The sequence below is a fragment of the Ambystoma mexicanum genome, chromosome 9, assembly GCF_040938575.1.
Source record: "Ambystoma mexicanum isolate Mex_15411 chromosome 9, UKY_AmexF1_1, whole genome shotgun sequence".
Classification (NCBI taxonomy): domain Eukaryota; kingdom Metazoa; phylum Chordata; class Amphibia; order Caudata; family Ambystomatidae; genus Ambystoma; species Ambystoma mexicanum.
Genome location: NC_090931.1, coordinates 578,871,388 through 580,024,820, shown reverse-complemented (window position 1 = coordinate 580,024,820; position 1,153,433 = coordinate 578,871,388). Strand labels below are relative to the sequence as shown.

Genomic DNA, 1,153,433 nt, shown 5'->3' with positions numbered 1-1,153,433 from the left:
CTGCCCTCTGTTTGTGGACTGGTAGCCACCAAGCCCATGATCACTTGTCATGTGGTGGCAACTGTCCCCCTGGGTAACACCAGCATCCACTCCTAAGGTCAGGCAGGAGACTGTCACACCACACAAACGCTGTCTGGTGCTTGCGCATAGACCATGACACAAATGAAAGCGGCTCCTGCCGGTCGATGCACTCTAAAGCCATTAGGGTGTGCATCACAAAGGTCTTCACCGCATTTCATTGGTGTATCGATGAAGTGTCCATATGACTGGCTTTATTGGAGATCCCACCCCCATTCAATCTTCCTCTAGACGCCACACTTCATCTCAACAATTACACCATCACTCACGCTCCATGAAGTCCGAACCGGGCTATGAAAATGTGGTAATACACTGGTAGTATTCGCCATCAGATTCTCCACTCTGTAACAGTGGGAGGAAATCAGGAAATAAATGTTAGATATTTTTGCCAAGCCCCAGGCAGCTTTGACCTCTGCACTGGTGGTGTAGTAACAGCACACTGAAACTTCTTTGCCCGCCAGGTGCACCACTTTGGCCTGTCACTGCACTGAATTTGAGTCCACTGTGAAAGGAGATATGGGTGACTGCCCTGGAGAGCTTTATGTGCACAATGGAGGTTTGGTCGGAATGGATTATCATCTTCAGGGTGGCAGCAGCCCCTGGACACTTCTCCAGAACTGGATCAGTTGACGCAAACAGCTCCTTATGGCAAGGGTAATGTACCTTTGTCACTACTGAGCGGTCAGCAGACAACTCAAAGCCCGGAGTATAATGGTTAAACGTTTTTGTTTAAACAAAGCTAAGCTGGTATAGGGTAGACTGTAAATAAGGTTTAAGGGAATGCCGAGAAAAACGTTAATGGACCATTTTAACTTGCTTATAGACCCCAGTCTGTCTGTCAGTCCCTTTCTTCCCTTTGGCTCTGCCAGCCAGGAGTCAAGTATATTCAATCAATCAATCAGTCTTTCTGGGTTTCAGTGTCCTGTCACATAATTCTTGGTGTTGACGTTAGGTTGCTCCGTCATTCCACCACCTTGGGTTTGTGGGGCGTATGGGTCATGGGCCAAGTCTTTGGGCTTTGATGATTGTGGACTAGAAACTGATGGGCCTCGGAATGTCAAAGCTCATACCCCTGGTGACATTGACAGACTTTACCACAGTTTCCGCCAGCATTGGTTCAGAAGCATCCTGCCAAAGGTTTCCTCAGATCATGAACACTTTCTCCTTCTACTGACCATCCTCGCTGTTTCCCCTTTCCTCCACTCCATGCCTTTCTACGTGCCACCTGCAACCTTCGTCCATCTTCAATTCCCCTTTTGGGTGTCTGCCCTTCCACCTGGTTGTAGCTTCTCCCTTTCTATATTATATTGCCCTCTGCAGCCTATCCAGATAACTGTTCCCCTCTACCTCCTGTAAGGAAGACCTGGTATCAACAGTAAGATAGACAAAAGTGACCACAGTTCAAGGGTGTTTATTGAACTTTTAAAAAAAGCTTTGAAAAACACCTATCTAATCCTAAATCTAAAGATGGGATCAAGCTAGGATGATCAAATAATAATAACGCAGACCTAGTGGTGTCTTGTCAAAATAAAAGGGCCTATATAAAAAAAAGATCTCCAATCCTTACCTCTAATTACAAATAGTCTAGGAAATGGTGTTTATGTAAAAGAAAAAAGTGTCCAGAAAATTTTAAATCGGGATATTCAGACCGCTGGCTTCCCTGCCCCACGTTTTCAGCACGGGACAAAGTGACACACTCGAGCTTAGCACATTCTCTGGCTTCTCTAGCACAAGGGTTTAGTTCAAACATTAGCATCAGGGTCTTCCATGCCCATGTCTCTTTGCCTTTCAAAGTCTCTTCTTTCAGAGGGCCTGATGCGACAAACAAACAAGATATTTTCCTCTCAGGATTTCACACGCATTCAATTTCTCAGGTAATTCACTATTCACTTCGGATCCCCCTCCGCCAGGCTCAGATTCGTTTCAACACAATGTTCAAACAGTTTTCCTCCGACGGTCTCGGACCAATTTGAATTTACTTTAACACAAACTTGCTTTAACCAAAAACTCTCAGCTGATCTCCCTCATTTGGGCTTGGACCAACTTTATCTACTTTGTCATCAACTTTCTTTACTTTATTAACATCGAAGACTTTCGTTTGTACACAGGATTTTGCTTGACCCGTTGCTAGACCACTTAGATTCACAATCCTTTGACGCGTTTGCCACCTCTTAGTTCGATACAGAGACCTTTGAATGAGCACACATGCAGCGCCGGAGGACTCTGTCTGAGGTATTGTATCTTGGTTTCAAAGTTCAATCACTCATCTGTTGTCCAATTCTACTTGCATTGGTTGTCACATGCGCTTCATACACTGTTCGCTTCAGCGTTCACCATACAATGTTGCAGCTTGCAACCTTTGCTTCAACACAGACCATCCTGGTATCGGTCTCCCCAACTCACCGGTTGCATTGCTTTCACTGGGACTGCTTTTTTGTAGGAGCCAAGGACAGTACCACGGCAGCAGGCGATTTTCCCCGCCTTGATTATCGACTTGGGAAAGCCCCAGGTACCTCTGACACACAATGCAGCATTCTTCAGCCTGGTTTCCTGGTCGTACGCTTTCTATTCTTTAGATTGTGTGAAAGTAACGGTTCCTTGTCGAAAGGTCAAGGGCACTTCCCTCCTTGTGATCCCCTCCTGTTTTGCTGTCTTTCGTCTTGTGTAAAACTGCCATCTTGGATCTGCTTCCTTGTGTGCTTTGCCTCGTTCATAGTGTGCTCTCGTGCTCTGACTTTTATCCATGTGTGAAATGTAATGGAAGTCAGGTGTGTGATGGTCAGTAATTGCTTGACCCTGCCTGACTATCCTGTTGCAACATGTCTGCTATACGGCTGGGGTGTTAGTCCATTTTCTCTCATAGCAAGCTGTCCATGAGAAAGTGTTTGTGTTGTGAAGGGGGGGGGGGGTTTGAGTTCCTAAGTATCCTACCTGGTAGGATGAGATAAAGGTGTTACAGGGAAGGGGATACTGCGTCTCGCCATCCAGTGTCCCACTCGCCAAAGACCCCTCACCCAGGTGATCCTCCCGCACTGGTCCACTCCGAGGAACTGGATCCAATAGCGATGTCCGTGTCCTGGCTACCTGGATGACATATCCCCAAGGACTAGTGGGTGAGACGCCTTCAGGTTTCTCACACTCCCCACATAGACTGCTTTCCGCCTTCTTGACCCTCTTTTTTCCTTTAGCTCCCTATTCTCCTCTTTGTTCTATCACTGCACAGTTTTGAACACTCTCCTGTATTCTCATGCTCCCCTCCTCCTTGTTCCTATCTAGTATGTCATCTATCCCAACCTCCTCTCTTTGCTCCACTACCTCCTGAGCTTTCCAACCTCCTCCCTCCTCTCACGTCCCTCCTAATCTTCCCCCTTCCTAATTCTTCTCAGTCATGTCTCTGCTCTCTCCCTCTCCTTTACTTCTTTGTCCTCTGCTTCTCTTCTCTCGATTGCCCTCCTCCTTCTGCTCTGCCATCTCCTCCCCATTCCAAGTCACCACCTCTCTCACTAAACCTCCAACTCCCACAGTGGCAAACCGGAAGTTCTTATACTTATGAACGGCCCATATATTTGTCACTGTGCTCATCTGTTTTCTTGTCCAAGCATTGGGATTACTTTCAGGTGTTTGAAAGTGTTGTCTAAGTTGACTTTGCTTTGTTTATGTGGTTGCGTGCAGAATCTCTGACCAACCCTCAGTAAGGCTGGTCCAGCAGCTCCTGGTTCTGCTTTGGGTGCTTACACCTGTCATCCATGTGCGTTGAGGTTCTTGGCTCTTGGGCATATTCAGCGCCTCCGCCTTGACTTCTTTGCTCTTTGAACCTACACTGAATACTTCTAGTTGTGTGTTCACAGGGTCCTGCTTTTTTCCACAATGAGTGGGCACTGGCAAAAATATTTCCTGCCACAGTCTCTTGCACTGGTATGCATTTCTGAGGGGTACATTGGCCACCTGTGGTAGTGATTGTATGGGTAGAACAATTCCTGTAAATGCACATTCGGGACATGATTATTAGTACAGCTCTGGATAAGGTATACATGTCTCCTACACTTGAACAATGATTTGAGTCTGCAGATGTGCTTAAACAAAAAATGGTGGTGATGGACTGGGGAAATGGTGGGATCCTCGATTCAGTTCCTCCCTTGACCATATCATGTTACGGATGGTGATCTCTGGCCCCCATGGCTTCCACAGCCTATCGTCTAACCTCAAGCATTTATCTTTGTCACACCTGCCAGAATACCATTGAGAAAGCATCTGAGTGCCTGGGAGTATCTGCACCTACATTCTCCAAGGCACAGCATGACCTCCCCAATATTTTGGAGCAGAGCCTCCCTAAAGATACATTTCTCCTGTTTAATGCTGCTGTTTAGGACACGTTTGTGGCTCTCTGTGTTAAGCCTTTCTAAGTTCTGCCCACAGACTTTTACTCCTGAAAGCCTGTAAATTCAGGATTCAAAGCAGATGAAATGGATCTGACCTTTCCCATCTTGCCCCTAACTGGAAGAATTAAACTACTAGACACTATGAGGCGTAACACTTTTGCCTCAGGCAGGCTTGCCTTGCAGGCTTTTTGATGCCTCTTGTTCGAGATATTGCCACACCTTGTGGACGGTAGGAAAGAAGTTGCAGACTATTAATCCCCTGAAATGAAGGTTGGACTCGTAAATTGGTGAACAACTGCAAGGAGGTTCCCAAACAGAACCTGGAGGTGGGTTTGGACACAGCGGAGTGGCTCACTCATTGGGTTCTGGGGCTGTACTAAGGAGTCACTCCTGATTGGGAAGATCAAGATTTACTCCTTATTTAAGCAACGCGCCCTGACATGCGCTTTGTTGGGGCAAATCTTTTTGGATCCCAAGCAGATGAATCGCTTGTAAAGTTCAAGGCATCCAGAACTGCTGCCAAGTTCCCTTGGGCTTTCTGGTCCTAAGCCCCAGCCATCTTTGCCCAGGTTACTATTTTAAAATTGTGTTTTGGTTCTTAATGCTGTTCGGTTTACAAAAAAAAACTTCTGCATAACTTACAATAAATATAAGGCTTGTGATGAATCTAATAGAGTTGTCACAGATTTTCTTTTGAGCAGTATAGGCAGCTTCAGCCTGAAAATAAGCTCGGCTTACTTAAACGGAAAGTAGAGCACCGTTTTGTTTGCTAACTCTGAGCTGAAAGAGCTCATTTTTACAAATTGGATTTATTTAGGCCTAAATAATGTGCATATCTTATAATGTATTTAAGCTACAAATGAAGGAGTTTTAAAGGAGACACAGTGGTTTGCTGTGTGAACATTTCAGCTAAAATGCGACATAATGTATGGCCTTGCCAAGCAGAGATAGCATCCCTTTGCTTTGCTAGTAGAGGCATGGCAGAACAGATAACATCTACAGCCTTCAGTAGAAGACACGAAGGGAGGGCTCAGAAAAAGAGCAGGATCCAAGATAGCTCCGTCACTAAAAGAATTGGATGCTCAGTTTCCCACATTGATAGCAATAATATGCATTTAGAGTGCAAAAGAGTTTGGTTCGGGCTGTGTTAGAGATGGCAGTAGGGTTGGGATAAATGATAGTTGAATATTTATGGAGAAACTTGGAGAAATTAGATGAAGCGTTTCGATTTGTACAAAGCAGAGGTGAGCTGTTTTACAAGTATTTTTAAAATACTATGGGGATAAGTGGCAGCATGGTTTTGTGGTTGAACGATTAGCAGGAGTATTTGAAAAGTCGTGCACAAACACACACACGTGAGTGCCAATTTCGATTTTAAAAAAAAGTAAATATAGGTTATTTAAAGCGTTTTTTAATAAAGGAGCTATGAGATATACATTGCGTTATGCTGAAATGCGATGTGAAGAAAAATGCAGTTTAAAAAAAAATAGCAGTTATGAGTTAATAATATGGATATGAAAATTAGATGTCAAGGTTGAAATGGTGGTTTGAGAAAAAAAAATACATAATGTACACAATGGGAATGACTGTCATGATGCCCGCTCCCGGGGAGCCGGTTCAAGCCCTGCGTCCCCGAAAGCGGACATCCAGTCCCCAAGGAAGGACCCAGGAACCCCATATAGGGGCCCTTTGGACAGTGTCCTGGCGCCTATGGCGCCAGGCTCATAAAAGACATCAGTCCTGGCGCCATAGGCGCCAGGCTCATTATGGAAGTGCTTGGGTGCACTTGATGCAGATCATGCTGCAGGATCCTGGCCTCCTTGAGGCCTGAAAGGAACTACTTTACCTGTGGGACTAATTTACCATCCGGGCGTGGTCGGGGAAGGATACATACCTGATTGGAGGAAGGATACATACCTGGAACTTCTTCCAAGGCTATTTAAACCCCACCCGAACAGCCACACGTGCTTCGCGTTGTTCTGCATCTAGCAGCTGGACGCTCACCGTGTCTGCTCCTGCATCCTGACTTCTGACACGCCTGCCAGCATCCTGGATCACCTGCAAAGGAAGAGAAGAAGAGAACAGAAGAAGGAAAAGTCCTTACCTGCTAAATCCGCATCCCGGAGACATCTCGCCGACAATCCTGAAAAGGAAGACTTATTTAAAAGCTCATCGCGTCGATCGCTGCAGCGCCGCATTCCACTCACCTTTACAGGACGCCTCCATGTTCAGCAGCGAACATCCGGATTCGCAGTCACGCCCCAGCGCCTAGGGAGAAAAAGACCAGAACAAAAGGTGAGAGAGAGAAGGGAATATGGAAAGCTAAATCTCCATGTTAAGACTTACCTGTTGATTCATTCCCTCTTCATTTCGGGTCCGCGCCGCATCCTGGCATTTCCGGACCCCGGCCCCTAAGGGGAAAAAGAGACATCAGCTTTAATGAGCGAATGAAAAGACATTACCAAAAAACGCTCATTAAAGACTTACCTGATTTCTACAAGGATTTCACCTCTCATCTCGGGTCGGTGCCTGTTCCCCGGCATTCCGTACCCCGGCCCCTATGGGGAAAAAGACACTAGCATTAGTACATTAATGCATGGGCACAAGGGGAATCTCTTATCAAAAAACTTACCTGGAAGCCAAGCAAGTTTGGTTCTCACCAATCCAAAAATCCAGTGAAGTAACTGGATACCAACGCGCCCCTGCATCAGAAGCAGGATGGAGAGCTCGTCCTTCCAGACCCTAAGGTGAGACGCTACGAGGAATCACAGAAGGTTTTCGAGGAGGGTGAGAGGGGAAAGTGGGAGGCTGATTGCATTACCCCGCAGACAGTTAATCCCCTATTTTCGCCTACAGAAGGATACTTCTGCGAGCCAGACAAGCCATATTTGGGGGCCCGGTCCAGTCCGTCTTCCGAACCCTGCGCATCACCTTAGAAGAGGTCACAGCAGCGCGAACCAGGCCAGCGCCTCCGTGGGAGTCAGGTGAGCGTTACAATGACAAAGAGAGGGTCTGTTTTGAATATATGAAGAAAATGGGCAATGAATTTTTACAAACAGATGAATCTTTTTAAATGGTGTGATCTGAGGCATAATAAAATGTGAAGGGCTAGATATGACATATATTTGGGCATGCATATAATTACAAGATGAAACACTGTGTGCCAGTATTTATGCGCTTGTGCAAAGTATTGTTTTGCTGACATAAATTGGTATCAATATCGTCTCATAAATACACCATTGGTCGGTTAAATGATGATAGTATATGTATGTATTGTGTGGTTGCACAGATCAATAAAACAGTTTTGCCACTGTATGAGTTTGCCTACACGTGTTCCAACCTTTTGAAGAAACAAAAGCCATTATTGGATGCGTGGCATTAACATAATACAAAATCATAAAAAATCCATTATACCACCAACAGGGAAAAGGAGACAAAAAACAGAAGGGAGAGAGAATAAAAAATAATTAGTTCATCCAATGTGGGATACAAGTAAAGGAATAGTTTGCGAGTGGTTATTCCTTGCGGGGTCCCTCCATAAATTCCTAGTTTAGGAGTCAATTGTGAAACATAAAAGACCAATAATCTTCATTATATAAGTAATTAGTTGTTCCAGTGCATTGGCTAGACAGTAACTTATTAGGTTAACACTGCCATAAATCAGGTGCCGGACTAAAATTATTGATCATCATAACCTGTCATGTACCAATTGACAAAGCATTATTCAAAGTTGATAGATCATATGTAGAGCAACGCATCTTCTAATTACTGCGCACAATTGATTAATGCTGCATTGTTGTGTTCCGAGTGCCACAACCCTCACACAACCCTCACAGATACTAAGATCATAAAATACCAATAATCATCATTATAGAAGTAATTTGTTGTTCCAGTGCATTGGCTAGACAGTGACTTATTAGGTTAACACTTCCAGGTGCTTGCACGGTTCCAAAATGCCAATAGCCAGCTATTTCACTTACTCTTTGACAAATGGGCAATCCAAGAGTTTTATTGATGTGCTTATTATACTCATGATACTAATCAAGGAGTGAGCAACAGGTCAGAGACTCTCTGTTTAGGCTTGAGTGTTTCCAATTTCAACATCGTCACGACACACGTAACATGCGCGTGCCGTCATTTCTCCAATATAAACAAAAGCTGTAATGCTGCCTGCGAGCAATCGCACATGGACACCAGACGAAGGCCGGGTCCTTCACCTGAAGGCACCCTACATGACTGTGGGGACATTATTGCACAACAGTAAGTATTAACTACCAGAGAATAACTGCAATTAAAATAAGATGATAAAATTCAACAAATATTTGGCAACCAAACACTGTGGTCGACCCGATGTAATAAGCCACCACACTGATGCAAAAAACATTATTTGCAGGTATTCGCATGTGAGGTCACAACAGAGTGGGCGGCCATACTTGGAATGACACCAAAACAATGGATAGAGGAATAGCTTGCCAATCACTGATTTATCTTTAAGCTGGACTCCATCTAACTGAAAAGGGTGAGTAATCTCCATGTCAGAAATTTTGCATCACGGTTAGAATGCAGTAGCTGCCCCATTAATACAATTGGCTATTTATTATTTGCAGAAAATTCACTTTGGAGGTCAAATCGGCAGAATTTATCGCAGAGGCATTTAGCCGTCAGATTGTTTAGTGGAAGTCTAAAACCTCGACAGGGTGAGTAGTAAATTAGGATTGTAAGGTTTTCTTGAGTACCTCTTACTGAAGGACACTGGTAGTGAAATCTACAAGGATATTGAGTTGGGTATAGTTATTATTTAGGAGCTGTAACCTATTTTAACCACAGATATTAACTATCGGTTGCACACCAGCATCCTGCATTCAGACCCTGAGGTTTTCAGGTTGGAACTATGATCTTCGTATCTGTGAGGGTTGTGGCACTCGAATCAATCAGCAGTAATTAGAAGATGTTTTGCTCTACATATGATCTATCAACTTTGAATAATGCTTTGTCAATTGGTACATGACAGGTTATGATGATCGATGATTTTATGCCGGCACCTGATTTATGGAAGTGTTAACCTACTAAGTCACTATCTATCCAATGCACTGGAACAACGAATTACTTATATAATGATGATTATTGGTCTTTTATGTTTCACAATTGACTCCTAAACTAGGAATTTATGGAGGGACCGCGCAAGGAATAACCACTCGCAAACTATTCCTTTACTTTTATACCACATTAGATGAACTAATGGTTTTTTATTTTCTCTTCCCTCCATTTTTTTGTCTCCTTTTTTGTCTCCTCTTCCCCATTGGTGTTGTAATGGAACTTTTATGATTTTGTGTTATGTTAATGCCAGGCATCCAATAATGGCTTTTGTGTATTCAATAATCATACCTATATTTATATATCAAATTGGAGATTTAGGTTGCTAATCTTTGAATTTTGCCTTGAAAAAGACCACAAAGGTTGAAACACGTGTTGGCAAACTCATACAGTGGCAAAACTGTTATAGTAATCTGTGCAACCAAACAATTAATAAATATACTAACTATAATCATTTAACTGACCAATGGTGTATTTATGAGATGATATTGATACCAATTTATGTCAGCAAAAAAATACTTTGCACAAGCGCATAGACTGGCACACAGTGTTTCATCTTGTGACTATTCTAGGCAGGGGTTATCCTAGTAGTGCCAAAATCTGCAGCTGTCCTTTAAGTTACAAAGTATTTACCAGTTAACCCATTTGCCCATATTGACCTGGTTATACCCTGTGATACTTATTTAACATGCATATAATTAGTGTAGATTGTGAGTAAAGACAGGTTTTTAAGATATGTAAATTTTATTTGTATTTTTTTGATTGAAGCAATATGCTGTATATAGTAGCAAAGTGATTTTGGACTGACATTGGCAGTAGAGAAAATATTAGAATGATTCTGATCATATATTTTGAAAACATTTATTTTTAATGCAAAGCTTTAAGTGACGCAGGGGCTCAATGCCACTCTCATTGAAAATGTATTTTAGAGCCAGGACTCATTAAATTCACTTTAATTTTTTAAGGTTTTTTTATGAGATACATCAGTAATAATTATGTTTTTTGAGTAGAGGGTGTCCGTTTTAGTTTGATTTAACACGACCAGCTGAAGCAATTCGATATTGGATGTTGTTTAAAGGGAAAAGAAAAAGAGATTTGATTTGTATGTGTTATGTTGAGATGGTGCCCTTGGGACGCCTTTGATATGTATGGGATTGTAGGGTATATGGACCCCTGTTTTTTGAATTGGTAAGGGTCTATATTTTTGAGTATTTTTTGTTTGGGTCCAAATGCTATGTATGATTAACCATATTTGAAGCAAATTGTTTCACACTAGAATTTGTCCCCATTCATTATCCATATATGGATTAGATTGCCCTCATTAGATCATTTAATTTTTTTTTTTACATAAGACACTTTCCTTTTAAGGTTTTATCAGTTATTTTGGATTTTCTGGAGCTATGCCAGATACCTTTCTTTTTAAGGACCTGATCATATACATTATATTAGCACACACCTAAGATCTCCCGTCCCCCAATGTTGTAATGCCATTTAAACATTGTAGGTATCTTTATTAGTAATAGATGGGGCATTTCTAAAAGTCATATACTAAACGTGTACACAGGGTAGTAAGAAAAAGGAAAGGTGCTTGCTCAATGGTTTTCCAACATATAATGAATGAGCACAGGGAGGTGCCTCACACTCTTGTGTTTAGTAGCATAAGAAATGATTGCAACAACTGGAAGGGCTCTTAGAAATGTCAGTACATTATCAAAAGGAAGAGCAGATGCACACAGTGTATTTTCATAGAATTTGTGACAATAAGAAGGCAAGGAAGTTTGTTAAAAGAGGGAAATGGGAAAGTGATTGAGGAAGGAGAGGGAGAGAAATGGTAAGAAAAGAAACAGGATTCCAAAATGGCCACCGTATAAGGAAGACGTGTTGGAGCACTCTCCGTCTTCAAGTCGATACTTCCATCCGGAAATTGTCCTCAATACACCCTCCAGCCTTTGCGAGGCTACAGCAGAGGTTGCCTGTTACCCCTCTCCCACTACGGCGATACTGAGGCCAGCAGCGGATTACAGCCGGATAGCCCTGCAGCGGGACATAAAGGACCGAATATGCCCTTGAGCGTAGGTCTTTGCAGCCACCCTTTTAGACCAAATAGCAGCGGGCATTCTGGCGAGATCCGGGTGGCACGTTCAGTGTATCGCCCCTCACGACCTAGGAGGAGGCAGCGCTCTACAGATGGTGAGGGGCGAGCACACTCTGCAGCACTCGCCGAACCAGCACTGAGACCGCAATAAGAAGCGTGTACACAGAGACAAGTGAGGGTCTCCCGGGTGCAGCATAAATGCTATCGCAAGTCTGACGTCTTTACCCCAGTGTTCTACTGAGCTTTTAAGTCTAATTAGAACTGTCTGGGGTAAGCAATGGTAAGTGAGCGTTGCGGCCAATAACCAACACTAAAGGCATGGCTGGAAATCACCATCAGTCATCCAACATGTAAGCTGGACCCCCTCCCCCATGTGATCCCTCACTGGAATAACTGAGGAAACTGAGCCCTGTGAGCAGCCCCTCTGACCATCTCTACCTGCTATCAGATGTGTTGATTTATTTGGATATGCATGTGCTGGGGATCGCATAGCCTTATCAGCTCCATAGGGAACCTACCTTCTGTAAGAAGCCGTGTTGTTTCCACACGACCCACAAATAAAAATAGCTAGAACTTACCTCAACAGGGGACTAACATCTGCTCCTTACTAATGGGTCACTCCTTACTTGCGATCCCCTAAAAGCAGGGCTTGGCCCTGCGCCATATACATAAGTGTGCAACTTGCTATTGGGAACATTAACGCTAGCATACACTTGAGAAGGGGACTTGGTAGTGAACCAATCCGGACCCAAAGGGTGTCCAACAGCAGATCCCGGGTTTATTAGTACATCCATTCATAGGCACTAGGGGCAGTGACAAAACAAAAGTGAGCAACCCAGCAACGCACCTACAATCCAAGCACAAGGGAGATTTCCTTCAAGCTTTTCACGCAGGTTGATATATGTCGGGGAGCAGGGATAAACAAAGCCAAGCTGGACAACTTTCATCTCAACAAAAATCACAAAAACCACTAGAAAAACTTTGGTCAAGCAACAAAACCCTCCCTGGGCCCCTGGTACACCTAAGCACCCTTCATCTCCAACACAGAAATGAGTACCCTCAGACATGGCAGCTTCCAAGGAAGACTTTAAAAAAAGCTTTCAGGAATTTCAGGATCCGTTCACTTTAAACTTTCAATCACAATTTACAACATTCATGGTAGATATAAGGAACTCACTCGCCGAAGTTAGTAAAGAAATGACATACTTAGTTGAACGTGTCGACTTGAACGAAAAAGTTTTCCAAAGTATGGATGCGGACTGTAAACAAACAAACATCTCAATAGAAGATCTTTCAAGAATAACTCATGAATCTAGAACTTCAATGTGAGGACCTTGAAAATGGGTCACGCCTATCCAACATCCGGATCAGGAACCTTCCGGAAATGTTCCTGGATTCAGAACGAGAAGAAGCTACTGTTCAGACATTTGCAAAACTCTTAGCTGGAGAAGAACCCATTGACATTCCGTTTGACAGGGTTCACAGGGTCGGACCGAAAAGAACCGAACCTGGCTCCCGCCCCCAAGATGTTTTGGGGCCTGTGCACTATATCCTCAAAAAGAACTTGTACTCAAAGAGGCGGGGGGCCTCCGCAATGATCTCGTGTAGCAGCACTGAAATTCAACTATATCAAGATCTTTTCAGGGTAACCCTTCAAAAACGCTGAGACCTACAAGATGTAGTGCGATCCCTTCAAACCAGGGGCATAAGATATAGATGGACTTTTCCTTTTGGACTATCATTTACCTTGGATAGCAGGCAGCATAGAATAACGACCAGGGATGCAGGACTGACTCTGCTACAATTAGAAGAAGACTCTACAGGTGCGCTATCTGAAAACACCCAATTTAGCGCTGGAACAAAAGGTACAAAATCTAAGGCTAGGGCCTGGCAAATCAGTAAACGGTCAAAAAAGAACCGCCGGGATCAGCAAAAAGAAGATTGGTGTTCACGATTGAGAGGCCCGATTCCTAAATCATCATCTTAATGACCATATCTGGCTAGACTTTATTGGGCATTTTCCCCAAATGGATCAATCACAGATCTTTGGCTCCTTGACACGCAGCAAGATGGAGCAAGACTTTTTTCTTTTATTTTTTTTGGAATCTACCTGTTCTAGTAACAGATGGAGGAGATAGGACTTCCCACACTTTCTCCTGGGTCTAAAGGTGGATCGCAGCCGGGTGAGTTTGTCCTTGAATATGTTAGGTACTGTGATTCACACCTTGTAACTTTTGGGAGGGGGGCTTCAGGGGGTTGGGGGAAGTATATGCCTGATGGCAGTTATGTTGAGGGGCTATCGGGGGGCATTTAGTTGGGGGGGAGAATCTCACCGGCAGAGCAAAAGAATGCCACTTATTAATGTATAGTCCTAGCGTTGTGTCAATATGTTTTAGCCCTTTGCCATATTCTAAATACAACCAAAAGTGTCTGACATGGAATGTAAGGGGGCTCAACATGCCGCAAAAATGTAGGAAGGTGGAGTCCTTCTTGAGGCGACACCAACCAGATTTTGTGGTGCTCAAAGAAACTCACATTTGTAAAATAAACCGAAGCAAACTCACATTTGTAAAATAGACAGAAGCAAACTACGCCTGCGTTATTACCCTACAATAATACAGGCTTGTGCTGTGAGCAAACCACAGATGTTTTGATTGCTGTTAAAGAGAGATGTGGTCTTCAAATAATTTGCACCAAAATACACAGGGAGGGTAGATATGCTTTTGGGGCTCTTAGGGTAGCCACTATCAACTTAACAGTAGCAACAATATATGCCCCCAACTCTAGCCAATATGGATTTCTGAAACACGTGATGGATTTACTGGAGCAGTTCATGGATGGAGAATTATTAATATTCAGGGACTTCGTCCTGACGTGGGTTCCGGCACGGGATAGAAGCAGGGTAATATACTGGGCCCCACCCTCCCCCTCGTGTGGTTTGCAATCTATATTTGCATATCTATGTTTAGTAGATATTTGGCTAACCCTGAAAGGGGAGGAGAAAAGTTATTCCTATTATTCACATGTACATAGGTGATTCTCCCGAATAGACTACGCTTGGTCCTCTACTCCATTGGTGGGCATCATAACACAAATGACCACATATCCAATCACCCTCTTGGACCACGCCCCAATCACACTATCTCTAGTTATCACAACTGCCAAACCTAGATCATGTCTTCAGAGATGAAGTCGCTGCACATATTACTGAATGCTTTGACCTAAATTCGAGGGGGGAGACCTCAGTCAACACTATTTGGGAAGTGTTTAAAGCCGCTATGAAGGAAGTCCTTACAGCCGCAGAAGCCAAAAGACACCAACAGCTCATGGTCCTCAAATTAGAATTAGAGGCGGAATTATAGCATATCATGAAAAAAAATGGAAACCGACCACGGGCCCTGGAATGCAGAAAGCCTTCTGTGCATCTTCTGGTAGGTTAAACATTCATCTAACAAAGAAAGCAGAAGAAGCTATTGTATTACTCAAACAGGAGGTACTACATAAAAGCTAACAAAATGGATCATCTCTTGGCAGCCAAACTTCTTGGATTATTCAACAAATAAAACTGCCCTCCAGGGAGAAGACCTCTGAAACCACTGGTATCCTCAAACAATTTCACACATTTTACTCCAACTTATACAAATCCAAAATGGCTGATCTTTCTACTCAAACAATATATTTGGAGTTGGTTGAACTCCCCAGACTTACGATGGCTGAGGGTCAAAGTTTAAAAAATGTATTACAATGGATTAAGTCCTTCAGGTTATCCGAGAACTCCCACTCAATAAATCGCCTGGTCGGATGGTTTTCAGGCTAGGTTTTGTAACACTTATGGTAATATCTTAATTCCCGTCCTGAGCCGTTCAGAGCCAACACATGACCATATACTTATAGTATGCCATATCTTTGAGAAGGTGGAGAAAAAACAGATTCCCGCCGTTCTCGTTTCTTTAGACACCGAAAAGGCATTTGACCGTGTAGAATGGTTGTTCCTTTTTTCGACGCTAGAGAAAATGGGATTCGGACCCAGCTATATAAAATGGATGAGAGCAAACTATCAGAACCCTTCCGCAAGATTGTCAATAAACGGCCATTTATCTTCTCTAATTACCTTTTATCATGATACCAAGCAGGGGTGCAATCTCTCCCCAATGTTATACGCGTTACACTTGGAAGCATTATTGGTTAAATTTGACAAACAGAGGGAATAAAAGGCACTATGTTCAGCGGTGCTCAGGCCGACATAATGGCCTATGCTAATGATATGCTGCTTGTAGCAACAGAACCATCAAATACAATACGCGAGTCCACACAAGCATTTGAGAAATTTGGAACAGTTGCGGGACTGGCAATAAATGTGCATAAATCAGAGATCTTAAATCTATCATTATCTTTGGAGGACATTTTAGACTTGCAGGCACAGACACGTCTCGGATGGGCACATGAGGGAATCACATTATTGGGGGTAAAGATCACTCCATCCCTTAAAGGCTTATACGCAGCTAACTACCCCCACCGTTTTTAAAGAACATTGAATCTCAACTTAAATAAATGGGACCCACTTACGATCTCATGGCTGGGCAGAATTAACTCTGTGAAAAGGGTCACTCTCCCCAGAATATTCTATTTATTTCAGGCACTACCCATCAAGGTGCCACTATCTTTTTTCCGAAAAATACACAGGGCGGTGTCTGCTGTCGTATGGCAAAATAACACCCTGCAAATAGCCCTAACTACATTGATGCCAACACCAGATAAGGGAGGGATGGGACTTCCTAACTTCTTGACATACTAAAATGCAGGGCAAATTAGGGTAATAAAGGAATGGTCCACGGACACAGTCGAGAAGTGTTGGGCACAGATATAACTAGCTGTGGTGGGACCTAGACTAAGGGACGTTTTATGGTTGCCGAACCCTGATCGCCCAACCAATATACATCTGAGTGAAAGTATGCAGACAGTAGAAAACACCTGGGATGATGCAGTGAAGATACACAGTATAACAACTTTCCCCTCTCCTTTCATGCCCCTATTTCTTAACCCCCAATTTACTCCAGTCCTAGAACCAAACCCATTTAGGGACTGGAAAGCAGCTGGGTGTGAGAATGAGAGATACGTTCGTGGGGGAAACAGTAGAACCATTTACCCAATGCAAACAGGAGTTGGGGCTACAATCCAGGTTTCAATAGTTCCAGGTGAGCCACTAGATTCTGGCTCCTCCACTAAAGGTGGCGGCCACCAGGGAATTAACATCATTTGAGCAATATGTGTTATCAAATCCAGGGAACAGGACCTTTATCTCTAATGTATACAAAATATTGGGGAAGGATCATCCGAAACGAAGATTAGTTATAAAAAATGATGACATGCCACATTGGGGGAAGAGGTTGCCGATCAGGATTGGGAGACACTTTGGAGAACAATCCCCAGACTCACCAGATCAATCCAAATGAAAGAATTCTAACTCAAACACATGGTGCAATGGCATTACGCACCAGGCTGCCTCGCTCAAATGAAACCTACCATATCTGATAAATGCTGGAGGGAATATGACCATGTGGGGAGTTGGAACATATCTGGTTGAGTTGTCCGAGGTTGGCTAAATACTGTGGAGAGGTGAATCTATATCTATGTGAATGTGTTTCTATTCACACACCTCTTTTCATATCTGTTTGCTAGTCATGAAAGATGATGACCTTAGACGACGGCCGAAAGCTGTTCAGAAAGCATTTGTGATATTGCAACCCGCTGCTCTGCTTGTAATTGCTCAGAACTGGAAGCAGAGTGATTCACCCCAAATTTCAGAATGGTTTTCTAAAGTATGGAACTTTCTATCATTAGAATGGATGGCATATTCCTTACACAGGCACCTCTCCTTGTTTACTGAAGACTGGAACGTTGTGCTAACATTTTTATACAAAGACTTTAATATCCAGCACTGCCCTCAAAGAGTTTGCTTGCTGGGCATTGCTTGAAATGCTGAACTCGGGTAATGTTGTAAAGTGCTATTATCAACAGCACTGTTGTAATTTTGTAGCATGCAGGTGAGAGAGGGGATGGGGGATTATGGGGGCTAAGGGTAGGTGTGTAATAGTTTGTGATTTAACTTGAAATGCCAATAAAAACTAATTTAAAAAGAAACAGGCATGGGAGAGCAAGAGTGAGATTGTGATTGCACATGAGAGTGCTACAAATAACCAGACAATGAGGACACTGGTCAGAAGAGTAACTAATGACAGAAAGAGGGGGGACAGCATATCCCCCACTGAATAGCACAGAATCCTTGAAATAATATGCCCAAGATCACACATGGTATCAGGCATGCGCCGAGAATAAAAGTACAGTTTTAAATGCAAATTACATAACAGAAAAGGTTAAAGCAACAGTAAATGACACCAGGTCAAGCACCAGAAGCCCTTATACATGAGTATGGCAGGAATTAACAACACTGTAAGCATATTTGCAGTAAAACAGTCGTGCCATGAAATACGCATGCACTGATACAAACATTTGTATTTAGAATGGGGGGGAAGTAATTGAATGGGGAGGGAGCACTTTTACCAGCACAAGATTGAACTCCCACACACCATAGGATAAGGGAGCAGGATCCTTTTATACCATTATATTTTTTGCAATATATAAACAGACATATTAAGGAGAGATTTGAGTAAGTAGCCAGGGAATGACATGCACTATTTAAAGAAGAAATTATGCAACTACACAAGAAGTCACATTAGTATTTTTTTTGTAAGGCTTGGAAACATGAGCATGGCATTCAAGAATAAAGGGTAGATTGTTAAGATTACTTAGAGATTTTATTTAGATAAAACATACCTATGGATAATAAAGAAGGACAAATGAGTGTAAGCAATCTATGAGCTGCAAAAATGAGGGAATAAAACCGAGGGGCGGTGATGGCTCTTGGTGAAGAACACATAGAATAATTTGACAAAGGATTGTTTATGAAAGTTTATTCAGCATTTGAGGATTGCAAACAGAAATAAGGAGGATGTGGCACAAGTACTGAGCATGTTATTGGATCATTAGTACTTATGGTGAGGGATTTATTAGAAGGAGGGAAGAGGAGGTGAACTTGGAGATGTGGAAAGACAGGACATCATGAACGAGATTTGGAAAAACATAGGGATATTAGGTTAGGGTTTTGTCATGTTATGGCCATAAAGAGGGGGAGCGACATACACACGCACATATACACACATACCCTGAACATATATATATACAACCCCCACAATGCAAGTATTGCGCAAACGTAAGCAATATTAACGGCATATCCTGTTAAACACAACATAAGCAAACATAAAATACATATCATTTTTGTAATATATTTGGAGCATTTTTTTTAATTCTTTTTTTTTATTAATGTTATAGCTGAACATGTTCAACTTTACAACATGTCAAATAAAAACAGAAAAAGAAAAGGAAAGAAAAAAAATCTAAATTCTTTTACAAAATTTTTCAAGTAAATAAGAAAAATGATAAAAGAAAAGAAGTCACAACATAAAAGATAACAAAAGAAAAGAAGTCACAGCATAAAATTGATTACCTGTGCAAATACAAAATGGAGAAAGAGTACTACCAAGAGACAAAGAACATTGATTTTGTTTGTTGACAGAGCATACAAGTCTCGAGGCTCACTTTAGGTTTCTGCGTCTGGCGCACCACTGTTCTCTCGCAATTTGAGACCACAAAGCAGTGCTAAGGATCGAATTCTTACTTTAACAGAATAGCCAGAGTAGATCCTCTGCCACAAAGTGGTAGGGCTTTTAACTTATTGTTTATGAAAAAATGTTGATTTATGTTACAAAAAAAAGGGTCATTTTTGGAGCACATGAAGAATTTTTATATGCCTTAGTGGAGTATAGTGTGTGGATCTCCTCCTTATTGATTATGTTTAGATGAAGGAGGACCTAGATGAGTACAAGTGAAAGATAGTAAGGGATACAGTGGTTCCAAACTGATAGCATTTCTCCGAAGTATAATGTAGTAGGTGTAGATGAAGTCGAATGTAGTAGGTGTAGATAAAGTATTGTATATGTATAAGTATGGCCATACCTAGTGAAGAAGTTAGAGAAGACTCTTGGATGTAAGAATGTGGAGTAACCTTTTATGATTGTCAATTAAAATATTGAAAGTATGTCTAAAATGTTATGTTTTAGTAAAGGAACAAAGAAATAATGGGCCACGAAAATGAAGTGGTAGGGAAACGTATGTCGCACTTGCATGCACTTAAATAGCACACACGCTTCTTTTTCAGCATTATGGGTAGGCATATAAAAATAGGAAGGGCAACACTAAGTGTTAATTGCATTTAGCCAGAATAAACACAGTAAAGAAAGAAGCGCCCGTGGTCCGGCGACATCAGGAGAAGGGCTGCAAAAAGAAGAGTACAGAGAAGATTTTAAGCAAAACAAAAAGTGCTAAAAGCAGGCATGTCAACAAATCTACATAAAAATGATAAAGCATAGTACACCATTGTCTCTAATTTAAAAAAGATGAGATTGCATTTTACCTGGCCGTGGATATAAAGAGATGACACCAACATCTTCAAAATAAGGAAATGTACAGTGGCATGGCTAATGCCCAACATGCCAAGACAGGAGAAAATGTACTAAAAGGAAAGTACATTATAATATGTTTGTATATCATGACTTTTACCTCCATTTGATTTCTGCAGGAAGTGAATTACATTTTATCCATGAATGCGCCGAGAAGAAAGAAAGAGCACCTGAAGAAGAAGACGGTTCCTTTTGTGTCATTGTTGGTTTTGTCTTGTAGGTTTCATTTTTTATTATTTTGTTTATAAAGAAGGGGACCATTTAACCCCAGTAGTGTTACAAATGACACAAACGTTTACAATAAGTTCTATCAAGAATAGAAGAGAAATATTTCCTTTTTCAACTAAGAGAAGCATTTGGTTATGACGTTTGAGCTTAGCATGGCACCAAGAAGGACAAAAAGGGGTGTGAACCTATTATAAGGGTCAGGCAAGTGAGAGTAAAAACAATGTGTGTGTGCTTTTTGGTCCCACGTTACAGACACACCCAGGTACAAGCATAGATAAACACAGGTGACACTATGGTATGAACAAGAGGGAGGAGAAGCAGCCATTTAATTAAATTAAAGAAGAGGAAATTTAGTAGCAAGTACTTTAGGAGGTATGAGTACTTTAAAGAAATGGAAGCATTGAAGTTGTAATGTTTAGGTTGTAGGAGGAAGTGCTGATAATAAAATACACTTATTTTTTAAGAAACTCATCCAGTTTTTTATATTTCAGATGGACAGAGAACACCTGCACTTCAGTGACCTCTGCACACAGGCCTATGAGCAGGGAGAAAGGCCCTAATTGTAATGAAAAAGGGCTTAGGGGACCCAGCCAGATGCTCATTGCTGTCGAATTGAAGGAAATAATAAGAAGAGACAATCCTCTTTATGAACTCCTGCATCCTTATGTCCCCAATTATGACAATGTCCCCTTGACTGATATTTTACTCAAGAATACAATACGTCCTAAAGCATGACCCTTGGGCAAACTAAGGGGCCCATGAACTTGCGGCAAAGCAGCCAAAATAAAAAGCAATAATGGACTGATGAAAGATCTGTGAACCTTAAGAGGAAAAGAGGAGAGAATGAAAAATAAAATGAATCAATGAGCAGGTGGGTCCCCTTAGGAGAAAATATATAAATGCAGTTTAACAATATCTCCCGATTCTTGTAGTGACAGGATCACTCGCTGTGCACGTAAATTACCATTTAATTGGATAGCAGGGGTGGGAACAAGATGAAAGTAAACAATGTTACTTTCTGGGGGTCATAAATACACACAATTAATAGAGGGCTAAATGTGCTGCATCTTTGAAAACAATAATGGATACATATACAATAGATTAGAAGAATATAACTGGTTGGAGACACTACTGGCCCTTTAGGAGTGTCTTCCAGGATAATTCTCATTGTTGAGATAGAGCACTGAGTTTAGGGGGGGTGACTGTGATAGGGATGCATAGATACATTACATGTGGGGGAGGATAACTAACAATTATTTGGTTGAATACATCGACCATAGGGGGGGGAGGAAGAGGGTTAGATCCTCCCTTTCTCTGGTAAAAGACATGTGAAAATGTCATTCAGAGGTATGTGTTCTGCCCTCCTGTCCAAAATTGTAAAAGTCAGAAGCATTGTTCATTGAGCTAGCCAGGCTGCGTTATTATGGGCGGTATATTAGAAAATATGTGACACAACACACATTTATTTAGGACAAACATAAAACAAGCTACAAGCCACAAAGCCCCATGAAGATTTAGAAGTGTTGAGCAAACAGAAAATATAATTGTGTGTGCAAAAAAGGAAGTGCATTGGGCAGAAGCCAGTATGCATTGATTCAGCAGTTTAAAGGGTAGGAATATTAAAGGGTAGGAATATACAGTTTCTAGCGGTGGTGTTCAAAGGTTTTTTATAAATAAAATCTGGCAGTGGGCTGAAGCAGATAATCAAGGCGGGATGACCTTGACAATGAGTCCATACAGTGTGCAATCAAGGATTACACGTAGACAGATAGTTATAAAAATACTATATTTATTTATGGCCAAAGAGCACACTATGAAAATGACTGCGCACAGGTAATACAGTCACACAACACTAATAATAAAATAGATATATATAGCCCCAGTTGCCAGTCCAATAAAATCACAATCCCCTGATCCCACAATACGGAAAGGGAAGGCAGTGGTTATAATCTGCAATGTCAGGCCACAAGAATACAACCCTAACTTGAAAAGTCTAACCCTAAATTCACTGGGGCCTTGTGCCCAAAAAGTTCACCAAGTTTCCAGAAGGTTTGGGGGCTGGGAAAAAGTAAGGCGAAAGGTCTTGTGGATGTGAAAATGCTTCCAGAAGATATATGAAGCCGTATACTGGTGGTTAGGACTGTTCCTAGCTTTTGGAGGGTGTTTGGTAACATGTTTTGTCAAAGCCAAGCAACTGTAAAACTTTTCAAATGTATTCAAAACTTTTACAGGTGGAGATAGGAGTGCCGGTAAGTACCACTGTAACTTTCCCCCCCATACTCCGTTTTTTCCTCAGACTTGGTAGGTCATTGGAGAGTTGTCAGAGGTCGGTTTTCCCTCTGTTGATTCTGGTCCAAGAAGCCCAGGACCTGCAGATGCAAGACAAAGTTCCGATCGGGTGCAGGAGCTGGTTGTAACGCTCACCTGATTCCCGTAGAGGCGCCGGTCTTGACTGGGCGTATACCGTATCTTCAAAGGTGATGTGTAACACACGGCTGGCTCTTTGGGCTGGACCTCTGTGCACTGTATGTCTGACTCGAAGGGTAAGATGTCTGCAGATAGAAAATATGGGATTAAGGAACTGGGTTATTGAATGTCTCTCTCTTCTTCCCTTTCTCTTCTCCTGTAGAACCCCAAAGGTTAACGCTCTCACCTTAGGTAAGTGAACGCCGTGCTCTCCATCTGCCTCGGGGCAGGGTGCTGTAACCAGTTTCTTCACTGGATAAGGGGAGCAGGCCTCTTGACTTCAGAGGACTGCTGTCCGTCGTTTACTGCACGAACGGTAAGTTTCGAGTAATTCTAATGTCTTTAAAGTCTTTAGTAATGATGTTTCTTGTTTTGCAGGGTTCCGGCGATGGCGGATGACGGGCTGAAGTGAGTTGAAGATGGAGCCCGTGTGATGAATAGAAGCGCCTGGAAGCACGTAAGTAAGCGCTTGTTGCCTGCTTCACGATGCGCTCTAACTGTCTTTTTATTTTGCAGGTACAAGTTCGGAGCGGCTGCAGGGTGCCGGAATACCCACTGGGTTAGATGTGGAAAGGAGTAATGGCACGTGAGTATTAAAGTTCCCCAATGTCTTTAAACGCACCTTGTTTTGTCTTTCAGATGCGGGATGCAGCGCCGAAGGCCTCCGGAGCGTGCGAAGAGTTGGTAAGCTTTTGTCTTTCAGATGCCGGAATGCAGTGTGAAGACCTCCAGAGCGCACGAAGAGTAGGTAAGCTTTTGTCTTTCAGATGCCGGAATGCAGCGCGAGGTGTTGGTGACAGCCGATGGACCAGGTAAGTGAAGAGCTGTCACTGAAGACCGTAATGCTAACCTGTTCTTTCTTGTCTTTATAGGTGTTGCTGAAGACTGGATTCAGGATGGTAAGCCTTTTTCCTTAGGCCCAGGATCAGATGCAGAAGACACGATGAGCGTTCTGCTGCAGAGGATGCAGAATAACGCAAAGCAAGATTCATCCATCGGTTGTGGTTTAAATAGCCTCCTGTAGTGCTTAGGTGTCTCCTTCCACAGCCACGCCTAGGTAAGAAAAGAGTTCCTGCTTTCCAGAAGAGTTCCAGTGTTCTGAATCTAGGGAGTGGCTCCTGCCCCACCCAACAGGAAAAGTAGTTCCAAACAGAAGAGGATCAGAGGCTCAACTGGCAGGCAAGTAAGCAGCATGGTCTGCTGCAGGTAAGTCCACCCAAGCATTATGAGCCCGGCGCTTCCAGCGCTGGGACTGGGCATATTTATGAGCCTGGTGCCACTGGCGCCAGGACTGGGTCCAAAAGGTCCCAATTGGGACTGGTTGGCACTCGGAACCTGGGTTATGGATCTGCTTCCAAGGGAGTTGGGAAAACCCTGACCTTTTGGAAGCAGAGATCATGACACTGGTGCAACCTGTTCCAGTGGATTAATGCAGATCACACTGATGCAGCACTCCTCTAGGCACTCGTTGAAACGCGTGAAAGCCGGTTTTGATGAAAGTCACCAATGCACAGCGACAGGAGGGGAACAGACATCGTGGTCAGATTTGGCCTATTATCTCGGGTCCTGTTGATGCTGAAATACCGACATTTCGCAGGAGGGACACTTGTAGAACAAGCTGAGGATCCCCAAAGTTCTGAGCTGAAACAACGAACGAAGCCTCTACTGCAGTATCCCAAACTGGAGTTGGTCACCCCACAGAATGGTCCAGGGACACCTCCGAAGACTCCAGATGGCTGGACACTGAGCAGAAATTGACAATTGTTGGTCCCATCTCTCCAACGGTCGAAATTCTACTGTAGGACTTCCAAAGATCACTAGCCAGACAGGGCTCCACTGGGACTGCAGCAAAAGGCCAAGACTTCCTAGCACGGTTCCACAGGACTTCCAAAGTCTTCAGAGCTGGGCAGGATACTTGGCTCCTTGCAGGATCTCAGTGGAATGGCTGAAGGACTCCTCTTCCTATACAGAAACTCAGAGGAGACATAAACTCAGCCCACCCAATGAACAATCTGCCCCTCACACACACCCCAGCAGTGCTCCAATCCGAACCACTGATTATAAATCTCATGCATACTCCCTAGACATACAGAAACAAGTTTGTGGATTGGGACCAGACAGTCTGAACCCAATTGAATAGATCTTGCATTTCTATACAAAAGAATGTGGTCATGTTGGCCAAAAAAGTGTGACAAAAACTACACTCCAGCACACAAACCAATAAGTGTTTGGAGACATGCTTTAGGCAGTTGGAGAGTGACTCAGTGTTGCTGTCAGCCCACCCGCAGCCACATTCTTCTGTATGCGTAGCGGGCTCACTCCCCTCAGAACCCCCAGTTCACCAGCATCATCATCCACTTTAAAATGTTTAACTAAAGAGGACAAACCCTTAGAAGCATTTGGGAGGAAGGTGTAGCTCATGTCTGGGCTGCGCCTCAGACTATATATATATTCACACACACACACACACACACACACACACACACACACACACACACACACACACACACACACACACACACACACACACACACACACACACACACACACACACACACACACACACACACACACACACACACACACACACACACACACACACACACACACACACACACACACACACACACACACACACACACACACACACACACACACACACACACACACACACACACACACACACACACACACACACACACACACACACACACACTCACACACACTCACACTCACACTCACACTCACACTCACACTCACACTCACTCTCACTCTCACTCTCACTCTCACTCTCACTCTCACTCTCACACTCTCACACTCTCACACTCTCACACTCTCACACTCTCACACTCTCACACTCTCACACTCTCACACTCTCACACTCTCACACTCTCACACTCTCAAGAAGGCAATTTTTTTCCAATTTTGAAAAACGGTGATAGAGGTCTACCTTCGAGTCATCTCCACAGGTTTATGCTCAACTTTTCTTTAAAATTGGTGTTATTGAGACGACAGATGGATTAGGTGGGTTCAAAATTACATCTTCACCCCACACAATTTTGCTTCGGGGAATAGCTTCGGACTCAATATCAAGGTCTTCGTTTTTATTTATTGGTAGCCAAATCCTTATCTGTTAAGCATGAGCCACAATATATGTGGCTTCCGAGTTTGATTGTTAAGGGAAAAGGTTGGGCTAATACCTCATTGAGCTCAATACCATGTATTATGTTCGACTTGCTAACAATAACCCTAATTTTTGTTTTTGTCCTTTGTTAACGCATTGCCAGATAATTTCACACAGAATCAGTACTCGTCACTTTTTTTGTACATATTATTCTTTACTAGGTGGCCGCCAACGTGTGTTTCGACCTATAGAGACAGGTTTTCTTCAGGGCACTAGTTGAGTGAAAAGATTCCCAATTCTTGTCTCTTCAATGTCATCAATGCGCAATACTTATTTCTGGAAGTACTAAATGGCATCCTGCCCTTTGTTTAATTATCCACCCTGAACAAGATCTGTCTGTTTAGGTTGAAACGTGTGTTGGCAGCAACCCTGTAAAGAAGAATATGTACAAAAAGGTGATGAGTACTGACTCTGTGTAAAATTATGTGACAATGTACTAACAAAGGATAAAAAGATAACACATTTTTTTTTGTTTTTTTCAAAATTAGGGTGAAACGCAAGTGGTCAACAATGTCGAAGTTGATTGTAAAGTATTCTGTGTGATTTCTTCGAATTTAGTTCATCGAGGGAGATTTGGTTGAATGTTTTTTTTTCTTTAAGTATATTCTACCACAAATGTATGGGGGTGGAGACCCCCCGCACATCCCTCTCCCATCACCCCCTACTTTTTTTATTACTCCCCTAACCCACGCCCCCACATACATTTGCGGTAAAATGTGGCAAAACAAATCCAACCAATTCTCCCTTGATAAAATCTACTGGGGCCAAACCTCTGTTGCCATTGTAAAGTATAGGAAGCCCCAGTTGCCCTGAATATCCCTCCCCATCTAATCTTGACGGTCATGCATGAAGATAACATTGGAGCAGTGCGTTATTGTGACCATGGCCTGCTAATTCCCTTGGTTACTGTCGGGTGTGGCGTACAGCAGGGATGTGCGCTAGCGCTATTTCTTTTTTTAACCTTCTTACCAATCACTTCTATACAATTCTGAGTGAGACCAGAGCGAATTCTGCTAAGGTAGGCAGGATTTGATTTCCTAGAGATTATTGTATGCTGATGACAATGTGCTGCTGGCAGACATGCCAGTCCCTCTTCAGAGCTTATTGGATGAATATGCTAAACATATGGACTGCCTGGCATTGACAATAAATACCCCTTAATTATGCTCTCGTGGCATTCTTCAATAAGCAAGCCCTGAAATGTCCTTGATTTAATACTTCTTATAAGTTAAAGCAAGGGACTCACATGAAACTAGCAATTTGAGGGCATTTTTAACTGTGCACAAACATTTAAATCGCAGCCAGTGAATCTTATGCTACAAGTTTACAAGGCTTAGGTCCAATCAGCGACCCTGTATGATAGTAGTATTTGGGGGTATTGTGCTAGGCAAGCTGTTGCAGCACATTTAGTACTCTGTTACTAAAAGAGACTACGGCTACCAAATTCGTCTCCCAATTTCTAATTTCAATAGGATTTGGGGCTAAGATTCGTGGAAGAACAATTCCAAAAAGTCCTGGTTGAACTTTTTACAAATAGTCCTACGAACCCTAATGCTGGTTTAACAAAAACTATCATTAAAGATCTTCAGAAAAGTGAAGTTGCTACTAATATCACCTGGATAGGCCATGTTGTAAATGAGATCAACAAGATCAGACTATGGACCCCCTAATCGGACTTTTTTGAGTATTTAAGTTGCCTGATTAGGTTGACCAAGAAATTCATCATGAATGCACTACTGGCAAGTTATCTTTCTGCCTGAGAGAATTGTAAGCTTGTAAATAAATTGCTGTAATTTGGGTGTGCAGTTGTATTTTAGCAGGGCGTATTTAATTCTGTTTCAATATGTAATTAGTAGGTTTCTCTTAAATCTTCTTAGACGAAATGCTGATGCAGCGAAAAGGTGGAGTCATTTGTATTCCGTCGATTGCCACTTTTACAAGGGGCTTTCTGCGGCTAGACTTACTTTCTTGTTTCTCTGCCAAAGAAAAAATGGGATTACGAAAACATCTTTTAGTGCCATCTCTAGGAGATATTAGTATTAGGTAGTGATGTCCTGCCTTTTTAATCCCTTTATTGGACAACTCTCCAGTGCACACATGGGCGTGACACAGTTTTCTAAAGGCTGCTTTAAGGATACTCTATAATGTTGCTGTGGATCAGACTGTGTTATGAGGGCGTATTCATGTATTATTGACTAACTATTTCTTTTTTCATATTTACTGTGAGATCTATCCGATTTTAATCGTTTTATGCAGGATTAAACACCATGTTTATAGTTCTGTATTCTTTTTAAACTTTCATAGTTTTTCCGAATAAAGGTGGAGATCACTGCAGACAGGCATGATGACATTTTGGTATTAGGTCAATAGATCTTTTTTTTAAAAAACACAAAGAAAAAAAACCGATACATTCCATTTTTGTAGGCCGCCTAAAATTGGCCAAAAAATACGGTCTTTTGGTGAGGCAACCTACAAAAATCGAAATGACATAGAACTGACATTTCATGTTGTGGTGAGTGATCCTGTGTGCCACGATAGGTGGGAGTTCATCTATGATGTTCACAGTGCAGGTACACAAGTGTCAAAATAGGGGGCTTTTTTGGTGGCGATATTCAATTGCAGATCCCGGACTATACAGAATTGCACTTATGTACAGTGTTGTGCCCACTTTGCAAGTTGCCAGCGTTGCTCATACGCAGTGGTTGGCCTGGTGGTTGGACGTTTTGACACCTCACTCACTGTTTGAGGGTAAAGGTGAATGCATCCCCACATATGACGATTCACACTGAAATCTGCCGATGAGGAGAACTGTGGGCAAATACATAGTGTTCCAGTGCATTACCTCCAGCCTCGGAATCTCATGCTGGCAGCACTGATGGATGATTTGCCAGGTAGATTGGTAAGGCTAGCAGACATGCTAAGGCTGCTTTGCCATGCCAGTCCAGCGGGCAGTGGCAATCCCTCCGAAATACCCTGGATTGGCGGTAAGAGTGCCCGCCCACTTTTGGCGCTGCTTATTATTTTTAATTTATTTCATTGTTTTTTTCGGCTTGTAAGCGCGGATCCGGGATTCGAACCTCTGTTGCTCTGAGTGGTCTTGCTGCCAAGACCAGCGCCTTGCCCCTGTGCTATCCTCCGTTCACGGGGAATTTGTCCATGGCAGCCAATGTGGTACAACGGTGCTTGACTTCCTATATTTTGATTGCAGCATTGTATTCCCTGTAGAACTTACTGGAATTGATACATGCAGGTGGAAGCCACAATTGTGGCATGGAATGGGGCTTTTAAGCTGCTCTTTCTCCTTTGTTACTAGAAGTAGACTCTTCCCCTAGAGCAGGAATGTCTATGCTGCCAGGTGAGTGGGTTCAGCACCAAATGAACTTTTAATGCGATTGTTGCATGAGGGAATTTGCTTTGCCACATGGGGCTACTGAAAGGGATGGTAAATGCATTGGTGTGGTAGGCATTTGCTTTATCATACAATATGTCTGTGCCCTGTTTCACCAGCAGAGTAATTTGCTGGTCAATAAATCGCCCTTCTGTCCCAGTCCTGAAAGCCAGTTGCTAGATCATGTACCAGAAAGCAAAGAGTTGCCTGGAATGGACGGACAAAGCCAGGGTCGGTTTCTGGCCACACCTGGGCCGGTTTGGGGAAAACAAAATCTTTTTTTTTTAATTATTTTTTTTTCTCTAAAAATCCTTTCATCCTTATTAGGTCGATAAATGAGTACCAACACAAGTTGGGTGATATTGTGTCCATATTTGTTCTATAAAAAAGAGCTTAAGCGTAAGTGCTATACAATAACATATTATCATTTGGCCTTGGACGTCTAGTTGCATTCACAGTAATTTGATGATATGGATCTTTATACACAGATATTAATGATACATATGGTGATCCATTCTTGTATGAAATGTATATCACATTAGTGAAATCATAACCATATTTTTAGTAGTGTACCTAGGAACAATGCTATCTGATGCCACTTCCTGTTTTGTTGAGGGGTGAAAGGTCGTGCTTCATCGCTTCCCGGGATGTCACTTTTGGGTGGTGTCAAATGACATCAATTCTGGTGATGTCTTCAGAGGTCAAGTGTCACGAGGCGAGGGGTGGGCCACTTATTTTGGGTGTCCGGGCCTATTTCTTGTCCCAGTCTGACCCTGGACAAAGCATCAGCCACGGCGACTCCCAGGCACATATTAATGGAAAGGATGGGTAGCCTTTCAAGGAAATTTCCAACAGCTGTACAGTGGCTCACGAACTGAGAGTCAGTATCGGGTGCACCTCACCCCTATCACTCACGTCGCCTGGCCCAGGTATATGGGGCTAATCCGAGATATTGGCACCTGGGGATGCAGCAGACTCCTCAGAAGGATATCCTGTTCTACCACAGGCAGGGGTGTTGCTAGGTCTGGAAAACATCAGGGGCTAAGCTAATGTCCAGAATGGCGGGACTCGGGGCTAGCTAGCCTTTTGGTTGTAGCACATGAGCTTCTATCGGGGGCTACAACCAAAAGACCCGGGGCTCTAACCCCCTAAGCCCCCCACTAGCAACGCCTCTGACCACTGGGTCCACACTACAAGTTAATTGCCTCAATACTTCCTGTTACTTCACAGGAACTGATGAGGGTGGGTAGCATGCCGAGGAAGGCGCCTAGTTGTACAAAGTTCAGTCGTTGGCTGCAGTGTGTTGTCTTGGGTTGTACACAGCTTTATGGCCTGTAGCAGAGCAATATACGTAGTTTTACAGAGGGTCATGATCATCGATAGGTAGAATCTTGGTTCAGCATCCAAAATCGGAAACCAGAGCTTTGGTACTTCTGAAGCAGGTCTTTGGCGGGTGGTTGCCCTCATCAGCCTTCACGCAGCTATCGCAAGAGTTTGGTGAGATTAGGCAGTTCTGTTTATGGTATGTGGGTTGAGACAATAAGAGGACAGTGAACAGTCAGCAGCACCAACACAGGGGTAAAGCCTAGGAAAAGGCCACTGCCTAAGAGGAGTGTCGGCCAAACTATCCAAAGCTATTTTGCTGCAGTCTTTGATAGGCATGTTCAACAGTTCAGCAATGATTTTTCCTGCATTTGTCAATTCATTTACCAAAAGCATGTTTACTTTGTTTTCTGTGGATAGATGGTCAAAATGTTAACGTTGATGATTTGTTTAAAGAATCACTCAAACATTTGCCTTAAACTAGTATGTTATGCTGTTTTATGTCATTGGTATCTATAGATTACACATCTGCCATGCGTAATATGCATCCATCACCCGCAATAACCGGTAGGAGTTGCATGTTATACCCTAAATATGCTGACACCTTTGGGCACTGCCCTGGATGGTGGCACCAGTGGTCCAGGTGTTGCCCGCCCCGATGTGTCCCAGATGTGCTAGAAAATATTTGGGCTCTGGCAGGTATTTTTTTTTTTTACAAATGAAGCACTGGTCAGCACCTCAGGAGTGGGGTAGAACTCGGCAGTAACGCATGTACGCTTTGAACCGCTGCCTCAGTCTGGGGCTGTCACATGGCCAAAAATATAGCACCATTTCCGAACTGGCTGCCACAACCTTCCAGACAGGAGTCTTTCTTACCACCGGGTAGCACTGTGCACCTGTAAAGCATTTTGTGAGGATTTGATAACACCAAGTGTGTCCCATCACCTCTTCATCCAGCTGCCTTCGATGTGTTCACAGTTCTTTATCACCGGTCTCCGGTTCCTCAGCCTCCCCTGATGTACGTCGGTCGCAGGAGGTTTTACCAGGTGCACTTTGTGCGACCATTCCTTCCCAGCATCGGACCCCATGCACTCTGAGTGCATGGGAGTCTATCACTGGTGGGATGGTCATGTTGGCCAAAAAGGTGTCACAAAAACCGCACTCCAGCACACAAACCAATAAGTGTTTGGAGGCATGCTTTAGAATTTGGGAGGAAGGTGTATCACGATTCTGGGCTGCGCCTCAGACACGCTAACCAGACAGTCCCAACCCACTTCATGGAAACAAACACACATGGTCCTGCACTAGTTCACGAAAAAAAAGCATGGCTTTCCTGGGCATTGTATGACCATAAAAGGAATTTCTTGGCTTGGCAAGGCGGGAAGAAGGTAACTGGACAAGATGACCAAGGAGCAAACAGAAAGCCTGGTGGCATGGCCATGTTGGGACATTAGCCACTGTTAGTAGCCAACCGCGGTCATTGCCGTAAGGCTAACAAAAAGTACAGTAAAAATCATATCATAAAAACTTAATGTTGATGTATGTGTTAAAAGTACGATTTGTACTGTATGGCACAATAATAAAAAATAAATAAATAAAATTAACTGCTGCCATGTCCTTAGACACATCTAGAGCATCTAAAAAATCCCTTTGAGTGTAGTCTAGGGTCATACAAAAGAAACCCAGTTGCACTACACTGGAAGATGCATTGTGCAATGATGAATTTACCCAAAAAATAGTTAACATTTAAAAAGAAAACGGAACCATAGTTTCCTAGTACTGACAGTATGAAGGACTGGTCAGTTTGCCCATAACGATGAGCAAAGGTGCAGTGGAGAGAAGCTGAAGGCTTCAGTTCACTGGAAAATGTCAGGACAGAGTACAAAAGCAAGCAGTGGCAAATCAGAAATTATGGAGTGAGATAGGTGATTTTGTGCTAGATTTACCCCTTGACAGACAGGCCTCCTTTAAAGCAGAGTTGGCAGAGGCAAAGAGAATAGTGCTGAATCTCCTAGAATCCACAGTGGAGCACATTAACACTGCCAGTAGGTGTTTGAGCCTCAGTGTTGACATGCTTAGAACAGCATGGATGCACGCCACAACGTTTGATTTAGATGCATAGGAAAGGATTCTAACCTGCCATTTGAGGGGTCAGAGTTATTTAATTCCTCAACAGACCAGGAGCTTACAAAAAAAGAAAACCTGTAAGCAAACTGCAAAGTCGCTTGCTATTCTCACCAAGCCAGTGACAAAAACATACACGCAGGGGCAGAACAGATCGGAGCAAAAGCCTAGGTCTTTGGAAGATTGTACAGTTTTCAAAACCACAGAGCACATCAACCTGACAGATCTCTGAAAGGAGATTCTCATAGGAGAAAGCAGTAGCGTTTGCCTACCAAAGGGTTTTTCCACCACCGCTCCTCTGCCTCAGCGTCCAAAAAACAATGATATCAAGGTACTGGTCCACAACATTCCAGTTGGGGGTAGACTGACATTTTGAGCAGCTGGCATCAATACTTCAAGAATCCTTGGATCCTGTCAATAGTTTCATCAGCATTCAAACTCCCCCTCCCATTTAATTCTCCCTCTTCACCTCTACTCTTACAGATCGGATCTCCAGCACTGCTACGAGAAATTGTTTAACTCTGGAAGGATCAGGCAGTAGAGCCTGTACTAGCCCCAGACAGGGGCAAGAGCTTCTACTCCAGAATGTTTGCAATTTCCAAAAAGAACTAGGCTGGCCTGCGGGTAGTGCTGGATCTCTCCTTCCTTAGCATCTTCCTTCTCCTTGAGCGATTCAAGATGGTAATGCCAGCCCATATTGCAGAGTCTCTCTGTGCAGGAGATTGGATGTGCTACCTGGACTTGAAGGACGCATACCTACACGTCCCCACATATCAAGCTCACAGGACATTCTTATGGTTTACGGTGATAGGCCAGCCCTTTCAGTACAATGTGCTCACATTTGGGCTCAATTCAGCCCCGAGTGCTTTCACGAAATTGATGAACACAGTAGCAGCCCTTCTCAGGAAAGAGGGACACCACCGCTATCCTTACCTCAACGATCAGCTTGTGAGGGCCAATTCTCCAGAGATGGCACAGGATTCTTGTCAGAAGTTAGCCAAGGTCCTTCATCAATTGGGGTTCTCCCTCAATCTGAGAAAATCTCAGCTCTCATTGGTACAGAATATCATCTTCCTGTGAATCAGAAGGGACACGTTATGGGAGCAAATGTTCGCTACAGATGAGAGATTATTGGACATTTAGAAGGCCGCCCTCCACTTCTTGAACAGAGGAGTAATGTCTGCATGGTGGTTTCAACATCTGGTGCTCATGGCGTCATGATTTTTAACCATTCCGCATGCCAGGCTGAGAATGAGGTGGATTCAGCTTTATCTGTCAACTCATTGGGATCAGGAAGCCACCTCGGACAACAATTTCATACATGGTCTATGGTGCAAAGCAGACTTTCTGCTTCACATAAATTTGCTGGAGCTCAAAGCTTTTGGTCTCACCCTGAAGTAATTCCTTACTCTGCTCCGTGGCAGATCAGTCCTAGTGAGGACGGACAGTACAACCTCAATGCTTTATATAAACAAGCAGGGGGGGGGTACCAGGTCCACGATTCAATGCATGATGGCTGTGGACATCTGGGAATGGGCTTTGACTCTCAACATACCGCTCAAGGCTGCACACCTGCCGGGGACAGCAACTTCGCGGTGGACAGGTTAAGCAAGTTGGGCTGATGCACATACAAGTGGGAGCTTCACATGAATTCCCTCAAACCAATCTTCAGGAGATGGGCTAATCCGCAGGTGGACCTCTTTGCATCAGAGGACAACACTAACACCAATCGCCTATCTGAATCATGGGCATGGCAGGGGACCAACTCTGTGGGGGATGCGTTTCAGATTAGTCTCTCGCCCGGGCGTCCGAAGGGCTGGCGAAGAAAAGGGTAATTCCTGTTTGGACCTGTTCGGACCAGGATGACCCAGGGCCCGACTCCCTGCTCAGACAACAGGTAAGCATGCACCAACATTTGTTTACTCCCTCTGTCCCCACAGGCCATCTCCACCCCCTCTCGTCCCCCTGTGATGTTCCCTTGTGCCCCCCCTTCTCGCACACAGGTGTTGCCTGTTTTGCTTGATTCTTCTACCCTGCTCCCCCTCAACCCTCTCCAGCCTACTTCTGTAGGCGTCTCTCCTGATACATTCTGGTTTCACCATCACCGTCTTGTGGCCATTGCTGCATTTGACTTTTATGGACTTCATTGATTCACGGTGCATCACCCTTTCTCAACTCTCATGCTGGACTTCCTTCGCATCTTGTAATTATGGTGGCCCTGAATCATGCTGTTTCCATCTTTATCTTGTATCCTGGCTTGCAACATTATGTGTTACTACTGACTTCTGCAATTGTATTCGCTCTCCCCACTATCTGAAATGTCGTCAGGCCGAGTACGATAGTTAATTTCACATCCTCACTGTTCATGGCCTGTAAGAATGTCATTGTAATTTCCCTTGTTTCCTCCCATGCCTTGAAGCGCTTTGAAAAGCATTGTGTATTGGTGCTCTATAAATAGACTATCATATCATATCATGCTCACACCATATTAAAGTTCTCCCCTCTAGGGAATTAAGGCCAAGAGTCTATCTGGCAAGGATAACAAGTTTAATCTTTACAGACATGAGGATAGAAGCAGAGAACTCTGCTGCCTGAACCTTGCCTCAATGGTGTCCCTCAACTGTCCCATTCTCCTGCAGACTGGAGCCAGGCAGGAGCATATATACTCTTAGCTTGCTGTAGTGGCATCTCCTAATATGGGCATGGCACCATCCAAAATGGTCCTTCTTACCTTCAAGGGATACTGCAGTGTTCCTTCCTTCATGGTCGGGTTTCTGTTTGGGACATACAACTTAACATACTGCTAGCCTATGCAAGAATACACTGTAGCTACTGTTTTTCATCATTTTGCTACATTATGAAAATGTATTTATAAAAACATTTCCCCGTCATGCTCGCTCTATTTCATTCATTGTACTCATGTTTTTATCTGGTCCTGTAATTCCCCATAAATCTTGTTTTCCCTAATTCTGCATTGTGTGCATGAACCTTTGCCTGCCTGGGCTCTTTGACAGACAGCAAACAGCTGGTGAGCCACTTTGTGTGCTCTGTCAGAGCTACTCAGTGACGCAACACTGCATGAGCTGTGCGATTTCTTTTTAACTCGGGCCACATTCCTTTTGTCAGAGAACCTGCTTCTGTCGTGCATTGAGAAAAACTAAATAGGATTCAACATTTACCAATTTATTCAGCTAATAGTTATTTGCCCCCTATATTTAAATACTAACGCCTTGATTTAGTGCCACCCATGTGTGTATATTTGCATAAGAAAAGCAGTTCCAGATATCAGCTCCAGAGCGGATGCAACATTTCGGCAAGCTGCTAAAGAATCTGTTTGCTTCTAACTAGAAACACAGTGCCTCTTCCCAGTTTTTAGATTACAATGGAATCACCCATACAGGATGGAGGAAAGGGGACAGGAAGTATGAGTAATAAAATGTTACTCACCGTAGTGACTAAAATACTACTAGTTCAAGTCCCCTTTCCTCCATACGACCCACCTTCCATCCCCCGCATAAGGACCATGCACTTAATGCCTAAAACGAGGTATAATAGCGTCCGACGTGTAAAAAGGGGACCGAAGAGAGGTGCTGGAGGCCAGGGCTAGTAGGCGTACACACCCACAGCCGCGCCACCATGCGCTAAATCAAAATTTAAAGGGGAAGCACATTAGTTTGCTTACAGATTGCGGTTTTTCTGATTTACATGGCTGCTCTTTACACCTGTTTTTTTAGTTGTAAAGTGGCCCTGCTGAGGTCTAATGCTGCAATTTCTGGCAGGGCGTAAAATTGAAGCATAAAAGCTTTTGGTCCTCAATACGAGTTCGGAGGTAAAAATTGTGGTCTTCTGCTGAGTGGATTTACTACTACCGCCATTGGGGTACATTATAATTGGTGCCAGATTTGGAGGTCACGTTTGTGCGCCTCATCCATCAGCGGTAACAGTAATTCCCCCGGGAGTATTAGTGCCAAACATCTATTAAAATTGGTAAATCTGCCACTTTTTGGTGGAATTAGCGTTTACCAATGGAAAAGTGGAGGAATTACCAAACGGTAATTAAGCTATGAGAAAAAATGCAAAGCTGCGCAATGGCCATCTTTATAAATCCAATCCACTTGAAATCACTTCTTGAAATTGCTAACCAAAGTTGAAACACGGACAAAACATGTCAGGATGCAAATCAAAAGTCAAGGTGCGGGAAATGCAGCTTAGAAAGTTGAATTTCACAGAGGCAGCGCATACTGTGCTTGCAGAGGCAGCGCATACTGTGCTTGCAGAGGCAGCGCATACTGTGCTTGCAGAGCAGGTGATGGCCCATGCAAATGAGCTCTATGTGGCACCACATAACAAGAAGGCCACCCACCAGAGGAAAGATGCGATATGGAGTGAGATATGTCACAAGGTGGCAGTTGTGGGAACTGTGGCAGAGGACTGCAAAGACCTCAGAAAAAGGTGGAATGGCCTGAAAGTCAGGATCTAGACCCTAGTAGCCCCCAATGCTACCGGAGGAACACTGTCTGGAGCCTCTGTAAATGACAATTTGCGAGGAGACTGTGAGGAGCATACTCAAAATGGCAGGCCTTGAGACCTTAGGAGTGGCAGAGGTTGGAGCAGGCAGCCAAGAAGATCCCCGTGAGTAGATGATTGGCCCGTAGGTGCTTTACCCACCAACCCCAATGTAATACCATTCTATACATTTGCAGAGCAAGAGGCAGGAGATGCACATGCAGAATGGACACACCCAACACCATTTAACTGTACATTACCAGGCACAGCAGGTGAATTCCCCAAATATGGGCCACAATAGGGAGAGGTAGGTGGCCCTTAGTGTAGGACATTCATCAGGGACAGTCAACAACAAGTACCCTGGAGTGAGAATGACTCACAAACTACATCACCAAGAACCATTACCAGTAGTCACCACACTCGTGTATCCACAACACAACCTAGCCAAAGAGCCTCCACCCAGAAATCATAAAACACAAATCAAAATAAATGCTGGAAATATATCAAATGGCTTGGCCTCATATTTTACATGTGCAAAATAACGCTAGCAGTAAACCCCCAAATGTAGCCGTCACACTATGACTGGTACGATTGCAGCTCACCGGGGAGAGGACCCATGAGCTTGGGCAAATTGAAAGGTCCATAATAAATCATCAAACCAGTCACCTGTGACACTGCCCTCCATTCCAACATATGCCCCTTTTGTGACTTTTTTTACCGTACCCATGATGACTTGCATGTAGCTTACTCCAAAATGCATCAAAGCACACCTGACAACAATACAACATAGCTAATCATACAATGTTTCATGTCTCCCAACATGCATACAACACAACCAGGAGGCCATGGAAGACTCTATCATGACTGCCACTTCTCCTACAAGTACCTCTATAGCACCCGAAACAGCTGAACCAATGGTGCAGCACCCAGGAAAGCAACTAGTTGTGTGGCAAAACAGAAGGCTACACATCAAGAACATCGCTGAGAGCATTACTGCAGCCACCTTTGTGGCCACTGGCACAACTCCCACTGTTGTGGCAACCACCGCAGCCATAAGACGGCATGCAGAAGCACCTTCCACTCAACTTCTCCCCACACCACTGTCCCTGCCAAGTCTGTGATGCAAACTGCCACCACCACAGCTGACACAAGGGAGCCTGTTTTCCAACCCACTGCGGAGGACACCAGTGCCTCACCTGCCCATCTCGGACCACCTGTCCCAGGGACCACTGATCAAACTCCTGCAGCTTTTAGGGTGAGACACTTCTCAATTGACTCCTGGCCGTCCTAGCCATTCGCCTCTTCACACTAGTCTTTCCACCGTATCCTCTGCCATGCACTGCATTCTCACCATACTCATGGCACAGATACACCTCCAGAGAATGTTCACGTTGAAGTTGCACAGGCTTCTGGATTTGGGGGTATGTATCACCATGACCCACCCATCACACAGATGGAGCAGTGGCAGGAGCAGATGGAACGCATTGCCCAAGAACAACTGATCCACTTCCACTGAGACATTGTGCAGCGTGCCTGCCTCTAGTAGGGTGGCTAGATCCTTGCACCGTGTGTACTTGTTAAATATATTACTTAAGAAGGGAGGCAATTAAACCAGTGGTAATTCTGTTCCAGCAATTTTAGTGTAAGGTAACAGTGCAGTGACAGGTGCATTTGTGGAACATGCATCCTTCCCTCACTTCACATCCATCCCGGGGTGGGCTGTTGTCATCTGCACCGTCTTCATTATCAGAGTTTGGTGGTGTGCTCATCTGTAGGCATTGGAATATTCCTCTGTACACATATGTTGTGCAACATTACGCAGATGACAATGCTTCCCACTCATACTGGGCTGTACACCAGTGCCCCACCTTCTGGTGGAGGCAGCAAAAGCTTCTCTTCAGTGGTCCAAATGTGCACGCGACACATGTACGGGGTACTCATGTGTGCCTCATTATAGGCCAACTCCTGTGGTGTACCAGGGTTCCTCAGAGGTGTCAAGCCCATGTTAACTGCAGACAGCCTGAGTCACCAACAACAGGTAGGAACGACATTGTTGAACGATTGTTGGTTGTTGAAGTGCTCATTGTTATTAGCATTGTGCGGGCGACCTTTGTGTTTATGGATGGCTCCCTTTACAACACTTGGAGTGCCTCTGCCTTTGAATGACCCTATGCAGTAGAGTGCACTGTATCCTACATCATTGTTAATGTGTTTAGTCCTGTTTGGAAATCAACCCAAAAGTTAAAGCAATGGCCATGGTGATTGCTTGCTTGCTGGTCTCACCCCGTGTTTTGTCTGGGAATGGCTTGCAGGATGTTACAGAGATAATGATTAATGCCTTCTATCATGCATAACAGTCGTCACTACTGTGATCTTTGCTTAGGTCTTCACTGTGCCCAGAGGGAGGTGGGTTAAAGTCCATGGCCTATTTCATGCATCTTGGACTAGACATTACGGTACTAGTAGTTCAGTCAGATTTGTTCTCTTCCGGTCTCCTTCTGTGCCCCTGTGCCTATTCATTGGCAGCTTGACAACTTACCACAAATCCAAGTAGACTGTTCTCTGTGGATGTTCATGCATCCTGCGAGGGTGCTGTTCCTCGGGTCCATGGCATCATGCGTGGAACCCAGAAGCGGGCACAGCAGTGGCTGATGGCAAGATCGACTCCAGCACTTCAGAGAAGCTTGGCTGGGACACGCCATGCAGCATTCCAACATTGTGCTCGAATGTGCCCATGGGCAAAGAAGTGCAGGACAGATACCGGTTTCAGCAGGGGTGGGATGGCAGTTCTAAAGGTGACTGCGCTCTGAAGGTCTGCCTCAACCAGAGTGGGCAGGCCTGCGATGGTATCGCTGTTCAGGCGATAAGTGTGATTCATTGTGCATCAGCCAGTGACCAGGGTGGAAGAGAGGTCATGAGATATGGGTGGGCTTTGCAACACAACTTCTCCGCCTTTGGTGGTGCCCGTATTGTTCTCTGCTGGGGCCTTGCATGCCGCTGGACCGCAATGAACATAGCAGGTTGTGGATGCCATAGTTCCTGTCTGCTTGTGGCTGCATGTTGCTTGGAAGTGTGTTTTAGGAAGGTGCAGACTTTAAACACCCTTTTGTTACCATTTTATTGGCACCTGTGGATTATTTTTAATCACCTGGATGCGTTTACCTCCACCTGTTGGGTGGAGGTAATTGCGCTGTGTTTTTGGAAAATTACCTCCAGTTTTTGGCAATATTTTAACAGTATTTCAGTTTGTACTACTGTGGCATTAACACTGCCTTTTTGGGGCAAATTTCACAGTGGAATTAGCACTGAAGATATTGCCGCCATTTTATTGGCGCTAATTTCTCCTGCAGAATGACTCTTTGTGAAATTACCGCCAGTTTCTGCAACCTGTAATTTGGCGGAACGCTGAACAAGCAGGAATTCTGTTACGGACACTTTTCAAACGCATAATGAGGCACTTACTATTTTTTATTTTCTGCCACAGATTAACATTGCAGGGTTTTAGAAAATGGCCCCCAATATACGCACAGCACAGAATCTTCCTCTATTCTCTGTGTTCCTTAAGTAACTGATTATGGGTCGCACAATGTGGACTTGTTTCTTCTGAAGCCTGTTTGCTCCAGGGTAATCATTTTGTTCTGATTACTTCGTATGATTTCTTTTTTTTCTCCTCTTTTTTCCATGAGAATTTTATTAACAAAAGATCCACACAGAAAACAAGAGCTGTGCAAACATCTTAATGATCTTAAGCAACATCATCAATTGATCACTTCTCTTTCTGCAAAACCCATGAGTGTAACTGTGACCTCATATTAGAAAACAAACGGCACCTTGTGAACACAATTAAAATGTGGCATGTGCAGGGAAGGCATAGGATCACAAGTATGGCACTGACACAATGGATACAATTTTTAAAACCTTTATTGAAAATTTTGGGGTCAGAGAAACTCCTATTTTGCCCTATAATAAAATGGGAGTAGTCTCGACCATCAAACGATAAACACTGGAGTCCATCAAATCAAAATAGCCTATGCGAACAATACTTAATGCCTGCCCCATCACTTGTACAAAAAGTGTACAAAGGAGAAATGTATGCAAAGGAAAAATCAGTGTTCAAAAAGAATAAAGGTAGTTGAACCAGCTCTCCTCTTCACGTTCAACCTCACGGAGTAAGGCTGTCCTCGTAGTCACAATGACACACTCTGACTCGGTTTCAAACACTCTAAGCAGTTCCAAACCGAGAATTGAGGCCCGCCTGTCCTTCCACGTTAAAGTCTCTTTCTTGCCCTTCAAAATTGTATTCCAACGTAAAGTTCACGTAGGTCCCCCTCTGTCGGGCTCAGACCTCTCACGTCAAAGTTCAATACAAACTTGCTCCAACCCCTTTCGGATGTCAAAGACTTTCGAATATGTGTGATCCTTACAGGCCACTGCAGGACCACTTCAACTCAAAGTTCACATTTACTTTCACTTAATTCAATTTCGCTTTATACCTTCACACAATGTACCTTTCACAGAGACTTTGAATGGGCTATTCGAGGGGATTGGGTCCTCCGACGTATTCCATATCTATGACATGTAATCACCACAGCTGTGCTGCTTCGGAAACTTTTTCGGCGTCTGCGTCCTGCGTCGATGACGTCGATGCGCCGTCGTCGAGGACCTCCTCCGACGTCCGACGTCATCCGATGTGATAAGTAGGACGCACGACGCCCATAGCCTCAGTTCCGTTTTTTCCGCGAACGTGTTGCTTCGTGTTTCTCGGTTTAAACGCCTCGACTCTTTGGAGTTCTGTTCTTCTCGGTTCTTCGAACCTGTTCGTTTGTGAAATTCCTTCAGAAGATGTCTTCTTCGTCTTCGACCCCGCGTCCGGGTTTCAAGAAGTGCGGGGAGTGTGGGTCCAAGATGTCGGTGACGGACTCGCACGACGCCTGCCTCTAGTGCCTCGGGGAGGCTCACGACACGGATGACTGTATCGACTGCCAGTCGCTCACGTCCAGAGCCTTACACGAACGTAAGAAGAAGTTGTCGATAGGTCGGGTGTCCAAGCCCCGGAAGTCGAAGTCTGCGGGGCTTTCGACGGATGATTCGAGGGGTGACTCTCCGTGTCATCGTCGGAAGTCTCGTGGGTCTCCTTCTAGGAGTCGGTCTCGCCACTCCTCAGCCTCTTCGACTTCAACCGGTCGTCTTCCAGGTCCTCTTCGGAGGGCTCTGCCTGGCACGTCGCTTACCCCTCCAGCCGTGCGACGCCGGAGGAATGGACTTCCTTCGGGAAGAAGATGCTGGCGATTCTTGAGTCGCAGGGTACTCAGCCGTCCGTGCCCCCGAGTGGGGTCGGTCGCGTGAGGTCGAGAGACACCGCTCGCAAGAGTGGTCGGCACGAGTCACGGGAGAGGTCCCGTTCGGACAAGGGGACTCATTCTCGACGTACCCGTTCCAGGTCCCGGTCCTCGACGCGTTCGAGACCGTGTGCACCTGTGAGGTCTTCGAAGAAGGCATCGACGTCTGTGGCGTCGAGGGCGTCGACAGGCTTTCTCGAGGCTCTGGCTCCGAGGAAGTCGTCGATGCCGTCGACGCTCAGGTCGTCGAGGGACACGCTCGGGGCTCCGGCCTCGAGGGCTGTGTCGACGCCGCCGATTCTGGAGGCGCTGCATCTGACGTCGACGCCGATTTCCTCGACGTCGACGCCGATCCTCTCGGCGCCGATGCCGGTTCTCTCGACGCTGGCGCCGATTCGCTCGACGCCATCGGCGCCTTTCGTGTCGGAGGTACCCCAGGGCACGGGTGGACCCCCTAGGAAGGCTCTGGTTAAGAGCAAGCACTCTCGAGTGCCTTCTTTTCGCCACCTGGACTATATTTCAGAGGCGGATGAGGATTCTGATGGCCTGGTTCCTAGTCAGGTTCCGGATGAAATTGTCTCGGGCCATAGTCAGTTTGACGAGTTGAGACAGTCACTGCATGATGCCAGTGGACTGGACACCTCTCCGGAGGTGGAGTTTTGTAGGCCTGAGCCTGGCTCTCATGCTGATTCCTCGTACCGGCGCCTTATGGCTAGGGTTTCTGAGTACTTGGGATGGTCTGCTCCCCCAGGGGAGTTTGTGCAGGATGATCTGACAGACATCCTTGATGTTGGTCCCCCAACTGACCCGGTTCTGCCGTTCCATATGGCTTTACAGAGAAGGGTGGCGGCGGCTTGGACTGCTCCGGAGAGTCTCCCGGCGGTGGGCAGATCCTTGTCGCTAAAATACCGTCCAGCCAGTGGCGACCCCTGCTACTTGACCAGGCACCCCACTCCGGAGAGTTTGGTGGTGCAGGCGGCCACGGCCCCGGCGAAGCAGGCGTCGTACCCTACCATCCCTCCTGATAGGGACGACAAACGTTTTGATGGCTGGGCGAAGAAAGTGTTTTCTTCTGGTGGTATGGCGCTTCAGGCGGCCAACTCCATTTGTGCCTTGTCACGTTTCACGCACACTCTGTGGAACTGTGTTGCGTTAGCGGCTGAACATATTCCCGAAGGGGACGAACGGGATGGTTTCCTTGCTATGGTCCAGGATGGTAAGGATGCCATGTGTGAGTCCGTTCAGTCGGGTTTGGACTTAGCTGAATGCGTCAGTAGGTCCATGGCGGCGAGCACCGTGATACGCAGGTTTGCGTGGTTGCGGAAGTCGGGGTTTGCTCCTGATGTGCAGTCCCGGCTCCTCAACATGCCCTTTGACGGTGACCACCTTTTTGGCAGCAAGGCTGACGAGAGCCTTGAGAGGTTGCAGACCTCAAAAGCTGCAGCGAAGTCGTTGGGCGCTGCAGTTCGCCAACCTCCGCCTTTTCGTCCTAGGGGACAGCAGTGGAGGGGTGGTTCCTTTCGCTATTACTCATCCTTCAGTAAAGCGAGAGGGGCTGGCAGTCAAAGAGGCCAACGCAGGGGTACCAGAGGTGGACGACAGGGTACCCGTGGTGCCAAGGCCGCTCGGGCAGTTGCCTCTTTGCCCTCAGGTAACGCCGCAGCCGCTCCCACTCAGTCGTGAGGCCATGTCCCATGGTTCGCCGGTTGGGGGAAGGCTGGCGCAGCATCTTGTAGAGTGGCAAGCCATTACTTCAGATGTGTGGGTTCTGGAGATCATAACCCACGGCTACTGTCTTCCTTTTCGGCACAGGCCTCGCGACAATCCGCCGGGGAACCTCTCTTTGCAGAGTCCGGATCCGCTCCTTGCGCAGGAAATTCAAGCCCTGCTGGAGAAAGGCGCCATAGAACTGGTGCCTGTAGCGGAGAGGAACAAGGGATGGTATTCCCCTTATTTTTTGATTTCGAAGAAAGACGGGGGATTGAGACCCATCATGGACTTGCGCGGTTTGAACAAACTCCTCAGGAAGGACAAGTTCAAGATGGTTACTCTCTCTCAAGTCCTCCAGGCCCTTCAGCTTCAGGACTGGTTGGTGTCACTCGACCTCAAGGATGCTTACTTCCATGTGCCGATCCATCCCAAGCACAAGAAGTACCTGAGGTTCGCGGTTGGCGACTCGCACTTTCAGTTTCGGGTCCTGCCGTTCGGATTGACCTCCGCCCCGAGGGTTTTCACCAAGCTCATGGTGGTGGTGGCAGCGCATCTCAGGCAAGGGGGGATTCACGTCTACCCCTACCTGGACGATTGGTTGATCAGGGGGAGCTCTCCCGAGCAAGTCCTGGATCATCTATCGGTCACCTGTCGCTCCCTTCACAGGCTGGGCTTCTCCCTCAATTTAAAGAAGTCCCATTTGACGCCAACACAGCGGCTCCAGTACATCGGAGCAGTGCTCGACACTTCTCTGGGGCAGTGTTTTCCTCCCCAGGTGAGGGCTCTTCACATTCAGCAGATGGTGCACAAGTTTCAGCATGCCCAGACGCTCCCAGCGTTCGAGTTCTTGAGGTTGCTCGGCCTCATGGCATCCTGCATTCTTCTGGTGCCAGAGGCTCGCCTGCGGATGAGATCTTTGCAGTGGGCACTCAAGACGCAATGGTCGCAGTCCTCCGGCAGGATGTCGGACTCGATTCAGGTGCCGTCCTCGGTCGCCCGGGACCTTCTGTGGTGGGCCGTCGAAGGCAACTTGATGAAGGGGGCTCCATTTTGGCTTCCCTGGCCGGAGGTGACGATCGTGATGGATGCATCCCTCACGGGATGGGGAGCTCATGCCAACGGGCTGACAGTCAGCGGTCATTGGTCTCCGTCGGAGTCCAGACTCCATATCAATCTGTTGGAGCTGAGGGCCGTCAGGCTAGCCCTGAAGGCTTTTCTGCCGTCTGTGCGAGGGAAGAATGTCCTGATCCTGACGGACAACACAGTGGCCATGCACTACCTCAACAAAAAGGGGGGGGCAGGGTCACTTCCTCTGTGCAGGGAGGCGATGCAGCTCGAGTTCTGGGCCATCCAGCAGGAAGTTTCGATCTCGGCAGTTCATCTGGCCGGAGCCGAAAACGTGACGGTGGACGCTCTGAGCAGGCAGAGCGCGATCTCTCACGAGTGGGAGTTGGCGCAGGAGATTCTCCTGGAGATCTTCGCCCTTTGGGGGACCCCTCAAGTGGATCTCTTCGCCTCCAGTGTCAACCGGAAGTGCGAAAGGTTTTGCTCGCGGGAATTTCCTCCAAAAGGAGCCTTAGGAGACGCGTTCGTGGTGGAGTGGTCATTCCCGCTGCTGTACGCGTTTCCTCCAGTCCCTGTCATCCCGCAAGTGCTGCGGAGGTTACGGAAGTTCGGTTCCCGGATGATCCTCATTGCCCCGGCGTGGGCTCGGAGGACGTGGTACCCGGACCTTCTCGACTTATCCATCTGCCCTCCACGTCGTCTTCCCTACCGAGACGATCTGCTCTCACGGGAGGGGGGTCAGGTTCTCCATCCAGAGGTCAGATCCCTCAACCTTCACGCTTGGCTTCTGAAAGGTTGAGGTATAAGGATTGGGACCTCCCTGAGGACGTGATGGAGGTGTTGCTTTCGGCCCGAAGGCCAGCAACAAAGTCTCTGTACCGTTGCCGTTGGCGTAAGTTCTGCGACTGGTGCAGAGTTCAGAATGTGGATCCTTTTGCATGTGACATCCCCATGGTTCTGTCCTTTTTACTTTCTTTGGCCCACAGGGGCTTGCAAGTGGGTACCGTTAAGGGTTACCTGGCGGCGCTGTCCATCTTTAAGCGCTCGTCTGAAGAGTGTTCTTACTTTAAAATCCCTTTGATTTCGCAGTTCCTGAAAGGGCTCACTAATGTGTTCCCTCCGTCACCTTTCCTGGTGCCCGGTTGGGATTTAAACCTTGTTCTTAAATTTCTTATGGGTGCTCCGTTTGAGCCTTTACATTCTTGCCCTTTGAGGCTGTTAACTCTGAAAACTGTGTTTTTAGTTGCGGTTACTTCCGCTCGCAGAGTGAGTGAGTTACAGGCACTTTCAGTTAAGCCTCCCTTCACTGTATTTCACAAGGACAGGGTTGTCCTTAGAGTTCGTCCTTCTTTTCTTCCGAAGGTAGTGACGGAATTTCATTTGGCCCAGAAGGTTGTTCCGGCATTCTATCCTCCTCCGCATCCTGGTAAGGAAGAGGAGAGGCTCCATAGGCTTGATCCTAGGAGAGCTTTAAGCTTTTATGTTTCACGCATGTCCCGGGTCAGAGTGGATGATCAACTCTTTATTGGTTACGCTGGAAAGCGTTTGGGGCAAGCTGTGACGAAACAGACTTTGTCTCGCTGGATTATTTTGGCCATCTCGGAGTGCTACCGTTTGGCGGGTAAGGACCCACCGGCTGGCTTGCGGGCCCATTCTATCAGGGGTATGGCTGCGTCTACTGCCCTGCAGAGGGGTGTTCCTATTCGCAACATCTGTGATGCAGCCACCTGGGCTTCAGTACATACATTTGTACGTCACTATTCCCTTGATTCCATCCGAGCACAGGATCTGGCCTTTGGCAAGGCGGTCCTTTGCTCTGCTATTTGATTGGCTATTCTACATTTTGCTTCTAAATTCTTTCCCTCCTCCTTGCTTTGGTACTGCTTTGGGAGTCTGTCATAGATATGGAATACGTCGGAGGACCCAATCCCCTCGAAGAACAAGTTACTTTCTTACCTGGTAACGTTCTTTCGATGGGATGGTCCGACGACGTATTCCATATCGCTCCCGCCCTACCTTCCCAGCTACAGAATTTCTTTTGCGATTGCAGCTTTCGTTCCGCAAGGCTTTGTGTCTGACTGGCAGTTGACTTATGTCACACGTTCTGGGGGAAAAAACTACAACTGAGGCTATGGGCGTCGTGCGTCCTACTTATCACATCGGATGACGTCGGACGTCGGAGGAGGTCCTCGACGACGGCGCATCGACGTCATCGACGCAGGACGCAGACGCCGAAAAAGTTTCCGAAGCAGCACAGCTGTGGTGATTACATGTCATAGATATGGAATACGTCGTCGGACCATCCCATCGAAAGAACGTTACCAGGTAAGAAAGTAACTTGTTCTTTCCTTTCCTCGGACCTCCGTTACTTAGTATCGCTGATCTCACAGCTGCCTTTTACTTCAAAGTTCATGTGCTGGTCTGCCTTTCTTCGCGTCTCATCCACACGCATGCAGCCTTCACTTGTGATATAATGTTGCTACTTAATTCGTTTTAACACACACCAGTCTTTCAGGTCGCTTGCCAACTCACCAGCTGTGTGCGCCTCTTTCTTGCTTCGCTATTTTCAATTCACGAGTCAAGGTAAGTACCACAGGTTTGGCCCCGCCTCCCCAACTCTGCCATTCACCCGGGAGGGTCGCTGGCATCCTTGAAACACAATACAATCTGGCCTTCTCCATATGTCTTCCGCCGTCTGGAGGCAACAACCTCAAGTAGGGAGCCTTTGGGGTTTTCGGCCTGCTGCTCTTGTCCCTTGGTCCGTTGCTCTGCTCCAGTAGGTGTGCCTTTGTCCCAGAAGTTCTGCTTGCCTTGCTCAGAGTGTGTCTTTAGGTGTTGCCTTTTATTCGTGTGAGGAGAGTTAACTGGTATCAGGTATATGCACTTAGTTTAAAGTGCCTGACTTTGCCTGACCCGATTAACAGGACATGTTGAGTACGATGTGAGAGAATTAGTCTGGTTACTCTGTCGCCCTCTTCCTCGTCCCAGTGTTTGTGTAAAAAGGGGGTGGGGGTTGAGACTTCGGAAAATCCTACGAAATAGGATGGGCTAGTTGAACAAAAAAGAGGGGAATACCCTGTCTCACAATCGGCTATCCCACCCCCACTCCTCGAAGACCCCTCACCCGGGTGATCCTCCCGCACTGGTCCACCCACAGATACTGGATCCAAAAGCGATGGCCATATCCTGGCCACCTGGATGACAAGTCCACGAGGACTAGCGGGTGAGACATACTTTGGTTTCTCACACATGTAAACAGTTTGTTATAAAGGGAAAGACATCATAGCAACATGTACATTTCATAGGAGAGGAAATGATTTTAATAACTTGTGTTTGTGTGTGTAATACTGCTGGCTCATTGGATGCCTGAGCACGCCAGATAAAAGAAAGCCAGGGTGACTTATACTTGCTATGATCTCCTTTCAGGGAAGCGGTGAGCTTATTCATTTCCAAAGCCTCACAGATGGTTCACTCACTTAACCATTTTTAAGTAACTTGTTTGCAGTCCCATTTCTTAAACCTGAATACAATCCCCTCCATTGCATTATTCAATTATGATGCCTGATTGTATTCTAAATTACTTGCTCATCACATAGCTCCTCTCCTTCCCAGGCCGACCTGACCAGTCAGGCTTTGCTCTTGGCAGACCGACCCCGACAGACCCATGACAATATTCGCAAAGCCATAACTGCTAGCGATACACCACACCTTGTGAGATTCCCATTTGCCATCCTCTCTAAGGCATTTGAGTGAGTGTATTGGGACTTTCTTCAGCAGGTTCAAATTTGGCCCTACATTCCTTGCTGTGCTATGTTCACCCTGAGCTAAAATGCACAGCCTACTTTCAGACCCGACCACTATTTCCAGGAGAACCAGGCAAGGGTTGCACTTTCTCCTATCCCTCTTGCTATTTGCTTTATCCGTGGAACACCTCGCACAAAGGTCTAGAGTCAGGGGGATGTCTAAGTTCTAACGGTCAATGGATCCTCCTAAAAACTACCCAATTTAGCAGATGCTTTGTTTGCTTATTTATAAAGCGCTCCCAACCCAGGGGTATCTGGGCGCATTGCAAGAATATTCAGTTGCTTAGTTAAATTTGCATAAAATTTCACGGTTACAATAGGACGAATTTAAAAGAGTGGGTTGCAGAATGCTTCTGTACATCATAAATACATAGAATATATATAGCACATTTATTTACAGAAGTATAGAAATATAGCACAGGTGTTGTTGCAAGGTCTTGACTAAGGTCGTGGCGAGCCTTTGGAGGTGAGCCATTGTTTGTTTTAAGGCAGTAGGTAGGGACTGCCACAGTTGGCCAGCCATGATGGGAAAGCTGTTTCCGCCTGCTTTTTTCAGTTTGAACCTGGGGACTCTTAGGCTGAAGGAGTTATTTTTGGTGAATTTTTCCATGAGGTATTGGGGGGCTGAGTTGTTGAGACATTTGTGAGTTAGGGAGACTGTTTTGAGTTGTATTCTGTCCTGGATGGAGAGTCAATTATTGCTCCGTCTGAGCTCTGAGATATGATGTCTTCTGGGGATACTTAAGGCTGTTCTAAGTGCGTTATTCTGGAGTATTTGGAGTTTATTGGTAATGTATTTTCTGGCACCTAGGTACAGTGCATTGCAATAATCAAGTTTTGAAAGTATTAGCACTCTAGCCAGTGTAATGCAGCTTTCTGTGGATAGAAAGGGTTTGCAGGCATGGATCAGCTTACAGGTGGCACTGACTTGTTTGCACAAGCTTAAGGCAGAATCTAGAAGCCCAAGGTTTCTACCTCCTTCGCTACCTTGATGTCATTGCCATCGATGTTGAAAGAGAGGTAGAGCTTGCTCAGTTTCTTCTGGATGGCTGGCGTGCCTAGATGGAGCAGCTCGGTCTTCTGATCATTCAGACACAGGCCATGTGAGACCATCCAGGCCTGAATGATGAGATAGTTTTTTTAACCAGTGCCAGATAACCTATCAAATGTATGAGGATCTGGGTGTTCTCTGCATAGTGAGTGTAGGTGACACCCAGAGCATCTAGGTCATCAAACAATGGTTTGGTAAACACATTATACATTGTAGGCGATACGCAAGATCCTTGCGGGACTCCGCATGTTATGGGGATAGGATCAGCTGCTGCCGACGTTGTGAAAACTCGCATGGATCTGTTATTCAAGAAAGATTGGATCCAAGCCGTGGCTTCTGTGGCTTGTGTGGAGAAGTGGGCTGCTGCTGATAAATGTTTGCAGAGCACCTTGTGATCAACCTTTATTCCTATTGTCCTATTGTCAAATCCACACGCTTCAGCACTGACCCTGTTGACTGATTTTGGCGAATTTGAACAGGTCTCTGGATGTAAAATAAAGTATAACAAGTGTAACCTTTTCAACATTACCGCTCCTCCATTCTACCTCCTTAATTACCTTGTATTCATCTAACAAACTCTCTGGCTACACTAAATAAAAATAATATCTCAGAAATGATTAACGGAGCTTTCTCATAATTTAGTGAAGTGGAAATTGATAGGAATTTCATCCCACAGTTGCATACATCCATCAAAATGAATGTATTACCAAAACCTACGCATGTCTTCTTAGACCTTCTCATCCGGTCAAAATCCCTTGATCTTCAGCAATTGCAGTGCAGCCTTTTTTACTTTACCTGTGGAAATGGGATGCTGAGAGTCATGTCGAAAAAAATGCTCATGGCTGTTAGGAATCTATCTGTCTGCTACCTAGTAACACTGTATGCACCCGTTCATAGACTTTATTCATAGCATAACTCCCATGTTAAAACCCATAAACAGCCATGGCATTCATGTACCTGTTTTACTGCTGCAGTTTTGGACCAAACGACTTTCATGTTCCATTCCAGGTTTTGGGTTAAACCAGCTGATGCATTCTGGTAGATGTATGCTGTCCAAAAGACAAAGGGCTGGTGGATGCACACTAAATACATTCACTTGAAACATGCTGCTACAAATTGGAGAGATCCTGATTGATTTCACCTGTTAAAAGCTCCTGCGGGCTAGGCTACCAAGAGAGGGTGAGGCTTTAATTGCAATGCACTGCTGCAATCTGTTTTTCATCAACTCAGGCTTCTAAAACCTATCCTGCCATTTATCTCTGAACCGCACCATGCTGTGGTCATGGGGACGAGGGTAAACTCCGGACTTGACTATTGCGGCTCATTGCTTCTGGGTGCACCAGAAAGTCAACTTCAGTGGCTTCAGGTGGCCCAGAATGCAGCCGTCAGACTGGTATACAATCTGCCAAAATCTGTCCCCAACTGCACTGATCGGAGGAGACTACACTGGTTGCCAGTCCAGAAGAGAATCAAATTTAGACTATTGTGTTTTATAGAAAACTGCATTCACGGAACGGTACTTAGGTATTTGGTCATGGGCGTAATTTCAGGGGGATACAAGGGTGTTTGTCCCCCCCAACTTAAATGGCACACCGTTTTGTCCCCATTCATTTGGCTGAGGCACCTTTTCTTCAGATGTCATGTCCCCCCAAACAATTTCAGCAAAGTTAATTCACTGTATTTGGTGTAAAAAAATAAAGCTTTATCAGCCTCTGCGAGGTCTGTGCTCATCGGGTAAAAACTTGTTGGCTGTTCACTTCTCTCATTGCACCTCCCGTGGCGACCGCTGCTTCTCCATCAGGTGCCCCTGTCTATGGAATATGCTTCCAGATGACTTGCGGAATACCCGCTAGACTACTCTTTTTTTGGAAAAGTGGGCAAAGGAAGATGGCAAAGGACTTGAATATCAGCGCATTGATGCAGATTTCTGCTCGGTTCCTGAGGGATATGCACGGTACAAATACTAAATCAAATCAAATCTATCTATATATATATCTTCCCTGCCGCTTTAGTGTCTGGGTTGATGTGCTTCTACCCAACTTGAAAAAGTATCCACAGAGCCAGAATGTAATGTAGCCCATTACAATTCTTTTCACACAAATCAAGTCTCAGGTAATGCAATCAAAAAAGTTTTGCAAACAACAAGTGTTTGGATTATTTTGCCCTTTTTAGAGTTTTTTATTTAGGTCCTCGTGGCTACCTGTCCCCAGCGGTGCGTTGGTGTATCGCCTACCCAAGGGCGGTGAGCTGTGGAGAGGAGGTTGCCCTCACATTAGATTGTTCAAATAAGTGCAAAAAATGACTTTAAAAACACATATTGGGCCTCATTACGACCCTGGCGCTAAGGGATTAGCGGTACCGGTAAGGGTACCGGTAATCCCTTAGCGCCTGATTACGAGGTCCCTTTGCGGGTTCCCACCTTAACGGCTGGTTTTACCAGCCGTTAAGGAATGGACCCACAAAGGGACCTTGGTGCTAATTACGGTACTGCAATTTGCGGTACCGTAATTACCGCCTTCCCCATTCCCATTATGCCCTATTGGGCAAAAATTGGAATGGGGAAGGGCCATGGGGAAGTACTGCCCCGCCAACCTTGGAATGGGGTGGTACTTCCCCATTTCACCATGGTGGACTCCTTACAATAGTCAGGAGTACCACCAGCAAATTACCGAGCTGTCTCAGATTTGGAAACTCCTTTATACTACCAGAGAGTACAGAGTTCTATTTGTTCTCTGTGTAGTATCATATGGAGTATCAGTACAGAGAAAATGAAATTTAAAAAAAGGGTGTGTGTATCCCTTTTAAATTGCCATCAAAGGATAACTCTTCGGCCTCTTATTCAGTTTTCTTTGATCAATTCCTTTGTCTTGGGCTGAAGATGGGCCTACCGGTTTCAGTGGTGAGAATAGCATGAACCACTTTCTTCAGGGCCAAAGGTTTGAAGCAGACAAGTCTTTAGATGCTGCTGCGATGTGGATTTGGTGTTGTGCTGCTAGGTATGATCAAGGTAGCCCAACTGTAGATGGAGGGGGATGGGGTATGGGGTAGAGTAGAAAGACACAAAAGCAGCATCTGGCTAGAAATAGTGTCTTTTGTGTGGTTGTAACACATTTGGGAGCCACAAAAAGAAGGTGAGTGACTTACCATTGCAATTATCCTTCCCACGATCTATCGGTCGAGAAGAATAGAAGGGGCAACTTCACTTAGGTGTGTTGTACTTTGCGGTTCGACGCTTTTCGTGGTGCGGTCCAAACAACCTGAGAGGTTCAAAACATATGTGTGTATAATGAATCTCTCTGGTGGGCAGATAGGTATCTACATATTTCACAATTATTTTAAAGGACCTTCGGTGGTTAAGTCTCCATTCTACAAAAGTATCTTGCCTTCGAGGACCTGATGGGTTCCAAAAATAACAGACAAAAAGAAGTTCTGTTCCAAATATATTTGGGTGATGGCTTCACCCCTGGATCCTCCTCTTCCGGGCGTAGACCCTTCTGCAATCTCAGCCTCCCTCATTCGGGTTCACTACGGCTTTTCAGAACAATTTCACCTGTGACATTAACGAGTCTTAATGTCTTTTTAAACAGTTCACTGTGGACACCCCTCTGCCGGGTTCACTTTCGTCAACACACTGTTCATTGGGACCTCAGGCTTCGCCCCCTTTCTATCGGCATCCCTCCATCAGGTTCACTCTTGCCAATTCTTTCCTTTCATACAATTCTTTCCCTTGAATTCACTACGCGGGATTCTCCTCCCTCAGCTTTCCCATCACGTGCGGGTCAAAGACTTTCGACTGTACAGGGGATTTTGCTAGACCGCTGTATGACGACTTTGACCTTTTCCTTGTGACTCTCCTAGGGCCTTCTGGTATCAGTAGTTCTACAAACACAGGATTAACCAGTCTCTGGAGTGAGCACCCATGCGGTGCCAGACAGGTTCACAGTTCTTTCTACTTTTCTTATTCTGCCACTTTGTGACTTTCATTCAACACAGTTTGGTTTCTTATCGGTTCTCTCCTCGACTCACCGGCTGTGATGAACCGCTTGGATTTACTGGTATCTGGAGTCAAGGACGGTACCACAGTAGCAGACATCTCCCTCTGTCCTGCTTACCAGGATAGGTATGCTCAGTGTACCGTTGACATCTGATGCAGCATACTCTGGCTATTGCTTGTGGTTTTATGCTTCCTTCTATGGAGGCTTTGCGGGCCTGGGTCGGAAAGCTCAAGGTCGCTTCTCTCCTTGTTGCCCCTTCAGTTCTTGCCACTTTTCTCCTCCTCTTGAACTGCCGTGCTTGGCTAGCTCTCTCGTTGTGCGGTCTGCCTTGCTCGTATTATGCGCTTGTGCTCCACCTTTTATCCCTGTAGAGAAGTGAAAGGGCAGTCAAGTGTGTGTTATTCTGGTCAATTGCCTGCCTTTGCCTGTCTTTGCCTGACCCTTGTATTGGGACTTGTCAGAAAAACGGCTCTGGTATTGGTCTGTTGGCTTTCGCGGTGTGCAAAAGTGTTTGTGTGGAAAAAGGCAGTGGCGCATTGTTTCTGAATGTCCTACATGGTAGAATGATGAAAAGGTGTTGGAAGAAGGGGGATACCGGTGTTGGAAGAAGGTGGATACTGTGTCTCACCCGTCGGTGTCCCACTTCCACTCCAGAGGACCCCCCCATCCAGGTGATCCTCCTTCACTGGTCCAGCCAATAGCGATGGCAGTGTCCTGGCCACCTGCATGTCACAGCTTCAGGTTTCTCACACTGCTGACTCCTGTTGCTTCCGTCTACTGCCAGAAACAGCACCGGTTCCAGTGCACTTTTAGGCTGCCTTCAGCCCTGCGCTCTATGTCCTTCAGTCTCTCTTCCTTCAGCTCCAGTAGTCTGTTGTTTCCTTGTTATCAGTCCGTAGTTGAGTACTCTGTTCTGATCCCAGTCCATAGTTTCCAACCAACAGTTCCAGCCCATTCTGCCATATTTGTTAGAAGTGTGCTGGTTCCAGTTTCTGGAGGGTGCCACTGTTCTCTTCCAGCTGGAATTGTACAGGCTACTCGCTCACGAGTATTGTTTCATTGCTCATGCCTTTGCATGAGCATTGAGAGTGGGGCATTTTAATATTAACTAGCTCAGAAGGCTAGAGTTTCTCGTGACATTGTGGAAAACCCTACAACAATTCTGTATCCAAGCCACGTGGAACCTAAACTTGTTTGGCTTAGTTATATTCCCTGCCCTTTTCTGTTCACTGCCTTTGTTGCTTGTCTGTATTTACATTCTATCTTCTCGCGTATGCAGGACTCTTACTGTTTCTTATATACCATTCTCTCTTCTTCTTTGAGGTACCCGATCCTTCTGTGAGCCTCGGACAGAATGCAAGAACATCCATATTGTGCTTGCCCAGCATATATAGGCATACACAGCCCTAAGGTATATTTGTACCCGAAAAGAAGTCCATGCTTAAAACTTGAGATTCACTTCAAAAAGCCAAGTAATACCTTAGTACTGGAGATAAGATTCAAGAGCATGATTTTTCCCATGTTACTGGTGTAAGGGTGCAGAAGTAAGACTCTGACATGGATGGGTCGGTTATATGTGATTTTACCGGCGGGAATTACAGAGTGGTACATTTCATCGCGGTCAAAAAACACCAATTTTTTTATTTCTTTATTTGGGGGCATCCCCCCAAGCCCCTTGATTTTCCACCCTTATAACCCCACCCTGACGCATTTTCACCCCTTACCTCAGTACCCTTTATATATTTATTTAATGTTTCCTGTGTTTTTCTGTGTTATTGTCCGCAGTGAAATGTACCACTCTGTAATGTGGGTTTCCCTGCCTCAACCAAAATAACTAGTGTCAGTGTTAGAATGTCCAAAAGCAAAAGTCCCAATGTCAGACTCCTAACACTGTGCCTCACACTCTAAGTTTAAACTAAATGAAAAGAAGATCTTTCTGACTCAAAGGGAGTGACTCCCTTCCACTGGACAAAAAGACAGTTCTGGAATCTTCAGTTCCTCACATTTTTGGCAATATCTCACTTCCCTGGCCTTACTCAGGCTCCTTCTAAATATCATCAACTGCTGGGGGGGATGTCTCCTTGCCCCAACCTTTTCAGGCTTGAAATACAGTTCAACAATTGCTGGGGAAATCTCGGTTCCCTAGTTGGCTCTTCTCAGGCTTCTTCTCTGTCTATGGGTCCCCAAACCTGATCAGACTTGGTTCCCTCTAACCAGGTACAGTTACAAAGAAGAAGAGGAGTTTGGATGTGTCTCCAAACTGTGCTGGGTCCCTGATCCTGGTTGGCAGAGCAGGTTTCTTCCAGCCAGGCACTGAGACAAGAGACAAAGAAGAGTTGCTTGGATGCACTTCCAGGCTGTGGCGGGTCCCTGACCCTATTTGGGAGATCTGGTGTCCTCCTACCAGGTACTGTGATGAAGAAGAGTAGCCTGGATGCACTTCCAAGCTGGGGTGTGTCCCTGACCCTGGTTGACAGATCTAGTTTCCTCATACCAGCTACTGCGATGAAGAAGAGTGACTCTTTTCCACTGGACAAAAAGACAGTTCTGGAAGCTTCAGTTCCTCAAGTGTTGGGGAATATCTCCCTTCCATGGACTTACTCAGGCTCCTTGTAAAGATCATCAACTGCTGAGAGGATGGCTCCCTGTCCCATTGTTTTTCAGGCTTGAAATACAGTTCAACAATTGCTGTGGAAATCTCGGTTCCCTAGTTGGCCCTTCTCAGGCTTCTTCTCTGTGTCTGGTTCTCTGACCCTGATAGGCAGACTTGGTTCCCTCTGACCAGGAACAGTTGAAAAGAAGAGGAGTTTGGATGTGTCTCCAAACTATGGTGGGTCCGTGATCCTGGTTGGCAGAGCAGGTGTCTTACAACCAGGCACTGAGACAAAGAAGAGTAGCTTGGATGCACTTCCAAGCAGTGGTGGGTCCCTGACCCTGGTTGGCAGACCTGGTTTCCTCATACCAGCTACTGCGATGAAGAAGAGTGGCTTGGTTACACTTCCCAGCACTGGTGGTTCCCTGACCCAGGTTGGCAGGCTAGGTTTCCTCCTACTAGGTACTGCGACGAAAAAGAGTAGCTTGGAGGCACTTCCAAGCTGTTATGTCACATACAGACTTTGTTTACTCACCTGCCAAGTACTACCTTCATGCATATCGCTCTCACAGTTCTCTTTGTGGTTTCTTGATTTCACACACAGGCTTGGTTTTCTATGGATGCATATCCCAGACTCACAGTGCAGGATTTCGCCAGTTTAGTACCCCGCTAAACTTGCTTCACTGTTCTGTCAAGTGTTATTATCTTGTTTTAGGGTTCTAAATGTCCCTTCACTTTTATCAAGGCCCCAGACTCAATCATGTGGCTTCTTTTGCTTACTTGGTCCCTCAAGTTGTCTCTGCTACTCTACCGGTGCACTGTCGCCCCCCATCCATCAGTGTACGTTATTTCGTGGTCCGTGATGGTCTCTGGTCATCCTGTGCACCTGCCACCTGCAGTGGGGCTTCCTCTGCTTTCTTCTCTCATCTATGCGGCTGGCGGCTCCGACTTGCCTGCTTCTTTCCTGTTGGCATGTGACTGTTCTTCCATGGGTGCTTACCTTCAGGGTTGCCAGGAGCATCTTCCTTGCTGCTCACCATGCTGTCCCTGTACACCGAACCAGCTTGACAGTGACCCCATCTTTCTCGGCCCCCCGGTCTGCCTCTCTCCTTCCCTGAATGTACTCAGTCTCACGGTTCCTCCAGGGCAGGCTTGACACTTTCTCAAGTCCTTGCTCGCTTTTAGCTTGGTTCTTTCGAATTGGCTGTCGAGAACCACTAGAATCGACAAAGTGGTTCTGGGAGGTATTCTGTACTGCTCCGCGTCACAGTACTGATCAAGTTATGATGTTGTGACTCACTAGAGATCGTTCTCGTCTCAGTACTTTCCACTTCTGGTTTGCTACAGAAGTACATGGGATAGGAGGATAGGGGGGAGAGGGAGATGTGAAGGAGAGGTTGGGGTGTTATAGGGATGCCACGTTCTCCCAATACAGTCGTCACTGATCCCATAGGGGGTTTACCCTCCCATAAGATCCACCCGCTGAGTTCCACCCCCAGGTGTACTATCAGCCTTGCCTCCCTGGCCTTATCGGAAGGGGCTCCCCCTACGGAAGCAGCAACGACATCCTGGGATTCGTCACACTACCCACAGTGTGTCTGTGATACAACACTGTAAGATAACACTAAATGTGATTATGACCTTACGATAAAGAATTATAGGATGAGATTTGCTTTCTACAAACTTTGCTTGCCCATCACTTCGTTGCAGACCAGAAGTAGGATTCAGACTCTGGGACATCATATTCATGAATTTTAATTATTTTGTTTTACAATTAGTCTGAACTTTTGTCCAGCTTCAAAGAACATACACTAAAACAACAAAAAGTAACTCAAAGTGCTAAGTTCCCTATTCGAAAAACTCAAATGTCCAAGCAAGGAGTATTCTTCTCAGAAAGAATCAAATCATAAAGTCCCTAGGCCAAATCATGTACTAGCCTACCACATTTATAGAAAAACAAACACACATAAATCTAAAGAGTTTAACAACTAAAACCGATGCCTGACTGCTACTTCTGTTCCAGGTTTGCTACCCCGGATATAAAGTTCTCCAGGTGCCGCTGTAATGGCAAAATGTTCCAAATGTAGTCCCAAATAGAATCTTACTTGAGGTACTTCACTCTCCCTTTCTCTTGACACATCAGGGTGCCGTTTTCACTTACTTACCCCACTCCAAAATGTTTCTGTTTCTCCTCCAGGGCTTCACACACTCTTTCACTCCACTCTGGTTGTTTCTCTCTTGTTTCTGTTTCCTCCCTGTTCCAGGGTGTCTTCACTCTCTCACCCTCTTATGGGTTCTTTTGATTATTGTTCCCCTCTCTTGGGGTATCTTCACTCTCTCTCCTTCTCTTCACTCTCATCCCCTTCTCTTGGGGTATCTTCTCTCACTCCTTCTCTTGAGTCTAGTTCCTCTCTTGCGGTATACTCACACTCATGCCCTCTCCGTGCGCTTAGGTTAGCTTCACTCAGAATAAGAGGATGTCTCTCTTACGTGACTCCTACACACTGGGCTCACCCCTTCTCACCCTCCAGCAGTAGTTAGGCTGACCACAGTCCTCCTTCTGTGGAACATTAGATTGCCTAGCCCTTCCAAAGGCTAGCACAAGCGGCCTTTCTTCCTGCTCCTCTGGGCCCCTGGATGAGAGGGTGGAGGATTCTTCTCACCCTCTCGGCTTTCTCAGGCTTCCCTCTTCAGCATAGCAGGGTAGCTACCAGGCATAAGGCAGCCTTCCTTCTCCTACTTCAGGCTTTTTTGTCCACTGACTTCCCTTTACCAGCAAGACAGGGAACCAGTCCCCAGCAAGACAGGGAACCAGTCCCCAGCTGAGACAACATGCAACTGAACTGGCTCTCCTTTTATTCAGCCCTTTCTTCTCCTAGCCGACTACTGATTGGCTGAACTGTCCGGCTTCACCATTGGTGGAAGTACCTTGCAGGGTAGGTCATCCCCTACTGGTCAGTTTGAATAACAGTTCAGTCAATTAGGAGCTCCAAATAATTCTCCTATATAAGAGCTCTGCTCAGGTTTATCTAGTTTGCTCACCTGGGTAGATGGTGGGTATGGCTCTCTGTGTTCCTTTCGCTTCAAGAAAGAAGGTTTTATTGTATTTCCCTGTGCCTTTGTGGTGCTGTAGATATTATTTCATTCATTAAGGTTCAGTTTACCACTAAACCCGGGTCTCCTACATGGTAGATAACCATTCTAACACTGTGTTATTTCAGCTGTACCTCTATTCTGTGTTGAGGGAGAATGAAGCCTTTTCCGTGTAGCTGATAAGTGATTTTCTTCTCTGCAGGCTGGTAGTGCGTCTTGCTGCATGTTTCTGGCTTGACCAGCCGCTCCTCTCTCTTCACTACCACAAGGATTCAGAGATATATTATTTGTGTGAGTAGAGGAAAAAACTTGATTCGCCAGCACATACAAAAGCCCCATAAGGACTTTAGCACTGGCAGTATAACACGCCAATTCAGAGTCTTATGCCGAGCCTGTACACCTCTGTGCTTTCCTCAGAAAGCATTAATGATTTCTGTGTGAATGTATCTGACACTTTTCCCTTAGTGGGAGACATTTCCACAGAATGTATAAATGGGATAGCGGGACCAAGGTTTGCTTGAGTTAGCTCAGTAAGGCTAGGTGACAACCCTCCAGGCTTATTACCAACACTTCAACCACATAACGGACCACTCGGAGTGGCTGAACCTGTGTGCAAAAGGCCAGTGCTGGCTTTAGGATCTCTTGGTCCTACCCACAATCCTTACTTCCCATATTAACCCAAAGGTGGACTCCCTATTGCAACACCTAGTCCCCTGTTAAACCGAAGACTGAAAGTTTGGCCAATAAAAGAAATATGTGGTTCGAGAGATTGCAGGGAAGTCTCTCTTTTATGAGAAGACAATCTGTAGAGCTCTGTGATATTTAAACCTATTTGTAGTGGCAAAATGTTGCAAAAGGTCACTGTGATGGGGCAATGAGCTTGTCCAGTCAGGGGAGAACAGAGAACCTTCCCATCCTGAGTCAGGAGGCCTACCATTGTATTTACCAGAGCCAGTTCCGCCCTAGAGGTGGAGTGAGGGAGTTGGGAGGGCCCAGTCTCTGCCCCCGTTTGTGCTATTTTGCAAGTACCAGGTGCCACAGTCACCCAATACCTGCTCTACCCCATTCTGAGCATAATTCCTGTTCTGTTCTTACAGGACTACCATTCCCAGAAGGCCATGCAGCGGAGGGCACGTGCTCCCCTCTATGGAACGAAACTATAGTCATTGCCAAAGAAAAAGAAACATTCCAACTTCAATTCTAGACTCACTGCTTATCTGAGTTGGCAGCATAAACCAGAGAGCTTGCGCGGAAGATACTGCATTACATGCTGCTCGTTAGATGTGGGTGGGGCTACTGAGTGCTTTGGCACAACACTGGGGGAAAATGGATTGGCCAAAACAAGCAGGTGATCAAGGTAACCAATGGAGAGGGAGGATAAGGAAAACAAGGCAAGTCAGAGATATAAAAACCCTGCAAGAATCCAACAGGATTAGAGGTGTTGGGTGGACCAAGAGACCATGCATAAGTAGGAGGGTGAAGCAGAGCAATTCAGAGATTGTGGTGGAGCAAGTTACCAGTGAGGTGTTTTTTTTCCAGGGAGAGTGCTATCTGATTGAAAGATTGAAAGAGTGTGGCTGTGGGTGAGTGAGTTTTAGAACGTGTGAATGGTGTTCGATGAGTGAGAGCAGAGAGAGTTGTTGAAGGAGTGAGAGGAGAGAGGAGTGAGCAAAGAGGAGGAGAGATTAGGGAGAAGAGTGGTGAGGAGAAAGGAGTGAGGAGGGGAGAGAAGAATGGAGAGAGACAGGATAAGTAGGGAGAATAGAGAAGAGTTTGTGTGACCAACGGAGGGACAGAAAGGGGAGGAGGCTGAGACAGAGAGAGGGTGAGGGAGTGGAGATGGGGAGAGAGACGAAGTGGAGAGAAGGAACTTCAGGGAGAGGAACGATAGGGAGTGATAGGCCAGGCCAACAGGAACTGGGAAGTTGAAAGGGCACCATAACATCAAATAAGTCTCCCCAAATGTTACCCTGAGGAAGTGTCAGGACAGGACATTACCTAGAAGAACCTTAAAGATCGAGAGAGAGAAAAGGCTAAGGCCTTTAGGCCCTCACCTTAGTTAGAATATATTAGATAGGTGTTACCAGTAATTAGTGTGCAACCTGCGGTACAGGGATGCCTGGGTTAGGGAGGCGGGACACTCACGGGGAGACGAGAGAGGGATGGCATTTAGTGTGCCATGGTTCAGCCTCCAGCCTTCTCTGTAGTTTGGGTATCAGGGCCATTGTGACATTGTATTTCCTCAGACCCTGCCTCACTGTGCCCAGAATCTGTCCTTCTGTTCTTGAGCAACAGCACTAAGAGGTAGAAAGGCAGATACAATTAAAGGCGTAGACGGCTTTGGAAAAACCTGGTCTTGGCAAAAGCTTTCCAGCTACGCTTAAAATGTAAAATTCTTTTCATTCAGCATCTCTCACCAGCCAAGTTAACTCAAGCTGAAGGAAAGCATGTGAAGTGACACTCCCCCTTTTGGCAGTACATTTCAAAGGCTTATGATGTCGCAACCCATGTGTGATCCTGTTTATGGCCCGAGTCCAGATTTTGCAGCCACTGAAGATTGTTGTATTCCTGCCGTAGAACATCTGCAGAAGCAGAGAGAAGGGACCAAGTCGGATTTTTCTGTCTGCTTCTGCAGATGTTCCTGCACCAGCCCATGGGTCAGGAATTGAGTCCATTGCTGAAATTAACCTTGTGCCAGTTTACACTCGGATCTGATGCTAGTCAATACCCCAGATCTATCAGTCAATCTGAACACACAAGACACAGAACTGCAGCCACCTGCATACCTGCTCTTGCCTGATTGATCCCTAACCAACCGGAAAGTCAAGCGCTTGTATTAGTTCATAGGACTCGTCATTGACCTCCTCTCAGCCAATCAACGTTTAGAGTGCAGTCAATGACTACTGGTATTGACTGCACTCTAAACATTCTGGGCCTCATTACGGGTTTGGCGGTAGCCATGCCGCTATTAGCGGCATGGCTGCCTTCAAAACCGCGTCCGGGTTCCCTGAATGGGGAATTACCGGGCAATTCCGAGTTTGGAGGGCCCGGTAATTCCTCCCTCAGGGAACCCGGGCCCGAACCTTCCCCATTCCCATTCGAACCCCTGTAGGGCTCAATGGGAATGGGAGCAGGAGCTAACAACGGGCCGATTACGACCGGCCCGTTGTTAGCTCCCTGGTCCCAATGCGGGGTTTTAGCAGGCGTCCTTACCGGGTCCCGCGAGGGGACCTCATAATCGGGCAGAATGGGAATAACGGGTCCGCACCCATTAGCAGACCCCGTTAACCCATTCAGCCTGACTCGTAATGAGGCTCTCTGTCTTCGGAAACAGAGACAGCTGTGCAATTGCTAGGCAAGATTTTTTTCAACAAGAAACTTTCTTTCCAGGAGGACCTTTGTATTTGCTGCAACATGTTATTTAGGGCATGGAAGAAAAAGCTAAATCATTGGAAAACGCTTTCACTTTTTTCATACATAAAACATTTACTTTTACAAGACACCTAATACGTGCCCATATTCAGTCTATTCCAGTTCAACTAAGTTGCAATTAAAATGCTTAACTAATACAACATATTATTTAAATATTACAAAATATAACTAACTCAGTTTGTCTATTTTCTATGCTCACTCTTGAAGTAAAGCTTTTTACTTCACCACCAAAACATGTTTTGATAAAACCACCATTTGCTGTGAGCCTTATAGACACCAGGAGGGGTCATTATCGCTTGGGATAATGACCCGCCACCAAGTTATGGCCCGATAATGACCCATACCTCAGACTATAAGGCTGTATTAAGTTTTCCCAGACCTACTAATAGGGACAGTCATTGGTGTCTTGCTACCAGAAGCCTTCCCACCTGTTTGCAGTGACTTTAAAAGTGTTCAAGAGAATCGTGGACTGCACACATCACACCACTCAGTAGGAGATGTAGTTCCTCATGTGTATACAGAGGCATGTGAGGTCCTAGTTTATCGTTTTCCTTTAAAGAATCCTTCAAGTTCTAGGAGTGTCAATCAAGAGTCACCTGTAAACAAAGATAAGCCAGATCAGTTAATCAATGAGACTTTGATTCTGTTATCTGGCATACTACTGTCTTCGAAGCAATTTCCCTCTTACCTGATCTGACTTCCAAGGAAGAACATGCACTACTTGTTTTACTATGAATAAATGAATACAATGCACATACTATCAATACATTTGAACATTTGGAAGCCCTCCCTAAAGTAACCAATGCTGCTGAGGCCCTCGTGCTACCCTTCAGTACTGCACCATTGCCAGTCACAAGGAAAAAACCCGCCTTCATAAAAGAACCTGTGGAGTATACAGTGCTTGTGCCACTGAATTCACACCTCCAAACACTAGGACTCGTGACTAAACCCTTACTCAGTCGAACATTTCGGATATGCACGCGCTCAAAGCAGAACAGAGGTACTCTGCAGAGGTTGACCCTACTATGACTTTGTTTATCAAGGGTTTAGGAACCATTGTTTGAAAATATATATACATTTTCCTCTGTGGGATGCTGACATTTTGTAGCCATGTTGTGGTTTTGGAATTTCTTGTGATGCTGGTACAACACTAGAACACGCTGCTATGAGCCAAGCATTTGGGCTTGGATTTTTTCATTTTGACTATCTATACAGGCCTATTGGGGAGGGGCATAAAGTCATGATTCTGCCGCATTTAACACTAGGAGGAACCCTATATGGACCAGCTAAGCGTCATAATACTTCTTCACAACTAATCCTGAAATGTACTCATGCACATTTCTGCCTTTACATGCCCCATGGGGAGTACTGGAACTTCTCTAATGGACTGCACAAACCACATGCCTCATAATGCCTCTTTTTGTTTCTTTGGAAAACCTGATTAGCATGCAAGAGCTTCAGGACTATAGTTCCCAGATGCCCAAGGGACAGCTTTGCTTTAACTTTCCAAGTTTCAGAGTGGGAGGGGGCAAATTACTTTCAGGTGTGGTGCTTCGGATACAGCTATGGAGATTGACCCTGCTTCATCCTAAGGTGTTTCTCTACTTAAGGAGTTACCTAAAGGAGCAATCTGTTCTTACATAGAGCAGGTTTTATTTATTTATTTATTTATTTATTTATTTATTTATTGGCATTTCTTATGTATCATACAACAAACCCAGCGGAGCCTCCCTCCCTCCAAGCAACCCCTAAACCCCCCCTTCCCACTCTCCTCTCCCCGCCCATTTTACAAGTAATGACTACACAGGTAAGATTGAGTCTGTTGGCAATTGTATCCTGTCTTAAGCAATTCCCAGTATACGTAATTTCTGCGGGCAGTATGCAACGTTATAGTCTTTAGATAAAAAGTCTAGCACATCTTTACAGTCTTTAGAGAAGGTGGATTGTTCCCCCTGTATTGATTATGTGACCCATTCCATTGCGAGAAAGTTCCAGAACTTGGTGAACCATTCTGTAGGATGAGGGGGCTCCTTCGCCTTCCATTTTTGGGCGATCGTAAGTAATGCAGCCAACTGTAGTATTGCATATGCCTTTTGCATTGACTTTGGTTGCTTTCCAAAGTCCTTCTCCATCATCAACAAAAGGCATCGGCGTGAAGATCTTGTCTTTTGCATAGGGAACATATTCATGTGCTTGTTTACTATATCCCAATATTCCCTCAAAACTGGGCAGCTCCACCAAACATGAACCCAATTCCCCACTCCTCCACATTCCCACCAACATTTATCCGACAATAAAGGATTCGTTTTTCTCCATGCAGGCTGGGGTATAATGCCATTGAGCCATTATTTTGATCCAAAACACTCTAATTTGAATTGATCATGTGAGTTTAGGGATTATTTTCCATAGGTTTTCCCAGTCTGAGTCTAATATCTCCGCCCTTTGAGATATTTGCCATTGTTGCATGTAACTAATTGTTCCTTTAGTTTCTAACCCCCACCCATCAACTTGTGTAAGTTTGAAAGGAGAGCTTTGTCCCCTGAATTCGGATGTTACACATTTTTCTAGGGGTGTTAGTTCTCTTATGGCGGTGGCGTGTGCCGGTGAAGCGAGAATCCAATGTCTCACCTGGAAGTACTCGAATCTTGCATTTTATGTTAGGTCCATCTCTGGTTTACATTGTATGAATGTTTTAACTTCAACTCCCTGAAACATATCTCTAATTTATATACAGCCTGCCTGCTTCCATTCCTTAAATGCATTAGGCTCTAGGCCAGGGGTAAACTGAGGGTTGAAGAACAGTGAAGTGAGTGGGGAAGGATAAGTGGTCAATTTATGCATTTTAAGTATAGCATCACAATTTTCTTCCACTACTTTCGTGATGTCATTCACATGTACATTTCTGGGGCGGTCTTTTTTTGGCAGCTATAATGCCTCGGAGAGTCGGGATCCCCCATTGCCTGTTCCATCTGTATCCATCTTTTTTCGCTTTCACCCATAGACCATTCTTTAATTACCCTGACTTGGGCTGCACAATAGTATTTCAACGAGTTGGGAAGGTCCATCCCGCCCTGTTAATTTGGAAGCATTAGCGTACTTAACGCGACTTGCAGGGTTTTATTCTGCCATATAAATATAGAGCTAGCTGTGTGTAGTCTGTGGAAAAACGAAAGAGGCGCCCTCACTGATAATGCTTGAAATATATACAAAGCTTTAGGAAGAGTGACAATTTTTATAGAATTTATTCTGCCCATCCATGATATAGTAAGGGGGTTCCACTTATTTAGCTGTGTTTCTAGCTTGTTCAGCAATGTGGGGTAGTTAGCTGCATAGAGTCCATGTAGTGTAGGAGTTATTACCACTCCCAATAATTTTATACCAGCCCGTGTCCACCCGAATTGGGTATTTTCCTGTAGCCCTTGCATTTCGGATTGGTGAAAGGGGCAGATTTCAAATCTCCGATTTAGCTACGTTAATCATTAATCCTGCGACCCTTCCAAAGAGTTCCAGTTCCCAAATGGCCATCGGTATGTTGTTGGTCAGGTCTGTTACCATCAGTAACATATCGTCGGCGTATGCCATTATTTTGTGGGAAATGCCTTCAAAGTCTATCCCTTTTATACCCACTGTTTGTCTATTTCTCGCCAGCAGGTGCTCCAAATGGAGTGCGTACAACAATGGTGACAATGGACATCCTTGTTTGGTTTCCCATTGTAGATCACTTGGTGATGACAAATGACAATTTTTTCTCTAATCTTGCGGTTGGATTTTTACAATTCGCTTTAATCAGCCCCATACATTTTGGTCCGAATCCCATTTTGATTAGGGTCAAAAAGAGAAATGACCACTCCACACTGTCATGATCTCTGCTTCCAAAAGGTCAGGGTTTTCCCAACTCCCTTGGAAGCAGATCCATAACCCAGGTTCCGAGTGCCAACCAGTCCCAATTGGGACCTTTTGGACCCAGTCCTGGCGCCAGTGGCACCAGGCTCATAAATATGCCCAGTCCCAGCGCTGGAAGCGCCGGGCTCATAATGCTTGGGTGGACTTACCTGCAGCAGACCATGCTGCTTACTTGCCTGCCAGTTGAGCCTCTGATCCTCTTCTGTTTGGAACTACTTTTCCTGTTGGGTGGGGCAGGAGCCACTCCCTAGGTTCAGAACACTGGAACTCTTCTGGAAAGCAGGAACTCTTTTCTTACCTAGGCGTGGCTGTGGAAGGAGACACCTAAGCACTACAGGAGGCTATTTAAACCACACCCGATGGATGAATCTTGCTTTGCGTTATTCTGCATCCTCTGCAGCAGAACGCTCATCGTGTCTTCTGCATCTGATCCTGGGCCTAAGGAAAAAGGCTTACCATCCTGAATCCAGTCTTCAGCAACACCTATAAAGACAAGAAAGAACAGGTTAGCATTACGGTCTTCAGTGACAGCGCTTCACTTACCTGGTCCATCGGCTGTCACCAACGCTTCGCACTGCATTCCGGCATCTGAAAGACAAAGGCTTACCTACTCTTCGTGCGCTCCGGAGGTCTTCGCACTGCATTCCGGCATCTGAAAGACAAAAGCTTACCAACTCTTCGCACGCTCCGGAGGCCTTCGGCGCTGCATCCCGCATCTGAAAGATAAAACAAGGTGCGTTTAAAGACATTGGGGAACTTTAATACTCACGTGCTATTACTCCTTTCCACATCTAACCCAGTGGGTATTCCGGCACCCTGCAGCCGCTCCGAACTTGTACCTGCAAAATAAAAAGACAGTTAGAGCGCATCGTGAAGCAGGCAACAAGCGCTTACTTACGTGCTTCCAGGCGCTTCTATTCATCACACGGGCTCCATCTTCAACTCACTTCAGCCCGTCATCCGCCATCGCCGGAACCCTGCAAAACAAGAGACATCATTACTAAAGACTTTTAAAGACATTAGAATTACTCGAAACTTACCGTTCGTGCAGTAAACGACGGACAGCAGTCCTCTGAAGTCAAGAGGCCTGCTCCCCTTATCCAGTGAAGAAACTGGTTACAGCACCCTGCCCCGAGGCAGATGGAGAGCACGGCGTTCACTTACCTAAGACATCTTACCCTTCGAGTCAGACATACAGTGCACAGAGGTCCAGCCCAAAGAGCCAGCCGTGTGTTACACATCACCTTTGAAGATACGGTATACGCCCAGTCAAGACCGGCGCCTCTACGGGAATCAGGTGAGCGTTACAGAACGCAAAGCCTACCGCAAAACTCCCGTCCAGGCGCTATGGAAACCTCGGATACCGACCAGCTAGCCCAGTTACTTGGGGAACTAAGGGCAGAAGTGCATGCAGCCCGTCAGGAAACGAACGCTCTAAGAAGGGAACTGATTATTTCCAAGGAGCGAACAGATGATCTCGCTAGACAATTGCTACAGTCACAAGCCGGACAGACCCCGTTACCCGCATCTGGGGGAAATCTTCCTTCTACATCCTCTATGAATCCAGTGCAGATCAACCTACCTGGGAATGTACCTCTGGCTCCGCCCGAACGATTTTCTGGTGACCCAAAGAGGTTTGCAGTATTTATCAATCAGTGCCGGTTGCATTTCGTATGCCGGCCAGCAGCCTTTCCAACTGATCAAGCTAAAGTAGCTTTCGTGCTTTCGTACCTTAGTGGCAATGCGGCAGACTGGTCGATCCCTCTAGTAAATCAAGATGATCCGGTCCTCCATGATTTTCAAGCTTTTCAGCTCAGTATGGAAAAACTGTTCGCAAGACATTCACAGGGGCAGGCCTTGGACAATGAGCTTCTTTCGTTGCGACAAGGTAATCAAGACATTTTGGCTTATAGTGCGTCTTTCATCAGACTGATAGTGGAAACTCAATGGCCTGAGGACAAAAGGATTACGCTGTTTTATAGAGGTCTACGTGGAGAGCTCAAAGATGTGTTAGCCCAAGTAGTGAATCCCCCACAAGATTTTTCGGACTATATAGACTTAGTCGTTCAAATAGATCACAGACTGCAGAACAGGAAGGCCGATCATTCCAAGTTTGATGCTCGAGTATTTTCCAAACCGCCAACTCCTTCCAAAGGAGTAGACTCCGGGGAACCCATGCAAATAGGGGGCCTGAAAGGTCCTCTAACACAAAAGGAGCGGGAAAGGAGAAAACAGTTGCAATTATGCCTCTATTGCGGAAACTCAGGGCACTTTCTTCGAGACTGTCCGGTGAAACCTGCCAAGAAGGCAGTAGGAGCTGCAGTTACCAAAGTTACAAACTCTGAGCAGGGAAACAACCTCGCCCGACAAGAATAGAGGTCCTCTTGCCGAGCGTGAAAACCAGTTCCGTGACCTCGCATTTCGTGATACCTATGGTCCTCATTAGCCATCCGGATCGATTACATGCAATTGAAGCTTACGTCGACAGCGGTGCCATCGGCAATTATGTGGATCATGAAATGGTTTTGAGGATGAATCTAACTTTTTGTCCCAAGGCTGTAAAGGACGTCATTACTACGGTGGATGGAACGGAGATAGCCTCCGGACCAGTAACGCATACCACTCAAGAAGTGACGCTAGTAAGTCAAGATGGACACCATGAGAAGATCGTGTTCGATGTGATCAAGGCTCCTCAGTTTCAGATTATTCTAGGAATACCTTGGTTAGAGAAACACAATCCTCTGATCGATTGGCGAGCAAGAACGGTCCAGTTTCCAGAATGTGTCTCTACTTGTCACCCTCCACCTGGTGTTGCACTGGCAGCAATTTCTTCAGAGACTCCCCAGTTACCTCCCGAATACCTAGAATACCAAGATGTTTTCCGGAAGGATCAGGCTAACTCTCTACCTCCTCATAGGTCTTATGACTGCCAGATAGACCTGATACCTGGATCTACTCCTCCTTGTAGTAGAATTTATGCCCTCACCGAGCCTGAGAACCTTCACCTTCGACAATACCTGGATCAATACCTGGCAAATGGGTTTATTCGTCCTTCCAAGTCCCCTGCTTCTTCAGCTTTGTTCTTCGTTCCAAAAAAGGAAGGAGACCTTAGAACTTGTATAGATTATCGCTCCCTGAACCAGATCACCGTCAAGAATAGATATCCGTTACCTTTGATCCCTGAACTCCTGGACCAAGTCAGAAAAGCATGCATATATACAAAGCTGGATCTTAGAGGAGCCTACCACTTGGTACGAGTAAAAGAGGGCGATGAATGGAAGACGGCCTTCCGCACCAAATATGGGCTATTTGAATATCAGGTCATGCCCTTCGGACGTTGCAATTCTCCGGCCGCCTTTCAATATTTTATGAACGATGTCCTCAGAGAGCTCATAGATGTGTGTGTTGTTGTTTACATTGACGACATCCTCGTTTATTCTTCATCGGAATCTGAACATCGGAAACACGTGAAAATGGTCCTCGAAAGATTGCGTCAACACAAACTTTTCGCTAAGTTGGAAAAATGTGTTTTCAACGTGACTGAAGTTGAATTCTTGGGATTCATATTATCACCTAGCGGAGTGCGTATGGATTCAAAGAAGGTCGATGCAGTTCTCAAATGGCCATCACCATCCTCCGTAAAAGGTGTGCAAAGCATGTTAGGCTTCGCTAACTTTTACCGCAGGTTTATCCCCGAATTTTCTCGAATAGTCCAGCCCATCACTGCCTTGTTAAAGAAAAACAAACGTTTTGAATGGTCTACCGAGGCGGAACAAGCTTTCCAGGATTTGAAGACTAAATTTATCTCTGCACCAATCTTAAAACACCCTCGCCCCGAACTCCCCTACATCGTGGAAACTGATGCTTCAAGCCTTGCCATGGGGGCAGTTCTATCACAAAAGGACCCGGTAACCAATCAGTTGCATCCCGTGGCATTTTGGTCCCGCAAATTCTCGCCTCCTGAAATCAATTACACGATTACTGACAAGGAACTTCTGGCTATCAAGTCTGCCTTTAAGGCTTGGCGGCATTATCTGCTGGGGGCCCGACACACCGTTACCGTGATTACGGATCACCGAAACCTGCAATATTTGAAAACCGCAAAAGCCCAATCCTCTAGACAACTCCGTTGGGCATTATTCTTTGCCGAGTTTGACTTCATAATTACCTATCGACCTGGTACAAAAAACGGTAAAGCTGATGCCCTTTCTCGGATGGGAGTGGAAGAACACTTGATCAACCCTAAACCTGTACCAATCATTCCCGAACAAAGAATTCTGGGTGTAATCGCCACACAATCCATAGAGGAAGTTAAGGATAAAGCCAGGCAACTTGTAACTCCAGCAGACATACAGAATTGGCATCTGCAGGGAAAGGACTTTGCAGTAAAGGACAACTTATTGTATTTCCAAGAACGATTATACCTGCCCAGCACAGATTTACAGAAAAAAGTAATCTCTTGTTATCACGATTCTTTAATGGAAGGACATCCCGGTATGGCCAAGACCTCAGAAAAGATCAAGCGCTACTTCTGGTGGCCGTCTTGGAAAAAAGATATCAGAGACTTTATAATGTCCTGTGGAGTATGCGCCCAAAACAAGAGTCAAAAGGAAAGACCAGCAGGCCTCTTACGCCCTATTGACATCCCACCTCGCCCTTGGCATACGCTTTCCATGGACTTCATCACCGATCTACCTCCATGCTCCGGATACAATACGATTCTAGTAATCGTGGACTTAATCTCCAAGATGGCGCATTTCATTCTGCTCAAAGGCTTGCCAACAGCAGCAACTCTGGCCCGAGAATTTCTCGAAAACATCGTCCGACTGCACGGTTTTCCTTCGGTTCTAATTTCGGATCGAGGTAGTCAATTTATTTCTCATTTTTGGCGAAGTTGCTGTCGGTCGGCTCAAATTGATGTGAGACTATCGACCAGTCACCACCCTCAGACCGACGGACAAACCGAGAGGACCAATCAGACTCTGGAACAGTATTTACGCTGCATGCTGCAACAAACTGAAAAAACTTGGAAAGACATCCTTTGGATAGCCGAATATGCCTACAATAACTCTGTCCATTCGGGAACTGGGAAAACCCCATTTTTTCTTTTATACGGCAGTCACCCTCGAACCTCGGAGTTGGATCCCCTCCAAGATCTTGAAACACCAGCAGTAGACTACCTGCATTCTACAATCACCCAAGCCTTTAATGAAGCTGTTTCTCACCTTCAAAGGGCTAAAGAACAATACAAGAAAGGAGCAGATCAACATCGGAAGGAAGCCCCTCAATATCAAGTAGGGGATCAAGTCTGGTTATCCACCAAATATCTACCTCTAAAAGGGCCACGCACATTCAACCCAAGATACCTTGGTCCCTATTCCATCACTACCATAGTAAACCCAGTAGCGGTCAAGTTGGACTTGCCCCCGCACATGAAGATACATCCGGTCTTCCACGTCTCTCTATTAAAACCCGTGCAACCTCAAACCCGACTAACTAAATCTCCAAAACCCATCCTAGTTGATGGAGAACTCGAGTTTGAAGTCAAAAGCATTCTGGACTCCAAGATCTCCAAATCTAAACTATTTTACCTAATTGACTGGAAAGGCTACGGCCCCCAAGAGAGATCCTGGGAACCTGCTGAATATGTCCACGCTCCTCGCCTAATCAAAAGATTTCACCGAACATTTCCTGACAAGCCAAAACCCCCGGAGAAGCCCGGTTTGGGAGGGGCCTTGAGGGGGGGTACTGTCATGAACTCTGCTTCCAAAAGGTCAGGGTTTTCCCAACTCCCTTGGAAGCAGATCCATAACCCAGGTTCCGAGTGCCAACCAGTCCCAATTGGGACCTTTTGGACCCAGTCCTGGCGCCAGTGGCACCAGGCTCATAAATATGCCCAGTCCCAGCGCTGGAAGCGCCGGGCTCATAATGCTTGGGTTGACTTACCTGCAGCAGACCATGCTGCTTACTTGCCTGCCAGTTGAGCCTCTGATCCTCTTCTGTTTGGAACTACTTTTCCTGTTGGGTGGGGCAGGAGCCACTCCCTAGGTTCAGAACACTGGAACTCTTCTGGAAAGCAGGAACTCTTTTCTTACCTAGGCGTGGCTGTGGAAGGAGACACCTAAGCACTACAGGAGGCTATTTAAACCACACCCGATGGATGAATCTTGCTTTGCGTTATTCTGCATCCTCTGCAGCAGAACGCTCATCGTGTCTTCTGCATCTGATCCTGGGCCTAAGGAAAAAGGCTTACCATCCTGAATCCAGTCTTCAGCAACACCTATAAAGACAAGAAAGAACAGGTTAGCATTACGGTCTTCAGTGACAGCGCATCACTTACCTGGTCCATCGGCTGTCACCAACGCTTCGCACTGCATTCCGGTATCTGAAAGACAAAGGCTTACCTACTCTTCGTGCGCTCCGGAGGTCTTCGCACTGCATTCCGGCATCTGAAAGACAAAAGCTTACCAACTCTTCGCACGCTCCGGAGGCCTTCGGCGCTGCATCCCGCATCTGAAAGACAAAACAAGGTGCGTTTAAAGACATTGGGGAACTTTAATACTCACGTGCTATTACTCCTTTCCACATCTAACCCAGTGGGTATTCCGGCACCCTGCAGCCGCTCCGAACTTGTACCTGCAAAATAAAAAGACAGTTAGAGCGCATCGTGAAGCAGGCAACAAGCGCTTACTTACGTGCTTCCAGGCGCTTCTATTCATCACACGGGCTCCATCTTCAACTCACTTCAGCCCGTCATCCGCCATCGCCGGAACCCTGCAAAACAAGAGACATCATTACTAAAGACTTTTAAAGACATTAGAATTACTCGAAACTTACCGTTCGTGCAGTAAACGACGGACAGCAGTCCTCTGAAGTCAAGAGGCCTGCTCCCCTTATCCAGTGAAGAAACTGGTTACAGCACCCTGCCCCGAGGCAGATGGAGAGCACGGCGTTCACTTACCTAAGACATCTTACCCTTCGAGTCAGACATACAGTGCACAGAGGTCCAGCCCAAAGAGCCAGCCGTGTGTTACACATCACCTTTGAAGATACGGTATACGCCCAGTCAAGACCGGCGCCTCTACGGGAATCAGGTGAGCGTTACAACACCGCCAAAAGCTTTCTCTGCATCAGTGGAGACTAGGGCCGCTGGGATCTGCTTTTTTCCACTTTCTCCAGATTATGGCAGACTCTACGAAGATTATCGTGTGTCTGCCTGTTTTTGATCAATCGTGTTTGGTCTGGATGAATGAGTTTGGGCATAAGATCCCCTAACCTTATGGCAAGAACCTTGGTGAAGATTTTTGTGTCTACGTTCATAAAGGCTATTGGGCGATATGACCCACAACTTGTTGGGTCTTTACCAGGTTTAGGGAAAATAGTTATTTTGGCCTCATCCATAGAAGGAGAGATTTGCTGTGTGTCCGCAAGTGAGTTATATAGCATGGTCATTATGGGGGCTAATAGATTGCTAAATATTTTATTAAATCTGGCCAGATATCTATCTGGGCTTGGTGATTGTTTAAAGGAATATCCCGAATTACCCGGAGTACCACATCCTGAATAATAGGTGCCTCCAGTGCCAATGTAACAGTTGGGGTGATCTGGGAGAATCTAAATATTAATTTTCCTTTGCGTATTGGGAGTTTCTGATTTATAAAGAGTTTTATAGAAGGAGTGAAATTGTGTGGATATACTTATGGTTTCCGATGTCATGTCTCCCTAGGGCATTTTAATCTGTTGTATAATTCTTGAGGCTGTTTTCTGCCAGAGTTTTGATGTGAGTATGTAATCCATTTTATTAGCTTCTATATAATAATTTTGTTTCAGCAGGAGGAGGGCTTTCTCTGCTTTTTTGCCTGTTAAGAGGTTTAGTTTGCCGGCTACAGACCTGAACTCTTTTTGAGCCTGAGGTCCCGTGTTTGTTTCTATCTTCTTTAAGATTTGAGCAAATTCCTGCTCAAGCTCTATTTCTAATGCAGTGTTTTTTTAATATCTGTTAGCCTCCGCTGATATAAGTAACCCTCCCATTGTTGCCTTAAAGGCATCCCAAACAATATTCATAGGCATCGCTCCCTCTTTTTTTTGCTCGAAGTATTCTTTTATGTGCGCTGCTGTCTCATCTTTTACCTTGGGGTCTTGTAACAACGTTAACGGAAATCTCCAAGACCAGAGTCTGTGTTTCTCTTTTAAGATGTTGGGGTCTACCGTGATTGGGGCATGATATGAAAGATTTATTGTGTGGGTTTCAATTTGCGTGATGGAGCCTAACAGTATGGTGCGAGTCCATACATAATCAATTCTGGAGAACGTTCGGTGAACGTGTGAGTAGAAGGTGTAGTCCTTTTCTTCTCCCTTAATATTAAGCCATACATCTACCAATGATAGATCTGCACATTTATTTTTTAGGGCTGCTGATGGAGAGGGTGATGTGAGCTTGCTACGGTCCCTTTCCGGGTCCCACACTATATAAAGATCTCCCATTAACAATAGTTCTCCTTCCATAAATAAATCTAGTTGCCGTATGTTTCAAAAAGGCATCCTGATTTGTGTTCGGAGCGTAAATTGCAGCTACTGGCAATTTGAGCGCCTTGGTTTTTTAAAATAGCAAATATATATCTACCCTGCCTGTGAATCTTGGTACGAACAACTTGGAGCTCCAAGCCTTGTTTTATTGCTATCAGCACACCTGCAACTTTATGCCCAGCTGTTGCTGTAGAATGGTAGGGTAACGCCAAAGACGGAGTTTGCCTTTATCAGCCTTCCGGATGTGAGTTTCTTGGAACGCCACCAAAACAGGTTGGTGACGCCTCAGGAAGGACTCTACTTTTCTCTGTTTTTGCAAGGTGTTAAACCCCCTCACATTCCATTTTAAACATTTGAATTGTACTAAGTATAAGTCTAGAGCTTAAGGCCCAGAATTGCAGACACTTTTCAAGCACAAAGTCAATGCATTTTCCGTGCAAAATGGGTATCCCTTCACCCCTTACTAATATTACCCCCCCCACCAACATTTTGAGCCTGGTGCCTTCCCCACAGGCATGGTAAACTTTGCCCCCCACCCCTTAACTTCCCCAGACTGAATCCTTGGTGTGGGACACAGTACCTATTGTATCCCGTGGTATCTTCCCCGGCTGTGAATCATCATTTTAGGGTAAAGTGTGGAGAGTCCTAGCTCACACAACTGTTGCCTGAACAGATAAAATCCAAGATGTTTCTCACCGTCTGATCTATTGTTGTGTTTTCTTTAACCAAGTCTGTACTGCAAATAGGAAGTTGGTGCGGTCATGACGTTGGTTTCCTGCTAATTACCTGGTTTAGGTGTTGGCCCTCTAAGTCGAGTTCGCCGATCTTCTTTTTGTGTTCCCCTGCCATTCCTCTTTTGTCGATTCCCCTGTCTTTGAGAGCGAGAAGTGATGCACTGATCATTCTTGAGCACCTTCCGCGAAGCCTAGCTGAGCGTCCTCCTCGATATGTAATATTGCCATGCCGGCCTCTCCGGAAGTGATCCTTTGTTGTCTCCCATCCTTGTTGAAGATTAGGCCAAAGGGAAAAGTCCATCTGTACCTGAAGCCTTGTGATTAGAGAGCCTTTAGCAGTGGGGGTATATCTGTACGCTTTTGGAGTGTCAGCCTTGATAGGTCCTGGTACAGCTGGATCTCAGATCCATTATGCATATTTGTCGTTGCTACTCTTGCCTCACTTAATATTTGCTCTTTTTGCAGATAATTTGCACAGGCTGCCAGCATGCCCCGAGGGCGGGAGTCTGGTTCTGAACTCTTAGGGCCTATTCTACGTACCCTATCCAGGTGAATGTTAGAGGGATCGCTCTCTGCTATGAGACCTGCAAATATATTACAGACAGTCTCTTTCAGCTCTGAGTCTTGTACTGAGTCTTGTACTGCTAATGGTAGGTTCTTTATGCAAATGTTGGAACACTGGCAGAGGTTCTCCAAGTCCAAAAATTGAATGTTTTTCTAGACAATTCTCCGAGAGCAATGTCAGCTTGCTTGCTCTCCTACGTCAGTTCCTGAATTGCACGTTCATTGATATCAACCCTTTCAGTCAGCGTTGATATTTCTTTGCTGAAGTCCGCTAGCAATCCTCTGATTTCAGAGGAAAATGTGGAGAACTGTGGCTGGAAGAAGGAGGTAAATATCTCTTGGAACTCTTGAAAGCTATTGAGAAAGTAATCTTTGGATGCTGCCATATTTGGTGCTCCCAATCGAATTTCTGGTGTCTCATGTGGTGTTGTTTTGCTCTGCGGTCCAGTAGGGCTTTTACTTTTCACCCAAAGCGAGTCCAAGGGTTTTGCTTGTTTCTGTTGCAGGTCCAATGATTGCATGATTTTCTTCCTGGTGCCTGACATCAGTCTTTATTTATGAATGGATACAATAAGTATACTAACAAGGCAGTCAGTCCGTTCTTCCCAAAGGTTTATTACCAAACCCTGTGTTGCATTGCTGCCGCCCTAGATACTATGGCGGTAAAAGAAAAGGATCAGAACTGCCTCCTGAATTTCTGCAATGACTCTGCTTTGCTGCTTTGTGTTTTTCTCCCCCCACTGATGACTTTTCTGTCATGTAAATTGCCTCCTGAACCTACCCTGGCAGTTTGGTGTGTGTTTGCCACTGTTCAAGGTCTAAGGAGCTCTGGGCGCCTTATGTGATATAAGCAGAGAGATTACATTTACCTATGGGTAATCGACTTTAAATTATGCATGCTGTATTCTGGGCAGCATTTCCGGGTGCTGTGTCATCAAGTATTCAACCCCCTCTGCATTTGTAGCTATTTTAATTTCACTGTGGGGGTGCTTTTCTCAAGTTGCAGTGGGTCTACTGCTGAGCTGCTACACTCCCTGCTACTTGTCCCTCGGGGAACCGCAGTTATTAATTCGTGTTGCGGCGACCACCATAACCGGAGCAGCTAGGGGCGGGGCCTGCGAATGCCGTTCCTTCTCTGTGTCGAGATCTACACAGGCTTGTGTAGCCACAGGAGTGCGGAATTGCTGCCAACCTGATTCAGAGCATCTTTATCTCGGGGGGAATACTTGATCACATATCTCATCCTGGTTTCAATCTTTTTCGGACGGAGAGAGTTCCCCCGCACAATCACTCTATCCGGCGGCCATATTGGAATCCCGGGAGCAGGTTTTCTGACCCTATTCTTTTGAACCACAACTTCCTGAGTCCCATAGCTTCTGTCTGCTATTGCCAGAACCTGCTCTTATCGCAGTGCCGTTATTGCTGGTCTGTGTTCTCTGCTATGCATCTCTTTTCTCCTCCCCCTGCAGGACCCTTGCTCTCTGTCTGCAGTCCCTTGCTCTCTGCCCTCAAATCCCTTGTTCATTGCTTGCAGTATCTTTTTCTTTGTTGACGGTTTTCTTGATTGCAGTCCAGAGGTACAGTCTGCAGTTTCTTTCTTATCGGTCTGTAGTTCAGACCACTGTTGCTTGATTCCTGTCTGTAGTTCAAACCCATTTATCAGTATCTTAGTTCTTAGACTCTATCTTGCTAGTCTCCTTGTTTTCTGTCTTGGAATTCGTTTACTCAGACTTCCTGTTCATTCCTGAATATTACTGTGAAGGTTTGTGTTTTGTTGCCCTCACTTGTGCTTATGTAATTCTGTTGTCCAGATTGGGCTGCTTGGTTTTCCAGAAGGATATATTCAACCCTAACTTTGTCACATGCTGGTGTTGTCCATTGTGCCATATATGTTAACAGTGTGCTGGTTCCTTTTTCAGGAGGCTCTTAATGTTATGTTCCTGCTGGACTCGTACATGTTGTCTAATGACTATAGGTTCCTTGTTCGTGCCTTAAGGTCCATACAGATAAGTCCACTCCCGCTGCTTCTTTCCTGAGCATTCAGGGCGAGGCACTGTAATAGTAACTTGCTCTGGAGGCTAGAGTTCAGCCTGACATTGGTGGAGCACCTGTAACCATTTTTTGTACACCCCCCGTTCGAACCAAATTTGTTTGTCTTCGTTGTTTTCCTGGTTCATTTCTGTTAACTGCCTTTGTTGCTTGTATCTACCTACAGCCTTTCCTCTTGTGTATGTGTATTCAGAAGGAAGGAGGTAGTTTGATGTTGGTAAGGACCCTGCTGTTTCTTGTATACCTATATCATTTCAGCTTTGGGGTACCCAATACCATCTCCAGCCTCTGATATCCCTTCAGATAGTCTCTTCATAGCATCGTCCAGATCCCTTTTCCAGACTACCCCACCCTACGTTGCCCTCTTTCAGACTTTTAAAAAAGTATTTGATGGATAGGGTTTGGCGCTTTGACCAGAAACACAGTACGTAGCACAGACTGGAAGAATAGGCAGTCCTACTTCTAGATGCCACAACAGAGTTGCTGAGCATAAGTGGGTGGTGACAAGCCGAGATTTGGAAGAATGGACAGGCGGTGACAGGCTGAGATTTGGAAGGATGGGATGCAGAGACATGAAAAGGGGGCAGATCACAGCAATATGGGATACTTAAATGTATTATAGATTGGGTATTAAGTCTGTAATTACAAAATCACATATTTACATCAGGTATTGATAGGTATGACTCTGTCCCATGACTTATCCTGTGGGTGGCCATAAGTGTTGGGTGCCACCCCGAACTAGTGGATGCTAGCCTAGAGGAGTTAAAAGGGTTATTTCCAGGCCACCCTCAATCGCCACAAGAAACCCCCATTGATGTTTATGGGGGAGGCTCAGGCACCTGACCCTTTAAAACAGTGCTGTCTTCCCCTACCCTAGGGGATTTTGTCCCTCACTGATAACGCAAGGCTGTTGCCTAATGTAAGAACGGTTGCCAGCCCCTTTAACCGATGCAAGATACTTGTCTCAGAAATCAGCAGAAGAGTTAGTGATCTAATGTTACATTTGGCAGCAGTACTATTTAAAATTAAAGTTTTAGATAGGGACTTCGATACGTATGTCTCTCGGGTGGTGTTACCGGAGAAATCCAAACTTGAAAACAGAGTTTATGATGCATGAATTTCATCGGGAACGCTGCTAGAGAAATCACACAAACAGATGACACTGAACAGTGCGTTCCGTGGGACTAGTGCTGATAGCCTACAAACAATGATTGGGAACATACTCAGTGTGGCCTGCGGGATTTGCACAAATAAATTGTTGCACTCCCATTATTCTCCTGCCCTAGTTAATGTGTGAGTTCAAAAGTGGCAGCCCTCCCGTCACGAAAGCTTCCATTACAGTAAGACTTAGTAGTAGTGTAGTTCACCTGGCGGTTTTCTGATACTTGTTTCACATGCTAGAGAGGTAGAGGTTCTCACAGGAAAGCAGGTAGCCTCATCATAGCCTCAAAGGGGCATGAAGAGCAGCCCTCACAAGGCCTCAGCCATTTTGGAATCCAAAATGGCGACATACCTTGATATAACCTCAGGCCAGTGTCCTTACAGAACGTATAACCCTAGGCTCAAGGGTCTATCCAAACCATTCCAGCCCACCCTACACAGGTGCAACACCTTCCCCTATGCTCCAACTCAGAGGAGGAGGATCAAGGCTATAAAAAAGCAACCTAAGCCAGTGTGGGGTGTTCAAGGCAGAACTGGAGAAAGGCAAATGAAGGGGAGTGGCGAGCTAGGGGTGTGTTCAGAAGGAAGGAGGTAGTTTGACATTGGACGCAGGCGGTTACTTTGGAGGCGTTGTTTTATCACCTAAGAAGATTTTGGCTGGAGGAGGAGGTGTATCATCTAAAAATGAACTTATTGGAAGGATGTTACTTTGGAGGAGGAGTTGACCATCTGGGAAAAGGAGTTTATGCAAGCAGATTGTTTGTCTAAAGAAGGGTTACCACCTGAGAAGGCAGTGTCTTCAGAGCAACCCTGAGTCAGCAACTTTTGAAAGGCTGGAAGAGAGACCATCTGGTTAGAGGGGGTATATTCATCTTAAACCTGAGAAGAAGGGCAAAACCAGGGTTCCACTGTTGCCATAGGGACCATTGCGATCCCACATCGTGGAAGGGCATGACAGACCATTCCTTCCAATCTAAGAATGCATCTTGGAGACCCCCACCCCAATCTCTGGTTTCCTCTATGAGATGTCAATCACCAGCACCCAGTTACAGAACAAAATATTTGGTGCCCATTCCAGACCACCCCCATTCTCTTGTGCCCTCTTCACGACCCCCCTATCTCTAAGTACCTCTTCCAGACCCGGTACCAATATATATGGTCCACTTACAGACCCCGCAAATCTCTGTTGCTCTCTTACGGAGCATACCATCCCCCAAAATCCAATGACCTCTTATAGAACCCCCACTCCTAAGGACCCCATTCCATTACAGACCAGGTGCCCAGTGGTGGAAATGGAAAAAATGTGAAGGGGATCCCGCAGGGCCAGGTTGGGGGTGGTGTTTGGAGTAGGGGGTGGAGTTCCGATGAGGCAGAGTTCAGATTCTGGCACGAGTGGAATATGTGAAAAGGTGGCACTGGTGAGCAATGTGAGGTGCTGTAGCTAGTAGGCAGAGTGAAAAGCTGGTACTGCGGGCAAAGTGAGGAGCACGGATTTGCACTGATTAGTAGTGTGAAGATGTGGCCCTGGTCAGTGTGAGAAGGTGGTACTGATGAACAGTATAATGGGATTCGTCTACTGGGCAGTGTAAGAACCTAGTACTGTGGGCTATGTGAAGAGTAGAGAGTTGACAGTGGGTGAGCAGTGTAGGAGCTGGAGTTTGCACTGATAGTGTGACAAGGTGGCTCTAGGCAGTGTGAGAAGGTGGTACTGCTGAGCCGTGTAATAAGCTGCAGTTGTCAGGTTCCATGTGATAATGTCCCTGCAAAAATGTAAAAATGTTGCCATGTAAATAATTCGCCAAAGAATTGCAGTTTTTTGCAGAGACCTTATTACATGGAACATGCGGGGTACAGCCCTCAAACCCCCAAAACCTTTTTTTTTTCTCAAGGGGAATGAGGGACACCCCTGCTTCCCCTGTACATATATATATGGTCATCCATACAATGTCGCCACAAACCTTTCCCAGCGACATTATGTACAGCGACCAAATATATAGGGACATTATTACCTGTTACCAGTTGACAGTGGTGAGCAGTGTGAGGAGCTGCCTGGCACAGCTCTGGAGGCCCGAGGCTCTAGTGCCCCCAGTGCCCATGATACCTGCTGGGCAGAGATAACGCCATGAGTTCTGCAGCTCTTTTCTGTATGGTGCTCTAAAGCTTTCTCTCCGACATGCCCCGATGGGAGAATGGAGGCCGATCAGTCAAGGCAGCACGCTCTCCTCCAGAGCTTCCAACAGGAGCCAGGCCCTGCAGTGTCTTAAAAAGGCTGCTGGAATGGCACCCTCTCCCGGCCAGCAGGACCAGCAACTCGACAAGGGTCACCTTCCATCCTCCTTCATTTTCAACTGTCCCTCTCTCAATTCTAATGGCCACTTCCACAATCCAGGGGACCATGAGGGTGACATTTCCATTGTTCTCCTGAGCTGGTTATTCCAGCAACCCCTACCCTGGGACAAGCTCCAGGTGTTAATATGTCGGCTTCAGCCATCTATAACAGCCAAGGGTTCCTTCACAAAAGCAGAACTGTGGACCCACTTGCGTTATTCCAACCGTCTCCAGACTGAAACATTAACTCCCCAACACAAACCCAATAATTTACTGCTGATAAAAGAAAAGGCATTTGTTATGTTATGTTATCAGAATTTATTAAGCGCACGTACACCGAAGGCATCATGGCGCTAGTGGCAGCTAGCAGAAACATAAACAGAGTGGAGAGCCATTATAATAATAATGTTTTCAATTTACGTCGAAAGCAGAAGTGATCAGCAGTGCTCCACAGAGCATGCAGAAGTTTATTCCAGGCATTAGCTGCTACACTAGAAAAGGCACGACCACCTGACTGAGCCAGCCTGTGCTGGGGAACAACAAGAAGAAGGGCAGATTGAGAAGGTAGGGGGTGGGGTGTAGTGCACAAATTTAGCTTGAAGATACTCAGCTCCAATGCCGTAGAAAGCTTGGTGGACCATACATTGGAATCTGTCTTCTCTTAGCGCAGAAAATAAAGGACGCTTTGCCTCCAGCTCACTGAAGTTGGCATGACAGTGAGCTGGAGGCAAAGTGCTGTTTATTTGCTATCTGTCAAGAGCAGCGCACCGGGCCACACACAATGCAAAAACAGCAGGGGGCTCAATTGACCAAACACACTCAGCAACTGAGCCCCCTGCTGTTCTTGTATTGTGTGTGGCCCATCGCAGTGAAACTTTTCTCCCGGTCCATCAATTGGTGAACCGAGGGACATTGAGAAACTTTTTTTTCAGTGCGTCCCCGCCCCCATGGGAGAGGGGGACAGGGGCACACCGAAAGATCTTGCACAGAATGTTTGTCTGGGTTATTTGCTGGGGCTGACAGTGGCAAGCCGGATCTGGCGAGAGCTGGCCCGTTAGCCAGCACTGCAGGTGCCAAATCTCTGGGGCCCTTTGAGATCCTACTCCCAATCACTGGAGCTATTTTATAGACCCACCCAATCTGCAGTACCCTCTTGCAGACCCCCAATCTGTCATATCATTTTCCATTCCCCCAATCTCCAGTGCTTTCACCTTTACCCCCCAATATCTGGTACCCTCTTCATAACCCCCAATCTATAGTGACCTCTTCCAGACAGTGCCTCCCCTCCAATCTAGAGTGCCCACTTAAATATTCCCCCACTCACCAGGGTCCTCTTGCAAACCTTGCCTGCTATATCGAGGGACCTCTTCCTGACCCTACAAGGAACCCATGGTGCCCTCATTCAGACCCAGTCTCTGGTGCCTTCTTCAAGACAGTACCCCACCAAATCCTGGTGCCCACTTTAACAACCACCATTCTGTCAGGCCCTCTTCTAGAACTTGTCAGAAATCTCCAGAACCTTCTTCCAGACCTTTTCCCCAATCCCTGATGCCCCCTTCCAGACTCAACCAATCTCCAATGGCACCTTCCAAACATCCCGATCTGTAGTGCCATCTTCCAGTCCCCTTAGCCGGAGTGTGCTCTTCTAGCCACCATCAAACTCGGGTGCCCTCTTCCCGATCCCACCTCCACAATCTTTGGTGTCCTCTTATCGAAACCCACCAAACTCTGCAGCCTTCTTCCACACCCCTCCAATCTCCTGTACATTCTTCCAGACCTCGCCAATCTCCAGTGTCTTTTTCCCTCAATCTCTGGACCTTCTTTCATACTCCCTAATATATAGTAGCCTTTGAGTGACTCCCCCTCTCCAGTGCCTGCTTTCTGATCCCACTTTCCAAGGCACCCTTCCATACCTCCCTCTCCACTGCCCGCCCAGATCCCCTCTCTCTTGCCCTCATTCCAAACACCCATTACCTTTATCACTTACAGATTGCTTCTCCTCTGCTCCATTCCAGACCCTGCTCTATTCCCCCTTGCAGGTGCACTCTTTTCTGCACCCTTTGACTCACTTCTTCACAGCCCCCTATTAACAACCGCTTCTCAGCCCCTGTGGTGAGGATGCCGAATGGTCTCGCCACCTTGTCACTTGTGTTACTAGATTCGAGAAATGGACCAGAATTGAGAGACGGACAAACAATGAGGTTGAAGTGTTTGTTTACAATAGTGTTTTAAGAAAAGAGAATGCCAGGGTGCTTGCCAAAGGTAAGATTGAGAAGGTTAGGATGGTGAGTCAGGTATTTGCTCATATCTCTAAATGTACATCCTTAAAGTGATGACTATGGCTACTGCACTTGTAACAAATAAATCTAAAAGCAGTGGTCATCACCCTCTTTCACCAAAGCTGCAATATTGGAGCTGGATTGTAAATTCTGAGAAAAGAGCAAAACTATGTAGTGCACTATCACTTGGAGTAGCAGAAAATGGCCTTGATACACAACCGAAATACCTTCAACGATGTCCCTCACGCCACCATCGTGATCAGTTTCTAAGACTGCGTCTTAATGCTCAAAAAACTAAAGAGATGTTGTGTTTAAGACATGACAAAGAAACAAAAGACAATCTTTGCAGATACTGCAAAATAGAAATAGAATCATCAAAGCACTTGATAATGGAATGTTCGGCCATCGCTGATCAGAGATCGATTTTTCTTGGATTTTCTGCTCCACAAAATGGAAACATGGGAGACTGGTGGACCCAGGTAATAGCAGGGCACAATATCAAATTAACTTGTGCAGTAGTGGAATATATGGATAAGATCCTTGTGTGAGTAGACGAAGCTGTAGCTAAATTGAAACTTGAAATCAGACTGGAAAAAGGATTTCCATTGATGAGACTATGACTTTGTTTAATGGAAACGGATGTTTCCTTGTATTATAGTAGAATTATTATCATGTACTAATTATGTCTGATTTTCAAGAGAATATGGATTAAGGTTGAGACATTGAAAACTGATAATTAGTGAAGAGGTTATTGGAAAGAGTGCTTGTAATAAAAGTCAAGGACTAAATGTTACAATAAAAAAAAAGAAAAATCTAAAATCAGTGGTCATCCCCTCTTGCACCAAAGCCATTCTCATTTAAATATTCAGTGTTCCAAATTTCAACAAAACCCCCAAACTGTGACAACCAAAATCCAAAGTTCAACAAAGGTTCTTTTAAAATCCAAACACAGTCTCTGACACAAATGTTTTCCTCCCTCAAGGAGGCTGCCCTTTCTTATCGAGTTACACTTGTAAGGAGGGTGATTTGGAACTATGGCCTTATCCTTAACTGAATAGGCGCACTGCCGGATGCTAACGGCTCTTGGGCAGACTGCTGCTTACGTGGCTTGCCAGTCCTCCGACTTCTAGACCCTTTTCCAGTTGTTTCCACTCAGGTAAACTGGGGAAGAGAAAGGATAATGTTACTTTAAATGCTGGGTGTTTGTGAGAAATGTACAGAAACATTAAAATGTTTCCGCCGTTTGATGGAGCGGGAGAAAAATCTTTGAAATAGTTCCCTTGTGTGTTTTCTTTTCCGAGAGATAGAATAAAGTTGGTACTTTGTATTTGTCCGAAGCCTGCCCAGCACATGGGTCAAACCTACTGTTGTCTTTGCTTTTCTCAGTCCTGTTACCAAAGGTGCAATTCGATTGTCTTAGTTGTTACTTGGTTTCAGTTTTGTTTGCGTAAGGTGAACACTTGTATTTTACTGGTATGAGAGTGGTTCTGGCATGAGAGAGTTTCCAACTCTCTTAAGTTATTGGAATTCGTTTTTCCTGGTGTTTCTGCCCTCCAAGGGCTTTGGGGTTCCCTAGTTGGGACTCCTAGAGACCCAGTGTGACAGGCATGCACCCTCTGAAGGGCTACCTCATCACACCTTTTTGGATAACCTCTTCCAGAAAGCATCCCCACTGCCAGGTTTTGATTCACCAACACTGCGCAGCAACTTATGTGAGCTGTCAACAACCCCCTCGGTTTTTCCAAACATTCCCCCAAGAGATAATGGAAGCAGTGAAGTGGTATACCTGGAAACCCAGTTGCTTGCACAATAATTTAGATGTGAATTAAGGTCCATAGTCGGAGAGCACTGTAAGGGTGCAGTAGTAAGACTCTGACATGGAGAGGTCATAATGGTTGGCATACCTTTTTATTATATTATGAAAAGAAAAGCATATCTTACGCTAACTCTAAGAGGGGTTTCCCTGTCTCAAATAAAATAACTAATGTCCTGGTCAGGATGTCAAAAGCAAAACGTCTCAATGTCCAATGTCAGAATCCTAGCTCTGTCCCTTACACTCTAAGTTAAACTAAATAAAAATGAGGTTTTCCTAGTCCATAGGAATGACTCTCTTTTCCTGGACAAAAAGACAGTTCTCTGTTTATTAGTGTCTTTAAATGGCGGTGGAATCTCTCCCTTCCCCAGTCTTCCATTGGATTCTGGTGCAGTTCGTCAACTGCTGGGGAATGTTTCCTTTCCCCAGCCTTCTTCAGGCTTGCAACACAGTTCAACAATTGTTGTGAAATATCTCCATTCCCCAATTGGCCCTTCTCAGGCTTCTTCTTTGTCTATGGGGTCCCCAAACCTTGGATTAGCAAGCATGGCTTCCCTTCACCAAGTACCGCAACAAAGAAGAGTGGTTTGGATGCTCCTCCAAACTGTGTCCTCAGGTCTCCTAGTTCCAAACACAGATTTGGTTCACTTGCCTGCTAAGCTCTGTGTTCCTTTGTATTGTTCTGGCAGTTCTTTGTATGTCTCTTACTTGATATGTCCTTCTCTCAGAGGAGTACCAGACCATGTTTCCATTGTTACCATATTTTGGTAAACTGTCCCTTAGGATCGCTTAGGGGCTGACTTCTTTCCCCCACTTTTCATTAGTTATGCTTTTTGGGGTTTCTATCACCCTCTGGGGACCCCCAACCACAGGCTGAACCACCCAGTTACCTCCAGGGTCTTGGGTGCTGCCCTCTAGCTGGTTGTGGGCTTCCCTGTGTTCTTTTCTGCTTTGCCAATACTCTGGCATTCTTATTGGCTTGCCGCAGCAGCTCTGTGGCTCTAGACCCACTTTGGCATCTCCCTCTTTGCTGGAACGCGTGTTCCTGTTGGGCTTCCTCTGCGAGCCTCCATCCGTCTCGCGGTTCCTCTCTGCTGCATCATTAGTCCATTGTCAGTCTTTATGCTCCTGACCAGTAAGCTTTGTGACTGAAGACTAGACCGTTCAGATAGATTCCTCTGTCGGATCCACGCGGCTCTGTGCCTCTTCCTCTCAGTTTCTTGCTTCAGATCTTCATTGTATTCATCCCTATTAATGCTTGTCTCAGTCCTTCCTACTTCTTACATACTACAGAAGATTATATGATGAGAGTGTAGGGGTGAGGAGAGTGTGGGTGAAGGAGTGATGGGGATACATGTTGGATACAGTGTTCTCCCACTATAGTCATCACTGGTCACATAGGGGGTTTCCCCTTCCATGAGATCGTCCCACTCGCAGGCGGACTATTGGCCTCACCTCCCTGGTCTCATGGGAAGGGGCTCCCTCTACGGAAGCAGTGACGAAATCCTGGGATTCGTCACACCACTCTGTCATGCAATTCATGAAGGAGCATAATGTATTGCACAATTGGAGACAGCAGATATATGGCATATTGTAGAACTGTGAGTGGAGTGAAATGTCTCATCTTGGAATAAGGATTGACTACAGCCCAAATGACAGTATTCTTATGTGCCTCATTGATCAAGTTCATAGTTGAGTAGCTCTAATGGGGAAAGAGGCCAGCGGGTGCTTGTTTAGTGTTTTCTGCTGAGCACAAAGTGTGCATTCCTGTACAGATTTTCATATCCTTTGCCATAGGAGGCAACCAAAACCACGGCTCAACCATCTCCTTCGTCTTATTGTGTCTGGGATTTTCACCCAGATGGATCTCGGGGCACCAGTGAAGGAGTTTGTCACAAATGTATAGAAGGGGTACATACAGTCAATTGTACAGGTATAATGTGCCTTCTTGGGGTTGGTTTGAACTTTGGGTGCTGTTTCACAAGCATAATGACCTTGGGGACTTGCAGTGATACCCTGAGTTGCTGCTCTAGCCCTGACAGGGCTCCTTTCATGATTGGTTGAATGGGTTTCAGAGTTGGTAGATGGTCCACTGGGCTCATGGAGTTAGAACCAATGCAAAATAAGACAACATATTTCACTTGTGTCAAACCAGGACGGTAAAACAAGAAGCGGTAGAACTGAGCCAAAAACAGCTTCCAGCATGAGAGAGTGGACTTCTTTTAGGAATGTCAGATTTGTATGATCCTTTAGTACTTCCACAGGAGGCAAGGCTGCTACTTTCTTATGATGCCATTGCGTGAATCAGTCCTTGATAGCTAGGTGCTCTTGATCATAAATGGAGTACTTACACTCGGCTAGGTTTAGTTTTCATAAGTTTTGGCCACAGTATGTAATTACCCATCATTCTCTTTTTGGGACAGCACTACTTCCATGGTCCCGCGGGAGGAGTCTTCTTCAAGCACAAATGGGTTATGACTGTAAGGCTGGATTAAGACAGGAGCCCAACAGAAGTCTTCCATGAGATTGGTGAAGGCCTTTTGCTGATCATATACCCAATGAAGGGAAGAGACATTCGGGTTAGATAATAGAGCGGCTGTGTGAACCGGGAGAATTATTTCACAAATCATCATTAAAAATGGGCAGAACCCAAGAACTGCTGCATTTCCGCAAGATTGTATGGCGTGGGCAAATCCAGAATGGCTTACTCCTTATGATCCATTTTCACTACATGGAGAAGGGGTTGGAGGTGGGAGGATAGCCCAATACCTTCACCTCCTTCATGTGGAACTGCCATTTTTCCAATTAAGCATATAGGCAGTGTTTTTGTTAACGGCTTAGTACCTCTTGTACATGCTCTATTGTGGTAGTTGATGAGTATACCATCTAGATACACAGCTACGTAATCCCCACATAAAACATAGACTAGGCCAGTGATAAAGTGTTGAAAGGCAGCAGAAGTGTTTCAGATTCCGGGGGGTTTGACATTATACTCAAGATGGCCGTCCTTGGTCCTGAAAGCCATCTTCCACTCGTCTTCTTCTCAGACCTGTACCGGTTGTAACCAAGTAACCCCAAGTTCATAAACCATGAGACATCCTGAATGTACTTGATGAGACCTCGAATGAGTGGCAAGGAATAGCAATTCTTGATCGTAATATCCTTCAGCTCATGGTAGTTGATGTAAGTCTAAAGCATCCCAGATTTCTTTTTTATTAAAACGATTAGGGCCCTGGCAAACAAATTAGAAGGTTGAGTGGGCCCATTCTGCAGAGACTCATCCAATTAGTCTTTAGGACACTTTCTTCTTCTGTAGTGTGACAAAGGGCCTCATTCCAAATTTGCCAGTCGGGAAATAAGGGTGCCAGTAGCAATTTACCAGCACCCTTCCTGGACCGGCAAACTACAACTCTGTCTGCCAGGTCCGTTGCACCCAGCAGGTCCGACCCGCCGGGCGCAACGGCCCCAGAAAGCAGAGTTGTCACGGAAGCACTGATAATGGCCCAGTGGCACCAGGATCTCAGGCGGCAGAAACAGCGTTACAGGGTTACGGCCAGCCTTGTGATAAGGCCCAAAGTCACAGTGACAACATAGCATCCAGCCCCTGGTCGGCCTAAGAGTAGGACCAGTCCTGAACTATTCCCAAACACCCTGAAAGAGCAACTAGTTCAGCAGTGTTATTCTGAACTGTATCTTGCAAGATGCATCAGATTAAGAAATCTGAAACCAGGCGGATTATGGAATGTCTTTCAGGGATTCAGGAACATATACCCTATTGTGAAACACTAGCACCTCCAGAGCAGCCCCTTTGTCTATAGGTGTGGATCCTCAAAGGAAAAAAGTTACTTATCCCATAGCCTCCTCCCCCCAGCAAGAAAGGTTCTGAGGTAGAATGGTTTTCTCTGAATGCTTCCTTCCCGCTCCCAAAGGAAAAATGATTTTTCATAGCGTGAAAATTATTAGAGGTTGTCCTGTCTCTTAGGATCGCCTTTTCACACCAGAAACCCACCAAAACTATTTCTGTCCATGGAGACAGCCAGGAGATAGGGCAGGAGCAGAGCAGGAGGCAAACACTAGCTCCTGCCCAGGAAACAAACTGAAAGAAATCTAAGATGGAGGTAAGCCTTTTAAAGACTTCCCTCACCTGGCTTGGAAAAGGAAGCCAATTACCAAATAATTTCAAAAGTTTGCCTCAGCTAATGGGAGGATGGTGAGGGCTATACAGGAATTTGTTTAGAAAGCTTGAGAATTCCACAGAAGTGGAAACCTTTTGAGCAAAGATGAGGGGTGGGCTCCAGTCAGGGGGAGAAGAGATGATTGGTGCCCAGAAGAGGGGTCTGCTCTAGTGAGGGGCAATGGTGTAGTTAGGCTTTTTGCTCCCTTAGGCCCAAATGAGTGCATGCACTCCCCAACTTTACTCCACCTCTGCCAGACTCTGCACCTTCACCAGATCCACACAAAATGTAATAAATTCCCACTATGCAGACCGATAATTAATGGAATCGGTTCATTAACCGAAAGGATATCACAATACATCGATTTACATTTACAACCCCTTGCCTCAAGCCTGGCCTCATACATCAACGATACAAAACATGTAATTCAGCAGTTAGAATCCATCTCCTGGGAACCAAACTGCAGACACTGCTCCCTCTATACCAGTATCCAACATCAAATGGGAATCCAAACAACAGATCTAGATCAATCTCAAATTAAGATGCTCATATCAATACTGGAATTTACATTAAATAACAATATATTTTACTTCAACCACCACATTTATCAACAACGCCAAGGAACAGCCATAGATGGCAAGTTTGCTCTGCCCTATGCTAACCTTTTCATGGGACACTTTGAAACAGCATGTGTGGCAACATCCAGCGTTCACCGAAAACAAGAATATGGCCTTTTGAGGATGATATATTGATGATATCCCAATCATCTAGGACAGAGACAAAGCATCCCTCCTTGAATATGTCAAATTTCTGGATACCAACACATATAACATTCAATTAACTATGAATGAGAGTACAGACAAAATATGTTTTGGAGATTTAGAACTCTATGTGGAGAACAACATCGTCCACACCACCTTATATATAAAACCCACAGCTGGAAATAGCATCCTACATGCTAAAAGCAACCATGCGCATCACATTATTAAGAACATCCCATCTGGAGAACTGCTGAGAATCAAAAGAAATTGTGCTGACAAAATAGAATTTTTAAAACATGCAGAGAATATGATGGACAAATTCAGGCAAAGAGGTTATGAAGAAAAGCATTTGAAGACATCTTTTACAAAAGCAAATCTAAAGCTAAGAAGTGATCTACTTACCAACAAAATCGTAGACAAACCTAAACTCTCCAACCACAAACAAAGGGCCTCATTACAAACCCAGCAGTAGCCGTGCCGGTAAAAACGGCAGGCTGCCACCAGAGTTGTTTTTTTCCGGCACCTGGCTTTAGGATATCACCGGGGCATTACAGCCCTGGCGGTCCATGAAGCCAGGTGCCGGAAAATGTTACTCCCCATTCCCATTGAGTCCTGTAGGACTCAATGGGAATGGGGAGGACGGAAGCACCGGCACTGCAGGCAACAGTGCCAGTGCTTCCGTCAAAGTCTGCTGGCGGGTGCCGTTCCACCCACCAGGGTCAGACCTGGCGGGCGAAACGGCACCCGCCAGCATACTCGTACTTTCTGGTCCAGAAACAACGGTGCTGGTAAGCGGCACTGTTGTTTCCGGGCCGGCTAACTTGTAATGAGGCCCAAAGGCTTATCATAATTTATAGCTTGGTTGTACCACATACGGAAAATTCTGAATAGATACTGGCACATGCTTAGACTAAACCAAGACATAAGCAAACACCTGGATGAAGTACCAGTACTGACATTTCGAAAGGCACCAACAAACAAGAATCTAGTTAGCCCCAGCTACTTTACACCTACAGAAGGACCTAAAACACTACAGACAATGTGGAATCTAAAGCCAACTCAGGGCAACTACAAATATGGTAGCTGTAAAATGTGCCCTTTTATGAAGAATGGACAAGATACAATCTTGCTACCCAATGGTGAAATCAAAAAGCTAATAAACTGTAACTACATATTTGTCGAATATGGCATACAATGCCTGTGCAAAAAACTATAATTAGGCAGCATGATACGTTCTCTTAAATTAAGAATAATGGAACACCTAAGAGACATCAAAAACAAAGACTAGAAGTATCCGCTGGCCCACCACTTCCACATGGAACATTCGATGGAGAATCTAGACCAGATAAAATTCTTTGGAATAAAGAAAGTAAACTTACCACCTAGAGATGCAAACAAAGAATTACTATTGAGAAGAAAAGAAGCAAAATTGATCAATCTGATGGAGGCATGTACCTCTGGATTAAACCAGGACAATGAGATGTGCTAATAATTGTAATTACCTATAATTAACTTTCAAAAGAGGTTACAAACAGATGTTGATACAAATGAGAGGACAAAAATAGATGTTGACACCATCAAAGTGTGGAGGTCACAAATAGATGTTGACACTATTTAAAAGATCAAGTGATTTAATACTTGGAATGCAAAACTTTGAGAATTAAACAAATTTGAACTCACCAATATGTTTGTAAATGTTTAATTTCGCTAATTTGGAAGCCAGCACATATTGGATGACCCTCTCAAGTAACATACCTTTACATTTATATTGGGCAGCCACAATATTGGGACATTCCTGTGCTGACAACTGCAAAAATACATAGAATTTGAATGTGGATTTGCCAAATTGGTTGACCATAGTCTGCAATGCTTTCTATTTAACCTGTCATCTTCTACGTTATGTTAGTTGAAAGAGTGTTTTCAGATCTCTGCTGCCCAAGATTCGAAGAAGGCAATATGTTCTACAGTGGAGCACTAGAGGTAATTGCTACGGCTAATTGTCTACTTTTGTTTAAATCCGAAAACAATCTTTTAGAGGAAGTGATAAGAACATAAACTGTCTGCCCATTGGATACAACTGAGAGATGGTTGGAATGAGGAATTCTGGTTTCAATGCTAATACCTGGTTTCTCTCACAAATTGCCTGCTGTCACTCTATGAGAAGCACCGAGACTGGTCTGTAATATTAATGCAACATAACTACATTTCTACATCCGGTCTTGTCAAATGGTAATGTTTACATATGAAATATGTGCAAGTGGTACAGGCACATCTTATGAAAGTGTTGAATAAAAAGAACTCAACCCGCTTCTCATGGTAACAGCTGTGGTGTTAGCAGGGGGAAAAATGGAAATAAGGCGAGTTACCTGCTGCAGCTGATGTATCTCCAATCCCTTAATGGCTGGAACACCATTACAATATGGCAAAATTACAAGTGAAATTTGTAAACTCTGCCTGGACATAAACACCTCAGTAGAGTAAAGACAGTTGGAGAAGGTTCTTGAAATCTTTGGCTGTGCATTCCCACGGTGAAGTAATGGATAAGGGCGACCCTGGACAGTCATGTGTGGGAAGCTAAAGCATTCCTCGTATCTGCACAATGCAGGCACCTTTTACAACAAATTAAGTGGTACATCCTGTATACATCATTGCTGTTTGTGCAATTGTTCAAAATGCCCAACACTCCAAGAGTAAAATTGAGCAATGGATCGGGTGTTTTCTGGCACAATATTGCCTTTGTGGGTGTGGTTTAGGCTATGGGTCTTGCCAACTTGCGTTTAAGGTAATTTAAAATGTTAACTCCGTAGAGTTGGTTGGACTGTACAATGCATAGGAACGCTTTGATAAGTGTGGGTATAGATATAGATGTCCTGACTGCTTAGTACTGAGCAGCTTCTGTAAAGATGGCCGAATGGATATCTTTACGGGACACCTTTACAGCTGTGAAACAGTGTGTACCTTTGGAGCACAGTTTGTGTTCTCACACTTCTATGGCTTTGGGTATCCTTTCACAGGTTTCTTGGTGTGTGGGAAGCTAAAGCATTCCTCGTATCTGCACAATGCAGGCACCTTTTACAACAAATTAAGTGGTACATCCTGTATACATCATTGCTGTTTGTGCAATTGTTCAAAATGCCCAACACTCCAAGAGTAAAATTGAGCAATGGATCGGGTGTTTTCTGGCACAATATTGCCTTTGTGGGTGTGGTTTAGGCTATGGGTCTTGCCAACTTGCGTTTAAGGTAATTTAAAATGTTAACTCCGTAGAGTTGGTTGGACTGTACAATGCATAGGAACGCTTTGATAAGTGTGGGTATAGATATAGATGTCCTGACTGCTTAGTACTGAGCAGCTTCTGTAAAGATGGCCGAATGGATATCTTTACGGGACACCTTTACAGCTGTGAAACAGTGTGTACCTTTGGAGCACAGTTTGTGTTCTCACACTTCTATGGCTTTGGGTATCCTTTCACAGGTTTCTTGGTGCACTTGTGCATTCAGATTTACTCTTTCCCATTTTTACTTCTCTGTAATCTGTTTCATGCTTGCACTTTATGGGCAGCCACAGACCTATGAGATGTGGAGCCGGGGATGGAAATTAGTGTATACTTCTTAACATCCTTTTAGTGCCACCTGTTGGAACTCTGTGCTTCACTTAAGCATACGCATGCATTTAATATTGTAATATGATGCATCATTTTTTAACCTTTACTTTTCTGAAGTAATAGCCTAATTTTTGTAACGGTTTAAAAAATGCATGTCATGTATTTGAATATTAAAGTGATTGCCTAACACAGTGTATGCGTGCATTGATTAGAAAGAACTCCAAAGATTATGTGAAGTGGCACCAACAAAACCAATGAGGTCTTGGCTGTTTTGCATGTTAAAGAGCATTTTGGGAAGATAAGAATGACCAAAGACCAGCTGTACATCTGTCATATGTGTCTGTGAGTGTTATATGATTGAATCACTAAATACCTAAATAAAGCAGAAAACAAACCGCGAAGCAGCGGCTCACAGCGGCACTCCTCCATCCAGCATTCCTCCAAAAAAGTATGCCACTCATGCATGTTTCATTGATAAAAATGTCCTTTATTTTTATATGGACTAAAAAGAGCACACCCGTGAAAAAAATGAAATAACGCGTTTCACCCCAAAACTGGGCTTCGTCAGATTGTAACTAACACCATGTTTACATCAACGTATATTGTATTTCCTGTTTGGCTTCGATCCTTTTTCCTGTGTTCTAACTACTAGACCGCTGTTTTTACCATTGTTGTTTGTTTGTTAAAAGCAGCCATGTTGGATGGGTATAAAATCACAGACTGTTTTTGGCACAGTGGTTTAGGAACATTTATATTATAAAATACAAGTGCAATATTATCAGAGATATGTGACATTTGACATTGAATGTGATTAAATATTTAAAAAAATGCATAAAAATGGCATATTTATACTTTTAATCATGCGGGCGAGGTGAGTGTGCATATGTATGTGTATATACATGCTCATTCACTCTGGTTTTCTGTTATTTAACCATATGCTTGAAATTTTAAAGTGACTGGTGCTTAGCTGGTAATTTTTAATTTCTATCAATCTCTCGGTGGAAATCACATGATCTCGTAACTTTGGCAAATATTGTTATTCACTGGATGATTCATTTTATCTTTAGTAAAGAAATTATTGTACTTATGTGTTTTGGAAATTCCGTACAGTCTTTGATGAAGTGCCTAGTGCAATATCAACTGATTGTAATATCCTGTGCAGATATGCTACATATATTAGAGGAGATTAAATATCTCCTCAAATAAAGTGCCTAGTGTTTAATACAATATTGGCTGATTGTAATACCAGATAGGGATATACTATATATATTAAAAAGTATTCCCTATTTTGTCTTATAAAGTGCCTAGTGCCTTAAAATACAACATTAATGCTAAGTTTAATATATATAATATTGAGTATTTCATTTGATGGTGTTTTGGCATTTAGTTGTGTCAATACCCATATATATATATATATATATATATGTATAACCAAAATTCACCCTAACAATAAAGCTTTTGCAAATATCAAGCATATATACAAGTTTGGCAATCAAAGACTTTAGCTGTCAGAGTAAAAATGACTGCTAACAGCTCAACATTTCTCACAGTGTTGTGTATCAATCAGACTCAGAAAAAAGAATTGGCTTTATATTTAAAAGATGAGAAGCAGTAAATTGAAAATAAACTGCAAAAAATGTGGCGCCTTTGGCCTAGTCCTAGTCGGCCTTGTGTAATTCCATCTATGGTGAGGGGGAGAAGAGCACCTGTAAAACCGGAGATGGGTGTGCTCCAGTGAGGGTCAGAAGAGTTCCTTGAAAGCCAGAAGAGGGGTGTGCTCCAGTAAGAGGGACAAAAGGCCCCTAATCCTCAAAGGAGGGATGTGCTCCAGAAAGGGGAAAGCCCCCTGAATGCCAGAAGACGGTCGTGCTTCTCTAAGGAAGAGCTGGGGCCCTTGAAGAGGGTCTGCTCCAGTGAGGGGGGGAGCCCCTTGAGACCAGATGAAAGAGACCCCTGACTCAAGAGAAGGTTCATGGAAAACAGAGAGTAACCTTGATCCCCTGGAGAGGTGATGTTTAACTAAGGGGCAGAGCCCCTTGTCCCTGGAAGAGGGGAGTAAGTAACGGAGAGAAGGAAAGCCCCTATAAAGGGAGGAATTGTGTGACCATTGGCAAAGACAAATCCCTAAAAGCCTGAGAGAGGTGGAGAAGCCTTGTAGTCCCCAGAAGAAAGCCCATGAACTGAGCTCTCGAAATCACTAAGCAGGAGACCTTCCTGTCTGGAGCTTTCTCTATGCATTTGTTTTTGCTAACCTTCCTATATAATCCTGCATTCAAGGTTTATGGGCCTCATTACAAGTCTGCAGGTCCGGAATTGAGTGTGCCGGTAGCAACATACCGCCACCCAATCCGGACCAGCAGACTACAACTGTGCCTGCCGGGTAGCACCGGTGGGTTACAGCTAACCTCGTAATGAGGCCCTATGTTTACATTTTCAAGAATCTCTATGTTACAGCAATCCCAAAAGCATTCCCATGCAAGTTTAATTAATAGCCTTTGCTTGATAGAACCCTTTAACTTGATTCCATTGTCAGCAGTTGTGTGTTCCCTCGTTCTTGTGACAGTAGACAGAGTAAATGTGCATGTGTGGAGTCTTCTGATCAGCTACAAGATTGATTGGGCAGCCATAGGGGCAGAGTGGTGGCAGTATTGTCAGCTTCTGTTAACGAAAACATATCAGCAAACATCTGATAATCAGGAGAGATTTCACTATTAGCGTGTTTAACGGCGGGGCAAACCGTGGCTATCAAATGAACATTGTTGTCGAATATAGCAGTCCAACAGGCTTGCGGACAATGCTGTGATGAAAATTTCAATTGTTTCGGAGGCCAGTCAAGACTGGGTGGGGCTGAGACAACCAATCAATTCCCAGAATAACTTGTAGGTTCAGTGCATCAATGAGTTCCAAGCGAATGTACTCCTGATGGTCCTGAATGCTCATTCAAAAAGCAATGGCAACGGAGGTGATGTCAGTAGGGATCCCTCTACATGATGGATTGGCGCAGCCGAGTCGTAAAAAAGATTGGTATCACTTTTTTTCGGATGAACAGTAGATCCATTATGTAATCACTGGTGTCTATAGAGTCAATGAAAGAGCCAACGTTCACCTCTGCTGTAGTTCCTCGATGGGTCAATAGGCATGCACGGATACTGCAGTAGATGAGTTAGCACATGAAGAACACAAGAGGTGATTAGATGAGCTCAAAAAAGAGTTCTGAGCTTTGGCATTTCCCAAACTCAATAAAGGGAAGTGACCTTTGTTTTAAAAACACATTACATACTTGTAACATCAAAACAACATACTCAAGTAACTTACAAAGCCCCACTGACATACGTGCCATCAATGAGATACCAAAATATCTAATAACTTTCCCTGATCCAATCATCCGTACAACATACATGAAGATGAGACTAAACATCTTGCCTACTAGAGACTATTTAGCCAGGTCTCAGACAATAGCGGCCTCTGAGCGGCATTGCCGCTTCTGTAAAAATCAGGAGACATTGGAAACAATATACCATCTACTAATGATATGTCCCGAATTCACGGAAAGAGATTGACGTTTGGCTCACACTTCAACATCTCATTGCAGCAAATGGATGCTGAAACACGATGGACACACATTATGAATAGACAAGAAAACAAACTTGCAGTTGTCCAATTTTTGCAGAACGTTCTAGAACTAGCGAACAGACCTGTTGGAAATGGTCTAACGATCGATAGACCCCCTACCACAAGATAAGCTAAAAACTTAGCCAGAAATAGACAAAGACCTGAACAATGCAATCCTCTTGTCCCGATAAATGAAAAGTTTATAATAAACTATACCATTAAAAAAAACACACACACATTCATAAACCTTACAGGCTTCCCTTATTCCTTTCTCCGGGAGAGAGTGGATCACAGATCCGCCCAATCTCCAGGGCCAGGTATTCTTCTGTGGCAAAGGTCTTGACTGCAACCGGCAGGCAGGGAGGGAAACCATGAGGATGAAAACGTTGTTTGGATTGTTCCAATGGTCTTGGATTCTCTGATCAATTCAAAGGGCCACATTGATAAGATCTTAAATGGTGGCGGGGCATGATTGACGTGTAATACTTCATCCTGAATTTCATCCTGGTGTCTGCATTGGAAAACACGAATCTGAGTGTCTTCGGACAAGTGGAGCTTCACTAACAGTTTTTGAAACGGTGCGATGTAGGCAAGAACACTCCTAGCACTCTGTTTTAGCATCAGCATTTTTACTCTCTTGGCCTGGTGTGAGGAACACCTAGAAACAGTTTTCCAAAACAAGCCACTGAATCTTGCACCATCCCCAAGAATGGGGTCATCTGAACCAAGTAATGGGGAAGCTTAGGTAAAGCATCATTTCACTCCTGTCCCCTTATCCCCCTAACTAATACAACTTTAAACTAGTCTTTCAGAAACTTAAAGGGTTTCTTTGGAAAAAGTAGGGGACAATGTGCTTGGTAGAGTAATATTTAGTCATCTCAGCGCTGAAGCATTCTAGAATAGGTAATGTATAAGCAGCATCTCTGTAACCAGGTGTGTTCCAGGCATGGGGGAAGGATGTGGAACTGGCTTTACCTTGACCCAGGAATCCTATAAACTTTTTCTTGAAAGGCCTTGACTAATTTGGGCCTGGCAGGAGTTTCTGAGCAGCTGGCTGCAATCTCTACTTCGACTTGGCCCAGCTGGGCGGTTAATTGATGTAACATAAAGGAAAGATCCATCAGTTTAGGTGCAGGGAGGGGGGCATGCCTCCCAAACTGCCAGGCTTTCACTCACAGACACTGCATCCCAATATCTGATTGTTACTTTCAACCCCCCGCCCCGGAAATGTCTGCTACCTTCTTATAGAACCTTTGCAATCTCTGCTGCCCTCTTCCAGACTACCTTCAATCCATGTTGCCCTCTTTAAAACCCACCCTATTCTCCACAGCCCTGTTCCAACCCCTGCTCTCATTCTTGGTCTCTTCTTTAGACCCTTCCACCAGTATCTGGTGCCCTCTTCTGGGCCGTTCTCTCCAGTCACTGTCACACTTTTTCAGACTCCAATGTCTGGTATCCTCTTTCAGACCACCCAATCTCCCTGGTCCACTTCCAGACCATGCGCCAGCCACTGGCGCCTCTTAATGGACCTGGCCACCAATTTCTGCTGCCCTTGGTGATGTTGGAACATGGCACCCCTTTAAGAATGGGGCTCACGTTTGCACACACAAACCCATGCACGCATGCATACACTGGTGATTATTGTTATATGCTTGGGATCAAATAAATGGGAGAAGATTGCTGTATGTGTGCCTAATGGGCATGTTTTATTGTGCTGAGATGTGTGCAATGACCCTGCAGGCCCCTGCACCACAGGGTTGCTGCAGCCCCTACCGATTTCCGTGTCCACTCCAACAGAGAACAGAACCCTGGCTACGAAAGAGGGATAGCAGATGAAGGGGAGGACATGGGTGCTCTCGCCAGATCAATGCAGGGACTGTCCGTGGCCCACATCCCCCATCCTCGCCTCATGCTGTACACACTGGGAAGGCATCCATTTGCCAATTATGTATGACTTACAAGGCCATAAAATAAACCAACCTACCTGAAAAGGGGTTACGGTCATTGCATCAAATTATTACCATCGACAGACCATTCCATCTAAAAAAAGATGGAATGGTCATTCCGCCACTCCCTGAAAGCCCATCTTCTTCACTCCCCACCTGACTTTGCTTCCCTACCCCTCCCCTCCTACTCTTGCCCCCCCTCATTTCCCCCCATCCTCTCTCCTTCCCCTCTGACCTTAAATTGGTAACAAATACTACTTAAGGGCAATGAGGACACCAGATCACTCCCCTTCCCCTTCCTTTCCCCTTCCTTTCCCCTCCCCCTACCTCAAATTCTACACTGTAACTCCCTTCACCTACCCCCTCCTCTACCCTACTCCCACCCTCTCCCCCCCCTTGTAAATAGTTCTACTTATTGTTCTAATGACCTGTTCATGTTTGTAAATATGCTTCTCTCAATTTTGTACCTGTTATATTGTAAAGCGCTTTCGCTTAAAGCACTATATAAATTCAATAAACATAAAAGCATCCCCCCTAAACCCCTGTTTTATACCCTTTAAAACCCATTAAAATTAAACTAAACCCTTTACCTTCAAAAACATGCATTCAATGCTTTTTTTCCGATGCAATTTTTTTCGATGGAAAGGCATTCGATGGTATTGCTTTCGATGCAATGACCAGATACCCCTGAAAGGAAGAGATCCACGCTTCTACAGCTCGCGGGAAAGGGCTTGCAACAAATATTCTTCTCTCTGCCAAACCCTGTGGTAGAAGTTGGCCACAACACAGCTGCTGCTGCCGCCCTGGGCACACATTTCTAACCGCAGGTGCAGGAAGATTATGAGAGGTTTTGTTTACTTTAGTGGGTGCTATTTATTTAGTGCACACCCACCACAAAGTGGCTGGTTGTTGCCAATTCCCAAATGAGACTGGCGAGTGGGGGGCACAGCTATGTGTTTGCCGCCCGCAAATCTCTTGCAGCTCTATTTGCCATTTCTGATTTACATGATCACTTTCGTCAATGTCTCCCTTAGCAATGCTACTCGTGATTGAGCTTGCGGTACCCGTGACGTAGTAACTACTGTGAGAAACCTTCTGGGCTGGAATCCAAAGTAGGAAAAGATCCTGAAAGCTTTGTGTTAACCCTGCGTGAGATTGTTATAAGAGAATTCTGCAAAATATAGCCATGAGGGCCAATCGTCCTAGAAACGAAGCACCTTAAGAATGGTTCTATGGACTGGTTTACACACTGCATCTGCCCATCTGATTGTGGATGGTAACTCGACAACGTGTTATATATACTTCAGAGTCACCAGAACCTCAACACAAATTGGAATGCTCCATTAGAGATGATAATTTATGGTTACCAATGTGACCGGGTCAGGGTCCCAACCCTGTCAAGAGGGCCAAGGGACGTGAGGCCAACTAGGGTTTTCACTAGAGCTTGTTCTGCTCCATAGGTGGGGTGCAAGAGATGGGAGGCCTCCAGTCCGCGTCCCTTCTTCCTGTGCCTGCATGTCTCAAACAAAGTACAACATTTCTTTGCTCCATATTTGTGTTGCACACTACGTGCCAGCCTCTTTCAGCTTTTCTCCTAGGACTCCAGTCCCCATAAGACACGGTGGGGGAAGAAAGAACAAGCAAACCAACCTGGAGAGAGACAGCAAGAAATGGTGAGCTGACAGAGCCTTGCCCACAACAAATTAGTGATTTCACTGACACAGAATTTCAATGTATCATAAGCGGAGCGGTCCACACAGCAGAGAGGAGAGCCTCATGCTCCATGCGCCACAGATTTTTCACTTAGCTACCATGAGACCACGGAACGGTCCGCACCACGAGGTGGTGGTCCCAGCACACTACGCACTACAGCTATTCAGTTCAACTGCAACTAGACCACACAACAAAACAGCCCTCACAACATGCAGCCTATTACAAACTGGGACATTGGCTGTGATTACAGCGGGCCGCCATTTCCTTCGGCCGGCGGACTCACATACAAGGAGGGGCGGGGCTTAAGAAGTCTTTTATGTGTTTTCTCACCTGTAACACCCTCTCTGGAAAAGGATTGACAGCGGTTCCCCGAGGAACCAGGTGAGGGAGGTGGTCAATGGAGAGGGAAGGGGGAGGATAAAAAGGGACACAGGAAGTTATGGGTTATTTGGGTGAGTTCAAGGTAGGAGAAGGAGGACCAAGAGAGCAAGTGGAGGAAAGACAGTGCAGAGGAGTGTGTAGGCAGAGGAGAGGGTACACAAGGGAGGCATGATGAGGTACTGGCTGGTGGGAGAAAGTGGTACTTGGGTTTGAGTGTGCATGCAAAGTGTGTGAGTGCAGCTAACAGCTAAAAGTAGGGAGTGAATGTGAAGGTGACTGAGGAGGGATTAAAAGGAGGGTGAATGTAGGCACAGATGTGGTGGAGAGTAGTAGTAGTAGTAGTAGTGTGGAGAGGTGAGAGCAATTGTAGTATTGAGAGGGAAGAGAAGTAGTGTGGAGAGCAATAGTGAGGAGAGCAGAGGGGAGTAGCGAGAGAGGGTGATACAGGCAGAGAGATCGAAAGGGAGAGACAAAGGAGAGTGAGAAGAGGAAGGGGAGGAGACTAAAAAGAAAAAGCATGGGTAGAACATAGGAGAGATGAGTATAAGGGCATGGAATGGAAGGGCAAAGTGGGGCCGGAGTGTCTGCATGGCACCGATCCTTATACCGAATCGCATTTGGGAACATAGGTTAGGGGCCACCTGGATTGTTCCCAGGGGAGTTAAAAAGGGTGTTTGCCCTAGGGCCATCACCACCAGGCACACTGAACTTTTGGGCAGAAGGCATTACCAATCTCTAGAGACAACCTGTGCTTAAGGGATGCCCGGGCTAGGAGGGTGCTCGTGAGGACTGCCATGATGGCCGCCTCTGTGTGAGCTCCCTGCTCGCACGTTGTAAATCTGGACAATATCCTGTGGTTGCTGCCGTGGTGTGCCATGGAACTAAGTATCACCGCAGTGTGAGGGTCTCTGGTGCCTCGCAGGACTTCATCCAACAGTTAATGGGACTGCTTTGGTGACTTTTCGGCTCTGTCCGGTGGCGAGGCCCAGCTAGCATTGTGGACACCTGCCGACACGGTGCAGCAGTAGCGCACCACCAGGAATGAGGTGGGGTACCTGAGGTTATTCTGGACTACAGTGGTCGCAGTCGGAGGTGGGCGCTGGGCACTGCCCTGCAGTGCTATCCTGCAGGGAACAGTAATCTGGCAGTTCTGTGAACGTGTGGAGTGGAGACCACCGTTGTAGAGACGCGTCGAAGGAGCAGTTGCGTGCAGCTTGCCATAACAATAATTGGACCCCATGGATACACTTCCTTCGTCCATGGGAGTTGCTGTGTGAAACCCCATCATCCCAGGGAATTCTATAATTGACTTGATGAGCCAACGTGTGCGCACAGAGCAACGCTGTGGGGGTGGGCACTATCAGTTGCTGACACAAGGGCTATTGCTACACTGCTCCTGGTCTCTTTTCTGCTTTGGGGGCATATTTGACATGTGGCATATCCTGACTGGGGGGCACGTGGGCTGAGCCCTGGTGAAACCTCATTTGAGATGCCCAGCAATACTGCCTAGGGGATCATAACACTGTGTGCAACCGCTGGCTCTGGGGGTCACCCATACTCACCGCTTCAGGAGCTGATTCCTCACCTCAATCAAAACTCCCTTTTTCAACTCCATCCCAGGGTAAGCCTAACCGGTCAGAGGGTGGAGTGGCCCTGATTTTCTGTGAGTGGCTCCCTGCTACTATCATACCCACTCAGGCCTACTCCTCTTTCAAATGCCTGTCTGCAGGCTCAGTCTCTCTCTTGGCCTCTCTCTGACTCTGGCCACCATCTACAGGCCCCCTGGCTAGGTCTCCCAGTTGCTCTCAGAATGGGCTGACCTCACCTCTTCTCGCCTGGCCTCCTCCTCCTCCTCTGAGACTTCAATGTTCCCCTTCACTTCACTGATGCGGCCTCTGAGCTCTTCCGCAACCTCTGTGACTCTCTTTCCCTCTCCATTCTTACCTTCGATCCGATGCACTCAGTCGGCCACACCTTGTATGCTCTCATCTCTTCAGACATCCCGATCTCCAACCCTCTCATTACTCCTCTCTCCTGGTCTGATCATGCATTCCTGTCCTCTCATCTGGACCTCCTGGGTACTCCGGCTAAGCCCCTGCCCCCACAGCCAGCCTTCTTCTCTATCATTCGACCTATGAAGCGAGTGTCAGTTGCCGCTTTTGCTGCCACCTTCACTCCCCTCCTATTCCTGCCATTGACTCTCACTCTGACTCAGCCCTTACTAACCTTCAACTCTCTAGATCCAACACTCTGGACATCCTTGCCCCTGTCATGAGGATCCACATGAAACCTGCCTCCAAGTGCAACTTCTGGTATGACTATGACCTGGCCACTCTGAAACGCTACTGCAGAGCAGCTGAGCTGAAGTGCCAGGCTTCAAGTACATCTTCTGACAAACTGGCCTGCCGCCTGCTCCAAAGGCAATACACACTTGCTATCTGCTCGAAGAAGAGGACCTCTATGAAGGCCCTAATCGCTGTGGTCTCTTGCAACACTGCTGAACTTTTCAAAATCTGCAAGGAACTCGCCATCCATACTACACTCTCCAATTCTCCTCTGCCTTCCCTGGTCCTCTGCACTTCTCTGGCCTCCCACTCCATTTCTAAAACTCAGAACATCTTGTCCTCACTCCCCTCTACTCCACACCCTTCTCTCTCACCCGCTCTCAGGCTTCCCTTGGCCCTCCTCTCCCCTCCCCTCCTACGATCCTCTTTTTCTCCCATATCACCTGATGAGGTTCTACACAAGTCCGCTCTATGAAAGTCTCATCCAAACAGATGCTCCCCTGCTCCTCCAGAACTATCGAAGACAAAATTGTCTCCCCTGCTTCAGCCTTGGCCGATTTCTACAATCGCTCCTTTACCACTGGATTCTTCCTCTCACTCCTCAAGCACTCCCTTTTGCACCGTCTCCTCAAAAAGCCTTTTGTCGATCCTTCCTGTCCAACAAACTACTGCCCTATCTCCACTACCCCCTTCCTTGGCAAACTCTTGGAGAAGCTGGCCATCTCCCAGCTTATCCAACACACAGAATCTGTTGTTTCTCTCCATGACCACCAGTCTGGCTTGAGAGCTGCCGGAGGCACGTAAACTGCTCTTGCTCTCTAATCTCGATTCCAGCTCTCCTTCTGTTCTCATGCTTCTTGACCTTTACTCTTTGATACGGTCAATCATGCCAAATTGTCTCTGTGATACCCTTTGAATCACAGACATGGCTCTAGACTGGTTGATCTTCTTCCTCTCGGACCGACCTTCCCAAATTCAACTGGGCCCTTTCCTGTCCACCATCTCACTCTCCACCTATGGTGTCCCTCAGGGCTCTATCCTCTCGTCCTGGCTTTTCAACATCTACCTGGCCTCTCTAACACATTTGATCTCCACCTATTCTCCCAACTTCCAGTGCTATGCCGATGACACAGAGATCTCCTTCAAGCTTCCCTCCTCTGCCTACTCCTCCTCCTCTCTCATTCCTGACTGCCTGTCTGCTATTCAGGCATGGTGCACTACTAACAATCTCTGCCTTAATGCCAGTGAGACAGAGATCCTTCTCATTGGGGCCCCTGCTCTCTCTATCCTTCCCACACTCTGTCCGCCCTCAGATCACCCTCCTGTGAGGAAAAAAACACCTTGGTGTGATCTTCAACTCCTCTTTCTCTTTTTCTCTCACATCACAGACCTTGCCAAGAAGGCTCACTTTCAGCTACACCTACTCCAAGGCATTCTCGATTCCTCACCTTACCCCAGAAACTCTTTGTCTCCAGAGTGCTGGTCCTATCCCGACTGGACTACTGCAACAGCCTCTTTCTCAATCTGCCTAACTCCTCCCTTTGCCCCCTTCATCTAATCCAGAATAGGACTGCAAGATTTATCCTTGGCCTCAAGCACAGGGACTGCATCTCTCCAGCCCTAAAATCTCTCCACTGGCTCCCGGTTGCTGCAAGGATCAAGTTCAAGACCCTCTGCATCATCCACAAGGGTTTCTGGGGAATGGGACCCCGCTACATCCAACTCTCTCTCCCTAAATACCTCCCTGCTAGAGCCCTTCGGTCGTCAAGCTCTAACTCTCTGCAGATCAGACGCTTTTCCAAGAAGAGTGTGGGGGGCAGATCTCTCTTCTCCGCAGGTGCTTCCCTTTATAATGGCCTCCATGCCCCTTCAGACTTGCACCAGATCTCCTTAAGTTCCAGAAGCTCCTCAAGACCTTCATTTTCTCTTCTTCCTTCTCTCTCCGCCTGTGCTGCTAATGTCCCCCTCTGCCCTTGACAGGCTGCATGGTTCCTTCAGAGTCTTACAGGGCACCAGGCCCCACCAGGCCAGTGTACCCCTGCACCTGGTCTCCCCTGAGACCCCTCTCAACTAGCCCGGCTGGGCCTGCACCCTTGTAGCCTGCACCCTTGTAACCCTTCCAGCCCCTTACCTCACTCTTAGATCGTGGATCTTCCTTCCCCAGCACTCTCTGCTTTCCCCTGGCTCTGTCCACCTGGCCTCCCCTGGCACTCGCTTTACTCACTGGCCCATCCGCGCTGACCTGCACCCTCCCCTCCCCTCTCCCCTGCACTTCTCGTAACTGCACTTGCACAATCAGAATGTCACAAGTCCTAGTAGGATCATTTTGTTTTGTCCATCGTTCCCCACCCTCTGGTCTTGTGCCTTGAAACACATTGTGTATAGGCGCGTTATAAATACCCAATAAATAAAATAAACCACCTGCCAGGGGTGAAGTGGAAGCTGAGACTGCAGTAGATCTACAGTCCACTGTCTCTTCTGGTGCACTGCAGAATAATAAAGTCATGCTATCAAAACCTCAAGCGGGTATTCACTGCTTAGATAATAAACTGGATACTTTGACCTGTAAAGCTGACCGCATGCAGGTCAGATTGAATAAGCACAGCTGTAGGTTGGATGAGGATGAACCCAGTCTTTCTACTGTTGAGGATGAGACATCGTCGAACTCAAGAGAAGTGGCCCAAATGAGAAAAGTGACCAAGGAACTTGCGGAGAAACAGGAAGACCTGGAATCACGGTCCTGATGGAATAGCCTTAGGATTGTGGGGGTCCCAGAATCGGTTGGACACTGGCCCCATGGAACTATTGGCGGAAAAACATCCTGCGTGAAGTCCTGGGTCAAGATGTGTTTTCATCAGCGTTTGTGGTGGAGCGTGCTCACCATATACCAGTAGGGAAGCCTTCTGTGCCCGGTACACCACCCAGACGGATTATTGCCAGATTTCTCAATTATAGGGACAGGGATTTTTCCTTGCGTTGCTTCAGAGAACAGGGCACTCTCATGTACAAAGGAGACCAGGTGCAACTTTTTCTGGACTTCTCCAGTAAGGTTCAGGAGTCCAGAAGAACATTTGTAGAAGTTAAAAAGAGACTCAGGGCAAAAGGCCTAAAGTATGCTATGTTTTTTCCAGCGCGGCTCCGAGTGGAACACAATGGCAGGGCGTTGTTTTTTCAAACTGCGGACGAAGCCTGTGATTTCCTAGATGCATCGCCCAGTGGCTCCAAAACTTCAGCAAAGAAGAAAGATCCTGGCTGTGGCCTTGGTTGATACAGATGCATGATTCTAATAGCCCAGTGTCTGTCACCATTCCAAGCCATGGTGGAAGCTAATCATTCTGGTGGGCGGGGATGGCTGGGCCTCGAGTGGTCCTCATGCATAAGTTCAGATTGCGTTTTCGGTAATGGGGGAGCTATAACTGGCAGATTGGGGTTGCTGGTGAGGTTGGGGGGGGTTGTTGGGAGATGTTTGAGGTTGTTTGGTTGGGTATTCTTGTGTCGCATCAGACAGTTTACTTTCAATATTATCAAGATGTTGTCACAAATCAGACCCACTTCGGGGTTACCTGCCACTGGGGTGTTTTGGGTGGTCCAAGTACTAGGCATACGGGAGGTAAGGACAACAGTTATCCGGGTGATTGTTCTAGTAGATGGGGTGTGAATGGCTAACGGGATATTGGGCATGATGTGGAATGTCTGAGGCATTAACTGTCCCTCTAATACCCGTAGAGTGTTACTTTACTTTCAAAGGCATCAGGTAGATATACGACCCTGGCGGTCCGGAAATAACGGTGGCGGTAAACCCGCCGCCACTGTTGTTTACGGACCGCCTGATCCCGACCCCTACAGGCGGGAGGTGATGTTCCCGACAGGTCTGACCTGGCGGGTTTAACACCTCCCGCATGCAGGCGGACGAGGAAACACCGGCAGCATTTCGAGATGCTGCCGGTGTTTCCATATCCCGATTCCCATTGAGTCCCATAGGAATCCCCATTCCCATAGGACTCAATGGGAATGGGGATTTACACCATTCCGCCTCCGTGATTCCCGGAAAACCGGGGTTGTAATGCCCCGGTAATTCCAGGAATCACGGAGGCGGAATGGTAATACGAGTCCGGCGGTAACCAGGCGGTTTTACCGCCGGACTCGTAATGAGGCCCATAGCATTTTCACAACAGACGCATCTGGCCACCCTGGTGGAAACACGGTTTGCTAAATCATGGGGTTGCCACAGATATTCCAGTTACTCCAGAGAGGTGTGCATTATGGTTCGGAGGGCAATGGATTTTAGCCTCATAGAAGTTGTGAAGGATGCCGAGGGCAGAGAGTTGATTGTCAATGGAATAATACACGGCCAGGTCATTACACTGGTTAACTACTATGGTCCCAATTCTGAATCAGAATTGTGGTGGATTGAGAAGCTAATCAACCTGCACCCATAATACAAAAAGAGGTCACTGGAATTTGAAGAGGCTGCAAGCAACGCTCTCCTCCATAGTGTGTCTGCCAATGCTGTTTTATTATAATATGATGAATTGTATTGCAAGTTTGCTAATTTTGCACATTCAAAGGGTAGATTTGGTAACTGTGATGATTTTACTTGATATGCTTTATTAATGTTTATGGATTAATGTGTTTTATGTATTGACTTGAAGATGTATTATGTCAAATCACTGCCTCGGGACAATAGCTCAGGGGCAACGTGCTCGCCTTGGAAGCAAGACGACACAGAACAACACAGGTTTGATCCCCGGGGCCGCACTTAGAAACCTCTGGGTATTAAGCGCGTTATAAATAACCAATCCTATCATATCATAACATATCAAATAAAACATATCAAATAAAAGTGTGTTGACTGACTGGAGTGGATTGAGAATCAATTGCTGAGGTTTTCCCACCGAGTGGTTCTTTGGACTGGGGATTTTCAATGCTGTGATGGATCCTGATCTGGATAGAACAAGTGGTACACTCAGACTTTATAGCACATTTGCTACACTTGTGAATTAAGTTGTGTCTGGAGGGAGCGCGACCATCGTGAGAGGGATATACGTGTATGTTGGCGGTTCCCCACTCAGCATCCCGGTTGGACTTTTTTCTAGTATCCGATAGGAGAACCGGTTGGGTCACGGATGGTGTAATATTGGTCCACACATTGTCAGGTCATGCTCCGTTGACTATTAGGGTGGCTATACCTGGGAAAGCGGGTTATAGAGGCTTCTGGATATTTCAAACTGATGTGATGTTTAGAGAGGCCATTCAGGCGAGCATCACTGACTTTTCTAAGCAAAATGAGGGTTCGGCTACCTCTGTTCGGTTTTGTAGGAAGCGTTTAAATGTGTTATCTGAGGGGTATGCATAGCAAAAGAAGCAGGCGTGCCTAAGACCATCAGATCAGAGCTGGCACGTACTGAGGAGCAGATTCGAGTGATAGAAGCAGCATGAACAACCCTCCTGGTCCAGACTATTTTACGGCCCACTTTTATAAGGTCTTCTCAGAAAGTCTTGCACCGTACCTTCTGCGGGTATTCCAACAGGCACTGCTAGATGGGAGGTTGCTGGACACAGTGAGGGAGGTGGTAGTCACGCTCCTTTTGAAACTAGGGAAAGCAGCTGAAGAATGATCCTCTTAGAGGCCAATATCGCTTATCAATATAGATGATAAAATCCTTGCATGCATTCTGGCCTCTAGATTAGCCCCCCTTATGACTAAATGTGTGAAGGTAGATCAGGCAGGTTTCATACCTGGGAGGTCCACTTCCTACCGACTACACAGGATGTTCAGTCTTTTTTCAGCAATGAATCAACAGCGGCCAGTGGTGGCTACCTTATTAGAATCTGAGAAGGCATTTGAATCCTTGGAGTAGCCCTTTCTCTTCACAGCGCTGAGGCGGATTGGGGCGGGGGAAGAAGTTATATCCTTGGTATCCTTGTTGTATACCACCAAGGTGGCACGGCTGCGAGTTAATGGTCAACTCTTTGGGGCGATTGAGATGGGTACGGGCACGAAGCAGGGCTGTGCTTCCCCCTCTGTTGTTCACTTTAGCTATTCAGCCCCCTGCTGAATTGATCAGGGAATGGCATAATCATAAGGTGGTCCTACTGTTTACTCACAAACTCGTGATCTCCCTTTATGCAGACAACATGCCATTATATGTCTCAGACCTTGCTGTTAACTTGGGACCCACTTTTTTAGACGTCCTTGAATTTGATATATTTTCTGGATTCAAAATGAACCCCTCTAAATCGGTACTTTTCCCACTATTTGACTGGATGGAGGAATATCAGGACAGACTAGGGTTTCAGTGGCACGTGGACAGTGTCAGGTATTTGGGAATAGTGCTGTCTAGATCCTCCATTACCATTTATAGAATAAAAGAATAATAAGAGTAAGATAAGAATAAATGATAAGAATAAAATGTGTGAAACTATTGGGGCAGACCTGCGTCATGACTGATAAGTGGCAACATCTCCCCCTATCCCTTCTTGGTAGGATCTCCCTTGTTAAAATGGTACCCTTGCCCAGGTTTCTCTCCATCTTCTTAAATGTACCTTTACTAATTCCACTATCCTTTTTCTTAGGAGGTAAACTCCAGACTTGGGTGGGTAAGCAGCCTGGGGTGAGTTAGGATAAACTGATTGCTCCCCTGGATAAGGGCGGGCTTGGACTTCCCAATCTACAAACCTATTATGATGCAGCACAGGCTGCGTTTCTATCATCTTGGTTTGCCCCCAACCCGGACAGACCACACGTGCAAATTGAAAGGGCCATGGCATCGCTGGGGCTTTTAAGAGCAGTTATACTTACTTCCCTGCGGTGTATGGATAGGGCAGAACATTCAGTGGGGGGTACTTGCAGAGCATGGCAACGCATAGAAGGAAAATCGTGTCATGAAGTCTTATACTCTCCCCTGTTAGCAGTGGTATATATCCCTGGCATGCCCTTAACTACTGAGAAAGGGTACATACAATGCATGAGCAGGTTAGGTATTTCTCATTTGCAGGGCCTCTTTCCGCAGGGGCAATTTCTCACTTTGGAGTACTTTAAACATTTGGATGTTACGACCTTGCTAGATTGATTTTTGTACTTTCGTCTCAGGAGGACTACCTTACAGGAGTTCTTTCCCTTCATTTCCTAATGCTCCTGACACTGCCCCACTCCTACATGGCATGATAGTAGCGCAGGGCAACGGGAAATTGGTCTCAATCCTCTACACCAAGCTTATAGATAGAAGGGTGGGCTAATGTGGCACGCGGGAAATGGGAGGGCTCGCTGGGAACTTCGTTATCTGAAGAGGGGTGGCGCTATTGCTGCGCACAGGTCAAGGTGGTGGCTCTTAATAGTACGTTTAAATTAATACAATTCAAGTTTCTGCAGCAGTTCTATTACACACCTGTTGTTCTGCATAGATTTTCCCCCAAAACGTCAGATGAGTGTAAGAGATGTACACACTCTCTGGCATCCTTTCTCCATCTGGCCTAGCAGTGTCCTCAGGTATTTGACTTCTGGATGCAAGTGTTTGACACCCTGAGTGAAATAGTGGGGGAAAGCGTGATTCCTTCCCCATTGGTGGCACTGCTAGGGTACACTAAGGAGCTTGCCCAGCATACCAGGAAGCTGGCGGGTCTTCTACTGCTCGTAGCAAAGAGGAGGGTGGCCATGGTCTGGGGACGGGGCCCACCTCCAGAACGTGAACAGTGGAGTGGAAAACAGACATTCTTTATTTTCATGATATTGAAGCTGAATATTGCCACCGTGCACCCTAGTGCAAGACCCCGGAATAGTTGCAATCTTTACAAACTGTACCTATTATCAAAGGCACAAGAGGGGTCAACCCGTCTGAGGGTGCTTCTGAGGTCCATATTTAGTAATTTGACTATGGTGGGATGTTTGCTTTATGCTTATATGCTGTCTTCAATGTAACACAGTTTTTTCATGTGTTCTGTAAAATAAACCGTTTTTTTTATTTTTAAATGGATGCCTTGGCTATGATGGGATCTGCCCGCACTAGATGAGACAGAGAGGGAGTCCTTAGCGAACCCCTTTACAATTTCTCAAATAAAATCCCTTGAACTGTCTTTGAGAGTTGGTGTGTTCTTTAGGCCATCAGCGACATTGGGGTAACTGTATTATTTTGTTTACCAAAATTCTTGCCAAGGTCACTTCTGTGGGTATTGTGAGAAACCTCGAGGTGTCTCACTTACTAGTCCCTGGGGATCTGTCATCCAGGTTGCCAGGATACAGCGATCGCTATTGGATCCAGGTCCTAGGGGTGGGTCAGTCCAGCAAGATCGACTGGATGAGGGGCCTTCGAGGAGTGGAAGTGGGACACTGAAGGGCGAGACGCGGTATCCCCTTCCTTATGACATCTTTCCCCATCCTATTTCGTAGGACATTTAGAAAGTCTACCCCCCCCACTTTTACGACACAAAAACTTTCTCACATTGTGAAAGACAACAGACACCAGAGTTGTTTACCTGACATGTCGCAACACAAGGGTCAGGCAGAGTTAGGCAATTTCTGATAACTACACACACCTGATTGCCCTTTTCCTTCCCCACAGGGATAAAAGGTGGAGCACAAGAGCACACTTTGAGCAAGGTCGAATGCACAAGGAAGCAGCCATTCCACGACAGCAGTTCAAACAGAGGAGAAAGGTGGTGGCACCTGAGAGGACAACAAATAGAGAATTGCCCTTACCCTTTTCAACCCAGAACTGTGAAGCCCCGAGAAAGGAAACGTAAGAATGGGAATCGCAGCTGGAGAGTGGCGTGACAGATGTCAGCGGTGCATGGAACCCTCCCGTTCTTCACTCCATTGGCAAAGGAAACGCCAGTGAGTTCAGCACAGCCAGTGAGTCGGAAAGACTGATAGTGGACTGAACTGTGTTAGGCTCAAGGTTGCAGTGGCAACATTGTATATGATGAAAAGAATATAATAGAGAGAGGTTTTTTGTGTGTAATATTGGTACCGGAAACAGAGTGGTCCGTGCCACGTGGGTGCTCATTCGAAGGACTCTGGCTTGCACCCCTCTCCTGAACTGTGTTAAAGTATTGAGCAAATTACAAATACCACAAGGTCTTAAGGAAGTCCGGCGTGAAGTGTCAAAGCGGTCATACAAGGGTCAAGCCAAATCTCTCGTACAGTCGAAAGTCTTTGACATGTTGTGGAAGTAAAGTGAAGCCTGTCTGGAAGCTTAAGGGAAAGCCAGACTGGGGGCTCAAGGGAAAGCCAGACTGGGGGCTCAATGGAAAGCCTGACTATGTAAATCTATGTTTATCTACCACCGCCAAGTCGGTAATTGTACCACATAGTCTAAAAAGGTCTGCTTCACTGGTCTGCTCGCTGTACTTAATGCACAAAAGAACCCCACCGGCCGTGCTCGAGATGTTTTTGCTTTTCTGCATGTTGTGCATGACTGCCAATAGTTTGTAATTGGTTTTCTCATTAAAGATTGTGCCAACAAATCTATTGTACAGGATATTCCAGTACATCCTGCAAAAGATGCACCATGACACCATTTCAATGCCACGTTTTGCGATAGTGCTTGCTTCATGAATAACCTTCCCTATTCCAATCAATGCTTTGCAGGTTGTTTTTCTATCCGCTGTTGGATATCAGTAGAACTTCAATCATTTTTTAAGATTGATCAAATTTGCTAGATTTCCCATTGATCCTTGATGCAAAAATAGATTTTGACAAAATCAAGAATTCTCCATGCGTGTCATATACTCTTCTTCTATTCTAGAGAGTACCTCTGACTTCTCATGTCTATTGCCTAGACGATAAGAATCCTTGAATTGAAATCTGGAGAAGAACAGCAGCCATCACACATGCCTGTGATTTGAGCACTTGATTGTCCTCAACACTCTTGTGCATTCTTGTGATCTGTAAAGATCGGTACTGAGCCTATGCATCCTTCTAGATAGTGCCGCAATTGGGGAAATACTTCTTTGATGGCTACTAATTCTCAATCAAATATCACGTAATGCTGTCCCAAGCAGGAGAGTGTTCTAGAAAAGAAAAACAATTGGATGAATCTTGTTCAACCTCTTGTCCCTTTGCAAGCTTATAGCACCAATGACTGTGGCTCACACACCAGTTTCTATGACAATTGGCAACTGTAAAGCCGGGTACTAACTTAAAGGTCTTCTTCATCCATGTAAATGTGTGCTCTTGTTACGGTCCCAACAAAAATGTTTAGGCTTTTTTGGTCAACAAGATAAAGGATTCCATGATTGCTGAAAATATGTGTCTATATTTACCTTTTCTGGATCCATTTCGATTCCTTTCTCTGTGATCCTAAATTCTAACAATACCACCTACTCCACCTTGAACTGCCATTTTTCTAGTTTGGCAAATAACATTTGTTTTTGCAGTCTACTTAAGACGTCTTTCACAAGCCTCTTGTGGTCTTACATGGATTCTGAGAAAATCAAAATGCTATCCAAGCATACAATAATTAAAGTATCCAGTAGGTCCTAAAGTATGTCATTGATGAGGTGTTGAAAAGTGGCTGGGCCATGACGTGGCCCAAATGCCAACACTGGGTACTCAAAGTGGCTGGTATTAAAAGTGACCTTCCATTCATCACCTTCTCTCAGTATGACCATATTGTATGCTCCCATCATGTGCAGTTTAGAAACCATTCCTTTTTATATTTGATCCATAAGGATAGATGTAAGTGGTAATGAAAATAGTTTTAGATCGTAATCAAATTCAATTCACAATAGTCCACAAATGGTCTCAAGGACCCATTTGCTTTTGAAACAAACCAAGTAGGAGCCTCTGCTGTCGGCAGGTGTTTCAGATGGAACTCTTCTTCAGATTTTCTTTTAAGTATTTCCTTAGTTCTGATTCTTCCTTTCTTGTTACTGCTATATTCTGACTGTGAAGAAACTTGGAGTTAGAAATGAGTTCAATAGGGCAGTCATATTCCCTGTTCTGTGTCCTTTTTTGAGAACCCATCACAGAATTCTTGTTATTGGGGAGGGATCTCCTGCTCCTTTTCTTCCTATATCACCCTACCATATTCTATCAACAAATCCTGCCAGGTTGGAGATGACACTGTTCTCTACACCACTCTGTGGATATCTGTCTATTCCCATCAATACAGAGTTATTCAGGAGCCATATTCTGCATAAAATATCTGGAGTATGCATAACATCAAAACGCATCTTTTCTAGATGCCCCACCTTGGTTACTCATCATCACCATCATCACCCGCTTTATTCGACATTCTTGTCTTTAGGTACAGAACTCATGGTTGTTCAAAACACATTTAAAACAAGTATAGTACATAAAGCACATCCAAACAAAATCTTAAAATCCCGAAGCAGGGCATGTCTAAAACACTTTACACATCTAACCTTGTAACAGGTTAAAAAAAAGAAAGTCCAGTGAGTTAATTTGCATACTAATAGTAGAAAGCTTAAGGCACAATCTGCATTATAGCTGTTCATCTGTATTAATGATCTAAATTAATATCCATGTGTTGCAGATCCCTTGATTATCTTACTGATTATCTTACTGCCAAGCCCCATGGATATATTTTGCCACCCAGTGCAACTCATCCGGATTAGCAGAAGATTTACAATAATCCAGTGCTTTTGCAACCTCACGGATAGCCCAGGGGTTGAACAGAGGTTTTAAATAAGCTTTCCTTATCCCCCTGAGTTCCTTACAGAACAGCATAAGGTGCTCCAGGGTTTCCTCGGCAGCACCACTAAGCCCACACACGCCATTATTCAGCTGCATCCAAGACTTGGTGAAAGAAGCAACCTTCAGTATGCCCAATCTAAACTCCAGAAAGAGTGTTCACGCAAAAGGGGGGCTAATGAGGTCAAGATAGATTTCATAACCAAAATCGTGTTTGCCAGTAAGATATCCTATCCCCAGCCGCAAAGCTGAGCATGATTCTTCCATCCTCCAGCGAGATAGAATCAGGGCAAATTGTTTAATTCTCGAAACAGTGGCTCTGTCATTAGTAGTTGGATTAAACTAAACCCTGGGGCGATTGAAGGAAACGAATGTCTTCCTTACATGAACCATCCATGGCAGAGACACACTCCCCACTGCTGCCAAAACATATTCCAGGGCTTCTGGGTACTCCACAAGACCTGGCGTACTCCACAACCTGACCCAGCGAAGTAAACTAATCTCATCCCCAATACGGCGCAAATGCACTTCCATTTGGAGCAGAGCATTAGGGGCACTTTGCAGCAATGAGAGTGAGTGCTTTAAAAATGTATTCTCTGCTGTCTGTAAAGACCAGTGACTCACGTAACCCCAGATATCTGCCCCATACAGGGCCACCACATTTACCTGTTTCTTATAAATGTGTACGGCAGGAGAAATTGCACCCTTACCATGCTTACAAAAGAAGATTCTCGCGACCCACTATATTTGACCAGAGTGGTCTGAGACTTTTTCAATTGGGCGTGCCATGTATTGGTCTCAGAAAAGCGAATACCCAGATAATCATAGGTGTCCACGTGTTCCAGCCTAATCCCGTCCACCAGAATACACAGATAACGCCTCCTCATTTTGCTTGGGCGGAAACTCAAGACGTTTGTTTTCCCAACGTTCAGTGCTAATCCAAGCTCTTTACATTTATTTTCAAAGTAGTGCATTGCCTGTATAAAATAAAGCTGGCTGTCTCTCCATAACCTTTTTTTTAGGAGGGTCCAGATAGTGTTGGGCCACTTCTTCTATAACTTCATTAATAAGATGCAGAAAAACAGCAGGGCAAGAACACAGCCCTGCTCCCCCCCTCATCCCCCGCTAAACCAAATCTAACAGCTGCCTGATTTTCATAATACAATGCCTGTATGGGCGACAGCAAATAACTTGGAACTTTTTTCATTGATAGGACTTGCCAAAGCAATTCTGTGGGAACCCTAGCAAGCGCTGTGTTAAGGTTAGAAAAAACAGCGTATCACTTTACATTCTTTAATGCAGTGTATTTCTGCGCCAGGAGCAATAATCGAAACCCCTGGTCCAAGGTACTCCTTCCAGACTGGAAACCAGCCTGTAAACTGCTGATGACCTGACCATCGTCCACCCACTGCTGGAGATGTTTCAAAATAGCCTCTGCAAATATTTTGCCTGAGCTATCCAGCAGTGAGAACGGACGATAGTTCCCCGCAGCAACCCTTTCTCCTTTCTTGAATATAGGCACGATTTCTGCTTTGCGACAAGACTCAGGAGCGATTCTCTGCCGAATAACAGTGTTGAATAGCCACAAGAGAATAGGTGCCCAGATGAACAGTTCGTCCTTGAAAAGGTCTATAGGAATCCTGGCTGAGTCAGGAGCTTTCCCATTTTTCAGTGATTTAATGGCCTCAGATACTTCAGCAAGTGTATAGCCCTCTTTTCGCTTGCCTCCAATCATTGGAGGGTTGGAAGTAGACATACCAACAATACATTCTTCACCAGGACCATATAATTCTGAAAAGTGTTCATACCATGCACTAGCACTTATACTACATTGAAGGTTATCATTACCAATTACCTCTTTACCGGCAACCAACTTCCATAACTTAATGTGCCCCCCCCCTTACCTCAGCACCCCTTAGCTCAACCCCCTTCAATTGAAGGAAATCTGCCTTTTTTATCTTAATAATATTCTTATATAATGCTCTTTTAGAACGGAGAAGGTTCCTATCCACCACTGAGTCTGTTGTAAACAAGCAAGGACCTCCTGTTTAGCTAATCTACATTTGCTGTCATACCACAAGTCCCTACCCAGTGCTCTTTTCTTAATCACTGATTTTGCGCATGGTACAACGGGTTCCATGGACCCCACCAGAGCTTCAAATTCACTCCTGACTTCTAATCCAGTACAACCATGGGCACATATTTTCTCTATGTGAATAAGGGCAGCTGCCTATATATCTCAGCCGGGTTAGACGCCTCCTGAAGCTTTTCCCATCTAATGTTCTTCCTTGCATGGCCATCTGTAATGATAGGCGCTGGGTTAACACACTCCTGACTGTCAAGCACCAACCCGTTAGATAGACTAAAAAACTCACTCAGTGGTTTGTGGTCACTACTTGATCCCAATCCTTTGCCTGCACCAAAATATAGTTGATGCGTGAGGTGGAATTGCCACCAACAAAGGTGACACTGGGGCTGGTCACTCAAGAATCTGCTGTTACAGACTCTCATCTCAAGCTCATAAAGTGAACGAATAGTATCTAGGGCTTTTACGCAAGTTCTTTTGGGATAGGGCACTATTAATGTGGGAATACCACAAGCATCATCTTGCTCTTCCCATAGCCTCTCATACCTTTATGGGGTTCTGACTTCAAATTAAAATCTCCTGCAATTATGGCATGACCTTTGTTCAAATCCGAATTCTTACACTTTCCTATTAGCTCCTGTATCCTTCTTGCCGGGGGTGAATCAGGGCTATTACCGGGTCTATTATAGATATTAAGCAAACAATACTTGTGATTATCAGGGGTAGAAGACACAAAAAACGGAATATCACCAGAGCATGTACTGTGATCTTGTACATTCCAATCAAGAGTACTATCCACCCAGGCAATCAACCCGCCCAACAGGCTGCCTCGAGCACCCTTGGTAGCGTTTGCTATAAACATCTATATCAACCCTTTCCAGCACCAAGAAAGAAAATAGCATTGAAAACCCTGATTATTCCAAGCTGGGTCTGACAAATGCTTATTTAAGCCAGCAATTTTCCAAGAGAGCAGGCTACAGGTCGATCTGCAACTACAAGACACCTGTCTAACTTTAGTTGATGGTCAGTCTACCCCCTCAAGTTCCCAGCCAGATTGCGAGATCGCCACCCCTCTTTCCCTTGGTTACTCTTAAAATCAATGCTTTTGTTTTTCGGCAAAAATTCTGGATGTTAATAGTCTCCCATGCACCACCTTTATGGATTCTGGCCACGATGTTTGCACCGGGCAATCCCAAGAATAGCTACAAACTCTTGGTTGATCAAACCACCATAAACCCTACATTTAATGATGCTACTACCACTACCTGGCCCAACACAGGGGACAGCCAAACTTATCAAAAGAAATATTGTCAAATAGCTATGACCTACACCCGCTCTTCTTGGTTGAGCTTTGGTGTTTCCATACAGTTTATAACATAAGGGGCATGGTTTCCACAACACATGCATATAGGTCTTTATCTCCTTCTGTATCTTTCTGGCTGGTTTAAGGTGTCAGGTTTGCAATCTGCATGTCAGACGCGCCTTTGCCCTCGTAGTGTAGCCGAGGAATTCTTCTCGCCAATCTACCAAACTAGCCGATATTAGGAACAACCAGAACAGTTGATTGGCGGAAAGATGGAAGACCAACGGTGAACCCGGAACAACAGGATACTGGTTCGAGATGTTCCCAAAGGCGCAGAGGGATTCAAACCCCAGGCAACTGCAAGAAGAGCAAGGGTAAGGAGAATGCACTTCCAAACAGTACTTGATAAATATAACCAAAACCAAACACTAAACTGTGTAGTATAAAAAGACCTCTAAAGCACCAGGTAGTAGTAGAAAGCCAGGTACGTGTCCTCCCAACGGAGCGCAGATTCAATAGTATTTACAGCACAGTTCCAATCGGAGATGGGGAGAGTAAATCCAAAGTGGTCTCCAAAGTTACAAAAGTTCACTCCACCGAACCCGACGGCACGCGGACGCCTAAAGGTACACCAAGGCAGTCTCTAGTCCGTGTACTGGAGGGTGCAAGATCCCAAAACAATCCAAAGTCAAAAGGAGATCCAAGGTTCCATCAAGGGAAGAGGAGCAGGTAGCACTCAAGGGTAAGTGGAGACAAAGAAGGAAAAATAGTCAATAGAATCAAGGCTTGAAGAGAAAGTCAGGTTCACAGAGGGTGGGGAACACAGCAAGGCCAGGTGTATTCCGTGAAAGTTCAGCTGTAGCTATAACAAATGGAGTCACCCAGATGCAGTCTGAGGACGAACTGCCGGCTGGCAGCAAAAGCACAATGGAGCCACCCAGATGCAGTCCAAGGACGAATTGCCGGCGAACAGCAAAAGTACAAAAGGAGCAAGAAACAGCAATTCCGATGGCGGTCCAAGGTCGTGCAGCAAATGCGGTCAGCAACAGTACTGAAGGGGCAAGGCGAAATCCGATGGCGGTCTGTGGTCATGAGCAATCCGGGCAGCGAAGTACAAAAAGGGAAAAGCAAGGCAAAATCCGATTGCAGTCCGTGGTCGGAGGATGGGAAGGCAGGACAGATGAAAGGAACAATGATAAGAAGTCAAGGAGTGAAAACAACGTGTCAGAATACAAGATTCAGAAGCACCGATAAACATAGGGGCGGAGCATAAATAGGAAATCACATGATGACTGGGAATCGTCCCTCAGCGTGTGAGGCGAAAACAGGAAGTGGTGATAGGACGCCAATGTTTCCAAGCCAACCTCCATGCTCCCGGCAGCCGCCGTCTTAAAAGAGCAGTGTCCCCAATTCGTTTGTCAGTATGAGAGCCATAATGACCACGTTTAGTGAGAGTATGATCATTACTACGTCCCAACACCATATAATATTTCCAATACCTGACAGTTTCCTTCCCCAAAGCGGTCCCTAACCTCTGAGACTTCCAAAAACGGGACAACAACACCGGGGCATGTATATTCTCCGCTGGTTCCCATGTACGATCCTCTGGACTGTAACCCTTCCAGTCAACCTAGTAGAGCCTCTTACCATTTCAGACCTTGGTATCCAAGATCGCCGACACCTCGTACTCCACAACACCTCGTACCTTGACAGGCGGAGGATGAGACGGGAGACGGGAGACGGGTAGCGGGATGACATGGTTTTACCAGAGACAAGTGGAATACCGGATGAATTTTCCCAATTGTGGGAAGATCAAACACACCACTGCCGGGTTAATGACTTGAGATATGACATACGGACCAATGAAGCGTGAGAGTAACTTTCTCTGACCCGGCAAGTGAAAATTACGTGTGGACAACCACACTCTTATGCCCGGTTGATAAACAGGAGCAGGGAACGATGTCTGTCAGCATAAGCTTTGGCCCTGGTTTGAGCATTTATCAGCTGCCATTTAACCTGGACATGGGTGTCGGAGATGTCTCCAACACAAGCAAGAGCAGCAGGATTATGTGTCGGCAAGTCTGGAACAACAGGTAAGGAACGCGGATGCTGGCCATATAAGGCGAAAAAAGGAGAAACTCGCGTTGCAGTGTGAAGCGAATTGTTGTACGCATATTCCGCCAAGGCTAAAACAGAGACCCAGTCATCCTGGCGCTGAAAAATGAGACATCTTATATACTGTTCCATAGTGGCATTCAGGCGTTCAGTCTGCCCATCCATCTGAGGGTGATAGGCACTGGAAAACCGAGCCTCAATGCCCAATGCAGCAGCCAATGCTCTCCAAAAGCGTGAGGTGAATTGAGGACCACAGTCAGATATTACAAGAGAGGGAAGACCAAACATCCTGAAAATGTTCCGCAAAAATAGTTCTGCTAGTTTGGGAGCCATCGGAATCCCCCGAAAAGGTACGAACACTGCCATCTTTGTGAAGTAGTCAATGACCACCCAAATCATGTCGAAACCCTCCACCACCGGTAGTTCCACAACAAAATCCATGGAAATGAACGACCAAGGATGATCAGGAAGTGGCATGGGTTGTATAACACCAACAGGTTTGCTGTGTGATGATTTACACTGCGCACAAACAGCACACGTACTTATGTACTCAGTGACATCCTGAAGGAAAGACGGCCACCAACACCATCTCCTTAGTAGATCAACCATCTTCCTAATACCGGGATGTGCAGCCAAAGATGAATCATGACACCATTGTATAGCAGTACGTTGTGTCTCTGGACTTGGCAAGAAAATCCTGCCTTGTTTATAAGGCAACACATGTTTGATTTCCAAACCATAATTGACCACTTCCGGTGGATTGGTGCGGAGCCATTCTTGGATCATGGTCTTAAGTGACGGACGCAAGGAACAACCACACACCACCTCAATAGGTAAGACAGGTGCACCGGTAACGTGAGAGGATTCTGCAGGTCCATAAAGACGAGAGAGAGCATCTGCCTTAGAGTTCTGAGAACCAGAACGATAGGTAATAGTAAAATCAAACATTGAGAAGAACTCATGCCAACGTGTATGTCGAGCAGTGGTGCATTTTACTGATTGAAGAGCCAAGAGATTTCTATGGTCAGTGAACACCTGGACAGGCACTTAGGAACTCAACAAATGATGTCTCCACACCAAAAAGGCGTCCCGGATAGCCAATAACTCATGCTCTGTGATCGTGTAATTCCTTTCATAAGGCGTAAGTTTCCTAGAATGAAAGGCTACTGGATGTAAACGAGTATCATCCGGACAATGTTGGGACAAGATAGCCCCTAAAGCGACATCCGAAGCATCCGCCTCCACAATGAACGGTTGGGTTGGATCTGGATGTTGGAGTACGGGTGCCGAGGTGAAGGCAGATTTCAGGCAATCAAAATCATGTTGGGCTTCCTGGTTCCAATGAAAGGCCCTTTTTGAACTAGTCAGAGCCGTAAGTGAATAAACAATGGCTGAGAAATCCTGAACAAATTGCCTATAAAAGTTAGCGAATCCTAAAAAGGATTGTAACGCCTTCAAACTGTTGGGGACTGGCCAATCCAGTATGGCTGAGACTTTAGATCTGCTCATTTGAATTCCTTTTTTGGTGATATTATAGCCAAGGAATTCAACTTCTTGTACATGGAACGTACACTTTTCTATTTTAGCATAAAGATGATTGTCACGCAGACGTTGTAAAACTCTGCTGACGTGAACAACATGGGTGTCATAGTTGGGGGAGTAAATCAAGATGTCGTCTAGGTATACGATCAAATATTAATCCAGCATATCATGAAATACTTCATTAATAAAGTATTGGAAGGTAGCCGGGGCATTGCTTGGACCAAACGGCATTACTGTATATTCATATAGACCATATTTGGTTTTAAAGGCGGTCTTCCACTCATCCCCCTCACGTATGTGTACTAAGTTATATGCTCCACTCAAATCCAGTTTTGTGAACATTTTAGCCGAGCCGAGCTGAGCTGATCAAGCAAAACCAATATCAGGGGAACTGGGTATTGATTCCTGACTGTAACAGCATTCAAGGCCCGATAGTCAATGCAAAGACGAAGGTCCCCCTCCTTCTTTGGGTCAAAAAACAGAGGGGAGGCTGCAGCTGAGCGTGAAGGCCGAATGAAACCTGACTTTAAGGATTTGTCGATGTATTCCTTAAGGATGAAGTCCTCTTTGGGAGTTAACAAATAGATCTGGCCTGACGGGATCTTAGCCCCAGGGACCAGCTCTATGGGGCAATCATATGGTCTGTGAGGAGGGAGGATGTCTGACCCACCAGCGTCAAACACATCCTGATACATTTCATACTCCAGAAGTAGTTGAGTTTTAACTACAGCCCCGATAGTGGCGGCTGAATCCATGAGTGCATAGCTCGGGCTAGAGGGTTTCTGACCTTATGTCAAACAGAATTGATCACAATGTTCCGAAAGGAAACTCACCTCCCCAGAGTGCCAGTCCACCACCGGGTTGTGCAGTTTCAACCACAGAAGCCCAAGGATTACTTTAAACTGCGGGGCTGCAATGAGATCAAAAGCGATGTCTTCTGTGTGTCCGCACTCCGTCCGCATTACCAAATTGGTAGTACGTTCAGTCACGGGACCAGAAACGAGAGAGGAGCCGTCAACTGCACTAACGACCTCCAGGCAATCCTTGGGAATGATCTGTATATCCAACTCTCGAGCAAAATCACTGTCAATAAAGTTACCCGTGGCACCTGAATCCAAGATAACTGGAACCACCCACTTACCGAGGGAGGTGGAAGCAAGGGTAACAGAAAGACAATAAGGAGTAGACATGATGGGGTCACTGCAAGAACCACCCGACAACTGTACCCCTTTTCTTGCCAGGCTTTCGCGTTTCCCTGTTTCTTAACAGACTTTTTTTGGCATGAACGCAATAAATGATCTGACGATCCACAAAAGAAACCCTAGTTTCCGCTGACAAAGGCCCACGCAATGCTCCTATTTGCATTGGTTCCGAGGGTCCAGCTATGAGTAGAGAAGCAGTAGTCGTAGGCAGAGGGGGTGGTCTCTGTTCTCCCCTTCTTTCTGCTTGTCTAGAGTCAATCTGTAATACTAGGTCAAGCAATTCAGGGAAGGCGGTAGGGATCACAGGTACCGTGGCCAGAGTGTCTTTAAGGGAATCAGACAACCCTTTATAGAACAGAGTTGCCTTCTTCTCCTCCGGCCAATTAGTTTCAGCAACCAATTGGTTAAACTTGGCCAAGTATGCCAGAAGGGGTGATGTTCCCTGTTGTAAGCCCAACAATTGCAAGTCGGTAGCTTGCGTGGCATACCGTGTATCAAAAACCCGGCTCATGGCATCAATCAAAGCTTCACAATTATACAAGAGGTGACTGCCTTCTTCCAGTAACGGGTTGGCCCATGCAGCCGCCGTACCACCCAAGTGAGACAACAAAAAGGCTGCCTTTGTGATAGAATCTGGGAACGAGGCCGGCCTACAAAGGAAGTGTAACCTGCACTGGTTTAAGAAGGTTCGGTAAGTCTTGGGGTCCCCTGTAAATCGCTTTGGTGGAGCCAGGGGAAACTGAGCGGCCATGTACACCGCCCCAGTAGACTGGATTCCTGCCTGCAGCTCATCAATGCGTCTCTTAGTGGCAGCGTGGGCGTTAGCCATCTCAGTGCGTAATTCCGCCACTACTTGTATGATGGCTGCCAAGGACTCGTTGTCATCCATATTTGAAGGCTTCTGAATATGTCAGACGCGCCTTTGTCCTCGTAGTGTAGCCGAGGAATTCTTCTCGCCAATCTACCAAACTAGCCAATATTAGGAACAACCAGAACAGTTGATTGGCGGAAAGATGGAAGACCAACGGTGAACCCGGAACAACACGATACTGGTTCGAGATGTTCCCAAAGGCACAGAGAGATTCAATTCCCAAAGGCGCAGAGGGATTTAAACCGCAGGCAACTGTAAGAAGAGCAATGGTAAGGAGAATGCACTTCCAAACAGTACTTGATAAATATAACCAAAACCAAACACTAACCTGTGTGGTATAAAAAGACCTCTAAAGCACCAGGTAGTAGTAGAAAGCCAGGTACGTGTACTCCCAACGGAGCGCAGATTCAATAGTATTTACAGCACAGTTCCAATCAGAGATAGGGAGAGTAAATCCAAAGTGGTCTCCAAAGTTCCAAAAGTTCACTCTACCTAACCCGACGGCACGCGGACGCCTAAAGGTACACCAAGGTAGTCTCTAGTCTGTGTAACGGAGGGTGCAAGATCCCAAAACAATCCAAAGTCAAAAGGAGATCCAAGGTTCCAATAAGGGAAGAGGAGCAGGTGGCACTGGCAATTGCTAGACTTTAGCAATGTAAGCCACCAAGCCAATTTTCCCTGCCTTAACATAACAAATTCCATGTTTGCTGTTTGTGTATGTAGTTTACATTCTAACATTTTTTAACTCTGCCAAAAATGTATCATAATCACATAGCAATGAGCTCTTAGGTAGAATCAAAGACATGGTCCAAACCAAGGTTTCCTTGCATAAAAAAGACAGCATGAAGGCTTTCCTATCCTCCCAGGCCCCTCACATCTGTGGTCTAGACATAAAGTGTAGCTGGTATTGTACTAGAAAGATATTAAACATCTTTGGATCTCCTGAAAACTTGCCTGTGTTGGATATTACTAAGGGATTGGATAACACTACGGTCTGCAGAGAATGAGTCACGACCATGGTCATATTGCCTCCAGAGGTCCCTGAGTCACCACTTCCCTGTTGCCCACCAGGGGTTAGCCTAGTTTGGAACTTATCAATCCTACTTAATAGGATTCCCCCGATGAGCTTGTGCTGTCTTAAAATTGTTTTGTATTTCGTGAATGGTTTGAGCCAACCCGACGAATGGGTTGCCACCCAAGTACATTTTGTTTAGGCTTGGGAAACTCACATTTTGAAAGTGAATCTCGGAATTCGGACACCTGTCCCTTCCTTCCCACTGAATCTCAGAGTTTCCAGTTGAATGCTACACCCTGGGACTCCACTATCCAGGAGAAGAGAGGAGACAAAAGGGCCTATATTAGTCACCAGAATAAATGTGCAACGTCTCTGGTAGACAAGAGAATCTTATAGGATTTAACTAAGATCTTGTTCTTTCCTCTTCTCGCGTCCCCTCCACTATTCCTCCATCTTCCATTTTCCATTTTCTTTGCCCCATCTCATCTCCTTCTCTCAACGTCAGCCTGCGATCTTGGCTTTAAACGTCACTAAACTTCTTGTCTCCCAGTTTTTTTTCTCTTGTTTCCATCACTGCTCCTCTCTCCTTCTCGGATTACCTGCTTCCCATTTAGCTGCACTTCAATCTATTTTCAACTCTTCCATCCACCTTACTTGTTCTCTCTCCCTGCACAAATAAATAACCGGCTCCCTCCAGACCTTGCAATGACTATCTTTTATCTCTTGCCTCACATTTGATTTTCTCTATCTTGTTTTTAAATCTTTCTATTCTACGGCCCTTTCGTATTTGTCATCCTTAGCCCTCTGGTTTCATCCTACATGATCATTGCGCTCTTAATCTCAATTGTTGTTGACCAGTCCTCGTCCCAGTTGTGCCCAGTCACATTTCTGTTCTTTCTCACTCTTGGCCGCGAAACTATGGAATTCACTTCCTCTTTCTATTTAGTCTATTATTTCCTTTACCTCTTTTCGTATTCAGTTAAAATCTCATTTACTTTCTTCCTCATAATGAACATTGTTTACAACAACTTGTTTATTTGTACTGTGTGAATATTTTCTGTAAAGCACTTAAGCGTTAGGCGCTATACAAATTTAAATAAAATACAAATACAAACATTTACCCAGGAGAGGGCTTTTGGAACCACTGACACCTACCTGCCCCTTCTTATTCATCCAGGCAGAAACTATGAAGCCGATATACGGGCAGACCGTCACCCACTAAAAAGCCTGGGCTCCCTTAATTGCATAAGAGCATAGAAGTGAAAAAGACACAGTTTTTACCAAAGGCACATGTAGGTGTATAGCTAGAAGGAAGCAGCCATGCAAGGACGGCCAGTGTATAGTCTAGCCAAACTAGGAGACCATTGACATACCACCACTGCTGAAAGTGCAACACCGGAGCAAGGAGGTTAGAGAACAGAGAGAGTCCAAGTGCACGGGAACAGCAAATGGGATGGGCGTGCACTGCGGGAGGAAGCACCGAGAGGAATAGAGAGTGGGATGAGCACTTGTAAGGAAGGCATGGTATCAAAGTAAGACCGACACAAGTGATCACTGTTCAAGAGTGTTTACTAAACTGTAAAATGGGCAAGATAAATGCCTATTCTAAACCTAACTCTAAGATGGGAGCTAGCTACGACCATCAAATAATAATAATACAGTCCCAGTGGAGTCTAGTCAAATAAAAAGGGCCTATACTAAGAAAACATATTGCCCTTCCTTACTGCTATGCTACAAAAGACTGTGGGATAATGTTCACAAGAAAAGAAAGAAGTGTACACAAAATGATAAGTCTGAATCTTATGGCCGGGTTCTCCCTTCTCCATGTTTTTAGCACGGGACAAGGCGGGACTCTTGAGCACTGCACACTCCTGGGCTTCTATGGGACGAGGTTACAGTTCCTTTTCTCAATATCAGGACCTTCTGTGTCCAAGTCTCTTTCATGCAATGGCCCTCATTAGGACTCTGGCGGAAAACCATGGTGCTATTAGCACCATGGTCGATGCCGGAGTCCGCCATGGCGGAATGGGGAATTACCACCCCATTCCAAGGTTGGCGGTGCGGTAATTACCCATGCCACCATGGCCCTTCCCCATTCCCATTTTTGCCCCATAGGGCATAATGGGAATGGGGAAGGCGGTAAGTACGGTACCGCAAATTGCGGTACCGTACTTACGTCGAGAGTCCCTTTGCGGGTCCCTACTTTAACAGCTGGTCCAGACCAGCCGTTCAGGTCGGGTCCCGCAAAGGGACCTCGTAGTAAGGCGTTAAGGGTTTAACGGCGCCGACACCTTTCACGGCGTCGTTAACCCCTTAACACCAGGGTCCTAATGAGGACCAATGTCTCTTGCTTCAGGGTCCTGATATACCATTAGCAACAAAACAAACGTTCCTTCAGCTAATATTCACTTCGGGTGATTACTCTTCACCCTTGGATCCCCCTCAGCCGGGGGGTACCAGTCAGAGTCTTTCGAAGGAGCGCCCACCTGGCGCCGGACCACTCCAACTATGATATCAATTTGGCTTACAAAAGACATTAGTACTGTAGTCTTCCTTCTTCATACAATGTTGCTCTTCACAACCTCGAGCCCAAAACAGTCCGGTCTATTATCAGCTCTTTCTGACGCACTCGCTGTGCCAAACTCTGTTGGCGTCTCCTGCCTCTGGAATCCAGGACAGTACCACAATGGCAACCGCTGCTCCCCGCCCTGGCTATCGGTGTGGGAGGGTTCCATATACCGCTGACATCCTTCACACCATTCACAAGCTGCGATTCCCGGTCTTATGTTTCCTTTCTCAGAGGCTCTGTGGGTCTGGGTCGAAAAAGGGCAAGGGTAATTTCAGGTCTCGCCGCCGTTCTCCTCCATTTGAACTGCTGTCCTGCAACAGCTGCTTCTTCATGCATTTGGCCTTGCTCAGAGTGTGCTTTCGTGCTCTGCCTTTTCTCCCTATGGGGCAGCGAAAGGGAAGTCAAGTGTGTGCAGTTATCGGCAATTGCCTGATTCTGCCTGACCCTTGTGTTGGGACATGTCAGGTATATGGCTCTGGTGTTGGTCTGTTGTCTTTCACGGTAATCTGTCTGTGAGAAAGTGTTGTGTCAAGAAAGGGGGCGGTGGTTGAGTTTCTAGATATCCTAATGGGTAGGATGGGAAAGGTGTCATAAAGAAGGGGTTACCGCGTCTCACCCTTCGGTGTCCCAGTTCCACTCCCCGAAGACCCCCCATCCAGGTGATCCTCCCGGACTGGTCCACCACCAGGAACTGGATCCAATAGCGATGGCTGTGTCCTGGCCACCTGGATAACAGATCCCCGGAGACTAGCGAATGCGACACCTTCAGGTTTCTCACAGACTACAGAGAGGACAAAGAAGGCACAGAGCAGAGAAGAGAGATTAGGCTTTGACTAAGGAGAGTGGGACAGAGAGCCAGACAAGTGTGTCAAGAATCAAAATAGGGCAAAAATACAAAAGCATTCGAAAGGGGCTGAAACAAAACCAAGAGTGAACCACTAAATAAATATTGGCAAGCAACCTCTTCATGCTAAGCTAGTACTCGATCTACGTTTTCCACCCAAGGTCCAATCCAAGATTAATTTTAGAATGGTAATTCTGAACACTGTGGCCTCCACAAAACTAACTCTTCTCCTATGGTCTCTTGGCCATTACACTGCCCAACTTCCACCTCTGCCAGTCTTTCCATCACTTCCTATCTCTTTATTGTGTGAATCCAGAGGCGCTGGAGCCCCTAGAAAACATCAGAAGCTATGTCAACGAACAATCTCTGCCGGCTATCAATTCAAAAACATGAAGGTCCCACCCAAAGGGTGAGGTCACCATCCAAGTTCTACAGATTAAAGCACTTGTAGACACATCCGCATCAGTTAAGGTCACTCCCAAGGTACAATTTGGACAGCACAAGCTAAGGACAATGCCCAGCATGATATATGCAGATGGCAGCCTCACTCTCTCATGGGTACATTGCGGATGGAGATACAACACAGCAATCATGAGGTATGCACCAAGATATGTGTGGCACATAGCAGCTCTGGTACGTTACAGAGTTACAAATTGGCCAAAATGCTAGAGATAGCGTGCACGCATTAACTCGAGAATATGGCCCATGAACAAGGTTGTCAACAGATGTAGGAAAGAATCACCAACCAGGTTAAGAACAATGAATATAAGAAACCTGAAACATATGTAAGGAGGCTATTATTACACCAAATGAAACAACACGAAAAAGATCTTGAAGGACTCAGCCCGGAACCGGAAAGCCCTCACACAGGGTAAACAACGAACCGTGAAACTAAATTTCAGCATCTGAGATGTCAGTTATTCTTTATTGGCACCCCGGGAAAGGCGGTCTGACCAATCAGAATCTGCCTTTCCCGGCCCGATTCTGCATTCACCGATAGCAGCAGTGAAAATAAAAAGTCAACAAAAATGGCCGCCGCCATAAAAATTGAAAAGGGACCTAGTCCCTTCTCTATATTTATGGTGCCCATTTTATTCGACTTTTTTTTTTATTCTGAAGGGAGCTGAGCACAACACCCATCGGAATCCAAAAGAAAAAAGAAAATGATCTGCACCCCTGGTGGGACATGGCGTTTAACAGCCCGCAGCTGGGGCCTACCAAAGCTTGGGTCTACAAAAGGGGTGTGAAAGTTATAGAATACATTGGAATCTGAACTTAACAATCAGCACTGTTACAAATGTCATTAAACAGGAGTTCATACCCTTACCTATAGTTATTTTCTAATTGCTAATAACCCACGAGACATCGATTCTTTGTGTATGAGATTAGATGTAATTAGATGCAAATAGTAAGTAAATATAACACTTTCTCCTGAAAAGATTTTATGCCTAAAACGCATGTTGGCAAGTTGGCAATAGTTAATTACAACAGCAATAAAATTAACGTAAGACTTATCAGGTTTTTTTCTGATCGCCTATTTTGAGAATGCTTGAGGGACACGCATTAGTAGTTCCAGATACTTATCCAAAAATAGCATCAACGCATGCGAGCTAGAGGACATGCCTGAAGAATTTTCGGGAATTTTTGAAAGCGTGATCTGCCTCCAAACCAACAACACCATACACCCAGTGACACTGAGATACCAACGTATTCCTTTCTATGTGTGAAAGAAGGTGGAAAAACAGCTAGAGCAGCTAGAAAGGGGAGGTATCATCGAAGGAGTGGAAGGGTCTACACTACAATGGTAATCACAAAAACAAAATCAAACCATCCGGGAAGGCGAGTCTGTGTGTGAATATGAGGCGGCCCAACGGAGCCATCAAGGGAGAATGCAACAAAACGCCAGATGAAATTCTGGCTCATCTCAGTGGTGCTCAGCAGTTCTCAAAATGTAACCTCAACACGGGGCACCATCAATTGCCATTACACTCCAGCTTCCGCTACATCATTCACTTTTCCACACACATCAGATTGTGGAAATACAAGGGGCTCAACTTCAGGGTGTTGTCCATGACCAAAGTTTTCCCGAATACAGTATGCAAAATAATAGCTGGCCTCCCCGGGGGGAATCAGTGTCAGAGATGACCTACTCTTATTTGCATCATGGAAGAACAGCATCATCAATGATTGACAACGGTGCACAGTAGCCTGCAAGAAAATTGCCTGAAGAAAGATGGTCTGGAGGGTTGCCCAGCGCAATCCTGGAGGTTTAGATTAATTAAAAACCTTCGTTTTTATTTTTATTTTATTGTTTAAAGTGCAGACCTAGCTCGAGAGCAGCAGAGCACTGCACAGAGTGTGGGTAGCCAGTATTTGGGCTGGCATCTTTTAGCAGTAGCGCAGGACTGTGAGTTGAGGTCTGTGAGTTGGTATGTGCATCCATTGGGATAAATCCTTGATAAGGTGTTGTTGAAAAAGCCATGTTTTAAAAGATTTGCAAGAATTGAAAATTGTGAGGGCATTCCGAGCCAACACCCGGATCAAATTCCAGAGGGTGCGTACGTGACAAGAGAAGGATTGTTTGCAGATCCTCTCTTTGTGGACGAGTTGTGATTTAAGGTGGTTGGTCGATTTGCTGCACGAGGAGCATGTGCCACCAGATATGTGAAGCTTAGCCACCCAATATGCTGGTGTGTTACTCATGACTGCTTTGTACATGATACAGGCAGCCTTTAACAGTATCCTGGCCTGGAGAGGAAGCCAATGTAGTTTTCATAGGATGAGGGTGAGTCAGACACATTTCCGTGCACCCGTAATACGACTTTCTACAGCATGGCACACTGCTTTTAGAGGAGCCAATTGGACAGCTGGAAGCCCTGAGAGGAGTGTATTTCCCCCATCGATATTCGAGACCACAAGGGACTGCACTACGGTCTGGAGGTCCCGTATCAGGATGAAGGCTTTGATTTTTTAGAAGGGTGGAGTTTCTGAGCCAGGCTCTTTGGGCCTTCTTGCTATGTGTTTCTGGAAGGACAGGGTGTTGTCAATGGTGAAGCATAAGGATTTTGCCAAATCTGAATGTTTTGGATCAAATCCTTCAAGGCGCATATCGTTGAATCATTGCTGGACAATTTGTTTTTTAGCAGGCTGACTAATGACGACGAAATGGGTTTAGTTTGAGTTAGGCAGACGACGTCCAGGACTGGATGATGGGTAGGTAATCACAGAGATGAACGATGTCCTGTGCACTATTTACTCTCATGTACTACTGAGTATTATCCACGTATTGGTGGATGGCTATATTGGAAAGTGCCCAGAGGCTCCAGGTAAAGGTTAAAAGGGATGGAGACTTGCGGGACACTGTAGGGGACCTGGAGTTGGTTAGAACGCAATGAGTTCATCTGGACAGCCTGTTGTCTGGCCAAGAGGTAACCAATTCAGGCCAGTGCAAGCAAATCCCATCCTGTAATCAAGGAGGGACAGCAGGGTGCAATGGTTGATGGTGTTGAATGTAGCCGAGAGGTCAATGAGGATGAGAAAGCATGAGTCACTCTTATTCATGATTTGGAGAGCATCATCCACCACTTGGATGGTGGCTGTCTCGATGCTACACTTGGGGTGGAACCCTGACTGATAGTCATTTAGAAGGTGGAGTACTGGCAAGTAGTTGTGTAGCAACTACTTTTTGCAAGATTTTGTGGTAATGGGGTTACCGCCACATTTGATGGTCTGCCCAATCATGATTATGGTGTGTTTACCCCGAGATCAGAGCTGGGGGTAAACATGCCAGAAAAATTAAGATTTTCGACGCAATTACTGTGTGGTAAAACCGCCGAAAATTGGACCCAATGGGGAATGGGGAATAACGTTGCTGCCCAACCTGTTATTGTGTGTTAATACTGCCAGATGGGTGGGCGGTAATACAAATAAAGTTGGGTGGTATCCCATTCGGGATACTGCTCAACTCGTGATGAGGCCCTAAATCTAGGGTGTTGCATTTATTGTGCGTAGGGGAGAGCACAATTTGCTTAAGGTCCATGGAACTGGTCAGATGCGAAAAGAGTGCTTTGAGTGTGAATGTCGGCGTGTGACTGGGGGATGTTAAAATCTCAGGGAGATACATTCTTAGAATATGCTAATTTGGCAGAGGAGAGTATGTTGGAGATATCGGCAATGAAAGAGTCACTCTTGTGAGGTGGTCTGTAGATGAGGTGGAAGGTGATGGATTCCTTGTTCGATAAAGGGAACCGGTAGGTGAATGATTCAAACAAGTTTGTTCTGGGAAAGGGGATGATGGAGCATGGCCACTCGTTCCTGTGGATGATTGCCACCCTCACCTCCTGCCCTTCCTGGCCGGTTAGCATGTTGGATGCAGTAGCCTTGGGGTAGGAGTACATCAAAAACCTGGGTGAGGATAGAGTAAACCATGTTTCAGTGTAGAACAGGGCATCAAGGTTAACGTACAAGATGAGGTTAGCGATCTCTGCAGTGTGAGCGACTGCTGAACGAGCATTAATCAAGCTATCATTCCTTTTAATTTGCTTAAGTGACACCTCACAGTTTCAGGATGTTCACTCACATTGGCCCAGCCACAACCTGTAGGAATAGCCGGGGCAAGACAGGGAAGCAATTGAAAGGTCACTGTCAAGCGAGGAGCCAGGTGCTCCAACCTACTTGTGGGGGAGCTGGTACTCATCAAGGACTGGTTTCTATGTGGTAAGTTTCCAATTATCTGTGTCCACAGTTAACACCTGTTAGGAATCACTACCAGGCCAGTCTCACCTTTACTCCCGTTTTAGCACCATCCACGCATCATCTCCATGCTGAAGACATGGACATAGATTAATAATGCAGAGGGAATGGGAGTTCCTAAGAGGCGGTTCTCTTTAATAATCCAGGAACATGTGATGCATCTTGGCCAGTTCTCCCGCTCCTAATAACCAGGGAACTTTGTAATCAATGAGTTCTCATCCGCTCGTACCTGATTCTAAAAGCAAGAGGCCATGTAACCTCTTCTTCCAGAAATCCGAACTCTGACCTTGGCATACAGCATGCATTCTTTGTGCTGGAACAGGGAAGAATCTTCATGAGGGATCAGTCTCTGAGCAAGGCCATTCTCAACATAGATCTTGCCGCCTGTGAGGGAACAGGATACAATATTGGGAAAAAATCCACATAAAGCTACCCTGTTGCAGTTAGCCAGGATCCAGTTCAACAAAGTGGAACTATTATATCTGTCTACAAGAACTTGTGGATCTACACGCCCAATCTCTGACAAATGACGATCATCAGATTCGGCTGATAAAGTGTAAACTCTTTAGAGAGAGAAAAGACACATTAGTGTCACCTGTCAGTAATACTAACACCTGCTACGGATGCTTGCACTAGGGAGGAGGGAAAGGCTGGTTGAGTCGAGAGAGGTACGGCCCTAGCGGCGAATTCCCCAAAAACCCAGGGTACCCTATAATTGGCTTCATTTGCCAGGCTCAATTGTTGCAAATATCACAAAAAAAACCCACTGAACTGACAAATGGTGTCAGTGTGGTTATTTGTGGCGGACTCCCCATCACACACAATACCCCTGGAGGAGGACATGTTGGCACAAAGAAAAATGTATACATCTTACAGAAATATGGCTGGTAGAAAGTAATTTAACAAGATACCAAAGAATGCATTCTAAGTTGTTCAGTCTGTGCAAGACCCAAAACCCCTTGTGCAAAACCAATGGGACTATTTCATCGTTTACCTGTACCCACAAGCCTATGGTAAAACTGCACTGTGGATTTCATCACACCTCTGTCTCCAGTACAAGGGTATACAGATATCTGGACCATTATGACTCCTTTAATAAAACAACACAGAAACCATTAAAAACAGTACCAACTGCACATGTTTTACTACCTGCTTCCTATCTCAGATCTTTCAACTTCATTGAATTACAGAGAATATCAGTGATCAGGGTTCTCAGTTCATGTCCAGGTTCTTGAGGGAAGTGTGAAGGTATCATGAAGCAAGACACAGACAACAGATTCAAAGTTCACAACAAATAGTTTATTATCTCAAATGTCAGGATGGTAGAAGGCCTAACTTGCCCTATACTAAGGTGGGATTTCCCTAACTGAACGAAACTAAGGAAAGTCTGAGTCAAATAGTTCAACTTAAAAGTCTGTCTGTGTCCAAAACCTTTCCTTGGTCTCACAACCAAAGCTAAACAATGTGTAGGGATGTCAATCATGAAAGAAATGGTGATCAACACAAAGTTCTGAGCTTCTTCCAGCTCTTAGCTTCCTCTTCAGCTCCCCTTCCCCAAATTCAAGAAAGTTCCACAAAAAAGCTTAAGATGACCTTGCTCAAGTTCAGACAGTTCCACACAATGCTCAGGGATCCCGCCCCAAGTACAAACGAAAAGTGTCTTGAGGCCCTGTCCTCAAAACAGCATTTGTAGTTCATCAAGTCTCGGGGTTCCTGTTTCCATGACCTCAACGTAGCAACCAATATTTGTTTCAGTCTTTCAAAGTTCATCTTAACTCTAGGTCAACCTGACCGTCCTTCTGGTTTGCATCACAAGCTCACTTACAGTGCTCCTTCTTGGTTTGTTTCACAATATCTTTGGCTTTCACAATGCAGGGCTCACTGCTCTAGGCGCAGTTGTCTGACCACACAGTCCACTCATCACAGGTTGCGCAACCAGGACCCATAGGCTCTTCAGCCCACACAGGTTCTTCTGCATTTGCCCCTGTGTACAGATTCCCAGGCATTTAGTTCCTCTTGGTCGGCCTCTTGACTCTATGTGCAGTTTTATACTCTTCTGGCTTCTCCTTGTTAGCCTTGTGGCTCTGCCATAACGTATTACACACCTCTTGTCAGTCTTTGGCCTTGCCACACTGCATCCATTCATTAGATTCACTTTGTGGTGGTCTTGTTCATGCCCCACCTTTTGTTACACTCTTTCCCATAGGTTGCTTTTATGTGGGCACTTTCCCTTTTGACTTTCAATTAGCTATTTGCTTTGACGTGAAGTTATATTTCAACTCAGTGTTTATCATGTTTAATTTCAGTTTTTCAATCAATTCGGTATTCAACATGAGCTATTTGCTTTGCCCCGAAAGGTGTATTTCAACTCAGTATTCAACATGCTTCATTTCAGATTTTCAGTCAGTTCGTTATTCAAGATGCATAGTTCAGCTTTGATTTAAACTTTCATTCAGTTCGCTATTCGATGTAATATTGATTTAAACTTTAATTCAGTTCAGTATTCAATAGGCATAACTCATCTTGGTTTGAAGCTTTCATTCATACAGCGCTTCGTTATTCATGCGCAGCCCTCCATGAGCACCTCGAATTCTGAGTGGCTTTCCCCGACACTCACCGGTCTTCAGTGGCCTGATCCAGCGGCTCTTGCTGCTTCCTTTCACTTTTCAGGCTGGAAATCTGACCTCTGCGAGCCCCGCTCGCACGTCGGTTGGAATCCTGCATACGCCAGCAACTTTGTTGCTTCTGTGTGGACGCGGACAACGTCCTATTTCTCTCCTGCTTGCTCTCAGCCCCAGCTGTTAGATCTCCGTCACGTAGGCTCTCACACGTCTGGGATGTCATCTGGCATCCTGGCTCCTCCTCAGGTCCCACCATGGCTCCCTCCTCACAGAAAGGGTCCCCTACACAGACCTCCCTGTTGCTCCCCTTTCTATTTCATTGGTCTCCCTTTATACACCTGAAACCACTTGACAGATTGCAGGTGTGGATTTGCAATTGGGTTTGCCTGTCTGTCATTAAAGGGACATGTCTGACCTTGCAAGTACTCCGCAGGTATCTTCCTTGTCCCAGTACCAAAGTGGTGAAATTAGGTCTTGTGTTCATTATTCTTAGTCACCTCTTCCTCGTCTCAGTACTATCAAAGGTACAATGTGGGAAAATGAGGGGAGAGGTCCTACAATAGCCCATAAAAGGTGGGGGAGGGTCAGGTTGTTCATTAATAGGAAAACGGGGATACAATGCCCCTTTCTTGACCCATTCTCTTATTCTTCCCCCTCTTTCTGGCTCTTCTAGACTGGTAGCATCTCTGGATATTTTCCTGGTTAGTGGGATAGGGATAGCAATATCCCATAATTGCCTCTGGGATAGAGGGTTCCTTCGTAAGGGAAATGTGGAATACCGTGTCTCACCTAAGGGCATATAATTCCCACTCCCCAAGGACCCTCAACCCAGGTGATCCTCCCTCGCTTCTCAATCCCCAGGGTCAGGATACAAACACAATGGCCTTCACAGAAGTCAATAAATGTTTAGGAGTCACCCTCAAGTATATCTCAGTGTACCATCCCTAAAAGGATGGCCAAAATAAGAAGGCCAACCAAGCAGTTAGGAAATACCTACATTGTTTTTCCACAAAAATAGCTGAGGACTGGGTTTCCTTGCTCCCCTTTGCAGAAAAGGCATATAGCATTTCCACGCCTGCATACTTGAAAGACACCCCATTTCATGTGGCACATGGTTTCCATCCCATGGTCATTCCTCTTAAAAACAAAGTCACCTCTGTAGGAGAGGCATGATATCACAACTATGGCACTGACACAATGGATACAATTTATAAAACCTTTATTGAAATTGGTGAGGTTGGAGAAACTCCTATTCTGCCCTATAAATAAGATGGGAGTAGTCTCGACCATCAAATAATGAATAACACAATCCTAGTGGAGTCTGTCAAATCAAAATGGCCTATGCTACCAAAACCTAATGCCTGCCTTATCTCTTGTACAAAAAAGTGTAAAAAGGAGAAATGTATGCAAAAGGAAAAGTCAGTGTTCAAAATGAATAAATGTGGTTGAACCAGCCCTCCTCCCCGCGTTAGACCTCACAGGGTAAGGCTGTCCCTGTAGGCAGGATGACACACTCTGGCTTGGCTTCCAATACAATAAACAGTTCCAGAACGTTTATGGAGGCCCTTCTTGCCTTCCACGTTTAAGTCTCTTTTCTCAACTTCAAATAATGTTTCAACCAAAAAGTTTACAAAGGTCCCCCTCTGTTGGGCTCAGATCTTTCACCTCACAGTTCTCGTGGAGCCCCCTCAGCTGGGCTCAGACCTCTCACGATAAGGTTCAACACAAACTTGTCAAGGGGGGCTCCCTTCCCCAAGCTTATTTCACTTCGGGTCTCTCTCTGTCGGGCTCGGATCACTTTCGGATTTCAAAGACTTTCGAATGTGGGTGGTTTACATTTCAGACCACTGCAGGACCACTTCAACTCACAGCTTACAGCTCAACTTTCACTCTACTCTTCTCTCGGAGTTGAACCTCGTTATTTCACTTTTGCAGTTCTTTCGCTTCAAACAATCTACTTTTCACTGAGATTTTCATGTGGGCTACTTCCTTTTGCCAGACCACTCTTACTTAGTACCGCTGATTTTGCAGCTGTCTTTTACTTCAAAGTTAATTTACAGGTCTGACTTTTGTAGGGGAGGACTGGCCGCGAGGCCCTCCTCACCTGCAGCCTTCTCCCCAGGTGAGGACCATGACTCGGTGGGCGTCCCCTCATGCCACCCGGGCCCAGGTGGAGGAGGGTTCACCCGCCGACGACATTGCCCACACGTATCCGTTCCCTGCATATACAAAAATTCAGTTAGGCCTAGAAGCCATCTTGTCTAGCAAAGATGGCGTGAGTTTAGCACACTGTAGCGTGTCCCCCACCTTTGGAGGGCTTTCCAAGCATCCCTGCCGCCGCAGCACTATGGTAGATCCGCTGCGAGCGCGTTCCCATGAGAAAGCCGGGTATGAGCTAACCCGAGATGCTAACACTGTAACATTTCGTCGTTCACAATGTAATACTGCATCCCGTGTGACCTGGTCCGCGAGGCCAGGGCGACGCAGAAATGAATTCAAGTGGTGATATTAGTGAACTGCTCTTCTTAAACAGAATCTGCAAACTATGAATTAGCCATAAAAGTGAAATGTTTATATGACTTCACATTTTGACTGTACTATTGCTGCTAGATCACAGAGGGAGTTTCTTTAAGTCATATGTATACACACAAACCCCTATATGTCGTCTTAAAGTCACCCATAGTGGCAACCGTCAATCTCTGTGGTCCATAACATAGTTCTACCTCATGTACCGTCGAATGTATATAAATACTTAAACACTGTAGTAGATATAATACCATGTAATAAAAGGGTACTCGGACCGAATGTATTGAAGAAATGTGTAACAAAATTGAAATATAAATGTGTGTTTGAAGAAGTATCAAAATAAGGCAAAACATTATAAAAGTTCTGCATTCAAAAGTCAGCAACGTACGAGGAAAAAACCTTTGTGAATATATGCAAGGCCATTCTCCCTCCCACCCTACGAAGCCTGCCAGATGAAGAAGCTAAGGCATGTGCCGCGCTCCCTCTCCTCCCCCAACCAAGCTGGAGCCGCTTCAGAGAATCAGAGGCCCCAGTACCGCACCCAAGGCCACAGCCCGCCACCTGTGTTATTTACAGCACGGTAATAAACCCACGTCTGAATCCACAGATCTACCAGCACCCTCTCGTAAATCCCATAACCCCCCCCCCAGACCACCCCAAGAATCATGACCCCGTGCAAAGACGACCCCCAACGCCGGGACAAGACACAGAGACCCATTTATATAATAACTTCTAACGCAGCAGACAGACATGTATCATTCGGACCAGGCCCCAGAGCCCAGCCCCTCGACCTGAAATACCAGACGTCAGAACACCGGTAAATCCAATAGATGATCACCAGACCCCTCACAAGGTGCATTCCTCCTGTGTTGTATTTCTTTGATTGAAAGATTTACTGTAGCAGTTAGATATGGGGTTTTAAGTAACTGCAATGTGCATGATCTAGGGCACCCAAGTCAGGGAAGGTATTCATCTTTGTCACAGGCTGCCCCAGCGAACCAACACCGCCCGGATGACCTCAAGCCGGCCTGCCAGGCCCAACCCTACCCACGAGGCTGACCAGTGACGTCCTCCCACCCGGACCAACCAAGCTGCAGCAACACCTATAGTTAGTCGACGCCACCCAATCCCAATTAACTTGTGCCCCCTATAGTGTGTAGGTTCTGATGACGTTTTTTGTATTAGAAATACGCCTGTCTTTGCTATTGTCAGACAGAGCGCTTTCGGAGGTTGCAGAGTTCTTTGCATGCCATATTCTTTTGATAAACTCCCACTTACGCTCACCCGCACTCTGTCTTGGCCTTATTCCCATTACGGGAGTGTCCATTATTGTCTCCCATTGCGGGGAGGATCGTGCTAACTTGGGGGCGCTTCCTTTCAGTGGTGACCCCGATAGCGTGATATTTCCAAATTATTTTTCATGAACTCCTTTTAACGACCCCCTTTTGGCACGAGAATCTCCGGTCAAAAAGGGAAACGCACGGTGAGCCGGCTCCGGGAAGCTACCCGCCAACGGCGACCGGTACGCTTAGAAGTGCGCACTCAAACCAGAAGGGGTACGGGATCCCGGTTGCAAAATCCCCTTTGAGTACCGCTCGCCGGAGCCGGGGCTGACTGTTGAGCAGAAAGGCAACACCGCCTGGACGGACCCAGTTTCGGAGACTATCGGTTCAAGACGGGCACGTGAGTACCGAGTGCGAGCGATCATAAAGGGAAGGGGAGGGGAACTTGTGAACAGGAGAACGTGGGCAGATAGAGGAGAGAATCACGGGTGTCTACTAAAGACAGGTCTTAAAACTTTCTTTATCTTTTCTTTGCATATGGCCATTAGGAGTAAGAAGTAAGTGAAGAAGTAGAAGTGACGGGAACCTAGCTCCGAAAGGGGGTGGAAGGCGGCGCCGCATAGTGCTATCTAAACTAGTACTGGGAATATATGAAGAAGTAAAAAAAATAAGTTATTGGTGTCTGGCAAAGGGAGACACTTAGGATACTTTTAGTGATTGCTACTCTTTCTATTTCTTTTGTTTCCGTTCCACGGGGTAAGGGGTGAAAGTGAAAAGGGTATAAGATAAATATACTTGTAGAAGAACTATAAAGTAGGGAGCACATTTGTAGGAGTGGGGATTAAGTAGTGGCACGTACAGACGTGAACACAGTAACCATAGCAGAAAAACAGGGACAGCTGGCCAGGGAGGAAAGGGAGGAAAAAGACGAGGTGTGAGTGGGAAAGTACTGTGAGGGGTGCGCGCACCGTGTGAGTATTGGAGACGAACGGTTGACCGCGAGGTGGTGCCAGAGAGTGTTGGCCATAACTAGTAGTTGATTAGTTGCAAGTGAAATCACATGAGAGTGTATGGGAATGGGAAGGAGATGAGCTATGGTGAGTGAGAAAGGATTTGCGCAGTGAATAAAATTGGGTGATATCTTTGAGACGTCCGCTCTTGTCTGTGCCATAAAGGTATACATACACATATCTACACCTAACTAAAAGTAAAGGAGGTGGACACGGTCGTTGCTAGTGATTTAGAATATGGGGGCAGAAACTCCCTTGTCACATATTTGTACGAGCTTACCGGGATACGCTGAACGAATAAAGAAATACCACGATCAATGGGTAACAGAATTAAAAGGGGAAGGATTGCCCCAGATTTGGCCTGAGGGGGGGTCTTTTGAAAAAAGCGTTCTAGATATGGTACGAACGTGCATTCACCTCAAGTATAAGGGCAAACAGTGGCAAAACAGGAAGGAGATATTAGATCTCTGGAGACTATTTGAGGAAATACCCCCACCCAAAGCTCCGGCACCAAATATTGATCTACCTTCCACCACAGATAACCCATTGATGATTCCAAGAGAGGAGAAGGAACAACTAAATACAGAACAACCTGTAGAGGTGATTAGTTTGTACCCGATATTACATAAACCGGCCCCCGCAGCAGGATATAGTGATCCTACTTATGTGCCTCCCCCTACAACTACTACACCCCTAAGACCAACAGCCCCCCCACCATACGAAAGCACTAGAGAGCGTGCCCAGACAAGCACGCAAAGAGGGGACATAGAAAAGCTAACGAGCGATTTAGAATCGAGGCTCTCGATAGCAAAGGATGAACTCTCAAGAATAAAAGACATATGTGAGCGTACAGCAGGCACTCCCACTCGATCAGGACGTGTATCCAGAACATCAAGTGAAAGTAGACAAATTGAGGAAGGATGGAAAAAGGGTGAAATATTGTTCAGAATTGAGGAAGAACCGACAAGAATAATACAGGTGGAAACACCAGAGGGGAGCATCGGTGATGTATCACGGCAAACAGGGATCAGAGAGGACCTGCTATGTGATGTCCCAGGCGAAATAGGTGAGAGTGATAGGTTGAGCATGGCAGTAGGAGGGGAAAGCGAGGAGCTGGACGGTGCATGCTCGCTAGGAACAATAGATGACGAGTGGATGGGACGACTAAGGAATAGAGTGGGGAGGATGGCGTCATTGGGGTCAGCGACGACCAAAGTGGGTGAGGGCGCAACGTTAAAAGGAAAATTACAACTTCCACTAATACACAGAGGGGGAGGAAGACCAAACTATATACCCTGGGCCCAGATGGATAAAGCTAATTTGATGAAGTTACTGCCCCCGTTGTCCGGAGGGGCGAGCAAGTGGATATATGCATTCGAGAAACATACTGCCGGCATACCGCTGGCAGTAGGCGATGTGAAAAGCCTACTAGTATCAGCAGTAGGAGATCAAGCAGACAGGGTATGGGTTAAGGCTGGTTTCCCGGCAGTGACATTAGATTGGGACCGTCATGATGGAGCGTCTTTTAATACAGTGCGGGCACGGGTTTGGGATGCGCTGCGGGAGACGTTCCCAGATACTCCAGACTTACAGTCAGTAATGCAGTGTACAATGAATGACGGGGAAGATGCTATGGATTACATTCTCCGGGTGCAGGAGATGTGGAGAGCGGAAACGGGCACACCCTGGCACCAATCCACATCTCTATTTTATTTTATCATTAAGAGAGGGCTCCCAAAAGAGGTGCAGAAGGCACTCGATAAAATAGCGGGCATTGAAGCAAAGGGGTGGCCAGAGATCCAAAGTATAATAGTGCACCATTGCAAAAGGATAAAAGAGAGAGAGAGGGAAGTAGCACAGAAAAGGTTGGCAGACGAGGCAAAGTTGGTACAATCAAAACTGGTGAAGGTTGCAGCAGCAGTAGCAGGGCTCCCACTCATGAGGGAGGGAGACGAAGGGGAGGAGGGGCAGATAGCAATACAAGGGAGAATAGCAGCTAATTGGGCCGGACAAGGCCAGCGACAGTGGAGCGAGCAAGAGCAGAACGGAGGTTTAGCGTGGCAAGAGTGGGCCCCACGAGGGGGAAGAGGTGGGTACAGGGGCCGAAGAGGAGGACAAGGGTATGGAGGAATGGGAGGAAATGGGTGGCAGGGTCCCAGAGGTCCACAGGGGAGCTGCTGGAATTGTGGGAGATGGGGACATTACTCAAGGGAGTGCAGAAGCAGACAAAACAACGGGTTTCAGGAGACAGAGCAGTACGGTCACCCCCACCCAGGAAGCCCATACGGCCTCCCCATGGGACAATACCAGCAACCAGAAAATGCAGGACAAAGAAGTAACGCACAACTACACGGACATCAGTACAGAACACAAAACCACCCACAGAGTAATGACAATATACAATACACGCCAGGTAACACTTTCGCCACAGTAGCTAATGGAGCGCCTGCCCCCGCACCTTATAGCGGCGTGTCAGTAGTTTCGGGGAACATTTTTGATCAAGGGGGGGCAATGAGACACCCCGCATAGGACAGCCCACAGAGAGCACTTGCGTGTCCAGTACTATCTACGACCCACAATGCATCAGAGGAACCATTGATAGGAGCGCAGATAGGAGACAAGCAATTCATATTCATGGTGGATTCGGGAGCGGAAAAATCATGTATTAAAGAGGGCCGGTTCCCGTTATCTAATAAAACTTTAGAGACGCAGGGGTTCTCTGGGGCTGTAATTGAAGTTCCTTACACAGAGGCATTGGATGTGACAGTGGGGGGTAAAACAGTGAAAGCACCCTTACTGTATTATGAACGCTCCCCCATTAATTTGCTGGGGAGGGATCTCTTAAGCAAACTAAATATGACAATATCATTCACAGAAAGTGGTATCGTATGTTCAACACCTGGCATATGTCCCCTCCGCATAATGGCAGTAATACATGGCCACACAATCATGCAGGAGATCAGAGGGTTACCAAGAAACGAGGAGATGTTTATTGAGGGCATGAGAACATTGGCTCTTATAGTACCAGAACTAAAAAGGATGGATTGGAGGATCCCAGCCGAATTCCTTTTCCGCCCCATAGTGAGCCCCGACACAGCTCCCGGGTCAGTGCTATCGTTGGATTTACACGCAGTACACGTGTCAGCAAACAGAATATGTGTGATTGGCATTGACATGGAAGGATGCGAGTGGCGGACAGTACTGTGTACAAATGGAAATATCCCACTGCGGGAGCTATCGGACGAGGAGCTATTTTCCGACACTGAGACAGATGGCGAAATAGTGATGGAACTAGCAATGCCGTGCGACATTGTAGTTACAGCCAGAAAAACTCAAGTTGAATTAATGGCAGTAGTAGGAGCACCACATGCATTTTTTGATGACGACATGAGGTTAGTACCCACCAATATATGGACAAATGGCCCCCATGATGTGGGGTTATTACATGGGGTTCAGCCTGTGGTAATAAAACTGAAACAGGGAGCAATTCTACCCCGGGTAAAACAATATCCATTGTCACGCGAAGCAGAAGAAGGGATCAGAGAGACAATAGATGCACTGCTAGCGCAAGGAATAATAGTGCCCTCAAACTCCCCATGTAACACATGCATTTACCCGATTAAAAAGGCGAAGGGAGGTTCATGGAGGATGATACAAGATTTACGCCCACTCAATGATGTGATTCAGAAGGAGTTCCCTTTAGTCCCGAACCCGGCGACAATACTATGCAATATTCCAAAGACAGCGTCCCACTTCACGGTCATTGACTTGAAAAATGCATTTTTCTCGATTCCCTTAGCAGAAGAGAGCAGGTACTTAACAGCGTTTACACTAGGGGGGAGGAGGTTCGAACATTGCAGACTACCACAAGGATATTGCGAGAGCCCAAGCATATTCAACAGGATACTACATGAAGATCTGGGGAACTTGTCTGTAGAAAGCACGGTGATTCAGTACGTTGATGATTTATTGGTTTGTGCACAAACTGAGGAAGAGTGTAAAAAGGATTCAATAACACTCCTGATATTATTGGCCAATAAAAAGTACAAAGTGGACAAGGGCAAGTTACAATACTGCCTGACAGAGGTCCTATATTTGGGACAGCTGATATCAAAGGATGGCAAGCGGATCATACCAGACAGAGCACAGGCGATTAGAGCAGTTGGGGAGCCCAAAACAGTAAAAGAGATGCAGAAATTCCTGGGTATGTGTAACTACTGCCGAGCATGGATATTGGATTATGCAGCATACACAAGGCCCTTATTACAGGCACTCAAAGAAGCCCAGCAGGAAAACAAACACGTAGAATGGACAGAAGAAATGAACACATCATTTAACTCACTGAAAGAGCTGATATCAAGCGCTCCAGTACTGGCAAATCCAGATTATGGGCGCGAATTCTTCCTATTTTCGCACTGCAAAGGAACACTGATGACAGCAGTGCTGACACAAAAGACATCGTTAGGGCACAAGCCACTGGCTTACTATAGTGGCACTCTAGATGCAGTAATGCAAGGTCATTTCGCGTGCGAGCAATCACTAGCTGCAGCCGCGTTCGCCATTGAAAAAAGTGCCACGATAGTAATGGGCTGTCCTGTGACACTATTTGTGGAACACTCACTCTTTGCAATATTAGAGCGATCAAAGAGCACATTGACAACACAACGCGCCACAGCATATGAAATAATATTGTCCAGTGCAAACATCCATATAGTAAGATGCAAAACAGTGAACCCAGCCACATTCATCACAGAGGCGTGCACCACAGAAGACATGCAGAACCACAACTGTGCAACATACACAGGTGACGAAGGTCAGGACCAGGTGATTTTTGAGAATGCCCTCAACGAAGGAGAGGTGTATTTCGTGGACGGGTCAGCCTCAATAGACATGGAGACAGGAGAGAAACATGTGGGTATGGCAGTGGTACGATTAGAGGAAGGTGAATACGAAACACTAGTGCAACACCGCCTCCCATCACACTATTCAGCCCAAGCAGCCGAACTAATAGCACTAATAGAAGCATTGCATGCAGCTAAGGGATGCACAGTGACAATATATACAGACTCAGCATACATGACAACAACAGTACACGGAGGGCTGGCACGGTGGGGGCGGAGAGGGTTTCGACGAGCAGATGGAACACCGGTTCAGCATGCAGAATTATTGAAAGAACTGATTGAGGCCCTGCAAGAACCCACGGCAGTGGCCATCGTAAAATGCCAAGCCCACACTACAAATACAGATCTTATATCTTTGGGGAACGCGGCAGCAGACGCCGCCGCCAAAGAAGCTTCATATTTTCAGAAAGGTGAGGTAGGAGAATACATGTTACACCACACAGCAAGCCAAGAGGTCCCCACAGGATACAACATGATGCCTACACAAGAAATAATAGAGCTGCAAGAGGGAGCAAGTGCAGAAGAGAAATTGCTGTGGAATAAGAGGGGATGCAGCAAATCGCCGACGGATTTATTGTGGCGACAAGAAAGTTCAGGAAAAGCAGTGATGCCAGTCACATTGTTAGAAATAGCATTTCAACAACTACACTTCCCCGCACATAACGCAAAACAACACATAATGGCGGAGATACAAGAAGATTGGTTTGCACCTTGCCTCCAGGAACACATCACAAGGCTGGCATTGGAATGCACGACATGTCAAATTTATAACTCAGGTATGACATTGCGCACACTAAGGGGTACGATACCAAAACCAAATGGCCCATTTAGAGAGCTCCACATCGATTATGTAGACATGGGAGAAAGATGTAATGGGGCCCGCTACATGATTGTGGTTGTATGTCCATTTTCAAGGTGGGTGGAGGCAGGTCCTTGTGCGCGCCCTGATGCGAAGGGCGCCGCAAAGTTCCTAGTACGGGAAGTATTCCCGCGCTGGGGAATTTGCGAAGTTATTCGCTCAGACAATGGCACACATTTTGTTAATGAACTGTTCAAAGAAGTGACTACGTTATTGGGAATAAAGCACAAATTATGCTCGATTTATCATCCTCAAAGTAATGGCGTAGTGGAAAAGATGAACGGCCTGTTAAAAAGCAGATTGTCAAAACTGTGTTTTTCCCTTAAAAAGACCTGGATGTACTGCCTACCCTTGGCCCTGTTCGAATTGCGCAATCAGCCAAGTAAAGACCACCATTTGTCCCCGCATGAGATCGTCACGGGAAGGAGAATGCACACAGCGCACTCGCCTCTCCGTGAACGTTCTGATGCACACAGAAGCGCAGCGATATTGGGAGAGGAGTTCACAGAGTACTTGAAAAAACTAACACGGGCAGCACGCATTATAGCGAAGCAACTCGCCCCCCCCTCTACAAGAGAGGAGGGGAATACAACAGAACGGGTACCACTGCCTGACAAACAATTACAGCTAATGCCAGGTGACTTTATATATGTCAGAAGTTTTGTGCGAAGGTGGAATGCGCCACGTTTCCATGGCCCTTATGAGGTAGTGTTTTGCACGCCCACAGCAGTAAAGGTGAAGGGCCTAAGATACTGGGTGCATTTGACAGACGTACGCAGAGCCTATAGCGCCGTGGAAGGTGAGGTGCAGGACGAGGCACAGGCAACAGCAGACAGTGGTGTTATGGAGAATGAGTAAAGGTGATTTTGTGTATGTGCAGCGATTGACAATGAATGCAACTGATCACATGGCATTCGTACGGAAAAAGAAAAACCTTTTTTTCTCTTCTCTCAATTTTTAATGTTTTTTTTTGTTCTCTCAGTTCTTGAGATTTTTCTTTCTTTTGAAGAAGATTTTATATATATTGTACAATGATCTAAACGTATTGATTGCAAATACCCTTGTCTGTGGAAACAAACCCTTCCCCTACCCACGTCCATGCTTTATGGAAAAAAAAAAAAAAAAAAAGTTAATAACGTCCGGGAAATGTTTACATGTCTGTACTTAATGCACTTTTGTATCTCAAACAGGAATTACCATGGCATCTAATGGGCAGCCTGCAACTAATAGATTTGTTAGGATTAGAGAAGTGTTGATAGATAGACTTACATATTCATACGAATGCGGATTGTCAATTTGTGTTATTATATTTTTCCTATCAATGTTTTGCCTGGTGACGTATTGGTTTATAGCGTTCATCTCTATCGAGATGAACGAGGGGGGAGGGGGGAGTAACATCACCCGAGCTCTGGGGAGCAATACAACTACAAGTGTAAATATAAAAGAAGGTGATTTTTTACTATGGGATGGATCACACTTTGTATGGGGTTACTACACTGAACCACCAACTGTCGCCCTGTCAAACTCAAGAGGTATACAAACAGAGATGGAAAACAACACAATGTCCACACCTGAAATGTATAGCAGCCCCACTACCCTCCCCACCCCATTAGAAGAAAGTGATTTGTTGTTTATTGAGGAAGATGGGAATGTTATAACTATGACAGAACCTAAGGAAACATATCAGAAGTTTGACAAGGGGGGTGGGGAGGAGGAAGGGGGGCCCATTTTTTCATTTACCAAAAGCAGACGTAGGAGAAGCAAGGATAGTAGGCGGAAAAGAGAGACAAGCAGGAGGGGGTATGATGAGTACTATGGGTTAGGCTTAGACAAAATGGAAGACCCCCGGCACCCCCACCAAGCAAATAAATGGTATGCTGATATGAGTGCCACAGCCAAACAAACGACAAATGAGAGCTGTTATGTCTGCTCGCTTATTCCCCATGCATCAGGCACACCTAAAGTGTTGTTGCCCAGAGAATTGCCCATTGTAGATGCCCAGTGTCTCCTTCATCTCACGCTATGCCGAATAAAAAACACCTTCCAGGCACACAACGTCACTTTCAAGATTATACAGACGGAAAAAACGTGCTATCCAAAAGCAGCTGGAGTGGTATGTCTCAAAGAACCATTTTTTGCGATACAAGGGACACTATTTTCTGAAAACAAATGGAAAGATGAAGAAGTACTGTGCAAAGCGGAAGCACTGAGAGGTGTCCAACCAGCCAGGATGCGATGAATAGAAGAAACATGCACACCAGTATGGAAGGAGCACATTTCCAAACTGACATGGGTAACAGCAATGGAGAAACCCTTCAAACTACAAAGTGAGATCAAGAACGAACTATGTTTTAAGGGAGAAGGAAAAGTGGCAATAGGGACGAATAAAAGCTGCAACAAGACTCTCACCATCCCAGACATGAGAAAAGGAACAGCCGCATTAATGGACACATACTGGGTATGTGGGAACCAGGCCTACTTGCACCTTCCCCAGGCATGGAGCGGCAGCTGCTCGATGGCCACACTGCACTCGGCCCTAATGGTGATTCCAGAAAGCCACGTTGATGAAAATAAAAGGACGCCAGGGAACATGCACCAGGGTGCGGTTCCTCCTACTGCAAAATCACACCTCTATGTCCTGTCCTCCGGAGGGAAGGGAGAAGAGCTATCACGGAACAGACGGGCATCAAATTACATATCCCAAGCTTCATCCGATTTATTGGCACAGATCCCAGACAGGTACCGACTGTTCAGCTCTGTAGAAACATTCTTTGCCTCGCTGATCTCAAGTGTCCAAGCAAGGGCAAATGCAAAATGGCTCCAGATAACACGGTGGGAACTAATTCAGTTAGCCAATGACACTGAAGAAGGGTTCAACATAATAAAAGTAGAACTGCGAGCTCTACGTCTGATGACCATGCAGAACAGGTATGTTCTGGACCTGCTGACTGCGATGGACGGAGGTGTTGCCGAAAAATAGGAAGTGCCTGCTGCACTTTCGTACCTTCTGAAGACGCGGAGAATGGTTCCTTATCCCACGTGATCGAAGCAGTACACAATCTGGGAGAGAAGATGAAGATGGAAGGTGGAGCAGAAGCCAGCACGTGGTTCGACAATATCTTCTCCTGGGTTCCCTCTTGGCTTGGAATGACAATTAAATTTCTGGTACCAGCTGTGGTGTTTCTCCTCGTGGCGTTCTGCCTGTGCCAGGTGGGCCTCCGATGTTGTGCAAATGCGGTCCCTAACGGCGCAATGATGATGGTGACAATGGGCAACTCTGGTGGTACAATGAGGGCGACACAAGAAGTACATGTACAGACAGGAGCAGATAACACTCCCAGGTACCAGTTAGTGCCTATGTACCGTGACAAGTACATAGTAGACAAACTATGGCACACCACTATCAAAGAACCCCGAGATGTGGAACTGGAATGGTATGAGGAGGTCTGGGTAGACTTGGAAGAAAGTGGTGACTGTATATATTTAACATGTACACCAGACGAGTATGCTAGAAGAGGTGAGAGCTTGAGGGGAGTATGTAGGGCATGGATGCCTAGAAAAGGAACACCTGCATGGGATGACGCAGTGATAGAGGAACAAGAATGTAGAAGATTGGAAGAGCTAAAGAATTCGTTACTTTAGTAACGAAAGGGGGGAAATGTAGGGGAGGACTGGCCGCGAGGCCCTCCTCACCTGCAGCCTTCTCCCCAGGTGAGGACCATGACTCGGTGGGCGTCCCCTCATGCCACCCGGGCCCAGGTGGAGGAGGGTTCACCCGCCGACGACATTGCCCACACGTATCCGTTCCCTGCATATACAAAAATTCAGTTAGGCCTAGAAGCCATCTTGTCTAGCAAAGATGGCGTGAGTTTAGCACACTGTAGCGTGTCCCCCACCTTTGGAGGGCTTTCCAAGCATCCCTGCCGCCGCAGCACTATGGTAGATCCGCTGCGAGCGCGTTCCCATGAGAAAGCCGGGTATGAGCTAACCCGAGATGCTAACACTGTAACATTTCGTCGTTCACAATGTAATACTGCATCCCGTGTGACCTGGTCCGCGAGGCCAGGGCGACGCAGAAATGAATTCAAGTGGTGATATTAGTGAACTGCTCTTCTTAAACAGAATCTGCAAACTATGAATTAGCCATAAAAGTGAAATGTTTATATGACTTCACATTGTGACTGTACTAATGCTGCTAGATCACAGAGGGAGTATCTTTAAGTCATATGTATACACACGAACCCCTATATGTCGTCTTAAAGTCACCCATAGTGGCAACCGTCAATCTCTGTGGTCCATAACATAGTTCTACCTCATGTACCGTCGAATGTATATAAATACTTAAACACTGTAGTAGATATAATACCATGTAATAAAAGGGTACTCGGACCGAATGTATTGAAGAAATGTGTAACAAAATTGAAATATAAATGTGTGTTTGAAGAAGTATCAAAATAAGGCAAAACATTATAAAAGTTCTGCATTCAAAAGTCAGCAACGTACGAGGAAAAAACCTTTGTGAATATATGCAAGGCCATTCTCCCTCCCACCCTACGAAGCCTGCCAGATGAAGAAGCTAAGGCATGTGCCGCGCTCCCTCTCCTCCCCCAACCAAGCTGGAGCCGCTTCAGAGAATCAGAGGCCCCAGTACCGCACCCAAGGCCACAGCCCGCCACCTGTGTTATTTACAGCACGGTAATAAACCCACGTCTGAATCCACAGATCTACCAGCACCCTCTCGTAAATCCCATAACCCCCCCCCAGACCACCCCAAGAATCATGACCCCGTGCAAAGACGACCCCCAACGCCGGGACAAGACACAGAGACCCATTTATATAATAACTTCTAACGCAGCAGACAGACATGTATCATTCGGACCAGGCCCCAGAGCCCAGCCCCAGAGCCCAGCCCCTCGACCTGAAATACCAGACGTCAGAACACCGGTAAATCCAATAGATGACCACCAGACCCCTCACAAGGTGCATTCCTCCTGTGTTGTATTTCTTTGATTGAAAGATTTACTGTAGCAGTTAGATATGGGGTTTTAAGTAACTGCAATGTGCATGATCTAGGGCACCCAAGTCAGGGAAGGTATTCATCTTTGTCACAGGCTGCCCCAGCGAACCAACACCGCCCGGATGACCTCAAGCCGGCCTGCCAGGCCCAACCCTACCCACGAGGCTGACCAGTGACGTCCTCCCACCCGGACCAACCAAGCTGCAGCAACACCTATAGTTAGTCGACGCCACCCAATCCCAATTAACTTGTGCCCCCTATAGTGTGTAGGTTCTGATGACGTTTTTTGTATTAGAAATACGCCTGTCTTTGCTATTGTCAGACAGAGCGCTCTCGGAGGTTGCAGAGTTCTTTGCATGCCATATTCTTTTGATAAACTCCCACTTACGCTCACCCGCACTCTGTCTTGGCCTTATTCCCATTACGGGAGTGTCCATTATTGTCTCCCATTGCGGGGAGGATCGTGCTAACTTGGGGGCGCTTCCTTTCACTTTCCTCGTGTCTCTCCAACATACGTGCAGCCTTCACTTGTGATAAAATGTTTCTCTTTCAAACTTTAACACACACCAGTCTTTCATGTTGCTGGCCAACTCACTGGTTTTGTGCATCTTTTTCTTGGTTCTACGATATCCAATTCACGAGTCAAGGTAGGTACCACAGGCTTGGCCTCACCTCCCCAACTCTGCCGTTCACCCGGGAGGGTCGCTGGCTTCCTTGAAACACAATGCAGTCTTCACTTGTGGGATCTGGCCTTCTCCACTTTTTTTCCACGGCCTGTCAGAGGCAATGACCTCCGGTAGGGTACTCTTTGGGTTTTCGACCTGCTGCTCGTCCCTTTGTTCGTCGTTCTGCCCCAGTAGGTTTGCCTTCATCCCGGAAGCTCTGCTCGTACTCGTGTTCCGCCTTGCTCAGAGTATGTCTTTAAGTGTTGCATTTTATTTGTGTGAGGAGAGCTAACTAGAATCAGGTGTAGGCACTCAGTGTAAAGTGCCTGACTTTGCCTGATCCGATTAACGGAACGTGTCTCGTACAATGTGAGGGAGCTAGGCTGGTTACTCTCAGTCACCCTCTTCCTTGGCCCAGTGTTTGTGTAAAAAGGGAGGGGACCTCGGAGCACCCTAAAACATAGGAAGGGTTAGATAAACAAAATTAGGGGGAATACCACGTCTCACCATTGGCTATCCCACCCCCACTCCTCAAAGACCCATCACCCAGGTGATCCTCCCGCACTGGTCCACCCCCAGGAACTGGATCCAAAAGCGATGGCTGTGTCCTGGTCACCTGGATGACAAGTCCCCGAGGACTAGCGGGTGAGACACCCTTTGGTTTCTCACGCCTCAGATTTGCCAGTAGTCGCAATCCTAGTTTTGCATATCCAAGACAGGTTTAAGATTTCCCTTAAAAATTTCCACCAAGACCAAACCCAAGGTAAGAGAAATGCTGACCTGCACATATATCCTGCCACACATTACCAGGCACGTGATCAGGTCTGGCTTTCTACCTCGCATATTCAAATACCTTTAAAGCTTGAAAGATCTAAGCCAGATATATTTGGTCTTTTGGATAGCACAGATAATCATCCCTGTTGCCATTCACCTACAAGGTCATTATAAGATACACTATATGTTTCGGGTGTCTCCCCTAAAACCGGACCACAAATCCGCCATGTACCAAAATTCAAACTTAGAGAAACCACCTGCAATTGAACCCTAAGAAGATATCGAGATTTCCCATATTATTAACTCCCATACATATCACAACACACTCCAATGCCCAGTGGATTGAAAGGGGTGTAAGCCTGAAGATAGGCCTGGAATACTGACAACAATGTTTGAGCACCGCAATAAGACAGTATCACCATACTCATCCCCTGAAACCAAGGCACATACCTGAGGGGGAGGGGGAGAAAGGCTGGTGGTAGGGGAGGTACTATTAGGAATCACCACCAGGCCAGGCCCATATTTACCCAAGCTTCAGCAACATCCGAGTATCCTCTATCCTGGAGATTCTGGCAGCCATGCTGGAGCTTGAGAGAGGTCTGAATAATACAGTGAACAAAGGTACGTGTTCTACAAAAGATGCAAGAACATTGAAGCTGAGTCTATGCAACATTTTAATTCAGGAAAAGGCGTTCCGATCCAGCAGTCTGCTTTTATAATCCAGGGACCTTTGCTTTTGAACTGGAATGAGTGGATGAGACACTCTACAGTACAAAGTTGCCAACTCATTGCTTCTCCCATACTTCCCCGATCTTGACTTGCAGGATGCATTCCATGTGCAGGAACAGAGAAGAACCTTTATAGGTGACCACTTCCCTCAGTAAAGACATAAATACCATACAACTCACCACCTGTAAAGAAACAGAAAACTAAATTGGGAAGCAATCTACATGGATGTTCCCTTGTGCATTTAATCAGGGTCCAGTACAAAAAAACACAGTTGTACTGTTCTTTCAAACTATAAGAACTTGAGGGTCTACAGGACCAATATCTGAGAACCGTTGAACATAAGATTCGTCTGACAAACTGTAATATAGGTAAGCAGGGTTCTAGAGGAACTGGTGGCAGGAGCTTTGGTGTTCCAGGTTCTGAACCTATGTTTATTTTTCATTCGGGTTCAGTATCACTGTGTAGCCCAGGTGGAGTGAGCCAGGGTTTGGGTCGTTGAGGAGAGAAATCGATGGAAGAGTCAACCATCAAAAATGCCTCTGCCTGGAAGTTTATCTTTTTTTCTTCTTTTGAAATCCACTGGGAGGAACAGAGGTAACAGAGGTATTTGAGTGTTTTCATCTATTGTTCCCAGGGACCCTGGTGGGGTCGAACAGCACCATACAAATAAACAATAAACAAAACATGAAAGCTCCCATGATCATGGCTCGATGAGAAGGTCAGAGTACGACTTAGAACATTGTGGTAAAAATATTTCAAGAAGCGCCTGATCTCAACAGTGACATGAAGTATCCAGGTAGAGATGAAGGGCGTAACAAAATATCAAAATTGGGCTCAGAAATAGACGTGTAGGGAGAAAAGAGCTCCAAGAGAAGCGAGGGTCACAATGAGGCGGCCTATCCAAGACTGATGGCAGAAAACAGTACAAGGTACAAACTTCGTAGATGACCACAGTGTGGCTCAATAATGATTCCACTGGGAATCCAGAACACTCAGGCCAGTGTGATGTCCAGGGCCTAATAATCTGTTGTGGGAGGAATGTTATGTTGGAACTTGGTGCGCCTTCAAAAATGAGGGTCACGCCAACACCCACCTACACATGCACAGACTCGCAAATATAAACCCTAGTGCACAATGTAATATGGTCTAGATCAAATACCTAGGAGGTTGCCACGCGCATGCAGTTCTCTCCAAAAGACACCAGCCTGCCGCGCATGATTTATTGTGCTTAAATGTGGCAGTCAACCTGCAGGCTGCCTGCACCAAAGGCTACTCACCTCTGTGCCCACCCTGGCAATAAACAAACCATCTTCAATCTACAGTGCCCTCTTCCAGACCCCCCCTCTAGACCTGCCACTTAGTTCCCCCTTTGCACGCCCCCTTTTCATAGCCCCTTCCTAAACACTCTCTTCATATTGCCTACCAGATAACCTCTTCAGACCACCCCGCCCTCAGAGCCCTGTCCATCCTCCCATCCAGACTCGCTCTCTGTTCAATGGAATTGCCATTGTATACAGAGGCTCCCCAGGTCGGAGCACCCCTGCATTTTCACTGCTGGTTATATGCCCACCAACCCCATGGTTCGAATGTCAGCTTTAGATCGTAAAGCGCGAACCCTGCGCATGGGCAGTCTTTCTGATCAATATAATGCAGCGTGTGCTTTACGTTTGTATCATTGCCACCCAAAGCCCCGTCCTCCCATCTGATGCCACAGAGCACTGCTGACTAAGGGATCCTGTCCCTCCTTGGGGGGAAAAGGGAAAAAGCACTTTCGAGAGAAATGAGAAAGCCAATGGGATCAAGGCATGGGGATGAGGCAGCTCCAGTGGCAACAGTTGCAGCTTTCAATCCAGGCCCTGTCCATGGCATAAATCCCTCAATTTCCGCCTGATGCCTCTCCAGCATCCAACTGATCTCTGGGGATGGCAAGATTTACAAACTATCGGGAGGTCATGAAAGAGACGGGCCCAGCAGCAAAACACTCCTTGCTGTTAAAATCAGCAGGGTATGATGTCCATAAAATATTTATGCTGTTGACAAATACAAGGAAGGAAGACGAGGACAACAACAACAGCCCTCTACACATACTTCAAACCGTATGCAAAAGTAGACCATGAAAGATAAGTCCTGTGTCAAGCTCAACAAATGCTGGAAATGCCGACTGCTGCCTTTCACACCACGGTCAGAGAACTGAAACACACCTGAACCACCATGGACCCAGATGAAGAGGTGAGAGCATAGTTCAAGGGGTATCACTACATATTATCCCAACCAAAAATATCGCTGTATATATGGTCGTCTGGAACGGCCATACATGATATTTTTGGGGGGGATAATTTTTGGGGTTTTCGGGAGCAGGGGTTGCGGGGGTGTCCCCCGCTCCTTTAAAAATAATGCAGTGGTTGCAGGGGTGTCGATATTTTTTTATGCCGATATTTCTGTGGGGATATTAACACATGGAACCGTTCAAGGGTGCCACTCGTAAACTGCAACATCTCATCTTGATAGAACATGGCATGTGGTTGAACAATATCATTAAGCTGGGCAGGTTCCATGGAATCGTTACATGTGCAGGTGACCCATATGGAAACTGCGTTGGCCAATCAACCAAGAAGTGGCCATTGACGACATTGCAATAAAACGTGTCTGATAACTGATAACTGAGAAAGTCCCAAGAACTCAAATGCCACTTGGCCACTGGCAGTCTGATCTTACATGATAGCATGTATCCAGCCAGAGGACGCATCTGTCCAGCCTCACGGAAGAAGAACCATTGCACTAAAACGTGCAGATCCATCCCAAAGAAAGTGAGCAAACAGGTTCAATGGAATCACAAACAAGTTAATCAAACATCGAATCACGTGGTGGACAGCACTAAGTCGGATTCCGACGAACAAGACAATGTAGAGGTTGTGATATATATTCCGAGCAAGCTAAAAACTGCGCCTAAAATGCAAAGTGTGCGATCAAGGCGTAGAAATCACTGCACTGTGTAGGAAGATCGAGCAATAAACGCAAGTGACAAAAGATAGATGTGTTTTAATTAAGTCGTTTTATGTAGCATTATGCATGGGACGGGGTTGGACCAAACACCTGTAGGAACCATGGGAATCTCTGCAACTCAGGGGGTTCCTAATGAAAACAGTGTCAGGGATGGAACAACACACGGTGGGGTATTCTTAGGATATCGAACACCTCCAGTGGCATGTCACCCAAATCATAATGTTCCTAACCTATTTTAAAGGAGGGGTGCACTCATGTGTTTAAATTGATCAATCTGAAAGACATCCGCATTGCACCATTTATTGTTGTATGTAATTATTTCTTTAGGTAGAGCTTAACTTACATTTCATGAAATTAATATCAGTGCACAGCAAAGGTCCCCAACCATCATCTTGTAATGATCTAATCTGCTGCACGATCAACCTAAGATTAAGTGCCCTAGTGCCAATACAATCATAGCATGCAACCCTTTATGAGACACCAGCTGCCGTCAACACTATGCCATGCCCCTTGTCATGACATTAGCGCACAATAGAGACAAACGTCCTCTGTACACAATGCATTCACATATCACCATGAAAATGCGAACGATGCCTCTGCGTTTTACAAATATAAACAAATCCTTTCTCCATGCCTCTATTATTGTTTTTCCTCGCTCAATGCGGGGATGTCATTTCACCAAAAGGCATGGGGTAGTGGAAGTGACATCACACGGCCCTCCGACATCACCACCTCAGACCTCATGAGGTGGTGACGGGCCCTAGATTTTATACACCACTCTCACCCACATCCAGAGGTTTAGATGCACATAAGTCAGTAGAAATTCTTGGAAAAGAGTTTGGGGAATATCTTAGGGCCTTAAAAGAATAGTGCGCTCAAAAATGTTATTGTCTCGAGCGTTCGTGCATGTGTTTTAAAGCAATCTGTGATCACTTGTAAAAACATTTCCTATGCACCTTACCTTAGTTTTCCTCACTTTTACATATGCGAAATCAAGCATCAGGGCGTGGCCATCTTGTGCTAATCTTATCCCTGCCGCATCGCCCTAAATTGAACGGCCCTCGCGGCACTAAATCATATCCCCCACCCCTGAAGCTGACATCAGTATTCCTAGCAATATTCTCCACCTATTTTCATGACGTTAGTGGGCAGTGTAGCTAAACGCACCGATTCATCACCTACATATAAACGTCAGTTGACGCAGAACCCGGAATATCAACACACACATCCTCTCACAGCACAGTGCGTCCCAAATCGGAATAGAAAACACTATTTTTAAAGGAAACACCAATACTCTGCAATTTATAATATGCTTTTATTTCACAATAAACACTCCAAGAACATCAGACAATTTCGATTATCCACCACATTTTTTATTTCATTCTGTTAGAACATCAAATCTTTATCATGAGGCACCCGGTGTTCCTTTCGGTAGAGGAAGCGCATTCGACGCATATTGAATCGCAAGGCTTTGGCATCAGCTTCTTGCTAGACCACCATAAAAGATGACAGGTTGCTCCATGCTGCTGGTACCGCCAAAGGGCATATTGGTCCCGGGCGATCGCCCCACATCTGGAAACGATGACATTTGCAGAAAGGAAGGATGTAGATGTGTAGAAAACATATAACAAATATATTTCAGTAGCCGTTCTTTATTCAAATGTATCCATTTACCCTTTAATTCTGCACCAGGTGAAACCTAATAATGAATACAAACCAGAAACACAGAGAAAACAATGTGGAAAGTTGGAGTCTACGATGTGCTTGAGAGGTTAGTGCTGTGGAGTAAGTTTAGCTCGCAATGGGATGCGGAAGCTGATGGAAGAATTTGAACAACACATTGGGCCTCATTACACGGACGGCGGTAACCATGGCGCTATTAGCGCCATGGTTGCCGCCGGTATTTTACCGAGTCCGCCATGGTGAATGGCGTAATTACTGCCCTATTCCAAGGTGTGTGGGGGCGGTAATTCCCCATTCACCATGGCACTTCCCCATTCCCATTTTTGCCCCCATAGGGCTCAATGGGAATGGGGAAGGCGGTAATTATGGTACCGCAAATTGCAGTACTGTAATTATCTCCAAGGTTCCTTTGCGGGTCCCGTCCTTAATGGCTGGTAAAACCAGCTGTTAAGGTGGGGTCCCACAAAGGGACCTCGTAGTAAGGCAGTAAGGGTTTACTGGCACTGGTACCCTTACCGGTACCGGTAAACCCTTACCGCCATCCGTGTAATGAGGCCCATAGACAGCATTATAACAGAATATTAGCAACAAACTTGGGGTTTTGGTGGAACCTGGAGGAACCCAGACGTGGACTCCATGCACACTGTGCTCAGAGAGGCACAGCTCCACCTCACTGAGGAGGCACAACAAGGCTGAAATACATGTATGGGGTTGCTGTAGGTACTCTAGTTCAGAAGGGAATTGCCGTATCATTTCGGTGCTGGACTGCCCATGTGCCCGGGACAGAGACAAATACATACAGGTTGTGTTTGCATGTCGTCACAATATGCCCCAACGAACAACTCATTACAATGTAAGCAAGCAATACCAGTCAGAAAATGAAACCTTGACTCGTTCGTCTATAAACTCATCTTCAGTAAAACTTACATTATATTTGGCATTTCCATTCTCTTGGTGTAACGCAGAGTGTCCGCTTAGATCAACGGTTTTCATCAAATGAAATTACATGTTCCTTTGTCCAGTTTTAAAATGGTGAACCTTATCATTTTTGCGGGTATTACACACCTCCTGTCCTTCAATCCATAGCAAATCCTCCCTTTCTTCCAAGGACGAACAACAATTGAACCTTCTTTGGAGCGCCTATGCTAAGTTTCTGTTACACCTTTTCGCCGCTGGTCATTATGGCAGCGCTGGCGATTGTGCAATACCGTTCTGCTTGACTCACCTAACATGGCTGACGACTCTGTCATCTGTACTATGCACAACGGAGCTGCCGACGAACGTCTACTGAGCACGCACGAACGAAGTCACGTGACCCCATATACAGACATCAGGAAGTCAAGCAAATGCGTCACTACTCTCCTAAACGGTGCTTTGTAAGTTTGCACCTAGACTTTGTGAATTCTATAGTCTGTTACTCTCTCCTCTTGTCAGGAACTTCACTGTAATCCTCTTCTTTCCAATTCCCTCTTTAGACCTCGTCCACTTGTTAAAGCGCCAACCCGCTTTCTCATTCCATCTTCACGCCCTTTTGCAGGTTTCCCTCCTACCGCTGAAAAGTGAGTTCCCCGAGTTTGTATCCATTCTTACCTCTTTCTTCCGAGTCCAATTCTATTACCTTACTAACCTCCTTTCTTGCCATCCCTGGCAGAGAACAGATTATTTCTTCTTTAAACCAAGAAACCATTCCCTCATTCTTGGCAGTAAGTTAAATCTATCACCACCTTCTAGCTACAGTCCATTTGCTATCCCCGCGGAGTACTCACCTCTCCTGTCTCTTACGTAGGACGACTCTCATCTTCATCCAGCAGTCTCAACAAGCCCGATTTCCAGGAAACAACTGACTGATCAACACCTCCAATGCTTCCGCTCAGGGTTTTTCGTCCCCGGAGGGTTTTCCCTGGGAGTTGTTTCTTCCTCCACCGAACAGTACACGTTGGTGGGGAGGGAACAGGATTTTCCGGGAGATCTTCCTTATCTGCAGAATTGTACCTTTGGATCCGGCTGACTGCCCAGGTTAGTGTCAATTCTATTGCGGGATACATTATTTCTTGTGTAAAAGTACTTCTGAGCGTAACAGTTTCATTTTGGTGAAGGAAAGCCACAAATCAAAATCATACTGTACAAGACACGTCAGTGTGAACTCCCCACAAGCAACATCAAACGCTGTGACCTTCACTCCATGGGAGCGATTAACCCGGCCAACCAACGTGGCATTTGAAATATGTTCGGAAAACAAACAAATTGTTTGCTGGCATCCACCAATGCTGCGCTATCGTGAATATTTTTTTACTCTTCCATATTGATAGTGATTTAGTGATTTTATAACAACAGTTCCAGTTAGGTTCCTCTCCATTGTCACGTCTGCATGCGCCCTGTTTTTGCGGAGGAATGTGCTCTGCGGATAACGTGAGAAACTGACAAGGCATAAATCCAAGTGCCCTGCCAGCTCCACTGAACTTTCTGTGCGCTAAGAAATGTAGGAGAGGCAGTATATCTCGCCCCCCTGTACCATTCACGTACCAGGAAAATGACGTATAAGCTAAGGGGGGAGACATCTCCACCCCTCCTGTACCTATTTGCATCACGCATGTTTCATATAAGTGTATTAACGCTGTGCTAATGTGTATACTTTGAACTCCATTTTGTGTCCTTCCAAGTGCCATCTTTTTCTAGGCCCTCTGCCTCTCTGGCGAAATGTTCACTCTCCCTCTCCCAGTGCCACGCACAGCAAGCCCCCACAACCTCTGTCCTCTGTCAGCTCAGCGAGTCTCCTGTTCTCACGGAAATGCAGCTATTCATTTTTGCAAGTAGCAAGTATCGAGCCCTGACAAAATGTGCTCATCCAAGAATGTGAGTCCAAGGCCTGCTCCAACCTTACTGCCCCATCCATCTCTGCTGACTGACTCATGCCCTCTCCACCCCTCCCTGCCAGGCCGCGGTCCCCTGAACCCATGCCCCCTATTCCATTTGAATGCATCTGGTCACATTCACCCCTGCACCACCTCCAATTCACCTACTATATACCTAATATAGAGTGGTCATATAATTTGGTAACAGTAACACCTATCCCCACTGTGTTTGAAATTGTAAGACTCCAAAGGCTGCAAATCAAAGATCTTCCCTTCTGATAAGGCATCCGAAGGAACGACCCCTAGCACATGCCCCCATAAAAATATAGGTCAGAATGCACCTATTTCAAACCAACAGCCCCCTTTCATACAGTATTTTGCTTACAGTCTTTAGGTTTGCATGGCAAGTTTCTTATTTAGCTTAGTGAGATAGCTATTGAAAGTGAACCCCAATTTACAGGTGAACCCCTTAAATATTTTGGGTACCTCCTGATCACGCTCACACCAGAGTAAATGCACCCCTCTAGGGAATTAAATTCCATGAGTCTATCTTGAAAAAGATAACAAATTTAATTTGTAAAGAAGTAAGGATTGGCAAAGAGCTCTGCCCAGAGCGGTATATTCTGTCCCTCAACCGCTCCCATGTCCTGAAGACTGGTGCTGGGCCTGTGGCTTAAATACTCTTGACTTGGTTACTGGATACTGGCAGAGCTCATCCAAAATTGTCCTTCTTGCCTTTCAAGACATGCTGCAGTTCTTCCTTCTGGCATGGCTGGGGTCCGTTTGGGACAGACTACTTTAACATAATGCTGCCTCTGCAGGAATAAATCGTTGCTCTTGTTTAGCATAATTCGCTATGTTATAAACATTCATACATAAACACATCTTCCCACCATTCCCTAAACACTTAACTCAACATAATTATGTTTGATCTGGTCCAGTAATTTCTATAAAAAAAAAAACCTGTTTTCCCATAGAACTCTGTATGTCGTAAAGCACCACATGGAACAAAACAGTGTGTGTAACAAGATAAATATTTTTGATGGGATGAGGTCAGTTCCTTGTTTGTATAACAGCATTTTCGATGTCCTTAACCTGACCTTCCCAATACATAGGGCTTTCCCTCCAGTTTACTTGTTCAAGATACAGTTCTTACTGTTCTAGGGTATGTGTTGTATTTTATAGAATTATCTATTTGTCATTTACATTTGTCCCTTTAGAGGTTGGACAGGGAGACGCTCCCTTTCACGCTCCTGTCGTCCTCACACACATAAAACAGCTGGCATTCACCTTTTTCCTGTCCAGGACCCTCTGTCCTGATACCACTAATACAAGATGAATCAGACACTAAGCTTCAACGAAGATCAAATAAACGACATTGTGGGGGGACCCACACTTTTTAACATGCAGGGCATGAACCTCAACGCGACAGCAACAGCATCTAGCGACGACCTACTTAAATTAAAGAAAAAATGTTTTCGAACCGAATTGCACGGTCATCTTCTGAGGGAGCACCTTAGGGCTAACATGGTTCCCTTAGGTTTGATCGTGAACCGGCATTATTCCTTGATGATCCCGAATATATGCTCGGGTTCAGCCAGATCGCTACTAAGTGCAGCAGAGACTTGATGGTGCTGACCATCACAGCGGCACAGAGGGTACATTTGAGAATCAAGAAAGATCTTGAGAAGGAAGAAGAGGAGTTCTTGAAAAATACGGACCTGGACAATGCCAGGGAGAAGCTCAAGGAAATCAATAAAAATATGGACCAATTCATGGCAGATGCTCTAGAGAAAAAGCACAAGAAACTAGCGAAGGACATCAGTAGCTTCAAGATCGAGACAGTCTATCCATACCTTGCCCCTGAATATAAGGAAAACAAGGAAAAGGAGAGGACACAAAACATTGGCTCAGCCAATAGACGAAAGAAGAGAGGTGTTTCTTTTTCAGACACCTCCAGCTCTGATTCTGATAAAAGCAATCAACCTCCAGCTCATGGTAATTTTCCATATCCTGGACCATACCTGATGCAACCGCCTTTTTTAGGGTATGGGGGCCCCAGAGGTGGACACTGGGGCCCCCTCCGCCCCCAATGCCCCCCTTTGTGTTCCCCAACTGGAGACAACCGAGGGGGAGGAAGAGATCACAACGGAGGTACTAGAACCTGTTTGCAATACGATCCCTATATTTAACATCTCTGGGGTGAGCCTGACAAAGGGAGAAATTAACGTCCTTTCTAAAGGACTCTCTTTTGTCCCTACTAATCCAACGAATTGGTACAGCATGGATTGCGAACTAAGGAACTTTTTTCGAAAAATTTGCCTCAAATCCTTTTTCCAAGACACAGGTGATTCTGAACAAGAATCAGACACCGGTTTCCGTCCAAAATCCACATTTTGTCCTACTGAAGCTGAAGTGGCCCCGGCCATCATCACATTTGAGAAATGTGTATTACAAGAGGTCCAGAAAATACAAGCCAAGACACCTGTACACCGACACAATCTGTCGAATGAGGAACGACAAGCCCTCAAGAACTTGGCAGCTAACACGGGGATTGTGATAAAATCAGCTGACAAGGGCGGGGGAATTGTGGTACAGAGCAAAGACCAATATTTGACCATGGTTAACTCCCTCCTGGACGATGACACAAATTACAGGAAACTCAGGAAAGAGCCAACATTGGAAATCAAACATCTTATACAAGAGGCCACCACGTTTGCCCTGGAACACCAATGGATTACCAAAAAGGAAGAAGAATTTTTGAACACCTCAGAAGGACGCATCCCTGCCTTCTATGCTTTACCCAAGATACATAAAGATGCACAGAATCCACCGGGTAGACCGATTGTATCGGGATGCGACTCGATTCTTGAACCCCTGTGTAAATTCATAGATTTTTTCTTGAAACCCCTCAGCCAGAAGACACCTACATATCTAAGGGACACAATGGCTACCATTGAATGCTTTGAAGGCCAACTACATAACCCAATGAGTAGCCGCATCGCTACAATGGACATTACATCGCTATACACGAGTATCCCGCAGACTGAGGCAATTGAATGCATGCGAGCACATCTGACCCACCACATGACACAAAGAAGGGTTCCGGCAAATTTCATAATTGAACTTTTGGAATTAGCCCTGACCAAGAATTTTTTCTGTTTCAATGAACGCTTCTACTTGCAAATTAGCGGCACGGCCATGGGGGCTGCTTTTGCCCCGAGCCTTGCCATCATTTTTATGTCAGAATTCGAAAGAAGCTTTGTACTGGATACTGAAAACCCATTTCTCAACAACATCAGCCACTGGAAAAGATACATAGATGATATAATTTTCTTGTGGGAAGGCAATTTGGATTCTCTTCTGAACTTTCAGCAGTGGCTCAATTCGTGTCACCCGTCTATATCATTCTCTCTTGAATCCAGTCCATCCAATATCAACTTCTTGGACCTACAAATCAGCGAGAAGGAAGGTTCTCTGTCTTGTTCACTATACAAGAAACAGACAGATAGAAACTCATTATTGCATTACACCAGTTCACACCCACGGAATCTGAGGGACAACTTACCATATGGGCAATTCCTCCACTTGAGGAGGAACTGCACAGACAAAAACGACTTTCTCCAGCATGGATCTGAACTCAAGGAACGCCTTTTAGACCGAGGGTATCCTAGCAAACTAGTGAAGAACAACTACAAGAGAGCCTTGAATACCCCCCGGGAGGTCCTACTACAACCTAAACCCAGATCAGAGGAAGAAGTCAAGATGACTTGTGTCACCACCTTCTGCCAGGCAACCACACAAATAAAACAGGCCATCAGAAAATTCTGGCCGTTAGTCCAATTAAATCTGGAACACGAACCATTCCCCCGAATGGCTTTGAAACGCTCTAAAAATCTCAAAGAACACCTCACTAAGGCAAGATTTACCAGCGTTACCTCACGAAACACACTCTGGAATCTACGGAATCTAACTGGGCACTACCCGTGTGGCAACTGCTCCATATGCAGGTTCACCATCAAACTTAAAAGTTTCGCCATCGCAGGGAAACAGTGGGTGTTCCGTCACTTTTCGAACTGTAAAAGCCAGAACGTGATATACCTTATCGAATGCCCATGTGGACTTAAATATGTGGGCCAAACAAGCCGACCAGTGCACAAAAGAATAGTGGAACATCGCTCACGGATCAGATGTAGAAGTCACACATCCCCATTAGTTGGACATTATTGGAATACCAACATAGTCATGATGACATGAAATGGTGGGTGGTGGATATGGTCCAAGGCAACACCAACACTGCCAATACACTTAACCACAAGGAAGCCTGGTGGGTTTTCAAACTCGATACCGTGAAACACGGACTAAATGAGGCCAATGTTGTGGATTACAGACCCTAGTTTTGACATACAATGTTGATTTTGCCTGTTTGAATTTTCTTTGACAAAACATACAGGGTGTGGGTGTATGGGGCTTGGGCCTTTTGTGAGGCCACTCCATTACACGCCTGACCCACACCACTCCCTGACTCCTCTCCTCTCCTCTCTCTGATTTGGATTGGTTCTTAATGTGTCCCTATGCTGCTGTTGCCATGTGTCTCCCACCTTTTGTTCACTGTTACTTATTGTATGATTGAATTCACCAATATGTGTACCAACTGTGATCTGCAACGTGAGACTCTTTTGTAATCTCTAATTTGCATTACAATGTTGATTGCTTCTGACACAAACCATGTTAAACTACTAGAAGTGTTTTGATTCACGATGTTTGTATTTTAAGAAAGTGGACTTTCCACTACATTGCTGTCCTGCTTGTACATACTCAGCCCTCTGACGAGTTTTTCACATTGGGCACTCACCAGCTCCATGCACCCAACTGAGTGCACATCTCCTTCCTGTCCTCGGCGATCCGCCTTGGCTTCATACTGGAGCTACCGCCTGCTCTACTGGCCAATTCGTGCCAGCCCTTTTAGTTCCCCCTCCCCCTTACTCCCCTCCCACCGCCACTTCTTTTCGGGCTCGACTCGTATGACACTATGGACGTTGCCTCCTGGGACGCATGCGCTCGACTAGGACACTACGTTGCTGTGCCATGAGCATGCGCCCGCTTACTCGGTACAGGAGCCCGCCCCTGTGCTCATGCCCTCTCAGGATCAGTGTTTCTGTTTCCGCACATGCGCGGTGCCCGCTCTTATGGGACCAGTGTCTTCACACCCGCGCATGCGCGATCTCCTCCTACATTCAAGCGAATCACGCGCGCTCTAGCATTTTAGCAGTGTTTCTCACTGTGCACTGCTCACTTGCGACACGGGATGCGGACCGGCACGCATCTTCGAAATCTCTTCACAGCGACGGCTTCATTCTACACGCCGTTTGGAGACGGGTAGGTACCTTACCCCTGGGCTCCAGCACTCTCCTCTTCAATGGGGTCACTCTGCTTTCTCCAACTGAGTCACTATGCCCCTCTTCACCTTAATCAACCATAGCCCCTGGGACCATAGCCCTTTTCCCCTCCAGGGCACGCAGACTGGACCGTGACCCTATTTCTCCTCATTGCATGCCTCCTGCCACATTTTCCACGACGCATGGCTTCTGCACGACACACTCTGTGTGCTTCAACCGGTCGGGCCCCGTCCCTGCCATGTTTTTTGATCTATGCGATTTGGGGAGCCCACTCTTCAGAGTTGCCCTGCATGTTATTTTCTAATCACCCATCTGGGCACGGCATCCTTTATTCGCCCTCTCGGGCAGGGCATGCACTCTCATTCTTTGTGATGGGCACCTCTTTCTGCCATCTGAATTCTTCGGTCCACACATCGTTTGAGCTACTACTTGCTCCAGTGCTCTTCCCATTTATGTTGGCATTCATATAGTAATCCTTAGCAGCCCCATATTCACATCAATATTTTGGTCTGCTCCTGTTGTAGGATCACCAGCCACAATCTGATTTTTTCTCTGGAATGATCCACTTACCTGCAAGCTCCACATCAACTGCACACCCATCTCTGGGTGACTGATTGACGCGCACGCCGGCTCCTGACATGACTTACAGCGTGTCTGTAGTAAGTGTTGCCTTTCTGCTACCTTTCGGTGCTACATGTTCTTTGACCTGCACTGATGCAGCATAGAGATGTTTCTGTTCTTTCTGATCCCTTTCTCTCCTGTTTCTTGTTTCCCCTTGATAGGCCTTCCAGTTTTGACACATCGGGTCTCTAACTCACCCTCTGCTCGACTGGCTCCGGGCCCCCACGGAGGAACCTGCTTCTTGTAACCACGGTTCCACACAGTACCTGTGCACATTCTGCACGGGCCCTCTCCTTGGTCACCTTGATCATTGGAGCTTCTTTTCTACAACCCCTCTCTTCTCTGTTCAGGTGGGTAGTGCCAGCCTACAGGTGCCAAATGTTCTCTCCTTTTGGCAACCTCTCCAGCTTCATGTCTTCTTCTTTTTCGAACCCTCCCCTTTTTTAATACTAGTGCTTCACGTGTTCTACCATTGTTAGGCATGTACAGATTGGTGGGTTGTTGGGGGTGATTTGTGCTCACCCTCTCCCCCCTTCTGATTCCTTTTCTTTGCTCTGTTTCCCCATGTAGAGCGACATCCGCATGTCCAGATGAAGGTTACCTTCACTGCCTGCCGAAACTTCTTATTGGACACGTAATTGCTATACGGCCCATTTTTCAAAATCAGCAGGAATATAACCACCGACGTTGACCTAGGATTGGTCTCTTGATAAACTCCCACCAGCTGATCCTCCAAGTCACCAGGAGGACCTGACCTGTGGCATTGGTTTGGAACCACACATGCCCTGGGCTCCAAACCCTAGGACTTGACATTTGGTTCTTTGGCCGTGGCCACTAATACATCAGACTCTGGTGGGGGTCGCATTTGGTTGCTTTGCCCTATCACACACAACCAGGACGTGTTGGGATTTTGCTTTTTGTTATTTTCTTCTCTTCACTTTGTCTTTTTAACTCATTATATAGACTGTGTATTCAGTTACACATCGTGTGGATGGTTTTTGTTTGAAAATGTTTATTTCTTGCCAAATACCAGAATGTATGTTCCATACTATTCGATGCAATTCACTGTGCACTTTAATGATCATGGTTTCTGTTTCTGAAAGTACCATTTTTTGTAAATGCTCCTTTGGGAGATCATGTCTATTTGCTAAACAATAACTGTACAATTAATAAATAGCCACTAAGCTATCACAGTAATTTTCTCTATATATTGTCTTTTGCTCCAAGGCAGCAACACTCGATGCTTCGGGGTAGCCTGAGATATCAAATTAATTAGATATCCAGAGTATTTGGGTTCAACATTTATTGTTTCATAGGCGAATTAGTCTTAAGCCTTCTGTTCGTAGAGCACCACACGGAAAAAACAGTGTGTGTAACAAGATAAATATTTTTGATGGGATGAGGTCAGTTCCTTGTTTGTATAACAGCATTAGTGATGGACAGGAACAGCTGCTGAATTACCTCGTGCTTTCTGCTAGAGCTAGCTGGGCGCCACGCAATGCATGTAATCTATTTTTAGTACAGGCTGCATTCACTGTGTGCTTTAAGCAAAGCTAACTAAGCGCTTGAGGGGTGCAGGAAGGTGCTAGCCAAAGCGCTAGCTCCTCGCCAACATTCCCCCCTTTCGTTACTTCTACAGTAACAAACTCTTCCCCACCCGACATATCTACAAACCCAGAAATATTAGTTTGAGTTTCGCTGTTTATTGTATGGCAAGATGTTTTAGATCCCCCAATTGATACCATCATCTTTACACTATTAGGGGCTATAGGAACAAATCATCTGAGACCCCATTGGCACCTGCAGAAGAAAACCAAGAAGAACACAATCACAGGAATCGGTATGTTTACTGCTGCCCAGGACCCAATCAAATGCAAGCGATAGCCAATCTGCATTCTGAACTCCACTGTCTTTCTTCATTTGAACACCTAGATTGTGCACTGCCTTGATGACGTGGGATAGTGACCCATTCCCAGCATCCTCAGGGAGTATAAAAGTGTACCACCTGCTTGTACCGCAGGAGCCAAAAAAGATGAAAAAGAAAGTCTCTGCTGAGCTAAAAAGCCGATACTCATCGGGTTTTCCTCTGAGTAGTGCTGAACAGTCTTTTTAGACAGTTTGAGCTCTTTTTTCTTCCCTGCCATTGTAATCCTGCTTTTCCTGGCATCATACCAAATTCTTGTGTGATCTGCAAGCTTCTTTCTGCTTCTTTAGGTGCTAGAGTGGCTGTTGGCACCTCGACAGGCATTTCTTCTCCCTTCAGGTGTTCTTCCAGGATTACCAGTAGCACTGAGAGAAGGGTGGACAGTGAAGACTTGCCCCTCCAAGATGGTAGGTGTTGCAGGTAGGCTAGTCGGCCACAAACCCAGTAGTAATCCATCACCGCTGCAATACCTTTCGTCATCTTAGGGATCACAAGAGTGTGGTTGCACTGTGTGTTTGTGCCATCAGGAACTGTTCCTTCATTGCTAAAATAAAGTTGGCACTGGCTTCTTCATTGTTGCAATCCGTGTCAGCCTTGTGATGTGTTGGGGCCATATTTGCGCACACATGGGGCCTCATTACAACAATTGCGGAATGCGTTTAATGGCGCCGGTAATGGTGCCGGCGCCGTTAAATGCATTCCGCACTATTACAAGGTTCCCTCACGGGACCCGATGTGGACGTTTGGTTTTACCAGACGTCCAGAGCAGTTCCCGCGAGGGGACCAGGGAGCTAACAACGGGCCGGTCGTAATCGGCCTGTTGTTAGCTCCCGCACCCATTCCCATTGAGCCCTATGGAGGCTCAAATGGGAATGGGGAAGGTCCGGGCCCAGGTTCCCTGAAGGAGGAATTACCGGGCCCTCCAAACTCGGAATGGCCCGGTAATTCCCCATTCAGGGAACCCGGACACGGTTTTGGAGGCAGCCATGCCCTTATTAAGGGAATGGCTACCTCCAAAGTCGTGACGAGGCCTATAGTCTCTACTTGGAATATTGCTTCTCCGCTGTACTCGATCAGCCCATCTGCCAGGCACATCACTGTGGTGCCCTGCCATTTGTCATTGTCATTTGAGTAACCGCCCAAGGAGAAATATGGTCCTTGCAGACACAGGCGGTATTTTGTGTTGCCATTGCATAACCCTGAGTCTTTATCAATGCTTCTCAACTGCACACTATGTGCCTGGAATGTGCCCTTTACCCCGTATAGTGCAAGATGTACCCAGCATTGTGCCTCTGTAATTGGGACTGGATGTGGAACTAAAAACCTTAGGAGCCCCTGATGCGTGCGGGATAAGTGCTCACATTAAACAGCTTTCTTTGATTATATTCCTTCCTGCAATGTCCATAACAGAGTACCAGCTATTCAATGTTTCTACATTCTGGACGTCAGAAATAGTCTAAAAGCCCAACCCCTTATATAAATCATATGTCATTCATATTTCCCGTTTCATTAGTCTTCGAAAACTTGTGGCCGGCAAAAAGTGAGACATTTTGTGATTGTGTTTTTGTTTCATAGTTATATTTTTACTAGCATTATTTTCCAACTGTCCATCCCCTCCTTTATATGGCCACCCCATATAACAAACATACCTTCATCCACTCCAACAACCACAACATAGTACTTTATATAATACATAGTTCCTAGAATAAATTACTTTTGTCTTAATCTAATTCCTACATAACAGAGAGATCGGTCAGTCATCTTTGCTTATTCCTGGAGAGGAGAAAAATGGTTATCAAGAAAGAGAAAAAGAAAGAAAGAGAAAGAGAGAGGGAAAGAGAAAGAGAGAGAGAGTGTGAGAGTGTGAGAGTGTGAGAGTGAGAGAGTGTGAGAGTGAGAGAGTGAGAGAGTGAGAGAGTGAGAGAGTGTGAGAGTGAGAGAGTGAGAGAGTGAGAGAGAGAGAGAGAGAGAGAGAGAGAGACACCCTTTTTCCACCAGGCATGTGCCACTGCACACCATCCTAGCATGGAACCTCAAAAATGTCTCTTCTTTGGCCATACTAAACTGTGCCTTGTCCCAGGTGCTCTTAGGACATTCGAGATATGCACGAACGGTGATAGGAGTACATAACACCACCTCAAATGGACCTTTAAACCTGGGGCTGGTCAGTTCCCCAGATAAGAATGGTCCAATTGTAAAATTGGCAATGCTGTGTATGGAACTATGGTCTTGCTTTCTACAGGGGTGGTCACTATTTCTCCCCCCCTTACCGTATGTCACTACCGTCCCGTATGCTTCCGTCCCGTCCCCATGTCAATTATTTATGACCCGCCTCCCAGCCCGCCCCTGGAGCCTGATTGGACCAATGCTGTGATCATGGCTGGTGTACTCACCAGCGTCTCCCAGCTCCTCCATTCCCATCTGGAGCGAGTACATGTGAGCCAGCTAGTGCAGCGACCCTCCTGGGCCTGCTACTTCCATGTTTAGGGCACTGTTTGGATCTCCATGCGGCCCGTGCCCCGTGCAGCCCCGGCACCCTTCCACTTCCCTCTGCCTCCCTCCTCCCGTCTCCCAGTCCGCCCCTGGAGTCTGATTGGACCAATGCTGTGATCATGGCTGGTGTACGCACCAGCGTCTTCCTGCTCGTCCATTCCCATCTGGAGCGAGTGCAGGTGAGCCAGATAGTGCAGCGACCCTCCTGGGCCTGCTTCTTCCATGTTTAGGGCACTGATTGGATCTCCATGCGGCCCGTGCAGCCCCGGCACCCTTACACTTCCCTCTCCCTTCCTCCTCCCGCCTCCCAGCCCGCCCCTGGAGCCTTACTGGACAAACATATTACCATACAGCAGCTTTCTGCACTACCACCAACCCTCCCCCAAGGGCCTGACTGGCGGGATACTTAGGGCCTCATTACACGGATGGCGGAGAACCATGGCGCTATTAGCGCCATGGTTCATGCCGGTAAAATACCGGCACCGCCTTGGCGGAAAGGGGAATTACAGCCCCATTCCAAGGTTGGCGGGGCAGTAATTCCCCCTTCCACCATTGCCCTTCCCCATTCCCATTTTTGCCCCATAGGGCATAATGGGAATGGGGAAGGCGCTAATTGCGGTACCGCAAATTGCGGTACCGTAATTAGCTCCCTGGGTCCCTTTGCGGGTTGGTTTTTAACGCCTGCAAAAAGCAGGCGTTAAATCCCCCAACCCGCAAAGGGACCTCGTAGTAAGGCGGTAAGGATTTACCGGTACCGGTATCTTACCGGTACCGGTAAATCCTTACCGCCATCCATGAAATGAGGCCCTTAGTCTTAACTGTCCATCCCAAGGCAGCCCTCTGCCCGTTGCAGCCCTTGCAGCTAGGGGCCCGAGGCAAAATGCGGCTCCTACATGGACGGCTCCAAGACGTCTAAACAGGTGTCCGCAGGGGAAGCCAAAGAAAACAGCAGCCAACAGGCACCAACAAAACTGTAAGTGTGGCATGGGTGGGGTGTAGCGCAATTACTCTACTCCAGAAAGCCCCCGCCACTCTACCTTACCTTTCGATAGCGTAGACTACATCTTGATAGGATTATGAATGTTAGCATGTGCCACACTCAGATGAAATTCTTAACTTTATCCTGTGTCACATCTAGATAGGATTAAGAATGTTAGCATGTGCCACACTTAGATGAAATTCTTAACTTTAGCCTCTGTCACATCTAGATAGGATTAAGAATGTTAGCATGTACCCCACTTTGACAGAGTTCTTAACTTTAGCCTGCGTCACATCTAGATAGGATTGTGAATGTTAGCATATGCCACACTTCGACAGAATTCTTAACTTTAGCCTGCGTCACATCTAGATAGGATTAATGAATGTTAACATGTACCACACTTCGACAGAGTTCTTAACCTTAGCCTGCATCACATTGAGATAGCATTAAGAATGTTAGCATGTGCCACACTTAGATGAAATTCTTAACTTTAGCCTGCGTCACATCTAGATAGGATTGTGAATATTAACATGTGCCACACTTTGACAGAATTCTTTACTTTAGCCTGTGTCACATCTAGATAGGATTAAGAATGTTAGCATCTGCCACATTTAGATGAAATTCTTAACTTTAGCTTGTGTCACATATAGATAGGATTGAGAATGTTAATGAATGTTAACATTTGCCACACTTAGACGGTATTCTTAACTTTAGCCTGCGTCATATCTAGATAGGATTGAGAATGTTAATGAATGTTAGCATGAGCCACCCTAAGACGGAATTCTTAACCTTAGCCTGCATCATATCTAGATAGGATTAAGAATGTTAGCATGTGCCACACTTAGATGAAATTCTTAACTTTAGTTTGCTTCACATCTAGATAGGATTTTGAATGTTAGCATGTGCCACACTTTACAGAATTCTTAACTTTAGCCTGTGTCACATCTAGATAGGATTAAGAATGTTAGCATGTGCCACACTTAGACGGTATTCTTAACTTTAGCCTGCGTCGTATCTAGATAGGATTGAGAATGTTAATGAATGTTAGCATGGGCCACACTTCGACCGAATTCTTAATCTTAGCCTGCGTCACATCTAGATAGGATTAAGAATGTTAACATGTACCACACTTGGACAGAGTTCTTAACTTTAGCCTGCATCACATCTAGATAGCATTAAGAATGTTAGCATGTGCCACACTTAGATGAAATTCTTAACTTTAGCCTGCGTCACATCTAGATAGGATTAATGAATGTTAACATGTACCACACTTCGACAGAGTTCTTAACTTTAGCCTGCGTCACATCTAGATAGGATTAAGAATGTTAGCATGTGCTACACTTAGATGAAATTCTTAACTTTAGCCTGCGTCACATCTAGATAGGATTAATGAATGTTAACATGTACCACACTTCGACAGAGTTCTTAACCTTAGCCTGCATCACATTGAGATAGCATTAAGAATGTTAGCATGTGCCACACTTAGATGAAATTCTTAACTTTAGCCTGCGTCACATCTAGATAGGATTGTGAATATTAACATGTGCCACACTTTGACAGAATTATTTACTTTAGCCTGCATCACATCTAGATAGGATTAAGAATGTTAGCATCTGCCACATTTAGATGATATTCTTAACTTTAGCCTGCGTCGTATCTAGATAGGATTGAGAATGTTAATGAATGTTAGCATGGGCCACACTAAGACGGAATTCTTAACCTTAGCCTGCATCATATCTAGATAGGATTAAGAATGTTAATGAATGTTCGCATGGGCCACACTTCTACGGAATTCTTAACCTTAGCCTGCGTCACATCTAGGTAGGATTAAGAATGTTAGCATGTGCCACACTTAGATGAAATTCTTAACTTTAGCCTGTGTCACATCTAGATAGGATCAATGAATGTTAACATGTACCACACTTCGACAGAGTTCTTAACTTTAGCCTGCGTCACATCTAGATAGCATTAAGAATCTTAGCATGTGCCACACTTAGATGAAATTCTTAACTTTAGCTTGCTTCACATCTAGATAGGATTGTGAATGTTAGCATGTGCCACACTTCGACGGAATTCTTAACTTTAGCCTGCGTCACATATAAATAGGATTGAGAATGTTAATGAATATTAGCATGGGCCACACTTCGACGGATTTCTTAACCTCAGCCTGCGTCACATCTAGATAGGATTAAGAATGTTAGCATGTGCCACACTTCGACAGAGTTCCTAACTTTAGCCTGTGTCACATCTAGATAGGATTAAGAATGTTAATTAATGTTTAGCACGTGCCACACTTTGACGGAATTCTTAACTTTAGCCTGTGTCACATCTAAATAGGATTGTGAATGCTAGCATGTCCCACATTTGGATACAATTCTTAACTTTAGCCTGCATCACATTGCGAATGTTAGCATGCGCCACACTTAGATGAAACTGTGAATGTTGACTAGTGTCACACTTAGACGGAGTTGCGATCACTAGCCTGCCTCACATCTAGACAGGATACTGAAGATTAGCAGGTGCCACACGCAGATGAAATGGTGAATGATGGCAAGATTCACAACTAGACATAAATGTTAGGACAGCAATGCCAATTAACCAATCCACTAACAATTTCACCCCTCTGCACACACCTCTCAAACTCTAACCAAACACAACCACAAGCCTAAAACACAGCAATCCGCACAAACGTCACTACACTACAACAAAACAAACCACACATAGACTTGCACAACAGCACACGACGACTACCGACCATAAAACACCCAAGCCCAGCCAACGGACCCACCGGGCTGAGGCTGCCAACAGCACATCACTGCTCTCTTGCACTTTTCCAGCTTACTCCCACTAACTCACCCCCCCTTCCCTTCTTTCAGAACCGCCAGAGTGCCAGGGGACTACTCTGGTGGTGATAGTGCACGGTATAAATATCCTTTAACATTAACATTAACATATAATATGTCTCCTTCCATCAATGAGCCGTTCATCAGAATCGGAAAATAAATAAAACTCATGTATCTAATCCGGAGTTGCTTTGCAAATAGCATAAATCCTCAAATTGTCTAGTCATTTTGTCAGACCATTGAAATGTGCTTTTAAGTCCTCTGTCCTTCCCTGAAACTTTGTAACAGTGGCCTTGTGTAGACTGCGTAGTCTAGGATCCATGCCTTACAATAATTACATAAGCCCAAAAAACTGCTACATTTCCTTCACAGTAATGGACCTTGAGGCGGTGTGTACTGCTGTCGCCCTCTCTGATAAACATTTTTTTACCATTACAAAAATGCATTGTCCCAAGTATAGTCCCTCATGTTGGCAGTATTGTAGCTTCTTTGTATCTGCCTTGTACCCTTTGTGAGCCAGCAATTGCAATAATGCAACAGAACCCCTCCTGCACTGATGATCCTTTTCACTACATACCAACCGATCATCCACATGCTGCATGATTGTGCTAAGCACCTGACTTCAATGTAATCTGTACTGGGATATATCTCTCAGTAACCCAACATCATGTGAATTAACAGTCCATAATTGTGCTGGCACATATTGCATGTCATCCTCAAAAAATAGAAATGACTGGTCACCACTACCATCAGGGGACACTATACCTCCCTATACTGCACCATGCTTACACAGGGGATGCATATTCCCAAATCCTCCCCATTTTGCTAACTGTCCTCAAATAACTCCTTATCCGTCATTTCCTGTAATTACACTGTCAAGTCTATACATAATATTGTGCGCCACTCGCACCCGTCCTGGTCTGTTCCAATTAGGACTGCTCTTTTGTCTGATACTACTAGTCCTTGGAAATGTAATGACAATATTGTCCCTGCCACCATCTCAGGAGGCACCAGGGGTCGGAAAATAAAATCTGAGGTACTTGCCAAAACTTTGTCACAATTTGAGCCACTGCTTTTACTAATACGTTGATACCATTACAATAAAAGTATCTAGGACCACAGGAACCCCATGTACTACTGATACCCTTGCTATTGCATTGATTATTACCATTGCTTGAGTTACACACATCCATGGAGTGGAACACACTACCCCTTGATCTGTGAATAATACAGTTATATTTATTGTACTGAGCAGATCCCTATTCAACAAGTTCACAGGGTAACTCTCTGAATATAACAAGGGGGCTCGTGCTACCTCCCCTCCCACTTTTATATCCAGCTCCTCAGTGTATGGCACAGTAGAAATAGCCCCAGAGAATCCCTGCATGTAAAGAGTTTTACCTGATAATGGAAAGTTCCCCTCCATGATGCATGATTTGGTTGCACCTGAGTCTACCACAAACATAAATTTCCGGTTTCCTATTTCCACCTCCACCAAGTGCTCCTCCTCAGGATGCACAGTTATCAATAGGCTTGGACATGCAAGTGATTTCTGTGGGCTGTCCTAATCAGAATATGTATTTGTCCTGGGGAATGAAAAAGGGCCTCCCCTGCCATTACAACTCCTAGGAATGGGTTGCCTGTTCCCCCTGCCATTCTGTTAAACTGTGTTCCCTCCTCCTGCTGTAGTTGTTGCCCATGTTGCCCTTGCCTGTCAGCCTCATAAAGGGACTGATTTCGACCCCTTCGCCCAAATTGCTGTGGTCTCCTTCCTTGAGGCCCTTGGAATCCCTGCCCTGGAGGTGATGGCCCATAATTAAATCTCATCCCAGGCCTATTCCTGCATTCCCTTGCGAAATCCCCCCTTTTTCCCCAATACCAGCACTGTGATGTTTCCAATCCTCCTCCCGGAGGCCATATCCTCCCAAAGCCTCTTGCTCCTCGAAATTTGCACTTGGTGCTCCTTTACACTGCCACTGTGGGTTGGGGTACTGTCCCCCCTCACCCCATTGCCCCTGTCCTCCTTTGCCCCATAGTGCCGCGATTGTGGCATTCCCAATTTGTTGAGTATCACCTGGCCTTTCCTCCTGAGATGGTGCCTTCAATGGTGCTTGAACGCCAACATTATTTAGTTTCTTTTCCACTAGTTTTGCTTCATCGATTTGACGCTTCTGGGTTGTCTCCCTGTCCCGCTCCTTGATTCTCTTACAATTGTGGACTATTATACTTTGTATCTCTGCCCACCCTTTGGCGTCAATTCCCACAATTTTATCTAGTGCCTTCTGCACCTCTTTTGGTAGTCCGCTCTTTACCATAAAATAGAAAAATGGTACTGTGTCAACTCTCCACATTTCCTGTAACTTAAGAATAAAGCTAACTGGGTCCTCATCACCCATGGTGCACTGAATTAAAGAATGTAAGTCAGGGGTATCTGGGTACATCCTTCATAGGGAAGCCCATACCCTTACCCTTATATCATCAAAGGCTGCTCCATCATGCTCATTATCTGCAAGACTTACCCCAGCCCTTGCCCATATGTCCCCAGGCTGGTCCCCAGCTATGGGGACCAGTAAACTCTTAAAGTCTCTTACTGCTAAGGCTACCCGTGCTATTTATTTTTCAAATTAATAGATCCATTTACTAGCTCTGTCTATAAGCTGGGGGAGAGCTTTAATCAAATTATTTTTGTCCATTTGAGGCCATGGCACATACTGCGCTATCCCTACTCCTTTATGTATTAGAGGCATCTGCATATCTATTTTGTTTTCTACCCCTTTAGTATTCTTCTGATTTTGAACTATTAAATCTGGTCTATTTCTTGGTCTGTCCCTCCCCACTGCCTCTTGTGGCAGGGACAGGTTTCTCACTGCCTCCTCTCCTTGATCTCCTTCTTGCCATGCCTCTTCATCATTTCTACCACCTTGATCTTCCTCTCCATTATCCCTTGTTTGTTCTACTTGTTGTCCCAGGGCCGTCCATACCCTCTGCCCATCCATTTTTTCAACACAAACATTTCTAATTGCCCCAGGGTTAAACCTAAACAAAAAAACTCCTGACTTTTATTCCCCTGTTTTTTGCACTGGTACCCTTATTTCTGGTGATACTTCTTTAGGTTCTTGTAACCTGACCAACCTTTCCTGCAATGCTCTTGATTCGCTGTCTATGTCTACTTGTGGACCCTCTGGGTACACCAATGCTACGGGCATATTAGAGCTTGTGGATGGGTTATATTAAAGTGCAAATGCTCTTGAGCCCTCCCCCCTAGTTGCTAATCCTGATAATCCTGTTGACACTCTTTCTACCTCTAGAGGCTTATAGACTGGGTTTGTATACCCTATTGCAGGTTTAGGCGTTATGGGATATATCCCCTTACATTGGATCTCTTTTTCAACTTCCTGATCTCCCATATCCTCAACTATTTGACAGAGAGCTAGAATCTCTTCCCTTTTTTTGGACTTGTTCCCTTCATATTTTGCTGCTACAAAGATGAACATTTTTTCTAGCATGTTTCTGTTATTGGAGCGCTTCCAGGAGCAGCACGCCCCCCTTCCTTTGTTTCTACTATCAATTGTTTATTTATTCTGTCACAATACAGTGGCAGAGCCCTATGCATGAGTTTTATTGGAGTTTGTTCTTCCATAATGTTGCGCGCGTCCCTAATGCTTCACTTAAACTCTACTGCTATGCTGCATGTGCTTCAAAAATACAGATCAACCCACTTTTTCCCCCACCCTCTTACTTTCTCCATTTTGATTTCATAAATACATACACACACAGTGACTCATCCACCATCCTTCCATTTTTTTACCACAAAAGACAGCAAGAGAAAATATACACAAAATAATTGACTACCATCCAGGCACATTCCTTATACCGAGCCAATACTGTTGTAATACCACTTATTGCTTTTATCGTCATAAGAAGAATAATGTCTGGTACTACCTTCTCAACCTGTTATGGCTGAGGATCCCTTACCTCCCAGTCCTTATAAGCTGGGATCCCTTTCACTTCAATATGCTGAGGTTCGCTTTCCATTATAAAAAGTAGAAAAACAGACATGACACACTTTTTTTTACAATCTACTCTTTTACCCATCGCCTGAAATCCAATCCAATCTATCCTATCCAATCTTATTCCTTATCACCAAAAGTCCTATGTTATACTACATCACCAAATGTTGTATGCCATAATACATCACCAAGCCCTATTCCATCTATTCCATTGACCTCATACAACATCCTCCACTTTATCATAGTAGCATTCACATCACCAAATATTTTGTTCACATCACCATATCATACATACCTGTTCCCATTTTGTTATCACTTGCAAGGGTATCATCACCTGGGTGTGCTTCACGTGAATTTCCCCCCGTTACGAAGTCCCATGCTGGCCTGTAATTCTGGAGCCACGCCCTGCTCCAGTGAGCAGAAAGGATCACTACAGATGGGTGTGGCTGACCTGCCTTGGGCTTCGCAAAGTACGCCAACAAGAAACTAAGTAGCACGTCGGGTCATCACCACTGAAAGTGAGCCCCAAGTTACAGGAGCACTACTGATCACACTCACACCAGAGTAAATGCACCACTCTAGGGAATCAAGGCCATGAGTCTATCTTGCAAAAGATACATTTAATCTGCACAGAAGTGAGGATTGGCAAAGAACTCTGCCCCAGAGGGATATATTCTGTCTCTCAACCGCTCCTAGGTCCTGAAGACTGGTGCTGGGCCTGGGGCTTAAATACTCTTGACATGGTTACTGGATACCGGCAGAGCTCATCCAAAATTGTCCTTCTTGCCTTTCAAGGGATACTGTAGTTCTTCCTTCTGGCATGGCTGGGTTCCGTTTGGGATAGACTACTTTAACATAATGCTGCCTCTGCAGGAATACATTGTTGCTCTTGCTTAGCATAATTTGCCATGTTATAAACATTCATACATAAACACTTTTCATCTTTTGGTGGAGAGGAAGGCCCATTCGTGCAGATAGATCTTGGTCAATAATAATTTCCCACAGCTTCGCTATCAATATATGCCTTCAAGGCATGTTTCTTTGACGGTGTCACGACTTGTTTGAGGGCTCACCTGTTTAGGCTTTGCAAGCTTCTTTTTTGTTGGATCTGACTGCCCGCGTTTCTTGAAGGTGCGGGTCTCGTGGAGGTAAGGACGGGCTCCTTCTGACACCACTATGACGGTAGCAGCTGACCTGGAGTTCAGTGTTCAACAGATGAATAGTCAGGGCCAGTAAGGAGGTCCGAAGGCAACCGCGGAAGTCCTGGATGGAGTGCTGCGGAAGGCGGAGAGTCACAGCCGCAGTCGAGGTCCGGGAAAGCTCCGGAAATCCTTGGTAAGAGGTAAGGCGGTCCGAGGGCAACCGCAAGGATCAGTCCTAGAGGGTGTGCCGCGAAAGGCGGTGAGTTGCAGCCGCAGTCGCGGTCCAGGAATGCTCTGGAAATCGTGGGTAAGAGGTAAGGCGGTCCGAGGGCAACCTCAAGGATCAGTCCTGGGTGAGAGCATCGTGGCAGGTGGAGAGACACGGCCGCGGAGAACCAGGAAGGCACAAGGGAGCGAGGGAATTCCTAGGAGCGAGCGCGAGGAACAACACTCGAGCAAGAAATTGTGAGTGGATTGACACGCGCCAAACCACAGGGGCGGGGCGCTTATCTAGGCGAGCTTGAAACTACACCCCTGACCTGCGAGTGGCGCCCGCCATGTTGGGAGGGCGTGGGAGCATTCTGGCACGTTGTTGAATGTACCAGGAGGTCCAAAGGGGGCGGTAGTGAGATTTCATGGTCTGTTTGTGGTTAACCAAAAGTACTGGGATGACTAAATGTGAGGTCTGTATGGATTCCTTCTTTTCGCTTGACAAGTGGACCCCTACGCTTGTCGGATGTTGGAGTTTCCCGAATCTTGTTCCTTTTTCTCGTCACCATTGTCCGTTGCTCCAACTGATTTCTTGGGTGGTTTCACCAGGCATTCTCAGAGGAAATGTCCTGTTCTCCCGCAGTATAAGCAGAGTTGCTGTTGCCTCCTTTTCTCCCTTTCAGCCTTCGTTATAGGACTCTGTAACCCACCGATCTGCATTGGCTCAGTTTGTTCATGGGTTCGGGTTTGGTTTTCCCGGGGTCGCATATAGACCCACCTCCCTTCAGCTCTTGTGCGATCCATTTTTCGATTCTGCAATCTGTGATCGAGCTGCACAGTCAAGTTGATGTATTCTGCACATGCCTCGGGGGGATTGACCACTTGGGATATAAAGAACGTTTTTAAGTTCCCCACGTAATCCTTGATAAAAGAGCATAGTCCTCTTTTCTTCTGGCCAGTTTGTTTGTGCTACGAGACGATTGAAAGTGGCGATAGAAGTCAATAGGTCTTGGTTTCCCTGTCTGAGTGACAATAATTCATTGTCCAAAGCTTGTCCTTGTGTATGCCTTGTGAACAATTTCTCCATCTCCCGCTGAAATTCCCCAAAGTCTCGAAGTAGAGGATCATCCTGGTTTACTAATGGTATTGACCAGTCTGCTGCGCTACCTCCTAAATATGAAAGTACAAATGCGACTCTGGCTTGATCATTAGGAAACTCCCCAGGCATGCACAAAAAATGGAGGTGACATTTGTTCATGAATATAGCGTACTTGTTAGGGTCACCAGGAAAGCGTTTGTGCGGGGCCAGTGGCACTGCTCCTGGAAGAACCATTTGAACTGGTGTTGATGGCTGCGGCATGGGAGGATGGTCGAGCCCTGGTAGTGGGACTTGGCCACATGGGTCTGAAGCATTTGTCTCGCCAAGTCATCAGTTTGTTCCCGAGTTACAATAAGATCCTTCCTTAAGGGATTGGTCTCCTGTATGGAGGCATGGACTTCAGCCCGTAATTCCCCCAGTAGTTGAGCCCACTGGTCTGTTTCCGAAGTTTCCATAACGCTCAGGCAGAGATTCGGAGTGGCTTTGTGTTCTGTTTCGCTCACCTCGTCTCTGCGGAGACGTTGGGGCATGGTTGCAGCCCTCTTTGGAAGCGGATTTCCCCTGTCAGGCTTCTTCCCCTGCTAATATGCTGTGGGCTGCGCTGATTGTTGACACTGCTCCTGTGTGGCTATGAGAGACCATGAGAATGCGACTATATGACTGCTGTCTCCCTCGAACCCATCTTCCCAGAATGTGGTGAGCATGCACTGGCCCATATAGTCTCACCTGTTGATTGATGATGACGAGCTCTTCGTCCTGCTTCTCAATGCAGGGGCACTTTTAATGGACCGACTTAATTCACTGGCCCATGTGCGTGGGAGCCCAGACCAGCTGTGCCTGAACCACTCCTGAAGTTAAGTGTCTTATGGCTTTTAAGTATTGTGATGTTGATTCTTGATTAAAGTGTGTATCTTTTATAATGTCTTCCTTCGCTTTCTTCCAACAGATGAAATGCGGCCGAGCGGTAGTTACGGTGCAAGAAGCCAAATGGGAAGAAATGGAGACAGAGATGCTCCGACAGAAGGTAGGTGTTGGTTTAAGGTCAAGTGCAAGGATTTGCCAAAGCACAACCTTATACGTGATGTCTTAGCAACTTTTAACCTTGTCTTTCTCTTTTTCTCTTGCAGGCACCGTTTACAGATGGATAGCTCTTGGTGTCGCGGAGTCGGGCTGGAGCGTTGCTTCCCGGAGGTCTGGAGATGGATGATGAATGCCAGAGTCAGCGATGCTGCGTGCCGAAGTAAGCAGATTCCAAGGTAAGTGTTGCGGCTGGTAGTGGGGAAACAAGTTAAGATGCGCTCAGGCTGGTAGCTGGTAGCAAGGTAAGATGCGCTCAGGCTGTAGCTGGAAACAGGTAAGATGCGCTCAGGCGGTAGCTGGAAACAGGCAAGATATGCTCAGGGGGCGGTGAGCGTTACTCTGCAATAGCAGAATAACGCGAAGCGCGTGTGTGAAGACGCCGGTGGGGGGTGTCTGTACTTCCGCTCTCTATGTGGTAGAGGAGAGGCAGAGAGGACCCCAGCCAAGATTCTCTATTATTGGTGCGTGGTCGAGCAATCAAGGCCTAGCTTCTCAGGAGGTGATGCAGGCTGGTTCTTAAGTACAGTGTAGTCCCCAAGCACCCACACAGGAATGTCTGCACACTGTATCAGTTAAAATACAGTCTTTATATAATTAATATTCAAAGGTATATACAATATCACGATAACGCACTGTGTGCTCGGAAAATCAACAATGGTAAATATATGCAGTTCTAAAGTGGTACCACAACGATTATTAGATCTCATTAAAGTGCATCAACTATACTGTCAAAATGTCACACAGATCAATAAAGAAGAAACCAGCAGTAGAGAGAGGAAGGAAAGCAAGATGGTTGAACAATTGGCAGAATTCTGGCCCCGTACCACTAGACGCAGTTCTGTGTGGAGATCCCCCCACCCGGGCAACCTGTAAAGCAAAGATGTATCACAAGCCCAGTCCATATTTTGTTCACACTAGACTTCTCAATAGTTCTGCAGCCCCAAAGTACCTGGCGTTGTAGCGTTCCGCGTCGGGGAATCGACGGCCCTTCTTGAGTGCCCTCCTTTTAAGGCAGGAGTCACGGGTCGTCGAACGTCTGACGGAGAACAGGTCGAGCTACGACGGTGAGGTGGCCGTGTCTTTCCTAGCGGTGCTCGTTGACGGGGAAGCGTAAACGTCCTGCAAAGAAGAGGCGTGCGGGGCACCCGGTGTCGATAGTTCTGGACCGCAAAGAGTTTGAAGAACGGTGGCCCAACAAGGGCGTTGAGTCGTCGGCGTCTCTGTGGTCCTTGGGTGGCGGGAAACCTACCGGCAGATGCTCCTCAGCGCATCAACGGTCAGGCCTTCTCTCGCAGTATACAGCGTCGACGATGCGGACAAGAGCGTCCTTGGATCAATGAAGTTCTTAGGCAAAAACAGGAGCACGACGGCTCCGGTCGGCGACGGTGGCGGACAACAGTCCGGGCGCTTCTCCTTGTGATTCCGCGGCGGTCCCCGTCTCGGGTCGGCAGCCTGTCGAAGGTCTGTCTACCAGGGAGCTATGGCAAAGATCAGCTGGTGCACGATGGTCCCTTGTAGCTCGGGAAGAGGGCGCCTTACCAGGTCCTCTCTGGGTCAGTCCTTGGAGACACAGCAGCTTTCAGATTGTGAAGGAGAGCAACCGCAATTCCTCTCTTCCAGCAGGGCTTCAAGGTCAAGCGTCAGTTTCACTCCAGTTAATCTTCGTAGTTTGGAAGTGCAGTTCCGAACACTTCTGAACACGATTCCTAGCAGTGAGAGGTCCCCAGATATACTGTTGATCTCCCATTCATTCCGCTGCGTCACACTTAAGCATCCAATCACTACGAAGGGCATTCATGCAGGCAGGCAACCAATCAGGTGCATAGTGCATTCAGGCCATTCACTTCTCTCCAGACACTCACAACAAGTTATGTATATTGGGACAAGTACCCAGCCATTCAACACTCCACACTGCATTCATACCAGTTTCGGGCAGGGCTGTCTCAGTCATTGGGCCTCATTACAACCCAGGCGTTAAGAGGTTAACGGCGCCGTAAAAGGTGTTGGCGCTGTTAAACCCTTAATGCCTGATTACGAGGTCCCTTTGTGGGTTGCACTTTAACGCCTGCTTTTAGCAGGCGTTAAAAAACCAACCCGCAAAGGGACCTAGGAGCTAATTACGGCACCGTAATTTACGGTGCCGTAATTAGCGCCTTCCCCATTGAGCCCTATGGGCCAAAAATGGGAATGGGGAAGGGCAATGGCGGCATGGGGAATTACCGCCCCGCCAACCTCGGAATGGGGTGGTAATTCCCCATTCCGCCATGACGGAGTCGGTAACTTACCGACATGGACCATGGTGCTATTAGCACCATGGTCCAACGCCTGGGTCGTAATGAGGCCCATTGTGTCAAACACCAGATACTAGACACCCACAACACAGAATGCGTATTCGTCACACATTCTATTCACCCAGGTCCCACCCACAGGCGTACCCACAAGTACCCACAACATACAGTCGTTGCGAAGGCTCCAGCCTGTTTCTGGTCAGCACTTCCCCACACTACCATATATGGAACTTCCACCCAACAGCCAGTCAGGGGGAAGGGACAGAGTCAGGGCTTCCCGGGACTTCGGGAAGATCAAGGTAACAGGCGATGGAAGGCAAGAGGCCATGGGGGCCATTTTGTCTCCATCAGGAATCTACCGATTCCAATGACAGGGCCTGGGCATCCCAAAATGGGGGACGCTTAGGGTACCAGTCAATTAAGCACGGAGTTGCCACCAGCCCGTATCCTGCTCTGTGGGCCACACACAGGTGCCCAAAAACATAAACTAGGGGCACAGGGTTGCACCCCTACCCATGGGTGCCATAAGGGTATCCCATGGGTCTGTTCACCAAAACCAAAAGAGAGAGCTGCACCGCCAGGAGTCCCACATGAACTCATGCGCGGAAAACACGACAGAACACACGATAAAAAGCAGTTAAGGACAAGGATTCAGAAGCCCTGTCTACGATGCATTTCCAGCATCACAGTCACCCCCCCCCAGACTGAGGATAAGGTGCCTAATCTCGCACGAGATAGACACCCTCATCCAGACGGTCAACATACCTTCTGGAAAGGCCATCTGCATTATTGTGATTCTTCCCTGGTCTATGCTCTATGGTGAAGTCTAGCCCTTGCAGGCTAATGGACCACCTGAGCAGTTTCGGGTTCTCACCCTTCATCTGCATAAGCCATTTCAGGGGCTTATGATCTGTTTGGACCTTGAAGGTAGACCCCGTAAGGTAGGGCCTAAAATGCCTAAGGCTCCAAACTATACTGAAACATTCCTTTTCAACAGTAGCCCACCTAAGTTCCCTACCCTTAAGTTGTCTACTGATGAATATGATCGGATGTTCTCTTCCTTTGTCATCTAACTGGGACAAGTCAGTTTGAACGATAAAGGGCTTGCTGTAATCGGGCGCACACAACACAGGTGCCCTACACAGACTTCCTTTCAATCCATCAAAGGCCGCCTGACAGTCTTCAGTCCAATTAACCTTCCTAGGTTGTTTGGGTGAAGTCAGAGCTGTCAGTGGTGCAGCTATGGTTCCATAGTCTGCCATGAAATTGCGATAGTACCTAGTGAGGCCCAAAAAGGCTCTCACCTGGGTTTGAGTAGTGGGAGTCTCCCAGTCAGGTACATCCTGTACCTTACTGGGGAGTGGTTGGATTTGACCCCCTCCTACCTCATGACCAAGATATGTGACTTTCCCCTGAGCTATCTTGGTGGCCTCGATAGTGAGGTTAGCCCTTTTCAAGGCCTGCAACACCTTATCCAGATGTGTCAAATGCTCTTCCCAGGTGGAACTGTAGACGGCAATGTCGTCTAAGTAAGCCACACAAAAGGCTTCCAGCCCACTGAGTGCATGATTGACCAATCTCTGGAAGGTGGCAGGGGCATTCTTCAACCCAAAAGGCATGACCCTAAACTGGTAGAGTCCCTCTGGTGTTGAGAACACCGTCTTTTCCTTGGCATGGTCCGTCAGAGCTATTTGCCAATAGCCTGAGGTAAGGTCAAAGGTGTTCACAAATTTGGCAGCACCTATGGTGTCCACAAGCTCATCAGCCCTGGGCAATGGGTGCACGTCAGTTTTGGTGATGGCATTGACTCCTCAGTAGTCCACACAGAAGCTCCAATCCTTGGTACCTGCCTGGGAACTTGCCTTGGGTACAAGGACCACTGGACTGGACCAGGGACTGGTTGAGGGTTCAATAACACCCAGTTCCAACATCTTGGCGACCTCAGCCTGGATGTGGTTCTTAACTATATCTGACATACGGTAGCACCTGCTTTTGACAGGCACACTGTCACCAGTGTCAATCTCATGCCTGTACCAAGGTGTAGGGCCTGGTGTCAGTGAGAACAGGGAGGCATACTGCCGGAGCAAAGTCCTGCAGGCCTTCTGCTGCTCTGTCGTCAGATCGGGAGAGAGATGTACTCCCTCCACTGAGCCATCCTGAGGGTTGCTATGCAGCAAATCAGGAAGGGGCTCACTCTCATCCTCTTCTTGCTCTGAAGCTAGCAAGAGACCTGAGACTTCGCTCGCCTGTGGAAAAGCTTGAGCCTGTTGACATGGAATACCTGAGGGGCTACCCCAGAGGCTCCCATGTCAACCAGATAATTGACCTCGCCCATCTTGGGGATTGTCCTGAAGGGTCCAGTCCACTTATCTGCCAAAAAATACTTTTGGAAGACCAAGATACGTACCTTGAGATTTTTGAGGACCCAACAGAAAGAGTGAGAACGATAATCAACAGAACTTTGGATGAAGCTTTGGAATCAGACATCATTACAGAAAAAACGAGAAGATTCCTGAATATCCGATTATGCCGGTGATTTATATATTACCAAAGATTGATTCACAAGAACCTTCTAAGCCCTCCGGGACGACCGATTATAAACAATAGCCTTTTAGAGCCGATTGCACAATACACAGATATAGTTATTCAGCCACTGACCCGTACTTGCAGTACCTATATACAAGACACCAATGACTTTCTAAGAAAATTAGAAATGGTTACCTTCAATCCAGAAACAGATTTATTGTTCACAATGGATGTCACTAGTCTATATACCAACATTACACATCAAGGAGTACTGGAAGCAATGGAATGGATGTTACTAAAAAGCGGGGAACTTGTGAAGAGTGATCCCTTATTTATTCTTAAATTACTGAGCATAGCCTTGAAGAACAACTTTTTCTCCTTTGAAGAGAGATACTTCATTCAAATTTCGGGGACTTCAATGGGTGCAGCGATGGCACCAAGTTATGCCAACATATATATGGCATATTTGGAAGAAAAAAAGGTTATCAGCAATCCAAGATGGAATAACAAGTTGAAATGCCTTACCAGATTTATTGATGACCTATTTGGAGTATGGCAAGGGACTGAAGATGAAATCCAAGATTTTTTTGAATATATGAACGGATTGGCACCAAGAATTAAGTTCACACATAAGATCAGCAAGTCTGACATTGGGCCTCATTACGACCCAGGCGGTAAGGGGTTAACGGCAGCGTTAACAGCGCCGACCCTTACCGCCTGATTACGAGGTCCCTTAGCGCCATGGAGGTTTTAACACCCGCTTTTAGCGGGTGTTAAAATCCATGGCGCTAAGGGACCATGGAGTTAATTACGCCACCGTAATTTACGGTGGCGTAATTAACGCCTTCCCCACTCCCATTATGCCCTATGGGGCAAAAATGGGAATGGGGAAGGGTAAATGGGGATTGGGGACTTACCGCCCCGCCAAGGTCGGAATGGGGCGGTAAGTCCGCCAACCACCATGGCGTAAATGTAGTTTACGCCATGGTGGTAAAGTCACGGCCCAGGCGGTAACTTACCGCCTGGGTCGTAATGAGGCCCATTGACTTTTTGGATGTCAAGATATATTGGAAAATCGATAAGTTGGCAACAACAATTCATACTAAGGAAACAGACAGGAACAGTTTACTTCTGGCCACAAGCTTTCATCCAAGGAAAACCATCACTAGTATACCCTTGAGCCAATTTCTACGCTATAGGCGGATCATATCTGAGGAAGAGGACTTCGAGACCAAATCGATGGAGTTCAAAGGGAAATTTAGAAACAGAGGTTACAGTGAGCAAACTCTGTCTGAGCATTACTCAACGGTGAAGGAGATCCCAAGAACAGTGGCCCTGAAGCCCAAAGTAAATGTGAAAGAAGAAGAGATAGTGTATGTCACCACTTATTCGCAACAAAGTTGAGTTCTAGCAATGGATCCAACCTTAGAGAAGTTATTCCCAAACCCACCACTCTTTGCATACAGTAAAAGTAGGTCTCTGAAAAGACCACCTAATTAAATCTGAGTAACACAAAAAAACAAAAGTGAAAAAGACATACAGGGGGACATTAACGTGCAATTATTGTAATTGCTGCAACAATGTATTGAAAGGAGATTCCATCTGCCATCCATATAGTGGCAAAAAAAATCTCACTATTGCACACATCAACTTGTGACACAAGAAATGTAATATATGGAATCAAATGCCCCTGTGGCATGTACTATGTGGGACTTACCAGTAGGAAAGCCAAAGTGAGATGGGGGAACATAAGTCGAACATAAGGAACTGCTCTACGAAGTCACCGGTTGCACAACACTTTATTGCGGAAAGACACACTATTGCACAAATGAAATTTGTTATCCTTGAATCAGTGAAACTCCCCTGAAGAGGGGGTAATCTGATGAAGTTGTTACAACAGAGGGAGATCTTTTGGATCGAAAGACTTGATACGATGTATCCTCGTGGAATGAACATTGATAGGGATTTAAACTGTTTTCTGTGAGATCATATACTATGTGGGAATGAACGTGACTGTGCAATCTTATTATTTCTAAGTGGAATGTGGTTATAATTTAATAACCTGTGATGTCATCTTGTACGCAATTCACATCACTGTGCCCTCTGTATGAACTTATCAATACTATGCAAACGGGTTCTGATCTAGCTAGGTATTACGATTTCCAGAATATGTGACTTGAGACCTAATACACAGTGTTATGTGTATTTCTCTGTTGTACCGATTTATAACATACACCCTTATCTAGTCCGAAATTTATCCTATTTCAGTACTTCGTTAAATATAAGAATACCATGCAGATGAGGGAACTTCATACACCGAATAGCAGTGTAGACCATTCTAAGATGGCCCCCGAATTCGAATCGCCATGGAAATAAGAGATGGACCTTTAGAGACGTACTGTCTCGTTCAAACTGCCGTGCTCGCAACGCGACGGCAGAGAGAAGCATTCAGAGGAGGCATTCGAGTGGGATATCCATCGATCACATGAGAGTTACCGAGGTACAGATACTGTTAGGCTGTATGTATTTAATACAACTTTTGGGTCATATACAGAGTGTATTTATATGGGATATTCTGTTTGGTTATTGTTAACAGAGAATCTTCGAAATACACGCTTAAGAGCGATCGAAGTAAGCGAGCGGATCAGAACATATGCGATACGCTGCTCATAAAACAGGTAGGCGGGTACTTAACTAACTATCTATGTCTTATGAAACATAAAATGAAATACTAATGCAACCCCTAATGTTCCATACAATATACATTACAGGAGGTGATACGTATAATTACTGAACAAATTGTGATTCCACCGGACATCCACCACTGATTTAGACAGATTGATTACAGTCACGTAATTCTAGGTAAGCACCAGGCTGTTTTCTATATAACCCTTGCTATTTAAACTGAATTCTGTGTGGCAACAGGGGGACCCAGCGCTATGATATGGCGCCAGCTCCCCTTGAGGCACACTATGTATTACCAGGGTTTGACACTACTATATCAATATTTTTCAGTGACCACGTAATCTACCAGCATGTAAAAATTTGTACCACACTCCAGGTCCACAACCAAGGTTAGTGCTGTTATTTACCTTTAGGTTACACAGTACTGATACTTTAAACACTTGTAATTATCACACTTATTGAATTTTCTTTATAATTAATTGCAGGAGAGATAGAAAGAACGGTTACCCAATATTTATAACCTGAAGAAGGGCGTTTAATGCCTGAAACGCGTAGTTGAGAATTGTCATGCCTGCCGGACATACCTCTGGACCAGGAACAACTTCTCCATACAAGATGAGTTACGCCCATAGAACCAGTAGACCTTTTTATTCAAAATGGAGGTTGTTCGATACATTGCCCGGAAAACGACGTCTGCATTTTTCACGTCGTTAATTTTCACATGACTTAGGTCCGTCACGTGTATCACGGCAATGCGTACATAAGCAGCGTGGAAACTCCATTCGCTGCTTCTGATTAAGTCAATTTTGGCGTTTGTAGCTGGACTCCGGACCTGCGTTCTCGCATTCCTTTCAGCAAACTTCTTTGGCCTAATTTGAGCTTGCTTTCCTCCACACGCTAATTCCTGGGTTGCGTGTATCCTGTTCGCGTGCCAAATCTCCACGCGGACGCTATCTGCAAGCGCGGCTGTCCTGAGCTGCGTGAATCCTGTTCGCGTGCCAAATCTCCACGCGGACGCTATCTGCAAGCGCGGCTGTCCTGCGCTGCGTGAATCCTGTTCGCGTGCCAAATCTCCACGCGGACGCTGTCTGCAAGCGCGGCTGTCCTGAGCTGCGTGAATCCTGTTCGCGTGCCAAATCTTCACGCGGACGCTGTCTGCAAGCGCGGCTGTCCTGAGCTGCGTGAATCCTGTTCGCGTGCCAAATCTCCACGCGGACGCTGTCTGCAAGCGCGGCTGTCCTGAGCTGTGTGAATCCAGTTCGCGTGCCAAATCTCCACGCGGACGCTGTCTGCAAGCGCGGCTGTCTTGAGCTGCGTGAATCCAGTTCGCGTGCCAAATCTCCACGCGGACGCTGCCTTCAAGTGCGGCTGTCCAGAGCTGCGTGAATCCTGTTTGCGTGTCTAATTCTTCACGCGGAAACGCTGTCTACAAGCGCGGCTGGCTTGGCTGCGTGTATGCTGTTATGCTGTCGCGTGCAATCCTGCACGTGTTTTTCTGAACTACTTTGAACTTTTGGTACCTGTGACAGTCAACAGGTGAGATTCTTATTTTGTTCTTTGTGGGAAAGGAAGTATTTCATGAACTATTGGAAGGTGAATGTGCACAGTACATTGGACGCTATCCTGTGGTGCACCAACCCGGAATCTATCGAGAGCCTCGTGCCATTCGGGATAAGTCTCCCTTACTAATCTTCCCTTCCTTTGTCGTTTGTTCAACTCTTGGGACTCTTCAAGAAACTGTCCTGGAATTCTTCAGTTTAGCCTTAAGGTCAGTGTCTGAATTAATCCCAATTCTGTGTCTCTTAGTATTTAACTTGGGACAGTGTCTTATGATACTTATCTATTCTAGGCATACTTCCTGTACAATTCCCACACCCTTTCCAGTGATCCATCTCTCTGCCTGTTTTATTCAGTCAGAGAGTTGTATCATTTGGAAGGTCTAATTTGACCTGCCTACAATCAAGTCGTGTGAAGATAGGATCCGGAAAAGCCCTACCAAATTGTATCCTTTCTTGGTTACTGTATCCTTTTCAGTTGATACTTTGGTGATTTATGACAAGAAGAGGGGACAACGGTCACATTAACACTGAACAATTTATGTCAACTCTAATATTGGGACTCATTATTTGAAATTTGAAATTAATTGTTGAAAGAGACAGTCTAAATGTATATTAAGTTTTGTGAAAGAAGTACTTGTATTGTTCATTATTGACACAATCTGCAGAATGAATTGAATTCATGTATGTTGGAAAATACATATATATGTTTTTTATAAACTGTGAAAGTGAAAGTCCATACTATATTGTTTGAATCACTTTAATCATCGAAGTACTAATACACTGTATTCATTGACATTTAATCAAATCAGTGCAATAGATTTGCTTTATTGTAGTGCCCCAGTTCATTCACCGTGTAATTGCAGTCAATTTTCCCAGCCACATTATTTCCTAGTAAAGGTAGCACTTTACTCTCTGGGAGCACCTAAAGTTGTGTTACAAGTAGATTATTTATACTGTGAATTAATTTATAAGTTGAAACTTGATAACTTTATTAAGTGTGCATCTCTACTTCACTCATCACTTATCTGCCAAAGACTGAGGCTTGGTAGGCTCCATCACGAGGACCTCCTGTCCCAGAACCCAAAGAAGTATGGAACCTACACATGCCAAAGGCAGAATACTTGATTGGGTAGCTGACCATAATTGTCTAGCCAACATTACTACTATCTCACCCTTAGCCTGGACTGATCACTATCTGGTTTCATTCACGCTCTCCACCAGCATACCATTACCCATGCCCATCAGCAAGGCCCCACCTACACTCACGAGAAATAAAAAGAGTATCACTGTGGAGAGACTCATTCCAAACTTACTCCCTACTCTCAACTCTCTCCCTGACAACTCTGATCCTGAGACGTTGGTCGAAGAATATAATAAAATCATGTCCACCTCACTGGACCTAATCGCCCCCCTCAAACTCAGACCGAGTAAGCCTAAAACACACTTGAATAAATGGTACACACCATTCCTTAAAAACCTAAGGCAGTAAAAAAGAAACTGCGAGGCTACTTAGAAAAAATTCCCAACAACAGCTAATAAACTCAAACTCAGAAAACTTTCAGCTCTTTACAAAAAAGAAATCTGCATAGCAAAACATACCTCCTTTGACTCCCGCATATCCCAAGCTAAATCAAACATGAAGGAATTATTCTCTGTCCTTAAAGAATTAGAGGCCCCCTTAGCACCACCTGATACTTGTATTAAAGATAAAAACTGGTGCTCAGAGATTCAAAATGCCTTAGCTAACAAGATTGCTACCCTACAAAACAAAATCTCCTGTAAAAAAGCCTCCTTGAATGACCCCTCCCCCCCTCCAACCCGACTGTGAAGCCTACTATATTGGAAACCATCCGCTTTAACTTCTCTAAAGTCACCATACCTGAAGTAGAAAAAATAATTTTGTCACTGAAACCCTCCAACTGTCAGGGAGACTTATGCCCCGCACAGCTCATCAAGGATGCTGCCAGAGACCTCTCTCCGTTCATCACAAAGCTAATCAATGCCTCCTTCTCCACTGGTTCTATCCCTACCAATTTAAAACAATCCTGGGTACTTCCGCTTCTAAAGAAAATCTACACTTGACCCAGCCACGCCAACCAACTATAGACCTATCACAACCGTAACCTTTTCTTCTAAAAATCCTGGATACGGTCGCCTACGTACAAATACAGAGATACTTGGAAGAATACCACATACTAGGAGCTAGACAATCAGGCTTCCGTCCTCAACACGGGACCGAGACAGCCCTTATTGACCTTAAAACAAAAATTGACGAGCTCAGAGACAATGGCCAAGCCGCCCTACTCCTCCTCCTAGACCTTTCTGCAGCATTTGATTTGGTCGACCACTCTGTCCTCTGTACCCACCTCAACACATCAGCTCACTTCTCCGTCGAGGCTATCACATGGATCAGATCATTCCTCAACGGTAGAACTATGAGGGTTTTCTCACCTACAGCAGCAGCAGATCCCATACCCATCAAATGTACAATATATTTACCAAGCCCCTTTTCGATGATCTGGATCATCTCAGTATCACCTACACCAACTACACAGATGATACCCAGATCCTCCTTCCACTTTCTGGGGATTATGACAAGGATTTGGCCTTGGTGACTAGAGTGTACATCATCATCCAGGCTTGGATGGCCACACATGGACTATGCCTGAATGATGATAAAACTGAGCTCATCATCCTGGGCACTACCTCTAGTCTAAAGAAATTAGGCCCTGTCTACTCTTCCTTCACAATTGATGGCAATAGCATCAAAGGAGGACAAGAGGTCAACACATTAGGTTTTTACTTGGACTCCAACTTCTCTCTCAACAGACAGGTGAATTCCTTAGCCTCTTCTACGGCTTACACATGTAAACTGATCTGTGGAGCCAAACCCTTTCTGTCCGACACTAGCTGCCTAACCCATGCGAGAGCCCTCATACTGTCCCGCCTGGACTATTGCAATGCTCTTTATCTTTTGGCTGCTAAAGCCACTACCAGTAAACTACAAATCCTTCAAAATAATGCTCTTAGAGCAGCGTTGGGCATTTCCAGAAGAGATCACATTACAGCACACAGTCAACAGAACAACTGGCTTTCTATCAAAGACAAAATTCTCCTAAAACCTTGTCACTCACTCACAAGTCCCTCAATAATGCTGCACCGATTTATCTGATTGAAAGATTTCACAGACAGACTTCCCTTAGACCCACAAGAACAGTCTACAAAGACTGCCTCTCTGTCCCTAACTTTAAACACTCTACCATAGGGGGTAACAGCTTCTTAGTGAAAGCAGCAAAACTGTGGAATTCCCTACCACCTACTCTCAGAACGGACCTGCCCTATCAGAACTTCCGTTCCAAGGTAGTTCTATGGCTGAAAACATAAGCCGTCTAACACTCTTAGGTGTCAAGTCCTGCATATTCTCTCCTTCTGTACATGTTTAGCCACAGTTGCTTATCTGTACATATGTATATGATCCAGTTATTATTTCATTGTGTATGTTTATATTCTTGTGTTGTAAATATTCTTGCTGTTGTAACTATGCCTCGCATATACTTGTAACTGCTGAGCCCTGTTACCCTAGGGTATGCTTGTGCATTGTAAACAATAAACAAACAAATCCACTTGCGATGCCTTAAAGGCATGGTCTAGTAAAATATTTTATTGTCCCTACGGGTCGGCCATGTTTTTTAAAGCCTAAGTGGCTCGATTTTTGAAAACTTTCCTATGGACCTTACCCGAGTTTTCGTCCATTAAACGCACGCGAAAACAAGAACCAGGGAGCCGCCATTTTCTGATAATCCTATCATTTCCCCCATCGCCCTGGCTGACCTGCTTTTGCTGCACTAAATCAAATCCCCCGCCCCTGAGCCTGTCATCAGCAGACTCGTACCGCCCATTTCCCAACGCCAAAGCACGTCTTGTGTCAACATTCGCTGCGCTTCAGCTAATGACGTGTCGCCATGGAAATGGCAGGACGCCTCTTTCCTCAATAAGTATAAACAGACCGTTTCACAACACACAGCAGCAGATTTTCGATTCCATTCCTCTCTCTGTGTTACTTTGAGTATTCTGTGACTCGTTTCAGTGCTCTGGTCAGCTACCTTCGCCGCTTGTAGCCCGTGTGAACAGATACCAGTACCACCGCTATAAATTATTTTAGTTTGTTTAACACACAATGGCTACAATAATGCCCTACATGTACGAGCCCGAGTATACCGAGGAGGAACTACTGGAAAGGGAAGCACGCGAAAACGATGGGGATTCGGACGGCAGTTGGCAGGACGAATCAACAGATGAAGAGCCTGGGCCTAGTCGCATGGACGGCGTCTCCACCTGGTGCACATGCAATCGGTGCGAGCTAATGCCAACTGAGGACGAGAACTGCTGCTGCCGAGAAAACTCGGGATGCCTGGCCTACATTTCGGAAGGCGAGCCACGACCGCAATGCATCACCGAGCTGCCAGACTTCAGGGCAGCCTGCCTCACACGGGCCGTTTTGAGAATAATGATGGTGCTTATGCACGAACTTCGCGCAACTGTTCGTCCTCGTAATCCGAGTAACGAGTAAGTATACTCTGCTTGTCATGCCACTCCTATTTCATGTTCTTCTACTATATCCAAAATTACATCTACATATCATTGTAACGCATGTAAGTCGTTCAATAGTGTGCATTGTCTAGATAGCATTTGTCCGTGCAGAATGCCATTAGTTACAAGAATTGTCATTGACAACAAACGTTTATTAAACTTATCTTGGTCATTTAAAAACAGTTTGTTTCATTCCTTTTCACAGGTGGTACAGGATGGTGGCCTATCGTTCCTTTACATGGTGGCTCCACGGGAGGCTTGGACACCGCGTTCGAAGAGTGATACCCGCCTGTGCCGTTCGTGCCATTAGAGAAACGTTCCCGAGTGACAGCGGTCAGTACAGGGGATTTTCTCTCGCTGTGCTGCAACCTGACCTGTATAATCTTTAAAGTCTTGTATTTCTGTGTCATGAAAATAAGATACAAAATAAAACACCACATATATTTTAACAACGGTTGTTTGGATTTTTTAAATGAATCAAGTGTGTCTCCATTCAAGGATGGACGTCAGACATCTGTGCTCCGAATGGGTGAAGGTCTGGTCGCTGTGAAGCAGGGTGGTCACTATCTATCTAAGCTAACATAACATATTCTCGATAATGCATGCACTAAATAACACTTGTTCAAAGTCTTTCAGTAGGTTATGTCTCTATAAAAGTCACACATATATCTATACTAACAATTACCATTGGATTATACAGGCCTTAGGGTCTTGACCACTATAATACACCGGTTGAAGTGTGGGTCTGTGCTCACAAGAATCTCCGGTATGTGGCATTTGTTATTGATAAGCAACGATATACTATCATTGATATAAAGGCGATATACTATATATTGATATAAAGGCGGTTCGCGCCAGTGGATGAGCGCTGACATGGGGGGCTATCAGGGGCGCGAAAGGCCAAGGTGCCAAACTACATATACACTTCAAAAGGTATCGCACGCCAAGGGGCCATCGGTCACATGGCCTCCTCAGACCCCGTGTCTCCAGCCAGGCCTCCCCTTGAAGCAGGCCGCCCCCCTGCAATCCACATAAGTGTGTCTCCATTCAGCATTCTTCCTGTGCCTTATCTGCACGCCCCAGGCCCATCCATCCCACCCACCCTCTATCAAAGGCGGTTCGCACCAGTGGATGCGCGCTGTCAGGGGCGCGAAAGGCCAAGGTGCCAAACTACATGTACACTTCAAAAGGTATCACACGCCAAGGGGCCATCGGTCACATGGCCTCCTCAGACCCCGTGTCTCCAGCCAGGCCTCCCCTTGAAGCAGGCCGCCCCCCTGCAATCCACATAAGTGTGTCTCCATTCAGCACTCTTCCTGTGCCTTATCTGCACGCCCCAGGCCCATCCATCCCACCCCCCTCTATCAAAGGCGGTTCGTGCCAGTGGATGCGCGCTGTCAGGGGCGCGAAAGGCCAAGGTGCCAAACTACATCTACACTTCATAAGGTATCCCACGCCAAGGGGCCATCGGTCACATGGCCTCCTCAGACCCCATGTCTCCAGCCAGGCCTCCCCTTGAAGCAGGCCGCCCCCCTGCAATCCACATAAGTGTGTCTCCATTCAGAAGTCTTCCTGTGCCTTATTTGCATGCCCCAAGCCCATCCATCCCACCCCCCTCTATCAAAGGCGGTTCGCGCCAGTGGATGCGCGCTGTCAGGGGCGCGAAAGGCCAAGGTGCCAAACTACATGTACACTTCAAAAGGTATCCCACGCCAAGGGACCATCGGTCACATGGCCTCCTCAGACCCCGTGCCTCCAGCCAGGCCTCCCCTTGAAGCAGGCCGCCCCCCTGCAATCCACATAAGTGTGTCTCCATTCAGCATTCTTCCTGTGCCTTATCTGCACGCCCCAGGCCCATCCATCCCACCCACCCTCTATCAAAGGCGGTTCGCGCTAGTGGATGCGCGCTGTCAGGGCGCGAAAGGCCAAGGTGCCAAACTACATGTACACTTCAAAAGGTATCCCACGCCAAGGGGCCATCGGTCACATGGCCTCCTCAGACCCCGTGTCTCCAGCCAGGCCTCCCCTTGAAGCAGGCCGCCCCCCTGCAATCCACATAAGTGTGTCTCCATTCAGCAGTCTTCCTGTGCCTTATCTGCACGCCCCAGGCCCATCCATCCCACCCCCCTCTATCAAAGGCGGTTCGTGCCAGTGGATGCGCGCTGTCAGGGGCGCGAAAGGCCAAGGTGCCAAACTACATCTACACTTCAAAAGGTATCCCACGCCAAGGGGCCATCGGTCACATGGCCTCCTCAGACCCCATGTCTCCAGCCAGGCCTCCCCTTGAAGCAGGCCGCCCCCCTGCAATCCACATAAGTGTGTCTCCATTCAGAAGTCTTCCTGTGCCTTATCTGCATGCCCCAAGCCCATCCATCCCACCCCCCTCTATCAAAGGCGGTTCGCGCCAGTGGATGCGCGCTGTCAGGGGCGCGAAAGGCCAAGGTGCCAAACTACATGTACACTTCAAAAGGTATCCCACGCCAAGGGACCATCGGTCACATGGCCTCCTCAGACCCCTTGCCTCCAGCCAGGCCTCCCCTTGAAGCAGGCCGCCCCCCTGCAATCCACATAAGTGTGTCTCCATTCAGCATTCTTCCTGTGCCTTATCTGCACGCCCCAGGCCCATCCATCCCACCCACCCTCTATCAAAGGCGGTTCGCGCCAGTGGATGCGCGCTGTCAGGGCGCGAAAGGCCAAGGTGCCAAACTACATGTACACTTCAAAAGGTATCCCACGCCAAGGGGCCATCGGTCACATGGCCTCCTCAGACCCCGTGTCTCCAGCCAGGCCTCCCCTTGAAGCAGGCCGCCCCCCTAAGACCACGACATACATACGTCCTTCATTCACAAACACACCCCTGTTTCTAATACTTTATAAACCACTTGATATGTCTCATGAGAACATCTTTGTGCTTTGCAAGTCAACTCCTGAACGTGTAACCTGGCAACCACTGAGATCTACGCTAATCTGCTCGTCGTCGTGCTATCCGTGAACTTCTGTGACTGCTTAGAGCAAACCCATCACTGTGCTACCTGTGGCCACCCACCTATTCTCCTGCAACATACTGCTCTGCTTGCTGAATCCAACTGTTTGTTGGTCAAGGTAAGGCCATGTATCCTAGTCATATTTCGCAGATTTTTAAATTTCTATCTATTTGCTGTACACAATAGTGCTATGTTCATTGGTCTCATTGCTATTGACTTGAGTTTCCATTGCTATGCTATCAATAGATCTATTTATTTTCATCTGTGTCTATTGTCATCGAATTGCATCCTTCGGGGGTCCAGTCTATAATGTAAGCATGTTTCCTTCTCGTGCAATACAGAACATCCAAGGGATGAGTCACATGTTCAGATTTTAGTCACATCATTATACATTTCTGCAAATTATGCAAATACTAAGCCGCACATAATGAACTGGTATAGTTCCTGCGACCAAAACAAACCTTGCATTGATCATTGTATGATTCATTTACTTTTGTATCAAATCTTTATTCTTGAAGATTGTATAATAATGTCGATATTTACTTTTCAGATTTATCAACAATGCCTGCCTGTTCGATTAGCGGTTGCCCTTCCAAGACCCATGCGAAATCTGAATGCACTAAAATGCATGTATTCCCGAAAACTGTTGATCGAATAAGAGAATGGGTCAGACATTGCGGATATCCACTGGATGAGCTGGAAAGTAGAGTCCAGCAAGTCTTACAGGACAAGAGGGGTGATCGATACCGCATCTGCAGCCGGCACTTTTCCTTGGACATGTACACAACATCTTGGGTAACAAAGAAGAATAAACGGCGAACGACACGGGAATTGCTCGAAAACGCTATTCCCACTCTATTCGTCCACATTCCGCCACCGGTGAGTCAAGTGTCCGGATTTAGCTTTAGGCCTTGCGGTAGTGTGTAGGTATCCGAAGGGATTAATTGATATTGTAGGTGTTCTATCCGTTGTAATAATTTCGATATTGATATGAGTGTATAGTTTTTTGAATAATGACATTTATCAATATATTCTTTTTCGATTTCATAACCCACAAACGCAATGTATATATATGGGAACAGGGAACTGTGCTGTATTGAGCATTTTTCAAGTATTCTGTCGCCTTACATGGCTATTTTTAATATTGGCATTTCATTATCAATCATTAATTTACCTTTACAACTTCTTGACTATCCCTTGAATCTGAAGCAAGAACATTCTACATCCTTGACGTGGTCGCAGTTATCAACCACTTCTAGCGCGTATCAGGTAATCTTACTAGGCTAATCCGCTACAGACTTGTTTTATGCATGTCAAGTAATAGTTTTATTTTATCGTGTAATTATTTTACCGAATGTTTGGTTAGTGCTTTCCAATTGATATACACCTTAGTTATCGTCCACTGGTGTTTGTTTTCAGTTATAATTAGTGTTATCCATACTAATGCAAGTACTGTCTTTCAGGGAGATGCTGAAGCGTCCACCACATCTACAACATTTCTAGATGTTCTTCACCAGCAGGAGGTATGGATACTGACAGCTCCATCGAGCGTCATCATCAGAGCTGGAATTCTTGTCGTTTGATTGTTCTACACAATGTTTCATTCGTGGTTAGCCGTTGATATGTACCTGTGCTGTCGACCCCAGGTGTGTGTTATGTTTTCACTATTGTAATCCTCACTAATGCAAGTACTATGTTTCAGGCAGTTGATGGAGCGTCAACCCCTGCACTTGATGCAGAGCCTGACATTCAAGTAATTCCAGGGGAAGTGGAAGCGGGACCATGCGTATACGAATCGGCGCAACAGCTTTCGGAAGTGTGCACTACATTTGCAACATCCATAGATATTCTTCAGCAGCACGAGGTATGGATAATGACAGCTCCATCATGCGTGATCATATAACGTGATTCCATTTGCTATACTTTCTTTCCTATTAACGCAAGTGCTGTGTTTCAGGGAGACGACGAAGCTTCCACTACAATCACAACATCCAATTTAGATGATGCAGATGTAAATAAATCGGAGAAATAGGTCGATGAAATGTGATCATATTTAGATTTTCCTTGATTCTTTTGGACAATGCATCATTTGCGGTTATCTCTTTATATGTACCTGTGCGTTCGACCCCAAGTGTGCGTTATGTTTCCAATATTGAAAACCATACTAATCCAAGTACTGTGTTTCAGGGAGACGACGGAGCTTCCACCACAATCACAACATCTCATTTAGATGATGCAGATGTAAAGGAATCGGAGAAATAAGTCGATGAAATGTGATCATATTTAGATTTTCCTTGATTCTTTTGGACAATGCATCATTTGTGGTTATCTCTTTATATGTACCTGTGCCGTCGACCCCAAGTGTGTGTTGTGTTTCCAATATTGAAAAGCATACTAATGCAAGTACTGTGTTTCAGGGAGATGCGGATGCCTCCTCTCCAATACAACCATTCATGGCAGTCCATGCAGAGCCAGAGGTATGGATACTGACAGCTCCATCGAAATAGATCATCACTGGTCGAATACTTGTCGTTTGATTGTTGCACACAATGTTTAAATCGTGTTTGGCTATTGAGATGTACCCGTGTGTTCGTCCTCACGTGTGTTTTATGCTAACAATATTTTGATACATAGTAATGAAAGTACTATGTTTCAGGGAGACGATGGAGCCTCATTCCGTGCTGTCTATGGGGATACAGAAAATATAGTTGTTGCAGCGCAAGAGGAAGGGAGGAAATGCGGAAACGAATCGGAGCTACAGCGTGCAGATGTTGAAGGTCGAGTCAAAAAAGTTGCAAAGAAAAACAACCAAAAAAAGGTTAGTTACAAACAGTTCATAACTTTAAAAAAATGTTTGTGCTGTGGACTATTTTATGTTTTTTCCAGTCAATTGGACTACACTTTATCTTGTGTTTAAACTGAACATCCCTTTTCCAATCTCTCCTCCAGTTACCCGTGGGTGTCAGAACTATACATACACAGACAGTGAAGCGAATGAGAGATGTTGCTTGCCAGACCATGTACACTATGGAGGTACTATTAATTGAGGCGAGGCGTGTTCAGGCTCGAGATGCTCATGTCCAATGGCCAGAACATGAATTAACTGTGTTTGGAGACTACAGCAAAGTTGCATTGGACCATAGCTACAGTGCGACCGCACCACCACAAGAAGATGTTATTGAATGTATTGAAGATAGCTATGAAGTAGTTGCAGATCAATTCACACAATCTACACCCGCCAAAAATTTGCCACCAAAAAACCTGTCAACATTGTTGTGTTCTCCCATCAATGTTGAAGTAATAGATGTCGAAATGACAGAAAATGAACCAGCCGCAGCATCCATAGATGCATCAGAACTTGATATCAGCGATATTACTTTCCAATGTGTTGAAATCTCCACAACGTCACAGGCCGAAACAACTTTGACGCAGGATGACAGTCTAATGAAAGAGAGCAAATACATTGTATTCGACAGTTGTTTGATGGAAATTATAAGTATGCTGAAATGTGTGCATTCCATTAGAGGGAAAGTATGTGGGAAGCCATTGATTAATGTGACTCGTCAAATAAAAGGCAGTAACGTCAAAATAAATGCCGCCTGTAGATTAAATCATAGGTTCTCATGGTCTGCACAACCGATGCTGGGGAAACTGCCAGCAGGCAATCTACTGTGTGCAGCTGCATCACTTTTTAGTGGCTCCAGTTTTAGAAAGTTAGAGGCTTTCTTTCAGTTTGTGGGACTCCATTTCATTTCTAAAGCGCTGTACCACATATACCAACGTGATTATCTGTTTCCGGCCATTAGTGATGCTTGGAAAATTGAACAATTGTCTCTAGCAAGTATATTCGAAGGCAAACGATTCAGGCTAGCCGGCGATGGACAGTGCGACAGCCCTGGATTTTCTGCCAAGTACTGCACCTACCACTTTCAGGACATGGATAGTAAGAAAATTGTGAGTTCGGTGGTCGTGCAGGTAACACAATGTACATCGTCAGTGGCCATGGAGAAACTAGGATTTATAAAATCAGTGGAATATCTACAATCAAGGGGAATGCCCATCGACCTCATAGCCACGGACAGACGCGTTTCAATTGCCAAGACAATGAGAGAGCAGTTCCCACATATTAAACATCAATTTGACGTATGGCATCTTGCTAAATCAATCAATAAGAAAATCTCGGCTGCAGGGAAAAAACGGTTTTGAAAGTATTTTGCAGTGGTCCCATTCTATCACCAACCATCTTTGGTGGAGCTCAAAAACTTGTGAAGGGTCAGTGGAAATACTACTTGAAAAATGGCGGTCACTGATGCACCACTGTACCAACATTCACCGCTGGACAGCAAATCAACATTTCCACCAATGTGAACATGGCCCTTTGTCCCAAGAGGAGGCACGGAAGAAGAAGTGGTTGATTCCATCTTCACCGAAACACAAAGCCATTGAGAAGATTGTTTTCGGCAAAACTCTATCAAGAGATTTGAGAGGACTGACAGAATTCTGTCACACAGGAGATTTGGAGGTGTTCCACAATATGTGCCTAAAGTACAGGCCAAAGCGCTTGCATTTTAGCTTTCGGGGCATGAAACATCGCACTCTACTAGCGGTCTTGGCCCATAAGAGCAATGTCGGACATGAACAATCTAGGACTAGGGGTAAAGTAAGGATGCCTCGCTACACTAAGGTGTTTTCAAAACGAAGTAAGCAATGGGTGATCAAACCAGTCTATGATGAAATGCAGTTCGACTTTGTGAAAGGCCTTATTGTTGCTGTGTTAGAGAAGCACAGATATGGAATTTTGGACATTTCTGTGCAGAGCAGTGATCCATTGCCACCGAACATTGCGACTGTGCCATGCCCACCCGAAGCACAGCTGATTGTGAAGTACAAATCCCGGTTTAAATAATTGCAATACGATTTTCTTTTTGTAAATAAATGTTATTGTACAGTGTACCTGTAACCCTAACCCCTACCTTCACCATCATGGGTGGCGAACAAGCTGGGTGTCATCTTTGAATTCTCTCTATTCAGCTCATGTATCTGTATGTATATATTTTTCTCATGTCTCATCTCATGTAAATGTAAATGCTGCGCACTGTTAACGGAGGGGAGGCTTGCGTATTGCAAATAATAAAACAAACAAACAAACAATAAATCTCACTTTTAACTCAACTCCTGTGGTACTTTATACTTTCCCTGACCTTCTGCCAAAAATTAAATGTCTCAATTTTGGCTGCAAAGCTCGCAGACAACGGGGACAAAATTGGGGCACTTAGAACGTGCCAGCCAACCGGGCCGTGGCCTTTGGGAGAGAAGCCAGTTCGCATTTGCACATTGAGGCGCACTACATAGACGGATTCTAAACTTCAAGTTCTCACAGATGCCTATACTACGTGATGTTGCAAATAAAGAATGCGAAGGACAGCGGCTTTGATTTTCAGCTCGCGCCCAGATGAGGCCCACAAGTCGCACTGGAAGTATAATGGTCTATTGTTTTTTTACCTTGAGACAGGGACCATGCCGAAAGAACTACATTTGAAGGGGGTGCGCAATAACGTAAGAGACGATAAGGCAGAAAATTCAGAAACTAGACCGAGTTTCATTTTAGTTCAGTATACGAAAAATCGTCGTCAAGAGCACTGTCCGTTTTACAGACTGCATTACGAAGAGACACAATGGAAATTTCAAATATAATGTAAGTAAATGTTTACACGCTTTTATACTGGAATGAAGATTTAATGAATGGATGCATGAATAAATTAATGAATGAAGAGCTAGGAAAAGCAAGGAAAATGTGTTCGTAGTGGGCACATGGGCATGCAGGTCCACTAGTCTCACCGATCTCGGTCCTTGGCCCAGCCACTTTTCCCTGCACTGCCTACCTGCACTACGGGACTGTCTCTGTATCCTTCAGCCCCTTCTCCCGGCATTTACCTTGCACTTGCCACCAGCTGGCCCTATTATTTAATTTGTATTCAACTAACCATGTACAGCACATCCCCCCCTTCCCCATGCGCGATCAGAAAGACACCTGGCCTAGTAGGATCGTTGTCTGTCTGCCCTTGTTCCCCACCTGCCTCGTCGCGCCTAGAAACACTTGAGTATAGGCGCGTTACAAATGCCATATCATATATCATATCATTCCTCACGCATGTAGACTAACTGTCGTTTATCATTGTGTGTTGGCCTCCATTTATTTTGTTACTTTTCGCATTGATTTTAGAGCCGAACATACTCCATTGAACTATCCTTGCAAGCAAATAGTTTCTGATCGGCTGTAATAAATAAAATAAGTAATATTAATGAAGATCGGCTGGCGAGACTAATTATAATGTTTTTGTTTTCATAACAGGTATTTGCTCCCCTTCTGCTACTGCCATCGGTTTGAGACACCAGCAGATGGCTTTTACAGTAGACACCTGCAGCTTCGTGTGAACAACTGGAGCACACTGACAATTTTATGGGACGATCGCCAAGGGCCCACATGCCCTTACGCTGTACTAGTGGCTAGAAACAACATATCAACCTTTACGATGGACTAGTGCCTAGTTGATGGAACAGCCTTGCGGTTCACCGTGCTTCCAAAGTGCTTCTTTTAACGAAAAGCAACACCCTGTGTACCATGGCGGATACAGATAAAAGAAAATAAATGAGTTCATATGGCAATTGCTGAATATTCTCTAAACATTTAATGTCAAATAAATGTACTTTTCCAAATGTACCGTGTTGCTGTTTGATTTTAAAGTACATTTTCATATTCCAAATTGAGGCGCGCTGTGTTGTGAGATGGTCTGTGTTGGTTTCTGGGTTCTGTGTGGAGTCGCGTAGAAGACGACTGGGCGCGTTTGCCTACGCAGCACAGTAACGTCACGGAGAGAGGCGGGGAATATGAATGTTTCAGGCTCAGGGGCGGGGGAATTGATTTAGTGCCGCAAAAGCAGGTCAGCCAGGCGATGGGGGAAATGATAGGATTATCAGAAAATGGCGGCTCCCTGGTGCTTGTTTTCACGTGCGTTTAATGGACGAAAACTCGGGTAAGGTCCATAGGAAAGTTTTCTAAAATCGAGCCACTTAGGCTTAAAAAAACATGGCCGACCCGTAGGGACAATAAAAAATTTTACTAGACCATGGCCCTCATTACGACCCTGGCGGAGGACCATGGTGCAATTTGCACCATGGTCCATGGCGCTACGCTGCCAATTCCGCCAGGGTGGTTGGCGGATTTACCGCCCCATGCCGACCTTGGCGGGGCGGTAAATCCCCAATCCCCATTTTACCCTTCCCCATTCCCATTCTTGCCCCATAGGGTATAATGGGAGTGGGGAAGGCGTTAATTACGCCACCGTAGATTATGGTGGCGTAATTAACAACAAGGTCCCGTAGCGCCATGGTTTTTACCGCCTGCAAAAAGCAGGCGGAAAACCGACCATGGTGCTACGGGAACTCGTAGTACGGCGTAAATGTACGTCATGCTCTATGCCGGCGTAATACCCCTACCGCCAGGGTCGTAATGAGGGCCCATGCCTTTAAGGTCATCCCAGTACTTATTCAATTCCTGGCTAGCCTTGAGATTCGCTGTTGCCTGACCCATCATCTGTGTCATCCTCCGTCGGAGGCCTAACACATAGTCCCCCACTTGTTTGGCGGGACCTGGAAGGGTGGCCTCCAAACCTTCTCTGATTAAGGCAAGGGACCCCCTCACGGGATGTCCAAAGAGTAACTCAAAGGGGCTGAAACCAACACCCTCTTGAGTTACCTCTCTGTAAGCAAACAGCAGGCATGGCAGGAGAAGATCCCACTTCTTCCTTAGGGGCTCTTCCAAAGCGCCTAGCATGCCCTTGAGAGTTTTGTTAAATCTCTCAACCACACCGTTGGTCTGGGATGGTAAGAGGTGGAGAATTTATAGGTTACCCCGAACTCTTTCCACATGGTTTGTATGTAACTAGACATGAAGTTGGATCCTCTGTCAGAGACAACCTCCTTGGGGAATCCAACACATGCCCAGGAGAAAATGCCCAGGAGAAAACTGCCCAGGAGAGCCCTGGCAACCACCTTGGCAGTTACAGTCTGAAGGGGTATAACCTCAGGGTACCTGGTGGCATGATCTACCAAGACCAGGATGAACCGATGTCCACCTGACATGGGAGGGTCAAGGGGACCGACAATGTTGATGCCCACCCTCTCAAATGGTGTGCCAACCACTGGCAATGGTTGCAGTGGGGCAATGACACTGCCTCCAGTCTTGCCAGACAACCGACAAGTTGGGTAGGTCCTGCAGTGGGACTCCACTTCTACTCCCATCCGTGGCCAGTAGAAATGGGCAGAGAGCCTCTGCTTAGTCTTCTTGGTACCAAGATGACCAGCCAAGGGCACCTCATGCGCCAACTGCAGCAGGAAGGGCCTGTAAACCTGGGGTACCACCAACCTCTTGAGGGCACCCGGTTCAAGCTTAGTGGGCTCACGAACAAGGAGCTCACCCTCCCAATAAATCCGGAAAGTCTGAGGCATTTCTCCTTGTGCCTGGGACAGGGCCTGTTTCCTCTGACCCTCGAGAGAGTGGCACTCTCTCTGTCCCTTCCGAAGTCCGCCGTGAGGGTCCCTCTTCAGCTAACAAGCATTGAAGGTCGGGATGATCCTCCGGGTTGAGTACCTCTCCCACAGGAAAGTCTTCTGGCTCTTCTCCCACAGGAGTTGAGACGGGATTCATCACTGGACCCAGCCCGTCCGGTGCATGGACCCCAATGAGTGCTGTCGGAACAGCAGGAAGAGCAAGGGTTCCCTCCACAGAGGTGGCCTTCTTACTCTTCCATTTCCTTCGTGCCTTGGGTTTACCCGTCAGCGAGGGTACCGGGCTCGCACCCAGACCCTGTGTGACCTGCGATCGGGTGACCACCACAGCAGCCATGGGTAGACCATTGTGATCATCCCCAACTCGACTAAATCGTTTCCCAACAAAATGTTGGCAGGCACGTTGTCTTGAACCAGGACCGGAAGCTTCACTGTCTTGTCTCCAATCGTGATGTTGACTAAGGCTACAGGCGATAATTTGAGAGGCCCACCAGCTAACCTGGTGGTTCTCAGAGGAGCACCTACGTAGTCCTCTGGCTTGAGCAGGGTCCTGTCCACCACTGGCATGCTTGCCCCAATGTCTCTAAAACCAGTAGAAGGCTGGCCATTCAAGAGGACACTTCTCAAAAACCTACGAGTGTTCTGTGGGATAGTCGCCAGTACTTCTGCGTACTGGTCCCAGGCCCGAAGGGACACTAAGGAAATCTCTATGGGAGCACCGAAGGTGATCCCAGTAGAGGAGGGGAGGACAGTGGCCTCTAACTCAGGTACAGAGTAGGGATAGGTCAGGCTGACAACCTGGACTCCGAGTGCCTTACCCTTACACTTGGGGTCACCCATTTGGTGATCCAGAGCCCCACAATCCCAACAAGTGCCGGGAGTGCGGGGTGTGGAACTGGAACCACTGGGACCCTGCTTTGCAGCAGGCGTACAACTACTCTTACTCCCACCCACAACAGACTTATCCCCACTAGGTTTTTGGGTCTTCGGAGAGGAAGGTTCTGGTTTACCCGACTGTGACTGCTTTTGGAACTCCTCAGCTTTCTGAGAGGCCCCCTTTTCTTTGTCCTTGTCCTTCCCACTGGAGTCCTTAGGGGACAACCAGTGAGAGACCCACTTGTCAGCCAACCTAGCCAGTTTAAAGGGGTCTAAAACTTGCTCGTCACCAACATACTGACGCAGCTCTGGTGTACAGGCTTCCGAAAAATGCTAATAAAAAATTGGTGGGACAATTCAACAAACGTTTTCACTTTGTAACCATCAATCCACCCCATTATGTTCATGTGCGCAGCACTCACCCAGTCAATCCAAGACACATTCTCTCATTTCTTAAAATCCCTGAACTGTTTAAGGTATTGGGTCAGTGTCTTGCCAAACTTGGCAATTAAAGCAGACTTCATGCACTCATACTGACCCCTTTCTTCCACACTCAGTTTCAGAATACAGTCATATCCAGTTTGAGGCACTCTGCTTAACAAACACTTAGCCCAATCTCTCTTATCAACATTGTGAATTGCACAAGCCATTTCAAACGCTTCAATCCATTGGAGGATATCAGAACCCTCCGCATACACACCAACTAAGTCTTTCATGAACTTGGTTGCTGGGGACCTGACACTCAACTGGTTTAGCGGAAGTCTCCACTCGAGCTTTCTCTAACTGGATTCGCTGACATTCAGTGTCCCGGTTCTTGAGTTCAAGGTCCTTATCTTTGAGTTCAAGATCTCTATCTTTTAGCTTAAGATCCTGATTCTTGAGCTCCACTTGCTGTGCCAACTCCTCTTTCTTAAGCTCAGCATCTATTTCCAACTTGCGATATACAAAGGCCAATTTCATCCTTAATAACTCAAGCTCCAAGGAAGTGCTGGGGTTCGGAACAGAGGCAGCAGGAATGGCGGCATTCCCAGAAACAAATTCGGCTACAACCCCCGGGGTAGAGTCCTCATTGGTTGCACCTCCCCACTTCAAGAGCTTCACAATCAGTCTGAAAGTCCACCAGGGCAGCTATCAGCTCAGCCCTAGACTTATCCACAAGGTCTAACTCCCTGGCTTCACGAGCACTCTGGAGAGCCTGTAAGCTCACCCGAGTCAATTTACCATTCGCAATGGATTCCATTGCTTGTAATGCAGTTATTTTGTAAACAACTAAACCTTAATTTAACAAAGTGCAGATATCCTTTCCAAGTGGCACGGTCATACACTGATTCTTTAAACCATAAGCATCCCACCGCTGCCGCCAGTGTAGCGTTCCTCATCGGGGAATTGACAGCCCTTCTTGAGTGCCCTCTCTTTAAGGCAGGAGTTACGGGTCGTCGAACGTCTGACAGAGAACAGGTCGAGCTACGACGGTGAAGTGGATGCGTCATTCCTAGCGGTGCTCGTTGACGGGGAAGCGTAAACATCCTGCAAGGAAGAGGCGTGCGGGGCACCTCGGTGTTGATAGTTCTGGACCGCAAAGAGTTTGAAGAACTGTGGCCCAACAAGGGCGTCGAGTCATCGGCGTCTCTGTGGTCCTTGGGTGGCGGGAAACCCACCGGCGGATGCTCCTCAGCGCGTCGACGGTCAGGCCTTCTCCCACAGGATACAGTGGCGACGATGCAGACGAGAGCGTCCTTGGATCAATGAAGTTCTTAGGCAAAACGGGAGCATGACGGCTCCGGTCGGTGACGGCGGTCGTCAACGGTGGCGGACAACAGTCCGGGCACTTCTAGTTGTGATTCCGCGGCGGTCCCCATCTCGGGTCGGCAGCCTGTCGAAGGTCTGTCTACCAGGGAGCTTTGACAAAGATGAGCTGGTGCACGATGGTCCCTCGTAGCTCGGGTAGAGGGTGCCTTACCAGGTCTTTTCTGGGTCAGCCCTTGGAGACACAGCAGCTTTCAGATTGTGAAGGAGAGCAACAGCAATTCTTCTCTTCCAGCAGGGCTTCAAGGTCAAGTGTCATTTTCACTCCAGTTACTCTTCGTAGTTTGGACTTCAGTTCCGAACACTTCTGAACACGATTCCTAGCAGTGAGAGGTCCCCAGATATACTGTTGATCTCCCATTCATTCCGCTGGGTCACACTTAAGCATCCAATCACTACGAAGAGCATTCATGCAGGCAGGCAACCAATCAGGTGCATAGTGCATTCAGGCCATTCACTTCTCTCCAGACACTCACAACAAGTTATGTGTATTGAGACAAGTACCCAGCCATTCCACACTCCACACTGCATTCATACCAGTTTCGGGCAGGGCTGTCTCAGTCATTGTGTCAAACACCAGATACTAGACACCCACAACAGAGAATGCGTATTCGTCACACATTCTATTCACCCAGTTCCCACCCACAGCCATACCCACAACATACGGTAGTTGAGAAGGCTCCAGCCAGTTTGGTCAGCACTTCCCCACACTACCATATATGGAACTTCCACCTAACAGCCAGTCAGGGGAAAGGGACAGAGTCAGGGCTTCCCGGGACATCGGGAAGATCAAGGTAACAGGCGATGGAAGACAAGAGGCCATGGGGGCCATTTTGTCTCCATCAGGAATCTACCGATTCCAATGACAGGGCCTGGGCATCCCAAAATGGGGGACGCTTAGGGTACCAGTCAATTCAGTACATAGCTGCCACCAGCCCGTACCCTGCTCTGTGGGCCACACACAGGTGCCCAAAAACATACACTAGGGGCACAGGGTTGTACCTATACCCATGGGTGCCATAGGGGTATCCCATGGGTCTGTTCACCAAAACCAAAAGAGAGAGCTGCACCACCAGGAGTCTCACATGAACTCCTGCGCGGAAAACACACAGAACACACGATAAAAAGCAGTAACGGACAAGGATACGGAGGCCCTGTCCCTCCGATGCATTTCCAGCATCACAGCGTGCATGACGGCTGAGTGGGCTTATATAAACTAGCTCTGGCCACGCTCATAGCCATGACTCACCGGCCCCATCCTGCCACTCCAAAAGATGCTTACATGTGCAGTCTGACTCTCCCCAGCAGCCACGCCCAACCGAATGCACGTGGAAGCCCTTGCAGGGAAAAAACCAAGTACTTGCACCAAATAAAAATGTGCTAGTGCACATTTAATCATAAGCCTGGCGCCAAAGGCACCAGGACTGAGTCCAGCTGGGCCTTCCCTGCTGTATTGTCCCCAAGGGACAATAAAAGGTAGTGTTACCCCCTGCTCCCGTTCCCTGATGGTGTGGGATCTGGGGTTCCGGGCCAATGGCCATGACATCGAGCCACTGAAAAGTAAAGCTGCTGAACACAGTAGATTTCCAACTGGCACTTTGCCCAGCATCGGTTGAGCGGACCATGAAAATGTATCATGGAGGTGGGTGCAGGTGGCTTGGATTTTCAGGTTAGTGCCTTGTAATACACGAGTCACATTCACCAATGTCTACCCGCATGTTTTCCCCCTCACTGGATGGACACATTTCAGCATCAGTATAATCTCTACCAGGCAGCTATTGAATACAATGTATTTGTGCTCCTTAACTAGTCAATCGTAAGGCATGAATGTGGTTTGTGACTCAGCTGTGGTGGACAAATCGCCCAAACTAGACAAACTGTAGTCAAGATCTTTGGCAAGTTCCTCAATCAATTGTTTTGAAGCTTCAGTCTGTGTTAGTTTAGCTTGTGTTATTTGCACACGAATTGGAGAAACCATCAACGTCGATTGTTTATTGGGTGGCACTTTTTTTTGCAGGTATAGATTGTGTCAAGTGGTCAGCAAGGAATTCAAAAGCATCTTCATTATATTCAGTTTCATCTTGTCGAGTTCTCACATTGTAGCAATGGTCCAACAACACTTTGCTGGCTTCACCGGTCACATTCAATTCAGTTTCTGGCCATTGGACATAAGCATCTCGAGTCTGCTTATTGACTGGACCACGCTGCGCCTCAAATAGTAGTTGCTCCATGGTGAAATCTCTTTGGCAAGCAGCATCTTTGGTTTCATTTGTTGTCTGTGTCTTTATACTTCTTTTTCTTCTTGGCCTCTAGGAGATGGGTTGTAAAATATGTTCAATGTAAATCACACATACAGTAGATAGCACTTCAAATGAAAAAACATGTTATGAAGAAAACACCAGCCCAAAACACTTCTAGAAAATGAAATTGTTTGTTAGTTACCCTTGTTTTCTTGATTTTCTGTGAAACCGTGGTCTTCTCTGTAACGACTGCACCAGCAAGCTGGTCCACCACCTCTGATCCATGTGCCTCCACTTCTAACTCCATACCTTGTATACATTCCTTGAATAGAATATTCATTAAAAAAAAAAGTCAAACGTATTGGAAATGAAAATCTTTGATCGCACACATCGCTTACATACATACCCACGCAAACAGTGTACATCATTTAGTCAAAATATACATTTTGAATTTCACCTGATTGATGGAAAGTGTACTCGATCAGAGATCAACGTACAAAACATACTGGGCCTCATTACGACCCTGGCGGAGCGAGTTAAACAGCGCCGTAAAAGCTGACGGCGCCGTTCAACCCGTTCCGCCACATTACGAGGTCCCCTCGCGGGACACGGTAAGCACGCCTGGGAAAACCAGGCGTCCTTACCGGATCCCGCGAGGGGAAGAGGGAGCAAACAACGGGCCATCTCGTTATGGCCCGTTGTTTGCTCCCTCTCCCATTCCCATTCAGCCCTATAGGGCCAGAAATGGGAATGGGGAAGGACCGTGTCCGGGTCCTTGAGGGAGGAATTACCGGGCCATCCGAACTCGGAATGGCCCGGTAAGTCCTCATTCCGAGGACCCGGACACGGATGCGATTTCGGCGGCAGCCATGCCGCCAATAGCGGCATGGCTACCGGCCGAACTCGTAATAAGGGCCACTGATTGAAATGTTGCCCTCAAACATTTTGCAAAGTATTCTGCATTAAAGAGGAAGTGTAGCATTAGGACTGACATTATAAAAGTTTGAAAAACTGCACCTTTATATGAATGTCACTGTCAAATAGTATCCTATGTAGGATTTACTTTCTTTCATTCAAGGCAACTGTCAGTACGCATACCTCATATTCTGGACCTGCTCCAAATGGTGATGTAATTGTAGTCGAAGTACCAGCATCCCCCTGTAACACAGTATTTGTTTTAGTATGGATGAAAACAGCGAAAAGGAACAGAGACAATTGGATGCAGACAATGGTACATATAAAGAGAAACCCATAAATGACACAGTGTAAACATCCGACAGGATACTTAAATGATTTCATATTATTTTAAATTCCAAGCATAATACATTCACGTAATTGAAAAGTGAAATAAAATTACCAGATAGGCGCTTGAAGTTGTTGACTCCAAAAAAGAAATGGATGCAGAATTTTGCACCTTCATTTTCAGTGCATTGTCACGAAGGGGTAAAAGGGAAAATTAGATTTGCATTAGATATGTGGGAAGATCCAACTGTCGATAATATGAACTTCTGCAAATCTGTATGGCTCACCATTGGTATACTGGACGTGTCAGTGGTTTTGTCACTTGCGAGGGTCTGTACTTACGTCAGTATGCTCTCCTAAAAAAATGGGCATGTCAAGCAACCGATTACGAAAAGATTATGCCTCTTTTAAAGGGTACTACGGCAATGTTTTCTATGGTCATAATTACTTTCTATGGTGCTCCATAAACCAGCGACAGATGTGTAGTAAAATGTATAGTTAAAAAGTAATACAATCTGGTAAATATACAAACTTTGGTAAGACACATTTACACCGAAAGCACCAATCCGTTCATGTAGTTACCTGTTCAGTACCCCACTGCCTACAGCTAATTCATCATCCGGGACTCACCTGAGGCAGCGTGTGCATGAAAGGAGTTGGAATTGCATTTGGAAGCAATTGACAAGACGTTCTGAGTCGATGCTTTTTTGTGTATTGCGTTTGGTTATACATTTCGTCTGTAAAGTGCAGGGTACAGATGCGGAATCGATTGGCCCTCGAGTCTCCCATGACATCCTGGGCTCTACTTTCAAACTCGTCAACCGGAAAACCACAATGTCGAACCCATTCTCTTATTAAATCAATATTCCTCCAGAATATATGCATGATTTTGCCCTTACTTTTGACATGGCTCCTAGAACGGCAACCGAAAACCATACAAGCAGGCATTCTTGAAAAATCTATAAGATCTGTATAAAAATATACACATAATTACAAATAAATTCTACTGAATGCATGAGATTGATGGAATTATATCAAAGTTTTCTATGCAATGGTTGTTTTGGTCAAAGAAGCAAAACCTGTGTAGCGTAATCAAATATACACTGGGATAACTTTCATACATAATTGATTAATGCAATGCAAATCGTAACGTTTTACTCGTCCGTTGAGTGTACTTTCATGCATCAAAAGAAAACATGCTTATAGACATGGTGCGAGAAAGATGCGATTCTGTCATAATTGACACTGATGAAACTTGCTATATATCGAGATCAGAACACTTTAAACAGTAGACAATGGTAAAGTCATTGAGATTAATCAACATTACACTACTGGGTACATTCGTCGAAATAGATAAAAATTTGGAAATCAGAAAGAGATGATTATAGTGAGGTTAATAGGTGACCTGCCCTTACCTTGACTAACAAACAATTAGATTCAGCAAGCAGGGCAGTTAGTAGCAGGAGAACAGGTAGCACAAGCAAGAATTGACTTCCAGTGCTCACCGATGTTCACAGGTAGCAGCACGATCACAAGTTGACTTCCAGTGTTCACAGATGTTTTCAGGATAAATATCAAAAGGTTTATAAAGAATTAGGAAAGTGGGTGTGTATGTGAATGAGTGGCGCGGTCTGATTCAGGGGAGCCTGGAGACACTGGGTTTGGCCAGGCCATGTGAATAATGGCCCCTGCGCTGAAGATACCGTTAAAGAGTATGTGGTGTTTGACACCTCAGCCGTTCTCACCCTGCCAGCCCCTTGCGAGGGCACGGCCACAGGTGAGAACTGCAATTGATACTGGAGGGGGGATGGATGGGCATGAGGCGTGCAGAAAATAGCCCGCAACACTGCTGAATGGAGACACACTTATGTGGATTGCAGGGGTGAAGGCTGCTTCAGGGGAGCTTGGAGACACTAGGTCTTGGGAGGCCATGTGTACAATGGCTGCTGTGCGGAAGATACCTTTGAAGTGTACATGGTGTTTGGCACCTTGGCCGTTCCCACCCTGCCAGCCCCCTTGGGAGCTCATCCCACAGGTGAGAACTGTAATTGATACTATAGGGGGCATGGATTATTGCAGAGGGGGTGAGCGTAAAAAGGGCACCAACCATTGTTGCATGTCATTCATAGACAAGTGAGCGTGTCTTTGATTCACTGAAAAATTGAAACAACTATTCATAAAAGATGATTTGTATTTTATTTTGTTGCTGATGTTGATGGCACAAATGTACTACAAATTGTATACTTCGGATTGCAGCACAGTGTCGGAAAATCCCCTGTACTGACCGCTGTTACTGGGGAATTTGGCTCGAATGACTCCAACGACACAGGAGGGTATTACTCATTGAACGCGATATCCAAGCCTCCCATGAAGCCACCATGTAAACGAACGATAGACCACCAGCCTGTACCACCTGTGGAAGAGAAACATACAAACTGTATTGAAATGAAGCTGATAAGTGTACAAACCTTAGTTGAAAATGCAATCTTGTATCCTATGGCATAGTTGTCAGTACACATATATTACTTCATGAATCAATCAACTTGTGCTTTCAAGTGTAAACACATTACAAAAGTAAACACCCATGCAATCCATAACGTTTGGGGCACAGAGAAATATTGTTTCTTGGTTGTACATGAAAGACACATAAGATGACCACTATGATTCCGCCAAATCGCGAGAGATGTATTGAATTGCCAGACTACATTCATTTGGCAGTGATAGATCAAAGTTACGATGATATAGGAGACAAACATGAAATGTTAGTGGCCTAAGTGACATCACATGTAGAGTACACTTACTCGTTACCTGGATTGCAAGGGCGAACTGTTGCGCAAAGTTTGTGCATAAGCACCATCATAATCCTCAACACGGACCTTGTGAGGCAGGCTGCCCTGAAATCATGCAGCTTGGTAACGCATAGCGGTGGTGTTTCTTCTTCCAATATGTACAATATGTAGGCCAAGCATCCAGAGTTTTCTCTGCAGCAGCAGTTCTCCCCCTCGCTTGGCATGACCTTGCACCGATTGCAGGTACACCAGGTGGAAACATCTTCCATGCGACTAGGCTGAGGCTCATGATCCGGTGATTCCCCATTGTTTCCGCATCTTTCTCTTTCAACTAATTCTGCCTCGGAATACTCCGGCTCGCACTGGTAGGACTGTATTGTTGCCATTATACAACAAAATTCAAATCAATAGTAATGCTAGTACTAGTATCTGTTTGCACGGGCTATGAGCAACAAAGATAGCTGAACAGAGCAGAAACGAGTCAGAGGATATACAAATAAAGACAGTGAAACGATTGAAGAAGCAATTCTGATGTTGTCTGATGAGAAGCGGTCTGTTTCTACTTATTGAGGAAAGAGGCGTCGTGCCATTTCCATGGAGACACGTCATTAGCTGGCGCACAGAGAACGTTGACACGAGACGTGCATTCGCATTGTGAAATGGGCCGTACGTGTCTGGGGATATCAGCTTCAGGGCCGGGGGATATGATTTAGTGCAGCAAGGGCAGTTCAATTTAGGGCGATGCGGCAATGGATAAGATTAGCACAAGATGGCCGCGCCCCAATGCTTCATTTTGCATGTGTAAAAGTGAGGAAAACTAGGGTAAGGTGCATAGGAAATGTTTTACGATCAATCACAGATTGCTTTAAAACACATGCCCGAACGCTCGGGACAATAACATTTTTGAGCACACTATTCATTTAACTAAGAGCTTCTGAATTGTGTCTTTGCAGGTTACAATATCACATCCGCAAGCAACGGCAAGGAACAAGAAGATCGGCAGCAACCTTGGCTACTCCCCGGGGACTCAATCTATGTGCGTTCCTTTGTATGCCGCTGGAATTAACAGTGTTTCCATGAGCCGCACAAGGTGATTTTTGCTACACAGACTGCAATCAAAGTGGAGGGTAACAATAATTAAATCCATGTCCATGACGTGCAAAGAGACACCAGATTCCCTCCACTGACACCTGGGGAAGAGCAGTCCTCAAAAAGATAAGTGTGACCTAGGGAACGGTAGTTCATGCCAGTGGAAAAGGGGGAGTGCACAAAGATCGGGAATTGTTCTGTGTTATATATTTTTAATAGTAGGAATGTAAGTGGATCTGAGTTATTAAGCTCTATAGATACGGCAGAGACATTATTAAGAACACAAGACCTCGAAATAGATTTGGTAAATAATGATGATGATGAAAATGTAGAAATAGTGAATGATGCACACAGATTCACAGCAGACGACCTATTGTACCATTTAAAGAGGGTGAGGAGAGCGATAGCGACAGAATCGTATTACATTTGCTCTCCTATCCCCCATGCTTCTGGTGTCCCTAGATTATTTATTCCCAATCAGGTAGCGGAGGCACTGTCTAGTGCACCTAGCCTTGTGCAGGGTACAAGGGCAGTTTCAGGGGCAATCTATCCTTCCAGTCGATGAAGAATATCCAATATCAGATTGGGAGAACAGAAGGATGTCCATTGCATGTAAAGAGTACACCTCAATCTTGGAGGACTTGGCAGCATAAACTATAAATGGGAGCAAGGGGTGAAGAGTTGCAGAGCAGGAGGGTTGGTGGGACTCTGAAAAAAGGGTTGGCACAAATCAACCTAGTATGTGGAAATGTATGGAAAAAGTGCATGAACTAGCTGACATGGCTCAAAGTGTCATAGAAACCTGTTAAGATCCAGTCACTTACACATTTTCTTCTGTGTTTTAAGGGTGATGGCACAGTTCCTGTAGGCACAAATCAAAACTGCACGCGTACACTTCGCATTGTTGATCTGGCTGGAGGTACAGCAACACTTCTCGACTTGTTCTGTTCCTACAGACCTTTTTTTCCTATAAGCAGTTACCTCCGGCCTAGTGAAGCATTTGCAGTCTCACCACTCTGCACATGCCCATCTTTGTGGTTCCCCAGAACCACTTGACACTTGCCAATTCAAAGTCTGAGTCTACATTTATGCCCTCTCTTTCCCCCGTGCCCCTTGCGCCATCAGATACAGACAATTCATTGACTTTACAGACTTTCGGAGAAACAGACTCCTTCAAACGATCGAGAAGGTCAAATTATCTCATCAGCATCCACTGAGGCTCTTATGAATATTCCAGAACAATTCCGACTATTTAGACGGACTGAGATGTTTTTCACTTCCCTGTTGCCTCTGGGTTACTAACTTTGGTGAACTCTAAATGGTTGCAAATTGTCCAATATGAGTTATTATTTGTAAATTCTTCTGAGTCAGCATTTATTGCAACTAAAGAGGAACTCATGGCCTTGAGGCTTGTAGTGTTGCAGAATCGATATATATCCTGGACCTTCTAACGGCTATGGAGCGTGGTGTTTGTCAGAAGATCAGGAGTATGTGTTGTACATACGTACCTCCCAATGATTTGGACAATAGAACTCTGGCCCGGACAATTGCCGTATTGCACAACCTGAGGGAGGCCATGGAGAGGGAAGCAGTAACTACTAATGACTCTTTTTTTAACTCTCTTTTTCTTGAGGGCCCTCATGGATGAGCATAACTATGAAGATTCTTATGCCTATTTTTGTTTGTTCCTTCATTATCTTTTGTTTCTGTCAACTATGTCTACGGTGCTGCTCTGCCCAAATGCCTGGAACCACTGCCATGATGATTGTGACCCTGTCTAAGCCTACGGCCACTGCCATTGCATCTCACATGCATACTCAAACTGTTTCTTAAATAAGTGCAATGGTGGTCTTGTGTCCTCCACCAGGTTGAGGTGAATGTGTAGAACAATGGGTAGATTACGGAACTGGTGGAAGGGTGGATTGGGATTGTCCAGCTGAGGAGCATGATTACGGTGAAACCAGTGTGAGAGATGGCTGTGAGGTTTCATTGCCCATAGAAGGTGAGGTAGGTGAAGTGGAAATTGATTTGTTAGTTGATGTATTAACTAAAGGGGCAATGTTGGGGTAGTTGATAGAGGTCCCACAGGTAGAGAGAAGTTTGAATTGACGCACCATATTTGGGACTGGGGTGACTGCGATGTTGATGCAATCTTGCAAATTGGCACAAATATAGGGCCTCATTACGACCCTGGCGCTAAGTGTTTAACGGCGCCGTAAAAGGTTGCGGTGCCGTTAAACACTTAGCGCCTGATTACGAGGTCCCTTTGCGGGACCCGGCCTTAATGGCTGGTTTTACCAGCCGTTAAAGTAGGGACCCGCAAAGGGACCTTGGTGCTAAGTACGTTACCGCAATTTGCGGTACCGTACTTAGCGCCTTCCCCATTCCCATTGAGCCCTATGGCGCAAAAATGTGAATGGGGAAGGGCCATGGAGGAAGGGGGAATTACCGCCCGCCAACCTTGTAATGGGGTGGTAATTCCCCCTTTCTCCATGGCGGAGTCAGTAAGTTACCGGCATGGACCATGGTGCTATTAGCACCATGGTCCTCCGCTGGGTCGTAATGAGGCCCATAGTGTAGTTAATGTGAATGGGATAAATGTTACTTTTAGTGTAATTTGTGTAAGATGATACATTTTTTGATTTGTGAGTAGTAATATAATGCAACTTTGTTATAGACACAATGTAAATGCGTGGAGTGCCACTGAACCTTAATGAGAAACGAGGAGATAAACATGCAATGCGAGATAGAAGGTTGTGAATGGAGATTGTGATGAGGGGACACAGTAGTCTATAACACACACATGCATGAACATACACAGGAAGCTTTTGGGGATAGTTCGGAGATATGGAGTATATTGTGAATAGATGATTCTGTATGCTGTGTGTCCCCTCATTGTGGGAGTTTGTGTGAATCACTGAAGCCTGAATCTGCAAGCTAAAACTCTGAATGCCCAGGGACTTGGTTTTGCAAGATTAAAGGCTGAGAGACAGCAGCAGGGGTCAGTTTCAGGCAGGCCTGCTTTATGGCCTGGTGCTACTGTGGAGGAGAGATGTAATCTCTGTAAGTACATGGGAGCCTGTTATTCAATGACTGTGGGGTTCCGGCCACCTGGTAGGGCTGGGTTTAAAGGCTGAACAACTAACCTGATGAAATGCTGCTTGCAAGGAAAGTGTACTAATAGATCATGGGTTTTAATTAAGTTGTCAGGGTGAGGGTTGAGACTATGTGTGCTGTAATGGCAAGTCGCATAGTTTAGAATGAAACGTGGGCACCAACAACTTTTGGTGGATAAATCCAGCAACAATAGATCAAAAGGAAGTTTGTTTGTTTCCATCCTCTTCACATCAATGGAATTTCCGTAGAATGGCCTTGTGCGTCACACGTAGGGATAGAGGTTTCCAACCAGATGGAACCTGTAATAATTGAAAACTGTTTGTAGTTTTGTAACTATGTAACTAAGCGATAGGGCTGTGATCAAATATGGAAGGACCCCAGAGAGGGGCATATTGTTATTGCGAAACATGCAATTATAGGTTTAAAGAGGATGGTGCTTAAATTAATGTATCAAATGAGAAGTGTGGGGACTGAAGGGGATATGATTTCATTGTATAGGTCTGACAAATCATGTGTGCGGGGTTGACTTTGTAACAAAACTTTGTGAGTGTTTTAACTGTTGCAAAGAGTATAAAATGTGTGCTCTTTATGTGGTTTGAGTAGACTCTGGTTAGTTTGACTCTTGATGTCATGTAGCCCCTCCTGGCCATTTGTACAATAAACTTGCCTTACGGACAAATGCTCACTTGCTCTTTAAGTGGAGGGCCTTCTTTAGGTTAAGGTGAGCAGAGGCCCACTCCTACACTGTCATGGTTGGACTTGTATGTAATACATATACATGTGCTCATTCTTTTGTGGCCTGATGCTTGCGGGCTTCGGCGCATTACAAGTGCAAATAACAAATATGTATGTTTGTATGTTTGCTGTAGGTGCAATTCAGGGTCACCTTCAAGAAGAAGAGTGTGTGGGCGTGATTGCAGGGTTAATTCCTTTTGTTATGTATGTGTTCATTAATTGATTTAAAGCTACAGCAACAAAAGATGATAACATGTGTTCAATGAAAGACAGTAAAACACCTTTTATGACCAAACACCCTTGGAAGTTTTTTGGGGGTAGATCTTTGCATCCATTGAACATACGTTACCTTTTCAGGGTTCATATGAACTTGGTGCGAACCCTTTATTTTCTTAAACCTATTCTGAACTTGCATAATGTCAGATTTTCAGAAACTACAAACAGCTTTATAAAATATGTATACTTAAACCAGTTTTCTCTGTTTTCCCTTATTTGTTGTGCACCCATGGTCTCCTTTTTAGCTTCGGCTATTAGGTGGTGCTGAAAGCGCTACCTTTAAGCTGAAATTATTGTCATTAAAAAAATACAAGCTTCAAATGGAGCTAAGAATGATGGTCTGTAATGCTTTTCAATGGAGATGACATATGAGGATGGATACATAGTATGTAGGTATTGTTTGGTTATGTGTCCACCCATTTAACGGCCATTAGTAAGTGAAATATATGTGATGTTCCTCCATTCCCACCCCTTTTGCACTCTTTCCTTGCATTTGTATTGTCTGCTGAATTTGACAGCCATTTTTACTTTCAAAATGGCGGCCCGCTATATGTTAATGTGTGTAATTTTATTTATTTTCTGTTTTAAAAAAAAAAACAGTGCTTGTACGTTTTGTAATACATATTTATATATTTTGCAGCAAAAATAAACAACTTAATATTAAAAAGCAGTATACATATGTTTTGTTCGAAAATGTCCATGTACTTATGTGTGGGTGTTGGTTCAGTGTTTTGTGATGTAAGCAGTACCCGATTGGATGAGCAGTGTATTAGTTATGTCAGTACGATTTTATTGGCTCTGGAGTCTGCTCGTGTTAGCACGAGGTAGCCACATTCTTTCGGAGATTGGAAGAAAGTTGTTTCTTTTTCTGTTCAACTTTTTTTATTTTATTATATGTGCACCCATGTTTTCCTGAGATATGGAACAGCAAACAAATGCTCAGTTCTTTGGGAGAGAGAAACCTTCTTGTGGTCCCGTTAATGTTGGAAAGGAAAGGGAATTCTTACCAGTTTCCCAGCTGGCAGCAGATAAAAATACGCAGCAAGGTGCTGACCTCAGTTGATCCTTCCGATAGAGCAGCATGCAGGTCAGCCAAAAACCTGTTGACGTGGGTGAGCAAACGTCTTAAGTAATGGAAAGGCAGCTGTTGCGGGCAACAACTGTGGGGGGCGGAGGGGTGGGGGGGGGGGGTTGCCTCCCCCATTTCATGCACAGGACCCAAAGTAATTGGATGAGACAACACCTTTGCCAGTGCCTGCTCCAGCCGGAAACAGAGACACTTTGAAATCGTTCACAGTATGGTTCTTGGTTGGTAGAAAGAGTTTTTATTTTTTAAAACACGAGATGGGTCTGCACAAGGGGTGCTATGCTAAGCGAGGAGCCAGTTACGCAATCACACGCCACTGGAATGTATCGGTGTGCACTCTCGCGAGCCATGTTGCCACCGAGAGCATTCGCTCTTCACAATTGCTTTATTTGAGCTGCAATCGTGCGCATGCTGCATCCTCGTAAAAGCAATGTAAATAATTTAGAACAAGTCAGGAATGTAATTTGGCGGTTACCAGGAGTCGCACCTGCGATCTCTATGGTCTTATCCCTTGCTACCCCTAAAACAGAAAGGTGCCTTTCCTTTTTTTTTTTTTAAATGTTGAAGCTCCTCGGCTGTGGCCAGCGCTACGTGGCTCTCTGATTCTTGAGTGGCTGGCTTTCTTGTTCAGGCCTCTTAAAAAAAATAAAATAGGGGCTTCCACAAGTGTAACTTTTTGAGCAGTGACCCTAAATAAGAAAGCATATGAATACAAATATAATGTGTCTTTCTGGAATTCTATACAATAATTGCTAGACTCATAAAAGATTTATTTCAGGCACACTTCAGGAGGTGAGTAACTGATTTAGTCTGTTCTTAAACACTTCAAATTCACAATGCAGACAAAAACTTCTAAAAAGCATTTAGTGTAGAATAATGTGAGAAACCTGAAGGTGTCTCAACCGTTAGTCCCCGAAGATCTGTCATCCAGGTTGGCAGGATTCAGCCATCACTATTGGATCCAGTTTCTGGGGGTGGACCAGTGGTGAAGGATCACCTGGATGGGGTGTCTTTGGGAGTGGAAGTTGGACACCGACGGGCGAGACGCAGTACCCCATTCCCTGTAACACCTTTTCCCCATCCTACCCCATAGGACAAAGAGAAGCTCTACAACCCCGCCCCATTTCTGACACAAACACTTTCTTACACAGAGAAAGACAATGGACTAACGCCAGAGCCGTTTACCTGACAAATCCCAAAACAAGGCTCAGGCAGAGTCAGGCAATTGACCAGAACCACACACACCTGACTGCCCTTTACCTTCCCCACAGGGATAAAAAGCAAAGCATGAGAGCAAACAACGAGCAAAGCCGAACGCACGAGGGCACGAGGGCACAGCTATTCCAGACCATTCAGACTATTCAAGAGGGGGAGAAAAGTGGCGAGACCTGAAAGGACGACGAGGAGGTAGTTGCTCTTGCAATTTTTAACTCTGAACCACAAAAAAGCCTCCGAAATGAAAGGACTTACAAGACCGGGAGGAGTACAGCTATCATCAACGGTGCACAGGGCCCTCCCGCATGGAAAACACGGTGGAGAGGCATGCTGGCTACCGTGACACCTTCCTTGACCAGAGAGCCGAAACAGACGAGGCGGGCTCAACACAGACGGCGAGTCGGAGAAAGCTGATAGCAAAACGAACTGTGTTGAGCCCACAGTTGCAAGTGGCAATATTATATGTGAACAAAGAACTTGTGTTTTGAACTTTTGATAACACAGAGAAAAGGGCCAGCTGTAGATTGGTCAGGCGCCGCAGGAGTGCTCATTCAAAGGACTCTGGCTGGCCCCTTTGTTTTGTAGTGAAACTGCAAATCCCAGAAAGGCCTAGGAGAGAGTGGTGTGAGGGTCAGGGTGGTCCTACAAAGGTCACATAAAAATCCTTTGTACAATCGAAAGTCCCATCAATGAGAAAAAAGCTAGGGGAAGGGAAACCCACTTGCTTCCTGAGAAAATACTGAACGCGTGCCTAAGGCGAATGTTAGCCCGACGGAGGGACGCCAAAGAAAGCTAAGGGAAGGGAAACCCTGCTTTCCAAAAAAGGTTGTGAATTAAGGCAAGTGTGAACCCGACGGAGGGATGCCAAGAGGAAGGTAGGGAAATCGAAACCACGCTTTCCGAAAATATGAAGTAAAACATGAACTGTGTTTAGAAACTCATGAACTGTGTTAACGATTGCTGAGCAAACCCAACTGACGGAAGCCAAGGGAAAAGTTAAGAAAGTAAATCCCTAATGTGATAAAACAAAGAGAACTGTGAAATTGGCAGACGTGAACCTGGTTTGAGGGATGTGTGTGAATCAGGGAGAGATCTGATACACCTGAGAAGATTGTGTTAAGAGTGAAAGGCCGTAGTGTACCTGACGGAGGGAGGCCAAAGTTGCAATAAAGATCCAAGCCCAGCAGAGGGAGATCCAAGGGGCGAAGAGCAATCGCCCAGGGTGCAAGATCACTGAAGGAACTTTTGTTTGTTTGTTATTTTGCTCCAGAAGGCCTTCTAAGGCAAGAGACTTTGGCACTAGAGACATAGCCCTTGAAGGTTCTGATATCGTTGAATTGGAATTGCGAGCCTCGTGGTGGATAGGCCTAGCAGTGTGCTCTGCTCAGAGGTCCCACCTTGTCCCATGCTAAAAACGTGGGGAAGGGAGACCCCAGCTATTCCATGCTGACTTATAATTTTGTGAACATTTCTTTCTTTTCTGGTGAACATTATCCTACACTCTTTTTGTAAGTTAGTGGTAAGGATTGGCAATATTTTTTAAAATTATTATTTGATGGTCATAGCATGCTCCCATTTTAGCTTTAGCTTTAGATTAGGCATTTTTCTCACTCATTCATACAGTTTAATAAACACCCTTAAACTGTTGTCACGTGTGTCTGTCTTTACTGTTGCCACCATGAGTTCCTTACAATAAGCATCCATTTCGGACTACGTATTTTGCTTTCGCAAGTTGCAGTTATAGCATGTTTCATTCTGCCGATGTCTCTGTTACAATCACCACAAGACATTCCATCTCAGTGTCCTTGGTCACCTTGACACCATTCTTGTGCCTAAAATATTGTGTACAGTGTAGAAATGTTTGACCATAGCACATAAAGTGGCCCCCTGATTTTATTGTGCCACAATTAATGCTTTGTTGTAATGTGTCTATCTTTCCTATCTCGATGGCATGCTGTTCAGGATGTTTGTTTGCATGTAAGAGGTAACGAGTGCCCAGAGTATGGTATGCCGTGCAACTGCGCTGCTTTCCCTGCGCTACTCTAAATTCTTTAACACACAGTTATGAACCCTCCCAATGGTATGTATTTTGCCAACCTCTGAGGCCTGAAAGGTAGATCCATGCAGGCTTGACATGTGGCCAACTTTGCACCAGGCCTGCAGATGAACTGGCATGCTGTTAAATCTCAGTTACTTGTTTAATTGTATCCACTACAGAGTGTAATTTGCTTTCTGACTTTGAGAATATTCAGACATGTAGTTGGTCATTCTACTATAGCCGGTAAAATAGCTTTGTGGGTTGAACGCTCGCTGCTGCAGTGTGTGTGTGATCTGCAGGTTCGAATCCCGGCAAAGCCAACTCAGCCTTTCTTCCTTCTGAGGTTGATAAAGGAGTACCAACACAGGTTGGGTGATATTGTATGTATAAAGCGTAAGTGCTATATAAAAACACATCATTATCATTTGGCTTGGAAGTCTGATTGTGTTCACAGTAATTTGGTAATATGGGCCTTTACACACTGATATTAATGATACATATGGTGATCCATTCTTGTATAAAATGTATAGCACATGACAGTGATAACATAAGCATAATTTTCGTAGTATACTTAGGAACAATGCTATGTGGCGCCACTTCCTGGTTTGTCAAGAGGTGAAAGGGCGTGTTCCATCGCTTTCCGTGATGTTACTTCTGGGTGGGGTCAAATGGCACCACTTCCTGTGGTGTCATCAGAGGTCAAGCGTTGTGTGATGTCACGTTCGCTACCCCAGGCATTTTAGTGAAATGATGTCCCTGAACAAAGCATTAGCAAATACGCCTATCTAATCCTAAATCCACAGATGGGCGCAAGCTACGACCATGAAATGATAATAATGCAGTCCTAGTGGTGTCTTGTCAAAATAAAAGGGCCTATACTAATAAACTTATCACCAATCCTTACCTCTAAATACATATAGTGTGGGCAGCAATGTTATGTAAAAGAAAGAAGTTTTCAAGAAATTATATGTCTGGATGTTCAGGCCGTTGACCTCCCTTCCCCACGTTTTCAGCACAACATAAGGCGGTACACTCGAGTTTAGCACAGTCTCTGGCTTCACGAGCAGGAGGGTGCAGTTCAAACATTAGCATCAAGGCATTCAGTGCTCAAGTCTCTTTGTCTTTCAGAGCCTCTTCTTTCAGAGGGTCTGATGCGACAAACAATAAGTTATTTTCCTCTCAGGATTTCACAAATAATCAATATCTCAGGTGATTCACTATTCACCTCGGATCCCACTCAGCCATGCTCAGATCCCCTTTAACACAATGCTCGTCGGATTGTCATGTATCCAATTTCTCAGGTGGTTCACCCCGGATGCCCCTCAGCCTGGTTTAGATCCACTTTAACACAATGTTCAATCAGTTTCCCTCTGCCGAGCTTGGACACATTTAATTCCCTCTAACACAAGCTTGCTTTATCCCAAAAGCTTTCAATTGATCTCCCTCGTTCAGGTTTGGACAAACTTTCTCTATTTTATCATTAACTTATTCGATTGATCTTCCTCGTTCGGACTCGGACCAACTTTCTCTTATTTGTCATTAACTTGCTTGGCAGTATCAACATTTGTGCACATGATTTTGATTGACCCGTCGCAGGACCACTTCAATGTGCAGTTCTTTGCCACTCGTTCACCATTGTTAACTCTCAGTTGGATACCTTACAGAGATATTCGAATGAGCATGCACGCAGTGCCAGACCACTCTGTCAAAGGTATTGTATCTTGGTTTCAAAGTTCAATCACTCATCTGTTGTTCAATTTGTACTCATGTTGGTTATCACACACGTGTCATACACTGTTCGCATCAGCGCTCCCCATACAATGTTGCAGCTTACAACAATGGCTTCAACACAGACTGGTCGGCTTTGTTGATTTCACTGGCAGTGTTTTGTTGTTAGAGCCAAGGACAGTACCACAGTGGCAAGCGATTCTCACTGCCTTGATTATCGATGTGGGAGGGCCCCGGGTACCTCGACACACAATGCAGGATTCTTCAGCCTGGTTTCCTGGTCTTACGCTTTCTATTCTCGAAGGTTTGTGAAAGTAACGGTTCCTTGTTGAAAGGGTCAAGGGCACTTCCCTCCTTGCGATCCCCTTCTATTTCTGCATCTATTTTGCCATCTTTCTCATCATGTTAAACTGCCATCTGGGAACTACTGCTTCCTTGTGTGTTTTGCCTTGCTCAGAGTGTGTGTTCATGCTCTGCCTTTTATCCATGTGGGGAAGTGTAATGGAAGTCAGGTATGTGTGATGGTCAGTAATTTCCTGACCCTGCCTGACCACTGTATTGGGACATGTCAGGTATGTGGATCGGGTGTTAGTCCGTTTTATCTCATAGCGAGCTGTCCGTGAGAAAGTGCTAATGTTGTGAATGGGGGAGGTTGAGTTCCCAGTAGGATGGGTTATACATGTTACAGGAAAGGGGATACTGCGTCTCGCCATGGACATATCACTCTCACTCCCCGAAGACCCATCACCAGGTGATCCACCCCCAGGAACTGGATCCAAAGTGATGGCCGTGTCCTGGCTACCTGGGTGACAGATCCCCAGGACCTAGTGGGTGAAACACCTAAAAGTTTCTCCCATACCCTTTCCCTATGCGATGTAACCAAATGTTTCTCAAGGAAACCGAGAAAGGAAATCTACATTTCCTTGGTCTTTGCCTTTTTGATGCTCCACAGTGAAACAGTAGGGTTGCAGGTCTTAGAACCATTGCATGACTCAAGGGTTAGAATCTTTCCGCTGGCTAATCCAAACTAATGGAGAATGATCAGTGACGAGTGTGAACTTCCTTCCTAGGAGATAGTATCTAAGGTTTGATGGGAAGGGCCTCTAATTCCAGCACAGAGTAATTTTGTTCACGTGGGAAGAGTTTGCGACTTGTTACTAAGATAGGGTGTTCTGTTACTCTCACCTGGCTCCCACAGGGGCGTCGATCTGAACTGGACAGCTGCGCCCTCCACCAATGTGACGCGTAGTGCCGAGATGATGGACTGGACTGGCCCACCTAGCTTCGTTTGCTTGGCCCGTAGGAATATTCTTCTGCAAATGGAGAAAGGGAATTAACCGCCCGTGGAGTTGAGCGTTAACCCTCCCCCACTCCCGCCGTTCTCCCCACTGATCACCTTTGATGTCCCCTCTTATAGTCTCACCTGATGGTTTGGATAGATGAGCTCTCCAACCTGCATTGAGCGCAGGGGCGCGTTGATAACCAGTTGCTTCACTGGCTCGAAGGAATTGGTGAGTTCCAGAACAATGTTGACTCTGAGATTCCCGGTAAGACGCCATAAGTATGTAGTTCGTAAGAGTTCAAATGTCTGACTTTCACTCTTGTCCGATTCCTTGCAGGTTGCAGCTTGACCCTGGCAAAGAGTTCCTCGTGGCAAGCGGTAATATTCAGGTAAGGATTTGTATTATCCAACACAGTTCGATAAAATAATGTCAATATGTAACCTGTTGCTTTCTCCTTTATTCAGGCGCTGAGAGAAAATATCGAAGTCTCAGGGAATAATGCCTCCGGCGCTAAAATCAGGTAAGTCTATTGTGGTGAGGAGGTTCCCCTTGTTTGTCCCTTTGTTTCACCTTGCTGTCCTTTTGTTTCCCCTTAGGGGCCGGGGTTCGGCGAGGATGCAGTGGAAGCTGCGCCGAACCGTGAAGAGGAATAGTACCCTCGGTGGTAAAATCAGGTAAGTCTATGGGGGGTAACTAATATTGCCTCTGTGTATTCGCTTGGTTCACCTTGCTGTTCTTGTCTTCCCCTTAGGTGCCGGAGTGCGGCGGGAGCATGCAGAAGGATGCGGTGGAATGTGAAGATACTGCAAAGACCGGTGAGTTCAGCGCGGCGCTGCTACAGGCGAGGCGACGCGCATAAAATAACTTCTTTCTTCCAGCTCGAAGGCACGATGGATCGGAATTCAGGTAAGGATCAAAGGTATTGCTCTTGTTCTAACCTTTTCTCCTTCTCTCCCCTTTTTCTAGGAGCTCTGGGCTCGAGGCGGGCGTGGCAGAAGACTGGATGCAGACTTGCAGGCACGGTGAGCGCTACGCTGCTGGATGCAAAATAACATGAGAGTCCCAGGTAAGTATTCCTCCCCAGCCCCACCCGAGTAAAAAATAGTCCCTTAGGTAAAGTAGTCCCTTCCAAGCCTCCTTTGGCTTGGAGCTCTTGCAGCCTGGTCTGCATCAGGTGAGTTTGCAGCATGGTCTGCATGCATCAGGTAAGTTTTAATCTATGAGCCTGGCACCTATGGCGCCAGGACTGACTCTCCATATGAGCCTGGCGCCATAGGCGCCAGGACTGCACCCAAATAGCCCCTAGCAGGGGTTGTTGGGTTTGCTTAGTATAACTTGATGTCTGCTTCCAGGTTTGCTGGACTTGGTCTGGGTCCCCGGGGGTAGGCATCATGACAGCACTCCCCCCCAAGGCCCCTCCTAAAGTCGTTCTTCCCTGTGGTTTCGGTTTGTCTGGGAAATTTCGGTGGAATTTTTTCACCAATAGGGGTGCATGAACGTGGTCACTAGGTTCCCATGATCTTTCCTGTGGTCCGTAACCTTTCCAGTCGATTAAATAAAAAAGTTTTGACTTTATCAGCTTGGAGTCCAGGATGTTCTTAACTTCAAATTCGGGTTCCCCGTCTACAAGGATGGGGTCTGGTGGCTTGGTTAGTATTGTCCCTGGTTGCACTGGCTTCAAACGTGACACATGAAAGACGGGGTGAATTCGCATATTAGCAGCTAAGTCCAACTTGACAGCCACTGGGTTGATAATGGCCTTAATAGAGTAAGGTCCCAAATATCTGGGGTTAAAGGTCAGTGTTCCCTTTAGAGGTATATGTTTTGTGGCTAACCATACTTGGTCCCCTATCTGGTATTGTGGAGTATCACTTCTATGCCGATCAGCATCTTTCTTGTATTTTTCTTTCGCCTTTTTTAAATGTTCAGTTGCTTCCTTAAAGGCTTGTGTAATCATAGCGTGCAGATGGTCCACTGCGGGCATTTCTAAGTGTTGGGGTGAGTCAAGGTCTGAGGTTCGAGGATGGTGCCCATATAAGGTATAAAAGGGGCTTTGTCCAGTTCCAGAATGTACTGAATTATTGTATGCATATTCGGCGATCCAAAGAATGTCTTTCCAATTACTCTCAGTCTGATGTAACATACAACGTAGGTATTGTTCGAGAGTCTGGTTGGTCCTCTCCGTTTGACCATCGGTTTGGGGGTGGTGACTGGTCGATAACCTCACATCGATTTGCGCCAATTGACAACATTTTTTCCAAAAATGTGAAATGAATTGACTGCCCCGGTCAGAGACCAATACGGACAGAAATCCGTGTATGCGAACAATGTTTTCGAGGAACTCTTTGGCCAGGATTGAAGCTGAAGGTAATCCCTTTAAAGGAATAAAGTGAGCCATCTTGGAAAAAAGATCCACAATAACTAGAATGGTGTTAAATCCATTGCATGGGGGTAGGTCAGTAAGAAAGTCTAACGATAAGGTGTGCCATGGTGTAGGCAGAATGTCTAAAGGTTGTAAGAGTCCAGCTGGTTTTTTCTTTTGACTTTTGTTTTGGGGGCAAATGCCACAAGACATCACAAATGATTTAATATCCTTTCGCCAGGTGGGCCACCAGAATTGTCTCTTAATCTTAGCTCCAGTTTTTGCAATACCTGGGTGCCCCTCCATTAGGGTATCATGATAACGGGAAATGACTAGCTCTTGTAGTTCCTTATGTGGCAGAAATAGCCGCCCTTGGTAATAAGGCAGGTCATTGGTGACAGAGTATTCCGGGCCTTTCTTTACCCAGTCCTGCAGGGCTGTAGGATCAAAGAGTTGTTGGATCTTTACCTGAATGTCCTCTAGTGTCTGTAGAGTTGTCATGCCAAGAATCCTTTGTTCGGAAATTATAGGTACTGGTTCTGGGTTCACTTCTGCCTCTCCCATCCCTATTCGGGATAAGGCATCTGCTTTACCATTCTTACAACCTGGTCGATAGGTTATCACGAAATCGAACTCGGCAAAGAACAATGCCCATCGGAGTTGGCGTGACGATTGCGCCTTGGCCGTCTTTAAATACTGTAAGTTCCGGTGATCGGTGATCACAGTAATGGTATGCCTGGCACCGAGAAGATAGTGCTGCCAAGCCTTGAAGGCGGATTTAATGGCTAATAACTCCTTGTCGGTAACTGCATAGTTTAACTCGGGTGCTGAGAACTTTCTGGACCAAAAAGCTACTGGGTGAAGCTGGCCAGTTTCAGGGTCCTTTTAAGACAGGACAGCTCCCATGGCTAGACTGGATGCATCAGTTTCCACTATGTATGGAAGTTTAGGGCGCGGGTGCTTTAATACAGGTGCAGACGTGAATTTCGCTTTCAGCTCTTGGAAGGCATTTTCAGCTTCTTCAGTCCACATAAAGCGTTTATTTTTTCGCAAGAGTGCTGTGATGGGATGTACAACATGTGAAAAATCTGTGATAAATCTGCGGTAGAAATTGTCAAAGCCAAGCATGCTTTGTACTCCTTTAACTGAACTTGGTGATGGCCACTTAAGAATTGCGTCCACCTTTCGTGAGTCCATTCGGACTCCTCTTGGGGTCAGGATAAACCCAAGGAATTCAACTTCTGTGGCATGAAAAATGCATTTTTCCAGTTTTGCATATAGTTTGTGCTGGCGCAATTTCTCAAGGACTGCTCGGACATGCTTCACATGGTCAGATTCTGAAAAAGAGTATACTAGAATATCATCGATATATAGGACAACACAAACGTCAATGAGTTCACGAAGGACATCGTTCATGAAGTATTGGAAGGCTGCTGGTGCATTGCACAACCCGAAAGGCATCACCTGGTATTCGAATAACCCATACTTAGTGTGAAAAGCAGTCTTCCATTCATCACCCTCTTTTACACGTACCAGATGGTATGCCCCCCGGAGATCTAGCTTAGTGTATATGCAAGCGTCCTTCACTTGGTCTAGTAGTTCAGGGATCAGAGGCAATGGGTATCGGTTCTTAACAGTTATCTGGTTCAATGCGCGGTAGTCTATGCACGTTCTGAGGTCACCTTCCTTTTTGGGCACGAAGAACAAAGCTGAAGATGCAGGGGACTTGGATGGGTGAATGAAGCCATTAGCAAAAGAACAGGCAAACACCTTACCACCTCACAGATCGTACGATTGTAAGTATTGTCGTAGGTGAAGGTTCTCAGGTTCCGTAAGGGCGTAGATCCTGCTACAAGGGGGTTGTGCACCGGGTATTTGAAAATCGTACGATCTGTGAGGTGGTAAGGTGTTTGCCTGTTCTTTTTGGAATGCATCCTGGAATTCTTGGTATTCTGGAGGTAGTTGCACGACTGCTGTGGTTACTGAGGCCAGGCCTGCGTCCAGATTTTTCTTTGGGTAACAGGTTTGTGCACAATCCGGGAAGGTTATTCTCTTCTCTCGCCAATCAATACAAGGATTATGTGTTTCCAACCAAGGTATCCCCAGTATTATTTGGAACTGTGGGAATTTGATTAGATCAAACACAATAGTCTCTCGATGCCCATCCTGACCCAATAGTGTCATCTCTGCGGTGGAATGAGTTACAGGCCCAGAGGCAATTTCAGTTCCATCGACTGAGGTGATGACATCTGAGGTGGTTTTTCGGCAGAGAGGTAGATTCATCCTGAAAGCCAATTCGTAGTCCACATAGTTTCCTATGGCCCCGCTATCAATGTATGCCCTTACTGCGTGCATACACAATGGCTGCCTTGGATCTACAAGGACCATTGGTATGATGAAATGCGAGGTCTGAGTATCCTTCTTCAAGCTCAGCAAGCGGACCTCTACGCTTGTCAGGCGTGGTCGTTTCCCGAGTCTGACTCCATATGGCTTTTATCAGCAGCTCCTACCACCTTCTTGGGTGGTTTTAAAGGGCAATCCCATAGAAAATGCCCAGAAGTTCCACAATATAGACACAATTGCATTTGCCGTCTCCTTTCTCTTTCCTTCTGGGTTAAGGGTCCTTTAACCCCTCCGATTTGCATGGGTTCTGAAGCATCTGCTCCTTTGGGGTTAGCGTGGGTCTTGACCAACACCCGATTCTCAAACTTGGCTCGATCAGCCTTTCTGTTCTGAAGTATGTGATCTAACTGGACCACTAAGTCTCTATATTCAGCGCAGTCTTGAGGTGGGTTCACAACTTGAGCCAAGACATCCTTGATTTCTCCTCGAAGCCCTCGATGAAATAACGTGATTCGTTTTACCTCAGGCCATCCAGTTTCCACTATCAACCTATTAAAGGTCGCGATGTAGGATAGAAGGTCCTGGTTACCTTGTCGTAGGGACAAAAGTTCGTTATCCAGGGCCTGTCCTTGGGAGTGCCGGGCAAATAGTCTTTCCATGCTCATTTGAAAGCCCTGAAAATCCCAAAGAATTGGGTCATCCTGAGTAACTAGTGGAATTGACCAATCAGCTGCACTGCCACTGCGATATGACAATAAAAAGGCTACCTTGGCTTGATCGTTTGGGAAGGCTCCGGGTCGGCATAAAAAGTGCAAGCGGCATTGGTTCATAAACACGGCGAACCTTTTGGGATCTCCGGCAAAGCGTTCGGGCGGAGCTAATGGAATACTTCCTGGTAGGTTTATTTGCACAGGGTTACTCAATGACACAGGAGCTGGATTCCCCCCGGGACCTGGTAGGGGTGCTTGTCCAGCCTGGCTTTGCAGTAGTTGCCTAGCAAGGTCATCAGTTTGCTCCTTTGACAAAATCAGTTCTCTCCTAAGAGCATTGGTTTCTTGACGGGCGGAATGCACTTCAGCCCTCAGTTCCCCTAGTAATTGGGCCAATTGGTCAGTTTCTGAGGTATCCATAATGCCCGGGTGGGAATTTGTGGGTAGGCTTTGTGTTCTGTTACGCTCACCTGGCTCCCACAGGGGCGTCGATCTGAACTGGACAGCTGCGGCTTCCACCAATGTGACGCGTAGTGCTGAGATGACGGACTGGACTGGCCCACCTAGCTTTGTTTGCTTGGCCCATAGGAATATTCTTCTGCAAATGGAGAAAGGGAATTAACCACCCGTGGAGTTGAGCGTTAACCCTCACCCACTCCCACCGTTCTCCCCACTGATCACCTTTGATGTCCCCTCTTATAGTCTCACCTGATGGTTTGGAAAGATGAGCTCTCCATCCTGCATTGAGCGCAGGGGCGCGTTGATAACCAGTTGCTTCACTGGCTCGAAGGAATTGGTGAGTTCCAGAACAATATTGACTCTGAGATTCCCGGCAAGACGCCGTAAGTATGTAGTTCGTAAGAGTTCAAATGTCTGACTTTCACTCTTGTCCAATTCCTTGTAGGTTGCAGCTTGACCCGGGCAAAGAGTTCCTCGTGGCAAGCGGTAATATTCAGGTAAGGATTTGTATTATCCAACACAGTTTGATAAAATAATGTCAACATGTAACCTGTTGCTTTCTCCTTTATTCAGGCGCTGAGAGAAAATATGAAGTCTCAGGGAATAATGCCTCCGGCGCTAAAATCAGGTAAGTCTATTGTGGTGAGGAGGTTTCCCCTTGTTTGTCCCTTTGTTTCACCTTGCTGTCCTTTTGTTTCCCCTTAGGGGCCGGGGTTCGGCGAGGATGCAGTGGAAGCTGCGCCGACCCGTGAAGAGGAATAGTACCCCCGGTGGTAAAATCAGGTATGTCTATGGGGGGTAACTAATATTGCCTCTGTGTATTCCCTTGGCTCACCTTGCTGTTCTTGTCTTCCCCTTAGGTGCCGGAGTGCGGCGGGAGCATGCAGAAGATTGCGGTGGAATGTGAAGATGCTGCGAAGGCCGGTGAGTTCATCGCTGCGCTGCTGCAGGCAAGGCGATGCGCATAAAATAACTTCTTTCTTCCAGCTCGAAGGTGCGATGGATCGGAATTCAGGTAAGGATCAAAGGTATTGCTCTTATTCTAACCTTTTCTCCTTCTCTCCCCTTTTTCTAGGCGCTCCGGACTTGAGGCGGGCGTGGCAGAAGACTGGATGCAGACTTGCAGGCACGGTGAGCGTTACGCTGCTCGATGCAGAATAACGCGAAGCGTGTGCTGCTCTTCGAGCATGGTTTAAATAGCCTCCAAAGTAGTCTCAGGTAAGTATTCCTCCCCAGCCCCACCCGAGTAAAAAATAGTCCCTTAGGTAAAGTAGTCCCTTCCAAGCCTCCTTTGGCTTGGAGCTCTTGCAGCATGGTCTGCATCAGGTGAGTTTGCAGCATGGTCTGCATCAGGTAAGTTTTAATCTATGAGCCTGGTGCCTATGGCACCAGGACTGACTCTCCATATGAGCCTGGTGCCATAGGCACCAGGACTGCACCCAAATAGCCCCTAGCAGGGGTTGTTGGGTTTGCTTAGTATAACTTGATGCCTGCTTCCGGGTTTGCTGGACTTGGTCTGGGACCCCGGGGGTAGGCATCATGACATGTTCCAATTCATCGCAAATTTGTGACAAGACTGCAGGTGGCCCTGTAAGGGAGGTGTCTGTTTGCAACACAAATTCCTTCGAGAATTCTACTACCTTTAGGATCGGTTTCTGGAACAGGGTTTGTTTTAGGTTGTTTTAACATTCCTCGTCAGTCCAATGAATTTTCTGGGGTTCAGCGTTCTTTAATTCGTCAACCTGGCTGTCCTGTCCGAGAAGTTATGGTAATAACCAATCAACCCTAAGAATGCTCTGAGGTCTCTCTTTGTTTTAGGCGTAGGGGTATCTAGGATGGCCTTCACTTTCTCGGGTTGAGGTTCAACACTACCATTCCCTACAAAGAAGCCAAGGTAGTTCACGGCTGATTGAGCCAACTTGCATTTGGATGGATTGGCAGTTAGGCTGGTTTCTCTGAGGGCTCTCATAATAGTAAAGAGATGGAAAAGATGGTCTTCCCATGTTTTACTATAAATGACTATAGTGGCAACATAGGCCCCACAGAAACAGAGTAGGGATGTAATATTTTGTCCATAAGTCGTTGGAAAGTGGCGAGGGCCTATGTAAGGCAAAAGGGAGGACTTTGAACTGGAATAGTCCCAGAGGCGTCGAGAAAGCTGTCTTTTCCTGATCAGGTCCATGCACTGGGGCCTGCCAGTACCCCTTGGTTAAGTCTAGGGTTGATAGAAAGGTGGCATTTCTAAGTTTATCAACCAATTCAGTGATGCGTGGTATGGGATAGGGATCGAAGTCAGAGATGGCGTTGACTTGGCGGAAGTCTATGCAAAACCTCCAGGAATGGTCAGGTTTTGTGACTAATACTATAGGGGAGGGCCATGGGCTTGAAGAGGATTCGATGATATTCGCCCCCTTAGCATTTTGTTCACTTCCTCAACCACTATCTGTCTACGGGCTTCCGGGAGTTTATATGGACCACATTTCCCTTGGGTGTTCTGATATAGTGATAAGTGCCTTGCACTTTTCCTGGTTTCTCAGAAAATACATCAGGGAATGTTGTAACTAAATCTTGTAATTCTTCTTGTTGTGAACTAGATAGCTCTTGGGGAATTAATTCAAAGTTAACTATTTCTTCTGGTACTAAGCAAGATAGTATTGTGGCATTGGGGCGGAAGGATTTTCTTCCACTCTTTTAAGAGATTCAAGTGGTAGAGGTGAGATGGGTCTTTTGTTTCCTGTCAGGTTGGTCTCCCTTATAGGTACAGGTTCCTGTTCATTCTAATATCTCATACGACCCAACCCATTTTGAGACAAGTTTGTTTTCCGAGGTAGGTAAGAGGACTAATACCTTGTGTTCTATTGAAAATGATCTCAGACTGGATTTCGAACAAGCTTCATATGCTCTCGCAATCTGGTAGCTGTTTGCGAAAGGGGAATGGGTGCCTCTTCTCTTTCTTCCCAGGTCTCCCGGAGCATATCCAGGACATCTCTAGGTTCTCTACCATAAAGTAGTTCAAAAGGAGAGAATCCAGTGGATGCCTGAGGGGTATTTGTTACTGTAAATAGTGCCTGGGGGAACATGCGATCCCAGTCCTTCCCGTCCTTATCTACCAACTTTCTTAGGATCATTTTGAGTGTTTTATTGCATCTTTCTACCAATCTGTCTTTTTGGGGATGGTAAAGTGAGGTTTTTAAGGCGGCAGTATGGATTAATTCCTTAACTTCACACATGAGTTTACTCATAAAATTGGATCCTTGATCCGTTAGAATTTCCTTAGGAAAACCCAACCTAGAAAAATGTGGTAATAGGTGTTTTAAATTCTGCTGTGTTGTGTTGTTCCGCATAGGGAATGCCCCTGGGTATCTGGTAGCATAATCAGCGATTATGAGGACATATTTGTTACCCAGTCTAGAGGTTTCCAATGGTCCAATGATATCCATCCCAATTTTTAAGAAACTGACTTCTATTATTGGTAAAGGATTTAGAGGGGCAGGCAAGGGACTGTGAGTACTGGTTTTCTGACATATTTCACACGTCTGAATGAAGCTATTCATATCAGCATGGATACCTGGCCAGTAAAACTTCCCACTGATGTGTGCCTGGGTTTTAGATTGTCCTAAGTGTCCCCCTGTCAAATGAGAATGTGCAATCTCTAGTATGAAATGCGATTAGTGGACTGGGCAGTGGGAAGTCCCAAGATCCGGATGGCCTTCCGATTGGTGTATTTCAAGACAAAATTACTGTCTGAGCTCCACTGCTTGAACCGGTGTTTGACTATGTGGCAAGATCGAGGGACATACCAATTTCATGGCACAGTGCGATTATTGTGCCAATTTTCAAAAAGCGGGACTATAGAAAGCCAAGGAATTATAGACCCATTTCATTATTGGATGCCCCTGGGAAAATGTACGCAAACAAATGCTAATTACACGCTTGCAAGAATGGGCTACTGGCAATAATCCTTTAAACCATTTACAGGCACGGTTTTGTCCGGGTACTAGCACTGTGGATCAATGCCTTAGATTATATGCAGTTCTGGCCAAATATGTTACAATACATCACTCAAGGATACATGCAGTCTTCGTGGACCTTCGCCTGGCCTTTGACAGTGTCTCTCGGGAAAACTGTGGGCAATACTGAGAGGCAAGGGTATCGGAGAGCAACTCTTGCTTAACATCCAATCATTATACTGTAACAACAGAGCCTCTGTAAGGTGGGGTTTGGATGGGGAGACTACAGAATACTTTGCAGTAGAAAGAGGGGTGCAGCAGGGGTGTGTGTTTGCCTCCCTTTTATTCTGCCTGTATATAAATGCAATAATAGAGGAACTAATGGCAACTAGTATGGATACTCCAAAGCTTGGGCTTGATACATTTCCAGCACCCCTCTATGCAAATGACGCTGTACTGTTATCTAGCACACAATGTGTCTAAGACACAGTCTGAAAATATTTAAAGAGAAATGTAAGGATCTGTCACTAGAATTAAATATTGAAAAAATGAAGGTCATGGTGTTTAGTAGAAAGAGGCAGAAAAATATTAAAATGAAAGTGCTAGTAGACAGCCTTGAGTTAGAACAGGTGCCCTAATACGACTATTTTGGTATTAGATTTTCAGAGGATCTCTCATGGTCAGCTCACCTTGTTAAAGTTACAACAACGTTACAGAAATACGGTGGGGGAATCTGATTTTTTTTAATAGACTAGGAAGGGGTGCTATCTCCCCGGCCATCAAACTGTATCAGAAACAAGGTAGGGCAGCAGCAATGTATGTGGCGGAACTGTGGGGTCATTGCCCACTAGTTGGGCTGAGTGTAGCAGATAACAACTTCCTACAGAACCTACTCATGCAGCCGAAGGGAGCCCAGATGGCAAGTTTGAGATGGGAAACTGGCCTTGAGCCATTTAATGAAGTAATTGCTACAAATCATTGCTCTATTGGATTATGCTTTGGGGTGTCCTGGATTTGGTAAAATACAGGGAGGCTCTGAGTAGTCTGCTATTGGTGTCTAGGGCAAGGTCATTAGCCTGGCCTGAATTTGTTAAAAAGGGCTGTGAAGAACTAGGTTTGACCGACCACTGGGCCAACCAGGAAGGTATAACACTGAGTGCTAAAGCCAATGTAAAAACTATTTGTCAAGAGGCAATTCTGGGTAAAATGCAAACTGCCTGTACTAAGTTGAAAACAGGAGCCCTGTATGTTCTGTTAAAACGTGTTGCAGGAATTGAAGCATATTTGGACTGTGTAACAGCAGCATACGCCCAGATGCTGTTTGTTCAACTGTGCACTAATACCCTGAGGGTAGCTGAGTTTACTGCAAGCTGGACAGCGGCAAGGGAAAAGCACCGTAGGATGTGTGGTAACACAGTGGAAACATTGAAGCACTTTCTTTTGTTTTGCCCAGGGTATGACAGGCTGAGGAAGTATTATTTACTCCCAATATTACGATTAAAGGGGATTAGGACAACAAAACTGGCAATAGCTTTTTGTAGGAGTACCACAGACGTGGACCTGATTTATTTTATTGTAAATTATACATAGGGCATGGCTGTACAGGGCTAAGTATATGGGATCTAGCCGTTTAGAAAATGTATGAATCTTATATGTATTTCTAATAGTTACTGTGATTGTATGTTTTTATGTTTTGTTAAAATGCTTTTATGGTTGTCATACCGCATAAAGCTATGTACAAACACAGTATGTTCTTACGGTGGTGCCTTTATTTTGGACTGTTATACGTTGCTGTTTGAGTTGCTACCATTTCACATTCACACCCCTCTTCAGAGTATTGCGGAGGGCCAGGGGCAGCCCACGGCTATCTGTAAAGAGGCTGTAAGCTCAACAGAGTCTGAGGCCAAAAGGGGAGGGCAGGGCTTGTTGATGCAAAGCATGCGAAACAGACTCTTTTGGTTGCCAAAAGGAATTGGGGCCAGATGACAGCATCCAGGGCCGCAAAGTTAAGTTTGGCTGGCATCTTTTGAAAATGTTGGGTGGCCAACAGAAGCTGCAGATTGCAGCTTAAAAGGGGACGCTGTGGGATGGAGGACACACATGTTCATGTTCCTCCGGCAATGCTTTTATGCGGTAATGTAAATGCAAGCAACAACAAGGTAAACATGGTTGGAGTGGCTAGCAATGTGGGTGGGACCTCATCTGCAGTAGAGCCCACTTGTCGCCCAAGAGCACCAGGCCACCCAGAACGGGAATAAAGATGGGACTGAGTGGAGGGAGTTACCAGACTATCTGCTGATAAAGTAGAGGTCTTCAAGCAAGCCATCACAGGTATGGTAGGTAAAGAAAAGGCCACTTTTGGAGAACTACAATCATTATCAGGCAAAATGATATTTGCAGGCAGGGTAATTCAAGCGGGGAAGATATTTGCCAGATGACTTGCAATAAAAAACGCTCTGATAGGACATGCTTCCAGTCACGTACAGTTGGCGACCGCCCTGACAGTGGATTTAAAAATGCAGAATACTTTTTTGGAGCATTTCAACAGGGTGCAGTTGTGGAAAGAGCCCTGGGTTACCAGGGAACGGCCTAGAGTTCTTCACAAATGCATCAGGTAGAGCGTGATTTGGGCAGTGCTAGTCAGCAAATAGCGTGCACAGCTGTGGCCAGAGTGGTGGCAAAGGAGGACTCTGACAAGAAATACAACGCTGTTGGAATTGTTCTCGCTGCAGTAGGTTTCTGCTTACGGGGGCGAACCTTGCATAACAAGAACGTAACAGTTTGGTCTGACAACCGTTATCCACAGAGGGTCCACCACATGTCCCAGGTGCTTAGACTACTCCGGAAGTTAACAACAACTCTCCTTGCTATAAACACGGACCTTAGAGCGAGGCACATTATGGGGTTACAAAATGGCGCAGATGATGCTCTTTTTTGTTTTCAGCAGGCAAGATTCAAAGCAATGATCCCTGGGGCGAAGGAGCAGATGGCGGGAAACGGTTGGAAGATCAGAGCGGACTCATTAGCAATACATTGGTACAAGGCATGCTGGGATACATTCACACGGATCTCACGGGAGTTGGAAGGTCAGAAGGAGATTGCCAGTCATAGAGCCAGGGCTAGACCAGCTATGAGGGGTCCAGGAAGACCACAGGAATCCTATTGATTTTGGCAAGATGAGGGCACTAATCGATGCCCTCCAGCACATCTACAAAGGGGTTTAGGAGGAGAGGCTATTTAAGGCAGCATTTACACTAGTTTTCTTTGGTGCACTAAGAGTGAGCAAGTTAGTATATTCCAACAAAGCCGGTAGAGAGTAGGATACCTGGCATTGAAAGAAGTAGAGATCACTGGGGGAGGGGCATGCGCTTAAGGTTATGCCAGTCTAAAACTGATCAGGTGGGGGAAGGAGGACATTTTTTTTTAAAAACATTAAATCCATAAAAGTGCATAAACCAATTACAATAAGCATTCCATTATTAAATCAATTGCTGATTCTAATAAAACAAGAAACCTATAAAAACATAGTCATGCAAGCAGAAATGCAAGCCTTCATTTACCTAGAGTTGATTTAATTAAATCGCTGTCCCAATTTTAATGAGTACCGTTCAGATTTCAAATTAGACCAGAGCAAATAATCAGAAATTCTAACAGTGGCCACGACACCAGGAGCTTCATTAGAACTGTCTACAAGCTCCTTATATTCGGGTTCCAGCTGTAGAAAAAAACTACCATTCTGGTATGATACCGATAACTTTAGCATGCATCACGGACGCCCAATACTACGACCCAGTGTGTTGGCTTGAAGATTATTTGATGGAAGGCCCACCACACCAGAGCTTGGTGCTCTGCTACTAATACACCAGGAGGGCGCAGCTTGAAGCCCCTGCCAATTCCAGGCTGTGATGGGAATGGCACTGGGCAATACTTGGTTGAAAAAAAGCTATTTTGGAACACACTCCCAACACCCCGGCTGTCTGTATACATATAGCAGAGATGTTTTTTCCTTCTACAACATGCAGGGCTTCCTCAACCATTGCAATATTGTATCATGTTTCATGTCTTCCCCCATTGTCAACTTCCACCTCCTGCAGAATTTTCACACAGCAGAGTCCCACCACCCATACTGTGTGCCTTATTCTTCGGGGGGCTACTGGGAAGATGAATGATCTGATGAGCCATTGTGGCAGGTGGTGGCGTTCACATTTAGTTCACCCTCACATATCTTTTATAACAGTTGGATCGTCAACCTCCCACCTTTCTTTCGTAAGCCTCATCAAGATCCGCCCAAGTGGTCAATGTGGTGGTCCCAATCCGGGTGTTGGTGGTGCATTTGGGAGGCAACGACTTGACAAGCCTCAGCAGAGGCAACATATTGTTAAAAATGATGGCGTAATTTAAAAGGTTTGCCCCTGCCCGGCTGATAAAGATAGATACTGTGTCATGGTCATCGGGCCAAGGACACAGATTTTACAGGGTCACACACACAGGGGGCCCGGATGGACACAGTCCTGGCGCCTTTGGCGCCAGCTCATAAAGAACAATACCAACCCTGACTGCCTAGTATCCAGTCCAGTCCCCAAGTCCAGTTCCACCTGGAGTGTGACTGCCAAAAATCCAGTCCAGTCCCCATGTTTAGCCCCACCTGGAGTGTGACCAGCAGCTGCTGTACATCTGCACAGCAAGACCAGAGCAGTGTCTCAGGTTTTCTTCTTTTTCAACTTGGCTGAACTGAGTTACAGTGCAAGAATCCTAATATACTGGGAAAGTAGCCTTTACGGATTCCACCCTGTTCTTCTAGTTTATACAGGGGTGATACTACCATACCACATAATCCCTGCCCTGAGGAAGGCCCTTACTATTGATGCCCGATTGGCATGCCGAAACGTGTTATCCATGTGTTTTGTTCCCTTTTCGACTGGAAGTACTCTGGGAACAAGTCTAGGATCTTTCCTACACATTGGCAGATAACGACTTAAACTTAGTCGGTTGCATAATCTCTCTCTTTACCTACCAGGGTAATTTTTAACACACCCTGGTAGTCTCTATGTTGTAGGAACAATTGGTATCCTGCAAGGATTGTTTCAGCATTTCAAGTCATGTCAAACAATCCAATTTGTTATTCGATGAATATGGTGTTCCTTTGTAAATTTCTGTATATATGATGAATGTTTTGTTTTATGTCTTTTTCCTTTTCTTTTTCAAATTCCTTCATTTAACTTTTGTAAAAATTTTGAATAACAAAAAAATGTGCTCTGAACAATACATCTATTGTCAGTACTATTTAGACCTTTTCTTTGGTTTACCCTTAGTGACTTTCTCTGAAAGCACTTTCCTTGCATTATTATGGAGATTTAACCAAACTAACCGACAGAACTTAGGACTGTCCACAGTGTGGGTACCCTTTTTTGGTATCATAAAGAACAATAAACAAGCCATTTATTTAGGTCAAAAAATACCTTTATTATGGATATAGCACTTCATTTTGGGTGCACCGTGTATTTAACATTGGAACTTTCCTCTTTAAAGCAGCCCCACGTGCACACTTGGGTGGGGCTACTGTTATTGGGTTGCCTGACATGTGCTTTGACTCACTAGGAGTGGCAGGGTGTGGCAGGCAAGCCAAGCCTAGTGGGCGTGCCCATAATCACAGCTATATAAGTTGCTCTGATCCCTGAGAAAGGCGCTTTGCGTTATTCTGTATTTACACGCAGCGTAACGCTCACTGCCGCCTGAGATTCTACTTACCTTTAGAAGTCCAGTCATCTGCCTCCATACCTAACATCTGGAGGATCCTGCTCTCACCTGTGCGTGTCTTCATGGTCATCTCTGCACATCATCTTCTTGGCACCGCGGCTCACCTTCATCTTCTGGAGCGCAGGCATCTTCATTTGGGCATCGCGGCTCACCTTCAAACATCTCCCGGAGCGCAGGCATCTTCATCTGGCACTGCGGCTCATCTTTCATTCTTCAGGGATGTTGGAATCTTCATCCTGATACCGCAGCACAACGAGCACCACCCGCGACCGCATCACCTGCAACTAAAATGAAAGGCAAGGTTAGACACTTAACAGACATTAAGTTTAAGGTCGCGCTACCATCAAACCTCGCGCTTTCCCTTAAACCATCACTTACCAGTTGTCGGACATTGCGGTTTCATCCATCTTCATCCTGGCCGCATTCCGCTTCTCCACAGCTGCTGTTGGGCCGCAATTCCACCTATCTGAAAGAAAGCAGAAGAGAAAACGTTATTCAGGAATTAACAACATTGAGAGCAATAATACCAAGACAGAAATAGAAAGAGGAAAAGACAAGAGACATTAAAAGACACTTACCACCAACCAGGAGGAGCATAGTCGCAGCTGGACTGGACTATACCTATAAGGGATCAGTGGAGCAACTAGATCCCATCTACAAGCGCCCCTGCCAGAAGTAGCAGGACAGAGAGTTCGTCCTCCATACTTACCAGGTGAGCCTTATGGGCCGGTACGTGCCCACAGAAATCGCACCTTGGGTCGGAGGGTTTGGGAGGTACAACTCTCACCAATCAGCGCACTCACGTTTTCTCATATCAATGCAGGACCAGTGCCACAAATTGTCGCCGCCCCCAGCTTGTCCGCAGGGGGAGGAACCTGAAGTGGGTGATCTAGTCACTGGGAGGGCTACAGCCGTGCCCCAACGCCTCCGCAGAGACCAGGTGAGCGTAACATAGTGACACTCTACAACTGCCTTGGAGCTTTATCACACTGAGCAGTGGAATAATCCAGCAAAAAAGTGAACAATGCCATGAGGACATTTTGCAAGGCATTGGGTTTTCACACCTGCTCTGTGGCCTGCTAAACCTGGATGTCCCCAATTGCTTGAAAGATGGAGTTCACCTGTTTAACAAATGCATTAACTTGTTTCTTTAGAACATTGAGCAGCACTGGACGAGCATCAGCGGAAAAGTCGGAAGTTGGGGGGAACCAGTAGGGGTGTGTACCCCTATCTTGGTGTGGCGGTTTTGCATGCAACCAGACTGATCAGTGGGAAATAAAGACATTGCGTGGAGGTAGAAAGGGGTGATTCCTCCCAACCCACCCCCGCACCCCCAGCTGCAAGTGGCTTCTGTATGCTGGACAGCAAGAGTGCCTTGAGCAACTAAAGTGACTTCTCCCACCCTTCAGCTTGGCAAGGTCAAGGTTTCACACCAAGTCAGGAAACCCATGTGTGATATTTATTTATGTATTGTGCATTTGTAAAGCCCTTCGACATCAAGTAAACTGTGTTTCAAAGTGCACATAGGGCAACAGGGAGGGAACATGGGAATTAAAGGCAAATATAACAATGAAAGAGAGATGCGGTCCTACTATGACACGTGAGCATTCAGAATGTGCAAGTGCAGAGCGAGAGAAGGGATGTAGGGTCAGTGCTGGGAGTGCCACGGAGGGAAGTGCTAGGGAGTAAGTTGCAAGCAGCTGTTAAGTGACTGGCAGAGATCACTTTGTAAGAGTGGTCAACTGGCAATAAATAGGTGCAGGCCTGTGATAGCAGAGGTCAGTGGGTGCCAAGGCAAGTGCTGGGCGTGGACGGAGGCTGAAGGCGATTGGGGGTGGGAGGAGAGGACCCATAAGGGCCGTGGTCACCAATCTAAGCGACTGTGGGGTTTAGCAAAGGAGGGAGGGAGGGTGGGAAGCAGAAGGTGAAAATGAAAGTCCCGAAGAGCTTCTGGAATTTGAGGAGATCCGGCTCAAGACGAAGAGGAAGGGGAGGCTCTTTCATAGGAGGGAGCTAGCCGAAGAAAAAAGATCGGCCACCAGCTTGCATTTAGCAAAGCACTTGACACACAGAGTGTTGGTGCTGGAGGAACATTGAGATCTGGAGGGAGTGTATTTAGTGAGAGCCAGTTGTAGATAATGTGGTCCCCGGCCCCAGACAGCCTTATGGATGATGCAGAGGGATTTGAATTTGATCCTTGCGGCAACCGGAAGCCAGTGGAGAGATTTTAGGACGGGAGAGATGTGGTCCCTGTGCTTGAGGCCATGGATAAGTCTTGCAGCCATATCCTGGATTAGCTTGAGGGGTCGTAGAGAGGAAGAGGGTAGATTAAGGAAGGGGTAATTGCTCTAGTCTAGCCTAGAGAGAACCAGAGCTCTAGAGAAATTTAGCTTTTGGGGGAAAGTGAGGAAAGGAAGGATTCCTTTGAGGAGGTCGAGTTGAAAGTGGGCCTTCTTGGCAAGGCCCTGGATGTGAGGGAGGAAGGAAAGAGAACAGTCGAAGATGACTCCAAGGTTGTTGGCTTAAGATGAAGGAGAAGGGGAGAGCCCATAGATGGTGGCCAGAGGGAGGGGAAGAAAGAGGGAGCAGGACTCCCAATGGGAAGGAGCTCAGTAGTGAGCCAGACAAGACGGGTCTGTAGAAGGTTTTTTCAGGAGGGGCCACACAGGAGAGTGTTTGAGGGAAGAGGGGAAAGATCCAGTAGCAAAATAGTGGTTGCTAAAATCAGCAAGTGCAAGGGTAAGAGAGCCAATATTGTCCTTAATGGGTCTGGAAGAACAGGGGAGACCTGTTTGGAGGATACATTCATACAGCGGACAACTCTAGTGACCTCATCAGGTGTGATAGGAATGAAGGAGGAGAGACAGACGGCGATGGGAGTCCATAGGATGCAGGGGGGTGGGGAAAGGGGAGAGGGAAAGGGAAGCGAGGGAGCTCAGGATGTCCAGAGATTTTGCAGCAAAGCGTGTGGCCAGTGCATTGCAGAGGGCCTGGGAGGGAAGGGGTGAGGTGGAGACTGTGGAAGGGTTGGCTAGTTCCTTACAGATTTTTAAGAGCTCAGACATGTTGTTAGATGCACCAGATAAGCGAGCATGGATGTGGGCCCGGTATTGCCTTTGGAGAAGTTAGCAGGCCAGTTTGTCAGGGGGTGAACCCGAGGTTTGCCACTACTGTTCTGCAACCCTGCAATTGCGTTTCAGGGCTTCAAGTTCACAATCGTACTAGGTGTAACGCTTAGAGCCATGTTTCATATGGATCTTCATGACTGGAGCAAGAATGTCAAGAGTATTAGTGATGGCAAGATGGAGGTTGCTGAGAGCAGAGTCAGAGGTAGAGTCTGCAGTGGGGAGAAGGGGAATTAAGGTAAATGCGAAGGCAGCAGCTGACACTCATCGGACGGATGTTTGTGAACGAGGTTGGCAGGGCTGGGGAAGTTGCGGTCAAATGGCAGGGAGGACCTAGCTGAGAGGAAAGGAGGGAATGGTCTGACCAGGAGAGTGGGGTGGTGAGTGGGGAGGAGAGCAAAAGATCATTGTGGATGATGGCATCAAGAGTGTGTTCGGGCAAGTGGGTAGGACCAGAGGGGAGAATAGAGAGGGAGAGCCATGATTGTGGACTCTAGGTGTATGTTGAAGTCTCCCATGAGAAGGAGTTTAGAGGTGGATGCGAAACGAGAAGAGGCGAAATAAGCCCATTCAGAGGGGAACAGGGTAGTACAGCCAGGTGGCCTGTAGATAGTGGCAATGGTTGGGATGAAGTGGGAGAGATGACCAGCTTGCAGACTAGGATCTCGAAGGAAGAGTAAAGCTTGGTGCTGTAAGGAAGGCATGGTATCAAACAGTGAACACAGACACAAGTGATCACAGTTCAAGGGTGTTTATTGAACTTTAGATATTTTATATACTTTCACATTCACAAGATCTCGCTTCTAGTGTTCGTCATGGGTCTCCCTCCTTCGGGCTCGGACCCCTTTTAACACAATGTTCACAATTGGTCTCCCTCGATCAGGCTCGGACCATGGAGCTCCCTCGTTTGGGCTTTGGCCCCTTTTTCACAATTTTCACAATTGGTCTCCCTCATTTGGGCTCGGACCATGGATCTCCCTCACTCGAGCTTGGACCCTTTTTGTATCACAAATCGAAGACTTTTGAATGTGCGATGGGTTTTGCTTAAGCCATCGCAGGACCACTTAGATTCACTTCACTTCTCATTCTTACCAATCTTCTACTTTTGTTTCTGCCATGTCTTGGCTGGATACCTTACAGAGACCTTCGATTGAGCACCCCTGCAGTGCCGGACAACTCTGTCACTGGTATTGTATCTTTCTCTTTCACTTTTCAAACATCCATCAGCAATTAAGCTTTCCTTGCATCTTTCATCACATGCGCTACCAATCTTCGTTCTTGTGTTCTTTATACAATGTTGCTGCTTGCAACCTTGACTTCAACACAGACCGGTCTTGCATCAGTCTTCCCAACTCACCAGCTGTTTTGATCTCTCTGGTGCTGCTTTGATCTTGGAGCCAAGGATGGTACCACGGCGGCGGCTGTTCCTCCCTGACTCGGTCATTCGCGCAGGAGGGCGCCGGTATCTCCGACACACAATACAGGATTCCTCAGTCTTGTTTCCTGGCCTTATGCTTTTTAATCTGAAGGGGTTTGGAAAGTCACTGTTTCTCGCAGGAAAAGGTCAAGGGTATCTCGCTCCTTGCACACCCTTTTTAGTTTACCGTCTTTCTTCCCTCGTTCAGCTGGCGTCTGAAAAATACTGTTCCTTTGTGTGCTTTGCCTCGCTCAGAGTGTGCTCTTGTGCGCCGCCTTTTATCCATGTGGGGAAGCTTAATGGAAGTCAGGTGCGAGTGGTTACCAGTAATTGCCTGACCATAGTAGTGGGAAATGTCAGGTACAATGCTCAGGTGGAAGTCTGTTTTCTCCCAGAGCAGGCTGTCCATGTGAAAGTGTTCATGAAGGGAAAGGGGTAGGGCGTTAGAGTTCCTAAATATCCTACCGGGTAGGATGGGGTAAAGGTGTTACAGGCAGGGGGATAATGCATCTCACCATCAGGTGTCCCACTTCCTGATGACCCCTCCTGCACTGGTTCACCCCCAGGGTCTGGATGGGTCTGGATCCAAATGCGATAGCCATGCCCTGGCCACCTAAGAGAGAGACCACGGGGGACAAGCAGGTGAGACAAATCTGTTTTCTCAGTGGGTATGATGGAAGAAAGGACCCACTCAGGGAAGATCAGGGCAAACCCACTGCCAGCACGAGGCTTGGAGGATTATTTTATAGCCATCAGGGAGGAGGGAGTTAAAAGCAGTGACTGAGCTGGCATTGAACCACGTCTTAGTAAGAGCAAGAATATCGATGTCAAGGTCTTCAAGGAGAAGGCAGATGTGGCCAGAGTGTTTGATAGCAGAGGGAGCATTAAGTGTGGCTAGATGCAAAAGGTCACTGTCTTTGAAGTTTTTTCCAAGGAGGGGTAGAGGGGTGTGGTACACCAGTCGGAGGACGGGGGACAGAGGGAGAGGAAGGAGTGGCAGGAGTGGGAAGGAAGTTGACGAGGGACCGCAAGCGCCGGTTATATGACCATAATGACATGACAAGTAGCGTCATGACGTGTGTAGAACGTGAGGTAATGAAGAGGGGCAAAAGACCTGGAAACGCATGCACTGCATCCCAGACAGCAACCAGGTGTGTGCCTCATCGTTTCAGGGCCTGCTAACTGCAGACCTCAACTGTAGACATCACACTGGCGACGAGTGGTGGTCGCCTGGCCCACGCGTACCACTGTCTAAGCAGCACACACATCTGCGGCTGCCCGACTGTCCATAGAGCGAAGGGATGACAAGCGGCCCACGTCCCCGCCAAGCCAATGCCAGCAGTATGCGTCGCTAATGCAGAGGCCGCTGGAGCGGAGGAGATGCAGCTTCCCTGCAGCATCCGTACCTGACATGCCAAGCAGCACTTCCAGCTGGGGAACGCTGGAGCTTGTGGGAGGGTGCACTGCCAGGAGCACCAGAAAATGCCCGAGCACATCCGAGCATGCAGCAGAGCCACTAATAGGTGGCTGATGAGCCTGCTGTAAATAAAGCAGTGCTACCCAAGGGGACAGACTAATCAAGAAAAAGCAAAAAACAGTCCACTGACACCACCAGCAACACAAGAACAGTGCAAACCTCACAAAGGAGCGCTCTGTGGACAATTCAGTGAAGGTCTCACTAATCCAACTGGGGGCAGCCATACCACTAGAAACCAGGCAGGCACCTTCTGTGAACAAACAGTTTGGTCCGACCTTGCATACAATGCCAAACTTCCTGTAGGTAGTCGGAGACGCTCCCAACTCTACAATAACTACACAGAGTGCCAGGTCGGCCTGTGCTTAGCCTCAAACAGCTCGGAGCCCCCCTACAGTGCGCAGGGCGGCGACGATACACAGTCAGCATGGCAGAAGACCCAACCACATCACCAGGAAGAGCAGGTACCTAGGGACCTCTCCGTGAGAGCAACAGATGGTTAGACTCAGCCCAGGGAACATTCATGAAGCCCTTTGACCCATATGGGCCCGGAGCTGCACTCAGGAGGGAACTGTGGCTTCAACAATTTGAACTACACACCAAATCACAGAATGTCACTGACCCTGAGGACAGGCGAACACTCCTGATGCTCCACCTCTGGACCATCGCACTTAGGCTGTTCAATGTCATACCCAACAGGGGCACGGAGGACGACTATGACACAGCAAAAACAGTGTCAACCAGAAAATTCAAGCCGAAACTAAACCCGGACTTCGAAAGGCTTCAAATGAGCCAAGCATGCCAATGGACAAATTAAAAGATTGACGATTTTCACAGCCGCCTCTGAGAAATGGCAATTGGGAGTGACTTCCAGGATGAAGAGTTTGCGGTCCATCAGCAGGTCATCCATGGACTCTTTGGAGAAACTAGGCAGGGTGATACTGTCTGAGGCGAACTTACTGCTAGAACGCATACTTACCATGGGACATCAATGAGAGCAGACCGACACACAGGTGGCTGCAATGGAGCATCATCAGGCATTTACCATTAGACTCTGGGAATCCAAAGAACAGCAGTAAACACCCTACAAAAGGGACAAGACAAGTCCACCACGGGCCCGGGATCTTACCGGCACCACCCACTTCCTTTGTTCTTGCGCCGCTCTTTCCACACGCGGCCGATGCTGCTTCCTTTAGGCGGCAGTCGCTGCTTCCATGCACGTGGTTGCCCCAGGGCCTCAGCTATTCCTTTGTTTGGTGGCCCCTCGACTTTCCTTCACGGGCACCAGGCGGCCTGTGCAAAGCACCCGCAGCGGCCGATGCCGCCTCCACCTGGATCACAGAGCGAGCCGGCAGCGCTCCCGTGCTTCCTCACACTGAGCCCAGCACAGCTGCACACCGGCCATCAGCTCTCTTTCTCCTGCGGCCACCGACGCCACCTTGCACGCGGCCGACACCACCCTTGGATACGTACCACATGCTTCTAGCAGCCTAGGCACCGTAGTATGCTGGGCCCAGACCGCCCTTGTCACCAATGTGGTGGCCCGCCACCGGTCACCAGGGCGGGCCACACCAAGCGCCAGGATCACCTGGCAGGACAGTTGCGCTGCGGAGACGCAGCGACCACAGGGCAGGGATCACCCTGCTGGATCCGCAGCACCGGATCGGGACACACTGGCTGGGAGCACCCAGCATACCGCAGCCTCGGCTTGGGGGCACCCAGGCCAGGGCTGCTACAATAGGCCGTGATCACACAGCGGTCGGATCACCCAAGAAATGACACAGACACGAGTTAGTTGATGCTTCCAGAGGCTCTGCTGCACTGACCCTCACGTGCCAGCAGAGCCCCTTTTATTTGAGGAGCATCATGACAGTGTCAGTGTCTTTTCCTTAAAGGGGCGACAGGCCCACACTTAAATTGGCCACACACCACAGGCCCTGACACAGTTATGAACAGTGCTGGGGGTCATCTGCCATGAATGTGCAAAGCTTAATCTCTTTGCATCGTTGTGCCTCAGCTCAAACCACTGCGGCAAACCTGTTCTTGTGATGTCGCTTCCTGTGATGTCATCACATGCAAATTAAGTGGTCCACAAATCCTAGGGCCAGCCCGGTCTCCATTTGTTCATTTGTCTTTTCTTAATCATCAGGCCCCAAACTACGCAGACAGCAGGTGCTTAAGAAACAAAAAGAGCTGCATACAAGGTCAGGCCTTTTTTTTGTAATCAGAATCTCCAACCCCCAGGCAGCCTTTAACCAAGCAGCTCTGTTGAGCTTAAGGGGCAGAGGCGGATTTAACGGTCGCCAGGCGGACAAACGACGAGCGGGCCCCTGTGCCCTGCTCCACCCCTTTCCTTCCCAGTCTCTCTCTTAGGCACAGGCCACAAGGCCCTTTCTGCTGTGACTCCAGCCCCAGCATCCATTCCCATACAACACATTCTGCTGCAGCATTCACTGTGTTAAAAGGACCGCATTGGTGTAGTGGTTAAGAGCATTCATTAGGTGGGCCGTGTTCGGATCCTGCCTGCGACACATACCTGTAAAGGGATGGTAAGGAAATCCACCCCCCTCTGGTAATTAAATTGGAGGGGGAGAGGAGAGAGAAAGAGAGAGAGAGAGAGAGAGAGAGAGAGAGAGAGAGAGAGAGAGAGAGAGAGATTTTTTTTTTTTAGATATATATACACACACACAGGTCGAAGATTCTAATACTGCCAAGGCCAACTCGGCCTTTCATCCTTCCAAGGTCGATACATCAGTGCCAACTTCAGTTGGGTGATTATTGGATGTGAATATGTTCTGTGTATAGTGGTTTGGTGAAGCGCTATTTACATAACCAATAATTATCACTGACTCAAGTTTAGTGACTCTTGAGAGTGTATAACAAAAGTTGGAAACTGAATTGCTTTTATTGGCTCCCAATGTTGGTAGTTCAGGCAAAATGAGATTGCATGATTTGCCGAGGATTAAACACTGTGTTTAAGTAGCGAAACCGGGATTCTGTTCCAGGTGGAGATGTAAGAACTTTACCACATATCTTCCCAGGTATACTTCATATCAGTATTTTTAAGGGTTGGTAATCAAAAGGGTAAATAATTATATGGCAAGACAGGAGGCTCATATTATGTATTACAATCTTTACTTTTAAACCACAGCAGCAAAGAAAAAACTTTTACAAACAAAAAAGTTTGAAACACAGAGTTCATGTCAATGTAAGGGGGAACTCCCCAATCCATCATGGAGGACAGGTCATGCCCTGCAGGAGACCAATGGGCAGAGACCCTCTCTATATAAGTCCTTTACTCCAATCCCAACTCCCCTTTCTTTGCTGCTGACACCACAGCTAAATCACTCCTTGTTTTGTGTCTTGCATGTTAGTAGTACTAGGCCTTATTAGTACATTAAGGCTGTAAATTGCATAAATGTATATGCATTTAATATCCTTTGTTGTATAAGTGTTCGGCTTTAGCACTGTATCTGGGAGGCCTTGTGCGGCCGTTGCTTTAATTTATGTGTTTGTGTATAACGCTCGCGCTTGTTTGCCTCTGCCTATTAAGCGCGTTATATTAGTACTTCTAGTGAGCCTGTACTGTTTTCTTTAGAGGTCGCCTGAGAGGGCTGGCCTTACCTGTGATGGTTCCGCATTCCTCTCTTAAATTTCCCATCCTCACATTCCTTCTGTCACTGGCTAATGGCCTATGTAAACAGTGTTATTGTTATTGAGGAAAGCATTGCTTCTCTGTGATTATTCCGCACACGGACGTAAGTGTTTGTTTATTTTAAATGCCTGGGAGTCCCAGGTTCTGCAGAGGACTTGCCTGCCATGTGGTCCGTTAGGCGCTGATATGAAGGAAGCTCCTAAAGCTTCAGAACCGGCACGCACGAGTCCATGTGTTTATTATTTATGAAATGCCTGGAAATACCAGGTGCTGTAGTGGGCTTGCCTGCCCTTTATGGTGCGCGCCGGTCTGAAAGAAGCTTCTGCTTCAGAACTGGCGCGCCCGAGCCCTGTGTGTTTTCAAGCAAATTGTTTTGTTATGTAGCAAAGCTCCTGCTTCACTACAGAAACAGAGTAGATCAATGATTGAACAGCATGGTTACCAGGCAGGAAGACCTGGGTTTGTTTCCCCTCATATTTCGTACATATTTATTTATATATGTCTTAAAAGGAAATTATATTTTAATATGAATTTTGTTATATATGGTTTGGGGTTACTTGGCTGCAGTGATTCATTGACAGTGCACCTGTCTTTGAAGAAAGACCATGCAGAGGAACAGGGGTTTGAATACCGCTGTGAAATAAATTAAGATACCGGCCTGCCCGCTCAAGAGCCTAATGCACTGCCAGTCTGCAGCTTTGTTTGAGTGCTGCATATGGTGTTAGTGATACCTTCACTGTAGGTGTGCCATAACCTGCACGGTGGCAGGCTTTGTCTGTGTTCTGCTGTGAGGTTGCCTCCTCGTGTATTGCTGGTTGCCACTCCCTGCAAGGGTGAGCAGTTTGAGGTACACTTGCTCAGTGTATTCCTCAGTTAAAGTCGGCAACTTTGTTTGAGTGCTGCATATGGCCTTGGTGATTACCTTCACTGTAGGTGTGCCATAACCTGCTCGGTGGCAGGCTTTGCCTGTGTTCTACTACGAGGTTGTCCCTCGTGTACTGCTGGTTGCCACCCCCTGCTAGGGTTAGCAGTTTGAGGTACACTTGCTCAGTGTACTCTTTTGCTTAACAATATTTTAAGCTGTGCGCAGAAGCACATTAACATTCCTGCTGCCAGTAGCCTGAATGGCTCAGTAAGCAACAGTAATTACAAACATTGGATCCAACTAGTTTTCTTAGAGCAATTTTTCAAGGAAATTGTGTAGTCTTCATAAGCTCCAATTGTGCACTGTGATAACAATTAACTACGCCCACCTCAAGCTCCACCTCCTTGACCCACCCATCTAGGAGCCTGTGTCAGGTGCGGCCCATGGCCTCGTTGCCTTAAATCTGCCACTGTAAAGGCATAGCTCTCAACCATTTGTGTTGCAAAGGCGGATGAAAGCACGCGATTTTGTTTTTTGGCGGGTGAGACGCCCATGAAAGGGCGTGCAGGAAGCTTGGCGGGTGAGTCCGCCCTTTACAATACAGGTGACACCTGCCAAAAGCGTGTGAGTTGAGAACTATGTAAAGGGTGTGTCCCCTAGAGGGCTAATTAGTGCGAATGTCAGGATCACTTTTTGAGGACTGCCTGGACTCCACCCCGGCACACTTAATCCTGCAGGGCATAATTGAGTTCGTCACATTAACTCCACCCATTCCACTGCACCGAACACATCCCCAAACACCTCCCTCTGAGAACGGGTAACTGGCCACAAGAAAACAAGTATTCCGTCGTGGTGCACATAACGACACATCCCAAAATGTAAAGCGACAGCAAATTCGACGCTGCGCTTTCTGTATCGCCAGTGGTATGCACCCTCGCTCTTGGATGCTCCGACGTTCAAAGCCACCGCAGCTCGTACAATGTTCACTCGTTGATGAAGGGCATAGAACAAGTTAAAGCGAGGAGTTAGCGTAGACCACATCAGTGCATGACTCGGACGTAACGTGCATCTCACGTGATGAGGCGAAGGCGGGACTTTGCTCGTGTCCATTTCTCAGAGGGGATGGGCATTGGGCAGTTAGACAGGCACTGCACTATCTGGACTCACTGACACTCAAGCGTTGGCTGCACATCGGTTGCTTATTAATTCCGGAACTCTCGTACAGGTGGGTTACTTTCCGTCATTCATATGTGTCCAAAAATGTTTTTGTTGTGTACGGGCCAGGTTTTGGGCGTACTGGTTTCTTTTTCTGAAGTGATAAGGCACCCTTTTTTGCTGAAAACCTTACGGGGAGAGTGACTTTTAGCCTCCCGGCTATTGCTCTGTTGTGTAATTACGCTGTCAGGTGACTGACGGGCACGAGATTTGTTTTAAAGCATTTTAGTCGGGTTCTTTAGATTAATTACTTCAGTTGAAAAGACTACGAAACCGAGAATACATTGTCGTCCTGCAAGAAGCCTCGGTGCTCAATATATGTGGCCGAGGTGACATTGACTCCTCTGCTACTGACAATGAAAATGATAAACTATTCGGCAATACTATTGCCACAGTAGAATCTTGAAAGGATGTGAAAAGACACCATTTTTTTGGTTTATGCCCCAGTTTTTACGTTCAAGTTTCTATTCATTTTTTATTTATTTAACGTGATTTTATGGTTACACATTTGAAAACCATCACACATTTTCACTTCACATGAATAAAAAAGGAAATTAAAACTAAATGCAGTACAAAGCCATACCTGCCAACATTCTGTGGCCAAAAAGATGTAGGATTTTTCAAGTTTCAAAAACCATACTTTGCATAACAATACACATTTGTTCCTGCAGTGCAAGATGAATAACTGAACAACATGGAGACTGATAACCTCCTCAGTCTGATATGCAGATGCTGTGCAATGGTGGTGCGCTCTGCTACTTGGCTTCACTGGTGGTTCACCTAAGGGCTGTCCCGCCCAGAGTGCGGGGCAGAGTCATGTAGCTGTCAGGTCACTGGATTGGTCTGAGCTCATAACTCAAAGTAATCACTTACCTGCCCACCGCGCAGAGAGACTAACTAATGTGGTGCATGCTTTGTTCTGGAGCCTGCCTTAGTCACATACATTACCAGCCCCTGTAAAAAGCAGTAGGATCTGTCGCCCAAATCTGTAGGCGGTAGGACTGCTTAAAAAGCAGTAGCCCTCTGCCTAAATCAGTAGGGTTGGCAAGTGTGCAAAGATGTGATGATTTCATCTAGTTTGCTCCTGCAACCTGTCCCTTTATGATAATAGTTTTATAATGTGGCAATTCAAATGATTGATCTGCTCCAATGCATGTCAAATACAAATATGTTTGATCTACATAAATTGAAATGCAAAGCTAGACACCTTACTTTGAGACGGTGCCATTATGTATGAACAAGCATCACTACTTTATGATAGTTTACTGCACGCATATCGTTATTTTCCCAGAAGCATAGTTCACTTCTGGACATAATGTAGTAGCACATGTACTGTCAGTATCGCGCGACTAAATACAGACACGTATGAAGTTTTTGCAACGTGGAAGTTTATCAATGACTCGGTAGACGTGGGTTCGGCTGTTTTTACATATTTTTACTTTGGCTTCTCTCTCCGCAGAGACAACCTGTCTTCATACACACTTAAAAGGAAAAATTGGTAAGGTCAATAGGTCAGCCTTTTTTAATTGCTAGTGGCTGAACATGGTTATTTTGTGTACATGGAAGTGTGAGTAGTCTTGTTCTGTTGGTGGTTGGATGAGTAGGGTGAACATGGTTGGATTATAGAGTGGATGGATGTATTATAAGGTTAAACAGTGTTAAGGTAGATTTTCATTTTTATGTATAATCTTTGCACCTTTTGCTGGACTACTAGATTTTTGGTCTGTTCCCTGGAGTGAGTGGGACCCTTGTTCCACACTCGCTCATTCTTTTACCCACTTTTATTTGGGATACTTTGTATTCGTGTTTATACCTATATTATTTAAATAAAAAAGAAATCTTGAATTTATACTTTTCTCCAAGTTTTATGACCTATGACTTTTGCATCACAGAGCAGTCTCTGTGCAGTGTTGCAGGGAGCCCTTTGGGCTTCGCTTTTTATTTTCTGTTGTAAGTGGATATTTTTATCCTACACATATTTTCCATTTGTGAGATCTGCACACCACACCTTTTATGCTGTGTCCCCTTTCTCACTGCTCCTGTAACTTTTTGTTTACAGCAAAGCAAACCTGAATGGCTTGTGGCAGTGGTTTTATCCTACCTAGTTGTGCAATTTTTATTTCCAGGCTGTACTCACAGCTGCGGTAATGCACAGAAGGGTTGACCCAAAATGGGTATCTGCATTATTTTTTTTACCATTTCGTGTTTACAGGTTCCTTCTTGGTCCTTTGGCCTTGCTGGGTGGGGAGGTCCTGGTTTGACTTCGGCGGTAATCCTTTGTGAAGCCCACCAGGGCTCAAGCTTGTCTGTGAGGACAGGAAACGGGAGAGGACTCTGAAACTCTGCTGTTCTTTGTCTTCTGGTGTGCCTGCCTGGAACCAGTTCCAACTGGGGGGCTGGCTGTCCCGAAAAGTATTGTGTGTTCTAGTACTTAGCTTTAACTTAGTGTCTATCTATATTTATATAAGTGAAGATGTGTGGGTGGCTGGCTTTGTGGCAAAGCGTTGTTCCTTATACAAATCCTCACTGTTTCACCAATGTACACCAAATTTTGCATAGTTACCTGTTGGGACCCTCCGGACAATACTGGCTACATGACAATTGGACACCCCACCCCTTTCCCTGTATTCCAGCACCTTACCACATGAAACGGTTGCTTGAAATCAGCAAAACATTAGTGTTAGGGAGAATTCTCAGAAATGTGCTAATTCCTCTCTACCTTAGAGACTCCCAGCAACTTTGCTGGATTTTAGGACTTTTAATTTTTAAACTGGAGAGAGTGAGACCCTAGGCATTATCTTTTACATTGTGTAACACAGCACCTTCAGTGCAGTAGCACAGGGAAGTCTTCAAGACTTCCCAAGGTTTAAATACCTTCTCTTGGATAAACTGTTTCCAAGAGCAGTAAAGTGAAATTTACTTTACTTACATTTATTACTTTCTAGACCAAGCACACACCATCTTACAATGGAGGTGCTGGTGGGTTGTTTAGTATCCCCTTTGTCTAGCTTCTCATGTAACAATTTTATGTTACCTTTTCCTCGATGAATGGCTGGTGGCAGTGGTTTACTTTTATCTACCTTGGTGTGCTTTTACCACAGGCTGCATTCCCAGTTGCAGTAAAGCACCCAAGGGTGTAATTTTTGTCAAAATGGCCCCAGCCTTCTTTTTTCTCCTTTTCTTTGTGGAAAGGTCCTTCTTGAGATTTACTCTGCGTGCCAAACCAGGTTTGGTCTCTTTATTTGTTTTGTCTTTGGAGGGATTCACGAGTGAAGCCCGCCTCTGGCTCCAGGGTGTCTGGCAGGAGCAGGAAGCGAGGGAGGTGCCTGAAACTCCCTTTGCTTAATCTCCTAGGAGACAGGAATGCATTCTTTGGTGATTGGCCGGCTGGCTGTCCGACAAGGACAGCCACCCTGTTGGGTGACTGACAGCTCGGCTGGAGTGAATGGGTGAAAGGAAGGCAGAGTCGACCACTGGACGAAGGAATCCGAAGAACTTGGAAGAGACGTCTGCTGCAACTCCTGGACCGTTGATTTGCCTGGTGAAGCCCTGCTGCTGTGCTGAAGCTCCAAATTCATATCGATGGGGAAGCCTTTCAAGGACGACTTCTCCCTTGAGTTGGTGGGACCAATCAACTCAAAAGTAAGCCACCTGGACATCATCTCGAAGCTGGTTGAATTTCCGCTGTTGGAACTGAATAGCCAGGGAGAGGAACGCCAGATCATGTGCGTTGCTTTTAAGCTGGCCAAGAGCTCGAGGAAGCTCCTCCGGACTCCAGGAAGCAGGACTGACCGAGCCTGAGCGACCTCAACGGAGTGCTGGACCTCAGATACAAGAAAAGCCCACCTCGGCAGCCAGGAACCACAGTGTTGCTATTTGCACTAGACGCAAGGAGCTGAAACACCGAAGTGCCACTTGTTTGAAGATTGCCGGTTGCGGTCAGTGACCGTCCCATTGCAGTGCAGGAGTCCCGAGAAGTCCTTCCTCTTGTCCCCAGGACTGAGGCACAGGAACGCCAAGATCTGCAGCGCTGCACAGGAACAGAAGCCATCGGCCGCACTTTCCTTCAACCTAAAGGTACTGTACAGTCTAAGAGAACTTACCTCTTGTGCCACCTTGCTTGATCTCAGTTGAGAGTTGTCTCGGTTGCCCTTGTAGAGTTGCTTGCATCTTCTACTACTCGCAGGCCTAACAGTTTGTGACCCTACATTTGATTCTTGAAACACTTGTGTATAGGCGCGTTACAAATGCCATATCATATCATATCATATCATTCTACTTTTGCTACAAAGATTTCCAAAACATTGTGCAAGACTTTTACTTGCAAGAAGTGCTTCAGTTCACCTTGACTTTTGCTAACTTAACATTGGCTGGCCTGGCTCCCCAATTGACTCTTCTCTCCCCTACTTCTGTGTTTTTGCCTTCCTTTGCATTTTCTTTTTTTTTAGTACTTACCTGTTTAAGAATAATTGTGTGCATATTTGTCTTTTTCTGAAACCTATTTTCTTTGATACTCCTCAGGTATATTCTAAATGCAACAGTGATATATTAATGTCCACAAGTCCCTAGCTATTGAAGTCACCTGAGGGTGTAGGCAGTGACCTGAGGGTGTAGGCAATGTCTAGGAACCATCCCAAATGGGTATTTGCTGATTTAGAAAACTAAGTGTGTGTTTTTTAAGTGTATTTGTTTGTTGCTTTATATTGCTTTCTTCTGAAGAAGGCTTATTCAAACTGACTGTTAAATTAATAATTGTTTAATCAAGAAACCTTGTGTGTAAGAGTTTATTTGAATACTTGTCACTGTGAATCTCTGTGTAACTCCCCTACAGCTCACATTGACCGTTGTTGAGATAAGCCTGGCTACTCGACCACACTACCAACCTGTGTAGTACAGACTTATACCAAAGGTTGGGTTCCTATTGCCAGGAGGTCAGGGTTGTTGTAGTGCACCCATAGGGTACTGCATACAATCTTGCCTAACAATCAATGTGGTCTCAGAAGGACTGGTCCTCAACCACAAAATGCACAGTTTCTGGGATACTTGCACCGCAATGAACTGCACCACGCCAGGGTGAGGTGACTAGTGGGGAGAGCCACAGTACAGTAGGTCCCAGTGTGCAGCAGCACAGCAACCCTCGCCTCCCCCCTGCCTGCCAAAGTCTGATCCGTGGTATGTCAGTCAGCCACACACACACCCATTCTCAGTGCAGTTTACTTCAGAGTGCAAGGTACATCAAGCGATAAGCAAATCAGAACAGCAACCTACAGGATCAATGATTTTCAACAATTGATGAATGTTATCATGTCTGTACAGAACCCGTTCGGAGAACAGGTACTTTTGCTATTATAAAAGAAACCCACTATTGTTATATAACTTTTAGTGTGCATGTTTCTTTGGCCTATGTCTACAAGTCCCTTGTACCAACTACAGTCCTAAGATAAGCCTGGCTGCTCAGACAGATCTACTAACAAATGTGTGTGGTTCAGGCCTATACTAAGAGTTGGAACCCTGTGTACCAAGGGTTAGTTCTAAAGTGTTAATTGTTGGTGGACTTGTCAACCTCCCTAACAAGTATGTGGGTGGTTGACTCTCTGGATGGATGACTGGAGGCTATTGTTGGTTGGGTGGACTGCATTACATGTTGGTGAATACCCCTTATTTTTCTCTGTACGAAGTTCGGCAGCCTGCAAGGAGCATACAGCTTGGAGTCGGTACTAGGAGCATGCAGCCGTATTACTATGCAAGGTCCATTCATCCCGCTGCAGAAGCAACAGAGGAAGTGACTTTAAGCCGTGAAATTGGAAATCTTGTAGTTGGGGTGGTCTGCCGTCAAAGCAAAGAGGCTGAAGAGTAAATGCATAGCAGGCAGAAATCTAGAGGGTGCAAAAACTCTCATACTAGGTTTTCTCGACTTTCTAACCCCTGCCCAGGGAAAAGCAGTTATGCTGCACCACACTTGACTTTACCTTTCAATCCATTGCGCCACTAAACACTCAGCTGACTGCCCTTCTTTTTTGCTTCTGGTTTGTCCTCAAGTAAGAACGCATTTTGGGTGAAACAGAGCATGTTAGGAGTCCCTTGCCATGTTAGAATGGTGAGATTGAATCATCTTTATAGGGCCTTTCATCAAATGATTTGCAGCATTGAAGCTATGGGCTTTTGTTCTAGCCAGACCTATCTAGTCTTTTAATAATCGGAGGCGTGGGTGACCGGGACCCAACTTTTGCTTGGAAGCCAACCCGCATCACTTATGAAAGATTGTCAGCTTGAAGATCTCTCCTGATTTGATTAGTTGTATATGGGATCTAGATAAACTTGAGCCATTGAGGGAGTGGGTGATCAGACCTACATTGACTAACGGTCTTCAACTACTTAAGGAACATGATCAATCCCTGTTCCTGATCGGCAAATAACTGTCAATTAAAGTCTAGAACTAGAGCTGGGGGAACAATGTGTTGTATGCCAGTTGTTATGAATAAACAAAACTCAATAAGCATTGTTTCAAAAATAAATATCCTTTTTATTTAACCTTCGATAATTTATACATAGTATTACTGTATTACTGATACTGATGTTTTAGTAGCTTCTAGCAGCAGTTCATATTGTTTTTTATTATGCTATTGTTTACTCTCTCTCTCTAAATGGTTACATTTAAAGTCATGACTTCTCCCCAGCGCAAGCTACGGAGATGTACTATGGTTATGGCCCCACATTGGAGGCACATATTCTTTTTTTTTTTGAGGCTGAATCATTACTGTTTGAGCTGGGACAGATCCAGGATGGGTGTGCTGCTTCAGAAGCCAAGCAATTTGTGACATTACAGGCTCTGCATTTTCCTGCCCAGAAGGCAATCGATCACTTGCACAACCTGCCCTGACTTGCGTGGGAAAAGTGTTGACCGAAACGGGCATAACGAGCAGGTCTATGTTAAATTCTACTAAAGCCTCTAGTTGTGTTAATATCGGAATATATTGTTTTGCCCACCAAGAAGGTGACCTATAATTTTCTAATTCTGGTTGAAGTACATGCTCTGAAAAAGATTTTGAGGAGCAGAACTTCACGAGGAACCCAGAGTTGAGTTGCGACTTCAAGATCCCCTAATAACTTGAATCTGAAGATACTACATTGTACGATCCATTTGCCTCACTGAGTTCTTATTCGGGGTTAGGTGAAGTGTGGAGTTGTTGGGTACAGAAGCAGCATCAAATGGACAGGGGTGTATATTGATATCATATGCAGTGTCTACGTTTGCCAGATAATTTGTTACACTAGCAAAGTCAGAGGGGCGTGGAAGGCACCCAGAACGTTTGACGGGACTAAGTACCATGTAAAAAGCAAGTACCAGTCATAAGCTGTACAGGATGCATTCACATGAAACAATAAATGCAGCTGCTCAAGAAGTAGGCTGAAGGCCTCACCAGGGTACTATTGGAAGTGAGAACAGAGCACAATAGATAAACAAAATTCAAATCTTGACAATCAAAGAGCCTGAGAGATATGGGTAGGGTGAAATGCCCTTTTTAATATAAATTATAAAAAAACGTTCCAAGTGTAACTCTGCTAAAGAGTCAGCAGCAGAGTTAAATGAACAATTGAAGTGGCGCATGGAAGATGGTAAATTTAATAATTGGCAAACATCTAGCTGAAAACTTCCCAGCAGTTGGAACAGGATAAGTAATCCAGAGCCAGTAGCAAGTCTGGATTCTGGAGGGCAAAACACTGACTCAAGGGGTGCGAAAATGCCTGTTAATGGTTACTACCAGAAAAGATGAGTGCTCTGTATGATGAATGTACCAAAACCAAGGAAGGAAAGTAGAGAAAAGGTTGAAGCCATTCTTAACAAATGTGTCCACTCGTTGCAACATTGTAAGGGATGCTGCTCAGTTATACAAGCGGATATATTGGAAACGACACGCCTGAGGATTACTAGATGTGCTGCGAATATTTTTGTATCATACTAGTAGATGAATATTTAGTGACATCATACCCTCCACTGAGTATAGCACACTTCCACCTGAGTTTCTCCCCCATGCCTATCAAGTGACAATGGGCAAGAAGCCACAATGGTTAAACCAAGCCCACTGTAAAATCCTCACCAGTAACTAGAGCAAAAGGAAAACAATATTATGCTCCATACCCCAGTGCCAGAAACTGGCGCACAAATGTCTTCTCCATTACAGGGATGACCCCATATAAACCCTGGATGGGCTGTCATAGGGCCTGATAAATTAGTTATTCTTCGATCTTTGGCAGCTTTTTGAAATGTTGTGAACTGAAGCAGCTTGATTAGGGACAATTCTATGTTTTGCTTTCACTTAACTTGGGGAACAAATAGTATCTGTTTTGCGAGATATGCTCATTACTTTGTGGCAGGGAGGGTTTGAAATTGAGGGGAGCTCGGAGCTATTTAGCTCCTGCTTTGAGCCTAGGAGAGCCTAGTTAGCTTGAAACCAACATTTACCAGGGGCTACGTTTGGCTCCTCACGCCACCCGGTGCCTTACAAACATCTATATGTGGTACTGACCTATTTAAAAATGTTAATAAAGAAGAATTGGAACACATCTAATACACATTTAAACACAATGGATCATAAATAATGGGCGAAAAGACGTCTTCTGGTAGCTCCAGGTTCACCCTGCGGTAGCTCCTGCCTATAGGGTGATGCCTTAACACCCAGAAGCTCTTAACTTTGAACTCTGGGCATGTATGAAGGGAAAAAGGTGCCCCACTCGAGGGCTGGTAACTTGGATGAATGTATATCTAAATGTAAATAATCTGCATGTGGGGATGCACTTGAAACCGTCTCTTCTAAGAAATTACATGCAATAACCAAATGTCTGTTGGTCCACTAACGTTTGGCTAGTGATAATTGACTCTTGGCAGGTAAGAACTTGTGTACTGTGTGCTTGTGGAGAATTTGGGTGGGAACTGACTCTTCATTCCTGCTAGTGGCTTGCAAATGGCAATTTTATCCCCTGTCTTGTTGTACTAAAAGGTAAAACCAAAGAGGAAGACCAAAGCTGGGGTATTCCAAAAATGGACACAAGGGTTCCCAACAGGCAGCATCAAAATGCTTCTAAAAGGGACAAGTTTTGTATTCAAGCAGGCCTAAGAATCAGCAAAAGGATAGCTTCAGATGATTTTCCAGCAGTGCAACCTAAAAAAAGTGGGCAGAATTGCAGCTGGATGATTTCATGAGTGAATGGTATATTGTTAGGAGTTGGAATGTTTTAATTTAACAAGACCAGAAAGTTATTTTTAGTGTGAATAAATCATTACTAGTTGAAGTACAGAAGGCACTATTGCATTGGACAATACCAGTAATGGAAGACTAATCAGGTTGTTGAATATGGGCTAAGTTCTAATTCTGCTGGGGGGGCAGGAGCGCTTTCTTCAAGTCTTACTTGCGCAATATATACTGGCTGACCTAATATATCTACTAGACGGGTACCATAGGATGTACGATAGAAGGATTCTCTAGGCGCCACAAACGGGCTACCTTAATAGCTTTACTAAATATCTAAGTGTAAAGCATTTCCTGCCGCAGCAATACATCCAAGTGCAACAATCTCCCACCCCCAAAATCCATTATGTTACAGCGCATTTCCTACCCCCAAGAATCCATCTTATTGAACATTCTGGGCTCTTTTAGAATAAACAGCAGTGGGGAAAATGCTCACAGATTCAAAACTCGCAACAGTGGGAAAATGCGCCCAGAATATACAGCAGTGGATGTGATCTGTGTCCCATGATCTGTGTCCCATCAACCATAACCACGTTTTCAGCTATGACCTTGGGCAGGTCGGGTTTAGTAGTGTGTGAGGTCCGAGCAGCCTAACAGCTGGCACCGCCAGCATTGTGAGGTCAGGGATGCCGACCCACAGATATAAGGAATACAGTACCCCCTACCGTACGTTCTAGGGATATTGTAAGTCACTCAGGAGCTTTGTGACCAAATAGAGGAACGAGGCCAAAGCCCCCTTTCCTTTACAAAGTCACGGAACTCAAAGGTGACTTTCAATCTTATTTTTATGTCTGATGGATTTTTAGCCTTATAATTGCCACAAACTGTCATTCTTTAATGCGCCGTCTCTTGCGTATTGTAAGAAATCTTCCATTTGCTGTTTCATATAATTGATATAGAATCAGTTTGGATTTTTAAAAAAAGCAAAATTGCAGCTCTTAATGAATGCTTTACAGAAAAATAGTTCATGCCGTTAATAAAATGTATCAAAAAAAGTTTCCATTTTGTGCTTTCAAATAATTAAAATGCAGGTTCTTGCTCACATGTTTTAAACTCCAGTTCCTTGTCAATTAATGGCTGTAAAGTGACCGATTCTGCAAGTAAGGAATTTGAAAAGCTTTTCACAGCTTTGAGTGCTGCAGTGACAGCTGGAATTCTGTCTGTGGGTCAAGGAGCAGGCAATGTGACATCGCAACTGATGCGTAATAACATATTACAGAGTAGTTGTTTTAGTGCCTTGTGACTAGCGGGCCACTTGCATGACCCTCACTGCCTGTAGCGTCTTTGGCCGCGTGTAGGGGTACATACTCCTGCCCTCCATAATGTCACCTACCAAACATAAGGTCAAGTCAACCATAATGGGCTATTTTGCTAGCCAAAATGAATCACGTGAGATCCCTCAATCCATGGATGCTACACAGGTGGATTTGTGCAGTTCAGCAAGCAAAAAACCCTCGGGGAAGATCAGGTCCTCACTCAAATTGCCGCTTTGAGATCCTCACTGGAGACGACAATAGACGAGGTCAAAGTTGATTTCCAACTGCGCTGGCAAGATGCCAGGTAATTGGCTGAGAGGGTTACGACTGTCGAATTGGGGTTGAAAGAAACTGGATACCACCAAAGATCTTGTGACATGGGTCAAGAAACTAGAGAGAAGAAACACTGCCTTGGAACTACGCGCAGTGGATGCCGAGGGCAGGTCCCGTAGGAACAATATCCGTGCACTGGGGCTACCGGAGGGGACTGAGGGCATATATCTTTCCTTGTATATTAAAAATGTGTTACAACAGGAGATTGGGCCTGGTAATCTGTCATGGGGCTTTGCAGTTGAACGAGCCCACCGGTCATTACAGAAGAGACCTCCTTCGGGATCTCATCCTACACCGGTTATCGCAAGGATTCAGAATTTTTCGAGACAGGGAAGTGAGCCTTAAATACTCCAGGGAAGGTGGGGGGGAAATACAGAGATAACTCTTAAAATTTCTTCTTACACGGATTACCCACCCACGGTCCAAAGGATCAGGAACTTGTTTGTGCCGATCAAGGCGAGACACAACTGAACCTCAAATATAAGCTTATGTATCCTGTTAGACTAATATGGCGGAACACATTTCCTCTATAGTCCTGCTGCAGCGACCATGTGGTTGGAACACAACAACACAACAATTTGGTGAGTGCAGACAGGGCTGACACTTGATCTCTGCTTAATTCAACCCAACCCGGCCACACCTCCGGACAGCCCTCGGCCTTCCGATATTCCTTGCAGATCTGAGGAGATGCTTTGTATGGGCTGTGAGCTACTGGGAGATCCAGGAACAGAACTTGTATACCTTATTGCTTGCGCCTTAACTATGTTTTTGAAGTGTTACTTTGAGTGTCCTGGATTAAGCTGCACTGTAATGGCTGATAGCCGCTTGAGAAGTTTCATTTTCAGTGGGAGCAAATTTAGGTCACCCACCGCTAATCTTACTTGCCTGCTCTAAGTTAATAATGGGTGCCAGCCTATGGCTGGACCCCGCTACGTGGTACACAATGGGCAGGTTTGGCCTTAGCATTATGGCAATATCTGAGCAATGTTACTCAGTCATTATTTTTCTCTTTTCTCCAGCATTTTGACTCATATGGTGCTGCTTTTGGTCAAGCGGCTGGACAGGGGCAGTGTATTTAGAAACTATTTGCAGTTATGTAGAATGTATGGGTGACTTGGACATTGATGTGTCGGAAGTGCTGCTTTTATTTGCCTTGGCGGGCTGGGGATGGGGTTACTTGTTTGATGCATGGACTGATTGGTACAAACCACAACTATGGCCTCCATTCGAAGTTTGACCTGGAATGTGCGCGGGTTGGGTTCTAATCTTCACGCGAACAGGGAGAAATCTTATCTGAAACTGAAAAGATATCAATAGCTTTAATTCAGGAGACCCACCTGCTGGCCGAAGAACAAGAGATGTTTCTTAACCGCAGGGGTGGGACGGGTTATGCTTCCACATACTCTAAATACGCCAGGGGAGTACTTACATGGATAGATGGTTCATCGCCATTTTAGCTGTTGGAGGTTGACTGAGACAGGGAAGGGTGGTACCTGATCCTACGGGGTTACACTGACCATAAGGAAGTGTGTATTGTTAATTCATATTTCCCAAATCATAACATCCCATCCCATGTCTGCACACTGTGCCCAGGTCTCATCTAGACAAGTGTTCTTTCCTTGTGCAATGGGGTGACTTTTAATTATGTTAGCGATGCTGCGCTCGTCAGATCTCCCACCCCCCCCATTCCCCCGAGGGGGTCCATCCTCCGCAACAGCCGCTCTGAACATGGCACTTACTGAACTAGACCTGGTGGATGTCTGGAGGGACCTACACCCAGAGGTTAAGGGTTACTCCTTTTACTCATCTCCCCATGACCTATACACTAGGATTGATTATATTTTTGTTGGGCGGCAACAGGTGGTTGACATTTGTAATGCTGAGTATATGGGCCATTCGATATCTGACCCCCTTAACACCCCAGTGATTAAATGGAACATTAGGGTCCCTAGACGCCCCCCACCCCCCTCAATCCCAAGTGGGGCATGCCTACTCGCGCTCTGACAAAGTCTTCAAATGTGAGTTACAAACCTCACTGTCTGAATTCTTACAACATAATGTGGGGAGCGTAGATGAGTGGGGCACTATTTGGGAAACCATGAAGGTAGTGACCAGAGGAGAAATCATAGTTAGGGTGGGGGCATTCGCTGGAAATTGAGGGAGGAGCTGGAAGCTATGGAGGAGGAGATCCGAACACTGGAAGCCCAGCACACAGGCCTGCAGTCGGAGGAGGAGACGGCTGCAACCCGGTGTCAACCCCAGAGGCTAATTCCCGGCACTCCTCCTCACCTGGGTCTTCGATGGAGTTGTCTTGGGTATCGGAATCCTTCCGACATGGTCTTCTCGATTCCTTTATCTTCCTTTCTTTTTGTGCAGGTAGGGACAAGCTCCCTCGGAGGCCACCTTTACAGGTATAATTACCAGGTCCAGAGGGCCCCAGAGGAGCAAGCCCCCAATCAGGGAAAAAGCCTTTGAGGCACAAAACACCCTGGGCTGTAGCTGGTTCAATTTGAGAATTTGCAGACTAGTAACTGGTGGACAGAAAGTAGTCCTCCTTCCTAGATAAGTAGTCTCTTACCAGGAAACGCAACCAATCCAGAGATGTAAGTGAACCAACCGATCAGTTCCAAGCTTGTAATTGTGTGAGTACCAAGAAGTAGCTCTTGGAAGAGGCTTGGGTACAGCTGCAGAAAGTAGCGCCATAAACAAGACGGCAAGGGCTTGTCCCATGTGGTACGTAAAGGATGTGAAGAAGAGATAGATAGAAAGAGGGTCCGCTATAGAGAGGCATATCAAAAACACGTAAGGAACTGAACGAACAGAAGAAAAATAGTAAGCAAAGCTACAGCAAGAGATACAAAACTAAATTATAAATACAGGGTGAACTAAAGCTGAACTGGAGAGGAGGAGCTAAGAAAGAAAGTACGAGTAAAAGGTAGTTATCAGTAAGATCCCAAAGTAAATGAGCACGTGGAAAATAGATGAGATGATGCGGAAAAGAAAGTCTAGAGAAATCTACAGGATAGAGTAGTAGTAGTAGTAAGATCCTGTGAAATAAATACCTGGAGAATAATAACACCCGAGCGTGTCGGAAGGCACCAAGGAACGAAGAAGAGTACAAGGAAATAACTAGAGGAGTAATGGGGAAATTCACTGCAATGCTGATGAAACAGGCACCGGCAGCGCTTCACCATAGACGGATACAACGCAAGGAAGCAACAAACAAAACACAGTATTATGGGAGCAATGGCCATCTTGGAAAGAATTAGACCTGTAAAATGGAAAAATGGGCGGCCATCTTAGGTGTTCTTCCACCTTTGCCAGCATTTCCAAGGGTGGTGCATGACACCCGGTCCCGTTGACTTGAGGCGTGGGAGTGGTTGTCTAAATTTGACTGTTATATGCACAACTAGGGTACACGCAGAGAGGGAGAAACCTGGGAGGCTTTTGTCATGGCTTTGTAAACAAGAACAGCCAAGACTCCTAACTACCCTGCTCCATGATGAATGTGGGGCCCCATGGAGGTCCCAGCTTGCGAGCAATGATATTTACACCACGTACTACTCCCAGTTGTATATGAACAAGTACCTCACGGGGAAGGGATGGAAGTTCTTTCCCTTATTACACTCCAGAGGCTTACTGACACACAACAGGCACTCTTAGATCAACCAATCACAGTGGAGTAGTTGAGATAAGCCATTGCGTCACATTCTTCAAGTAAAACGGCCAGAAGTGATGGACTACCCCCTGAATTATATAAAACTTATAGGCCTATGTTGGCTCCAGTGCTGCTAAAGGTTTTTGAAGAAGCCTACACTAAAGGTGTGCTCCCGGCTAGCATGAGGGAAACCTCAGTGATACCCATACCTAAGCCTGGAAAACCAATGGACAGATGTGACTCGTACCGCCCCCTGGCAATGTTAAATTATGTGAAAATACTTATCACGGTACTAGCGGTGTGCCTTTGCAAAGATATATTGGACCTAATTATATATCGATCAAACTGGGTTTGTCCCAAGCCGCAATACTTCCTTAACCTCCGTAGCCTACAGCATGTTATTGAACAGACCAATTCCTGCAAGGCATAAATTAGTTTTTAATAATTGATAGCAGGGTTTGCTAATTACATTTTTCTTAATTAGCAAACACACCCATTTGATTAGCAATTTTGTACTAATATTTTTAATGCCATCAGAAGATACTGGACGGGAATGTTCCAGTAGCCATCAAGACAGTCACGGTCACACCCTTTGTAAAGAAACCTGGCTTGGACCAGAAGGATCCATGCAACCTCCGCCTTATCACAAACTGCAATGTCCTGCAAAAAGTATTGCACAAAGTAGCCACACTCCAACTACAAGCATCTGTGGAAGCGAGCAACATCTTGCATAGGCGACAATCGGGCTTTAGAACGTCCCATAGCACCGAAACATCCATGCTGGACCTCCAAACACAAATGCTCGCCATCATGGATAAGGGCAAAGCAGGCCAGTTGGTGTTATTGGACTTATCCACAGCATTTGATTTGCTGGACCATCAACTGCTCCAATGGGGACTGGAGTACACGCGTAGCTGCTCTACAGAGGCCATTAGTTGGGTGGTCTAGTTTGTCGGAACGAAGATCAAAAATCCACTACATGGATACATTTTACAGCTCCATTCTGTGGTGTACCACAGGGGGCTAGCTTGTCCCCACTTCTGTTCAATTTATATCTTAGGTGTCTATGCACTGTTCTCAATAACAATGGAGTCCACTTCACGATCTACGCGGACGACATACAGTTAGTGGTGGAACTAAGTGGACATTGACACAGATAACAGGAGAGTGGCAACCATATACAACACCGTCAAGATCTGGATGAAAGCTAACTGGATGTGCTTGAATGGGAGCAAAACAGAGTTGATGATCTTCGGATCGCACCAAGCGCGGGCCAAGCCAAGTCCAGAATATAAGGCTTTTCAGATGAAAGCATCCCCCATCCAAGTTCTTGGAAAAGTAAAAACACTGGGGATATATCTTGAAGCACCTTTGAGTGCAGAAAAGGATGTCGCCAAACTGAATAGAAATTGTCAGTATTATCTACGTTTACTAAAGCACATCAGGCCATACCTTGATGAAAAGAATAGTGCCACCATTGCAAAGGCTACGATTTTGTCCATTTTAGATTATGGAAATGCCATTGTGATAGGAGCTAGCAAGGGGTGCATCAGGCGATGCCAAAGAATCCAGAACAACGCTGTTAGAATAGACAGAAGAAAAACAAGAAGGGAACACATAGCAGATAGGAAAGAGCTTCATTGGCTAGCAATCGAGGACAGAATCACCTTCAAGGTGATGACGATTGCACACCGCTGCCCATTTGGGCAAGCACCTACCTATTTGAAGGAAAAGATCACACTCCCCCTGCATCGGTCCTTAAGATATAAAGCACAGGGACAGATACTTTGTCCTCCTTTTAAAAAAACGAATGGCCTAGGCCATTCCGTCCCAGTGAGGGTGGCACAGACATGGAATGGAATGCCGATATATTTGAGACAAGAGAAAAAACTACACAACTTTCAGAAAAGCATTGAAAACAAACATATTTAAATAACTGAGTGCAAGTCGTAGGAACTGAGGTAGCAAGTCATAGCCCTGTTCAATTTTGTATGTCTGTGTCTAAGTGTTAGCGCCCTGATGCCCGCAGGCTTCGGCGCTAAATAAATGAATAGGCTACAGGATCAAAAAGTGATTACTAGGGGTAACTGATAAACATCAGATTGTTCCATTTGAAATTGGGATTAAAATCCCTTTTACCATCATCTACTCCAGCTCTTCTGAACTGCCCTAATGTATTTGCTTTGTTTTATGAACTCCCTAGTCTGAGGAGTTTGGACTCAAAGGACATAGAGTGGGTGGAATAATTTGTGTCGTTCTGATTTGGCCCACTTACTTTTTAAATCTTGTTTACTAGTGGAACTTTTATTTAAAGAACATTTTATCTAAGGGATATGATCTACTCACATATACTGATTCACTATTAACAATGAAAAAATTAACGCATCACACTGATGAGATCCCAAATTCAATGAATATTTTATAGATAGCCTGCTTTAAAGATAAACCCACGAGTAGAGCTGTTCAACTAGTGCGGGATTCCAAATCTATAGTTTAATTAACACAGGACTGGTCATGGCTGCCCCAAGCATTATTCTTTGGCAGGCCAGGAGCGCAGCGGGGAGTCCATCTCTTCCTGCAGTTGGATCTCTTTTAATAATCTTCATTTAACAACTCTCATGGAATACAAGTGGCCGTTCAAATTTATTTTCTCCCTCAAACAACTGCCAAGATTTTAATGAAATGGGCCTAATACTCGGGGGAGGGGGGGGGTTGGGGGAGGGTGAGTTGGATGAGGGAAAGCTCCTAATATTGACAGCTTGCTATCCTTAGACAGCTAGGGAGACCGTCTTGTGGCCCAATTGTAGCTGTTTAATAATAGTCTTTTTTTGATTCTGAAATCTGGCCAAAAATGTGTCTTGGATTACTTGCAGTTTTGCAGTTAAAACAAAGCTTAAGCTACTGGGAGTTTAAAAAAAAAACATTTTATTCATGGCAGACACAGTTTAACAGTTCTCAAATGTCAAGTCTTCACATTCCTTGGAACATACAACATGAATCTGCTCCATACGGGACATGCCTTATTTAGAGAATATGACAACAAGATTGAGCATCCGGCTTGGCATATAAACTACTCAGGCCGGGGCACCAGCACACTAACATTACAATAAAGGAACATATTTGGTAGGTTGGAGTTGTGCTACGTAGACCCGGTATTCGCACTGAATATCATGTGGCTTGGGCGTGCTAGGTAGCATGGTTATGTAGAGTAGAGGTCCTCCCAATTCTCAGCCCAAGTTAAGCCAGACATCCGGTCCTTACTTTAGGGGAGGCATGGTATCACAAGTATGACGCTGACTCAATGGATACAATTTGTAAAACCTTTTATTGAGATTGTTGGGGTTGGAGAAACTCCTATTTTGCCCTACAACTAAGATAGGTGTAATCTCGATCATCAAATAATAAATAAAGCAGTCTTAGTGGAGTCTGTTAAATCAGAATGGCCTATGCTAACAAAACCTAATGCCAGCCCTATCTTGTACAGAAAAGTGCAAAAAGGAGAAATGTATGAAAAGGGAAAAAATCGGTGTTCAAATTAATAAATGTGGCTCAACCAGCTGTCCTCCCCACATTAGACCTCACGTAGTAAGGATCTCCCTGTAGGCAGGATAGTAATTACTTGGTAACGTGGTCTTGCGGCTAATTATGGTGAAATGACAGTACGTTTTGAGATAATAGAGCCATAACTATATAGCCCAACATAAGCCTATTAATAATTCTAAAGGCTCAAAGAATTGTGCTAGCTGACATTTGAATTCATAGAAATTGTAAAAAGACTTCCATCCTGCCCTGTAGGTGGAAATCATTTTACTATGACTATTACCATTAGTATATCAGCAAAACGCCTAAACACCTTGTGGCCAAACCAGGAAAAAAGAAAATGGCCGCACAAAAGAGGAACACTCGTCAATGTACCAAGCAGCACGGAAACCAAACATTCTTTCAAGCAACATTCAAATGACCCCCCCCTTCCAAACCCACCCACACACATATTCAGCTACACTCCATGTGTTAGTAACACTGCTCTAGTGACCAAAAAGGTGTGTTGGGGGGGCTGGTAAGAGATGACTTCTCATCCTTCTTGGTAGTGGTGCTTCTCACAATGCCCCTTGGGTGTGAGATGACTCTCTGGGCTGCTCCAGGAGCTGCAGCATCGCTTCTGGTGTAGCCTGGTGCATTTTTGGATAACTATGACAGCCGCAGAGAGGAAGGACCCACAAATCTAAGGCAGTGGCACAAGGAGGTAATCGGTGATGTGTGGATGCCCCCTGTGAGGGATTAGGGATGGTGGAAGCAGGGCCCTTGGAAGCACAGTGCTCAGTTTGATGGATTAGATGTGGATTCCTAGTGCCCGGGCTGGCACCCCATTTACTACCTGACCCCTACTGATGATGATGGGTGGGTGCTGAAAGTCATAGAAGCTGCATTTTGCTGGTGTCCCCTCATCTCCACCTTACCATTGACCTTGGGACCTGTGGTGTGAGGAGAGGGGCGACTGAATACTGACCTTGATGCAAGCCTAGCTGGAGGCTACCAGGATGTTTGGACAGTTAGGCGAGCCTTATTATAATCCACTCCCCCTTCCTGTGTGGAAAAGCGAGAGTGCCTATTTGATATTTGTGAGCACTGGGCGGATTGGAATCGGAAGTGATGTGTCTGCTGGACCCATGGGACATACATATGCCCCCACCCCGCCTCCACATGGACTCTGACTGAGGCAGCTCAGTGTTGGCCAACGAAGGTTTGGTTTGATTTCTTTTTTTGGGACTGCCAACCCCAACGTGTACAGTGGGGGATGAGGTCTATCCACCCTGAGCAAGGCCCCTACTCCACTTTGCACAGTGCTCTGGGAAATGCTCTGCTTGATGGATCGGGACGGTTTGCTTGGGTATCTACGGATCCAGTAAATTGGAGGATGTTGCTCCAAAAACGTTAACAGTGTTTCAAGCTTACTGATCCGAATGAAAAGATAGTAAATCAAAAACCAGGCCTCCTGTTCTGAGGAAGATGACCAAGCGCCCAGGAAATGTGACATGTATCCATCCTTGGAGAGATTGTGGGCATTGAGCAGACCAAATTCAGTAAAGGAATCTGCTTCGGGCACTGCTGGATTCCTGGATTGAAGGCAAATGCCAGTCAGCCTGTTAAATATGCAAAAGGATGTCAATATCTCAGTTGGAACAGCAGGGGGAAATAACTTTGCCTCAAACCTGAAAATGAAAATCAAGAAAGGATATTCAATGTTGCTTGGGTTTTGTTTTTATGATAGTTTAGACATTTGGAAAACGCAGCTCAAGAAGGAGTCCATCTCGTTTTCAAACTGCTCGCCCTCAGCGAAGCACAGGGGAGCAGGTGATGATTAAAGGCTTGCTACAATTCATAGTCTGGCTCCACTATTACTGTGTGAAAGCTACAATCCTAAGGGATGAGTGGATTGAGGAGTACCAGAATAAAAAAAATAAAAGGGAGGTTTCCTGGACCTCTGCTTTTACTCCGACCAGGCACAAACAGTGTATGAACATGACTAAGTGGTGGAGAGACCAAGGGGTCCGGTACAGATGGGAGTATTCAGTGCGCCTTACTTTTGAATGTCCTTGCCATAGTGGATGATATGCAGTGAGTCAGAGTAAATGGTTCAAACGGGCAGGGCTTTAGAATGAATGAGAACTTCAGAAGTTGAGGACTCACAGGGTCTTGTGAATTTAGGTGTCTAAACCCAAACTCTGCAATAAGTGACACATTTTTTCACAAACGGGAAGATAGGAGTGATCTGAGTCCTGTTGTGTGCGTGGAATTTCCCTTGCCTTAAAGGGAGGGTGGCGGGGACGGGTGGTATTTGTATGAATTGGTGAGAGAAAGGGTGTGGAACCCTTGTATTGGGGCCTACTCTTGGCTGGATAGATTCTATTATTATTAGGATATATATTGACTGGACCTAGCTTTGGGATGCAGCAGAGCACTTTACAAATCATAAGGGGAGGGGCACTGTGAGATAAGCAGAGAAAGTCGGTGTTGATCTAACAACGGCGTATGGGAGGGCTGGCAATTTCGCAGCAAGGGCCCTACAAGCAACAAGGGAGGAAACAGTGGGGATCGGTTCACAGAGTCTCGGGTGGGGAGCGGATCTAGGTGTTGGGGAAGAGCCATTTCTTGAAGAGGAGGGTCTTCAGCACCTTTCTGAAATGTAAAAGTGAGCCAGCACGTCTGGTGTTGACTGGGAGGAGGTTCCAGAGTCTTGGGGCATAGACAGAGAAGGCCTGGCTTCTGGGTTTTTCCTTCCTGCACCGATGGAGTTCAAGCCTACACATCGATACTTCTGGTGGAGAGTAGGCCTCCAGAGATGTGAGTTTCTCATTGAGGTCTTGGGGACTCCAGGGTGACAGCCTTGTAGATAATGCAGCAGGATTTGAAGATGATACAGGCTTGCAGCGGGAGCCAGTGCAGGTTGATGAGGGGTCAGTGTGATGTGGTCGAATTTGCAGAGTCCTTTCAGTAGTATTCCAGCATGCAGGACATATCTCTAGGGTGTCTGGGTAGTAGCCAGAAGGCCTTCCAAAAGAGCTTTGATACCATCCCGATGGGAAAGGACCCAGGCTTGGACAGCAGCTTTGAAGTTTCATTTCTTGTATAATGGCCTTGATTTTCTACTGGAGAGAAAGTTGGTACCAAGTTGTTTGTGTCTTTCTGGCTATATGCTGTTTGAAGGAGCGATGTTTGTCGAACCCCAGGGGCTTGGCACAGGTGGCCATCTGAGTGTGAAGCCAACCCTCTTGGTTCATAGCAGAGAGCCAGGTCTGGATGTGTGGTGGAGGGATCTCGGGAAGGGGGGAGGTGAGGGTGGGAGGAAGAGGTGCAGTTTTGTTGGTCAGCAGTAGGAATTCAATCGGATGAGTTGAGCTACAGGTAAGCATTTGACATCCAGGACTGGATCAATGTGAGGCAGGCCTTTTAGCCTTCGGATGTCTTCGATGGAGATGTCTTCGTTGGAGGTTATCTTGAAGTGGAGCCTTGTGTCATCTGCATATTGGTGGATATGGATATTTTGAGGAGCAGTTGCATGTAAAGATTGAAGATCATGCAGAGAGGATCGAACCATAAGAGACGCAGCAGGTAATGGGTAGAGTTGGTGAGCTGGAGGAAGCCATTTGTATGAACTGGTGGCATTTGGTATTCTAGCGCAAGATGTTGGAGAGGGGCTGACTGATCGTTGGGGGAGTGGGGGATGAAGTAACAGAGAGGGAGGAGAGGGATGGGGAAGAGAGATGAGTTGAGTTTGAGATTGGAAATTGGATGCAGGGTTTGACATTGCGAGAGGCTGGGAGCTATTTAGCTCCTCCTTATAGCCAGGAAGAGCCTTGTTAGTGTGAGGAGCCAGTAATGAGACTCTGACAGAAGGGATTCATGGTTTTGGTCAAAGACTTCTATTAAAATGGAAGGGGTGGGGCAATGCGCTGCTGTCCGTGAGCTAGAGATGTTTCCCTACCTAAAACGAACACTAAGGGTTTGTCGATGTCAGAATGTCCAAACAAAACTGTCCCATGTCCAAAGTACAATTGTGGCCCTCCTATTCTAATAAAATAAACTCCAAGATGTCTTTGGCCTTGAATGGTTTATAAATGTTAAAAAGGAAAAATGTCTAACTCCAACACAAGATCCAGAAGGATAAGAGTTCCTTGTTCCAGAGGGTGGGTCTCTTTCCTTGGATTTCTCTGGCATCTTTGTAAATTCGAAGATGAGAGTTCCTTGCGTTTCTTTTCTTTCACAACACTACTGATACAAAAACAGCTCAACTCTTTGTCTTTGTCCTTTTAGGATGCCTGGTGTACTCCCAGGCCAGGTTTTCACTCTTCTGCTCTTTCGTTTCATACAGCCTTTGACTAGTCTTGATATATCCTTTTCAGGACCCCTTTTGGCGAAGTACTTATGCATTGCTCAGTTTGTTCTTGCATGGTGTATTCCCCTGCCAGGGCTTGTTTTAAACACACTTGCAACTGCCTGGTATGCTCTCCTGCCAGGATTTTCTTTGTGTGCTCTGCACCCACTTTCAAAAGTAATATCTTCTTGGGTCTACTTTATCTAATTCTGTATCTGCCTGGTACACTATCCTCCCAGAGATTGTCTTAACTGTGTATTGAATACATTGACATTCCTGAAAATGTGCTTTCCCTTCCAAATTAAATGTTCACAGGTTTCTTCATTGTCAAATGCCTTATTTGGTTTCTTTACTAGGGGGACTTGCAGGTTCTTGCTGGCGTGCTTTGTTCCTCTTGAAGATAAGCTGGTGGCGGGCGTTCGGCTTTTCTCCCCTTCTCACCGCCTTCGTCGTTTAGTTTCTCTGTTCCGCAGGGTGTCTTATCTTGCAGTCTGCTTTCTTCTTCCTCTGGATGGCTCAACAGAATTCCTTGTAGCCCCACAGTATATCGGTCCTCACTGAGAAAAGCAGTGCTCTTTCTCCAGCAGGGCTGTCCAGTCCGCTCCCGCTGCTATTTAAATCTCCTGGTTATTGGCATGCGTTTCCAACAACTAGAGAGCAGCTTGAGTTCTTGGTCTTTTCTGCTCTGCATCACTCTGCTTCTCTTCCTTGTCCCAGTATTCTTGCAGTTATGGGAATGGAAGTCTATTCTGGATGTTTTACATGGAAAGTTTGATTGAGTGCTCTCTGAAGCCTTTAAGTGCAAGTATGTTCTGAATAACTTGCAGGCAGAGCCTGAGATGAAATTGTGCGTTTTGGAGGGTAAATCAGATCTTGATGGTTCACATTTAGATCTTGTTAGGTCTTCAGCACCTTTCCTAGGAGGATGAGGGGAGGTGGAATAATATGCCATTAAGGCATTGGGTATGGATGGTGTATCCTCCAGAGAGGAAGAGAAATACCATGCCTTGCCCGACGGTGCCCATCTACTCTCCCAGAGGTTGTCCCCCGCACTTCCCCATGTGATCCTCCCTCATATAGCTGGCCCCAGGGTCAGTATCGTGTAGCAACTGCCGTCCCCAGGCCACATGGGGGTGGGATGTTACTGCTGAGAAAAGGAGTGATGACACAATCGGTTTCATCCAAGGAGCTACTTTTGGCTCATCGTTGATGCCGAACAAACATACCTATGTGAATTTAACTCTCTGCATTTGGGACAGTTGAAAAGTAAACTTCTGATGCTTGCGAATCTGCTTAGAATAATATGCTGTGCATATTGTCTGACCTCTAGTGATAATAAGAGTATTGCATCTTTTCTCAAAGATCAAAAAAAGGGATGTCGATCTGGGCATGTCTGTAACAATATTCGAACCATGTAGTGTATTCATGATCCATCACGCGTCAAGGACCCAAGTTTTTTTTTTTTTTTTCGGCATACTGGTTGGTAGCTTTCTTGCACAGCTCTTGTTAACGAGATTTATTGCTGTTCTCTTCACGTCTTTGGATCATTCTTTCAACAATTTCTTCGACAACCATTTCTTGTTTGCCGGCCTGGGAATCTCCAATTGAATTCTCGATGGCCTTCACCTCCAGGCTTCGTACAGTAGAATGCCTTTTCTTCCTTTTCCCCTCCTTGTTTCCCTTCTCTTGCTGCTCTTTTTTTTCACTTCACACTGGAGAGGACGCTGTTTAAATTGTGCCCTTCCTGGAATAGGAAGATTCTGTGGAAGGATACTCCTTAATAACCGTTTACCTCGTGACCACAACAAGCGGTTTTGCAAGTCCTGTTCGCTCGAAGAGGCCTCTGGCACCTGCAGGCCCGTATGTTTCAGTGGGGCCTGGTGAAACTGATGGTTCTTGGCCCGCTCTGCCGCATGTGCATGGTGCCAAGTCTACCGCTTCCTAGGGTGCCTTGCCTAAAGCTTTGCCGCCTGTTTCTGACATGTCGAAAGGCACACCGAAATGTGCTTCGTTAAGCCAAACGCACCTTGAGATTATGGGAGAAGCACACCAAAGCCCTTTCCCACCACGGACGCCTATGGTTCTGGTCCCCCATTTTCTTTGCCTCCAGGTTATACCCAGGCCTCCTCTCCATTATTGCAGTCCTTACAGTGGCCCCAGGGCCCTATTCCGGTAGAGTTGGCTTTCCCACTTCCAGAATCCCCTACTACCAGCTCCTGGACTACGGAAAGATTGGAGGAGTGTATGGACCAAGTCTCTGAATTTATTGGTTTTTTTCAGCTAAATGTGATGATTCTTCACAAAAGATCTCGTTCCTTCAAGGAGGGCCCTAGGCCCTGCTAGTCTCCTAGGCTTCAGTCCCCTGTGGTCCACCCAACTTCTCCTGAACTCAAACTTGATCCATCTGAAGATATATTTTTCAGGACGGTCAAGATGAAGACTTGTTCTATGTCCCAGACCACGATGGTGGATCCCAGGATCCTGTCTCCCATAACAGACGCATGGCTTGATACAGATGACCCAAGGGAACTGTCCCACTACCCCTGCTCATGAGGCAGATCCTGATATTTATTGGGACGCCACTCCTGTTAACCAGCCCAGGGACGTTTCCTCTATTGACAAACCGCTGATCTTCAATAACATTCTTAGGAAGGCAGCAGACCATTTCAAAATTGTCACACAGGAGGCTGTGCCAGAAACCGACTTTGTGGAATACATCCTCCAAGAAAAGGCTCCGGTAAGGCAGACTATTCCCCTGCTCAACTCCATTAAGAAGCAAATTGTCCCCTCTTTACTTACGCCCTCCCTTACTCGGGCAGTGAATCCACATGTTGAAAAGATGTTTTGACCTGTGCCCTCTGATCCCCTTTATATTTGGGGACCCTACATTCCAGACTCCCTGGTGGTCACCACAACTAGAAAGCATGCAGGCATTCCCCTGTCTTCAGCTGAGGCTCTTCCCCGATGAGAACTGTAAGAAACTCTCCCCTTTGGGCAAAAGAATTACTTCTTCTGCATCCTTTTGTACCCATACTGCTAATAACATCACTCTGCTTACCAGCTTCAATGATGTACAGTGGGATCTGGTACAGAATGGACTTCAGAATGTCCCTGAACCATCTAAATCAGAACTACTTGCAATTGTGCAGGAGGGAAGTCGGGTCACACAAAATATTCTAAAGAACACGCTTGACGCTGCAGAGATGGCTGGAAGAGTGTTAGCAGAAGGGACTCCGCCATACTTGGCTGTAGAACTCTGGGTTTAAACCTGGGATGCAAGCCTCGCTCATCAATAAGCACATTGAAGAGTCTGCTCTCTTTGGAAAAGCAGTGGACGGCGCTCTCGAGACGGAAAAGAATGAGCATGAGCCACTAAAATCTCTCAACCAGATTTCCAGTGGGCCGTATGTGCAGCGTGGAGTTTTTAATACCTGATGCTCCTTTCATGGGCAATCCTTCTCTCAAACCGCTTGGGGGGGTTCCTATGTTACAAGTGGATCACCCTGGTACGCTGGCCAAGGAGGGTCCAACACTCATCCATCCCCTCAACAGCAGGGGCTTTGGCATGGCATGGCATGGCATGGCAAGGCAAGGGAAGGGAAGGGGTAGGAATGCAGCGACCAGAGGCTTTCCCTGCCCATGCCAGCAAATGACTCTTCGGCTCAGATCCTCTCCCATGCCTCTCCAGTAGGAGGTCAGATAACCTGCTTCATCCAAGCATGGGAGAGGATCACCTCAGACAAGTGGGTGCTCAAGACTGTAGGCGAACGTAATTGCATAGAATTTCTTCAAATCACCCGCCAACAAAAGACGGCTGTCTGCAGACCATCTATTCATCCTTCAGGCAGAAGTGGAGGCCCTGCTATGAAAGGCAGCAATGGAACTCGTCCCAGATAATCTGGTAAACGAGGCTATCTTTTCAGTATACTTGTTCTCAAAAAGGATCTGACCATGTACCCTGTATTAGACCTGCACCCTGCAAAAGAGTATGTCAAACTTCAGACTTTCAGGATGACCACTCTATAGGAGTTAATTCCACTGCTGAAGTACAGGGATTACATGGCCACTGCGGATATGAAAGGTGTATACTTTCAAATTTCAATGTTGCCAGCGCACAGGAATTACCTAAGGTTCAAAATGGAGAAAATTCACTAAGGTTCAAAATGGAGAAAATTCACTATCAATTCAAAGCACTCCCCTTCGGCATTGCCTCGACCCGAGGTTTTTTTTTTACCAAGGTGCTGGCAGTGGGCGGCAACTCACCTGCGCAGACAGTCTGTTCAGATGTACCCTTATCTAGACGAATGGCTCTTAACTGGAGACGCACATCAAGTGAACACCCAAAAGACCTACTTTTTTTTTTTTTTATTTTATTTTTTTACTGGGATTCTCCATCAATGAAAAGAAATCAAGTCTTGTCCCTAGCCAAGTGAAACAATTTCTGTGGGCCTGACTCGAAGACTGGCATGACTTCCTCTCCAATGAGAGGGTCCAAAACATGTTGTTCCAGATCCCTCAGTATGTAGCTGGTGATCCAATAACTGTACTGAAAGCCATGCAGCTATTACGAATGATGGCATCCTGCATTTTCTGGTTCCACATGCCCCTCTGCGCATGCCTCCTATTTAAGAGTGGCTCTCGAGCTAATGTCCTCGGGCAAGCGGTCCCCTCATTCTTTCACTGCAGTGGTGGACAAAGGACTTCTGAAGCGGAAATCATGCACTACACCCGCAGTAGATGCCTCTCTTACCACGGACACATCACCTTCTACATCAGATGGCACACAGTATGTGGTCACAATCGGTAGCGAACAAACACATCAACCTGTTAGAGCTACTAGCCATATTCAAAGCCCTGGATGCCTTTCAGGCACAACTGCAAGGGAAGACAATCCTAGTCCCTACAGACAGCACCACAGCTATGTTTTACTTAAACAAACAGGGAGGTACTCTCTTTCCAGAGCTGTCCAAACTGTCACTGTGCATTTGGAATTAGACACTCAAACGCAACATGTTGCTCGTGTCATGGCCCGTTCCAAGGGAAAACAATCTTCTTGCAGACGTGCTCATCAGAGCTGTTCAGCTACCCGTAGGACACGAGTGGCACTTGCATGTACACGTTTTGCACAACATATTTGCAGAATGGGGACATCCACACATTGACCTCTTTACAACCCTGGATAAAGCACAATGCCAAGACTAGGCCTCCAGGTATCCCCAAAATATGTCCAATGGTAAAGGTCTCTAGGTCAAATGGTCAGGGAGATTTGCTTCCACTTCCCCCTCCGCTGCCCCCAAACTCCTCTCCTCAACAGGATAATTCACAAGATGCACCAGAACAAGTTGCACTAATCCTGATAGCACTAATGTGGGCTCGCCAGCCGTGGTTCTCAAATCTCATGAGAATGTCACGACCCTCCGGTGAAGCTGCTTTGCCCCTACAACATGCTGTCCCAAGATCAGGGGACAACACTGAACCCTTGCCCTCAAACTCTCAACTTAGCAGCATGGCTCCTGAGGTTCTAGTTTGGGCATCTCCAACTGCATCAACGGTGTATGAACATTCTTGGAGAGGCACAGGAACCAAATACCAGGCACTTTTATTTCAGTAGGTGGAAACACCTTGTCATTCGGTGTGGCACTCGTAACAGGTACTCGTAACATCATTGACTGTTCACCCATACACAGTCCTTTTATCTAACTCATCTCTTCGATTTAGGACTTGTTTTTAACTCATTGAAGGTCCACCTTGCTGCCCTCTCTTCTTACACCTCCCCTCAAAGCAAGATTTCCTGTTGGAAGGTCCCAGTAATCGAAGCTTTTTATGGAAGGTGTGAAAAGACTTTACCCACCTATTTCTAATCCATCTCCCGGATGGGACTTAAATGTTGTCCTTACTAAGCTTATGGGCCCTCCTTTTGAGCCAATGCACACAGCTAGTCTTAAGGCTCTCACCTATAAGACTGCTTTTCTGGTGGTTTCTACTTCCATTCGGAGAGAGTGCGCACTGCAGGCTCTCAGTTCAAGACCGATTTGTTGCTATTCATAAGGACAAAGTGGCTTTGCGCACACACCAACGTTTTGCACCTAAATTAATTTCCAAGTTCCATTTTAAACCAGTCCATTGGCCTTCCAACTGTCTTTCAGAGTTCCATTAACTTAGCTGAAAGAAGCTTCTGTACACTAGATGTTAGGAGAGCAGTGATGTAGTACCATGAAAGACACATCAATTCTTTGTCTCTGTTGCTGCTGGTAGTGGAGGGGGCCCTGTCTCTAAGTCAGCCATCTCTAAATTGATTGTTAAATGTATCCAAATGTGTTTCTCTCCGTCTAAGAGATTTATCCTTTACACCTAGAGCACATTCTTTCTACTCTAGACACAGGAGCTACTGTAGCTTTTATTGCAAATGTTTCTATTTGCAAAGCAGCTACCTTTACTTAACATTACTGCTTAGATACAAATTCCAAAACTGATTCTCAGGTGGTGTTAAAACATCTCTTTGCTACTGTTCCTTCTCACATCCCACCACCATCTCCTAGTACTGCTTGCTAGTCTATGCAAAGCATGTGATTCTAAGCATATTCACAAGCATCAGAAGATGTACATTACTCAACGTAATCGTATTTCTGGTGCTGGTATCAGCTTAGATTCACATGCGCCCACCCTTCCTCCCCTCTTAGAGTTGATGTAACATAGACACCTTACACCACCTTTACTTCTGTACTCACTCACGCATTCTCTTCAGGCTCCCTCATTGCAGAACAAAAACAACTGGGAGTACCTAAACGTGTGATGAATCATGGGTACACTGCATGTCACGGTAGGGATATTGTTACCGATACGCCCAGGTCAACGTCCCTTTTCGATCTTTGAAAAAAAGATTCAATACTCTGAGTTTAACTAAATGCACAACATGTGAATCTTGTCAGATACAAGCACCAGAAATGCGTGTATGGTGAGCAATGTATGTCGTTGCAACACATTTATACATCATATAAAGCATGAGGGATCATAAATAGTGGACAGTGTTATAATGTTGCTTCTTTTGTGGAAGTTAGATGTGCAGAATGCTATGTGTTGGCTCCTTGTCCCGTGGTATGGCAGCTCCTGGTCACAGGATAATGCTGGATATCCAGGAGAGGCTTTTAGCTCCTGCTCATCCAATCTGAATTTTCTTTCCTTGTGCTGCCTTGGCCTGTCGACCCTACATGAGGAGAAGCTGGGGTATCGAGGAAATGCCTGTTTAAGAGAATGGCGAGGGTAGAATCTTAGTTCGTTTTGCAGAAAGCACAGAAATGTGGCGGGTTCAAAGTTGCCCATTCAGTTGTTGCTGTATGTTCTGGGGGAGGGAGAGCAGACACGCTGCTTAGTCCTGGAAGTGTTTATCACACAAAGGGGAGTCCCCTAAATTAACCGCTTCAAATTCGGATTCTATAGAGCCACACCCTTGCTATAGCACGTGGCTATCATAAATTGTATTTTAATAACTCTGTTAGAAGGAACACAGAGAAATGTTTTTTAAAAAATCCTTTATTAATTCAGTAGGCCCATGGGTCCTACAAACATACACACAATGAGTATAATGTATTTCGGGTTATACAAACAAAGCAGTTAAGTAACAAAACAGTGGCAAAACCCCACCTAAAGATTGTTGTTCTGTGCAAAATCTTACATGATTGTTGTCAAATACAAAAAACAAAATCAAATCTTCTTTGTTATACACGTTAGACTGAGGATATTCAAACGGACAAAGTTTTTCTTTTTTGTTTTTATGGTTATAGATAGAGTAAATCCAATTATCACAACAAAATGGACCCAATCCTTTACTGCTGGCCCTATCTGACTACTTTAAACAAAGTACATGGATGCCATTGCCACATGGAGAAAATGTAAAATATTAATAAAACTAGATACACATCCTAGGTCTGCATCCCAAATACATTGACAACCCCCAATGGTTTTAATAGTGCCAGGGTTATGCAGACAGGATGTTTCGGCATACGATGATGTTCACTGCCTTCTTCAGGACCGCAAACGAAGTTGGAGCTCTGTGGATGTGATAGAATAATTACTACAACGTTAAAATGGAGAGAATAAAAACTGAATGAAAAGGAGCTAAAAGAGCAGAGGATGCAGGATAGATGAAAGTTCCAACTATAGCCAAATGCATCACCCGCTGTGTGTGCCATCACCCTAAACCAAGAAGCCTCAGAATGAAGAAGAGAAAAAAACGTGAACCTTCTTAAGAAAGCAAAAAAGAGAAAACAAATGAAATGGATTTCGTGCTGGGAGTGGAGCATGAGATGCTGAGGTTACATGCCTGCAATGCTTTCAGTAGTGATAATTGCAAACTGATATATTGGCGATGTGAGGAACTTCAGGTAGAAGGGTGAAAGCAAAGGGATTGAGACAAGAAGAGTTGTTTAAGTTTTTTCTTTTTTTTTTGTTTTCTCTGTTTTAGCTTGTCAGCCTGACCATTTTATTGCTGCAATTAAATGGCTTTTTGGGAGGACGCAAGTCATTTGGTGGGTCCACTTTTAGTGGCAGGGACTTTTATGCTGGGCCTGGAGAAGGATAGGTTGGGGAACATGGGAGTGCGTTGGAAAGAATCCCCGACTGCCAGATTTAGTGCACCGAATAGATGTGGGTTTTATGGGCTCCTTGAGAGAATATAACTAGGCTTACACGTACCATTCCCTTTTTCATGAATCTTTTGCTTGTATTGGCCTGGTCCTGCTAGAAATGTGGTGTTTCCATGATTGGAAGTGCCTGACTTCTCTCCTACCCCAAGTAGGACCTTGATTTGATACACACCATGCTGGTGGATTGGGCTAACTGCAAAAGTGACTGCTATCAGACTTAGATGGATCTCCACAGGTTCCAGAAACTTCTCAAAACTCTGTTTTTCTCTTCCTCTTGCCCCCACCCTTCGCTCCCTTCCATGCTAATCCTCCCACCGCGACTGAGACTGGCGGACCGGTCCCTCAGTAATTTCATAGCGTACCAGGCCTTCCACCGAGTCAACACCAGCAGCCTACCCCCCTCAGAACTGCCCTTTCGGGCACACTCCTGGCGGTTGTGCATCCCACCCTGGGACTCCTCTACCCTAGCACTTAGCCTGTGGCCTCTCACCTTGGCGCGCCCTGGCACTTCCTTCCCTGGCTCCCACTAGCACTTGCCTTACCCTGCCCCCCCCTTCCTTCTGCACTTTTGTTCTTTGCACTTGCATGTCCGAAATGCCACAAGGCCTAGTAGGAGCATGATAGTTTTTTGTTTTCCATTGTCATTTACTGTTTTGCTCCCTGCCATTTGCCTTGTGGCGCCTGGAAACACCATTTCGTTGGATAGGTCCCTAACAAATGCCAAATAAAGTGAGTGTAGATGAATGTGCAATGACCTCCTTTAAAGGGGAGTATTAACTTCGAATCCCTAACGGAGTCATTTCTATGCTTATGTTATGGTGGTGGGTGACGATGTTAAGACTAAGATCTCCTGAGGGCTTTCTGGATGGGGACTGAAAGGAATCGGTGAAGGAAAGTTGGAGGAGGTGAGGGGGGGGGGACACCTTAAACCATGGAATTTAAGGGGTTGCAACTAAAATGTATTAGGGGATTGAGCGCCCCTAAGAGCTACCAGTGAACATCAGGTCTTTATCACGTGACACTGAATAGAAATGAAGATTTGTTAACCGAAAATACTATGAAAATCGCAGATGGGGAAACTGGCCTATAATTGAGAGGACAACCAAAAATGTGAGGCAGAAGGGAGGATTTGGGTATTTTAAGGGTGATCTAGTGACCAATAAGGAAGGGATCATGGAGTTTGCAAATCTTTTGTACCGTCGAATTTAGGAGGCATATTGCCGAAACAGGTTAATATTTGGACAAGCTTCACCTCCCAAGGATGAATGTGGATGAAGCCCATACATTAAATGTTCCGTTATGCCTGAAGCGATCTTGGTGATGGTACAAATAATCCCATGCGAGGACCCAGGGCAATGATGTGTTCATAATAAGGTTCCATAAAATCTTCCATGCTTCTCTGGTGTCTGTTCTTGCTAAATTATACAAACAAAATCCACGTTTTTATCTTTTATTGGACCAACAAATTAGTGTTCCGAGATTCGCAAGCTTTTGAATTCCCATAAACTTGTTCCTCAGCTGGGATTTCGAAAGCTTATACATCTTACCATCTCAGCATAGTATTTTCAATTAGTTCAAAAAAAGTTGATTTTAAAACTGGAGTAATACTGCATCAAACCCTTTGTGTAAATTCTAGAACAGTATAGTGAAGCAACACCTGCTTTGCACCCTGGTCTTGCTAATTCCAACAACGGAAAGGATCTTGCAATTTTCTGATCCTATAGACCCATCTCCCATTTTATATTGACATACAAAGTTTAGCAAAGGTCTTGAAAAGAAAGCTAGATAATCTCTTACCCAGACCTATTCATTATGACTCGTTGGGTTTCATACAGGGAGGTAAGGGGTGGACATCAGAAAAACCTTTTATCTCGTACTTCGCCCGGTACAAACTGGAGGAAGCCTACCTATTCTTTCTCTGTACACCTAAAAAGGTGTTTGACTACGTATATGTTTGACTACGTATAATGGCCTTTCTTGAAAGCGGTCCTGGAAGGAAATGTTTTGGGAGTTAATTTAGGACGTGGGTAGGATTTCATGATCGCCCAAAGTTCCGAGTATAGGTTAATGGGGTGGTTTTCGGGTAATTCAGGCTGTTTCGGGGGTCCTTGTTAAGGGGTGCTATCCTTTTACACTTTATTTTCATCCTGATAATTGGGCTTCTGACATGTTCTGTATTCCAGAATTGTGGACTTAAAGATTCATACCCACTGAGACTTATGGGATTCAAATTGAACAACTCACAACTCTAAAAAAAAAAAAAAAAAAAATCTAGTGTCCAGTTTTCCAGGTATTTGAACAAATTTAGGGCATGAATTATGACCCACTTAAAATGCTTAGGGCAGACCTGGTACGATCCATCAAGGTACGTTTATTGGATAGGGAGTGTGATCAGGATCCGGCAATACCTACAGTCACTTAAAAAGCATACATGGAAATCTTAGGCAGCACTCAGTCCGAGGCTTTGTATAGGAATTTTGGAAGTAGTATGTCTCAAACAACTATCTGTCCATGTGGCCATCTGCTCCGAGTTAATTATGGTATTGGTACATCAACTTGGCTACATTTGGGGTATTGCAGTTTCACAATTAGTGTGATGTATGCTGGGAAAAAGTGGGTCAGCTCTTTATAGGAGGGAAATTTAAAACATGGGGCAAGGGTTTGGGTTTTTTAATTACTTCCTGGATGTATTGAATTGTTCTGCACAGGGGATTAAACAAAAGCAAGCTTGCTGTAAGGTGTCCAGTCCCTGTGACATGTGACCTTTGCTCTCTTGCATCATGCCCAGGTTGCTTGGTTCTGCATGAAATGGAGCAAACAGGAGGGATGGAGCCACACAGAAAAGCAAGATGGTGAAACTCTTCTCGGTTCCACTTCTGTCCTTTCTGGCTAATTGAACTACACCCCTTCCCAATCCTGTCGCTTAAAAGGCCCTTTGGTGTGCACAAACCTGGTGCAAAACGGGCCTTTGCTATGCGTATGCCTCATTGTAGTATGGTTCCCAGGAGATCTGGTGAGAGTTCCTGGGTTTGATGTGAGGTCTTACCCATCCTGCCAGAAAATCAAAAGCGGGTGGTTTCCTGCCCATTCCCTCACTTGATGAAATTTAGAAAGGTAGTCTAGACATTAATCCATATCACATAACTGACCTGACTCTTAGGGTTGACACTTTCATGATATCACTTTGAAGTGGCTGTAATAATTATGGACGCTGATCGGTTACGGAACCAAAACCAGCTATGGCTTGCTCTTAGTTTACCCTGCCACCAGAATGATAGGGCCGCAATTATTATGTTTTGGCTCAGAGATGCAGAAGGTAAATGCAGCCCCTGTCTGCAGGGGCATGGTGTCCCAGCAGCTGTCAAGAAGGCATGTGTGACGATTTAACCTGCCTGTGCCATTGAAGGGCAGGTGCTGCAAATGTCAGCACAGGCATGCACCACAGCACATATGTACAATATGCGTTTACCATGGAACTTTAGGAAAGGGAGTCTAATTTTCAGACCCTGTTTTCAGAGACCGCATTACCTGCATCATTGTGTTTTAATAAAAATCTAAAAAGGTAGTTGTTTCACACCCTCACCAGATGGCAATCAATCACAGTACAGTCCAGTATTGTCTAGTGGTGCATGTTGCCTGGGTCAATCTTTTTTTGATATGGTACTTCAGATTGCTTGTGGACATTTAGCTGCAGGGGCAGCAGCTTCCTCTCCAGCTCTGCTCTGCACCCAAAACGTATTTATTTTTTTTTATTTTTTTTTATTTTTTTTAAACATGAACTCTGTAGGCATACACTTTTTTTCCGGCTTGAGATTTAACCCCGCATTTCTTTGGATTAGAGAAAATATGCTGTCAAAACCTCAGCATTTGGTAAAAGGGGCATAACAATGTACGAGTAGTTTCTAGATGGCAGTGTGCGCTTACTTTTATTGTTGGTTTAAACCTTCTAGGGCTGCTTATTCTGAGTCCCAGTTTAGCCTGAAGTGTGTTTGAACTTGTCCTTGTTGAAGGCGCCACCCACTTTTGCATGCATATTTTTAGATCTAGAAAATCACGCCATGGTTTTAGCAACTATCTTGAACAATGTTTGCGGACTGTGCCAAATAGCTGAAATAATGATCTCATAAACTGCTACGGCTCTAATTGTTAAGATCAGCAAATACAGGTAGAAGTATAATTGCAGGTTAAAGGGCATAGTTGCAAAATTCGGGTGAAACGTAACCTTGCCTATAAATGACCACGCAATCTGTTGGGGAGATAGCTCGTTCACATAATTGCTAACTGCTATCTTTAACCTTCGGATACCATGTTTGAATACCATCATGACAGACTCTGCGTGCCTGGTTTGATGCCACTTTTTATAGTCCATGGCATTTTGATTGTTTTGATGGGCAAAGAGGAGGCATTGACTTGAATTACTACGTTTGCCTCCCAGTCGTCGTCACCCGTAGACTGGCAAAATGGAATGGTTTTCCACCAACATTACTTTTGATTCTGTAGGTATCCATTGTAAATGACTCCTGCGTACGTTGTTATAGGCATTTACAGTGCGTGTAATGTGTGGCCCTGTAAACCGGTTTAATACACGTTGTGCACTTTCAGTGCAAACAAAGAAAACTGCACAAAGGGGAGCAAAATGCATATACAGACGTGGTCCCCTCCATGCAATTTACCCATTTTAGAAAATTCCTCAAATATTTCAAACCGTAGCTCAATGGGACGAGGAGACATCCCAAGAGAAAAAAGGTAATGGCTGTGCAGGCAACGGTCTCAGGCGCAGCACAAAGTGAGTATATTAATGAAGAGGAGCTGGGCCAGTTGAGAGAAATAAAAAAAACAGATTATGAAATACAGTTATCAAATACATTACTATTTGTAGACTACAGCGCCCAAACCTGCAATAACGAAACCTTATATGCAATTTTTAGTTATTGGACCTGAGCTGAGACCGACTAAACTATTGACGTATTCCCCGTCTTCATCCCGCCTGTTCAAATGGCCAGACAGGTCTTCTCTCGCCTGCATTTAGATTCTGTATTTTTTTCGAACCTTGCACGTTGATGTAGGTTCAGCCTTGCTGTTCGTAGTTGTCCTTGTTCTGATGTGTTGCATTGTATTTTTTCATTCCTTCTGGATTTTCTGGTGTGCTGTAGCTGTAATGCTCTCCTTCCTAAAGTTTTATGCTGTGCACAGTTAGCGGCGGATGCAACACGCCACTTTCGTTGTTTTACACTGTAAATGGCTTCCTAGCTAACCATCGGTCAGTTAGTTACTCTTGTGCTTTGTCGGCTACCGTATGCTAATGTGAAGTAGTGGGGATGGTGTAGTAGTTTTAGTGCTAGGCTGTCTAGTTGTGCCTTATCCTCACTTCGATAATACTTTACATGTTTAGGTCCGTCTTCTGCCTATTTTCTTTTTTTTTTTTTTTTTTTAATTATTATTTTTTTTAATTTTATTTTTTGGAAAGGCAGTAGCTAAAATATGCCCACTACTTTTGCACCATTTCATGTTTTGGAAGTTAACAGCTTTATAGTGTTTGTTTATTTTTAGTTTAGTTTTCTGTCCCCATTTCGTTATTTTGTGATGAATTTTCTGCTGCATCTTCCATAAATGTAAATATATTAAATGGGTTGGCGAGGTTAGGGTCAGCTGTCTGGACTCCCCTGATCTTCAGTAAAAGTTGGTGAGTTAGCAGATATTTACAGATAAATGGCAGTATATTGGACTACTCTTTACTAGTTGTTTTTTTTTTAATCATATGATAGGTTATTTATAACGTGTTTAATACCCAGAGGTTTCTAAGCGCAGACCTGGGGATCGGACCTGTGTTTCTCTGTGTCGTCTTGCTTCCAAGGCGAGCACGTTGCCCCTGAGCTATCCTCCCAAGAGGATGGCTTATTTGCGTGCAAATGGTTGAAATAACCTTTCGAACGATAAAAACAGGATTTAGAAAGATCAAGTCACTCTTAAAAATAAAATCACAATAAATCACACATTACACACATTGTAACAATCGAATTAATAACATTTCATTTTAGTGAAATGTATTAATACCAAAGACCGAAGCATCCTATTGCATCATTTTCCTCCACAACTTCCAAGTACCAACCATTCTATCCATTGTATTCTCAACCGGAGATCACCCAGGCTAAGGCATGAGTCTCGTGTTTACCAGGAACCATATGTGGAGTGCCTGAGCCATGACCGCTAATGACTCAGCCGCAAAGATTTGACTCCAACTTTGGTCCGATTGGTAATCTGTAAAATTGGCATGAGTATAGGTCAAACAATGTGCATTCTGTGAGAATATGGTGTGCGGTTTCTACATGAGAATTACACAACCTGCAGAAATATTCCTCTCCAGGGATTCCTCTCCAAGCACTGGTGTTTATCAAGACTGGTAAGATCTCCAACCTTAAATGGAGAATAAAGTGTGAGTGCTGGAGTAGTGCGTTACTTATGCAGGAATTCTGCGAAATTACCCTGCTGAGAATAACGTACGTATTTCCGTGTACCAGCCAAGTGTGCTATAGATTGTATCACATTGTCTAGTTTTCTCGACATACCCACGCAGATGAAAATCGAACTCTGACTCCAGGAGTGCAAAACCAATCTCAGCAAAATGTTGGAGGGCAACAGACTCCATATCTCTGAACCATGAACTACGCATACACCTCTGCACATGTTCAATCATTTGTCCAATCAAAGCGGGCCACCAAGATGTTCCAAATCTAATCCTTCCAAAGCGAGATTAAAGATTGGACACCCAACTCCATTCTGATTGTCTGGACTGGTACCGCCCCCGGAAGGCCCAGTAAGGACCACAGGATTCTTGCTTCCAGCTTTCTTAACCAAGACATAGCACTTTCTGGGTATATTTCCAGGGCATGCAATATAACCAGGATTACAGAAAGCTTGTAGGGCAGCACTTTAGACTCGCTCGATTGTTCACCCCTCCATGTTTGTCAATGACCCCCCCGCAATAGTGAGCCTTTTTTTTCCAGGGCTTCACCGAGACTCTTTCAGACAGGTATGTTAATGACAAGGTGTTCCTAATATAAATATCAATAGGAAGGTCCCCAAGCCTCCATGAAAAGGATGGTTGTCAATGAGCTTTTTTTCCAATGGACATGATTTTAGTTTTTTGGACATTCATCTGCATCCCATTCACCCTAGCATACTGCCTCAACTCATCCAGTGATTGTTGGATGTACTACACTTCTTCCTGAAACCCGTCTGAGTCCATTTTTTAAAGGGCTCTTTTTATCCACCCACTCTGTTAAGAGCTCCAAGAACAGGGCCGAGAACATCTTTAGGCTGCTGCCTAACATGGCCAACAGTCTGTAGCTTCCTGGCACCTGCTGAGGGTTTTTTTCTGTGGACGGGAATAAGAAAATACTGTTAAGACTATGGAAATCTGCCAGCCTCACAAATATGGACAAACGGTTGTTTCAAAATATAAGCCCAAAGACAAGGATCACTCTTAATCGTCATGTTGGATGATCCATCCGGGCCATCTGCTCTAGGAGATTTTACCTGCATTAAGGTCTTAACCAGATCGGCCCTGTGTAAGTGCTGCCATACCAGGGAACTTGTCATTGTTTCATAATTAATGATTACAGGCAATGCATCTTTATCCCAAAATAATGAGCTGACATAGCAGGCCCAACCTACTTCAGAGACACCTGAAATCTCAATTGCAGCCAACCCAGCACTACAGGTTTGTATTGTATGCCAGAACTTACCAGAATCCCCTTCCTAATAAGCTGATTCACATATTTCCAATCTGCACAGGCTTCGCTAGTTTGATAACTGCGAAGGCAACATTTTATACTGGGATTTTAGTTTGGAACAGTTGGTCCTCTTGGTAAATTCATTCATATTATAATTTCTCTCTTTATCCTTTGTAGCACCACATTCAATTACCTTTGTTTCTTGGTCACACCTACATGAAAAATATGCCCCCCAGTCCCCTCATTCACAGGACCATTAATGTGTGTAAGACTACGGGCAGATGGCCTGTAGATCTTTACAATAATTTCTAGATCCCATTTGTATTCACTCAGTTACTCAGTTTAGTGTATTGGCCACTGACCATCTGAAACGGTTACCCTGCGTGTGGACAGCCGGGTTAATAGTTCGTTTTTCGTTAGCCAGAGGTTTAGTAATATGGCATTCTAATTAAAGAATAGCGTGGTCACTCACATTAATCGGAACGATCGAAAGTTCCGGCAAGAATTTCTTAATGGCAGCATTCACAAATAAGATATCAATGAAGCTATTAGAAATCCCATTTGACCAAGTGAACATCACGTCCTCTTTCTTTGGCAGAAGTGACCACTCAAATTCAGCCAAAGCCTCACACCATCTTTCACCTCTAAGAACCCTTGGTGCCCTAGGCCGCACTAAAAGAGCAACAGAATAGTCACGCAATCTGCATCAAAGTCGCCAGTTACAATAATCCCACCCTTGGAGTATTGCAAGTGCCAAGTTCTGATAATATCACATAATATATCAGTCAAATAAGAAGTTAAAGAAGAGCCTGGAGGGTCGTAGAGGGCAATGACCAGGATGGGGCCTCTGCCAAATGCAGGGTTACCAGTTCAGCACACAACACATTATTATTATTTGATGGCTATCATTCTCTTCAAGTTTAATGTATTCCTCGCCCTGATACAAAGGCCCCCATTAGGGGGAGCCTAACTTTTGGTATCTGCGGGATAGAGAAGAATAGTGTATAGCCATAAAGCGAAAAAGGAATAGTCAATCAAGTTTCTTGCAGTTGGAAAACATGAGCATTCTTCAGTTTTTCCAATGCCTTAACGTTTTGGAGAAGGGACCGGTGCCCACAGGTATTCCAAGAGGTAATCTGAAAAGGACTTTCAGAGTTTGAACATGCCATTGTGGCGTTCTGTGTACCATAAACCAGGACCCGGCGACCAATCGCCCGACACCCTGCTTTTTATTGCCCTGTGTTGGCATGGCAGAAGTCCTTTGCCTACATTTGCCTCTTTCTCTGCATTGTCCAAAGGATGAAAAACAGCAAACTCGAAGCCGAAGGCAGAGAATGAAGGACTGGGTTTACAAATACACTCCACCAGAATAGGGGGCACAAATGCAGCTACCACCCAATTTGTAGGGCTATAAAACCTGGGTAATTTCAAGGCCTGGATATTGTTGGTAGTAATGTTGGACAAATCAGGGATGAAATGAAGCAAGTTTAACGGCAAGGTGTGGTTGATAAAGGGGCTAGAACCGGATGGATTCTTAACAATCTTGATGTACTTGGTATCGGCTTACCATGTAGGGTCTGAATAGATTGCTAGCTGTTCCCTTTTTGAGTTTTTTTATGGAGTCTACGTGAGTTAAACAATGTTTATGCTACAGAGATGGCAATGAGCAACAATCCCCCCCCCAACTAGAACTGTGGGACCCATTTGGCGTACTTGAATTAGATTTTGGTCGATGGTCGATGCTCCGATCCTGTCGACCCTGTCGACTGTATGGTTAACCTCCTCCCCTCTTTCACCCTCAGCATCGACATTAATCCACAAATTTGCTTGGTGGAGATAATGCGGCCTAGTCTCCTCTCTATGGGACTTCTAAGACTTTAATGGGGGAGGCGATTTAGAGAGTATCCAAGCCATAATGTCTGGATTTCTATCCCCTTCGGGACTAATGTCACCCAAATCAGGAGGGATTACATGCTCTAACCATCTATCAAGCGGGCCATGTAGAAGGACTTGCCTGGTAGTACCATCACCAACTTGTTGCTAAGTGTATAGCAGGGTCTAGGGAGAGAAGGGGCTTTAAGGGATTCACCATTAGGTGTGGGGTTCCTAACAGGGGCTTTCCTGCCTCTCCTACCACGAGTGGGATGTCGAGCTTTTCTAGGGCACTCTCGCCTTTGCTCCTTTGTTTCAGGTTGGAGGCATAGAGGAATATTGAGCATATACTCTTCATCATAAAGAGCTTCTATAGCGCGTGCCTAAGTAGATGCAACAATATTGACTATATCCAAGGCTTCCTCTACCTGTTTCTTTAGCCATGTAGGAGAGTTCATATATACCTAGCTCCTTTGGAAGAGCAACCTGGGCCATAACAGAACCTTCATGATGATAAACATGTTGTGAATTGTGGAGAATAATTTGGCCTTCTTTCAGAGGAGGGACTTCATACTCCGCCGACTTTACCCTCAGAGAATTGGCCAGTACAACGTGGACCACCTTTTCAAAAATGCTCTTAAAATCCACTTGTTCAGAGGCCTGATTTTTATCCAAAAGAAGTAAGGCCTCCAATTTGGATTCACTGAAGTTAATCTTTGACCACATTCTATCCGCTGATTTTGCAACATTCATTGTAGCTTTAGCTTGATGAGGTTCCCGGGGAACAAACTCACTTGGCAAGGTCCAGAGATGTGGACATATTTATGTCAGCAATTTGTGTCTCAACAAAGTTTGCGGGTCCCAAAGCTAGGCGTTTCAAATTCAAACAGCGGTTCAAAAGTGAGCCGTTGTTGTCAATCTCAAACGAGTTACCTGGAGAAATGGCTTTAGCAGGGGGGCTCATAACTGAACAATGAATGTCATCCCCTGCTGTATTCCGGGTGCCAAGAAAGGCCAAAATAGAAGGCTGAGCGGTTTTAGTCCCAGTCTTATCATTTGTGCCCTTCTTTTGACCACCAAGAAATGTCTCAGCACATGCACCAAATACTGGGCTCCTGCCACGTTTCCCCATCACACTGGTCGCACCACGAAGACCGTAACAGGCCTGCATGGGTGCTTTCATAAAGTAGCGGGGCACAATGGAAGTAAAGCGAGTTTAAGAACAGAATGTTAATCGCGTGCAAAAATCAATGTCATCAATGAGAGGGATTCCTCCATTTCATACCTGCATAGACCACTGTGAGGTTTTCTGGATTCCATTAGACTGGAAGGAGGAACGTCCTACCCCCAACCACCTACCATCTACATTCAGCGGTGCACTCACCGGATGTGCACGCGCGCACTCTTTTGTAAGATTTCTGGGTTTGAGGGTGGGACTCCCTACTGGACAGCCAATCGGGTCGTCTCACGGCCAAAAAGTGGGGAAATGCCTCCAAAATGCCTCTGTTCAGCCTTCCAGAGACTAACACTGTCAATCTGCACTCAGCAGTGCACTCGCCGGATACTTACTAGTTTTAAGTATTTTGCTCCTCTTCTGTGATGCAGGGGGCAGAAATTCAAGTTGCAAGTTACTAACGAGCCATCACTCGCCAGCTCATATGTATACGTACAGCACACCATTTTTTACTCGCCAAGAATCAAGTATCATTAGCTAGTGGTGAGTGTAAATTTTGCACTGAGTGATGATGGATAGGATTTTATCTAGAACACTGGTAATCCACTTGCCAGAGATCCACCTTTGTCGATGCATGCGCACACCCCATCCAAATACTTTATGAAAAATGTACTTCATGCTGGAGGTGCGAGGGAAGGTTCACCCCCACTCAGTCTTCCTCCAGTTATGGAGAAAAAATGTAAACAATATGGAGGGAAAACAGAAAAAGCAAATATTTAGGGGAAAGGGTGGTCTTATTAAAGAAATGGCCAAAAGTGCTTAGATGAGCCACAAATGGGGAGCTTGCTTTGACTGAGGCTTGTCAGAGTTTGCTATTATTTGCTGCAACTATGCATGGATCGAAATAAAGATTTAATGAGCCAGAGCTAAAAGCCATTCCTGGATAGTAGGCGTTGCGTAGTAAGAAGGAGCAACCTTTGTGGAGCGAGGGGTTTCTACATATAACCTGAACTAAATCTTGTCCATTATGTAGGATCCGTTCTCTTTACGTCTGTAGATGTTTTCAGACACATCTAGTTTGTTTGTGGTCATGAGAAGGAAAAGTAGCCGTTTGTGTCAGGGTAGCTAGGTTACAAACACAAGGCTAGGATGAATGGCTCCCAGCAATTTTGACCCATGTGCTGAAATAATAGTTGCCAATAATGATTTTGTGATAGTAAAGCCCCTAGGGCCAGATGGAAACTGCCCAACTCTTGGAAGCTTTTGTAGCTTCTCTTGCTCGGAATTCTGCAAACTTCGGCTCCTCCAGATGTTTTGGACTAGAACTCCTAAGAGCCAAAGGATGCAGTCCCCTGATCTAGTTTGACCATTGCCCAGGGTGTTTGAGGAGATGTTAGTTAGCTGTGGCAATCTGCACGGGGCTCACCTATTTCTGTACTAATAAATAACAGCAACGCATCAAGGAAACGTTTATTGTAATGGCATCTTTTTTAAATGTACATAGAATATACAATGTTGGCAAACTCTACCCAGATGATGGCTTCTGTGTATGTCATCCTTGGTACTCCATTGCAGGTGGGGGGTGTCATCTTTGTTAATACACTCATTGTAAGGTGATGTATCTATTGCTCTAAAGCTTGAACATAGCGGGCAAGCAACAGGACACTGTACACAGTACTGGATCGATACTGAGTTTGCTCCTCTAGCAACTGGAGGGAGGTAGAAGTGAGAGTCTGTGATCATCAGTCCATGTTCTGCAGTGTTCTTTGAAGATTAGTGAGTTATGTTCTTTCTTAAACCCTTAAGTGCTGGGCTGTTCCGCATCGTTATGTAAACTGGATGAACATGCAGGCCTTTAGCATTCATTGCTACAGAGCAGCAGAGAGGGGGGGGCAGTTTGGTGAGCTCTTTCAGTAATCATTTGACCGCATGATGGCTTTGAATGTTGAACTGGTCTCCAGATATATTGAGCCAGAAAGAAATGTGCTTGAGATGTCTTTGCCTTATGTGTTATGTAGGAGTCTGAGATGGACCATATGGACTGTTGGAGGAAGCTTTGTCCACTTGCTTTGACCTACAACCTACAAGAAGCAAATACACTCTACAGACTACACTCTACAATCTACAGACTGCTCACTTGACCACAAAACTGCTGTCGTTGAAAAGTCTTTCCTCCTCCAAAAGGGGCTTCAACTGGGTGGAGAGCAACACAGTGCTCAGCACCAGAGGCACTCATTCATTCTGCCTTAGGTGGCTGCATAGGCGGCTTGTCTCCCCTAGCAGCTCCTGCTGCTACTCTGAGCATCTTCCATCCAGCCCGCTCCCCTCAGCCACCTGAACCACCAAGTGGCGAACAGGGCGGCAGAGTCAGGACTCCTCTTCTGGCCTGGCCTATTCTGCAGCCACAGGCTACTGGTCCCACCTCCCCGCCATTGAATGCTCATCACCACTTACCAGCCCTACAGATAAGGGGCGTATTGCACCTTTTTTACACATTTAATTTTTGCAGTTACGCCACATTTAACTTTTTCACTGTGCAGTTCTTTGTAAGTAAAAGAAAGCTCTCTTTTTCGCCAGTAGCTGCAGTGCATATGAACCATTAGTTCTGCGCACGTGAGCTTTGTGAGCAGACTCTGCAGTACCACACCTGAAATTCCTTTAGACTTGGCAGGTTGCCTAGAAATTAGCAGCATTTTTAAAAGGTAGGTTACTCGTCTACTGCATGCCCAGCCCTGGTAGTACCCAACTCCCTTTTTATATTGAACTTGTCTGCATTGCACGTTTGTGCCAGCACTTTGGTCTCACGGCTTCTACTCATTGAAATGTAGCTTCTCTGCAGCAAGTGCCTGTCAAGGAATACATGGTGCTCTGAGCTTGCAGCGTTCCCAACTGCCATTATCTATAATCGGCTCGCTGGAACTTTATTTATTTTTTGTATTTTTCTTTTTTTTTGTATTAACCAGCAGTGGTAAGAGCCAGGTGCTTCGAATAATTTACCGTGCTCTGGCCCTTTCACTCCCAACTAAAATAGCACATTGTGTGATGTTATTTTTTGTTGTTGTTGATGCCAGCAGACTCTCACAGGATCTCGGAGCCTGCAGCACTCCGATCTGCTACTCGCCTCCTGTACATGACACTCTGCAGGGCCGACAGTCATCTGTGTGCTGATCCCCTTCCCTTTGACATTTTTAATCCTGTTTGGGCGATTTCGAAACTTCAATTTGTACTAGCAAGCAGTGGTCTAAAAACAAGTGTGGATGCAGGGGTGTGTAAGAAAAGCATAGGTGCAGGGGCGAAGACCGCGTAGGGCCTGAGCAGTGCCGAATTACTCATTAGGCCAAGTAGGCACCAGTCTATGGGCCCCACTGCTTTTAGGGGCCCTGCCACAACGTTTCAAAGCGGTGCAGAACATTAAAACTGATTCAGCGATCATTTGCATGGGGGGGCCCTGACATTTCGACTGCCTAGCGGTCTCCAGAGGGTTTAATCCAGCACTGGGCCTGAGTGTGCAAGCACCCACCCAAAATCTGTAAATGCCCGCTCAGCAGCGCTGTGTGGGCCTTTACAGATGTTAATGTCATGGCTGTGGGCCCAACTACGTTAGCTTCAGTCACCACTTGTTAGACAATCCTGGCTACGCCTCTGTATAGGTGATAAAAAGCAAGTGTGTTTGCATGCAAGGGTGTGCAGATGAGGCTACGTGAGACCTAGCACAAGTGTGATAGTGAGCAAGGGTGTGTGAGTGTGCATGGGTGTAAGTGCGAGCAAAGTATGTGAAAGTGCAAGAATGCATGGAAGTGAAGGTGCGAGATTGGGAGCAGGTAGGAGCAATGATGTGTGTTAGGAAATATTTCATAAATGTATGTAATTTTTTCCTCCATGTGTACACCCCCAAACTTTATGCTGCTGTTTAGACACCATAGACTGACTTTGCCAGAGAAGCACAGCCTTCAGCTGCACGCCTCTGGGCTTTCGCTCACTTTAAATGGGGAAACTGACATGCCCTTAAGACAGTCAGTACTGGGAGTCTTTGTTTCCCTTAGTCCTTTTCCAATGTTGCAACTTTTCTGCAACATGTAACAAGTACATAATGTACCTTCCAGTACAGTGTACTTGGGTCTGTAGTCATTTTCCAAAGGCCCTAGATACTCCTGATGGACTTTGTGTGAGATGTGCAGGTGTGTCATGGACAGGGCTGGTGGCAGCTATCTTTTCCCATAATTTTTAACCATTTCCTGCCATGTTAACCGCGTTTGGCACAAATAGGTGGCCTGGCTCCAAAATTACCATGCCACAAGGTTCATTGTTCTGTCCTTTGGCCATCTTGCCCCTTCACCTACCCCAGGTCGAGTCGACCCAGGTCAGTCCTTATTTGGTCATGCATTTTCCAGCTAAACGGAATGCTTTCGCCGGCTTCTGCATGCCTTGTGTGTGTGCCTCCAAGATGTGGGCTGGGGTGTCTGTCCCCAATGCACATTCTGGGTGCCAGAGAGTCTTGAGTGCTGTGAATGACTGGGACCACCGTGGTCCGCGATTGGTCCACATATGAAGTATGTGTTTGTGTGCAGATCTCCCATTGGGTCCTCTCCCTTTTGGTGTGAAGGGAACTTTGGATAAGAGGAGGCTGAAAACACCCATACTATGTCGATCTCTGGAGTTCTCACTGAACGAAGGATCGGATCCAAGTATCCTGAAACTAAGAAGCAGAGTTGAGGAACTGCTGGAAGGTTTGGCACGCTGAGCACGCTGTCGCCCCTTGGGACCCCTCTGCATCGGGGTATCCTAGAAGGTCTGCGAAGACGCTTCGACCTATTAGTATAGTGGGACCAACTATTCTCGGTGCCTTCATCAAAACCTGCAAGTAAGCTTTCTCGGAAGTGTCCCTGAGCCAACCAGTGGGCTGACCAGCTTACCAAGTTGCTTTGCTCTGTCACTCTCTCCTTTCCACTGCTAGGGCGAACTAGCGACTCCATCCCGCACTCTGGAACTGCCTCTGCCTCCAAGTGGAAGTCCTCCCTGAATAGTGGGAACTTATTCTTCATCACCTCACCACCTTTCTGAGTTGCTAGAGACCCATGAAAAGACCCGTTTTGCTAATTGGAACAACCGCGTGCGCTTGCATTGCATGTACTGTTGAGCACAAGGCTCCTCTCTTAGTGCTGGACTGCCTCTTAGTTAGGTGTGTTGCTGATGTCGAAAGGGCCTAAACCTGCAGTGCCTGTTTCCTTCCCCTCTAGGTTGTCGACATATTTCGTGCAAGTAACCCTTTAGACCCCAGTGGTCTCGTATATACATTGTATTGATATTGATGTGTTGAATTACTTAGTATTGCTGTGATTCTTTTGCTATTGTCTGAGTTACAAAGGCCTTGTAATAAATGTGTCTATATTTTTTATATAACACCTGTCTGGGAGTAATTTGTATGTGTCCTTGCTCTGTGTGCTCATTGAGAGCTTTCAGTCACCCTCAGCCCTCCTGAGACTTAGTCTTGACTGTCTGCCATAGCTACCTTGATTGGTCTGGCTTGTCCAGAGGTTACCCTGTTCCAAGAAACTAGGCTGGCCTTCTGAACCTCTGCCCACCAGGTCAGAGTTCCGAAATCCATCTTAACAGTGTGGAAGAGAGGGGGATGAGTTGCAACAGTGGAACTGATGATTGAATCAAAATATTGTGCACTAAGGGCAGTACCCTGGACCTAGGACAGCAGATTACGAGAGGTGATGCCCCAGTGGCAGCAAAGGTCTGAAGAGAGGCTGAGGGAAGGGGGCAGAATGCATGTTCTTACTGAGACAAATAACCGTGTTACTGGGCTCACACAGCACACGTTTTCATACAGTAAGTAGAACGTACAGGCCATATGCACTACATCCAGCACACGTGTTCACACAGTGGGATGGGCAAGGTTGGTGGTACATGCAATGTCCTTTTACTAGGGTGTCCTTTATAGTGGCAGTAATGGTGTAAATGAGCTCAGGCAGCACTGGTCTTCCAGCATTGGGGGAAAACTGGCCTTCATTGGCAATGGCATCCTTTGTGGCCAAAAAGTGCTCCAAAGGGCCTCATCACAAGTTGGGCGGTAACGCCGGCGCTATTAGCGCCAGCGTTAATAGCCCTACCGCCAAACCCGTGATCCTGCGCTATTAGCGCCGGGGGGTTTGGCGGAACAGGTATTGCCCATTCCCAACTGAGCCCATTCTGGAATTCCCCATTCCCCATTGGGCTCAATGGGGAATTTCCACGCTCTTACCACCAGCGGATTTCCCACTGTCTGTAATAGCGTGAAATTTCAGTGGATTTCCCCCCAACTCAGAGCTGGGGGGAAATTGTCAAACCAGTGATTTGGCAGACCCTTAAATGCGGCGGTAATAGCGCTACCGCTGCATTTAAGGGTTGCCGCCAAACTCATGATGAGGCCCAAAGTTTGAGCTCAGTGGACAGCCAGGCACCTGGGGCCATGGTGGTAACGGGAGAGGCTGGGTCGTCCTCTATCCACGTGGGGAGGCTCCCTCACTGGAGGCGTGCGTTCCCCAGGCACTGTACCAGAGGTAATTTTGTATGTTCTACAGCGTGTACTCTTTATTTCCATTATGTTTCATTGCTCTCATATTTCACCGCTGATCATTCACACACCCTGATGAGAAAGCTATAAGCAGGGGAGGTGTGACTGGATTTTGCTTCAAGGTTCGGGTGTTCCGATACTGTGTGAGAGCTCATGTTCTTTATTGCTTTTTCCAGTTGTTGCTTGGACACGAGACCCTGCGTCTTTTCAGGATGCAAGCAGAAGATGTGCCCTATTGTACAGCATTTTTTTTTTAAAGCAAAGCTATTTTGAGAATCCTGCACCTGTTTGCATTGCAGTAAGACAGTTAATTGGTGTTGGCGCCGTCTGCAGAGAGCTGCATGTATTCTGGTCTAGGCCCGCAATGCTGGCTCAGCCTTTCATCTTTTTTTCCATTGCATTTTTAGTTTATTAAAAACTTTTCGCAAAGACATCAATTTGAATCCATCAGCCAGCAGAAAAATGGCATCAACCCTAGCACTGATTCTTCTCGAATCCAAAACCCCTAGGCAGTCCTTTAAAAATGTGACTATTACCATAGTAAGTGAAGTTTTCTCCCCTCTCAGTAGTAGAGACCACTATTCGTCCGCTGACGAGGTGAGAAGTCCTTCCAAGGAATGAGAAAAGTATCTTGTCCTCTACGAGGTTAAGGCTGGGCATAAAGTAAATAAATGTTTCCAATGAGCCTCCTTCCTTGCTTGTCACACATTTCGTGCCCAACCTGGTTCTAGCCAATAGGACCTCCAATGGGTTAAAGAGGTTTAATCTGATCCTCATAAATTGAGACCTGTAATGAGGGTCTGGAAATCTTAAGTACTCTGGGATACAACCCAGTGCTCTCGTCTCGCTCACTAAGCTGTGACAATTTACAACTATTTGCCTCATCACAAGCTGCGATCCAATCTGTTTGCCACATCATCTTTTTAACCTCACACTGGTTGGTCAGCAATTCTTCAGGTGAGGAGTCCAAGTGGTCCAACAATACTTACATTCTAATTTGCCAGTGCACTTCCAGATCCACTTTCCATCTCTACTTTTATGAGGGTAAAATCGGAGCAGGAGTCTTTCGAGCATTTTCTCCAAAAAGTCAGTGATTTCCACTCTATGGATGCTTTCAAAGAAGTTGGGCCCAATTCCCGTCTAATAGTGTGAATCTGGACAGCTTTTGGAAGGCCCAACACCCTTTCCGGAAGACACCCCTCCCCCTTCCAGGCTAGCCCAATGTTTTTTGGAAGCCCAAGCAAGGCATCCGCACCATATGTCAAAGTGGGTACCACCTTGGCTCTATACAAGTCTTGGCTGCATTAATATCTACAAAACCTTTTTCAGGATTAAGGCTTGATTAGCCAGTGCTGTTGATTTTCCTTTTAACCTTTTAAGGATTTGAGGTTCTGAGTTTCCACTGAGCTTTTCGAGATTTGTACCCCAATGTACTTTCAACAGATTCAGTCACCAGAGGACCCAAATTTTAATTGGACTTCTAGTTCATCATTCCTCTCCCTTTTTCGAGAGTTAGGATCTTCCTTTTTTCTATATTGATCTGCAAATCGTTTTGAAGAGTATAATCCTCCAGTCTTTTCAGTTGTCTTTGGAGGTCTATAACGGTATTGTCTAGTAATACTAGATTATCATTGTATAATGGCCAGCCCACTTTCGATCATCCTTCAATTTTTTCGACGGAAAGCACCTGGTTCACTCCATAAAGTTTACCAAGTTGGAGATGTAGAGATTAAAAAGGGCTGGCGCAAAAGGGCAACCTTGTTTTCCCTGTCCAGTAGGTATCTCTTCACCCAGAAGTCTGCTAGTGTTTAGACTCACTCTAATGGAAGTGGCCATATCGAGTATCTTTAATGGATCCACCAGACTATCGGGACAGTTCCAGAAAGACTGTTTACTCAAGACTCTGCCTGTGCTTTTGTTAGGTCGACAAATGCTAAGTGGATTTTGCAGTTTGTTCTTATTACTTTGTCCTTCAAGAGGCAGAGGAGATGTCCCTACCCTTTTAAAGAATCTTGACTGGAAAGTGACTTGCCGCCCTTCTCTTTGCAACCAAGCCACCAGCCTTTTTCATAGTAATGTCGCATACATTTGACCCATCACTTCAAAGTGGGCAATGGGGTGATAGTTATTGTCCCTTTTGCCACTCTTGAATATCGGTATCGCATTCGCTGTTTTCCATGGCGTAGCTATGATTTTGGGATACAAGAAAAATGTCTTTGTAGCCCAAAACAACTTTGATTAGGCACCAGCATTTATATATTAACCTTGTTGCCACGAAAAAGCAGGATCTGAGGCCTGCCATTGGTTATGCAAAACAGTCTCTATCCTTGACTGTAGAATCGGGATCTACGTGATATCTCTGTGGCAGATTTCCCACGATGGAAATGTTCACATGGGAAATTCAGGACCACAAAATGTTTGTACATTTCTCATGGGAACATGCAAGGGTGTTGCCCGCAACCCTCGTTCACTATACTGTGTAGTATAGTGAACAGGATTTCTTTTTGGTTCTGTCGGGATAGTTGCGGCGGACACCCCTGCAGCCTTTAAAAAGAAAAAAGAAAAAAAAAGGAAAAAAATGTCACATTGACCCCACCAAAACACCTTAGCACATACCACGAAAAGTTTAAACTTTTGGTAGTTGGAACTTTTCATGGTGTGTGTTTGGTTTTTTGGTGGGGTCAGTAATTTTTATTTGAACATTTTGTCCTATTCCTAGAATCGGACATCAAGAGGCTAAGAATGTTCCAGTATCATGCGTAGCACGGTGGCCCATTGTTCATGATTTTCTTTCAGGCCCATGTTAGATAGACCGTTTGGACCTGGAGCACGAGAGGCTTTAGAGTGCTTTATCATGTTCACTAGGTATTCACGATCATGTAACGGGCTGCACGCTAAATGAGCTTTCAGCAACTTTTCCTTCTTTGAAAACGGTTCAGCATATATAGAAGATCCTTATCCAGTCTGTCTATTTGTTGATGCCTTTGACATTTGCCAGTAGATTTTAATAAGGGCCCAAATTTCAGACAGTTTTTTTTTCTTCCTATTTCTCTCAACATTTTCTCGGCTTCCTGATGGATCATTTCACTCTTATGTCTAGAGAGGCAGTTCTTAAACTTATTTCTTAGGCACTTGATGTCTGATTATACGGTCAAGGATAGGGACCGTTTTACATAACCGATTGCAGACCTCAGTTCCTGCTTTTTCATGGCAACCACCTTAATATATCCATGCTGCTGCCTAGTCAAAGTTCTTTTTTCGGGGGCATTGCGTAGGAAGAACAGGACCAACCTCTGGATGTAATTGACTACCGCCAGAGAGCTTTGCAGATTTATTGTGAGCAGCCTCGATGAATACATTTCACCAATTTATTTCCACCTCACTCCTTGACATTTTTAGTCTACAGCCGTTGTTTGCCAACTCAGAGATATAAACATATTATGTGAACGTCTACCCCCTTTCAACTGTCCACATTTTTAACATGCTGTGGTCGATAGCTTTAGTTGGAACAACTTCAAAGGTGTCAATCGCTTCAATCTGATCTCTTGACACAAATATAAAATCATTGACCGAGGTTTGAGAACCACACGCCCAAGTAGGGTGACAGAGCTTGTCCTTTTCAAACTGGCCATTGAAAATATGAAGGTCTTGACTCTCTGCTTCCATGGGTTAGATACACTGGCATCCACACTAATTAGTTTTCTGTCGTACAGATCAGGTTCAAGTCTCCACATAGAAATATTGATGGATCCTGTAGACTGTAGCCATCGTCAATCACCTCCTGCAATTTTCCGGATCATCTCATTTACATTATATTTAGAATGATTCCAATAAAAATTAATTGTCAAATGTTTCTTAGATGTCTTCCTCGACTTCCATCAGGTGGTTTCAAGTGTGGTTTGCTGGATATATGGCCCTCTGTTCTAAGATCCTACTACTTCAAACTTATTCCCACTCTTTATTAAAGTCGGAAACTCCAATGAGGGGCGGCCTTTAGCACCCATCACTGCTGGATTTAAAAACGTGGCAAAGCTGTCCATTACTGGTTTTGTTCTTAGCCAAGATTCTTGGAAGCATGTCTATTTTATTCCAATTTATCTCTACTTCCACCATCAAATGAGAGTAGCCTTGCGTGATCTAAGATGCTAAAGTGAGTTTTTTCCCTTTTTGACTTTAGGGGGCTCAGCTCATAGTTATAACCGCTCGTTAAAGCGGCTGACAGCCAAGACCATGATTCATCCATCTCTGAGGTACTGTCTTTTTAATTCAATCTTTCTTTCCTGGCCTTTTCCAGCTTGCTGATTTATCCTCCATGGTTGAATGTGGGTAAGTTCTTCACTTACTAAGCCTTGCTACCCCATCTTGGGTAGATTTAAAAATCCCCTGCACTGAGGACCTCAATTCCACTAAGGTTTTCATAGAGGCGGTCTTAACCGACTCCCTGTCTGTAGTGTTACTCCGCGACAGGATATTTGATGCTGGAATAACTGGATAATCAGCCACCCACTCGGTCAGATTAGTTATGGCAAATCCCAGCAAAAGGAAGCTCGTCGCTGCGGATAACGGTTTCTTTGCCAAAATCTTATTTCTGCTAGTGTTCAAAATGGGATTAAACTTTCGGACTGTTGGCGAAAACTGAGCGTGGGGAAAAGATGTGATTCACAGGTGGAACAGAGATGTTTATTTGATCTTCATTATATTCGTCCGCTCCCGTATCCAATGAGTAAGTAGATAAATGTAATAATGTATTCTGAGTGTTGAGCTCCATCGCTTCTCCACTTAAATGTAACGAATCGTCCACCCCATTTTTCGTGGCTATTATTATTTGCATTTTTTGCTATATTACTCTGACACATTTTTTGCTGTTTGTGGGAGTGACAATTTCTCAAAAAGCTCCTACAGTTGACTTGACCATCAGAAATTGGTTTTTGTTTAGTTAGGTTAGTCATGAATGTTCCTTTCTGCTTTTCTTCGGGCAAATAACAGGCCTTTAATGTTATCACCTTTTGAGTTTGTCTTAGGCTCCAACACACGCTCTCCGGCACAATAATGGAGGCATTCTTTTCCAGAGCGTCTGCTTCCAGTTCTTGTGCAATTGACGGGCATGTGCAATTGACGGGCACAGTTCCAACACCGTCACCATGGAGGTTGGATTAACCACTTCATCTCTCGCCTTACGCGTTCCCAATCTCAGGGGCGCCTGCACTCGGCCTCCTTCCCCAAAAGGGTCCGGGCTGTGATAAAACTCTTCTATATAAATCATTCTCATGTGAACCATAGTCTGGAAAGTTGTTTGATCTTTTAAAGTGTCATTCATGGCTTCGTATAATTTAATGAAGGGTGCAATCGCAAATGTCACTTCAGAAATTTGACTGAAGGGGACGTTGAGGCTAGATTTCCTTGATGGCTTACTCTCCTTTAGAATTCTTGTTCTCCCCTGGTCGTTAATTAGCTCAGTTGCACTCTCGTTCACAGAGGATGAGTTGGAAGCACCTCTACATGGAGTACCTTCCAAGCGCACACTTTACACTCTATTTGGTTTATCACCCATTTACGGCAGCAGTTGGAATCCTCGACCTGTTGTTGTAGAGTTGGTAGAACTCGCCCATAAAATAACATCATCCTCAACGGCTTCTATGTTGTTAATGGAGATGTTGCACACGTTATTAGTCTTATCTGGGTTTGCACTTTTTCGCTAGTAAGCAACTCTTGTTCACTAGGTCGATCCTTTTTCTTAAATTATCAATGTCCTGTTATATACAGGCAGTCGAGCTGCTGTCTGGGGAAATCTGAGCTTTTTTCCATTGCTTCGTTGTGGAACAGTTGTCCTCTTCTTCAGTGCCTTTTAAAGTTGGCGTACGCTTATCCCCTGAATCCAGATTTATACAGCTTGAACTTGATCTTGTTTTTTCCTGGCTGTCGTTCGCCCCAGTCTTGATGGTTCACTTGGCAGTATGTGCGATGTAATTGTGTTGTGGGCATCCACTCCCACTGTACCCTCCAGTAATTCACCATCAGTTAGTTTCTCCACCGGGGCCACCTTGCTCCTCATCTCGCCTTGAAAATGGTTTACACGGTCTGTTTTAGAATTTTGTTTTTCTTTCCTGCATGTTGCTTGATGAGCATTTATCCAGTCTTAGTTTGGATCCCTCCAGTCCACCTCTGTTTCACTGCTGGTTGCTTGTTCAAGATTTTAGTATAAGCCGGGCCGTGGGAGGCCTTTGATGTACTTAAACAAAGCTTTTTCCATAGGAAGGCATAGCCCCGCTGCTAGGGTTGGATGTTTGTGCTTGGGGATGGCAGCCACATGATCATCCGGTGGCAGAGGTGGGAAAAAGGAGTTTAGAATATTGGGAAGGTTATGGTGAAGTGTGGTTGTTTGCCCAAGGTGGGGCTGGAGATGCTCAGAGGCGGAAGCTTCAAGGTTCCTTGGTGGCAGGGGGAGCGGAAGGAGGCATGTGTTATATGTTGGTTAGGAGTGTAGTTGAGGTGGACGGGCTTGCTGTGAGTATGTTAGTTACGCTTGATGGTACAGTTTTCTGGGTGTTTGGACATTGGGAGTGTGTGAGGATGGTTTCTGATGGTGTGTCGGTGTTGTGCTGTGGTAGTGAGGATGGGTTTCTTGTCGAATGTGTGTGAGCATTTTGCAGCAGGAGAAGGAGGTGTTGGGGTTGGTCTTCCTTCCTGTATGTATGAGGTGCTTGGACTGATGTCATCTTTGTAATGTAGGCTTTGTGTGTGTGGAATGTGAGGGTGAATGTTTGTAGATGAATGGGGTCTATCCCAGGCAGTTGGGAGATGTAAGCCTGGGTGGTGGGAGCCAGTGGGCTCTTATTCTGATTCCTTCTAATCTCTCCATGGTACTGATGACATCTGATCTGTAACTAAAGAAGATATTAAAGTAACCTTGAAGCATACCTATCTTGTGTATCCAGCGTGTCCTTGATGTGTGAACCCAATGCCTGGGAAGCAGTCTTAACACCCACTTCTGCATCCCTCACTGCCGTCTGCGATACATTGCTATTATCAGTGTCCTTTACGAAAAAGGGCTCTAACCCCAAAATTGTTTTCTCTAGATGGTAACGTCTTTCAAGTCCGATGGGGTCCCCACCCTCGTTCTGTGCCTCCATGCTTGCAACGATGAAGGAGGTATCTGGAAGGCTTGCCGGGAGGATAGATTTTACTTGTTTGGGGCTAGGAGTGAAATTACTTGTTCCCTTCCTCCCTTCATGGGCAATCTGCAGTGGCCCATCATCACTGGATGCTTCTCACTGCATTCCTCCGACACTACGACTGGAACAATATTGGTTTTAACAGGCCCATTGTTTCGGGGCGACTGCAACTCAGATGTTCTATTTGGGCTGGCAATTCCATGTACAGGTTCATTAATAACTTTAGTGTCGATCAGCGCCCCCAGCGCCACCCCCTTCTCGGAGCACTTCTCAGACGGGGAAAAGTTTCCAAGCTGTTTATGCATAGAGTCCGCTGCAGCCCCAGAGACATCCAAGCACAAGGGAGGGAAAGGCGGGGCAGGTGGTAATAAAGAGGCAGGAGGGACAACCCCCTGTCTGCATCTTGGAAATCTTACCCGATTTCCCATGTGCCAACGCATCCTCACCTAACTCCGTGTTCTTAACAGGCTCTTCTAATGGCGAGTGGGTGCTCCAAGGGGTTCATGTTCATCTCCGGATCCATCGAGCCCCCTCCCCGCCCTCTCGGCTACAGTCGGCTGACTGGCGACTGGTGGGACTTGGCGCCTGATTGTCTGCGACGCCCAGGGGGAGATCTAGAATCCTTAAAGCTGTAGTAGCAGCAAATACAACAGGTCCGGATACAGCTTTCTCAGGACAAAGTATCAGCTTTCATCTTTCTAATCTCTGATTATTCCTATACTACGTGGTGTTAAAACATCAGGTGAGACATTAAGTACCCGAGTGCAATGGGACACCTATATTAAGTGAAGCCAGCAGAGAGCAGGACTTTGTTACAAAGTCTGCTTTCGTAAGTTGGTATGACTTGGAGACTAGACAAATATGTACACTGGCAAGCTTGTGTGTGTCCCGTCTAGAATGGCATTGCATGAACCCTGAATACTGAAGCAGGTACGTGGTTACCCGATTGGTGTAATGCACCTATTACAGAGATTGTGTTATTATCTGAGGTTCACGAGCTTGATACTTGTCATGAATGAGTCTGCTTTTTATTTCCTGTCATTTAAAGGTGCTAGCTTACTCTCTGTATTGGGAAGCCTCGCCCTTGTAACATTTACACAAGCATTCCAAATGAGGTTCCCCTCTGGTTCGTTTTGTTTTCCTTCCTCGTTGAAGTTTTGTGCCACAAAAATGAACCACAAACTGCAGCTGAAGTCTGTATGCACAGCTGGTAGAAACAGTCTGCTCTAGCTGCACGCTCTTTGCATTTCCATGACCTCAGGCACACTGTTGGCGCAGGAACCATTCCACTGTGTAGCTTACCGCACCTCACCCACACTCTCCATGTTCCAGTTACCATCTCAGTGGTGGTTGATTGGTTGGTCAAGGTCTGCAATCCTGTCTTAAGTCCTTATTTCTATCACTGGCTGAATGCAGGTACTGGAGGTTTATTCCCCTAATGTCTGAACATTTCAGATACCTTTTCTCTTGTGAAGGAGAAAACAAATGTTTACTCTCTTGAAGTTGCATTTACTTCCCTTGCTTTGTGGCAACTCTACCCCAGGTGACACAGCTAAGGACCAACCTCCAGCCACTTTGACTCTTTGTCTTTGAGCTTTTGATTTGCTCTGTCCTGCTACTTGCTTGTGAGTACAAATTACGTCTTTGCTCAGCCCTGCCATATCCATACACTGCTCTTACTATCTCTTCTACTTCTTTTATTCTCCTCTTCTCAAAACCATTTTAACTCTCTTACTATCCCTATTATTTAATTTTCTTGACACCACCTCTCTTCTCGCTCACCTACTCTCTATTCACAAAATCTCCAACCGTAACTTTCATCACATTTCCTCTTCTCGTATATACACTGATGGTCTTTCTACTTTGCAGACTCAAGATCAGTATGCTTCTGCATCTCAATATTTGACTTTCTATTTGTAATGCCCAATCTGTCTGTAACAAGACTTCCTTTATCTCAGACTTCCTCCTTTGCCATTCTCTTGACCTCATTACCTGTAAAGAACCCTCGATTTGTCACCTCACTCTGAAACTACTTCTGCCCTTCACAACACTGTCTACACCTTCACCCACTCTCCCCACCCAGCTTTAAGGGATGGTGGTGTAGGACTGTTCATCTTCCTATCTCCCTTACTGACCTATCTTTCACTGTTTCTCCCTTCTTCGAATACTTATCTCGACAACCAGTGCTCTAGGTGGCATTCATATTCTATCTCCATCGGCCACCTGGTGCAATTGGTCAATTGACTCCCTTCCTCCACATTGCCTCACTGTCACTGGTGACTTTACCCTCGCCTCTCCCTCCACTCCTCTAGCCACTGATTTTAGGTGTCTTCTCCTTAACTACTCACTCTCTTCTGTTCACCCTCTGCCCACCCATTCAAATGTTAACTCCCTTGAATTTATTCTCAACTCCTCTCAACTCTCTGCCTCAAACATCTGCAGTGCTCCTTCTCCCTCTGATCATTCCATCGTCTTTGCCTCAATCTCCACTCCTATTTCTACCCCTCTTTCTCCATCAACCACTTCATTACCACGCTCAAGTTTCCCTCCTCCAAATTCCTGATCTACCTCTCAGACCTAACCCACTCTCTCCTCCAACGAAAAATGTTCTGTTCCATCCACTGATAAAGCTTTTACGAACTTTAATGCTCCCTTCTCCTCTCACTTCCCTCTTACATCTATTCCTAAACCTTCCACTCCACGCCCTTGGATTACACCTACAATCTGCGCTGTGAAAAAAAACAATGGGGAAAAACCTTCACACTTGGCAAAGATCTACTGTCATGATCTCTGCTTCCAAAAGGTCAGGGTTTTCCCAACTCCCTTGGAAGCAGATCCATAACCCAGGTTCCGAGTGCCAACCATTCCCAATTGGGACCTTTTGGACCCAGTCCTGGCGCCAGTGGCACCAGGCTCATAAATATGCCCAGTCCCATCGCTGGAAGCGCCGGGCTCATAATGCTTGGGTGGACTTACCTGCAGCAGACCATGCTGCTTACTTGCCTGCCAGTTGAGCCTCTGATCCTCTTCTGTTTGGAACTACTTTTCCTGTTGGGTGGGGCAGGAGCCACTCCCTAGATTCAGAACACTGGAACTCTTCTGGAAAGCAGGAACTCTTTTCTTACCTAGGCGTGGCTGTGGAAGGAGACACCTAAGCACTACAGGAGGCTATTTAAACCACACCCGATGGATGAATCTTGCTTTGCGTTATTCTGCATCCTCTGCAGCAGAACGCTCATCGTGTCTTCTGCATCTGATCCTGGGCCTAAGGAAAAAGGCTTACCATCCTGAATCCAGTCTTCAGCAACACCTATAAAGACAAGAAAGAACAGGTTAGCATTACGGTCTTCAGTGACAGCTCTTCACTTACCCGGTCCATCGGCTGTCACCAACGCCTCGCGCTGCATTCCGGCATCTGAAAGACAAAGGCTTACCTACTCTTCGTGCGCTCCGGAGGTCTTCACACTGCATTCCGGCATCTGAAAGACAAAAGCTTACCAACTCTTCGCACGCTCCGGAGGCCTTTGGCGCTGCATCCCGCATCTGAAAGACAAAACAAGGTGCGTTTAAAGACATTGGGGAACTTTAATACTCACGTGCCATTACTCCTTTCCACATCTAACCCAGTGGGTATTCCGGCACCCTGCAGCCGCTCCGAACTTGTACCTGCAAAATAAAAAGACAGTTAGAGCGCATCGTGAAGCAGGCAACAAGCGCTTACTTACGTGCTTCCAGGCGCTTCTATTCATCACACGGGCTCCATCTTCAACTCACTTCAGCCCGTCATCCGCCATCGCCGGAACCCTGCAAAACAAGAGACATCATTACTAAAGACTTTAAAGACATTAGAATTACTCGAAACTTACCGTTCGTGCAGTAAACGACGGACAGCAGTCCTCTGAAGTCAAGAGGCCTGCTCCCCTTATCCAGTGAAGAAACTGGTTACAGCACCCTGCCCCGAGGCAGATGGAGAGCACGGCGTTCACTTACCTAAGGTGAGAGCGTTAACCTTTGGGGTTCTACAGGAGAAGAGAAAGGGAAGAAGAGAGAGACATTCAATAACCCAGTTCCTTAATCCCATATTTTCTATCTGCAGACATTTTACCCTTCGAGTCAGACATACAGTGCACAGAGGTCCAGCCCAAAGAGCCAGCCGTGTGTTACACATCACATTTGAAGATACGGTATACGCCCAGTCAAGACCGGCGCCTCTACGGGAATCAGGTGAGCGTTACAGAACGCAAAGCCTACCACAAAACTCCCGTCCAGGCGCTATGGAAACCTTGGATACCGACCAGCTAGCCCAGTTACTTGGGGAACTAAGGGCAGAAGTGCATGCAGCCCGTCAGGAAACGAACGCTCTAAGAAGGGAACTGATTATTTCCAAGGAGCGAACAGATGATCTCGCTAGACAATTGCTACAGTCACAAGCCGGACAGACCCCGTTACCCGCATCTGGGGGAAATCTTCCTTCTACATCCTCTATGAATCCAGTGGAGATCAACCTACCTGGGAATGTACCTCTGGCTCCGCCCGAACGATTTTCTGGTGACCCAAAGAGGTTTGCAGTATTTATCAATCAGTGCCGGTTGCATTTCTTATGCCGGCCAGCAGCCTTTCCAACTGATCAAGCTAAAGTAGCTTTCGTGCTTTCGTACCTTAGTGGCAATGCGGCAGACTGGTCGATCCCTCTAGTAAATCAAGATGATCCGGTCCTCCATGATTTTCAAGCTTTTCAGCTCAGTATGGAAAAACTGTTCGCAAGACATTCACAGGGGCAGGCCTTGGACAATGAGCTTCTTTCATTGCGACAAGGTAATCAAGACCTTTTGGCTTATATTGCGTCTTTCAACAGACTGATAGTGGAAACTCAATGGCCTGAGGACAAAAGGATTACGCTGTTTTATAGAGGTCTACGTGGAGAGCTCAAAGATGTGTTAGCCCAAGTAGTGAATCCCCCACAAGATTGTTCGGACTATATAGACTTAGTCGTTCAAATAGATCACAGACTGCAGAACAGGAAGGCCGATCGTTCCAAGTTTGATGCTCGAGTATTTTCCAAACCGCCAACTCCTTCCAAAGGAGTAGACTCCGGGGAACCCATGCAAATAGGGGGTCTGAAAGGTCCTCTAACACAAAAGGAGCGGGAAAGGAGAAAACAGTTGCAATTATGCCTCTATTGCGGAAACTCAGGGCACTTTCTTCGAGACTGTCCGGTGAAACCTGCCAAGAAGGCAGTAGGAGCTGCAGTTACCAAAGTTACAAACTCTGAGCAGGGAAACGACCTCGCCCGACAAGAATAGAGGTCCTCTTGCCGAGCGTGAAAACCAGCTCCGTGACCCCGCATTTCGTGATACCTATGGTCCTCATTAGCCCTGATAATCCGGATCGATTACATGCAATTGAAGCTTACGTCGACAGCGGTGCCATCAGCAATTATGTGGATCATGAAATGGTTTTGAGGATGAATCTAACTCTTTGTCCCAAGGCTGTAAAGGACGTCATTACTACGGTGGATGGTACGGAGATAGCCTCCGGGCCAGTAACGCATACCACTCAAGAAGTGACGCTAGTAAGTCAAGATGGACACCATGAGAAGATCGTGTTCGATGTGATCAAGGCCCCTCAGTTTCAGATTATTCTAGGAATACCTTGGTTAGAGAAACACAATCCTCTGATCGATTGGCGAGCAAGAACGGTCCAGTTTCCAGAATGTGTCTCTACTTGTCACCCTCCACCTGGTGTTGCACTGGCAGCAATTTCTTCAGAGACTCCCCAGTTACCTCCCGAATACCTAGAATACCAAGATGTTTTCCGGAAGGATCAGGCTAACTCTCTACCTCCTCATAGGTCTTATGACTGCCAGATAGACCTGATACCTGGATCTACTCCTCCTTGTAGTAGAATTTATGCCCTCACCAAGCCTGAGAACCTTCACCTTCGACAATACCTGGATCAATACCTGGCAAATGGGTTTATTCGTCCTTCCAAGTCCCCTGCTTCTTCAGCTTTGTTCTTCGTTCCAAAAAAGGAAGGAGACCTTAGAACTTGTATAGATTATCGCTCCCTGAACCAGATCACCGTTAAGAATAGATATCCGTTACCTTTGATCCCTGAACTCCTGGACCAAGTCAGAAAAGCATGCATATATACAAATCTGGATCTTAGAGGAGCTTACCACTTGGTACGAGTAAAAGAGGGCGATGAATGGAAGACGGCCTTCCGCACCAAGTATGGGCTATTTGAATATCAGGTCATGCCCTTCGGACTTTGCAATGCCCCGGCCGCCTTTCAATATTTTATGAACGATGTCCTCAGAGAGCTCATAGATGTGTGTGTTGTTGTTTACATTGACGACATCCTCGTTTATTCTTCATCGGAATCTGAACATCGGAAACACGTGAAAATGGTCCTCGAAAGATTGCGTCAACACAAACTTTTCGCTAAGTTGGAAAAATGTGTTTTAATTCTTGGGATTCATATTATCACCTGGCGGAGTGCGTATGGATTCAAAGAAGGTCGATGCAGTTCTCAAATGGCCATCACCATCCTCCGTAAAAGGTGTGCAAAGCATGTTAGGCTTCGCTAACTTTTACCGCAGGTTTATCCCCGAATTCTCTCGAATAGTCCAGCCCATCACTGCCTTGTTAAAGAAAAACAAACGTTTTGAATGGTCTACCGAGGCGGAACAAGCTTTCCAGGATTTGAAGACTAATTTTATCTCTGCACCAATCTTAAAACACCCTCGCCCCGAACTCCCCTACATCGTGGAAACTGATGCTTCAAGCCTTGCCATGGGGGCAGTTCGATCACAAAAGGACCCGGTAACCAATCAGTTGCATCCCGTGGCATTTTGGTCCCGCAAATTCTCGCCTCCTGAAATCAATTACACGATTACTGACAAGGAACTTCTGGCTATCAAGTCGGCCTTTAAGGCTTGGCGGCATTATCTGCTGGGGGCCCGACACACCGTTACTGTGATTACGGATCACCAAAACCTGCAATATTTGAAAACCGCAAAAGCCCAATCCTCTAGACAACTCCGTTGGGCATTATTCTTTGCCGAGTTTGTCTTCATAATTACCTATCGACCTGGTACAAAGAACGGTAAAGCTGATGCCCTTTCTCGGATGGGAGTGGAAGAACACTTGATCAACCCTAAACCTGTACCAATCATTCCCGAACAAAGAATTCTGGGTGTAATCGCCACAGAATCCATAGAGGAAGTTAAGGATAAAGCCAGGCAACTTGTAACTCCAGCAGACATACAGAATTGGCATCTGCAGGGAAAGGACTTTGCAGAAAAGGACAACTTATTGTATTTCCAAGAACGATTATACCTACCCAGCACAGATTTACAGAAAAAAGTAATCTCTTGTTATCACGATTCTTTAATGGAAGGACATCCCGGTATGGCCAAGACCTCAGAAAAGATCAAGCGCTACTTCTGGTGGCCGTCTTGGAAAAAAGATATCAGACACTTTATAATGTCCTGTGGAGTATGCGCCCAAAACAAGAGTCAAAAGGAAAGACCAGCAGGCCTCTTACGCCCTATTGACATCCCACCTCGCCCTTGGCATACGCTTTCTATGGACTTCATCACCGATCTACCTCCATGCTCCGGATACAATACGATTCTAGTAATCGTGGACTTATTCTCCAAGATGGCGCATTTCATTCCGCTCAAAGGCTTGCCAACAGCAGCAACTCTGGCCCGAGAATTTCTCGAAAACATCGTCCGACTGCACGGTTTTCCTTCGGTTCTAATTTCGGATCGAGGTAGTCAATTTATTTCTCATTTTTGGCGAAGTTGCTGTCGGTCGGCTCAAATTGATGTGAGACTATCGACCAGTCACCACCCTCAGACCGACGGACAAACCGAGAGGACCAATCAAACTCTGGAACAGTATTTATGCTGCATGCTGCAACAAACTGAAAAAACTTGGAAAGACATCCTTTGGATAGCCGAATATGCCTACAATAACTCTGTCCATTCGGGAACTGGGAAAACCCCGTTTTTTCTTTTGTACGGCAGTCACCCTCGAACCTCGGAGTTGGATCCCCTCCAAGATCTTGAAACACCAGCAGTAGACTACCTGCATTCTACAATCACCCAAGCCTTTAAGGAAGCTGTTTCTCACCTTCAAAGGGCTAAAGAACAATACAAGAAAGGAGCAGATCAACATCGGAAGGAAGCCCCTCAATATCAAGTAGGGGATCAAGTCTGGTTATCCACCAAATATCTACCTCTAAAAGGGCCACGCACATTCAACCCAAGATACCTTGGTCCCTATTCCATCACTACCATAGTAAACCCAGTAGCGGTCAAGTTGGACTTGCCCCCGCACATGAAGATACATCCGGTCTTCCACGTCTCTCTATTAAAACCCGTGCAACCTCAAACCCGACTAACTAAATCTCCAAAACCTATCCTAGTTGATGGAGAACTCGAGTTTGAAGTCAAAAGCATTCTGGACTCCAAGATCACCAAATCTAAACTATTTTACCTAATTGACTGGAAAGGCTACAGCCCCCAAGAGAGATCCTGGGAACCTGCTGAATATGTCCACGCTCCTCGCCTAATCAAAAGATTTCACCGAACATTTCCTGACAAGCCAAAACCCCCGGAGAAGCCCGGTTTGGGAGGGGCCTTGAGGGGGGGTACTGTCATGATCTCTGCTTCCAAAAGGTCAGGGTTTTCCCAACTCCCTTGGAAGCAGATCCATAACCCAGGTTCCGAGTGCCAACCAGTCCCAATTGGGACCTTTTGGACCCAGTCCTGGCGCCAGTGGCACCAGGCTCATAAATATGCCCAGTCCCAGCGCTGGAAGCGCCGGGCTCATAATGCTTGGGTGGACTTACCTGCAGCAGACCATACTGCTTACTTGCCTGCCAGTTGAGCCTCTGATCCTCTTCTGTTTGGAACTACTTTTCCTGTTGGGTGGGGCAGGAGCCACTCTCCAGATTCAGAACACTGGAACTCTTCTGGAAAGCAGGAACTCTTTTCTTACCTAGGCGTGGCTGTGGAAGGAGACACCTAAGCACTACAGGCGGCTATTTAAACCACACCCGATGGATTAATCTTGCTTTGCGTTATTGTGCATCCTCTGCAGCAGAACGCTCATCGTGTCTTCTGCATCTGATCCTGGGCCTAAGGAAAAAGGCTTACCATCCTGAATCCAGTCTTCAGCAACACCTATAAAGACAAGAAAAAACAGGTTAGCATTACGGTCTTCATTGACAGCTCTTCACTTACCCGGTCCATCGGCTGTCACCAATGCCTCGCGCTGCATTCCGGCATCTGAAAGACAAAGGCTTACCTACTCTTCGTGCGCTCCGGAGGTCTTCACACTGCATTCCGGCATCTGAAAGACAAAAGCTTACCAACTCTTCGCACGCTCCGGAGGCCTTTGGCGCTGCATCCCGCATCTGAAAGACAAAACAAGGTGCGTTTAAAGACATTGGGGAACTTTAATACTCACGTGCCATTACTCCTTTCCACATCTAACCCAGTGGGTATTCCGGCACCCTGCAGCCGCTCCGAACTTGTACCTGCAAAATAAAAAGACAGTTAGAGCGCATCGTGAAGCAGGCAACAAGCGCTTACTTACGTGCTTCCAGGCGCTTCTATTCATCACACGGGCTCCATCTTCAACTCACTTCAGCCCGTCATCCGCCATCGCCGGAACCCTGCAAAACAAGAGACATCATTACTAAAGACTTTAAAGACATTAGAATTACTCGAAACTTACCGTTCGTGCAGTAAACGACGGACAGCAGTCCTCTGAAGTCAAGAGGCCTGCTCCCCTTATCCAGTGAAGAAACTGGTTACAGCACCCTGCCCCGAGGCAGATGGAGAGCACGGCGTTCACTTACCTAAGGTGAGAGCGTTAACCTTTGGGGTTCTACAGGAGAAGAGAAAGGGAAGAAGAGAGAGACATTCAATAACCCAGTTCCTTAATCCCATATTTTCTATCTGCAGACATCTTACCCTTCGAGTCAGACATACAGTGCACAGAGGTCCAGCCCAAAGAGCCAGCCGTGTGTTACACATCACCTTTGAAGATACGGTATACGCCCAGTCAAGACCGGCGCCTCTACGGGAATCAGGTGAGCGTTACATCTACACGCTCCTCTGATCTCCACCTGTACCCGTCTGCTCTTCAAACGACTCTCTCGACTGTGCCAAATGTGACTTCTTTTTCTCTTTTTGTCTCAATCCTCTCAACCTAGGCTCCTCCAGAAATCTCTGAACTCAATTCTCTCATCTCCCGAACCCTCTTGCATCTCCTCTGCTCTTTCTGCTAACAATCTCGGTCACTACTGTGCTTCAAAAATTTCCAACATTCAAATACCCACGCAAATTACCTTCTATTCCCCCACCTGTTCACTTTTCTCCTCCACCTCTACCCTCCTCCTGCGACAACGTCTTCCTTTGCCCCCACTAACCTGGATGAGATCCTTGACTTTCTCCTCAATGCCAATCCTTAATTCCGCCACCCCCCCCATCGACCCTCTAGCCCTACACATAGTGAAACTCTGAGCCCCTAGTGTTGCTCCAGCTCTTACTTCCGTATTCAAATCCCCCATTTGACATTGCCACTTTTCCATCATCCTACATGTTTGCTGTCAACCCTCTCCTTAAGAAACCTGGCCTAGATCCTAACTGTTGCGCTAACTTTCATCCTGTCCCTCTTCTACCTCACTATTTCAAAATTCTAGAGCGTGTAGTTTTGGTTCTCTGTTCATTCTTTGCCGATTTTCTTTTCGCTGCACTTTTTGGCAAAAAATATGTACTGAAAAAAAATATTTATATATTTTTATTTGGGGGTTTGGGGGGATTGTCCCCCCTATTATTTATCCCTATACCCCACCACACCCTACCCCTTATATGCCCCCCTCAACCTCCAAATATAGGTTTTTTTGGCAAAAAATGTTTCAGCTAAAAGTGCAGTGAAAAAAAAAAACGGGAAAAAACGGGATAAATGAACGTTGTACCGTAGTTTTCAACCAACGGCGTTCCTTGACACACACAACCTCCTGGATCCTCTTTGATATGGCTTCTGACCTCGGAGTCCGTTCTGCTCGTCATGCTAACCGTTAATGTATTCTCATTTTTCTCAACAACTCTGCTGCCTTCGATACCGTCAACAATTTTGACCTCTCAACACAAAGGACAAAGCCCTCACTTGGTTTGCTTCATATCTGATCCCCAGATACTTCCAGCTGTTTTGGAACAGCCTTACCTCTCCACTCACCCCCTTACTGTTGGTGTCCCTCCCCTAACGGTCAGTCCTGGGTCCACTTCTCTTCACTCTCTAGAACTTTTCTCTTGGTACCTTGATCACCTCCAATGGCTTCTCCAATGAACTCTTCATTGAAGACATTCTGATCTTCTCTGTTCCCTTCTTAACTGAGGTACTACATTCAAAGATTTCAAACTGTCTCTCTGCCATCAAATAGTCAACAAAGGTTGGACCAACGGAACAGGGAATAGCCTTTCAATATTTATTCATAAATACCAAAAAAATTTCAATTGTCAATTTCTACAAAAACTTTTATTTACAGATCAAATTCATATAAAATACTAAAAGATTTAAACAAATATCTACAAGTTCCACTCATACTGATTCACTCCTACCACATTCTACTTTTTTGTTTTTTTGTATCAAATTATTGACATATATATTTTGCCTCATATATGAACGGCCTCCAACTCTATTTACACATTGAACAAAAGTCCTCCATCCAATCATCTGATGGTTCCGTCTGTGTGTTCCTAATCACACCGACATTCGTCTACACGTGTTTCGGTTGTCTTTTTTTCGGGACGTAGATATTCGCCGACCCTTAGGTCATACAACCTTCTTCAGGACAAAATGTAGGGTTTTTTTCTTATTCCCATAAGCATCGAGTAGGGTGAGTATCGCCACCTAAAATACAATATACAATATCAGAACACACTAAAATAACTAAATTTAATACATTGTCTATTACCATAGGCTATTCCCTCTCATTTTTAGCACATTTAATGTGAAGATATGATTCTGAATAGTAATCATTACATCAATGTCTATGCCCTGTTCTCTCCCCCATCCCTCCCACCTCTCCGACAACCCAAGGGCACTTATCCCTCACCTCTACATCCTAAAACATCCTTCACTATCCTGTTCCTATATCGTGCTCTACTGTCATTGTCCCTGGTTCATGCTTATACCTCCCCTGGATCATCTGATCTTATATCCACATCCAGTCACCCTTTGTTAAGGACCCTGGACCTCTGCTCTGTAAATCAATGTTAGATTTGTGAATAAATTTGTGGCACAAAATGCTTTGTTTTCCCTTTTTTAATTTTCATTAAATAAAATAGATTGGGGTACCGCAAACCTGCTTTATATGTAAAATGTAGGTTTGATCTTTTGCCACTTGCAAGTACAGAGGTTAAATGGCATCCCACACATTCTGAATGGTGTAAAATCTGCACGCTTCCAAGTCAATCATTTACCCAGTGCTACTTTTATTGCCCAGTTTAGAACTCTCTCGGGGCTAAGTTGCTATGGCCTTCTATTCTTGAGCACAAGGTATTGAGCAACCAGGGCAACCACTTATTATTTAAGGTGTTGATAGATGTTCAGGTAGTTGAGACTAATGCAACATTTCTTGAATCAGCTTGGCTTCTCCATTAGAGATATATGAGCGCAGTGTGGTAAACTGCCCCAAATTTAACTTTAAATGAATGAAATTGATCATTTTTTGTTATATAATTTATAATTGTATGCCATGATTTACTCTCTTCTACTGTTCGTTTTCTTGAATTATACCCTTGCTTTGTATTTTGTGCTGCTTGTTTTGATTATTTTCTTCTGTCCGAATTAAGCTATCGATTGATTGACTTGTTTAGTATTGTATCATGGAAACACAAATTGAGCCAGATCCACTGTTGTGGCTACTGTGACTGTTTGACAATGTCAGTGAAGTGGCTTTTCTGGATGGCATTGTTGGTTGCAAAGCTAAAGGTAGATGAAGGATTAATAAAACTGGATTCCTCAGCTTGCACATTTGGCCTTTGTGGTAGATCAGAAGGAGCCGGATAAAATAGTGGCATTCTTACAATTCTCTTTTTATTAAAATAATAAAAGAAGGCCTATCTGTCCCTGTCGGGAAGGTTTGCTCTACCAAACACAAACTAACCATGCGCCTTGTTGTTAATATGGCAGTCCAAAGCGACGTTCTGTCCTCTGTCCAAAAGCTATCCTTTTCTAACCCTACCACTAGTTAAATATCAAAAGAAAAGGAAGTAGCCAGGTGAGTGACTCCCTTTTCCTGGACAGGCTTCTTCCACTTGCTGGTCACAGCCTGGGCTTGTTCAGCAGGGTATTGAAAGAGAGGAACTTCCCAGTGAAAGACAATGGGCCACAAAAGTGCTGGATATATATAGAATGGAACAACTCACAAGACCGCTGCATGACCAAACCCCATCTAGAGCGATGGAGTGGGTAGCCTTCCTTGAGGTATGATACAGAGAGGCCTCAACAAGAAGCGAGAAATGGGAACTCGGAGCCCGCAGACGACCCCGTCGCGGGAGTGTGAACCAAAGCAGGAGATAAGGACAGAAGGGGAAATGAATGGGACAAGTGGCTTTCAAGGGAGAACCGGGGGGGGGAGGGGAGAGGAAAGAGCCCAATCCGTGGACCACTACCCGGGCCCCAGAGAGATAATATAGAAGTAACTAGCGAATGTGGAAGGAAAGACTTGAATTTAAAAAGTGGGGCACATCGTGGCAGGAGCCTGACAAACAGGCTCCAACAAGGCAGCAGCTGCATCCACCCTGGGGCCAAGTTAAAGTGGAGGTGGCGGTTTGAGAGTATGAAGTAGGGCATGGTTTGGGTAAGAGTTTGGTATTTAAAGGAAGCAAAAGGGGGACAATGTTGTTATAAACATTTTGTACAGTGAATCTTGTGATACGTATGTGAGCACATGTACTGTTATGATTCTACCTATGACAATTCACTAATGGAGCTTACATTTGAAATAGCCTTAGTGACCATGTAAATCAAATCACAACCATCCTGACGAGTAGGATCACTCCCCTTATATTCTTCAATTTCTTCAAGGTAGTAACAATCACTGGGATGAGTATGATGGCTCTTCCTGCTGTGTTCCCCTCCCGGGTCTCCTGTCGCTGCCCGTTACCTTGTTTGATGGATTGGCATCACCGGTTCTTGATGTGGGATCCGACTGCCTCTTATATCTTGTACGTGTCTAGGAGATCTCTTCTCTTCATGCTCCAGTGCGCGGCTCCGCTGAGCCTTTCCAGTTGTGGTCTCTGCATTGTTTGAGGGCCAGTCGATCCACCTCTTCAGGGCCAAGCCACTGCCTCGATCATTGTTCTTGGGCACAAACAGTTTGACTCTCTGCCCTCTGTGCTTTTTCCGGCTCATGGTTGACTGCATCCTCTGGGATGAGGACCTCTTGTGGCTCTCTAGGCTCTTGCCAGCTTTGAACCTCCCAGGTTAAACCAGCATGTTTGTCCATCCTCTGTTTTTAAGTGCTAGTACTGGCCCCTCCCCAGCATAGAATCGTAGCCCTTTTGTCTCTCTCATGAGCGCTCTTCCTCACTCGCTCAATCATCTTAGTCACAGTATGGGTGGCTGCTAGCCACTGGGTGATATTTATTTCTAGTATTCTCTTCTTCTGATGCTTGCTAATGTGCTTAGAATCACATGCTGTGCATATGTTCCGACATCCAGTGGTAACCGCAGAGTATTGCATCTTGTCTTTCGGGGGACCGAAAGGGGACGTCGGCATAGGCGTGTCTGAAACACTATCCCTATCGTGACGTGTGTCGTACCCAAAATCCCTCACGCGCCGAGGTCCCTCAGATTGTTTTTTTCCGCCCAGATAACTGTTGGCCCTATAGCGGAGCTCTTCATGAGACCTTGTTTATCTTACCGAATTGTCGGTTTAATCCCTGTTAAGTCACTTCGCCTATCAAAAACATCTTCGACAAAGACTACAGGGGAATCGTCTACAGCTGTGGGTTCCGGCACCTAAGATCCGGCGTTCGGAACTCCACGTGGTCGGGCCTTCTGGCCGGCCTACACAGTAGGGAGAGTGGGCTCGGGTTTTGCCATACTGCTATGATGTCTTTCCTCTTTTACACTTCTTTCCTTTTTGGTCTGGTCACCCTTCCCTTCTGCTATTGAAAGGACTCCATTTAGATGCTGCCCTGTGTGAAGGGTCAGATATCCGTGGAAAAGACAAGCACACGTCGTGTAATGCTTGTCTCCCCCTAGAGCACTAAAGCGGTGTTCAGCGTATAAACTCCTAAACCTAAAACCCTTAAGGAGCGCCGGTTCAAGCGGTGGGCAGCGTATGGAATGTAACGCATGGAGCCTCCCTCCCATGCCGCGACACCAGCTGAGAGTAACGGGGGTACATTGGATGACCAAACGTCCAACGCGGACGTTATAGACCTTGAGGCGGACTATTCTAGAGCCACCACGCCCATCCCCGACCCTTCCAGGGTCGGCTCCGGTCTTGCTACAGGGACCACACCCGGTGACATGGGCGTACAATCGCACCGCACAAAGCACACAACCCAAGCGCCCTCCTCGACGACTTCGTCGAAGAAGGCGAAAGCGCCATCGGATCGATTTGATCCGAAGCCTTCCCCGCATCCGCAGCAGCGCATGACGACTGGGCTTAACAAACATAACAAGGGCTTAACAAATATAACAAGGGCGCTACTCCCCAAACTACACATGCCGAAGTTTCTGAACAAGAAACTTCGACGAGTTTCAAGGTTTCCAAGGCCCGTGCAGGCACGAAAACTACGAGTAGGCCTCTTTCCGAGAAGCCATCATCGGAGGCGTTGTCTCCCGAAGATTCGGTGACTATCAGTAAGAGCATCAATAGGATTGCTACGGCGGTGGGCCTAGTACCGGTTTTGCCCACAGTTATGGGCCAGTCCGCCGAAAGGTTTTCCACGAATTTCGAAGACGATCCCGAAGACTCTTGCGAAGAAAGCCAGGTACCCCTCTCAAGCACCCTGAGGAGATCCTCTCAACGCCTCAGGGCGGAGGACCTGGTTCCTGCTCAGCTGGGTCCACTTGGGTCATCCAAGTGGACCACGGAGCAATTTTAGGGGTATATGGATCGGCTGGAGCAGTTTTTCACGGCTTCTGATCAACCTCCGCCGAAAAAAGCTCGGGTAGACCCTAACCCTCAAACACAAGTTGCCCAACACCTAGATGTTCAACACTATGTTGATTATCAAGAAGATGTCCAGAAAGACACATATAGAGACATCTATACAGAAGAAGAGGAGACTTCTTTTCTGGACAATTATAGGGAAGAGCAAGGCGCAACAGACAACTGGGAGGACACCCAGCAGGATGATCACAATTCTGATATCGTTTGCCTCGATTCTCCCCCATCCTCACTGGTTCGACAGGCTCCCCCGGTGGATGATCTAATGGCTCTTTCAACAACATGTTGAAAAAAGCAGCAGAATTCTTTAAAATAGCCACGCTTGGAAGCCTTGCCCGAACAGGATTTAGCGGAAAACAAAGCCTCCGGCAAGCCAGTCTATCCTTCTCTTGAGCTCTGTAAAGAGACGGCTGGCCCCTTCCTTACTCACACCCGCTCAGACTAGGGCTGTGAACCCAAGGGTCGAAACTTTTCTGCTCCTCCCCCACCGACCCGCTTTATATCAAAGGGCACGCAATCCCAGACTCGCTGGTGGTGACCAACACTCGCAAGAGAGCTGGGGTTCCCCTTGCCATGGGAGAGTCACCCCCGGACAAGATGGGAGAGTCACCCCCGGACAAGGAGTTTAAAAAGTTGTATGCCTTAGGCAAACGGGTCACGTCTGCGGTGGCTTATAACATCCGGATTGCCAATAACACGACATTACTGGCAAGCTACGTCGACGCCCAATTGAACCTACTACAGGAAGGCCTTCAGGAGGTTCCGGAACCAACCAGAGCCAAGCTTCTCGCCATTGTCTCGGAGGGCAAACTTGCCAATCAAAATGTTGTAAAGAATAACCTGGTCTCCGCAGAGACAGCAGGCAGGTCTTTCGCACAGGGTACTCTCCTAAAGAGACACGCGTGGCTGCGCACGTCGGGCTTCAGGCCTGAGACCCAGGCATCCATCATCAACAAACCCATAGAAGAGGCCAACCTCTTCGGGAAGACGGTAGACGATGCGTTGGAGACAGCCAAGAAGGAGTACAAGACTATTAAGTCGCTGCACCAGATTTCCCAAAAACCCTCTTCACAGAGGGGCAGCAATTCTCGGCGGTCCTTTCGTGGACAAGCCCGCACCACTCAAAATAATTTCGGCACGGGCAACTTCAACTCAAGTCAACCGGCTGCAAGCCCCACTTACTACCCCTAGATAGGACAGAAGCGCGGAAAGAATAGAGGCTCCAATTCCAGAGGTGCGTCAACCTCGGGTCAGAAATGACCACCAAGTTTAGTGCCCCTCCCATGTCTTCCCCGGTCGGGGGGTGATTAACATCTTTCCTCAAGGCATGGGAGGGGATAACTTCAGACCAGTGGGTATTGAAGACGGTCGCCCACGGTTGCTGCGTGGAATTCGCCCGACCCCCCCACAGTTCAGACCGCCAAAACATCGACGCCTTTCACCGGAACATCTGCAGATCCTAGTCCAAGAGGTGGAGGCGCTGCTGGGAAAGGATGCCAAAGAAGCCGTCACGATTGTCCAGGTAAACAAGGGTATCTATTCAATATACTTCCTTGGACCCAAAAAAGATCTCGCCATGCATCCTTCTTCTAGACCTGCGCCCAGTGAACAAGTTCATAAAGCCCCAAAAGTTTCGCTTGGTAACATTGCAAGAGGTGATCCCATTGCTAAAACAAGGGGACTTCATGACAACATTGGATATGAAAGATGCATACTTTCATATTTCAATGCTGCCAGCGCCCAGAAAGTTCCTAAGGTTCGTGATTCAGGACAAACACTACCAGTTCAAGGTACTCCCCTTCGGCATAGCCTCGGCGCCAAGGGTGTTTACCAAGGTCCTGGCAGTGGCAGCAGCACACCTGCGCAGACTTTCAGTTCCAGCTCACCATTACCTCGACGATTGGCTCATAATGGGGGACTCGTTCGACGTGTGTTTTTCGAACACCCAAAAGACAGTAGACCTACTGTTCAGCCTGGGATTTTCTGTCAACGAAAAGAAATCCAGCTTAGGCCCCAGCCAAGTAAAACAGTTCCTGGGGGCTCTAATTCATACAGAAGACGGTCTAGTCTTCCCTTCCAGCGAGAGGGTTCAGAACATGCTCTCTCAAGTCCCTCAGTATGTAGCCAGTCGGGAAGTGACGGTACGCAAAGCTATGCGTTTGCTAGGAATGATGGCGTCATGCATATACTTGGTCCCCCACCGCACGGCTGCGCATGCGTCCCATGCAAGAGTGGCTCAACAGCCAGTGGTGTCAGGCCAGCGGACAATGGGAAGATCTGTTAGTTTTTTCGCCAGCCCTCGTTCTCTCTCTGCAGTGCTGGTCGAGGGAGAACCTCTTGAAGGGGAAAACCTTCCCCACCCCTGCAGTGGAAGCCACTCTCACGACAGACACATCTCTCACAAGGTGGGGGGGGGGGGGCCCTCACCTGCTTCAACAGACAGCACACGGAGTGTGGTGCCCTCAGGTGCGGTCCAACCATATAAACCTACTGGAGCTACTGGCAGTGTTCAAAGCATTGAAAGCCTTTCAGGAGCAACTGCAAGGGAAGACAGTGCTGGTCCTAACCGACAGCACAACATCAATGTATTACCTGAACAAACAGGGGGGCACTCACTCTCCAGGGCTATCCAAGCTGTCCCAAAACATCTGGATATGGGCGCTCAAACACAAGATGTTTCTGATATCCCAACATGTTCCAGGGGAACTCAAATCTTCTGGCAGACGTACTCAGCAGATATTTTCCTCTACCAGAAGAATACGAATGGCGTCTGCATGAAGACATTGTATCCAACATCTTCGCAGAATGGGGGTTTCCAGAGATCGACCTGTTCGCTACTCGGGAGAACGCCCATTGCCCAGATTACACCTCCAGGTACCCCCAGAACCGATCCAAGGGGAACGGTCTCTGGATAACTTGGTCGGGGAATTTTTTTTTACGCAAACCCCCCCCCCCCCCGACTCCCCTTCTGAACAAGATAGTACACAAGATGCACCAGGAACCAGTCGCCATGATTCTGGTGGCTCCCATGTGGGCCCGCCAACCCTGGTTGGCGCACCTGATGGAAATGTCCCTCTCCCCACCAGTCAAGCTGCCCTGCCCATACAACATGTTGTCTCAGGACAGGGGGGAGACCCTGCACCCATGCCCACAAACTCTGAATTTAGCAGCCTGGCTCCTGAGGTCAGAGTTTGGACATCTGCAACTCCCTCAAAGATGCATGGACATACTGAGGGAGGCAAGAAAGCCTAACACACGTTATTGCTATGCCAGCAAATGGAAACGTTTTGTCATCTGGTGTAGTTCCAAAGGCGTCAATCCCACCGATTGCTCGCCTTCACACATTGTGTTATATCTAACCCATCTGTTGGACTCTGGGTTAGTCTTCAATTCCTTAAAGGTTCACCTAGCGGCGTTGTCAGCCTGCACCACGTCGCAGCAAAGGTGTCGTGGTGGAAAGTACCTGTGATTAAAGCCTTTATGGAAGGGGTTAAAAGAATTTATCCGCCCATCACTCACCCAGCCCCTGGGTGGGGATCTAAATGTGGTTTTAACTAGGCTCATGGGACCCCCTTTTGAGCCGATGCATAAAGCTAGTCTGAAAGACCTGACTTACAAGACAGCCTTTCTAGTAGCTATCACTTCTATCAGAAGAGTTGGCGAACTACAGACCCTCTCGGTCTTGGACCCCTTTGTTACAGTCCATAAAGATAAGGTAGTTCTGCGCACTCATCCCAGATTTGCGTTGAAATTTATTTCAAAGTTCCATGTGAACCAGTCAATCGAACTACCCACGTTCTTCCAGAGACCTACTAACATGGCCGAAAGAAGCCTTCACACACTAGATGTGCGCAGGGCAGTCATGTTCGACATGGATAGAACCAAACCACTGAGGAAAACTAAACAATTCTTTGTTTCAGTGGCAGCTGGTAGAGAAAGGGGACCCTGTCTCTAAATCAGCAATATTAAGGTGGATTGTCAAATGCACAGCATGTGAATCTAAGCAGATACAATCATCAGAAATGCTTTTACGGTAAGTAATGCATGTCTTCTCCGTATGTTTGTTTGACTGATGGTGAGTTGGTGTGACAGTACAATAACAGAAATTGACTTGTGGAGGATGTTTTTCCTGAAGCCTTGATGGTTTCAATGGTTCTTCATGGGGGGGATTTAGGGAGTTCCTTGACAGAACGGGAGTCCTTGTCCCCAACAGGGGGTCTCTCCCTGTGAGGTCCTGCTTTCCACCACCCCTAGGGGGCATGTTGTGTAGAAGGCTCATCTCCCTAGCCTCACAGGGAAGGACTCCCCTTTCAGGAGAAGTTACGAGATCCTGTCAAATCGTCACAGATGCTGTTCTGTTTGTCGGGGGTAGATGAGGGCACTAGAAGGGTGGGACACTGCACTTGGTTGGGTGATTGAGAAATTGTGTTTGATAGGTTTTACTTTGGACAGTGCTCTACTGTCCTTGGTTGGAGATTGTCAAATTTGGGTGTGAAACCCTTGACACATACGTGGGGTGATGAGCATGATCTCTTTTCAGTAGCAAATGAAACGCTTGTTGGTTATGTTTGTGCAACCAATATTTATTTGTGTAGCTGACACGTGTTTAGACCTTTCTGGGTCATTTTCAAGGCGATATTTAATAGTGATTCATGGATCGATCTGTAACTCCTGGTCCTTGGTTGTCAAGGTCAGGAGCCACAGCAGTTGCAGGGGGTAGTCCCTGGAGGACAGTCCCACCAATGTCTGAAAAGCAAGAATTTGCCTGAGGAACTTGGTCAGGCTTGATCAGTCGGCCGATCAGTTTGCACTGGTAATACAGTTTCTGGCCTCCACCCTGGTTTCTCATTACAAAAGGTTCCTTGCCTTGGTGCAACCTTCCAAACATACGCTAAGTGTCTTTTCAGTCTTTCTTTCCCAACTTTGGTTTGTATCGAAGTCTTTCTCCCTTTTAGTCTTGGATTCTTTCAGTCTCTCTTGCCTTGGTTCTTTTCCCAGACAGGGAGTGGAGGGGGGGCTTACCTTTCTCCCCCCACACTGTGCTTTTGTCATTTGTCTTGTCCTCTTTTCCCACTTAGGGACCTTTTGCTCATATCCCCAGTCTAGGGCTAGTCTCCTTCGCATCCCCCACTTTTCTTGTTTTTGTTGGTTTGTTTTTTTGCATCTCACCTGCTCTGGGGTATTCTTTTGCACCTTGGGGCCTTGCGGTTCCCATCCCACCTTGGGAGTCTCTTGGTATTCTCCACGTCTTGGCACTTCTTGGTTTTCCCACCCCGCCTCAGCAACTACCTACCTTCGTCTTCTGGGCAGAGCTCCCCCGCAGAGTTGGTGAGGTTAGTCTGACATAGAGCCCCTGATGCGACTCGTCAACTGGGTTCTGTGTTGGACACAACTGGCTCTCGTTTCCTGCTGGGTTCTGGAGGGACTCTGCTGGCACCTTCCCTGCATGCCATTCTTTCAGTAGGTACCCTCTCTCTCCTCTGCTTCTCTGGGCAGGGACTTCCCGGCTCCTTGCTTGGCGGGTGCTGCGACATCTCAGCAGCGCCGATCTCCTGTGGGGACGCCACACTTGGCGTACTCTCGCCGTGCCTTGCCACACGTTGCACGATGAGGCTCCCAGTTATCTCCTCTCTCTCGCCATTTCTGATTGATCTGATTCTCCTCCAGGGGTTCTGGGCCATCCATTGTTCTGCTGTTTCTGATGAGTATAGATAACTGAGGTTCAGAAAGCAAACCAGCCGTTGTTCTAAGAGGAAGTTCTAGATTTCAGCTCCCGCATACCCAACAAAGGTATTAGGGTTTGGGGTTAAGGGAGGATAACTTGTATATGTTTCTGGGGGTTTCCTGTCCCCTAAGGGGTGGGGGGGGGGTCCCCTCCAGTGGGATCACACTTTCTCTGTCCCTAGGATAGGGTACAACATGTGTACTTGGCACTAGCCATTGGTTAGTGATAGTTGGCTCTTGTTGACTAAGAAATGCTGTGTGTCTAAAGCATTGAGAATGTGAGTGGCTGTTTAATGGCTGGCTAGTTTTTGGCAACTTTATTGTATGCCCCCTGCCCTGGGGGATGGTAAGCATAGCAGACTCACCTTTCTAGTCCCAAAGGGGATTGCTCACCTTGCGGTGAGGGGACAAACGCCTTGGATTTGTCACACCAAGTACTTTGCATTGCAATCTTATGGCTGGAATTGTTGAGAATAGAGCAGACTGTCGCACATCGCAGCGTGGAGGCCCTATTGATCGCTGAAATCTATCTAACTTCATCTCCTATGTTTGAGCTGTTCCATTCCAGCTGTTCTGTGGCTTCCTTTCTCTCCTAACATCTGAGTTGGATTGGCCATCAAAAATAAAACACTAGGCCTTCAACAACATAACGCCCTCTCGTCACCTTTCCATTCCAGTCATTTAATGAACTCCCACACGTTCCTGCCTTCTTAATACACCCGTCTTGCCTTCAGTTTAATCTAGATCCAATCCCCAACAAACCACCCCTCTTTTTTTCAACCAGCTACATTAACAATTTTACTCAATCTAAGACGAAAAATGTTCTCGCTATTTCATCTGTTTTGGTATTTAACTTCCTGGGGAAAAGAGCAAGACCTAAGCACACCAAAAAGATCTTCTGGATTCTTCATCTCTAATCTATATCAAAGCCCACAACCTCATCGTCTCATCGCATTCAATGCCCTTTTTGTGTGTTCCCATCCTTTCAACTGATTAGCCCAACATGTCAGCTTCAGTTACTAGATGAGGCCCTCTCCTTCGTTTACCAGATACCACCACCAGATTTTAGATCATCGGACACCCACAAAAGTACCACCCATAGCATTTTAAAACTTCTCTATGGGCCAGTTTCAACAAGACCTACTCTCAATGACCACCACCTCCCATTCTCCCACAGGCATAATTTACTTGATAATGCTACAACACAATGCAGCTTTGATAAATAATGAAACCTAAACCCAGTAAAAACGTACTTAACCCAAGAACTAGATAAGCAAAAGATCTACAGAGCAGAGAAATTCTGATGCAAGTTTTAAGATTGCTTTTTATCCACTTCAAAACGATGAACCCAATATGAAGATCCAACCCACATAATGTGAATTCTATTTGACCATGATCCCCCAGGCTAGCATTCAATAGGAGGTTGTATTCTGTGCATTGCTTGCCTCTCATCAAACCCTGAGCTATGCTATTCCATCAACTCTGTGAAAATATCCATGGACGTCTGTAAATACTTTGTGGAATTAATCAGACTTTGCATACATTTCACAAATCTCCTCACCATGCTTGCTAGACATGCGAAGCTCCTTTTAGGCTGTCAGCTTTTCAATGTAAAGTATTCTGTCAAGGCTGCCATGCAAAAGGATAACATTCCAACATCCTGCCCACTAATCTATCAACTCTTTTCCATTTCTAAAAAGGCCCAATCCTGTCCCTTCTGAAACACTATTTCCCCCCTTACTAACTGTCCACCATCCACCACAATACGCTTCCACTGTTGCTGGACTGTACCTAACGGCTGAAGGCCTATTTAGGCCATGTTGTGTTAAGGAAGCTTTCTACTCTGATTGTGGGTGTAGCTAGAGAGGAGATGGCTAGGACAAGGGATATGCAGCTAGGACAAGGGGTACGCAGCATGCATGTGTTAATTTATGGTAAGTGTAGTGACCATGTTGGTATAGCCTTTCGCGACCTACCACAAAATGGGTTTCTGTATCATGAAGCAGCAATCACTAAAGTTTACAATGATTTTGTCATTTTTTAAAATGTCTTTAAAGTGAGCACAATCAAGCATGGCTTTGAGGGCCTAATCGGATGTGTTGGCGTCTTTGTTGCAGGTACTGCGTACTGGAACTTGGTATGGCTCTGCCAACATCACATATCCATGACAATGATATCAGTACCTGGCAATTGGTTGGCAGTCTTGCAAATGCTTGGGTTTGGATGGTGATGCTTGCCAATGATGCAAGTCCTTGGGATTTTTCTACCAAAACTTTGAAAATGTGTAAATTCCTGGCCTTTTACTACATAACCTGGCAGTGCTGGAAATGCCAAAATATTACTCTGGGAAGCCACCTTTTTGGACAGTGTTGGAGTGGCATAAGGAGGGTGTGGCAAGGTGTAGTCATGGAAGGCATGTGAAACGCTCATAACCTATTACCAAAACAAACAAAGGGAAAAAATGACACTACTTTTTATAGCAGACTTAAAACGTTCCCAAATTGTGAGAAACTAACCTGACTATGTACCAAATCTTTATAGTAACATAATATATTGCCACTGTGGTAATTCTGAAGTGCTGTATCCTTGAACTAGGCACATTATGCCATTGCCCGGTCAACCAGACCTTAAGGTTAGCATGGGCAATGGTGAAGTAAAGTAGGAAAGGAGTTTGTAGGTATGAGGAGGGAGTTAAGCAAGGCTAAATACTTGATTAGTATGGACGCGTGTTCGCCCACCAGATATGGACTATCTCCTGTAGCAAGTTGACACAGAAGAGTATGTGTTGAGCAAATATATTTGCTGGGATTCCAAGGCAGTTTTGAAGTATTCTAAGATGGAGATCATGTAGTATTGTGTGTGTTGCTTGAAATTGTGCTTGGCAATCTTGTTAGATATGTAGGCTTAAAATACTGGTTGTCTTTTTTATGGTACCACAAGTACATTCTTCTGTGTTCTACAGTGACATGGCATTTTGGTTTTCAGGGATCTGGACAGACCATTTTGCCAGATTCTAAATCAGCCCATTTCCTGCACTATTACCTGTGATCTCATAGCAATACTGAGTACTAGCACATATTCGGTCACTACCTGACAAATGATTGTACTTTCTGGGCATATGATGGCAATAGCTGCTCCATAGTATGAGTACCTGGCGATATGAAGGAGATCGTTCAAGTACATCACTATATATAAATAGACATGAGCCCGCTTCGGGCAGGATGGAGCAGAACAGATTAATCGTTATTCTTCAGTGTAGGTGCATGCAACCTGGTTCAGTCTCGGTGCTTAGGTTTCAAAGTTGTGTGCCGTTTGTTTTTGGTCCCGTCCTCCTGTCTCTCAGTTGACGGAAACCAGCTTGCCCCATCACCACCTTAGCTTGTGGGTTCCACTGGGGCTATATTTAGTTCCCAGTGTTTTATTTTAATGTTGTTGAATCCAAAGAACTCTGTTCTTCTAATCTGCATACTGCTCACCTAAGAGTGGTCTTATCTTGGATAGCAGTGGCCTCTTTTGAAATAAACCAAGCACAAAACGGAATTAACCCCAATGCCAACAAGTCCAAACCCCAGGGTTGTTGGAGGCAACAACGTCTTGTGGCTACTAGGTTGTGACCTCTTTCAAATCTTGGTCAGTCAAGATGACGCTCGAACTCTTAAGAAAAATCAAACTGACTCTATTCTAGGCCAATTCACCAGTTTCGGAGCAGGCCTTTTCCTATCGCACATCTGCTGTCTGGCCTGACTCACTACTGTAGAGCAGTACCTTTCTTACTTGGGGGCAATCTTGATAAAGGAGAAATCTGAATTCCATACTGTTGAACCCAAAAGGCAAGTTTAATGTACTGAAATCTCAAGCACAGTTTGCAGAGATCTAGAGGTGTGGAGGCAAGTGCCCAGTGGATTGTACGGGTGGATTACAGAGGACATGATTAGCCAACTGGACATTTATATTAATCCCTGTTCTCTGTGTTGATTAAGATATGGTCAGTGCCACAGAAAATCCATTAATCTGCCAAATTTTGACTTGATCTTTTTGGGTCCTCATTCCTATCATAACATTTTGGCCTCTTGGGAGCAAGGGGAGGGAGATGGACTAGGGCTTCCTTCCGAGCAATCGCACGTGCCTTGCTGTGGGAGCCCTCTTGTGACTCTTTGGAAATCTTTGGCTCTCTGTGTAGAGGCACCCTGTGAAGTGTCGCTTTTCTTTTGTGTATGTGATGTGCATGCGTTTTATTGGTAAATGTGAATACTGGCACGACTTGATGAGTAAAAACCATACACATTTTAATGTACTCCTTGCAGTGGTAGCATGTAGGTGTTGTGTTTTTATTAATTTTCGACCCATGGACGTATAAGTAAATTGCATATTTTATTTAGGGGTTTTTGCGTTAATGCAGATCTACTTTTACCAATTTTTGGGCAAATGGTTAGTATGTTTTAAACAACAACTTGTATGCACTTTGTACTGTAGAGCACTCCAGTTGTATTATTGAGGCATTCCCCTTACCTTAATCTGTTATTAAGCACCTTAAGCCTCGACCTGCTAGCCCTTGAAGATGTCTAAAGGGAAGGCGAATACTAGCATTTCCTCTAGTAATGTCTCCAAGATGGTGTTTAAAACCAGTAAAAGACGTGCATGTTCTGATCTCTGAAATTAAGGATCTGCTACATGATATTGATGGGGATGTGAAGAGTATGAAGGGCGCCAAACTGAATAGTCTGAAATCCAACTGCATGTCCAACAAACCCCTAGATCGGATTGTTCCTTCGTGGAACGACCCAAATAGGGATGGTGGGGTAGGAGTACAAAAAGGCAACCAGGCCCACAGGAAAGGGAAGGAGGCCTCTAACAAGCATTTGGAGGTTTTTCGAAGTTGTGACAACCAGGGGGCAGGAGCGTGTCAAATGTTGTAGCCTCCCAATTAACACTAGGTACTCTGCAGGGGTCGTAGCAGGAATGGTAGTTGAATTACATTTGCGTGCATGCAGTTCCAGCAGACATTAAAAATGTCATAGTCACTCCCCTCTTGAAAAAACCTGGATCGGACCCCAAAGACCCTGTTAACATCACTGCCTGCAACTTTTTCCTGAATTTACTTGATAAAGAAGCAACACGTCAAATCCAACTTTACATAGAGACCATGAACATTCTCTATCCTGGGCAATCAGGCTTTCGTCCCTCCCATAGCGCTGAAACTGCCCTTTTTGATCTTCAGAGCCATATGCTAGGTATTATGGATCGTGGTTAATCTGGCCTTTTGGTACTATTAGATTTATCGTCTGTGTTATATTTATTACACCACAAACATATCATACAAATCCTCGAGGACACCTGTCTATTTTCTGCCTTCACGTGCAAATGGATACTATCCTCCTCGACAGGTAGGAAATCCAAAGTTTGTTCGGAGTGTGCCACCTGAGACCCCATTCCTTCCACCTGTGGGGTGCCTTAGGGCACATGTATGTCCCCCATATCGGGAGTCTTTTGGACCAATTGCGCTGATGACACCCAGATGGTCCTGGAGCTCTCGGGGTGGCGGGGGGTTATGCTAAGGATAGTCTATGCCTCCAAAATATATATTCTCAAATAGACACCTTGATGGGGAACAATTGGATTGTCTCAACAAGGCTAAAACCGAGCTTCTTATCTTTTGGCTCACTCCAAGCCAGGACTAAACTCCCTAACTGCTATTGGTCATTCTCCATCCAGGACTGTTGCATTTCGGTTAGGGAAAGAGTCAAAACAAACTGATTGTTCACTGAGTGCCAAAGCTCATGTGAATTTAGTGACCAAAAACTGCTCTTACCACCTTAGGCTTCTCGGAAACATTCGTCCTTATCTTAACGAGGAAAATTGAGCCACTATTGCTAGGGCTACTATTCTGTCAATAATAGACTACTGTTATGTGCTCCTAGTTGGTGCGGATAAAAAAAGCATCCATCGCCTACAAGTCATCCAAAATAATGCGGTCCGGAACATCAAGAAAGTTCAGACAATGGAACACTTTTACTACCGAAAGGAACTGCACTGGCTACCGGTCATGGCTAGATGTCAGTTTAAGGCGGCACCGCTGCTTCACATGTGTCTATATGGGAAGGTACCCAAGCTACCTGACGTCAACCACCTCATGGGACGCATCGCTACCCTCACTGAGATCTACTAACAGCAATCTTGTTTCCCGCCCCCTCTAAGAAATCAAAGAGACTAGGCAGATTATTTGCCAACTGCGCATCCAGCATTTGGAATGACCTCATGTCAACTCTGTAATCAGTCTCCGACTTACATTTGTTTAAGAAATTTCTGAAAACTGTTCTCTTACTTAGAACTAACTTAGTGACCTGTATTGTTCAGCACTGTCCTGTACTCTTTGTTGTCTTTGTGTCTGTGTTTGTCCTGATACTTGTGGGCTCTGGCGCGTTATAAATGAATAAAAGGAGGAGGGGCGGGGGACGCAAGTTTGGCCGTTAGAGCAGCGGAGACTGTTGCACCCATCCCCACCATACCAACTTCTAACATGTTTGAGGTTTTAAGCCCCCCACCCCCACACTAGTGAGGAAAGCAACCTAGTTCTAAAAGCCTGCATACACAGTATTGGTAACATGGTCAGAGACAATGTAATTTTGGTAGATAGTTTGGAAATGCTTGCTCCAGTGGCTGATCTACCAACGGGCGCGGAAGAGCAGCAGGAGGTAACTGACGAAGAGATCATAACCAAACTAAAAATACTGACAGCCCTTGCCAGTACGCTAACAAGGTTAGTGGGGTATCTTTGCAAAGGCCCTTTAATCAAATGTGTAACTTGCACCCCTTGCCCAATCCCTAAGGTTGTTATTCCTGAGGCACGATGCCCCCTTGCCCAACATAGCTGCAAGGATTAGAACTTTTGCAGGAGGTCATTAGGGGTGAAATGCTGCTGTAGGTTTGAGCAGAACTGGCAATGTGGGTCATAATATGGCTGATGGAGTTTCCAACTGATTTGCTGGGTTTAAAGCACCTACAGTTATTAACAAACATGCCACTGCTAAACCACCAACGGGGGCAAGTACATTTCAAATGCACTACAGACCCCCAGTCTGTAATAATAACCTGGGACTTAGAAATATTGATGGTAGAGTCAACAGCCAGGTACTCAATAGGCCCCATCCTAGGGAAGTTCATACACGAGCAGGACACAGCTCCTATTATGGTAGAACTAACATTCAGGCCTATACCAGGCCACTTCCCAGGGACGGGCACCTCATGGTGATGCACAATGTCCTATACGGGTGCCGAAGTAAGAGTCTGACACAAAGAAGGTGGTATGATTCTTGCTAAAGACATTTTTATTTAAAGGAAATGAGAAAAAAAATGACATGTGCCTATGACTAAAAGAACCCCTCTAAGGATTTTACTAGGATGTTCGTCAAAAGCAAATAGTCAGCTGGCTTGTGTCATAAACCAAGCTAAATGAACTAGTGATCTTCTTGACTCAGGATTTTCTCTGCAGTTCAACAAAGGTCAGGGAATGTCTCCCTTCCCCTGGCCTTTCTCAGGCTTCTCTCATCAGTTCACAACATCAGACGTCTTAACCCAATTCCCATTGTCAGGGGAATGACTCCTCTCCCCTGGGCTTTTCTTCCCAATTGTAAAGTCTCTCGTAGGTCCCAGACATCTGCTTCTCTTTCTGCTTGGTCCAACTTGGTTCACTTTCCTGCCAAGTATGGTCCCTAGGAAATTACTGTGTGGTTTTCCTTTTCCTGTGGTGGGTCCCAGACACCGCTTTGCGTTTGAGTACTTGGGTCCCTTTCATCCCAAGTACCGCCACGAGGAAGAGGACTTGTTACTTTCTTTTGGTGGGGTCTCACACCCATAAACCTCTCTTGTTGCAGGACAGACTTGGTTCACTATCCTCCCAGGTACTATAACTACAGTACCGGGGAGGATAGAGCTGACTGCACCTTCTTAGTTTCCCACCAGCCAGCCCCAGTGCTCCCCCCCCTATCTCTATGGAGCGTTGCTCTGGGCTCTGGTCCATCCGGGAAATCTGCAGTCTCAATCTTTCTCTGGGCAGCGCTTCCTTTCCTTTGCTTGCTTCCCAGGCTTCAGGAATGCTGGGAGCTTCTTTCTGCCAGCTCGCCTTCTGGTCCTTCCACTCTGGACTGGCCCTGCTCCCCTCTTGGTGTCCTGGTCTCCTTCCTTCCTTCCTTCCTTCCTTCATTCCTTCCTTCCTTCCTTCCTTCCTTCCTTCCTTCCTGCACCGTGCTGGCTCGTGCAGGTCCTCCATGGAGGACTAGACAACTGCTTCTGCCAGCAACCACTTGACTGCTCCTCGCGTTTCTTAGGAGTACTCTTCATGGTTCTGTGCCTCCTCCCTGTTCCAGTACTTTTAATCTGCATGTTCTTTTGAGAGTCCATGGAGTTCTTCTTCGTCTCAGTACAACACAAATACTTTCGCACAACGGACTAACACCAGAGCCGTTTACCTGACATGTCCCAATACAGGGGTCAGACAGAGTCAGGCAGTTGATCAGAATCACATGCCCGACAGCCCTTTCTCTTCCCCCACAGGGATACAAGGTGGAGCCAGAGAGCACAGTTTGAACAAGGCGAGCACAGCAGATAGCATGACGAGACGGCTATCATATGGCAGTTCAAGGGAACGAGAAAGGTGGCAGGAATTGAGAGGGTGGCGAGGAGAGCGAAGTTCCCTTTTCGCCCCAACCTGTGTAACCTTCATGGAAGAGAGCCTAAGATCGCGAACAATAGCACAAGTATCTTGCAGAAGATGTCAACGGTACATGGAGAAAGCTTATGCCGATAAGCAGGAGCGCAGGAAGCTCCTGCGTCTGTGGTACCCGCCTTGACTCCCGGAAAGCCAAAAGCCAAGCGGTTCATCACAGCCGGTGAGTAGAGAGGAGAACCGATGAGAACCTGGCTGTGTTGAGCGAAAGAATTGCAAAGTGGCAAGTTTGAACCAAGTTCAAGGAACTGTGAATGAACTGTAAAAGTGTAAAGGGGAGACCAGCAGACGAGGGAAACGGGCACCACGTGGGTGCTAACTTGAGAGACTCTGGTTGATCCCCATCTGAGAGAAACTACAGATACCAGCAGGCCATAGGAATAGGTCAAAGTGGTCATACTGAGGGTCACACAAAGTCCCCGTACAATTGAAAGACTTTTATCTGCAAAAAAGGTGAAAGCAAGTGAAGCCAATCCCGTAACGGTTGAGAGTAGAGTGAATGTGAAGTCAAGAAGGGTAAGCACCCAGAAGAGGGGGACCCAAGGGGTGAATCCATCACTCAACAAATATTGGAAACAAACATTAATTTGTTAAAGGAACTTTTGTTTTTGTTAGCTGAACACGCCAGGCGGTCGAAGGCAAGAGACTTTCAAGTGAAATGAGACTTGGTCATCAACGGTCCTGCAAGCTGCCATTGGAATCGTCTTGTGCTGGAGAAGCCCGAGACTGTACCATGCTGCAAGCTCCCATCTTACCCCGTGGTCAAAACGTGGGGTAGGGAGACCCAGGCTACCACATCCTGACATATTATTTTGAGAAAACTTCTTTCTTTTCTTGAACTATCCCCCGCCCCTTTTTGTATTAGTTGTGAGGTTTGTCACTAGGTTTCTTAATATAGGCCCTTTTTATTTTGACGCAAAGCCACTAGGACTGCCTTATTTTTCATTTGATTGTCGACGCTTGCGCCCATCTTAGATTTGGGTTTAGAATAGGCGTTTCTCCAACCTCCATACAGAATTCATTGTTCAATGAACACCCTTGAACTGTGATCACTTGTGTCTGTCTGGGTTTTTGTCACCATGAGTTTCTCACATTCCTCATCCCAGTACTTTTAAAGGGGACAAAGTTCTGAACCCTACAAACTTGCATAGAAGAGTCTGATAACGAGGTGAAGTGGATAGAGTAGGAGTGTGTATGGGATGCTAGGGTATTGTTAGAACAGTGTTCTCCCGGGATAGTTGTTCCTGGTCCCAATAGAAGGATCTCCTGTAGGGGGAAAAAACAACATCCAAGGATTCATCACAGTCCCTAGATTAACCGAAGGTGAGTCCACTGAATCACTGGCCAACAAGTGTATCCACTGGATCCGGTTTGTGAAGGGGTGTGCTTCTATTATCAGAGATGATCTAGTTTCCTGCATAAGGAAGGCCATGCCAGATGGTGAGGGAGATTATATGCACATTTTCTTGAAGGGTCTGAGTTCGGCACAAGCGCTCCTTCCCATAGACTATAGAGCCTAGCCCCCTTGAGTTTCAAGAATCTCCGACAGAAATTGTTTACCGATGATCAGAGATGTATCCATCAATTTCATAACCAATGGCGGAATGGCAAATTGTCATGGAACTAAAGAAGCGGGACAATGCCTTGAAGGGGTCGATTGAATGCCACTGATGCATTTCTTCCAGGTGGCAGTGATATTGTAAAAATGGTTTGTTGGAACATAGCCGGGGTAAAAAAGCATTTTTAAATTTCATTCGGGTTGTAGACTGATGTCTACAAGAAACTTGAGTGTTGGAGCACATCAACTTACAGTACCTTCTGTATCCCCTTGTCAAGGGGACAAGAGGGAGATTGAGTGAGGGTCTTTTTATTTGGATAGATGCTGATTTCGGTTGGAATACAGAGGTGCGAGAAACGGGATATCCTGATCTACAACACCTTATTATTCAAACCAACTCTGGACTCTTTAATGTCTATAATAGACTGAGAAATTCCATCCAGCCTGGTGTAATGCAGCTGATCCCAGGCTTAGTTGAAGAAAGGAGGGGGTGTGACCCAGACTGAACGCATGTAGTGGTGGCAGGGGACCTAAACCTTCAATATGAGCCGATTGGGGATCTGCATGGTTTAAGGGATGAGCAAGACCTTATTTGGATATCCTTGAACTTCAATCGGTACCTCCTGCTAGACAGCATGGGCAGGCCATTGATGTGGCACATATCATGTACAATCTAGAGTTGAGGGCCTGCAATGGGAGATTTTCTGCAGACCAGCTGGCAAATAACGCATTTATTGGTAGTAACCGTCCAAGTAAGATTGATTATATACTTACCCTAGTTGGGGATTGAGGTTTGGTGGAGAGCATTGAGGTCCTGGATAAAAGCGATAGTAACCGTAGGCCGCTTACCATGTTCATATGAAAGCTAGCCACATCCTCCCAGGCTTGCATTGGCCAGGATGTGTCATCCGCTATTGTCTTATCTGGTCATTCACGTATAGTGTTGAAATGGGAATACCTTGAAGAAAATGTCACCCCAGTTATCTACCAAGCAGCCCTAGGCCAAATTGTAGAGTTATGTGATGACCATCTTCTGAGACATTAACGATATTAGAATTTGAAACTGTAAGAATGTGCAGTCCCTAGTTACCAAACCCAGGAAAATAGAGAAAAATTGTTTGCTAGAAACAGCTGGGCGTGGGGGTGGTGTGGGGTTGGTTATGACAGAAAATGTCAAAAGGCTTCAATGGCCATGATCCATTGTTTAAAGGGTACTCAACCAGTGCAAAGGATGCATAGTGACATCGGAATAAAGGTATCTTATAAAGGACAAGAAGAAATCTTACTAAGATGGGAAATGTGATGCCCTCCTAGCTGCAATCATGTCAGGAGACCAAAGGTGGTTCTGGAATCTGGTCCCCAACTGTAGGGCAAGGGTGGATTCAGTTAACCAAGACTATTGGTCCCGATGCCTGGTTCAATCATTTTGGTGAATTATACCAGGAATCAAGAGTAATCTTCCAGGACACTGAGGATGTGACTATTGTTCAATGGGTCGCCCCTGGTACTGTTGCTCAGAACTTTGCCTTTACAATAAACGAGGTTCAAGAAGCAATTCGTTTGTGAAAGGGAGGGAAGGCACCTGGGCCAGAAAATTTCTCTTGACCTTTTCAGGGAAGAACCTGTGATCTGGGCCCTAATATTGTGCTGATATTTCAATGCATTAATCGGTACGAATGACATCCCAGAATTATGGAGAACTTGTTCCAATCTATAAAAAGTAGGAAAGAGACATCCCTGCAAATCATCGTTTGATCTCATTATTTGACTCATCAGGGAAGAGTGGGCACCTGCAAGAGTGGGTCATCTCTTTAGAAATGATTAGTCATCTGCAAGTGGGTTTTCGGGCGGGGCAGAGTCCTGTGGACCAGACATCCATTTTTTTTTTCACTCTTAGTGAAATATGTAACTCTGGGTAAAACTAAAATCTATGCAGTCTTTATTGATTTGAAGACTGCTTTTGATGAGGTCCCACATACTCAACTTCAGCAGGTCTTGAGGGACAGGCAAATACCAGAACACTTGCGCTGTTTCAGCTCCTAAAATATGAGAAATTGCGCAGCTGTGCACTAGGGACTGGCTGGGGAGTTATCCTGCTCCTTTAATGTTGAAAAGGTTGTCCGGCAAGGAGGTGTCCTGGGCCCTCTGCTCTTTTATGTTTACGTTAATGAGGTAATTCGGGACCTCATTGTATGGATCCACCAAAGCTTGGTATGGACAGGGATCCGGCACTTTTTTTCTCAGGCGGTGCAGTTCTCCGGTCTACAACACCTGTGGGGTTTATACAGACTTTCTCTGCCTTTTGCCGGTAAATGCAAACATTTGGGCCTGGAGATCAGTGCCAGTAAAACCAAGGCCATGATCTTCTGGCCCTCGTTTTGCAAGCCTCACCAGCTGATCACAGAAGTAGAGGGCAATAGATTGGAGCAAGTTGTTTCATATGATTATTTGGGTCTACTGTTTTCAGAGAACTCTTTGGTCATCCCATCTTGAAAAGTCGAACACAATCCTAGATCGTAACTGTGCAGCTGTGAGAAGGTTTGCCCAAAGCTGTGGGGGCAGAGCATTCACCATCGATTAAGGTGTATAATAAAGATCGCCCACGCTGATAGCTCAGGAAGTCTTCATTCTATCAAAGACAAGGAGGCGAGCATTATGCTACATCTTTATTTACTGCCATGTCAGCACTTTAAAACTTTCAACTTTAACACTGAACATTTCTGTTTTTAGAAACAAAGTTTAGAAAACAAAATGCAGAAGTTTAAAGATCCTTTAGTCCATAGTCTTATTCGTTTAATCTGCATCAGGGAACTACAAGCCCCATGAGTCTTAGGTCTGAGGTAGTCCTGACCTTTCCTCTCTGCCCCTATCCGAGGGCAGCCCTCTCCATAAGAACCCCTCTGACGAGGTCCTTTCCTCTTTGTCTTTCCACTCGAACAACTTCATCTTTGCAAACCAAACCGTCCATTATCATTGAACAAAGAATTGTTCCTTGAAACTGAGAACCTTTGCGGTCCAACATGACCAACTTGAACTGTTTTCCTTCCACTGGTGAGTACTGTTTCATCCGGCCGTCTTTTGCTCTTCTCCTGTAAATAATGGAGAGCAAATCATGAGGGTGGGAATGAGCAAAGGAGTTACATCATGACAAAAATAACAATCCAGACAATAATCTTGCCATTCCGGGTGGGATATAATTCTCGCCTCCTTGTCTTTAATAGAATGAAGACTTCCTGAGCTATCAGCATGGGCAATCTTTATTCTATGACAAGACAGGAGGCTCGCATTATGCTTGTTCAACGCTTGCTACCACCATATTCGTAATCTCAGAAACAGGCTTAAAATAGAATGTCTTAAAGTTTGATTCGGAAGACCAATCTGCTGATTTCATAATGTCCTGAAGAGACACCCCTGTCGCAAAAGCTTTGGAAGCCATCGCTCCCCTAGCAGAGTGCGCCCCAAAAAGTGACAAATCAATTCCTGCCCATTGCATGATTTCTCTCACCCATCTAGCAATGGTCGCAGACGCTACCGCATAAGGCTTCCTGCGCGCTATAAGCAGCTGTGACATCCCTCGCGGTCTAAGATGCGCTGTTGCTTTTTCATAATCTTTAATACACTGCGCAACGCAAAGCTTCTTATTACTTGTGAAGTATGGGTAATCTATTACTCTCAAATCTGTCTTTGTTCTCTTGGAAATGGTAAATGATAACCCGTCTGGATAGAATATTTTCCTATCGACTTCAAGCGCTTTGACATCAGAAACTCTCCTACAGGAAGTAAGGCAGAGCAGCATAGCTAGTTTTCCTGATAGCTGAGATTGGGATACATTCTCGTAATCTGGCCATCTGAGGAAAAGACGAAATACGTCTCTCACATCCCATAACACCTTGTACTTGGGTTCTGGCGGCTTCCTGAGCTTCATTCCTCTTAGCAATCTCACGACCGCTGGGTGTTCTCCCACCGTGTTACCTTCCACTTTTTGCGTGACCCGATGAGATAGCGGACCTATAGACTCCCACTGTTCTGAAGGCGCTGCCTGCTTGAAATTTAAAAGCTAAGAAGTTGAGAACCTCTACTACAGGTGCTGAAACGGAATCCACACCGTGGTCTGAACACCAGGTAGCCCACCCGTTCCATGCCGCACCATAGCTCCGAAGGGTGGAAGGCGCCCAGGAATCTCTGATGCACTCTGCAGCGAGCTGTGAAATTCCCGGCAATTCCCATCTTTTCCTGAAACTCTGCAGGCTATCAATTGCAGCGTGCCGGCTGCTATGAGCGAGTGAGCTTGCCCTGACGGGTCGAGAAGAAGGTCCGTCAGAATGGGAACTATCCTCGGAAAATCCATAGAAAGTTCCAACGCTACTGGAAACCAAGGCTGAGCCTTCCATAAGGGTAGGACTATCACGAGCTCTGCGTGATCCCTGCGAATTTTCTCTAGCGCTCTCGTTATCATAATGAATGGTGGGAAGGCATAATGCACTGCTCCTGTCCATGACTGCAGGAAGGCGTCTGTGCCCGCTGCATCCGGGTCTATCCTCCAGCTGAAGTATTCTGGCGTCTGAGCGTTCAGTCTGGATGCAAACCGATCTATGTGCAGGGGCCGCCAGAGTTCCTGCAATTGTTGGAAGACTAGGGGATGAAGCTTCCAATCGCTGGAGTCCACAAGAGAACGTGAATTCCAGTCTGCCACTTTGTTCAGAGTTCCTGGCAAATACTCCGCTGATACGGATATTCTGTGCTGGAGACAGTAATGCCAGAAGCTCTTCGCTAATTCTGCCAGCATTTTGGATCTTGTCCCGCCCAATTTGTTTATATACCTTACAGCGGAGATATTGTCCATCTTGAGCAGGACACAGCACTTTACTCTTTCGTAAAAGCACGAACTGCGAAAGAGCCCGCTAGCAGCTCGAGGCAATTTATATGGAGCTGTAAATCTTCTTCTGACCATTTGCCTCCTGTGTGCACGTTTTCGCACCTGGCTCCCCAACCTGATCTGCTCGCAACCCGATTCTATTACCAGATCTGGGGCGTCACCGAAAATGGCGCGACCGTTCCAAGCCTCCATATTCTGCAACCACCAATGGAGCTCTGTGAGGGCTTCGTGGTCCACAGTTACTAGTGTGTGGTATCGAAGACCTCCTTGCAGATGTCTTATTTTGAGCCGCTGAAGAGCTCGATAATGAAGCGGTCCCGTAAAAATCGCTTGAATAGAGGTTGCTAGCAGACCTACTACTCTGGCTAGATTGCGAAGCGAGAGAACCCTTTTCGCTATCACAGCTCTGAGATCCTTCTTGATCGCTCTACCCTGGGAGCTCGAGAGATGCCTTCACAGAATCTATTGTGAAACCCAGGAATTCTTTTCTCTGGACCGGAGTCAGCTGAGATTTCTCCAGGTTCACTAAAAAACCGAGCGAAGTCAGAATTGAGAACACCCACTGGATGCTCTTTGTCAATGATAATTTGTCTGGGACAAAGACGAGGATGTCGTCTAGATAGATAATGATACAAATTCCTCTATCTGATGGCAGCTGCCACTGGTTTCATGAGCTTGGTGAAAGCCCACGGAGCGGAGGACAGGCCGAACGGGAGGCAGGAGAAATGCCATACTTCTCCGTTCCATAGGAAGCGTAGATACTTTCGAAACGCTGCTGCTATCGGAATCGTAAGGTATGCGTCCTTGAGATCTAGGCAGGCCAGCCAGTCTCCGGTACGCAGCAGATCTCGAAGCAGATGAACCCCTTCCATCTTGAAATGGTTGTATACCACCCATTCGTTTAGATCTTTCAAATTTATCACAGGCCTTATTTTATCCCCTCTGTGAACTAGGAACATGGTGCTGAGTAAACCGGGACCCTGTTGGTACTTGCGTTCTATCGCGCCTTTGCTTTCTAACTTTGTGAGCTTGCAGTGCAGGAGCGCTGCTTCCTCTTGCATCATGTGTTTGGGGCGAGGTTCTGCTGTCTGCACGGGTGTTCCTATAAACTCTAAACACAGCCCCACTACTGCTTGCAATACCCAAGCATCGCTTGATAAGGCTTGCCATTCGTTCAGGTAGTGGAGTGTTCTCCCTCCCTCACGCAAGCTTGCGGTACTCACTGTTAAGACGGATTTCTGAACTCTGTCCTGGTGGCGCAGAAGTTCAGAAGGCCAACCTAATTACTTGGAACAGGGTAACCTCTGGACGAGCCAGACCAATCAAGGTAGCGATCGCGGCGGTCAAGACTAGGTCTCAAGAGGGGTGAGGGTGACTGAAAGCCCGCAATGAGCACACAAAGCAAGATCACTTACAAACTACTCCAAACAGTTGTTATATTAAAAATATATACACATTTATTTCAAGGCCTTTAAAACAATGACCGTAGCGAGAAAATCACAATATAACAATAGTAAACCAACACATACCATACCAATACAATATATATACAAATGCAACAAGTCTCAAGTGTAATATGCACGAAATATGTAGTCCACCTAAAAGGGAAAGAAAACAGGCAGTGCGAAATAATGCTTTAGACTCAGTTCGCCTTCAGAGGCACCTAACTAGATGGAAGTCCGAACCCTGCGAAGAGTGGAGCCTTGTGCTCAAAAGTACCTGCACACGCTGGTGCCAACGGGCAAAAGGGGAGTCTCTTCTAAGGAAATCAGGCAGTTCAGTTCAGTGCACAAATGAAGGAGAACAAGTTCCGCGACTCAAGCGCAGCCTCCACAGTGGGCAGAAGCAGAGCGCGAGTACGGAAAAGGGTGCTGTTTAACACAGCGGGGAAAAGCAATGGGCTCCTGCAGGAGGGCGACCAGATCCTAGCTATGCTACTCACCGGTCCCCGATGCAAGCAGACCCAGGCTTCTCCGCGTCAGTTTCAGCAGCTGGCAGGTTCAGAAGAGCGGGGAACGCCTCGTCGTCGTGTTGAGTAAAAAGACGTCCCAAATCGAAGAAACCCGCACAGTTTTGTCACCACAGCAGGGCAACGGAGCGGCCGTGTGTATCTGAGCCAAATGTACACTACTCACTTCAGACCTGGGAACGCCAAGTGTACGAAGCGTGTGAGAGTGACAAGGACTCGAAATACTACACAACCTGGCGGCGGTTACAGAGCAAGACTCCCGTGTAAGCTGGTCAGTCAACTGGATGGCCCAGAGACGCTTCCGAAGGCTTACTGGCAGGAGATGGTGAAGATGCCGAGAATGGCTGTCCCCGCTATTCCAAGGGTCGAAGTACCAGTACAGGCCTTCTGGTTCGATCAAAGGTGAAAAGGGTTTCACAAGGCGACAGCAGTGCAGAGGAGTCCTCCTTCAGCGGGTCACCAGCGATTCCTCGGTCCTGCCTCTTGGTTGCAGGATACTTGGCTCCTGTATTCCTTCGTTCGTGAGAACTCAGGAGATCGACATGGTAGTGGTGTTTCCAGCCCCCTCTTATCCACGGTTCCCTTCGCGCCAAAACGGAGGGGACCCAATGGGAGATCCGCTCATCAACACTCGCACCATTCGTGGACCAATCACGGACCATGGTGGTCCCAGGCATTCACACCACCCTAGACTCTCTGGCACCCAGGATGTGTATTGGGACCAGACATCCCAGCCCACACCCTGGAGGCACACACAAGACATGTAGAAGCCCGCAAAAGCATCTGTGTTTCGTGGGAAAGTACATGCCCAAATAAGGAAGGCCCCGGGTCAGCTCGACCTGGGGAAGGTGAAGGGAGCAAGACGGTCAGCGCACAGGACAAAGGAGCCTCGTGGTCTGGCCATTTTGGGAGCCAGGCCACCATTTTGGGTTAAGCACAGAAAACGCGCTTAGAACGCCAAAAGGAGCTCAAAATACAAGAAAACGATCGCTGCCACCATTCCCGTCCCTGAATTACTTGCACCGATCAAATACAATCCTAAACGAGTATCTAGGGCCTGTAGAAGGCTAGAGACCCAAGAGAGCTGTAATTTAGCTTACAGTGCCCTCTTGTGTCATGTTGCACTAAAGCCGCAACATGATAAAAGAAACTACGGGAAACAGCGTTCCCCGGTACTGACAGTCTTAAGGGCATGTCAGTTTCCCCGTAAGAAAGGAGCGAAAGCCCAGAGGAGTGCAGCAGAAGGCTGCACTTCTCTAGCAAAGTCAAGAACAAGGTGAAAAACAGCAAAAAGTTTAGGGGTTGCCACATGGAAGGAAAATTACCTACAATTACGAAATCTTTCCTAACACTCACCCGCTGATTGCCCCGGTTGTCGGTACGATCCTCTTCCTCTTTGCCCTCTTGGAAATCTTGTCCTGGCAGGGAAGGTATCCTGCTGTCCAGACTCCCAGTAATTTGATCGTTGAGCCTGGGGTCTTTGCTGGAAGGTATAGCGACCAGAGGAGCGACCCCTATGTCGTCCGGTCCCGGCAAAAACTCGCCGGGGAAGATCTTCCTGATGGAACTCTGCACTCTCTAGAGCAGTATATGTGCCCACGAATTGAGACATTTCTTTAGCGAACGCTTCGCCGAACAGTCCTTTGGCGCCTTCACCTGCCTCGTAGCTGCTGAGATCACTCAATTTTCTATTTTTAACAGGACTCCTCTTCTTTCTGAAGAGATGGCACAGTTGGCGTTGCCTAGGAGGCATACCGCTCGTTGCGCCCAGTTACCTAGGACTGGCACGTCTACTGGGATACCAGTATCTTTTGATTTTTCCGCCAGATCCATGATCTTGGCTAGAGGCCCTGAGATGTCTAGGACCTTGTCCTGACACCCCTCCAGGCACGGTCTACTCCTTTCCTTATATCACAAGCTTCTTTGGTCACAAAGGTGACCATCTTGGGGTCTAGGTCTGGAGTATCTGCTAGCTTATTCGGCAGCTCTGGTCTGGGGCACTGCGACCTCATTCGTGACCTTGGTTCCCTTTCCAGGGGTTTTCTAATGTGCTGGGCCATGTATGCTGCAACTCTGGGTGACGGCTCCCAATCCGATGACTTGGGATGCCGAATGGCCTCTGGATCGAACATGTCTGTTGTATCGTCGATGCTGTGGGGGTCTTCTACATCTTTATCGATGTCTTCCTCCTACTCACCCCCTTCATCGTCGGGCGAATAGCCCTCGTCTTCGTCCCCTAGATTATACACCCCTGGGGCAGGGGGTCTGTCCTGACTTTCTTTTTTCTTTGCCAGGAAGTCTTCTTTAAGCCTGGCGACAGGGTTGCCTTCCAATTGGGGAACAGTGTTAACCCTTTCATTGATACCCGGAGGGGTCAAAGAGTGCTTGCTCTTCCGGGCTACTTTACACCCCTTCTTTTCAACCCCTTTCTGGGGGTGTCCTGCCGACGTTCCTTCCTCAGGGCTGCTAGCCCGTCTTTTCCTGGCTGTAAGCTGTTTCTGCTGCTTAGCCATAATCATTTCTAGAGTCTCCAGCCTTTTCGTAATAGGTTGCACCCCCTGTGAGACAGCTTGAATCAAGGAGTCTCCAAGTACTTTTTTAAAACGTAATGATAAGTCAGAATCTTGTTGGGAAGGGTCTTCTACCCACTCTTCTTGGCTCCATTCTTGGGAAGCGGAAGGATTATTAGTGGGGGTGCCAAATGTAGCCGTGTCTTTGGTGTTGGCAGAGCCTACTGTAAGGAAGTCAGCAGCTGGAAATGCTTCTGCACACTTCTTAATACGTGCTGTATATTGCTAGCAGCGTGTGTGTGAAAGCAGCTTCCTTTTTTTTTTTCTTTTCAAAAATCTGACTGGAGCTCTATTAAACCAACTTCCTTCGTTCTCTGTTCGTGCGCAATGGGCGCGGAAGCTGGATTCCCAGGGGACGCTGGGAACTGTGGAAGGTTCCAGCTCCCCTGGGTCCTAACGGCTGCCGTGTTCGCCGGCACCGAAATACGGAAAGAGAGAGCAGGGCACGGTAGTCTAACGGGGGCTAAATATGCACGTGACTCCGGCCGCAGCTCGCTCACAACACTCTTCTTACTCGCGGTGTGCGGGAAACTCGGTGCGCTCGCGCTGCCCTAATGATACGCGCCACGGTAAGAACACGCGCGTGTTCGGAGGCGACTACAAAATCATTGTAAATGTGTTTCGCTTTCCTGCGCGAGCAGTAGAAAATGGCCAGTAAGCATTAGTAGTGTATTATAACAAATATCCAAGCATTTAATATCCATACACAGGTAATCTAGAGTTTATCTAGCTCTTCTACCGAAGAAACAATAAATCATGTCACTTATCTGTTGGCAGCAGAAAGAAAGAGGAAAGGACCTGGTCAGAGGGGTTCTTATGGAGAGGGCTGCCCTCGGATAGGGGCAGAGGGGAAAGGTCAGGACTACCTCAGACCTAAGACTCATGGGGCATCCAGTCCTTCCTGAACAATCGATCCATGAGGGTCTTTGCTCCCACGGCAGCCGCTGATATGCCCCTGTCACTTCCGGCATCCCCCAGGGCACCTGTGTTACCCCCGCATTATACAATGTGTTTACAAAACCTCTTTTTGACATACTGGACCATTTGGGTGTCATCTATACTAATTACGCAGATGACACTCAAATACTCATCCTATTAACAGGTGACTGTTCCGCTGACAACTCTGTACTCAACAACATTTACTCCATTATCCAAGAATGGATGGCCAAACACGGACTCTGCCTCAATGACAACAAGACAGAGCTTCTTCTTCTAGGCTCCCAATTCAGACTCGACAAACTTTAGCAGACATTCACCATTGACGGTAACAACATCCCAGTCTCCAACAGTGTTAAAACTCTGGGGATTTATCTTGATTCCTCCCTCACACTGACTAGACAAATCAACGCCATCTCCTCCGCCACTGCTTACACATGTAAGCTCATTAATGCGAGTAGACCTTACCTCGACCACTAACTGTACTACGCTAGCCAGAGCACTAGTAATTTCAAAAGTCGACTACTGTAACACTCTATACTTGGGCACCAGCCAAAAGAACATCAACAAGCTCCAAGTTATCCAAAATAACGCACTAAGATCAGCATTGAACGTACCCAAACACGAGCACATCTCTAAAGCTAGATGCTCCACTCAATGACTATTTATACCTCAAAGAATCTAATACAAAACACTCTCTCACACACAAGTGTCTATTTAACCAAGCACCTAGATAACCTTGGACAACTTCACATTCCACACCTCATCTCGCCTAACCAGATCAGCCCAAACACAGATCTTAAACATCCTCCGATTTAAGCTCCAAAAAGCAGGCGGTACAAGCTTCACTGTGCTCGCCTCAAAACTTTGGAACTCCCTTCCCACCAATCTCAGAGCTGGACCTTCCTTTCACCGCTTCAGACACGGAGCCAAAGCATGGCTACTTGCCAAAGAAGTTTAAAATGCTAGATCATCACACACACCTCTACCCCACACCTCTACCCCACAAATGCTTATAACCAATCTGTGTTCAACTGCCTGTATATATCTTTGATGTCTATACGAATATGCATATATGGGAAACTGATTGTACAATGTCCTTATTACTGTATTGCCTGCTTTGTACCATTTTGTGCAACTATGTAACCTTGCTAAGCGCCTGGATGCCCCAGGGCCAGGTGGCGCTATACAAATAATAAACTAAACTAAACTAAGGACCTGAGAATAAGATACCTGAAACCGCTATTTAAGCTATCAAGTGTTTGTGGGGTTTACCAGGCAATGGGCTTGTGTAAATCGATGAATAGTCCAATGTTGTCAACTTTGTTGTGAAATATTTACACCGTACTTTGCTTATCGGGACCCGATTGCTGAAAGGAGTGGACCCAGTGTTGAGCTGGCTCTGAGTGATATGGCTTTTGCATACGTTTTTTTTTGTTCCGATCCAGGTTGTGTGATGCATTTTAAAAATTTGGTTATGTGTTGTATTAATTTACATCGTGCAATGCATCTCAGAACCTTATTGAAATGCATTCAAGACCACAATTTTCAACTATAGGATCTAACACTAGAAACCCATTTAGAATGGATGTTATTGTGATCTAATAGGTCTTGATTATTCTCATTTTAATTCATGTTTTTTTAAAATTGGAAATGGTTCTAATTTATTATGTATGTGGTTGTGAATCACTGACTGCTGCCTAATGGTTGTGTATCCAATAAAGGCTTGTGAAATGAATGAGTAAATGGGTACAAGAAAGCTCTGTCTCTACCTGAGAACGTCCAGTCTGGGAGCCCAGGAGAGCCCAGGAACGAACCTTCTTGGTTTTGGGGGTAACCGTGACTGCCAGTTCAAATTCGCACATGCCTGGAGAAGGGACGCAATCCTACAGTTCAAGACGACATTAGTTTGAGCGCAATTTGAACTTTGAGACCTTTTTTCTTTTCGAGGACTTTATGATTATTTTGATTTGTGACACCAGTCTCACAAACTTTGGGGTGGGATGCGCGGGGCCAGAAACCAGCCACTACTACTTTCCTGGGTGATGTAACCCTTAACTAAGTTGCAGCTTAGGATCCTTATTTCTATCTTCTTTTCTATAGAAAAGAATAGTGTTCGGTTAGCCTAGGTTTGGGATGGTGAACTGACTTTATTTTGTGAGACATCCTGATGAGCACCTTTTTTATTATTTTGTAGCAAAGGGAGAACTCCTCCTGGAATTAGGGATTCAACCTGTTTTTTCATTACTTCATAAAGCAGTGTTGGGCTATACTGTGTCCACCTCCTCTGTCTGACCAACCACAACTTCCGAAATTCCTTTTAGCCTCTCTTCTTGCTGGTGTTTTTATAGTAAATCTTTTTCAGAACCGTAGCTCCCAGCATGCACCAGGCATAAACAAGAAAAACCAGACTAGAAGCAGAGGAATGGATTAGAGAAGCGGCATGGAATGCACTGGGTGTGTTACTGCCTAATAGAGATGAGGCACCCAAAGCAAAGACCCCAGGGAAATGGTGGAGCAACAGAACATGAACTGGGAGGGAGAAGGGACTGCAGGAGAGATACTGAAATCCTCTGCAAACCGAGGGGGAAACAAAATTTGCCAGCACTGGAAGAAAGCCACCAGGAAAACAAGCAGCCTGAGCATACTTCTGCCTCCTTGGGGCCAAAATCCTTCTTTAAAGCCTTTCATGGGAAGTACCAAACCCTAGAGAGATATATTAGCCAGAGATTGACCATGGGGGCATGTAACCAGGGAGACCATTGAGAGCCGGGAGTAGTGTTGTAAGGGTGTAGGCTGGGCTATTAAAAGCCCAGCCTAAAAAGAGGAGATTGTTAAGGTATTCGGGTGTGTTCAGGTGGAGCGGTGGTGGACCAAGAGACCGGGCGGTCAGTTGAGTTGGGGTGCTGAGGAGACACTAGTAGAGTTCTGAGGGTGTAAGTAAGGGAGGGAGTGAATGGTGATGTGAGTGGTGGATGAGTGAATGAGTAAGTGGTGGATGAGTGAGACAGAGACACTGAGTGGCTAAGTGACTGTGTGGGGAGAACGAGAGACCAAACCCCTCCTTAGTAAGTTGCGAAAAGGTGATGGATCGAAAAGGCCACAGCCTTAGGTTTCCCTGTCAATATTAGTAAAGACCTAGCAAGTACGGGTTACAGTACTTTACAATATGTTGAGGACATCCTAGGTGTTGGGAACTCCTGGGCGAGGGTGCCCACGTGGAGTTTGAGAGAGCTGTTGGGACACCATTGGTTTCAAGTGTTCCAAACTTCCAATATCATTGTCTACATTATTTATAAAGCTTTGTACATTCACTCCATTTGTCTGTGGATTATTGAGGCCATCTGCGACGGTATTCTTTCCAGACCAATCACTGAAGATCTTCACTGCCCATTGGGTCGTTCTGACAAGGTTTGTCCTTCTGCTATCTACTTACTCTGTTACAGTGTCACAAATGTCTGTTTGCCTTCAGCATAATCAGAATGTTCCCCCTGCCCTCCTTTTGGGAATATCCCAGACAGGGGGTGCGGGTTGAGGGGTTGTTCAATAAGTTTAAAACCAGTGCAGTTCTTACTACATTGGTCAATTTTCTTACTGAATGACTGGTGGGTCTTTCTGCTTTGTTCCAAAACTGTATGGAGGTCAACTGCTTATGAACTTCTTATAGCATGTAGCATTAATGTAGTCACAATGGGTGGGTTCAGCCACCTTCTTGCTCTATTTGGTAGATCCTCATGTAAGTAAGTAGGGGTGGGTTGGAACTAGATCTTGACTCGACTTCGCTGCACTAGAGTTTCTTGTGTGCTCTTAGTTTTTACTGTTTTTTTTCTCCCAGATATGTACATCATCACCTATGGGGTAATCGCACTGATATACCCGGACATCACACTTGCATTCCATCCACAACGATGATCGGTAAGGCAGAACTGATTTCCAAGTGAATATGACACACAAACATTAATGTAGATGCGCATGCGCCGTAAGGATGCACAACACTGGAGTGACAGTGTTTGGACCGCGCATGCGCACTCCCAGGCACATAGTAATAGAAACTTTGAGCATACCAGACAAGTTTTATTATTTTGTTTAACAATCACACAAACGAGCACAGGGTTTTTTGCACGAAGAACGGAAACATGATCAAATAAAATAACCTTTTTAATAAGTTCTGAAAACCGCTGCATTAGGAACCCACTACGGGACACTTGGTCACCCATGCGCACACAGTATAGTATCAAGTCACCATGACTTGCAGCACAATACGCCCATGCTCGGAGGAATAGCATTCGCTCCCCCGACGAGGACGTGCATATACAATCGCCATTCAAGGTACGCTTCCCACCAACCAGGACACCGAAAGTAGAGCCTGAAGGAACCGACCAGGTAAGCTGGGACGCGCGCACAGACAGCAACTCTGGACCTGCCTATTGAACACACCCATGCTGAACCCATCTTTGGCACGCCCAGCAAAGCCTTCCCTTCATGAGGACCATGAGCTCTTCGTAGTTAGCCAAACAGCAAGCCTGATCCTAACAAATTCCCTGTTGTCCTTTTTCCCACCCCTTCTTTCCTCCCCACCACTGACATTCATAATGTATCTCATAAATGCAATTCAAAATGTGATTCGCAAAATATTCCATGTATGCACTTACAACTGTTGCATTTTCAATAATTACATTTCATGCTTTTAGCTACCATCAAGCTAAAGGTGAGGAGTGTGACAAGGGGGCCTACCCAAACAGTTTACATTGCGTCCATTTGTAGACTTGACTGCATTTCTTATTTTGCTTTTTACCTTCTTACTTCTCAGCTGTACCATCATGCCATTGGAAAATATCAACACTGAGGTTGTTGCCCCCCTGTTCCCCATCAACACGAAGCCCCTCTGCAAATAGCAAAACTAAGAGGAAACTTCTTGCAGTAAAACTAAGGCTAAAGGACCCGCTCACTTTGGATTCCGACTCGAGTAGCACCAAGGTGGGGGCCCACAGCATGATTACGGGCGACACCTATAATCTAATCAATTAAATTAACTATTTTTTGGGAAGTGCCACGATTGCCAAGGGAAGCGATGCAAGCGAGATTTTTAGAGGGCAGTTCTGACAAGTGCGATGAAAGGAAAGTAATGCAGCGGCAAAAACCAGTGCTGGGAATGGCTACTTAAATATGATGCATTTTATTTATATCGCGCCCATACACAATTGTTTCAGGGCATGATGAGGCAGGGGAGGGGGACAAGGGAGGACAAAATGGCGATGTTACTAGGCCCAGTGACATTGAGAAAGCACAAGTGCAGGGGAGAGGGAATGGGGAAAATGCAAGGGGCAGGGGAGGAGTGGAAAGTGCTGAACACTTATCAAAACAGGTAGTGCGGCCAGCAGGTGGCAGGTGAAAGAATAGGGCTCATAGAATGGGTGTCTAATAAGTGCAGGAAGGGGACTGTAGGGTGGCAGATACAGATCCAAGTGCAAGGGTTGCTAGGAGTCGGTGCGGGTGTGCGGGTTGGTGGGCAGGGATATGGGCCTAAAATCAGAGGGTCGCCAGGTGCCCAGTGCCAAAATGGACAGATCAACAGGGAAGAGGAAGAGCAAAGGCAGGAGCAAAGAGGAACGTCTTGAGGTGCTTCTGGAACCGAGGATGGTTCTCAAGTTTCAGAGAGGCTGGGAGACTGTTCCAGAGGGAGGCCCCAGCCAGAGAAAGAGCTCTACCCCCAACTTGTGACTTGGAGAAGCTACTGACCCTGAGGGAGTTGGAGGAGCGAAGAGCTCGAGTAGGAAGTATTTCCGAAGGGAGAGTTGAAGGTATTGTGGACCCAGTCCCCAGAAGGCCTTGTGGACAATGCAAAGGGTCTTGAACTTAATCCTTGCAGCCACTGGGAGCCAATGCAGAGATTTCAGGGCTGGGGAGATCCAATCCATGGGCTTGAGGCCAAGGATAAGTCTTGCAGTACTGTTCTGGATGAGTTGCAGAGGGCGGAGAGTAGTAGCAGGCAGATTTAGAAAGAGGCTGTTGCCGTAGTCCAACCTAGAGAGAACCAGAGCTCTAGAGACAGTGAGCTTCTGGGGAAAGGAGAGGAAATGAAGAATACTTTTGAGGAGGTGGAGTTGGTAGTTTGACTTCTTAGAGACGACAGAGATGTGTGGAGAAAAGGAAATCGTGGAGTCGAAGATGACCCAGAGGTTCTTGGCCTCAACGGTGGGAGCAGGGAGAAGGCCAAGGGAGACCGCCCAGAGAGTCACGGGAAAGGAAGGTGCAGGAGTGCCGATGAGGAGGATCTCTTGTTTTACTGTCTTTAAGGCAGAGGTCGTTGGTGGCACACCACTCCTAGATTGCAGACATACAGTCAGAGATGAGAGAGGGAGAAGAGGTGGCAAAGGGGAGCCTGAAAATGAGCATAGTCATCCGCATAAACTGAAAATTGGAGCATAGAGCAGCAATGCAGTGGGCGAGGGGTGTCGGGTATTGGTTGCAAAGCCAGGGAGAAAGGTTAGGCCCCTGGGAAACACCGCAAGTGGAGAGTAGGATGGAGGAAAGGACACTTTTCAGTTAGCCCTGGGACTTGAGATGAGTTGTGGGGAGCTGGATTGAAACGACCATATGTTTTCCCGCAAAGTACCCCTTTCTCGCACTTGTGTGTGTCCTTGAAGGGCAACCATGAGAACTTGTCTATGCCCTTAGTGAATCGTATGAATGATACAATTTTTGCAGTACCTATAATATCATCAAATAAAAACCTAGAGGGAACTAGGGGTGCTGCTTCTTCGGACGTAAAACCTAGCTTTTTTGAAATAGGACCATAAGGGAGGTGGATTTTGCCGCCAGGATCAGCCTGCCAATGTTTGTGTTTTTGTTTATTTATTTTTTTGGCAATGCGCATCAAACCCGAAAGTAGCTGGGCGCAGCAGTTACAAGAAAATTTGAAGCTTAGTTACAACATCTAGGTTCAATACATAAACATGAGACAATTTACAGTCAGTCAATAGTGTAATATACAAGTACACAAATACTCCTACACAAAACACGCAGAAACACGCTGATAGTCCTAGGGTCAGGCGGATCAGAGTGAGGAGTGGTAGAGTCCTATCTTAGATGTCCTTGGTTCGAAACCAGCTCAACAAGGTACGTCTAAATCTAGAATAAGGCTGTTCCGTTCTGAAGGCGGTGGGGAGTGCATTCCAGGAAACGGCACTGTAAAGCTACTTCCATCAGCTTTGGATCGTCTAAATCTTGATATTTCTAGACAGATGTTTGATCTAGTATGGTGGGTAGAGGCTTTTCTGGTCAGTCTGGCAGATAGGGAGGTGCAGCATTATTGAGGCATTTGAAAGTGAGGGATAATGTTTTGAGGAGTATCCTGTCACTAATTTTCAGCCAGTACTGGTCCCTTCTGGTGTTGGAGATGTGCTCTCTGCGGGGTATATTCAGAGCTACTCACAGGGCATTCATTTGTAGTATTTGCATTTAGTTCAGGATATTTTTGTTAGTACCTACGTAGAGGGCATTACAATAATCTAGTTTAGACATTATTAAAGCATTGGCGAGCGTTATGCAGCTAGCTTTAGATAAAAAAGGGTCTACAAGCTCTAATCAGTTTACAGGTATAAGCTGCAGATGAGGCCATGGAGCGGACTTGTCTTTTTAGTGATAGTGTAGAATCGAGGTAAAACCTCAAGTTACTACTTTGATTATATGTTGCCATCGATGTTGAACGCGGCGTAACTGAGGCTGAGTTTTTTTTAGGTTAGAGTCAGAACCCAGGATCTCAGTTTTGTCGCCATTTAGACAGAGGCCATGTGAGGCCATCCATGCCTGAATGAGGAGGTATATCTAGTTTACCAGAGCCGTGTGTTCGGCTAAGTTGCCTGAAAGGGGATGAGGATCTGGGTGTCCTCAGCATAATTGGTGTATTTGACACCCAGCCTGTTAAGTTTGTCGAAGAGTGGCTTGGTAAAGATGTTACTTGCCCTTGTAGCTGGGAGCACACCTTGATTATTGTAGTAATTACTGTTTTTTTAACAATGGTAGTGGGGTGCAAGGGAGAAAAACCAACCCTGACACTAGGTGGTATACAATAGTAAAGCACAGCAGATGTCCACAGTCTTGTGGAACACTCCCGTCCCTTTCACACCCTATAAATGTTGAATAGGCAACCACATTTATTACCTGTGTGGTATCGATATATATTTCTGAGGCTTGTGGAATCTGCTTAGATCACATGCTGTGCATAGGCCGACATCTAGTGGAAGCTGCAGAGTTTGTTTTTCGAAACTCGAAAATGGGCGTCGACACAGGGCGTGCCAGTAATACTATCCCTAGTGTGACGTCCCCTGTACCCACGATCCCTCACGCCTGTAGGATCCTCAGATTGTTTTTTTCCGCCATTCTGGTCTGAAGCACTTCGCGGAGTCCCCTGGCTAAGCCAGATTTTTGCTAAAAATATTGTTAAATTTACCCCGTTTTACACCCCAACGTCGAGATACGACTTTGACGCCCGACGCCGGACCAGGGAAGATATCGACCGTCGGCTACACGATGGAATTGGGCCTCGAGGCTTCTGCCTCGGCCCGGGCCTGGGCCCGGGCCGCTGGCCTCGGCCCTACAAGTAGGGAGAGTGGGGGGGTGGTCACACTCTACACTCTTGTAATATATACATACATATATTTATTCCTACACTTACCAGCCCGCTGCCACGAGGTGCGTATGGAGGGTACGCCCTTTCAGTTCTGCCCCAAGTGCAATCGAAAATACCCTTGGGTCGACAGGCACGAGATGTGCAACCTCTGCTTGCCGAGGGACCACCCCGAAGCAAGTTGCAGGGCCTGTAAGAGGTTTAAACCCAAAACACTTAAGGACCGTTTAACCAAGCGTTGGGCTCACCACGCCAGATGTCTAGAGGCTATGGCAGCGGAGGGCGCCTTCAGCGACGGCAGCGACGACGCACTTTCGGACGGCGAGGGCTTTATGGCGTCGAAGGACAGCCGAGCGCAAGTCCCCGACCTCGGCGGGTCGACCGACAGGCCGGCTATGGGGAACACCCCCGGCGACACTAGCGCTTCCCACGACACTACCACAAAGCACACAAAGACCAACCGAGACTCAACGCGAACGTCAAGCTCTCGGAAAGAGGCACGTCGGGAACGGTCCGAATCGGCGTCCTCTGGGCATTCGCGATCTAGATCGCCGCACGGCGCCAGGCACACATCCACTACTGCCACGAGGGCCTCACTGCCTAAAGTCACGGAAGTTCGGTCGTCGGGAGACGAAACCGGCATCTATCCTCGGGCCGCACTCCAGAAGTCGACGCCCGCAGACCAAGCTTCGACGGTTCCCAAACCCGTACCTTCACGCTCGAAGGATAGGGATCAGACCCCCGATACGCGACGCCAGGCGTTGAAAATCCCTGAGGGCCAGAAAACTCACGGAAAACACTCCTCCAGTCACGGGGAGGGAGGGAAACAACAAAGGAAGAAGCCTTTAGCCACTTCCACGCCCGTAGAACACTCTACTCCTCATAAACAAAAAGACAAGTCTGAAAAACTTCCAGGAAAGAACATTCCCAGTTCTAGGGAAGCCTACATGCCCGACGGGGGCAATACCCTCTGGCTCTAAGGATCCCATATCTCCAGGTACAAGGTCCCACTTTGAGACACCTACAGGGTCTTCGGACCCCTTCGACATCCAACACTATTCTCGTTTCCAAGGAGAAACATCCTTGGTGGAAGACCCAGATTTGGCCATAGTGGAGGAACAAACTGGGACTGGCTATTATGGAGATGATCAGGAGGAAGAGGAAGACCCCTACAGGGTAGACTCCCCAGTACAGGTAGAGGCCCCAATTACCGATTCCCCGATCGACAATCAGCCACTCCTGAATGAGGTGCTGTCTCGTGCAGCAGCTCATTTCCACATTGACACCCTGGGTGCCCAAGAGGAAACAAACTTCGCAGAGGAGCTAGTGGGAGAAAGGAGGCCTGTGGCTCAGGCCATCCCTATCCTAAAATCTATTCAAAGAAGAATAGACCCGTCACTCCTTAATCCCAATCTCACCAGAGCAGTAAACCCTAGGATTGTGAAACTTTTCAAGCCAGCCCAGACAGACCCACTATATATAAGGGGCCATCTAAAACCGGACTCCCTGGTCGATACCAATACCCGCAAGAGGGCCGGAACACCATTATCATCCGAAGCGCCTCCAGATAAGGAGAGCAAAAAACTGTATGGGTTAGGCAGAAAGGTTGCATCCACTTCCGCCTACCAGGCAAGAATAGCCAACTCCACCACCCTGCTGGCCAGCTACAACTGCCATCAGTGGGAGGAGGTAGCGGCGCTTATAGACTCCGTACCAGAACCTCTAAAAAGCCAATCGGCGCGAATTTCATCGGAGGGGAGCGCCGTGTCAGGTTGTATTTTAAAGGCAACCTTTGATGCCGCGGACAACGCCGGCAGACTTATTGCAGAGGGAACTGTTATTAAAAGACACGCATGGCTTCGCCAGTCTGGTTTCAAGCCTGAAACACAAGCGGCGTTATTAGACAAACCGGTGGAGCCGGACTTGTTGTTTGGTAAGGCGGTCGAAGACGCACTCAAAAATGCTAAGCACGAGTATGAAACACTCAAATCCCTAGGCCAGCTAACCACCAAACCCCCTAATCAGAGAGGGAATGGCAATTTTCGCCAGCCAAAATTCCCAAAGAGGTGCAGGCTATCCCCAGGGGCAGGGTACACAATGGAACTCGGGTAACCAACAGTCTACCCAGAGTTACGGCCGGGGTAATAAGACAGGACGTGGGAGAGGCAGAGGCAGCCCCAATAAGGGAGGCGGCACGCCCCCACCAAAGCAGTGACGCTCAGCTCACGGTCCCTTCTCATGCAACCCCAGTAGGGGGACGTATCTCCAACTTCACCCATGCATGGGAAGGGATAACATCCGACAGATGGGTGCTGTCAACAGTATCCACAGGGTACTGTATAGAACTACTGCAGCGTTCCCGAAACCACCCTCCAAAACAAAGAACCCACTCTTTAGAACATCAGAAGATTCTCCTCGGAGAGATCGCCAATCTGCTACAAAAGGACGCGATAGAACTCGTCCCGGGACACCAGGTAAACAAGGGTATTTATTCAACTTACTTCCTTGTGCCAAAAAAAAGATTTAACAATGCGCCCAGTATTGGACTTGCGGCCTGCCAACAAGTATGTCAAGCCCCAAAAGTTTCGAATGACTACTCTACAAGAGGTAATCCCCCTCCTAAAAAAGGGGGATTACATGGCAATTTTGGATATGAAAGATGCCTATTTTCATATTTCCATGTTCCCAGCGCACAGAAGGTACCTGCGCTTCAAGGTGGACAGTCAGCATTTCCAGTTCAAGGTACTGCCCTTTGGGATAGCTTCTGCACCAAGGGTATTCACCAAGGTACTGGTGGTGGCGGCTGCACACCTACGCAGAGAAGCAATCCCGGTGTACCCTTATCTGGACGACTGGCTCATAACGGGGGAAACCCCAGTAATTTGCAGGACAAACATTCAGAGGACTATCGACCTCCTCCACGAATTAGGCTTCTCAATCAACGAGAAGAAATCGAGCCTGGTGCCAAGCACTTCCAAACAGTTCCTAGGAGCAATCCTAGATATTCAAAAGGGCTTGACGTTTCCTTCAGAGGAAAGAATTCGGAATATACTACTGCAAATTCCGCAATATCAGTCCGTTCACCAAATAACGGTACGCAAAGCAATGCGTTTGCTAGGCATGATGGCGTCATGTATTTACATGGTCCACCACGCGCGCCTGCGCATGCGTCCCATGCAGGAATGGTTGGCGAAACAGTGGTCTCGGGCAAGCGGTCAGTGGGACGATCTAGTGGTCGTTTCGCCAACACTGATACAAAGCCTTCACTGTTGGACAAGAGAAAATCTGGCTCAAGTAAAACCCTTTTACGATCCGAGGTACAGGCAGTAGTCACTACCGATGCATGCCTGACGGGGTGGGGAGCTCACCATCTCCACCACACAGCCCAGGGTCTCTGGTCTCCCTCAATAGCCAAGAACCACATCAACCTGCTAGAGCTTCTGGCAGTATTCAAAGCACTTCAAGCGTTCGAGCCCTACCTACTAAACCTGTCAGTGCAAATCCGTACGGACAGCACGACAGCCATGTTCTACCTGAACAAGCAAGGAGGGACTCGTTCACCAAAACTGTCCAAGCTTGCACAGAAAATCTGGATATGGGCACTCAGACGGAACATCTTCCTGTCATCACAACATGTTCCAGGGGAGCTCAATTCCCTAGCGGATACTTTAAGCAGAAACTCCCTCCCAGAAGAGCATGAATGGGTTCTACACAGAGAGGTCTTAGAAGATACCTTCTCTCGATGGGGTTCCCCCACTATAGACTTATTCGCCACAAACGAAAACAGACAATGCCCAGAATTTGCATCCAGGTTCCCCCAACCAGACTCCCAGGGGAACGCCCAGTGATGAACTGGTCAGGGATGTTTGCGTACGCTTTTCCACCAACTCCTCATCAGGAAGGTGGTCAAGAAGATGAACAGAGAATCGATGACGCTCATCCTAGTTGCTCCCATGTGGGCAAGGCAACCATGGTTCCCACACTTATGCAAGATGGCGGTGGGCGAGCCCATCAAACTTCCAGCCTGGTACAACCTATTGTCCCAGCACCAAGGTCAAACAGTGCATCAAAAACCCAAATCAATGAACCTGGCAGCATGGCTCCTGAGGTCATAGAGTTTGGACATCTCAATTTACCACAAAGGTGTATGGACATCCTAAAAGAATCTAGGAAACCAAACACAAGGCACTGCTACTTTGACAAGTGGAAGAGATTCGTGATATGGTGCCAGAGTAGACAAATCAACCCAGTTGATTGTTGTACTTCTACTATCGTTACATACATGCTCCACCTGCTCGATGCAGGACTGGTTTTTAACTCGCTAAAGTTACATCTGGCAGCCCTGTCGGCATACACCACTTCCCATAACAAGGTTTCGTGGTGGAAAGTACCAGTAGTTAAAGCCTTCATGGAAGGAGTAAAGAGACTTCACCCTCCTATCTCTAACCCACCTCCAGGGTGGGACCTTAATGTGGTGCTATCTAAACTCATGGGCCCCCCTTTCGAACCCATGCATAAGAGCAATCTCAAACACCTGACTTATAAGACTGCCTTCTTAGTAGCTATTACTTCTATAAGAAGGGTCAGTGAAATTCAGGCTCTGTCAGTGCAGGATCCTTTCTTTACTGTCCATAAAGACAAACTGGTTTTACGCACACACCCTAGATTCTCACCTAAGTTTGTATCTAAATTCCACGTAAACCAGTCCATCGAGCTTCCGGCCTTCTTCCAAAACCCGCAAAGCTCGGCTGAGGTGAAACTACACACCCTAGATGTGCTTAGGGCGTTCCTCTACTATGTAAATGAAACCAGACCGCTAAGGAAAACATCAGCTGTTTGTCTCCGTAGCTACAGGCAGAGAGGGGGATCGCGTCTCTAAAGGTGCCATCTCAAAGTGGATTATTAACTGTATCCAGCTGTGTTACTCACTTGCTGAAAAGACTCTGCCTTTCACACCAAGAGCCCACTCTACAAGAGGCATTGGGGCCACGCTGGCTTTCATTGCAAATGTACCCCTTGACACCATTTGCAAAGCAGCTACTTGGAGCTCTATTCACACTTTTACTCAGCATTACTGCATTGACACTCATTCCAAGACAGATACACAAGTGGGACAAGCGGTTCTAAGACACCTATTTGCTCATGACCCTTCTCACATCCCACCTCCTTCTTCAGGTACTGCTCGCTAATCTATGCACAGCATGTGATCTAAGCAGATTCCACAAGCCTCAGAAGGGATACATTACTCACCGTAATCGTATTTCTGATGCTTGTATCTGCTTAGATTCACATGCGACCCACCCTTCCTCCCCTCTGAGAGAAGGCGCATGGTTGCTTGTAGTTTACCTTCTATCTGCTTGGATTATCTGTACTCGCGCTACTCCTCATGTCAGAAAAAATGCAATCTGAGGATCTTACACGCGTGAGGGATCATGGGTACAGGGGACGTCACACTAGGGATAGTATTACTGGCACGCACTGTGTCGACGCCCATTTTCGAGTTTCGAAAAACAAACTGTAATACTCAGCAGCTTCCACTAGATGTCGGCCTATGCACAGCATGAGAATCTAAGCAGATACAAGCATCAGAAATACGATTACGGTGAGTAATGTATCCCATATATCTCGTGAAGACATGGAGGAAAGGAAAACCGCACGCGAAGCATGAGGTCAGCAGGTCCCAATAAAAAAATGACAAACTCGAAATAAAAATACAGAAAGAATTTAATTCATGGTAAAAAAAGTAAGTATTAGGCAAAAAAACACACAGCAAAACAAGACCGGATGCCAGGGCAGTGTCCTGAACGATGCGTTTCATGCTCCTCCGAGCGCTTGATCACGTTAGTAACATACCTTCAATCAATGATGTCACTACGCTCCTGCGTCACAACGTGAGATATATAAAAACTGATGCCCATTCTGAACTCTGCAATTCCTCGCGGTTTTACAGCAGCCATGACAACACGGCTCTTACTTTCAAAAAGAGATAAGCATTTATTAAATAATTGGCTTAGATTAATCATTAGTTTAGATAACTGCAAAACTGATTTGGATGTCCTGCTGATGCACTATATTTACATTCAATCTTAGGATAACCTCAAAGGCATTACCAGAACAGCAACATTGGGGGATAGTTAAAGGGCCTTGCCCAGAAGTGCTACAAGATATACCTACAAAATAGAACATGAGGTAAGGATAGAAACATACATACCCATTGGTTACTATTAATGGAAATGGATTCAGATTAGTGAGTGACACCACTCTTATCTATGTTTTAGGTAAGACATGACCACACCGGAAGAACGCTGCTATACCATTATAGATTGCTGAAAGGTATCCATTGATGCAAAAAGGTTGACACATGGAACTTCACGTGATAGGTACTAAAGAATACTTTCTCCTGGGAATTTTCTAGCTTATTTTAATTCTGAATAGCTTATTTTGGCTATCTTTGTTATCCTGACCAATAAGAGTACAGTATGTATTATCATACCTAAAGGTTGACACAAATCGAATTGGAACACATGACCAGACTGCATGGAACCGTACTGAAATATCATCCAGGTGATTACTAATCATAGATTAACACATGACAGATACAGTGATGATTTGGCAACATATGAATACAGTTTCTAAAATGATTTTGATTTAATTATAGAAATGAAAGTAGCATAACAATAAAAAGGATCTAGCAGCTCCTGAAGAAGGGAAAGAATTGCCGAAACGCGTTGAGCAGAAATACTGGCACCTATTGTTGATACTGAGTATAAGTTGAACAATGATGAGAATTGGTTTTCACTTATGAAATGTTTACAGATCACATTTTCATTTTGAGAAGAATATTTAGAAAAATTGCACAATAAGAAATTGCATACTGTATGTTTTACATACCCTGTTTTTTATTAATCTTTGTTTGAATATATATATATTTCTGAGGCTTGTGGAATCTGCTTAGATCACATGCTGTGCATAGGCCGACATCCAGTGGAAGCTGCAGAGTATTACAGTTTGTTTTTCGAAACTCGAAAATGGGCGTCGACACATGCGTGCCAGTAATACTATCCCTAGTGTGACGTCCACTGTACCCAAGATCCCTCACGCGTCTAGGATCCTCAGATTGTTTTTTTCCGCCATACTGGTCGGAAGCATCTTGCGGAGTCCCCTGGCCTTAGCCATACTTCATACTTTTGCTAATGTTTAGAATTTAAATTCTTTATTGACATCCTTCCCCACCCCAACGTCGACCCTCGACACTCGACGACGGCTGGAGAAGACATCGACCGTCGGCTGCTGCACGACGGATCTGGGCCTCGGAAGGCCGCTGGCCTCGGCCCGGGCCTAGTAGGCCGCTGGCCTCGGCCCTGCAAGTAGGGAGAGTGGGGGGTGGTACATACTCTTCACTCTTAGTATATAGGTACACCTTATATATTCCCTACACTTATCAGCCCGCTGCCTCAAGGTGCGTATGGAGGGTACCCCTTTCCAATTCTGCCCCAAGTGCAACCGCAAATACCCTTGGGTTGACAGGCAAGCAACGTGCAATCTCTGCTTGCCGAGGGACCACCCCGAAGCGAACTGCAGAGTGTGTAGTAGGTTTAAACCTAAGACACTTAAGGACCGTTCGACAAAGCGTTGGGCCCACCACGCCAGGCAGGCGGCCATGGCAGCGGAGGGCGCCTTCAGCGATGGCAGCGACGCCGTACTTTCGGACGGCGAGGGCATTACGGCGTCGAAGGACAGCCGAGCGCAGGTCCCCGACCTCGGAAGGTCGTCCGGCAGGGCGGCTATGGGGAAGACCCCCGGCGAAGCAAGCGCTACACACCATACACACACACTAAGCACACTAAGTCCAACCGAACCTCGACGACGTCGACTTCTCGGAAAGAGGCACAGATAGAACGGTCCGACTCGGTGTCCTCTGGGCGCTCTCGATCGAGATCGCCTCATGACGCAAGGCAATCATCCACTCTTGCCAAGAGTGCCTCACTCCCTAGACTAACGGAAGTTCGATCGTCGGAGGACGAAGACGACTTCCACCCCCAGGCCGCGCCCCAAGAGTCGGAGCCCGCAGTTAACACCAGCGAGGCCCCACGCTCGAAGGGCAGGGATACCTCTCCCGATCCTCGACGGCAGACGTCGAAAGCCTCCAAGGGACAGGGAAAACATCTTTCCACACACGGGGAGGGGGGGAAACAGCAGAAAATACTACCTGCACATTCTTCCACTCCTGTAAAACTGTCCGAGTCTGCTGATAAATCTACATCAAGCAAGGGTACCCACGATAAGTCCCCTAAATTGCCTGCTAAAGTCATCCCCACTTCCAGGAAATGGTCCAGTGAAGACATAGATAGAGTCATGTCAAGAATGTCTTCCTTGGCAGATTTTTATGACAAAAATCCGGAACATTTCCTCTCGTATGACCCACAGGGGGACACACCCTCAGGTTCCACTGATCCTATCCCCCTAAGTAAGAAAGCCCGGTTTGAAACCTCTATAAGACCTGAACCCTTCGAGGTGCAGCCTTACTCTACTCCATACCCCAGGTACCAAGGAGAGCCCTTCCCTAGAGGGGAACAAGAGTTTGAAATTGTGGAGGAGCAAACCGGGACGGAATACTATGCGGATGATGAGGACCAGGAGGAGGAAGAGGACGAACCGGAGAGATATAGAGTAGATTCCCCGGTAGAGGACGAAGCCCCGGTTACCGACTCGCCAGTCGATAACCAGCCCCTCCTTAATGAGGTTCTTGCTCGCGCAGCAGAACATTTTCACATCGACACACACGGTGTACAGGAGGAAAGGGACTTCGCAGAAGAGTTGGTGGGAGAGAGAAGGCCGGTTGCCCAGACCATCCCTATCCTTAAATCCATCCAGCGAAGAATAGATCCGTCCCTGGTGAACCCAAACCTCACCAGAGCAGTCAACCCCAGAGTCGAAAAACTTTTCAGGGCAGCCCAGTCTGACCCGCTCTATATAAGAGGACATCTGAAACCAGACTCCCTAGTTGTTACCAACACTCGGAAGAGAGCTGGAACACCCTTGTCTTCGTCAGAAGCTCCTCCCGACAAGGAGAGCAAAAAACTCTACGGTTTTGGCAGGAAGGTAGCCTCAACGTCCGCCTACCAAGCAAGGATTGCTAACTCCACCACCCTGTTGGCCAGCTACAACTGCCATCAGTGGGAGGAAGTCGCGGCACTCATAGCCTCTGCTCCTGAACCATTAAAGGGCCAGTTGGCTCGGATTTCTGCAGAGGGTAGAGCCGTGTCTGGTTGCATATTGAAAGCAACTTTCAACGCCGCAGACAACGCAGGAAGATTGATAGCAGAAGGTACTGTTATCAAGAGACATGCGTGGTTACAGCAGTCGGGGTTCAAGACAGAAACTCGGGCTTCTTTAATAGATAAGCCGGTGGAACCCGATCTATTGTTTGGGAAAGCGGTCGAAGACGCACTGAAAAATGCCAAGGACGAATACGAGACTCTCAAATCCCTTGGCCAGCTAACCAACAAACCCCCTAACCAGAGGGGGAATAGTAATTTTCGTCGCCCACGCGGCCAAAATTCACAAAGAGGCAGCTATCAACAAGGACAGGGTGCACAGTGGAGCAACAACCAGCAGTCTACCCAGAGTTACGGCAGGGGTAACAAAAGAGGTCGTGGAAGAGGCAGAGGCAGCCCCAACAAGGGAGGCGCCACGCCTCCACCAAAGCAGTGACGCTCAGTGCAGGGTCCCTTCTCACGCAACCCCAGTAGGGGGACGCATTTCCAACTTCACCCAGGCTTGGGAAGGGATCACATCAGACAGATGGGTGCTGTCAACAGTGTCCACAGGATACTGTATAGAGCTACTGCAGCGTCCCCGGAACCATCCTCCACGACAAAGAGTACACTCCTTAGAACATCAGAAGATCCTTCTCGAGGAGATCGCCATTCTGCTAGAAAAGGACGCGATAGAACTCGTCCCAGGACACCAGGTAAACAAGGGTATCTATTCAACTTACTTCCTTGTGCCAAAGAAAGATTTGACAATGCGCCCAGTATTGGACTTACGACCTGCCAACAAGTATGTCAAGCCCCAAAAATTCCGTATGACCACGCTACAAGAGGTAATCCCCCTCCTAAAAAAGGGGTATTACATGGCAACCTTGGATATGAAAGATGCTTATTTTCATATTTCCATGCTCCCGGCGCACAGAAAGTACTTGCGCTTCAAGGTGGACAGTCGCCACTACCAATTCAAGGTACTGCCCTTCGGGATAGCTTCAGCACCAAGGGTATTCACCAAGGTACTGGCGGTGGCAGCTGCACACCTACGCAGGGAAGCAATTCCAGTGTACCCTTATCTGGACGACTGGCTCATAACGGGGGAAACCCCAGGAATATGCAGGACAAACATTCAGAGGACCATCGACCCCCTCCACGATTTAGGATTCTCAATCAACGAAAAGAAGTCAAGCCTAGTGCCAAGCACGTCAAAACAGTTCCTAGGAGCTATCCTAGATACTCAGAAAGGGTTGACCTTCCCTTCGGAGGAGAGAATTCGGAATATACTACTGCAAATTCCACATGATCAGTCCGGTCAACAAATAACGGTACGCAAAGCTATGCGGTTACTGGGCATGATGGCGTCATGCATTTACCTGGTCCCCCACGCGCGCCTGCGCATGCGTCCCATGCAGGAATGGTTGGCGAAACAGTGGTCTCGGGCAAGTGGTCAGTGGGACGATCTAGTGGTCATTTCGCCAACACTTGTACAGAGCCTACACTGGTGGACAAGAGAAAATCTCGCAAGGGTAAAGCCCTTTTACGATCCCGAAGTACAGGCAGTGGTAACTACAGATGCATGCCTGACTGGGTGGGGAGCCCACCATCTCCACCACACAGCTCAGGGTCTCTGGTCTCACTCAGTAGCCAAGAACCACATCAACCTGCTAGAGCTTCTGGCAGTATTCAGAGCGCTTCAGGCGTTCGAGCCCCACCTACTAAACTTGTCGGTGCAGATCCGGACGGACAGCACGACAGCCATGTTCGACCTGAACAAGCAGGGAGGGACTCGTTCGCCAAATCTGTCCAAACTTGCCCAGAAAATCTGGATATGGGCACTCAGACGGAACATCTTCCTGTCATCGCAACATGTTCCAGGGGAGCTCAATTCCCTAGCGGATGCTCTAAGCAGAGACTCCCTCCCAGAGGAACACGAATGGGTCCTTCACAAAGATATCGTAGTAGATCTCTTCTCTCAGTGGGGTTTCCCCACTATAGACTTATTCGCCACAAGCGAAAACAAACAATGCCCAGGATTTGCATCCAGGTTCCCCCAGCCAGACTCCCAAGGGAACGCCCTATGGATGAACTGGTCAGGGATGTTTGCGTACGCTTTTCCACCAACTCCTCTCATCAGGAAAGTGGTGTACAAGATGAACAAGGAATCGATGACGCTCATCCTAGTTGCTCCCATGTGGGCGAGACAACCATGGTTCCCACACCTACGCAGGATGGCGGTGTGCGAGCCCATCAAACTTCCAGCCTGGTACAACCTACTGTCCCAGCAACAAGGTCAAACAGTGCACCAGCAACCCAACTCAATGAACCTGGCAGCATGGCTCCTGAGGTCATAGAGTTTGGACATCTTAATTTACCCCAGAGGTGTATGGACATCCTAAAAGAATCCAGGAAACCAAACACAAGGCACTGTTACTTTGACAAATGGAAGAGATTCGTTATCTGGTGCCAGAGTAAACAAATCAACCCGGTTGATTGCACTCCTTCCAACATTGTTACATACATGCTCCACCTGCTAGATGCAGGATTGGTTTTTAACTCTCTGAAAGTACACCTGGCAGCCCTCTCGGCTTACACCACTTCACATAGCAAAGTGTTGTGGTGGAAAGTACCAGTAGTTAAAGCCTTCATGGAAGGAGTAAAGAGACTTCACCCTCCCATCTCTAACCCACCGCCAGGGTGGGACCTTAATGTGGTGCTAGCTAAGCTCATGGGCCCCCCTTTCGAACCCATGCATAAAAGTAGTCTCAAACACCTGACTTATAAAACGGCCTTCTTAGTATCCATTACCTCTATAAGAAGGGTCAGTGAAATTCAGGCTCTGTCAGTGCAGGATCCGTTCTTTACTATCCACAAGGACAAACTGGTTTTACGCACACACCCTAGGTTCTCACCTAAATTTATATCTAAATTCCATGTAAACCAGTCCATCGAGCTTCCGGCTTTCTTCCAGAACCCGCAAAGCTCGGCTGAGGTGAAACTACACACCCTAGATGTGCGTTAGGCGGTCCTCTACTATGTAAATAAAACCAGACCGCTAAGAAAAACAGATCAACTGTTTGTCTCCGTAGCTACAGGCAGAGAGGGGGATCGCGTCTCTAAAGGCGCCATCTCGAAGTGGATTATCAACTGTATACAGCTGTGTTACTCTCTCTCTGAAAAGACTCTGCCTTTTACGCCAAGGGCCCACTCTACTAGAGGCATTGGTGCCACTCTGGCTTTCATTGCAAATGTTCCCCTCGACACCATTTGCAAAGCAGCTACTTGGAGCTCTATTCACACCTTTACTCAGCATTACTGCATTGACACTCATTCCAAAGCAGATACACAAGTGGGACAAGCGGTTCTAAGACACTTATTTGCTCATGACCCTTCTCACATCCCACCTCCTTCTTCTGGTACTGCTCGCTAATCTATGCACAGCATGTGATCTAAGCAGATTCCACAAGCCTCAGAAGGGATACATTACTCACCGTAATCGTATTTCTGATGCTTGTATCTGCTTAGATTCACATGCGACCCACCCTTCCTCCCCTCCGAGAGAAGGCGCATGATTGCTTGTAGTCTTACCTTTCTGTCTATCTGCTTGGATTATCTGTACTCACGCTACTCCTCATGCTTCCTCATGTCAGCAAAAAATACAATCTGAGGATCCTAGACGCGTGAGGGATCTTGGGTACAGTGGACGTCACACTAGGGATAGTATTACTGGCACGCCTGTGTCGACGCCCATTTTCGAGTTTCGAAAAACAAACTGTAATACTCCGCAGCTTCCACTAGATGTCGGCCTATGCACAGCATGTGAATCTAAGCAGATACAAGCATCAGAAATACGATTACGGTGAGTAATGTATCCCATATAGCATCACTCGAGAAATATGCAGCTGACGCTAGGTGTGCGCATAACACTCCGTGATCCACCAGGTCGAATGCTGCTGATAAATCGAGGAGGAGGAGCAGCATAGCTGTTTTACCTTTGTTCTTCAACTCGTCGATTTGTGTCTAAGTCAATTAGAGCCGTTTCAGTCCTGTGTTGTGGTCTGAATCCGGATTGGCGCGATCCTAAATTTGGCCTCAAGGTAGCTTTGGATTTGGAGGTATGCTACTCTATCAATGATTTTAAGGAGGAATGGGACCGTTGTGATGGGTCTGTAATTGGTGGGGATGGCCGGATCTAGAGTCTGTTTCTTGAGGAGAGGTAGTACCCAGGATTCTTTGAGGTTAGTTGGGACAGTGCATGACTTGAATGAGGCGTTGATGCGGTTGAAGATGAAGGGTGCTAAATCACTAGCTGCATCTCTAATTATTTGTGCTGGGCAGCTATCACCCTGACAGTTCGAAGGCTGTAGGAATAATATAATCTTTTCTGTTTCCAATATAGATTAGTGACTCTGAAGGGGGTAGTGGTATACCAACAAAATCAATACCAACAAAAGACTGTTTACTATGTAGCAGATGCATGGGGCTTTCCAGCTAGAAAAGGGTCCCCCTGTGTGTTAGCCTCCCCAATGTAGGGATTCCATCTGGAACATCTACTTCTGTCCCTGCCTCTACTCACGATGAACCAGCACAGGGCTGTCAATGCTCTCTTGGCCGTACGGAATTGGCGGTTATGAAGAACCTTTTAATGCAGATCCTTGACTGTAAAGCCACACTAGGAGGTACCCCAGGGAGCATCACAGATGTACTGAGACTAATCCAAGGTAGCCTGAAGACGGACATGATAAATGCCCCCCCATTTATTCTGAAGTGCCCCCCAGAGTGTTGGTTAAAAAGGGGATTTGGAAACCATTTGACCTTGGTTTTTCCCCCTTAGTTAAAAAACATAATCGTAAATAACACACATGCCTGGCGGGACTGCTCAAGGGAGGTCAATTATGGGGGACAGCATAATCGACAGGGAGGCAAGCCTAGGGTACAGGGCCGAATAAGTAGATAAAAGTTGCCCCAGAATTGGTCATCCATATTGTTTCAAAGCCACAAAAGGCCCTTGGCCAAGGCATGGGGCTTGGAACAATGAGGGGTTCTGGCAGGGGCAGGGGGAGTGGTACTCTTGCATAGTCCCCAAATGCCCCAGTGAACAGTTGGAAGTAAGAGACCCCCTCATAAACAAGTGTACCCATTTCGCTAATCAGAGAGGACATTACAAGTTGTAAAAGACTGTGCCACAATGAGGGAAGTACCCATGATATTATTTATATCGAACTAAGGGACCCAAGAATGGCCACTGGCTTATTAGGAATTGGAATGAGACGATGCCTACTGCCAAGTAGCTAGATTGAAATTAGTGCCTCCCCCTTTTGTAAGAAACCCAAACCCAGAGGAACAATGTACCCTATAGTAATGAGGACCTCACACCAATCGTTCTCTGGAGCCAATATAGTCCCACTGGGAAAAAGACCTGAGTTGGCTACTAACGGATGCAGGAGTACTCGATAATGTTACTAATGCAGCATCTCATTCCCTTAGAGGCAGTTAACATCAGAATTTGCCCTGGGGCTAACACTATAGTAGCTATTGTCATTTGACATGGGGGCCCAGCTGGTATTTATTATTCATACTATATATGATTTGTGTTATGCTTATGATGTATGTGTGTTCTTTGATGGCCTTATGCACGAAATAAGTTAAAAGAATGAGTAAGGATTTTTACGGGGAAGTCTAAGACTCTGTGTAATAAAGATGATTGGTAATTGGCTCATTTTTTCTGTGGCGACTATCCTTGATTACGAATGTTCAGCCCACACAGAAAATGTAGGTATATGGAAATGCCGCAGAAGTGGGAATCTTTTTTTAAAAAATGTAAAAGGTTTTTAGCCTTTTTTTTTTTTCTTCATTTTTAAATATGCACTCTTCCAACTCGTTCCCCTGTGCCAATCCTGCACTCTTGTAGGCCAGGCTCACGGGAAAGTGCAGTTGCATGCAACCGCTGCTTACCCTGCAATGCTCACAATAGGAATCCTTGTGCAAAGCATGAGCATGTTCGATTATTAGTCTTCCACCACAGAAATAATGATGCAATTGTAAGTTATCCATTGCCTATGGTGGCTTCTTTAAGGTCTGTCACTGGCTGTCGCACCTCAGTCACCCATGTGGGTGCTGGGGGCAAGGTATGTCTAGGTGTTGTATTCATCTGCCCAACATTTTACAAATGCCCCGGCTGTGAGCCCCTTATCTTATGTTAGCTGTCCCTCCTTCCTTCTGCTCACAGGTCCCAATTTGAGAATCCTGGGTCCTGCATATGCTCAATGCGGAGTGAAGTACGTTTTTTGCTTGCTTCCTGAGTCCAGCATTATTTTGTTAAATGTGAAGGGAGGGTTAAGGCGAAGGAACATTCCACCAAATCTGAAAGGGATGCTGGTGACAGTGCTGTGAATCTCAATAGAGTAACAGACAACCAATATAGTTTACTGAGTATCAACGGGAGTTCGGGGAGCCAGAAAATTCATAGCTAGGGGTAGCCAGAGCCAAGAGCGAGCCGAGCTGGCAGACAGAATGGCTGTGTGAATCATTGTACATTTTTTTAATAAATTGCAGCTGTAACGCTTTTTTCAGTTGTGTGGGGGGGCAGTCAGCTGACCATTCTTTAGGGGGGGTGGGGAGGGGTTGTAGAACAACTTTAAAAGGGTGTTTCTTTTTAGGCATTGCTTAAAGTGGAGTTCACTCAAAAATGTTTAAAAGATGGGCCATAATAAAAAATATATATAAACAAATATTTGTACAAAATGTTCCTGTGCAAAAATTTTGGCTAATTACCCTCGAAGTCAGCACTAGGAGGCATCCATTTTGTGACATAAATGAGACTCCTGTGCTTATGTTAACTCTGCTCTTGCAGCAATAATCAAGTAAAAGCACCCTACTGGGTGCTTTTGCTTATTGCTGCCGGAGAGCAGAGAATGCTGGCAGGCTATAGACTGCCAGTGTTGCATTGATAAATACAGTTATTTTCTTTTTAAGTTTCCAGGGAAACATGCTTACTGGCTATTATCAACACTTACGCCGCCTGCTGATTGTGGTGGATTATTAATAATTGTTGTTACTATTAAGTTTCCAGGGCGCTCCCCCAGCCTGGGGGAGCCCTGGAAAATTAAAAAGAAAGTAACAGCAATTATCAATACAACGCTGGCAGGCTGTAAACAGGCTGTAAACCTGCCAGCATTCTTTGCTCTCCGGAAGCAATAAGCAAAAGCTCCCAGTAGGGTGCTTTTACTTGATTATTGCTGCAAGAGCAGAGTTAACATAAGCACAGGAGTCTCATTTATGTCACAAAATGGATGCCTCCTAGTGCTTAAAATGTATTACTTTGAGGCTCATTTGCTGAAAATTGTACATGGGTATGTATATTTTTTAATATGGCCCATCTTTTAAAAGAACACAATTTTTGAGTGAACTTCCCCTTTAATTTGTAAGATAATTAATGCCAGGACCCAAATGTGTTCTAGCACGCCTGTGCACACTGAGGTGGACACCACGCACATCTACTCCATACACTGTCAACATCTTTGTGGTTAAAGTAGCAACTCCCACCGGTTCTTTGAAGGTGGCAGTGTTGACAAAATTTTTTAGTTGTGGCTCGAAATAAAATAAATGTGTTTCTTTAAAACACATCCTCGTTAACATTTAGCTCTAATTCCATCAGTGACATATTGACAATCTAAAGGCGAATCAATGGACAAATACAGACAAATCATTAATTTGCACCAATGTCATGCAAGCTGAGTGGGACAGTGTACAGGTATGGCTAACGCTAGTGACCAGCATGATTACCTTCCAACTCTTTGTTAAAAAATGTATAATTAGCCATGAACAACCAACCTAGGTCACACGGTTGTTGCTTGATGTGTTACTATGACTGACTGACTGACAATTGAAATAATAGTTATTTTTGAGTTTTGTGCAATAAAGTTATACTGCGTTTTTTTGCATCCCTCCAGCCCTGCTGCAAGCCCAGTCTACACGGACCCCCTCCCCGCACCCACTTCCCTGTTCCCCTGCCCTCCCAACTCCCAGCCCAGATTGGTGAATGTTGGCCCTGTTTGTATGCACCTTAGTGCGGCAACCCAGCCTGCTCGCCATTACCAACCTATACGAAGCAGGTGAGTCAGCGAGGTAGGAGACCCTCATGGGCTCAGAGTAAGCGCATATTGTGTATTTATTTATTTTTTGTATCCCTCCAACCCCACTGCGAGCCCAGTCAACCTGGATCCCTCTCCGCTCCCACTACCGTGTTCCCCTGCCCTCCCGCATCCCAGCCCACCCACCGGCCCTGATTGGTGGGAAGATTGGTGGGAAGCTTGGTCATCATTGGCCTTCCCAGGGCAGCCCCCTGCGTCGCAGGGGGATGCCCTGGGAAGGCCAATGATGAAGGACCCCGAGGTGAAGGGCGGCCCCTTCATTGGTGGCTACAAGGTGTGTCTGCAGGTGTCTTCAGGGCAAGCCAGTGGTCAGCCGTCAACCAGCAGCATCCACTAAAGTAAGTGTGGCATGGGTGGGGAGCAGAGCAATTACTCTACTCCAGAAAACCCCTGCCACTCTACAGCACCCAACCTTGAAATTGTGAATGTTGACATGTGCTGCACTTCTAGATAGAATTGTGAATGTTAGCAAGTCCCACAGTTAGATAGAATTGTGAACATTAGTCTGCGTCGGATTTAGATTGAATTGCGAATGGCAAGTCCCACATTTAAAGATGTTAATATTAGCATGTGCCACTCTTGGATGGAATTATGAATGTTGGCTAGCCCACACTTGGATGGACTTGTGAATGTTAGCAAGCCCACACCTAAAGATGCGAATATTATCATGTGCCACAATTAGAGAGCATTGTGAACATTAGTCTGCCTTGCATCTAGATAGAATTATGCATGTTAGCAAGTCCACACTTAGATAGAATTGTGAACATTACCACACTGCAACAACCGCAACAGCAAACACATGAACCTCACCAACAGCACACAAAGCCTGACTTCGATCCGATAACTCGCACCAAAGTTCCGCACATGGTGTATACCGAACTGAAGCCACCAACAGGACACCACTTCTCTCACTATCCTACTCCCTCTTCACCTAAGTAATCCAACCTGCCTTCTCGTTTACAGATCCGCCTGAGCGCCTGGGGACCAATTCTGTTGGTGACGGTGCACTATACAAATACCTTTTAACATAACCTAACATAAAGTTTGGGCAGCATGTGGCTCTTTGCTGGTCCGTGGTTTGGGCCGGCACTGGCTTTTACACAAGGGATCGAACTGGAGCTCGCCCCTTGTTCCTGGCCTCTCGAGGTTCCCAGGGCTCTAATGCCAACAATGTGGCTATAAGAATTGTTTGCCATTCATTTAAATGGGTAGAGGCACACCTAAATGCTAGAAGACGATGGTTCTTAGATTAAATGGTTCCTGGGAAACAGAATTAGGCTTCTTCTATTGGAGCAGCTGCAAGCTTACAAGGTGGAGCATAAAACTGTACGTTATCCATTCAGGAGAGGAGACACTACTCTAGTCCTGGTTTTCATTTTGCATTATGGGACTTGTAATTGAGGGTTTATAATAGGGAGATCCTGGACTAATAGTCCCAGAATGCAAAGTTAAAACGAGTGTGGACTAGTGTCTGCCGAATGGAATGGATAATGTTGGCATGTATGTAAAAAGTCCACCTCTGCTTGAAGGTACCTTTCAACCTGTGCTTGGGACACTTACGTTTAGTCATTAAATTAATCTTTTTAGGCGGAACATGGATTCACATCCTCTTCTGCAGTGCATTACTTTTGTATGCACTGAAAAGGTGGCACAGTGGCTCCAGTTTCTTAGAAAATGTGATTGAGTGTTGACAGAACATAGATGGGGTTAGTCACTTTTTTTATTGGGTGCTCAAGTATCCAGCTTTTACACATCCCCTTTCTGAAGTATCTGAAAACCTCACATAAGGTTGTGGACTTTTTCAAAAACTTGAATGATGGTTCTTTAAGATTGGTGCATGCTTCCATTTGATATATATTTAGTTTCTTCCTGCGCCAGGGTGAGGGCTTTAGTTAGGGAGAGTGCACAGAAGGTCCCAGTATGCTGCAGCACACCAAATCTCACCTAGCCTCTGCATCTGCTCCGGGGTATGTCAGCCACACGTGCCTATTCTCAGTGCAGTTTCCTCCAGAATGCAAAGCACATTAAGCGATAAGCGGTTCGGAACAGCCAAAGGTTGCAGACCTTTGGGGTAAAAGGTATGAGGATGGGGTGGGAAGGGTAGAGGCTGGGTGGAAGCTGGGTAGGGAGGTTTGGGGGGGATCCCACCATTTTCAATATAGTTTAAAAAAAAAAAGGTAAGTCAATTGACTACATCTAAGTGAATTATAACAAAGTAATTGACTCAGAGTGAACAACGTAGGGCCCTACTCTTGGCTTCAAATCTTTTCTGGAACCATGAAACCTCAGTTGTGGTACCTGGTTAAGGTGTCCAACTATGCAGCTTCTCCTGGTGGGAAAATGGCAGTTCTCGTAGTCTGATGATCTCTGGATAAACCAGTCTGACTACCGGGTTGGTAAACTGTTCTACAGTTCTTTTAATGGGCAGCTGTAAACATTACTTTGGGCATGACTGAATCACTTATGGAGAACTCCGAAAGGCCACTGCAGCCTCAAAGAAGTGTGATGGCACATTGAAGTTGAGTTTAGGATGCCGTGGAAGATCACAAGACCTTCAGGTTCTGCCTTGCAAGTGGTACGTTGATAGGTTGGCGAAAGTCGATGGGAAGTCGATTAATCACAGGTTTTACCTTCTCTCATCCCTGTGGACAACTAGAAATTCTGAGAAGCTACAGGTGTTCAACCTACCTTAAGGTTTTTCTGGGTTATAGGTACATTTTAGTTATTTATGATTTCGACGGTGCCCATTGAGGACAAATCTGCTTCATGATGTCATGAACGAAAGCTGTTCTGTTAAGTGAAGGAGAGGTGAGATTACAATCAATTGAAGTTAATAAAAGAATGCCAAGAGCTCTGTGTTCCAAGTTACCCAAGGACCTGAGTGTTCAGGAGAAAAAGGAGGAGGGAAGAGAGGGAAACCAGGCAGAGGATTGAATAATGGAATTGACTTGAATGGCACACCAGCTTAGTGCATGGCACAGAAAACACTGAGCGCCAAGGTTCAAAGGCGAATGAAAGACTGGTTAAATATTAAGCATGTTCTTCATAAATGTTGTCTGAAACACTTTTATGAATGCTGGTGCCCCTGAGAGAGAATCTGGAGCCTGACGCCAACCTTCTCACAATTGGGCTTTCTGATGGTATACGGTCATTATAGCGTTTGCAAGGGTGACGCTGCCCTCTACTTGTCTTAATGAGGTAAAGAACGGGGCTAGCCTCCGTGGGTGTAGAAATTGAATGACTGGGGAGAATTAATGCGCGGTTAAGTGGGTTTGTTGTTAGTACAATCTGATAGTTGCCCTACAAGGTATGTCAAGTTCCTGTCATTTGTTCTGATTGTAGCCTTGTGCCAGTGCATACTAATGGGTTGGATTGTGTTTCAGGTAGCTGATAGAAGTACAGCCTTCTGTGTTAAGAGTCTGCACACAGGCCATTGGTTAGAAGCGAGATTAATGCGTGAGGAATGTTTACTTGTGCCACTGCCAACACCTCCCATCAAGAATGGTGAATAGGTATTTGTATCTTGGTGCGAAGGTGGCCTGATAGTACCAGGCCGTAATCGAGAACAGAACTTCTGCACCTTAACCTTCGTCACTGCTGTTATTCTACAGTAAATGTGCTGAAGTGGTTTGTGACTTGCCACACTTTCAAACGTTTCCTAAAACTGTTTGAGCTATTGTGCACATGTTTTTAATTGTTTTTAGTTTTGGCTATTTTTATTTTTTTTATTTTTTTTTATTGTGTTTCAAGTCAAGTCAATAAGTTTATTCGGATTCCGAAGGAAATCCATCAAACACAAAAAACATCATACAAAATCAATTACATTCAATATTCCAAAAGATAACAAAATGCACCCCATCAAAATCATTGAGGAGGGAGATAAATAAAACTAAGAGCCCCATTATCATCAAGACGTCCCCCATTACAAGGGCCTGTCCCCCAAGGAACCTGACCCATAACGTCCCAAAGGGGTGAGATTAGCACCGGACAGGGGGGAGGGTCTCAAAGTTAACCTCGGGGGGCACTCAGGGACTATTTGCGGATGAATACTAATTAGAATACCACTCCTGGGTGACCAACTAGACCCCCCACGGTGACCTAGGACCGCCCTTGCCACTCCCACGTCCCAAAATGCAAGTTCCACAGTGTCACCCTGCTGGTTGTCCACTCTTGGCGTTCTGCGACACCCTGCCAAGGATTCCCTAGACACAAAATAGCAGCCTCTTACGGACCGCAGCCAATGTAGACTTTTATTGAGGAGGGCATCCCTAGACTCCTTCCTGTCCCTTGCCAGCCTGGGTACGCCATGCAGGTACATGGTAGCTTGTCCGGTCCGGCCTAGGCCAGAGGGTGGAGGTAGCCTCTCTCTACGCCACGGGCCATAGGCTCTCCCCTCTCCAGGAATGAGGCGTTTAGGGCCCGAATTGCTTGATGCAGTGTCCTCCCGAGATATAGGTTTTACCTTGGGTTGTGGCACCCCCATGGACACTCTAGGCTTAACACAAGTACTGGGGTTAATACCCTTGGCTGCTTGTAGATTCTCATGCACCAAGCTAGGGCAAGGTTCAGTGAACGTGGGTGACATAGGGGCCTGTTCCTGATGGTGTGCCAGGGGGTGGGCCGTGGGTGAAACGATGGGCCCTTTGCGAGCTATTGGAATGGTACAGGGCTCCCCCTCGCACTGCTTTTCCCCCTGCATTCCTGTGAGGACTGAGAGCAGATTTTTAATAACTGCCAACTCAGCCAACACTTGGATGCATACACAATTGCACACCCTGGCTGTAAAATCCCCCCCATTTGGGGGGTCAGTGGCTTGTTTTACAGCGGAATTGGGGTCATCAGGTTGTTGCTTTGGAGCCCCGAGTAAGGATGGATGAGAAAGCGAGCTGACTGAAGGGCTTAACGATGACATATAGTCGCTCCAGAGACTGCTATGATCAGAAGATAGATTCAGCGGGGGTGTGACCATAGGCGAACTGCAGGGATGCAAGCTGCCCTCGTTGAGTGAGCAGTCAGGGGTGGAGCTGGGCAGGCCCACCTCTGTGCAAGAGCCAGGGTTAGAGCAAGGGACTGGGATAGGGACCATGCTGAGGGTTCCGGGGGTAGAATTTGGTAGAGGACAGCTGCTTTCCAATATTACAGGCCCGGCCACTTCCCACTCTTGTTCCCCCTCTAGCTCTTGCTCGAAATAGGGTTGGTCGGATGCAGGAATCCCAATTAAGGCACTAGGTATCGTGGGGAACTGGGGTGTAGAGAGCTCGACCTCATCGGAATTCAGGGGGGCCGAGTTGGGGGGTTTGGCTGTATGACCCTGTTGGCGCTGTCTCCTGACAACCAGTATCTTGCGAGCCGATTTAGGACCGTTGACATGGGGGGCGGACGTGAGGCAAGAGGGGGGGGGGAGGAAGGGCAAAACAGAGGGAACTTTCCTTGGCTCAGCATGTGACTTCATGGACCTTAGAGACTTTAGGAGAGTCATGGTCGACGATCTCTGTCCCCCCTTGGCAGCAGTTAGATTTGGGGTTGCTTGATGGCTGTCTCTTAGATGACTCTTAAAAGGTCCCTCCAGGGACAGACAACATTCTCCGCGGACCACCAACACCCCGTGCCCTTGACCCGCGTAAGAATCTTGTTGGGGGCTTGTTGAGGGCTTGTGGGCTTAGCTGTTACAGAGGACCTCGGGTACTCTAAAAGAAGGTTGGCAGGAATGATGATGGCTGGCTTTTGCTCACCTTGAAGACCCCCGGAGCAGTCCAGGACGTTAAAGGCCGATCAGTCTGGTCCCCCACGGATCCGCGAACACCCTGCGGGCCGCAAACACCCGCGCCCTTTCTCCCGCGGGCTTCACCCTGGCGGGTGCGGGAGGCGAGCGGAAGTAGTGGAGGGGGCGTGGCTTCAGTATGGAGGCCCTCCTGGGCCAAGCGAAACACCCTGCGGGCCGCAAACACCCGCGCCCTTTCTCCCGCGGGCTTCACCCTGGCGGGTGCGGGAGGCGAGCGGAAGTAGTGGAGGGGGCGTGGCTTCAGTATGGAGGCCCTCCTGGGCCAAGCGAAACACCCTGCGGGCCGCAAACACCCGCGCCCTTTCTCCCGCGGGCTTCACCCTGGCGGGTGCGGGAGGCGAGCGGAAGTAGTGGAGGGGGCGTGGCTTCAGTATGGAGGCCCTCCTGGGCCAAGCGAAACACCCTGCGGGCCGCAAACACCCGCGCCCTTTCTCCCGCGGGCTTCACCCTGGCGGGTGCGGGAGGCGAGCGGAAGTAGTGGAGGGGGCGTGGCTTCAGTATGGAGGCCCTCCTGGGCCAAGCGAAACACCCTGCGGGCCGCAAACACCCGCGCCCTTTCTCCCGCGGGCTTCAAAAGAACTTTTCACAAAGAGTAAAACATACACAAAACAAAAAATAGGAAGTAAAAACAATTCACGCAATTAATCATTAAGATACATAAAAACTAATACCTGCATTTAAATTTGTCACCAATATAAATACTATACATTATTCAAACAGAAAATTATTGTCTTTACATGCACTAATTGTAGAATAAACAGACCAATATATATCACTCCTGTCTGTACATAAGTCTCATTCAATTAATTTTCTATGAAAAGAGGGACCATCATAAGAGAAAATATAGCTCAATTCAACCCCTGCTCAGGAGGAAGACTGGCTTATAAATCTGCTAATAATTTCACATTTTCTTCGAACTGCCTAAAACGAACGTTTGCCACCTTCCAAATCTGAGTTGTTGCTATTAAGTTCCTAGTCCATCCTGCTAAACATCTCAGCCAGAACCTTTCACTGGCAATATAGGTAAGATCATATTCATATTTTAATAGGTATTTTTCAAAATACTTCTCATAAATGGGACTCGTACTCTTGCAGCAGGTGAGCACATGTCTTATAGTTTTTCTCTTTTTCATTACCACACAATCTGCACATTTTCCATTCCTCCAGGATTTTTGACCAGGCCCCCCGTACACCAAGAACATTGAGTCAATTTAAACACATGTCCAGGAAGATTTTCCGATTAACCTTTGAGGGCATAAGCTTTAAATGGAACTGAGGTTTTTTGTACAGAAAAGGAAGTTTTGCAAATGATCCGAATGAACCAAATTCCGCAAACCTATCATTGCTGTTTGCCCAATTCCACTTTTCCAAGGAATCTTTCAATGACTTAAAAACCGCCCACTTTGCATATTCCCATTTTGGGACAAATGCAATTCTCTCAAATATATCCTGAATTTTTTTCTGGAAATTATTCTGGGCCCCCATATTTCCTTCCATAAGCCAGTCATGTACTATGTGCAGTAATGAACCTTGCTGTGCATACCTTATTTTGATATAAAGCTTTGCTCTGTTGTGGTCGATTTGGGTAGATAGAGAAATCAACCCCATTTCTAACCGAATGGCCTGAATGGGTTTATAATTAGAGAGACCTAATATTCTCCTCCATATCACACCTTCCGTCACGTTCGCCCAATCCAGCCAATCAGAGAAAGATGCTTCCAAGGCATACAGGAACAATGCCACCAACTTTTGCTTGTAGATATTAATAATTCCCAATAGGCTAAAACCCGCTGTTTTCTTAGAAAAACTTATAACTGCTGCTAAGGTTGCCATTATCTTCGTTCGTTTATTCTTTTGAACTAGTGGATTAATTTTCTTCCTTTCGCCACATATTTCCTGGCCTAAATATTTATAGCTGTTAACTTTCTTTATTATTCCCAGTGAACATAGTATGGTGTCTGTTTTGTTACAGCAATGGGCCCCAAAGCTCATACATTGTGTATTTTTTTTAATTTTCTTTTTTTTTTAGATTAATTATAAGGCCATTCTTATCTGCATATTCACACCGGGCAGAAGCACTATTACAAATGCTCACATACGTATTGTCCATGATTATAATATCTGCATAGCAGATCCACCCCACCTTATGGGAGCCGATTTTGGGAATGGTGTTCATTTTATCTTTAAAGATGTTGCCAAAATCGGACATGAACAAATTGAAAAAAATGGGTGCTAGCGCACATCCCTGTTTTACACCTTTTAAGATATTAAAAGGTTCAGATAAGGTACCTCGATTGTCTAGGCGTATAAGGGCTTTACTATCATCATATATCATCCTACAGAGATGCAACAAGTTTGCGGGCATGCCTCGAGTTTCTTCCAAAAACGCCCCTGCTCTACCGAGTCAAAGGCAGAGGTAAAATCTACAAAGAGAACATATGGTGGAGATAATCAAATTATCTTGATTAGCCTGCTCAATTAGTGTGTTTAATATGAAGATATTATCTATCATAGCATGGCCTTTCCTAAAGCCTGTTCGGGCTTTATCTAGTATGTTTTCACTAGCAATCCACTTATTGATTTCTTTTAGTATCAGTGTGCAGAAAATCTTGCTAGGGACATCGGTAAAGGCTATTAATCTATAGTTCTCAGGAAGATTACGTTGACCACACTTAAAAATAGGAATGATATTAGCGGTCTCCCAGGAATTGGGCATCCTTCCAGTATCAATGATTTTTTGGTACATTATTAGTAGAATATCAGCCCAGGTTTCTGGATTTTCTTTTAGGATGATATTGCATAGACCATCGGGTCACAGGGCTCGAGAGCTCTTTAGCTTCTTTATTATTAACACTATCTCTTCCCTACATATGTTCATATTGATTATGGGACAAATTAAGGATTCTCCTTTAAACATTTTTGTTAGAAAGTTTATCCAAGTATAGCTGTCTATGGGAATTAACAGCTCTGGGTTATTGGCATTATTCATATTTCTAAAGCAGGCCCAGAACTTCCTAGCATCTCCTTCATTTACTATTTTAACCATAGATTGCCAGGCAGCATTCTTTTCTGATGTCTGATAGAACTTGATCATATTAGAATACTTATTGCTGATCTCCATTCTACCTTTTTGACTTTCTTCAGGACTCAAACATAGCTTATTTAAGTATCTCAAATTTCTTTGCTTCTCCCTTTTCATTTCCCTTATATTTTTATCGAACGGTCTACTATAAGTAACCTTGTTCTTTTGGGGACACACATTCCCTGGAGTTGGCATCAAGACAGAAAGATGGTTAGAGAACCAGGCTACTATATTGTCTACAGAGATATCAAGTAGCTGCTTTGGGTCAATTGTTTCACTCCACCTTTTGGCCTTTGCCAGATTAGTATCCGACCATCGAATTCAGTACCTTTACTGCCACTGTGTACCTCCCCCACAGCATCTCTCACGCAGGGAGCCACGTACAATTCCATTCTACGTTGTAAAAGATAATGATCACTAAAAGTATTGTTCAGTGTTTCAAAGCTTAAGGTTTGACCAAACATATTATCACTTATACAGATATAGTCTAATGTAGAGGTATGCACGTTATTAGTCCATGTTACAGTGTTGAGGGATGTATCACAACTACTTCCATTTAGCAGCCTCAGTGTATTTTCGCTGATGAATAATCTCCAAATAGCTGCTTTCGTTAAACAGCCCATATCGTCTGTTAGCATTAAGGTCACCTCCAAATATAATGTTCAATTCTCCTCCTGCCTTATTTTGGTCGGCCAGGGCTTCAAATATTGTCTGTTGTGTTGTATCTCAAAGGTTTGGGATAATCCTGGAGGGTCATATATATTAATCAACAAGATTTTACAATTATTGGGCATATCAGCTACCACCATCAACACATTTGGATTGTTTGGAGATTTAATACACTCTTGTGAATTCAGTCTATTAGAGACTAAGATAGAAAGACCTCCAAATGGGCAACCCTTTCTCCTTTTTTTGCAACATTATGGTACAATTTAAAACCATCGAACACGGCACCCTTCATAAGCCATGTTTCCTGTAAAAAAACAATTAGTGCATCCTTTAATAAACCAAAAGACCCATTTTCAGCAAAAAGATGGGAATGGCCCCTGGTATTCCAGGATATAATGGTAGAGTCTAATCATTCTCCATTAGATACTGGGGGCAGAAATGAACATAACCATTCCCAATTTGACTTGTTTATATCATTACCCTTCTTAGGTTCCCTTGGCTGTTGAACATTTTTAGCACTTTTAGTAAGTACAGGTTTACTATCACAGCATCCTGCCTCACTTTCTTTTGCGTCCAGAACATACCCATTTCTCCTTAATTCTTCCTTGTGATCTCTCACAAGACTTACCACTGCCTCAGAATAGCAGTGAATACGACTATAGTTGCCCTTGCAGGGCTCCACAAATTTAAAGTTCCCACTCATATTCTTAATTGCAGTTGCTGGTGTAGGGCTTCTAACAGCACTCCCCTGTTGATGACATTAAAGTTCCTTTTATTTGTACGTGAAATAGTGAAGACCTTTTGTTGCATGGGTCCATTTGTGGTCTCAGCCTCATTTGTCCTATTAGACTTTACCACTGATTTTTCTTGACGTTGCCCAATTTTCTTGAGCTAACTTGGAAAATGTCACCTTTGCTTTTGTGATAGGCAGTGAAATATCTGCCGGGTCTGCCTCACTATAGCTGCTGTTCATAGATGAAACATTGATCTCATCGACAGAGCCTGTCATCACTGTTATCCTCGCTCGCGGATTCATCTGGTTGTACATTAGACTGCTTACTGGAGCTAATTTTGTTCTTGTCAGCCTCAATCACCCAATACGTAAGACTGCCCTTTTTTCCACCACTCATTTTTTCTGCACGCTTTCTTGCATTTCTAGCTGCCCTTTTTCTCTTGTTGTGCGATTCTTCTTTGCTACATTTGCTACTTTTCCCTTATCAACCAGTATGATTTCTTCTTTTGCTGTATTTTGAATTTCTCTATTTCTCTTTCGTTTCTCGCTTCTCGACATTGGAGCACTATTCTCACTCTCTTCCTCGCTCCCAGCCAATATTTCTACCAATGTAGATTCTAAGTTGACTTTACATATTTCTTTAGTTAAATTATTTAATAGTGGAGCTTCCGATCTTAGCTCGACTTCTCTCATCTTGGTTGACATATTATCCTTAACTAGTCCTTTTAAGACTTCAGCATTACTCCTTGTTTGTGCGGCTGTTGTATAGCAAAGCCTTAGTAATATTTTAAGTGCAAAGCTTGTAGCCGTATTATGAGCATCCATATCTTTAAATTTAGAATCAATATTGCATTTACCACAATCATGGTTTGGGCTTGATGTTGCGCTATCCTAACCACACTAGCATCTTCATTTGTTGCATCTGCCAATCCTGACAGACGAGGGGAGCATGAGAGTCTTTCCTTATTTGAACTCTGTATGACATTGAGATATCCTCAATATTGGGAACTGGATCAACCGTGGCTTCAGGTATCTTTGCTGGCCCTACGTTCCCAGAACTTTCTAAATGCGAGATTTGACCCTCCAGACTGTAGCATAGATTTAATAGCGAGTTATTATTATCAGACTCCGCTGGAATGATTGTCATCTCTCATGATCGGGGTATTTGCCGGTTGTTCAGAGTGAATTTGCATCGTCACAATCTGTTTCCCAAAAAAATCAGTGATCTTTTTTTCCTTATCAGTGATAGCTTGAGGGCTTTCATCACTTATAGCCAAGGGATTCCCTTTATTTGTAGATTTTTTGTTGGCTTTAGTGTTTTTCAGCTTACTCCTTAGCTTCATTGTATCAATCAACCATATATGGTGTACACGGTATACTGCTACCGCCCGGCTACCTGATTTCTCAGGGAAAAGAGAGAGAAATGCTGGCTCAAAGAAAAATAGAAAATTCAACAGTCACCAGCATTCACTGATGTCACCTTTTCCGGATGCACGTGATCAAAGGATTATTTTCTCCCGCAGTCTCACTGTATCCACGGGCTGTATCTATTATAGGTTTAACTTTTCCTTACCTATAGGATTTTAGTCTTCGTAAGATCTTTTTTGGGAATTGATCGCACATGGAAATGCCCTACTCGCAACTAAAACAGCCAAAACTGTATTTGTAATTTTCGTGCCAATGACACTACTAATGGGCTAGATCACTAAGAGATCAAGTTAAGGGGGAAATGAGAGAGAACTTCTGGCCAACCTAACACCCTTTCACTGAAAAGCACCTCTTAAATTGCTCTATGTTCTGCTTCAAAACATCATGACATCAACGAGGCTTTCCGCCTCCATATTAAATAATTGCAGCTTACCACCGGAGCACACCAGAGTACGAGCACAGAAGCAGAAGCACCAAGAGAGAACCGCAGTACCCTCTGCAGCATCTCCTCCGGCAACTCCTGCAGCACTTAGTGCCCGCACCAGCAGCAAGCACTGTGCCTGTGCTGCCCGCGCCAGCTCACAACTTCAGCTCCGTGTCTGCTGCCCACGCCACAGTTCTTTTTGTAACTTAGGTTACCGGGACACGGCTCACTGCTTCAGCTCCGTAACAGTTCTGTAGCAGCTCCGGAACAACACAGAACCTCTGCTTCCGCCTCGTGTTAGAAGAAAGGACCTTCTAGGATTACTGGGAAAACGAGTCAAACCGCACTGAAACGCTCTGCTGCTTCCGACTCCTCGTTCTCCCTGAATGTTGGATTCAGTATAAGCTTGTATGTGCCACCTATACGCCACCAAAACTATTGCATTAGAGTACAGATGGGAAGAAATGGCATATGTGAAGGGACGCACTCAGTTCCTCGTACTCCACCCCCCCCCCCCCAGAGCTCCCTTTTAATGAAGCCTTATTACATTTTGCACTCCAGTGCCTGCCAGTCGTTTTTTCCAAAGCAGTCTCCAAGAGTTAATGACTTAATTGGATCTGTAAACCTTCTGGTGTAATAAAACATTTCTTAACCAGGTCTGCCTTCAGCCACTCGATTTATAAGCGCTATGCGTGTCCTTCACGGAAGTCTTGTAAAAACAGGCATTGGCAAAGCCAACAGTTTTGGCTTGTGCATAAGTATTCGGCATGTGCCAGGCACTACGATTAGATGCCCAGGTACTTCACCATTTTGTACCTGCTCCCGTCAATGGCCAGTTAATACCACTGCGGCAGTACCTGGCAAATACCTTTCCCACGCCTACACTAAAGCCCAAACTGTTGGCATTGCCAATACTTGTTTATATAGTGCACACAATCGTCATTGTATTAGTCGGAGTTTATAGGTTTGTCTGAGTGGCTCATTGTGCCCCTGGCAGAGATATCCTGACGTTAGTCTGTAGAAGGAAAAAGAACAGCGGAACAATCGGAGTAAGGGAAAGAGGTGTGCGGATGGCAGGGATAACAAAAATCAGACAAAATGGCTGTGGCGGGCAGGGTGTCTGGGTGGTTGAAGAGGGCTGGGGGCGAGTGGGGGTGGAGACTATTTTGTAGTAGCATTGGTGTAGGTTGGATGTGTTAGGTGGACCATAGAATGTACGGGGCAGAAAAAAAGGTGGTTCTTCCATCTTTCAATCCTCTGCCTCATCCTGGTAAGGAAGAGGAACTTCTCCATAAGTTGGATCCTAGGAGAGCTCTGAGCTTTTATATTTCTAGGATGTTCAGGGTCAGACTGGAAGTTCAACTCTTTATGGGATATACTGGACACCGATTGGGCCAGGCTGTTACTAAGCAGATCTTGTCCAGGTGGATTATCCTCACCAGTACTGAATGTTACCGATTGGCTGCCAAGGACCCTCCTGAAGGGTTTCAAGCTCATTCCACTAGGGGCGTGGCTACTTCCACAGCCCTACAACGGGGAGTTCCTATTAGGAATATTTGTGATGAGCCACATGGGCTTCTATCCACACCTTTGTTGAGCATTACTCCCTGGATATGATCCATGGTCAAGGTAGGGCCTTTGGTAAGGCAGTTCTTTATTCCGCCATCTGATTGGGTACTCTAAATTCTTTTCCCTCCTCCATTTTCTGGTACTGCTTTTGGAGTCTGTCAAATATGTGGAATACGTTGGAGGACACAATCCATTTGAAGAACAAGTTACTTACCAATTGGGAACGTTCTTTCGATTGGATGTTCCTCCAATGTATTCCACATCGCCCTCCCAGCCTGCCCCTCTGGGGAATTCCCTATGCGATTGCAGCTTACGTTTCCGCGAGGCTATGTGCAGTCAAGCAGGCGTTGGATAGGTTCCACACGTTATGGGGGAAAAACATAAACTGAGGCTACGGGTGCCGTGTGTCCTTATATAACATCCGGTGACGTCGCCCTCGACTGAGGCCTTCGAGGGACATCGACCCAACGCCATCGACGCAGGACGCCCTCTGCCAAAAAAGTTCCCGAAATGCACAGCTGTGAGCATTACATGTCAAAGATGTGGAATACGTTGGAGGAACATCCAATCGAAAGAACGTTACCAGTTGGTAAGTAACTTGATATTCTGTATCTTGCAAACTGAGCGTTCCAACCACTTGCCTCGGCAGATGGGTCCATTTCACTTTACCACTTTGCTACAGTCCAGGCCTATCTCGATTTTTCCCTTGTTTTTTTTTCTCCCTCCAGCTCATTACCTCTTGCTCATTGTCTTGTCAATTTTAAAGGATATTTGTACCGCACACTCGCCACCCGAGTGGTCCCCTGGCGCTTTGGTGGATATGAAAAGGAATGTCGTTGGGGGTGAAGTTAGTGGGAACAAGCGGGATATGTGCAAGAGAGCAGCGATGTGCTGTTCGCAGCTTCAGTTCAATTAACACTGTTCGCTGAGCTTGGGGGTGCTTTCCGGTCGGTATCCGTCGTGTGCTGTTGTGCGAAGCTATGTTTGGTTTATTTTGTTGTTGCATTGTAGTGAACTTTGTGCTGTTTGTTGTGCTTTAGGTTTGTGGTTGTGTTTGGTTAAAGTTTGAGAGGTGTATGCAGAGGTGTGAAATTGTTAGTGGGGTGGTTATTGGTCTCGCTATCTAGAAGTGATATGTGCTAAATTTCCACCTTCTTTCTAGATGTGGCACGTGAATATCTCTGCATTTCTATCTAGATCCGGCACTGGCTAATATTCACAATCCTGTCTATATATGACGCACGCAAACAAGTGGTGCACGCCTCTGGCTCTAGTGTGTCTGGCAGGGGCAGGAATTGAGGGAACTCCCTGTTCTTAATCCCCTTGGTTACAGGAATGCACTCCTAAAGGTGATTGGCCAGCTGGCTGTCCTTGGAGGACAGCCACCCTACTGTGTGAGTGACAGCTAGGCTAGATTGAATGTGAACCTGCATAAAAGCCAAGGCTTTTTGGCTTGGAAGACAGTCGACCACTGGATGAAGGAATCTGAAGAGGAACTTGGACGAGACGCCTGCTGCAACTCGTGGTCCGTTGCTTTGCCCGGTGAAGCCCTGCTGCTGTGCTGAAGCTCTGAATTAGCCTAGACTAGAGAAGACCAATCAAACCCAAAGTGAACTAGTCTGGACATCCTCTCGGAACTGGCTGTACCTCTGCTGCTGGAACTGAAACGCCAGGGAGAGGAACACCAGATTGAGTGCATCACTTTTAAGTCGGACCAAGCTCCAGGAAGATCCTCCGGATTCCCAGGAAGCAGGACTGACCAAGCCTGAGTCACCTGGACATAGTTTTGGACCCCAGATGTGAGGAAAGTCCATAGTGGTAGCTGAGCACTGCGGTAGTGCTATTTGCGGTTTCAGCTCCTCGCATCTCCAGCAAAGTGCCGCTGAATTGAAGTTTGCCCATTGCTGCCGCCGATCTTCCCATTTGTAGTGCAGGCGTCCCCAGACGTCCTCCCTCTTGTCCCCAGGACTGAGGCCCAGGAACAGGATCTGCAGAGCTGCAATGGAACAGAAGCCAGCTGGATCAATTTCTTCTAACCAAAGGTACTGTAAAAGTAAGGGGACTTACCTCTTGTTCTAGTCTTATTTGTTCTCAGTTGAGAATTGTCTTGGTTGCTTTGCAGAGTTACTTGCAGCTTTGCCCCTCACAAGCCTTCCAGCTTGTGGCCCTACATTGATTCTACTTTTTCTACAAAGACTTCTAAAACATTTTGCAAGACTTTTACTTCCCTACAAGAAGTGTTACAGCTCAGCTAGACTCTTGCTAACTTAACATTGGCTGTCCTGGCTCCCTAAGAAACTCTTATTACCTCTGAAAGGGTTAATTTACTTTGCATTGAGGGGTTCAAAAGTACTTACCTGCTTCGGAATATTTGTTTAACCTTTGCTTTATTCCCAAACCCTTTTCTTTGACACCAGTCTCAGTATTGCTCTAAGTGTACCAGTGATATATTAATGTCCACAGTGTCCTAGTTATTTAAGTCACCCTAGGGTGTAAGAAGTGTCTGTGTGCCATCTAAATAGGTACTTGCTGATTTAGAGAAACTAAGTGTGTATTTGTGTGTTACTTATATATTGCCCCTTCTGAAGAAGATTTATTGAACTGACTGTTAAATAAATTAATAATTGTTTAATCAAGAATCCCTGAGTGTAAGCGTTCATTTGAATACTTTGTGGGATGTATTGACCTACTCCGCTATGCTATGCGGCATTACCCTGCCAGTTATGGAGAAAGAAACCACAACAATGGCGGCAAAACTCTTGTGCACGCCAAAAACCTACAAAAACCGTGTGCTTCAGCAAACAAAAAGAGGGATGCACAACCTGCCACCCATGGTACATGTGCGGTGGAATAGAGCACACCCTGCAGAAATGTGCCAGTGGACTCCATGACCAGCAAACAGGGTGCAGAGAGAAAAGCAGCACTTTGCAAGTGAAACCCCAAAACGTGCCTACAAATGATATTTGTTTTGTTGCCAAAAACTCCAAAATGCCCATAACACAACACTTCTCAACATTCAAAATCTTGCCTGGTGCTAAAATTTGTGTATCTAATGAAACATTGTGAACATACAAAGTCCCAATGTGAAGAGCAAAACATTCTTCAGACAAACTGGATCGTCTGAAAACTGACAGCATAGGCCAAAATCTGGGTGCATTACCCGGGGCTACCTGAATGACAGATGTCATAGGAGTACTGAGGAAACTTTAAAGTGACCTAAAACTAAAAAGTCTGCTGGATTAGCTAACATAAAAAGGATTGTTGCCAAAAAGTAATACAGATTTTAGTTGTTTGATCCGACAGATTTTAAGGGTAACAAAGAAATGTATTTGTTTGATGCAACATAGTTTTTGCTGGATTTAAGAAGTTAATTAGCCTGGCTGAAAGTGCAAGAACTGGAAAGAAAAGTTTTTTCTCCCAGAAGGAGGGCCTTCCCCTCAGCAGAAACTCACTGGGAGGTGTTAATTGCGGCTTAGAACAGAATCTTGTCTACAGAAAGCGAAGGAACAATGACAAAGCTTCAGCCCAGGAAACTGGAAGTGTGAAGGGGTCGTAAATGGCCTCTGGAAGGAACAAACAAGCAGGGGGATGCCCTGGACTGCAAGGAGACAAAAAGGGGCGGACCATCTGTTGCTAAACATGAAGAAAGAATCTTTAAAAGACTCATAACTTGCTATTCAAAATGGTGAAAAATATAAAAAAGGACAGAGTTGTTAATTTAATTTCTGCCTGCATGTGTGAAGAGGCGGTAGAACTGTGTGACATGTTTTGGACAGGAATGGCAATATATGTGGTTTTATGCAAAATGTATTACTGTTAGAATTGTGAAAATGTACACAAATATCCCTATGTTAAACGCGCACGTTTGTGGAAATTTGGAAATTGTGTTCATAGCGAAAAGGGCAAAATTCTGTAGAAAGTTGAGACAAGATCCCACCGCTGTGGGGTTTTGAGGAATAGCTGCTACGTGAAATATGGCATCTTTGTGTGTGATTTGTATAAAGGTGACCAATGTAGAAATGTACATTTAGTATCAAATCCGATTTTGAGACCAGTGGCTAAAGGGAGGTCTCTGAGGATTGTAAAGCAAACCATAAAATGTGACATCAGCTGGCCTTGATCCAATCACTCAATTTGCAAGGCGGAGATGAAGTAGGGTCCAATCCCAGCTCACAGGGGCAAGCTTAGCTAAGCTGACCCATACACCCACTTTGTGATGTCATTTTGAAGGATAAATGGAGACAGCTGACAACACATAGGGACTCACTGATCCAGCCACTTTCCTGACTCCGGTGAAGCACTCTGATCCAGCAACCTACATCCAGCTTTAATATTCTTCCAGATCCAGAGGCCAAATCTCTTGCTAGCAATAGAGAACTATTGACTTCCAGCGAGGCCCAAATCCTCAAATGTATTCTCTCCACCCAGTAAAGAGCTGTGTGGTGTGATAAGGCCTTTTGAACCAATATCCTGAAATCCTTTGGCTTGCCACCACTAGGCTTGCCTGAGGAACTCGCCATCCAGCTGATTCAAATACCTACATACTAGGAGGGCAGATCCTGTGCAAATCCGGCGACCAGCCTAGCTGTTTCAGTACCGTGTCTGATGTGCTGTCTTTCCTAGACCAGACCCAATCCTATGACCAGAGCAGACGGTCCAATTAATAACTTATCGTGTGAGCATTAATAGGAAGAACTGTGGCCCATAGTATCTTTGCATTGTCTTATCCCTATCTTCTCAAACCCATCCTATCTTTCCTTCAGAACCAGTATTGTCAGAACTATCATTGCATTGACCCTTTTCTCATCTGAAGAAGTTGTTTCCTTTGCAGGCGGGTCACACTGATTCGCTTCTTCACAGTCATCCCCTAGTGTAAGCAAACCCATTTGTCATTTTCAAAAGTACATTTCTGTTTTCCATTCTCATGCCTATTTTACAAAAACAACCTTTACTAAAACCTCCATAACTCCCTCGGTGTTTGTGATAGAAACAGAATTTCAAATCTTACTTGTACCTAACATCTGTAGCTATCCATAGAACCCATTTCAAAACAGTGCGATTCTCCCGTTATCGCGAATATCATGCACCGAAAAGTTTGCTGCGATTTTAAAAATCTGAAAGGTTTACACGTGTGAAATAGCTCTAAACTGTTTCCAACTTGGACGTTAAGATTTCAAATGTTTTCTTTGGACTAAATCATTGCTTGTGATTGTGTGCAACTGTTCAAAGCGACTCCCATAAGAATGTATAAGAATGTATAACAAATTAAGTATTTTTGAGCACATTTGGTGTTTTTGCCCAGTCAATTCTAAAGACAATTGTAAAAGCGATCCCGACAGCTGAAAAGTCAATTCCGTTTTTCTCTTGTGTTTTATGGGGGGGAAGGTGGGACTGATATTCTGTTTGATTTGTGCTATTCCTGAATACCTGCTCTCTCCTTCCATCGCCTATTGGGGGTTGAGGGGTGTTGTAGGGGGAACCTCTAACCATAGTGCTATCTGATCTGAACCAACACAAAGTATTCTTTGCTGTGCTGCATATGTTTTTGGTGCTCATTACTTGATTCATAGTGTATTAAAGACATTCTTAAAGGTTTTGTTACCCCATTGGTGATTGTTGTTTATCTATTAAAACATATTGTGATTACATTTTAAATACATAAATATTTACCTTTGCAAACTAGCCTGATTCCTGGTTCAGTGTGATAGGGGGGGATGGGGTTCCAGGAGAAGGGTGTGATATGAGTGGGATATTGTTCAGAATAATGAACTTATAGACAAAAATAAATAAGGGTTTCAGTTGTGCACTACATGCTTCAGCTTTGACTTGGGTGTTTGCCGGATTGAAATCACTTACAACTTGTCACTGTAGATCTACTGCTCACATTGACTCCTCTTGAGATAAGCCTGGCTGCTCAGCCACACTACCAACCTGTGTAGTACAGACTTATACCAAAGGTTGGGTTCCTATTACCAGGAGTTCAATGTTGCTTTAGTCTCCCAAAAGGGCACTGCACACAATCTTGCCTAACATGCGGACTGCTGGAGAGGCTGACTGACGTCAGGCCGCCTGATATGCCTAACACAAAAACCGGCCCTTCCCCCTTCTAAAGAAGGCTTATTTTAAAACCGACTGTTCAATTTATAAATATTTATTTCAATAAGAAACCTTGAGTATGAGTGTTATTTTAATACTTGGCACTGTGAAAGCCTATGTTACATCTCTACAGTTCACAATTACCCCTCCTGAGATAAGTCTGGCTGCTCAGTCACTCTACCAACTTGTGTAGTACAGACCTATACCAATAGTTGGCTATCTATTGCCAAGAGGACAAGGCTGTTGTAGTCTCCCACAGGGGGTTACTACATAAAATCTTGGAAGGATCTGGCAATTGGCATTGAGTTGGGTGGGGGGGGGGTTAGTCTGGTAATGGTAATTGGAAGCATGAACATTTGGTATAGACAAGGGGCTCCCTGTGCTCCTTTCAACTGTCTTAGTTTGTTGATTAGCAGGCTGAGAGCTGTCTCAGTTCACACTCTGGTGCTGTACCCAGTAGGCATGCTGGAAGTCTGTAGAGGCAACTCCCTGTAGGGGTATGCTTCAGTAGTAACGTCGATCAGCCCGACCCTTTAAGGCTGGTGAATCTGCTGTGCGCGGGGGTGGCCGAGGCACCACAGATAAAAGAAGACAGGAAGGTTACACGTTCTTATACTGACGGTACAAGTCTGTATTCCCATCCTCCTGATTGGCCTGGTAAGGAAACAAACTGCATTGGTCAGGCTATTTGGGTAGGAGCCAGAATCCTTTGTTTCTCCCCAATGAATGGTGTTGTACATTATTTAGGTTGTGCTCTCTTCTGCAACTCGGGGTCATTGCTTCAATTAGTTGGGCCTCAAATGTATTTGGCCCAGTGACCTCATTGTTGGCTGTGGTATACAGAGATCTGAATTCTAAACATATTTACCAACTACATTGATTGTACAATCTTCCTGAGCTGCCAAATATGTAGTTGACTTGAGATCAGAATCGTTTGACCCCTGAAGGTACTGACCCCTTCAGTGCCAACCGGACAAATATAAGAATGTTCTTATGTGTGCACTTTGGCTAAAGCTAATATTCCTTTGTGGCACACTCTGGTTAAGCTGACCATGGCACAAGGGTTCCTTTGCACCCCCCGGCAGGCAAGAAGTTAAGCAGGGTTTGACAATGTGGGCTATTTATGTATGTAGGAGACCCTGGTTGGCTTGACACCAACAACTACAACAAGTTAGTTTTGACTCCTCAGGCCAACTGGTGCCAGATAACCATATGTGAGATTAACATTTTGAGAACTATATAAAGGAGAGTAAGAGACACCCGTAGAAGATATTTAAAACATAAAGGATATAAGGGCAAGAAAAAATGTTCCTATCATCTGGAAATTAATTTGCAGTCCACTATGTACTCCCTCCAGGTTCCCCAGAGGCATCTTGTGCTTACTGGATGATGCCCGACACCCAGGAGCTGCTTTTAGCTCCCGCTCGTCAATCTTAGTTTCGGTGCATGGTTAAAGGCTATGTAAAACAGGACACTTGTAACATTGCATATATTATCAGTAGTTTGTTTACCTCTGCCCTCCAGCTTCCGCAGTGATGTATGGACAAGCACTTGAAAAAGCTTGTGATTGAGTCATACACTAGTCGGTAGTCTTTAAAGTGTTTTGTGTGTTTACAGAGTCCATCCAGCCCTGGAAAATAGTCTACCAGTCAAATGGATCTCTATGAAATATGTCCTTCTCTGAGACAAAGTATGGGGCTACTAAGCAAGCAGTCTTAAATTCATAGATGGCACGAATGTTTTCTCTCAAAATTCTTCTTTCATTAGGGTCTAAACGCTGCATTCCAAGCACATTTTTTTTAGTGCATTGGCCAGCAAGATCCACATCACCTGGGCTCTTAAGAGCATTAATTATCCCGGAGAGGATTAATAGGAAAGACCATCGCACGGATTATGAATAGGGGTCCTTATGCAGTAGGTGCTTTGTTGACCATCAAGAAAGTGAGCACCAATAATGACATTAGGCATGGGATATGTCATGTTGTTCATTGGCAGGGTAAGTAATACTGATGAACAGACATGGTATTGGCTAAATTGATCAATGGCAAGCAGATTAGCTATGCGACCATGCACTGTTTTGCGATCTTGTACTCTTAGAGTAAAACATTCAGCCTTATTACCAATAATCTCACATGATTACCAGTAATTACACATTTGGCAGCTGAATAATTTAATTGCTCATTTATCCCTCGCATCTCCCTTATTTAGGCCCACTCTTCCGTCAAACGGTTATCCCCAGCTTGCATTAATAGTCCAAATAAACATCCCCATATTCCATCCACCTGCACAGAAACATTACCAGACTCTTCCCACACAGTCCCCATTCACTTTACCTCAAATGACCACACTAGAATAGCATTACTCCAGCCACAACCCTACCGCACATTTCCAACTGCCACACCCTGGCATTCTCAATCCATGCCTTGCAGGCATGTACCAAGCCTCCATCCAGCTCCCTCTACTCTAGAATCACTACCACCATACCATAAGCACTCTCTAGGGGAGGGGGTGGGGGTTCACAGACTCCATTGTTATAAGTTAAACAAGTTCTATTCCAGCAGTGGCTTGTTAGGGGGGGGTGGAAAGGGTGGTCCATGACTGCCTTTTGGTTCTGTTTAAGTGGTGCTTCCACATGTGAACTCCAGATTAAACAGGTATGTGTATAAATTCCCCTATTAGCAGCCAGGAGACTGGGTTGCCAGCTATAGAGTGATAGATGGCAGATTATTGCAGATCGTCTTGGTGTTGTGACCCTACTTGGGTATTGGCATCTAAATTACTTAGTCGATGAAGGGGATCTGAGAGCAGGAGGTGTTTTTTATTTTTCGTTTTTTTTTTTCTCCATGCTTTCTTTCAGTGGGTTTGATCTTGCTGAACAGGCACAGACAAAGGGCCTCAGATTGATGGGAGTCCACTTTCCATGCCGACACACGCCTATACCGAACGAGCATTAGCAAAGCCAATGGTTTTGCCTTTTGTATAAAACTGGCGAGTCATTAACCAGGCACTGCCATAATGATACTACATGGCCATAAGATGGGGACGGCTGGCAAATTGTACGATTTGCCTATGATGGCAGTGCCTGGCAAATGCCTATCTAATACGTTTACACAAGCCAACACCATTGGCTTGGCTTTGTCATTGTTTATTTGCAACAGGCCTTCAGTACAAGGCACATACATAGAACCAAGTGTTGCTTAAGGCACTTGATAAGACATTTGTATTACACCAGTAGCAAATTTACAACACCAGTTAAGCCATTCATTATTGGCAGACTGCTCAGAAATAACACTGGCAGAGCAATGTTTTGTATCCTTGCTTGATAGAGCGAGCCGAAAGATCCCAAGAGGATGTGTATTGGGCAGGGAGGGGCAGGTAGTGGGTTGTGATGGCCATAAGAATTGGCATGGTTCAACACAGACAATGAGTGGGCAAAAAAACCAAACGCCCATAAACTGGGTATTCCTCCTCACAGGTCATCTCCCTCCTAGATGTACTCCAATGCAATAGTTTAAGCTTATAATTCTGGACAATCTATTCTCAGATTTCTGAGAAGACTGGACACACAATTGATAGTATGTCATTCAGCCTCACCAAATACAACTGCTCCTAAACAATGTGATTTTAATAAAGTTTCTAGTGATGACATACAAAACGTGCTCAGCAAGCTTCTCCCTACTATTTGTTCAGAGGATGCTCTCCCTGCAAGGATTTTTGTGAATTCCATTACATTCCATATTACTCTACTTATTTATGAATCTTTTAGGCAAGGACTAGTTCCTATTGGCCCAAAAGGCTCCATTATTTCGTCACTTTTGAAAAGAAACCTCATTGGATCCTTTTATTTGAGAGCACTTACCCACAGGTTTCTGTACTAATTTGGCTATCTAACCTTTTGAAACGATCTGTAGTCTTTTAGCTTCAAGCATTTATTGAAAAACACTCCTTAATAGTCTATCACTCTGGTTTTTGCCCCAATTATGGAACTGAAACAGCTTTACTTTCTGTCTAAGATTATATGGAGGCAGCCAATCAGAATGAACTAACACTCTTGGTTATGCTGAATCTTTCGGTGACCTTCCACACAGTAGATTATATAATGGTGGCCATTCATCAGATGTTAATATGTCAACCGATGCCTTGAACTGGCTTAACTCTTTCTACATGATAGATTTCAGCGCTTTATAGTCATTCCATCAACGGCCGAAGCATCCAATGCCAAACCATCTATAACAAAACAAAGCATCTAATGCATTTTATTTCTTTTTTTTAAATGGGGGGGGTCCCTTCCAACCCCCGCGCCCCTTTCTTTTAACCTTTAAAACCCTTTTTTATTAAACTAAACCCTTTACTATCTAAGAAAATGTATTAGATTTTTTTTTTCAATGCATTTTTTTAGATGGTATGGCTGTTGATGCAATGACCGGATGCCATGAGCTTGGGCGTTTATATCACCTAAACAATTGTGACATCTGGAGTCGCACAGGGTTCTCCTTTACCCCTGCTATCTGTTTAACATCTGTATCGGTGCACTATTTACAATTTTCAAAAAGCATGATCTGAGCTACCAATCCTGCAACACACGAGTCTACATAAAAAAAAAAAAAACTCACCCCATTAACTTAACTGCTTAAAGTTGAATCATGGATGGTAGACGAGTCTTTTGAAACCTTTTAAACAGAAGTTATTTTATTTGGCTCTAAATCCAAATTGTCGAACCCAGGTATAATATACCCTCCGGCAATTCTATTAGACATTTCCTTGAAACACTCTTCGAATGGATTGTGTCCTCCCAAGTATTCCTTATCTTATGATATTTCCAATATCCAGCTTAGCTGCTTCTGAAAAAGGTTTTTCAGCAGAGGGCGCTGCACGTCGATGTCTGTTGACTAAATGTCCCTCGCAGGCCTCCGTCTCGATGTAGACCTCACCGAAGGCATATATAGAGTGCACAGCATCTATTGGCTTCAGTTCTGTTTTTCCATGCTAATGCTTTGGCTATGGTACGCTTAGTTCCTTTGTGAGAACGACTTTGTCATCGGCGTCTTCTACTCCGAAATCTGGATTTAAAAAATGCTGTGACTGCGGGTCGAAGATGTCCGTTACGGACCCCAACAGAATATGCTTGTGGCGTCTGTGATCGCTCATCCTTCGTCTGACTGTGAGGACTGCCTGTCCATGACATCGATTTAGTACATGGGATGGAGTAGCCCAAGCCCCGTTTTCGAACAAGATGACCTGACAGATATTCTGGACAGGGGACCTCAGGAAGACTCAATTGTTCCATTTCTTGCAGCTTTAAAAAAAAGTGCGTAACTATCAATTGGGAGGCACCTGAATTGAATCCGGCGGTTGTTAAGACGGATTTCTGAACTCTGTCCTGGTGGCGCAGAAGTTCAGAAGGCCAACCTAATTACTTGGAACAGGGTAACCTCTGGACAAGCCAGACCAATCAAGGTAGCGATCGCGGCGGTCAAGACTAGGTCTCAAGAGGGGTGAGGGTGACTGAAAGCCCGCAATGAGCACACAAAGCAAGGACACTTACAAACTACTCCAAACAGGTGCTATATTAAAAATATATACACATATACACATTTATTCCAAGGCCTGTAAAACAATGACCGTAGCGAGAAAATCACAATATAACAATAGTAAACCAACACATACCATACCAATACAATATATATACAAATACAACAAGTCTCAAGCGTTATATGCACGAAATGTGTAGTCCACCTAAAAGGGAAGGAAAACAGGCAGTGCGAAATAATGCTTAGACCCAGTTCACCTTCAGAGGCACCTAACTAAAAGGAAGTCCGAGCCCTGTGAAGAGTGGAGCCTTGTGCTCAAAAGTACCTGCACATGCTGGTGCCAACGGGCAAAAGGGGAGTCTCTTCCAGGGAAATCAGGCAGTTCAGTTTAGTGCACAAATGAAGAACAAGTTCCGCGACTCAAGCGCAGCCTCCACAGTGGGCAGAAGCAGAGCGCGAGTACGGAAAAGGGTGCTGTTTTGACACAGCGGGGAAAAGCTATGGGCTCCTGCAGGAGGGCGACCAGTTCCTAGCTATGCTACTCACCGGTCCCCGATACAAGCAGACCCAGGCTTCTCCGCGTCAGTTTCAGTAGCTGGCAGGTTCAGAAGAGCAGGGAACGTCTCGTCGTGTTGAGTCTGCAGCAGCAGAGTCGAGTAAAAAGACATCCCAATCGAAGAAACCTGCACAGTTTGTTACCACATCAGGGCAACGGAGCGGCCGTGTGTATCTGAGCCAAATGTACACTACTCACTTCAGACCTGGGAACGCCAAGTGTACGAAGCGTGTGAGAGTGACAAGGTCTCGAAATACTACACAACCTGGCGGCGGTTACAGAGCAAGACTCCGGTGTAAGCTGGTCAGTCTGCTGGATGGCCCAGAGACGCTTCCGAAGGCTTACTAGCAGGAGATGGTGAAGATGCCGAGAATAACTGTTCCCGCTATTCCAAGGGTCGACGTACCAGTACAGGCCTTCTGGTTCGATCAAAGGTGAAAAGGGTTCACAAGGCGACAGCAGTGGAGAGGAGCAGTCCTTCAGCGGGTCACCAGCGATTCCTCGGTTCAGCCTCTTGGTTGCAGGATACTTGGCTCCTGTATTCCTTCGTTCGTGAGAACTCAGGAGATCGACATGGTAGTGGTGTTTCCAGCCCCCTCTTATCCACGGTTCCCTTCGCGCCAAAACGGAGGGGACCCAATGGGAGATCCGCTCATCAACACTCACACCATTCGTGGACCAATCACGGACCACGGTGGTCCCAGGCATTCACACCACCCTAGACTCTCTGGCACCCAGGATGTGTATTGGGACCAGACATCCCAGCCCACATCCTGGAGGCACACACAAGACATGTAGAAGCCTGCGAAAGCATCCGTGTTTCGCGGGAAAGTACATGCCCAAATAAGGAAGGCCCCGGGTCGGCTCGACCTGGGGAAGGTGAAGGGAGCAAGACGGTCAGCGGACAGGACAAAGGAGCCTCGTGGTCTGGCCATTTTGGGAACCAGGCCACCATTTTGGGTTAAGCGCGGAAAACGCACTTAGAACGCCAAAAGGAGCTCAAAACACAAGAAACGATCGCTGCCACCATTCCCGTCCCTGAATCACTTGCACCGATCAGTTACAATCCTAAAAGAGTATCTAGGGCCTGTAGAAGGCTAGAGACCCAAGAGAGCTGTAACTTAGCTTACAGTGCCCTCTTGTGTCATGTTGCACGAAAGCCGCAACATGATAAAAGAAACTACGGGAAACGGCGTTCCCCGGTACTGACTGTCTTAAGGGCATGTCAGTTTCCCCGTAAGAAAGGAGCGAAAGCCCAGAGGAGTGCGGCAGAAGGCTGCACTTCTCTGGCAAAGTCGAGAACAAGGTGAAAAACAACAGCAAAAAGTTTAGGGGTTGCCACATGGAAGGAAAATTACCTACAATTACGAAATCTTTCCTAACAGCGGTCAACAAAGACTTCTAAATACAGGGTGTCAAGCAGTGATCCCTATTCTTTGTCAAAACACCCAACTCTGGAGAGTCTGGTGGTCCAGACTGCCACCTCAATCTCAAGACAAAATGCCTACCCTACTATCCCTCGTGATAGGGAGGATGAGGGTTACAACGCTTTAGCCAAGATGTTTTTTTTCGGCTGGAAGTATGGCCCTGAAGTCAGCAAATGCCACGGGCACGTTGACTTGGTTCACTCATACCCTTTGGGAGTGTATCTCTATGGCGGATTACCATATATCCGAAGGAGAAGAACGAGACAGGTTTTTGAACATAGTCAAGGATGGAAAGGATGCTATGTTTGACTCCTTCCAGACTGGTCTCATCTCCGCGGACCGTATCAGCAGAGCAATGGCTAGTACAGTTATGCGCAGGTTTGCCTGGTTAAGGAAGTCAGGATTTGCTCCAGATGTACAATCCAGACTGCTGAACATGCCCTTTTGACTGCACACATTTGTTCGGTAGCAAGGCTGATGAAAGTCTGGAGAAACTGCAAACTTCAAAGGCAGCAGCCAAATCCCTTGGTGCTGCGATTAGACCACCTCCAAATCGCCCCACGGGTACGCTCTGGAGGGGTAGGTCCTTTCGCCACTATTCCACATTTGGAAGAGGCAGAGAATGGTCAGTTCAAAGAGGCCAAAAAAGATTCCCCCGTGGTTGACTGGGAAGAGGTACTAAGACTGCTTCAGCAGCGGCTACTTTCCCACCAGCCACTGCGTCAGCCGGCCCAAAACCTCTGTGAGGACTTAGTTCACAAGACTGCAGTGGGAGGCAGAGTCTCATCTGAAAGAATGGCAGGCTATTACTTCAGATGCATGGGCATTGGAAACTAATGCCCAGGGTTACTGCCTTCCCTTTCTAAAAAAAAAAGCCTGTCATCGACCGGGGAACAGCGCTTTCAAAGTTCCAGATCTGCTCCTTATGCAGGAAATATTAACCCTGCTAGAGAAAGGTGCTATAGAACCTGTTGCGGAGAGGAACAAGGGTTGGTACTGCCCATACTTTCTCATTCCAAAAAAGGACGGAGGATGGAGACCCATCTTGGACTTGGAGACTTGAACAAGTTCCTCAGAAAGGACAAGTTTATGGCGGTGGTGGCAGCGAGTCTCGGGAGATGGGGGGGGGGGGGGGATTCATGTCTACCCCTACCTGGATGATTGGCTGATCAGGGCCAGTTTCCCCTAACAGGCCCTGGAACATCTCGGGTGGTTAATGGTCTTTGCATCGAATTCTTTGCATTGAGAATTAGATGCATCCATTTCCATCGAAAATTATTCATTGAATTCCCATACATTAAGTGCAAAGTGTTTATGTAATGAAACCTTCCATCGAATAGGGTTTTGTTATATAAACACTTTACATTTTTTGCATGGAAATTCGATGAAACATGCCTAACATTATAACGTCAAGGGGAGCTGTCCAGTGCTAAAATATTTAAAGTATTTCAGCACTGACGAGCTTCCTGTAACTTTATTGGGGCTGTGGGGACTCCCCCAACGCCCAAGGGCAGCCCCTAACTCTAACCCTAAAAATCCATCAATGTATTCAATGAATATGCTTTTTGATGGAAACGCATTTCAATGATTGCATTTCGATGCATAGTAATTCGCCTCAAATGATTTCTATGTAAAGACTGGATATCTCTTTGCTCCACCTGTCACTTTCTTCAGACTGGGCTTCGCCCTCAACTTCAAGAAGTCGCACATGATGCCATCTCAAAGGCTCCAATTCATTGGAGCAGTCCTGGATGCATCCCTGGGAAAAGCCTTGCCACCCGAGGTGAGGGCTCAAGACATTCTGCAGATGGTCACCAAATTCCAGAGTGCCCAGCATCTCCCAGCCTTCGACTTTGAGGTTGCTCAGCCTCATGGCATCCTGCATTTTTCTGGGACAGAGGCTCATCTGAGAATGAGATCTCTCCAATGGGCTTCAGAACACAGTGGTCCCAATTCTCAGGAAGGATGTCGGACCTCCTACAGATTAAGAGCAGAGTCTCGCAGGACCTTCGTGGTGGGCCCGTCAGGAGAACATTCTGAAAGGAGAACCTTTTTGTCAACCATGGCCGGAGACAACATTAGTGATGGACGCCTCACTCACGGGTTGGGGAGCCTACACCAACCATCTGACAATCAGCGGTCGTTGTTTTCCCTTGGAGGCCAAACTACACATCAACCTTTTGAAACTGAGGGCAATCAGACTAGCCACGAATGCCTTTCTGCATCTGTACGGGGAAAGAACGTCCTAATGACGTACATCACAGTGGCCATGTACTACCTCATCAAAAGGAGGTGTAAGGTCTCTACCACTGTGCAGAGAGGCAATGCAGCTCTGGTACTGGGCAATCCGAGAAGGAATCTCCCTGTCGGCAGTTCACTTAGCTGGAGTAGAGAATACGGCAGGCAGAGCAGTCTCCCATGAGTTGGAATCAGTTGAGGAAGTCCTTCAAGAGATCTTCACCCGTTGGGTAACCCTTCAAGTGGATTTGTTTGTGACCAGTGTCAACCAGAAGTGCAAACTGTTCTGCTCCAGGGAATTTCCCCCAAGAGGAGCCCTAGGAGACGCGTTGGTGGTGGAATGGGAATTTCCACTCCTGTACACGTTTCCTTCAGTTCCTGTCATTCCTCACGTGATCAGGCGGTTGAGAAAGTTCGGAAAATCCATGATCCTAATTGCTCCGGATTGAACCAGGAGGACATGATACCCGGACCTTCTGGACATATCCATCTGCCCTTTAATACGTCTCCCACAAAGAGAGGATCTTCTCTCGCAAGAGGAAGGTTGGGTTCTCCATTCGGAGGTGAAGGCACTCGGCCTTCACTCATCATTTCTGAGAGGCTGAGGTACAAGGATTGGGACCTCCCGGATGATGTAATGGAGATTTTGCTTTCGGCCAGAAGGTCAGCAACTAAGTCTTTGTACTGTTGACGTTGGACCAAATTCTGCAGCTGGTGTAGAGATAAGAATGTTGATCCATTTACATGTAATACATCTATGGTGTTATCCTTTTTGTTACACCTAGCTAATCTGGGGCTCCAGATTGGTAATATTAACGGATATCTTGCAGTGCTTTCTATAGTTAAGCGCACTTCGGAGGAGGTATCCATCTTCAAAATTCCTCTAATAATGCAATTCCTAAAAGGATTGACAAATGTTTTCCCTTCGATCCCTTTTCAAGTCCCAATTTGGGATCTCAACTTGGTGTTGAAATGTATGATGTGTGCTCCTTTCGAGCCTATACACACCTGTCCTTTGATGCTGCTAACCTTAAAAACCATCTTCTTAGTAGCCATTACATCTGTCCGAAGGGTGAGTGAACTTCAGGCTTCCACCCCTGACACACCAGGGAAAACTTGCCTATAGGCCAGCTCCTCAGGCTTAAGCGTTACAGGTCAGATAAGCAGACCTTTGAACAAGAAGCAATAGCTTTGAGTTCTAAATTGAGTGCAAGAGGTTACCCAAAACAAATCATTAAAAAGGCACATAAACAGGCTAAGAATAAAAATAGAGAAGCCTTAGTATAATACAGTGGAAAATCCCAACTTGGAAATCAGATTGTGTTTGTCAGCAAATTCAACTCTTTGTCAAACAAGGTTAAAGCCATTGTTAAAAGGAATTGGCACATTCTAGATGGCGGAGAGTGTCCTGTAAACAAACCACTCTGTAAATTTGTAAATTTAAGACAGTAGCCAACATCAAAGATGTAGTTACACAGAACAAGATCGCACGGAAACAATCTCAGAAAACACTGACAGAAGCATGGGGTTTAGGAAAACTAGGAGGCCACACACCATGCGGTCAGTGTAGTTGTTGCTTCAACACAAAGCGGACCAAAGAAGTAGATCTGGGACTCAAGAACGTGTGGAAGCAAACAGAATTTACAAATTGTAATCCCAAAATGGTGATCTACGCCATTTGGTGTCCTTGTCAAAAAATGTATATAAGGATGACGGAGAGAAAGGTAAAGCAACGTATCATCGAACATAAAAGTTGCATAAGGAATGCAGTTGCACACGCCCCATTAGTGGGTCATTTCCTTGCGATGGGACACACCCCGGATTCCTTTACATGGACGGTACTAACACAAATGAACCAATCAGAGGGCACTGCAACAAATAAAAAACGACTGGATAAGAAGGAGCAGAGACGTATTTTTCTTTGCAACACAGTAGAGAATGGACGGAATGATCTTATTGATTGGTCTGCGTTATAAACTATGAAATGCTCTTGGCTGCAGATTCCATCCACCTGTAGTCCAGAGGTGTGCAAATGTAGTTTAGGAAAGAGCCAAGGTGCAGGGCTTAGATTAGTTAATTACTACATCAGGATTTTTAAATTAGAACTTAACGCCCGCCCTCTAGAATTGCTTAGCAGAATCTGCACTGAGCCGAGTACATTGGCTGAGAGCTAAATGTCTTTTTGAGGACATACATATTTTTAACGCATATAGGTTACGAATTATGTAAAACTCATGGTTCCTATGTATGTAAGGCCAAATGTACGGAATAAGAATATGTTCCATGGCGTTTTGAACATTGCACTACAGGATGCAAACTCATTTTTAAACGCCAATTGATAAGATCTAAAGACCAACATACGGTCTAGTGTCTCTGTGGACTGAAGTCAACTTCAGGTGGTACGAGTAAGAAAGATGCAGTAGCCTTCTTGCATGGCTTCCAGAGAGTAGATCGGTATTCAAACGCCGGTGAGTGAAAATTCCAGAGTGTCCTGCCAAGGTAAATAAAACCACGAACACAGTTATAAAGTCGGGTAAATAATACGGCTTTCTGTTTTAAATAACCACCACTCAGTGAACACGTAACGTTTTTTCTGCATGTTCGGGGTTTGTGGGGTCAGCAGAAGTGTCCCAAAATGTAAGAAAGCTAATAGTTCATTAAACCTCAATCTTTAGCAGGGTGACTTTCACGGTTTGCACGGACATTATCGCTGCTTTATTTTAAGACTGCATCCGTGCGACTAATCCACATGGAATTTTGAAGCTAATAATCATGCTCCTGTCCCTAAGGCAGCAATGTGTTTGAAAACCTGCCTAATATGAACAACAAGCCGCAAAGAACGACCATTGTTCTGATTCTTTGATGGTCAATTCTTGTAGATAACTACGCGGACAGCTGCATTGCAGCAGGAAACACTTGTTTTTTGGAAAATGACCAACCATTCCAGCACACTAGATGTGAACTACTGAAAAACAGACAAGTAACAAACACCGCTGAGAACGGTGAGTATTAAGTGATCCATACCAAATTTGAATAGACGCTCTTATTAGTTTACATTTAATAATAAGACCGCTTTCCAGCATGTCCAGTTGTCGTGCCACTGTCCTTGTTTGTAAGCATAGAATACGTTCTGCTCTCGAATACTGAAAAGCATTAAGTACAATATACCGAATAATTATACTGCCATTTAAATAGACCCTCTTAGCAGTTTAAATTTAATAATACAACCGTTTTCCAGCATGGCTTGTTGTCGTGCTTCTTTGTAAACATAGAATATGTTTCTGCTACCGAGTGCTAAAGCCTCAGTTAGACTTCATACCTTGCCGGTTCCCATTATATGAGAAAATTAAGATTTTTGTAAAACTATGGAAGTAATGATCTCTTTAAAAAGAAAGTATACGTCAATTGACCTTCCGTGTAAAAAAAAAAAAATAAATTCAAAAACATTTTTTAAAAAAAACCTGTAGAACATTTGTTCTCCTTTTTATTTACAGTAACCCGGCTTCTATTTTAAGAAGTTCCATGATCCACTTTAATCAGCGACTTCGGACTGATGTGTGGTAAACTCCACCGTTTGTGTTTTGACAGATTTGGTGGGATGACTGCCAGTATTTATTAAATGGCAATACAACTTACAAATTGTTGTGATATTCTCCTAGGTAACTGCATAATGTATAGCAGTTGAACTTTCCACGAGGATTGTTTTCAGACAAGATGTTCCCAGCGCTGGAGCCACAGTTTTAATGAACTAATATTGTAGACACAGTGAATGTTTTATTATGTTGATCCCCTGATGAATTTCCCCTGAATTAATGAGAATTTATGCGGGAATTAAACATTTCGGGCTAGTAAAACTGTGAGATTGGTCCACCGATTTAACAAAGCAGGAAAGCTAAAAAAGTATACCTGTACTGATGAACCCTATAACAAAATGTTGGGTTGTGATACTAGACATGAGCATGTGTAATGGTGCAAATAGCTAGTTTCATTTATTGTGTTTTTTTAGAAGAATAGAAAAAACTATTCTCTGTGAACCAGACATTACATTATTTTGTTGTTTTGTTTAAGAGCAAGATGATTGTATTGTGAGTTTGGTTTGATTTAAGGTTCATTTCTGTGCGTAGCTATTTGTCTACCCTTCTTGTTCTTTTTCTTTTCTCCACTTTTGGTTTTTGAGTTGTCGTCACATTTTCTTTGAATGATATCTATGATCAATTTTTTATGAACAATTGCTGTGTAATAAAAAGATGTATTTTTGTATCTATTTTGTGAAGTTGTAATGAGTACATTCACATAAGTTTAAGATTCTGGTATGCCTTCACTGTTCGGCGGTTTGTCTACTAATTCTTAAGGAACCTTGGGGAATAATTAAGGTGACAGGATCTTTTTTTGCTTAAGGTTATTGTGTTCAAAGGGGCTCGATCCTGTCCTCTTGTGTTTAAAAAAAAAAAAAAGAGAAACCTGGTCCTTTTATAAGTGTAAAGGTTATCCTGCAAGCCTCCATACACTATTTTCTATAAGGACACGGTGAAAGCCACCTTTTTACCCAAAATTGTATCTCAATTCAATTTGACCCAGAAAATAACATTACCATCATTTTACCCTCTTCCGCACCCTGGGAAGGAAAAGGAGAGGCTGCACAGGCTTGATCCTAAACGTGCACAAAGTTTCTATATCACCAGAATGGCAAAACTAAAACAAGATGGCCAACTGTATGTTGGCTACTCGGGCCACGAATTTGGTATGGCAATCACTAAGCAGACGTTATCCAGATGGATAATACTGACAATATCTGAATACTACAGACTGGTGGGAAAAGATCCTCCAGAAGGCCTTCAGGCTCATTCGACCAGGGGCATGGCGATTTCCTCTGCATTACAGAGGAGAGTACCAGTTAAAGAAATGTGTGTGGCTGCCACATGGTCGTTCGTACATATTTTTACCAAACATTACAGTTTGGATTCTTCTTCAGGCCAGGAATGCTTATTTGGTAAGGCAGTGTTGCATTCTGTGCACACAGACCTATAAGAACTGCTAAATTGTCATGAAAAATTCGGACTCCCTTCTCCAGAAATACTAGAACTGCTTTGGGTGTCTATCATAAGATAAGGAATACGTGGGAGGACACAATCCATTCGAAGAATAAGTGATTTACCCCTGGTAATGTTCTTTCGACTGGATGTTCCTCCCAGGGATTCCTTACCGCCCCTCCCAACCTACCCCACAGTCGAATTTCCTTTGCTATTGCAGTCTGCGCTCTCTCACGAGGAGTAACGGTCGGGTATGGTATAGATCCTACATTTGTAATAACGGAACTGAAGCCAACGGACTCTGCGCGCAGTATATATGCCTTCGGTGACGTTGACATCGAGTTGAGACATCCACGCGCATTGACCTCTGCTGGGTTAATTTTTTTCCAAAGCAGCTAAGCTGGGTATTGGAAACATCATAAGATAAGAAATACATGGGAGGAATATCCAGTTGAAAGAACGTTACCAGGGGTAAGTAACTTGTTCTTCTAAAGTAAACATTCTAGGGTTCTGTTGGCAGCAGGCATTGAATATAACTCTGCAGATAAACCAGCTCATGAGAACTTCATTTTTTAAACTATGTCGCCTTTGTAGAATCTCTCCTATTGAGAAACATTTTCAGAAAGTGGTTGGCTCCCTAATTAATGCCAAGATTGATTATTGCAAGTCCCTCTATTAAGGTACCCCCAACTGCGAAATGCAAAAAGTTTAGCTTCCTTGTGCCAAAGCCTATCCCTCCGTTTTGTCAATAAATAAACTGGCTTCGAGGGGATTGGGTCCTCCGACGTATTCCATATCAATGACCGGTAATGTCCACAGCTGTGCTGCTTGGGAAAGTTTTCCGCGTCCGCGTCCTGCGCCGATGATGTCGATGCGCCGTCCTCGAGGACCTCCTCCGACGGCTGACATCCCCCGATGTGATAAGTAGGACGCACGACGCCTGTAGCCTCAGTTCTGTTTTTTTCCGCGAACGTGTTCGCTTTGTGAATCTCGGTACGCCTCGACTCTTTGGAGTTCTGTTTGTTCTTGGTTTCTTTCTGAATGCGATGTCTACCTCGTCTTCCACCCTACGTCCGGGCTTTAAGAAGTGCGGCGACTGTGGTTCAAAGATGTTGGTCACCGATTCGCACGACGCCTGCCTCTGGTGCCTCGGGTAGGCCCACGACACGGACGACTGTGTCGACTGTCAGTCGCTCACGGCCAAGGCCTTGCGGGAACACAAGAAGAAGCTGTCGGTAGGTAGGGTGTCCAAGCCCCGGAAGTCGAGGTCTGCAGGGCTTTCTACGGACGACTCGAGAGGCGACTCTCCGCGTCGTTGTCGGGAGTCCCGTGGGTCTCCTTCCAGGAGTCGGTCTCGCCACTCCTCTGGCTCTTCGAGGCATTCCCGGAAGCGTTGGCTTCGGTCGCCTTCCCCGTCCTCTTCCGAGGACTCCGCCTGTCGGCGGGTAGCTTACCCCTCCCTCCAAGCGACACCGGAGGAATGGGCTTCCTTCGGGAAGAAAATGCTGGCGATCTTGAAATCGCAGGGCACCGTTCCGTCCGCGCCTCCAAGTGGGGTCGGTCGGCGCGGTCGAGAGACGCCACTCGCTCGTGCTCGGGCTCCAGTGGTCGTCACGGCTCGCGGGAAAGGTCCCGCTCGGACAAGGGTAGGCGTTCTCGCCATGCCCATGCCAGGTCCTGGTCCTCGACGCGCTCGAGACCGCGTGACCTGTGCCGTCTTCGAGGAAGACGTCGACACCTATGGCGCCGAGGTCGTCGACAACCACTCACGAGGCTCCGGCTTCGAGGGGGCCGTCGACGCTGTCGGTACCTAGGTCGTCGAGACACGCTCGGCGCTCCGGCATCGAGGACTGTGTCGACGCCGTAGATACTATCGGTGCTGCGGCTTTTATCGACGCCGCTTGGTTCAACGTCGATGCCATTTTTGTCGGCGCCGACTCAGTCGGCTTCCTCGACACCATTCGAGGCGGTGGCGTCGTAGCGACCCTGTGGTATGGGGGATGTCCCTCGGAAGGCTCTGGCCAAGGTCAGGCATGGCTTGGTACCGTGGATTCCTGCCTCTCATCGCCTGGAATATATTTCAGAGGTGGAGGAGGGTTCGGATGTGGACATGGTGCCGGTTTTGGTGCCGCTTGAGCTCCTCTCAGGCCATAGCCAATTTGATGACTTAAGGCAGTCACTGCATGATGCCAGTGGACTGGACACCTCTCCGGAGGTGGAGTTTTGTAGGCCTGAGCCCGGCACACATGCTGACTCTTCATATCGGCGCCTTATGTCTCGGGTCACCGAGTACATGGGCTAGTCTGCTCCCCCAGGGGAATTTGTGCAGCATGATATGACTGACATCCTGGATATCGGTCCTCCCACTGACCCGGTACTGCCATTTCACATGGCCCTACAGAGAAGGGTGGCGGCTACTTGGACTGCCCCAGAGAGTCTTCCGACTGTGGGCAAGTCTGTGTCGCGGAAATACCGTCCAGCCAGTAGCGACCCTGGCTACTTGTCCAGGCACCCCACTCCAGAAAGTTTGGTGGTGCAGGCGGCTACGGCCCCGACAAAACAGGCATCGTATCCTACCTTCCCTCCGGATAGGGACGACGAGCGTTTCGATGGCTGGGCAAAGAAAGTGTTTTCGGCAGGGGGTATGGCGCTTCAGGCAGCCAACTCCGTTTTGTTCCTTGTCTCGTTTCACTCACACACTGTGGAATTGTGTTGCATTAGCGGCTGAACATATTCCCGAAGGGGAAGAAAGGGATGGTTTCCTTGCTATGGTCCAGGATGGCAAGGACACCATGTGTGAGTCCGTTCAGTCGGGTCTGGACATGGCAGATTGCATCAGCCGGTCCATGGCGGCGAGCACCGTAATACGCAGGTTTGCGTGGTTGTGAAAGTCGGGATTTGCTCCTGATGTGCAGTCCCGGCTCCTCAACATGCCCTTTTGACGGAGAACACCTTTTTGGCAGCAAGGCTGAAGAGTCTTGAGAGGTTGCAGACCTCAAAGGCTGCTGCAAAATCGTTTGGCGCGGCAGTTAGGCAACCTCCGCCTTTTCGTCCTAGGGGACAGCATTGGAGGGGTGGTTCCTTTCGTTATTACTCGTCCTTCAGTAGAACGAGAGGAGCTAGCAGTCAAAGGGGCAACCGTAGGAGTCCCAGAGGTGGAAAGCAAAGCACTCGAGGTGCCAAGGCCGCTCGGGCAGTTGCCTCTTTACCCTCAGGCAACACTGCAGCTGCTACCACTCAGTCATGAGGCCATGTCCCATGGTTCGCCGGTTGGCGGAAGGCTGGCGCAGCATCTTTTAGAGTGGCGCGTCATTACTTCAGATGTGTGGGTTCAACCCACGGCTACTGTCTTCCCTTTCGGCAGAGGCCTCACGACAATCCACCAGGGAGCCTCTCTTTGAAGAGTCCAGATCCGCTCCTTGCGCAGGAAATTCAATCCCTGCTGGAGAAAGGCGCCATAGAACTGGTGCCTGTAGCGGAGAGGAACAAGGGATGGTACTCACCTTATTTTTTAATTTCAAAGAAAGATGGGGGATTGAGACCCATCATGGACTTGCACGGTTTGAACAAAGTCCTCAGGAAGGACAAGTTCAAGATGGTTACTCTCAAGTCCTCCAGGCCCTTCAACTCCAGGACTGGTTGGTGTCTCTCGACCTCAAGGATGCTTACTTCCTTGTGCCGATCCATCCCAAGCACAAGAAGTACCTGAGGTTCGCGGTTGGCGACTCGCACTTTCAGTTTCGGGTCCTGCCGTTCGGATTGACCTCCGCCCCGAGGGTTTTCACGAAGCTCATGGTGGTGGTAGCAGCGTATCTCAGGAAAGGGGGGATTCATGTCTACCCCTACCTGGACGATTGGCTGGTCAGGGCGCGCTCTCCCGAGCAAGCCCTGGATCACCTGTCCGTCACCTGCCATTCCCTCCACAGGCTGGGCTTCTCCCTCAATTTAAAGAAGTCCCATTTGACGCCAACACAGCGGCTCCAGTACATCGGAGCAGTGCTCGACACATCCCTGGGGCAGTGTTTTCCTCCCAGGTGAGGGCTCTTCACATTCAGCAGATGGTGCACAGGTTTCAACTTGCCCAGACGCTCCCAGCGTTCGAGTTCTTGAGGTTGCTCGGCCTCATGGCATCCTGCATTCTTCTGGTGCCAGAGTCTTGCCTGCGGATGAGATCTTTGCAGTGGGCACTCAAGATGCAATGGTCGCAGTCCTCCGGCAGGATGTCGGACCCAGTTCAGGTGCCTCCCTCGGTCGCCCAGGACCTTCTGTGGTGGGCCGTCGAAGGCAACTTGATGAAGGGGGCTCCGTTTTGGCTTCCCTGGCCGGAGGTGACGATCGTGACGGATGCATCCCTCACGGGATGCGGAGCTCATGCCAACGTGCTGACAGTCAGCGGTCGTTGGTCTCCGTCGGAGTCCAGACTCCTTATCAGTCTGTTGGAACTGAGGGCTGTCAGGTTCGCCCTGAAGGCTTTTCTGCCAACTGTGCGAGGAAAGAATGTCCTGATACTGACGGACAACACAGTGGCCATGCACTACCTCAACAAAAAGGGGGGGGCAGGGTCGCTTCCTAGGTGCAGGGAGTCAATGCAGCTCGAGTTCTGGGCCATCCAGCAGGAAGTTTCGATCTCGGCAGTTCATCTAGCCGGAGACGAAAACGTGACGGACGCTCTGAGCAGGCAGAGCACAGTCTCTCACGAGTGGGAGTTGGCTCAGGAGATTCTCCTGGAGATCTGCGCCCTTTGGGGGACCCCTCAAGTGGATCTCTTTGCCTCCAGTGTCAACCGGAAGTGCGAGAGGTTCTGCTCGCGGGAATTTCCTCCAAAAGGAGCCTTAGGAGACGCGTTCGTGGTGGAGTGGTCATTCCCACTGCTGTACGCGTTTCCTCCAGTCCCTGTCATCCCGCAAGTGCTGCGGAGGCTACGGCGGTTCGGTTCTCGGATGATCCTCATTGCTCCGGCGTGGGCCCGGAGGACGTGGTACCCGGACCTTCTCTACTTGTCCATCTGCCCTCCACGTCGTCTTCCCTACCGAGACTATCTGCTCTCACGGGAGGGGGGGGTCAGGTTCTCCATCCAGAGGTCAGATCCCTCAACCTTCACGCTTGGCTTCTGAACGGTTGAGGTATAGGGATTGGGACCTCCCTGAAGACGTGATGGAGGTGTTGCTCTTGGCCCGACGTCCGGCAACTAAGTCCCGTTGCCGTTGGTGTAAGTTCTGCGACTGGTGCAGGGTTCAGAATGTGGATCCTTTTGCATGTGACATTCACATGGTTCTGTCTTTTTTGTTTTCTCTGGCCCACAGGGGCCTGCAAGTGGGTACCGTTAAAGGTTACCTGGCGGCGCTGTCCGTCTTTAAGTGCTCGTCTGAGGAGTGTGTTTTCTTTAAAATCACTTTAATTTCTCAGTTCCTCAAAGGGCTCACTAATGTGTTCCCGGATTTGAATCTTGTTCTCAAGTTCCTGATGGGTGCTCCGTTTGAGCCGTTGCACTCTTGCCCTTTGAGAATGTTAACTCTGAAAACTGTGTTTTTGGTTGCGGTTACTTCCGCTCGCAGAGTGAGTGAGTTACAGGCACTTTCTGTTAAGCCACCCTTCACTGTATTTCATAAGGACAGGGTTGTCCTTAGAGTTCGTCCTTCCTTTCTTCCGAAGGTGGTTTTGGAATTTCATTTGGGCCAGAAGGTTGTTCTTCCGGCGTTCTATCCTCCTCCGCATCCTGGTAAGGAAGAGGAGAGGCTCCATAGGCTTGATCCTAGGAGAGCGTTAAGCTTTTATGTTTCCCGCATGTCCCGGGTCAGAGTGGACAATCAACTTTTCATTGGTTACGCTGAAAAGCGTTTGGGACAAGCTGTGACGAAACAGACTTTGTCTCGTTGGATTATTTTAGCTATCTCCGAGTGTTACCGCTTGGCGGGTAAGGACCCTCCGGCTGGCTTGCGAGCCCATTCTACCAGGGGTATGGCTGCATCTACTGCCCTACAGAGGGGTGTTCCTATTCGCAACATCTGTGATGCCGCCACCTGGGCTTCGGTACATACTTTTGTACGTCACTACTCCCTCGATTCCATCAGAGGGCAGGATCTGGCCTTTGGCAAGGCAGTCCTTTATTCCGCAATTTAATTGGGCATGCTAAATTGGTTTTCTAAATTCTTTTCCCACCTCCTTGCTTTGGTACTGCTTTAGGAGTCTGTCATTGATATGGAATACGTCGGAGGACCCAATCCCCTAGAAGAACAAGTTACTCTCTTACCTTGTAACGTACTTTCGATGGGATGGTCCGACGACGTATTCCATATCGCTTGCTCCCGACCTTCCCCGCTGCAGAATTTCTTATGCGATTGCAGCTTACGTTACCGCAAGGCCTTGTGTGTCTGACTGGTGAAAGACTGGTGTCACACGTTCTGGGGAAAAAACAACTGAGGCTACGGGCGTCGTGCATCCTACTTATCACATCGGGTGACGTCGGTCGTCGGAGGAGGACCTCGAGGACGGCGCATCAACGTCATCGGCGCAGGACGCAGATGCTGAAAATTTTCCGAAGCAGCACAGCTGTGGACATTACCTGTCATTGATATGGAATACGTCGTCGGACCATCCCATCGAAAGAACGTTACAAGGTAAGAGAGTAACTTGTTCTTCTAGTGAGATGCTGCTTCATTTTTAAGACTGTTTAATTTTTCAATGGATCCACAGTCGGGCACCTGTCTTCTCACAAAACAAAATGTGTCAATATAAACTAGCCTGAATGTTACAATTACATGTATGACAACTGTTCCTAAATCTATAATACATACAAGATCACAGGTTTCATGTTGATGGCCCTCGTCTCTGGAACTCTCATCCAATATCTCTTAGACTATAAACTATTATCTGCTTATTTGTAAGTCGTTGAAATTTTTTGTTGATGCATCTGACAACACTGTGTTAATTCTTTTGTAGCACCTTAACATACCAATAAAAAATCTGTGATTTTTGACATGTGGGCAGGAAAGTCAAGGAGAGGATATTAAGTGAAATAAAATGTTGGTAACTTTGAAGCCAGAAGATCTGGATCTCAATCTTTTCTTATGGACTAATGTGTTTTGATTCTGGGTAGATTGGGTTTCCTGTACTTCATTTCACTTATTGGCTGCTTTTTTTGATTTCTGAGGAAAAAATGAAATGTCCTCTGTGCTCATGTATGGACGACTGTTCTCTCCACAGTTTCAAAAGTGTTAGGGGGAGACCGCCTACCTTTCCCATCTGCACATATCATTCTACTCCGCCTGTTAGGTGGTCACCATCCTGCCGTTTTCTGTGTATACCTGGATGTTCTACCTTTGAAACAATGTCTATGCTACTTTGATCTCTCTTATTCTGGTACCATTGAAGGGAACTATCCGCTGAATATGTATATTCATTCTTTGTAAATGGATAAATTGGTTCAATTACATTTAAGTAATTGCTTCTGTGTTGTTTAATTTAGGATCTACACTAGAAATGACGAATATGAAACACGTTGTTGATTGCGCAAGGGCAGCATTTCGCACTGGCAAAACCCGGCCTTTGGAATTCCGAATTAAACAGTTAAACGCATTGAAGAGGATGCTCACGGAAAATGAAGATGCAATAAAGAGAGCACTTCGTGCCGACTTAAACAAGGTTTGCAACTTGCCTGTATATTCTATCATTTTTGTAAACCCTAATGGGGAACACTGTCAATGCAAGATGATTTTTTGGGAGCTTGTTAATTGCAAACTGCACTGTTCATCTCTCATTAGTTTTTCATCGACTGACACCTTTTTCTAATTCTAAGTAGAAATGGCATACTGTAGTAGTGCACACCTCTATTATGATGGTAAAGAGATAGTAAATTGCTTGTGGATAATGTTATATTGGAGGTGCGAGGGGGGAAAGAGCAACCCTGGCACAAGGCCAGCTAGTACATGAGAAAAGATAAGAATCCCAAAGTTAAGGACCCTGGCGCCCCTGCACACCACTATACTGCTCACAGTCCAATGTTCAGCAGTAGTCTCAATATATGTTCATTAAAGATTCTTAACACAGTCAAGAGTGTGAGATGTGCGAGAAACCTGAAGTTGTCTCTCTAGCTATTCCCCGGGGATCTGACATTCAGGTGACCAGGACACGGCTATCGCTATTGGTTGGATCCAGTTCCTGGGGGTGGACCAGTGAGGGGGGGGGGATCACCCGGATGGGCGTTGAGGGGGTCGTCCTTGGGGAGTGGGATACTGAAGGGTGAGACACGGTATCTTCTTTCAACACCTTTTCCCCATTATATGACGTAGGATATTCCAAAACACTGCCCCCCTCCCTTTTCCGACACGAACACTTTAGCAGAACACGAAAGATAATTGACTCCCAATATAAGGGTCAAGCAAAGTCGGACAATTGACCAGAATCACACACACCTGACAGCCCTTTCCCTTCCACAAAGGGATAAAAGGTGGAACACGAGAGCACAGGATGAGCAATACAGACCGCACATCGTAAGAGCTAACTCAGCACGGCAGTTCCAGAGCTGGAAAAAGACGGCGCGTACCGAGGGGGGTGACGAGGAGCGAAGCACCCTTGCCCTTTCTGACCAAAGCCTGTTAAACCTCTGTAGATGGAATCATAAGACCATGACCAGTAGCCAGCGTGTCTTGCCGCGGATGTCAACGGTACACAAGACTCTCCTCCGCTGATTACCAAGCTGGGGAGAGATGCTTGGCTCTGTGGTACCAACCTTGACTCCAAGGAGCAAGGAAGCCAAGTGGCTCAGCAGAGCCAGTGAGTCGAGGGGAGAGTCTATAAGAAACTGAACTGTGTTGAACGAATAAGTAGCAAACGGCTAATTTGAACTGAGAGGCTTAAGGAGCTGTTGATGGAACAGGGGGAAAAAAACAGACGAGTCCGGCACCACGTGGGTGGTCATGCAGGAAACTCTGGGCGATTACCCGATGGTAGAAACTACCATAACAAGAAGGCCTTGGAAGGAAAAGGCGAGAAGAGGTTAAAGTGGTCATACACAGGGTCTTGTAAAATCCTCTGTACCGACAGATGATTGTGAAGCAAAGTGAAATAAATCCTGCATGGTGAAATTAGTGCATGAATAGTGTGTTGCAAAGGTTGGCAATAGTGAACCTGGCAGAGAGATGCTTTCAAGAAGGGGGGGGAAGCCTGAGGTCTCATGAACAGTGTGTTGACAGGAGTGAACCCAACCGAGGGATGTCCACAGTGAATTGTTTGAACAGACGATTTGTGAATGCAAGAAATATTGTAAGACCTGGGGAAGTGAATTATTCCCCCTTGGCATTTGGGATCCGAGCCCGACCGAGGGAGAGCCAGTGGTGAAAAAATCACTCAAAGGCTATTTGGAAAGGAACTCTTTGTTTTGCTGTTGAATACATCAGGCCTTTGAAGGCAAGATACATTTTATCGTAAAGAGACTTAACCATCGAAGAACCCTACAGCTGGTACGGAACAGTCAGCTGGTGCTGGGAAAGCTCGAGTGTGTACTGTGCTCAGGAAATCCACCTTATGCCGTGCTCAAAACGTGGGGAAGGGAGACCCCTGGCAATCACACCCGGACTTATTATTTGTGAACACTTCTTTCTTTATTACCCTATTCCACGCTCTTTCTGTAATTAGTTGCAAGGATTTGGCAATATTATTTTTTGTTTTTTTGTTTGTTTAGTATAGGCCTTTTACTTTGACAAGACGCCCCAAGGACTGCATTATTTTTTATTTGATGTTCGAAGCTTGCTCCCATCTTAGATTTAGGTTTAGGTTAGGTGTTTTTCCACCCTGCATTTACAGTTTAATAAACACTGTTGAACTGTGACCAATTGTGCCTGTCTTTACTATTGCCACCATGAGTTCCTTACAGGTGTAAGGAAGGCATGGTATCAAAGTTAGACATAGACATACACAAGTGATCGCAGTTTAAGGTTTTTTTTTTAAACTGTAAAATGGGTGAGATAAACACCTAATCTAAATCTAAGATGGGAGAAAGCTACGCCCATCAAATAATAATAATACAGTCCTAGTGGTGTCTAGTAAAAAAAAAAAAAGACCTATACTAAAAATCTGTTGCCAATCCTTACCTCTATGCTACAAAATAGCATTGAATAATGTTCACAAGAAAAGTGTTCACAAAATAAGTCAGGATGTTATGGCCGGAATCTCCCTTCCCTGCGGTTTTAGCACGGGATAAGGCAGGGACTCTTGAGCACAGCACACTCCTGGGCTTCTCTGCACAAGCTCACAGTTCCTTTTCTCTATATTGGGGCCTTCTTCTCATGCAAAGTCTTTTGCTTCAGAGGGTCTATTATACCCAAACAACAAAACCAAAAGTTCCTTCTGTTAACCTTTGTGTCGGGAGATTACCCTTCACCCTTGGATCCCCCTCAGCCGGGCTCGGATCCTTCTTTCAACCTCTCAAAGCACTTGCCAATTTAAACAGAAATATCCAAAGGGCGATCTTGTCTCGCTGGGTCACTCTGTTCGCCTAGGGCAAGTGCAGACTTTTCAAAATCAGTTTGCACAGCATTCCCCTCAGCCGGGTGCAAACACCTGTTTCACAGTTCCCTCAGTCAGGTTCACAATTTCACAATCGTCAAGGACTTTCGATTGTGCAAGGGATTTGGCTTGACCCTTGTATGATCACCTTGACACCTCACATCGGCCTTCCCTGCGGCCTCTTGGTACTTGGAGTTTCAATACTTTTCCAGCTCAACAGTCTTTGTTCACGAGAGAAGTACCAGTCAGAGACCTCTGAACAAGCGCCCAAATGGCGCCAGACCACTCTCTCTGGTACCAAGTTCGTTCACAATAGACTTCATCTTCTTAATGTTGCCACTGCAACCTTGAGCCTAACCCGGTCTGACCTACTATCAAGTTCACTCACAACTTGTTGGCGTTCTTTTGCTGCTGGAGTCATGGACGGTACCACGATGGCAACCGCGTCTCCCACCCTTGCTCTCCGTGTGGGAGGATTCCATGTACCGCCGACCGCCAAACTATTCACCAGCTGGGATTCCCGGGTTTATGTTTTTTGTGGGAGGCTTTGCGTGTCTGGGTTGGAAAGGGCACGGGTAACTCACTTCTTGACATCCTTTCAGGTCTTGTGCCTTTCTCCTCTGCTTGAACTGCCGTCGTGGAATAACTGCTTCCTCATGCATTCGTCCTTGCTCAGAGTGTGCTTTTGTGCTCTGCCTTTTATCCCTTTGGGGAAGGGAAAGGGCAGTTAGGTGTGTATAGTTGTCAGCAATTGCGTGACTCTGCCTGACCCTTGTGTTGGGATATGCAGGTAAACGGCTCTGGTATTAGTCTATTGTGAGAACGTGTTTGTGTTGGAAAAGGGAGGAGGGTAGAGTTTCTAAAAAAAAATCCTAGGATGGGGAAAAGGTGTCATAAAGAAGGGGATACTGCATCTCACCCTTCGCTGTACCACTTCCACTCTCCAAGACCCCCCATCCAGGTGCAGGTGACCACCTCCCAACCTTCGCACTGGTCCACCCCTAGGAACTGTATCCAATAGCGATGGGCGTGTCCTGGCCACCTGGATGACGGCTCCCCAAGCACTAGCAAGGGAGACACGTTCAGGTTTCTCACAGAGGTATAAGTAAAACATTGTTTTAAACAAAATGAAAAAAATAATTCGATATTTTATCATCCATTGGTTATTTCTGATCTCTACATATGCATCATACTTTCAGATTCTTCAGTATAACATCTATAATTTTAATGATTGTCTACTAAATAGATGCTCTCATTTACAATATGTTGCTCTGTCTGTGAAAAGTATGTCCTCCCTTGTTCAGAAGTAGTAATTCGCCTGGGTTTAGTAACAGAAGATTTCCAAAAGTCCAACCGGACTTCGTCTTGAGGTAAAGAAGTAAAGTCCACTCTTTATAGTAAGGAGGTCTTTGATTCTCACTAGAAAAAGAGAGAGGGTATTCCGTCAGACGGACCAAACTAGAGGCCTGACTATAGGTAGCATAAAAGTAGAAGTGTACAGAACCCTACCTTTCAATCCAGATTGTAGATAGTTGAAAGAAATCATCAATGTAGCTATATGGCCCTTCTTATGGCATGGACAATAGTGCATTATCTATAAATAAGATCCATAAGGCAGAGAATGTCATATTAAGGTATCTGTCAAAGTTATAGATACAGTAGTTATTGCTAAACATAAAGAGAGGGTAACTGTACCTATTGCACCACTCGAACATTGTAGTCAAGTGCATCTCCTTAAGTGGAGGATAATATAAATGTACAGTCTCACAAATGATGGTTAAGTCTTAAATCAGAGCTTACCCTGAAACTACGAGGAAAACGGGAAACACCGGCCTCTTGCAGAGCGGGAACCGGCATTCCCAAAAGGGCGTTATACAGTGCGTGGTAACGCAACAACGTCCTATGTAGAAGGTATTGAACGCATACTAGTAGTAGAAATGCTGCATTGCTGGTTGTGGCATAAAGTGTGGTATTGTACAGTAACACAGGATATATGCACCTGAGATGTATAAAATAATGAAGTGAATTGAAAAGCACCATATGATTGATGCAGATTTATTTGGAGCTAATTGTCAGTGAGGTAAAGGCAGTTTGCAGGATCAATGTCAAATGATGCTGCCAGGATCACAAAACATAAGAGAACAGGATGTAAAGAGAAAGAGTAAATCGATGGATCAACGGTGTTGGAGGAGCAACGCGGCAGCATGCTAAAAAAATGAGGGATGTGACTGATATATAGTGAAATCAGGAGTGAGTATAGTCCCTAAGGATAAAACAACTGCGGGATAATAAGTTAATGGTGTCATGTGTTCAGAGTTGTTGCCTAAATCCAGTTGTATGAGAACTGCCTTAGGACATTCACAATCTGGCAGTTAGAGACATTCTATTACACTAATGATCTGTATACTGGTTTCCTTTATACCTAGTATGCTAGACATTAATGATGTACTATACACTTCTATAGTCATGATGTATTAGATGCAGAGGTTCAATTACATCTAACTTCACATGAGATAGCATTATACATAGGCGGTCATAGTTTGTTCTGCATGCTATGATGGCATCTGGTTCGCATGCACTGGATAAGGCAGCCATTTTGGGAATGCCGGATCTCGCTCTGCAAGAGTTAGTCGTTACCGTTTTCCTCATAGTTTCAGGGTAAGCTCTGATTTAAGACTTCCGTCTTGTGATACTGTAAGTCTATATTAGCCTTCCATTACCATCACAAGAACCACGTAAGGGGATTCACTGGACTGCACTATTAGTGGTGCGATAGGTACAGTTACCCTCTCTATTTATAATGGGCTTTATAAAAGAGCCCTACAATTCCTGTGGGTTCTCTGTGGCAACATTAATAGCCAGATGCTAATTGTTTGTGTAGCTCTTATGATTTCATAATATCAGACCTACTGATAGTTGAAGTGCTTGGTCTAGATGGAATCCTTTTGAGCCCCTTCACACTGATCATGCATTTCTGTGTACTTATGATCCTTTTAACTGCAAGACCATACACCAGGCTTTTTCTGGTGCCACAGTGAATGTACTGTGAGAAGTACCCAGAATTCAGCCAAATGGTATTATTTCCAGTTTTTCAGAACCTTCTGTCTGTGAGGCTTATGAAGCAGCTCACAGCGAAGATGAGAACATGCTACTCCGATGACGGGAGCAACTGTATGCACCATTGCAAAATATCAACACTCATAAGGCCATAGACCTGATTTGGCGGGGCCCTAAGGTGGCAATGTAATTCTACTAAATGGCTCGGGGAGAGTAACCAAAACAACATTGTGATATGATTGCATTATATAGTTGACCACAATGATGTATTGTCAATGCCTCCCTTCGACTCAGATAGCACTAATAAGGCTAGAGGAGCATGTTGGTCCCAATTTATGGCTTCCTGGGAATTGTTATTGGTTCTGCCCTTGCTTAATGCATATCAACATGGACAAGGGCAAGCCTAACCTCTTGGATTGATCGTGTCTGTCTCCAAAAGTCTGTCAACAAGCTGTTCCTTGCTTCACAGTTTATTGGATATGGAGATCATGCTATAATTTCTTTTGTGATTAGTCTCTTTCCCATTGTTTCTCTTCATTTGGCATTTGTTACCGGGTATGGGTGAGAGGGTTGAAGGTCGAATGCAACTCCAGACTCATAAAGTAATTCAATAATGCCCTGGGTGGACTGATACAAGCCAATGCTGTCTTGGAGCATGACTCCATTCTAGGGGCCGACTATTCAGAAACTGTTATCTAGAGTAATCGGGAAGGGTGCCTGCTGCGTTCCCAAAGTACACATGTATGTAATCATAAGATTGCTGCAGAAAAACAACAAGAGGGCATCCATACCATATCTATCTCAAGAGCCATTATGGCGTTGAAGCTTTGGATTTTAAAATGGGGGAAGAAAAGGCTCCCAGACCTATAGAAGTCTAACTAAGAGGAAAAAGGCTGAAATGTTTGCAGAAGATAGTCGAAAAATGCTCCTCCTTAAAGAGAAGTAACAGTGCTAGATTTTGGGAACTTATAACAAAGTATCCAACATCCCCCAGGAGTTTCATATTAACATCATTGCAGAAACTACATGGGTGGCTTTTATTTGTTAATTTGTAAGGCGCCTGTACACAAGTGTTTTGAGGCGCAGCAAGGCGGGGGGGGCAGGAAGGAGGAGGGTAGTGCTCCCAAAAGGCCAAGCAACATTCAGATCATGCAAGTGCAGTAGTGAGAAGTGCAAGGGGGAAGGGAGGTGGGGAAGTGAAGGGGTTGGGTAGCCACAACTAAGTGCAAAGTAAAAGGGCTGGATGGCTACAAGATGCAAGTGAACAGCTCAGAGTATGAGGGGGGCATTTGAGGGCAAGTGCAGAATAAGGGTTGAGGGGGAAGGGAAGAAGTGTGGAGGTAGACTGGCCAGGGGAGGGCCTGCGGCCCTGTAAGACTCTGAAAGAACCAGGCCATCAGTCTCAGGCAGAGGGGAACATTAGCAGGCTAGGAGGAGGTGGGAGGAAGAAGAGAAGAGGAAAGGTCTTGAGGAGCTTCCAGAACTTAAGGAGGTCTGTCTCAAGTCTGAGAGGGTCAGGGAGGCCATTCCAGAGGGAGACAGCTGCAGAAGAGAGATCTCTGCAGGTCTCTGCTTGAAAAAGCCTCTGTTCTGCAGAGAGTTGGAGCTAGATGAGCAAAGGGCTCTAGAGAGAGCTATTTAGGAAGAGTGAGTTGGATAGTGTGGTCCCAGGCCCCAGAAAGTCATGTGGATTAGGCAGAGGGTCTTGAATTTGATCCTCACAGTAACTAGGAGCTAGTAGAGAGATTTAAGGGCTGGAGAGATGTGGTCCCTGGGATTGACACCAAGGATACTTCTTGCAGCCCTATTCTGGATTAGCTGAAAAGGGCGAATGTAAGAGTTAGAAAGATGAGGAAGAGGCTGTTGCAGTACTCCAGGGGGAGTTGTAGGGGTGTCCCATGCTTCTAGAAGATTGGAGGTGGGGGATGAAAAAAAAGAAAAGGGGACCCTGCGGGATCGTATCCGACCCGCGTTGGAGGGACGGAACTGACGTTGCAGGGTCAGGAGAGGCAGCGGATGGGGAAAAGGTAATTGGGGTGGGGTCGATGTATTGGAGGTTTGGGGGACATAGATTTTGTGAGTTTGGCTGCAGTCCAATTGTATTCACGGTGAAAATGACTAAGGCCCATTCCCCAGCAAACATTTCTGCCACATTAACCCAGATCCGGTGAGAAAGAGGAGAATGAGGAGGTGTAGTTGAAAATTGGCCTTCTTGGCCAGGTCCATGATGTGAGGAGAGAAGGAGGAGTCGAAGAAGATGACGCAAGGTTTTTAGTTTCACACAAGCGTGATGGGATGGTGTCCCAGTTAGAAGGATCTCAGTCTTACTGACTTTAAGGCAGAGATAGTTAGTAGAGCACCATGCCTGATTAGCAGACAGGCAGTTGGGAATTAATGAGGAAGAAGGGGAGGAAGAAGAAAGTAGCTTGAAAGAAAGCTGCGTGTCATCAGCATAACACTGAGAGAGCAGGTGGAGATCAGATGGGCTATGTGGGGTGGGGCAGATAGCTATTCAAGAGCCAGGGTGAGAGGGTAGAGCCATGAGGGACACCACCGGCGGAGAGAGAGATGTTGGATAGGAAAGGGCCCAATTGAACCTGGGAAGGACGGTATGAGAGGAAAGAGGTCAACCAATCCAGAGCTTGGTCGTGATGCCAAGGGTATCTCGGAGCCGATTGATCAGGGTGGTACGATTGATTGTGTAAAATGCAGAGGAATGGTCAAGCAGGATGAGAATGGAAGGGGAGCTGGGAGGTCTTCACAGGTGTTCAGAGGAGCAGTTTCCATGCCTCTGGCTTCTCTGAAGCCAGACTGGTGGTCGTGGAGACGACCAACAGATTCAGTGTGGTGAATATGCTGAGATGGCCAGCTTCTTTAGGAGTTTGCCCAGGAAGGGGCTAGTGGAGATGGGCAGTAGTTTTCTGGAGAGGAGGGGCCGGCAGAAGACATTTTGAGGAGAGGATGCACACTGGAGTGCTTGAGGAGTGAAGGGAAGGATCCAGTGGCAAAGGAGTGATTGCAGTAACCGACAAAGGCTGGAGCAAGGGAGACAATGTTGTCCTTGATAGTTCTGAAGGAGCAGTGGAGCACCCATTTGGATGAGACTTTCATAGAGTGGACTTCACTAGAAACCTAATAAAGTGTAATGGGAGAAAAGGAGGTTAGTATGAGGGGATGGGAGAGTGGAGCAAGGGGCAGCATGACGGATGGAGAGGGAGAAGGAAGAGGGGAGTGACTTTTAGAAATGCAGTGAGAGGACTGCGAAGTGCAGAAGGCCAGGGAAGGCAGAGAAGTGTAGACTGAGTATGGTTGGCTAATTCCTTGCAGATTTTGAAATGTTCAGCTGTATTGTTAGTGGCCACGGAGATGCAGGCTTGGATATAGGCCCTCTTCTTCAAGCAGACGGCGAGTCTGTATTGCCTTCGCGGCAGGCCAGTTTGTCAGAGGATGTGCTCGAAGCCTCCCACTTCCACTCAGCAACTCAGCACTTGCGTTTCAAAGCGGACAGATCTGAGTCGTACCAGGAATTGCACTTGGAGGCAGGCTTCAGGCGGATCCTCATGAGAGGGGCAAGGATATCCAGCGTGTTGGAGATGGAAAGCTGAAGGTTAGAGAGGACTGAGTCAGTCATATGAGGGAGTAGGAGGGGGAGTGAAGGTGGTGGCAAAACCAGCAGCTGACACACTTGCTTCATCGATCGAATGAAGGAGAAGGAGGCTAGCAGTGCGGGCAGATGCTTAGCTGGAGGACCAAGGAGGAAAGGAGGGAATGATCACACCAGGAAAGAGGGATAATGAGAGGGTTAGAGATGCAGAGGTCTGAGGAGATGAGGGCATCCAGGGTGTGTCCACACAGAGGTTGCGGAAAGATCCAGAGGTTGCATCATGGGAGTCGAGGTAATATTGATGTCATATTTGAGAAGGAGGCCCCAAGAGGAGGTGGGGTCAGCCCATTCAGAGAGGAAGTGGGAGACCTGGCCAGGGGGCCTGTAGATGGTGGCCACAAACCGAGAGAGGCCAGGGGAGACAGTCTGCATACAAGGGAATCAAAAGGTGTGAGAGGGTATGATAGTAGCAGGGACCCACTCGGGGAAGATGGCGATCACTCCGCCCCTAGGCCTGTTAAGCCTGGGTTTGGAACCAGGTCCTCAAGGAGGTTGCAGATGTCAGAAGAATGTTGGATTGCAGATTGAGAATTGAGGGTAGCTAAGTGGAGCAGGTTGCCACTTTTGAAGGTCTTCCGATGAGGGGTGTTAGTGAGAATTCTCAGAAATGTGCTAATTCTCTTCTACCTTCGAGAAGCCAGCTCTGTTTGCTGGACGTTGGTACTATTTTTACCCCGGGGAGGGTGAGACCTTTTTCCAACTCGCTTATGTATTTTTCCTTTGATTTGAACGGTTTCTTTGGTTTTGGAGTCTGACAAACTGAATAGGAATCATCTTTTTACATTGTGACACACTGCACCTTCAGTGCACTGGCACAGGGAAGTCCTTTGGATTTCCGAAAGGTTTAAATACCTTCTGTTGGATAAACTACTGTTTCCAAGAGTAGTGAAGTGAAATTGACTTTACTTACATTTGTACCTTTATAGACCCAGCACCCACTATCTTACAATAGGGTGCTGGAGGGGTTACTTAGTATCTATCCCCTTTGTCTGTCTTCTCATGTAACATTTTAATGTTACCCTTTCTGCAATTAATGGCTGGTGACAGTGGTTTACTTTTTCCTACCATTGATTGTTTTTATCGCAGGCTGCAATTGCAGCTGCAGTATAGCACCCCTGGGTGCCCATTTTGCCAAAATGGCTTCTTCTCTTTTTTGCCATTTCTTGTTGGAAAGGTCCTTCTTGAGATTTATGAGGGGCAAACCAGGTTTGGTCCCTTAGTTATTTTTGGCTTTGGCAGGGTACACTGGTGAAGCCCGCCTCTGGCTCCAGCGTGTCTGGCAGGGAAGGAAGCGAGGGAGGTTCCTGAAACTCCCTGTGCTTAGTCTCCTTGGTTACAGGAGAGCACCCTAAGGTGATTGGCTGGCTGGCTGGCTGTCCTTGGGGGACAGCCACCCTGCTGTGTGAGTGACAGCTAGGCTGCGAATGAATGGGAGAGTCTTGCATAAAAGGCAAGGTCTTTTACAAGTAAGGCAGAGTCGACAACTAGACAAAGGACTCCAAAGAAGAACTTGGGAGAGAAGCTTGCTGCAACTCCTGTACTGTTGTTTTGACTGGTGAAGCCCTGCTGCAGTGCCGAAGCTCCGAATTCGCCTCAACTAGACACGCCCTTGCAAAGGACGACCTCTCCCCTTGGGTTGGTGGGACCAATTAACCCCAAGATGAACTCGACTGGAAATCCTCTCTGCTCACTATACTTCCATTGCTGCTGCAGGAACACCAGAATCGAGTGCATAATTTTTAAGTCGGACCCGAGCTCCAGAAAGAACCTCCAGACTCCCTTGAAGCAGGACTAACCAAGCATGAGCCATCTCAACCGAGTTATGGACCTCAGAAGCAAGGAAAGCCCAGAAGGTATCCGAGAACCGCAGTGGTGCTATTCGCGAGAAGCTGAAACAGCGAAGTGCAGCTGATCTTCAATTTGTCCATTGCTGCTTTGAATCATAGTGCAGGAGTCCCCAGACGTCCTCCCTTTTGTCCCCACGACTAAGGCCCAGGAACAACAGGATCTGTCAAAATACAACAGGAACAGAAGCCAGCTGGAACAAATTTCTTCAGACCGAAGGTTCGTTAAACTAAGGGGTACTTACAACCTTTTTTTGTGTAGCTTGCTAGCTCTCAGTTGAGACTAGCATTGGCTGCCCTTTTGCAGAGTTGCTTGCAGCTTTGCCCTCCACAAGCCTCCCAGCTTGTGGCCCAACAGTGATTTCTTCAACAAAACTCTCCATAACATTGTGCAAGACTTTTCTTACTTCCCTTCAAGAAGTGCCGTATCTCCCGTAGACTTTGCTCAATTGACATTGGCTTTCTTGGCTCCCGGACAGACTGTTCTAACCTCTGACTTTGTGTTTTGATCTGTCCCTCCAAAAAGTCATACATTCTTTACTTGTATAGCTGGGAAAGTGTTAATCAACATTACTTTGTGGGATTCAAAAGTGCTTAACTGTTTGAGAAACTTGTTAGCCATTGTTTCCTTCCCTAACCATTTCCTTTTTGACTCCAAACTCAGTATTGCTTTAAATGTGGCAGTAATATGTCAATGTCCACATTGTCCTAGTTGTTGAAGTCCCCTCAAGGTGTAGGAAGTGTCTGTGTGCCATCCCAAAAGGGTATCTAATGATTTATTGAAACAGAGTGTGTATTTTGAAGTATAGTTACATAGTTGATCCCTTCTAAAGAAGGCTTTTTTGAAAATGACTTTAAATTAATAAATCATTGTTTAATCAAGAAACTTTGTATGTTATTTGGATACTTGTCAATGTGAAACTCTGCTGCAACCCTACAGCTCACATTGACCCCTCTTGAGATAAGCCTGGCTGCTCAGTCACTCTACCAACTTGTGTAGTGCATGCGAATACCAAAGTTTGGGGTTAACTATTGCCAAGAGGACAATGCTGGTGCAGTCTCCCACAGGGTACTGCATACAATCTTGCCTAACAAGGGGTACTGGAGTGTGCTACACCCGACAGAGATGGCAGAGGAGCCAGAGGGATGACATAGAGGTGAGAGGATGGAGACGGGAGGAGGAAGTTGTTGAGAGATGGGAGGAGGAGGAGGAGGAGGAGGAAAAGGAGGAGGAAGAAGCACCACCACCAGCCGGAAAGGTAGTATTGTGTGGCGGCAATTCAGAGGTTTGTTAGTGCAGGCCAAAATTCCGAAGCAGTGAGGACATCCACAGAAGCCTCTAGGCTAAGGGTCCTTAGCGACGTAACTTGTAGCAAAGTTAGGTTGTTGGATGTAGATTTAGGTTGTATTCAGTTAATAATTAGGTAATCCATGATTTGTGCAGTTAGTGGAGCAGTGCTGGACAGATGAAAACCGTATCAAACCTCGTAGATGGTCTGGAGGCCGAAGTAAGGCGCTGGCTGCAGAGCAGTGGAGGAAGTCAGTCCTGCACAAGATGGGCTATAGGCAGAGGAGACGAGACGCTGCCACTGCGGCGAATGTGGGAGAGCCAGGTTCAGTCACGCGAATGGTGCTTACCGGAATTCCCAGCTTGCAGGGCAAACTGCAGGAAAATGTCACTGGGTGTGAGCAGGGCAGGGGGGACCTACCTCGCCCAGACAGGGTCTTCCTATGCCCATAATGGTGGCCCTTTGAATGGACCTGCTTTGCCTGGCAGCTCCCGTTGCTATTTTATTTTTTCAGGCGAAGGCCCAATTAGTTGGCCTCCGATGCAGGACAGGAGTCACTGAAGATGCTGACCAAGCTCAGCAGTCCTACTGGAGGGGTCACGCTGAGCAGATGATAAATGAGGCTCAATGTAGTGCGGTAAGAGAAAGTGTGATGTAGTCAGCCCATTTGAATAGTCTTATTATAGGGAAATGTTCGCGAACGTCCATAATATCGTTGGTGTCCAGATTCCGAGCAATAGTCGAGCTATAGATTGGTCAGTGGTGTTTTCCCTGGAGAATATCCAAGAGGAGATTCGGAAAAATTAAGCTGTCCAAAGCCCCTGGTCCAGACAATCTTGCTTCGATTACCTTAAAACAAGACCCCGAACTATGGTCGCACATATTGCATGGGATTTTTATGGTAGTTGATGACAATCGGAAAGCTTCACGAATCGTGGCATCTTTCAGATCTAATCCTAATATATAAAAAAGGGGACAAAGAATCATGCAAATTAAATATCGACCTATCGCGATTCTAGATGCCCCCTGTTTTTCTTCATTTCTACAAAATGAATTGGATCAGACGGCTACCAGTCTACACTTGCTCATTACATTTCAGGTAGAGTTCAAAAAGAGACTGGGAACTACGCTAAATTGGTCTATTCTTGTCCATCTGTATGCTACAAGTAAGAGGCCACTTGCTAAATCTACCTATATCGCTAGTATGGACATGGCCAGTGCCTTTGACCATGTAATACCTGAAAGATTATGGGCAAAACTTAGACGCTGAGGCATTCCAAATAGTTTAGTGAAACTACTCGCACTCCTCGATAAGGAAACAAGATCAGTATCCAACTGAGTGTGGATGGTCTTCTGTCCCATCCAGTTGAAACTTTAATGGGACAGGGATGCATCCTCTCTTTGTATAACCTGTATCTATCAGAAATCAATAAACTCTTGGATTGTATTCATTCCTTTTTGGTGAAATTGTGTACCTTCCACTGGCTTGCTTTTGTTGATGACCTACACTTTTTTTAATTTTTTATTATTGCACTCCTATTGGCCTACAAAGGAAGTTGTCCATCTTCACCACATAGGCAGTCGACAATGTTTTAGTCTATGCAAGCAAGTCTAAGATACACATTTGTTTCTAACAAAAGATCCCCAAAAACAATGTCTTGGAAAGGTGGTGATTTTAAATTGGAGAGTGCTTACTGTCTTAAATATCTTGGTTCACTATCCAACAACACTCCTCTATTAAGTGTACTAAGGATGGCCTTAGGGCAAAGAAACAACCCCAATCTGCTCAACTAAAATGCATCTTTCTGATGGATTGTGTCCTCCCACTTATTCCTTATCTTTGATAAATCCGCTTCCAGCTTGCTGGCCTCGGAATTTATTTTCCACAGTAGAGGGCGCTGCGTGTCGATGTCTCTCGAGCCAGTGTCCTTTGAAGGCCTCCGTATCGACGCTGACGTCACAATAGGTATAAATAGTCTTGCGCAATGTCCGTTGCTCAGTTCTGTTTTTCCGCGCTTCGGAAGTCTCGGAGACGCAAGCTCTGTTCCTCAGTAAAATCTTGGATAAACTTGAAAAATCTTCAATTACTACAATGGCATCTTCGTCCGATTCATAGACTCCGTGATCCGGATTCAAAGAATTTCGGGTTTGTGGAAAAAAGATGGTGTTAACCGATCCTCACAGAATCTGCCTGTGGTGCCTGGGCTCAGAGCACCAGTGTTCAGAATATGAGAAGTGCATGTCCATGACGGCGAAAGCCTTGAGGGAGCGTAGGGGGGGGAAGCTGGAAAAGGTAAGCCTGTTAAATCCTCTACCCCTTTGAAATTGTCCTCGGCCGAGTCGAGACATTCGTCTCCTCGCCATCAGAGAAAACATTCCCGCTCGAGATCTCAAAGTGGTTCTCACCACTCATCTAGATCGAGACATACTAAGAAGAGGCGTCATAGATCACCTTCCTTTTCATCTTCTAACTCTCCAGAAAGGGGCACCTGCCCCACTAAAAACAGCTCTCCAGCTAATTGGGAGGAATTTCGCAAAATAATGCTAAGGGTCTTCAAGAACACAGCCTTGTCCCCCTCACAGATGCCTAAAGGTGATACCCCGGGTGAAAGACCTGAAAAAGAAAAACGCTGTGAGTCGTCCTCAGCAAATCAAAACCCTCGAGAGCGGCATGAACCCTCGCGTAAGGACAAAAACCCTTTGCATAAAACTGCACCATCGAAGCCACCATAGTAGGTGACTTCGACTCATAAGACTGTGTCATCGCCGTTGTCGACCCTGATGAAAGAGAGGCCTTCGAAGCCTCATGTCCCGACCACTCCATTGTCATGATGCCTACCTCCAAGGAGCCAGGTCCGACCCAGCAACCCCAGAGGCAGGCATCATTCCCCCCAGGGAAGTTCCAGCGGGCCCAAGCTGGGGCCCTTTGGACGCAGTCCTGGCGCCTTAGGCGCCAGGCTCATGTTGGACCCCAGTCCTGGCGCCTTAGGCGCCAGGCTCATAAAACTGGACATGTGTTCAAGTGTTTTTATGTGCACTTACCTGATGCAGACCATGCTGCTACATCCAGGCCCTCTTGAGGCCTGAATGGGACTACTTTACCTGTGGGACTACTTTCCACCCGGGTGTGGTCGGGGAAGGATACATACCTGATCGGTGGAAGGATACCTACCTGGAACTTCTTCCAAAGCTATTTAAACCCCACCCGAACAGCCACACGTGCTTTGCGTTGTTCTGCACCTAGCAGCTGGACGCTCACCGTGTCTGCTCCTGCTTCTGGACTTCAGCCACGCCTGTCAGCATCCTGGGACACCTGCAAAGGGTGATAAGAAGAGAATTGGAGAGGAAGAAGGCCTTACCTGCTAAACCTGCATCACGGAGACATCTCACCGACGATCCTGAAAAGGAAGACATCATTTTAAAAGCATTTCGCTCCGATCGCTGCAGTGCTGCATTTCACTCACCTTTCTTGGGCGCCTCCATCTTCAACAGCGATCATCCGGATCCGCAGCCACTTCCCAGAGCCTAAAGAGAAAAAGACAAGAACACAAGGTGAGAGAAGGAAGGGAATAGGAAAAGCTCAGTTTCCTTCTAAGACTTACCTGTTGGGTCATTCCCATTTCATTTCGGGTCTTGCTGCTTCCAGGCATTTTCCGGACCCCGGCCCCCATGGGGAAAAGACATCAACATTAGCGCTTTGTTGCAAGAAGTCTCCAAAGGAATCTTCATTCATCACCTGAAAAAGACAATGAACATTATTATTTAAAGCTTGAACTTTTGAACTTGCAACAGAACTTTTACAGCGCCTTACCAGTATAATCAAGCTTCCTGAACTCCCATCCAACCTCAATCCAGTGAAGTAACTGGGTTCAACGCGCCCCTGCGTCAGAAGCAGGATGGAGAGCTCGTCCTTTCAGACCCTAAGGTGAGACTTCACGGGGGATCGTGGAAGGGTATCGAGGAGGGTTGGAAGGAAGTGGGAGGCTCGAGCATTATTCCGCCAGATTGTAATACTCCCTTTTCACGTACAGGAGGATATTCCTACGAGCCAGATTAGCCAGAGTAGAGGGGCCCGTCCTATCCATCTTCAGAGCCCTGTGCTTCACCATTGAAGAGGCATCAGCACTCGAAACCAGGCCAGTGCCCCCGTGGGAATCAGGTGAGCGTGACAGAACGCGAAGCCTACCCACAATATCCCACCCGGGCGCTATGGAGACTTCCGAGACTGACCAGCTGGCCCAGCTTTTGGGGGAATTACGGGCAGAGGTGCACTCAGCCCGCCAGGAGACTAACGCTCTCAAAAGAGAACTGATCCTATCCAAGGAAAGAACAGATGACCTGGCCAAAAGGTTATTGCAGGCCCAGGCAGGGCACATTCCTTTACCGAATTCCGGTGGTACTTCCACATCAATGGGTTTGAATAACCCGGTACAAATCAATCTACCTGGACACATGCCTTTGGCCCCGCCTGAACGTTTTGCGGGGGATCCCAAGAAATATGCTGTCTTTATGAACCAATGTCGTTTACACTTTCTATGCAGACCCGGGGCCTTCCCTAACGACCAGACCAAGGTAGCCTTTATACTATCTTACCTCAGTGGCAGTGCTGCCGATTGGTCTATTCCATTGGTAAATCAGGATGATCCCATTCTCCAGGATTTTCAGAGCTTCCAGGCCAGCATGGAAAGATTGTTTGCTCGACACTCTCAAGGACAGGCCCTTGATAACGAACTGCTATCCTTCAGGATCTCCTGTCCTACATTGCCACCTTTAATAGACTGGTTGTGGAAACTGGATGGGCAGAAAATAAAAGGATCACATTGTTTCATCGAGGCCTGCGCGGAGGGCTTAAAGATGTTCTAGCTCAGATAGTAAATCCACCCCAGGTCTGCGCAGACTACATAGACTTTGTGGTTCAACTTGATCACAGACTTCAAAATAGAAAAGCAGATCGGTTCAAGTACGAAACTCGAGTACCGATCAAAACCCACGCTAAATCCAAGAGCGCGATGTATCCGAACCGATGCAAATCGGCGGTGTTAAAGGACCATTAACGCAGAAGGAACGAGAGAGAAGGCGGCAAATGCAACTTTGTCTGTATTGCGTGGCTTCTGGTCACTTTCTTCGAAATTGTCCGGTTAAACCACCTAAGAAGGTGGTTGGAGCCACTGATAACGATTTATTGACACCTGATTCGGGAAACGACCTAGCCCGACAAGCGTAGGGGTCCGCTTGCCGAGCTTGAAAACAAACTCTTTGACCTCGCATTTTGTCATGCCAATGGTGCTCGTGGACCCAAAACAGCCTCAGCAGTTGCATGCTATAAAAGCATACATCGACAGTGGAGATATTGGAAATTACGTAGACCGTGAATTGGCTTCCAGGATTAAGCTCCCTCTCCGCCCGAAAGTAACCCAAGATGTCATTACTACAATAGATGGAACCGAAATAGCCTCAGGGCCTGTAACGCATTCCACTGTTGAATTGACACTGGTGGGTCAGGATGGACATCAGGAAGCAATCGTGTTTGATGTGATCAAGGCCCCACAATTTCAAGTAATTCTTGGAATTCCTTGGTTAGAAACACATAATCCAAGAATAGACTGGCGAGCCAAGAAGATAAGTTTTCCTGATTGTGAACCAACTTGTTATCCAAGAAATCCAGCTATGGGTTTAGCCTCAGCAACTTCCACCTCTGTACAGCTACCGTCAGAATACCAAGAATTCCAAGACGTTTTTCAGAAAGAACAGGCTAACACGTTACCTCCCCCTCAATCTTATGATTGCCAAATCGATCTGGTACCCAATGCTCAACTACCTTGTAGTAGGATTTATGCTCTTACGGAACCTGAGAACCTGCATTTGCGTCAGTATTTAGATCAGTACCTAGCCAATGGTTTTATTCGCCCGTCCAAGTCTCCTGTCTCTTCAGCTTTGTTCTTCGTGCCGAAAAAAGAGGGCGACCTTAGGACATGTATAGACTATCGCGCCCTAAACCAAATAACGATTAAGAATCGTTATCCTCTGCCCCTGATCCGTGAGCTTATCGACCAGGTGAAAGACGCTAGTGTGTACACCAAGTTAGATCTCCGAGGAGCTTATCACCTGGTGCGTATAAAAGAAGGCGACGAATGGAAGACTGCATTCCGCACCAAATTTGGGCTCTTCGAATATCGGGTGATGCCCTTCGGTTTGTGCAATGCACCTGCCGCCTATCAGTACTTTATGAATGATGTTTTTCGGAAACTTATTGATGTCTGTGTCATTGTTTATATTGACGACATCCTGGTGTACTCTTCTTCAGAAGCCGATCACAGAAAACATGTTAGGGCAGTTCTTGAGAAATTGCGCCAGCACAAACTATTTGCCAAGCTCGAAAAATGCGTTTTTCATACCACAGAAGTTGAGTTTCTCGGATTCATCCTGACACCTCAAGGAGTCCGAATGGACTCGCGAAAGGTGGACGCCATCCTCAAATGGCCATCTCCTAGCTCGGTGAAGGGAGTTCAGAGCATGCTTGGCTTTGCCAATTTCTATCGAAGATTCATCCCGGAATTTTACCGAACAGTCCAACCCATCACAGCTCTCCTAAAGAAAAATAAACGCTTCGAATGGACTCTTGAGGCCGAACAAGCCTTTCAGGACCTGAAAACCAAATTCACCTCTGCACCTGTATTGAGGCACCCGCACCCAGATCTCCCTTACATTGTGGAAACCGACGCATCCAGTCCGGCCATGGGAGCTGTCCTGTCGCAAAGAGACCCAGAAACTAACCAACTACACCCTGTGGCCTTTTGGTCCAGAAAATTCTCTCCTCCTGAAATCAACTACGCAATTACCGACAAAGAGTTACTGGCTATTAAATCTGCTTTCAAGGCTTGCCGTCACTACCTTCTCGGGGCAAGACACACCATCACCGTAATTACGGACCACAGAAATTTGCAGTATTTAAAGACGGCCAGAGCTCAATCTTCACGACAACTCCGATGGGCTCTATTCTTTGCGGAATTTGATTTTGTAATTACCTATCGCCCTGACTGCAAGAATGGTAAAGCAGACGCCTTATCCCGGATTGGCATGGAAGAACCCAATTCGAGTTTAGAACCCGTGCCAATCATACCTGAACAAAGAATCTTAGGCTTAACTTCATTGCAAACTATTGAGGATATCCAAACGCAAGTAAAACAACTTCTAGACTCTTCAGCCTTACTGGAATGGAGTCAAAAGGGTCCTCATTACACCGTTAAGGATGATTTACCCTACTTCCAGGAGCGGTTGTTTCTGCCAAGTAAAGAATTGCAGGAACTTGTTATTGCCCATCATCATGAATCATTAATGGAAGGACACCCTGGTATCGCTAAAACGGAGGAAAAAATCAAACGCCACTTCTGGTGGCCTTCTTGGAGAAAAGACATAGTCTTTTGTGTTGTCTTGCGGAATTTGCGCCCAAAACAAGGGTCAAAAGAAAAGGCCAGCCGGCCTACTTCAACCCTTGGATATTCCACCGGACCATGGCACACCTTGTCAATGGACTTTATAACTGACCTGCCTCCTTGTGGTGGTTACAACACTATCCTTGTAATTGTGGATCTATTCTCCAAAATGGCCCACTTTATCCCTTTAAAAGGGTTGCCTTCAGCTTCCACCTTGGCCAAGGAATTTCTGGAGAATATAGTTCGCATACATGGTTTCCCTTCCCTATTAGTCTCGGATCGTGGAAGTCAATTTATCTCCCATTTTTGGAAGAAGTGTTGTCAACTAGCACAAATAGATGTGCGGTTATCCACCAGCCACCACCGACGGACAAACCGAGAGAACCAATCAGACTCTCGAGCAATATCTTCGGTGCATGTTACACCAATCCGAGTTGAATTGGAAAGACATCCTTTGGATCGCAGAATATGCATACAACAATTCAGTGCATTCTGGAACCGGACAAACTCCTTTTTATACTTTGTATGGTCACCATCCTCAGACCTCTGACCTAGATCCACCTCTGACCCTGGAAATGCCCGCAGTAAATCATCTGCATTCCACAATAACCCGAGCCTTCAAAGAAGCTGCAACTCATTTACAGCAAGCCAAGAAAAAGTATAAAGAAAACGCTGATTTGCACCGAAGTAAAACTCCTTACCAAGTAGGAGACCAGGTATGGCTAGCAACCAAACATTTACCCCTCAAGGGCCCGCGAACCTTCAATCCCAGATTCATAGGACCTTATCCCATCAAAGCTATAATCAACCCAGTGGCCTTTAAACTGGATTTACCGTCCAACATGCATATTCATCCAGTTTTTCATGCGTCACTTTTGAAGCCAGTACAACCAGGAACCCGACTGTCCAAGCCTCCAGACCCAGTTCAAATTGAAGGGGATTTAGAATTCGAAGTTAAAGACATTTTAGACTCCAAGGTGTTAAAGTCGAAACTCTTCTATCTTGTTGACTGGAAGGGATATGGACCTCAGGAGAGATCGTGGGAGCCTAGTAACCATGTTCACGCACCTCGATTAATACAAAGGTTCCACCGGAGATTTCCGAACAAGCCAAATCCCCTGGAGGGAACAACCTTGGGAGGGGCCTTGAGGGGGGGTACTGTCATGATGCCTACCTCCAAGGAGCCAGGTCCGACCCAGCAACCCCAGAGGCAGGCATCATTCCCCCCAGGGAAGTTCCAGCGGGCCCAAGCTGGGGCCCTTTGGACGCAGTCCTGGCTGCTTAGGCGCCAGGCTCATGTTGGACCCCAGTCCTGGCGCCTTAGGCGCCAGGCTCATAAAACTGGACATGTGTTCAAGTGTTTTTATGTGCACTTACCTGATGCAGACCATGCTGCTACATCCAGGCCCTCTTGAGGCCTGAATGGGACTACTTTACCTGTGGGACTACTTTCCACCCGGGTGTGGTGGTGGAAGGATACATACCTGGAACTTCTTCCAAAGCTATTTAAACCCCACCCGAACAGCCACACGTGCTTCGCGTTGTTCTGCACCTTGCAGCTGGACGCTCACCGTGTCAGCTCCTGCTTCTGGACTTCAGCCACGCCTGTCAGCATCCTGGGACACCTGCAAAGGGTGATAAGAAGAGAATTGGAGAGGAAGAAGGCCTTGCCTGCTAAACCTGCATCACGGAGACATCTCACCGACGATCATGAAAAGGAATACATCATTTTTTAAAGCATTTCGCTCCGATCGCTGCAGCGCTGCATTTCACTCTCCTTTCTTGGGCGCCTCCATCTTCAGCAGCGATCATCCGGATTCGCAGCCACTTCCCAGAGCCTAGAGAGAAAAAGACAAGAACACAAGGTGAGAGAAGGAAGGGAATAGGAAAAGCTCAGTTTCCTTCTAAGACTTACCTGTTGGGTCATTCCATTTCATTTCGGGTCTTGCTGCTTCCAGGCATTTTCCAGACCCCGGCCCCTATGGGGAAAAAAGACAGACATTAGATGAGCGAATGCAAAAACATTACCTGAGCGCTCATCTAGGACTTACCAGATCTTTACTGGAACTGCACTTTTCACTTCGGGTCGGCGCCATATCTCCGGCATTCCGAACCCCGGCCCCTATGGGGAAAAGACATCAACATTAGCGCTTTGTTGCAAGAAGGCTCCAAAGGAATCTTCTTTCATCACCTGAAAAAGACAATGAACATTATTATTTAAAGCTTGAACTTTTGAACTTGCAACCGAACTTTTACAGTGCCTTACCGGTATAATCAAGCTTACCTGAACTCCCATCCAACCTCAATCCAGTGAAGTAACTGGGTTCAACGCGCCCCTGCGTCAGAAGCAGGATGGAGAGCTCGTCCTTTCAGACCCTAAGGTGAGACTTCACAGGGGATCGTGGAAGGGTATCGAGGAGGGTTGGAAGGAAGTGGGAGGCTCGAGCATTATTCCGCCAGATTGTAATACTCCCTTTTCACGTACAGGAGGATATTCCTGCGAGCCAGAGTAGAGGGGCCCGTCCTATCCATCTTCAGAGCCCTGCGCTTCACCATTGAAGAGGCATCAGCACTCGAAACCAGGCCAGCGCCCCCGTGAGAATCAGGTGAGCGTGACAACATCAACCTGTTAGAGCTGAGAGCGATCAGGCTAGCACTGAAAGCTTTCCTGCCATCAGTACAGGGGAAAAATGGTCTGATAATGACGGACAGCACAATGGCCATGCACTACCTCATCAAAAGAGAAGGCGTAGGGTTACTGCCACTGTGCAGAGAGGCAATGCTGCTCTGGTTTTGGGCAATACAAGAAGGAATCTCTCTGTCGGCAGTTCACCTAGCCGAAGAGAAGAACACGGCGGTTGACCCTCTGACCAGGCAGACCACAGTCTCCCATGAGTGGCAACTAGCTCAGGAAGTCCTTCAAGAGATCTTGGCCCTTTGGGGAACCCCTCAGCTGGATCTGTTCGCCACCAGTGTCAACCGGAAGTGCGATCAGTATTGCTCAAGGGAATTTCCCCCGAGAGGAGCTCGAGGGGATGCGTTTGTGGTGAACTGGGAGTTTCCACTTCTGTACGCGTTTCCTCCAGTCCCTGTCATCCCTCAAGTGATGAGGAGGTTGAGGAGATTCCAGAAACCCAGTATTCTAATTGCTCCGTATGGGGCCAGGAGAACGTGGTACCCGTATCTTCTAGACATGTCCATCTGTCCTCCTCTCTTTGTGGAAGACGAGTCGGATCTTCTCTCGCAAGAGGAGGGTCAGGTTCTCCATCCGGATTCTCAACCTTCACGCTTGGTTTCTGAAAGGTTAAGATACAAAGATTGGGACCTTCCGGATGACGTAATGGATGTGTTGCTTTCAGCCAGAAGGCCAGCAACTAAATCTTTATACCATTGCCGTTGGAACAAATTCTGCAGCTGGTGTAGAGATAATGATATTGACCCTTTTTCATGTAGTACACCAATGGTCATCTTTCCTACTATATTTGGCAAATTCAGGCCTTCAAGTTGGCACAATCAAGGGTTACCTCGCCGCGCTATCAATCTTTAAACGCACGGCTGAGGAACCTTCATATTTCAAGTTGCCCCTAGTCATTCAGTTTCTGAAAGGGTTGGCTCATGTTTTTCCCTCAACTCCTTTTCAAGTTCCCTGTGGGATTTAAATCTAATCTTAAGATTATTAATGGGTACTCCATTTGAATCGCTTCATTCCTGTCCATTAAGGTTTCTCACTCTGAAAACAGTCTTCCTAGAGGCTTTAACTTCTGTCAGAAGAGTGAGTGAATTACAAGCTTGATCTTGCAAACCTCCATATACAGTCTTTCACAAAGATAAAGTAGTTCTTCAAGTGAAGCCACATTTCCTCCCAAAGGTTGTCTCAGAATTCCATATCACACAAAAAATAACCTTGCCTTCATTTTACCCTCCTCCTCGCCCAGGGAAAGAGGAAGAGAGGTTGCACAGGCTGGATCCAAGGCGTGCCTTGAGTTTTTACATTAACAGACTTGCTAGGATTAGACAAGCAGATCAGTTGTTTGTGGGGCATGCAGGACATAAACTAGGTTTACTGATCACGAAACAGACCAGCACAAGATGGATAATAATGACTATCATAGAGTGCTATAAACTGGCAGGCAAAGATCCTCCAACACCTCAGGGCTCTTTCAACCAGGGGTATCGCAGCCTTGTCAGCTTTCCAAAGAGAAGTTCCAATTCAAGACATATGTGCGGCTGCCACATGGTCGTCTGCACATACTTTCACCAAATTCTACAGTCTACATTCCTCCACTAGCCAGGAGACTAAATTTGGGAAAATTGTATTGCACTCTGTACATCTTTATGAAATCATAACATTTTACTCCCACCTCCTATTACAAATTACTGCTTTGGGTGTCTTTCAAAGATGAGGAATAAGTGGGAGGACGCAATCCATTCGAAGAAAAAGTTGCTTACCAACTGTAACGGTCTTTCGACTGGATGTTCCTCCCACATATTTCTTATAACCCCGCCCATCCTTCCCTGCAGTAAAAACTTCCCTTGTAGTTTCAGCCTACGCTCTTTCAAGGGTACTAACCATCTCGTGCTGGGCAAACACAGCACCTCAAAACGGAACTGAGCAACAGACGCTGCGCGAGACTATTTATACCTATGGTGATGTCGGCGTCGATACGGAGGCCTTCGAGGGACATCGACCTGCAGCGCCCTCTACTGTGGACATTTTTTTGAGGCCAGCAAGCTGGAAGTGGATTTATCAAAGATAAGGAATACGTGGGAGGAACATCCAGTCAAAAGAACTTTACAGTTGGTAAGTAACTTGTTCATTTAAACTATTCCAAATTCTCAAAAATGCCCGCGTTGAGATTTCATTGTGGCAGGATTGTACCCGCCTTGATTTATGGCTTAGAGGTGGTGCTGGTTGATGTGGGGACCTTCTTAATCTCAGTCTAAGGAGTGATATGGCAACAAAAAAAAACTTGGTTTGGCTCTATCAATACCAAATTGTGCTCTGCAGCATGAGTTTGGGACTCTTATCTCTTGAATCCTTTGTAATATGGATGATATTTACTCTTTATGATGCGTGACCCCCGCCCCCAGTCCCTCCAATTGTTTATTTCAAGACTTATATAATTTTCACTGAACTGTGGGATGTATTGACCCACTAGGCTCTGCCCTGTGACATCACTGTGTGTTGGTGGCACCAGGACCAGCAAAATGGCCGCAAAAAGCCCTATGCGCGCTAAACCTCTGAAAATTGCACAGTGAAACCGGAAAAGTTGGCTGCCAATCTACTTTGCCTGTGTCAGTAGTGTAACAGGAGACCACACTGCTAAAACCTGTCATTGGGCTGCCCACAGAGTGAAAATGGAAACTACATGAAAGGCAGTGCTTCATTGCAAGAAAACCCAGAAGCGCTCTGAAATCCGTTTTTCCTTGGTTGCTGAAATTACAAAATAATTCCAAGCATCAGAAAATATCCAACCTCCTTGCTGGGTGTTACCCGTCACTTTATTTAAAGAATCCACACAAGCACACAATGTCAGGAAAAACAGGTTCCATCATAAGAATATCCACATTAAAACGTGTGCTGGTCTGTAACATCTCTCAGAAATGGGCGCAGTACCGCTGGCCGCCTGTGTGACGGTTGCCAGTTAATTACATTGGAAGCTTAACTTGTGCAGTTAAAATCACATGGTTGAAATTAAGTGACTTGCTATCAAAAACAATATAGGTTGCAACTATTTAATCTCTGTTTAAAAAGACTGGAATTAGAGATCTGTTTGCCTATTTTGAAAATGTAAGTATATTTGATCAAAGACCATTTTAAACAAATTGAGTTTTAAAGTAACCTCTGATGCCAGCCACAGAACTTCAAAGCAAATTCCACAGCGTGCCCCAAACTAAAGGCACCTCCCTTCTGCTCTCTGCCCCAGGAACTCCCATTCAGGTGTTAATGGAAAGGGGAGGAGATTTTGGCCTGTTGCACTGGGGAGAGACAAAGGGCTTCCTGGATTCAAAAGATATGCAGATGCAAGTGTAAACAGAAGCCCCTGCTAGAGGAAAGAGGCGGGGATTGCTCTTGACCCCCCAGAACTTTGGGGGCGGGACAGACAGTGTTGTATATTCTGAAAGCACAAGAAAGTATATTTTTGAAAAGGACTGACGGAGGACTGTGCAAAATTGTAAAATACAGCATTGTTAATATGAAAATTCTGTTCATGTTTTAAAAGTACTCAGAACTCTGTGCTATGTTCAGGGACAAGACTACAGAATTTGTGGTTTTGTAGCAATTGTGGTGATGCCAGAAACATGAAACTTCACATGATTATGCCCAGATGTCATGCGCACATATGTGTAAAAATGTGGACAAATCTGACATTGAGTACCAGACCAAAAGTGCGACAAATTGCCAAATCTAGACCCAAGCTCTCACTGAGACGGGGCTGGGATGAATACTTGCTCCACCAAATCTGTGATATCAATATGCTATTGCTAGCAAGTTTGTAAAATTGTAAATATGTCTTGTATGAAAAATAGATTTCATGTGCATTCTGTTTTCTTCTCAAATCAGGGGAGAGGAAATACCCTAACCAATAGAATCCCTAGGGGTGTGCCTAGGATAGTTCAGCATACCCACCCCTTTAGGAAATACATAGACAGCTTAGGACCTAGGAGAGAAAAGACAGACAGAGACCCCCCCCCCCCCCTTGGCCTTTAATAAATCCTGAAACAAGATTTTAGCCCAGACCTCCAAGGGGAACCAAAAAGAACAGCCTGGTTGTGCTGTTGCTGCTTTCTTGCCGGAATCCAGAGATCCAAACTAGTAGAGCAGAGCTGTGATGAGATAGCTGGGAACCAGAACCAACCCAATGGATCCCTGATGTGTCCATTCCAAACAGTGGTAGTGAGTATCCATAGCATAGGATTGTCCCTAGCAAATATCTTATCCATAAGTAATCCTATCCAAACCCATGCTATTATATCCAGAACTGCATTGTAGAAAATCTTTTGTCTTACCTGAATCTTTCTCTCATCCCTATAGTCCTTTGGTAATAGTGTTAAAATAATCTTTGTGCTAATATATTTTCTGAAGAAAGGCAAGCGTCTTGGCGGGCAAAAACCATCTAGAGGCGTCGCTGGGCTGGTGGCTGTGCTGTCGTGTAGTTTGTATCTTCATAGTCTTCCCCTAGCGTAAAGAAATCTTGTTTGTAATTTTAAAAAGCGCATCTTTCTTTTGCAAATTTTGACTCTTCCTGAAAAAACTGACCTCTACAAAAACCTTCATAATTTCTTCACCGTGTATGCTAGAATCGAAGTGTCTAATTGAAGCTAACATCCTCAGCTTTCCAACGAATCCAAAACCGCAAATTGGCTCAAATCTATCACGTGTGAAATAGCTGTTCATTGCATCTGACCTCAGAATTAAGTTTTCAACCTGCTAGTTACTCAATAATCATTGCTAGTGTTTGTTTGATACCATACCAAGCGGCTCCCACTAGTATTGGACCCATTTTAGTGAATTAAATCAATTTTCAGTGTTTTTACCATTCCATTCAAAGCCAAATTCCATAACCACGTGGCAAGTTTGCAATCATCCCTGTTTTTTTCTGTGTTGCTGGGGGGAAATTGGGATTGATCTCCTTATTTGTTGAGTGTGTATTCCTGAAACCTGTTTTCTCTCCTTCCATCTGTTAATACTGCATTTTGGAGTGATTGCGTAGTGTGCTGGGGGAAAGAGTAATCACATTACATTTTGATTGAACCCACACAAAGTATTATTCTATGCTGCATTATTTTTCCTTTCATTACTCCTTCTGATTTAAAGAGATTTATTGCGACATCACCCCATTGGTGATCATTGTATAACCATTGAAATAGTGTGATATATATAGTGCAAATCCATAAATAAATATTTTAACTTTGCAAAACAGCCTGCTTCCTGGTTCAGTGTGACCGGGGGGATTCAAAGATAGGGGCGTGATATAAGGGTATATCATTCAGAAATAAAAACTTATAGACATAAATACATAATTAAGGGTTCTAGCTGTGCATCACACGCTAGGCATTGACTTAGGTGGAGTGCCGGGTTGAAATCACTTACAGGACATTCAGTGGTTCCATTGGCAAACTTTACAAATCCTCTCAATCTTTTAACTGAGTTGGGCACTGATATTTCTGAATTGACCAATAATCCAACGAAAGTTAAGAAATTAAACAATGGAGATCGGGGTCTAACCACGGATAAGATAACCTCTGTCTCAAAATATACTGAATATTCAAAGAAAATTACTCTTCATCAAAGTATATTCATTTTCTTGTAATAAATTGGGGGGATGGTACATTAGATTTCTCAAGTGAGGTCTCAGTGGGGCTTCTACCACATCTAATGTTTGGGTTTTCTTGGCCCCCGGAACCCAGGTGTTTTTCCAGCGTCTAATATGAATGTCTCTGGACTTTCCTGGGCTCTCCAAAGCTCTTTGACTATCCGCTGGGCTTGCTTTACTGGGCCTTGTTTGGCATCTGCCTGCATTAAGCATTCAGGTTTTCTTAGCTCCCATATCATTTGTGGCTTTCCCAACCTTTCATACAACGGTTTGCCTCTCTCAGTAGTATTATCTTTTCGGGACCGGTCACTTCCCTGACTCTGCCCAGTTTTGCAGTTGTTGCACTTCTCACGTAGAGATTGGGGCTCCGACTTCTCTGCTGCAGTCTCGTCTCACTGTTGGTCAACAGGCCCCAGGCCCACCACGGCTTCTGTGTGGTCATGCCACCAGGCGGACAGTCTCCCATTACTTCAGCCTCTTTGCCAGTCAGGACGCCAGCTTTCCTAAGTCTTGGCCGCAATCAGCTCTCTCTCCACTCTACTGCCGGCATCATATTCTAGCATGGCCCCTCCCTTCAGGACATCCGCCCGTGGGAGGAGAACTGAACACTTAAGACACCAAGCAGTGCAGTTGCATGCTTATTATTTAACCAGAGTAAGAACAGTAGGTTAACAAAACCATAGCCAATTGTTTGCTCGTTTGCCTAAGTTGCCTCTTTTGTGTAACCTTAATATTTAAGAAACCAAAGCTGCAAATTCCTGAAAAAAACGATTTGTTGTACAATACAATTAAGAGCAATGACTAATTCATTTGGCGTTTTTCATACACATATTTTGTTTTGTTCTGATATATCAGTGAATGGCAGAATTGTATCAAGCCCTTGTTTACAAGTGCTCAGAGTATTTGGAAAAAGCTTGGCAAGCACTGTTTTGTGTAAATCTGGGAAAAGTCAGTGCCGTTTTTTTCCTATTTTGAGTGTTAATTAGACCCTTAAGAAGAAGAGCTATATTGTGTAAATCCAGGCTGATCATGCTACACCATGGACACTTGATCCACCGGACAGCACCGAAAATGTGTGCACTGCTCAGAAAGATGCTTGGTAACTATTTTGTCAATATGTGGCCATCGCCCATTGTCGGAATTGCAGTTGATGCTTTATTGTAGAAACGGGATGGATAACGGGACTACAGCAGGCAACTGATTGATAGCAATCAGACTTGAACCCTACACCAATCAGCCATATTTCATTACAAAATTTCATTCTGAGCCCAACTTAAGATGTAACATATTTTAAGAGATTATCATTTTAAGGGAAGATAGTTTATCATAACTGTGACAGACCACTGCTTAACTCCATTCCAGCTCAATGCAGAGAAACTGCTGTTCATTGGAGAACTGAAGTCTAGTTTGAGGTTGTATGATCAAGTGCCTGGAAACCCTGGGTCGCATTGGTAGCTGTGCACCCAAACCCTTTCAGTAGGTTTGAGGAGCAGCTGGAATATTGCCACCATCAGCAAGACAATTCATGTACCGAAATTAAGATTTGAGAAGTAGGGGCTAAAAGCAGCTCTTGGGTTTCCAGCAATCATCAGTGACCTGGAGCTACCACTGGTGGACAGGACCTACATCATCGCATTCTGGAAATAGAATTTCCACATAAGATGCCAAAATATCGCTTTATCCATTATTTATGACCCCTTATGCTTTAAATGTCACATACATGTCCTAATGTTTATTTATAGATTGATTGTCCCAAAAACACAAAGTTAAATTCATAGATGTTTGTTCAGCATCAGCTGGCCTGGGGAGCCAAAACTAGTTCCTGGTAGCTGTTGGTGTCAAGCTATCAGGCTCCTCTAGGCCACAAGCAGGAACTAATAGCTCCCAGCTCTCCTCAATTTCGAACCCTGCAATTTCCCACAGTAGCTTCCAGAAATCCTATTTCACAGCACTTTGCCTAATTGGTGCAGAAGGTGCTGAATGCACTAGGGGGGAAGTATTGTACTCTGTATTTGGTCATGAAGTACACACTTTTTTTCCTATGGGTTAGAACCCCCCAAACTTGATATCTAGGATTGTGAGGTTTAGCATACTCCAAACCCAAGGTTAATTGGCAAGAACTCAACATCTAAGAGCCAGAGAATAAGCCCACGGGCTGCGGAACAATTGCACCTTCCTTGCATTCAGAAAGCTTTTATTTTACCCAAAACGTTTCCCTTGGAGCATTAACTGAGCAGATGCAGCCTCATGGGGCCGAAACATAACGGCCTGCCAAAGAAATATGAGCTGCAGAGTCTGTCTCGAAGGGCATCTGCTGCATGGAGCCAGCAGAAGGGTAATCCACTTCATCCTTCGGAGACCCCTTCTGCCTGGAGAATTTTCATTATTACAAGGGTTTATCACTGAGGGCTCTGGCCGATCTGAAGCTATGGAACATAGCCAGCACATATTGTGGCCCCATCTTGAGTGGTTGTTGCTCCAGACAAACTTCCCAGTGACTGTAACCTTTGCCACTTGATTCAGCACCTTGCATCTCAAGCTGGCGTAGACCAGGCATTGCCTGGCCTACCCAACGACAGTGGAACCCTTCAAATGGTACCCTTCAAAAGTTCTGCAAGGGCACTTGAAGGTTTGTAGACCTGTTAGCAATTTGTTTGTTTGTTTATTTAATATAGCGCAAAACCAAACCCGCAGGTAGCCGGGCGCAAACATTACAAGGATACTTGAGAACTTAGTTACAGTGACAAGCAAAATAGGCAGTCGGACAGTTCAGCAGCGTTAGTCTGATTATACATATACAGTTAATGCCAGGTGTTTGAAGCATAAAGGGCTAAGTAACAATCAACCACAGTTTTGTAGTCCCGGCAGGGTCCAGTGAAATTCCTAGATACTGGCAGTGGTAGTCGGAGGTCCCTATGGGGGGGTCAAGTTAACAAAGGGCATAGTTGGGAGGTGTCACTCAGGACGAGTGGTTCTAGTAAAAGAGGGTGATCACATTAGATGTCATTAGATCGTATCCATGAAAGAACATTGCGCCTGAAACTTAGGTAGGGTTGGTCCTTTCTAAGTTCTAAGGGGAGTTTGTTCCAGGTTTGGGCAGCTATGACTGGAAAGCTAGTGCCGCCAGCTGTGCTCTTTTTATATCTAGGCACCATCAAGGTATAAGCGTTAGTCATTCTTGTGGGGCGGTTTGAGATTCTCTTGTTGATTTCTATTTGATAGATAGGGAGGAGCTATATTGTTGAGGCATTTGAACGTGAGCGAAAGAGTTTTGAGGGTCATCCTGTCTTTAATTTTTAGCCAGTGGATATTCCTTCTGGAGGTAGAGACATGGGCTCTGTTAGGAATGTTTAAGGCTACTCTAAGAGCGTTATTTTGGAGTGTTTGGAGTTTAAGGATATACTTGTTAGATCCCGCATAAAGGGCATTACAATAGTCCAATCTGGATATGATAAGTGCATTAGCTAAGGTAATGCAGCTAGCCGCTGTTAGGAATGGTCTACATGCTCAGATCAGTTTACAAGTATAGGCTGTGGTGGAAGCTAGGGAGTTAATTTGTTTCTTAAAAGTGAGTGCTGAGTCCAGAGAGACCCCAAGGGTTTTGACTGCAGACATCACTTTGATGACATTGTTGTCAATGTTAAAAGAGGCATAGTTCGGGTCAAGTTTTTTAATCGCTTCTCTGTGCCGAGGATCAGAATCTCCGTTTTGTCGTCATTCAGACAGAGGCCATGGGATGCCATCCATGCCTGAATGAGGAGATATATCTTGTTTACCAAAGCTGAGTCTTCCAAGAAGTTACCGAAAGGGGGGTGAGGATCTGAGTGTCATCTGAGTAGTTAGTGTAGATGACACCCAGTCTATCCAACTTGTCAAACAAAGGTTTGGTAAAGATGTTGTACATAGTAGGAGACACACATGATCCCTGGGGGACACCGCAGGAGACGTGTATGGGATCAGCAGCTGCTAGGGGGGAGAAGACTCTCATTGTCCGGTTAGCAAGGAAGGATTGTACCCAGGTTATGGCATTGCTTGAAAAATGGCCAGCAGAGCCGAGGTGATTGCATAAGACTGCATGATTATCCTTCAACTCGTCAATTTGAGTCTTAAGATCAATCAAGGCTGTTTCAGTGCCGTGAAGGGGGCGGAAACGGAATTGTCGTGAGCCTAGAAGGTTGTTAGTTTCAAGGTAATCCTGAATTTGCAGGTAGGCTACCCTGTCGATGATTTTGAGTAGGAATGGGACGGTGGTGATGGGTCTGTAATTTGTTGGGATGGATGGGTCGAGAGTTTTTTTCTTTTTAGCAAAGGTAGGACCCAAGACTGTTTAAGGTTATTGGGCACTAGGTTAATCTTAAAGGAGGCATTGATCAGTTTGGAGATGAAGGGAGCTAGGTCTATCGCTGCATCTTTTATAATTTGAGCAGGGCAATTATCTCCTTTACAATTAGAAGGCTTTAGGGAGAGTATAATTTTTTCTGTCTCTAGTATGGTTATTTGTTTGAAGCTAAAGGGGTGAGGAGTGTTATTGGGCTGGTTTATGGAAGGCTGTACCTTAGGAGTAGGCTCCGCTGGCAATAGCAGGGCAGCTTTTTTGATTGCAATTTTGGTTTGAACAGAGCTAATTTTTCCTGCAAGGGCATTTTGTATATTCGTGCACCAGAGCTTATTTCTCTGGTGCACTAATATGTCTCTAATTGGCATAGTTTTGCTTCATTGGAAGGGCTGCTGCTTTTGTCTTTGCTTACTTAACTTTGTGCATCTTCTTTTTTCTTTGCTGTTTTTTTATTCCCATCTTTTAGCGGTTTGAAGTAACACCCTTCTATACACGTATATATTTAGCAGGTACTTTATAGGATACCACCCCAAATACACCATCCTGGGGCAGTGACTGTTCACACCAACTGTCACGGTGCCCAAGGTGATCATCTTGCTAAATGTTGATGGCCTTTCCTCTGAGAAGAGGTAATTGAAGCACATCACTGCCCCTGTAAGACTGACTCTAAACGGCATAAGTTACCAAAACAAGTTACCAGGCCTGTACTCATTGATGCATACATAAAGGGATGGATCATTAGGCCAATACCTTTCAGATCACAGGAACACCATTGCAATTGCTTAATTAAAAATCCTTACTGTTCACTGGACTGTTCTGTTATTTTTCCGATAGGAATTCTGTCCAAGTACATTACTCTGTTGGAATTCTACCCAAAAAAACTCACTGATTGTTTCAGTTTTTTATTTTATTTAAATTTTGATTTGATTTTGTACATTTATAAGACGCACACCCTGTGGGAACCCGTCAGGAACCTGCATCTGGGCGCAGATAATCATTAAACACAAGTCATACAGAAATTGAAGAACTTGCTAAATAATAATTTACAGGAACAAGTAGGTCTTCAATTGTTACCTGAACATGCCCAATGACTGAATTTGTCGTAAGCTATCTGGAAGTGAGTTCCATGTTCGGGGGCCAATACAGGAAAAACGCCTGTCACCCCATGTAGAGGTTCTGCAAGAGGGAACCACCAGTAAACCTTGTCCAACATATCGTAACATGCGGTTGGGGCAATGGGTAGTAATCTTGTTTGATAAACTGGTGCCAAACCATGAACACTCCTAAAGACCATGCATAGGATCTTGAACACAATCCTTTGTTGTACCGGCAGCCAATGAAGTTTCCTTCGAAAGTGAGAGGTGGCGGTGTTTCTAGGTAGATTGAACATCAATCGGACTGCCGAATTTTGGGCTACTTGCAGTCTCGGAAGTTGGTATTTGGGAATGCCAGTCAAGAGGGCATTATAGTAGTCTATCCTGGCATTGACTAATGTTCCCACTACTATCGTACAATCTTTCTCTGAAATAAGAGGCAACCGTGGTTTTAATAGTTTAAGCTGAAGTAAACTGACTTCATAGTCTTATTAACCTGCAAATTGCAACTCAGAATGGACTACCAAATGCACCCTAGCTTTTTGATTTTCTGAGTGTATTTAGTTGGATCTCCATATAAGGTGGGACAATGAATAGTTTTGAAAACATTTGCCTCTTAGGTTTTTGAATCAAAAACAATGATCTCTGTTTTTTGCAGATTTAGTTGGAGTTTGTTCTCCAACATCCATTTTTTGATTGTGTCAGGACAAGACATGATTCGGTCCAACGCCTCCAGAGGATGTTTTAGCCCGACATAGATCTGGCTATGTCCCCCCCCCCCCAGCCCTCACAAAACCCCCTTTCCCCAGAATAATTGCCCTACGACCAGCCCCTCCACCCAATTTTAACCCCTTACATACCCCCCATATAATGCAATGAGCTTTTTCTGCAGAATTCTATCGAAGTAAAGTATACCCACTGGAAACAGAATAGGCTGAACCAATGCACCAAGAACACCCTTTCCTACACTACCAGGTATCTCGGTCTCCCATAACTCCATCCATGACGGCACAGTCCCAAACCCGCCACTCTAGTCATCATCATTTTGTAAGGTGCACTTACGGTGACAGATTGAGGCATCATGCGATATTCTTTTACTGCCTCACTCAAAGCATGCTTCCAGTCCCCACTATCCCCACTATTGTGAACTAACTTCTGTATTTCCTCCTTCACACATTGGTTAACTTTGTACCCACCTGTTGGCCTAGGGGATTATACAGATCTGTGCATGTATTCTCAATAGGCAAATCCTGCAAAAACTCAGTTCCTCTTGACACAAATTGAATAGTGTTGCCCATCAAAATTCTCCCTAGGAGTTCCTGTCTTATACAAGACTGCACTCTTGAACTCAAGCACTTTACACTTGGTCACACACTCCACCATCTTCACTGGAAATCTAATTTGAACAAGCCATCATGATGAGCAAGACCTGAATGAATGCTCAAAACATCAAAGGTCCCATGGTATTAACAGCAGCTTTGCCCCGTACCCAACAGGATTGAGAGGCTATACCTGGACTAAAGCAAGCCCTTTTTAACAGCATGGCAGTCTGATTTAAGGATCTGCATCTCATTCTAGAACTGCTGCGGCCTCCCACCCCAACATAACCCTTTTTTGTTATTGACCACCTTTTCTCATTTGCTCTAATTCTATGGCTCATGCTAGCTCCTTTGTATCTTGCAGTAATGTACTTCTTTCAATTAACAGCTGCCCCTGAACTCTCATGTCGCCACGAATGCACAAAGTGCCAACATATAATAGTCTGCAAGCTTGCCAGTGAGTTGTTGTCGGGAATAAACAATACTGTGTTGTTACTCAAAAATATTTTCCTTGCAAAGTGTGTATTCAGTTTGTTTTGACTTTTCGTTCAGCATCACTATCCTCATCAGGTAATGAGTCTTTCAGGAAATGCTTTAACCGTTCCCCTACTAGAAATTTCAACAATGCACATCTTGGGTAACTCCCCCACCTTCCTAATATAAACTTAGAAAATATTAACCCATGGCATGATCCCTATCCCACAGTGTATGAAGTTAACTTGGAGGTGCTAATTTCAGCATGGGTTTTAAATATCTTTAAAATGCTGTGCCTATTTTCCTTGTTGTACCTATTAAGGTAACCTTTGTCCCAATAATCGTAAATACATGCTATAAACCTTCCAGTTAAGAAGGTATCTGAAATCTTTGGCTATCCAAATATTTGGTCTATGCTGGCAAGGGGCCATTGTCCTTGCCAGCATACTCAGTGGTGTGGGGTCATGGGAGTCCTAGTCCAGGCATCTGGATTGTTGCAGACCCCCGCAGTAGGGTGTTCCTAGCATATAGGTGTCCTCACTGCTCAACTATGGGGTGGATACAGTAATTCCAGGTGGAACGATAAACTATTCACTTTCCTCGTACTGCTCATGTGACCATGAGATGTGTTTGAAAAGTGAAAGCATTCAGTGCTGTCATACTGTGAAATGCAGTAATTCTTTGCAAAAAAATCTCAATTATCGTTTAACCACAGCCTACATAATGAACCCTGCCATTATGGATGAGTGGCCAGTCTCATTGCTTCTGGTCATTCGCCTCTTTTGTATATGGAGCAAAGTACTGAGGAATAAGCGTAGGGAGCACAATGGCGAAACGTCTTTTAGAATCCTAAACTAAAGAATACTCTTTACTTGTAGACCAAGAAAGTCCACATAGAAACCAATAAGACTTGCTCCTCAAACGCAGTACAACGTGCAACATATACACTTCACACACGAAAGTGGATGAATATGTACATAGTACTACAAAAGGAAAAGTCTTTGGATGCTTTGTAGACTTACAGAAAGCCTTTGACTGTTTGGCAGCTTAGATTGCTACTAAACTCCCTCAAAAATGGCATTGGGGAAAAACACATATGATCTGATTAAAGAAATGTAAGGGGATGAAAACAAAAGCATTTACACAGGAAAATGCACTGAAACCGGGATGTTGCTTAAGCCCCATCCTCCTCCTCTTCTTCTTTTATATGAATGACTCGCCCTAACTCCTGGAGAAATCCTCAGCCCCTACTTGATGCTTTGCGAGATGCATATAAACTTCCTGCTGTATGCGGACGACAAGACCAAAAAAAACGTGAAAGTTGAGTCGCTCTCAGCGAGCTGGTCGTTACCAAATCATCCATGAATAGTTTATCTTTCACAAACTGCAGTGCACAAAAAAGTTTATATAGTGACTATTTCACATATAATTTATTGTGTTCAAAGCAGAATAAATTATTACAATGCAAGTATTTACATGCATACATTGACTCAAAAGACTTGATGGTCACATAATACAATAGGTTATGTCATGCACATTAATAATAAAGTTCAATAGTAACAATGAAATTCAGAGACCTTACCCCTGTTTGGTCCGTCCGACACGTGCATATTATGGGTGCTTCAAGACATTTGTAAGTCCTACAATAGGCTTGGTTGAATAAAAAAAGGGTTTCCCATTCATGGCCATGATAATTTATGGCTATTGGAGAAGCCCTCCCACGTCTTCTTCAGGGTAACTTTATGGCCCAAATCTAAACATATTGTAAACCGAGGGCGCTTAATTAGCCACTCTATCGGAGCTTATTTGGTATGCATGTGATTATACATTATTACAATTGTTTAAGTGACTGTCAGTGAAATTGAAAGGACTAATGCAGAAAAAAACTTTAAATTAAAGGTGGTATGGTTAGTCAGAATTCAAACATGGGCTAGTTAATACATACCAGTGTGCCTTAACTACATGCTATGCTGAGCTGACTTGCAGCTGATTCTGCATTGCTGTACACGTGCTTCAATGATGATGCAACCCTTCTGTAAACAAAGAAAGCAAACGTTTATCTAAGCCCCTCTGTGCTTTACTGCTTCTTTCTGAAGACTTGGTTCGCTCTCCTGCCAAGCATTAGTACAAGTCCTTGTACGATGTGGGTGCATGTCCCAGACTCACCTGTCCGTCGGTATTTTTACTTTCTGCAGACTTGGTCCACTCTCCTACTAAGCCTTGGTACAATTCTGTGTGCTATTTGGGTGCAAGTCCTAGACTCGCCTTTCCAGTGTTTGCTGTGTCCCCCTTGAGGTTTCCTAGCCCCTGTGCCCTCCTGCGTACCCTGTGCATGGCATAAATGAGTGCTGGCTCCCTCGAGGCAGCTGAGCTCACACGCAGCACTCTGGTATCTTTCTGGAGCGTCTCTCCCCCTGCAGTGGCTCTGCAGGCCTCTTCTCTTCGGGGATGGCATGCTTGTTTGCTTTTGCGGTTCCCCGTTCTCCGGGACACCTGTAGGTTTCTTCTGCTTCTGGGCCTTGCAGCCTGGACCAGCCCCAAGTTCCTTCCTCTGATGCATGGCGTCTCGGTAAGAGCCCGACTCTCTGTTCGGCTCGATGGAGCTCACGCGGTTCATCCTGGGAAGGCTTGACACACTGTCAAGTCCTTCTTTGCTGTTTATCTTCACTCGGCCAATCATGGAGTATGAACTACTAGAATGTTGAAGCTGGTTCTAATGGGGACTCAGTATTGCTCCCATTACCCTCCTCGTCTCAGTCCCAGACGAGTATTGAAATAACTCACTATCCATCTTCCTCGTCTCAGTGCTGAGTGATTGAGATGGTGACTCACTAATTCTCTCTTGTCTCAAATCCTTTATTGGAGTTGTCTTGCAAAATAGATGGGATGTGACTGAGTGTGAAGAGGATTGAAGAGAGGAAATAAAGGTGGGGTATCTTTGGAAAGGGGTACCAGGGGCATGTGTTGGGTGGCAATACCACATTCTCCCTAGATGGTCGTCACTGGTCAGAAAGTGGTCTCCTTCCATGAGATCCACCCGCTGAGTACCACTCCCAGGGGGACTATCTGGTAGCGGCCTGGCCTCATGGGAAGGGGCTCCCCCTTCGGAAGCAGTGGTGGCATCATGGGATTAATCACATCATATGTTAAGAGAATATGTAGAATACATGTAATCCATCTTTAGCAATACTTGTGTTCTTAGTCATGGCAATAAAGCATTACATGACCTCCCTCACTCCCCCCAAGTCTCTTCTTTTCTTTTCCTTTTCCCAGTTATTAATAATGAAGGCGTTGCCTCTCCCGAGCAAATTTTTCAATGCTTGCATCGGGGTGCCAGGAGATGCTCCTCCCTCCCTCCCTCCCTCTCGCTGCATCTGATATAAGGGAGGAGGCCACCCAGCACGCTTCCTGTCTTTTCTTTCCTCCAGGAGAGTACATGATTTCTGTCCTGGCTGGGCTCATCACATAAAAGACCAAGTTACTGCAGTACTTCCCAAAGCCTCTCCTGACTGGCTTGCAGACACGGTATCTAGTCAGTGCATCGAATGAAATAGCATCCAATGCCTTACCATAGAAAAAAATGCATTGGAAAAAAAAAGCATAGAATGCCTTTTTTTTAAGGTAAAGGGTTCATTTTAATTATAACGGGTTTTAAAGGTTATAAAAACAGGAGGCTGGAGGGGGGACTCCCCCCCCCCCCCCATTAAAAAAAAAATTAAGAAAGAAGAAAAAAAAATTCAAGACTTTTTTGTCGATGGGTAGGCATTCAATGCTATTTAATTCGATGCAAGGACTATAAAACTGCAGACACAAATGGTGCTTGCCAATATGCCCAATGTTGCCAGGCCAGGTAGCATGGGGCCTGGACAAAAAAAAGAATAGCGTCCTATAGTCTAAGCTGTGGGTTTTCCACCTGCCAGCAATTGAACAAGGGTCGCAGCTGTACACTACAGCGAACTACGCAAAGGAACTGCTGTTTAGTAAGCAGCAGCAGCGTGTAACAAACTCATTCCATGAATAGAGAGTGTGAGTCTGGACCAGGAACAGAACAAGAAATCTGAGTTCGCAATATGATTTCAAGACATTACGCTCATCCAGATCCCCAATATGAAGTCACCCTTCAGTGGTGCAAATGTACTGCTTAACAGCACCCACTAACGACCTCTGGGTGAAGAAACTCTACTTTCTACAAGGGACTACACCAACCAGGTCCTGATGACGGCAGACCAAATCGTTACCTGCCGAAACGGCAAATGAAGTGTCAGGACTCAAAAAGGAGGAAGGCCTGCCGGGAAATATTTGCTAATAAATATTGACGTCGACCAACACTAAATAGACCAACACTAAGTACCCCAGGTCTCATTTACTTGGGACCCCACTAAATTAAGTGTAACAAATACCCAAAGTGCAAATTGGAATAATAGAGGTGTTATTAATAGTTCAGAAAAACCTTTTAGATTCTCACATTGTTAAATGTTAATGCTATGCATAGCTTATAACACTTTTTTCTTTACCATATGTTATGGCTTGTTAAAGAAATTCTCTTTGTATCTATATATGAATTGTTTATCATATCAAGTTTTATGGATTGAAAGAACTTCCAGAAATTAATGTATGTCACTGCGTATGAAATTTGGAATACATGAATGTGTGCGAAAGCATACAATGTTAAATGCCATATACCCTGTTCATGTTTTGCAGTAAAAGTAAAAGCAAGTTTTTTTTAAAATGGCTTGAAAATGAAAAAATAAGAGGATGGGGATTGACATACCATTGCTCTGTACTTGAATATAAAAAATTTGAATAACAATCAAATGGTGACTGTACTTTACTGTTGCTAATAATGCTGGTAATTTGGAGACATTAAATGTAAAAAAAGCTGTAGAAAATTGAATGCACATTACTGTGCTCCTAAACGAACCAACTAGACAACTTTGTGTTATACACTGAGCTGGGCCAAATCATCTTTCTTTGAACTGCCGCAGTCGGGGAAGCTGGGCATTCCTGAACATGCCGAGACTCTGTTTCTGCCGAATGATGTAGGAGTCCTTGCTCTACGTCATTTGGCAGGAAGGAGGAAGGGGTATTGCTGGGTGTCCGGTGTCAGATAAGTGGCAAGATGGGCTATTGATTTTTGGGAGCATAGGGCAAAGTTTCTCGTTCGGCTGACAAGGGAAAGCATACAGAGGAAAAAGGGGCATAAGATGGAGATCGCCTCTTTCTCTTACCCTTATATACCTCGCACTCACAAGAAGAGAGGTTGCAGAGGAGATTCAGAAGAAATAAAAACAATTGTTAAACAGCCTTAGCAGGAATTTGCTAAAGCATGCACCGTCAAAAACCAGTTACTGTGGGAAGGGTTGCGCTCGGAAGATCTCAACTGAAAATGCAATAATAAGGAAGATCTGCCTCCTAATTATGTCACGTAAGAGATAATTTGGGTTTGGACCTCCCAGCAGTGGCCTCTAGGTTGAGGCAGTACAAAGACGACCCTAAAAGAGGCCTACACTTGCATCTTGATGTGGAGAAGACCATATTTAAAGAGTCGGACAAAATCAGCCCCAAGATTCATATCGAAGTGTTGTCCTTTGGTCGGGTAGGAAGACAGATTGCCTAATTCATTAGACGTGGACTTGGTACTGCCTAACCTGACTGGACACACTTCAATGGCAGCTGAAGAAGCTACCCTTTGTGATAGTACATGCAAGGTGGAATTTGCTTTAAAAAAAGCCTGTGCAGGGTCCCACCTGGCTTTACAGGCCATTGCATATGCAGCATGTAGGGTTGAAGCTCTGATTCAGCCTAGCACGCTGCATATGCAATGGCCTGTGGTACAGGATTGAATCAAAACCGGTGAGGAATGCTTTGAGCAATGAGGGCAGTCATATCTATCGGCTCTAGCTTACAATGGGATAATGATGGCTGTCCTGGTCTCTGGAACAACAGCCTTGCCAGATGCCATATCCACATCAGAGTTGCATACAGACTGCACAGAAAAGTAATATCTTTGGGGCTCTTTCCAGACATTCAGGTAGGCGCTCGGCTGCTTTACTTTGCAGATGGAACAGGTCAATCTAAAATGCCAACGTGAAACAGACTGTGTCTGAAGGGCACAGGCTGGAATTTTCATCAAATCTAGGCCAAAGAAAGCCAACCACTCCACCTTTTTCTTCTATTTTCCTGTGCATCTTATCTATCTCTCGCCCCATTCAAACTATCTACCTGACTTTGCTTCTCCCTACAACTAATGAATGTACTATCGTAATCCTCCTTTGCCTCTCTGCCAGGCAATGCACTTTGACGCCATAAGCTACGTCACAAGACGCTATACAAATGCAAGATAACGTAACATAACATTACTCCAAAGCCACAGAATCCATGAAGACAACTACTCCAGCTGTCTCTCAGAGGGAAAGAGTAATTGCTGCTGTCCCGTAGTTCCTCTGGGCTAGAGTAGGTGCCATGAGGCTTTTGCTGATCATGAAGTACCAGACAAGTGCTATACAGGGTGTGGGCAGCCAGCATTTGGGCTGGCATCTTTTAGCAGTAGCTCAGTACCGTTAGTTGCTGTTTGCATCGTTCTGCACATGCATTGGGATTAGTCCTTTGTCAGGTTTTGTTAAAAAGGCCATGTTTTGAGAGATTTGCCAAACTGCAGCATTGTGGGGGCATTCCGAGCTGATGCTGTGATTGAGCTCTAGAGGGTGGATGCTTGACCAGAGAAGGATTGTTTGCAATTCCTCTCTTGGTGAGTGAGTTGAGATTCGAGCAGGTTGGTTGAATTTGATGCGCGAATAGTATGTGCCACCTGTATAATGGCTAGGCAATCAGACGACTGCTATCCTGTGGACTTTTTATTCTCATGTAAAACTGATTATGGTCTGCGCATTGTTGGATATCTAAGTTTGGATCTTTGAGGAGTGTGCACAGAGGCTCCATGTGAAGATTAAAAAGGATCAGTGGGCAGAGGAGCCTTCAGGTCTCAGCAGGTTACTACACTGAAGGTTAATCTGGACAGCCTGGTGTCTACCCGAGAGGTAGGAGGTAAACCATCTCAGGACGATGCCAGAGAATGCCACCTGTCAGCGAGTAGGATGTGGTGGTCGATAGACAGTGGTGAATGCAGCCAAGAGGCCAAGATGGACTAGGAGACATGATGCGCCCTTATTCATGACTTGGAGGGCACCATCCACGACATGAATGGTAGCTGTCTCGATGCTGCACTTGGGGCAGAACCTCGACTGATGATCATTGATGAGGTGTAGTTCTTTTCTGCAGAGTAGTTGTGTAGCAACTATATTTTCCAAGATTTTGCCAATAAACCAGAGACTTATAATGGGGCCGGTAGTTGGCCAGGCAGTCTGGGTCTAGGGTCTGTTTTTCTAAAAATAGGTCCTATGAGACCAATCTTGAGGGTGTCCGGGAATGACCCTTCTTTGAGGGAGGCATTAATGATGCAGAGGTGTGCGATGAGCACCAGGCCCATCATTTCTTCAATGATGGAGCCCAAAATGATATTGCCAAGAGTAGCAAGTAGGTTTGAGGGAGGGGAGAGTAGAGAATTCGGTCCAGACAGGCAGTGTGTGTGTTCTGCGCAAGGAACCCGTCATTTCCTTTTAATATCTTTGACTGGTTAATAACGGCATCATCACCCAGCTGGCTGTAGCTTCACATCGATAAATTGTGCAGAGTCCTTGCCTCGAATTACCTTCGGATAAATTGTAGCAAGTCTCATCTAATGCCTAACCAGGATCTCGTCTTCTGCATGGCATTGGGCAGAGTCTTGCTTAGGGTAGTGCCACTGATTACTAAAAGAACACACCAACTCTTAAAGACAATTAAACGGTTTTTATTAATTTTAGAACACTGGGGCTTCCCAGAGTGTCTCTCTCTCTCTGTCTCTCTCTGTCTCTCTCTGTCTCTCTCTCTCTGTCTCTCTCTGTCTCTCTCTGTCTCTCTCTCTGTCTCTCTCTGTCTCTCTCTGTCTCTCTCTGTCTCTCTCTTTCTCTTTCTTTCTCTTTCTCTGTCTCTCCTATCAACTCCACACTCTCCCCTCTTGTCCCCTTTTTGTCTCCCTCTTCTCCCTCTTCTCCCCTTCTCCTCCCATACCTCTTCTTTGCCCCCTCTCTTCAGTCCTCCTCCCCTCTCTCTTCTTTACATCTCTCGCCCTCTTCTCTCGTCCCCTCTCTTCTCTCCTCTCACACAAATGAGTGGTGCCCTCCCTAACCCGGGATTCCTTCAACCTCAGGTCTCTAGAGATCAGTAACCCATACTGTCTAATATTCTGCCTGCCTGGTGGTGATGGCCTAAGGGTAAACACCCTTCCTAACTATCTCTCTGGAAGCAATCTAGATGGTCCCTTACCTAGGTTCCAAAATGCAATTTGCTATAAAAATAGGTACCTTCCAGACACATAGCCCCCACTTGGTCATTCCCTTTCACACCCTTGTACTCTTTGCCTGGATGTTCTATCCTTTGTTTCCTTCTACTCTCTTCCCCTTTTTCCTCCCATTTTCCTTTCTCTGCCTCACTTTCGCTCTTCTAATCTCTCCCTTCAATGTTCTCTATCTGTTGCTCTATACTCCGTGCCTCTCGCTACTACTACTAACTCCTTTTCCCCCACTGCTACTACTATTCTCCTCTTCCCCACACTTCTACTACTTACCCCTCTCCACATTTCTACTCTACACTCCACCCACATCGCCTCCCACAGTCTCTTTTCACTCTCCCAGTCAACTTCTCATTCACTCCCTACTCTACTAGTCTCACTATCATTCCCTGCACACACACTCATACAGAGTACCACTTTCTCCCACTAACAAATACCTCTCCCTGCACACTTCTTTAGCAATCCTCCTCTGCACTGATCTGCTTGATCTTTCCTTTCCCCAGCGGAGATGTAACATGTAAGCAAACACATAAAGGGAGTTTAAGCACCATCCCCTTCTTGTACGCTGCTCCACCTGCATTTGGAAGCGGCAGCCCGCTACAGTTGGTCAATATCCAAGTTTGTTTGACATAGTGACTGCTTTGTGGCCCTGTTGTAGGTAGGGCATCTGTCTCTATGTATTGGTAGAGTACTGGGATTGTCGGTTTGCTGTGTGGACCACTCTGCATGCTCGCTGAAGGTGAAGTTAATTCTCTCGCAGTGGTCAGTGTTGCGTATTGTTTGGTAAACCAGTCTACTGTGCAATTTACTGTGTAGTACAGCAGTTTCACTGTCTTCCTCACGGTCAGGATGCTCAGTCATTCTTCCCCTGCTAGGCATGCTGGATGCTGAAGTACTACGGGATAAGCAAGAGACTGGTTAGCATTTCGCAGTACAAGCATGGGGCAAGAAAAGGTGATAATAATTTGGTACAAACAGGAACATGGCGGGGGGGCGGACAGAGGCCCTCTGAACTCCACACCCCACATCTGGGGACAAGAATGAGTCTGGTGAAAAACACTGGTGGGTCACCATCCAGTCTTGACCGGCTCAGATCCCAGACCCTGTCACAGTAGACCGAGCAGTGAGACTGCAGAAGTCACTGTCACTAATCCTATGGCAGGGAACCTCAACAGCACACCAGTGGCTCCGAGCACAGGGTCACATGATAGCAGCTATGTGTACAGTTGCTTGGGTGGGACTCCATCTGCCCCTCCATGCCCACTGACATCTTTAATCGGAGGACTTTAGTCATCCTGTTCCCTTGCCCCAGAAAATTAGCCAGGCACTTCAGCGGTGGATGCGTATTAACAAGGGCTATCTCCCTAGTTATTGACCACAGATGCCAGAGCCCAGGGTTGGGGGGGGCAGTCTACCAAGAGCTAGACGTCCAGGGGTTACGGATGGAACTGGAGCAATTCATGTCACTGAGCTGGAGGATGCTATCTGCAATCTTCAAAGCCCGGCTGTATTTTCATTCTCCTTTGCAGGAGCACTGCATTCTGGTCAAATCGGACAGCCAGGTTTCAGTTCAAATGTCAAAGCAGGAGCAAGGGGGTGAAGTCTCTGTTCCTTCCACTGCTAGCCAAGGAACTGGCCCGTATGTAGTGTCCTTTTTCTCACTCACATTTGCGGGTTGGTCAACTCCCGGGCCTATCCACCTCAGGTTATTCATCTATCGAATAGCTGCATCTTGGCCAACCTATCAATGCCCTATCTGTCATGAGGGTGAACACCCAAGTTCTGTTTGATATGTAGAAAAAAGAGCATAGGGAACAGACCATCTCTCAATAGTGGCCAGACCAACTCCTTTATGCCCTTTCCACTAAAAAAAGGATGTTGCCATGGGCAAGGGATTACGCCTTATTGGCTGCGTGTGCCTGGTTTTAGCTTATGCGCAAGTTGACGTTAGAACCAGTATTTCTTCTAGTTCCTCTCCCGAGGCTGGTACCACTGTGGTCAAACAAAAGGTAGCAAGCAGAAGGCGCTACGATTGGGGGGCATGGCACTTGAGCGAAAAGGTCTGCATAAACAGAGCTTTTCTAAAGAAGTCTCCCTTTCCATTCGGAGCACCATGGGTACCTCCACAGTGAGGCCTACTCAAAGAACTGTGGGAGAGGAGGGTTATTATAGGATTAGTTTTTCTCGGAGCACAGTCAATCCACTCTCCCACATTTTGAAGTTCCTTCAAAATGGATAAAATGTAGGTTTTTGGATGTCCATCCTGAGGAATCAATGGGCTGTCATGCAAGCATTTGTGGATCCATGGTGGGGTTTGGCAGAAGCCCCTGAACTGGACAAGCGGTGGCTTGGGAATGGACACCTTTCCAGATGCATCCCGGTATCCACCCCGCCACCTGCCATTGGTCTTTGTGACTCTGCATGTAGCTCTCTATGAATCCATGGAAACAGTCAACCTTCGTTTTGCATCTCAGAAAAACCCTGTTCTTGACAATAACTTCAGCTCATCTCATAGGTGAGTTGGGTGCACTATTGTGCAAGGAGGCATATTTGATTATTAAGCTTGAAGCGATTGTGTGATGCCTGACCCAGAGTTCAGGCCCAAGGTCTTCTCTGCCTTTCATCATTTTCAGGAAGTCCTGCTTCCCTCCTATTTCTCGATCAAGGGCAATGAGTAGGAGCAACTGCTACATCTCCTCAATGTTCAGCTTACAGTCTTGTGAGACAAGGCCTGGCACAAGGTCTTAAGGAGGGGGAGGGAGCCCAACCCCAACAGTGCCAGAATGAGTGTGGGACCCCTTGCCCAACCCTCCATACCTCTGGTGATGGCAGCAGAGATACCATGAGGAGACGCGCAGGAGGGGCTTCCAATCGAGGCAGAGGTCGTTGGAGGCTGAGAGGATGGTGGCGTCGGAGACACCACAGATAAGCCACCTGCCAAGGTGGTAGACCCTGGCCTCAAGAGCACAGTGGCATCAGTGCTGCCACAGCACTCCAGATAGTCCACACCTAAGGAAGAGAAACCTCTGCTAACCTACCAGGGACATTTTGTTGTAAATGAAAGCTTCCAGGAAGACCCTACCCAAGATCCCACTAACCCACCAGGGATTCATAAAATAATGAATAAAGGTCTTCAGGACAGCTTTACTAAAGAAAGGAAACAGTTCCCCATAGGACAGTATGTTGCACAGGTGAGAAACATGGCAGGGTTGTGCAAGAAGGGGAGGGGGGCTGTGCTAGAAACAAACAATGGACAGATGGCTGTCACCTGGCAATAACACTAATATCCCGGTTACGGATGCTTGGGCTTAGGGATGAGAGAAAGGCTGGGGCAGACGAATGAGAGAGGGACCGCCCTTGCGCCAACTTCCCCAATCCCAATAGATCAAAACCTCCAAGTACCCTGAGCCAATTCTCTGTAAAAACTCCAATAAACGCCCTTGGCCTATTTGGTGTGAGAGTGGTTCTTGGTACTGATGCCCTGTCACACCGGTTATCTCTCAGACACACTGAAACCATCAAAAATATCTGTTAGTCTGATCATCACATATGGGGCATCAAGGAAATGTTGGAAGGAGTTTTTAGCTTCACAGAGTCTTTGGATCAAGGACATCATAAAGCTGGCATACTCTTAAGGTGGGAGTGCCACTTCGACACACTTTCAGCAAAGATCATCGTGGATATGGGTGTTGCAAGGGGTGTCTCTTCCATGGTTTCTGCGGGGCTGCTACGTAAACTGTTCCTCCTACATGCATGTCTCACTGCAGAAACGACTTCATGGGCTCTGATGACTGTGCATTCGGTAGGGGAATTCTGGACTTGTTAGTTTGTTTATGGTCTTAATTATTGTAAGGAGTCAAACATTTGTGGTCTGTAGAGTTCCATGCAGCTGCTAACATGCCTGGGTACACATCAATTAGTAATGACTGGGAAGAAGATGCATGTGGGTGTAATGCTCAGATTTTGTACGATGATGTTTTTTCCTCCTAGTCCAATACTTCATCGGTTATTCCATATTCGGGGAGGGCAGGGGTGGAATGTGGCGCAATGGAGTTGGTATCATACAGGGAGTGTGCTGAGTGGGTGCCGTAAACTGGGACGGAGCCGAAGTAAGTTGCAAAGTTTACCTGCATTTGATTTTCACATATATCGTTCCTAAGCTGGCAAGAGAACAACTCAACCTTGCAGCTCCCAACTGTCCCTCTCCCCGCATACCATGTTGCGTGCCAGGTCCTGAGCCTTCAGCTAGAGGACCCGTTGCAGGACTTGTACGATCACAAAAGTGGGCTCCTCTCGTATACCAGTTGAAAGGAGGCATGAGGAGCTAGAAGTATTAAAGATTACTGTTTGTAATTGGGGCATTCCTCTGCACTCTGCGGCCCAGTCAATCGCAAGTAGCTGGATTCTTCAAGTCACGGTTGTGCTCCTGGCAGACCGCTGGTCTTGCTGCCATTGCCCACATACTGTGAGCAGGTCCCTCATACTAGTGCTTTTCTGTCCGCGTAACCTCCTTTGCTGCTGTGGCATTGCAGTTGCCCCTGACCCAAAGATCATTTAGCAGTTTGGCATACAGCCTCTAGGATTATACTCCCTTTCTTGCACTACCGATGCTCATCCCAGAACTGTGCAATGCAATGAGGTTCTGCGTTCACTTGCCGCCAGCGAGGCAATTAATGTCGAGACAAGCATTCCATTTTGACAACTACTCTTTACAGAAAGCATCCCATGGACAACCTGTGAATGCACTGAACATCATAGCAATTCCCAATTTTGTACCACGCAATCCCCTTCTGGGTTCAGGGTAATGACCCATTGTAAAGTTGATGACCTTCCCTTAAATAAAAAAGAGCTTGGCGGTAGTTGTAGCACATTTATGCATGGTGCTATCTGAAGTCATTTTTTATTATATTAAAACTGCTTTTTGCCCATCAAGCTTTGTACTGGGTTGCTGTTGTTTTTTTGAGTTCCGCATTCCCATGATCTGTAATGGAGGCCCCTTCTTGAGTGCATCTTGCACAGGTATTGGCAAGCTGGGCTTATTTCAAGGAGGCTTTTAAACATGCGTTATTTAGCAAACTATTGGATGTCGGAAGAGTTCAGCTAAAGTGTGCGAAGCCTGATGCTATTCACTCACTCCCTGATCAGGTTTGTACTTTAAATTCTTTCCAAAGAGTTTACACAGATTGGTGCATACCTTGCTGAATGTTTGGGCTGCATTGCTGATTCAAATGCTGCCTTTGATTGGCAATGCTGATGCAGCTTTGTCCCCTTCACATACATTTGGAATTGCTTTTAATTGTTTTAACGAGAGAAATTGGGTGAAGTCCAAGCCTGATATGAAAATAAACTTTGCAGGTCTTCATTTGCGATGATAGAGGAGGCCGTCCTAGTACCCAAGGGGGAGTGAGATGCTGGGAAATTATAGACCCATCTCCCTCCTCGGCAGGCAGGCAGGAAAAATCTACCCAGAAGTAATTCTTGATCATTTACAGACATTGACTGTATAAGAGGGTATCTTGAGTAGACTACAAGCTGGCTTCCAAGATGGTATGGGTGCAGTGGAACAATGTTTCTGGTTAGGTCTCCTGGTGAAAAAGCATACAATCCTCTGCAGCACGTGCCCAGATACAATCTAAAAAGAGCCGGAGGTTCTAGCTTCCCAGTATTAGCCGCCCAGCTTTGGAACACCCTCCCTCAGAATATTCAAACCATTCAAACCTTTAACAATTTCAGAAGTCAGGCTATTACTTGGATACTAAATAAAACATAAAACAACAGCTCCTGATACCACTAACCGTAAGTGATCGGCACATTCTACTGCTGTGACCCAATGTATAATATGTATAATGTTTAATATGTATATATGTACCAATGTAACCTTACCTTGAATGTTCAAACTGTCTTTCGTGTACATAACTGTCTATACTATGCCTTGTAATTATGACTACCCGATGGCGCCCAAATACCTCCGGGTCAGGTGCGCGATATAAATATAATAAACAAACACCAAGCTGTACACAATCTTTGTGGACTTGTGCGCTGCCTTCGTCTCAGTCTCATGAAACAAACTCTGGTCAGTGCTAGCTGCTTATTACATTCCACTAGCCCTTCTAGGTATAACCCAAGCTCTATAAAAGGACAGTAAAGCTGCTGTGCGAGGAGGTGAATGCAGACATTCGTGGTCCAGCGAGGCACGCGACACGGGTGCATATTGGACCCACTCCTCTTTTGCCTTTATATCAATGGGTAAATAGAAGAGTTGGTGGCCAACAGCCTGGATGCACCCAGTATGGGTAGCATGCGCAACCCAGCAATATATTTTTGCTGATGATGCTGTGTTGCACGCTATGAAAACATTTGCACGAAGTATGGGGAATTGTGCCTGGAAATAAACTTAGTCAAAACATTGATTTCTTCTTTTTTTTTGTTTTTTTTGGCATAAATCATCTAGGGGATCAAGCATCCACATAGAAGTCAATAGGGAACAGCTGGAGCAAGTAGCAGCCTACAATTATTTGGGCCCTCGGTTTCCTGAGAATGGTCTCTGGACAGAGTATGTGTCGAAGGTGAACCTGAAGCTGGAAAAATATGGAGGGGGCATTAGAAAGTGTTGGTCAAATGGTGGGGGTGCACTATCTCCAGCACTGCATCTATGTAGGCTGCAGCCTGTGCAAGCAGCACCATATATGGGGCAGAAATCTGGGGATATGCCAATTAGACTCCTTGGGAGTTACAGAAAATTACTTTTTAAAATCCTTGCTCATCCAGCCAAAGGCAACTCCTAATATCCTACATGTGGAATGCGTCCTCCGACCCATCGAAGACATAGCTCTCAAACCACTGCTATTCTGGATGTGTGTGTACTTCTCCAGCCTTATCGGACTATAGATCAATGCTGATAGATTTTATTTCGCTGGATTGTAGTTGCTCAACTCCGTGGCTCAACACATCACATTTTGGTCACACAAATTTGATCCGGTAAATCTGTGGGAATAATCACTGGCTATGACTAAGGAATGTTCGCACCTGGTCGAGACAGCGAGTGTACAGGAGTGCAGGAAGACCATTGTAGTATCCTGCCTCAAACTCTTCTGCATTCTCCAGTATTCAGGCTGCAAGTTGGACTTTGGCTTCGAACCCTACCTTGGCTCATTACAATCACCCTATGCATGATCACTTTTCCTGCACCTGAGAGCTGGCACCCTGAACATTGCTGCTTATACTGTGAACTGGCCCACGAATACACAGCTGTCTGTTTGATGTGTGGGGCCCTAAATGAAATGGTGTCCCAATTTATGTTGCTGTTCCCTGGGAATGACACACTAAGATCCAAATACTTACTACCCAGGTTTCGACTAAATGATATATGCAGGGTAGCGGACGCATTACATTTCTGCACAATAACTAGTGAGAGTCTTGTGGTACAAAATGTGGTGAAGTATCTGTATAGGGCATGGCTTAGGAGAATGAGTTTTTAACGAAATTGATAGTTGTCTCTAGTGATATTTAGCTACTTTGTATCTCTTTTGTTTGAAAATTGTTTAAATGTTTGATCTGTTACCCATGACCTATATGTTAAACCATGATGAATGATGTATAATTTATAACATGTGCTTTGATGGTTTTAACAACGGAATAAAGCTTATCATTGATTTCACAATAAATTAACCTGACCAGTTTATTCTTTTTATTAATCACTTGTGGTACCACCCGGTGTTGCACAGGTCTGTAGCTGATATGCACTTGGGGGTCTGCTATAGCCTTGGGTATGTTTTATTCTGTCATAACTTGGTATTTTTCAAAAACTACAAAATCGTCAATCTCCTGAAATCGCCTATACTACACTATCGCCAGTACACCCCAGACTGGTATGCCGGCCTTGGGACAAAATTTCACCCCACCAACTGTTATGGGCCTGGAGCCAACCCCGAACATAAAAACACACTTTCACAAATATATTTATAGATTTAATATCTGTGAAAACAACCTACCTTTTTGTATGCCCTTACACCAGAAAGGTAAAGTCTTACTTTTCCTGTTCCTAGAGTTGTGAATTAAACTCCTTTTTGTGTGCTTCTCGTTTGTCTCTGTAGAGTGAATGCACTTCTTACAGTTATGAAATCCTGGGGGTCCTGCAGGAGGTTGATAGCGCCATTGCAAACCTCTCTAAATGGACAGCCCCTCAACCTGTGCAGAAGAACCTGCTGACTCTGGCAGATGACGTGTACATCCATTACGAGCCACTGGGTGTTGTCCTGATTATTGGTGCCTGGAATTATCCCTTTGTCCTCCTTCTCCAGCCATTAGTTGGTGCTATGGCAGCAGGTAAGAATGTGTGTTTGCCATGTGCTATAATTTTTGTATAGTTTTTGCTAAACTTGGGCTGTTCAAAAAAGTGTGGTTTATTTTATCGGGCAAGTGTGTACAGGCATGAGTTCCTTTCATGCATTGGCTCTTTAAATGTTGTGTATATTTCCCATTTCAATTTTTGAATATTTTAATTCTGGATGTTTATTTTTCCACTTGCTTCTTCCTTTGGATCATAACTGATTTGAGTACTGTTTTGCACACTTAGTATGTTCTTAGAATAGAACCCCAGCCTTACCATTGAATGGTTTGTCGATCAGCGAGGAGGAAACAGATTTTTTAAAAATAAACTGGCAAAACCAATGCTTCAATTCAGGGCCATGTCGAATTCATCGAAGCTTTTTCATCCCCCTCAACAAGCATTCCTCGCTTCTGGAACGAACCAGTTGCGAGCTTTCTAGTGACATGAGTATAGGTTTCAATCATGATTCAAGGACCACTCTGTCATTTTTATTCCTAAGCCTGTCCCAAGTGTCAGCCTTAAAATCGTGCCTTTGAAAGCAAGCACATCAGTAGTGATATCACATGCAGAGACACTGTTTGAAGTTGAAGTCCCATAGCATAGGAGGCAGGGTGTAGTTTGCTTCATTATCAATGCTAGCAAGTGAGAAATATGGGACAGAAAAACCCACTGAAGTTTGTTCTTGCATCATATCCCTCCTTTCAACCTTGTTACGAACACTGCTCCTTGCAGCAGGTCAGGCAGAAGAACTGCTTTAAAGACAGTGTCTTAAGCAACTTCAGAATGTTAGCTTGTTTTTCTGTACTTTTATCATGATTACACGCCATAGTTTAATATTTTTGTTGAATCTCTAAGTGCAGAAGTTCTTTTCATACTGAAGACCTAATCCTTCACATTTACAAGTTGTCTTGAGTGGTCTTGGATAGCGCCTTCAAGTCTGCAATCCGCTTTTCAATGCTATCCTCCTCATGATGCCCAGTAATGTACTGGAAAAAGTGTGCCTGTCCACTTAACCATGTGTTTTTTTTCTTGATGGAATTTCACATCCTGTAGGTCCGCCTGATATCCTTGACGTTTTTTTACTTCTTGGTAGACTGAGGAGACTTAACCTGTAATTTCTCTACAGTAGCAAGACAACAGAACTCTGGAGATTGTCAGGATGGCACTCAGCTCAGCGAATGCCTTAAGTATCCTGGCACCCGTCGTACTTCATAATGGGTAGCCTTGCCTGGTTCCAGTGCCCCCAATACCAGAAAAAGGAGATCAAGTCCACCATGGATCGATTGCAGAAGAATTGTTCAAATTCCTCTAAATAAGAGTTACGGGTCCTTATAGCGATTAATTTAGGTAGGCATTCGCTGATTATAGTAGAGTGGCTGGTTCAGCGGTCCCATTACCTGTCTGATGCTAGAATTTGGATTTTTAGAATACCTAGTTTAGGAGCATCCATCCATGTGCCCAGACACTTCCACCCCTCCTTGTAAATGTCCCAGTTGGCGGTTACTATTTTCGCCTTAGGGCAACCAAAATTCTGCTGGCCAACTAAACCTATTAACAAATGCCTTTGGGCGCACACTTTTATACAGGCATTTACCCCATAGCTTGCTTGGGGCCACCCACTTTCTAATCTCTGCTCGCATTGAAGTTTACCTTGTTCTTATGATCTACAAGTTGGCGGCCCCTTTTGGCTATAATTCTTTTGTGGGGTATACCTACGCCCTTTAGGATGATTCAAGAATGAGAATTACCCTCATGTAATTTGGCCATGAAATCGGAACCCCTTCAATTGAAACCTACCTTGTGTGGTCTTGGGAACTCAAGGTTATTGTCTTGAGAAAAGTTTCTTTTTGAAACTCTAGTGAGACCTCCAGCTCTCCTGCATGTTATACATTTTTGTAACCCCTGAAAAGAACACATTTATACTAAATCATTTTTGTGGTTTAAAATGAGGAAATGCGCACTTGTTGAATGGTTGCAGAATGACCTGAGAGATAAATGTATTGGTATGAGCGTGTTTCAGCTCGTGCGTCAATAGGATAGGTTTTTTGCATGCATAGTTTAACATGTTCTTCATAATGGGTTTCATGTAAATTAGCTGTTGAACTGAGCTAGGTACATGAGTGTAGTGCATAATTGGTGTGGAATGAATCATGCACTTAAATATAAGGTTATTAAAGATATTCTGTTAAGTGTTTCTTTTCTAAAAATGCACACCTACTTTCTTCAGGTCCTTAATAGGCGACCCTCCAGTTAAAAAAGTGTGCTGTTTTTCCACCCACTGGTCAAATTGTTTCATGTTTTCATCTGTCCTCTTTGGTAGGGCATTTTTTCTTTGGGGATCTAGTTTACTTTCAGCTTTTTCCAAATAAACACAATTAAAGAATAAATAAAATGTACAATACCTAATTTTGTCCCCAGGGTCCTGTACCGTATGCCACTAGCTTCAAAGCATTTATTTGGTGTGCATGTCCCATCTCTTTTGTACACCCGCCCAGAGAGTGCATTCCATACCTGGGCAATCTTTAGCCAATGTAGACCTTTGCCACCTGCAGGAGTGTGGGGTGGGGGGGTAGATTATGAAAATATTGCTTAGGATTTTCATCTAGCATATGCTGGAGAAAGAATGGACTCCCAAGAGCAGGTGTGATGGTGAATTCCCCCCTCAACGTGCATGCTTTAAATGCAGGTAAGGTTTCTCTACCAGGGATGGTGTGGCTAATTAAATTTGCTGCTGGCTAGAAAGTCACTTACCAACCTTGTGGGCTTTGAGTGCTGTTCTGGGATCATTTGTTTCAAACCTTCGATTATGAAGGTACCCAGAAGGTCTACCAGCGTGCATGGTCGGACCACTACGAATGCATTGTAGTCGACTGTCCTTTCTTTTAGAAGAAGTTTAATATGGTAATAGAGAGGCTTTCAGTCCTCTGCTTAGTTTTGTACTTGCAGTGCTTCCATGAGTTTGATCAGGTTCTGGCCAAATTCCTCAAAGGATTCAGTGGTGCCACAGGTCCATCCTTTGGAGGTCAATAACAACTCCTGGTGCTGAACATGGTTTATGGGGGAATTTCTGCCATCCTGCAAAATCCCACTTATGCTGCTTGGGAGAACTTCCTGTACTGCTCATAGTTTGGATTTATGCCGGAAAGGCAAGAAGTGTAAAAATGATTCTAAGCATGGTACTAGAGCAGATGTGTACGTACCAAAGTCCTGTATCTGTTAACAAAAAAACAACAACAATCTTACAAATTTGAGACCAAAAGTCGCTTATACTATACATTGCAATGTTAATTGGTGCTTGTCTAGCGCTAATATGCAAAGGCATAGTATTAAAATGGAGGGTGCTACAGTGTTATTAACTTTATAAAGAAAAATAAGTTTAAAAACATGTTAAGATTATCTTGCTGAAAGTTGGGAGAAGCTCGAATAAGTCGAGGCTAAGAGAAAAAAAATGTACGGCCTTGAAACGTTGTCCTTGGTATCTATTTTAGTAGTGTTTGAAGATAATGCAATCAGCATTTTGGGGCACCCATGTTAAGTAGGGATGGCATAATCCAACTTAAAGCTCACAATAGCTTGGCGAAGATATCAAGATGTCAGTTAGAAACTGGGACAAATGTGGCAAAGGAGCTGGATATGGTTGGAACTATTGACCACAGTATTATGTTGGCTGCTAATTTAGAGTGAGGAAACATTCGCAACCCAAGAGCTTTGGCTTTCGTGACCAAATACAGTAGTGAGGTGATGGTAAGCAGGGCATGGTTGAGTTTTCCTTTCTGAAGTGTGTGAATCCGAACCAGCTCACTTTCCTTTTAATTTAAACTTTGACAGTTTGCATTCATCCATTGCTTGATTCTGTCAATGATTGAGTCCTGGTGGGAATTGTCAGGACTAGGATTTCCTTGGAGCTTAAAGTAGAATTGGCAATCATTTGCTTAATGGTGAAAGCCCAAATTCAGAGATTCAAGTAGATTGTGGAAGCACTCTAAATATACATTAAATGGTAGCAGAGAAAGGGACGACCTGTGAGAACTTTGAATTTATCAGAGGAAGATCAATAAGTGAAACTGGTGAATGTCAAATAGTGTGATTGATCTGATGCAAAGAAGTCGAAACTTTGAAAAGCTTTAGTCAATATCATTGCCACTGAATGAAGGCTTTGAAGGATTAAGTGATGGTCAAGAATGTTGATGGCGGCTGACAGGTCAAGCAAACCATGAGAGAGACAGAATGTCCATGCTCCAGGGCTGGTGCTCTCTCTGAAATTGATCAGAACAGTCTCTGTACCATGACATGAACTAAAGCCAGATTCCCAATTGCTCAGCAAGGTGTGAAGCTAGACAATATCTGAATTTGCATGGTGATTACCTTTTCCAGTGTTTTCCAAGGAAAATGTGTCTTGACAAGTACTCTGACTACTGAGCAGATGCGGCTCAAGATCTGGTTTCTTGAGTAAAAGAATAATACAGGCCTGTTAAAGGCTAGTAAGCACAAAATCCTGCTCAGGAGTTTGATTAATCAGATGTAATGAAGGGTTTGAGCTCCATCATAAAGTCTTTGACATTATTTGTGGGATGAGGATTTCTGGGACAGAATTTTGAGTTTATTTTAGAAATAATGTCAATTTTTAATTTCTGATGTTGAGACTAGATGAAAATCAAAACAATTAAATGTTCTTCAGGCCAGAATTCGAAAGGCTCATTTGAGGTAGATTGAGATGTTATGTTAGAAAACTTGACGGAAGAGCAGGTTGTGATGAGTTTATCATCATAGTTGTGAATTTGGAAGACCCCAACCCAAGGAAATGGGCATGGTGGTTGTAGGGACTTTTTTTTTGTTCCCAATCATTTTTCGAGTATTTAATATTTGTTTTCAGTTTTCCAAAGCATCAATTTCAGTGGAAAGGTTATTTTATTTTTTTAAAACCATTTCTAAATTGTATTCATTTCTTCTGCAAAGGAGGGGAAGTCGACCTTCTTTGGAGTGCGACTTTGCCAATTTTCATTGAGTCGTCCTGAGCAACCAAGAGCCTAGAATGTGGCAATGTTAAGGTTGACACAAGGATTTACATCGGACTGAGATGGTTTTAGAAAGCACAACCAAATCGCTTCTGTCCAGATAAAATCCACTTTAGAAATAATGCCATCTAAGGGCTGAAGGATTTGAAAAATATTTTTAATTGGTAGCCGAAGGAATTTGGATCGTCATTTTACTGAAGTGATATGGTGTTCATGATCACTATTGTTTTTTAATGGTGAAAGTAGGCAGTTATCAGAAAGTTAGTTAATGGCCAGATGTATCTGGTTGCATTTCAAAGGAGGACATGTTTTTATCCAGTATTCATTCAAGAGTGTGTCATCCTTTGTGTGTTTGACCAGTTTTAAGATGAGAAACTGGTCAGTTCAACTTGATTTTCAAAAATGTACATCGTAATCATCCTGCTGGTAATCTACATATTCATTTACACCATACTTTTAGATGTGGTCGAGGAGCATGCGACTAGATTTTAACTACGCTGTGACATTCTGTTGGGTCTTTCTACCCAATACAGTGCTCAGTGAAAATTATACTGTCCACTTCAGCTGTCCCAATGATTCAGGTGGTATTCATTGATTCAAGAGATACTTGCCGGTTTTGCACCTGTCCTGGTGATCTCTACTCCTTTTCAGTCACTGCTGAATTCGTTTGGAATAATGTATAATGTCCAAGGCCTGTTGTAATATTCAGCAGCTGCCTGCCTCTTTGATACAGCAAATGTTGGTTGATCCTCCCTGCTTGGGCATGCCTTAATTTTTCCCTTCATGAAAAGGAGAAGACGATCAGCGGTTTTCTCTCCGATTGTCAGGTTGCTGAATGTTTTGCCCTCTGACAAATTCCTAGACTTGCTGGCTGAGCAACTTCAGCACCTGGTCATGCCAGCTCCCGTTGACCCTCCAGTTTTGGAACCTATGCACACTATCTGCCCTTATTCCTATTGTTCCTAAAACAAATGAGGCTCTGGATCCTTCTAAAGGATGTGATACCCAAAGCTTTGGAAGTGTCCGGCTTCACTCCTCCTGGTGAAAACACTTGATTTGGCTTTTTGTCAGAGACTACAATTCAGGAATATTTGTTTTTTCAGTACTAGTGGAGTTATTAGCATTGGAATTTGCAGATCTTCTTGGAGGAGAGGAGGGTGAATTGCATTTAAATCCAGAATTGTCTAAATGTTTGAACAATAAAACAATAAATATACATCTTCTAGCAGTGACAGTGATTGTTCAGGGAAATCCTTCTGCTCAGTTTTTTCATTGTTGCAACAAAATTTGGTATTTGCAAAATTTCTGCATCACATGACAAGAACACCAAGTCATGCAATGTGATGGGAAAGATCATTTTCCAAAATTATATCCTTGTGTTGCGAAAGGTAAATGAGAAGGGAAATTCGAGAGGCAAAAGTTCTCTGTACGCAGAGTCCCTGACCACCTCAAAATGATAAACGGTATCGACACTAGGTCAAATGGTGGCGCTATTCCCTAAAACAAGATGGTTGGCGAAAGATGGCTGCATTGCTGTGCTCTGGTCATAGTAAGAAGATATGACAGGCCCTGGGGGAGGCTAATGTTAGCCTGGCTGAAAGTTATCAATCCTGTGAGTGAAGCACAATGGATTGCCCATGTTGAGACAACCACTCCTATACAGAATCCGGTCAGGGTTGGGAATTGGGAAGCGGGCCGATTCAGGATCCATCAGGAAGTCCTCTCCCTTAAGATTGGGAAGTTTAAATCTTCTAAAGCCCTTGGTCCTGATGGCCTGGCAGCCGGGTGTTAAGAAATGCTCCTGAGCACTAGGCAACAATTCTGTTCGAGAAGTTGATGAGGGAAGGTAAGATCCCGATCTCCTGGCTATCAGCAACACTTATCCCTGTGTATAAGAAGGGAGACTGGCTGCTACTGGGTAACTATCGTCTTCTGGCTATGCTAGATGTTCCCGGTAGGCTGCTTGCCCCCTTCCTATTGGATCGCCTGCAGACATGGTCAGATTCCAATAGGATTCTGGATCGCTTCCAGACGGGCTTTCGCCAAGGCTGCTCCACTATACACAATCTGAGGGCTATGGCCTCATTAATTGAGGGTACAAGAATTAGGGGAGGCCATGGTCTCTATGCATTGTTTGTGGTCTTCACGTCCGTGTTTTGACTTGGTTCCTAGGGAGAGGCTTTGGGCTAAACTAGCAGCCACGGGTTGTCCATCTGTACTATTACATTTTATAAAACGACTCCACTAATACTGTGCAGGTGGGGCTGGACAACGGAGGGACATTATCTAGGCCTTTGGCCAGTTCTAGACGGGTTAAACGGGTGTAGATTGGACCCATTCTTGTTTAATATGCATTTAGCTGACCTCCCAGAATATCTTGAGAGGCTGGACACTTGCCCGCCCAGGATTGGTTCACTGCCGTCAAATACCTTGCTCATGCCGATGACCTGGTTCTTATGGACATGACCTTTGCGGGTATGAGAAAGCTAGCAGAGGGTCTGTGGAGCTATGCATATGAAAACAAGCTAGTCATCAGTAGGCAAAAGACCCAGGTTATGCACTTCACTTAAGAGCAGCCCGCACGTCCCTTCTGATAGAGGGCATATGTATAGATTATGCTGAGAGCTATAGGTACCTGGAGGTGGAGCTGGAGAGCAGAAGAAACTACCCTTCATGTCAAGCTGTCAGAGAAAGGAAGGCGATGCGTTGATTTCTGCCTTCAGTAAAAAGTCTGCTGAGTTCAGCCTTCATGGCATTCTGAAGATGTACAAACAGTGCTTCTGCCCGGCTGTCTTATATGGTCTGGAATCTTTAACCATGGATGATTTGTCTTGGGTTGCCAGGGCTGAGGCCCGCTTTTGACGTTGACTACTTGCCCCCCTCCGACCCCACTGTATCCCGATGGAAATCATCCACCTGGAATTGGGCATTTGTTTCACTACCATGCTCCTACTGAAACGTGGGCCTACTATCCTTGAAGGCCCTTGCCAATCCACAGTGTGACCGATTAAGACGGATGGGCTCAGACATGGTAATAAAGTACAGTCAGGGTTTGTCCACTTTAAGTATTTTCAACACTTTTGACTGGGCTCCTGACTGGGACCGAGGTTACTGGGAACTCTGTAAGGAGTTCAAGGAAAAATGCTGGATTGAGACAGGTTAAAGGATCATGCCCACCTCCAGTGCCTGAAGTCTTATGGGTTTACATCCCTTGTCCTATATAACCCTGGGAGAGCGCAGACATATTTTATGTTGTGCCCTTCTAAAAATGTCTGCAGGTTTCTATTGCTTTTCCGGATAAACAGATTGCCTGTTCTGATGATCACTGGGCCTGCCAAATAATTGAAACTGCCTGAAAGATTCTGACGATTGTGCAAAAGCCATGATTGCCTTGAAACTGGAAAGCACATGTTGACAGAGTGCCCCATTATGCGTTCCATAATTGCACGAAATTTGGGCCCTTATGGCCACAACTTGCCCTCACTCACTGAGAGGGCTTTTTGGCTTTGGTGTCTGAATACGGAAAATAAGAGCCTGCAGTTGGCCCTCTATCGTTTTTGGATATCATTTGAACAGCGGGTGGCATTTTATGTAGAGTCTTGACATGGGTATGGCCATTTCCGCCAATGAGGTTTGTCAAGGAAATCCTGCTGGCATGTGTGGGATTGTATTTCCATGATGACGCTTCCCTCCTGTCTGGCTGTTCGAAATTCCATCTCTGCCTGTCTGAACGTTTGCTTACGTGCATGGAATTCTTGATTGATTGTAAATCCTGCATAATAATATTATGAATGAATTACTGAATCTCTGAATTTTGAATTTCGAATTTTGAACATTATTCTGCATCCCACGTACTTCATATTTTAAGAAGCAATAGTTTTGAATCTTTTTGAATCTTGAATCTGGAATTTGGAATTCTGAATTTGGAATCATGCTGTATTTTAATTCTTTGTATATTCTATGTATACATTATGTTTTTATTTTCCTTTTATGTGTATCACATTAAAGTATACATAAATAAACTCACACTCATTTTGGCGAGTTCTTCCTCTCTGGTTCTGCAAGAAACACACATTTTCTGATCTTGTGCCTCTGGCGTGAAAAGGAGAATTTTCTTCAAACTTGGCTAAAGTGCTTTCCTCCCAGCAACTTTCAGTGAACAGATCCATACGTTACTTTTGGTATTTCACAGGGATCTTGAGGCGTCCTGCTTACCTCAATGAACCCAATTTGAAATCTGGTGTGCAAGAGAAGGTTTTAGATCATCCTTGCGATGGAAAGAATTGTGGAATCAAAAACTTGAGAATTCCACAACCATGCAATACAAGTCTCCTCCCCATCAGGTCTTTATCTTTCTCTTCAACCACAGGGTACTTTTTCTTCAATCTCTAATTTTTCTGAGGCAATCAAGGTCTAGAAGTTGAAGCAATACAGGTGGCAAAGTCTAAAAGTGAAAACTGCACCTATTCTTTTGGGGGACTCTTAAGCGTTCTGCCTGACATTGAGCGGCTGGACACACCATAGCCCCCTGTTGCTTTTGAAAACCTTTTTCTTGTCAGTGGCGGGCCAGAATAAATTAATTTTATCATCAATGTTGAGATGTAGCTCATGACAGCTGTGTCTTACTTGTTGCAAGTCTGGCTACTTAAGTCCCTCTTGCCATCACACATGAGAAACATTATATATTTTTCCCCTCACACTATCTAGCACTTTCCCCACATATTCTAGGACTGGATAATTATGAAACGGCTAGCGATTCAAAAACTTCTCTGCCATAGAGGATGTTCTGGAACATCGGAGATCATTGATTGTATTCCTGTAACTTCATTGTCGCCCACAAACCAGACTGCATAGCACCCATTTGGTTTTGTCATTTCTTGTTTTTCCTTTCAAATTATTTTTATTGAAAAAGTAGTCCAACAGAGGAAGAACTTTTGGTATGTCAATACTGACTCAAACTAATCCAAGGAATTTACAGAGAAACTAATCGGACCACCCCCAAGTTCAAACACTCAAAGAATAAACCCATTTTCTCTAACGCACCTCAATTAGAATAGCATTAAACGCAGCACTGAAACCTGCAGACGGTAAAGGAATAACCGTGAATTTGTAATGTGGACTTCTGCCCGTCGACATGCAAACAGTGTCATTTTCTATCACACTAACCTCAATTAGCAATCAGGCCAGCACTCCTCCTGCATCACTGCCAATAGTTTCTATGCCCTCTGCAACCCTCCAAAAACACATTGGTCTCCTACAATTTGGTGAAAATGTACATTTGTCTCGGGTGGATAGCTCAGGGGTAACGTGCTTGGAAGCAAGATGACACAGAGCAACATGTTCGATCCCCGGGTCTGTGCTTAGAAACCTCTGGGTATTAAGCACGTTATAAATAACCCATCATATCAGCAGTATTTTCAGTTTCACTGGTGATTAAAGCAAGACTTCATCTTTTAGCACCATCCTATCTTTTGTCCATCAGTGCTCTGTTGCTACTGCGTAGAAGGGCACTCATTGGGAAAGCTAAAGGTACACTGCTGAGTGACTTTTGAGGGTTCCTTAGTGTAGGGGCCAGTATCTCTGTTCAGCAACTGGTGTCTGTCAGGGAGGTTAGTCCCACACCAGTTGTTACTCCCTCTGGTCCCCTGGTGGAGTCCGTGCCTTCACTATGGAAGAATTAGCCATCTCCAAATCTGGTCAGAATTCCCTTTCCTGGAAGTTTTGTACAAAACCCCTGAGGTCCGTGCCCTCCTTTTCAGTTCCTACCCAATTGAAGTGCTGATTTCCACTAGCCCTGACTTTTTACTCTCCTTTCTGCCTTTTCTTGTACCAAAAATATTGTTAAGGTGGCACAGTTATGCAGCTCTGGGAAAGTATACATTTTGACTTAGGAGGGGCGGGGGGGGGGGTGGAGGTGCTCTCCAGAGACTTCAGCTGCATCTCCTCCTTCTTGTCTGCATACAATATGCCAGTGGGTACTTAGGTTCCCAGATGTGTTTCTATTGTTGTTATCTTGTCTGTATATACACCGATTAGGTATTCATCACACCCAACATAATAATCTGTCTCCCACCGGGTTTTGGTTTCACTAGCAGATTTGGGATTGCTCTGCAGACCACTTAAAACACCTGTATCTGAGGTGGGGGAGGGGGCTTTCTAAAGAAATCTCTTGTTGTCCCCATTTTTCCTTTTTCATCACTACCAGTTCATGGATTGCTATTGATGTCATTGGGCGTCATTATGAGCTTGGCGGTCCGGAAATAAGAGTGTCGTTTCATAGTCTGCCACACTCCCAAAGTCTTCGGAGGTAATGCACAACCTGGGTACTCGCTGCAGCCTCCAGTAAATGAATTGTTTACTCCATTCCTCCATGATACAGCCTCAGCAGGACTTCTACCATGGCACTCAGGCATATTCTGTTGCCATATTGCAGGTGCTCATGCCGTGCCGGGAAGAGGGGAAGCATGGACACTAGTGGGGTCTTGACTTTATTCGAGGGCTAAAGCCTATTCAGAGGCACTGCTACCTCTATTCTGCATCCCCATATGAAGCTGCAACATGTCCCAACCTCTCCAATGCAAGATTAAGGCTTCTCTGCTGGGATGTTTCTCGCAAGATTTCAGCAACAAGCTGCCTCCTGGAATTAGTGGAAAAAGTCCAGTTCTAATGCAAACTGATTTACTTATAGGGCAAATGACATCACAACCTCTCAGGATTCTCATGAAAGGGATTGACTGGTTTGCTCTACCGACCTCCGAGCTGTGTGCTAATGGGACAAGGAGATGAGGGGTGTGAGAGCTGTGGGAGGGGAAAACTTTGTCATCCCACTTTGACAGTGGGGTTGGCCTGTTTTAAAACTCAAAAATCTCTCAACATGGCAAGTGCCCTACATTTTCAAATCTTTACATGTATGAATATATTTTTAAGAACTACATTTTTATTGCAATCAGATGATACTAGTCTGAAGTCGGCACACCCTTCCTATGCATATATACAGTTTCTATTCATTAACTCAGGAGCCATATCAGTGAAAAATATGCCACTTTATAGTTCTCATGTTACTTATCTCCCTCACACTCCATACCAACTTTCAAATCCCACGGAATCAAGGGAAGGCCCAAATCACATTTATTATGAATAACTTTAGCTATGGTTATCACACAAAAATCGTTTTAGCATGGTTAAAAGGGGGTGACTGCCACCTTTAGTAAACGTCTGGAATGGCCGTTGTGGCATGTATGCTGCCCTTTTTATGCGATAAAATGTATTTTTCCATTACTCAAACTGTATTTTCACAGGCTCTTTCGATCCAGCCCCCACCCTTGTTCCTCCAAGTTTCATTTCTCCTAAAACATGTGACTAGGAAGAGCCTAGCTCATGTTTACATTCACTTCTTCCTTCAAGGCATGTGCGGTCCCTGATAGCAATTGGACATTTTATGGGAATTGTGACCTCAAAGTCACTTCTGCTGTACAAACAGGCATGGGCTTATCTGTTTTTCTCTGTGGTCCTGATCTCAGCAATGTATGTTTTTCTATATATTTAAGTAATAGCTTTGATTGATAGTTAGCACCAGGCTCATGTCTTCAAGGCAGCAGAGGAAAGGTCCTGAGGTTAGTTTTATGTTGGGAGAGATGACCGGCTCATGTACCCTGCAGCAAATGGCTTTTAAACTCTCACACAATTGCAATTTTACACTTCATCTTATAAGGCACACAGTTTCAAAATACATGAGTATCACTTCTGGATTGTCCATATATATAAGGCTGTTATATGAGGAAATCATGTTCAAACTTTGAAAGTCTAGTGAGTATTTATCTTAGCATACTGTCATTTTGGATGAGGGAAACACGAAAATGACATTTATGGTAAATGCAGTGTGCTCGGTTTCACTTGAGCTTCTTCGAGCACAATCGGGTACTGTGCACTAGGGGTGTCACGGTATTTGTTTTATGACGGTACGATAACCTTCTTGCCAAATGAGGGTATATCATGGTTATCGCGGTATAGCAGGTGGAGTTAACTAATCTTAACAAATATTTTCTAAAAGGTCATAAATTGACAGATGTATCATCACAAACAAAACCAGGCACCCAGGGCCAGAATTGGGCTTTGCAACATACTTTCCACTGAAATGCCTTGCTTCCACCAAACACAAACACACGTGTGGAGAGGAGGCCTGCTACAACTAGCAAAGAAAACTGAATAGCTTTTCTTAAGTGGTCATTTAGGCTTTTTGCTCCCCCACTGGCTACTGGTGAAGATGAACATGTTGCCATCTTGATAACCTGCATGCCACAGATCAATGGAGGCTGATGGTAGTATATGCTTGTACACACGCACACGCACACGCGCTTACACGCGCGCACTCTCTGTTTACGTTACAGCCTTTAGTTTACTTGCGGGCCAAAAGGTGTTCAGTAATCACTGACATGCTACCCTTTGGTATGGCAGCAGGGAATACCCACAGAGATGAGTTAATTTCGCATTTTGACTTATTATATGTAAATTCAATGATAGACCCAGGGAAATCCCCCATTGCCATATGTTTAGAGAACATTATCCATTATAAATATATAAACCCCAAAGCTGCCACCCCAAAGTAAACCCTTTTCCTTCTTGGCACTGTATCTATTCTTCCTATTGCTAACATATTGATTTTGTGTAAGGCACATGTGGTATATGGAATGGCATTAAAAACTGCTCCAACTGAAACTACTTGGCAGGCGGCACATCCAATAGTGCAAAACCAAGACTGCGCAGCAATTGCTTACTGCAGTCTTTCCAAATCAGATTGAAAAGCACACTTAACGGTATGAACGGTATAAATAATGTGAATGTGACGGTTATTATTGTTCAATTAAGTGGTTCACGGTATCTTTAACGGTATACCGTTATACCGGTACATCTCTACTGTGCACTGTACGCACTGCAGTTTCTTTATGTGCAAGTACAGCTTTCCATTGATTTTCAGCCACATGTCTTTCTTTTCCTTGCTGAAATGCATTGCCCATATCTTCGCACTTTTGATTTAGGCCCACTTTCTTTCCTTTAGATTTTAGGCCTGAGATTTCAATGGGCATTTGCAAATCAATCTGGCCTCTTCATTTCTGGCATTCAGGGGCCATATTTCACCCCCACAAGGCACGCAAACCCAACACCAGGCACTGCTATTTCAACAAATGGAAAAGATGTGTGATATTGTGCCAATCAAAAGATCTAAATCCAATTGAATGTACCTATCAAACATTCTTCTCTACATTCTCTACTTACTAGACTGTGGCCTAGTATTTAACTCCATCAATGTTCACCTAGCAGCTCTGTTTGCGTACTCAACTTCACAGAACAAGGTGTCCTGGTGGAAGGTTCCTGTTAAGGTTTTCATGGAGGGAGTAAAGAGAATGTACCTTCTAATTTCTAACCCGTCTCCAGGTTGGGATCTTAATGTTGTACTCTCGAAGCTCATAGGTCCACCCTTTGAGCCTATGCACAAATCTAGCCTCAAACACCCAACTTACAAGACTGATTTCTTAGTAGCCATCACCTCAATAAGACGGGTCAGTGAGCTACAAGCACTGTCAGTGCCAGACCCTTTATTTGTTATCCATAAGAACACTTGGAACACGCCCTAGGTTTTGACCTAAATTCATATCCAAGTTTCTTTATCTGCTTGCAATCCAGGAGTGGTGCACCGCCAATTATCTCTGCCTGAATGCCAGTAAGACAGAGATCCTCCTCATCAGCACACCTGCACCCCTCTTTCCTGCCACTCTGGCCGGCCTCCTTCAGCCCTGCCCCCAGCTATGAGGCCAAGAACCTCAGGGTTATCTTCGACTCCACACTCTCCTTCTCTCCTCACATTTCCAACATCTCTAAGAAGTCAAACTACCAACTGCACCGCCTCAGAGGTATTCTTCCTTTCTTCTCCTTTCCCCAGATGCTCACTGTCTCCAGAGCTCTGGTTCTCTCTAAGCTTGACTACTGTAACAGCCTCTTTTAAAATCTGCGCGCCTCTACTCTCCATCCTCTGCAACTCATCCGGAACAGGACTGCGAGACTTGTCCTTGGCCTCAAGCCCAGGGATCGAATTTCTCCAGCACTGAAATCTCTCCATTGGCTCCCAGTGGATTCAAGGATCAAGTTTAAGACCCTTTACATTATCCGCAAGGTCTTCTAGGGCCTGGGACCAAAATATCTACAGCTTTCTCTTCAGGAGTGTCTTCCTACTCGAGCTCTTCGCTCCTCCACCTCTAACTCCTTGAGGGTCAGTCGCTTTTCCAAGCAACGAGTTGGGGGCGATCTCTCTCTTCGGCTAGCGTCTCCCTCTGGAACAACTCCCTTCCTCTCTAAAACTTGAGCAGAACCATCTCCAGTAATGGAAGCAGCTCAAAACCTTCCTCTTTGCTTCTGCCTTCTCTGTTCCTCTTCCCTGCTGAAGGTTCTAAGTTATTTCGCCGAATTATTTTACGTCGTGGGACTTTTCATCGCCCCCTTTCATCGCCAAAAACTTTTTTTTTAAAAAAAATATTTTTATTTATGGGGGGCTTTGCCCCCCACCCCCTCTTACTTAATCATACCCCAAACCGCACCAAACACCCCCCCATAAAAAAGTTTTTTTAAAAAAAAGTTTTTGGCGATGAAAGGGTTGGCGATGAAAAGTCCCAAGATGTAAAATCATTCGACGAAATGCGTGTATACCCCAGTTTTACACTTCCACTGCCTCCTGGCAACCCTGCACTTGGGGCTGTATCTGTAACCCTACAGTCCCACTACCTGCACTTTCTAACACTTGCTGTCCGGACTTAACCCCTGCTCTGCCACCTGCTGGCCGCACTTCTGAATTTTATTTTAATGTTTTGATCCTATGTTTAGCACTTGCTCCTCCTCCCCTTCCCCTGGCACTTTTCCCCTTCCTTGCACTTGCACAATCTCAATGTCACTTGGCCTAGTAATATTGTTGTCCTGTCTTCCCTTTCTTTCCCTCCCTTGCCTCGTCGCACCTTGAAACATTTGTGTATAGGTGCGCTATAAATGTCTTATGTTAACTTTTCCATTGAACTAACTTCTTTTTTTCAAAATCTATCCAACTCAGCTGAGCGGAAACACCATACACTAGATGTAAGGAGGGCAGTTTTGTACCATGTAAACAAGACAAAACAGCTAACAGACAGATTAACTGTTTGTCTACATAGCACCTGGCAGGGAGGGTGATCACATTTGAAAGAAATCCATCTCCAAATGGATAGTTAAGTGCACACAGCTCTGCTATTCTCTATCTAAGAAAACCCTACCTTCCACACCAACAGCTCACTCTACCAGAGGTATAGAAGGTACTTTGGCATTTATTGCAAATGTTCCTCCAGATGCCATTTGCAAAGCAGCTACTATGAGTTCCATATATACCTTTACTCTGCATTACTGCATTGACACCATTCTTGAGCAGATTCACAGGTGGGACAAGCGGTGCTAAAACCAATATTTGTCGCTGTACCTTCTTACAACCCACCTCCTTCTCGAGATACTGCTTGCTAGTCTATGCATAGCATGGGATGTAAGCAGATCTACAAGCATCAGAAGGGATACACCTTAATATTATTTCTGATGCCTGTATCTGCCTAGATTCACATGTGCCCACCCTTCCTCCCCTCTTGGAGTAGAAGGTGCATAGATGTATTTCTGGCTTTATCGCTTATTTGCTTTATTAAATCTGTACTCGCGCTATACTTCATGCTACCTCATTTCAGAAACCAAATAATTTGCGGGACCTTGACTTGTCAAGGACCATGCGCACAGTGGATTTCGCATTAGGGATAGTATTACTGACACACCAAGTCGTTTTCAAGTTCCGAAAACAAATAATGTAATACTCCGCAACTACCACTAGATGTCGGCCTATGCATAGCATGTGAATCTTAAGTTGATGCAAGCATCAGAAATAAGATTGCAGTGAGTAATGTATCAATTATCGTTGTATTCCTCCTTTGAAAGATGTTGGGTACATTTGAGTTGCAGCAAAACGCAAATATGTTGATCACTCTGCCAGTAGGGATTACTCCCATTCTGAGAATCGTTGCTGAACAAACTTTTACATTTGCAGCAAGCAGCATCATAACATACCATTAAAATCCCAAATATGTGTAGCCTTGTTGGATGCTGGGTTTTTGCGATGAACTACAGTCCACCACTCTGCACTTTAGATGTATTTATAGTGCACTGGCATATAACCACCAAATGAGGTATCATGGCGCAGAAGAATTTATAAAATACCTAAATGAAACCTAGCGGGTTCAGTGGACTAATAAAACTTTACCCAGGGGACACGAATGTTGTACAGTTTTTCTTAAATGCTTTGTCTTCAAGGGAGGTTTTGTGCTAATGACAGGGTGCTCCAAAGCCTTGTTGCCTTGGTTGAGGAGAAATGCCCATCCCATGTTTCATACTTTTATCTAGGGACTGTCATTAGACGAGCAGAATATGATCTAAACCGTTTGTTTGGCATGTATTATCAAGCTACTCCTAATGAAAGATTGTCCTTTAGCTCCATGCGTGTCACTGAGGACTTTGAATGCTCCTCTTTTTACTGCTGCCAGCCAATCAAGATATCAGAGGAGGATTGATCATGGTGCCATGGCATGAGATATCAAAATAGCTCCAGCATTCTCAATATGTTGATAGTTGGCCATGGCCTTTTTAATCAACCCTGATAAATTGAGTTGCTACAATCAAGGCGATTTGCCCCAAAGATTCATCGGCTGGATTTCAGCAGGAAAAGTAAAGCACTCCGGGAAACTTTTAATGGTTTTCTATTGGAAAAAAAGGAACTGCTAGTTAATGTTTTCTGTGTGTCTAAGGTAGGGTCTGCTTCTAGCCAGACTCCTAAATTGCGTATTGTTTTGGGGGCGGAGGACATGTTCCAAGAGGCAAAAAGGGCCAGTAGTTGCCACACCAAACTTGCACCAAGTTAACATTTCTTGAGGGTGTGGTTGGCAGCGTAACCAAGGTTTGTGCTGCCTTATTGTGACAGATTATATTATCTGTTTAAAAGACACAGAGCCGGGGTCGATTCACAGTCATACACTCCATGACCTTTTAATACATTGTTTAAAGCTTTCTATTTCAGAATCTTTAGGATTTCAAAAGCGGAGGATCTTCCGAGTGTCACTCGCATACCTAAAAACGTGATTCCTGCTTTACAAATTATTTCAGTGTGAGGTTTCATACAAAGGTAAAAAGGTAAAGGGTGCAGTTAATCGCCTTGTGGGACTCAGCATTTGGATCTCTGTGAGGAGTAAAAAGGTGGAAGAGAGACTGTTTGGAAATAGGTGGTCCGGAATGATTTAAGCCAATTCCAGCCTTGACACCTTATGTCCATCTTAAACAAGTCGACCAAAAGAATTTCGTGGTCTACAGTGTCGAAGGCCGCCCAGAGAGATTGAACAGAATAAGTGTACCAATGTTTTCTTGTCCACCCATTGTTTGAGATCATCCATAGCTGCTAGCAGCACAGATTCCGGATCTCTACTCGGACTAAAACACATGTGTGCCTCGTTAAGCAAACCAGTCAACTCTGCAAGTTGTTGGAGCTGGGTCGTTACTTCAGTCCAACAGTTTACTGAGGTAAGAAAGCTGTGATATCAGCCTATATTTGGCCGAGTCAGCAGGATCCAAGGAGTTCTTTTTAGGTAATTGGGCAACACCTTTTAGTTTAAATGGGTCTGGGACTTTCCCAGACTTCAGAGACCTATTGTCACTCCTGGCCTCGACCACTCAACTCCTCCTTCTTGGAGACTTCAACATCCACCTGGATGTTTCCTGTCCTTCCTCTGGACTCTTTCGTGACCTCTGTGACTCTCTCTCTCTCTCTCTCTCTCTCTCTCTCTCTCTCTCACTCACTATTCTCCCCTCTGGCCCGACTCACTCTGCAGGGCACACTCTGGATGTTCTGATCTCCTCAGACCTTCCCCCTTCTGTCCCCCTCACCACTCCCCTCTCCTGGAGTGATCACTTTCTCCTTTCCTCCCATCTCACCCTCTCTACCTCTCAGGCCAAGCCACTTCCATCACTGCCACCCACCTTCTCGGTCATCCGACCCATGAAGCGTGTATCAGTTGAGGCTTTCGCTGCCACTTTCTCACCCTCCCATCCCCTTTGGCTGACTCTCACCCTGACAGGGCCCGCTCCGCACGCCACTCTGCTATCTCTGCTACTCTTGTTATCCTTGCCCCTGTCATGAGGATCCATCTGAAGCCCAAGGCAAAGTGCAACTCCTGGTATGACTCAGGCCTTGTTGCCCTTAAACGCAAGTGCAGTGTGGCTGAGAGGACATGGCGTGCTTCTTGTTCATCCTCTGACAAACTGGCCTGTCGCCTGCTCCAAAGGCAATATCGGCTCTCTGTCCTCACCAAGAAGAGAGCTCATATCCAAGCCCGCATCTCCGCAGCATCTAACAACTCGGCTGAACTCTTTAAAATCTGCAAGGAACTGGCCAATACTGCCACAATCTCTACCTCTCCTATCCCTTCCCAGGCCCTCTGCACAGCACTGGCGCCTCACTTCATCTCTAAAACTCAGGACATCCTGTCCTCACTCGCCTCCTCCCCGCTCCCTCCCTATACTCCCTGTTCTTCCTCTGGCCCTTCTGCAGCCACCTTTCCTCCCTCCTTCACTGCCTTTCCCCTGTTCTCCGCCAACAAGGTTTCTAGACCAGTCCGATCTATGAAAGTCTCGTCAAAACAGGTTCACCCCTGTTCCTCCAAAACAATCAAGGACCACATCGACACCCTTGCCCCTGCCCTGGCTGAATTCTGCAGCCACTCCTTCGCCCCTGGAGTCTTCCCTTCCCCCCTGTAGCACTCCCTGGTGCACCCTCTTCTTAAGAAACCCTCTGCCGATCCCTCTTGCCCGGCCAACTATCGCCCATTCTCCATCACTCCCTTCCTGGGCAAGCTCCTGGAGAAACTAGCCATCTCCCAGCTAAATCTCCACACTGAATCTGTTGGTTGTCTTCATGACCATCAGTCTGGGTTCAGAGCTGCCAGAAGTACGGAAACTGCTCTCCTGAACATCCGTGAAGACCTGCTCTCCAACCTTGACTCTAACACCCCTTGTGTCCTCATCTTGCTTGATCTCTCTTCTGCCTTTGACACCGTCAACCATGCCATCCTGCTTAATTGTCTCCGTGTTAACCTAGGGATCACCGGTCAGGCCCTGGTGTGGCTGACTTCCTTCCTCTCTGACCGACTCTCCCAGGTCCAACTTGGATCCTTCCACTCAGCTATCTTCTTCTCTACCTGTGGTGTCCCCCAGGGGTCTAACCTCTCTCCCTGGCTGTTCAACCAATATCTGGGGCCTCAATACCTTCAACTCTCTCTTGCTAGATATTGTCCCTCTCGAGCTCAGCGCTCATCTGCCTCCAACTCACACGGGGTCAGTCGCGTCTCCAAGCAACGAGTTGGTGGCAGATCCCCCTGTTCGGCTGGGGCCTCCCTCTGGAACAGCCTCCCTGCCTCCCTCAAACTTGAGGAGCACCACCTGCATTTCCGGAAGCACCTGAAAACTCTCCTCTTTCTCTCCCCCTCTCCCCTACTAAAGTCCTGGCTGTTACTGAAACTGCACTGGTTACCTGGCCACCCATCTCATCATGGGCCGTAGCCCAGCCAGATGCATGCCTCCCTGGCAACCCCTGCACCTGTGGACTTTTCTGTATCCCTACAGTCCCCCCACTAGCACTTATGTTCTGCACTCACCCTGCACTTGCCACCTGCTGGCTGTTTATTTATCTTGTTATTCTATTATCCCATGCACTGCACTCCCCCCTCCTCCCCTGCACTTGTCTTCCTCCCCCTTCCTTTGCACTTGCACAATCTGAATGACACTTGGCCTAGTAAGATCGTTGTCTGTCTTCCCTCTGTTCCCACTCCCTTGCCTCGTTGCGCTTTGAAACACTTGTGTATAGACGCGTTGTAAATGCCACATCATATCATATCATATCATATATATCAAGGCCAACCATTTGCAAAGTAACCAGACCCTATTCTAAACGAGAAAGGGTGAGAAAGTAAGAGAAAATGAGTATAAGAGGAAGGATGAGAGAAGGAGTGATTGGTAAGAGCAAAGGTGAGAGTTGGAGAAGAGGGAATAAGTGGCTATCTTCAAGAGTGCCAGAGAGAATTGACAGCATGCACGGGGAGAGAAGCGCGGGGAGAGAGAGTGAGAGCGTGCTGTTGGATGAAATAGCCCTGAAGTTAAGCCAGCGTCAGTATGAGGGCTCCCCAAAATGAAAGGCATGTTGTGAATTAACATGTAAATCAGGCCTTGCAATTTCAAAGCGAAAAGAAGCGAATTGAGGTGTCAAAACTTGGAGATGCCTAAAAATGTTCGTTGCCTCACGGAAGGGAAAGATATGAGACTCAAGTTGCAAAATGTCTCAAATAGCTGAAGTCCTGTTGTCATAAATGGCAGCATCCAACATGTAAATAAAATGCCAAGATTGTGTGCAAGCCTGCACAGCAGAATGGAGCGGTTTACTGTGACAGAAATGATTTTGTGCAAAAATCTGTTTTCCCTTTATATTAAAGACATGCTCGTCAAAATGTGTGCAGAAGTGTAATAAAGGAACTGTAAGTTTTGTTCATCGTGAGCCCATCACGAGAAGATATAATAATATGCAGAATCTACATGGAGAGTTTGAGTTTTAGCAGAGTGAAAGCTATTCACGGCCAGAATTGACAAAGGACATTTCAATTATGCCTTAAAGGGATACTTTGAACTTTCTCATGTACAGCTAAAGTCTTTAAATATACATTATGTTGCCCTTCAGTAATCACTGTTTTGCAGGTAACCATTGTGCGAGGGTTTTACATTGGGAAAGTGTGCAATTTTAGGAGTTGAGTTAAATGTAAAATGCTTGCAGCTGTGGTGGGCCAACATCCTAGTTTCATTTCTTTGCTGTGAATCCCCCAAGTGTGAAACTACATTCCAAGCTCCGTTGTCAGGGGGCCGCGTTGAGGATTTCTCCTGCTCAAGTTTTAGGACTAAAACCACTTAGGCCATCATAAAAACTGGCCATCAGCCTTTGAAGCTCTGGGCTAACCTAAACAAAAGCCTCCCTCTTAACTTCGGAGCCAAAGCCAGAACTCTTCTGCAGGTGGGGGTAGAGTCCGCAGTAGTTTCACTACCCATCGCACAGAATGAGAGAGATATTGTTTTGGGGATAACCTGGGTAATTTTAATCGTACAGAGTTCATGTTTGGCTTTCTGAAAAGCTGTTAGTGAGCTGCTTCTAATGAGCCAAACACGATTTTTGTGACACCAACATACCATAGGTTACGAGGACAAACTTGATTATGATCTCTGTGTAAATGTGAGAACCATAACAATTTGAGGAAATATGTAAATGGTATCTGTAGTCAGCCCGCCGAATGCCAGATTTTTCACTAATGTAGTTCTGGCGTAAATGAGAAAATACTGTAGCTTTGCACCAATAGGTTGCACAGACATCAAACAAGGTTTATGCGTTTCCCTGAAAAATATAGTATAAATAAATGCTGAGATATGTGTCATAATATGTTGAGAAAGGGCATTTGCCATACAGTGAGAGTTCTATGTGCAAAAACCAGACCCAGACCCTTTTCTAAGTTAGCTGATGGATGGGTTATCCTCCCTTGGCTTCCCAAAACACGCCCACATTCTCTGGACCTTTCGGCCCACAGCTTGGAGAGAACCGTTGAACACTGCCCTATCTATTCTGCAAGAACTATGACAAATCGGTTATGTCACATGCCTTATAAATAGGTCACTCTGCCTCAAATCAGGACTCTCCCTACAATATCTTGAGGTGTGCAGCTGACCAAATTTGGAACCATCCTTGCAGAGTTAGGCCTACATCTTGGAGTGAAGCCAGGAGCTGGAGTAGCTGAATTGAGACAGAGAATCCTTGACTGACCCCTGGCTGTGAGGCCCTGATGCTCGTTTGTGCACCATTCAGCCATTTCTTGTAAGTATAGACGTCCCCAGCAATCGATTAAATAAGCACTATATTCTTCAGCATTGCCATAGAGAGTCCCCGATGGAAACCCCCCTATCTTCTTTGTGTAGTTCACTAATTTTCCCGTCGAAAAATATTTCATATGTCTGTGCATTGTAGTAATTGTTTCCATTCAACGTCTTTTCGCACCTTCATTTCTGTCATTTCCCATTGAAGAATCTCCAGCAGCTTGTGTAGATCCCCAGTATGTAATTAATTTTCACATTATTGCATGCGATCGAGAGATTTAGAATTCAAAACTACCAATCTCTTCCCAGTGTCTTGATTTGTTATAGTTTTAAAGTGTTTCCTCAAAGAATCAAATTCATTACGAGCTAAAAACGAATTTGTCCGTTTGTTTAAAAGGTGTTTTACCAAACAATTTTCTACTTGCATCTGTCAATTTAAACCCAAATTGATTTTATAATTGTGAGTAAACCCTTTGGCCAGAACCTACCTGTTTAGTCCCTCTGCTATTTTAACTGAAAACCGATTTTCCTCTGAGTTCCCCATTGCTTAAAGCGTGTCTGTCATTTGCGCCCTTAGTAAAAACGAGTGTCGTTTTGCATTTTCGGTTTCCTGGAAATTTCACTTAACCTGTCTAAAACCAATTTTCCTAGTCTATCTGTTTTCACCTATTATATTTTGATAACGGATTTACAATTGCATCCCATTTTTTCATGTGTTGCATGTACTAAAATCGATTTCCCTATTGTGTGCCAGCTAGTCAGTTCTGAAGCCCAATTTTATTTTTTAGTCTAAGCAGCAAGAAGTACGCTTGTGTGCTGTCACATAGCAATTGTCCTAACTAAGTAAATACCCATTTCACCTGGTGCAGAAAAATGAATTGTTCCATTCATTGCTGTTTCCTAGTGTTTCTGAAAGCCCCATTGAAAGTCCAATTTTAACCTGGTGTTCCCAGTCCTTGCCACTGCATTCCCTTCAAAGCTGACAAGCCTAGTGGAGGTCTGGGGGGGGGGGGGGTGAGGGTTGCTGGGACTAAGGAAGCTTGTGTGTGCACATGCACTTTCCTGTGGGTTACACTCATATTCATGGTGTTTTAAACTGTTGATGGCAGCGGTGAAATCAGTAAAAGTGAATCTGTGTGCCATCCATGTTTGAGTTGTCTAGTGTGCTATTTGACTAAAAGTTCTCTGAAGTCTGTGTTGCCACACCTTAGTGGTTATTGTAACTGTTCATTCAATTTTTCCATTAAATCACAAATTAATAAAATATTAATTGATAACACACCAGCCTGGTTCTTGATCTACTGATCACGGGGTGCTTGTGGAAGTTGGGTTCGAGACTGGTTGGAGGCCTCCTTAAAAGAACATGCTTGTAAAAATAAAAAGCGGTTTTATTGTGCACCTCATTCATTTGCAAGGGAAGGAGATCCCTGACTTGCTTGGGCTGCATAATATATTGTTACACTGCGTTGGGGTGAGAGAGAGACGGCGTGTGTGGGGGGTGAGAGAGAGACGGCGTGTGTGGGGGCTGAGAGAGAGACGGCATGTGTGGGGGGTGAGAGAGAGACGGCGTGTGTGGGGGGGCGAGGGAGAGACGGCGTGTGTGGGGGGTGAGGGAGAGACGGCATGTGTGTGGGGGGTGAGGTAGAGACGGCGTGTGTGGGGGGTGAGGGAGAGACGGCGTGTGTGGGGGGTGAGGGAGAGAGGGCGTGTGTGGGGGGTGAGAGAGAGGGCGTGTGTGGGGGTGAGAGAGAGAGAGAGAGAGAGAGTGCATGTGGCTGAGAGAGAGAGAGAGAGAGAGAGAGAGAGAGAGATGCCGTGCGTGTGGCTGCGAGAGATGCCGTGCGTGTGGCTGCGAGAGATGCCGTGCGTGTGGCTGCGAGAGAGAGACGGTGTGTGTGGGGGTGAGAGTGACAGCATGCAGGGGAGAGCCATTTGCAGAGAGGGAGAGAGCGACAGCACACAGAGAGTGACATTGTGCGGACCGCTACACCAGGGCTAACATCGTCCTGCTAAAATATGAGCCCAGGTTGGGGACCATTTCAACACAATGGTTGGTTGGGGGCCATCATTCTGAGGCACAAACTTTATAATGGAGACAAAGAAACACAGTGGGAAGTTGATGGCCGTAGTTTATTGCATGACGGCCAGCAGGGAGCTGAAACATTAAATGACTACTGGGAAGCTATTAATCCTTATTTGTCAGCTTCTTTATCAGGGTTAAAAGGAAACAAGGTGATAACACATCTGTTTACCCCAATGGAAGTCACAGTCAGGAGGGCTCCAGCAAACGCAGCTTGCAAGGAGAAGGCTGCAAAGAGCACATTTTAATTCCCAGAACGAAAGGAATATATTGCCATTACTGTATTCCAAGACTTTCGACCGGCAAAAATACTAGCAACCCGACCCAACGCCGCTGTCTCCAGCTTGCATTTTTGTGAAAGACACGGGTAAGCATGGAGTCGTCATAGATGTGGGGCACAGTCCGGCAAAACCACACCTTGTAAAACGGGGCTAAATCATGCGTTTAGACAGGCATAGGAGACAAAAAGGGTTGGAGGTAGTTGCGAGTGGAATACGTTTGAGTGCTAATAAGTCAAAATGGGTAGGTTGCGAATAGGAATCATTTACAACAAGTTGCTGACTAGGTCATCATAGGTGAGTTTACGAGAATACTTCATTTGCAGCAAAATGCTAACCTATGATGGTAGGTAGGTAACAAGTAAGGTACAATTCCAGCAATATGCTAATGGGCCATACGCTGGAGGTTGCGAAAGTAATACAAATGCAGAAAGACGCTGGCAGAATGCATACGAACTTGGGGAAAGGCTACAGCAGGGTCGGACTACAGAAAAGGCTACATTTTCTGTAATGGCCAGATAACGAGACAGGATGCATTAAAAGCAGTGTGAAGTTTGGAAAGTCTAAAGTTCGTGAGGATGGTAAAAAGAGCAGCATTATCAGCAGCTGGCACACTCTGAAAATAACAGCATTGTGAGCAGCTGGCAAATGGCAAAAAGATGCATTCTGAGCTATGGGCAAGCCTACAGAAAAAAAGCACATTAACCGCACACAATCCCTCGATAAGAAAATAACACGTTGCTGGGACAGGAATTCAGACATCAGTTTTATTTTTAATTTTATTGGAAGTGGATGATGTTTTTTATTTGATGACTTCAGGTTCAACACAATGTCAACGTGTTTAATAATTTCCACATTTCACAAATCACAGACAGCTGAAAAAATGCTCACTTGAAAAACAGTGGCTAATTTTCGGCAGATTGTACTACTTTTACTCGACTCCATCCAATGTGTAGTTCCTATTAAAGTAAGCTTTCCATCAAATTTAAGGGCCAAAAATACAAAACCAAATAACAGACTTCGTCACAAGCACATCTGTCACAAATATAACTTAGAATATACGCCAGTAAGAATGGCTTGCATGCAATAACTACTTCGATATTAGAATAGAATACTCAATTGGTTTACGAAGACTGCACTAAAGTTGGTCCCAAGTATTATTTTGAGAGAACGTAATGCTGCATGGTCTAGTAAAAAATGTTATTGTCTCTACGGGTCGGCCATGTTTTTTTAAGCCTAAGTGGCTCGATTTTAGAAAACTTTCCTATGGACCTTACCCGAGTTTTTGTCCATTAAACGCACGCGAAAACAAGCACCAGGGAGCTGCCATTTTGTGATAATCCTATCATTTCCCCCATCGCCCTGGCTGACCTGCTTTTGCGGCACTAAATCATATCCCCCGCCCCTGAGCCTGTCATCAGCAGACTCGTACCGCCCATTTCCCAACGCCAAAGCACGTCTTGTGTCAACATTCGCTGCGCTTCAGCTAATGACGTGTTGCCATGGAAATGGCAGGACGCCTCTTTCCTCAATAAGTAAAAACAGACCGTTTCACAACACACAACAGCAGATTTTCGATTCCATTCCTCTCACTGTTACTTAGAGTATTCTGTGACTCGTTTCTGTGCTCTGGTCAGCTACCTTCGCTGCTTGTAGTCCGTGTGAACACCTGTACCATCTCAGTAAATTACTTTACTTTGTTTACCACACAATGGCTACAATAATGCCCTACATGTACGAGCCCGAGTATACCGAGGAGGAACTACTGGAAAGGGAAGCACGCGAAAACGATGGGGATTCGGACGGCAGTTGGCAGGACGAATCAACAGATGAAGAGCCTGGGCCTAGTCGCATGGACGGCGTCTCTACCTGGTGCACATGCAATCGGTGCGAGCTAATGCCAACCGAGGACGAGAACTGCTGCTGCCGAGAAAACTCGGGATGCCTGGCCTACATTTCGGAAGGCGAGCCACGACTGAGCTGCCAGACTTCAGGGCAGCCTGCCTCAGACGGGCCGTGTTGAGGATAATGATGGTGCTTATGCACGAACTTCGCGCAACTGTTCGTCCTCGTAATCCGAGTAACGAGTAAGTATACTCTGCTTGTCATGCCACTCCTATTTCATGTTCTTCTACTATATCCAAAATTACATGTACATATCATTGTAACGCATGTAAGTCGTTCAATAGTGTGCATTGTCTAGATAGCATTTGTCCGTGCAGAATGCCATTAGTTACAAGAATTGTCATTGACAACAAACGTTTATTACAGTTTGTTTCATTCCTTTTCACAGGTGGTACAGGCTGGTGGCCTATCGTTCCTTTACATGGTGTCTCCACGGGAGGCTTGGACACCGCGTTCGAAGAGTGATACCCGCCTGTGCCGTTCGTGCCATTAGAGAAACGTTCCCGAGTGACAGCGGTCAGTACAGGGGATTTTCTCTCACTGTGCTGCAACCTGACCTGTATAATCTTTACAGGCTTGTATTTTTGTGTCATGAAAATAAGATACAAAATAAAACACCACATATATTTTAACAACGGTTGTTTCGATTTTTTAAATGAATCAAGTGTGTCTCCATTCAAGGATGGACGTCAGACATCTGTGCTCCGAATGGGTGAAGGTCTGGTCGCTGTGAAGCAGGGTGGTCACTATCTATCTAAGCTAACATAACATATTCTCGATAATGCATGCACTAAATAACACTTGTTCAAAGTCTTTCAGTAGGTTATGTCTCTATAAAAGTCACACATCTATCTATACTAACAATTACCATTGGATTATACAGGCCTTAGTGGATGAGCGCTGGCATGGGGGGCTGTCAGGGGCGCGAAAGGCCAAGGTGCCAAACTGCATGTACACTTCAAAAGGTATCCCACGCCAAGGGGCCATTGCTCACATGGCCTCCTCAGACCCCGTGTCTCCAGCCAGGCCTCCCCTTGAAGCAGGCCGCCCCCCTGCAATCCACATAAGTGCGTCGCCATTCAGTAGTCTTCCTGCGCCTTATCTGCACGCCCCAGGCCCATCCATCCACCCCCTTCTATCAAAGGCGGTTCACACCCGGAGATGAGCGCTGGCATGGGGGGCTGTCAGGGGCGCGAAAGGCCAAGGTGCCAAACTGCATGTACACTTCAAAAGGTATCCCACGCCAAGGGGCCATCGGTCACATGGCCTCCTCAGACCCCCTGTCTCCAGCCAGGCCTCCCCTTGAAGCAGGCCGCCCCCCTAAGACCACGACATACATACGTCATTCATTCACAAACACACCCCTGTTTCTAATACTTTATAAAACACTTGATATCTCTCATGAGAACATCTTTGTGCTTTGCAAGTCAACTCCTGAACATGTTACCTGGCAACCACTGAGATCTACTCTAATCTGCTTGTCTTCGTGCTATCCGTGAACTTCGGTGACCGCTTAGAGCAAACCCATCAGTGTGCTACCTGTGGCCACCCACCTATTCTCCTGCAACATACTGCTCTGCTTGCTGAATCCAACTGTTTGTTGGTCAAGGTAAGGCCATGTATCCTAGTCCTATTTCGCAGATATTTTTAAATTTCTATCTATTTGCGAGTAGAGTACACAATAGTGCTATGTTCATTGGTCTCATTGCTATTGACTTGAGTTTCCATTGCTATGCTATCAATAGATCTATTTTCATCTGTGTCTATTGTCATCGAATTGCATCCTTCGGGGGTCCAGTCTATAATGTAAGCATGTTTCCTTCTCGTGCAAGACAGAACATCCAAGGGACGAGTCACATGTTCAGATTTTAGTCACATCATTTATACATTTCTGCAACTTATGCAAATACTAAGCCGCACATAATGAACTGGTATAGTTCCTGCGACCAAAACAAACCTTGCATTGATCATTGTATGATTCATTTACTTTTGTATCAAATCTTTATTCTTGAAGATTGTATAATAATGTCGATATTTACTTTTCAGATTTATCAAAAATGCCTGCCTGTTCGTTTAGCGGTTGCCCTTCGAAGACCCATGCTAAATCTGAAGGCACTACAATGCATGTATTCCCGAAAACTGTTGATCGAATAAGAGAATGGGTCAGACATTGCGGATATCCACTGGATGAGCTGGAAAGTAGAGTCCAACAAGTCTTACAGGACAAGAGGGGTGATCGATACCGCATCTGCAGCAGGCACTTTTCCTTGGACATGTACACAACATCTTGGGTAACAAAGAAGAATAAACGGCGAACGACACGCAAATTGCTCAAACGCTATTCCCACTTTATTCGTCCACATTCCGCCACCAGTGAGTCAAGGATTTAGCTTTAGGCCTTGCGGTAGTGTGTAGGTAGCCGAACGGATGAATTGATATTGTAGGTGTTCTATCCCTTGTAATAATTTCGATATTGATATGTGTATAGTTTTTTGAATAATGACATTTATCAATATATTCTTTTTCGATTTCATAACCCACAAACGAAATGTATATATATGGGAACAGGGAACTGTGCTGTATTGAGCATTTTTCAAGTATTCTGTCGCCTTACATGGCTATTTTTAATATTGGCATTTCATTATCAATCATTAATTTACCTTTACAACTTCTTGACTATCCCTTGAATCTGAAGCAAGAACATTCTACATCCTTGACGTGGTTGCAGTTATCAACCACTTCTAGCGCGTATCAGATAATCTTACTAGGCTAATCCGCTACAGACTTGTTTTATGCATGTCAAGTAATAGTTTTATTTTATCGTGTAATTATTTTACCGAATGCTTGGTTAGTGCTTTCCAATTGATATACACCTTAGTTGTCGTCCACTGGTGTTTGTTTTCAGTTATAATTAGTGTTATCCATACTAATGCAAGTACTGTCTTTCAGGGAGATACTGAAGCGTCCGCCACATCTACAACATTTCTAGATGTTCTTCACCAGCAGGAGGTATGGATACTGACAGCTCCATCAAGCGTCATCATCAGAGCTGGAATTCTTGTCATTTGATTGTTCTACACAATGTTTCATTTGTGGTTAGCCGTTGATATGTACCTGTGCTGTCGACCCCAGGTGTGTGTTATGTTTTCACTATTGTAATCCTCACTAATGCAAGTACTATGTTTCAGGCAGTTGATGGAGTGTCAACCCCTGCACTTGATGCAGAGCCTGACATTCAAGTAATTCCAGGGGAAGTGGAAGCGGGACCATGCGTATACGAATCAGCGCAACAGCTTTCGGAAGTGCGCACTAAATTTGCAACATCCATAGATATTCTTCAGCAGCACGAGGTATGGATACTGACAGCTCCATCATGCGTGATCATATAACGTGATTCCATTTGCTATACTTTCTTCCCTATTAACGCAAGTGCTGTGTTTCAGGGAGACGACGAAGCTTCCACTACAATCACAACATCCAATTTAGATGATACAGATGTAAATAAATGGGAGAAATAAGTCGATGAAATGTGATCATATTTAGATTTTCTTTGATTCTTTTGGACAATGCATCATTTGTGGTTATCTCTTTATATGTACCTGTGCGTTTGACCCCAAGTGTGTTAGGTTTCTAAAATTGAAAACCATACTAATCCAAGTACTGTGTTTCAGGGAGACGACGGAGCTTCCACTCCAATCACAACATCTCATTTTGATGATGCAGATGTAAAGGAATCTGGGAAATAAGTCGATGAAATCTGCATACTTTAATTTTCCTTGATTGTTTTAGACAATGCATCATTTGTGGTTATCTCTTTATATGTGCCTGTGCCGTCGACCCCAAGCGTGCGTTATGTTTCCAATATTGAAAAGCATACTAATGCAAGTACTGTGTTTCAGGGAGATGCGGATGCCTCCTCTCCAATACAACCATTCATGGCAGTCCATGCAGAGCCAGAGGTATGGATGCTGACAGCTCCATCGAAATAGATCATCACTGGTCGAATACTTGTCATTTGATTGTTGCACACAATGTTTAAATTGTTTTTGGCTATTAAGATGTACCCGTGTGTTCGTCCTCACGTGTGTTTTATGCTAACAATATTTTGATACATAGTAATGAAAGTACTATGTTTCATTGAGACGATGGAGCCTCATTCTGTGCTGTCTGTGCGGATACAGAAAATATAGTCGTTGCAGCGCAAGAGGAAGGGAGGACATGCGGAAACGAATCAGAGCTACAGCGTGCAGATGTTGAAGGTCGAGTCAAAAAAGTTGCAAAGAAAAAAAAACAAAGGTTAGTTACAAACAGTTCATAACTTTAGAATTTTTTTTTGTGCTGGGGACTATTTTATGTTTTTTCCAGTCAATTGTACTATACTTTATCTTGTGTTTAAACTGAACATCCCTTTTCCGATCTGTCCTCTAGTTACCCGTGTGTCTACGAACTATACATACAGACAGTGAAGCAAATGAGAGATGTTGCTTGCCAGACCATGTACACTATGGAGGAACTATTGAGGCGAGGCGTGTTGAGGCTCGAGATGCTCATGTCCAATGGCCAGAACATGAATTAACTGTGTTTGGAGACTACAGCAAAGTTGCATTGGACCATAGCTACAGTGTGACTGCATCACCACAAGAAGATGTTATTGAATGTATTGAAGATAGCTCTGACGTAGTTGCAGATCAATTCACACAATCTACACCCGCCACAAATTTGCCACCAATAAACCTGTCGACATTGTTGTGTTCTCCCATCAATGTTGAAGTAATAGATGTCGAAATGACAGAGAATGAACCAGCCGCAGCATCCATAGACGCATCAGAACTTGATATCAGCGATATTACTTTCCAATGTGTTGAAATCTCCACAACGTCAAAGGCCGAAACAACGTCGACACAGGATGACAGTCTAATGAAAGAGAGCAAATACATTGTATTCGACAGTTGTTTGATGGAAATTATAAGTATGCTGAAATGTGTACATTCCATTAGAGGGAAAGTATGTGGGAAGGCATTGATTAATGTGACTCGTCAAATAAAAAGCAGTAACGTCAAAATAAATGCCGCCTGTAGATTAAATCATAGGTTCTCATGGTCTGCACAACCGATGCTGGTGAAACTGCCAGCAGGCTATCTCGTCTGTGCAGCTGCATCACTTTTTAGTGGCTCCAGTTTTAGAAAGTTAGAGGCTTTCTTTCAGTTTGTGGGACTCCATTTCATTTCTAAAGCACTGTACTACATATACCAACGTGATTATCTGTTTCCGGCCATTAGTGATGCTTGGAAAATTGAACAATTGTCTCTAGCAAGTACATTCGAAGGCAAACTAATCAGGCTAGCCGGCGATGGACAGTGCGACAGCCCCAGATTTTCTGCCATGTACTGCACCTACCACTTTCAGGACATGGATAGTAAGAAAATTGTGAGTTCGGTGGTCGTGCAGGTAACACAATGTACATCGTCAGTGGCCATGGAGAAACTAGGATTTATAAAATCAGTGGAATATCTACAATCAAGGGGAATGCACATCGACCTCATAGCCACGGACAGACACGTTTCAATTGCCAAGACAATGAGAGAGCAGTTCCCACATATTAAACATCAATTTGACGTATGGCATCTTGCTAAATCTATCAATAAGAAAATCTCAGCTGCAGGGGAAAAAAAAAGGTTTTGAAAGTATTTTGCAGTGGTCCCATTCTATCACCAACCATCTTTGGTGGAGCTCAAAAACTTGTGAAGGGTCAGTGGAAATACTACTTGGAAAAATGGCGGTCACTGATGCACCACTGTACCAACGTTCACCGCTGGACAGCAAATCAACATTTCCACCAATGTGAACATGGCCCTTTGTCCCCAGAGGAGGCACGGACAAAGTGGTGGATTCCATCTTCACCGACACACAAAGCCATTGGGAAGATTGTTTTCGACAAAACTTTATCAAGAGATTTGAGAGGACTGACAGAATGCTGTCACACAGGAGATTTGGAGGTGTTCCACTATGTGCCCAAAGTACAGGCCAAAGCGCTTGCATTTTAGCTTTCGGGGCATGAAACATCACACTCTACTAGCGGTCTTGGCCCATAACAGCAATGTCGGACGTGAACAATCTAGGACTAGGGGTAAAGTAAGGATGCCTCGCTACACTAAGGTGTTTTCAAAACGAAGTAAGCAATGGGTGATCAAACCAGTCTATGATGAAATGCAGTTCGACTTTGTGAAAGGCCTTATTGTTGCTGTGTTAGAGAAGCACAGATATGGAATTTTGGACGTTTCTGTGCAGAGCAGTGATCCATTGCCACCGAACATTGCGACTGTGCCATGCCCACCCGAAGCACAGCTGGTTGTGAAGTACAAATCCCGGTTTAAATAATTGCAATACGATTGTCTTTTTGTAAATAAAGGTTATTGTACAGTGTACCTGTAACCCTAACCCCTACCTTCACCATCATGGGTGGCGAACAAGCTGGGTGTCATCTTTGAATTCTCTATATTCACCTCATATATGTGTAATAAAGAATGCGAAGGACAGCGGCTTTGATTTTCAGCTTGCGCCCAGATGAGGCCCACAAGTCGCACTGTAAGTATAAGGGTCTATTGTTTTTTGACCTTGAGACAGGGACCATGCCGAAAGAACTACATTTGAAGGGGGTGCGCAATAACGTAAGCGACGATAAGGCAGAAAATTCAGAAACAAGACCGAGTTTCATTTTAGTTCAGTATACGAAAAATCGTTGTCAAGAGCACGGTCCGTTTTACAGACTGCGTTACGAAGAGACACAATGGAAATTTCAAATATAATGTAAGTAAATCTTTACACGCTTTTATACCGGAATGAAGATTTAATGAATGGATGCATGAATAAATGAATGAATGAAGAGCTAGGAAAAGCAAGGAAAAAGTGTTCGTAGTGGGCACATGGGCATGCAGGTCCACTGGTCACACCGATCTTGGTCCTTGGCCCAGCCACTTTTCCCTGCACTGCCTACCTGCACTACGGGACTGTCTTATGTATCCTTCAGCCCCTTCTCCCGGCATTTACCTTGCACTTGCCACCAGCTGGCCCTATTATTTAATTTGTATTCAACTAACCATGTACAGCACTTTTATCCCCCCTCTCCCCTTCCTCATGTGCGATCAGAAAGACACCTGGCCTAGTAGGATCGTTGTCTGTCTGCCCTTGTTCCCCACCTGCCTCGTCGCGCCTAGAAACACTTGAGTATAGGCGCGTTACAAATGCCATATCATATCATTCCTCACGCATGTAGACTAACTGTCGTTTATCATTGTGTGTTGGCCTCGATTTATTTCGTTACTTTTCGCATTGATTTTAGAGCCGAACATACTCCATTGAACTATCCTTGCAAGCAAATAGTTTCTGATCAGCTGTAATAAATAAAATGAGTAATATTAATGAAGATCGGCTGGCGAGACTAATTATAATTTTTTTGGTTTCATAACAGGTATTTGCTCCCCTTCTGCTACTGCCATCGGTTTGAGACACCAGCAGATGGCTTTTACAGTAGACACCTGCAGCTTCGTGTGAACTGTAGCAAACTGACAATTTTATGGAATGATCGCCAAGGGCCCACATGCCCTTACACTGTACTAGTGGCTAGAAGCAACATATCAACCTTTACGATGGACTAGTGCCTAGTTGATGGAACAGCCTTGCGGTTCACCGTGCTTCCAAAGTGCTTCTTTTAAGGAAAAGCAACACCCTTTGTACCATGGCGGATACAGATAAAAGAAAATAAATGGCTTTCGGAGTTCATATTGCAATTGCTGAATATTCTCTAAACATTTAATGTCAAATAAATGTAACTTTACCAAATGTACCGTGTTGCTGTTTGATTTTAAAGTACAGTTTCATATTCCGAATTGTGGCGTGCTGTGTTGTGAGATGGTCTGTGTTAGTTTCCGGGTTCTGTGTGGAGTCGCGTAGAAGACGAATGGGCGCGTTTGCCTATGCAGCACAGTAACGTCACGGAGAGAGGCGGGGAATATGAATGTTTGGATAATGTCAGGCTCAGGGGCGGGGGGAATTGATTTAGTGCCGCAGAAGCAGGTCAGCCAGGGCGATGCGGCAAGTGATAGGATTATCACAAAATGGCGGCACCCTAGTGCTTGTTTTCGCGTGCGTTTAATGGACGAAAACTCGGGTAAGGTCCAGAGGAAAGTTTTCTAAAATCGAGCCACTTAAGCTTAAAAAAACATGGCCGACCCGTAGGGACAATAACATTTTTTACTAGACCATGCCTTTAACGATGGAATCTTCCAACCACTATTTCCAATTATCCAGTGATTTGGTCGGCTCTGGCATTGTCTTGCCCTTTCTCTGCATTGATATGCTGCATAATTTCTTCATCCTCCCCTTTCCAAATGGTCAGGACACGCTCACATTTCCTTTGTTCCTCCTCCTTGCTCTTCTGTAGGATAATCTTCAACCACTACAAGCTGTGAGCCATCCATCACGTGCCACTTTTTTTCTTCTATGGATGCCAATGGCTGTGAGTCATTGTCAGGTGTCACGGGCCACTCTTGCTCCAATGCAGTTATCTTCTTTCTTCCCAGAGGCAACACCACTGATTGTAATTCACCATACTGTGCTCTTTCTCCCCCAAACACGAGTCACACTGACACTGACCACCTTTTTTACATGTGGGCCTGTCAATGTCCTTCTCTGATGCACATGCTCTGAAAGCATTCTGTTGTTTGACAATCTCTGACATGTATTTGCCTGACACTACACCTTCCTGTGGGATTTTGTTCACTGCCCAGTCTAAGGTGCACACTGCACATTCGCCCGTCCTTCTGAAATCCAGTTTATTTATTGCCCCTTTGTCCGGACATATCTCCCCCATGCTGTCGGGACCCCATTTGCCATTGCATCTCTTTTTTCCAAAATGTCCTTCCTCCCCTCTGTTGCACACAGTTGCCTCCCCTGGTACCCAGCCAGCTCGTGTCTCCCCCCTCTTCCTCTTCCTCCCCTTTCTCTGAAATACATAGTGCCGCCCCCACAGCCTTGTGCGTCATCCACCCCAACCCCCACAGGCACTGGTGCTAGCACCCCACATTCCTGCCCCTCGGTTTGTTCTCCCTCCTCCCACTCCTTCACTGGCACTACTTTCCTCATTCTCAACCATGCGTCATCAGCTGCATTCAGAATGTATGCCCACCCCTGGGCGGGTCTTACCTTTTCCTCCAGACCCACATTCCCTTCCACCACCCTCATCTCGTCTGGCAGCCGCCGCTATATTGTGTCACTCATGAAAATTTGAATAAGCGTTACTGCAAAATCTGAGGGTCTCTGATCACTCTCTACCTTCATCCCTTTTGTGATATCCTTGTGCTTTGCTTGTAATTCAGCATGATCTCCTCTGTCCCTTCCCTGCGGTGCCCTTTTGTAACTGCTTTTCCTGGGTAAACCCCACCTCCTTTTTCCTTTGTACCCACTGGGGGAACACATCCCAATTGTCCACCATGCTCCTCGGCCTCTCCAGCACAGCAGTCACCCCCGACTTATATGACAGATCTGCCCCCATCTCTTGCCAGGTCAGTGGACCGGCATCTGCCATATTGTCACTAAAACTGTAATCTGTCTTATTCCACTTTTACTCAAGCTTCTGATCTCACATTCCTACCCTGTGCCCTTTACAGCATCGACCCTACACTCTCTTCATGACAGGTGATCTGACTGTATCACAGGTGCCTAAGAAGGCTCTGACCTTATTGCAGTCCTGTAGTTGCCCATGTGACCCTATACTGTATCACTACAGCACTCTGAGGCACTATCTCCGTATTATTCCCAGAGTCCCTATAGACTGCAAATTCCACTAGTCAAACGTGCAACAGGTACAGCGAAAAAGTGTTTTCACTTACCCGTTGTATTTCTGTAATCTCCAGTCATGCACTTCAGGAAGGGGAGCTCCCAGGATTGGCACCACATGTCACAGGCTCGTCCTGCTCCCCACAATACTAGTGCTCATCCAGCACCCTCTCAGGCATTTCAGGCACTCAGACACAAATATTACACAAGGCCAGAAGTGGGGTTAACAGCGTTCTGTAATGCTAACACACATCAGTGCTTGCGAGGGCTGCATTCGGCTCTGCCCCTCCCAGGCCTGGCTCATACTTATGTACAATACAGAAGCTACATATAACAAAACGGGTCATTTTGTAACAGCGGACTGTCTCTGCCTGGGACTTCAGCCAACAGCATCAGAACTGTGTACTTCTCGAGGGAGGGTTGTTCTCATGTCCATCTCTGAGGCCTATGGCATTCCACATATAAGCTGTTCTCTGCAACATCACTTGGCACGGATGTTCAGATGTTAGGCCAGTCCTTTGGCAAGTCTTTAGGCCAGTCCTTAAGCATCCGATGAATCTCAAAGAAACCAGAGTGCAGATTCAGAAATGTAACATGTAACTGGGTACGGTATGCTGTTGACATTATGTACGCACATTCCTTTGCACTGTGCCTTACTATAAAGGCTATGTCCATTATAGCATTCATGCAATAATTGAATATCAAAGTGGATCTGAAGTGCATGTTAACCTATCCAAACGTGCAATGGCGTCGGCTGAGGTTTCTCGTGTTCAAAGCACGAATGGGTCTATTCAGAAACCATCCAATGGATTGGTAAAATGTTCGTTTGAAGGCTGCAAGCAAACGCTGTCACAGGACCGTTGCCCAAGTTAGTTTTTATATGGACACTGTCCATTACGAACACTGCAAAGACGCTCCAGATCACGTTGTCGGTCGTAAATGGCTTTGAAAAGTTCGTTTTAGGTGCAGCATGTAAGTGGTGAATAATACCTGCACCACACCCTATCACGCTAACTTCCCAACTTCCCTGTCCCAGCTGCACAATACTACCCAGCATAAGCGTTGAACTACTTAATGTCACCGAAATGTATAAGCAGCCAAAGTAAACACTATCAAGCCACAGACATCACATCAAAATGGCAAGCTATTGTGCCAGCCCCCACCTAGTGATGCACGGAGGTCCATCACCCAGTGGTCATTTTGTTTCTAATAATTTTCTTAGTCCACTCCGTTCAATTAAGCACCCCCCCTCTGCCCCCCCCCCGCCCAAGTAGTGTAACAATCAACCCATATAATCGATAGTAAAATACAGGTCTCCCCTGGCGCCATTTCATGCGAACTCAAATCCTTCTGCTACTGCTACACTGTAAGAATTTGCTTTTCGCTACTTGTGTACAGCGTATCAAAAATTAAGTGTTGCCAATGACACAACTCAGACCTTGCTGTCACTGCCATGTCGCGATAAAGGAAACAAACAATATGCAAATTCCATCTGCGACACCGAACATGACCTGCACAGTTATATCCACAACTTGCGCCGCAGTGCTGAAAAGTACCCCGGTACCAAAAGTTAGTAAACGTTAAGTCTACTATAATCTGAGATCATTTGTGTCATTGGCTGCGGACAGCAGGCCCAATTGCAAAACCACTGACTTGACTTTCCTATAAAGTCAGGATTTTTCTCAGAAATTATACGTGCACACCCCGTGACTGCGCTATCTCCATGGATAACCAACATCTATGTTTCCAGCCTCTGCACAATCCTATACGATCACCTTCAAAAAATTCCATCCAGGTCCACTACCCACACCAGCTAAAACCGATCAATACCGGACTTTGCTGTTGCTGAGGAATACTATCTGGTATTTTTTCTAGCTTGACAACCAAATGTCCTTCGAGGGCAGAACTTACCATGTAGTAGTCCCTGAGGCAACCTGATGATTAGATGCCTTGTGTCTATGGTATGTCCCTGGGGCCATGCTGGGGAGAGGGGGCCTCACACTGGCTCACTCAGTCCCTTCCTCCTCCAGAAACCTCTGCTACAGCCAGTAGAACCCCGCTTGGGATGCATACCAGGATTCAGTGAAACAAAATGGATGCCATGTGGAAAAAAGATCGAGAGACAATCACATAATAATGACCTCACTAAGAAACTGGACAGCCAATCAGCTATCGCTTACATCTCAAAGCACTTGATCAACCCCCACAAATCAGTAAAGGGGCATTTTTTCAGAACCATTTTAAACCAAAACGTAACAAGTATAGTACCTTTATTATTTTAAATACTAAATACAGTAAGATGTGTAACCTAACTTGAAAGCTGCAGTAAATAATTTTAATGCAGCAATCAAGTCAAATAGCTTTTTAATAACATTAAATCATGGCAGCTTTCATTTTGGAAGGAAAAATGGCTGACAAATTCACCACACAGTACAAATTCAGCCAAAGAGTGCAACAAGAGGTGTGGTTGGAGGTAATATGGGTGGGAATGGGAAGCAAGTCATATAGATTTCTCTTGGCATGGGCGTTAAATGGGTGGGATACAGAGTAAAACTACGTAAATCCATTATCATATGTCAACCTGCATTGAAAAGCATTACAAACCTACATTCAAAGCCCCTATTTCAAGCTCTCATGTTAAGCTCTTTTTTTTAACGACAATATTTTCGACTTCATAAGTAGCGCTTTCTGTGCCAGCTAATAGCCAAAACTAAAATGTAGGACTGCAGTATTAGGCCATGTCCGCTCTGCAAACACGTTTGGCTGCCTTGGTGATCGGTGAGGTGCAGCTTAGGTATTCCCTCAGTAGATGATGCTTTAATGTCGAACACATGCACAATGCGTATTGAAGGCTCAGAAAGAAACTTCGATGATGATTTAGTCAGTCAGTATATGTAGGCTGCAAGAATGAGGCCTTATTACCATTTCTCCTGACCGCATTATCCTCCAACTACAAACGCCGTTTTATAATGGAGGTTTGTAGCACAAAGGTAATTGAAACCAACCACTGAATTCCCATTTGATTGGGCTTTAGTAAATCTTGTTATGGGATAGAGGAAAGGCACTTTCAGGTTTATGTTGAGGTGAAAGTGACCGCTGTCGCCAAAAAGGGGTTCAACTAGGACTGCCAGGGCTGGGTCCCTTGACTAAAGGAGGATTGTCATGAAGTGCAATCTAAAGTCTGTTGAATGGGCCAATTCGTCTGCGGGGTTGGGGGCGCTTGAGGCATTCCAGTGCCCACTTCTGTTAATCCGCCGCGGGGTGTGATCAGCCCGTTGCTTCAGCTCTGAATTGTGAAAGTCTGCAGCACAGATTGTGAGCCACTAGACCATGTTTCCTTGCGTCACTCAACTATTTATCTTATCGCTTTATGGTCCCTTGGACTCAATATAGAAGGCTTTTTGTTTCTTTGCGTGTCCCTGTCACCTGGCACAATGGACTCGAGTGATAAATGCTGCGAAAAAGGAACATGTGGCACAGGCAAAGGCGGACATTTCACCTGAAGACGTGTCTTTGCTGGCGCTTTCAGGTATCCTCCCAGAGCACCTAGATTCTGTCGCTCCCAAGTCCCAACCCGCACAATGCAATGGATGTTTTTGTCTGTTTATTGTTGCTTTAGTTGCAGGTTGCATCATGGAGGCTAGAGGGACCCAGGACTGTTGGGACTTGCCTGCAGTATGCTACAGGAACTGCTGTAAGCTAATTAAGATTTGTTACGCACCTGTGATTCTTCCCAATGTGTTTTATTTTCTTCTACTTTTGCTAGGTAAACGTTTCATTCCCAGTTAGGTATTTTTTATGTTGCCCGTGTCCTGTGAAGACAGGCTGTGGCAGGTTTTAAACCTGAATGTGCAAGCTTTCCTTTCCAAGGAAACACCATCGGAGTGTTCATTTTGCAGCCCTATAAAATGGCCCCTTCTAGAAAAGTGTCCTCCGTCGATCCTGCGCAGCGCCTGGAGACTGTGCATATAGCAGCGGTGCGTGGTATACATTGATTCCAGTAAAGTAAACGAACATTTTGCAAACCCCAGAAGATCCATGTGATCAGCTTTCCAGTGGTAGCCGATTCTGCCTCCAAAACAGTGCTTGCAGATGTTCTGTTTCTGGATGGGCCTGCATGCCAATGAGCAGCAATTCAACAACCACAACAAAATAGTTCTAGGATTGTGTATAAAACAGTCCAAAAACAAGTACAGCATACAACATTAACCTACTTAAAACCATTAGCTACACATAGCTATAACCTACTAATCCCAGGATAACATTCAATAAAAACAGATGATCTAAAGCTTTCCAAAACAGATCCTGAATACCCATATTAAGCACCATCATGTGCTTTGTCTAACCTTGTGTGCACAGCAACCATTTTAAAAACGGTTACATTCCACTTTGAGGGAAAGACTCGTGTGAACTTAAAAAGACACCAATCGATCCTTTCCCAATATGTAAAGCCTGTTTGATCAAGGAATGCAATGCCCAGGATACAGCCTGATCTCACAACACAAGGCGGGAAAGCAAGGCGGGCTTAAAATGTAAAGAACCTCCTAGTTTAAAAACAGTGCTACGTTTCCTATGGTGCGGGGTATATGCTGGACCAAAACAGAGAATGTCCTACACATTTCTAATCATTTAGGCAGGAGGGGCAACTTTACAGCTCGATCCCAAGTCTCAGCCGCTTTTCTGCCACCGTTTTCAAGGGGAGATGACATTTTAGGCGTACTAAACTGAAACGCTGGCGAGTAAGTAAACAGATTTGGCTCGACACCCCTGGGGCTTTCTCTAGCGCCACGTTTTCTCTTCTAGCTGCAAGTAGATTAATTCACGGTGCCTGCTCCGCGACTTTATTAGATTGATCATGGCATGGAGCTGGTGAAACCACAGACTAGCATTTATTCAAACCAACCTGTTTTTTTGTATGCATGATGCACCTTATTTTTTTTATTTGTTTGCCTCGAACATGTGCCATGATATCTGTGTTTATTTGCCCTGATAAGACGGCATTCGGGTTTTCCCAAGTAGCGATCCATATAAGCACACGGGCTATAGAACCCTGATCCCTGATGTAGCCCACGCTAAGCTCTGAGTGTGTTTATCAGTGCACACTGCACTCGCCCCCATAGATCCCAATAGCACTGGCCTTTGCATTACACACTTTGGGCATTACTTATTGCTAGAAATACCAAAAAAGAAATTATTTCTGACTTATTACAATATCACCTTTATGACTCCAATCAGCCAGTGGCACGTGCTACCCCTGGAATCTGATTGGCCACCCCATTATCCTAAATGTATGATCATTGAACTTAAAACATAGGAATGTAGGACACTTAACTTAGTAACTAAAGTAGATATGGGTAGTGGGCACAAATAGTAAATTAATGCTATTCTGACGTGTTTGTCTATGGGTGCGCGCTCGTACCTCATGCCACCTATGCATAGGTCAGTGCCCCTCACGCCCCCAGACAGAGTCTGGACACGCCACTGCAATTTGCGTCATCCTAGAAATGTGCGGGTCCAGATGGTTGTTTTGAAAAAGAATTCCTGAGACTAAATCTCTCGCCAGCGCCTCTTTTTACACTTGTGCTATGCTCCAGCAGTGGCGTCCATCTAGTCCTGGCATGCAGCCAAATTAGAAAAGTCGATCTACCTTTATGAATGCTTGTGTCACTCGAAGCATACATTCTTATTTTTACACTTCGTGCCGGATGTGCAACTATTTCTGCAAAGCATTTATACTAATGTCTTCAACAGTATGTCCCATAACATCTCAGCAAGGCTTGGTAGATAAACATAGTAATCACTACTTAAACCTCACTTGGCCGCAAAGTCTGTTCTTTCCCATAGGTACATTGTTTGCCATGTTGGGCAAGCAATTGTGCATATAACAAAGAGTTTGCTGTGCAGCCAGCCTTTTTAATCTCCCCATAACGTAACCGTGTACTGACATTATTCAATTGGTAGAAAGGCCCAACCAAACGTTGAAGATGCACTTGGTGTTAGGAGAATTAAAGGAAGTCATTTAATTACGCTTCCTTGAGGGCGCTGATCCACAGACTCAGTGCCTGCTTGGGTTCTTTTTTGTCGGAAATGAGACCATACGCATGTGGTACATAATGCATGCTTTAAGCATAGGATTTTTGTAGGTGACCGAATTTGGCATGAAAGGACAGGGAGTGTAGCCCTTTTACACCAGGGAAATAAAAATCATACGCTGCAATATTTGAAAGGAATACGACTATTCTGTAAAAACATGTAATTGACATATTAACCAAAATGCAGATTACAAATTAAAAGATCTTAGTAATAGATTAATCTGCATAACTGCAAAACTTCCCCCGCCCACAAAACGGCAACAAGGAAAAACAATGGGACGCAGCATACTTACCTCCTATACACATTTGGATTCAGAAAACATTTTTTTTTCCATTCTTCACCACGAGGGCCATCGTCCTCTCAGGCCATTGACCACTTTAATGCCAAAGAACACACTCTTTTATCTACTTTCTTAATTTACTGGTCTATTACCTAAATTAATTCAGTGCCTATCATTTGGGACCTCGCAATCCTATGACTTGAAAAGTAAAGATTTTAAGTACATAATTATGTTTGCACACCTTTCTACCCCTTGTTAACAGCGAAAACAATCACCCAGCGCAAGATCTTGCTTAAAACCTCTGTATGTAAGACGCAGCAAGGCTCTCTAATGCGTGCAGCTTGACCCTGTGCTATGTTGAGCAAGACATTTGCGACCATTTGTAATACTTGGGTATATTTTCATAATGCCTATACCAAGGAAGATCAAACCTTTCAGGGAAAGGGCCCCATGCGTAGAGTGGAACTTAATGTGGCAGTCCAAGAATGTATGTTCCTTCCATCTATCTCACCCCCCCACTTTGCACTGTCAGCCCCCTCTTTGCAATGTTGTTCCCCTCTTTGCACTGTCGCTCTCACCCTCGCTCTCTAATCCCTCACCCTCGCTCTCTAATCCCTCACCCTCATTCTCTCGTCCCTCACCCTCGCTCTCTTGCCCCCCCTTGCTCTTGGCTCTCTTGCCCCCTTGCTCTTGGCTCTCTTGCCCCCCCTTGCTCTTGGCTCCCTTGCCCCCCCTTGCTCTTGGCTCCCTTGCCCCCCCTTGCTCTTAGCTCTCTTGCCCCCCCTTGCTCTTGGCTCTCTTGCCCCCCCCTTGCTCTTGGCTCTCTTGCCCCCCCTTGCTCTCTTGCCCCCCTTGCTCTCTTGCCCCCATTGCTCTCTTGCTCCCCCTTGCTCTTGGCTCTCTTGCTCCCCCCCTTGCTCTTGGCTCTCTTGCTCCCCCCCTTGCTCTTGGCTCTCTTGCTCCCCCCTGCTCTTGGCTCTCTTGCTCCCCCCCTTGCTCTTGGCTCTCTTGCTCCCCCCCTTGCTCTTGGCTCTCTTGCTCCCCCCCTTGCTCTTGGCTCTCTTGCTCCCCCCCTTGCTCTTGGCTCTCTTGCTCCCCCCCTTGCTCTTGGCTCTCTTGCTCCCCCCCCTTGCTCTTGGCTCTCTTGCTCCCCCCCTTGCTCTTGGCTCTCTTGCTCCCCCCCTTGCTCTTGGCGCTCTTGCTCCCCCCCTTGCTCTTGGCTCTCTTGCTCCCCCCCTTGCTCTTGGCTCTCTTGCTCCCCCCCTTGCTCTTGGCTCTCTTGCTCCACCCCCCCTTGCTCTTGGCTCTCTTGCTCCACCCCCCCTTGCTCTTGGCTCTCTTGCTCCACCCCCCCTTGCTCTTGGCTCTCTTGCCCCACCCCCCCTTGCTCTTGGCTCTCTTGCCCCACCCCCCTTGCTCTTGGCTCTCTTGCCCCACCCCCCTTGCTCTTGGCTCTCTTGCTCCACCCCCCCTTGCTCTTGGCTCTCTTGCTCCACCCCCCCTTGCTCTTGGCTCTCTTGCCCCACCCCCCCTTGCTCTTGGCTCTCTTGCCCCACCCCCCCTTGCTCTTGGCTCTCTTGCCCCACCCCCCTTGCTCTTGGCTCTCTTGCCCCACCCCCCCTTGCTCTTGGCTCTCTTGCCCCACCCCCCCTTGCTCTTGGCTCTCTTGCCCCACCCCCCCTTGCTCTTGGCTCTCTTGCCCCACCCCCCCCCTTGCTCTTGGCTCTCTCGCCCCACCCCCCTTGCTCTTGGCTCTCTCGCCCCACCCCCCCTGCTCTTGGCTCTCTCGCCCCACCCCCCCTGCTCTTGGCTCTCTCGCCCCACCCCCCCTTGCTCTTGGCTCTCTCGCCCCACCCCCCCCTTGCTCTTGGCTCTCTCGCCCCACCCCCCCTTGCTCTTGGCTCTCTCGCCCCACCCCCCCTTGCTCTTGGCTCTCTCGCCCCACCCCCCCTTGCTCTTGGCTCTCTCGCCCCACCCCCCCTTGCTCTTGGCTCTCTCGCCCCACCCCCCCTTGCTCTTGGCTCTCTTGCTCCCCCCCTTGCTCTTGGCTCTCTTGCTCCCCCCTTGCTCTTGGCTCTCTTGCTCCACCCCCCCTTGCTCTTGGCTCTCTTGCTCCACCCCCCCTTGCTCTTGGCTCTCTTGCTCCACCCCCCCTTGCTCTTGGCTCTCTTGCTCCACCCCCCCTTGCTCTTGGCTCTCTTGCCCCACCCCCCCTTGCTCTTGGCTCTCTTGCCCCACCCCCTTGCTCTTGGCTCTCTTGCCCCACCCCCCCTTGCTCTTGGCTCTCTTGCCCCACCCCCCCTTGCTCTTGGCTCTCTTGCCCCACCCCCCCTTGCTCTTGGCTCTCTTGCCCCACCCCCCCTTGCTCTTGGCTCTCTTGCCCCACCCCCCCCTTGCTCTTGGCTCTCTTGCCCCACCCCCCCCTTGCTCTTGGCTCTCTTGCCCCACCCCCCTCTTGCTCTTGGCTCTCTTGCCCCACCCCCCTCTTGCTCTTGGCTCTCTCGCCCCACCCCCCCTTGCTCTTGGCTCTCTCGCCCCACCCCCCCCTTGCTCTTGGCTCTCTCGCCCCACCCCCCCCTTGCTCTTGGCTCTCTCGACCCACCCCCCCTTGCTCTTGGCTCTCTCGACCCACCCCCCCCTTGCTCTTGGCTCTCTCGACCCACCCCCCCCTTGCTCTTGGCTCTCTCGCCCCACCCCCCCTTGCTCTTGGCTCTCTCGCCCCACCCCCCCTTGCTCTTGGCTCTCTCGCCCCACCCCCCCTTGCTCTTGGCTCTCTCGCCCCACCCCCCCTTGCTCTTGGCTCTCTCGCCCCACCCCCCCTTGCTCTTGGCTCTCTCGCCCCACCCCCCCTTGCTCTTGGCTCTCTCGCCCCACCCCCCCTTGCTCTTGGCTCTCTCGCCCCACCCCCCCTTGCTCTTGGCTCTCTCGCCCCACCCCCCCTTGCTCTTGGCTCTCTCGCCCCACCCCCCCTTGCTCTTGGCTCTCTCGCCCCACCCCCCCTTGCTCTTGGCTCTCTCGCCCCACCCCCCCTTGCTCTTGGCTCTCTCCCATCTACCATCAGAAGGGACTGGAGCCTTTTGCACCGCAAACAGGGTACTTCCTCTTTACTTTTGAATGCTGACAGAGGTAGCATGGCAAGGCTCTGCTAGCACCCTTCTCCACATTGCTAATCAGTCCTCTTTTCCATGCTGACTGTATTGGATGGATGCCTGCACTTTACGAGAGCATGTGTTTTTTTTAGTTTTTTTTCCTTTCCGCCCCTAATTTATTTTGTCATGATTCCCGGTGCCCTGCTCCCACTGGCGCATATCTGTCTCAGTCAGGTTCTCCAGGTGGGCTTCTTGTGATTGGTCCTTTGTTGCTGGAACACCACCTGCTCTATTTGGAGTTTCTGGGCCCCCAGTGGGATTCCTGTGCAGCTTTTGCATTGACACACAATGTGCTAGCCCGGTGGAGAGAAATGTATTTATCCAGAAGTCCTTCACCAGCAGGAAGGCTAATGCTGACAAGGTAGGTACTGCTTTGTTCATTAGAGCACCCTGGGGGGGGGGCATTATTTCCCTTGGAGGTACGCCTCTGTGAGGCGTTGTTCCCTTCCGAAGACTCAAGGCTCCTAGGACAAACACCAGCAATCCCATCTGGCTGTGTCTGAAGGACCTTTGGAGTCTGGCACTGGGCCATTGCCCATTGGGGTGCCTTTATGCACCAAGTCTCACGGACACTCAAGGCATCAAAGGTGGTCAGGAAGCTGATGAATGAGGAAGAGGGGCCTTCCCTTCATCCACAAAAACCTCAGGTTAAGCTGGCTAGCATGGCAGCACTTCTGGTTATTCGAAATCTGCCCCTGCAGCTCTTCTCTGCCGGCTCTCCATACTCCCTGCAAGATCTACCCAAGCTGGAGTCTTGTCAGAGACAGTTTGCATCCTCCACAGGAAAACATGCTTTTACCGGTGGTGAGGATTTATTTATTATGATACAACCCCTTCTTTTTTTTAATACATCAACACATTAATACAAAACCAGATGTGTCCAAACAATGATACAGCATATTTCAAGTGTTCATAAAATCATGACAATAATATACTAAAACCACAGGAAAAATTCAGATCATGAGATTTAAAAAGGTACCTAATACATTGAACAATGGAATCAAATGATGGTATATAAAAACCTATTAAAAACAATTAGCCGAGGAGACCACTAGGGGGCATGGGAGAAGATGGCCGCCTAGGCACAGAGCTCCTGTCCCCTTCAGCAACAATGAGAGGATAATGAGCATTCAAGCCCAAGTTATCACCATCAATACACATCGAAGTGGAGGTGAAACTCCCTGGAATCTACAAGGGGAAAAAACAGAGCCCTGGGCACGGAAGAAGGGACAGAATACCGAGACAGCAGTGCGAGAGCCCTCAGCCGCCAGTGGTCGTAAACTGGGCCCTGCCGATACACCTGGCGCCAAAAGAGATGAGGACAACTACGCAGCCAAGGTGGATGAAGGACCCCACGCAGTCTACCTGAGCTGGACACTGATCCCCCTGCCCGCATGCACCCCGCAGTCAGACGGCACAAGCAGTACGTTGAAGACGGCGCTGAGGAGCAGCCATGAGAGGTGTGCAAGAACTGCATACCTGGGGCTGGAGGATGTAGAGACCGGGTAGTGGCTTCCCTTCTGACCTAGCCGGCGTCCACCCCTTGGGCTGCCCTCCGCAGTTGGAGGGGAGCGAGTCATGGTGGAGGCATTCTAACCGGCTCCGGAGGCCACCAGTGGCAGACCGTGCCGCAGATAGAAGAGCACTCTGTGAAGAGGGAGGACGGCGGCGCAGAACGGGATCTGGCACAAGAGGTACGTTCAAGCCCTGAACACAGCAGGCAACAAGGAAAGACATTGGGTCGAACCTGTGAGGGAGACGTGCCTGGATGACAAAAAAAAGGGAGGCCACCTGCTGTAGGGCAAACGGGAAGCCCCCCAACATACAAGGGCGGGGCAGTAGTGGGCCAAAGAGAGAAGATACCCCATGGGTGCCGTCCCCTTAAGTGTGGCAAAACCTGAGGGGACGCATAGATGGCAAGAGGAGTGGTCAAGTCCTGCAGTAATGAACTGCCTTGCAGGGATATAATCAGAAGGAGACCGTGCAAAACCAGGGATTAGCCACACACAGATGGAACCTTGCAGAGCACTGCGGGGGAGTCTGCAATAAACCCCGGCCCACGCCCCTCACCTACAGGCCGGACCGGTGGAAACAGAGTGTGTACGAAAGAGAGAGGTGCAGCCCGGTCCCGAGTAGGACAGGGACTGCTCTGACTGTGGGGTGCTAGGAGGAGTGCATTAGTGACTCCTGCCCCCCCCCCTCCTCAAGAAAATAAGTGCGAACGGCGTACAGGAGACACCTGGAAAGAGGCCCGCAAAAGGACCCTGGGGCGACTCTGCACCCACCACACACTATAAGGGGGAGCAGTGAGAAGAGCAGAGGGCTACGGCTGGGGACTGGCTCCAGTCGTCTCAAGCATACCAAGTAAATCGGGCCGAAGAACGGCACGTGAGGAGAAAGTGGAAAATGGGGCATCGTCAAGGGAAAGAGCTCTGGGACGGATCATCCAGTCACTGTCAACATTAGAACAGTTTACAAGAGAGGGCACCGGCCCAGAGACTGAATACCAGTCTGACTCCCAAGAAAACCGAAGTGCAATAAAAGGTGGCCACAGCTGCTGATGCTGAAACAAGGGAGCGAAAGTCCTGCCATTCCAGAAAGGAAGGAGCAACGACAGGGGAAATCCTCAGCGGCAGAAATGGCGACAAGGATAGATATGTCCAAGTTCTCCACGAAAGAAGACATAGGGCACATCCTGGCAGAGATCAAGGCCCTCGAGGGGACATGCAAGGATGGCTGTGGAGGACAAAGTGGAAGCCTCGAAAATAACCAGCTGAATGCGGACTTGATGGAAATCGAGCTGGACGCGAGGATGACGGAGTTAGAGCTAAGAGAGGAAGAAGTCATGCTCAAAATGGACGATCTCGAAAACAGAGAGCGACGTAATAACATAAGGATACTGGGGCTGAAGGAATTGGGAAGGGAAACCCAGAGACAAGGCGAGGAGAAAGTTGTTGGTCTGATAACTCAACTCTTTGAAGCAGTACAACTTCAGAGGGTGCACAGAGGAGGCAGGCCCTACGGAAATGCTCCCCGCTCCATAGTGGCCAGATTCCTGAGCTACAAAGACAAGACAGAAGTACTGAACTGGGCAAAACAAAAATGTGAGGTGGAATTCGAGGGCTCTAAAGTCACAATCTACCAGGATCTATCAAACTTAACCCTGGCGAGGCGCATAAGTTGCAGCCCCCTTATGACATGGCTGAGGGGAAAAGACGTCCGAAACCGATGGGGTTACCCATTCTCGCTGGAATTTGAAATGGAAGGGGTGAGCTATCTTCGAACGACAGCAGAAGAAGCAGAGCAAGACCTGAGACACCTCGCCGCAGATAGACGCCCAGCAAGAAAGCTTGCAGGGCAGGTCTGCAAGCGTCGAATGACCGCGACCTGCCCAAGACCCACAGAGAAGGGGGCAGACGGGGAGGAAATACATGAGTAACCGGGCCTGCTCCTCGAAAAGAGCCCCCCACGCAGGAACGACAACAGCCGGAAAACAATCCCAGGGATTAAACTGTAATATGGAAACCGATACTAAGCGGATGCCAAGGAAAATATGGAAGAATTGCTTAAGGGGAGCGACCCCATTCGCTCCGAGTGGCCCCTTATGAGAGAGGGTGCGTCTCAGAGACTACAGCCCAATGCGCCAAGTTGGGTTCCCAAAAATGTCAAAAGTTATATTGTAAATTAGTTTAGGGGGCTGGCACCAGGTAGACTAGCACTGAAGAAAACGAGCAAGGTCTCCAGACCACGGAAAAGAGACCAAGGGTAACGTCAGAAACAGGTATAAAGACTGGAGAGAGAATCGGGGATACACGAGCCATGGGGAAAGGGTGATGTAAGGACGGGTATAACCGTGGGCACACTCACTGTGAAAGGCCTCAACTCACCTGCAAAATGGTCCCTAACGCTGCGCGAATTCTGAAAAGCCAAACTTGATAGCTTGTTTCTAGAGGAAACACACCTACAACAGGAGGAAGAACGGGCATTGAAAGGAGGGGGGATAGGACAGGTGTACTGGGCATCTGGGAACACTAAAAAAGGGGGGTCGGTATATTACTCCACAGACAGTGCAGATTGCAGGACTGCGTGGCCACAAGCTGGTTAGAAAGGAGAATGCTAATCCTGCAGGGCAGCCTGGTGGGAGCTAGATTATTACTGGCAGCGATATACACCCAAAACCAAGGCCAAGAACATTTCTTGAGGGAGGCATTCAACATAATACAAGGGCATGAGACAGATCTTTACATAGTGGGGGTCGGGGAGGACCTCAACTCAAGGGCAAACGAAACCTGGGATAGAAAAAGGACGGATGGGGCGGAGGCAGGGAGAGGTCACAGGCTGGGACACCTGGGATTAGCAAACGAGAGGCGAGGTTTCGTAGATGTATGTAGGAGTCGGCACCCACAGGAGGAGGGCTAAACGTTCTATGCGGTGCCCCATAAAATGTATTCTAGGATAGACTACCTATTTGTAAATAAAGAACAGGCGGAAAGGATAACTGGGAGTGATATCAGACCGCTGGGATGGTCAGACCACGACATGCTTACCATGACCCTAGACGTGACGGGCCTGTACAGACCCAAGGGCGCATGGCGCTGCAATGAATCACTCTGGGAGGACCCTGTCTTCGCTGACCAGGTAGCCAATGAGATAGCATATTATTTTGAATTAAACGGCACAGGAGAGGTGAGTACTGAAGTGGTCTGGGTTGTGGGCAAGGCCACATGGAGAGGTCTTTTGATTAGAGAGCGAGGAAGGAGGAAAAGAGAGGGAGGCCTAATAGAGGAAAAAACTTTGAAAAGGGATACGGGAGGGGGAAGAGAAGATGCATGCTATGAAAGGGAACACGGACGAGGTCAGAGAAGGGCTGCTGTCAGAAAGGGCAGAGTTCAGAGTGCTTGGTATGGGCGAATCCCTGTGGAAACTAAGGTATTTGAAGCAGAAATACTATGAAAAGGGGGACAAGGCAGACACACTCCTGGTGGCCGGGCTCAGAGGGCAGAGAGATGGGTAACTAAACTGGGAGATACCGAAGAGGGAGACAAGGCCCGATGGGAAGATGTTGCTGAGAGATTTGGCCATTACTATGAGCAATTATACGAGTCTGAAGCTACTGGTACAGAGAACGCAGTGGGGGGCATACCTTGATGGGGTGAACATGATGAGACTAACGCACCAGGAGATAGAGCACTTGGAGAACCCAATCACGGAAGAGGAAATCCAAGATGCAATCAAATGCCTCCCAAATGGTAAAGTCCCAGGGGAAGATTGGTACATCATAGGATTTTATAAGAAACACGTAGGAATCCTGGCACAACATACGGCAAAACTTTACAACCACATTTTAGACACGGGGCAAGCTCTGGCCACATTTAGTAAAGCACTGATATCTGTTATCCCAAAAGAGGGGAGGGATCCAAAACAATGCCCATCATACCGCCCAATTTCACTCCTTAATGTAGACTAAAAAATCTTTGAGAATCCTAGCGACAAGACTAGAAATGAAGTTGCCCTGCATAGTGCACCCAGACCAGATGGGGTTCATGGCAGGCAGACAAGGCCCAGGCGCAATTAGACTCTGGACCTCATGGAACACACAAAGGGTAACCCAGGAGACCAGGCACTACTAAGTTTGGATGCCGAAAAAGCCTTTGACAGGGTGGAATGGGCCTTCCTTTTTGCGACACTACGCAAATTGGGTGTGGGGGAAAGAATGTGTTGGGCAGTGGGGGCAATTTACTCTGGGTCAACAGCGAGGATGGTGGTGGTGAACGGAGCGACATCCAGAGAGTTCAAGCTCAGCAGAGGCACTAGGCAAGGATGCCCTCTGTCACCCTTGTTATTTGCATTGATGATGGAGCCGTTGGGGGAGATGATAGGGAATAATGATCAGATAAAGGGGATACAAGTGGGGGCGCAGACTTACAAATTGAGCATGTATGCAGACGATGTACTGCTATATCTCTCGGACACGGTGGGATCGATACAGGGGGTGCTTAGAGCTTTAAAGGAATACGGGGTGGTGTCAGGCTTTAAGGTCAATGTTAATAAGTCGACTCTTCTCCCACTCCACGAGTGTACAGAGGACCAACTTAGTAGGTGGGCAGACCTAGGAATTCCAATGGAGAGGAAGATATGAAGTACCTGGGGGTGAGGATTTCAAGAGGCCTAAATAGAATATATGAATGCAACTCCCCCCCCCCACGCCCCCCCTACTATGTAAAGTGTTTGGAGACATGGTCGAAGTTCACGATTTCCTGTCTTGGAAGAGTGAATGCAATCAAAATGATGTTACTGCCCAAAGTGTTATACCTCTATCAGGCATTCCCACTTCGTGGAGATTAAAAAAAGAACACTGAGATTTCTTGAGCAGGGGGTAAAGCTAAGGGTGGCATACAAGGTACTGGTGCAGCCAAAGGAAAAAGGAGGGGTGGGAATCCCTGAGATGCGAACCTACTACAGTGCGGCCCAATTTAGAGCCCTCATACCGCATCTATGAGAGGAAAGGGATAAGCAATGGGTGGGGATAGAAAACGTCCTCTTCTGACCTGTAACCCTAGGGGAATGGCTGTGGGCTCCGGTGTCTGCGGCTCCGCACAGTGTCCGCACACATAGAATCCTGGGCCCCTTATGGCAGTTATGGACACTTAAGAGAAATGGTCGGGGTCACTACTTGGCCATCTCCTTTGAGCCATATATTCCCCCCCCCCCCTGATACGTGAACGTATACCAGATCACGGGAGGTTTCAGGAATGGTTCGAGGCGGGGCTGGAAAGAGTGGGGCAGGTCTTGAAGAAAGATAGATTTAAAGAGCTGCCTGCCCTTAAAGAATCACTGGGGATAGGCAGCATATCTGCCTTTAAATACCTACAACCCAAGGGTGTACTAATGCCGGAAGACTGCAAAACAAGCTTACAAAGAGAATTGTCCCGAACGGAAAAGCTGCTGGACTCTGAGAGGGTGACCACGTGCATTATATCTAGACTGTACCAAGCACTGTAGGAAGCGAAAGGGGAAGATATCAGCAGGACTAAGAGAAAATGGGACCGAGATTCGGGGTTGGAAATGCAACCAGAGCAATGGGAGAAGCTATGTATCGACGCCCACCGTACATCAGTGGCATGTCAGTACAAACAGACTGAAACTCTTATATAGATGGCAGTGGGACCCAGTGAGGATAGCCAATATGTTGCAAGGGGCGGATCATCAATGCTGGAGGAAATGCGGACAATTGGCAGACTATTGGCACATGTGGTGGGGCTGTGGAAAGGTGCAGCGGTACTGGGAGGCCCTTGGATGGATCAAGGATCTCGAAGGAATTGATAGGGACATGGGCACCATACTGGTGCTGTTCGGCATGGAGACAATTGAAGGAGAATTGAGACTCCCACACATGCCGCACTATCTCCTCCTTGCGACAAGTGCGTGCCTGCCAGGAGGTTGGAAGAGGGAGAATCTCCTGTGAAAGAATGGGCTTATAAGGCACTAGATTTGTATATAATGGAAAACTAACCAGCCGTCCGCATGACAGAATCTCAACTAGGGCCACAGAATGGGCCCCATTTCTGGCTAAATACGCACAAGGGGAGGGTGCCAAAGGGGAAGAAGAGCCCAGAACAGGAGTGGGACAGACTGAACTCTTCCCCCAGTCAGCGGTGAAAACACAGGTGTGGGGGGGGGGAATCCATACCCGAGACTGTAAAAAGAGGACAGGAGTGAACACGTGTGCCCAGGAATGGTTCCGATAACGGGACCAGAGGCTCTAGAGATACACCCAGCGAAATGTGAATTTATTGACCCATGGAGGTTTTCGACACAGAAGCCCTGGAGCCACCAGAGACTAATGGGGGAGTTGGGGAGTTAACCACTGTTGGGTGGGGCCTGGGGGGGAGTGAAAACAATTTGAAAACTGTCAGTGATTTGGTATATTAAATATGCCGGATGTTGATCTGATATGTTGTGATCATGCCACTTTACCAATAAACTAAATTTGAGAAATACCCCCCAAAAAAACAATGAGCCCATTGAAAATAAACGGGCCAGGACTTCGTACGTACTAAGGGTCCCAATTTTTCCTTCCGATGTCATTTGTGCAAGTTTCACTATTTCCTCTATTTTCCATTACAGGTTTGAAGTATTAAATTAGATTTAAATCCACTCCATCAAAGTATCTAAATCAGACTCCGATTAACCGCTAAATTGGTAACAAGACCGTAGCACAAAGTGTCACACTAAGTGCTTCGCATTCGATCAAGAGGAGTTTAATGGTCTCTCTATCCTCTGTGCTACATAATCTTCAGGCAGAGGTAGTCCAAGGAATCCTCATACATCTCCTGTTGTCGTCCAGCGCATGCCCCAAGTTGAATTTAACGCACATGTATATATCTTAACAATCGCATTATAGGGGTAAGCAGAGGGGCAACTATTATTTCTGATGCTTGTGTATCTGCTTAGCATTACATGCTGTGCATATAGTCGGACATCTAGTGGTAATCTGTTACGCTCACCTGGCTCCCACAGGGGCGTCGGTCGGACCCAGAAAGCTGCGGCCTCCACCCACATGATGCGTAGTGCAGCGATGACTGCCTGGATCTGCTCTCCTAATCTTGTCTGCTTAACCCGTAGAAATATTCTCCTGCAAGTGGAGAGATGGATTTAGCCACTTGTGGATTCAAGGGATGGCACCCCCACAGTCCTCCCCAACTAATCACCTCCGAAATGCCCTCACAGCAATCTCACCTTTATATTCTTGAAAGATGAGCTCTCTATCCTACGTGGTTTTGCAGGGGTGTGTCGATTCTAGTTATTTCACTGGTTTGAAGGCTCGGGAGAGTTCCGGAGAGTATGGACTCTGAGGTTCCTGGTGAGGACCCGTAAGTATTAAGTTCATAGAGTTCAATATGTCCGATGTTCACTCTTGTCCCCCCCCCCTTCCTTTCTTGTCTTGCAGCTGGCTCGTGAAAAGATGCTCTTGTGGCAGCTGGTGGCGCTCAGGTAAGAGTCTGTATTACCCGGCGCTGTCCGGTAAATGTTGCACGAGGAAAACGTGTTGTTTTGTCTCTTTACAGATGCGGCACGTGAAAATATGGAGAGTCACAAAAGGATGCCTCTGGTGGTAAATCAGGTAAGTCTATGGTGGTAAGAATTATATTTGTTGGTTCCCTCGGCTCACCTTGTGGTTTTCTTTTGTCTCCTAGGTGCCGAAGTTCGGTGAAGAAATGATGGAGGCAGCGCCGACCCGAAGGATGCTGTGAAGACTGGTGAGTATGGCGCGGCGCTGCAGCTGGAGGTGCGGCGCGTGCAGAAATGATGTTCTTTACAGGTCCGGAGACCAGATGGATCCAGAATCAGGTGTGGAATAGAAATAAGTTGTTTTTCTAACCTTGTCCCTTTCTTTCCTCTTTGTTTTAGGAGCTCCGGATTCGAGGCGGGCATGGCAGAAGACTGGATGCAGGCTGCAGGCACGGTGAGTGCTACGCTGCTGGATGCAGAACAACGCAATGTGTGTGTGTTGCTGGTCAGGTGTGGTTTAAATAGCCTCAAAAGTAGTCCCAGGTAAGAAGTCCCTAGAACCACACCTGAGTAAAAAATAGTCCCTGTAGAAAAATAGTCCCTTTCAGGTTTCATGTTGGATTGGAGTTATTTGCAGCATGGTCTGCCTGAGGTAAGCAATGACTATGAGCCTGGTGCCTAAGGCGCCAGGACTGAACCCAGATAGCCCCTAGCTGGGGCTGCTGATGTTTTATTAAATGCCTAGAGGCCTGCTCCCGGGACTGATGGGCTTGGTCCGGATACCTGGGGGTAGGCATCATGACATAATCGTAGAGTATTGCATTTTTCTTTCGAACATGGAAAAGGGACATCGACATGGGTATGACTGTAACTCTATCCCTAATGTGCGTGTAGTGTAACCAAAATCCTTCGTGTGCTTAGGTCCCACCAGATTGTTTTTCTGCATTTCTGGTCAGTCGCTTAATGCGCAGCTCGTCCAAGTTTATATTATTGCTTGTTTCGTCTTGGCTTGTCCCTCGCCAGACATCTTTGACGGCTGTTCGCCTATTCGACAACCCTCTCGACAGCTGATCCTGTTTGCTGATTCTACATCTCTGGCGACGTGACTGCGGTTTGCTTCTCTGCCTTGGCCCTCCAGCCCAGCCTTACAGTTGGGGGAGTGGGAACCCATATCTACTGACTATTCCCTTTTGAATGCCTTTTTCTTGCTTCTCCTCTTCCTTCCTCCTTTCGTCTTGCTGCTTTTTTCCCTCCATTATGGAGCAAACTCCTTTTAACTGCAAATTACCTTAGAACAGCACTCATAAAGAGTGTAATCGGTGCCTCCCGCATGACCATGATGAATGGCGTTGCAAGGCCTGTAAGCTCTTTCAGTCCAAAACCTATAAGGACATGTGGGATGCATTTAAAGACCCTAAACCGAAGTCCCTTTGACATGAATAACAAGATTTTAAACACTGAAACCAAAAACAGCCTGGCTTTTGTTTTTGTTTATCAACTAAAGTTAAAGAGCCATGTGTAAAGGGGCCTAACTGTCATTACCAATGGACACGCAGCATTGTAATTTTCATAAGGAGGAATCTAAGATCCAGTCACATGGAAAACAGGAGTTTTAAATATTGAAAACTAAAACGACCTAAACGTGTGTGTGCACATGAAAACGGCTTTCAAAAGCAAAAGTGAAATAAAATATCACTGCTCACAGAACAATATCAAGAAAACAAAACATGTGTGGGTTGACAAAAGGGATTTATATTCTGTTTCACCTACAAAAAGGCAGACCCTGTTACTGGCTGTGGGCAAAACATCACAAAGGAAAACTCCCACTTCCAACCTGGATGTCACATCTCGCATTTAATGACCACCAGCAATAAAAATGTGCTGCTAAAGGCGTTGAAATTCAGTTTTCTCCAGACCTGCTGGCTCAGAAAGCAGGGACTACAAGGAGAGAGTCATCCTTGGCTGGAGCACGACTAATATGTGTGAACATGGGGGCACCCGCTTCAAAGAGCAAGCTTCCAACACAAAGGCGACTGATTAAGGTACAGGCTGACCCAGTGAAAACAAATGGCTGGAAGCAGAAATTGCCATTTGTCCGACAGGTAGATTCACAATTCAGTTAAAAGGACTATTATCATTTAGGCCTTTTTCTCAGCAACCATAATGTGGATTGTTTTCATTTTTGTACCATTTTTTAAAGGTAATTTCTAGGTGATTTTGGGGATATAAAATGTATCTACCTATGACTCTGGTAACTGTAATGGCCAGTTAGACTAGGTTTCTGGCTGATGGGAACATGTTCCAAATGTGAGAGTTGGTGAACGGGTGGAAAATGAAGTTAGGGATAGGCTTAATAACTTATATATTCATAACTGTAGTACTTGAAACGGCAGAAATGTGCCACATGGCCATGCTACATCGTACAGATTTGGTGGTCGGCTTCTCTAATTCTCCACGATCAGCTAAAACAGAAAATATGTTTAGTATGGCAGTTGCTAGTAAAATGATGAAGTGATGCACAACTAGTTTTTGCCAAAAATTTGAAAGGAGAACAAAAGGACGATTACAAATGGAAATTGCCATATGTTGCTCCAGACCCCCACACCATTCCTGACTTGGAAGCTGGGTTGGGAGGAGAGAGATGGTTAACTGTCCAATCCCAGTGGCAGGAGTTATTGCAGGGTACCTCCCCAAGATAATAAAATTGGTGGTGCCATCGCTGCTATGTAAGGGGGACTGCACTAGGACAGAGGAGACACAAAAACCGGGGAGACAGAAAAAGGAGAAAGAAAGAGGACAGAGAGAAGAGACAGACCATCAGGAAGGCTGCTGAAACTTACCATCTGACAGCTGTAAGGAGACACCAGAGGAGATTGTTGAGAGTGCATCTGGGTGGAGCTGTCTATTTCTAGGAAGACTTCAAAGCTGACTGGGTCCTGTGGTGGAGAGCGGCAAGCCTTCTTTGAGAGAGTGACCTGTCCTATCTTTCCCGGGTGTCCTGAGATGCAGCTGGCTTTCCTGAACCTGCTATGTAAGTAGAACTAAGCCCTGGAAAACCAAAAGGTGAGGTGGGGTGGCGGGGGTCTGCTTGCCTTGAATCCTTTCCCTTTATAGTGAGTGGAGGGGCAAAACTGTGTAGATCCTTAGTCTATGTAACCAAAAATATGAATTTATTTAATTCCCCATTTGGCAGAACACTACAGGGTGAATTTTGTTAAAATTTGAAATTAACAAAGCTCACGTCCCAGTGTGCGCTGAAAACTGTAGCCTATAATTTAATTAGATCCTTGTTGCCCAGCTGACCCCGACTTCTTTAAGCAAGAAGAGTGTCTTTGTTCTTAAATTGGTCCAACCTTTTTATCCAGTTTCCCCAATACACGCCTTTCAGTAAGGGGGGTCTGAAATCCAAAATTCCCCAAAGCATTCCGATTTTTCGGCCTGACTTCCCAACATACACCAAAGCAAAGGGAGTGAGGGGGTTGGAAAAATAAAGTGATAAATCGCCCTGTGTTTGTTTTAAACCAAACGTTTGGGCGAAATTGTTATTGATCAGTGTAATTATTTCGTGAAGTGAAATTGGCAGAAAGTGTACAATTGCTATTGTTTTTTTTTTTACTCACTTTTTTTGTGATTTATTTATGATATGATAGGTTATTTATAACGCAATTAATACCAGATGTTTCTAAGCGCGGACCCGGGGATCGAACCTGTTGCTCCGTGTTGTCTTGCTTCCAAGCCGAGCATGTTGCCGCTGAGCTATCCTCCCGAGACTCTCTATGCTGAGAGAAGTTGATTGTGTTGTGCCACGGATAATGTGGTCTTTTCGATATTTTTGTGCTTATTTCTATTACTGTTAATTTAAATAAATACCAATATATTTCCCGTACACCAGCCTGGTTCTTGGCTGATTGTTGACTCAGGGTAGAGGGATCCAAGGGGCATGATATTTGTCTGAGAAAGGGAATCTGTTAAATAGTTGGTTGCATAACCACTTGTGGGGAGTGAAGGAACTCCCTGTGTTGAGGGTGGCTTCTCAATAAACCATTAGACATTCGCACCAAGTGGTGTGGGCCTACGCCATGTAAGATGAGTCACACTCCCACCGGCACCGTCGCCTTGGACGAGTATTCTGTAAGCAGCCATGGCTCCTGTTTGGAGCCGATAGACGTGACCGTGGAGTCCACTGATTCCAGTCTGTCTGTCCCCAGCCCCGATGAGCATGCTGCTGGCAGTGCGATGGGGAGTCTACACCTCGGCGGCAAAGACACACCATTCGCATAAAACAAAGCACACAACCCCTCGCCCTCCCTCGACGGATTCGTCGAAGAAGCCATCGATGCCTGTACGCCTGTTGAAGGTTTTGGCGGGGTCTACTGAACCTTGCGGTTCAGGGCCCACTGTGCCCTTGGCATCACGGCCAGCGCAAGGCCCTAAGGCTTCAACCTTACTGCGCGCCTCCCATAAAACTTCGGCACATGTTACTGTGGCATCGAAAGACGTGCCAAAACGTGCAAAGGCCCATTCTCATGGCTCTGGCCTCAAGAAGACCTCCCCTTTACCTGAAGGGTATTCTCCAGCCTCTCCTCCTCTCTCAGGCCCTGCAGCAGGACTCTGCTCCAGCTGCTTTATCTTTCCCTCCCATTGATGAATCCTCTTCCTCTGTATGGACCACTGGAAAAATGTCTGAATTTATCCACTTTTCTGATATATTTGATGTTCTGAAAAGACGACATCCTATGGATGACTGCCCTAGACCTTAGAAATCCCCAAGGCACTACTCTGATGACCAAGATGACCCATATGATAGTATGGCCTGGATCCGGGTCAGGTCTCACAGGACCCGTTCTCAAGATCCAGATACCTAGACGGACCCCGGCTGATGACCAGGGTACATGGCCCACTACCCCTGCCCATGAGCCTGACCCAGACAATATCTTCCGGGATGCTCCTCCCATCTTTCAACAGCAGGAATTGAAGATCAAATGTTCAACATCCTTCATGGGAAGGCTGCTGGCCACTTTAAAATCGTGTCACAGGAGACAGTACCCGACTCAGATTTCTTTGAGGATATCCTCAGAGGGAGAGTCTCCATCAGTCAGGCCACTCCTCTTCTAAACTCTGTTAAGAAGCACCTTGCCCCCTGCTTACTTACACCCTCACTCATTCCGGCTGTGAACCCGAGAGTGGACAAAAAGTTTCGTCCTGCGCCCTTGGATCCTTTATACATCAGAGGACATGTCGTTCCGGACTTCCTGGTTGTGAAAACCACCAGAAAACGTGCAGGAGTTACATTGTCCTGGTCTAAGTCATCTCGCAACAAGGACTGCAAGAAGCCTTAGGCTCTTGGGAAAACATATTACCACCGCAACTGCTTTCAGCACTTGTATAGCTAATAACACCACACTCCTGGCTTGCTATAATGATGTACAGTGGGTACTAGCGCAAGACGGCCTGAAAAATGTTGCAGAGCCTGCTCGACACAGCTTCTTGTAGCGGTGAATGAAGGGTGTTGGGTGACAAAGAATATATGAAAAAATAGCCTTGGTTTGGCAGAGACAGCAGGACCGGTACTAGCGGCTGGTACCCTATTGATGCGCCGTGCATCAAAACCACCAGAAAACGTGCAGGAGTTACATTGTCCTGGTCTGAGTCATCTCCCAACAAGGACTGCAAGAAGCCTTAGGCTCTTGGGAAAACGTATTACCACCTCAACTGCTTTCAGCACTTGTATAGCTAATAACACCACACTCCTGGCTTGCTATAATGATGTACAGTGGGTACTAGCGCAAGACGGCCTGCAAAATGTTGTAGAGCCTGCTCGACACAGCTTCTTGCAGCGGTGAATGAAGGGTGTTGGGTGGCAAAGAATATATGAAAAAATAGCCTTGATTTGGCAGAGACAGCAGGACGGGTACTAGCGGCTTGTACCCTATTGATGCGCCATGCATGGCTCAAGAACTCTGGCTTCAAGATCGAACACAGACTTCTATTATTAAACTGGCGGACGACTCTGCCCTCTTCGGGAAAGCAGTAGACAAGGCCCTCGAAACAAGAACACAAAACTCTGAAGTCACTGAACCAAATCTTGGCTACGCCTTTTGTTCAACGGGGAGTCTTTAACACCTGCAGATCCTTTTGCCGGCAATCCTTTTCCCGTTCCTCTCAAGGTGCCTACGCAATGGGAGGGTCTCCTTGGTATTCTAACCACTTACAGCAGTTTCCAAACCTCTCAACAGCAGAGATTTTGACCTGGTCAAGGGTAGGGGGAGAAACTCGGCAGCCAGAGGCTCTCCAGCCCTGGCCTTAGCCATCAAATGACTCTGTGGTGGAGGATTCCCTCCCATATTTCCCCGCTGGGGGACGATTAACATTTTTCTTCCACTCATGGGCGGGCAGGACCTTGCATCAGTGGTTACTCAAAACAGTCAGCATAGAATTCCTGCAGCTACCCCGATACAACCCGCCAAAAAGCAGACGGATGTCACCGGAACATCTACACATACTGCTAGAAGTTGTTCAGATCCTGCTGCAAAAAGGAGCAATTGTGGTCATCCTAAATCTTCAGGTAAACAAGGGTATTTATTAAATATACTTCCTTGCTCCCAAAAAGGATCCAACCTGTTGTGCCTGGTTTTAGATATTTGTCCTGCGAACAAGCATGTAAAATCTCAAAAGGTCAGGATGACAACTATACAGGAGGTAATCGCGCTGCTTGAACAGGGGGATTACATGGCCACCATGGGTAAGAAAGATGCATACTTTAATATTTCAGTGTTGCCAGCACACAGAAAGTACCTCAGGTTCAAGACCGGGAATACTCACTATGAGTTGAAGGTACTCCCTTCGGCATTGCCTCAGCACCAAGGGTGTTTACAAAAGTGGCAGCAGCTCACCCGCGCAGGCAATCCATCCGAGTGTACCCTTATCTTGACGACTGGCTCATAACTGGACACTCCCACCAGGTGTGTCTAGAGAACAGCCCAAAGACTGCAGATCTTCTTTTCAACCTGGAGTTCTCAATCAACGAGAAGTCTGGTCTGCGGTCAAGTCAAACAGTTTCAAGGAGCATTTATTTGAGCAGAAGACACTCGTCTTCCGCGTCAATGAGAGGGTTCAAAACATGTTGTTCCAGATCCCTCAATTTGTAGCCAGTCGTCGAGTAACCATATGGAAAGCCATGTGGTTGCTAGGGATGATGTCATCCTGCATCCTCCTGGTTTCACATGCCTGTCTCTGCATGCGCCCTATGCAGCGGTGGCTCTTGAGCCCATGACACTTCTTCTCCTTTCATATCTGAGTGGGCCGACTTCTGTTCCTCCCTTTTCTCTACCACCTCCAACCTGCAACTACTAGGTGACTTTAACATCCACCTAGACTCCACTTGCACAGCAACCACCCTCTTCACTGACCTCTGCTTCTCCCTATCCCTCTCCGTTCTTCCCTCTGGACCTGCCTATTCTGCTGGACACACGCTAGATGCCATCATCGACTCCAACCTCACTCTTTTACCCTGGCCACCCCTCTCTCCTCACCTCCCACCTGGGTCCCTTTGGTCCTGTGACATCTCCTCATAAAGCTCTTCCAACCTCGTTTACGAACATCCGTCTGATGAAACGAGTGTCAGCTGCCGCCTTCTCTTCCATCTTCATTCCCCCTTGTCCACCCAACACTGACGTTTATGCTGATTCTGCCCCAGCAACCTCTCTGTCCATCACCAACACCCTTGTCATTCCTGCCCCAGTCATGAGGATCTGCCTGAAACCTGCCTCCAAGCGTAACACCTGGTATGACTCCGACCTTGCAGACCACAAAAACGTAAGTGCAGGGCTGCTGATCGGAAGTGGCACACTTCAGGAGCACCCTCCGACAAACTGGTCTGCTGTATGATCCAGAGACACTACAGACTCTCCAACCATGCCAAAAAAAATCCCACATTCTGACATGAGCGTCCAATGCATCCAACAATACGGCTGAACTCTTCAAAATCTGCAGGGAACTTGCCAACCCATCTGCTGCCTCCTCTACCCCTACTCCTTCCCAGGCCCTCTGCAATACACTTGCCTCTCACTTCACTTCCAAAACCCAGGACATGCGTAACAGCCTTGTCACGCACTCTTCCAACCCTCCCCTCTCTCCTTCCTCCTTCTATCCTTCACCCTCCTCCTGCCCTCTTCCCCTCCTTCACTCCCTTCTCCTCTGAAGAAGTCACCAGAGTTGTCAACTCCATGAAGGTCACGTCCAAACAGGTTGCTCCTTGCTCCTCCAAAACTATCAAGGAATATATTGTCTCTCTCGCCCCTGCTCTGACTTATCTCTGCAACCATTCCTTTGCTACTGGTTCTTTTCCATCTTGTCTCAAGCACTCCCTTGTGCGTGCCCTCCTTAAAGAGAACCTCTGCAGACCCTTCCTGGCCAGCCAACTACCGCCTCATTTCCATTACCACCTTCCTGGGAAAACTGCCTGAGGAACTGGCCCCCCCCCCCCCCAACTCATCTCCCATACCGAACATGTTGGCGGTCTACTTGACCACCAGTCTGGATTCTGAGCATTCAGAGGCACAGAAACTGCTCTTCTGAACACCTGTGAAGAACTGCTTGCATTTCTTGAATCCAATTCCCCTGCTGTCCTTATCCTCCTAGATCTCTCTTCTGCATTTGACAGTGAATCATATCATCCTCATAAAAAGGCTCTGACACCCTTGGCATCTCCGAGCGGGCACTGGACTGGCTTACCTCCTTCCTAACTGACCGTTCAGCCAAAACCATTCTTGGCCCCTTCTCCTCCCTTCCTCCTCTGCTACCTATGGTGTCCCCCAGGGCTCCATTCTTTCACCCTGGCTCTTTAACATATACCTTTATCTACTTGCACAACTCATTTCCTCCTTCTCCCACAACTTCCAGTGCTATGCTGACAATAAACAACTTTTCTTCAAACTTCCCACTGATGCCCTTGCAACCCCCTTCATCCCTGACTGCCTCTCTGCCATCCAGGCCTGATGCATGTTAGGCAGAAACCTGTGCAGTTCCCTCTGGGACCGCTGCAAAAGATTTAGGACTACAGGTGTTTGGCAGTAAACCCACTTGGTAGCAGTCTGTACCACACAGATTCACTTGGTAGCTGTGGCTGAGCAGTTAGACTTCCCTCAAGAAGAGTTAGGCAGTATACAGAGTATTTACAATAGGTCAAGGGAACACAATAGAACAAGTAAACACTGACCAGGGCTTGGTGTAAAAGAGATAATTATTTATTGAAAACCACATCTAGAAAAACAAACAGGCACTAATAGTAAGCAATTCAAAAACACGGTCACTAAAAGATATACACTCCCTTCAAAGAATATTAGACAAGTCTTAAGTAAAGCCCCACTTATTTTCAGACAGCGGTGAGCGCTTAACATAGATGGCACTCTAATAATTCGTTTTTAAAAGGGAGAGAAAAGCAGAGAATAAATTGAAACGGATCCTAACACTTTTTCACGAACTCAATAAGAGGGGAAGGCAGAGTAACACCGTGAATTCAGAGTCAGTAGGCCGGATCCGCTTTAAGAGGATCAAAACGAAATGTGTCCAAGGTCACATGGTTGCAGTGCACAAAAGTCTTGTAACGGTTCAAAAAAGAGTTGGACCAAAGAAAGGGACCAGTTGGAGGGTCAAGGCGGCCAGCCCAGTCCAGAAGGTTAAGGGGTTATTATTACCTTGTAGCAATCTTTAGAAAGGGAGGCCTGGCGGACACGGTACCTTAAAGTGGTGAGAACTCTCCAGCGGGGGCAGTTGTTCCTGGCAGCGGATGCAAGTCAGTGCTTCGTCCGGGGGAAGAGAGGATCTCATCGGGGAGGAAGATAGGAGTCTGTTGCACTGCCAGGGAAGAAACCAGCCGCGGAGTTTCTCAGGTACAAGGAGCGGTCCGTTGATTCGCGGTCCAGTGGTAAGTGACTATCCGGCTGCCGGGGTGCTTGGCACAGGCAGTTCGACCACAAACCGGTCTGGGGTGCGAAGAGAAGAAGGTAAACTGGTTGTGCCCACCAGTCAGGGGAAGAAGCCTCTCCAGCCGGGAGATCTTCTCTGTCGTCGGGAAGTGGTGAGTCGGTTCCGCAGGGCTCCACCGGTGGTGTCGTCGTGGTAGGTCGGCTCAGCTTCTCCCTCGTCGGATTCTCAGGTCCTGTGGCGACTTCTGAAGTTCCAGTACCCAAAGCCCTGCTTTTATGCAGCATACCCCCATTCACTCAGCCTAGCTATCAATCAAACATGCTAAGTGGTGAGCAGGCCGGCTCACCACTTGGGCCAATCACACAAGAGTGCGACTTGAGTTACCAAGGTAACTCAGTCGAGGGTGCCTAAACCCCCTCCCACACCCCCTGTGGTACCCAGACAGAGTGGCACCACATTTGGAGGCTTCTGTGGAGAAGCCTGCCAAAAAGTGGAACAAAGGGCTCGACTTGGGTTGGAGTCACAGAAGAGAACACGAACGCCATTTTAGAATCGAGTCCTGGCAAAAAATACCAACCAGTATAATATTTTTATAATATTTTATAATAAATAAATAAACCGGCGGTATGTTCGAGGCTATGAGAAATAAATAAAGTTGGTAGCCTCGAACAATGGGAAAATCCCATAGGAACATATTCGCGGTCGAATATAAAAAGTAGTATCCACTGCCACCAGCCAAAACTCGATCAGGGGGGACGGAGACGTGCCCCCTCGACTAACAGACCCCGGGGCAATCAAATTGCCCCGACCAGTACGTCCACAATATGATGGTTTGTACTGGCTTCTGTTAATAATTTGGGACTAGTAAAGCCAATGGTGACTTTACATGCCCTGGGAGACAGTCCGTCCCAGGGTATGGAGTCTGTGGTGGGGTGTCACTATGACACCCCTGTGTTACTGCACGGAGGGTGCTGTGTAACACACATAGTAAAAACACATGAGCCCCTATGGAGTAAAGGACCCCATAGCCCATTAAACACATTAACAGTCAAAGGAACACCATGAATCATGTCCAAGAGTGGGAGAAAGAGTCTCACTCTTGGCAGGAGAAAAAAACAAACTCCAGAAATCCAGCAAAGATTTGCTGCTGGGGGACTCACTAGGTTAGGAAATTCAGCCTAAAGAGAGAATTCTCCCTAACAATGCACTGCCAATGACCTCTGCCTCAATGCCAGCAAAATTGAGATTCTCCCCACTGGGTCCCCTGCACCATACTTCTTCCCTGCACTCTCGCCTTTTTCCATGCCCCCTCCGCCATCTCCACTGTAGCTAGGAATCTGAGTAATCTTCGACGACTCCTTTTCCTTCATGTCTCATATTCGGGATATTGTCAAGAAGTCACACTTTCAGCTCTTCCTTCTCAAAGGGACACTACCCTTCCTCACCTTCCCCAAGAGACTCAATGTTACCCATGATCTGGTTCTGTCCAGGCTAGACTACTGCAATACCCTCCTCAATCTTTCTTCTTCAACTCTGGGGCCCCTCCAGCTTACCCAGAATAGGGCAGCAAGACTTATCCTTGGCCTCAAGCCCAGGGACTGCATCTCTCCTGTAATTGTAATTGGTTATTTATTACGCGCCTAATACCCTGAGGTTTCTAAGCGCAGACCAGGGGATCGAACCTGTCTTGCTCCGCATTGTCTTGTTTCCAAAGCGAGTGCCTTGCCCCTTAGCTATCCGGCCCTACAAAGCCTTCACTGGCTCCCGGTCTCATCACAGATTAAATTCAAATCTCTCTGTATCATACACTAGGGTATCTGGGGTTTTGCTACCACTCTATCTTCAACGCTTCCTGGCCAAATACTCTCCTTCTAGGCTCCTCTGTTCCTCCAGCACAAACTCCCCGCGTGTTAAGCATTTTGCCAAATGGAAAGCTGGTGGGCGATCACTTTCCTCTGCTGACTCCCTCCTGTGGAACAGTCTCCCTCTCCTTCTGCGTCTTGAGCAAGACCTCCTTAGGTTTCCAAAAAAGCCTCAAGACCTTTCTCTTTACCTCCTCCTTCTCCTCCTCCTCTCTTCCCTGCTAATTCTCACAGCAGCGTGACTGATGTGCAGGGCTCTTATGTGTCCTTGAACCCTGCCCCCCAATCTCTCATCTCAGCCGCTGTCTTTCCTTCTACTGCACTTGCTCACCTACTCATTGATGTTGCACTTACATTCTACTCCTCATCACTTATGCAGAGCACTTCTCCATGAGCATTAAAGCACCTTATCCCTCACCCCCTCTGCATATGCACGTTCTGAAAACTCGCACGGCATAGTAGGTTGGCCTCCCCTTCCCTCGATTATCAAGATTTGTTTGTACTATTAATGCAATTCTTTATCCTTGCTGTAATACATTGTCTATCTCGTTTTCCCCACCGTGTTTGATTGTGGGCTCTTTGTAAAGGTTTTTCTAATTGTACAAGCACCTCATAAGTGACCAATTAAATAGAATAAATGGTGTAAGGCAAGCAGTCAGTGGGACGATCTAGTGGTTGTCTCTACAGCCCTTGTTATCACTATCTGCAGTGGTGGTTGAGGAGAATCTTCTGAAAGGAAAATCCTTCTTCACCCCCGCAGTACATGCCACTCTACTCATCCCTGTCAGGATGGAGAGCACACCTCCTAGAACAGACAGCACACAGTATGTGGTCTTCATCAGTAGCAAGCAAACCTATCAATCTGTTGGTACTACTTACGGTGTTCAAAGCCATAAATGCTTTTCAAACACACCTAGAGGGGAAGACATTTCTCGTCCTTAAAGACTGCACCACAGCCACGTACTACCTAACCAGACAAGGGGGGGGGGGGCACTGGCTCTCCAGGGCTGTTCAAACTGTCTCGGATCATTTGGAAATTGGTACTCAAACACATGTTCCTACTTTCACATGTTCCAGAGAAACACAATCTTCTGGTAGATGTGCTCTGCAGAGACTAGCACCTACCGTTGGGCACGAGGGGCACTCGCAAGAACACATTCTACACAACGTCTTCGCAAAATGGGGACATGCAGACATCGACTTGTTCGCAACACTGGAGAAAGCTCAATGCCCAGAGTATGCCTCCAGGGTACCCTCAAACAGTCCAAATTAACGGTCTCTGGATAACATGGTCCGGGAGATTTACTTATGCTCCCCCACTCCCTGCTGAGCCTGGTGGCACCAATGTGGGTTCAACAGGCATGGTTCTCTCATCTCATGAGAATGTCGGTCTCCCCACCCAGGAAACTGCCCGGCCCATACAACATGCTATCACAAGTCCAAGGGAAAATACTATACCTGTGCCCTCAAACACTCAATTTAGCAGCTTGGCTCCTGAAGTCACAGTTCGGGCATCTCCAACTACTTCAAAGAAGTATAGAAGCACGAAAACCTAACACGCAGACATTGTTACTCCAATAAATGGAAACGTTTTGTCATCTGGCGCAATACTAAGAACATCAACCCTATTGACTATTCACCTAAAGATCTAGTCCTTTATCTAACCCACCTCTTAGATTCAGGACTTGTTTTCAACTCCCGGAAGGTCCACCTTGTTGCCCTCTCTGCGTACACTGCTTCTCTTAGCAAGGTATCCTGGTGGAAAATGTCAGTAATAAAATAATTTATGGAGGGGGTAAAGACTTCACCCTCCTATTTCTAAATCAACTTTCAGATGGGACACGAATGTCGTTCTTAAATGACTAATGGGACCTCTTTTTGAGCCAATGCACAAGGCTAGTCTTAAGGCTCTCTCCTATGAGACTGCCTGCCAAATATCTATCAACTCAGGAGAGTTTGTTAACTGCAGTCTCTCTCGGTTCAAAACCGATTTGTAATCGTTCTTAAGCACAAAGTGGTACTACGCACACACCCACGCTTTGCACCTAAATTCATTTCTAAATTCCATGTGACCCAATCCATCGAACTTCTAACTTTTTTCCAGCATCCCACTAACTCTGCTGAAAGAAGCCTCCATACACTAGATGTTAGAGCACTGGTGTATTACCTTGATAAAACAAAACCACTAAGAAAGATGACCAATTCTTTGTTTCTGGTAGCGAAGGTGACCCATGTCTAGATGGTTTGTTAAATGTATCGCACTGTGTTACTCTCTTGCCAAGAGAAATGTGTCCTTTACGCCTAGAGCACATTCTGCTCGAGGCACAGGAGCTACTATAGCCTTTATTGGAAATGTTCTCTTCATTCTATTTACAAAGCCGCTACCTTGCGTCTGGGCACACTTTCACTCAACAATAATGCTTAGACACACACTCCAAGTCTGATTTTCAGGTTTATCGGGTCTATCCATCGAAAAATTATTCCATCGAATTTAAATCCAATGAAATGTATTAATTGAAAGCCTTTTCCATCGAAATGCACTTTCATTGAATACATTTCGTTGGATTTCGATTTTTGAAGTAAAGTGAAACAATGTTTGTTTTGTGCCCTTGGGGGTGGAGGGGACCCCCCGCTACCCCAATAAACAAACACTAAAACGTTATATGAAGCGGCCCAGTGCCGAAATACTTGAAAGATTTCAGCACTGGACAGCTCCATGTAACGTTTTAACGTTGAGCATGTTCCATCGAATTTCCATGCAAGAAATGGAAAGTGTTTATACAACAAAACCCTTTTTGATTAAAGGATTTCGATGCATAAACACTTTGCATTGTATGTATGAATGCGTTTTGATGCATTCCATTTTTGATGGAATGCATTCGATGCAAAGACCATAAACCATTTTCAGATGGGACAAGCAGTGCTAAGACATCTCTTTGCTACTGTTCCTTCACACATCCCACCACCATCTCCTGGTTCTGCTAGCTAGTCTATGCAAAGCATGTGATTCTAAGCAAATTCACAAGCCTCAGAAGACATGCACGCACCAAAATGATTACAGTGAGTAATATATCTGCTTAGATTCGCATGCACCCACCCTTCCTCCACTCTTGGAATAAAAGGAACATAGACATCTTACACCTTATTTTCTTCTGTACTCACTCACGCATTCTATAATGCTCCCTCACAGCAAAACAAAAACAACCGGTGGGACCTTGACGCATGAAGGATTTTGGGTACACTACACGTCGCATTAGGAATAGTGTTACATTCACGCCCATGTAGACGTCCCTTTTCAATCTTCGAAAGAAAGATGCAATACTCTGCCATTACCACTAGATATTGGAGTATTTGTACAGCATGTGAATCTAAGCAGATACAAGCACCAGAAATAGGATTACGGTAATAATGTATTTCTTCCCGTCCCCATCAACCATTGTGCTAGATATTCATCAGTAGAGCTCTTAGCAGCCAGATCTACCACCCGTTGCTCATCAGTAATTCCATATAAGGCTCTCATCAGTTACACTGATAATATAGACTGAAACACCCAATTTGACATCCAGGCGGTGACATCTGTTTTTAATCTGTACATAGTGATAGAGCGACATCCCAGGAATTCAGCAGCCTTTTTTTTGGTTAATAATTCCCAACAAGGTGCCTTGAACTGCTTTTAACAGGAGGTTGACTTTACCAATCATCAAAACACTATGTAGGGCATTTAGCTTAGGTTCAAGGTACTCAATAGGGACAGAAGCAGAGAGTCCAAGCAGCGATTTTAGACATCTCTCCAATAAGTTCAATTTATTATGCAACTTCCCAGACCAAACCTCAGTGCCATAGTATATCATTGATCTAATTTTCATCATCATCTTAACTTCATTTAGGAATCACACCACAGGTTCCATGAAAAGCATACAACCATAACAATGTCAGATATAAAAAAAAATGAACACACAAGATACAGTTCATGCAATACAGCTAAGAATATCCAGATCGCGGTCATAGAAATTTCAATGTGTGCTTCCTGGTGGACAATGCATACATTAAAAAAGACAGACGTGCCCACCCAACACGGGGTGACACAGCAAATAGCTCAAAGTGGGTTGATATTGAACAAATCCCATCTCCCGTAACAATGCTCTAAGTATTTGCCCTCTCAAGTCTCGTATTGCGTGGCCAAAAAATATAAGATGGGACGAATCCTCCCAGGATGCACTGCCCAAAAGGCACAAATGATTGAGCATGTCTCTGGACCATGTTGCCACCACAGTTGTAAGAAGACTCAATCAAAGTGTGCCCTGGTTATGAGTATTCGCTGAGATGAGTCTCGGCACATAGCAGGTAGCTCTGTGCCAACACAGCTAATTGCAGGCCTACTATTCTAGGGTTTTAGAACCTCGCAGGACTCTCTTCTCTGTATTCAAGTGGACACTCGATGACATGATTCACATTTCACCAGCAGTTGTAATATCAGATGGTGGGTACAGATAGGCCGCATCAACTTCTGCATGGTTTGCCTTGACATATCTCAATCAGGGAATTCGCCCATTAGGATTGTTGGTAATTGGGTGTCTGATTAACTCACAAACTGCCTTGGCATTGTTGGGTAAGATTTTCGTCTTTATGATAAATCTTCCTGACCTGTCAACCCCAGAACGTTTTGCTTCGACTTGGTTGCATTTGATTGCTGTGGTTTTCTTTTTAAGTATCCTAAGCCCCCCCGAGACAGGCAAGCCCGGGAAACTTGGAAAGAAAACCACAGCAATCATAAATACGCTATTTATGATTACAGTGGGCGCATAGAGAAAGTGAGGAAAAAAATGCACCTACCGGCAGCAGCCTTCCGGCCTGCATTCTCTGCTCTCAGAAGCTGCTGTAATAAAAGCTACCAGCAGGTGACTTTTGCTTCATTAGTGCCGCAAGGGCAGAGATTAACTCGAGCACAGGAGGCTCGTCCATTTCACAAAATTGACTCCTCCTAGTGCTTGATATTGAAGGGGTTTAAACAACATTGTGTACAATTTTACATAGGAACTTTCAATAAAAAGATGTTTATTATATATTTTTATTATTGCCCATGTTTTAAGATCAAAACATTTTTGAGCACACTATTCCTTTAATTCTTATTTCTTAGTTGAACTACTGTTCTCAAGAAGTAAAGTGGGATTCACATCCCCTTTACATTGATAGCACACCCCCACCTTATGCGGAGTGCTGGGGGGGATACCAGGTAAGTAAGAAAGGGGATACATTGTAACATTTTTGTTACCATTGCAAGTTTACTTGAATGGCTGGTGGCAGTGGTTTTACTTAGTGACTTTTTAGTCTCATTACTCACAGGCTGTTAAATACGCCTCAGTAATGCACCGAAGGGCCACCATTCTGCTAGAATGGTGGGCTACTTCTTTTTTTGCCATTTTTCGTTTGCTTGTTGTTTCAGATGTCTTCCCTTGCCATTCTAGGAGGGAATAACCTCGGTGGAAGTTTTGTCTTTGGTAGGAATCAGTTTTATTCCATGCCTAGTCTCCAGAGTGTCTGAGAAGGCAGGACGCAAGGGAGGAGTCCAAAACTCTGCAGCCCTTTTTCTTTCACCTTGCCTGAAAGGACCAAGTCCCAATGGGGGCGGGGAGACTGTCTGTCCTGATTGGACAGCCAGACCAGACCGTCCCTATTATGTAAACTGCAGGGAGAGGTTGCAGATGTTGTATTGTAGTTCCTGATGAATACTTGAATACTCCAACCCTGGAAACTGCTGACAAGTGTAAGGGAGGCATGGTATTGGAAGTATGATACTGACATGAGAGGTCCACGTTCAAAACCTTTATTCAAGTTTCGGGGTTTGGAAAAACTCCTGCTTTGCCCTATAGCTATGATGGAGTAGTCTCTACCATCAAATAATAAAGGAAACGCAGTCCTTGTCTATCTCTGTCAAAACAAAATGGCATAAACTAACAAAACCTAATGCCTGCCCTATCTCTCATGCAAAAAGTGTGTAAAGGGGAATATGCATGCAAAGGAAAATCAGTGTTATAACATAAAGGATCAAGATGGCTGAGTCCGCTCTCCTACCCACGGTGGACAGCACAGAGTAAGGCCGCCCCCATAGACCAGATGACGCACTCTGGCTCAGGTTCTCAAAACAAAGGCAGTTCAAAACATTGATCGAGGCCAACCTGGCATTCCACGTTAAAGTCACTTATTTCAGCATTGCAAAAGTTCTTTCACAGTTCAACAAAAAGTTCACGCAGGTCTTCCTCAGTCGGGCTCAGACCTTTCAACCAAAAAGTACCTGATTCAACGTAGATCTCCCTCAGTCGGGCTTGGACTTCGCAATCGCAGCATTTGCAAGGGTTCCCTTCCCCAAGCTTAATTTATATTCTTTAGGGGTTCCCTTCTCCTAATTGATCATAAACTTGATGTCGAAGACTTTCGAATGTGCAAGTTGTTAACTATTTTACTATATACCACTATTTTACTATATACCACTTCGACTTTTCCTTCAGCTCACACTCTTATGTTATTTGCCTCAGTGTCTCTTGGTCTGGGTAGCTCAGTATCGTAGGCACAAAAATTATACATTCACCTTTTCAGTTCCCCTTTTGCCGGAGTTGATCTTGACCATTACGCATTTTAGAGTTTATTCACTTTGTGGCTTTATAACGAAGCATTTAACCTTTCACAGAGGTTTTCGAGTGGGTTACTTCCTTTCGCCAGACCTCTCCGCTACTCTATCATTGGCTTCATAGTTATCAGTAATTTAAAGTTTACCACAAGCATGCCTTCCTTCGTGTCTCATCTACACACGTGCAGCCTTCAATTATTATTTTTTTAATTTATTTTTTTTTTAAACAGTTTTTATGATTTTTAGAACAAACACACCAAACATTACAACTTTTTAGGACATGCATAATCAATATCGGAGACTCACAGTATCGTTGTCTGTCCTCCCCCATCCCTCCTCCCTCCCCACAAACTCGAGCCGTCTCGACCGCTTCATCTACATAAGCATTTTCAGGAATCTCTGTGTTTGTTGACTCATCGGAGTCTTCCGTTTCATGATTGGCCTGGTGGGGGTTTGCCATTGAGGTCACCAGCTGCCTCCAGGCTATCAAGGGGCCCACTTCCTCCTCTCCGCCTCCCTGGTGGCAGCTTCAAACCATACCGCAGTTTCTGCTTCCGCTCATCTCAAGAGGTCCGCCCACCATGTCTCCACCCTGGGCCTATGAACCGCTTTCCAACACATTGCGATTCTGCGCTTAGCCAAAATATAGGCCAGGGCCTTCATCTTGCTGATATGCTTTGAATGACGTGGCCTGGGAAAATTCCCAAGCATGCAAGCCCAAGCGGACCCTACGTCCAGCACCACTCCCCCACCAGCCATTCTCATCTTTTCTTCCCAGAATCTCTGCACCTCAGGGCAAGCACAGAACATGTGCAGTAACCCTGCCTTCTCCTCCCCGCACCTGGGGCATTTTTGTATAGCCGAGCCTCCAAACCTAGCTTTTCTACTGGGGGTCAGATAAACTCTATGGGTGACATACAACTGGATCTGCTGGATTCTCGCATTCCGGGACACATTTTTATGGTACCTTTGGGCTCTATCCCACTGTCCCTCTGTCATGGGTTTTCCCACCTCCACCTCCCAGTCATGCCTCAATTGGAGCAGCTCCTTCCCCACCTTCGCCCTCAGGAGCTTGTATATCCTAGATATTTCATGCCCACCCTGCGAGACATCATACATCATTTCTAGGGCGGCATTAGGTTCTTCCACTAGCACTGTCTCAGGCCACCTCTCTCTTAACCATTTCATAAGCCTGGTGTAAGTAATGAATTGGCCTCTATGCACCCCTGTCTCCTCCTGCAGCCTCTGGAATCCCAACGCCTCCCCCTCCTGCCATATGTCTCTGAGGGTGGCCAAGCCCACTGGTTCCCAGTATCTGCGAGCCACTTCAAACAATTGGGAGTCGTCCCCGCACAGCACAGCCAGCGGGACCTGCTGAGAAAGTGGATCTGGGTCACCCACCGTTCTCCATGTCCTGCGCCAGACTTCCTAGCCCAGTTTCAATAGTCTTCCCCCCCCCCCCTCCTCACTGTTTGTTTTATGCAGCTATACTGTCTCCCTCAAAAAGTATGCAGCTGATTCACCCTGCAAGAGCCTAGCCTTCTGCCGGGTCTTCTGCAGACAACCACCTAGCCACATACAACAAATGTCCCGCCAGGTAATACAGCTCGAAAGTCGGTAGGTTTATGCCCCTCTTATGTGTTCTGTAGTTTCCACAGGGCCACCCTATTCCTGGGGTTGCCCCATACAAAGCTCCTACACATGCCATGAAGTTTCACAAAAGTGTCTGGAGATCAAGTACAGGCCATTCACAAAAAAGTGCAAGAGTCTGGGCAAAACCACCATTTTGAGCAGAGCTGCTCTCTCATCATGGCTAGGGGTAATCTAGACCAGAACACCATGCTATTCTTAACTCCCTCCATCGCTTTCTCCGTGTTATGTTTGTGCTCTGTCTCTATCTTGTGGTAAAGGTTTATGCCCAGATACCTGAATGTCACGGTCTGCCAGGGTATCTGCAAGATGGGCAGCCTCTCCAATGGAGTACTCCCATACCTTCCCAAGGGAAACAGACCAGACTGGACTTCCCGGGGTTCACCGATATGCCTGAGAGGGTGGCGTACCGATCCATCACCTCCAACACATATTGCAGGTTCTCCTCAGGGTAGCGCAAGTAAAGGAGCACGTCATCTGCATACAGTGATATCAGGTGTGTGCCCCCTGTCGTGCGGATCCCCACCTCCCCGTATTGTTGCCGCAGGATTATTGCCAGCGGCTCTAATGCCAGGATGTATAACATGGGTGACCATGGGCATCCCTGTCTAGTCCCCCTTCTGAGCTGCCATTTATCTGAAATTGTGGTTCCCATTTTAACTCTTGCCATCGGGGTACTGTATAACATCTGGACCCATCTAATATATCCTGGTCCCATACCGTATCCTTTCAGAGTCGCATTCAACCAAGGCCACCGCACTGAATTAAAAGCTTTTACCGCGTCCAGCGACATAATGGCCAGCTTGTCCGAATCTCCCTTGGTTTGATAGATGATATGGTGTAGCCTCCTGTGGTTGTCTGTGATATTTCTACCGGGGACATAACCCGTTTGGTCTGGGTGTATCAAGTTGCCAATTACCCTCTTTAGCCTATTGGCCAGCACTGCCGTAAGTATCTTGCTATCCTGATTGAGCATAGACAAGGGCCTATAGGATCCGCATTCCGCGTCCGGCTTGCCTGGTTTCAGGAGCGGGATGATCACTGCCTCTCGGAGGGATGCCGGCAATTCCCCCTGCTCATAGGCTTCATTAAACATGGCCAACAGCGGCTGAAATAGCTCCTGCTTATAAGTTTTATAAAACTTGCTGGGTAACCCATCCGACACGGGCGCTTTACATGTAGGCAGGTGTTGGATCACCGCCTCCAGTTCGTCCGAGGTGATGGGGGCATCTAGGTCTGCGCGTTCTAGATCATCTAAGGTGGGCAGCCCTATATCCTCTATCGTGTCCAGTATTTCTTGACTTATATCCTCCCCAGTGTCCTCATATAATCATCTGTAATACTTGAGGAACTCCTCATTTACCCCCTCCTGGGTATTATGGGTTTGACCTTCTGCATCCCTGACCCCTCTGATCACCGAGCGGGGGGGCTCGTTTTTGTATAACCAAGCCAATACTCTACCTGGTTTATCCCCCCCCTGCATGTAGTCTGTGTGTTTCTTATAGTTTAGTTTGCATAATCTGTCCCAGAGTTCGCTACAAGCTAACTGTAAGTCTTTTATTTTAATGCTGTTCTCAGGGGTGGTCCCCTCACTTTGTATCAGGTCCTGTAGCTCTCTTTTTGTCTCTCGCAGTTCTGGTTCAGTACCCCCCTGGAGCCCTTTGGATTTTGTCCACGTCTGGATCCGCGCTCTGGGGGGTTGATGTCGCCACTCTATGACCAAAGGCGAATGGTCAGAAAGTACACGGGCCTTGTATTCCGCCCCCACCATTTCTCCCACTATCTCGGCAGAAGCAAACACATAATCCAGCCTTGTGTGCAGGTCATGTGGCGCTGCATAATGCGAGTATTGCCTGTCCATCGGGTGTAGCCTTCTCCACACATCTTATAGGCCGAGGTCCATCAACAGTGTCCTCAGCGCCTTAGCTGTTGGCGCCGGCTTTTCTAATTTGTCACCTGACCTGTCTATCTTGGGGTTCAGAGTGCAGTTGAAGTCCCCTCACCACACCATCGCGCCGCCCACCAAGGGGCTAATTTTACTGTATAGAGACCTAATATATGCTGCTGTGTCATGGTTAGTGGCATACAAGTTTGATATTCACTTCTCTGTTCTCCAGGAGTCCTGCCACCACCACCATTCTGCCTTCTGGGTCTATTGTCGAACTGAGCAGCTGAAATGGCACATGCGGTGCCACCCACGTAATCACCCCTCTTGCAAGTATGTGGCCCTGATAACATTACCCCTTCATTTCCTCCGGATTACCTCCAACTTCTCCTTGGTGAGGTGGGTTTCCTGTAGCAGAGCTATGTCAATCCGCATCCTCATCATTACCTTATTACGTTTTAGATAACTATTGAGGCCCCGCACATTCCAGGTCACAATTCTGAGATTACCCGATGCCATTGATTTGTTCGACATTTCTGTGTAGGCTCGTGCACAAACTAAAACTCCCCAAAACTATGAGGCTCGTTCCCCAATTCAGACTTCCTATAACTACAAACTTCCCTAACTCCCCTTCCCCTCCCCCCTCTCTCAACTACAACAAACCATTGCACACCCCCCCCGCCCTACCCCAACAAATGCCCAGCTCCATCCCTGGATCTCAGGCTCCTCTGCGTTTGGACCTACCCTGGAACCCAGGCCAAGGCCCCGGCAGGGTGCCACCATATTGTTGGTGACCTAACTAATCTCTAAGTGGGGGTATAAAGACTAGCTCTGCAAGGCTCCTAATAAAGCAATAGTCTCAGTGACAACAGCTCATTTTCTGTTCCAAACTGGCCCCACCGGCCCACGGGCCGCTTCAATGACTATAGTCAAGTCCCATAGTCCTAAGCCGCACCACCTTCAGGCACCCCCTCTGCACATTACTTATCTCCTCCGTCGCCTTCTCTCGTCTGGATGTCTGATTCCTGGGGGCAACCCTGCGTGTCGAGACATCCCATGGCATCCTCCGGAGTGTCAAAAAACAAGGTTCTGTTTTTGTGAAAAAACTTCAACTTCGCTGGGTAAAGCAACATGTATTTATGACCCGCATCCCTCAACCTCCTTTTCACAGCTCCAAAGTTCATTCGACTCTGTTGCACCGTCAGGGTGTTATCCGGGTAGGCCGTTATGTTAGCCGCCCTGCTTTGAATGGATCCCCTTTGCGGAAGTGTTACAGTAACTTTTCTCGATCCGGTAATTCAGGATCTTGGCGATAACTGGCCTGGGTGGATTAGCTGGCGGCAGCTTCCTCATTAAAGCCCTGTGCGCCCTTTCCACCGTGAACCCCTGTGACAGAGCTCCTCCAGGTATCTCTTGCAAAAGCATGGATTCGATAAACTCTGTCGGGTTGTGGCCTTCTGCTCCCTCCGGCAAGCCCACAATGCGGATGTTATTCCTCCGGGCGCGTCCTTCCGCTTCTTCCGCCCTATTCTCCAGGTTGCCAACCCGCTGCACCAGGGCGTGTAGTTCCAACTTGTGTGCAGCACAGTCCGCTGTATTCGGACTCGCCTCCTTCTCGAGGTTCTCAGTGCGTTCCGCCAGTGACCGGACATCCTGCCGGATGGGATTCACCTCTTCCTGCACCTCTCCAACCTTGCGGTCCAGCGCTGTTTTTAGTTCAGTCACCGCCTGTTTGAGCTTGGCCTCCCAAGCTGCTTTCAGGTCCGCAATCGCAGCTAGGACCTCCTGGCTCGTGCGTGCGACAGCCGTGCCACCAGCGGGGGGCCTGTCCTTGCTCCTGGCACTTTCCGAGCCCGGCGGCGTCCTGGCTTATTCATCCAGCGTAGGTTGCTTCCTTTTTAGTCTTGGAGGCTTGTTGGACATAGCGCTACCGCTGTAGGTCGTAGGTCGACCCTACCACTTGTGGTTTGCAGCTCCAGCGGGGGCAACCCGCTGTAGTCTCGCACGCTCATGGGGGCCGCCTCAGAGGGCTTCCAGCCCAGTCCTTGTTTGTCTCAGTGGGTTGTGTCCTTCCACGTAACCATGAGTCTTCACTCGAGCTGCCCTTCGGGGTGGGGGCTCGCACTCTGAGTCTCACAAACTCCAGTGCCACCCGGGCAAGGGGCGCCAGCACCTGAGGTGCTCATCCAGCCTCCCCCTGTCTTGTCCTGGGTAGCCTGCAGCAGCCGACCAGTTCACTCTTTCTCCTCTTCCTTGCTTTTAGGGCGACACCAGGGTGCCAGTGATGGCTCTACTTCCAATCACAGCATCCGCTTCAACGAGTGTTCTGGCTGTGCAGAATGCTTTTAAATTCCCGTCCAAAGCATCCCAGTTACTGCATTACAATGCTTTTCTTGTATTATAGCGCAGCCCAGTCACTCCATTCCGTGCCCTGGGTTCGCTGTGTCAGCTGATTGAGACCCAATGGTTTTGCCGTCCACGCCGGAACTGCTGCCCTTCCGGCGCCTGGGCTACCTTGTGTGTCTAATGCCACTCACACGTTCGAGCGGCCAGTGTTCATTGCCATGTATCAGCCTTGCATCAGGGGCTTAGTTCACAGCTTCCCGCCTCACAATTGTTATCAGCATTGTGATCGCGTACCAACAAAGGTCGCGTCCGCACCGCCGGCATCTCCACCCATTTCTCCCTCCGTTATCTTCCGCCGCGGCTCCTCTTCACTGCCCCTGTGTCCTCACGGTCCCAGGCCCGCCGCTCAGTTTAGTTTGCTTGGGCTACGCACCCATTGGAAACATTGTTTCTCTCCTGATGTTTCTTTCACTGTATAGTTACAGTTGCGCCCCCAGGCAGCCCCAGCCACCATCTGGCTCACGAGAGCGGACGCTGTCTGTGGTCTGCGGCTGTCTCGGGGGGGCCCCCGAACCTCTGCTGCGCCTCACACGGGGGGGCTCTCCCTCACACAAGCCAGGCTCCCTCCACGTCTTTATCCAAAGCGCTCCAGGCGTCCAGGCTCATCCGAGCACGCAGCTCATCACGGGGGACACTGGTATTTTCGCACCGCAATTTTACCCGCAATCCACTACAGCCGCCTTGCCATCCCACGGCCGGCTGCTTCCATCAGTCGGCCATTTTGCATCGTCCTTCTTCCTCGATTCTCGTGTTCTTACGAAGTTAATCACGCCTTCACAGCTTCTCCAATACACTCCAAAAGTTCAGCGGGCACGTCCATCCCATTCATAAAGCAGCATGTCACTTTTCAGCGATCGTAGGCATCTAGTAACGCACTATTCGCTAGGATCGTTTCCGGATGACAGGAGCTCCTCCAGACCACGTCCCTCTACATGGCCCTCGTAGCCACACCCCCCCGTGCAGCCTTCAATTATGAGATAAACTGTTGCAACTTCAATCTTTCCTTAACACACACCGCCTTTCATGTCGCTCGCCAACTCACCGGCTGTGTGCATTCCTTTCTTGTCTTTGCGGTTTTAATTCACAAGTCAAGGTTAATACCACAGGCTTGGCTTCGCCTCCCCAACACTGTCGTTCACCAGGGAGGGTCGCTGGCGCCTTTGAAACACAATGCAGTCTTGTTTGGGATTTGGCCTTCTCCGCATATCTTTCAAGGCTCTTTGGAAGCAACGACCTCCTGCAGGGATTTCCTGGGTTTCTCTAACCTTTGCTCTCGTCCCTTTGTCGGTCTCTCTGCTCCAGTAGGTCCATCTTCGGCCCGGAAGTTTGCTCCTTCTCTTGTTCCACCTTGCTCAGTGTTTGTCTCTATGTTCTGCCTTTTATCCGTGTGGGGAGAGCTAATGGGTATCGGATGTATGTGATTAAAGTCAAGTGCCTGACTTTGCTTGACCCGATTAGCATCCAATGAGATATGTAAGGGGTAGCCTCTTTACTCTGTCGTCCTTTTCCTAGGCCCAGTGTTTGTGCAGAAGGCAGGGAGGGGAGTTGGAAGATTGGAGAATCCTGTACAATAGGATGGGTCATGGGTACGGGAAAGGAGGCAATACCATGTCTCACCATCGGTTGCCTCACCACCACCCCCCGAAGACCCCTCACCCTGATGATCTTTTTGCACTGGTCCACCCCCAGGGTATGGATCCAAAGGTGATGGCGTACCCCGGCCGCTTGAGCGAGAGAGAGATCCCCTGGGACTAGTAGGGGAGACACCCTTTGGTTTCTCACAAAAGTCGACTACTGGAGCTGAATCTGAATAGTAAGATGAAGAAAAGAAGTCTGTAGCAATTTCCAGCGACCAGAGAGCCTGCTGTGTAACTGGAGCCTGATGCAACCCTTCTTTCCAATCCACCTGGGGGTCCCGAATGCGATGGCTCCTACCCAGAGACTTGTGGGATACACTAGTCTGAAGAAGACCTGCATTTTGAGTCATCCCACGATGTTCTGCGACCTTGCTAGGCTACAAACGGTCAATACTCTTGGACCTCGAACCTGAGTGCAGTGCATGGTCTTCTGAAGTCCGAACCTCGCTGAAACTTTGGTGTACTCCTGCTGAATCTCCAGAGACACAATTCAAATCCCTGAAGTCCCCTCACCAGAGTGCAGGACCGAGAGAGCCTGATCAGCGATTATTCGTTCTTCATTTGGCTGCTATAAAAAGGTGCCAAATCCAGAGCCGCAAGAATCTATGAAGATACCTTTGCTGGAAACCTCCTCTGACTGCTGCAATTTCCCATCCAGTGTCCAGTTCTTTCGTCTCCAAACCAAGAATCCAGGAACCGGGTCCTGTGCTGCTGCATCCTGAAGACATCCACTCAGCTCTTCTTTTCTCCCAAAGTATTGTTGTGGGCTTGGGTATTACTTAAGTCTGGTGTGCATCCTGTGAGGCTGAGTGGGTGATTTGTGTGGTTGGAAGTTTGCCCATACCACTTGACCACTTGCCATGGCCAAATGCTGGAATACATGTAGGGAGCCTTCTCTGAAGCCCTTCAACACTCTAACTCTGAAGCTAATGCTTAGTTGTATAAGAAGCTATCCTCTGGAACCTTGACCTTCCTAACTGAACCCTATCCTGACCTGCCTACAACTGGCACCATCTTCTAGGGTCCCTCTTCTGCCTCTGAGAAAACTCATGCTATAGACTAGGGAAGGACTTTATGCGATAAAGATTCTGTCTTGAAAGTATAACAAGTGTATAAGTGCTTACTTGTGAAAGAGTTGGTGTTCTAACTGAATCTCTTTAAAAGAAAATTAACAGTGTCAAAAAGTTATTACTTAACTTGAAGTTGCTGGTTGCTCTTTTAATAAGTTGCTTTACTTACTCTGAATAGTGTCCCACGTTCCAAAAAGTAGTAAGTGTTGGTACTGTTTTATCATTTATTATCCGAATAATTGTAAAAGCTTACCAATAGATTTTATCTACCTTGATTAAGTGTGTCATTCTTAAAGTGTACCAAAGGTTTTTGCGTTCCCTGATTTGCTTTATACATACCTAAAACCATCTTGAAGTTTAATACCTTGCTTTGAGTTGCTTGTAGCCCCTCTTAAAAGTATATGGTTTTTTACTTACCTGTAATAGCTGCTGCTCTTCTAAACTTGTAACACTGGATTTTGCTTTCCCTGAAACTGCTTAGAGCAGTTCTAAAATAGTCACAGGGTCAATTACGTATCTTAAAATAAATTGTCTTAAAGTGTATTTGGGTTTTGTTTTCCTTGAATTGCTAAGTGCATTCTAAAGTAGTTGGTGTGTTCGTACTTATCATAGAGTAGCTTAATGCCCCTCCAGAAAGTATGCGTTGATTTACTAGCTCTGAATTGAATTCTAAAAAGTAATGTTGCAAGGAATATACTTGTAACAGGGTTGGTTTATTATGTGATTTCATAACTGAGTCACTGCATGAGTGACTGGGTCAACTACCCTTGAAATACTGATAGTATTCTAAAAGTATGTCTAACCTGGTTTTATTCCCCCCAAGATTGGTATATTGCTATCCTGAATGCATAACCTTCAGTTTGACTCACCTTGACTTGCTTCTTGCTCCTCTAAATAAGGTTACACTTTGGTTTGCATACCATAGATGTTGAGTTGTGTTTAATGATTGTTAATATGATGTTATAGTACTCACTTAACCAATAATTATCTTGGTATACTTTTATTTAAATGGACCCTTTATTTTTACAATACATAGCGTTTCAGTGTTTCTTTGAACCATATCTATGCTACAATTTCTTAGTATGACGTTACAGCCCTCTGTACCCTCCTAAAATGCGCATGGCTGCTTTGTCTACGCTACCAAATATTCTCAGGTGGTACAGACTTATACCAAGAGTGAATTTATGTATTGCCTCATATGTATGGTTTTATGAAGCCCTTAGTTCGACTTTAGAAAAACTGTCCTAGCGAGTCAATGAAGAATAGGCTGTATTGAGATTGTGTCGCTAATAAATGTACAGCCTAGTTCTAGGTGTGCATCATAGGTAGTGGCCAAACGAGAAAGGCCCAGAACTTTCTTGAAAAAATTGTTCACCACCTGGCTAGAGTTAACATTGCTGTAACCCCACAGCTCCGTGCCAAACCTGGCGACCGAGTCTGCCTTTCCATTATACGTCTTTAGCACCAAGTTAATTGGTTTGGCCTTGAACATACCCATGTCCCTAATTACCCCCCCCCATAGCATGTTTGCGTCTTGCGGTTTGTTTAATCACATGAGGGTCGGGGCTAAAGTTGGAGGAGAACCTAACAAGCCCCCCCCCCCACGTTAATCAAAACTATGCACTCTGTGAATTTGTACAACCATGCAGGGCATTGCCTGGAATTTCAGAGTGCGCTTCCCCCTTGTAGAAGGTCATCACAGCTGATTTTTGGGCATTGACCCCAATGTCCAAAGCATCCCTAAATGAAGTATAGTCATGGATAGCCTTTGCAGTGCTCTAGAGATACTCGCCATTAGTACCGTATCGTTTGCTTACACCAAGAGCGGCAAAGGCAGGATACCCAACCTATGGACATCCGATGTCGAAGTTAGCAAATGGTCCGACATCACATTGATGTATAAACAAAAGAGAAAGGGGGACAGGAGACAGCCCTGGCGCACCCCCAACTCCACGGGGAAAGAGGCAGTAAATCTCCTGTTGGCACCATGCCTCACTTGGGCCTGGGTTCTGCAGTGCAGTCTAACCTGAAGGTTAACCAGAGCCTGTGGGAAGTTTAAGGATCTGAGCATGTGCCAAAGCTTGTAGTGATTGACCTTGTTAAACGCTGTGCTCAGATCTATGAAAGCTGGATAGATCAGTTCATCCTTGACATACACTGAGTGGGCCACCGACAAATAGAGATTCAGAGACTGCTCTGAGGTACCGAGACCTGGCCTGAACCCCAACTGTACAAATGAGAGAATGTTACTACCCACTGACCATGCCTCCTACCTTGCTAGAATGGCGCACCCAAAGATTTAAAAAAAGGAATCTAAAATGGAGATGGGCCTATATGAGGCCAGTAAAGCCCACCATCCTTTCTTGTATATAGCTTGAATGATGGCACACAACCAGGACGCCGGGAATCATACCTCCTGCACAAATTGCTTTGAAACCCAGAGCCAAGTCCGGTGAGCACAGGTCTGGTTCAGATAGGAAGTGGTGAGCCAGGTCATTATCTGTGCCAGGTGTCCTATTGCAAAGCCACAGTGAATACAATCTTTGCCTCATTACCAACCTCTACATTCCCTAAGGGACCTCTATATGATGATACTCACATTTTTTATCTTCCTGCACCCCCACTATATAATGAAGAGAAATAGGCCAACCACGCCTGGTTGGAAACTATAAACTCTGGGACTTTGGTCTTCTATTTATAGAAATACCCTTTATTTACAATTTCCCAAAAGAGTTTTGATTCATTGTTCGTCGACGCGCTGACCCATGCGTCGGCTTCAAGTTCTCTTTTTCTTTGCCTTCTTGAAGAGCTACCTGGTACCAACAATGGCAGTTTTGGGGGACAAAGGATTTTCTGATGCAGTGAGTAGCCTAGACATTGCTCTTTAAGGAAAATGTGGATATTCAGAACATATATTCATTTAGAATGATACTCTGGTCGCCCAGCCCTGCAAACAAGATTTGCATTTCAGTGATTGGTCTGAACTGCTTTCATCAGCAGGACCTCCTTCTCACTGGGCTTCCATTTAAGCTTGCGCCTAGAGGCATCCAAAGTCACTTCTGGGAAGGTACAATTGCGCAGACGAAACACACCTTGTCGGGGTTTAAGTTCAAGACTGATTGGATACTGATCACTGCAGATATCGTCCACCACTTCAAATCCCACAATTACGCCAAAGAATTTAACCGAGACACAGAAATAATCAAATGTGGAGCGACCCAACGCCAAGGGAAAGGTGGGCTTACCAGGAATATCATCTGTGAAACAACCATTAACAGTGTGCAACCCCATGTGCCACAACTTCTGCCCTTCCGCATACGTTCTGGCATCCATCATAACAAGTGTGGAGATCCCTCCCAAAGAATCCTCGGAATCGTCATACAATGTGTTAGTAGCCCTTCACCCAGCTTTGCATTGAAATTGCCACCCATGATGATAAACATATTTTGTGTAGCTTTCAAGGGGCCAAGACCCTCCATCACAGGTATTATAAACAGGCAATTTCTCGCATACTGGGTATGGGGGCTATTTTCAAAGTTAACCAGCATTAGATCATTCATGCCAGTTCTGCATATTCTGACCACCTGGAGGAAAGACTGTGAATGAATTGATCACAAGGTTAGATTTGACCAATATGCGCAGACCTCCAAAATGACACCGCATCTTGTTTCTCTGAGCCACCACTGAGGGAACCACAAAGCCATCCACACATACTTCCTCCTGTGACCACGTCAGTCTCCGGGCTGGCAAGCCTAGATTTAACTCCTGCCACATTCCATGACAGGACCATCAAACATTGATCCAGTAACAGGACCTTGGAAGAACCAATAGGAGAATCATTAAGGGTGTCCGATAGCGTACACTTGGCCCAGGCTGTGATGGTCATTCAATGTCGTTCATCTAACTAAGACACTCATAACGGTTGGTTAAGGGCCACAGAGGTATCAGCTGAGTTACACCCCCGGGACCCACACTGCACTAAGACTGTCGCTTGTTACTCCGTTTTATGGCATTTGGGCCGTGAGAAGCTAGGTTACACTGCAAGGAGCAACGTTGGGCCATTGTGTGAGGCTGGTTAACCATAGTCTTAGGGCCACCCCACTCTCCCCAGCGGATAAGTGCCTTGGCGGAACCATCCACACACAGTGCTTACTACCTGGTAACCTGGTAAACCCAAGTTAGAATTTAACTAGTCCGTACCACAGGGTTGCATAAAAGCCACCACTATGCAGTCTCCTTCTGCATACTTGTTGGTTAGTCCCACCCATAGCACCTTTTCGAGCCATTAATATGTGGTGGTAATCTACAGGTCCTATAGTAATATTGAACTTGATCCACTGAGTCATTTTGTTAAGTCTTACAATCCTCAGAGGCACCTGCAACCAGCTTGGGGGCATTCACGTTCACTCCCAGGGTTAGAGCTTCAGAAGGACCACATCGAGCGATTTCCCAATGGGCCAAATGTAGCTTAAAGGAAGATGTAATCAATATGAGTGCACAGAGTGCCTTTTCTGAAGGTTGGTTTAGCGTGCTAGTCTCCTGTTAACTAGCTGATACAGCAGATACAGCATCTACATCCTCAAGCATACTGTAAGTCACCCATCTTTTGTGTATTTTTGTTTGTGCTTACGTGGTTGGCAATATAACATTGGTAGACCCCAAGCATCATCCTATTCCTTAATAAGAATTTTGATAATGGGTACTGGTTTCAATATGAGTATTAAAGTCCCCTACAATAATTATTTTGGCAGGTCATGCATTGTTTACTACGTTGGTATGTTGATTTTACTATATCCTCAACTATCTAGGGCAATTTGTTGGTTTTTAAGTTTCCAAGGTGTTAAGCATAAATTCAAAACAAGTTTCTCCATATGGGAGATAGATCTTCCCACATATTAAGTCGCTGGAATGTGCCTTTCAACCTGTTGTCATGCCTGCGCCATGGGCACATCCATTTATGCTCCATTTGGACTTTGCTGCTTAATGATTATTGTCAACTAACTACGCATACCATAATGCACCTGGCCGCAAGCATTGTTTCCTGGCCGTTCCTATTGGTTTTCTATGGAACTACACCCCCCAGAAGCCTTAGAGTCTGGTCCTGCTTCCACCAGCCCAGGAACAGAAAGGGAGGTGGCCGATTGCCTGCAGGTGTGATTCGCCAGGTGAAACCAATTAGCCTGCCTCTGTGCTGGGCTAGGCAGTATAAAGGCTGCTGCCTGCAGTGGCTCAGCCTCTTGCATCTGAGAGTCCTTCCTCCACCTTTCGCGTCTGTCTTCGGATCCTTGTATGCTGTTTACCCTCACTCCTGCTTGGACCCTGCCTTGCAGCTTGTTACACCCTGCTGCCTACAGCCCTAGCCTTTTGGGCTCCCTGCCTTGTTGCTTGCTCCACCCTGCTGCCTCCAGCCATAGCCTTCCAGGCTCCCTGCCCTTCAGCCCTGCTCCTCTGGGCTCTCCACACTGCAGCGGATCACGCTCTGCTGCCTTCCAGCCTTCGCCCTTGCCTTGCCAGGCTCTCCACATTGCAGCGGACCACGCTCTGCTGCCTTCCAGCCTCCGCCCTTGCCCTGCGGGCTCTCTACATTGCAGCTGATCACGCTCTGTTGCTTTCCAGCCTCAGCCCTTGTCTTCTGGGCTCCCTGCTCTGCAGCCTACCTCACACTGGCTGCCTTAGCCCTTGTCCTCAGGGCTCCCTGCTCTGCAGCCTGCCTCTCTCCGGTTGCCTTTGCCCTTGTCCTCTGGGCTCCCTGCTCTGCAGCCTTCCTCACTCCGGCTGCCGTAGCCCTTGTCCTCTGGGCTCCCTGCTCTGCAGCCTGCCTCTCTCTGGCTGCCTTTGCCCTTGTCCTCTGGGCTCCCTGCTCTGCAGCCTTCCTCACTCCGGCTGCCGTAGCCCTTGTCCTCTGGGCTCCCTGCTCTGCAGCCTGCCTCTCTCCGGCTGCCTTTGCCCTTGTCTTCTGGGCTCCCTGCTCTGCAGCCTACCTCACACCGGCTGCCTTAGCCCTTGTCCTCAGGGCTCCCTGCTCTGCAGCCTGCCTCTCTCTGGCTGCCTTTGCCCTTGTCCTCCTGGGCTCCCTGCTCTGCAGTCTTCCTCACTCCGGCTGCCGTAGCCCTTGTCCTCTGGGCTCCCTGCTCTGCAGCCTGCCTCTTTCCGGCTGCCTTTGCCCTTGTCCTCTGGGCTCCCTGCTCTGCAGCCTTCCTCACTCCGGCTGCCGTAGCCCTTGTCCTCTGGGCTCCCTGCTCTATAGCCTGCCTCTCTCCGGCTGCCTTTGCCCTTGTCCTCTGGGCTCCCTGCTCTGCAGCCTTCCTCACTCCGGCTGCCGTAGCCCTTGTCCTCTGGGCTCCCTGCTCTATAGCCTGCCTCTCTCCGGCTGCCTTTGCCCCTGTCCTCTGGGCTCCCTGCTTTACAGCCTACCTTTCTCCGGCTGCCAACAGCCCTTGTCCTCTGGACTTCCTACTTGCAGCTTATCACTCTCCGCTGCCTACCCCCTACCTTTTTCCCGCTGGGTCCTCGGCCTAGCAGCCCTCTACAGTCCTCTGCAACCTTCTACATTCGGCGGCCCTGCCCCTCAGGGTTCACTCCTTACTGCCCGGCCCTTCTGGGATCCTTGCCGTGCAGTCTGCTTTACTCTGTTGCCCTAAGCCCTTTTCCTCTGATATTTCTACATTACAGTCCCACTCCTGTGGGCTTACTCATTGCCTTCATGCTCCTCTGAGCTCTCCACCTACCCTTCTGTCCTCTGTCATCATATCCTGTTACTCGACTTTCCCTTCATATCCTTCTGCTAGTTTGCTATCATCTCCTTTCCTGGATTTGTCTGTTGTATCTTCTCTTGTACTGTTTGTAGACCCTTTTGTACAGAGCTTGTCTGCTGGTTCCCATCAGTCAACCTCTGCCCCTTCCCTTGTCTCGTTTCTACATCACAGACACCCATAGCTGCTGTTCCAAGTCATGAGCAAATAGCGTGGGCCTCTGTTATAGCAAACTGTGCAGAAGGCTAGAGTATTTCCAAGGTTCGTGGAATACTCTTTTCCTATATCTGCATACACCCCAAGAGGGTATTCATTCTGTATCCTTTCCCTTGCTACTCTTGCCCACTCTTCGCTCCCTTTCCTTTCCGCTGTGTGTGTTCCTATCTGTCCACTTTATTTGGCACACCACCCAAACCCTTTCTGGGTGTCCTGTGGCGCTCTTAATAGAGTGCCATCCTTGACACCTGTACAGTCCTGGCATTATGTTTAACACCTATCTATGTCAACATGCCTCCACTTGTGCGGTCTCTATGATTAATTGTTGCAGGAGTGAACAAAGGAGCTTACCTGGCTTCTGAGGACTGTCCATTAATCACACCTCTTGCAGATAAATATGGTAATCTTCCACATAATGGTGGCAGTCATGGTCTAATAGTTTGTTCTGTAATCCCAAGGTATTCCAAGAGAGCATGCCAATATAAGAGCTGGCATTTGATCTCAGAGATTTTATCAAGTGGCGGTTAGTCGCCATGGATTGCATTTTGTCCGTCTATTTTGTCGCACTCTGGTACCTCTGGAATTAATGGAAGCAGTTTTTTAAAAAAGTTTTTTAAATTTTTTTATTAGTGTTTGCTTTATTAAAAAACTTTCACATGATTTCCAAGAAGCAGATTCACACCCTTCAGTTCCACTTCTCATGACAAGCAATTCAATCACATACACAATTATTACAGTATTAAAAAAGCTTCACTTAGTAGCAAGTGTGTTAAAGGGAATAAACTCTATTCCCTTCATCCTCTAATACAAAACAAAAATACACACAGAAAATAAATTGTGGCAGAACTTCCTTACAAAATGTCATCATAAAAATCATGCTATTCTGTTCCCCACAAACCTCAAATTCCACCACTCTTTGACTGCCAGGGGTGGATACGTATATTTCTCTAAAACCAGATTGTGTTCAACATTCTACCATCAAATGCTTATTTGAGCCAATCTCCTCGCAAAAAATCTGCAAGTGGGTTCCCGAATGTCCAACTGCAAAGCACTTCCTTTTGTAGGCAAGAGATTCAGCCGAAGACGCACAATTATACCTTTAAACTTAGGACACCGGAATTTCACCAGATAGCGCAGCAATTGATTGATAGACTGCCCCTTGAGAGATAGATTTATAGATAGCCTATACACATTTCTCTTTACCTGCGTCTCAATCCAGCCTATACACAGTTCTCTTTTCCTGCATCTCGATCCAATCGTTTATCGATATTCTTTTCTCATTTTCCTCAGATTATTTGTCAAGTCTTCTATCAACAACTCAAGAAATTCCAACCAGTTACTATATTTTAATTTCCAGGCCTCCAGCAAACCACTCTGTCACTCCGTTGGCCTTTGTCTTAATACTCTCCATTGGATCTGTCTTAAAGGATAGTTCCGGGACTTTTTTTTTATTGTCCCTACGGTTCGGCCATGTGTTTTTAAGCATAAATCGGTAGATCGTAGAAAACTTTCCTATGGACCTTACCCGACTTTTCGTCCATTAACGCACTCGAAATCAGCCGCCATTTTCTGATAATCCTATCATTTCCCCCCATCGCCCTGGCTCACCTGCGTTTGCGGCACTAAATCAAATCCCCCGCCCCTGAGCCTGACATCAGCAGACGCGTACCGCCCATTTCCCAACGCCAAAGCACGTTTCGTGTCAACAATCGCTGCGCCTCAGCTAATGATGTGTCGCCATGGAAATGGCAGGACGCCTCTTTCCTCAATAAGTATAAACACACCGTTTCACAACACACAGCAGCAGATTTTCGATTCCATTCCTCTCTCTGTGTTACTTTGAGTATTCTGTGACTCGTTTCTGTGCTCTGGTCAGCTACCTTCGCCGCTTCTAGGCCTTGTAAACACCTGTACCATCTCTGTAAATTATTTCACTTTCTTTACCACACAATGGCTACAATAATGCCGTATATGTACGAGCCCGAGTACACCGAGGAGGAACTACTGGAAAGGCAAGCACGCGAAAACGATGGGGATCCGGACGGCAGTTGGGAGGACCAGTCAACGGATGAAGAGCCTGGACCATGTCGCATGGACGGCGTCTCCACCTGGTGCACGTGCAATCGGTGCGAGCTAATGCCAACTGAGGAGGAGAACTGCTGCTGCCGTGAAAATTCCGGGTGCTTGGCCTACATTTCGGAAGGCGAGCCAAGTCCGCAATGCATCACCGAGCTGCCAGAGTTCAGGGAAGCCTGCCTCTCACGGACCGTGTTGAGGATGATGATGGTGCTTATGCACGAACTTCGCGGCACTGTTCGTCCACGTAATCCGAGTAACGAGTAAGTATACTCTGGTTGTGATGTCAGTGATGCCACTACTATTTCATGGTCGTCTCCCACATATAAAATTACATCTACATATCATTCGAACGCATGTAAATTGGTTCCATTGCATCTTTCTTTTTCACAGGTGGTACAGGCTGGTGGCCTATCGTTGCTTCACTTGGTGGCTTCACGGGAGGCTCGGACACCGCGTTCGGAGAGTAATACCTGCCTGTGCGGTACTTGCCATTAGACAACATTTCCCCAGCGACAGTGGACAATACCGCGGATTTTCCCTGGATGTGCTGCAACCGGAACTTTACAATGTGTAATGTTTATTATTTATGTTCAATTGAAAAAAAGATCTAAAATAAAACCCAAAATGTATTTTAACAAATGTTGTTTTGATTTTTTAAATGAATCTAGTGTGTCTCCATTGAATAGTCTTCCTGTGCCTTGTCTTGTCACACCACATGTCTCCGGCCAGCATCCTCCCTCACGCTGGCCGCCCACCTTCAATCCACATAACCGTTGAACCCATATGCAGCAGACATACATATGTTATTTTGCGGGTTGGCAACAAGCCTCCCGGCCTTGCCTCCTCCCCCAAAAATACTTACCACACCACTTTGTTCAAGCATTGGCAATAAAAGGCCGTTGGATTTTATTGATACAAAACATGGTTATAGGTAAATAATCAATATGGTTGATCATAATAAATCATCCTTTTGGGCACCGGGTACAGAGATGACCCCCTCTGGCCCGTGCCGCCTTGCCACCACAGGCCAGCCTGCTGCTGACTAACTGCCTAGGCATCCAGGGTCTCCAGGGTGAACTGCACCCATATATTCTCCTGGGAGGCTGAGGTATTTATAAACTCACCCCCCTGCCTTCCATGTACTAGATCCTGCAGCCTGCCTCTTACATGCAGTTAGATGGCCTCTCCTTGGTGAGGCCCTGCGGCAAACGAGTCTTGTCTGCACGACCACCGCCCCAATCCACCCCCCCGCCCTATCAAAGGCAGTTCGCACAGGGGTACTTGCGCTGGCAAGTGGAGCTGTCAGGGAGCGATAAAGGCCAAGAGGTGCCAAATAGCATGTACACTTCAAAGTGGTCAATAGAGCATTGGTTGTTGTTCCCATGTCTACCTCCAGACCCCGTGTCTCCTGCCAAGCATCCCCCCTCACGCTGAACGCCCCCCTGCAATCCACATAAGTGTGCATCCATTCACGAGTCTTCCTGTGTCTTGTCTGCACGACCACCGCCCCAATCCACCCCCCGCCCTATCAAAGGCAGTTCGCACCGGGGTACTTGCGCTGGCAAGTGGAGCTGTCAGGGAGCAATAAAGGCCAAGAGGTGCCAAATAGCATGTACACTTCAAAGTGGTCCATAGAGCATGGGTTGTTGTTCCCATGTCTACCTCCAGACCCCGTGTCTCCTGCCAAGCATCCCCCCTCACGCTGGACGCCCCCCTGCAAACCGCATAATGCCACGACATATACACGTCATTCATTCACAAACACACCCCTGTTTCGAATTCTTTATAACCCACTTCATATTTCTAATGAGAACTTCTTTACGCTTTGCTAGTCAACCCGTGAAGGTGCTGGTTATCTGCTCTTCGTCTCTGTGAACTTCCGTGACCACTTCGAGGAAACTCGTCAGTTTGCAACCTGTGAACTGCTCCCTGTTCTACGACAAGAAACTACTCTGATCCCTGCATCTAACTGTTTGTTCGTCAAGGTAAGGCCATGTACCATAATCATTTTGCGTCCAATTTCTTTTTGTTCAAGACAGTACATGCAAGGAACTAGTCACATGTTCTGAGTTTACATTGGTATTCATAGAGAATTGTTGATCTTTACTTTTCAGAACTTTCCACAATGCCTGCCTGTTCCATTGGCGGTTGCCCTTCGAAGACTCATAGTAAATCTGAAGGTACTATAATGCATGTTTTCCCTAAGACAATAGATCAGATAAGAGAATGGGTCCGATATTGCGGATATCCACCGTCTGAGCTTGAAAGTAGAGTCCTAGAAGTCTTTGCGGACAAGAGGGGTGATCGATACCGCATCTGCAGCAGGCACTTTAGCTCAGACATGTACTCCACATCATTGCTAATAAAGAAGAACACACCGCGAGCGAAGCGAAAATTGCTCTCAACCGCTATTCCCACTCTATTCGTCCACATCCCTCCACTGGTGAGTCAAGTTTACGTATTTATCTCTCGGCCTTGCGGTAGTGTGTAGCATTAGCTAACAATAATTTCCCCATTTATGTATCCACTCAATATGAAGCCGGAAGATTCTCCATCCGTGTCGTTATTGCAGTCATCAGCCACTTCAAGCGCCTATCGGGTAATCTTACTTAGCTATTCTGCCACTGACTTGTTTTAGGCATGTAAATCAAGTTTTAATTTATCGTGTGATTATTTTACCTAATGGTACACCCTTGTACTCGTCCTCTAGTCTTTGTTTTCAGTTATAATTATTGTTATCCAAAATAATGCAAGTACTGTCTTTCAGGGAGATGCTGAGGAGTCCAACGCATTGACGACAACCGTTGATGTCACTCAGATGCTGGAGGTACGTTTCCGGACAGTTCCATTGATGGAGATCATCAGATCTTGCATTCTTGTAGCGTGATTGTTACACACAATGTTTCTTTCGTTTTTAGCCATTGATATGTCCTTCTGTCGTCGCCCTCCTATGTGCCTTCTTTTTTCAATATTGTGTTCATTACTAATGAAAGTCCTATGTTTCAGGGAGTCGATGGAGCATTAGCCCAAGAAGAAGGGGGAGCATGCAGTTACGGGTCGGCGCAACAGCTTGCAGAAGTGTGCACCACAGTTACATCGTCCCTTGATGTTCTTATGCATTTCGAGGTATGGATACTGACAGTTCGATCAAGCAAAATCATATGACGTGATTACATCCGCTATACTTCCTTCTTTATTAACGCAAGTACTATGTTTCAGGGAGATGACGGAGCTTCTTCTACAAGAACATCACCCCTAGTAGTTGATGCAGATCTCTGGGTGGTGACACTTCCAACGATCGAGCAAATCGAATCATATTTAGATATCCATTATTTATTTTAGACAACTGATCATTTGTGCAGGTCTATTTAGATGAGCCGTTGACGCCTGCACAAAGTTTATGTTCTTTTTAACAAAATAGAAAACCATACTAATGCAATTACTGTGTTTCAGGGAGTTACTGAAGCATCATCTTCAATAATATCATCAATGGAAGTCTATGAGGAGCCCGAGGTATGGATCTTGACAGTTCCATCTTACTAGATTAATAATGCGTGAATAATTGTCGTTTGAATGTTCTACAGAAAGCGTTCATTCGTGTTTTGCTATTGAGATGTACGTGGGTATTGGTCCCCAAGTACATTTTGTGTTTTCAATATTATTATACATACTAATGAAAGTTCTATGTTTCAGGGAGTCGATGGAGCGTCAGTGCGTGATGGATGTGCTTATCATGAAAATATAGTCGTTGCAGCGCAAGAGGAAGTGGAGACATGCACACACGAGTCGGAGCAACAGCGTCCCGATGTTGAAGTTCGAGGCAAGAAAGTTTCAAAGAAAAGAAAGCAAAAGGTTAGTGTCCTGGTCACTACATTATGTTGTTTTTCACTGTTAATAGTTCAATACTGTAAGTTGTGTTTAAACTGAACATCCCTTTTCCAATCTGTCCTCTAGTTGCGAGTGGGTGTACGAACTAAATCTACACAGACAGTGAAGCGAACGAGAGATGTTGCTTGTCAAACCTTTTGGCAGGGACTTGAGACTGGAGATGCATCGTGCCAATGGGAAGAATATGAAGTGATTGACAACGGAGCTATACCACATCCAGCCATTGATAGTGAATGTCCACCTGGTAGTTCGGATGCAGTCGGAGATCAATTCACAGAATCCACACCCGCAAAAACTAAGACCGCGAGAAAGTTGAAGAAATTGTTTTATTCACCCATCGCCGGAGAAGGAACAGATGTTGCAATGGAAGAGAATGAAGTGGACGACAATGAAACACCATCAATATCACTGAACATAGCGGAAGACGATATCAGAGATTCTACCTTTCATGTGAGTGACATGTCCTCAACGTTACAGGCCGAACCAGCTGGGATGCAGAGTGACAGTATAAGGAAAGAGGCCAAATTCATTGTATTCGATAGTTGTTTGATTGATATTATTATTCGGATGAAATGTGGGCATTCGGTTGGTGGGGAAGTATGTGGGGAGCCATTGATTAATGTGACTCGTGCAATTCGAGGCACTAACCTTAAAATACATGCCACCTGTACAAAATATCCTTTCTCATGGTCTGCACAACCCATGCTGGGGCAACTGCCAGCAGGCAATCTACTTTGTGCAGCGGCTGCACTTTTTAGTGGTTCAAGTTTTAAAAAGTTAGAGTCTTTCTTTCAGTTTGTGGGAATCCATTTCATTGCGAAAACTCAGTTCTACAAATACCAAACCGATTATCTATTTCCAGCCATTAGCGAAGCTTGGAGAATGGAAAAAATGTCTATTGATAGTACATTCGCGGGCAAACGGTTCAGGCTAGCCGGTGATGGACAGTGCGACAGCCCAGGATTTTCAGCCAAGTACTGCACCTACCACTTTCAGGACATGGAAAGTAAGAAAATTGTGAGTTCGGTGGTCGTGCAGGTGTCACAAAGTACATCCTCAGTGGCCATGGAGAAAGTTGGCTTTGTAGCATCATTGCAAGAACTACAATCGCGGGGAATGGTGATCGACCTGATAGCCACGGACAGACACGTTTCAATTGCCAAGACAATGAGAGAAGAGTACAAAAATATAAATCACCAATTTGACGTTTGGCATCTTGCAAAAACAATCAATAAAAAAATGTCGGCTGCAGGTAAAAAAAAAGATATGCAAGGTATTTCACAGTGGTCCAAGTCAATCAGCAACCATCTTTGGTGGAGCTCAAAAACATGTGGAGGGTCGTTGGAAATTCTAATGGAAAAATGGCGGTCAGTAATGTTACACTGTAGCAACGTTCACTCATGGACCACAAACCAACATTTCCACAATTGTGAACATGGCCATTTGTCCACAGAGGAGGCACGGAAGAAGAAGTGGTTGATTCCTTCATCACCCACTCACAAAGCCATTGAAAAGATTGTATTTGATAAAAGTATAACAAGAGATTTGAGGGGACTCACGGAATTCTGCCACACAGGAGATTTGGAGGTGTTCCACAATATGTGCCTAAAGTACAGGCCAAAACGATTGCATTTTGGCATGGAGGGCATGATAAATCGGACTCTTCTAGCGGTCTTGGCACATAACCATAATGTTGGCCGTCAACAAAGTAGGACGACCGGAACTTTAGGGACGTTTCGCTACAATAAGGCCTTCACAAAAAGAAGTAAACAATGGGTTATCAAACCAGTGTTTGAGGCTATGCAATATGACTTTATTGAGAGACTTATTGTTGATGTCCTAGATAGGCACATACATGGAGTTGTGAACGAACCTGTGCAGGGGACAACTGCATTGCCACCCAACATTGCCTCTGTTACATGTCCACCTAAAGAAGAGCTCATTGAGAAATACACATCACGGTTTAAATGATTGCAATTTGATTGTCTGTTCTCTCGAGTCTCCTCATGTCGCAGGCCCATTGAATATGTGTAGCTATGTATTGTGTAAATAAAAGTGATTGCTCAGTGTACATGCAATGTGTCTATCCAACCTTGTTCATTTGCGCATTAAATTAAACCAAACAGTAATATAAATCATTTTTCAAAAAATATAGAATGTCTCCGTATTTATGGTTCTGTGGGGCTGCAAAGCACGCAGACAAAATGCAAAGATGGAGTGTAAATTTCAAGTCCTGTGAGATGGCCTTACACTGAATGTAGCTAACTAGGAATGTGTGCTCGTTCAAAGTGAAGGTCAGCTGCTTTGATTTTTTTTCTCGGGTGCCAGAATGGCCCACGACTCAGTATAAGGTTCTATTGTTATTTGACCTTGACAGGCCGGGACCACGTAAGAAACGATAATGAATATAATTTCAGAAACGAAAGCCATTTCATGTTCGTTCATTAGAAGAAATAACGTCGGCATAGAAGGAGTGGTATTTCGGGGCTGCCCTACGCACAGACACAATGGAAAATGCAAATATAATGTAAGTAACTCTTTAGATGAGTTTATACCGCAATTTAATTACTATACAGTAGCTTTAAAGACTGGTTAAGTTGTACTTGTTCGTTCTATGTGGCATATTGTTTTGTACCGCGCACTATCTTGGGGAGAACCGTCTCCTTTTACGGAAGCACCTCAAAACCTTCCTCTTTGCTTCTGCTTTCTCTCTCCCTCTCCCCTGCTACAACTGGTCCACTGTCTGCGACCTCGGTCCTGGGCCCTTCCACTCTCCACCTGCACTCCCTGTCAACCCGTGCACTGGGGGACTGTCTCAGTATCCTACAGCCCCCCCTTGACGTATAAAACCCAGTTGCACTGTCCTAGCTATGAAATAATTTCCCGACCTAATATATAAAATGAATAATTTTAATAAAGATCTGATGGTGAGACTAATTTCATTTTTTATGTTTTTCAAACAGGTACATCACCCATTATTGTCTGTGTCACGAGTACCAGACACCGGCGGATGGCTTCTATAATCGCCAATTGCTTCTCCGCGTGAACAACGTTAGCACCCTGACCATTTTGTGGGACGATCGCCAAGTACAAGTATGCCCTTACGCGGTACTAACGGCTAGATGCAACATACAGACCGTTGTGGTGGCCTAGTGCCTCGTTGTTGGAACAGCCATGCGATTATCAGTGCGACCGAAGAGCTTATTTTATCGTAAACCAACACCCTGTGTACTGCACACGAACATCGATTGCCTCAAGACGAACTATTTTGGATCGAGAGCAAAGAAAAATGCAAATCGCAGAATATTCTCTAAACATTTGATGTCCAATAAATGTACTTTGCCAAATGGACAATCTTGCCGTTTGCTTTTAAACCACAGTTTCATATTCCGAATTGTGGCGCTGTATTGTGAGATGATCTAAGACCCTGTGTACAGCAAAGGAACATCGCGTGCCTCAAAACAAACTTTTTGGAACGTGAGCAAATAATAATGCAAATCGCTGAATATTCTCTAAACATTTGATGTCAAATAAATGTACTTTACCAAATTTACAATCTTGCGGTTTGATTTAAAAGTACACTTTCATATTCCGAATTGTGGCGCGCTGTGTTGTGAGCTAATCTGTGTTGGTTTCCGGGTTCTGTGTGGAGTCGCGTAGAAGACGCATGGGCGCGTTTGCCTACGCAGCACAGAAACGTCACAGAGAGAGGCGGAGAATATGAATGTTTTGATAAAGTCTGTTTCAGGGGCGGGGGATTTGATTTAGTGCCGCAAACGCAGGTGAGCCAGGGCGATGGGGGGAAATGATAGGATTATCAGAAAATGGTGGCTGATTTCGAGTGCGTTAATGGACGAAAAGTCGGGTAAGGTCCATAGGAAAGTTTTCTACGATCTACCGATTTATGCTTAAAAACACATGGCCGAACCGTAGGGACAATAAAAAAAAAAGTCCCGGAACTATCCTTTAATATTATAACAGTTGGTAAAATATCAATTACAGATTTACGAAGTAAGTCCAAGGTCTTCCAAAGAACTTTTGATTGGAGAGACTGGCGTGCCAGTTCTTACTTTATCATGCTCAATGGTAAACTAGGAGGGAAATAAAACACCCTACGCCAAAAGGTAGCCTTCAAAATGTCCCACAATTCCCATGATCTATTTAGAGCCGTTTCCGCTTCATAAATCAAATTGGGAGCAACCTATTCTTTATAAAAGGTGACTATTGGGTATATGGAGAATTTACCATATTTCTTGTGCGGTATCAGCCCTTGCTGGGCCAAGCTCTTCACCTTAGACCTTAATGCAGTTACCCATTCATGTTCTCGAATACTACAATTATTCGGAACTCCCAAGTATTTTGTGGAGTATATCTGGTCCAATTTCGTTGCCCGCAGATATAGTTTGAATTTGCCTTTGTTTCCTCTGTTGCCCACAGAATGTCATTATTTTTGTTTTTTTAACGTTCATTTTTGGGTTGTTTTCTCTATATATGATTCTAAGCCTTGTAACCTCCACTGGAGACCAATCAGCGCCTGGTCCATTATCACCAGATCATCGGCATACGTGACCCCAGGCCCCGGTTGGTCATTCAGTTTTGGTGAGTAGGCAACAATTTCCTTCTGGTTATTTTCCAAATCAGACAGATAAAGATTAAATGGTATCAGGGAATCCCTGTTTAGGGCCACAAAGGTCTCAATCCTTTTAGAGAGCGCTCCTTCACTTGACAATATAACTTGCATTCTTGTTGCTGAATATAATATTTTGATCAACCAGGTCCATGGCCACTGTTAGGGAGAATTCTCTGTTAAGGCTAATTTCCCAAACCTAGTGAGTCCCCAGCAGCGTTGCTGGATTTTTGGGGTTTATTTTCTTCTCCTGCTAAGAGTGATACTATTTTTCTCCCACTCTTAGACATGATTTGAGATATCCTTTGACTTTGTAATGTGTTTTATGGGCTATGGGGTCTTTTACTCCATAGGGTTTCATGTGTTTTTTGGTAAGTGTGTTACACAGCACCCTCAGTGCAGTAACACAGGGGTGTCATAGTGACCCCCAAACATAGACTCTATACCCTGGGACTGACTACTGTCTCCCAGGGCATGTAAAGTCACCATTGACTTTACTAGTCTTAAATTGTGAACAGAACCAGTACAAACCATCATATTGTGGACGCACTGGTAGGGGTAGTTAGATTGCCCCTGGGTCTGTTTTTCGAGGGGGCACTGTGCAGTCCCCCCCTCGTCGAGTTTCTGGCTGGTGGCAGTGTTTACCACGCAAAATATTCCACCAGAATATTTCCTATGGGATTTTCCCATTCATTTTAAACACACCACTTTTTTTTGTGCACTGTTAAAGATACCGCTGGGTTATTTATTTAATATTTATTCCCCGGTTGGGTCTTTTTGCCAGGACTCGGTTTTAAAATGGCGTTTGTGTTCACCTCTGTAACTGCAACCCAAGTCGAGCCCTTTGTTCCACTTTTTGGCGGGCTTATGCACAGAAGCCTCCAAAAGTGGTGCCACTCTGTCTGGGTCTACAGGATGTGTGGGGAGTGTCATCTTAGGTTAAGCGCTCACCTCTGTCTGCAAATAAGTGGTGTTTTAACTAAGACTTGTTCAATAAGTAATCAGGGATGTATATATATTGATAGTGACTGTGTTTGAACTTGCTTGCCATATTAGTGTTAGCGTATTTTACAAGTGCGTTTTAAATAAATAATTATATACTTTTATACCCAAGCTCTGGTCAGTGTCTGCTTGTGCTACTGTATCTCTGTACCTATTTTGTATACTCTATATACTGTCTAACTCTTCTTGAGAGAAGTCTGGCTGCTCAGCCACAGCTACCAGGTAAATCTGGGTGGTACAGACTGCTACCAATTGGGTTTACTGCCAACAGCTGTAGTCCTAAGCCTTTTGCAGTGGTCCCTAAGGGAGCTGCACAAGTTTCTGCCTAACAGCCACTTCCAATCTACATTCTCTCTGTTAATGCTATTAACAGCTTTTTCCAAGTCTATAAAGACAAAATAGATTTTAGTTCTGGCCTTCAAGGCTTCCAGCTTTATCAAGTTCATTAGAAACAAGTTGATGTTAGTTCCCACAACATTAGCAAAGCCTGTCTGGTATCTGTTCTGTTGCTCTCTGACTCCCAAGTCATTAGACGCTGCAATAATATTGATTCAAAAAGTTTCCCCAAAGGATAAAGGAGAGCAATTGGTCAATAGTTTAAGGGGTCTCGTTTATCACCCTTTTTAAACACTGGCATTATCAAAGCTGTTCTCCAGTTGGTGGAACATCCTTGGCTTTCAAGATTTTAACAAATAGAGACTGAAATCAGCCCATGCCTCTGGATTTGATCATAGTATGTTATTGCTTAGACCATCCGGTCCAGGGGCTAACAAAGAATTTAACCTTTTTATTAACATCTGGATTTCCTCTCTATCAACATCAATCTGCCATTTGGGCCTTGCACTTGCCTCATCGCTACTGCGCTTTGTCAATGACCCATGAGAGTAGCATTTCTCAGCAACTACCCCAGCTTCTGATGGACTGGGCACACTTGTAACCTCCCCCGCACCCATCCCCTCCCCTCCCCTCCCCTTCACTTGCCTGCGCACTTGCACGATCTGAATGCACCATGCCTTGAAGATAGTCTCTTTCCCTTGTCTCCCCTCCTTGCATGTTGGCTCCTCAATGCACTTGGAAAAAGAATCGTTGTCAGAGCAATTTGCTGTTATCTACACCGTTAATTGTATTATATGCACTTGTTACATGAACCCACTCTGCCCATGCAGACGTTTATCGTTCTGAAATTCAAGGGCTCTGAATGACTGTTGTTTTTTCCGCTTGTTCCCTCCCTCCTAGAGCACTTTGAAACCCTTGCTTTGTGAATAGGCACTTTACAAATAAACAATACCATACCATACCATTTATCTGCGACTCAGAGCTAATCTCTTCACCCTCATTTCCCTTTTTTTGTAAAGGGAGTTGAAAAATGTGATATCCAGGCCTTTTCTGGAACAGCAGTTGTCAATCGAAGACTCTGCTTAGCTTTCTTAATAAATAAAGCCCAGACGTTACATGTATTTTGCTTACACATGGCCTTTAGCATTGTTTCCGGCATTTAGTTGCAGGCGTTGGATTTGTGAGTTCAGCTGCCAGTTTCTATATTGCGGTTTCCTTTTTTTCATTATAGGCACCTATTTCTCAGAGCGGTAACAAATTCAACTTTCTTAGGTCTGCTCAATAGATCTTTCTCATGGCCACCACCTCTGTATTATATGCATGATCATTCTTGGAGGCAATTTTTGGGCCTCCTTGATCTTTTATATCAAGGGTTAATAGAACCCAACCGTATTCTAACATTGGACTAGCCATCTCAAACCATGCTGCAAATTTAGAAGTTATTCCTGCAATATCTTTAGAATATATTCATAGTGTGTTCCTTCCATTAGATGCATGTAATTGGCACAGCTTTAGACTTTTTAAAACATTGTTCTCCAGCCTGGCATCTGGCATGGATTCACATGCTTGTGAATATTTCCCGTCGTCAGGCTGGGAATCCTCTGTAAAAGAAAAACCGTTTCACTTTCACTTACAAACTGTATTTGTCCCATAAACCAATTGCTGTCCTCTGGGTCATATTGCCCCCAGCCAATGACAGTCTCCCTAAGCCCCTCCTCTGGCAGCCATCTTAAGATGTTTACTGCACGCTTCAGTGTTGGAGTTTCTTTGTGGACAAAGGTTATATTTTTGTTCCATAAGAGCATTTGTGCTGTTCTCTCCACCTAAAGGGCGAAGATAGTTGAAGTTTCTGCAAGACCATCGGGTCTACTTGTCGCCCTCCAACCATGACCGAGGAGAAGAAAGAAGGCAGATCTCTCTTCGTCCTTCACCAAGTGCGGGCTCTGAAATGTGTTTGTGGAGAACAAGTGCCTACAATGCCTCTACTGCCTGCATCCGGATCACAGGGAAGGAGATTTTGAGTTTTGCAGTGGATTCTCCATGAAGACAAAGGACGAGCACAGTAGACTGGCGGCATGGCTAAACTCTAAGGCCTCTGCCCTTTTCCCCGGGCAGAGGCATGCCTCACCCAAGGCAGGTCGGTCCGAGGAGCGGGCTTTTAAATCCTGTGGGGGCCCAAGATAAGGATAAGACGGCAAGTCCTAGTCCACCAGGGTCGCGGCGGAAGCTGGTCTCACGGCAGACAGGGCACGATCAACATCACCCTGCGCCTCCATTGCCAGCTGGCGATCAAGCTTCTCCTCAAAGAGGAAGTCGTCCAAGCTGCAGGAGAAACCCGAGAAGCCACGAATGGAGGAGAAGGCCAAGCTGCCCAAGAAGGTCCAGGCATCTTAGGAAAATTGGTGGTGGCGGCTGCTCTCACGAAAGCTAAAGGGGCTGACCCTGCGAAGGTAGCCCCCACAGCGCTGAAGGTATCTCTGCCTCCGAGGTGCAAGGCCTCTATGGTGACTTTGACAAGGTCTACCAGCACGCCGGAGAAGGGGACATGCCGACACAGGGTTCTGGCAGATGGGGAACGGTGTCTGCTTTCGTCGCCAAGACTGGTTGAAGGCCACGGATTTCCGCCAGGAGGTCCAAACGAAGGTACTGGACATGCCTTTCAACGGAGAACACCTTTTCAGGAAAGGTCGTCGACGAGTCCTTGCAGGCCATCAAGGTGGATTCGGAGACGGCCCCTGTCCTGGGCACCCTCCAACAGCATCGCTCTTCCTTTCGTTCCTCCGGAGGAAAGTCGGTCAGGTCTTCGAAAGGTTTCTCCTCATAACGTCAACCTTCCAGATCCGCGACCCAGGAAGCATGAGGCCGTTCCCAGGCCTTCTGGGGTGGAGGACAGCGTGTACCGGCCAAGATTTCAGGCCGCCACCCTTGCACCTCGAGTGGGAAGAGATCACCACCGATAGATGTGTGCTGGAAGATCTTGCACAAGGACATACCCTGGAATTTCAGCACCAGTGTCCGCCGGGCGCTGTACGTCCCTCAGCTCTTGGAGGAAGTACGGGCCATGCTACGAAAAGGGCTGAGCGACTCCGGGACTCAAGAGTCTACTCCAGATACTTCTTGGTGAGAAAGAAGATGAGGAGGCTGGAGGCCCATTCTAGACCAGCGACGTCTGAACAAGAAGCTGAAGTCCCAGAAATTCAGGATGTTGTAGTACCTTCTTGGCACTACCCTTCGGCTTGAAGTCAGCCCCCACAGTGTTCATGAAATACCTGGCTCCGGTGGTGGCCCATCTGTGTCTATGGGGGGGATTCACGTTTACCCATACCTCGATGACTGGCTCATCCAGGCCTGCTCATGAGAATCGGCCGTCTGACATGCAGACGGCCGTCAAGCTGCTGTCTGAGCTGGGATTCTCCAACTATCAAAAGTACTGCTTGACTCTATCACAGAACACGCTATTCCTGGGGGCCAGACTCGATAGTGTCCTGCCTCACATAACCCTCGGAGGGTAAGATGCAGCAGCTGTTGTCGATGAAGACAGCCACGTGGGGGACCATCAGGTCGTTGCTCATCATGAGGTCGTACTGCATCTACCTCATCTGGCTCTACAAGTTACAGGTGCAACCTCTTCGGGAGTTCCTGGATGCTCGCTGGGTACAAGTTTCTGGAAACTTTGCAGACAAGATCGCCCTGGACGACTAGTTCAGTCTGACGATAAGTTGGTGGGGTAACGGCTCCAACCTCACCCGTGGCACAGTGACTCAGAACCCTCCATTCCAAGAAATGGTTACGACGGAAGCTTCCCCTGAAGGCTGGGGAGCCCACACTGCATGTCTGCTTGCCACAGGCCTGTGGCTACCAAAGGAAAAGGATTTCCATATCAACATCCTGGAGCTACGGGCAGTGTCCTGGGCCCTCAAGTCATTCCTTACATCTCTGGATGGCATGGTGGTGAGGATCTTCACGGACAAAGCTTACCACCATGTTCTACATGAGGAAACAGGGGGATATTCAATCCCCGGCCCTCTCCAGGGAGCCGCAGGACTTGTGGCGCTGGGCCATCGTACAAGACATAATCCTCGTCTCTCTTCATCTAGCGGGAGTCAAGAACACCATTGCAGCATCCCTCCTGCCACGAGTGGGAACTTCAGCAGGATCAGGTGGACTGCCTCTTTGCCAGCTGGGGCAGCCCTCAGATCGATCTGTTTGCAAAAGCAGCAAACTCTAAATGCCAGACGTTTGCCAGCAGAGTCCACCAACCGAGAGTCTGGGGGACACGTTCTCTTTCCTGTGGGTAGGGAAGTTTCTGTACACGTTGCCTCTCCGGCTACGAGTCATCAACACTCGGGCAGTGTCAATGCAGGATGATACTCCTCGCCCCAGCGTGGCGAGGCACATTTGGTACCCAGACCTCCTCAGCCTGTCAGCGTCGCCTCCGGTCAAGCTGTCAGCGAGGCAAAATCCTGCATCACAACTAGGGGTGTACCGAACTTCGGCTTCGAGTAAGTATTCGGCCGAATTCTGGCCGAAAAAAGGCTATTCGGCTCCGGCTGAATAGTTTCTTGCTATTCGGCTCTTGCCGAATAATTTGACATTCTCATTTGAATACAATGCAACATGAACTCATAAAGACAAATATAGACTTCAGTTTGCAAAACTGAATAGAATTAGAGTAGACCTATTGCTATCGCACAGCTGAAAAATATCTTGCATTTTAATCTGCTCGTTAGGGCATGTTTGTTACAGATTATTAGACAAAAAAGGTGCTCATCTTTTATACTTATCCTGCAACAATACAGGAACATCTTTTCTTTTGGTGAATGTTTATATGCAATGAGCACTTTTTTAAGATGGAAAAAACAAACTGAAAGAAATGTGGATAGATACTTTCAGAGCCCGTCATGTCACTTCCCATTGCTTACGTCATAGTACCCCCTTTTCTTTTTTTAAGGACTTGAGTCCTGAGTTTAACATTATCTGATATTTTATCCGGAATTATAAGTTGCATATGTTTGTGTATTGGCAAGAAAGAGTGGCTAGGATAAGTGGGAAGTGAGCAGCATTTGTTTAGGTGGGGTGAATAGTTATGAAATGGAGTTTACGCATTTCACATTTCCTCTTGACCTGTGTCCTGCATGAGCCGGCATGAACCATTTTATATGTTTCTATGTGAGCTGCAAAGAAATTTTGAAACTCAACCGCATCGACTTTGCAACTGGATAGAGAATGCAATTAATCTGATTCACAAAGGCAGTCCTTTTGCATTTGTGAAGCCTCTTACTTTAACTGGCACTGAATATGCAACAATCTTCTGTACATTTGGTCCCTTCATTTTGGTTAAATCTGCTTTATTTCTGGCTATTATACTTTAAATAAAGATGCAACATTAATTACAACAAAGAGAAATAAAAGTATAGAATGCTTTTAAAATGGTGCTTTATTTGTTTTTTTTTAATAAGTGTGTTTATTGAAGTTTGAAACATGATTTATTAAATAAAGCAACTGGCCGAATAGTTGACAAACTATTCGGTGTTCGGCCAAATACTAAATATGCTTTTCGGGACAGCCCTAATCACAACCCAGGATCGCTCAATCTGAGGGCTTGGCTCCTGCAGCCCTAGAGTTTGGAGGATATGATTTGCATGCAGACTGCAGGGAGATACTCGCCAAGGCCAGGGCGTCATCGACCTCTGAGGGTCACGGCCCCGCATGTTCTTCCATACTTGCTATCCTTGGCCAAGGCCGGACTAGCTCACGCCTCGATCAAGGTACATCTGGCGGCTATCTCCCACTACACCAGGTCTTTGGGAAGGTCTTTGTCAAGGAGTTCCTCAAAAGGACTTTTTCGAACTTTCCCACCAGTGAAGGCACCTGCCCCGGCGTGGGAACTCAACGTGGTTCTGACAAGGCTCATGGGTGCCCCCCTTGAACCTATGCATAAGGCAACTCACCTTCCTCTCGTGGAAAACTGCTTTCCTTGTGGCCATCATCTCTGCCAGGTGGGTGGGTGATATACAGGCCATATCCTGCAAACAACCATACATGACTTTCGCCGAATCGAGTGTGGTGCTGCGTACACACCCCTTTTTCATGCCAAAGGTTGTCGGAATTCCACCTCAACAAACCTTTGTTTATTTTCTTCCCGAAACCTTTGTCGCCGGCTGAAAGGGCCTTGCACTCGCTGGACATTGCTCGTGCCCTGAAGTTCTATATGGCACGCACAAAGAGTTTTCGGAAGCCTTCACAGCTGTTGATGAACTTTGGTCCTGTGAACCATGGGAAGGCCTTGTCCAAGGCTTCCATCTCTAGGTGGCTCTCCGCTTGCATCATGGGCTGTTGCCGGTTGGCGCAACGGCCGCTGCATGGCCGTCTGAGAGCCCACTCCACCAGAGAGATCGCTGTGATAATGGCGTTCTTGGCTGGTGTGCCCTGGCTGGACATCTGCAGGGATGCTACGTGGAGGTCCACGCACACCTTTCCAAGGTTCTACTGCATCGACAAGGATTCCAAAGTCGGCCAAGCTGTGCTACGCAACCAGTTCGCTTGAGGTGAGTCTGTTACAGAGGTAAGAGTGGTTTGCTTTTGTTGAGCCTTGCCACCTCACCTCCCGTGGTTGTGTAATGTGATACTGCTGTTTATTTGTTATTCATGAACATGTGAATCCATGCCAGACCCCATGCTGGAGAAGGAACAAGTTACTTACCTCTAACTATTTGTATTTTTTTGGTTTTATATAGCACCTTACACCAAAGCGCTGCACATAAGAACAAGCACAGTACAAATAATGAATTAACATTTAAAACACAGAATATTTCTGTGGTTGCAGTAACCCTTGCTAACCAGATGAAAGAAGGTAGGATCGCAGAGAGAACCGAAAGAATTAATAAACAGTGATAGAACGGAGAGAGAGTGGTAGTGTTCCAGTTCAAGTGTGCTAAGAGAGAAAGACCAATAACAAGATGAAGCACAGGGGGGGGACAGGGAATTATAAGGAGATGATGCAGAACAAAGTGGGCGAGAAGGAAGGTAGAATGCAACAAGAGAGGAAAGATGGGGTGGGGGGGAGCAAGACCATGAAGAGCTTTAAAAACTAAACATGGAAAATTTAATTTTAAACAAATGAAAAGAGAGCCATCCTAGATTAGCCAAGGAAGAGGATATGGAATACTGTGGAGCAAGCAGACAGAGAACAATAGAGGCATTAAATACAGATTTCGAATGAGCTAGACGAGATGGAGGAAGTCCAAAGAGTTCAGAAGAACAGTAGAAGAGCCGTGAGAAGATTAGAGCAGACACCAGTAGCTGCATGGTTTTAAAAGTCATACATTGTCGGGCTATTTGAATATTCTACAAATGAAATTGACAGGAACGGGCAGATAAGGAAATATGGTGACTGAAAAAAAGATCTGAGTCAAGATAGAGACCTAGGTTACAAGCCACAGAAGAAATAAGTAACTGGGACGTAGGAGATGATATGAAGGGAGGTGATGGAGAAGGAGAAATAGTAGATGAAGGGGAAAAAGATAACCTCTGTTTTTGCAGCATTAAGTACTAAGAAATGATCTGACATCCATGATAGGATCCAGGAGTATAAGAAGAGAAGACTGTTTAGCATGACGAGCAGAATGGAGAGAGTCCACGACAGAGAGAAGAGCAGTCTCGGTAGAGTACCCTGGGCGAAACACAGATTGAAAACGAGGAAGAATGGTGTTCCAACAGAAACCTGGGAGTAGACCATACATTTGAGAATTTTAGAAAGATATGGCAACAGTGCAATGGGACGGAAATTGGAGGCAGTCAATACATCAGCAGAAGGCTTTTTGAAGATCGGGATAAGAGTAGCAGGAAAAACAGAGGAAGATAAACAAGAATAAAATAGAATTGTAAAATAAGGAACAAGTAGAGGATAGATTTTAGGTATGATCGCAGATGGGATGAGATCCAGTGGGCAAAGGTAGGGTGAGCACAGGCAAGGAGACTGAGGTTATCTTCATTACTGATAGGAACAAATCCAGTAAAGATTTCCTTCGGGGATACCAGAGGGACAGAGGTCAAAGAACTGTCCTGCGTCCGAGAAGAATCGATAACTGGTAGAAATGAAGAGACCTTGGAAGTGAAATTGAGTGCAAGATCTGTAGCGGGGAGAGTGAAGTTTGTTGAGGGATTCGGGATAGGAGATGTGAACAGACGGGGTAGAATGTGGAAAAGCAATTTAGGGTGAGGGGACTGTGAGTGAAGTAGATCGGAGAAGTAGGATTGTTTACCAGAATAAAGACAATTATCATAGAGAGCATGGTAAGACGCATAAGAACTGTAGTTCCCTGCCATCTTCAGTTTTCGCCAGCACCTTTCTAAGCACTGAAGAACACATTGCATTGCGTGAAGATGGGGAGAAAGCCATGGTTGACGGGATTTACATGAAGGGTGGAACAAAGAAGAGGGGTAAAGTGAGTCAAGAGATGTTGAAAGTGAAGAAGAAAGGGCAATAGCAGTGTTATCTGCTGTCAGAGTGGAACATTTTGCTTGAGACAACAGGTTGGAGGTGCTAGTGGAGATGAGAAGGGTAGTGTTGAATTTGTATAGGTTGTGACATAGTTAAGTAGTTACAGGAGGCAATGCAAAAGGAAAGAACGGTAGACATCGAGAACAAAAGAAGGTGATGGTCGAATAGGTAGACTGGGAGAGAAGACACAGGAGATGTAGAGATGGAAGAGGTAAATGGAAGATCTAAACAAAATCCAGAGATGGGAGAGGGAGGAGTAGAAAGAGGAGCCAAATAATGATAGTCAAGAATAGACAGGAATGGGAGAGCAGAGTAAGTAGTTAAGAGTTGAAGATTAAAGTCGCCAAGAACTATAAGTGGGGTATTAGTGGGAAGCAAAAAAGACAGCAATGTATCGATGTCCTCACAAAATGAGGCTACAGGGCCAAGTGGATGGTAAAATCAGCAAGAAAGAACCAAATACAAGGGGTGTGGCAGAAAGATGGAGCAGAGGTCAACAATGATGGAGGTATCGTAATGTTACTGGCCGAAATCCAGGTTTCAGTAATGCAGAGGAATTGTAAATTTAAGCATAAAAACATGTCAAGTACTGTTGACGATTTATTGCATCGTGACCTAACATTCCATAATCCAAGATGAAGAGACGTAGATTTAGGGGCACAAAGAGGGGTGGTCATGTTAACAAGGTTATGTGTAGTAGTGGGGTGTCTGAACTATTGTTCTCCAGCATGGGTCTGGCATTGATTCACATGTGTACTGTCCCTCCTTCCCCTCTGCAGCTCTGCTTGGTCGTACCGCCACTTTACGTGCTTGCCAAATCGGAAGATGGCTGTCAGAGGAGGGGCTTAGGGAGATAACTGTCATTGGCTGGGGGGGGGGGGCAGTATGACCCAGAGGACAGTGATTGGTCTATGGTAGAAATACAGTTTGTTTTTCTTTTACCGAGGATTCCCAGCCTGACAGGGAAAATTCATGAGCATGTGAATCCATGCCAGTCACATGCTCGAGAACAATAGTTACAGGTAAGTAACTTGTTCCTTCCCTTCAATGTTAAAGCAATTAGCTGGTGGTTGCTTTTATCATTAAACACCACAGAAAGGGTCTTAACTTGCAACATCATATTCAACTAGACAAAAATATAATCCAAGTGCGCCTTTAAGTTTTCCCCTAAACCAGGTCGGCCGGCATGTCACCTGCTATTTGCCCATTTAAGAAACAGAAGGCACGGGTCTGGAGTTCTTTCAGCCCTTTCGTTGCCTTCTTAGCAGCTTATTAGGGAGCTGAATGCCCCCCTCATCAAAGTAAAATACATTCAAGTATCTGCCTAGAACTAAGCAGGGGTTTTTGAATCAGAGATGCAAGTCATCAACCCAGCCTGATTCGTATCAAATTCCAATATAAATTTAAAACCAACATTTTCTGTTCATTTGTCATAGAATCATTCCATTTAAATATCACAATTTGGATTCATTGATTAGGGTTTATCACATCAATCGCAGTCAAACCTCGGGCAGATTTTACCAGAGTCAACAAACCAGCAGACTGGTGCCCAAGTGGACCCTTTTTATCCAGTTTTAAATATGCAATGAACCCATCACATAGTGGAACCGACCGTAGCCCAAGTCTCTTGAAAACACGGGATATCACATCTTGCTAGATTGGAATTACCCTCCGTGAACAAATGTGCAAATGCTCTTGTGTTCCAAGAGCATAGTTGTAGTGGCTTCCATGTTTGGTGATCTTGTTGCTAATTTCCTTTGGAGGGGACCAGTGCAGTTGCCACCTATGACAAATTCTCTTCTTTGGGATGGGCAATATGTTTCTGGTTTTGAAGCTTGACAATTCTCTTTGTCAAGTCAAAACACACTTTTATTGACGGTTGCAAACCATCCCCAGCCTCTAGGCGTGGTTTAATTGGCTTGAGAGTTAATGAAGGATGATTTACCGGCTCCCTTCTCTTTGACACCCGACCATCTAGTAAGCATTCGGCTGATGCTGTCCTATTTGAGATCAGAAAATCCAGTGTCAAACCGGACAAATTGCTCAGTGGACCCTGTGATAACCCAAATCCCAGCAGAAGAAGATGGGAGACTGCTTCTAGCAAGGCCATTTTAACTGTTGTGGATAAGTGCAAAACTACCCAATCCAACCTCTTTTCTTTTACAAACTGAAACATTTTTATGTCATCAGACTGAATGAATCGAAGTCTAGGAATGTAGTGCAGGAGCTTTCAAACATTTGCTCTGTTTACGATCGGGCCATCCGCAGTCGTTCAATTACTACCATATTTCCATTTACTATGATGTCATAGGATTTCCGTAGTGGAGTAGTTTTTCGATGAATCCTGCTTTCTTTCTCTGAACAATTTGATCAGTCCCATTTGAAGACCTATTCAAACTAAGCGGGCGCTGCTCCTTAAGAGTGTAGAATGCATCAGGCAGCGTAACTTAGGGGTTTAACAAGAGGCCACATCTTTCTTTACAAGCATTACGGTTATTGTTCTTTTCACCATCCTCTATGATGAGGTCCTCATCAGCCATCATCTTCTAGAGAGGACAGTTGGTCCTTCTGCTTAAACTCCTCCTCAATTGAATATATGGATGGGTTCAAAACCGTATTGAAGGTTTGTACTTCAGATAAACTCAAGAGGAGTAACCTTGGACTCCAGTCTATCAGGTTGTTTATGACTGACTTTCTTTCGTGGTATAATCAGCGGATTTACTGTATGAGCCGGGGGTGTTTTTAACTTCCTCAGGAACGCTCTCGATTCATTTGATTTAGGTTTTTTTCTGGCTGCATGTTCTTAGTCTTCTTTTGTTGTTTTACATTTTTTTGCAGATGTTTTCGATACTTTGTTGAGCATTGGAAATACATTTTTTAGCCGCAACGATTTATGTTCTAGGGTGAGAGGCAATGGCGAGAGGTGGCAAATTGTTTATCAGGCAAAGTCACGTCAATTTCCTCTCTGGCTTTGGAACTATGCTCAATATTTATCCCGCTCACTATTGACTTAGGGGGTAGTAAATTGAGCGTTGGATGGACTTTAGCTTGAAGGTCCGAATGGACAACCATCTGGTCTTGAGCCTTCTCATCCATTTTAGATGCTGTTCGATTATTTTTTTTACAATCAGCATTCTTGGCCATTACCTTGTCTGTAATCCTAGAAGGCTCAGTAATTAAAGGATTGGGCATCGGGTCATCAGATCTATTAGAAAGGATGCCCACGTTTTTTATTCACCATTCCGTGATTTATAGAGCGTAGCCATTTCATAGTCCATGATTGAAGACATCATGATATTTTTATCAGCTTGCTCCCCTCTTGCCAAATCAACCAAGCGTGCTTGCCACTGGTCTGACAATTCAGCTTCCTTAACTAGTTATAATAGTTGTAAATGACTAAAAAAAATCTATTTAGAGTTAATCATGGCCAGTAACGTACATGTATCCTTTAATGCCTCACTTATAGTCTCAGAGTTTAGTAAAATGAATTGGCGTGATGGATAGCGCAGACATAACATTATTTTGGATCTGAGCCATACTGATCGGCGAAAGGTCAGAATCAGATCTCAGTTGTTATCATCTTGGATGGCCCACTATGGCCGTCGTCCTGCATGTGTCCCGAGAAATCTGACACCAATGACGATGACATTGAGACTGGAGCATCTTGCGATTCTCGTCTTCATATAGGGCAGATTCTGAACGTCTGGGTAGCTCAAGAAACCAAAGATTTCTGCTCTAGGCATCAAGGTCTGAGAGCTAGCTTGTGCATTGTTATTTAAACTTTACATTGGCTTAGCTGTCGCACATTTCGTAGCAGTGGGTTGTACACCTGGTAAATGAACGGATGTACACAATGGTAAAGGTTTATCCATCTGAGATGAAACTTGACCAAAAACATCACTTTGTCTTTTTTGGTTCACTATCATTCATTGTATTTCCGCTGTGTCGTGTGATAGGCGAGCAGTTAATTCTGATGGTCGTTCTATCACGGTCTTCAACACAGATCGATCCTTGGAATCACATGGTTGGGCAACGCGGGGCTCTTTCGCTGTATCCGGTACTGATCTCTCCTTTGAGAAGGTCACCTCAACCACCACCGCCATAACCTCCTTCATGATTGATACTACCCCTGTCACCATGTTGCTTTTAGCCTTGGATTGGATGAACCGTTTTTTTTAAATTTACGTTGTGAATGCGAGGGCTGCTGTGCAATGCCGTATTATATCATCATAGAAAGGCATGTTTGTCGCTGGAGCCTGAGACATGCAATCACTTTCTCATCCATACAATTTGAAACCACTCTATTCAAACTCGAACACAAGTTCGAAGATGACTATTCGGGGAGGGATCTGTCTGTTTCCTTGGTTGGGTTTGAGGTATGATTTTCGCAGTTCCCGTCTTTTCCAATCAAAACTTCCAGGCCTCTGGCAGTTATGTGCTCCATACTCAACCCCAAGTCACCTTTGAGCGGAGCAGCAAACAGAGTGGCCGGTAAACCAACCTCCATGTCAATGCCCGTGCCAGAAACAGTCTGCGGCACTTCAGAAAATGCCTCTGAACGAAGACTCTCCTCCCTCCTGGGGCACATTCAGGCTCCAACTCTGGGTCCGGCTCCGAGCACAGTATATAATAAAATAACTTCTTCATGGCGCGGTGCTTGACCTCAAATCCATTTAGCTGACCAAACACGACCAATCTCTGACAAAACTCCAAGCCGACTCACGTGCCAGAGCTACGTTGTGGCTTATATTCAATTACAGGCTCAGAGTCTCTCATTGCATTAAAGGTACAGTGGAATAAACGTAGATAGCGGGACCAGCTTGTCTCTCCAGTCCCTCCGACACAACGCCCAGCCAACTCAAGCAGTGGTTCTAGTTTCTCAGCGTGGGTTTATCTTGTGTTTCTATTGAGGGATCACCTCACTGTTTAAGTTTTCAAATTTGAGATTACATTTCTATTTTTAAACTTAAGGGCACTAGCAAGATTGTCTGGGGGGGCGTGATCGCCGGTCTATCGACTGCAGACCTTCCACCACATTCCTGTCTCTTCTTTTAACAAGAATGCTATTGGTCCTCCGGTTATGACTGAGAGTCTTGTTGCCTATGGGCATCTGCTATATCTTCTTTAAATGATAGACAACCCTTTTTATGCAGCAGCCAATGTATAACCATGTTGATCAAAGAATCCTTTTTCTCTCTGACCCTTTCTCAGAGCTTTGAACATTAATCATGCTAAAAATTTCAGGTCTATTTAGCTACATAATTGGAGGTCGGGGTTTAAATCCATGCTTCCCGAAGAAATGTCAGTTAATAGCCAGTAGGGAAACCTATTTTGGCTAGACACTAGTGACACCGTCTTCTGGCAATAAGATACTTGTTTTCCTTCAGAAATTCAGAGTGTATTGAATTGTGGCAATAAGAGGTTTCAAAGTTAATTACCTTCAAAAGCTGTCTTTTTTTATTCTTGTTTAGGTTTAGTGTTTCTGCTGCTAATAAATTCAACATTCGTGTCGTGTGCGTGCTATTTTGGGCCGGCTGACTGGTGCAACTCTGTATTTTGATAAAACAACTGCTTTGGGGACAGCAAGTGTGTTCTACTGGTTCATCTACTGGATGAGTAGAGAACTGGAGATAACTTTAGTCGGTCCTCTGAGTGCTTCTTTTAATCCATATTTGTACTAGCCATTCTTATGTTAGACATATATGATCGTCAACATTATAGGTGGTAATTTCACTTATTTCAGCATGTGCTAATTTCCAGGGTTTGTAAGGTTTAATATACTTGGGATATTAGGACCTCCACTATCACTGCACTCTGGTGTAATGCTATCCAAAGGAATAAAGTTGATGGCAAGGGATGAGCTCCTAATAGTCACCTCTGCAGTTATTGAGCACCGAAAATCTCTTTTCAAGTGGGATAGCTTGAGCTATACAAATCGCAGCCGGCTGTTAGTTTCTCATTGATTCTTGGAGGAGCCAAAGCTGGTCTGCCAGGTTCATGGACCATAACTGGTAAGAGGATGTTTTTTTCCCACCTTACTGCACCAGGCCACAAGAAATTGCATAGCAGGTTTGTAGCCGGTCGAGGAGTGGATTGCTCATGCAGTGCTGGACCTGTGTTTTTGAGAAACAAGTCTAGGACAAATTAGCTTACATGTGGCTTCTGTTGTCTTTCTTTCTTTTTGGACCTGAAGGGGCACTGCTTCCTCTTTCATTTGGCATAGTTTCAGTAACATATAGGAGTTTGTTGACTTCTTTAATAGGTAATGTGTTCTTTTCTGTTCTGGGATGAGGATCCATGCAGCAATTTCCTTTTTGTAGCAATACTTCAATAGCTGAGATTTAAAAACAATAACCTTCTAACACTTTGCCTAAACTTGCGGAACATCCGACTGGCTTAAGGGGAAGCTAAGGAAGATCTTCTTCCTCCAAGTGGACGAAACAATGTACACATTTCAGGTGAAAGGTTTTCTGCCCGCCTTAAAAATATTGAAGTGCAAATTGTCAGTTATTCTTATAGATCATACCTTAGTGCTTCGCCAAACCGGCTGCTCAGCGCAATGGGGAATAAATATTGTCTCCCTGACTCGGGCTGTGTATTGCATAACTTCTGTAGTCTGTCAGAGATGGGGTCTTGGTCCAGGATCCACCAGGCCCCAGAGAACTCCGAACAGCAGTCTTTGCTTGGTTGGATTCACCACCAGGTTGGCATGCTGCTGTATTTCCTCTGGTGATCCTGCAGCCTCCTTTGTGAAAGCGGGGGCACGTGGTTTGCTGGTAAAATGAGGTTCCTCAATGGTGGCCTGCTGCTATTTTTTCCTCCGGTGATCATGCACTAAACAGAGTCAAAGCAACAGCAGCAGTAAAGATCCGGTACCCCAACCGTTTACAATAATTAATCCTGGGGTTGCTACAAGCCAGTGAAATGCACAGGAAAATAATACAAAGAATGAAAAGGGAAACGGGTTAACTGATAGGGTTTTCTGGTTGGTTTTGCAGAAGAGTATGTCCAATTCACCCTGAAGCAGGTGAATAAATATGTGGAACCGATTCGGGGAGCGTGCATGAAATTACAGCATGTTCCATTGAATGAATGAATTAATTTTTGTATTTGTACTGCGCGTATCCGACTGGAACCAAGCAAGGAATTGCATCTGGGCGCAGGTGGAATAACAGGGAAAACCAGAAAGCCAGCATAATCTGCACATTTAATCAAAAAGATAAGTTTTCAACTTTTTCCTAAATTCAAAAAGAGAATCCATTTTCTGAAGGCCGTAGGGTAGGGCATTCCATGCTCTTAGCCCTGAATAGGAGAAACGCTCACCCCAGGTCACAGATCTTGATGGAGGAACCACCAGTAGGTGTTGTCCTGATGATCGACGACAACGATCCGGGTGATGGGAAGAGATTTTTGACACATGCTATCTTGGAGCAAACCCATGGAGCCATTTAAACGTAAAACAATAGGGTCTCAAAAAGCACCATTTGCTGTATTGGTAACACATGAAGGTTCCTCCGAGACTGGGAGATGTGTGAGCAAAGAGAAAGCAAACCTAACTGCTGAATGCGCAACCTGCAGGCGCTGAATTTACATTTTTGGAATTCCCATTAAAAGGGCATTGCAATAATCGAACCTGGAATTCCCTAGTGCACCGACAACCAGGAAGCGATCTTGGTGTGAAATAAGTGGCAACAGAGGTTTTTAACATTTTAAGATGGTAGTATACAGATTTTATCAGATTAGTCCCGGGAGGATAGCTCAGCTGCAACGTGCTTGCCTTGGAAACAAGACGACACAAAGCAACACAGGTTTAATTCACGGTCTGCGCTTAAACACCTCTGGGTATTAAGCGCATTATAAATACGCAACTAAGAGACATATTCCTGTAACAGTGCCTCAATGCCCCCGGCTGTGTGAGTGCTTTAAAAATGCAAATTAAATAAATCAAAATGCTAATTAAATAAATCATATTGTTTACCTGCAGGTTGCAACTTAAGTTTGTCAGGCAAGTACATCCAAGATTCTTTACCTTTGTGTCAAATGATGTGGGGACCTCAGATATCTGGGCTGGGCAGATGTAAGGTTTTAGCCAATTTTTTCTTGGGTCCGAAAAAAATAATATCTTTTACTTGGATTTAACTGGAGCTTGTTAGCCACCATCTAGTCCTTTATTTTACTAGCACATGCTAACACTCTTTTAGTTGATTCTATGGGTTCTTTTAACTGAACATAAATCTCTGTATCACTGGCGTAGGAATGATAACGTATGCTGAATTCCGAAAAAATATCCATCAAAGGGTGGTTATAAATGTTAAAAATCAATGGTGAGAAGGAGGAGCCTTGGGGCACTTCACATTTAACTGGTTGAAAATTGGAGATAAAAGTCCCAATTAAACTTGCTGGTTTAAGATGGGATTTTTTCAACTCCTTTGGGAAGAACCCCTGAGGTAGAGAGGAATTTATGACAGATAATACAGGTGCGCTTAGAGCTGCCACATGCCTTTTGACCAAATAAGCAGGAATAGGGTCATAGTTATGGTTGGTGGGTTTTAGCTTAGACATGAGGTAAGAGATTGTCTGGAGGTCCACAGGCTTAAGCACAAACTTGGAACATGTCTAGTCTTCCTTGGCCATAGTCTTAATTTTAGGTTCCATACCTGGTACCGATGAGCGGTCTAGATCAATATTTTTCCTAATCTAATCAATTTTGTCTGTAAAGAACACATGTTAAACTCATTTGCCAGAGACACGCAGGCGGTGAGGTGCGGAATTGTGCCTGGCGGGCAGGTGACATTTTTTACAGTTGCAAATATACCTTTTGGTCTATTTTGAGCAAGGTCCATCTGTTTTTGGGGACATGCAGCTTTGGTCAGGATAATACCGTCCTAATACACTTTTAGTGCTATTTTTGCATCTAGAAGGTCTACAGGGGAGCTAGTCTATAGCCACAGCTTTTCCTTTCGACTGTACTCTTTATTTAGTTTTATTTATTTTTTTATTATTAATTTTTTGGGATTAATTATACCACTGATTATTCCTGCTTCTAGATTTATTAGTGCTAGTTATAGGAGCAACAATGTTATTTTGAAGCAAGCACATAAGATTCACATATAGTTCTGAACAGTTTGAATCCGCTCTAAAGCAGTTAAACCTTTAAGTAGATAAGTATTATTAATCGTGTCCGTTTTCTTTTTGCTGCACCTTAGCGGAACCCTATAATCTGTATTTTTTTTCCATGTTTCTGTCCCATCGGGATAGCAGATTTTTACAACAAAATGATCAGACCATGTAACTTGAATTTTGTCGTGGTGATATACTCTTCCCTCCAAACATTACGATTTCCAGACAGTGGCCACCTATATGGGTTGCCATTTCATTTAGTAAGCAGAGGTCATAAGAATACATCATATCTTCGAGCTGTGCATATTACAAATTGGTATATAGAACCAAATGTTAGTCACCCAGGATAATTGTTAATTATGTAGAGCTTCTGCTCCAAGATACATGTCGAGCCCTTGTACGAAGGAGCCAGGTTGACCTCGGGGGTCTGTAACGCAAAACTAAATGGAATGAGCAATTATGGGATGCAAGTAATGTGCAAGTAAGAAATTGGGATATAATATGGGGACCCATTGCCACAAGGTCTCTTAAGAAAGCTCTCTACAGGTGACCTGCCCCTTCACTTCCCTCCCTGCAGAAAACTATTGATGCCTCATCACTAAGAGCGTCTTTATGAATTTGCTGGTACTAGCGGGTTACCTTTACCGGCGCCCGATATCCCAGTGTTACCAGGAATTTACGGGTGCTGGCAATGGCACTAAGTTCCCATTCCATGGTGTGACATAGGAATGAGTTACTGCCCTACCAGAAATTCTTTGCCGGTAGGGGCCTAAACTCGCATCAGGTCAGGCCTGCCAGTAGTTCACTGCCCCTACCAGCAAACTCTGAGTGTGGCGGTACGGTAAAAAAGGCTGGGTCCTGTACTAGCTGCATTCTTCTCTGGATTTTTTACCAGACTGGCACGCTTGTAATGAAGCTACATGTCTTACTTTTCGCAAGTGATGGCCAAACACTTTTAATACTGAATGCTTTCGTACTGCCTCAATTCTACCTTTATTGGAACCAACCGTTTTTCACCAGTGTCACAAAGTTTGGGACCAGAGGCCAAAATGACTGGTTCGTCAGCCTTTTTGCCACGCATGACTGCACTGACTCTGCAGACAAATGGATATCCTGTTCAACCAGGTCTTCTCAGTCAACCTAAAGAAATCTGAGGTATTGTCTACTGAGAGGCTGACCAGCATTAGTTTCAAGTGGGTCATACTTCAAACCTTATAATATGGATATAAATAATCACAAAATGACACATTATTCCTAAAATAATTATCAAGATAAAATCATCAACATATTAATTTGAGATGTATAACAAACAATCCTATACACCAATGTTACAAATACTATAAAACACATATACCACATATTATGAACATGATAAACTCATGAGGCTAGTGAAAATTGGGCCTCTTTCTTCCCATCCCTCTCAGATAAAACCTGATTAAGATGTGGCCTGACCATGCTAGATTGCAGGAACATTATCTCTCAACTAGCCAACGTTTTGTTCCTGCAATATTCTCTGGCACGTTTGAAGGGTATTTGCGAATATAAGTCGACAGAGCCCAGGCCATCAGTAGTGATTTTACATTCAACAGAAAAAATAAGTTTGGACAGTAGTGAGTAAAACAGTTTTGTCTAAAAACTGGAACCAGTAACCACCTTCTTGGTGCTGCAAATGTGGGGCAGAAAAAGAGGAAATGTGCTAAATCCTGAATTTCAGCCCCACATGCAATACAGCTTGCTTGTATGCTCATGCCTGATCTTCTTGCAAGTACTTCCCCCAGCGGTAAACAATCAAATTGGGCTCTCATCATGGGGCAGCTTTGACATTTCTGTGAGACCAAAACAAATAGTCCTTAATATCATTTTGTTGATCTATTAACTGGTCTCACAATTTCTATTGCCTCCCTTTTTTCACTATTCCACAATGTAGCTCTTTTTCAAAGCACTACTTTTTCATGGCTCTACTCATTGGGCTTAAATCCTCAACACGCCAACCCATATTTATATTCTGTAGCATTTGCTTTGTATAAGAGAGACATTTAATTGCTTTGTATAAGAGAGCCATTTAATGTTCTCCACTCCATTTGTTCTTAAAATATTTCTTATCAAATGCTGGGTTTAAAAGGCATTCGGATATGCCCAAACCCTAAGCCACAACAAAATCGGTTCTAAGGCTATTTAATCTGTAATATAAATCAGACTGACTTCCTTGTCGGAATCCTAATTCAGGGCCTACAGCAGTAGGGTCAACACTTTCTTTCAATTTTCTTCTTTATGAATACCCTTTTGTTCTGCATAGCCCCAGAGTGCCGCACCATATTTAACTGCCCCTCTGTTTCGGGCTAGATAGATTGTTTTAGTTATCTTGGTGGTAGTGGAACTTAGAATGTTGGGTATTAATCGTCATGAGGCCACTAGTGGCGGCCGTCCATGGTCGAGCAGGGCCGATTGGTAGGACTCCCCTAGATGTGAGGTAAGCACTGTTCTTCTCAGCTGGGATTCTCGTGTAGATTATCGGCAGACTTTATTAGAATTTAATGTTTTATTGTGAATTAATATCTTTATGTATTTGGCCAGGCTTGGTTAGGAGATTTTGTTATGAGAGAGTGGCTGCATCAGTGGTGAAGAAAATGCCTTTAGCTGAAGCCAATGAAGATTTGGTATTTAAGCAGGATTACTCTGAGATCTGGCCGTGACTATACGGGTGGGTTTTCCAGGATGGTCTTCACTTCCAAGATGTGGGCATTAGGGTGACTGGTTGAAAGGCTGTAAGAGTGGTACAGTTGTATGACTTACTTTCAGAGCAGGTAGAAAACCTCTTTAGCAGAAGTTCCATGGGTATACTTTTTCCATCCGGGCGTGTTCAGGTGAGCGTGGGTGAGACCCCGACCCTCTTGGGCCTCGTGATCTGGGCCTTGTCTTCGTGCTTGAGCCCCCCGGGCCCTGCCTGCAGCGTTGTCCGCCCTGTGTCCCTGCTTTCCCCTCTCCTCCCTCCTCCCGCCCCCAGCCGTCCCCCGTGATGTGATTGGCTGCTCTAAGGCAGCCGGCGAACCTAGTCGCCGTCCCAGCTCCCGACCGCCTTTCCATCCGGGCGTGTTCAGGTGAGCGTGGGTGAGACCCCGACCCTCTTGGGCCTCGTGATCCGGGCCTTGTCTTCGTGCTTGAGCCCCCCGGGCCCTGCCTGCAGCGTTGTCCGCCCCGTGTCCCTGCTTTCCCCTCTCCTCCCTCCTCCCGCCCCCAGCCGTCCCCCGTGATGTGATTGGCTGCTCTAAGGCAGCCGGCGAACCTAGTCGCCGTCCCAGCTCCCGACCGCCTTTCCATCCGGGCGTGTTCAGGTGAGCGTGGGTGAGACCCCGACCCTCTTGGGCCTCGTGATCCGGGCCTTGTCTTCGTGCTTGAGCCCCCCGGGCCCTGCCTGCAGCGTTGTCCGCCCCGTGTCCCTGCTTTCCCCTCTCCTCCCTCCTCCCGCCCCCAGCCGTCCCCCGTGGACTGATTGGCTTGCTGGCCCCTTTTGTCTGACCCTTCCAGGGCAGCCCCCTGCCTGGCAGCCCTTGCGGCTAAGGGCCCGGGGCAAAGGGCGGCTCCTACATTGGCGGCTCCAGGACGTGTCTGCAGGTGTCCGCAGGGGAAGCTAAGGAAGCCAGACACCAACAAAACTGTGAGTATGGCATGGGTGGGGTGTAGAGCAATCACTCTACTCCAGAAAGCCCCTGTCACTCTACCTTACCTTCCATAGCATAGACTGCCATAGACTTAAATCAAGACATACCTAGGAAGACTTGCGACCACTGTAAATGGATTGTAAATACTGCCTTACGATGCACATGAACTTACTTGCCAACTTTAGCTAGTGCCACACGTGTAGGGAACTGAGCTTTAGCTTGCACCGCATCTAGATAAAAATTGGTATTCTTAACATGCACCACACCTAGAATTCTGAACCCTAGCCTGCGTCGCATCTAGATAGAAATGTGACTGTTAGCATGTGCCTCACTCAGGATTCTTAACTCTAGCTTGCGTCGCATCTAGATAGAAATAGGATCATTAGCATGGTAGAAGTGTCCTCAATAGCCTCTGTGAAAAGTCGATTTTAGAAGTGTGCCCAATAGCCTCTCTGCTAAAGTTGAACCTAGAAGTGTCCCCAATAGCCTTCTGTGAAAACCGAATTTAGAAGTGTCCTCAATAGCCTCTTTGTTAAAGTTGTATCTAGAAGTGTCCTCTATAGCCTCTTTGTTAAAGTTGAATTTAGAAGTGTACCCAATAGCCTCTCCGAGAAAGCAGAATTTAGAAGTGTCCCCAATAGCCTTTTGTGAAAACTGAATTTAGAAGTGTCCTCAATAGCCTCTTTGTTAAAGTTTGAATTTAGAAGTGTCCCCAATAGCCTCTGTGAAAGTAGAATTTAGAAGTGTCCCCAATAGCCTCTTTGTTAAAGTTGAAGTTAGAAGTGTGCCCAATAGCCTTTGAAAAGTTGAATTTAGAAGTGTGCCCAATAGCGTCTGTGAAAAGTAGAATTTAGAAGTGCGCCCAATAGCCTCTCTGAGAAAGTTGAATTTAGATGTGTGCCCAATACCCCCTGTGAAAGTAGAATTTAGAAGTGTGCCCAATAGCCTCTCCGAGAAAGTAGAATTTAGAAGTGTCCCCAATAGCCTTTTGTGAAAACTGAATTTAGAAGTGTCCTCAATAGCCTCTTTGTTAAAGCTGAATTTAGAAGTGTCCCCAATAGCCTCTGTGAAAGTAGAATTTAGAAGTGTCCCCAATAGCCTCTTTGTTAAAGTTGAAGTTAGAAGTGTGCCCAATAGCCTTTGTGAAAAGTTGAATTTAGAAGTGTCCTCAATAGCCGCTGTGAAAAGTCGATTCTCTGTGAAAGTAGAATTTAGAAATGTGCCCAATAGCCTCTGTGGAAAGTTGAACCTAGAAGTGTCCCCAATAGCCTTTTGTGAAAACTGACTATAGAAGTGTGCCCAATAGCCTCATAGTGAAAGTTGAATTTAGAAGTGTTCCCAATAGCCTCCTTAGAACATTTTAGAAAACACTTGAATGACCATATAACCCACCATATGCTTACTCTCTCCTTTACACCACCACTTAACTAGAACCCACAGATACTATGACACCATTCGGTATAACTGTTCTCATACCAACATTCCGTCTCATACTCCACATCACTCTATGTAAACACTGCTGGTTACACACCCCCAGCCAGGCGTTCTCCTCAGGCCTAACGCAGCCACATCCGGTCTGGATTAATCCTGCCAGAACGAACACATACTCCTGACCCCCCAACCACCACACCTACCGCTAAGAAGCAGCTATTACACGAATACCGCACAAGCTGCACACATACATGGTGCCCACACGCACCTTTGACTCTCTACTCCCTCTACTGATCTGAACTTCGGTTCCCCAAGGGCGTTCAACCTACCAGCGCCTTCAGACCATACCAATGGTATATAAAGCGCTATATAAATGCAAAATAACAATAACAATAACAATTTAATGGCTGCTGTTTATATTGCCCCATAAAACGAAAGACTGTCTCATGTCACACAATTGTTATTTAAAATGGGCTTCTGAGGAGAAAACATCTGAAAAGTGAATACCCAAATAATCAAAAGAATTCTCCAGTCGGAGAGGATCTGCATTACACCACATGGTCCCAAATGTCACTTTCTTCCGTGTCGGCCAGCATACCATTAACACAGATTTTTTTGAGTTAACCTGAAGGTCTAGCTCACCCATAAATGCTACATATTTATTAATCAAGCATTGTAATGCTCTTGGGGTGCGGACAATGATGATGGACTCTTGCGCGTATACCAATATTAGCACTGGTATGCCCCTATCTTTGCATCACTCGCAGGGCAGTCTACCAAAACCTTGCACAGCATGGTAATGTGCAAGGAAAATTGGAGTGGGGAAAGCGCACTCCCTTGCCCAACCCCCGCTTGGATGAGAAACCAGGGTGTGCAATGACCCTGCAGCTCTGATCTTACACATGACTAATTCTTCTCATGTAAGGCGATAAGAATAGCCAACATCCCAGGTGGGAAATCATAGGAACTAAGCACCTGGCACAACCTGCTTCTGTAAACTAAGGCAGTGCTTAGGTCCATAAAGGCTGAATAAACTGGCTCCTTTTTTGTATACAATGAATATACAATTATTAAATATAAATTGGACCCTTGTTCTAGGGTACCCAACGATGGTCGAAATCCTAGTTGAATTGGGGAAAGGATTGAATTAACTGACACCCATTCTTCTGTTTCCTTCAAAGGGCATCTCCCAAATATTTTACAGCTTGTGTTTAAGAGGGAGATCAACTGGTAAACTGGAGGGGAATCTCAGCAGCCGTTCTTAAAGAGTAACAATGATTGCCCTCTTCCATTCATCTGGTAGTAGGCCCGTCTCCAATACTGCTTTAAAGAGTCTAGAATAGGACCCCAGATTTCAAAAGATTCTTGATAATAATCAGCTGGGAGACCATTCGTCCCCAGTGCTCTATTTCTTTTTGACGTTTTGATGGCCTTAACGACCAACAGATAATCAAGTTTCAGCAGACTATTGATGACTACTGTATTAGTGATGGACGTATCCTCCCGATTCGTCACTACTTCCTAACTCCTCACATCCTCCTGCCCTCTTCCCGTTACCATTATACAATTTGGAAAAATGTGCAACCCAGCTATTCTGCCGAATCGTTGTTCCCAACACATATAATTGGATCTTATATGCCAGGATCTTGTTTAGAGCCCCCGAAAAACATTTCAAATTATTTTCCTTACTGGCTGCCTCCAGTGCTTCCCACGCACATTTTTGTAATTTCTGATTGTCCAAATTTCTTTTATAATGGGCCCTTGACTTTCAATAACAACAATCACGCCCCTTTTTGCATATCTACACTGGTCATCAAACCAACCTTTAGGTGTTCCGTTTTTAATGCCAAGTGAACGCTTTATTAAAAAAACTCCTGGATCCCTCTAATGAAATCCCTGTAACATAAAATCGCTGACTCTGGTTTCTCTGACTAATCCAATAAGGACATTAATTTCAATATATTTGTTTTCAAAAGGTGCTCACCTATCCAGTGTTTATCTGCCAGTTCCCATCTTAAATGTTTGATAGATTAACCAATACAGGTAACCTCTGCCAAATGTTTGTTTGAGTTTGCCCTTGACGCCGCTAAATTCAGTTGGACAGCCAAACCAATAGTGGTCACTATATATCCAGCTGACTGAATGCTAAATTGAACTTTCGAGGGGATTGGGTCCTTCAACGTATTCCATATCTAAGACAGGTAATCACCACAGCTGTGCTGCTTCGGAAAATGTTCTGTGTCCTGCGTCAATGACGTCGATACGCTGTCCTCGAGGGCCTCCATCGAGCTGACGTCACCAGATGTTATAAGTAGGACGCACGACGCCCGTAGCCTCAGTTCCGTTTTTTCTGTGAACGTATTCGCTTCGGAGATCTCGGCACGCCTCGGTTCTTCTGAGTTGTTCTATCGGTTCTTCGAACCCGTTTGTTTGTGAAGATTTCCGTGATGTCTTCGTCTTCTTCTACCCCGCGGCTAGGTTTCAAGAAGTGTCGGGACTGCCGTTCCAAGATGTCGCTGATGGACCCGCACAACGCCTGCCTCTGGTGCCTCGGTGAGGACCACGCCACGGACGATTGTAACGATTGCCAGTCGTTAGCATCGTAGGCCTTGTGGGAGCGTAAGAAGAAGCTTTCTGACGGTAAGGTGTCCAAGCCCCGGAAGTCGAAATCCACGGGGCTTTCGACTGACGATTCGAGGGGCGAGACTCTGCATCGTCGGCGTAAGTCCAGGGGGTCTCGGTCCCGGAGTGGGTCCTGCCATTCCTCTGCCTCTTCGAGGCACTCACTGAAGCACCATCACCGGTCGCCTTCCTTGTCCGATGATCCACACGTCAGCAGGTTGCTTGTCCCAACAAGCATTCCTCTCCTGCGGAATGGGATTAACTTCGTAAGGAGATGATGGCGATTTTTCAGTTGCAGGCCTCCGTTTCGTCTGCGGCGTTGAAAGACGCCTGCAGAGAACGTGCTAGAGCCACCGTTCACACGCCTTCGGGCCCGAGCGGTCGGCGCGATCTCCAAGAACCTTCGAGGTCTCTGTCGGACAAGGTGGATCGCTCTAGCCATGCCCGCTCCAGGTCCCGGTCCTCGACGCCCTCGAGACCGTCGGAGCCTGTGAGGTCTTCGAAGAAGACATCGGCGCAGAGGCAGTCAAAGGACTCTCTCGAGGCTCCGCCTCTGAGGAAGCCGTCGAGACCGTCGGCGCCCAGGCTGTCCAAGGACACGCTCGGGGCTCCGCCCTCGAGGCCTGTGTCGATGCCTTCAGCGCCACGTTCGACGCCGATTCTGTCGACCCCCTTGACTTTCAAGGAGGCTTTATCGGAGGTGCCCCGGAGACCAGTGGAAACTCAGAGAAAGGTGCTGCAGAAATCAGTAAAGCCTGTATTTGAGCCTTTTTATGTGCCCTCATCCAGGGATTTATTCCAGCCTCTGGATTACATCTCTGAGGTTGATGAAAGGGTCTGAGGGTATGGTTCCTGAAGAGGTTCCTGACAAACTCATGTCTGGTCATAGCCAAATAGAAGACCTGCGTCAGTCATTGCACAGCGCCAGTGGTCTGGACACCTCTCCGGAGGTTGAGTTTGGTAGGCCTGGCATGCACGCTGAGTCCTCGTACCGGTGCCTTATGTCGAGGGTGACGGAATACTTGGGGTGGTCTGCGCCACCAGTGGATTTTCTGCAGGAAGACCTGACGGATATCCTTGACCAAGGTCTACCAACTGACCCGGTACTGCCATTCCATATGGCCTTGCAAAGGGTGTCAGCAGCTTGGACGGCTCTGGAGTCTCCCGGCAGTGAACAAGTCTTTGCCGAAGAAATACCGTTCAGCCAGTATTGAACCCAGCTACTTGACTACGCACCCCACTCCGGAAGGTTTGGTGGTGCAGGCGGCTACAGCGACAGCAAAACAGGCGTCGTATCCTACCATCCCTCCTGATAGGGACGACACGCGTTTTGATGGCTGGCCGAAGAAATTGTTTTCTTCAGGGGGGTGTGGCGTTGCAGGTAGCCAACTCTGTGTGTGCCTTAGCACGTTTCACTCACACTCTGTGGAATTGTGTCTCTTTGGCGGCTGAACATATTCCTGAAGGGGAGGAAGGGGATGGCTTTCTTGCTCTCGTTCAGCATGGCAAGGATGCCATGCGTGAATCCGTTCAGTCGGGTCTGGACATGGGCGATTGTGTCAGCCGGTCCATGGCCGCGAGCATCGTAATGCGCAGATTTTTGTGGTTGCGGAAGTCGGGATTTGCTCCTGATGTACTAACCCGGCTTCTCAACATGCCTTTTGATGGTGAACATCTTTTTGGCAGCAAGGCTGACGAGAGCCTTGAGAGGTTTCAGACCTCCAAAGCTGCAGCAAAGTCGTTGAGCGCTGCAGTTCGCCAACCTCCGCCTTTTCGTCCTAGGGGACAGCAATGGAGGGGAGGTTCCTTTCGATACTACTCTTCCTTTGGTAGATCGAGAGGAGCTGAAAGTCAAAGGGGCCACCGTAGGAGTGCCACAGGTGGAAAACAAGGTACTCGAGGTGCCAAGGCCGCTCGGGCAGTTGCCTCTTTACCCTTAGGCAATGCTGCAGCCGCTTCAGCTCAGTCATGAGACCATGTCCCATGGTTCGCCGGTTGGGGGAAGGCTGGCGGAGCATCTTGTAGAATGGCGTGCCATTACTTCAGATGTGTGGGTTCTGGAGATCATAGCCCACGGCTACTGTCTTCCTTTCCGGCAGAGGCCTCACGGCAATCCACCAGGGAATCTCTCTATGTAGAGTCTGGATCCGCTCCTTGCGCAGGAAATCGGATCCCTGCTGGAGAAAGGTGCCATATAACTGGTGTTACACTCACCTGGTATCCACGGGGACGCCACCCAGTCCTGGTTGGATGATTTGCACCCTTGAACCCTCTCCCGGTCCCTTGGTAAGGCCTCTGGTTAAAGATGGGTCTGCAATATAGGAGATGTGGATTCAATACCAGATTGTCTTTGTTTTCCCACCTCCCTTGGCCTCAACTCCTTCCTCCCCCTTGGGCCTTCTCCTTACCTTAATATTGTAAAAGGTGGATTCTCCGTCCTGCTCCTTGTGGCAGTGGTGCGTAGATGTGGGGGGCGTGCAGCGACCAAGTTACTTTACTGGTGCAAGCCCCCCTGTGGGAATCCAGGCCTGCTGCGACTCCGTAGGTTTGCTGCTTTACAGTCTTTATATGCAGTTCTTATGTTCGTCTTAGTTCGAATAATAATGTCTTGCTTCTTTCCTTTTAGGTATGGAAAGGTATTTTGGTGTTGTCTTGCAGTTTGAAGATGAGCATGGGCCGGTAGGCGAAAGCGCGGTGTGCGTGATGCTGTCCGGTGAGTAATGCGCGTTGCTGTTTCGCCTTTTATATTGCTAACCTGTGTCTTTTCTCTCCTTGTAGGTTGCGATGTTCCTCGCTGAGCGCCGTAATGTGTCAGCAATGATACTGACCAGGAGATGACTACCCAGGTAAGAATTGTGCGGCTTTCTTCATTTAGGAGGAAACGTGAGTAAACGCTTACTAATGCTGTCTTTCTTTCTCCTCTTTTCAGGTTGTGGTATTCCAGGATGCATGCGGTGCCGGATGATGGAGTTTGTACCTTCAGGTGAGTGGAACTGAAGTCAGCGATGGATTGAAGACAAGATACTGTTCCAGGTAAGTTTCATAGTGTTGTTCTCTCTCTACAGGTCCTTGGTTTCAGGTAAGCTGGCATCAAAGAACTGGACACAGTGAGTGTTACGCTGCCCACAGCAGAATAACGCTAAGCATGTTCTGCTGTTTGGGTGCGGTTTAAATAGTCTCAGTTAAAGTAGTCCATGTAAAGTAGTCCCAGGCCTGCCACACCCAAAAGACTAGACCGCATAGCTCAGTTCCTTCTGAGCTATGTGTGTGCCTCCATGTTGGCTGAACCCCCCCCCCCCAACCCCAAGTTAAATAGTCCCAAGTAAATAGTCCCATTCTAATGTTGGTCTTCATGATGGTTATGAGCCTAGCGCCAAAGACGCCAGGACTGACTCCAAGAGAGTCTTGGATGAGGTTTTAAGGCCTTTGACCTGGCCCTAACTGGAAGGCTGACTTGCCAGTGAGGGCCAGGGGCAAGGGTCATGACAACTGGTGCCTGTAGTGGAGAGAACAAGGGATCGTATTCCCCTTATTTTCCCATCATGGACTTGCATGGTTTGAACAAGCTCCTCAGGAAGGACAAGTTCAAGATGGTTACTCTCTCTCAAGTCCTCCAAGTCCTTCAACTTCAGGACTGGTTGGTGTCTCTCGACCTCAAGGATGCTTACTTTCATGTGCCGATTCATCCCAAGCACAAGAAGTACCTGAGGTTCACGGTTGGCGACTCGCACTTTCAGTTTCGGGTCCTGCCGTTCGGATTGACCTCCGCCCCGTGGTATTTTCACCAAGCTAATGGTGGTGGTGGCAGCGTATCTCAGGAAAGGGGGGATTCACGTCTACCCCTACCTGGACAATTGGTTGATCAGGGCACGCGCTCCCGAGCAAGTCCTGGATCATCTGTCAGTCACCTGCCACTCCCTTCACAGTCTGGGCTTCTCCCTCAACTTAAAGAAGTCCCACTTGATGCCAACCCAGCGGCTCCAGTATATCGGAGCAGTGCTCGACACATCCCTGGGGCAGTGTTTTCCGCCACATTCTGCAGATGGTTCACAAGTTTCAACATGCCCAGAGGCTATCGGCGTTTGAGTTCTTGAGGTTGCTAGGCCTCATGGCATCCTACATTCTTCTGGTGCCAGAGGCCAGGCTGCGGATGAGATCTCTGCAGTGGGCTCTCAAGATGCAGTGGTCACAATCCTCCGGCAGGATGTCTGATCCCGTTCAGGTGCCGCCCTCGGTCGCCCCGGATCTTCTGTGGTGGGCCGTCGAAGGCAATCTGATGAAGGGGGGCTCCATTTTGGCTACCCTGGCCAGAGGTGACGATCGTGATGGACGACGCATCCCTCACGGGATGGGGAGCTCATGCCAACGAGTTGACAGTCAGTCGTTGGTCTCCGTAGGAACCCAAACTCCATATCATTCTGTTGGAGCTGAGGGCCGTCAGGCTTGCCCTGAAGGCTTTTCTGACGACTGTGAGAGGGAAGAATGTCCTGATTCTGATGGACAACACGGTGGCCATGACTACCTCAACAAAGGGGGGGGCAGGGTCACTTCCTCTGTGCAGCGAGGCGATGCAGCTCTGGTTCTGGGCCATCAGCAGGAAATTTCGATCTCGGCAGTTCATCTGGCCGGAGACGGAAACGAGACGGCGGACACTCTGAGCAGGCAGAGCGCAAGGTCTCTCATGAGTGGGAGCTGGCTCAGGAGATTCTCCTGGAGATCTTCACCCTTTGGGGGACCCCACAAGTGGATCTCTTCGCCTCCAGTGTCAACCGGAAGTGCGAAAGATTCTGCTTGCTGGAAATTCCTCCAAGAGGAGCCTTAGGGGATGCGTTTGTCTTGGAGTGGTCATTCCCATTGCTGTATGCGTTCCCTCCAGTCCCCGTCATCCCGCAAGTGCTGCGGAAGTTACGGAGGTTCGGTTCCCGGATGATCCTCATTGCTCCGGTATGGGCCCGGAGAACATTGTACCCGGACCTTCTTGGCTTGTCCATCTGCCCTCCACGCCGTCTTCCCTACCGAGACGTTCTGCTCTCAAGGGAGGGGGGGGTCAGGTTCTCCATCCAGAGGTCAGATCCCTCAACCTTCATGCTTGGCTTCTGAAAGGTTGAGGTATAAGGATTGGGACCTCCCTGAAGATGTGATGGAGGTGTTGCTTTCGGCCAGACAGCCTGCAACAAAGTCCCTGTACCATTGCCGTTGGAGAAAGTTCTGCAACTGGTGCAGGGTTAAGAATGTGGATCCTTTTTCATGTGACATTCCTGTGGTTCTGTCTTTTTTGCTTTCTTTGGCCCACAAGGGCCTGCAAGTGGGTACCATTTAAAGGTTACCTGGCGGCGCTGTCCATATTCCTCGTCTGAGGAGTGTTCTCATTTCAAAATTCCTTTCATTTCTCAGTTTCTGAAAGGGCTCACTAATGTGTTTCCACCGTCACCTTTCCAGGTGCCCGGTTGGGATTTGAACCTTGTTCTGAAATTCCTAATGGGTGCTCCATTTGAGCCTTTACATTCTTGTCCTTTGAGACTGTTAACCCTTAAAACTGTATTTTTAGTTGCGGTTACTTACGCTCGCAGAGTGAGTTGCAGCCACTGTCTGTTAAGCTACCCTTCACAATGTTTCATAAGGACAGGGTTGTCCTTAGGTTCGTCCTTCCTTTCTTCCGAAAGTGGTGTCGGAATTTCATTTAAGCCAGAAGGTCATTCTTCGTGCATTTTATGCTCCTCCGCATCCTGGTAATGAAGAGGAGAGGCTCCATAGGTTGGATCCTAGGAGAGCTGTAAGTTTCTACATTTCACGCTTGTCCCGGGTCAGAGTGGATGATCAGCTCTTTGTAGGATACGCTGGAAGGTGTTTGGGACAAGCTGTTACTAAGCAGACTTTGTCTAGATGGATTATCTTGGCAATTTCTGAATGTTACCGCTTGGCGGGTAAGGACCCTCCGGTAGGCTTACGGGCCCATTCTAATAGGGGTATGGCTGCCTCTACTGCCCTGCAGAGGGGTTTTCCTATTCATAACATCTGTGAAGCAGGCACATGGTTTTCGGTCCATACTTTTGTAAGACACTACTCCCTAGATTCTATCCATGGGCAGGATCTGGCCTTTGGCAAGGCGGTCCTCTATTCTGCAATTTGATTGGGCATTCTAAATTTCTATATTCTAAACTCTTTTCCCTCCTCCATACATTGGTACTGCTTTGGGAGTCTGTCATAGATATGGAATACGTTGGAGGACCCAATCCCCTCGAAGAACAAGTTACTTTCTTACCTGGTAACGTTCTTTCGATGGGATGGTCCGATGACGTATTCCATATCGCTCCCTCCTTTCCTGCTCTGCTACAGAATTTCTTATGCGATTGCAGCTTAAGTTTCTGCAAGGTTTTTTGTGTTCATACTGGCAGAAGATTGGTGCCACATGTTCTGGGGAAAAAACTACAACTGCTGCTACGGGCGTCGTGCGTCCTACTTATAACATCCGGTGACGTCAGCTCGACGGAGGCCCTCGAGGACAGCGTATCAACGTCATCATCGAGGCAGGACACAGACGCCGAAAATTTTCCAAAGCAGCACAACTGTGGTGATTACTTGTCATCGATATGGAATACGTCGGACTATCCCATCGAAAGAACGTTACCAGGTAAGAAAGTAACTTGTTCATCTGTTTCCATAGGTTGATAGTCATCAAGAAATAGTCAATTGTTGGACTGCCTCTGGTAGTACAATAGGGTACTGAACCTCAAATGTCGTCACCCATCCTGCCATTTAACAATATCAATCCCCTTTTTATTAGCCAATGCCATCATTTCAAACCCTCCATTCAAATTCTTGGATCATTCATCCTCTGTGGTGGAATACCCAACACTCTTGTCTTCCCCGAAATGATACTGCCCTTCTCTGTGCCCATTTACCAATTTAAGATTCCAATCCCCTTCACAAACTAACATGAACTCATCAGAATGTTTCTTGCAGAGGTTCCTTTACCCAATAGGATTGCGGAAGGAGAATTCAACACATTTGGAGAAATGACCTATTCTACACATGAGAAACCAATAATGACAAACCTCTTTTCAAATTTTAACTCAAACATTTGCAAAGGAACAATGGTGTTACTTTCTGATTCAGCCATCTTACATCTAAGAGAGCACTTCTAAAGGGTCTTCCATTTCTCCCTTTACTGGTTTTTGTTTGATATGTCCTGAAACCATTGTGAGAAACTGAAGGTGTCCCACCAGCTAGTCCCCAGGGATCTGTCACCCAAGAGGCCAGGACACGGCCATTGCTATTGGATCCAGTTTGTGGGGGTGGACCAGTGCAGGAGGATCACCTGAATGGGGGGTCTTCTGGGAGTGGGGCACTGAAGGGTTAGACGTGGTATCCCCTTCCTTATAACGCCTTTGCCCCATCCTACCAGGTAGGATACCTAGAAACTCAACCCTTTTCCAACACAAACACTTTCTCACAGACAGTTCATTGTGAGAGACAACGGACTAACACCACAGCCATATACCGGACATGTCCCAACACAAGGGTCAGGCAGAGTCGGGCAATTACTGATAATTACACACACCTGACTTCCATCACACTTCCCTACACGGATAAAAGGCAGATCACAAAAGCACTCTATGAGCAAGGCAAAATGCACAAGTGAGCAGCAATTCCGAGTTGGCAGGTTAAACCGAGGCGAAAGGCGGCAAGATCAGAGAGGATGACGACAAGGTGGGAATTACCCTTGCCCTTTTCAACACAGAACCGCTACTTTCAAGGAGCTCAAGGAAAAGAAATAGAAGTCTGGGAATTGCAGCTGGCGAATGGTGCAGCGCGTGAAAGGTACATGGGGCCCTCCCGCATTGACGGCCAAGGCGGGAGACGCGATTGCCCCTGTGGTACTGTCCTTAACTCTGACAGCAAAGCAACGCCAACGAGTTCAGCACAGCCGGTGAGTTAGAGAAATTGATAGCAGACCGGACAGTGTTATACTCAAGGTTGCAAGCAGCATTATTGCAAGAAGAAAGAGCACGTGTATACAATTTGAACTTTGTGAAATTGAAATAGGACCAGATACAGAGTGGTCCGGCGCCACGTGGGTGCTCACTCGAAGGTGAACACTTCTTTCTTTTTGTGAACATTAGCCCACACTATTTTGTAACGTAGCGGTAAGGAATGGCAATAGTTTTCTTTTAGTATAGGCATTTTTTATTTGACTAGACTCCACTAGGACTGTATTATTATTATTATTATTATTTTTATTATTATTAATTTATTGATGGTTTTAGCTTACTCCCATCTTAGATTTAGCTTTAGATGCGCGTTTTTCACACCCCTGATAAAGTTCAATAAAAACCCTTGAACTGTGATCACTTGTCTGTCTTACTTTGATACCATGCAACACAGGCAGGAGGGCGCAGAACCACAAGCTGTCCCTCCAAAAGATAGCAACCTTTAAACATCATACAACAAAATGCTTGTGGATAAAATCTGTTTAGGGTGGAAGACTCTTCTAAACTAGCAGTCAGGAAGAAGTCAAACTGAACCAGTCCAATAATAAATGTCACATTTTATTATTGTCACACAAAATGTTTTATTTTTTTAAACAGCAGAATCAAATCTTTATAAGAACATTTTCATAAATCAAACCATGGTTTTGAGACAGTACATAGAAACAGGTAGTTTAAAGAGAAATGGACAATCGATGTTCCCAAATGGTTGTTTACCAATAAGGTGTCACATGCTGTGCAAATCTCAAGCGCAACTCAAACACACCATTCATACTGATTATAGCACATTCATACTAGTTAATAAAACAATATAAAACCCAACATGTTTCTTTCCTATATTGATAGATGTTCAACATCCAAGGAAATTCTTCAGGGGCTACCTGTTTCAATCACCAGAGATCACTGTTCAACCTAAAAGTATAACCAATATATTAATTATGCTGAGGTACATTGGATAACACAATGTTCTGATTTCTGTCCTTCAAGTGACAGCGTCACTTTTTGTTTTGGCTAGAAAAGAGTCTTCCCCTAAAACAGAATGAAATAGACATTGGTGATAAGTACCCATATGGCAGTGTTGAGCAATCTCATAGTCATTACTGATCATTCTCCAGAGATGGAAAGTGTTTCAATTACACTAGGATTACAGGTTTGTGTACAAACGTCCAGCGGATGCCTTAAAAACCACTGCATTGATCTGTGCTGGGAAATATATTTAAAATTAACCTAGGCACGTTCTATGTGATTGCATACTGCCTAACACCCTAGGCATTTATCCAGGAGGAACAAATCCCACTCCAGGTGCGTTTACTGCATTTCAGTAGTATCGAAAAAACTGTCTTACCGTTCAGAGCCAAACTCGTGGGGAATTCAAAGGGAAGTGCAACCACTAATGCAGCTAAACGATTCCAACATTCCACTTGCTTCGTCTTGAAAGGGCATGCGCCATTGCGGGACAGAGACTGTGCGGAGACAGATGGTATACAATTACCTACATTTTCTCCTGAGTAAACTTGGTACAGCCAAATCAAAGCATTGAGTCTATAGAAGTTCATGTCTTGAATCGACTTCACTGTCAAAATAATCTCTTACCCGACTACTCTGTCGGAAATTTAAAATCTGCAAGGGTCAAGCTGAAATCAGTGCACCTGACACGCAGGCCGCCAACCTTCGGTAACTAGTGTTGCATGAGGATGTTGCTAGCTGTGTGGAGATGTTGCTAGCTGCGTCTGCAAAACACATATGCGCAACATGTCATAACCACTAATTTTGTCAGACCTCTCCCACCTAAGTATAACTTTTGGCTGCTGTCCATAATGGGGTTAGCCTACTAGCTTCCATTTCATTGTGCCTGAGAGCACGTATTACCTGCTTGAATGGAGTGCTACTGTCAGTCCGTGGATGGTCTTGGCTGATCGCTTACCCCCGGCATTAGGGGAGCAGGAGAAATTTTACTTCAGGTCACAATTTCCTGAAGAGAGAATGGAAAGGTGATTCTGAAACAAAAGCGTGGCTACATTAGGGGACGCAAAAATGATCATGACGACCAGGCAGGGACAGCTGAAATGCCTAAATCGCCTACCCGCATTCGTGCAATCTGCTTACCGAAATAAACGTGAGCTTCTTTACTGAGGCGCTGTATCTCTCATCCTGCTGCCTTGAAAGTACAGGAGTTTGTTTACATGTCATCCTTGTTTAAATACGGCGCCATAACATCAACGTTCTCTCCTCATTGGATGCTGTTCAAATAAAACCTCATACCATTAGGCTTAAATGGCACACATCCTCTTCACAGCCTACTATGCAGGTGGTTCTAACCGTGTTGTTAAAAGGAAAATCCATGATTGGTGTCGCGTAATGCGACACCAAGCACACGGATGCAAATGATGAATGATGGTATTGAAATGGGCAACCCAACAGGCTCACTCTGGCTGTATGTTACATAACATGTGGCCCATTGCAATAGATTGTCCAACGGGTAGTCTGTTATAAATGTATCTGTCATTCTTGCCAAATCGTAATGTAATCCTGGGGGTTAAATTGCCCATTCTAGTTCCTCATTTAGCCCCTTGTCTACACTTTTTGTCAAAAAAATTAACTACTGTTCTTTTTTCAAAAGTATTATTTTATCCCGGTTGCTGTCCCCACTGGATCTTCACTTGTAGATGATGGACCATTTCAGGTCATCTGATTTGTGTATCGTCTCTATCCAGTGGTCCACCAGAGGGGCATTTAGTGTTTGTTGTTTTAAGACAGCTCCTGTGTTCACCTATTCCAAGTTTTAACTTACTGTCGGTTTTGCCAATGTATATTTTATCACATGGGCACCAAATGATGTTTACTACCATTATTGAATTGCAGTTGGTGTGTTACTTTTGTTTCCATGCGGATTGAAAAACAGATATCGATTTCTGTGCTCTTAAAGGTGAAGGGACAGCAGGTGAAACATCCACAGGGGTGGTGTTCGGTAACGTCTGGCATCCCCCATTGCTGAGGCAGTGTGCGTTGTTTCATCGGCCTCATGCTAATGTCATTCCGTGTGATGCACTATTTCAAATTTCTACTCTGTTAGAATGCTATGTTAGGTCTAGATAGTGGTTGTGCACTTTTCTCTAAAATGTTCTGATTTTTCGTAATGATCTTCTTTATTCCGTTGGACATCTGGCTGTATGTGTTGACAAAGATATGTTTATTACCTTTGTCATTATCTTTCGCCTCTAAACCGATCCTTATATTCCAAAAGAGCTTCCCTGTGATTGTTGCTTGCCCTTTTCAGGGCTGGGGTCATAACTTTATCTGTGTATCCCCGTTGTTTCAATCATTCTTTCATCTTCCAAGCCTCTCTTTTGAAGTCCATTTTATTGGTGCTGTTCCGTTTGAGGCGAAGGAATTGGCCCAGAGGGAGATTATCCCTCACATGACTGGGATGGAAACTCGTATAATGTAAAACGGAGTTCCTGTCTGTAGATTTACTGAAGGGTTTTACATACAGGTTTTTCTTAACAGGATCAACCGTGATTGAAACATCCCGGCAGCTTAATGCTTCTGTGCTGAAGTTTGAAGTAAACTTCAGAAAACTATCTTGAGAGTTAATCCAGAGGCAGAAGTTTTGTAGTTCCTCCACACTCCCAGTCCAAATGATAAAAATACCATCAATATACCTCCTCCATGTCCGTATATTAGTAACAAATGGGTTCTGTGCTGACAAAATCCTGAGGAGTACAAAAGACTCCATATAAAAGTTGGCAATACTGGGTGCTAAGGTGGCCCCCATAGCAGTCCCTTGGATCTGTTTTAAAAAATCCCCATTTAAATCGAAGTAACTCCATCAGTGACCTCTCAGCACACCACAGTATAAATGAAAAGAGTTTTTTTCACAGTATAATCACAGAGTAACTTTTCTTCCAGCATCTCCAATGAGGTGTTTTGTGGGATGCTGGTGTAAACCACATCGAGACCAAGTCGTATGTCTATTGTGGGGTCAAAAACTACCCCTTCGATCACTTGTCGTACCATAGGTTGTAAAAAGTTATCTGCGAAGCGGGACAAAGGTTCTAGTACTGAATTAACTCCTGAGACGATATGTCTCCCAGGTGGTTCCTGTAAGGATTTGTGTATGGTAGGGAGAACATAGACATTTGGTGTCTGGGGTTTGTCTTTTACCAAAAAGGCAGCTTCCTTCAGTGTAATCCAGCCTCTTTGTTCAGCTTTGGCAACCTTCTGTGTGATCATGTTCAGTAGTTTGGCAGTGGGATGTGCTGGGAGGGGTTCGTAGCATTCTAAATCTAAGAGTTGTCGATTATATACTCTTATGCAATCTTCCCTATTTAAGATTACTATTGCTCCTCCTTTATCAGCCTTCCGTATTGTGATCCCTCTGTTAGACAGAAGACCCCCCTCATCGCTGTATCTTCATTATTACTCATGTTGTGGAAGGTGTTTTTGGCTTTAAATTTCTTCTAAAGGAGGTCTAGATCATAGAGGACCCTGTTTTGAAATATCATTGCTTCCAGACTCTGTGGTGCAGCTGGTACATAAAAATCTGATTTGCTGCGGAGGCCACTGTCAGAACTGTCAGGTACTGCCTCTTTGTCCTGGAAAAAATTGAGTCAAATATATTTTGTGCATGAACTGAAAGAATTCTTGGCGGAAAGAGAATGGTTTGTGTAAATTTGTAGCTACGAAGCCCATCCCTCTTTCAAGCACTTTCATCTCAGTATCCGTGGGGTGGTAGTTGGATAAGTTTACCACAATGCTCTCATGCTCCTGGTGATGCGTGGTTCTAGATCCCAGGCTTCTGGGCCACTCTCTAAAAAATGTTGTTGATCGATACTCCCTCTGTAGCTCTGATTGCCCCGGTTGCCATTACGTTTCCCACAGTAGTTATTATGTCTACCTTGTTGACTGCGATTGAAATTGCTGTGATTATCCCTGTTGTTACTGCCGTTACTTGCGCTAAAAGAGGTGGGTCTAAAGCTCACCACTTTTTGGATGGGCCCCCCATAGTTGGATGCATCATCCTGTTCATTCAGGTGGTAGTTTTTGTAAGTATATCGTAACGTTTTCTCATGGGTCAAGTTGGTCAAATCCTTATTCATCTGCCAAACTCTGTCTCTGAGTGTCTCTTCTTTGAAAGTATTCATCTCTAAAAGCAGGGTATCCTTTTTTTGTATAATTCCAGAGGTACCACCTTCTGGATTTCTTCCTCTAATGCCTTCCTACACCATCCAAAACTATATCCCCCCTCCTCCTATGCCTCCTGTAGGAGGATAACATAATTATTTTTCAACCTATCGCCAATAGTGAAATCTGGCAACTTCCCTTTAATTCCAGCTATATTCAATGAAGGCATGGTTAAATTACCTCCCTTCACCTATGGAGGTATTTGATTCTGTCTAGACCAGACTTATTGAGTTGCTTTTCTCAGCACCTGACTTTGTGGGGAGTTAATACAGCACGCTGCTAGTCCACATTGTTGACCGGGGGATTTCCTTATATCTACAGTATCCCCACCTAATCCTTTTGGGACTCATTTTTGAGGCTTCTATTCTCGAACTTGCCTCACTACTCTTATTAGCTACACCCGTCTCCTCTGATATGTGGCATCATCCTGCCAGGTATACCAAGAATCGTGCAGATGACAAATATCTGCCTTGATGTCCTCGAACACCTCAATCCCCCTCCTAGTCGGGGCATTGTAGCGTTTTAATATATGTAAGAGGACATTCAGATTAGTAAAGCAGAAACTAACATTGCAGCCCTTGCAAAACATACAATCCGCTAGGATACGGATGGTAGTGCACAATTGAAATGAAATATCGTTCACACCCAGGACCTCCTACAAGGCTTTCGCCAAGGCTTTTTTGTAGGCATTTTTATTGCTGTGCATTAGGCCCTTGAAGCATATTAATTTCATGTCCCGCCATCCAGCCAGGTGATCTTCATTAGAAGCCCACTTCTCCAGCCCACACCAGTGTAGGGGCCTCAGTATAACAGGGCCTTGTATAGCGTAACTGCCTGGGGCCAAATGTCCTTCCTTGCTTCCAAACACTCTTTGATAGTTCAATGCCGTCTTGTTTTCCCCATCGGCTCCTATGGTTTTCATGGAAATACTGCTCCGACCCTTCAGGATCTTCTGCTCCAGGGTTATACACGCCTAACCTGCACGTCCCCTTAGGCTCACTTCTAGGCCTGCCCTTGCCGGTAACAAAGGTGTAGATTAGTTTCTCTTCTCTGGAAACAACCCTAATAAGGGTCTCCTCAGCTGAAAGCATCCTTTCCTACGAAGCAAAGCCTCACCATAATAACAATACAGGCTGTTAAAGTACAGCTAGTAAAAGAGGTTTGGTTGTGTGAATGTGCTTCTAACACGCAGAACGCTGACTTCCAGATCTGAATTCTTGCGATCTGGGTATTCCGCTTTCTTTGTCTCTTCCACTCCGTGCTCCGCCCCCAGGCACTATTTAGACCTTGACCTGGAGAGGGCCCAGAGTGTGTGATTCAAATGAAAGAGCAAAAAAGTACCACTAAGGTGGGCCAGGCTGAAATGTAAAAATAAACCGAGCTATAACTCTCTATAAATGTTACTTTCATAGGCTAGGTATAGGTAAAAAAAAAAAAAACAACCTTGACATCCTGAGCGCAAACCATAAGTCTAATGGAACAAGCCTGGTGTCCAAAAAAGCCTGTTCTGTTCAGATGTATGGTGAAAAAACAAAATATTGGACAGTGTTGTGATAACAAAAATATTACATAAACAAGTAACTAGAAAAGGGTTTCTCAATTGTACATCATACATATTAACCATAGAATAATTCAAGTGTAGAACAGCAAAGCTGTCTCGGGATAATAGGAACAGAAAATTCAAGGATATGTAGCACGAAATAGAAGGAAAATGTTTAAGCTTAATCAAACCTTACCCGGGACAGCACGATGATGCTCTAAAGATGGAAACGTCACAATGGTGCAAGGCCGAGTATTGGGCTATCAGCAAAGGGTCCACAAGAGTTCACATATCTTCAATTAATCAATCTGGGGACAAATCCAAAGGGGGAAAAAAGACCAGTCGCATCAATAACAGACAAGGAAATCCAATCCAGTTAACCGTTAAGCATAGGTTTGTAGGTTTTGTATCAAGCAAGCAAGAAGTTTCATGGGATAATCCATGAGTCAGTCCATAAAATGAGCCGGATCATGTAACTAAGGAAATAAAGGACAGGAATTAAAGCATAAGCAGTCGTGAAAGAACTTTGCTAAGAAGTGCCATTGCTGCAGCGGTGAAGCCTTTCTGTACATAGTTGGTAGGATGGACATGGTTCCTGACAGCTGGTGGCAGCAGCTGGAGAGTTTTTCTCACGGACCTAGGGCATTTGTTTGGGCACTTGTTTGCTAGCGAGGTCAAACCCTTCCCAGATCACCAAATTCTCTTTCGGGACACTAACCCTTGATGAAATATTTCCCAAGGAGTTTTCCAGTGTGCTGATGACCCTCAAACAAGCATCCATTTTCCCAGCCCTATAGCACTAATGGCTATTTCTGTTGGTTTCTTGGCATTCCACAGTGGAAAGAAATCCAAGGGTCCATGAGACATTATCTCTGTATTGTTTCAGAGCAACTTAGGTGTTTCATATTATCCCCAGCACAATTAGTGATGAAACAATATAGCTCCCAAGGAATCTTAACCATTCATGGATTCAAGAACTGAAACATGTTGAGCCTCAGCCTTTGCTATTGCCAAGGCATATGGGAAAATGTAATAGTACCACATGGAGTTGCAATTACATCACAATATCTGTAATTGAATTACAGATTGTGTTTAAAGAAATGTGTTGGTTTTACATATCCTGCTCTTATTTGGTAAGCTTTAGAGTCACTGTTTGCACTTTTTGTGGACTTTTACACTTTATTCTGTGCTGTTCACACTTAATTTAGTCTGCAAGTCTGTGTTTATGTATTTATGTTTGAAGGTTGTACGTCATATTGTTTTTTAATATTTATTCAATAAAGCATTTTTGTAATTATCAGCTGGGTATTTTGCCTATTAAGCTGGTGTGATACACTTGGAATTGTTCAGACTGTGGATGATTTAATCCTTTTCTACCTCCATACTCTTGTTTGTTTTAACAATTTGATTCCGGGGAGGGGGTAGGACCGCACGCATATCACTATATAGGTGTGTCCAGGATTCCCCTTTCTTTATTTGCGTGTAGGCAATTCTCAACATAGTACCGGTCGATGGATCAATTTTAGAAGCACTGGAGCGCTCTAGTTGAAGCTTCTGAGAGCTTTTTCTAGAAGAACTTTGTCCCCATTAGCCAGACAATTCTTTAGCTCAAACTGTAATAAAGAGCTGCCTTCAAGGCCAGGCCCATCACCAATCCCTTTTTCTTCCCTCAGATTAGGTGACCAGTTAGGAGCTCAATATAATCTGGCTCTGTTGGCCCTACAGTGGGCAACGTGGGTAAAGTATGCACCCCATCGATCTCTGTCCCCTCTGCTTGAACAACAACCCCTTTTGACAAAGGCAGACCATGGCTGCCACTGCTGCGCAACTTAGACTGACTGCAACAACGCCATCAGCTCCCTGAACATCCGCCACCTCAGCAGAAGTTGCCAGACCCATAGGCTACTGGCTTTGTGCCAATCAATTAATAGTGGCTTGCAAACCCCAGCAGCCTTCATACTCCACTGCATAACCCCCCCTTTTTAATAGTTGCATTTCATGCCTGTAGGAACACTCTCAAAAGTACCTATTCCCCGCCCCCCTTTCCTTACTCTCACTAATGGGGGGAAATCGGGGAGCAGCAGGCTCTGTCAGCCCCACCTTCAGGGTCAGCCCACACACACCAGGGGGTAAAGATGTAATGAGGACAACACAAGGAACCAGCCTGCGCGACCAGTGCATCCAATAGAGCTCAGCGACGCACAACCTTGCAATGATTAGATCAAATCTGCCCTCCCCCTGGTTTCCACGCCATTACACTGCCTTTCCTTCTCGCTGTGGTTTGACATGCTAACGCCAGTTTTACAGCAGCGGTGCAACTCGTCTCCGCACCTCTCGGCTCTGAGCTTGCACTCGAAGGAAAGGATGTGCTGACGTCTGAATGAAGCGGGACCCACAGTAAGCATGCCACTTCGATTAAGGGAATCGTAGTAAAGTGTGCCTAAAGTGTGAGGGACATCTCACGCATCAGATGGGAGAAGAGTGAGGGATATCTTGCACGCAGTCAACAGTTTTTCTTTTAGCTGGGACTTCAGCATGGTTTCACCATCTCGTGGGTGTACTGTCTACATGCATTCTGGCAGTTCCTCTTACTAGATTAAAAATGCATCCTATTATGCTTCAATTAGCTTTGGTTTGATATCAGAAGAAAGGTGATCAAAGTGTCGATTTCCCCCTTCTTTGAAAGGGCATCTCCTCTGCTGACGAGATGACCACAACCTGATGCCATAGCATACACCATTTGTCATTATTTGTTGTCCTCGTTCCTTAGTGGTGACTACAGACTCCACTCTAAAGGAACACTCTAGAATAGTCTTTGGTCAGTCATGAACTTAAAAAGATGTATCCATTTCCTAGTCCTAAAGGCCATATGCTTGGCACTCAAGTGTTTTCTCCCTCTTATTTGGCACAGGATGGTGCTGACAGATCTAAATAGACAGCATCACCTCCGGCATATGTAAACCAACAGAGTGCGGACCAGGTCCCCAGCCCTCTGTCTAATGGCGTTAATTTCTAGGAGTGGACTGTTGCTCGGGGAACAGCACTCTAAGCGGTCTATATTCTGGGAGATGCTGATAAGGTGCAAACAAACTCTGCTGGTTAAGTGTGACCTATTACAAATAGAATAGTTTGGAACATCTTTGCTATTTGGGGGCATCTGGTGATAGATCTGGTTGCTAAACTGTCCCCGGTTCGTCTCATTGGGATCGAAGGAGTGAGCAGGCTCACTAGGAAACACTTTCCAAGTGGAGTAGAATCATAGGAGCCTCTGCTTGTTTCCTGTAGCACCCCTCATTCAGTCAGTGATGGCCGGATTCAAATCATCCAGGGGATGCACAATTATCATAGTCTCCCTGCACTGGCCGGACACGATTTAGTATTCTTGCCTGAAGCAGCTTCCGGCTCGGGGTCCAGTCCTCGTGTACCTCTGTCAGAGCATTGTCGCAGTAGTGTGTGTCTGTGTGTGTGTGTGTGTCTGTGTGTGTGTCTGTGTGTGTGTCTGTGTGACTGACGGACTCCTCTGGGGCTGTGGCAGAACAATCTATGTATCATTCAAGCCAGGAAAGCATCAACCCAAAGTCTGTACATGAGGAAATGCTTCAATTTCTGTCTTTGAGCTGTTCAGAAGGGGCTCAATCGTCTCTTGCTCCTTGGATGACATGTTATCCTTCTCTGCACAACTGGCCCTATCCGGTACGGGTGGGTACCCGACGGACTACCTTGGCAGCAATCCGGGCATACAGGAATTCAGAGTATATTCTCTTCAGCCAAACACAGTAGTAAAGAAACCATTTGAAGGCCTTGGAAGTCTCTCCCCTCCCATCCCCCGTTTGGAGGCCTCATCCTGTTTTGGATTTAAATGTGGTCCACTGGGCCCTAGCCCATGAGCAGTGGGAGCACATGGCCTCAGTCGAATTGGAAGATAGCACTTTTGGTCGCTCTGATGTCAGCCAGGAGGGTCGGTGAGATTCATGTGGCTTCTGAACCATACACCTGGATTCATGAGGACAACTTTGTTGTACCCACATCCCTCTTTCCTTCAGAAGGTTCTCTCTGTGGTTCACAAAAATCAAGTAGTGTTACCAAGTCTGAGGTGGTAAAGTGTTACATTGCATAGATGTTAGAGCTCTGCCGTTCTATTTGTCGTGGATGAAGGAGGTTATAAAGACTGGTGCGTTATTGGTTACTTTTGGAGGATCTTCTTCTTCTGGAGGTCAAGTTTACAGTCTCAATTTCTAGGGGGATGATGATGGGTATTCTGGAAGTATACAAGGTGCAGAAGCAGGTTTCTCCCCACTAACTTTCAGTTAATAGCAATAGCCACAACCGCGGCTTTTCAGTGTCCTGTTTCCTGGGACATTATAAAGGTGGCAACGTGTGTGTCTCCATCTGCCTTTTGTAGGAATTACTGCATGGGTGAGAGTTCTCACTCGGAGGGCTCCTTTGGGCTGGCAGTGTTTAAGATTCTTTTCTCATAAGAGGCAGTATGTTTCCTCCCACCCACTGTGCCTATTGCATTGTAATCGCCCATACAGTATGGAGGAAATGGAACAGGACATATGAGGAAGGGAAAGGCACTCCCTCGAGTAACTACTATACTCCTAGTCCATAGCCCTGTTCTGCCGTATGACCCACACACCAGCCCCCAAAAGGGTTTGTGTGAAAAAGGTTGACTGGTGCGCCAGAGGGCATGGTGCTGCTATGACCTTCCAACTATCCCACCACTATACAAAGGAAGACACAAATAGATTCTAAACTTACGCTTAGCATAAGGTTACTCCCCCTGCATTAACTTAAGTAATAGCTGGTTTTCTGACACCGCACCCTCCACACCCAAAGAGTTCTTACAGTTTCTTTCTGCTCCTCGACTCCGTAGAACAGCTCTAAACAAAAAAAGTCTCTCTTCTTCCGCAGTGGGTCAAAACAATGCCCTCGCCAGGTAGTGTATATCATTCCTAGTTTATCCTTTCTCCTGGGATGTAGTTTCCCTATGGGTGGCAACCGATGTGTCCAACAAAAACGTTTATTCTTTACCCTCCTGGGTTATTCGACTTGTTAGACCTGTGTGAGCCTCGGGCTTGCTCAGCCTAATGTGCTCGGTTACTCTTTTCACCCCTTCCCGACGTATTCGGGTTGTTAGTCCTGTATGTGCTTCGAGCCTGCTCAGCCCAACGTGGTTTGTGATTTCCTTTTCCCCTTCCTGGGATATTTCATTTGCTAGCCTTGTACGGGCTGCAGGCCTGTTCAGCCCTGTCTGGTCAATCACCTCTTGCACCCCTATCTGGGGTATTCGGATCAGTAGCACCATGTGGGCTTTGGGCCTGCTCAGCCTTGTGTGGACGGTAGCTTGTTTCAGCCGCTTCTGGGGTAGTCTGATTGGTAGCCCTCTGTGGTTCACCACACCAACTGCTCCTCGGGTACTGGTGCGTACCTATGAGCCAGTAGCGTTGTGCGCTGGAGGTAGTTGTTATGGCCCCTGCGGGTCGGCGTTCTTTCTCATGATTCGGTTCAGGCGGTATCCTGTCTTGAAGTACATCTTCTGTTGCTGGATTTTGACATTGGCAGAGGATGTTGCTGAGGCGTCTTGTTTCTCTCTGCTCTTTTGGTTCTTCTGTGGTTCCCTGCTTTCCCGGAGTCTTTGATTCCCTGTTTCGTGTCCACATAGTTCGTAGCTTCTTGCTCTCAGCCGGCTTTTCCTCTTCTGGCTTGACACACCAATATATTTGAGTCAGTCCCTGGAATGGAAGGAAGGAATCCATTGGCACTGCTATTGGTTGAGCGGCTGAGACAAATCAGTCAGAAACCAAGCCATCTACTTTAGAGGGGCCCCGTATGTCCTTGCCCTTTTCAACTGCAATATTACAAACAAACATGGGGGGGGCTGATGTGAGGGGAGGTGGCCTAGTATCCCTACTTGGGTATTCCTTGTCCCCAATGGGGTGGTCACCCAGTGGAATCCAGCCTGCCTGGTCCCCTAGGGAGGCTATCTTATAGACGGGCTCTCCTTCCTAGTCCCAAAGTGGGTGGCTCCGCTTTGGGGAGAAGGGACAATTCCCTGGCTTCATCCCATGTCAGAGGTTGATATCTCCGATGTTCCCCACCCCACACCTGTTCCCTGATCAACGTAAAAGTGATCTGCTTTGGATTTGGGGCGTGGGGGGCAACATTTACAAACAGCATGACTGCTGAAGCTGCTGTGCGTATTTATTTTAGAATGCTAGGTGAATTGAGTTTGTTTTTGTCTGGTGACAGTGTACCCTGCTTGCATTGTTTTTTCATTATTGGTTCAAACCTGGAGCTGCTGGGCCCTGAGGCAGGCGCACCCCAAGCAGGAACTGAAATCCTCTTTGATATGGTATCTATTTCCAGGATCCCTATTCTCAATTACTATACATGATGTGGCTGTATTATGCCTCATTATTTATTCCAGCTGCAGCATTGACTTCTTTGCTCTCCTCTTTACAGGATTTGTTTGCATTCAACTATGGGGACATTTCACCTCTCTCTCAGTGGCTAATATGCAGTCCTCGCTACCGCTCGGTGCTCTCTGCCTTGCCCAGCTTTTTCCACTCGGTGTACCGGTAAGGGTAGATTAGCTTCCTGCAATCAATCCCTACCATAGGGGGTGTGGCGATGGCAGAAACTGTGTGCCTTCTATCTTCTATCTGCAAGGTTTCTCTCAATGGCCAACCAAGTGCATCTCTTTGCAGCAGTGCAGCTTCTCCGCTAAACTCACAGGGATCACCGCTTCCTCTGCACTTATGTCGCTGCTAGCACTGCCCTCCAGCTCCCTTTGTTGGGCAGAGCCTATGCCAGTCACAGGTGCACAATCTCAACCTCCAGCTCACACAGTGGCTGCCATCTTGCTCCAGTGGCCCTCTCCCAGATGCAGGAACCAGCAGACTAATTACAGCAGGTCTGCTCTCATCGGGTTGTACATAGGTTTAATTAGTCTTATTAAAAAAACTGCATAAACTATGAGAACAACTCAGCCCCTCATGGCAGCCAATTTGCAGTCTTCACTGCTACCAAGTGTCCTCTGTCTCACATAAATCTGCACTGGTAGGAAGCGCGCAGCTTCTTTACGTAGCAATGAATCCCCACCCTGGGCATGTGCTCAATGAGACTGTGCCCTTCTTTCTCCAGTGAGCTTATGCACTGTAATTGGCCCAGGGTTCCTTCACAGAATCGTGAAATTCTAGACTGCACTTGTCAGCCCTGCAGCTCCAGTGTTTGCTGCACCAGGCCTCCTTGCACGTCTGCACATGTTGTTGTTCCCTCACCACCTCCAGTGCTTCAGAGTACACATGACCAGCCTTTTGCTCTTGCTCCTTTAGTTTTGGGTGTGGTCGTAGAGCCTGTTCAGAATTTAGAGGCACTCTTATCCTCCAGCTCCCTAGCTTACACAGAGGCCACCTTCTTGCTGCAACATCTCTTGGTGCCAGCTGTGGAGAACCAGCCGATTTTAACTCTGTTGTGCACTTTACCCTGGATCAATGCATTCCTTGATGGCCATCCGTGTATTCTGGAGGTTTTAAGCAAGTTTACTGCCACATTATGTCAAATTAATGGAGTGGGGGGTCCTTCTTAGCGCGCAGCAGAGGATCCCTTGTTCCTTATTTGACTGTATGGAGCATGCCAATTTGCTCTAAAATACTTTGCAAGATACAGGGAAATTGTGACCATATTCACAGAGGATAACGTTGCGAGTAATGAGGAATCCTTTCATCAGAGAGTTTGAAACATTAGAGCCAAGTATAGGTACTGAGCAGGGTATTGTGGGGACACAAATGGCTTCTAAACCAAAAGGGAGGGAAAGTATAAAACAGTATATATTGCCTCATTTGACCCATCATCTGCATTTGACGCAGCTGACCGCACATTACTGTGGACCAAATTGAAGCTTTGGGGTGTGCCAGAGGGATTACTATGACTAACAATTGGCTTCTATTCTAACTTCAAAATTAAAATTCAAGTCCGACTGAATCACCAGGGAGCCTTGTCTCACCAAATTTTGATCTTTCGCCAGAGGTGTGTACTAGCTGCATGCCTGTTTAATCTGTATCTAGAGGATATTGGTGAACATCTAGAACCAGCCACCTTCATTTCACCAAAGATTCAGCAATTCAAACCTTTTTGATTGTCGTATGCAGATGACTTATTATTCAAGGGCACTACGGTTGGTCTACAAAGAATGTACATATAACAAAATATACGAGTAGGCATGCTTTGAAAGTTAACCCAATAAAATCAAAAATCCTACAATGTACCAAAGGCCGTAATAAAACCTCTCATCAGTGGAAAATTGATAAAGACGTAATTATGAAGGCCGACTCCCTTATCTATTTGTAATTTTTATCTCTCTTCAAAACAAGGCCTTTTCTTTTATTAGTGGGTGAAGAATCATGCTCATCTCATAGGATTCTGCAAATGTAAAATTATTCCAAAGCGATTATATGGCTCTGATTATCTATGCACTCTAGCAGCCTTGATTTGGCGGAGAGCTCTACGGCTTCCTAATTCGGTACCCATTGATGCTATGCGGTACGACCTGGGTATTGTTTCACTGCAGGCACGTGCAATTTGGAAAATTCTCTCACATAAGAAAAATTCTGTTTCCACTCACGCCTCCCTATCCGAAGACCTTAATACCATGTTGAAGGCCCAGTCAAGCTTATAGCTACATGAGGTTTGTTCTTTTGGTATCCAGCTTTTGGCAGAATTTGGCGCTCCCATTTCTGAATTGAGAGATAATCCAATGCACATTAAATTATTATTGGCGTAGGATTGGATTGTAAGTATTGAAACATTTCACTTGCATACAGCGCTTAACCATCTTTAAGACCATAAGAAGTTGGCAATTCTTGCTCCTTTCCTTTCGGTTTATCTAGCCAAGTCATTTAGGCATAGTTTTCTGAGATTTTGCCTAAATCTGTGTAAAAGTAGACAAATTCTCACAATACTTGGGTTTCTCAAAGAAGACGAGGCGGGGTGTTGTTTCTGCGAGATTCCCTCAGAATGCCAGTCTCCGAAACATCTATTTGTCTATTGTCCATCTCTTCGGGTGCGTAGGTGGAATTCCATGAACAAATTTGCAGATTTGATGATAATGGGTGATGATGAGAGCATTCGGTCAATTTGTTGATCAGGTCATACAACCTCATCCGTTCTAGCTACTACAATTATATTAATTCGCTGAAGTTTGAGACTGGATACTGAATACATTTTGATAATAACCCAATTCTATTGGTCACCCTTTCGCTTGTGTTTTTTTCTTTTTTTTAAAAAGAAAATCAAAGTAAGAATTATATGTCTGCACCTTAACTCACTTGTAACGGACATTTTTTTAGGACTACTTCATGAAATGTATATTGTATTTTAATGTCTTATAGGGTGAGTTTTATGTAGATTTTAATAGTATTAAGAAATGTATGAATTGAGTAATTGTATTATGGAAATTATGAATGATGTGTATAGTTTTAATTATTCATCGTCTTATTTTGTAATGTTCATATGTTAAAGGTTGTTTTCAACCAAATAAAAATGTTTAAAAAGTGTTTAGACATTATTTTTTATGCGTGATGCAATGCAGACCTAGAGCGGTTTACCACAGTGGAACACTTAATGGAGCCGAGTTTTGCATAAACACAAACCGCTCTCTGGGAATGCCCTCTGTGGAATTGGGACGTTACTCTACCCTTTCACAAACTTCATGCATTGCCAGAGTGTTTTACAAACGCCAAACCCTCACCACCAGAATCAATCCTGAGATGGTTTTTCCATTGGTCTTACCGGATGACTTTCATATCTTCGAGTTCCCTTGTTAGCAGATGCCATTTAAGCAGGATACTCTTGCCAGCTTGGGAGGCACCATTTTCCACCACAATGTTATGTTGTTTTTGGTGGTCCTGACCTTCAGTATTGAGTTTTGATTTTCACCCTTGTGCATGTGTATGTTGCAAGAAACGAGAGCAAATGTCACTTAAACATGTCGTGCTTTCTAGTGGAACAGATTTAGCATTTGTTTTTGCCCGTTTAGAAGTTGGTCTCACGCAATTGTTTAATCTCCTAGTTTATTGTCTAAAAGGGGAACTTCTACATTTACAGAACCCTGGACTGTTTTGAAAAAAAAAACCCTTTTTGTTGTGGTCGTTTTTTTTTTTTTGGGTGGACCTGCTTGATCAGGTAGAAAAATCGCATTGTTGGGAAAAAAATGTTGAGCCATGTGCAACTATGATGACAGACAAGTACATTTTCCTTTTTGCTTCAAGATATTGACATGCAAGCTCTTTGTTTTATTATCGTGCCATCTTAATTGTGCAGTTACACTGACAAAGGCTCACATGTCACATGGAGGGTTGGTTGTAAATGATCACGAGGAGTGTTTTTCAGTTCTATGTTCTTCCCTATTTAGAGTCTGTTTGATAAATGTTAAATCTATGATGCTAAGCTGTCAAATGTTACTTTTCAAGTCTCTGTGTAGGAACAATGCATTTCGCAGAATGCAACACATTTTACTATTGTATGGACCTTGCTTTCTGTGTAAGGGTCAAGTTCATGCCTGAAAGGATGAGCACCAACCCCTTCTCCGTTTACACTTGCCCAATGTTTATTCTCCTACTCTTTTGTGACACTCAATAGACACTATTTGTATCCTTAGGGAACGCTGTGATCCTGAAGCCATCGGAAGTCAGCGAACACACTGCAAACCTGATAGAAGAGCTAATCCCTAAATACCTAGACAAGGTGGGTATATCTTGCTGATCTATCTCATCTCAAATTACTCACTGCGTGCCTGTTGGCTCAGCCCACTCTTGATTGCCTCATGGTGTGGGTGTTGTGCTTCAGTCTGGGAGTGGGGGTGTAGGATAGTTTACCAACTGTTTTTTTTTCTTTTGGCTCTTTGATGTGATATATATTAACTGTGACAGATCTTTAAATTAAAAATTAGTTTCCCCTTTTCAGGTGCACGGGTTTGTTCTCAACTGTGAGATCAGGGACCTGAAGTCTAATCCAAATCCCAGCAATGCCCTATTGGGGAAACGTGTGGTCCTCAGTAACTGTTTATCCCCCTACACATCAGTGGAGGTTGGGTGTCCATTGCCTCTTCATTAATGGCTGCATATAACACTTGTTCCACTGAGGCTCTAGCCTTTGTCTTTTAGAAAGGGCAGTGTTGCCTCGCGTGAAAAATGAGGGCCAGCAGGTGCCGATTTGGTGTACAAAAAGTTTTGGCTTTGTATCAAGGATAGCCATGATCCTGTGCTTTTAGTGCCAAGGGATGGGCATTGAACAGGTTTTTTAAAGCTAGGTAAGCCGCTTTTCTTTCCAAAGCCAGTAACCACCCTATTTGCATTATGCCACTTTTGCCGGTAATTTCCAATTTCCTTGTTGGCACATCATTGTTAGTTTCCATTATGTTCAATTAACCGTTCATTGCCTGACCTGAATCCCTCTCTCCCAGTAAGTTTTACCTTCTGCAGCTGGTGCTCAAAATAGGGGATGCTAATGATCCCCCACACCCCCAGAGAAGTTTAGGGGCGGGATGGGTAGCAAGCTTCAGCCTGTAATGGACACATGCTGTTGGATTGAAAACTGGCTGATGTGGGTTGGTCTGCCATCGCATGCCAGCCTGCATGACCAGGGCAGACTGACCTGGGCAGGGCTTCCGATGGCCCTTCCTCTACAAACGTTTTGGTACACATACATTAGTTGGTGTAGCACCAGGGTACAACCCAAACTTGCACTGTCCTAAGTGCTGGTGCAGTAACCAGATGTATGCTTTTGATAATTGGCTGTGAAATTACATTTGTCTGATTTTTGCACTTGTGCACTGTCTGGATTTGCATGGGCGAAAACACTGGCACAAACCTCACTATTGTCCTCATATGAGCACTAATGCTAACAGCAGCACAGATCTATTGTTTAGTGATGGCTTACATCCACTTTAGTGCTAAGCCAGAACAACTTGCCATTGCTGCCCCAGCACAATTGCATGGTTTTGGTCCTTCTGCAGTGACGTTTGCATCAATGTTAACACTAAAACTACCACCAGCTGAAGTGTGCTCATTGCACCATCCGCGATACTGAATCAAACTATTTGTTTGCCCCAGAGCTCAAACAGCACACATCTGGTAATTGTGCTGATGCTACAACCAACAAGTACGCCCTCCATAAAATTAGTGACTGACAGAATAAATTGGTGTTGTCACAAGTTTGCTTTTGCAGTCCCAGTACAGGCCTTGCACATTTTTAACATTTCTACAAGAACTGCAGGCCGAGTTGTTTTAGTTTACATACTCAACCTAAGAGAAATGCACTCATCCTATATGGTGATGGATGACAAAATATTTACCAGTGCTTTCTGTAAAATGGTGCAGTTCCCCATAAACACACGTCATATTTGGTGAAATGCTGCCACCCATGCACAGTGAAACGCTTGTTTGCCATCTACTGCAACCAAAGTTTGTTTGCAGTAAATGTCAAAGTTTCAAATCTCCATACGTGCCACGAAGGTAGAGTATCATGCCTACAACCCAAGACCATGGAAACTCCTCCCTGTCAACATACTCACCCCCACGCTCCTACAATTCAGAAAAGAAAAGACCCACCTCTTCAAGGACTCTCTACCTCAACACCTAGGCCATCACATCGTCCCTTGCTCCACTTGACTCGCTAGACTCTGCCTGCCCTTCTTCTCCCAACAACAGCTGTACCCCTCCTCTGTGCCCCACCCTGCTGTATATCTGTTCTGGTGTATACCTCTGTAAAGCGCTTTTTTATGCATATGCATTGTTGTAGATTTATTTAAAGCGCTCAGTTGCTTCTCGAAGCTAGGTCGGTGCTCAATAAATACCTTAAAATTAATAATAATACTTGCCGTTTTATAAAATCTCCTCACTAATGCAAGTGGGCTAGTAGATTTTGAGAGCCCTGAGATTATATCACAGATTGATGACTGCTATGTACTCCATTTGCCAAACCCAGCAAGTCCCTCTGTTTAACTCTAGTGTATCTAGTTGTTTTGTCAACCTCATTTTGTATGTTGTCAGAGTTCAATTATATTCCCAGTTTGACACTCCCATAATACTAACAGTTACTCACATCGTGTATTCCTAGTTTGATTATCCTATTACGCATCCCCTGGTATAGTCTTAGTTCTGCAATCTACTCAGAGGTTGAATTTGATGTACTCCTGTGTCCCCTTTCACCCATAATGATGGCAGTCTGCCCAATTGCGGCGGGGCAGTTTGCATAGCAGAATTCATAATTTCCTTCTACATTTGTAGCATGGTATGGCACTGATGTGTGGGTATAGCTAGCCCAGCTGACTCTGCCCACTGGCAGCACAAGTCCGTCCATCCCCCCCCCCACCTCATTGGAACAGCTCACAGGGCCTTTTTCCCCCTACGTCTTTCTCCATTCTTTTTTTATTTTTTATAATTGTCTTCCTTTATGTGGCATTGCCTGACATTCTTTTTATGTCTGTTTAACCATTATTTCTTCCTGCATTAAACTGTGCGGCAGCTGACTTCTCCGTTTCTTTGACCGTAGTGCTTAGGCTCTGTGCACAGGTTGGTTGATTGCATGTCCTTTCACATGTTTTCTTCCCGTGTGTTGTGCCACAGGCTCCAGCATTGGGAGTAAATCTTTGAAAAGACTCCACGCGATCACATTAGGAAGTTTGTTCTGTACAAGAATTATCACAGGTAAGTGAGGTGTTATGTTCCTTGGCACTCCATTTAGGGGACACGTTTCCAGGCAATGCTAGTGGGAGGAATTCTGGTCCTGTAGTGGTAAGTGACCGCCATACCTAGGTTATTTATGAGATGTGTATGGCTGCTGCCAGTGCTTATTCTAATGGCTCCCATAGGCCTTTGATTGGGTCCTCTGGACCCAAAGTGACGAGTGAGCATCTGGAGTGTTTGAATGGGCTTCTCCCAAGTCCCAGCACTCTGAGCTCCTCCACACTGATTGCTTAAAAGGATCCAATCGCTTTTCCTCCTACCGTCGGCAAAGAATCCGTTACTAGAGTCGAGTGGTTCCTGGCCTACATTTTATCTGGGCCATTGTTCCTTCCTTTTCGAGGTACGGAGATCTATGTTTGCCTCACTCAGTCACCCTACCTGGTGTCTTGCTGCAACGACAAAAAGAAAGGCTTCATCAGCTTCAATGCCTCAGAACTTCCGCTGCCGAGCACCCAGCATCTCCCATGGCCCCACTCAGGCATTGGAAGATCAGTTTGACCGCCTTCAGCATCTGATGCATTCAGATGTGATGGTACCTTTTTAAAAACTTTAAGAAAGTTGTACCATCGGTTCCTCCACCTTCACAGCAGCCTGTTTATTCTTTGGTTTGCCAATACCTGGTGCCTCCTCCTGATTTAGTGAGAGCCATGCCTCCACCAATACCTCAGGTGCTGGTGGACCAAGCGCAAACAGATTCCACATGATCTGGAGGCTCCTCTTCCTTTTGCGGCAACTGGGAATCCTTCCAGGACTCTTGAATCTCCAGACTGTATTCCCACTGAGCCTTTTGAGGCATCAGATCCATCCACATACAAACCGGGATGCGCAAATGCTGGAGTAAACCCTTTTTTCTGCGACCGTGTTCATGACTGGATAGCAGAGGTGGCTGAGACTTTGATGCAGTTACATTTCAGAAGAATGTTCTGGAAATTGCAAGTAAAATGTCGAAAAATCCTCTTGGTTTAAGCAGTAAGCGATAGCATAGGTTCTCAATATCTCCTTCTGCTCTCTGGATGTAGGTGAGACGCTAGACATCTTTTCAGTCTCTGCAGACACATTATGTTCCATACAGTGCTACATTTTCTGGAAAATCCATTGCTTTTTAGGATAAGCTCTTGGGGCTTTGGCGCAAAAAGGTCTTTGCCAGTGGAGCCCTTCATCTCTGTCAGGGCTACTCTGATGCCATGGTGAGGGCTGCAGGAAAAACACTTAAGAACCAAATCTTTGTTTTTGCTCCATAAATATAGGAATAGTATATCACTTTGGATTGCAACATCTTTGCTGCATCAAGTTCTCTCCTTGCTCTCTGGGCCATTGGGATGAAGTTCAGATTGAATTAGAGTTCCATTTTCAAAACAAACTATCTGCTTTTCCCAGGCTGCACATAATGTGGTGTCTCTTTGATAATTTAGCAATTTCATAATAAACGGGCAAAGGGAGGCTCCAGGTGAGAACCCAGTGATCTGCGGGCTCTCCACAACAAACTGTTTGGAAAATGTGGCTTCAGGAAATAACGTTTAAGTGTCTATGTAATCCACAGGCTTCCCAGGTCCAGCTCCTTCTCGTAATCCAAGCATCCTGCCGTTTCAGCATCGCCATTTTCCGTATAGCTCCTCAGCCTTTTCCACAAATTGCTTGGCGTTATGTTCCATCGAATGTATGTCTTTATTAATTCTGGTCATATCAACTTCTGTGGTGTCCATGCCCTTCTCCACCACTGAAGTGCAGGTATTGCGTTTTGCAAGTTTAGCTTGTATATTGTCCACTCTCTATCGCTCCCATCATCAAGGTGGATAGTTTCGACTGACTGGATCTCACTTTTTCAAAAATGCCAGCAAGGGTGACATTGTGTCCCTCCATACCACACAGCTTCTTGCTTCATTTCGGTGCAACACGCCATTCCTGTTGGTTTTCTACTGCCAACAGTCACACCCTTCTAGATCGTAAAACAGTGCCATTAATTGGGGCAACTCCAGCCCCGAGGCTGACGCTGAAGCTAGGGCTGGTGGCAGGCACTCTCACCAGCCCTGCTCAAGCATTTGCAGGTATCGCCTGGAACTGCAGTCTCTGCAACACCCAGTTATGGTTACTTATAGGCGCTATATATAAATAAACTATCATATCATATCCATAATTCCAAATGTACTCTGTATATTCTGGGCAAAACAGAATAGGTAAGGGAGAAACTCTATCGCAGTGTGTCTGATGTGGTCTCCTCCCATCACGTCAACCACCGCCCCCCCCCCCCCCTCCTCCTCCTCCTCCTCCTCCTCCTCCTCCTTCTTCATACTTCTGGGAAGCGTGAATAGCATCTAAAACTAAAGGGAGGAGGCAGTAAAGGTCAGACCAAAAAGGTTCTTGAGAAGTAACTGAACAACTTTTGCATCTGCTCTGGATCTAGTTTCCATGCAGTAATGTTTGCAGAAAGTGAATGGTGATGCCCAAATGGCGGCTCTATGGATGTCGTTGAAAGGCACGTTTATTTAAAAAGGAACCGCTATAGCCCTGCTCCTGACATCATGGGCATGAACTCTTGAGGGGGAGACTTTCCTGAGTGACTGTAAGACCCAAGAATACAAGGTACAATCCATGTAGCTATAGAAGCCTTGGAAGCCTGCAAAACTGGATATAACAACTTGGAGAAAACTACTCCATGATAATGTGGAATGCTGTAACCACCGGAGGCAGAATCAAAGGATGCGTTCTTCAAACAATAATGTCCCTATAAAATAAAGTGCAGGGCTCTGTTGCCAAGAGGGCCTGGATCTCGCAAATCATTTTGGCATAGGTGATGGCCATCATAAACAATGTCTTCCACATAATGGGCTTTATATCAATGGAAGAGGGAAGTTTAAATCATGTATGGGGGGAAGGATGCCAAAACCACATTTGGATCCCGGGAGGGATGGGGTCTTTTCACATTTGCTACAGTTGCAGAAGTCCTTCAAAATGCCTCTTTATAACAAGTTAGCTGGGGAAAAAGCATACGTAAGCCCCCTATGGCTGCAGGGTAAGACCTCAACAGCAGAGGCTGATGGGCAGATAAAAAGGAGAATACCTCATTCATAGAAGATTAAAGGCGGTTGGACCTCATTTGAAGGATCTAGTTGCCAGGAATGTGGCCATTCGCTCTTTTGCTGCTGTGTCATAGCAGCTTGCAGAACAACCATTTTGAGTCTGACAAACCTAGCCCCACTCCTCCCCCCATAGGTCAGTTTCTCAGGAACCAGGCTGCTATGTTTGGCAATTGAGGGGAGGGGTGAAAACCAGGCACTGCTATTGATGATCTGGGACTTGAGGCAGAGGCCTGTGACTACGACATTTAAAAAAAGAAATTACTAAAATTGCACCACCTGGGGAAGGTCCATTAGCCAAAGACGGCTCAGTCTGTCTGCTTCCGCATTCAGTTCCGCAACCAGATGAACCACCTGAATTGAAATGTTGGTGATGTATAGTCCATTTCCATTTCCATGACTGAACTGCACAGTAACACGGAGGAGACCTGGTTCCTGCTCTTTGTTGATGATCAATATTGTCATGCTATCTTTCCTTGTTTGGGAGAATTCTCATTTCAAATGGATTGCGTCTTCCAACGTATTCCACATCTTTGACATGTAATGTCCACAGCTGTGTACTTCAGAAACTTTTTCGTCAGAGTGCGTCCTGCGTCGATGGCGTTGGGTCGATGACCCTCGAAGGCCTCTGTCGAGGGCAACGTCACCGGATGTTATAAATAGGACGCACTGCGCCCGTAGCCTCAGTTCTGTTTTTTCCGCGAACGTGTTTGCTTCGGAGACTCTGCGCGCCTCGCGTATTCCTCGTGAATGTCTGTTCTTCAACCCCTCCGACTCTGCGATCTGGCTTCAAGACTTTCCGGGACTGCAAGTCGAAAATGTTGATTACCGACCTGCATCGCATTTGTGTGTGGTGCTTGGGTGAGAGTCACGACACCGACGACTGTTCCAAATGCCAGTCGCTAACTGCTAAGGCCTTGTGGGAGAGTAAGGGAAAGCTTCAGGTATGTAGGGGTTCGAAACCCAGTAAGTCCCGTAAATCCAAGTCCAAGGGTCTGCCCACCGATGACTCAAGGGGTGACTCTCCATGCCGGAAGGAGTCCCGGGGGTCTTGGTCCTGGATTGGTTCCCGTCATTCATCCTCCCCGTATCGGCATTCTAGGAAGCGCCATCACCGGTCGCCTTCCACGTCCTCGGAGGATGGCGCTGCGAGGAAAGTGGCTTGTCCAACTAAGTCCTCGACTCCGGAGGAATGGGCTGCCTTTAGGGTGCAGATGTTGGTGATTTTCAAGTCGCATGGCACAGTTTCCTCTGCGCCTTCTAACAAAGCTGGCAAGGAACGGTCTCAATCTGTGGCTCACACACCTTCGGGCTCGGGTCCTTGGCGCAATCCTCATCGGGAACCTTCGAGGTCCAGTTCGGACAAGGCTCGGGATGGTCGCAAGAGATGTGGTTCCAGGTCTCGGTTCTTGTCCCCAGCGAGACCGCAGAAACTTGCTAAGGGCTCGAGGTCGGCGTCGACTCAGTCGGCGCTGTGTCTGTCGGATACGGACGTCAAAGCTTTGCCTTCGTATCAGCCCTCGGCACCCTTGTCGATGCCAAAGCCCTCGATGCCGAAGCCATTGGCGCCCTCGACACCTTTTGGGGCCTTTTGGCTGTAATTTACCGTCAGAGATCCCTGGTACTGAGGATCCTCCAAGGAAGGCTACTTACAAGTCTGTAAGGCCTGTTATGGACTCCAGACCCTTGGCTGTTCGGAGACAGTACTTTTACCTCCCTCTGGATGACATCTATGAGGAGGAGGAGAGGTCAGATTTAGATCTTGGCCCTATTGAACATGATGTGGCTCCTGGCTTTTCAAGGGATAGCCAATTGGAAGACTTGAGACAATCTCTTCATGACGCTAGTGGCCTGGATACATTGAGGTGGAATTTGGCAGGCCTGGGGCCCATGCTCAGTCGTTGAACAGAAGACTAGAGCAACTGAATACCTTGGTTGGTCCAATCCTCCTGCAGCTTCTATTCAGGATGACTTAATGGACATTTTGGATCAAGGTCCGTCCTCTGACTCGGTTTTGCCATTTCATTTGACCTTGCAGAAAAGGGTGACGGCTGCTTGGCGGCCCCGGAATCTCTTCCGACAGTTAACAAATGCAACACCTGCTACCTTTCATCTCACCCCACTCCCGAGAGTTTGGTGGTTCAGACGGCTACGGCCACCTCGAGGCAGGTGGCGTACCCTACCATCCCTCCTGATGGGGACGAGAAACGCTTCGACGGTTGGGCACGCAAGGTGTTTTCTGGGGGCTAAAATCAGCCAACTCCGATTGTGCCTTGGCAAGATTTTCACACACACTGTGGAACTGTTTCTCTTGCGGCTCAGCATATTCCTGAGGGGGAAGAAAGGGATGGGTTTCTTGCTCTCGTGCAAGATGGCAAGGATGCCATTTGTGAGTCCCTTCAGTCGGGTTTGGACACAGCCGACAGTGTTAGCCGGTCCATGGTTGCGAACGCGTGGTTGCGGAAGTCGGGTTTTGCTCGGGATGTGCAAGCCCGTCTTTTGAACATGCCCTTTGATGGTGCTCATTTGTTTGGCAGCAAGGCTGACTGAGAGCCTTGAGAGGTTGCAGACCTCAAAAGCTGCGGCAATATCTTTTAAGCGCAGCAGTGCGTCAACCTTCTCCTTTTCGTCCTAGTGGGCAGCAGTGGAGGGGAGGCTCTTTTCGTTACTACTCCTCCTTTGGTAGAACAAGAGGAGCCGCCATTCAAAGGGGTCAGCGTAAACATACCCGTGGTGGTCGGGGAAATAGAGATGCCAAAGCTGCTCAGGCAACTGCCTCTTTGCATTCAGGCTCTGCCGCAGCCACTCCAAAACAGTCATGAGGCCATGTCCCATGGTTCGCCGGTTGTGGGTAGACTGTCTCAGCATCTTGAAGGGTGGAGGTTCTTCATCCAGAGGTCAAGACTCTCAACCTTCACACTTGGTATCTGAAAAGTTGAGGTATAAGGATTGGGACCTCCCGGATGATGTGATGGAGGTGTTGCTTTCGGCCAGGAGGCCAGCAACAAAATCCCAGTACTGTTGTCGTAAGTTTTGCGGCTGGTGCAGGGGACAACATGTTGATCGTTTTCAGTGTTCCATTCCTGTGGTTTTGTCTTTTTTGCTTTCGTTGGCCCACAGGGGCCATCAAGTGGGTACCATTAAAGGTTACCTGGCGGCGCTGTCTATCTTTAAGCGCTCGTCTGAAGAATGTTCCTACTTTAAGATTCCTTTTGATTTCCTAATTTCTTAAAGGGCTCACTAATGTGTTCCCACTGTCCCCTTTCCAGGTGCCGGTTTGGGATCTGAATTTGGTTTTGAAATTCCTGATGGGGACTCCGTTTTGAACCTTTGCACTCTCGCCCTTTGAGATTGTCTTTCAAGACGGTGTTCTTGGTTGTGGTTACTTCCGCTTGCAGTGTGAGTGAATTGCAGGCACTTTCATCTAAGTCACCCTTTACTGTGTTTCACAAGGATAGCGTTGTACTGAGGGTACGTCCTTCCTTTCTACCCAAGGTAGTGTCTGAATTGCTTTTTAAGTCAGAAAGTGGTTCTTCAGTCCTTCTATCCTCCTCCTCATCCTGGTAAGGAAGAGGAGCGACTCCATAGGTTGGATCCTAGGAGAACTCTGAGCTTTTATATTTCTAGAATGTCCAGGTTCAGAGTGGACAATCCACTCTTTGTGGGGGTGTACTGGACACCGATTGGGCCAGGCTGTTACCAAGCAGACCTTGTCCAGGTGGATTTTCCTCACCATTACTGAATGTTGCCGATTGGCGGGTAAGGACCCTCCTGAAGGGTTGTGAGCTCATTCCACTAGGGGCGTGGCTACTTCCACAGCCCTACAACGCGGGGTTCCTATTAGGAATATTTGTGATGCAGCCACATGAGCTTCTATCCACGCCTTTGTTAAACATTATTCCCTGTATATGATCCATGGTCAAGATATGGCCTTTGGTAAGGCGGTTCTTTACTCCTCCATCTGATTGGGTACTCTAAATTCTTTTCCCTCCTCCATTTTCTGGTACTGCTTTGGGAGTCTGTCAAAGAGGTGGAATACGTTGGAGGACACAATCCATTCGAAGTTCAAGTTACTTACCAACTGGTAACTTTCTTTAGCTTTCTACAAACTCTCTCTATAATATTGAGCAAGACTTTTGTACTATCCACTAGAAGTGCCTCTGCTCCCTAGACATTGTTTCAATTGACATTGGCTGTCCTGGCTCCCTGCAGACTCTTCGGACCCATTGTTACGCTCACCTGGTATCCACAGGGATGCCACCTAGCCGGGTTACTCGCTGGTATGCTTCTCGGCTTTGCCCTGATGTGGTCTGAGGGGAAGGATCTGCCTGAAAATACAGGACTGTGTTCAAGACTGACCGACTGGGGTAAGTTTCCTCCCTCCACCCCCGTATGATTTCAGTCCCTCTGGCGCCCTCTCCTCAACTGGGGGCGCGTTGTGTTTCATGGGCGAGTGCGGTCTAGTTACTTCACTGACGCCGGCCCGTTTGATATTGCTCAGGTAGGTCTTATTGCTGTTCTTTAGTTTTGTTGCTATACTGCATGCCTTTCTTTGTTTAAAATGTCTCTTTTTTTCAACCTTAGGGATGCGGAGCTTCAGCGCGGCAAACTGGCTTGGTTGAGCCCTGCTGGTAAATGATGGTGTATAAAGAGCGCTATGATGCGGTAAGTAAGCGCCACGCGCAGTGCTGCAAAGTCTTGCCTTTGCTAACCTGTGTTTTCCTTCCTTGTATGCCGCAGTGTTCTTCAGCGTGAGTGGAATGTCCGGAGTGGTGCCAGCCGAGAGGCGACCAGCCAGGTAAGCCTTTTTAGCAGTTCGTAATTTGTAAATGTCTCTACTGCTTTCTTTATTGTTGCCTCTATCTTCCTCTTTCAGGTCGTTCTGTCCGGGAGGCGTGCAGATTCGAGGAAGCTGTTCTCAGTAGCTGCGAGTGTTTAAAGATGAAGACTGCAGGTAAGATGCTGCTGCTAAAGATGTTCCTTTTGTCTCCTTGCAGGTTCTGCTTCTCCGAGGTTCGAGGGAATGAGCGTCACGTTGGAAGCTGCAAAGTAACACGAAGCGCGTTGACTTGCTCGGGTGTGGTTTAAATAGACCCAACAAAACAGCCTGGGTAAAGTAGTCCCTAGGCTACCACACCCAAAACACTAGACCACATAGCTTGGTTCTTAGGAACCAAGCTATGTGGATGCCTCCATGTTGGATGACAATACAATAAAGTAGTTTAAAAGCACATTGTTTTTCATGGTGTATGAGCCTGGCGCCATAGGCGCCAGGACTGGCCTCATGAGGGCTTTTGAAGAGGATGCCAGGCTCTAGAGGCCCGAGTCCTGACTCCACCTGGCCAATGGGTTTGCCAGAGGGGGTTTTGGGTGAGGGTCGTGACATCAATTGACTTTGTTTTTAACTATCCCTCATAGGTGGTACATAAGTTACTTGTATTGCTGGGAAAGGGTTAGTCTACACTTCATTGGGGGATTGTAAAGTACTCCACTCTTCAGAGAACGTGTTAACCATTTTCCTTTCCTAACCTTCCTTTCCACAACCTCAGGTGTGTGTCTTTTGGTAAGAACTGCCAAAGATTTGTTTCTCTAGGTAAAAGTTTTCTTTTTTGTAAGTTCTGCATCAGTGGAGGAGTGAAGGAGCTATGTGATCTCAAAGAGCAAATGTAGAATCTTCTCCTGTATGTCTTTAATAAACTGTGTGGTCATCATTCACTCCAAATGTCTCATGCCTGCATCTACACATCACTCTTGCGGCTGTTTCAGTGTGAAAAATGGGCAAATCCTGAAGATCTTCAGTGATCTCCTTCATCTCTAGAAGGCCAGACGTGAATGGAATGAAGTTACCATATCCAAAAAATGCTAAAATGTAACCAATTTTCTTCCATGAGTGCTGATATATTTTAATTTTTTGTATGGAATATGGCCACCGCTTGAGCCCAAAACCTCTGTCTTCATTGTGAGGTTCTAGAGAGGAGGAGTATACCAACCTGAATACATGTGCAATTTTTTTTACTTAATAGGACTAATTCATGATCAAAAGGACTTGGGAGATTTCAGGGACCTCACCTCATTTTAAAAAAAAAAGAAAAAAAAGCTAATTTTACAATCCTCTACAGTAAATTGCATTTATTAAATTCTTTGCTTGGCCTACTGTAGGTATGTGACTGTTCCTGGTAGGACTGAAATTAATAGACTGGCCCCGAGAAATGCATTAAAATACTCCAGACACAGAAATGCATAAGCTATACGATGACCTTAAATGAGCATTATCTAGAGAACAGAGAAGATTTAACTAGTTAATGTTTAGATTAGATTAAATCATTCATAATAATTTTGAATTGCACAATGGTAGATGTTTGTATTCTTTTTGTTTGTAGTTTTGGATTAAATGAGGTCAGACTATGTTGTTAACTCTGTCAATGTATGTATTTTCTTCTTAGTTTGTGTACTTTGTATTGCCTTTGAATCAGATTTTGATATCATTCGGTCAAGTCATATTTATCGCAAACTTTGATTTATGTTGCTGAAAAAAGTGTTTTTCGAGTCCCTGTGTATACTTGTATGTATTAATAGTATTTAAGATTGCTCTACCTATTTTTAAATTGAGTGCATTTTTACTATGTTTCTCAATTTGTTATACAATTGTGTACTTTAAATATGGTTGATTAAGGAATTATTTCTTTGAATTAATAAGTTGGGAGTAAAATTATATTTTGAGGAATAAACAAGTCCCCATTACCAATGGCAATATTCTATAAGCAAGTGCAACACTTTTAACTGTAAAACAGAAATGTCTTTGTATTACATATTTCATTGCATCTAGATATTCTTGCACATTAAAAGATAAATTTTGCTTCTTCAGGCAGTAATAATAGTTTCTTCCTGTGGCTCTACATGTTCATGCTGCTGTATAGGTGAAACAGAAGGTCATGCTCCTGTGTCTATTTTATTGAAGGGAGGTATTTGTACTGTCTATTCTTTTTGGCAGGATTTGCGTATTTATAGGGAGTAAAATGGGCATATGCACCCCTTATCTGTAGGGCTGCATCCTTGCATAACTGGAAGCCATGAAGTTCTGTGCAGTGCCCCCCCCCCATTCCCTTAATTTAGCAATAATACCTGATCCGGCATGCCATATCTGTTGGTAGCAGCACTGGGGCCCATCTGTAAGGCCCAAGCGCAACTGATGGGCCCCAGTGCCATTACCACCAGATCTAGCCCCCCGGATTGGGTGTTATTGCTATTAGCACCCCGGGTTGCCAATCGGGTAACCCGTGGTGCTGACAAATGTTTTTGTATGAATGAACGGGACATCTTGCGGCGTCCCGTTCATGCATAAAAAATGCTTGCACAAGATGGCCACCCCAGAGCTCGAAGAAAGGGCTCCAAGCGGATCCCCTCTTCCGTTTCCATGGCAGCCAGCAGGAACATGGAGTGGTGTGAGTGCTGCTGTGGCCACTGAAGTAAACGGTGGAGTGGGGTTGGGCATGGGGAGGGACAAGGAAACAAAGGGGAAAGGAAGGTAGGGTTGGGGGGGAGATGGCGGGGCAACCAGCCGTCCAGTTGCTTGGAATGCAGGCTTGCATCATGGGATTCAGCCCGCGATCTGAACTACACGATTGGCTGCTCCCCCTGCCGTATATGTTTGCAGGACTCTTCTTTTTCAAGATCTCCCTTTCAAAGAATGTGTTGTGGGCGAGTTCAGACCATGAACATTTAATGTGCCACTTGTAATATATTTCAGGCCCCTCATCAATCAGGAATACTCATCCTTACCCACTTGCACGTGAAGTGTTGCTTATGAGGGTGCCAATTTCTCAATGGAAAAATATTTTTTTTAAAAATCAAAACCTATAGAAACATAATGAGGACAAGTAGATATCGACCCTCTTCTCCTGGACATGAACATCTGATCTACCTTGAAAGTTTAACATCAGACCACTCGTGGGTTGAGGGGATGGGGGGGTGAGGAATGGGGGTGAGGGGTGGAGGGTGGAGGGTAGATGGGGGGGGGGGTTTGGTTATGGGGAGGAGGGAGAATTACCCCTCCCCCACCTCATGCAGCTTCTCTCATTCTTGTAAATAGACTTCCACCCTCGATGTCAAAACACAGCACAACTTGCTTGAATACATCATCAAAAACAACTTAGTAAGAGTACTGATCGCAAACATGGGTATAAGTGAATCAAGGTCCCTCTACCCTTAAAAGAAACCAAATCTTCATTATCGCAGCATAATATCTGAAAGCCTAATATTTTGTATGGATATAAACGGATATAGACTACAATACCTATTTTATCTATGACAGATGGGTGTAATTTACCCTATGTCTGGATCACTGTGAGCAGGAGTGGCCCCCGAAATAGACAGTTTGGCTTTCTGAACTTATGTCCCACCCTTTTTATTTCACAGAATCTCCACTCCTGCTCCGCCGTTGCTTTTTCCCCCTTTCTTAACCAAATTCATATTGGTCACAGGTGGTCCCACAAATTCATCTGTAATTCTTTGTCTGCTTCATCAGAGAGCATACCGCACCTCTCCCTGCTCAAATATCTGCGGCGAAAAAGGAAAACTCCCATCTGTGTATTTAAGTCCATACTTTGCAGCCAGCTAATGAATGTCACATTGTTTGCATCGCTGGTATGTGTAATAAGTCTATGGTATGAGCCTTGGAAGACTTGGTCCTCTGCCTGTTAACGTCAGCTTCCCATTTGCATTTCAACTTCATTAAGGCTACCTCTTTGCCTTGATAAAAATGAAATCTTGCCACCACGTATATGGGACCTCTGTCCTGTAGAACCTCTGTTGCAGTTTGTTCTCCTACTGACAAAAAGAAGAAAAACTAAATTCACAAAGTTCTGGATCAGTCCCAGACATCTGCTAGAGATTCCTTTCCTTTTCCTGGAAGCCCAAAAAAATTGTGAGGTTACACAAATCAATGTTGTCCAGCTTCGGGGTTATCTCAGCTTCCTTTGACCTCAAACTGCTTCATGGTTCCTCCATTCTAGCTTCCATCGCACTCAAGCTAACCCATCTTCTGCCATTCCGGTCTTCTGTTCTGTACCATGCAAGTTCATATCTGCATGCATAGCTCTTGTTCTTTCTGGGACACCCTGGATGTCCCCCTTTCAGAGGGACCTTTTCACTGTCCTAATGCTCTGGATTCTTTGTTATCTTAGTCATCCTTTTAGGTCTAAAGGAACCATAGGATTTTCTCTTAAATGTGTCCAAGGCAGTCTGTCAGCTCATGGAATGGTAGTGAAGTGAGTTGCACAACCTTAACCTTTCTATTGGTAGGACAGCTCAACTTCAGCCCAATTGGTGGTAATTGCAACAAGGGTCTATACCATTAACAAATCCTGCATGTTTAGGGGGTCTACATTGAGATGTGATAAGCAGGAGCTAAAAGCAGCTCCTGGATACAGGGCATCAGGCATCACGCATTAGACAGGAGCTACCTCAGTAGAATCTGGAGTTAGTACAGAGCACACTGCAAATCTAACTTGTGGTTGAGATGCAAACACTACATTTCAGCCCGTGATGCATGTTCTATTCCACTTTAAATGCCCCTTGGATGTTGCCTTCATTCACCTTTATTCAAATTACCAAACAGAGGTAATATCACATATGTATGTTTGTATGGGTCCAGTGTGTGCCTGTCTAGTCAAAAGTATCTCATTTTGACTGATGGTTTAAAGCTATTTATTTGCATTTCTAAAGCGCACAAAAACCCATAGGCATCAAGGCGCTGTTGCAGGAACCAGTTACATGTGGCCATTTAGGCAGGGAGACTTAATTCATGAAGATACAGTGGCATACAGACAGATCTAACGGAATACAATGTTGTGATACATGCAGAAATGCACAAGGTGTTTGAGCCACTATATAAATAACCTGGTTTTGCGGGCCCTACTGAAAACCCAATAGGATTCTTCAGCTCTCGGCGCAAGAGGAAGGGAGTTCCATTGTTTGACTGCAATGGAGGGAAAGCTTTAACCTCCCACTTTGGCGCGTTTGAATTTGGGCTGGACCAGCCAATGGGTGTAGTGAGTTTAAGTGGGCCTAGACGAGTGGGTTTTGGTGATTTTTCTGGGACAAGTAAGGTGCGCAGATCCTGAGAGGCACCTGTGGCTGATAGAGAGGTTCTTGAATCTGATCCTTTCTTGGATAAGGATCCAATGGTTCTTTGGCCGGTCGAAATGTGTTCCATTGCAGGGATATTAAGAGGCGCCGAAGGGTGTTATTTTGGATCGACTGTAGTTTCTGTAAGTTGTTAGCCAACGGGCTGGCAAAGAGTACATTGCAGTAGTCTAGCCTGGAACCTACCACAGTGCGAACAATCGTTCGACAACTGTCAGTGGATAGGAAAGGTCTGGGGGCATTTATCAATTTGGTAGTGTATGCTGCCAAGTGAGATGGCATTCACCTGTCGAGTCAATGATAAAGTGGCGTCAAGTTATACTCCGTTTTCACTACTGGAGAGACAGGGATCTGAGTGCTACCAATGTCAAATGCAGAGTATCGTGAGTCGGGGTTTCTTTAGCACTGCGGATGGACCGACCAGAAGGAGTTCGGTCTTCTCATCATTCAGGCACACACTTGGATGGTCACGTAGGCTGATCTCAAGTTCTCAGTGTCACTGGGGTAGCTTCCAGATGGAGGCAGAAGTATCTGTGTGTCATCAGCATAATTGGTGAGGGAATCAGAGTGGTTTGGTAAATAGGTTGTATAGAGTGGGAGAGACACCAGCTCCTTGTGGAACTCCCCATTTGATTGGGGCTGCAGGAGCGCTTGCATTTTCAGCAAAGGCGGCTATCCAGGTCGTAGCTTCCGGTGAGAATTACACTGAGGTGGTTAGATGATGGAAAAGAATTTTGTGATCAACTAGTTCGAAGGTTGCAGATAGGCGAAGGAGGAGAAGCAGGGCAGGTTTCCCTTCATCCCTAAGCTTGTCAATCTGGTTTTTAAGATCTAGGAGTGCTGACTCATTGCCATGCCTGGCTGGAAGATGTGGTTAGTTTTCCAGGCGGTGCTGGATTTGGACATATGCTACACTGTCCAGGATTTTTAGTAAGAAAGTGGCCGGTTGTGATTGGCCGGTAGTTGTTAAGGAGTGCCGGGTCTTTTTAAAAAAAAAAAAATTTAAATACGGGTAGGGCCCAAGGTTCCTTGAGGCTAGAGGTAACTATGCCTGTCTCGAAAGAAGCATTCATGAAAGGTGTGATGAATGGCATAAGGGCTTCCACACAGTCTTTGAGTGGCAGGGCAGATGTTGCCTTTACATCTAGAGGCTTTGAGACTTTTTTAGGATGGGAAGAGTTTCGAGTTCTGTGACTTTATGGAATCTGAACAGTGGGATGCTAAGGCTGTTGGTCACTGGCGGGTGAGTGTCCGTAGTGGATTGTTGTGGGCGATGCAAGACGGATAGTTTGGCGAGTATTTTGCTATGTAGAGTGTCAATTGTTTGCACCAGAGCATTTTGAATATTTGTACACCGTACTTTATCTTCGTAAAGGTTGATTGAGGACAGGGTAATAAGAGTTTCAAGCTCTTTGAGAATGGTGAATAGTTCCCTGGTGTCAGATTTGGCATTGGTACTTCTAGCATTGAAGGTGGTAGTTTTGGCCTCAATAATGGATTGCTTGTAAGTTTCACCTCTTTGAAAAGGCTAGCCTAAAGGCGTTTTTTTCCTGGAAGTTTCAGCAAGTCGTTTTTTTGCACAGAGTTCCAGGAGGTCAGGAGTGTACTACGAGTTGATGTCCTGCCGGTTTAGCTTTTTTTAGAGTTAAGGGGGGGGGGGGCATGCTATCGACTGTAGTTGTTAGAGTTGAGATGTATATGTCTGCTTAGGGTAATGGGATTTTGAGAGCAGAGGTGCTCTTGTTCGAGCACTTCGAGGTGAGGAAGGATCCGATCTTTAAGTTTACGAGCACTGCGTACCATTGTTGGCAGTAGTGGTAGGTTTGGTGTGGTGGTTTAGTCAGATTTCAAATGCAATGATATGATAGTCGGACGATGGACAGGGAGTGTTCGATTTGATAGTGATGGGGCAGTTGAGGTCGTTGACCCAGTCAAGTTTGCGGCCATTGGCATGGATAGGCATACCGATGCGGTGGCTGAATCCAAGGGCATTCAGAGAGCTAGCCAAGGAGGAGGCTTGTAGGTCAGAAGGCTCATTCAGGCCGAGGTTCAAGTCACCAAGGTGGATCATTCTTGATGGTTTGATGTCCCCCCCCCCTACATAGTGTAGAAAGTCTCCTTTGAAGGTAAGAGTAGGGCCCGGTGAGCGGTAGATAACCTGGGCTGTGATTGTAGTAGTGGGAGAGGTAGACCGTTTTGGGGAAATGAGGTCACAGTTCTTGATGGAAGAGTTGATTGCGTTATGCAGAGGTGGTTTTTTCGAGACTGCTGCCTATGGTGTCAAGTCTGTCATTCCTAAGGATGGTGTACCCTGCTGGGGTAGCCAATGAGAGGGCAGGACCTGAGGCTGCATGAAGACGAGTTTCAGTGATCGTGAGTGCGTCAAGGTTGTCTGTTAAGATAAGGTCATTGATATCCAGCTCATGGGGTGGTAAGGAGCGAGCATTTACCAAGGCGACGTTGAGAAAGAGCTAAGCAGGTTTGTAGCATTCACTAACGTTGGCTGCATGTGGTTGGCTTTACTGACAATTAGCATTTGAATCCTGACTGGGTGCCACTGAAGTACAGTCAGTAGGGTTATGATCTACGTTAATTAACAGTGAGTGTTCCTGTCTGGTCTGGGAATTTTGGTCACTGGGCTTGCAATATGGGTAGTAGGGCGGTTGACAAAGGTATTGCGGTCGTGGACATGGGAATTATTATTGGGAACAAGCAGGGAATGACATTAGGGGCGTCAACTCTAGGTGTAGAGCAGCCAGAGACATTAGCAGCGGTATTGTGAAAAGCGGGGCAAGTGATCACATCGACGGCACTGTAATTAAGTGCGCTGCAGTCGGACATTAGAGGCAGTACAGTTCTTCGTGGGGCAGGCAGATAAATTTGCAGCAAGGTTATTTGGAGCAGTGCAGGGAATGGCATTGATAACAGTATGGGTAGATGCAAGGCAGACAGTCACATTTGAAACAATGCTAGGTGCAGGGCAGGCATAGACATTAGCACCTATACCATTGTGGCAGATAGTAACGTTTCCCACACTGTTCTTTGTGTCCTTAGAGTAAAGTAAGTTCATCCCATTGTGGTATTTAATGGGGTGGGTTATCACTTTAGCACGGAATCTAGTGACAGTGTTTGGACACGCTATTTGTGTGGTGTGGTGGTTAGCCTTTCCAGGATGGCAAGATGCAGTAGATTAATGAGCCACTTTTTTAGTGGGCCAAGGTCCGCGGTTACATTGTGATGAGGTTGTTGCAGCTCTGTGAGGTGCTTGTATGGGTCAGGCGTTTCTCCTTGAGAAAAGCCCCAAAGTCGAGGAGCCTTGGTTGGAAAGCACATCCGTGCAGTGACTTTTTGGAGCAGGTGGGCCGGCATTATTGAGTACCTGCTGGCAGCTAGTTCTCCGTTGCAAGTTTCTGTTCCTTTTTGTTTCAAGGAGGGGGGAATGAGCGGCGCAACGCTGAGCAGTGGTGGAGTAGGTATTTCGGTGCAGGCTGTATTAGATATGCTGTTGGCTGGGCCTCCTATGCTCATTGGAGGATCGCTCAAGTTTCCCCCCCATGGTATCGGTGATGGGAACGAGCAAATCCTGAGGCTCTGTCGGCTCGGGTGGATGCCAGAGCAGAGGTAAGATACCTTGTGGGCGCATGCCGAGCGGCATAAGGAAGGGTGTGGGCTCAGTGGGGAGCGCTCGTATGGGTGAGAGCCTTACCTCTCAGAGCATCCATTCAAAGTATATCTTGTAGACGTTGTGCGTGATGTTCGGTTGCTTCGGGAGGCAGTTTGGGGGGGGGTATAATGCAGGCGGCGTAGGCAGCTCCCGGCAGAGACGAAGCAAGACTGCGACTCCTGGCCTTGCTCCTTGCCGTGTGCGTCGGCCTGGTAGATGCTGCACTTCCATTTGTTGAAGGGGGCATCCAATGTGAATAGAGGCTCGGCGGTGTCTCGCATCTGATGCTGGAATTGCTGAACATGGCAGCGCCCATCTTCTCCACCCCAGGCACTTCGTAGTGCTTGTAGGGGGAGTGTAGATGAAGGGGGCAAGTTGTTCTCTGCTGGTTCTCCTTCTCTATTTAGGCTCTCCTAAGTAAGAAGCAGGCACTAAATAGCTCCCAGCTATTTCAAACCATGTTGTGGTTGATGAGGCTGTTGACTGCTTTCTTGGTGGGTTGATGAGGCTTAGACCTGAGCACGTCTCCCTGAATTGAGTACGCTGCAAGAACAGAGGTACAAACAACTAACTTTCTGGTTCCCCAGAGACACTGCTGTCATCCAGAGTTCTGTCTTCAAAAAAGGGCATTGGGGTAGGCTCTCACAAAGGCCCCCACCCTCTCCGACTCTCCTAGTTGTGTTCCTCTCTACATGTAGTATTGGTGGGATTTTGTCATTCCCACACAGGTGGTTCGGTCCATCACCCTGCCTCTCCTCTTTGCACACCTACACCAACATAGTGGAGATGGTCTTGGACCACCTTTTTCTTCTCCTGTGATCATTTGATTGATTTGTAGTTGTATATCAACAATCTACCGGAGACTGGTTTCCACAATCCCACCATGGACACAGTGCCACAAATTGTGGCTCACGTTTGATTGCGGACTAGCAAGACTCCTATTCCACTCAGCACACTGCCGTCCTATGTGCTCATTTGGCAACGGCCACTCTGACTAAAGACTTTGGGTGGGGGGGGGGGCTCGCTCTTGTGCCCTCCTTAATCAGAAGCAATCCGCTGTTGAACACCCCAATTAAAGACTGGCCTAAACATCAGTTGCTCAGCTGTGGCCGCTAATGTCCTGTAGTAAAGATTCTGTTCTCGGGCAAAGTTTGGCGAGATGTATACACTCCACGGAAGAGGAACGCTGTTTCTATAAAACGCGCCGCTTTTGAGCAAAAACAATGCAGGAAGTCTCTTGGACGAACGCCTAGAATGAGATGAGGGCTGGGCACCATCTTGCTTGAGACAACTGGAGTGGACGGACTGGTTGCCGGAGCAGCGAGTGACTGGGAGACCAGCGGAACGAGTCTGCTGCAGTCGGAAGGCTGGCAGCAAGACCGCAATCGGTGAGAGCATCTAAGTGGCAAACCAGACGTCAAGAGTGGGGCTCGCTTACCCAGTTAGCTGCAGAGGGAGGCCCACAGTGGAGCTCGGTGAATAGGCAGGGGAAGCAGTGGTGGGCCCCCCAGAAAGGGGACTGAGGCCGACACCCAGGAGGAAAGGGAAGACAACCGAGGGTACACCGGGAGCGACAACGGATTTACCACAGCAGAAGGCTTGCTCAGCCGGATGGCAAATAGACTAGGAACGGGCACGTGGCAGTGATTGCAACAAAAACAAAGGGAAGTAGGAACCAGCATTAACAATAGTAGGCACACGGCCAGAAATGATGATAGAGGCGTGGTGCAGCAATAATATCTTCGCAGGCCCCATGTTCGGTTGAAGAGTGTGGAGGACAGATTGGCAATAATAACACGCATCTATAACAAACAAGTCCATCATATTGGTGACTTTACTGCCAATAAAGACAGGAGAATTGTGCTCTGGAAAGGAAGACAAGGTAACAGATATGTGTGCCACACTCTGCATTCATTATTTCAGCAATGGGACACCGGCTTGGCAGCAGAGTTCGACAGATGAGATGCAGGAGAGCTCTCTCGCCATAATCTCTAGAAGTCAACAGGACAGAGGGTGAGCATAAACATCTTGCAAAGGCTGGGATAGATGTAGCCTACACTATAACCACAGTCATCTCAGGACGGCAGAGACAAGGCATATTGGCAGCGAGACCAGGGCGCTGGCAAGGGTGAGAGCCTGTACTCGCCCGAGGAGGAATAATGGTGAAGGGGCAACAAAGGAAAGGCAAAATCGAAACTATCCAAACTAAATATGGACCGAAGAAGACGCAAGCATGACACCAGGTACAGGGGGCGTTACCTTAGAGAGCCTCATGGCTACGATACAAGACTTACGTGCAGCACTGGAGAATACATTTCAGACGGATGGGGTGTATGTGTTGTTGGTGCGAGCCGACCTGAAGAAGGTGAACGACAGGGCGTCTGAGGCAGAGCAGCTTGTCAGCAATTTGGAGGATGAAGTGGAGTTAATAAGAATCAGGTTAAGGGCCTTGCTGGGGCAACAAGGATCCTTGAGGACAGAGTGGAAGACGCAGATGATTACTCCCAAGTTTGCAATAGAAGACTGATTGGGGTGCCTGAGTCCGATGAAGACAACAGCACAGGATTGTATGTGGAAAAATTGGTGATGGACATTTTACACCCTCAGACTCTCAAAATTGTTTATGGTGGAAAGAGCCCACAGAGTGCTGGGACAACCACCGCCACCAGGAGCGCCCCCGAGGGACAAAGTAGCAAGATGACTTAATTTTAGAGACTGGGATGTGATTCTGGAGGAGGTAAGGAGGATTGGCAGCATACAGAAAGGGAATGCGAAGGATCTAATATTCCCTGGCTTTATGCACAAAGTACAGAAACTAAGGAGCATAATCTTCCCAGCAAAGCTGAAGGTGCTGGTAGATGGAAATACCTATTTTTTTCCTTTTAGCGAATTAAGCATGGTCTTGGTTAGAATCAAGACATGGAGCAGACTGTGACTCTGGAGACCCCAAAAGTGAAGAAATTGCTAGCCCAACGGCAGCCAATACATCAATCGTAGAGGTGAAGAGAGAGAAGGGACAAGCACTTGCATCGGACAGACAGACAAAATGTGATGCTATGTGACTATTGAAGGATGAGTGGGTGATGCGGCCACACCCCAGACCACAGTCCAACAACCCGACTGGCCATTGCTAGCGGGGTGGATGGAATAGATGGTCACAATACAGCCTCTAAAGAGGGTTAGCGGCATAAGCATGCTACAGTTAAGAAGGAACAGTCTATACTACAAATGCAATTTAGGGATTGGTTAGGGGTTAGAGCATGGGAATGTGGTGGGGGTTGCTGGAGGGCTCCAGGGAAAGAGTTCGGGAGACATGGTTTGGGGGGAGAGGGGAAGTGGAGGGAGGGAGGAAAAGGTACAGTTATGGTTGTGGTCGGTACAGTCACTAGGTTATTAAGAAGATGGCCACTCCTCTCACAAAGGCATGGCTACCTAGGTTAGGAAGAGCAAGGTATTGTATTGGGGAGAACCGGGCTGGGCCCAAAGTCAGGCAATAATGTTAAAGGTATTTGTACCACACACTGTTGCCACCGGAGTGGTCCTCAGGCACTCTGGTGGATCCAAAAAGGAGGGTGTGGAAAAAAAGGGAGTGGGTGGGGTTAGTAGGGCGTAGTGGGAATAGGAACGTGAGAGTTGTGATGTCCTGTTGCCAGCTTCAGTTCGGTTTGCACCGTCAGCTGAGCTTAAGTGCAAATTCTCATGTGCTGTTGTGCTGAGTTGTGTTGTTAGTCTGTTGTTGCAATGCAGTGAAGTATGTGCGGATTTCTGTGCAGAGAAGTGGTTGTGTGAGTTTCTGTATCGCAAGTGTATGTAGAAATTTGAGGTTTTGGAATAGCGTTCACAGGTATTATTTCCTTTTTTTTTGGCTAGCTTAACAGTCTGCCTAGATGCAAGATGTGGCTAAGGGGCACTATGTAGACACAATCACACTCACAAAGGTCTGATGACAATAAAGATAGGAATGTGGAATGTCGAGGGTTGGGCAATAGGACCTAGCGATTGTGGGTATTAACATTTCTGCAATGGCATGGCTTTGGTGGCACTGCTCCAAGAAACACATTTAACTGGTTCAGACCTAGAGATCATCGAGTCACAGTTGTGGGCTCTACATTCTCTGCATACTCCAGGGGTATTGATCTGGATAGAGCGCAAGGTCCAGATACAGTTCGAAACGACCAAAGGGTACTCAGAGGGGCAGACATTTATGGTAGGAGGAAGACTATAGGAACACAGTACATTCTTATGTTCCTAATACAGACAGCAAGGAGTACTTTCCGTTGGTGGTGGTATTGATGGGGGGAGACAAGGTACATATCTTCATTTCGGGGAGGGATTTTAATTGTTGCTTAGACACGACCAAAGATCGGTCGGGGGTAGAAGTCCAGCCTCGACCAAAATCGACAGTCTTTAAATAACACGTGTCCAAGCTAGATCTGGTGGAGCTATGGGGAGAATGGGGAATACTCCTTTTCACCAGTACATCGTACATACTCTCGATTTGAACTATTTATTTGTGGGAGGGGAACAAGCACATCGGTTTGATCATAGGAATAGTTAGGGTAAGTATTGTTGCATCATGCTCTGTTGGTCACTAGGTTGTTTGTTGGACCTAATTGACCTGCTATCTAGATGTTGAAATTGAAGGCGGAGTCACTGCGAGACGTGGCGTTTAAGGCTATGATACAGGAGGAAATTAGTCCAGAATAATGAAGGGTCAGTATAGTAGGTGGTATCCTTGTGGGAAGCACTTCAGGTAATATTAAGGGGGGGTATGCATTTCCAAAACGGTGGGGGATGCAAAGGCCTCTGTCGGATTCCTTGAAGGATTCGGAGCAATAGGTCAGTAGTTTGGAAAAGGACTTTGGGGGGTGGGGGGCAGGGAGGAAGCAGGGTTGGTACGGAATTAACTGAAGTGTTGCACACCTAGCGGCTGTGTCAGGAGACATTGAACAAGTTCGATAGCAGTCAATACACAAGGAAGATAGATGGAGAGGGAGACAAGGCTGGGAGCCTGCTGGCCTGGCTGATTCGGTGAGCGAATCCAAGAGGAGCCATCACGAATGATGGGGTCACAAGCAGTCACTCAGCAACATGTTAATAGGGTTTTTCAAGAATATTATAGGAAATGATACACCAGCAAAGGCACATACTTGGATGAAGGGGCGGCGGACCTGTTCGATATAGCGGGGTTACCTGAATTATCGCATTCCCAATGTGAAAACCTGGAAGTATCCATAGAGGAGATGGAGGGTGCCAAGGTTGATGCAAGGGGGGGGTAACTCTCCAGGCACTGACATATTGCCGGTAGAATTTTACATGGCATATGCGGACATACTGATTCCCTTACTGAAGCAGGTGTACAAGGAGGCATATAATAAGGGGATTTTGCCTGAGACTAAGGGAGGTATTAATTGCGATGCTGCTGAAACCTCGGAAAGAACCAAGCTATTGCAACTCGTTTAGACCAATCTCACTAATTAACGTGAATGCAAACATTCTGGGCAAAGTGCTAGTGTCCAGACTGACTGAAGTGGTCCTGTTCCTTGTGCACCCTGATCAGTGTGGATTTGTAGGAGGGATAAACACGTCAATGAACATTATATAATGAAACTGGTACAGGACTCTAGGGAAGAAATGGCCATGATGACCTTGGATGCAACAAAGGCTTTCGACTCTGTGGAATGGCCTTGGCTAAAGTGCTGCAAGCGCTCGGGCTTGGGCCGGGCATATGAAAATGGATCCAACTACTGTATAATAATCCCCGGGCAAGAGTCAAAACGGGAGATTCAATTTCCACACAATGGGGCAGCCGAGTCTCGCCAATGTTTGCCATGGCTCTAGAATCTTTAGCAGGGTATTTCAGGAAATGCATAACCAGAGACTGGAATCGGGGTCCACGGTATTATGCATAACCTATCCCTTTACACGGATGATGCATTATTATACGTCAGCAACCCCAGTGTAAACATTCTGATAATTTTAGAAGTGCTCATTTTAGACGACTTTTAGGCTTTTTAGTGAACAAGGAAAAGTCTGTTATTTCCACTGGGGGCGCTATGTGATCGCCCAAGTGCGTTGCTCCCACAAGGGATGCGCAATGGGAATTGGAGTCCTTCCGATACTTGGAGTTACCATCTTCCACGAGAGGGAGGCAACTTTTGTCAATAATACTGCAAGGGTGTTATTAGGTATAGGTGACGCTGAGCTTTGGAAAACCTTACTGCTGTCATTGATGGCGGGAGTGGGAGGGAATCGCTTTGTGCAAAATGGTGGTGCTACCCAGATTACTTTAATACTTCACGAATATACCATGTAGGATTAAAAGCATCTTTTTCAAAATGCTGGATGTGAAAATTGAGGAACTATTATGGGGGTACGGGTCATAGAGCGGGTGGCATTAGACACACTCCGAAGAGCACATGTAGATGGCAGACTTAAAATGCCTGACTTTGAAGCTCATTTTATAGCAGCACCGTTGCAGATGGTTCTCCACTGGGGAAATTCACTGGAAGGGGACTTAGAGATTTCTATAGGAACTTCTGAGAAACATGGAAGGGATTCAGTTGTTGTGGGACCCGATGGGTACGGTGGGGGGCGAGTAGAATATATGCAGTCCTGAAGGAAATCTGGAGAAACCTCCCAGAGAAACTACACCAACCACATATGTATAGTCCAAACCTGCCATTTGGGTTTGACTATACATCTGTTATAAGGGAGATACTAACACATTTGGATGCTAGCAAATTGCATAGTTATGGCTGTACCAGAATGGGGGACCTTTATATAGAAGGGAAACTATTAACGTTTGAGTATTGTAGTCAACATTATGGTATGCCCTGGGGAGCCTTCTTGGGGTATGCTTGATTAGTGAAGCAATAAGCTGAGCTATGGAATGAAACTCCTGAGGAGTTGGAGATGAACCCTCTATTACAACAGGTGTTAGATGTGGGTGGGAGCAGATGAGTTATCTCGGCTTTGTACAGAGGGATTGGATTGTTGGACAGAAGTAGATAACATTCCTGTTCATGTTAAGCCAAACACAGGATGGCAATATCCTTTAAGAGCCCAGGGGCCCCTCAGTATAGTCCTGGATGAGAGATGCGCATCAATGGGGGATGGCCGAAGAAGAGATTTTGAGAGAGAGGGATGAAACAGAAGAGGGTTAGATTGGCGACAAATGCTCAAGAAATTGTTAACACCAGACTTGAGACCACCCTGAATAGAGGCAGCCTGGAACATTACAGACTGCAAGGTATGTTGAGAGGGGGGAAGAGGGGAAGTAGGTGGGGTGAGTGGGACTCGTATTTTCCTGTTGAATGCTCAACTCAAACACTTATGTCTATCGTTTGTAAGGTTCACCAAGAATGTATCATCCGACTTGTTTTTTGATATGTCGCAAATGTATTTCAGGAAAACTGAAAAAAAGAAATGTAAAAAAAATAAAACTGCAAAAAAAGTTCAAGAGTGGGGGTGTTCATACCCTTAACTCATTCAAGATTCAAAGGTGCTCTAAAAACCGTGTCCCTGTGGAGACAACCGGTGGAGAGAACTGAGCAGGTCCAAAAGGCTGCAAAGGTCTCTGCATCCCATAACGCCAGCTTTGAATTTTTTTTAACAGAAATGTACGTTTCAACTAACAGCAAAAGAACTGGGCATTACCTTGAGTGGTTGTCAACCGTTTCCAGTTTAAAATTCAAATATTGGCCTGGAAATTTAGCCCTGCAATTAAATATATGGAACTCTGAAGAAGTGGTCATGTTGATGTATTAAAACACTGAGGGTAATATTTATGGTATAGACTAGTGTATTGACTGTAAACGAGTTGTGCGTGTTCCATGTAGGCCTGTGCGCTTTTCTTTATATATGCTACTCACAGGTTTGCCTGTTCAATGAGTCAATTCTAAACTTGTTAGTTAACACTTTTGTAGTTTAATCAGTTCCTTAAGTGTATTTGGTTACAATATTCAATTTGTTTTTTACAAATTCTCTTATTCTTAAAATGTTGTGCCTAAATTTTAAGGTGGTGCCAACCTAACTCCGCTAGAAGGCACGTGCATGTGTTTTACCCTTCCTTGGGCTTTTTCAAGGCACTAATATCAGAAGTTGTGAAACTTACCTGATATTTAAGGTAAGCGGTGACATAATTGAGTGAAATTGGTAAGGGCAATAATGATTAAAATATTGATGATATGGAATGCACAATTCCATGCTTGCTAATACCCCACATTCTTCTTTACCATCGAACTCCTCCACCATAGACATTCATCTACTCAGCATCACTAACTACCAAGGAATAGAGAAAATTGTGATTGTTGTAATATGAATACTATGTCATGCAAATGCAAATAGCACTTTGATCATTTGAATGTTGATATGAACCAACAACTGTTTATTGAACTTCTGATATTAGTGCCTTGAAAAAGCCCAAGGAAGGGCGAAACACATGACCTGCCTCCTGGCAGAGTTTAGAACAAGTAACACGTTTAGAATTTTTTAATTGAACAGGCAAACCTGTGAGTACTATATATAAAAAAAAGGGCACAAGCCTTTCTTAGAACTCGCACAACTCGTTTACTGATCCCTGGACTGATTGGTGGATACCATTCCCTATGTAGCCATGTAGCTATTGACTCCCACAACTATTGGAACAGTCGAGAAATGCACAAACCAGTAACCATAAGGGGTAGAGCACACTAATCTAATTCACCCAACTCACCCAAAAACGAGTGTATTGGCTGTGTCTTTGGCAAGTGACCAGCACTAAGTGTTGTTGTCCATACATGAATGACCATATGTATATTCATTGGTGTCTGTGGAGGTGACACTAGGTTTGTGATGGTTGAGGGTCGACTACAGTTCCTTTTTAAAACCTGTAAAACATAATTGAGGGAGGCAGTTTCACAATATGTATACACATGTAATATGATACACTAGATGTGTTTATAATATGGGCCCCCTACCTGTTATTTTGCTAGACTTTAGTGCAGGTGGTTTTCTTTACAACTGGTTTGTGGAAAGTATTCGAAGGCCTGAAATTTGTGTTAAGAGGTCCCGTCTGTGGCGATACAATAAGATCGTAGAATTTAAAAGCATGGGGATAATTAACTCCGGCCACCAAGATCTGTTTTGTGTGGGAGAAATTACTTGCCCTGTTTTTAATGGGAATGGGCAAATTATCCCTCATGAATGTGCTTTCGTGGAGCGCAGTGAATACTGATGGCATTTTTCTGTGCCTATGTAGGTGCTGCATATCTGTCCGCACTAGACCACCAAAGTATTGGAGACCTGCCATTAAAGTTTAAATAAAGGTGGCCAACATGCAAGTGCAGTTCTCAAAGAGAACCACCATCTTTGTTCACTTGAGTAGGCTGTGTGTGTTAGAGCTCTAGACCTGCAAAATGTTGGAGGTTCACCATCTTGACATGAGATATAGATAGAACCCATGTGAGCATTGCTCGCAAAGACAACATGAGTTCAGACCGCCAGTAATGAGTGTAAATTGAGTAGCGCTGAAAATAAGGGCAATCTTAATCAGCCACAAAGTAGTGTTTGAGTGGCACTGCAGTTGAGGGGGGGGCCTCAAAGGGCAGCCCATTGGTTGTTCGTAATGTGCAAATTGAAGTTAAATCTAGTTACCATCTTATCTCACCCACAAGTAGTAAACAGTTGTGGAAGCACAAGCAGAGTTACGTGGATCCCTGCTGCGCATTCGAGCGTGCATGTTAACACCGGCTTAACTAGTCAAGTGCTGACTGTTCCACCTGTTCATTAAGGCAGTCAGTGTGGCTTTTTAAATTGAATATCCATAGCTGCTATTTTTTTTATTTTTTTTGAGCAGTCAGTGTTCAGGTGATTGGCAGTATTTTCGACCTACAGATTGATAATTTTCTGTAACTGTGTGTTCAACAAAATGATTCTCACTATCAGTTCTAAGCAATGAGGGATACCAGCTCACTAGGGACTCAGAATTTAAATATCTCACAATTTTAATATTTTATGCAGAATATGTATAAATACATTGATTTTTTTTTTAAATGACTTGCAAACTCTTTATTCGCTGTTTGGGTGAATAAACACTCGTCCTATATTATATTGTGAAGTTGAGATTAACCCCACTAACGGGATGTCAGACAATACATTTAAATGTTTCTATTTATTAGATTTTGTTTAGAGAAGTCACATGTTGAAAGGGTCACGTACCTCCTGTGCCGGTGAAGTGGTTTTGTAATGTTTGTAATTGATGTATTTGTTTATGCATTTCTTCATAAAATATTTAAATTGTGAGATTTTAATTCTGAGTTGGGATCCCGTCCGTGTTTAGATCTGATAGTGAAACTCAAACCTATTTATTGTTTGTTAACTTGACTGGGGAAAGGTTTGAGTGTGAGCCTCCAGACTCTTCACGATCCCGGGGTTTCTTTTTACCAATCAAAATGTGTCGCCATGCTTGCATGTAGAATTTTCTTTTTGTGATTTACACTCTGAAATTCCCACGTGCATGCTCTTTGATGTAATGCCTACAAAAGGATTTTGACAAGAGCAGGTTATGCAGTATACAGCATTGGAGCTCCTGCAGTTAAAGAAACTTAAGTCCCCAAGTTTTTTGTATGATGATAGGCTTTTTTTGTACAAGCACACACATCAAATTTTTCACGTGGATAGTGCTCTGTCAAATCTAGGAGACCGTAATATATTTTAATACACTGTTTGGGTGAATCTTCGTTGCAACCTTTTAGATTTTTTTTCTCCTAATACGTATATTGTTTTCCGTTGTTGCGTTGTCTTTCTGATTGAGATGGTAGTTCTTCAGAAAGATGTTGCGAATTGCTGCTGCTGCATTTGGTAAATGTCAGACTGTCCATTTCCATTTTTCTGTACCGGGGGTAACTGTCAGGTTTTTTTTCCTGCCCTGAACCCCAGTTGTTTTTTCTGCTAATTTTAGTACATGTTTCAGGTAACAAAATGTTCAGTCTGAGAATTTCAGTTGGATTTTTATTTGACATCTGACATTAACTTGATGCTTCTTTCTGTCATGGTAAAATGCAGTGCTATACAAACATATGCTTTAAGAATGTTAATGGGGAATGTCATTGCAAGTGAAGTTGATGCAGGATTAAAAAGTATGTTGATTTGAGAAAGATTAGGCCACCATACTTTGTATTGGGGCCGATGCAGCCGAAGAAGAAATCATTTTGAAGTTGTATGCTGGCAGACGGAAAGGATAAAGGGTAGCTTGGCAGCTAACCATGCATGTGCTTGTATATTTAAGATCTGCTGCAACAGCAAATTATTCGAGACATGCTTACAATGGCAAAACTATATTGGGGCACATTGATAAATTTACTACAAATTAATGTTGTAGAAGAGCGTTGAGGCTTAATTGTATTCTGTATCTGCATTTGTAATGGTGCTGCAGCCCAACATTGCAAAGGGAATTAAAGGAGTGCTTGTTAGTTGAGTAGGCAGAATTTGAATCGACCGCAGTGTCTACGTTTGCCTGGTTTCATAGAGCCAGCTATTGTGTTAGTTGGAAAAGAAGTCCATATGGTTTCTCTTACTTCTTAGCTTTCTATATATTCTTCACCTGGATTGTTTCCTACCTGATACTGGAACTATGAAGAGCACACCCGATGGCTTTAATTGGTATTATGGGTGCAGGTCTCAGACTTAGATATTCTACTTCTGTGCACTATCTATCTGGTATACTCTACTGCCAGGTACTGTGACTTTGAGGACTAGTGCAGATGCTTTGGATTGTCTTTATGGGTGTGAGGTCCCAGACTCGCATAGTCTACTCCGATGCACAGACTACCTGGTATACTCTCCTGCCAGGCACTGTGGTTATGAGGAATACTACTGATGTATTTCCTTTCTGTTAAAAGTTCTTTTCTTATGGACTCTGACACTATGTGTTGAGCTTTACAGAGTCTTCCAACTTTTACACCACTAGCTTGTTGCTTCTGTGCCTGCCCTGCCGCCCGCGTACCCTATTTTTCTCGTGTGCGGGGGTCATGAGGCTTTCATGATGCTCACTTTCTGCAGAGTGGTTTTGCTTCTGTTATAAGCTTCCCTTCAGTCTGCAGCGGCTTCGCTGGGGCAGAGTCTCTTCAGGCGGCTTCCCTTCAGTTTCCCATGCTCCACAGGTTCCCGGAGCGGCAGGCACTTCTTCATTCTCTTCTCTCCAGCGGTCCTTCTACACCAGACCATTTCGGGTCAGTGCTACTTTTCTCACGGTCGCTTGGTCTGACTTCTCTCTCAACTTGTACTGTTGGACGTCGCGGTTCCTCTAGGGAGGGCTTGTCATTAAGACCAGTCTGTCTTCCCTTTTTGAAACATTCATATTAACAAATTGTCCACATTGACTAGACTGCTCTTGTTGGTTCCGCGGGGTGGTCTTTAGCACTTTGCACCTGTTCTGCATCTCAGTACCAACAGTTACCATTCACTGGGTTCCTGATCTTTTGTCCCAGTTGTCCACTAGGATTCTCATGGGAAGTCCCTACTCCTTCTCGTCTCCGTGTAAGGTATTGATGGGGGAATAGTTTACCTTGCACAAATAGACTGGAGCATGTGGGACTAAGTCACCCTGCACATGATAAGAGCGGTTGGAAAGGGGCGAGGGTATATCGTGTTCTCCCTGCTATTCACTCATCCCAAAAGGGGTTTCGTTCCCCATGTGTTCCTCCAACTGCCACCCCGCTCCTGAGGGACTATTGGACAGTGGTTGCACTGCCCTGGTCCCATGGGAAGGGAAACTCTACCCCCGGGAAGAAGGGACGACATCTGGGGGAGATCATCTGGCCTAAGACCCGCCCACCTGGTGCTTTCCTGACTGCCGCTCCTTTTTACCACTTAGCAAGCCCCGCCCACCTTGTGCCTTCCTGCCTGTCGCTCTTTTTCACCACTTAGCAAGCACTGCCCACCTGGTGCCTTCCTGCCTGCTACTCTTTTTCACCATTTAGCAAGCCCCGCCCACCTGGTGCCTTCCTGCCTGTCGCTCTTTTTCACCACTTAGCAAGCCCCGCCCAACTGGTGCCTTCCTGCTTGCCGCTCTTTTTCCCTACTTAAGGAGCCCTCCAGCCTCTTTTCCTTTACAGATGGGGAGCAGGTGCAAGTGGATCTAGGTCACCTGGCCTAAGCACCACCCACCTTCTTAGCCCTGCCTCTTCCTTCCTGCTCTTAACTATTAGATCAAAAGCGTCTCTCGCCCGGGCATCCGAAGAAAAGCGCAGACGAAGAAAAGGGCAATTCCTGTTTGGACCAGGAGGGCCCGGCCCCCTGCTCAGACAGCCGATAGGCATTCACCAACATGTGTTTACTCCCTCTGTCCCCACAGGTCATCCCCACCCCCTCTGGTCCCCCCGTGATGTTCCCTTGCGCCCCCAGAATTCTCGCACACAGGTTTTGCCTGTTTTGCTTGATTCTTCTACCCTGCTTCCCCCCCTCAACCCCCTCAAGCCTACTTCTGCAGGAGTTTGTCCTGATAAATTCTGGTTTCACCATCACCGTCTTGTGGCCAATGCTGGATTAGACTTTTATGGACTTCATTCATTCACGGTGCATCACCCTTTCTCAACTCTCATGCTGGACTTCCTTTGCATCTTGTACTCATGCTGTTCCCATCTTCATCTTGTATCCTGGCTTGCAACATTGTGTTACTACTGATTTCTACAATTGTATTCACTCTCCCTCTTGCTTCTCCATTCTTTCTGACTGCCAACTCTCTGTTCTATCCTCCTTTCCCTTCTCCCTTTTCCTATCTCCTCCCCTTACTTTCTTCTATGCACTTACTCTATCAGAATTGTCCCTGGACCTAGTATGATAGCAACCTTGTCTGTCTCCTCCCCTGTCCCCCTACTGTTTTTTTCCTCTTCACCCCCCTCCCCCCTCCAGCACTATCTGAAATGTCATCAGGCATAGTATGATAGTCGCTTGTTTTGTTCCTCCTCTACCTTTCTGCACCCCTCTCCCTCACCTCTTGTTTTTCTCCGGCTCTACCAGAAATGTTGTCAGGCCTAGTACGCTAGTGGCCTGTCTGTTTCCATTTCCTTCCCACTCCCTTCCTTATCTATGTCTTAGCTCTTGCAATATCTGAAATGTCGTCAGGCCGAGTAGGATAGTTAATTTCACATCCTTACTGTTTATGGCTTGTAAGAATGTCATTGTATTTTCCCTTGTTCCCTCCCTTGCCTTGAAGCGCTTTGAAACACATTGTGTATAGGTGCTATATAAATAAACTATCATATCTAGGGATTTGTCACAGTACACTAAAAGACTTCTCCATAAATTTATAGAAATCTGATCCAAAAAGACAGATTGGAGAAATATACATTCATGTAAGTAGAACATGGGTGAGATTCCGGCTGATTATCTTGAGTGGCTTAACCAATATTTTGATCAGTATTCAGGGATTCCCAATGCAGCTGAAACTGCAGCAAACCATAGTCCCTGCATTTCGTAATGGTGCTGCAGCCCAACATTGCAAAGGGAATTAAAGGAGTGATTGTTAGTTGAGTAGGCAAGAATTTAACCAAGGAGTTAGCTGTGCAGCATTTTCATGAGCAAGCAGAAAGACACAATCGAGAGGAGACTAATGGTGCTGCAAATCCAGCAGCTATAACCTTCACATGGAAGGGTACGATGCAATGTGGGGGCGAAACCCCCCGGAAAGGTAAATTTAATAGAGGAAGAATTATTCCTGGCAGTGTGGGACAAAGCAAAGTTCAACATAGATGTCTAAGTTGTACAATGCTAGGTGTAATTGAATTCGGGCACTTAGACTGAAAAGTACAAATCGACCTGCTCAAGACTTCCTGGCCACTGCAGCTCCCTCCATTTTCACAATCCTTTCCACCACCACACCCGCGTGTTTCACTTAATGCACAATAGGACTGCAAGGGGCCAGTAATATTGTTGCGTCACTAATTCTGCTTTATTCTTCCGCTACTTTTGTAAACTGCTAGTGGAAAAAAGGGATTATGCCGAATAGATACTGGAGCATCACGCTCAACTCTGAGAGCGTCTGAATTGCCCATGCTCTTTATTCAGATGAAGTGCTAAATGTGGTGGCATTGAGACCAAACGATGCCTCACCCGACTATGACTCTTTACTTGGGTCCTATTTCTGAATAGGTTGCCTTTTTACTTGGCCCTCCTACTGCAGTGAACTTGTTAGCATTGGATCTACTGTGTAAAATAGGTTGCACTATTTATTTGGATCTCCCAGCAGATGGAGAATTGGAATATTTGTCTTTTTTGCAAAAGTCACCAGATAAGATGGCTGGACCCGCAGAACGACGCTCCATTATTCCAATAGAAACTTTTAAACCAAATTCCTCTGCTAGTATGCCCCAGGTGTGCAAACAAAGCTAGACTCTTATTGAACATGGAAGCTGTATACATCACTCGGAACCCAGCCAAAACCACATCTGTATATTCCATTTCGAAGCAGCACAAGAATTTCTTATATACACAGTTTCATAGTTTTTGTGTGCCTCTCACCATACAGTAGCTAGTGCAGAAGGCAACAATATACTATTGCATATAGGTTTCCTTCCGACATCAGGTAGGCTAGTTGTTTTCATAATACACCACAATGATGAGTAACATGTTGGCCATAACGAGGGTCTTATAGATTGTGTCAAATTTACTGTTCACCGGAAAGCATGCTTGGGTAAGAGCAACCTGTGCAGAATGAACATTTGGCAGTTGATATGCTATTAAAATTTCAAAAACTGAGTACAAACTGTATCACCCAAAGAAAATTATTCTGCGAGAATTTCTCTAAGAAAATCTGTCACTGAGCCTAATCAGCTCAGTTTTCTGAAGTGGTATATCTTTCAAATCCACGCCTGGAGTCAAAAGACTTTCAGTAATTAACAATCAATCAATCATGGGATTGCCCATGAGGTGGTGTCGGAATCTGAGAAGCAAGGTTTAAAATGGAGAATTGCATCACAATGACATTAGCAGCAGACCGCGGCAATTGTTTTACTTTGTTACACAGGAATTAGAAATATGCTTTGTCTTCCCTTTCAAAAGTAATGATAAAGCAGCATGCAGTACTGCTATGATAAAAGGTGGACTCGGAAAATAAGCGTATACTTTTTCTGCTAATGGAGCAGGAGTAGCGTCTGGAGGTAAATCATACGGCAAACCCACTTCAACAGGATCCAGTGCTGCATAATAATACGTAATGCAGAGATTTTTGCCACCGTGCATTTCAGTGAGAACTCCCAGAATAAATCCATCGTGTTAATCTCAGTAGAGGGTGAAATGTTTTCTTTATAATCGAGCAGCCCTAATGCTGGAGCCTTTGACAGTTTTTGCTTCATCTTAATAAATGCCGTGTCTGCTTCACTGGCCCACAGAAGGTGTTCAGGGGTGAAATGAAGCATGCATTCTGGTTCAGTAAAGGTTTCACAGTCGAGGCATAACCCATTATCAATTTGACAGCAGTAACCAACTATTCGAAGACATTTTCGAATTGGTTTTCGGGTACCTACGGAATTACACTAATTTGAGCTTGAATAAGTGCTCTCCCCAGTGAAGATATTGTGAAAAAGATAATGGATCTAGGTCTAACACAATTGAAGCTTTTCTTTATAGGTTTTTGAAATTTAACATCAAGAGAATCCAAAGAATCTGGTTTATGTGCTTCTAATAAGGAGATGCTAATAAAAGATAGTCATTGTATTGAACAAAAACCCAGCCTCCTGGCTTCCATGTTCTTATCTCTTTTGGAGGTGATCAGTCTCAGAAATCGCCCCTTCCTGGGCATGACAGTGCAGGAAGACATAGAAAAAGGAACACTGGTCTCAGAAGGACAGTACTTATATACTGATATCTTGTGGCGTAGTCCAGATGGCTGCCTGGTTGCACCTATATCACTTTCGACCTTATCTTGCACGTTCAGTGGCACATTCTGGAAAATGCTATGATTTCCAAAGCCAATGGACTGGTTGGCACTGTATTTTCCTACTCTTAAACAGAACTGTTGTTGCACTGGTTTAGTGTGCTTGGCCCATAATGTGGGTCAAGCTGTGATTAGTATTTTGCCTTTAGCACAACCTGTTCTCGAAGGAAACATTTTGAATACAGAGGTGGGTTTTGTTTACCTAAATGTTTCTTTTCATTTTGTTTGGTTATCATAAATCTGTTTTCTGAGTGGGCAGAAGCATATCCATGCTGTAGGCTAACTGTTACTGTGACAAAGAAGTTCTTACAGAATGTATTTACCAATGTGGACCTCCTGCAATTATGGATAGTGTCAGAGGTCCACACCTTACCGGCCAATTGGTCAGAGATATTCGCAAGGCTTTGAATATTTTTCAAAAAATAAAATGTGTGCAGTGAAATATTTTCTCAGTGGTCTGTGTATCTTTCAGCCTTATGAACTTACTTGGCACTAACCTATACCATTTTAAATCCAAATCAATTAACTCATTTGTATTTGAATATGTACCAACGTGTTTGTTCATAGGCTTTATTTCGACACAAGTCATAAAAGCAACAATTCATAAATACATCGTATACACATTAAACCATTTTTATAAAAGCCACAATTATCACATCACACAAATATATAATAACATAAGAGCACTGCCTCATAAAATACTCAAAATGCGAGTTGCCTTACAGTTAAAATTATTCACACACCTTCCACCTCTTTCAATTAACCCTCCATGCCGACTTAAGGTAACTAATAGTTGCAAAGACTGCAGGAATATCAGCTGAGTTTAGAGACCCAGCCATAACTTCGACAATTGTCCTGCAAATACGGTTCAAAAATAGCAGTTTCAGGTAACGTTTCCTTGGACCCATGAAGGCCGGGCACAACAAAATTAGGTGGTGCAGATCTTTTTTGGGGTCCTTCCATAATAAACACATCGGGAAACAACCTTATCAAACAAGTCAGCTGTGGGTAGAATCCCCAAGCACAGTTTCATGTTCCTCGAGCCCCAGGTCCCACAGTAAGTTCTTAACATGCATGAACCATTTCAGCAAGCTTCCCCCCTGATGGGCCAGAACATCTAACAGTGCCTCTCTGAATACCAGAACATTTCCATTGGTCCACAGGTAAACCCGATAGCGCACAGGTCACAGATAGCAAATAGAGACAATCCCTTGCATACCTGTCCCTAAACGTACTGGGGTATTTGGCGCACTAACTGGGAGCCCAACTATATTTTTGAATAATCTGTTCTCCACAACTCCTAGAGGGTGGGAATTCTGGCACCGTACAATGCAGCCTGCCTTGCTTGCACTCTATATGCCTCAAAAGAGACGTGTACAGCCCATTGCTGTATAAACTAGCAATTTGGCAACAGCCCAATTATACCTTGCCAGGGTTTTTTTTGCCTTCTCCAAATTCAGTGACCACCCACATGACTCTCACCTCCAGGTAATCGTAAGTTGCTACCTGCTCCATTTTTCCTTCATCCAGTGCTAACCTGATGCCCTCCTGCCTCCTACTTGCCATCTTATTAAAAATTATAAGCTTAGTTTTGCAAATGTTAAGCGATAACCCATTTCGCCCACAGAAAGCAACGAAGATCAGCAGCTGCTTGCAGATGCACAAAGGTGTTGGCGATAAGAGAACCTTGTCATCTGCAAACAGCAGGACCGGCATCTTTGCGCTGGCCAAAGATGGGGCATCAGTGTGGGAACCCAGAACCTACCCTACAACGCCATCGATGAACAAACAGAACAATATGGGCACCAGGATGTACCCCTGACGGACGCCCTTCTTAATACCAACACTGCCCGAGGTAATCTTGTCGGTACCCCACTGCACCACTGCAGTGTTAACTGAATACAGGCCCTGAATAGCTGACATAAGTGCACCCCGGATGCCATAGTTCCTTAGGATCTCCCATTACCGCTGGCTGGGAACATTGTCAAATGAAGTGTGTGAATCTACAAACACGGCATAGACGCTAGTCTTCCTGAGAACCGCACATTTATCGCAAGCTAACCAGAGCTGAAGGCTCGGTCAGTTGTGCTCAGCCATTTGCGAAAGCCAGCCTGACGATGGTCAATGATCCTGTTATTACTTTCCCATTCAGCCAAGTGAGATAGGAGTGCCCGGGCAAATGTTTTTCCTCCTGCATCCAGTAAAGAGATCAGTCTAAAAATTGTCTGGATCGTCGCAAGAGCCCTTCTATGGATTGGGACCGGTTCAGCACTTGTCCAGGTACCAGACCTCGGCTCAAAGTTGAGTTAAAAAGTTTGGTCAAATAAGGGACCCAGAACGTAAGCTCATTCTATAAAAGTCGATGCTGGCCCTGTCCAGGCCTGGAGCCTTGCCTAGTTGCTGACTTGAAAGCACCTTCCTAACCTCTTTGCTAGACAATAGCAATGAGACAAAACTCTTCCCCCTCATTTCCTACCCGAATCTCAGTACAATTAACGCATTCGCATAATGACCCCTTTGCCTGATACAAGCTGCTATAATGGTTGACCCAGGCCTGCTCGGGTATACATCCCTGGAGAACCTTGGCACCTGATCCATGGCTTGCCACCATCGGTGCCCAAAAGCCCTTTGTGTCCCCTTTTCCTATGGCCTCCAGTAACAACTCCCAGATACCCTCATACCAACCCATCTCCGTTTTTTCAGTAACCTACAATATTCAATCCTGGCCAACCTCAGCATGGCCCCACCTCCTAGAAGGTGGCTGCTTGGCTGCTACTACCAGCTGACCCTTGGACAGCTTAAATTCTTTATTGTACCACGGGGCGGCTGTCCCAGTGGGTCTACCTACCACTTTCCGTGGTTTAGAGAAGTGCTGGCCTACCAACTCCATCACTTGCTCATGCAGGGAAATTAACTGAGCTGCGTCATCGGGAGCTACCCTCGCAAAATCTTCGTGGTTGGATAATATCCTTGTAGGCCAATGATAACACTGCCTCGATATCCACATTACCCCATCTTACGTTCCTCCTTGCTTGCCCTGCAATTTCCAGATGGACCGTCGTCTCCTGGGGCAATTTGACCTTCCAACCTGGTTGGCTCATAGGTGTTCACTCGTCTCAAGACGTAGGGGGTGATGGTCACTCTCCAGCCCCCTTATGTACTGAAAATGCTTTAACAAGGCTCCATGCCTCGAGGTTTACCAAAATGTAATCAATATTACTAGTAGCCGGATTATTATCGAAGGTAGAGGCTGCTAAAGAATCTCATAGGAAACGCCTGTTAAATGCCCTCAAATTGGCAGACATAAACAGCATAGACATTTCCTCTGCATACTTGTGCTGTCTCAGTGGATAAGCTGCATTCAAGGGTCCTAGCCCCCAATGACTAGTCTTCTCCTCCATAATTTTGCTCATACAGCGAAGTAGCTCGAACTGGAGGTTGAGATCCCCCCCATGACTAGGATCTTAAGAGGCCCATTGGAGCGCAATCTCCAGTCCGCTACAATGCTTGAGATTCTATCTATAAGAACCATGCCCCGTTTAACTTGGGCCACCTTGTAGAAATTGATCAACAGGATCTTAGAATCATCCTGTAATTTGATATGAATCACAAGCAACTGGCGGCAAGCTGTCAATCTTGGTCACTGTCTTAAACAAAGCCACATTTACCAAACCCCTGTATGGGCGACCCCTCGTCCACTTGTGAGCTGGGGAGAAGAAAGTAACACATCCATGGATGTGAGGGGGTTCTAGAGCCCAGGTTTCCTGTAGGCAAATCACCCCATGTTCCCTGACAAAGGTAAGCCAATGTATTCATTGTGCCAATCCTCTAAGATTTGACCAAACAACCTTATCTAATATCTACTACTGGAGCTATTTTCTGTGGCACTTCTTACATTCTGGTATTGCGCTGACAAGGTGAGGATGTGGGAGGGTCTTCCAGAACTATATAGGGAAAGATGGCATAAATTGTATGGGTTGTGATGAGGGCTTGGTTATCTGTTGTGTGTTGAACTGCGGATTGTTGGGGCAGAATGCCTTTTTTGGGGTTACATCTGTGGTATTTTATCAGATTTTGTTGCGAGTTAAATGAACTCCACATTTTACTGCCGCTTGGTACAAGGTGGTAAGGCCTGCGCCATATAGTCCGAAGAGGAACATTTGCGATTTTTCTTTTTTAAAACTTTGTTTTCAACAACAGTTGAACAATAAACAATAACGTCATTCCTCTTTTAATCCCCACACTCTGCCCATCCCAGCCCCCATTCGGCTCGTTGGCACAGAACATGTATTATGTGTTATCTAGTCCATACAGTTTCCTATATCTGTTTCGGTACACTTTGCAAGGTCTCAACTATGGATCTCCATCAACCTCTTTCACCATATGCGTGCACTTCTAGTCAGTTTGCACCAAGACACTGTGGGATCTCACTCCCGTTGAGTTCCTTGCTCAAAAACACTTTGTTCTCGCTTTTGTAGGGGCTCCCACCTCCTCCCCTGCGGCCTGTTTATGGTGAACCCTCCTTCTGATTGAGTGGTGTATTTCCACTCCGAGTAGTATTGCCGAAAAAGGGACCAGTAGTCGGCTACTGGCCGGCAGCGTCTGTGCACATCTGTTTTCCCGACTTAGCTTCCTCAATCCCATCCCAGAATGGCCGTATACGTGGCCAGTCGCACACTACATGGTAAAAGTCTGCAGTCTTCCCATTGCATCTCACACACGAGGAGGATTTCTCGGGGTATATTCTGTGTAGCCTAGCCGGGGTGTAATACACCTGGTGGAGGAATTTGTAATGTATTACCCTAAACCGGTTATTCATGGAGATAGTGCGTGTCTGCATGCAAATGAACCTCCAACTCTCTTCGCTAAATACTTCCCCCAGGGATTCTTCCCAATGAATCATATACCTCAGTTCCTGTACTATCTTTTTGCTTCTAGCTAGCTTGTATATAGTGGCCACTAGTCTGTTAGTTGATGGGGGGCACGTATTGTAGAATGGGGTGGACAGCAGGCGCCTGGGGGAAATCTGGCCATTTATGTCGGAGTACTTTCCTAATCCTGTAGTACATCAGAAGGGTCACTGCCATTCATTCTCCTTAGTACGCAATGTTTCCCAGGTTATAAACATTTTCGTGTACTAAGTCACCTAGCGTTTGGATCCCCAGCTTCTGCAAGTGAGTCTGAAAGGATCTCTTGTGAGTAAGCAGGATCCCTGTGTATATGGTATAAGGTGAGGTCCTGGGCGTAGGCCGGCTCTGCGTTGGTTAGCTGAGCCATCCGCTCCCAAGCTGTACACGTTACTGCTGAGGGCTGAACCTCGGTCCGTGGTCCCCTCTCCTGTGTACCCCACAACCTTCCCACCACCTCTTTTGCTAGGAGTGAGTGTGAGTAGTCCGGGGTGGAGTGACCCCATCCTGTTATGTATTGTCTGTGCAGCCAGGTAATACAGGTGTGTTTGCCTGCCCAGACCAGTCTTATCAATAAGCTTTCGGTACGAGCCCAGATGCTTTGAGGGAGCCAGATCGGTACGTTGTTAAATAGTAAATTGGGCAGTATGACGATGAGCGCCGCCTGGGATATTGGGAGGAGTATCCAAGATTCTACTTTGTTCCAGTGTTTTCATGTGGTTTCCCATATAGAGCTCCCCCACCGTGGTCGTAACCAGAACTCCCAGATAACTCATTGGCCTGGGGCACCAGCAAATGTCGGGCCCATTGTCGGCCTGTTGCACCTAGGGGGTTAGCAGGAGTACCTCAGACTTGATTCAATTTATTCTTAAACCTGAGAGATCCCCAAATCTTGCTATCTCTTGTGTCAGAGGGGGGATATTGTCCCTAGGGTGTTTAACATACAACAGGATATCATCTGCGTATAGTGAGATGATATTGAGTAGTGCCTGTATTCGTACGCCACAGTGTGCATGCAATTCTCGGACATGGCAGGCTAGCGGTTCCATCACTAACTTGAATAATATTGGTGAGAAGGGACACTCCTGGCATGTGCCTCTAGTTGGGTAGATATACTCCGATGCTATCCCATTTGTGTACACTGCCGCTCTGGGAGCTGCGCGCAGGAGTCGGATCCCCGAGCGGTGTAGAATCTTGTAGAGGAAAGGCCATTACACCGAGTTGAAGGCCTTTTCGGCATCTAGCGCTGCTATCGCTATGGAGACGTCCGGGTTTACGTTATGCATGAGTTCAAATAGACTTCTCAGGTTGTTGCGTTGATCGGCCAAGCCTGCTTCTTCGGGGAGGACCAGTGCATCCATATGTGGGAGTAATCTATTCACCAGTACTTTCGCCAGGATTTTATTATCAATATTAATCAGTGATGAGGACCGGTAAGGTGCACATTTTTAGGGGTTTTTCTAGGGTTTGAGTAGTACTATTACTATAGCCGTTCTTGTGGATTCCGGCAGGACCCCTGTTGACAACGAGTTCTCTTACATGCCTCGTAGGCTAGTGAGCAGGAGGTCTAGATAGGCTTTATAAAATTCTGCTGTTATGCCATAATTTCCTGGGGCTTTGCCATTTGGGAGGGAACGGATCACCTTACAGATTTCTTCGTCCATTATGGGGTTGTTTAGATCTTCTCCCTGCTCTGGGTCCAACTACTCTAGTGGGACCTCATCCAAGTATTGCATCATCATATTGTGTCCAGGGTTCGTTTGGGAGGAGTATAGCTACTCATAGTACTCACGAAAAACTGCATTGATCCCTGCCAGGTCTTTAACGAGATGGCCGGATTGATCTTCTGCTTCCATAATCGGGGGTCAGTTGCCGTTCGTGTTTTATGGCCCTTGCAAGTGTTTTGCTGGGACGGTCACCTTCGTCGTACCTAGCTGCCTCTATCGGATCCCATTTATACCTTTCCTCCCTGATTACCAGTTGCCATAGTTCTTCCCTCTGTTTCCTTAGGGATACACGTATGTCTTCAGTATCCCGGGTCCTCTGCTTATTTTCCAGTTCTTTAATTGTTCCTTCCAGTTTACTCCTGGATCTACATAGGGATTTCAGTACTCCTCCTTCTTTTGACATACAACAAACCCTAACGTATAATCTATGGTTGGTGAGATCCCGTACATTCCATGACCTAATTGTCAACAAGTTATGCAGTTTCCCGCTTGCGTTGGTCATGGCTTTTATGAGTAATGTTGGCTAGGGTATTCTCTTGTTTAATCTATCTAGTCCCCCTTGTGTGCAGTTATCCCCATTTTACTGTGTACTCTTTCCGTATACTGGTATTGTAATTCCTTTGTACCTGGGTCATCAAATTGATCCCCTTAGAGTCCTTGACTCCACCCACGCCAGAAACAATAACCTACCATCTCCCTATCCCTCCCCCATCCACAACTACCCAACATTAACATGTTTCAACAGTTCCGCAGTGTATGCGGGAAATGGGGCACTGAGGGTGACCGGTACAATCCTTGTGGCGACGGCCATTCTCACTTCGGCCCAGTCCCGAATCAGTGCCCCGGGGGCCCATCAGACACTCTATTACAATTTACGTTAGTGCATTTATCATAAAGGATATATCAGTGAATTCAGGATGCATGTCTAGGTGACCCCGGGGCTTTGGGATATTCAGAGCAAATCGTTCCGCTGCTTCTGGAGAGGTGAAAAACGTTGTTGAGCCATTGTGCTGAGTTTAGCCGGTTACATCATCGAGTATCTTACTTCCTTTTTTTCTTAGTGGTTTTGACGGCTTGGAAGGTCTTCCGTTGTTCTTGACTGACTGGCTGAAGTCCGGAAATAGTCTAATCGTGGATAGGGCGTTCTGGGGCTCCTTTGGGGTCTGGGGGTTTCCTTGCCGCAAGTGTTCGGTGCACCCGTTCCTCCATGAACATATTGGAGAGCAGTGGGTTCTCGAGGACCTCAACCAGCAGTTCCACACATTTCTCCTTGTTTTCCATCTGTGTTGACTCGGGGACTCCCAGTATACGAATGTTGTGATGTCTGGAGCGACCCTCTAAGTCCTCTTTCTTTGCAATCACTTTCTTGACAGATTAGTTCCGCCTTCTCGTGTTGCAATATGGCAACTTTATTTTTGCCCTCTCCAATCCTCTGTTCTACCTCCGTCATACGCCCCCATAGTTTATCAATTTGTATTGGGGATATATCGATCTTGCATATGAGTGCGCTGATTTTCGCCACCAGGTTGTCTGTGCTATTCTTCAGGGTCAGCAGTGTCTGGTTCAAGACTGTCCTTGTGTTGTGCTATAGTTGGATAAGCCTCAGCAACCCGTGCCACTCTGGGGGCGGGGGTCGCTTTCACCTATACCGTGGCGGAGCCTGGGTGTTGATTGCTTAAGCTCGGGTTTCTGCTTTGGTCGCCTGGGTGCCCTGGATCCCGTTCTGTTTGTTCCTTGCCTCTTCACGACCAATTTACGTACTTTTCGCGCCAACCCAGGGACCTAGCTAGGTTTGGGTCATCCTCTCGGGTTAATGCGGTACCACTGTGGGGCTATTGGGCAGACTCTAAGGATTTATTGTGGTCGGTCTGGGCTCTCTACCGGTCAGACGTCTGTTAGCTGCACTGTGCTTATTGTTTCGTATTCATTGCCCAGCTTGGGATCTTCAGTGCGATCTCTCACTTTCATTTGTCTAGCTCAGCACCTGTATCTCTCCCCTCGTGCTCTGCTTTCTATCAGGGCCCTCGGGCGCTTTTCTGCGGCCTCAATTTAGTCTGCCTGGGGTGTATCCTGGGGGCTCGTATGATCCTGAGGGTTAAGGATTATGCCGGGCCTCCGTGTTTTGTTAGCTATTTGGCCACAGATGTGGTGTCTTGGATTGTGTATATGGCCTCAGGTCGCAGTGAGAGGTGTAGGGGTGCCCGCTCTCAATCCTGGTCGCCTGGGTCCTCCTATGTCTCCACAAACCAATCTCAGTGGTTTCCCTGAGTTGTCACGGGAGGCTGGCGCTTAACCGTATGCCACGTGGTCCCCCTGTTCCTGACCATGAAATTTGTGCTCTCGAGTCTGCAGATATCGGCCCCTTGTTTTAGGTATCCCTCATCCGGAAGTATGAGGGCATGTGCGCATGGATAGCCCTTACACCAGACACATGCAGGGATCCCCCTCTCACTGATCAGCTGTTGAGTTAGTATGGTACGCTTGTTGTGCCCTTATACCCCGGGGGTGGATTTCTGGCTTGACCCGCCCGTTATTTTGCAGCATTTGCCGATTAAATTACTGGCTCGGGAGCTGTTCGGCAGAGTCTGCAAGGGGCTGCCCCCTCTAGCGTGGGAGGTGGTACCTGGCCCATGGGTATGTGCGCTAGTTATAGTGGAAGTGGGCGGGGGGACTCTCCTTCGTGCTTCGCTCGGTGTCGGTGAGACAGTTTTGTTCGTCTAGTGCTGGTTCCCAGGTGGGCTGATCCAGCCTCCAGGTAATCCTCCCTTGGAGATGCTCTTGAGATTCTGTGGCACAACATGAAGGCTTATGCCTTTCCTCCAGTGCCTCCGATTCATCGGTCACTCTGCAAGCTCAGGAGTGCATTGAATTGCACTCTCCTCTTCATAGCTCCTTGGTAGCCCGCCAGATTCTGTTTTTGGGAACTTCAGCATCTGTCGATTCTTCCTCCAATCAGATTTCTGCTGATTACTGACCTTCTTCACCAGAGCGATCACCAGCTGTGGCACCCCTCCCCACAATCGTTCAGCTTGGCAGCCTGGTGCCTGAATTCAGATCTTTAGTGCAGTTAATTTGTCCGAGGACAACATGCGCATTATCCAACGGCCAGGAAACCTTTTACAAGGGCTCAATATCGGAGCAAATGGCTCTGTTTTCTGCTACTAGTGCTTAGCTAAACAGCTTGACCCCAGGCAAGCTACGGTTGACACTGTTCTATGATTTGTGTCTCGCCCTGCAGCTTCAGGCATTCATGTCTTGTCTTGCAGGTCTTGCTTATCTGCCATTGTAGCCTACCTGTGAACGCACAGCTGTTCCTTTTCATTCATCAGGTCATTAAAAGGCATTTTGCAGGTCTTCATCTCTTCCCGCCAGTGCGCACCCACACCCCCTTTTTCCCACTTTCTCCTCTACCTGTGAATAATGGAAGGCATTCGGGATGAAGATCCTTGACATCTTCGCCAATTCCCCTGGCGGCTACGGCCCGTCCTCTTTAGACAAGCCGATACATCCCACTGCACTTGGACGAGCCGCCCGTCAACCCACAAGCAGATGTGATAAGGTCACATCCAAGTGCCACACCATACCATCTACGGAAGTCGGTCCTCTGTCCTCGGGTCCCTCTCTCATGGAGCGATGATGCCGACTGACTCCAACAATGTTGGAGTCAAAAGGGAATTCCTTCCACTCCCTAGGAGAGCATACATGTCCCATTTGGATGACATTTATGATGAGGGACCCCCCCCATCCATTTCGTGCTGGAACCCCTCCATCCTTGGGACGTCAGACTTTCCAGAGGTGTTTTTTGGGGAACAGGGATACTTGGTGGACTTTGCGACTGACTTACAAAGGCAAGTGACCTAAATACTTGCTTGAGATTGACATGCTACCTGCTGTCACCCCAGGCAAACTTAAGGCCACTTAACATCTGAAGGTGTTGTACAAACTGACTGACATCCTGGATGATGGTCCAAAGAAGGAGATGCTTTTGCCTTTCATTCAACCAGTAGAGGGGCCAGTGCTAGAACTATGGGCAAAACTGGCTTCATTTCTCACAGTGGACTGTGGCCTGGCAAAGCACCACAGTCTGGAACCCTTAGACCCCATGCTACTTCCAGCCCACGCTTCAGAGGAAAGCTTGATGGTCCAGCCCGCTACGGCAAACCTTGAAACCACTTTTTGCCATCTCCCCCCTTATCCGTTCTGACAGGGAGAGCAAGAGATGTATGGTATAGGACGATTTTAGTCTTCTCAAGCCTTAGTCTCTGGTGTATAAACACCTCATGTGCGTTGGTCAAGTTCTCCTTTGGGCTCTGGTCAGTCATGGTGGAGGCGTTGGAGCAAATCCCTGAAGGGGACATGCCTGAGGGCTTTGAGGCCCTAATTGGGGACAGCAAGGAAGCCGGCCATCAAATGCTGCAGTTTGGTCTGGATACTGCTGACTGAGTAGCAAGAACGATGGCCATGTGCACAGTCTTGCACAGATTCTCGTGGCTAAGGAGGTCTGGGTTTGACTGACGTCCAAGACAAACTTCTGGATAAGCCCTTCAATGGTATGAACTTATTCGGCACCAAGACCGATGAGTCCTTCGAGAAATTCCAAGCCTCTAAGGCAACCACTAAGTCGCTGGGGCAAGCAGTCTGGCAACTGTGACCTGCAAGCCCTGCTGGCAGTTGAGGGGTTTTCACCCTTTCTCTACTTAGCGATAGAGACCAAGCTCCATTGGCAGCGCCGTCTCGACAGGGGTAAGGGCTGGGGTATGCCCAGAGGAGGCGCTCCCACCTCCACTGTGCCTTCTTCAGCCCCTGCCGCAAAGCCTCCCTGAAGTGGACAGACGCCCCTCCCCACCCCCCCCCCATTAGTCCCCAGTGGGATGCAGAATATCCCTGTTTGGGGAGGAATGGAAAGATGCAACCTTCAGTGCCTGGGCCTTACAGGTCATACAGGAGGAGTACTGCCTTTTGCTCTTAGCCCTCCAGACCATCACCCATGCCACCAACCCATGCCTCCCTAACCTCTGCTGCTGGATGGGATCAGTCAGTTTTTGGCAAAGGGGGCCATAGAACTGGTCCCCTTTTGGAATGAGGCAGAGGTTGGTCCTCCACATATTTTCTGGTGCTGTGGAGGATGGTGGTCTGAGACCCATCCTGAATCGGTAGCTTCTGAACCTGTACTTGTCCACGGACCAGTTCAAGATGGTCACTATAGCCCAGATCCTCCAGGCCCTGGACGTGAACGACTGGCTACTCTCCCAGGATCTCCAGGATGCTTACTTCATGAGACCATCCACAACAAATGTGGCAGTGTCTGAGATTTAAAGTGGGGAACTGTCACTAGCAGTTAAAGGTCCTATTTTTTTGCACTTTCTTTGGCATCCATGGTCTTTACCAAGCTGCTAGCAGTAGTGGTGCCTAGCCTCAGAAGGGAAGTTATTCTTGTTTTTCACTATCTAGACTGGTTTGTCAGTGCCCGCTCGCCAGTACTACTGAACTTCAGGAAGCGTCCACAGTTTTGCTGTCCTAGTCCATCTGAGTTATTGGAGCAGTCATGGACATTCGCCTGGGCTGGGATTCCTACCCGAGGGCAGAGTGCCTAACATCTACAAGATTGTCGAAGTTGTCCAGCCACAGACAGATGTTCCACCCTCAGCTTTTCTGCACTTGTTGGGACGTATGGCCTCCTGCATCCTTGTGGTGCCAGAGGTACAACTGTGCCTGAGTTTTCTGAATTGGCTTCTGAGCTCATAGTGGTGACAGTTTCAGGGATGAAAATCGGACTGTCTATTGGTCTTGGCGAGTGTGTCCGGAGACCTGCCATGTTGGTCCTTAAAGGGCAACCTCTTGAAAGGCTCATTGTCTAGTGACGGGTGCTTGCCTTAGGGGCTGGGGTACTTGCGTCAAAAACCTTGCGTTGAGTGGACTATGGTCACCATCAGAGTGCAGGAGCACATCAATCTGCAGGAGCCAACAGCGATCAGGCTGGCCTTGGTCACTTTCCTCCCCTTTGTGAAGGGCAAGACAGTGTTGATCCTGATGGACAACAGTGCAGCCATGCATTACTTTAACAAGTGGGGTGGTTTGGGCAGCTTTCCTCTCTTCGAGAAGCAATGTGATTGTGGTTCTAGGCTCTGGAGAACGGGTCTGACTGTGGCTCACGTGGCCGACAAGGAGAAAGTGCTAGGAGATGCACTGAGCAGACAGTCTCCAACCTCCCATTAGTGGGCGCTTTGCCAGGTAGTTCTGGAGGCAATTTTCTCAGATTGGATTACTCCTCCAGTGGACTTCCGGTGTTCTACTTTAGGGAGCTCTGAGGGATGCCCTGACAGTTGAGCGGGACTTCGAAATGCTCTATGCGTTCCCGCCAATCCCAGTCATACATCTGGTTCTCAGGAGGCCGGGCTTGTTCAGGTCCTCGCGGGGGCTGCGGTAGAGGGGGCTCGGGGGGGGCGTCAGGGTGAATATGGATTTGAGTGGAGTGGAACGGGGACCTGCTCCCGGACTTCAGCAGCCTGAACCTTCATGTCTGGCAGCTGAAAGGCTATGGAATAAGGAATGGGATCTTTTCAAGGATGTTTTGGACGTACCCCTCTGCTGCAATACCTGCCACCAAGTCCTCCTAGGCATGCAGATGACAATCGTTTTTTGCTTGAACCTGGGAGAGGGATCGGGATCCTTTTACTTGCACCACATTTCTTCTGAATTTTTCAGTCTTCAAGAGGACCCCGGCGCAAACCTCCTGTTTCAAAATCCCCACGTCAATTTTTCCTGAGGGCTTTTTCTAATATGCTTTAGTGCTAACGTTTTTAATGACTGCTCCAGTTGAGCCCCTACATTCTTATTTGTTAAGATTGCTCACTATTAAGGGGATTTCCTGGTCGCTATTACTTCCGCTAGTCTGGTGAGTGAGATCGAAGTGTTTTCAGTGGAACCTCCCTACTTCGTTTTCTCCACGGAAACTGAGACTTTGAGAGTTAGACCCGCCTTCCATCCAAAGGCAGTCTCAGATTTCCATCTCTCTCAAAATATACATCTGCCTGTCTTCTTCCCTTCCCCTCATCCTTCCAAGGCAGAGGAGCTTTTCCTCAGCTGATACGGTGCAGGCCCTTAGGTTCTAAGTCTCTCGGACAATGGAGGCAAGAATGGATTGCCATTTTTTCCTTGGTTACGTGGGTGCCCGAGCTGGCAGGGCTGTGACAAAACAGACCTTGTCTCAATGGATCATTCTCTGTATCTCTGAATTCTATGATCTGGATGGCAAGAAGGTCCCTGCACCAGGAGGGTTTGCCACCACATTTACTCTGCAGTGTGAAATCCCTGTTCTGGATATTTGGCAAGCAGCTATGTGGGCTTCTGTGCACATGTTTGCTAAGCATTACTGTTTGTATTCTAAGACTGATCAGGATTCTAATTTTGGCAGGAGACTCCTTTTAGAGTTTTCTGGTTTAGGTTGCATCATTTCTATCTTCCCTGCTGGTCAATGTACTGCTTTGGGAGTCTATAAAAGATGAGGAATCCATAGGAGGAAGGAGTCCATTAGAAGAACAAATGACTTACCACTCTAATATTCTTTCTAATGAATGTTCCTCCCATGGATTCCTTATCACCCTCCCTACTTGCCCCACTTGGCTAGTACACCTTGTTTCTGCGGTCCCTCCGCATCCAAGTGCTTGGGGATTAAAGGGGGGGGGGGGAAATCATTGAACTGAGGTCACAGGTGCAGTGCATCGATCTATCTATATATAGCCATTATATATATAAACTGACATGGCGTGCATACAGGCATAGGGTAGAGCTAAGCTGCACCCCCTGGCATGGAAAAGTGTCTGAAGAGCAGCTGCACTGGAAGATAGATCTCACAGATGAGAAATCTGTGGGAGGAATCTCCATCAGAAAGAACTTTACCCAGACCTAATAAATGTGTTCTTAAGGGTGCAAGGCCCCAAAACCTTTAGTGGTGGACTTACTAGGGAACTGTTGTATGGTTGGTTACAATCAAAGTGATTCTACTACTAACCTGTTCTACACTGGTTACTAAATCAAATACTTTCTATCTTCTCCTAAGGGTGAATGTATACATCTGTTTTATTATGTGCCATTATTTGCCTAGATGTTTCATTTGGTTAGTGTGTATTTTAAAGGCCTAATCATTGTATATTTTTCTACTGTCTAACTGGAATTATTGGTGGTGGTCTGTGTGGACTCATTGTAGCCCTAGACCACTCTCATACCCCTTCCTAAATCTAAGCCTTACCACTCTGCTACATACATGGATTGGGTTTGGCTGGACTAGTGTTTCCTGTTCACAATAATAGGTTGGTCTCCCAAAATCTTCTCCCAGGGTTGATATTGGAAATCCATTTTAACATCCGATATTAAGTACCACTTCTTTGTGAGAAGTAAAATATTGATGCTAAAATAGCTTCTGAACTTGGAGACCCAAGTTCTAATCCAAGGTTTCTCACTTAACTGAATTGTTGGATTCTGGGCAGATATGTCTCTTTTTTTGGCAAAATTGAGGCGGTTTAGTATTGGGCTAATCTTCCTATTAAGTGCTGTATAAGGGTGGACATTTACAGTTTATTGTAATTTAATCAACTTAAATATGAGGAAATATAAAGTGACCGATATGAGATTACACTGGGAGATAGTAGGGTGGAGTTGATACCCCGATCTATGATTCCAGAAACTAGCTCTTACTCTTTGTATCTGAAATCTTGCGTATAGTCGGACATCTAGTGGTAATTGCGGAGTATTGCATCTTTCTTTCGAGGATCGAAAAGGGGCACCGACATGGGCGTGACTGTAACACTATCCCTAATGTGACGTGTAGTGTACTCAAAATTCCTCGCGCGTCGAGGTCCCTCAGATTGTTTTTTTCCACCCAACTAGTTGGTTGCCTTATGCGGAGCTTGCAAGAGGTATATTGCAAAATCGTTACTTTGTTTTCCCACGACCGATGGTCGTCTAGTCTTCGACTTTCTCTTCGGCTACTTCGTAGACCCCTACGCAGAGACACCCACTGCTGTTCGGCGACTGGTGCATCGATCGATGTCTGTCGACCGTGTGGCCTCGGCCCTCCGGCCAGGCCTGTACAGTAGGGAGAGTGGGACCCCTGGGTTGATTCTTTCTCAGAATGCATTTCCTTTTCCCCTCCTCCCCTTTCCGGTCTGGCTAACCTTTACCTCTACTATGGAGAGTACTCATTTAAAATGTTGTCCGTCGTGCAATGGAAAATACCCTTGGAAAGACACCCATCGCAAATGCAATAGGTGCTTACCTCGTGACCACGACAAGCTTTCCTGTAAGTCCTGCAAACTCTTTCGTCCATAGACGTTAAAAGATAGACGGACAAAGCAGTGGGCAGCCTATGCAATGCAGGCCGAGGGATGTTTCCCCGTGGGCGCCGTCGCCTCTGATGACTCTAGCTCCATCCATGGCTCTGACCTGGAGGCCCTAGACAAATCGGTGGAACCCTTTGGTTCCCAGGTGCCGGTCCCCGGCCCGATAAATAGACCACTGGTACTGTTATGGGGAGTTCACGCACCATCCAAAGAAAAGCACCCAACCCCCAAAGCCTCCTTGATGGATATGTTGAGGAAGCACCAGACGCCAACAGCCTGTCGAAAACTTAGATGGTGCCTGCCGAACCTCGTGGTCCGGCCCCCTCCCCTCAACCGTCTTCTTGGCATGCGGCTGGGCATTCTACTCATAAGGGCGTCCCCACTAAAGAGCACATAAGTGCTGAAACACCGTCCAAGAGCGCGTCAGCTCCTAAGGCTTCTATGGAGTCAATTACCGCAACGACACCTACAGGCACATCAAAATCCATCATACAGCCGCCCAAATTGCGCGAGTGTCTCACGGCCATCGTTTCGTTAGCAGAATGGCCCAGAGCACCCCCTCTCATCCAGAGGAATACTAGACAGTCCCCAGCCCCTTTCTAGGGCTTTAACTGGTAAATTGCCCCCCCCCTCCACCTCCCCTCTGAAGAACATGTCCCCTCCTCCAGACCTCTCTGCTTCATCCCTGTGGACTAGACAAAAGATGTCACAATAAATGGACTTTTCAGAAAGATTTGTTACTCCCAAGAGACCTAGGGAGGAAGACTCCTGCCCCATTCTACCAAAGCTGCAGAAGCTCCCAGTTCAGACACATACATCGGGAGGAAGTATTTGAATATTCTGAGCCAGAAGAAACCTATGAAGATCCTCTTAGTAATGAGGATAATCCTTTTGTCTGTACACAACTGACCAGTGCCCAAACTGGGGACAAGATCAACAAGCAGATGAAGGCTCTTGGCTCTCGCCCACTCCTACCCAAGACCCAGACCTTATTTGTCTGGATACTGCCTCCTCGCCTCAACAGAGGCAGTCATCGCCAGTAGATGACCAAATGATCTTTAATGCCATCCTAAAGAAGGCCGCAGACCACTTTCAAATCGCCACACAAAGGAGGCTGTCCAGGATTCTGTTTTTGTAGAGGATTTTGTTGAGGACATTCTTAAAGAAAAGCCTCCCACAACTCAAGCCATTCCGCTGCTAAACTCCATAAAGAAACGCCTTGCTCCTTCCTCATTGTCTCCTTCCCTTACAAGGGATATCAACCCTCGGGCTGAGAAACAGTTTTGACCCTCTCCATCTGACCCCATATACGTTCAAGGTCATGCAACGTCAGACTCTCTGGTTGTTACAACTCCCGAAAAAGGGTTGGGATGCCACTTTTGACGGCAGAGGCTCCCCCCGATAAGGACTGCAAAAAGCGCTATGCCCTTGGCAAGTGAATCACCATGTCTGCAGCCTACCCAACCAGAATTGCGAATAATACCACCCTTCTCGCTAGTTACAGTGACGTGCAATGGGGCCTGCTTCAGATAGGCCTCCAAGATGTCTCTGAACCCACACGATCATGCCTGCTTGCGGTCGTTTCTGAGGGTAGACAGTTGACCCACAACATTCTCAAGAACACACTAGACACTATTGAGACAGCGGGACGCACTCTGGCACAGGGAACCCTCCTCAAGAGACATGCCTGGCTAAAGAATTCAGGTTTCAAGCCGGATACTCCGGCCTCCTTAATAAATAGTATAACTTGTTTGGTAAGGCTGTGGATGACGCCTTGGAAACGGCGAAAAAAGAACATGAAACGCTGAAATCCCTCAACCAGATTGCAGCCAAGCCTTTCCAACAGCAAGGAGGTGCTAACTCCCGCCGATCCTTTCGAGGTCAGTCCTTCTCTCGATCGCCACACGGGCAATATGGCACAGGAGGTACCCCATGGTCACCCGTACAAGGGTCAGCTGGCAACAGCCATTATCAGCTGAGGGGGCAGCGCACAGGCAAGGGTAAAGGCAGAAACTCCAGCCCAAGCGGCTCCCCGGCCTCTGCATCAAAATGACTTGCCAGTCCGGGTCCCCTCCCATGCCTTCCTGGTCGGGGCAAGGTTGTCATCATTCATTTACGCATGGGAGGGGATCACATCAGACCAGTGGGTGCTCAAGACAGCCGGCCACGTTTATTGCATAGAGTTCCACAGGCCACCTCGATACCATCCACCAAAGAGTAGATGCATATCACCAGTACACCTGCAAATCCTGCTAGAAGAGGTGCAGATCTTTCAGAAAAAGGGTGCCATAGAAGTTGTTCCAATTCATCAGGTAAACAAGGGTATTTATTCTGTGTACTTCTTTGTACCCAAAATGGATCTCACCCTGTGCCCTGTGTTAGGCGTGTGGCCAGCGAACAAATATGTCAAACCGCAAACGTTCAGAATAACAACATTGCAGTAGTAATCCCTCTGCTGATGCAGGGGATTACATGGCAACATTGGACATGAAAGATGCATACTTTCGTATTTCAATGTTACCAGCTCACAGAAAGTACCTAAGGTTTGTGATAGAGGACACGCACTATCAGTTCAAGGTTCTTCCCTTCGGACCGTACTACAGCCATGTATTACCTGAACAAGCAAGGGGGCACTCACTCTCCAGTGCTAGCCAAACTGTCACAGAACATAAGGAAATGGGCTATCAAACACAACATGTTCCTCCTGTCACAACACGTTCCAGGGGAACTCAATCTTCTGGCGGACGTACTCCGCAGAGACTTCCCACTATCTGTAGAGTATAAGTGGAAATTACTCAAAGATATTGTTCTCAACGTCTTTGCAGACTTGGGCTTCCCAGAGATCGACTTGTTTGCAACTCTGGAGAATGCACAATGCCCAGATTACGCCTCCAGGTACTAGCAGAACCGCTCCAAAGGGAAAGGTATCTGGATAACATGGTCAGGGAAATGTGTCTCCTCTCCCCTCCACCCCTCTGACTCCCCTGCTCAACAGGATAGTGCACAAGTTGCACCAGGAACCAGTCACAATGATTCTGGTGGCCCCAATGTGGACTCTGCAACCTTGGTTCTCCCATCTCATGGCAATGTCAGTCTCCCATCCCAAGAAGCTGTTATGCCCTTACAACATGCTGTTGCAAGACAAGGGGAGGACACTACATCCATGCTCTCAAACTCTCAATTTAGCAGCCTGGCTCCTGAGGTCATAGATTTCAGCCACCTCTCCAACTCCCTCAAAGATGTATGGACATACTCAGGGAAGCACGGAAACCTAACACCAGACATTGCTACTCCAGTAAATGGAGACGCTTTGTCATCTGGTGTAATGGCAAGAGCACCAATCCGATTGAATGCACACCAGCACATAATGTCCTGTACCTAACTCACCTGCTAGATTCAGGCCTGGTTTTCAATTCCTTAAAGATCTACTTAGCTGCATTTTCATTCAGCATACACCACGTCTAAAAAGGTTTTGTGGTGGAAAATTCCAGTAATAAAGACATTTATGGAAGGGGTAAAAAGAATGAATCTCCGGATTTCCAATCCAGCTCCCGGATAGAAACTGAATGTGGTACTTACTAGACGAATGGGGCCTCACTTTGAATCTATGTGTAAGGCTAGTCTTAAATCACTCCCCTACAGGACCACCACCTTGCTGGCGATCACATCAATAAGGAGAGTTGGTCAAACTGCAAGCCCTTTCAGTTCAAGACGCATTTGTCACAATTCACAAGGATAACGTGGACCTGTGCACTCATCTGTGATTTGTGCCTAAATTCATCACCAAGTTCCATGTAAACCAATCCATAGAACTACTCACCTTTTTCCAGACCCCACCTAATGTGGCAGAAATAAGCCTCCACACACTAGATGTAAGGATAGCGGTTATCTATTACCTGGAAAAGACAAGACCACTAAGAAAGACAAACACATTTTTTGTTTCAGTGACAGCTGTTGGAGAAGGAGACCATGTCTCTAAATAAGCTATTTCAAAGTGGATTGTAAACTGCATCACACTGTTCTACAGTCTTGCCAAGAGGGATATGCCCTTCACGTCTAGACCACACTCTACTCTGGGCACAGGGGCTACCATAGCATACATTGCAAATGTTCCTCTTGAGTCCATTTACAAAGCAGCAACCTGGAGTTCTGCTCACACCTTTACACAACACTAGGTCTGATTCTCAGGTGGGACAAGCGGTGCTAAGACATCTCTTTGCTACTGTTCCTTCACACATCCCACCATCATCTCAGGGTATTGCTCGCTAGTGTATGCACATCTTTCTTCTTTCATCAGCCCGGCGGGCTGGCCAGGAGCCTCCCCAGCAGCCGATCGCAGGACAAGACGAGGCATCGTAAGAATCAATTCCGCTTCAAGAGCCACTTCACAGCGCTCTTCTAGCATCCACTTTGTGTGCAAGTAAGCACAGGGAAATGGAGGGAAGCTGTATTATATTCCCACTATCCTTATGATGCAGCCTGACTAATCCAAAATGGCTGCACTATTTCCTTAAAACTACCGAAGCCCTGACCACTGTCCTTAGCGACCAGCTGATTGGCTGTGCCGTGCTATTTCTGTGGAACTCCCCGACCGTAGGCAGAAGCCGGCCGCTGTCCCAAAGGGCTGCGTTCTTAAGGGCCTCTCTGCGGCTGTCCGTGGCAGGACACGGTGACTTGTGAATATTCTAGCGTATCTGTAAGTACTTGAATATCCTTGCATAGCCATTCATTTGCACTACCATCTCGAACTAGGAAATACTCTACAACTGTACTGTAGCTGGATTATTGTCATTACATGTACCCCACTCTTGGCACTACAGCCATACTATTGCTCTGCATAAGTAGTGAACGACCCAGCCATACCAAACTCTTATGTACTACGAAAGCCCAGATATGCATCATTAGAGCCTAACTTGGCGTTATATGGATCCCATTGGATTTACAGCTGAATATACTAGCCCCCCTCCATTACGTTGAAATATCGAAATGCCTACTTATTTAGCATTGATGCCCAGGGCATAGAGCGCGATAATTGAATGTTAATTAAATTGATTGCCTACCGCCTGTCCTACTGCCGTAAGCGCTACTCAGGTTCCAACACCAGACCACTTGTTGTAATTCTTTTTTATACTCTGTCCAAACTGCACTAGGCCACACTACACCTCCAATTGCTCGTCATCGATATATCATATTGCTAAAGCCTGTATAACCGTCTTAATCATCTGTATACCTCATATTGCTAACGTCTGTATGATCGCTTTTAATCCCCAATGACCCTGCCGCCTGATTGCAAGTAATGTTGTAATAGACAAGGATATGATTAGGTTCACGTGTACATTCCCTATCGCCTGACCTAGACTGTATTCATCTGCCACTAGCCACCTCACCCCGACCACTCAGAACTGTCGACTTAAAGGCATGGTCCGGTAAAAAATGTTATTGTCCCTACGGGTCGGCCATGTTTTTTGAATCCTAAGTGGCTCGATTTTAGAAAAATTTCCTATGGACCTTACCCGAGTTTTCGTCCATTAAACGCATGCGAAAACAGGCACCAGGGAGCTGCCATTTTGTGATAATCCTATCATTTCCCCCATCGCCCTGGCTGACCTGCTTCTGCGGCACTAAATCAAATCCCCCGCCCCTGAGCCTGACATTATCAAAACATTCATATTCCCCGCCTCTCTCCGTGACGTTACTGTGCTGCGTAGGCAAACGCGCCCAGTCGTCTTCTACGCGACTCCACACAGAACCCGGAAACCAACACAGACCATCTCACAACACAGCACGCCACAATTCGGAATATTAAACTGTACTTTAAAATCAAACAGCAACACGGTACATTTGGTAAAGTACATTTATTTGACATTAAATGTTTAGAGAATATTCAGCATTTGCCATATGAACTCCGAAAGCCATTTATTTTCTTTTATCTGTATCCGCAAATCCGTAAAATTTTTCCTGAGTCACGCGCTGTTCCTTTATGGTACACATGGTGTTGGTTTTCGTTAAAAGAAGCACTTTGGAAGCACGGTGAACCGCAAGGCTGTTCCATCGACTAGGCACTAGTCCACCATAAAGGTTGATATGTTGCTTCTAGCCACTAGTACAGCATAAGGGCATGTGGGCCCTTGGCGATCGTCCCATAATATGGTTAAACTGCTCCAGTTGTTCACACGAAGCTGCAGGTGTCTATTGAAGAATCCGTCTGCCGGTGTCTCAAACCGATGACAGTAGCAGAACGGGAGCAAATACCTGTTATGAAAACAAAAAAATTATAGTTAGTCTTGCCAGCCGATCTTAATATTACTCATTTTATTTATTACGGCCGATCAGAAACTATTTGCTTGCAAGGATAGTTCAATGGAGTATGTTCGGCTCTAAAATCAATGCGAAAAGTAACGAAATAAATCGAGGCCAACACACTATGAGAAACGACTGTCTACATGCGTGTGGAATGATATGATATATGATATGGCATTTGTAACGCGCCTATACACAAGTGTTTCAAGGCGCGATGAGGCAGGGGGGGAACAAGGGGAGACAGACAACGATCCTACTAGGCCAGGTGTCATTCAGATCGCGGAAGGGGAGAGGGGGGAAAAGTGTTGTACATGGTTAGTAGAATACAAGATAAATAATAGGGCCAGTTGGTGGCAAGTGCAAGGTAAGTGCCGGGAGAAGGGGCTGAAGGATACAGAGACAGCCCCGTAGTGCAGGGAAGAGTGGCTGGGCCAAGGACCGAGATCGGTGAGACCTCTGGACCTGCGTGCCCACCACAAACACGTTTTCCTTGCTTTTCCTAGCTCTTCATTTATTCATGCATCCATTCATTAATTCTTCATTCCGGTATAAAAGTGTCTAAAGATTTACTCACATTATATTTGAAATTACCATTGTGTCTCGGCGTAATGCAGTCTGTAAATCCGACTGTGCTCTTGACAATGATTTTTCGTATACTGAACATGAAACTCGGTCTAGTTTCCGAATTTTCTGCCTTATCGTCTCTTACGTTATTGCGCACCCCCTTCAAATGAAGTTCTTTCGGCATGGTCCCTGTCTCAAGGTCAAAAAATAATAGAACCTTATACTTCCAGTGTGACTTGTGGGCCTCTTCTGGCCGCGAGCTGAAAATCAAAGCCGCTGACCTTCGCATTCTTTATTTGCAACATCCCGTAGTAAAGGCATCTGTGAGACCTTGAAGTTTCGAATCCATCTATGTAATGCGCCTCAATGTGCAAATGCGAACTGGCTTCTCTCCCAAATGCCACGGCCCGCTTGGCGCATTCTAAGGCCCCCAATTTTGTCCCCGTTGTTTGCGAGCTTTGCAGCCCCCAAAGAATCATAACTATGGAGACTTTTAATTTTTGACGGAAGGTCAGGGAAAGTTGAGTTAAAAGTGAGATTTATTGTTTGTTTTATTATTTGCAATGCACAAGCCACCCCTCTGTTAACAGTGCGCAGCAATTACATTTACATGAGATGAGACATGAGAAAAATATATACATACACATATAGACATGGTCAGCAATATGAGGTGAATAGAGAGAGAATTCAAAGATGACACCCAGCTTGTTCGCCACCCATGATGGTGAAGGTAGGGGTTAGGGTTACAGGTACACTGTACAATAATATTTATTTACAAAAAGACAATCGTATTGCAATTATTTAAACCGGGATTTGTACTTCACAACCAGCTCTCCTTTGGGTGGACATGGCACAGTTGCAATGTTCGGTGGCAATGGATCTCTGCTCTGCACAGAAACGTCCAAAATTCCATATCTTTGCTTCTCTAACACAGCAACAATAAGGCCTTTCACAAAGTCAAACTGCATTTCATCATAGACTGGTGTGATCACCCATTGCTTACTTCGTTTTGAAAAGGACTTAGTGTAGCGAGGCATCCCTACGTTACCCCTAGTCCTAGATTGTTCACGTCCGACATTGCTGTTATGGGCCAAGACCGCTAGTAGAGTACGATGTTTCATGCCCCGAAAGCTAAAATGCAAGCGCTTTGGCCTGTACTTTAGGCACATATTGTGGAACACCTCCAAACCTCCTGTGTGACAGAATTCTGTCAGTCCTCTCAAATGTCTTGATTGTTTTCGACAAAACTATCTTCTCAATGGCTTTGTGTGTTGGTGAAGATGGAATCAACCACTTCTTCTTCCTTGCCTCCTCTGGGGACAAAGGGTCATGTTCACAACATTGGTTGAAATGTAGGTTTTCTGACCAGCGGTGAACGTTGGTACAGTGGTGCATCATTGACCGCCATTTTTCAAGTAGTATTTCCACTGACCCTTCACAAGTTTTTGAGCTCCACCAAAGATGGTTGCTGATAGACTGGGACCACTGCAAAATACTTTCAAAACCTTTTTTTGCCTGCAGCTGAGATTTTCTTACTGATTGATTTAGCAAGATGCCATACGTCAAATTGATGATTAATAAGCGGGAACTGCTCTCTCATTGTCTTGGCAATTGAAACGTGTCTGTCCGTGGCTATGAGGTCGATGTGCATTCCCTTGATTGTAGATATTCCACTGATTTTATAAATCCTAGTCTCTCCATGGCCACTGAGGATGTACATTGTGTTACCTGCACGACCACCAAACTCACAATTTTCTTACTATCCATGTCCTGAAAGTGGTAGGTGCAGTACTTGGCAGGAAATCCAGGGCTGTCGCACTGTCCATCGCCGGCTAGCCTGAATAGTTTCCCTTCGAATGTACTTGCTAGAGACAATTTTCAATTTTCCAAGCATCACTAATGGCCGGAAACAGATAATCACGTTGGTATATGTAGTACTGTGTTTTAGAAATGAAATGGAGTCCCACAAACTGAAAGAAAGCCTCTAACTTTCTAAAACTGGAGCCACTAAAAAGTGATGCAGCTGCACACAGTAGATTGCCTGCTGGCATTTTCCCCAGCATCGGTTGCCATGAGAACGTATGATTTAATCTATAGGCGGCATTTGTTGCCATGAGAACGTATGATTTAATCTAAAGGCAGCATTTATTTTGACGTTACTGCCTTTTTTTTGACGAGTCACATTAATCAATAGCTTCCCACATACTTTCCCTCTAACAGAATGCCTACATTTCAGCATACTTATAATATCCATCAAACAACTGTCGAATACAATGTATTTGCTCTCTTTCATTAGACTGTCATCCGACGTCAACGTTGTTTCGGCCTGTGACGTTGCGGAGATTTCAACACTTTGGAAAGAAATATCTCTGACATCAAGTTCTGATGCGTCGGTGGATGCTGCTGCTGGTTCATTCTGTCATTTCAACATCTGTTACTTCAACATTGATGGGAGAACACAACAATGTCGACAGGTTTTTGGGTGGCATTTTTTTGGCGGGTGTAGATTGTGTGAATTGGTCTGCAATATCATCTTCTTGCGGTGGTGCGGTCGCACTGTAGCAATGGTCCAATGCAACTTTGCTGTATTCTCCGGACACAATCAATTCATTTTCTGGCCATTGGACAAGAGCATCTCGAGCCTGAACACGCTGCGCCTCAATTAATAGTTCCTCTATAGTGTACATGGTCTGGCAAGCAACATCTCTCATTCGCTTCACTGTCTGTGTATGTATAGTTCTGACACCCACGGGTAACTAGAGGAGAGATTGGGAAAGGGATGTTCAGTTTAAACACAAGTTAAAGTGTAGTCCAATTGACTGGAAAAAAACATAAAATAGTCCCCAGCACAAACATTTTTTTAAAGTTATGAACTGTTTGTAACTAACCTTTTTTTGGTTTCTTTTCTTTGCAACTTTTTTGACTCGACCTTCAACATCTGCACGCTGTAGCTCCGATTCGTTTCCGCAAGTCCTCCCTTCCTCTTGCGCTGCAACGAATATATTTTCTGTATCCCCATAGGCAGCACGGAATGAGGCTCCATCGACTCCCTGAAACATAGTACTTTCATTACTATGTATCAAAATATTGTTAGCATAAAACACACGCGAGGACGAACACAGGTACATCTTAATAGCCAAACACGATTTAAACATTGTGTAGAACAATCAAAGGACAAGTATTCGACCTGTGATGATCTATTTCGATGGAACTGTCAGTATCCATACCTCTGGCTCTGCGTGGACTGCCATGAATGGTTGTATTGGAGAGGAGGCATCCGCATCTCCCTGAAACACAGTACTTGCATTAGTATGGTTTTCAATATTGGAAACATAACACACACTTGGGGTCGACGGCACAGGTACATATAAAGAGATGACCACAAATGATGCATTGTCTTAAAGAATCAAGGAAAATCTAAATATGATCACATTTCATCGACTTATTTCTCCGATTTATTTACATCTGCATCATCTAAATGGGATGTTGTGATTGTAGTGGAAGCTCTGTCGTCTCCCTGAAACACAGCACTTGGGTTAATAGGGAAGAAAGTATAGCAAATGGAATCACGTTATATGATCACGCATGATGGAGCTGTCAGTATCTATACCTCTTGCTGCTGAAGAATATCTATGGATGTTGCAAATGTAGTGCGCACGTCCGAAAGCTGTTGCGCCGAATCGTATACGCAAGGTCCTGCTTCCACTTCCCCTGGAATTACTTGAATGTCAGGCTCTGCATCAAGTGCAGGGGTTGACGCTCCATCAACTGCCTGAGACATAGCACTCGCATAAGTAAGGATTACAATATTGAAAACATAACACACACTTGGAGTCGAAAGCACAGGTACATATCAATGGCTAACCACGAATGAAACATTGTGTAGAACAATCAAACAACAAGTATTACAGCTCTGATGATGACGCTCGATGGAGCTGTCAGTATCCATACCGCCTGCTGGTGAAGAACATCTAGAAATGTTGTAGATGTGGCGGACGCTTCAGCATCTCCCTGAAAGACAGCACTTGCATTAGTATGGATAACACTAATTATAACTGAAAACAAACACCAATGGACGATAACTAAGGTGTATATGAATTGGAAAGCACTAACCAAGCATTCGGTAAAATAATTACACGATAGAATAAAGCTATTACTTGACATGCTTAAAACAAGTCTGTAGCGGAGTAGCCTAGGAAGATTACCTGATACGCGCTAGAAGTGGTTGATAACTGCGACCACGTCAAGGATGTAGAATGTTCTTGCTTCAGATTCAAGGGATAGTCAAGAAGTTGTAAAGGTAAATTATTGATTGATAATGAAATGCCAATATTAAAAATAGCCATGTAAGGCGACAGAATACTTGAAAAATGCGCAGTAAAGCACAGTTCCCTGTTCCCATAATATATACATTTCGTTTGTGGGTTATGAAATCGAAAAAGAATTTATTGATAAATGTCATTATTCAAAAAGCTATACACTTAAATCAATATCGAAAGTATTACAAGGGATACAACACCTAAAATATCAATTAATCCATTCGGCTACCTACACACTACGGAGAGGCCTAAAGCTAAATCCGGACACTTGACTCAACATTGGCGGAATGTGGACGAATGGAGTGGGAATAGCGTTTGCGAGCAATTTCCATGTCGTTCGCCGTTTATTCTTCTTTGTTACCCAAGGTGTGGCGTACATGTCCGAGGAAAAGTGGCGGCTGCAGATGCGGTATCGATCACCCCTCTTGTCCTGTAAGACTTGTTGGACTCTACTTTCCAGCTCATCCAGTGGATATCCGCAATGTCTGACCCATTCTCTTATTCGATCAACCGTTTTCGGGAATACATGCATTGTAGTGCCTTCAGATTTTGCATGGGTCTTCAAAGGGCAACTGCTAATCGAACAGGCAGGCATTGTTGATAATTCTGAAAAGTAAATATCAACATTATTATACAATATTCATGAATAAAGATTTGATTCAAAAGTAAATTAATCATACAATGATCAATGCAAGGTTTGTTTTGGTCGCAGGAACTATACCAGCTCATCATGTGCGGCTTAGTATTTGCATAAGTTGCAGAAATGTATAAATGATATGACTAAACTCTGAACATGTGACTCGTCCCTTGGATGTTCTGTCTTGCACGAGAAGGAAACATGCTTACATTATAGACTGGACCCCCGAAGGATGCAATTCAATGACTATTGACACACATGAAAATAAATAGATCTATTGATAGCATAACAATTGAAACTCAAGTCAATAGCAATGAGACCAATGAACATAGCACTATTGGGTACTCTACTCGCACTAGGGTACATGGCCTTACCTTGACCAAAAAACAGTTGGATTCAGCAAGCAGAGCAGTATGTTGCAGGAGAATAGGTGGGTGGCCACATGTAGCACACTGATGGGTTTGCCCGAAGCGGTCACAGAAGTTCACGGATAGCACGACGACGAGCAGATTAGCATAGATCTCAGTGATTGCCAGGTAGCACGTTCAGGAGTTAACTTGCAAAGCACAAAGATGTTCTCATGAGACATATCAAGTGGTTTATAAAGTATTAGAAACAGGGGTGTGTTTGTGAATGAATGACGTGTGTATGTCGTGGTATTAGGGGGGGAGGCCTGCTTCAAGGGGAGGCCTGCCTGGAGACACGGGGTCTGAGGAGGCCATGTGACTGATGGCCCCTTGGCGTGGGATACCTTTTGAAGTGTACATGTAGTTTGGCACCTTGGCCGTTCGCGCCCCTGACAGCTTGCATCCACTGGCGCAAACCGCCTTTGATAGAGGGGGGCTGGGATGGATGGGCTTGGGGCGTGCAGATAAGGCACAGGAAGACTGCTGAATGGAGACACACTTATGTGGATTGCAGGGGGGCGGCCTGCCTCAGGGGAGGCCTGCCTGGAGACACGGGGTCTGAGGAGACCTTGTGACCGATGGCCCCTTGGCGTGGGATACCTTTTTGAAGTGTACATGTAGTTTGGCACCTTGGCTGTTCGCGCCCCAGACAGCCCCACATGCCAGCGCTCATCCACGGGTGCGAACTGGCTTTGATAGGGGGGGGTTGATGGATGGGCCGGTGGGCATGCAGATAAGTGTGTGGGAGCGAGGGGCCATCAGGCCCCTCTCGATGGCCCCTTTCATGCTTTAATTCTCAGTAAGAACTCGGACCAAGTGCCTCCAGTAGTGGGTTCACCCCTTGCCCTTATGTGATAACTTTGGTTGAAGGCCTGTATAATCCTATGTTGTTAGTATAGATATATGTGTGACTTTTATAGAGACATAACCTACTAAAAGACTTTGAACAAGTGTTATTTAGTCCATGCATTATCGAGAATATTTTATGTTAGCTTAGATAGTGACCACCCTGCTTCACAGCGACCAGACCTTCACCCATTCGGAGCACAGATGTCTGACGTCCATCCTTGAATGGAGACACAATTGATTCATTTAAAAAATCGAAACAACCGTTGTTAAAATATATGTGGTGGTTTATTTTGTGTCTTATTTTCATGACACAAAAATACTAGACTTTAAAGATTATACAGGTCAGGTTGCAGCACAGCGAGAGAAAATCCCCTGTACTGACCGCTGTCACTCGGGAACGTTTCTCTTATGGCATGAACGGCACAGGCGGGTATCACTCTTAGAACGCGGTGTCCAAGTTTCCCGTGGAGCCACCATGTAAAGGAACGATAGGCCACCAGCCTGTACCACCTGTGAAAAGGAATGAAACAAACTGTTTTTAAATGACCAAGATAAGTTTAATAAACGTTTGTTGTCAATGACAATTCTTGTAACTAATGGCATTCTGCACGGACAAATGCTATCTAGACAATGCACACTTTTGAATGACTTTCATGCGTTACTATGATATGGATATATAATTTTGGATATAGTAGAAGACCATGAAATCGGAGTGGCATGACAAGTAGAGTATACTTACTCGTTACTCGGATTACGAGGACGAACAGTTGCGCGAAGTACGTGCATAAGCACCATCATTATTCTCAACACGGACCGTGTGAGGCAGGCTGCCCTGAAGTCTGGCAGCTCGGTGATGCATTGCGGTCGTGGCTCGCCTTCCGAAATGTAGGCCAGGCATCCCGAGTTTTCTCGGCAGCAGCAGTTCTCGTCCTCGGTTGGCATTAGCTCGCACCGATTGCATGTAAACCAGGTGGAGACGCCGTCCATGTGACTAGGCCCAGGCTCTTCATCTGTTGAATCGTCCTCCCAACTGTTGTCCAAATCCCCATCGTTTTCGCGTGTTTCCCTTTCCAGTAGTTCCTCCTCGGTATACTCGGGCTCGTACATGTAGGGCATTATTGTAGCCATTGTGTGGTAAACAAAGTAAAATAATTTATAGAGATGGTACAGGTGTTCACACGGGCTACAAGCGGCGAAGTTAGCTGACCAGAGCACAGAACAGAGTCACAGAATACTCTAAGTAACACAGAGAGAGGAATGGAATCGAAAATCTGTTGCTGTGTGTTGTGAAACGGTCTGTTTATACTTATTGAGGAAAGAGGCGTCCTGCCATTTCCATGGCGACGCGTCATTAGCTGAGGCGCAGAGATTGTTGACACGAGACGTGCTTTGGCATTGGGAAATGGGCGAAACGAGTCTGCTGATGACAGGCTCAGGGGCGGGGGATTTGATTTAGTGCCACAGAAGCAGGTCAGCCCAGGGCGATGGGGGAAATGATAGGATTATCACAAAATGGCAGCTCCCTGGTGCCTGTTTTCGCGTGTGTTTAATGGATGAAAACTCGGGTAAGGTCCATTGGAAATTTTTCTAAAATGGAGCCACTTAGGCTTAAAAAAACATGGCTGACCCGTAGAGACAATAAAAGTTTTTAACGGACCATGCCTTTAATTGCTGTAGTAATCCGGTATCACATATACTTCAAGCTACCTCTTTGTTTCCAAGCTGCCCCAGGACTCGCAAATCACTTTAGGGGCTAGTCTCATAGTGCGTATGTCGGGCTCCCTATTTAAGTGGACCTTATCCAGATGGTATCCCCCTATCTTCACACTCTACACTGCCCACATAAACCAATTTCCTAGAACTACTAACCTTTTGAGCATGCTAGGCCCCATATCATGTTCCCATATCATATTATTCATAACGCTACTCCTACCTCAAGAGGAAATTTCATCACACTTGAAAATGGCCTAGCCAAACTCTGATGCCCACGACACCACCCCATCCCGTGTCCCACTCCATTCCTACCTAATACGTCACCATTCCCCCAACAGCCCAATCAAGACTCTAAAGCCACCGCTTGTCTATGCCCCTGCCCAATTATATGCACAGCTACGTCCATTAATCAGCCCAAAGGTATCATCACTAACCATTAAACCTCCATCCAGGGTATGGACAGACACCATAGACTTAGATCAAGAACCAAAGACATCCACCTGAAGCCTAAACCCTCACAAAGTTCCAATTCACACACCAAAAGTCATGCCTCACCTAAAGCCCACCAAACCAAAGTGCCACCTATAACACCAGGAATTCTGTGCAAAGATACCAATGATCAACTATCTATAACGCCAACCAATTCGATATACTCTGATTCCGTCCCTAACCTCAAATGTGCACTAATCAACGCACGCTCGCTTACATGCTACAGAAATACATGACCTTATCATTGATCAACAATTAGACATCTTGGCAGTAACAGAAACCTGGTTACATCCAGCATCAGGCCCTTTACTCACCATTGCCATACCCCCAGACTATACATTCTTAGATCTGACAGAATCAATACTCGAGGAGGGGGAGTTGCCATCATAGCCAAATCCATCCTGCAAATCAGAGTTTGCCCCCTTGAGGTATTACAGGGATGCTTACCCCAAAGCTACAGTTAATCTCCCGATTGTTTACAGATCACCAAATAAAAACACCCACCCAGAACTAGACATCCCACTACTACTCACACCTATTATTAAACCACCAACCACTAGACTGGTCGGACAACTATATCATTAACTTCCCCATCAATGTTCCAGCCACCGACCCTATGACCTCAACCAAAATCTCTGCCACCTAGGAAACTAGAAATATAAAAAAACTAACAGAAGAAAAGCTCTCAGCAGCATTAAAGAAGGAACTGGCTGTCAACTTACCCATGAGTAACCACCCCATCTGCCTAGCAGACCACTACTAAAAGTGCCTATTAAACATCATTGACTCTTTAGCCCCTATTACTACTAAAACCCGTTGAGATACCAAATGGTTCAGTTTCTCGTTCAACAATAAGTTAGTCATCCTACGAAGAATGAAAAGAAGAGCATATCCATAAAAAAAAAAACTCGCCAGATTCTGCCAAAGCATTCAATGAAGCAAACAAAGTCTACAAACCAGCTATAATAACCCATAAAGCGGATGCTTATAACCTACGAATTAGCAACGTTACTTCTAATTCAAAGGAACTATTCGGCATACTTGGGGAACTAGAAAATCCCTGTCAAGACACCACACCGATTAACACCAGTAAAACCTGGTGCAACACAATCCAAAACGCTTTAGCATCCAAAATGGCACTCCTCCAAACGAAAATAGATAACAAAAGACCAGCATTGGCAAGCAAAATCATGCCCACCCTTGTTGAGGACCCAGCTAATGACAATGTCTGTAAGCCTTTCCACTTCCCACCAATTTACAAGAAATGGTATTGGATACCATATCCAAATTAAACTCCTCCAATTGCAAAGGAGACCACTACCCAGCCCACTTAATAAAACTCTGTGCCCCTACACTGACACCTATCATCATTAACTTTATTAATGCTTCATTCCATACCAATAAGTCCCCGCCAGCATTAAAGAAGCCTGGGTCACACCCCTACTAAAAAAACACTCTGCCCTTCCATTCCTACCTATTACCGTCCCATAACGACAGTCCCATTTCTCCTAAGAATAATAGATAAAATAGCATATATCCAAATCCAAAACCACTTAGAGCAACACCACGTCGTAGGTGTCAATCAGGATTTCGCCCAAACCATAGCATTGAAACAGCACTCCTGGATTTTCAAATCCAGAGACTCCTCTAGAGAAGCAGGCAAACTCTGCTTACTTATGCTGCTAGACCTTTCTGCTGCTTTCGATTTAGTAGATCATAATTGTGCGCCACCCTGAATAAAGATTTCAGTTTCTTCAAAGATGCAACCCAAGGGGTAAAATCTTTCCTAGTTGAGAGAACTTCACGTATCACCATAGGTAAAGAGTCGGCTAACCCTATACCAGTATCACCATAGGTAAAGAGTCGGCTAACCCTATACCAGTTCCCATTGGTGTACCCCAAGGATCTTGCCTCTCCTCTACCCTTTATAATGCCTACACAAATTTATTATTCACAGCTCTTGATGCTATGGGTGTCATCTATACGAACTTTGCAGACGACACCCAGATCCTCATCCCCCTATCAGGCATTTACGAGCAGGACACGACACCCAGATCCTCATCCCCCCTATCAGGCATTTACGAGCAGGACACCATACTGATTAACCAAATCTATGCACTAATTCAAAATTGGATGGCCCACAATAGTCTGTCTGAATGACGAAAAAACAGAGCTGCTCATAATTGGTCCCCCAACTAAATTATCCACACTAAAACCTGACTATGGTACCTTTTTAATATCGATTGTTCCATAATACCAGTATCCAAACATGTGAAAACATTAGGTGTCTACCCAGATGCTAATCTCACCATGTCAAATCAAATCAATGCCCTCTCCTCAGCCACTTCCTACACGGCTAAACTCATCTCGCTTAGTCGTAAATTTCTCTCTCCTAAAAACTGTGTTACATTAACAAGAGCATTAATCCTATCAAAGTTGGACTATTGCAATGTACTCCTACTAGGCACCTCAAATGCTAATCTCGCAAAGCTCCAACTGATGCAGAATAAAGCCCTACGAGCAGCACTCGGCATCAAAAAATCCGATCATATCTCCCATACTAGGAGAGAACACCACTGGCTGCCCGTTAAAGCGAGAATCATCTACAAAACACTCTGTATCACACACAAATGCATTGCTAACAAAGCGCCTAAATACAATAATAATGTGGTCACTAAAAAAAAAACACCACCAGATCACTCAGATCTAATTCAAACTCACTCTTGGAAATCCCACGTTACAAAAATGAGAGAGCTGGGGGTAGCAGCTTTAGAGTCCTAGCACTTAAACATTGGAACGCCCTTCCGATAAATATCAAAAAGGAAGATTCATTCCATAGTTTTAAAAAATCCCTAAAAGCTTTGCTTGTTAAACAATTTTAATCCACCCAATCTCTGACTCGCCCTCATCAATAACTCTTTCTGTGTTTGCCGTTATTGCCCGTTATGTATATATCGATGTAACCAACCTAACTTTTCTGTGAATTGTTAATCAATGTATTACAATGTCTGTAACTACGCCGTGATACCTCAGGGTCTGGGCGTATAATAAATGTAATAATAAAAATAAAATGTGATTCTAAGCAGATTAACAACCATCAGAAGACATGCATTACTCATCGTAATAGCATTTCTGATGATTGGATCTGCCTAGATTCACATGCGCCCACCCTTCCTCCCCTCATGGAGTCGAAGGAACATAGACATCTTGCACCTTCACTCTTCTGTACTCACTTACGCTGACCATAAGGCTCCCTCAAGGCAGAAAAAACACAATCCGAGGGACCTCGACGCGTGAGGGATTTTGGGTACACGTGTACAACAAGGATGGATATCCCCTTCATCGCAGACAAAGGGGAAGCTGATAGAAAAACAATGTAGAAAGGTTATGTCTCACATAACTCAACAACGAGGGATTATTTAAATCCTATATAAAAAAAAAGATGTCTACTGGTTGGTTGAAAGGTAGGCCAGGTTAACACAATAAAACATACACTACACGTCACGTTAGGGATAGTGTTACAGTCACGCCCATGTCGACATCCCCTTTCGATCCTAGAAAAAAAAATGCAATACTCCTGCAATTACCATTAGAATTCGGACTATATGCGCAGCATGTCAATCTAAGCAGATACAAACATCAGAAATGCTATTACGGTGATTAATGCATGTAGTCTATTGGTCCTTGAAATAAGTCTAGGAAATTCTTCATGCCAGGTCAAACTACAACATTCCCAGAAAGACCTGAAGCTTAATGCTCCCTTTCTAATCAGAATAGAGACATGTTCTCTTAGCTATTTTTACAGGTAAGTACATTTTCTTTAACTCTTATGGCTGTGCTAGTTGGAATCATTGTCATTCAGTTGTGCAGAGTACCATGTATCGTCTGCCCTACCTGTTGAGAATGAATGCTGACTACTTTTTCTCCCTTCATGGACAGGAGCTGTATCAAGTTGTGAACGGTGGGGTGACCGAGACGACTGCACTATTGAAAGAGCGGTTTGATCACATTTTGTATACCGGGAGCACAACTGTCGGGAAAATAGTCATGGAAGCTGCCTCCAAGCATTTAACACCTGTTACCCTCGAGCTAGGAGGCAAATGTCCATGCTACATTGATCAGAATTGCGATGTGGATACCGCATGCAGGTGAGGGGTGGATTACTTTGTGTTTCTTTATCTTATTGGGCCAATGGTAAAGGTGGGCAAGGTTCATGAAAAACGATGTTGACGTCATCTATGCACCAGCTTGTAATCTCAATGTTTAACATGGACTGGCAGTGGATGACACGTTTCAACCATTCCTTACCTACAAAAATAAATATTGTAATGAATCGGGGCTTGCAAAATCTAGCATTGGTGAGTAGTTTTTTTTATGAAGGACGAGTATCATTTGCATTATATTCAATTTTGCTTTTGATTATGGGGATGTTAGAAACGTATTTTCCATTTACTGCAAACACACTTTGTTTGCCGAAATGGCAAATGCAAGTTTCACTGTGCATGCTTGGTAGCATTGCACCAAATATGAAGTGTGCTTATGGTGACATGCACCATTTTACAAAAAGCACTGGTAAATATTTTGTCACCAGTCCCCTTGGGGTGAGTGCATTTCCCTTGGTCGAGTATGTAAACTAAGGAACTCGCCCTGCATGTCTAGTGAGATTTTTAACAATTTGCAAGGCATGTGAATGCACATCCTGCACTGTGTTTAGTTGAGCATAGCAGACATTTAAAGTATCTGACAAGTCAACTTGTTTTTTCAGTGGTTAGGGTTGCTCTTTTAACAGGGTAACTTCTAAAGATTGTGGGCATTGAATGTAATATTTATTAGCGTGTTCTCAGATGCAGCCCACATTGTTATTAATAGGTAGGTCTAAGTTGGGAGTTTCTCTTTATTGGCAACATTTTCTACACTGATTTAAAAACAAAAAAAATCGGACTGAGGCAGTGGTGCAGGTATCATTTTACTCCCTATTTTTAGACTTTGAGAGTCAATGTGATTTCACAGGATTAAAAATGAGTTTTCTCCTTCACAAGAGTAAAACGTATGTGGCATCCAGGCGACACAAGCAAAAAGTTAAAACTATGGTAATCATTTTCATGCGGCAGCGGTCCACATCATGACAGAGAAACCGGTTTCTCTCCCAATTAACAAAGCAGTGTGCAGTAGAACAAACTCGATCTCACAAAAGGAACGGATGAACACTAACACTGTAAGCTTCCCATGCATGCAAAAAATAGGTACAACAGCAGGATAAGCTGTTTAATGCTTCACTCGCACAGAACAGGTTAGCTTGAGTAGGAGCCTTTCAGGCTTCCCACGCACAAACAGAAAAGGTGAATCAGGGCAACAGCAATATAACCTCATCATGTATAACAGGAGAAGTAGATCACTGCATGGTAAAGAAAGGGTAGAGGATCCCCACACAGAACATATAAGGAATGGGTCTCTGCAGTATAAGCTCCCCTCACATAGAACAGGTGCACCATAGGCTTCAATAGTGCACACTTCCCTGCTAATATAAAAATGGTATGCTGTGGACCTCAGTAGGAGCAGGAACGTCATGGGTCTCAACAGTACAAGTTTACCACCGATAAGTTGTCTGTCACAGCAGTAGAGGTACCAATAACATGGTGAAGGAACTGCATGTGCAGGGGCAGTGCAAGCACCCCTACACTGAACTGGTCAATCGAGCCCCTTAGATATGCAAGCTAAAACTTGCATAGAACGGGAACAGCATAGTTCATCAGTCTGAATTCCCATCACAACGAACTTGCCCAGCAAGTGGCTAAGCAATCCAAGCTCATCTCATACAAAAAAGGAATAGCATAACTGCAGTGGGAGCACCATCCACATAGAACAGGAACAGTTAATTGCTTCTGCAGTGCAAGCTCCTCACAGTTGGAACTATTATAGCATTTATAGCGACTAGTTCAAACACGAAGGCTAACTGCTTCCGGAATCAGAAAAACTCCACATAATAGTAGGATTTTAGTAAACCGGAATTGGAAAGAATTCCACCTTAGAAAACCAAATAATAATTATGCACCATTTCCCAACCCCTCTACAGACAGCTGCTTCTCTTCCTAAAGCAGAAGAGCGTGTTAATATTACAGGAGGATGTCATTCATTACACCTTTCGTTTTTCCTCTACGAAGGGTCTTCACATTTGAGCTCTTCTGTATATATTTACATTTTTAAGACGCAAAGAAACCTAGCCAGTTACACAGTAAAGCGAACATGCCCTGTATTTTGTGTTTTGAGGTTTGATAACGGAATTCTTTGTTGGTTTAAGTCCTCATTTAATGGAATTGGTACAACTTGATGGTATGCTAGTTTTGCAATAGGATTGCGCAGAGAGGCACGTGCTCAATGCTCAAATCTGTATCTAATCTCATGGTCAAATGTTGGCTGGCCAGACTTCGCCTTAACATCATTCAGAGGTCAGTAAACTGACTATATCTACTGAGCTAATGATAATCACAGTGCTTAGAAGTTGAAGGAATCCTGCATGAAGTGTTACATACACATTTTAAATGCCTATCTGGATTACCAGTACCAGGACGTGTTTTCCCGAGCTTCTATTTAATTTCTAAATGGAACCTTTTCATTGTTGTTTTGGAACGGCGATTGAACTGGCTGGGGAGTCAGAGTTGAATGTTTTAAGTCTAGTCTTGAAGATTTGAAAGAGACTGTGACCCTTGCGATTGGAGTAATGATAGTCACTCCCCCTTTATCAAGGGCCCTGCTCTTGACCATTCATATATAGTACTGTTTACCACATTGAGCCAAGTTGTGGTTTAATGGGCCCGTAAATTACACATTGCATGCTCATTAGTGCCGCAGATAAGGTTTTGATGTGGGTACTATTCACACACTATTTTAATAATAATTTGTCTCTGCAAGAGTGTAAAAAGTATGCAACCGGCAACCAGGACATTACTGAACTTGAAAATGAATAAAACACAAAAGCAAAACAGTTCCGTAGCAGAGGTGTGGCTTCAAAGAAGTTATTACATTCTATGGAAAATGTTATCCACGTTAGTGTGTAAAACACCACATAGATGCAGCTTTATGATGCAATCCAAGCCAGCATTCACTGATGAAGTATAAAAATGATACTTCCCAATGTAACTGCATTTTCCATCTTATTAGTGCTGCGATCCTAAAATGCTAGGAAAATATACATGTATAATTCTTCTCCCCATGAGCATCTACAGGCACAACACAAAGCGGAAGTTAAACAGAAAGAAACCATTCATCATCTCACTGTGTGCAGTTTCTGACCGGTTCACTGCACACAGCTCATAGAAAAGTGTCCGAACCACTCACATGTCCGGATTTTCTACTCCGGACAATTCAATTGATGTACTTCTTGGCTCTGGACAATTCCAGTCTTACCCCATAGTACTGAACAAATGTTTAGTTCCCAATGTGTTGGCACAGATGAAACTTAGAACTGATTTTGGACTTTAATATTGCTCTTCATGCTGTAGGAAATAGTGTTCAGCCCTATTGTACTATGAGGCGTCGCATAGTGGCAAGCCTGAGGTACAACTCTGTGCAGAGTCCTGCAGGGCCAGGTGTTATTCAGATGTGATTGTATGTCATTGCTCTGCAAACCTCTATGTACCAGGGCATCAGTGGCCATGACTAGATATGTCCAGACTTCATTCACATACTGGTTTTATGGTTGAATCTACAGCTGTAGAGTTAGCGCGTGAAGAAGCCTGTAAAGTTTAAATGTTGCACTACCCACTTATTGGGATGTAATCTTCAATTACTCCTAGACGTTTGAGGAAGTGCTTCGGGATGCAGAAGATTATTCTGGATCTGTGTAAGGTAACAGTTGGTAAATCCTACATCACCCCCTCTCCCCCCCCCCTGCCAAGCAAGAACACTTGAGATAGTGAAACTCTTCTTAGTGATTATGATACCGAACTGTACTCTTCCTGGGCATACAAAGGGATGTGCTAACTCCCCATTAATTGGCAGGACTGGTCTTGTTGCAAGCCTGAAACCCTCAGAAGAAGGCTGCTCACTTTCTCTTTGCATGCATGTAGCAACCTAAGCAAGGAAATCCACACGAGAAGCACTATAACCTGATAGTGTTAGGCCTGCAGCTGCATCAGACTGAACTACAGACTAGACAACAAAAAATGGCTGCTTTATGAGTAACTCATTTCTTTCTGAAGTGCTATCAATAGAGGAGACCTCCAACCTTCCACCACCAACGCAGTGCCTCTGTGGACCAGACTGGCACTCCAGTTCAATTACTTCTCCAGCATTGGACTGATCATATTCACACCCTACTGTAGCACTATGTACAGCCTAGTCATTACATTTTGAGCCATTCTCCCTGCAGCCAATGAGGTGGGTAGGCCATTATTGCTCTGGGACATTGTTCTACTTGATTTCCTGTTTTATAATCTTTCTACATTTACAAGTGCATTCATCGGTTTTCTTAATGTCACATGACTTACATTTTCAGGTGCTTTTGAGAGTTTTACTTCCATGGGAGGCTTCTTTTGATGGGTGGAGGTGGGGTTCAATGCATATATTACATTTGCCCTCACCATCCGGCAGAGGACTGGCCTCTTAAATACTGGGACCCTGAGAAATGGGCATGTGCAGATACACTGTTGGCTTAGTGATCGAGCAAGTGCAGGGTCAAAAGCCGAATTCACCAAAACTTCACAATGCAAAAGGGACCCCAGGAAAGAACACCTAAACACAATGGGACCGCATATGATGAATTACAAATTGGAAAGGCTCAATCTTGGCACAAGCCAGTGTCGCTGCTCCTTCTGAGCTGCAATGTCTTTAAGATTGTCAATGTAAAGTTTTAGGTTGGGAAAATGTGTACACGCACTAATTATGTATTATAGAAGCAATACGGACACACAAGATTTACTACTGTAAATGGTGGCATACATTGGTGGGATTCTCTACATAATCCCAGCAGCTCAGGGTGATAATTTCTTGCAGTTTAAGTTTTGATTGTATTCTTCTACGTCTCTGTCTCTCTCCAGGGACACACTCTTCTAACAAAGTCCAAAGGGGATGGTGGGCAGAGTTTTAATCATTTTATTTATTTCCATTTTTAAACTGCTCACACAGCCTGGGGGCACCGAGGCTCTGTTACAGAATTTTTTGTTGTCTTAGTTGCATATTTATAACGCGCTTAAATTCCCAGAGGTTTCTAAGCGCAGACCCGTGGATCGAACCTGAGTTGCTTTGTGTCGTCTTGCTTCCAAGGCGAGAACGTTGCCACTGAGCTATCCTCCAGGGAGTTCAAATCCTTTTAGCCTCCTGGCTAACCCTAAACTGCAGATTGAGTTCTCCAAGTTTGGCCAACAAAAGTATTCATACAACCATACTTTCAAAGTCCATCCCTATTCTAGAAAACAAACCTAGAACAATCCTGTGGATAATTACTCTCATGTTTAATGAGTTCTATTTTCTTCAGGACCCTTTGACATTTGCGTAGCACTTCAGATTCTCACTGTTCATATAAGCTCCTTCTGGCCTCTGGCTTTCAATATACCTTTCTTAAGTTCCTCTGTGACCTGTGGTTGGTTGTGTAACTCTTTTCCCATCTCAACCTCTGCTAGTAATACACTTCACTTAGGGCTCATTTATATGTCTACTGGCTCAGCACTTTCTTGTATGCTTCAGAACATCTGGTCCTCAGCCCTAGTTTCTTAATTCGGTCTACCGCCTTCAGGTTGCTTCATGGATTTCTTTCTCTGCACCAGTCTCTTAGGTCTTCATGAGCTCTTATCTCTCACAATTCTCCTTATGTCTCTGCATGACCTCTGGTTCTCTCTGGGTTCTATGATACCTCTCTGAGACCTCTTGTCTTTAGAGGAATCTGAGGTCTCTCCACGTCTTCTGATTTCATTCCAGTTCTCTTAAGAGGAACACTTATATCTGCCCCCTTTGTTCAGGCAGATATGTTCTCTCCTGCCAAGGGCTGTTTTTCTTGGGTTCTTCAAGGAAACACTGCAAGTCTTCTTTCTTGTCTTATGTTGGTAGGGATAACCTCTCGTGGGTTCTCTTTTAAATGCACCACTAGCTGCTACGGTGGGACCTCTGGCATACTCTTTCTAGAGCAACTTCTGCATAGCTGATAGTAAGTTCACTACCTCTTCCCAAGTAGCAATCGCCCCATATATTCAGGGTGTGGTTTGAAAAAAAGTCTGTTTCTTCCAATTCGTTGCCTTTCGCATTTATCAGGTTAGTAACAATCTGATAATTATGAGTTTGTATTTAATTATGGTGAAATCAAAATGGTTTTTACCTGAGTAAGAATTATATAATATTCTAAATGTGTTGGAGTCAAAACATCTAACACTTTTTTGAGTGGTGATAACTTAGATTAAGAGAATGTATGTATATAATGAACTTGTATACATAAACATTATTTTATTTGGTTCAACTTTATTAATAAAAGGTAGATTCACGTTATACTCCTACAATCATTGCACCAAATAACCATGGTGGGTAAAGTTAAAACATATCTGTTACATAAACTGACTACAGTGGTACACAGCACTGGCAGAGGCGGAGAAGTAGCAACCACATTCCTTAGTCCAGGGACAACCCATCCGCTGTCGGTGTCAGGCCACTAAGCAATAAGGTATGCCTTGAGAGGGCCCCAAATGTTTTTCGGCCTGGCTCGTGGCCCACACAGAAGTCCATATTCTTTATCAAGCTCACCCAGCCTAGACAGACTGTCCAGCCATGCCCAGGTAGTAGGGGGGGCCCGGCGGGTTCATCGCAGCAATGTACACTTCCTTGCTATGATCATACTGCTAGTCACCCAAACATATGGCACAGTAGATCAAGAGGCACAACACATTCCAGCATCCCCGAGAGGATTCCCGTCTCAAAACTCTAACTGAGGTCACAACCACAGTATATGGAGGAAATCAGCTGAGTGTGCATGACAGCGTGGACATTTGTCGCTCTTGGAGGGATCAAACCATACATGTCGAGCGGGTGCTAAGTATACTCTGTGTAATGTCTTAAGTTGGATCAGCTGGAGTCGGGTGTTAAACGCCCCCTCCTCACCCATGCAACCTCTCACACAATACTGCCCACTGTCTATCCCAGAGTGCACCCATGGCGTCCTGTTCCCATTGTCGTCTACATTTCGAACAACACTTTGGGGGAAGAGGTGACTCTCGCTGTACCGTCCCATAGATGGACGACACCAGACGCCTGGCATTAGCGGAGTAGTTGGATGGGCAGCTGCAGATGAGACTCCGGGAATGTAGGGCACCAATATAGCAATCTTCCACAGGGCCCTGCATCCATCTTTGCTGAAGCGGCTCTTGCAGAACAAACACCCCTCCAGGGTAAAAATATCACATGGTGCTTATCCCTGCCCCCCACCGACCCCCTTTCATTCATAAGTGCCTTATCACAGGTGGGTCTGAGGCATTCAATCCTCCAGAGTTGGAGCCCGGGGTCATACTGGATGTCCACATCCAACATCTTGAAAAGCCGCTTCCATGCATATACCGTGCAGGCCACCAGGTCGACTTTGAACCTCTCCACCACCTTACCCGAGACTAGAACTTCCTGGATCACATAGGGGCGCACCAAGCATTTTCCAATGCGCACATGTGGGTATGCCGGAGATCCCGGCATCCAATAGGAAGCAAAATGCACTTGGGCTGCCAAAAACAATACAGCTCCATATCTGGTGCACCTATACCCCCTTGGTCCCATGGTAGCACCAGAATGTCCCATTTTTATACATTGGGGATTTAGGGTGCCACGCCAGTTGCACCAACATTGTTTTTAACTTCGCAAATAAGGCTGCCCCCGGCCACACAGGCATATTCTGAAAGATATATAACAATTTTAGAACCACGATCATCTTGGCAATAGCCACCCTACCCAGCAGGGACAGAGGGAGGGTGCACCATCTGTCCACTCTCTTTCAGGATCTGCAGGTGTGCCGCGGGATCCTTCTCCAAGAGAGACTGGGAATTCCTACTGACCCACATTCCCAAATACTTAACTGAGGACTGTTCCCATCTAAACCCCTCGAGCTCCTCAAGCCACGCTGTTTTCTCAGTAAACGGGATAGGTTTGGTCCAGTTCACAGGAAGCCCGGAGTATTGACCAAAAACCACTTGCGCCGAACACCATAGATTCTCCCTAGGGTTCTTAAAAAATACTGTATCTTCTGCATTTAGCAAAACCAGTTCCCTTCTCCCCCCAACGCTTCCGCAACCTGGCCGCTAGGGGTTCGATAACTAATGCAAACAGTAGCGGGGATAGCGGGCACCCCTGTCTGGTACCACTTCCCAGTGCAAACACTTCAGAATACTTTCGAAATAAGCCAATCCTTACCACTGCGCCTGACTACAGGAGCCGCACGGCTGAACAAAAATATTCTTTAAGCACCCGCAACACCTCGTACAGATAGTCCCACTCCACCAAGTAAATTGAGCGCCTTCTCCAGGTCTAGCAGAGCTGCCACCACTTGCACCCCAGGAAAAAAAACCTGTGCAGATTTAATGAGGTCAACCTTCCCGGGATAAAACCAGACTGATCAACGTGGACTAAACTTGACACAAATAGCAGTTTCTCCAGCATTGGATCTTTCATGGATTCACATGCTTAGAATATTCCCCGTTGTCAGACTGGGAACCCTCGGTACACATATATAGTCGTTTCCTATAGGAAAAACTTCCGACACCAGTAGACCAGTGTGAAATATGTAAAGGTTTTTCCCAAAAAACCTTGAAAGATCGGAGTCGGCGGCTGGTATCGTGGTTAAATGACGGGGCGGGAGCATACCCTCAGTCGGAGGCTGGCTCCGTGCGCAGCGTGGCCTCGACGAAAACATCGGGAGCCCCACGCCGTTCAACCTCGGAACCACCGGCGAAGAAGACTCGACCGGCGGAAGAGGATGTTCCACGAAGCCACTCTTCCAAGGACTCTTCAAAAGAATCTTCAAAAAGGTCATCATCGTCGAAAAAACAAGGAAAGGAAAGGCCAAAATCCTCCTCGGGCGATCCTCGTAGATCTGCCACTGGTAGAGAATCGGATAAACGCAGGGAGAGCGCCGTTAAGGCGGGACCGCCTAAGCCACCTGCAGGCCCACCGTCGACAACGACGAACCAGTCAGTGTCCTCACTGCCTCTGACGCAGTTGGTTTCCCCCGTCATCAACCCAACGACGACGACGGCGACAATGTCCTCGTCGACCGAAGTTCTGGCCTGGAGACCAGAAGTTTTTGATCTGGGTTTGCCGGACACGTTGCTGCATGAACAAGCAGTGTCGATTTCCTCGAAGGAGGACGACGGTTTCAGGATTGCGGGCCCGGAAGACCTTGGGCTACGAGCCAAGTCTCCATCAGGAGCAACCTGCTCCCAGGTGTTTACCCAACTTCCAAACTCTCAATCGGCCCTTTCCATGGAGGTCCTGTCCTCCTTACAGTCGCTGCTGAAATCGCTGGATGAAAGGCTTCCACCTGTGGCGTCTACTCCCCCCCGTCGACGAACCCGGCCCGTCACACCGTCCAACCAGAACGATCGGAGTTCCGGTGACCCCAGTAGTCCAGGAGGAGGGTGAGCTTTCGGACTCTTTATATGACCGTGGGTCAGCATCGGATATCTCCCTGTCTCCATCTAGGGATCCATCCTGGGTTTCGGATGTGGAACTGGAAACACCAAAGAGCCCCACTCACCCGTCGCCACCAGACGATATTGGCGCTTTTCATTCAATGATGGAAAAGGCATGCAAGGAGTTAGGCCTGGTCCAGCAGGAAGAGAAAAAGGATTGCTTTCTATTCGACCATATGGGTAAGAATAGACGTTCAGTATTCTCAATACCCATTTTAGATCATGTCTGGAAAGAGGGTGTTCAAACTATGCGTCATCCGTTTTCTGAACCGGCCGTCAAAGGCCGCATTGAAAAGAAATTTAAAGTGCCAGACTCTACACCGAAGTGTCTTTCGTCCCAACCTACACCTGATTCAGTGGTGTCGGCAGCGGCGACGAGGAAAGCGAAGGCCCAACACAAATGCTCTACCCCTCCGGATAATGAGACAAGGCGCCAAGACGTGTTTGGTAAGAAGGTTCTTTCCGTGGGTGCTGCAACTGTGAAAGCAGCCAACTCTCTGGCTATTGTGGCCAGGTACGACAGGGAGATGTGGCACAGACTAGCCCCTATACTGGACCACCTTCCGGAGGAGCATAGAAGAACGGCGATGTCTCTGGTACGAGAAGGCGAAGAGGCGTCGAATCATGCTATTAACATAGCGGTGGACCTGGCAGATTCGGGCTTTAAGCAGATAAACAACGGAGTTGTTCTAAGACGCCAGGCTTGGCTTAAGTGCACCAACTTCAGGCCCGAGGTGCAGTATAAAGTATTGGACATGCCCTTCGAAGGTGACCTTCTTTTCGGAGAAAAGGTGGATGAGGCCATGAAGGGCATGAAGGAGGATTCGGATACGGCACGTTCGTTGGGTGCTCTTCAGAGTGGTAAACACTTTCGATCCTTTCGTCCCTTTAGAGGGGCATCTGGCAACTCAAGATTTTCTACACCCAGGGATAGATCCTTTGGCAGATCGGCATACCCTTCCCAAGGATATAGGCGCGCCTCTCAAAACTCTAGCCGCCGCAGAAACTTCCAGTCATCCAAGAGACGACCAACCTATTCGTCGTCGACGAACAAACAGAAAGACCAGCAATGACGGGAAGCGCACCGTTCTGGGAGGAAGAGTGTCAAGCTGCGTCAAAGAATGGGAAAACATCACAACAGATCAGTGGGTGTTGGACACAGTGAGGTACGGACATTCTCTACTATTCAAATGCAAACCCCCAAAATGTCCACCGATACCCCTACCCCTACCCCAACCACATCTGAACATTTTGCTGCAGGAAGTAGCGCTTATGTTACAAAAAGGTGCCATAGAGTTAGTCCCTGCATCGCAGAAAGGCCAAGGGGTATACTCAGTGTTTTGTGGTAAAAAAGCCGAACGGAAAATGGCGTCCCATTCTCGACCTGCGCGACCTCAACAAGACCTTACAGAGCCAGAAATTCAAAATGCTCACGCTGCAGGAAGTGATCAGGTCCGTCCAAGTGGGGGATTTTTTGGCGTCTCTAGATCTACAGACGCGTACTTCCACATTCCTATGTGTCGAAAACACAGGAAGTTTCTGAGGTTCATGGTAGGTCAGACACACTACCAGTTCGCAGTGCTCCCGTTTGGTCTCAAATCCTCCCCAAGAACGTTCACAAAATGTTTGGCACCCGTGGCAGCCTGGCTGCGAAAGAAAGGGCATCATCAGGAATTCCTAGCGGACAGATGGAAGCAGGCCACGGGCCGGTGGTCAGACAGGATAACCGTCGACGACGACGGTATCATCCGAGCCCTCCAGTGGTGGAAAAACGTTCACAACCTGGACAGAGGGGTTCCTCTACAAGAACCAGAATTTCAGAATACCATCATCACGGATGCATCCCTGACGGGCTGGGGAGCACACATGGACAACAACCAAACCCAGGGCAGATGATCGACCGAATCACGCCTACATATCAATGTGCTGGAACTGAGGGCAGTGAGATGGGCCTTGAAATCATTCCTCCCACATATCAAGGGGTCGAGAGTAAGAGTGCTGACAGACAACACGACAGCCATGTTCTACTTGATAAAACAAGGCGGCACGAGATCCAGGACCCTTTCTGTGGAGGCTCAAAAGGTATGGCATTGGCTTTGAAACACAACATATCTATAATGGCTCACCATCTTCCAGGAGCGAAGAACGTACAAGCGGATTCCCTGAGCAGGAGCATGGCTCAGATACACGAGTGGGAGATGGACGCCATTCAGCTGCAAAAAATCTTCAAAAGGTGGGGTCACCCCTCAGTCGATCTCTTCGCAACGAAGGAAAACAGGAAATGCGAGCAGTTTGCGAGCAGATGGCCTCAGAAAGGATCCCTAGAGGAAGCGTTCTCATTTCCGTGGACAGACAAGTTCCTGTACGCCTTCCCTCCGTTTCCCCTTATACGGAGGACAATACAGTGGATTCGCAGATACAGATGCCGGGTCATTCTAGTGGCACCGTATTGGCTGAGACAACCGTGGTTTTCCGACCTACTACATCGGTCGTTGGAACAACCGATAGCTTTCCAGAAAGTGCCGAATCTCCTGTCCAGGGACAAGGGAACGGTGTGGCATCACAATCCGGACAGCCTCAACCTGACGGCCTGGCTCCTGACTTTTCAGAATTTGGCAATTTGAAAGTCTCATCGGATTGCCGGAGAATTCTACAGGCGGCTAGGGCTCCTTCAACTAACAAGTCATACATATGCACGTGGCGAAGGTTCTGTATGTGGTGTCAAACGCAGCACGAAATAAGGCCTTTGGAAGTAACTCCAGAACAAATGTTACCGTATCTTCTTCACCTAGCAGAGAGTGGGCTATCCTAGTCATCCATCAAGGTCCACCTGGCGGCCATCTCAAGGTTCACGAGGAGGAGACAGTCCTCACCGTTATTCAGCGACAGACTGGTGAAACATTTCATGAGGGGTCTCTTTAGAATTTTCCCCCCTACGAAGCGGTTCCCACCGTCGTGGAGTCTAAATGTGGTGTTGGCCGCCTTAATGAAGCCTCCTTTCGAGCCAATGTCCTTCATCCATGCAGTTCCTATCATGGAAGCTGTCTTTCTTAATTGCCATTACGTCAGCTAGAAGAGTGTCGGAATTACAGGCATTAGTCATAGACCCTCCATATATGAGATTCTTTAAGGACAAAGTGATACTATCAACTAATCCTACTTTCATCCCGAAAGTGCTGACAGTCTATCACAAACACTCGACCATTGTTCTCCCTACTTTCTTTGCGACCCCGTCGTCGACGGCGGAAAAGGCTCTTCATACTCTTGATGTGAAAAGGGCGTTAAAGTTTTATCTACAAAGAACGCAAGAACTCAGAACTACCAGACAGCTGTTCATCGCATATGGTCCGTCGACGAGAGGAAGGGCAATTTCCAAGCAAGGACTGGCTCGATGGGTCTCGTCGGCGATTGCTTTTAGTCACTCCAAGGCCGGGAGACCCCTACAAGGGCACCCTAGAGCCCATTCCAGGAGATCGACGGCCTCCTCCGCGGCGCTATGGGCAGGAATTCCTCTGACAGACATCTGCCAGGCGCCGGCATGGTCAGTCCCACACACGTTCACACGCCATTACTGCCTGGAAAGGCAGCATGCGGATGAAGTACAGATGGGAAGGGCAGTGCTGCGCCATCTTTTTCAATGAGGTAAGCCAAATATGGTGAAGCGGTTGTCTCTTACCTTGCCTATGTTCGTTTTTTCCTTGATGTGTCGGCTTTAAATATATATATATATATATATATATATATATATATATATATATATATATATATATAGATATATAGATATATAGATATATAGATATATAGATATATAGATATATAGATATATAGATATATAGATATATAGATATATAGATATATAGATATATAGATATATAGATATATAGATATATATATATATATATATATATATATATATGGATATAGATATATATATATATATGGATATATATATATATATGGATATATATATATATATGGATATATATATATATATGGATATATATATATATGGATACATATATATGTGTGGAGATATATATATATATATATATTGGAGTGGGTTTTTTGTGATGTATGTTGCATTGCATTCTCGCCTCCTTCTTCTAGGATACTGCTATACAATCTATTCTAAGCATGTGAATCCATGAAAGATCCAATGCTGGAGAAGGGAGTAGTTTCTTACCTGTAACTCCATTTCTCCAGCGTTGGTATCTTTCATGGATTCACATGCGCCCACCAGCCTCCCCGGAATGCAATGTGCAAGATATGTGCATAAACAGGTTCCCCTTTCTACTTTGGAGGGGCCTGAAATCTGACGGGACCCGCGGGCCGGGGCTTTTATACCATTACGTCCTACGGGGCATGCGTGGACGGTCCCGGAGAGGACGCGGATGTGGATAGGACACACAAGTGTCGGAAGTTTTTCCTATAGGAAACGACTATATATGTGTACCGAGGGTTCCCAGTCTGACGACGGGGAATATTCTAAGCATGTGAATCCATGAAAGATACCAACGCTGGAGAAATGGAGTTACAGGTAAGAAACTACTCCCATCCTATCCACCAGGATTTTAGCAAATATTTTAGTGTCTAGATTAATGAGGGCAGTCCAGAGGGTCTTTTCCCTGCTTCAAGAGCAAAATAACCACAGCCTCCCGCATTGCTGAAAGCAACTGAACACTGGCCATAGCCTCCTCCCAGACCCCCACCATGTATTTTGCCACCTCCGGCCCCAACTCCTTGTAAAATTCTGACGCTTTGCTGTCCGAACCAGGGGCCTTGACCGATGGAAGAGCCAGCACCTGGCACGCCTCGACGCTCAACCGCACTAGATGAGCCTCCTCTAGGTATTCAGTCACCTCCCCAGTTGCGGCGACCCCCTGGATGCATAAACTCCCTCATATTGTCGAAAGGCACTCAGAATAGCATCAGACTCACCACAACCTGCCCATTAGCCGTGCGTCTTGTGGCAATATCTGGGGACCCTCCTTCACACCTAAGCATTGCTGCCAGTAGGCGCCCCGGCCGCCAATCCTCACTGTCTCTGCGTGCCATCCCGGTCCGCCAAGTCGGAAAACTTTTCTAGAGCTTCCCACAGTGCAACCCTCGCCACTGTGTCATCTGCACTGACAGGGTGGCCTCCCCTGCCTTGATTACCCCTTCAAAATAATTAGGAGGCAGTTGACGAATCTTGAACACCCCAAATTCTAAAGCCAAACACCTAACGTGGAGGACCACGTAAACTCCTCCCAGACGGAAGCCACCGACCCTACAGAGCCTATGTTGACTTCAAAATACGAGCGCACAACATCCACCACCTCGCTGCGGAACACTACGTCCGATAGAGCTGCAGCCTTAAATTTCCAGCGGGCCTCGGCACAGCCTCCTGTCCTGTATCCAGCACCCCAAAACAGGGGAGTGATCTGACAGGGTCCTCGGAAGTAACGTCTAGTGTCATACGCATCAGCTGTGGGCTAGCCAGCACATAAACGAGTCTTGCCAACGTGCTGTGTGCTGTCGAGTGAAAAAAGTCCAGCCCCCAGGGTGGCATACGTGCCAGACATCCACCAGCACCAATTCAATCATAACCCTGCACACCTGGTCCGTCGACTGAGGGAAATAGCGTGCCGACCCACCGATCTATCAAGCTCCATCTGTAATGCGATATTGAGATCCCGCTCCCTAGACAGTTATTGTGCATGTATTTGTAACTCTTGGACAGGAGTACCTCAAAAAACCCAGGGTCATCTACGTTCGGGCCATAGATATGAATAAATGTCACCAAAGTGTGAGCCCAGCTACTCGACACAATCATGAACCTGCCCTGTGGGTCAATAACTTGTTCCAGTAAATGGAAGCAAAGCGTTAGTGTCATAACCCCAGCAGAGTAGGTTGAGTAAGAGGTATAAAACCTGTGGGGCCCCACACCCTGGCCACCCTCTCATTAGCTCTTCCGACCAGATGGGTTTCCTGCAAGATGATCACTTTCCTGCAGGACGATCACTTTAGCACTGTGGCGCTGCCAGTAATTGACCACATTTCGGGTTTTTGGAATGTTCAACCCCATTCACATTCCAGCTTATTACATTGCATCCTGTCATACGTTTATATACACAATGTTTAGCTCGGATCGACCCGCTCGAGCTCCAGCCTCATATGTTTCACACTAGATAGGACTGTGCGCCAATCTTCATCATTTAGACATGATTATTTCCAATAAAAACCCTACCTGTCCCCCACATCCCCTCTTACCAACAATCCCATGTACTAGCACCCCCCTACACGACACCCACCACACTGCCCAATCCAAACTAGCAGTGGAACAACCCCCCACCTCCCTCCCCCCCGCCTGCCGACCAACATCCCTACCCTTCTTGAACAAATAATTCTTGGCAACCGCCTGGGGCACCAGACTCGGCGACCACTCATGACCACCCACTGCAAGACCGCCTCAGGAGGAGGAGGCCCAACCTTTCCAGAATAACCAGCAGTCAGCCTGTTTGGTTACATTAAGACATCACCACCACAACATGCCCGGGTGCTCCAGTACATTGTACATACCGGGATTCATGTACCCCCCTGGTCCTGTTACTTCTACAACATTGATAGCCAGCAGTACCACAACCGCCAGATGGCCCACTTTAGGATGGCTGTCGACCAGTACCTTTTCCACACCTATGGCCCAGGGAGGGATTCCAAAATGCAACCACCTCGGCTGGGCATGTGAAGAAGTGCTTCTTGTTCTCGTGGATAACCCGCAGCTTGGATGGGTATAACATTGCATACTGTATCCCTCGGTCTCTTAATAGTCTCTTAGCTGCCAGGAATGACAGACTGGCCTTCTGGACGGAATGCACAAATTCCTGGTAGAAGGAAACTCTTGCATCTTTTGTATTGTAGCTCGCCCAGCTCTACGCAGAATTGTGTCCCGATCTCGATAGTTAAGCAGCCAAGCTATTACTGGAAGAGGGTTCTGTCCCGGTCTAGGCTTCTGAGTATACATCTGATGGGCTCTCTACCAGGAACTGGGCAGACACCATTGGATCTTTCAACACTTCTCTAAGAAAGGTTTCCATGAACTCCTCAATGTTCTGCGCCAGCACTGGCTCTGGGATTCCGACCACCCTGATGTTGTTCCTTCTGGATCTTGCCTCAAGTTCTTCGTTTTTTTTGTCTCAAATCTTGCTAATCTCATTCTGCAGGCCTTGGATTGCTCGAGTCCCCTCGCTGCAGGTATGCTCCAAGACCCCACTCCTGCATGCGGTCCATTTTGTACTCTGTTCCATCCAGCTTGGTATTCATTGATGCAAACCCGCACTTCATCTCTGCTAGTACCAAACGCAGTTTAGAGGGTGGGTCGGCAGGTGCCCCTGCCCCAGGTGCCATCATGGCCAGGGGTGTCCCTGCCAGACGGACCTGGGGTAGCCATTGCGTCCCTGCTAAGTGCCCCACTTTCTTTCGGTGTGAAGAGCAGGTCGGCACTGCTTCTTCTCTCCTCTGGCCAGCCGCTCCCGGCCCACAGTCTGGCTCAGCCCAGCCCCAGTCCAACACCCCACTTGCGCACCAGGCTGCAAACTGTTGGATAGCTTCTGAGGATAGTTGCGGACAGTCATACACAGGGTTTACCATAGGTCAAAGCTGTGGCTGTGCCCCTCCACCTGCATAAAGCCTATGGCCCAGCTTCGTCAACACTGCTGCCACTCAGCGAGCCGGGTATCGGCCGGACACACCTGCACCGAATCCGGGCAAAAGTTGTTTTACCCACTCCTCTAGACAATGACTAATATTAAGCATGTGGGGCCCAGTATATAACAAGCAGACCTGTCCTGCACCGGGAGACCTGAGTGCCCAGTCAATCACCAATTGTGTGCACCCAACGTTTCTCTGGCAGCCCGAACACAAGGGCACTCACTGCGTGTTCTCCTCTGTTGAAACAAGGGCCGGGCATCCCAGCAGGCGATACCCAGCCTCACGATCCCTCCTGTGTGCCGCTCCACCGGTCCGGGTTCACCAGGAGGGTGGGAACCATGCACCTCAATCACCAGCTCTTTGACTCCTCAAGCTGCGGGCCCGTTTGCCTCGCCTCCACCGGGAGGTCAGCCCTCTCCACTGCTGCACTGCCACCCCTCTGGCGGCCTCAGCGGACAGTACGGCCACTGCCTTCACCCAGGCGGGCTTCCCTCCTCCAGACCGGGGCCCCTGGCACTCCTCTGCGCCGTTGTCTCCACCTCCTACGGGTGCTCTTTCCAGGGTGCCTGGCACGCCTCCAGGCTCTTCCCGGGCCTGGCTCCTGCTGTTGCAGTTCGACCCCCCTGCAGAAGCTGCTCCGAATGAGTGTGTCCCCATCGAAGTGCCTGTGGCTATTCATTCCCATAGCACTCAACGAACATCCATCTCATACAGCCCCCCGTCCTGAAGAAGGCTGTGTCAGATATGAGGCACATTTTGCCCCTATAGACGGCTGAAACACCACGGTGTAGACGCATCTTTTAACCACAGTGTATGGTCACTGTTCTCTGGAAGAAAAATGTGTTACTTGTTTTGTTGTCCTTGTTAAAATGGTCACTTGCTTTCTATATGATACTGTCTACCAGATAATGACAGTGAAGGATTCATATCTTGTTTTGATGCACAAGCAATTGGATTAATTATTGTTCATGTTCTTGTGCTTTTTCTCCCTCTATGATCAATACGGATAAACTTTGTGTTATTTTCACAATCTACCTTTTCTAACGGTGTAAAAATCAAGAAGTTACCACATTTGGGTATCACAGATTGAGAGTTCTTTTAATTGTTACGGTAATAGGGGAAAAGGAGAGTGTATGAGTGAACTCCCCGACCTATTCAAGTGTATCCTTGTTCCATAAGTAGCCTTCCTGGGCAGAATAGGGTCCTCACCAGGAGCCCGGATTTATAAATCCAAAGGACAAGGAGGACATGCTTTAGGAAGATCCAGGGACTGACCCTGATGACTTCGCAGTTCCATTCCCTGATATTGTAGATGTTCCTATCTCAAAAACAAGGAGTGATGGTGGAAGGTTTAGAATTAATCTTTATGAATCTTAACCTCTGGTATTGCTCTGGGCAACCCTCCATACCATTGTTCTTTGCCTACCAAGCGCTTACAGAAGGGGAAAGACCATATACAAATTAGGCTTGGTTCCACCCCAAAGGGGCAGTCTAGCCCAAGCTGCTAGGTCACATCCCTTCTGCATGAGACCATAAGCATCCCCAGACATGTTTCTGCCTCGTTAAGGCCTCATCAATGAGTAGTAGTTTAGCTCTCTAGTCCCAGCAGGCAAAGATGCATACTTTCATAGTGCAATGCTGCAGCACATCGAAAGTACGTTCTGTTGAAACTATGCCCTCTTCACTTTCAATTCAAGGTGCTCCCTTTCGAGAGTGCATCAGTCCTGTTATTGTTCACAAAGGTACTGGCTGTCATAGCGGCACACCTTGGAAGGAACGGCATTCCAGTGCATTCTTATATGGACGACAGATTAATAACAAGAGATAACCCAGAATTATGCTGAAAAAACACTCAAATGACAATTAACCTTCTACACCGACTGGGCTTTTCCATCAACGAAAAGAAATCAGTCTAGAACCGGGTCAGCAAAATCAATTTCTGGGAGCCAGTATCAACACAAAGAACACTCTGGTGTTAACCTCCAATGAGAAGTCAGAAAATGTATTTGTCTGCTCGGCATAATGGCATCCTGCATTTCATTGTGCCACATGCCAGGCTAAACATGCATCCAGTACAAGAGTGGTTAGCGAAACGATGGTCTCGAGCAGAGGGGTATTGGAACAATCTAGTGGAAGCTTCGCACACACTGGTTTTGGCCTTAAAATGGTGGACAAGAGAAAGCCTGTTAAAAGGAAAACCATTTTTCAACCCGCCAACTCGCCTCAAGATCACAGCTAACACTTTACTAACAGGGTTAGGAGCCCATTGCCTACATCTCACATGTCAGGGCACATAGTCTCTTCCACTATCAAAACAACACATGAATGTTCCGGAACCTTTAGCAGTTTGCAGAGCAGTTCATGCATTCCAAAATCAGCTCAAGTGATAAATGTGTTAATTACAACACACCGCACAACAGTCATGTTTTACATCCACAAACAGAGCGAAACACACTCCCATGGTTTTTCATACTAGTCCAGAAGATATGGAACTGGTGTCTCCACACAGAGATAATTGCCTAGAAGACACCCTAAGCAGATCTCAGTTCCTAGAGCATGAATTGGAGTTACATTTGGGCGGGCATTGCCACACAGATTTTTACAGAATGGGGGCAACCAGACAGATTTTTTCACAACAGCAAAAAATGCAAAATGCCACAATTACACCTCCAGATTCCAAAAGAAGGGAGGAGGGTCCCTGGGGGATGTTCTATGGATCAATTGGTCAGGGATATTTGCTTACGCTTTTCCACCAACCCCACTCTTGAAGAAAGTGAGCGACAAAATGCACCAGAAACATCTAACAATGATTCCATTGTACCAAGGGGGCGCGCCAAGCATGGTACTCTCACCTTCTCAACATGACCTTGTGCCCACCAATGAAGCTACTCCCACTCTCAACATGCTGTCAGTCTGGACCAAATTCTACACCGGCAGCCTCATATAACCAATTTAGCTGCCTGGCTCCTGAGGTCATAGCATTTGGACACCTCTATTTACCTGACAGATGCATGGACATTTTGGGGGGAGCATGCAAGCCTTACACTAGGCACTGTTACTTTAATAAATGTAAAAGATTGTTTGTCTGGTTCTAACATCAATCCAATTGATTGTTCACCATCTGTTGCATTTACTAGATTGAGGGCTGGCCTTTAATTCATTAAAGGTGCATACAAAACATCTTAAAACAAGGTTTCTTGGTGGAAGATTCCAGTCGTTCAAGCCTTCATGGAAGGAGTGAAACGATTACATCCACCAGTTCCTAACCCACCGCCAGGTTGGGATTTGAATGATATATTAAGCAAGCTCTTGGGTCCTTTTGAACCAATGCACAAAGTATCCCTTAAAGGCTTTACCTATAAAGAGGCCTTTCTTATAGCCATCACTTCTATTTGTAGAATCGGCATGCTTCACGTTTTGTCTGTAACGGAGGCCCTTGTAGCCGTACATCAAAACAAGGTGGTCTTAAGCACACACCCATGTTTTTTCCTAAATGCGTTTTCGAAATTTAATGTAAACCATTCATTGAATTACCAGCGTTCTTTCCGAACACTCAGAATTCAGGAGAAAATCTTTTTACACACTAGATGTATGTAGGGCTGTCATCTACTACCTTAATAAGGCAAAACCATTAATGAAAACCATTCAGTTCTTCGTTTCTCTAGCGACTGGAAGAGGAGGTCGCTGTCCCAAAGGATGTATCCAGTATTGTAAACAAAATGCTTCCCTTTACACCTAGGGCACACGCCATAAATGTAGCACTGGCACTGCCCTAGCTTTCATTGCAAATATACCATTGTAGGTTATCTGTAAAGCAGCTACATGGCATTCAGTTCACATTTTCACGCAACATTATTCAGCCAGTCAAAATTGCTTTATTTTGGCACAAGACCATAAAAGCTTACAAATGCATACAATTTAATAAAAAACCAACCAAGTTAATAAAACCATCATGTCTGTGCAAGTCCCAACTAAAACCGGAATTACAACTAGAAATTGTGCAATTAAGTGCTGCGCAAATACTAGCTTTTGGCAATTTAAAAACACATCACACTAGCCCACATTTTTAGATAACAAAGCAATTTAGACTATTCAATCCGTTGACATTATTGTGTTGGCACACAAGCCAGAAGTGATTCACAGGAATGACAAGCTGTGTTAAAACCTGTGTTTCTGTTCCTTCGATCTACCCACCTCTTTGATTAGCTACTGCTTACTATTCTATGCAAAGCATGGGATTCTAAGTAGCCCCAAAAGCATCAGAAGACAAACATTAGCTTCCAGCAATCTTTGATACATGTATCTTCTTAAATTCGCATACTCCCATCCATCCTCCCCACACTGGGAGTTGAAGGTATCACAGTCAGCATGTTCCAGGTCATTAGCCACCTTTTTGAGCACACAACTACAGTTCCACAAGACACTTCATGTATCCTCGGGTTAGAAATAATATAGCAATCTGAGGACCATGACACATGAAGGATCATGGGTACTGTACACGTCACAGTAGGGATAGTATTGGCACACCCCGTCGATGTCCTAAGAAATAATGTAGTACTCTGCACTAGGGATGTAACGGTATACCGTTAAAGATACAGTGAACAACTTAATTGAACAATAATAACCGTCACGTTGTTTATACAGGTATACCATTTATACCATTAAGTGTGCTTTTCAATCTGATTTGGAAAGGCTGCAGAAAGCAAGTGCTGCGCAGTCTTGGTCTTGCACTGTTGGATGTGCCATCTGCCAAGGGGCCCTTGTTTGCCAGACAAGGGCATCGGGAAAGTGAGGCCACATTAGTAAATGCAGCTTTGCTGCTGTGACCGCTCTTTCTCTGTGATCAGTGGAGTCGGGTCAAAGATTAGCCGACTTTGCGCAAATTGTGTTGAAAGCTGCCCAGTGCCTGAACATTTGTGTTCCCCATGCAAAGCTGGTAAAGATGAGCTTACTGACTGGCTCTATAAGCATACCGGAGACTCCAGTTCATAGACTCCATCAGACCTGGATTTCATGGGCAAACTAGAACAAAGTTATTTTGTTTCAGGCACTATTTATTTGAAAGGCAGCAGACAGATTTTAAACATTTTCACAAAGTCCTGTTGCTCCGCGCTACAGGTCAGATCTTCTATGGGGACTGTCCCAATTTTCAATTTGCAGTTAGCAAGACCACAGGGACATCACAAGGGCGAGCTGAGGGCCTGAACTGAAAGTGAGCATTTTATTTTTCCCACCAATTTGAAAGATGGGGAACTACAGATCCCAGAATTCAAAGGGGGGGGGGGACGAACGGGATGCCCTTCTGCTGCATGTCCACAAACAACTTAGCTCTGTAGACCAGGCATGGACTGGCCTTTCGGACAATAGGCCCATGGCTGAATCAAAAATGCGTAATGCTTGTGTGGGCCCGTTTTTTGGATCAAACTGGGGCACTTTTTTAGCTAAAGTGTGCCAGTTTGATGAGTGACTTCAATATGCGGCTAACAGTTTTGACCACTGTTGCTGAATAAATATTCTTTTAAATGTACAATTTGCATCACCTTTTATCAAAAAATCTCCCCTTGGGTACTATTCAAACAGTGTTCCAAAAGGAATGAATTCCCATTTGCAACATCATCTTCTCCCATCTCTTCTATTGCTCTTCTCTCCTCTTTGGTCTCCCTGTCTCTCATCTGACCCCCCTCAAATCCATCTACCACTCCTCGCTCTCCCTCCTTGGCTGGCTTACCTTCCTCTCCCAACTTAAGTTTCAATTCCTCTGTCTGGCTTTCAAATCTCTCCATGACCTTGCCCCCCCCCACCTCTCCTCTCTCCTTTCATTCTACACTCCTTCCCGCTCTCCCTGCTCCGCTGATCATTTCCTACTCGCAGTACCCCCTTCACCATGTGCCTCTTGTCGCTTCCGTTCCTTTTAGCTCTTGGCCCCCCTACACTGGAACTCCTTACCTCTCTCCATCCGCCCCATCCCCACCTACTCCTCCTTCCGCTCTGCCTTGAAAGCCCTCCTTCTCCACTCCCCCCCTTGACTATCCCCTTCATACCTCCCACCCCGCCCCCTTTTTTCTCACCATGTGGAACTTAAATCAGACAACTGAATTTGATCCCCCTCCCTAACTACCCCCACTCCCTTCCTCCTCACCGTTCCCTCGCCTCCTCCATCTAAGGAAAATGTTCGACGCACTGTTACACTAGTTTGTATCATGATTGTTTATATGCATCTCCCTCCATTGTACCTGTTGTTTTATTGTAAAGCGCTTTGGGTTAAAGCGCTATATGAATTTAAATAAACATAAACCTAACTGTGGGCCACTTTTATTTTGGTGCAGAGACAATTATATGCCCCAGTCCGACCATTCTGTAGACTGTGTTAACACTGGGCCTATCAGTGCTTTCTGCTAGTAAATAAACTGTCCCCCCACTGTCCTCTGTGTAGATTTGCACATTGGCACTGGAGTTGTTGCTTCGCTTGATCTTTCACCTACCTGCCTTCTGCATATGGCACTGTATACAATCAGGCACGACAGATTTTACATTCCATTTGAAGTATCCAGAGCAATGGGGGTGAAATATTTCTTAGGTTTATTCTCAATTTGTGACACCACCCATGAAGGCATTCCCCCCTCTGAACTTGTATCACAAGGGTCCTAATGCACTCAGACCTGGGGGAAACGGTAATGATGGGGCTGTGGTGAGGTGGTGTAGGCCATATTTGTGCCGATATGTATTTTAACTTTGTCATTTTCAAAGTTCTTTTTTTTGCCGCTATCTTTAAGAAGGTAAATGCACATGTATTGCAAGAATCAAGAAAGAAATCAACAGCACCCATATTGCACGCTGTCCCTTTAGGATTACAAGGTCAGTGGTGACTCGGACATCAGACCTTCATAATACACGCAACCTTTCGGCGTGTCTGTGTTGGCTATGACATTTTGACAAAAGACATGGGCTTTCAGACCGCACATGAGTGACTTTCCTTTCAGCAAGGGGTCATGATGCCGATGCCACGTGGTTCCAAAAAAATGCAAGTCGAGGTAAATTTTCAAAGCGATGACCTGTGACTGAGCAGCAAACTCATTGCTCAAAATGAGCATTATATCACTTCCACTAGTCCCTCTTTCATTCAAAGCGTTCAACGAGTGAGCACCATGAAAGACCATTTCTGCACCCGCCTTAGATTCCTGGAGGATCAGCTAAATATGTGCAGAGTCAAGTTTCAAAATGCTACTGCTGGAAAATCCTGCCTGTGTATTCGTACGTTAACTAAAAAGCATTGACTTAATGGTATGTTAAAGAACTTCAAATGCAAAAAGGCAATGTAAAAAAAAAGTTATTTTTTTGGTACAAGCAGTTTCAGTTGGAGCAGTTTTTAATGCCATTCCGTAAACCACACGTCATACGTGCCTGACACTAAATCAATAAGTTAGCAATAGGAAGAATAAATACAGTGCCAAGTAGGAAATGGATTTACTTTGTGTTGGTGGCGTTGGGGTTTATATATTTATAATGGATGTTTTCTAAACATATGACAATGGGGGATTTCCTTGGTTCTATCATTGAATTTACATATAATAAGTCACACCACAAAATTCACTTATCTCTGTGGGTATTCCCTGCTGCCATACCAAAGGGTAACATGCAACCCGCAAGTAAACTAAAGGCTGTAACGTGTAGAGAGAGAGAGGGTGTGTATGTCGAAAAAAAGCACATACTACCATCAGCCTCCATTGATCTGTGGCATGCAGATTATCAAGATGGCAACATGTTCATCTTCACCAGTAGCCAGGGGGGAGCTAAACGCCTAAATGACCACTTAAGAAAAGCTACTAAATTTGCTTTGCCAGTTGCAGCACGGCTCCCCTCCCCTCCCCTCCTCTTCTCCACACGTGTTTGGTGGAAGCAAGGGGTGGCATTTCAGTGGTAAGTATGTTGAAAAGCCCAATACTGGCCCTGGGTGCCTGGTTTTGTTTGTGATGATAAATCTGACAATTGATGACCTTTAAGAAAATATTTGTTAACTCCACCTGCTATACCGCGATAACCTTGATATACCGTCATTTGGCAAGAAGTTGATAGTACTGCCATAAAACTAATATGTGACACCCCTACTCTGCACCAACCATTAGACATTGGCCTATGCAAAGCATGTTAATCTCAGCAAATACAAGCATCAGAAAGGCATTTACTGGAAGGTAATGTTTGTTATATATAGTTTGTGATAATTGCTTAACTCTGGTTTTACATGTCTAGAGTGTGTTATGGCCTAATAAATAGTACTTTTTGTACATGGTCTCATTTTGAATGCTCTGTATGTGGCTCACTGTACCATTACACCACCACATATGTTTTTGAAGTAGTGCCTTTCTTCTCTGCTACCATAACTTAATTGAGTTTGGCTAGACGTGTGTACTTAACTAGGGTGGCCTCTCCAGACCCTCCCCCAGGGCTGGTTCTGAAACTGAATCTGAACAAAAATCTCCCTGGCCTCATTACATCGGCCAAGAAAGGGAGAAACTTTAACAAAACCAACCAGAGATGCTGAAAAGATAGGGCTGTCCTTGGAATACACCTGAAATTCTTTCACAAGGAACCTTTGGGCCTTACCCTCAGTGAAATGTAGATCTGCCCACATTCTTCGCTAAGGTCGTACAGTCTCGAACCAGGGTCTGGGTGTCAGTTTGCTTTGGACCCCTCACGAGAAAGTCAATGGGCATGTTGGAGTGCATTTTGAAGGCCAATATTCGTGAACCGGATACTAGCTGGAACTCCTTAAAGACATTTGCAAAGCAGCAACTTGCTCTTCAACTTCAGTATTTCACAATTCACTGGAACCGTACTCATTGACCGTTTTCTGGCTGCGGGACCAATAACCGGCAGGAGTGTGGTTCCTGTTTGAAAGGCAAAGCGGCCAACCACTCCAGTAACTGGCCAGTTGAGCCAAAAGCAGTTTGGTAAATGTTCAGGGAATGGAAAGGAAAGGATGCAAGCTACTGAGGCCAGTAGTCCAGCAAAGGTCTGGGTTGAGTTGGGTAGGGTATGTCTGGGCATTCACAAGCCGAGTATCCCCAGGAAAATGTCTATGCAGAAGTACAGGCCAAAACACTTGCTGAGGTCATAGTAGCACAACGTAGGCAACTGTGGGAAGGCCCCACTTCAAGTTAGGGCATGCTTTGCCATTCTGAACATGCACATTTCAGTGTCAGGGACCACTTCTCTCTCAAACGTGCACCATCAGAAGATGCAGAAGCCAACACCCTACCCTGTGGTTGCCCCATCTTTTCTTCTACTTAGTTGTGTTCCACAATTGCTACAATGTGGGTCCCTTGGTATGCAGGGGGTGATTGGGACTCATTGGTTGATGGGGAGCATTGCTGGCAGGTCATGGCTGAAAAGGTAAGGGGTTTGGGGAACTGGGTTTGATTCTGTAGCTGAACAATGCAGAATAGAATCCTTGGGGTCTTCACATAATGGGTGTCAGGAAAGATGTTATTTTTGCTGCTCCATAGGCCTATATGGAAAACCCCAACTTGTTGCTCTTGTTTGAATCTTGACCTGACTTTTAAAGGTAAGTGAAGTCTTTTTGCTTTACTTACCTTGCTTCCGTTAACTTGGTTAGCTCATCTTTTTTGTGTGCACTGATCGGTCTCTACGGCTCAGTACAGGGGGGACCCTTCCCACATCTCCGAAATTCCTTTTTGCTTTTCAGATGCACACATGACTTGCAGTCAGGTGGGGTCAGGGGTACTTTGTATATTTGTTTTGTTTCAAGTAACATTTCAGTTTCTTGCGTGTTGTCTCCCAAGATTGGCTGGTGACAGCAGATCTTTTCTACCATGTTTTTTTAATTTATTTTTTTTAATCTTTTATTCAGCTATTAAGCCATAAAAGAACCTACTCACATGGCATGAATACAGTACAATCAGTTTAAAAGGAAAGAAAAACAAAATTAATTTATCAAAATGATAGATATCTTTCAGTTTGTCCCAATTTTAAAACAAGTCCTTCATTAAAATCTAATAACCATATCTTGAGGCGGAGAGATTCATCTTACATGTCATATATTTAGTTCTGATTCCTGTTAATCTGCTTAGAATCACATGCTGTGCATATAGTCCGACATTCAGTGGTCACCGCAGAGTATTGCATCTTGTCTTTCGAGAATCGAAAGGGGACGTTGACATGGGCGTGCCTGTAACACTATCCCTAATGTGACATGTAGTGTACCCAAAATCCCTCAAGCGTCGAGGTCCCTCAGATTGTTTTTTACGACCAGCATACTGGTAGCCTTATGCGGAGCTCGTCCAGAGAAATTGTATTTGTTCTCTTCGACCTTTGGTCGTATATATATATTAACGTTTTAGATATTACCCGTCCGTCCCTTCCATCGATGGCTGTTCCCGTTCTCCGCCAAAGACGGTCCACAGATCTTCGGACGGTGTCCAGTCGGCGCTGCCAACCACGTGGCCGGCCTTCTGGCCGGCCTACACAGTAGGGAGAGGGGGGGGGGTCGGGGTGGATATTTCCCTTTCTGAGAATGCTTTTGCCTTTCCTCTCTTTGTTCCCTGGGTCTATTCGTCACAATTTATTTCCTCAGCTCTAGAGAGGACTCCATTTAGGTTTTGTCCTGTTTGCAGGGCCAAATTCCCTTGGAAGGATAAACATCGTAAGTGTAACTAGTGTTTACCCCTCCATCACAACGAGTTGGTTTGTGCGGCTTGCAAGCTCCTGCTCCCGAAAACTTTGAAGGAGCGCTGTGTTGGTGGGCAGCCTATGGAATGTCGCAGGCCGAGTCTGTTTCTCCCGCTGCCACAACAACCGATTGTGACGAGGGGCTGAGTGGCGAACAAGCCTCCGTTTCAGAGGCGATTGACCTCTCGGCGGAGCATTCTTGCTCCGTGTCGTCTGTCCCCAGCCCCACTAGGCAAGACTCAGGTCCTGCTATGGGGAATGTACACACCGGCGACATAGACGCACATGTTCCCCACACTAAAAACACAACCGCAGGGACATCTTCGACGAAATAGTCGAAGCGGTCTATAGTGCCAACGGGCACACCGAAAGCTTCGGTCCTGCCGCCGACCGTCGGAGTCGGCAGCCCTCCTCGCAACCGCAGGCGTGCCTTGTGACTGGGCCTTCTAAATCGAAGGGTGCTGACCTCAATTTCCACCATTATGTTGACACATCGGAAGAAGGCGTCCACGGCCGAAAAGGGCCCGGTTCCACCGAAAGTAGTTGCGCAACCAGAGGCCTGTACTTCAGAACTTCCCGATGCTGAAATGATTACCGAAAGCATCGCCAGGATCATTTTGGCAGGTTCTGACAAGCAACGGTCCAAGGATTCATCGAAACCCAAGGACAAGCACAAGCATTTGTTGAAACCCAAGGATAGGCTGACGAATTTACCGGAACCTACGGAAAGGCCCACAGACAAACAAAAGGACACGCGTCAACCGTTGGAACCCCGAAAAGACTTTTCGGAAGCTCCTGAAGGGATTTCTTTGGCATTGAAGAAAAAATCTCAACGTTTGAAAACAGGATCCACTAGATGAGCCCTTTCCACCACTGGACCGCTCTGGTTCATCTGTTTGGACAAGAGAACAATTTGAAGGATGTATGGACAGGCTAAAGAAGTTTGTAGAACTCTCTGAGAAGTCAACACCCAAGAGGTCTAAGGAGGAAAAGCCCCCTCTCCCTGTGGCTAAGCTGCAGACGGTCTTTCACCCTACTCAAGATGAGGAAGAAGAGGAAAACATTTATGACCACTGAGGAGGAGGCTCAAAATGAAGATCCCTTTGTCGACTCTGAGGAGGTCCATTTAGACTCCACTGAGGGTTGGGGAGTACACTCCGACTTCATTGATCCTCGCCCTTCGCAGTCACCTACTCCAACTCCGGAACCTGATGCCTTGTGCTTGGACTCCCCTCCAACCACCCCCACTAGACAGGCCTTCCCAGTTGACGATCCAATGGCTTTCAATGCCATATTGAGGAAAGCAGCAGAACACTTCAACATTGCTACTCGGGAAGCCGTTCCAGAGGCTGATTTTGTGGAGGACATTTTGAAAGAAAATCTACCTGCCAGCCAAGCTATTCCTCTACTAAATTAAATTAAGAAGAGATTGGCCCCTTCTTTATTAACACCTGCACTTACTAGAGCACTGAATCTGAGAGTAGCGAAGCTTGTTCGACCCTCTCCCTCTGACCCCCTCTATATCAGGGGTCATTCTACTCCAGATTCATTGGTTGTTACAACTACCAGGAAAAGAGCAGGGGTTCCCCTATCTACTGGGGAGGCACCCCCTGACCAGAAATGTAAGAGACTTTACGCTTTAGGGAAAAGGATCAATGCGGCAGCGGCTTACTCCACTCGCATCGCCAACAATACAACGTTATTAGCCAGCTATGCTGATGCGCAATGGGCCAAGCTAAGGGAAGGCCTTCAAGATGTCCCCGAGCCACTGCAAGCCCATCTGCTCTCAACAGTGACAGTGGGCAGGCAAGTTAACGAAAGTATGCTAAAAATGACTTTGGATGCAGCAGAGACGGCCGCAAGGTCTTTGGCTCAAGGTACCCTCCTGAAAAGGCACGCATGGCTAAGAAACTCTGGGTTCAAGCCAGAGACACAAGCTTCACTTATAAATAAACCAGTGGAGGAGACTAATTTATTTGGAAAGGCAGTGGATATAGCCCTCGAAACTGCCAAAAAGGAGCATGACACCCATAAGACTCTGAATCCAATCACCGAGAGACCTTCAAAAAGAAGGGGGAGCAGGAATAGACGTTCCTTTCATGGGCAACGATTCCCTCAAAATCAATACAGTTCGAGGAATAACTGGTCCTCCCCCCAAGGAACCTGCAGCTACAACATCCCATACCCCACAAAGGGGCAACGACGTGGTAAAGGAAGGGGCCGTAATTCTACCGCTCGAGGCTCCCCGGCCTCAGGCCAGAAATTACCCGTAGTTCCGGGTCCCCTCCAATGCATCCACGGTCTGGGCCGGCTAACCTAATTTCTTCGAGCATGGGAGGGAATAACTACAGACCAGAGGATGCTAAAGACTGTCGCCCACGGGTACTCTATAGAATTCTGCCGCTCCCACAGTTCAGACCACCACGAGCAAGACACCTGATGCCAGAACATCTACAAGAAGTCGAGACCCTGCAGGAAAAGGGCGCCATAGAGGTCGTACCTCAGCTACAGGTAAACAAAGGTATTTATTCACTGTACTTCCTTGCACCCAAAAAGGATCTCACCGTGCGCCCTGTACTAGATCTGCGCCCTGCGAATACATTTGTGAAGCCCCAAATGTTTTGTATGGTCACTCTGCAAGAGGCCATTCCCCCTGCTCACACAGGGGGATTATATGGCAACATTGGACATGAAAGATGCATACTTGCATATTTCAATGTTGCCGGCGCACAGAAAATACCTCTGATTCATGATTCAAGACAAGCAGTGGCAGCAGCCAGCAGCACACCTACTCGGGCAATCCATCCCAGTTTATCCTTACCTCGACGATTGCCTCATAACAGGGCAATCCTACAAAACCTGTCTGTCAAATACCCAAAAAACTATAGATCTTTTATTCAGTCTAGGATTCTCCATAAACGAGAAGAAATCCAGCCTAGACCCCAGTCAGGTCAAACAGTTCCTAGGGGCTCCAATTCAAACAAAGGACGGCCTCGTCTTACCCTCCAACAGAGGGTCCAAAACATGCTGTTTCAAATCCCTCAATATGTAGCCAGTCGAGAGGTGACGGTACGCAAAGCTATGCGACTGTTGGGAATGATGGCGTCATGCATTTATTTGGTTCCTCACACGTGCTTGCGCATGCGTCCAATGCAGGAGTGGCTCAACAGTCAGTGCTGTCAGGCCAGCGAACAATGGTTCTCTCGCTGCGGTGGTGGTCGAGGGAGAACCTCTTGAAAGGGAAATCCTTCACCACCCCCGCAGTGGAAGCCACTCTAACTACAGACGCATCTCTCACAGGGTGGAGAGCTCACCTGCTTCAACAGACAGCACACAGAGTTCGGTCGTCAGACATAGCTTCCAACCACATAAACTAGTTGGAACTGTTAGCGGTGTTCAAAGCACTGAAAGCTTTTCAGACACAACTGCAGGGAAAGACGGTCCTGATACTCAGACGGCACCACGGCCATGTACTATCTGAACAAGCAAGGGGGCACTCACTCTCCAGGGCTGTCCAAACCGTCCCAGAACATTTGGAAGTGGGCTCTGAGACAGAACATGTTTCTGTTGTCTTAACATGTTCCAGGGGAACTCAATCCTATGGCAGACGTACTCAGCAGAGATTTCCCACTACCAATAAAAGTACAAATGGCGATTACACAAAGACATCATCTCCAATGTCTTTGCGGAATGGAGCTTCCCAGATATCGACTTGTTCGCAACTTTGGAGAATGCTCAATGCCAAGATTACACCTCCAGGTACCCTCAGAACCATTCCAAGCGGAACGGACTATGGATAACATGGTCAGGGAAATGTGTTTACGCTTTCCCCTGATGCCCCTACTCAACAAGATAGTGCACAAGATGCACCAGGAACCAGTCACAATGATATTGGTGGCTCCCATGTGGGCCCACCAACCCTGGTTCGCTCTTCTGATGGAGATGTCCCCATCTCCTCCAATGAAACTGCCTTGCCCGTACAACATGTCACAGGACAAGGGGGAGACACTTCACCCATGCCTGCAAACATTGAACTTAGCGGCCTGGCTCCTGAGGTCCTAGAGTTCGGGCACTTGCAACTCCCTCAGAGATGTATGGACATAATCAGGGAGGCAAGAAAACCTAACCCACGATATTGCTATTCCAGTAAGGGGAAGAATTTTGTCATCTGTTGCAATTCTAAGAGCATCAACCCCATTGACTGCTCTCCTACACAGATCGTTTTGTACCGGACTCATTTACTTGACTCAGGCCTTGTCTTTAACTCTCTAAAAGTTCACTTAGAGGCTCTTTCAGCCTACACTACATCACAACAAAAGGTGTTGTGGTAGAAGATACCAGTTATTAAGGCTTTCATGGAGGGAGTAAAGAGAATTCATCCTCCCATGTCTAACCCAGCTGCCGGATGGGACCTAAACGGGTGGTGGTGCCCCACTTCAGGCTAGCCCGCAAAGGTGGCCGTGCCTTTTCGTTTGCCACCGCAAAAGTATGGAACAACCTGCCTATGCCCTTGTGTGAGATTACTGACCACCTTACTTTCCGGCAGAATTTGAAGACTGTGCTTTTTTAATAAGTGCCCTGGGACTTACTCCGCCCCTTCCCTAAGCGTCATGATGCCCTTGGGTGTATGTGCGCTTGATAAATACAAGTAACATAACCTAACATAAACTTGGTGTTGACTAGACTTATGGGGTCTCCTTTCGAGCCCAAGCATAAAGCAAGTCTCAAAGATTTTACCTATAAAACTGCCCTTTTAATAGCCATTACTTCCATTAGAAGAGTCGGTGAACTACAAGCGGTCTCAGTTCTAGACCCCTTTGTAACAGTTCAGAGACAAGGTGGTTCTGCGCACTCACCATAGGTTTATGCCCAAGTTCATTTCAAAGTTCCATGTGAACCAAACCAGTCCATAGAGCTACCAATGTTCTTTCAAAACCCCTCAAAGAAAGAAGCCTGCACACACTGGATGTTCTACATGGAAAGAACTCGACCACTAAGAAAAACAAATCAGTTTTCGTTTCAGTGGCAGCAGGTAGAGAGGGAGACCCTGTCTCCAAATCTACTATCTCTAGGTGGATTGTAAAATGCATCACACTCTGGTGCAATCTTGCTAAGAGAGAACTGCCCTTCAAGCCTAGAGCGCATTCTACTCGAGGCACTGGGGCTTCCATAGCATTCATTGCAAATGTTCCCCTAGAGTCCATTTGCAAAGCGGCAACCTGGAGTTCTGTACACACCTTTACAAAATACTATTGCCTAGACACTCATTCTAGGTCTGATTCTCAGGCGGGACAAGCAGTACTAAGACATCTTTTCACTACTGTTCCTTCTCATGTCCCACCTCCAACTCCGGGTACTGCTTGCTAGTCTATGTACAGCATGTGATTTTAAGCAGATTAACAAGCATCAGAAGACATGCATTCTATGACAAGACCGAAGGCTCGCATTATGCTTTACTCTCTTTAATTACTGCCATTCAGCATTTTCAACAAAATATTTAAAACTGTAACATTTGCTCTTTTCTTCTCTCATGTAAAAAATACCAAATATGAGAGGTTTTAAAAGTTCTAAAGTCACTATTTTTTGTTGCACTACCTCCCCCATGATCCTCTGGGGCTTTGTAGTCCTGACCTCTCCTGATCCACCTATCCGATAGTCCTCTGCCTCTTTCTTTTTTCTGCCATTTTGAGATAAGTACTTGTCTCTTATTTAATGATAAGTTTCGAGGTGTACTTAAAACATTTTGGGAAAAATGATTATTTGTATTACACCTGTTGTCTTCTAGACTTATTTTAGTGAATAAGTAATTAGTGCTTACCTCACGGGAGTGCAGAGCGCGCAGGCGTCTGTTAAGTATATATATTTATTCACATGCAAAAGTTTTAGAATTTTATAGTTCGGAATTTTAAAATAACAGGAGCGGGTGCCGGAGCCGCGAGCGAACCCGCCCGCCTTAGGCTTCTGGCCCGCTCCGCCAGGAGATGCCGAGAGCATGGCGGTCTCTAGGACCCAGGGGAGCGGGAGAAAATATACTTCCCGGCGTTCCCTGGGAGCACCTCAACACTCGCGCCTAACGTTTTCATTTCGTTCGCGAAGCAGAGAGTGACAGTAAGCCTCCACAACAGAGATTAAAAATAAATAAATAAAGAATTTTACCATGCAGAGGGGAGGAAGGGATTATCCTGCTAAAACTAAGGCTTTTCCTTCCACTGTTTTGTGCAGCCTTCCCACCCCTCAGTGCTGACAAGCTGATAGTTGGCCCTGCCAACAGCAGTGATGGCTGCATACAGAAGCCCTGGCCAAACGCCATCAACTTCTCCTGAATGGAGTGCAGAAGAATGGGAGGAAGATATCCCCTCCCCTCCCCTCCCCCAACCAGGAAGCTGATTTATCTCAGAGCTTTAAGAAAGTGCTAGGGGACTTGCTTACTCGAGCAGTCTCTCTAGGAGTACAGCCTATAAAACAGAGGCTCGAAATTTTGGAGGTTATGATGGCAGAAAGGCAGAAGCAGGTAACTGCCAAGAAAAGGCGGGCCTTGTCTTTAATAGAATGAAGACTTCCTGAGCTGTTAGCGTGGGCAATCTTTATTACTGACCGTAAAAGCATTTCTGATAATGGTATCTGCTTAGATTCACATGCGCCCACCCTTCCTCCCCGCTCGGATGGAAGGAACATAGATGTCTTACTACTTTCTTTCTTTTCTGTACTCACTCACGATAGTCACGGCAAAAAAAATACAATCGGAGGGGCCTCGACGCGTGAGGGATTTTGGGTAGACTACACGTCACGTTGGGGATAGTATTAAAGGCACGCCCATGTCAACGCCCCCTTTCGATTCTCGAAAGACCAGATGCAATACTGTGCTGCGACCACTGGATGTCGGACTATACGCACAGCATGTGAATCTAAGCAGATACAATCATCAGAAATGCATTTACGGTAAGTAATGCATGTCATCTCGCATCCCCCCAGTAGAACAGATATAAGTCATTGATAAACCTGGGAGAAATTATAAAACATCGCATTTTTGCGCTCAAAACACAATACTAGTAAAAGCTTGCAGCCTCCAGTAGGACCGATAAAATTAATCGGTAAGCCTAGGTGGGGTCATAAACATCTTGCATTTTAGTCAACACCTCGAGTAGTAATAGTAAAACCAAACCTTAAAGGGGGGAGAGCGAATCCATTTTCATTAAAGCTCGCGGGTCCTCCCTTCCCCCAAGAACAAAACATGGTTCATCAATATTCCCAAACGAGATCACAGCAACGGCATCTCACATGTTCAGCCTCAGCACCCAAGCCCTATGTATATATTTTGATGCTTTATAAACTGTTCCTGGATCATCAGTTGTTTTACCTAACTCCAGTGCTTCAGTCACTGTTTATCTCTGCTTGCCTCATTAGGGATTTATGGTATAGCTTTCTCAATCCCTGTGTGGCAGATCAAATAAACATGAAATGTATGACAGTTTCCTCACTTGAATTACATAGGGGACACTCACTTGTGTTCCCTGGCCACCATGAGGTGGTGAATTTTGCCACCTTCAATGAACCCATTCGAAAATTGATGAAAAGTGCAAGTGGAGGAGTGATCCAGTCCAAGTATTTTTCGAACCCGAAGTCTGACTTAACCCGTATATATTCAGGCGCAGACTTTAGGTTCCTACAAGCTATTACCATGCCTCCTTGGTATGATTCTTAGTAGATCTTTGGCTTTATACATTTGGACTTCAGTTTATTGATTAATTGTTGTTGAGTCCATGCTTCGTGCAAATGTAAGTCATAAAGGCTTTTCCTGACATGCACCAACCATGGCAGTTTCTTCGCTCCCTCTAGGCTCATCGGGTGGAACATGGCTGCCCTACAAGAGTCTAGTTCTGGCATCCCCCAAAACCGGAGCCAATAGAAAATTGGTTTTACTGCAGCAAATACATCAATTGGACATGAATCCAATCTGAGGTGCAGCAGTGCTTTAGACATGGATGGAGGGAGACACAATCCTCTTTTAAAGAACTTATTTTCTACCATTCTCAGTGTCTTCAGATTTGCAAATCCCCATAATTTGGACCCAAAGAGGGCTACCACTGTGGCCTGCTTTTTATATAAATCCAGAGCAGGTGAGACCGCACCTTTGCCATTCTTATTGAAGAAAGCACGGGTACCCTGACTATATTTTTTAAGTGTTACAGTGGCTCTGGCTATTTGACTAGAACAGTTGCCAGTGTCGCTAAAACGTGTGCCAAAATAATCATAGTCTCTTACTTGTTTCTAAAGACAGCCCCCCTTCTCTGATTTCAAGGTTTGATTATAATTTTTTTTTGTTGCCTAAATTGGGCATAAAGACTATCGTTTTTGTTGGCTCTGTATTCAGTGCCAATTTTATCTTTTCACATTTTCCCAGAAAGGCTGATGGTGACTGTTTTAATCCCTGGGGCATGGTCGATAGATATACAGCATAATCTGCAAAGAAACACACCAGGATATCTTGAGTTGCCTAGTTTTTGTGGGTATTTACCATCTGCCAGCACTTGTTTCACCACTTCCTCTATATAAATACAGAACAAAAGGGGGGGAGCTAGCGGGCAGCCCTGCCTTATTCCTCTATTGACATTGAATTTATCTGTAATCTCACCCCCCAGGCCCACTGTAAATGCTGCCTTGTTTTCTTTATAGAGTTATTTGATAGCCCCTAATAATCCCTCTGGCATACCATCTTTCTGCAGAACTTCCTATAACAGATGCAGCCGTCCTGAGGTCCTCAAAAGCGGTCTAAAGTCTAATCTTTCTGAGGACAGTATATTTTTGGATGATTTTATAAAGGCAGAAGCTCTGGTCCACTGTGCCCTTCCCCCTCTGAAAACCTGCATGAAGCGTGCCTATAATCTGGTTCTCTGCAACCCATTTCTGCACTTGTCTCAATATTGCGAAGATCTTGCCCGCACTATCTAGCGAGGATATTAGCTGATAGTTTTCAGGTGATTTCCCCCCCCCCACCTTTTTTATAGATCGTCACAATTTCTGCCATCCGCCACGAATCGGGAACAGAATCGGTGATAACTCGCAGATCAAAAAGCGACTATGGAATCCGGGCCCAGATGACTACTACTTCTTTTTATAAGTATTTTTGGACTTTATCAGGGCCTGCAGCCTTCACAACCTTTTGTGACTTGATGGCATTGGCCACATCATTAATGGTGAATGAGAGTCCTTTGTAACACTCTCGAATGGCCATCTCAGGTCTTATTAGCTCATCCTCCATTTCACCCCCATATAACCGAGAAAAGTGGTCAAACCATGTCTCTACTGTTATTCTGCATTGGATCTCTACATTTCGCTTACCTCGGCAGCGGACACCAGTTTCCAAAATGTAACAGAATTCCTTCTGTTCAGTGCAGAGGCCAGAGATTCTCACTTGTTTGTGTGGTATATGTCCTTTTTAGCCTTAACCAATGCCTTATACTCTGCCCTCTTTTTCCGGAGTATAGTGTTTTCCGTTGCTGTACCCTTGATCAGGGCTCGAACCATCGCTTGCTTTGCCAATTCAGTCCTGGTCATACCACTCTACCCTAGTCAAGGCTTTTCATTTTATTTTTCCACTAGTGCTAGTTACAAAAGGGAGAATTCCTCTGCTCATTTCCCCAAAGGTTCTCATTACCTCGGGGGGGCCTCCACATCAGAGGAACAAATCTTCTGGAGGTCGGGAGTAGTACTATCAAAAAGGCATGGGCTGAAATCCCCCAGATTCAGTTTTGCCCATGTAATAGCCCTGCGGCCATGACCAGTGACTAGAATAGCCTGCTTTCGTACATCCTTATCCACAGGTAAAGAAACAGGGCTTCCAAGTTCAATGGTTAATGCTAAGGGCGACCTACGGTCACTATTGAATGTTTCCTTCAAAATTGTTTATTTTATGCCATATATCAACTGATACAAATATATAATCAATTAGCGTGGATCCCATTGGCCCTATGTATGTCATATTGGCAGGGGAATCCTTGGGGAAAACACCCATTGCAAGCCCTTGTATTCATCTTAAATAAAACCCTAATGGCATCAATAGCCAGTCGATGGGTTTTCTTGGGAAATGAGGCTGCTCCAGTGGGATGTGCCATGCATCGTCCTGGTCATTCCATATGCATTCCAGGTCAATTAGTGGTTCCAACTGCATGTTGAAATCCCCAGCTATTATTTTAGATCCACCCTCCTGGGCCAATTCATGTAGTTCCTGAAGACCAACCAGGGTTTTGGACCGATTGCACACATTATAGATTGACATTTCCTGCAGATCTGAGTGGCACGTACAATGGTCTGTTTTCCAGTTTAATTCTCCGTCCACCCAAATCAGCAGTCTGCCACTAGGGTGGCCTCTTGGGCCTTTAGTTGCGGGGATAGTATAAGTTTGGTACCCCTGGATGTCCACCGGGTTCATGGCCCAGGTTTCCAGCAAAGGACCAGCTTGAATTTCCTAATAAAGAAAATCCATTTGGGCGAAGACGTATGCCTGATCAGCCCAGCTATGTTCCATGATATTATTATTTGCATTTGCTTGCTTCCCCGATGTTGGCTAATGGTCAATCAACATCTTACAGCCCCTCGCCCCTGTTAGGGTGACATCTTGGGTCAGGGCACCCCTTTGTCATCTTTCCGTAGCGTCCATACACCTCCAGTGGAGGTCTAGTTGCATTGATGTTTGCTGTATTTAATATGCTCATTTTGTTACTGTCTGGACTGAGGTTTAATTCATAAAGTTGCTGGGAAAGTACCGAGATCCTCACACACCTAGCGGGGTATTACCAGTAGGTCAATGCTTAGGATTCCCTCTACAAGTGCCCAAGAGCTCAAGGGAATCTTAATATAATCAAACTTTGAATTCAGTAACTGGCCTTGCACTCCTAATAACCGGTAGACACTCCCTTGTCACCCTAAACCAATGGGCGCATTTATTTGTTAAACCCTCGACATCCTCAAATACACCTGATGGTAAATGGGGCACATTTACTAGATACATCAGCGGGTGTCCCGGGCTACCAAGCCCCCGACTCCCTATTTTCTGGCCCCTCAAGCGCTGTAAGTTGGAACCAGATAAAGGGAACACAACCCCCCCTCCCCAGTTAATGGTAGGGCTAACCCCCCGGTCTGAGTGGTAATGGTTCTGTTGGTTGTGCACTCGTGATCACCATGTATATCTGTGCCCCTCAGAGGGCCTTCCAGTTGCCCCACTAATCTCCGGATCCCTCTGCACATGGTCCACCTGTGCACTCATGTTTCCATTGTTTCTTCCCCCCACCCCCTTGCAAACAGATTGCCATCTTCCCCCATATTATGTCCCTCACAGGGCTTCAGAGGGCCCCTACTTTAGTTGCAGTCTGCAGAGCCCCGGTTTTCCTAATTACTGTCTGTTAGGCAGAAACTTGTGCAGTTCCCTCTGGGACCACTGCAAAAGATTTAAGACTACAGGTGTTTGGCAGTAAACCCACTTGGTAGCAGTCCGTACCACACAGATTCACTTGGTAGCTGTGGCTGAGCAGTTAGACTTCCCTCAAGAAGAGTTAGGCAGTATACAGAGTATTCACAATAGGTCAAGAGAACACAATAGAACAAGTAAACACTGACCAGGGCTTGGTGTAAAAGAGATATTATTTATTTAAAAACCACATCTAGAAAAACACACAGGCACCAATAGTAAGCAATTCAAAAACACGGTCACTAAAAGATATACACTCCCTTAAAAGAATATTAGATAAGTCTTAAGTAAAGCCCCACTTATTTTCAGACAGCGGTGAGCGCGTAACGTAGATGGCACTCTAATCGTTCGTTTTTAAAAGGGAGAGAAAAGCAGAGAACAAGTTGAAACAGATCCCAACACTTTTACAAGAACGTAACAAGAGAGGAAGGCAAAGTAAAACCGTGAAGTTAGAGTTCAATAGGCCGGATCCACTTTCAGAGGATCAAAACGAAATGTGTCCAAGGTCACACGGTTGCAGTGCACAAAAGTCTTGTAATGGTTCAAAAAGGAGTTGGACCACAGAAAGGGACCAGTTAGGGGGTCAAGGTGGCCAGCCCAGTCCAGAAGGTTAAGGAGTTATTATTACCTTGTAGCAATCTTTAGAAAGGGAGGCCTGGCGGACACGGTACCTTAAAGTGGTGAGAAGACTCCAGCGGGGGCAGTTGTTCCTGGCAGCAGATGCAAGTCGGTGCTTCGTCCGGGGGAAGAGAGGATCACGTCGTGGAGGAAGACAGGAGTCTGTTGGCACTGCCAGGGAAGAAAGCAGTCGCAGAGTTTCTCAGGTACAAGGAGCGGTCCATTAATTCGCGGTTCAGTGGTGAGTGGCTATCCGGCTGCCGGGGTGCTTGGCACGGGCAGTTCGACCACAAACCGGTCTGAGGTGCGAAGAAGGAAGGTAAAAACTGGTTGTGCCCACCCGTCAGGGGAAGAAGCCTCTCCATCCAGGAGATCTTCTCTGTCGTCGGGAAGTGGTGAGTCGGTTCCGCAGGGCTCCACCGGTGGTGTTGTCGTGGTAGGTCGGCTCAGCTTCTCCCTCGTCGGATTCTCAGGTCCTGTGGCGACTTCTGAAGTTCCAGTCCCCAAAGCCCTGCTTTTATGCAGCATACCCCCATTCACTCAGCCTAGCTGTCAATCAAACATGCTAAGTGGCGAGCCGGCCGGCTCACCACTTGGGCCAATCACACAAGAGTGCGACTTGAGTTACCAAGGTAACTCAGTCCAGGGTGCCTAAACCCCCTCCAAAACCCCCTGTGGTACCCAGACAGAGTGGCACCACTTTTGGAGGCTTCTGTGGAGAAGCCCGCCAAAAAGTGGAGCAAAGGGCTCGACTTGGGTTAGAGTCACAGAAGAGAACACAAACGCCATTTTAGAATCGAGTCCTGGCAAAAAATACCAATCGGCGAATTAATATTAAATAAATAAACCTGCGGTATGTTCGAGGCTGTGAGAATTAAATAATTAAAGTTGGTAGCCTCGAACAATGGGAAAATCCCATAGGAAAATATTTGCGGTTGAATATAAAAAGTAGTTTCCACTGCCACCAGCCAAAACTCGATCAGGGGGGACGGAGACATGCCCCCTCGACAAACAGACCCCGGGGCAATCGAATTGCCCCGACCAGTACATCCACAATATGATGGTTTGTACTGGCTTCTGTTAATAGTTTGCGACTAGTAAAGCCAATGGTGACTTTACATGCCCTGGGAGACAGTAGTTAGTCCCAGGGTATGGAGTCTATGGTGGGGGGTCACTATGACACCCCTGTGTTACTGCACGGCGGGTGCTGTGTAACACACATAATAAAAACACATGAGACCCTATGGAGTAAAGGACCCCATAGCCCATAAAACACATTAACAGTCAAAGGAACACCACAAATCATGTCCAAGAGTGGGAGAAAAAGAGTCTCACTCTTGGCAGGAGGAAAAAACACAAACTCCAGAAATCCAGCAAAGCTGCTGGGGGACTCACTAGGTTAAGAAATTCAGCCTGAAGAGAGAATTCTCCCTAACACTGTCTCCACCAATCCCTTAAGAGATTCAGTAAGGGGCCCATGCATCCCTCAAAGATTGCTGCAATTTCTTTATTAATGTGGTTTAACAGGTTCATAGTCGTAACTCTACCTCTCCCTTGCCTGGTCACGATTAGTGGATTTCGTACTAAGGATCTCTGTCGAGATGGACTTAGTATGGTGAACAGGAAAGACACTCAAGGTAATTGGCAGAGCAGTAAGGCTTAGACTTAGTAGGGGCGTTAGAGTGGTCTTGGGCTACAATGAGTCAACACAGAGCAACACAATCATTCCAGTTCGACGGTTAAGTAAAAACATGTACATTGATTTATTAGGCCTTTTAAAATACCAATGCAGTGAAACTTCTAGGCAGATATTGTCATACACGTACTATATAATACATGCATGCATTCACTCTTGTGAAAAGATAGAAAAACACATGATTCAAAACCACTGCAGATAGTCAAGTAGTTGGATACATAAAACACAGTAGAAACGTTTTAGAGCAACACTAAAAACAGTTCCCTATTACTTAAGTCCAGATCTGAGATGAATTGAGGCCTAGTGCCCTAAAGTCATCAGTTCCAAAATATATACTTTTCAGTCGGGTTTATTATTTGATTGAAATATGGCAGTGGTTGTGAGTCAGAGTTCCAAAAAGTTAAGTAAATTCAGGTAATTTACTCTCTCAATCCCACTTCACTAGGGTACACCCAGGAGGGGACCCTTGACTAGACACCTCCGATCTAAATCAAGAAAGAGCGAGATGGGGACCAGCCATTTTGGTCATGTAACCCTATGGAGGATGGGGCCTGGGGAGGGGGGGGAACTGGTGTGTTAACATACCTCCCCTTTCTCCCCCCCCCCCTTAATCCAATGTTACCAGAGACCATTGCTGAGGTTCTGGATTGCATTGGGAACGCAATTTTCTGTGCTTGGTCTTTGTCGAGGGAGGTCCAGGTGTCGAGGTGCACGGGTCCATTTCTGACACAGGATTTAATTTTGACCTTTCACAGTACCTGAATCTCAGTTGCAGGCTGAACACCCTTATGAGGAAATGAAGCCTCTGCGGAGCAGGCAACCTTCAGACACTTCCAGGGATTGAAGAAGATGGGTTGCAACAGGAATCACCTCGGTCAGGCAGTGACTGGTGATCTTCGGTGAACAAACAAAGGAGCAGGCCCAGCACAGCAGCTTCCGTTAAGACTATACAGCTGAAAATGCTGCATCTGGCATCTTCTAGCACAAGTGCTTCCAAGTTGCATGGATGAACTTAGAACTGCACCGGCTGCAGCTAGGTAGCCCAGGACAGAACTGGCCAGTCCACCGATTGGTCAAGGGAAACATCTGAAGGCACAGATCCTCAAGCAGTGTTTGAGACTGGTTGTTCCTACCGGTCCAGGTGTCAGAGTACAGACAAGGGTCTTCTTGAGATCAGGCAGAGGAACAGGGCTTCACTAGGACCTGGCTAGACACTACGAAGAAGTGGAGCTACTGACAACACGAAGACTACAATTGCATGTTGGTCAGCTTCAATTGTATAATCTTCCTGTTGTCAGCAGCTTCACTTCTTCATATGGTCTTGCCACCAAATATGATCTGTCTTATGGCTACAGAAGTTCTGCTTTTATCCAAAATCCAGAATTGAAGCTTGTACAGTGGTATGGGTCTGCACCAGTCAAACTGGTAGTGGCTATCTAATCATGGATCGCCTCTGGCCATACAATCTGCCAGCAGCAGACACTCAAGTTAGATGTGGACTGGGTAGTCCCAGCCCCCACATCCGGCCTCACACAGATCACTACTTTGCCCAGGAAAGCAGCTTTTCCTGCGAAAGGCTTGCCATGTATGGAGATTCTGAACCAGAGCGGGCAGGAAGAAGGCCAAAGGACAGGCAAAAATCTTGTGGAAGTCTTTTTACAGCGCTAGCCACTCTTATTCGCCATTGTGGTAATTGCAAAAGTGCATGAATAAAGTTCAAAACACGGTAGATAAATATCCGCTTTCACCAGCCCACCCTGGCCACATTGCATTTTTAACCACTAAATTACACTGGCGTTTGTGGAATCATAGTAGGGCTCTGTGCAGACTCTGCAGACTTGCTGCTGCAGGCCCCGCCCCCTCATTGAGGATATTAAATCAACCATTGGGCACGGGTGCTTGCTCTCCTGCGGGGCGCAGTGGTGTCTCCTTGCATTTTTACTTTCATTTTGTCACTGGTGCAAGCTTTAGAGTGGTCTGATTTGGCTTGCAACAGCGCCGTTTGCGTGACGTTGTGCCCCTACTTGCCCGGTATCGGTATCAGTCCTCGGTGGCGTTCCTTGCTCCCGCTTGATTCCAAGGCCTGCAACTGTGAAAGTCATAAAACGTTTCACTGAAGTTTATAAAAACGTTGAAAAACGAAAACCCTGACTTTGACCTTATTTCATTACAAGTTCTAACGTCAATTATAAGACTATTTTGAAGAGTCTCAGTGAAAACTACCAATTGTTATGTATTACATACAAAAGTAGTACCGTTTTTTTTATTATTCAATAACCAGTGGTCCACAGGCTCTCCTTCACTTGCTGGTCTCTGTGGTCCGCGTTTGCACTGATGAGGAGTGCTTGCGTCCTTGTGACAGATTGAGTTGGGAAACATACAATTCTACTGGCAGCGATCAGCTGCGCACCCTATTTTTCTCTGAGTGCCCTATTTCTGTGGATGTCCCAGGTGGGCGTGGAACAGCAGCTATTGACTGGTTAACTCTTTAAAGGTAGCAACAGTTGATTTGTGGAAAATCAGCCGTATATATATTACACCAATCACAGGGTGGGGGGGGGCACACATGGCGGCCCCTCGGGCTGTCGGGCATGCCCCACCCTGAGCCTCAGAGTTAAGACTGTTTGAATAAAACACCCATTCCTCTGGGATGTTATACGTTACAGAATGTTTTATTAATTTGTATCAATAGACTGTTCTTTTATCTTACATGGTGTAAAAAGTACACGTTCTGTATTTTATCAATTTCATCGCTTTTTAATATTATTGGTGTGAAATATGTCTTAAAGAGGCCGTAACCTCCATTTCTCTAAATGACAGAGGAAAGAAGATGTACAAAATGTTCCAGCCTATAAATGACACAAACATCTTCATTTCTGAAATAAAGGGCAGTTTCCATGAAATAGACACCTGAGGGTAATGCAAAATTAGCCCTGAACCCAAGATTATCAAAGAATCATGTAGTTAACTCTAATTGTGTGACTGATAACTTTGCAGACGAACAGATTTCGTTTTTTTCCTGTCCCCACAGAGAATACACCTACTACCATTGCCCATCACTCATCTCGAGCCCATTAAAAGAAAGGACCCTCTTTCACCCTTTGAAGTAGAGACAAGACTGGGACAAAATTATGTCTTGCCAATTAGCAGAGGAAGGGGGGAAAAAACTGCAGACAGTTCACAGAGCAAACATAGTGGAAATACATGGCCACGTGGATACCCCTCTGAGTGACAAACTTATGAAAGAAAGCACTCTTTCTCTCCCACAGTGAGAGTAGGGATATATGAAGAGACGGGAGGAAGGTGAAAACATTGAGGTCACCCTAATAGACCATCACTAAGTTTGCACAATAGGTGTGCCCCGCTTGATAGCGTGCACACTTCAAATCAATGTGCTCAGAGCGGACCAGTAAAGCCCCCAAGGAGGAGTATGGTAAAAAACAGCAGAGTTCTAAGCGAATTAGGGCTAAGCGTGCTTGCAGTAAGGGCAGCTCTCTTCCCCTGAAAACTATTAGGGAAGCAAAGGAAAAACCAGTGGCATCAGAGATTAGATCTCTAGAGACCCTGGACCGGGCCAGACCTAGCAGTCCTTAAAGTCATTAAAAACGTAATTGTAAACAAAATTGAGAAGTCCTTATAAGAGCTTCTGTGCAGAAGAAAAGTAATACAAGTGTTGCTGCACTCACCCTTAATGCCAAGCCCTATGGGAAATCTTGTTCCCTGAAAACCCCAGTTAGCAACTTCACTGCTGAGGAAGCAATATTGGGAAAAGAGTGCGGGTTTAGGACCAGCAATCAATCCAATACTCTGTCCCTTAACTGAGAGAAGAAACATCCCTTTATACAATCAAAATACTGTAACACATAATTCAGCTCCATCACTTATCACTGGCAGTAAATGAGTCATTCTGTCTGGCTTTAAGACCAGCAGTGACAATCAGTAACTCGACTCCAGCTCTATTACACAGTGGACACTCCGTCGTGCATCAACCCCCTCCACCTTCCCAACAAAGGGGAAATGGAATGGTCAACTGCTCTTTGCACTATAAACCAGTCCTCCGATAGCATTTAAATGCGCAGGGGCAACTATTCAACCTTCACAATGCTAAACGTCCCATGGTTTGGTAAAGATTTGTATGAAGATCAAGGCTCATCATGGAGACACAGCCCTTCACATATCTTATCCATTGCGTACATTTGTTCTTTATTAAGATATGAAACAGTAATGTGTAAAAGTGTCCATCTGCCAAGTAGCCCTTTCGATGCCATTCAGGTCTTTCTTAAATCTTGGGACCTGGTGGACGGTATATTGGCCATTGACTTTCATACATATCCCCCAATTAGTCTGTTTACATGCCCTAGATAAAAGTACCATCGAAAATTCAAACCGGCATAGTCTAATTTCATATGAACCCCACATAGAGCAGCGTACACTTCCCCCAACTGTCAATAGATGGGCATTGAGAACAGCAATTGAGGCAAGCCCTGTGGGGGAATGGGACGTGGCAGCATTTGACTGAGAGCGAGAACTGGATGTCCACTAACTGACTTCCCCTGTAAAATCCTCTCCTGGAATATCGCAGATATCTATAGGCATTTAGATGACCCACAATGGATTGATTTTATCAGGGGTTTCCACCTTCTATTATTTCAGTAAACCAAGCCACTAGCCTTACAAGGGTACCGTTCCTTCGTCATTCTGGCAAACAAAGGGCTCAAAGGAAGGCAGAGTGGAGGATTAACTATCTGGGTAGAAATGTCTTTATATTGGGAAATACATTTTAGTTGCTGATTTCCTTTGATGTACAATACCTGAATGTAAGGAAGCCTGGTGGAAATTCATCCATCTCTTTAATATATACAACAGGCCAACACCCAAAGCTGGGCTAGATACTGTAGAGAAACTCTATGATCTGATCATGCAAGATGGGCGGACTGACCAACCAAAGACATTTACTTTTGTGGGCGGCAACTTCATGTTGCAGTTGGAGCTCATACTAGAATTAGATGGTAGTGCCTGGGACATTCCACCGCTAGACGCTTTGAAACCAAGGAGGGTAGATTTGCAAGCCATTGATACGATCTGCACTGGGCCGAAGGGCCTGCAATGTCCGCTTTAAGAAAGTTCAACCAGCTAACTTGACCTTTGTGGGTCCTAATTGCAGTTCCACAATAATTACATTTTAGTGTCTGCAAAGGGCTGGAGAAGGGTAAATAACTGAGGTCCTTAATAAAGCGGACAGTGACCACAAGCTGTTAAGTGTACACGTTTGACCATACCCATACACTATACAGTGTGCTCAGAGTAAAGGCAGGGCAGATCCCCTAGTGATAAATGGGCATGCCCGTAAAACAGTAAAGTGGGCCAGGATTATGGACCAAGATTTGAAATCTTCAATTTATAGTGCTATTCTGTGTAACGTTACAGAAATATGTAGAGAAGAAGCTACTGAGAAAAAGGTCTTAATGGAGTATGATCACCTTATTGACCATCTTCTTCCATATGTAGCTACCAAGGCCCAGGCGGTCGATAAACGTTACAAGTCAGATGGTATGATAAAGAATGCTGTCAAGCTAAATGTCAAAGAATGACTACTTTATTAGTGGGTACCAGTATGGACAGGGTGCTTCTCAGATCCCAGAGGCAACACCATAAATAGTGGCACTGAAAAAAGAGGCCTATGCCTCCTCGAGATGCAAGCTCCTTAGCAAAGCACATGAAGATGGCGACTGGGGAGCATTCTGGCATCCGATTTCAGGGGAAGATGTCAACGGGGAAAGATCACCACAATGCTGTGTTGTGCCAGGAGTTTGGGAAAACATTTTTCGAATTTCTATTGTAACTCTGAGGGTGAATATTGCGACATAGGTGACCTGACCACCATTAATTCTGCAGTGCCTTTATTGAAAAATGTACTCCACATAAGCAATGGAGAAGTCTCAAAAGCTATAGTAACCCAATAGAGTGGCAAGGCTTCAGGCCCAAACTGTGTCCACTCAGATCTGTATAAAGATGACGTTGCTATCTGTTAGTTGCTTGGCTCAATGACACTGAGGCCTCTGACTCTGCTTCAGTCTGGAGTCATGCCTCCCTCAGACCAAGCAGACGAGTCCAGTGTGCTAATTATTCCAAGAGATCAAGATAACATTAGGATACCTCTCTGAGTAGAAAGGCAAAAAAGGTCCAGTCGACCTCTGCCAAAGTGGCCTCTACGTTTACTTCAGCAACAGTGCCAAAGGCTGCATCTTCTAAGAAACATTCCTCGTCAAGGATGTTGATGAGTCGGGGCACGTCTTTGTCGACGACACCATCGATGTCCCTCAGTAAATTCTTGACCATTACCCCGTCAACTAAGTCTTTGTCTACGACCAGATCAATGGTACACAAAATGATGTTGTCCACTCCATCATTGACTTCATCATGGCAAGGTTCCATATCAGCCGTCCCAGGCCTCGAACATTATCATCACCTCATCTCTGTCTACAGCTGGCGTCCTGCAATCCTTGTTTGCCCTGGCTGTTCTACCCAGGTCTCCATACCCATTTCCAATGACCGTAGCTATCATCCCGGCTACTCCAAGCTCATCTGCTACTTCACCTGAGCAGATTCATAGGATACTGACCCTGATGAGTCAGTAGGGGTTTCCTCCAAGGAGAAACGGACATTGTGGATTTGGCGACTGTGCCGTCTGGTCCCAAGTCAGCCATGCCTCCCCTAAGGCAGTGCCAGCATCTTTGGGGCTGCCTCCTTCCACTGTGTGGCCCACCACCAAGACAGGCCCCCTCCTTCACCCCCCACTTCCAGTGGAGCCTACTAGAGACATCCCCATCAATATTCTAGTGGCTGAGCTGCAGCAGCACGGGCTCCTTCGCACATCCACACCCTAACAGGACCTGTGTGTGTATCACACAATGCACCTCCTTGTCTTCCAAGGGAACAGCTGACACCTGCACCTGTGCATAATTTTACAGATACTGAATCTGAAGATGTGCCCAGGCAGAGGTTTCCACACACCCCTGACTTGGATGAGTTTGACCTTGTGCCAGATGTTTATAAACCAGATGATGTACCGCTCCACCATTCTCCCATGGACAAAATCTGATCCTTTTGTGCCCTAATGTAAAGATGTTTGGCTTGATTCTGAGTAGCAGAAGGAGGGCTTCCTCTAACTGCAGTGTGAGCAGCCCAGGAAGTCGGTTGTCACAATTCAGGTGCAAGAAGACATACGGGGGCTGGGGGGTGCGATCTGTTGACCATGACTAACCATTCCCTGGCAGCTCCAAAGAAGGAAAGTTTCGACAAAATATTCAGGGTTCCGGATTCTGCACCCAAGTGCCTCCGATCACAACCCAGTCCTGATTCTGTGGTTTCAGCAGCTGCCTGCAAATACTTCTCCAACCCCTCCTTGCCACGCTCTGTTTCCCCCGACAAAGCAGGCAAGCATCTGGATGCCTCTTGCAAGTGTATAATAATCACAATTGTTACCACCATGAAGGGGGCCAATGATATGGCCATCCTATCAAGAAATGACCCAACTTTTTTCAAGTTGGGTCCCATTCTCTAATTCCTACCAGAGGATAAAAAGGAGGAGGCTTTCTCCCTGCTTCACAAGGGTGAAGCTTCTTTGGAACATGCAATTTCAGTCTCGGTCGAAATTGCAGACAATGGCTTCAGACAGCTGGGCTACGGTGCAATCTTACGCAGGCAAGGATGGCTTAAGGCCACCAACTTCTGTCCGGCTGTTCAAACCAAGGTAGTGGCCAAGCCCTTTAATGGTGTAGATTTATTTGGAAAGGGGGTGGACGACCCCTTACAAACCATTGAGGCCGACACGGAAATGGCATATTCCCTAGGCACGCTGTGACAACGCTGCCATTCCTTCGATCTGGAAAGTTGCATTTCTCTCGAACATCAAGAGACTAAAGGCCCATGTTCCATTCCCCATCATACCGGACCCAGGCATACTCTGCGCTGGACACTTACAAGTCAAAATCCCAGTCCTACCTATGGAACCAACGCCGCTGCGGCTCTCTGCACACAAGGAGAAAGCCAGCAACCAAACAAACCTGATCATTCTCTGGACCAGCCCTCCCCCCAACCCCTCCTAATGCACTCCATTGGGCAGGAGGCTTGACCAGTGGAAGACCATCCTCACAAACTGATGGACGTTGACCCTTCTTCAGCAGGGCCACATGCTGGAATTTGTCAAGAAACCGTCCATGATTCCTCTCTTGAAAAAAGTATAGAAGCATGTGCCCCTGCCACTAGAGGAAGTACAGTCGCTCCTGCCAAAGGGAGCCGTTGAACACGTCCCATCATGTCAGCGGGAACAAGAAGTGTACTCTAGGTATTTTCTATTAAAAAAGGAGGCTGGAGGCCTATCCTCAACCTTTGGGTCCTGTAAGAGGGCAGAAGTAAGAGAGACAAAAGTTGGTATGATTCTTGCCAAAAACATTCCTTAAACGGAAATAAGGGAAATACCTACCTAACCCTATTACTAAGAGGGGTTTCCCTGCCTCAAACAAAACACTAAGGACTATCAGGATGTCCTTCAAAAGTAAATAGTCCACCATTTTGAGTCATAAACTTATTTCCGTCCGTTGCACTTGAAGCTAAACTAAAGAAACTGGTGATCTTCTTGACTCAGGATTGTCTCGGCAGTTCATCAAAGGTGGGGGAAATGTCTCCCTTCCCCTGGCCTATCCTAGGCTTACCTCAGCAGTTCACAACATCGGGCTTCTTAACATAATTCAAAACATCAGGCTTTGTAACAGAATGACTCCCTTCCCCTGGGCTTTCCTTCCCAATTGTAAAGTCTCTTGTAGGTCCCAGATATCTGCTTCTCTCTCTCTCTCGCTCTCGCTCTCTCTCTCCGTCTCGCTCTCTTGGCTCACTTCCCTGCCAAGTATGGTCCTTAGTAAATTGCTCTGTGGGTTCCCTTCTTCTCATGGGAGTGGGTCCCATACCACTCTTCTTTATGTTCGGGTACTTGGAGCCCTTTTCTCCCAAGTACAGTCACCAGGAAAGTGACTTGTGTGGTTCTCATGTAGTGGGTCCCAGACCCATCTCTTTGCGTATGGGTACTTGGGGCTGTTTCCTCCCAAGTACCGCCACGAGAAAGATGACTTGTGTTACTTTCGTTTGGTGGATTGCAGACCCCGAAGTTTCTTTTTTTGCAGGACAGACTTGGTTCACTGCCCTGCCAGGTGCTGTGACTATGAAGATGCTGACTTGCACCTTCTTAGTTTCCCACCAGACCGCCTGAGTGCTCCCCCTACCTCTAGGGAGTGTTGCACTGGGCTGTGGTCCATCTGGGAACTCTGCAGTCTTAATCTTCCTCTGGGCAGCGCTGCCTTTCCTTTATGCCCTTCACAGGCTTCTGGAACGCCAGGAGCTTCTCTCCGCCATCTCGCTTTCTGGTCCTTCTACTCTGGGCTGGCCCAGGTCCTTCCAGCTCCCCTCTTGGCGGCCTGGTCTGTTTCCTTACACTTTCCTGCACCGTGCTGGCTTTTGCAGCTCCTCCAGGGAGCATTGGGCTGTCATGATGCCTACCCCCGGGCATCCGGACCCAGCCCAGCAGCCTCGGGAGCAGGCATCCAGACATTTGAGACCCCAGCAGCCCCGGCTGGGGGCTATCTGGGTTCAGTCCTGGGGCCTTAGGCACCAGGCTCATAATAGACATCAGTCCTGGCGCTATAGGCGCCAGGCTCATAGACATTACTTACCTCCTGCAGACCATGCTGTAAATGAATCAAAGCCCACGTGAGGCCTGGATGGGACTATTTTATAACGGGGACTATTTTTGTACTCGGGTGTGGTTCTGGGGAACTTCTTACCTGGGACTACTTTGGAGGCTATTTAAACCACGCCCGAACAGCAGCCCATTCTTCACGTTATTCTGCACTTCAGCAGCGTGACGCTCACTGTGCCTGCAGCATCCAGTCCTCTGCCACGCCCGCCTTGAACCTGGACACCATCCTAGAAGAAAGAGAAATGAGAACAAGAACTTACCTTTTAATCTTCATCTGTTCCCGAATTCGCCGCACTTCAGAATTGGAAAAGACACGTCGGAAATAAAAGCATTGCATCGCTAGCAGGCGCGCCGCGCCATACTTACCAGTCTGCATCTCCACGGTTCAGCGCTGCAGCCATCATTTCATCACTGCATCCGTGGAACCTGGAAGGGACAAAGAGAACCTGGTGAGCCGGGTGCTAACAAAGACAATCAAAGCAACCATATTATACTCAGAGTTACCACTCCCCTAGGCTCCACTAGGCATCTTCCATCAGCGTTCCACCTCTTTAACGCAGCACCTGTGGGAGGATAGAACACTTGTTAAAGACATTTATTTCGCTTTTACCGGACAACGCTGGGTAATACAGACTCTTACCCACGCGCAAACTGCAGCACTTCAGGTGAACTCTTCTCGGATTAAGCTGCAATACAAAGGGATAAAAACGAGTGAATAACAGACAATTGAACTCTATAGACATTATACTTAGGGCTCCTTGCCATTTACCACGGAGTCCAACACGTCTGGAACTCGCCCAAAATCTTCAAACCAGTGAAGCAACTGGGATTCTACGCTCCCCTGCGCTCGGTGCAGGATGGAGAGCTCATCATTACAAACAATAAGGTGAGACAACAAAAGGGGAATATCTGGGTGCTTAGAGGGAACAAATTAAACAAGCATTTCCTTGCATCCAGTGGGTGGCTAATTCCCCTCCTCCTGCTTTTAGGAAACTACTTTTACGAATCAAGCAGACAAAGCCAGGAAGGCCGGTCCAGTCAGCCGCCTCTGCACTACGAATAACGCTGGTGGAGACCTTAGCAGCCCAGTTCCGATCGACACCCCCGTGGGAATCAGGTGAGCGTTACATGGGCAACTGCTTCCTGAGTTTCTCTTCCTATTCTACTCTACATGGACCAATGAGCAGCCGGCAACCACTAGACTGCTCATTGTGGTAATTAGGAGTATTCTTCATGGTTCTGTACCTCCTCCTCAGAGTAGTTTTAATCTGCATGTTCTCCAGCATGGGGTCTGGCGTGGATTCACATGCTCATGCATTTTCCCCGTTGTCAGGCTGGGAAACCTCAGTAAAAGGAAAAGAAGTTTCACTTTCACTTTAAAAATGTATTTCTCCTCTAAACCAATCACTGTCCTCTGGGTCATACTGCCCCATCCAATGATATCCTCTCCCTAAGCCCCGCCTCTGGCAGCCAATCTAAAGATTTTTACGGTACGCTTCACTGTTGGGAGACCTCGAGTTGCTTTCCGAGCTGTTTTGTGCTTTTCTACGTTTTTTGTGGGAAAGTTCTATTTTTGTTCCATCAGAGCCCTTGTGCTCCTATCTTCATCAGCTGGCAACGAGGATCCATTGACGGTGAAGTTGCGTGCCCCTCAAGGGCGATCATTTGTCGAAGTTTCTGGAAGCCTGTCTTGGGCCTACTTCGTGCCCTCTGACCATGACGGAGGAGTAAATGGAGGGAAGGGCCTTTTTCAGGCCCTGCACCCAATGCCTGACCAAGGAACGTCTTTGTGGACGACAAACGTCAAAAGTGTCTGTACTGCCGGCATCCAGACCACAACGAGGATGGGTGCGAGATATGCCTAAGCTTCTTGAAGAAAGACGGGTATAACATGCTGGCGGCAGGGCTGAAGTAGAGCGAGGCCCCTTACCCGTCATTCGAGTAGGGTCATGCTTCAACCAGGACCAGTCGGGAGGAGGTCGAAGTTCTATGTGGACGCCCAATGCATGGGCGTCCAAGAACCGCAAGGCTGATTCCGCTGGGTTACCTGCTGATGTGGGTCTGAGGTCGAATAGACAGCGATTGCTATCCTCCTCAAAGAGGAAGTCCTCCACCGCAGCCACGTTATGGGCCAAATCAGAGAAACAAAGGTCTGAGGGAGAGAAGGCCTCACAGCAGGGTCACAAGGCGCACCCCGAAGACACTGACTGCTTCGTCGACATCCACTGGCGTGACTACTACTGTGGGTGGTACCGACCCAACGAAGGTGGTCCCTACAGTGCAGAGAGTATCCCTGCCTCCCAAGTGCGACACGGCCACCGAGACAGCAGCAAAGGGGGCGGAGGGCACCAGTTCATGTCCTGGTATATAGCCCTCAAGAAGGAAAAGGGGGGGGCAGGAGGCCCCAAAGCAGCCCTCCAAGGTTTACGATCAGCCAATGGACATCGCCTCTAGGGACGCCAACCACGCATCCGTCTATACAGTCCACGAGGAGGATGGCGGTGCAGGGCCTAGCACTCATTCCTTCTATAGCCAAGGAACATATTCATGGACTTCTGTCAACTCTAATCACCCTAGTGACCGAGATCCAGCAAAGGTTGCCTTCAACACCGGCAGCTGTTGTACCACAGGCCCCTGACCAGCCTCCACGTAAGAGGAAGCGTCACCCGATGCCCCACATCAGCCTCCTCCACCACGTCAGGACATGACTCCACCAGCGCATGCGGATACACAGACGGACACTGGTACGGACATGGCCACAGGAACTGACGAAGATGAGGACTTCGTCCCGGCATACAACGAATCACTGCACCTGTATGCCCCTAATAGACCACTTCACCAGACGAGGCAGGATCATTCCACTCGATCGCCAGGGCCTCCAAGCTGTACCAGCTGGTGCCCGAGGAAACAAAAAAAGGGGTCTTCCTATATCAGCGACGGGAGTCTAAGTCGAAGACGATCATGTCTGTACCCTTTTTGGACGACATTTGGGAGGAAGGTCTGGCCCTCCTGAAAAACTCATACACAGCTCCAACCAAACGTGACAAGTTGGAGAAGAAATACAGGGTGCCGGACTCTGCACCCAAATGATTGAGGTTGAAACCATTGCCGTTCTCGGTAATGTCGGCCGCTGCAAGAAAACGTTCAGCCAACACAGCCTCTGCATCATCGGTGCCTCCAGACAACGAGGGGAAGAAGATGGACGCCATGGGGAAGAGTGCCATCTACACAGCGGCATCCACGATCAAAGCAGCTAATGCTCTGGCTTTCTTGTCCCAATATGACTCGGAGCTTTGGTACAAGCTGGGGCCTATCCTGGAATTCCTTCCCGATGACAAGAAAACCGAGGCTCTTTCCCTCTTCCAGTAAGGGGAGATGGTGTCGGGCCATGCTGTTATGGTGGCAGTGGACATAGCCGAAACAGACTTCCGACAGATGGTAAACAATGTTTTCCTTTGTCGGCAGGGATGGTTGAAGGCCACTAACTTTTGCCAGGACTTTCATGTAAAGGTGCTGGACATGCCATTCGATGACAAAAATCAGCTCGGGAAGGCGGTCAACGAATCCCTTTAAGCTATAAAACGGACACAGAGACTGCACGATCCCTTGGCATGCTGCAGCAGCATCGCTTGTCATCTCTTCGCTCCTCCAGGGGAAAATCGAGCACTTCATCCAAGGGATACTCCATGTCGTACAGGCAACCTCCCCAATCCTCAACGCAGGAAGCTCTAAGGAAGGCATGGTATCCACAGTAAGACACACAAGTGACTACAGTTCAAGTGTGTTTATTGAACTTCAGCAAGGGTATGATAAACGCCTATCTAATCCTAAATCTACAGATGGGAGTAAGCTGCAACTATCAAATACTAAAGCAGTCCTAGTTGTGTCTTGTCAAAATAAAAGGGTCTATACTAAAAATCCTAGTGCCAATCCTTGCCTCTAAATACAAATAGTGTGGGGGTAGTGTTTATGAAAAAGAAAGGTGTTTACAAAAATGATATGTCAGGATGTTCAGGCCGTTGGCCTCGCTTCCCCACGTTTTCAGCACGGGGCAAGGCAGTTCACTCGAGCGTATCACAATCTCTGGCTTCTTTAGCAGGAGGATACATTTCAATCATTGGCATCGGGCCTTCTGTGCCCAAGTCTCTTTGCCTATCAAAGTCTCTTCATGCAGAGGGCCTGATGAAACAAAACAAACACTAAGTTATTTTCCTCCTTCGGATTTTTTTACCAGTACTCAATTCAGGTGATTCACTATTCACCCCAGATACTATTTCTCAATACAATTAGTCTCCCTTAGCCAGGTTCGGATCAATTTTAGTTAGGATCAACTATTGAAGACTTTTGAATGTGCATGGGGTCTGGCTTGACCTGTTGCAGGACCACTTTGATTTCACAATTCCTTTTTACAATTGCCATCTTTCAGTTGGATACCTAACGGAGACCTTCAAATGAGCACCCACGTGGTGCCAGACGACGGTATCCGCTTTGGCTTCAAAATTTCATTCACACATCTGCTCTTTAATTATATCTGTGTCGCTTGTCACATACGCGTCACACACTGTTCTCTTCAGTTTTCTCTATACAATGTTGCAGCTTACAACCTTGGCTTCAACACAGACGGGTCTGCTATCAGTCTCCCCAACTCAACAGCTGTGCTGACTTTACTGGCGCTGCTTTGTTGTAGGAGCCAAGGACAGTACTACAGCGGCAAACAATCCTCCCGGCTTTGGCTATCGACACAGGAGAGCCCTGGGTACCTCTGACATAATACTAGTTTCTGCTGCTTTGATTCCGGGTCTTAAGCTGCTTATTCTTGAAGGCTCATGAAAGTAACGGTCTTCCTCTAAAAAGGTCAAGGGCATTTCCATCCGTGTAACCCTCTTGGATCTTGCCGTCTTTCTCCTTGTATTAAACTGCCATCTTGAAACTGCTGCTTCTTCGCATGCTTTGCCTTGCTCAGAGTGTGCTTTCGTGCTCCGCCTTTCATCCATGTGGGAAAGTGTGATGGTGTGTAATGATCAGTAATTGCCTGATGCTGCATGATCATTGTATTGGGACATGTCTGGTATACGGCTCGGATGCGAGTCCGTTTTTTCTCAGTGATCTGTCCGTGTGAAAGTGTTCATGGCGGAAAAGGGGACGGTGTTGAGTTCCTAAGTATCCTACCTGCCAAGATTGGAAAAAGTGTTGCATGGAAGGGGATACTGCATCTTGCTGTCCGGTATCCAACTTCCACTCCACGAAGTCCCCTCATCCAGGTGTTCCTCCCATACTGGTCCACCCCCCGGAACTGGATCTAAAGGCCATGGCTGTGCCCTTGTCACCTGGATGACAGATCCCCAGGGTTAAAGGGTGCAACACCTTCAGGTTTCTCACAAAGCCGACAGGGGTCGCTCCCAGGCCTATGGTAGTGGAGGTCAGCGTCACCCACAGGGCAGGGCGCCGGTGCCCAAGCAAGCCTAAACCGGCCAAGACATCCATCCTGAACCTACGCTGTCTGAACAAGTACTTGAAGTTCCAAAAATTCAGGAGGACACGTTGCAACTCATGCTCGGCCAACTGGAGGAAGGGGACTTATTGACGACGTTGGACCTAGACGATGTATACTTCCATGTCCCTATCCACAAGAAACATCAGACGTTCCTACGGTTCATGTTACAAGGCCAACACTACCAGTGGAAGGCCCTACCTTTCGGGTTAAAGTTGGCCCCAAGGTTATTCACAAAAAACCTGGCTCCGGTGGCAGCCCACCTGCGTCTGCAGGGCATACACGTATACCTGTACCTGGAACTGGCCGACAAGCACACGAAGGAGATGTCCGGCTACTGATGGAGCTAGGGTTCCCTGTAAACTATCCGAAGTCCTGCTTAACGCCATCGCAGAAAGCACGGTTCCTCAGCGCCAGACTTAACACAGTGAAGAGAGAGGCCATTCAACGGAAGGTGCAGCGACTGTTGTCGACAAAGACGGCCACGGTTCAGGCCATCAAGTCGTTGCTGGGCATGATGTTGTCCTGCATCTACCTTGTCCGTCTCTGCAGGCTGCAGATGCGACCACTACAGGAATTCTTGGATGCACGTTGGGTACAAGTGTCTGGGAATTTTGCAGACACGATCCCCCTCAACGAGGAGTTCTGGCTGGAAAAATAAGGGTTGGGGGGGTTCCCCTACCACATCGCCCAGGGGATGGGATTTCAAACCCCGCTATACCAGGAGACAGTCACCACAGACGCCTTTCTGGAAGGTTGGGGAGCTCACACCGGACATCTGCATGCCAGAAATATGTGGCTTCCAGAGGAAAATAATCTGCACATCAACATCCTGGAGTTACGGGCAGTGTTCTGGGCCCTCAAGTCTTTCCTACCGTCTGAGGGGCAAGGTTGTGAGGATCTTCACGGACACCACCACCACCATGTTATACATCAGCAAGCAATGGGGCACGAGATCCTCTGCGCTCTCCAAAGAAACTCAAGACTTGTGGCATTAGACCATTGTACAGGGGATGTTCCTCGTCCCGTTCCACCTGGCAGGCGTCAAGAACACCATTGCCGACTCCCTCAGTAGGGAACTGCTCCTTCCACGAGTTGGAACTTCGTCAGGATCAGGTAGTCCATCTATTTGTCAAATGGTGCAGACCTCTGATTGATCTGTTTGCTACAGTAGCAAACTCAAAGTGCCAGATGTTTGCCAGCATATTCCACCAACTGAGGAGCATGGTGGACGCTTTCTCCTTCCTGTGGGAAAGTATGTTTCTGTACTCTTTTCCTCTGTTTCCTCTCCTGTTATGTGTGATCAACACACTCGGATAGTGTTGGTGTAAGATTATACTTATCGCCCCGGTGTGGCTGAGGCAGATTTGGCTTCTGGACCTACTCAGCCTGTCAATGTCACCTCCAGTTAAGTTGCTGGTACTGCCGGACCTGCTCATCCAAGAGAGAGGCGGAATCCCTAATCAAGACCCAGGATCTCAGAACCTGAAGGCATGGCTCCTGCATCCTTAGAGTTTGGAGGTTATGAGCTGCCAGTGGTCTGCAAGGAGGTCCTCGCCAAAGCCAGGGCCTTGCCGACACTAAAGTGTTACGGCCATAAGTGGAACCATTTCTTTATGTGGTGCCGGTCGAAGAATATTACAGATTTTCATACATGCTTTCCTGGGCAAAAGCTGGTCTGGCTCGCGCATCCATCAAGGTAAACCTGGTGGCCATCTCAAGCTACACCAGATCCCCGGGAAGATCCTTGTTGTGGTCCAACAGACTCGTCAACGAGTTTCTCAAGGGGCTTTTTTGATCTTTCCTGCTGGTGAAGATGCCTTCCCCGGCACGGGAACACAACATAGTACGGACAAGACTCATAGGCGCACCCTTCGAACTTAGGCACCACTCAAGTTTCACATAGCGTTCCTTGTGGCCATCACCTCAGCCAGACTAGTTGGTAAGATCCAGGCCTTGTCCTGCAAGCAGCCGTATCTGACTTTCCACAAATTGAGGTTGGTGCTGTGTACGCACCCCACTTTCATGCCAAGGGCCCGTCGGAATTCCATCTCAACGAGCCTTTGGTGTTGCTTTTTTTCATCCTAAAACCTTTGTCCGTCGGCAGAGAGGACCTTGCATTCGCTGGACGTTGCTCGTGCCTTGAAGTTCTTCTTGTCACGCACAAAGTTTTCAGAATACTTCTCAATTGTTTGTGAACTTTGGACCTGTGAATCCTGGGAAGGCCTTGTCCAAGGCTTCAGTCTCAAGATGGCTCTCCGGCTGCATCATGTACTGTCATCGGCTGGTTAACTGGTCTCTGCTGGGCTGTCCGAAAGCCCAATCCACCAGAGCGATTGCTGCGACTATGGCGTTCCTGCATCGACAGGGATTCCAGGGAAGATGCCAGAGTCACGAGGTAGTGCTACGCAACCTGTTCGCTTGCGGTGAGTCTTTTCCAGGGGTAAGTGTTAATTGCTTTTGTTGATTCTTGCCACCTCCCGTGGTTGTGTAATGTGTACTGCTTTGTATTCGTTACTCATGAGCATGTGAATCCATGCTGGAGAAAGTTTAAGTTGCTTACCTGTAACTATTGTTCTCCTGCATGGATCTGGCATGGATTCATATGCAAACCCTCCCTCACGGCCCCTTTCCAGCTCTTCTTGGTCATACTGCCAATTTACGTGCTTACCAAATCTGAAGATGGCTGCCAGAGGCGGGGCTTAGGTAGAGCACTGTCATTGGATGGGGGCAGTATGACCCAGAGGACAATGATTTGTTTAGAGGAGAAATACAGTTTTAAAGTGAAAGTGAAACAGTTGTTTTCTTTTACCGAGGATTGCCAGCCTCACAATGGGGAATATTCATGAGTGTGTGAATCCATGCCAGACCCATGCTAAACCTTCTTCTTGGTCTGAGTACTTGGTAATGAGGCTCTATCTAGGTAGTTCCTTTTCTTCCTCGTTCTAGTACTTTTAAAAGGAACTACGTTCTGAACCCTACAAACAAACATAGAAGAGTCTGATAACAAGGTGAAGTGGATAGAGTAGGTGTGTATGGGATGGTGGGGTATTGTTAGAACACTGCGTTCTTACAGGGTTTAGTCGTTGCTGGTCCCATAAGAAGGAAAAAGGGATGACCTCAAAGGATTCGTCGCAGTCCTCAACAAATTCCTAGAGGCACTATCCTTCAGGATGGTGACTAGAGTACATCTTGTCCCAGCTTCAAGAAGGGGATTTTCTGGCATCTTTGGATCGAGATGGTGCATATTTCCACATTAATTAGAAACACCATTGCTGCATGTGCTTCACAGTAGCAGGTCGCAATTTTCAGTTCAGGTCGCTGCCCTACGGCCAGCCCTGAGGGTGTTCATCAAATGCCTAGCCCTGGTGGTTGCACACCTTTGCTCAGGTGTGCGCGTCTACCTCTATCTCAACGACTGGCTGGTGCAGGTGGATTCTCTGCACCTGGCAACCCACTATACTGCAAGGACTATCCAATGATTAGTCTCTAGGATGCTTTGTAAACTTTATGAAAGTCTGTCTGACCCCATCCCAGCGAGCGCTCTATTTGGGGGCTCACCTAGACGCATGTTCTTCCGTGGCCACTCCCTTGGGGGAGAGGGTGCGGTCCTTTCTTGCCAGAGTCCTCTTACTCTCAATGGCCTCAGCCCATCTGCTGAAGTCCTTGTTGGGGATGATGCCCTCATGCATTCCTCTCCTTTTGTATGCAGTCCCTCAAAGAGTTACTTGATGCATGCTGGCAGCAGGCCTCTGGTTCCTGGGAGGGCAAAATCCCGCTAACCCAGCAATTCAAAGATGCTCTGTGCTGGTGGTCAGCCCGGGCTCATCTTGTCCGGGGCACTCCCTTTCAACTACCCCCACATCGTCACTGTCGTAACTGATGCCTTTGTTGGAGGGCTGGGGCGAGCATACAGGGAATTTGCATGCCACACGAGAAAAAGACTCTTCATATCAAACTTCTGGAGTTACACAGAGTGTTTTGGGCCTTCAAGTCCTTCTGCAATTCAGCGGTCAAGTGGCTCGGGTTGTCTCAAGCAACACCACTACAATGTTTTATATCCAAAAGCAGTGGGGCACCAGGTCTCTGTGAGGAATCTAGGCAATTTGGCCCTTCTCCCCAGGGGGGACCCCCACACCCTTTGAGGCTAGGGAGCTTAGCCCTCTAAGCAAAACCCTCCCTACGGGTCATGGAAAGCGGGACCTCACTGGGAGTGGTTCCCGTCTGTGGGACAAGGGCCGGGTTAGATACGATTTTCATAGTAATGATTGATAAATCTTCCTGACCTGTGTCAATCCCAGAACTTTTTGCTTTACTGGTGTATTATTTTTCCTTATACTTCAGTGAGTGGAAACCTTTTTCCACACCGAGTCTTTTACTCTTTTTACGGGTGTCATTTTTGTATACACTCCTTAATGCGTTTTTAATGTGATCCTCTTTGACAACTTTTGGCACATACTGGCAATTGGTGCTGGGTTTTCCTTTGGGCACCCCTTTTAACTTTCTCTGGCTAACTTTGTGAGAACTACAGTTCCCAAGGGTAGAAAGGATCTTTGGAACCCTTTTACATTTTATTAGGTGAAACCAGCACACCCCACCTTATGTGGAGTGCTGGGAGATGCATTGTGTCCCCTTTTCACACTAAAACTGTAAACATTCTGTTACAGGGACACGCTTACCTTTAATGGCTGGTGGCAGTGACACCTTTTACTAATTTGGTGCGCCCTTATCGTGGGCTGTTTGCACAGCTGCAGTGAAGGCCCCCAAGGGTGCTTATTTTACCAAAATGGCCCTGTCGTCTTTTTTCACCATTTTAGTCATTCTTGTCCTTCCTTCTCCTGACATCGCGGGTGGCAAATTCCTTTGTGTGATTTTAACTTCGGCGGAAGTCTCATGGACCAGGCTCCAGTCTCTGTGAAGGCAGAAAGCGAGTGAGAAGTCCAAAACTCCACAACCCTTTGTCTTCCTCCTTGCCTGAATGGGGACAAATCCCAGTGGGGAGCTGGCTGTCCTTATTGAACAACCAGACTGCCCCTTGTTGTAAAATGCAGGGAGAGAATGCAGACGTTGGGCTGTAGTTCCTTTGAAATACTCTGAAACTGGAAGCTGAAGATCAGTCAACCACTGGAACCAAAACCGAAGAGGATGATGAAGCAAAAACGGCTGAGACAATTTCCTGCGACCGGAGAGCATGATGTGTAACCTGAGCCTGCTGAAGCCCTTCCTTCCAATCGACCTGGGGACTCCGAAAATGACAACCTCGACCCAGAGCTTGGTGGGACCCGCTAGACTCAAGAAGACAAGCATTGTAAGCCATACCACATCGTGCTGCAATGTTACGGTTTGCAATACCCCAATACCCTGGGACCTTGAGCTGTCTGGCGGTGCACGGTCTTCCGAATCTCGCTGAAACCTTGTGGGCATCCTGCTGGATCTCCAGAGACCTGATTCAAGTTCAAAAAGTCCCCTCACCAGAGTGCTGTATCTTTGTAACAACAAGACTCCGACTGGCGATATTCGTTCATCAATGCTGTTTGAAAGTCGCTGAAACCACAAAGAGATGCTGAATCGAAAGTAATCCGTAGCTGACTAAGTCCTCTCCCGAGTACTGCCACAGGAGCCCGCCAGACGTCCTCCCTCTTGTCCCCACGACTGAGGCCCAGGAACAAGGGTCTGCTTGGCTGTAGCAAGTAGGAATCCAGCTTTAACACTTTCTTCAAACCAGAGGTTGTGTAGGGGCTTGGGGTACTTAACTTATTGCCATAAGTCATGCTTTCACACTTGAGAAGGGCACATGCTTAACTTTTGGAGTTGATCTCAACTCCACATGCACAGCGTGTGTTCCTCCAGTGATTTTCCGGAACTATCTGGCTTTGTGAACGACTTTATCCAACAAGAAGTGTATCAGAACTATTGATTTTGTCCATTTGACCTTGACTGACCTGGATCCTTAAAGGCACCCTTCTGAATCTATTGGCTTTGGGTTTGCTTGTCCCCTCATAGGTTGTAATTTGTTGAACACTTTTACTGCTGGGAAAGGCTTACCTAGATTTCATTAGAGGATTCAAACTGTCTTCACATTATAAGAAAGCATGTTCTAACCTTCTGGAAAGTATATATAAGGTTGGTTTACTTATCTTAGAAATGTTCTGCCATTCTGAAAAGTAGATATAAGGTTATCTTAGTCACCTGTGAATTGGTTGTGCCTCTTCCCCAGAAGTAATGCTGTTGACCTCAATTAACTATTTCTTTCAAAAAATGTGTGTAAGTTTCCCAACCGGGTCTTGCTTCCCCTCACTTGCTGTTAGCCTGCCTAGAATAAATCTGCATTATTTTGTACCTACATAGAATAACCTGGAGTCATTTATAAAGAACAACACTGGGTTTTGCTTTCCCTGTTCTGTTTTAGACAGACTCAAAAACAGTGTTAGGTTTATACCTGCCCCAGGATGATTATAGCGCCTTTAAAAAGTATATGGATTTTACTGCTTATCTCAATCTGTGTTTCACTGATCTCCCAAGCACCTGTAATTGAATATTACATCCTTGGGTTTTGCTCACCTATTATAACTGTGTGTTATCACAAAAGTAGTTAAAGGTTTTTACTGTACCTGGAAGAAGTGTTCCACTATTCACAAAACCTATATTGTCTAGTTGTCTTATGTGATTTCTTGCTGAGCAGCATGGTACAACTTTTAGGGTCTAGTACTCTGGTATTACTGAATGTAATATGAAAGTAACCATTGGTTTTACTCCCCAGGAATAGGTCTGTCCTAAACCGAATGTGTTTAAAAGGTTTTGACTTCCGTATAACTACTGTTGCGTGTTCCAAATAAGGTCATATGCTTTGGTCTGTGTACCTTCAAGCATTGTGTTGTGTTTTTTTTTTAATAATGTGTTTGACTTTGACTAGTACTTACCCCAAGACTTAACTTGGCCTAATTGTATTTAAAATAAACTTTTATTTTGTATAATACATCTGGTTCTCAGTGTTTCTGTTGATTCATTTGTGTTATAAATTCATTGTACCCGTCTACAGCCCTCTCTACCTCCTAAGGTAAGCCTGGTTGCTCTGTCTACGGTACCACAAACTCAGGTGGTACAGCTTTATACAGAGTCCAGTCTTGTACTGTCTCAGTTGAATGGTTTTGATGAAGTTGTGTAGAACTCCAGAAAAATGTCCTAACAGACTCCTTTAAGGAACTCCCTCCAAAGAATCCAATGTCTGTCTTTATAGGAAACTAAAACACATTTTAGGACTATATGGCCTGCAACCAAGACTGACAATACTTTTTTTTACTATTGGCTCAAGGTAATGCTAGAGGCCAGTTAAAATCAGCTCGGGACATACAGCAACATGCTCCATTGATGTACGTGAGCGTGAATATAGAGACGAAGAATCATGAAAGGAGACAAGGGAGTCCTACGCATAAATGTACCTCTAGTGTACTGACATCCTGGAGTGCCAGAGCCATGCTAGACAGCAGAGCCTGCAGTAGCGTGGTGAACAGCGAAGAAGCAGAGCTGCTGGAATGCTGGCACCAAGACAGGCGACACAGCCAAACGAGTTGCAGAGATGGGGAAACAGTCTTACTTTGCGCTGCCACAGTGCAGCCGTGGTGGGTCAAGGACCCGAGAAACAGTGCAGAGAGCAGGAGGGAACAGAGGAAAGAATCCTCTGTTCTGGGATCAAGGAGTCTGCCAGGTTGGGCGGCATTAAAGAAGCAGACGCTTACAGGCCACTAACGCAGAGAAGCGAGGCAAACTGCCACTGCCCCTCTGGGTCGCCATCCGGCTGGAGCACGGCCAGAGATACAGAAGGTACTAGGGTTGCCCATGGCGGAGGAAGGCGAGCAGAGCCTCAAGAATAGAAAGGAAGAGAAAAAGAGGGTTGGAAGAGCCTGAGAAACCCTAGAGATGAATATGTAATAGAAATATTGAAACCAACACAACGTTTAAGAAAAATAAAGTCAAGTGGTCTGTAAGCCCCAAGAAGGATGAGATACATTTGAGAATCCCCAAAGAGGAGGTAATCCTGAGGATTCAACCAAGGGGGGCATGAGATAACCCGAAAGAGACATGTGCAAAATCCAAGGGAACCTGGAGGGTTCAAACAAGTGGATTCAAAACACAAAGCCAGGGAAGAGAAAGTGGCTAAGGTGGTGGGAAATGGATTAGGAAATCCTTCCAAAACGCAACCAAGATTTGCAACTTTTCCTGAAGATTAACAGGAGAGCGGAAACCCCTTTTTTATTCTGGACTGTTTGTCAAAAATATCTCGAGTGAGTTCCTCTGAACATTGACCCAAGAAAGCCTGAGTGAGAAGGCCAATACTAGGACTCATTTTTATGTTATTTAAATATTGTGGTAGATCTAGATAGTGGATATGTTATGGACTGAGTACTACCTTTTCTTTTGTTGCTGACTGACTCGCACCATTAGTTTACTTTTATAGGTAGCGAAACCCCCTCATACCAATAGGGACCGAGAAGCATTTTCTTTTCGTTTTCACTAAACACGTTTAACGTCTCATTCCTGAGTCTGTCTCCTCCTTCTGGTTCACCACGTATTTCTCTGTCGGCAAAAGCCCAGACTCTGAGGCACTGGGCACTGGATCCGAACACATCCCTCATTCCTTTCCACCTACTAGGTGTTCAGAACATTATGGGGCATTCCCTGAGCAGGGAACTCGGTTCCTGTCATGAAGGGGAGCTCCAGGAATCTGAACTCTGGCGGATATAAAGTTGATGGGGTACCCCAAAAGTTTTTTTTTTAAAACGTTTTTTAAAAAAAATGTTTTAAAACGGCAACAAACCAACAAAAATAAACAAATCTAACAGTGCATGTCATAGTTATCAAGCGTCCACCACATTACTACAAAGTGGTCACTGTTTTCCCTTTACCCTCCCCCTTAACTTCGTGCTTACTCACCCCTGCTTCCCATCTCAATTTCTTCTGGAGGTTCTCCCTCATCTGTATTTCCCCGAGGAGTCTTGATCGTCTGGGCTATCTTGGGTAGACACACCTAGAGTGGCTATTAAGTGCTTCCAGGCCATTAGGGTTGCCATTTCCTCCTCACCTCCCCTACTGGCCGCCTCATACCATGCCACTGTTTCGGCATCGGCCCATTTCTGGAGATCATACCACCACACCTCTATTCTCGGTCTGTGGCTCGCTTTCCAGCCCCTATCCTACGTTTGGCCAGTATGTGGGCCAGGTCTTTCAGCTTACTCGCGTGTCTCAGGGTGCAGGGTCTTACAAAGCCCCCCACCATACAAGCCCATACAGATTCCACGTCCAATGAATTCCCTTCTCAGCTAGCCGATGGGTGACTTCTCTCCAGAATTTCCCAATCTAAGGGCATGCCCAAAACATATGTACCATCCCCGCGTTCACCTCCCCGCATTTAGGGCATGCTTGTGTTCCCATGTTCTTAAATCTGGCGACCTTCTGAGGGGTCATATACGCTCTGGGGGTTATGTATAGCTGGATCTGCTGCAGCCTCACATTTGTGGACACTTTTTAAAGATCTCTCTGGGCTCTTTGCCATAGCCCATCATAAATAGGCTCCCCACTTCATCTTCCCAATCCTGTCTCAACTGTGTCACCTCCTTACCCACCCTAGACATTAGAAGTTCATAGATTCGGGAGACTGCATGACCTCCTTCCGAGACATCATAGATTGTTTCTACATCTTCGTCGGGTTGATCGGCCAGCACTGTTTCCTGCTACGTTTCCTTTGCCCCCCGCACCACTGTATTGCCCTGGGTGTAGACCAGTTTCTTCCACTAGCTCCTCAAATTTAGTTACCTCCCCTTCTTTCCATAGGTCTCCCATTGTTGCTATGCCCACCGGTTCCCAGTGCTTGCGCATCGTCTTCCTTAGTTGCTCATCTACTCCTAGCAATGTCACTAGCGGCATCTGCAGGGAACATGGAGTCGGGTTATTCATGGCCCGTCAAGCCCTGCGCCATACCTCCCATCCTAGTTTCAGCAGTTTACATCGCACCCATATTCTCTCTTTCAGGAAGAACGGGGCACATTCAGCTCTTAACAATCTTGATTCCGCTGTGGGGTTTTCCGTCAGCCATTTCGCCACATAATGTAGTTGGCTGGCCAGGTAGTAGATCTCAAAGTTGGGTAGTTTTATACCCCCCCTATCGTATGTATTTTGCAGTTTCCAGAAGGCTATCCTGTTCCTGGTGTTGTGCCAGATGAAGCATCTGCATGGGCTTTGTAGTTTGCTAAAGAAACGCTTGGGTATCACAAAGGGGATGTTCACAAAAAAGTGTAGTAGCCTGGGCAGGGCGACCATCTTCAACAGCGCCACCCTCCCCATCATAGCCAGGGGGAGCTTTGCCCAGAATTTCATGCTATTCTCCAAGTGTGATATTGCCTTCTTCGTGTTGTGCGTGTTCATCCTCCACTTTGTGATAAATGTCAACCCCCCCAAGTATCTAAAGGATCTAGTCTCCCAGGGTATCTGCAGCACCAGTAAATTCTCTTGCGGGATACCTATGTATCTACTCAGGGAGGGGAAGGGGGGGCATGCTCGATTTCATGGGGTTAGCTGCAATCCCAGAGAGCGTTGCAAATCGCTCCATTACTTCTAGGATGTATTGCAGGTTTTCTTCTGGATATCTCGGGTTAGCAGTATGTCATCGGCATACAGGGATACGAGATGCCCCCCCCCCTTTGTGTAAATCCCCACAGTTTCATATTGTTGTCTCAGATGTATCGCAAGGGGTTCCAAAGCTAGGATATACAGCATTGGGGACCATGGGCAGTCCTGTCTGGTGCCCCTACTGAGCTGCCATCTATCTGAAATGGTTGCCCCCATCTTAACCCTGGCTAGTGGGGAGCTGTACAGCAATTTAACTCATTTTAGATACCCGGGCCCCATTCCATACTCTTTCAGGGCTGCCATCAGCCAGGGCCATCTGACTGAGTCGAAGGCCTTCACCGCATCCAGTGACGCATTTGCTACATCTTGTATGTCACCTTCCGATTGCTCTATGACGCTCTGAAGTCATCTAAGATTGTCAGATATACTTCTATGCGGCACGTATCCGGTCTGGTCTGGGTGTATAAGTTTGCCTATAACCTGTCTCCGTCTGTATGCCAGCGCCGCCGTTAGAATCTTGCTATCCTGATTTAGCATGGATAGCGGTCTATATGACCGCAGTTCGTGCTAGGTTTTTTGGGCTTGAGGAGCAGGATAATTGCCTCCCTGAGAGATTCCGGTAACCTCCCTGTCTCCCATGCTTCATTTAGCATATCTAGCAACACGGGGTGGGGGGGTACCTCCGACCCGTACATTTTATAAAACTCACCAGGGAGTCTGTCAGCTCCCGGGGCCTTGCAGGTAGGTAGTTGCTTGACTACTGCTTCCAATTCCTCCAACGTGAGTGGGGCCTCTAGGTTTTCTCTCTCTTCTGTGGCGAGCTTCGGCAAGCCTATATCCTCTAATGTTTCTACAGTCCCGATCCATTCCCCCCTGCCCCGTCTCCATACAATTGTTGATAAAACTCAAGGAACCCTGTATTCACTCCCTCTTGGGTGTCTAGTATTTGGCCATTCTTCCCCTTTATTGCTCTGATGGTTTGTCTTGGCGCTTCCTTTTTATATATCCTTGCTAGCAGTCTCCCTGGCTTATCCCCGCCCGCATGTTGCCTTTCCGTATATTTCTTATAGTTCAGGTTGCATAGCCTCTCCCAGTGTCCCCTACACGCCTGCTGTAACGTACTTATGGTTTCGGCCGTCTCTGAGGAGCTGTCTCCCTCATTCTTAGTTGCTTCTAGCTCCCCTTCAGTTTTCTGTAACTCCCGGATTATCCCACTTTGGAGCCCTTTGGATTTTGATATGGCTGATCCCCCTCACCACCACCTTAAAAGCCTCCCACAGTGTGCCCGCCTAATCTACACTTACGGTGTTATTTTCAAAATATTCTACAATATCCTCTCTCAAGTCTTCTCTAAACGCTGTGTCTTTCAATGCCTCTGCCCTGAGCCGCCATGTGGGGATCTTCGCTCCGGGGGGTGAGTGTTGCCATGCTAGGATTAGTGGGGAATGGTCCGAGAGGACCCTCGCTTTATATTCTGTCAGCGCTATCTCTCTGATTATCTCTGAAGAAACGAACATGTAATCCAACCTGGTGTATACCTTTTGTGGAGCCGCGTAGTGCGAGTAGTGTCTATCTTGTGGGTGATACAATCTCCATATATCTGCTGGTTGGAATTCACCCACCAGGTTCCTCAGTCTTGGCAGCCAGGGTGGGTTTGCTTTGTTTCCCACTCGATCTGTCCATCCCTGGGTCCCTCCCCATATAACTAGCCCACCCAAATATGGGCTGACTTTGCCATAAAGTGTCTTGAAGTAGGCTACAGTGTTTTGGTTAGGGGCATATGTGTTAATTATGCACACCTTTGTTTTCAATCAATCCCCTTATCGCCACCATCCTCCTGTCTGGGTCCTCGGTGGACTGTTAGCTGAAAGGGTACATGTGGGGCGATCCAGGCGATTACCCTCCTACCCTCCTAGCGTATGCTGAATGTTGCCCCAATGTAGTCCCTTTCCATTTCCTCTGCATCACCTCCTGTTTGTCCCTCGTGAGATGGGTTTCCTGTAATAGAGCTATGCCTATCTTCTGCCTCTTCAAATACATCATTACCTTGTTCCTCTTAAAATAACTGTTGAGCCCCCTGACGTTCCAGGTTATTATCTTAAGGTCTCCCATTTTCAGCCATAACCTGTCCCGCCCCTATTCCTCCTCGTCGTTCATGTCACGCGCAGTAGCGCATTGGTGTAAGCTCGTTCCCCAACTAGTTCCACTACAAACTACCCAACTCCCTTAACACCCGCCTCCCTTCCCGTCCCCAACTGTTGCCCAGCTCCATCCCTGGATCTCAGACGACCCCGCATTTGGTCCTAATTTGGCTAAGCAGGTTCTAGGAGCCCAGCAGGGGGTTACTGCACTACTAGTAATCCAACTAACCTATCTAATTGGGGTGTGAGTTTGGGTTCTCTTCACCTCCCGCTCTTATGCCACATCTATTCTGCCCGTCATTGTCTAGCATCTATGGTCTATAATGAAGTCCCAATGTCACAGTTCATACAGCACCTCTGCTTCCAGAACCGATTACTCGTCACTCTGCATCGCTCTTCTTTTGGTCATCTGCCCCCGTCGGACAGTTCTGTGCACCCAGTCACTCCGTAGCATCTTCAGGGTCTCGAAGAATATTGCTTGGTTCTTGTGGAACACCTTCAGCTTTGCCGGATGCATTGTATATCTAAGACCAGTCTGGCGCAGTCTCCTCTTCACTGTTCCAAAGTTTAGTCGCCGTCTTTGACCTGGAGTGTATAGTCCGGATATGCACTGATAGATGCGGATGCCCTTTGTATTGTACCTCCCTTGCAGAAGTATTCCAGGATTCTTTCTCTATCCCGATAGTTTAATATCTTGGCGATCATTGGTCTGGGGGGGACACCTGGGGAAGGGGGGCTCCTTGTCCGAGCTCTATGCGCTCTTTCCACCGCAAATCCTTGAGTGATTGCCCCACCTTCTATTTCTTGCAGCAGCATGGTCTCTATATATTCTGTGGAGTTCGATCCTTCTTGCCCCTCCGGGAGTCCTACGATACGTATGTTGTTTCTCCGTGCGCGGCCTTCCGCTTCCTCCGCCCTGTTTTCCAGGTTGCTCAGTTGTTGTCGCAATGCGTGGATCTCTGAGGCATGTGATGCGTGGGCGGCGGTGTTTGATCCCACCTCTTTCTCTAACACACTTGTTCGTTCCGCAATTGTTCTTACATCCTGTCGTAGTAGGTTGACATCCACTTGTACTGCATCTATTTTGAATACTAGCAACTCTTTGAGTGCAGGCATGGCGATCTCTAGTTTCATTTCCAATGTCTTTTTCAGGTCTGCGATGGCCTCTAGAATCTGCTGATCACCATGTGCTGGAGATGTTTCCGCCTGAGTACTCCTCTCTTTGCTCCTGGCCCCCTCAGTTGTTTGTGGCTCTATGTCCTGGGGTTGCGGTTCCAGGTGGTCGGGGCCAAGATGATCAGTGTTTGCACTTGTACACTCCCGTCTAGTGCCGAATTTCGTTTTCGGGGGGCCACTTCCTGTGCTAACCCGGGTCCAGGTGCTTCTCTCTGGGTGTAAGGTGCTTAAATGCCCAGTATGGCCTCCAAAGTCCTTTCCCTACTTTGGCCTCGTCTTGGTCACCCCGTGGCAGCTGCTCTCCCTGGGTCTTTGTTCAGTCTGTGCTCTTTGTTGCTCCAGGGGGGGGGGTGTCTCTCCCCGTCTGTGTAGTTGGTTACCCGTGCGTGACTTCTAGGAGGCGTTGCGCTGTGCGACTTACTCGTGTGTGCACTACTCCAACCTCCTCTTCTGCCCCTCAGTAACCCATGTGCACAGGCCATGCCTTATATCTCTATATTGCGCTGACTGTATTTATTTGGGTGCTCTTGTGTCCTGTGCTCCCAGTGGTGTGCTTTCCCTGGTCCAGTGATCACGTTTCATTGTCCGGCGTTGTGTTACTGCTTTGGAAGTGGGATGGGGCAGGAACTGCTAACATCCGGGGTGCCTGTCTGCCCTTATGGGCTCCTGCACTTGTATGCTCCGGCACCCAGTATAGCTGTCGTACTGCACTGCAGTATCTTCCACTTCAGTCTCTTCCGCGGTATGAGTTCCGTGTTACACTCGGCTTTGATCATGCACCTCTGTCTGCTTTCTCAGCTTTGTGGCTAGTGCGTATGTTATGCCCGCTGCTGCTTTTACTATTCACCTCCCTTCCGTTACATCCCTGGTAGTCTCCGACTCCTGTGCGACTCCATGGGGGCCATACGATGGAGTGTGCTCCGTCTCTCGTTCTTGAGGCGCATCCATGCGCCAGGACTCGGGGCCGCTCACATATGCGTGCGCTCTCGATTTCATGCTGTGTGCACCGGGGTCAGCACACACCCGCCCGCGTTCAGCGAGCACCTTCTCCAGCCCCGTCTGGGCTCCCTGCTAGGAACTTCCTGGTATCAGGTTCCCACGTTGCTTACAAGGGATTCCACCGCTTCTCCTTCGCGGCGTACAAACATACCAGCCCTTTGTTAGACTGGGCGGCCATTTTGCCTGATCAGCCTCTGTAGTTTCGCCTCCAGTTTTTCCACAAATATTCACTCTGTGTAGTGCGATTCAGGTTCTAACTTGGCCCGTTATGTGCAGCATGCCTTCCGATAGATGCTCCTTCCTTTGGGATGATTCTAATTTTGCCGCCGGGCAGCCACAGGATAAGGAACGGATTGGCTGGAGCTATGGAGAAGTCCAGCCTCTCACATGGCCAGTTAGCCACGCCCCTAGGGTACCCCAGAAGTTGACCTTTTTGCCAACCTACAAGAGTGCCTTCACATTCCTCTGGGAGGGGAAATCCCTGAATGTTCCACCCCCGATCCCACTGGTGGCTTGGGTGTTACAAGTCTTCCTGCAATATCAGGGCAAACTGATCTTCGTGTGGCCCCTGTCTGGCGGAGACATATCTGGTACTCCGACCTCGTTGCCCTGTGTTCTGTCCCGCCGATGAAGCTGCCTCCTCTTTGTGATCTTCTCTCCAGGAGCGACAGTGCAGTATATCACAACCAGCCTCTCTTAACCTGATGGCTTGGCTCCTACACTCCTAGAGTTCGGCGATATACTGCTGTCACAAGAGTGCAAGGACATTATAGCTAGAGCCTGTGCTTCTTCCACGCTGGCGTGTTGCATACGTAAATGCAAGTGCTTTTCCTGCTGGTGCAAGGCACATGGCCTGGACCTTTTCAACATGCTACCTAAGGACGTTCTACCATATTTGCTTGCCTTGGCCAAGTCTGGCCTGGCACATTCCTCCCTCAAGGTGCACCTGCAACTATCTCATGCTACCCTATTCCGTGCCTTCCCTGTGATCCCATTGTTTGATCAAGGAGTTCCACAAGGGACTGTTTGTTCCTTTCCTCATGTCCGACGGCTGGCTACGGCCTAGGAGTTGAATGTCCTTGTTCGGCTCATGAGACCTAATTTTGAGATTTTGCATAAAGTCTTTCTCCTGTTCCTGTCCTGGAAGACTGCTCTGCTGGTCGCCATCACAGCGGCTAATCCGGTCAGCGAGTTCAAAGCTTTTTCCTGCAAGCCCCCTACTTGGTTTTCCTCAAGTCCAAGGTGGTGCTGCGCGCTAACCCTTTCTTTGTGCCGAATGTTCCTTCAGCGTTTCACCTAAATGAGTCAGTGGTGTTACCTGTTTTTTTTCGGTTCTCCTTCTTCACGTGCGGAATGCTCTGCAGTCTCTGGATGTGTTGTGAGCTTTGCAGTATTACGTGTCCTGCACAAAGTCGTTCCGGAAGACCTCTCAGTTATAACTTTTGCTCCCTCTGGAATGAGAAGCCCACTTTCTAAAGCATCAATCGCCAGGTGGATTGCCTCCTGCATCTCCTTCTATCATCAACAAACTGGCAGGCCTGTTGCCGCCACAACAGCTTTCCTCTCTGGAGTTCCCTTGCTGTGCTGAGACTTTGAGATCTGTGCACACCTTTACAAGGTTTTACTGTGTTGACAGTGATTCCATGGAGGTGTCCAGCGTTGACCAGGCGGTTCTGTGTAATCTGTTTGTGTGAGGTGTCTCCCGGGTAGATGTTTCTTCAAGGAGCTTGCCTCCACCCTTTATGGTCATGTGGTAATCTTTGTGCTTTGTAATCTATTCATACATCATGTGTATCTATGAAACACCAATGCTGGAGAACTAATGAGTTACTTGCCTGCAACTCCTGTTCTCCAGCCTTGGTTTCTTTCATAGATTCACATGCAACCCTCCCGCCTACCCCACTGGTCTCATCTTGGCTCAAATTGCCACTTTACGTGCGCTAGCCAAATCTGAAGATGGCCTCCAGGAGTGGAGCTAAGGGAGCCTATTCTATTGGCTGTGGGGCAAAATGACCCAAAATGAGAGTACTAGAGCACTAAAGTGACTGCAGTTTTAATTTGATAAAATAAACTACTGTTACTGAGGGTTCCCAGTATGTTGACTGGAAATATTCATACAGCATGCCAATCCATGAAAGATACCAATGCTGAAGAACAGGAGTTACAGGTAAGTAACTTATTCCTTGAAGTTCGGTACGATTGGGTAAATAAGGCATAACAAGGTGATAATTTACCTTTAAGGCGAAAGGAAGGAAATTAAACTGCAAACTTAATTTAGGCAGGCTACATAAGATGGCCTGGGATGAGTAGGATATGCCATACACAGCCCCAACTGAGTAAGAATGGATTAATGTGTCCAGCACTCGGTTGCTTCCTGGCATGGTTTGCACTGTAGTAAAAAAAAACCTATATAAACATACAGTGGATTGACAAGGTTGAGTACTGTGAGCTGGAAAAACAATGTAAATGAACCACAGTAATTAAGACAAATAACAGGTAGTCATTCAAGTTTTAATGAAGTAGTGTGTTGAAAAGTCTGGGTAACCTTCTCTGTTCCTGGAAGTTAAGCTTTTGATCAACGTGGATACCAAGGGTATGAGTAATGCGAGAATATAGGACTAAGAGGGGAGAAAAATCTTGCCAAAGTAGGTAACTGGAAAGGACATAGTAGGAGAGAAGAAAAGATCAGTCTTTCAGAGTTTCAAGCAAAGTATTTGAGAACCCATCTAGCCTTCAAATGTGCCTGAATACCAAACGAGGAAAATATATGGCTAATGAGGTTGTACACTGTGATGGAGTCTGCTACCTTACACACTGGGTACAGGGTTGGGTGATGTTGGGAGCCTGGCCACTGACTGTTATGTGATGCTGGATCCAGGGGGCAGTGTGGGGAGAATCCCCTGGACCACACCACAATACCTATGCGATTTGACAGGGGCATGTCACATTCAGCCACCACCTGGCCCTAAACCGTTCAGAGAGCCCAAACCAAAAAAGGTTCACCCACCAGTTACCCGATTGTCCTCTGCTGAGTATGTCCCCTAAAACTGTCATGGAATTTCCACCACCGGTGGGACATCAGACAGCTAAGAGATGAGACAGCTAAGGGGGTTACTTGTCGGGCCTGCCAAAGGAAGTTTGACTGCTCTTACAACCAAGAGAAAATCCTGCCAGATTGCTAGAATTAAAGAAGCATCTGCTGCATGTTAAACAGAATGACCTTCGCAAAGTGACCGTGTGTGCTGGCGATCACACACCAAGAGTCTTCCATTTCGTTTGTCCCACGTTACCATGTTGCACTGCTGGATACGCATCTGAACCACTCTGAATAGGCAGTTCTGCTCCAAACGGGCAATAAATGATAAATGCATAGCCAATGTGGTTGCTGTTATTAATGAAGGAAGGGGCTGCGCTTTATAGATCCAAGCGTGGGTCCATTAGAACAGCAGTAAGCCCTCGGTGAACAATCAAGCCAATCAAACTTGCAATGCAGCTCTAAAACACATGAGTGCCTTGAGACATTGGCTGGCTGCAGGGATGTGACCTAGTCACTACATAACCTCGAGCTGATAGAGAGGGGGTGTAGGTGTATTTTGGGAAGGAGACATATTGTTGGCAGAGGAGTTTGTGGACAGAGGAGTTGGGGGCCTAGCAGGTAAGGAAAAGTGTCAAATGGAAGGTAGAGAAGTGAAGTGGAGAAACAGACGGAAAAAAACAAAAAGCAGAAGGGAGGAGATGGGGAGTGTGGTGGATAACGAGGAAGATGTAGTAAAAAAACATGAGGCAAGTTGCAAGAGAAAGAGCTGAGCTGAGGGGAGTTTATTGCAGGTGTGGCAGAAGAGGTGTACTGAGAGGAGGATATTGGAGAAAACAGGAGGAAGGTGTGGAAACCATTGAAGAGGAAGATGCATAGGAGGGGACTAAACCTAAAAGGGGTTAGAGGAAGAGAGGAGAAAGAGCAGAGTGGAAGTTTGAGGAACTAAGCTGAAGGAACAGGCCCACTCCAAGACTAGAAGGGTTAAGGTATGAGCATGTGGCAAGGTTTCAAGAGGGGGTGAAGGAGATATGCTGGAGACATCCCTTTGAGTACGAGGCTGTTGAGACTCATCAAGGAGGCAGAAGTGAACAGACTAAGGCGCGGGCGCAGGGACTAGCACTCCCGTCACGCCAGTTCCGCCGAACGATGTATCCTTGGACATCCCATCGACCCTGCACACTTTGGGGCTGAAATCCAGAGAAGGATGCCGCAGGCCTCGCTTCCGGCAGACCCCGACCAGCTTTTGGCTAAGAGGAAGCGTTATCCGACGCCTCCATTTCAGCCTCTACATCCGTGTTGGGTGCGCCCCCCGGTGCACCACGATACTGTGACAAACCAAGTGACGACTACGAAATCGTCGTGGTGGACAGAATCTCTGCAGCCGAACGCATCCCCACCGGATGAGGTGGTGTTGTTCCATTCCATGGTCGCCAAAGCTTCCAAACGTTTCCAGCTCATGCCTGAGGAGACCAAGAAGGAGGGTTTCCTGTACCAGAGGTGCGAGGCAAAAATGAAGACCATGGCGGTAACCCTGCTGGATGACGTGTGGTAGGAGGGCTTGGCTCTCTTGAAGAACCCCTGCACAGCCCCGGTCAAGCAGGATAGGCTGGAGAAAAAGTACCGGGTGATGGAGTGCGCACCGAAGTGCCTATGGTCGCAACCATCGCCGGGCTCTGTTATCTACACCGCAGCGTCGACCATCTAGCTGGGCCCGATTCTGGAGTTCCTTCCCAACAACTTCCAGGAGGGAGAGGTGGCTTCGGGCCATGCCATCACGGTGGCACTGGATATCACCGACACAGGTTTCCGGCAGATGGGGAATGGTGTCTGCCTCTATCATCAAGGCTGGCTGAGGGCCACAAATTTCCGCTAGGAGGTCCAGGGGAGGGAGGGAGGGTGCTGAACATGCCTTTCGATGGGGATCACCATTTTGGGAAGGTTTTCCTCAAAACCCTGCAGACCATCAAGGCGGATACAGAGACGGCCCGTGCCCTGGGCACGCTCCAGCAACCCTGCTCTTCCTTTCGCTCCCTCGGCGGAAAGTCAAGCAGATCGCCAAAGGGTTTCTCCTCGTACCACTAGTCCTCCAGGTCCACGAATCAGGAGGCCTACAGAGGCCGTTCCAAGGCCTATGGTGGAGGTAATCAGTGCTGCCGTCGACCTCAAGGCAAGGCGCCTAAGCAGGACTGAATCGGCCAGGACGTCTGGCCTACACCCATGCACCCCGGTGGGAGGCCAGATGACAGGATTCGTCAGCGAGTGGAAGATGATCTCCAACGACAAATGGGTGCTGGACGCTCTGGTCCACGGACATACCCTGGAGTTTCAGCACAGGTGTCCGCGGATCCCTCCGTTGGCCTGGCAGGAGCAGCACATCGCTCAACTCTTGGAGGAAGTACAGGCCATGCGGCGAAAAGGGGCGATAGAGCTGGTTCCATGACGACTCTGGGGCTCCAGAGTTTACTCCATATACTTTAGTCAAAAAGAAGACTGGAGGCCCATTCTGGACCTGCGACGTCTCAACAAATACCTAAAGTCCCAAAAATTCAGGATGGTCACGTTGCAGCTGTCGCTGGACCTGGAGGATGGCTACTTCCACTTCCCCATTCACAAAAAGCACCAAAGTTCCTACGCTTCGTGGTGCAGGGATGGCACTACCAGTTCAAGGCCCTCCCCTTCAGCCTGCGGTCGGCCCCCAGGGTGTTCACAAAGTGCCTGGCACCGGTGGCGGGCCATCTGCATCTATGGGGGGATACACGTGTACCTGTGCCTGGACGACTGGCTCATTCGGGCCAGTTTGCAAGAGTTGGCTGTCTGACACACGGAGACGATCGTCCAGCTGCTGATGGATCTGGGATTCTCCATCAATTATACCAAGTGCTGCTTGACACCATTGCAGAAAGCACTGTTCCTAGGAGCGAGACTAATAGTCTCTTGCCTAGCGTCGCCCTCGGATGAAAGGGTAGCAGACATTCTGGGTAAGGTGCAACGACTGTTGTCACTGAACACTGCCATGTCGCAGACCATAAAGTCACTTCTCGGCATGCCATCTTGCATCTACCTTATCCAGCTCAGGTTATGGTTGCAGCCTCTTCAGGAGTTCCTAGACACTGGTTGGATTCAGGTGTCCGGAAGTTTTGGGGACAAGATCCTGCACGACGAAGAGTTCAGTTGGGCGATTTGTGGGGTGTAGACTGTCGCCTGGGGCACAGGGTTCCTGAGCACCCTGTACCAGGAGACGGTCAACGCAGATGCTTCCCTGGTAGGCTGGGGAGCCCACATTGGACACCTGCACACCAGAGGCCTGTGGCAGCCGGAGGAGCAGGATCTTCACATCAATCGCCTGGAGCAGAGGGCAGTGTTCTGGGACCTAAAGTCTTTCCTTCCGTCTCTGAAGGGCAAGGTGGTGAGGATCTTCACGTACAACACAACCACGTTGTTCCACATCAGGAAGCAGGGGGGCACCCTATCCCCCGCGCTCTCCAAAGAGGCACAGGACTTGTGGCACTGGGCTGTCGGACCAGAGATGTTCCTTGTCCCCTTTCGCCTGGCTGGAGTCAATAACCACATCGCCGACTCCCTCAGCAGGGAGTTGCACTCCTGCCATGAGTGGCAACTTCGGCAGGACCAGGTGGACCGCCTCTTCATCAAGTGGGGCAGGCCAAAGATCGATCTGTTTGCGACGGCGGCATACTCCAAATGCCGGAAGTTTGCCAGCGGGTTCCACCAACTGGGGAGCATGGGGGACGCGTTCTCCTTCCCATGGGAAGGCCTGTTTCTGTATGCATCCCCACCCCCATTGCCTCTCCTGATGCGAATCATCAATCAACTCAAACCGTGCCGATGCAGGATGATACTTGTTGCCACTGTGCAGATTTGGTACCCGGGCCTTCTCAGCCGGTCAGTGTCGATCAAGCTGCCGGTGGTCGTGGTTCTGCTCACCAGAGGAGGTTGTCCAACCCTGCATCACGACCCAGGATCGCGGTCCTTGCAAAGGCCAGAGCGCCATCGACTCTTAAGTGTTATGGCCACAAGCGAAAGCATTTCGCTACATGGTGCCGGTCACAGAAGATCACCCCTCAGAGGGTCACAGCCCCACAGATTCTTCCATACTTGTTGTACTTGGCCAAGGTGGGACTGGCACACGCCTCTATCAAGGTGCATCTGGCGGGCTATCTCCCGCTACACCAGGTCTCCAGGAAGATCTTCTCTTTGGTCCCACCGTCTCGTCAAGGAGTTGCTCAAAGTACCGTTTCCATCTTTCCCGCTGGTGAACTCAATGTGATGCTGATGAGGCTCATGGGGGGGGGGGCTCTCAAATATCCAGGCCCGATCCTGCAAACAGCCTTATCTGACTTTCCCTCTTTTATGCTGAAGATTCAGACGGAATTCCACCTCAACAAACCTTTGGTGTTACCAATGTTTTTTCCGAAGCCTTCGTCACCGGCTGAAAGGGTCTTGCACTCGCTGGGCATTGCTCATACCCTGAAGTTCTACGCGGCACGCACAATGAGTTTTCAGAAGACGTCTCGACTGTTTGTGAACTTTAGTCCTATGAACCATGGGAAGTCTTTCTCCAAGGCTTCCATCTCCAGGTGGCTCTCCGGCTGCATCATGCACTGTCAACGGATGGTGAAACAACCGCTGCCTGGCCATTCGAGAGCCCGCTCCACCAGAGCATTAGCTGCAATAGCGGCATTCATGTCTGGTGTTCCCCGGCAGGACATCTGCAGGGCTGCCACAAGAAGGTCCACACACACCGTCACGAGATTCTTCTGCATCAACAGGGATTCCAGGGCGGAGTCCAGAGTCGGCCAAGTAGTGCTGCCCAACCCGTTCGCTTGAGGTGAGCCTGTTCCAGAGGTAAGGGTGATTGCTTCTGTTGAGCCTTGCCACCTCCCGTGGTTGTGTAATGTACTCCTATCTATGAGCATGTGAATCCATGCAGACCTCATGCTGGAGAAGGAACAAGTTATCTACCCTATGGATTCATGTGGAAACTGTTTATTGTACAGGAAATGTGCACTTGATAGAACCACTCATGACTTGTTATTTATGATGTCAATGTATGCTAATACATCTGAACACCAATTTGTAGTACAATGGAGAACTGAAGTCTGGAGCATTCTTAATGCAGCTGACATTTCGTTAGACTCACTAATCACCAACCCAGATAAGGCTAAAAAGAAATTGGGTGAAATGGATTGGATTAAAACGTACCAACAATGTAAGACATATAAGAGCTTTCAGCTAGACTATTTACCTTTTAAAAAAGTCTGCTGTATTACCAGCTTACTTGATTAAATCTCCAGATCTGATCCATAGATTTTATGCGATTTCGATTTCACTTATGACCGACTAGAAAACTGTTGTTCAGGAGAAAGAATTCAATGGTAAATGATAATAAATGCCGATTTTTGTCGAACATTGAGACAATTGAGCATTTTATGACAGAATGCCCAGAATTACTGGATATGCGGATTCGGTATTTTTTTTTTTATAAAACATTGGCTATTTTCTTTTGACACAAGAGTCCTTGTGGACTAATTTGTATTTTACAGAATCCCAATCAGTAAGATTCTCAATTGTGAGGTTTTCTCAATTTTTTAAATTGGATGTAGTTTGATTTGATTTTGGAAATGTATTGAGCTTCAAGAAGCCAAGTGGAATTGGAAATTAGTGATGAAGAGAAAACTGTAAATGTGGTGAAATTATGTATATGCAATTTAGAATTTTATTATGTATTATAGAATATGAAGATTTTATAAAGGTGAAAGGTTTGGTTTTTCAAGTGTAACACCTATAAATAATCAAATAAAATAAAATAAAAATACTCCTATGTATGAGCATGTGAATCCATGCCAGACCCCATGCTGGAGAAGGAACAAGTTACCTACCTGTAACTGTTGTTCTCCAGCATGGGTCTAGCATGGATTCACATGCAAACCATCCCTCCCGCCTCTCTGCGGCTCTTCTTGGTCATACTGCCACTTTCCAAATCCAAAGACGGCTGCCAGAGGCGGGGTTTAGGGAGAGGGCTGTCATTGGCTGGGGGCAGTATGACCCAGAGTACAGTGATTGGTTCAAAGCAGAAATACAGTTTGTAAGTGGAAGTGAACCGTTTTTTCTTTTACTGAGGATTCACAGCTTGACAACTGAGAATATTCATTAGCATGTGAATCCATGCTGGAGAACAATAGTAACTTGTTCATTGCTCGGCGAGGAATTTACTTATCACATATCTGTTCTCAATTTTTTCAAAAGGCGGATAACTTGGGGGAAGTACGCAAACTGTGGACAGACCTGCATTGCTCCAGACTACATCCTTTGTGATCCGTCCTTGCAGGGTAGAATAGTGGAGAAGATTAAAGAAACGTTAAAGGTACGTTTTTATTTTTTGTGTTTTACAATTATATTTACACCTATGCATTCACCTCGTGCATAATGTCAATAAACTATTTAACACTTATACATACAATAAACTCCTGATCTTTCCCTGAAATGAATCTCTTGGTAACACATAGATCTACAAAGTTTGGGCAGGCAAGCATAGCCGAAAGTAACACAACGTTTTACCCTAAATCGTTCCATGTGCTTAGATGAGTAGCTGCTTTACAGCTCATGTCTTTAGAACGCGGGTTGTTATTTTTCAGATTGTCCTGCTGTGAAAGTGGTTTCTCTTTTATGCTTAGTTAGTGGTTTTTGGCACCTGGATTCATTCTGTTTGGGGATTTTACTAATGAACAGCTGAAAGGTGTATATAGAAATGACCTAGGAAACAAGTAGACGTTTCAAAGCTTAAAACACTGAACATTTAATGCATGCACAATAAAATGTCATGTTGGTTGCTTGTATGGGCCTCTGTCAAAAGAGGAAAGGTGATTTGGGAAGAAGGGTAAGTGATGGGGAACTAAATCATGGTCCTGGCTGTTTTTGTTCAACCCTGTGGACTAAATTGGTGAAACTCTGACCAGCGGTTTGGGATGTAGACATGAGCAAACATTTTTTTCCATTGCGTCTATGGAAAAAACAGAAATTTTGGGACCCCCCCCCCCCTAAAACGTTGCCCTCCCTTGATTAAACCTCAACAAACTTGCCAGAAGACTTCAGTGCGGGCCATATACTTATTGTGCAAAGTTTGGTGAGGATTCGTCCAAGGAGAGCGAAGTTATAAGCTGCCCAAAAAGTGCTCTTCCTATAGATTTAGCAACTTAACCATGACTACACGGCCGCTACTGCAGGCCGTGTAATACAAGGGAGGGGAAGAAAGGGGGTCCAGACATTAGGACATACAGTAGTAATAAGCATTACAATACCCCAGATCATAAATCACTAACACTAAACCTCTATGACATAGTATTAGGAAAATACAAATGTGCACCTAGTGTCATGATCTCTGCTTCCAAAAGGTCAGGGTTTTCCCAACTCCCTTGGAAGCAGATCCATAACCCAGGTTCCGAGTGCCAACCAGTCCCAATTGGGACCTTTTGGACCCAGTCCTGGCGCCAGTGGCACCAGGCTCATAAATATGCCCAGTCCCAGCGCTGGAAGCGCCGGGCTCATAATGCTTGGGTGGACTTACCTGCAGCAGACCATGCTGCTTACTTGCCTGCCAGTTGAGCCTCTGATCCCCTTCTGTTTGGAACTACTTTTCCTGTTGGGTGGGGCTGGAGCCACTCCCTAGATTCAGAACACTGGAACTCTTCTGGAAAGCAGGAACTCTTTTCTTACCTAGGCGTGGCTGTGGAAGGAGACACCGAAGCACTACAGGAGGCTATTTAAACCACACCCGGTGGATGAATCTTGCTTTGCGTTATTCTGCAACCTCTGCAGCAGAACGCTCATCGTGTCTTCTGCATCCGGTCCTGGGCCTAAGGAAAAAGGCTTACCATCCTGAATCCAGTCTTCAGCAACACCTATAAAGACAAGAAAGAACAGGTTAGCATTCCGGCATCTGAAAGGAAAAGGCTTACCTTCCTGAATCCAGTCTTCAGCAACACCTATAAAGACAAGAAAGAACAGGTTAGCATTCCGGCATCTGAAAGGCAAAGGCTTACCTACTCTTCGTGCGCTCCGGAGGTCTTCACCCTGCATTCCGGCATCTGAAAGACAAAAGCTTACCAACTCTTCGCACGCCCCGGAGGCCTTCGGCGCTGCATCCCGCATCTGAAAGACAAAAAAAGGTGCGTTTAAAGACATTGGGGAACTTTAATACTCACGTGCCATTACTCCTTTCCACATCTAATCCAGTGGGTATTCCGGCACCCTGCAGCCGCTCCGAACTCGTAACTGCAAAATAAAAAGACAGTTAGAGCGCATCGTGAAGCAGGCAACAAGCGCTTACTTGCGTGCTTCCAGGCGCTTCTATTCATCACACGGGCTCCATCTTCAACTCACTTCAGCCCGTCATCCGCCATCGCCGGAACCCTACAAAACAAGAGACATCATTACTAAAGACTTTAAAGACTTTTGAATAACTCGAAACGTACCGTTCGTGCAGTAAACGACGGACAGCAGTCCTCTGAAGTCAAGAGGCCTGTGCTACCTATCCAGTGAAGAAACTGGTTACAGCACCCTGCCCTGAGGCAGATGGAGAGCTCGGCATTCACTTACCTAAGGTGAGAGCATTAACCTTTGGGGATCTACAGGAGAGGAGAAGAGGAAAGAGATAGGGACACCCCAATAACCCCAGTTCATTAACCCCATATTTTCTATCTGCAGACATCTTACTCTACACGTCAGGCATACAGTGCACAGAGGTCCAGCCCAAAGAGCCAACCGGGTGCTACACATCACCTTTGAAGATACGGTAGTCGCCCAGTCAAGATCAGCGCCTCTGCGAGAATCAGGTGAGCGTTACACCTAGAAGGGCAAAAATAATTTAAAGATGCAGCCATTGTGCAACAAAAAGTAGGATACATGTAGTCTAACACTACCCATAAGTTACACTCCTAGAGAAAAATAGATAAAGTAATACTTTGAAAGGAAGATCATGTAATCTGGCATTTCATAGGCAAAAGTGTAATGCAGAATTTAAATATACAGATCAAATAGTTGGTACAGGCTAAAACTCACTGGACCCCAAAAGAGTACTGAAAAAATGTCCAGGTGTAGGTTCGTACCCCAAGTGTTTCAGCTCTGAAAAGTTCCCCATCTGAATCAATGGGACAGTCGGTGGGCATCAAGGCAGGTAAGTAGCAGTTTTAACGCATAGGGTGTGGAAAGGGAAGTAGCCGTCCACAGGCGATGCCAGAGGAGACCCTTAGGAAGAGTATCAGGTAAAGGTTCCAGAAAGGGATGCAACCATGCAAGATTCAGCTGCATTACCATTAAGAAAATGGTTTGAAGACCGCGGCTGAATTCTTTGGCCACAAGCAGGATCTAGAATAACCCAGCACTTGCGGTAGGTACTCGAGGCTGTTAACAGATGGTGGAACAATCCAGTGACTACATTTCTTTTTCTAGATGCGGTTTCAGGGTCCATTCAGCTAGAGACTTAAACATTGGACCAGCGACTATAAAGATGGTGAAAGAATAATCATCCTTCTTAGGAATGGGACCATCAAGGCAGAAGTGGAAGCAGCGTGCAAGAGGGGCAATAGATCCAATTAAGTTTTGGTGGCTCGACAAACCGGAAACGATCTCGCGAAGAAGAAAACCGTGATGGGCTCCCAGATGAGCAGACGAGGTAGGGCTTTGGGGTCCCAAAACCCTTCCAAGCAATGGCAGCTTCCAACATCCAGGTCGGAGACCCAGGGTATAAAAAAGGGAATCGGTGATAAAACTGCCAAGAAAACAGTCCCAGAACGGAATTCCCAGTCCAGCCAAAAAGAGGGTACTGAGTGAAAGAGTAAGACAGCCCAGGAAGGACATGCAGCCACAAATCTGAACCTGACACCAGCAAAGGCAATATGGCCAAATTGTGTCTAAAACAAATCAGCAGAAGTTCTTGATGACAACATCCTCCAGTAGGTAAGTAAACCTGCTGTCTTCAGTGGACATCCGGGCTGACCCAAGTCAGCCCATGAATCGCACCCCAGGGCTCCTATCAAAGTAGTTGTTGGCTAGCTAGTCAAGCTTGCAGCAAACCCACCAAACATACAGGTTACCTTCCACAGGATGTGAAATGACCAGCCGAGTGCCATGAACTAGTCTAGAAAAGTACAAGGGCTGGTCTCAAAGTTAGCCCATGCGTATACGCTGGCTATTTCAGGCATGCCTATCGGTTTTCGTGAACAAAGAAAGCCTCCAAAAATAAAATGGCTGAGAGCAGGACAATGTTGTTCAAAAAGGCACTTTGGGCTACAACTACAGTAAATCGGTATGCACCCCGGGTGAAGGCAAAAATAAATGTCAGCTAAATTACAGTTGCCACTAACCCACTCCCTAAAACCCTTGTAGGGTCTAGCTTGGAATATACTATTGTAACAGCCTCTTTATAAATCTACCTGCTTCTACGCTCCGCCCTCTGCAACTAATCCAGAACAGGACTGCAAGACTTGTCCTTGGCCTCAAGCCCTGTGATCGTATCTCTCAGCTCTGAAATCTCTCCACTGGCTCCCAGTGGATGCAAGGATTCAATTCAAAACCCTCTGCATTGTCCACAAGGCTTTCTGGGGCCTGGGTCCAAAATACCTTCAGCTATCCCTCCGCAAGTAACTCCCCTCTCGAGCTCTTCGCTCCTCTACCTCCAACTCCCTCAGGGTCAGTCGTTTTTCAAAGAAACCAGCTTGGGGTAGATCTGTCTTCGGCTGGGGCCTCCCTCTGGAACAGCCTCCCTGCCACTCTAAAACTTGAGGAGAACCATCTCCTGTTCCGGAAGCACCTCGAGACCTTCCTCTTTTCTTCTGCTTTGCTCCCCCTCTTCCCTGCTGATCTGTTCTCTCTTGGCACTGTGCACCTGGCCCCCCTCTGTCCTTCGGGCCCAGGTACCTGCTCACCCTGCCGCCCTCCTGCACTGCCTCTGGGCCACCCCTTGCACTGGGGTCTGTATCTGTACCCATACAGCCCCCCCTTTTTCTTCCTGCACTTATCAGACCTACCCTGTCTGCTGCCTTAAACCTAGCACTTGCAAATTGCTGGCTGCATTACCACTGTTTATTGCCTTTATTATTTATTTATTGTGATTTATCTGATTCTCCTCTGCTTCGCACTTTCCACTTCTCCCCCATTCCATGCACTTTTCCCCTCCCCCATTCCATGCACTTTTCCCCTCCCCCTCTCCCATGCACATGCGCGTTCTCAATGTCACTGGGCCTAGTAAGATTGATGTTTTGTTCTCCCCTGTTCCCCTCCCCTCCCTTGCCTTGTCGCGCTCGGAAACACTTGTGTATGAGCGCGTTAGAAATAAAATATCAATCAACAAAAAAAATCACCATAGGCCCAAAATGGGGTGGCTTAAAAAGTGTCAGTCCTCCCCCCAGCAGCCATATGGGCAACCATGAGATCATATTTAAAAGGGTTGCAGTAGCAGCAGGACTTCAGTAGAAGTCCTTCTAGCCACATAAATAGGCGTCAAAAATGAGGGGGAAAAAAGCAAAAAGTTAAGGGGTCCCTAATAGGAGCAACCAAACTGACAAATCTTTGGTGTATGCTGTTGCTAATTGCTCTTGCATTCATAGGTATCATGGGTCATATTACAGAAACTTTGCACCAGTGCAATTTTTCATACCATCAGCACCGGGAAAATTGCCCTAGTTCAAGCAAGCATTTTCTTTCAATACACTTTTGCACCAGAGCAATATTTGCTCTAATGCTAATATGGAAATGTTTTGGCAATAGTGCAAACATTGCCCTGTACAATAATACATTGAACGATTTCAGGCGAGAGGATGAGAAACAAGAGAGATTGTACGAGCAATGAAAGATGCAATTGAGGGTGGGTTAGCAAGAAAAGGCATGTTATTTGTTATTTGTGTAGCGCCTACTGCCACTGCTGTGGCTTCGAAGCGCAGTGTTGGAAGGCCCTTTGGCAGACCGTAATCTGTACAACGATGAAAATAAAAAGAGCATTAGTTTGCATGTGAATAGTCATTGGAATTAGGTGAATATTCAAGGACTAGCAGAGTTGACTAGTTTAAAACATTATACAAATCACAAAGAGCATTGTGTTCAAGCGCAGAGATGATTGCTATGTTAGTGACTGTGATGGCTGTACTGAATTTTTCATAGGACTGCGCTCGATTTTATGGGTTTCAGCGCAAGGGGGGGTGGGTATTATAGTCTATCAAACCCTAGGGCAACTGTCTACAGTTGAGGGCTCTGCTATACATTACATGCAGAACACATGGACACAAAATAACAAACATTCACATGCAAATGTCATGCACAATCGTTGATAGGTCAAAGATACATTCAACACATGTCCTCTTCTATGTACCATTGGGTTATTGAGAAATGCCTATTCCTTGTTTTCTAGCTACTTCTATCATGTAGATATTCAAAGTTTGTTTTGTGTAGGGCCTTCAGTGTTATTTTTAATCACTCTTCTAAGATTAAATGCCTCAAATGTGTATTCAAATGAGCTCCTGTTGTAATTAAAATAAGGCACATTTTCCTTGCACTTCAGTCCTGTTAAAAACAAGTACTAGCAAAAGCAAAGTTTTTGACTTTTGTATCAGTATTATATAATGTAAGTGGTCTTGTATAATGCCCGTCTGCCACTATTGGTGGCCTCACTGCCTTGCCTATGAAAGAAAAAAGGGGCCGGGGCTCATCGGTATGAGAAGGAAGGGTTGAGAGCAGGATGGTGAATAAGCAGCTGAGGGCGATAAGGACATTTAGCAGATGCATTCACCGAGCTTGGTTTAGGAGATGTTTAATGCTGAACAACGTAACAATTGGAAATGTGATGTAAGGTTATTGGGTTAATTGATTTTGGTAATAAAAAACACTGATAAAACTACCTTTAGCATACTCGATCAAGCTGCACCATGACGCTTTTATCCTGTACTGTATGTGGTCCTTTGCAGACCGCATGTTCTTCGTGTTAATCTGTCCTCAGCTAACTTGACAAACTGTACTGTGTGGTTGCTAGTGCTAACCGACCCATAGCAACTTAGACAAGTTGCACTGTGCTGCTTTTATCTTATATTGTATTGCAGATAGTGCCAATATCCTATACTGTACTGCTGATAGTGCTAACTGGTCCATAGTATGCGTAGGTAAGCTGTTCAGTGCTCCCTTAGTCATGTACTCCTTTCCAACCACTAGATTACCCAACCCTTGTATTGTCAGGACCTTACTTGCACTAGCTATAATAGTCACACTAGCCCCTACAAACCTAGCCAACACCCTGTCACAGAACACATCCTCCTTTATCAGGATGTCACCCCTTCATAAGTCCAGGATCACGCTCACTATGAGCTCAGCATTACCTCATGCAGAGTCTATCAAACCTACTACATTCTTGCCACCATGCCTACGAGACTCTACCAATCCTATTCAGAAGACTAAAACATCTTTCAATCACTTCTGCCCAATCTCCCCCGCTCAATGGGATTCAGATTTATGCTACTAGGCCCACTCCCAACAACCTTGTTCCACCAGCCTTAGAAACCTTAGGCTTGGATAAAGACTCAACATTGCCTCCCGTCTACCAACCAACATCAAAGACGACCCTTACCTTCCTCCTGAACCAAAAAAGAGAACCAAATTAAACTCTACGGTCAACACTAAATCCAACTACACCGGCCATCATTCTATCTCCTTGTTGCCTAGCAAACCTGACCCACCTTACATCAAAGGGGCACTGGTAAATGGTAGGTCTATAACAGCCCGCTCACTAGACATTGCAGATCTTATTGTCGCTAACCAATTAGATTTCCTTGCCGTAACGGAAACCAGGCTGCATGCTGCATCAGGCCCTACCTTGTCATTAGCATTACTCGACAACTACACCATAATTAGGTTAGACAGAGAAACCTCCCGAGGTGGAGGTTTATACTTTGTCATAACTACACTGGGACTCGGAGCATGCCAACAACTCTCCTTCCCTTCCAGAGAAATCCTCAGTCAAATTGCCACTTTCACCTTCACATACCATAACCTTACACCTCATATATCGGCCCCATGGTCCTATCTCGCCCTTTGAGGAAGATATCACTGCCCTACTCTTCTAACACTAAACCTAATTTGCAGATCATAATACTAGGAGATTTCAACCTAGGTCTCAATGACCTCAATGGCAACAACGCCCTAACCTTGGCTAATACCATCACAGAATTGAAGTTTCACACACTGTATCATCCTCCCTACCCACAATAAAGGAAGGACGTTAGACTGGCTTGCTGGCCTTAATTGTGATAGTAAAATTATCACTAATGAACAATGTGCCTGGACTGACCATCAGGTAATCTCATTCACCCTACCTGTCGAGTCTCAAGCCACTATGAACCCCTTAGCCCCCCCATTTCTGACTAGAAAAAAGTGTAAGATAACTGTGGATCCTCTACTATTATTACTCCATCCTGTTACCAACCTCGCTCTAGTTCAGACCCCACAGTGCTTGTTGAACTCTACAATAGTACTATCAAAATAGCCATCGATTTTAAAAATGTGTAAAGAGAAACCCCAGACACAACTGAACTCTTGGTTTACCCCTAATCTCAAAGCCCTACGTAATGAGAAAAGAAGGGCAGAAACCCTTTTGAAGACTAACCCGTCGGATGATGAGGAAAAACTAGCTCGAATATCTAAAAAATTTAAGAAGGAGATACTCCAAACTAAAAGACACTTTAAATGACGGGGATCAATAAAGCAAGCTCTAACACCAGAGAACTATTCAACATTCTAAAAGAGCTAGAGTCACCTACTCCCCAATCAGAAACCTGCATTAATGACGAGACTTGGTGTACCAATATCCAAACTGCACTAGCTAACAAAATGGCACTTCTACAAAAGAAAATAGAAAATAAACGGAACATAGCCACGGACTTGCCTGTACCAAATTCTCACTCAACTCCGGAGAAATCCTGCAACCACTTCAAATTCGCCCCGGTCTCCATCAAGGAAGTAACAGCAATCATATCCTCACTTAAACCACCAAGATGCCAGGGTGACCCTTGGCAGCACCAATTATCAAAGAGGCCGCCAGAGAATTAGCGCCTTTCATCACTTCCCTCATAAATTCTTCATTTGACTCATGCTCTGTCCCCGCTAACCTAAAAGACGCGTGGGTCCTTCCGCTTCTAAAAAAACACCTAATCTCGATCCCAACATACTCACCAATTACAGACCCATTATCACTGTCCCCTTCCTTCTTAAAATACTTGATAGAACTGCCTACCTCCAGGTACAGACTTACCTAGAAACTAATAATCTCCTTGGTCTGCGACAATCTGGTTTCAGACCCAAACACGGAACAGAATCAGCCTTAATTGAGTTAAAAATGAAATGGACAAACTAAAAGACATTGGGAAATTGTCTCTCCTCCTCCTTGTAGATCTCTCGGACACTTTCGTCCTCTTTGATCACAAGGTCCTCTGCAACCATCTGACCTCTGCTGCACACTTCTCCAATGAAGCCACGGCCTGGCTACAGTAATTCCTGGATAATTGTACTAGAAGAGTCTTTTCACCTACCGCTTCCGCCGAACCCATACCCACCACCTGTGGAGTTCCGCAAGGGTCCTGTGTCTCGCCAACTTTATAGAATATATTCACTAAGCCCCTCGTTGATGATCTTGATAATCTGGGTGTCACCTACACCAACTATGCAGATGACACTCAGATTCACATATCCATCACTTGCGACTACGAAACCGACTCTACCCTCCTTAATAAAATATATCTGATTATCCAGGCATGGATAGCCACCCATGGCCTCTGTCTGAAAGATTAGAAGACGGAGCTTCTCGTCATATCATCAGTAAGACTAAATTATAATCCGTTTTATATTGTTGTCGTCGATATTAAAAGATTTAAAGTTTCCAGTGAGGTGAAAACCTTGGGCTTCTACCTCGACTCAGCACTAAACCTAAAGAGACGGGTCCATGCCACATCATCAGCCACATCAAACACTTGTTAATTAACGCTTGCAAGGTCTTCCTGTACCACACTGGCTAGAGCTGTAATCCTAGCAGAATTGGACTACTGCAAAGCCTTATATCTAGGCTCCAGTAATTACAACATAACCAAACTTCAAACCCTACAGAATAACGTGTTAAGAACAATGTTGAACATTCCCAGAACTCAGCACATCTCAGCTATTGGACGCAGTACAAATTGGCTTGCTGTCAAAGATGCATTTAACTTCAAATCCCTAACTCTCCCGCATAAATGTCTAGCTAATTCTGCCCCTAAATATCTAGCTGACAAATTTACCAAAAACATATCAGAACGCCCCACAAGAACTATACACTCACACTGCCTGAATATACATAGATATAAACTTCAGAAAGCAGGTGGAAGCAGCTTTCCAGTGATGGCCGCTAAACTTTGGAATTCATTACTTTCCAACCTTAGAGCAGAACCTTCCTTCTATAGTTTCAGGAAGAACACAAAGTCCTGGCTCCTGTCCTTTGATGTATAAATTTTATCTCGGTTCAAGTTCCTTGTGTATATCTGTATATAACACATTGTTATTATTTGTAATTATTTTGTAAATACTCTTGCTTTTTACTAATCTATATCTAACCATTGCAACTTTGTAACGTGCCGAGATACCTCCGGGTTTGGTGCGCTATATAAATAAAGAAGCAAACAAACGGAATTTTCATCGTTTAATTGCACGCACTGTAATTTTAACTTTTTTTAATTTCAGTTTTATTGGCGGTTGTAACGCAAAGTCAAACAAAACCATAACTTATTCCATACATTGTGTCCGTCTGCACTTTTGACATTCATCCCTCCCTCACGCCCCTTAGACCCCCCAACACCACATAAACTCCCCCGCTCCCACCTCCCATCAGGGTAGCCAAACCTTGTGTCCCTTAAAGTCCACATTGCAAACTCTGCCATCCCATTTTCATCGCTGTGCGTTGAGAGTCTTACTCTCATGGTTTTTAATGTATTTTCAGGGTCTGGTCTGGGGTTCAATATTACATTTCACATTCTCCTGTACCTTCTATTGGTTACTGTTCACTTCACTTTTCCCATTGCCTACTTAAATGTCTAATGTTCTCTGTCCTTAGCCACTGGATCATTTAACATTCCCAATTTGTATATTGCTATCCCCCAACTGTATACTCTCTGGTCCATACTTCTTCAGGAAGGCAGACCATTCCATTTCCCTCGAGGGGGGATCAAGTCGTGTCACTGCCCAGTTAAATGCTCCATCACATATATATCCCTGGCCTTCAAGGCCCATTTCTGCTCACCTGGCAGGATCTGCCTCTTCCATCCCTCTGCCAAACATGGGCTTGCCACCAAATAGTGGGGTATGTGGGGCAGTCTCGTCCATTCCCCCTCCACCACTTCCACTCCAAACAACACCAACAAGGGGTCGAGACATGTTTCCACTCCGTCCAGGCCTTTATCCATCCTAGGACCTCCTTCCAGAAAGTTTGTACTTCCCCACATGCCCACCACATATGTCAATAATCCGTCCTTTGGCTGCATTTTCTCCAGCAGCTTGGATCACATGCCATGCATAGGCCGACATCTAGTGGTAGCAGCAAAGTATTACATTTTTTGTTTTTGAAGCTCGAAAAGGAACATCGACGGGGCGTGCCAGTAATACCATCCCTAGTGTGACGACCACTGTACCCATGGTCCTTCACGCGTCGAGGTCCAAGATTGTTTTTTTCTACCATCATAGTTGGACGCATAACGCAGAGTTCCTTCTTGGCTGATGCCATTATTTAGAACAAGTTTAAAGTTAGACTTCTTTCTGTCCTTTCGACAACTGTAAACCGCAAGATCTCCTGCAATGGCTCTCGAGGACAAGACCATTTGTTGACGACAATGACTCCCATCTCGACAGACTTTGTTCTGCGGCCTTTCAAGGCCCCTACAGGGCTCAGCCCGTACAGTAGGGAGAGCGGGGGGAGGTTCATAGTCCATCTCACTTAGTGAACGCATATTCCCCTTTACTCCCTTCTATTCCGCCAGGCTGCCATCTTTATACACTATGGAAAATACTCCTTTAAAATTCTGTCCTTTCTGTAACAGGAAGTTTCCCTGCCAGGATTCACAACAAGTGGGTAACCTCTGTCTCCCCAGGGAACGCGCCGGAAAACAGTGCAAGTCTTGCCAATTGTTTAGGCCAAAAACTTTAAAGGACATAAAGACTAAACGCTGGGCCCACCACGCCATGCAGGCAGAGGCCGCCATGGACGTTGAGGGATCCTCCAGCAATGGCAGCGTCCTAAGTGATGCTGAGGGCGATCGTGGTCCGGTGGATTCCCACGTGCAAGCCCCCAACAGGCAGGCCAGCGGTTCTGACACAGAGACGACACCCGGCGGCTCAGGCACCTCCATTACACGCCACACCAAGCACATCTGCCATGGCCGACAGTCGACATGTTGTCAACCAATAGGCCACACGCGGTGTCGAAGGGAAGGTCTGAAAATTCCCTGCCCTCTGGGACATCACTGATGCAATCACCACATGACAGGCCCCCGATACAGACGCCAAAGTCGGTTTCCGATACTGCGTCCAAATCTGGAAAGTCCTCTGGTTCCGGCAACCGTGCTTTGAAAGACTTGTAGACAGGCACTGCAAAACATACTACTGAAGAAAAACTCAAAATCCCAAGCTTCAAAATCATAATGCTCAAAGAGTAGGGACTTTCTACCCCTGAGGACACCCTTTCAGGGACAGTGCATCACAAGCAGCCCCCTGCTCCAGAACCTCTACCCTCACCTGCTCCCTCAGTGTTGCCAAGTTCCTCCCAATTGACCCCAGAACAATTTAATAGGGTCATGAGGAGAATGTCTAACTTTCTAAATGTCTTTGATCAACTCCCAAACTTCAAGGCCCCCCTTCAAGGCAAAGCAGCTAGCAAACAGCCCGACACCAAGAGAGCCCGTCTGGACACTACAAACACACAAATGCCACAGTCATACCATGACCTAGGTCAGGACGTAGATTACTACACTCAAGGCTCACAAGACTCTGGCTCATTTACAGTCCCAGAAGACCAAGGGGACACAGGGGATCTAGAGCAATACTATGATGACGACTTATACGTCAATCAATCCCCAGACCATACCAACCATCCGGTGGCTGCTCCCCCGGTGGACAACCAGCTGCAGTACAATGACCTGCTCTAAAAAGCTGCAGAACACTTTAAGATAGATACCAAGGAAGGTCAAGTCGACAAAGACTTTGTTGAGGACGTCCTTGGAGATAAGAGATCTACAGCACAGTTCATCCCTCCGCTATAACCGGTGCAAAGGTGGATTGACTTCTTTGCTTACCCCCAACCTGACTAGGGCAGTTAATCCACGTATCAAAAACATGTTTAGGCCAGCCCCTTCAGACCTGTTATATATCTGGGGACAGCTGAAGCCCGACTCTTGTAGTGACCACTACAAGGAGGAGAGCTGGCACTCTGGACAAGGAGAGCAAAAGAATGTACACCTTAGGCCTGAAAGTGGCTTCTTCAGCCGCCTACCAGGTGAGGATAGCCAACAATACCACACCACTGTCCAGCTTCAGTTGCCACAAATGGGACAAAATCTCACAGCAATTACATTGGGTTCCAGAACCTTTAAAGACGCAACTTCTCCAACAGTCACTGAAGGGAGACAAATGGCAAACTGCACCCTTCAAAATAATTTAGACTAAGCAGACTATGCAGGCCAGATTGTGGCAGAGCGTACCTTTAACAAATGCCATGCGTGGCTATGACAATCCGGGTTCAAATTTCCGCCAGGAAACACAAGCCACTCTTTTGAACATGCCCATTGAGCCCAATGCTTTATTTGGTGAAGCAGTCAACGCTCTAAATGAAATACCCTCAAGTCCCTAGGCCAACTTAAAATAAACCATTTGTGCAGAGAGAAGGTTCCAACACACTCCTGGTTCGTGGACAAAACTCCCATTGGTCCTCCAACTACAACTAGCAACAGGGTTCATCATGTGGATCCTCACGGGGGCAGTCCTCACAACAAAATGTTCAAAGAGGCCACAGAAGGTCCAGAAGTAGAGGTCGATTCTTCCTCCTCAAGTTAGAGGCTCCACTCCTCCCAAGCATTGACCACCGGTTACAAGTCCCCTCCCGTGCCTCCCCGGTAGGAGGTTGTATCTCTCACTTTATCCACGTATGGGAGGGGATCACTTTGGACAAGTGGGTACTTTCCACCGTGGCGTTACTGCATAGAGCTACTGCAAACCACCCGCCAAGACAAAGACAAACTACGCAGGAAGAACAGCACATCCTGCTAGAAGAAATCAAGGCACTACTGCTTAAGGACACCATAGAAATCATCCCGGTAAACCAGGGTATCTATTCAATGTACTTCCTTGTGCCAGAAAAAGACCTAACAATGCGCCTGGTCCTAGACCTACGCCCTGCAAACACCTATGTTAAGCCACAAGAATTCCACATGACAACGCTACAAGAAGTAATCCCTCTGCTAAAACAGGGGGAGTATATGGCAACCTTGGACATGAAAGATGCATACTCTCATATTTCAGTATTCCCAGCGCACAGAAGATTCCTGTGCTTCAAAATAGTGTATCAGCACTACCAATTCAAGGTGCTACCCTTCGGGCATAGCCTCCGCTCCAACTGTATTCACCAAGGTTCTAGCTGTAGTGGCGGCGCACCTATGCAGAGAATCAACCTTGTATCCTTATCTGGACAACTGGCTGATAAGAGGGGATTCCCCTTAAATTTGCAAACAAAACACCCACACAACCAATCTGCTGTTCCAATTGGGATTCGCAATCAAAGAGAAAAAAAATAGTGTTCCAAGCAAATCCAAACAGTTCTTAGGAGCTATCTAAGACGGAAGAGGTCCTGCCTGTCAAACAAAAGCATGCAAAACATACTGCTGCAAATACCTCGGTGTCTAGCCGATCACCAAATAACCGTATGCAAAGCAATGCACTTGCTCGGTATGATGGCGTCATGCATTTACCTGGTTCGGCATGCATGCAAGAGTGGTTAACGAAACCGTGTTATCAGGCAAGCGGTCAGTGGGGCGAGCTAGTGGTTTTGCTAACCCTATTACAAGCGCTACGCTGGTGGTCAAAGGAAAACCTGTTAATAGGAAAACCATTTCACAACCCTACAGTGTAAGCGATTGCTACAACAGACACATCGCTGACCGGGTGGGAAGCTCATTACCTTCAACACACAGCGCATGCATGACATGTGGACCCAGATCACAGCCCAAAATCACATAAACCTTTTAGAGCTACAAGCAGTGCTCAAGGTTCTACAAGCTTTTCAAGTGCATCTGTCAGGCCAAACAGTACAGATCCTCACAGACCGCGCACCACTGCTATGTTTTACATAAACAAGCAGGGAGTCACACACTCTCCAAGTCTGTCCAGGGTAGCACAAAGATTGTGGATGTGGCCACTCAAGCGGAACATGTTCCTAGTGTCTGCAATACGTTCCAGGGAAACTCCATTCTCTGGCAGACTAATTAAGCAGAGATCCTCTACCCGAAGAGCACGATATATTTTCCCTCTGGGGCTATCCACCCTTAGACTTATTCGCCAAACACACAATGACCAGACCTCTCATCCAGATTCCCCCAACCCTGGTCCAAGGGGAATGCGCTGTGGATGAGCTGGTGACGTAAATTTACCTACGCTCCCCCTCACCCCCTCTCTACTGAGCAGAATTGTGAACAAACTACACCAGGAACAAGTGACACTGATCCTGGTTGCTCCTATGTGGGCGAGACAACCTTGGTTCCTGCATCCGCACAAACTGGCGTTGGGCAATCCAATCAAACTCCCGTGCCCTTCAACATGCTGACCCAGCACAGGGGGGTACAACGTTACACTGACAACCTCAATGCATGAACTTGGCAGCTTGGCTCTTGAAGTCATATTTTTGCCATTTAAAACTACCTCAGAGGTGTATGGAAATCCTCAAAGAGGCATGTAAACCAAACACCAGACACTGTTATTTGGACAAATGGAGGAGATTTGTAATATGGTATGAGTCAAACAATGTAAACCCAATCGAATGTACTCAATCACACGTTCTTCATTACATGCTCCACTTACTAGATTTCGGTCTAGTATTCAACTCTATCAAGGTTCACCTAGCTGCTCTATCCATGTACACCACTTCTCAAAGCAAGGTGTCCTGGTGGAAAGTCCCTGTCATTAAGGCATTTATGGAAGGAGTAAAAAGGCTTTATGCCCCCCCCATTTCTAACCCGCCTCCAGTGTGGGATCTAAATGCGGTACTCGCAAAGCTCATAGGGCCCTCCCCTTTGAGCCTACGCACAAATGCAGCCTTAAACACCTAACATATATCGGCTTTTCTGGTGGCCATCACCTGCATAAGAAGAGTCCGTGGACAACAAGCTTTGTCAGTGCAAAACCCTTTCTTTGTTGTCCACAAAGACAAGTTGGTACTAAGAACACACCCTACGTTTTCATCTAAGTTCAAATCCAAGTTCCATGTCAACCAGTCCATTGAACTACCTGCTTTCTTTCAAAACCCTTCAAGCTCCGCTGAGAAAAACCTCCATACGCTAGATGTAAGGAGAGCAGTTCTATGTGAACAAAACAATACCGCTACAAAAAACAGACCATCTGTCTGTCTCCATAGCACCTGGCAGGGAAGGTGACCACGTTTCAAAAACCGCCATCTCCAAATGGATAGTGGAATGCACACAGCTCTGCTACTCTAAAGCAAACAAAACTCTGCCTTTCACACCAAGAGCTCACTCTACCAGGAGCTACCTTGGCCTTTATTGCAAACGCCCCGCTGGACGCCATTTGCAAAGCAGCTACATGGAGCTCTATACAGCACTACTACATTGACACACATTCTAAAGCAGATTTGCAGGTGTGACAAGTGTTGCTAAAACATCTATTTGCTGCTGTACCATATCACAACCCACCATCTTCTCCAGACACTGCTCGCTAATCTATGCATAGCATGTGATCTAAGCAGATCCACACACCTCAGAAGGGATACATTATTCACCGTAATTGTATTTGTGATGCTTGTATCTGCTCATGATTCGCAGGCGCCCACCCATCCTCCCCTCTGGAGTAGAAGGTGCATAGATATTTTCTGGCTTATCTACTCTTAACTGCTTTATCATCACGCTACACTTCATCCTACCTCATGTCAGAAACAATCTGAGGATCCTTGACGCGTGAAGGACCATGGGTACAATGGATGTCACACTAGGGATAGTATTACTAAACAAAAAATGTAATACTCTGCAAATACCACTAGATGTAAGCCTATACATAGTATGTTTGTCTAAGCAGATATAAGCATCAGAAATACGTTTACGTGAGTAATGTATCCCATATATTGTCTACTTGATTACTACAGTTCGAATAAAGGTACTGTTGATGATTAGTACTAGTAATATGAATGTTTTGCCGTTCGCATACGTATAATGCAAGTGGTACTGTTTAGTGGCCATCTGCCTATGCAAGAAAAGAGGCAGAGGTTCATCAGTATGAACAGTGGCAGAACCACCAGTTTTGATGCGGTGGTGGGGGGGGTGCGAAGTGCTCCTCAGCTGGCACCGCGCCAGTCACTCGAGGGATCAGGGTCACTACTGTAGAGTTGCCAGCACAGTGGTTGATTCTGATCTTAAGCCCCTACCATGCACACATGTAGTGTAAACCGTGCCTCCTACTAACCTATCCCTTAATTATCTGGCAGAACAGGATCATGTCAAATCAAATCACAAGCATTTCCCACACATGTACGCATGTACGGTCAAACGGCCTGACCTTTGTTTGGTGCTGATCTTGTGATTTCACAATAGAGCGAGCCAGATTCTTGCTATAACTAGCAGACCCGCGCCTTCTTTGGTCGACGTCCCCGATAACGCAGTCTTATCAGTTTTCATTACACGATGTCTCCTGTCAATTTAGGCTGGATGTAACTTTTCCAAGGGATTGTCTGACAAAGGTGGCCTCTGTATATGATGCCATGCCATTGACTATTATTGAGGTCAGGTAAGCTGCAAGGTTAGATCAAAGAGGCACCAATAATCTGATTGGGTGCAAAGTTCAAAATGTGCAAGATTTTAGACCGCTCAAGTTCTATATATGGCAGTTCATTGGTCGAAGACACCTTAAGAACTTGCGACATGGCACCCAACTGTGAATGCCTCTGCTTTATTCTACACATCTTGCACTGCACTAGGACTCATCCCCTACTCTTTCTAGGTTCATGACTCCAGGTTCCTGTCAAAGGGCGGCTCTCGCTGTAGCCTTGCTTCTTGGTAATCAAAGCGTTCTACTAGTACCATCTTCAACCTTTCACCTTTGAGATCTGCCTCGAGAGTGCTTCACTCACACCTAACTATGCCGGACTTTGGAGCATCAATCCTTAGTTTCCAGCGACTAAGCGATGGAAAGCTGAAGCGGTCATGCCATTAGTACAGCATTCTGTGCATAGGGCAGGTGGGGTGGGGGAGGTGTTGCCATGCAACTATCAGGATGTGTGCTACGAGAGTACTCGAGAGCTTTCCTATATGGGAAATGATAATGGTGCTGGCTCAGTGCACAACCTTAACTGGACTCCTCTTGTGATTTGAATGAAGAGATGCATTGGCTGCCCCCTGCCGTCCCTTCCCAGCCAGGTGGACGCAAAGGCAAGACTTTCTGTACACTTTGGGCTCTGTTGAGACCTCTCCAAAATGCTACACATTTTATGGATTAAAATGTTGCAGGCAAAAAATGACCACAATAGGATGAGAACCAGGGCCAAACATGACAGCACTCTTACTCCCGCGCATTACACCAGACAGCAGCAGGCAGGCAGGCACCATCAGTGCGACCAAGCACACCCCACAGTAGCATCTAATGAACACAAGCATACCATTACATGCGTGTGTAGTCAAGAGATGCACACCTTCATGTGATGCAACTGAAAGGTCGGTACGCCAATGCTGCATGGGGCGCCTTCAGGTATTTAAACGCACAATCCGAGTACACCACGGAGTGTACACGCAGATCCACAGCGTATTCATAGCATCAACCCATGCTGGCACAAAGAAACTCATGCACGCTAAAGAGACAGCTGCAAATTACACCCCAAGACGACACAAGCACATAATAATCACGGGACACATGCTGGACCTGGACGGAGTTCATAATGTCCTTACTCTGTTTGCACACATGCATATTAAAGCATGCATTCACACCCCTACATAGAGTGCGCTTCCATTACTCACAAACACCTAAATCGTGTGTGACGGCAAGACACACTTTCTCAGCAAATGCTGGTCTGAGACATCATCACACAGTATACATTCCTCTATGCCAAACCCACATCCACTGCTCATAGGCTCCTCCTGTTCACATCACATGTCCACATAGTCACACAACAACACACTCGCATCACAATCGCACAAGGCAGATTCAACTTCACATTCACCTTACACATACATATGCACACTATGATCACATCCTTGCTCACACATGCAAAGTCACACTACTTATCTCCACACATGTGCCAGCTGCAATGGGCACACTCGCAAGGCATACTTACACATGCTTTCACTCACATGCCATGGCATACTCATGGCTCGCATTATATACCCAGATGGACCAACACACAAGACAGGCATTAACAAGTTTACGCTTACATTATTTGCCCACACTTGTCACTGCTACTAGGACATGATCAAACATACTTGTTTCTACATGGCAAGCTCACACGGGCCAACTCACATGGCATATTCCTATTTTCCACTCCCTTGACATTGCACTCGGGATCACTCACATGCCATACTCAGTAACATGATGCATACACAAATGTGCACTCGAATTTCTGATGCGCACACGTGTGTATCTCACCTGACATTGTCATTTGGGCTTAATCCTGCCACATGTCCCCATTGATGCAAGATGCTCACTGAGACTCGCTAATGTCTAGCACAAACATGATATGTTCACTCACGTGCCACTGCCAGAATCTAGGTGATTTATGGAAACTATACAGTATTCATCAGCGGTTTAGGAAGCCAACAGAGGTTCAAAAATTCCCATCATGTGAGTTTCCCTGTTAAGGGCCCTGAAACCAAAACTCACTCTACACTACAGTCTTTCTTGGCAGCAATGCTGTGTGCGGTCTTCCGCAGGCCATGAACGTGCAGATATGGTTTGCTCAAACTTCTCCCTTCATCTATCACAGACTGCCCGGCAGACTCGCCTGCGCCACCCTGCTTCTGTATGAACGTTTACTACTAATGTGTTCCCGAGCGCTGCGACGCCGATGCATGTATATTTGTCGCCGTTCATCTTCTCGAAGCTGATACCGGTAACTTCACGACAAGAAGACCCATACTTGTTTTAAATTCGGCATTGGATGCGGATTTCTCTAGGTTAGCACGATGTTCATAATTTAAAAGATCGCCGAGTGTGTGTCCGGGTCTGTCAATAAGTCGGCACCGTCGTTATTCATACATACTTAGAATCATATATGCATGTACTACAAGATGTTGTGCTTAAAGCAGCGTCTGGAGAGCAGTCAACCCGAAGTTTCGCGTCTTTATGTAAATCGAGGTGAGCAGGTGTGTATGTATGCAAGGGAGTGGCTCTTTGTCGGTAGGCTGCGAGGAGGAAACTTGCATGACATGCTTCACACCCAAAGCGGTGGGACAGTGCGGAGAACTGCACACGCGAAGGAAGAAGGGGTCTCGAGCCAAACTTGTAAATGTGCACAGCATCTGTTCACATGTCATGCCATGCTTCCATGCATATGCAGGAAAACATTAGGATCTAACACACACATGCAGGGGTGTTGCTAGGTCTTGAAAAGATCCGGGGCTATGCTAATTTTGAAACTGTCGGGACTGGGGGCTAGCTAGCCTTTTTGGTTGTAATCCCTGAGCTTCTATCTGGGGCTACAAGCAAAAGAGACAGGGCTATAGCCCCTCCCCCCAGCAACGCCTCTGCACACGTGTGCATTTACATACATACCGCACTCAGTAAGAGCAAATGTGCCCTGCGTGGCTGCCCGCCCGCCCGTGTCTGCTCCAGATAGTCTGGGCCTGACCTCATTTTGCATTTACAAAACGATGCTAGTTTTAGCACCCAGAGGTGGACCAAACGCTGCTGCAGACCTGCAGTGCCTGGCTGGCCTGGGATGATCATGCCAGTGACTATGAAAGACAAAAAGAAATGGAGGAGGCACCCCGATTACTCGCGCATTATCCTCCTCCTCCCTCCCCCCTGGGTAAGGGGGAGGGGCCCGCCAAAGCGCGGCAAAGTTGGAGAAAGCCGGCAAAGGTCCAACAAAGGAAAGGGGCAGGGATGCCCCTTGGGCTCCTTGCTGCAGGAAGCATCCAGCCCCTGCAGAAGGACACCCGCCTGAAGGACAAGGAAGGAATTTGTTCTCCACCCACCCACCCTACAAACAGGGCAGAATTGGGACAGGGCCTGGTCGTCGACATCACAAGATGGCGAGGCGATGTAGCAGTGTTTGGGCGACCAAGCACAACAGACAGACTCCGAATGAGCCAGGAGAAAGCCGGAATGGTATTCGCTCTTCTCGGACCAGCGCCTCTTGGGAGCCTAAGCAGGGGCGTCTGGTGGTAACAATAAGGGTTCAGCTTCCCTCCAAAGAAACGGCGCTCTCCCCGCCCAGGAACACCTGCAAGGGCAGGCAAGGCTTACACACGAAGGGTTGGGAGAGTTGTGCCTACTGTGGACTTTCTGGAAAGAAAGAGGGAAGTAGGTTGTTGGACACAGAGCAGTCGCCGCATCTTCAGAGCTATTTTCACTAATGTGTGCAGTGTGGTTTTATAATGTAAAAATAAATCTGCAGCCTTCTCATGCCAAACAACAAGGATCATTCTGCACGTGACTGAGGGAATGGAAGAATGAGCATGTACAGTATTATGGGTCCAAATGGACAGATGCACGGGTTATTCCCATGGCGAACAGATGGGATCACTCCTGACAGACAGCAAGGGACGAAGGGCTCTGTCAGTATCTCGCTGCTCGCACACTACACAATCACATATTCTTTTGCATTTTTTTTTTACATTGCTTTCTTCATGGCGGACGCTCCAAATCTGAGTGGAGCGCCGCCAGCCCAGCGGGAACCAGGAGGGTTGGGTGGGGGGTGCAATGGCCAGCAGGTTGGAGCCAGGTGGGCAAACGCACCCCCTGTCTGCCCCCTATCCCCCTGCTTGCTCCACCACAGAGTGTAAGAAAGAAGGGTTGAGAGCAGGAGGGTGAATAAGAGGATGAGGGCAATAAGGACATTGGACAGATGAGGAAAAAATCACATTCTCCAGCATGGGGTCTGGCATGGATTCACATGCTCATGAATCTTCCCTGTCGTCACGCTGGGAATCCTCGGTAAAGAAAAAATCAGTTTGTTTAGTTTCTGAACTGTCTTTCTCCTGATAACCAATCACTGTTTTCTGGGTCATACTGCCCTCAGCCAATGACTGCCCTCTACCTAAGCCCCTCCTCTGGCAGCCATCTTCAGATTTTTACTGCACGTTTAAGGATTGGAAGTCCTCGTGCTTAGCTTTCGAGCTTTTACTGTGTATTGCGTTTTTTCAAAAAGTTAACTCTTATTTTTTTCGGTCAATTGAGCCTTAAGCTCCACCGATTCATCTTCTTATTAACGGGGACCCATTTCGGAAAACTCTACGCCCCTCAAGGGCGATTTTTCGTCGAATTCCACTTCTTGGAGGATTCCAGAAGATCTTTGAGGTCTAATCCGCGTCTGGACATGGCTGAAGACAAAGGAGACTCGACACCTATGTTTGGGTTTTCCCCGGATGTGGACTACAGAATGTTTTCAAGGAAGATGGGCACTCCCGGTGCCTCTACTGCCTACACTCAAATTGCATGTGGAGGCCTGTGCGTTCTGCAAGGACATGTCCTCCAGCACCATGAAGGACTGTCACAAGCGGCTCGCTGACTGGCTGGAGGCGAGGAGCCCGGCGGCAGGTGAGCCCCGGCAATGTATTTCTCTCAAGAGAAAGTCTGAGCGGTCTTCTAAGACCTTTGACGGCGCTCCAGCGACAGGGGCCCAACATAAGGCAATGCACTGCGAGTCGGCGGGCACTGGGAGAGCCGTTGGTATTGGCTCCGCGGCTGCCAGGCAGGGCGCAGCATCGCCAATGCCGTCAACCATGAGCCAACGCTCCGGCTCGACGAAAAGTAAGTCGGACAACCCGGGTAAGCTTCGGGAGAAGGCCTGGTCGGCTCCGATGGAGAAAGCCAAGCGGGGAGCAAGGCGTTGACCCTCCCCTCACGGTGAAGGCCTCAGATGCGCCGAAGGTCATGAAGGTCCAGATTCACCAGGCTAAGGCTTCGATTGAGGGAGTGGTAGCATCCCTGGCGAAGACCACAGATGCGGCCCCCAAGCCAATAGTTTCCCTGCCCACTCGGAGGGAATCGTCTTTCCTGCCCATCGAAAAGACCCCCGTGAAGCCCCTGGTCGAGAGGGGGGGGGGGCACGATAGTCCTACCAGACTCAGATATCTCCTCCGAGGACAAGCTTTCGGGCCTCAAGGCAGTTCTTGACAAGAAGTTTGTCGGGGTCAGGTCCTACGGGAAGGACCCTGACGAGGCGGACGTGGAAAGCGATGAGGGAACTGACGAGGAACGGCAGGTCGGCGAGGAACCGGAAGACACCATGCCGCTGCCGATGCTCCCGTCACAACCACAGCCACCACCGACGGACCGGTCGGAGGACATCTTACTAGTCCTGCACATCCTGTGCTCAGAGATCAGGACAAGGATGCCCTTGCCTCCGGCGGGTGATCCAGCAGCACCTGGGCCATCAGGAAGCCGTCCTCCCAAGCGGAGGCGAGTCTATCCACCCCCACACTGCCATCCTTCACCTCCATCCCCTCCGCCAAGGGACGAGGCGGAGACATCGATGACGGATGACGGCGGCGACAACGGAACAGATCTCCCGTCGCCCCCACCCCGAGATTCTCCTCCCGAAGAAATTGGCTCGTTCCACACCATGATCGCTAGGGTCTCAGAGCTTTTTTCAGCTGTGGCCCGAAGAGCAGAAGGAGGGATTACTTTATCAGCGACGAGAGGCCAAGAGGAAGACCGTGCTCTCGATCCCACTGCTGGTCGACAATTGGGACGAAGGGCTGTCCCTCCTGAAGAACCCATCCTCGGCCCTGGCGAAGAGAGAGCCTTACGAGAAGAAATACCGGGTTTCAGACTCTGCACCTATGTGCCTCAGAGCGCAGCCGTCCCCAGACTCAGTGGTCTCCGTGGCTGCCAAGAAGAAATCTGCAGGGGCAACGGCATCGACTTCCACTTCCCCGCCGGACGGCGAGGGGAAGAAGCTGAACGTCCTGGGACATCGGGTCATCTCGTCGGCGACGACTACCATTTAGGCGGCCACGCTCTCGCTATCGTGGCCTGCTACGATGGGGAGCTGTGGTTTAAAATCGCCCCCCTCCTGAATTTCCTCCCAGACAAGAGGGCGGAGGCCCTTGAAATCTTACAAGAAGTCGAGGTGGCTTCAGACCACGCCATCACGGTGACCATAGACTTCACCGACACTGGCTTCCGCCAGATGGGCAACAGCATTTGCCTTCGCTGGCATTGTTGGCTCAGGGCCACCGACTTCCATCAAGACGTGCAGGCGCGGGTACTGGACATGCCCTTCGACAGGGACAACTTGTTCCGCAAGGCAGTGGACGAGTCATTGCAAGCCACCGAGGCAGACACTGAGACGGACCATTCCTTGGGCACGCTCCGACGAAGGCCATCCTTTCGGTCCTCCGGAGGCAAGTAATACGGTGCCTCCAAAGGATTCAGTGGCAGCTCTTCTTCATACCGTCAAGGTGCCCGTTCTTGGTCCCAGGAGGCCTACAAAGGCCGCAGCGAGGCCGGAGGACATAGTCGTCATCATCGCCAAGGGGTCCAAAGTGGTAAGGCCTCTGCAAAGCAATGACGTCGGGCCCCCAGCCGAGCACCCCGGTGGGAGGCCGGCTGGCGAACTTCGTCGGTGTGTGGAAGTCCATCTCTACCGACTGTTGGGTGCTGGACGCCCTGGCCCATGGACACACTCTGGAGTTCCAAAGGATGTGTCCCCGTTTCCCACCTGTGGCCAGGAAAGAAAACCACATTCCGCAGCTGCTTCTAGTTGTGCGTGCAATGCTGAAAAAGGGCGCAATAGAACTCGTCCCAAAGAGGCTCCGGAGTGTACTCGCGGTACTTCGTCGTCCAAAATAAGACTGGCGGCCGATTCTAGATCTTCACCGACTCAACAAATACATAAAATCCCAGAAGTTCCGGATGGTCACCCTTCAGCACGTGCTAGGACAGCTGAAGGAAGGCGACTTCCTGTCGTCACTGGACTTGGAGGATTCCTATTTCCACATCCCCTTTCACAAGGGACATCGAAAGTTTCTGCGCTTCGTGGTCCAAGGGCGGCACTACCAATTCAAGGCCCTTCCCGTCGGTTTGAAGTTGGCCCCAAGGGTCTTCAAGTGCCTGGCACTGGTGGCTGCGCCTGCAGGGGATCCACGTCTACCCCTATCTGGACGACTGCTCATCCGAGCGAAGTCAAGGGAACTCGCCGTCGAACACACTGCGAGGACCGTCCGCCTGCTCAAGGAACTGGGGTTCTCGATAAACTATGCAAAGTCCTGCTTGGAGCCATCACAGGACGCGCATTTCCTGGGAGCCAGACTCGACACGGTGGCGCACTTGGCTTCACCGTCTGAGGAAAGGATAAAGGCCGTCCTGGGCAAGGTACAACGGTTGTTGACCATGAAAGTTGCCAGGGTGAGGTCCATCAAGTCCTTGCTCGGCATGATGTTTTCATGCATCTACCTCGTTCGGCTGTGCAGGCTGCGGATACGGCCGCTGCAGGAGTTCCTCGATGCCCATTGGATGCAAGTGGCGGGAAGCTTCGCGGACAAGTTTGCCCTCAACGAGACATTCCGTCGAGAGATTCGGTGGTGGGGTGCCCGTGCGCATCTCACGGCAGGCACAGACTTTCAAACCCCAGCGCATCCGGAGACGGTGACAACGGACGCCTCCCTGGAGGGATAGGCGCACATACCGAAAATCTCCACTCAAGAGGCCTGTGGCTCCTAGAGAAGACTGTTGCACATCAATGTTCTGGAGCTCTGAGCCGCCGTGTTTTGGGCCCTCCAGTCATTCCTTCCGTTCCTCAAGGACAAGGTGGTGAGGGTCTTCGCCGACAACACCACCACGATGTTCTACATTCGGAAGCAGGGGGGCACCAGGGAGCACAGGACCTATGGCACTGGGCCGTTGCCCAGAAAATGTTCCTGGTACCCTTTCATCTAGCAGGAGTGGAGAACACTGCGCTCTTGCCACGAGTGGGAGCTACGGCAGGATCAGGTGGACCTGGTGTTTCGACGATGGGGCAATCCCCATATCGATCTGTTTGCAACGGAGACGAACACCAAGTGCCGGAGGTTCACCAGCAGCTTTCCCCAGCAGGGGAGCATGGGGGATGCATTCTCATTCCCCTGGGAGGGCCTGTTTCTCTGAGTTCCCACCATTGCCGTTTCTTCTGCAACTCATCAGTCAACTCAGACGGTCCTGGTGCAGGATGATCCTCGTCGCACCGGTGTAGCCGAGGCCGATAGGGTACCCGGACCTTCTGGACATATCAGCGTCCCCTACAGTCAAGCTTTCGGCGGACGCAGATCTTCTCGCCAGGGAAGGAGGCCCGATTCTGCACCACGACAGTTTGGAGGATACGAGATCCCGGCGGACTGCAAGAAGGTATTTGCCAAGGCCAGGGCATCTTCGACTCTTAAGTGCTACGGACATAAATGGAAGAGGTTCACCATCTGGTGCTGTGCACAGAAAATAAACCCTCTATGGATTACGGCCCCTCAAGTGCTGCCATATTTGCTGTCGCTGGCCAAGGCGGGGCTGGCACACGCTTCTATCAAGATCCATCTGGCGGCTATCTCCGGAACTCCGGGACGATCGTCCCTGTGGTCGCATCGCCTTGTGAAGGAGTTCATGAAAGGACTTTTCCGCTCGTTCCCGCCGGTGAAGGCTCCGGACCCGGTGTGGGAGCTCAATGTGGTGCTGACTAGGCTCATGGGTCCTCCATTCGAGCCTCTGCATTCGGCACCTCTGAAATTCCTATCGTGGAAAACAGCGTTTCTGGTGGCCATCACCTCCGCACGATGAGTGCGAGAGATCCATGCCCTCTCCTGTAAGCCTCCGTACATGACATTCCAGGCAGCTAGGGTCGTGCTGAGGACGCATCCCTCCTTCATGCCCAAGGTGCCGTCAGACTTTCATCTCAACAAACCCTTGGTGTTACCTGTTTTCTTCCCGTCGCCTTTGTCGCCGGCTGAGAGGACTTTGAATTTGCTGGATGTGGCTAGAGCGCTGAAGTTCTACGTGGACCGCACAAAGTTTTAGGAAGATATCACAGCTGTTTGTGAACTTTGGCCCTGTGAACCAAGGGGAGGCCCTCTTCAAGGCTTCCATTTCCAGATGGCTCTCCGGCTGCATCACCCATTGTCACCGGTTGGCCAGCCGACCGTTGCCTGGCCGTCCGAGAGTCCATTCGACCAGAGCGATCGCTGCAACTACGGTGTTCTTGTCTAGTATGCACCTGCTGGACATCTGCAGGGCTGCTACGTGGAGGTCGACGCACGCCTTCACGAAAATCTACTGCGTCGATCAGGATTCCAGGGAGGAGTCCAGAGTCGGCCAAGCAGTGCTGCGCAACCTGTTCGCTTGAAGGTGAGCCTGGTGAGGAGGTAAGAGATGCTTAATGTTGAGCCTTGCCACCTCCTGTGGTTGTGCATGTGTGTACTGCTGTGTATTCTTTTATTCATGAGCATGTGAACCCATGCCAGACCCCATGCTGGAGAAGGAACAAGTTACTTACCTGTAACTGTTGTTCTCCAGCATGGGTCTGGCATGGATTTACATGCAAACCCTCCCGCCTACTCCTCTGCGGCTCTTCTCTTGGTCCTACTGCCATTTTACGTGCTGCCAAATCTGAAGATGGCTGCCAGAGGAGGTGCTTAGGTAGAGGGCAGTCATTGGCTGGGGGCAGTATGACCCAGAGAACAGTGATTGGTTATTAGGAGAAAGACAGTTCAGAAACGAAACTAAAACTGATTGTTTCTTTACTGAGGATTCCCAGCCTGACGACGGGGAATATTCATGAGCATGTGAATCCATGCCAGACCCGTGCTGGAGAACTACTTGTTCCTTATACTGGTACTGTATGAGGCAGAACTGTCACTGGGGAGTAAGGATGGCTGGACTAAAGGTGCAATGATGGGAACACGGCAGCCTGATGGGTATATATACATATACACACAACAGACGAACATGCGCATGTACACACACGTGACCAACCTACACGTGCTCGCTGACACATATACTTGTATGCCACCATGGAGAGAACGCACAGAGAAAAGATTGTAGCCGCAACACCCCACGCCGGCCTTCCCCGGGGCCCTAAATTTGGTTTGCATGGTTTCCAATTCCACTTTATTTACCTTGCGGCCCTCCATACGTTTCCCCTTTGCCATACCCTCCACCAACAGATCCACCCCCCCCCCCCCCCCTCCCCCCACCTCCTGGAAATAAGACACTGACTCTGGTTGTGGATGTACAGGCCGCAGTTGCTTTATTAAGCAGGAGGTAGCTTACAGGTGCTCCGTTACGTGTTAGTTGGTAATGCAGCATCAGGATTTTCTGCTCTGAGCTGAAAACCCTTACACTTCCCCACTTGATGGCGGCAGCATCCTTTGAGCGGAGATGACGCTGTTAACTTTTCCACTTTTATTAACTCAAACTTCAAACACTCTCCATTTCGGCAACGGCTTCACTTTGCAGCCGATTCCACTTTACTACTTTTCCCAGGTGCGGGATCGTAAAAGAAATGTCACCCTTGTCACCTGCCCCCCCACCTCCCCTTGCTCCCTGTTGGCCTGGTGTACGTGTTCTGGACTTTCCCTTCACCCAACTCCTTCATAACCCCGGCCCCCGAGCGTCCACGTCCCTATCTTATTCCTCGCCCCTGGCGTCCTGTAGCTCTTAATTCCACACCCTTCCCCTCCTTTGGTACCTAACCTCTGCCCCTTCCACCCAGTCTCCAGGCCTACTAATCGCTCCCTGTTGCTCGTCTTACTTACCCTCTTGCATTACCCCATTAGGTTTCCTGTTCTCATTCATTCCACGTTGCACTTGCCCCTTCCCTTACCCCCGTTGACTCCTCCTCCTTCCCCTAGGGGTTGCTCCCCCCCACTCTCCTTCCCATTTGTTCCCCCATGGTAACCGACCAATAGTACTGTACCAACTCCCCAAATTTCTGCGCCGCTTTTCCGTACCTTTGGCCCCTTTCCCCAACTACCTGGATTCCCCTGCGCCCCGTTACCTTGTGCCTGCCAGCCCCCACGGCCAGTTGCCTAATGCCCCGCCTCGCCGCTTCGGCAGGTTGCGGTGCCGGAGAGTTCCCCCACCAGCCTTTTTCTCGGTCTAGGTACTAGCTTGACCCTAGTCCTTCTCTTTCTTTCAGTGTCCTTGTGACACCCCGTCCAAATTGTGCCCTTATAGTTCTGTTTCTTTGACCCCCGCCAGGCATTATCCTCACCCCCCCCTTACTTGATGCCCCATGCCGACTACCATGTAGCAACGTTGGCTTAGTTCAAATCATAGCCTGTATGTTCATAGCTTTGAAGTTGCCTGCCGCTGTGCTCTGTCAACCATCATTGCCCCTGTGGCTGTTTCTCACCCCGCCCTACTCCCATTGCCGGCTGTCAAAGCGGCGTCCACCTACTCAACACTTGACCTCTTAGACAGTACCTGGGTGACTAGACTGCTTTCACTTTCCCCTGATCTCGAATCGCTTGTACATTCCCCCAGGTCTCTCGACGTTTTACACATTGCCCTACCTCTCTTGACATCTTAAGACAGTTTAGTTTCTTGCTTTTAGGGAGCGGGGATCCAACTTGCACGCCCTCCCTTAGCTTTACATTTTTCATAACATTTCACTTATTTCAAACTTTACTTTTCACTTTACCTTTATTTTATTATCTCTCCTCCGACCACCTTTCACATGCCCCGTGGCGCATCAGCGGTTATGCCCCCGCTGCCGTCTTATTTAGTGACCCCCAACACTTTTCCCAGGTCTTTTGACCTCTTACACCTTTCTGAGGTCCGCCCTCTTACAAATTTCTACCATCTGTTTCCCCATTTGTGACGTCCTTCTAATACTCTGCTCTTGTGGTGGCGCCCCCTCGTATTTTATTTACTTGTTTAACTCCCACCAGAATTTTCCCTAATGCCATTGGGAAGCCAACCATTTCCTTCCATATTGTTTAACATTGACTCTCTTATTCCCCCACTTTGCTTCACTACCCCCTCAACCTCTGTCCTTACCTGCCAACTACCACCCAGCGCTGTACCCTTTCCATATCCCTGCGAAATCCCCCTGCTCCCACCCTCGTCCCGGCCAGCCAGAGCACCCCAGACCCCCCGGCAAGACCTTGCCTTACGGAGGGGGGGATCCAACTTGTGCACCCTACTTAGCTTTACACTTTAATTCATTTCGCATATTTTTTCTTTATTTTTAACTTAACATTTTACTTCATAGTTCACTGATTTTTTTCATTTTTCTTTTTTCTTTCCTCTTACGTTTTTAACCCTCCTCCCCTTTATTTGTGTACTCCACCCCCTCCCTCCGCCCCCCTTTTGTTCACTATTCCTCTTACTGTCCTTTCCTGCCCATTAGCACCCTCCGCTGTTCCCTGCCTTTCCCGGATATCCCCCTTTGCCCCCCCCCCCTGTTACGCCTGCCAGAGCACCCCTTTCCCCAGCCAATTTTCTGCCTTAGGGAGACGGGGATTCAACTTATGCGCCCTACCTTCACATTGCTACCCAATCAGTTACTTGTGATTACTATTCGTTTAAACATACTATTTACCCTAGTAGCACTTTGCTGCGGTCGTCCAATATCGTTTTACTTTACGTTCCACCTCCTCGTTCATACCTAGCATCATTAGGCCAAACAAGTTTGTATTTTTTATTTTTTTTTATTTTTCGACCTGTTGGGGTTTCTTATCCCTAGTATAGTCCTGAGATGTTCTGCCTCTCCCCCACTATACATGATTCCTAAATCTAGGTGTGGACTCTTGTATTCAAACTGCATTGTGAAACTGGGGACTCTCTCTCACTATACTCTTGTATACAAACTGCCTTGCCAAACTTGGGACTCTCTCCCACCATACAGGGTTCTCAACTCTCGGTATAGCCCCCCCATCTTGGCCTATTATATTGTGATACCTATTGTAGGGCGACAACTAGCCTTTTCCCTTAATCTGGGTGGCACCATGCCTGACCATGTTCTATGACTTAGGTTTCGGATCAGATGATACATTGTCAGAACTGCAGTCATAGCTGGCCGAATTGCGAGTACAGCGCCACCCAGAACGCCAGACCAAGGAAAATGCGGGCCCCTCAAGTATCCGTCCCTGCGGTAAGTGAGCGAACTGGTGAACACGCCATGGACCCCAGCGCAGACTGCCCAAGCGCTGTGCAAGCTACCAGCCCGAGCCTCATTGAGAATTCATAACCGCCGTAAACGTTACTTTATGGAACCACGCTTCATCTCAACGGCTGTCAGACGCGCCATATTCATCAATTTAAACTGCATCGCCCATGATGCACACCTGAATTTCTTCTATTCTACACTCCCCAATCTATCAACAAGCTCCGTGACTTGAATAACGATGACTGAAAACACCAACGATGTTTCTTGCAGTACCCTCCCACCCCTGCATAGGATGACCTCATGTACCCCTGTAGACTGATTGACTTGTCACTATCGGACGCAAACGTGTGTGACTGTTACTCTAAATTAATATTTAATTTACAGGGGGAAATCACGTAATCAAGAGTACCTATCCCACCAACTGCAATCCTGCGTATTGCTATCAAAGGATGCAATCCAAACTAATGAAAATGTTTGCTCTCCGGGCCCATGAGTGCCAAAACTCCTGCACCCCACAAAATGTCCCAAATCCACCGCCATTTGCAGCCACCTTTTTGCATTTTTCCACATTCATTTATTAATTTCTTAGTGCCACAGACAGCATGTGCTAATTGATCCCCCATACCCTCCGGGTGTTCGGTTAACCCGCTCCAGCACACCAACGGATGTGCCCGAACAACCACGCTGCTCCCTCTTGCCGCCCTGCACATTGACATCTCTCATCATGCCCTTCCGACACCGTTCCCATGCCCGGCACATCAACACCCCCCTCCCGCAGCCCACCGCCATCAAGGCCATCACATCCCCAATCGCCAAGTAGGATTCCGAAAATTGCGTGACGCTCCGATTGGGAACACATTGCAGAAGGAAAGTCAATTAAACTGAAACAGTTGAAATTACCTTGCTAAATTGCCAAGTTGGAACTATTCCTGACAATCGCCTTGTCATGGGCCACATCTAAGAAACGCGGATGCACCATTCGTTTCCATTACCTTTTTTATATGCTGCACAGGGAAAACTTGCCTCCCACCCTTGCCCCGTCCCTGCCACATGCAAGTTCGTCCCCACGTGCCACCTAGCAGCTTGATGATTGTGCACCCCACGAATGCCCAGCCATCCCGCAAAACTCTGCAATAAGCACAGCGCATATCAAGTTGATGCATTCTGGTATTTATAGTACGATGGGGGCGCAAAGATGTAGTGCTCATTTTTAGCTGAGGGTCTGCCACTTCTATATCCCGTGGCACTGTTCTGCCTCTTCGGCCCCAGTACTAGGGTCCCTGCTTCCGATATCTGCAAGCGGTTTTGCATCTTGGATGTTTGCTGTAAGTGTACGTTATCACAACAAGCATATGCGTATGCCAACCAATATACTTTCTGTACCCCCGTGCCAAGCAGGGCACAAAACCATAATGCATGTACCTCACCCATGTTTGTTTATTTTGCATTTTTAAGGCGCTCACACATCAAGGAGCTGTTACAGGAATTTGTCTTAGTTGCGTATTTATAACGCGCTTAATACCCAGAGGTTTCTAAGCGCGGACCCGGGGATCGAACCTGTGTTGCTTCGTCGTGTCTTGTTTCCAAGGCGAGCACGTTGCCGCTGAGCTATCCTCCCGTGAGTGGACATTTACCCCCGTGTATCTATGCAGCGTGCAAAGCAAACACATTATGTTTATGAAAGGTGCATACATAACCCCTGCATTTGTCCATTTGTGCCCATAGCCAATAAGCCATATTTCTCATTCTTTTGTTTCACTTTATTTTCCCCTTTCCGAAAATTAGTTGGAATGAGACAGTTGTTCTTAAAATGGCAAACTTGGCCGCAGATTTATTTTCACAACAAAAGAATCACTGCACACATTTAGTGAAAATCAGTCTAAGTGGGGCGCCTGCTCCGTGTCCAATACGCCTGCTTCGTGTCCAATACGCCTGCTTCCCCCTATTCCTTTGCACCAAGTCCATAGTAGGCCCAACTCTCCCCACGCTTTGTGCCTGAGCCCCCGCCTGCCCTTGCAGGTGTCCATGGGCGAGAGTGCGCTGTTCCTTTGGGGGAAGCTGAGCCCTTGTTACCACCAGACGCCCCTGCCATTCGTCTCTCAAGAGGCGCTGGTCCGAGAAGAGGGAAGACGCTTCTGGCTTCCTCGTGGCTCATTCGGAGTCTGTCTGTTGTGCTTGGTCACCCAAACACCGCCACGCCACAGGTGGGTTACCGCCCACTGAGGCTCCCCCTTCCTTCTGCTTCTCTTTATAGCTCCAAAAGCTTTGTACATATATTCCAGTAGAAGAGCTCCATTCCCATTGCTGACAAATGAACTCTAGCTTTTAGAAAGTATTCAGGGGATTTCAAGTTGATCAGGCCATGTCTGATATGTTGGACGCCTCTGCCCCTGCAGAATTTAGACATGGCGCAATTCAACTTCTTCCTTGATTTTTCAACTGCCGTGTGGTTCCCTGCTCCCCTCCATTGTGGCCCGGGAATGATCTCCGACCACACGATCTCTGTCTCTCCCAGCTGCGCTGATATCTCCTGTAATGAGAGCATCACGTCCCTCAACAAAACCCCCCTCCCCAGGTTAGTCAGGTCGCCCCCCATCCCCCAAGTGGATGACCAGCACCTCGGGCCTCTGCTGCTTACTCAGCAACTTCCGTATAAGCCCCTGTAGCTGCGCCCATTTCATCCCTGGCACTGCATGCCACCAAATCCTGTACTCGCCAGCCGTCAGCTACTCCTACTGCGGTGTCCAGCTTGCCCCGGCCCTTGAAATAAATGAGTGCCCCACCACCCAAACGGAGCCCCTCTTCCTCCTCTGCGAAGCTGGTAATGAGAAGGAGACGAAAGGTGGCATGTTACTTTACATTTTTTCCAGCCTAATGTTTCTTTTAAAACACCCCAAAGACCACCTCCCTATTTGCTTGATCTCCTCGGTCCCTAGTCCCCCAGCCGCTGTGGAGTTGGCCGCCCCGATCCTGAAAGTCAGTCCCGAACCACCAGTCCGTCAACTTCATCTTTGCTAGTGCCAGATCCATCACTTTCCTGAACTGGAAGCGGCTCAAGGCGGACCCGTCCCTATGCAACAGTAGCACAGCACTCTGGTCCGACGACGGCCTTTGTTGAAGGAAGCTGGCCAAGGCCGCCACCAGGCAGACTAAACTCGCCTGGATGGCCTGCAGTGTCATCGTCACCCCTTTCCCGTTCTGATCGGTCTTTGACCTACGCACGTAAAATGGACACTTGGCTGCTAGTTGCCTGGACATCCCTTAATCGCAGGAAACCAGTCCCCTTACCCCCTTTGTTCTCGGGCACTAGCTCGCTTACCCTGAGGGCCCCAAAGAATGCTACTGTGAAAGCTGCTGTGAATAACACTCTCTCCATATTACTGCTGCGTACTATATTTAGGCATTTAACTAAACCATGCAGTTTCACTACGTCGATGGGCAGCCTATCATCAGGCTTCAGTACAGTTTGTTTAGCCCAGCCTCTCATGGCCAATGCAATGTAATGCTCCTTGGTGGGGTCCCTTTCACCCCGAAGTTTGGCATAATGGGCTATTGCTGCCAAATGATATGTCATCCATGCTCTGGTTTTTCACATCGCAAGCACCAGCCCGCAAAGGCCCGAACCGGTAACTCTCTCTGCCCTTCTGACAGAACGTCCCTTTGAAACACTGTGAATCACTCCCAGCACGCCCTGTAACCTTTTGCTGTGCCTGGCGCCAGCGCTGTCCCCATCAGAGAACTCAAATCACCCCAATCATCCACCACCAGTGTTTCTTAAACGAGGACATCACCTTCCTTGCTTCTGGACAGTTGCCTCGGAACTTCTCCCACTGTAAACGAGACAGAGAATCAGCGGCTATTTTTTTTACGCCTTACGCCGGGATAAGCCGTGCCCTGACCTCTATGTTTAATGCCAGTAGGCTCTTTGTGAGTTCCCTGAGCAATTTCAATACCCTTACATTGTTGGATGACCCCAGGTTGATAATCGGAACCACCGCAAAATTGTCCGACCATAAAGACACCTTTGGGTTCACCAGCTGCACCCCCCATAGTTTAAATGCTAACAGAATGGGAAACCTTTCCAGCAGCATGATGTCCTTTGTGATTCCTTTCAGATGCCACTCTGTTGGCCATGCCTTACCCACACCAACTGTCCCCCAAGATCGCACCGAAACCGTGAGATCCAGACGAATCAGTAAATAGCTTGAGCCTTTCGCTGCTGGCCCATTCGTCCCTCCAAAGTAGCACCCCATTTGATTCATCCAAACATTTCTCCCACATCCAGAGGTACACCTTTACATCGGATCCCAACCGGACATGCTGGGAAGCATGCTGTAATCCCACTGTTTTTAGCTCTATATCTCTGGCAAACTCTCCCTGTGGGTATTACTCTCCCAGCGGAATTGATGTTACCTGCCAGAGACTGCAGCCCCCTCGAAGTTGCTTTGTTCGTACCCTTCAGCACCCTGATGTTCTCCTTCAGTCTCTGCACCTTGTTTTGTGGAAGCCTGCATTCACCTTTGACTCAGTCGATTTCGGTCCCCAGAAATGTCAATGTTGTGGCTGGGCCTACCGTCTTCCCTTCTGCTAATGGGACTCCCATGCTCCCCATCAAGCCCTGAAATGCTGCCATGAGAGCCCTGCACTCCTCAGGCCTTTCTTTAATAATGAATAAAAAATCTTCCAGGTAGTGCAGGACCCCCCTCCCCCCTCCTCACTTTATCCTTCAATGTGAACTCCATAAAGGTGCTGAATGCTTCAAAGTACGAACATGAAATGGCACAGCCCATCGGTAGACATTTGTCATAAAAATACTTATCCACCTTGAACCCCAGTAAGTGATGGCTTTCTTTGTGAATCGGCAACAACCTGAAGGCTGATTCAATATCTGCCTTTCCCATTAGGGCCCCCCCCCTCCCCGCCGCTTTTACCATCTGTATTGTCATCCAGGGAGGCATACTGCACCCTACACAACTCCTCCGGTATGTCATCATTCACAGATTGCCGCTCTGGAAAGGAGAGGTGATGAATCAAGCGATACGGGCCCTCCGCCTTCTTGGGCACTAGCCCTAATGGTGACGACACAAAATTGTCCATGGGGGGACAAGAAAAGGGACCAGCCACTCTACCAAGCTTGATTTCTTTCTCTACTTTTTGTGCCACCACCTCTGGCCTTTCAAGCACTGACCGCAGATTGGTTGCTTCCCTGATACCCTTGTTTCCCGTACCAGGGATCTGGAAAGCCCACCTGAACCCTTGCCACAACAACTTTGCATCCACCCTGTTGTGATATATATTAAGAAACTGAGTCATGGCAAGGAGCTTAGCCGGCGTGGGTAAACTTGTTTTAATCGTATTCTTCTCTCTCACTGGTTTGTTAAACTCAATCACATCTTGTAATTTCTCATTCTCACTTTGACCTTTCTTTAGGCTTGCTGTTGCTCTTATGCTTTGCTTCGCCTGAAGAGGAGCTGTGAGCCCCTGAGCCTCCCCATTTTGGGTGCCTGAAGCAACATGTTTTACCAAAGGGACAGTCCCCTTCTGCAAACCTCCAGCGATCTGCTCGCTCCTCCTGGTAGCTGGCTGCTTGATTGACCCAGGAGGAGGGCCCGCGAAAGGACCCCCTACCTCGCTGTGAATAACCCCCTCTACCTCGCCAAACCTGGGACTTTTCCCCTTGCTGCTTGTCCCTGGACTCTCTGGCTGGCACCATTTTATCGATGTAACCCCCGACAGCCACCTCATCCCAAGACATAGCGGGCCACACTTGCATTTTCAGCCTGAAACCCCGGTCATAATCCAGCCATACTTCAGGTAGTTCATGGATGTATTGCTCATAGACCACCATTGTTAAAGCATTATGCAGATATTTTTCTAGCATCACAGACATGTACATTCTAAATGCTTTGAGCAAGTTGTGAATCGTGGGTTCAACCTTCGTCCTCTCCCTTTCTCTTTTCTCTTTCTCCTTCTCTGACAGATCTTTCAAACCCTCACCCAAAGGTACAATCCACAGCAGATCAAAAATGTCAACAAACTCCTTTCTCCACAATTTCTCCTTACTGACCCAGGGGATGTGCCACACCAGTGAGTTCACTGCTGCTCGCACTGGTGCAAACCCTGTCATTGGTCTCCCATAATGTTACCTGTCCCCACCCTCCTCCTACCCCTGAGTTGGGTGGGACCGTTGGGATTGGCTGTGTCTGTTTCTCCCTGGTGAAATTGTGGACCCCGGGCCCTTGCCCCCACCAAGCCTGCCCTTGTGTCCCAGGTGGAGAGGTTATTTGAGACAACTAGCTAACTACCCCCAACCGGGCCAGTGCTAGGCAAACAGATTGAAATCTCCCTATGGGAGAAAAAGCATGATACATTCCCCTCTGTTTCCCCTGAGCCTTGGTTCATGGCCTGTAGACTCGACATTCCACTAATATTTACCAAATTTCTATTCACATTATCATTAACATCCCATGATTGGCTGTGCCCACTTTTCCCCCATGCCTGCATGCACTGCATGAACATACCTTTGACCATCTCTAGGGATGTGGGTCCTTCCGCAGCTACTTCCACCGGTCTGGTTACAGGAGTGCTGGGTGTGTCCCCACGGTTCCCTGGAACCTCAGCAGGTGTAGGTGCTGGTAAGGCTGCATTCGAAGGGATTGTGTCCTCCGACGTATTCCACATCTATGACCGGTAATCACCACAGCTGTGCTGCTTCGGACAATTTTCGGCGTCTGCATCCTGCGTCGATGACGTCGATACGCTCCCTCGAGGGCCTCCGTCGAGCCGACGTCACCGGATGTTATAAGTAGGACGCACGACGCCTGTAGCCTGTTCCATTTTTTCCGCGAACGTGTTCGCTTCGGAGATCTCGGCGCGCCTCTGTTCTTCTGATTTCTATCGGTTCTTCAAACTTGGTTGTTTGTGAAGATATCATGTCTTCTTCTTCTACCCCGCGGTCGGGCTTCAAGAAGTGTCGGGCCTGCGGTTCCAAGATGTCGCTTACGAACCCTCACGACGTCTGCCTCTGATGCCTCGCTGATGAATGTGACGATTGCCAGTCTTTGACGTCGAAGGCCTTGTGGGAGCAGCAGAAGAAGCTATCTGTAGGTAGGGTTTCCAAACCCCGAAAGTCGAAATCCGCTGGGCTTTCGACCGATGATTCGAGGGGCGACTCTGTGCGTCGGCGTAAGTCCAGGGGGGGGTCTCGGTCCCAGAGTGGTTCCCGCCATTCCTCTGCCTCTTCTAGGCACTCGCGGAAGCACAGTCACCGGTCACCTTCCCCTTCCTCATCCGAGGACTCCGCCAGACGGTGGGTATCTTGTCCCAACAAGCAATCCTCTCCTGCGGAATGGGATGTATTTCGTAAGGAGATGATGGCAATTTTCGAATCTCAGGGCTCTGTTCTGTCCGCGCCTTCGAGAGAAGCCAGCAGGGAGTGCGCTAGGGCCACAGCTCGCACGCCTTCGGGCTCGGGCGGTCGGTGTGATCATCGGGAGCCGTCAAGGTGCCGATCGGACAAGATTGATTGCTCTAGCCATGCCCGCTCCAGGTCCCGGTCCCTGACGCCCTCAAGACCGTAGGAGCCTGTGAGGTCTTCTAAGAAGAAGTCGACTCCATCAGCGCCATGTCCGTCGAGGGACTCTCCAGGCTCTGCCTCCGAGGAAGTCATCAGCGCCGAAGGACACACTCGGGGCTCCAGCCTTGAGGCCGTTGTCGAAGCCGTCAGCGCCGCGCTCGATGCTGATGCCGATTCCGTTGACACCTTTTGAAGAGGCTTTACTGGAGATACCCCGTGCATCGGTGGAAACTCAGAGGAAGGCCCTGAGGAAGTCAGTGAGGCCTGTATTTGAACCCTTTTCTGTGCCCTCATCCAGGGATTTATTCCAGCCCCTGTATTACATCTCTGAGGTGGATGAAGGGTCTGATGAAGGTTTGGTTCCTGATGAGGTTCCTGACGAACTATTGTCTGGTCATAGCCAGATGGAAGACCTGCGTCAGTCTTTGCACGACGCCAGTGGTCTGGACACCTCTTCGAAGGTTGAGTTTGGTAGGCCTGAGCCTGGCACGCACACCGAGTCTTCATACCGGCGTCTCATGTCGAGGGTGACAGAGTACTTGGGGTGGTCTGCGCCACCAGTGGATTTTCTGCATGATGACCTGACAAGATATCTTGGACCTAGGTCCACCAACTGACCCAGTACTGCCGTTTCATATGGCCTTGCAAAGAAGTGTGGCGGCGGCTTGGACTGCTCCGGAGAGTCTCCTGGCAGTGGGTAAGTCATTGCCGAAAAAGTACCGTCCATCCAGTGGCGACCCCTGCTTCTTGTTAGTTCACCCTACATCAGAGAGTTTGGTGGTGCAGGCGGCTACAGCCCCAGCAAAGCAGGCATCGTACCCACCATCCCTCCTGATCGTACCCACCATCCCTCCTGATAGGGACGACAAACGTTTTGACGGTTGGGCGAAGAAAGTATTTTCTTCAGGGGGTATGGTTTTCAAGGCAGCCAGCTCCGTCTGTGCCTTAGCATGTTTCACTCACACTCTGTGGAATTGTTTCTTTGGCGGCTGAACATATTCCTGAAGGGGAGGAACGGGATGGCTTTCTTGCCCTTGTACAAGATGGCAAGGATGCCATGTGTGAATCCGTCCAATCGGGTCTGGGCATGGCAGACTGTGTCAGCCGTAGGGATGTAACGGTATAACGGTTTACCGTTAAAGATACCGTGAACCACTTAATTGAACAATAATAACCGTCACATTGTTTATACCGTTCATACCGTTAAGTGTGCTTTTCAATCTGATTTGGAAAGGCTGCAGTAAGCAATTGCTGCACAGTCTTGGTTTTGCACTGTTGGATGTGCCGTCTGTCAAGTAGTTTCAGTTGGAGCAGTTTTTAATGCCATTCCATAAACCACACGTGCCTTACACAAAATCAATATGTTAGCAATAGGAAGAATAGATACAGTGCCAAGAAGGAAAAGGGTTTACTTTGGGGTGGCGGCTTTGGGGTTTATATATTTATAATGGATAATGTTCTCTAAACATATGGCAATGGGGGATTTCCCTGGTTTTATCATTGAATTTACATATAAGTCACACTGTGAAATTCACTCATCTCTGTGGGACTTCCCTGCTGCCATACCAAAGGGTAACATGTCAGTGATTACTGAACACCTTTTGGACTGCAAGTAAACTAGCAGGCCTCCACCCCACCCCCTCCTCGCCACGCGTGTGTGTGTTTGGTGGAACCAAGGCATTTCAGTGGAAAGTATGTTGAAAAGCCCAATTCTGGCCCTGGGTGCCTGGTTTTGTTTGTGATGATAAATCTGTCAATTTATGACCTTTTAGAAAATATTTAAGATCAGTTAACTCCACCTGCTATACCGCGATAACCATGATATACCATCATTTGGCAAGAAGGTTATCATACCGTCATAAAACGAATACCGTGACACCCCTAGTCAGCCGGTCCATGATAGCGAGCACCGTGATCCGCAACCACGCAAATCTGCGCAAGTCGGGGTTTGCTCCTGATGTACAAGCCCGGCTTCTCAACATGCCCTTTGATGGTGAACATCTTTTTGGCAGCAAGGCTGACGAGAGCCTTGAGAGGTTGCAGACCTCCGAACCTCCGCCTTTTCGTCCTAGGGGACAGCAATGGAGGGGAGGTTCCTTTCGATACTACTCGACCTTTGGTAATCGAGGGGAGCTGCCAGTCAAAGGGGCCAACGTAGGAGTACCTAAGGTGGAAAAAAAGGTACTCTAAGTGCCAAAGCCGCTCGGGCAGTTGCCTCTTTGCCCTCAGGCACTGCTGCAGCCGCTTCTGCTCAGTCAAGAGGCCATGTTCGCCAGTTGGGGGATGGCTGGCGCAGCATCTTGTAAAATGGCGTGCCATTACTTCAGATGTGTGGGTTCTGGAGATCATAGCACACGGCTACTGTCTTCCTTCCGGCAAAGGCCTCACGACAATCCACCGGGGAAACTCTCTTTGAAGAGTCCGGATCTGCTCCTTGCGCAGGAGATGAAATCCCTGCTGGAGAAAGGCACCATAGAACTGGTGCCTGTAGTGGAGAGGAACAAGGGTTGGTATTCCCCATATTTTTGGATCACGAAAAAAGGATGGGGGATTGAGACCCAACATGGACTTGCATGGTTTGAACAAGCTCTTCAGGAAGGACAAGTTCAAGATGGTCACTCTCTCTCAATTCCTCCAGGCCCTTCAACTTCAGGACTGGTTGGTGTCTCTCGACCTCAAGGACGCTTACTTTCATGTGCCGATTCATCCTAAGCACAAGAAGTACCTGAAGTTCGCGGTTGGCGACTTGCACTTTCAGTTTCGGGGTCCTGCTGTTAGTATTGACCTCCGCCCGAGGGTCTTCACCAAGCTCATGGTGGTGGTGGCAGCATATCTCAGGAAAGGGGGATTCACATCTACCCCTACCTGGACGATTGGTTGATCAGGGCGCGCTCTCCCAAGCTAGTCCTGGATCATCTGTCAGTCACCTTCCACTCCCTTCACAAGCTGGGCTTCTCCCTCAACTTAAAGAAGTCCCACTTGACACCTACCAAGCGGCTCCAGCACATCGGACCCATGCTCTACACATCCCTGGGGCAGTGTTCGCCTCCCCAGGTGAGGGCTCATCACTTTCTGCAGATGGTGCACAAGTTTCAACATGCCCTGTCTCCCGGCATCCAAGTTCTTGAGCTTGCTCGGCCTCATGGCATCTTGCATTCTCCTGGTGCCAGAGGCCAGGCTGCGGATGAGATCTCTGCAGTGGGCTCTCAAGCTGCAGTGGTGGTAGTCCTCCGGCAGGATGTCGGATCCCGTTCAGGTGCCACCCTCGGTCGCCCAGGATCTTCTGTGATGGGCCGTCAAAGGCAATCTGTTGAAGGAGGCTCCATTTTGGCTACCCTGGCCGGAGGTAACGATCGTGACGGACGCATCCCTCACGGGATGGGGAGCTCATGCCAATGAGTTGACAGTCAGCTCTCGTTGGTCTCCGTCTGCCGTCTGTGTGGGGGAAGAATGTCCTGATTCTGACGGACAATACAGTGGCCATGCACTACCTCAACAAAAAGGGGGGGCAGGGTCTCTCCCTCTGTGCAGAGAGGCAATGCAGCTCTGGTTCTGGGCCGTCCAGCAGGAAATTTCGATCTCAGCAGTTCATCTGGCCGGAGATGAAAACGAGGTGGCGGATGCTCTAAGCAGGCAGAGCATGGTCTCTGACGAGTGGGAGCTGGCTCAAGACGTTCTCTTGGAGATCTTTGCCCTTTGGGGGACCCCGCAAGTGGATCTCTTCGCCACCAGTGTCAACCGGAAGTGCAAAAGATTCTGCTCATGGGAATTTCCTCTAAGAGGAGCCTTAGGGGACGCGTTCGTAGTGGAGTGGTCCTTCCCACTGCTGTATGCGTTTCCTCCAGTCTCCGTCATCCCTCAAGTGTTGCAGAGGTTACAGAGGTTCGATTCCCAAATGATCCTCATTGCTCCGGCATGGGCCGGGCCAGGAGAGCGTGGTACCCGGACCTTCTCGACATGTCCATCTGTCCTCCACGCCGTCTTCCCTATCGAGACGATCTGCTCTCACGGGAGAGGGGTCAGGTTCTCCTCCAGAGGTCAAGTCTCTCAACCTTCATGCTTTGTTTCGGAAAGGTTGAGATATAAGGATTGGGACCTCCCTGAAGACATGATGGAGGTGTTGCTCTCGGCCAGAAGGCCCGCAACAAAGTCCCTGTACCGTTGCCGTTGGAGGAAGTTTTGCGACTGGTGCAGGGTTAAGAATGTCCATCCTTTTTCATGTGCCATTCCTGTGGTTGTCTTTTTTGCTTTCGTTAGCCCACAAGGGCCTGCAAGTGGGTACCATTAAGGGTTACCTGGCGGCACTGTCTATATTTAAGCGCTCGTCTGAGTAGTGTTGTTATTTTAAGATTCCTTTGATTTCTCAGTTTCTTAAAGGGCTCACTGATGTGTTTCCACTTTCACCTTTCCAGATGCCTGGTTGGGATTTGAACTTAGTGTTAAAGTTGCTGATGGGAGCTCCGTTTGAGCCCTTCCATTCTTGTCCTTTGAGACTGTTGACCCTTAAAACTGTATTTTTAGTTGCGGTTACTTCTGCTCGCAGAGTGAGCGAGTTGCAGGCACTATCCGCTAAGCCACCTTTCACAGTGTTCCATAAGGACAGGGTTGTCCTTAAGGTTCGTCCTTTTCTTCCTAAGGTTGTGTCGGAATTTCATTTGAGCCAGGTGGTCATTCTTCTGGCGTTCTAGCCTCCTCCGCATCCTGGTAAGGAAGAGGAGAGGCTCCATAGGTTGGATCCTAGGAGAGCTTTAAGTTTCTACATCTCACGCATGTCCCGGGTCAGAGTGAATGATCCGTTCTTTGTAGGATACGCTGGAAGGCATCCGGGACAAGCTGTTACTAAGCAGACTTTGTCTAGATGGATTATCTTGACAATCTCTGGATGTTACGGTTTGGTGGGTAAGGACCCTCTGGTAGGCTTACAGGCCCATTCTACTAGGGATGTGGCTGCCTCTACTGCTCTGCAGAGGGGTGTTCCTATTCGTAACATTTGTGAAGCAGCCACATGGGCCTCTGTCCATACTTTTGTAAAACAATACTCCCTGGATTTTGTCCATGGGCAAGATTTGGCCGTTGGCAAGGTGGTCCTCTATTATGCAATTTAATTGGGCATTCTAAAATTCTAAATTCTTTTCCCACCTCCATACGTTGGTACTGCTTTGGGAGTCTGTCATAGATGTGGAATACGTCGGAGGACACAATCCCTTTGAAGAACAAGTTACTTTCTTACCTGTTAACGTTCTTTCGATGGGATGTTCCTCCGACGTATTCCACATCGCACCCTACCGACCTGCCCCTCTACAGAATTTCTTATGCGATTGCAGCTTACGTTTCCGTAAGGCTTTCTGTAGTCATACTGGCTGAAGATTTGTGCCACATGTTCTGGGAAAAAAACTACAACTGAAGCTATGTGCGTCCTACTTATAACATCCGGTGACGTCGGCTCGAGGGAGGCCCTCGAGGGAGCGTATCAACGTCATCGACGCAGGAGCCGAACATTTTCCGAAGTAGCACAGCTGTGGTGATTACCTGTCATAGATGTGGAATACGTCGGAGGAACATCCCATCGAAAGAAGGTTACCAGGTAAGAAAGTAACTTGTTCTCCTCCTGCGCCCCCCCTTTCCTCTTTGTTTCTTGTTGGCATTACCTTGTTCCTTGCTAGCCTTGGCCTTCGCCATCATGGTTCTTTTTTTGTGACGTCTGCACCTCTTCCCCCTCCTGTTCTTCTGCTTCTCCTTCATCCCGTAGTTCCACTTCCGCCAGCGCCACATCGCTGGCACTGTCCTAAAACATCAAGGGAGAACCCCTTCCTTGACTGGGCCCTGGCGTCTCCTGTCCTGTCTGCCGCACCATCGTGCTCATCCATTCAGGCCCATGTGTTGCTGCTGCTAGTTTCGCCATTGTCATGAATGCCTCGAGATCCATCTTCCTGATGTGCCGTGTAACAACCTTTTTGTTTGCAAGTTCCAAAACGTTCACAATGTGCCACCCCCAAGTTGCCTGCTGCCTTGCTTTTTTCACCCAAGCAACCCGGGGGGGCTGAACTTATCCACCTGCTTGGGGGATTGCAGCCACTCGTTCCTTGCTTGGTTTGGAACGCTTGTCCAGTGCCTGCGGCTGTCTTTCAGTGTTTTGTTCCGGGCAGTTTATTCCCCAGACGGTTGCTGCCCCTCACTCGCTTTTCACACAGGCAGCCTGGTTTGTGCAGCCAAATCCCTCTGCTGGCCTGGCTGTTTCGTTCGGCAGGATCCGGCAAGAGCCGTAACCTTTCCGTGCCCATTGCCACTCCTTACCTCCTTCCGCTTGCTCCGATTCTTCCAGGTTTGATGTTATGACATGGCGCGCTGCATGGCTTCTCTTCCGGCTGGACTGCGCTCTTGAGTGAAGCAGTCTCCGCTCCCCGCCACGACCTGCCATGCTCTTCCCGCACAGCCTCTGATCCCTGTGCCGCGTCGCTCCTGGGCTCCAGCCCCTCCTTCTGCTTCTTCCGGGTTCGGCGTTACGACTTCTCTTCCGCCTGGACTTCCTGAAAACTGCATGCAGGTTCCTCCTCTCCCGGACAGCACTTCATGGACACGGACCGACACCACCAGACGAAATCCAAACAAACTCCTTGAAACGAAAAAAAAGTCCCCTTCTCCGCTGTGGGCGTCCTACTGTAGGGGCTGGATGCTACCTGCCGTAGGATGCCCGCCCGTTATAAAGGGGCTACCATGCCCCTTTCCATTGTTTGCCCTTCGTGGGCTTTGGTAACTCTTGGCACTGTTTTCTCCTGTGACCTCCCCCTTACCCGGGGGAGGGGAGGCAGAAGAGGACCCTGCACGGGTTACCGAGCCGCTGCCTCCATCTTTGTTTTTGATTTTCTGTCAGCAGCTTCATTACTTTCCTTTCAATGTAAATACTCAATATTAAATTGTAATCAATGCGAACAAATAAACATGTTTATAAAAGAATACACAGTATAACGGGCCTAGCAGTGATTCAGTTTACAACATGGCACTAAAACTCTATCCCCCTTCTTGCCCTGCGTAAGATGCCCACCGCCCTTCCGCCTCCTAACCAGTGACCTGACAAACCCCCAGTCTACCGGCAGGGCCTTCACCCCCGAGCCATACCTCTTCCTCCCCCCCCCCGTCCCCAACCAACCACGTAACATGCCTGTGAAGCCCCTTGCATATCACCTCCACAGGCCTGGAGTATCAAATCGTACGCTTATACGTGAATTATTGGATTGTTTTTAGATGATAACACGTTTGTATTTTTTGATTGAATACACCACCTGTGTCTCAGCCACAATGTGAGACACGCGGCCCCCAGGATGCTTCAAAACCAAAAAATTACTAATAAACAATGTACACATTGTGACACTTGCGTATTTCGCTTCTGATAATCAGCAAGCCGTACTGATTCCGCAATAGGTACACCATTTAAGCCACGCTCGCCTATTAACTCTTACGGCGTTATATTGCCGCCACAAGCCGAACATTTATGTATCCCCCCACGGCATCATTCACCGTGCCCCCCCCCCCCAGCCCGGCCACCAAACACATGGGTTTCGCTCCCCCAGGCCCTCCAGAGTTTCTCCCATATATTCCCTTTCCCGTTACTCATCGCATGCACACACACACACACGCGCACATCTGCCAATGAACATATGATTAGAAAATACCAGGATGCCATTTGCCACGGAATACAGACCCAACCAAACGTCCCTTCAAGCCGCAGTGGGCGAACCGATGGTGGGATCTTGGCTGTTCGACCACATCTACCAAACCCTTTACTGATCTGGGGTAGTGGAACTTTCACCACTGCATGACACCATTGCTAGCTGCTGGCATCATTTAGAGCATGCCTGCAAGATTACGGGAACACCGACCCGCCTCCATTTAACTGGGACTATTTTAAACACATATTTTACATGCAGGCACCCAGCAGGTAAAAACGTGTCCACTGTGTCTTCTCCGGGCATTTGCAGGACCGCAGGAGACCCCAGTACACTTTGCTCCAGCATCTGTTTGTGATAGTAATTTCCACGGATCCAGGTCAGTGCAGGTTACAGTTCAAAAGAAGCCGGTAAAGCTGCACTTGGGGGCACCAGAGGTCACCTCGGCTTAGTCCCTGAATGTGGGCGCAGGCAATGAGACGTGGATTGCAGGGTGTTCAAACTGCGCCATGCTCAGTCACTCCCTTGATGTTGAGTCATCAGCAAGACGCGGGTAGCAGGGCATCTAGGCCGCGCCACACGATGTTGTCAGGGTATAAGTGGCAGCAGGTTACTCCCTCCCCTCTTCCTAGGCTATACTCCATCAAGCAGGAGTGTCTCTTCGTCGTGGGACTGGAGGGCGCACAAGCGCTCGTACAGGCTGCAACCCTCAATGGCCTCATTGCACTTCTTCTAGGTGGCGGGTTTGATGGCTACGAGACATTGGTTGGCTGGACACCGATGACCGGGTGTCTGGGCCACTTATTCTTCTCCCCCAGGGAGGAGTCACTGCTGATGGTGGGGTGTTAGGGCCACAACACCACCTTCGCGCCCTCGGGCAGTAGTCATGGATGACTTGGCGCAGCAGCGTCATGGACTGTCGAACTCACTCCGTGAAACAGCAGAGCGCTGGGAACAGTAACTGTTCCCAATCCTGTAGGGCAACCGCTGCACGGAGGCATCAACCGCTAGGAGCTGTATGGTGGGAACCACGCTCAGCAGACAATTGGAGTGAGGAGCCAAAACTGCTGAGAATTGACACAACGGTGCACACGATGGAACCAGAGTACCCTTGCTGTTTGCGTTCACCACTGCATCCAGCCTTGTGAGAACATTCACCGCCTGTACAGCGACTGATTGGGCCCCACAGTACAGTGATATTCCTTTCTCAAACCCTGACATGGGAGCACTTTCATTTCCTCACTCGCCCCACTCTGGAGCATACTTTAGGGTATCCCCGCCTGCGTGCCAAGGCCTCCCCAGCTCAGATGTGGGGCGTGTTAACATTCCCTGATACACAGCCCAGGTCTGTTTTCTGTCACAGAGCAATGTCTGTTTCACCTTTTATTTCTGTATCTCGACAGGGCGGCCCGCCGTCCTGGGATTTTCCCCAGACTTCGCGCCGACATAGTGCAGCTGCCCCCCCCCCCCCCCCAACTCCTCTCAGGTAGGAGTAGTTTGCATTTCACTGCCAGCAGTACAAACACACCAGTGGCAAAACGATGAGGCCACTTGCTAGATGGGCAGGGCATCACTGGTGGCAAAACGTATGGTCCTCGAGCCCCTCCTTCGGGTATTGCTGTTGGCAAGGTGTTATAGTGCGCAGTGCGGCAGCAGCATGCACATGCCACGTATATGGGTGCCAGGTGGTGCACATCACTTTGTTTCAGTTTCACTGCCTGTGGCCCAGGTATGTTATGTTACTTGGCATTTATATAGCGCTTTATGTATCATTGGTATGATCTCAAAGCGCTGCTAGGTTGAACGCCCCAAGGAAGCGTAGTTCAGGGAGGGAGGGAGAGGGAGGGGGAGGGAGAGGGAGGGAGAGGGAGGGAGAGGGAGGGAGAGGGAGGGAGAGAGGGAGGGAGGGAGAGAGGGAGGGAGAGAGGGAGGGAGAGAGGGAGGGAGAGAGAGAGGGAGAGAGAGAGGGAGAGAGAGAGGGAGAGAGAGAGGGAGGGAGAGAGGGAGGGAGGGAGGGAGGGAGGGAGGGAGGGAGGGAGGGAGGGAGGGAGGGAGGGAGAGAGGGAGGGAGAGAGGGAGGGAGAGAGGGAGGGAGAGAGGGAGGGAGAGAGGGAGGGAGAGAGGGAGGGAGAGAGGGAGGGAGAGAGGGAGGGAGAGAGGGAGGGAGAGAGGGAGGGAGAGAGGGAGGGAGAGAGGGAGGGAGAGAGGGAGGGAGAGAGGGAGGGAGAGAGGGAGGGAGAGAGAGGGAGAGAGAGAGGGAGGGAGAGAGGGAGGGAGAGAGGGAGGGAGAGAGGGAGGGAGAGAGGGAGGGAGAGAGGGAGGGAGAGAGGGAGGGAGAGAGGGAGGGAGGGAGGGAGGGAGAGAGGGAGGGAGAGAGGGAGGGAGGGAGGGAGGGAGAGAGGGAGGGAGAGAGGGAGGGAGAGAGGGAGGGAGAGAGGGAGGGAGAGAGGGAGGGAGAGAGGGAGGGAGAGAGGGAGGGAGAGAGGGAGGGAGAGAGGGAGGGAGAGAGGGAGGGAGAGAGGGAGGGAGAGAGGGAGGGAGAGAGGGAGGGAGAGAGGGAGGGAGAGAGGGAGGGAGAGAGGGAGGGAGAGAGGGAGGGAGAGAGGGAGGGAGAGAGGGAGGGAGAGAGGGAGGGAGAGAGGGAGGGAGAGAGGGAGGGAGAGAGGGAGGGAGAGAGGGAGGGAGAGAGGGAGGGAGAGAGGGAGGGAGAGAGGGAGGGAGAGAGGGAGGGAGAGAGGGAGGGAGAGAGGGAGGGAGAGAGGGAGGGAGAGAGGGAGGGAGAGAGGGAGGGAGAGAGGGAGGGAGAGAGGGAGGGAGAGAGGGAGGGAGAGAGGGAGGGAGGAGAGAGAGGGAGGGGGAGGGAGACAGACAGACAGACGCAGCCGGTATGGTAGTTGCATGATAGCTGCTGCTTAGCGGTAGGTGTGGTGGTGAAGAAATCAGTTGGATGTGTTCAGTCTGCAGGGTGGAGACCCAGACTGAGTTCTGGCTGCTTTAGGCCTGTGGAGACGCATAAGCTAGCAGTTTGTGCTGAGCTAGCTGTGTTTAATTAGGATGAGTAGTTTGTGGGGTCATGTTAGTATGAGAAGAGCTATACTGAATGTGTCATAGTATAGCTGTGTTCTAGTTGTGTGATGTATTTTTTTTTAATTTATTCGCATTTAAAAAGCGCACAAACTGCCCTCGGGCATCGAGGCATTGTTATAGCATTTTCACTTGGCAGCAGGTTAAACATAGTTACATTACTTAGGTACAGGTTCGGTAGTTGGGTACATACACTACTCTAGTTCCCAGGTTACAGGGGAGAACAGCTGAGCAGGTGAGGTTCACTTGAATAGTTTGGTTTTCAGTGTCTTTCTGAAAGCCATGAGTGAGGTTTCTGTTCTGTGTTTGAATGGAAGTGAGTTCCAGGATTTTGGTGCTAGAACCTCAAAACTGGAGCCACCAGCTTTGGTTCTATTAAAGGTAGGAATAGTGAGCTGGTCTGAATATGTCACGCTTAGGTCTGAGTGTTTGGGCTTTGTGTATTTGTTCCACTAGATAGGAGGGTGCCGATTGGGATAAGCATCTGTGGGTTATTTTAAGTGCTTTGAACAGTATGCTCTCTCTGATGGGGAGCCAGTGGGCGTCTTTTCTTGCCTGAGAGATGTGCTCTCTCTTAAGAATGCTGAGAGCTGCTCTAAGTGCATTGTTTTGGGCGTTTTGTAATCTGTTGATGTTTTTGGCGGATGTGCCGAGTAAGAGGACATTACAATAGTCTAGTTTTGCACCTATAGTTGCTCTGGCAATGTTGATACATTTTTTGGCTGAGAGGTAGGGTTTTACAGCATTGATATTTTTGGTTGTGAGTGCTGCTGAGGAGGAGATGTAGCTGACTTGCCTATCCATAGATAGGGTTGAGTCCAGGAAGAGGGTTTTTACAGCAGTTGAGACTGTGACTACAGTGTTCTCTATTTTGAAACTGCAGTAGTTCTTGTCTAATTTTTTGAGGGTCTCTTTGGGGCCAACCAGTAGGATTTCGGTTTTGTCTCCATTGAGACAGAGGCTATTTGCTGCCATCCAGACCTGGATGATGGCATTTGTGTTTTGTAGGGCTGTGAGGTCATGTGCGTAATCACCAGTAAGAGGGAGAAGAATTTGTGCATCATCGGCAATTATGCCGAAGTCTTCTAGGTCATTGAACAGTTGTAAGGTGAAAAGGTTGTAGAGTGTAGGGGGAAGTGCATGAGCCTTGTGGAACACCACAGCCAATGGGAGATGGGACGTCTGATGCCTGGTCTGAGAAAACCCTCATGACTCGGCTCTCGAGGAAGGATGTTATCCAGGTGGTGGCCTCATTGGAGAAGTGCGCGTAGTCTGTGAGGTGTTTCCCTAGGATCTTGTGGTCAACCAGGTCGAACGCTGCAGATAGGTCAAGGAGCAGGAGGAGCGCTGATTTGCCCTTGTCCATATTACCTAGTAGCTGATTTTTTAGGTCAAGCAGGGCTGACTCAGTGCCATGCCGAGGGGGAAAACCAGATGGCCTCTTTCCCAGTATGTTGTGCAGCTCGAGGTAGGATTGGATCTGCAGATCTGCAGATATGCAGCTTTTTCAAGGATTTTGAACAAGAATGGCACTGTGGTGATGGGCCTGTAATTGTTTGGGGAGTCAGGGTCCAGTGTGTTGGGTTTTTTTTTTTTTTTTAAGCAGTGGCTGGACCCAAGCTTCTTTAAGGGAAGATGGAACTGTGCCAGATGTGAACAAAGCATTAATGAAGGCTGTGATGAAAGGGGCTAGTGCTGTCGCACAGTCTTTGATTATGCTTGCTGGACAGATGTCCCCTTTGCATAGTGATGGTTTTATATGCATCATGATTGATGTGACTTCAGGGATGGTTACATTTCTGAAGGTAAAGCGCGGCGGGACTTGGGGGTCTAAGAGGTTAGGAGGGTTGGGTTCAGGAGTGGTAGGTATAGGTGGTGTGGTTTGTCGGTAGGTTGGTGAAGTTGGATTTGATCTTATCTTGGAGCAAATTGATTTTTCCCAACATAGCATGTTGGATGTCATTACACCATTTCTCGTCCTTTACTGTTTGATGTGTGGATGACGGGGGAACAGCCAGCTCATTGAAAATGATGAATAGTTCCTTGGATTGGGATTTCGCTTTGTCAATTCTGATGTTATATGCAGCGGCTTTTGCTGAGGCAATGGAGATTTTGTGTTGCTTGGCAATGGCGAGGCAAGAGTCATGAGTGGAGTGGACGGGTAAGATTGCCATTTGTTTAGGGCTTGCCTTTTGAGTACTTTTAGGTCGAGAAGGTCTTGATTGTACCAGGAGTTGGTGTGTGTGATATTTTTTTTCTCTTTTTTTCTCTAGTGGAGCAATGGGGTCAACTGCTTCTTTGAGGATGGAGTTGTAGAGATTGACCAGTTCTGTCGGGTTGTTTGAGAGGGGTTGTGCTAAAGCTGAAGCTTCCAAGAGAGGGATAAGTCTGTCTTTGGTAAGCAGTTTTTTTACCTTGCCGTGTCGGCTGGCATAGGAGAGTTTTGTTGGGTTACAACGCTTGAAGGAATGTGGAAGTGGATTAGATGGTGGTCTGTCCAAGGGCGTGGGGTGTTTGAGCTGATGTCAACACCACATTTATGGACAGCTACCCAGTCCAATATGCGTCCTTTGACATGGGTGGAGGAGTCAATTATTTGGATGAATTCTAGTTAAAGGAAAGATTTTGCAAAGGCTTTACTTTGTCTTTTGAGTCCTTGAATCGAAGGTTGAAGTCTCCTAGGAGGATGGTTCTATTGTTGGTGATATACTAGGTGCATAGTGATGGTGTCTTTGGGCGTGAATGAGATTTTTATAGAGAGGGCGTCAAAATTGTCAGATGGGGCAGACTTGATTTGTCTGGCCTTGGGGTTTCTTTGATAATGAGGGCGACTCCACCACCTTTGTGTGTGTGTGTGGGTCTGTCCTGGCGGAGGATTGTGTAGCCAGGGGGTAAATATTTGCATATGGCTGGACCGGAAGCTTCGTGCAGCCAGGTTTCAGTAATGGCTAATGCATCAAGCTCGAGGTCAGTGATCAGGTCATGGATTTCTGTGGTGTGAGCTTGCATTGACCTTACAGTTATGAGTGCAAGTTGAATTTGGGTGTTGGCATTGTAATTGGGTTTAGGCGTGACAGTAGTCAAGGGGTGTGAATTGCTGAGTTCCTGAGAGCTTATTGATGTGGTGTTTGTGGAGGGGAGTGCGTAGGTGGTTAGGGTAACGCATTTGGGTGTCATAGTGGTTGCTTTGAGGGATTGGGAGCGGGATCCTAGTCTTTGGTTTCTGAGGTGTATAGGTGGCAGGAGCGGATGGGTCTGCTCTGGTGGCTGTGGTATGGTATTGGTTGAATGCTGAAGTACTTGGATCTTGGAGGAGGCAGGGTGGGGCTCACCTATAATGAGAGCGGGGAGGAATGGTGTAAGAGCAATGGTTTGCGAGTGGAGTGGTATGCTGGGCTGGTGTGTGGCCATATTGGTGGATGGTAGTATAGTCTGGTTGGAGCGGAGGATGGGTATTCACAATAGGTGGTGACACAGTAGGTGGGCTCCTATGAGCAGGCAATACAAAATGGAGGCACAGCTAGTGGGCTCCTATGAGCATGCAGTACAAAATGGTGGCACAGCTAGTGAGCTCCTATGAGCAGACAATTAAAATGGTGGCCTAGGAGGAACAGAGAGACCGTGCATTGCAGTAGAAGTGATTGAAATGCATATGGTGGTAAAATGCATTACTTGAGCTCATGGTGGTGCGGGGTAGCAGGATATATGGACATATTTTAGCTTAGTTTGTGTCAAACAGGGAGGATGGGCAGATACATGCCAAGCAACTGTGAGAACAGAGGGTCGATCCTTCGTTTGCTCACTGTGTTGCTGCATGGAACGACGGGCTTCCTTTAGGTGTCAAGGACGGTATTCAGATGGTCAGATGTCTATTTTCCATTAGCGCACATGTATTTGGTGCTGGAGGGCACCCGGCGCGCCATGTGGCGAACAGGGGGCAAACATGGGCCTTAGTTACGGCCTTATTTGCAGGCCGCCGGTGCTTCCGCCTGCCGGCGGATGTTGAGTGGACAAAAAGGATAGCAGTTGCTGGGCAACGAGGCTCCAGCCTCGCTGTGGCACCGCTTTGCGCACGGCATTTGCAGGTCAGGCAGATGTAGTTGGGACGAGTCAGGCGGATGCAATGTGGCACTCGATGCAAAAATGCACGCGAGCAAAGCTGAATAGCTACGCAACACTTGCAGGTATTTTCAATTATGTAGATGTAGAAATGAGGCAGTTGGGGGAGCAGTGCCTAACCCGTAGTGTAGTACGGCGCGCAGGAAGGCAGCACGAAGGGCACACTGAGAATGCTGAATCAGCTGTGTGCTCCACGAGGTGGATGACTGTGTACTTCTAGTTGAGGGGAGGCTCCTGCCCTCTCCCTGGGATGCGGGTGCTGGACTGATATACATCCGTGTATAGGAGAGAGTAAGCATAGTAGTGTGACATGGTGGTTTATCAGTAATGCGCCGGTGACCAAGCACTACATCCGTACCATTTACTCTATCCATTTTATTTACTAGATTTGTTCCATCCACTTTGTCCGTTCCATCCACTTTATCTGATTCACCTACTGCAACCGGTACATCCATTCTATCCACCCATGCCCTCCATCTATTCCATCCACACACTCCATCCTTCTAATCCGTTCAATCCAATTCGTATGTTCCGTCCACTTTATCCATTCCGTCTACTTCATGCGTTCCATTCGTTTTATCCGCTTCATCCGTTCGTCCCATCTCCTCCATCCCCTCCATCCACATGATCTGCTCCATCTATTCCATCCACACACTCCATCCTTCCCATCTGTTCCGTCCACTACATCCGTTCTATCCGCTCAATCGGTTCGGTCCGTTGCGTCCCATCCACTCCATCCGCTTCATCCGTTTCATCCACTTCATCCGCATTAGAAAACATAAAAAAAGTTATTGTCCACATTTCCTTTCCAAGAGAGGACTGGAGGCTTCAGAAGATCTTGCCTACCTGACTGCTGAAATTGGCATGTCAGAAGATATGGCACTGCCTAACAACGTGGGGCAGTATTGGAAAGGATTTTTTCTTAACTGAATATTAGTGGGTATTTTTGGAACTAAAGACTGGCGTCAGGAATTAGGTCAGCTACTTCTTTCCTCCTATTTCGAAGGTTTACCCATGAGCATCTACTATCTGTATGTTCTATTTTTGTTGGTCTGTTCAGCGCTCTGAGGACTGCGGGCAAGTTGGCGCATAATAAAAATCATATAAAAATAGAAAACTTTACACAACATGGATACCAGGTATCGGTTAGTTCTGAAACATCAAACGAACATGAGGACACTCTTGCACAAGCATGCCGCCTTCACCAACTCGCACAAGGGGAAGTACGGGTGATTTGAAAGTTAAGAAGGCATTACTCCTTCCCTAACCCATTCCATCCTGGGATTTTCCCCATTTTTTCTGCAGCTTCATAATGTGTGTTTTGACAATATGTATTTACATTGAGCGTTAAGATAATCTTTTATGAGCTAGAGAATGATTTTAGAAATATGGACAAGTGCTCCATCCTGCATGGCGACGCTGCAAGAACTCCGGTCAAGTTTTGAGGCTTTGCAGCATCGGATCGATACATCTAACGTTTAGAGCCTGTAGGCCAGATCCCCACAAACAATATAGATTTCACGTTCAGAAAATTGTTTTTTTCAGAATTGTCCGATGCATAAGTCAGTTTTGGGCAAACTACTTCACTAACATTATCTACATCACCCCAACTGAGTAAAATATGCGTTAGATACGGAACAGAGCATGCAACCCATTAAAGAGCTCAACTGTCATGTGCCGAAAAAGCCACAGGGTGGCGCTTGGAGATCAAATATCAAGCGAACCATCTATATGACCCTTTTCAACATTTAATGCAGTTAACAAACTAGGGTTCCGAAATATTTGCTTAAATCGGTTCCAAGGACGACATATTTTAAAAGCGCGCAAACACGTGCACAATTGAACCGTGCTCATGACATCAAATGTGCACTTCTAGAGGGTGACTTTATTTTGCACGCGGTATTCCAAATATGGTCGCTTAACTTAATGTCAGATATATCTTCCGAGGTTCCAGTAGGTTATCGACTCCTGCGGCGTGGTTTCACTTTGTGGAGCACTTTGAATCCTCACTCCCACTTTTGCCATTCCTGCTCCTCATTTTATTAACCTTCCTTGACCCGGGAAAGTCGGGCAATTCAGGTGTTGGGCCACGCATGAGCCGAGCTGGGGGAAAGGCCACGCAAAAAGGGGGAGGGGTCAAGAAAAGCAGCTGAGGACAAGAGAAGTGGCTAAAAGGCCCCTTGTCAAGAAAAGGGGCAAGAAAAAGGGTCTAAGGTGGCAACAAAGGGGGCTAAATGGGACTGGGGCATTAAAGGAACAAAGGGCATAGAGGCAGTAGTGTATTTAGGCTTTCTGCTGCCGTAGGATTGTCTCGGGAGGATAGCTCAGGGGCAACGTGCTTCCCTTGGAAGCAAGACGACACGGAGCAACACAGGTTCGGACCCCAGGTCTGCGCTTCGAAACCTCTGGGTATGAGGCATATTATAAATATAATATCGTAGGTCGAAATAAGTGCATGCGCCCCCCAACTTTATCCCTCCCCGGACAGACTCTGCACCTTCACCAGATTCCGCCTCTTCAACAAACTGCACAGTCCAAATTACACCCCTTCGAGGCCATTTTGGCTCCATAACATAACTACGTTTTTAAGGTCGCATGGATTAGAAAGTTATTGCCTTCTCTCTGTTAATTCCAGCCTGTCATCTTCTATGTTAGTTGAAAGAGTTTTCAGATCTCTGCTGCCTAACGTTTGGAGAAGGCAGTGTGTTCTACAGTTGAGTGCACTAGAGGTAATTACTACGGCTAATGGTGTACTTTTGGTTAAGCCCGAAAACAATCTTTTAGAGTAGGTGATGGGAGCGGTCTGCTAACTGGACACAAGTAAAAGAAGTTTGGAATAAGGACTTTTGGTTTCAATGGTAAAATCTGGCTTCTCACAAATTGCCTGCTGTCACTATGAGAAGCACATACACTGGTATGTAATATTAATACAACATAACTACATTTCTTCATCCGCTCTTGTCAAAATGTATAGCTTGCATATGAAATATATACAAGTGGTACATACACATCATATAAAAATATTGAATAAAACCCCCTTCTCATGGTGACAGCTCTGGTGTTATCAGGGGAGAAATGGAAATAAGGCAAGTAACCTGCTGCATCCGATGTACCTCAAATCCATTGGGCTGGAACGCCATTAAACTATGGCAAAATCACAAGCAAAATATGTAAACTCGGCATGGGCATAAACACATCACTAGAGTAAAGACAGGAAGGTTCTTGGAATCTTTGGCTGAGTTTTCTCACGGTGGAGTAATGGATAAGGGTGACCCTGAATATTCATGTGTGGAAAGCGTTCCTCGTAGCTGCACAATGTGTGCACCTTTTATAACAAACCAAGTGGTGTATATACTGTTTACATTATTGCTGTTTGTGAAATTGTTCAAAATACCCAAAACTCCAAAAGTGGAATTGAGCAATGGATTGGGTGTTAAAGCACAATATTACCTTTGTGGGTGTGGTTTAGGCGATGGGTCTTGCGTTTATGGTCTTTTAAACTGTTTAACTCTTAGAGTTGTTTGGACTGTTAAATACATAGGAACATTTTGAGATGTGTGGGTATAGATCTAGATGGTCTGCTGTTTAAAGGACTGGTTCACAGTGAAGTCCTACCTTGTTTTTAAAATGTAATTAATGTAAAGATTACTTATAAGCATCACAGTTATGCATTGTGTAACATACTTTGCAGTTGGTTTTCCGGGTAGTACTGAGCGTGCAGCAGATTGTCATCAAAGACACATGATAAACCCAGCAGGGATGCCATTTGCCTGCTTAGGACTGAGCAGCTTCTGTACAGATGGCTGAATGGATATCTTTACGGGACACCTTTACAGCTGTGGAACAGTGTGTACTGTGAGGGTCTTTAATGCAAGGCGTGCAATTGCTTGTAGATTTCTCAAAATAAGCCATTTTATCAATGAAATTATATAAAGAAACCACCTGGCTTGCCCTACTCTACAGAGGGATTCCCCATCTAGTCTAACAGCTAAAGGAATATTCTCTAGCATGGCATAACTGGCCCTCACACTAAACAAACATAAAAAATATATAGCAACACCATAGAATTAAGATTAACAACAGTGTCTGAATGGTCTTCTCCTGTCCTGAATACGATCCCTTCCAACAAAAGGGAAAAGAACAAGTTACTTAACAACTGGTAACGTTCTTTCGACTGGATGTTCCTCCAACACATTCCACATCCCTGACATGCAACGTCCATAGCTGTGCACCTCGGAAACCCCCCTGGCATAGGGTGTCCCGCACCGATGATGCCCGGTCGATGTCCCCCATCAGGACTTCCTTTCGACCACCCCGAGCCCGGCAATCAAGTTACCGTCCCCACGATATTTTATTGGGTCATTCCACAGTGCGTTGGGCTCGAGCGCTTTGCTTTCCTTTTCAGCCCCAATCGCGTGGCACATTCAATATTCCCTACTGTGTGCACCGGGTCTACTTTATTTCCACTGCTTCAAGCCGGAACACACCATACTGCTCACCGCCTTCATGGCCCAAGGTGTTCAGGGGCCATTCATATCTTCTTATCCCGGTTCTGATGTATCACTGCCGGAGGCCTGGGATCTTCCATCTCCAATCCCGAAGCATTCTGGGGCTTCCGGCCTAACAGACTGCTGCCCACTGTACTGGTGGAAACGGCTGGGCCGGGCATCATTCTGTGGGGCCCACACTTTTCGTTTTCAGTGCGCCGACCCGCAGTGATGCCCTCCTGAAAACGCTGGAGCATGCCGAGCTCCACTGCCAGACGGCCCTGGGACATCCGGGGTGTCAGTATGGCAAGTAGCTTGCATGCCTTGTCCTCTGCATGCCCCACCAACCGCTGTCAACTGGTCCTTTTCTTTTCAACTTTTCCGACGGAGCACAATGCCAGATGGTAATGCTGCTTGTTTTGGGCTCCCCAGTGGGTCACCTCTCTTGCAAGGTCGTAGACAGCCCGCAGATCATGCTGCATCTGGTTGTGCAGGCGGGTTGGCACTCTCCTCTTGTGCTCCGAGCCGGGTATGGCTTCCTCACCGCCTGCAGCCCGAGCACCCTGGGAGCACTGGCATACCCTGCAATTCGCTCCAAGCTCCTTTTTATTGGTCACGGGTGGGCTTTGTGCACTGTGGGTACACCGGCGGCGTAGGGGCATCCAGGCTGACCCTGCAGCACGCAGGGCCCACACCGTCCCTCCTCCTCCTCCTCTCAGAGGAAAACTCACCTCCCTCCCTCTCTTTCTCTCTCCGGGTGAGAGATTCTTGTGTTCATGCGGCTGCGGTTGCTCTCCATCTTCTTTCCACAGATGCTGCAGGGGGGGCTGCGGGCAAAGTCTCACCCCGGCCGCACCACACCCTCCTCACAGAGGGCCGCGGCCAGGGGTAGATCACCGGCAGTGCTCCCTCACCATCTCTTCCCCCACCCCGACGGGGATGTAGTCTTCACTCCGCCAGCGAGAGTGCAGCTTGCGGCCGTAACCTGCTTCTCCGCTCCACACCGGATTTTCACTTTTCTGTTCCTCAAAGCGGATGCCCTAGAGGGACTATGGGTCATTCAGCACCCTGGCAACATGAGCACCCCCCTCAGAGCGCAGGCGGCCTGGGAAACAATCGCTGGCAGGGCTCAAACTCCTCCAGGGCGTGGCAGAGGCCGCCCCTTCTCACCTCTTCTTTCTCGCAGCTGTGGGTGTTGCAGGAACCGCAGATATTGCAAGGGGGGCCACCACGCTCCGATCCCGGCTGCACGAGCTCCCCCATGAATGAGGGCCGCACTTAGGAGGATCACACACCACAATTACCACGATCAAAATTGCGCTCCGCTCCCAGACTGCAACCAAGGTTCACGGACGCTTCGGCCCCTTTAAGTATCTTATTATCACCCTGACAGGGCCAACTACAACGGGACTTCGATGTTTTTGTGATCGACAATAATAAATTGCTGCCCAATCTTGCTTCATCGATAGACTCCCTTCTCACTACCGCCCGCGGCTCTGGCGCCAGTACTTAATCTGTCTGCGTAAGGATGAAAGAAATCCTGCGAGTAAGATGGCACTCACACCTAGTTGTCATCCCCCACCCCCCCCGAACCGCCCCCAACTAGTGCAGGGATGAGCGAAGTATTGAGCTGCCCGCTTGTTCTTCTTCTTGCTGATAGATTTTCATCCATCAGCAGTGATTTTTGGATACCGAGGCTTGAGGCTCATTACTCCATCTTCTCGGGTTGAGTATTTAGTCGTGGGTTTGTAGTCTTCTTGGTCTGTGTGGTCTTGTCACAATAGGTCTGGTTTCACAGGGTCTTCGCAGTGATGGGCCGCGGGTAGCGGTCAAAGGGGTTTGCAGTGGTGGCACTGAGTCTTCTGATCAGAGGGTTCGGGTTCTGATCCAGTGCTTGGCAGAAGTTCTTACTCCGCTTCGCTAGATCTTCGTCCAACATCTCGATGTCCAGGTCTCTGTGAAGGTCTGCTATACTTGTGATCTGAAGACTCTTCCGGTGTCGCTCGTGGCAGGTCATCCATGCTGTTGAGGCATATGTCAGGGTTGGTCTGATGTTCACCTTGTAGACCTTGATCTTTGTCCGAGGGGCATGGACTTGGTCTTCAGGTGTGGGTACAGCGCTGCCATCTTTCCTGTTGCCATCTGCTGAGTATTCTCGATGTGGCTTTCCCAGTTGAGTTTGCTGTCCAGGGTCACACCGAGGTAGCAGCTGCTGCCTCCCATTTGATGGTCTCCCCGCTGAAGGTGATGTGTGGGTGCTCCTTGATCTTCTTTCTGGTGAACAGCATTGCGGTTGTCTTGCTGGTGTTGAGTTCTATCCGACAGTTGCTGTACCACTTCGCAATGGTATCCAATGAAGCTTGCATGTTCTTCGCCACTTCCTTTTCGCTGAATGACTGGGAGCTGCAGCCTGCCTTTTGTACCCAAATACCCCTTCTTGTTCCGCCCACTGCACCCCCAATATCCCTTCTCTTTATACCGCCAGAATGAAACCAAATGCTGCACAACGTTGGGACTCATACCGGGTTTCTTTGCCCAAATTAATTCACACGTCCCCAGTCCCCTGGTAAACCACCCAACAGATGCCCCTAGGGCCTAGTCGTATCACATAACTGGCCAGAGGACGCAGGCGTTTCAAGAAAGGCACTGCTTTTCCCACCGCAACAAATTCGCTGTTACTATTGTTATGCCTGCTAACCTCCTAAGCTCAAAACCGGACCGGACCCTAATGAGGCAATGCCACCATGACAACCTCTTTCCTTTTATCCCTGCTCCTTATGCATTGGAAGCATAGGCATCCCTGCTCGAGCCACTAATCACCGCTAATGCATCCCGCAGCGGGGTGGAGGGGGGGTCTGGTGGGGAATGCGAGTCCCAAACATGGGATATCATTTTACCATACCAGCGTTACGTAATCCGTGTATCATCACACCCATTTCACCAAATACATGCTTGTCCCCTGAATCTAAACTAAACAAACACAATGGGAGACACCATTAACGCTTGACGATTACCGGACAGCTCTACTCCCCACATGTAAATATTTACTGCGGTCTGTGACCGCATACCAAAGCTCTACACCACAATATAGCAAGGGGACCGCATGCACAGAGGACAGCGCGCACAAGATGCTGCCCTGTATTATCGACAAGCGCACTGAGCCCCTCAAACACGTATTATAACATACTAAAACAGACTACAAATACCACATGCAAAGCAAGCGGAGGGAGGGAGAGTGATAAAAGGCCATATGGGCCCAAACCCTGAAGGAACGTTCCTTGCGACTCTCCCACACATACCTCCTAACGAAATTCTTTCTACCCCGTCAGATTGCCAAAGAGGCTGTTTCCTTGGGTCCTGGTGCTTATAAGCACTTTTTTTTAGCAGGTGGGATCACCTTCACCTTCCCCTCCCAACCCACCCTTTTCGCACCTTTGGTTCCTTCCCCCATGCCCATCTCCTAAATGCGGGCGTCTGTGGGTCTGGGAGTGTGCCCCAGTTGGTCTGGTCCCTATTGTAGGGGTGGGGTGGGAATACGTGGGCGCAGGGAGGCCTGCTGGGCGAAGTGGCTATGGCAGCGTACTCCCAGTGTTGCCAACTTGGCGACTTTCTCGCTATACTTAGCGAGAAAGTATGCCCCACTAGCGACTTTTTCATGAAAAAGCAGCTAGCGAGAAATCTAGCTACTTCTTTCAATTGGTTTGGAGACTTGCATCATTTATGCAAATTTCCAAACCAATTGAAAAAAGTGTGGTTATACGCCCGTTTTCTAACGGGAGCAATGCAAAAACACACTGTGAACTTAAAAGGGAGGTGTTTACTGTTAATCATAACAATTGTATTGTTCTTAAGGTAGCCAGCACACCCCCAGAAAAACTCTAGGTGAACTGTATGTTAAGGGATGGACCAAAACGAAATGGTTAAAAGGGGAGGGGCCACAGTAAAAACCATAAATCGTAGGGGGAAGAGAAGGTAATTATGCAAATTAGGCAATGATGTCATCTAGCTACTTCTGGCGACTTTTAGGGGAGCCAATAGCTGCTTTCTTTATTGAGGAGTTGGCAACAATACGTACGCCACAGGCCTCCCTTCGCTCGGTGCGTGCCCTGGCTTTTCTCTCACATGTGACCAATCTCTCTGCAAACACAGGAAAGGTTCCCTCTAGTGCACACAAGTCTCACTGCACCCAAACGAGCAGCTCACCCCTCAAACAATCACAAGCTAGCTCATCCCCCCCCCACAAAGTGCATCTTTTCTTTCATACACACGCCATATGTCTCCTGACGGTATCTCCCCGTCGCCTATGAGAGTGCAGATCTCTCTCACGCGCACACACTGCAGATCTCTCCGCAGTTGGGAATGTTGACATTAACATGTCTGGGCCAATGAGCGATTTATTTTGGGGTATAACAGTTAAAACAGTCGTTCAAATCAAAACCGTTTTAGACAAAGCGTAGCTTGGACAGTTCATGCTTGGCTGGTATAAAATCACTCTTGGGATGATTAATGCTGGATGTACTGGAAATTACAAGAACCCTTTTTTCAAGTGCCGGGCAATGTATTTTCCTTATCATAAATTAATTGCGAAGGTCCACCTCAAGCCCACCATACAATGGCGTGTTATATAATTGGGGAACATATCTTGCAGATCCCATGAAAGGAACACAGTTGAGCTTGGCAAGAACATAAAACAAAACACATCTCCGACGCCAGACGATCCTGTCAATAGCTAACTATACCTCAGAGGATCGAATACAAAACACTCTCACTCACAAATGTTTATCCAACCAAGCACCTAGATACCTCTCAGACAACTTCACGCACCACACCCCATCTCGCCCAACTAGATCAGCCCAAACACACTGCCTAACTATCCCTAGATTTAAGCTCCAAAAAGCAGGCGGCACAAGCTTCCCTGTGCTTGCCGCTAAACTCTGGAACTCACTGCCAGTCTGCACAGATCCAAACCATCCTTTCACTGATTCAGACACAGTGCCAAAACTTGGCTACTGGCCAAAGAAGCCTAGAATGCCAACTTATTACTACACAAATGTACTTACTGCCTTCATAATCTGTACAATTTCAAATCTTGTAAATATGCTATCATGTGTATATTATCAGTAACTGTTTTATAATGTCTAGACTACCTGTATTGTTTACCTACTGACCATGCTTGCAATATATTGGCTACTTTGCAACCATGCCAAGCGCCTGGATGCCCCAGGGCCAGACGGCGCTATATAAATAATAAACTAAAGCACCAAAACATGTGTGCAACTTTTTTTACCCAAATGTTCAATATTCTTGTCGTATCATGTAGATGCAGATAAGCTCAGAAAAGTCTAGTGCCCACTTCACTGTAAATAAAGAGCTTTCACGTACAACATGCAACTGAAACAATGTGCTGGATTATTTATTCAGCTCACCTCATGAACTGAATTGCGCCTTTCTAAAGAATAGTAATTGATAGGGATGTATACGATTTGGCTGAGACAGAATTCTTCACGGCCAAATTGACTGTGATCAATTTTGCTGTGAAGACAATTTTGCCGCAGCAAAACTTAAACCCCTTCAACCCCCCCATGGCCCTCAGTACATCCCCCCTACTTAACTTTTTGGCATTCGCTTTTCTTCCGACCCTGCAGCGTCAGTTCCGTCCCTCCTCCACCGGTCGGATCCGACGCCGCAGGGTCCGCTTTTATTCTTTTTTGTTTTTTTTGTTTCTGTCCCCCGCCTCCAAACTTTCGGAAGCGGAGGACACCCTTTAAACTCCCCCAAAGACCATCACTACCAAACATGGGGAGCGGGGGACACACCCGCTCCCCATGTTTGGTAGTGATTACCCAATCGGATCGTTTCGATCGAATGTACTGGCCGAATTCGGACAGATGTACCATATGATCAATTCGAAACAATCAGAATGGGTAATACAGTTGATAGTACCATCCATCTGGATGTTTCCATGCATTACCTTTTGAAGCATGAAATGCCTGCTGATAACTTGAACCTGTGACCTGCGCAGATGTCTGACACAGCTGATCAATCGACTTCCCTACCTGGCTGCCCAAAAGTGCTGCCAAAAGGTTAAACCATTGGAGTGCATTTGTGGGCATTATCCAAAAATGCAAAGGCTGCTTAGATCGCACTGGATTAGTGTGGCAGATTGACTGAAATATGTATATTTCCCTTCGTAGGAAATATTTTCTTTTTGCACCTTTCCATCTATAGATTTCTATGGGACCCCAAGTCTTTTTTCTTTAACCTTGTCCTGACTTTTGGAGATCAGTAAAGGCTTGTGCTTTACTTCCCTTGCCTGTTGTGCTTACTCTTCTGGGGAAACGGTCTAGTCCCTAAGACTGTCAGTTCGGAGAGTTTTTTTGAAATTCTTCTATTTTTACAATTGCACACATCACCTTATAGTGAAGTGCAGTTAGAATACATTGAATCCTTATAACTTTTTTAACAAATGGCTTTTTGGTTGCTTTGACGGTGTGCATAAGGCAAGTTGGTGGGAGGTGTGATTTTTACAGTTTTTGTGATATTTTCTCATGAACTTCTGCATTTAGTGCAGATGGAAACTAAAGGTAGCTAGCACCCTAAAACTATTGTACCAAGAGATTTTCGTTTTTTCTTCCATCTTGTCCTTTGACCTTCTTGCTGCCTTCCCAGGTCATGAAATACCATATATGTTAACGCCTTTCTCTGTGAAAGCTGTTGCTTTTGCAGGTAAGTGACCTTTGTGTGTATGAGCCAGAGGAGTGGACTGAGACGGTCTGGTCCCAGTCCTCATCCTCTGGCACCTGAAAATCCGTTGCTGCACAGAAGTGATTACCTGTAGTTGCCCTGGGTTGTTTGAATGTTGCAAATCCTTACCATTGGTGGGCGTAAACTAGCTCCCAGCCTGAATCATGGATAAGAGTAGGGCTCCTGCCGCTATTTGACAGATTATCATTGGAACCAAGACCACTACTAGGAAGTGCAGCCCAATGACCAGAGGACTAGTCCTGCAGGAATCTACTCCATTGATTGGCCAGGTGAAGGCCTGCTCCTCTGCCTGATCTTAGAAGGCCCTCATTGGTGCTTCAACCAGTGGGAAAACCAGTCTTGACCGCTGCTCGAGGATCCGTGCCTTGGAAGCCTTTGAAAGTGTCCCTGAACCACCATGTGGAATGACCAGCTCTCTGTTGGGCTACCTCACTGCAGCCGTTGTGGTTCCAAGCAGAGACTTGGGACTTGCAACATCTTCAGCTTATACCACAAGTCACCAGTCCTCACATTTTGAGCCATCTCACGACAAAGGAAGCTGTGCTGGGGCTGCTTCCGTGTTCACCTCTGGAAGATCGCCTGTTGCTGCCTTACCGTGATGACTGCAGCAAAAACAATCTTTGTAATCCTGTAGACGCCCTGAAGTGTTTGCACTGCCGGAGATGCGTCTTTTCTTCCTTTGGGGCTCTTCAAGAGGTTGTCTGGAACAGTCTGGTGATAACCGCGACCAGCTCCCGACATGTAAAGTGTCCTCTGTACAACCGACCCCTGGGCTTCCCTGACCCGAACCAAGGACAGAAGATTGTGTCCCCAGCATATTCCGGAAGACCTGTAGTGTCCCTTGGAAAATCTGAGTCAGGGTGGTAAGTGAGCATACCTATTTCTGTCCTCCCAAGTCCCCTGTAGGGTAAGATTGGGTGTAGAGTCCTTGTCTCTAAACTACCCCTAACCTGGCCTTTGGTCATCGAACCTGGGCTAAGGCTACTTTCCTTAGACTTACCGCTGGATAATGATAAAGTGGGGGTACTTACATGACTTGAAGTAAATACTTTACTTACTTTAATAAACTTTCAAAGCACCACCACAGCCCAATGCATCAATTCTGTAATACCTTCCCTGAACAAACCATATTTGGAACATCTGACTTTTTGGGCACAATGCCCCATACATCTTAGAGCAGGACTTCATAAGACTGAGGGAACCGGGTTGTGCTTATTCCGACAGTTGTTACTGCATCCGATTACTCACCTGTTGAATAATGGTATTCAATGCATATTTCTACGGGTGAATGTACATATGTTATGTTATACGTGATTTTTGATTACATTACTTACCTGTGATTTTGTTGTCGCTTCGTGTGTTCATAAAGGCCTAATAAATAATTGTATTTATATACTTAATGACTAACTGGAATTAATGGTGTTGCTCTGTGCGGACCCAATGTAGCTCTAGACCACTCACGCTTGTCCTGAGACCAAGCCTTGACTGCTTTTCCACGCTACCTTCATTGGGTTTTGGACAACCTCTGTGTCTTCACTGTTTACCATAAATCGGGTGGCCTCCTAAAGGGGCTGATTTTAGAAATCCATCTCACATTTCTCAACTTTTGAAGTGTGCCTCCAACCCAAACATTACTTAAAGGGATAATTGAGTAACAACACTTAAAAAGAGCTCGTGGCCTGAGCATCCTTTAGGAGCCTGAATCTGTCAACAATGACTTTAATTGCCTTGCAGATGCTTCTAGTGCACCGTTCGGCAAGTAATACAAATAGTGGATTAATGCATCTGCTGCAAAGATCACTGAAAAACCTGCAGGTTAGATTGAAATCCTAGCAAGTCTGACTCAACCCTGAAAGTTAAACTTTGATGAAATTGGTATTATTGGCTTGGAAAATTAAAAGGGCAGCCTCATGCACACAGAGAGGAACGATCTCCCTGCACTCGGACTTGGCAACACACACACACACACACCCTCCCAACACACACCCTCCCCGTCCCAACACGCACGCGCACACACTCCCACAAACATGCACACCCTAATTTTGAGTGGATCGCCCTATCTCTCACGCAATCAAACACGGGCATAACTCCCTCACTTATCCTTGGCAGACCCCCCTCCTCATCCAAAGGCATGCTCAATCTCACAGCACAGTGTGCCTGCGAGTTAGCCATCTTCCCGGATCCTTTCACTCTGCCTACACCCCTGTGTTGCCTATGAGCCCCACTTGCTGGCACAGACTCAGTCAACATCTCTAAGATGCTGGACCTTCTCTAATGGCGTTTCATGCCTTGGCATCAACATTTTTTTTTCTCTGTAAAACGGATTACTCTTGAGCCTTAAGAATTCTGTAGTCAACCAGAAAGTCCATACAGATAATATAGTTTAGAATACAGTGCTGCACATGTAGTTACTCTTCAGCAGGTTAACTGCCAAGACTGTTTACACTGTTTGACTTGTTGCTCATTGTGGGAAATAATGAGCTCCCTGATAATCTAGGCTTAGCATAGCAGGTTTGTGTACTAGATTTTCCCTGAAACATTTCGGTTGTGCACATCAACTTAAATAATTAACTTTCCTTTCCAGCGCCCCACAGTGTTTGAAGTAATTTTGTAGTTAAATAGTGCTTTCATATAGCCTTTAATGTCACATTTCTCCACATTTTTCTGTAATAACAGCCAATTTGATTATTCCCCAAACCAATGGGCTTTCATTGATCACAGTGTAAAGGTGATGGGTTGACCCAAGATGCATTCTAACCTGTGAAGTGCAGGTTAGTCCTGTGTCAGGGTCCAGTGCCTAATTCAATGAGCTAACTGCCCAAATATATAGAAATAAAATCGATTTCGACCGAGATGTTTCGGCAAAAAATTCTGCGAGAAAAAGCCTGGCGATCTAATAACATAGAACCGTCTTAAGTATACTTGTTTCCAGCACCACAGACAACACAGAGCGGTTTAGTTGCATTATACACAGCATACTACTTCAGTAATATACAGTAGTGTAATGAGCTCATAGTTCTGTTCCCTGTGCCAATGTGTATTCACTCATGGTACTCCATTCAATACATCTGTTGGTTCACCTTTGCTGCTATAATGCTTTCCATTCCATGTTGCATTCATGTCACTTTGGAAGGTGGTTTATTGTTTTTTTTTTTGAGGTGCTCTATGAATGGGTCTGATATCTTCAATGCTGCTTTTTAATTACCTGAACCACTCACATGGGCTCAGAAAAGGACCGGCTTCCCTGAAGTCTTCCCCTTCAAAGAAACCTGGTAGAGCCCATAATGAAATTGTGAAATCTAGATATTATTACAATAATCAAAGTGCTTCATGCAGTTTATTCATACTCCTAAAACCTTCACTAATAGCTGTTTTTAGCTTTATTATGGTACTCAAATGACCAAACTCTGCCCTATTAGGATTCAAACTTGTGCAATCTATCCCTATGCTGAAGGCAAGGTTAACACGTGAGCTATCTACTAGACAAGGAATGCAGAACTAAGAAATGAGGGGGGGGGGAGCAACAGGTTTGTAATCTGTAAAGTAACTGCAAGGTGTTTTCTGACTGCCACTCTCTGATCCTGGCTCTCCTTTGCTGCTGCTGTGATTTGGCAATGCTATTCTCGGGCTTCTGTGTACTGAGGCAGTGTCAGCAGCTCAGGAAACAGAAGGCTCTTAACGCAGTGCATGCCAGGTTCAAAGTGGCAGAGCCAGCACCTACTGCCTCCCCTTGTCCTCAGCACATAGATGGGTGAAAACTCAATTCCAATGGAAGAGCAGCTGCAAAGAAGAGTTTGGGCCCTCTGACGATGGCACAGAGCAGAAGCCCCCCCTTTCCCTAAAGCACCCTATAGACAAAAGCATACTCTGCACAAAGCCAGCTATGAGCACCGCTGCCTCATCCTCTTCCCTATATTACAGAACGTGGGAGAGGGGGCTGTCGGTGACACTCGGGCAAAAGCAGGGGTTAGGGGGAATTGGTGATCACTAGCACCGTGACATGGGCCCTGTGTAGAGGCGAGGTGGTGAGGGTGCTTGTGCAACGTGAGGCTGAGACACTGACAGAGGCTCAGCTAGCCAACTGAAGCAAATTGGTTAACTGCGAGGCACGTACGTGAAAGCGCAGGCACATATATTGGAACTCCTGAATGGTCCAAATTGTGTAACGCATGCCTTCATTGGTTTATAGGGCGGATGTGCAGAGACTATAGCAAATTGTGTCGCAACAAGTTTATGCCAAATGTGTTGCCAGTGGAGATTGTGCTTCCCAACACTCCTTTCCACTCTTTCCATCCTGGCCGAGGTAAGCGCTGCTGTTTCCGATGCCCTGCCCCAACATACCACCATTTTGGGGCTGCGCGACCCTCTCTGCCTCCGTAGTCATGCAGCTGCTTGCCCTTGTTTTGTCTCGCCTCCCGCCACCTCCCCTGGGCCCTGATTGGCCAACTTCATCCACATCCTCGACTTGAACTGGGCAGCCCTGTGCCCGGCAGCCCATTCGACTAAGGGCCCCGAGGCAAAGGGCGGCTCCTACAATGACGGCTCCAAACAGTGTCAGCAGGGCGAGGCAGTGAAGCCAGCGACCAGCCTCAGACACCAAAGTAAGTGTGACTTGGGTGGGGAGTAGAGCCATTAGTCTACTCCAGAAAGCCCTGCCATGCTACCTTACCTTTCCAAAACATAGACTGTCAGGGGAACATCACTTACACCACTCATATTTAGATTTGTGACCACCTTCCTGAGTCTATTCATGACATGATTGTGTATGTTGCCTTGCATCGCATATAAACATATTTGTGAACGTTAGCATGAGCCACACTTGGATAGAATTGTGAACATTAGCCTGCGCCGCATGTAGATAGGATTGTTAATGCTAGCAAATACCACACATAGACATAATTGTGAAGGTTAGCAAGTGCCACACATAGATAGAATTGTGAATGCTAGCAGGTGCTACACTTAGATGGAGTTATGAAGGCTAGCAAATGCCACTCTTAGATGGAACTGTGAATGTTCGCTTATGCCACGCTTGTATGGAATTATGAAGATTAGCAAGTGCAACACTTAAATGGAATTATGAATGTTAGCATCCCCCACACTTAGACAGAATTGTGAACATTAGCCTCCGCCGCATCTAGATAGGATTGTGAATGTTAGCATGTGTCACAATTAGACAGAATTGGGAATGCTAGCATGTTAAATGCTATGTAACCCTATAACCAAAACAGCTCAAACTATCTGCATACTTATCTCACTCAAAAAAGCTCACGCAACCATCTCTCGCACAACAAGCTGCACGCACTTCACCACAGCGCAACAACACATAAACCGCACCAACAGCAGACGAGGACTGACATTGCTCCGATACTCGCACCAAAGCTCAGCACACGGTGTATACCGAGTTGAAGCTGCCAACAGAACACCACTCCTCTCGCTATCCTACTCCCTCCTCACCTTACTAACCCACCCCACCTTCTCGTTTACAGATCCGCCAGAGTGCCTGGGGACCAACTCCGTTGGTGACGGTGCGTGGTACAAATACCTTTAACATTTCGCTGTTGAAATGTTTTTCTCCATATGATTGTGCTTTGGGCCACCATGCACCAACACAAACAATTGAATTCTGTTTTAACAGGAACAAACAAAAACCTGCGCAACAAAATGTATACTCTGTCAGATGGTGCTAGTTTCTGACATCTGTGTGTAGCCTCCTGATGCAGGTTCGAATCCTTCCGGGGGCCAACTCCGCCTTTCATCCTTCCGAGGTCAATAAATTAAGTACAGCATGGTCTGTAATGATATCAACTGTTAATACAGTACTTTGATGCCCTCAGATGAACTAGCGCTATATAAAAAGTGGTATTATTAGATCTACTGTGAAACATTCCAGACTTCTGCCATGTTCACTTCCACCCATCGAAAGCCTTTACGCTACTAAGATGCAGTTAGCGAATCGAGCCACTTGAATTATGCACAGTATGTTAAATTGGAACCAACGTCATGCTGCATATTGATTTTACGGTAAGCAGTGTTTGTCATACTGTTTCCTTGTTCTAAGGAGTTCTATGGAGAAGATATAAAGAAATCCCCCGATTATGAAAGAATCATCAACAAGCGTCACTTCAGTCGGCTTATGAATTTGCTGGAAGGACAGAAAATTGCCCATGGTGGTCAGCATGATGAATCCTCCCGTTTTATAGGTATGTGGTGTACTGTTTGTATAGTGCTTACTGCTAGGCTTCTGAGCACTAATTGAGTTAAGTACTGTAAATGTGTTTTCTATCGTTAATTTGGTCAGCACTTTCCAGGGTGGCAATACTATTTTGCGAAGCCCCTTCTGAAATGTAGTCCACCCCCCAGACCTCAAGCTGCATTAGTACCAAGAAGATATCTTTATTGGTGTAAATTCAATTTGAGGTCTGGTGGTAGCAGTGGTACAGATAAGATATTGAGGCAGGAGTATTTTACCACCTATTTTTAAAATTTGAGAATAAATGTGATTTTCAAGAGTAAAAATGAGTTTTCTCCTTTACAAGAGAGTAAAAAGTATGCGACATCCAGCGATGTGTGCACAAACTGTATGGAAATCATTACCATGCAGCAGCTTTTTGCATTGTGACCGAAAAGCAGGTTTCTCACAAATAACAGATAAAGCACATGGTGAAGTGGCACAAACACCCCCTCGCAAATGGACAGATGAGCGCAGTGCTCCAGATAAGATTTTGAAGTCCTCTATTTTTTTTTAAAGTTGGGAACAAAATGATTTTTAAGGAAGTAAAAACGGAAGTCCAATACACAATGGGAGTACTTTTTAATTGAGTAAAAATGTGTTTTAACTGGAAAACAGGTTTAAAAAATAATTCTTTTGCACCTAGTTATTCAGACTCATTAAAAGATACATGTTTACTTCTTCCAATTAGGCAGTAAGTTTCTTCCTGTGGTACTATGTAAACAGCTAGTTCAAATATATCCGTGGGGCCATGTGGATGAAAGCAAGGGAACAAGTTCCTGCGTGTCTGTTTCCTATTTTTTGTTGGAAGTATTTTTACTCCCCGTTTTATTATTTGGGAGTATTCCTCTATTTTTAGGGAATAATTGTGGCAGATACACCCCTTCTCCAGCATGGGGTCTAGCATGGATTCACATGCTCATGAATATTCCCTGTCAGGCCGGGAATCCTCGGTAAAGAAAAAATCAGTATCAGTTTCGTTTCTGATCTGTCTTTCTTAGTAGTAACCAATCCCTGATCTCTGGGTCATACTGCCCCCAGCCAATGACTGCCCTCTACCTAAGTCCCTCCCCTTGCAGCCATCCTCAGATTTTTACCGCACGTTCAAGTGTTGGGAGTCCTCGTGTTTTAGCTCTCAAGCTTTTACTGCGTTTTTGCGCTTTTTCAGGAGATTTTTCTCATTTTTTCGGTTAATCGAGCCTCAAGCTCCACCGTTTCTACTTCCGATAATGGGGACCCGTTTCGGAATTCTTCTACGCCCCTCAAGGGTGAAGTTTTCGTCGAGTTACGCTTCTTGGAGGATTCCAGAAGATCTGTGGCCTACCTCAACGGACATGGCCCAGGACAAGGGAAGCTCGACGCCCGGATCCAAGCTGTTCAGGAGCTGCCCAGGATGCGGATTGCAAAATGTTTTCAAGGAGGACGAGCATTCGAGATGTCTCTACTGCCTTCATGAGGACAAGACGCACGTGGAGAAGGACTGTGTGTTCTGCAAGAACCTGTTGGAACGGACCAAGCAAGATCGTCGTTCCCGCCTCTCGTGGCTGGAGAAGGGCACAGCAGGTGAAAAGGCGAAGAAAAAGTCTGAGCGGTCTTCTAAGTCCTGTGAGGGCGCCCCGGCGACGGGCGCCCAACAGAAGGCCAAGCACCGCGGGCACCGGGAGCACCGAAAGGTCGGGCTCCTTGGCTGCCAGGCCTGGCGCGACTTCCTTGGCACGATCAACCACGAGCCGGCGCTCTGGTTCGGGGAAGAGGAAGTCCGAGAACCCGGGTAAGCTTCTGGAGAGGCCCCGGTCGATCTCGAAGGGAGCCGAGGGGGAGCGAGGTGATGACCCTCCTCCCAAAGCGAAGGCCCAGGACGCACCTAAGGTGGTGAGGGCCTTGATCCACCCGGCAAAGGCCTCTATCAAGGTTGTCGTAGAGGCCCTGGCGAAGCCAGCAGAGGCTACGACAGTGGAGGCGACCTCGGGGCCCAGAGTTTCCCTGCCACCGCGGAGGGAATCCTCTTTCCAGACCATCGTTAAGACCCCAGTGAAGACCCCGGCGGAAAAAGAGGGGGGGCAGTGGCCATTACGGACTCGGATTCAGCCTCTGAGGAGGATCCGGTGGAAACCGTGAAAGGCCTCAACGAGAGGTTCATAGGCATCGAGAGGTTCGAGAGGTTTCAATCCCAGGGGAAGGTTCCCGCTGATGTGATCGAAGATAGCGACGATGTCGCGCTCACCTGATTCCCACGGAGGCGCAGGTCTGGCTTCGAGTGCTGATGCTTCTATGGTGAAGCGCAGGACTCTGAAGATGGACTCACTGGCTCGCAGGAATATTCCCCTGTGCGTGAAAAGGGAGTATTACTTACTGACAGAATAATGCTCAAGCCTCCCACTCCCTTCCAACCCTCCACGATACCCTTCCTCGATTCCCCGTGAAGTCTCACCTTAGGGTCTGGAAGGATGAGTTCTCCATCCTGCTTCTGATGCAGGGGCGTGTTGAAACCCAGTTACTTCACTGGATTGAGGTTTGATGGGAGTTCAAATAAGCTTGACTATTCAGGTAAGGCGCTGTAAGAGTTCTGTAGCAAGTTCAAAAGTTCAAGCTTAATAATAATGTTCATTGTCTTATTTCAGCAAGCGCTAACGCTTATGTCTTTTTCCCCTTAGGGGCCGGGGTTCGGAATGCTGGAGATATGGCGCCGACCCGAAGTGAAACGTGCAGTTCCAGTAAATGACAGGTAAGTTCTGGATGAGCGTTCGGGTAATGTCTTTGCATTCGCTCATTCAATGTCTTTGTCTTTTTTCCCCATAGGGGCCGGGGTCCGGAATGCCAGGAAGCGGCAGGACCCGAAATGAAATGGGAATGACCCAACAGGTAAGTCTTAGAAGGAAACTGAGCTTTTCCTATTCCCTTCCTTCTCTCACCTTGTGTTCTTGTCTTTTTCTCTCTAGGCTCTGGGAAGTGGCTGCGGATCCGGATGATCGCTGCTGAAGATGGAGGTGCCCAGGAAAGGTGAGTGAAATGCAGCGCTGCAGCGATCGAAGCGAAATGCTTTTAAAATGATGTCTTCCCTTTCAGGATCGTCGGTGTGAAGTCTCCGTGATGCAGCTTTAGCAGGTAAGGTCTTCTTTCTCTCCAATTCTCTCTTAGCAGGTGACCCAGGATGCTGACAGGCGTGGCTGAAGTCCAGAAGCAGGAGCTGACACGGTGAGCGTCCAGCTGCGAGGAGCAGAACAACGCGAAGCGTGAGTTGCTGATCGGGCGTGGTTTAATTAGCTTTGGAAGAAGTTCCAGGTATGTATCCTTCCACCGATCAGGTATGTACCCTTCCCCGACCACACCCAGGGGAAAGTAGTTCCACAGGTAAAGTAGTTCCATTCAGGCCTCAAGAGGGCCTGGATGTAGCAGCATGGTCTGCATCAGGTAAGTGCACCTTAAAACACTTGAACACATGTCTAGCTTTATGAGCCTGGCGCCAGGACAGGGGTCCAACATGAGCCTGGCGCCTAAGGCGCCAGGACTGTGTCCAAAGGGCCCCAGCTTGGGCCCGCTGGCACTTCCCTGGGGGAAATGATGCCTGCCTCTGGGGTTGCTGGGTCGGACCTGGCTCCTTGGAGGTAGGCATCATGACAGACGATGGCGACGACGAGGGCCCAGTGGTGGAGCAGCCATCCCGTCCGTTGCAGCCATTACCTGAGCCCCAGGATAGCTCGGTGGCCATTTTGTTGGCGATCCAATCCTTATGTACTGAGATAAGGACGAGGTTACCACGGACCCCGACGGAGGATCCAGAACCAGGCCCGTCGGGAAGCCCTCCGAACAAGCGGAGGAGAGTCGACCCTGCTCCGCCCTTCGTGCCGGCGAGGCCTGTGGACCCCTCATCCCCCTCACCGGACCCTCCGGGAGGATATGGCGACCGATACAGCGACGGGGACGGACGACGATGGCGGCGATGACACAGCGGACATGCCGTCATCACCCCCCCTCGGGCCTCTCTGCCCGACGAAATTGGCTCTTTTCACGCCATGATAGCTAGGGCATCCGCGCTCTTCCAGCTCTGCCCTGAGGAACAGAAAAAGGAAGATTTTCTTTACCAACGACGAGATGCCAAGAGAAAGACGGTCCTCGCGGTGCCGTTGCTCAACGACATCTGGGACGAGGGGCTGGCTATCCTCAAGAACCCTTCCACGACACCCGCCAAGAGGGACAGGTACGAGAAGAAGTACTGGGTCCCCGATGCCGCCCCCTTGTGCCTCAGGGCCCAGCCCACGCCGGACTATGTCGTCTCGGCAGTGACCAAGAAGAAAGCAGCGGGTGCGGCGGCTTCCACTTCCCCGCCGGACAGCGAGGGCAAGAAGTTAGACTCCATGGGACAACGAGTCATCTCGTCGGCGACGACGATTAAGGCGGCCAGTGCCTTAGCGATTGTGGCCCGTTACAACAGGGAGCTTTGGTTCAAGATAGCTCCTCTGCTAGACTTCCTACCGGACGACAAGAGGGCGGAGGCCCTACAGATTCTGCAGGAAGGAGAGATGGTGTCGGATCACGCCATAACGGTGGCAACGGACATTGCCGATACCGGATTTCGCCAACTGGGCAACAGGGTTTGCCGCCGCCGACGAGGATGGCTCAAGGCGACAGACTTTCGCCAGGACACAACCTATTTGTAAAGACGGTGGATGAGTCCCTCCAGGCCATCAAGACAGACACGGAAACAGCCTGAGCCCTAGGAGTCCTTCAGCAACGGCGGCCCTTTCAGAGCTCTGGAGGCAGACAGGGAGCCTCCAAGGGATCCAGCGGCGGCTCTTCTACTTAGCGCCAGGCGGCCCGCTCCTCGTCCCAGTAGGCCTACAGAGGCCGCGGCAAGCAAGGAGGGTCTCGCCGCCGTCGACAAGGAGGCCAAGGCGGCAAGGCCTCTTCCAAGCAGGACTGAACCGGCCGTAGCGTCGGGCCCCCACCGAAGCACCCCGGTGGGAGGCAGGCTGACAAAGTTCGTCAGCGTGTGGGAGTCCATCTCCACCGACCGTTGGGTGCTGGACACCCTGGCCCGCGGACACTCGCTGGAATTTCAAAGTAGTGTCCTTGCATTCCTCCCGTGGCCAGGAAGGAGAATCACGTCCCTCAACTGCTGTTGGAGGTAAGGGCGATGCTCAAGAAGGGTGCCATCGAGCTCGTCCCCAAGAGGCTCCGGAGTATACTCAAGATACTTCCTCGTCAGAAAGAAGACAGGCGGTTGGCGCCCCATCCTGGCCCTGCGTCGGTTGAACAAGTACATCAAGGTACAGAAATTCAGGATGGTCACCCTCCAGCACGTGCTGGGACAGCTGGAGGAGGGCGACTTCCTATCGTCACTGGACCTGGAGGATGCTTACTTCCACATCCCCATTCTAAAAGGACACAGAAATTTCCTCAGATTCGTAGTCCAGGGGCGTCGCTACAAATTCAGAGCCCTGCCGTTCGTATTAAAGTCGGCACCCAGGGTGTTCACCAAGTGCCTCGCACCTGTGGTGGCGCGGCTGCACCTGCAAGGGATCCACATCTACCCCTACCTGGAAGACTGGCTAATCCGTGCAAGATCAAGAGAACTCGCCGTCGAACACACAGCGAGGACCATCCGCCTGCTCACGGAGCTGGGATTCGCCATCAACTACCCCAAATCCCATCTGGTCCTGTCGCAGGTGGCGCTGTTTCTGGGAGCGCGATACAGTGAAGCGATTGGCATCTCCGTCGGAAGAAAGGACGAAGGCCATTTCGGACAAGGTGCGCAGCGCCTGTTAGCCACGGATGTGGCCAGAGTGAGGTCCATCAAGTCCCTCCTCGGGATGATGTCCTCATGCATCTACCTTGTGCCCCTTTGCAGACTTCGGATGCGTCCGATACAAGAGTTCCTTGACGCCTGCTGGATTCAAGCGGCGGGCATCTTCGAAGACAGGATCCCGCTTGACCAGGAGTTTCGTCTGGCGATTCTATGGTGGGGTGCCCGTGCGCACCTCGCGGCAGGCATGGACTTTCAGGCCCCGGCGTATCAGGAGACGGTAACGACGGATGCCTCCCTGGAGGGATGGGGGGCCCATACCGGAGATCTCCACGCAAGAGGCCTCTGGCTCCCGGAGGAGAGGTCTCTTCACATCAACATCCTGGAGCTACGAGCCGTGTTCTGGGCACTCAAATCGTTCCTTCCGTCCCTCAAGGACAAAGTGGTGAGGATCTTCACCGACAACACCACCACGATGTTCTACATCCGGAAGCAGAGAGGCACCAGATCCCCATCCCTATCCAAGGAGGCCCAGGATCTGTGGCACTGGGCCGTCGCCCAGGGGATGTTTCTGGTTCCCTTCCACATGGCAGGAATAAAAAACACCATTGCTGACTCACTCATTAGGGAGCTGTGCTCGTGCCACGAGTGGGAACTACGCCAGGACCAGGTGGATCGGCTCTTTCGCAGCAGGTTCACACAACCGTGGAGCATGGGCGATGCTTTCTCGTTCCCTTGGGACGGCCTGTTCCTGTACACGTTGCCGTTGCGTCTCATCAACCAGCTCAAGAGGTCCAGGTGCTGGATGATCCCCATCGCACTGGCGTGGCCGAGACAGATCTGGTTCCCGGACCTTCTGGACTTGTCAGCGTCCCCACCTATCAAGCTGGCGACTGACGCGGCTCTTCTCTCCAGAGAAGGAGGCGCCATTCTCCATCACGACCCGGAGTCGCTGAACTTGCAGGCTTGGCTCCTGCAGCACTAAAGTTTGGAGGATACGATATCCCGGCTGACTGCAGAGAGGTTCTTGCAAAAGCCAGGGCATCCTCAACTCTCAAATGCTATGGACATAAGTGGAAGAGGTTCTCTGTCTGGTGCCGTGCACAGAAGATTAACCCTCTGCGGATTACGGCCCCTCAAGTATTGCCGTACCTACCGTCGCTGGCCAAAGCTGGACTGGCTCACGCCTCCATCAAGATGCATCTGGCTGCCATTTCCCGATGCACCAGAACTACAGGACGGGCGTCCTTGTGGTCTCATCGCCTGGTGAAGGAATTTATGAAGGGACTATTCCGATCGTTCCCGCCGGTGAAGTCCCCCGCCCCGGCGTTGGAGCTCAACATGGTGCTGACCAGGCTCATGGGTGCCCCATTCGAGCCTATGCATTCGGCGCTGTTGAAGTTCCTGTCGTGGAAGACCGCATTTCTTGTGGCCATCACCTCCGCACGACGAGTGGGAGAGATCCAGGCCCTATCTTGCAAGCCTCCACACTTGACTTTTCACGACACGAGTGTGGTGCTGAGGACGCACCCCTCCTTTATGCCCAAGGTGCCGTCGGACTTCCACCTCAATGAGCCCTTGGTGTTGCCAGTTTTCTTCCTGTCGCCTTCGTCTCTGGCCGAGAGGACTTTGCACTCACTGGATGTGGCTGGAGCACTGAAGTTCTATGTGGACCGCACAAAGAGTTTTCGGAAGACATCACAGCTGTTTCTGAACTTTGGACCTGTGAATCAAGGGAAGGCTCTCTCGAAGGCTTCCATTTCCAGATGGCTCTCCGGCTTTATCATGCACTGTCACCGGTTGGCAAACCGACCGCTGCCCGGCCGTCCGAGAGCCCATTCGAGCAGAGCGATCGCTGCTACCACGACGTTCCTGTCTGGTGTGCCCCTGCTGGACATCTGCAGGGCTGCTACGTGGAGGTCGACGCACACCTTCACAAGATTCTACTGCGTCGATCGGGACTCCAGGGAGGAGTCCAGGGTCGGCCAAGCAGTGCTGCGCAACCTGTTCGCTTAAGGTGAGCCTGGTGAGGAGGTAAGAGATGCTTAATGTTGAGTTGTTGTATTGCTTAATGTTGAGCCTATTGCCACCTCCCATGGTTGTGCATGTGTATACTGCTATGTAGTCTTATATTCATGAGCATGTGAATCCATGCCAGACCCCATGCTGGAGAAGGAACAAGTTACTTACCTGTAACTGTTGTTCTCCAGCATGGGTCTGGCATGGATTCACATGCGAACCCTCCCTCCTTCCCCTCTGCAGCTCTTCACTTGGCCATACTGCCACTTTACGTGCTACCAAATCTGAGGATGGCTGCCAGGGGAGGGGCTTAGGTAGAGGGCATTCATTGGCTGGGGGCAGTATGACCCAGAGATCAGTGATTGCTTACTACTAAGAAAGACAGATCAGAAACGAAACGGATACTGATTTTTTCTTTACTGAGGATTCCCGGCCTGACGACAGGGAATATTCATGAGCATGTGAATCCATGCCAGACCCATGCTGGAGAACATCAGTTACAGGTAAGTAACCTGTTCCTTATCTGTAGGGCTGGATGCACCCCAGCATGCCAGTAGTTGCTTCTATATGCACAGACCTGCGATAAATGCCGTATGTACCCCTGTAAGAACACACCTGTAATGACTTTGCCGCAACATGCCAGTATTTGCTCGTATACGCACTTGTGATGGCTTTGACCAAAAAAATGCAATGTAATAACATACGTGATTAATTTGGCAAAACATTCCAACATTTCTCCCTGAAATACCTCCCTTGTCAAAGCATTGCCCAATGCTTCGGTATTTAAATCATGCAAAAGTACTTATCTGCCCCCAATACACACACTTACTTCACCCCCACATGCACACCATTCACATACTGACACTGGCTCTGTTAGCGCCCCATACAGTTGCCCAAGCATACTAGTGGCTACTGTGGATAATGCAAAAAAGACAACAGATAAAGCAAGACAGATTTTAAGCAGCTCCACTACACTGGATGTGCCACTCACTGTGAAAGAATCATTCATTACTGATGCCAGTGTTAAGGATTTGGTAGGGCACTAAAGTGAATATAGTGAGATCCAGATCTGCCACAGGACGATACCAGAGTGGACGGGCATGTCTAGAATCAGGTTATAGGTAAAGCAGGAAAGGTGAAAGGCAAACTGGTGAATGGAGAAAAGATCAATGGATCGCAGAGGGAAGGTGAGATGTGAGAGGAGAAGGGCGAGATGTAGAAATTAGCCTATTTCATAAAATGATTGGATTGGAAGGGTATAGCAGAAGAGGGGCAGGTAAGAGACAGATGAAGAGACAAAGAAAGGCAACGATATTATATGAGAAGTGCAGGGGAGAGCATGATGCAGGAAAGACAGGAGGGGTGTAGTAGAGGAGTAATTGAGGACAAGTAATAATTCTAGCGCCCACTTCCCTAGTTGGAAATTGATCCAAACCTATGTCCCAACTGATTGTTATAAGAATACATTTCCAGACTTTTATTGCACATTAAACAAAGCACTACTTGTGTGAACCTTTAGATTTAAACATGATTTTGGGAGAAATACGACACTGTCCTTTGCCAGTATCTGCAGCTATTTTTTAAAGGAAGTCGGCAGCTTGCATGGGTTTCATGTAGCAGCAGAGAACCCCTGGTTCGCTTTTCAGGTATATTTAATATCGGATGCCATTATTTTTAATGGGCCTTGACAGTTTTCCGGTTAAGTAAACATCAACTGAAAGGGGAAAAAAAAGTCACTTGAACATATTGCTTTGCTGCACTCGGAAAGTAATGCACATAAAAGGCCGTTTTAAAAAACGGACACCCTTTAATTGTGACTCTAAGAATGCACCTGAGCTCAGCCTGAAAATATGAAATCCCCAAAACTCACACAATTTAAAACTTGTAACTCTGCTTGTGTTTAGGGCGGCATTCTGATGTTGGTGCATTGAATGCACTGTTAAAAATAGATAACTTTTTTGATTAATTCAAAAATAATCTTCAAATAGCAGGCAATCAAGAGATGAAAAAGCACACTCAACATATACATTTGTGTCTCCAGCAGACCACAGAAAGATAAAAAGGTGGCCTGATTTACAAAGGGAACCATTGAAAAACACATAAACCAGGCACTAAAAATTGCTCCTAATGTTTGAGACTGGGTAGGGCGAGGTGGTGTAGAAGGTGTGCAGTTTAAAGCCAAATTGCCATCAAACGCAATGTTTTTCAGTTTTGCGTTAAAAGGGGTAAATGCTGTAATAGGGATGCCAAATATAATGTGTCTGGAATTAACTGTAAGTGCAAATATATGTGTATGTATTTATGAAACTAATCTCTCTCGTCGGTATTGGTGACAAGCTCCTCATTTGACTTGAAATTAACACGATTGATGGAATAGGGGTGGTGCCTTCATTACATTTGTGGGTTGCACTGCGGCTGCAGGTCCGGGTCAGCCCCCACACCGCAGGCGCTTTGTTCTCCAGACTTGCTGCTGTTGTAAATATGTAAGGCACCCATACAACTTCTAGGGAAGCCCGGCTGGAGTGTTAATGATATATCCTGCAGTGCCATCCAGTGGAGCCAATGGGATGTTTTTTTAATGAATAAATACTGTGAGAACTTAGCGTAAACTATGAAACTCTCCGTATTTGCTATAATCTCATGCATAAAAAGGCACAATACGCACCTTATCTGGAGGGTTGGGTGGTGGAAAAGAATTCCGCTTTGCAAATGAAAAAACTGGTGACAAAGTATGAACGAGGATTACGTTTCAGTAGGGGGTTTGAAAAGTTGTGTGTATATGTATGTGTATATATATATATATATATATATATATATATATGTATATATATGTATATATATTTCTCCAGCATGGGGTCTGGCATGGATTCACATGCTCATGAATATTCCCCGTCGTCAGGCTGGGAATCCTCGGTAAAGAAAAAACCAGTATCAGTTTCGTTTCTGATCTGTCTTTCGTAGTAATAACCAATCACTGGTCTCTGCGTCATACTGACCACAGCCAATGACTGCCCTCTACCTAAGCACCGCCTCCGGCAGCCATCTTCAGATTTTTACCGCACGTTCATGTGTTGGGATCCTCGTGCTATTGCTCTCGAGCGTTAGTGCTATTTTTTCGCGCTTTTTCAAAAAAACTTCGATTCTTTCGGTCAAAAGAGCCTCAAGCTCCACCGATCCTACATCCGATCAACGGGGACCCGTGTCGGATTCGTCTGTGCCCCTCAAGGGTGAAGATTTCGTCGAGCTACACTTCGGAGGACTCCAGAAGCTTCTCAGGCCCGGTCTCGGAGATGGCCCAGGAGAAGGGAAGCTCGACGCCCGGAAAGCTGTTCAGGGCCTGCCCTGGATGCCAGCTGCAGAACGTCTTTAAGGAGGACGAACACTCTTTCTGCCTTTACTGCCTTCATGAGGACAAAACGCACGTGGAGAAGGACTGTGCGTTTTGCGGCAACATGTCGGAACGGACCATGAAGGACCGTCATCAACGTCTCGCCAACTGGCTGGAGGGTAAGAGCCCGTCTGGCGAGAAGAAGAAGAAATCCGAGCGGTCTTCTAAGACCTTTGAGGGCGCCCCGGCGACGGGGGCCCAACATAAGGCCAAGCACCGCGAGTCCGCTGGCACCGGGAGCGCCGAACGGTCGGGCTCTACGGGCGCCAGGCAGGGCGCACCCTCCCCGGCACCATCAACCACGAGCCAACGCTCTGGGTCGGGTAAGAGGAAGGCCGAGCACCCGGCGAAGCTCCTGGAGAGGCCCCGGTCGAGCTCTAAGGCAGAGGAGGAGCGTGGCAGTGCCCCCTCCCTCAAGGATAAGGCGGTGAGCGCACCTAAGGTGGTGAAGGCCTTGATCCATCCGACCAAGCCCTCTATCGAAACGGTCGCGGCGGCCCTGGCTCAGCCTGTGGAGGCTGCACCAGTGGTGGCGACCTCAGGGCCCAGAATCTCCCTGCCTCCTCGGAGGGAGTCTTCTTTTGTGCCCATCGATAGGACCCCCGTGAAACCCTCCGTGGGGAAGAAGGGGGGCAGGGCGTCGTCGTAGATTCGGCCTCAACCTCAGAAGAGGAGCTGATCGAGGTCTTAAGCCACGGCCTAGGCGTGGAACAAGGCCAGCCCGTCGGAATGGACCCCGACGCAGGTGACGACGACGACATCGTCGAGGATTCCGACGGGGCCCCTGCTCGCCCGTCGGATTCCCCTCTGCCAGCGCCGCAAGACAACTCGGCGGCCATTTTGTTGGCCATACAGTCCTTATGCTCCGAGATAAGGACGAGGCTACCGTTACCGACGGAGGAACCTCTCCCGTCGGGGGATCCAGAACCGGGACCTTCTGGTGTTCCCCCTACCAAGAAAAGAAGGATCCATCCACCACCTCCTTTTCAACCGTCGCGCCCCGTCCAACCCTCCTCCCCGTCCACCCGAGGGGATGATAGGGGGACGGACACGGCAGCGACGGGTACGGACGACGAGGCATACGACGAGGATATTCTGTTGTCGCCTCCCACCAGGGCTTCTCCGCCCGACGAGATCGGATCTTTCCATTCCATGATCTCCAGGGCTTCCGAGCTTTTCCAACTCTGCCCTGAGGAGAAGAAAAAGGAAGGCTTCCTTTATCAGCGGCGCGAGGCCAAGAGGAAGACGGTCCTCGCAGTGCCTCTGTTGGACGACATTTGGGATGAGGGCCTTTCCCTCCTCAAGAACCCTTCCACGACGCCAGCTAGAAGAGACCGGTACGAGAAAAAGTACCGGGTCCCTGACACGGCCCCCCTATGCCTCCGGGCGCAGCCTACCCCGGATTCCGTCGTCTCCGCGGCAGCCAGGAAGAAAGCGGGGGGGGTGCGGCCTCCACATCGACTTCCCCGCCGGACGGCGAGGGAAAGAAATTGGATGCTATGGGACGTAGAGTCATCTCGTCGGCAGCGACGACGATTAAAGCGGCCAACGCCTTGGCTATCGTGGCCCGCTACGACAGGGAGCTCTGGTACAAGATAGCTCCCCTGCTGGATTTTCTGCCGGACGACAAGAGGGCGGAGGCCCTGGAGATCCTGCAGGAAGGTGAGGTGGCCTCGGACCACGCCATCACCGTGGCGACGGACATCGCCGACACTGGGTTCCGCCAGCTGGGCAACGGCGTTTGCCTTCGACGTCGTGGATGGCTCAAAGCTACGGACTTCCGGCAGGACGTCCAGACCAGAGTCCTGGACATGCCCTTCGACGGGAACAACCTGTTTGGCAAGACAGTGGACGATTCCCTTCAGGCCATCAAGACGGATACTGAGACGGCCCGGGCCCTTGGAGTCCTGCAGCAACGACGGACGCCCTTTCGGAGCGGCGGAGGCAAGGGCGCCTCCAAAGGTTCCGGCGGCGGTTTCGCTTCCTACCGTCAAGCGGCCCGCTCGTCGTCGCAAGAGGCCTACAGAGGACGAGGCAAGTCTAGCGGACCCCGCCGTCGTCGCCAAGGAGGTCAAGGCGGCAAGGCTGCGTCCAAGCAGGATTGAACCGGCCGTGGGGTCGGGCCCCCACCGAAGCACCCCGGTGGGAGGCCGGCTGGCGGGCTTCGTCAGCGTGTGGGAGTCCATCTCCACCGACCGTTGGGTGCTGGACGCCCTGGCCCGGGGCCACGCGCTCGAGTTTCAAAGAAGGTGCCCGCGCGTCCCCCCCGTGGCCAGGAAAGAACTTCACGTCCCTCAACTTCTCCTGGAGGTAAAGGCGATGCTCAGAAAGGGCGCCATCGAACTCGTCCCAAAGAGGCTTCGGGGCTCCGGAGTCTACTCGAGATATTTCCTCGTGAAGAAGAAGACAGGAGGATGGCGCCCCATCCTAGACCTGCGACGTCTGAACAAGTTCATCAAGGCGCAGAAGTTCCGGATGGTCACCCTCCAGCACGTCCTGGGTCAGCTGGAGGAAGGAGACTTCCTATCGTCGTTGGATTTGGAGGATGCCTACTTCCACATTCCCATCCTAAAGGGGCACCGAAAATTCCTCAGATTCGTGGTCCAAGGGCGTCATTACCAGTTCAAAGCCCTTCCCTTCGGACTACGGTCGGCACCCAGGGTATTCACCAAGTGCCTCGCACCGGTGGCGGCGCAGCTGCGCCGCGAGGGGATTCACGTCTACCCCTACCTGGACGACTGGCTCATCCGCGCCAAGACGAGGGAGCTCGCCGTGGTCCACACGGCAAGGACCGTCCAACTCCTCACGGACCTGGGATTCTCCGTGAACTACGCCAAATCCCACCTGGTGCCCGCGCAAGTCACACTGTTTCTGGGAGCGAGGCTCGACAGTGTCCCGTCTGGCCTCCCCGTCGGAGGAGAGGACCAGGACCATCTTGGGCAAGGTGCAACGGATGTTGGTGGCAGACGCTGCCAAAGTGAGGTCCATCAAGTCCCTCCTCGGGATGATGTCTTCCTGCATCTACCTCATTCCCATGTGCAGGCTCCGGATGCGCCCGTTGCAAGAATTCCTGGATGCGCGCTGGATCCAGACGACGGGCAGCTTCGAGGAAAGGATCAAGCTCGACGAGAGTTTCCGACGAGCGATACGGTGGTGGGGCACCCGCGCGCATCTGACGGCGGGCATGGACTTCCAGACCCCAGCCCGCCAGGAGACTGTGACCACGGATGCCTCCCTGGAAGGGTGGGGAGCGCACACCGAAAATCTGCACGCAAGGGGACTCTGGCTCCCGACGGAGAAGTCCCTGCATATCAACGTCCTGGAGCTCCGTGCAGTGTTTTGGGCCCTCAGGTCCTTCCTTCCGTCCCTCAAGGGCAAGGTGGTGAGGATCTTCACCGACAACACCACCACCATGTTTTACATCAGGAAACAGTGCGGAACCAGGTCCCCAGCGCTGTCCATGGAGGCGCAGGACCTGTGGCATTGGGCCGTCGCCCAAGGGATTTTTCTGGTGCCATTTCATCTGGCAGGGATAAAAAACACCATCGCCGACTCACTCAGCAGGGAGCTGCGCTCGTGCCACGAGTGGGAACTACGGCAGGATATGGTGGATCGCCTCTTCCGACGGTGGGGCACACCCCAGATCGACCTGTTCGCGACGGCGACGAACACCAAGTGCCGGAGGTTCGCCAGCAGGTTTCCCCAGACGAGGAGCATGGGCGATGCTTTCTCGTTCCCCTGGGAGGGCCTGTTCCTCTACGCGTTCCCTCCCTTGCCTCTGCTAATCCGGCTCGTCAACCAGCTCAAGAGGTCACGGTGCAGGATGATCCTCGTCGCACCTGCGTGGCCGAGGCAGATATGGTTCCCGGACCTTCTGGACTTGTCAGCGTCCCCGCCGATCAAGCTGCCGGCGGACGCGGATCTACTCTCCAGGGTAGGAGGCGCCATCCTCCACCACGACCTGAAGTCGCTGAACTTGCAGGCCTGGCTCCTGCAGCGCTAGAGTTTGGAGGATACGACATACCGGCCGATTGCAGAGAGGTTCTTGCAAAGGCCAGGGCGTCCTCGACTCTTAAATGCTACGGACACAAATGGAAGAGGTTCTCTGTCTGGTGCCACGCACAGAAGATTAACCCTCTACGGATTACGGCTCCCCAAGTACTGCCGTACCTGCTGACGCTGGCCAAGGCTGGTCTGGCACACGCGTCCATCAAGATTCATCTTGCTGCGATCTCCCGATACACCAGAACCACGGGGCGGACGTCCTTGTGGTCTCATCGTCTGGTGAAAGAGTTCATGAATGGACTGTTCAGATCGTTCCCGCCGGTGAAGGCTCCGGCCCCGGCGTGGGAGCTCAACGTGGTGCTGACCAAGCTCATGGGACCTCCGTTCGAGCCTCTGCACTCGGCCCCGTTGAAGTTTCTATCGTGGAAAACAGCTTTTCTTGTGGCCATCACCTCCGCACGACGAGTGGGAGAGATCCAGGCCCTTTCCTGCAAGGCCCCGTACTTGACTTTCCACGACACGAGGGTAGTGCTCAGGACGCACCCCTCCTTCATGCCCAAGGTACCGTCGGACTTCCATCTCAACGAACCCTTGGTGTTGCCTGTGTTCTTCCCGTCGCCTTCGTCGCCGGCTGAGAGGACTTTGCACTCGCTGGATGTAGCTAGAGCGCTGAAGTTCTACGTGGACCGCACGAAGGGTTTTCGGAAGACGTCACAACTCTTTGTGAACTTTGGACCTGTCAATCAGGGGAAGGCTCTCTCGAAGGCTTCCATCTCCAGATGGCTCTCCGGCTGTATCATGTACTGTCACCGGTTGGCAAACCGACCGCTGCCTGGCCGTCCGAGAGCCCATTCCACCAGAGCGATCGCAGCTACCACGGCGTTCCTATCTGGTGTGCCCCTGCTGGACATATGCAGGGCTGCTACGTGGAGGTCGACGCACACCTTCACGAAATTCTACTGCGTCGACCGGGATTCCAGGGAGGAGTCCAGGGTCGGCCAAGCAGTGCTGCGCAACCTGTTCGCCTGAGGTGAGCCTGGTGAGGAGGTAAGATGCTTAATGTTGAGTTGATGTGATGCTTAATGTTGAGCCTTTGCCACCTCCCGTGGTTGTGCATGTGTGTACTGCTATGTATTCTTTATTCATGAGCATGTGAATCCATGCCAGACCCCATGCTGGAGAAGGAACAAGTTACTTACCTGTAACTGTTGTTCTCCAGCATGGGTCTGGCATGGATTCACATGCGAACCCTCCCGCCTACCCCTCTGCGGCTCTTCACTTGGTCATACTGCCACTTCACGTGCTTCCAAATCTGAAGATGGCTGCCGGAGGCGGTGCTTAGGTAGAGGGCAGTCATTGGCTGTGGTCAGTATGACGCAGAGACCAGTGATTGGTTATTACTACGAAAGACAGATCAGAAACGAAACTGATACTGGTTTTTTCTTTACCGAGGATTCCCAGCCTGACGACGGGGAATATTCATGAGCATGTGAATCCATGCCAGACCCATGCTGGAGAACAGTTACAGGTAAGTAACTTGTTCCATATGTATATATGTATATATATATATGTGTATATATATATGTGTGTGTATATATATATATATATATATGTGTGTGTATATATATGTGTGTGTATATATATGTGTGTGTATATATATGTGTGTGTATATATATATGTGTGTGTATATGTATATGTGTATATATATATGTATATATATGTATATGTGTATGTATATGTATATGTGTATATGTATATGTGTATATGTATGTATATATGTATATGTATATATGTATATGTATGTATATATGTATATAGGAGGGGGGAGAGAGGGAAGATGGGGATATGGAAATAGCAGAGTGGGAGCAAGAGAGAGCGTATTAACTGTCTTAAAGGGACATTTTGGCTGCACGCCAAACAAAATGATCTCAGAAATGGACCAGTTATGTTTTCTAAAGCAACTGTTGGGGAGTTTATTGTTACCAGGCTCAGGTGAGGGCCATACAACCACTAGGTAGGGCAATGCACCAAGTGAAAAAGAAAGCCTATACCTATTTTTAAATGGTAAGTAGAGTGAAAGAGCAATCCGTCTTAACGTCAGGAAGGGTATGTAGGCTGACACAAAGGTACAGTTTGTCCACACACACACAGACCATGCACTGCACTGGTACACTGAAAAATGTACGGATGCATTATGTTACCCTTGTATACCTTTATAGGTTGCATAAATACTAAAGTAAAACACAATACACACAGTAAAAAATTACTTGGTTATTAAAACAGTAATGTCAATTTGGATACTCCACGGCCCTGTACTAACATGTGGGTTCACAAACTAAGGATAGGCACACAACATATAGTGACGGGGCTGGAGGGAGAAAAAGGGAACCAGACATTTTGACACCTAGTCCCTGTACAAAAACAGTGCATTGTCAAGTCTACGGAGGATAGCTCAGGGGCAAAGTGCTCACCTTAAAAGCAAGGCGACATGGAGCAACACAGGTTCAATCACTGGGTCTGTGCTTAGAAACCCCAGGGTATTAACCGCTTTATAAATAATCTATCGTATCATATATCCCACTCCTGTATTAAATTGTAGGTCTGCTCCCTGGTGAAATAGACACCCAACATATAGAAGCAAAGGGTGGGTAGACAAAGGAACCAATCATTAAAACCGTCTTAGAGGATGCGGGGTGTCAACGCAGTCTTAGTCACAGTAGTTTTACGCATCTGGGACAGGGTACTATGCAAATACAAATGCCATATCGCTGTTAAAGAAGGTTTCATAGTGGGAAAACAATTCCAGGAAATGGCTAGAGGCCCACAATAAAATCCAGATACAGTTTAGCAACAATTATCAATGTTGGTGCACTTCAGGAAAAAATAATTACATTTTTACCCAAAATAGTTAGTGTAAATGTGCATTCACTGTTGAAATGGAGAACTGTTGAAATGGAGTTGTTTTAGAGTTTCAAGCAAGTTGAAAGTTCCCGTAGAACTAAATGGGACCAAGTCTGTTGGCAATCCATGTGTATAAGAAACATTTATTAATTTAATTTTATTGTGCATTTGTAGGGCACGTATACATCAAGTAAAAGGTGTTTCAAAGCACCCACAGGGCAACAGGGAAAGAGCATGGGAACGAAAGGCAAATATAGTAACAATAAGGAGGAACAAAAAGGCGGTCCTACAAGGCCTTGGGCATTCAGAGCGTGCAAGTGCCGAGAGAGAGAGAGACAAGGGGCGAGTTAGGGGAGATAAGTGCTAGGAGTTCCAATGGAGGAAGTACTAGGAAGTAAGTTGCAAGCAGCTATTAAGTGCATGGCAGAGATTACTTGGTAAGAGTGGTCAACTGTCAATCCAATTAGTGCAGGCCTGTGGGACAACACAGGCCACTGAGTGCCCAACAGCAAGTGCTGGTAGTCGGCAGAGGTTGATGGCGACTGGGTTGGGGGAGAGGCCAGGACCCAGATGGACACATAAGGGCCCTGGTCACCAATCTCAGCGCCTGTGGGGTTTAGCAAGGGAGAGGGGAGGGAAAAGGATGAGGTGTAAAGGAAAGTCTTGAGAAATTTCTGGAATTTGAGATCTGGCTCAAGACGGAGAGGAAGGGGGGAGGCTGTTCCAGAGGAGGGGAGCCAGAGGAAAGGGAATGTGTCTGTTTTGAGAAGCACTTGGCACAGAGAGTGTTACGCTCACCGTGTATCCACAGGGACAACACCCAGCCAGGTTACTCGCTGGTATGCTTCTCCGCTTTGCCCTGATGTGGTCTGTGGGGAAGGTTCTGCCTTGTGGTAGAATTAGGCGTGCTCTCCGTCCTGCCTTCTTTGCAGGGGCACGTTGTCTTTCATGGGCGAGTGCGCTCCAGTTACTTCACTGACGCCGGCCCGTTTCATATCGTTCAGGTAGGTCTTATTGCTGTTCTTTAGTTTTGTTGCTATCCTGCATGACTTTCTTTGTTTAAAATGTCTCTTTTTTTCTCCATTAGGTATGCAGAACTTCAGCGTGGCGAACTGGCTTGGTTGAGCCCCCGTGGTAAATGATGGCGCATTAAGAGCGCTATGATGCGGTAAGTGCTATGCGCAGCGCTGCAAAGTCTTGCCTTTGCTAACCTGCGTTTTTCCTTCCTTGTAGGTCGCGGTGTTCTTCAGCGCGAGTGGAATGTCCGGAGTGGTGCCAGCCGAGAGGCGACCAGCCAGGTAAGCCTTTTGAGCAGTTCGTAATTTGTAAATGTCTCTACTGCTTTCTTTAATGTTGCCTCTATCTTCCTCTTTCAGGTCGTTCGGTCCGGGAGGCATGCGGATTCGAGGAAGCTGTTCTTAGTAGCTGCGAGTGTTTAAAGATGAAGACTGCAGGTAAGATGCTGCTGCTAATGATGTTCCTTTTGTCTCCTTGCAGGTTCTGCTTCTCCAAGGTTCGAGGGAATAGCTGGACACGGTAAGCGCCACGTTGCAAGCTGCAAAGTAACGCGAAGCATGTTGTCTTGCTCGGGTGCGGTTTAAATAGCCCCAACAAAATAGTCCTGGTAAAGTAGTCCCTAGGCTACCGCACCCAAGACACTAGACCGCATAGCTTGGTTCTTAGGTACCAAGCTATGTGGATGCCTCCATTTTGGCTGACAATTCAATAAAGTAGTTCCCAAGCACATTGTTTTTCATGGTGTATGAGCCTGGACTGGCCCCATGAGGGCTTTTGAAGAGGATGCCAGGCTCTAGAGGCCCGAGTCCTGACTCCACCTGGCCAATAGGTTTGCCAGAGGGGGTTTTGGGCGAGGGTCGTGACAAGAATTGGCACCGGAGGAACGTAAAGGTTTGGTCCGGAGAGTATTTGGGGAAAGCCAGTTGTAGATAGTGTGGTCCCTGGCCCCAGACAGCCTTATGGATTTAAATTTTATCCTTGCAGCAACCAGGATTCAGTGGAGAGATTTTAGGTCTGGAAAAGATGCAGTCCCTGGGCTTGAGGCCAAGGATATGTCTTGCAGCCCTATTCCGGATAAGCTGGAGCGGACGTAGAGTGGAAGAGGGTATATTAAGGAAGTGGCTCTTGCAGAAGTCCTGCTAGAGAGTACACAAGCTCTAGAGACTTTGAGCTTCAGAGAAAAGTGAGGAAAGGTAGGATTCCTTTGAGGAGGTGGATTTGAAAATGTGCCTTCTTGGCAAGGTCCTGGATATGAGGGAGAAAGGAAGGAGAGGGAGGAGTCAATGATGACTCCAAGGTTTCTGGCTTCAGATGAAGGAGAAGGGGGAGAGCCCATAGAGGGTGGCCAGAGTGAAAGGAAGAAGGAGGGAGCAGGAGTCCCAGTGAAAAGGATCTCTGTCTTGAGGCAGAGCTCATTGGAGGCACCCCAGGACTGGATGGCAGGTAGGCAGTCAGGAATGGAAGGCGAGGATCAGAGGGAATTTTGAAGAAGAGTTGTGTGTCATCTGTATGAAGTAAGGGGAGAAAGGGGAAATTAGGTGTGCAAGCCAAGCACAATAGATGTTAAAAAGCCAGGGAGAAAGGTTGGAGCCTGGGGAACGCCATAGGTGGCGATGGAGGTGGGAGAGAAGGAGCCCAGGATAATCTCAGAGGAACGGTCAGTGAGGAAGGAGGTCAGCCAGCCCACTGCCCGCTCTGAGATACCAAGAGTATCCTGGAGCTGTTTTATGAGGGTGGAGTGGTTGACCGTATCAAATGCAGAGGAGAGATAAAGTAGAATGGGAACATCTGGAGAGTTGGAATCAAGAGATGTAAGCAGTTCTACGCGGTTATTCAGGAGAGCAGTTTCTGTGCCTCTGGATGCTCGGAATCCAGATTGATGGTCGTGTAGGCAACCGACAAGCTCAGTATGCTGGGCTAGTTGGGGAAAGACCAGCTTCTACAAGATTTTCCCAAGGAAGGGGGTGATAGAGCTGGGGCGGTAGTTAGCTGGACACGAGGAGTTGGCGGAAGGTTTTCAGGAGGGGAGCGCACAAGAGAGTGCCTGAGGGAAGCGGGGAAAGACCCAGTTGCAGGAGAGTGATTGCAGAAATCAGCAAGTGTAGGGGCAAGGGAGCCGTTATTGTCCTTGATAGTTCTGCAAGAGCAGGGCGGGAACCTGTTTGGAGGAGACCTTTTTATTGAGCGGACAACTCTAGTGACCTTATCAGATGTGATAGGAGATAAGGAGGAGAGAGAGGAGAGAGAGGCAGAGGGAGGATGGGAGGTCATAGCTGGCAAGGGGATGGCAGGAGGGGAGGGGGAAAAGGAAAAGAGTTTTTGTAGTAAAGTGTGTGGCAAATGCATTGCAGAGGGCCTGAGAGAGAAGAGGCGAGGTGGGAACTGCAAGGTTGGCTAGTTCCTTGGAGAATTCCACTGCGTTGTTGGATGCACCAGAGGTGCGTGTCTGGATGTGGGCCCTTTTCTTGGAGCGAATGTAGAGTCATTATTTAATTTGGAGGCGATGACAGGCCAGTTTGTCGGAGGGGGAGTCTGAGGTTTGCCACTTCCGTTCCGCAGTTCTGCACTTGCGTTTCCAGGCTGCAAGTTCAGAATCGTACCAGGAGTTACGCTTGGTGGCAGGTTTCAGGCAGATCGGCATGACTGGGGCAAGAATGTCAAGAGTGTTTGTGATGGCAAGATGGAGGTTGCTGAGAGCGGAATCGGAGATAGTCTGCAGTGGGAGGAGAGGGGTGGATGAAGGTGGATGCAAAGGCAGCAGCTGACACTCGTTTCATCGGGTGGATGGCTATAAACGAGGTTGGCAAAGCTGGGGGAGGTGCGGTCAGACTGCAAAGAGGACCCAGGTGAGATGAGGGAGTGGTCTGACCAGGAGAGTTGGTTGGTGGGTGAGGTGGGGAGTAAAGGATCAGTGTGGATCAAGGCGTCCATGGTGTGTCCAGCTGAGTAGGTAGGACCAGAGGGGAGAATGGAGAGAGAGAACGAGGTGCAGAGGTCACAGAAGAGAGTGGACACAGTGATTGAGGAGTCAAGGTGGATGTCTCCCAAGAGAAGGAGCTTAGAAGCAAATATGAGGAGGACCAGGAAGTGCACAAAAGTGTACTGTTTACTGTGGATACAGTCTTGCTGTGGATTGCCCCGCTGCTCTGTGAGCTGGATTGTCGTATCATGGCCAAGAAAGCAGGAGGACGGCATACCGAAGAAGGTTACAATGCGGAAAAAGAAAGTTAAAAAATGTGGAACTTACTGATGAAATATTGACTGATGTACATGAGCTCTATGAGAATACCCTGTGCCCCTTTGGCGAAGATGCTAGTAGAGAAGGAATAAAGAGCACTAAACTATTGAAAGGTAGGGGCCACATTAATGGAACACCACAGTATGCCGAAAAGGAAATTGAAAATAACGCTGAAACTATTAATAAGGAGAGGGTAGACTTGCGTGATATGATTTTGGGCTTACAAATCGAACACATAGATGCCTCTAAGATGATAGTTCTCAATTGAAGCCAAATCCTTCTTCTATGTGCGTCAATTGTGCCTTTATGGATGATTGTATCAGATGACTTTAAAATTGTTGATCAATTGGTGAGCTCTACTAGAATTATTACTAATTTATGGTGTAGAGAATTGTCGATTCATGAATTCATATTGAGTCATAGAAATCTATTTGAGAAATGAGGTTATACCTGCAATGAAATACATATATTGAAAGTAAAGTATGAGTTGGAAACTCCTAAACAAGGTGATAGTAAGAATGCCCAAGAGATTAAGGAAAACATGAATAATAAGAAATCATGCGTAGAAACACCTGATAGACCGATTGATAAAGAAATACCAGATGGATATTGGCAGTGGTTGCCTGCTGCGTTCAAATCCAACTTTGAAGCTCGCTCCTGATGATCATGAGATAATACTATCCTGGAATACTCAAGGCAATTCTCACTATTCTAGTGATGATGAACTTTTCAATAGTATTGCTAAGTTCAGAGTCATAGCTTTACAAGAAACGTGGCTCACTAATGAATGCGAAATAGATGGTCGTAGCAACCATGTACGTAATGCCACACAAGGACCTAGGGGTCAGCCAAAAGGAGGATTATTGACATCCATTAAACAACCATGGAGTGGGATAAAGCATAAGGAATCCACTAACATTGTTTTAGCTGTCACTGTAACATGTAGGACATCCACTATAGATACATTTGTACTTGTCAATGTATGTAATCCACCAAATGGTAGGTATAATAAAGAGAATATATCTACGCTAACAAAAATTCTTGTGGAAACTGGTAGTAAATTGCCGTTAATTATTGTAGGAGACCTAAATGTTAAACTTAATTTTGTGTCTGAGATTGCAACAGAGGAATACAAATCTGAACTGATTATCAATTGCTATAATAAGGAGGGCTAAGCATGGATCTCTCTATTTAATAAATGTCAACTAATAGTATTGAATGGTAACAGACCTGTGGACTGTGAGAAAAATGTGACCCGGGTAAGCGGCCTGAGTATGAGTACTCTTGATTATATGATTGTGAATAATAGAGCGCCTGTGCTTGTGCTTGACATGGCAGTAGGTTGTAGGGAGGAAAGTGATCATCGGCCCTTATCTCTGGTTGGTTGCTAAATCTATAACTTGCAGCAACTATCATAAGAATGGAGATATTGGGGTAAATACGGCAGGCAACAGAATAAAATGAAAGCCTAGGATCATAGAGAAAGGGAATATGATGGCCGAACATCTACTGGAAAATTTTATTGAAATTTTTTAATCTAGTCCATTGAACCCCAAAAGTAATATGTTTAGTGAGTTCGAACAACTAACTGACAAAATAAAAGCTGCCGTAATGACAAAACGAAGTTATAGGTCAGTTAATGAAAGATGGAATTTGGAACATCATAAGAAATTTGACAATGATATACATCTGAAAAAAAATACTTAGACTGAATATTCGTAAATGTATAAAGGAAAATGACATATACGCAGTTGATATTATATACCAACTTAAAATGCAGCACAAAGATGACTAAAAACCCACCTGAAAAAGAAAAAGGAACAAATATGGCTTACTTTGGCTCATGTGTCAAAAAACAAAAATAGTCAAGCCATGTTGGATATTCTAAATGGCAAAAAAGAAAAGACACTTCGATCAACTGTGTCCCGGAGTGTAGTTGGATTACCTATCTTAAGAATACTTTGGGTACCTTGGCGAGTGATGATAAAGGCCATCAGAACGATGCAATGGTGTGGAAGGGAACTTTTATGGTAGTCTCCTTGATGAATTTCATTAAGAAATTACCCAAGTCAAGAGCGGCTGGACCAGACAGTACCTGTAATGCACTGTTGCACCGGTCCCCAGAAAGGTGGGCCAGGGTGTTGAATATAATATTTCAGTGAATTGGAGCATATGGGAAGATACCTGAATCTTGGAAGAAGAATATCATACTTCCCATTTATAAAAAAAAAAAAAAGTTGCCCGCAAAGATCCAGCCAATTACAGGATGTTGGCCATGCTGGATATCCCGGCAAAAATCTTTGCCAAAATTCTGTTATGTGAGCTAAATCGGTGGATGATATGCTGTGGGATTTTGCCTTAATATCAATCTGGATTTATAGCGGGGTCATCGACATTCCATAATATAGCGATCCTATTAATGCTGTTGAATATTCGTGGATGAATCGTGGGCTGCTGGTGTATGTGGCTTATATCGTTGGGGAATACCTCCCGGCCTACTCTACTTTACTGCTATATCAAGATACATCTGTCAGAGTTCGCCTTGATATAGAGGAGAGATTAATCATAAGCTATACCCACATTACGTGGTGTTAAGCAAGGCTGTACACTAGCAGCCATACTTTTTAATTTATTTTTGGCAGATTTCCCAAGAGATGTGGTGCATGACCAGATGAATGATAATAAGATGGGAGCACTTAAACTGGGATGGTTAGGGTATGCCGATGACCTCCTTTTGCTAGATTATACACCCAAGGGACTCCAAGCAAAGTTGTATGAATTGGATAAGTTTGCTGTGGCGAACAATCTAGTTATTAACCCTGACAAAACTAAAATAATGAAGTTTGAGTATAAAGCCCTGAGTAGTAAAAACTAAAATCTAAGATGGGTGATAGAAAAGCATCAGATTGGAGTTATAAACTAATATATTTGGGTGTAATAATCGATAACAAGCTTAATTGGAAAAAACATTGGAGCGAAACTAAGAGAAAATGTATGATAGCTACTATGGCACTAAGTAAATTCATAGGATGTCAAGGGAACTTCTCAGTGAATACTGTATTGAAATTATATTCTGCTAAAATCGTATCCTGTATGGTATATGGTGCTGAAATTTTGGGGGGGTCATTTTAAAAATGAGTTGGATAAATTTGAAGCAAAATTGCTGAAGATATTAATGAGAATGCCCAACAATCTTTCGTATGAACACATTCTATTAGAATGTGGGCTGAATAGTGTCAATAGTCGAGTACAATTGATGGTGGCTATGCTATATGTGAAATTGACAAGACTCACTAACGGTACCTTTGTGGTGAAGGTAGTGGAACAATATGGACAGGTAGATAACAAAGCTGATTTTCTAACCCTACATAGATGGAGAGGGGCTTACTATAAATGGATTAATAATGATACTTCTTGTTGGCTTCTATATTCTATTGCTCAGACAAAGCGGAAGTTGAAAAACCTGGTATATGATCTAGATAGAGAACAAAGGATACTTAACTTGGCGAAAAAAGCTAATAGTAGAACATTTCTTGGTCATTTGGATGTGACAGAGAGTAAACCATCTTGTCAACTTGCCTATCCTGATTGTACTACTATTCGCTGGTAGCTGATGTTCAATTTCAACAAATGTAATGTTTTCGAACTACTAGGGGCAAAAGCCGGCATTCAAAAAGAACTTGGATACTGCAGATTATGTGGAATAAATATACTAGAAACAGCACACCATATAATATGTGAGTGTGAAAGTCTTGTAGAGTTATGCAGTAAACATCTTATGGCGTATGATGATATGCACAACTGCATTATGGGTGATATTTGGAGAAGACTGCTCGATGGGAATTATATGAATTTAATTTTTTGATGACACTTTATGCAATGATTCTAGCTATTTTAAAAGATTTTTCAAATGGTATATTGGTGTATATATTGTGATGTGTCGATTTTATTGAGGTCCTTTGATTCTTTGTGATTATATATGCAAAACCTTTATTCTTGTAACCAGATTATCAATAAATAAATGTGAGGAGAGAGGCGGAGCAATCAGCCCATTCTGAGAGGAACAGGGTGATTGGGCCAGGTGGCTTGTAGATAGTGGCAATGATCGGGGAGTAAGAGGGAGAGATGACCAGCTTGCAGACCAGGCTCTGGAAGGAGGAGAAAGGACCCTGAGCCATGATAGTGCTATTGCGATCGACAATAAGGAAGCACCTGGATAAAGGGAAGGCCGGCAGGAGTACTTCCCATCTAGTACCACCATTACTGGGTGAAGATGTAAGAGGAGAGAGAGTAGAGATGAGATGAGGGGTCCAAAGATCTGGAGAGGGGACAGAAAAGAGGTTATCAGTGATCATCTGTCTGGATGTTGCGCGGATGTAGGCGTCGGCAATGGGTAGACCAGGGTTAGTGGTCAGGATGTCTTTTTTAAACTTTTTCCTTCCAGACTTCATGAGAGCGGGTGGATGGGTGTTAGTATAGTAGTCAGAATGGGGGAGATAGTTAGTGCTATGGGGGTGGAGGAGAGGATGGAAGAGGAGAGACTGCACAGCACAAAAATATAAACTCACGAGGCGGCCTAGTAGCCAAAAACTAGAGAACAAATGCAATAGAAATAATTGAGTATCAGAAAATGGGGGTGAAGTTTTATTAAAGTACACCAGGATTCGAATTTACCAAAAAGCACAGAAATGCAATGCAACATGAGGTTGAAGAATTGTTAAAAATAAAAAAACACACAAAAAAAACACACCAGGCAGGAAAGTCTTTCTACGCCACAGGTGTAGATTTGGCAGGAAACTGCCCAGAGGGGACCAATTTGCCTCCAATAAATAGTTGATTTGGGAACAGGGAGCACTGGAAGACAATGCAACACAGCAGGAAGTCCCCAAATGTTAACCAAAGGGAAAATGCGGTTTGGATTAGTTTCTGAAAAATCTTCACCCCTGAAACAGGCAAACTTCCAAGGATGAATATCGAGAATTACCCACCACCCCAGAACCCAGTAGTGGTAAGCACTCGCGGTGTTGGCTGCCCGAAAGACTGCTCCTATGAACTGAAACAAATTGCAAAGTATAGGAATTCTTTCCTACCTGCTGTTTACAGGACGCTACTTCCCAGGGACTAGAGCCCTGGGGCAACAACAACCCCAACAGCAGAAAAGAGTAAGTGGCCTTTCTCAAGGAGTCCTCAACCCAGAAGCAAAAGAAAGCAACACCTCAGCCCAGAAGCAAAAAAACAGAAGTCTAAGACGTCAGTGGAACCCGCAAAAAACAAGCAGGAGCCAACAGCTCGAAGTATAAGAAGAGGGTGACCAGCCAGGCAAGATCGTTTCATAAAGACAATATTGGAGGGGGGACCCAGGACTATCCAGAAGAGCAGATGAGGCATGGTGTGGAGTCTCAACACTCTTCCAGTCAGTGGCAGATTTGCGTACCAAGACAGGCTGACCTCAGCTGCAAAAAGGGAAAACAGTGGCAGAATAGTCCAGAGACTGTTACACTACTCAAGGCCCTGACCCAGCATTCAAGTGGAGTTAGGAAGAGTACAGAGGAGGCCTAGGATGGGCGTCCAGAAGCAGAAAGCCCAAACCACACATCTACCCAGGATACAGCATCCTGCCAATAAAACCAAATATGGTCCTTAAATTGCAGAAATGGTGGGAATTCCACATACAGCGAACTAACATTCTCTACCAAAAAATGAAGTCAAGGGAGTACTTGGGTGAAGCGTTTCCCCTTGAATACCACCACTCACAGGGACTAGTCAAACCCTCCCCTCCCCTGGATGTGAATATGAACAGTTAAGGGACTTGGATATATGGAGGCTTCCATGTGTGCTCCCAAAGAGCCAACGTGGTCAGAACAGCCTTTTCTAAGCCAATTTATGGTCACCCTGAACAAAGGAAGCCCAAACAACATTACCAAGAGCAGGATTTACAAATGGCTACCAAAAAGTTAAATTGTGCTACCACTGCAGTAAAATGGCTTGCACTCTTTGTGAAGCTAAAACTAAATAAACGCTTCGCTTGTGCCAGCCTTAGCTCGGGCTGTTAAAGTCCATGTCTGCCCTCCTGGCAGAGCATGAAAGCCATATTTTACTCTAGCAACATTGGTTGCTTTAGAAACTTTAACTGGATATTTTTGTTTGCACTGCAACCATAATGGCCTTTTATCAAAGTTTTTGTTGCACTAAATTTGAAATGCTTTTGCAAGGAAACCCAACCATAGTCAAAAGGTTTTAAACTGAATTTCACTGTGGGGGGAATGTGTAACTCCTTGTGTTTGTTTGGGTAGGGGATTGCAGCGTGGTGGTTGTCGGGATAGGAAGTGCGGGTGGCTAAATCTCCCATTTAAAAAATAAATAACTAAATAAATAAATAAATACAAATGTAAATGGCTGCAGTGTAAAATGCCAGCAATGAAAATATGTGGAACCATTTACATGGCTTATGGCAATGTTCAGTGGACTTCTTTGCCCAGACATGGCCCAATGGCCATGCCCTGCGCACCCCTTGGTGGCCACTTTGCCTGAACCACTAATCTTTACCCTTTTGCTCTATAGAAAAACCTCTCAGACTTGTTATTCCAATAACCATATTAACAATAAAACAATATTTGAACTTGATTAACATGCACTGTTAGGCAGATTTTGCATTGGCCTTATTTTTAGGTCCCAAAGAGATCAGCCTACTTGTTTTAAAGTGTGTCCTCTGAGGTTATCCTGACTCTTGATGGTGGCTGAGCAGTCACAGCAACTTTTCAGACGAATGTTACTTAAAAAGTACAGTGTACAGTAAGTGATTGTCTACACAATATATATGTAAAAATATATTTATATTAGTCACGCAAAAGTCAGGACTACAAAACATTTCAGGAAGTAATTTAAACAAACTTTTCAGAATATTTGTAAAATACAGAAAAGGGGTGACCACACAGTCCAATGTTTACACATGCGTGGAAAAGAGAGGATTTTCTACCTTACAGCTACATTCTGTTGATCGCCACATCGGATCATCTCACCCATTGTAGCCAGTGGTCACGGTTAGTGGTCATTTGCCCCGGGGCATGGCTTGTGGCCATGCACAGCAGCCACTACGGTAATTTCCTGGACACCCCCTAGCTCCCACTGGGCATTGCCTGCAGCTACTTACCTTGGGACCGGGCCTTTGGACTTGCCTATGGTGCACCTGGACCATCTGATGTGCCCACTGGTCATGCCCAGGCCATTCCACCTGTTGTGGTCACTGGCAATGTCCTACAGCAATGGCCAGCGCTCACTTTGCTCAGGGCATGTCCAATGCTTGCATTGACCAGGGATTTGCCTGAGGCCAAGCCCTGCGTCTACCGAACGTACCTGTAATGGGCACTGGCCATTGTCCGTGACTACTCTGCCCAGGGCATGGTCTTTGGCCATGACTCAAGCCAACCCACGGCTTTCTGTGGTCAAGCCCAGTGGTCACTTTGCCCCCGTTGCAGGTCACTTGGCCACCAGGAGTCCTACTATCGCTAGTGGACCACCAGCTTTATCTGTGTTTTCCTGGGCTTTATCCATTGGCCCCTTTCTAAAGGTTTTTGCATTGTGGCTGTTGGTGGACCCCTTTAAGTGTGAACCACAATGATTGCCTGCCCGCAACCAACTAGATGGGCACCTGTCTACGGAAACATATATAAACTAATAAGCTTGCTGAAAATAGGGAGCTGTCTATGTGGCTAGTAGCCCCTCCCCCAGATCTAGAAATGAAAAACAAGATTTGGGCTACTATTGTCATTATTTAAGACAAACTACTTTGCAAATTTGTGCCGAATGACAAAAGGATTGCAAGTCTGATCCAGACCCAAGAGCCTCACAAAGGTTTGCCGCAGCCCATTCCTTTCCTCTATACTTACTCATTAATCCAGTATCTGCAGGTACATCGTAATGGAGTATCTTGTGTACGATAACCTTTTACCACATTGTAAAGTTGTGTCATGTGCCGTGACTGCACCCACCCCTCACATAGCACCATTTAGTTCATCTATCCAGTGATTATCTTTCTATTGACCGGTCTGTGTCCTTTGTGCAACTGTGAATGATTCAAGCTATTTTTGTAAAAACCTTTCCCCCCCCCTCCCATCTTGTTTCGTTCCTTTTCTTGCACCTACAGGGTTATGCTTTGTCAGTGCGTACTAACATTCGTTAGCTGACCTGCAGAACGTGTTTCTGGAGTGTTTTGGGCCAACCACTTCTTTGCTTTAGGTGCATTTTTGTGACTCGCCTTGTTTGGGACCTTAGGTCGTGCTCCCAGGGGCGAGAATAAGTATTTGGGCCTCCTGCTTCAGCCTTGGAGACTTCATCAGACACAAGGAAGCTTATGTAAATCTTTCTTTGGCAGTGTTGGCATTTTCATACATTCCCATGCTTCAAATAATTCCCCGTCGTGAGGATGGAAATCCACAGTACCATAAAACTGCAAACTTGACATAATGTATACTTTTTTTTTAGCCCGATTGCATTTCAACCAGTGAAGTGGGTAGACGCTAAATTCCGCCCCTGAAGGCCATCTTCGGGATTATTTACTGCATTTGGCAGTGAGTGCGGCTTTCAGCAATTCCTCTTTATTGAAAGGTTTTTGAAGAAATAAATGTTTGAAAGACCAGAATCTCTGATGCATGGAAAGGAATTTGTATATTTGAGACAACTTATTCACTGACCTAAGCTCCAACACAAGGAAAACTCTGCAAAGGACCCCTTGTGGGACTGGGTCTCTTTGGGCTTTTTTCTTAGTGTACGCTTTCCTCACGCCTCCCATTCTTATTGCTCTCTGAAAAATATTAGTAAATGAAACCACACAGAATGCAAAAGTTGTTGCAAAGTGAGAATCGGGAGTGTTTATATTGCCTCTATCCCAGTCATGCATACACACACACACCTACCTCACTACTCCCCGGATGTCCCTCGCCTGGCCGTGCCTGTCTGCCCCTGCGTGCACTCATGAGTGGCAGGGGCATGAAGGTTTGTTTTAGAAAGACCGCTGAGAGGTCTTTCTAAATCGGTCTTTTATTAAATTTGACATTTTAAAAACAGACCATTTCACTTATTAACAATAAAACAGCAGAAAGGAAGGTTATGTAAGGATGATAGTGGCCTTCTGATGGCAAAGGGAGTACCTACGGTACTCTCAAATGTGACAACATCAAGCAGACAGCCAACGACAAGCAAGTCATATGCTATGCCGAAATGCCTATTTGGAGTATTATAGGTCCACCTTTTGGGGCCCTCGACCTTTTGCTTTTTCCCTTTGTCTTTTTATGGTCATTGACATTTTTGATGGCCAGAGTGACATCCCCTAAATTCTCCCTGATATTGTGACTTTATATCTTTATGGTATTGGGTCGTCACTAAGGGGCTCAGTACCAGGAGTGGCTCTCGGGCTCCCAGTTTCGCTCTAGGGTGATTCTATCACCCTCCACAGGTTCTGAGTGCAGGTTGATGGCAGCTATACTTTATGGCTTCACCAGGGATGCAGGACAATTTACCACATTGGTAGCACTCTCTACCTTTTTAGGTAGCCATTAGGGTACCAATGGGTCTTTTTAATCCTGCGGTCAGCTGTTTTTTGTTTCAGGGCTTCCGTTGTTGAGAATGACCACACAGTGGCCTTAAAATGGCCCTCATGACCATGTAGGCTCTTTGTGAACCCACAATGGCAGCCTCCATATTTGTCCTTTTTTGGGCTAGTACAGGTCCCTGGACTATCCCTCTCCCTTCCTGTAGGGGTGGCGAAGTGGCAGTCCTATTGAAAAAATAGTATGGTTGGTCCTCTGACCTTTTGCCCCCAGCTCCTTTTACTGATTGGCTGACTGCACTTTGGCCAGCCCCTTTGTTCAGAAGTATTTACGCTTTGTTGTGACCCTGCATCTCGGTCTTACTTTATGTTCCTAAAACTAGGAGGTGGCTGATCTGTTTGCATGCTGGATTTCCCTCTTATCCTGATATTTTTGCCATTTTTAAAGCCCCCTTTACCCTTCTTAGCAATATCTGCCAAGAGTAGTGGCTGGGTGTATCCTGGCTTGGGGTTTTTTTGCCACAGGAGGGCCAGTCTGGGCTTCCTGAAGCCTCCCGATTACTCCCCTCATCTACTGGGCCAAGCCCTATGGAACAGTGTTCTGGGTTGTTCACCGCTGCATCCCGCATTTCCCACCAGGATCATCCTCTTGACTTTGGGTTGCTGCTGGTATCCATAGGGGTCTTGAAACTTATTCACTCTTGCAGATCATTAGCCTGGGACGTCGCAGAGTACATCCAGCTACTGTCCCTTTCATGGGACCGCTTGCTCCTGTGCTGCTGCTTTCTTTTGTTCGTCAAGCTTGTCGGAGTCTTTCATGTGTTCCTACATCTTCCTGAGGTCCTTGCAAAATCTCTGATGCAGGCTTCTGGGTGCAGGTCTTGCAGGGGTGGGGGGGGGGGGGGTGTTTTTGTTTTCTGAGTCACTGGGATCGTTTTGGCACAGGTTGCAAGTCCCAAGCAACTGCATCCTGAAAATCGCAACTGTGGAAAAGTGCAGTTTTTTCGCTGGTTGTTTCGGGTTGATGGAGTAGTTTTTGGTGAAACTACAAACTTGAGTATCTACCTTTTTGAGTCTGGGGAGGGTAATTATTCGAGATGCTCTTCCTCCAGTGCCCCTCTGATCTGGCGTACTCCATGGAGGCAAGTCTTTACCGGAGTATCACACAAAACAGGAGCAGGAATGGAGTAGTTTGTTGTAACTTATTAATTACCAAAACTACTATTGTGTTCCCTATTTTGACCCTGGCCAGAAGAACACCCTTACCCTGTAGGGTGATCTCGCCCTAGGTTGCAATGGTGCACTGCCTATCTAAGAGGATAGGAAGAACGGTGCGCTAGCCTTAGCTCTACAATGAGTAGAGGACCTACAAAAACTGCTCAGTCTGGGAGCCCGTCCCAGATGAAAATAAAAACCGTGTTGATGTGGTGAAACAGTTCATGGGCGAGTCATTTCAGGGAGTTTATTCACCCTCCGCTAAGTGTGCTCCACCCACCCACGTAAAAAATTGTGCAAAAACATGCAGTTCACACAATACTTGGTAAAAAGTAATGCCTTCGTTGTTTTTTCATGTGCGTATTTTACTTATTGCACAACCTGATCTACAATGAGAAATATTGCGCGATGACAAGGAAAACATTCAAAGGGTACAACATATATCATAAAAAGCCAGTAAAGCGTCATATAGACCTTTGGCATTCATAAGCAGTTGTTTGCGGCATGTGTGTCATGTAGGTTGGAGACATCCATGAATTCTTGGGTCGACCGGTTTTGATGATGTATTTATTTGGATCATCTTCATCAGGATCAATTTCTTTATGGGAGGCGTCTGTCGTCCATCCGTCAGAAGTGAGTGTCCCATATCCAACCTAGGATATCAAGTTAGAAAAAACCTGTTTTAGGCCTGGTTTTTTGTTACGGAGTGCATTTTTCCTGGGCACTGAATGCAATTTTCAATGGGGGGTACATGGGCATTTATTGCATGTATCACGTATCCCAATGTGCTGGGTGCACACCACACCTTAAAAAATTTCCAATTCCTAAAAACAAGCTTCCAAGACAGTTTTTGGGGAGAAAAACAGCTTTTAAGGACCAGTTAGAGATAAGGAAACTCGAGAACCTCAACAGCATTCAATCCGGCGCCTATCATTCTTGCCAGCACCCTGTCTGAGGTGATATGGCAATGTTCCTTTGTCCTGGATAAGGGGTCCAGGAGTGTCCACAGACGGCTAGCTGTGAAAGAAGAGAGAGACCCTCTGTGTCTGGCGGCTTGCATATGTGCATTGCATATGGAATTCAAGGCTCATATGTGTGCCTTTGAACATGATGCTGTTTGGTCAGAGTGTTATGTTTTGGCCACATTGGGGTTCTACCAAAATGCTATGTTCAAACTGAACAGTAGCTACAAAGGCAAGGATTACGTTAGCCGCTATTGTTATGTTAAAGTTATTCAAATTTTAACTCCGCATCAGGTGCACTGACTAATCCACCACTTGGCTCATAATGTTAATAATTTGTTTGTGCGTCAAGTTCTGTAACGAACAGTTCTGAAGTTTCACAATGGCAATTCTCTTGCGAGTGGTGATCGGGGGACTCTCACATTGTTATTGACTGTTGTACGAGCCGTTTATTGTGCGAAAACTGGGCAGTCGGGATCGATTATAAACGTTACTTGGACGTGCCTCATAAAAAGAAAGGAAGCGGCTTACCTGTTGCCACATCTGTGTCTGTCTTTCTTCTGCGAGGCTCCTTATGGAATCTCGCACAAAAGTCCAGGGTAGGGGTTTGTCATGGGGATCAACCTTCTACATTTAAGCCCCTCCATTTCCCAGAGACAGAAAAAGGGCCACTTGTTTCTGTATTCAGCGGCAGCCATCTTGGACTTGTGGCTATTGTGCCTTTACCATCAATGCTGCAGTGGAAATGGCAGATGTATCAGATCGTGGCATATCCTCGCATGATTTTACATTCATAGTTTAAGGGTGTTGCATGGTTTAATTGTTGATAAAAAAAGTTAATGAGAACTTTTTCACAGGTTTCTTGATTTTGTTGAAGGCGCTGTGATGGAATTTGATATACAGATCTTTTATACAGTGCCCTCTAAGATTTCTCAGATAGTTACACCGTCTGAGCTGGGAAAAGGTACATCAGCAGGTGATTACCTCCTTCTGTCAAGGATGCTGTGCTATCAATATTGTGGCCGCAGGGAAAGCATAGGTACCCGAGGGTGTTTGAGAAGGGATATGTGCATGCTACAGTGTTTTACATGACTTATACTGTTTTTTAGGCAATATCAAAGTGTTTGGATGATTGGTGGAGCGATGATATTTTCCTGCTCCCTTTTCCGGTAATGTTAATGTGGTGATCCGTTACATTTGTTTTATTTTATGAGAGCCAGATCGTTCGACTGGATTTCTTCATTTAGCACTTTCCTCACAGTGTCAAGAAGAAAATTCCAATTTTGCTCTCTTCAAAAAGTTGCCACCTCTAAGGGGAGGGGTGACTTTCTCAAGGCTTTACTGCAATTCCCATAGAGTTCTACTGTGGTGTATTTCTGTTCTGTTGCATCTTACTTGGGTCTATGGGAATCGGTCTTCTGACCTCCGGAACGTTTCCTTGGAGGTCTTTTCTGCACTTTTCTGGGTTTGCTCATCGCAGAATCCACATCTGTTTGGTATATCAGATTTGCCTCCATTAAAGTGGTTGGCCCTTTAACTTCTCCCATTTACACCTCAGGTGACTTGTCCGATCTCTGCTTTAGTCTTTCAACAGCCTCCTGATGATCATGCACAAACATTTCAACAAACGTTTCATCTGCCCTCTTGACTGTCATCGAGTTGTTCTTTAGAGACTCTCTGTGTCTTGGGTTTAGCTCTTTCAGCCTCCCAACAAGCTTCCAACTACCTCTTGGTTGTATTGGCCAAACATTTTTCATCTGTTTTCAGCAAAACCGTGACCATCACTCCTAACAAAAAAAGCTTTTCAGCAAAATCTGTTTTTCGGCATACTCTGAATAAATTCAAGGTGCCAGAGTGCTCGCAGCTGCTTATGAGGCCAACCAAGCCCGACTCCGGATCAGCTGCTGCAGCAGGAAGTCTGCTAACTATCTGCACTATGTCTAGCACAACCTGTTATATTCCTTTAGAAATAAAGTATTTGCAGTGCTAGCAGCTACAGATTAAGCAGCCAAAGCTTCTTCCATACTGTTACTATATGGCAAATGTAAAGGTGCGTCCTCCAAGTAATCAAAAAGTAGCTAAAAATGGAGTGTACAAGTTGCAACAAAACACAAATTTTATTCAAAAGAAACAGCTGGGAGAAAACACCGCTACGTGGAATAGAACTGGAAACCATTTTCTCAGATTGCCACTTCCGGGCTACACCTTTTAAAGCGGGAAACCGCAAATTAACAATTTCTACGATTGCAACATTTAGTATAATTCTAACATGTTGATTGTCTGCTAGTCATCCTTGCACCCCCCCAAAGAACCCTATGCATTAAACTATTTAATTGAGTGTTTCACTTCATGAAATTTAGAAATGCCTCCCCTTGATGACAACATACTCTGCTAATCAGCAGAAAACTTTACATACTGATTGGCTGGCATCATTCATAGCAAAATGTTCAATGCTAATTGGACCACTATGTTGGTGACCGTGCGGGTCGTAGCACCTCACCGAAACTGACCAATGATTATATGTTTGGAAATCAGTCGGGGCAAAATTATGTTACAGCCCTTGGAACACGTAATCCCATTCTCCTGATTGGATCCCCCCCTCCACCCGTCGCTCCCCCTCTGCACCCGCTTGTATGTTACCTCTCATGTCGATACATGTTGCCAACTTTGGACACATCCTTCTATCTTCTCTTAATGAACAGCTGCATAAAAAACTTGAGCGAGGCACCACTACTGGAAATTGATTCCTACTTTTTATTTGTTCTGCCCTAACACTTTGATTTGCGGACCGATTGCCCTGTGGTCCTTTGGGGGTGGTGGTGTTCTCATCCCATTTGCATACCTTGCCACGGCTACGGTCTGTGACCCCTTGTGCATTGTACTGTGTCCTTCGTGACTCTTGTTCATTTATTAATTTCCTGGGAAGGCACCTGCTGTTTCGAATGTAGCTTTGTGGCCATGAGAAAATACTCACTTGTGAGAATTGGACACCGTTTCGATCAATATGGCTGACCTCGTGTTCGCTGTATAAATGAACTCTCTAATATATATATATATATTTCTGAGGCTTGTGGAATCTGCTTAGATCACATGCTGTGCATAGGCCGACATCTAGTGGAAGCTGCGGAGTATTACAGTTTGTTTTTCGAAAATCGAAAATGGGCGTCGACACAGGGCGTGCCAGTAATACTATCCCTAGTGTGACGTCCACTGTACCCATGATCCCTCACGCGTCTAGGATCCCAGATTGTTTTTTTCCGCCATTCTGGTCGGAAGCACTTCATCGGAGTTCCCTGGCTTTGCCATATTTGCACTTAAAACTAATTCTAATTTGCCCCGTTTTGTCACCCTTGCGTCGATCAGCATCTCGACGCCGAACCGGGGAGGAGATCAACGTCGAAACCCGACGGATTGGGCCTTGAGGCTTCCGCCTCGGCTCGGGCCTGGGCCGCTGGCCTCGGCCCTACAAGTAGGGAGAGTGGGGGGTGGTACACTTCCACACTCGGTTATAGACACCTTCTTACCTACACACACTTGCCCGCTGCCCACAGGCGCGTATGGAGGGTACGCCCTTTCAGTTTTGCCCCAAGTGTAATAAGAAATACCCTTGGGTAGATAAGCACGCTACGTGCAACCTTTGCCTGCCCAGAGACCACCCCGAGGCGGGTTGCAGGGCCTGTAGCAGGTTTAAGACCAAAACCCTTAAGGACCGCTCCACCAAGCGTTGGGCCCACCACGCCAAGCTAGCAGCTATGGAAGCGGAGGGTACCTTCAGCGACGGCAGCGACGCCGGACTTTCGGACGGCGAGGGCACCAAGGCGTCGAAAGACAGCCTAACGCACGTCCCCGGCCTCGGAAGGTCGTCCGTCCCGGCGACTATGGGGAAGTCCCCCGGCGACAAGAGCGTTACACATACACACGCTAAACACAAAAAAGCCACCCGAGATTCGACGTCGTCGAAACCTCGGAAAGAGGCACAGAAGGAGCGGTCCGAAAGGACGTCCTCTGGGCGGTCCCGGTCGAGGTCGCCGCACGACGTCAGGCAAGCCTCCACACTTGCACATAGTGCCTCGCCCATTAACATCACGGAAGATCACTCGTCCGGAGACGAACACGACTTCCATCCCCAGCCTGCACCCCAGGGAAAGGGTACATCACTTGGGAGTAAGGAGGGCCCAGTTTCGAAGCCTAGTTCGAAACACAGGGATTCCACCTCCGATCCTCGACGCCAGGCGTCAAAAGATAAGGGAAATGGTAAACACACTTCCACCCATGGGGAAGGGGGTAAGCAACAAAGGAAACAACCCTTGGTATCCCCCACAACAATAGAACTGACTTCCTCGTCCAAGTCTTCTCAGGGACAGTCCATAGAGAGTTCCAGCAAGGTCACCCCAAGCTCTAAACTCTGGTCATGCGAGGACATTGACAGAGTAATGTCAAGGATGTCCTCCTTAGCAAATTTCTTCGAAAGACACCCTGACCAACTCCTAGCTTTAAACCCTCGGGAATCTTCTCCCTCAGGTTCAAGGGACCCTATCCCTTCAAATAAAAGGCCCCGGGTCGAGACACCATTAAAGGCTTCAGACCCCTTCGAGGTCCAACCCTATTCTTGCCTTTTCCCTACAGGCCAAGGAGACTCTTCCCTTATAGAGGGCCAGGATTTTGAGACACCAGAAGATCTCGCAGTGTCAGATTATTACGGGGAGGACGAAGACGAGGATGAGCCAGAAAATAGCCCAGATATTTTCAGAATGGACTCACCAGTCGAAAGGGAAGCCCCAGTGTCTGATTCCCCAATAGATAATCAGCCCCTCCTGAACGAACTGCTCTCTCGGGCAGCTAACCACTTCCACATAGACACACAAGGTGTCCAAGAAGAGAGGGACTTCGTGGAGGAACTAATAGGGGAAAGGAAGACAGTAGCCCAGACCATTCCCATCCTGAAATCTATTCAATGCAGAATAGCACCATCCCTTGTCAACCCAAACCTAACAAGACCTGTAAACCCGAGAATAGAGAAGCTGTTTAAAGCAGCCCAGTCGGACCCTCTATATATTAGAGGCCAACTTAAGCCAGACTCTCTAGTCGTAACTAACACCCGCAAGAGAGCTGGAACCCCATTATCTTCCTCGGAGGCTCCCCCCGACAAGGAAAGTAAGAAACTCTATGGTTTTGGTAGAAAAGTAGCTTCCACGGCAGCCTACCAAACCAGAATCGCGAATTCCACCACACTGTTGGCCAGCTACAACTGCCATCAGTGGGAAGAAGTTGCAGCACTAATAGATTCCGCTCCCGAACCCCTTAAGAGCCAGCTATCTCGCATTTGTGCAGAGGGAAGAAACGTCTCAGGCTGCATTTTAAAAGCAACTTTGGACGCCGCAGACAATGCGGGTAGAATTATAGCAGAGGGGACTGTCATCAAAAGACATGCTTGGTTGAGGCAGTCGGGATTCAGAGCAGAAACACAAGCTGCACTCTTAGGCAAACCAGTGGAAAGTGATCTCCTGTTTGGAAAGGCAGTCGAGGACGCTCTAAAAAACGCTAAGGAGGAATTCGACACCCTCAAATCCCTTGGCCAATTAACTACAAAACCACCTAACCAAAGAGGGAACGGCAATTTTCGTCGCCACCGCGGCCAAAATTCCAATAGAGGAAATAGCTATTCCCACACCCAGGGTACACAGTGGAACACCAACTCACAACAGTCTACCCAGGGGTATGGTAGGGCTAGTAGAAGAGGATGTGGTAGAGGCAGAGGCAGCCCCAGCAAAGGAGGCGGCACGCCTCCACCAAAGCAGTGACGCTCATTTCAGGGTCCCTTCCCATGCAACCCCAGTAGGGGGACGAATATCCAGCTTCACCCAGGCATGGGAAGGGATAACATCCGACAGATGGGTGCTGTCGACGGTATCCAAGGGGTACTGTATAGAACTACTGCAACGTCCCCGAAACCATCCTCCAAGACAAAAAGTCCACTCTTTAGAACATCAAAAGATCCTCCTCGAGGAAATCTACAATCTGCTCCTAAAGGACGCGATAGAACTCGTCCCAGGACACCAGGTAAACAAGGGTATCTATTCAACCTACTTCCTTGTGCCAAAGAAAGATTTAACAATGCGCCCAGTATTGGACTTACGGCCTGCCAACAAGTATGTCAAGCCCCAAAAATTCCGTATAACCACGCTACAAGAGGTAATCCCACTCCTAAAAAAGGGGGATTACATGGCAACCTTGGATATGAAAGATGCCTATTTTCATATTTCCATGCTCCCGGCGCACAGAAAATACTTGCGCTTCAAGGTGGACAGTCGCCACTACCAATTCAAGGTACTGCCCTTCGGATAGCTTCAGCACCAAGGGTATTCACCAAGGTACTGGCGGTGGCAGCTGCACAACTACGCAGGGAGGCAATCCCAGTGTACCCTTATCTGGACGACTGGCTCATAACGGGGGAAACCCCAGGAATCTGCAGGTCAAACATTCAGAGGACTATCGACCTCCTCCACGAATTAGGCTTCTCTATCAACGAGAAAAAGTCAAGTCTGGTGCCAAGCACCTCAAAACAGTTTCTAGGAGCTATCCTAGATACTCAGAAAGAATTGACCTTCCCCTCGGAAGAAAGAATTCGGAATATACTTCTGCAAATTCCGCATTATCAGTCAGGTCAACAGATAACAGTACGCAAAGCTATGCGGTTACTGGGCATGATGGCGTCATGCATTTACCTGGTCCCCCACGCGCGTCTGCGTCCCATGCAGGAATGGTTGGCGAAACAGTGGTCTCAGGCAAGTGGTCAGTGGGACGATCTAGTGGTCGTTTCGCCAACACTCGTACAGAGCCTACACTGGTGGACAAGAGAGAATCTCGCAAAGGGGAAACCCTTTTACGATCCCGAAGTACAGGCAGTGGTGACTACAGATGCATGCCTGACTGGGTGGGGAGCTCACCATCTCCACCACACAGCTCAGGGTCTCTGGTCTCACTCAGTAGCCAAGAACCACATCAATCTGCTAGAGCTTCTGGCAGTATTCCGAGCGCTGCAGGCGTTCGAGCCCCATCTACTGAACTTGTCGGTGCAGATCAGGACGGACAGCACGACAGCCATGTTCTATCTGAACAAGCAAGGAGGGACTCGTTCGCCAAATCTGTCCAAGCTTGCCCAGAAAATATGGATATGGGCACTCAGACGGAACATCTTCCTGTCATCGCAACATGTTCCAGGGGAGCTCAATTCCCTAGCGGATGCTCTAAGCAGAGACTCCCTCCCAGAAGAACACGAATGGGTCCTTCACAGAGACGTAGTAGAAGATCTCTTCTCTCAGTGGGGTTTCCCCACTATAGACCTATTCGCCACAAGCGAAAACAAACAATGCCCAGGATTTGCATCCAGGTTCCCCCAAACGGACTCCCAGGGGAATGCCCTGTGGATGAACTGGTCAGGGATGTTTGCGTACGCTTTTCCACCAACTCCTCTCATCAGGAAGGTGGTGTACAAGATGAACAAGGAATCAATGACGCTCATCCTAGTTGCTCCCATGTGGGCGAGACAACCATGGTTTCCACACCTACGCAGGATGGCGGTGTGCGAGCCCATCAGACTCCCAGCCTGGAACAACCTTCTGTCCCAGCAACAAGGTCAAACAGTGCATCAGGAACCCAACTCTATGAACCTAGCAGCATGGCTCCTGAAGTCATAGAGTTTGGACATCTCAAATTACCACAGAGGTGTATGGACATTCTAAAAGAGTCCAGGAAACCAAATACAAGACACTGTTACTTTGACAAGTGGAAAAGATTCGTTATCTGGTGCCAGAATAAACAAATCAACCCGGTTGATTGCACTCCTTCCAACGTTGTAACATACATGCTCCACCTGCTGGATGCAGGGTTGGTTTTTAACTCTCTGAAAGTACACCTGGCAGCCCTCTCGGCTTACACCACATCCCATAACAGGGTCTCGTGGTGGAAAGTACCAGTAGTTAAAGCCTTCATGGAAGGAGTAAAGAGACTTCACCCTCCTATTTCGAACCCACCGCCAGGATGGGACCTCAACGTGGTGCTAGCTAAGCTCATGGGCCCCCCCTTCGAACCCATGCATAAAAGTAGTCTCAAACACCTGACTTATAAAACGGCCTTCTTAGTAGCCATTACCTCCATAAGAAGGGTCAGTGAAATTCAGGCTTTGTCAGTGCAAGATCCTTTCTTTACTATCCACAAGGACAAACTGGTTTTACGCACACACCCTAGGTTCTCACCAAAATTCATATCCAAGTTCCATGTAAACCAGTCCATCGAGCTTCCGGCTTTCTTCCAAAACCCACAAAGCTCGGCTGAGGTGAAACTACACACCCTAGATGTGCGTAGGGCGGTCTTATACTATGTAAATAAAACCAGACCGCTAAGGAAAACAGATCAACTGTTTGTCTCCGTAGCTACAGGCAGAGAGGGGGATCGCGTCTCTAAGGGCGATATCTCTAAGTGGATTATCAACTGTATACAGCTGTGTTACTCTCTTTCTGAAAAGACTCTGCCTTTTACGCCAAGGGCCCACTCTACTAGAGGCATTGGGGCCACTCTGGCTTTCATTGCAAATGTTCCCCTCGACACCATTTGCAAAGCAGCTACTTGGAGCTCTATTCACACTTTTACTCAGCATTACTGCATTGACACTCATTCCAAGACAGATACACAAGTGGGACAAGCGGTTCTAAGACACCTGTTTGCTCATGACCCTTCTCACATCCCACCTCCTTCTTCTGGTACTGCTCGCAAATCTATGCACAGCATGTGATCTAAGCAGATTCCACAAGCCTCAGAAGGGATACATTACTCACCGTAATCGTATTTCTGATGCTTGTATCTGCTTAGATTCGCATGCGACCCACCCTTCCTCCCCTCCGAGAGAAGGCGCATGGTTGCTTGTAGTCTTACCTTTCTGTCTATCTGCTTGGACTATCTGTACTCAAGCTACTCCTCATGCTACCTCATGTCAGGAAAAACACAATCTGGGGATCCTAGACGCGTGAGGGATCATGGGTACAGTGGACGTCACACTAGGGATAGTATTACTGGCACGCCCTGTGTCGACGCCCATTTTCGATTTTCGAAAAACAAACTGTAATACTCCGCAGCTTCCACTAGATGTCGGCCTATGCACAGCATGTGAATCTAAGCAGATACAAGCATCAGAAATACGATTACGGTGAGTAATGTATCCTATATATATATATATATATATATATATTACCCCACCTACCTGCCCTTTTACCCCAGGGCCCATGTACACTTTCCCTCTGCACATGGGTGTTTGTCAGCCCCCTGATGTGTGGCACAACTATATGTGTTGTAATTACCCAACGATGTCACAAAGACACGTGACTGCTGCCTCACTACTCTAGCCCAAGGCCTTGCTAAAATTCTTTTCGTAGCTTGTACTTGCAATCCCATTGGGGTTCTGGATTTGCATATTTACAGAGTTGTGGTTTGGAATGGGGATCTCATCAATAAATATTATGAGAAGATAGAACAGGCAGTCATTTAGAATCCTTTATGCACAAGAAGCTGTATCCAATTAAATGCTGAAAAGTGAGGTATATCTTCCCAAGATCTGTTTTAAACAGATGCCAGATGGGTTGCTATTCATCGACCATGATGGTTGAAAATCTCCCTTTTCAAGCCGGATGCTCTAGGCTTCAATTATTGATATTCAAATTGATGGCAAGGACCACTGTGTGTCAAATGCAATGATGACGGTGGATGTCTGGAAGGTTATGAATTAATATTAACCACTGGTAAGTGCTCTGGACAACTCTCCAGACCATAGTGTTTCAGCCTGCAAAGCCATTACAGATGGGGGGAAAGATCAATGTAAACCAGGATTGGATCCATCCTAAAAGAGACAGTCCAGCCTGAACTGCTAGGTCACACTTCTGCAAGAGAGCACAATCGGCCCCCGACTCATTTCGGCCTCATTCGGCATCAGTAAAATGTAGCTTGGGTCTGTTGGCAGAGTGGGCTCGGGGACCCACCACGTCTGGGCCTTCCTGCCAAACTCAGGGTGACAAATGCAACTCTCAAGGTTTGATGCCCTACAGGTTATTTAAAAGAGAAGGTGACCGGCTTTGCATCTGAAGATTCGAAAGCAGATCTTGTGGAACAGTTGGCAGAGCAGAGTGATTGCAGTCAGAGGTATCAGTGAAGTCCTTCCTATACAGCTTAAGGTTCATCGAGTGAACGGCTTCCTAAAACAAAAGTCCTCCAACCCGTCTTTCATTTTGGGCTTTCTCTTATTTTCTGCACCCTGTGCGATGTGTATATGGTTGACCAGGAAAAATACACTGGTTTACCATTGTTAGATGAACATGTCAAATCGCCATTTGTAGAATTTCAGATCAGGCTCTCTAAACCATCTCCTGCCCAGCTCACACTACATGGAAACAGAGCAACTTGGCGAGGAACGAAGAAACACTATCACTTGCATTTAGGAGTGGACACCAACAAGACTGGGAGAACGCCAGCAACACCAGGTCAAAGGCACATCGCTGGAGCAGGACCTGCTACGAGAAGATACGTGGGGTGCTCACAGCAGAGTGATACAGAGACCAGATTGTGAGAACGGGAGCCAAAACTAAGGGGCTAGATCCCTACAAGGGACAACTAGGTCGAAAGAGGGAGACGGCCAAACATAACCACAGAGGTTACAGGGGCCCTATTGACCCGAGCCTTGAAAGAAGACCAACTCCTCAAAACTGCACACAAGAGAGTTAGAGGGGTGTATCCTTACCTCTATGAAAGAAGTGAGAAACTGGGAACAAGAGAACAAAGGGAGCAAGGAGGGGATCCTCCCAATCGTTGCAACACCAATAAAGCACACAACAGAGCATTTAGTATAGTCGCACCGCTAGCTTGGAATGCCCTAATGCCGGCACTGAGAACCATAGCTTTGAAAGTTTTTTTTTAAAAAACTGAAGACTGTTCTCTTTTTCTAGTTCCAGTTATTAAGATATCCAACTGATTCTACAGGACAAGCATACTTCCCAGGCCTCTTTTCATTGTGTTTTGTTATTTGTCCGTAAGTTAGTGCCCATAAGCCTTCGGGTACCAGGAATGCTCTACAAATGTAAAAACATAAACAGCTGGCAGTGCTGGCGTGGGGTTTGCCTGGGGGACAGAGTATCAGGTGAGAGGAAAGCAGATAGTGGTCAGTCCAAGAGAGAAGTGTTAAGAGGTTTGGAGAGGAGGATGTCTGAGGCGATAAGAACATCCAAGGTGTGTCCAGCAGAGTGTGTCGGACCAGAGGGTAGAATGGAGAGAGAGATTGTTGAAGAGTTTGGGGAACACCCCAGAGGAGGGATTAGAAGCATCCAGGTGGATGTTCAGTTCTCAAAGGAGGAGGCGGTGGCAAGGAGAGAAGAGGAGAGGTCAGCCCACTCTGAGAGGAAGAGGGCAACCTGGCCAGATGGCCTGTAGATGGTGACCACAGTCTGAGAGAGGCCAGGAGAGAGAGCCTGCAGACCAGACATTCAAAGGAGGTGTAAGCCTGTGTAGGAATGACAGAAGCAGGCACCCACTTCAGAAAGATCAGAGCTACTCCACCCCTGGGTCGGATGGTTCTTGGCTCGGAGACTATCGCGTAGCCGTCAGGGAGGAGAGTGTCAAAACTTGAGAGCTGGCTGTAAACCACGTCTCGGCGAGAGGGAGGACAACAAGGTCAAGTTCTTCCAGCAGGTGGCAGATGTCAGAGAAGTGTTTGACAGCAGAGCATAAGTTGAGAGTAGCAATGTGGATCAGGTTGCCACATTTGAAAGACTTCCGGTGGGGTACAGGCTTGAGGTGCACCCAACGGAAGGGATAGAGGGGCCAGAGGGTGGACAGAGGTGGTAGCAGGAGGTGGCATAGTAGCCAGAGAGGATGAGGAAGATGCCAGAGAGGCGGCGGAAGAAGCAGGTGGTGGAGGAGCCAGAGAGGTGCTAGTAGGAGTAGCGGGAGAAGGAAGGAAGTTGATCAGGCACAGAAGACGTCTATCGAAAGTGAGGAGATTGGGCTGAGGGCCCTGGACCAAAACGGTGCATTCAGATGGACATTAATGATGGTCTCGGAGGAATAGAAGGAGGCCAAGAGCACCTCCCACCGAGTGTCACCATTAATGGGAGAGGAAGAAATGGGGGAGAGAGCGCCAAGACCATATATGAGGGGTCCAAAGGTCTGGTGAGGGAACGACCAAGAGGATGTTGTGAGAGTCTACCTGGAGGAGGCACTGATGTAGGTATCGGCGACAAGGTCTGGGTTGGAGACCAGGATGTGCCTCTTGAACTTCTTCCTTCCAGATTTAGTGAGAGGGATAGGAGCTGGAGTAGCAGTTTGAGAAGATGGGAGAAACGCAAAGCACCATAGAGGGTGCGAAGAGGAAAGTAGAAGGGGGAGGGAGCAAAAGAGGGAAGAAGCACAGCCCTGCGCTTCACCACCCAGGATGCGCAGAGGTGGGGAGGAGGGGGGGGGTTGAAGTGGGCGAGGGTCACACAGTAAGGGAGCACAAGGAGGAGCAGACATGTGATGCACAACTGTACAACAGTAACCACAGTGGATGGGGCCTAGAGGGTGGGTGAGAGCCTAGTGGGACACAGATAGCATTGCAACAGTGACCACAGTGATTAGGACCTAGAGGGACACAGTTCACAAGTTAACAGTAACCACAATTGAGGGGACCTAGAGAGGGACCTGTAAGGAAGGCATGGCATCAACAGTAAGACGGACACAAGTGACCATATTTTAAGGGTGTTTATTGAACTTCAACAAGGGTATGATAAACGCCTATCTAATCCTAAATCTACAGATGGGAGCAAGCTACGACCATCAAATAATAATGCAGTCCTAGTGGTGTCTTTGCCACACAAAAAGGGCCTATACTTAAGCAGTAATTATTGCTATTAGTACCGTTTTCACTTTCCATGGCGGCCATCGGGAGCCGACGCGCTGGGGACAGAGATGTTTCCAGCACGTTCTCTCTCGAAAAAGGACCATAAAGAAGGTAAGGAGGGTTTGGGGGGGAGAGGAGGGATTTGTTTGGAAGGGGGAGGGAGAAAACACTTACCTGAATCCCCGGTGGGGGAGCATGGCAGCCTCCAGCCGTGTGGCGGCTTGGAGCAGGGATTACCACGTTCCGAGCCTCCCCATTGGTTGACGGGTTGCGACACCCCCCCTCCGAGGATATGAAGGAAGTTTAAGCTTCACAGGATTCTGCATCAGGTAAAGCCCTGGTGAGGGCCAATCAGATTGCGTGCAACAATCTGATTGTCTCTCGCCAGGTACTAATAAAAAATCTATTGCCAATCCTTGCCTCTAAATACAAATACTGGGGGGGGGGGGGAGTGTTTATGAAAAAGAAAGAAGTGTTCACAAAAATGATATGTCAGGATGCGCAGGCCGATGTCCCCATGTTTTCAGCACGGTACCAGGCGGTTCACTCGAGCGTAGCACAATCTCTGGCTTCTTCGGCACAAGGATACAGTTCATTCACTATTATCAGGGTCTCTTTACTTATCAAAGTTTCTTTATTTGGATGGCCTTAACTACCTAAATAAATGTAAAGTTCTTCACTTCTTACAAGCATTCAATTCACGTGATTCACTCTTTACCCCGGATCCTCCTCAGCCATGCTCAGATCCCTTTTATATAATGTTCATTGAATATTCTTCCTCGGGTGACTCACGGTTCACCCCGGATACCCCTTATCCAGGGTCGGATCCTTCTATACGATGTTCAATACTTTGGAGCCCCCTCTTCCGGGCTCAGATCCCCTTTAATACAATTAGTCTCCCTCAGCCGGGCTCAGACCAATTTCCTTGAGTATTAACTATCAAAGACTTTCAAATGTGCAAAGGGTTTAGCTTGACCCATAGCAGGACCACTTCGATTTCACAATTCCTTTTACAACCTCTTTCAGTTGGATACCTGACAGACTTTTGAATGGGCACCCACGTGGCTCCGGACCACTGTTTACGTGATCTGTCTTTGCTTCAAGAGTTCAGTCACTCATCTGCTGTTTGATTATTCATTTTGTTCATCACATATGTTTCACACACTGTTCTTCTTCAGCTCTCTCTATACAATGTTGCTGCTTGCAACCTTGGCGCTACCACAGCCTGGTCTGTTATCAGTCTCCCCGACTCACCGGCTGTGCTGACTTTACTGACGCTGCTTTGTTGTAGGAGCCAAGGACAGTACCACAGCGGCAAACTCTTCTCCCTGCCTTGGCCATCAGTGCGGGAGAGCCCCGGTTACCTCCGACACACAATGCAGGTCTGTCCAGCTTTGATTCCAGCTCTTATGTTTCTTATTCTCAAATGCTCTCGAAAGTAACGGTCTTCCCTCCTTGCAAACCTCTCCGGTCTTGCCGTATTTCTCCTCATATTAAACTGGCATCTTGGAACTGCTGCTTCATTGTGTGCTTTGCCTTGCTCAGTGTGCTTGGTGCTCTGCCTTTTATCCGAGTGGGGAAGTGTGATGGAAGTCTGGTGTGTGTAATTATCAGTAATTGCCAGACTCTGCCTGACATGTCGGGTATATGCCTTGGTGTAAGTCCGTTTTCTCTCACAGTGAACTGTCTGTGAGAAAGTGTTTGGGTTGGGAAAAGGAGGGCGGGGGGGGGTTGAGTTCCTAAGTATCCTATCTGGTTGGATGGGGAAAAGGTGTTACAGGGAAGGGGATACTGTCTCTCTGTCCGGTGTCCCACTTCCACTCCCTGAAGAACCCTCATCCAGGTGATCCTCCTGCACTGGTCCACCCCCAGGAACTGGATGCAAAAGCGATGGCCCTGTCCTGGACACCTGGATGACAGATCCCTGGGCGTTAGCGGGTGAAACACCTTCAGGTTTCTCACCGACCCAAAACACAAATTATGGCTAACCGCTATAGGGGAGAGCCTAAGATTGGGCAGAGACCGATTACATAATGCCAGACGGTTAGGTGGAAGCACATGCAAAGGCCAGGTAGTTTTAGTAGGGAGCAGTAGTGGCTGCTCCCACTTCCTGCAATGTTGGGTCGGTGGCTGCACAGCATACTCGTACTCTGCGCCGCACCCCCTTGTCGCCAAACGCCTGCGTTATGCAACAACGCACCCTTGGCCTATCCGGGGGCTGTGCCGCCGTGGGTCCAGCTCTTAAAGGATTCGAAGCGTGGATGTAGTGCAACGTGCTACGTATCAAACGCCCAGCGTCTCCTGTGGTCCTGCGTTACACAACACTGCGCCCTTGGCCTGCGGAGGCTTTTGATTTTCCAACAGTTGCCTTAAAATGTGTCAAATAACCTGCTAATGTTGGTATCTAGTCTGCCTCTCCTAGTCTGTGATGTGAGAGGTTTCCTGTCACTGGCCAGCCTATCCTCTGCGGCAATCTGACCTGACAGTATATAGAATATATGACCCCAATTACCTATGAGTATTTGTCTTATCTTGCTTTCCAGCTCCAACCATCCTTACTGATGTCACTCCTGATGCCAAAGTCATGCAAGAGGAGATCTTTGGTCCAATCCTTCCTATCATCCCTGTGAGAAGTGTGGATGAAGCAATTCACTTTATTAATGAACGGGAAAAGCCACTGGCCCTGTATGTTTTCTCAAATAGCAACAAGGTAAGCTTGATCTCTGTTCCAAGACCTGTTGTGCCTCTTGATTTCTGGGCTATTTATGGTCGAAGGATTGCTTGCTTGTTTTGGTTTCTTCTGATGTACATAATTATGAACTTTCAACACAAAGCATCCCTACTCTTGGGTGATCTTTTCATGGAGTCTACTGACATTCAGTAGAACTGCCTCACATTGATATTTAGAATGAGCTAATAGCAGCATGTTTTAGTTGGATTTTCATAACCAACACTGATGGAGGGTTCTGCAAGGCTGCCTTATTATAGTGAACTGGGAAAAGATACTTCGGTCTCACAAAACTCAAGTAAAACAGGTAAGTAATTAAGAAACATTTGAAATTCAAGGTACGTATTGTAAAAGCAATTGCAAGACTATTAGCCTGCTTTTACAAAAAAAGACTTCTAATGCTTTAGAAGTCCTTCCATGCTAAGGCAAGGGGAGGCCTAGTGTCTTTAAGAGTCATCAGTCCCACCAAGAAACCTCTGTGGCAGTCAGTCTTTAGAAGTGGAGAACATTCTTTGGCAAAGACAACAGTTGAGTAAAATGTTCCAAAAATGAAATAACAAATGTCAGTACCAAAGATTAGGGTTCCTCCCCGAATCCCACCATTCTAGGGGAAGCCCAGGGGGGATATTTGGCCAGAACTCCACTGATCATGACTAGGCACGGGAGAGGTAGGGTCAGTAATTTGCATCCATCCAACCCTATATTATGGGTTTGAAACAGCTATGACACTAGAAACCACTGCAAGGGTTCTGGGATTTACTGTCTACACTTCTACCATTGGTTCTGTTGCAGTGTGTCCTGGGCTGCGGGTGCAGAGGTAATTATCGTGATTGGGTCCGGCTCAGCACCCGTTCCGACAGTTGTCCAGCATCAGGAACCATCTCACCACAGTCACGCCAAACCTATAAACCAACCTCCAACTTTGGTTTACCTTAGCAAACTGATAAAACCACCTTTTTCAATTCCACTTGTCGGTCAACCTGAACTGACTTATCATTTGAAAATGTATCCAAGTTTCTTGAATCAATTATCCACATTGGACTTCTTTTCCCAGAATTCTCCAAATCCTGGGATGAGGAAGAGGCATCAAGCAATGTGGAACAAAAGAGACTACAAGCTCAGCGAATGCTCTAGTGTTCGCTCGCAAACACCTGTGCCCAGGAAATGTAAGTAACCAGAGCAGAGAGTCTGCAGCTGCTGCAGCAACTGGCGAGAGAAAGTGCTGCACCTCTCTGTGACGAACAGAAAATGAAAGGCCAGAACCGGTGTGCTGGAGCTAGGAGGTTTAACCACGGAGAAGAAGGAAGCTGCTACACCAGGACATGCTGCGTGAATGCCAGGAGCCAGCAAGGGAATCCTGGGTGTTCACACGTGAAAGAAGACATTGCTTCACTTACTGGAGTCAAGAAGAAAGCAGGCATGTGAAGTGGAAACCGCGGCAGACAGTAGAACGAAGTAAAGGCGGTTGCGAGAAGGAAGCAGGCGGGACCCCTTCACCAGTGAACCGCCAGTAAATCCTAGAATGCCAACAAGAGCCAGTGAGTCCACCCAGAAGCAGAGAAGACACTGGGGCGTTTCGGGAAGCATGTCGAGTGCAAGTAATTGTGAATTACGGAACACAGAGTGGGAATTAAATTACAAGTATCCCCTCTTCAAAGGTCTAAGTGCCTACAGTACAGGTGCAAGGGAAGCACAGAAAGGATAATATATCAGGAGGATACGTTATCCAACAAGATATATAAGCAACTTTGGGAAAAATCCAAAGAAGTCCTGAGAAGGAGTATCGGAACTGGAAAATCGATTTGTATTAATCTCCTGGCAGAAGATTGTACCAGGTGTTTTGAAAGAAAGCAAAATTATAAAACCCAGAGAGATTTTGTGTGCAAGTGCTGGTGTTGGCCAGGAGAGACCCAAATAACTATTGTGTATAAAACTTCAAGGAGTAAAGAAGAATCCAGGGTAAGGAAACAACCCTCTGGAGCAAGGACCTTTATCCTTGAACTTTTTGTTGAAGCCATTTATTCTTTGTTTATGAACACTTTTCTAAATCACCCAAGGTTAAAGAAATTTCCTTCTTCACCTAAGAATTAAGTTTAAGCGTGCGGGTCAGAATAGAACTTTAGACATGGGACAGTTTGTTTGCACATTCTAACACTGACAGATCCTTAGTTTTGATTTTAGGTAGGGAAATTCCTCTTGGAGCAGGGTCAGAGAGGCATTTTCCCAAGCCTTTTATTTCAATCAAAGTCTTTAAAGAAAATCATGGCTAACTTGTTTCTGGGTTTCATTCCTGACTTCTCACAATAGCCACGGAATTGGCCCACAGTCGGGTGAGCATTGAAACCGATCGGGGGAGGGAGGGGTAGAACCCCCGAAGAGATGACAAGAGTATGAAAAGGCGAATAAGAGGCCATGCGTGTCGCATGGGGGAGGTCCTGAGGCGTGAAGGGGAACGAATTACCAGGTAGAGGATGGACAGTGGTGCAGAGTACTGAATAGTTTGGTGGTGGGGGTGGTGTAGAGGGCAGGTGAGGTATTGATTGTGAGTGCTACCAGTTTTTTGTAAGTTTGAAGCTGTGAATGTGAGAGTGGATGATTGTAGTAGGAAGGGTGAGGAGAGGGCTGTGGGTATGGTTATGTGGGGCAGGGAGTAAAAGGGGGGGGGAGAAAAGAGTGGACATTGGGGGGAAAGAGAGGAAGAAGACCAGAGGATGTGACAGAAGGCGGAAGAGGAAGTGCGTTCAGTGAGGGTAAAGGTGCTGGCAGCATGAGTAGTAAGATCAGGGAAAGGTGAGGGTGTGCTGACCAGGGTGTCTTATCAGAACAAGAAAATCCTCATTCGTATTGAGAACATCTGGTGAGTATGAGGTTGTAGTCCACAAAGGGAAACCGGGAGATGAGGCTTTAGCCTTTGGGCATGTACCTGTAGCTAACGTTTAGATGGTAGAGGCTACTGATAGCTAGTTGGAAAACCTGGGGATAAGAAAGCCTGTATTTGGGAGGTTGGAGCCCACAAGAGGGTGAGATAGGAAATCACTTAGAGGTGTTTCTTCCATTTGCAAAATAACCCCTGAACCAACTGTCGGTTGCTGGGAGTTATTGAAGCCATCCGTGACATCCTGCAGCTGCTGCTTTCCAACACAGATGGCCTTTCTAGAGCAGAGTCTGACATCCATACCGATGACACACTGTTTTGTCCTCGCAGAAAGGAGTCCATCTCGTTGTCCTTATTTAGGCCTTTCTCTAATGTTTTGAATCTACATATTAATTTTGCCTCAGCTTGTCTAAGCATCATTTCTGTTTCCTGCTCTGTTGCCAAGTCTGACCCTCTGTAGACCAATATATCTAATATTTTTCTTATTACCCAGCAGGTAAGCATGAACCAACACTGTGTTTACACCCTCTATCCCACAGGCCATCCCCACCCTCTTTGGTCCCCCTGTGTTGTTCCCTTGTGCCCCCCACCCCACCCCTTCCTGCACAAAGGAGTCTGTCCTGATGCATTCTGGTTTCACCATCACCATCTTGTGGCCAATGCTGGATTTGACTTGTATGGACTTCATTGATTCACGGTGTGTCACCCTTTCTCAACTCTCTTGCTGGACTTCCTTTGCATCTTGTACTCATGGGGGCCCTGAATCATGCTGCTCCCATGTTCATCTTGTATCCAGACTTGCAACATTGTGTTACTACTGACATCTGCAATTGCATTTGTTCTCCCCTCTTGCTTCTCCACTCTTTTTGACTGCTTACTCTCTGTTCTATACCCCCTCTCCCTTTTCCTATCTCCTCCCCTTACTTTATCTATGCACTTACTCTATCAGAATTGTGCCTGGGCCTAATATGATGGCAACCGCATCTGTCGCTCCCCCATCCCCTTACTGCCCCCCCCTCCCTCCAGCACTATCTGAAACGTTGTCAGGCCTAGTACGATAGTCACTTGTTTTGTTCCTCCCCTACTTTTCTGCACCCCTCTCCCTCACCTTTTGTTTTCCTCTGGCTCAACCAGAAATGTCGTCGGGCCTAGTACGGTAGTCGCCCGTCTGTTTCCATTTCCTTCCCACTCTCCCCCTCCCTTCTTATCTATGTATTAGCACTTGCACTATCTGAAATGTCGTCAGGCCGAGTACGATAGTTAACTTCACATCCTTACTGTTCATGGCCTGTAAGAATGTCGCTGTATTTTCCCTTGTTCCCTCCCTTGCCTTGAAGCGCTTTGAAACGCATTGTGTATAGGTGCTATATAAATAAACTATCATATCATACCCATTTGGTGTTCAATTTGCTATTGCTGAGCTAAAGGAACTCTTGGGTCCTGACTACCAATAGTCAACAAATGTTCCCTTATCCTGATAGTGCTCCCTATATTGTCTTGCAATTGATATTCTCCAGGATATTAATTCTGGTTCCAGTCTTGTCTATAAATATGTTAGTACTCTTGTGAGGTCGTCCACTGGGTCGTTCAGCGACACTTCCAAAAGCTCAGGATGGCTGACATCAAGACTGCTTGTTCCCACCAGTCCAGTGGTTGAAGCACTGCACAGGGGCCTTTGCAGGTCAGATAGTCCAACAGGGCTTCACCGGGCCAGGTCTCTTCAAGGGTAGTGTGAGGATCTTAGTCAGCCTAACACTTATTTATATCCAACAATTAACTTTATTGTGGTGGTTCTCTTATAAAGAAGCTGAACTTCTTTAACGGAAGATTAGGCAAGTTCAAACAATTTAATTGTGGTAATGCTCTTGCTTGGATACTTCCTTATCACAGAGGCTTTTGTATGGTATAATGGCTGTAAAAGGCCAGGAATAAACAATCTCCAAGTGCATGTAGTTCCTTTCTGGCCCAGTGCACCAGGATTATAATGTCAGAGGAGACCAGGGTCTTAACCCTTAATTCTGCTTCAGTACGCAATGTTTATAACTTGTCACAGGAGGCCGTGGCTTTGTTTTAATGTTTTCAGCCCGTTGCGTGGTATTCTTTGTCACGGGAGAGCAGGGTCTCTCACAACACTCTCCTCCGTCGTTCACACACAGCCGACTTACTGTTTTGATGCTGCCTTCATCTCGGGACGCTTTGGCTTCCACAGCCTTTGTCAATTTCACCCAGCGTCTTCACTAAGCCCACGCCAAAGACTCCTTTTGCAAGATTCCACACAGCTCCTGAGGGACGAAGCAGACATAAACCACACCAACTGTCATTTTTCTCCTTCTGCTCCCTCGAGAAAAGCACCCGCTCAGCCTCCTGGGTCCCGCCCCCTCCTTGAAACCATCAGTCATGCAGCTGTTAACCCTTCTGCTGCCAGTGCCTCGGTGCCTCTGTGTTGCTTGCGCTCCTGGGCTCAAAGGTAGTCTCCAGATCTTCAGTCGGCCTTTCTTCTTTGATGGATTCTTGGCTCCAACACTGATCTGAAGAAATTGCTGCAGAAGTCCTCTTCCTATTCAAAATCCAGCCTGGAAGCCAGTCCAAGACCACCAATGGTAAGGTTCTGCACCATTCAGACAGGCAGCAGTTGTCCAATCGGGGACACCCAGACTTTCTGGCACCACAATGTGGAGTGGGACAGTCCCACCTACTTCCTGGGCCACACTCCCACAAACTCGGCACTAGCCTGCGAGTGCATGACTTTATCTGGGATTTCCTGACCTTTCAAGGCCGGAAGAAGGTCAAATAACAATCTGGACAAAGAACACGTGAAAATCTCTTGCCTTGGCCATTTAAGGAAACAGGCTACGTTTAGTAGCTATACACTAACCACAAATGTGCACCCTAGAAATAAAACAAAAATGGTAAAAATATATCTGCTGCCACCAACTTGTTTCTAAGCACAGTGACAATTTAACAGGTCTTGTCACTTCTCCCCAGAGGGGAGACCTTTCCGATGAGGTTAGGGAGGTGAGGGTGCTACCCAATAGACCCCCCAAGGGGTGGTAATATGTGGGAGGTCCTCATAGGGAGCGACTACCCTCCTTTGGATAAGGACATCCACCTGGGGAGTAACCTCTCTAAAACCCTATCCCTCATTGTCATCCTTTTTTCCTTCCATTGATAGTGGAACATGTTATTGTAAAGCCGTGACTGTAACAAATGCAAAACATCCTGGGACAAAGAACAACATGCAAAGCATCTGGAGTAACCATATGCAAAGTCAGCCAAGTAGTGTAACGAGGTGGCTCTCTGAAGGCATGACGAGTGCCAAAGAGACTTTCCAAGATGGTGTTGACATTACAACAGGGCAGAGTCAACAGTATAAAGTACAAAGCACGAGTGGACTAAAGTGATCTCCCTGTGGATGCCTGGAGTACGCTAATAAGACCCGGGAAGTTCAAACATGGAACTCTGCAGCTGAAGCAGACACGTCACTCCAGGGGGACAAGAAGAACAGGACATTGCTGGAGCGTCCTGGGAGCCGGCAGGGAACCCACTCACTTGGTTGTGGCGTGACTGCAGAAAGGTGGACCGCCTGGTCCAGAAACAACGTAAGACAACCAGCCCGACACACAGCCGTGCAGAAAGCAAGGAGGAGGAAGAGAGGACTCCATGAAGAACCAGAGCCATGTCCCCAAGATAACGCAGGTAGCTGGAAGACCTGGTGGGGTCCCATAAGAGTCTCTACTCTGAGTGCATTCGGGAGTCATCTCCCTCGTCTCAGGGTTCCACCCAATATCGCTGCCTAAGCAGAGTGGAACGGGAGCCATTTGCCTTATCAGTGATTCACCAAATAACTTTGACACAGAGGGCATTGGGAGTTGTCTTCCTCGTCGCTGTGGCCCAACACACGTCATTGGAAAGTCTGAGAGCTTTGGGAAACAATCCAGAGGGGGCCCATAGAAACTATGGAGGGAATGTTTCCAAAAAACAATTTTTCCTAACAAGTACCACTAAGCTACTTGATTTACCTTGATTTCTTCTTTACTCAAACATGTAAACTACCTTTTGGATTTGCCAATCCTTGTTCTTAACTTTTAAAGACTTCCAGCTCTCAACTGGGACTTTAGCTCTTTCCAAGGCATTGGGCATACTTGCCTTAGTAAAGAAGGACTTCTGAAGTGGGAGGGGCCTCGTTTTAGAAGAGAGTATCTGTTACCTTGTGATTAATCTACTTTACAACCTACCGTTTTCATTGCTATACTGTTTAAGTGATCTGAAACAAGCCCACAACTGTGTATGCACGTGTGTATCGATTTGTTTTAGGGATAGCTTACTTGTAATTGTACATGTCTAGAGTGTTTCAAGGCCTGATATAGTATTTGTGTACTTCCATCTAATTTGGTTTATTGGAGTACTCTGTGTGTAGCACACTGTACCATTCACCACACCGATATCTCCCGACGTGTTGCTTTACTGCTCTGCTACACTACCTTGTTAGTTTTGCCAGACCTAAGTGTCAATTGACCTGTTCAGTAATTAGGGTGGCCTCGTAGAACCCTGCCACATGGTTGGTTCTGAATATCCATCTTGACACTTTCTCCTGGTGACTCCAGGCATCCACCTATATGGTAGCCCCTCTTCATACTCTTTCCCCAAACAACTGTATAGTGTTGCTGCTCATTTCCATGCTAATCTTAACTATCCCTCATATCTCCCTGCCAAATACACCCTCCTCTGTTCCCACCAGAAAGTCACTCTAGGGCCTTGGAAGGACAAATTAATCTAATATTTATATTCTCACTGACCACTTTAATTCCTCTTCCACCACCTTGCAGTGGTGGTAAACTGATAAACTCTGAAATATATAAATAATCCCCCCCCCCCCCCCTCCTATGACCTGGCCACACTTGATGCATCGCAAGCTGTTTCCACTTCCTCATACACCGCTTGCTTATCCAAGAAAAAAGGGTCAAGTTGGTGTCTCGTGATCAGTTATGACACTCCATCCACACTTCTTCGGCATTTGATTGTCTCCTCTACACTTGGGTACACTGGTGCTCATTTTTTTGCTCCATGACCTGGACCGTCTACTGCCCTGTGAAGTCCCAGCCATACCCTTGTGACACTCAAGTTCTCAAATGACTAAGGGCACCATCTTCAGGTTGACTCCTCCCACTTTGCCAATCTGGTCACTTTTGACAATCAGTCAACCAAAATCCATGGCAACTCGCTGAAACTTCTTTCTGGCCTCCTTTAAGAAGGCATGCCCTCCTCCCTCTATTGATCCTTCGCCCTCTGACCACTCTCTACTGCACTTCATTATCAAGCCGTCCTTCACTCTGTTACCACCCCGATTTTCTATCATCATATATAAGTTACGACCCCACACAATAGTTCCCTGTCTCCATTAGGGAGATGGAGTGTAGTGGACGGAACGGATGGAGTGGACAGAGTGGACGGAACGGATGGAGTGGACAGAGTGGACGGAACAGAGTGGACGGAACGGATGGAGTGGACGGAGTGGACGGAACGGATGGAGTGGACGGAACGGATGAATGGATAGAGTGGACGGAACGGATGAATGGATAGAGTGGACGGAACGGATGAATGGATAGAGTGGACGGAACGGGTGAATGGATAGAGTGGACGGAACGGATGAATGGATAGAGTGGACAGAGTGTGATGCGGTGGATGGAATGGACGGAGCAGATGACTGGACGGAGCGATTGGAACGGATGCAATAGATGTAGTGGATGGAATAAATGAACTAGAATAGATAGAATGGATGAATTGGATATAAGGAATGATTAGAATGGACAAATTGAACAGAATAGATGAATTGGCAGAATGGAAGAATTCGATTGGGTGGATGGAATAGATAATGGATGGAATTGGATGGGATAGATAGTGCGGATGGAATAGATGGAATGAATAATGTGGATGGAATAGATGGAACGGTTAGAGTGGATGGAATTGATGGATTGATACAGTGGATGGAATTGATGAATAGCTAAAATGGATGGAATTTATGAATAGCTAGAATGGATGGAATAGATTAAATGGGTAGAGTAGATGGAATAGATGATATAGATAAAATGGATGGAATAAATAGAATGGACAAAGTAGAAGGAATTGACTGAAGTGGACGAAACGAATGGGGCAGAATGGAATGAGCAGAATTCTATGGAATTCGCCACACACGCTGTATTGCTGTATCACTGTACCACTGTGCACCCGGTCCCTCTGTTCCCCATGCTGTTGCTACATACATGTTTTCCCCCTATATATGCTATATATCTGTATCCCCTCCTATCCCCCATGTACCTGTACCGCCCCTGTCTCTAAGTGTCAGCCTGTCGCTATATTCCCACCATCCTGTTCACGTGCCTGGTCTCGGGCGCCCTAAACATAATCACTACATCACATCACTACTCGTACTCTCTACTATACACCATCACTCAACTAGAAAACAGCTATACCCCTGATTAATTCGGCCTAGCTGTCCACATACGAATACGACCTCATCAACACCTCATCGCCCTAATAAAACGCAGCTAGCCGAGCACATTCCGGCATAGTTGCTCATATATGCATCCTTCAGGCCTAACGCAACCAGAGCCCAGTCTGGATGTCTACCCATCAGACTGCACACATCCAACTGACAACTGCAGCACCACACCTAAATGCTAGGACGCAGCTACCAACCAGCAATTACACCAGCTGCACACATCTGGTGCACCCATGCACGCTACAACACCATCTCTCTCTACCGACCAGAACTACGGTTCCCGAGGGCGTTCAACCTACCAGCACTTTGAGGTCATACCAATGATATATAAAGCGCTATATAATGCCAAATAACATAACGTTATCATCATATCTGGACCCTTCCTCGAGCCACTCTCTACCCTCTGCTGACTCTGTATGATTTTGGCTTGGGACTTGCTACTCCATTTGAGCACCACTAACCTGGTCACTTTTTCACTCCCTCCTAGTCCACCTCCTCAACCTTTGAACACCTGAGGCATCAATCTTCTGAGGACAACTGTGCGTCTCCATCTAAGCTGTTCATGCATATCCCACTTCTTTGGACTCCTTGCCTACTACAAGGGATGCCTAGACACACTCTTCAGTCCTTTCTCTCTGCCAAGTAAACTATTATACCAGCCTCATCTCTTCTTTCCACTTTCACCCTGCAAGCTAATCAACAACATGCAGTCCCTGCTCACTCCACTGCATGTCCTCCCATCTTTTGTGTCTGCTGATGAAATCGCTTGCTATTTCTGCTCTAAAGTTGGACACACCTTGACTGCAATCCTTTCTCGTCCCCCCATCCCCACAGTGTACTCTAACCCCCATTTATCTCTCTGACTTGGTACCCACCCCCCAGTGGACCAAGCCAGCCTACATTCCTTCAGACTGCTTAGCACTGCAGACAATCAAGGAACTAGCAATTAAATACTACTCCAACTTCTGTAAAGCTTCTAATCATGGTATTGGCATAGTTGACCTATTGCCAACTTGACCTACTCCCATTTGACCGCATCTTTTTGAGCTAATTCGGTTGGTCAAATGGTACACTTTAATAAAAAAAATATTGTGGGGTAAGGGAATAGGTTGAGGTGGGGGTAAGTCGGGAGGAGGAGGTGCGGGGTCTCCCTCTGCAGTAGGTAAAAAAAAATGAGGTCAAATACATTAGGTGAAATGGGCAGTAGGTCGTGTTTTTTTTTTTAGGTCAAACAACCCATATCCGCTAATCATTCCTATCTTTCCTGTGTCTTCACATCCTGCCTGATCAATCTGCGCCTTCCACACCATCAACCACTCCTCCCTTATCGCCATCACCTCTGCTTCTAGGGTGCTCTTTTCTTGCCTGGGTTGCCTATTACCTGGCTGGCTCCTTCTCTGTCTCCAGAAATGCTAGCACATCCTCTGCTGCTCCCTTTCAATAGGGTTGCTAAAGGAACTTGGTTGTGTCCCCTTCAGATCTCTCTACCCTCTCATCGTTTGGAAAACTCATCTCTTATGGCTTCTCATATTGCCTCTTCCTATGCCTGTCCCAGTCCTTCATCTAGGGCGTAGTCCAGAGTGTTTTGCTCACAAATGCCCTCAGTTAATATGTATGTGTGGAGCAAGTTTGCGTGCTCTGGATATGACCCCCTGCATGCTGGCTCCACGCTGCTAGTGATTTCCTTTTTTTCTGTGCCGAAAGGTTGGTACACCTTTGCGTTAGTGGATGCTTTTCTTTTTTCTCTTGTCCTCTTTCTTCTTTTTTTCCCCTAGTCTACCCACTGGTGTTTGTGTTTGGTTGGGCAATTGGAGTGCAAGTCAGGCAATTAGTATGCAAGTCATGCACAAAGCAGTTGTGTCGTACCAGTTTGCCCACACTCCTTTGAGGAGAATCTTCACTGCATTTCTGGGTTCTCCTGTTCTGCTACTTCTTCGTCCGGGTCCTGGGTCTACATTATGACCTCTGGAACACTTCCTTGGTTCTCGATTGGCCATCCCTGTAGTTAATCATCATAGAATTGCACCTGTTGGGTAGGTTAGACTTACCCCATCAATATGGATTCCCTTTTACTTTTCCCATTCATTCCTGTGGAACTGAACTTGTATTTTTTTAAAAAAATTTAAAATTAATTTGAAGAACAGGCGTGTCAATTTCTATCAGACAGGACTTACAATAACACATTTACAGATTGCAGATGCATTCCCACGAAATGTGCCTGAACAATAGCGCAAAGATGAGAACAAGTGTTGAGCCAATTTGAGGGTGTCAAAAAAGTGGGGCATAAAGAAGGGACAAAACCGAAAAAAATATATGTAAGAAAACCGGTGACTTAACAAGGTAACATTAACCTTCTCCAGCATGGGGTCTGGCATGGATTCACAAGCTCATGAATATTCCCCGTCGTCAGGCTGGGAATCCTCGGTAAAGAAAAAATCAGTTTCAGTTTCACTTCTGGACTGTCTTTCTCCTAACAACCAATCACTGGTCTCTGGGTCATACTGCCCCCAGCCAATGACTGCCCTCTACCTAAGCCCCTCCTCTGGCAGCCATCTTCAGATTTTTACTGCACGTTAGAGTGGGGGGGGGGGAGTCCTCGTGATTAGCTCTCGGGCTTTTTACTGCGTTTTGCGCTTTCTCTTAGTTTTCTCAATTTTTTCTGTCAATCGAGCCTCAAGCTCCATCGATCCATCATCCGACTAACAGAACTTTCTATGCCCCTCAAGGGCGATTTATCGTCGAGTTCCCTTCTTGGAGGATTCCGGAAGATTCTTTGAGGCTTACTCTGTGTGGACATGACTGAAGATAAAGGAGACTCGACGCCTCTTTTCAGCATCTGCCCTGGATGTGGACTACGGAACATTTTCCTGGACGATGGGCACTCCCTTTGCCTTTAATGCCTACGTTCCGACCAAACGCACATGGAGGAGACCTGTGCGTTCTGCAAGGATATGGTTCCTCGCACAATGAAGGACCGTCGCAAGCGGCTCTCCGACTGGCTCCAGACGAAGATCCGCGGGCAGCAAGCCTCACTCAGCAAGAGGAAATCTGAGCCGTCTTCTAAGACCTTTGAGGGCGCTCCGGCGACAGGGGCACAACATAAGGCAAAGCTGCTCCGCAGCGAGGTCGGGAAACGGCATCTCCGGCACCCTCGACCACGAGCCAACGCTCTGGGTCAGCGAAAAAGAGAAAGTCGGACCATCCATGTAAACTTCTCGAAGTCCCAGCCGACTCCGACAGAGAAATCCAAGGGGGAGCAGGACACTGACCCTCCCCCCACGGTGAAGGCCTCAGGAGCGCCCAAGGTAGTGAAGGCCCAGGTTCACCAGGCGAAGTACTCCCTGGAAGGAGTGGCGGCGTCCCTAGCGAAGGCCTCCCTGGAAGGAGTGGTGGCGTCCCTAGCGAAGGCCGCAGATGCAGACTTGCAGGAGGCGCCCCCTAAGACGAGAGTTTCCCTGCCTGCTCGGAGGGAATCGTCTTTTCTACCCATTGAGAAGACACCAGTGAAGACAATGCTGATCATCTCCCCCAGACCGTCCCCGCTGGTCGAGCAGAAGGGGGGTGGCGATAGTCCTGCAGGGCTCGGACATCTCCTCCGTGGAGGAGCTTTCTGGTCTGAAGTCCATACTGGATAAGAAGTTTGTCAAAGCCAGGTCCTATGGGAAGGACCCCGGCGATGTGGAGAGCGGCGAGGAAACAGACTAGGAGCAGCAGGGCAGTGAGGAGCCAGAGGACATCACGCCACTGCCACCGCTCCCGTTGCAGCCACCACAACAACCTCCACCACCGCCAGCGGACGTGTCGGCGGACATCCTAGAGGCACTGCACACCTTGTTTTCAGAGATCCGGACAAGGATGCCCCTGTCGGCGGCGGGAGATCCCGCAGCACCTGGGCCGTCGGGGGCACCCCCTATCAAGAGAAGGGGAGTCCATCCTCCACCTCCTTGCCATCCTTCGCCACCATCCCCTCCTCCTAGGGATGATACAGAACCGTATACGGAGACGACGGGCACGGACGACGATGGAGTGGATCTCCCGTCGCCAGTGGCCAGGGCCTCGCCACCCGACGAGATTGGCTCTTTCCACGCCATGATCGCTAGGGTCTCGGAGATGTTTCAGCTAGCCCCCGAGGAGAAGGACGGCTTACTGTACCAGCGACGGGAGGCCAAGAGGAAGACTGCGCTTTCTATCCCTATATTGGACGACATTTGGGATGAGGGTCTGTCACTCATGAAGAACCGTCTGCGGCTGCGGTGAAGAGGGACCGGTACGAGAAGAAGTACAGGGTGCCGGACTCTGCACTCAAGTGTCTCAGATCCCAACCGTCCCGGACTCTGTGGTCTTGGCGGCGGCAAAAAAGTGGTCCTCTGGATCTTCGGCATCAACGTCCGCTTCACCCCCAAACCCCCGGCAAGCGAGGGAAAGAAGCTGGACACCATGGGACGACGGTTCATCTCGTCGGCTGCGACGACGATAAAGGTGGCCAATGCCTTGGCCATCGTGGCCCGTTATGACAGGGAGCTGTGGTTCAAGATCGCTCCCCTCCTAGACTTCCTTCCCGACGACAAGAGAGCGGAAGCGTTGGTGACCTTGCAAGAAGGCGAGGTGGCATCAGACCATCCCTTCACGGTGGCCACGGGCATCGCCGACACGGGGTTCCGTCAGATGGGCAACAGCGGTTGCCTTCATCGGTGGGATTGGTTGAGGGCAACTAGCTTCCGTCAGGATGTACAGTCAAGGGTGCAAGACAGTGGACGAGTCTCTTCAGGCCATCAAGGCGGATACCGAGACGGCCCAGGCATTGGGCACGCTCCAGCAGCGATGGCCGTCCCTTCGGACCGACCTCCGTAGGGATACACCAAAGGTTTCGGTGTTGGCTCGTCATCCTTTCGTGAACCGTCTTGCTCTTCGGCTCAGGAAGCCTACAGGAGCCGCAGCAAGTCCGGAGGAGGTCCCCAAGGTGGTGCCCCCACAGTGAAGCAAGATTGAACCGGCCGCAACATCGGGCCCCAACCCGCGCACCCCGGTGGGAGGCCGGCTGGCGAACTTTGTCAGCGTGTGGAAGTCCATCTCCACCGACGGTTCCCTCTCCGACCATTGGGTGCTGGAGGCCCTGGCCCACGTGCACACCCTGGAATTTCATCGGAAGTGCCCGCGCATTGTACCGGTGGCCAGAAAGGAAAACCACGTCCGTCAACTTCTGCTGGAGGTACGGGCCATGCTGAAGAAGGGCGCAATAGAATTCGTCCCAAAAGGGCTCCACAGTGTACTCCCGGTACTTCCTCATCAGAAAGAATAAGGGGGGTTGGAGATCCATACTAGACCTCTGCCGCCTCAACAAGTACATCAGGTCCCAGAAGTTTCGGATGGTCACCCTTCAGCACGTGCTGGGACAGTTGGAAGAAGGGGATTTCCTATCGTCGCTGCACCTAGAGGATGCGTATTTCCACATCCCCATTCACAAGGGACACCGCAAGTTTCTGCGCTTCGTGGTCCAAGGGCAGCATTACCAATTCAAGGCCCTTCCCTTCGGATTGAAGTCGGCAACAAGGGTTTTCACCAAGTGTCTGGTGCCAGTAGTGGCGCGGTTGCGCCTGCAGGGGATTCAAGTCTACCCCTAGCTGGATAAATGGCTCATCCGAGCAAACTCGAGGGAGACCGCTGTTGAGCACACTGCGGGGACCGTCCAGCTACTCACTGAACTGTGGTTCTCGATAAACTTTGCAAAGTCCTACTTGGTGCCATTGCAGGACGCGCTGTTTCTGGGGTCCCGGCTCAACACTGTGTCGTGCTTGGCGTCCCCGTTGGAGGAGAGAATAGCCGCCATCCTGGGCAAAGTACAACGTCTGTTGATCCTGAAGATCGCAAGGGTGAGGTCCATCGAGTCCCTTCTCAGCATGATGTAGTCATGCATTTACCTTGTGCGCCTGTGCAGGCTGCAGATGCGACTGCTGCATGAGTTCCTCAATACCCGTTGGATCCAGGTATCGGGAAGCTTCGAAGACAAGATCACCCTCGACGAGCGCTTCCGTCGAGCGATTCGGTGGTGGGGTGTCTGTGCGCATCAGTCGGCAGGCGCGGATTTCCAGACTCCCCTCGTCAGGAGACGGTCACGACAGACGCATCCCTGTAGGGATGGGGGGTGCACACCGGTAGTCTCCATGCAAGAGGCCTGTGGCTACCGCAGGAGAAGTCGTTGACCATCAACGTTCTGGAGCTACGGGCCTAGTTTTGGATCCTCAAGGCTTTCCTTCCTTCCCTTAAGGGTAAGGTGGTGCGGATCTTCACAGACAACACCACCACAATGTTTTAAATCCGGAAGCAGGAGGGTACCAGATCCCCGGCACTCTCCAAAGAGGCGCAGGATGTATGGCGATGGGCTGTCTCCCAGGAGATGTTCCTCATCCCATTTCATCTGGCAGGAGTGAAGAACACTTTGGTTGACTCTCAGCAGGGAACTGCACTCGTGCCACGAGTGGGAGCTTCGGCAGGACCAAGTGGATTTTCTATTCCGACGATGGGGCAATCCCCAGATCGATCTGTTTGTGACGGCGATGAACACCAAGTGCCGGAGGTTCGCCAGCAGGTTTCCCCAGCCGGGGAGCATGGGGGATGTATTCTCCTTCCCCTGGGACGGCCTGTTCCTCTATGCGTTCTCCACCCCGCCCCCCGTTGCTTCTGCGACTCATCAATCAACTCAGACGTCCCGGTGCAGGATGATCCTCGTCGCACCGGCGTGGCCGAGGCAGATATGGTACCCGGACCTTCTGGACATGTCAGCGTCCCCTCCAGTCAAGTTTCTGGTGGACGCAGATCTTCTCGCCAGGGAAGGAGGCGCGATTCTGCACCATGACCCAGGGTCGCTGAACTTGCAGGTCTGGCTCCTGCAGCGCTAGAGTTTGGTGGATACGATCTTCCTGCGGACTGCAAGGAAATGCTTGCCAAGGCCAAGGCTTTGTCTATGCTGAAATGCTACGGACATAAGTGGAAGAGGTTCGCCGTCTGGTGCCGCGCACAGATACTCCATCCTCTACGGATTACGGCTCCGCAGGTGCTGCCGTATTTACTGTCGCTGGCCAAGGCTGGGTAGGCTCATGAACCTTGATGGAAGCATCTGGCGGCTATCTCCCGCTACACCAGAACTCCGGGGCGATCGTTGTTATGGTCACACCGCCTGGTCAAGGAATTCGTAAAAGGAGTTTTCCATTTGTTCCCGCCGGTGAACGCTCCATCCCTGGCATGGGAGCTCAATGCGGTGCTGACTAGGCTCATGGGTCCCCCGTTCGAGCCTATAATTTGGCACCTCTGAAGTTTTTATTGTGAAAAACAGCGTTTCTTGTGGCCATCACCTCCACACAGCGAGTGGGAGAGATTCAGGTCCTCTTGTAAACCACCTTACGTGACATTCCACGAGGCGAGGGTGGTGCTGCGGATGCACCCCTCCTTCATGCCCAAGGTGCCGTCGGACTTCCCTCTCAACGAGCCCTTGGTGTTACCTGTTTTGTTCCTGTCGCCGGCTGAGAGGACTTTGCACTCGCTGGATGTGGCTACAGTGCTGAAGTTCTACATGGACCGCACAAAGTGTTTTCGGAAGACATCACAGCTGTTTGTGAACTTTGGCCCTGTGAACCAAGGGAAGGCCCTCTCCAAGGCTTCCGTTTCCAGGTGGCTCTCCGGCTGCATCACCCATTGTCACCGGTTGGCAAACCGACCGTTGCATGGCCGTCCGAGAGCCCATTCGACCAGAGCGATCGCTGCAGCTACGGCGTTCTTGTCTGGTGTGCCCCTGCTGGACATCTGGAGGTCGACGCACACCTTCACGAAATTCTACTGCGTCTACTGGAATTCCAGGGAGAGGAGTCCAGAGTCGGCCAAGAAGTGCTGCGCAACCTGTTAGCTTGAAGGTGACCCTGGGGAGGAGGTAAGAGATGCTTAATGTTGATAGGTTGAAATGCTTAAGGTTGAGCCTTGCCACCTCCCGTGGCTGCATGTGTGTGTACTGCTATGTATTCTTTATTCATGAGCATGTGAATGCATGCCAGACCCCATGCTGGAGAAGGAACAAGTTACTTACCTGTAACTGTTGTTCTCCAGCATGGGTCTGGCATGGATTCACATGCGAACCCTCCCGCCTACCCCTCTGCGGCATTTCTCTTGGTCCTACTGCCACTTTACGTGCTACCAAATCTGAAGATGGCTGCCAGGGGAGGGGCTTGGGTAGAGGGCAGTCATTGGCTGGGGGCAGTATGACCCAGAGACCAGTGATTGGTTGTTAGGAGAAAGACAGTTCAGAAGTGAACCTGAAACATATCTTTTCTTTACCGAGGATTCCCAACCTGACGACGGAATATTCATGAGCATGTGAATCCATGCCAGACGCATGCTTGAGAACAACAAATACAGGTAAGGAACGTGTTCCTTAGTGGGCATGTACTGCAAACTAAAGAGTACTATCATCCTATCATATACTATGTAATAAAAGGCCAGATGTATGTTTGTCCGAAGCCGCCCTGCTCGCTTTGCCTGTTATCACTGCTAGAGGGAGCTGTTGCCTTACGCATACAACAAGACTTCAAGTTCCTCTTCCATGCAAACAAAATGTGTATTTCAACAATGATAACATACAATTAGTTGCAGAAAAGGCACACATTTGATTACATTTTTTTTTTATTTGATTTAGCACCATTTCTCCAACAAAATGTATTACTTTTTTTCAATGTACTCATTGTAATAGTTCTTGGTATGTATTATTACATCAATAATATTATTCTTGTAAATTTTAAACTTTATTTGACTTATGTATTTACACTCTGAAAATGTGTTCCCTTAAGCACACTAACCCGTGTACACAGGCTTTTCCACTAGTTTGAATATACAAAATTACTTTCTTAAATGTCACTGGAGGCAGTGGTGGGGTAAGATTGGGAGGATGGAGGTGAGGGCAACGGGAGTCACCTCTTTAGCAATTAAGTGAAGCTTTAGCCGAGCTCTGAAGAGATCCACATTTGGGATGGCTTTGATTGTTATGAGCAGTGGGTTCCAGTGGAGTAGGGCGAGTAGGGAGAACAAGCGCAAGTGGGAGGAGAGACATGGATGGTATTGGGGCAGTGCGGTTGATCTGTGGGAAAGGAGGTGTGAGTAAACAGAGATCAAATTAGACTGGTACTTAGGAACAAGGCCATTGATAGATTTGTAGACTGGCAGAAGAAACCTGAAAAGAGTGGTTTCACACAGAGAGTTTACCAGCATGTTGTTGGTATGTAGTAGTTGGGAAGGATATGGGCAGGTGGGGAGGGTGCAGGTAGCAAAGTTGAGGACTTTGTCTAGATGGAGGAAGGAGTAGAGAGGAAAGGCAAGCAGAAGACTTGAGCAGTAGTCCAGTTTGCTGAGTGTGAATTTTGAGGTGGTTAATACAAGCAGAAGAGGCAGTGGTAGTGATGATTTTTTGCTGTTGTAGATCGCTATCAAAGAGGACCCCATGATTGTGAGCATTGGGTGAGGGAGCAAGATGGTTAGACGGGAAAGAGGTGATGGAAGGGAATGGTAGGAATGGCATTGGAAGCTGGGAGAAAGTGTTCAGCATAAGGCAGCGGACAGTCATCCAGTCATCCAGTGACGAATTCCAGTGTGACCGTTTGAAATCTGTTCTGAGATTGCTGTGGGTGAAGCAGGGAAAGGAGAAAGTGTCATCAGCAAAAATGTGATGGTGAAAGCCAAAGGATGAGATCAATCTTACTAGCGCAGAGGTATGGCGCGTGAAGAACAAAGGTCCAGATCCTTGAGGGACCCTGAAAGAGAGGCATGGGGTCAGAGGTTTACAAGTTCCAAGAGATTTTAAAAGATCAACCTTCCAGGTCGGAGGCGATCCAGACCAGAGCACATTTGGGAAACCCCTGGAGAGTGAGATGAGGACTGGTCGACAGAGTCAAAGCAGCATAAAGATCCAAAAGGATGAGTATAGAAGAGTGTTTTGGAGTGGTGCGCATTAGAGAGAAAGTTGTAGACCTTCAAGAGTGCAATCTTGGTGGAGTGTTTTCTACCGAAGCCAGATTAGTGGATCTCCAAGGTCATTATCCTCAAGGTACTTGGTGACAACTCTGCCAAGTATCTTTTAACCACTCTTGTCTTCTCTAAACTGGACTACTGGGCCAGCATCTTCTTTGGTCTCCCCAATTACGCTTTGTCATCTCGACGAGATCATTAACTTTGCAACCAGGACTCTTTTTGAACTCCCTCACTTCACACATACCTCATCTTTCTGTCTCCAGGCTGGATGGCTGACTATGCAAAACAGGGCCAGATTTAAATGTATTCTCGTTTACAAATCTATCCCCAGATGGGACCACCTTATCTATCCTCCTCTACAAGCCTTCTTGTAATCTCCACTCTCTTCACTTGCATGGAATTTTCTTCCACGAGATATCCATGAAACGGGCCTCACTGATTTGCTCAAAACCAATCTGAAAGCCTACCTCCTCGCACCCGAATTACCCTCTTAACCTGCCTCTCAAATGCTTTCAGGCTAACATTCCCCTCCCCGCTCCTAACCTGCCTTTGTCTCTCACTTCCTCTTTCTCCCCCTAGCAGTTTATCCATCGTATTCACATCCCTAACACAACTAGCCGTAGCACCTACACTTAAAAATGTCTAATGTTGATTTCCTTAAACTATTTTTTTCCACCCATGTATTGCCCCACTGACTGTTCCATTTATTCCCCTCCACAACCCAGTCAGAATAAAACTCACCCCATTGTAAGAAGTTCACTGCTTCCTGTCAAATCTGAAATCCTATCTATTGTACATTCTTTTGTGATCAAAAGAGCATTATTCTTCCCTGTATATAAATACATTTCAGAGGCTTGTGGAATCTGCTTGGATCACATGCTGTGCATAGGCCGACATCTTGTGGAAGCTGCAGAGTATTAGTTGTTTTTGAAACTCGAAAAGAGACGTTGACAGCGCGTGCCAGTAATACTATCCCTAGTGTGACGTCCACTGTACCCATGATCCCTCACCCGTCGAGGTCCCTCAGATTGTTTTTTTCCGCCATGCTAGACGAGCGCGTATAGCGGAGTTCCTTTCGGCGATAAGCCATTGACTTTGTATAATTACGATAGTTTTTCTTTCTATCCTTTCATCGACTGGTATAACACCACGCCGAGGAAAGAGAAAGAATACTGCCATCGGAGACCATCGCGACGGACTGTACGGCCTTAATAGACTGCCCCGGGACTCGGCCCAAACAGTAGGGAGAGAGAATGGGGGAGGCCATTGTTAGGCCATTTTAGAATGCACATTCTCCCCTTCCTACACTTTGTTCACCCAGCTGCCATCTCCTTCACCCAGAATTATGAAAAAACGCACCATTTAAGTTTTGCCCCAAGTGTACCCATAAATTCCCCTCAGTGGACAAACATTTAGTTTGCAACATGCCTCCCGAGAGACCAGGTCGAAACATCTTGTCGAGCGTGCAGGCTCTTCAAGCCTAAGACGTTGAAGGACCGTTCCACTAAGCACTGGGCCCAGTACGCCAGGCAACTCGAGGCCATGGAGGTAGAGGGAGCCTTCAGCGATGGCACCGGAGTAACTTCAGATTCTCAAGTGCAGGCCGCCGACCCCATGGGACAGGACGGCGGCCATGTTGTGGGGACCACAGCCGGCAGCGGCAGCGCTACAAAAGTACAGACCACAAAACACATAAACCCCAGTCGACATTCGATTGATGAGTCGAATACTCGACAACATTCGACACCCCGTGAACGGTCCACTGAGTCCCGGTCCTGTGGAAATCCCGTTCAAGATCGCCACACGACAGCTCTAAGACCCCTCATAGGGACAAAAGTCCTACTAGGGACAGGTCTTCACAAAAAGGAATTTAGTCCAAGCCCATAGAGAAACCTAAGGACTCTAGACCAAAGGTCATACCTCCTACTAATGAAGATATGGGTATTCCCAACATTGTAATCCCAATTTAAAAGGAATCGTCTTCGCAAGATATCAATAGTTATGCGAAGAATGACCTTTATGGCGAATTTCTTTGAGAAAAATCCAGATTACCTTCAGAGTTTTCAATCCACTCCTCCCACCTCAGCCCCTATTAGCTCTCAACCCCCTGCTAAGAGGCCTCGTTCTGATGTCCCCACACAGGGCAGAATTATAGATCTATATGACCCTGAAATAGATCCAGAAGACCAGGACGATCTTTCATTTCTGTAAACATCTGACCCTCAAATTATTTATGAGGACACAGACTAACTTTATTATGGGGACGATGAGGACCCAGACGCAGACCAGGAGGCGAACATGTATTCCATAGATTCTCCTATTAATCAGGACCCTCCAATGGTAGATTCCCCAGTAGACAATCAACCCCCCCCTCAACGAAGTCTTAGCCAAAGCGGCGGAACACTTCTGTATTGACACACAGGAGGTACAGGAAGACAGACTTTGCTGAACAATTATTGGGAGACAAAAAGATAGTAGGGCAGTTTATCCCACTGGCAAAATCTGTGCAACGTAGAATTCAACCTTCTTTGGAGGCACCAAATCTCACACGGGCCGTTAACTCACGTGTGGAAAAACTGTTCAGGCCTGCACCTTCAGACCCCTTATACATAATAGGCCAGTTAAAACCAAACTCTTTGGTTGCTACCACCACAAGAAAGGGAGCAGGCACACCCCTTGCTTCCTCCGAGGCTCCACCGGATAAAGAGAGCAAGACGATCTATGCAATGGACAGAAAGGTTGCCTCTTCTGCAGCCTACCAAACAAGAATTGCTAACAATGCTACACTTTTGGCAAGTTACAACTGCCATAAGTGGGAGGAAGTTTCTGCATTACACTCATCCGCACCTAAGCCCATTAAATCCCAACTCGCCCAGGTGGCAGCAGACGGAAGAGCTGGATCTACTGCTCTCCTCAAGTCAAATTTCGACACGGCTGACAATGCAGGGAGAGCCATTGCAGAGGGCACTATTATAAAGAGGCACGCATGGCTTCGCCAGTCAGGCTTCAGGCCACCCTAATAAATATGCCAGTGGAACCTGATGTGCTCTTCGGAAAAGCTGTAGAAGACACACTTAAGACAGCAAAGGATGAGTATGACACTCTAAAATCCTTAGGTCAGCTCACAAACAAGCCCACAGGGCAAAGAGGTAACAGCAATTTTCACCACTTTCGGGGCCATAATTCTCAGAGGGGATCAGGATACAACCAAGGCCAAGGTTCTTATGGCAACAACCAAGGACAAGCCTTTCAAGGCTATCCACGAGGACGAGGTAGAGGTCGGGGTAATCTGGGCAGGGGCCCAGCTCGAGGTGGCACCTTACCTCAGAGCAAGTGACATTCCGCTCCAGGTACCCTCCCATGCATCTTCAGTAGGAGGACGCATTTCCAACTTCACCAACGCATGGGAGGGTATCACCTCCGACAGATGGGTGCTGTCCACGGTAGCAGGGGGCTACTGCATAGATCTACTTCAACGTCCTCGCGACCACCCCCCGAGACAAAAGGTCCACTCAGAGGAACATCAGCGGATCCTTCTAGAAGAAATAACAGCGCTTCTATTAAAGGACGCCATAGATGTGGTCCCAGGTAAACAGGGGTATTTATTCAACTTACTTCCTTGTGCCAAAAAATTATCTAACTATGCACCCGGTATTAGATTTGCGGCCTGCAAACAAGTATGTCAAGCCACAAAAGTTCCACATGACTATGCTACAAGAGGTAATCCCGCTTCTAAAAAAGGGGGATTACATGGCAACACTGGATATGAAAGATGCCTATTTTCATATTTCAATGTTCCCAGCGCACAGAAGATTCTTGCGCTTCAAGATAGCGAACCAGCACTACCAATTCAAGGTGCTACCCTTCGGAATAGCCTCGGCTCCAAGGGTAATCACCAAGGTACTGGCGGTGGTGGCAGCGCATCTGCAGAGGGAGGCAATCCCAGTGTACCCTTACTTGGACGACTGGCTCATAACAGGGGAATCGCCTCTGATTTGCAGACATCCAAACAACTATCAACCTCCTCTTTCAATTAGGCTTCTCAACCAACGAGAAAAAATCAAGCTTGGTGCCAAGCACCTCCAAACAGTTCCTAGGAGCTATCCTAAACACAGGCGAAGGATTGGTCTTCCCCTCAGAGGAGAGAATAAGAAATTTGTTACTGCAAATACCACATTATCAGGCCGGCCGCCAGATAAGGGTGCGCAAAGCGATGCGTTTAATGATGGCATCTTGCATATACCTGGTTCCTCACGCGCACCTGCGCATGCCTCCCATACAGGAGTGGTTGGTGAATTAATGGTCTCAGGCAAGCGGTCAGTGGGAAGATCTAGTGGTCGTTTCGCCAACACTGGTACAAAATCTTTGCTGGTGGACGAGGGAAAACCTGACGAAGGGGAAACCCTTCTACAACCCACAGATAGAAGCAGTGGTCACAACGGACGCCTCACTGGCATGGTGGGGGTGCTCACTACCTTCACCACACAGCCCAGGGTCTGTGGTCTCACACTGCAGCTCAGAACCACATCAATGTGCTGGAACTCCTGGCAGTATTGAAAGCCCTTCAGGCGTTCAAACCCCATTTAACAAACCTGACGGACAGCACCACAGCGATGTTTTATATCAACAAACAGGGTGGGTACACGCTCTCCAAATCTATCCAGACTTGCACAGAAAATCTGGAAATGGGTACTCAAACGGAAAATGTTCCTGTCATCACAACATGTTCCAGGGGAACTCAACCCTCTAGCAGACTCTGAGCAGAGATCCCCTACCAGAGGAATACAAGTGGCGTCTACACAAAGAGGTCGTAGAACACCTCTTCTCTCAATGGGGTTTCCCAACTATAGACTTATTCGCCACAAGAGAAAATCGTCAATGCCCAGACTTTGCGTCCAGGTTCCCCCAGCCAGGCTCCAAGTGGAACGCCCTATGGATGAACTGGTCAGGGAAGTTTGCTTACGCTTCCCCCCCACCCCCCGACTCCTCTCATGAGGAAGGTGGTGAACAAGTTACACAAGGAACCAATGATGCTGATCCTTGTTGCTCCTATGTGGGCAAGACACCAGTGGTATCCACATCTGCGCAGACTGGCAATGTGCGATCCCATCAAACTCCTGTGCCAGTACAACCTACTCAACCAGCACGGAGGACTAACAGTGTACCCACAACCACACTATAAACTTGGCAGCATGGCTCCTGAAGTCATAGAGTTCGGACATCTCACTCTACCACAGAGCTGTATGGATATCTTGAAGGAATCAAGAAAACCGAACACTAGGCACTGTTACTATGATAAATGGAAACTATTCGTAATTTGGTGCCAGAATAAGCAAATGAACCCCATTGATTGTACTCCTTCAAACATTCTAACCTACATGCTCCACTTACTAGATGCAGGGTTAGTGTTTAACTCCCTAAAAGTACACCTGGCGGCTTTGTCAGCCTACACCACTTCCCATAGCAAGGTCTCATAGTGGGAAGGTACCAGTCATCAAAGCATTTATGGAAGGGGTAAAGGGACTCCACCCTCCAATTTCTCACCCACCGCCAGGTTGGGACCTTAATGTGGTACTCTCTAAGCTCATGGGACCCCCCCCCCCTTTAAGCCTATGCACAAGTCTAGTCTCAAACACCTGACTTATAAGACTGCCTTCTTAGTAGCCATCACTTACATAAGAAGGGTCAGTGAAATCCAAGCTCTGTCAGTACAGGATCCTTTCTTTAGTGTACATAAGGACAAACTGGTTTTACGCACTCACCCTAGGTTCTCACCTAAATTAATCTCCAGATTCCATGTAAACCAGTCTATTGAGCTACCGGCTTTTTTCCAGGAACCCAAAAGCTCTGCTGAGGTAAAACTCCACACACTAGATGTGAGGAGTGCGGTCCTCTACTACGTAGACCAGACCAGACCGCTAAGAAAGACAGATCAACTGTTTGTCTCCATAGCGCCAGGCAGAGAAGGAGATTGCATCTTTAAGAATGCCATCTCTAGGTGGATAGTCGGATGTATCCAACTGTGCTATTCCCTATCAAATAAGACACTGCCTTTTACGCCAAGGGCCCACTCCACAAGAGGTACTGGAGCCCCTCTGGCTTTCATTTCAAATGTCCCCTTAGACAGTATTTACAAAGCAGCTACATGGAGCTCTATACATACTTTCACTCAGCACTACTGCATTGACACTCATTCCAAGACAGATGCACAAGTGGGACAAGCGGTTCTAAGACATTTATTCGCTCATGAACCTTCTCACATCCCAGCTCCTTATTCCACTGCTCGCTAATATATGCACAGCATGTGATCTAAGCAGATTCCACAAGCCTCAGAAGGGATACATTACTCACCGTAATCGTATTTCTGATGCTTGTATCTGCTTAGATTCACATCTGACCCACCCTTCGTCCCCTCGGAGAGAAGGCGCATGGATGATTATGAGCTTGTCTGATACGTATCTGCTTGGATACAACTGTACTCGCGCTACACCTCATGCTACCTGTAGTAAGAAAAATAACAATCTGAGGGACCTCGACGCGTGAGGGATCATGGGTACAGTGGACGTCACACTAGGGATAGTATTACTGGCACGCCCTGTCGATGTCCCTTTTCGAGTTTCGAAAACAACAACTGTAATACTCTGCAGCTTCCACTAGATGTCGGCCTATGCACAGCATGTGAATCTAAGCAGATAGAAGCATCAGAAATACGATTATAAATATGATCCAGTTGAAGACCACCCGTGGAAGGACTTTTGAATTATGTGGATAGAGCGAAACTGGGTGATAGTTTGCTGGGTGTTTGGGTCAGCAGGGGGTTTCTTCACTAGGGGTAAGACAGTTGCAGATTTGAAGGAGGCGGGGAACAAACAGATATTTTTTTAATTGTTTTTTTTATAACGCGCCTAATACCGTACCTGAGTTCTGTTTCTAAGCGTGGATCCGGGATTCAAACCTCTGTTGCTCTGTGTGGTCTTGCTTTCAAGACCAGCACGTTGCCCCTGTGCTAGTGCTTAGCGAGATAAGGGCAAGTGATTGAAACTAAGGCCCTGGGGGGGATAGCTCAGCGGCAACGTGCTTGCCTTGGAAGCAAGATGACACGGAGCAACACAGGTTCGATCCCCGGGACCATGCTAAGAAACCTCTGGGTATTAAGCGCGTTATAAATAACATCATATCATTAGTTTTGCCGGTATCCTGCAGTATACTGGCAAAACTGCCTTACCGTTTCCACCGCCCAATATACCGGTATTACAGGGATATTACGGGCGGCAGGGACGCAGTTAAGTTCCCATTCCATGGATTCCCATAGGACACCATGGGATGGGATTGCAGAAATGACTGGCACAGGTAGTACTGGCACAACATTATGCCACACTAAACCTATGGGGCATATACCTGGTCACTCTAATTGAGAAAGAATCTCTTTAAAACGTTTCAATCAATTCAGAAAATATAGCCTCTTTTCAATCAAACTTTCAGAAAACATAAAAAAACACATACTCCGTAAATGTCTTTAGTAGGTAATTGTATTCATCATTCCTACAATATTCTTGCTCATCTGAATTTCACGATTTCATCAAATACAAAGATATTTCATCAAACAAGAGCAGAAAATTCTTAACCACAAGCAATATTTATTAGAAAAAAGCTTTTTTTTGTTCAGCAAATTTGCTGACTTGTAATTTCTAAGGTAAGTTTCAATTTAACAAAAGGGGTTTTGTTTCCCCACACAATCACAATCACATGTTGTTTGTACATTACGTGTTTCGGGGTTATCTTTACCCCATCTTCAGGTGTTGATGTGTTGTTTTTAACAATTTCTCTGTACCCTAAAAGTAAATTTAACAAAAATCAGAGATTTGTACCAATATTGCCTCTATGGTCCAGCGAGCGCCAGTATCCCACAAATGAATTTTAAGCTAATTTCACTAACCTTGGAATTATTCAGGGTCTCTATAGTAAATTCTGACTGCCGTGTCACTTCCTGATTAATCTTCCAAGGGTCTGGCCAGATATTGCAATCACTCTGTAGACAGAACAATAATAATGAACTTTTTACCCACCACAATCTGCTATTCGCTACATCTGTGTCAAAATAAATCTAAAAAGAATCAAAAAAAGCCAAAATCCCATTTCCCAAACTTACTTGCCCTCAACTCAACTGGTATCACAAACGCAACGCGGTGACAGCGAAAAGGCTGCAACCACAGCCTCCCGTCCCGCAGTGCGGTTTTAAATAGGATATCAATGAGTCACGTGATCGTGATTCTGATCACGTGACCCAATGTACCTCTCTTACGGGACCTACAATAATACCAACGCTTGTAAATACAAATATGTATCAAACGCAACGCGGGAACGGCGCATTGGCTGCAATCACAGCCTCCCATCCCGCGATGCGTGAAGTTACTGATATTAAATCAGTTGCGTGATCAACCCGATCACGTGATCGCAAGTGAATATGATACCTGTCCCTTGGTGTCGCCCCACGTGATACCAAAGTCATCACGTGACGGCCTATCCGTGACGGGTCACACAATTCGAAAACTTAGACTATTCATAATTAGCTCGCTTCGAATTGTCCAGACAGTTGTGAATTCTAGTTTGTCGGAAAATCAAAAAATAATACGCTCATGTACATATTGCGTGAATGAGAAAGAAAACCCCCCAGTGGATATAAAATCCAGTGCAGGTAAACCCTATACCAATGTCTATTCAATAACTATACCAAATTCCATTCTCTAAAGGGGCAACTATATATGATAAATATAAACCAAAACCATCCCTGCTCTACAAAAAAGTGAACTGGGACATGCTTCCTTGGTGATCATCCTCTCTTCTCCCAACAAAAATTTGGCGCTAACTGTAGTCCAATATTAACGCGACCAGAGTATTCCAATCTATTCAATGCTTAAATTCATTCAGGTACCACGGGCGCTCGCCATGCAAACAGAGACAATTAACTACATTTCCCTTATTTATTTAACATACTTCATATTCCATCATTTTTATCGTGAACATATCCTCACAGGTGGATCAACACTGTTATCACAGTTCTATATATACTTTAAGCCCAAAAATAGGGCAATTCCAAAAGTGAATAAAAAAAAGCAGTTATACTCACAATCAACAAAAAAGCAACAAAAAATCACATCAGATAAAGCAAGTCAAATCAAACTCATTATTCATACCCTTTGGTTCAAGTGTGTCTAGCCGCTCAATCCACTCCACCTCTTTTTGTCTCAGTAACTTTTGTATATCATCTCTTTTAGAGCATCTGACTTGCTCCAAAATCACCACTTTCATCTGAGCCACTGAGTGTTAAGTGTTGTGCCACTGGTGAGTGGACTGAGCATAATCGGATGTTAGATTTGTGCTCAGTCCACATCAATTTGGCTTTTCTTGATGTCAGCCCCACATAAAATAGTCCACATGGACATTTAATTCCATACACTACATTGCTTGTATCACATGTAGTAGTGTGTCTAAGGAGGATCTTTTTTCCTGTATGAGGATGGTTAATGCTTGCTCCCTTAATCACATTATGGCAATGCTGACAATTATTGCAGGGTAAAATGCCCCTGAACACAGGTAGTACTGGCGCCAATGATTCTGGCATTTATTTTTCAGTAGAGACCTGATCTACAAGCAGGTAAGACCTGCCGGCAGATCACTGCCCCCACCGAAAAACCTGTGTTTCCCCAGTCCAGAAAAAATGCCTGTATTATTACAGACATTTTTACCAGCATTTTTTTTTCGGGCCGGGGATCTTTTAATGAGGCCCCAAGTCTTTGACCATTTGGGTAGTAAAAGGGTTGATAGCACAAAATAGTTTTGCACTGCAGAGGATGGGTGATAATTCAATAGGAGAAGTGGTCGAGCATAGAAGAGGTACGGAGAGAGGTAAAATCTGCAGGAAAAATCTTTAAATTGGGGTTAAGCACCGCACTCCCCACCTGTGCACAGAGCCACCGTGGATTGACCATGGCGGATCTGCCAGCAGACTGTCCCTATGATATGATAGGTTATTTATAACGTGCTTAATACCCAGAAGCTTCTAAGCGCGGACATGGGGATCGAACTCGTGGTGCTCCGTGTCGTCTTGCTTCCAAGGCGAGCACCTTTCACCTGAGCTATCTTCCCGAGACAAATCTGTTGGGGTTCCCATGGTGGTCCTTCTCCCTGTAAGTATGGTCTCTGGTCCCTCTCATGCCCTTGGTGGTCTACGATTCAACAGAGGTCTCTAGTGGGGCACCTCTCTGGTTGCTGAATCGAGCAGCTAATTAGCATGTGCTCACCTGGTCCTGCAAAGTTGTTTCTTTCCCAGGCTGTCCTTGCTGCCACAGCAGGGACACTGGTTTCACAGTGTCCTGGAGGGTTGCCTCTGCTCATGGTTCTCTCGGTATTTTTGACTGTCGCAGACATGGAGCCTTAGTATGGGTTTGCTGCCCTGCTGCTAGTCTGCTTCATAGGCTCTACAAAACATAGACTGACAAGCATCTTGGGGTAGAGGTATGGTGTGAGACAAATGAGTACTGCCAACATATAAATTGGCACCAGAGGTAAGGGTTGCGTGCCCCCAGTTGCCTTCCTCGTCAGGGCCAGGACTGGCTTTGGACTGCTTTGTGGTGAGCCTCCCCTTTGCCCCCCTCTTGACAAAGCCAGATTACTGGCCTTGTCACATCTGACACTGATTTTGAGGATGATGCACAACCTTACACAGCCTTTACATACTCTGACACCTCTGACTATGGCTATTTTGTCTCAGCTGATGGTGAATTGGAACAAATTCCAACTGTTGAGATCAGTGCGTTCTGTTGGACAATGGTCAATGTGGTTAAAATGTTTGACTTGCTACTGACAGAACAAAGGAATGAAGAATTCCTGTACAAGCATTGGGAGAGATCCCAGAAGCCAATCATATCCATGCCAATCCTTGAGGACATTTGGGAGGAGAGAAGCTGTTTTCTGCTGAGCCACTTCTCCCCAGGGGGGCGCCTTTCCTTGTGAGGCTAGGTAGGTCCTCCCACTATGCAATAATCCCCCTAGGGGTGGCAGTAAGTGAGTCCTTACAGGGAGAGACATAACCTCCCCCACCCCCCTGAGGGACAGGGGCACCTGTTCTGCAGAGAAGCTCCCTAAAGCCCTTCCCTTTGACACCACAGCGACACAGTCAAACTAAACCACTGTGTGTTATTGTAATACAAGATTCCACTTCAAGAACAATATATTGCAAACACCATGAAGAATAAGAATGATGTCATAATGATCATTAGTACCCGGCACGTGCGGCTGAACAGGAATACTGTGTGGTGATTGGCTCATTTGCGAGCCATACCACACGGTATTCCCGTCCACGCCGTGCGTGCCGGCTACTCTGTTCCCGGCGAGGGGCGTGGCAACCCCTCAGCCAATGAGGAGGCTTGAAACGGGGCAATCCCCGCTCCAAGCCTCCCCATGGCTGGTGGCTTCCTTCGTCCCCCGCTGGGGACTCTGGTAAGATTTTTTTTTATTTTTCTCCAAGCCTTTCCTCCCTCCCCACCCCACTTACCTTCTATCCCGTGGTCTCCGGCGGGGGGCGATGGAAACCTCCAGCCGTGTGGAGACTCGGAACGGGGCCATTCACGCTCCAAGCCTCCACAGGGCTGGAGGCTTCCATCGTCCCTCGCCAGAGACCGCGGTACGTTTTATTTATTTTTCTTCCTCCCCATCCCCTCCCTTCTGCCCTCCCGACCCCACTTACCTTCTTTTTTCTTCTGGTCTTGTAAGCGAACACGCTGGGAACACTTCTTTTCCCAGCGCGTCCGCTCCCGATGGCCACCATGGAAAGGCAAAACGGACTAAGTTTTCCCTTTCCATGGCGGCGGCCATTTTTTTTGCTGTTTAAAAAAAAAAAAAAGAATTCTGTTCCGAAACGTGTTTCGGGACAGAAAAAAATGCCATTAGCTCCCCGATCCAACGGGCTGGGGTACTAATGGCAATAAGACCCTCAGCGGGGGGCCAATACCGCCGCAGGTAATGCCCGGGCTTCGTTAAGGGCCTCGCTACGCTCGGGCCTATAACTACGGCCCCCGGCATTACCTGGGGCGGTAATGGCCCGCCGCTTCGGGTCTTATTGCCACATTATTCCCTGGTTTGGCACCAATAGTGCTATGACAAAGAAGTTTGAACAAAGTTGAAGAGTGTTCAACGAACATAAACTAGCAACTCCAATAGTGTTTTATTTTCTGGTAATTCCTGTTCTTGCCATAGTTTTTAAAACTGGTGTAATTGTATCTCCAATATTCTAAAAGGGTGTCGTTTTTACTGGCATATTTTTCCCAGTGTAGTAGTGGCACTGCTTAGTAATGTGGCATAAATGCTTATTTTGCATCCAGTGTTATTTTGGGTACACGTTGACCTGATGGCACTGAAAGGCTCCTGTGGCAGATCTGAAGTTTAGAGACTGTTTTGTGTTCCCTATGAGAACCGCCTTTTAAATTCAATGGCTTTTCATCCGATCTCGTCAGATGATTGTGCTCTTCAGATGATTGTGCTGTACAATGCACTATTTAAATTCATTATTGTAAAAATTGTCTTAAAAGGAGACATGTCCCAAACCAGGAGCCAGGCTTGCTTGTTTAACTCGCTCCTATTCCAGACAGGTATTTAAGTTCACTTGATGAAAGCTCTTAAACTGCTATACCTTCCTAGTCTTTTCTTGCTTGTATCCTCTCCTTGTTTTTGTCCCTTTTATTTCTTTGCCTTCCTTATGTCATGCTTTTTCTTCCTTCCTTCCTTCCTTCCTTCCTTCCTTCCTTCCTTCCTTCCTTCCTTCCTTCCTCCAATTCTTGCTTCCCCTTTTTTACATTTCCGCCCTCCCATGTTTAAGATGATTATGAAAGAAGTGCCACACTTAGATAGAAGAACTAATTTTATCAGTAACTTCAACCTAGAAATTGCTTCTGCTGCACTGGCTCTTAATCCCACTCAAACACTCCCAACCCATATCATTACAGTAGCACCCTATCTAAATCAACATTTCTGTTTTTTTGGCGATTGGTTCTTTTAGTGTGAAAGGAGATCCTGGCTTGATTCAATGGAGGCTTTTTCAACGACCCTCTGATTTAACTTGACTGTTGACCATCCCACTGTTGAATTTGTGATCTGATGTGCATTCACTGAGGTGCATTCACTTGCACAACAGGTTGGTGGATACTGCGGAAAGTTTATGATGCAGACCTATGCATGCTAATCATACTTATGTGAAAGGATTGAGGAGGAACAGCGTTTTTAACTAGCAGTGGGAGCTAAGGGTTTGGCCTGGGGGACTGATAATATCCGAAGTGCATAGGCATCTTTTAAACCTCTGTTAGCTATTTGCTGCATCATTCTGAATATACATTAAAACACTGTATTACGATTGCTCTTGAAGCTTTGGTCTTTAACTATGAGGAGTAATGGTGTAGAAATGCTGTTCTAATCATTTAATAACTGTACCTTTACTTGTTCAGCCCACCAATAGGGTACCACAAGAGCCTGTGGTTGTCATAGGAGATTCCTTGTGAGTTTTCTTGTTCTGATGTGCATTTGATCCATTTATGTTTCAGAATTTTGCAAACATAGGTGGTTGTACTGAAAATCATTAAGGAATGCCCTGTTTATGTACTGTTGAATAATGGCAACCTTACAATTGACAATCTTCCATTAACTACAGACCTTTTTTTCCTTGTCTCTTACTTGACCTCAAGCCTCTAATAGTGAGGAAAGATATACAATTAATTTTGTAAGAGTCGTTTTATGCATTTAACTAGCAATGATTGCTTAAGTTTGTTTCATATTTTGTTTAAACTTAGACGTCTGCCTTCCTATCTTCTTTTGTAGCCCTACTGGAACAGAAATGCCTTTTCATGTCTTTGTTGTTGGGAGTGTTTTGCATTTTTATTGGATAGGAGAACTTGAGTTGTAAGGTATTACCCCAACCAATTTTACGGGTAGTGATATATCCTCTGGCAAAAAGTCTATACCATACTGTATGCCGATTTGCTGAAGTGTTGTCTCTACAAGGCATTCTCCTTATGCATTCCGAACCAAAGCCGCACCTATACCCTCCCAAACGTATGTTTCCACAAAAGTCCTCTTCAAGCCTGTGGCCTTTGTCACAGATGGCAAAGGAATCACTCCAAGACTTAGACATTTCAAGGGTTTTTATTGTTCCTTCAATGGGCCGTGGCGCTCTCCCTTTCCCCTCATCTGGAATAGCACCTTCTCCATAACCCAGATGTCCCTGGCCACGGGTTAGTAGATAACACATGGTTAACCCTAAATTCTGCCTTACACTTGATCGGAAGACCTAGAGTCAAGGTGCCTTCTCTAACTAGACTCCCTCAAGGACCTCTGAATATTTTCCTACTCTAGCCAATGATTAGTTTCCTATAGGGAATGTACCTTTCATATGCTCTTGTCGATTTACTCTTGAGGCTGTCACGCTCATGTTCTCCTCTCCCTGCTCCTTTCTGTTGCTCCTACTACTCTCCTCCTACAACTCCAGCCACCTCTTTTGTCCCTCCGCTACTCTTCTGTCTCTCTGATGTCTCTCACTCCTTCTAGGCCCTGTCGCCACCCTCAAATGTTACTCCTCCGACCACTACTCTACTGCTCCCTGATCTGCACTTTCACTTTCTCCTCCACACCGCTAGCCTCTCCTCCGTCCACACCGCTAGTCTCTCCTCCACACTACTACCAAACCCCCCCCCTCCAACTACTTGAAACCTTCTTTTCACTTGGTGCCATCCACTTCACAATCACTCCTTGCACTAATCTCTCTAACCACACTAGCCACACAAACATGCCCACTCACAAAGCTGTACCATTCCACTTCTTAGCCAACACATTTTCCAGAATTCACCTCTACACTCTGCTGCTCCTTCCTTCCTCCTGCTGGTCTCTTGATTGTTCTCAGTCTACCCCTCTGACCACACTCGAATAAACCACATCTCCTGCTTTCTATTGCCAATTTATATCCCCCTCCCTCTGCCGGTATTGGATCTCTCTTCCTGGCCAATTTGGCCCTATGTTTTTTGATGAATCGAGGGATTCAGTCACTTTCCCCAAGGAGTGGGGCCCTTCCTGTGAGGCTAAGGAAGTGACCCCGCTATGCAACATGCCCCCCTGGGTGGGTTGGGGGGCGGTAAGTGGGACCTCAAAAGGAGAAACTCCCCTCTTGGGGATAAGGAAGGACTCCCTTTCCACCGAGGAACTCCCTTGTCAGTATTCTCAAACATCCAGTACAACCCTAAGTTGACAGACAACTAGACTCCTCTTACATCTGTTATTATAAGGTAATAACGGAAGGAAAGTATCCTGGCACTGTGAAGAGTAAAAACAGGGCAGTGATAAAGAATACTTGTCTGTCAATCACGGGTTAAAAAAGAAACTAAAGGAGCTACGAAAAGTATAGCTCCAACGCAAAGAAAGGACTATCCAGGCAAACCGGGCAAGACTCAGCCTAGCGCAATAAAAGTAGGAGGGACAAGAGAATGGAGAGAGAGACCCAAGAGTTTCAAACCGGCTGAGAGAGAAGCTGGTAACTCTGGGATAAACACTTTTTGCGTGTTGGTTAAACCACAGGAGAGATGAAGTGTCCGAAGTGCACTACCTGGAGAACAGGCTAGAGAGCGATTGTCCAGAGGCTGGTAGTCCCTAGAAGGACATTCATATAGGGCTGCAAAGGAGCTCTGACGTGCCTGAAGAGCAGCATCCAAAGACTCACCAGTATAGGTTTGCCAGACTGAAGGAAATCCCAGGAGGGAGCAGAACTTAAAACATGGTGACCAGAAAGGTGATAGAGTGAATACCCTTTTCTTTGCCGATACCACGGATAGACACCAAAGCGTGTCAAATGAAAGAACGGAAGAAGGCAGAAAAGCTTTACTGACTGACAATGAAACAGAAACCAAAAACTATTCCGGCTCGGTGACGCAGCCCCATTAGACCAAAGGGAAAGGGGAGAGCGGGAGACCCGGGGAAGAGGATGTGAGAAATAAGTGGGACACTTAGTTATACTCCTTAGAAAAACGAATATAAAGATTGGCGTAATCCTACTTGTCCTATTGACTGGCAAGAGTACAAGAAGAGCTAGGATTATTCAGGGACTCTCACAAGGCCCAGTGAATGGCAAGAACATCAGAAAAGCAAGAGACAAATGTGGACTCAACCTACTTGTCTCAGTGAGAAGATAAATCAGAAAGAAGGGTTGTGAGGTACAACACCTATTCAGAGACTCGATCAAGAAAGAGAGAAAGTCTTGAGAGGAATCTGAAGAGTTAAGGGAAATAATATAAGAGGGCTTGGAAAAGCCCCTTGAAAGAACTGACGGACTTATTACAAGAGACTATCTGATCCAGTACTGAGGAGAAAGGAGTCATTCTACTGGTCTTTAGTTGTTTTGTAATAGTGGTAGGGTCAGAGCAGCTTAGGTTTGAACAGAGGACAGATTTTTAATTTGGACTTCACCATTGGCGACAAGCACCTTAGTTTAGTTGTGTTAGGTAGGGAAACCCTTAGGACAGGTAAAGTTAGGCATTTTCTTTATTATTTCACAATTAACCTTTTGAAAATGGCCCCCATTGCTGTGTCTCCTTCTGACTTACCACACTTTCCAACCCAAGGGTGTTGAAGAAACTAAAAGTCATAAGTAGGGAGTTAAGCTTGCCTACATTTCCCAACGGGTCTGTTGCGGAATGGCGATGACAGCCCGGGAAGCTAAGGGTTTGTCTTCCTGGTTCCTATTCCAGGTGCCCCTCAGGTAAGTTCAATGCTGGAGGGTGGGCACTACCCCTCCCACGCATGCCGGGAATCCTTCAGCAGCCTCGCAATGATCTTTCATCGGTCACAGTGAAACCCATTGAAGCTTGTAGCGCACGTCCAATTCTCTCTGTTGATCTCTTTTGTCATGCTGCCTTCTGCCAAGTCGTGTGGGTAGTGACCGGATTTCAGCTAACTCATCTGGAATGTGGGGCACTGCATCTGGTTTCACCCTTTATTGGTTTCTTCTTGGCTTCTGGACTGGATGACGTGTCTATAAAAGAAATCAAATATCTCCCTTACGATACCTGGCCCTCTTGAAGATTACGCTAGTAAGTGTTGGTGCGCTGCCTATCTAAAAGTGGACAGAAAGAACTATCACTTATTCTAATCCTACAAGGAACCAAATGACCCTAGAACCTCCAATAAGTGCCAACCACAATGTACTGCTAAAAAAGCCCCACTGCATTGTGATAGTAAGTGACCTTTATTCGCCATTATTCAGCCAGTACTGTGGGCTTAGTTAAAAACCAAATGGAACAAATGAATCCTTCCATATTCTAATAAATAGACCTATGTTGTTGTTATGTTAACTGTTAAGAAATCCAAGCATCTCTGTTACTCTCGACCATTTTAGTGATATTTTAAAATTCAGTCACCTTCTTCAGGACCAATGCTGCCCTCTGGGGCGTGCTCAAACAATCCCAGATATATCACTAAATACCTTGTATTCTAATATGAGCGCACTGTACTTCTCTGTCAGGAACTGAGATCCACGTAGATTAGAATACCTCCGCCCCAAAGTACCAGTCAGAGAGAAAACCGACTCGCTGACCGGTTATTGAGGCCACAGGTGGCAGGAACAGCAATCTCCCGGTCCCGGAGGACTGTAAGGATAAACAGGCAAAGAAAGGTTAAACAATATCACTGTTACAGAACCCCAAAAAATAGAAAACATAAAGATACCTACCAACAGGTGTCAGTTGCTCCCTCCTAGTGTCTAGATGTCGGGATGAGGACAAAACAGAAGTAACAGGGTTGTTACTTGCACTAGGCAGCCATGGGATGCCACCATAGGGTAGAAAGGGAATGGAGGGTACCCTGAAAGGCCCCGGCCCTCAGCCTTTCATCCTTCCGAGGTCGATAAATGAGCACCACACACCGTGGGTAATAATAAGCAGCGCTCAGATACCTGAGGGTTTGTAGCGCTATATAAATGCCAAATTATTATTATTATTAGGGTGTTCCACAGGGCAGCCTTGCCCGGGCAGTTGGCTAAGGGCCATGGCAAAGGGCTGCTCCCTTTCTCAGCTACCATCCCTAAGGTTGTACCAGCCACGTGGGTCTGTGTGGGCCTATCCGCACTGGTCTGGGTGGGTGGAGAGAGAGCAAAGGGAGGAGAGACGGGGGCTGGAGCGGGGATACAAATAAAGCGGCTGCAGTGGGGCCAAATTAAAAAAATAGAAGCAGGAGGAGCAGAGTGGCGCACGGAGAAGGGGAAGACCTAAAGCGGAGGGGCAGAGGGGGTGGCACTCAATGACAGATCAATACACTTAGCCTCCATGCTGCAAAAGGAGGGCCCGGGTTCCAGCATGAGGAGTGATATTGAAGGCTGGTGAATGTTCTGTTCAAGTGGGTGTGTGCAGGCCTATCCGGACTGGTCTGGGTGCGTGGGAGGGGAGGGAGGAAGGACAGGGGCTGGAGCGGAGCAGGAATAAAAATAAATAAATATAACCAAGCGTTATTTATTAGTATATAGAAATATTTATTGGTTCCATCTGGTTTTTAACCAAGCCCACATTACTGGCAGAATAGTGAGGAATAATAAAGTTTTGTCCCTTAATAACCCAACAAATTGGGTCTATATTAGCTGTACAGTTTGTGGTTGGCACTTATTGGTTGTTTAGGGTCATTTGGTTTCCTTGTAGGATTAGAATTGGGGCTCGTTCCTCTCTGTTCACTTTTAGATGGGCGGCACACTAGCACTGACTAGGGATGTATACCCATTCCAAAGAATACACTTAGTTCTTCAAGAGTGGCTGGTGCTGCAAGGGTGAGAATGTACAATGGAATTCTGTCTCGTTATGTTTTGAATGCATTTGGGGAGTTCAGAGAATCACAACTACCCCACATGCCATTTTTGTTGTATGGTGTCTCTAAAAGAAACAGATACTGGTAAGTATCTTGCAATGGAGGTATGACTTGAGCTAAATGTGTACTTCTATGAAGTAGGCAGAGAAATCAAGAGTCCGCTTGAATAACCTTGGGGTTTGCAAATGCATGCCACCTCTTAGAAATTTTCCAAGTTTCTCTTCAGTACAGTGCTGTTCAAATCAAAGAATCCTCAAGCAGGCATGTTTCTTTGTGTTGGATCCCTTCCAATCCTACAGCTCATCCACAATCCTAAATGCTTCAAACATGCAAAGATATGCATGCAGCCTTACAGGATGATTGCCAACTTCCTAGTGCTTCATCTCAATTAACCCAAGACCTTTAACCACACATACATCGGGCCGGTCTCCCCAGCAACCAGACACAGCTTGGGACGTGGACCGACTCGTTATGGATACGTCGTCTTTCCAACATCTGCACTACTCATTGTGCACACCGAACGCTGAGGCTCCTGTATACCATTGGCGCCCTGCCAGGAAGGATTTCACTTTTCCTGGGATCCCTCTGGCACACAGAGAATGATCGCCCTATGTGCAACCGATGGCTCAAAGCCATCCCTGAATTGACAAACTCGGATCACTTTTGGAATCTCCTTACAGGGACCCTGTGAACCTTGCACAAGCTCCCTATAGTGCAATTGCACTACGCTTTACCCCCACGCAAGGGGCCCACTCTCTTCAGTGACAACAGTAGCACTCTCTCTCAAGAGCGACATCCGTAGGTGCAGATGAAGGTAGCCTTTACTGCTTGCCGAAACGTCATTGGACACGTAATTACATTGCGGCCCACCTCTTAATCATCAGGAATACATCTACCGATGTTGACCTAGGACTGGTCTCTACACACCCAAAGCATTTATTAACTGACCCCTCCACCAGGAAATGATTTAATCTCCTTTGGAACTGGTTCAATACTAGAAACAGCTTATTCTGAGGCTTTAAGACTAAGTACTTGTCTTCTATACCAGCTCTCCAGTGGCTAGACTCCTGTGGGGTGGTCAATTCATTTGTCTTCTTTCACCACACACGACCATGGCAGAATTAGTCTGCCTCATTTACCATGTTCACAGAACTAATGTTGATGTTCTAGGTGAGTGATCACTTTGTATATTTAGATATGTGCATTTGGAATGAACTGTTCACAAATATCTCAGTTCATTATGTACGTGGCATTATTTGTGACACTTGGTTATTCTCATTTTATCCATGTATGAATTTATATGTATGCACACCATTTCTTGGTAAAAGTCTGCAATTTAATATGTACACCACTTATTGGTGACCACCTGCAATTGAAATTGTTTCACTCTTTTTCAAGAAAAGTTTATTTTGTCAAAAAAAATGTTTCAACTAAAAATGGCTACGAAGGCATAACAGTAGTCAACCAGTGTTGTTGCTCGCCCGCTCCAGATTGGTGCCATTGCCTACAAATGGGTCAGCCGGAGATAAAGACTTATTGATATATCCAGAGCATTGGTTGGGTTCTACATTTACTGCCTTTGGAGGTAAACTTTATATGAGCCTCACCTGCAGAAAATAATCACACGGAAATTAGTAGTTTGAAAAACAACCCATGTGGGTAGGTCAGCTCTCCCTTTGTATACACCTCTCAATTAACATCATTGTTTTCTTTATTTCAGCTAATTAAAAAGATGATCTCTGAGACTTCCAGCGGCGGTGTTACTGCAAACGATGTTATTATGCACTACACTGTTACAGCTTTGCCCTTTGGGGGAGTTGGTGAGTTATTGTATTACCTTGCGAACAACCGGGTTCTGTAAATGCCGGCTGTGTCTGGTGGCATTGTTACAAATGTGTACTTGGTGCTACCGTTTAAGTGAAATTGTTCTCAATTACAGAATTAATAACTGTTTGTCCCTCTTTTCTGTGCTCTCCTATAAAATGAGTTTGACCTCAGGAATCCAGACATTGCTGTAGGTTTTTGTCCTGGATCGTCCGAGGACATCCTGCATTGCATCTCTCATATAAATCCCATAGGTTATTTCCTAATGTTGGAAGGAACAACCCCCACCTCTGTCCAAAAGAGCCTTGGGTGGGCATTACTCCTCCCTAACCATGTACAAAGTCCATCTGAGGATCTCAGGGAGGGGTTCGGAGGTGGGGGTAGCAAAAGGGTAGCGTGGCCACCTGTGCAAGATGATTTTGCCTGATCTAGAAATGCTTACATTTTAGTCAGTGGTCTATAAGGAAAATGAGTCCAAGGGGTTGGAGGTGAACGCACAAGTATGAGGTGCTCAATATTGAGTGCAACGTTTTTAAGTAATATGTCAAGGCACTAATTTCATGAACCTACAGAGTGTAGGTTTCCATCTTTTAGCCACAGACCTAGTAACACATGTTAAGGTGGTATGAATCCTGGCATCCCTTTTAGTCCCCATGGTCTGATCTTTTCATAATGTGATCAGGAGCTCCTGTTGTGCCTCCTACAGACCATGGCAATTCCATCTGGATGGGAGTTTATAAATGTATTCTTTGCTCAAAATTCTGCTCTTTGCGCCACTGCCAGACTGGCATCAGAAAAAAGGGAAATTCAGTCGAATCGCCCCACTCTTGACCAACCTGCAGTAGGAACTTTTAGACACTCTCAATCACTTTAAAATTGACTGCATTGCCAAAAAGGCAATATCTCTAACATAATCCTCCCTATGTAGCTAATACATTCCAGAGCAACAAAGAGTATGGACTTTTTGCTTCTGAACGTTCCTACAGTGCTCAAATCACAATCTATGAACCGATCATTCAGTCGCTACTCCTCAGTTCTTGAATCACTGCTTAACAAACTTGGCATCTATGATCTGCTTTCAAAAAGCACTTAAGGCTCTTCAATTTCCTTATTAGACTCTTGCAAATATTTGTCCTTTTGAAGGCTGTCGTCCTCCACTTTAGGCCTTGTAGTTTACTTTTGGAGTACGGTGCTCTGATGCCTCTGGGCGAGGTTTGCACAATATAAAATGTGTAAATATTATTCGCCATGGGGGACTCTGAGCCGGTCGGAGAGCTCGGAATTTCGAGCCTTACTTAATGGTATTGCCCGCATTCCGAGCTTCTGTGAAGTGTGATGCTGCTATCTTCCCTCTAAGGAGCATAAGCCTTCGCTTGCCCCAATCCCCTTTAACATCCTCCTTCTGCCCGAGCCCCATATCACGGTAGACCAAGCCCCACTTATCTGTGGCCTCCTCTCCCATCAACTTCTACCAACCACTGCTGCTGTCCCGTTCTTCTCCTCTGCAGCAATGGTGGTCATGTAAAGGGAGAAGGGACTACCTATAGTTCCCTTCCCTCTTATTCCATGGTGGCCTTTTTGTATTGTAGATTATTTTTCTTTTTTTTTTTACTTTATTAAACGCAATCGCGCTCTCTCTCAACATAAAAAAACCAACTGTTAGCACCCTGAAATCATGCTGGGGTGCTAAGATAAAAACTACTCGGTAGGGGCGGGGGAAAATTACCGGTCAGGCAATGGTGCCAGGGACCACGTTAAGGCCCTGGGCCGAAAGCTGTCCAGTAATGCCTCCTCACCTCTGGGCTGATTGTTTCAATAATAGGTTCTTTTCAGGGTCACCTGGCAGAGGCTTTCACAAGTTTCAGGGCTCGCAGGCCCATTCCCTTTGGCCCCATTTCTTGAAGTTCCTTCAGCTGGCAGCAAAGTCTAGCCCGCCATACTAAATTGAAGCTCTAGCAACTCACCAGTTGTCTACTGGTACTGATAATGGCTCGTACAGGAAGGCTCTAGACCATGCATCCCCTTCAGAAGGTCTCTTGAGGCCTGGGAGACATTAATTATTTGATTTGAAGACATTTAGCTCCATTACTCTCAGAACTGTTAACCTTTTTTGTATACACTCTACCCCCTGCAAATGTCATCAGATGTAAGCATGGTGGTTTGTCTTTAACCTGCCACACCAGAATTCCTGTCCTTCAGACAGGAACACAAAATAGAAGGAATCCCAATCCTCCAAAATAGAATCTTCTCTTTTGGTGGCTCATTTGCCAGTAGATTTAGTTTTGGTTTCAGGAGTGAAAAGGAAACTCTTTTTTGAAACTTCAGTTTTTCCGACCCACTACCCAAGCAATCAAAAAAATTAATGTTCTAGGTACAAATGCCTAAATCGAAGTTTTCTCATCGCCACAAATGTTCTGTCCTCCATCATGTTGAACATCTATTTTCTTGAATCTCATCCGCCACCAGGTGTCCTTTTCCCCCCTCTCCACTGAGATGACTTCATCTTTCTCTCCAAGTTGATACCACTCTAGTTCTTCTCCCAGGTATCTTCCTTCTTCCTCCCTATAACATGATCTCCCTCTGGCCTCGTATGTCCTTTTTTCCTCAATACAACATTGCCTCTCTTTGTCGCCTCCCAGATAATGAGTCGCTTCTGTCCCCATATCGCTCGTGAACACCATCTCCTCCTTTTCCAGTCTACTACTCCACTCCTCTAACCACAAAAACTCTCTATCATGATATCTCCTTCTCTACTCCATGCTTCTCCTTCATTCTCCCTCCTTACTACACGGCAATACCTCCTCCATACAAGTCCTCGCTTTTCTTCTCTCCTCATTGCCTCCAGAACCAGAGTTTCCAGGGTCTGCTGCTCTTTCCAGCCCTCATAGGGAATGACCATGACTGACTGGGCTTCCTGGCTTTTAAAGTCATGCTACTGGTATTCCAGCATGATGGCTGCTAGTTCCAATGGGTTGCTAGCAGATTATGATAGATTAAGGAGCATTTTTAATAGCCTCTTTGAGTGTCTCCCTTTACATTTAAAGCAGATGGTTTTTAACCTCCTGTCAGATCTCGAACTATGAAAACCTTTTTGTGTTAACGTCTGGGTGGCTGACGTGCTACACTTGGTGTCTCCTTGCATAAGCATTCCTGGGTCTGCCTTTCAGCGTTTGTCAGTGGTACCCGAAACATATTCTAGAATTGCCATTTTCAGCAAATTAATTCTGCAGTGTTTTAATGAATAAGTAGCTCAGATAACTAATACAAAAGCAGATATGTAAGTAATGGATGGAATTGGAAGCTAAACCTGGGCAGTAGCTCTGATTACAGGAACAATCCTAACAGTGGGGTCATCCACTCAGTGGTTTCCACAATGAGCTTGTCAAAAATGTTCTCTCTAAAATGCAAGAGACCCTTCGCAAGGAAGAGGAATAGGTGCTTCTGAACCAGCAAAAGCCACATCAAAGCTACCGACTAAAGCAGAGTCTCAAATGCACCTTTCTTTTACACCTGCCACCTGTATGCCATAAAGTGATGTGACAAGGTAAGTAGGCTAACCTTGTCAAGAGGGGCTGGGGGGGGGAACCCCCTCTCAGCTTGGTGAGGGAGGCCTACCAGGGTGGAAGCCAGAGCCCTTCCTACCCCAGAGGGTGATGGTAGTAGTGAGGGCCCAGTTCCTGTCTCCTCCCTAAGTGTTCTTGGGCAGTAGCACTGTTGATCACCCCATACGTGCCTCACAAGATGCTGGCTAAGGTTTTTCTTTTTTCTAGAGAACTACCTAGATGGACAGCAGAAAACAAAGCACACCTACTGCGAGACAGTCGTAAGCTCTGATGTATGCAAACCAGCAACCTTTCCACATGTATCCAGCCTCACGAATTGTGAGCCTGAACAATGATCCCTTCATCTTTTTGGTTCTATGTGACGTGTGCGAAGTAAATCAGAGACGCTCAATGCGCTGATCGCTACTCTCTTAACAAAGCCACATCAGAGAGATTGAACATTCCCGGCTGGGATACGGATCCAGTCCCCTGCTATCCGTGCAAGCAAAATTCACTGGAGTAGCAAACTACAACTGTTGTGATAGCAGACCTCCATTACCGATCTGCGACAGGCCTACAATAGAGAAGGGGGTGTGGCAAAGACCTTTTTAACAACTACATTGTTTGTAACCCTGCCGGGCAAGGAAGAACAGGCAGGATTGGCCAGGGGAACCGGCATGGGAAGACCAATGGGGGAAGAACAGAGGGAAATATAAGGAAAGACCGAAAACAGGGAGGTGTGGTTTGTTTAGTTGAGGTCAGAGGAGGAGGTGGTGGACAAAAACAGCAGCAGGTCGGACAGTGGACACGGATGGAGGTGATTTGCAGAGCAGGGGAGGTATTGGTTGGTGAGAAAAAGTGGCACTGTGGAGTGTGTGCATGCAAGTTGTATCAAGAGGCAAATGAACGCGTCATTCATGTTGACCCCTCCCCCAGCCTCTATACCGCAAGTGCGAGAAACGCTATTCACTAAGGGAACCCTACCAACCTTATCCTGGAACAATAGAATAGATAAATCTGCAAACTCCAGAAGAAATTAAGAGCAGTAACTGGAGATGACGAGAGCAAGTTGCACCACTGTCAAACTGACACACTTATAGATACGAGACATGAAGCAAACATGCACTCCCCATAAAGAAACACAGACACTAGGTCAAATGTGCACTGAGACATGAAAGTTATCTGCACCCAATAGACATTAATAACATTACATTGATTAGGTTTACGCTGTAATGCAAGACGAACGATACACCTAAATAGATTGCTAACCGTATAAATGCAACACTAACGAGTGGCCATCTTGAACAAAATGGACGGCAAAGCCACATTGGAGTGAATGAGAAGCCTCGAAGCTTCACACAGATTTGATTTGCTGAATTAGCCGAGAACACATATCCATGCATGCCAGACCGTGGCAGCACAGCCCCCTCCAAGGTAGGTTACTGTGAAAAGGTAGGTTTGGATGGCTCTAAGGAGAACCGTAGATAATAATTCCCAAGCGTTATGGAGATTTCTCTTAGATTAGGTAAAAGAATAAACAGCCTTTCAATGCCAAGTGGCCATTAATTAGAAGCTTAATACTGTATGAGGAATACCTCCACCAAGTCTCCAGTGGCCAAAGAGAGTAATAACTCCCGCTTTAATGAGCTAAAATCCTCATATAAGCCGAGCAGAATAATCCGAAACATGATCTCCTCACACGTGACTTATAATTGGAAAATAGTGTCCATTCATTAAGCTCCAGACACCTGCTTCGACTCCCCACAGATTCCCAGAATGAGAGGTGCGGGACAAGGCCAAGTTCAAAGCTAGATACCCTGGCCTGGGGCCTAGGGAATAAGGAATGGTTTCTTATTTAATTGAAAAACGCAATTCCTTGATGTCACTCCCCCTACCACTATTTTTGCTCATCTGCTGATGACCTGCCAAGTGTCCAAGGTTAAGACCAAAGTCAACCAATCACAGCTCTGAATATGGTGATGCCCTGTAACTGTGGCATTAGCCAATTTCCTGTTGCTAAGATGTCTTTTGTACTAGTATCAATTTAGTGGTGGTGTCCAAGGTGGGGCCACCAGATAGTCATGTCCAATGAAAATACTAACTAGAATACAAACTATATGTAGACAATTCCCCTAACCCAATCCATCCGACCCGTAGGTTTTTGTAACCAAGATTGCAGTATGATGTCAGTAGTGACGTATTTTTAATTTATAACCTACTGTTTTGCTTTGGAGACTTGTGTGCTTATTGTTGTACGCTGTACCTGGTTTATATGTATTGTTAATACAACAGGCCGTAGCCATTAACTTTGACTATTTCCGTATTTGGGTGCAGGATTTCCCGGCCTGTCTATTCCGGTGGCACTGGGACTTCCCATGGCTCTTTACCAGTTGTGTGAATGAAAGTGATAGTAGGAGACTATGGAGTGTGTGAAAGGGTAACTGAGGGAGTGGTGGGAGGGTGACTGAGGAGAAGGTGGATTGGAGTAGTAATCTGGAGGTGGGCATAGTAGTGGTGTGTAAAGGGGAGAGGTAGTGTTATGTAGAGGGGGAGAAGTGGTGGTGCGTACAGGGGGGAGGAGGTGTGGTGCGTAGAGGGGGAGGCGTGGTGGTGCGTAGAGGGGGATCTGCTCCTCCACACGCCAGCTGTATCTCCTGGTTTTATGATTTACCTTTCGGAGGCTGTAGGTTTGAGTTGAAAAGGGCAAGGGTATTTCCCCCTTCGTCCTTCCCGGTCCTGCCGCCTTTCTCCTCTATTTGAACTGCTGGTTTGATGTAGCTGTTTCCTTGTGCGTTTGTCCTTGCTCAAAGTATGCTTTCATGCTCCACCTTTTATCCCTGTGGGAAGGTAAAGGGCGGTCAGGTGTGCGTGGTTGTCAATTGCCTGACTCTGCCTGACCTGTGTTTTGGGACATGGCAGGTAAACGGCTCTGGTGTTAGTCCGTTATCTGTTACAGTGTAAGAAAGTGTTTGTATCAGAAAAGGGGGGTGAAGAGTTTTTAAGTATCCTACAGGGTTGGAGGGGGCAAAGGTGTTAAAGAGAATGGGGCACTGCATATCGCCAGTCGGTGTCCCACTTCCACTCCCCGAAGGCCCCACCCCCCCCCCCTCCAGGTGATCCTCACCTACTGGTCCACCCCCACAAACTGGATCCAATAGGGATGGCTGTGTCCTGGTCACCTGGATGACAGATCCCTGGGCACTAGTAAGTGAGACACCTTCGGGTTTCTCACACTGCTCAGCACTTTCACCAAACCTTTGATTTGGCTGTTCGGTGACAGTGTACAAAAAGAAGTAGTGAAACTGTGTTCCTTGCTGGCCTGCACCCATTCTGCACAAACCCCATCACCGCGCCCCCTCCAACACACAATACAAACCCCCAAAAATATGCACCTGGTGTTTAAGGGAACATTTAGTGTAGTGCATTGAAAGTGCAAGTTTCAACTTCTACCTACACTTTAGTTTCAATAAGAAACCATTCTGGAAAAGTTTCCTTTTTAAAATAAAAGTATAGGAGTAGTAACACTTAATTAAAATAAAGTACAGGAGCACTGCTCCCAACCGCTCCCGCTCACTTTGACCACTGTTCAGTGATGGTAATTCTCACCAGCTTCCGGAGAGAACATAGTATATAGGGTGGTTTAAGGGTAAGAATGTTGATTGTGTTTGCTGGGCCGCACTGAACCAAAACATGGCCCTGGCTCCTTGATCCAGTGCCAAAGATTGCAAAGCCAGCATCCCATGGGTACCTATCGTGTCTGGCATCCCACCCCAACATGACTCAAACTCATGGTTCTGCAGACTCGCAGTTCCAAGCTGCACCCCTCCCATCCAGCATAGTGTAGCTTGACTTCATGTGGCGAAAGGGGCCGCATCCAAGACACTCCCCCACCACCAGGGCGGCCCTAAATATTAACATACCCCCAACTTCACAGTAACTGATTGCTAATTTACATCCCAGCTCTTTTGACCACCGATTTTCAGCTATACTTATTAATTTGTGGTGTCCTCTCTGCTTAGACAGTTTTATCTCATTTTCAAAGTACTGGATCTTCATCTGGTGCAAGCAATTAATGTACTGTTCATACGAAAACATTAATAACACTTTGCCCACTGAAATCACTATTTCTTTCTACAGTTAATGGTAATCCATATAATTGCCTATCACAGTGTGCTAATTTACGGTCACTTGTAATTATTTTGCTTTTTCATTTGTTTTCAAAGGTATATTCTGTGCTTATGGTGCACTCACTCAGACAATATAATTGCAAGATAAAAACAACTTTTACAACTTGCCCTGCGAAAGTTTCTATTGCTTCCTCATGTCAGTCTATTCGCTGCTCATGTGTACGTACTCTTTTGTCACTCTGGCAGTCTTAGTGATTCATAAGTATATACCTACATTTTTATATCATATACTATTTTGTTTCTTTATGCAAGCTTACCTTCTGTTTAAACGTTGACTAAATATTAGAGGCGCACACGAATACCTGTCTCCTTGAAATGATAACCTTTTATAAGTTTGCCCATAGTTTTCTGTGCCATCCACAGTGAGAAGTTGTGACACTCCATGTCCTTTTACTCCTAGCAAAGCAATCGTGGGCACTGGTGTATTTACCAGACTGACAACCCATTGCTCATCTGGGGGCACATTGTTATATTCTTAATAACCACTCCTTGATATGTATAAACAGGTATCTTTATTGTAAGACCCCACAGCCTCCTCTTCAGCTCCGACCTCCAACCGCCACTGTGGAATGTTGATCGCCAAACACGCATCAACATTCCACCAGTGTGCCTATGCACGAGCCCGTGCCTATTACAACATATCCTCTTCCCTTGTATAACAATGTTAATACAACATTGAACAATGAAACAATGAACAATGGAACAATGAACAAAATGTAACGTGACTTGTTATAATACAACCTGCATCCAGATATAAACCAAAATTTAGTGCAATTTAATATGCTTGTACTTTTAACAAATATAGTCTCTCAATCTTATGGGAGGACCACAGCTTCTACCCACACGAACCCAGTTTTGTCTCATCATGTTGCTGATCCATAACATCCTGACATTCCACATCTACCTCTGGACCAACAGGATTTGGCATTGGAACAATCTCTTCTTGTTCAATCCTTATTCTTTGTGAATCCACAGGATCATAATCTAGTACTGTTTCTTGCAATTCCAAATTTGATCCCACACCTGGCCTAACCTTATTTTTACAGCCACTCACCACCACTCTTCTCTTACTCCAAATAGAGCCATCCTCCAAGTGCACATGTCCCTTTCCCACCTTGATAACTCTCCTTAAGGGCATGAAAGAACTGTGACCTTTGTAAACCCTATGCACGAGCCCGTGCCTATTACAACACACATCTTTATCGGTTTGCTTTTTGTCTCTAACTTCCATGTCTTTTCGACCTTATACTGTGTGATCCCTTGCAGTCATCGGCAGTGCTTATACAATGCTCAAACTGGTGGTATTTGGAGGTGCTGCCTGTTATAGGTTATGCTGCCACGTGCTGGCTTAGTCTTTGCTTTATGGAGACTTCCTTTATTGGGCTAGGAAGGGGAGATGGGGGATGTAGAGGGGTCCCCTGTTTCTTAAGCGCCAAGTTCTATGTCATGCTACCATATGTAATGCTGTGCAATACTGTTACTCCTGCTAGCCTGACGTCTGCCTTTCTGGTAAGCTGATACGTGCAAGGCTAAGTTATCCAGATCTATAGAATCTTATGAATGAAAGACTGATGTTTTATGCTAATGCCAGTGCACAGGGTTACCCATAAGCATGCTTTACCATCGCCTGCATCTGAGAAAGCATATGTGAAAAACAGGGCCCTGGGGTTTTCAGATTATCAACCACCTCATCAAGTCATATTACCACATATTAAAGAGGCACGTTCAGTATAATGCCGTTAGTTCCGCTATACCAAAGGATAATTAATGTACAGATCATTCAATGTTCTAAAGGTGTGGCACTCGCGCTCTCCCCTCCACCTGAGGCTATCCTAGTATGGCTCAGGATGGAAAGATGCTTTGTCATATTTTATTTTGTTTCCCCATCTTTCATTCAGTACAGAGCCAACTCTTGGCTGTGACACATCCGCCAGTAGGCTCGTAATGACCAGATAATGTGAGTTCTCCACACCAGGGAATTCAGTATGAAAACTGGTTTTTAAGACCCCACAACTCAAAGGAACCTTTGATCACATCTATAACTTGTTTTAAAATACCAACAACACATTGCACCATTAACTCCAGACAGAAAGGGAGTTGAACAATATGGACAGCTCTTGATCTTTTTCATGATAATATTTTGTCCTAAACACACACAACTTGTATGCTCATTCCGGCTGTGGTTTCCACTCACCCTTATGTCTCCCTTTGTTGTGACCTTTGTCAGTCTGTTTTGTTCTCAGACTTTCTCCCGCTTTCCTTGTCACTTTTTACTTTTTCCCTATTTGTTTTCATCCCACAGACTCACCGCCCTCCACATGGACACAGTTATAAATCAGTTGACCACTGATCCCACTATACATGTGGAACTACCCTTCTCGCCATTGACAAACCCACGTTTCACCATTTTACTTTGTTTTCGTTCACAGAATTATGACATTCCTCCATTAAGGGTTCTCTTATAATCCGACAATTCTTTTTATTTTTGCTGAGAAGCTTAAGTTGGGGGTTTCTTAGACATGGATGACGTACTGAAAAGTTGCAGTTGCCAATCTATTTTTACATTTTCTGCTTGTGTAACATAACTTATTTTTCTTTAATGCTGCATTTCTTGTATTCATGTTCTTTCCTTGCTCTGAGACTGTGCCACTTTTGCCTCAACCACCTCAAAACTGCACGTACCTGTCCTGCAGCCAGCATGAATGCTGGCAAGGGCCTCACACTCGTTGGGTGATCTAGAGACTAATAGACCCAATTATTTCACCAATTAGAATGTTCCAATATGTGTTTGAAAAGTATTACCTGGGCCTAATTGAAAAATATCTCCTGAGCTTGACATCTCAGATTTAATTCCCAAATGGAAAGACTTACAGTATTTCTTTTCTACCTGATCTTCCAGTAGATGTCCATATCAATCCAAGAAAGCAATTTTCAATGGCTACTACGGTATGAAAAAGATCTTGTTCTAAGCTATTGTGCCAAAAAGGGAACAGTGGGTACGATTGCTTTTATTTGTTGTTGATTTATGACTCTAACTGCATGGCTGCTTTGGGTGACAAGACAAAGGTAGTTTACAACAGACTGATGATTCACATGTCTTGGTATGTTCAGCTCAGTATAAGAAAATTGATAACTATATAAGAACTAGCTAGGGAGGAAAAGGCAAAGATTGGAGCCATGCAGCAGTCCATAAGTGATGGGGAGTAGGGGCCTGCAGTAATGCTGCTGTTTGGAGCATAGGCTAAGCAGTTCCTCAGTGTTGTAGGAGACCAGGTAAAAGAAGGCAGGAGATGTACGGGTGTAGGAGGAGGAGGAGGAGGAGATTGACACACAGGTGGCATGATTGTTGGCACAGACTTTTGTTTTGTTCAGAAATGGAAGAAACCTATGGGAAAAACCAGAGTGTGTTTTACGACCTAGTCCATGAGGATCCCGTGCTCAGGAGGCCAGGGAAGGGCAATCGCTTTTGGATCAAGTGAGGGAGGATCACCTGGTTGGGGGGGGGACTCAGGGAGTGGGGGGAGGAAACACCCGATGGTGAGACATGGTATCCCCCTTTTTCAGTAACCCCTTTAATGCCTACCCCTGCTTATTTTATGGGAAACTACAGCTACATTAATTTAATTCCACACCACGTTACATTGACAACACTACTGAGTCAAGGAAGATCAGGAATGAGGTCAGATAGATCACTCCTACTGACTTGCAATTCCTCTGTCCCTGTCATAAGGCCATGCAGTCAGGCACGTAATCCTAACCATGTACACCTGCCTCTTATTAACACGCCTTTTCAGCATAATAAAAGGTGGCGAGCACAGGGACCCGGGGAGCGAGGCTAGGTACAAGAAGGACACGCTCTTTTGGGGCTGATACAAACCAGGTGGTGGAAGTCGCAAGGCCAAGGGGCTGATCTGCAGTTACAAAGATCGAGAGAGAGCCAGACAAGAAGCCGTAGGCGTTCGAAGACTGGATCCAAGTGAAAGGAAGAAGGAAACCTTCAAGGTACTTGAAAGCAGCCCACGACCATCCTGAGTGAAGGACAGAGTTGGGGAGGAGCAGAGGAGGCGTTGGAAACGGCCTTGACTGCTGCATGAAGAGCGTTGATGAAAGAAGACTAACACAACCAGAGAGGTATCGAAGGGAACAATTGTCTAGTTTGTGTTAAAAAGCCAAAAGTAACTAACTTAAGTTGAAGGTTGCGCGTGTGCTGATAAGGCACGTAATGAAAAGGAAAATTGGTGAATTATAAAAGGAAATGATACAAAGTAACAGAGTGGTCCTGTGAGGTGAAATTGCACATTTGAAAGTCTCTGTGAAATGTTCTGCGTTGAACGGGAACCTAAGACGAGAAAGTAACCGCGATCCTGAAAGAAATTTGAATGAATTAATGAAAAGCAAAATATGTGAGCTGTGAATATGCCAGTTGGGCAACATTGATGAACTTTGAAGGAGGCCAAGAAGGGGAACTCAAGAAAATAAACTTCAAATATCAAGAAGTATTGGTATTACATATGAGTTTTGGAAAAGGCCATGAAGGCAAACGAAAGAGGATAATGAACTACAAGTACCAAGAGGCATTGGTGTTGTAAGAGGAGGAAGATTGTGGATTGTAGAATTAATGAGAGAGGTCGAAGTAGTCATGCAGAGTTCCATGTAAAATCCTTGCTGTTTTTAAAGTCTACTACAGTGAAAAGACACCGGAAACAAAACGTGGGGAAGAGAAAAACAAGCTTGAGCCTGGCAGAGGGAAGCCTGTGCAGAACTGTGTGATAAAGTAAAAGGTGAAATACAGGGCCCCACCCGGCGGAGGGAAGCCTGTGTTGGATTGTGGGAAAGTAAAGGTCTGAAGAGGAACCGTATATTTGTGGCAGAGCGGACAAAGCCTAAGGAAGTGATTGAACTACCAGAAGCTTGAAGCCCGAACCTGAACTGTTAATTCAAACCAGTAAGCCAAAGTGTGCAAGACCTGAAAGAACTGTGCCCTCCACCTACACTTTTTAGGAAACTCTCTAGACCCTGTGGCGCTGAACGTGCGGAGGGGTGTTGTTATTTAAGCCATTCTGACATTTCTTTTGAGACACTATTTTCCTATGTTTTCCCTTAACACATTTGCATCTTGAGAAGGAGGGCAAGGATAGGTTTCTTTAGTCTAGGCTTTTTTATTTTGACTAGACTGACTTGTACTGTTTTGTTATTTATTTATTTATTGGTTGAGATTACTGCCATTCTAGAGTTAGGGCCAGTTAGGAATTCTATCAACCTAACAAAAATAACAAATGTTTTCGAAACTTGTATCCATTGTGTCTGTTTCTACTATTGATACCATGCCTTCTTTACACCTATCTCTTCCTAACTCTAAGAGGAGTTTCCCTTCCTCAAATAACGAACTATGGAATCTGTCAGAATGTCAAAGTAAATCAAAGAGTCGACTATTGTGTGTCAAAATGCTGACTTCTATCCCTTACACTATTAAGTAAACTAACGAGATACTGGATCTTCTTGGTCCAGAAGAATGACTCCCTTCTTCTGGACGCTGGATTATAGTTCTAAATGGCTAGTGTGCATGAGAGAAGGACTCCCTTCTCCAGGTCTCAGTTCCTTTCCAGGATATAACACAAAGTTCCAGCTTGAGGTGCTGTAAAGTTCAGTTCAAACTCAAACATCATTTTTTATAGTCCATAGCTTTCCTCACTATTGGTTTCCTGGAGAATGCCTTCCTGCTCCAGGTATCTTGTTCTCAATACTTTTGCCATTCCAGGAGAATGATTCAGTTCCCTGAGCTTTCTCATACTTGGTTTCACAGTACACCACACCAGGCGGTATAGCTTCTTTCCCCTGTTCTCTCTCAGGCTTTTGTCACACTTCAGACGTTGGAGGAATGACTCTCTTCCCCAGGCCATTTTCAGACTCTTTATCCTAGTTCAAGAAAGTTGGGGGAATGTCTCCCTTCCCCTGGCCTTTCTCCAGCTTTCTGTTTGTTAGCCTCTCCACTGGTTCGTATAGGCAGACTTTGTACACTTCCCGCCAGGTACTGCCACGAAGAAGATGCACAGGTGAGGAATTCTTCCTCGTTCACCTGCGGGTCCCCCATCCGCTCTCTTCTACTCTGTCTTCCACTATACCTGGTTCACTATCCTGCAAGGTATAGTACTTTGCCCAAACTTTCTTATTTTAGTTCTGGGTCCCAGATCCACTTAAAATGGCCTCTTGTGTTCCCTCTGTGAACACTGACATCCCCGTACTTTCAACAGTAGCTCCAGGTCCTCTTCGTTGGTTTCCCCGAGGCTTCCAACCGCTTCCTCGCTTGTACTTCGGTCCTCACACTGCCTCCTGCGACTCTGCAGCGCTTCACTGGAGCCGGGCTGCTTGACCACGTGGTTCGGGGGTTCTCTCGCCGCCTTCTTCCTCCCGTCTAGGTCTGCCAGTGCACCGCAGACCAGAGAGGGATGCCATAGTTCCTCCGAGTGCCTCCTAGTCAGCAGCTTCAGCTTCTCTGTTTGCGGTATGGGTGCTTTGCTCACGGTGCCACTAAGGAAGGTCTGACAACTGTCAGTCCTTCCTCCATCTTTAAGCCACTGGGCATTTGAAAGCTAAAACACTCAACTGTAATGAGGATTCATGCTGGCTCCGTGCCTTCTCCTTGTCTCAGTATATTGCAATGGGAAGTCACTGGAGTCAAACTTAACTCTTCCTCATCACAGTAATGTGGTTTTCACTGACCTAGCAAACATACATGGGAGAGGATACTTGATTAGAGGTAGCTGGGAAGGAGTGGTGTGTGTTGAGAATATACCTTGTTCTCCCCAGGTTGTCGCTAGTTCCATAGGGGTGTCCCTCGCATGAGTTCCAACCACTGAGTACCACCCCCAGGGGCACTATCTAGTAGCAGCCTCGCCTCCCTGGCCTCATGGTAAGGGGCTTCCCCCAGGGGAGAAGCAAAAGCATCTGGGGATTCGTCACAGAGGCCAGTGAGACAGCTTATAGTTCTGGTGGGAACACAAAGCAAATTGGGGCAAGGTGCGTCCCGGGTATCAAATTTCACATTGAATGCATAGCATACAAATGATTGTACGCGTTTCATATAAAGCAATGTTTTCATACTCACAAATTCATTAGTTGCGGTAGAGAACTTGTATTTCATTAAAATGTCCCCAATGAGACACATATATTTTCAGTCTTGAAACTGTTTTTTCACATTACATTTAATACTCTTCTGCCTTTTGACATAGGATTACCACGTATTAAAATGCTGCAGCATCTGCTTTGGTAGTACTGAGACATCCGAATGGGAAACGCTGAAGGATCAAGATTACAAAACTTAATATGAGTAACTTTTGGTATCCAATAAAGAAAGCTGTGTAAACTCCAGGGACAGCAAGAATAATGGATCCATGATCTGATCCGATAAATCATCGGGGAGAGAGTTTTAGAAATAAGCGGCATGGAGTTCCTAGAGAAACAATCAATTACCAAAGGAGCAGAGACGTGGTTTGTTATGAAGTAAACCAGTGACTCAAATCTGATAATGGTGCATATACAAAGTCCTCCTGACAATTAGGGTAGAGGTGTAGTTAGAAAGTTATTCCATGTAGAGTGCTTTATAAGTCAGTCAGTAAAATTTAAGATGCCTGGTTTTCACGATGACCAGCAAAGTGGTCTCAAAATAGGAGAGCAGTAACATGGTTGCATTTCCTTAGACTAGGGTGCCCCGTCAAATGTTTGCTATTGGAGCATCTTACAGATCTTGGTTTGCTCTGTCTGCTGCAGTGGGCGTTCTCAAACAATTGTGCAAGTAGGGTTAAGTGTACCATAATAAACATAAATACGGTTATTTTGCTACTTCGATCTGTTTTATCAAGACAATCACTGTGGGAACTGTGGCGAGTCAGATGAAGGGCACAGACTCTATGAGGGCATGGTACACGATTTTATTATGAAATTAAGACTATAATGCCTGACTTTACCTATCGCTATTGGTGCCCCCTACCTATGTTACTAAGGTGCTCATCCATGAGTCGTTAATGTCCAAAGAAAGATGTCCGCTGTCCGAAGCTACCCTAACTGACCCTACCACTATGAAAACTAACTTGGGTCCAGAGAATGACTCCCTTCTCCTGAGGATACCTCTAGTACCAGTCTGTAGGATTATTTTTAATACATAATCCTCAAATAGTCTCTTGTGACTTCTTGGATCATTCTTTGTAGTTCTACAAATGGGCTATTGCCATTCCTCTCCTCTTTGGGGATCCCTTTTAGAGATCTTCTATAAGATCTATATTCCCAGTTGTTTGTCTCGGCATATTCTTGGAAGGGACTATTGCTCTGGTAGGCTTTCCCACCTGGGCAATTCTACTTCAGCTTGTTTTGGTCTCGTTTACTGTGGATATAGCCCAATGGTTTGGTTCCTCTAAACTCTGGTTCATAACTTTCTCTCTTTGGTATTATTTTAATCTTGTACAGAATATCGATTTTTTATTTATTTATTTATTTATTTTTCCTTTTCCCAGGGTATTGTTGTCCACTGTTCTTCTCCCTTATTCAGACTTTCAGTAATTTGTTCTCTTATGTCACAACATTTTGAGTTCATTTGTTTCAAGGTTAACTTTGTCTCATGGCTTCCACTGAGACGACTAGCTTGTGTGGTATAATGATTTCCTCTGCGGCCCCCAATCTTCCAGTTCTCCCCGTTACCTTTGATTTTGAACTTCTTTGGGATCCTCATTCCTCAGGGACCTTCTCTCTTCTCATGAACCGTTGCAGTCTTCTCTGTGGCCTTTCCCTCCTGGCGGCCTTGCAGTGTCCCAGTGCTTCAAGGCTTGACCGAACAACCTGTGGCTCTATTGGCATCTGTATCAGCAATGTTTTGTGGACCAGCTGTCCACTACGGATGCTCCTTTGTGGGCACGTCACCACCTTCCTCCGAGCTCCTGCCCTGTTGGCATCTCACACTTGAGGTTCGCTGTAGAGTGAGTTTGAAACATGCAGAGTCCCTGGCTTCCGCCTTCTCCAGGTGTTGTGCAGCACGGGGACTTCCCCGGACTACGTATGCGTTCCTTTCTCTCTTCTCTCTCCAATCCCGCTCTCTGGCTCCTGGAGTACATGTTAATCAACATACGGGTCCCAGTGGATTAGATATTTCGACTTAAAGGAACATGTTATTTCTCCATGCAAAAATGGGATCTATTGGGTGTTTCTTCTTCCCAGTCTTGGTATTCAAAAGTTTCTAGTATTCTAGAGCATCCCATATAGGCCACAGTATGCACAGCTTTAGGGAGTTCCTCAAGGGAACAGGAGTCTGTGTCCCCAAGGGGGAGTGTCTCCTGTTGAGGTCCCACTGGCCTCAAACCCTAGGGATGGTGTCTCGGAACTGGCTCACTTTCCTAGCTTCACAGAGGGGGGGGAAGCAGTGCTCCCTCTTGAGGAGAAGGGACGAATTCCTGCGATTCATTACAGAACATTAACAGACTTAAAGCGAGTTAAGCGATCTTAATGGACAAAGCTGCTTTGTAAAATAGTTTTGGGAATTTTGCTTTTCCCCTTCGACATCAATGGGAGCACCTACCTGCAAATATATTGGGTTCGTAACAAGCCTCTTTTCTCAGATCTACGTTTGTACAAATACTTCACTAGTAAGCTAGACAAATGTATGTGCTGTCCATAAATGTCTGATTTTTAGATTCCTAAATCAATTACTTGCTTACTAATCACAAGCACCTCTTAGCATCTTCTGATTTCTGCCGCCATGAAATGAAGTATTATGTAAAATGATGTAGCAGAATTGACAACCTATATGGAATGTGGTGTTGCTAGTTTTCCTTTTTTATGGTGTGCTGCTTCAATACGATTAAATGTCTTCCTTTAAACACGGTTTAGTATGGTTAAGCATCTTGCAGAAATTATTTATTTTTTATTTTTCACCTTTCACCCAAGGGCACAGTGGCATGGGAGCCTACCATGGAAAGCACACTTTTGATACCTTCTCGCACCGGCGCTCATGCTTGATCAAGTCCCTGGGAATGGAACGCATGAACCAGCTGAGATACCCACCAGCCAGCATTAAGAAAATGGAATGGGCCAAGTTTTTCTTAACAAGAAAAATCAACACAAAACAAATTTCACTCATTCTTTTTGCTGTGTTTGGTATAATAACTGCAGTGGCGTTAAAGGTAAAAGCTCAATTTATTGTGGTAAATTCGGATTTTTTAAAAACGTAGTTCTTTTAGTCTTGCCATTCCGTTGATACCAATCTATATGAGAATCTGTGTACACATTTGTGTGGTGCCAAGTGTATACTCTGAGAAATGTTCAGCTGAGGCTTAGTGAAAGTATACTCCAGTTTTTCAGTGTTTTAACTTTTCTGTCCAGTATGGGAATCTTTCATAGTCACATACCCCCTTGAACAGGGGGCATTTAACAGCCATGTAAACATTTTTCTCAAATTTCTGTTTAGTAAACAATCCACCTCATATGGCTAGTTTTCAACACAGCCAATGAGAGCATTGAGCACTAAAGCTCTGCCTTAAGATATCACTGTAGATTTGTTTGCATATTGTTGGTATGATTCTTCACGAAGACCATTCTTGTGCTCCTTTCAATGCTTTTAATTTTGACATATAAACCCAGCAGTGACCGATTTGATTGCTGGCAGCGGTCAGTTTTGGCTTAGCCTCTAGTGGTTTCCAGTTATTATTATTTTTTTAAATTGACACCAGCGATAATCCAATGGCTCCTGTCAGCCCTCCTTGATCCCTGACCATGAATTCTGAAAAACAAAAAGTAACGCAATGTTCTACATTAACCAAAAAAGGTAGCAATAAATATTGCTTGAGGTGCCTCATTGAAATGCATCAGTACAGTTTATCCACACCACCGCTTTCCTAGTTGTGAGATGTTTTCCAATGCTCTATCCAAGCAAGGCAAGACTGAGTATGCCGAGTACTCCATTTAATGTTGCTGGTCATTCATAAGCAATTTTTGAATTTTCTCAGCAACTCTGCCGATCCCCAGGAAACCATTTAAAAAATGTTTTCAGACAAAGGACGCTGCTTGGGGAAATGTTAATTTGACTCTTAAGGCTACCTGTCGGTCAGCTCTAATAATGTGCTTCACCACGGCAACCATTGCCGTCCTGCATTCTGCTGGTCGCCACGTGCCTAACAGAACGTATTTACTTGGGCGTTTAGCCCTCAGTTCATCCTTTTTCAACTAATAGTTTTTAATGGTAGTTTCCATTTCTATTTCCTTTTTTCAGCCTTTGTGCACTATTTTCCAATATTTCGGAACAGTAGAAAACATTTTTGGAACCTTCTGCTCCACTTTTCACTTCAGAATATTTGGTGACAACTGTGAAAGTAGATTGAAATTCTTTTTGCTAAACACACATCTTCAAGAAAACCATCACTGCAGCAGTCCAGAATAATATGAGCAGGAGCCAATGATCCTACAACTTTGTTATTCCTGAGAGAGTATGAACTCGCAAAGGAATTTTCAGAGGGAAATATTCTTAGGGAGTCCCTCTGATGAGGCTGCCAGGAGCTTGTGTGGAGGCTAGTGGGAGGCAGACCTGACCCCCCAGCCATAAAGCATTACCTTCAGGGGATATTAAGGCTCAAACTGGGAGCACAATGTGTGGTTTTGTGAGGATGAAAGTCTTGAACTAGATCTCTGGAGAGAGAACCTGGACGATTTGCTTTCTCCTCACTGCTTTACTCTAGGTGTGAAAACTACAAAAACAATGGTGCACTGTGTTACTGAGACGTAGCTGAGAAACTACAGCTAAATTGCTATGCTATGGGACAAACAAACCAACCATGAAAAGAGACGCAAAATAAGACACAACATGAAACACAGAGAACCACAAAGAAACACAGTAATCGGTTCAATTCATAACATAATACTTTATTCATGCCTTGCATTGCATGACACTAATCACAGCAAATTACTACATAAGAGAGCAAATCAGCACTCCTCTAAGCATAAGTGCAAGCTACTGCAACTTTCCCAGCCCTTCCGGCCAGTCTCCTTGCAACAAGCTCTCAGACCAGCTGAGCGATGCTATTGTATCTCTAGCATAATAACAATACCCCTACTAGTTATCAGCATTTCCCTGTCCACACACAAGCTCTCTCAACCCCCAATGAGACAGCTCGCTTTCCCACTAGCTCTCTTTAACAGCAGTTCTCCCCAGCCACACACATCATGACTCCCACCCATCCGAGTCCTCACTCATCCAAAAGACAGAGAGAGACTCCCCTCTGATCTATAGAGTTATCTGCTGCTCTCTCCTAATGCCGAACTCCCACTCTCCTGCTCTCCTGACAGACTGAATCTACTCAACAGAGACCCCCACAGTTATACATTGCAATGACGCACAGTAAGCGTTTTCATAGGTGACGGCATGTCTATCTACGTGCACAAACATTAGCTCACTGCGACATCTCTACATTATAAGGACGGGACAAGCATATCAGGTCTTTTGCTCTAAAATGGAGACGGCTCATTTTGCGAAACCAAAACAATCTTTCTCCTTCATCTAAGACATTCTATTTCAAACCGAAAAACACATCCTCTCCTTGCAGCTCTCTCTGCCAGCCAAGGTTGTCTCGGAAAATATCCAATTGGCTGCCAAGAACTATGTTTTCAAAACAATTCACACTGCAACAACAATCCTCCGCTCACAGCGAAGCCGTTTCAGAATGGAAAGAGGTAGAGCATCTTATTTCTCTAGCTCCTAAAAGCACTTCTATATGCTATACTAAAATGCGTAAATCACATATAAATGCATGGATGTAAGCTAACATGGAACCATTATAGCTTAAGCAAACCCATTGTGTTAATATGGCCTATTTCTAGTGGAATGCATAAATGAATACATGGTCAATGGATGATTTAATAGATGAATTACTCATATAACTACCATAGAAAAATGTGGATTAACAAAGGGGGGCCCACAGCTGATTTTCATTACGGCACATTACCAATATGTCTGTGGTTAAGTCGTTTTTCAAAACAGATCTATGTGATTTGTCAGCGGGTAAATTACCTGCGACGGAAATGTTTGCATGGGAAAGGTACGCAATACAAAATGTTTGTACATTTTCCATGGGAACATTTCCGTTACAAATCAGATTCAAACACACACCCTCACTCACACCCCCACCCCCATACTTACCTTTCCTTCAGACGCACTGTGTCCCTTCGGCGCAGGATCCCGGTTCACTTCCATGACCGAGAACCGGCACTGCAGAATCCTTTTCTTTATTTCTTTGCTCAGGTGAGCTGCAGGGGTGTCCCCCGCAACAGCCCACTCACTATACTATATAGTATAGTGAGCGGGTTGTTAAGGGGGACAGCTCCGCAGCCTTTAAAACATTTTTTTTGCATACCGACCGCATCTAAACACATACCACGAAAAGTTCGAACTTTTCGTAGTTGGAACTTTTCATGGTGTGTGTTTTAGGTCTTTTGGTGTGGTCGGTAATTTTTATTCCGACATTTTGTCCTATTCCTTCAAAACCGAACTATTTATGAATAGGGTTTGTGAATAAGGCGGCCCTGCTGTTGAGACTGATTTCTATGTTAAATTAAGGAGGAGTGTTTCCAGTCTCGCTGCGCCAGCACATAAAGAATTAGACACTGCTTAGTTTGCAGATTTATTAGATGAGCGTAGTACAGCCCGACACGCGTTTCGAGTAATTCTTGCTCTTCCTCTGAGGCTAGTACATGAAAGTTAAGTTAAAATTAAACGGAAACAACCATATTGTCGGTTGTGTTGGTAAAGTAACAATATTAATGGTAACCACAAGTTAACGAAAATATAATCAATCTATAAAAAGGGAAAAAATAAACATTATTCAAAGCAACCATTTAGGGATAAATGCATTGATACATAGATTCATGGTGTCCGAGGGGAAATGGGGGTGGTATGTCACCCAAATTCCAAAGAGGTGGCCAATGTTAAGTCCCCATTTAGGTAGAAGCACAAATTAACATGTATCCAACAAAAAACATTTTTTATACAAAATTTACGGCGAACATTGTACATGTGTCGCATATATATGTGCGCATTTTAAATAATAACATGGATTCATGTTAGTACAGATAGTATTTGTCAAATTGTAAAAGATACCAACCGTGTGATGTAGTAGATTCAAATGGAGTCAAGAAAAGGGAAGGGTGTAAAAGGCAGGGTTGGGGGGGGTTGAGAAGGAGAGGAGGACAAGAGAAAGACAAATCGGGGATGAACCATTAGTCACGTGATTACTGTGCATATGCTCAACTTATTACGCAACAATATGATCTGTAATCTTGATTTGAAATACCTTTGGTTGATTGTTTTCTGGTGCATGTGGTCAAGCGTGCTGGAGATGTACTGTAAGGTACCATCCTACATTAGATAATGGTTGTGTTACCATTGGGCATAATTATAACAATGTGAAATTACTGAAGCATCATTCAACGATTGGGAAAGATTAAAGGCATACCTGTTTTAAATTCCTTGCAATTGCGGAATGTTAGAGTTAATTATCCGACTGTGGGTGTAACATAAATTATGATGGGCATGAGCGTTCCGGCGAAGCAGAGCCGTGAGAGAAAGAATGTAAACAATTAGATTAGGGCACTAAAGCACTGGCCGCTTAATTTCTTTCACAATCATAAGTTGGATCTAGCATGCGACCACGTATTAGAGGGAGTTCCAGGGACCGGGGAGAGTTACTTACCCTAGTGGTCCAAAACGAACGTATCTATTCCCAACGCATGCGCTGTGTGATCTGTTGTGATTTAAAGACAATTGAAGCTGTGCACTTCAAAATGGCCGACCGCAACTGTCCTCAAGTCGGCCATCTTGGAAGGGGTAAACCTCCTATAACAATTAGCAGAAAGATATAGAAAATGCCTCGCGCTGGGCTATGTGTTGCCACAGAAGCAACCTAATGTGTTGTATGTAATTTGGCAAATGCAGAAACCTGATTAGGGTCAAATTGCTCGATTCTAAACCGAAATCGATTAGTGTACTGGGTATGCCATGGAGACCTAGTGTATATCACTGCTCTGGTTATGTGAAATATTATCAAGCGGGAAAGTTAATAAGCTAACTCTTACGTATCTAATTGCAAGAATGAAATGGGTGATTCATTGGGGAGCTGAATGAATATATTGATCATGTAACAGAAGGGAAAAGTGGACTGGCTCTGTGTATGATACTGATTAATAATGACGCTCCCGTTTAAGGGAGTTGTTTGTCTAGTACTCATTGCCTGCTCCTCTAACTCGTATCCAAAGTTGGTCAGATCTCATGTAAATTTGAGATATAAACGAGTTATATAAAAATTAATCAAGGACACAGATGCAGTTATATATAGATTCAGACTGGAGTGAAAGAGAACAAGAGAAAACTATTTCTTTAAACCACAAATTGCAAAATCCGTTCTGTGCAGTGTTAATATGTTATAAGAAAACAGCAAGTTCATGGTCCGTGTTCAGACCAACAAATACTGTTCTGTATTCACATATAAGTCGTGCTTCCAATCGACGGAGATTCAGGGTTAGGTTGCTGCCTCTCTGCGGTAATGTCACTTTTGCAAGCCCAACAAATCTGATATTTTGTTTAAGGTCAAGCTGATGAGATTTCTGCCAGTGCAATGCCAACGGGAATTTAGCAACCTGTCTTGCAATGGTCGACAGATGTTCCTGAATTCGGGTCTTAAGGGGCCTAATCGTACTGCCAATGTATTTCTTTCCACAGACACAAATGATGCAGTAAACCATATGTTTGGTGTTGCAATTGATGAATGACTCAATCCGATGTATTTGACCGGGGTTGAACAATACCTTGTTGGTTTCCAATGCGTATGGACACATGGAACAACTGCCACATTTATGAAAGCCTTTGAATTTATCTTGGTTGAGCCATGTAGTTTGGCGATCTGGATTAGGCATAAATGAGGGACTGAGTACGTTTTTCAGAGTCATTCCTTTGCTGAAAGTGAAGTTGGGGAATGGGTCAATCCAGTTACTGATATCCGTATCCAAATGCAATAAGTGCCAATGTCTCTTCATGATAGAATAAAGTACGTGACTATCCGAATTGTATCGGGTTATAAGTCGAATCTTGTCTGGACCTTGACGGAAATTCGTTTGTTTGGGACGTAGTAAGGTTTCTCTCTCAAACGTACTGACTTGACGGGCTGTGGCAGCGATTTTGGTTGGGTTGTAGCCTCTTTGGAGAAATCTGTTTTGAATTGATTTACTTTCAAGATTGTATTCCTGTAACGTTGAGCAATTCCGACGCGCACAAATTAATTCTCCCTTTGGGATATTTGAAATGACGTGTTTTTTTTGGCAACTTTCAGCATGTAAAATTGAGTTTACTGAAGTAATTTTCCTGAAAGTTTTGGTTGTAAAGCCACAGTCCGTAATGCAGCTAGTAAGGTCCAAGAAGTCAATAGTGTTGGGACTGGAAGTGTGAGTGAATTGGATGCCCCATGTGTTGGAATTTAGTAAGTTAACAAATGCATCCAATTGTTCTGTGTTACCTGTCCAGAGCATAAACATGTCATCTATATAACGCTTCCGCAGATAAATATATGGGGTAAATGCATGTGTACAAAGAACACATTTCTGTTCGAAGTTATGCATAAAGATGTTAGCTAATGCAGGGGCAAAGCGTGTGCCCATGGCGATGCCAATGAATTGCTTATAGTATAAATCATTGAAAAGGAACACATTGTTCTGAAGTGCAAACGTGATAAATTGCTTGAGCATTTCAATGTGAACATAATATGATGCCGAAGTTTGGCGAAAAATATATTCTACGCTTCGAATAGCCATATCCTGTTTAATCGATGTATATAATGATTTGACATCTAATGTATCCATCAGTAAATTTGGTCGAAAGGGTAGGTCATTCAGAATTTGTAAGACATGCATTGTGTCTCTAATATATGCCCAGTACCCCCTTGATTTCTATGTTATCCGAGATTTTGTTGTGGGAGGGATCGGCATCAAGACAGCATCCATCGCTGGTGCACTGTTTAACTTGTGCCACACTTCCAAGGTCTCCAGCGATCAAGGCTTTTGAGAGCTCAAACACCTACCTAGCAAGGTCCAGAGAGAGAGCAGGTATGTTCTTATAGTAGGGCCTCCTACCCAAATACCTTCATGAAGATTCCCCTGCCCTGTGCTTGGTGGGGTCGAAGGAAGTGGTTTCCTCTTGGCTTAACAAGTGGTAGCGATGGCTGACTAGAGAGTGTAGCTTTTAGGAGGTTGCCGGGTGGTTCAAGAGACAGTTCAACACATAGAACATTGACTAGAGCTGGCAATGCTAATTGCCTGACAATACCTAAATACAGGCTTAACATGATTGGTGGTAATCGCTTCCCAGTGACGGCTGCTAAAATATGGAACCTACTGCCACAAGACCTGAGAGCAGACCAACCCTATCTACACTTCAGGTAAAATGCTATCAAACATCTCATCTCTACTGACCCCTAGACTCCTATCCTTTAGGTTGTTTCTGCATCTGGCTCCGTATACTACTACTCGCCCCATATTCCCATTTGATCTCTGTGTCACTGCTTATAAGACTATGTGCAATTTAATCTACTTTGAGACTCAGCACAACACTCAGTGTAATACTATGTAACTTGTATATTTGTAACCATATAAGCCTATACTTATATATTGTATATTTTGTAACTATGTTATACTTGTTTACACGTGAGGGATCTTGGGTACAGTGGACGTCACACTAGGGATAGTATTACTGGCACGCCTGTGTCGACGCCCATTTTCGAGTTTCGAAAAACAAACTGTAATACTCCGCAGCTTCCACTAGATGTCGGCCTATGCACAGCATGTGAATCTAAGCAGATACAAGCATCAGAAATACGATTACGGTGAGTAATGTATCCCATACTTGTTTATTGTATATTTTGTAACCATGGAACAACAAAAATGAACCTGGGCAAAATGAGATCAGAACATCTGTACACATTTAAACAATACCGAATCTTGTCAACAAAAAATATATTTATTTTTAAGCAATTTACACAAATATTTATTGTTCTCAACATCCACATTTAAACACCACCATTCATTCCATCATTCATTCACAATCTCACTATACATGTCAATATTCCACACTTGTGTTACTAAGACCGCCTTGAACCAATATATTAACATACATTTCAACACCTCTTGGTGATTATAGTAAGTGTTAATACGAAAACAAATAGCATATTGCTTATTTGCTGTAACTCAACATATGTTTCGTTGTCACAATAGGCCCCTAATTCAAGCCGGTAAATATAAGCGACCTTCTTCAGGAGACGGATGGTTCTGTTGCAACCACTCCGAAATGTCAAAAGGTGGAGGATGTCATCAAACCTCAATCTACAAACAAACAATATACATAACATCAGAATTCCGATCTCTTATTTATTTAGACACAGATATATCTTGTGTGTATATCTCAGTTTATGTGCAAACAGATTGGCACTCACCTCCACGTGAAATAATGGAGACGTGTGTCAACAATGGACTAAATCCTGCAGTGGTGCTAGATAACTTGAAAGCATCTTAGTAAGCCTGCCCTATAAACAATACACCATTTTATATATATGGTATGGACACACTATCTTACCTGATCAAAAATTCAGGTGTGGGGGTGTCTTGCGTCTTTAGTCAATAAATCCAAAGAGGAAAAATCCCTGTTCTCGCCAGAAATGCAACACAGAGACTCAATACTCAAGTATTTTCATCTTGACAACACTGGAGGTAATGTGAGGTTTTGATTACCTCCAGTGTTGTCAAGATGAAAATACTTAGTATTGAGTCTCTGCATTAACACTTACTATAATCACCAAGAGGTGTTGAAATTTATGTTAATATATTGGTTCAAGGTGGTCTTAGTACCACAAGTGTGGAATATTGACATGTATAGTGAGATTGTGAATAAATGGTGGTGTTTAAATGTGGATGTTGAGAACAATAAATATTTGTGTAAATTGCTTATAAATAAATATGTATTTTGTTGACAAGACTTGGTATTGTTTAAATGTGTACAGATGTTCTGATCTCATTTCACCCAGGTTAATTTTTGTTGTTCCATTATATTTAGCCTGTAGAACCTGTGGCAGTAAGGCAATCCCTATTTCGAAACTCTATTTTGTAACCATGCAAGCCTTGCATTTTCTTGTTGCTGCACCCTGCTACGGGTCTGGTGCGCATAAAAAGTGAATAAACAAACAAACCAAGAGAATTTCCACATAAGGATGAAGAACAGTACTTTATGCTCTAGTAAGGTAACTAAAATGTTATGCATTTTAGTAAGTAAACTTTGTCAAAAGTATTTTCATTGTTCAAAGTCCCTGGCCCTACCATTTAGGGTCATTGGCATCGCCCATTATCGACCAGGTATTTGGGATGGCAAATTGATAGTCAGTACCTCAGGGATGCTTAGATATCTATATCACTCAACCGGGACTTAGTCTCTCATGGGAATGAATGAGGGGGGAGGCTGGCTTCTGATTGGCTCAGCACGATACATTTCAGATGCTGTGCTAGCCCAAATTATTAAGTGTAATCCCAATGTTAAAGATGGGGGTCAATACCATAGGACTGTGGTTTCGGTCAGGCAAGTGCAGCTGGTCCCGAATGCTGGCTGTGAAAACTTAGCAACACCAAAGTCCAGTCACAGATTTGCCTACCAGTGGCATTTTTGTGGGGGCGACTAGGTTCTGCAAACTACCAGGACTAAAGATCCACTTGGGGAAAACACTGCTTGGGAGATGACAAACTCCTGAAGCTGAGGTATAGTATAGCTGTGCTGTTTGTCGAAAGTACGGTCTGGTACTGGGAAGCTGCAATCCAGTTTAGGCAGACCATTCTGGTGTGATTTGGCAGAGTCATTACATTTAGACTTCATGGTTGCTTGTTTGGCTGATGTGATCATAAGCCTTGGTGATGTCAGTTTCCAGTTCTCATGGTGTCATTTATCCTGCCTCTTCCTGTTGTGTCCTCACAGGAATGAGCAGCTTTTTCTTTTTTTTTTAAAGCAGCAATCCCTAGTGCTGCAAATGAAAAATGCTCATCCAGTTCGGGGAAGGGTGTACCGGTTCCTCGCTTCCCCTCTCGTTGGTGATATGTCCGTTGTCTTCCTGCAATTGCAGCACTTTGCAACCAGGTTGGTCTGGTCAAGATGAAACAGCAGAGCTTTCTCACATCCTGATATTTCTGCTTTTTTAAAGTTCCTAGACAGTTGTCCAGTGTGTCCCCTCCAGTATCCATCTTATGACTCAAACTAGGGAAGGATAAAGACTCCCAGGGTAAATGGCAAAATGGGGAGTGAAGTGCACCCCCTGCTTTCTAATAAAGGAGTGCAGCCTTTAAAACCTCTAGTGGTCCCTCAGTCAGTGGCAGGCACCATATTCAAACTTCCCTGGCCAATGTATTTATTTATTTCACTTATTATTTATTCTGTTCTCTACTCTGTTCGGCACTTTCCACTTCTCCCCCTCCCGCGCACTTCCCCCTTTTTCCCTTTTCAATGCACTTGCGCGTTCTTAATGTCACTGGGCCTAGTAAGATAGTTATTTTTGTTCTCCCGATCCCTTCCCTTTGCTTGGTCGTGCTCTGAAACACTTGTGTATGAGCACAATATAAATAAAATATATCATATCATAATTCACATGATTTCTCTCGATGTGGATTCCTTTTAAAAATCCATTCACCATTCAGGTATATAGACAGATTGGTCCTTGGCTCTATTACCCTCGTTATTCCAAGGCAGGCAGAAGCCATTACCATATATGGCAACATCAGTTTCCCATTCACTCATACAAACAAGTTAATTAATCTGTATGACTTGGTAGTGGAATTTAACACGAGGACACCCCCTCCTCCCCGACCCTTGAAACAGAAACCTGAATCTCACTTGTATTCTGAAAAGGTTGCACAAGGGAGTCCTTCCAAGGTCGATAAATGAGTACCATTTTCGGTTGGGTGATATTGTATGCAAATATGTGCTCTGTAAAGCGCTTTGGATAAAGGCGCTATATAAATAACACATCATTAAAGACGCCTCCTTGGTGGCCAGAAAAGGCAGACGTTTCGTGATCCTGACCTTGGGGTTGATGTTCTGCGGGAGGATCACCTGGGAAGAAAAAAGCCCAGGGAAGTTAGAGGAACCCGTGGGATGAGACACAAGAATTTGACTTCCTATAGGGAAGACATAGCATACATACCAAAGTAAATAATTGCCTGTTGCCTCCTGCTTCCGCCACCTCTCTGGCATCCTCCTCGGCTACCTTGCCCTCTCCTCCTTTGCTCATCCTCAGGCTCTTTATACACTTCCTCAAGGCATACCCCAGACTTGTTCCCCACCACAGAAGTCTTTCAAAGATGGCAACCTGCTCTACATTGCCACTCTCAACTCTCGCTCAGCTGTCAAACACTCCTCTGACATCTGCTGTCTCCTTGAAGAATTCGACCTGGATGTTCTCTGACCGAGTGATGGTTCACGACCAGATCTATCACAAGTTTTGACACTCTCCTCCCTGATGGCTACAAGATCTCTCTGCGCCCAGTACCAACCGTCCCGGTGGGGGTGTAGCCTTGATCTTTCCAGAGTGGATCCCTGCAATTCAGGAGTGGTGTGCCACCAATGATCTCTGCCTTAATGCCAGTAAGACTGAGAACCTCCTCATCGGAACACCAGCTCCCTCCTTTCCTCTCACTCTCTGGCTGCCCACCTTCAGCCCTCCTTCTTCTCCTGCCTGTGAGGCTAAGAATCTCAGGGTCATCTTTGACTCCACACTCCTTCTCTCCTCACATCTCCGTCTCTAAGAAGTCAAAGTACCAGCTGCACCTCCTCAGAGGTATTCTTGCCTTCCTCACTTTCCCCCAGAAGCTCACTGTCTCCAGAGCTCTGGTTCTCTCTAGGCTGGACTACTGCAACAGCCTCTTTCTAAATCTTCCTGCCTCTACTCCCCATCCTTTACAACTCATCCAGAACAGGACTGTGAGACTTGTCCTTGACCTCAAGCCCAGGGATCGTATCTCTCCAGCTGTGAAATCCCTTCTCTGGCTCCCAGTAGCAGCAAGGATCAAGTTCAAGACCCTTTGCTTTGTCTTCAAGGCTTTCTGGGGCCTGGGACCACACTACCATCAACTCTCTCTTCCTAAATCGCTGCCTTCTCGAGCTCTCCGCTCTTCCACCTCCAACTCGGAGGGTCAGTCGCTTTTCCAAGCAGGGAGTTGGGGGCAGATCTTTCTTCGGCTGGGGCCTCCCTCTGGAACAGCCTCCCTGCCTCTCTGAAACCTGAGCAGAACCATCTCCGGTTCCGGAAGCAACTCAAGACTTTTCTCTTTGCTTCTGCCTTCTCTCTTCCTCTGCCTTGCTGATCACCTGCCTGTTCCAGTCACTGGTCACCTGGTCACCCTCTGAATTTGGGCCCAGGTCCCTGCCTATCCAGCTGCAATCTTGCACTGCCTCTTCGCTCTCCTGCGCTTGTGGTCTGTATCTGTAACCCTACAGTCCCCTCTTTTGCACTTATTTGCCACCCGTTGGCCGCACTCTTGTTTTTTCTCCTTTGTCCCAGACTTCTCCGTCCTCCCCCTACCCTCAGCACTTCTCCCCTCCATGCTCTTGCGCGATCTGAATGACAGAAGGCGTAGTAAGATTGGTGTTTTGTCCTCCCTTTTGTTTCCCCCTCCTTGGCTTGTCGCGCCTAGAAACACTTGTGTACATGCGCGTTATAAATGTCATATCATATAACCTAGTTCTGCATATTGAACGCCTAAAGGTGGGGTGACATCAGCCAGAACTCCTGTGATATTAAAAGGAGTAAACCCCCCTTCTCAAACCCATCGAGTTGGAGAGTTCTCTAATTTAAAAAGGGGAAATTAAAGGAAGTTTGTGAATAACTGCCAAAAGTCTAGCAGGCCTTATTCCTCGTTCCAAACAAAATTGATGAGTAGTTTGTTAAAAGTGACTTCAAGCCCCCTAATTCCTGCAGTACTGGGACGAGTAAGGGGGGATGCAGAGGAATACTACAGTAGGCGCGGTCAGCTAATTGGTGTTAATGATCTACACCTGAGGTAGCCTGAGAGGCGTAAAAAGCCCCCCTCAGGTGCAGGCGTTAGAGCAGCAGGCAAGGAGAAAGCAGTGCGGGCTGTGTGTGCAGCGGAAGGTGAAGCTGGAGGCGAGATTTGCCTCAGGTTGTCCCTTTTGCAGAGGTTGTGCAGTGGGAAGCAGAAGCAGTGAGGGAAATGGGCTCTCTTTAGAGGTTTCAAGTGGCTAGGTTGCACCTGAACCTCATCGGAGCAGGAGGAGCTCCAATTTCTGAGTGTCGCAAGCAGAGTGAGGCCAGAGGAGGCTGCATGCACGATCACGGGAAGCCACAATCACAGAAGAGCCCCAGGCGGAGCAGAAGCAAGCGACTTACCCAGTGAGTTAAAGGCTTGCGAGTGACTCCGGAGCGCTCTGGCGCTGTCCGCGGGTTCACAGCAGACCTATTCACACACGTGTGAGTAAAAGAAGCAGTATTATTTTTCTGAATACAGAACTATCCAAACCAACTGAAGTTACATTTGTTGAATCATCATATCAACTTTATTCGGCAATAAGGCCATCAAAGTACAACACAGCGCACAGCTCATAAAAAAAAAATATGTTTCGAGTTCAGAATACAGTTCAACCAACCCAAAGACTTTTTTTTAATATGCCCAGCCCTTAAGTCGATTGGGGTAAAAGAATTTGCCCAGTTGGACAGAATCTTCGCTTCCCTCTGTAATTCCCCAAAGCCTTTTCCCCAATGGCAGTGCATTGGCTCCCGATAACAGTGGGTGTTACATAGGTTCCAGGGGGAAGAGTTGGCGCAGGCTATTGTAGTGGGGATGGGCACTAATTTCAATCTGCCTGCATGGTGATGGACAGCGTCTCCTGGCGATGCCAAGTATGCCATTTCCAATGGTTACATCCCTCAACTCTATACATATGTAGTCATAGGTGCATCCAGCTTTGTAATGCAGTCTTGTGCAATTTAAAATATCCTCTCTGATTAAATACATACAACTACATACCGCTCAGAACCAATGGGTACACTGGTTTACAAGAGATTCCCTGGATTCTATGTGGGTAGGAGACATTTTAAGAATCCCATGAAGGAATACCAAACTACCCATCTGGCCCATTCTCAAATGTGCTTTTGGAGTGTTGTGCCCACGCTGCATTCTAGGTGTCCTCACTGGTATCATTACCAACTAGGCTTGGTTCTCTTATCTCTGTTACGGGTGCTGTGATTGCTGGACCTTCCCCCACACTAGTGCTAATGTGCGAAGATACAGGTCCCAAATTGGCCTTCCTACACACTGGCACCAATGCTGGCCTAGGAGTGTTATAAGTACTTGGGGTTTTGGCCTTCAGGCCTAAAGCAGCTAATGTTGTATGATCCTGCTGAGGCAGGCTTAAGTTTCCACCAGGCAGATTGGACGGCTTGGTATGGATCACCAAATTGCAATGCATCTTCTCTTGGGGCAACTGAGGCTGACAGGCCCCCTATGACAGCGTCTATGGGAGGTTGGGACACCCCCACTTCAGCTCCTTTACTTTTACATTGATTTGTAAGACAAGACCATAACAATTTCTTTATGGCTACTAATTCATCTAGCACAAGATTATACTTGCATCCTACTTCCTCAAGAGGTTCCTCTTTGTTTTGATTAATGACCAAAGTTAGACTTTCCGTAGAGGGCTAAAGAGCAGGAAGAATTGGCTTGCAAACAAAGGTCAAGATAATTCTGCCCAGCCCCTTTCTCGTCAACAGAATCTCTTGCAACGGTTGAAGGGCTGGTCCTGGCTGTTGACAATTTCACCTCCTGCACGTCTTTTAACGCGATGTATGATGCAGTAGGCTAAACGATGCCGGCGTCTGATACATCACTACTGGGTAAAACAAGATGGAAAGCAGTGTCAATGTCAATTACCACAACAAAGAAAGAGGTAACGCTAAAGCTTCTATCTGGCTAGGGCACAGTGAAAACCTAAAAGGAATAGTGAACACAAACACAATGTGCCCTGTTGTAATTCTAATCAATTAAATTCAAACCAAGAATATACCATATAAATTTGTGGTAAATTCAAATGTATTCTAAAGTACAATTATAATAAAAAAACATCCTAATTACAATTGTATATTGACCAACCTATTATACAAAAAAACACCACTTATTCATACCCTCAGGCACAATTGTTGCTCCCACTCATTCAGCTCTGTCTTCACAAGCCTTATCTCATGTATACCACACACATCATACTATCGACCAAAGCAAGACAAAACAATAAAATGTACACCGTTTAAGTCGGACCTGCTGTGTCTCAGTGGCCCAGTCCATCAGGCTGCCACTGTCCCCGGATCTTCTCACCAGCGAAGGGCGGGGGGGGGGGTGATTCTGCATCACGACCCAGAGTCTCTGAACCTGCGGGCATGGCTGTTAGAGTTTGGAGGTTATGCTTTATCCACAGATTGTAAGGGCATCCTGGCCAGGGCCAGAGTTTAATCAACGTTGAAGTGCTATTGACATTAATGGAAACGCTTCTCTGTGTGGTGCCGGACTCAGAAGATTACCCCGCTGCGTTTCACAGCCCTGCGACTTCTACCCTACTTGCTTTCCTTGGCCAAGGCAGGACTGTCTCATACTTCTATCAAGGTGCATCTCGCCACCATATCCAGGTACACCAGATCGCCGGGCAGACCTTTGCTGTGGTCTCACAGACTCGTCAAGGAGTTCCTAAAGGGACTCTTCAGGACTTTTCCACTGTTGAAGGCTCCTACCCCGGCTTGAGAGTTCAATGTAGTACTAACTAAGCTCATAGGAACTCCTTTCGAAACCTATGCATCAGATCCCGCTCAGGTTTCTCTCATGGAAGATGGCTTTCCTTGTGGCTATCGCCTCAGCCAGGCTGGTCGGGGAGATTCAGACCCCATCTTGAAAGCAATCTTACTTGTCTTTCAAAGGTGGTACTGTGTACATAACCCACCATTATGCCAAAGATACCATTGGAATTCCACCTCAACCAACCTTTGGTGTTGCCTGTCTTCTTTCCGAATCCGTTGTCTTCAGTGGAAAGGGCCTTGTATTCGTTGGACGTTGCTCGTGCCTTGAAGTTCTACGTGGCACGTACAGAGAATTTTCTGAAGATTTCTCAGTTGCTCGTCAACTTTGGACCTGTAGATCAAGGAAAGGCCTTATCAAAGGCTTCCGTCTAAAGGTGGCTGTCCGGCTGCATCATGCACTGTCATTGACTGGCAAGCAGGCCGCTTCCAGGCCAGCCGAAAGCTCACTCCACAGAGCCATCGCAGCAACAACTGCGTTTCTCTCTGGTGTGGCCCAGCTCGACATCTGCAAGGCTGCTACGTGGAGGTCCATGCACACCTTCACAAGGTTATACTGCGTTGACAGGGATTCCAGGGATGAGCCCCGAGTCGGCCAAGCAGTGCTATGCAACCTGTTTGAGGTGATTCTGTTCCAGAGGTGACTGTTTATTGCTTCTGTTGAGCCCTGCTACCTCCTGTGGTTGTGTATATGTACTGCTGTGTAATCCTTATTCATGAGCATGTGAATCCATGCCAGACCCCATGCTGGAGAAGGTTTAAGTTTCTACCTGCAACTATTGTTCTCCAGCATGGGTCTGGCATGGATTCACATGCGACCCCTCCCGCTTTCCCCTCTGTGACTGTATGACTTCTTGGTTCATACTGCCACTTTACGTGCTTACCAAATCTGAAGATGCCCTCCAGGGGTGGAGCTTAGGGGGAAGACTGTCATTGGATGGGGGCAGTATGACCCAGAGGACAGTGATTGGTTTAGAGAAATACAGTTTTGATGTGAAAATGAACGTTTTTTTCTTTTACTGAGGATTCCCAGCCTGATAACGGGGAACATTCATGATCATGTGAATCCATGCCAGACCTATGCTGGAGAACAATAGTTGCAGGTCAGTAACTTAAACCTTACTGGGCAGGCTTGAATAAGTAAGTATGGAAACACAGGGGCGTGGCTAACCGCCATGTGAAGAGGACGTTCGCTCCTTGCGCTCCGCTTGATGCGACCATCATAAGCTGCTTTTAACTACTTTTTTCGGGGGCTCCGAACCCCACGAACCGCCTCATCGAGGGCCGACATCCTGCTGCACCTGCGGGTCGATTCCTGTGGCCCTGGAGGACCGGTCTCGCCCTATAGACCGTGCGACACGATCCCGCGGACCAGGGCCAAGATGGCGGCTCCCGAGCCCTGCAAGATGCGGCGGCCCGCACTCTAAAGCCGCTCGCGCCGTAACACTCAGCTGAGGGCCGAGGACACACGAACGCCCAGCTGGACTGACGAGGGGGGCCTGTGGGGCACCCGTGAAGCTTGGAGCGCGAACGACGGTGCCAACGGGACGACCAGCCTGGAACGTCCCGGACGAGGGCGCTGCCAGCCACAGAACCGGGAGCCAGGGTCTCGGAGGCCCTTCGAGGTGAGCGGGGGGGACTAACGCAACCGACACATACAGGCGTGCCCGGCCTGGTAACCCGAAGAAGCGGCCCCGGCGCACACTATCCGTCCCCCCTGTGCCTACGGAGCCGCCCACAGCATACAGCGATCCGCCATCGCGGCCCACCCGATACGGCTTCCTCGGCCACTCCATCGCGGCTCACCCCGGCCACCTCGGTAACAGCGAAGCCCGGAGGCTCAGTCGACATGTCTACCAAAGGAGCAAGGGCTAAGCAACGTCAGACCACCATCGACACGTTCACGGCGGCGGGGCCCACAGCGCCAGATAACATGAGCGAGACTCTTGCTGCAGACCTACCCGACCCCTTGGGGCCTTCAGCGGAACCTAGTAACACACAGATCCTTGAAGCTATCAAACTTTCCCAGGCAGCCGTGGAGCATAAAATAGACGCTGTCGCTATAGACTTGAACCTCCTGCGCCAAGACGTCCGATCCCTGGCCGGCAGAACAGAGGTGCTGGAGGCCCAGGTCCGCGAGAACACGGAAGCTAAGACAGTGCTCCTCAAAGATGTCGATGCACTTCAACAAAAAGTTAAAAACCTAGAAGACAGGGTCGAGGAGGCAGAGGGGCGCGCACGCCGCAACAACATTCGCCTCCTGGGGCTCCCGGAGGGCATCGAGGGATCGGACCCCACGAACTTCGTAGAGAATCTCCTGATACAGGAGATTGGAGCAGAAAAACTCTCTCAGGGCTTTGTAATCGAAAGGGCTCACCGATCCCTCACATCGAAACCCCCTCCTGGCAGCCCACCCAGACCCGTGATCGCAAAAGTACTTAACTACAGAGACCGGGAAACCATCCTCACCTTCTCGCGGTCAGGCGGCCAGATCTGCAGGGGTTCAGCCAAGATATCCATCTACCCTGACTATACATTTCAGGTTCAAATGAAGAGGGCACAGTTCATACACACCAAAGCAAGACTGAAGGCTGCAGGCCTACGCTACATGCTCCTCTACCCCTCCAGATTGAAGGTGATACGAAACAACAGAACTCACCTCTTCGATACCCCGGCAGAGGCCCGAGACTGGATGGACAGGGAGCAGATCCCAGATGTCGAAGTCAGGAAACGACAACCCCGCTGAGCCCCGTCTCTCAGGGCCCCGGTGCCTTTCGGAGGCCCCACCATGGAACGGCCACTTACGCCGCAGCTGACCGGATTTCATAACACGAGGCGCCCGGACGAACACTCTCCTACCCCTGGAAGTTCTTTCTTGTTAAGGGTACTCATTACCCGCCCGTAGGGCACCATGCGACCGTCCTTCGGTCTAAAGGAGCGGAAACGGGTCTGTCATAGTGAGGAGCTCCTCACTCGACCTGGTTTATGTTGGGGAAGTTCACAGTTACGGGGGGGAGGGATAGGGGAAGTTGGCACAGTTGTTAAGTGCCCGAATCAGGGACAACCAAGACCACCAACATCCATTTCAGTCAGCACGGACGAGGCACCTACCCTCCGCTGGATAGGCTGGCAGTCACTGAAGCAGAAGTTCAGGGGTGCAAGTAACCCGGCTGAGACCCGCATGCACGAATCTCCAGGAAACCACAAGACCCCCACGATCCTCCGGCCACTGGTGGTGCTCCCGGGGGCGTTGGACATAGCCACCAGAATCCCAAATCTCACATGGCCGATTCGTTGAAAATCCTGACGTGGAACGTCAGAGGCATGAACAGCTTCGTGAAACAACGGCGCATACTCTCCTATATTAAAAGAAGCAAAACCAAAATAGCCCTGCTACAAGAAACACACCTTACATCGGACAAACTGAAAGCATTGGCAAAGGCCTGGCGTGGTACCCTGGTAGGTTCCTCCTACTCCTCCTACGCCAGGGGTGTCCTGATCTGGGTGGACCCCTCTGTCCCCTTCCGGTTGGTCGGCTCCAAAGCAGACAATGAGGGCAGGATGGCAATTGCATGTGGCACCATTGAAGGGAGAGAGGTTTGTCTAGTCAGCACTTATGCACCCAACCATGATGCAACCACCTTCTTCCACTCCCTGTATCCACGCCTCGGCCCTTACAGGGACCAAACCATGATATGGGGGGGCGACCATAACTGCACCTTAGACCCCCTGAGAGACAGGTCGGACGATAAACATACACGCCCTTCCCCGCCTGCCAAAATTCTGTCAAGGTTGATACAGCAGTTACAACTCCGAGACTTGTGGAGAGAACAGCACCCAGATGCACGTGTGTTCTCCTTTTACTCCCCTCCTCACGCAGTCCACACTAGGATAGACTACCTTTTCGTGAGCCTAGAACAACAGGCAACGTTCGGCGGTGCTCAGTACCAGCCCAGAGTACTGTCCGATCATTCCCCACTAGTAGCCACCTGGGAGATCTACCCGCCTAGACCCCCGGTCCCCACCTGGAAACTTAGGGCTGAAGCTCTCCTAGACATAGCCCTCCGCGAACACATTGCTGATAGGACTGAAGACTACTGGGAAAGGAACCTCAACAGTGTTAAACACATAGGCACCGCCTGGGAGGCATACAAGGTGGTCCTGAGAGGGGAGATGATTGCAACCATGGGCGGAGCACTGAGGTCGATTACTTCCTCCTTAGAACATGCAGAGAGTGAGTTGGGGGAGCTCGAAGGCAGACTAGACCCATCCCCAGAACATTTACAGAAGGTGATTGACCTCAAACAAACCTGTCTCACGCACTGGGAGTCCCTGGGTAGGCTGAGCTATGCCAAACACACTGAACGTACCCACGCTCTAGGTGATAAACCTGGTAAACTCCTAGCTTGGCTGTACAAGAGAGAAGCCCCCAGAACACCCATTTGCCAAGTACTCAAACCAGATGGCTCCCTAGTGCACACCCAGACTGAAATTAATTCGGTGTTCTCTGACTTTTACAGCAATTTATACGCCGAACCCCCACCCGTGGACGTCTCCGACATAGAGGACATCCTGGACGACATAGATCTCCCCAGGCTAGAGCCCCATATGACGGACGCCTTGGACGAACCCATCACCCCAGATGAGGTCAAGGCAATCATTAGGTCACTCCCAACCGGTAAGTCCCCAGGCACTGATGGCCTCCCTGGGGAATTTTATAAATTGTACGAGGAGACCTTGGCCCCACTGTTGGCACAGGTGTTCAACGAAGCCTACGAGCGGGGTGCCCTCCCCGACTCCATGAGGGAGGCGGTGATTGTCCCTCTCCTGAAACCCGGGAAAGACGGATCGCACTGCGGCTCATATAGACCCCTCTCCATGTTAAATGTCGATTGCAAGATCCTAACCTCCCTGCTAGCTAGTAGACTGCGAAGGGTAATTCCCCACCTGATCCACCAGGACCAAACGGGTTACGTGCCCGGTCGCTCCATAACAGAGAACCTGCGTAGGTTGCACCATATTATGTACAGCACGGAGCAGAGGCCTCAGAAATACGCGGTGGCGTCACTAGACGCCACCAAGGCCTTTGATTCAGTGCGTTGGGAATGGCTTTATGCCACTATGGCTAAAATGGGGATAGGACCTGCCTTCCTGAAATGGACCCGGCTAGTCTACACCAACCCCACCGCTAGGGTGCGCACGAACAGGACCTTCTCAAACAAATGGGCGTTACATAGAGGCACTCGCCAGGGCTGCCCACTCTCCCCGATGCTATACATCATCGCCACCGAACCCGTAGCCACGTACCTTAGGCAGGAATACGGAGATGGGGGTATTGTAATCGACGGAGTGACCCACCTCGTCTCTATGTATGCGGATGATACGCTATTGTTCTTACATAACCCTGAACACCTCCTGCCCTACATCCTAGAAACACTGGACGGATTCAGTAGATACACGGGTATCCGTATTAACAAAGATAAGTCCTGCCTCTACCCGCTTGCCGCCCTACATAAAGATGGCCCTGGATCCCTCCCCTCCCTAGATCTAGAATGGCAAGCGACCTCCTTTAGATACCTGGGAATCACCATACACCGGGACCCATTCACGGAACATACACTTAATACGGTGAGAGCCAAAGACGCTCTAGAAAAATCTATGGAATTCTGGGGTAAGCTTCCGCTCTCGATGGCCGGTAGGGCCGGTCTACTCAAAATGGTTGCTCTCCCCCGCCTACTATATAACTTTACAAACGTTCCCTACAATATCCCCCCCTCCTTCTTTAAAAACATAAACAAACTATGCAGACGGTTCCTTTGGCAGGAGGGCAGACACAGGGTGGCGCTGGACACACTCCAAAGACCTTACGAGAGGGGAGGAGTTAAGGTCCCTAATTTCGAATTGTACTACCTGGCGAGCCAGCTAAGGCAAGTGATGCGATGGATGGCCGATGAGACCTCCTCGGACACTCGGCTCCTCCAACCTGCATTACCCTACCTCCTCCTGAGGGACCTACTGTGGGCACAGGGCAGATTCACACAGCCCCTTCCATACTTAATTAGACTTGGAATAAAGCTCTGGAACAGAGCGTGCAAAACTGTGGGGCCAGCTGATCCTTTCTCACCTCAAATCCCTATAGCAGCAATTATGGCTCATCAGCCATGGGGCTTTCACGAATCACGCACCCAATGGGAACCTTACGGAGTGGCCACCCTGGGAGACTTAATGCGGGATGAAGAGATCATGCCCTTTCCTGATCTCGCTGAAACTACGGGATTACCCGCTGGCCAATTTTTGCTCCATGGGGCAGTGATACACGCCATTAGGGTCAGATGGCCGGAGGCTACCACCCCCATGACGGAAAATACGGTCATAGAAACACTATTGAACACAGCCGAGGGCGGCCATGAAACCTCGCGATTGTACGAAACCCTGCTCCAGGGCACGACTAACACCGAGCTTAAATGTAGAGCAAAATGGGAAATCGAATTTGGCTTAGACTTCACGGATGCCGAATGGGAGAAAATAACCCACTACCATAAAAAAGTCTCCAGGAATGCCCGATTGCAACTCATTCAACTGTACATCACTAACAGAGCCTACCTAACACCAGAGGCTATATCTAATTTCAGGGGAGCCGAGGTCCAGCTATGCCCCAAATGTAGGGAGCCGAAGGCGGGTATGACGCATATGTTCTGGGGCTGCCCGGAGATACGCCACTTCTGGACACAGGTTCAGGGGAGGGTGGCGGACGCAGACATCGAGCTAGAGGTGAACTGCCCCGCAGTATGCATCCTGGGCAGATGCAAACGCAACCACAAAAACAAACCTCTGAACAAGCTCAAAGACTTGATCTACATAACTGCGAAGAGGCGCATAGCCATGGGATGGAAGAGCCCTAGGGCCCCGCATGAGGCATTGTGGTGGGGGGACCTGACTAAATGGATAACGGCGGAGACTGGCGCGTGGGAAACGGCAATCCTTGAACAAAGGCTAGACTCCAGCGGAGAACTACAACGCTGGGTGGCCTTGACTGAGCCACTTCTGCATCCTAATAACTCTGACGATGCCTCGGATGGATCGGACTTCCCTAGCCATCAATCTGGCCTATCGTAATGGGACAACAATGTTTACTTGGTCTTGAGTTGGGGGGGTGGGGGTGGGAGGGTTACGTTACTTTCTGATTATTCGTCTGATACTCAAGCGATGTATACTTGTTTTTGTTAATCTGTTAAAACCAATAAATACATTTTAAAAAAAAAAAAAAAAGTATGGAAACACAGTTAACGAGGCAAGCTGATCAGTCACAGTTGCATTTGAAAAACAGTGGTTAGTTTCCTTATCTTACAAACATTTTCAATGGGCCATTCACAAGATGTAGTTTGTGGAAAACAGCCCATCGCCCCCTGCGGGCGCCGAACACCCAGCGCGAGTGAACACACGCACCCTTTGTCCCTGCAGGCTTCGGCCCTGGCGCGTTACACCGCAGTGTTTAAAGATGGTGAGGGTGTAGCATGAACCCACAACAGCAAGGGAGGCCCGCCAGGGCAAAAAGGTGTCCAGCGGGAGCGAACACTCACACCCTTTGTCCCAGCGGGCTCTGCATTTGTTGAATCAAAATGACTATGCAAGCCAGCATGTGAATTTGTGGAAAACCTAAAAGCCCTGTTGGAAAGCTTTGTTAAACACTGAAGCCTACAAGCAATACCCAAGCCAAAAGTATTTAAGAACTCTGCAATCATAATACCACAAACCTTGTTTAAGGCAAGAGGGGAATATTGGGGAAACCTCGCCAAAGCCAAGATAGAAGCAGAGTGATACAAAGGAAATGCAGCCAAACTTGTAGTGAGATGCAGGGTTCCCTCTCCATCCTCAGCACCCTAAAATGGAAATAACTACCAGGCTGAGAAATTGATACACCCTCTTCCCTCCCTCTTGCTGTGATCTCCTAGGTGTTGATAGTGACTTTCATAATCCTTTGCAATGATGTCACAGCAGGGAGATGCAGCATTTGGAAATGGAAATAGTTGCTGATGTCTTATGGCAGCGATACACAATGAATATATAGAAACTCGGCAATCTGTCTTGGTGTAAATTCCTGTTTCCGGATTACATAGGTGTTAAGTCATAATTCCTGTTTTGGAGATTCTATGCCCACTACTTGGGGCCCATCACATTTATGCTTTCCTCACCTGTTTTTTTGGTTCTTGGTTCTCTTTTTAGTTATCAGGCATGCTTCTTGTTGCTGTAGACTCTTCATTGGGCCTCCCAGCACACCAGGAGCTGCTTGGAACCTTGCTTACTGCCTCAAGACATCTCCAAGCCAGTTTGACTACACTAGACTCAATTTAAGCTGCTACAGGACCCACTGTGCTGTTTGGCACTTCGAGCCGGTGGACGTCAACTTGACCTATTTTAGCAGCACTGCTCCACTCTGCTCTATTGCCCACCAACCCTGTGGAAGTAACTAACAAACACTGTCACGCCAACTCTCATCTACTGGAAGGCCTGCACCTTAAACCAACACACCATTGGTAAAGCATGTCTCGGCACCAGCTTGACTGCAATAAACTGCATTGAAGCCTGACATGATGCTGGTGAGTCTCAAGGACAAGAAACAGAAGGTGTGCATGCCCTGCTGTGGTGTTCAGATAAGATCTGTAGTGTTTGCTGCCTGCTCACCCCCCCTCCCCTCGATTCCATCTGCTGCCTGGCCCTGCTGTTGTGGACTGGAGGCTGTCCTCCTTTGAACTTTTTAATCACTGCTGCGAGTTACCATGTTTGGCCCTGCTCCCCTGACGTGCAGGAGCGGTCACGTAACTGCTTTTTCAGGAAGTGCGTCTAGGGCATCCCAGCCCTGGGCGTCCCATATAAAGGGTTACCTTCTAAGGGCTCTGACTACTCCCGTTTGCCCCTGTTCACACCCGATCGTACGCCGATCAGCCATCCATCTGTTCTCCTATCTACTCCTCATAGTTCTTGCTCTTTTCATGCCTTGTTCTATTCCTTCTAGGATTACCCACCTTACTTTCCCTCAGTAATCGTCTGCTCACACACACACACACAATCATTCTAATCTCTCCTGTCGCCTAATCACTTCTGACTCCTTGCCCCTGTATAATTTGGTCTTCTTAATGCTCGCTCCGTCTCCAACCAATCTCATTCAATTCTTTATTTTGCTCTAATTTTCATTTTCTGTGTCTTGGATTTCCCTTCCTGCTTCCTTTCATACTGCTTCCACTTCGTTCTCCCACAGCCCTCGCCCAACTAGGCGCAATCGGGGTACTGGGGTTCTCTTTTACTCTTCTTGGACCCTTTTACCTCCTCCTTCCAGTCTCCCAATCTTTCCCTCTTTCGAATATCATTTTTCTTCCTTTTCCATCACTTTTCCATTTACTTGTCTATCGTCGTCCTGGTCTAACTACTGATTTTCTTGAACATCTTGATCACCTCTTATCCTTCCTTTCTTCTTTTTCACCTCTTTTTCTTCTTGGAAACTTTAATCTTCCTTCCTCTAGTTTGTCTTTCTCCCTGCTGCATTCACTCACCGATTCTTATTTACATTTCCTTTCGTCTCCACATTATCATCAGGCTGGTCCTTGTCTTAATCTAATCTTTTCCTCATCTCCCTATTTTCCTGTGTCGTCTTGTCCCTTTTATGCTTCTGATCATTTACTACTCCTTTTCTCCCTCTTATCCTGTTCCACCTATTTCGTCCTCTTACTAAATGTACTCTTAATCATTCATCCTTTGACTCGAAAGGTCATCTTTGCATTCCTCTCTTCCATACATTTCCACTTGTTCTTTTTCCCCTGAAACGGCTGCTCGCATTCTGTATTCTTTGCTAACTGCACTTGATTTCAGTTTCTCCTCTGTGCCCTTTTTCTCCCACTCGTAACTCCTCAGCCCTGGCTCTCTTCAGACCTAATTTCTATCCACCGTAGCTTGTGTAAAGCGGAACAGCAGTGAAAAAATACTCAATCTATTTCTGACCTTGCTGCACTTCCATCTTTACATTCTTCCTTTGATTCTGTCTTACTTGCCGCAAAAAAATCCTATTTCTCTGAACTTACACCATCTCTTTCCCGTCTCTATCAACTTCTCCACAATATTTTGTCTCCTAAAACTCCTGACCCATCTTTTTACTCTTTCTGTCTCTGACTTTGCAAACTATTTTACTTCTCTGCTCAGCTTGTACACCTCCTAGTACTGCTTACTCCTCCTCTAGCCCACTGTCACACTTTTTCCTCATTCTCCTTCCTTGCTGATTCCAATACTTCTGCTCTTCTTGCCCGTGCTCATCCTACTGCTTCTCCCTTCGATGCTCTTCCATCCTCTTATTCCTCAGGAATAACCTCATCTCCTATCTTAAGTGAAGTGTCTCAGAGGCACCCCTCTGATTGGACACCCCATACCATATACCTTTTATATAAGGTAAAAATTGTCATAATGGCGGAGGGAATGCAGGAGAACTCCCTCTGACTACTAAAAAAAGAGATCAAAGAACCAAAAAATAGAAAGGGGGGGGGAGAACAAAGTTGAGGGGGCCTTAGAATCACCCAAATCTGAATTCTTAACACCTGCTGTAGACCATCACTTTACCCAAATGCATTTATAGCTCTCTTGACCCTTACGAGAGAGCTTGGTGATCCAGGCCACCATGGTGGTTGTAAAGACAGCATCATTATTTTCCATGCCCCAACAGGGCAAGCAAGAAGCTGGATGCCATGGGCTGCAATGTATTTTCATTGGGAAGCCTTGCTCTGAGGGTGGTCAGTGCCACATGTGCTTTGGGGAAATATGTGTACTGTCCCTGGAATGTGATCTCAGAGGTGGTGGACATCTTCCCGACCAAAAAGATAGAGGGTTTCACTCTTTGGTGGTAGATGGCACAGAAGCTGCTTGGCATATCCTAGAGTCCGGTTTTGACACGCCCAACTACATGATAATGGGGGGCGGGCACAGGGTCTGACATGCAGAGGCACTGTTGGATGAGGGCCTCGGGGTTCACCCCAATGTCCAGACTAAACTTCTCGACTTGCTATTCGACGGGAACAACCTGTTTGGTGCGAAGGCGAATAAATCTGTATGAAAAATTCAAGGCTGCAAGGTCACTACCAAGTCCTTAGATCTCTCTGTTCAGCTGCCTTCTTTTTCTGCTTCGAGGGATTGTTATTTTGAAAGCTTCCCCTCTGTAGCGCTCTGTGGCAGGGGAAATGTGCCCTCCGTTAAACAGTCACAGCATCTCCTCCTCCCCCATGCCAAGGAATAGGTCAGAGGAACTCTGGGATGGGTTCTCTGCCACCACTCTCCCCACAGGAACGCCAATCCAAAACCACAGTGAAATGGACTTTGTCCATTCAACTCGGTTAGGAGGGAGGCTCTACCTGTTTGCAGAGAAGGTGGCTTTGCTACTCCTCTGTTGCTTGGACATGCAGGTTATATCTTGTGGTTACTGTCTCCCTTTCTACAATGCCCACTCACTGTCGTTCTCGTCCTTTGCCTCATCCGTAAAATGCCCTGCTGTAGGAGTTCCATCAGCTTCTCAAATGCACCATTGAGAGTCATGGAAGGACTGGTAATCCTTTACTTTCTGGTTCTGAAGAGCTGATGTTGGCTTTAAAGACTGGGGCCTGGATCTTCAGCTTTTGAATCTGTACTTCTCCAAGAACAAATGTAAGAGTTAATGTTGGCCCAGATCCTCCAGGCCCTCGAGTTACAGGACTGGCTGGGGTCACTAGAACTTTGGGATGCCTACTTTCATGTGCCGATTCATCACAAGCACCTGTTGCGCTCACCTGGTCTCTGTGGGGACGTTGGTGCATGGTTGCAGCCCTCCCAGGATCTGGATTCCCTGGATCAGGCTTCTTCCCGTGCTCCCATGTTGTGGACTGCTCTGGTTGTTGAAACTGCACCAGTGAGGATGCTGTGATATGGCTGTAGTTCTCGAACCCTTCTTCCCAGAATGTGGTGAGCATGCGTTTGCACATATAGTCTCCCCTGTTTAACGGAGGATGAGCTCTCCGTCCTGCTTCTCAAGTGCAGGGGTGCTTTAACTGGACCTAGTTCCTTCACTGGTCCATGTGCGTGGCAGCCCAGACCGGCTGTGACTGATCCACTTCGAAGGTAAGTGTTCTTCAACAATGCTTATTGTCCATATTCGTTTGCAATGTCTTTTTTCCCATGATTAGTGTTTGTATCCCTAGTAATGTCTTTCTTTCTCCCCAATAGGTGATGAAGGCCCAGCGGAGTCGCGATGCTGGAAGTGAGCCCAAACGGAGCCCTGAGGAATTTACAATGTCCCAAATAGATGGTAAGTTTGGGTCCTAAGGTCAGCGCAAGGGTTGTGTAGTGCGCAACCTTAGCAAATTGTGGTCTCGGTCCTGGAGTGGATCCCGCCATTCCTCTGCCTCTTCTAGGCACTCACGGAAGCGCCGTCACCGGTCGCCTTCCTCGTCCGAGGACACCGCCCATTGGCGGGTTTCTTGTCCCACCAAGCATTCCTCTCCTGCAGAATGGGATTCATTTCGTAAGGAGATGATGGCGATTTTTCAGTCGCAGGGCTCCGTTCCGTCCGTGCCGTCGAAAGACACCGGCAGGGAACGTGCTAGAGACACCATTCGCACGCCTTCAGGCTCGAGCGGTCGGCGCGATCACCGGGAACCTTTGAGGTCCCGGTCGGACAAGGTGGATTGCTCTAGCCATGCCTGCTCCAGGTCCCAGTCCTCGATGCCATCGAGACCATCGGAGCCTGTGAGGTCTTTTGAAGAAGACGTCCACGCCTTCGGCGCTGAGACCGTTGAAGGACACGCTCGAGGCTCCGCCCTCGAAGCCTGTGTCGAAGCCATCGGCGCCACGCTCGACGCCGATTCCGTCGACGCTTTTCGAGGAGGATTTCTCGGAGGTGCCCCGGAGACCGGTGGAAACCCAGAGGAAGGCTCTGGCCAAGTCCAAACATGTGCCTTTTTCTGTGCCCTCATCCAGGGATTTGTTCCAGCCTCTTGACTATATTTCTGAGGTGGATGAAGGGTCTGATGAAGGTCTGGTTCCTGAGGAGGTTCTCTATGACCTATTATCTGGTCATAACCAGTTAGAAGACCTGCGGCAGTCTTTGCACGACGCCAGTGGTCTGGACACCTCCCCGGAGGTTGAGTTTGGCAGGCCTGAGCCGGGTACGCATGCTGAATCCTCGTATTGGCGCCTCATGTCGAAGGTGACGGAGTACTTGGGGTGGTCTGCGCCACCAGGGGAGTTTCTGCAGGATGACCTGACAGACATCTTGGACCAAGGTCCACCAACTGACCCGGTACTGCCATTCCATATGGCCTTGCAAAGAAGGGTGGCAGCAGCTTGGACTGCTCTGGAGAGTCTCCCGGCAGTGGGCAAGACTTTGCCGAAAACATACCATCCTGCTAGGAGCTACCCCAGCTACTTGACTATGTACCCCACTCCGGAGAGTTTGGTGGTGCAGGCGGCTACGGCCCCGGCAAATCAGGCGTTGTACCCTACCATCCCACCTGATGGGGACGACAAGCGTTTTGATGGCTGGGCGAAGAAAGTGTTTTCTTCAGGGGGTATGTCTTTACAGGCAACCAACTCCGTGTGTGCCTTAGCACGTTTCACTCATACTCTGTGGAATTGTCTCTTTGGCAGCTGAAGATATTCCCGAAGGGGAGGAATGGGATGGCTTTCTTGCTCTTGTTTAGGATGGCAAGGATGCCATGTGTGAATCCGTTCAGTCGGGTCTGGACATGGCAGATTGTGTCAGCCGGTCCATGGCGGCGAGCACCGTAATGCGCAAATTTGCGTGGTTGCGGAAGTCAGGGTTTGCTCCTGATGTGCAAGCCCGGCTTCTCAACATGCCCTTTGATGGTGAACATCTTTTTGGCAGCAAGGCTGACGAGAGCCTTGAGAGGTTGCAGACCTCCAAAGCTGCAGCAAAGCCGTTGAGCGCTGCAGTTCGCCAACCTCCGCCTTTTCGTCCTAGGGGACAGCAATGGAGGGGAGGTTCCTTTCGATACTACTCTTCCTTTGGTAGATCGAGAGGGGCTGCAAGTCAAAAGGGCCACTGTAGGAGTGCCAGATGTGGAAAACAAGGTACTCAAGGCCCAAGGCTGCCCGGGCAGTTGCCTCTTTACCCTCAGGCAATGCCGCAGCCGCTTCAGCTGCTCCCATGGTTCGCCAGTTGGGGGAAGGCTGGCGCAGCAACTTGTAGAATGGCGTGCCATTACTTCAGATGTGTGGGTTCTGGAGATCATAGCCCATGGCTACTGTCTTCCTTTCCGGCAGAGGCCTCACGACAATCCACCAGGGAATCTCTCTTTGAAGAGTCCGGATCTGCTCCTTGCGCAGGAAATCAAATCCCTGCTGGAGAAAGGCGCCATAGAACTGGTGCCTGTAGCGGAGAGGAACACGGGATGGTATTCCCCTTATTTTTTTATTTCGAAGAAAGACTGGGGATTGAGACCCATCATGGACTTGCGTGGTTTGAACAAGCTCCTCAGGAAGGACAACTTCAAGATGGTTACTCTCTCTCAAGTCCTTCAGGCCCTTCAACTTCAGGACTGGTTGGTGTCTCTTGACCTCAAGGATGCTTATTTTCATGTGCCTATTCATCCCAAGCACAAGAGGTTCCTGAGGTTCCTGGTTGGCAACTCGCATTTTCAGTTTCGGGTCCTGCCATTCGGATTGACCTCCGCCCCAAGGGTCTTCACCAAGCTCATGGTGGTGGTGGCAGCGTATTTTAGGAAAGGGGGGATTCACGTCTACCCCTACCTGGATGATTGGTTGATCAGGGCGCGCTCTCCCGAGCAAGTCCTGGATCATCTGTCAGTCACCTGCCACTCCCTTCACAAGCTGGGCTTCTCCCTCAACTTAAAGAAGTCCCACTTGACGCCAGCCCAGCGGCTCCAGTACATCGGAGCAGTGCTCGACACATCCCTGGGCAGTGTTTCCCTCCCCAGGTGAGAGCTCATCACATTCTGCAGAGGGTGCACAAGTTTCAACATGCCCAGTCTCCTGGCGTTCAAGTTCTTGAGGTTGCTCGGCCTCATGGCATCCTGCATTCTTCTGGTGCTAGAGGCCAGGTTGCTGATGAGATCTCTGCAATGGGCTCACAAGCTCCAGTGGTTGTAGTCCTCCGGCAGGATGTCGGACCCCGTTCAGGTGCCGCTCTCGGTCGCCCAGGATCTTCTGTGGTGGGCCGTCGAAGGCAATCTGATGAAGAGGGCTCCATTTTGGCTACCCTGGCCGGAGGTAACTATTGTGACGGACGCGTCCCTCACGGGATGGGGAGCTCATGCCAACTAGTTGACCGTCAGCGGTCGTTGGTCTCCGTCAGAGTCCAGACTCCATATTCATCTGTTGGAGCTGAGGGCCATCAGGCTAGCCTTGAAGGCTTTTCTGACTTCTGTGCGAGGGAATAATGTCCTGATCCTGACGGACAACACAGTGGCCATGCACTACCTCAACAAAAAGGGTGGGGCAGGGTCTCTCCCTCTGTGCAGAGAGGCGATGCCGCTCTGGTTCTGGGCCATCCAGCAGGAAATTTCGATCTCGGCAGTTCATCTGGCCGGAGATGAAAACGCAGCGGCGGATGCTCTGAGCAGAGCAGGCAGAGCACGGTCTCTCACGAGTGGGAGCTGGCTCAGGAGGTTCTCCTGGAGATCTTCGCCCTTTGGGGGGACCCCACAAGTGGATCTCTTTGCCAACCGGAAGTGCGAAAGATTCTGCTCGCCGGAATTTCCTCCAAGAGTGGCCTTAGGGGACGCGTTCGTAGTGGAGTGGTCCTTCCCACTGCTGTACGCGTTTCCTCCAGTCCCCATCATTCTGCAAGTGCTACGGAGGTTCGGTTCCTGAATGATCCTCATTGCTCCGGCATGGGCCAGGAGAACGTGGTACCTGGACCTTCTCGACATGTCAATCTGTCCTCCACGCTGTCTTCCCTACCGAGACGATCTGCTCTCACGGGAGGGGGGGTCGGGTTCTTCATCCAGAGGTCAAGTCCCTCAACCTTCATGCTTGGCTTCTGAAAGGTTGAGGTATAAGGATTGGGACCTCCCTGAAGACGTGATGGAGGTGTTGCTTTTGGACAGAAGGCACGCAACAAAGTCCATGTACCGTTGCCGTTGGAGAAAGTTCTGCAACTGGTGCAGGGTTAAGAATGTGGATCCTTTTTCATGTGCTATTCCTGTGGTTCTGTCTTTTTTGCTTTCGTTAGCCAACAAGGGCCTGCAAGTGGGTACCATTAAAGGTTACCTGGCAGCGCTTCCATATTTAAGCGCTCGTCTGAGGAGTGTTCTTATTTTAAGATTCCTTTGATTTCTCAGTTTCTCAAAGGGCTCACTAATGTGTTCCCACCTTCACCTTTCCAGGTCCCCGGTTGGGATTTGAACCTGGTTCTAAAATTCCTAATGGGAGCTCCGTTTGAGCCTTTACATTCTTGTCCTTTGAGACTAACCTTGAAAACTGTATTTTTAGTTGCGGTTACTTCTGCTCGCAGAGTGAGTGAGTTGCAGGCACTTTAAGCCACCCTTCACGGTGTTTCATAAGGATAGGGTTGTCCTTGGGGTTCGTCCTTCCTTTCTTCCGAAAGTTGTGTCGGAATTTCATTTAAGCCAGAAGGTCATTCTTCCGGCGTTCTATCCTCCTCCGCATCCTGGTAAGGAAGAGGAGAGGCTCCGTAGGTTGGATCCTAGGAGAGCTTTAAGTTTCGACATTTCACGCATGTCCCGGTTCTGAGTGGACGATCAGCTCTTTATAGGATACGCTGGAAGGTGTTTGGGACAAGCTGTTACTAAGCAGACTTTGGGCCTCATTACGACCCAGGCGGTAAGTTACCGCCTGGGTCGTACCTTTACCACCATGGCATAAACTGTGTTTACGCCATGGTGGTTGTACGACTTACCGCCCCATTCCGAGGTCGGCGGGGCGGTAAGTCCCCAATCCCCATTTACCCTTCCCCATTCCCATTTTTGCCCCATAGGGCATAATGGGAGTGGGGAAGGCGTTAATTACGCCACCGTAAATTACGGTGGCGTAATTAACAACATGGTCCCTTAGCGCCATGGATTTTAACACCTGCTAAAAGCAGGTGTTAAATCCGCCATGGCGCTAAGGGACCTCGGAATCAGGCGGTAAGGGTCGGCGCTGTTTACGCCGCCGTAAACCCCTTACCGCCTGGGTCCTAATGAGGCCCTTTGTCTAGATGGATTATCTTGGCAATTTCTGAATGTTACCGCTTGGCGGGTAAGGACCCTCCGGTAGGCTTGTGGGCTCATTCTACTAGGGGTGTGGCTGCCTCTACTGCTCTGCAGAGGGGTGTTCCTATTCGTAGCATTTGTGAAGCAGCCACATGGGCTTCGGTCCATACTTTTGTAAGACCCTACTCCTTAGATTCTATCCATGGGCAGGATCTGGCCTTTGGCAAGGCGATCCTTTACTCTGCAATTTAATTGGGCATTCTGAATTTCTGCATTCTAAATTCTTTTCCCTCCCCCATACGTTGGTACTGCTTTAGGAGTCTGTCATAGATATGGAATACGTCGGAGGAACCAATCCACTCGAAGAACAAGTTACTTTCTTACCTGGTAACGTTCTTTTGATGGGATGTTCCGACGACTTTTCTTTCCACATCGTACCCTCCCAGACTGCCCCGCTACAGATTTCTTATGCGATTGCAGCTTAATTTTCCGCTAGGCTTTCTGTGGTCATACTGGCATAAGATTGGTGCCACACGTTCTGGGAAAAACTACAACTGAGGCTATGGCGTTGTGCGTCCTACTTATAACATCCGGTGACGTCAGCTCGACGGAGGCCCTCGAGGATAGCGTATCGACGTCATCGGCACAGGACGCAGACGCCGAATATTTTTTCCGAAGCAGCACAGCCGTGGTGATTACCTGTCATAGATATGGAATGTGTTGTCGGAACATCCCACCGAAAGAGCGTTACCAGGTAAGAAAGTAACTTGTTCTTCTCCACAAAGCTCCAAGTACGAAACAGAGCAATATTGACCCTTTCGGACTCTGAATTTACACAATAATTCCCAAAATCTTCATTTTATTGTATCGTAATCATAAACCAGCCGACCCAGTTGTTGTCATGTAGGCTGTACCTAGTATTTTACACTGTGTAAGGACATGACAAGGAGTTTCTAATGCCCCAGTTATGTCACATATACAACATGTCCTATCAGCTTCCGGCCCCTTGGATCTAGCACCCAGGAATATTAATAGGCAATTGATTTGTTCGTAGTTCAGTCAGAACACCTGCATTGCGGGGCAAGGGCATTGTCTCAAGTAACGCTGGGTTTTCAAATAAGAGTGAGTAACATTTGCAACATACTTGTAATTAGTAAGTGTCGATAGGTGTGTGTAGTTGTTGGTCGAATCCCATTTCCTTATTGTATTTTTAAACAATTGGTTCAGGATGGATGACCTTGTCCCTCTATTAAAGTCAGGGTACCAACCTATCCACCCCTATATTCTGGTCATTAAATTGCTGTATTCTGTTTCATTTTGCCGGGTAAATACACCACCCATCTTACTTAATTTAGCGAGTAGTTGACACTGCGGGTGGAAATTAACTTTTATATGCAATAGACCTTGACGTATCCTCAGTTGTCCCTTCAGGGAGGCCAACTCCAGTTCCAAACGTAGATACTTCATAGTGGTAGAAGGGCTCAATTTTAACAAACATTTCCAAGAATAGCCCTCTAAGCAGTCTAACCGCTTGTAGTCGCCCATACAAAGAGCCTCCAGCCCATACAATACAATTGGGCAAAAACACTGTTTATACAGGACAGTAATCCCGTCCAAGGGGTAACCAGCAGTCTTAATACAAAATGTTCCCACTAAGTCAGTCAATCGACCAGCCTTTGTTCTTTGCCTCTTTCATTTCCTTGTAAATCCGATTGGCGCTCACCTCGAGCCCCAAATAGGGATAAGTGTCTACATAATCAATGGTCCCCAGGCTAGTGGCGAAGCTAACATGCTTAATACCTTTAGATGAGATGGTTTTTACCTTTATCTTCCCCAAATTAATTGTGAGGTCATTATCCTTTGCATACCCACTTAAGGTTTCAAACATGGCACGCGCCCCAGTTAGCATATAATTAAACATGACCAAGTCATCTCAGTACAACATGCACGGGGTAGGGCAGTTACTGATCCTCAGGAAACAACTAACTCCCAGCCTGAAGCACAGCAGGTGGTCAGCCATGTACAAATTATACAAAAATTGGGCCATCGGACACCCCTGTTTTTACTCCCCTATATTTCTCCACCAATTACGTTGTGGTGCTGCCGATCATCCACTCAAACTCTAGCTTGGGTATTTAAATACAGGCCCATGAGGATATTAAACAACCCCTCCGGGCACCCCCATTTTTCCATTTTAGCCCAGAGTTTCCCTCGCGTTTACATCATCAAAAGCTGCACGGAAGTCTACAAAAATAACATACAGTGCGGCCAACCGTTTGCAGAAGCTTCACGAAACAACATATCAAGAATCCTCATATTATGTATCATGCTACACCCTGGCTAGGTGACGTTATGTGACTACTAGAATAAGGCAGCAGCTCACCAGAATTGGGCTAGTTCACATTTTTCGGTCTGGATAAAGAACACAATAAGGGCTTTGATACCTTTTTTATTCTAGGAAAACCTGACTTGTTGACTGCTGCCATTATTTGGATGTGAAGTGAATTTGGCCCAACCCACTGTGGAGCAAATCGGAGCATGAAGCCTGAAACCCAGGCTCTTCTTGTGCCCCCAATGGATAGTTTAAAAGGTTAGGGTACTGGCATAAAAATAATTAGAGAGGTGATCCATGAGAATTGGGAGTCCTTTTTGTAATGCCCGCTCCATAGGTGTCTCCAGGGAAGAGGGAGAATGTTATCCGTTTTCCCTTCCGGCATCAGATGTGTTTTAGGATAATTATATATTTGCTACTAATCTGTAATAGTGATAGTCCGTTTAATCTCTGTGATCAAAATGGATCATGGTAACAGGTGGCCCCACAGTTATCCTACTGTGTGTTGAAAAGGTATCCAACTATGAGTGGAAATAGGTCCCACACAGGCATCTGACATTATTGGCGTTTCAGGTATAAGGCGTGATCTTCAGATATCCGGTAGTTATTTTTGGGTAGGATGGAGAATAAAGTAAAGTCCTGTGGTTCTAGCTTTCCATATACCTATATCTAGAGGTATCTGTGGGGGTGGCTAATGGGTCGTAATCGGAGGAGACTGAGAAAAAAAAGATTGGGACTTATTTTATTTATCCCTATGGCGCAAACTTGATGTCCAGATTTGGGATGACCAGTCACTGTTTATTGTGAAGTCATTATTATTTATGTATGTCCTTTGACCCTACTTTTGTTGCAGGCATGATATTTTCAAATTATGAAGTTTATGAAGCTTGGAATCATCATCCTTTCTTTAACAAAATCCTGCATTAGGTAAATAAAACACTTAATAAACAATTCAGAGTTTGATTATCTATTGTCAACCTTTAAGTGAAACGTAGTGCGGAGTTAAATATCATTACAGGGAAGCTATTGCCCTTCCATAAGGTGGAGGCATTGACATTTTTCCTTCATTAATCTTTGCACATGCCAGATTTTTTGTTATCTGGTTGTGGAAAACAAAAGATGTCGGGGAATCTTATGATTTATGAAATTAGCGCCACAATGCATCCAACTACAACAGCAGGAGTTTGATGGGGTTTACACATGAAGTTCTGAACGTACCAAGCAGTTGCATGTTTTTAAACTTCAGAATAACAGCCAAATATTCCAGACCAAAAAGAAGATGGCAGTCTTCTAGTCTGGGTTGGAGAGTCACAGAATATGTCTCCAACCCAGACAAGCTGCAAAAATGTTAGTTTGCCGTATTGTCCTAGTCATATGCCAAAATATCTGGGACCGACTCAAGGAAAGTTCAAACAGTGTGGCGCCAGTTTGAGGCAGGAACAGTGACCTTGACTGTAATCCATATTCAAGATTTGAAAATGCTCGGACAGATGAGCCAAACAGATTATTTCTCTGAGTGTCCATAATTGGTACCCGAATGACATGTGCTGCAAGACATGTTTGGCCTCTTGTAAAGTTAACGCATGGGTTGGCATATAACATAAATGGTTAATGGCCAAACTTCATGTCCGGGTACTTGAGTTTTTCTTTTTTATATCTCACTTCATGCCATAGACCAGCCTCTAAGCGTGGACTGGTATTTGAACCTGTGACACTCTGTGTAGTGTTGCTTACAAAGCAAACACGTCCCTGAGCCATCCTCGGGCTTGGAGGCAAACTTCAATGGCAATGCCCTTTTGACAATCTGGGCAAGCACTTTGCGTTTCCAGGAGATTCTCAAATTGAAGCAATGCGGCTCACCCAGCCACAGCATTTATTTATTTATTTAGAATTCTTCTAGAGCGCTTAATGCCCATATGCCTCAAAGTGCTTACAGAAAAAAACACAACAAACCAACAAAACAAACAGATAAACAAAGGCAAAAAAAGGGAAACAAAACCCTTTCATGAAAACACAGTATGAGAAGGTACAAGATATATAAAAAAAGACCAGTTAGTGACCCATCAATTCTCCCGCATGGGGTCTGGCATGGATTCACATGCTCATGAATATTCCCCGTCATCAGGCTGGGAATCCTCGGTAAAGAAAAAATCAGTATCAGTTTCGTTTCTGATCTGTCTTTCGTAGTAGTAACCAATCACTGATCTCTGCGTCATACTGACCACAGCCAATGACTGCCCTCTACCTAAGCCCTGCCTCTGGCAGCCATCTTCAGATTTTTACCGCACGTTCAAGTGTTGGGATCCTCGTGCTATTGCTCTCGAGCGTTAGAGCTATTTTTTCACGTTTTTTCTCAAAAAGTTCCTTTTTTTCGGTCAAAAGAGCCTCAAGCTCCACCGTTTCTTCATCCGATCAACGGGGACCCGTGTCGGATTCGTCTACGCCCCTCAAGGGTGAAGATTTCGTCGAGCCACGCTTTTGGAGGACTCCAGAAGTTTCTCAGGCCCATCTCGGACATGGCCCAGGAGAAGGGAAGCGCTACGCCCGGAAAGCTGTTCAGGGTCTGCCCTGGATGCCAGCTTCAGAATGTCTTTAAGGAGGACAAACACTCCCTTTGCCTTTACTGCCTACATGAGGACAAGACGCACGTGGAGAAGGACTGTGCGTTTTGCGGCAATATGTCGGAGCGGACCATGAAGGACCGCCATCAACGTCTCGCCAACTGGCTGGAAGGACAGAGCCCGTCAGGCGAGAAGAAGTCGTCCGAGCAGTCTTCTAAGACCTTTGAGGGCACCCCGGCGACGGGGGTCCAACAGAAGGCCAAGCACCGTGAGTCCGCTGGCACCGGGAGCGCCGAACGGTCGGGCTCTACGGGCGCCAGGCAGGGCGCATCCTCCCCGGCGCCATCAACCACGAGCCAACGCTCTGGCTCGGGTAAGAGGAAGGCTGAGCACCCGGCGAAGCTCCTGGAGAGACCCCGGTCGAGCTCGAAGGCCCCATCAGAGGGGGAGTGAGGCGGTGACCCTCCCCCCCAAGGAGAAGGCAGTGAGTGCACCTAAGGTGGTGAAAGCCTTAATCCATCCGGCCAAGGCCTCTATCGAGACAGTCGCGGCGGCCCTGGCTCAGCCTGTGGAGGCTACACCAGTGGTGGCGACCTCGGGGCCCAGAGTCTCCCTGCCACCGCAGAGGGAGTCCTCTTTCATGCCCATCGACGGGACCCCCGTGAAACCTCCGACAGAGAAGAAAAAGGGGGGTAGGAGGTCGTCGTGGATTCGGCCTCAACCTCTGAGGAAGAGCTGATCGAAGTCTTAAGCCACGGCGTTGGCGTGGAAGAAGACCAGCCCGTCGGGAGGGACCCCGACATAGGAGACGACGAGAACGTTGAGGGTGCCGACGTGGCTCCTGACCGCCTGTCGGACTCCCCTCAACCAGTGCCGCAAGACAACTCGGCGGCCATTTTGTTGGCTATACAGTCCTTATGCTCGGAGATAAGGACGAGACTGCCGTTACCACCAACGTGTCATGCATGCTGGACGCTACGCTCGTAGGACAGCTAGACCGTTCTACTCCAAATGGAGGCTATTCGATACGTTACCGGGAAAACGACGTTTGCACTTTTCACGTCGCTAACTTCACGTGACTTTTGCTTCGTCACGTGAACTACGGTATTACGTATTTAAGCAGCGTAGTAACTTCACTCGCTGCTTCTGATCGTCTCTATTGGCGTTGTGTAGCTGAACCTCTGATCTACATCCTGGCTGAATCCTACAGCTACTTTTGGGCCTTCGATAGCGTGTGTTCCGCCACACGCTGATTCCTGGAGCTATCCCTTCGCGTGTAAAATCCACACGCGCTCTTTGTCTTCAAGCGCGGCTGGCCAAGGCTGCGTGAATCCTGCCCGCGTGTAAAATCCACACGCGCTCTTGGTCTTCAAGTGCGGCTGGCCAAGGCTGCGTGAATCCTGCCCGCGTGTAAATCCACACGCGCTCTTTGTCTTCAAGTGCGGCTGGCCAAGGCTGCGTGAATCCTGCCCGCGTGTAAAGTCCACACGCGCTCTTTGTCTTCACACGCGGCTGGCCAAGGCTGCGTGAATCCTGCCCGCGTGTAAAATCCACACGCGCTCTTTGTCTTCAAGTGCGGCTGGCCAAGGCTGCGTGAATCCTGCCCGCGTGTAAAATCCACACGCGCTCTTCGTCTACACACGCGGCTGGCCAAGGCTGCGTGAATCCTGCCCGCGTGTAAAATCCACACGCGCTCTTTGTCTTCACACGCGGCTGGCCAAGGCTGCGTGAATCCTGCCCGCGTGTAAAATCCACACGCGCTCTTTGTCTTCACACGCGGCTGGCCAAGGCTGCGTGAATCCTGCCCGCGTGTAAAATCCACACGCGCTCTTTGTCTTCACACGCGGCTGGCCAAGGCTGCGTGAATCCTGCCCGCGTGTACAATCCACACGCGCACGTTGTCTTCACACGCGGCTGGCCCAGGCTGCGCGAATCTTGCCCGCGTGTAAATCCACACGCGCACGTTGTCTTCAAACGCTATTTTCTTCTAACTCCTGCATCTGTGGAATTAACAGAAGGATTGATCCCTAAAGTGGGAAGGAAGCCTTTCAAGGATTATTGGAAGTGACTTTGAACTGAACTTTGGACGCTATCCTGTGGTGAATTCAACCCGTATCTAGCGTGAGCCTCGTTCCGTTCGGGATAAGTCTCCCTTACTAATTTTCCCTTCCCTGTCGTTTGTTCATTTCAAATCCATCAAGAGACTTCTGGATTATTCTACCCAGAGATACAGGTCAGTGTGATCATTCCTGTCATTATCTAATTCATCATACTCAGGTTGGAGCAGTTATTCATGATACTTTAACTTGTCCTAGGCTGGATTACTATACCTTACCCACGCCCTTTCCAGTGATCCATCGCTCTGCCTGTTTTATCAGCCAGAGGGTTGTATCATTTGGAAGGTCTTTGTTGACTTCACGACTATCAAATCGGGTGAACAGGGATCCGGAAGACCCTACCTCCTGTATCCTTTTGAGTATTGTATCCTTTTCAGTTGATACTTTGGTACATTCTGACAGAATCAGAAGCCATGGAGGGTACGGATCCTTTAACTGTTTTGACACAGTTGATCAACGATTTGAGAAATGAAATGGTTACTGCACAGGACATGTTACGGCACCGTATGGACGTTATGCAAGACACCCTACATGGTAGTCCTCAGGGAGCACAGGCGCCGATGGCTACTGCATCTGGATCGGGGAGTACGGCACCCCCACAGGAAACTATTAATGTGGTTATGCCCACTCAGTTTCCCTTGGCCCCTCCGGAAAGGTTCACGGGTGATCCCAAAACCTACAGAACCTTTGTAAATCAGTGCCGGCTCCATTTTCTTTGCCGTCCTACATCTTTTCCTGATCTAACCACAAAAGCAGCCTTCGTGCTTTCCCATTTAGGGGGCACAGCTGCTGCTTGGGCTAACCCTTTGTTGGAAGCTAATAGCCCTTTGTTGTACGATTGTGACGATCTCTTGACTGCTATGAGTAAAGTCTTTGACATGCGTTACTCTACTCAAGCCACCGATTTAGAGTTGCTTAACCTACAACAGGGCAGCCAACCCCTTATGTCTTACGTTGCCCGGTTCAATCAACTGACGGCGGAAACCCAATGGCCTGACAGCAAGAAAACGGCTGTTTTTTACAAGGGTCTTTCTGAAGAACTGAAAGACGCCTTATCTACAGTTCCTGTGGTTCCTACGGGTTTCCCAGAGCTGCTCGATTTGGTTCTACAAATCGACGCCCGAAGGAATGCTCGAAAGGGAGAGAAAAAGCCCTTCATGCCGGTCTCGGGGCGGTCAGAGACACCAGCAGTCATCTCTAACGACCCTGAACCCATGCAGATAGGCGCCGTGAGAGACCGATTGTCCAATGCAGAACGGGAGAAACGAAGAAAAAACCACTTATGTATGTACTGTGGTTCTTCCGAGCATTTATTGGCAACATGTCCTAAAAAACCCATCAAGCATGCGGGAAACGCCAAAACTCGACATTAGCAGGAGTCCCTATGTCGAGTGTTTCATCGGACTCCAGTACCATTCCTAAACATGCGCCTGTAATAGTTCAGGTGACGTTGCATTGTGAGGAGCGAGAAGTGGTTTCCAAGGCCATGGTTGATTCTGGAGCCACCAGCAATTATATAGACATCACTTATGCCAAGAACCGTTCCTTACCCCTTGTAAACAAAAAAAGACCTGAAACGGTGAACACCGTGGACGGATCTGTTCTGATTTCTGGTATGGTAACCCAGGAGACGGTACCTGTTCAGATGACGTTATCAAATAACCATTCAGAAGAAATCATCTTCGATGTTATTGCTGCTCCGCAGTACGAGGTCATACTTGGTCTTGCATGGTTAACCCTTCACAATCCTGCTGTTGACTGGGTTTCGGGATCGCTCCAATATCCTTCGACTCATTGCAATGAACATTGCTTTACCAGTCAGGAGGTGTCAAATAAACAACACATATTGGCCTCTATGGTGGAGGATTCTATTATCAGCGTTGTACATCAATGCGACAATATCATACCATGCGAATACGCTGATTATGCTGATGTCTTTGATAAAGGCCAGGCAGAACAATTACCTCCTCATCGACAGTACGACTGTCCTATCGAATTGATTCCTGGTGCCAAAATTCCTACAGGCCGTGTTTATTCTTTAACACCTAAAGAAGATGTCGTGTTAAAAGAATACATTGACAAAGCGCTAGCAACGGGCTTTATACGGCCCTCACAATCTCCTGCTGCATCTCCTCTATTCTTTGTTCCTAAGAAAGAGGGAGACCTCAGACCATGCATTGATTACAGGGCACTTAATGACATCACCATCAAAAACCAATACCCCTTACCACTAATAAACGTTCTGTTGGATCAGTTAGCCACTTCCAGTTATTTCACCAAATTGGACTTGCGAGGTGCATACAATTTGGTTCGCATTCGTGAAGGCGACGAATGGAAGACCGCTTTTAAGACACGGTATGGTCTTTACGAATATTTGGTGATGCCTTTTGGTCTGTGCAATGCTCCCGCCACATTTCAATTCTTCATGAATGATATATTCAGAGACATAATGGACCAATTTGTGGTGGTCTATCTGGACGACATTTTGATCTACTCATCATCTTTATCGGAACACGTCAGACATGTTTCTACAGTCCTACAAAGACTCAGGGAGAACCATCTTTATGTGAAAGCCGAAAAATGTGTCTTTCATTCACAGGAAGTGGAATTCCTTGGTTACGACATTACCAATCTAGGTGCTCGAATGAGTCGTTCCAAGGTAAAGGCCGTCTTGAATTGGCCGATTCCACATAACTTCAAGTCACTACAGTCTTTCTTGGGCTTTGCGAATTTCTATCGCAGATTTATCCATTCCTTTTCCAAAACAGTAGCTCCTTTGACGGCTTTAACTAGTTCCAAAACACCTTTCTGTTGGAACCAACATGCCCAAGCAGCATTTGAAAAGCTGAAGGAAGCATTTACCACTGCACCCGTGCTTCAACATCCGGATCCTGATCGCCAGTTTATCGTTGAAGCGGATGCATCCAGTGTCGCTATTGGCGCAGTGCTCTCACAAGTTTGCACAGAAACCAAGGAGGAACACCCAGTGGCTTTCTTCTCTCGTAAACTCACCTCATATGAACGAAACTACACCGTTACTGAGCGGGAACTACTGGCTATCAAAGATGCTTTCCGAGAATGGCGTCATCATCTTCTTGGGGCCAAACAACAGGTGTTAGTGTACTCTGACCATAGAAATCTCCAAGCATTCAAATCCATGAAATGCCTTACGGCCCGTCAGGCCAGATGGCATGTCTTTTTTGCCCAATACGATTTCCGGGTCACCTATCGTCCTGCCCGAGAACATGTTAAGTCGGACGCTTTGTCCCGTATGAGTAAAGAGGCGCAGGAAGAAAAACAAGTACAGATCCAGCTGTTGGCAGATCATGTGATTTGTAGTTGTTCGGTTCAACCATCCCTAAAAACCGAAATACAAGAGTGGGTAAAAAATAATCCACAAGTAGTCCAGGATATGAATCTGGACGTGCATAACGGTTTACCTTTCACACAAGGAGTACTTTATCTACCAACTCCTTCAATGCGGAATAAAGCCCTCAAATGGAATCATGATTCCTTGATTGCAGCCCATCCTGGACGGAAGAAAACACTGGACCTGCTCAAAAGGTGGTGCTGGTGGCCATCCATGGCAAAAGATGTTATAAACTATGTATCTTCTTGTTCTGTATGTATCCAATGTAAAAATACTCCTGGTAAACCAGTGGGCTTACTCCAATCCGTGCCTGTCCCTAACAAACCATGGGACATGATATCTATGGACTTTGTGGTAGAACTCCCCCCAAATCAGGGATATGATACCCTATGGGTCGTAGTGGATTATTTCACTAAATTGGCTCTGTTTATTCCCTGTATTGGTTTACCAACTGCTACTGTTCTGGCTGAACTATTCATCCAACATATATTTCGTTTCTTTGGTCTACCATCAATAATCATTACTGACAGGGGCTCGCAGTTTGCGTCACGCTTTTGGAGAGCTTTAACATCTGCATTACTAATTGATGATAGAATGTCCAGCGCTTATCATCCTCAAACCGACGGACAGACTGAAAGGGTCAATTGTACTATGGAACAATATCTGCGGTGTCTGTGTTTGCAATACCAATCGGATTGGCTCACGGTACTGCCGGCGGCTGAATTCGCCTATAACAACTCTTATCATAGTGCCATAGGCACTTCACCGTTCTATGCTCTCTATGGACAACACCCCCGATCAATACCTCTGGATTCCGGTCTATCCCTGGACACGCCTGCCGCAGGCCGTACTCTTCGTGATCTGAAGAGATTACAAAGAAAGGTGAAGCAGCAATTGGAGCAGGCTAAACGACGTGACAAGTTCTATGCCGATGCTCATAGGGTATCCGCACCTGTCTATAAGGCTGGGATGAAAGTCTGGCTATCCACTAAGAACTTAAGAATTCCAGGCAAAAAGAAATTGTTGCCTAGATACATCGGTCCGTATGTAGTGCTCCATGTTCTTAATCCTGCTGCTGTACGTCTGGCTTTGCCACAACGATGGCGGGTGCATCCTGTATTCCACGTCTCGCTCATTAAGCCATTCTCTGACACTACTAGACTGCCTGTACGGCCTGTTGCTATTTCTGTGCGGGGTTCTGATGAATACGAGCTACAAGACATACTGGATATGAAACTCCGTTCTGGTAGACCATATTATCTGGTGGACTGGAAGGGCTATGGTCCCGAAGATAGGTCCTGGGAACCTCTTTCCAACATTCATGCTCCTGCTTTATTGAAGCGCTTTCACACAAGGAGGGGAGAGGTTGTCCCTTTGGGGGATGGCACTGTCATGCATGCTGGACGCTACGCTCGTAGGACAGCTAGACCGTTCTACTCCAAATGGAGGCTATTCGATACGTTACCGGGAAAACGACGTTTGCACTTTTCACGTCGCTAACTTCACGTGACTTTTGCTTCGTCACGTGAACTACGGTATTACGTATTTAAGCAGCGTAGTAACTTCACTCGCTGCTTCTGATCGTCTCTATTGGCGTTGTGTAGCTGAACCTCTGATCTACATCCTGGCTGAATCCTACAGCTACTTTTGGGCCTTCGATAGCGTGTGTTCCGCCACACGCTGATTCCTGGAGCTATCCCTTCGCGTGTAAAATCCACACGCGCTCTTTGTCTTCAAGCGCGGCTGGCCAAGGCTGCGTGAATCCTGCCCGCGTGTAAAATCCACACGCGCTCTTGGTCTTCAAGTGCGGCTGGCCAAGGCTGCATGAATCCTGCCCGCGTGTAAATCCACACGCGCTCTTTGTCTTCAAGTGCGGCTGGCCAAGGCTGCGTGAATCCTGCCCGCGTGTAAAGTCCACACGCGCTCTTTGTCTTCACACGCGGCTGGCCAAGGCTGCGTGAATCCTGCCCGCGTGTAAAATCCACACGCGCTCTTTGTCTTCAAGTGCGGCTGGCCAAGGCTGCGTGAATCCTGCCCGCGTGTAAAATCCACACGCGCTCTTCGTCTACACACGCGGCTGGCCAAGGCTGCGTGAATCCTGCCCGCGTGTAAAATCCACACGCGCTCTTTGTCTTCACACGCGGCTGGCCAAGGCTGCGTGAATCCTGCCCGCGTGTAAAATCCACACGCGCTCTTTGTCTTCACACGCGGCTGGCCAAGGCTGCGTGAATCCTGCCCGCGTGTAAAATCCACACGCGCTCTTTGTCTTCACACGCGGCTGGCCAAGGCTGCGTGAATCCTGCCCGCGTGTACAATCCACACGCGCACGTTGTCTTCACACGCGGCTGGCCCAGGCTGCGCGAATCTTGCCCGCGTGTAAATCCACACGCGCACGTTGTCTTCAAACGCTATTTTCTTCTAACTCCTGCATCTGTGGAATTAACAGAAGGATTGATCCCTAAAGTGGGAAGGAAGCCTTTCAAGGATTATTCTAAGTGACTTTGAACTGAACTTTGGACGCTATCCTGTGGTGAATTCAACCCGTATCTAGCGTGAGCCTCGTTCCGTTCGGGATAAGTCTCCCTTACTAATTTTCCCTTCCCTGTCGTTTGTTCATTTCAAATCCATCAAGAGACTTCTGGATTATTCTACCCAGAGATACAGGTCAGTGTGATCATTCCTGTCATTATCTAATTCATCATACTCAGGTTGGAGCAGTTATTCATGATACTTTAACTTGTCCTAGGCTGGATTACTATACCTTACCCACGCCCTTTCCAGTGATCCATCGCTCTGCCTGTTTTATCAGCCAGAGGGTTGTATCATTTGGAAGGTCTTTGTTGACTTCACGACTATCAAATCGGGTGAACAGGGATCCGGAAGACCCTACCTCCTGTATCCTTTTGAGTATTGTATCCTTTTCAGTTGATACTTTGGTACATTCTGACACAACGGAGGAACCGCTCCCGACGGGGGACCCGGAGCCAGGCCCTTCTGGGAGCCCTCCCCCTAAGAGAAGGATTCATCCTCCACCTCCTTTTCAGCCATCGCGCCCTGTTCAGCCCTCCTCCCCGTCCACACGTGGGGATGATACGGGGACTGACACGGCCGCGACGGGTACAGACGACGAGGTTTATGACGAGGATCTCCCGTCGTCACCTCCCACCCGGGCTTCCCCGCCCGACGAGATTGGATCGCTTCACTCCATGATCGCCAGGGCATCCGAGCTTTTCCAGCTCTGCCCGGAAGAGAAGAAGGAAGGTTTCCTTTATCAACGGCGCGAGGCCAAGAGGAAGACGGTCCTCGCTGTACCTCTACTGGACGATATTTGGGATGAGGGCCTCGCTCTCCTCAAGAACCCATCCACGACGCCTGCGAGAAGGGATCGGTACGAGAAGAAGTACCGGGTCCCGGATGCGGCCCCCTTGTGCCTTCGGGCACAGCCGACCCCGGACTCGGTCGTCTCCGCGGCGGCCAGGAAGAAAGCGGGGGGGGCGCGGCCTCTACGTCGACCTCCCCGCCGGACGGCGAGGGAAAGAAATTAGACACGATGGGATGCAGAGTCATCTCGTCAGCAGCGACGACGATTAAGGCGGCCAACGCCTTGGCTATCGTAGCCCGCTACGACAGGGAGTTGTGGTACAAACTGGTCCCCCTGCTGGACTTCCTACCAGACGACAAGAGGGCGGAAGCCCTAGAGATCTTGCAGGAAGGAGAGGTGGCGTCGGACCACGCCATTACGATTGCGACAGACATCGCTGACACTGGATTTCGCCAGTTGGGCAACGGCGTGTGCCTTAGGCGGCGTGGATGGCTCAAGGCTACTGACTTCCGTCAGGACGTGCAGACCAGAGTCTTGGACATGCCGTTCGACGGAAACAACCTGTTTGGGAAAACAGTGGACGATTCCCTTCAAGCCATCAAGGCGGACACGGAGACGGCCCGGGCTCTTGGGGTTCTCCAGCAACGGCGGCCGCCCTTTCGGAGTGGCGAGGGCAAACGGGGTGCCTCCAAAGGTTCCAGCGGCGGATTTTCCACCTACCGTCAAGCGGCCCGTTCGTCGTCACAGGAAGCTTACAGGGGACGAGGCAAGTCAGGCGGACCCCGCCGTCGTCGCCAAGGAGGACAAGGCGGCAAAGCCTCGTCGAAGCAGGACTGAACCGGCCGTGAGGTCGGGCCCCCACCGAAGCACCCCGGTGGGAGGCCGGCTGGCGAGCTTCGTCAGCGTGTGGGAGTCCATCTCCACCGACCGTTGGGTGGTGGACGCCCTAGCTCAGGGTCACGCGCTCGAGTTTCTAAAGAGGTGCCCGCGAGTCCCCCCTGTGGACAGGAAAGAACATCACGTCCCTCAACTTCTCTTGGAGGTAAAGGCGATGCTCAAGAAGGGCGCCATCGAGCTCGTCCCAAAGAGGCTTCGGGGCTCCGGAGTTTACTCAAGATACTTCCTCGTGAAGAAGAAGACGGGAGGATGGCGTCCCATCCTGGACCTACGAAGACTGAACAAATTCATCAAGGCACAGAAGTTCCGGATGGTCACCCTCCCACACGTCCTGGGTCAACTGGAGGAGGGCGATTTCCTGTCGTCGTTGGATTTGGAGGATGCCTACTTCCATATTCCCATCCTAAAGGGACACCGAAAGTTTCTCAGGTTCGTGGTCCAGGGGCGTCACTACCAGTTCAGAGCCCTTCCCTTCGGATTGAGGTCGGCACCCAGGGTGTTCACCAAGTGCCTCGCACCGGTGGCTGCGCAGCTGCGCCGAGAGGGGATCCACGTCTACCCCTACCTGGACGACTGGCTCATCCGAGCAAAGACGAAGGAGCTCGCCGTGGAGCACACGGCAAGGACCGTCCAACTACTCACGGACCTGGGATTCTCCATAAACTACGCCAAGTCCCACCTGGTGCCCGCGCAAGACGCACTGTTTCTGGGAGCGAAGCTCGACAGTATCGCTTCTGGCCTCTCCGTTGGAGGAAAGGACGAGGGCCATCTTGGGAAAGGTGCAGCGGATGCTGGTTGCGGACGCGGTCAGGGTGAGGTCCATCAAGTCTCTCCTCGGAATGATGTCTTCTTGCATTTATCTCATCCGCCTGTGCAGGCTCTGGATGCGCCCGTTGCAGGAGTTCCTGGACGCGCGCTGGATCCAGACGACGGGCAGCTTCGAGGAGAGGATCACACTCGACGAGAGTTTCCGACGAGCGATCCGGTGGTGGGGCACCCGCGCGCATCTGACGGCGGGCATGGACTTGCAGACCCCCGGCCACCAGGAGACAGTGACCACGGATGCCTCCCTGGAAGGGTGCGGAGCGCACACTGAAAATCTGCACGCGAGAGGCCTTTGGCTTCCGACGGAGAAGTCCCTCCATATCAACGTCCTGGAGCTCCGTGCAGTGTTTTGGGCCCTCAGGTCCTTTCTTCCGTCCCTCAAGGGCAAGGTGGTGAGGATCTTCACCGACAACACCACCACCATGTTCTACATCAGGAAGCAGGGCGGAACCAGGTCCCCAGCCCTGTCCAAGGAGGCGCAGGATCTGTGGCGTTGGGCCCTCGCCCAAGGGATGTTTCTGGTGCCGTTTCATCTGGCAGGGATAAAAAACACCATCGCCGACTCGATCAGCAGAGAGCTGCGCTCGTGCCACGAGTGGGAGCTACGACAGGATCTAGTGGACCACCTCTTCCGACGGTGGGGCACACCCCAGATCGATCTGTTCGCGACGGCGACGAACTCCAAGTGCCGGAGGTTCGCCAGCAGGTTTCCCCAGCCGAGGAGCATGGGCAATGCTTTCTCGTTCCCCTGGGAGGGCCTGTTTCTATACGCGTTCCCTCCATTGCCATTGCTGATCCGGCTCATCAACCAGCTCAAGAGGTCACGGTGTAGGATGATCCTCGTCGCACCTGCGTGGCCGAGGCAGATATGGTTCCCGGACCTTCTGGACTTGTCAGCGTCCCCGTCAATCAAGCTGCCAGTGGACGCGGATCTTCTCTCCAGGGAAGGAGGCGCCATCCTCCATCACGACCCGAAGTCGCTTAACTTGCAGGCCTGGCTCCTGCAGCGTTAGAGTTTGGAGGATACGACATACCGGCCGACTGCAGAGAGGTTCTTGCAAAGGCCAGGGCGTCCTCAACTCTTAAATGCTATGGACACAAATGGAAGAGGTTCTCTGTCTGGTGCCACGCACAGAAGATTAACCCTCTACAGATTACGGCTCCCCAGGTACTGCCGTACCTTCTGGATCTGGCCAAGGCTGGACTGGCTCACGCATCCATCAAGATTCATCTTGCTGCGATCTCCCGATACATCAGAACCACGGGGCGGACGTCTTTGTGGTCTCATCGTCTGGTGAAAGAATCCATGAAGGGACTGTTCAGATCGTTCCCGCCGGTGAAGGCTCCGGCCCCGGCGTGGGAGCTCAACGTGGTGCTGACCAAGCTCATGGGACCTCCGTTCAAGCCTCTGCATTCGGCTCCGTTGAAGTTCTTGTCGTGGAAAACAGCGTTTCTTGTGGCCATCACCTCCGCACGAAGAGTGGGAGAGATCCAGGCCCTTTCCTGCAAGCCCCCGTACTTGACTTTTCACGACACGAGGGTAGTGCTCAGGACGCACCCCTCCTTCATGCCCAAGGTACCGTCGGACTTCCACCTCAACGAACCCTTGGTGTTGCCTGTTTTCTTCCCGTCACCTTCGTCGCCGGCCGAAAGGACTTTGCACTCGCTGGATGTGGCTAGAGCGCTGAAGTTTTACGTGGACCGCACAACGTGTTGTCGGAAGACGTCACAACTTTTTGTGAACTTTGGACCTGTCAATCAGGGGAAGGCTCTCTCAAAGGCCTCCATTTCCAGATGGCTCTCCGGCTGTATCATGTACTGTCATTGGTTGGCAAACCGACCGCTGCCTGGCCGTCCGAGAGCCCATTCCACCAGAGCGATTGCAGCTACCACGGTGTTCCTATCTGGTGTGCCCTTGCTGGACATCTGCAGGGCTGCTACTTGGAGGTCGACGCACACCTTCACGAAATTCTACTGCGTCGATCGGGATTCCAGGGAGGAGTCCAGGGTCGGCCAAGCAGTGCTGCGCAATCTGTTCGCCTAAGGTGAGCCTGGTGAGGAGGTAAGAATTGCTTAATGTTGAGTTTGATGTAATGCTTAATGTTGAGCCTTTGCCACCTCCCGTGGTTGTGCATGTGTGTACTGCTATGTATTCTTTATTCATGAGCATGTGAATCCATGCCAGACCCCATGCTGGAGAAGGAACAAGTTACTTACCTGTAACTGTTGTTCTCCAGCATGGGTCTGGCATGGATTCACATGCGAACCCTCCCGCCTACCCCTCTGCGGCTCTTCACTTGGTCATACTGCCACTTCACGTGCTACCAAATCTGAAGATGGCTGCCAGAGGCGGGGCTTAGGTAGAGGGCAGTCATTGGCTGTGGTCAGTATGACGCAGAGATCAGTGATTGGTTACTACTACGAAAGACAGATCAGAAACGAAACTTATACTGATTTTTTCTTTACCGAGGATTCCCAGCCTGACGGGGAATATTCATGAGCATGTGAATCCATGCCAGACCCATGCTGGAGAACAACAGTTACAGGTAAGTAACTTGTTCCTTCTCAATCCATGCAGCCTGACCGGGGTCAGACTACTAAACCAAGGTTCGAAGAGCCCATGGGCAGATATTTCCATAGTCTCAGAAAGAGAGGCAGGGTACTTGCTCCACACCCCACCAGGATACAGTCCCTATTCCCCTTGGCACACCAATTGTCCAGTTGAATCCTGCGCACAAGCTTCAGGCTGGAGTAGCGAACCACCCCGGGCCCACTTCTTGCATGAAGCCAGGCAAGAATTTTGTTGCGCAAAGCATCTCTGGGTTCTCTGTGTGGGTTTCGTAATGTTGGTGATAATGAAGTTTCTACTGTCTGACCAGAGCTCTGGTAATATCTTTGGGTGTCGGCATATTGAGTTTTCTCAAACGCCGACTCCTTAGGTTGGCCGGTCTAAAGGACTGATGAGAGCCATCTACACGAACTTCCGCAGGCGCCGAGACAAACCCAGAGGGGATGAGTCTGTAGTTCAGAGGTTGTTTACCTCCTGCAAAGAGGAAGATGGTGGAGAAGCTTCTTTCATAAGGGATCTGGTCCCAGGTCCGGAGCCCTCTTGTAAAGGCAAGTCTGTTTGAGATGAGCAATTTGCTCTGCAGGAATGCTGAGAATTCAAGGCAACCAGGGGTTGAGCCTGGTGATCCGCACCCATTCCGGGCAAGTTGGTTTGTGATGCACATTTCACTTTACAGGGAAGTTGACAGTTTTTGGGTGAAATGTGGGCTGCATGGAGGTTTTTTCAAACAATAAGGCATGATAACTCGCAGCAAAAATATCCAGAGACACTAACCAAGCGTCAAAGTACTGCGTGGTAAGACAATTCTTCAGCTCTATGATGGGGGTCTCTTTCCAGTACCTCCAAGGCTCAAATGGTTTAAATTTCCGAGCCCTCTGACCGCTCAGGAGCAAAAACAAGGATAGTATTACCAGACCCCTCCACTCGAGGAGAGGATGCTAGCGAGGTGGAAATTGACAAATCCCCACTGTTTGCATGGGCTGAGGAAGAGACATAGTTAACAGAAGCAGCCCCGCCTACCCTACAGGGGGTGGCCTGAGGGGTATGGTTAAGTGGTTCAAGGCAAAGTCCTGGGGAGGTATTGGGACTAACTGCGCCCTGTACTGTGAGCAATTTTTCCTCAATGGGGCTAACTGCCCCCTGTGCTTTGTATGTTTTTTTGACGTTCTCCTTGGGTACTGGAGTCATTGGGTGTTGGGCTGGCTCTGCACATGTGGTAAAGACTGCCAGTGGCGTGTGCTGAGAACCCCTCAACTCGGGAGATCTCTGTGCGCCTAGCTCAAACGCGCTCTATCCTGCGAGAGCTGAGTTACAAGACTTCGGATAACCTATCCCCTTTCAGCAAAGATAAAGGGGCCAGGGAGTCGAGCGTTAAATTCTTTAATACCAGTTTTCTTGGCGTCATTATAGAACAAGAATGGAAGCCAAAACAATAGAGCACTGTGTGAGGCAGCAACGAGCAGTACTACAAACGATGGCAGAATTGACAAAGAATTAACTTCAGGCTAATTACTGGCAGTGGGCAGGAGAACACGCCAGGGCCAATCCTGCCACTTGGAAACCCTCGTGTCAGCCCAGACTCAGGGTTGGAGCCGGAGCATGGGAGTCCGCATGCCCAGAAGAAGGCAAGGATCTCGGGGCATGGCAGAGCGCCGCCACCACAAACCGCTCCGCCGCATCACTGCTCTCCTGTCCCAGGAGTGGACCAGAACTGCCAAAGCTGGCTGCCACCAGCCGCAGCTACCTCCAGTCGCAGGAGACACGGAACACACCAATCCAGATTCGAGGAAAGGACCCACTAGAATGCACGGAGAGGCCATTAAGCCACACTGCCGTGGATACACGAACAGCCGCTTCCGACGGCAATTATTCCGTAGAGATAGTAGTTGCCAACAGCCTGGCCTTACCACTTATGGTGTCCAAGCCATCTTAATGTTGGGGGCTGACGGGTAAACTGGATCACCTTGCCTAGTGCAACTGCCTTATTTATCCTCTCGCCCCACCTTTGCTGAACTTAGTGCTGCATGGCTCCTGAATACAGGCACTATAGACTTTTGTGTCTGCAAACTACATGCATTTCTTCAAAAAAAGAAAGACATCCCAAAAATGGCTTTAATTGGAAAATCATCCATCCAAGATTCCTGTAAACTGGCTCCTCTCTACTCGGTACATTAGGTTCTGTTTAAAGCAATTGATCAAATCTTTCCAACAACATGGCAAGCTCTTCCTGCATAAGAGCTAAACTAGTTCTATCGAAGTAACATGTCCCTGTTGGAGCATATGCTCGAATTGGGTTTTCAGCATATAATTTGAAATGTATCTGTGCTAGCGGCCGTTACACCTACAAAACACTTGGGCATGATAGAGGCTCGGTATCTGCGTGCCTTACACCATTATGGAACCGCATGGTTGCCTCTACGATGCACCCTTAATTTCTTCCCAAAATGTGTTTTTTTTTTTCCTTATTAATCTGTTTCCTTTATTTCTGCTTAATTAGTTTTCTACCACAGATGTGTGCCTTCCCTCCTAGGACATTAAAAGGGGCCTTTTGAAACATCGTTGACATTTCATCAGTGATTAGAATATTGAATTTGGGATTCCGGAACGCTGGCAGCAGAGGCAGCAGCTTAATCCTGCAGCTCCTGGCCCTCTCCTTCAAATCATATAATTAAAGATAATGAACTCAAAGAATAAGATTGACATTGCTGAGAACCAAATTCCAAAGAAATCTAAACAAGCCTTGAAGATGAATGAGACCCCCAGCCCTCGGGACATTTATTCCCTCTTGCTGAAAGTTGCCTAGGATGTTGGAGAAGTTAAATCATCCATGGCGGATCTCAACCTGAAAGTCTCAACTGGACAGCCGTGTCTCCATTTTGGAAACGGGCTCTACAACCATGGGCACTGAGATTGCTGGCAGCTTCAGGGCATATAACAACCTGAAGGATGAACTACAGAAAAGGAGAAGAGTCTGGAGAAGGATTAAAAATGAGCGGTAAAAACCTTACATTGGTGGGGATAGAAGAATTGGCAGAGTAAAGCACTGACAACTTGATCCCCTTTGTGATTGAAATCTTGAAAGATTATGCTTACAGAGTTGGGAGAAAGACGGGTCCAAGAGCCAAACAGATTTGGATTACCTTCATGAACTTCAGGACAAAAGAAAATGTATTATATGCTGCTAGAAATAAGGGTAGAGCCAGCTATAAAGGGAGCCCTATTTTTCCATATCCAGATGATCCCAAGGAGACCTTGTTAAGATAATTTAAGAGTGCTAAGGATATGGCCAAGCTTCTGGGTATTAGATGTATTTGAATAAGTCGAACATGCTGACTGATGGTGAGAAAACCATGTCTGACCCCAAAGAAGCATTGAATTGGCTGGAGAATCTGAAAAGCATCCCTACCATGGTGTCTTAATGGAATTGAGTTGGAGCTCCCTCCTTTAAACTCCTCTAACTGATATTTTTTAGTTTGAATTTTTGGTTGTGCTGTTTAATTTGATGTAATTTGACTGTATATGCTGAAGGGCATGCCGCCGCTTTCTTTCTGACGATTGAACGGTATTGATTGTAAAGATATCAACTTTTACCGGATTCGTGTTTACTTTCGGATTCCCTCGAGTGGAGGAAGGCTTGTAAAAGGGACCTAGTACGTACCATGAAATTGCAAGCATCAGCTGTCACACTGACGCACTCACGACCAGCGGAAGGCGGCGCTGTGGTTCTATCCCTCGGAATGTTGGCATCACGGAGATGGCCGTCTATTACGGCTGTGCGCATAGGACTTTCTCATGGAAGCGGTTCTTCATTGACTACGGAAGGATCGTCTAATCTTTTAAACGCGCTGAATAACTAAAGGTATGCTCGTATGAACGTTACTCGCCGCGTAGGTGGTGTATATTTCTGACGGTTTCTAATTCTCGACGTACCGCAAATTCTGGATTATCTCAGGACTAGATGCTGGGGTCCTGAGATTTCGACACAGTGCATGTCCCATTAAGACAATTGTACTCGTCGGCTGAACTGTGTAATGGAAGCACGAGCTTGATCACACGGGCTTGGCTAGGGCTCAGGTGATCAAATGGCTGGTTAAACACTCCTACCCGGACTGATTTCAGAACCTAAATATTGTGAATAAATGTATAGAGTCTGGTGTTCATTCTGGGGGTGTTTAGTAGGTATCAGTGTATTTCAGGAGATGATGTGAATTGTTTTTTATTCTTTGGTCCAGTACGGCTCCATCCCACTCTATTTCCACCCCTGTGCATTTGGCATAGACGGAGTGTGGCATCAGGGGCAATAAATACCCTCTTTCCCGAGGGCACAACCATCTCATCTGGCTGGCCACAGCACAGTACACAGGGCACACTATCCAATCCCAAGAGTTTATTAAGTAGACCCACCTTTTCATAATTTCCTGACTTCATTGGAAGTGCACTTCAACCGCTGCCTCGCCGAGTGAACCCAATTGAAATAACATAATAAATATTACAGAGGACCGTATTGAAATCATACGCAAATTCACATATATCTGTGTGTAATGCCTATTGGTCCAAATGCTGTGTACACATGCAGAAGTATTAAAAGAACACTGGGTGACTTTTTCATTCATGTAATCTTTTGATGTGTGTCTGCATATTCTGTTCTCTTTTGAGTTTTCACTTTGTTTTGCCCAAAAGGAACATTTAAAGAGCAATGTTTGCAATTTACTAAATATCCCTGTGATTGAGTTTTCAGTTTGCTGGATTAATCAATCTTTGCTCAAATATCGTAAAGGCGGGCTGATTTAAAATGGGGTTTGGATAGATCTGCTCATCTATGCGTGTTTATACTGGGAGATAGGTTGGGAATGACTTTTGCATGACCTTTTGATTTGGCTAGTTTGAGCACTTTATAAATGGTAGTGCTTAGTAATGTTTCTACAATTTGAATACCTACACTTTGAACATCTAATGATGAAGTTACCTGGGTTGGGCTTTCTTAGCAATGGTTTCTGACAGTCTAAGGGCTAGGTCTGGTCACGATTGGTCCTTTTGGTTAATTTCATCTACTCCAACTTATGCCGTGACACATTACCGTGCATGATGTTAGTCTGATAGTAATTTAACATTTATTTTTAATTTGTGATCTTACTTTCAATCCACCGATTAACAGCCTCCCTGAATCGCAATTACATATTTGGTGGATGATGTTCTGTTTTACTCTATCCTATTCTGTCAGAATTTCTGATCTTAGGGGTGGGAACGACTGGCTTGACCCAGAATCTGGCAAAATGTATATGGGAAAAAAGCTGGCATGTGGTGGGAGATAAGTTTGGTATGTGTCTCGCTTGACCAATGGTTGAGTTATATCCAACATGCTTATTTTTATTTTGTTTCAAGATGGGTAATATGGATAATATGAATATTTGTGTGCCGACTGGTTCTTTTACATTTACTTTAGATATTGTAGGTGGTATGGTGGCGGGGCTTACTTAAAGAATCTGCTCAATATGCTGATTTCTGATTGGTTTGTGTTCGGCATAGTCTTCATACTCTTATGTAAGAGGGTAGTGGGTTCATGTTCTAGCCTAATATTGATTTCCCATGAGATTACAAGAAATTGGAATTACAAAGGTAAGTATGATTGAATGACGTACCACATTTACTTATCAATTCAGAGGTCATATATTGGGTTATGTGGGACACTGGCCCAGTACGTTTCTATTAATTTCTGTATCTGTTAATTGTGTTTGAAAAAAAATGACAAGTTAACTTTTACCTTTGTTCTTATGGGAACTGCATATTGACCTATATTGCACTGATCTTATATATGTTGAATGTCTGTAGCTATTATTATCTACAATGAGCAATGTTGAATGCTTATTCTGACATTTAGATATATTGCATGCTAGTCAAATGATATATTTACTATTGTTAGATTTTGGCTTTTCGAAACGTTTACTCTTGATGCGTGGTGGGACATTGCTAACCTGGTTGTATAATAGCTGGGTATAGTTTCGAATCTAGACAAGATAGGTTAGTGGTTTGGTGCACTTTATAGTATGGTGGGGTTACTTGGAACATGAATATGTTGTAAGTAGGGTTCAACTGCTTTTGATATATACCATATGTTGCTTACTGGTTTAGACATATATTTGCTCTGTTGGTTATGTCGTTTGGTTTTCTTGTTAATATGAGGAAAGGATTCCAATATGAGGATACTAAGCAAATCAGTTAACATACGTTATGATTGGGCCGTGGGATAATCCCTGGAAACACGAAGCGCGGTTGATGCCTTGAGTGTATTTATAGTGTGTTTTTATTATCATTTATTTTGCTACATTAGATTGTATGTGTTTGGTTGGTGATAGTGATAACTATACTGGTTTACCAGTTGGGGGAGAAGGGAGTGGGGAGCAAAATTATTTTAAAAAAATGAATTTTTTAATGCTGTGATTGAGTTCAGATGAAATTGGGAGAGGCATATAGAGTATAGGACCCTCTGGAATGCATTGTTTGTATCATATGTTGAAGTTGTTCCTGGTGTCTAGCTTTTGCTTCAGGGGGTTGGCGGTATGTTTTTTTAGTTTGTTTGTGTCTAGTACCTTCTAATGAATGTGGATTAATTGAAGCAATAATGATGGATATGATTGGTGAGAAAATGTGTATAACGACATGGAATGTGAATGTTTTGAATAACCTTGTTAAAAGAAAGAAAATCTTCAATTATTTGAATGATGACATTTGTTTTCTACAAGAAAGGCATCTATTGCAGGGAGAGATAGCAAATTTGGAGAAAGGATGGGTTGGAAAGGCTTTTGGTTCTTCATGCAACTCAAAATCCAGGGGTATTGTCATTCTAATACACAAAAATGCCCCTTTAACAGTGCTGAAGGAAAGCTCAGATAATGAGGGACAGATAATTTCATTGTTGGTGAACATTCAGGCAGCAAATGTGATCCTATGTAATATATATGCACCGTCAGTTGACGATGGATCTTTTTTTAGACAAGTGGCTCAAATAATTCAGATATAAATTTGGGAGGTGACTTTAATGTGGTCATGGATCCAGAAAAGGATAAAGCCAATGTAAATTGCACAGTAAAAAAGATGACCACTACCTGTCTCTGCAAGCTTTGTTACAGGAATATAATATAAAGGATAACTGGAGACTGGAACATCCTTCCGCTAGGGAAGACTTACTCCGGGGCTCAGTCTCTATTCTAGATTAAACATGTTAACTGCAGGAAAGATGGCAGAAAATTACAGTACTGGTAAAATTGGAAATATAATCTTGACAGACCATGCAATTGTGCCCATGTCAAGGCATAAATTAGTTTTCAAAAATCGATTAGCAGTGTTTGCTAATCAAAATGTTCTTGATTAGCAAACAAATTACTTTGATTAGCAATTTGGTCATATTTTTAATGTCACCAGAAGATATTTGTACATAAGATATTAAATGAGTAACAATACAGCATTTTTGTGTACAACTGAAGTAAGACATTATTGAGATAAGTGTCTGTAAAATGCAAAGGTTAGCTGCATGAATGAACACAAATAGGTATGATAAAAAAGGCCCTGAAAACAGTTTCAATGCAAGGCTCTGAACAGCTAGCTACAGTTGGTGTTCCGCAGGACAGTGTCCCATGTATTGTTATGCTTTACCCATCATTTGCTGTGTAAGGAGAAGTTCAGATGTTTAATCAATCAGAAATTCAGTGTGAAAGGAAAGTCATAGCCAGAGGCATGTACGTAGCATGGTGTTGCGGCAGGCAAGGTAATTGTTAACTTCAGGTGGCCTTTGCCTGTCATTGATATCAATGTTTTAAATATAGTGTTAAACACTACTTGCAGGGGAGGTAACGCTCCTCAACCCCGAGCCAAGTAGGCCCAAGCACATTGTTCCAGCCCTGCCCACCCATTAAAGCAGTATTTATCACAATTGGCACTCTGAGTCGCCATCTGGGATGCTGAGATATTTTTGTTTTGAAGGGAACCAGGTTTTGAACAATTATGCTTCCCTTGCAAAGAAATATGTCCGTGATTGAAAATAACTATTTCCAGGACCTGGAGGTGAGCCAGGAGATGGGCTAATGAGTGGGCAGGGGTGGGGTGATATGTGCTTTCATTGAACAGGGTAATTTAAATAGCTAGCTGTGCTATACAAGTGCCAATTGAATAAACAAACCTACAGAATTGTATAGCAAATTGCTATGCGACACTGCTTATTTTATGCCTTGCATGTACTTGAGATTGGATTTTGCACTCCATGGGTCGTTCACATGGAAAATTAATACATCAATATTGAATGATGAGGAAATATTTGAGAAAATTGTTAAAGGAGCGGATTTTTTAATAGAAGATCATCACACTGGTGAACTGCAACCGCAGTTAGTTTGGGAGGCGTTTAAGTGTACTTTGAGATGGATACTTCTTGGTCATTCTAGCGGCCAAAGGAAGAGACTTGAGAAGGATAGACTAAATCTGGATTCAAAGTTATGGGTTCCATCATGTGAAGTTATGGATACACCGGGACAATATGATAAAATGAAGGAATTACGGGCCTTGAAGACAAAATTGAATGCCCTGATAACAGACAGAGCTGAACGGAATCTTTATCAGCTGACGTGTTCATATTATGAAAAAAGGGAAAGGAGTGACCGGTGGTTGGCATACAGATTGAGGAAAATGAAATCTGAAAGAGCTATTACTTCGATAAAGGACAAAGATGGTTTGATCACGTTTGATCCGAAGAAGATCAATGACACCTTCAAGAACTTTTATATGGCCTTATATAAAGATGAACCAGAAGTCACGGGGGATGGAGATCAATTTCTTAGGGGATTAGAGATTGCCAAAATGTTTGAATTTGAACTTAAATCTTTGGAAGAAGACATTTCAATTGAAGAGATAAGACGGGCAATTGGTAGATTGAATACAGGCAAGTCTCCTGGGCCGGATTGTCTTCCTGTAGAGTTTTATAAAAATGTAGCCACATCCGGCTCTTACACTGTTGAAAGAAATGTTTGATACGTCTCTGAAGACTGGCCTTTGACCACATTCCACCAGCCATGCCAAGATTTTGGTTTTTCTAAAGAAAGGGAAAGATGAGAATTTGCCTAGGAGCTACTGCCCAAATAGTTTGATAGGATTTTATTATCAGCATTTATCAAAGCTATTGGCTTCCAGGCTGGAGAACTTACTTGCACGATTGGTTCATGTTAACCAGTCTGGTTTCATTCAAGGTAGACTAACCTTGAGTAATATTCGCAAACTGATCCAGACAATGTTGTGTGCCATGGACTCAAGAGAGGATATAGCGGTATTCTCACTTGATGCGGAAAAGGCATTTGACAGTGTTAACTGGAATTACTTGTATTCAGTGATGAATGAGATGGGGTTTGGTGTGAAATTTATCTCATGGATTAGATTACTATATTCCAGTCCTACGGCAGACATAAATACTAACGGATTGAAATCTGAGTCTTTTGAACTGAAGAATTTATATGGGAATCATAAACCGCCCTGATTGAAGCTTTGGAAATTACAGCTGCCTTTAGAAAAAGGTGGTCTTGGGGTCCCTCATTTCCAAGCTTATCACCCGGCATTCATGGCACAATTTTTTTGTCCTTTTTCTTAACAAGAACCCTGACGTTTGGGCGATTGCTGAGGCTGATATTTCTCGGCCTGTCTCCAAAGGCCATACTTTCTACTGTGACAAGACCAGGTTGTGTGAATAATCCCACCACTGAATTTTTATTAAGCGCCTTGAGAAAACTGTGAACTTCTGAAGGTTGGTGCACTCAAAGAGCCAGGGGCTTCGATCTGGTTGAATGCTGGGATCAAGGTGGATGGGAAGATTGTATTCTGGCCTGAATGGTTTTTGGGAGCGGTCAAGTGGATTGCCGACCTGTTCAAAGATGGAAATGGTTGACGGCCAGGGAGTTTAATGAAAAATTTAATATTATTGGATTTACGAACGTGGATAACAGGAAGCTCAGACGAGCCATAGGTGAACTGGAGGTAGACAACTGATTGGATCGGGAATTTTTCACTACTAAATCGAAAAAGGGCGAGGGAGGTTTGGCCAGCAGGATTTATTGACAGATTGTTGCAGAATATGAGGAGAATGTTTTGCTGAGAGATGAATGGAGCCGGAGAATTGATGTGACATTTCGTCAGCGATCTGGGTGAGGATGTGCAAAAATGTCAAGCTTTGTTCTTTAAGACTGGGTGAAAGATCCCGGCAAATTATATTGGAACCCGGAGAGATTGTGTATGAGAGGACTTTCCGATACCAGTGATTGCTGGGGTTGTGTGCATCAAGTGGGGACCCTGGAGCATATGATGTGGGGTTGTGTAAGGGTGTGTGGTTTTTGGCTGGAGTTTGGTGTGATTTGCGAGAAGATACTGGAGGAGAGGATATATTTGATTTTAAAACATTGATATTGGGGAATGATGACTTACTGGAAGACATGACTACTTGTCAAAAAAGAAATGGCTATTCCATGGTGCAATGATGGGAAAGAAATTGATTTGTACTGGCTGGAAATCCGCTGTTGCACCGAAAATTGAAGTCTGGATTGAGGAGATGCTCAAGCTGGCTGACATGGAGAGAAAGAAAATGCACACCGTTTGATAAAACTTGGGGGAAGTTTATGCTATTGTACTAAGGGTGCGCGAAGGGTTGGGGGGAAATGTACAGAATTTGCCGAAATAGAACTCAGTAAGGAAATGGTCCCGACTGTTGTGTTGCCCCTCAGAGCTGTTAATAGCTAGATTCATAATTCTTTTTTGCATAAAGGTATGCTATCCGAAAGCTATAAAAAAAATAATTGCAGGAAACGCTACAGTCTCCCTCTTTGAAAGGTAACTGGGCTACTACTTCTCTTCCAAGACATCCTCTTTTCTCAAATCTGCAGTATTCTTCAATGAAATCGGACCATACCATTGCTAGACGTTGCAACCTATGTTTTGATCCCAAAGCCAAATTAGTGTCTGCTTCTCTGGGCAGTCTGTTCTTAAATTAATTCAGTCTGTGCCCCCTCTCCCTTTTTCGTAGTGTCTGAATCTCCCAGTCCAAAGGGGTGAATTTGCTATTCTACTGATTGCTTTTAGATCTGAAGTGTTGGTGATGGTGTTCCTTACTTTTAATCCTGCTTCTATATTCTAGCTCTCTTCATTCAATTTATGAACGCCACTCACTAAACACAGACATACAGAGTCCAGTAAAACAAAAGACAAAAAGAAACGGATATTCATCCTCTGAAATATTCAAACACATAAATTACCATGGTCATTGTGGTGCATGATACTGTAGTAGCTTGGCTTCATTAAAGTTGCAAAGTATCTTCAGCAGTTTAATACACATGCCTCTCTGGTTCCTTGTTTATTTCTTTTCCGCTGTTTAGTTGGCAGCAAAGCTGTGTGCGCCGATTTGCCTTTTAGAGGTAAAAAAAAGAAAAGAAATTAAAGCCTGCTTGGCCATGTTTATTTTGATAAACCTCTTGTCTCTCGGTCGTTAGAAAGTCACATGAGACCACACACAAGCGCAGACATTGTGTTTTTATAAATATTAATGAAGATACCTACTATAGAGAACTTAAATTACAAGTGGGTGGCTTTTCTTTCTGGTTTGTTTGTAGGAAATTACCAGCCTTTACTGTGGGTTAGGAATGGGGCAGTGACGTGATGGAGCATGTTACATAGGTGCGCAGTGAACAGCATGTGCACATACGTCGAGAGTAGTGTGGCCAAAATGTGATCGGAGCTCAATGGAGACGAGTACTGGGAAGAGACACTTGCATTTCTCGGAGGAAACCTATAGCTTCAAGTGATAGAATTACGTACATAGATACTACACTTGGTGCATATACGTTTTTATGGGAGGGAATAAGGGGCACTTGCCTGGGGCCCCCACCTTGGAGGGGGCCCCCACAAGGCTAGCTGATCTGAAGAAGTACGATTCCATTGTTCACCTGTCTTAAATAGCACTTGTCAGGATATTTTATGGGGTGCTGCCGAGGCCCTAAACCCATTGCCTTTTTGTTTTGGCAAGTGCATTTTGCTTTGATCAATTCATCATGTATTGCTTTGTGTTCACTGTGGTATACATAGTTTGTGTGTTCCTTATGGCACAACTCTGTAGCATTCTTTCCTTCCTGCAGGAGTTATGTTGAGCATGTGCATTAGGCAATGATAACATTCATATTGATACATGAGTGCCACAACGGTTCACAAGTTAGCTCAGTGTGTGAAGAACCCATTGCAGAGATATGTGTTCATATGCAAAATTAGAATATCACATCCCAGCAAGGCTTGCTGAGCCTTTCCTATGTCTGAAGTTTATAAACCTACCTGCATATGTATTTGGTTTTGCAGAACAACATCTGTTATTATTAGCAATGTACCTGTACCAGTTAGGGGTTGCTATAAAAACGAACATATCATCCGTATGGCAAAGGTCTAGAAATTGGTTTGTTCATGGTGTTGTAAATCCTAGGCAATCACCTCCAGTGATGGCATAAACTGTTAGTCCAAGAGGTGAATAAGTATCCAAATTCAAGACTATGGAACGACAGCGTTCATGTTTGTATCCTCGATTTGCCAGCAGATGATACAGTGATCCTGGTCAAATTATCTGATATATCTTACATTACTATGCGGTCTTCTGTGAGGTTTGCCTTCTTGCATGTTGCTAGTATCGTTTAGCCCGTTACTTGATCTTTCTTCTTACGGAGGCAATTTGGGTGGAAGGGTTGCTAGACAGAAGAGAGAAGACCATATGTTGCAGGCCGCAGGCAAGCATATTCTAAGGTCTGCTTGTTTGACACAAAACAGTTTGCTTTTTGGTAAAAGTCCAAGATTTTTTATGCACGTTTATAAATTAAAATGTCACAAGCAATTGTTTTGGAAATATTTAAAATCTTTAAAATACAAAAGACAAACCCAGATTAAATTTGTTAAATCACATCGATTGGTATGCTGGTTATTATATACTTCCTTGATGATGGAGAGAATGAAGCTAAAATCATTCCCATTTTGCATAACACCCTTCTATAATATTTTGTTTAAAAATGGTCATGTTTGGTAATGTGATTTGTGTTCTTTCCAAGTCCGTTTTTTAATAAAATGAGATTGTTTTAGTTCATGGTAAGGACTGGAAAAAGTGTTCAAATTCAGAAATTGCAGATGCCCAGGATCACCCCTTAACCAATGTGTGATCCTGGGCATCTCATTTAATCTTGTATTGCCTACCCTCTCAATATTGCCAATCCCTAAACCTTTCAAAATTGTCAGCCCTTCCGAGTGATTTCCTTCTCATGGTATGATCTTATTCATGGTTTCACTGTGTTAATATTGAGCATATTTATATCGCACACCACAGGCATTTGTTCCTTTTTTTTCCACTTTGTATTTATTGAAACTTTTTCATTGACAACAGAAGTATCATAAACAAAAACGGGACCAACACATCCAAGTCAATTTACAATAAGAACCCACACCGCCCCGCCTAACCCACCAACCCCGCACTCCCCCTGCCCCCCCTCAACCATGGAGCTACAGATGAATCAACAGACCACTAAAAAAAAGGTTTCAAAATGTACACAGTGCACAAAAGGAAGAGCCACAGCATCATACCAAAAAAGGCGCAACAGAAATCCCTTTCAATCGGCGAAGTCCCCAAAAACTGCGGAAACCCGTAGCACAGCCACATATTCAACCCCATCTTTGCATTTATACACTTCGGGTAAAGCCCCAAATCAGCTTGAGCGTGAATGCTGCACAGTCCTCATTCAATAATACAATTGTCCAGTCCTGCAAGAAGGAAGCCATGTTATCGTTGGCAATAGCGGTTAGCTTCTCATATGTAAAGATAGTTAAAAGCTGCTTATACCATTCTGCTTTCGTGGGGGCCTGAGGGCACTTCCATTTCTGAGCCAAGGCCATTCTTCCCACCCCAACATCGCCCCCTCCACTCTGGAAAAAGGCAAATCATCACTCTCCGGTAAGGGCGTACTCAAAAGGATCTCCATGGGGTGGAGGGAGGGACATGTTCCCTGGATGCCCTTAATCCAACTAAGTACCTCTCTCCAATAGACTTGTATGACCGAGCACTCCCACCACATATGGAACCATGTTCCTCTACTGGCACATAATATCAGGAAAACACTGGGCTTGATGTTTGAGGTGTCCAAGCGAGAGTCAGAGGCTTACCTCTTCTCGCTGGACTCCGAGAAAGCTTTTGATCGCGTTGAGTGGTTCTTTATGGTGAAGGTGCTCTGGAGGTTGGGTTTCGGGGATAAATTCTGTGGTAGGTTGTCAGCTCCATACAACGGTCCCACAGCTCGGGTGTCAGTGAACGGCATTTGTTCCTTTTGATCTCTAATGGCAACACTATTTGAAAACCATATCCCACTTCTAATCTCAGTCTGTCTTGATAAAGACACCTTCCTGGTAGCTTCTAATTTGCCTCCACTATCCAGGCTACTGTATGTGTAGCATTCTCATTCCTTCTGATGGATGGTCTCTATGCATGAGCACTTTTGCATCCTGTGGGGCAGCTAATGTGAGTTCTCTGTCTATTATGGGTTACATATACATTTTACATACGGTCCTGCATTAATACTACATCTACCTTATTGGATGTTATTGATAAAAAGTATCCTGTATGTACTAGAACAGTAACCTCTTTGTAGACTGCTAATGTTGGTCTTCAAATGCTACTTGTTTATCATTCTGATTAGAGCAAGAATGTAGAGGGCAAGGGGACTTAAAGGGAGTTAACGTGCTTATAATGCTGCGAGACAGCATATCAACTTATAGGTTGTGAGCGCAACGGTGGGGGGCGCGGCCAGTAGTCTTGATCCTCACACAGGGCCCCAAAAGTGCTTAAAATGGCCCTGACTTGGTGCACACATTCTGGTCATTGGCACTGTTCCTGACTGACCAATGTAAAGGGATGGGCTTTGTTGGCTCCATTACCTTCGATCTTACCCCTTCTGCCGAGATGGACTTTCTTTCTTTTCTTTTTTGATGGAGCCCTAATGCTTTTGTATTGCTTTAGTTGTTTGATGTTTTGACTTGTTGGCTGGGTTCTATGTTCTTTCATCGGATTTAGAACGTATGCCTTTTAAACGAGGAGAAAATTACGAAAAAGTTAATCGTTTTTTTAGTTGTAATTTTATATATGGAGTCGGGATCCTCACCAAACCCCACCTCCACCACCGATTTTTAACTATTCCTGATTCTCCCCAACCCCTTATTACCCTTTCTCACCCCCCCCAAAAAAATCGATAACCTCCTGCGTAATTTCCTCCTCGTTTAAAAGCCTGCCAATGAAAGGACGTTATACCATTGGCTAAAGATAGGTAGACTGCGGCCATCTTCAATGGGTTGATTTCTGCCCATTGACTGGCGGCTAAAACTTGCTGATTTCTATTCGCATCGCCATGTATTGGTGGTCTTTGTATTATATTTCATGGTTTATTTAGATTATACCAGATCCAGATAGCAGTGTTCTGGTGAGCAGTCCTGCCTCGCTAGTCAGGTGGTTTATATGCTTCAGAGTAGATTGAGCTTTGAAAGCATGCTACTGATTGGCCTGATTAGCAAATAGTGAATTCTGGAAGGCTGACGGTTCTCGCCTCCTTTTTGAAATCAGCTGTACCTGAGTTTATAGTCCTCTTCCTTTGACTAATTACCACCCCATTCCCATTGTGATTCATGTAAATGAGTATCTGGATCGGAATTAGTGACTACTATGGTAAGTAACATTTTCTTTGTAATATTTTCTGATATGCATCATAATCATCCTTACTTTAAAATATGTTTTATGAAAAGGTGCACATTCTAAGATGGATGCTAGGTTTTTATCAGCTGAAGGAAAACTTTGCTATATAATGATTAATTTGCAAATGATTTGGGTTTTCATAGAAATACCATTGGGTGCTAAGAGGCAAAGTGTTGTTACTTATGTTGCCATTAATCAGACTGGATGGGCTCAGTAAACAGAAGTGAACCGCAGATTTCAGAGCCCAACGTTTGGACAGTTGCACTGAGGTAGGAAATGTTGTATCATCAATTTAGTGGCATGCTTCCTTTTGCTCTTTGGGGGAACAGTTTAATACATTACATAATGAAAAACGGTTCAACATCAATACATTTACCTCCCTGGTTGCTCATAGATCCCTTGCTGCCAAATTGTCCATTCTCCCCTGTTGGCACCCACCTTGTTTCTCTGCTTTCCTAACCATGTTCTTCCCTTATGATTGTAAAGCGCTCTGTTGCTTCCCGAAGCTAGGTCAACAAATACCCATATAATAATATAGCCTAATATACTGAAGGGAGGCGTTGTTATCACATAATCACCCGCCTCAGGCCATACGTTGGTAAAGGGTCATTATCACAAGTGATAACGACCCTACCCAAGGTCTACAAGGCTATTAGCACATGGGTTTCTTGCTGAAGTAAAACATAGTGCTTTCAGAGTGAATAAAGTAAATAGATAAAATGAGTAAATTAAGTGTGGTTTTATTTTGTAGTATTTGAAAACCTTTGGTTGTCTTCAAGTTAAGCATTTTAATTGCAACTTTGTTGAACTGGAACATGTTTAACATGAGTATGCATGAGGTGTCATGTAAAAGCGAATGGTTTCCATATAAAAGTGAAAGCATTTTCCAATGTTTTTATCTTTGTATTTCTTGCTAATTAACATGTTGCTGCAAAAAAGTTCCTCCCAGAGAGGAAGTGTCTTTTTCTTTTTTTTTATACAGTTTTATTTATTGATCGGAGGCTGACGCCCATACAACATATATAAACTTGACAACAAACCAACTACAGTATATCAACTGCTCAAAATTGCTCCCAGATTATCAGGTTTGAAAGTTACTCCACCGCCTCCGACTATTTTCAATATTTCCCCCAACAAAGAGCCTCCCCCACCCTCCCCTCCTGCCCCCCTTTTACCCCAGTTCTTTGGTGTCCAGAGTTTCTGACGCTATTGATTTTTTCCAGGTTGTATGTGCCGAGTTTTGTCCACACTTGGCCCCTCGGGTGACGTGCACATTTTTAAGAATTCTTGGTGTGTAGAAATGGCTTATCTGTCCCTCACAAACTCATGGAAGGGGTTCCAGATAACCAGGAACTTCAAGTATTTCCCAGCACGAAGGGCCCATATCTTTTCCATTGCCATGACCCCCATATCTTGACCCACCACCAGGCAGTCGCCGGCCCCGTTTCACAGTTCCATCTCTGTGCAAGGGTCATTCTTCCAGCTGACAGTAAGTGTGTAATTAAGGCGACCCTAGGCCCCGACATTGCGCAAGAGCCTTCAACTGCCACTCCTAATAAAAATCGTCTTGGAAGACATAGGGAGCTCCACACCCACAATGTCTTTTATGTGCCTCAGCACTTCTTTCCATTATGCCAATTCTTTCGGACAAGTCCACCACATGTGGAATAGGTCTCCCCTCTCCCCACAATCTCTCCAGCATGTAGGTGGATATTTTGTATTGATTTTGTGTAGGCGCTAGGGGGACAAATACCACCTATCACATAACTGACTCTTTGATCGTGGTGCATTTGGACGAACCGTGTGACCCTTGACCATATCTGACTCCACTCCTCTTCCGATATTGGTTCCCCCATGTCCCTTACCCAATTTTCTTTGTATGTGAGGCTATCCTCTGGTTGCGCCTTACTCAGTAGTCTGTAAAGCCTAGCCACTCCTCTCGCCGTCAGGCCCTCCCGCATGATTATCTCCAGTCCAACCAGCGGCCTAGTGCCCGCCCTCTTCACCCTTGGGTGCGTGATCCAGTGTCTAAGTTGTGTGTATCTATATCTCTCTAGTTGCCCAATTCCAAGTTTCTGTTGGCAGTCAGTGAAGAGCAGGGGGGGTTCCTTCGCTATACATATCCTTTGGGGTCAGTGATTCCGCTCCCGGCCATCCTTCCCGAAATCCTGAAATTTCCGCTAGAGTCCCGATAAGAACTCCAGGTTGTACATTAAGGTGGTGAGTGGGCCTATCCCATACTGAATGTGTTCCCACCCCAGTGCTTTGTCCCAGCTATGTAAAGACATCTTGGTTGCTTCCAATAGTGCCCCACCTTTTCCCCGGGCCTCCGCCTTTAGCGCTTGCAATATCCTCTTGCAATATCCTCAGGGGAATCTCTGTGACTGACTGCTCTATCTGACACCACCCTTTTAAGTCTTGCTGCCTCGCCCACCTCAACATCGGCGCCAGGTGCTTTGCCATTATGTATCTCCCAACATCCGGGAGTCCCAATCCACCCAGGAGTTGGGGGCGCATCAGAATTAGTCTTTGTACCCTTGGCCTCTTGCCTTGCCATATAAAGTTACAAGCTTTTTGTAGCTCTCTGGTCGCGGCAGGGGGTATAGCTACCAGTAGCGAGCCCACCACATAGAGTTGCCGGTCCATTTTTACTGCAGCGATACGCGCACACCATGAAAGCTCTTGGCTGTCCCATCTACACATATCCTTTTGTAGCTGTTTCCAGAGGGGTGCAATGTTAACCTGTACAGTCAACTTAGACATTTGGTAAGTGTATTCCCAGGTATTCCACGGAATCCCTTTCCCAGATTAAGGGGAATGTCTTCTTCAGGACCTCAATCTCTTCCCTCCTCTCTGTTATGTTTATTGCTTTGGATTTGGATAAGTTAATGGAGAACACCAATGCTTTCTCGAACTCCTGCAACTTAACCATGGCCCTGGGCATTGTGTTTTTGCTATCTTTCATGAAGAGCATTATATGTGATTTTATTGGGCACCTGTCCACATACCACCCCTTTAAACCCTGCGTCTAGCCTAATTTGGATCGCAAAAGGTTCCATTGCCATTGCGAAAATCAGGGGAGACAGGGGGCATCACTGCCTCGTGCCTCGCCTAATTTTAATTTGTTCCGAACTGTGGCCATTAACTGTGAAACTCGTTGATGGAATTTGGAAATTGGCGAGCACCGTCGTGGTGAATTCTTGGCCGCACCCAAAGCCTTTCAGTACCAACCTCAAGTATTCGCAATCCAGGCTATCAAAAGCCTGTCTGGCATCCAGTGCGGCCACTGAAAACCCTTGGTGCGTGCACACTCCCAGATCAATGATATCTGTAGCCCGCCTCACGTTGTCCTGTGTGTGCCTTCCCCCTGATGACGCCTGCCTGGTCGTCATGTATGATACCAGGGAGGACTTTCATCAGTCTGGTCGCCAGTATTTTAGCATAGATCTTCGCGTCTGTATTTAGAAGTGCAATGGCGCAGTAGCTTGTGCATTCTGAAGGGTCTTTCCCCGGTTTCAAGGTCAGCATGGTTGTGGAGCTTCCCATGTCGGCCGTGACCATTCCTTTCCCCCTAATTGTGCTAAAGAGGCGTGTCAGCGGGCCCAGCAGTTGTGTGCGAAAGGTTTTATAGTAGCCTTTCCCCAGGCCATCTGGGCCCGGGGCTTTGTTTGCGGGCAATGCCGCTATCGCATTACTGACCTCCTGCGCTGTAATCGGACCCCCGAGTGCCTGCCTATCCTGCTCTGTAATCTGGGGTAGGACGGTGGCCCGCAAATAGGACCTCTGATATTCGGGGTCTAGGTTTTTACTGCATAGGAGTTCCTTGTGGAATTGCACCATTATCTCCAGTTTCTTTCTCCGCTGTTTGTAGGACTCCCTGCTTGTGTTTTAGTTGTGCTATATAGTTGCATGTTTTTTGTTTGTTCAATTTCGCAGCTAAGAACCTATTTGCTTTCCCCACCTTTCCTCACCTGTATGTAATAGGATTGTTTTGTGTTCAACAGTGTTTTAGCTACCCTGTCTGCAGTGTGGTTTTTGAGCTGGGCTCTAATCTTCCTAAGTTCTCTGTGATCAGCCTCTTTTACCTCCTTTTCTAACTTACGTGTTATAAGGGCTCTCTCTCTGTAGTATGCCACCGCTTTTCAGATGAATTTGCCTCGAACTACTGCCTTCCCTGCGTCCCAGACCACCTTCCAGTCTGTTTCTCCGTTATTTCTCCCTGAAATAATTATTTATCAAGCTCTCCATATGTGCCGCAAGCACTGTGTCCCTCCAGTATTATCTTGTTTATTCCCCAGGTGGGCTGTTTTCCACTCCCCTTTCCCCCCCAACTCGAAGCATACCACCACTGGCGTGTTGTCAGAGAGAGATTCCACCCCTATCTCTACTTTCGTCACCTGGGGGACCAGTGATGTGGTGATCAGAACCATGCCTAACCTAGAATAGCCCTTGTGGACCGCAGAGTAGTGCGTGTATTCTCTGTTTCCCCCCTGGAAAGAACTTCCATGTTTCTATTAACCCCAGTTCTCGAAACAGTTTCCCTAGTGCTTGCCTGTTTTTCTGATCCACTATTGTAGGCGGGAGCGTTTTGTCCAGTGTGCGGTCCATAACGCAGTTAAAATCCTCACCTATGATCAGCTGACCCTCGCACCAACCGCCAAACTTTTCCAGTTTTCCTGTGATAACTATTTCCTGTTTTTCATTGGGGGCGTATAGAGCAATTATTGTGTAAGTACTTTGCCCTACTGTGCCTTTAAGCCCGAGGTATCTCCCCTCTGTGTCTCTGCCAAGCTGCAATTTCTTAAATTCCAATTCTCTGTTCATCAGGATTGCCACACCCTTCGATTATTTATGTATTTATTTATTTATTCCCTGGATGCAAATTATTGCTGAGGAAAGGCCTTATGGGCTATCCTCTTCGTCTTTTGGGAGGAGATGAGTTTCTTGCAGGATCCCTATTGTCGTCTGCATCGCCCTTAGCCTATCCAGGATTGTTTCATGGGTGAGTTCAGCCCTTGTGTATTCAGGGATACTATAGTCACATCCACCATTTCAGTGTGAACAGGAGGTGCTGACTGCTATTTTTTAGCGTTTTGCTCAACTCGGCTTCCAACCCAATCCCCCTCTTCGGGTTGCAGGGCCTCCCCCGATGTCCCAACCTTCTGCTGGATGTACCCCCAAATGGATGGGTTCTGTTAGCTTTTGCCTCAGGCCTTTGGCTAGGTGATCTTCCTTTCTTAATGGCCCTGTTCGGTTCTTTTAGCTCTCCCCTTCTTGTAACTTATCTCAATGGGTTACTGGGTCGGTCTAGGGCCTTGAGCGTGTCTTGGTGTCGTGGACCATCTCATCGGGGGAGTCCCACATTCAAGGCCCCCTTTCTCCTAGTGAATTGGAAGTTACTGCGTGCTGACCCGGCACGCTGAGTTGCACATAAAGTAGGGGAGGATTTGCTTCAGCTGCTGTATTTTGAGTCAGGTATGCTCCGCTATTTCTATTGAAACCTTCTGTTTGGCTTAGCTGTGCTTTATTGGGACCCCAGGGAGAGAAGGCCCGACTTCTGAGCGACCATTAGGAGCGTGGGCTACCGCCCAGTGCTTGTTTCCCCCCGCCAACCCCCGCAGACGTGTGCCCATGTCCTGCTGATTCCTTTATTGCAGCCAGGCCTCCTTTATTTGGCCTCCTTGTCTGCGTAATGGTTCTCTCACTGCTATAGTACCGGGGCGGGCCATGCCGGTGGGTCTGCTAAGACTCCACGCCTGGGCTGCACTGGCGCACTACCTGGCGACCTCCTACCTTAGTTAGCTGCAGATCCCCGGCTCTGCCGTCTCCGCTGTACCTCTCGGAGGCCCAAAGCTCTTCAGTCCGAGGTGTGTCTGACAGGCCGCACATCCAGGCACAGCTGTCTCCACTTCCCCTCCAGGCCCTATGTCCTCAGGCTCCTCCGTATTACCACGTGGTCCGGGTGCTTTGGGCCGTGTAGCGCAGTAGGGCTCTGTCAGGTTGCTCTCTCTCCCCTTCTGCAGGCGGTCTCCCTTTCCGCTGAACTGAGCGTCCGCTAACACAGGCTGGCTCAGGGTTCCTACCCCGGGGGGGGGGATGGGTGGACACCAGCCGTGCTGCAACAAGGGCGGTCCATTCGTTCTTCCCCACCGCAGCTCCCCGCAGTGCGGCAGCCGCATCTCTGGTTTCGGCGGCAGACCTGCGCAGCTTGCCCGGCAGTCCTCCGCCAACTTACTCCGGGCCCAACGCAAGCTCTGGGCAGATCCAGCAAGGATCAGGACAGTGTTGGACCACTGTCCGTTTCTCCACTCCCTCTATCGCTCACTTCTGGGCCACCACCCGCGGGGGTGAGCACGCCTCTCCTGGCCGGGTAAGAGGGGGTTCTCCACTCACTGAAATCCGCGGGCGCTTCTCTGCTCTCTCGCCCCTCGCCTGTCCGTCGAAGGACCTCTGCATTTGCTGGGAAGTTCTTCGTTTCTCCCCTCTTTGATCCACGTGGATCGCAACTTTCTGCCGTGATTTTGTTGCTTTTAATATGCCTTCCAACTCCTTTCGGTTCCCACGTGTGTGGAGCGCCAGCAAACTGCGTCCTCACGAGATGGTGGCCATTTTGGAATTGGAAAGTGTTCTTTGTTTCCCTGTGTGCTTCTGAAAAGAATGTTCAGAATGCAGTCAGTACCAGTAGTTGACTGCACTCTAAACGTTCTGATTGGCTGAGGAGGTTAATAAAGATTTCTATGTGCCAATAATAATTGGGTCCTGCTCTCCGTCCTTCTGAATCGATTTGGGAATTCCTGCAACAATGACCAGAAAAAAATAACATTCTCCAAAAAAGCTGCCCCTTTAAAAATGTTTCTTAGTACTGCATGCAAGTAGAGCTTTCTCTGGCACTTTTCACTTCTATGGGTGAAACCTTTTGTTTGCAGTCTGCTTTTGCTAAAAGGAGTGATGAGGTCCAACCAGACCGAAACACGTGTCTGGGGATGCTGTTGGTACTCTAGTTCAGAGGAAAATTGCCTGGCATTTCGGTGCTGGACTGCCCCAGGGCAGGACAAAGACTGATATGTTTGGGATATTTCTTCTCTGTGAAAGATAGTGAGCTAAAGATTCTGGGTATGTCTCTCGTAACCAGGACTTATGTCTGGCAGAGGGACTCCAGGACCCCCCCATGTTAATTTGCTAAAGGGAGCACATTTTTGCTTTAGAAGTAATTTGGATTGTCAATTCTTCCAAGACATTGCTTCTTTCCCCATGCATGCATCTAACTACAGGTTTCAAGCACTGCGTTTGATGCAAGAGTCCGTTCTCGGCTGCTTCCTCTGGATGACTGAGCCTGTCTGTTCATTTCATTCAGTAATGAGAAAAGCAATACATGATTTAGGTTTAATGCTGCTAAATAGGCTGGCATCTTTGTTTTATTTTTTAGACTAACACCACTTTTACCTGTAAACCCTTTACTAACTACGGAATCCTTGGTAATGGCCCAATCCATTGTGGCATAGATCATGCCTCAGTCTGTGGTCACAATTTCTGAAGTGTTAGAGTATAGATACAGAACTTATAAGGGGGATCCTTTTATGGGGCTCTAAAATGTTCCTGCCCGATCTGCTGTGGTTTCAGTAGCCCTGAGTAAAAGGGATATGAGGCACAAAACCCATTCCTGTAAGGAAGGAAAGGCTCTGAGGCACAGTGTTACAAGTAGCACCCAAACCCTTTTTATTAAGCCAAATATGTCTGCTAATCTAACAATATAATAAAAGGTGTACGTTTGCTCCTGTATGTTTGTCCGATGCAATAGCTTTGTATGTTGTCACTGCTAGAGGGAGCTGTTGCCTTAGGATACACAGAGACCATGCCGATTTGCAGTCCTTTGCCTGTTACAGTGGTCCAATTCGCCCATCTTCCCGTTATAACCGCTAGATGGAGCTGTAGGCTTAGGATGGATAGTGGTCCTTATGTGTCAATGAAAACTGTTCACTAGTAACATCTGCAACATCTTGAGACTGGTTTTCAGAATTACCATAGGAATCTAGAAAAGATTTCCGCTTCTGGCTTTTTGAAAGCAAAGAAGCAGCATTGCAGCACCTACAAGTGGACGTAGATCTGGGACAAGCAGCTAGAGATATGAGCTCTGTTGTATTACACAAGCCTAAGAACGTCTTGTCTTCAAAGCAGCATCCAAGATAAACCTTTAGAATTTTCCTTTTGATGTAAACACTTAATAATGTAATACCTAGTTCACATCAGTTACTGCAGTCTTGCAAAAGAGTTGTGACGAGGTTCTGGAGTGCCAGTTTGTCTACAACTGCAAAGTCAAGTTCAAGCTAACCTCATTCAGCTTCCAAAGGCTTTAGCCAGACCAACGTGAATGAGCGAAGTTCTTCATGATGAGCTAACAAGTTATGCTCCTTATCCAAGACTGTTGCAGCAGGATCTATGAGAAACCAAGATTCATCTAAGTCATCAACTGGACTTTCCTTTAAGGTTGCAAGATTACTCAATTCCCTTCATGGAGATTGCATTGCCAATGTGACAATCCCTTTGCTATTTTTGCAGCCATCAGTAACCCAGGATCTTGGAGTACAAAATATTATTCATGAAGGACTTGCCAAATAATCACTGCTCCACCTTCATCTTCAAAATCTTAGACCGCCTCTGTAGAACTCATCCAACTTTTTATCTTATGTGCAACATGATTGGGTTCAGAGAATGAAAGGTATGTGGGATTTCTTCATGATGAGTCATACCCAAAATGTTACGACAAATCTGGCTTGCTCTCCTTTTTACACATCTTAATCTATTTCTTCTTGTGGATACCTTCCACATATGACTCCTAGTTTGAGAACATTGCAAGAAGACGATGACCAGTTCAGATGATTTCATTTTTTTTGTGTGTGCAATGGTTGAAAATCAATCTTCTGCAACACTAAAAACAAGTTATACATACATACACGAATTTACTTGCTTATAATTAAACGAAAAACATTTTGCCTACACATTTTCAAGAGTATCTTGATTTAAACCTAATATAAATTCCCATTTTAAAAATAACTTTCCAGGCGATCTCTATATCTATACAGTCGAATTAATTAAATCTGTCGCAACATCTCTTTCCATATTTGGAAGGCGCCTGCTGTAAAAACCGTGGAGCTAGCCCCATAAATTTTGCTCCACCATTGATCTGAATACAAAAAAAATTCTTGGTTGCCCTTCGATGTATAACCTTTATGATAGAAACACAAGACCATAGTTGTTACTAGAGGATGATATGTGATTAGACCAAGTAGACACGGATATCTTAAGCGACTTATGTCTTTCGCATTGAGACAAATCAAATGGTTTGTTTGAATAAGGCTTCCCCATTTCATGCAACGGGATGACAATCCTCCCTGTATTACATCCTCCTTCATCAGCCCCTTATTAATGTTTCCGATGTTAACATATTCCTTGAGCTGAGAAGAATTGAAATCTCCCGCAATCAGCCAGCAGCATACCTTTCGGTTGCAAAGCCTCCCATGCCATTATCATATAGTCGGAGGCCTTAAAAATAGCGCCATCTAATGGAGAGCCTAGCACTGGCATATACACATTTAGGATCATTATCGGCTGATTTAAGATACCTGGGAGATATACAATAGCTTGTTACATCATAGGGAAAGGGTTTCAGGTCAACATGGCACCCAGCTCCTATCGCCATGCCACCTTTGGGTCTGCCTCTTACCAACTAAGTAGCTGTACGGCTAATAATATGGAAGCTGTCCAGTTGAAATGGCTAGGTCAGCCAAGTATCTTGTAATAAAAAAAGTAACTGGTTTTAATTAAAGCAGAGCCGGTATTATACTTTCAAAAGGCACTATGCCCTCTAGTATTCCAACAAAGACAGTTTAAAATATTACATTTGGTAGTGATTCAATAGCTGTCCATTTTTAGAGTCTCAGTGAGTCCATTAGCCCTGATTCCTGATATAGTGGCCCATCATATTGGAGTGAAAGACATTTGGACTAAAGCTGTCTCTTGTTGCTTGCAGCAAATTCGGCATGTCTTCCTGTTGCCCTATTAATAACTTCGTGCTTGGCCACCATCTTCCTATAAACTGCGAGTTCAAATCCCAGGGCATGCAACTCCATTGTGCAAGAGCACAGGAGTGCTACCATGGGCCAGCGATAAAAACTCAAGAAGGGCCCAGTTGTACTGTTCACCTACCGCAGGTAACTCAATACATGTCATGTCAGTGGAGCTGAGGTCCACCAGATTAGGGATAAATTACCAAAGGATAATTCGGTTGGTTAGATTCAGACATGGGCTATCCAGCGCTGGGTACAATTTGGACAATATCACCCACCTCCCCACAGGTAAAGGTGGCTTTTGGTTCACTGTTGCAGAGGATTGGGCAGCTTCTCGTGCAGGATCAGTAGATGGGTACACTTCTCAATAGGACATAACTTTTCGCTTCTGGGGACTGAGATCAGTCCTCTCAGCCAGTCCACTTCCGGACTTCTGTATGACCGTTGCAACCTTAGATTGCATAGGGGCACCTCCATACTGAATCCAGCCATCCAGAAGACCTGTTAGATGACCCTCCCTTGTGGTGTCCTCCCCATGTCCCCCGATGAATCGGGTACCCTTGTTGGAGGCTTCCACCCGGCTGGGCTTGTCTTGGCTTCTCTCTTTGTTGGCAAGCTGGAGATGCTGTTCCTTCAAACACCCTTTGATCCCGGATTATTCCTCTGTGTGTCGGCTCCTTCTTACGCCATGCTCTCCTTCTCATAATGTCTGGGGCCGTGTGAAAACAATGTTTTTCCCCTCCTCTCCTTGTCAGGTTGTGCCACCCCCTCCTTGGGGAGCTCATCACAGGAATCTCTGAGAGGACACTCCTGTATGTTGTTAATCCTAACGAGAGTCTTTAGATGGGAAATGGACGTGCCCGGCCCTAATTCCAGCGCATGGCCCTGAGTTTGGTTGGGCATAGTCGTTGGGGTCCGATGATGCATCGCCAGGAAATGATCTGCCAGCCTTGCAAGCATAAATGACATGTCTTTGTTCCTCCACCATCTTTTGACATATGGAGGGTGTCTTTCTTGATCATGTAGTCTTGCAGCGACTGTGAACAGGGGGCCTCTCTTTTCCCCCTTGGCATACCTTATTGCCTTGGCTAGCAGGATACTCCTCACTGGACGATTCTGAGGAGTCAGTCAAGGAGTGAAGGCATTTTAAATCCGGGCTTGCTGATACGTTTGTTCCTATGATGTTTCCAAAGTCGGTGTCCAACCCTTTCTGGGGATTGCCCCCACATAACGATTCTCGGTGAAGCCTTCGACATATGTTTAATAGCGATTGATTATTTTCAATATTTCCAAATCCTGAACTCGGGTTATCTTCTAACCGTTGTAACCCTCGCCCCCGGTAGATCAATCGGGGCTAATGTCAAGGGTTTAACGGCAGCAGCCAAGGGAAGAAAAGCAGAGATTTTTGGTTGTAATGCTGTAATGTCTGTTGCGCACTCAATTTGTCCTTTTTTGGTTTAGGGGAGTGCGCTGTGGTAACCATATTAGGGCTGTGCACTCGTTTTCCTCCTTTACATGCAAGAGATCTCGGCGTACATTTCTGCTGAGTCTTCTGCTTCAGCTTAAATGTACAGTCCATAAAAGCGGTCTGCCTAACCCCACAGAAAGTTAGTATCTTGTGCCAACACTTACATCACGGGCACTGATCAATTTTCAGTCGCAGGCTCCTTGCAAGGCCAGAAGGACGGCAGCAGGCAGTCTACCACCATCCGGCAAACTCTAAATAGCCGACACTGCTCAAATGGTCAGCTCTACTCCACCGCAAATGCCAAACACTTCTGCACTTCGTGTCGCTTCACAAAGGGAGGTTTCTTTTAAGGAAGCTGCTCTCCTTAAAGGTACAGGCACATCACTGCACAGCACCTTGCTTCACATGAGATCAGCTTGAGACCAAACACCAGGATAGAGTACCGGTCTCTCCACACACCGGCAAGATCACGTTGTGCCGAAAACCCTTCTGCACTTCGATTAATATTTCGTATTCTACTGAATTTGGCTCTGAGGGTACTTACTGGGGGTTTTTGATGGTATTAGTAGCTCATTTTTAGATGAAGGATTTATTTTTCACCCAAATTTGTATAACTGATTAGAGCTCGGACATCAAACCACATATTTAGGTTATGTATTTTCTGGGATACTGCAAAAATTAGGATATTTAATAATAAATCTGGTGCAATTCTTCCTAGTGCCCTGATAAAATATTTGGTTAATTTGGGCAGGCCTTTGAAACTACTTTGGAATGTAATTGTCTCCCACTGAGACTGTTTGTGGATAAAACAGTAGTCTGATATTTCAGCTCTCTTAAACAGGTTAGTGGGTTCATAGGCTCTGGGATCTCACGGCTTGGTTCATTCATGTGGTTCCATATGCCAGGTTAACAATGTAATCCACGCTGATGCACCTTGCTCGCAGTTAGAACCATCTTTTAGAACGACAAAACAAATGTATTGCCATTACAGAGCATATTCAGTAATCTTTACGTTGGTGGATTCCACTTAACCTTGTGAAAAGGCACTGATTTCATCTTCCACACACTTCCTATTACCTTTGGACAGCTCACTGCTCAGTGGAGCTTATATTTTGGAACTCAATGCCGTTTTTCGGGTCTCAAGAACTTTGTTCCTCTCCCCCAAGAAACCAGCATCACATTCTAATCAACAACAGAACACCAATATTTAACCTAAACCAGCAGCAAGGGGCCAGACCCATTGTTTGCCCGTTTTTGATGCATTTGTGGTAAAGGTCCATTTAGAATTGTATTTTCCAGGAATTGCCTCACCAGGAGGGGAAGAATATAAAAGCAGAACTACAATGATGTTTGCTTAAATGTTACATAACACTGGGAAATCAATAATTTAATATTGCATTAGGTTTTCCAACTGTCAGCATTCCCCTCTTATATAGCTCTGCAACCAGTGCCAATATCCTAGGTCCAGAGTGTGCATCACCACTGAGAAAAAGCATTCAACTTCTAGGTGGTTAAGTGCCATTTTGATAGTCATTCCATATTCCATCCTCCTTTAAGGTTCCAGTCCCTTATTGGAATTTAAACTTGAATGTGGCATCTACCGTGCAGTAACTTTGTATGCCCCTTGCATCTTTTAACCTTCATTTACGGATATGGAAAACTGCTTTTGTTTTGGCTATTATTTCTGCCAGATGGATTGTAGTACTTTCAAGCCTAGCCACCAGAAAAGCCTTTATGAAAAGTAGAACGTTTCTTTTTTTTTATTGCCAAGGAGTTACTAGCTTATTTAAGAAATGTATTACTCTATTGCAGGCTAGTCCTCGTGGTTGTCCATCTTGATGGGATAACTCCATAATCGAGATTTTTCGACAGTTTTAAAATTGTGTTTAGAAAGAAGAAAATCATTCAGTAATTCCAATCGGTTTGATGCATGTAGTACCTTCTAGTAATAATTTCTGTATTTTATAACATTAGAGGCATTTCTCAGTGACTTCAAACTAATTGCACCATGGCTAGGATAGTGGTGCTGGCATTTTAGGCACGTGACTGTTATTGGTAGGATTACTGCATGGTGTCTGCAGGCATTATTTTAGATGCATCAAGAAAGGGTACAGATTTCGGCATGATTTCCCAGGCAATGTTTTTTTTTTTTTTTTACTGGAACTCCAGGAAGATCCACCCAGCCTCTTGCACTCAACCTTTACATCTGTGAAACCAGATACCTCAACAGTTGAAAGAGCTTGATGCCAGAATTAGGAAGGATAACATTTCTATACCCGCAACACTCTCCTTGTTCGGCTGAAGACATTCATTTTGGAATGGAGGTGGTGATTGGTGATTCATGGCCTCGAAGGCTCGGCACATCTTTGGACGATCATGTTTAACACCTGGTGGTCCTATGAAGGTGTGTCCCATCCCGCTAGCTATAAATGCATTTCCCAACAAGTCTCAGGGGAGGCAAAGGCAGGATTGCATTCTGCAATCATTATAAAGGTAGATTTTCCTGTCTTATACATTGTATTTTGCCAGTATTTTAGAAGTATGAAATTAGTGCCTGCACTTTGGGTTCCAACTGATGCGATTTGTGACTATGAAGAGCCAAGGTGCTGTGTTTAGGCAGCCACTGTTTAACTTTTTGTTTTTGCTTTTCAGGCATTCTAATCTCATGCCTTATCCAAAATATAAAAACGTTTGTGCTCTTTAATGGATCGTAAACGGCTCGGTCTTCCAGGCGCCAAATTTATCTTATAAGAGTTTCTCTTCATATCAGACTAAACTGGCTGGTGCTAGCCTTTTATGATTGTCAGCGAGTTCATATTTCTTTTCTGTATTTCCAACAATGAGAATCCTGTCCCTTCCTGTTGAAAGACCTTTGCAGCTATTCCTGGAAGCCACTGGGACCCTTGGAATACTACTTCTGCAGCATTTGAACAGGCCCGAGCATCTGATAACTGGTCGGAAATAGCAGAAGAGCACAAAACACATCTACAGTCCTTCTCAGTAGCCCGTAGGACCTTGTCAAACACTGGATCGCCAAACCCTGGACAGTTCTTCCAGAGACCACTGTCCTAATTTCTTCATAACTGCAAAGCAACAGCTCAACAGGTCTGAATCCCAATCTATCTATAATGAGCAGCTTTTACCACACCCTCATACCAATCAGTGACTAAACCAAACCCATGTGGAGCATTGGCTGACCTTAAATGTTAGATTGGACCAAATCCTTCTACCAGGAGAAATTGGACTTCCTACTTTTCCCATGGGTGATGCATAAAGAACGAGCAGACTTTAAAAAGGGGGGCAGGGGAGTATTTGTTATACTGATTTGCAGATTTGTTATTAATTCAAAGGATCAAAGCGTTGCACAGGGCTCCACAAAAGCAGCGTACCAGCGCCATTTACTCTCCAAAGTTGGGGCCAACACTCCCAACAAAGAAAACTAGTGGGTAAAGAGTACTTATAATCTGACGCTTCAGGCCACCTGCACTGTTCAGGTTAGTGTTCAGACCAGTGGCATGAGCAGTACCTTTCACAAAGTGGTATGTCTGCTGTAGTACTTCCTGTTGTGGAGATGGATAACCTTGTGAGCGCTCCAATAGGCCTTAGAACTACAGTTCCCAGCTTTTCTGTAGTCCTGGTAGCCTTTTCTTTGCCAGCAGGCGCAACAAGAAGGAGCCGGTTAGTGCTGGGGGATTGCACTTTCCCTTAGCTGCTTTTATTCGATTTGCGTTGCACTAGCGTGTTATTTTATTAAGATCTAGCATTTGTATGAATGGATTTTTAGCTGAACTAGACAAAATCATTTAAACAATTGTTATTTGCACTTAGCCACCTTCTTCGACGCTAAATTGACTGCCTTCTCCTATTTGAGCATAGACAATCGGAAGTTTTACTTCTTAACCTCACATGTGCTCCAATAGGCCTTAGAACTACAGTTCCCAGCTTTGTAGTCCTGGAAGCCTTTTATTTGCCTGCTGGTGCAACCGCACCAGCGTGATAGTAAGGAGAAGGCTGGTGCCGGTTAGGGACGCGTTTGGGCGCTGTTTCTTTTGGGTAAGTGCACCTTGTCCTGTCTTGCTTTCAGGACTTATTACACTGCCGTAACCGAATCTTCACAAATTGTGTGGAAGTTCTAACATTATGACCAGCCCTCTCTCCATTATTGCAGCCCAGGCCCAAACGCAAAAGCACACAGAGCTACTGCATCAAGCTACTTACTAGAATCCTTCCCAAATGATATAGTACTGGCAGAGGACAACACCATCTATGAAATTGGTACAGAAGTTGATAATACTGCAATATTAAGGGTGGACTGTTTGCTTGTGTAGTGGAGAGATTGCGTTATTGTGCTGCAGAATCCTAGCCAAACAGCCTTGGCTGCTGGTAATCCTTTTATTCATATCTCAGATAGTCAATAGAACAGTAAACGTAACCTTGAACCGGAAATTGTAATAAATATTTCATATTTACCAGTCAGTTAAAATCCAGAACCAATGCTTATTTAAAGCTGCACTACTTAACACAAGATCCTTAAATGTGCATGCCATAGACCTACATGATTTTATTCTTGAACATGAACTTGACCTCTATTGTCTTAAGGAAATTTGGTTACAAGACCCCTGCGCACTGATTATGGAGATTGCAGCACCAGAGAATTACATAGTTTTCTCTAATAATCACACTATTTCTAAAGGTGGTGGTGTAGCCATTATCACAAAACCTCATATGAACTGCAAAGATATGTGGCGAAGTGCTTCAATCGCAGACTAGGTTCAAATCCTGGTTATCGCCACTTATTTGCCAAATATGGGAGTCTCTAAAGTGATGCAGTTGGTAGCTTTTGCCATTTAAAAGATAAAATCCTCTTGGTTTGCTAGACATTAGGGTGCCTATATGTTTATTCATAACCATTCACTACAGTGTGCACACATTCTAAACTCCTCTGATGATTTTCCCATACCTTGGTTTGGGGTGGAGAGGAGGAGGAGGAGGAGGAGGAGGAGGGCAGGGGGATTTTAGGAATTTCCACAATCGTGGGGGGGAAGGGGTTTTGTAGAGCTTTATGAGCAGGATCGAAAGGAGTGGATGGGAGGGGATCAAGACAGTCGATTATAACATGATGTGAATTGAACAACGTATTTGTACTGTCATGTTCCCTTAATAAATGATAAATAAGTTTGGAAAGAAAATTAGATCCAGCAAATTGTTTAAACCTTTGTTTCTGTACAGACCCCTCCAATAATATGCCAAACTTTAACGAGGAGTTAAGTCACCGTCTGCAGCCTTTAAATAAGAGTAAGTGCAACAATACTCCTGGGTGATTTTAACAGGTGGTATCAGGACCCCACATATCAGAAGGCGACGCAACTTGAGCACCTCTTGAAGAGTGCTGAATAAGATATTTTGAACACAGAACCCAGCTATTCGAAGGGTAGAATTCTGGATTGGATCGCCTCTAGAAACATCTGAGTGGTGATCAGATACCAAGCCTTGCATATGGTCAGATCACTGTGCCATATTTCAAACATTTGGCATGCAAAACTGGATTCACTCCACGCTCAACTTAAGTAAATCGACGGCAGAAATTTTAAAACGGTCTCTGAAATCGACCCGACAAATGTTTTATCCTCAGTGATGGATTGCACTTCGGATGGAGACAACCCAGAGATCCCTGAGCAATCTATGATTAAAATGCTAGATCGGGTTGCCCCTCTGAAAAATGTGATTGTAAGAAATAAAACTTTCCACTATTACTGGTTCACTAAAGATTTAAAAGAAATCAAGAGTAAAGAGGCAGGCTGAACGTCTTTGGGTGAAGACAAAATCTGACCTTCATAAGAAAGCTTGGAATTGACTAGCGAAAACCTATAGAAATGCTATATATAACGCAAAGAAAGAGTATTACGAGAACCAACTCATTAAGGCCAATAATGGAACGAAAGAACTATTCAGAATTCTAAAGAAAATTGAAAACCCAAGACAACAGACAAGTTCTTTTACGCCTTCGAAAGAGTCCGTAGCGGTCATACCTAAAGATGTTTCTGGACCTCTGAGTACCGGTGACACGATTAGTGCCTCCCCCCACCCTTCGGGAATTAGAGGTGGGAACACAGGACTTCACTTTTCCTGATATTAATATAGCAGGACTTTTAGAAATCATGAAAAGCATGTATCCCACATCCTGCTCGGGGGATATTCTCCCATCCAAGGTCATCCTAGCAAATGCTAATATCTTTGGCCCTTTTCTCACTCGATTTATTAACTCTTCTTTTAGACATGAAGTACCCATATGTCTAAAGCGAATTACGGTTACAACCCTGATTTAAAAAGTGGGGAAAGACTCCAAGGACATATCCAACCTTAGAACAATTACAAACCCTTTCCTGAAAATCCTTGAAAATGTCGCCATGAAACAATTCCATGAATTTTTGGAACTCCATGGTGTTCTTCACCAAAAACGGTCAGGCTTTAGGCCCCACTTTAGTACTGAGAGTGCCCTTGTGGTCCTACAGTCAGACATGTTGAACATTGCAGATTCCGAAGGATGTTGCTTGCTGGTCCTCTTGGACCTATCAGCGGCCTTTGACCGTATTGACACTAACGGCAGCCTTTGATAAGACAGGGAAGTGTTCCTCTGGGGCCAGCCAATGGATCTACTCATTTTTATCTGAAAGAGTGTCAGCTGTCTACTGGGGGGATGCTCTGTAAGATTACGCACCAATCTCCTTTGGAGTACCAAAGATGCACTGAATTTATGCTTGATTGATGTGTTATTAAAACCGGGTCCAAAGTTAAAACACTGGGCACAGTATTAGACTGTAATGTTGGTACTGATGCACAAGTGAATAACATTACCCAAAATACACAATATTGTCCGAAACTGCTTAGAAAAATCAGACCTCTGATCTTTGAGAAAAATTGGGAAACTCGGGCTAGGGCCACCATTCTCTCGAGGATGGATTATTGTAATGCCCTTTTAGGAGGAGCATCTAAAAAGAATTTGCATACCCTACAATTGGTTCAAAATAAAGCTCTGAGCATTAAGAAAAAAAGTACATTACGGCAAACACATTACCATTAATCGGAGAAATCTTCATTGGCTCCCTGGTAAAGCCAGAATCCAATTCAAATTAGACGTCCTCACCCATAAGGCTGTATACGGCATTGCCCCCTGAATACCTAAAGAATAGAATCAATATCTACCAACCAGTTAAAACTGTATGCTTGAGTAACGTTATGCTGCAAAACTGTCCACGACTCAAACGGATAAAAGCAAACTGGAAATATTTCCTGTGTACTGCATCTTCCCCCTGGAACACTCCTCCATTGAAATTACGCCTGGACTGTAACCTGGCTTCTTTTCGAAAAAGGGATTGAAAACACATCTGTTTTGAGTAGTCATTTATAATGTTATTTGTTTTGTTCTGTGTTTTATGTTCCCACGCCCTGGTGCCTGGCGGGTTTTCGGTGTGTAATAAAACTATATAAAATAATATCTAAAATAAATCCCATGATAAATGCTTCTTTCCAGTTACAGGAACTTTCGATTACAAGAGAAATGCCTATTTTGTATATTAAAATACACTAATCATGAATTAGAACTATTGTTTACTCCCTAAGTTCCAACGTCTCAAAATAAAATACTATCAAACTCTTTTGTACTGGCCTCACCAGACTCCACAAAATGCAGTAGGGCAGTTTGCAACATTTACAACATAAAATAAAATCTCTCAGAAAATGTTTCCAAAAAATAACAAGAGAATTGCTTAACAGGACATCAATGCAGACATGATCTCTTCTAGCTCAGATGCCCGGCACCCTCTTCTTCTCAGGCCCCACAAATTAAACAGGAGTAATGATTGTTGATGGTTTACAGAGTGAATGAGTAAGTCCGAGTCTCTCTGCATTTGCCCATCTACCCATAGACATCTGAGCCCAGCAGAGGTTGGTGGTCCTGCCAAGATGGCGGATACTGTGGCTAGTTTTGCCTCCCACTGAAGCTGAGAAGAAGAGCACTGGGGTAAAGAGGTGAGGAGGCTTGCCTCGCCTCATTTTAACTCTGACTCACCGAACCGGATGAGGCCCTGGTGCAACAAGATGGTGCCCAAGTGAATAACCGGAGGGCACAGTGGCCGGTGGACGCTGTCCACTGCCTGGAGTAGGCCGAATGGGACCAGAATTTAGAAAGTACTATTCTTTGACATAGTCATTTTGAGACCTATTTCGCAGTACAGTCCTATAGAGACCCTTCATGGAAGCTTTCACCTCAATAGTTGATAACCGAAGCTTGCGCCCAGGATGGGAAGGGAATGGAAGTTTAACAAGTTTGATGGACCAAGAATGTTATCTAGAAGCAGACTAGCAGTGCATCTAGCTAAAGCAGTGGAATCGACCCAACAAAATGGCAAAGAGCTTGGCCAAGCAGAAGGTTGTATCAGTTTGGGATGTGTTGATCTAAGCTCAACAACCATCAAAAGAAAAGACTCATTAAGTTACAGCACAGATACATGTAAGTGCAGAGAAATTGGCACAATCTATAATAGATCTTTCTCCTGCATGGGGTCTGGCATGGATGCACATGCTCATGAATATTCTCTGTCATCAGGCCGGGAATCCTCAGTAAAAGAAAAAACAAGTTTCAATTACAAACGGTCTTTCTCCTATAAACCAATCACTGAGCTCTGGGTCATACTGCCCCAGCCCATGACTGCCCTCTCCCTAAGCCCCTCCTCTGGCAGCCATCTTCAGATTTTTACTGCACGTTCAAGTATTGGGAGTCCTTAGGTTTTGCTCCAAGAGCTTTTCTATGTTTTCACACTTTTTCATTAAAAAGTTCCTATTTTTATCATAGTGCCAGTGTGCTTTTTCGCTCCTTTGCCCAGCAGGCGGTGATCCATTTGTCGGCGTCTTTCAACACCCCTCAAGGGCAGAATCATCGAGCGTTTCATGAAAGATTCCAGAAGGTCATCTGGCCTACACCGTACGCCGGACCATGTCGGAGGAGGAGGACGGAGTGCTCCAGCTGCGCATTGGGGAATGTGTTTGTGGAGGACGAACACTCCCAGTGCCTCTGTCTCCATCGGGACCACAAGGAAGCAGATTGTGAAATCTGCCTTGGTTTCTACAAGCGCACCGTCCAGGATCGTCACAGTAGGTTGGCGGCGTGGCTCATCAAAGCCAAGGCCTCTACCCAGTGTGGCAAGCAGGGGCATGCCTCACCCAGGACCAGCCAGTCCAAGCAGCGGGCTTCTTAGTCCTTTGAGGGCACTCCATCCGTGGGGGCCCAAGACAAAACCAAGCACTGCGAGTCCGTTTCCGTCAGGGTCGCTGCGCAAGTGGGTCCCACGATGAGCAGGGCACGCTCATCTTCAGTCTGCCATCATCTCCAACCATTGCTCCAGTTCCTCCTCGAAGAGGAAATCGGCTAACCCAGGGAAGCTCTGGGCGAAGCCAGAAAAGGCCAAGGCACAGGGTAAGGTGTCCGACCTGCCCCTGAACGCCCAGGAGGGCCAGGCAAAGTCATCCTCAATGTTTGAGCCGGTGGCAGCCGCCCTCTCGAAGGCGAAAGGGGCTGAACCGACCCAGGGGACCCTGATGATGGCCAGATTGGCGACCCCCGCCCCCCGCCAGGCAGGAGGCTTTGGTCAAGCCGGTGGAGAAAACGCCAGAGAAGAGGATGCCATCCCTGAGCCAGAGACTGACCCCTCAGAATGCAAAAAAAGGGGGTGAGGGGGTGAAAGCCTCTACCGTGCTCCAGGGCATGGATATTTCTTCTTCGGACAAAGGGAACATGGTGTCCGTTCACACGTCCCAGAGGCTATGAAGGCAGAAACACTGTTGCCGACGGCGGAAACGTAGAAGGAGAAACGATGGTGGGAATAACGACGACGTGGGTGCTGGGCCCCTCCACGCCTACACCCCCCGCACCCTCCTGCCGACAACTTCCAGGGATGTATCACTGGGCATCCTTTCAACAGAAGAAACGGCACCCTATGCCGCCTCATCAACCGCCGCACATGCCCTCCCTTCATTGGGTATACAGGGACGGACACAGCGACTTCAGACACGGATGGCAGCGTTTCCCCGCTGTCTAGGGCTTCTCCCACGGATCAAGTGGGTTGGTTCCAGAACATGGTTGCCCGCGCGCCTGAGCTCTTCAGCTGACGCCAGAAGAAAGGTTTCCTTTACCAACGCTGTGAGGCCAAGAGGAAGACTATTCTGGCGGTGCCTCTCCTGAATGATGTTTTGGACGAGGGCCTGGCACTGATGAGTAATCCCGCCTCCGCCCTGGCGAAAAGAAACAGGCTGTAAAAGAAGTACCAGGTGCAGTGGTCTTGGCAGCTGTGAGGAAGAAGTCTTCGAATCCCTCATCTTCAGCCTCTGTTCCCCCAGACAGCGAGGGGAAGAAGTTGGACGCCGTGGGTAGAAAGGTGATCTACTCGGTGGCAACAACGGTCAGGTCACGCCAGCAAATGCGCTTGCGATCCTGGCCAGATACGACAGGGAGCTGTGGTATACGATTCAGACAGACACTGCGACGGCTGAAGGGTTTCGCCGTGGGTAATCATCCTCGTACCGCCAGCCCTCCTGTTCCACGACCCAGGTGACCTAAAGGGGTCGTTCCAAGGTTTACGGAGGTGGGCGTTGTCGCTCCCAAAGTGGCAAGCAGACCCTGAAGCAAGATTAAATCGGCCAGGACGTCGGGCCCCCACCCATGCACACCAGTGGGAGGACGACTAGCAGGCTTCTTCAGCGAGTGGGAACAGATAACCACCGACCAATGGGTGCTGGACGCTCTCGCCCACGGACACACTTTAGAATTCCAGCAGACTTGTCCGTGGATATCGCTGGTGGCCGGGCAGGAGCAGCACATCCCTCAGCTCCTGCAGGAAGTATGATTCATGATAAAAAAAGGGGCGTTGGAGCCGGTACCAAAGTGACTCCGGGGCTCTGGAGTCTACTCCAGATACTTCTTGGTAAAGAAGACGACCGGGGGATGGAGGCCCATTCTCGACCTGCGGCATCTCAACAAGTACCAAAAATTAAGGATAGTCACGTTGCAGCACGTGCTAGGTCAACTGGAGGAAGGAGACTTCCTGACGTCACTGTATCTGGACGATGCATACTTCCACGTCCCCATTCATGAGAAGCATCGGAAATTCCTGTGCTTCACCGTGCAGGGAAAGCACTACCAATTCAAAGCCCTTCCCTTCACACTGAAGTTGGCGGCCAGGGTGTTTACGAAGTGCCTGACATCAGTGCCGGCCCATCTGCTTCTACAGGTAATACATGTGTACCCGTACCTCGTCGACTAGCTCATCCGTGCCAAGTCAAGGGAGGTTGCCGTCCAACGCACAGAAAGGATCGTCCAGCTGCCGACTGATCTGTGATTCTCTGTGAACAATCCAAAGTCCTGCTTGATACCATAGCAGAACGTGCTGTTCCTGGTGGCCAGGCTCAACATGGTCTCCTGCCTGGCAGCCCCCTCGAGAGAAAGGATGTCGGTCATGCTGGGCAAGGTGCAACGGCTGTTGGCACTGAAGACCGCCACAGTGCAGACCATCAAGTCACTGCTCGGCATGTCGTGCAGCTACCTGGTCCGTCTCTGCAGGTTGTGGATGTGACCCCTTCAGGAATTCCTGGGCGCTCTGTGAATCCAGGTGTCCGGATGCTACGCAGACAAGATTGTTCTTGAGGAGTTCTGTCGAGCGATAAGGTGGTGGAGCGTGCGCTCCAACATCGCCCGGGGCACGGATGTCCAGAGCCCCCCCAATACCAGGAGACAGTCACCATGGACGCTTCCCTGGATTGCTGGGGAGCCCACACCGGACTTCTCCACACCAGAGGCCTGTAGAAGCTGGAGGAGAGGATCTCCACATCAATGTCCTGGTGCTGCGGGCAGTGTTCTGAGCCCTCACGTCATTCCTTCAGTCCCTCAAATGCAAGGTGGTGAGGGGCTTCACGGACAATACCACCGCAATGTTATACATCAGGAAGCAGGGGGGCACCAGGTCCCCAGTGCTCTTCAAAGAGGCCCAGGATTTGTGGTAGTGGGCTGTCGCCCAAAGGATGTTCATCATTCCGTTTCACCTGGCGGGAGTCCAGAACACCATTGCTGACTCCCTCAGCAGGAAGCTGCGCTCTTGCCACGAGTGGGAACTTCGCCAGGATCAAGTGGACAGCCTCTTCTGCAGATGAGACAGACCCCAAATTGATCTGTTTGTGACGGTGAATGCCAGAGATTCACCAGCAGGTCTACCAACCGAGGATCATGGGGGGACGGGTTTTCCTTCCTGTGGGAAGTCCTGTTCCTGTACAGATTCCCTCTGTTGCCTCTCCTGCTGCCAGGCATCAATCAACTCAAACGATGCTGATGCGGAATGATCCTCATTTCCCCGGCGTGGCTGAGGCAGATTTGCTACCCTGATCTTCTCAGTATGTCAGCGTCACCCCAGTCAAGCTGCCGGTGGTCGTGGATCTGCTTGCCAGGGAAGGGGGCGCAATCCTACATCACAACCCAGGATTGCTGAACCTGAAGCCTGGCTACTGTAGCCTTAGTTTGGTGGGTACGAGCTGCCAGCGGACTGTAGGGAGGTCCTTTTCAGGCCCAGAGTGTCGTCGACTCTTAAGTGATAGGGATACAAGTGGAAACGTTTCGCAACATGGTGCCGGAAGCAGAAAATCAACCCGCTGAGGGTCACGGCTCCGCAGATCCTTCCGTACTTGTCCTTGGCCAAGGTGAGGCTGACGCATGCCTCTATCAAAGTGCATCTGGCAGCTATCTCCCGCCACACCAGGTCTCAGGGGCGGTCTTCTCTTTGGTCATACCGTCTTGTCAAGGAGTTCCTCAAAGGACTGTTTTGATCGTTCCCGCCAGTGAAGGCGCCTGCCCCGGTGTGGGAACTCAACGTGGTGCTGATAAGGCTCATGGGGTGGGCCCCCTTCAAGCCTTTGCATCAAGCCCCTCTCAAGTTCCTTTTGGGGAAAACAGCTTTTCTCGTGGCTATCACCTCTGCCAGGAGGTTAGGCGAGATCCAGGCCCTGTCCTGCAAGCAGCCTTATCTGACTTTTCACGACGCAAGGGTGGTGATGCAGATGCACCCTTCCTTCATGCCAAAGGCTCCATCGGAATTCCATCTCAGTAACCTTTGGTGTTGCCTGTGTTTTTTCCAAAACCTTTATCGCCTGCTGAAAGGATTTTGCACTCGCTGGATGTGGCTTGTGCGCTGAAGTTCTATGTGGCACGCACACAGTTTCCGGAAGATATCTCAACTATTCATGAACTTTTGTCCTGTGAACCATGGGAAGGCCTTGTCCAAGGCTTCCATCTCCAGGTGGCTCTCCGGCTGCATCACACACTGTCAGCGGTTGCCAAACCAAAAGCTGCCCGGTCTTCCGAGAGCCCATTCCTCCAGAGCGATCGCTGCGACGACGGCGTTCCTTTCTGGTGTGCCTGCTGGACATCTGGAGGGCTGCTACATGGAGGTCTACGCACACCTTCACACGATTCTACTGCATCGACGGGGATTCCAGAGAGGAGTCCAGGGTCGGCCAAGCAGTGCTACGCAACCTGTTCGCTTGAAGGTGAGCCTGTTGCGGAGGTAAGAGTATTTGCTTCTGTTGAGCCTTACCACGTCCTGTAAGTGGTTTCAACCCAGCACTCCACCTAAGTCAATGCCTAGTATGGGATGCCCAATGGAAACCCTTATTTATATATTTTTATGTCAAAAGTTCTTTTATTTCTGGATGATGTATCCTTATATAACACCCCTCTTTGAATCCCCCCCGGCCACACTGAGCCAAGAAGTAGGTTTGTTTTGCAAATTAAAAGATTTATTTGAAGAATTGAACAATATATATCACACTTTTATGTATATATATATGAATAATATCTGAATATCACACTTATGAATTTTTATGCAATGATCAGCAATGGGTAATATTACAATATCAACAATATCTTTAATCAATTAGGAGTAGGAATAGGAAGAATAATGTAGCAGAGAATAACTTTGTATGGGTTCAAGGTAATGCAATGATAGGAAAGAATGCAACACAGAAATAAAACTTGATATGACTTCAATCAAAGACAAGGTGATCACTCTTTCCCCCTTTTACTACTCACTCCCCCCGAATATGCAATATGAAGAGATGGAATGAGGGCACACGTATCAGGAATAACAATCAACAATTGCAATTTCAATCCCGATTCCCCCCAGCAAGCTTAGTGAGAACAGTAATGATTTTAAACGGGTCAATTGCTTTTGAATGTAATATGAATTGATGGGAAAAATGCTAAAATGACTTTAATTCGCTAAATGGGATTCAGAACTAGTGAGAGTTGCTTTGGATAGGTTCAGGAAAACACTAGCAATGATTGTTGAATGAGTAGCATGTGGAAAACGAAATTCAGAAGTTGAAAGCAAGAAATAGCTGTTTTTACATGTGGTGAAATTGAGCCAAAGGCGAAATCGCGGCAAACTTTTCAGCGCACGTTAAACACGATTACAGCAAAACTATCAGTTTGAAAGCTAAGGAAGGAAGTTAGCTTCAAAATGACATTTAAATTACGTTCCTAGCATATACGGTGCAGAAGTTACAGAGGGTTTAGTGAAGGACGATTTTTCTCAAAAAAGGGTCAAGATTTTACAAATGGGATTGCGCTGTTGAAGATTTACAACAAGAATGGACTTATACTAAGGGGCTATGAAGATGCAAGATACCCAACAGCCAGCCACCAGAACAGGGCGCCTTCCGCTCGGACTTTTGTCCGCCAGGACACTTGACTTTCTTCAGAAAATGTTAGCGCACAGATGATTATCACTACAATTATCACAGAATTATATGAATGAGGGAAGGATTCAGGATGGACACAAGAGATTCTACAATGCAGTTATGGATATGTTGGACTAGGTTGGATTGGATTACTTAATACTAAGAGATTTGCTATGGACAGTTCTATGCTAAATACTCACTACTATGGCTTTGGAATGGAATGGACCCGTCAAAGATCTGGTCAAAGGTTTGGACTGGACTTCGCTCCCCACCGGACAGGATTCAGGGCACCTGGACTCTGCTCTCAGCAAGGCACTCTGGTCTGTACGGCCTCTTGGACTGGATCTGACGGGTTCTGGGTTACAGCTCTGCTGGACTGATCTGGATCTTGGGTTCTTGGCCAGAAGCAGCAAACAGCTCAGCCAGGCTGTTGAATGGTTTAGGCCCGTGGAAGTTTAGGGGTTAAAATCAGGTTGCTAGATTTTAAAGGCCTGCTGAAAAGGGTTCAGCTTTTTGGCCTCTGCTTCAGGGTTCTGGAGTCTGGTTCTGGAGTCTGGATCTTCCCTCAGAGTGCTTCGCCAGTCTATCAGTGATGGGTGAATGCATCTCTTTCTGGGTCCTCAACAGTCCCTATTTATGTATCTTCCAAAGGGGTGGGGAGGCTAATTGTACTATGCCCAACCCTCTAAGGATCTGATAGGTTAGAGAATTCCCCCCTCTCCTGATTTGAGAAAGGAACAGTGTGTCATGTGTCATGTGTCATGATGTGTCATTATGTGTCAGAGTGACAGTGTTTCGGTCCAAAGAAAAATCCTCCCCTTTTCTTCTGTTTCAGAAAATCTATTTTTCCTAAAAAAAAATACATATTTACAATATCCCCAACTTGTTAATATTACATATACACATCACAGATTAATTAAGGCACGTCTCGGTTCAAGTCCCATCTTCATACGAGTTTTACAATTGTTCACGCTTTTGGTTGGTTTCTCAATGTTAAATCTGTACAACTTTTTACACATACATGCACATACCATCTGAGCATATTCCTGGAAATTTTCATGTTCCTAACATAATCACAAATGCTAGAATATGAACTTTTTCGTGGTTCAGTCTCTGAAAGTCACAACATTTTCAGAGTAGTTTGTACTTGTTAGAGATTATTAAAATGAAAATATTGCTGAGTTCCATATTTTTGTCAGTTCGGTACAATATTTTATACGTTTTTTCCCAAAACATACAGTTACTTCAGTTTCAAATCCACATTTTCAGTCTGGCCCGCCTCCAAGTCTTGGCTGAGCCAGAGAGTCACATGGGTTTGTCTTCCTAGGCAGTTGGTGTCAGTCACACCCAAATTAGCATTTTCTTTCAGTTCAAGGAACCCATTGTCTCTTTCCCAGAGGAGCAGAGGAAGTCTCCTCCCCTTCCCAATAGCATCCCCATGAGATATTCTCTCCTTTTGGTGGGAATGAATGGGGTGGAGTGTTCTCAGTGGGGTAAACCTCTTTGAAGTTTTAGCTGAATCAGGTTACCTTATACTCAATTGTGACATTTTTCCTTCTGAAAAATTAGTTAAAAATTTAAAATAAGCAAACATATATCTTCAATTCCAGTCTTTTTCAACATGAAAATCCATGTGTGGCACCCTATATTGCATTTGATGGAAGTCCCTTCTTTTGCATATTTAGCTTTTGAGGACAGATTAAGAGATCGCAAGCGTCTGACAGAGGCGAGTAATGGTATTGCACCCATTTTTGACATATTTCTTTCCAGCAACCAACTTTAAAAGTGGATTTTGTTCTGATAAAATATACTTCTGCTGACATTATATTTATGTGTATTCTTGAAGTAGAATGATCAACACCCAACAAGGAGGTTGGATCTTTTAGGTGGTTTGTGAGCCATGATTTTTGCAAATTTGACAACCAAGAAAAACGGATTTTCACACAGCTCTGTTTCTTTTGCAATCAGCCTTGCTTTTTGGGCAGCCAAATGATGGGTTTTGGCAGTGGCCTCCTGTGTTACCACTGACCTAGGCAAAAATGGATGGCGGCCTATTTTTCAGATGTTTCCTGTGCACTTCTGGGTGATTTTTAGCGAGCAGCATGCTTTCCGGCGGCCATTTTGATGTTCCTGATGCAAGCAATGCACAGTAATATTGCAGGGCCTGGACTGGTGGGGGAAAACATCCCACAGTCCTGTAGTTGTGTAATCTTGTACTGCTATGTATTCTTTATTCATGAGCATGTGAATCCATGCTAGACCCCCTGCTGGAGAAGGAACAAATTACATATCTGCAACTATTGTTCGAATGGATTGCGTCTTCCAACGTATTCCTCATCTTTGACATGTAATGTCCAGCTTCAGCTGCTTCAGAAAACATTTTGGGCAGAGGGCAATGTCCCACAAAATCCTCTGTCGTGGGCGACGTCATCGGAGATCATTTATTGCACGTGCGCTGCCCGTTGGCCGCAGTTCTGTTTTTCTGCAACAGCTATTTCCCACCTCATCATTTTACGACTTTTTTTGAGAAATTCTTTGAAGAATCCTTCATATGTCTTCATCCTCGACCACTTCATCACTGAAAACCGGTTTCAAAAAATGCCAGGACAGCAGGTCCAAGATGTCCCTTACCGACCTACACTGTGTCTGCACTGTGTCTCCTTGTGGTGCCTTGGCGAGGACCGTGACACGGCCAATTGCCCTTGATGAAAGGCTAAGCAGAAACAGTGCCAGGTGATGCCCCTGTACAAGAGTGATGGTCTATAAGGAGATTGCTTCAATTCTGAAGCTCTTTCCTACACTTCAATCACAGGGAATACTACTTTTCCTGCACTTAGTCTACACTGTGGTCACCAGAGTTTCCTGATCAAGGAGTCCTCAGCACAGACAAGCTCCAAGGTACTTCCAGCAGTCCATGTCTCTTCCTCAGGGACATTAAGGAAAGGGTCCTCTCTATGATACAAGAGGTTCAACCGGCTGGACCCTGTGTGTGGCTAAACTACAATGTCTCGGACAACGAAAGACTACCAGCCCTTTGTGGGTTACTATGGAGCCCGTGTGGGCAGAGCTGTTGGTAAACAGACCCTGTTTGCATGGATCATGCTCTGCATATCTGAATGTTACAATCTGTCTGGGAAAGATGTGCCTGATGGTCTCGGGGTTCATTCTACCAGTGGCCTGATTGCTTTCCGTGCCGATAAGAGGGGAGTCCCTATCTTGGACATTTGTCAAGTGGTTACTTGTGCTTTGCTGCTTGTGTTTGCCCACCATTAGTGTCTGGATTCCCTGTTGGGTCAGGATGCTTGCTTTGGCTGAGTGACCCTCAAGGGTTTTGTGGTATATGTGATGGTTTTCTCACTGATGAGGAATCTGTGAGAAAGGCAAATCACTTACCTCTCTGTAATGTTACTTTTGATGGATTAGTAGTTCCTCCTACAGATTCCTCATCGATGTCCCAACCTGCCCCCCCCCCACCCCGGGAGATAGCTTGTACACCTAATCTGTTCTCTGTTCCCTCAGGTGCTGAGTGAGTGGGAAAAGAATGTAACCGAGGTCCTGGGGCACAGCAACTTCATAAGTACTGGTCCAATGTCAGTACGGCGTCTGGGTTTACGACAGTGCTGGTTGGAGCTGGATTGTGGCTAAAAAGGTTTCCGAGGTCTGCTGGATAGCGAATATCTATGATGAGCAATCTATAGGAGGAAGGTACAATTAATCAGAAAGAACATTACTGATATATAAGTAATTTTCTCTTCTGGTGCACCAATACACTAGGAATGCTACTGCTCTACTGGCATGCTATCAGAGAAGTCCTGATGGAATGGAATGAAATGGAGGCGTTCTTAAGAGCCCCACCAGAGTAAGCCAGAAGGAAATCTCAATGTATTGTACAGAAAACCCTTGTTGTCAAGGTTTTTGGCTAAAGGTAACATCAAAGATTCATGAATGAGCCTTTTGATGGTCAACCAATTTTTGGGAAACAGGAGTATAAAACTTTAGAAACACACAGTCCATTTCTATGTGAGGCATTAGGAAGTGTGACGAAGTCCGCTCCTGGACTTAATCCTCTGGGGCAGTTGGCAATCTGTGAACTGAGAAAGCATAAGTAAGGAGTTCTTTGCACTGATGCTGGTGGATTTTATTCCTTGCATGTTCGAGGACTCTTGGCTTGCTCGATCATCTCAGATAAAAGCCTAAAGTCCATTTGATGTGAGAAGATGGCACATCCGTTGGCAAAATGGTTGGTGATGAACCCCCAGCCTCTTATGGCGCCTGAAAAGAACAGGTAGCACCTTTGTGAACAAAAATGGCACATTTAACTGCAGTCCTTCATGGGTGCAGAAGGCAAGGCACTACTTCTGTCATACTCCGATGGCCAGTGGTATTTTGAAGCTTTGGTCTCAGAGAAGAGTGAATATCTGGTGGTAATTCAAATTGTTGCAAATGCATTAAAAACATGTTTTGAAGCAGATAGAATAGACTGTTGGAAGGAACGAAAAGTAGCAAAAATGAGGAACACAGGTAGTGGTGGGTGCAGATGAAGACTGACTGTCCACCGAGACGGGAAGATGCAGAGAGAATGCTGCGATTCAGTGAACAAGGGTGGGGGTACAGGAATCCAAAACGTGTTGGAGAGAGGCTTGAGCAATGTATCGCTGGATGGTGGTGGCATGTAGACTGAGGTAGACATTATATCCTTTGTGACAATGACTGCTGTATAGTGCCCTGCATGCTATATACCTGAAAAGAATAGTGCCAATAGCACTGCGTGAAAGTGGGATAGCGTGAACTAGGTATTTTATCCCCGAGATCAGATTGAATTGGCACTAGATCAGTGGATGTTGGAGGCAGTGAGAAAGGCATATCAAGAAGTGTGCTGGACATTATATCCCTGAGAATGGCAGCAAAACATTTTGCTGAGCACTTTATCACTGAGACTAGTAAAGGAATTGTCTTGGCACTGTATCGCTGAGACTGCGGTGGGAGCTTATTGGGTGCAGAGCCCCTGCAAAAAGGGCGGTTTCCTGACACCAGTAGTTTCCCTAGGAACTTGTACTTTAGAAACCTAGGAACCACAAGGAGTGTTCTGGGTGCTATATCCCTGAGATTAGTTGGGACACCAGTGGGCTACTGGATTCCATCAAGGTGGGGGTATTGCCCAGGCACAATTTGGTTACCTAGTTCCCTCCATCTTTGTGTCATAAAATTGAGGCAAGTGATTAATTGATTTGTGGGATACCCTAAACTCCCATTGATATTTTTTTGTAGGCATCCTAAGAACACTAATAAAGGAGTAAATGCCCTTTATGCAACTGAATTCTTGGGGTTTATTAGCATTGCCAGCAGGACCCAGCATATTCTTCTCCTATTCCATTTGGAGTTGTATATTACTTATTTGGCCATTGCTAGATATGCTCTGTGATGGTCAAAGGTATTGTCAACTCCACAGTTTTACATATAAAAAGATGCTACGGTTGACCTGATGAATACCCCAGGTACCATGGAATTAATATGGATTTGGAGCCTGAGGAGACATTCATCGTTGCTTGTGCTCCCGGACTATGTCGAAACCCAGGTCCTAAGTGTAAGCAAATGATTGCATTTGTTAAACTTTTCAGGATTAGGCTATTTAAGATAAGCTCTTGAAATGTACAAAGTTCAAAATATCATTTGCATATCTTGAATTTAAGCCAAGTTACTGTAGTGTGTTGCTGGGCTCCACCAAAGATAAAAGCAGAGTACACTTTGACCAATCAGAAACTCCCAGCCATAAGAATGGAGGAGTTAGCCATATGGCAAAGTTAATGTTATTTATTAGCAACAGACAGATGTGGATTACACCAGAAAAATAAAATTAATCCAGAGCTATCGGCTTCTAAGCATGTGCCACATGGTTTTTATTCCGTTGTGACTTCACAAATGCAGGCTCTCTCCTGGAAACGTGTTGCCCATCTTTATTGGTCGGTTTGGGCAAAAGATAAAGAATATATAGGTTAGTTCGAAGATTGGCTAGTCATGTTCAGTGGCTCCTTCTGGGCCCACCTCTAAGAGCATCCATCTACAATGTTACAGGGTCGTCAAGAGACCATTGGCTCGTGCAACAAATTATATCTCCACTCTAAAGGTGAATTTGGATTGAACAGTTTACCCCAGCCCAGACAGTTCTCAGACTGAATTTAGAGGTGAAAAGTGTTCTCTAATGTTGCCATTCTCTGATAGTCTAAGGCTGTGAGAGTGCAGCCAGTTAACGAGGCATGGGAAACACTTGCATCTTCTTTTCTCTGGTTCTGTGGGAAAGGGCTTCTCTGTCCGGGCCAGGACCAAGACATTAAGCCCTCTTGTCTGTAATTATGAGGATTCTAGCCTGGGTTTCCACAGTTGGCTCACTATCTCAGTAGCTGGAATTTTCCTCCTTCCCCTTAGACCTTGGCTGGGTGTCCCGTTTCTGCACGCATCGAGCTATGGCGATCATATCACCTTGTCTGTGTAGTTGGAATCTGTGTCTCCTTTCTTGTTCGTTTTAGAGGCCTATAACTCCTATAGTCTTTCTTATGGCTTCTCCATGTTAGTCGCAGTTTAAGCATATGCAAGCTATGTATACACTTTCTTCTGCATTTTGCTGTTTCAGCTTTGGTGAATTGTATGAATATAGAAATATGTGTTTCGTCCTCTGTCTAAGTGGCTCATAAGCATGTGCTGCGTGCCTATATACAGTAAACTAGGGCATGTAGCTTCATGAATGGATGAATATGTACTTCATGTATAAACACGGCTATGTCGGGATGTCAGTGATGACGTTGTTGGTTTCTGGTTCTCCAGTCCGTCTACCTGATCAATGTCAACTCCAAGTCATCCAAATCATCAATTGGATCCGGTCTGAATGGTTGTCTTAGAGTATCATTTTTCACACCTGCGATACATCGATGATTGCGGTGAAGGGCCTAAGAGTGAGGCACATCTATTGTTTCTCTGTATTCGTGTTGAGAATCGTGCAGGGGCATGAGGGTCAGATTTGACCCCTCATCTACATTCCACCCTCTGGTCGTTGAGTCCACCACACTACCTGCACGACACACCATTTTCAACAGCAGTTTTGGGAGCCACACTTTCGTTATTCCTCAGAGATGTCCATTGTACTTGGCATGGTCAGCCAGGCTCCAGGTGATAAAACTGCAGACTCCGTCAGGGGTGCACCAAACCCATTTCCTCCAATAGTCACTTGTGTTGTATGAGTATTCAGACATTGCTCCTGTCGGGTACAGAGGGTTGCTTCAGTTGTGTTTTTAAAGCATTGCATGCCTTTATCTCCTTTTCTTCTGTCTCTGTTAATCAGAACTTTTATCCCTAAAGTCTTCTTAGTTTTTTCTGCACTGTGCTATTATTATCATCTGTATAACACAAGGTGCTGTCAAAACTAGTAGTAATGCTCCTGCCAGCACATTCAGTCCATCTTCCAACCATGTTGGCATCCATAAGAATATGTATGACAGCCAACCTTCATCTTTTCCTCCATTCTTTGCTTCTGCCTCTCATCTTTATATACACTTCAGAAAGCCTGGTGATGACCTCTGTCAGTGTCCCATTACCTTCATCATTGGCAGGAACGAATGTACAGCAAGAAGACCCAATCTTGGCACCAACGCCTCCTTCCATATCCGTGAGGGGATCCAGAACATATCTGTTCTGGAGAGCCATCATCGGCCTCACTGCTCTCAACTCTTCCTTGATGGTGTTAAATCCCTTGACGATTGAGTTTGTCTGCATTCGCTCCCATCGGGTAATCTGAAGCCATTTGGTGTTCTTGCTTGTCTGTACTGCTGGAACAATAGATGCAAATAACATCTCAGTCCTGCTGAACAGCCTGTGCTCTGGTCGCATTGCATCTAATGCTTTTTCCATGTCTGACGAGACAGTTTCCTCTTTTTTGCCTTGTTCATTCGGCAGACCTCTTCTTTCCTTTGCTGTTGTCGATCATAGGGAACCCTTCAATGTGTATGTCCTTCTGAGGCACTACTAATGCTAAGGTATTCAGATGTACTAATGAGCATATCAGTTGTGTGGTAACCACATTTGTGCGCTTTCGACCCACTGACCCAGTAGTGATCCATAAGCACTGCTGCCCGACCTTCATGCCTGGTAGCTTCAAAATCTGTTTGCATCCTTTTCCCCAACCTTTACTTTGCCATTGTTCTGGAAACACAGAGCAGCTCCCTTGAGCATTATGATGGGCATGGGTCCTGCTTCGTTTGTTACCTATGTGAGCAATTTGGCACTTGCTTGTCTTTCCTTCAGGCACTAGTCATTTTCTTGCTGTACTACTTCCACCAGAACTGTTAGGAGAGCATGTGCCTTACTCCCAACTACTCCCTCTTTCCATCCTTCTGAGGTATATACTTGTCCATACACCAGCATCTGCTTTCTTTCCCAACATCCTGGCATCCCTCCTATCGCTGGGTGTCCTGTCTTGGGGCACTGCAAATCCTTTTGTGTTGCTGTTTGTACTTCTCCCTTGCATGGACCTTCTGTGATATATTCTATACTTTTATCTGTATTCCAATAATCGTCTAACATTTCATGAGTCTTCATGTAGTTGTCTTCGTACAGGAACGTTTCTTGGACATCCTCCTTAGTGTTTCTTGCTTCCCTTGAAATAGTCCTCTTGTGGTGCAAAGTGACAGGTCAATGAGGCATTGTGCTCTCGCTGCTGCGATTTCAGTTAGCACGAACGTCCTGGAAGCACTCATGGCATAGGGGATGAGAAGGCAGACATAACAGCTAACCTTGGTTGTTTCCCCATCTTAGCCATGTGGCTATACCACATGTTATTCGCTATATGGGCTGAATTGGTCCTATAGGAATTTACCTGATTGAAATCTACCTCTGCACTGCGCCTAACTCTTTTTACCATTTTAGCAGTGCTTACTTGCCTGGACATGGCTTCTGGGACGGCATTGACTGGCATCACATTAGTAGGGGTCGAAGCTTGTGCATGTGTAAACAATCATCATAAAATGAGGACTGTAAAGAAGTAGAAACTGCACAAAGCACAGAACATTATTGCAACAGCTCGTATCGCATTCCCATCTCGTTGCCTTGCGATGCTCCAGATGTTTGTTGTTTGGTTGGTGCTACAAAACCTCAAAAATGCATTATCGTGTTAATGTGTGTTAATTCAAGCTCTATGCCAGTAGTACTGGGCGAGTGCTCTATAAATCAATTGTTCCCACACTATACGTGTTTTTTCGAGTACCCAAGTAAAGTGATAATCGATGGTTCTCCACTTGTCAACTGTGGGTAGGTGTGGGCTACATATAATTGGAATGCATGGAAAAATAGTCTTGGAGGGATCATGTGCTCTGAGTCTCAAAGTTAATAAAGCACTGTAGAGTTATGTTGAAATATCATGGAAAAACAGTCCTTTTACTTTCTCAATGAATGTTATGTTTAAGAAAGACAGTGCACTTAACTTATGTGTGTGTATTATCCTTTTCTAGCTCTCATGTTCTGGAGTGAGTCATTTGCGGCAGCTGTTCTTTTTGTTTTGGTCTTCTTCTTGCATCAAATCGTCTTCTAGTCGGGAAGAAGCCTCCACTCGGCAGGGTTTGATTTTTCAATGTAGATCCAAGCCTTCTTTCCTTGCAGTGTCACTGCTTTGTCCATTGCTTTTTCAACGACAAAGGGTCCATCAAAACGGGGTTTAAACCATAGGCGCACAAATCTTTGGAGCAAAATAGATTCCCCCAGATACAACAATTATTGCCTTAACAGTCTCTCAGGGTTGTCTGTGCTGTTGTCGTCTTCACTGTTTTTCGGCCTCTCCCCCTGCACCTGACATAAAATAAGACGCACAATCCATCAATGAAGCCACATATTCGTACATTTCATCACCACAACCATTGGATGTGGCACTCACATCTGTAAATGCTCTAGTGGGAGGAGCCAGGGGACATCGCATGTGCCATCCTTTTACCACCTCATGGGGCATTAAGTGGTGGTCGGACCGGGGCTAATTGTGCAATGCCAACAGTGCTAAGGGTAGACGGTGGAGCCATCCTTTTTTCAAGCTTTTTTATTTTTGCTATTTACTCCTTGAGCAGGCCATTCAGGTGCTCACACAATCCATTCGCTTGTGGGTGATGAGCACAGGACAATATGTGCTGTATCCCCAGTATGATTGTGATATGCTCGAAAGTCTCATTCACAAAATGAGGTCCATTGTCTGATCGCAGAACCTCACACACACACCCCACCTCCCATCGTGGAAGACTTTTCTGACAGGGAATTTTGCAAACCCAAAGGCGTCTGGGTGTGAACAGGGATCAGCTTCGATCCATCAGGAAAATGGGCACACAACCACTATCACTTTGCGGTAGTCCTGGTATACCTGGGTCATATATTTATGTTGTTGCATTTTTGCATTTTTAAAGCGCTCATAAAGCCCGGGGGAACTGATGCGCTGTTACAGAATTATGTCTTAGTTGCATATTTATAACATGCTTAATACCCAGATGTTTCTAAGTGCGGACCCGGGGTTCGAACCTGTGTTGCTTTGTGTCATCTTGTTTCCAAGGTGAGCACGTTGCCGCTGAGCTATCCTCCCGGGACAGGAGGATCATATCGTATGTAATCTATATGGAGATGTTGGAAGGGACCAGTCGGGCGTGGTATGGCTCGTCTCACTACACGTTAAGTATGTCCAGCAGAAAATGTCTTCAACGTTGGACAGTTTTCTGTAAATGCGGCTATATGCTCTGCTATATTTGGGCAGAACCACTCTTCCCCTATGTGCGCCCCAAGTACCTCCTTACTCATGTCGGTAGTGTAATGCAGTTGGACGGGTACAGTGTGCAATAATGCTATTGGGAGTACAGGTTTGCCTGTGCTTTCTTGTCGCCACAAGGCATCAGTGGGAGATATTGAACTTCCCCTTCTCATCCACAACTGTTTTTCTTCTGCCGGAGCCCACCCTGAAGTGCTATTATTTGCATAGCTGGTAATGTGTTGTACCCCTTCCTTAAAATCATTTTGTGCACACAAAAATATGTGTTTAAGATGGGTTATTCATGACAAATATGCTGCATGCTTTGCTTCCGCTGCTTCATTGCCTGGAGAGACTCAGTTGTCCCCCCTCATATGGGCCTGGCACGTTATGACTGCTATGACTGCTGGGACTTGAAGCACCTCAGTCTGCTCAAAAGGGGCGCGTGCTGTACTGGTGTGCTGTCAGCACGTTGGAAGCCCCTCCTTAGCCCTCGTGACAGCCCAGGGTGTATTGCAGACGTCGCGTATGCAGAGTCGGAATATACTGTGATCTCCTGGCCCTTGCGCACTTCTAATGCGATTATGAGTGCAACCAATTCTGCTGCCTGCACTGAAAAATGTGAAGGCAATCTTGAGCTTACTATCATTTCCGCTGTACCGTCTGCCTTTAATGTTACCACTGCTGTCCCCCGTAGGTCTCTTCCCCTGTTGTCTGGTCTATTGTGAGGTGGCCTTGGATCACGCCATCATGTGGTGCTGGACATCGTGGGTTCTGCCAGATGGGCAACGGGTTGTCCCTCCAGCGACAAGGCAGGCTGAAGGCCACTAACTTCAGGGCGGATGTCCAGTCCAAGGTGGTGGATATGCCATTTGAAGGGGACAATCTATTTGGCAAGAAGATAGACGACTCACTCCAGATGATTAAGATGGATACAGAGACTGCGCTCGCTATGGACATTGCAGCAGAGGAGTTTGTTGTCCTTTCGATCCTCAAGGGGGTAGTCCGGCATGTTCTCCAAGGGGTATAATACCCCCTATCGTCAACCCTCCAATTACATGGCCCGGGAAGTCTACAGAGGCCGCTCACAGGCCTACGGTGGCGAAGGACAGTGTCGTCGCCCAGAGGCCAGGATGCAGATGCTCAAGCAGGCCAGATCCAGTCGTGGATCCGTGCCCCCTCTTTCGCACCCCATTGAGAGGCCGGCTAGTGAATTTTGTCCACAATTGGAAGACCATTGGCACAGACAAATGGGTCCTGGATGTTCGTCAGGGGACACCTTGGAATTCCAACACAGGTGTCCTTGCATTCCTCCTGCGACGGGCTTAGAACTAGACATGGCCCAACTACTGCAGGAGGTTCAGGCCATGTTAAGAAAGGGGCGATAGGGGTGTACTCCAGATACTTTCTGGTATGGAAAGTCAGGAGTTTGGCGGACAATCCTAGACTCAAGGCGTCTCAGCAAGTATTTGAAGTCCCAGAAGTTCAGAATGGTCACATTGCAGCACATGCTAGACCTTCTGGAGGAGGGAGACTTCCTGGTGACCTCTGACCTGAAGGACGCCTACTTTCACATCCCCATTCATCCAAGACATCGAACGTTCCTCTGGTTTGTGGTCCAGGGACGACATGATCAGTTCAAGGTCCTGCCGTTTGGCCTCAAGTCAGCCCCGAGGGTTTTCACAAAGTGCTTGGCTCTGGTGGCAGCCCATCTATGCATCAAGGGCATCCACATCTACCCTTATCCAGATGACTGGCTCATCCGCTCCCGCTCTCACATGCTGGCAATCCAGCCCACTGCAGTGATCATTCGCCTTCCCATGGAGCTCAGATTCTCCATCCACTATCTGAAGTCCTGCATGGAGCCATCGCAAAAGGCTCTGTTCCTGGGTGCCCATCTCAACACAGTTGTGTGCCTGGCTACACCCTCAGAGGAGAGCCAGGCATCCTGGTGCAGCCTGTCGTCGGTGATGATGCAGGCCGTCAAGTCGTTATTGGGCATGATGTCCTCCTGCATCCACCTCGTTACAGGATGCGCAGTGGCTACAAGTCACGGGCTTGTGGACAGCCAAGATTGCCCTCAACCAGTTGTTCCGACAAGCTCTACGATGGTGGGGAGTGCGCCCACATCTGACGCAAGGGGCTCCTTTTTAAGATCCCATCATACTAGGCCACAGTCGCTATGAATGCCTCTGGAAGGATGGAGGGCCCATACCAGACAGTCACACGCCAGAGTCCTCTGGCTCACAGAGGAAACTGGGCCCTCAAGTCATACTTGCCTCAACTGTGGGAGAAGGTGGTTAGGATCTTCATGGACAACATCACCACCATGTTCTACATCCGAAAGCAGGGTGAGATGCACTCTACGGCGCTCTACCTGGAGGCTCAGTCCCTGTGGCACTGGGCCATTTTTCAGACCATGCTCCTCATCCCGTTTCACCTGGCAGGCACCAAGAACACCATTGCGTACTCGCTCAGCAGTGAGCTGTGGTCCTTACATGATTGGAAGCTTCATCAAGATCAAGTGGCTTTTCTCTTCAGCAAGTAGGGCCAATCCCAAATCGACCTGCTTGTGACGACGGCCAACTCAAAGTGCTGCAGGTTCCCTCAGTCAAGGACTCTGGGGGATGCCTTCTCGCTCCCGAGGGAGGAGCTCGTCCTTTATGCCTTCCCTCCGATCTCTTTCCTGCTCCATGTGATAAATAAACTCAATGTCATTGCAGAATGATACTCATTGCTCTGGCTTCGCCATGGCCGATCTGGTACCCAGACCTGCTCAGTCTGTCGGTGGCTCTGTCTGTCCAGCTTCCTCCACTTCCCAACCTTCTCTCCGGCGAAGACGGAACAATACTGCACCATGAACCGGCATCGCTTAGCCTCAGGGCCTGCCCCCTGCAGCCCTAGAGTTTGAGCATTATTTCCTGCCGCTGGAATGCAAGAAGATACTGGCCAAGGCCCAGAGCATTGTCATCATGCTACAGCCACACGTGGAAACGCTTCTCAGTGTGGTGCAGGACTCAGAAGATACGCTGCTGCTTCTTCCTTATCTGCTTTCCCTCGCCAAGGCTGAGCTGGCTCCCGCCTCGATCAAGGTGCATCTGGCAGCCATATACCGTTAAACCAGCTTGCCTGGTAGGCCACTTTGCCACATACACTTTTCAAACAATGAAGGCTCCTGCTCCAGCTTGGAAGCTCAGCATGGTTTTGATTAAGCTAAAGGGGATGGGGGAGCCCATTTGAGCCGATGCATCAGGCCCCTTTGAATGAAGTTCCTCTCGTGGAAGACCGCTTTCCTTGTGGCCATCACCTCGACAAGGTTGGTTGGGGAGATCCAGGCCCTCTGGCAAGTAGCCATACTTGTCCTTCCACACTACTGGAGTGGTGCTGCGGACCCAACTCACCTTTATGCTGAAGGTTCCTTTTGAGTTCCATCATTTGCCAGTCGTCTTCCCAAATCCTTCTCTGCTGATGGAAAGGACATTGAATGTGCTGCACCTTGCTCATGCCTTGTAGTTCTGTGTGGCATGCACAAAGGACTTTCGGAAGACATCTCAACTCTTTGTGAATTATGGACCTGTGAATCATGGGAAGGCCCAGTATAAGACTTTCATATCAAGGTGGCTCTCCGGCTGCATCATGCACTGTCCTTGTCTTGCCAACAAAATGCTATCAGGTCGGCCAAGAGCCCACTCCACTGGATCCATCGCAGCAATGACTGTGTTTCTCTCTGGTGTTCCCCCTCCTCAACATCTGCTAGGTGGAGGTCCACACACACACCTTCACAAGATTCTACTGCATCGATGGGGATTCCAGGGAGGAGTCCCTGTTTCTGCCAAGTTTGTTTGAGATGAGTCTGTTACAGGGGTAAGTTAATTGCTTCTGTTGAGCCTTGACACCTCCCGTGGTTGTGTCCTCACTTCTTTCCCAAAGATTGCCTCTTCCCAGGTGGCCATCGCTACTGGACCCTGACCCTGGTGTGGAAACGCGAGGGAGGACCACCTTGGGGGAGGTGAACTGGGGGGGGGGATGAGGTAACCCCAGATGAGAGCTGGCATCCCCCTTTTCTCTTTTCTGATGTGCCTTCTAATTCCCAATCCTTTATGGGATGTTGGAAATCCTCATGCAATTCCCTTAACTCTCAAGCTGAGTTACCTCATTTAAGTACAGAGACGCAGAAGATGAAATGGACAACAAAGAAAGACTTACGCAACAGCAATGAGCGGTCTAGTGTTTGGACCGACGTTCCTAGTGGCGGGAAATTTAAATACTGGCCATTTGTGAATAAGAGAGTCTCCTCAGAAGGCAAATCGAGAAGCTGCCGGCAAGCGAAAAGTGATCCTCTAGGGAGGAGTAGAGAAGCCGCTGAATAGAAGCAGGTGCGGCGGGGCCAGGAGCCCTGCCGAGTGAAGCTGACCGACGCGCCGGGAATGCGGCACGCTGTGCGAACGCTGGGAGCAATGAAGGGGATGCGCAGCGTGGGCAGGTGATCATAAGGCACAGCAATCTTATCCTGCTCTCCTCACTAAATCTGGTAGGAAAAAGTTTAAAAAGGACATCCTGGTCTCCAACCCAGGCCTCCCTATCGCTGACACCTACACGAGCGCCTGCTCCAGGGAAACTCTTACTGACATTCTCTTTTTCGTGCCTTCACCTGACCTATGGACCCCTCACATGGTCGCTGTGCTCTCTCCTTTCTCCTCCTCTCCCATTAATGGTGGCACCCGTTGGGATGTCCTCTTGGCCCCTTTCCACTCCTCTAAGGCCATCATTAATGTCTATGCTAACGGGACCGTCTTGGTCCAAGGCCCGCAGGCCAACCTTCACCTCTTTGATAGACGCTTCCCACGCCTCATCAACTTCCTCTCCGCTCCCGCTGTCCCCCCTCCTCTGTCCTCGGCTACCTTGCCTCTCCCCTCCCTCCCTGCCCCTTCTCTTGCTCCCTCTTCAACTCCTTCTCTAACACCTCCGCAGGGCGCACCTCTGATCTGTACCCCTCCCCGGAAGTTTTTCAAGGGTGGCAACCTTCTCCACATTGCCACTCTAAATTCTCGCTCTGCCATCAAGCACTCCTCTGATATCTGTCGCCTTCTTGAGGAACTGGACCTCGACGTCCTCGGTCTCACTGAGACATGGTTCACTGCCAGCTCTGCCACCAGCTTCGACACACTCCTACCTGACGGCTACAAGATCCTCTCCATGCCTAGGCCAAACCGCTCAGGGGGTGGTGTTGCCCTTATCTTCCCTGAGTGGATTCCTGCCACTGTCACTCCTACGCAGACCTACTCCTCTTTTGAATGTCTTGTCTGCCGACTCTCTCTCTCTCCTAGCCATTCCCTTACCGTGGCTACTATCTATCGGCCACCTGGTCAAATTTCATCCTTCCTCTCTGAGTGGGCTGACCTCTCCTCCTCACTCCTGTCCTCAACCACCCAACTCCTCTTTCTCGGTGACTTCAACATCCACCTCGATGCCTCCTGTCCCCCCACTGGTCTCTTTCGCGAACTCTGCAACTCTCTCTCACTCTCTATCCTCCCGTCTGGGCCTACTCACTCTGCAGGGCACACTCTTGATGCTCTGATCTCTTCTGACCTTCCCCTCTCCCTCCCTCTCTCCACTCCTCTCTCCTGGAGTGATCACTTTCTCCTATCCTCCCACCTCTCCCTCCCTACCCCACAGGCAAAGCCACCCTCGTCATTGCCACCCACCTTCTCGGTCATCCGACCCATGAAGCGCGTGTCAGTTGAGGCTTTCGCTGCTACCTTCTCGCCCCCTCCTCCCCCCTCGGCTGACTCCCACCCTGACACAGCCCTCTCCATCCTCTATTCCTCTATATCTGATACTCTCGATATCCTTGCCCCCGTCATGAGAATCCGCCTGAAGCCCAAAGCCAAATGTAACTCCTGGTATGACTCGGATCTCGTCACCCTAAAACGCAAGTGCAGGGTGGCAGAGAGGAAATGGCGTGCTTCATGCTCATCCTCTGACAAACTGGCCTGCCGCCTGCTCCAAAGGCAATACCGGCTCTCCGTTCTCACCAAGAAGAGAGCCCTTATCCAAGCCCGCATCTCTGAGGCATCTAACAACTCGGCCGAACTCTTTAAAATCTGCAAGGAGCTGGCCAACCCTGCTGCAGTCTCTACCTCTCCTGTCCCCTCCCAGGCCCTCTGCACCGCACTGGCCTCGCACTTCATCTCAAAAACTCAGGACATCCTGTCCTCGCTCTCCTCCTCTCTCCTCCCTCCCTCTCTTCCCGGCTCTTCCTCTTGCTCTCTTGCAGCCTCCCCTCCGCCCTCCTTCTCTGCTTTTCCACCTTTTTCTGCTGATGAGGTTTCCAGACAAGTCCGATCTATGAAAGCCTCGTCTAAACAGGTTCACCCCTGTTCCTCCAAAACCATCAAGGACCACATCGACTCCCTGGCTCCTGCCTTGGCTGCCTTTTGCAACCACTCATTCGCCTCTGGAGTCTTCCCATCCCCCCTCAAGCACTCCCTTGTGCACCCCCTCCTCAAGAAACCCTCCTCCGACCCCTCCTGCCCGGCCAACTATCGCCCAATCTCCATCACTCCCTTCCTGGGCAAGCTCCTGGAGAAACTGGCCATCTCCCAGCTTAACCTCCATGCTGAATCTGTTGGTAATCTTCATGACCATCAATCCGGCTTCAGAGCGGCCCGAAGCACGGAAACTGCTCTCCTGAACATCCGTGAGGACCTGCTCCTGAACCTCGATTCCAACACTCCCTGTGTTCTCATTCTGCTCGATCTCTCCTCTGCCTTTGACACTGTCAACCATGCCATCCTGCTCAACCGTCTCCGTGATAACCTGGGTATCACTGGTCAGGCTCTGGCATGGCTGTCCTCTTTCCTTTCCGGTCGACCCTCCCAGGTCCAAATGGGCTCCTTCCTCTCTGACATCTTTTTCTCCACCTGTGGTGTCCCCCAGGGATCCAACCTCTCTCCCTGGCTTTTCAACCAGTATCTGGCACTCCTTGCCCACCGCATCGCCGCTCTCTGCCCCTACTTCCAGTGCTATGCGGACGATACCCAGCTCATTTTCAGGCTACCCTCGGCCTCCTCCTCTCCTTCCCTCATCTCCGACTGTCTGTCTGCTATCCAGGAATGGTGTGCCGCCAATGACCTCTGCCTTAACGCCAGTAAGACTGAGATTCTACTCATCGGCACACCCACTCCCTCCTTCCCTGCAGCTCTCTGGCCGGCCTCCCTTGGCCCCCTTCCTGCCCCTACCTGCAAGGCTAAAAACCTTGGGGTCATCTTCGACTCCACACTCTCCTTCTCTCCTCATATATCTGACGTCTCTAAGAAGTCACACTACCAGCTGCACCTCCTCAGAGGTATTCTTCCCTTCCTCTCCTTCCCCCAGAAGCTCACTGTCTCCCGAGCCCTGGTTCTCTCAAGGCTGGACTACTGTAACAGCCTCTATCTTAATCTGCCTGCCTCCACTCTCCGCCCTCTGCAACTTATCCAGAACAGAACTGCGAGACTTGTCCTTGGCCTCAAGCCCAGGGACCGTATCTCTCCAGGACTGAAATCTCTTCACTGGCTCCCAGTGGCTGCGAGGATTAAGTTCAAAACCCTCTGCATTGTCCACAAGGCCTTCTGGGGCCTGGGGCCTAAATACCTTCAACTCTCTCTTCCTAAATATCTTCCTTCACGAGCCCTTCGCTCATCCTTCTCCAACTCCCTCATGGTCAGCCGCTTCTCGAAGCAACGAGCTGGGGGTAGATCTCTCTCCGCAGCAGGGGCCTCCCTCTGGAACAGCCTTCCTGCCTCCCTGAAACTTGAGGAGAACCATCTCCGGTTCCGGAAGCACCTCAAAACCTTCCTCTTCGCTTCTGCCTTCTCTCTCCCTCTCCCCTGCTAAACCTGCTTAACTCCCCACTGAATTCTGCACTAAACCTGCGTCTGAGCCACTCTCAGCGACCTCGGTCCAGGTCCCAGCCACTCTCCACTTGCACTGCCTCCCTGGCTCCCCCTGCACTGTGGGACTGTCACTGCATCCCTACAGCCCCCTTCCCAGCACTTGCTCTGCACTTACCTCGCACTTGCCACCAGCTGGCCCTTTTATTTATTATTTATTATTTATTTATTTTTACGCTACTTACCTTGTACCGCACTTCCCCCCCACCTCCTCCCCCTGCACTTTCTCCTTTTCCCCTTACCTCTGCACTTGCGCGATCTGAATGACACCTGGCCTAGTAGGATCGTTTGTCTGTCTTCCCCTTGTTTCCCTCCCTCCCTGCCTCGTCGCGCCTTGAAACACTTGTGTATAGGCGCGTTACAAATATCATATCATATCATATCATATCAGGGCTCAAGAGGAAGCGTGAGAGCCACCACAGCTGAGCAACCCGTACAGAGTTACGGAGAGGAACGAATACTTGTATCGGTTCTATGCTGCAGGAGGAGAGCTGCCAGAAATGGCTGAAGAAACAAGTGATTCCCAAAAGCTGGTAAGGGATGCTAGGGTGTATTGGTGGGTAAACTAGTGAAGGGAAGAGAAAGCCCAATGTGAAACGCACTGAGTGGTAGAAAACTGGGCTAAACCGAAGCAACTGTATGTTTGTACAAGAAACAGTGGCATGCAAAGCAGAGGAGCATCGATGAAAACTACTGATAACAGAGTTGGGAGATCACTCCTGGCAGGAAAGTGGACCAAGGCAAGGGAACCTTCGAATAGGAAATGAAAAGCGCATTACCTGAAGCCAAGTGAATGCTAGAAGAAAGTGTGATATGTTAACCTATGAAGAATGTTAGCAATCTGACTAAGAAGGAGAAACCGTGAATGTGTTCCTAGCAGGAGAGTGTACTTGGAATCTTATTGGATGTGGGATACCTCATGCAAACCTGGCAGGAAGAGAGACCAGGTTCCTATTGAACCAAAGAAACAGTTTGCTGTTTAAAGAACCTTTTGTTTTGGACATCTTTTGAGAAGTTTATTGCTGGACAAGAGGGGCTGCGACGGACCACCTACTTGTCATTATGAAATTTGCCTGAAGAAAGTGAGACGCCTTTTTGTTAGACAAGAGGGGGCATCCTGTACCTGCCATTGTGAACTGCCCTAAAGCTTTGGGAAGGGAGCCCCTTTTGCAATTTTAAGTGCTGAGAAAGACTATGAACTCTTATTGAACACTTATCATTTGGAGACTCAAACCCATGCACATTTTGATCCAGATATTGGGTGAGGGCAAGCATAGGTTCAGGCACAGACAGAACTTTTCATTTGGACATCCTGACAAAGATTTACCTTAGGTTGCTAGGTAGGGAAACCCCACCTAGAATAGGGCAAGTTGGGCCTTTTCCCTACCCTTTTCTTTCTATAATAAATATTTTTAGCCCAAACTATACTTTTTTGTTTCACAATATGTACTGCTATGTAATCGTATTCATGAGCATGTGAAGCCATGCCAGACCCCATGCTGGAGAAGGAACAAGTCACTTACCTGTAGCTCCTGATCTTCAGCATGGCTATGGCATGGATTCATAGGCGAACCCTCCCTCCTTCCCCTCTGTGGGTCTTCTTGGTTCATACTGCCACGTTACATGTTCCACCAAATCTTAGGATGTCCACCACGGATGTGGCTTAGGGAGAACACTATCATTGGATGGGGGCAGTATGACCCAAAAGACAGTGATTGGTTTAGAGGAGAAATGCAGTTTTCAGGCTAAAGTGAAACAGCTTTTCTTTTAACGGAGGATTCCCAGCCTGGTGGTGGGGAATACACATGAGCATGTAAGTCCATGCCAGACCCATGCTGGAGAACAGGAGTTATAGGTTACTTCTTTTCTCTGTGCTTAGGACCCAGTATATCACTGTGAGGAAATCCTGGCCTTTAGCATTTGTGTTAGGATGCAGAACATTTAATGGAAAACCTATTAAATTTGGCTCAACGTTTCTTGGCCTTATCTTTTCACATGGAGGCACAGTTTCTCTTTGGTTCTGGCCTGTCCTTCGCATCAACCAGCCAGTCTCAAAATTCAATTAAAAAGGCCTTAGCAATGTTCACATTTCATAGGATTCACGTTACTTTGATAAATGTTCTCTGGTCCGCGCGCATTTAGCATTTCACACTTTACAGGAGCGCCATTTCCATCATGGCATCGAGCAAGCGGCAGAAAAGTCCTTCAAGAACTGTTTTGAAAAATGCCTTTTTCTGTCTTTTAGAAATACTTGGTTGCCTGTTCTTTTTCTCCAACAATGGTGGGCAAAATCATTTTTCAAACAGCTCCTTCCTTTGCTAAAATCTTAGCAGTTTACCATTAAGAATGGAACCATGTCGACTTGGGATATATTAGCAAGCTGAGATGAACCATTACTCTACCCAGTGGGACAATGAGCAAACATAGTCTGGTTAATTACAGAGCCCTTTGTCTTGGCAATGGCTTTCTAGTTTTAAGCAAGCGTCTACCCGCATATGGATGAAACAAGTGTTCCTGGAGTAGGTGCAGCAGGATAGGTTTTCCACATGGGAGTAGCACGGCACATTTTTACATTGAGACCAAGCTACAGTTTGAATTGGTCCTATCTTGATGGCATACAACCGTCTTATCTGAAAGCATACTGCTTAAAATTCAACCCAGGAATTGTCCCTGTGGTGCAGTGGCCCAATGTTGTAAAACGGGTTTATCTGACAAGTGTCTATTTCCCCTTATCTGGATAAGGGGGTATTTGCCACTTCCTTTTCTTTTTATTCTACACCGAAGCCAGGATGCAGTGGTAAAAGCTATGCCTGAGGTGGAGCTAGATAAGATGGTTAAGGGAGTCTGTGGTTTGTTATTGGTCAACAGCACATAGACCTTTGACCTCACTGACCAGCTTTCTAAGATCATTGGCACTGTATACTACGCACTTGTGTTTTGTCTCCTAATATGCCTTTTGCTTTAACTCGTTGCACTTTAGTGGGTTTTACCTAATGTTTAGAAAACGTTATTTAATAGTTTGTATAAGAAGGGTTGGTTTTGTGGTTCCTTGTGATGCAGCACAATCAGTTTCAGAATCTCAAGATAATGTAAGTGCCAGCTGAAATATTAACAATGAAATATTGTGTTCATATGTAATGGAAACAATGTGAGCTTATCAGAGAAATGTTTTACATTGTCATATGATTTGTTCCTTATGTATCCAATAGTTATTGTCCCTACTATTTTTAAATTTGTGAGTTTCAATTTCTCTTTGGTTTTATGTGCCCAGAGCTTGTGATAAATTATGGTGATGAAAATGACAAACGTTTGCCTAATTTCTAAGACCACTAACCTCATGAAACACTTGTCTATGAGCGCGTTATAAATGCCATATGATGCCATTTAACATAATTCATTAGTGGCCTCATTTTACAGCTTTGGATAACTTTTTCTTTTCTCTTACAGATCCTTTTGTAAAGGGGAAATGTGAAATAGCCTGCCTTGTGAAACCAGCGGATTACAGATTGCTTTGTAAATCCCTCATCTGTGATCCTTTTTAAAACATTTATCTTCTCCTGTATAAATGCAATGTGGATCTTAACGTAATTCAGTCTCAAGAAATGTTTCACATTGAATGTAGAATGCACTAGTGTGTTGCAACAATCCTATTCTGCTGCTACTTTTGGATGATTGAAGATGTCATACAGCACTTCAATTTTTTTATTGAAGCTTACTGTTGGAGAAGTGCAACATACATTCTCAAATTGAATTGTCCATAGATTTACATGCAGTGATTAAATATTTCCCCTCAGTTGGCTAGTGGCTGATAAGTGCTTAATTAATCCCTTCATAGGAATCTATGGAATAATTTAACCCAGAGTCGTGGTTGCAGGCGAGTACAACTTAGCATTGCGTCCCAATGATAAAAGCTTTACATCTTCATTTGAAAGGGTTTGTGACTCATCCCCAACTATTTGTAAAGCGATTACCATTGGTTACAGATCAGTGTCGAGATAGCCTTCTTTTAATACATTAGAGCTGGCCTCCACTTGACTAACAAACTAAACATTTCGTTTTCTATGTGAATTTTAGGTGTCTTGTCGAAAAATTCAAGAAACAAAACTTTTCTATCATTGATTAAATGACCTGAAGGAACATCATTTGTTTGCACAAGCTGGAAGAATCCTTTTGCCTCACGTTTTTGGGTCTTGCCGTCACTGACATAATCCTCCTTTTTGGTAGATTGTGGCCTACACAATGGTTTCCTATTAAGTGGTGTCTTCTAATTCCAATACCATTACAAATGACCTACCCGAACAGTTGCAAACCATTGGGCAGTGTGATTGGCGGGCAAGATTTATCTTGCCTTCATTGGAAATGGGGGGTGGGCGGGGAGTTGTTGATTTCTCAAGCACTGTATAGGTGACTCTGTGCATGTTTTTGCTAGACTCAAACATTCTGATATCCAGCCTTTAAAGAGGCTCACGGAGGGGTGCAAATTTAGCCAAATGTTCCACTGCAGTTTAAACACATTTACTAGTGTTGCTGAAGTGCGCACAAAAAAAATCATGCTTTCTATTTTGCGCTGTGGGGATATTTGAGTTCTTCTCATTCCCATGACTTCCTATGGCAAGCCTGCATGTTTCCTAGGCCTATCTCTGCGGCCAAACAAACACAATGTTTTTATGGAGCTTTAATGACTAATTGGCTCAACATATTTTACCTTATGTGATTGTTTACCTCGCAGTCGGTTTTATGGACTTGTGTGTTAACTAGTACTGTTTATGTATGCTGCCATTTAGCATTTAGATAAACAATTTATCTTTCATTCCTCCAAATACGGTCTGTTTCGCGTTTCAGAATTCTTGTGCAGCTCCAAACAAAATTTTCAATTTTTCATCCTAACATTCAAAGGAATTTTTTTTTTTTCATCAAGGTCGATGGCAGAGAGCACTTGACTATTACCAATGTCAATACTCTGATTTGGTAGCCACCATCAAATTAAGGTAGAGCATTGGGTGTTAGAAATGCATTTGAGATTTTTCATCTCAGTTTTTAACAATATGATTAGTAGTCATTACAGTGGTGTGTGTTTATGATGTAGAATCCTGCACAGCCAGGTTAACTCTACTAAAAAAAAGTCCCACCCCAAGCCAAGATGTATTAGTTTAATTTTTATGGAGGGCTCGAAATCCGCCTCTCAATGGGTTCCTCGCAAATCTTTCAGAATAAGACATCAAATCGCCATGTGAACAGATACAGGTCTGGGGTTCCCCTTTAAACTATAGCTCGGGGCCCCTATTCCAGTCTTTAGAAAATACCTGCATTATACATGCCACTAAACGGTGGATATTTACTTTTGCTAGGGTAGCTTTGTAACGCCAGTTTGAAGGCATGACCTTGACTTGGAAACCTTGCATATTGCGGTATAAATGCTGAAATCATTTTTCGTACTCGCTTTCACCAATAACCTACCATTGAAAGTATGAAAGCCAGCAAAGTAATAACAATTTTTCTGCATGAATTTCAGCATTTGAAGCCAATTTGTCTCTGAGATTTTAGGAAATGTTTGGAAGTTTGCATAGGAAGAGACTGCACAATAAGCTGATGCCATTTATATCAGTAGGGTAAAGTCTTGCCTACGTGTCTCCATCTTACTGTCACTAATGAAAAATATAAATGAACAATTGATTTGTATCTAATCTATTATGAATTGTTTAGATATTAACAGAACTCTGCAAAAAAGACCCATCAATAGTGATTTCAGTGAAGGTGTACCATTGCAAACGAATCCAACAATACCACTCGAGCAATAGCATGTACAGTCTGTACATTACATGCGTAATGAAGAAATCTTTAATGGCAGAGTGAGACTTGATTATTACACTATACAGGAGGGTGAAGGTCTGGGTATATCCAGCAAATTTCAGAATAGAGAATGTAATTGATCTAGCGTGACTGATATATGCAGGAAGGAATATTCTCCAGTAAAACTGTTCAGTGATGAGCCCTCAACATGACAATGAACTGCACAAACTGCCAGGAAGAGGAGTATTCTTATTCATGAAACAGCAATAGAGAAATAAGGCAGGGGGTGAGAGGCTATTGGAGCCAGCTGCTGAGAAGATGTGTTAACTAAACCTGTACTCTGTAGTAGGGAAATAGGAGGACTGAGGCTGTTCAAAATGTATGGGAATATACAAAGGATAGCTTTTAATTCAGTGCTGTATAAAAATGTGCCTTTTTATGAAAACTGAAGAAATGTAGTGACATGATCCAATGCAATGTAGAAGGGTGACAGTCTATTGGGAATCTTGCAAAAGGGGGAGAATTTGAGCAAATTCGAAGAAATTGACATCTAGGGAATGCATCTTTACATAAAATGTCTGTAAGGGATAGTATTAAAACTAATACAATGCTTTGGAGATAAAGAGGGAGGACAAAGTCTTCTCAAGAATAACTTTGATTAACTGATCTAAGAGTCTCGAGAAATATAAATGATGGTTTGTTTGACTGATCGCTTTAGTTCACATATTTGGTTTCATGACTTTGGATGGATCTCGTCTCTCCCTTTCACTTGCCATGTGTTGATGGATGGCAACATTATTTTATTAAGAATCTAAAGCTTCCATTTCTTTGTAGAGTGCTGTGCCATTTGCAATAAGCAGATTTTCAAAAGGTAGTACCAGTAAATGTCCTTGATGTTCTTTCAATGATGCACAGGAAATAAGGCGTGAACAATCCAGACAAATTTCGGTAGGATTAAAATGGTTCTATTTTAAAACAGCATATTCTATCCAGTATGTGCAAAATCTACATTTTGGAAAGCTATTGTTACTTTAATTTGTTTTTGAAAAATAATGCATAATGAAATTAACATTTCTGGGATGAACATTCCAAACTGGTGTTTGTTAAACATGTTATGGTTAAAATACTGCAGGTAAACTAAGTGCTTCCTTTTTATGATTACAGCTGAGGTGCTTTACCCTTTCTATAAATGGTCATGTACAAAATAATAAATGCTGCATTTTCAAATGTTTAATACAAATTATATACGGTAAAAGATTAATTAAAGAAATCAGTTACTTGCACCATATTACTTGCTTGGGATCTTCATTCAGTTTTCATCACAACACATTTACCAACTCTGCTTTATATTTAGTGCATTTTGTAGACTGTGTCTGTGCCACTAAGCAAGCTCTGGTGTGAAATGTGAACTTGACAACTAAAGGTTTAAGAAAATGTGTGAGATGCATATCGCAGGCAGGGTGTTATCTAGACAAGCCCTGGCTCACGAATGAGTTTCAATAGTCATTATTCCATTTGTCAGGGTCCAAGCACACACAGGCCATTCAAGTTTCATCGATGGATTAAACGAGTAACTGGACTCGCTGCCAGATTAGACTACTCGCTGGGAAATGCAGTCCTGGAATACCAAGGGTGCTTAGTGCAAAAACACAAAACAAATATGAACTTTGTCCCTAAACAATTTAACACACCAGATAATGTAACGTGTTCGAGAGGGCCAATACGTGTGACTTCAGGAAGCTCCTATGTTTCTGCCATGCCTCCGTACAAAAGGATCCAGTTGGTTGGCAGTCACCAGGCCATAAAGCCCCTGAGCTGATCTTTACTGTCTTTTTTTGTAAAGGCTCACTTTAAAAAAATGTCCAAAGCAAACTTGTACATTTTCAAGAGTATTTCCATCAAAGAGTAACAGAATAAAATGAAGCCGTAACTCTGGGTACATTAAGCCGAGGAAGGGCCATCTCAACAGTCTGTTAAGACATTGGTCTTATAATGGAGGCCTTTACATGGGTTTGTAGTGGTAGATATGCCTATACGAGCGACTCATGCACGGCATGTGCATAAAGCTAACCCTAACTCTGCTCACTTTTCTTGCACTGTGTGAACTCGGATGCTCGGATCAAGGTCTACAAATGGACACCGTTTTGTTGGGCCACACAAACACCAACCATGAATTGCAAATAAAAGCTGCAAGGTTTGCAAACTTGATTTCTTTCTGTTGAGCGTTGCCTTGCATACAGATGCATTCGCCATACAGTTGTGCATTCCAGTTTATATACAAACACCTCACCAATCACCTTGGTTCACTCTTCTAGTGAGCGACTGCTTTTCCTTCCTAGCCTTATTCTCAAACCACTATGCTTGGATGTCACAATAGGTATTAAACTGCAAATAAAGTCAGATCATCGCTTACCTTGACCTCATCTTCATCTCCTTGTGTACCTTGGGACAGTGGGCTGTTCAGTCAATCTTGTTTTTCCGGGCACCCACTCTTGAGCGATGTTCCATTCATTTTCTGTCTGCTGAAATGTATGCAATTTTGAAATCCTAACCTTGGCTTAATGGTATATTTATTGAAAACCCGTTTTTCAGTCGTGAAGATCAATAAACACACCGCGCAATCACAAAACAAATCATAAATACCTCAATGTGAAAAGTTTGCAAACCGCAATTCTCCAACTGTATGCATTTTACAAATTAGCACCCTTTGAATACTGCCACCTCTCACACAAAAATACTTTTATTAATACAATTTTTCCATATGAATATGTGCTTGTACCTTTTACAAACGTGTGCATTGCCAAGTACCCCATTGCTGAATAATCAGTGTTGAGCACCTACATTAGCTAGTACTTTCCTTTCTATTTCTTTCTACCCACTGTAGAGAAGAACCTCTGGAAGAGACTACCTGCTGGTTTAAAGCTTTAGAACTACGGGAACGTATTACTACTTGTAAAATGTTCTTTCCACTGCTTAGCTGACTTTGCTAAAGCTCTGTGTTGATTTTGTAGCTCTTCATCAGCATACTGCAACTCTGAGCCACCTCTGCAGCACCGGCCTGTCTTTATCCACCAGAACCCTCTGGTATTTAAGTAAACAGCATTGGGAAATCGCTGACGGGAGGTACCTGGTTGCAGAGTAAGAGACGAGCTTCGGTAATGCTGTTTATAAGATTCTGCACATTTAACAATCTTCGGTCTGTTGGGCCTTTGCCTCAGAGATGCCAATGACTCCAGTAAACCGAATTGCTGAGATTTCTGTCACCAGACCCTTGTAATTCTACAGTGTTATGCCTGGTCTTCCCATCCATAATACCGCCAAACACACCACTGGGGGAGACTCTGCTGCAGAGCATTTAAGAGATCAATCTCTTGCCACTACAAGACGCATGCCATCAAACGCCTCCACAGGTGGCAGTATGACCCGATCACACTCTCTAGGATGTTCCCGGATGTCGTCCCTGTCTGTTGGCATGGATGTGGGGAGAAAGCCAACTATTGGCACATGTAGTGGTCATGTAAAAAAGTCCAAGCTTACTGGTCAGAAGTGCTCAGCTGGCTCAAGGAGGCGGGAGAGGGGGTTTACCCACAAGGTCCGATATTGCTAATTTTTGGGTCTGCAGCAAAGGGATGAACACTGGGAAAAACTCCCGGACCTGACACACTCTCTACTTTTGGCAGCTAGAGCCGCTCGGGCTAGAACATGGAAGAGGGCAGCCCTTCCTACGAGGAGAGAATGGGTGGCAGTAGCCAAGGACATTTACTTTATGGAAAGACTTACTGCAGCTATACAAGGCTCTAGTGCACAGATAGACTGATTGGCTGCAGTTCATGGAGGCGTTCGTCACCACGGAGGACACGCCCTGATGACCACAGGGGCCCTCGACCCGGCCCGAAAACTGCGTTTGAATAGAATCCATCGCTTTTGATCTAGGAGAGTCGGTCAGTCACCGACGGCCATAAACCCGGCCTGAGATGCCCAAAGAGGGTTCCCATAGACAAGCTGATCCTGTGTCCAGAGACAATGGTATAGGGGGCAGTGGGGAGGGTGGGTGAATACATCAGGGAATTATGGCTTATGTTTGGAGTTCTTAGGGGCACTCGCCCAAAGTTGTTTATGTGAATAAGCTCTGTTGTCTCTAAAAACTAATAAAATTGAATTAAAAAAAAAATAATACGTTACAGCACACTTTCTGTGACAAATTAGGCAAACATGCACTTACTATAGGTTTTGTATGGTAAGACCTGAAAAAAGTCACCAACAACAAACCTGAGCATTTTCCGACGCATTTATATAATCTCTTTGCCCACTCTATACCAGTTTAAAAAAAAGGTTTTCATACTGATTGTACCCATACTTATCCATGCTGGCGCACCTATGTATGCCAGTGTTCCCACATAAGAACATACTCTGGTTTGCTTTGCCTATAATGCCACGATCATAGATGTTTATGCTGGCTTTGCCAATATATGCCTGTATCCCCATAAAGTACATACTCCTGTTGCTTTGCCTTAATGCCAGTAATAAAATGGCCATGCCAAAGTAAAAACAAGTTCTTGCTGGCTTCACAAATGCCCCTGTGTATGAACACTCATGTTGCATTTTGACCTTGATACAGTAAAAAATGTCATGCCACGGTATGAAAACATTTCCTTGATGGCTGTGCAAATGCCCTCCATGAAAGAACACTCATCAGGTTGGCTTTGCCATTAATGCGAGTAGAAAAATTCCATGCCACAGTATGAAGAGACAGGCTGTCACTACCATGTTAGTACCCTCCCTCACCAGCCCACCACCTCCTCCACATAATACTCATCAAGTAAAGCTACCATTCCCTATCAGAAAATGTCCAACCTCCAAAGCAACAATGGGCCCAGCCTTACATGCACATGTGCACGCACACATTTGTACACATTCACCCACCAGTCATGCACACATACAGCTTCTCAGTCATTCACACGAGCACACTCAACAGTCACTCACACACATGTGCACACCATTCGCACTGCATTTGTTCGTATGTGCACAGTTACACAGACCGTCCTTGCATATATATTTGCGCAATCACGCCGGCATCCCCTTGTATGCACACATACACACAGATTTATTTGACCGTGCAAATTTTCTTCCATACTCGAGATGACGCTGCCTCAGCTGCTCCTCAGGCTTCCGGCACCGATGCTCCATGCAGACAGGAAGCAGGGAATCTTCCTTGTTCCTGGCCATCACGGGAGCTGGCCAGCAGCCCCCTGCTGCTCAGCTGCAACAGTAACTGCTGTGAATTCCCACACTATCATCTCCTCGACGCCACCCTATTCTCGCTCCACTACACTCTCCATTCACAAAACCTACTATAAACCCTAGCTTTCATTACACTTCCTCTTCTTGTGCATACCCACAAGTGCCTCTTTCTCAGGACTCAACATTGCTATGCTTCTACATCTCACTCTTTCCTTGCAGCCTTTCATGAGACTACCTACACCTTCACTCACTCTCCTGCCTCACTAAGAGGGGCATTGGTGTAGGACTGTTCATATGCCAAACCTCCTATTTTTCCCACTGCCCTATCTCCCGCTGATTCTCTTTCGAATAAACTGGACCTCATTCCGAGTCTGGTGGTAAAATCTGGTTTTACCGTGAGGGCAGTCCTACCGGTTCCAGCACTGAATGGTGCCGGAGACAAGGTAGGGTTGCGGCTTGTCGGTCACGGGCATCCATTATCAGTGGAACTAGTGAAACCACCATCACAGTAACACTGGTGTAGACTGATGTACCGCCACCATGTTGGTGGTGCATCTGCCTCTGCCCCGTGCATGCCGGACGTAGCAGCAATGTGCACACAGAGCCGGAAACACCGGAAATAAAGTAATCGCCAGAACCAGAAAGAGCCCGGTGGCCATTACAAAAATCACGATCCACTGCAATCTCCCTGTTCCTGAAGCCATCCAGCCTTACTGACTGCCAGAACACATCCAGGGACATTTCCTCCAGGATTCCCCAAACCTGCCAGCGGAAGCCACGCTTCGGTGACGCAGAGCTCACTGTGCTGGTGTACCACATAGTCGACAATGCTGGGGATCTATTCTCAGCAGACCAGCACTGCAACACGCAGCTCTGGCGCAAGGCATTCTGGGCTGAATCAGCCTGGAAGGTGACTGCTGTGTGAAAGACTGCCACAAGCGGCGGGGTGACCTCTGGCTAAGGGTGCGCAACCTTCTGGCTGCACACCGCCGCCAATGCACAGCTACATGTGGTGGACCACCCTCACCCCTCAAGCTGCTGCCCTGGGAGGATAAGTGCAGCAGTGTGCTGTATTTGGAGGGCATAGAGGGAGTCGGTGCAGCAGAGGCAGGAGCTGGGACACCTGTTGAGGCTGGTGAGCAGACAAACTGCACAAATATAAAGCTCACACAAGCGCATCCTGCCCCCACCCACTCTACCATCAATGCAAATAAATGCCCATTGCATTGGCCACATCACCCCAACCAGACCCAGAACTGCCATCCCCCCCTTGTGAATGTTGTGCTAAGCAAGTCACATTCCCTGCCCCAAGCATGCCCCATACACAACCACATGAGAATGCACCACACATGACTGGGTGTGAACTGAAACAATGGTGCCTGTAAGTAGACAGCCGCACGTGACAGGACCAGCAAACACATGAAGATGCCCCATTACAGTGTCTGCCAGGGCTGCAGCGCCCAACAGGCCTATCTGTGGCAGATGCTGCAGTCCTGGAATGCTGAGTTGCCATGGAAGCACTGCCACCGTCAACAAAGTTGCCGCTGCTCCTGCCTACCCACTCCCATGGGTCTGTATGGGACTCAATGTGAATGTGTATCAAGAACATCCTGCCGCCTGACTTCCTGGCCCCTTGACTTTGATTTAGTCCAGTGGAACTGTGAAGTCAGCATATGTACAATGTTAATGGCTCCAGCAGCAAGCTGCTGGTAGCACTGGCATGGTTAACACTGGATCCATAATGAGGCATAGTGCACCTGCACACTTCAGCACACACACCCATGCAGGGACACCCATACCACATCACTGGCTTCCAGGCTACTAGAAGAAGAGCAGCAGGTGCATGATGGTCCCTTGTAGCTCCGGAAGGTGTCACCTATCCAGGTCCTCTATTGAATCAGTCCTTGGAAGAGCACAGCAGCTTTGGGATTTGCTGAAGAGACTTCTTCCTCCAGCTGGGCTCCAGGGAACAACTTCTTCTTACTTCAGCTTCCTGCTTCAACTTCATTTTCTAGGTTTCGTTTCTGAACATGGAGGAGAGTGTGGGAGCCATTGATATACAAAATGCTCTCCATTCACTCAGGCTGAGCCAAGCCAATCACCCACAAGTGCATTCAGGCAGGCAGCACCCAATCAGGCTCACAGGCCAATCAGCCCATTCACCCAAAAACAGACACCCAAAACACAGGATGTAGATTGGAGGCTGGCACAGGTATTGTCTCACACAAACAAAACCAGACTCGCACAATACAGAATGCATATTGACTCCTCACTCAATTCATACAGGCGCCACCGAAGGTAGGCTTTCAGCACACAGTCCCTGGGAAGGCTCCAGCCAGTCTGGCTTTGGTTTCCCCAGAACCATATATGGTTCTCCACCCAACATCCATTTGAGGGAAGGGAACAGAGCCAGGGCTTCTCAGGACTTTGAGAAAACAAGGAGTATAGGCAAAGGAAACCAGGGGGCCATAGTGGCATCTTGCCTTTGTTCAGGAATCCATTGATTCATGTGGCAGGGCCTGGGTATCCCAAAAATGGTGGACATCCAGAGTCGTTGCCACCAGCCCATACCCTGGTCTGTCAGCAACACATTAGTCGAACAAGGGTATACCCCCACCCATGGGTGCCATAAGGGTATCACATGGGTGTTGTTCACTAAAAGGTCAAAGGAAGAGCTACACTATCAGGGGTCCAGACTGGACCCGTATGACAGAGAAAATACAGGAAACGTGCACATAGATGTGGTAGGACAAGAACTATGAGGCCCTGTGCCTCCATCAGGCATTTCCAGCATCACAGTCAACTACTCCTTTCGTGCCGTTATCGGAGCCAGGTTAGTGAATGTTTTGTAAAATCAATTTTTACTACTGAATGCAACTATTGTTTAAATGTGAACAGTTTAAATGCTAAAACCTACCATTTTAGTTACTCATTTCATAATGCAATATAACAATAAGGTACTAGCATATAATTAATATCACCATCTACAAAATGCTAATATGATTATAAGCACTACCTATAAATAGAAATAGATCGAAAATATGAATACACATGTAAGCAGTAGCATATAATGGCCTGCATAGAAATGTTGCCACTTGTGTACTTTTTATAGCACCATAAACAAAATGTCAATACAAATGTAGGCACAAGCCTAGAATGAAAAGCACAATATACAAAATGTCAATAAGAATATACGCACTAGCGGCTATAAATAGTACTGGATAGAAAATGTCAATGCAAATGTGAGCAGTACAGGGCTTGCAAAATCGACTAGCCCACTCGCATTGGCAAGCATATTTTAGGAAGGGAGAGTACCATTTGCATGGTACTCTACCTTGTTGGCTAGTATGAGATGTTTGAAACCTTTATTTGACATTTACTGCAAACAAGCTTTGTTTACAGTAAATGGCAAATAAAAGATTCACTGTTCAATGCTGACATTTGGTTGGCAAAATTGCACCAAATACGAAGTGTGCTTATGTTGACATGCTACATTTTACAGAAAGCACTGGTCAATATTTTGTCACTCACCACCATGGGGCAAGTGCATTTCTCTGAGGTCGAGTATGTGAACCAAGGAACTTGCCTTGCATGTCTAGTGGGATTTTTAAGAATTTGCAAGGCCTGGCAGTGGCATCTAATGTCCTTACAATTATAACGTAAAGGTTTGTACAGTAAATAGTTGGACAATTTAATACGCTTCAAATGCTGCATGGCTTCAACAAAATTGTTATCTTTCAACTGCTAAATAAAAAAATATTACGCAGTTGGCTACGAGCGTATCATTAATAGCACTGGACCGAATATGTTAATACCACTCTAAAGACTAGCGTATTATGCATACCAATATATACAAAATGTTAAAACATACAGGTGCATACAGTATAACATTGTTTAGTGTAACGATCTTCTTTTCTATTTATTTTTGCATTTATTTCAGTGCACAAAACCCATAGTCATCTAGGCGCTAGTTACAGGAAGTGCCTAGTACATTAATGAAGTGCAAGAATATGCATAAAGGTTGCAGACAGCATTGGTGTGTGTACAAAGATTGGCAAAGACTTGCCTCATAGAGTGGGGGGGGCTACATCAGGCATGCAGTTACAGGTAGGTAAAAAAACATTTGTAGCGGTGCACAATTTCAAAAGCCTCACCTCATAGTGTAGGGGATACATCAAGTATGCAGTTACAGGTAGGTAAGAAGTGACATTGGTAAGGGTGCACAATTTGGAAAACCTCACCACGTATTGCAGATATTGAGCGGAGCTCTCAACTAGGATGACAGTAATGTGGGCTAGCAGTTTACATGGGTGTGTACTTGCAAGTTTGTGAGTGGTGGTAGCATATGTTGAAAGTGCAGGTCGCCAACCATACAAGCATGGCAATCTCCCCTTGCATACACAGTCATACGCAAGGCAGAAGTCACGAAAAGGCATAAACAACCGCAATTACACATAAAAATCAATATCACTGTAAATCAGTTACCAGAAAAAACACAACAACCCTCGCAGGCACCACTAAACCACCCAAGAGAAGACTGCATGCACAGAAGCCAACACAGGTCCAGTAACCACAACAGAACACATCACACACACATACTGCCACATCATACGTGCAACCAATACAAGCCTGAAAATGGAACAACCCCATGTAAAACACACACACAGTAAATAAGATACGCCTGAACACCACACACATACAGCTACAGAACATCCCACACAAACATGAACAAACCAAGCAATACAGCGACAGAGCACATCAGCATGCACATCATGTTGCCACATGTCCTGATATAAAGGAACGCAGCGTCAAGCCACCCCCCTTCCCATGACATGGGTATCCCTACGATTTGGCCATAGCACTCTACTGGTAGCATTGGCATGATGCTGCAGTTGCAGATGCTGCCGCATCCCAAACGAGGTGGAAAAGACGAAGGGAGTGGGTCTTCGGCACCAGGGTCACTCTCTTCGGCATGTCTGACACCGAGGTCAGTGTGAGGCCGCTTCCCTCCACATGTAGTCATGGACATGTTGCAGGAGTGAGAGGGTGCTTTGATCCCCACCCCCACGCGGTTCCATGCCACATGTGAAACTCCTGGCCATCCTGCATGTTAGGGAGAATTCTCTGTTCAGGCTGAATTTCCTAACCTAGTGAGTCCCCCAGCAGCTTTGCTGGATTTTTTGGGGTTTATTTCTTTCTCCTGCCAAGAGTGATACTCTTTTTCCCTCACTCTTGGGCATGATTGGAGTGTGTTTCTTTGATTCTAGATGTGTTTAATGGGCTATGGGGTCTTTTTCCCCCATAGGGCTTCATATGTTTTTGTGATGTGTGTTACACAGCACCCTCAGTGCAGTAACACAGGGGTGTCATAGTGACCCCCCAGTATAGACTCCATACCCTGGGACTGACTACTGTCTCCCAGGGCATGTAAAGTCACCATTGACCTTGCTAGTCCTAAATTCTGAACAGAACCAGTACAAACCATCATATTGTGGACGTACTGGCTGGGGCAATTCAATTGCCCCGGGGTCTGTTAGTCGAGGGGGCACGTCTCCGTCCCCCCTGATCGAGTTTTGGCTGGTGGCAGTGGATACTACTTTTTATATTGAACCGCGAATATTTCTCTATGGGATTTTCCCATTGTTCGAGGCTAATATCTTTATTCATTTAATTACGATAGCCTCGAACATACCGCCAGTTTATTTAATTAATATTAATTCTCTGGTTGGTATTTTTTGCCAAAACTCGGTTCTAAAATGGCGTTTGTGTTCTCTTCTGACTCTCCAACCCAAGTCGAGCCCTTTGTTCCACTTTTTGGCGGGCTTCTCCACAGAAGCCCTCCAAAGTGGTGCCACTCTGTCTGGGGTACTTAGCAGGGGTGGAGGGGGATTTAGGCACCCTGGACTGGGTTGTCTTGGCAACTCAAGTCGCACTCCGTCCTGATTGGCCCAAGTGGTGAGCCGGCCGACACACCACTTAGCATGTTTGAGTGATAGCTAGGCTGAGTGAATGGGGGTTTTCTGCATAAAAGCAGGGCTTTGGGGACTGGAACTTCAGAAGTCGCCACAGGACCTAAGAATCCGACGAGGGAGAAGCTGAGCTGACCTGCCACGACGACACCACTGGTGGAGCCCTGCTGGACCGTCTCACCACTTTTCCCAACGACAGAGATCATCTCCCGCCGGAGCGTCTTCTTCCTTTGACTGGTGGGGATAACCAGTTTCACCGTCTTTTCGCCTTCCCGACATATCTCGTTGCCGCCTTGCCTGTGCCAAGCACCCCTCTAACCGGGATACCACGTTTTACCACGACCGCGAATTAAAGGGTACTACCTTTAACCGGAAAACTCTGCGGCTGGTTTCTTCCCTGGTAGTGCAACGACCTTCCTCTTTCCTCCAAGTCGAGATCTTCTCTTCCCCTGGACGATGACGAGACTTGCACCCACTGCCAGCCAGGAACAACTGCCACCGCTGGAGGAACCTTCCCACTTAAGGTACCATGTCCCACCTGGCTTCCCTTGCCACCGACTGTACAGGGTAGATTTAGTCCCCAGCTTTCGAACCTGGCTTAGTCTGTGACACCCTGGCTAAACTTTTCTGAGCTTCTCAACTCTTTTCGAACTCTCTGCAAGACTTTCTAAGCCTAGTGTAACTGTGTGATCTTGGGCGCATTTGTGCTCTGCTCTCTCGAAGAGTGGGCCCAGCCTATGGACTTTGGCTCACAAGTGACTTTTGCTCTTCTGCCTTGCTAATAGTGTTCCTAAATCTTAGAGTTGTGTACCTTTCCATAATCTGTCTTTTTCCCTCCCTTTTTCATAAACTTATTGGAGTGTCATCTATAAGTTAAGTGCTCACCTCTGTATGAAAATAAGTGGCGTTTAATAAGACTTGTCTGATAAAGAACAAGGGTTGTATATAGTATCCTCCCTCGCTCGTCCACCCCCAGGGTTGGGATCTGAGAGCACCAGCCCTTCCCTAGCCACCTGACTAAGGGATTCCTGAGGTCTACTTGGGAGAATATATTCAGGTTTCTCACAGATCGGCTGGTCCACAGCTGCTTCGCATGATCATGCATGCTGCCGTAAGGAACAGTGATTGCACATGCAACAGTGTCACTGATGAGAGGATGCCAAGTGCCAGGCATGGCCTGCACACATTGGCCTGCCTGGGACATCCAAGTTAACAGACATCTGGCCATGCCAACACAACGTGCACACACCACACACACAAAGGCCCACACTGCACGTCAAAGAAATGGACACATGCATACAACCATTCCTCTGCGACAGTAATGCACATCCCCAGGAGCCCATCAACAAAGGCTATGCAGTGAATGGGTATAGAGAGAAACTCAATTGCACACAGCCGCACACAAACCACCATGCACCCTGGATACAGCAACAGCATCCACACATACACCCACACCACCACACATCCACCCCACATGACATAGATAACCAGTCGACTCCATGCCACACCAATTACCAATTGAGCACAGCACATCATGACGCAACTACAGTACACCCAGTCGGAGTTCATAAACTCCGGAGTGCTGTTACCAATAAGTAACACTGGAGGACCAAAATGAATACATTAACCACCTTGCTGTGCGTAAAGTCCCCCAGCGGAACATCCTGCATCCATAGGTGCACAATGGACGCATGGACCACAGTGCGCCTGGACCTTTCGTTGCAGACATGGTGGAACAGGGCCTGGTGAGGGCACACTAAGCACCAAACGGAATGCAGTAGTAACACCAAGTACAGAGTGGGGAAGCAGACACATCCACAAAGGGCTGGTTACTCCAGGCCACAACATGCTTAACGTCAGTGAGTATCAACACTTGCAAACAGAGTACATACTAGTCAGGATGACATTACAGTGCTGACCTCGAGGGAACTGACAAGGAGGGTGTCGGTGAACATCAAATGTTCATTCCCACTGCATGCCTGGCATGAGAGATCAAATGAGAGGGTACCACCTGGAAGAACCTTGGCACATTGGAAGGGTCCACCCAGCCCATGGCAAAGACTCCACCTCACCCACAAGAGAATGTACCACAACAGTGATGACAACACTCTTACAGAGTTCACCCCCCACATCCCTCAACCCAACATGACCAAGACATTAGAAGTGTAAACAGTGCACCTACCTCAACAGTCGGAGGACACTGCCCCAGATTGCCAGTCGTCTAGTTCCACGACACATCAAGCAGTAGATAGCAACAGGACACCTGCATAAACCACATGGGATGACACCTCTCCCAACACCCACGCATGTGCCCACCACCTATGCATAGCCACCCGGCATGCACGAGAGTGAAGCAGCCAAGTAGCCATGTGTGCGCAAGAGCACCGGCATGAGCAACAAACACCATGTATGACACACAGACCTGTTCATGACACGAGGAGCCTCTGCACACTTTATTGCAAATGTCGCATCACATAGGCAGCACAAGTGTGCCAGTCACTGTGCATAGCACAGCATGCATGCATATCAGCCCGTTAATAGTACTGTACACAATCAACAGGGAACAGTAAAACGACAGGTCAATGTCTGCTACTTCTCAGAACAATCCATCTTCGGGGGAAAACATTCTGCAAAGGTCACAGCTAGGAACAATCTATCTTGGGACAAGGAGAGGGAAGGGAGTCGGAAGCCAAAATGGGACACAAGACTCGATCCCTCCCCAGACCATGGTGCAAGACACATGCACAGAGCTAAGATAGTAAAGTGTGCTTACATCAGATGCAGAGGACCCGAACGATAGACTAGTGCCAACATCCCTGCCCTGTGCACAGGTTCGATGCTGGCCATGCAACACAGACCCCCATTTGTCCATGCAAGGACTCACAATGCACACAGTTGTCTATTGTGGGATGCATGGGTACACGCATACTCTCAGCATACCCACCTCGATTCCATATGTATCCCCAAGCGGAACAGCCTGATGTGCATGCTACACCTCTTCCACACCCTCTCTGGGCAAAGAACTGGTTGTATGGGACCGGTCGCACATATTCATAGGTATCCGGTAAAGAACTCATGACCCCCACACAAATTCCAACGAGCAATGAAATGTACGACTCCCTCTCCACTACTCTTTTGAGGTAGGCCGCAATAAACCGTGTGTCCTTCACCCACACGGTTTCTGTAATCAAGGCCCCATTCATCTTATCGACATAGTGGGCAAGTCCAAGGTCAGTGTGTACTTCCAGGATGGAGGCAGGCTATGGCAGATGCACACAGGAATGCATGCCACGTAGTAACCTACTGCCCACACACTTTTCACCCTCCCTATTAGAATACCATGTGCATGACCCATCCACGTGGAAACCTTCTGTTTCTGCATGTACTGTCTCCCCCATGCTTGGACGCCACACAAGAAGATGTAGACCCAATGTAAATACCACTCACAACAGCCATGTGGCATGACGGGAACATCATCGATGGAGTGGACACGCAGCCCTGGCATAATCTACTCACCTGAGGCACGTGGATTCCCATGTGCATCATGACACAGTTGCACATACGAGCCCAACAGAAACATAAACTTTAGTAAAGTACAAGACACACTGTGCAGATAGTGGAATGGGATGGCCACAATAGGTCAAATGAAATGCAATCACAGGTCACCATCGGACCCCTCATGTTAACTGTCCCCCACAACTACCTCCTCCTTCACCTGACCATGCAAGGGCCACCGGCTTGGTAAGATGGAAGAAAATTAGGTGCTCGCAATGTGTCCCGCTGGCCACAGGAGTAGTTGGGGTGGCTAAGAGCGCAGAGGACCTATGATGCGAAGGGGCTATCTGTTTCTGCGAGAGATGATGGATGACAGAGATGGAATCCTTGATCACCCTCAACTCCCCTCTGTCTGCCCACAATTCAGACATTATCCCTGCAACTTCCTCAGTGCCCTCTGTTCCTGTGACTCTCTTCCATGTTTCCCTCACCTCCCTTGGCACCGCCTGCAAGCCCACCCTGATGCCCTGCAGGACCCCTACCAACTGTTTATTGAAGTCCACACTGCCACCTCCAGGTGTGGGGACCTGAGCCATGGTGACATGCGGCTGGTCCCCTGAAGGTGCAGTGGCAGCAGTCGCTGGGGAAGAGACCAGTGTCCTCCATAGGTAGACGAGCTTCCGTCGGCACTGATGGTCTGCGGTGCACAATGAGCAGTGTGCCCCCTGTCCTGCAGGTGTTGCCAGACATGCATGTGCCCCAATGTAGGCTGACAGGCAGGGTGCACTCCTGCACCTTGTGCTGGCCCAAACCCCGGAAGGGGGTCAGGTGTTACCAGGATCAAAGATGTGGGACAGTCCAGATAGGGGAGATGGCCTCATGCAGCTGGGTGGGGGACACAGATGAGGGGTGGAGTGCCAGGTGGAGCCGGAGGAGGCCCATGAGCCACAGAAGACAGAGGTACTGTTGTACACATGGGGCTAAATGGCCCTGCATCCCTATCTACTGTTGCACCTGTGCCTCCTCATGCCACACCTGTGCCTCCACCTCTGACATCTCCACCTCTGCCATACTCCTCCTTGTATGCGTCCTGTAGGTGGGTAGCAGCTCTAACACACAAGCGCCGTCCTGGACCATAGGGTCACTGGCAATGGAGGCTGCAAAAGAGGCAAAAGGGACACACGAGACGATGCACGCACCAAGGGACATAGAGCACAGACAAGTGGCACAACCGTGACTATTTCACAGGTTACGTACACCAGACACATTGGCACATGCAGATTGTGAGACAATCTGTCTAGGATGTGTTGCGGTGTAGAGATGCATGTGGGACACACATGTGGAACAATGGGCATGTCACAGTAATCCTTGACAAGCCATATTGGCCAATATGGCAGAGAACACCTACTAGGCATATTCATGGGCCTGTCCAGGCATGAGAGCCACTGGTAGTCCTCCATGTGAATACGGCGTAGGACCTGAAGTTCCAGGTGGCTGATGCAGGCCTGCCACATGGGCCAGGAGGGATCATCTGGGCCCGCCTCCAGCAGCAGCCTCTGTGCCTTGATGGCAGTGACCGACCTGAGGTCGTCCCAGCGCTTATTCACTGCCTTAGCTTTGCCCTGGTACACCCCGACTCGGCCAATGCACCTTGCAATCTTCACCCAGGACTTGGCCTGTGCTGCCATCTCTGTGTGCAGCGAGCTGCGACCGGCAAGGTGCCCATACCTGCTGACCACCCCTACCCCCAGGACTTCCACCTCCTGTTGTGTGACGGGGATTTGTGGCATAGGACCTGGAGAGGAGTCATCCCGGAAAGAGGAGAGGGGTAAGGGTAGAAGGCGCTGATTGCATGGTGGGAGCAGTCATGGTTGGCAGTGAGTGTTACGTTCACCTGGCTCCCACAGGGGCGTCTGTTGGACCCGGACGGCTGCAGTCTCCACCAATGTGATGCGTAGTGCAGAGATGACTGACTGGACTGGCCCTCCGAATCTTGTCTGCTTGACCCGTAGAAGTATTCTCCTGCAAGTGGAGAGATGGATTTAGCCACCTGTGGATTCAAGTGATGGCACCCCCCCACAGTCCTCCCCACTTATCACTCCGAAGTGCCCTTTCAGCAATCTCACCTTATACTCTTGAAAGATGAGCTCTCCATCCTGCATGGATTGCAGGGGCGCGTTGATACCAGTTACTTCACTGGTTTGAAGGCGTGGGAGAGTTCCGGAGAGTATTGACTCTGAGGTTCCTGGCTAGGACCAGTAAGTGTCAAGTTCATGGAGTTCAATATGTCCGATGTTCACTCTTGTTCCTCCCTCCCTTCCTTGTCTTGCAGCTGAGTTTGTGAGAAGATGCTCTCGTGGTAGCTGGTGGCGCTCAGGTAAGAGTCTGTATTACCCAACGCTGTCCAGTAAATGTTGCACGTGTTTAACGTGTTGTTTTCTCTCTCTTTGCAGGTGCTGCACATGAAGATGTGGAGAGTTATAGAATAATTCCTCCGGTGGTAAATCAGGTAAGTCTATGGTGATGAGAGTTATATTTGTTGGTTCTCTCGGCTCACCTTGTTGTTTTCTTTTGTCCCCCAGGTGCCGGAGTTGAAATGATCGAGGCAGCGCCAAATCGGAAGATACTGCAAGGACTGGTGAGTATGGCGTGGCGCTGCAGCTGGAGATGCGACGCGTACTGAAATGATGTTCTTTCCAGGTCCGGAGGCGAGATGGATCCGGGACCAGGTGAGGAATTCGAAAATAGTTTGTTTTCTAACCTTGTCCTTTTCTTTCCTCTTGTTTTTAGGAGCTCCAGATTCGAGGCGGGCGTGGCAGAAGACTGGATGCTGGCTGCAGGCATGGTGAGCGTTACGCTGCTGGATGCAGAATAACACAAAGCGTGTGCTGCTGTTCGGGCGTGGTTTAAATAGCCTCCAAAGTAGTTCCAGGTAAGAAGTTCCCCAGAACCACGCTCGAGTAAAAAATAGTCCCTGTAATAAAATAGTCCCATCCAGGCCTCACGTTGGCTTGGACTCACTTGCAGCATGGTCTGCATCAGGTAAGAAAAGTCTGAGCCTGGCGCCTAAGGCGCCAGGACTGAACCCAAACAGCCTCAGCCGGTGCTGTTGGGGGTTTTAATAAGTGTCTGGATGCCTGCTCCCGGAGCTGATGGGCTTGGTCCTGATGCCTGGGGGTAGGCATCATGACAGCACTCCCCCCCCCCCCCCACAAGTCCCCTCCTAAAGTTGTTTTTCCCCTTGGCCCTGGTTTGTCTGGGAAGTCCCGATGGAATCTCTTCACCAACCAAGACGCATGAACGAGGTCCCTAGGCTCCCATGACCTTTCTTGTGGTCCGTAGCCCTTCCAATCAATTAAATAAAAAAGTTTTGATTTAACCATCTTGGAGTCCAGGATATTTTTTACCTCGAATTCAGGTTCTCAGTCTATCAAGATGGGGTCAGGTGGTTTGGTTAATCTTGTTCCTGGTTGAACTGGTTATAAAAGTGAAACATGAAAGACAGGATGAATTTGCATATTAGAGGGTAATTCCAATTTGACGGCCACCGGGTTGATAATGGCCTTAATGGTGTAAGGTCCCAAATATCTAGGGTTAAAAGTCTGAGTTCCCTTCAGAGGTATGTGTTTTGTAGCCAGCCAAACTTGATCCCCAATCTGGTATTGTGGAGTTTCACTTCTATGTTGATCAGCATTTTTCTTATATTTCTCTTTTGCTTGTTTCAAATGTTCTGTTGCCTCCTTAAAGGCTTGTGTAATAGTAGCGTGCAAATGACTAACTGCGGGCATTTCTAAGTGCTGAGGCGAATCTAGTTCTGAGGTTCTGAGGTTCGGGGGTGATGTCGATATATGGTATAAAAGGGGCTTTGTCCGGTTCCTGAATGTACTGAGTTATTGTATGCATACTCGGAAATCCATAAAATATCTTTCCAATTACTTTCGGTCTGGTGTAGCATGCAACGTAGGTACTGTTCAATAGTCTGGTTGGTCCTCTCCGTCTGACCATCGGTCTGGGGATGGTGACTGGTTGATAGCTTCATGTCGACTTGCACCAATTGAAATTTCTTCCAAAATTGTGAAATGAATTGACTACCTCGGTCAGAAACCAATACGGAAGGAAATCTGTGTATTCGAACAATGTTCTCGAGGAACTCCTTGGCCAGAATTGAAGCAGAAGGTAATCCCTTTAAAGGGATAAAGTGGGCCATCTTGGAAAAAAGATCCACAATAACGAGAATGGTGTTAAATCCATTACATGGAGGTAGATCTGTAATAAAGTCTAAAGATAAGGTGTGCCATGGTGTAGGTGGAACATCCAAGGGTTGTAAAAGGCCAGCTGTTCTTTTCTTTTGACTTTGTTTTGGGTGCAAATGCCACAAGACATCACAAATGACTTTACATCTTTTCGCCAGGTGGGCCACCAGAATTGTCTCTTAATTTTAGCTTCAGTTTTTGCGATACCTGGGTGCCCTTCCATCAGGGTGTCATGATAATTGGAGATGACTAGTTCTTGTAGTTCCTTGTGTGGTAGAAATAGTCGCCCTTGATAATAAGGTAGGTCATTGATGACTGAGTAGTCCGGGCCTTTCTTTACCCAGTCCTGCAGGGCTGTTGGATCGAAGAGTTGTTGGATTTTTACATGAATATCCTCTAGTGTCTGTAGAGTAGTTATGCCAAGAATTCTTTGTTCTGAAATTATAGGCACCGGTTCCGGGTTCGCATAGGCTTCTCCCATCCCTATTCGGGATAAGGCATCTGCCTTGCCGTTTTTACAGCCTGGTAGATAAGTGATCACGAAATCGAACTCTGCAAGGAACAATGCCCATCGAAGTTGGCACGATGATTGGGCTTTGGCTGTTTTTAAATACTGCAAGTTCCGGTGATCAGTGATTACAGTGATGGTATGCCTGGCACCGAGAAGATAATGCCTTGAAGGCGGATTTGATGGCTAATAACTCTTTATCGGTAACCGCATAGTTTAACTCGGGTGCTGAGAACTTTCTAGACCAAAATGCTACTGGGTGAAGTTGACCGGTTTCGGGATCCTTCTGGGACAGGACAGCTCCCATGGCTAAACTGGATGCATCAGTTTCAACTATGTATGGAAGTTCAGGGCGGGGATGCTTTAAGACAGGGGCAGACGTGAATTTTGCTCTCAGCTCTTGAAAGGCCTTTTCAGCCTCTTCGGTCCACAAGAAGTGTTTGTTTTTTCGCAAAAGTGCTGTGATGGGGTGTACAACATGTGAGAAATCCGGAATGAATCTGCGGTAGAAATAAGCAAATCCGAGCATGCTTTGTACCCTTTTAACTGAACTGGGTGATGGCCACTTGAGAATTGCGTCCACCTTTCGAGAGTCCATTCGGACTCCTTTTGGAGTCATGCTAAATCCAAGGAATTCAACTTCTGTAGTATGAAAAACGCATTTTTCCAATTTTGCATATAACTTGTGCTGGCGTAGTTTCTCAAGGACTGCACGCACGTGCTTAACATGGTCTGATTCTGAGGAGGAGTACACTAGAATATAGTCTATGTATACGACAACACAGACGTCATTGAGTTCACGAAGGACATCGTTCATAAAATACTGGAAGGCTGCTGGTGCATTGCACAACCCGAAGGGCATCACCTGATATTCGAATAATCCATACTTGGTGCGAAAGGCAGTCTTCCATTCGTCGTCTTTTTTTTTTTTTACACGTACTAGATATGCCCCTGGGAGATCCAATTTAGTGTATATGCAAGCATCCTTTACTTGGTCTAGTAATTCGAAGATCAGAGGCAATGGTTAGCGGTTCTTCATCGTAATCTGATTTAATGAGCGGTAGTCTATGCATGTTCTGAGCTCACCTTCCTTTTTAGGCACGAAGAACAAAGCTGAGGATGCAGGGGACTTGGATGGACGAATAAAGCCATTACCAAGGTATTGGTCCAAGTATTGTCGTAGGTGAAGATTTTCGGGTTTCGTAAGGGCATAGATCCTACTGCATGGGGGTTGTGCACCGGGTATGAGGTCGATTTGACAATCGTATGATCTGTGAGGTGGTAAGGTGTTTGCTGGTTCTTTTTGAAAAACATCTTGGAATTCTTGATATTCCTGAGGTAACTGCGCGACTGGGTTAGCAACTGTGGCCAGGCCTTTGTTCAAGGTTTTTCCCGGGTAACAGGTTTGTGCACAATCCGTGAAGGTTATTCTCTTCTCTCGCCAATCAATATTAGGATTATGTGTTTTCAAGGTATCTCTCGATGCCCATCTTGGCCCAACAGTGTCATCTCTGTGGTGGAATGAGTTACAGGCCCAAAGGCGATTTCAGTTCCATCAACTGTGGTGATGACATCCGAAGAGGTTTTTTTTTGCAGAAAGGTAGATTCATCCTAGAAGCCAATTCGTGGTCCATATAGTTCCCTACGGCCCCGCTGTCAATGTATGCCCTTGCTGCGTGCATACGTGATGGCTGCCTTGGATCAATAAGGACCATTGGTATGATTAGGCGCGAGGTCTGAGTGTCCTTCAAGCTCGGCAAGCTTATCAGGCGTGGTCGTTTCCCGAATCAGGTTCTGTTTGATTTCTATCAGCGACTCCGACTATTTTCTTGGATCGTTTTATAGGGCGAGGCCCCACAGTATAGACATAATTGCATCTGCCATCTCCTTTCTCTTTCCTTTTGAGTTAAGGGTCCCTTGACCCCCTCGATCTGCATAGGTTCTGCTGCATCTGTTCCTTTGGGGGTGACGTTGGGTTTAACCAATACCCAATTCTCGAACTTGGCTCGGTCAGACTTTCTATTCTGAAGCCGATGGTCTAACTGGACCACTAAGTCTATATATTCTGCGCAAACCTGAGGTGGGTTCACAACTTGGGCCAAAACATCTTTAAGTTCTCCCCGAAGTCCACGATGAAATAGTGTCATTCGTTTTACCTCTGACCATCCGGTTTCTACCACCAACCTATTAAAGGTTGCGATATAGGTTAACAGATCCTGGTTACCTTGTCGTAGGGATAAAAGTTTGTTATCCAGGGCCTGTCCCTGGGAATGTCTAGCGAATAGTCTTTCCATGCTCATTTGAAAACCCTGATTGACTAATGGAATCAACCAATCAGCTGCACTGCCACTCAAGTATGATAATACAAAAGCTATCCTTTTGTGTGTGAGGAGCCTATTTTGTTGGGTTCTCTTCCAGGTGGACCTCGTCACCCTCTCCTTAATGATTGCTGACTGACAAGTCACGGTCGCATGACTGTAACAACAGAGTTTCCTTGGCTCCCTTACTCCGTTTGAATTCAGGATACAACAAACTATGTTACTTATGCTAGTGTCATGTGCCCTTGTCGTGGAGAAGAAAAAGAAGATCACACAATGCCTCTTGTTCTCCAAATTGTAAGCTTTGAGCTTTTAATTGTACATGAAATCAAGGCGTGCCCTTTGTGATTACACATGTTTCGACATCTGCGTCTTTTTCAAATCCGGGCTAGTAAGGTTGATTCAAGGTTCATGAGTTGGTAGTTTAGGTTAGATAGTCATGGGTTAAATCCCTGTGTCAGCGTGTTCCGTATCAAAGAGTCCCCGTTCGCTCTGTACAGTAACCCATGACTATCTACGCTCACCTGGCTCCCACGGACGGCTCCGGTCTCCTCCAATGTGATGCGTAGTGCAGAGATGACTGACTGGACTGGCCCTCCGAATCTTGTCTGCTTGACCCGTAGAAGTATTCTTCTGCAAGTGGAGAGATGGATTTAGCCACCCGTGGATTCAAGTGATGGCACCCCCCCACATTCCTCCCCACTTATCACTCCGAAGTGCCCTTTCAGCAATCTCACCTTATACTCTTGAAAGATGAGCTCTCCATCCTGCATGGATTGCAGGGGCGCGTTGATACCAGTTACTTCACTGGTTTGAAGGCATGGGACAGTTCCGGAGAGTATTGACTCTGAGGTTCCTGGCTAGGACCAGTAAGTATCAAGTTCATAGAGTTCAATATGTCCGATGTTCACTCTTGTTCCCCCCCCTTACTTCCTTGTCTTGCAGCTGAGTTTGTGAGAAGATGCTCTCGTGGTAGCTGGTGGCGCTCAGGTAAGAGTCTATATTACCGAACGCTGTCCGGTAAATGTTGCACGTGTTTGACGTGTTGTTTTCTCTCTCTTTGCAGGTGCGGCACATGAAGATGTGGAGAGTTATAGAATAATTCCTCCAGTGGTAAATCAGGTAAGTCTATGGTGATAAGAGTTATATTTGTTGGTTCTCTCGGCTCACCTTGTTGTGTTCTTTTGTCCCCCAGGTGCTGGAGTTCGGCGAAGAAATGATGGAGGCAGCGGCGAATCGGAAGATAATAATAATAATAATAATAATAATAATTAGGCTTTTATATAGCGCTACAAACCCTCAGGTATCTGAGCGCTGCTTATTATTACCCACGGTGTGTGGTGCTCATTTATCGACCTCGGAAGGATGAAAGGCTGAGTTTGGCCCCGCCGGGATTCGAACCTGCGTTAACAGGCTCTGCACGGGTGTCAAAGCGGGCGCTCTACTCGCTGTGCCACTTGACCACTTGAAGATGCTGCGAGGACTGGTGAGTATGGCGCGGCGCTGCAGCTGGAGATGTGACACGTACTGAAATGATGTTCTTTCCAGGTCCGGAGGCGAGATGGATCCGGAATCAGGTGAGGAATTCGAAAATAGTTCGTTTTCTAACCTTGTCCTTTTCTTTCCTCTTGTTTTTGGAAGCTCCAGAGTCGAGGCGGGCGTGGCAGAAGACTGGATGCTGGCTGCAGGCACGGTGAGCGTTACGCTGCTGGATGCAGAATAACGCGAAGAGTGTGCTGATGTTCGGGTTTTGTTTAAATTGACTCCACAGTAGTTCCAGCTAAGAAGTTCCCCAGAACTACGCCCATGTAAAAAATAGTCCCTGTAATAAAATAGTCCCATCCAGGCCTCACGTTGGCTTGGACTCACTTGCAGCATGGTCTGTATCAGGTAAGAAAAGTCTATGAGCCTGGCGCCTAAGGCGCCAGGACTGATTCCTATGATGAGCCCGGCGCCTAAGGCGCCAGGACTGAACCCAAACAGCCCCCAGCCGGGGCTGTTGGGGTTTTAATAAGTGTCTGGATGCCTGCTCCCGGAGCTGATGGGCTTGGTCCTGATGCCCGGGGGTAGGCATCATGACAGTGAGGCTGGGGGCGCACTACCTATTGGTCCTCCACGGGTCCCATGTGGGAGGAGGCCCCCATCCTTGCCCTCTTCCTGGTCCAGACTCAGGAGTGGTAATGTGTCTGAGTGGCCATGATGTCTCCGACAGCGGCAGTACAGATATTGCGCTCTGCAGGGTGCACCAGTGGGCCTGGTGGTGTTCTGCCAGTCGATGGTGCACCCTCCTCTCGGACACCTCTGGTGGATGAGGTGCCTGTTATCACCATGGTTGGCTGCTGGACCCTGCTCTTTGTGACCCTCCTGCACAGACCAAAGTGTCCCTCCTGTCGGTCTGTGGCATAACTACCTCCACAGCATTTCCTGCTCCCTTCCATGTCATGTGCCGGCAATGCGTACTGGCACGGTCAACCTTTGTGACGTGGGAGGCCTATGGTTGCTAGGAACACTCAATGTTGCCATGGTACCAGGCTGAACCAGATGTTACGCCATGTGTTGGCAAGCAATCGGTGTCTGGCTGTGTGCATTTGCGAAGAAAAGAAAGCAGTGGAGGTGGTGACCCTGTTTCTTAAGACCACGAACTGATGAGAGATGTACCTATGTTTGGAAGAGATCGAGATAGCTTAAAAGACCAGCAAGATAGAAATGAGTGTTTGAGACTATCAGGCTACTTACTGGGAGTGTTTGTTGTGAGACAAACAACTCAATTTCAAAAGCAACCAATATTTTCTGAAAACAACAATTTTATTTTAAATACACAGTAAAAAAAAATAATTCAATTCATAAAACTTCTTTGTTAAAAGGGAAGAGAAAATATTCAAAAGAAATGCCAAATTGGCAAAAGATAGAACACTGACAGACTGAAGGTCTAAACCAAACACATTGAGAATGATGGTGGGGTTAGTAGTTGAATATTGTCTTGTTTTGCAGTGACTGTTCAAAATCAAGCACAAAAGTAGAGCACTTTTGAGTACAAACGACTCTATCATGGATGGAACCTATTAGAAACCTTAGGTTATTCTTGTGATGGTCGACCTATGTTTTGGCTAATGGCAACAGAAAAATAAGGCAATACACAATATGTCTGTTTGTTGCAAGTGTAGCCGTCTTCAGGACAGGAAGAGATGATTTTTGGACAAGGCGTGATTGTGTTGAGTACTTCTTATTGGCCTTACTTCTTATTGGCCATACTTTTTCGAAGTGTGGCCCACTGCACAGAGATTAAACAAACACACAAAAAACAGGTTGGTTTCTGAAATTACACATTAAAAAATCACCATATTAATAAACAAGATCTTCCGTTATAGTGAACATCACTGATATGCGTTATAACAATTGCGGTCAAGAAACTAGCATGGGATTTATAAATACACATGCACTTTTGGGACCGATGTTGTGCTCAAGCGTCTGGAATCACCGGACACCTAGTATCAAAAGTCCAGTCAACTATGCTCAGGACATTGACATTTTATATAAATGCTAAAAGGTGTTTTGGGGGAGGTGCAACTAAAAAAGTAAAACCTCTTGGGAGAAAAGGAGTGTTCTTCTCACCTAGATATATGATAGATGGTTCCTCATCAATCTTTTGTGCTGCCCATTATGATTTCGGCAGAGTACAGATACCACATATTATTTATAGAAGCTATCTCAGCAGGAAAGATATATATGTATATGGCCCTTAGGGAACTGAACTCTACAGACATACCTATTTGAAGTTTTTCACTGTCCACTTTTTTTTTTAAGAAGATGGATGAGGTGTGGCTCTCCTGAAGGAAAAAGAGTGAAGGTGGCTATTACCTGCAAATATATTACTACTATTAGACATCAGTTAGTTGGTTAGCTTACATTTGATGACAAAAATACTGAGTTTATGGCAAAGTGGAAAGTTGTTTTACCTCCAACAATTCTGATCTGTGGTTGTCACTTGTTTTTAAGACGATCGTTCAATATTTGTAACTCAAAACTGCAGCTGCATGTGAGTACAGTCTCTGATGGCAAAGCTGAGGAAGGAAAACGGAACACTGTGTGAGCTAATTAACACAAAATAGTCTAACACTGCGATGGTGATGGTAATGGGCATCATAGAGTGTCACACTCACCTTGTTTTTATCCAAAGGAACTAGACAAGGTCAGCCGACACGCAGGCATGTAGGTTGCCGCGGTTAAGATGAAGCCGTGGCTACGTGGCACTAGAGGAGCGTTTAAGTTCCCGTGGGGACTTCGTCTCTGTTGGTAGGGGCTAAGTGAAAAAAAATATAGGAAGCCATATAGGCTGGTTACAGAGAGGATTTGTCTCTGTAATGGTGATGTTACCAGACCAAAATAATCACGCTCACCTCGTTTACATCCAGGGGGCTGGGCGAGATGAACTGGCACGCGGGCTTGCGGATTGTCGTGGTAGAAATGAATCCTTTACTCTGACAATACGCTGGTGTCTTAGTTCCCATGATACTAGCGATTGTATGTCTTATGGAGCTTTTCCGTTTGAACCCAGAGATGGCATCTGAGTGAGAAACACGAGACCGCTCAGAGCTGTTTCACTGAGCTTTGGTGTGACGTCCTGTTTCAACGATAGCCAGGACTGTCTAGTAACAAAGGTGTTTGTTACCAGGAGCACAACGCGTGTAAAGACCCAAGGTGTTTGCACATTGTTATGCTGATGTATATGAATAATAGAGAAAAGGATGCTTGAGTGAACCCAGACATTTTGGCATTTGAGCACAAGATCACACACGAAAGTGAATGCCTTTTAAAAAGTAGAAATTATCAAAAAGACAACTTATCCAAAAAAGAACGTACAGCCCTCCTAAATCTGCAGAGTAATGACTCTTTTGTCATAAAACCTGCAGACAAAGGGGCAGGCATTGTCCTTTGGGATAAGGCAGCCTACGATGGAGGTCAAATTACAACTTGACAACACCACTTTTTACCGTAAAATCGATACTGATCCCACCTCAAGATTAACGGAGGAAATTACAAGCCTTATGTACCATGCCCACCTAGAAGGATGGATTAGCATAGACGAACAACAATTCCTGATAGCAAAAAATCCCATTATTCGAGCATTCTACTTATTACCCAAAGTACATAAGAACGCTACCTGCCCACCGGGCAGACCGATAGTTTCAGCACGCAATTCCATCCTTGAGCCACTGTCTAAATACGTTGACTGGTTCCTACGTCCTTTCATTAAAGACATGAGATCATTCGTAAAAGATACCACCACCATGATCCAAATAACAGCAGACTTACAGACCCGTAGCACAGACGTCTTAGTAACACTGGACGTCACCTCGTTATGTACGAGTATCCCTCAACTGGATTGTATCCAAGTGATCGAACTGTACTTGAATAAAAGAACCTACACCCTACACTATGTACCCATGCCGTTTCTTCTAGAATGTACAAGAATTGCACTCATGGAAAACTTTTTCCTGTATGATGGTCTTTTCTATAACCAGAAACACGGCACAGGCATGTTGGCAACCTTTGCCCCCGACCTTGCTAATCTTTTTATGGACAACTTAGAGGTAAATTCAATCTACCATCCAGAAAACCTATACAAGCATAACATCTTCTGTTGGTACAGGTACATCGATGATGTTTTTATGGTTTGGAGAGGCTCAACTGAAGATCTGAGCTCTTTCACTGTATGGTTGAATCACCAGAATCCACACATCCAGTTCACTGGTACTAATAACATCAATTCGGTTCCCTTCCTTGACATAGTGATTAAGAAATCTCCAAATGGACTCTTAGAAACTACACTATATCGAAAAGAAACTGATAAGAACACCCTCTTATGCTTTGATAGTTTCCACCCGTCAAGCCCTAAAGAGAATCTTCCAATAGGACAATTCCTTAGAATAAGACGTAACTGTACAAACATCTCGGAGTTCGAGCACCACGGTAAAATTCTAAAAGCACGATTACAAGATCGTGGGGTATCCTATAAAAATTATTCAAAGAGCGTACAGAAGAGCGAAACATAAAAACAGGAAAACGTGTCTGTCACGACCCTCGCCCAAAACCCCCTCTGTCAAACCCATTTGCCAGGTGGAGTCAGGACTCGGGCCTCTAGAGCCTGGCATCCTCTTCAAAAGCCCTCATGGGGCAGGTCCTGGCGCCTGTGGTGCCAGGCTCATAAACCATGAAAAACAATGTGCTTGGGAACTACTTTATTGTATTAACAGCCAACATGGAGGCATCCACATAGCTTGGTTCTTCAGAACCAAGCTATGCGGTCTAGTGTTTTGGGTGTGGTAGCCTAGGGACTACTTTACCTGGACTATTTTGTTGGGGCTATTTAAACCACACCCGAGCAAGACAACATGCTTTGCGTTACTTTGCAGCGTGACGCTCACCGTGTCCAGCTATTCCCTCGAATCTCGGAGAAGCAGAACCTGCAAGGAGACAAAAGGAACATCATTAGCAGCAGCAACTTATCTGCAGTCCTCATCTTTAAACACTCGCAGCTACTGAGAACAGCTTCCTCGCATCTGCACGCCTCCTGGACAGAACAACCTGAAAGAGGAAGATGGAGGCAACATTAAAGAAAGCAGTAGAGACATTTATAAATTACGAACTGCTCAAAAGGCTTACCTGGCTGGTCGCCTCTCAGCTGGCACCACTCCGGACATTCCACTCGCGCTGAAGAACACCGCGACCTACAAGGAAGGAAAACGCAGGTTAGCGAAGGCAAGACTTTGCAGAGCTGCGCATAGCGCTTACTTACCGTATCATAGCGCTCTTAATGAGCCATCATTTACCAGCGGGGTTCAACCAAGCCAGTTCGCCGCGCTGAAGCTCTGCATCCCTAAGGGAGAAAAGAGACATTTTAAACAAAGAAAGGCATGCACGATAGCAATAAAACTAAAGAACAGCGATGAGACCTACCTGAACAATATCAAACGGGCCGGCGTCAGTGAAGTAACTGGACTGCACTCACCCATGAAAGACAACACGCCCCTGCAAAGAAGGCAGGACGGAGAGCATGTCTAATTCTAACGCAAGGTGAGGAGAGGGCGCCAGAGGGAGGATACTTACCCCAGTTGGTCAGTCTCGAAACACAGTCCTCCTGTATTTTCAGGCAGAACCTTCCCCGCAGACCACATCAGGGCAAAGCTGAGAAGCATACCAGCGAGTAACCCGGCTGGGTGGCGTCCCTGTGGATACCAGGTGAGCGTAACAGTGTCTCAGTCCATCCAACAGACACAATCTTGATAAAATCACGTGTGTCCACTTTTTCGCCAATCGGTCACAACTTCAGAAAAACAATACTACAGAATTGGCACATAGTGCAAACTCCTGACTTTGATCCCTCCACAATTTGCTTTCAAAAGACAATCTAACTTGAGGGACAAATTAGTACACACTTATCCTGACACACGCAAGACCCAAAACCCTCAAACCACACTGTGGTCACTACCGCCAGTAATTGCCCACTATAAATGTGGATCTTGCTCCATCTGCGCCCTTACCAGAAATTTAAAAGCAATCTAATTATATAAACTAAAATGGACCTTTTCATGTTTTATGAATTGCAATACACCTTGGGCCATCTATGGCATAAAATGTCCCTGTAATTTGCTCCATATTGGTAAGACGAAACGTCCAGTGAAACAAAGAATCTGTGAGCACCGCTCATGTATAAAGAACAGAATTGAAAATAAACCCATGGTGGCTCATTACACTCAACTGAAACACTCCCATAACGACCTGTTATGGTTTATTATCCAGACCGTTCCAGCACCCCCTGAGGTGGTAATAGGGATCTACTTCTTACAAAATCAGAGCAAAAATGGATTTTCAATATGAAAACTGCTAAACAAGGCCTGAACTCCATGGTTGAGTGGTCCTTATTTCTGTGACTGCATCCACATTGCACACACCCTGTGATTTGTACGATCTCGGGAGGCAAAAAGAAAAAAGTTAAAGACAAAATGACACATGTTTTATCTAACTTTTATAAATATGACATAAAGCATCACACAATTTTTTTGCATGAAACTTTTTGTTGACCTCTCACAAGGTACTTTTAGCATCATGCAAATAAGCCCCCCTGGGTTCACTCAAACATCCTCTTCTCTATTATTCATATACATCAGCACAACAATGTGCAAACACCTTGGGTCTTTACACACGTTGTGCTCCTGGTAACAAACATCTTTATTACTAGACAGTCCTGGTATTGTGGAAACGGGCCGTCGCACCAAAGCTCAGTGAAACAACTCTGAACGGTCTAGTGTTTCTCACTCGGACGCCATTTTCCGGCTTCAACCGGAAAAGCTCCACAAGACATACAATCGCTAGTATCACGGGAACTAAGACGCCTGCATATTGTCACAGAGTAATGGATTCGTTTCTACCGTGACAATCCGCAAGCCCGCGTGCCAGCTCATCTCGCCCAGCCCCCTGGATGTAAACAAGGTAAGCGTGATTATTTTGGTCTGGTAACATCACCATTACAGAGACAAATCCTTGCTGTAACCAGCCTATATGGCTTCCTATATTTTTTTCTCTTAGCCCCTACCACCAGAGACTGAAATCCCCACGGGAACTTAAACGCTCCTCTAGTGCTACGGAGCCACGGCTTCATCTTAACCGCGGCAACCTACATGCCCGCGTGTCGGCTGACCTTATCTAGTTCCTTTGGATAAAAATAAGGTGAGTATGACACTCTATGATGCCCATTACCATCACCATCGCAGTGTTAGACTATTTTGTGTTAATTAGCTCACACAGTGTTCCGTTTTCCTTCCTCAGCTTGTGTCATCAGAGACTGTACTCACATGTAGCTGAAGTTTTGAGTTAAAAGTATTCAACGATCGTCTTAAAAACAAGTGACAACCACAGATCAGAATTGTTGGAGGTAAAACAACTTTCCACTTTGCCATAAACTCAGTATTTTTGTCATCAAATGTAAACTCACCAACTAACTGATGTCTAATAGTAGTAATATATTTGCAGGTAATAGCCACCTTCACTCTTTTTCCTTCAGGAGAACCACGCCTCACCCATCTTTAAAAAAAAAAGTGGACAGTGTCCCATTGGACATCCTGCATCTCCCACAGACGCAGCATCTTTGTGTCCAGATACACGGGCGTTCGAAAAACTCCAAATAGGTATGTCTGTAGAATTATTAGACAAGTCTCTGTGAAGAGTTCCCTAAGGGCTATATATATATATATATATATATTATACTTTCCCGCTGAGTCATCTTCTATAAATAATACGTGGTATTTCTAGGTTTTTGTGATTCATCACTTCAGAAAAACATCTGTACTCTGCCGAAATCATAATAGGCAGCACAAAAGATTGATGAGGAACCATCTATCATCATATATCTAGATGAGAAGAACACTCCTTTTCTCCCAAGAGGTTTCACTGTTTTAGTTGCACCTCCCCCCAAAAAACCTTTTAGCACTTAAATAAAATGTCAATGTCTTGAGCATAGTTGACTGGACTTTTGATACTAGGTGTCTGGTGATTCCAGACGCTTTGGAGCACAATATCGGTCCCAAAAGTGCATGTGTATTTATAAATCCCATGCTAGTTTCTTGACCACAATTGTTATAACGCATGTCAGTGATGTTCACTGTGACGGAAGATCTTGTTTATTAATAGTGATTTTTTAATGTGTAATTTCAAAAACCAACCTGTCTTTTGTGCGTTTGTTTAATCTCTGTGCAGTGGGTCACACTTCAAAAAAGTACAGCCAATAAGAAGTACTCAACGGAATCAAGCCTTGTCCAAAAATCATCTCTTCCTGTCCTGAAGACGGCTACACTTGCATCAAACAGACATATTGTGTATTGCCTTATTTATCTATTGCCATTAGCCGAAACATATGTCGACCATCACAAGAATAACCTAAGGTTTCTAATAGGTTCCCTCCATCATAGAGTTGTTTGTACTCAAAAGTGCTTTACTTTTGTGCTTGATTTTGAACAGTCACTGCAAAACAAGACACAATATTCACGTACTAACCCCACCATTATTCTCAATGTGTTTGTTTTAGACCTTCAGTCTGTCATTAGTGTTCTATCTTTTGCCATTTTGGCATTTCTTGTGAAGATTTTGTCTTCTTTTTTAACAAAAGTTTTATGCATTTACATTTTTTTTACTGTGAATTTAAAATAAATTGTTGTTTTCACACAATATTGGTTGGTTTTGAAATTGAGTTGTTTGTCTCACAACAAACACTCCCACTAAGTAGCCTGACAATTTCAAACACTCGGGCCTTCTCATTTCTATCTTGCTGGTCTTTTAAGCTATTTCGATCTCTTTCAAACATAGGTACATCTCTCATCAGTTCGTGGTCTTAAGAAACCGGGTCACCACCTCCACTGCTTTCTTTTCTTTGCTCCTTTGATCCCAGGCGGTGGTGCTTCCCCGAAACAGGATCTTTCCCATTTTCTAGACACTGCGTGCATTTGCGGCCTACACAGGTGTACCGGCAGTGTCGCTTGCAGCAAGCCTTTTGAGTCTGACACATGAACGGTATCGTAGACGCGCGCACACACACACTTGCGGTTGCTCAAGGGCACGCAACCATGCATTGGCATGTCTGTTTGCCAGCTGCACATCCTGCCTCTACTGGGCTACAGCGTTTGATGTCATACACAATGAACAGGCAGGACAATGTTATATCCTAGGTGACTTTTGCAGATGCTGGCGACAGCCTGCTTCTCCCAGTCAGGAATGTGTTGGAGTGTACATGCAGGGGCAACTGTGTGATACATGTGTGTACTTTTTACATCTTTGCCCCTCTCGTCCATTGTATTTGTGCCTCTTTTTTTTTAAAAAAAATCGAATTTGGGCTATGGGTACTTTTTACATCTGTGCACCTTGGTCTCTTGAAATTCTTCCCTTTCTGGATTGCATATATGCCTTTGGGACTACTCTATTAGGCCACCTGGTGAGTGTAGCTAGAACTGTGCTGTGCAGCCACCCTTCTCTCATTCCTTGACTAACCTCTGCCACCATTATGTCTCTCTCCATATCACCCATTTTATCTAACTGCTACACTATCACCTATCCCCCCTCTCTCATGAAGTCCGGTAGGAAAAAGCACAAAAAAGACATCTTGCGTGAAAACCCTGGACTTCCCATTGCAGACACCTATGTCAGCGCCTCTTCCAGAGATGTTTTCACTGGTATGCTCTTCTCTGTCCACTCTCCAGATCTATGCATCCCCCATCTCATCTCCACCCTCTCTCCTTCCACATCCTCTACCATTAACTGCGGCACCAAGTGGGAAGTCCTCTTGGCCGGCTTTGCATCTTCACGTTGCTCCGTTAATGTCTATCACACAGGCATTATCCTGGTTCAGGGTCCTCAACCCAACAACCTCCTCTTTGACCGGATCCGGCCTTCTCTCATTAACTTTCTTCCTTCTCCTGCATCTCCCTCTACTACTCTCTGTATACCTTCTCTGACCGGTGTACCACACCCCTGTACCCCTCCTCAGAAAACCTTAAAAGATGATGACCTCCTCCATCTGGTGACTCGTAATGCCCCTCTCAGCCAACGAACACTCTGCTGACATCTGCCTCCTTCTTGACGACATTGACATCGACATTCTCGTTCTTACCAAGGCATGGTTCAATGCCTGCTCAGTCACTGCCTTTGACTCTGTCCTCCCTGATGGATTCAAGATCATCTCCAAGCCTCAACATCACTGCACTGGTGGTGGGGGTAGCCTTAATCTTCTCTGAGTTGGTTCCTGCTTCCATCTTACCCACTCAGCTCTACTCTTCCTTTCAAAGAGTGGTTTGCAAGTTGGTCATCTCTCCCACCTCCACCCTGACCATTGCTACCATTTACCGGCCTCCAGGCGCCACCGCCCTGTCTCTTAATGGGCTGATTTCTGTTCCTACTTACTTTCATCCACCTCCAACCTCTTCCTCCTGGGTGACTTCAGTATACAACTGGACTCCGCTGGCTCTGCATCTACTCTCTTCACTAACCTCTGCACGGCTCTGTCCCTCTTCATTCTCCCTTCTGGGCCAAACTATTCAGCTGGACACTCTCTGGACACCCTCTGACCTCTCTCTCCCCCACCCCCTTCCCCACTAGTCACCCCTCTTTCCTGGTCAGACAAACGCTTCTCTCCTCTCACTTGGGTCCCTTTCACCTTCTGACTGCCCCCCCAATAGCCTGAATCCAAGGGATTTGCCCGCGGCTGAAATTATCGTGGGCAAAACGTTTGCATGAGAAAGGTGCGAACTACCAAATGCTCGCACCTTTCTCATGCAAACACACATACATATTCACACCCACACACACAACACACCCATAACACCCCCACCCTCAGCTCACCCCCACCCCCAACATAAACAAACCCCACTTACCTTCATCTTCACGCTGGGTTCCTGCAGCGCCAGTTCCCTTTCAATTCCGTGATCGGGAACCGGCGCTCAGAGTCCTTTTCTTTCGTTTTTTTATTTTAAACAGAAGGCTGCGGGGGTGTCCCCCGCAACCCCTGCTCACTATACCATGAAGTGTAGTGAGCGGGGCGATGCGGAGGACACACGCAGCCCCCGTTTCTTTTTTCAGTGCTACCAACAAAGGATTGAACTTTTGGTGTTCGAACCTTTGGTGGTAGCATTTTTAGAACTTTTGGTCATTGCGACCATTTTTTTACGGTAAAATCATCCTATACCAATAGCCCTGCCAACCTCGTTCGCTAACCACTAACCGATGAAGAGTATCAGCTGCTGCCTTCGCTTCCACCTTCATCCCCCTCACCCTCTTACCCCTGATTCTTCCTCTGACTCTGCTCTTGGCAATCTCCACCTGTCCATCACCAATTCTCTTGACATTCTTGCCCCAGTCTTGAGGATCCGCCTGAAACCTGCATCTAAGCGTAACACCTGGTATGACTCTGAACAGCAGCCCTGAAACAAAACTGCAGGGTGGCAGAACGGAAGTGGTAAACCTCAGGCTAAACCTCTCCAAAGGCAATACAGACTCTCCATCCATGCCAAGAAAAGAGCCTGCATACAGGCACGGGTTTCTGATGCATCCAACAACACGGCTGAACTTATGAAGATCTGCAGGGAACTAGCAAACCCTTCCTCAGTCCGCTCCCCCCCTTCTCTTTCCCAGGCCTTCTGCAAGGCACTGGGCACACACTTCACCACCAAAACATCAAAACTCAGGACATCCTGAACACCCTTGCTAATTACCCTCCCAACCCATCCCACACCCCCTTGCCTCAGTCGGCCCCTCCACCTTCTCCTCCTTCTCCCCTGTCACACCTGAAGAAGTTATCAGAGCTGTCACCTCCATGAAGGTCTCTTCTAAACCGGTTTCCCCTTACTCATCCAGGATCATCAAGTATAACATTGGCTCTCTGGCCCCCGCACTCGCTGATTTCTGCAATCACTCTTGTCACTGGATGTTTCCCCTCCTACCTTAAGCACGCACTTGTGGGCCCACTCCTTTATAAAAAAAAAAAAAAAAAATTCAACCGACCACACCTGCCGTACCAACTACCACCCCATATCATCACCCCCATTCCTAGGGAGGCTGTTGGAGAAAATGGCTTTGTCCCAACTCAACTCACACACCAAACTTGTTGGTGGTCTCCACAACCATCAGTCTGGATTCCAAGCATCCAGAGACATGGAAACTGCTCTTCTGCACATCTTCTCGATCTCCCCTCTGCCTTTGACATGGTCTACCATTCCATCCGCATACAAAGGCTCCTTGGTACCCCTAACTGACCGCTCTTCCCAAGTCATCCTGGGCCCCTTCTCCTCTTGCCTTCTCCATCTGTTGTGTCCCCCAGGGTTCTATCCTCTCCCCTTGGCTCTTTAACATCTACCTTGCTCAGCTTGCACACCTCATCTCCTCCTTTTCCTCCAACTTCCAGTGTTATGCTGATGAGGCACAGCTCTTTTTCAAACTCCCTGCTGACCCACTTGCACTCCATCATCCCGGACTGCATATCTGCCATCCAGTCCGAGTGCACCTCCAATGATCTCTGCCTCAAAGCTTGTAAAACTAAGATCCTTCCCATCAGGACCCCTGCTCCCTCCTTCTTACCTTCACTCTGGCCTGCCAAAGTGGGCTCTTCTCCTGCCCCTTCCTCTGAAGCCAGAAATCTTGGGGTCATCTTCAACTCCTCTCTCTCCTTCTGCCTCACACTCAGGACATTGCCAAGAAGTCCCACTTTGAGCCCTACCTTCTCAAAGGAATTCTCACTTTCCCCCTGAGGCTCAATGTTACCCGAGCCCTGGTTCTCTATAGGCTTGACTATTGCAATATCCTTCTCCTGGTGTTATGCTCACCTGGTATCCACAGGGACGCCACCCAGCCGGGTTACTCGCTGGTATGCTTCTCAGCTTTGCCCTGATGTGGTCTGTGGGGAAGGTTCTGCCTTGTGGTAGAATTAGGCGTGCTCTCCGTCCTGCCTTCTTTGCCGGGGCGCGTTGTCTTTCATGGGCGATTGCGGTCCAGTTACTTCACTGACGCCGGCCCGTTTGATATTGTTCAGGTAGGTCTTATTGCTGTTCTTTAGTTTTGTTGCTATCGTGCATGCCTTTCTTTTTTTAAAAGGTCTCCTTTTTTTCTCTGACCTAATTTAAATGTTGCCTACAGACCAGTGGGGTTTAGAGACATTACTAAAGAAAGAGTGCATGAAAAATATACCCTAAAGTATTCCGGCCACGGTACCCCAGCAATAATGAGCCATTCAGGAAACGGTGTGCCTGGTGGAAACACAACATGCCGGGCAGAAAAAAGCTCGCAGAACAGAATAAACAAGCATTGGCCATGGCAACAGTTTGGGCTTTTGTGTAGGCATGGCAAAGACCCATGCAAGGTACTGGCATAGTGGTATTAACTGGCTAATGATGGTAGCAGGTGCAATAGGGTGCAAGTACCTCAGCATCAAACAGTGCCTGGGAAATGCCTAATATGTAGGCAGAATTGCAGAATCTAAAACTGTTGGTTTTGCCAATGTATGTTTTTACAGGCTTCTGGGGAGGACATGGATAGTGCCTATAAATTGAGTGACTGACGGCAGACCTGGTTAAGACATTTTTATTACACCCGTAGCACCTTAACCGCTCCAATTAAGTCATTACCTCTATGAAAAGACTGCTTTGAAAAACACTGGCAGGCACTTTGAGTGCAAAATATGATGGCAAGGCTTGATTAAAGCGAGCTCAAAAAAGTCTCTTGAGGAGGTATTTTGGGTGTAGAGGGGCAGGAACTGGGTGGAAATGGTTGTAGCGATTCGAATAGCCATGCACATTCACTGACTGGACAAATAACCGCACACCTACAAGATATGCCCTTTCGTCCTATGTGTACACTAATGAAATGTCCATGCTGTGCTCCATTAGGAACACTGAGCACATACTGTCATGAACTCTGAAAAGAGTGACCGATTCAGTTATGCCCAGTTGGCAAACAAAAAACAGATTCCGAATTCCTCAAGAGGCACAGCAGAGCCAGATTTCATTATGCCCATTTAGCACCACACAGCATATTTCATTTCGTTTCGCGTCTCCCCTTGTCCCCTGCAGTAGTACCGGATTCAAGTTAGGACATCAGTCCCAGGATCTATCATAACACTGTAAGGCCAGATAATGCTATGCCCAATTAGTGCAACAGTGCCATTATGTGCAGTTAGCACATCAGTCCCAGATTTCATTATGATCAATTAGAAGAGCTGTGCCAGATTACATATTTAGCACAGCAGTGGCAGATAAGTATGACCAGTTACCACTGTAATGCCAGATGCCATTGTTCTAGTTATGAAAGAAAGGTCAGATCCCATTATACCCAGTTACCTCAGAAAAGCCAAAGTAAACTTGTCTGGTAAAGATTGCCTTATACTTATTTAGCAAAGAGGAGCCAGTGCTGGGAGAGTCATGTATGTACTTGAACTCCATGCTCACACCGGGTTTACTGGCTATGAGGCCAATGAGAGGGGGGCCAAGGAAGTACATGGATGCTGAAGTGCAGTAAAACTGTTTTTCTTGCATCATAACTGATCTTCATTCCATACTGCCTTTGACAGCGAGGCTGGACATGTGCGATAGTCCGAGGAAACCTAGTGGAGATCCAGGAGGCAGACAGTGGGCAAGCAGGGAGATAGTGCGTAGGCAATGCTCATTCCATTTATGTTCATCCACCGACTGCGTAGCTGTGCATTCCTGCCCAACCACCATCCCCCATGCTGCATTACACAGCCAGCCTGGAGAGGTGGGCAGCAAGGTTGGACTGGCCTACAAGGAGCTCTGGAGAATTCCTGTTGGGCGTCTGCACCATGGGCCTCTTTTGTGTGGTAACCTATCTTATTTCCAAATGTTCTCATTGGAAAAGGACTGGGCTTGCTGAAAATGTGTAATATGGGGCCACTTTGAAAATTATTTCCAGGGCCTCTTTTCGTTCCCGGTCCACCCCTGACCAGGAATTCCTTAAGCAGGAGGTATCTCCCTGCCGGAACTCCCTTTTATTGTAATTTGCGTAAGGGGGACCTCTCGACTAATTAGTAGGTCCACTCCCCTTTTTTTCTGGCTTTCTGTGGCAAATTCTCTTCTGGGGTATTGCTTGAAGTTGATTCGCTTATCCTCCTCCAGGAGATGAGTTTCTTGCAAACAGACAATGTCTGCTGAAAGCTGGGACCGTCTGCATACGAGCGACTTTTGCTTTCCCGGAGAGTTCAGTCCCTGTACATTCCATGTTATCATGGTGAGTTCTTTGCTAGAATCCGTCATCTAAGAAGTACCTTGTGATTCTGCTAACTTGTCCCCAGTGATTTCTGTGAAAGATTTGGCTTCTGCATGCGGATCAGTCTAATAGTTTTCGAGTCTCCCATGGTGAGCATATTTTGGTAATTGCTGTTTGTTCCTGGCCCCTTCTGAGAATTCTCCCACCCCCCCCACTTCTCTATCCTCCTTCCCCTTTCCCAAAAATCCAGGTTGTCAGGACCAGCCCTCGACCAACAGGATAACCAGCTAGGCCATGGCAACCGACTTTCCTGGAGGCAACTGAGCCTCCTGTAACATTTGGGTAAAACTTAGCATTTTTGCGTTTGGCAAGTAATGGGGTCTTTAGTTCGGGTTTTGTCCAAGCCCGGCCCTTATTGTCCCCTGGGTCTGGGCACCTCCATTTCTGCAGGCCTGTTAATAATGTGCTGTATTACTCTGGAGAGGAGTTGCATTGAAGAGACCCTGGGGCTTTTCCTGGCCCTATTTTATCAGGTTGTGGCTGAAGGCGTCCGGTTAGTTGTTGCCCTGAGTTGCAGTGACCTGTATCTGCAATAATGTTAGCTCCAGAGGCCCAATCCCTCTCAAGCTTTGTTGTTCCGATTGCTTTTGAGGGGGGTTCCCTTGATCCTGCATCGTCTCTCCACTCGTGTCCAGGATTTCATGAGGTCTCTTGATGTGCCTTAGAGGGAGGGTGTTTCTATCTCAATATTGTCCTCGTCTGCCTCTGGGTTCAACAACCTCTCTGCCTCCTTTGGGGTGCAGATGAACCAGGGCTTGCCTTACCAGGTGAAGTTCAGGGCAGTAGGGAACCTCCAGCGGTATGGGACTTTTTTCTCTCATAGCCAATCTGTAATGGGTTTCAGGGATTTCCTTTTCATGAGTGTGGTTGCTGCTAGGTCCTGATGTAGAGAGATGGAGGCGTCCCTGAAGTGTATGCGTGCTGAGCTTCTGGCTTCCCGCATTATTTCCTCCTTGACTTTGTATAAGTGTACTCTTACTAGTAGTAGAGGGGGGGATTGGCAGGAAAGGGACAGCAAGGTTCAGCGCAATGACTAACGGAATTATTGTGGTTAGGATGGGATGCAGGCAAAAGCAAAAAAGAACACCTGCCAAGTACCACTAAATGATAATTGCAATGAGGGGTTTTATTGCAAACACACTGCGCACACAACCAAAATGAAAGTTAAAGTAGTTTGAAGTTTAATCCGAAAGGTGGTGCAGCCTGACACGTGTTTCGAGCAACTGGCTCTTCTACTGAGGCTGCATTGAAAATATACAGACAGTGAATCAAATAAGAACATGTGCCATGGTGAACATAACAAACCCAACCGCGGCGCAGAACAAAAAGGGAGGGCATTCCGACCATTATAAGGAGAACACAATGCATCATAAACCAACATTTGTCAAGTTAGTGCAGATGAGTGCATTGAGACAATTGCACCGATTTTGAGAAGCGAAAAAGGATATGCAAACCATATGGTAGAAGTATTTCAAATACGGTCATTGCCACAAATCCAGGTGAAGAAATATGAACAACCGAACAAAATCAAAGAAAAAGATTGGAGAGAAAACTAAATTAGCAATGGGAGAATGTTGGCCATGCAGTTAGTCAAATGAAAAACCAAAACTTTAGGAAGTACCTGAAAGCTGAGCTTTTCTTTGGAATTACTGTGGAAGGCACAATGTATTTGCAAAAGCAAATTGGTTTGTAAATAGGATCAACAGTGAACCAATGAGAAAAACATTGTTTTACAGGGATTGAATAAGATGTAGTACTTTTACGGTATAAGGAAAATCACACTTACCCAAGGATTGGTGTGTGATTAAGTAGGTTATATAACATGGGCTCCTACGAGATCAAAACATGAGTTGCATTTAAGAAAGAAAAAAAATGTTATGTCCAGGTACAATAGCAATAATATGCAACGAGAACCGTATTTAAAAAGGTATTGTAGATTAGAGGTTGTGGTCACATACCTGTGATTTGCAGTTGCAAGGTGGCGTTATAAGTGAGAATTTCAAAGGGACTTGCTTTGGTGAGTATGTGTGTCCACACGAGGGTAGCCGTTGGGCATGGAGAGGAAAAAAGAGAGCATACACACTAGTTAGCTGACCTGGGATACCGTCTAGTCAACCAGCAGTATACGAGTAGACCCTTCAACCAAGCTAGAGGTCTACACGAAAGTGCTGTTGCTTACCAGCATTTCCGCTGTCAGAGGAGCAGGAGCCAGCCGAGTGCGGCTCCTACTCTGTGTTTTGAATGGTGATCGTACGTGTGCATGAAGCCGTACACTTCTGCGCGTTCGAGCGAGAGTGCCATCTTGGAATTTGTTAAAGGTACGGTAAAGTTGATTTAAACTCAACCTACTGATGCCTTAAATCGCGTATGAGGCAGTTGCCCATATCTAATTAGCAAGATTGAACTGAGAAGTTGTATTACTAAGCAATTCTAATGAACCAAAAGTTACAAATATATACTCCTAGACGATCGATCCCCGTTTGGGGAAATTAATTGGAAACAGAAAATGTGAACCCGAGCTGAAAGAGCTACACCATTGAGTGCGTTATTCTGTATGTGAATGACAATGTCAATAGATCAAACCCACAGTGGTGAAAAGAAAGTGTACACTCATAATATAGTCATATTTTAACTTCGCTAAGAGCTAATTAGGCGTGCATGATCATCCTGTCAGTGCTAATAGTAAAGAGGGGACTTGACTGGAGTCTATTGAGCTAAATTCATGACCAACATTAGGTAACAGCAGGAAAGGAATTTTTACTTGGTTGATAAGATGAAACAGGCGTGTTGTTGCAGTTGCATACTTAACACCATCACAAGAATACAGATAGTTCATGGTCCGTATTGAGACCATGTGAGACAGTTCGGTATTGGCAGATAAAATGGGCTTCTAATTGCCTGAGTTTCAGAACGAGGTTTCCCCCACGTTGGGGTAAGGATACTTTGGCCATGCCAGCAAAACGAATCAATGCTTTGTCATCCATTTGATGAGCTTGTTGCCAATGTACAGACAATGGGTATTTGGAGTCAATCTGGGAAATGGATGACAAGTGCTCTCGTATTCTGATTTTCAAAGGCCGAATGGTACTGCCAATATAGCGCTGCCCACATATACATAAGATACAATATACACAAAATGTTGTACTGCAATTTATAAAGGCATTGATTTTGTGTGTATCCAATTGACCAAACTCAATTTTTGAGATTACATATGCGTAGGCGCACATTGAACACCCCCCACACTTATTGAAGCCATTATTAGGTGTTTGGTGTAGCCAGGTGTGTGGATGTTTTTGAATTGGCATAAAGGAGGGTGAAAGAATATTTGTGAGATTGTTAGCTTAAAGTTAGGTGCAGTATCTAACCATGGGCTAATATCTCTGTCTAGCTGAAGGAGGTGCCAGTGTCTTTTGACTGTATTGTACAGACTAGAACTATCTGCATTATATCTGTTGATTAATTTTACTTGGTTGCTATGTGTACTGTGTGTACGTACTTTAGGAGTAAGCAATTCCCTTCTCTTCATCCGTTTGGCCGCTAGTTCAGCTGTGTCAAGGAGGCTTTGACCATATCCTCTTGCCAGGAATCTTTGTTGTATTAATGCGCATTCTTTGGCAAAGTCCTCATTTGACGAGCAATTCCGTCTGGCACGGATACATTCGCCTTTGGGTATGTTGGTCGTGACTGATTTTTTGTGACAACTTGACACATGTAATACTGCGTTGACTGATGAAGATTTCCGGTAAGTCTTAGTTACAAATTTGTTGTTGGAGATGCTAATCGTGAGGTCCAAGAAGTCAATACTAGTGTGACAAAGAATGTGTAAATTGTATGCTCCAATCGTTAGTGTTTAAATAGAGTACAAATGCATTCAGACATGCAGTGGAAACTTTCCAAATCCATACCACATCATCTATACATCTTTTCCACGTATAAATATACGACAGATATGTAGTGTTAGCAAAGACAATCTGCTGCTCAAAGTGGTGCATGAATATATTGGCAAGTGCGGGAGCGTAACTAGCTCCCATCGCTATACCTATTAGTTGCTTGTAATAGGTATTATTGAATAAAAACACATTCTTTGAAAGTGCGCATGATAGCAGATCTTTAACCAACTCTGTGTTCAAAAAGTGAAGCAGAATGCACGCAGAAGATGTAATCAACACTTGCAATTGCCAGCTGGTGGTCGATTGAAGTATATAAGGCTTTCACATCAAGCGTCACTGATAACAGGTTTGGAAGCACTGATAGCTGGTCAAGAATATGTAGGATATGCATAGTATCCCAAATGAAAGTAGGGATGGTATTTACCAGGGGTGCAAGACATTCATTGATATAGATTGAGATGGGCTCAAAGATGCCACCACCACCACTCAAGATAGGTCTCCCTTCTGGTATCTGCGTGAAAGATTTGTGTATCTTGGGTAGAAAGTAGGCTGTTGGCATGATTGGGCCATCAACAATAAGGAATTTTTTCTGCACATCAGTGATTAAACCTCTAGTATACCATTTGGACACAAGTGTGTGAACTGTAGCTCTTAGGCGAGGTGTAGGATTGGATGCCATTTTCTCATAACATCCAGGGGAATTAAGGTGTTCCATACCCATGGCAATGTAGTCAGCTTTGTCCATAATAACCACATTGCCACCCTTGTCTGCCTCCTTAATGATTAAGTTATCATTGGATGCTAGCTTGCGCAGGGCCTTTTCCTGTTTGTCTGATAAATTACTTCTATGGATATTATGCCATTTGGAGGTGCTTGCAATTTGTGAATGTCATTTAGGACTGCTTGGTGGAATGTGTCAATTAGGTTATCTTTAGGAAACACAGGTACACATTTTGATTTAGTTGATAACTCTTATTTTCAAGCTTTGCTGTTGAATGTTCAAATCCTGGAGTAGGTCCAAGATATTAGTACTTGAGTCATGCTCACAGTCATCTAGGGACATAAGCACATGGGTGCTGATCATGGTCTGTAATGTGATGTCTGAAAGGAGAGGAGGTTGGTGCTTTGCTTTGTAGTACTTAACTTAGGGTGCAAAATATTTTTTTAATTTAATCTTGCGAATGAATTTGAACAGATCTATCTGAATCTGAACATGTTCATTGAATCCAGTTGGGGCGAACGACAATCCTTTATTCAGGACAGAACGTTCATTCGAGGAGAGAGGGCAGCTACTCAAATTGTATATCATATCTATCTGGTCTGATTCCTTATTGTTTGCTGGTACGATGCCCTGGTTACTCTGCGTTGCATGGGAGGCTCGTTTGCGCCGGTCAGATTGACCACCCCTTGTGCCCCGAGGCTTGGGTCTCGGATTGTGGTATTTGTGACTGGAGGTATCTGGAACCTGACTTTTTTCATGGCCGCTAATGCGGCTTGGCGGTTGCCTTTTTTGTATCTTTGGATTTGTTCTAAAGAAGGACTAGGTTGCGTAGGTGTGGTACGTTCACCTGATGTGATCTCTTGGTCATCAGAGGGATTCAACTCTGTACTGCTTGAGGCAATGGTAACGTCTCCATCAGTGTCTGGTCGTTCACCATCACTGTCTATGTCAGAGCTGGCAGGTGTGGACGCAGTGCTATTGTTTCAACTTCATCATATTTCGGTTGGTACGTGTACACCCTATTGTGTTGATAATCCCTATCGTCCCTGGAAAATTTGCGAGATTTGCGAAGTTTCACCTCGTCTTGATGTCTACGTAGACGAGTGTATAAGGTTTTGTAGTTCTTATCAATTGTAGCACTGGGGGCGTCAAAAAGACCTACTTCTTCTTTTAATGCATCTATTTGCGTGACAATATGTTCATGTTCCCTGCTCGCATGTTCAATGAGAAGTTTGAGCATGTTGTTTGAGCTAGCTGATAGGTTTGCTTCCCATTCAGATGCAAGGTCATTATCAGTTGGATCTTCAAAATCTGGCAGAGTTAGTATCCGAAGACCTCGTGGTATTTTATGTTCTTTTAAGGTGAGCTTCTTCTGGCAGGGTCAGGATAAAGCAGAATAAGTCCCTTGTGTAGAGCTCCAGTTCCACATCAGTGACTGATGTTGGGATCCCCTGTAGGCGGATGTTGTTGCGCCGGGAACGGTTTTCTGCATCTTCCTGTTTCAGTTCCAGGGCCATCCATCTGGCTTCAAGTGCTGAGATCCTATTTGTTCCCTCTCCGATTTCCAAATTATGTTCGTATACTGTGGTTTCAATTTCTGATGTTCTGTTTTCAATTTCATCTACTCGTTTGTCTAGGTTTGTGATTTTACTCATAACCTCTTCAGTGCCCTTCTGGTATTCCTTGGTGATGGCCGCCAGTAGCTCTTGAATTTCTGTTTTTGTGACAGCCTGCACTGTGGGAGGCCGGTTGCAGCCTCTGGCTATGCCCCTGGGGCCATGGATTTGCTATGCTCCTCCTCTTTGCTTTTTCTCTGGCGGGGCTGTCAACAGCCTGGAAATGTCTGCCCCTTTCACCGATTTTGGGTTTTTAGTCATTGTGCCCCTACAATCTCTGCTCTGGCAGGGCGGGATATCCACTTCCAGTGCCCCCCACTCCACTGTAGTGTGTCAAGCGTAATTAGGGGGGTTTTCAAGTCTTTGCTTGTGTGCTTTGTTTATGGTTCTTCCTGGACTTTAGTAGGGCACCACAGAGATTTTGGTGAGGATAGCCCCCTGTCGGAAGCTCTCCTGTGGGCCTGATGAGTGTTGACAGAGCTCGGGTCCTCACTCCTGTCTCTTTCTTGGCTGACCTCGTTTGGGTGTCTTGTGAGTAGGCGGGCCGCTTCCTCTTCAGGGGGACTGCGGTACCTCCTGCTGATCTGACCCCTGATTGCTGGGTTGTTGGGGAGGCCAAACTATGGGGTGGGTAGGATTGAAGCCTGGAGCAGCCCTCCTGCTGATGATGTGGGCGCTGAGAGGCTGTTTAAGTCGCACTTGGCCCGGGGGCTGTAGGCTGCATAGACGCTGCGTGGTGGCGTTGGTGCTGTCTGGGTTGGGACCCGCTGCTGCCACGTGTAAGTCTGCCGTTTCCCAGTAGGGCCAGGACCCTGTTGTGTGGTGACACCTTCACCCCCTATGTGAGGGGGGAGAGGGTTTATCTCGGCTTAGCAAGGGGGACGCTGGGCTGCGCGGCATGTGCTGTCCTACCTTCAAGTCATTGGCAAAGGGTGTGGGGCTGATAGTTTCAAGTGTCCTCCGCCGGCGAGGAGGGGTATGGATGACGGCAGGCTACTTTCCCTGAGTACAAAGACCGAAGGATTGATCTGATGATATTCGCCCTGCTTTTCATGTGCAGCACATCCGGTCTCGCGTTTCTTTCCTCCCCAATTGTGCCAGGCGCAGGGCAGAGCTTGCAGGTCCCTGCCAGCTTCAGTCACAAGATTACTGGTCACCGGGCGACCTCACTGCCTCCGCAAGCCCATTGCTTCTTGCAGGTAGCCCACCCTGGATATGGGGGCAGTGTGGGCAGAGGGGGTTCGATCTGCTGCCGTTGCCATGCGGGTATGTCAGTTTTCTTTTTCCTTTCGGTGCCTCTGTGGGAGCGCCTTAGCTTCTCCGGCACCCACCTGCTTTGCCGGCTAAATGTGTATCCCTGCGGGGCTCCCAGCAGATTTGGGATGTCAAGGATTCCTGGTCCTGCTGAGGGGTTCTCCCGTTATGGCTTGCTGGCCGGTCCCAGCTCCACCCCCAGGTCCGCTGTGACCGAGGATAATGCTGTGTGAAGGCAGCAGAAGCCCTTGCTGAGTCGCGGATTGCCGAAGCCCATGGTCCGATAGGGCGCTCACACCCAGGGGTGTTGGTGGGTCCTGGACTGCAGCTGCCATTTTGACTCCTCACTCGCCGGCTGCACTATGAGCTCCTCAGTTGGAAAATCTCCCGATTCAGGCGCTGATGACTGTCGAGAGTTCGTCAGTGCATGCTGCACCTTGCAGTTGCCAATTTGCTCTGTTTGCAGACTTCGATAAGCAGTTTTATCGGTGCATTTCCATCAGTCGCGTGGCTAAAACCGAGAGCTCCTACGAAGCTGCTCCAACCGCCATGGCTTCAAGCCATGCCCCTCATTGGTGGGGTTTTACAGGTACTGTGCCTACCAAATTTTCATCCTTATCCTTCATGGACAATGGACATGGACATTAATTGCCTGTATGCGTACATGTTGAGTAGCCTTGGAGCCAGGTTGCATGGTTTGTCCAGGTGCTGCATGTGTTTCAGACATGGATTTGAGTGGGTGCGCATAGGTGGTGTGCTTATCACAGATGTCTGTCGCTGGGCCTCGTAGGCCAGTGCACGCCTCCTCCAGGATCAGGCTCATGGTTTTCTCCTCCCTGGGTATCCTATGTAACCCAGGGCCTGGTGGTTCTCCTTTGGAAGCGTGGGCCAGGCTGTACTGGGTGTGCTTCACTTTGACCCTCTGCTTCTCATCCAACCACTTAGAATAGATTGTGTCCTCCAACGTATTCCACATCTTTGTCATGTAATGTCTACAGCTGTACACTTCGGAAACTTTTCCAGCAGAGGGCGTCCTGCGTCAATGACGTCAGATCGATGTCCCTCGAAGGCCTCCATCAAATGCGACGTCACTGGATGTTATAAATAGGAGGCACGGCGCATGTAGCCTCAGTTCTGTTTTTTCCACGAACATGTTGCTTCGTGAAACTCGGCACGCCTTGTGTTATCTTCATTGGGATGTCTTTCTCTTCGACCCCTCCCACTCCGCGGTCTGGCTTCAAGACCTGCCGGGACTGCAAGTCGAAAATGTCCATCACCACCCACATCGCATTTGTTTGTGGTGCATGGGCGAGTTGCATGACACTGACGACTGCTCGAAATGCCAGTCGCTGACGGACACTCCAGGTAGGTAGGGGCTCTAAGCCTGTTAAGTCCCGAAAATCCAAATCGTCCAAGGGGGTTTCCACCGATGACTCGCGGGGCGACTATCCGCGTCAGGAGTCTCGGGGGATCTCGGTCCCGGAGTGGTTCCCGCCATTCGTCTTCCTCGTCCCGGCACTCTAGGATGCGCCGCCACCGGTCGCCTTTCCCCGTCCTCCTCGGAGGATGGTGCCTCAAAGAAGGTTGCATGTCCTACGAAATCCTTGATTCCAGAGGAATAGGCTGCGTTTACAGAAAAATGTTTTGCGATTTTTCAATTGCAGGGCACAGGTCTTGTCGCGCCTTCTACCGAAGCCGTCTAGGATCAGTCTCGTACGCCTTAGGGTCTGTATCGCGACTCACATCGTGAGCCGTTGCAGTCCCGTTCGGACAAGGATGCGAACAGTCACCAGAGACGTGCTTCTAGGTCTCGATCCTCGTATCCAGCGAGACTGCAGCAACCTGCTAAGGGCTCGATGCCGGCATTGACTCTGTGGGCGCCGTGTCCGTCCGACTCGGACGTCGACGATTTGCCATCGTATCAGCCCACAGCGCCATTGGCACCTGGTTTGACGCCGAAGCCCTCAGCGCTCACAACGCCGAGGTTGTCGATGCTCTCGACGTCGAAGCCTTTGGCGCTCTCGACGCCTTTGGGTATTTTTGCTTGCAGTCTACCTTTTGGAGTACCCCGATGTGGTGGATCCTCTTAGGAAGGCTACGGCAAAGTCTGTGAGGCCCGTTTTGGACTCCAGGCCCCCTTCGGTCACCAGACCTGGGTTTCAACTCCCTCTGGCTGACATTTATGAAGGGGAGGAAAGGTCTGAGTTTGAGGACCCTGGTGAGCTTGATGAAGCTCCACTGTTTTCTGGAGACAGTCAGTTGGAGGAGTTGAGGCAGACCCTCCATGATGCCAGTGGGTTGGACACTTCCCCGGAAGTGGAATTTGGTAGGCCTGAGCCTGGGGCTCATGCAGAGTCTTCATACAGGAGGCTCATGGCGAGGGTCTCGAAGTATCTGGGCTGGTCCAGTCCTCCTGAAGACTTTGTGCAGGATGATCTAACAGACATCTTAGATCAAGGTCCGTCCTCTGACCTGATTTTACCGTTTCATCTCACCTTGCAGAAAAGGGTGGCAGCTGCGTGGCAGTCTCCGGAATCTCTTCCGGCTGTTAATAAATCTTTGACTAAGAAATACCGCCCTTCCGTTAGCAACCCCAGCTATTTATCTACTCACCTCACTTCCGAGAGTTTGGTGGTTCAGGCGGCCTTTGGTAGAACAAGAGGGGCCGCCAGTCAAAGGGGCCAGCGAAAAAGTACCAGTGGTGGTCGGGGGAATCGTGGTGCCAGAGCCGCTAAGGTAGCTGCCTCTTTGCCTTCAGGCACTGCCGCAGCCGCTTCCAAACAGTCATGAGGCCATGTCCCATGGTTCGCCGGTTGGGGGCAGACTGTCTCAGCATCTCGAAGAATGGCTAGCCATTACTTCAGATGCGTGGGTGCTGGATACCATTGCCCACAGCTACTGCCTTCCCTTCCGTCAGCAGCCTCATGACAATCAACCACGGAAACTCTATTTGAGGCTTCCGAATCCACTCCCTGCACAGGAAATCCCAACCCTGCTGGAGAAAGGCACTATAGAACCGGTGCCTGTAGCGGAGAGGAACAAGGGATGGTATTCCCCTTATTTTTTTATCCTGAAAAAAGTCTGGGGAGTGAGACCCATCATGGACTTACGTTGGTTGAACAAACTTCTCAGGAAGGACAAGTTCAAGATGTTTCCTCTTTCTCATGTCTTCCAGGCCCTTCAACTTCAGGATTGGTTGGTGTCTCTGGACCTACAGGATGCTTACTTTCATGTGCCGATTCATCCCAAGCACAGAAAGCACCTGAGGTTTGCGGCTGGTGACTCGCACTTTCAGTTTCGGGTCCTGCCATTCGGATTTACCTCTGTCCGAGGGTCTTCACCAAGCTAATGGTGGTGGTGGCAGCGTATCTCAGGCGAGGGGGGATACACTTCTACCCCTACCTGGACGACTGGTTGATCCGGGCGCGTTCTCCCGAGCAAGCGTTGGATCACCTTGGTCTTACCTGCCGCACCCTCCACAGGCTGGGCTGCTCCCTGAATTTCAAGAAGGCGCATCTGACACCTTCCCAGCAGCTCCAGTACATCGGGGCTGTGTTAGACACATCCTTGGAAGTGCTCACCTATCAAGGTAAGGGCTCATCACATTCTGCAGATGGTGGACAAGTTTCAACATGCCCAAAGTCTCCCGGCTTTCGAATTCTTAAGGTTGCTTGGCCTCATGTCATCCTGCATTTTTCTGGTGCCAGAGGCCAGGCTGCGCATGAGATCTCTGCAATGGGTCCTCAAGATGCAGTGGTCGCAGTTCGACGGCAAGATGATGGGTCCCGTTCAGATTCTACTCTCGGTCTCCCAGGATCTTCTGTGGTGGGCCAACGAAGGGAACATGAGGGGGGAACTGTTTTGGCAACCGTGGCTGGAGGTGACGGTAGTGACGGACGCTCATGCCAACGACTTGACCGCCAGCAGTGACTGATCATGACTGACAACACAGTGGCCATGCATTACCTCAACAGAAAAGGGGGGGTAGAGTCACTTCCATGCAGAGAGGCAATGCAGCTCTGGTTCTGGGCCATCCAGCAGGAAATTTTGACCTCGGCAGTTCATCTGGCCGGAGATGGAAATGAGTTGGCGGACGCTCTGAGCAGGCAGAGCATGATCTCTCACGAGTGGGAGTTGGCTCAGGAAGTCCTTCAGGAGATCTTCACCCTTTGGAGAACTCCACAAGTGGATCTCTTTGCCACCAGTGTCAACCGGAAGTGCGAGAGATTCTGCTCAAGGGAATTTCCTCCAAGAGGAGCCTTAGGAGGCGCGTTCGTGGTGGATTGGTCCTTCCCACTACTGTACGAGTTTCCTCGAGTCCCCATCATTCCTCACGTGTTACGGAGGTTTGGTTCCCACATGATCCTTATTGCTCTGGATTGGGCCAGAAGAGCGTGGTACCCGGACCTTCTAGAAATGGTCCTCTGTCCTCCATGCCGTCTTCCCTGCTAAGGGGATCTGCTCTCACACGAGAGGGGTCAGGTTCTCCATCCAGAGGTCAAGACTCTCAAATTTCATGCTTGGTATCTGAAAGGTTGAGGTATAAGGATTTGGACCTCCCGGATGACATGATGGAGGTGTTGCTTTCGGCCAGGCAGCCTGCAACAAAATCCCTGTACCGTTGCCGTAAATTCTGTGACTGGTGCAGAGGTCACAATGTTGATCCTTTTCAATGCTCCATTCCTATGGTTTTGTCTTTCTTACTTTCTTTGGCCCATAGGGGCCTTCAAGTGGGTACCATTAAGGGTTACCTGGTGACGCTGTCTATCTTTAAGTGCTCGTCTGAAGAATGTTCTTACTTTAAGATTACTTTGATTTCTCAGTTTCTTAAAGGACTGACTAATGTATTCCCGCCGTCCCCTTTCCAGGTGCCGGTTTGCGACTTGAATTTGGTTTTGAAATTTCTCATGGGTGCTCCGTTTGAACCTTTGCACTCCTGTTCTTTGAGATTACTGTCCTTCAAGACTGTGTTCTTGGTTGCGGTTACTTCAGCTAGCAGAGTGAGTGAATTGCAGGCACTTTCATCTAAGCCACCCTTTACTGTGTTTCACAAGGAAAGGGTTGTACTGCGGGTACATCTCTCCTTTCTAACTAAGGTAGTATCTGAATATCATTTGAGTCAAAAGGTGGTTCTTCCATCTTCCTACCCTCCTCCTCATCCTGGTAAGGAAGAGGAGCGACTCCATCGGTTGGATCCTAGGAGAGCTCTGAGCTTTTACATTTCTAGGATGTCCAGGGTCAGAGTGGATGATCAACTCTTTGTAGGATATGCAGGACACCTATTGGGCCAGGCTGTTACGAAACAGACCTTGTCCAGGTGGATTATCCTCACCATTACGGAGTGTTACCGATTGACAGGTAAGGACCCTCCTGAAGGGTTGCAAGCTCATTCCACTAGGGGCGTGGCTGCTTCCACCGCCCTCCAGCGGGGTGTTCCTATTAGGAATATTTGTGATGCCGCTACATGGGCTTCAATCCACACCTTTGTTAAACATTATTCCCTGGATACAATCCATGGTCAGGATATGGCCTTTGGGAAGGCGGTTCTTTATTCTGCAATCAAATTGGGTACTCTAAATTCTTTCCCTCCTCCATTTACTGGTACTGCTTTGGGTGTCTGTCAAAGATGTGGAATACGTTGGAGGAAACAATCCATTCGAAGAACAAGTTACTTACCAACTGGTAATGTTCATTCGACGATGTTCCTCCAACATATTGCACATCGCTTTCCCAGTCTGCCCCTCTGGAGAATTTCCTATGCAATTGCAGCTTATGTTTCCGCAAGGCTATGTGCAGTCAAGCCGGCATTAGACTGGTACCACACGTTCTGAGGGAAAAAACTTAATCTGAGGCTACGGGCACTGTGCATCCTATTTATAACATCCGGTGACATCGCCCTCGACGGAGGACTTCGAGGGACATCGACCCAAAGTCATCAACACAGGGCGCCCTCTGCTGAAAAGGTTTCTGAAGTGCACAGCTGTGGACATTACATGTCAAAGATGTGGAATACATTGGAGGAACATCTAGTCGAAAGAACGTTACCAGTTGGTAAGTAACTTGTTCTTTTTGATTTCCTTCCAGGTGCGTTGCTTGATTTCCCAGAGCATTGACCTGCTCCATGAGCCTGAGCCAGTTTGATTGTCACTGGCTCCGTGCGGGGCAGTGTCCAGGCATCTGAAGCATGCAGGTCTGGTGGCAGTGGTTGGTATCCATGATCAGGTTGACCTCGCCTTCCATGAAGTCCTTCTTTCGGCAGACCTCTTTGGCAGCTTCTATCTTGCTGGACACCATGGCCTATGCAGAGATGGGGCCATTTGTGTGCTGGTATATATTTATCGTGAATGGTGGAGCTGTAGGCGTTTGGCTCTGATTCAAATGTGTGTGTCATCCACTTGTGTGGTTCTGGCCATGTGTATTGTTTCGCTTGGGTGTCTGCGCAGGTGTTGTGCCTTTCATGTTGGCAGGGGTACGTGCCTTTCATGTTGGCAGGGGTACGTATTATTCCTGGTGTGCACCTAGTTTGCTGATTGTGGGGGCCACGTTTTCTTGATGGTGTCACATGTGTAGTCAGTGTGTGCGCTCTGTCTGTGTCTTAGTATGTGTTGGAATGTCTCTCTGTTGCTGTGTGCAGTTTATGTCCTGTGGGAGCTACGTCTGTCTTGCATTAAATTGGATATGTTGTCATTGTCGCTGCGGTTCTGGCACACATGTGACGTATGGTGTATGTTCTAGCATTCAGTGCTGTAATGTCCGGGTCATGATGTCTGGCATAATGTGCATGGTTCGGTGGCATACTTCCTGCCTTATTTCTTTTCATGGCCATGGGGAATGGGCGTTTCTGCGGGTTTCATGTGTTTTGCAGGTGTGTCAGTATGGGTGTGTCTGGTCTTTGTGGGTGTGAACGCAGATCTTTGGAGGGGTGTAAGGAACTCATGGTGGCAACAGCAAAGATAGACACAAGTGATCACAGTTTAAGAGGTTTTATTGAGCTGAAAATGCAGGGTCGAAAAACGCGCAATCTAAATCTAAGATGGGAGCAAGCGTTGACCATGAAACGAAAAATAAGGCAGTCCTTCTGACGTAGTGTAAAAAAAAGGCCTATACTAAAGAAAAAACTATTGCCAATCCTTACTCTAAATATGCAAATAAGTGTGGGATAATGTTCCCAATAAAGAAAGAAGTGTTCACAAATAATAAGTCAGGATGTGATTGCCAGGTGTCGCCACGTTTTCAGAAAGGGACAAGGTGGGACCTTGGAGCACAGCACAAACTCAAGCTTTCCCAGCACGAACCAAAAGTTCTGTATCAGAAATCAGTTTCTTCGATGGCCAAGTCTCCTTTCAGTAAAAAGACTCTTGCATCCGAGGCCTGATGTATCCAACAAACACAAAGTTCTGCTTCACGTATACCTTGGGTGATGGCTTCACCCCTGGTCCCCCACCTCTTCCGGGCGTAGACCCTTCACAAAATCGTATTCAACAATTTGTCTAAAGTTTCTTTTTTAATAAACGTTTTGGGTGATAACTTTCTGTTAATATGGATTTCTGAACTCGGACCTGGAGGGGCAGAGGTTCAGAAGGCCAGCCTAGTTTCTTGGAACAGGGTAACCTCTGGACAAGCCAGACCAATCAGGGTAGCGATGGCAGCGGTCAAGACTAAGTCTCAAGAGGGGTGAGGGTGACTGAAAGCCTGCAATGAGCACACAAAGCAAGGACACTTACAAATTACTTCAGACAGGTGTTATATTAAAAATATAGACATATTTATTACAAGGCCTTTGTAACATCGACCATAGTAAAGAATCACAATAATACTAAAGTAAACCAACACATCACAATCAATACAATATATATACAAGACCGAGGGGTCTAAGGAGTTAGGAGCACGTAATATGTAGACCACCTAGATGGGGAGGAAAACAGGCAGTGCAAGTAATCATTAGGCCCAGTTCGACATCCGAAATACACCTAACTAGGCGGAACTACTAGCCCTACGAAGAGAGGAGCCTTATGCTCAAAAGTACCCGCAGGCGCTGGTGCCAATGGACAAAAGAGGGCCTCTTCAAGGATATCGGGCAGTTCATGAAGGTGAATGAAGTGATGCAGAACAAGTCCCCGCTACTCAAGCAAGGCCTCCACTTGTGGGCAGAGGCAGGGTGAGAGTGCGGGATAGAGTCGCTATTTTGCAACAGCGGTAGAAAAGAAATGGGCTCCTGCGTGAGGGGCCATCGGTTGGGGTATGGACTACTCACCGGTCCCCGACGCAGGCAGACCCAGACTTGTCCAGTTCACGATGCTGGCAGGTTCAGCTGCGATCAACAGGACGTCTTGACACCGTGTAGATTCTGTGTAGCAGGATGCAGGGTCGAGGGTGTCCCAAATGCAGCAGACGTGCACAGGTTGGACCACAGCAGGGCAACACGGCAACCACGTTTACTCTGGTCCGGGCGCACTCGTCTCACTTCAGACCTGGGAATGCCAAGTGTACGAAATTCGCTGTGAGGGTGCCGTGGACGCAGAGCAAGCGGTAGACCAGGTTTCGAGGGCTTTCCCGAAATGGCGGCGGTGACAGAGCAAAGCGTCCTGTGTAAGCTGGTCAGCCCACTGGTTGGCACAGGGACACTTCCGAAGAGGCTTACTTGCAGGGTTTGATGAAGGTGCCGGGAATAGTTGATCCCACTATTCCAATGGGTCGAAGTGCCTTCGCAGACCTTCTAGGATGATCAGATGCAGAGGGACCTCGCAGGGCGACAGCGGCTCAGGGTGCCAAACCTTCAGCGGGTCACCAGCGGTTCCTTGACTCAGCTTCTTGTTGTAGGATACTTGGCTCCTTATCCCTTGTTCGGTGTGAACTCAGGAGATCGACATGTCGTGGTGTTTCCAGCCTCCTCTTATCCAAAGTTCCCTTCGCACCAAAACGGAGAGGACCCAATGGGAGATCTGCTCACAAACACTCACACCACACGTGGACCTATCACGGACCACGGTGGTCCCAGGCATTCAGGACACTCCAGACTCTGACACCCAGGATGTGTATTGGGACCAGACATCCCAGCCCACATCCTGGAGGCACACACAAGGCCTGCAGAAGCCCGCAAAAGCGTTATGTTTCGCGGGAAAGTGCATGACCAAATAAGGACTGCCCTGCTCAACCTGGGGCAAGGTGAAGGGGCAAGACGGCCAGCGGGCAGGACAAAGAACCTTGTGGCATGGCCATTTTGGAGCCAGGCCACTTACTCGTGCCAAACGCGGTAAGAACGGATAACATGGCAAAAAAGGGTTCAAAACACAAAAGAAACAATAGCTGCCACCAGTCCTGTCCGTGACACACTTGCACAGTTCAGAAGTCCAGCGAGAGGTTTCTAGGGCCTTTGGAATGACTAGAGACCCAAGAGTGCAGTAACTTAGGTTACAGTGCCCTCTTGTGTTATGTTGCACAAAAGCTGCAACATGAGAAAAGGACTAAGGGAAACAAAGACTCCCCGTACTGACTGTTTTAAGGGCATGTCAGTTTCCCCATAAGAATTGAGCGAAAGCCCAGAGGAGTGCGGCGGAAGGCTGCGCTTCACTGACAAAGTCTAGACTTCTCTGGCAAAGTCTAGATCAGGGTGTAAAACAGCAACAAAAAGTTTGGGGGTTGCCACATGGAGGAAAAATTACATACAATATGAAATCTTTCCTAACACTTTCCATCACGGATCTCGCTCTTTAGGGTTTGGACCCCTTTCACACAGGTTCACTGTGGCTTTTCTTACTTTCACAAATCTCAATGTCTTTTTAAACAGTTATTTGGGGTTTGGCCCCTTTGTCGGCTTCCTTCTGCTGGGTTCACTCTGGCCAACTTTTACAAAAACAGTTCACTCTGGACAACCCTCTGCCGGGTTCACACCTGTCAACACACTGTTCATAGGGACTTCGGGCTTAACCCCTTTCAATCAGCATTCCTCCGCTGGGTTCACTCTTGCCAACTTTTGTAACACTGTTTTCATTTACACATTTCACCATGCGTGATTCATTTCCTTTAACATCACAATAATCTGTCGGTCAAATACTTTCGTTGGTACAGACCCCTGTATGACCACTTTGACCTCTCTTCGCCTCTTCCCAAGGCCTTTTGGTTACGGTATTCTTTACCATCGGGTAATCGCCCAGAGTTTCCTGCGTGAGCACCCACGTGGTGCCCGCTTCATCTGTTACTGGTTGTCCCCTTTTTCATCAATCATATTTCTTAGCCTGTCAAAGTTCAAATTAGCTGTTGTCTATTTATCGTTCAACACAGTTCGGTTTCTTATTGGCTCTTCCCTCGACTCACCAGCTGTGATGAATGGCTTGGCTTTCTTCTCCTTCGAGTCAAGGTTGGTACTACAGAGACCCACGTCTCTACATGGCTTGGTTATCAGCGAAGGAGGGTTGCATGTACCGTAGTCATCTGCTGCAACACAAGCTGGCTATTGTTCATTGGCTTTTATTTCCTTCTGTATAGGTTTCAGAGGCCTTGGTCGGAAAGGGCATGGTCGCTTCTCTCCTTGTCACCCACTCAGTCTGAATCGTCTTTCTCCTCCTCTTAAACTGCCGTGCTGAGTTAGCTCTCACATTGTGCGGTCTGCCTTGCTTGTCTTGTGCTTCACCTTTTATCCCTGTGGGGAAGGAAAAGGCTGTCGGGTGTGTGTGATTCTGGGCAATTGCCTGACTTTGGCTGACCCTTCTATTAGGACATGTCAGGTAAACAGCTCTGGTGTTAGTCCGTTGTCTTCCATGTTGTGTGAAAGTGTTTCTATCGGAAAAGGGGGGCAGTGTTTTGGAATATCTTATGTGGTAGAATCTGGAAAAAGTGTTGAAAGAAGAGGGATACTGCGTCTCACCCATCAGTGTCCCACTTCCACTCCCCGAGGACCCTCCGTCCAGGTGATCCTCCCACACTGGTCCACCCCCAGGAACTGGATCCAATAGCAATGGCCGTGTCCTTGCCACCTGGATGACAGATCCCCGGGGACTAGCTAGGGAGACACCTTCAGGTTTCTCACAGTGGAGAGTGTTGTAAGTTAAACCATGATTTTGGTGGTTTAAGTGTGGTGCATGATGTAGGTGAGTTTGTTCATTCGGACGGTAACGGCAGGATGTTTGGCGAAAGTATGTTGGTGCATGCGAAAAACATTTGCAGTTGGTATGTGCACATGTTCATCATGTCGGACTTCAGTTTTCCTTACCGCATTCACTGACGCTGCTGTGTGTTCTGCTGACAGTTATTGGGGGTATTTTGGGACATACATGCTTTTTCTTGATGAATCATCCTTGGCTTACGTCCAATTTCGGACACGGTGTGGGATCCTCTGAATTTCCTTGTCTGACTTAGTAAATTTGCCAATTTGGACGGATAACACTGCACGTATGACTTGTATCGTAAAGCACACTCATAAAGGTCAACATTCGTAAATTGTTCCTGTCTTCTTTTGTATAGGTGAACCATCAACATTAAAAGAAAAGAGGACAAAAAAGAACAGAAACCCCATCATAAGTAAGTATAATTTGTTTTAAAAATAATCATGTTCAACCAAACAAATGTAAAAATACATTAAAAAAATATACTCATTTAATAATCTATCCTTTTATTTTATAGCAGCAACAAAACACAAGCATGAAAAGAAAAAAAACAAAGAACCACCACCACCAACATTTCTCAAAAAAGGAACACAAATAAAGTACATAAAAGCACACATATAAACAGCCAACAGGATGTTCAAATTAAACATTCCCACTGATAACATTAGAACTATGCAAACTATTGGTCATATGGTATAGGAAGTAGCCGAAAATGTATTTTTAGAAGAACAACTTATAACACAAACAATAAACGTGTATTGCACAGGTTGAAATCTCCTGATCTGCATCCACAAGCCCTTTCAATGGTTTAAAAGAAACCACAGAAAATAGTAATACACTTTTAAATACTACCAATGTTTCCACTGAGGCTATTTGTAGCAAACACTTAAAGTTAACAACTAAAAATAACAAACACCAATGAAAATAAATTAAAATGTATTTCAACAGTACAAACCTTGCCAATAGAAATACAACCTTCAATGCCTATTAATAGTTCTAGCACTGCTTTAATCATTGAAAGTGTTGTTACCCCACAAAAAACAAAACATACTGTCACGATCCATGACCCTGACCCCCTCAGGTATAACAGCCCCCTGGCAGCAGTGGGGCTAAAGCCCTTCACACTGGCCCCAAGGGCCTTAAAACTCCATCAGAAACATACATGGAGTCAGTCCTGGTGCCTTTGGCACCAGGCTCATTATCAGGAATAAAGCAATACCAGTTTTGAACCTTAATACAACATGGAGGCCTATTACACAGCTCAGTTCTTTAGAACCAAGCCATGCGGTCTAGTGTTTTGGGTGTGGCTGGGCTTGGAACTACTTGGCCTGGAACTACTTTACCTGGGCTATTTAAACCACACCCAAACAGTAGAACACGCTTTGCGTTATTCTGCACTCATGCAGCGTAATGCTCACCGTGTCCCGCGCCTGCTCATCTGCTTCTCCGGCGGCCCATTTCTGTAGCCCTAGATCCGGATTCCATTAATAACCTGAAAGAACAAGAACATCATTAGCGAGCAAGAACACTTACCTGTGAAGTAACCGGTCTTGAATCCGTCCTGCGCTTCGCTTACCTCGCCCATCTCTGGAGTTCGCCGCAACCTGCAAAGGTAAAGAGACGAGGACAGCATTAATAACAATTCTCACCTGGGCAAGCAGCGAGTCCTGGCAGCACTCTGCGCTTCTCCTACCTCGCCCATCTCCGTGTCCCACCGCAATCTGCAAGGGAGAAGGAACAAGGTCAGCATTAATAAAGCACTTACCTGGGCAAGCACCGTGGTCTTCGCCATCGGCGCAGCAACTCCGAACAGCGTAGTGGAACAAGATGCCGAGAAGACAGAGAAAAACGCAGAAAAAGAAAGAGACAGAATAAAAACGGAAAAGACATTATAACTCACCTGGAAGACAGCAAGCGGAGTCGGAGTCACAGCCTGTCTGGACCTGACGTAAGGGCACATGGACCAGTGAAGCAACTAGGTCCACAGAACGCCCGCACCAACCACGCGCCCCTGCACAGAGACGCAGGACAGAGTTCAATGCACAAAAACCTAAGGTGAGCAATAACCCCAAGGGAGAGGATTTGGACCAGAGGGAGATGGGGGTCCACCCATCACAGAACCAGTATCTTAACCCTCCATTCTCCTGTTATATGCGCTACCCAATGTCTGGCACATAACCAAGCAGAGAGGGATCCAGGATAGCGCTTAGACCTACATCCAGTATCGTGTGGCGCCCCCGTGGGTACCAGGTGAGCGTAACACATACCTCCCCATAAACCTACTACAATTCCAACAGTTGAAAGTGTACAAATTCATCTAGTACTTTTTCAACTGTGCAAACTACTTTTTTGAACCTGCCAAAAAATACATTTTAGCACTTCTATTTCGATTTCTAAAAAGATAATGTTTGAAATAACTAAAAGTAAAACTAATGTCCCAATAGAAAATCCTATAACATCAGCAAAAAAGCAATTTAAAGCTCTTTCACTTTTAAGTAGTAGTATTTTTAAAAGTTAAACTTGCGTGGCCCACAAAAAAATATAATTTCCCTATTCCAACTTCTCCTTTAACTTCTACATCACAAACGTCAACAACTAAACAAATATCACAACTACATGCTTGTAGTACTGACACTAGTCAAAGCATTTTCAGCGTAGTACTAGCACAAACAAAAAGCAACATCGCAAAAGTATCATCCCAAAAATATAACTACCTCTGGAACAATTCCATTTGGCAAATTAAGATTTTAGAATTGGGACCACCTAGATCTCCTGCTCCAAATGATTTGCGAAATGTAACTGAAGTAATTTGTACCATCTGCAAATCAAAATGAAAAAAGGGTTAACCCTAAAAAATATAATTTAGGACATTTAGCAATGTTAGCAGATATGGAAAATAAACATGAGCAAATATATTTTGGGAATATTTATAAAAATCAAACTACCAAACAAACTTCAATAAAAAAGAAAAGTTCCACTGTAGTACAACTAAAAAAACTAAATACTAAAGGAAAACAAAGTAACCATATGAAAAGCAAATTAACCTCTACCGTCTAAAGTTCATAAAACACATCAACTTGGTGATTGTGTGTCTCTTCCACATCTACCAAGTGTTGGTCGAGCATATGCTTATTCTTTTTTATACTGCTTAAAGTGGAAGAGTAATTGGAGTAACAGAAACAAATGCAGCTAGTCATCTGCAAAAATAAAAATATCCATTAGGACATGCTTTTAAAAAGTAAACATTTATTAAAATAAAATAATAGCATAACATGATTAATTTAACATTTAAATTGGCATTTTAGTGTGTATTTATAAATATGGGCCCTTGCTACTTAACCCCACAACTGCTGAGGCTTTTCGCTCCCAGTGCTGAGTCCTTTTTTTGACATTTGGGTATGTCGCATTCAATCCCTTGTAACTTTTTTTGTTACTTCCCACGTGTAGGTGGTCATAACATGACCAAGGATTCATAGGTTGTTGTATGGAGGTGTGAAAAAATAACAAAAAAGTGACATTTTGTGTTTTTTTTGGTTGAAAATCCTAAATAATCTACAAAGAAACATGTGGTTTCTTTCCTTGTAAGGGCTAGGAACAAATAGTTTGCTGTTCTGAATTTGCCATTTTCCAAGCTTTCAAGAACAGGTTGGCTGGAAACAAAATAACATTTTTTACAAGGTTACCATTAGTTTCGTGAGAGGTAGGCAATATTTCCCTTTTATTTTTCAATAGGATATACTTGAATGGAAGAGGAGTGTAGGAATGCTGAATGGGAAGACAGAAAGGCATACATTTATAAAAAGTACGCACTTCCAAGTTAATTAAGGGGTCATTTGTGCAGGTCAGTCAACAACTGTGTTGCTAAAATTCATAGGCTGGGAAAAATTGGAAAAATGACAGAAAAAAAGCTATGTGCTGGACATGTTTTGGACTTGTACGGTAATGACTTCTCTGAATATTGAGAAAACAAATGCACCACTACACTCCCGTCACCCCCCCCCCACTGACTCTTCTAATTAGAAAATCACACATTTTTTGTAATGTTTTACAAAACAAGCAATACCACAAGCGAAAAACTGAGCCATGGTACACAGGATGTCTATGCTGACGGCCTAAACAGATTAAGGATTTGAAAATGAGGAAACCAAATGTGGTGAAGAATGGCAAGCAGACATTTTTTTGAAAGAGCACAGGCAAACCTTTCAAAGGATAGGTGACATGCGCAGGTTACAAAAGCATACAGTGCCTAAAGCAGCGACCAAATGTAGGTCACATTTGGGAACTTAACGGGTTGTGTAACAAAGTGCAGTATGAAAACTTTATCCAAAACAAGAGAAAACAAATGTCCTACCTTCCCACGCGTGTCCCGATAAAAATGGTAGCCCATGTGTCTCGGTGCACTGACCTAAGCGCAAAGGGAAAAGGCTAAACTACTGTTACATCAAATACCCTGGGAATACTGGATTTGTCCATCTGGACAACCAACAGATTTGGCCTGGGGTGTTGCAGCCACTAAGGAAAACGGGGAACCCTATGCATTCTGAAAAGAAGACACCCGTGGGAATCGAAAGAGGTCTGATGTTCGCAAATTGCCCTAGACTTTTTTTACCCACAAGGCCCAGCAAAGTCCAAAATGTAGGGGGAAAAACTCAATTTTCAGAACTTTGTCACCAGGAAACCACCGAAAAACGCCAGCAAACCCCATATATCCTACATGCGGGCGATAAGTTGCTCTGATTTTACCTTGATTTTGTGCATTTGTGTTGGCCCCGAGTCCCTTTACCAGGTCCCTTGTTTCCTTTCCCTCCCTGCACCCTCTTCCTGATTCTGCGGCCCTCCCGCCTCCCGACCCGCCCACCCCAGCTCCCATTGGCGCTCCCTACTGGTCTTAATTAGCCCTCCCAGGGCAGCCCTCTGCCCATCACCCCCACAGCTAAGGACCTCAAGGCAAAGGACAGCTCCAGAATGTATCTGCAGGTATCTGCTTAAGAGCAACATTGAGCACGCCTAAATTGTTCCACTGTGCTAAATCTCACATCTAGATAGTCTGCACAAACATCATTGAGTGTACCCTAACAGCGTGCCATAAACTGAATTTAGAAAGTGTGCCTAGTTAGCCTCACTGTTGCCTAATTGGCCTCTCTATGCCAAGGTTGAACCTAGAAGGTGTGCCTAGTTAGCCTCACTGTTGCCTAGTTGGCCTCTCTATGCCAAAGTTGTACTTAGAAAGTGTATCTAGTTAGCCTCACTGTGCCAAAACTGAACTTGAACGCATGTCTAGTTAGCCTCAATGTGCCAAAGTTGAACTTAGAAAGTGTGCCTAGTTAGCCTCTCTATGCCAAAGTTGAACTTAAAAAGTGTGCCTAGTTGGCCTCTCTATACCAAAGTTGAACCTAGAAAGTGTGCCTAGTTAGCCTCACTGTTGCCTAGTTGGCTTCTCTATGCCAAAGTTGAACCTAGAAGGTGTGCCTAGTTAGCCTCACTGTTGCCTAGTTGGCCTCTCTATGCCAAAGTTGAACTTGGAAAGTGTGCCTAGTTAGCCTCACTGCGCCAAAACTGAACTTGAAAGTGTGCATAGTTAGCCTCACGGTGCCAAAGTTGAACTTAAAAAGTGTACCTAGTTAGCCTAACTGTTGCCTAGTTGGCCTCTCTATGCCAAAGTTGAACCTAGAATGTGTGCCTAGTTAGCCTCACTGTTGCCTAGTTGGCCTCTCTATGCCAAAGTTGAACCTAGAAAGTGTGCCTAGTTAGCCTCACTGTTGCCTAGTTGGCCTCTCTATGCCAAAGTTGAACCTAGAAAGTGTGCCTAGTTAGCCTCACTGTTGCCTAGTTGGCCTCTCTATGTCAAAGTTGAACTTAGAAAGTGTGGCTAAAAGTGTGCCTAGTTAGCCCCACTGTGCCAAAGTTGAACTTGAAAGTGTGCCTAGTTAGCCTCACTGTGCCAAAGTTGAACTTGAAAGTGTGCCTAGTTAGCCTCACTGTGCCAAAGTTGAACTTAGAAAGTGTGCCTAGTTATCCTCACTGTGCCAAAGTTGAATTTAGAAAGTGTGCATAATAGCATAACTGTGGTATAGTTGAATTTGGAAAGTGTGCATAATAGCATAACTGTGGTATAGCTGAATTTAGAGAATGTGCCCAATATCATTGCTGTGGTATAAGCTGAACTAAGAAAGTGTGCCTAATTAGCCGCATCACTCCAAAGTTGAATTTAGAAGCTCTGCCTAACAGTGCTACTATGCTATAAATGAATTTAGATATTGTGCTTAATAACATCACTGTGCTAAAGATCAAATTTAGAAAGAATTTAGAAGTATGCCTAGACAGCCTCACTGTGCGAAAGTTTGAACCTAGAAAGGGCACCTAATAGCGCAACTGTGATATAGTTGAATTCTGAAAGTGTGCTTAATATGATCACTGTAGTATAGTTAAATTTAGAAAGTGTGCCAAATATCACCACTGTTGTATAGATGAAGATGGAATGTGTGCCCAATAACGTAAATATGGTATAGTTGAATCCAAATAGTGTACCTTGAATTTAGATATAGTTGATTTCTGATTTTGGAAGATGTGCCTAATATCACCACTGTGGTATAGTTAAATCTAGAAAGTCTACCCAACAGCGTAACTGTAATATAGTTTTGCAAAGGTAGCGGGCGTCCCTCTCTCGAAAGAACAGACTTGATAACCTGCTCAGCGGTTATTAACCACTTGAGAGTTCGCAGCCACTGCTTTTACTCACTGTGCCTTTCACAGATGGGAAATATCAATTTTCATATCAGTCTTTGTCCTGCCCAGGGGCAGTCCAGCACCGAAATGCAATGGCAATTCCAACCTGAACGAGAGTACCACCAGCAACCCCATACACGTGTTTCACCCTTGTTGGGGATCATCAGTGAGGTGAAGCTGATGCCTCTCTAAGCACAACCTGAACGAGAGTACCACTGTGCTGGACTGTGAAAGGCACAGTGAGTAAAAGCGGTGGCTGCGAACTCTCAAGTGGTTAATAACCACTGAACAGGTTATCAGGCCTTGTTCTGTCGAGAGAGGGGCGCCCGCTACCTTTGCAAAGTAACTGTAATATAGTTAAACCCAAATAGAGTGCCTAATAGTGTCACTGTGCTATAGCTGAATTCAGATCGTGTGTTTAACAGCGTCACTGTGCCAAAGTCTGAACTTAAAAGTGTACCTAATAACATATCTGTGGTATAGTTGAGTTTAGAAAGTGTCCCTAACTAGTGTCAATGTGGTACAGCCGAATCCTGACACTACAACCAAGCCCTAACTCCACCTAGCCATGCCATGAGTCCATCCCATCCAACAAGGTCCAGAGAAAGAACCTCACTCTGGCATGCCTCCCTTCCCCCTCCCCCTAATTCCCTTACCCTCCCACCCCTTCCCGTCCCACCCCAAAGCATCCAACCCTCGACCACACTCTCAGCCACTCCCTATCCAACTCACAAGCCAGAGGAAACCTCCCATCCCAAACCTGCCCACCCTCCACCATGCTCTCACTCCACCCCCTATCCAAACATCAACCCAGAGGAGTCCGATGGCTAGCAGACCATCCTAAGACCCCAACTCCTCCCAACCCCTCCACCCACCTGCCCTCCATCACATCTGCACCCCCGGCCCCTCCAGCGTACCGCCCACTTACCCTCCTAGACACACCCAGCCCGCCATCACCCCCTCCCCTTTCCCTGCATCAACTCCCTCCAACATCCTCCACCGACCCATCCCTTCCCCTCCCTAAAATCTGCATGTCTCGCCCTGGCAAGAACAGTGGCCGCATCCCCATCACCCTCCGACCCACCTACCCTCTCACACACACCAACTGCAATAAAAACCCAGACAAAAAGGAAACTGACTTGGTCTCCTTCAATCTCTCATCACTCCTTACCCCTCCGGTCTCGACCCACCTCCCCAATCTCTCAAACTCGAACCTCACCTCCCCCCTCCCTTTTCTCACCCTGCTTTGAACCCCTCTGCCTTGAATTTTCTCCAACCTCAACTAGAATCCCTAACCCCTTATGCTTCACCATGGAATCCCTAGCCCCAAATCCGTCGTCTTCCCATCCGACTGACCCTTTCCTTCACACACCTACCTCCTACACCACCCGCCTACTCTTCCCAACCACCATCGACCAACCCTCCTCCCTCATCTCCCAGATTCCACTCGCTCCCCTCACTCCCCACCACCCCCTCCCCCCCTCCTAGCCACTCGCCCACTCCTCCCAACCATCACCACTACAACTGCCATGACATCCACCTGTGCCGAAGTAAGATGCATCCTCTTTAATGCCGATCTGTAGCAAAAAACAGACACAGCATCTTTGACCTCCTCGCCTCAGACAAACAAGACCTAGTCTTTATCACGGAAATCTGGCTCTCTGACGACTTTGCCCCTATCACCCACGAAGCCTTCCCCCAGACTACTCCCTCATCCCACACAACCGACCCGCTAGAGGAGGAGTAGCAGCAATCGTTTTCAAATCACACTTCTCCCCCTCAATCATCAACCACCAGACAATCATCCCTTCCTGCGAATCCCTCCTTATCAAACAATCCCTCCCCTCAACGTTCTCCCACAGCTTCCTAATCATCTACAGACCTCCTGGCTACGACAGACAATTCTCAAGCAACCTCTGTGATTCGATAGCCACCATCCAAATAAACCATCCCACCCTCACTCTTCAAGGAGACTTCAATATCTGGTTAGACATTACCACCAACCCTATGACCCACTCACTGGTCGACTGCCTAGATGCGCTTAACCTCGGCCTCCACATAAACGACCCAACTCACTCTATAGGACACACCCTTGATGCTATCTTTAGCTCCCACGACCAGATACATCTAAACCCCGCCACACCAATCATCTGGTCCGATCACTTCATTTTGCCTTTCACCATTCGCTTGCCTACCCCCTCCCCAACTCGAACCAGAACCCCCAAATCAACGCAAATGCTGGAAGAAACTAAAAATCCTCCCAGACCTAGCTGACGCGTTCCTTCAATCTCCTTCCCCAACCACTGCACGCAATGAACCCTTAACCGCTGACGCCTTTGACTCATGGCTCAATGTCTCATTAATCCCACTCACCCCACCTGCCAATCCTCCACTCGCAGTGGCCCTTTTCCCAGGTGGTTAACACCAGAACTGAAGACTGCAAAACTGTATGAATCCCTCGAACGCAAATTATCAGAAAGATAAAACCAACCTGAGTAGATCCACCCTGGCCCGGCATCACCGCCACTGCAATGCCGAAATCCGGAAATCAAAAAAAGTCCACTACAATTCTCGAATTCTCAACTGTCAAAACCCCAGCAAGGAACTCCACAAAATCATCTCCGAATTCACCAAACCAACCTGTACCTCCACCCAATCGACCCCATCTCAGTCACTCTGCGACTCACTCTCTCTCCATTTCTACACCACTGCTCTCAAAAGAACCAATTCCCTAAACAAACTGGCTCTCATGTCCCGCCATGTAATCCACCCACCTTACCTGTCACCCCCGCCTTCCCCAACAACAGCTACCCAACCCACCTTTGACTCATTCACACCAATATCAGCATACCAATTTCTCAAACTTCTCTCCGACCGGAAACCATCCGGCTCCCCCCAGACCCCTGCCCCTCCTCAACCCTCAAAGAAATATTTATATCTACCTGCGCAGGAGAGCATGCAAGAACCATCATAAATGACTCCCTAGCCTCAGGAATTTTGCTGGACACCTTCAAAACTGCTCATGTCAAACCTCTTCTAAAAAAAACCTTGCCTCGACCCCAAACACTACCACCCCATCTCAAACACCAGGTTCCTTGCTAAACTCATCGATCAAACCGCATACTCTCAACTAAATGCCTTTGTCGAAGCCAACAATCTCCTAGACCCTGCACAATCAGGCTTCAGACCTCGACACAGAACCAAAACCACTCTGACCTCAATCTGGGATGACCTTAAGATCACAGTAGACTCTGCAGGATGTGCTGCACCAATCCTTCTATACCTATCTGCTGCCTTTGACACAATCAACCACTCAATCCTCCTTGACCGACTCCACTCCCTAGGAATCTGTGGAAACCCTCTCAAGTGGATAGCATCCTTCCTCAACCATAGGAACCAAATAACCTTCTTCTCCTTTGCTTCCGCTGCCCTACCAGTCAATACCGGAGTTCCACAGGGAGCTTGCTTATCAGCCCTCCTATTCAACCTCTATATGTCCACCCTCCCAAAGAAATCCGCTCGCACAGTATCCTGTGCTATAATTACGCTGATGACACCCAATTAATCCTAAAACTCCTCAACCCAAACCACAACTATCAGCCTGACCTCGCTGCTTGCCTCCTTGACATTGATCAGTGGATGACCACAAACCACCTCCTCTTAAACCCCTCCAAAACTGAAATCCTGGTGTGCGGCAACACCGAGCTTCTCCCCCACCCTCTACCCAGGCCAACATCATTGGGCAATACACTGACCACCTCAACCACAGTAAAACAACCTTGGATGCACTCTTGACTCCGACCTAACCCTCTCTCGCCAAATCAACGTTGTCTCTAAGTCCTGCCATTACCAGCTCAAAATTCTTAGACATATTTTTCCGTACCTCTCCTTTCCCAACAGACTCACCGTTGTCCAATCTATTGTAATGTCGAGACTGGACTATGCCAACTCCCTCTACAAGCATACCACCTCATTAAACTACAAAGAGCACAAAATACTGCTGCCAAACTGCTTCTAGCACTTGGCCCAAGAGATCACACCTCCCCAGCGCTCAGAACTCTCCACTGGCTCCTGGTTAGATGAAGGGTGACCTTCAAAACCTTATGCATTTCCCACCGGGCAATGCATAGAACCGAACCTTTGTACCTCCAGGACCAGCTAAAACCCTATCACCCACCGCGCACCCTAAACTCAAGCTCTGTCCTCCTCCTAGTGATACCAAACACCAACTCAGCCAGGTTAGGAGGATCATCATTCTCAGCCTTGGCCCCCACTCTGTGGAACTCGCTTCCACCCCACATTCGACTCACCGAAGACTGCATGTCTTTCCGCAAACTACTGAAAACGTGGCTCTTCCCTTAAAGAATCAACGCTTAGAACAAACAGAATAAATAGCCACAATAAAGAGAAACCCAAGGCTGTTCAACAAAGCAAATGAAGAACAGAGAGTCGGTTAAACAGATAGAAAGACTAAAATGGATACTGTAACTAAAATGGATATACTGAGCAGAACAAATGAAGTGGATGGAATGAATGAAGCGGATGGAGCGGATGTAAGCGGAATAGAACGGATGTAAGCGGAATAGAACGGATGTAAGCGGAATAGAACGGATGTAAGCGGATGGGGCGGACGGAGCGGATGGAGGGAACGGAGCAAATGGAACGGATGCAGCGGATTAAACGGACGAAGCGAATGGAACGGATAGAGCGGATGAAGTGGATTGAACAGATGAAGTGGGTTGAATGGATGAAGCGCATGGAACGGACGAAATGCGGATAGATGGGTGGATGGAGCGGATAGATGGAGTGAATGGAGCAGATAGAGTGGATGGAACGGATGAAGTGGATGGAACGGATGAAGTGGATGGAACGGATGAAGTGCATGGAACGGACGAAGTGGATGGAATAGATGGCTCGAATGAATGGAGCAGATGGAGTGGAAAGAGTGGAAGTGGTGAATGAAAAGAATGGAACAGATGGAAAAAGTGGATGGAGTGGAAGGAAAGGATAGAGTGATAGAAAGGACAGAGCGGATGGAGTGGATATATCTCTATATTTCGCTGTACCTACTATTTATGCTATGCACATGCTATGTACCTGTATCCCCATGTAATCTGTATCACATGTTTACCCTATCCATCCTGTCGTTTTATATACGTATGCCGCTATGTACGTCCCCTGTCCTGCTCTCATGCCTGGTCACAAGTGCTTTACTGATAACCACCATATCCCACTACTACGCTTACTCCATCTCTCCTATATACCATCATTCAACTAATACACAGCTATACTATGACACATTCGGTTTAGCTGTTCCCATGCTAACATGAACCTCACGAACACCCCAACATCCTAATAAAACACAACTAGCTGAGCACATTCCGGCTAGCGTAAGCGTCTCCTCAGGCCTAACGCAGCCAGATATCAATCTGGGTGTCCGCTCTCCAGACTGAACACATCCAACTGATATCCTCAGCACCACATATTACGCTAGATAAACCCCTACCCCTCATCCTACCTACTCTTAACTCATTACCTGATAGTATGAAACCTAAAGCACTAGTTGACGAATATAACAAAGTTATGACCACTACTCTTGATGGGATTGCCCTTTAAAACTGAGAAACAGCAAACCTAAAAGTCATCTTAACTCCTGCTTCACCCCACACCTCAAAAGTATGAGAAAAGACAAGAGAAAATGTGAAACCGTCTGGAGGCATCTTCCCTCTGCTGAAAACAAAATGAACCTAATTAATATTTCATCTCAATATAAGAAAGACATCCTTTTGGTGAAACAGGAAACTTATAACAACAGAATCCAGCACGCTAATTCCAGTATGAAGGAACTATTCGTAATCTTAAAAGAATTAGAAACACGGATACCAGTTCAAGACAATTGTGTCAAAGACAAAACTTGTTGTTCCAATATTCAGCATGCTCTAGTCAGTCTCCTCCCTTCAGGATAAGATAGCACAAAAGAAAGCTTCCTTAACATCCATGACTCCACCTAACAATACTCCCATACCCCTTGATAAAGATTCAACCGGCTTCAGCCTTTCCAAAGTTTCCATTCTCGAGGTTGAGAAGGTTATACTTTCTCTTAAACCGTCGAATTGCCAGGGTGACCAATGCCCAGCACAACTAATTAAGGACGACGCAAGAGACCTAGGACCTTCCATTTTGGAGCTTATCGCCTCATTTTGCTCAGGCACTATCCCAGGTAACCTTAAAGAGTCCTGGGTACTCCCTCTCCCCAAGAAACAAACAGTAGACCCTACTATGCCGACTAATTACAGGCCCATCACAACAGTGCCATTTCTCCTTAAAATTTTAGGTAAGGTGGCATATCTCCAAATTCAGATGTTCTTCGAACTCAACCTTCTTCTAGGAGCCCGCCAATCAGGATTCCGGCCACAACATGGCACGGAAACAGCATTAATCGATCTCAAGGCCCAAATTGACGAGCTCGGAGACAAGGGAAAATTGGCTCTGCTTCTCCTTCTTGACCTCTCGGCTGCATGTGACCTGGTGGACCACATGGTTTTATGCAACCACTTGGATTCTGCAGCTCACTTCTCTACAGAGAGCAGTCTGGATACAATCATTCCTCAGTAATGGACTATGAGAGTCTTCTCTGCCTCAGCAGCTGCAGACCCTATCCCCATCACTTGCGGGGGGTGCCCCAGGGATCGTGTGTCTCACCAACTCTGTATAACATATTCACAAAGCCCCTTTCTGACGATCTGGACCATCGTGGTATCACCTACACCAACCATGCAGACGACCCCCAGATTCTCCTACCCCTTACTGGGGATTATGATAAGGATTTGGCCTTGGTGAATAGAATTTACAGCATCATTCAGGCATGGATGGCTTCTCATCGTCTATGCCTGATGACAAAACGGAGCTCATTATCCTAGGCACTACTTCCCACCTCAAAGGTTTAGGCCCTGAATACACTTCCTTTCATTGACGGGAACTCCATCAAAGTCGCTAAAGAAGTAAAATCTTTAGGCTTTTACCTTGATTCCACCCTTACTTTTACCAAACAAGTAAACACCTTAGCCTCGTCCACTGCATATACATGTAAATTAATCAGAGCGGGCAAAACTTTCCTATCCACAAATAGCTGCATTATTCTGGCCAGAGCCCTAATCCTGTCAAAATTGGACTACTGTAACGCCCTTTACATTGGTGCCAACAAATACGTTGTCAAGAGAATACCGACACTCCAGAACAATGCCCTTAGAGCTGTTCTAAGCATAACCAGGAAAGAGCACATCTCAGAGATCAGGAGACAACACAACTGGCTATCTACCAACGACAAAATCCAACTAAAAATGGCCTCACTCACATATAAAAGCCTAAATAACAGGGCACCACGCTACCTTATCGAGAGACTTCATAGAAAATCCGAAAGTAGGCACACTAGAACAGTCAACACTAATTGCCTCTCTGTGCCAAGATTCAAATTATTTAAAGTAGGGGGTAATAGTTTCCCAGTCAAGGCAGCACAGCTTTGGAACTCCCTGCTACCCCCTCTGCGAGCTGGCCAAACATTCACTAACTTCAGACAGAATCTCATCAACTGGCTTAAAGATGAGGACCATTGATGCATCTGCCTCTCACTGCACATGCACTGTAAATAGTTTAGATTGCCTTCTAAATCATGCTCCTTTTGTACAGCGTTGTATTTATATGCCACTATGTAACTTAAGCTGAAAGTCTTCTTGTATCTTCTGCGCCCGGATACCCTCGGGTCTGGCGCGCATTATAATTAAAGAAACAAACCTGGCCGCAAAGGGAGAAGGCTAAACCACTGGTATACCAAAGGGTCTGGGAAGAGGACACTTTTAGGTGCTGCTGGGGCTCCCTGTGACTGCCGCTGAACTTGGGGATGATTAACCAACAAGGAGACGGGTGCCCAAGCCTGGAAGCAGCATCACTGGCTGTCCTAGAGCTCTGGCTGGCCTGCGTTACAGCGTTTCTCTCTGGGAAGACATGGGGACCTTGCCGGGGCTGCCTGGGACCGCCGCTGAACTTGGGGATGGTCGCCCAACATGGGATATTGGCGCCAAAGGCTGGGGACATCACCCCCAACCATCCTGCTGTTTTGGCTGGCCTGCGTTACAGGTTATGCCGCCAGGGAGGGATGGGGACGCTGCCTGGGGCTCCCTGAGACTGCCACTCAACTTGGGGATGGTCGACCAACAAGGGAGACAGGTGCCCAAGCCCAGAGGCAGTACCCTCACCCGTCCCGGAGCTCTGGCTGGCCTGCGTTACAGCTTTTCCCTTCAGGAAAGGATGCACACTGAACTTGGGGACGGTTGACCAACAAGGGAAACGGGTGCCCAAGCCCAGAGGCAGCACCCCAGACCGTCCCGGGGGTCTGGCTGCCTGCGTTACAGCTTTTCTCTCCTTGAATTGATCAGCACACTGCCGGGCTCACTGAGACCGCCGCTTGACTCAGGGATGGTTGCTGAACATGGGATATTGGCGCCAAAGGGCGGGGATATCACCCCTGACCATCCTGCTCTTCTGGCTGGCCTGCGTTACCGGTTTTCCCTTCAGGCACAGATGGGGACCCTGCCGGGGCTCCCTGGGACCGCCGCTGAACTTTGGGATGATCGCCCAACATGGGAGGCAGGAGCCAAAGGCCAGGGACATCACCCCCAGCCATTCTGGAGCTCTGGCTAGACTATGTTACAATGTTTCCCTCCAGGAAGGGATGTGCACCCTGCCTGGGCTCACTGGTACTGCTGCTGGACTTGGGGATGGTCATCCAACATGGGAGACGGGCGCCAAAGGCCGGGAGCAACACCCCCAACCTTCCCGGAACTCTGGCCGGCCTGCATTACAGCTTTGCCTTCCGGGAAGGGAAGGTCACCCTGCCGGGGCTCTGTCACAACCAGTAACGGGAAAGGGTATCAACAACCCCTCGCGAACCATAGAAGCTGAAATGTATACGACCACTCCCATCATGATTGGTACGTGTTCCTGGTTCCATTTAACAGGTAACCAAGAGGCAGCCAGTGGTGGGACGAAGGATTAGGGTGAGGTTGTGGATGGGTAAGAGGGTTGTAGGAAAACCAGAAAGAGGGTTAGAGTAACCAGTTGGATAGGGCAGGTAAAGTATGGAAAGAATATCTTAGACACACAATCACTCTTACAACCTGCACACGCCCCTATCTCATATACTTTGATCACCTGACAACCCTCACTGACTTGACTTCAATTATAACCTATCCTGGCGGTACTTGACCTTATACCCCACGCAAGCAACGTAAAACATAACAGTAGCATGGAAAATGAAATGGCATGATGAATTGGTGAAATGATAACATGTACTACATATAATGAATGTCTTGATCAACATTTACCACATCGCTCAATACACCTAGTTTCCTTCCCCTCCATGTGTTCACCTCTCAAACGTAGGACATTAGGCAACCAGAACTTCCCTGTACCGGAGCCTGCGTATGTCACCCTGCTCCAAACATGCACAGTCACTTAGTTTCTAACATTGCACCCATGACGAGTGAATGCCCCGTGTATTCTGGGACTATGTTTAGCATTCAATATGGCGACTTATGTGAGGCT

General features: G+C 46.4%; 1 protein-coding gene across 3 annotated transcripts; it reads left to right on the top strand.

Moving 5' to 3' along the window:
* The first annotated feature begins 258,958 nt into the window (after positions 1-258,958).
* Positions 258,959-1,081,216, top strand: LOC138488301 (aldehyde dehydrogenase family 3 member A2-like). Of its 3 annotated transcripts, none has more exons than XM_069615182.1 (12): positions 258,959-259,094; positions 425,247-425,422; positions 477,595-477,826; positions 630,140-630,225; positions 702,213-702,421; positions 783,558-783,675; positions 854,614-854,755; positions 904,276-904,442; positions 944,439-944,538; positions 962,202-962,437; positions 1,029,282-1,029,407; positions 1,077,586-1,078,276. In XM_069615182.1, the coding sequence occupies exons 2-11, from the start codon at positions 425,261-425,263 to the stop codon at positions 1,029,363-1,029,365; spliced, it is 1,536 nt and encodes a 511-aa protein (XP_069471283.1). In that variant the 5' UTR covers positions 258,959-259,094; positions 425,247-425,260; the 3' UTR covers positions 1,029,366-1,029,407; positions 1,077,586-1,078,276. The 3 variants fall into 3 exon arrangements, with proteins under 3 accessions (XP_069471283.1, XP_069471284.1, XP_069471285.1); XM_069615184.1 differs by lacking the exon at positions 258,959-259,094 and adding an exon at positions 415,734-415,753 and having other exon boundaries at positions 1,077,586-1,077,719; XM_069615183.1 differs by lacking the exon at positions 1,029,282-1,029,407 and having other exon boundaries at positions 1,077,586-1,081,216.
* Positions 1,081,217-1,153,433: the final 72,217 nt, after the last annotated feature.

Excerpts from the sequence above, each read along its gene's own strand:
- LOC138488301 (XM_069615182.1), top strand. The coding sequence starts at position 425,261 with ATGACGAATATGAAACACGTTGTTGATTGCGCAAGGGCAGCATTTCGC. Across the intron at positions 425,423-477,594 it reads TTCGTGCCGACTTAAACAAG|AGTGAATGCACTTCTTACAG; the intron begins GTTTGCAACTTG and ends TTGTCTCTGTAG. Across the intron at positions 854,756-904,275 it reads TGAATCCTCCCGTTTTATAG|CTCCAACCATCCTTACTGAT; the intron begins GTATGTGGTGTA and ends CTTGCTTTCCAG.